General features: G+C 42.4%; 6 protein-coding genes, 2 long non-coding RNA genes, 1 other non-coding gene and 1 pseudogene across 16 annotated transcripts; 6 read left to right on the top strand and 4 right to left on the bottom strand.

Annotated features, from left to right (window-relative positions):
* Positions 1-12,815: 12,815 nt before the first annotated feature.
* ARRDC3 (arrestin domain containing 3) lies at positions 12,816-26,208 on the top strand. 3 transcript variants are annotated; one of them, XM_062212417.1, is made up of 8 exons: positions 12,816-13,340; positions 17,234-17,315; positions 19,154-19,301; positions 20,259-20,361; positions 20,668-20,924; positions 21,244-21,406; positions 21,680-21,834; positions 23,457-26,208. In XM_062212417.1, exons 1-8 carry the CDS (start codon positions 13,061-13,063, stop codon positions 23,511-23,513), a joined length of 1,245 nt encoding a protein of 414 aa, XP_062068401.1. In that variant the 5' UTR covers positions 12,816-13,060; the 3' UTR covers positions 23,514-26,208. The 3 variants fall into 3 exon arrangements, with proteins under 3 accessions (XP_062068401.1, XP_062068403.1, XP_062068402.1); XM_062212419.1 differs by lacking the exons at positions 12,816-13,340; positions 19,154-19,301 and having other exon boundaries at positions 17,232-17,315; XM_062212418.1 differs by lacking the exons at positions 12,816-13,340; positions 17,234-17,315; positions 19,154-19,301 and adding an exon at positions 19,465-19,605.
* A 65,611-nt stretch (positions 26,209-91,819) lies between these two features.
* On the top strand, positions 91,820-209,143 carry LOC133774590 (uncharacterized). Of its 4 annotated transcripts, none has more exons than XR_009868096.1 (5): positions 91,820-92,008; positions 92,990-93,106; positions 94,193-94,310; positions 107,744-107,812; positions 209,101-209,143. It is a non-coding gene; the product is annotated as an uncharacterized LOC133774590 (long non-coding RNA). The 4 variants fall into 4 exon arrangements; XR_009868097.1 differs by lacking the exon at positions 209,101-209,143 and adding an exon at positions 153,140-153,158; XR_009868095.1 differs by lacking the exon at positions 209,101-209,143 and adding an exon at positions 144,426-144,451.
* A 48,028-nt stretch (positions 209,144-257,171) lies between these two features.
* LOC133774331 (actin-related protein 6-like) lies at positions 257,172-257,842 on the bottom strand (annotated as a pseudogene).
* Positions 257,843-264,964: 7,122 nt separating this feature from the next.
* ADGRV1 (adhesion G protein-coupled receptor V1) lies at positions 264,965-833,862 on the bottom strand. Its single transcript, XM_062211963.1, has 90 exons — positions 833,856-833,862; positions 832,976-833,160; positions 830,726-830,875; positions 829,616-829,711; positions 828,082-828,186; positions 826,325-826,438; positions 818,656-819,218; positions 817,403-817,673; positions 816,751-817,080; positions 811,282-811,455; positions 808,429-808,652; positions 802,818-802,944; positions 802,532-802,717; positions 801,666-801,846; positions 800,215-800,378; positions 798,311-798,434; positions 796,487-796,753; positions 791,889-792,015; positions 790,530-790,747; positions 788,688-789,431; positions 786,499-786,872; positions 782,288-782,464; positions 770,676-770,856; positions 768,314-768,516; positions 765,783-765,912; positions 763,099-763,179; positions 761,739-761,878; positions 756,862-757,471; positions 755,559-755,774; positions 752,754-752,969; positions 751,948-752,192; positions 750,257-750,438; positions 748,744-749,555; positions 746,840-747,049; positions 741,252-741,382; positions 740,611-740,710; positions 739,593-739,772; positions 738,822-738,985; positions 735,487-735,580; positions 732,059-732,137; positions 731,816-731,954; positions 728,698-728,839; positions 722,646-722,908; positions 719,956-720,131; positions 718,019-718,143; positions 716,775-716,932; positions 716,541-716,687; positions 716,141-716,248; positions 713,601-713,865; positions 712,818-712,940; positions 684,138-684,360; positions 683,641-683,845; positions 673,928-674,074; positions 671,393-671,648; positions 669,288-669,490; positions 667,998-668,174; positions 667,338-667,520; positions 665,400-665,582; positions 661,347-661,511; positions 656,944-657,061; positions 652,512-652,635; positions 651,441-651,579; positions 651,092-651,277; positions 650,638-650,870; positions 647,394-647,542; positions 643,992-644,193; positions 643,298-643,517; positions 640,890-641,129; positions 639,104-639,253; positions 636,640-637,113; positions 631,749-631,892; positions 624,220-624,394; positions 621,441-621,576; positions 618,618-619,720; positions 614,142-614,259; positions 613,176-613,347; positions 597,768-598,010; positions 596,999-597,406; positions 595,151-595,335; positions 591,185-591,434; positions 590,532-590,671; positions 588,095-588,255; positions 576,926-577,026; positions 472,932-473,048; positions 462,042-462,220; positions 375,092-375,249; positions 338,192-338,313; positions 279,533-279,724; positions 276,415-276,592; positions 264,965-265,324 (listed from the first exon to the last, which is right to left on the bottom strand). Exons 1-90 carry the CDS (start codon positions 833,860-833,862, stop codon positions 265,206-265,208), a joined length of 18,906 nt encoding a protein of 6,301 aa, XP_062067947.1. The 3' UTR covers positions 264,965-265,205.
* On the top strand, positions 363,124-372,275 carry LOC133774591 (uncharacterized). The gene is made up of 3 exons (XR_009868099.1): positions 363,124-363,207; positions 363,774-363,894; positions 371,396-372,275. It is a non-coding gene; the product is annotated as an uncharacterized LOC133774591 (long non-coding RNA).
* A 73,855-nt stretch (positions 833,863-907,717) lies between the features above and the next one.
* TRNAK-CUU (transfer RNA lysine (anticodon CUU)) lies at positions 907,718-907,790 on the bottom strand. Its single transcript has one exon. It is a non-coding gene; the product is annotated as a tRNA-Lys (tRNA).
* Positions 907,791-917,161: 9,371 nt separating this feature from the next.
* On the top strand, positions 917,162-930,635 carry LYSMD3 (LysM domain containing 3). The gene is made up of 3 exons (XM_062212420.1): positions 917,162-917,283; positions 921,248-921,510; positions 926,710-930,635. Exons 2-3 carry the CDS (start codon positions 921,256-921,258, stop codon positions 927,373-927,375), a joined length of 921 nt encoding a protein of 306 aa, XP_062068404.1. The 5' UTR covers positions 917,162-917,283; positions 921,248-921,255; the 3' UTR covers positions 927,376-930,635.
* Positions 930,636-931,464: 829 nt separating this feature from the next.
* Positions 931,465-978,687, bottom strand: POLR3G (RNA polymerase III subunit G). 2 transcript variants are annotated; one of them, XM_062212423.1, is made up of 9 exons: positions 978,587-978,646; positions 976,712-976,808; positions 968,518-968,700; positions 963,340-963,469; positions 952,967-953,023; positions 951,232-951,282; positions 945,471-945,553; positions 940,946-941,092; positions 931,465-933,786 (listed from the first exon to the last, which is right to left on the bottom strand). In XM_062212423.1, the coding sequence occupies exons 3-9, from the start codon at positions 968,632-968,634 to the stop codon at positions 933,700-933,702; spliced, it is 672 nt and encodes a 223-aa protein (XP_062068407.1). In that variant the 5' UTR covers positions 968,635-968,700; positions 976,712-976,808; positions 978,587-978,646; the 3' UTR covers positions 931,465-933,699. The 2 variants fall into 2 exon arrangements, with proteins under 2 accessions (XP_062068407.1, XP_062068406.1); XM_062212422.1 differs by lacking the exon at positions 976,712-976,808 and having other exon boundaries at positions 978,587-978,687.
* Positions 978,688-979,158: 471 nt separating this feature from the next.
* On the top strand, positions 979,159-997,263 carry MBLAC2 (metallo-beta-lactamase domain containing 2). Of its 2 annotated transcripts, XM_062212425.1 has the most exons (3): positions 979,159-979,651; positions 994,001-994,180; positions 995,755-997,263. In XM_062212425.1, the coding sequence occupies exons 1-3, from the start codon at positions 979,189-979,191 to the stop codon at positions 995,847-995,849; spliced, it is 738 nt and encodes a 245-aa protein (XP_062068409.1). In that variant the 5' UTR covers positions 979,159-979,188; the 3' UTR covers positions 995,850-997,263. The 2 variants fall into 2 exon arrangements, with proteins under 2 accessions (XP_062068409.1, XP_062068408.1); XM_062212424.1 differs by lacking the exon at positions 995,755-997,263 and having other exon boundaries at positions 994,001-994,546.
* A 38,786-nt stretch (positions 997,264-1,036,049) lies between these two features.
* Positions 1,036,050-1,058,998, top strand: CETN3 (centrin 3). Its single transcript, XM_062211904.1, has 5 exons — positions 1,036,050-1,036,188; positions 1,038,686-1,038,821; positions 1,042,332-1,042,446; positions 1,048,912-1,049,103; positions 1,058,636-1,058,998. The coding sequence occupies exons 1-5, from the start codon at positions 1,036,172-1,036,174 to the stop codon at positions 1,058,677-1,058,679; spliced, it is 504 nt and encodes a 167-aa protein (XP_062067888.1). The 5' UTR covers positions 1,036,050-1,036,171; the 3' UTR covers positions 1,058,680-1,058,998.
* Positions 1,058,999-1,153,433: the final 94,435 nt, after the last annotated feature.

Below are 1,153,433 nucleotides of genomic sequence, written 5' to 3' on the forward strand. Positions count from 1 at the left end.
CACAGTGTGCATGACAGAAGCAGGACCACAGAAAACGTTCAATTATTTTCAAATCAATCTGTTACCTTCTACCTGCTTCTCCCCTTTGCTGTCATATACAGCAACATTTTGGTCATTATTTCATATCCATTGGCAATTTGGAAGAATGGGGGTAGTTTCAGCCATCTTTAAGAAAGGTTTATTTATTTATTTGAAAGGCGGGGCGGGGGGGGAGTATTGCGTCTGCTGGTTCACTCCCTCAGTGGCAACAACAGCCAGAGAGGAGCCAGACTGAAGCCAGGTGCCAGGAACTACATCCAGGTTTCCCACATGTGTGGCAGGGGCCCACACACTCAGAGCATCATCTGCTGCTTTCCCAGGGAAAGCATTAGCAGGGAGCTGGATAAGAAGTGGAGCAGCCAGAACTCAAACTGGCACTCATATGGGATGCCAGTGTGGCTGGTGGATGCTGAACCAGCTGTGCCACAACACCAACTCCAGTTTTAGCTGTACATGTGTTATTTTGTGCAATTAAGAAAAATTTAAGTAAAAGGATTAGCATTTTATTCACTATCATCCTGTGCATAGCAAATCATGTTTTAATCTGTATAAATCCAATACTCACACATAAAATCTGCCAATGATGAACTTCCGCTGGCTTTGCCAGCCTGGCTTCCATTTTCCTTCCACAAACAGCACCTTGCTTTTGCCTTAAGGAACTCCCCAAAACTCCACACAGTTTTGGTAGAACCATCAATCTCCCAACAAGACCCAGATTAAAGCCATTCATCTCAGAATACGAATCACGTGTTGTAACAAAACAATGACAGTGCTGATTTTTCCCAAGAGTGAGCATCTGAAGACGTTTTCCATTGTTTCCTAACACCTTGGATGTTGTTGCCAAACAACACCCCAAAGTAGTTGAGGGTATGGCTATAGAACTCCCCAACCTGGGTCTGCTCACCAATCACGCAGAAAGCCAATCGCTGACATCGGGTAGTGAAAGAAAGCAGGTATTTATCGAGAAGGGCAGAGCAAGGAGCCAGGCAACTATTGCTTAATTCCTGGCTCCCCAAGGAATTCAGGGTGAGTTTCTTACAGATTGAAATTGACTGAGAGGTGCATGATCAGCTCGTGTCTAAGTTCCTGGTTGGTCAGTGGAGCTCATGACCTTCCTTTGATGGGTCAGTGATGCCATGCTTCCTAGGGGATTTCTGATAGCCAGGTGGGCTCCAGTTGGTCCGGGGGTGCAGGGTGGGGGTGAGGGGAGGTTGAGGTTGAGTGGGAGTCTGCTCCAGATCTGGAATTCCCCTGCCTGGACCTGGAATTCCCCTAAACAAATCCCTCTGGACAATACTGGCCAACAATTCTATCTACTGGAGAAGCAAATGACTTTGATTAAAATCTTGTAGGGCCAGTTATGCAACTCACAATTCAGTGAACTCCTTTTGATAAAAGACAGACAAGGACACCTTGTGCTAAGGGAGACAGACGAGATGCTGGGTCCTGCCTTTACAATATAGAAGTTCAGTCTCAACACCAAAGCTGCAATGGTCCCTGTATTTCTGAGACAGGATTGTTCAGGCTGATGTTTAAATCTCTGAAGTTCAATACACTTAAAATAGATACATTCCCTTCACCTTTAAGTTAGAGTTTGATTCTGATTTTTTGGGACCAAACCACACATGGACCTTGGAATGGTCCCTGAACAATCATCTACTGTTCTTCCTGATCCCTCTTTGCTCCCTTTGCTTTCCTAATAATTTAAGGAACTATTTCAACCTTTCAACATTCATTTTCTTCATTTCCACCTGTCTGTAGACAAGAACCACAACTCTCTTATCCCAGGCTTCAATTGTTATTCTGATGAAATCTGTCTTCTCCAGCCCCAGCCTTGGGGGGCTCCTAGAAAGAATTCTGTGTTGTCTACATACATTTTCAGTTTCTATTTCCACATTACTTATAAATCTTTTGGTCCTTTGCTCATTTCACTTTCTTATTCTCCAAGTGATTTCAGAACTGTCTTAGATTTTCCTCAAATCTCCAACCAGGGGGCTGACACTGTGACATACTAGGCTAGGCCTCTCTTTGTAGCGCCTACATCCCATATGGGCGCCAGTTCCTGTCTTGGCTGCTCCTCTTCCAATCCAGCTCTCTGCTTATGGCCTGGGAAAGCAGTGGAAGATGGCCCAAGTGCTTGGGCCCCTGCACCCACGTGGGAGACCCAGAAAAATTTCCTAGCTTCAGATCAGCCCAGCTCTGAACGTTGTGGCGTACCTCTCGAATAAATAAATAAATAAATAAATAAATAAATAAATCTTAAAAATAAATAAATAAGGGGCCAGCGCCATGGCTCACTTGGTTAATCCTCCACCTGTGGCGCCGGCATCCCATGTGGGCGTTGGGTTCTAGTCCCGGTTGCTCCTCTTCCAGTCCAGCTCTCTTCTGTGGCCCGGGAGGGCAGTGGAGAATGGCCCAAGTGCTTGGGCCCTGCACCTGCATGGGAGACCAGGAGGAAGCACCTGGCTCCTGGCTTTGGATTGGCGTAGCTCCGGCCGTGGGGGCTATTTGGGGAGTGAACCAACAGAAGGAAGACCTTTCTCTCTGTCTCTCTCTCTCACTGTCTAACTCTGCCTGTCAAATAAAATAAAATAATAAAATAAAATAAAATAAAATAAAGGAAGGGAGGAAGGAAGGAAGGAAGAAAAGAAAAATCTCCTACCAGATTCTGCCCCAGCAATGTCCACACAGAGAAATACTAGTTAAAAGATGAAAATTCACTCCTCTTCCTGCTGGGAAAAACTCAGAGCAAGTTAACTTTTTTTTTTTTTTTTTTTTTTGGACAGGCAGAGTGGACAGTAGAGGGAGACAGAGAGAAAGGTCTTCCTTTTTGCCGTTGGTTCACCCTCCAATGGCCACCACGGTAGGCGCGCTGCAGCCGGCACACCGCACTGTTCCGATGGCAGGAGCCAGGTGCTTCTCCTGGTCTCCCATGGGGTGCAGGGCCCAAGCACTTGGGCCATCCTCCACTGCACTCCCTGGCCACAGCAGAGAGCTGGCCTGGAAGAGGGGCAACCGGGACAGGATCGGTGCCCCGACCAGGGCTAGAACCCGATGTGCTGGCGCCGCAAGGCGGAGGATTAGCCTGTTAAGCCACGGCGCCGGCCAGAGCAAGTTAACTTTAGCTCATTCTTCCCTCTATTAAATAAAACTTAGAGGAGGCAGGGCAGGTGCTCCTAGTGAAGACATCACCTGGGACACCCGCATCCCATACCAGAGAGCCTGGGTTTGAATCCCAGCTTCCACCCGAGATCCTAGCAATCTGGGAGGCAGGAGGTGGAGGTGATTCCTGCCACCCATGTAGAAAGCCTGGCCTAGCCCTGGCTGTTGTGGGCATTTGGGGAATGAACCCACAGATTGAAGATCTCTGTCTCTCAAATAAAATGAAAATAAGTATCTGTATTTATTTACAAGAGGCACTTTTTGGAACTAGACTGAACATGTCAGGCTAAAAATCAAAATGGAGTCACTCATGCTAAAGTTGCACATCACCAAGCTGAAACCAAGACATTTATGTGGTATTCTGAGAAGTCAGGATTAGAGAGATAACAACTGAATTTCTCAGACAGGCCAGTTTCAGTTTGCATGATAATGAAGGTCACTTGGCTTTAATTCTTACCCAAAGGATGCAACCTGAAATAATCAGATTAACTAATCAGTATTTTCATATGGTTTTGCCTCCCCATACCCCACCCACCTCACAAGAAAAGTAAATTGTCAGTCTGCTTTCCTCAAGCACTTTTCAACCTATGAAGCCAGGCTTTTCTGCTCAGCCCATCAAAATACTTATTCTATTTTACGAAATGGAGTGTTGCCTGACTCTAACCTTGAAAATAAAGCCAATTAAGTTCATTAAAGGTAATTGTTGTAATTTTGTCCTTCTATACCTCCCACTGTGAGTAAGTGGGAACCCACTTTTTCCCTCTGTATTTATGAGTAATCCTTGAGATACCTCTCTACCTGCTGAGAGGTGTGGCTGCAGCCACTCCTGTCTCTTCTTTATCTTTAACCCCACCTTCCAGACTGGCTGCAAGGTCATTATAGGTAAACATGCCGAAGGCTATCCTTCATCAAAAAGAGTTCTCTCCTGACTGAGCCTCCTTTTTAGCTACTGCCTGATGCTTCTCTTCTCATAGGTTATTTAATTCTCACAGGTTCTTTAATTGAAACAGTTGTGCAATTTTTCTTTTCTTCTTTTTTTTATTTAGCTTATCAAGGATGGGATTTGGAGAGTGAGGCAGGAAGAGCCTCCAGCTCAAACACACCTGTTGGAGGGCATCACAGCACAGTGGAGGGAGCCACGCTTCAGCAGCAGGAGGCTACCTCTGTGTAGTGACAGAGCCTTCCGCTAGGAGTGGAGAAGATGGACGAGAGGTTGAATACCTGGCGTGGAATTCATCAAACCTGTGAATCCAACAAAGCCAACTGGAGGGAGGCTTCTCAGGGTCAGTGAAGGGAACAATGAATTTTCCAGACCTTTGACCAAGCAAATGAGGGAACACCAAAAAACTTTTTTTGGTAATTTTAATTTCTAAGACATTACCAAAATTATGAGACTTGAAAAAGTTGTGGAAAATGCAATTAGAGGATAAGGTTATTTTGTTGCAAAAAATTTTGAAATCCATGTTCATGAGGGCTTTTCAAAAAGTTTATGGAAAATGTGAATTATGAAAAAATATGCATGAATTGGACATTTTTTGTACCAAAATAAAGTCCTAATTTCATTTTCCATGAAATTTTTGACAGTCTCATATGTAATCTTAATATTATATAGCAAATAAAATATTATATGTTTAAGACCTTTAAAGTAAACATTTTTATTATTGTCGGTTCAGAATATTTGAAATGCCATCTATGTACTATGGTGCTTAGCCTAGCACTTTAAACATTCACAGCTCACATCAGAGTGTCTGGGTTCCATACCCAGCCCTGGCTCCTGACTCATTTCCTGCTAATGCAGACCTTGAAGGCAGCAGAGATGGCTCAAGTAATTGGGTTCCGATCACCCACATGATAGACCTGGATTGATCCTGGCTTCTAGCTTTGGCCTGGTCCAACTCTAGCTATTATGGCCATTCACAAAGTGAACCAGTGGATAGAGGCCCCTTTTTTTCTCCTCTCTCACACAAATAAATACATTTTAAAAAGCAAAACAAATAAAAATACAGATAAACAATATTCCAAGATTCATTTAGCTTCCCCTCAGGTATTTTGATCTCTGCCAGAACAAACAGTTGTGTGCTTTTCCTAAGGTCCAATTAAAAGCAGGCTGGGTGTTAGTAAAAGGGTGCAGTCTCATCTATGGCTAGATCTGGACACCTTCCTAGGATCTAGCACTGGCCGTCATTGCTGAAAGCCAGGTGACCACATGGCCCAACCACCGATGTCAGCTCCACCTCCATCCTAATGGGATTCACTGCTCCTATTTCCCTGCCCCTGCCTTGGGCAGTTTTAAGAGGACCGGTTCCTGAATATGTGGCTGTCTCTTGATCTCTCTTACACTCTCCTTCTCTCTCCTTTCCTTCTCCGTCCCTTCCCTCCGGTCTGTTGGGGTTCCCCCAATAAACCCCTTCCCTTACTCTGGTGTTTGGTGTGTTTTGTGGCAGCCTTACACTAGGGACTGGCATTGTGGTGTAGCAGATAAAGTCACCACCTGTGACTGGCATCTCATATGGGCAGCAGTTCGTGTGTCCTGGCTGCTTCACTTCTGATCTAGCTTCCTACTAATGGCCTGAGAAAAGCACCAGAAGATGGCCCAAGTACTTGGGCCCCACCTATGCGGGAGATCCTGATGAAGCGCCTGGTTCCTGGCTTCAGCCTGGCCCAGCCCTGGTCATTGTGCCATCTGGGAGGTGAACCAGCGGATGTATGATCTCTGTCTCTCACACTCTCTCTCTGCAATTCTTTCAAATAAATAAATACATTCTTTTTTTTTTTTAAAGCAGGTTGAAGTATCAAGTATGAATAAGCAGAAAAATGCTAAAAGAAAATATGTATGTTTAAAACTATTGGTTTTAACTCCCAAAAAAATTTATAGTAAAGGCCAGTAACTCTTACTTACTTTAAGAATTGGATACTACCTCATGCTAGTGATCAAGTGATGGCTGAAAATTATTAAATTCACCAGTTTCATGTGGTTATCTGGGAAAATGTCCCATAATACAATGGAAAATCGCTTAATAACATTCCATTATCAGTCTATCACATATCAATAAACATTTATTGAGTGTGTATTACTTGCCAGGTACTATGCTAAGGGCTGCAGATATAAAAGTGATTAACGCTTGAGTACTCAAGATAAGACCTGGAAAGTGCCCTGGAAATGGCTTGGAGTATTATTGGAGAGATAATAAATGTGCAAACTACATACAAAACTGGTAGGAATAGGATTTTAAAAGGGGCTGTGAACACAGGAGAGAAACACACAATCCAGACCAAGTGAGGGGTGGGTGCTTGCAGAAGCCTTCTTGCTGGTGGCGCATCTTACTGGTGGAAAAACAGCCCTCCCGTTTTTGCTTTCAGGTTAGCCTAGTGCTGTGGGACACAGGCTCAAATCCTAGTGCCACCATTTACCAGCTGTTTGAATGTGATCAACTTCCTTAATGTCTCTAAGCCTGTTTCCTTGCCTACAAAATGCATAGAACAGTATTTACCCCCACCGAATCATTAAAAAGACCAAATAAGATAATGTGATAATGTGATAAAAGCATAGTACCTGCCATAAAATATGCTTTTATTCCAGGCATTGCAACAATGATTCCCTGCCCCCTCCACCCCCAGCCCAACCCACACAATTAAGTGTACAATCTCATGGTTTTTTTTTTTTTTTTTTGACTTGTTGGACAATGTACCACATTCTACATAGCTACAAAGGAAAAACATGGCTTCATCCCACCACCCACACCAATCACCACACCCACCACCTCCTCAACTTCCATCTTCTGCTATCAACCAAGCTTCCCAACCCCGCCTGAACAATCTTCTTGACCTCCTGTCATTGCAAGACATACTGGCTGTATGTGATATCTCTGCTTATGCTCCATTGTCCTGACATCCACAAGGCACAGTTATCTTGTGTCTCACTCCACACATCACTTCCCAGAGAGGTCTTCCTCACTGATGTTTTGGTGATTTTTATTCCATTCACTTAACCAACTTAAAAAATTATTTGTTTATTTGAAAGGCAGAATGAGAGAAGAGAGGGAGAGAAAGAGAGAGAGAGTCGTTTATCTGCTGGTTCAATCCCCAAATAGCAACAACAGACTGGGCTAAGCCAGACTGAAGCCAGGGCTTCCATGTGGATGGTGGGGCCTAAGTACTTGGGCCATCTTCTGCTGCCTTCCCAGGCACATTAGTAAGGAACAAGATCAGAAGCAGAGTAGCTGGAACTTGAACAGGCACTCTTGAAATGGTATGGCAGCATTGCAGGTGGCAGCTTAACCCACTGTACCACCATGCTGCCTCCCACTTAACCAGTGGCTAAGATTTCATTTTGAGTGAACAACAGCCAACTTTTAGTGACTTTAATTATGTGAAGATAAGATACAAAGAAAAATATTTATAAAGAATCACTACAGGCCGGCGCCGTGGCTTAACAGGCTAATCCTCCACCTTGCAGCACCGGCACACTGGATTCTGTCCCGGTTGCCCCTCTTCCAGGCCAGCTCTCTGCTATGGCCTGGGAGTGCAGTGGAGGATGGCCCAAGTCCTTGGGCCCTGCACCCGCATGCAAGACCAGGAGAAGCACCGGATCAGCGAGATGTGCCCGCCGCAGCGGCCATTGGAGGATGAACCAACGGCAAAAGGAAGACCTTTCTCTCTGTGTCTCTCTCTCTCTCACTATCCACTCTGCCTGTCAAAGCAATGTGATTAAACCCCAAATCACTGAGGTTTGTAGAGATGAGAAAAGCTAGTACTAGAAACAAAACAGCCCTATCACCTCTTTCTCATAATTATCCTTCTAGCCCCTCTTCTGTGGCTGTAACAACATACCTGAGACTGGCTAATTTATGAAGAAAAGAGGTTCATTTTTCTCATAGCTCTGATCTTGGCTGGGAAGGTGGTCACATGTGATGAGGGGCTAGTGATGCTTGAACTTGTGGCAGAAATTAGGAACACAAGGAAGCACATTCAAAAGAGGTGGCATACAAGGCACTGCCTCACTTTAGCAATCTGCTCCAATGGAAACCCAGGCACATGAGAGCCAGAATCCATGGGAGAAAGCCACTAATCCATTCATGAGGGCTTCAACCTCACATCCCATACACCTCCCACTAGGCCACATATCCAAAAGCTGCTGAACTCAGGAATTAAAGCTCTTTTCTCAGGCCGGCGCCATGGCTTAACAGGCTAATCCTCCGCCTTGCGGCACCGGCACACCGGGTTCTAGTCCCGGTTGGGGCGCCGGATTCTATCCCGGTTGCCCCTCTTCCAGGCCAGCTCTCTGCTATGGTCCGGGAAGGCAGTGGAGGATGGCCCAAGTCCTTGGGCCCTGCACCCGCATGGGAGACCAGGAGAAGCACCTGGCTCCTGGCTTCGGATCAGCGAGATGTGCCGGCCACAGCGGCCATTGGAGGGTGAACCAACGGCAAAAGGAAGACCTTCCTCTCTGTCTCTCTCTCTATCCACTCTGCCTGTCAAAAAAAAAAAAAAAAAAAAAAAAAAAAAAAAAGCTCTTTACTCAAGATTTATTTATGGGGCCTGGCATTGTGGCATAATGGGCTAACCTACCACCTGAGATATCAGCACCCTATATGGTCACCAACTCAAGTCCTAGCTCCTCCACTTCCAATCTAGCTCTCTGCTAACACGCTTGGAAAAGCAGCAGCAGATGTCCCAAGTCCTTAGGCCCCTCCCCCAATGTGGGACCTTGCAACAATCTCTCATTGCTACCTGTGTATGAAAAAACTCTTCCAAGTTTTCCTCTCCTTCTGGATTTGCAGAAGGACCCATGGGGAAGCGGTGGGGTCTGGCTTTTTATTTATTTGTTTGCTTTTTGGTTATACATCTAGACAGAAACATGTAAAAATATTAACAATGATAACTCTGGGTAGATATTCTTTTAATCAAGTTATAAAAAAACAACAGGTTAAATTATACCCATACAACACAAATTATACTATTTCTTAAAGGAGAACAGAAAATAAATTTGTTTCTGAACTTACCACAAAACCTGTAACTTACTTTATATGTCCATTAAGAATGAAGAATGAAACAAAATAATATGTAATTCACTTTCAAATATATTTTTAAAATATTACTCATTTTGCTAATAATATATCAAATCTTTACTCCAGTCTCCATACCAAAGTCAAACCTGTTGCATTTTGACAATGTTAAAGGGTTGAGTCAGAGTTACAAAACCTTGAAATAGAGGATTAAGACTTACAAAAAATAAAATAAAACCTTAGTTACACAGCACTCAAACCTGTCAGGTGCTAATTAAGATAAAGATTAAGCATGAATTTCATATTTTTGGTTCATCAACTAGTTCACTCCCCAAATACTATCAATAAACATGGATGGGCCAGGCCAAAGACAGGAGCCCAGAACTCTATCTAGGTGTCCCACATTGAGCCATTAAAATGGTTTGCTTTTGTATATATAGTTGATATGTGAAAAACTACATACTTGGTAGTCAGTTTGAGATATCTCAATATTACATACCATGATAATAATTACCATTTATCAGTTTTTTGGACAGAGTTCAAACTTTTTTCAAAAAGATTCATTTACTTGAAGGGCAAGGTGACAGAGATCTTTCATCTACTCCCCAAATGGCTGAAACACCAGGGCTAGGACAACTACTTGAGCCAGCATCCACTGCAAACTTCTGCACATCAAAGTACAACAGCCATTTGATTCAAAATTCAAGAAGTATATACACCATAAAAAGAGATGGCCTACCTTAGAAGCCATGAAAGAGGGGCTAGTTACTCTATCTACTCAGTTGTGCCAAGCGAGTCTCTGGAGGGGTGAGATGGGAAAGGAAAATAAGACAGCAGTGGGAAGCTGTTCTGGGCACAGGAACCAGTGCGTAACTGCACATTGGCAACAGTGAGATGAGCTAACAAAGGGGACAGAAGATGCAGTTGACAGGAGCATAGAGAGTTAGCAGATGAGTAGGAGGAGATAGCAGATGAGACGTAGGCCGGGGTGGTAGGAAAGAGCCTTGGTGGTAAAGATGAATAGCTAAAATTTGGTGCAAAGCACGGTCGGAGCCCGGTGAAGCAAGCCGAACAGCCAGAGACAAGGGCCACCGGACAGCATTCCCAGGGTGACTAATGTACAGACAATTAGCCAGGGAGTCTGGCAAAGGCGAGGCTATGAAAGCCACGAGAGGAAACAATCAAAATGTGGTCTAAGGGCTTTTTCATTTTCTTTGAGAAATGAAAAAGTTAAAGATTTAGGGGTCTCTGTCTCTGGGATTTTCATTGTTAGAGAAAACAGGAGGAGGAAAACAAAATGAAGCCAATAATTAAAAACACCCGAGGAACAGTCATGAAGCCGTCTACAGAGAAGAAAGATGATACAAAGGGCAAACGAGTGGGCTCCTTAGCAAAAATGGTGGCAGATAAGAATTTCCCAGCAGTCTGTCAGTTACTATTTAGGAAGACACTGCAAGGAATAAAGAAAAACAGTAAAATAGATAATAATGGCAATGATTCAAAAGACCCTAAAAACTTTAAACACAAGGCATATAGTGAATCAATCACTTAATGTATTAAAACAACTTTCCAAAATGTGGATAAATATCCTAGGGCTTCTTTTTATATGCAATTCTAGTCTATTTACACAGCTAATTCTTATTTTTTAAAGAATTCTTATTTCTTAAGAAACAATTAAATTTTAAGAATTCTTATTTCTTAAGAAACAATTAAATTTTAATTAATCTTACTAAAATTCTAAAATACTCATTCTTGACTAGCCTCCAGTAACTATACATTTAGTGGTGAATTTATGTACTCATTCCGTGTTGCACATTTAAATCTCTCTTGCTCAATGTCATTGTAATGCCTAATAAATACCATTAACCCTATGGTGAGGAAAAGCTGACATTCCAGCAAATTCGCCATTTCTACCGCTAGGGGGCGGAAAAACATAAGTAGTATCTGTAATCTAAGCTAGTACAAGGACCCAGGTACTTTACCTAGATTTTCCACCAGGTGTCAACCAAGGGGGGAGGAAGGGGAGAATTTTCCAATACGGAAATACACAAATTCTTATTTTTAAACCTTAAAACTCATATAAACGGCATTATTCACCGTCCAAATCGTTTTCAGATTTACCCTTTCCAGATTATTGCTCCGGAGTCCTTAGACATTGCTTTGTTAACTAAAACCCAACCAAGTAAAATTTCACTTCCTCCAAAACAGCAAGGCCGAGTATCATTTATTGTGACTCCCGGGCTCAATCTACCCAAACATACAACGCAAAAGAATCTAAAACGAATGGACACAGCCATAGCCAAAAACCTTCCCAAGAATTTCTGGTTATGTATATATGGCTTCAGATTCCCATCTTTTTCTTTCTATAGCTCTCCTGTAAGCAGCTATGCGGAGGCCAGTAATCTACACGAGTTTGTGCTGTTACACTCTGAATCCCAGTGGGGCGTGACGCAGGCTCTGCTATTTTTTACCGAAACACTCACAATAAAAAAGACAATTGTACGTATCTTTAAGATGCATGAGAATGACTAGGCTAAACAGTCCAGCGGACAACCGAGGCTCTGCAGAATCCATATCCTCACTGATACTAAGAATTATGCTTTCTACACGCTACATCTCGCTCCTTCAAACCATCGCTCGCGCTCCAGCAACTCTTCACCAGGGATGTGAACCGAGCCGCCGTGCCACCTGCCTTCTGCAAGGTGGCACTGCTGACGCGAGGGCTGCAGCCACGGGTGGTGTCCCTAACAAGGACCTTGGCTTCCTCGGGGGAAGCGGGCTGCCGGCCCTCAACGTCGCCAGCGACTCGCTCGGGGGCAGCCGGAGCCGGCACAGCCTCCCCGAGGGGACGGGACCTGCGCCTCTCCCTCGCTCCCTCAGGGTGTCCGCTGCGCACGTCCCCTTTTGGCCTCCAGAGAGCTCATTTCCACCCCGTCTACAGAAGCTACAGACACATATAAAGTCCACGCCGAGACTGCTCTTGTCTGTGAACACGATTCCTGGCCCAGTTTTCAGGACTTTTTTTTTTTTTCCTCTCGAAAGTCGTTAGCCCAGGCTCAGCCACCCAGCCGCTGGCCCAACCGGTTTCTCCCCCTTCTTCTCCCTCCTCCCAGGCAGGCGGCGGGCGAATCCCCGCAGCGCCGCTAACGCGCGCGCCGGCCCGGCCGCTGCTCCACGCGGCCCGCGTCCCCTCAGCGCCCCGGCGGCTCCCGGCCGGCCGCCCGCCCGGCCCGCGTCCCCTCAGCGCCCCGGCGGCTCCCGGCTGCCCGCGTCCCCTCAGCGCCCCGGCGGCTCACGCGGCCGCCGGCGGTCTGTCTGTCAGAGGCCGCTCGGCCAGCGGCTCCGGGGAGCACGCCGGGGCTTTACGGCAGCCCGCCCGCCAATGGGAGCCCACAATGCAGCGAAGTCAGGCCGGGCCTCCCGGCAGCGCCCGTGCCGGCTTCCCCGGCTCCACGCCTACTGTACCCGCGCGCGTGCCCGGCGGGGGCGCGCGCGCGGCGCGGCGCGGGCGCGCGCCCGGGGGGCCGGCGGCCGCGGCGGCGTGCGCGTGCGCACTGGGGTTGTTTTTCACAAAGCTGCTCTTAAAGTGAGCTGGCAGGCTCCGGCCGCCCGTCTTTGTAAGGAGACCACTGAGACGGGCGGGCGCGCGGAGCCGCCGCAGCCTCTCTGCTGCCCTGACTTTTTAAGAGCTCTCAATGAACTATCTGTAAGGAGCCACTGATCCTGCCTGCAAGGCTTTTCATTTTTGCACGGCAGAGACATAGATCAGTGTTGAGTGAAGATCCCATTTTATATGCGATCTTGACTTTTTTGGGGCTCTTACATTCTATTTTTTATAGATTTTTGTTATCAACATGGTGCTGGGGAAGGTGAAGAATTTGACAATAAGCTTTGACTGTCTGAATGACAGCAATGTCCCCGTGTATTCCAGCGGGGATACTGTCTCAGGAAGGGTGAATTTAGAAGTTACTGGGGAAATCAGAGTAAAATCGCTTAAAATTCATGCAAGAGGACATGCGAAAGTACGCTGGACGGAGTCTAGAAACGCCGGCTCCAATACCGCCTACACGCAGAATTACACCGAAGAAGTAGAATATTTCAACCATAAAGACATCTTAATCGGGCACGAAAGAGGTAAGTTTTCCTACCACTCGGAAGTCTGCAGGCTGGTTTTCTCGGGTGGACGTGGTTCTCGCAGCGTAGCTCGGCCGTTTGCTAGAGGTTAGCAAAGTTGCGAGGTTTGGGTTCTCCTTGACGTGAGGCTGTAATGCATGCCGGCATCTGCAAAGCGACTGCAAACTGCACCTCGTCTCCACCACCTCTGGACCCGGCTCGGGCTGTGCCAGACGCACTTGCGGTCCATTTGCACCTCACTCGGAAATTCTGCTTGTCCGCGAGTCCATGATGTTACTGCTACGTTTTCAAATGAATTGTTGAAAGCTGCGGTCCGGCATCAGATTTTAAATTTTTTTTTCCTTTTCCTTTGCAACCTTAGCTCAAAACCTGAGCTTGAATGAAGGAATGAAATAACATTTTAGGAGGGTTAGTAGATGTATTTCCTTTGAATATTAACGTGCAAAGGACTTTATAAGGAATTGATCATTGTTCTTTGAGAGAGGGTTTCCCTGGCTTATTTTGACATATGGTATTACCAACACCCCACGTGTTTTTTTTTTTTTTTTTTAACCTCTTCTTTCCAATGCTTTGGGAATTTTGCACCAAGCATTCCTTATTTCAAAAGACAGTATCTATCACTGTGGCCGGTGTTCAGTCAGGTTCAGAAGCCATTCAGGACCAGCAGTTTCTTCTCCAAGCATCATGTCTAACTTTGGAACGTGCATTCAATGAAACCCCTGCCAGTCCAATGGAATTGAAAAGTAGACCGCACACTGGACTTGATTTTTGGTTAGAAGGGGGAGATGGAGGGTTGTCCAAGGGAGAGGGGGTCCTGAGATTTCCCACCTATTGTTTAAATGGCTACATTGTGGAAATATAGGAGACTCTAAGCTTGTTTTTCTAAGTTTCCACCCTTTGTTAGAAGCGGTTCAATCCTGTTTCGGACCAGTTCTGGGGGGTGGTGAGGAGGGGCGCTTGTGCAGCTCTCAGCAGATTGGTTACACGCGTCAGGTGGTGGCGATGACTTAATTCCTAGCCCAAGAAGAATATAATGTTAAAACTGGTTATGTAATTTTGTGCTTCTCCTTTTTAATGCAGTATTTAGTGCAAATGCTGACTTTTTCAGAAAGAGGCTCGTTTTTATCTGCGTTTTTATATTCAAGATATACATCCCAGGGAAATGCTAATTGAATTAAGGGAAGGGAGAAATAAGGGAAGCTTTGAGTTACAGCATTATTGCATTTTTTTTTTAAATGCTCAGGTGAAATCAGTTCTTCGGCAGGGTTTCCACAGTTCACCTAGGTGGCTTTGCATCTTGAAGTAATTTCCAGCTCATCTTCCCAAGCTTTAACTCTGATAGGAAATGCAAAGCGCCTAATGACAGTTCTGCTGTATGTTGCAAAGCGGACACGCGAGTTTGATTTCGAGCCTTTTATAAAATGAGAAGAAACAAAAGGTTTTTCTCTAAAGAGTTGAGCCTTGCCGGGAAGGGAAAGTAGAACAATGCGTTGGGGCGGAAAGCAAGGTCGTTAGCTGCACCTCGACTTCGTGGTGAGGAAAACTAAGCGCCCCGCACCCAGCCGGACGCCCCCCGAAGCCGGCCACGCGTGGACGAGCTTCTGCCTGGAGTAGTTTCAATGACTTTAGCTGAGAGCTCTCACACTAGCCTGGCAGCGGAGGCCCCGCCCCGGGCGGCCGGCGATAGGCGGAGCCAGGTTTGTTAGCCTGTTGCTAAGGCGATGCCGGGCGCTGATTGGATTGGGCCGGCGCCGGTGGGGAGAGTGGGCTCCGGCCGGCTGGGGCGCGGCTTGGAACCGGCGTGCGCCGGTAAAGGTCCCTCCCGGGCGGCCGCCCCCGCCCGCGCTCGCTCGGGTGCGTTCCCGGGCTTCCGTGGGCGCCCGGGGCCCGTGTCGCGGCTTGCCCTGCTGTCCGTCTCTTCGGCCTGCTTGGGGCCACGAGGGGGACGCCTTACAGGGCACGAGCCTCTGCCGGCTCTCACAGGTGCAGAGTCGCCCTGGGCGCAACTTTCGGCCAGAGACCCTCCTGGGGGGGGGGGGGGGCTGGCGTGAGGAGAGCGCGCGGGCCCCCGTTGTCGCGGGCGAGGTGTCAGAGTGGCTCCCTTCTCTCTCGGCCGCCACAGAGCTCATCGGCCGACCTGTCCAGTCAGCAGTCGGCTCCCTCGATGTGACCTGAGGGGAAGTCTGGCACTGGCTGGCCAGGGCGAAGAAAAGTGGTTTCAGAGACGGAAATCTGGGCGGGAGGGGGGGGTCTCGGCGAGCGTCCCAGGTCCCTTCCCCATTGTTTCCCGGAGCCTCAGGCCCCCCGCTTCCCCGGCCCAGTCTCCCTTCGCAACTGTAAAGGTGTCAGGGTGGCCCGAGCCAGATCGAACCGGTCGCCGGCTGGGGCGTGTACAGCGGAAGCGCGGCGGCGCCCTCGCCCCGCCCCCGGTCCAGCAGGCTAGGCTGCGCGGGCGCGAGCGCGAGCGCCGCGCGACGTATGCCGTATGTATAGCGGAGCGCGCGGCCGGCGGCGGCGGCGGCGCGCGGGCGGGCTGGCTGGCTGACTGGCTGGCTGGGATCTGCTCGCGCCGGTTTAGGCCGGTCCTCTCCTGCTCCGGTCTAGTTCTTGATTGACAGCCAGGCACTTGTTTACCACGGCGCGGCCGCCGCCGCCGCCGCCGCTCGCCTCCATGAGACTGCTGAGCTGGCACAAAAAGGCAGCGAGAAGGGAAGAAAGGCCGAGGAGGGCAAAGTTTGGGGCGCCTTGGAGGGGGGCGCGTTTAAAGCCCCCAACCCTCCGGCTGGTGTTCTGGGCTGAGAGCCGCCCAGGGGAGTTGCCCGAGGGATGAGGGAGATTAGCGTGGAGACGGGAGCCGGTCGCCAGGCTGTTGAGGCTGAGAGTGTGCGCGTGTAGGCGCCTTGACCCTTCTCCCCGGCGGCCCTCAGGAAGGCGCCTGGTTCCGGGGCCGACGCCGGGGTTGGCTGAGGGAAAAGTTCCCAGGTGGGACCGGTTTCGGGCCCTCCGAGGGGTGACGGTGCGGGGCGCTCGCTGAGGAGACGCGGGGTGTGGTGATTCTGGTCACGACCCGCGAGACCCGCGCTCGGCCTCCACAGCCCGGCCGCGCTGTCGGCGTCTCGGTGGTTTGCCAGTCACCTGCCGCGCGTGGAGCCGGCAGGATTGGCGTGTCCGATGCCAGCTCAGCTCCTTTATCTGGCCAGCGACTGAAAGGACCTGATGAGACTTCATTTTTCAAGGAAGTGGGACAGTTAGTGTTTCCTGGTACGCCCTGGGCACCCTTCAGATCTCGTCCTTTAGGATAAGCTCAGGCAGATCATAGAGATGCACACTGGGGCTGTTCCATGATGAACTCGGAATTCTGACCGTTTTAGGACCCTAAGTAATTATTTTTAGCTATGAAACTGATACGAAAATCACGGTTCCTATTTTTGTTTTAATGTCTATTCGGGCAGGAAATTTTACAGTGGTTTTGGGATTGTAACATCTTCGCTATTGTATTACTCCTTCTCCCTCCCCACCGATGGGACGTAATTTGAAGAAGTTTACATGAACAGTTTTTGTATAGTCTCAATATGACCAGTTGAACACAAAGGTCGCATTTTCTTAGTGTGGTTTCACACCTGAAGCTTTTGCTGAGTAGGGCGCTTTATAGGTTTGGTTCTTTTCCACTTAGGGAAAACAAGAGGCGGGGACTGTGGGTACAATTTCTCCTTATCCCCATTCTACAGAGGAGGCAGTGGAAGACTGGCTTTTTATTTATCCACAGGAAGTGATGAGGATGGCGCTGGAACTCAAGTCTAAAGCTTTTGTCTCGATTTATAATGTGAACAGGTTTTAGATTCGGCCACCTGGAGGAGTGTAAAGGTTTAATGAGTTTATTGTTTTTGTTTTAGATGATGATAATTCGGAAGAAGGCTTCAACACTATTCATTCAGGAAGGCATGAGTATGCATTCAGCTTCGAGCTTCCACAGACGTAAGTGTTACAGGTGTTCAGCAGTTATAGGCACACATGGTCAACAGCAGTCTCTTAAAATTAAATATTCAAAATTAAAATATTTTCAGTTAAAAAAAAACCCTTTTCCTTACTTAAATTTGCTAGAGGAAAACAATATGTTAAACATAAGAAGCAACTTTTTAATCTGTGGCAAAATTATAGAAAAGGAACCTCAACTCTAGTATTCAGTCCCAAAGTTAATGAGGTTTTTAAAATATGAAATGTTTGGTTTAACATCAGTGAATTGGAGGTTGCTAGTCAAATAACAAGCACTTAGTTTATTACCAAGTTGCAGTAGTCTTGGTTTATAAAATCCAGTTTTCTGCATTTTCTGTAAAGGCTAACCAATAGCTGCAAGTTATGAAAGTAAAAATAATTAGGAATATTGTGAACTTTAGGAGTGATGTTCTTCTGATATGAATTCAATAGCTTGTGTGCAAAGAGCTACTGAGAAGGTGGCACAAGTGGTAGACCTGGGCTTGAGGGGAGCATCCTTTCTTACCTGGTATGAAAGGAGGAAGGAATGTGCAATTTCCTTAATGTAATAACAGGTTGTTGAGAGAGATACAAACTTTTTCCTTAATGATGCCTTGTAAGACATTAAAACCTGTAAACTGGCACTTAACACTGATTGTTCTGGAGGATAAACTTGGCTGCAACTGCCAAATGTACATAATTCTATATTGTTAATTCTAGTCTTTGGGTTGATACATGTCCATAGAATTCATAAAAGATATTTTTTAGAATAGTTTCTGTACCATAATTATCAGCTTCATATTTGAATACAGAACTTTAATGTTTCTGAGAAAAATACTAGTCTGTGAATACAATAAGGCAGATACTGGACCTGAATATATTCAGAAGTCATTTAATTTTTAAGTCTAAACCACAGTCATAAACTCTAGAAGACTAGCATGAAATTTAAAATTTAGAAGTACTGAATTTTATTTTTCTGTGCTCTATAAGTTAGTATGGCAGTGAAAAATGCAAAAACAAAAAAAGAAAAGGTGAAAACATCAGTGCTGCTTATGAGTATAAACTAGCACTCTAGTTTATAAATAATTCAAACATATTGGATATTTTTCTAATGAAATTATGAAAAAGAGAGTAAATTTATGGAGATAAAACTTTCCAGAAGTAGTAAAAATGACAGAGTTCCAAAACAGTTCTGATTCTTTCGCTACAGTTCAGTAGGTATGTTTTTATTTTTTAAGCCTATAGAGGTAGGGAACATAGCCAAGAAAGAATGAGAACATGAGTAAACTGGGAAATGTAAAAACCGGTTTTCAGAATTTCAGTGGATTTTATGAAATGTGAAATTTTTAAAACTATAATGACTATTCTAGGCTTTTTGTAGACCTTAATTAGTTGCTATATAAAGAAGTAATAATTCCCAGCTAATGAGAAGTGGAGCACTGTAGGCAGTTTAGTCTGAATGTTTAAACAGTGTCTAGAATTTCTGAATAGAAAGTTAAAACCATTCTTTATTTTTAAGTTAAATTCTTGACCATTTCAGGCACTGCTCATTAAACTTTTATTATTTTGCCACCAGCATTAAGAGTAGCCTCTTCTCACTTTAAAGGAATTGTATTCTTCTGGCTTTTTAGAGTAAAATTTGTATGATATTTATTAACTATTGCTATGTGAAAGTAAAATGTTTTTCCCCGATGACATATCCCTTTGGAAATTTTAAGATTTATCTATTTGATGCTCACTGGTACATAAACAGTACAATACATTAACACTTTTTCTGACCTACTGTGTAATTCTTAGAAAGAGGTATAAGATTAATATATTGACCTTTATATTCTGCACAGACCACTTGCTACCTCATTCGAAGGCCGACATGGCAGTGTGCGCTATTGGGTGAAAGCCGAGTTGCACAGGCCTTGGCTTCTACCAGTAAAGTTAAAGAAGGAATTTACAGTCTTTGAGCATATAGATATCAACACTCCTTCATTACTGGTAAGAGTGGATTAGATTTTTCATTCTTTTTTTTTTTGCATTTAAATACTAAACTATGGAATCCTCATAAATTTTAAATAGTAGTCTTATTTTAAAATTCCATAAATGTATATTTTTAAATATGACATACAAATTGATGAAGAATATGCTGCTATTTTTGATATTATAGTAACTTTAAGTAAATGAAGACCAGTATATATGGTATGAAGTATCTCTTACCAAGAATATGACAGCAATATCGAAAAAAGAGATTTATCTTCTGGATGATTTTAGAAAACCAACAGCAGCAGTAATGTCATTTATTGTAAGAAAATATCACTTTCTTGAAAATACTGTCATCTAAAATTCATACTGTATTGCATTATTCCAATATAGGGATAGTTGTCAAATAATGGGGAATCATCACTTTCATGAAAAAACTTAATTCCATTTTAAAAGGAATTATTTTTATGAAATCTAAATTTGACTTAAAAAACTTTATTTAGTTTAAACAAATGATAACATCTTCAGAACAAAAGAATTAACCTTCAAAATAGACAGTTTTCCTTTTTTTATATACTGATTTTTACATTCTCAAAGATGTTAACATTTGGGATTATAACCATTGCCTTTTCTTAAGGCACTTAAGGAAAGCGGAAAGGGTTTTTTTTGTTTGTTTGGATGGTTGGTTCATCTTTAATTACTGTATATGTAAATAGGTAGGTTTTAAAATCATGTTTATTTGATGGGGTGTTAAGCCCTCTACCCTTTTTTCTTTCATTGAATAGAAATTTTTGTGAAGACAGAAATAATAGTTTCATTAAGAAGCCATTGGTAGTTTTTAAAATAAAATATATAAGGGTACGGGGGGGGAAAAAAGCAATACTTTAATTTTACCTTCTCCATGAATTTAGGATTATTTTTTAAAATATTCTGATACTGTGCCAATTCATACATTGGTCTTTTTATTTCTTACAGTCACCCCAAGCTGGCACAAAAGAAAAGACTCTCTGTTGCTGGTTCTGTACCTCAGGCCCAATATCCTTAAGTGCCAAAATTGAAAGGAAGGGCTATACCCCAGGTATGTATGTTATCCTTCTTCATTTAACTTCAGTATGTAAACTTAGAATATTGCTACTAAAGATACATATAGTGCAGTATTATTTGGTTTAGTATCACAAATTGTACATAACCAGTTTCATTTTACAAATTGTAATATGGTCTTTGTAGCTCATATAACTAAGAAGCTCATTTTTGACTCTGTACTTGGTTAGTCCTAGGACACTTTCTTATCCATGAACTTTCTAACTTAATTACTTTAAGAATTCATATTGCTTTGTGTGTTTTTTTTTAAACAGTAGATACATGTATTTTTTGCCCTCTCTAGGTGAATCAATTCAGATATTTGCTGAGATTGAGAACTGCTCTTCCCGAATGGTGGTGCCAAAGGCAGCCATTTACCAAACACAGGCCTTCTATGCCAAAGGGAAAATGAAGGAAGTAAAACAGCTTGTTGCCAACTTGCGTGGGGAATCCTTATCATCTGGAAAGACAGAGACATGGAATGGCAAATTGCTGAAAATTCCACCAGTTTCTCCCTCTATCCTAGATTGTAGTATAATTCGTGTGGAATATTCTCTAATGGTATGTATAGATTTAAAAGTTTTGTTTGCTGCTGCTGTTTTTCTTAAGTTCTTTTTAAATCTTAAAGTTATGAAGATATTTTGTTTTACATCCAGGATTTGACTTTTATATTCTACATATATATACATATATGCAGATATTTATATAATTTGAAGTAATTACTAACTTTACCTTAAATGTAGATGTAAAGAGGAACTTCATGTGTATAAGTAAAAAATGAAGTAAATGGGAGCCTCAGCTAACATTAAAATTAGGTTATTCACTTTTAAGACATAAATTTTACTAGGCATTCTAAACCTAATGTCTCTTTTACTGTTAGGTATATGTGGATATTCCTGGAGCTATGGATTTATTTCTTAATCTGCCACTTGTCATCGGTACTATTCCTCTACATCCATTTGGTAGCAGAACCTCAAGTGTAAGCAGTCAGTGTAGCATGAATATGAACTGGCTCGGTTTATCCCTTCCTGAAAGACCTGAAGGTAATTACATATCTAAGCTTAATCTCTTATTATTATTAAGAACGTTATTTTGCTTCTGATATTTCATGACCCTAGATAAACTTAATTGTCCCTAAAGAGAGTAGACATGTCCTTAATGTTAAATTTTAATTTGCATATTGTATGTCTCTCTAGTTTTAATCACCAAATAAATTACTGTTTTATCTTGACATTCCATTTTAATATCTACTATTCTGTGTATCTTGACATGCATAAGAACGTGCTGTTCGAATTGCGTGTATCTTTTTCCTTCAGCACCACCCAGCTATGCAGAAGTGGTGACAGAGGAACAAAGGCGAAACAATCTTGCACCAGTGAATGCTTGTGATGACTTTGAGAGAGCACTTCAAGGACCACTGTTTGCATATATACAGGAATTTCGGTTCTTGCCTCCACCTCTTTATTCAGAGGTAAGCACTCCTTAAGTGTGAAATGGGTAGGTTCTCTTGAAAAAGAACATTGTAGATGTTTTTACAAATACAGTTAGGTCTTGACTATCCTAAAAACAGTAGAACAAATAATTAAGAGCAATAGATTAAAAGCTAGGATTAGGATTGTAAGCATTCATTAAATTTGACACACACTGTTCAGTATTTTTGGGGAAACAGATAAAGATCTAGTCCCATTCATTTTAATTTTTGAGGGAGTATTTTCATGTTTTTTGAACAGCAACAGAACAGGTATTTTGCAAGCATTGATTAAGTAGCTAGAATTTAAGTTATTCATGGTCTTTGTCCAATTTAATTCTTGCACATTTTAACACTCAGGGGAAAATAGCCTGTTTGCAGTAACATCCCCCACAGCATTCCCACTGTTAGAGACGATTTTCATTCTTATCATATTGATATGAATACAATACAGCATGCTCCTTACTTGGGAGAAGTGCACAGGTAGTGAGAAAAACAAACTTAAAAGCAAAATCCTACTTTAAAATATGACAGGAATGTATAGCTCATTTGAGGCAGAGCTTTTTGGGCCCTGGGTATCAGGCAGGGCTTCTGTGAGAGGGTGTCCACTCAAAAATAAATAGACCCCAAAAGGAGGACCTATTATAATCTATTCTTGCAAATTCTTAAGTAGACATAATTCTTCCTATCCTATTAATTCCAAATCATAAAATTTCTCTTATTTGATGCCAAAATTTTCTGTTACTCATTAAAGGTTTTGCTACTACATTTTTATTCTGACATTTCTGTCTCATGAAGTTAGTCATTTCTATCTTGACTTAAGGTTTAGTGGCTGTCCAAAGGGAAATTTTAAAATAATAGCAATATAAATATTAATTCACTTTGAAGAAATTCTGCCTCATTTTAAAATGAACTAAAGATAATTTAGATAATTTAGCTTAGCTTAGATAAAATAGGTTCAGGATATATTTAATTAAAAATGTTTTGGCTTTTTCCCTTCAAAAAGTTGGAATATTTTGGGTTGCTCAACATTTAAATGTAAGTAGGTAGGACAAGTCTTGTTCAAAAGATATTTCTATAAAAATATATTTATAAATTGATTTGCCTTTCTATGGCCATAGTTTTTGTACCTGTGAAGCAACTGAAATGAGTTTGCTTTCATAAAGTTTACCTATATGTGAAAATCACTCCAGAGATAGAATAGTCAGGACACCTCTCGGGTGTGGGATTCAGCGATGCTGTTTCCTGGTCCTCACTATATTTTAGGCATTCTGTAGGATTTCACGTCCATGAGTTAATTACTCACAAAAGCACCAAGAGCACTGTGTACAGTTTCTTTCTTCCCAAAGCCTGGGAAGGGAGGAGTTGCCCTTTTTTTGTGGGGAATAAAAAGGGTCTTTAACAAAGGTCCATCTTTGATTAACAGTAAGATAATGTCAGCATCATTTCCTTCCCATACAGCAAGCATTTCAGATGTGAAAAGGAAATAATGGGTTATAATTTGCTAATAAGCTGTATATTTTCTTTCTGATTACATTTCTCATTAGTGCTCAAAAATCAGTCATTTGCTGCTTTCTTTGTAGACCTCATCAAATTGCTAAAATTCTTTTCTCATTTCTTTCTAGATTGATCCAAATCCTGATCAGTCAGCAGACGATAGGCCATCCTGCCCCTCTCGTTGAAGGAACACTTGGCTGAATCAAGTTGATGTGGGTTCCGAACTCTATGTCTCTTCCGGCTGAGGACAGAGAAGTATCTTGGGAGACACGTTTTCAGTGGAAGTGGAATTGCTTTTGCCCAGAAAATGGCGAATACATGAAATAAGCAGTGATGATGCTTTAGAAGCCTACACAGCAACATTCTGGGACTGCTCCAACATGCTTGAAGATCTAAGCTTTTCTCCTTTAAAACTGGCACATACTAAGAGCAGTCTTCTTAGCCTATGGTCATACGTGTCAAGACACCACGTTGTAAAGAGGGATCATTCCTTCTTTTGATTTGAAAATTTGCACATGCTCAATGCTTACATTGTGCGGTTCGATGTCACTACAGCTTTTTTTTTTTTTTTCCATTTCTGCCAGACTCTTGATACTCTTAAAACTTGTTTGTGATCAGCACAACAAGGAACAAAAGAAAGCTTTGAAAAAACTTTAACATGAGAAAAACGCACTGACCTTTTTTTATTTAATATAGCCTGGACTTGACCTGCGTATGCACATGCTCAGAATCGTCCTCCTAGGCTGACCATGTATCACCTCCTCAGCTTGGATCCTGTTGTGGATTTATTTACAAACATCAAATGCCTTCAAGCCAATCCTTTTTGCTGTATGTTTTGCAGCCTACTGTAGTAGATACGCAACAGATACGTGGGGGTAAAAGATAAGAGGAGGAAGCTAATAAGACTGTCAAGATTGTATACCTTCTTGGTTTCTTTTAAGAATTTGTTGCCTTTCTACTATTACAGCAAAGCAGCATTTTGTTACTGACTGCCTAAAATCACTTAATCTCAGGTGAACGCATCACTTGCCAAACTGTTGGAATGCTATTTGTGTTTTGTTGCACTGTTGAGTTTTTTTGTTTGTTTGTTTGTTTGTTTATTTGGTTGGCTCTTTGGAGAGGGAAATTTGGAAATGGGACATACACAAAAGTGATAACCCACCCACATCCCCTTTTTATCATTACATAAAAGAAGAAACTAGCAGAGCTAAGAATAGAGTACAGAAAGGCAGTATGGCAAGCACCAGCAAAGAGTTAAGGGCTGTTGCTCTTGAAAATTATTTTTTTTATTATTATTTTAAAGTATGGAAATTTACCAGTCACTGGGGAAAGGAGGGGAAAGTGCATTTATTTTTCTATAGAGTTACTTAATTACCTCCAAAACACATATGTTGGAAATCATTTTTGCTGAGGCAAGCATTTTAATGAGCAGGAATATATATATATGTTGAGGTTACATTAGAGAGCTCAAGTTACACATTTGCAATCCTGCTCTATCTTGGTGGAGTGTGAAAACCCAAGTTTATTCCAGAAGTGTGTAATTTCATAATTACAAAAACTAGGATGCTTGTTGGGATAACAGTTGAATTTTTATGTATGTGTCTTTGTGTGTGTGTGTGTGTGTGTGTGGTTTTTTAAATTTAAATGCTTTTTTTCCATTACCTACAGAACAGTTTGTTAAACATGAGAAATCACTCACTTTGAGTTACATGGAGAAGATAGGAAAAGTAATCATTTAAAGATAATTTACAGTTGGCTCATAATAAATATACCAGCATTCATAACAACATTTAAAACTACGTGTTCCAAGATACCAAGTGTACTGATTTTTTTTTTTTAAGAAAGAACTGTTTCTAATAAAAGTCAGCATCTCTGATGTTGCAACATATGTGTGAAATGGGTAGTACATCTATCCTACCATTTAACCCCACAGTTAATAAAGTGGCTGAAAATAATAGTAACTCTGGTTTGGTGCTTGACCTGGTTAAATACTGTCTTAAAGCTTCATACAAAACAAATAGGCTTTTCCATAAGTGGCCTTTAAGAAAACATGGAAGACAATTCATGTTTGAAAAATGCTGACAGGGTGAAGAAAGCCCAGTGTAAAATGAATCGCGTTTTAAGTGATTCGGTTAAAGGGTTTGGGCTCCCGTAGCAAACTAATACTAGATAATAAGGAAATGGGGGTGAAATATTTTTTTATTGTTGTTAAATCATTTTGTGAATGTCCCCCTCAAAAGAAGCTAATGGAATATTTGGCATTAAGGGCATTTGGTGGTTTTATTTTTGTTTGGGGGGATTGTCAGAAAATCCCTTTTCTTTTTTTCTTATGTCTAACAGACTAGGGAACAATTGTTGATATGCATAGCATTGGAATACTGATCATCATATACTCTAAAGTAACACATGAAGCAAGAATGACCAATATTCTGATCATTGGCACTGGATCACAAAATGTGATAACATTTTAAATTTATAAAACTTTATTAAATAAAGTTTTATTTTCTCCACTAAAGTATTTCCTTACTCTTATTTAGAGGCATTACTTTCTCCTAAATATTGGTCAATTCCTGACATATGATGTGAGGTTCACAGTTGTATTCCAGTATTCATGATAGATTCCTGATTTTTCAATTAGGAAAAGTAAAATCCAAAATGTTAGCAAAACAAAGTGCAATATTAAATGTTTGCTTTATAGATTATATTCTATGGCTGTTTGTAATTTTTCTCTATTTTTTTCTTTTTTTATTTGGTGCTGAATATGTCCTTGTAGGCTCTGTTTTAAGAAAACAATATGTGGGAAATGATTTCATTTTTCCTATTGCTCTTCCTTGTGGAAAATAAAGTGTTTTGTTTGTTTTGTTTTTCTTTTTTGTATAATTGTTTGGAAATTTCTTTGAGTCTTGATCACATCAATAATTCACCATACATGCAAACACTATTAATACTATAACTAAACTGTTAATTTGGGATAAGAATAGTTGCTAAATAAGGTACTGAAAACACTACGCTTAAAGGAATTTTAATACTATTAATCATTTTATTTGATTGGCAGAGTTATGGGTCCTCTCATAAGTCATAAATTAGTTAAAAGTTCAGTCTTTAATTGGAATTAATCATAGCCAAGTAAAGTAATTTCATTTCTCAGTACCTGTTCCCTCTCACTATGAATATCTAGGTTTCCAGTATTTCAGAATACAACTTAAGAAGTTACATCCCAGTGAAAAACTCAGTTTTCCTAAATTTTAAGTTGGGAAATACATGTGCAAATATATTTGGAATCATGTTTTCGTCTGATATTTATAAATTTATGCAAGAATTATCAAGTTGTATATGTGCTTTACTATTGGATTCCCCCAGTATCTCTTCCCAAAGTTATATATTCACATACAAAGCATGTTGCAAAGAGACATTTAGATAATTTTTTTGTATATGTAACCACTGGATTTCACAGAGGTACCATTTTTTTCATTCACTCAAGCCACCAGCACACAGTATTTTAATAAGAAAAATGAAAGTGTGGAAAAAGGAATTATAGGATAAGAAGGGGAGACGCTGGTTCTGGGTTCTGTAATTTTAGATGTGGCATTTCCATACCTATGAAGTGGAAGGTCCTTTCCATTGTGGAAGGTGCTATTTGTACTGAGTAAACAATGCTCCATACAACATTGGAAAGTCACTGTTTGCATTGGAATACATTTAGGAGCAACCGTTGTGGCACAGTGGGATAAGACACAGCTTGGAATGCCTGTATCCCAAATCAGTGCCTGGTTTGTGTCCTGGCTATTCTGCTTCTTGCATTCTTCTGATGTGCATCTGCCAGCCACGTGGGAGACCTGGTTTTATTCTGAATTCCTGGCTTCAGCCTGACCCAGCCCAGGCTGTTGCAGGCATTTGGAAATGAACCAGTGGATGGAAGATTGAGTCTCTGATTCTTTTGCTCTCCCTTTTTCAAAGAAAGAAAATATTTTAAAATATACTTTTGGACCTTTAGTAAATTTGTTTTAGGTTACATTAAGGTGTGAATTATCTGGCTCTGCATTTGAATGAACTATACTTAACCAAGCTACCCTTGTTACTAATTTAAGTTTGTGAATGTCTGAGCCTGGTATATTTTTGATAGGAGAGAGGAAGTCAGATTAGCTTAAGTGAAAAAGCAAATGTACTAACTAGTAATCCTTGGGATGATGTATATTAAACATATCTGGATCAAGAATCCAGATTATGCCTGGGGACACAATCCTTGACTTTCATCTCCTTTCTCCTTTTCATGTTGTCCCTGTTCTTTAATATTTGCTTTATTTTTTCAATGTCAGATGGGCCAGAAAAGATGACCCCAGCTTTTACAGCTCACAAATGAACACCATCTAGAGTTCCCAGGTCACGTGTTGGGGAAGATCCTGATTGGACAATACCTGGGTGTGTGTCATAGCACAGAATAGGCTTCTCAATAATAATAATAAAAAATAGAGTTCTCTTTCCAGGAAGGAAAAGGAAGTGACCATATTCTTGCTATTTCAAAACAGCCACAGTGGCATCTCCTGGAAGCTCATTAGAAAAGCAATATCCATCTTCCTCGGAGCAAACCTACATGATTCCCAGGTGATTTTGATATAAAACTTTGTGACCACTAAAGGAGTGGACAGCCGGTGTGCCGGTGCCACTGGCAGAGGATTATTAGCCTATTGAGCCACGGCGCTGGCCATCTTCGGAATTCTTATGTCAGCCATCGGCCTTTCTCAAAACCTTCATGATTGAATGATTAACTATATTGCCTTTTTGTTTCCTGATCTCATAATCTATAACAGGGGGAGAAAAATGATTCTATCATGAGAAAAATTGTATTGATGTGAGAAAATTTATTTTGACTTCTAAAGAATGTGATCAGCGATTTTAAACAATGTTTATTTATTTACTTGAAAGAGTTACAGAGAGAGAGAAAGATTTTCTATCCACTGGTTCACTCCCCAAACGGCCACAAGCCAGGAGCCAAGAGCTTCCTCCAGGTCTCATATATGGGTGCAGGAGCCCAAGCACTTGGACCATCTGCTGCTGCTTTCCCGGGTGCATTGGCAGGGAGTCTGATGGAAAGTGGAGCAGTTGGAACTCGAACTGGCACCCATATGGGATGCTACACTGCAGGTGATGGCTTAACCTGCTGCACCACAGCACTGGCCTCTGATCTGCAGTCTTTTTAAACAATTATTTCTAGGAAAATAACAAGGAGACATAGTAAATGAGTGACTATGGAAGGATCACTTCTAATGCAATAAAACTAGTGTTTCAAAATCAAAAGTCATGCCTAATTGGGAGTAGAAGCAGTACCACTGTCTTTGACCGCTAGATAAGCCAAATTAAAAATATAAGGAATTGTTTTTTCAAAGCAGCCTCATAGATGTTACCTTGGCCAAATGATGTCAAGATAGTTCAGAGCAAAAATAAAGTTGCTTTGAACTAGTTTCTAGCATTTCTAAGTTAAAAGTATGTAGCCTAAAGTGATTCAAGAAAACAAATGTTTATGTTAAGGACTTTTGATACAACATAGCCAATTCAAACTAGAAATGGATTTTTATTACTTCTAAGACTTATATAAGTTCTAAGACTTACATAAGTTCTCACATCAATTTCCTGTCCAAATAGAACGAGTAACACTTCTGGTGCTTGTAGTCTCCAGGTACATTAACAAAGTTAAAATAGTGAATTAGAACATCACTTTTTATCATGTAAAGGTCTGTTTAGTAGTTATGCAACACAATCTTACCAGTAAACAGAAGGATGTTCAAATATAGTCTTAATTTTTGGGCCGGCGCCACGGCTCACTAGGCTAATCCTCCGCCTTGCGGCGCCGGCACACCGGGTTCTAGTCCCGGTTGGGGCACCGATCCTGTCCTGGTTGCCCCTCTTCCAGGCCAGCTCTCTGCTGTGGCCAGGGAGTGCAGTGGAGGATGGCCCAAGTGCTTGGGCCCTGCACCCCATGGGAGACCAGGAGAAGCACCTGGCTCCTGCCATCGGATCAGCGCGGTGCGCCGGTTGCAGCACGCCTACCGCTGCGGCCATTGGAGGGTGAACCAACAGCAAAAGGAAGACCTTTCTCTCTGTCTCTCTCTCACTGTCCACTCTGCCTGTCAAAAATTACAAAAAAAAAATTTTTTTTTTGAGATAGCTTGACAGATCTGAATACCAAAAAGTTGTTTTCAAAGATACGTAGAATAACAGGAAAATAACAGAAAACTAAGACACAGCACACACATCATACAAGCTAACATTATGCTGGTGCCTATAAGAGGAAATGCAGCTATGAAGTAGCAGGTAAAAGCACTGCCTGCAGTGCCAGCATCCCTTATGGGCTCCAGTTCGAGTCCCGGCTGCTCCACTTCTGATCCAGCTCTCTGCTATGGCCTGGGAAAACAGTAGAAGATGTGGGAGACCTGGAGGAAGCTCCTGGCTCCTGGCTTCAGATTGGCGCAGCTCCAGCCATGGTGGCGGCCAACTGGGGTGTGAACCAGTAAATAAAAGATCTCTCTCTCTTTGCCTCTGCATCTCTGTAACTCTGCCTTTCAAATAAATAAATAAATCTTAAAAAAAAAGCAAATGCAGCACTGAAAGCAATCCAGTCATGCATTTTCCTTTGCCTGTTTGTTAATTCCAAGATTATGAGAGCAGAAGAGCCAATGGCCCCTCTCTTTCTCATCTTCCTCCCATTTTGAGGGCCAGTGCTAGGAGCCCTTCATGAACATGTACCACAGGGGTACGTGCTTCAGGCACATGCAGTCCACTGGAGAGCTTCTCTATCTTGAGCATACTGATCAGAAATATTTTTGCAATAACAAAGAACCATACACCCGGTGGCTTCAAACTACATTATTTTTCCCCAAGTTCTGGAGAACAGAGGTGCAAAATCAGAGTGTGGGCGGGGCCAGAAGCCACATGTAGCCTGTAGGGGAAAATCTTCCTTTGCCTCTCCTGGTTTCTGATGGTGGCCAACTACCCTTCACTTGGAGATTTATCACTCTCCTCTTTGCCTCTGTGGTCTCATGGCCATCTTCCCCCGGGCATCTGTCCCCTCACATTGCATCCTGTTCTCTGTGTTGCTTGTTTTTATAAGGACAGCAGCCATGTTGGATTTTTTTTTTTAAGATTTATTTATTTATTTAAAAGAGTTACACAGAGGAGAGGCAGAGAGAGAGAGAGAAAGGGACAGAGAGAGAGAGAGGTCTTCCATCCGATGATTCACTCCCCAGATGGCTGCAATGGCTGGAGCTGTGTCGATCCGAAGCCAGGAGCCAGGAGCTTCTTCCCGGTCTCCCATGTGGGTGTAGGGGCCCAAGGATTTGGGCCATCTTCTACTGCTTTCCCGGGCCATAACAGAGAGCTGGACAGGAAATGGAGCAGCCGGGTCTCGAACCGGCGCCCATATGGGATGGCGGCACTTCAGGCCAGGGCTTTAACCCACTGCACCACAGCGCCGACCCCAGCCATATTGGATTAATACCCTGCTTCAATATGACCTCACATTAACTGACTCTACATGCTATGACCCCCTTTACAAAGAAGGTCACATTCTGAGATGGTAGGACTGGTGCTTCAACACACCTTTTGGGGACATAGCACAATCCCTAACAACTGCCTTCCCTCCAGAAAAGAAAGCATGGGGACAGTGTAGTGCCCACAGGGAAAAGCTACCTATGTAGAGTGAACACCGTTAGCTTGTCCTCACTTTATGGCATAATTCAGTCCTGAACTATAAAATCAGAATAAAAAAAAGAAAACTCTTTCCCTCTTCCTTGACCTGATGCAGGTACTGCAGTGGGTGAGCAGTCAGGATAGAAGGTAAGAAACCTGAGTTCTGGCACACTTCCTCGCAGTGGCTCAGTGAACTTGAACAAGTCATTTAAGTCCTCTGGTCCCCATTTCCTGTTCCCTCATCTATAAAACAAGTCTTTGGGGGGCCCTTCCAGCAATATCTTTATTCCTAGAGTGCTTGATAAAATTGGGTTAAAACGCCACGGCCTTGCAGCATAGCAGGTAAAGCCGCCACCCACAGTTCCAGCATCCCTTATGGGTGCCGATTCGAGTCCCAGCTGTTCCACTTCTGATCCAGCTCTCCGCTATGGGCCTGGGAAAGCAGTAGAAGACGGCCCAAGTCTTTGGGCCCCTGCACCTGTGTGGGAGACTTGGAGGAAGCTCCTGGCTCCTAGCCTCGGATCAGCTCAGTTCTGGCTGTTGCAGCCATTTGGAGAGTGAATTAGCTGATGGAAGACTCTCTCTCTCTCTCTCTCTCTCTCTCTCTCTCTCCCTCTCTCCCTCTCTCCCTCTCTCCCTCTCTCCCTCTCTCCCTCTCTCTCCCTCTGTCTCTCTGCAACTCTGCCTTTCAAATAAAAAAAGTAATCTTAAAAACAAAACAAAACAAAACAAAAAAAAACTAAAACGCCACAGCCTTGTGTATAGGCTCTGGTCTTTAAGAGTTCATATTATTGGAAAATTTATTATTTCCTTATGTTTTACCCAATATAGTAGCTGAACATTTTTATAATTGAATTTCATTCCAGAAAATATTCTGTACTATTGCATTGGCCACTACCTTATTTCACAATAGTAGATAGTCACCATGTTCTTTCTTTTTCTTTTTCTATTTTTTATTTGAAAGGCAGGTTTACATAAAGAGAGCAAGAGGGAGAGAGAGAGAGACAGAGGTCTCCTATCAGCTGGTTAACTCCCCAAATGGCCACAAAGGCTGGGGCTAGGCCAGTCCAAACCAGAAGCCAGGAACTCCACCCAAGTCTCCCACATGGGTGCAAGGGCCCAAGTACTTGAGCCATCCTCCACTGCTTTCCCAGGTACAATAGTAGGGAGCTAGATAGGAAGTAGTACATCCAGGACTCGAACCAGTGGCCGTATGGGATGCCTGCATTGTAGGCAGTGGCCTTTCCCACTATGCCACAACCACACCAGGACTTCTGAAATTTCTTCTAGCCAAATATCCTGTCCCTTTTGAATGCAGCTGAAGCTTGAGAGTTCCTTCTTCTAGAATGCCACAGTTAGGTACTTTGGGGTTAGTTTGGTTATCCAGGCAAAAGTCCCTTACTTGAAGTAACTAGAATCTTGCCATTTCTAGCATAAACATATGTAGTTTGGAGCCAAATGGCACAGTAGGTTAAGCCACCACTTAAGACCCTGGCATCCCATATGAGTGCTGTTCAAGTCCTGACTGCTCACTTTTGACCCAACTTCCTGCTAATGCACCTGGGAAAAGCAACAAAAGATGGCCCAAGGACCTGGAAACCCAGATGGAGTTCCAGGTTCCTGGTTTCAGCCTGGCCCATCCCCAGCTTTTGTGGATATTTTGGGGAGTGAACCAGCAGATGAAAGATTTCGTTTTCTCTTCCTCTCTTTGTATGTCGCTCTGCCTTTCAAATCAGTCAATCTTTAATTTTTTAAAAAAATATACAGTTTAACCCAATACTGACCAATTTTTAATATGTACCCTTAAAGTCAAGATACACATTTTTAAAAATTCCCAGTAACTTCTAATATCCTATTACACAATGAGATGACTATGGTTGACAACAATTTGGTATATATTTTATATACATAATATATCAAAAAAGAGAGGAGAGAGTATTTTGAATGTTCCCAACACAAGGAAACAATAAATGTCTAAGGTGGTGGATATAGTTCCCTTATTACACATCCTATGCATGTATTGAAATAGTACACTGTACCTCATACATATGTACAGTCATTACATGTCCATGTAAAAGACTTAAAGAATTCCAGGACATGACCAGTCAGTAAGAAATTTGTTTGGTTTTATAAAACCTAAGACTGGAAACGCTAATGGGTAGCAAGGGCATTTGCGCCAGAGGGTGTAAGAGCAGGAGAGTAAAAGTTGGGGTGCAGCTGGGAAGTCAGCAGCCCGCCAACGTGTGGTAAAACTCCTGGCTTCTCCAAGGGGAGGGAGACGGTCAGGGACTTGAAATGTTCCTTCCGAGGGAGGCTGGGCATTTCTCTTCCACCTGAATGTCACTTACCTCTCTGATAACTTCTAGCTTAGTGTTGGCATTTGGGTTTTGTGTGTCAGTGTGTCTGTGCATATGTTTCAGGCGGAAATATGGATATTGGGATGTTTCCATGTGAGACAAAATAGACAGCCTGGAGGGGAAGTGCATAAAGTCTGCTTCCAATCCCGCCTTGTTACGCCGTGAGCTTGCCCCCATACACCCTGGGCTCCGAGCTAATGGAATACAACATAATGGAGTTTTGTTTCCTCGGGGTACCGTCTCCACCATTCTGTGCTTTTTGACAGTTAGCTTTCTGGATTCAATAAAGGAGAAGAAAATTGCTCCAATTTAGGGAAAATCTATTAACTTGTTTAGTTCTCTGGAGTACTGTTCTTTGGCACACTGAAGCACTGGCTTACAAAATAAAATCCCAGAAATCAAGAAGCTCTGGCCAGGTAGTGCCTGTAGTTCATATTGCTGAATTAGGGAAATGAGTGTATACATGTCTCTCTGGTTAACCTTTCTTCTGTGATCATATGGAGTGGTGTTGGACATGAAGAGATACTGCATGTGTATTTTTCCTTGGCCTGACTTACAAATATCACTCATCCAAGTTAGCAAAATATGGCAGGTGCCATGCAGGTTCTCTGTATGCACATTATCTTATTAATTCTTAGAATTTTTGAACCCCAGTTTGATTTATTTTTTAGTTGAAGAAACTGTGTTCAAGAAAGGTTGAGCGGCTGTCTCACCTTACACATTTGTCAAACTAAAAGCCATTCACACACATGACTGTCTGAACGGGTAGCCCTTAATTTGTACTACAATGTTACAGGCACTATTAGTGAAACCTTTAGTGTGCCATGGTTTTTTATTGAGAAGCCCCACCTTTTAACAGGCAATTCAGGCACCCACACAACAGGCTCACCGTAACAAGTGGACACCACAGTGGTAAACTGCCAGTCACAGGCGGGAAGAGGCTCAGAAGGGCGCAGATGGGAGGCTCAGCTGTGGCAAGTTCTGAGCTCCTAAGGGAGACCCAGTGGGAGGAGGAGGTGTGAAGGTAGACACATTGTCCTCCCAGACTTAGCTGAAGCTGGACTGTCAGCAGCAGCTGCTGGTACGGAGAGAAAGGTCAGGGAGAGCCGACTGCCAAGGGGCGGGAGAGGGCGAGGCAGACTCAAGGGGAGAGGACCCCATTCCAGCGAGAAAACTAGGTCACCGGGCAGTGTCTGCAGGCAACTTGCCCACTGGGAACGCCTCCCTGAATGTACCTGGACGGAGTGACAGTCAGATGACACCTCAGGAAACTGAACTAAGCAACCCTCTTCGTGCAACGGGAGAGCCACCACAGCTCCCCATTCCTCCAGTGCATGAGTAAGGAATAATGCTCAAAATGCTGGATTAACTGGAAGCAGGAAAGCTGAGTTAACTTCAAAACACCACGGATGCACACGAGGCACTCTGGACTTGAAACTCCTAGCACTGTTTTGGCAATAATCAAGCCAACTAACAGTCATTTAACATAGCTGTAAATGCTGTGTGTGCCCCGAGACTGTCAGCCGAATCCATCACATTGTCAATAAACAGTCTTACATTCTTGTGCTGTTCACTGCTGCTAGATCCTTCCAGATGGTGCTGATGGCTACCGAACTCTTTTGTTTTCTTCTTCTTTTAATGTTACTTATCTATTTTTATTTGAAAGGCCAAGTGACAGAGAGAGAGACAGCCAGTGAATTCTTCCACCTGCTGATTCACACTCCCTAAATGTGTGCAACAGATAGGGCTGGGCCAGCCTAAAGCCAAGAGCCCTGCACTCCTGGGTCTCCTAAGTGGGTGGTAGGGTCACAAATACTTGAACCATCACCTGTTGCCTCTCAGAGCACACATTAGCAGGAAACTAGATCATTAAGGAAGTGGGGACTTGAACCTAGGCACCCTAATATGGATGCATGGGTCCCAAACAGTGTCTTTTTTTTTTTTTTTTTTTTTTTTACAGGCAGAGTGGATAGTGAGAGAGAGTGACAGAGAGAAAGGTCTTCCCTTGCCGTTGGTTCACCCTCCAATGGCTGCTGCGGCCGGCTCATTGCACTGATCCGAAGCCAGGAGCCAGGTGCTTCTCCTGGTCTCCCATGCGGGTGCAGGGCCCAACGACTTGGGCCATCCTCCACTGCTTTTCCGGGCCATAGCAGAGAGCTGGCCTGGAAGAGGGGCAACCGGGATAGAATCCGGCGCCCCGACCGGGACTAGAACCCAGTGTGCCGGCACCGCAAGGCGGAGGATTAGCTTGTTAAGCCATGGCGCCGGCCATCCAAACAGTGTCTTAACCACCCTCCACTGAGCTCTTTCCTTCTATGTGTCTCCCTTTGTGTTTCCTCAGGGAGATCATTCCTTCCCCAGCTTCAGTTATCAACCCTATGATGATTTAAATCTCCATTATCTGCATCCCCACTTTTCCTCATATCCTTGCTTTCATTCTCAGTGATATTACAAATACTTTACTTGATTAATTTGCTGCTGTCCCCAAACAAGTATCAACCTCCGCCTCCTTCCCCATGTACCCAATGGCACATGCACCTTGTCTGTCTGGATCTCTGATCGCTGGTAAGGGAACCACCCGCCCCACCCACTTCCTCTCCTGCCCCCTCATGAAGTCCTCAGGTTCTTCTGTGTGAGACCACACTGCTACCTGACCTCTCCCTCCATTCCCATTGCTGCCACACACTTCTTTTTTTTTTTTTAATTTTTGACAGAGTGGACAGTGAGAGAGAGAGACAGAGAGAAAGGTCTTCCTTTTGCCGTTGATTCACCCTCCAATGGCCGCTGCGGCCAGCGCACCGCGCTGATCCCAAGGTAGGAGCCAGGTGCTTCTCCTGGTCTCCCATGGGGTGCAGGGCCCAAGGACTTGGGCCATCCTCCACTGCACTCCCGGGCCATAGCAGAGAGCTGGCCTGGAAGAGGGGCAACCGGGACAGAATCCGATGCCCCGACCGGGACTAGAACCCGGTGTGCCGGCGCCGCAAGGCGGAGGATTAGCCTGTGGAGCCACGGCGCCGGCCGCCACACACTTCTTATCCCCTTTCACCCATTCTAAAATCCCAGCATTGGTGTCCACTACACCACAGAGTAGCTTGGGCCATTCCACTCTGGAGTCCCTCAGCCCTTGTTCTACCTGGTGGCATTTGTTCGAGTTTATGACCTATTGGTCTTGCTTCCCTAGTGAGGCATAAGTCCCTTAAGGCAGAAGCTAAATCTGTTACTTGTTTTGCATTTCATCCTACCCCACCCAAACCCTCATTCTATACCATGAGGCCCAAGCTGAGTGGAGGACAGATGTTCAAAAACATACTTGGGCAATATTTACCATTTGGGTACTTCTACGGACTTAGTCGCCTCCTCCCCCCATTCCTAAGTTGGCCCTAACCCCTAGTATGACGTATCTGGATACAGGGTCTTTAAGAGATAATCACAGTTAAATGGGGTTAGCAGGGTGAGGCCCTAGTCCAACAGGACTACGGCCTTGTAAGAACAGGTGGTGAGAGGTGTCTCGCCCTCCCTCCCTCTGCCATGTGAGAACACAGGGAGAAGTTGACTGTCTGCAAGCTGGGGAGAGGCCCCAAACCAGGGAACAGCATCAGTTTGCACTTTGGTCTAAAACTTCCCAGCCTCCAGAAGGGTCAGAAAATACACGTCTGTCGCTTGAGCCGCCTAATCTACAGCATCTTACTATGGCAGCCCTTGCGATCAAGACTGGCACTGAGGGATGTTGCTGTAAGTAGGGCTCTTGTTAGCCTTTCGCTCTTAAGGTTCCATCCTTGTGAAAAAACAAAGGACTACCATGCGTAGTATCTTTCTTTATTTGTGGAATAGTGGCACAGAAGGTTATCCTGAAAGTTCTTCCTGGCTGTTTCAGTTCTAAAGTTATAGAAGTATATAGCCCAGGAGCCGGCATCATGGCTCACTTGGTTAATTCTCTGCCTATGGCGCTGGCATTCCATATGGGTGCCAAGTTCTAGTCCCAGTTGCTCCTCTTCCAGTCCAGCTCTCTGCTGTGGCCCGGGAAGGCAGTAGAGGATGGCCCAAGTGCTTGGGCCCTGCACCCGCATGGGAGACCAGGAGGGAGCACCTGGCTCCTGACTTTGGATCTGCATAGCTCCGGCCATAGCAGCCATTTTGGGGGGGTGAACCAATGGAAGGAAGACCTTTCTCTTTGTCTCTCTCTCTCTCACTGTCTAATTCTATCTGTCAAATAAATAAAAGAAAAAAAAAAAGAAGTATATAGCCCAGTGCTGTAACCTCCTTCACATGCTCCACAAATTTAGCCAAGCAGTTTGTTGGAGCTAACAGAGTGAAGGTTAGGGTTAAGGTGAGGGTTAGGGTTTGGAGTTAGGGTTAGCTTGATTTAGTTCCCTTGACCACTGTGCATCACTCATGGATGGGCAAATGACCCTGACGGTGGCTACTGGACATAAGATGAATCTTGTGAGGATTTCTAGCGACCCCTCTGCTTTTTCCAGAGCTGTCAGGAGAAACATTCTCTCTTCTGTGGGCTCATTGCATATGGAACGATTTCAGCTGATACTGGCTATGAAGGAAGCCAGGCTGAAAACGAGGTAGACACAGACAGAAGCAGAGCAGAGAGACTCAAAAGAGGAGGAGAGCCGCGGCCTTGATCTGATTATACCTGAAGTCTGGGCTCACCCTGCAGTTTTCCACGCTGTGTGCCAGCCAGGTTCCTTCTCGTGCAGGCAGAATCATCTTGCAAATAGACAGAAGGCCAAGCCCCTCACAATGAGGAAATTATTATTCACGGAAGAAAACTCACACCTCACTCTGTGTCTCCACCTGACTCGATTGCTACCCCCCATATCCTCATGAGGACATGGCCTCCAGTCCCTGTCTCTACTAAGTGCTGGTCCACTCCACAGCCCGAGGCACTTTATGCTGGGAGACTACATTCATTTGTCCTCTCAGATCAACAAACTAAAATCTCTGATGGAGTAAATGGAATAACAGAATGACCATTGAAGAGAAACTGCCAGGAGTATACTTAGGAGGATCAAAAAATAACAGTAAGATCACTGAAAGAGGCTTTAGAAGCAGACCTGGCACTAGCAGTGTAAAAGCCGTGGAAGCCAATTACAAGCAGCAGGAGGCCCAGCGCGAGATATTTTTGTTATAGCTGGAATAACACACTTTAGCTAACCTCTTGCTGATTCAGGAGCCAGAAGCTTAATTTTTTAAAGCTTGGGGGCAGGTGTGTGGTGCAGCTGTTAAAATACATACCACTTGGGACGCCTGCATCTGGACCCAAGTGCCTGGGTTTGAATCCTGGCTTTGCTTCTGAGTTCAGCTTCCTGCTAATGCACACCCTGGTAGGCAGTAGGTGATGGTTCAAGTAGTTGGGTCCCTGTCACTCAGGTGGGGGACCCAGATTGAGTTCCTGGCTCCCAGTTTCAGCTTGGGACAGCCCCGCCCAGCAGATGGAAGAGCCCCGTCTGTCTCTCTCTGTCTCTGCCTTTCATACAAATAAAAGTAAACAATAACTTTTTAAATGTTAAAAATTTTTAAATTTTTAAGTTGAAAATTTTTTTTTTGAGTGGGGAAAGCCCAAAGAGGATCTAATGAGTGCAGATTAAGATCTACAGAGAAAAGTGTAAAACCAGGGTGATGTAGCCCAGAGGTCACAAATTCGAATGCTTTCAGTGGCCAGACAGGTTCTGTCTCCAAGTGAGCTGTGTGCAGCGGGGGTGGAGAGGACAGAGGATTTGTGCACTGTCCAAAGTGCCCAGGGACTGTGCACCTGCAGCTGATCAGGGCCCTCTGCCAACATCAGCCTTGTGTTGCCCGATTTTCTGATATTTTTCAAGATAAGTTGAAAATGTGCTTGTGATTGTGGACATATGTATGAGCAAGAAGGAAACCAACTATTCAGAAAAAAAAATCATTGTTCATAACCAAAAAAATGGAAGAAGAACAAAGCGAAAAGGAAGCCAGCAAGCCACGTTCTCTGAATTTGGGTTTAGAGAAGTGTCTTAGAGAAGCCCGGGGACCCCTCAATGCACCTGAGCATCATCTTCCCACAGTCCTTCTTTCCACTCCTTGGTAATACTCCACACACAACCATGGGACTCAGAGGCAGTGAACAGTGCTAAGTGGGTCTTTTCCATGGTCCTTGTTTAAAAGAGTATCCGCCAAGGGCCTTGCTGAACTGTGGATCCTGACTGGGGCTGGTGCAAGGCAGAGATCTGCATTTATGATGAGCCCCCAGGTGTGCTGCTGCTGGATACTGCTTTGAGCAACAGATTTTAGAGCAGGTTTTCCAACTTTTTTGGCCACAATTTGACAACTGAGAACATACATACAAATGTACGTGTCTAACTGAAACAGAAATTTCACAAGGCCAGCTAATTTTATTAAACAGAACGTCTCGTGATTTTTAAAACTCTATTCTGCTGCTTTATCTTATCCTATTGTGTTATATTTTATTTATACATATTTATACACATACATTGGATTTGGGGTTGTTATTATTATTGGAGAGCTAGATAAACAGACAAAGAGAGCTCTTATCTGCTGGTTCATTCTCCAAATGTCTACAGTGGGCACGACTGGGTTGGGCTGCAGCCGGGAACCAAGAATTCCATCTGGATGTCCCAGGTGGGTGGTACTACTTGAGCGATCATCTGCTGCCTCCAGGAGTCTGCATTTGCAGGAAGCTGGAGTTGGGGATCGAACCAGCCACTCTGCTGTGGGACACGGACGTCCTAACCACCATCTTAACTGCTAGGTCAAAAGTCCACTCTTCGGGGCCAGCGCTGTGGTGCAATAGGTTAATCCTCTGCCTGCGGCACCAGCATCCTATTGGGTACAGGTTCTAGTCCTGGCTGCTCCACTTCCAACCCAGCTCTCTGCTATGGCCAGGGAAAGCAGTAGAAGGTGACCCAAATGCTTGGGCCCCTGTACCCACATGGGAGACCAGGAAGAAGCACCTGGCTCCTGGCTTCAGATCGGCATAGCTCTAGCCACTGCGGCCATCTGGGGAGTGAACCAGCAGATGGAAGACCTCTCTTTCTGTCTCTCCCTCTCACTGTCTGTAACTCTACCTCTCAAACAAATAAATCTTAAAAAATAAAAAAAGTTCACTTTTCCACTAAAATTTAAAGTAGTTTTTTTTTTTTTAATTTTTCATTGTATTTGAAAGGCAGGGAGACAAGGAAAGTAAGAAAGAGAATGAGAGAAAGAGAGATGGAGCAGCAGAGAGAGAATCTGCCATCTGCTGCTTCATTCCCCAAATGCCCATGATAACAGAGCTGGGCCAGGCTAAAGCCAGAAGCTTGGAACTCAGTGTGAGTTCACCTTAGTGACAGGGACCCAAGCCAAGCCATCACCTCTGCCTCCCAGAGTATGCATTAACAGCAAGCTAGGTGGGAAGTGGAGCCAGGGCTCAAACCCAGGTACTGCAATATGGGATGTGGGCATCCTCACTGTTGCACCAAACACCTGTCCCTTTTTAAAAATGTGAATGTCTTGCTGTCCCTCCAGAGGAAGAACCAGAAGCAAGGGTGTGCAAACGTCACTCGGTGAAGGTCGGCCAGCAGGGACGACAGTAACTAACGGCTTGGGTGCTTACTATTTTGCTGAGTGTTTTTGTTCATTGGTGCTGCCTCGACAGATAAGAGATTTATTTCCGCACAGTTCTGGAGGCTGGGACGACCAGGCTAAAGGTGCTGGCAGGCTGCTTTGAGCTGCAGCCTGCAGAGCGAAGGAAGGCTGTCCTCACATTGTGGAAGGCACAAGGGCAAGAGAGCCAAATGCTGTCCAAGCCTCCTTTTTTTTTTTTTTTTTTTTTTTTTTTTTTTTTTTTTTTTTAAGATTTACAGAGTTACACAGAGAGAGGAGAGAGAGAGAGAGAGAGAGAGAGAGAGAGAAAGAATGTCTTCCATCCATTGGTTCACTCCACCTGCAGGAGTGGAGTGGTTAAGCAGGAGCTCAACAGGAAGCCAGGAACCAGGAGCTTCTTCTGGGTCTCCCATGCGGGTGCAGGGGCCCAAGCACTTGGGCCATCTTCTACTGCTTTCCCAGGCCATAGCAGAGAGCTGGATTGGAAGTGGAGCAGCCGGGACTCGAACCGGCACCCATATGGGATGCTGGCACTGCAGGTTGTGGCTTTACCCGCTGTGCCACAGCACTGGCACCCAGAGTCTCCTTTATCAGGAGGCTCTCAGGGCCTCAGTACCTCTTACAGGCCTCACCTCTTAATACTATCAGATTGTCATTAAGTCTCAACACCTGAGGTTTTGTTTTGGGCTTTTTTTTTTTTGAAACTGAAGGAGAGAAATTGAGATAAGAGATTTGTATCTGCTGGCTCATGCCTCAAATGTCTGCAACAGTTTGGGTTGGGCAAAGCTGAAGCCAGGATCTTGGATTTCTCTCTCTCTCTCTCTTTTTTTTAAGATTTATTTGATTTATTTGAAAGACAGAGTTAGAGAGGTAGAGACAGAGAGAGGGGTCTTCCATCTGCTGGTTCAAGTCCCAGATAGCCGCAACGGCTGGAGCTGTGCCAATCCGAAGCCAGGAGCCAGGAGCTTCTTCCTGGTCTCCCACGTGGGTGCAAGGGCCCAAGGACTTGGGCCAACTTCTACTGCTTTCCCTGGCCATAGCAGAGAGCTGGATCGGAAATGGAGCAGCTGGGTCTCAAACCGGCACCCATGTGGGCTGGGCCACAGCGCCGGCCCCAGGATCCTGGATTTCAATCCAGGTCTCCCACGTGGGTTGCAGGGACTCAAGTACTTGAACCATCACTTGCTGCTTCCCAGGGTGCTCATCGCAGGAACCTGGAATCCAGAGGGAAAGTGGAACTCAAACCAAGGCACTGTGATATGGGATGTGGGCATCTGACGCAGCCTCTGGACTATTGCACCAAAACCCCTTCTCCAAAACCTGTATTTTTCTCAAAGATTTATTTATTTATTTGAGAAGCACAGTGAGAAGGATATGGAGAGAGAGAGGGAGAGAGAGAGAGAGAGAGAGAGATCATCGATCTTTCGTACATTGCTTCACTTCCCAAATGCATGTAACAGTTAGGGCTGGACAAGGCCGAAGCCAGGAATCTGGGACTATTTGGGTCTCACTTGGTCCATCTTCGGCTACTTTCCCAGGTGCATGAGCAAGGGACTGTATTGAAAGCAGAGCAGGTGGGACTCAAACCACAGTCAGATATGGGATGCTAGGGTCGCAAGTGGCAGCTTAACCCACTGAGCCACACACTCACCCATAGCTTTCCAGTAGTGCCACAAAATAGTATCACACAATCATTGGATGCTTCTTTGCTGGCAAAAAATCTTATTTTACTTGAGGCAATCACCCCTCACAAGTGACTCCAGGGTGAATCCTGGCTCATAATGGGATCACAGCAAATCCTCTCTCCTTGCTAGCGACTGCTTAAAGAAGGACCCACAAATTGCTTTTGGCCGATGAACCATGGGCATCTGGGAAATGTGTCCTCTGCCTTGTGTGAAAGAAGGGGAAGCAGCAGCCTGACTCCTTGTGCTGTGTACTGCTCTGTCTCCATGTGACATGGGAACTGCAGCCTGCATTTGGCTCAAGGGAGATGGGTGGAGAAGGAATCCCCAGGCTTGCTCACAGACACAGCCTGTGTGTGTATCATCCCTACTGCAGACGGGTAGGTGAGGCCTACTGGGTATGGGAAACTTCCCGATGTCATACTTAGGGAGTTGCCTATTGTTTATCCTGTTTTTAATGGACATATTTCATTTCTCCTTTTTTTAGTAAAAGATTTGCTTTTATTTGAATGGCAGAGTTACATAAAAATGTTTACAATGGTAGGGCTGGGCCAGGCCAAGCCCAGGATACTGGAACTCCATCTGGTTGTCCCAAAAAGATGGCAGAGGCCTAAGCATTTAGACCATATTCTGCTGCTTTCCCAGGAACATTAGCAGGGTGTTGGACCAGAAGTGGAGCAGCCGGGACTCACACTGGCACCTATATAGATGCCAATGTTGTAGGCGGTGGACCACAATGCCAGCCTCATGATCATTTATTCCTTCCTTCCTTCCTTCCATCCTTCCTTCCTTTCTTTCTTCTTCTTCTTCTTTTTTTTTTTTTACTTTATTTATTTGAAAGACAGAGTTACAGAAAGAGGTAGAGACAGAGAGGGAGAGGTCTTTCATCTGCTGGTTCACTCTTCAGATGGCCACAACAGCCAGAGCTGCGCCAATCTGAAGCCAGGAGCCAGGAGCTTCTTCCAGGTCTCCCATGTGGGCGCAGAGGCCCAAGGAGTTGGGCCATCCTCTACTGCTTTTCCAGGCCACAGCAGAGAGAGCTGGATCAGAAGAGGAGCAGCCAGCTCTAGAACCAATGCCCATATGGGATGCCAGCACCTCAGGCCAGAGCTTTAACCCACTGCGCCACAGCGCCGGCCCCTATGATCATTTCTTAAAATGTCCTCAAAACATGAAAACATTCCAGAAGCATTTGTCTGTCTAAAGAATTTTAGGGTGAATTAAGAGGGTGATTTACTGGGTGGATAGGCTATGGTCCTCTTAGTATGTACAATATTTACATAGCCATGCTCTGCAATATGTTGATGCTGGTCCCAGAAGATAACGATGGAGTTGAAAATTTCTGTGGCCCACTGATGTAGTAGTACAATGCATTACTTGTGTGTCTGTAGACAGACAAGTGTGCATAGACACACCTATTATACTGCAGCCATGTACAGCACAGTACACACAGTTAAGTACAGCACATAACACTAATAAAAATAAATGACTGTTGTTGGTTTATGCATTTACTATACCCTACGTTGCATTATTATAGAGCATCCACCTCCTATTATTTGAAAGTCTATTGTGAAACGGTATGCTATGTTCTGCCAGCAGCAGCTTCATGTATCTGGGGCTTACTGCGTGCCTTGATTGCATCATTTTCTCTTGTGCTTGATATAATCTTGTGTTGTTTTGTTTATCATGGCCCCAGGAGTAGCAGGATTTTCCACATATACAAATACCATATAGCCTAGATGTGTACTAGCCTATACCATCTAAGTAAATACACTCTGTGATGTTTGCACAAGAATGAAATCACCTAATGACGCATTTCTCAGAACATATCCCCTATATTAAGGGAACATATGACTTTAATTTGTTCCATATTCTGCACTTATACCTCTTATCATTGTAATTATTTTGTTCTTATTTTTGTGTATGAATTAGTTTATCTCTATCAGGCTGTGAATTCTTTAATTATTATGATAAACATCTTTAACCAATGGTGTTATTGACTAGTCAAGATTAGAACATTACTGTCAGACTGATTTTTAGTTCTGTTTATACCTGAGAGAGAGAGAGAGAGAGAGAGAGAGAGAGAGAGAGAGAGAGAGAACACTTCTATCCTTTGGTTTACTTCCCAAATGCTTGCAACTACCATGGCTTAGTCAAGGCTGAAGCTGGAATCCGGGAATGCAGCAGGAGTGGCAAGAACCCCATTGCTTGACCCCATCAGTGCCGCCTTCCAGGTGACTTTAGCAGGAAACCAGAGTCCAGAACCAGACCCGGAAATCAAACTCTGGCACTCCAATATGGGACACGAGCATTGTAAGCACTGGGCCGACCACCTGCTCTGATCTGTTTTCAACATACATCTTGCCTAAAAGACTCTAAATACTATGGAATTCATGGGCCCTTCCAGGAATATAAGAGATATTTAGGGGCAAGGTGGCCACTTTTGACACCCCTAAAAATAACACACCTCTTCAGGAGCTGTCTCTGACTCTGGGCTGACACCCTTCTTCTCTAGCACAGTAGGCATAATCTTCTCCATGGCAACCCCTCTTATTATTCCAGTGCACACAGGAATACCTAGATTAAAAGTAGTGCACAGCCATGATATTTAAAATTAACCAAGTTATTTTAAAAGCTAACAACACCACCACTTGGTTTTTTAAATCAATATTTTGATTCTAAGAGACACATGCTTATTCCACTTGTTTGCATGTTTGAAATTAGGTAGCAGCTTGCCATCATGCAGTTACCACTGACTGCACATACACAAAGTTCTAGTTGTTTCTGGCGGCAAGTCGTTTTAGGGCCCTCTGCATTGTGCTTGTTGTCTGAAAGCCTTTCTTGACACATCCTGATGAACTGAAGACAGTCATAGCATCCACATTTGTGAGTGGGTGTCAGAAGCCGGGGGGAAATGCCACCGCCACAGCAAAGCCGTCTTCTGAAGATGCTGCAACAGCATCCAGAGGCATCGATAAATCTGACTCAGAAAGCAAAACGGAAAACTCGGGCTCCCAGAATCTTTAGGAATACTGCAACACAGTGTTTAGGAACACTGAAGGGACGGAGGGGCTGTCCAGACGTTAGGCAGTGGTGCAGGCACACATTGTCCGTGCGAGAGGGGCAGCTACGCTGAGCACACCTGTGCCCCGTGTCAGGACAAGTGTGCTTCACCAGCACCGGGCCGTCCCTGAGAGGAGGCCACCAGGTTTGCTAGGCGGACATACAAAGCATGCGGTGCACAATGTTCCCATCTCTAGATTACGAGAGCATAAAGAAGCGATGAAAATCGCCCATGTTTTTGAGATCTGCGAGTGCCTGAAGGGAATGCTAATGCTACAGCGCCACATTTTCCTGCTTCACCGCATGTAAACATTTCTTTATAAAATAACAATGTGTCCTGAAACATCAGGGGTCTTGGACTGCGATAGTGCTGAAACGCTTAGGGCTTAGGAGAGGCAGCTGTCAAGGGCTGGACTTTGGAGTCTACACTCTGAACGTGCTCTTTTACATGAAAAACAACAGATCGTTTTACCTTCCGTTACCTGGCAATAAACATTTGGAACTGGATCACAGATCATTCAGATGAGCAGGTCCGTGAAGGAAAAGGACAAAACACAGCACTGCTTGCCCTGAGAGTCATGGGTGTCCTGGCTGGGGGCAGGACCACGACACAGCTTAGGTGCTCTGAAAACACTATCAGATCCTCTTTCAGCCAGACCCAAGAATGGTAAAATGTTTAAGCCGATTTAATTTTGCCTTCTTAAAAAAACAAAGAGCCAGATTTTTTTTCCCCAATGTTATCTCAAGGTGGTCAGATTATTAGATAATAATTTATCCATTTATTTTAGATAGTGATTTTCCTGCCAGGCTCACATAATAGTGTCAAGAGAAGTCTTTAATAGCCTTAACTCTGCATTTTTTTGGGGGTGTGTGAACCTAAAATATCCAGGCCTCACACTCAAGAAGAGGGAGAAACAATCAGCAAAATTCTTCCCGGTTACTCTGTCTGCTTTGCAATGTGCTTGCTTCTTCCAAGGGAAATGTTATGTAAATAACCTGGAGCACATCGAAGCCATTCTGGAGATTGTGCTGGAGCTACAAGAAAACCTTGAAAAACAGCTTCTTATAAACGTTTAGGCTAAAAACGAGTGCATGTGTATTTTTTCTTTTTGTAAAATATTGCTGTTAGAAAACCTAGTTTGAAATAGTTAAGCATAAAGTTTGACTAATGAACAAAATTCCCTTTACAACTACTTTTCTTTTGATCCTTATTTCCTATACAAATTAAAATGTTTATAGAATGTTTCCCAAAACATTCCTTTATTTATTGAAAAGTTGGGTGCGGGTTGGGGGAGGGGAAGAGAGCACACTTTTATCTATTAATTCACTCCCCAAATGCTGGTAACAGCCAGGGCTGGGCCAGGCCAAAGCCATGAACCTGCAACTTCATCCAGGTAGGGATCAAATTATCTGAGCTATCACCCGCTGCCTCCCACGGCGCGGTGTGTGTGTGTGTGGTGTGTGCATTAGCAGGAAGCTGGATAGGAAGCAGAGCAGGGTCTTGAACCCAGGGATTCTGCAATGAGTTGTGGTCATTAACTGCTAGGCCAAACATCCACCCCAAAGCATCCCTTTTAGTTTTAATTTTCTAAGAAGTCAGCATGGAACTTTTTAACATTTCTCTGATAATCTCAAGAATTGTCGGTATAGACCAACTATTCTCGAGAGAGGTGATTTTTGCTCTCCCCTGCACCTCCAGGCTGTTTGTCTGGCTACACATTAGGTTGCCATATTGCAGGATGGTGCGGGGCGGGAGTGGGGAGGAGGCTACTGGCAGCTCATGGTTAAGAGAGATCAGGAAAGTAGCTAAAGATCTTATAGCGTGCAACACAGTCCCCACAACAAAGAATCACCCTGTCCAAGATGTCAATAGTGCTGAGATTGAGAAATCTTGATACAGAAGTATCTTTGTTTTTCTTCCCTTGAAACATGCAGTGTGCCACAAGACCCTTGGGACATCATGTAGCACACAGGGAGAGAAAACAAGCTGACACAAGCGCTTGTGTCACAGGACCCTGCACTGGGCCTCCATAGATTCTTGCCTGGACTCATCCAGGAACTGCTTCATAGGTCACTCTGTTTCTTTTCTTTTTTTCTTTAAGATTTACTTTATTTATTTGAAAAAGTTACAGAGAGAGAGACACACAAAAGAGATCTTTCATCTGTTGGTTCACTCCCCAAATGACTGCAGTGGTCAAGGTTACGCTGGGACAAAGCCAGAAGCTGGGAACTCCATCAAGGTCTCCCAAATGGGTGCAGAGGTCCAAGCACTTGGGCTATCTTCCACTGCTTTCCCAGGCGCTTTAGCAGAGGGCTGGATCGGAAGGGGAGAGGCTGGGGCTTGAATAGGTGCCTACATGGGACGTCAGGGTTGCAGAAGGTGGCTTAACCCGCTGTGCCACAGTGCTAGCCCCTAGGCACCCTACTTCTACTCCTGCCCCTCACCTTTATTCTTCCTGAGGCAGCCAGAGTTGAGAGTTTTCCCATTGCTTTAGACCATCCGAAGGTCACTGTTTTCGTCTGTTTACCGTTGCTGTAACAATATACTTGAGGTTGGCAATTTATAAAGAATAGTTCTGTAGAAGTCCAAGAGCATGGCACCTGCCTCTGCTCAGCACCTGCTGAGGGCCTTCTTGCTGCATCGGCACATGATGGAGACCATCACATGACCAGACAGCAGGTGTGGAAGCTCTGTTCTCTCTTCTTCCTAGAAATCCTATTCTGCCACCACGGGGGCCTCCCTGATGATCTCATCTAATCCTAATCACCTTCTAAAGGCCACACCTCCAAAGACTGCTGACCTATGACTTGGAGGATTAAATTTCCAACACTTGAGCTTTGGGGGACTCAGTGCAACCACAGCAGTTCCTATCTCATGATACCTCCAGGACTCACCTCCTGTCTCCCTCTGCAGCCTCATACCAAACTCCTTTGCTCTCTGCCCTCAAGTCACTTTTCTTTCTTTCTTCCTTTTTTTCTTTCTTTCTTTCTTTCTTTCTTTTTTTTACAGGCAGAGTTAGACAGTGAGAGAGAGAGAGAGAGAGAGAGAAAGGTCTTCCTTTTTCCATTGGTTTACCCTGCAAATGGCCGCTACGGCCGGTATGCTGCGCTGATCCGAAGCCAGGAGCCAGGTGTATCCTCCTGGTCTCCCATGTGGGTGCAGGGCCCAAGGACCTGGGCCGTTCTCCACTGCACTCCCGGGCAACAGCAGAGAGCTGGACTGGAAGAGGAGCAACCAGGACAGAATCCGGTGCCCCGACTGGGACTAGAACCCGGGGTGCCGGCGCCGCAGGCAGAGGATTAGCCTATTGAGCTGTGGCGCCGGCTCAAGTCACTTTTCTTAAAAAATATGTATTTGTTGGTTGATTTATTTGAAAGGTAGAGTGGCAGAAAAAGAGAGGGTGAGGGAGAGATCATCCATCCATTGGTTCACCCTCCAATGCCAACATCAGCCAAGGCTGGGCCAGGCGGAGATCAGGAGCCAGGAACTCCACCCATGTCTCCCACATGGGTTGCAGGGATCCACGTGCTAGAGTCATCGTCTGCTGCATTGTGAGGTGCATTGGCAGGAAGGCGGACTGGAAGCAGGGTAGCCAGGACTCATATGGGATGCAGGTGTCCCAAATGGGGGCTTAACTCACTGTACCATGATACCTGCCCCAAGTCACTTTTAGTTACTCTGTGGCCCCAATTTCTTCTACCTCAGGGCTTCCAGCTTGGCCATACCCCTTTTCATCTCTTATCTTTCCCATCTAAATGTTTGATTTATAACTTATCTCAGCTCCAGGAAGCCTTCCTTAACACATCTTCATTAGATGAGATCAACCTGCTTTAAACTCTCACAGTCCCTGGATTTTTCCCTAAATATGCTTTGCAGTTTGTATTATACACTTGAATGAGTTTTAAATAACATCTCTCTTCCAGTTCACTGTAACTTTTGCAAGGGCAGGGTCACTCCCTAATCTGTTGTACCTTCAAGACCCTGTATGGCACCTGGTGTGAAAGGATCCATATTCTATCTTCTAGGATGTCTAACACATGGACAGGATGACAATGCACAAATACAAATGTATTTGACATTTATCAATACACCTCAATACATTTACATGTTATGGAAAGGGAAACAGTGAACACACAGTTCAGATGCAAAGAGTGTGAATTATTAAACCACTTTACTTAATAAAATAAGCTTGGGAATGAAGGGCAAGAGATGTGGGACCACAAAAGTGTAATCAGAAGTGACATGCTAAGGAGACACAGAAATTCTCTATGGCAGGGACCAATCATTAGGTTCTAGGAGAGACACAGTAACAATTTTGAAGTTGTTTCCATATCATGCGGCTTTGTAATCCACTTTTTAAAAATTATTTGAAATACAGAGCAGGAGAGAGAGAGAGACTACCCAAATGTCCACACCAGCCAGGTCTCCCACATGAGCAGCAGGTGTCCAGTACTGGGTCATCATCTGCTGTCCTCTCAGGAGCTTAACAGGAAGCTGGCTCAGAAGTGGTGCAGCTGAGACTAGAACCGGCGCTCCAAAATGGGATGCTGGCACTGGTAGAGATGGCTTTACCTACTGAACCACAGCATCAGCCCTGTACCCTTATTGTTAGCATAAGCTCTGGCCAAACTTTTGCACACTTGACTTGGTACTTTGTGAGGTGGGAGTAATCCATCTGTGCCCAATGCTGGGATCAGGATGGAAATAAACATGTCAGGGAGGGGGCAGAGCCTGAGATCTGAAGAGGAAGCAGGTGTAGCAGGCGTAGCAGGACAAGCAGTAAGTGGAAGCCCTTGTGTAGGATCGCAGGGACAGAGCCTGAGCTTTCACTGCATTTATAGAAAGGACTTGAGTCAATCTTCTGTAAATGTTGGAGGTCCAGCTGCTCCCGAGCCAGTGACAGGCGCAGATTACACCACACTGTGAAATGAATCCAGGGAGAGTTCAGCTAGTTGTTATCTAAGGTTGCTTTCCAAAATTCCCCCTCTTTCTTCAACCTTATGTAATTAAAGGCTAAAGCATGAATCTGGGAGTTGTTATTTTTAAGTTTTTAATATTTGAATATGTATACATTTCCTCTGGTTTGTCCAGGTCTTTTTTCTCTTTTGTTTCTTTAGCGGTTTTCTAACAAATTGACAAAAGGAAATCTTTCTTACCCTTTATTCTGAAGTTCCCAGAAAGGTCTACAATATCCCAACTAAAAGTCACCAAGTGACTCATTACAAGAAAAAAAAAAAAAGGGGGAAAACTCAACTCTAACTGGGTATGGGAAAAAGAGTTACAAATCTTCACACCTACTCTTTAATCCGTGCCCTTAGCTGGTGGATGTATGCCACGTCGTGTTTTTAAGTGCGTTCATTCATTGGTTCCCTAAATTGTACAAACTGGATGAGCTGGAGACTATCATTATCCCTGTTTTGCAGAAAAGGAATTTGAAACAGAGAGAGGTTAAGCAACTTGCTCAATTCAAGGTCACAGAGTAATACGTAGAGAGTCAGGATTAGAACTCAGGCAATTTCCTGCAGGCTACACACTTAACCAATGCATGCATGTCTCAGTTTGATATGGAGCAGTGCTGGATGCAATACTAGATAACATCTTAAGAAATGCCACCTCTGTACGGCACTTGCTCAATCCAGAGAAACATCTCCAAATTCTTTGTCTTCCATCCTGCACCCAACTTGTCAAGAAACTTCCATCATTCTGTTCTGTGTTTCAGAACCCACTCAGACTCCACCATTCGTCAGCATCCTCACCCCCTCATCCCTGCCCAAGTCACTGCACTGGCCCCTGGGTTGTTGCACTGACTTCCCAGCACTGTCTCTGCTTCCACCCTTGTTCCCTTACCGATCTCAGCTCGTATGAGCACCGGTTTGAGACCTGGTTGTCCCACATCTGAGCCAGCTCCCTGCAGAAGATGGCCCAAGTACTTGGAACCCTGCCACCCACATGGGAGACTCAGATGGAATTACAGGCTCCTAGCTTCTGCCTGGCACAGCCCCTGTTGCTACAGCCATTTGGGGAGTGAATCAGTAGATGAAAGATCTCTCTCTCTCTCTGTCTCTCCCTGTCTCTCTGTCAATCTGCCTTTCAAATACAATAAACAAATCTTTTTAAAAATTGCAGTGAAATATATCATTACTGGATGCATCCAGTTTTGTCATGAGACAGAAGTGTTTGGAATTTTGAGGATTTCACTTTTCTTCCCCATCAGTCTCCAACTTTAAAATATAAACTTAGAAGCCACAAGAATTATCACTTTAACTGCAGAATGTTCCACGCCAGCACCATAGCCACAGCTCTCTTTCCATTTGCCTTGTAAGCCCAAGAAGGAGAAGGAACAGTTGTGGGAAAAATTAGACATGGAAAGGTATGGTTTACAGGAGCCCTCAGCCTTCCCGCCTGCTCAGCACCTCCTGGTAAGAGCCTCCTCCCGGAGAGTCACTCCATCTATTCCATCTCCCCTGGGAACGATGCACAGCGGGTGACAGGGGGAGTGGGGAGGAAGGACTCCATCAACAGGTGTTCAGCACATCCCTGAATGCATGGCCTGGGACCATCTGTGCCACGGATACTGAGGCATGTGTGAAAATGCAGATACCTGGACTTCATCTATTGCTGCGGGGAGAGGATCTGGAGGTGGGGCGGGGGAATCTGCATGCCAGCTGATTTTACGATTGTGAAGACCTACTGGTGTTCAGAGCCACTGTTCTCGTTTAGAATCCCCCCTGACGATATACCCAGATCCAAATTCACCCAATTCTCACATCTTTGTACCCAGTGCTCTGCCGAGCTGATCTTCTGAGAAAGGTGCAAGCAACAGTTTTGGATAATGTCTTCATGTGCTTCGTCTCAACATTCAATCCCTTCCCACAAACTTGCAGCCAGTGCTGGGCACTGTCCCTCTTCTCTCAGGCTCCTGGGCAGGGGATTAGCGACAAACTGTCTCCCTTTATCATCCAGGCCTGGGTGTGAGTTTGGGGGGGCAAGGATGCCTCTCTTTTTAATGATTAACAATTCTTTCTTTCCAAAATATCTTCTCTTCGAAGTCATATATTTGGAAATCAAAACTGTGTCTGTGTACACCATGTCCTTGTTTTATTTCAACCACTCCCAGGCCGCCTCTGCCTCTTCCCTGCTCACAGACGCGCCCCTTCTCCCCGCAGCAGTTTCCCTTTTTGCTTTGTGTTGCGACACAGCCCCAGGACCACGCCAGAATGCTGACACCATGCTGTTTGCACCTCCAGCCACTGGAATCAAGAGCCAAAGAAACCTGCTTTGTGTATAAAGTCCACAGTTGCAGGTATTTTACTGGGGCAACACAATACAGACAAAGGAATTTCTCACTGTGATATGAGTGCCTCCAGGGCTGGGTTCCTAACTTACCTATGGATGTTCGGGACAAGTGATGTTAATTTTTGAATGAATAGGTGGCTGGCTGGCTGGGTAGACTAATGAGTGACTGAAGAGACTTGCCCATTATGCTCATATTTGAAGGCTTCAGGAGTAAGGGTGGGTTATGTATTTTTGTTTTGCTTTTTAGAGGTTTATTTATTTATTTGAAAGGCAGAGTTACAGAGAGGGAGAGGAATAGGGAGAGAGAGAGAGGTCTTCCATTCAATGGTTCACTCCCCAGTTGGCTGCAGTGGCCAGAGCTATGCCAATCCAAAGCCAGGAGCCAGGAGCTTCTTCCAGGTCTCCCACGTAGGTGCAGGGGCCCAAAGACTTGGGCCATCTTCTACTGCTTTCCCAGGCCATAGCAGAGAGCTGGATCAGAAGTGGAGCAGCTGGGACTTGAACCTGTGCCCATACTGGATGCCGGTACTGCAGGAGGCGGCTTTACCATGTGTGTTTAATTTCCGTTTTGTCCATGCATTTAGCCCAGATTTCTACACTAACCTTAAAGTTAAAGCATAGCAAAAGATTTTAAAAAGTTATTGTGCTATGAAACTTAGTATTTTTAATGGAGGAGAGGACCATATGTAAATGGCCCACACACATAAATGATTTCAAAAAGTAAAAAGTGGGATAAAGGGGGGAAACTCAGGATCATGTGGGCAGAGTGGGTTATAGATAAGGGGCTTCCCCGAATGAGTGTCATCTGAAGCAACTGACAATGAGAAACAAGATCCACATGGCCAGGACTCGGCCCAGAAGTGAAACATCTGACCTATGCTTACACTTCATTGGCTGGCACTGGTCACATGGCCTTGACTAACTACAAGTGGGCCAGGAAATAGAGTCTCCTCTATGCCCAAGCCAGTGGAGAAGACAGATCATGATGAAACAGCATTTCACTCAATGAATAAGGAAGAAAGGAAGTGACAGGGGCCGACACTGTGGTGTAGTAGGTAAAGCCACTGTCTGTGACACCAGCATCCCATATGGGGGTCAGTTCGAGTCCTGTTTGTTCCACTTTCAATCCAGGTCCCTGCTAATGGCTTGGGAAAAGCAGCAGAAGATGGCCCAAATGCTTTGGGCCCCTGCTACCCACATGGGAGACCCAGAAGAAGCTCCTGGCTCCTGGCTCCTGGCTCCTGACTTCATCCTGGCCCAATCCCAGTGGATACAGCCAACTGGGGAGTGTGGGAAGTGGACCAGAAGATAGAAGACCTCCCTCTCTCTAGCTCTCCTTGTCTCTCTGTAACTCTGCCTTTCAAATAAGTAAATAAAAAAAAAAGAAGAGGAAAAGAAAAGGAAGTGGCAAAAACAGTAAATTTGCTGTTTGAAAATACTATTTTTGAATATTAATAAATTTAGTGTGCAGCAAAAGTAAAAATCAAAGGGAAATTGCACCAGTCAGAGGGGGTGGCAAGTGTTTGGCAAAGCAAAGAAATAGGAAAATGACCAACGGGTGACTGGGATACAGTGAAAGAAAACCACTATGGTGGGACACAGAATGCTAGAGAGAACAGCGTGGTGTGGGCCATGCCATGGGCCATGGATTCCATGCTCAGTGCAATGGACTGCCTATACCACTGTGTCTAGTGTCACATTCCACCTCTGCTTCTGACCCTGCTCACTGACTCTCCTCACATCCTGGGAGGAGCAAATGATGGCCAGGTACTTGGATCTCTGTCACCCACATGGGGGCCCTGGATGGAGTTCCAGGCTTCTGGTTCCTGGTTGGTCCAGCCCTGGCTGTTATGGGCATTTGGGGGCGTGAACCAATAGATGGAAGATCTACCTCTCTTTCTCCTACCACTCTCCCCCGACCCCTTGCCTTTCAAGTAAATACAAATAGATAAATAAACTTTAAAAAGGAAAGGAAATCAGAGGGAAGCATTTGGAGCAGCAGTTAGGACTCTGCTTGGGATGCCCTCATCCAATATTGGAGTGCCCAGGTTCAAGTCTTGGCTCAATTCCCGATTCCAGCTTCCTGCTAACGCACACCTTGGGAGGCAACAAGCGATGTCTTGAGTGCTTGGTCCCCTACCACCATGTGGGAGACTTTAACTGAGTTCCTGGCTCCTGTTTTCATCTTGGCCCAGCCCTGGTTGTTATGGGCATTTGGGGTATAAACCAATGGATAAATGGATGAGTTCTCTCTCTCTCTCTCTGTCTCTCTCTCTGTCTCTCCTTGCCTTTCAAGTAAATAAAATCAACACATTTTGAAAATGAGTTATAAAATGGGACAAGAGATGAGTCATGTCTTGTGTAAGACTGGGCACCCCGTAAGAGTCAGCTGTGTCTCGTGTGCATGCTTTTGATATTTTATCTATTGATTCGATTTTCAGTAGGAAACCCCCAGCTCCAGCTCTGTCTACACATTTTTCTGAAGCACATTAGACACAGCTTTCTTATCAGTCCTGGAAACCAGATAGACAGAGCAGGGCCTGGACTGATCCAGGATCTGATAACCTGTCTCTCACTGCTGCTTGTGAGAGCCTGGCTGCTTCTCAGCACGGGCATGGATCACTGCTACTGGGACAGATTATTACCCTGGCTGCCCGGCTGCCACGGGCAAGACCAGACTGGTCTCGAGAGCACAGCCTAAGGGAGAAACTGCTGTCTGTGTGTGTGTGCGCTTAAATCTAAGAGGAGTGTTTTTCTCTCTCTCTCTCTCTTTTTTTTTTTTTTTTTTTGACAGGCAGAGTTAGACAGTGAGAGAGAGAGACAGAGAGAAAGGTCTTCCTTTTCCTTTGGTTCACCCCCAAAATGGCTGCTACGGCCGGCGCACTGCGCTGATCCGAAGCCAGGAGCCAGGTGCATCCTCTTGGTCTCCCATGTGGGTGCAGGGCCCAAGGACCTGGGCCATCCTCCACTGCACTCCCGGGCCACAGCAGAGAGCTGGACTGGAAGAGGAGCAACCAGGACAAAACCGGTGCCCCAACTGGGACTAGAACCCGGGGTGCCGGCGCCGCAGGCAGAGGATTAGCCTAGTGAGCTGCAGCGCCAGCCTATCTAAAAGGATTTATCAAGATGAAAGACAGTGGAGAGGCATGGAGCACCAATGTGGAAAAGGAAAGGAAAGCTAGGAAAAGGGGCCATCCCAATTTAGGGATTTTTTTGTTTTTCGAGAAGTGATTTTGTAACTTTGGGGGTCACAATATTAAATCTTCCTCTTTTTTAGATGTGGAATGTGTCTTTCCATGAGGAAGAAGCAGTTACTGTCAATGCTTAAGTCTATTTCTCCTTTTCTGTGCTGAGCAAATTGACGCTAAACATGCTGCCACCGCTCTCTGATTTTGCACCAAGTGAATGTTTAAAGATTTAAAATAAACATGGTTCAGCTGACTGCTGGATGAGATTCATTAGGCCAGGAGGAACTCAGTGGGACTGTTCAGGGCGATCTGGTTAATATCCCCAAGATTTATGCTTGCGCTATTTACACAAAGGGTGTGGTTTGGGAGCAATGGCGAAGCCCCACTGAAGTGAGAATTTGCACAGTCAACGCCACTAATGAAAATAGCCACAGTTCAGCACTCTTTCCAGAAGTGTCAGTAGGCCCTTTTACATGACACGTTATTTTCACATTTATACTCTTAGGCTGCCATCCCATGCCTGCATTGAGACTATTACTCTGCAAGATAATTAAACAGGATAATACCAGCCTCCTGGATAACTTTGGGCTTTTCTTTTCCTAAAGTTATTTATTTAGTTGACAGGCAGAGAGAGAGAGAGAGAGAGAGAGAGAAGCTCCTATCAGCTGATTTCACTCGCAATGCTGGCAAAGGTCAGGACCGGGTTGGGGCAGAGCTGGGAGTCAGGAAACACAGCAGGATAACTCCTAAATGGTTACGTTAGCTTTTCTTTTACAGCTTTACCAGTAAAAAGAAAAAAAAAATCAATCAATAAAATTTAAAATTTAAAAATTCATGATTTTCCTGATGGTTAGTTTCTTTGTAGCTTTTTAAGAAAGATTTATTTTATTAATTTGAAAGAGAGAGAGAGAGGCAGAGACAAAGAAAGGCCTTCCATTCTCTAATTCACGGCCCAAATGACTGCAACAAGCAGGGTTAGGCGAGTCCAAAACTCCATCCAGATCTCCCACGTGACTGGCAGGGGCTCATGCACTTGGGCCATCTTCCCTGCTTTCCCAAGCACATTAGTAGGGTGCAGGATCGGAAGTGGAGCACCCGGAACTCGAACTGGTGCTCATATGCAATGCTGGGCTTACTGGTGGCAGCTGAACCCATTGCACCACAACGCTGGCCCCTGATGGTCACATTTTTAAAAAATAATGATCCATGAGTTATCTTTTAGCATCTGAGTAACAGTGTGGAATTGTACTTCTTGGCACTGCCAACAGTTGAATAAGTTCCTCTTGGTTGAACAGCAGCTTGGGACCAAGCATCATCCAGCAAGCACTGTCCTGCTGATGTCCTCATACATTTCCTCACTGGAGTGATGAGGCAGCCACCGGAAGATCTCTGACACCAAGTGCTTACTGTTTGTTTTTCTTTAACTTCTGCTTTCCTAGTTCAGTGCTTCTCCAACTTGTTCCAAAGCAGAACATTCTAGAATTAGTGATGCCTGTGCCACACCATAAATATGCATCAGTTTTAATCCAAAAGAGTCTGATTTAGTGCAAAAAGACCTCTCTGTATCTACATCTAGATGCAAATATCTAGCTAGGTGTACAAATATTTGTGTCTTTATTTTATTTGTTTTTCAAGGATATTGAGTGTTGATGTTGTAAATCACAAACCCTTGACCTTATATTTATAAACAAAGCATGGCTGGCTGCTAATTTCTTATCAGGCCTGCTGCCATTATTCCCTATTGGCATTTGCTCCTTGTTCACTCACTTTTGTACTCAGAAAATAAGATGCACTCACTGATGTTTCAAGAAAAACTCATGGGCAAAATCCCTACAATTTAAAAAATTCAATTTTTTAGATTTGTTTTTTTGAGTGGGGAAAAATTCTATGATTTGATTTTTAGCACTGATGACATTACTTCCGCTCCAGCATTAGATGATTTCGTAGATTTGGGCACGGATTCTTCTCATTTCCAGCCGAGAATTCCCAATGTTGAATTGCTGGCTGGAAGATAAAGTAAGAGGAGATTGATACAGCCCAAGGTTAACTGGAGGGCAGCTGTGGGCAGGTTCTTGCTCCTGTTTTAACCTTTGTTGAGCTCTGCCTGTGTGCAGACATTGACTTAAGCCCAACAAGTCTGAGAAGCAGATAATATTCTTTCATTTATTAAATCTATTTATACTGGGTGCCAGACAATAATCTGCTTCCTGAGGGTAGAACGTGAACAAAACAGAACCCGTGCTCTGGCAGTTTCTAGTTCTGATCAGGGTTAGGGTTCTGTCTCTGTGTCTTGGTCTCTGCCCCAGCCCCGACTGGTTCTGTGACCTTGGGCAGGTTACAGAACGTCCCTTGCTTCAGAGTCTTTATCTGTAAATTATGGGTCCCTATCTCTGAAGGTTTATATGAAGTGATAGGCCGTGACCACAGTGAGTTCCTTGTTGTAAAACTTAGAACAGTGCCCGCAGACGGCAAGCATGACACAAGGGTATGCAAGGGAACACGGATGTTGACAGCAAAGCAAGCGTGCAGCGTGCCTTCCCTGTGTTAGGTGTGGAAAAACACAAGGCACATAGAGCAAGTGGTGGTGCCGGGGGATCTGAAGAAAAACAAAGAGACTGGTGCTACGGTGTGGCAGGTAAAGATGCCAGCATCCCCTGTGGGCGCCGGTTTGAATCCAGGCTGCTCCACTTCCAATCCAGCTTTCTGCTAATGGCCTGGGAAAGGCAGTGGAGGACGGTTCAAGTGCCACCCACGTGGGTGACCTGGATGAAGCTCCTGGCTCCTGACTTCCGCCTGGTCCAGCCCTGGCTGTTTTGGCCATCTGGGGAGTGAACCAGAGGATAGAAGATCTATCTCTGCATCTCTCTGTAACTCTTTCAAATAAATAAATAAATCTATTTTTTTAAAAAAGAAAGTAAAACTGGGCAAGGGAACGTCAGAAAGTCCAGAGATGAGCTTGGGGGATTCCCTTTACTCGTGTGGGTGGGAAAAGCCCCACTGTGAACGTGATGCCTGAACCGAAATCTGCCAGAAGCAAGGCACCCGCTCATGGTGCTGGGCAGAGGATGAGCCATCCAGGCACAGGGAAAAGCAGAAGCAACGATATGGGCAAAGCACACAGGAGGCAGTAAGCCTGGCATGTTCCAAGAACAGCCAGGAAGCTCACGTGACAGAGAAAGGGGGAGTGGTTGGAGTTGAGGACAGAGGGGCCGGGATCATATCGGGAGAGCCTCAGGGGCTAGAACTTTCTATGTTAATCAGAATATGACTCTGCATCAAGTTGATGGCCTCAGTAGAGAACCCCTATTAAACTGGGCCCCTCTTCCTCACCTAGGTTTTCAATGTTTGGTGAAATAAAGCAAGGGATTTGCATCTGTTTTCTTCTTTTCCACCCTCTGTGATATGCCCTGGCAGCAGAATAGCACCTGACACGCAGTAGGCTTTCAAAATGTAGTTGAGGAGGGAGTGAAAGGTGTTCTGTCCTAAGGTAAAGGTTTGTTTCTGGTACTGGGGTCCCGCTGCCAGAGGCTGTTGTGGGTTCAGGAGCCAAGTGGACAGGCTGGTACTGAACCCTCAGCATCAACAGAAAGTGCCACTGCTGAGTGGGTCACTGGCAGCCCGAGGAAGCTGAGGTGCTGGCCGAGCGGAGGAAGGCAGCTGCTGGCTGGGGCTGGCTGCCTCCCAACAGGGTGGGAAGCCATGCTGGGTTTTCCACCCACCGTGATCCAGCAGATGCCAGTCCATCTTCGCAGGAGCAAAGAGTGTCCGGAGACAGATTAGTGCTTAGGGAATACTCACTCCCTAGGAAAACCTCAAGAAAGGAAAACCTCTATCCTGCCAACAACCAACTATGAAGGAAAAAGAATTCTCCAGTTCCCTGCTGATGCTGCTGGGATGGCAGCCGACGATGGCCCAAGTACTTGGACCCCTGCCACCCAAGTAGGAGACCAGGATGGAGTGCTTGGCTTTGGCCTGGCCCAGCCTGTGCTGTTGCAGCCACTTGGGGAGTGAGTGTACCAGCAGACAGAAGATTCTCTCGCTCTCAAATACATACATATATACATAATCTTTTTGTAAGAATTCTCTGGTTGACAGTCGAAAAGGGTTTCTTGTATTATTCTCCCCAGACCTGCCACACACTCCCTGATACACACCTGTAGTTGCTCCTGGTGTTTTGGTGAAGAAAGATGTGGCTAGAGATAGGGCTGCTGGAGGAGCAGGCAATGATAAAAGCCAGCCAGTGAGAGCCTGTTGGAATCATCCTGGTGAAAAACGATGGTGTCATGCCCCTGGGTGGTAGCCACACAGGCGGGGAAAGACGCTCGGAGTCGGGCTTTAATTTGAAGGCGCAGCCAACAGGAGTTGCTGATGCACTGGAGCTGGGGGTTAAAAGACGCCTCGTTTTGTGCTGGGAAACACAAAGGTGCTATTTGGAGGTCTGACAGAGACAGGATTGAATGTGGGTTTTCTTTCCCCAGAGGTATCAGGAGATTCTCCAGGAATCTGCAAGATTGTTTTTTTCCTGACTGGCAGTGTGCGTCTCGGCACTGTAATTCCAAGCGCCTGCCCTGTGGTCTTCGGTGGTTTCTCCAATGATCTCTTGAGTTTTGCAAGTCTTTCCACCCAAGCGAACGAAGCTTAACCAACTTCAATTAAAAAAAAAAAAAAAAAAAAGCAAAGCTGTAGATATGCTACACAGCCTTTTTAGGAGAGAAAGGGAACATTTTAAACCCAATTATGGAAGGACGGTGCAGTGGCCAAGCTTTGGGTAACCAGTAGCCCACAGAATAAACCCCCAACCGTCTGAGCACGAAGCTGCTCCCTGGATCCACTGGCCTCACAAACCACCGCCTCCTGACTGCACAGAAAATCCAGCGTGTTTGTGCTCAGTGCGCTCTGATAAGACGCAGCGTGAAGTAAAACCTGAATAGAGCAAAAGATAATGGGCAAAGGAAACCAGATTGCTAGGATTATGAGCAACTTTCACTTCTCTTTATACCCGTAAAGGTTTTCTGAGCTAAATAAACAGCGATTGGTTTTAGAAACAGTTTCCATTCTGAGAGTGCCTCTTCATGCAGGGCTTACCTGATCATTCACAGAAAAGACTGATGTCCCCCCAGCCACCGCCACCAGCACCCCCACGAGCACACAAGTGCACAACACACACACACACTGCTTTGTTCTTCTTCACGGCATGTGCTGCAGCCTGAAATTAGACAGTTTATTTCTCAATCCCATCAGCAAGACTCAAGACCTCTGAGGCAGTGTCCTGGCCTACTCTTCCTCTCTGCCAGTGCCTGGAACAGCACCAGGGATTTAAGAGGTGCTCAATAAATGAGCATAAATGAAATAGTTGATGTTTGCTAATGGAGTTAATGTACACACAGAACGGCGCCTGGCACGTAGGAAGTGATCAATAAACAATTCAGCGCCGCTCTCCCATATGGGAGGCAGGACTCATGCACTTGAGGACTCAAACCCAGGTGCTCCGAGAGGGGATGTGGGCATCACAAGTGTTGTCTTAACATCTGGGCCAAATTCTCACTGCAAACTGATGAAAATTTTCTAAGGAAAAACTTTACCATATACTAAAAGCAATCATTTTACCGTGTAATAAAAGCATAAGAAAATCTTCAAAAGACTCATGGCCTTGGAATCAGAAAGTCAACTTATAAGGGCTGAACAAGAGATTCTTACAAATATTTATTAACAAAGGTGTTTTTGTAGCATTAACAGTGAAAAATTCAGTTTGATTAAATATGTTATGAGGACACCATAAAGCAATAAATCCTATAGCAATTAAATTGCTGTAGAAGGAGGTATGTCAAGTATTATGAAATTTAAACATAGTTAACAGAGTGGTATGTTCAGTCTAATTCCTTAAATGAGAGAAAGCTCTGGACAGTGTGTCCTACAAAATATTAACCAAAGTTATTTCTGGGCTGTGAGACTAGATGTTTCAGAGTTTCTTCTATGTGCTTATCTACATGTTTTTAAATGTTTACAGTAAACTAAGGAAACGAGGTGTTGTTTTGTTTCATTTAAAAATAAAAATGTGAGGGACTTTTGTGCAGCCAGCAAGACTCCACTTAGGACTCACACATCCTCTGTTGAAGTGCCTGGTTCAACTCCTAGCTGTTCTGCTTCCAACCCAACTGCCTGCTAACGTTCACTCTGCGAGGCAGTACCCTGCCTTTGGCCCGGCCAGGTCCTGAGGTTAAGGCCATCTGGGAACTGAACCAGCAGATGGAAGATCTTTGTCTTGTTCTGAGTCTCTCTCCCTTTCAGATAAAAATGAAAATAAGATTTTAAAATGTTTTTTAAAATAATGTTAGAAATTGCAATAAATAATCCAAAGCAGACTTCCTAAAGGACTCAAAACTACTGTTTGTCCTGGTTCCTGGCTTCGGATCAGCGCAGCGCTGGCCATAGCAGCCACTTGGGGAGTGAACCAATGGAAGGAAGACCTTTCTCTCTGTATCTCTCTCTCACTGTCTATAACTCTATCTGTCAAATAAATTTAAAAAAATACTGCTTGTCTCATGGCAAAAAAAAGAGTAAAATTTGCAATTGCATTAAAATCACAAAAAAGGTCTGAATCTTTCCTTTTTTCTGTTGCTCAAACATTTAACCCCAGTGGAATTAACATTCTCTCTGGTGTCCAGAGAGATTTCTAGAATTTCCATGGTCTGCCAAAAAAATTAATATTACAAATAATAATTAGGTTACAATGAAAACCCCACAAGGGGCAGGGGTTAAGTAAAAAAGCCACAATTCACCGTCAGCCTTGAGTGAATCCGCAGACTGGAAGTAAAGCAGCGAGCTTCCCTTTCAGATGGGTGTGTGCTAAGCACCACTGTGTGCACAGCACTCACTGAACTGCAGGCAGAGTGTATGACCCAGGGTGGTTGCTGTCCAGGGACTACTCTGGTGTAGATGAGGAAAACCAGGGTCAGTAGCAAGGCTGGTTACCAGCTGCGAGGACTGGGGTGGGGGTGGGGGGTGTGGACCAACAGCAAGGGGCAGTTCCTTCATCTGAGCCTCGGGTTGTATGCAAATTGTCTGAAAGTCTATCAGCTCCACAGTTGTGTTACAGCTCTTATAGCGTTGGAAAGAATGAAGCCTTTTGCAGCCCTGAGCGGTAGTCTGGTTGGCAAGTTTAAGTCCTCTGCTCCTGCACGGATGGCCTTTGACCCTTGGGCCTAAGCTATCCTTGGATCCCTACTTGACAGTCACCAACATTTGTCCAACAGAAAATCTGATGGCCAATATGAAAGTGTTGCGTTGCGATGTTTTAATGGTGGTAACTTCTGCAATTGTCAGGAAATAGCTACCAGAGACGGTTTCCTTCCAGGCTTCTTTGTTTAAAGACTGATCTTGCTACGGTTTATCTGCCAGGGACAAAGAAGCCGTAGTGAGTCAGAATTAAGGGCCACAAAAAGAACCAAAGCAAGTTTCAGTCTCTTACGCCGGCAGTGTAGGCACGTGTCTGTCCTTGGTGGCCGGGATGTCCAGTCTCACTTAATCCTGAAGATAATCAGGAGTGCTTGACAGGGAGATAGACTAGAAATTTAAAATCGGCCTCCCAGTTTCGGAAACCGGCCTCACTGATAAGAGCTCATTCTGAAGATGGATCTCCACCTGGGGTATGAGGTCATGCCTGCCAAGCAATTCCTGTCCATCTCAGACACGCTGCTGGGCTGGCACCGAAAGGAGCCTGTGTCACATCAGGGACCAGCGCAGGCACCCGGGGCGACGTGATTTGTCACTTACAGAGGGAGGAGAGAGATTGCTGAGTCACCCTCTCTGGGAGCTATTTAAACAGAGGCTTCCAGGAGACACACCATCAACACCACCCTGCTCAGACAGTGCCCAGACCTCTAGCAATCACATGTCTAGCGTGGATGGTCCAGGACACCTGCAATTTTAAACCATCACCAGCCACTGCCGTGGCTTCTGATTTCTGGCTCCCTTCCTTCCCAGACTGTACGTCTATGGGTCCACAAAGGCAGAGCCACCAATACCTCTTTTATGTTTTCTTGTGGCAATGATGGTCTTTTTTCTTTTATTTTCTTTTATTTTCTTTCTTTTTTTTCTTTCTTTTATTTTCTTTTATTTTCTTTTATTTTCTTTTTTTTTTGTTTGTTTAAGATTTATTTATTTATTTTGAAAGTCCAAAATTAGAGAGAGGGCGAGGTAGAGAGAGAGCTTCCATCTGCAGGTTTACTCTGCAGATGGTCACTACGGCCAGTGCTGGGCCAGGCCAGAGCCAAGAGCTGGGAGCTACACTCAGTGTCCCACGTGGGTGGCAGTGGCCCAAACACTTGGGCCATCTTCTGCTTCCACTGCTTTTCCCAGGCCGTTAGCAAGGAGCTGGATCAGAAGTGGAGCAGACAGGGCACAAACTGGCACCCTGGTGGGAAGCTAGCATTGCAGGAGGTGGCTTCACCCGCTGCACCGCGACGCCGACTGTAATGACGGTCTTTCTTTTTTTTTTTTTTTACAGGCAGAGTGGACAGTGAGAGAGAGAGAGACAGAGAGAAAGGTCTTCCTTTTTTTTTTGCCGTTGGTTCACCCTCCAATGGCCGCCGTGGCCAGCGCACCACGCTGATCCGATGGCAGGAGCCAGGTGCTTCTCCTGGTCTCCCATGGGGTGCAGGGCCCAAGCACTTGGGCCATCCTCCACTGCACTCCCTGGCCATAGCAAAGAGCTGGCAGTCTTTCTTACTTGACTTTCTTGCATTTCTTTCTCATCAGAAAGCATTGGTTGCACAACTCCCATGGGCTATGCATTGAGCTAAGGTTAAGTGTTGGTTAGGGATGAGTAAGGTGAACTCCTTGTCTATAGGAGCTCACAATCTAGTGGAAGAGGTGCCAGGTATTGGGACAAACAATGGGAGAAGCTATGGCTCTCAGACAGGTAAGGATCAGACAATGCTCTGAGCCCTCACTGGGGTGGGGGTGGGGGATACCAGGCCCATTGTGTGGAAACCAAAACTCTCTGTGTCTGCCATCTGGGAGAAACTGGAGCAGAGTGGGAGACATTCGAGGGATGGGGAGGTTGCATGTTTGAGAAGGGCTTTTCACGCTAGGGGTTTATTCGCGTGCCTGCCTGTCTGCCAACCCTTACCCTGTTTGACTTGGGCTTGTTCTGCTGCCCTGTCAGCTGTGAGCGCTGGCCATGGCTGTCTTCCTGCCCATCCTCTAGGGGCACCGTGTGATGTGTCAGATGAGGACTCCCTGCACATGTGGCTGCCATCCCTCAGCCACAACCGTCCTGCTCAGAAGAGCTGTCCTTGGCTGGAAAGCCTGCTTCCTGGCCGGCCTTCTCCACCACTGTGTTAAGGAACCCGACTTGCCGTTTGGGGTCACATGCACGGCAGGTGCTGTTGACGAAACTGCTAGAGGAGCTGAATGCGACTGACGTCTTTGGGAGGGATGAGACTTGGCGAGCCCATGCTGTTGTGTCCAAATGCAGTTCCTATCTCCGGACGGAAAGTTATTGCAGATAACGAGAGAGGACAGCAACTTGTTTCAAATACCAGACACAGCTGAGAGCTGTCCGAGACACCGTGCAAAAGCTTTTAGTTCTCACAGTAATATCATCCCTATATCAGAAATCCACTTATACAATGGGTTTATAAAACCACATTTATAAAAGCCCACCCTAGAAAGGAGAATATTATAACCCAGAGAAGTTAAGAGACTTATCCAAGGCCGCACAGCTCGACAACCTTTAGCTTGGACCTGAACACAGGTCTGTGCGACTTGGAATCTTGCGTTCTTAAAACCTTGGGGATATTTCGCAGAAGGGGCCATGGAGTATTAAGCACGGCAGTCAGAATTCTCGGTCAAGTCTGATTATAGTTCACCCCAGGAGTGATATAAATACAGGAGGTGCAGCCTGCCCGTCTGAAGCTTCGTTCTCAAGTATGCTACTGCACAAACTGGCATGGGGGGAAGCAGCAAGCGTGCACTAAAATCTAGTTCACTCAGGGGAAACCGGGTTCAGTACCTGCACATCCCCAGCTCTCTTAACAGTGAAGGAGAACACATTGGGAAGAGGATGCCCGTTTTTATGACTTGTTGATATCTGCAGGCTTTTTCCTTAAGTGTCAAAACAATTTACAGCATTGCCAGCAGCATTCAGTACATTCAGAACAGGATCATTTCGCCCGCAGCTGGACCAGGGCCGTGCCTGGGACAGCACCGAGCACGGCCTTCCAGCAGACGGGCAGGGAGTGAGCCAAGTTCAGTGCGTGAAGAGCTGGGCAGAGCCATTTAAAGCAGCATGGTTTATGTAAGTGTGACCTCACTGCTCCCACTGGAAATGGGTCAGAACGCAGCCGGGACATCCAGGGGCCTTAGTGACTCCAGTGAAATCAGACGGTGGCTTTTCCTCCAAGCTCCTCTGTGCACAGGAACCCGTGACACTGTTGTGCTGTCGGGATGCGTTTCAGCCGGAGTGGTCCCACCCTCTTCTTGCTTCCTTGTAGTTAACCGCTATTACATAGATACTTACATATGCATTTGTTTCTTTTTGGCGAAACACGCAAAACTAAACAGGAGACATCACACAACAGACTGTGATAGAATTTCCTATTGGGAATGGGGGAAAAAAGTTTGGGATCAAGAAATAGTTTTTTCTTTTTTTTTTTTTGCCTCTCCCAGCTGTGATTCAGTTCTGACTCAAAAGGAAGTGTGCCACCTACTGAGTCACCGGAGCCACTTCCTGTGGCAGTTTGGTTTATTCTGAGGGGCATCAGGCCAAGCACTGCCCTGCCCTGACCCTGACTGGCTCAGCAAGAGCCAAGGCGCTCACAGCTTGAGGTGGTTTGGCCTGGGACTCTTGAGAACATCACCTATTAAGTTACAAGGGCTCCGTTTCCTAGCAGGGAGTCTGTAGCAACTCAAAAAACGAACATGGTTTATTTACAAACTGAGTACATCGTGACTCAACCTGAAAATCCTTGCTTTTTCAGAGGGACTGTATTCCACATGGCCACTTGCAGGCTCTGAAGTTCCACCGGCTCTGTTTTTCCCAAGGGCAGTGTGGGCAAGCCCGGAGGGTGGCACTAACCAGAGGAGGCTTAAGGGGACCCTTTAATCAGGGAAGAAATGCTAGCCTGCTATTTGTCCATTTTGCATCCTTGTGAGTGTGTGCTTGCTGCAGTGTGCACGGGGTCAGGCAGGGGTGGGAGAGATGGTGGCAAAGCAAGTGTGCAGCTCCTAACCTTATGGCATTTGTGCCTCCCACCCCAGATGGGAAAAATGTACTTCCCACAAAGCAGGTGCCCCTGCCTGGCAAGCCCCAGCATGTAGCCCCAGCCATGCACCTAGGAGCTCTGAGATACTTGTTTGTCGAAAAGCCACATGAGAGAAAAAAGCAAGAAGAAGGAAGGAGGGGAGGGAAGCAGGAAAGGAAAGAGCTGAGAGGAGTGCAAGAAGTTGCCTTGGGGCCGGCTCTGTGGTATAGTAGGTTAAGAATCCACCTGCGGCGCCAGTATCCCATATAGCTGCTGGTTTGAGTCAAAGCTACTCCACTTCTGATCCAGCTCCCTGCTGATGGCCTTGGAAAGCAATAGAAGATAGCTCAAGTGCTTGGGCCCCTGTACCCACATGGGAGACCCAGAAGAAGCTCCTGGCTCCTGACCCAGCTCTGGCCATTGAGGCCAGAGTGAAGCAGTGGATGGAAGACCTCTCTTTCTGTCTCTCCCTCTCTGTCTGTAACTCTGCCTCTTAAGTAAATAAATAAATCTTAAAAAAAAATTACCTCAACACCATTTTTTTGTTCTACTTTTACTTGTAAATGAACATGAAAGCATCAAGGTATTTGTTTTCTTTTGTAAGATTTCCAAAAGGACTAAAGGCTTTGGCTCTTGGGTGGACTTGAAGAGTCAGCAGTGGTACAGCAGCAGGCGAGCTCATCCTGACACTAGGTCAACACTAGAAGTCCTGAGAATCACTTCTGAGGGTAAGCGGAACCATGTTCTCTGATTCCTCCGGTTGGCCATGCCCAACAGGTGCTTCAAAGAACGGCTGCAAATCTGTGTGACCTTGAACTGTAGACGAGTTGGAAGGATTCGCTGAATGGTGCCTGGCACACAGTAGGCATCTCGTAGCTAGAAGCCATCACCACCACTGCTTCTTTTATTATCATTACCATTACTGCTTCTACTGCCATAGTTTAGGTCACACCTAAGGCCAGCAGCTGATGCAAAGTGTGACCCTTGGCCTCTGTTGAATGATGGAATACTGTAATTCAGGACGTCTCAGCCTTTCTAAACATGTGCTCGTCTTCTGATAAACATACGAGTCTTAAGGTGATCTCCAGCTGAAATCTCTGTAAAGGGATATTATATAGGTAACAGGCCACGTGTTTACAAAGTGCTTAACATGTGTAATTTGTGGAAGCGATATTTTTCCAAACATAAAACTCAGTAACACTGGAAGTTTTAAAAGATTAGGCGTAACCCAAACATGGCAAGGATGTCCTGACCTGCCCCATTCTGTACGCCTGTGACTGAAGGAGGAAAAGAAAGAGGAGGAGGAGGAACAAATGGAGGGGAAAGAGGAAGAAAAAAAAATCCACATCAAAATTACTACACTTTATTGGGGATTTAATTGAAATTTTTTAAAGTACTAGTTAGATATTTATTCTGCATCTCACTCCACAAAGACAGCTACAGAGCTGGTTCAAACCTTGATCACTTTCCTGCAGATTGTCAGCACTCTTAGAAATTCCAGTACCTCCCTTCTTCCTCTGTTGAATGACACTTTTCTTTCCCTGTGCCCTCCAGGTTGTCCCACAGTCAGCGTCTGTTCTCACGACAGTCAACTTGAGCTTCCCTAAGCCTCGGTTCTCCTCACCTGTCACATCATTTGGCTCCACAAAGGACTGGAACCTGGATCCACACTGGTGTTTTCAAAATCAAAGCGTGAAAACAGCTGTTTAGCCCAGAAGGGTGATAGCAATAACAGCAAGAAAAATTGATTCACAAAAGAGTCACAGAAACCCAACAGAACTTCAAGTCCTCACCCACAAGCACAGTTTTGTTACTGTTTTTGTTTTGTTCGTTGGTGTAGCCAAAGCTTCTAAGCCTAGCATATGGAAGTTGCTTATGTACATTAAGATGCTTGATATATATATTGAATGACTAGGTGAATGAGTCTGTGAGTCAACATTCCAAGTAAAACAAAACACCATTGGATTTCTTTTTCTGCTTTTTTCTTTTAAATAAGCTGTGTGAGACCAACAGTCATATATATGTCTGCAGAAGAGCAGGGCACTTTTCTGTCAGTAATTCTTTATTATGTTACTTTAGGTCAAATGTCACAGAAAATTATGTTGAACTCTTGACCAATCTATCTATTTTTTCCATTGGAATATTGGCGCAAATAAGAAACAACATCAAGGAAAAATTATTTTTTGGCAGGAACAATATCCTCTCTAAATTCTTGTGTGTTTTGTTTTGATTTTTCCTTAGTGACTGGAGGCCAGTTTCTATCCTCTGAAGCATGGATTCCAAATTTCCAATCTGGTTTTCTTGAGGACTGACTGGGCGCCAAGAATTAGGCAATGACACAATATCACCACCGACACACACACACACACACACGTGTACAGGCAGGTCTACACATACATGGACACATATACACACATGCAAACACACACACACACACCCCCAAGAGTTCAGGCCATAGTCCAGTGACTTGCAAGCTCCTCACTCAAATTATTTGTTTTTTCAAAATGATTTTTTCTTTTTAATTTCAAGTGGATCTCTTTCCTATATCCTTAGCCAATTCTCATGAAATTTTTGTCTAAAACACTGCTCAGTATACTCTGGATCCTGAACGATGTTGTAATGGAAATAATGGAACTACCTGTCCCCTGAGGATGATCAGTGTCTTCCACTTCTTTCTTTCTTCTGTTTAAAACTTTCATCTTGGCATACTTGGGAGTGAAGCAATGACCATAAATGTAATTGCTGTTAAAACAATAATTCTGGTAGCCTAATAACAAAGCTAGGAACTCAATAATCTTTGGCAGCCCCCAGGAAATCAAGGGTGGGCAATGTCAAGGGTGCCTGAAGGTGTGAAAGAACAGGTGTCCACCGTGGGAACCACGAGCAATAGGCCTGGACCAGGTCCTGCTCTGTTGGGAGACTTGGAACAGCTCGCTTCACCTGGGCCTTTGTTTCTTCAGCTGTGGCCTAACAATGTCCACAAGAGCTACTTATTCTGTGAACCTCCTTTCTACACTTCACCTGTTACATGAATCCATAAACACCGGCATAACCTTTTCCTGTTCCTGTCAAGTTCTCCATCACAGACACAAATGTTCATTCGCCTGGTAGCTTTGGCATCTTAGATCTTGATGGTGAGAATATCTCCAAGGGGATTTTCCATCAGGAGCTGGCAACGGCGTATAAGGTCATTTGCTTTCTTGGCAGAGATAGGAGAATGGACTGAGAGGAAACCAGGGTGTAGCCACCAAGAGCATATATTTTAGTTGGGCCTAATAACTTCCCAGATAGCAATTTTAGTTCATATTTGGTAAGTCTGTATTACATGCCACAGCCTTTTAATGAATTACCTCATTTAATTCTTACACCTGTCCTTCATGATAAAGTATCAGGGTGTCTTACTAGAAGGTACTGTAAAAACTCCAAAGGACTAGAAACAATAGAAGCATTTTTCCGCTGGAGTCACTGAGGTTGGTCCAGCAATGCCGTCTCCACATTGTCGGGGGAGCCCCAGGCTCTGTCCCGGTCCTGCCAGCCAGTGCTGGATTTCTGCTTTGTAGCATGGTCGGCAGCAGGAACTCTGCTTCCCTTCCCATAGTTAGCCAGGGGGAGAGAGCAACATCACAAATAAGGAAAAAACTGAAAAGCTTCCTTCTTCCCTGTGTAACTGCAGTCAGTGCTTATCTCAGAAGCAGTAGCTACAGGCAACGGGGAGGAATGCTACCATGTAATTAACCAAGGTTCCACTTCCTGGATTCAAAGGGTTAGTCTTATTCTAGGTGACTTGGATGAATTAGAATTTGCCCCTAGAACTGGAGCATTCCCTGAGTCATATTGCTGGCTATGCCATGAGAGAAAGGGATTGAACTTCAGGGAGTCAACTACAGTGTGGATTATAGAAAAATATGCAAAAAGTTCATGAGAAAATAGAATTAAAAGATCCGTTTTGGGCCGGCGCTTTGGTGCAATGGGTTAAGCTGCACCAGCATCCCATGAGGGAGATGGGTTGTGTCCTGGCTGCTCTACTTCTGATCCAACTCCCTACTATTGTGCCTGGGAAGGCAGTGGAAGATGGTCCAAGTGTTTGGGCCCCTGTACCCACATGGGAGACCTGGAAGAAGCTCCTGTCTCCTGGCTCCAGCCTAACACAGCTCTGGCTATTGCAGCCATTTGGGGAGTGAACTAGCAGTTGGAAAACCTCTCTCTCTCTCTCACTCTCTGTAACTCTTTCAGTAAATGAATAAATCTTTTTAAAAATATCAATGTTAGTGCAAAAACATTTTGAAATCTATGCATAGTCTTTTCATAATTTGCATTTTCCATACATTCTTTGAAGCCCCCTTCTATAGATTTCAATGTTTCTTTACACCAAAATAAATGGTCTTTTAATTTCATTTTTCAGAAACTTATATGACATGCCTGTCAATTTCTGCTTTACATATGAGAAAAAAGTGAGGTAAGGGCTGGTTTGATGAAGAAGTTAAATAATTTGTCAAGATCTCAACTAAACCTAGGCCCAGCTGTGTACTTCTAGAAGCTCTCCAGGTGATTCTAATGCTGGCTGCATCATGAGAAACAATGGTCTAAGACCATTGATCCGGTACCTGGTATATGTACTTTTATTTCTTTATATTGTTCCAAAGGCAATGAGCTTGTTGACTTCTGTCTCCAGGAGTTCACATTTGGGAGAATTAGAGAAAGGAGGATGAAACGTCTGTAACCCAGGACCATACTGATTGATAAATGCCCTAATACAAGTTGCATGTGCTTTTAAAACTGATGGAGGATTCAATTTATTCCAAGGCTTTTTAAATTAGATAATAAAGAGAAAGGGAGAAATATTTAGAAATTATTGAATAGTACAAAGAAAATTCTAGTGGTTACTTCAATTTCTATATATAGAAAAAATTAAATATAAATTTCTATATATAGAAATTTATCTTAAAATGCATCAGTATAAGCTAATAGAGGCTAATATCATGCAGGAACAAAAATCTATCAATAGATGTCAGAACACAGGATTTGAGTCCTGATGCTACATCCTCAAAGTCCTATTTTACATACAAAGAAAGATATTGGTCACCTTTCTTGGTTCTTAAGCAGAGAAAAATAATGTGAGCCTGGGCATGTGTATGTTTAAAGATTCCACAGGGGAGTATGGGCACACACAGCTTAAGTTACACTGGACCAGGGCAGGCATTGTGGCTTAGTGGGTTAAGCCACCACCTGTGATGCCGGCATCCCATATTAGCACTAACTGGAGTCCAGGGTACCCCACTTCTGATCCAGCTCCCTGCTAATGTGCCTGGAGAGAATGGCCCAAGTGTCTGGGGTCCTGCACCATGTGGGAGACCTGGATGGAGTTCCTAGCTCTTGGCTTCCCTTCTGCTGGTTCAGCTCTAGCTGTTGCTGCTATCTGGGAAGTGACCAGCAGATGGAAGATTCTCTGTCTCTCTGTCTCTCTCATCTCTCCCTCTCTCTCTCTCTCTCTCTCTGTAACACTGCCTTTCAAATAAATAAAATAAATCTTAAAAAAAAAAAAGAAAGAAACACTGGACCAAATGGTCTCTAATCCTTGACTGTAGATTAGAAAATAACCATATGTAAGCTTTACACATCAGGGCACACATCACTATTGTTAAAATCTAGGAGCCTATCTCTGGGATCTTTTTGTTGTTGTTGTGTTTTTGCTTTTGCTCAACATCTGTGAAAATACACCAGTATCTGAACATTTAACTCATCAAGGGGAAACATCTGCATAATGTGACAAAGTCCTTGGCAGTCTCTACCACACCAGGCTCCTGAGAATTGTCACCCTCCTTTTCCAGACGGATAAACAGAGACAACCCAGGATAAAGGCCTTCCTTGGCGCCATAGATTTGAGTCACTAAATGAGAACTAATGAAGCCAATCTTCTCACCAGTTCAAGAACAGAGTGTTCAAGCTCTTGCGATCAACAAGGACTTGGGGAAGATGACACTTGCTGAAAAGGTACACAAGTGACTCCTATAGTGGGTTCTGTGTCTGTGGGTTCAACATGCTCAGACATTTTTTTCTTATCATTTGTCTGAAACAATAACGTATAATAATGACTGATATAACTTTTACTCTGCTTTAGGAATTGTAAGTCATCCAGAGATAATTTAAAGTATAAGGGAGAATGTGCTATGTAGATTACATGCAAATACTACACCACTTTATTTCTTTATTTTAAGGATTTATTTATTTATTTATTTCAAAGGCAGAGTGACAGAGAGATGGAGAGAGAGAGAGAGAGAGAGAGATCTTCTATTGGTTGCTTCCCTCTCCAAATGGCTGCAATGTCTGGGGCTTTCCAAGAGAAGCCAGGAGCCCGGAACTTGATCCTGGTCTCCCACATGGGTGGTAGAGAGCCAAGTACTCAGGCATTTTCTGTTGCTTTCCCAGGCACATTAGCAAGGAGCTGGATCAGAGGCACAGCAGCCAGGGCTCTGACTGGGTCGCTGATATGGGAGGCCAGTTTTGCAAGCAGGGGCTTAACTTGCTATGTTACAACGCTGGCCCTATTATACCATTTTGTATAACAGACTAAAACACTTGTGGATTTTGGTATTTATGGGGAGGTGGAGATTCTAGACCCAACCCTCCTGTATACTAGGCACCACTGCATATGTAGGTGATGTGTACAGGCAGAGGAAAATCAACCCCTCTAACTATAAGCAGTAGAGGCAGAAGGAAAATAAAGTTCTAGCCAACAAGCGTCTGGGGAAAAGTATAGCTGTTTATCAAGTGCTGTTTTCACACAGTAAAATAAAGGCAAAATTACTCTTCTTTCAGCAGTAATCTTATCTCTTGAGTGATTGATTGACTCATCCATTCATTCAATAGACATTATTGATAATCTTTGATGTGTTGAACATTCAGCTCTGTACTGGAAATACTATAATGACCAAAGCTCAAAGAAGTAATAATAGCAACAAAAGCGAATTAGCAGGTACTGATATTTTGAGTAAAATATCAAAACTCCACATGAACTGGCATCTCTTTGGGCTTCATCCATTGAACACAACACAGCTGATCTAGCCTGAAACTCCCAGCTGTGGGACTGTCCACCAGAAGCTGTTGTTGAGCCTGCCTGTGGCTGGTGACGCACACTCTAGAGAGTATAGATTTGTAATTATTGTCCTAGTGAGGGCCACGGGAATGACAGCATCCTTTTTATGGTGGTAATTTTCAGTTGCTAAAGCCAACTCTTCTAGCTCTGCTTCCTTGTTTACCACTTACCTCAATCCTGGGAGCAATATGTCAAGTAAAAGCAATGCCATCTGCATGTTGTTTTAGTGACCCAGCAGGGCTCCTTTTCATCATGCTTGCGGTAGAAGAAGACACAAACACGTCTGAGATCAACTCCCTTTGCTAAATTCATTCCAAATTTTATTTCTAAGAGTGTACGTTTAAGTGTTTTTAAAGAATATTTCCCAGGTGGACATTTGGTATTTCGGCTAAGATTCCACTAGAGACTCATGTATTGCATATCAAAGTGCTGGAGTTTGAGTCTGAGGAGGGACTGGGAGGCTGTAGGTGACTGCTCAGGTAGGTGGGTCTTTTCTACCCACATGGGAGATTTTAACTGTGTTCCCAGTTTTGGTGTTAGCCTGGCCTAGCCTCAGCTGTTGTAAGTCTTTGGGAGTAAACTGCAGAAGGGAAGTCTGTCCGTCTCTCTGCCTTTCAAATAAATAAAATAAGTAGATTAAAAATTTTTAAAAATAAAAATTTTTTAAACTCAATTTTTAAAGTGTCAATTTATTCTGATGATGTAGTCTGATATTAGGAAACTTTTTGAGACAGAAAGTGGGAGGTGGGTAGAGGCAGAGAGTGAGTGGAGTGATGCAATGTTCCATAGTGTTGTGAGATTTCGCAATTTGTTTTTCAAGCTGTTTTGACTTCCAAAGAGGAAGACTATCCTATGTCAACATGCACATGAACTGAAGGTTAGACTCAGGACTATAGGGTTTCAAGTACATCACATGTATTTGAGAAATACATGACAAAAGCAAATTCCCTGCCAACAGATGTACTTGCTTGCTTGCTTCATCTGAACACATGAGCAGGAACAATGCCTAACAAGAAAGCACTCTGTCTTCTCCCAAGTCAGCGTTAGTACAAGTGAAGAGAAACTCTCAATTTTCCTTACTCAACAGCAGTTACCATTCTTGCAGTGGATGTGCTTATGAAATGCAAACCTCTTAGAGTTAGTACAAAGGTGCAGCAAATTTCCAGAAGCAAAAAATAAATGATTAATTTGGAAGGATGTAAAATAATGATGATTAACTTTGTATAGTCCTAGATATAAAGTTTATACTCTAGGAGCTCATGTTGTGAAATATCAATATAATTATGCATATAAAAACAGACTATTTAAAAAAATTTACCTATTCTTATTTTATTTGAGAGAGAGGAGAGACAGAGAGAGAGAGAGGAGAAACAGAGAGAGAGAGAGAGAGAGGAGAGGCAGAGAGAGAGAGAGGAGAAACAGAGAGAGAGGAGAGACAGAGAGAGAGAGTGAGAGAGTGAAATCTTCCTTGTACTGACTCACTTCATAGCAAAAGAACACCACCACATTAGAATTGTGACGATGGGATGATGAATTGCATGTCAGCAGCAATTTATTATATGAAGTTTTCCACGTGTGAGAGTGGATTTGGTACTAACATTGAAATCCCAGCCCCTTTAAAGCTCTTCTCTTCCCTAAGTCCCCCATTTTTAAATCAATCCTGCATCCCTTTCTTCTGTACCTTGTTAGTCTAAAACTATTATTACACTTTGCAAAGTATGCAACTCATTACTAGGTAGTAACTCAAGCAAAGAAGAAATCTGGCTACATTATTGGCTTGTCAGCAGGGTCTGAATCACAGGAGTTTGGTCTCTGGTGTCTCCTCCCCGTCTAGCGTAGGAAATGGTGGTCCCGTGAGCCAGGAATCACCTGGCAGCGTTGACATCTGGCTGTGGCTCAGGATAGGTTGAATTTTTTGGCTTTTGCTCTTGAACCAAAAGTTCAAGTGTGAACAGCAGGACGGAGGCCTCTCCTCTGCTGGAGCCAGGACACCCCCAGTTCAGCCAGGAGTGAGTTTGAGGGTGGAGTGGCCCAGCATTCCAGGAGTGGCACATGTCACCAGGAGGTATGCCAGGGCTGTGTCCCAGCTGCAGACCTGGGCTTGCCACACACCCTTCACTTCATGAATATGCTGGATTTCTGGGCCACTGGGCAGGAACACTGTGGAGACAGAATCAAGAGGTGACTTACTGAGTCTATTTGCTTAGTTCTAGGAGGCACGGATTGGCTCAGAGTCAACCTGAGGCCTGTAGATGTTTTAAAAATATATTTATTTTACTTATTTGAAAGGCAGAGTGACAGAGAGAGGGGGAGAGACAGACTGAGAGAGATCTTCCATCTACTGGTTCATTCCTCAAATGGCCACAATAGTTGGGACTGAACCAGGCCAACACCAGGAGTCATGAACTCCATCCAGGTTTCCCATGCCGGCATCAGGGGCCCAAGTACTTAGGCTATCTTCCACTGCCTTCCTAGATGCATTAACAGGGAGTTGCATTGGAAGCAGAGAAGCTGGGACTAGGACTGGCATTCAGGTATGGGGTGCCAGCCTTGTACACAGTGGCTTAACCTGCTGCACCATAATGCCAGCCACAGGCCTGTGGATTTCAGACATCCTGCTCTATGGTGTATCTAAAAGTATCTCCTGTATCCTTTCCCCCCTCCCTTTCCTGGACCCCCTCCCCTTTCCTGCCTCCCTTCCCTTCCCTCTCCTTCCCTTCCCTTCCCTTCCCTTCCCTTCCCTTCCCTTCCCTTCCTTTCTCTCTCTCTCTCTCTCTCTCTCTCTCAATATTACAGAGGTTATCATTCCCCTTTGCTTCTTTTACCCTAGCAGAGGCTTCTGCAGGAATGGTTCCCACATCTGACTATACCAGGACACAGGCACCCCTGGACCTATCCTTCCGACATAGTCATTGCCTTATAATGCCAATAAATATACAGTATAAAAAATAGATAATAAAACAATGATGGAGCAACAGCTGTTTCGTTTAGGGGTTGCATGCTATGCTGATGTACCTGGGCTCAAGTCCCACTTCTGGCTCCTGACTCGAGCTTCCTGCTGATGTAGACCCTGGGAGGCAGTAGGTAATGACTCAAGATTGACTTCCTGCCAGCCACATGGGAAACCTGGATTGAGTTTCCAGCTCTGGAGTTCCGGCTCCAGCTCCAGCCCAGCCCCAGGCTTTGTGGGCATTTGAAAAGTGAACAATCAGATGGGAGCTTTTTCTCCATCTTTCTCTTTGTTTACTGCCTATCAAAAAAAAAAAAAAAAAAAAAAAAAAAAAAAAAAAGGAAAACCAAACAAAGGGGAAAAAACCCCTACAATGGTGGATATAAAAGGAAAAAAGTAAAAGAAGCTATATTTTCTCTGTGCTTTCACATTCAACACAGATGTTTCTGACCAGATGTTTGGGGCTTTCCCCACAGAGTATACAGTTCATCTCACACCCACTGACCATCATGTAACTCCATCCCATTCTTACACTATCTGCCTGGAAATAGTATCAGACCTTATGGATTGAGGCTCGGCCTCACCAGACTGCTCCTACTTCAGACACCAATCACAAGTCCGTGTTGCAGCTTGTGTTTCTAAGCCGCTGGGTATAAATCAGGGTTTCCACTGTCAGCCTAAAATAAGAACAGCTCTCCAAGTCAAACCTTCCATTTGGGAATGATAGGGGCTTGCTACTTGGCGCTCCATTGGCCTGCCTAGGGAGGCAAAGGAAAACAAGATTTTTTTAAAAAAAAGATTTACTTATTTGAAAGGCCGAGTTAGAGAGAGAGAGAGAGAGAGAGAAGAGACAGATACTCTAATTGCTGGTTCACTCCCCAAATGGCTACAAGGCCAGGGCTGGCCACACTAAAGCCAGGAGCCAGGAGCTTCATCTGGGTCTCCCACATTGGTGGCAGGGGCCCAAGCACTTGGGCCATCTTCTGCAGCTTTCCCAGGTGCATTAGGAGGGAGTTGGATTAGAAGTGGAGAGGCCAGGACTTGACCTGGCATCCATATGGGATGCTGGCACTACAGGAGGCAGCTTAATCTGCTGTGCCACAACACAGGCCCCAGTGCAAGATTTTTAAATATATACATTTATATATTTATTTATTTGAAAGGCAGAGAGTGACAGGGTACCAGAAGGGGGCTGGTTTACTCCTCAAATGCCCATAATCACTGGAGCTGGGTTAGGCCAAGTCCAGGAGCCAGGAGCCCCATATGGGTTTCCCATATGGATAACAGGGACCTAATTAATTGGGCCATTATCCGCTGCAGTTCCTGGCACATTAACAGGAAGCTGAATTGGAAGGAATCAGGACTTGAACCTGCACTCTAACATGGGATGCTAGCATCCCAAGTGGCAGTTTATCCCACTGTGCCACACATCTACCCCAAGAAGACGAGATTTTTAAAAGTAAAATGAAGAAGGGCTGGCACTGTGGAGTAGTAAGCTAAGCTTCTGCCTTCATTGCCAGCATCCCATATGGGCATCGGTTTGAATCCTGGCTACTCGTCTTCTGATCTGGGTCTCTGCTATGGCCTGGAAAAGCAGTGGAAGATGGTCCAAGTCCTTGGGCCCCTGCACCCATGTGGGAGACCTGGAAGAAGCTCCTGGCTCTTGCCTTCAGATCGGCGCAGCTCTGGCTGTTGAGGCCTTTGGGGAGTGAACTAATGGATGGAAGACCTCTTTCTGTCTCTCCCTCTCTCTGCCTGTAACTCTACCTTTCAAATCAATAAATAAAATCTTAAAGAAAAAAGCAAGATGAGGAAAGTTACTTAAGTTGTTTTGACTTGATTATCCTTGGCCATAAGAACTAATAACAAGTGTGACATCAGTCCAGGATTGAACATGAAGGGTAGCGTCCTTTTAGGATCATTTTATGTGTAAGATTACGGGTTTGACAGGATCTATTGGGACAGTCCCTGTTGTCAGACAAATCTGCAGAAGAAACCTGCCGTCATGTCTCCCAACTCCATTTTATTAGGACTCCATTCTGATTCTGACAACTTTTATATCATAGCTGCACTCTTGGGAGTCAATCATTTGCTAGGACAGCTCACGGAATGCAGGGGAACATTTCTGTGCACTCACAAGCTTGTTATAAAGTCTGATGGAGGATGTGAGAGAATAGACAGATGTTGACATGGATACGGGTAGGACATACGGGTAGGACAAGACCTGCGGGGTGTGGAGCTTCCATGCACCGCCCACACAGGACTTTCACCAGCTCAGCAACCTAGAAAGTCACCAAATCTTGTTGCTCAAGAGATTCTTAGCTTTTTTGAGAGGCAGAGTGCTATAGAGGGATAGACAGAGAGAGATCTCCCACCTGCTGGTGCATTCACTAAATGCCCACAGCAGCCAGGACTGGGCCAGGCTGAAGCCAAGAATTAGAAGAAACTCAGGCCACCCCAGTGTGGGGCAGGGACCCAGCTACTTGAGCTATCACTGTTGTTTCCCAAGGTGTTCATTGGCAGGAAGCTGGAATCTGGAATGAAACTGGACCTTGAACCCAGGCACTCCACTAGGGGACGTAGGCATCACAAGAGACATCTTAAGCACTGAGCCAAAAGCCCCATCCCAACAACATTTACAAAGCCTTTCTTCTGGTCTGTCTCCCCAGTTCCTGGAGTTTGGTAGGTTGGACTAAAGTTCCAAACTTCCAGTGCCCAGTCACCTGGTCTTTCTGGTGACTAGCCTCAGCCAGAGGCCCTGCCCCAACTCACCTCAGTAGCATAAAGTCAGGTGTTTTCAGAGGGGCTCGTTTTGAATAACAAAAGACACTCCTAACACTCAAGAAATTCCAGGCATATTAGGAGTTCTGACATAGGAACTGTGACCAAAGACCAAATATATTTCATAGTATGCCACAGTGGGCTATGCCTATGAGGAAAAACATCAGAACAGCCCCACGCTATACAAATGGAAAGCAAAGTCTGCCTCACCAGCTGCCTCCAGTCTTGGTCTCTGGGGGTGACTATTGGGAACATTTTGATGAGTATTTTTCTTAATTTTTTCTAAACACGTGCAAAAAGTATGAATGTAGGTTTGTCTTCTATGAGTTTGGTGTTAAATTCTATATGTATAAGAATGATATCTCCATGCTGTCTTTATCTGTCAAAATGTGTGTGTAGACAGCAGATGGAGGAGGTACCAGATGTTGCTTTCCTCTGTGGCTGGTCCCACACTCTGGCACTAGGTGATCTCCTGCACTACCTAAGCTTCCTGGTGAGGCCTGCAGCACCCAGGACATACAGCAGGGGTTTGGCCACAGAGGCAGAGAATGTCTGGTTTGCAGATACAAGGCCAGCAGCCAAGAGACAAGTACTTGTGCTTCAGGGCCTAGCATTGAGTCCAGTAGCCTACGAATTTGATGCGACTAGAGGAGAACTTGACAATGAATTTATGTTACATGATTCAGCTGAAGATTTCACAGCAATGAAATTGGAATGAGACTTCCCAGTGACTAGAAACTTAAGGTTCACATTTGCACTGCTATTAGCACAAGAGGCAATTAGGATGGGTGGGAAAAAAAGGTAGTCTGATGACTTGCTACCATACACAGAGTGCTTTTCACACATCTTAATTGCTCTCCTGCTAAACAATGTGTAACTGCAAAGCTTACAAGTGTGGCATCCTCCTCCATGCCAATTCCATTGCACTAGCAGACAATGTCTCCTGCATGTTGGTGGAAGATGACTAAAAGGCTCATATTTATGGGGGAAACTTGAAGCTAAGATACTGCTCTCACAGAAGACAATTATAAACATTCACAGTCACACTCATGAATACACGTATACAGAAATTCTATGAACTATTGTTTTGAGATAAAGTCTGAAGTTTTTCTCATCTACATTTCTCTTTGTTTACCCACATCAAACAAAAGTTCAGTGAAAAATATTGCCTCAGAAACCAGGAAGAAACAGCCTAAAGAAGGAAATTAAGGCCTCACTAGGCTTTCTGAAGGTTCAGGTACACAGGATTGTCTTGCAAACTGATGCTGACAGGCAAAGAAGGGGTTTTGTGCTGATTATTTTTAAAGTTTACCTGAGAGGTGGTGAGGGTGGGGTGGATGATTCACAGACACATGGATCTCTGCCATCCACTGGTTCACTTCCTGAACACCTGCAAAAGCCCGGCCTGGGCCAGGCTGAGATCTAGGAATTCTATCTGGGTCTTCCATGTGGGTGGCAGGAGCCCAACCACTTGAGCCATCACCTGCTGCCTCCCGGGGCATGCATTAGCAGGACTGCTGGAGTCAGGGTCCCGAATCGCCTATCAAACCCAAGCCCTCAGATGGTTCACACTAGGCCAAAGGCCACTCCAAGAGAGGGTTTTTCAGGGCCGAGGACCAACAGGATGAAGAACTTAGGGCACTGAGTTTCTATCATCTGCAAGAGAGTGACTAAGATGACTTGGTCTTCCCACTGCCACGAAAGGAGTTGGGTTTGTCCAGTGTCAGGGAGGGAGAGCCTCCAGGGAGCAGTGTTGAGAGCCTCATACTACCTGGGTCCCTAAGAGGGCTGCATTCGGAACCTCAGCCTGCTGTAAGAGACTAGAGATGGAGAATGGAGGGAGTTTTGCTTCTCTTCTTGGAGTACAGTTAGGGGGGCTCTAAGTCTTTCAGAGAATTGCCTTGTCCCATGAGGCCTTGGAGCACAGCGGCTGAATGAGGGTCTGAGTGGGGAAAGCTGGGGGAGCATCACCCACACACAGGGCAGGTGGGTACCCCTCAGGTCCCCCAGTTCTCAGGAGTGGGGGAGGCTGAGAGCGGCTGAGGCAGGAGGAGGAAGATGCAGGGTGGCTGTACCTGACACTTGTGTCTGCACCGATGCACGGATGTTGTAGATGTTCATGCTACAATGCGTGTACACATGGCTACACACACAACTGATCCAGTGCTGTGCTCATGTCTTTTTTCACAAAATCACGGGGCCTGGAGGCAAACAACCCTGAGCTGGAATCTTGGCTCATCTGCTTAACAGATGGATGCTCAAAAGCTGGATGACTTTGGGCAATGTCTTGATCTAAGAGTCTGCTTTTGCAAACTGAGGGCAACAGTGCCTTGTAAGATTGTTGTAAGTACTAGAGGAGATACAGAGCTTACCCTGAGACTTGGCACATGATAAACCCTTAATAAATGTTATTAACATGAAGACAATCATCTTTATTATTATATAAACCATCTTTATTATTTTTATGCAATAATAATAAATCATAACTCTTACTAATAGTGTCACTGTGTGTTTGCTCATTCTGAGAGTCTGAACTTGTGATTGACAGGGTATAATTGCCTGTAATGCACACAGCAGGTCACATCCAGGCACCAATACTGTAAATGCTTAGAGACTAAGGAACATTTTTGAGTAGAATTTTAAGGGTACTATTTAAAGTTTCGTATTTTTATTTATGTGTTTATTTTTGAAAGCTTGCTCTCAGGGAGGGATATATGTCTCTAGATTCGGTGTAATTTAACACAGGACAGAAATATAAATAATCACTGAGGCAGATCTGACCCCCAGTCCCATCCCTCACTTAGGTGGACGTATGGTGGGTGGTCCTCAAGTCCCTCGAGTTTTCTTTTTCTGTCAAATTCTTGGGAGGCGCAGTGTACCCAAGCCTTGGCCGAGCACTTGCTGAAGAGCACTGTTTCACGCATGGCGGTGCTGATCATGAGGTGGGTTTATTCATGCCACAGTCCTGGAATTTATTCTTCAGCATTTCTGATGTGGTAGCAACATAGACAGTGCAGTCCCTGGGGCTGCCTTGTGATCTGAGAGTTCCCTAGACAAAGCTCCCAAGGTGCTTCTGCACTGAGCATCCCATACCTCTTATCCAGGGGCTGCTGGGCAATGCCGTGCAACCCCTCTCCTATCAACTTGTAAAGGATTTCTTGCTCCCAAATGATAAAACTCAGTCAGAGGCTGGGTCTGCCATAAGAGGCAGAAGGGCCCTGACTCAATCTCTGATGGTCTCAAAGAACGCACCTAACCTTGACTCTTACTTTATCTCTAGACATGGGATAACGATATGATACCACGTTGCATTAATGGAGTGCAGTGTAAAGATCAGAGCTGCATTGAAGGGCAGAGCCAATACAATGCTGTGCCTGTCATTCACCAGCACTGCTTTTATTCATATAATGGATCCACTTATTGTAAAACTACAGCCATTTCCTCCATATTAATGCAAAGTGTGGATAACAGCACTTCAACAGCAGACTTCTAGATTTTATTCATAGGTCTAATTTATTTGGGTCTCTCAGTCTTTCGTTCCTAGATCCTGAAAAAAAGACCTTCCATTCTCATTAGAAAGGAAGTTCTTTCCTACAAAGTATGCAGTTTTAAGTAAGGCACAGGCTTAGGCCAGAGAAAAAAGGACAGATATCAGCTGAACTAGGACCTGCTCTAATTTATATAGATATGCTACCTGATCAAATTTTATTAATTTTGAAAATTAGAATTATGGAGAGAAGGGGGAGAGAGAGAGAAAGAGAGAGAGAGAGAGAATCTTCTGTCTACTAGTTTACTCCCCAGACCTCTACAATGTCAGCGCTGAGCCCAGCTGAAGCCTGGAGCCAGGAGCTTCTTGCAGGTCTCCCACATGGGTGGCAGAGGCCCACCCAAGCATTGTGGCCATTTTCTGCTGCTTTTCCCAGGTGCATTAGCAAAGAGCTGGCTGGAAAGTGGAGTAGCGGGCATGTGAACCGGAGCCTATATTGGATACCAGCACTGCATTATCCACCGTGCCACAATGCCAGCCCCCATCAGCTTATCTTATCGAAAAGCAAAGTTGTGTGTGGATCAACATTTGTCAAGAGTTTGGTTTCTAACTTAAGGAACACAGTCAAAGAAACTCTATGGTTGAGGGGCAAGCTCTGTCTTTATTTATTTATTTATTTATTTTTTGACAGGCAGAGTGGACACTGAGAAAGAGAGAGAGAGAAAGGTCTTCCTTTTTGCCGTTGGTTCACCCTCCAATGGCCGCTGCGGCCAGTGCATCTCGCTGATCCGAAGCCAGGAGCCAGGTGCTTCTCCTGGTCTCCCATGCGGGTGCAGGGCCCAAGGACTTGGGCCATCCTCCACTGCCTTCCTGGGCCATAGCAGAGAGCTGGCCTGGAAGAGGGGCAACCGGGACAGAATCCTGCGCCCCGACCGGGACTAGAACCCGCTGCGCCGCAGATGGAGGATTAGCCTGTTGAGCCACGGCGCCGGCCAAGCTCTGTCTTTGAAGAAATGACTTTGCTGGGTGCCTGGTGGCGCAAGGCAGGTGATGGTCTACTAAAGTGAGGACAGCCTCCCAGAGAGCCTTCTGTGGGCAGGGACCAGTATCAAAGAGGGAATCTCCACTGTAAGGATGATGCAGACAATGATGTCATCACTGTCCTCAACCAAGACATTCCTAGATGTACTCTCAGACTTCTTGCAGCCGGACAAAACTATCAGCAGAGTTGTGCTTTCTTACAATTTTTAATAACAATAAAAGCTTCTTGGCACATTCATATGGTATTAGACTCTCCAAAATTTCCTGTCTTCTTCAAAACTCATTGAGAAACGCCAGTGACCCATTCTCCAGTCACATCTACAGAAGCATACGTGGAAGAAACCCAAATGAGGATGTAAACAACCGCTTTTAACTTGAAAGGTAACTCAGTGACGTTGAGGCCACGGGAAAGAGCCTGGTTTTTGCTGTTACCCTTAATTTCTTTGGGGCCTGGCATTGGAGAAGAGACTTAGAACAAGCCCTCATCCATTGGGCTGGATGCCAGCTTATACTTTGGTCTGGTGGTAGAAAGTCCCAGGGTAGATCCGGGAATGTTTTGGTTGGTGATGAGTGGTGATGTCATCCTGCTGGGGACATCCCTCCCTTTGATATTGTTTCTTTCCCTTTGGGGATCCTGCGGGGGGGGGCATCATTACCTGAACAGGGCACAGCCTGCGTGGCTTCACAAGGCGCCCCTTAAGGATACTTCCTGGGGCTTACTCAAGAACAGAGCTTAGTCAAACAGTGTCCCACTGGGCCCTAGAATTTCTCTCTCGACTTTGTTCCTCGGACTAGAAAACAAACTCTTGCAGGCAGGAGTCCGTGGCCGTTCCTTCCTGCAGTTCAAGAGCTGGGCTTTCAGAGGTTCTTTCTCCTAAGGACAAGTACACTCGGAGATGACCCAAACCAAAATTCGAACTCAGGGCATGAAACTGTATTTATTCCTGCACAGAAACACCGATGATGCAAAACCTGTCATTACTCCTTTCTGAGCTGATTAAGAGGGGATATATTTTATATATTTCTACCTTCCTCAATAAACCACCTACATAGGCTGGTTCATATAGTATAGCAGTTGTTTCTGATCCCATCCTGTTATGTTCCCGTGTTTATGTTACTGGAATCCTCAGGAATTCTCTTTTCGATTGATTTCTGCTTAGAATTGGTTAAGTGTAAAGGCTCTTGAGAAAAATTTGTCTAAACTGCAAAATAAACTTGCCTATTCCACAAACACAGCTGATTATATTCATTATTAATTATATTCCATATCAATAAGCTCATCAAAATAGGCTAAGTCAACTAACTCCATTCTAAATTTTCATCAATAACATATTTGCCTAAAGCTTATTGAGAGTTACTCGTGGAATCAATCATACCTCTGGCGATTCCTAGGTGTGAAAGCTTAGATGAAATAGTTAACTTCTCTCAGTCACAGGACACGCATAGAGACGAGGAGTGCAGAGGGGAGGCAGAAGGGCACTGTGATCACGATCTCGGGCTCTGTGGTTGGACAGATCTGGATTCCAATCCAACTCGATTCCACTGCTTATGAGTGGAGTACCCTTGGGCAACTGACTTCAACTTCCTATTTGTTTCCTTATCAGTGGAAATAAGAATTACACCACCTCACATCACAAAGATGTTTTTACAAAGATTACATCAAAGAACGTCTATAAAGTGTTTATTTAGTTCAGTGTCTGGCTCATAATAATGTAACAATGTTCTGTAAACTATGGTTTAAAAAAAAAAAAACAAAAGAAATCCTGAAAGAACTTTTGGGATCACAAAGTATAAATCCTTTCATTTTTCAAATGGAACATAGAGGCCCACACATCAGATGTCTCAGATGTTTATTCTAAAGTTTTATGAGTTCTATGATCTGGGAAGAGTATGATCTCTTTGTGACCTAATTTCTTTTTTTTTTTTTAATCAAATATTTGGAGTATTAAGCTAGTGACAAGATTGCTCTTTACTGAGGGCTTTCTCTGTTCACAATGTGTGTTGCTGCATATCATGGGTGCTAGAAGGCGCATGAGACTCTCTGGTCTTCTTTTTTTTTTGACAGGCAGAGTTAGACAGTGAGAGAGAGAGAGAGAGAGAAAGGTCTTCCTTCTGTTGGTTCACCCTCCAAATGGCCGCTTCGGCTGGTGCGCAGCGCAGATCCGAAACCAGGAGCCAGGTGCTTCCTCCTGCTCTCCCATGTGGGTGCAGGGCCCAAGGACTTGGGCCATCCTCCACTGCTTTCCCAGGCCACAGCAGAGAGCTGGACTAGAAGAGGAGCAACCGGTACTGGAACCTGGGGTGCTGGTGTCGCAGGCGGAGGATTAGCCTAGTGAGCTGCGGCGCCAAGAAAAAAAAGTTTCTGGAAAGATGAATTGAAAGATAAAAATAAAATATACGAACTTTATTTCTCAACATAAGTTCTATCAAGTTCAAGAAACGTTTGTGGGGCTGGTGCTGTGGCATAGCTTGTAAAGCCACTGCCTTCAGTGTTGGCATCCCATATGGGTGCTGGTTCGAGTCTCAGCTGTTCCACTTCCGATCCAGCTCTCTGCTGGATGGCCTGAGAAAACAGTGGAAGATGGCCCCAGTCCTTGGACCCCTGCACCCATGTGGGAGACCAGAAGGAGGCTCCTGACTCCTGGCTTCGGATTGGCAAAGCTCCAGCTGGTGCGGCTGATTGGGGAGTGAACCAGCGGATGGAAGACCTCTCTCTCTCTGCCTCCCCTTCTCTCTGTGTAACTCTGACTTGCAAATAAATAAATAAATCTTTTAAAAAAAGAGACACATTCATAAGCAATGATACGAACCATAAGCCCATCCTAAAGAATTGAGGTCTGGGAATGTATTTTTGTCAATGCAGGCTTTCTGCATTTTCTGAAGAAAAATGAGTGCCTTTTAGGAGATTTTTTTTAAGAGTAGGGAGTTGAAAGAAGTTGGAGGAGCCAAATCTATATCTCTCCTTGTCTCTCTTTGTAACTCTCCCTTTCAAATAAGTAAATAAATAATTAATTAAATCTTAAAAAAAAAGAGAATTGTTTTGTTACAGATCACATTTACCTCCTAAATCTGTAAATACAAGATGATAATCATTCACAAAGCAGTTACCTTCTTTTGAGGTGATTTTTTTTTGGACAGGCAGAGTTAGACAATGAGAGAGAGAGAGAGAGAGAGAGAGAGAGAGAGAGAAAGCTTTTCCTTCCATTGGTTCATCCCCCCAAATGGCCGCTACGGCTGGAGCTATGCTGATCCGAAGCCAGGAGCCAAGTGCCCCCTCCTGGTCTCCCATGCAGGTGCAGGGCCCAAGGACTTGGGCCATCCTCCACTGCTTTCCCAGGCCACAGCAGAGAGCTGGACTGGAAGAGGAGCAACTAGGACTGGAACCCTGGGTGCCAGTGCCGTAGGCGGAGGATTAGCCAAGTGAGCCAGGGCGCCGACCTTGCGGTGATTTTGAAAGAAACCTCTATGGCCTGAATCAGCATCCCTTGTTAAATAAAATGTATAGGAAGCTATTGCTTGGGTCTGAGCTCCCATATTAAGCTCCAACAGACCACATCAAAATGGAGTCACTCATGCTAAATGCTACATAATCAAACTGAAAATTTAAGGAAACAGTTAAGTTCCCAAATAGATAAATTTTTCCTGAAACTAGGAGATTCCCAGTCACTATTTGGAAAAGGCACAGCCAACCTGAGTCATTGTAATAAGGCAGTCCTCACTGCTTAAACCATTACCACACACACACACACACACACAGTAACCTGGAGTAACCTGGTGTTAACAAGTTCGCTTCTTTCTATTATTCTGTTTTCTTGTGCTCCTCGCCCTGCTATGTGCAGTGAAGTCCTCCCTGTGTCTTACAGAATGAAACATCGCCTGACTCTAGAATCCCACATAAAAGCCGATTTTGATCCTTAGCTAAATCGGTCACACTTTTGTCTTCTAGCAAATTAACGGGTTGAAGTCGTAAACCTCACCCTTACTCCTCCTTCCTCTCTGCCCTGCACACACACAAAGAAGAGTCACCGGCACACACGGCCAAGGACAGAGACCACTGAAGGAAGTCTCCTTGCCAGCACCTTGAACTCTGACTTCCCGGTTTCCCCAGCTGCAAAAAATAAAGTTCTGTTTTTCAAACCAACCAGTTGACTATGCTACAGCACCTGAGCTGACTAAGACAAACACTTACGTTATTATTTCAAGAGAATGTGTACTACTTACACGCTGCTTGGAGAAGATGTTGTGAGATAGGTCACCTACCTCCATCAATAGCAATGCTTATCAGACTTCCAAGCAGGAAAGAACCAAATGTCTGTGTCAGGACAATCCTGAGTCACTTTATGTCAAAGGAGTTGATCTATACCTTAAAGGGCAAGGTTATGTCTTCTGCCCCTTGGCAGGAACTTTCTCTGTGGTCAGGGGAAAAGGCTCTTACTTGGTGGTTTTGCCTCATCACATTAATAAATATATGTGTTTATTTTATTTGAAAGGCAGAGTTACAGAAAGAGTGGTAAAGAAAGATAGCAATCTTTTATTTACTGGTTAACCCCCAAAGGCCAAAACAGCTGGGATTGGGCCAGATGGAAGCCAAGAGCCTGGAATACCATCTCCGTTTCCCACCTGAGTAGCAGGGACCCAAGTACTTGGGCCATCCTCTGATGCTTTCTCAGGTGCATTAGCAAGGAGCTGGATCAGAAGTGGAGTAGCAGGGACTGCAACTGGAATTGATTTGGGATGCCGGTATCACAGGTGGCGGCTTAACTCACAACATTGGCCCCTGCTTATCACTTTTTTTGTCAACTGATGATTGTAGGCATTCTTTTGATTTAGGTTTCCTTGTGTCTTTCAGCAGTCTTCACATGTTCAAGAAACATTAAATAATACTCCAGGTGCTTTAGGATCTAGCAGAATCCTAGAATCTACGATCTGACCCCAAATCAATGAAATCACTGAACCATGTTATAACTAAAACATTTTAGTTATAAGTAGCACTTCTTTGGGACATGATCAACAGTTCAGTCAAATTCAATAATAATGACAATATGAAACACGTTTTTTGTTTTGTTTTTTAAGGATTTATTTTATTGTTTTGAAAGTCAGAGTTGCAGAGAGAAAGGAAGAGAGAGAAAGAGATATTCCATCCACTGGAGCACTCCCCAGACGGCCACAACAGCCAGCCCTGGGCCAGGCCAAAGCCAGGAGCCTGAAACTCCATCCAGGTCTCCCATATGGTGGAAAGAGAAAAAGAGAAAAAGAGCTAGAGCTAGTGATAGGGATAGACAGAAATAGAAATCGAGATCAGATGGAAATTGAGATCAAGTTAGAGGGATCTCCCATCTGCTGATTCACTCCCCAAATGGGTACAACAGTCAGGGCTGGGCCAGGCCAAAGCCAGAAGTGGGTCACTCCATCTGGGTGGCAGGAACTCAAGGACTTGGACCATCCTCTGTGGCTTCCCAGGTGCATATTAGGGAGCTGGATTAGGAGTAGAGTAGCTGGGACTCAAACCAGTGCTCAGAAATGGGATGTGGCTTAGCCTTCTGCGCCAAAGCATCCAGCCTGGGCTTCACTTTTTATAAGTCACCGTGTCATGTAATACTGCCTTTACCAACTGGTGAATGGTAATTATGATTCTCTTTTTACAGAGGAGATGACAGGCTTAGAGAAGCTAAGAAACTAGCCCAAGTTCACACTGCTATGGAGAATGCGGGTTTCAGACTGAAGACAGCCACTCCATGTGCCAAGGTAGCGTCAGCGAGGATGAGCTAAAGATAATGAATCAGAATCAGGTGCAGTTTTTTAAACCTCAAATGATGTGTATGTTTAAATCTGCAGTTACCTTACACAAGAATAAACTGATTTTTAAAAAAGGCTAGCCATCTAGTGGATCTCCTGTTCGAATGGCTCATGTGTATCAGAGTCCACTTCTGGTTCCCACAATTCAATTTGCTCTTGGGGCTTTTACTATGCATCTCGTGCTTTCCCTTATTTTAGTTCAGCTTTGTGGCTTTTTTCCTTCTTTCAAAGCTTGGGAAGTCAGGCCTTTGTGCAACCTTGGTGAGTCAGTTCAACCTCTAATTATTTCAGTCTCCTTCCCTGTAAGAGGAGCAGTCAAAATACAAGCAGACACTGGTGTTTTGCATCAACTCACACGCACTTGGTGGGGGTAAGGGGGAATCCAAGCTGGCCCAGGAAGCAGAACAATTGGCCGCAGCTGGGACACAACAAAGGCCAAAGACTCAGGCTGGCTCTGTCTTGGACGCCACCCCCCAAACTGACCCTACATCAGAGCGACCCCACCAGGAGGACCAGGGCTGTCCCACGGAGGGGCTAAGGTCAGGGCCCAGCACCTGCTGCTGACCGGGAGCCGTATTCTAAGACCAACAAGGCGACCTCCGTCAATCAGGGCAAGAGGAGGTTAGCTAAGGCCCCGCACACCTCGGATCCTTATCCAACATGTCTCCAGCCCTTGGCAAACGGCAAAGCGGCCCATCGGAGTGGCATTCGCGAGCCCCTCCACCCACCCGCTTCCCTGACCATCGACCAGGCCGCCCGCACCCGAGGCCCCCAAGCAGCGGGACGGTCGCAGGCCTGATTTTCAACACATGTTTTTATTAATTCCTTCTTCCCGGGCCTCGTTAGGAAACTATAAAAAGAGCTGCGTGTCCCTCCCCTGCCAGGAAAACACTGGGACGTGTGTGTGTGTGTGGAGCAGAGCGCAAACCCGAGCGCCGGGAATGTCAGCTCTGAGGAAGCACCCGCGATGAGAGCCTCCGCCCCGGCTCTGTCAACATCTGTCACTTCACTCTCCCCGGGGCGGGGAAGCCCGGACGTCAGCAGGCCGCAGGAGAGGCAGTGCGTGCCGGCCAGCGTGGGACTGCGAGGCCCGGGCCGGCGGCGCGCGGGGGAGGGCCTTCCCGGAAGCCGCGGGCCTGGCCGCCTCAGCGGGGCGGCGCGCTCGGGCCGCACGTAGCGCCGGGCGTGACTCAGCGCTGACTCACGCCCTCGCGGCCCCGCGGAGTTGCCTGCCGTCAGCTGCGTGCGCAGCGCCCGTGGCCGGGGCGCTCGCGAGGCCTGGCGTCCGCGGCGGCCGCTTTTCCACAGAGCAGCGTGCTGCGGCGCGGAGTCCCGACCCAGAGCCGTGAGCGGCCTGCATCTCGTTTACCCATCTCTTTCTTCTGTCCGAAGCCTGTCGCAACAGCAGCCCTGACGTCGCCGTGGCGCGGTGGTCAGCGATGACCTCCGGGGTGGGGGTGGGGGGGCAGTGCCGCTGTGGAGCCGAGCTCATCGCGTCCCGCGTTTTGGCTGACGTTATCAGTGCACCGGGCCCCGCAATGGTGGTGACGCAGGTCACGTTGGCACTTGACGTCCCGGGTGTGCGGGCTTCGAGTGACTTTTTGCGAAAGCCAGGGCGGTGGCCGAGACGTGCTCATTCGCACCTCAGCTGCTGGGGAGAGGCGGCTGTTGGTTTCTGCCCTGGGACGGGGGTGGCAACACTGCTAAAGCAGAGTTGAACGGGGAGAGTGGCAGGCAGGGCCTCAGCTGCAGCCTCAGACTCTCGGGCCGGCATGGCTGGCAGAGGGCGAAGCCCTGGCCTGTGCCGCCGGCATCCCAAGAGGATGCCCTTCAGAGCCCCGGCTGCTCCGCTTCCCATAAAGCTCCCAGCGAATGAGCCGGGGAAAGGTGGCCCAAGTGCTTGGGCCCCTGCACCCACATAGGAGACCCGGGAAGAAGCTCCTGGCGTTGGCCAGGGCTGTTGGAGGCCATTTAGGGAGTGAACCAGCAGATGGAAGAGCTCTCTTTAACCCTTTCGAATTTTTTTTTAATAGTTTCTCAGACCTGGGTCCATACTGCAGACTCAGACTGGCCTAGGCTGAGAGCCTAGAATTTATTGACCAGCCTATCAGTGTTGCTTATGCACACCTGGGATTTGAATCCACTATTGATGGAGCCCCTGAGGGTGTGGACCTTCTACTGTTGTAGCCTGGGAAGAATCCCTACCATCGCCAACACTCGCCTCCAAAATTGATTTTGAAGTGCTGACGACAGGCAGTGATCATGTTTCTAAATTTGCCCTTATGTATGATATTATGTTTGCTTTAACTGTGTATGAGTATAAACAAATTTCTTTTTAATATAAAATTGAGTACCTATAAATTCTGTTTTTTTCAAAAATGATTTATTTATTCTTTGTTTATTTGCAAGGCAGAGTGAGAGAGCAAGAGAGAATGAATCTTCCATCTACTCCTGAATGTCTACAACAACCAGAGTTGGGCCAGGCCAAACCCACAAGCTGGGAACTCCATCCCGGTCTTTCACGAAGCTGGTAGGAACCCAAGTATTTGTGTCATTATCTGCTACTTCCCAGGTGTATCAGCAGGAAACTGGATTGAAAGTGTGGAGTAGCCAGAACTTAAACCAGGCACTCCAATGGGGGATGCATCCCACTCAACACCTTAACCTTGCACCACAAGGCCCAACCTGGAGCAAATTTTCTTTATTTTGGTGTAGTATTTCCCAAGTCTGAATCTGTATCAGAATTACCACCAGTGCGTTATGAAAACACTAATTCCTAGGCCAGGCCCTAGGCCTAAAGAAATACTACCTCTGAAGGTAAAGCCCCAGAGTAGGTATTTTGCAGTGCTTTTCATAATTGAGCGATGAACTTTGCAAAATTCCACTGTTCCCAGTAAAAAGCACAGTAGAAAACTCCCTAACCCGGGGTTGGTTGGCCTACATTGCTCCATATGGAGTTTGCTCATCTCTGTCTGCAGTGTTTCCATTGTAGTCATTGGTAATTGCTGTTTTAAAAAAGTGTGTGTTCACATAAAATATCAACTCACCATTGTATTGAGAAATTCACTTCTTAAAATTTTATTTTATTTGAAAGAGAGGGAGAGACAGATCTCCCATTTGCTGCTTGACTCCCAGAGATGGCTGCAATGACCAGAGCAGGGCCAGGCTGGAGCCGGGAGCTTCTTCCAGGTCTCCCACAGGGATGGCAGGGGCTCAAGTACTTGAGCCATCTTCCACTGCTTTTCCCAGGCCATTAATAGGGAGCTGGATTGGAAGTGGAGCAGCCAGGACACAAACCAGAGCCTATATGGGATGCTGATATTGCAGGGGGCAGTTTTATCCATAATGCTGGCTCTAAGAAATTCACTTCTTTAGAAATCAAGTGTGAAATCTTTGTATTCTAAATTTTTTTAGAGGGTGATAGTGACTGGTGGATAATCTGGCAGCCTATTTCGAAATTTTTCTAATATTTTATATTTTGGATATTTTACTTGTTTCCTCATTTCATTTTCATCTTTCTCCATAAGTTTTTCTGTATCATCTTTGTTAGCATAGTGGCAAAAAACCTAGATATGACATGTGTCTGACAAAGATATCCTCTCTGACTCTCTCGTAGCCTAGCTTCTCCTAGACTGGTCCTTGGTCCAGCAGCCTGGGCAGCACCAGTATGACCTGCATTCCAAGACCCATCCATAACTGTTGAATCTGAATTTTCACCTTTGCAAAGTCCACAGGTAAGATGCGTGTATAATAAAACTTGGGAAGCATCATAGTAATGGAGAGTTACAAGCTGGGGCTGGTGGAGGGGAGAAACAAACAGGATGTCATGTGGGAGGGAGCATGCATTAGTGTCCTAGGGTGCTGTCATAAAATATTGTGACCTGGGTGACTTGAAAATAGAAATCCATTCTGTTAGAGTTCTGGAGGCCAGAAGTCTGCAGTCAAGCTGTCAGCAGGGCCATGCTCCCTCTGAGATGCTGGGTAGAATATTTGCTGGCCTCTTGCTGGGTTCCAGTGGAGGTCCTGGATCTTTGGAGGGTCTTGGCTTCTAACTGTTACTCCAGTCATTGCGGCTGGGGTTGCATAGCAGGCTGCCTCTGTCTTTGTCTTCATATCATCTTCTTATAAGAACATAGTTATGGGGCCGGCGCCCTGGCTAACTATGCTAATCCTCCGCCTGCGGCGCTGGTACTCTGGGTTCTAGTCCTGGTTGGGACGCCGGATTCTGTCCGGTTGCCCCTCTTCCAGGCCAGCTCTCTGCTGTGGCTCTGGAAGGCAGTGGAGGATGGCCCAGGTCCTTGGGCCCTGCACCCGCATGGGAGACCAGGAGGAAGCACCTGGCTCCTGGCTTTGGATTGGCGCAGCATGCCGGCCGTAGCAGCCATTTGGGGGGTGAACCAACGGAAGGAAGACCTTTCTCTCTGTCTCTCTCTCTCACTGTCTAACTCTGCCTGTAAAATAAATAAAAGAACATAGTTATATAATGAAATCTGCAAAGACCCTATTTCTAGATCAGATCACATCCATAGTTAAGGGGGGTTAGGACTTCAATAAAGCTCTTTGGGGGAACACAATTCAATCCACATATAACAGGGAGATCTGAAAATTTGAGTTTCAATAAATGGAAATGCCTTATGTAAAAGATGATATTAAAATAAGCATCATTTAACAATAACTTGGAGGACTGACATTGTGTTGGAGAGGATTAAGCTGCGACATGTGACATCAGCATTCCATATGGGCACTGGTTTGAGTCCCAGCTGCTCCATTTCTGATCCAGCTCCCTGCTAATGCGCCTGGGAGGGCAGCAGAAGGTGGCCCAAGTATGTGAGCCCCTGCCACCTATGTGGGGAACCGAGTGAAGCTCCTGGCTCATGGATTTGGCCTGGCCCAGCCTCAGCTGTTTGAAGCCATTTGGGGAGTGAACCAGTGGATGGAAGATTCTATCTTTCTGGCTCTTGCTCTCTCCCACCCCCCACCCCCCTCCATCTGGGCTTCTGGCTTTGGCCTTACCCAACCTGGAGCATTTGGAAAGTGAAGAGCAGATGGGAGTTATCTGTCGACTCTGTATGGTTGAGACTGAGTCATTTGAATGACTCATCATCTGAATCAAAAGATACCAGCCAAGCATGTGCCTGTTTGGTGGTTGTTTTGTTTTACCACCGGGAATAACAGAGCAGCCCCAGTTGCAGTCCTCTCCTAACTCAATTGTTTAACTCTTCTTTTGTTCTAAAACCTATTCACTGTCTTTCCATTTTTTTCTAGTTATTGTTGATGGGGCCAAGCACTAGCTTCCATTGGTTTCTATTGCTTACAATAAAAGAAGGTCAATTGCAACAAAAAATATTAATACAGCAAACACACATTGCTTGTAGCCATCCTACTAAGACAGCCTAAAATAGTAGTCTGCATTCATATTGAATAAAATATGTGCTCTTGAAGGGGCAGGCATTTGGTACTGCAGTTAAGATGCTGCAAGTGATGTCTACTTCCCACGTCAGCATGCCTGAGCTTGAGTCCTCCATCCACTTCTGATTCTGGCTTCCTGTTAATGCACGTCCTGGGAGGCAGCAGGTGATGGTTCAAGTACCTGGGTCCCTGCCACCCACGTGGGAGGCTGAGTTCCTCTCTGGCTTCACTCTGGCCCAGCTCTGGCTGTTGTGGGCATTTGAGGAGTGAAGTAGCAGATGGAAGATCTCTCTCTCTCCACCTTTCAAATAAGTAAATATAAAAGAAATTTTAAAATTGTTTTGTAAATGTACTCTTGAAACATATCAATTATCATTTTGTTTCAACTGGTTTGACCAGGTGTCATTATTGCTCTATATTTCAAACTGAGCCAGTCAAACCACCAAACCATGCAAATTACCAGGAGTTATGAAGAAAGGAATCTCTCTTATGTGCCTTGTAGACACCCACGATCTTTTTTTATGTTATCTCCAGCTCCTCACTGTGGTTTTCGTGATATTTGCAATATTAAAGAGATTAAAGAAAAGTATTGCAAAGTTTCTTGTTAGAGCTGTTTTACCAAGGGGCTATTGGCATAATAGAAACACAGGCCCTGTAACTCAAGGGTCATAGGATCTTCCCTCTGCAAGCAAAGAAATATCACCCACAGCTTTCATATTGCCAACACTACATGTGTGTCTTGAGTTCTCATAAAATTTCATATGACCAAGGTTTATCAACTTCTCAAAAGTCTTAGTCCTTCCTCTCAAAAGTCTCCTTCCTTTTACAGGCATGTGCTGTTATGGTTTGAACAGCATTTGGCTCCCCAAACTTGGGAAGATATTTTAGCCCCAAAGTGTCATGTTAATGGTTGCTGGATTAAGAGTGGAGACTTGATCTAATTATGGCGGGTAGGAGGTGGGCCCAATGAGGTCTTTATGTTGTGTGACATGCCCTCAGAAGGAAGTTCTTGTAAGAGGGTCATTTTGTAAGCTGAGTTTGGCCTAGCTCCTATCTCTGCTTTCTGGTTCACGGTGTGGTCATTCCTCTGCATATGCACACCAGGGCCAGCCCCTCACCCAGCTAGAAGCCACACTAACAGGGCCAACTGAACCTGAAATGTTAGCCTCCCACCTGTAAGTCAAAGTAGACATTTTCCTTCCCAAGAAGCTCTTCTCAGGTATTTTAGCTGTAGCAATAGAAAGCTGAGGAGTGAGCATGCCGGTGGCTACATGTGCTTGTAGTTTCATGTGGCTGGAATGCAGGGGGCACATAAGAAAACCAAATCCAAAAATTGTAACTTTTTAGAAATTCTAGTGAATTATGAATATCATGGTGAGGCCTTGGTGTACTTAGACATAATTCTTCAATGGATTTTGATCAAGGTAAAGGAAATGACTTAATGGAGTGCACACAAGTGTTAGATGCTTGGAGCTACAATGTCCATTGATTTCCTGTTCATGATAAGTGAGGATTTCTCTTTCTTATACCACTTAGGACTTTCAGTAAAATATTTAAACTTCAATAGATATTTTAAATCACTGATAGACAATATAAATACATATTTTGTTAAAAGTACATATGCCTCATCTTTATCTTCAGCTTTCTTTTCTCTTTGTGCTTGTCGGATTCTGTCATCTGTATGTCATTTTAGCTTTATTAACATTTACATAATTAACTGTTCTGGAGTTTGTCTATTAGATTAACCCTGAAAGTCAGAAAATCTTTTTTTTTATCTTTTATTTAATGAATATAAATTTCCAAAGTACAGCTTATGGATTACAATGGCTCCCTGCCCCCATAACTTCCCTCCCACCTGCAACCCTCCCCTTTCCCGCTTGCTCTCCCCTTCCATTCACATCAAGATTCATTTTCAATTCTCTATATACAGAAAATCAGTTTAGTATATGTAAAGATTTCAACAGTTTGCCCTCACATAGCAACACAAAGTGAAAAATACTGTTGGAGTACTAGTTATAGCATTAAATAACAGTGTACAGCACATTAATGACAGAGATCCTACATGATATTTTTTAAAAAAATTGATTAGTTTTCTATGTAATTTCCAATTTAACCCCAAGTTTTTTTTTCATTTTCAATTACCTTTATATACAGAAGATCGCTTCAGTATATACTAAGTAAAGATTTCATCAGTTTGCACCCACACAGAAACACAAAGTGTAAAAATACTGTTTCAGTACTAGCTATATCATTACTTCACATTGGACAACCCATTAAGGACAGATCCCACATGGGACGGAAGTACACAGTGACTCTTGATGTTGATTTAACAATTTAACACTCTTGTTTATGGCGTCAGCAATCTCCCTAGGCTCTAGCCATGAGTTGCTGAGGCTATGGAAGCCTTTAGGGTTCACCGGAAAGTCAGAAAATCTTAAAAAATATTTGTATTATTGAGACTGTATGAATATTCTTTAAATTTTATTTATTTGTTTGAAAGGCAGAGGGAGAGAGAAAGAGAGATCTCCCACCCACTGTTCACTCCTTAAATGCTCACAATAGCCAGTTTGTGTCAGGCCAAAGCCAGGAACTCAGAGTCTTCCGTACCGGTGGCAAGGACCCAACTATTTGAACCTGCTGCCTCCCAGAGTCTGCATTAGCAGGAAGCTGAAATTGGGAGCAGAGGTGGGACTTGAACCCAGGAATTCAATATGGGTTATGGCACCCTCAACCAGCATCTTAAGCACTAGGCCAAACACCTGTGCCAGTATTCTTCAGAGCAGAGAAAATGGTGTAGTATAATTAGATGTCCTTTTCTGTAGTCTGTTGTTTTTCTTAGAGTTTATTTACAAAACTTTTTGTCTTTGCATTATCTGCCATAATTCTTCCAAAATTTTCCAATATACTCTGTGGTGATAGGAGACCTCTAGTGTCTGGTTTTCCTTGAGCCTCTTTGGACTGATTGCGTGCCAGGCCTGTTGCACAGCTGTAGGAATGAGGCATTACAATACAAGGAGCCACTGTTTTCTAGATCCTTTACATTTTCTTCTTGACTTACTCCCTCTACTCTCAGGTACCTTTAAAGAGGTGATGCCTGGGAGATCAATTTACTCTTTTTTTGCATATGTCAAATCTAAGCTGTATAAAATTCCAGGTTGAAAATCATTTTCCTTCAGAAACTTTGATAGTGTTTTTTTTTTTGTTTGTTTGTTTTTTGTTTTTTGTTTTTTTACCAGCATTGCAGATGAGAAATCAAATGAAATTACAGCTCTAATCAGGAGCAGAGAAAGACTGGGGTCCACAGTCGCTATGAAGGCATACCCTCAATGGCCTGGGGACATCCTACCAGGTCCCGCCTCCCAGTGGTTTCATAGCACTTCCCAGTACTGCTGCCCTGGGACCAAAACGCCCTTTACAGCACAGTCTTGTGTTACACTCAGCCTACACCCAAACCATGCAGAGTCCTAAAACAAAGGAGATTAGGTTACAGAAGAATGATGAATAAACAGATATGTAACTGCACTCTCAGTCTTGAAAACAGAGTTAGTCACAAACTGAATAACCACTTCTAGCCATTTATGAAGATAAAGACATGCATAGAGTATTCTAAAACCAAATGTAGCAATCAACAAACAATTTCTGGTTTTCTTTCAATCAACTATCCTAGTTTTCTAAAGGGAAAAGAGCAAAATTTCCAAAGCACAGTGCCTCTCATCCTCTCCCACTACTCTGAACACAGATGCAGAGACAGACAATGGCACCAACAACCCTTCTTAAGGCTTATGTCCTTACTAAAATACTGTGGTTCACAGAGTTCACTTTCTATTCTTAGAACAGTCTGATGACTCATTTTATACACTTAGAATCTAGGGAGGATTTTCAGATCTCTGATACCTGGCTTGACCATTGATGTGTTTTCCACATTAAAACACATGTTTTGGTGGAGAGCTGTGAGAATGCTTATCTTTTAAAATTAAATATAATTTATGTACAGTAGATTTTTATCCTTGGCAGTGCATAGCTCTATGAGTTTTAGCAGGTGTGTGTAGCCATGTAACCACCACCACAGTCAAAACACAGAACAGTCCTTTCAATGCTTAAAGTCTGCCTCCAGAGCACCATCCCCACACAGTACCCTTTTAAGGTCAAATCCTTCTCTTACCCCCTGGTCCCTGAAAATCACTTATCTGTGTTCTCTCTGTGGTTTCCCCTTTCAGAAGCTATGCAAGAGTTATCAGGCTTTGGTGTAGTCATTTGAATTTGGCTTCCCTCCTGTATCACAGTGCATTTGAGATCCATCCATTTTCCTGCATGCACTGGTAATTTCTTCTCTTTGCTGATAATATTCCACTGTATGATTATGTCACAGTTTATCCAATGTTGGCATTTAACCATTTACCATTGACTTTATTTTGTCAAGGTTAGTTTTATGTCTGTGGAATTACACATCTACTGAGAAGGGAAAAATAAATACCCCTTATTTATTTGGAATTCTTCAGTTACTTTAGATTTACTTTACAACATATTATAACTATTAAAAATAATTTTAAAATGTAATTTAGAAAGCAGCGTTTGTTCACCATTCTAATTGTGAGTGTACATTGAAATGAATGTTGTGCTTTAAAAGGCCTTCCCTACCTCAGAGGGTAGTATAACATGTGAGATTGTTGTTGTTGACAACACCCCATCATGTTGTGCTTAAACTTGTGAAGGTAAATGCCCCAGAAGACCCCAATGGAGCCAAACCTTTGACATGGCTCATTTCCCATTTAAACCCCATTAATCTGTCACCCCATGGAGGCAACAGGTGCTTTAGAAAATAGCCAATAGAAAGATAATTCTTGCCCTTCAGGATCAGTGCCAATGGAAAAAAGTGACCTGAAATACAGATCTCAGGCCTGACATGATGAAAATCGAATGCCACAGCTGTTGTCTCTCGGAGCTGTCACTCAGCATGTTTTAATTTCACAGTTTTGATTTAATCTTTTCTAAATACAGCACCAGACAAATGCAGAACAAGATAACGAGAGTTCCAGGCAAAGGAGCCAGGTTGGTATTAGCACCACCACCTCTCCCGTCCTCCCCAGCCCTTTGGGGCAGGTTTTCCGGGCTGACTGTATCTCCAGGATGCCATTTTTTATGTGCCCTGGGGCCAGGGCTGCTTTACTGGCTCATGAGCCCAACAAGAGTCTCTGAGTGACTTATTTACCTTTCTCCCCGTGCCAGCTGGGATGCTTCTACCACCCATTTTAACTTGGAATAAACAGTGGAGTTGGATTGGAAAACAAAAATTAAAATTTTCAGTGATGAGTGCACTCAAATTCTTTTTTCTCAGGTCTAGAATTAAAAATAGTATTTTCAGCCATGTGTTATGTTCTTTTTCTTAAGTCATTTTTAAGTATGTATTTTTTAAATTTTTGATTATTTGAAAGGCAAGACACATGCATACACGTGTGCACACACACACACAAATACACTGTAGAGATAGCTTTCATCAGTAGTTTAAATCCCAATTGCTAGGCTAAAGCTAGGAGCCAGGAACTCAGTCAGGTCTCTCATGTGGATGATGGGAATTCAATTACTTGAGCCATCACTGCTGCCTTGAAGGTTCTGCCTTAGCAGCAAGTTGGATCAGGGACTGGAGCTGGAAATAAAACCCAGAGACTATGACATGAGATGGGGGTATTTTAATAGTTAAGTCATTATACCTGCCCTCTAAAAAATCTGTGACGTTGTAACTTCTATACAATGATATGTACCTGTTTGACATGCACCACCATTTTGAAAAATGTGTATCATTGAGAAAACCACCACTTTAGGATATGGAACATCAATCCCTGGCCCCCGTAAGCCTCCCTACATCTGTTTTTGGTCAATCTTGCATTCACCCTTCACCATAGGAAACTGTATTGCCTTTAATAAGGTTAGTTTTGCCTTTTTCAGAATTTCCTGTAAAATATGTACTCTTTTGAGGCTGGCTTTTGAGATTCATCAACATTATTGCATGTGCAAGGGCACTTCAAAAAGTTTGTAGAAAACTGAGATTAAAAGAAGTTCATTTTGATGCAACATGTTTTTTGAAACACATGCAGTTTTTTTTTTTTTTTTTTTTTTTTTTTAATAATACACATTTTCTGGGGCCAGCGCTGTGGCGCAGCAGGTTAACACCCTGGCCTGAAGCGCTGGCATCCCATATGGGTGCCTGTTTGAGACCCGGCTGTTCCACTTCCAATCCAGCTCTCTGCTATGGCCTGGGAAAGCAGTAGAAGATGGCCCAAGTCCTTGGGCCCCTGCACCCATGTGGGAGACCTGGAAGAAGCTCCTGGTACTGGCTTCGGATCAGCACAGCTCTGGCCATTGCGGCCAATTGGGGAGTGAACCATTGGATGGAAGACCTCTCTGCCTCTCTGCCTCTCTTCTCTCTGTGTAACTCTGACTTTCAAATAAATACAATAAATCTTAAAAAATACACATTTTCTGTGAGCTTTTTGAAGTACCCTTGTGTCTGTAAGTCATTTTTCCTTAGTTTTCTCCATTTTTTATTCCATTTTTCCCCCCAGAAATCTTTAATTGAAAGAATAAAAATTTTATGTATTTCATAAGTACAACTTCAGGAACATAGTGATTCTTCCCTCTCTACCAGCCCTCCCACCCATACTCCTATCCCCCTTCCTCCTCCCTCTCCTATTTCCATTCTTTCTTTTTACCAAGTTTATTTTCAATTAACTTTAAGTTGTATTCGTTTTATGGATATATAGTCATATGTTGCATAATGATATTTTGGTCAGTGACAGATGACATATAACAGTGGTTCCATAAAATTATATCACCTAGTGACCTTGTAGTCATCTGTGTTATTCAGCTGTTCACCACTATGATGAAATACCTATGGCAACTAACTGAAAAGAGAAAAAGGTTATTTAGCTCATAGGTTTAGAGGTTTGAGTACAAGATCAGGTGGTTTGGTGCCCAGCAGATGGAAATTGTGGTGTGGGTAGAGAGAGACAAATCAGGAAGCAGAGAGAGCATCTGGGCCCAACTCAGGCTCTTGGAACCAAACCTCTTGCAAGCACTACCTTCTGATGGCATGGACCCAGTGACCTACAGACCTACCAGGAAGCCTACCTCTCAAACACTGTCACTGGGTTAAGTTTCCACCCTCTTGGTGCCTTTACCTTAAGACTTTGGGGTTGAAATAACTACATGGGTTTAGGGACAGAATCATACTCAAACCATAGCACCTGATGTTTACACAGTGACAAAATTACCTAACATCTCTCACAATGTAGATACACTGTAGTTAGGCAATGCATGACTATACCGTACTCTGTTTATCCACTTACCTGTTGACAGACATTTGGACTGAGTCCACATTAAGGCCATTCTAAGTAAAGCTGATATGGATATTTGCATGTAAGTCGTTAGGTAGTAGCCATTTCTCATGAGAAGAGGAAATGGCTGAGTTGTATGATTACATGTATATTTAGCCTTTTAAGAAATTGCCAGGGTATTTTCCAGAGTATTTGTTATTTTAAATGACTACCAGTAATATATGAGCATTTAAGTATTTCCATGTCTTCAACAACATTTATATTTGTCAGGTTATAAGAATAATTTTTGCTATTCTAATGGGTTTATAGAGGTATATCATTGTGGTTTTAATCTGCAGCCTTCTAAAGACTAAGATAATTGAATGTTTTCTTATTGGCTATTTGGATAGCCTTTTATGGTAGAATTTCTATTTGATGCTTTTGTCAATATGGTTTTTGATTATTACCTTAATATTACTGAGTTGTAAAAGTTTTTAAAAAGTATGTATGTATTTGGAATACCAGCCCTTTATCAGATAAATGTGTTACAAATATTTTCTCCCACCTTGTGGTTTTGATTTTGCTTTCTTAATTATATCTTTCTTCTTGTTAAGGATTTATTTATTTATTTGCATGGCAGAGTTAGAGAGGAGAGAGAGATCGATCCCCCATCAGCTGATTCATTTCCCAAATGGCTGCAACAGCCGCAGCTGTTCCAGCAGAAGCCGGAAGCCTGGAACTCCATCCAAGTCTTTCATGCTGGTGGCAGGGACCTCAGTACTAGAACCATCTTCTGCTTCTTTCCGAAGAGCATTAGCAGAGAGCTGGATTGGAAGTGGAGCAGCCAGTACTTGAACCTGTGCTCATATGGGATGTCAGCGCCACAAGTTGCAGGTTAACCTGCTGTACCACAATGCTGGCCACAGTGATGTCTTTCAAAGAGCAAAAGTTTTTAATTTTTCAGAAAGTCTAATTTGTGAGTTTCTGTCTTTTATACTATTTGCATTTTGTGCTTTAAGAAATCATTGCTATCTAAAATGCTTCAGACTTTTCCAAATTGACATGCACACCAGTTGTGTTTGAGATTTTCGGGTGTTTGACATACTTAGTGACATTTGGAACCAACAGTCTTTTCAGTTGTAGCTCTGCTGGCAGGTGTGCAATGGTATTGCCCTGTGGTTCAATTTGCTTTCTAATAAAATATCTGAGGGAATTGAAAAAAAAAAAAAAAAAGAAATCATTGCTATCTCAAAGTTGCAATGATTTTCTTTTTTGTTTTCTTTTAGAAGTTTCATGGCTTTAGCTTTTGGAGATTCAGGTCTGCTATCAATATCCAGTTACCTGGGGCAGGCATTTGCCCTAACAATTAAGACATCCACATTCCATGTCAGTCCTGGGGTTCCATCCCCAGCTTTGGCTTCTGGTTACAGCTTCCTGCTGATGGGAGGCAGCAGTGATGGCCCAGCTGATTGGGTTCCTGCCACCTGTATGGGACGAGATTGAGTTCCTGGCTCCCAGCTTCTATCTCAGCTCAGCCTTTGCTGTTGCAGACATTTGGGAAGTGAACCAGCATATGGGAGCTGTCTGTCTCTCTCTGTGTCTCAAATAAATATTTTTAATCTAGTTATATTTGTATATAGTACAGAATATGCATTGAAGTCCATTTTTTTCCATTGTAATATCCATTTGTTCCAGCAGCATTTGGTTAAGTGACAAACATTTTTGGAAATAAATTAAAGGCATACATTTGGACTTATTTATTTATTTATTTTTGACAGGCAGAGTGGACAGTGAGAGAGAGAGACAGAGAGAAAGGTCTTCCTTTTGCCGTTGGTTCACCCTCCAATGGCCGCCAAGGCCGGTGCGCTGCGGCCTGCGCACTGCGCCTATCCCAAGGCAGGAGCCAGATGCTTATCCTGGTCTCCCATGGGGTGCAGGGCCCAAGCACTTGGGCCATCCTTCACTGCACTCCCTGGCCGCAGCAGAGAGCTGGCCTGGAAGAGGGGCAACGGGACAGAATCCGGCCCCCGACCGGGACTAGAACCCAGTGTGCCGGCGCCTCAAGGCAGAGGATTAACCTATTGAGCTGCGGCGCTGGCCTGGACTTATTTTTAAAAATGTTTTATTGATCCGCATGTATACATTCATGTCAATAACAGACTATCTGAATCATGTTGGCCTTATAATATACTTTAAATCAGTCAATAGAAAGCTTCCAAATTTGTTTCTTTTACAAAAGTGTTTTCTAGCTCATTTGCAATGTCATATAATTACAATTGACTTTAAGTTTCTACAAAAAGTCTGCTAAGTTATTGATAAAAATTACATTAAATCAAGGTGGAGAGAATTTCCATCTTAATATTTAGACTGCCAATCTGTGCAGCTGGTGTATCTCTCCATTTATTTCAGCTTTTTGTCATTAGCATTTTGAAATTTTTAGTATACAGACATTCTATATATTTTTATGAAATTTATCCCTAAGTATTTCATGTTTTTGATGTTGTCATGTATATAATTGTTTAATTTTATTTCTAGTGGATCATGGTTAGTTTACGGAAATAAAATTGATTTTTAAATATTTGCCTAGTATTCTATAGTTTGCTAAATTCACTTATTTTGTGGTTTATTGTGGATTCATAGTATTTTCTGAATGCACATTTGTGCTGTTAATACATTTTTTTCTTATTTCTTTCCAGTCTTGCTTTTTATTTCTTTTTCTTGCCTTATTGCAATGTCCAGGGCTTCCAGTACAATGCTGAATAGATATGAAAAAAGCAAGCCTATCCTGGCCTCAAAATTTCGATGTCAGTGTTGATGTTGCAGCTTTTCTTTCAGATTCCATTTTTCAGTTTTAGGATTCTCCTTTCTATACTGTTTGCTGAGAGTTTTTTCATAAATAGATGTTGAGTTTTACCAAAAACCTTTTCTGTATCTATTGAGATGACCACATGGTTATTCTCATTTATTCTTATAATAAAGTGAATCATACATTGAATTTGAATTCTAAATCAACTTTGAAGTTTTGGGATTAGCGATACATGACCATAGTTATGGTCATGACATACTGTATATGTGTTGCAGAATTGATTTAAGCTCTCCTCAACCTTTTGTCTATATTTAGGAGAGATTAAGCTACACTTTTGTTTCTCAATGCCTTTTTTCTTTTTAAGACTTTATTTATTTGAAAGGTAGAGTTATAGACACAGGGAGAGACGGAGAAAAAGACCTTCTATCCGCTGATTCACTCCCCAAATGGCCACAAGAGCCTGAGTTGGGTCAGATGAGAGCCAGGAGACTCTTCTGGGTCTCCAGTGTGGGTGCAGGGGCCCAAGCACTTGGGCCATTCTCAGTTGCTGACCCAGGCCATAGCAGAGACCTGGATGGAAATAGGAGCAGCTGGGACTCGAACCAGCATCTATATGGGATGCCAGCGCCACAGGTGGATGCTGGCCCCTCTTGATGTCTTTATCCAGCTTGATGTCTTTATCCACTGATGTATACTGATCTTATAAAATTAGTTAAAAATTGTATAGAACTAATACTATTTGTTGAACATTTTTTTAGATCGTATTTATTTGAGAGGTAGAGTTACAGAGAGAGGGTGAGACAGAGAGAAAGGTCTTGCATCCGCTGGCTCATTCCCCAGTTGGCTGCATGGCTGGAGCTGTGCCGATCTGAAGCCAGGAGCCAGGAGCTTCTTCTGGGTCTCCCATGTGGCTGCAGGGGCCCAAGGACTTGTGCCACCTTCTACTGCTTTCCTAGGCCATAGCAGAGAGCCAGATCAGAGGAGGAGCAGCCAGGACATGAATGAGTACATGTATGGGATTCCAGCATCGCAGGTGGAGGCTTAGCCCACTAAGCCACAGTGTCAGCCCACGTTTATTAAACGTTTAACCAATTCATTGGTAGAGCCATTTGGGCCTGGATTCATATGTGTGTGTTAAACATTTTAATTATTGTTTTAATTTATCCTATACATACTTGACTATTTAGATTTTAAATTTTCTCCTATCAGAATAAATAATTAGTATCTTTCAAGGAATTTGCTTATTTCATCAAATTATTCAATTTATTGGCATAAAGATATGTAAATGTACATTTATTATTTTAATGTTTGTAGTATCTATATTGCTACTGTTTCTTCCTCATATTGGTAACCAAAGTGTTGATACTTGCTTTAAAGAATTATGTATCTTTTAAATAAACTAAGTGAAGAAATGAATGTATGTATAACATCTAGTTACCATGTCCAGCATTTTTCCTTCCTTACCGTACATTCCAGTTATGGTCTGTTTAGTTTCATAGTTAGGCAAGGGTATGGGCCTTACACTCTCTATAATTCCACTGATTTCAGATTTATCCCCTCTCAGCCCTCCCCAAATTGCCAAATATTCCTGGCAAGTCGTGTCAGTGAACTTTCAGCTGTCTGCCTCTTGCCTTGCATTCAGGTTGGGAAGGCCCTCAGTCCAGGAGCAGCCCGTCACACATCTTGCCTGAAGTTATTCTGCCTGTGAAAGGTGAGTTTTTCCCTTTTCTGCTCACATTTTTTTGTCTTCACTCGGTCTTTCTGGCTTACTATGGTTTTGCAGACAAGAAAGGATTTGGGTGGAGTTTATAGTCAGAAGTTGGACGCTACTCTTTTATAGTTCTCTTGTTTCCAAGATTTTCTCCTGAAATTCCAGCTACTCTGATAGCTTTGTACTCTGCCTTCTGTCACCAGCAAGACTGCAGTTTTCTGTCCCTGGAGTTTTGGGCATCACAAACTCCTTGGGCAGAAAAGTCACGAATTGAATTTTTTTCCTGCTGTTGTTGCAATCTTTCAAGAGTAAACTGTGTGTGGTTTGTGGTCTCTTTCCAGAGTCTTTACCCATTGGTGTTTTATTTTGTGCAGTTTTTATCATTATCATTTATACAATAGTTCACCTGAACAGTTCATAATACCATAAAACCTGGCCCTTGGCCTTTCACCATTGGCTTTACAGTCACGTAATGAAATTGTATCTCATCTGTGTTTTCCACAGATAGGCCATTTTCTGTATTTTTTTCTTTGCAAGTGCCTCAAATGCTTTATTTCATTCCATATGCATTTATTGAGTATTTCTTTGATTTGAATACAAACATGGCCTTTAGGACTTGTCTGTAAGGAAAAATGATAAATAATGGAGCAAGAATAATAGATTATTAGTAGTTTTATAAGGAGTCACAGTCCACTGTGGACCACAGTGGATGCAGGGTAGAAATTCTCAGGGGGGTCAAAGTCCTCACAAGAATCTCTCAGATTGAACTAAGTTTTGGGAAATGATTAAATGTTGCTCCACCTTTATGAAGTTTTGGATAAATCCCTTTTACTGTCAAATATCTTTCCACAAATACAGTCTCTGAGTTTTATGACCATTTTCAGAGTTATTGTCTTGCGGAATAAATCCTGGTGATTTCAGAGGAAATACTTTTTTTTTTTATTGAAAAGTATAACATGCCAGGTATTGTGCTATTTAGTTCTTTCTGTAACTCTGAGTTATTTGCTATTAGCCCCAGTGTAGAGGTAAAACTAATCTGGTTAGTGTCAAACAGTAAGTAAGTTTTCTTTACCAGATATATTCTGGCACTTACTATGCACCAGGCAGGCATTGTTTTAGGTGCTGGGTGTACAAAGGAAAAAAGAAGTCTTTGTTCATGGGGGCTTGCATTCTAATGGGAAAAAACATGTAATAAGCCAACAAAGAAATGCTTCATATATTCATAGTGAACAAGAAATACAGATAATAATGAAAAAGACAGAGAGCTAACATGTTCCTGTTTTTTGGGGACAATCAGAAAAGGAGAGACTTGAATGAGGATCTGGAGGAAGCGCAGGAGAGTGCCATGGGAATATCTGGGTCACAGCATTCACAAGGCAGAGAACAGCACTTGCAGGTGTGTTGTGTTGGTGCACTTGAGGATTATCAAAGAGGCCGGTGGGACTGCAATGGAGTTGGAGGTGGAGAATGGCCAGAAAGGTAGGGGAGGTCCCGCTCATGGGGGCTTTGTAGGCTGACAGACATTGGAATGGATGAAATTAATGGAGGATTTTGAACATTAGACATCCTAGGTCTTACAGGGCTCTCTGGTATGGGAAATAGACTATTGAGAACAAGGTGGAAGCAGGTCAGCCCGAGGAGCTTATTTCTAGAGCTCGGGGGAGTTGGACCAGTGTGGTGGCAGGGAAGCTGGAGAGGGGTTGGGATTCAGGACATGTTCTGATGGCAGAGCTGAAACCACTCCCCGTGGATTGGAAGTGTCCTGGGAAAGAGGGGGTCAAACCCAGGTCAGTCTAATTCCAGACCCACACTTCCTTAAGGACAAAGGAAAGATCTATTTAAAGAAGAGAAGCGGAGGAAGAATGCACAGTTTGTGTGATTAAACTCTTAAGAAACTAAGTTGAAACATGGGTACTGATAAATCCAAACATTCAAATCATCCAAAATGTCTTCAAGCTGCATAGCTCACGGTCTTTGCATGAAGTAAGGGCAGTGTGAAGAAAACAAGCAATAAAAGGATTTTAGGCCAATTTGTGAAATCCAGAATTCTGAAAGTATAAAAATATTTCTAAGTCTGGAAAATTGCTAATAATAAAGTAAAATGAGAATCATAGCTATCTTTTGAAATGAGATGAACAACTGTCAGTCCCAGTATTACATAGGTTATTAATTTAAAGTCCAGATAAATACATGGCCCCTTTGATCAAATCCAGTGAATAAGGATTAGGGTCTACTGGTTTCAGTTCTATCTATTGGATACATTCTTTCATCAATTGATGACTTGTTCAAGGTTGCCACTTTTTTGGCCTATTTTGTTTTTAAAACATTTATTATTTATTAGAGAGATATATTGATTGATTGATTTTCTATCTACTGGTCCACATCCCAAAAGCCTGTAATAGACAGGGCTGGATCAGGCAGAAGCCAGGAGCCCAGGACCTGACATTATAGTGAACAGCTGAAACAGGAAGTGGGAGTTGGGTCTTCTTCTTCTTTTTTTTTTTTTAAAGATATATTTATGTATGTATCCATTCACTTGAAAGGCAAATGGAGGGAGGGAGCAATGGGAGGGAAGAGAGAGAATGCTTCCATCCACTAGGCAACTCCCCAAATGCCTGTAATATCCAGGGCTGGGCCAGACCAAAACCAGGGGCCCAGGACTTCATTCGAGTCTCACGCCTGGGTGACAGAGACCCAAGTACTTGGGCCATCATCCACTGCCTTTACAGGCTCATTAACAGGAAGGTGGATTAGAAGTGGAGCAACTGGGATTTGAACCAGCATTTTATGTTATGGGGTCATGTTGCAAGTGGCAGTTACTGGCCTCTAAAACCAAGTCTTGAACCCAGGCACTATGATACAAGATGTAGGCATCCCAGGGCCGGCGCTGTGGTGTAGTAGGTAAAGACGCCGCCTGCAGTGCCAGCATCCCACATGGGTACCAGTTCAAGTCCCAGCTACTCCACTTCTAATCCAGCACTCTCCTATGGTCTGGGAAAGCAGTAGAAGATGGCTCAAGTCCTTGGGCCCCTGCACCCACATGGGAGACCCAGAAGAAGCTCCTGTCTCCTGGCTTCAGATCAGTATAGCTCCAGCCATTGTGGCCATCTGGAGAGTGAACCAGCAGATGGATGTCCCCCCCCCCCCCCAGCTTTGCCTCTGCCTCTCTGTAACTGCCTTTCAAATAAATAAATAAATCTTTTTTAAAAAAATGATGTAGACATCCCAATGGAACCATAACTGCCAATGCCCGTCCCTGACCTATTTTAAATAAAGTGATCAAGTAGTGATCCTTTAATACCCATGAGAAACATCCTGAAATAAATACCAACAGGTGACTTTAAGAAGGTCCTACATAATGTTAGCAGATTTAGTAATGTCCCTGGAAGTTCAATGAAATGCTAAGAAATTGGAAGAACCAGTTTCTAAGAAGTCTTTATGATCTGTATCAGTTACCCTGTGTTTTGAAATTTCCTTCACACTTATTTTGCAATGGCAAAAATTGTGTGTGTGTGTGTGTGTGTGTTGTAGGAAGTTGGGGTAGTGGTTTAAAAAATCAGACAAAGAACATTTGCAGATACGTTTAAACAAAACTGATTTGGGAACTGTAATTATTCTTTCTGTGATGCTGAGCGTAGTACATGACAACTACATTTCCCCTGACCCAAAAAAGTACCATAAAATAGCAGGGGTTGGAGTAGCTATAGAATTTATCTGTACCAAAGCAATTGGGTTGTGTGGATTCTTTCATTTTATTGTAAATATTTTGCATATATCTAGAGTAAGCATCAGTGATTAGGCTGTAATGGTAACTTGTCACTCTTGAACACAACAGCTGTGTGTATTTGGAAAGATTAATAACTAGATTGTTCAGTAATTGTGGGAGTATTTACTCATTTGACTAGCAAGACTCTTACTGCTTATTTTGCATGATTTAAATATATTGTTTCATAAATATTTAGGACTACATAGCTTAAAATCTTGTATGGAATGCATTTTTCCACCAATTATTAAGGAGAATTAAAGGAGAATTATTTCTTTGCAAAACTGATTTTACCTTTGAGAGTGCCTACAATTTGATGCTTGATAATTATTTTGTACTCAGTCATGCCTGTATATATCTATACACACGTGTAGTTTAGTACTAATATCTATTTTATTTATTGTTTTTTTTGAAGCTATTGAGAAGGTAGTAAGCAATTATGCTTCAGTTTTACAGACAACGGTGTAAATCCATTTATGTCGTGCATCAAGATATATCCTGGAAGAAGGAGAACCAGAACAATACTCATTAGTTTTGTATCCTGAGATCAATGAGCCCCGAAACTTCTCTGTTTCTGGATTGCTCTTTTGACAGGATGGATTAAGCTACATCTGGATTTGCTGTAGAGGAGTCCAAAAGTACATTTTATACTAGTAAAAGTTGAGAGTGGAATAAAATGTTGGTGGAGAAGGCTACCTTTTTTTTTTTTATTTGACAGGTATAATTATAGACAGTGAGAGAGAGAGAGAAAGGTCTTCCTTCCATTGGTTCACTCCCCAAATGGCTGCTACAGCCAGCACTGTGTTGATCCGAAGCCAGGAGCCAGGTGCAGGGCCCAAGCACTTGGGCCATCCTCCACTGTCCTCCCGGACCACAGCAGAGAGTTGGACTGGAAGAGGAGCAACCGGGACTAGAACCCGGTACCCATATGGGATGCCAGTGCCACAGGCGGAGGATTAACCAAGTGAGCCATGGAGCCAGCCCCAAAGGCTACCTTTTCTAATTAAAATCTAGGCTTTCAAAAGCAAGCATAGTCTGGATTCATATAATTCTGGAACAGCAGACTAAATGGAATAAATAAAACAATAAATGATGAGCAAAACTAGATTTCTTAATGATTTTGCTCAATATTTTTGTGACAGTTTGCATATCATATTCATCCTGGTAAACTCTGGAAAGCATACTATCATAAATGAGAATTATTACTCAAGGCAGTAAATAAGTTGACATATTACCTAGGCAGCAAATTAAAATCTACTTAAAATTGGAGAAGATAATTTCATTTGGAAACTCTTGTCAATTTTTCAACCAGCCGGTACATTGAGCATCTGTTTTTTTTTTTTTTTCAAAAGGCTTGTTTATTGATTTTTTTATTGAAAGGCAGAGTGACAGAGACAGAGGAGACAGACAGAAAGAGGAATGTTCCATCGATTGGTTCACTCTCCAAATTCCTGCAACAGTTGGGCCTGGGTCAGGCTAAAACCAGGAGCCATGAACTCCATGTTGGTCTTCCACATGGATAGATAGCAAGGGCCCAAGTACTTGGGCCATCTTCTGCTGCCTTCCCAGGTAGATTAGCAGTGAGCTGGATTGGAAGTAGAGCAGTTACTTGAGCCAGTGCTCAGATATGGGATACTGGTGTTGCAGGCAGTGGCTTAACTCACTGAGCTGCAACACCATCCTTGCAACGAGTGTCTTGGCTCTTCTTGCTCTTGATTGGTTTGGAGCTGGGTGGACGGAGCAGCTTGTGATCAGAGATGGATTCATGGTTGGGTAAGGAAGGGCTTGATTCCATGAGTTCTGTGTCTATCCTGTCTTGTTAGCAGTTTAGAATCCTCTTTTTGAACAGTTCCAGGAAAGTGCCCCTCTCTTATCCAGCAGCCCTTGCTACTTGTTCTCCTGAGTTGCCAATTTATCAGGGTGGGGTCAGTTTTATCTTAGCCTCTGTGCTCAAGAGAAAGGGAAGGAGTATGGGGGAAGAAAAAAGTCTTAGAAAAAGTTTTAACACATTTTACATTTGAATCTGTAACTGTAGGATAGCTCAGATTCAAACATGTCCTAGAATTGTGCAGGCTAGAAAGGACAAGAGTTCATGTATTTCATTTCTCTGATTTAATCATAGCCATAAACCAAATATTCCAGATTTAAGATCCAAAATTCCCTGAGGTTGAGAACTACAAATGACTCCTTTGGGTTGAAGAAACACTATATTATTCAAGTTTTTAAGTTTAAAATGGTCCAGGGGATGACAGCATGAGCTGATTCAAGAATTTTGTGTTAAAGTTCAAAAGGCAGAAATTTTTATATGCATCAAAATTGAAAGAATATGAATTTTTGAAATATTTAATATTACAAATATGTTTTTTGCAGTTCATTCCATCTTGTAAATGTTAGGTTTAATGTTATTTTTGTTGAATTCTGTGACCTATGAAATCTGTTAAATGAGGCAACCATTGACTTGATGAAATTTAGTATTTAATATTCTCTATTGTGAGTCTTCTCTGTGAGGTTTTAGCCAAAAAATTTCTGTTTGGTAGAAATAACTATAATTTTGGTTTCCAAGGAGGTGAGGCCATCAGCATATTTTCCTCTTTTTGGTAATGGATCTTTTTTAGCAAACTAAAAGTCCTTCTCCGTATTCCTTCAAGTGCCTTCTTGCACTTCCACTAAGAACTAATTCAGTTCTTCCATGTGATTGAATAAAAACTTCCTAACAAAATTTCAAAAAAACCATGCACAGACTCATAGTTCAGAGACCCTCAAGATTTATTTATTTACTTGAAAGGCAAAATTAGAGATAGAGAGACAGATCTTCCCTCTGCTGGTTCACTCTGCAGTGACCTCAATGGCTGGAGCTGGGCTGATCCGAAGCCAGGAGCCAGGAGCTTCTTTGGGTCTCCCATGTGGGTGCAGGGGCCCAAGCACTTGGGCCATCTTCCTCTCTTTTCCCAGGTGCATTAACAGGGAGCTGGATGAGAAGTGGAGCAGCCAGTCTCAAACTAGAACTCTTATGGGATGTCAGTGCCACAGGTGACAGCTTTACCTGCTACGCCACAGTGTCGGCCCCTCAGAGGTTCTTGTCACTGCCGTGTACCAGTTCTTAGTGTTATTGTGTTTGTATTTGGGGATTCTTTTATTTCTCTTCAGCGTGGCTGTGTGTCTATCTAACCTTACAAGTAAAACTGCTCATCTTGCATTTATTTACTAGTGTTCTAGGACTGTGATGACCACTTTTTGTTTATAACAGTACATAACCTGTTATGACAGTACAAAAACCCTGCTATTTGTAAATAATGATAGTAAAAAAATTTCATTCATCCTCAAAAAAAAAAAAAAAACCTGTAAGTTTGGCACTGTAGTTATTTCCAGTAATTGGTGAGAAAACTTAAGAAGGACCTTGTAATTTGCCCAAGGCAATACTAAATGCTTACAGCCTAGCTAGTGGGAACCAAAAGTCTACTCGAGGTGACAAACTGGAAGCACTTAGTGACAACATTGGGCGCATGACAACTTGCCTCTTCGTTGTGTAGAAGACCTGAAGAAGAAAACAACATATAATTTGACTGACATGTATAGCTAGACAATAGGTCTAATTTGTCAGAAATCTCTTGCCTGGCTTTAAGGGGGGGTGGATCATTCACTGAGTCCAGCCACTCATGTAGGCTTACAAAAACAAGAGAAAAGTTGGTCAGGTAAGAGCCTACTCTGAACAGTCTTCTTACAATTTTTTTAAAAGATTTATTTATTTATTTGCAAGTCAGAATTAAACAGAGAGAGGGAGAGAGAGAGAGAGGTCTTCCATCTGCTGGTTCACTCCCCAAATGACCTCAACGGCCAGAGCTGTGCTGATCCGAAGTCAGGAGCCAGGAGCTTCTTCCAGGTCTCCCACGTGGGTGCAGGGGCCCAACAACTTGGGCCATCTTCTACTGCTTTCCCAGGCCATGGTAGAGAGCTGGATTGGAAATGGAGCAGCCGGGACTAGAACTGGTGCCCATATGGGATGCCAGCTATTCAGGCAAGGTTGTTAACCTGCTGTGCCATAGCACCAGCCCCATAATTTTGGAAACAGAGGATGTTCTTTTAATGAGTTGTCACTCTGACCTAACCTTCATTGTTTAAAAAAATTTTTTTTGGAAATTATTATTATGACATGTGTTAAGTGTACAAAATAGATAACATAGCAAACGTATACTCATTGTACAGTTGCATCGAGTTCTAACCTTTTGCCATATTTGCTAATTTATTTGATCTTTAATTGTTCTTTTAAATGATATGCTAGATTAGAAGCTTAAATAGTGTACAGAACACATAAATGACTTAAGGAAGAAGAAGAAGAAAGCTCATGTACTCTCCAGAAAACTCAAATCAGCCAACATTAACAATAGAACATTGCTCCTTTCTTAGGACTGGGGCCCCTGTGTTTCCCTGTCTGGTTGCTGGTATTGGATTTAGTATAGAATTCAAAGTAACAACAACTTTGCCTCATAATTTTGAAGACATTGCTCCAGTGTCTCTGGATTCCTGTTTTTCTATTTAGAAACCTGATGCCATTGTGATTCTTTATTCTTTTATATCACTTGCTTCTCTCTACAGTAGAATTTCTCTGTCCCTAGTATTCACAATACTGTATTTGGCCTGGGTTTGTGTTTTCCCATTGACCAAACACTCCATGAGCCCTTTCAATCTGAAAATTCATGAAATGTTTTTAGATTGCTTTATTTTTATTGCAGTCTACTCCTCTAATGAAGCACCGTCTTTTATAACTACATTATCTTATTTCCTGAATATACGAGTAACTTTATTTTCTAAAATATATTTTTATTTATCTATTTGAGAGGCAGGAAGACAGAAAAGGAGATATTGACAGACAAGGAGAGTTCTCATTCACTGGCTCCTTCCCTAAATGCCTACCCTCCCACCCACACTCCAACCCTTCTTCCTTGCTTTCCTATTCCCATTTTTTTTTTTTACGAAGATCTATTTCCTTTTTTCTTTTTAAAGATTTTTATTTTTATTTGAGAGGTAGAGTTACAGACAGTGAGAGGGAGAGACAGAGAGAAAGGTCCTCCCTCCATTGGTTACTCCCCAGTTGGTTGCAACGGCCGGAGCTGCGCCAATCCGAAGCTGGGAGCAAGGTGCTTCTTCCTGGTCTCCCATGTGGGTGCAGGGGCCCAAGCACTTGGGCCATCCTCCACTGCCTTCCCAGGCCACAGCAGAGAGCTGGATTGGAAGAGGAGCAGCCGGGACTAGAACTGGTGCCCATGTAGGATACTGGCGCTGCAGGCGGAGGATTAACCTACTGCACCACGACGCCAGTCCAAGATCTATTTTCAGTTAATGTTATCATAAGATTAACCATACTAAGTAAATGGTTCAACAAATAGTATGAAGATAAAAAAGAATTACAGTTTAGTCAAGGACTGTTCAAAATCATCACATCTCAAAGTGTGAATTTCACCTCTATAGATAACCTCTTAGGCACTCTATTAGTTACTACAGATCGGGGAGAAATATGGTATTTGTCTTTTGGGGATTGGCTTATTTCACTAAGTATAATGGCTGACTTCCAGTTGCATCCATTTTGTTGCAAACACCAGGATTTCATTTCTTTTTTACTGTTGTATAGTATTCCATAGTGTTTGTATACCCTAATTTCTTTATCCAGTCATTAGTTGATGGACATCTGGGTTGGTGCTGTATCATAGGTATTATGAATTGAGATGCAATAAAAATGGTATACAAATCACTCTATCTTATGCTGGTTTCTTTGGGTAAATTCTCAAGAGTGGGATGGTTGGGTTATTAGGTAGGTCTACATTTGAGGTTCCTGAGGTATACTGTCTTCCACTGTGGAAGTATCCTGAGGTATCTCCATACTCTCTTCCACTGGATTAAGGGACTCTTTACCCACATCCTTGCCAACATTTGTTGTTTGTTGATTTTTGTATGCAAGTCATTCTGATTGGGGTGAGGTGAAACCTCATTGTGGTTTTGATTTGCATTTCCCTGATGGCTAGTGATTCTGAGAATTTTTTTCATGTGTTTGTTGGCCATTTGATTTCCTCTTTTGAAAAATGCCTGTTTAAGTCCTTTTCTCATTTCTTAACTGGATTGTTTTGTTGTTGTTGAGTTTCTTGAGCTCTTTATAGATTATGTATATTAATCCTTTATTGTTTGCATAGTTTGCAGATATTTTCTCCCATTCTATCGGTTGCCTCTTCACTTTGTTGAGTGTTTCTTTTGCAGCACAGAAGCTTCTCAGTGTGAGGTAATCTTATTTGTCAATTTTGGCTTTGATTGCGTGTGCTTCTGGGGTCTTTTCCAAGAAGTCTTTGCCTATGCCACAGTCTTGCAGGGTTTCCCCAATGTTCTCTGGTAGATGGTATCAGGTTGTGGATTTAGGTCCTTAATCCAATTTGAGTGGTTTTTTGTGTAAGGTGTAAGATGAGGGTCTTGTTTTATACCTTTCCACATAGAGATCCAGTTTTCACAGGACTATTTGTTGAAGAGACTGTCCTTTCTCCAGAGTTTGATTATAGATCCTTTGTTGAAGATAAGTTGGTTATAGATGTGTGGATTGATTTCTGGAGTTTCTATTCTGTTCCATTAGTGTACACATCTGTTATTTTGGCAATACTAGACTGTTTTGGTTATAACTGCCCTGTAGAATGTCTTCAGATCTGGTGTTATGATGCTTCCAGCTTTGTATTTGTTGATTAAGATCATTTTAGTTATTTGGAGTCTCTTGCGTTTCCATATGAATTTTGCATCTTTTTTTCTAGATCTGATAAGAATGTTGATATTTTGATTGGTATTATATTGAATCTGTAAATTGCTTTTGGTAGTATGGAAATTTTGATGATATTGATTATTCCAATCCATAAACATGGATGATTTTTTCATTTTTTGTGTCTTCTATTTCTTTCTTACTTTCTTTTTTGTAAATTTCACCATAAAGATCTTTGGCATCCTCGATTACATTTATTCTAAGGTAGTTAATGTTTTTGTAGCTGTTGTGAATAGGATTGATCTTAGAAGTCCTTTCTCAGCTATGTAATTGTATGTGTATACAAAGGTTTTTTTGTGTGTGTGTTAATTTTATATCCTGCCATTTTACCAAACTCTTTTATGATTTCCAATAGTCTCTTAGTGGAGTCTTTTGGATCCCCTATATATATAATCATGTCATTGGTCATATGGTTTTCTTTTTCTTCAGTTAATGTTATGTACCACATTTATTGATTTGTGAATGTTGAGCCATTCCTGCATACCAGGATAAATCTCACTTGGTTCCAGTGATTGATCATTCTGATGTGTTGTTGGATTTGATTAGATAGTGTTTTTTTGAATATTTTTGCAGCTATGTTCATCAGGGATATTGGTCTGTAGGTCTCTCTCTCTGCTGTATCTTTTTCTGATTTTAAGTGATACTTTCTTCTTAGAAGGAGTTTGGGAGGATTCCTTCCCTTTCATTTGTTTTGAATAGCTTGAGAAGAATTGGAATTATTTCTTTTTTTAGTGTCTGGTAGAATTCATCAGTGAAGCCATTTGGTGCTGGGCTTTTCTTTGTTGAGAGGGCCTTTATTACTGATTCAATCTTTGTCATGGTTTTTTTATTTTATTTTATTATTATTATTATTATTATTTTGACAGGCAGAGTGGACAGTGAGAGAGAGAGACACACACAGAGAGAGAAAGGTCTTCCTTCATTGGTTCACCCCCCAAATGGCTACTGCGGCTGGTGCGCTGCGGCTGGTGCACTGCGCTGATCTGAAGGTGGGAGCCAAGTGATTCTCCTGGTCTCCCATGGGGTGCAGGGCCGAAGCACTTGGGCCATCCTCCACTGCACTCCTGGGCCACAGCAGAGAGCTGGCCCAGAAGAGGGGCAACCGGGACAGAATCCAGCACCTGACCGGGACTAGAACCCGTTGTGCTGGTGCCGCAGGTGGAGGATTAGCCTATTGAGCCGTGGCGCTGGCCTGTCATGGTTTTTGGTCTGTTTAGGAGCTCTATGTCTTCATGACTCGATGTTGGTAGATTGTATGTGTCCAGAAATCTATCCATTTCTTCTAGATTCTGATTTGTTGGCATATGGCTCTTCAAAGTTATTCCTGATGATTCTTTTTATTTCTATGGTATCTGTTGTTACTTTTCATTTTTCATCTTTGATTTTATTGATTTGGGTCTTCTCCCTCTTTATTTTGGTTAGTTGGGCCAATGGTGTGTCAATTTTGTGTATTTTTTCAAATAACCATCTTTTCTTTTGTTAAAAAATTTATTTAGTAAATATAAATTTCCAAAGTACAGTTTATGGATTACAATGCCTCCCCCCCATAATTTCCAAACCACTCGCACCCCTCCCATCTCCCGCTCCCTCTCCCATTCCATTCACATCAAGATTAATTTTCAATTATCTTTATATACAGAAGATTGATTTAGTATATATTAAGTAAAGATTTCATCAGTTTGTACCCACACAGAAACACAAAGTGTGAAAATACTGTTTCAGTACTAGTTATAGCATTACTTCACATTGGACAACACAGTAAGGACAGATCCCACATGAGAAATACACAGTGATTCCTGTTGTTGACTTAACAATTTGACACTCTAATTTTTAGGCGTCAGTAATCTCCCTAGGCTCTAGTCATGAGTTGCCAAGGCTATGGAAGACTTTAGGGTTTGCCAACTTCGATCTTATTCCGACAGGGTCATAGTCAAAGTGGAAGTTCTCTCCTCCCTTCAGAGAAATGTACCTCCTTCATTGATGGCCCTGTTCTTTCCACTGGGATCTCACTTGCAGAGATCTTTCATTTAGGTCTTCTTCTTCTTCTTCTTCTTCTTCTTTTTTTTTTTTTTTTTGCCAGAGTGTCCTGGCTTTCCATGCTTAAAATACTCTCATGGGCTCTTCAGTCATATCCGAATGCCTTAAGGGCTGATTCTGAGGCCAGAGTGCTATTTAGGACATCTGCCATTCTATGAGTCTGCTGTGTATCCTGTTTCCCATGTTGGATTGTTCTCTCCCTTTTTGATTCTATCAGTTAGTATTAGCAGACACTAGTCTTGTTTGTGTGATCCCTTTGACTCTTATACCTATCAGTGTGATCAATTGTGAACTGAAGATGATCACTTGGACTAGTGAGATGGCATTGGTACATGCCACCTTGATGGGATTGTATTGGAATCCCCTGGCATGTTTCTAACTCTACCATTTGGGGCAAGTCTGATTGAGCATGTCCCAAATTGTACATATCCTCCCTCTCTTTTTCCCACTGTTATATTTAACAGGGGTCACTTTTCAGTTAAAATTTAAACACCTAAGAATAATTGTGTGTTAATTACAGAGTTCAACCACCAGTACTAGAACAAAAAAATACTAAAATGGGTAAAGTATTACATTGTACATCAACAGTCAGGACAAGAGCTGATCAAGTCACTGTTTCTCATAGTGTCCATTTCACTTCAACAGGTTTCCTTTTTGGTGCTTAGTTAGTTGTTGCCAATCAGGGAGTACATATGATATTTGTCCCTTTGGAACTGGCTTATTTCACTCAGCATGATGTTTTTAGATTCCTCCATTTTGTTGCAAATGACCGGATTTCATTGTTTTTGACTGCTGTGTAGTATTCCTTAGAGTACATGTCCCATAATTTCTTTATCCAGTCTGCTGTTGATGGGCATTTGGGTTGGTTCCAGGTCTTAGCTATTGTGAATTGAGCTGCAATAAACATTAATGTGCAGACAGCTTTTTTGTTTGCCAATTTAATTTCCTTTGGGTAAATTCCAAGAAGTGGAAGGTTTTGTAATTTTCAAGGTAGAGATCTTTAACGTCCTTGGTTAAGTTTATTCCAAGGTGTTTGATTGTTTTTGTAGCTATTGTGAATGGGATTGATCTTAGAAGTTCTTCCTCAGCCGTGGCATTGCCTGTGTATACAAAGGCTGTTGATTTTTGTGCATTAATTTTATATCCTGCTACTTTGCCAAACTCTTCTATGAGTTCCAATAGTCTCTTAGTAGAGTTCTTTGGATCCCCCAAATAAAGAATCCTATCATCTGCAAAGAGGGATAGTTTGACTTCTTCCTACCCAATTTGTATCCCTTTAATTTTTTTTCCTTGCCTAATAGCTCTGGCTAACACTTCCAGAACTGTATTGAATAGCAGTGGTGAGAGTGGGCATCCCTGTCTGGTATCAGATCTCAGTGGAAATGCTTCCAACTTTTCCCCATTCAATAGGATGTTGGCCGTGGGTTTTTCATATATTGCTTTGATTGTCTTGAGGAATGTTCCTTCCATACCCAGTTTGCTTAGAGTTTTCATCATGAAAGGGTGTTGTATTTTATCAGATGCTTTCTCTGCATCTATTGAAATAATCATATATTTTTTCTTCTGCAATCTGTTAATGTGGTGTATCACGTTGATTGTTTTGTGAACGTTGAACCATCCCTGCATACCTGGGATAAATCCCACTTGGTCTGGGTGGATGATCTTTCTGATGTGTTGTTGCATTCTATTGGCCAGAATTTTATTGAGGATTTTTGCATCTATGTTCATCAGGGATATTGGTCTGTAATTTTCTTTCAATGCTGCAACTTTTTCAGGCTTAGGGATTAAGGTGATGCTGGCTTCATAGAACGAATTTGGGAGGATCCCCTCTTTTTCGATTGTTCTGAATAGTTTGAGAAGAATTGGAGTTAGTTCTTCTTTAAATGTCTGGTAGAATTTAGCAGTGAATCCATCTGGTCCTGGGCTTTTCTTTGTTGGGAGGGCCTTTATTACTGTTTCAATTTCTGTCTCAGTTATGGGTCTGTTTAGGTTTTCTATGTCTTCCTGGTTCAGTTTAGGTAGGTTGCATGTGTCCAGGAATCTATCCATTTCTGATAGATTTCCCTGTTTGCTGGCATACAAGTCCTTGTAGTAATTTCTGATGATTCTTTTTATTTCTGTGGTGTCTGTTGTTACGTTTCCTTTTTTTATCTCTGATTTTATTGATTTGAGTATTTTCTTTTCTTTTTTTAATTAGTTGGGCCAATGGGGTGTCAATTTTGTTTATTTTTTCAAAAAACCAGCTCCTGGTTTGGCTGATTTTTTGTAATTTTTTTTTGTTTCAATCCTATTGATTTCTTCTCTGATTTTAATTATTTCTCTTCTCCTACTAGATTTGGGTCTGGTTTGCTACAGATTTTCTAGATCCTTGAGATGACTTGAAAGCTCATCTATTTGGTGCCTTTCCAATTTCTTGATGTAGGCACCTATTGCTATAAACTTTCCTCTTAACACTGCTTTTGCTGTATCCCATAAGTTTTGGTATGTTGTGCTGTTATCCTCATTTACTTCCAGAAAATTTTTGATTTCTCTTTTAATTTCCTCTATGACCCATTGTTCATTCAGGAGCATGTTGTTCAATCTCCATGTGTTTGCATATGCTCTAGGGATTCCTGAGTTGCTAATTTCCAACTTCATTCCTTTATGGTCTGAGAAGCTGCAACGTATGATTCTAATTCTTTTGAATTTGCTGAGACTTGCTTTATGGCCTGGTATGTGGTCAATCCTAGAGAAGGTTCCATGTACTGCTGAGAAGAATGTAAATGCTTTTTGTGTAGGATGAAAAGTTCTGTAGGTATCTGTTAGATCCATTTGGCCTAGTGTCGTTTAAATCCACTGTCTCCTTGTTGATCTTCTGTCCTGTTGATCTGTCTATTTCTGAGAGTGGAGTATTGAAGTCCCCCAGTACTATTGTATTGGAGTCTTAGTCTCCCTTTAAGTCCTTTAACAAATCTTTTAAATAAACCGGTGCAATTCAATGCAATACCAATCAAAATACCAAAGACATTCTTCTCAGATCTGAAAAAAATGATGCTGAAATTCATATGGAGACACATGAGACCTCGAATAGCTAAAGCAATATTGGGAACAAAAAACAAAGCCGGAGGCATCACAATAACAGATTTCAGGACATCCTACAGGGCAGTTGTAATCAAAACAGCATGGCACTGGTACAGAAACAGATGGATAGACCAATAGAACAGAATAGAAACACCAGAAATCAATCCAAACATCTACAGTCTTCCTTTAGATCTGTTAACATTTCTTTTAAATATCAATGCCCTGTAATTGGTTGTGTATAAATTTATTATAGTCACCTCTTCCTGTTGAATTGATCCCTTACTCATTATATAGTGCCCTTCTCTGTCTCTTTAACAGGTTTTTTTTGTTGTTGTTGTTAAAGTCTATTTTCTCTGATTAGGATGGCTACATCAGCTCTTTTTTACTTTCTGTTAAATATATTATTCCATCCTTTTACTTTCAATTTTTGTGTATCTTTGTTGAAGTGTGTTTCTTATAGACAGTAATAGACAGGTATTATTTTTTTAATCCATTCTGCCAGTTTGTATCTTTTTTTTTTTTTTAATTTTTGACAGGCAGAGTGGACAGTGAGAGAGAGAGACAGAGAGAAAGGTCTTCCTTTTGCCGTTGGTTCACCCTCCAATGGCCGCCGCGGTAGGCGTGCTGCAACCGGCACACCGCGCTGATCCGATGGCAGGAGCCAGGTGCTTCTCCTGGTCTCCAATGGGGTGCAGGGCCCAAGCACTTGGGCCATCCTCCACTGCACTCCCTGGCCACAGCAGAGAGCTAGCCTGGAAGAGGGGCAACCAGGACAGAATCGGTGCCCCGACCGGGACTAGAACCCGGTGTGCCGGCGCCGCAAGGCGGAGGATTAGCCTACTGAGCCGCGGCGCTGGCCCAGTTTGTATCTTTAACTGGAGAGTTTAGGCCATTTACATTCAATGTTACTATTTCTAAATAATGACTTGGGCCTGATTTTTTCCATAAATATTCCTATTGTTTATTTTGGATTTCCTTTGTACTTTTACTGGGAGATTATCTGCCTTCAATTTCTTTCATAGTGGTGACAGTCTACCTTGTTTTTGTGTGTAGCACAACTTTAAGCATCTTTTGTAAAGCTGGATGAGTGTTGACAAATTCTTTCAGTTTGTTTGTTACGGAAGTTCTTTATTTCATCTTCATTCATAAATAAGAGCTTTACAGGGTACAGTATTCTGGGCTGACAGTTTTTTTCTTTTAAGGCTTGGACTTTTTCTCTCCATTCTCTCCTAGCCTATAGAATTTCTGATAAGAAGTCTATTGGAGATCCTTTGAAAATAATTTGACGTTTCTCTCATGCACATTTTAGAATCTTTTCTTTATGTTTTATGTTGAAAGTTTGACTACAATGTGTTGTGGTGAAGATGTTTTCTGGTCATGTCTATTAGGAATTCTTTGTGCTTTCTGTACTTTGATTCTCCTTTCTTTGTCCAGATTGGGGAAGTTTTCTGTAGTTATTTCACTGGATAAGCCTTCTAATCCATTCTCTCTTTCCACACCTTCAGAACTCCTAAGACCCATATGTTTTGGTCATTGATATTATCCCTTAAATCTCCAACAGTGTTTTTTTTACCTTTTTTTTTTCTTTTTTTTTTGGTCTTGCTGAAAAATTTCCAAAAATTTGTGTTCTAGCTCGGATATTCTTTCTTCTGCCTTACTAAATATGTTGTTAAGGCTTTCCATCACATTTTTTATTCGATCTATTTTTATTTCTATTATTTCATTTTGATTTCTTTTTGTTTTTAAAAGGATTTATTTACTTATTTGAAAGACAAAGTTACACACAGAGGGAAGGAGAGGCAGAGAGAGAGAGAGACAGACAGACAGAGAGGTCTTCCTTCCACTGGTTTACTCCCCAGATGGCTGTAATGGCCAGAGCTGTGCCAATCCAAAGCAAGGAGCCAGGAGTTCCTTCTGGGTCTCCCACACGGGTGCAGGGGCCCAAGGATTTGGTCCATCTTCTACTGCCTTTCTAGGCTGTAGCAGAAAGTTGTATTGGAAGTGGAGCAGCTGGGACTCGAACTGGCGCCCATATGGGATGCAGGCACTGCAGGCGGCAGCCCCACCCACTATGCCACAGCGCTGGCCCCTTGATTCCTCTTGAAAATCTAATTTCATGGGAAAAATTTTCATTCTTGTAATGTATGGCTTTTCTTTCATTTGTAGATTTGCTTCTCTTGTTTCTGAGTAGTCCTATGATTAATCTTTTGAATTTTTTTCAGGCATTTTATCAATCTCTTCATCTTTACATTCTAATATTGAAGTGTTTTGTTCCTTTGTGGGTGGGGTCATGTTGTCTTCCTTAATGTTGTTTCTTGAGTTTCTGTGTTTTTTTTTTAGGAATTTGTGGAGATACTTGTTGGATTTTTTCCTCTGATGGCTTTTATCTTTGAACTATTTCTCTGTGGCTTATTGTTGTGTCTGCTGTTTCAGGAATACCCAGAGGTGTGTGCCTACTGTGGCCAAGGAGCTCTGGTCAGTGCTCCAGGGTGGGGCGAGTATCTATAGAAGGTACCACCCAAGTTGGGTGTGATCAGCTTCTTCTTAATGAAGTGGGGTATAGTCACCTCTGTTGACATAATCAACCCTCACCTCCTCTCTTCCAAGCTGATTAATGACTGGATGTTAGCCCTCAGTGGGAATAATATTAATCCATGCCTCCACATGGACTGGACAAAGGATCTGTTGTCCTCAGTGTGATTCCTGATCCTGCTGCATTGACCCACCCCAGGTAATCAGTGAGCTCTGAGCATGTGGAGCCACTGACAGTCATTGACCAGATTCCCAGCCACACCCTGCCCTGTCTAATGCACTCAGTTTTATCACAGTCTCAGTACTCAGGGCTCCCATAGGCATGGGGTGCAAAGGATCCATTCTGCCCCCCTTGCCTGTCCCATCCACAGAGAGGCTGAGGGGTTCCTGGAGTCCACTGCCTTAGGTGTTCCACCTAGGCAACTGAGCCCTGGAGCCCCAGTGCCTATGATTTGTTGAGACTTTAGGGTACCTCACAGTCATGTGGGTGTCCAGCCCCATATCAATCTCCTAGCCAGACTCAAAGTCAATGGTGAACCTGGATTTTCTTTCTGGTAACATCCCTGGATCACACCTGTTCACAGTACCCACTGGCTGCGGCCCTACCCATTTCACAATCGTGCTGGGAGCGTACAAGAGTCTCTGCAGGTGGTACTAGTGCTGGAATGGTTTCTTCTCCCTGCAGTTGGCTCTGCTGACAAAATGCAGACTGTCCCCACCAGTTGCTGGGTGTGCATACAAGTCCTGCAGTAGCCGCTAACTACCTAGGTCCAAAATGGCACCCACCCTCTCATAGCAATTTGCTGGGCACTGTTGTGGTGGGGAATGGGGGAGAGAGAGACATGCCCCTTTTCTTTTTCTCTGTGTGAGCAGGTACCCTGTTCCTCTTGGGGCTCTATGTGGGACTTAAAGACAGTGTAGTCAGCTAGGCTCTTCCTCCAGCTTTACCAGCAGTGCCACAGGAGGCTGCAGTCTGATCTCACCTTGCTTTTCAAAGCTGGTGCTTTCTCTGGCTCAGGGCTGCTGGGATCTTTGTTGTGTCCAGTCTTGTTGCTACACATCAGCATCTTCCACGCAGATCCATGGTGTCTCTCTCTTGATTCTGCAGAATCTCCACTGCAGTTTCCCTGCAATTTTCCCCTGATAATGCACTTTTCCACTTTTTTTTTTTTTTAACCTAGCCTAGAGCAGACTGCCCTGTGGCTGTTCCGCTATATTGGAGTATGACCTGAGGTTTTTTTTTTTTTAAGAGGAATTTCTCTAAATCATTGCATTGAGGAACTCCTGACATCTGTGTCTATAGCGAATCATAGGAGTGCTGGAAGATTTCACAGAAGAGACTCTTTCGTTTTCTGGCCCAGCAGATGCTGGCTGTGAAGGTTTCAGAGGATGGCAGAAGAATGATGGTATCTGAATACTGAGTGTTTTGACATTTCCTCGAATCCTTTCATTTGAGGTATGATAGCCTCGCTGACAGCTGTGCCCTGAGCCCTGTAGTTGAGAAATGCTCTGTTCTGCCATCTTAGGGGATGACCCTTAGTGTTCTGCTCGGGTTGGAACATATTGCTTGCTACGTGGCACTGCAGGGCTCTGAGAATCTGACTCTTAAACATTAGCTCACTTCTTTTATGTAGAACCAACTTACTCCCAATTCTAAATTTATATGATGCTACCACAACCAAGCTGTTCATGGGTAAATCCTGAGCTTTTTTTTTTTTTTTTTTTTTCTTAAACTGTCCCTATGTCCTTACAGAGTGGAAAGTAGAAAGCTGCCTGAATCTGCCAATTGCATTTGATTTTTAGACTCCTATTCATATTTCCCATTATTTTGTCCTTATGGTCAAAATTTTTTTCTTTTTTTATCTTGTTATGCAGTTTAAATGTGAGTTTAAGTATGAATTTCACTACTTTCCTTGGGGTTTTCTATGTTACTGAATATGAAAATTTGTATTTTGATCAGTTCCAAAATATTCTCATCCACATTTTCATTTTTAAAGATTTGTTTATTTGAAATGCAGAATGACACAGAGGGAGAGTCAAAGAGCAAAAGGTCGGCCGGCGCCGCGGCTCAGTAGGCTAATCCTCCGCCTTGCGGCGCCGGCACACCGGGTTCTAGTCCCGGTCGGGGCACCGGATTCTGTCCCGGTTGCCCCTCTTCCAGGCCAGCTCTCTGCTGTGGCCAGGGAGTGCAGTGGAGGATGACCCAAGTGCTTGGGCCCTGCACCCCATGGGAGACCAGGAGAAGCACCTGGCTCCTGCCATCGGATCAGCGCGGTGCGCCGGCTGCAGCGCGCCAACCGCGGCGGCCATTGGAGGGTGAACCAACGGCAAAAGGAAGACCTTTCTCTCTGTCTCTCTCTCACTGTCCACTCTGCCTGTCAAAAATTAAAAAAAAAAAAAAAAAAAAAGAAAAAAAAAAAGAGCAAAAGGTCTTCAATATCTTTGGTTCACTCCCCAAAAGGCTGCAATAGCCATGTCAAAACCGGGAGCCAGGAACTCCATGCAGGTCTCCCAGGTGGTTGGTAGACTCAGGTGCTTGAGCCATGATCTGCTACCTTCCCAGGTGCATTAGTGGGAAGCTAGATCAGAAGCAGAGCAGCTAGAACTTGACGTGGCACTCTGAAATGTAATGCCAAGAAATCTGAAGGATACCCTGAGTATGGCTCGAATCTTATATTGCAATAATCAGAAACATAATTTAACTGAGTGGTAAATGTAAACTTTTTAACAGAGCAAATAAAATTGATCATAAGCTACTTATTAAATCTCTACAATACAAATCAAACTGAGTAGGACACAGATGTTGCTTTGCCTTCAAAAAAATAAAAACACAGACTACAGGCAGAGAAAGAATACATAGATAATAAATGAGGCCGGCACCGTGGCTCAATAGGCTAATCCTCCGCCTTGCGGTGCCGGCATACCGGGTTCTAGACCTGGTTGGGGCACTGGATTCTGTCCCAGTTGCCCCTCTTCCAGGCCAGCTCTCTGCTGTGGCCAGGGAGTGCAGTGGAGGATGGCCCAAGTGCTTGGGCCCTGCACCCCATGGGAGACCAGGAAAAGCACCTGGCTCCTGCCATCGGATCAGCGTGGCTTAACAGGCTAATCCAAATATCAGGGAAAACATATGGTATCTTTCTAGGATAAGCTTATTTTACTAAATTTAATTGTTCCCAGCTGCATCCACTTTGTTACAAATGACAGCATTTCAATTTTTTGTTACTGCTGAATAGTATTCCATAGTATATATACACCATAATTTTATTATCCAGGCATCAGTTGATGGACACTTGGTTGATTCCTTATCTTAGCTATTGTGAACTGAGCTGAAGTAATCATGGGGGTACAGATCACCCTTTCATATGCTGATTTCATTTTGTTTGGGTAAATTCCCAGGAGTGGGATTGGTGGGTCATATGGTAGATCTGTTTTCAGATTTCTGAGGTATCCCCTTACTGTCTTCTACAGTGTCAGCATTAGTTTTCATTCCCTCCAACAGTGGGTTAGGATACCATTTTCCCCACATCCTTGCCAGCATGTATTGTTTGTTGATTTCTGTAAGAGAGCCATTCTAAATAGGACGAGGTGAAACCTCATTGTGATTTTGATTTGCGTTTCCCTGATGTCTAGTGATCTGGAGCATTTTTTCATGTGTCTGTTGGCCATTTGGATTTCCTCTTCGGAAAAATGCCTGTTTAAGTCCTTTGCTCATTTCTTGACTGTTTTTTTTTTTTTTGTGGTTGTTGAGTTTCTTGAACTCTTTATAGATTCTGGATATTAATCCTTTATCAGTCACATAGTTTGCAAGTATTTTCTCCCATTCTGTCAGCTGTCTCTTCACTTTGCTGAGTATTTTATTTGCAGTGCAGAAATTTTGCAATTTAATGTAATCTCATTTGGCTTTGATTACCTATGCTTGTAGGGTCTTTTCCAAGAAATCTTCGCTTATGCCACTGTCTTGCAAGGTTTCCCCTATGTTCTCTAGTAATTTGATGGTATAGATCTAGATTTAGGTCCTTGATCCATTTTTGAATGGAGTTTTGTGTAAGGTGTAAGATGGGGGTCTTCAATCAGGGAAAACAAATGATATTTGTCTCTTTGGGACTGGCTTAATTCACTCAGCATGATGTTTTCCAGATTCCTCTATCTTGTTGCAAATGACCAGATATCATTGTTTTTGACTGCTGTATAGTGTTCTATAGAGTACATGTCCCATAATTCCTTTATCCAGTCTACTGTTGATGGGCATTTGGGTTGGTTCCAGGTCTTAGCTATTGTGAATTGAGCTGCAATAAATATTACTGTGCAGACAGCTTTTTTGTTTGCCAATTTAATTTCCTTTGGGTAAATTCCAAGGAGTGGGATGGCTGGGTTGTATGGTAGGGTTATATTCAGGTTTCTGAGGAATCTCCAAACTGAGTTCCATAGTGGCTTAACCAGTTTGCATTCCCACCAACAGTGGGTTAGTGTCCCTTTTCTCCCCACATCCTCGCCAGCATCTGTTGTTGGTAGATTTCTGAATGTGAGCCATTCTCACCAGGGTGAGGTGAAACCTCATTGTGGTTTTGATTTGCATTTCCCTGATTGCTAGTGTTCCTGAACATTTTTTCATGTGTCTGGCCATTTGGATTTCAAGATCTAAATCGGTGAACTCAAAAGGCTTCCATAGCCTTGGCAATTATTTGTTGAAGAGACTGTCCTTTCTCCAGGGATTAATTATTTGTCAAAGGTAAGTCAGGTTATAGATACGCGGATTGATTTTTGGAGTTTCTATTCTGTTCCATTGGTCTACAATTCTGTTTTTATGCCAGTACTAGGGTGTTTTGATTAAAACTGTCCTGTATTATATCTTGAAATCTGGTATTGTGATGCCTATGGCTCTGTTTTTGTTGTATAAAATTTCTTTTCTATTGGGGATCACCTGTGTTTCCATATAAATGTTAGCATTGTTTTTTCTAGATCTGCGAACAATGTCATTGGTATTTTGATTGGGATTGCATTGAAAGTGTAAATTGCTTTCAGTAATATGCACATTTTGATTATATTAATTATTCTAATCCATGAACCAGAAGATTTTTTTTCCTCTTTTTTTTCTCTTCTTTTGTTTCTTTCTTTAATGTTTTGTTATTTTCATCCTAGAGATCTTTGACATCCTTGGCTAAATTTATACCAAGGTATTTACATTTTTTGTAGCTATTATGAATAGTGTTGATCTTAGAAGTTCTTTCTCAGTCATGTCATTGTCTGAGGATATAAAAGCTATTCATTTTTGTGTGTTAATTTTATATCATGGGGCAGCGGGTTAACGCCCTTCCCTGAAGCGCCAGCATCCCATATGGGCGCCAGTTCTAGTGCTGGCTGCTCCTCTCCCAATCCAGCTCTCTGCTATGGCCTGGGAAAGCAGTAAAAGATGGCCCAAGTTGTTGGGCCCCTGCACCCATGTGGGAGACCCGGAAGAACATCCTGGCTCCTGGCTTCCGATTGATCGGCGCAGCTCCGGCCATCGCAGCCAGTAGGGGAATGAACCTTTGGATGGAAGACCTCTCTCTGTCTCTCTACCTCTCCTCTCTGTATAACTCTGAATTTTAAATAAATAAATAAATCTTAAAAAATTTATATCACACAATTTTACTAAATTCTTTTACGAGTTCCAGTGGTCAGTCTCTCTCTCTCTCTCTCTCTTTTTTTTTTTGGACAGGTAGAATTATAGACAGAGAGAGACAGAGAGACAGGTCTTCCCTCCATTGGTTTACTCCCCAAATGGCTGCCAGGGCTGGAGCTGTGCCGATCCGAAGCCAGGAGCCAGGTGCCCCTTCCTGGTCTCCCATGCAGGTGCAGGGGCCCAAGCACTTGGGCCATCCTCCACTGCCTTCCCAGGCCACAGCAGAGAGCTGGACTGGAAGAGGAGCAACCGGGACTAGAACCCAGTGCCCACATGGGATGCTGGCGCCGCAGGTGGAGGATTAACCAAGTGAGCCATGGCACTGTCCCTCCAGTGGTCTCTTAAGTGGAGTCTTTTGGTTCCCCTGTATATAGAATCATGTCCTTTGCAAATAAGTATAGTTTGACTTCCTCCTTCTCAATTTGCATCCTTTTGAAATCTTTTTCTTGCTCAATGGCTCTGGCTAAAATTTCTAGGACTATATTGAATAGCAGTGGTGAGAGGGGCATCCTTGTCTGGTTCTGGATCTTGGTGGGAATGCCTCCAACTTTTTCCCATTCAATAGGATGCTGGCTGTGGGTTTGTCATAAATTGCCTTGATTATGTTGAGCAATGAGCTTCCTATATTCAATTTGCTTAAGGTTTTCATTATGAAATGACAATGTGTTTTATCAAATGTTCTCTCTGCATCTATTGAAATAATAATAATAATGTGGTTTTTGTTCTTCAGTTTGTTAATGTGATGAATCACATTTATGGATTTGGAAATGTTGGACCATCTCTACACACCAGGGAAATATCTCACTTATTCCAATTGAATGATCTTTCTGATGTGTTGTTGGATTTGACTAGCTAGTATTTTGCGTAGGAGTTTCAAATCTGTGTTCATCAGTGATATTGGTCTCTCTCTGTTGCTTCTTTTTTTGGTTTAGGAATTAAGGTGATGCTGGCTTCATAGAAGAAGTGTGGGAGGATTGCCTCCTTTTCAGTTGTTTTAAATGGCTTGAGGAGAATTGGAATTATTTTCTCTTTTAATGTCTGGTAGAATTCAGCAGTAAAGCCATCTGGTCCTGGGCTTTTATTTGTTGGGAGGGCCTTTATTGCTGATTAAATCTCCATGTTGGTTATTGGTCTGTTTAGATTTTCTGTGTCTTCATGTCTTCTATTTGGTAGGTTGTGTATGTCTAGGAATCTCTTTCTTTTAATTTTCCCTATTTGTTGGTATACAGCTCTTTGTAGTAATTCTTGATGATTCTTTTTATTTCTATGATATCTGTTGTTATATTTCCTTCTTCATGACTGATTTTATTGATTTGGATCTTCTCTACCACCTCCCCCTTTTTTTGGTTGGTTGGGCTAATAGTGTATCAGTTTTTTTTTTTTTAAATTTTTTCTAAAATGCAGCTCTTCATTTCACTGATCTTTCATATTGTTTGTTTCAATTTTGTTTTTTTTTCTTCTCTAGTTTTAATTACTTCTTTCCTCCTAGTAATTTTGGGTTTGGTTTTTTTTTCTGGGTCCTGAGATGCACTGATAGCTCAAATTTTTGGTGACTTTCTAATTTTTTGATGTAAGCACCAATTGCTATAAACTTCCCTCTTAACACTGTTTTCTCTATCCCATTAGTTTTGATACGTTGTATTGTCATCTTCATTCATTTTCAGAATTTTTATTTCTGCTATGACACGCTGTATATTCAGGAGCATGTTGTTCAGTTTCTCTGTGTTTGCCTATGATCTTCAAATTCTTGAGTTGTTAATTTCCAGCTTCATTCCATGGTTTTTGAGAAGATGCATGGTATGATTTCAAATGTTTTTTTAATTTGCTGAGACTTGCTTTATGGCTTATATGGTCTGTCCTAGAGAAAGTTCCATGCACTGATGAGAATATGTATTCTGCAACTGTGGGATGAAAGGTTCTGTAGGTATCAGTGAGGTCCATTTGGTCCACAGAATAGATTAGCTCTGTTGTTTCTTATTTTATGTTTAGTTGATCTGTCTGTCCGTTGATGTCAGTGGGATGTTGAAGTCCTCCATTACTATTATATTGGAATCTGTGTCTCCCTTTAGATCAATTAACATTTCTTTAAAATAGCCAGGCACTTTGGTTTTGGGTGCATATGCATTTGTTATAGTCACATCTTCTTGTTGAATTGATTCCTTAATTATTATGTGGTGCCCATCTTTGTTTCTTTTAACAGTTTTTATGTTAAAATTTATTTTGATGATATTAGGATGGAAAACCTGTTGGCTTTTGCTTTCTGTTAGCATGGAATATCTTTTTCTACCCTTTTACTTTCACTTTGTGTGTATCTTTGTTGGTGAGGTGTGCTTTTTATAGGCTGTAAATTGATGGGTCTTGTTTTTTAATCCATTCAGCCAGTCTGTATCTTTTAACTGGAGAGGCCATTTACATTCAAATTTACTATTGATAAGTAATGACTTAGCCCTGCCATTTTTCTGTAAACATTCCTATTGTTTGCTTTGGATTTCCTTTGTATTTTTACTGGAGATTTTCTGCCTTCACATTCTTTCATAGTGATGACTGTCTTTCTGTGTTTTTGTGTGTAGCACATCCTTAAGCATCTTTTGTAAGGCTGGATGAGTGGTGACATTCTTTCAATTTCTGTTTGTTATGGAAGGTATTTATTTCACCTTCATTCATAAATGAGAGCTTTGCAGGTTAACAGTTTTTTTCTCTTAAGACTTGGAATATAGCTCACCATTCTCTCCTAGCCTGTAAGGTTTCTGATGAGAAGTCAGCTGTGAGTCTAATAGGAGATCCTCTGAAAGTAATGTGGCATTTCTGTTGTGCATTTTTTAGAATTTTTCTTTATGCTTTTGTTGAAAGTTTGACTACAATGTGTTGTGGTGAAGATCTCTCATGGTCATGTCAATAATGAGTTTTATGTGTCTTGTGTACTTGGATGTTCCTTTCTCCAAATTAAGGATTTTTTTCTAATTACTTAAATGAATAGATCTTCTAATCCATTCTGTCTTCCCACACCTTCAGGAACTCCTGAGACCCTTGTGTTGGATGTTTGATAGTAGCCCATAAATCTCTAATAATGTTTTAAAATTTTCTAATTTCTTCTTCTTTTTTGGTTCGTCTGGCTGAAAAATTTCCAAAGATTTGTCTTCTAGCTTGGATGTTCTTTCTTCTGCCTCACAAAGTCTGTTGTTAAGACTTTCCACTGTACTTTTTATTTGATCTATTGATTTCCCATTTGAAATGCTTTATTTGGATTTTTCTTCAGAATCTCAATTTAATGGGAAATTTTTTCATTCATGTCATTTATCAGTTTCTTTAATTCATTGATTTTCTTCTGAATAATCCTATGGTTAATCTTTTGAATTCTGTTTCCAGCATTTCATCCATCATTTCATCTTCACATTGTAATATTGAAGTGTTGTTATGTTCCTTTTTGGGGGTCATTTTGTCTTCCTTATTTTTTCTTAGATTACTGTGTTTATTTTTAGGCATTTGTGGAGATACTAGTTGGATTTTTTTCCTCTGATGGCTCTCATCTTTGAACTATGTCTCTGTGGCTTAGTGGGGTGTCTGTTCTTTTAGCAAGTATCCAGAGGTGTGTGCCTATTGTGACCAGGGAACTCTGGTCAGTGCTTCGGGGTTGGGTGAGTATAAAAGATGACACCCAAATTGGTCATAGTACCTCTCCTTATTTTAGCAGAAAGGAGAGTATGATCACCTCTGTTGGTGTGTTCACACCTTCATCTCCTCTCTTCCAAGGTGAACAATGATCAGGCAATAGCACCCAGCACTGCTGTATGAACCACACAAAGGATCTGTGCAGTCTTCATTGTGAGCATGGTTCCCATTTCAGTGACCTACCCTAGGCAGTCAGGGGCTCTGAGTGTGTGGAGCCCAGAGATTTACTGACCAGAGACCCAGCTGCATTCTGTGCCCTCCTGTGCAGTCGTAATTCCCAAAGGATTAGCACACAAGGATCCCACAGTCATGGGGTGCAGAGGATCCACTCTTCCCCACTTGCCTATCCTCTTCATAGAGGTGTTCTCAGAGCCAGCTTCCTGTGGGTGCACCTCCTAGGCAGTTTGAGCCGTGGAGCCTGTGATACGTTGAGAAGCTGGGGGCACCTCACAGTCCTACGTGGGTTCCCAGCCCCCTGTCATTCCTCTAAGCCAGACTCAAAGTCAATGGGGAATATGGATTTTTCCCTTTGCTAGAATCTCTGGATCACAGGTGTGCACAAGAACCACCAGCTGAACGTTGCCTTCTCCCCACTTGTTGCTGGGTGCACCTGACCTGCCACTGTGGGTGTTGGCAATAAGATGGTGTTTTGTCCCAGCCAGTTGCTAGGTGTGTGCACTAGAGCTCCCACAGCTGCTGCTTATGCACTATGGCCACAATGGCGCCTGCCCTTCCTCATCCAGTTGCTGGGTGTTTTCTGTGGGGAGGGGGTCTGGTGAAAGAGAAATGTGCCCCTGTTTTTTCATTGTGTCAGTGGCTACCCTGTCCCCCTTAGGGCTTTAGGCTAGACTGATGCCAAGCTCTCCCTTTGCCTTGATCACCAGTGCCATGGGCTGCTGCAGTCTGATCTCACTGCATTCCCCAAAGCTTGTGCCTTCTCTGACTCTTGGCTTCTTGGTCCTGTGTTGTGTCTGTGTTCTTGGTGCGTATCCACACCTTCCACACCAATCCACGGTGTTCCTCTTTATTCTGTGGAATTTCCACTACATTTTTCTAACTCTCCTCTGAGAATGTACTTCGTGGCCCCCCCCCCCTTTTTTTTTCACTATTTACCCCTAGCCTGGAGCAGTATGCCCTTCCCTGTCCTGCCATCTTGGAATGTTGCCATGCATTTTTTTATAAGACATTCAATGTGATTCAATGCACTTAAAGCAAAAATAGACAAACAGAATTCTAGAAATTGAAGAGTTTCTGAACAGCAAATGAAATAGTCAGTAGAATGAAACAACCTCCAGAATGTGGGAAAATAATTGCAAACTATTCAACTGACAAGAATTAATATCCAGAATATATAACAAACCAAATTCAACAATAAAAATCCTACTTAAAAATGAGCAAATGCTATGAATATACCTTTCCCAAAAGAAGATATACAAGTAGCCAACAAACATATGAAAAACTCCCAAACGTCATTCATTTTTTTTTAAATTCAAGTGGTTACTTTTTTTTTTTTTGAAATTTATTTATTTGTTTGAAAGAGTTACACAGAGAGAGGAGAGGCAGAGAGAGAGAGAATTCTTCCATCTGATGGCTCACTCCCCAATTGGCTGCATCGGCCGACGCTGCACCGATCCAAAGCCAGGAGCCAGGAGCTTCTTCCAGGTCTCCCATACCAGTGCAGGGGCCCTAGGACTTGGGACATCTTTTACTGCTTTCCCAGGCCATAGCAGAGAGCTGGATCAGAAGTGGAGCAGCCGGGTCTCAAACAGGTGCCCATATGGGATGCCGGCGCATATGGGGGCCGGCACCATGGCTCGGTAGGTTAATCCTCCGCCTGCAGTGCCAACATCCCATATGGCCGTTGGTTCTAGTCCTGGGTGCTCTTCTTCCAATCCAGCTCTGTGCTGTGGCCTAGGAAAGCAGCAGAAGATGGCACAAGTCCTTGGGCCCCTGCACCAGCATGGGAGACCTGGAAGAAGCTCCTGGCTTCAGATCCGCGTAGCTCCAGCCGTTGCGGCCATTTGGGGAGTGAACCAGTGGATGGGAGACCTCTCTCTCTGTTGCTCCCTTTCACTGTCTGTAACTCTACCTTTCAAATAAATAAATAAAATCTTAAAAAAAACCAAAAACTAACATGCTGGCAAGGATTTGGAGAAAGGGGAAGAACTTTATGCACTCTTCATGGGAATGCAAATGAGAACAGCCACTTTGGAAGACCGAATGGAGGTTCCTCAAACAACTAAAATTGAACTACCATATGATCTAGCAATCAGTCTACTAGGTATATATCTAGAGGAGAGGAAATCTGTAGGTTGAACAAATGTCTGCAGTAGTATATTTGTTGCATTTCTGTTCTCCATGGACAATATAAAGTATACACCTGTGTGTCCATCGGCAGATGAATTTATCAGGAAAATATGGTGTTTATGCAATGTTTGGCCATAAAAAATGAAATTCTGTCATTTGCAGCAACATGGATGAGACTGGAGGACATTATGTTAAGTTAAATAAGCCAGGCACAGAAAAATAAATACCGCGTGTTCTCACTCATATGTAAAGCTAAAAAAAGTTGATCTCATAGTAGTCAAGAATAGGATAATGGTTACCAGAGGCTAGGAAGGGTAACAGCGAAGAATGGATAAGGAGAGGTTGGTTAATAGGTAGAAAATTATAGCAAGGAGGAGCAAATTCTAGTGCAGTATGATGGTAGTAGTTAGCAATCATTTACCATGTATTTCAAAATTAACCAGAAGAGAGGATTTTTGAACATTGTTTACATGAAGAAATGATAAATATTTGAGGTGATAGAAATGTTATGTGTTTGATTTTTCATTGCAGTCTGTATGCATATATTGAAATATTGTGCTATACCCCATAAATATGAAAAGTTATTGTATCAATTTAAAAATCTGAGCAAAGAAGGTTGATGCCTAGATCTTTGAATATCCCTGCCCTGAGGCTGTGTCACGCAGAAGACATTCTGTGAGTTACTTTGGAATCAGTATGGTGATACTTAGGAAATTATAAATAAGAAGTAAAATGAATTTTCTGGATTTATGTACTGGGAGATGTCACCAGATTTGGTTTAAGCATTAAAATTGTGACCTCTACTATTTCTCCTACACTTTCTCATGGAGCCTGTTATTAGCATAACATCTGAACATCTGGTGTTTTCTCTCCCACATTTTAATCTGTACATTTCTTATTTTTCATCCTTACACTTCCTTATTACAATTTGCCCTCCTGATAAGCATATAATCACCAAAAGTTCAAATGTTATCTATGCTCATCCTGGAGTTCTCTAAAGAACTGATTATGTTTTCTCTGTAATTTCAAACATCTTTGCTCATGTTTCTTATTTATGTGATTGTGTTCCTTATCATATTCCTTTAGTCCATAAAACACACTCTACACACAGTTTAAAAATAAGTTATAAGTAAATTTAAACATATGATCATGAAGCAAAAGGCAGGTAAAGATGAAGCTGATTGCAGAAAAGGAAACCAACAACATGAGCTAAATGTACACAGGCAACTGTGGGAGTGTCTCCAGCCTGACTGTCCTCATTCACCCTTCATCTGCATGCTGACCAAATATGCACTCCTTCTGTTTGGCAGCTAGAACATTTTTAGCAGCCTCCAGGTCAAGATGTACACACATTTAGTTTCTCTATGCTGCCAGTCATTGACGATCCCCAAAATGGAAATCTTTGGAAATTTGGTCATGTATGAATTTAAGATCTCATCAGAAAGAATTAAAAAGCCAAATTCATTGGTTCTTTTCCAGTCAATGTTTTCAACTACAGTGCTCTATCATGCAGCCTTGAAATTACATTGTGCTAAGCATGGATTTTTCCACTGAAGGAGGAAATCCTAACTCTAAGTTAGTCTCTTTTTCAATGACCTCAAGCGACAGGGAATAGCATCATCATTTTTGGAGACATTCCAATGCTGTCAGTCTTAATCAACTCTCCTATTGCCATTCTCTGGACCCTATCTCTGAATGCTTTGACTAAAATCCTAGAGTGATCACGCCAGTTGTTAGCATAGTGGTTGTGGTAGTGGTATGGCATGTGCCGTGTGGCCTGGGTGAGGAGGCAAGTAATGTTATGTGCACAGGTTGTCTCCACTCAGTGTTCCTCAGTTATGACTAAACACCCGAACTTTGTATCTGGAGATAAAAGCAACAACAGTAAAGCTTTTACATTGGAATTCCTTTTCCACAGTGTCAAACTAGTAATTGAGGCCAGACTTCCTACTGAATTTAAATAGAAAAACTGGAGGATGGGAGTGGAAATCTACTCAAAGGTATTGTGACACTAAAGAAGTAGGGGAGAATTTCTCCTAGACTTTGGAGACAATGGAAGTTCGGAGACTTGTACCCTATGCTTGGAACTTCTTTTCTCCTAGAGGCATTAAAATTACAGAAAAGGTAGCTAGAAAACTAAAAACATGTTCTGCATTCCTGATGTGTATTGAAGACAATGATATAATAGTTAAGTTCTTCTCAAGTGGGGCTTTAGTAAACTCTTTGCACAAAAAGTTGGAACTCCAAAGAATTATGACCAGGAATAAGGTGAAAAAGAAGCCAGTTGGCTCTCTCAAGGACTGTAACCTAGTTCCAAATTACTTTTATCTTTGAATTTGTATTAAACATTTCCAGATTGCTAGAGATCCCAAATTCCCTCAAATGCAAACTTTTTCTGGGGAAAGTTAACACTGTCCAAGCTTCAGATTATATCAACAGTTTTAAAAACATGGGGGCTGATGCACAATAGAAAATAATTGGGACTCTGAGAAGATAAAACTTCATGAACAATCAGTTAAAATAGTTAAAACAGTTTCATAAGGGTACAAGAAACTGGGATCACCAAACACTGATTTTAAAATTCATGCTTGCTCCTTTCAAAAAGAAAAAAGAGAAGATTTAACATCATAGCTGGGGGCTAAAAACTGTTAAATGAAGTATTTTATATTGAAAAATGATCAAATAGAAAAGCTAGAACTAGAAAATACAGTAATTGCATTTACAAACTTAATAGATTTTACACTCGACTAAGCACAATTCAAGACAATTTGTGATCTGCATGGTAGGACAGAAATTATGCAGAGCAAATAATGGATCATAATAAGTACAATGAAAAGGAAGATGAGAAATGAAGAGAATGCATTGAGAAAGTATAATAGACATGGGGTATCCAAGAAGCAAAGGATTATGAATCAGGCAGAGACAATATTTGAAGAAACAGTGGCTGGGAGTTTTCCAAAATTGACAAAGAACTATAAGCCTGGGTTTAATAATCCCTAAAGATACCAAACAAAAAGAAATTCATGCTAAGGCTCATCTTATTCCAATAGAACTGATGGTGGTGGTGGTGGTAGTGGTGGTGATGATGATGTAAATATTAAAATCAGAGGACAAAAGGCAGATTACTTTCAGGGACAACAATTATATTGATTTATTACTTTTTTCCACCAGAAATATTATTTTTTAATACACAGAATGTAAGATAGGTTTTATCAAATAAAAATACGAAAATGCAAGTGAGCTCCTAAGCCAGGAAAAGCCACCAGGAGTTCCAGCCTCAGAAGGGCCAGAGCAGAGGCCTGATTGGATTTATTACTTTTCAAAAGAAATTATGAAATGCATTAAACACACACACATACACACTATATATATATTTCCCCCCACTATATATATATATATACACACACACACACATTCTCTCTCTCTCTATATATATATATATATATACACACACACACACACACACCTATAGAGAGAGAACCTGCTGGTTCATTTCCCAAATGCCCAAAACATCCAGGGCTGTGGCAGACCAAAGCCAGAAGCACAGAAGTTCACCTAGGTCTCTCATGTGAGTCTCACATGAGCCATTATCTGTGGCATCCCAGGATGCATTAGCAGGGAGCTAGATCAGAAGCAGAACAGCTGGAATTTGAACTTGAACCAGAACTCTAATGTGGGATGTAGGTACCACAAGCTGTGGCTTAACATAAAATACCATAATGCCCACCCCAGATAATTTACATCCAGTGAAAATTAGCCAGAGTAAAGAGGAAACAATGACATTTGGTTTTCAATCATAGACTGATAGAATTGATCTTCAACAGATCTACAATAAATAGACCCCTTAGGTAGAAAAATAAAATAATTTTGTTTGGGTAGTCAAATATCAAGGACAATGAGAAAGGCAAATATATTGGTATAGCTAAATAAATGTTGCCTAAATAAAATCATTTTGATCACATGTTGTGGATTTTTAAATTGTTGAGAGATGATTTTTCATGGGCTTAATAATTTTGCACATTTTGTCAGCAGAAGCACAGTTTTGTTTTAGAATATTTTTAATGCATATTTGTATAGTGAGGAGGCCCGGAGATGGAGATAGTTTACCTCTAAAGAAGAGACAGATGTTTTATTATCAAGTAAAATAAAGGTAATGATTCCCTCTAGGACAAAGTCCAGGAACATTTGTGTGTTCAGGGTTTCTCAGTTCTGAGGTTAACCCATTTTGTGATCTGTGTCTACCTGGGCTACTCCCTGTCACTTTAGGGTATAAGAGGAATTGATGTGAACATAAAGTTTATGCTTCTTTCTGTACTGTGAGAATAATGTCTCTGTTTCAGGAATGTTGCATTTCTGCTTACATCCCTGAAACTATGGCACTAACTTGTTAGTTTGCAAGTAGAGAAAATCTCAGATCTTTCATATGTTTTTTAAAAAATTTATTAATTTGAGAGGGAGAGTTACAGACAGGGAGATACAGAGAGAAAGGTCTTCTATCGACTGGTTCACTCCCCAAATGGCTGCAATGGCTGGTGTTGAGCCAATCCAAAGCCAGGAGCTAGGAACTTCATCCAGATTTCCCATGTGGGTTCAAGGGCCCAAGCACTTGGGCTGTCTTCTACTGCCTGCCTTGGCCAGAAGCAAAGAAATTGGATTGGAACAGGAATAGCTGGGACATGAACAGGCACCCATATGGGATGCTGGCACCATAGAGGCTTAGCCTTCTAAGCCACAGTGCCAGCCCCATACTTCTTAACAAATATATATGTAGCAATAGTATGTAAGCATGTATATTAAATTCAAGTAAAGTTTAGTAAAGAAATGAAAGTTGGCTTAACTTTTGAAAATCAACCAATGTAATTCATCACATTTGCTGAAGAAGGGAAAAATTATATAGCCAACTCAAAAGATGTAGAAATATCGTTTAGTAATTTCAACATCCATCCATATTTTAAATGCAACTTTTAGCAAATTAGAAATAGATAGGACCTTATCTATTTGAAAAAGATAAACACCCAATAAAACACTAGTTGTATTTATATGTCAGCAATAATTAGTTTTCAAATACACAGTTTATGATGATATAATAAGATGGTGCAGTAGTTAAGATATTGTTTGGGACATCTGCATCCTCTATCAGGTGTTCCAGATCTGCTTCTGATTCCAGCTTCCTGCTAATGCACATACTTGGAGGCAAATGGTGATGGCTCCAGTAGTTGGGGTCCCTTTCACCCTTGTGGGATACTTGAATTGAGTTCCTGGCCCCCAGGTTCAGCCTTATGCATGCCTGGCTGTTGCAAATATTTGGAGAATAAAACCAGATATGGAGGATATTTGTCTCTGTCTCTCTGCCTGTCAAATAAAATAAAAAGAAATAATGTTTAAAAATAACATGCCCAGAAATAAGTAAGATGTGGATTACCCTATAAGGAGAGATGTTTTTATAGATAGAAGTTAATAGATATACCATGTTCATGAAGTGGGAGTCTTGATAATATAAAAATGTCATTTCCAACAAAATGACCTATAGATTTCATGAAATCCTAGACAAATTCTCAAAACAGCTTGTGTGTGTATTCATATGTATGTGTGTAGTTTATCAAATTATGTGTAGTCAAAGGCCACTATCAATTCTCTATCCCAGGCCTGTACAAGGACTGCAATAAAAACTCATGAACAGCATATTTGTTCAATGGCAAAAATTGTTTCTTTGTGTGATTTCATGTGTGATTTATAAGGATGAGATGGAATTTAATATATTGAATAATTAAGAGATTTAAAACATTGCTATTTCTAAACTTAGTTTGCCAGAAGTATGGAAACAACTTTTGGACATTTAGTGTAAAATTTCAAAATATTTCATTTTCATTTCTTCAAGAAAACACAATTTTCTTCTAAATAATAAAAATAGTTCAGAGTACAATAGTTAAATACTGCTATGTTTATAATACATTTATATTAATCATATGGTATCCAGCTGGTCACAAACTGGCTGGTAGTTCGCCCTAGGAATGTTAAAAATAACATTTCAGAAGAGGGTGTTTGGCACTGTGGTTAAGAGTTCACTTGAGATGCCTTCATAGCATATCAGAGTATCTGAATTCCAGTCCCAGCTCCATTTCCAACTCCAGCTTCCTGCTAAAGACCTGGAGACAACTGGTGATGGTCCAAGTACTTGGTTCCTTGCCACCCAAATAGGAGACTTGTATTAGAGGTACAGGTTTCAGGCTTTGGCATGCTCCAGCCCTGGCTGTTGGGGACATTTGGAGAATGACCCAGTAGCTGGAAGATGTTTTTTGTTTGTCTCTGTCTCTGTTTGTCTGACTTTCCAATAAATAAATATGTTTAAAAAAATAAAATTTCATAAGACCTTTACTTCTCAACTTCTCAATGAAAAGAATAATTTATTTTCAAATTAGAGTACCCTTTGGGAGATTTACTTATTAGACATTTGTAATTAAAATAAGTATTTAGTTTTTTTCTTTGATATATAAAATTATCACTGATAATTATTATTAACACTAAAGAAGACAGTACCTTAGCATCTGTCTTGTTTATAAACTAGATTTATATCTGAACACCTAATGTCCAATTTTGTCAGTTGTACCCCAACAAGCTGCCTTAAATAGTCAAACAAAAGTTTTTCACAGGTCCAATTTTGTGTGCCTTACTGTGGTTTTTAAAGTGTACTGTATTGGGGCTGGCGCCGTGGCTCAGTAGGTTAATCCTCCGCCTGCAGCGCCGGCATCCCATATGGGTGCCAGTTCTAATCCCAGCTGCTCCATTTCCAATCCAGCTCTTTGCTATGGCCTGGGAAAGCAGTAGAAGTTGGCCCAAGTCCTTGGGCCCCTTGGACCCATTGGGAGACCGGGAAGAAGCACCTGGCTCCTGTCTTCGGATTGGCACAGCTCCAGCCGTTGTGGCTGTCTGGGGAGTGAACCAACGGAGGGAAGACCTTTCTGTCTTTCCCTCTCATTGTCTGTAACTCTACTTCTCAAATAAATAAATGAAATCTTTAAAAAAATAAAGTGTACTGTATCAATGATATGTGAGAACTGGTGTGAACTAACTCATGGAGCATGATTTTCCACTTCCAAATTCAGTGATGTCATCTTGATAGTATGAAATCAGCCATTGCAGGAATAGTTACACCTCAGAAAAGCACCACAAATCGGATCTTGGGCATTGAAGAGCCTTGCTAGCACAAGTGTGGAAAAGTGAAAGGAAACTTGGATGTGATTTGAGTTATAGGAAGGCTATGGGATTTGAAAATGGAGTTTGATGTGACTTGTTTGATCTAGAATTGGAAAATATTATTCAAAATTTAATATATTTGAAAAATATTTTACTTTTTTTTTTTTGTAAAATCAACTAGCATTGGAGAGTTTGAGAACATCCTACTAAGAATTTTAAGCTATAGAAAGTGCTGAGGAATCCAGCGTGTTTTTCAAAGGGATAGGCAATATGATGAAAGGAGTATCTAACTTAAGTATCCAAGTATTTTGTTGTAGTCTCGTCCAGGTTATCCTATTATGAAAAAAGGACACCCTTCTTTAGAGCTTCCGTGAAACTTGGGATCAAGAACCAAAAGATCTTCAAATTTGGGTACAGGCAGTATACTCTGGGAGGATAATGCACACACATAGGCAGAGATCAGCTTATTATAATTTCTACTTTATAGAACCAACAAAGGCCAGTTTTTACTTTACATCAAAGCAATAGACAAGCTCCCAAGATACAGTTTCACCTCAGTTGAGTTCTACAATGGAATTTTACAAAGAAAAACTCATTATAGCTTGTCTTCAATATGTAATTTGAACATAGTATTACCCTATTATAAATATTTGTAAGAAATAAACACGATGTATATTTAGATATGTAAGATCCCCATGGGATTTAGGTGAGAAGTGGGTCTGTTCTTGTAGTTACTATTTTTTTTATTAGTCGATACTCCACACCCACATCCATGCTATTTTTCTTGCAGGCACTTGTCACCATATGTCACACTATATATGTTTTCTGACTGTTCTTGTAGCATCTCTTTCCATCCACTGGAATGTGCACATCTCTGTCCTTGGGCCTTTTTTCTGTTTAATCACTCATTTATCCCCACTGCTGTGTCCTTTCCACCCACTGGAACGTAATAGACAAATGAATATTTGCTGAATGAGTGAATATGAGCACTGATGGAGAAATTCCAGGGCTCTACTTTGAGCTTTCACAGCAACCATTCAAAATCAGAAACAAGGAAGATGCACAGATATAGCAAAAAAGGTCCAATTCACTAGTACCTAGTTTACTGAGAACTGTAGTTAGTTAATGTATTGAAAATGTGATTCAGATATCATGCCTCAGCTTTGTATGAATAATTAAGAAAGTATCTTGTTAGCATTTGAGCTAATAAAAAATGGTAACTTTCCACCCAGTTGGGGAAGCTGCCGTTAACCTGACTTCCAAGAGCCAATTCAGTCTTCCCTAAAAGTCCCTCACAGAGGACACTTTTCAAATGAAATAGTTTTCTTTGCCTTTTTTGGAGAGTCATGTTCTTACCGAGTTTCTTTATAAATATTTAAAGAAATTCTTGAGAAATATACATTCTGATGTAGATATGCTTTTATTTTGAAAGATTTTCCACATGTACTTCTTACAGTTCTTATTTCAAAATGAACTCCCCCTACCTCAAATCATTTCAGCTCTACAATAAAAAAGGGTTAAGGGAAAATTTATAATTAATTTGCATGTATGAGTTGGATAGAAAGAACGTAACCAAACCAGATAAGCTCATATTGTTTAGTTTTCTTATATATGATACTGAAATCCTTTTGAAAAGTTTTAAATTGGGCCTTTATTGTATGGAACTGGTAGTAAACAAAGCTTCTATGATATAATATTTTAAAAATTATGTGCTATAGGATTTAAATCATTGAGTTATTAACAAAACAGCTCCATCTGATAGACTGAGAATAAGTTCCTTGGAGAGTAATGACTTTGTCATTCATGACATCTAACATGGGACTAAACCATAATGAATTCTTAATAAATTATTATGTAATGAACATTGAATATCTGATTTTAAGACTAAGTATCCTTGCAAAAAGCTTTGAATTGAGAGCTAAACTGGTTAGTTTGGTCCTTAATACCTATTGTTTTGTTTTGTTTTTCTATTGGCTTATTTGACACATAATTAAAACATTACTAAAGAGTAGCTATATATTTTCTCATATTTTATAACATCTCACAAAAGCTACAATTCAGAAAAATTACTTGATCCAAATAATTGGACTGGTCTATCCATACCTGATTATCCTATTCCAACCCTCCTGGGTTTTCTTCCTTTTGCTGTATCTTTCTGTGGGCAAGAACATCAACATTGAAGTCAGAAAGTGAACAACTGAATCACTTAATAAGCAGTTCAGTTTCAAAAGAAACAAGTCAAATGTGCTCAGTAGTCATTTGGTGGGCCTAAATTTCTCAACTTCAATTCCAGATTCCTTTTTCTGTTTTGCTGTAGACCTGGAGGCAATGTGGGTAACTCCTGGATGTTTATTTCTGATATTCCTGTTACTATGTTGATAGGCATTTTGATTTCATGGACATTTCCTGTATGTGAGGCTTATTTGCTAGCTGTTATGTTTGGTGTATGGACACTATCTCCCTCCCAGGATCTTTAGTCATTTTTATTTTTTCATAGATGGAATCCTTTCCAGAAATTTATTTATAGTAATTTCTCCATTTCTCTTCTTCATTGATCTTGTTACTCTTTGTATGCTCTATGAACCAACAAAGGAAATAGAAATGTACAAATAGTATTTACAATACAGGAGTCCATGTGACCTTTAAGAAAAGTCCAAGCTTAATTAGCTGAAAGGTTTTCTGTGGGCAAATAATTTTTCTGAGGTCAGGATAGTTCAAAGAACACAGCAAACTTTGTGGAGCATGCCAGTGCATTTTGTAAAAGTTGTTTGTGTGTGTGCATAAAGACACAGAGCTTGGCTGGTCATTCTGGTCTCCAGATGGTCACAGGATACAGCCAGTAATGACCATGGAACATTCTGAAATAGATTATTAGTGTAATCAACCAACATAGTTCACTTGTTTGCTTCTAACAGAGAATTCATCCAAAATTTTCACTTTGTTCTCTATCACCCGTACTACCAGCCCAGGATAAGTGACTCAGTTATTTTAACGACTTCCTAACTAGTTGCCTGTTTAACAATTTTGCTTCCTCAAAGTCTGTTCACACTGAAGCTGAAAAGGTCCTTCTAAACCTTTCTAAAGTGGATTTTGTCACCCCTTGTCCTTAAAATTCTCCAAGCTTCCCTTTGCAGTTAGAATAGAACACAAATATCTTTACCACTGCCTACAATGATGTGCTTGATTGGGCCCCCACATAGTCTTCCCCAGGTGCTTCTTATTCTCTTTGACCCAGTGCCCACCACCCTGAGCTTCTTGTGCTCCCTGGAGAGCCCCCTGACTCCTTCAGAGGATTTTCCACATACTTAGCCCTCTCCCTGGAACACAGTCCTCGTCCTCCATGGTTTAGTGCTACACATACTGTCCTAGATATCTCTCTAGGGGACTAGCAGGTAGCCAGCAGTGGTGGCTTTTACCTGGCCAGGCTGGAAACAATTCATGAAAGGGGTGATCTATCATGCAGATGAGTTAAACATCCATAAGCAAATAAGATTATACAGCAGTATAATCTCAACAAAAGGGACAGAATTGATGAAAATACGGATGGCAAGAACCATTTGGTAAAAAGCAGTGTTGACAGTAGTGAAAGATAATGTGAATATACTGAGCAGGAAGTTCTGAGAGAGAGCTGATCTGAGGACCAGTTGAGACTGACTTGTCTGGGACTGCACCTGGATACATGGGGAAAGATGCAGGCTGGTTTTATGAACAGTGGGGAAGGGTGCATAGATCTAGGCACTCTCCTCACACTTTCCTAGGAAAACTTCGTTAAGGAACCAAATAGCGGCACCAGCATTTTCAGTGGCATCAGTACAGAAGGCAAAAGGGTGGCCAGAGAAACCAGGTCTTGGGAAATAAGAAGGGCGAGACTTTCCAGACGGAAGTGCTCCGCAGTGGGAATGCAATTGATAACTTAGTGGAAAATGAAAAGGACCTTACAGGATTCGGCAGTTGGAAAGTCTTGGATAAGTTTTGCCGGGGGAGTGTGAGAAACAGATAAAAGGGATGTAGCTGGAGATTGAGGAGAAAGTGGGATATAAGGAGAGACAGCTGGAGGACAAAGACCATTTTTCTTGTGGAGCTGCAAAAAGAGAGGAGGGGACAGAGGAATGGGGTGGTCAGCAAAGAAGTGAGTGCAAGGTTGAGGAAGAGGAGAATGTAGCTTTTTCATCTCAGTTTCTGTTATTTTTCCTTTTTTTTTTTTTCCCTAACATTTTGTCTTTGCCTGTGTTATCCTGCTGAGCTGGTTTTCTGGGCACAAAGACAGCACTGGATAAATACCTGCTGACTGAGTGACCCAAATCCCCAAACTGGATGCTCGAGCCACAGGGTCAAATCAGGAAAATGATCTTGCCAGTTCCATCCTGTCTTCAGGGTTCCTTCAAAAACTGCCCCTGCCCCCCCACCCCCCCAACCCCTTTCTTGGCTGAACAGTGCACCTGGGCAACTGCCTTGCAGTAGTGCTCATGGTGGCCCAGCTATTGCAGTTTGGAGTGTGGGAGGGAGAATTTGCTGAAGTATAGAATGCTCCAGCTTACACTTACTTTTTCTCCAGCTGCTGATCTCAGACTGTCAACCTAAAAGATCACAGGAACTTGCAATATATTTTAATTATAGCTTCATCATCTGTAACAAAAATTCTTGGGACAGGGCCAGTAGATTAAAGCTTTACCATAAGAAGGGAAATTGTTCAAGGTAACTATGTTTGAACATCTATTTTTTTATAGCCCATTAAAAATAATTGTGTGGGTGTTTCTATTAGACGTATTAAGCTGAGGTCTTTCTCTTACTATACATTTCTGGCAAAACCTTGCTCCCCTTGACTCTGCAGTATTGTATTTTTAGCACATTGTTTGACTTACAATGTTATTGATTTCTCCTAGAAAGTTTTTATTCTGTTTAACATGCACTTTTAAAACCTTTACCTGCTATTTCATGTCCAGAGATTTTCTGGAACACATGTGCTCTTTTAAAACAATGTCTGAAAGACCCAAATTTTCCAGAGGAGTGAGTTTACAAGATAACGTCACATATGAGATGAGACCCTTGTCCTCATGAGGTTTATCTTCCAGTGAGTGAAAATAATAAAAATAACTAAAATTATAATTAGGTAATACAATTTTCAGTTTGAGAATAAGCATTGTGAAGAAGAAACTGAATAAAAGGCCAGAGTGATGGGGCAAAGGTATGGGATAGGAGTTACTCTTTATTTATATTTTATTTTTTTAAATATGTATTTATTTATTTGAAAGTTGGTGTTACACAGAGAGAGAAGGAGAGGCGGGGTGGGAGGGTCTTCTATCCACTGGTTCACTTCCCAATTGGTTACAATGGCCAGAGCTGCGTCGATCCGAAGCCAGGATCCTCTTCTGGGTCTCCCACACTGGTGCACAGGCCCAAGGACTTGGGCCATCTTCTACTGCTTTCCCACACCATAGTAGAGAGCTGGATCGGAAGTGGAGCAGCCGGGAGTTGAACTGGCGCCCATATGGGATGCTGGCACTGCAGGTGGCTGCTTTACCCTCTACGCCACAGCACTGGCCCCCAGAGTTACTCTTTTAGACAACAACATTAAAACTGATGTTTTAGAAAAGGATTTTATGCAGAGATCAGAATGAAGTGAAGGACTGAGACATGAGAGGGCCTGGGGAAGTAGATCCAAAAGAGAGGAAAGCAAGGGCACCATCTTTGAGATAGGAATGAGTAGAGTATAATGTGTTGAAGGAAATCAAGAGGGCAGTGTGCCTGGTGCCAAGTGAGTGAGAGAAGTGATGTTCATGGGCAAGTTAGGATCATGTTGGGTCCTTTAGGCAGTAGTGAGAATTCTATACTTCATTGTAAGTGTGAAAATGGAACATTATATTAATTATCAAAGGCTGCTGTCACAAAATATCACAGACTGAGTGGGCTAAAAAAACCAGAAATCCATTTTTTCACAGTTCTGGGTACTGGAGGTTCAAGTTTAGGATGGCAATATGGTTGGTTTCTGGTGAGAACTCTTCCTGTCTTGCAGACAGCCACATTCTCGTGATGTTTGAAAATGGCCTTTTCTCAGTGCACATGCAATGAAAGAGAGCAACTCTTTGGACTGACAGTGCCTTCTTACAGGGATGCCAGTCCTATAGGATTAACACTCCCCTCATTTTATAACCTCATTTAGCCTTACTCATTTCCTTGGATGCCCAGTCTTTAGATATATCCACACTTAGGTTAGAGCTGCTGCAAATGAATTTTGGGAGACACAAATATTAGTCCCTAACATTTGTGATATGACCTGACATATATTTTTAAGATTATTTTGGTTACTGTGTGCTGAAGAGACCACATGGGACAAAGATTGAAGCAAAGACAACTCATGATGAATTTAAGGTAATAACCCAGGTGAGAGATGACAAAGGCTCTGAATAAGGTAACAGTGGTGAAAATAGAGATGATATGTGCATCTGGGTCAAATTTTGAAAGCAAGGCTACAAGGATTTGCTAAATGTGGTTGGAGTTGAGTCTGAGCAACAGAATGCATGGTGGTGTCATAAACTAAGAGGGAGGACTGGGAAGGAGTGAGGTCTGGTGGAAACATCAAGAGTTGCATATTGGAAACCGGCATTGTGTCACTGGGGATAAAGCCACTGCTTGCAATATCAGCGTCCTATATGGGCACTGGTTCATGTCCTAGCGGCTCCTCTTCCAATCCAACTCCCTGGCGATGAGCCTGGGAAAAATAGCAGAAGATGGTCCAAGTGTTTGTGCCCCTGCCATCCATGTGGGAGACCCAGATTAAGCCCATGGTTCCTGGATTCAGCCCCTCCCAGCCCTGGCTGTTCTCAATCATTTGGGGATTGAACCAGCAGATGGAAGATCTCTGTGTCTCTCCCTCTTTCTCTGTAACTCTGACTTTCAAAGAAATAAGTGAATCTTTTTTTTAAAAGAGTTGTAATGGAGATGTTAAGATTGATATGCCTACTAGATTGTCATGTGATCAATTGGAATAAGTGGTTGGGGGAATATTCAGTTTGTGGAAGGTTGATTCACAAAAACTTTCATAAAAGCATGTATTTCAGAAATGATGTACTTTAGGAAGGTTACTTATTCCTTAGCTAGAGGTACCTGGAATTAACTCTAGTTGAATTAGGCAGTTCAGTAGCACATTGAGTTGCCCACAGAATCATTGCGAGAGCTGAAGAACCAGAATTTGGTCTAAGTAATCAAGGAAATTTTACCCAGAACATCCCAAACCAGAATTGAGTCTGACAATAAAATTGCTAAGTGCATTTTGGGGATGATATTGTCCCCAGCATCACTTCAACTATAAGCATTTCAGCTTCCATTTTGTCTGGAATGGAGCCAGCCTTCTGGTAACCTGTTAATTATATTGAATTCTTTCCTTAATGGACAGTGCAATTATTTGAGAATAGATGATTGTTTTAGTTCTGGTTCTCTAGGTAGAACAAATAGGAGAGAGAGAGAAAAAAGGATGGATGGATGGATGGATAGATGGATATAATGGATTTGTTAGAATCTCTTGAGTATGAATGCTGAGACATCCCATAATAAGCCTTCTGCAAGCTGGAAAATGGGGGGACACTGGCAGCATGGCTCATTCTAAGTCCAAAGGCTTGCGACCATGGATACTGATGGTGTGGCACTTCATCCAAGGCTGAAGGCCTGAGAACTAGGGGGCTATGAGTGCAAATCCCAGAGCTCAAAAGATGAACAGCCTTCAGTTCTGACGTCCAAGGACAGGAGGAGGGTGACAGAGCTCCAGAGGAGAGCCTTGTTCCCATTTCCTCCACCATTCTGTTTCTGTTACCCTAGTCAGATCCCCCAGGAACTTGGAAGGATCTTCCCCACTCACCACCAGTTCAAATACCAATTTTCTCTTTAAGCACCCTCACAGATACATATGGGGAAGCTCAGTTGTTCTAATCAAATGCCAAGCCACCTGGGTTTCTGTTTCAATAAAAGGGATAAATTTAGTATCTACTGAAGTATTGAGAATAATCAGCGCTTTACCGGCTATCTGGGCATCCATTAAGATAGTCAGGTTGTTGCCCAAAATCATTCATCACAGTGATTAGATGATTCTGTATTTGGTTTTGCATTTTCTGCTTGTCATATTTTCTTCAGCATCACCAATCACAGAGATGCCAAATATATTCTCCATCATGAAGTACTACATTATGGAGAAAGCTTACTTTATAGTGATAGAAGTAAGAAAATGGACTAATGTTCCTGGAATTTAACCATGTATCCAGTTGCAGACTGTCTGATGGAGTTTTAAAAATGGTACACCAAATATTTTGTTATGATGTCTTCCAGGGAACAATACTTGGTGAAGCTGCGTCTATAAGATGCTGTGGTCTGAATCGGTGACAAGTTTGTGGAACTGATGCTTCTTTCATCCAATTACATTTATCTGGTAGCACTGGAGTGACACCTCTTTTGAGTTTATGAGATGGCTCACTCACAAAAACTTTGCATCATACTTTGGTCCCTTTGATCTCTGCTGATTAAGGGATCTTAGTAGCCAAAGGAAGGCTGCTTCCACAAGTCAAAATTGCGTTCATTGAATTGGAAGCTGATATTGCCACTCCTCCATTTCCTGTTCTGAAACTCAGGGATGAATAGTCAAAAGGAGGATTGTGCAGTAACAGGAATGTTTGATCCTGCTACAGTGAGAAAGCAGAACTGCACACAAAGGAGTCAAGAAGGATGATCTTCTATGGAGCCTCTTAATACTGCATTCCAGCATCGGGAGTTAAAGGAAATTCACAGCAATCCAATACAGGAAGGATGGTCAAAGAGGCAGTTTTCTCAGGATGAAAGTCTGGGTACATCCTTGGCTGAGGACAAAGCAAACTTGAGGTTGATAGCAGAAGTGGAAAGTCATTGATCCAAATACAGCACCAAGGGGAATTGTAGAAATGACTGTAGCATCTACCCACATTTTCTTTAATGCCTATATTTATATATTTTAACGGGTTTTCCTAAATTTTCTCTCCATGTCTCCTGTTATTCAGACAGTGTACTTGAGTAGCAGATAACTTTACATATTACTCTATAGAATATTGAAGCAAGACCATGGCACAATTCCAGGAGAATTGGACATCTTCCAGGAAGCCTGAATCTCAATTTGTATAAAGCTTGAGCTTGTTCCCTTTATATGGGGAAGAAGAGTTACTTTAGGCTAAGCAGGAAACATTTTATTTCTGGAACTTTAAGTATGGGGAAAAGTTTTGTAAATTGATACTCGGCTGCTGAAGGTTTGGCTTATTGTGGACACTGGTGATTCATTTTGACTACACTGCAACCAAGCCCCTTTCTATATTTGGGAAATTCTCCACTTAGGAGTCTTGGTGTGGGGTAAAGAGAGTTTAATACTGTAGAGGCTGAGGATGTTAGACATTTAGCAGGTTCCCTTGAAGATATAACATTCTCCTGAGACAGGTTCAGAGCTGGACCAAAGAGTGATGTAATGAAACCATGTACAGCAGTCGTTTTCCTTGTGGCAATGAAAGCAGTTATTCCGTTAGGAAAAATATGGCCAGGACTTAATTTGAACTTTTTCTTTGGATTTTTAATCCTGAAATTGGGCTGTGTAGCCCTCCCATTGAATCCATAAACTGTTCAATATCCTTTTTAATAAAGTCCATTTCTGCTTAACTGTGGCTAGAGTTGCTGGAAACTGTGAATTCCAACTAATATGGCATTTATTGAGGTAGTTGCCAGTATTTTATAAGGTCCTTTAAAATTTGGTTGTAAAAGTCAAACAGAGAATTTCAGACATGTTTATATTTTAAAATATTTTCAGCATTTTTTTCTGAATAGTTCTAAATTTACAAAACAAAAATTGTCAAGTAGTAGTAGAGTTCCCATATCCTTGTCACTCCAGTTCCCCAATTAACATTAGATATTAGTATCTTTGTCATTAATGGTCCATTCACAGTTTCCTCTATTTTTTTTTTTTTTAATTTATTTGACAGGTAGAGTTACAGACAGTGAGAGAGACAGAGAAAGGTCTTCCTTCCGTTGGTTCACTCCCCAAATGGCTGCCACGGCCAGAGCTACGCCGATCTGAAGCCAGGAGCCAGGTGCTTCCTCCTGGTCTCCCATGCGGGTGCAGAGGCCCAAGCACTTGGGCCATCCTCCACTGCCTTCCCAGGCCACAGCAGAGAGCTGGACTGGAAGAGGAGCAACTGGGACTAGAACCCGGCATCCATATGGGATGCCAGCACCTCAGGCGGAGGATTAACCTAGTGCGCCACGGTGCTGGCCCTGTGTTTCCTCTATTTTTCATATGATTTTATTTGTTTATTTGAGAGGTAGAGTTACAGAGAGAGAGAGAGAGAGAGACAGACAGATAGACAGACAGAGTGAAAGGTCTTCCATCTGCTGGTTCACTCCCCAAATGGCTACAGTGTCCAGAGCTGGGCTGATCTTAAGACAGGATTTCTTCCAGGTCTCCCATGCCAGTACAGGGGCACAAGCACTTAGGCCATATTCCACTGCTTTTCCAGGCCATAAGGAAAGAGCTGGAGTGGAAGAAAAGCAGCTGAGACGCGAACCAGTGCCGATATGGAATGCCAGCACCACAGGTGGAGGCTTAGCTCCTTATGCCACAGTGCCAGCCCCTTCTGTGTTTTTTTTTAATGCAAATCCCTTTTATCCAACCCCCCCCCCAGATTCTCAGCTTCAATTAATGAACATTCTGTGTTGAAATTGAGGTTTTTTTTTTTTTTTTAAATTTTAGCTCCTGCATATAAGCGACATGTGGTATTTGTCTTTCTGTGGCTGGCTTGCTTGCTTGCTTTAAGATAGATAGATAGATTTATTTATTTATTTATTTATTTATTTATTTATTTGAAAGTCAGAGTTACACAGAGAGAGAAAGAGGCAGAGAAGGGGTGGGGGAGAGATCTTTCATCCATCTGCTGGTTCACTCCCCTATTTGGCTGCAACAGCCAGAGCTGCGCCAGTCCAAAGTCAGGAACTTCTTCTGGGTCTCCCATGAGGCTGCAGGGGCCCAAGCACATGGGCCATCTTCTACTGCTTTCCTAGGCCATAGTAGAGAGCTGGATAGGAAGAAGAGCAGCGAAAACTCAAAACTGGCACCTATATGGGATACCGGCACTGCAGGTGGCAGCTTTACCCGCTAAGCCACAGCATCAGCCCCTGGCTTATTTCACTCAACATCATGTCCCATTCAATTTTTGCAAATGACAGAATTTCATTCTTTTTTAAATGGCTGGATAATATTCCATTTGTGTGTGTGTGTGTGCATGCATATACATATCACAATTTCTTCATCTGATGATGGACACAAGGTTAATTCCATATTTTGGTGATTATGAACAGTGTTTCGTAAACCTAGTGGAGCAGGTATCTGATTCAAGGAGTGCATATATTTTGGGTATATACCTAGTAGGGTTGTTGGATTATATGGCAATTCCATTTCCAGTTAAAAAAAAATCTCCACAATATTAAGCAAAGTACATTCATTAACATGACTACTTCTAGGAGTTGCAGGTTAAGGATCATCAGGATGATATAAAGAAAATAGACTATGCATGAACACTTCATTAATTCAAATGAAATGAGAGAAAAATTTTTCCATATCACCATAAAAATGCCAATTTTAAAAGCAGTGGAATTTTGTTACTTGACAGAGAGCAAGTACTGCATCTAAATACCATCAGAGCGTTTCTAGAAATGATGGGAAATGCTGTCAGAAATTAGTAGAAGACTGCTAACCTAGACCATATTGTTGCTATTGTTGTTGGAAGGGACCTGTATTATTTAGTGTTCTTTCTGTTTCAAGCAACAAAAACTCAGGTCAGATTGGTTTAAATGTAATATGGGAATGTGTTGATAAACTGAGTTCATCTGGCTTCAGCCACTACAGGCCAACCTCAGTCTACCTCTCTGTTGCTTAGGTCAGGCTTTCTGCCATTGGTTCCATTCATGGTAAAGCCCTCCCTTACTATTGGAAAGCTGACTGCCAGAGTTCTGGACTGACGTCATATCCTCTCATCAATATTTTTTATTTATTTTTATTTTTATTTTTTTGACAGGCAGAGTGGACAGTGAGAGAGAGAGAGACAGAGAGAAAGGTCTTCCTTTTGCCGTTGGTTCACCCTCCAATGGCCGCCGCGGTTGGCGCGCTGCGGCCGGCGCACCGCGCTGATCTGATGGCAGGAGCCAGGGGCTTCTCCTGGTCTCCCATGGGGTGCAGTGCCCAAGGACTTGGGCCATCCTCCACTGCACTCCCTGGCCACAGCAGAGAGCTGGCCTGGAAGAGGGGCAACCGGGACAGAATCCGGTGCCCCGACTGGGACTAGAACCCGGTGTGCCGGCGCCGCAAGGCGGAGGATTAGCCTAGTGAGCCGCGGCGCCGGCTACTCTCATCAATATTACAAAGAAAATAATTTCTTTTTCCCAACAGTTTCTTTAAAAAGTATTAGGTCTGATTCAGATTTTTGCAGCATGGACCATGTACTGATTTTCTTAGCCACTGAATTCCTGTACCAGGGTCACATGCCCATGGCTGCACTCTGGATGATTTCAGCTCTGCCAAACTTCATAGAAGTGGGGTGAGGTGGATCATCAAAGAACAGTGGCAAGTTATTAAAAGAAGAAGGATGCATGGGTTGCTGGTATGTGGGAAATAACAGCTATTTCACTAAAAGACCTTAATTTCCCAGCATTCCCTTGTGCATCAAAATCCTCTATGACAGTACTTACTGATGGCTTCTGAGCTTCTCTTACTAGGTAGCCTGTTCTGTTGTTGATGTGTGTTCAAGTTCGTTCTTATGTTGAATTAAAATTTACCTCCTTGCATTTTAGAAACATACCCAGCTGTGTGCTCTGTTTGGAGTTGGCTTTCTGTCCCCACTTAGAATTGATGCTTCTTCAAGTATTTCGGGTCAGATACCATGCAAATCATGTTTTCCACCTAGTATTTGTGTTTTTCCAGTCATTTCTCAAATGAAATATTTTCCAGAACCACCTTTTTTCAAGGCATTTTCTTGTCTATTTGCTTTTACTAGAGAACCATAAAATGTATTTGTATAAAAGAACATCATTGAAAAATAAATAGAACCACAAAGCAGCAAGATAATACCATGGGATATACACAGTCTTTTTTTGTTAACTGTGATTCGTCTTCCTACAAACAGTTCAGTTTGTTTCTAATACCAAACTTTGGCTTTGGAGGTAAAAAAGATGCAATAGCTGCTTTATATTTTCTCATAAATAAGTGATCATAGAATGATTTTCCTAGGCCGAGTCAAATTATGCCTCTTGGGCTACTGAAATTATTAATGCTGCCTCCTTACATTTTAAAAACCTTACTTTGCTCATGCTAGAATTGAACTACTATCCACGTGAATGTGTTCATGGCTTGAAATAAATTAACACAAGTCTTGGATTTGTGTATATCACATACAGCAAAGCCTATAATCTGTTTGGTTTTTGGATGTCACTCAGGTGAATTGTGTTGACTGAGCTGGGGAGTTTCCATGTTGGACAAGTATGTATTTTTGGCTGGTTGATGCTATGTAATAATATTTCAGACCCTTATCTATATATTCTATTTATTCTGAGTACAGAATGATATTTGTGACATTACCAAATGGGATAAGTTCCAGGGGAAGGAAGATTATAAAGACGTGATAAATACACACAAACATCTTGTGCCGGAAGGGATTGTTTTATTACCACATTGTTACTCTATTGATCATATCATTGCTTTTGGTTCATTTGCATTTTGCATAGTTACTGAGATTTTGGTTTATGTCTGCTAGTTTACTATTTGCTTTCTATCTATGCTTTTCTGTGTTTATCTTTCCTTTCTGTTTTCTTTTAGATTGACGTTCTGTGGTTTTCAATCTTCTAGTAGCTGTGATCTACATTCTTTTACTACTCTTTTGGTAGAGTCATTAAAATTGCAACATATGCATCCTTGGCTTTAACATCAATGAGCACTGCTGTCACTTCCTGGATGATACAAAGAACTTAAGACTGCATTTAATGCTTTCTAATTTATAGTTTGTTATGTAATAATTATTACATAAACTCACTATTGAATATGGTCAAGCCATTGCAGTGATCAATTTAGATTTGACCTAATATTATTTATCATCTCTGATATTCTGCATTTCTTTCTGCATCTTTTAAGCTCCACCTGGCAACATTTTCCTTGAAGGGTTGGTTTGAATTAGCTGGTCCATCATTTCTGGGAGCAGAAGTCTCTGCACAATGGCTTAACTTCATAAATCCCTTTGCTTATTTGGACTCATGGTTCTGCCCTCCTGTAGTTCTGACATACACGCATACAGAGAAATGTAGAAAGGCCAAAATATTTAAATGGAACTTTTGTCACTTTCTGAAGATGATAATTAGTCTAAGTGAAATGAAATGTGTAGTATAAAGTACAGATAATGTTTCCTAGATGCCCAAATGTTTCCTAAGCACACTGATGAGTGACTCAACTTTTACATTGAAATCTTAGGGTAGAATCTAGAACTGAGCACAGTACTTCTTCCTACAATTAAGTGAGACATCTGGGTTCTTAGTCTCATTTCTGAACATGTCTTTATTTAGCATTCCAAAATATTATTTTACCTTTTCATTTAATATATTCATGTTTGACTGCTGTCAACGTGACAGCTAACTAAATTCCTCAGGTGTTTTTCACAAATCTGACATTTGATGTATCCCACAGGTATACAGGGGGCACTGGGTTATGACTATTTGAGAGAGTACATTGTGATTAACTTTGTATTCCTAGAGGTTTTAGCAGTTCAAGGTACACAATAGACATTTAATACATGTTTATTGATTAAGAGGGAAAGTACATTCAATTATTTTGCTTTAAGGTTAAACACAATTTGTTCTCTAAGAGTATTAGTATAATTGGTAGATTCATGCTTATTCATGATATGTTTCAGTGCTTTCCAGCAGTTCTTTAAATATTTTCAAAAATAGCCCTAATATTTTGTGGACAATATAATTGATAGTAGAAAATGGCTAATTAAGTGAAATTTAACTGCAAAAAGTCACAAAACAGAACATCCACATGTCCAGAAAAAAGTAGTATAGATATTATTTTTAAAAATTGGAAGAATCATATCTTCAAAAATAAGACCTACATATACAGATGATTTTGACAAAGTAGATAATGAATAGCATGAATTCAACCAATTTGGCCTTAGATATCTCTGGATGCCTTTTAATGAATATTGTGCCTAAGTGTAAAATAAGCAAAACATTTTGTAACTATGTAAAATACTTAGAGAAAGTAGCAATCTAGACCCACAGAATTTTAGCTCAAAAAGATGAGCGAGACAACTTAGTTCAAACCATTCCTTTGACATAGGAGAAAAGTTGGACCAGAAAGGATAAAGTTCTTGCCAAGGTCACATAGTTGTTAGCAGACACAGATAATGAACGCAGGTTTTAGTTAGGAAGTACAGGGTTTCTTACTTTTGGTTAATGAGTTATTGTTTTTGTTAATCTTGATAGAGCTCATCAGAAAACTTTTTAAAATATTTTTTATTTTGCTTTTAAAGAAGAAATCTTTATCAATTCATTTCCAATAATCTTATTTTCTTGGTTAGCTACAGGGGTTTTCTAAACATAAAGGGGCCATAGTCCAAGCAAGGTATTTCCTTACACTAGTTGTAGAAGAAAGGCTGATTGCGTGAGCTCTACATAGGGTTGCCAGATAATTTAACATCCAAACTGAAATATTTTTGAGAGTGAGAGGGTGCTATCAATAATTATGCTGGCGGGACAGATGTAAACCAGGACTGCTCCAGGAAAACACGGATGTATAGTCACCCTAGACAAATGTATCCTTGTTTTGTAGTTGTTTTCTGTTAGGGAGCTGGGGGCAAGAATCCTGACAGTGCAAGTTGGGGGAGGGGAACTTGTTTTTGCTGTATGAAGTATGCACCTTAAATAATAAACAAGTTTCATGATTTGGATTTAGCCCAAGCAAGTTAAGCATCTAGAAATTACACATTCAGAAATTATACGTCTACTGTATCATTTGGGGGCATCAAGAGTAGTGACTATAACATGAATCAGATCTCAAATGGCTTGGAGAAAGTACAAGTTGTTTTGGACACCTCAACCTCTCTCTAGTCCCATTACTAATCGTGAAAGCAATGCAAATGTTTTTGTTTTCTTTTTGACTTGAGTCACATTCCTTTGTGGGGTGATGCAAGGGTTTTACCCAAGCATGGAATAGTAATGAGCAATTTGAAAGATTCAGTTCTAAAACTTTGCCTTTGGTCACACACAGCCAGAACTTAGGACCTGAGAACACTGGACCATTTTATGTGTGGGGTTTAATTGTACACCTGTTTACTTTTGGCATATTTTCTGAGAGGTTAAACTGGAATAACAAAGAATAGGCTATGGTCCACTTGTCCAAGAAAAAAGTTAAGGCACATAAAACCTGTAGTATTTTTCCTGTCACACTGGGAGCTATGTGCTTGGGCATCAGAGCTCTACTAACAGCTGAGGCCTCTTGACTTCTGCTTGGAGGCAGTCGTCCCCATCTTGGATGCATGTTAGAATCGTCTGGGAGGACTTTTAGAAATCCTGATGCTCAGGCCAAGCCTCGGATCAATTAAACTATCATCTCTGGAGAGGGAGGGTTTGGGGAAGAAATCCAGACTCTGGTGTTTCAAAATACTGTAGATAATTCTAACAAACAGGCATGTCTGAGATCTATTATTGTAGGGTCAACTTCATCCTCATCTATGGAATCATTTAAGGGTTGATTTGAGGAGTTCTAGTCTAGTATTCAGGATGTCTGAAATAGTCAAAATACAATTACAAAGCTAGTAACTGAGTTTAAGAGTTGCAGGCTAACATAAGAAAAAGAGGGATAATTAGATTTAGATTTAGGTAGGCTTTTTAAACCAGGATCAAGAATTTAAATTTTTTTAACTTTTATTTAATAAGTATAAATTTCCAAAGTACAGCTTTTGGCTTACAGTGGCTTTTTCCCCCCTATAACTTCCCTCCCACCCGCAACCCTCCCATCTCTGCTCCCTCTCCCATCCCAAAGAATTTAAATTAACGGTATTGTCTTAGACAAGCTACATATATGCCCAGAGCTTCAGCTTCCTGATCTGTTAAATGGACCAGCAGTCCTTGTTGCTGGACTGTACTGTTGCTTGCCTTGTAAATGAAACTAAATGCCCTTTCTCATTTTACCTGGTTTTGGAATGTTCTACTTCTAGAAGTATTGGAATCCCTATCCTGATGATTTTATATTCTAGGACTTGGCCTTTGTCTCATTCTTGTGAATCTTTCTCCATGACTATAATCTCCCTTGACACCTGTCCCATGGTTGAGATCCTGCTGCCTGATGACAAATTTCCCTTGTTTTATCTTTCCATGAACATGTGCATTTTGTTGCTATCCCTTCTGTATTCTTTGTTGCTGGACTCCTGCACATGGCTTCTGGTGTGCTCCATAATGCTTTTCTGGGTATCACTGACACTGTTTCCTTAAGCATGAATATTGTTCACCAAGTTCGATTAGCCTAACTGGAGTTTTCCCTCTGTTATCTCTAGTTGTTCTAACACCCAAATTTTATGTCAACCCCAGGGAAAGTATTCAGTTTATCCATTCAACCAGAGATCATTGAGTATTTACCAAACTCGAGCCCATTGGCTCTGCATACAGAAAATTCACAGTAGAGGAAAATGGAAAACAATGTAGGTGATAAGCACAGTTGACAGAGACTTTTCCAGTCCTTGACCATCTCTGTACCTCCTTTTCTTGTCAAAGTTTATACTTCTGTATTTATTTATGTTATAACATGGGATCCTTGTTAAAGAAAAATAATTTCAATGTTAGATACTTGTATTTTGCTCATTGGTAATTAATTTTGTTTTGATAATTTCTCAAAGTTCATTTCCTGTTCCTTAGCATACAGCAAGCATACTCTGAAGTCTATTTTGGGATCATTTGTTGTCTACAAAGTGAATTCTCTGCTTTTCCTCAGGAATGATTTGTGGTATCCTCTGGCTCTCTGCAGGTGAATCGATGTAGCTCCATCTGTCAATTCCTGTAAAATTGCAGAGGTGTGTGGGCCAACCTGTCTCAGGGGAAGAGAGTTTGGTGGCCATCCCAGCTCTCTACATCAAGGAGCACTCAGCGAGAATATTATCCCCATAGCCTTCTTCCTGCCCCAGAGACTGTGCTTATCATTCTTTGGCTCCCCTTACTACCTTTCTAATGATCTTTCCCTGTTTTCTGTGACTGCAGCTCCTTTTTATTACCTACCAAAGGGAGGGACTAGGCTCCCACAGGCAATTGAGAAGTTGTATATGGCCCTGGGGGTGGTGGCGATGATGATGATGATGATGATGGTGACGGTGATGAATATAATGGTGGCTTTAGTACTTTACACAATTCAGAAGTAATTTGCTGACTCCTGGACACTCTACTTCTAGCCAATTAAAGTTGTCTGATTTGCTTTGTGGTGGTCAGGGCTGGTTTAAGAAAAATTACAAAGAAGGAAAAGGCATGATTTAGTTGATCTCTCTTTAGAGTCATGCATCTGGGCTCCCTGTATTGGTTTCCTAGGGTGCCCTCTGCTGGGCCCCAACCAGGTCATCTGATTCTTGGTAATAGCCCATGATGTTTCAACTCTTGTAATGAAAACTTACCATTTTTGACCATACCATCAAAAGCCTAGTATTTGCTTTCTAGTCTGAAACTATTCCATGTCAATGTGGTTTTGCACAAATGGAAAAACCCAACACCTCTCCCTCCAAGTCATCTAAGTGTACATTTCCACAGTAACTTTTTGGGGATAGTACTTCTACTTAATGTTTAACTCATAGGTGACTGATGGTGGGAATAGAGGCCAGGAGTACAGAGAAGGCTATTCTGAGAAATCAAAGGGGAAAATATTTTCCACAAGGCCTGCAGGACCTATGGCTCCCTGCAAATTACAATGTGTGGGCAGCTGTCTGCTCTAGCTATCTGTCTATATGGCCAACCCCATGGAGGTAATTTTCACCCTGCCAGCCAGAAAAGAATGAACATCATTGTTTACTTTTAAGTTTTAATGAAGAATGCCTTGAGCTCTTTGGATGGTATGACTATTATCTAAATTCTAATAACAAGCAACTATGTGCCATTGTTTTATAGATTAGTTTATCCATAAAGATGTGGATGGGATGTACAATCATTGGCATGACTTCCACTGCCCTATGTACTTTCTTGTCTACCAGAATCAGTTGGGCAATCCCTGTCTGTGAGCACATTTCCCAAGAACTGGCTAGAGCCAGTCTTCTTAAGAGGAACCTATTATGAAACCAGCTCCAGAGGATATTTACTTTGTTGAAGATCTACTGAAAGATATACCTACTTGAAAATGAGATTGCTTTCTGTGGGATCCCACCTGGCCCCTTGAAAATCAGAGACTGTTGAGGCTCAATTAGAATTAGAAGGGGTTGGCCTGCTGGGTCTGACCTGCATTTTTCTGCAATCTTTTCTCATTGTTAAATCTGGTATCTGCATAGCTGTTGAAAGTGTGTTTTTCAAGATTAGCTGAACTGATAGCCCATTATCAAGTTAACAGTGTGCCCACCATTGGGCACTTGAAAGACATAGCTCAAGTTTTTTGAAAGTTTCCTTTCTTTCTTACAATTGATTATGAATTTTGTATTCTTCGTATTCATGTTTGAGTAAAGATAAAAATAAGTATTTAAGTTGCTTTCCAGTTATTACATCTCTCCTATCCAAATCTTCAGTTAAATAAATGCTCGGTTGACAAACATAATCTTTATCTTACAGTTCTTGTGCATGCACAGGGATATGTGCTTCCAAACTGGAGAGGCACAAGCTTTGAGGAATAGTGAGGCAAGAGATTCAGTCAGAGAAGCGTCTGCCTTAATGATCCATCCATAGGTAAGGAGATCTTGAGTGAACTTTGTTGTAGATGACTTTCACAGGAGAGCAGTGGCATTTGATGAGATCTACTGTGCAGTTGTAATGAGATAGTGATGCTAGGATTATCTAGATAGAGCTAGAAACAAAGAAAAAATAAGATCAAAACATGGAGTACTCAAAATAGATGAGGAAGAGGAAGAAATGTGGATGGAGATAATGCAGATTTATTGATTTTCTATATATAAACCTATAGTGATTACGAATACAAAAAGTAAATGGTTAGCATACAAAGAAAGAAACTCTGTATATGAATTTTCATGCCATGTCATCTTTTTGTTCCTTTCCGGAATTTAAAGTGAATATCCTTTGATCTTGAAAATATTAATTACTTTTTAATCACAGGTGTTTTATATTATTATATAGAATATATTTATTTCAGAAATTATTTAAAAGATCATTTGAAACTTAGTAAGTTTTCCAATAGAAAGTCTTAGCCCGGCGCCGCGGCTCACTAGGCTAATCCTCTGCCTGCGGCGCCGGCAACCCAGGTTCTAGTCCTGGTTAAGGCGCCAAATTCTGTCCAGCTCCCTGCTGTGGCCTGAGAAGGCAGTGAAGGATGGCCCAGGTTCTTGGGCCCTGCACCCGCATGGGAGACCAGGAGGAAGTACCTGGCTCCTGGCTTCGGATCGGCACAGCACGCCGGCCGTAGCGGCCATTTTGGGGGTGAACCAAGGGAAGGAAGACCTTTAAGAAAAAAAAAAAAGAACACAAAAAAAAAATAATAAAAGGAAAGAAAGTCTTCTTAACACTGAGTTTGAAAACTATTCAGAAAGTCTAATTAACATATAAGGTATCTCCTGAGCCGGATACACAGCAGACTCGTAGAATGGCAGATGCCCTAAAAAGCACTCGGGCCTCAGAACCAGCCTTTAAGGCATTCGGATCTGGCTAAAAAGCCCATGAGAGTTTCTTAGACATGGAAAGACTGTGGCAAGGAAACACTGTGGCAAAAAAAAAAAAAAAAAAAAAACCTAAATGAAATATCTCTGTGAGTGAGATGCCGGTGGAAAGAACGGGCCATCAAAGAAGGAAGTACCTTTCTCTGAAGGGAGGAAAGAACTTCCACTTTGATTATGGCCTTGTTTAAATAAGATCGGAGTTTGTGAACTCAATAGGCTTCTATAGCCTTGGCAGCTTATGACAAGAGCCTCGGGTGCTTACTAACATCATAAATAAGAGTGTCGTTAAATCAACAACAGGAGTCACTGTGCACCTACTCCCCATGTAGGATCTCTGTCATTAATGTGTTGTACTATGCGAATTAACGGTAAAACTAGTACTCAAACAGTACTTTATACTTTATGTGTATGTGTGGGTGCAAACTGTTGAAATCTTTACTTGGTATTACCAAGTAGATCTGCTGTATATAAAGATAATTGAAAATGAATCTAGATGAAGAATGGGATGGGAGAGGGAGTGGGAGATGAGATGATTGTGGGTGGGAGGCAGGTTATGGGGGAAAAGCTGCTATAATCCAAAAGTTGTAGTTTCAAAATTTATATTTATTAAATAAAAGTGTTTTTTTTTTTTTTTAAAAAGGTATCTCCTGGAAGTGTTCTGGGTTAAGAGCCTAGGTGTCTGTGTTTTTTCATAAAACATACTTGGATGCAAGTGATCTGAACAACCATGAACAATACTACATATTTTAAGAAGTTTAAGACTCTTATAATAAGGGCTAGAGACCGAGGGCACTGCTAAGAGGTTAGGACTGGTTTTCCAAGGGATGTAGAAATACGTTAAGTTGCTTTTCTTAGCTCATAGTTCCCCTGTCTGCTGCGTGGTGTCTCTCCCCAATAAGAGTAGCTACCTTGGCAAAGAGATAAAACTCACCAGAATCAGTGGAGCTGTAGGTGGACTGCTGACCTAAACTAGGTTAAGCAAATATTTTCACTTGACAGTTTGCAACTGGGGATAGGTACACCAGTTAACCACTGCTCATTGTTTTAAACAAAGAACTTCCCCGTAGCTACAGGAAGCCAGGCCTGTTGGGTGAGTGGACAAGCAGAGGGCAGGATGCACAGAAAAAGAGTGAACAGCACACAGAGAGAAGAAATGAGGAATCCTGGGTTTTGGGTAGTAAGGGAGAAATGGAGAAAGACAATGAGAAAAGCAGAGAGAGAGAATTTCCCTGGAGCTGTGAATCTGCTGCTGCAGAGGTCAGCCCCTCCTGTGGTCTGCATGTGCTTTCTGTGAGCTATTTTTACAGCCATCCAATAAATTCTTCTTTCTCACTCAAGCTACTTGGAATGGTGTTCCTGGGTGAGCGAACTTCCAAGAGTTTAGGAAAAGCAAAGACATAATGGATGCATCCTAATGTGTCTGCTGTCTCTGCCCTCCAGTCTTTCTGCTTTCCCCTTTCTCGTTCCTCCCACTTGAGCTACCCCAACCCATCATTGGTGGGGAAATGAGAATGAGGTTTTATTTCTCTTCAACTACCTGATTGTCCTCCTTTTCCATTTTCAACTCCTTCCTCACTGCCATCCAGAGAGGAAGAGAATGCTTTCCTTTCTCATCCCGGCTGTCCTGGCCAGGACCATCTCTGCCCAAACAAAGGGGAGTGGCCAAGACCCAGAGGAGAGGAGGGAAGGACAGCCCCAGGGCCCCATGGGCACAAAGAAGAAAGTGAGCGCTTACCTTGCAATTTCACATGGGGAATAAAATAACCCACTTGTGAGTACACTGAATGTTGAAAAGCAGCTCAGGTTGGCTTGACAGCATTTATTTGTAACAAAAAGGGTTATTATTCCCTTTGATATTTCACTGTAATGTTTCACTTGTGAAGTCTTCTCTGGTTCAATCAGCTTCAGTTGTGCTAACTGGACCTGTAAAAATGAGATGCTTGGGTGAGTGGTGTGTGACTCAGCAGGTTAAGCCCCTGCTTAGGCAGCCCACATCTTCTGAGTCTTGGATCAAGTCCTGCCTCTGCCTCTGCTTTGAATCCAGCTTCCTGCTAACAAGCTCAGGAAGCAGTGGATGACTGCTCACGTTCTTAAGTATCATTCATGTGAGAGACTCAGATGGAGTTCTTGGCTCTTGGCTTCAGTCTTTCCCAGCCCTGGCTCTTGAGGGCATTTTGAGAGGGAACCAGCAATGGGAGATCGGTCTTTCTCCCTTTCATAAATTTTTAAAAAGATGAATAAATATTTTAAAAATGAAATACTTAGGGTAGGTGGTTAGCTCAGAAGTTAAGACTCTGTTTAGGATACCGGCATCCCACATCAGATTACATGGGTTTGATACATTGCTCTAGCTCCTGACTCCAGCTTGATGTTAACTCACAACCTGGGAGGCAGCAGTGATGGTGCAAGTGCTTGGGTTCCAGTCACCCACGTTGAGAGCCTGCATTGTGTTGGGAGAGTGGGTTGAGTTTTCTGTCTCTATGTATCAAATAAATTAATCAATAAGGTGCTTTTCATTGAATTGAAAGAATTTCTGGTGTGGAATAAAGGGCTAGATTAGTTGTTAAGTTTTACGATAGTAGGCCAACCATCAGAGTCACATTTTTATATCATTATATCATGGAAATCTCTGCCATGTCAAGTGGGGTGAGCTAAAAATGCTCTAACTGAGATTTGTGTTATTTTTTTACAAACATGTAGGCTGAGCCATGCTAAATGTACCTGATCAAGGCCAGGCTGACACTGCATTTGCCTTCAAGGATCTTTGGTGGGTTTCCCTTCTTGTGTTTGTGCAAAGATGGGAGAGATGTGACTGAAGATGAATTAGCAGAAGAAAACTTCTCCCAGTCCTGCTGCTCACTTGATTAGTAAGAAGGGTTTTAGTAACTCCAATTTCTCTTTTCTATAGGATATAAAATCTTTCCTTTTTATTTATTTGAAAGGCAGAGCGACAGAGATTGAGGGAGACAGAGAACATCCATTTACTAGTTTATCTCCTGTAGACCCCCAACTGTTGAGGCTGTATCAGGCTGAAGACAGGAGCCCAGAACTCAATCTGAGTCTATTTTCTGGGTGGCAGGGACCCAAGTTCTTGAGCCATCATCTGCTGCCTTGCAAGGTGTGTATTAGCAGGAAGCTCCTGACTCCAGCCTTCTAGTAGAGACCTTTGGTGGTAGTGTTGACGGCTCAAGTAATTGGGTTCCTGCCACCCACGGGGGAGACGGATTGAGTTCCCAGCCAGGAGCCTAGTCCCATCTATTACAGATCTTTCGGGAATAAACTATTAGATAGGAGTTCTCTTTGTTTATCTTTCTCTGCCTCTCAAATTAATTTTTTTTTTTAACCGGTGGGGAGGAGCTGTTTTATTATTTTTTTTCTTCAGATTTTTTTTTGAAACTTTTATTTAATGAATATAAATTTCCAAAGTACAGCTTATGCATTACAATGGCTCCCCCCCCATAACTTCCCTCCCACCCGCAACCCTCCCCTTTCCCGCTCCCTCTCCCCTTCCATTCACATCAAGATTCATTTTCAATTCTCTTTATATACAGAAGATCAGTTTAGTATATATTAAGTAAAGATTTCAACAGTTTGCACCCACATAGCAACACAAAGTGAAAAATACTGTTGGAGTACTAGTTATAGCATTAAATCAAAATGTACAGCACATTAAGGACAGAGATCCTACATGATATTTTTAAAAAATTGATTAATTTTCTATGCAATGTCCAATTTAAAACCAAGTTTTTTTTTTCATTTTCAATTATCTTTATATACAGAAGAACGATTCAGTATATACTAAGTAAAGATTTCATCAGTTTGCACCCACACAGAAACACAAAGTGTAAAAATACTGTTTCAGTACTAGTTATAGCATTATTTCACATTGGATAACACATTAAGGACAGATCCCACATGAGACGAAAGTACACAGTGACTCCTGTTGTTGATTTAACAATTTGACACTCTTGTTTATGGCGTCAGTAATCTCCCTAGGCTCTAGTCATGAGTTGCTAAGGCTATGGAAGCCTTTAGGGTTCGCCGACTTCGATCTTATTCCGACAGGGTCATAGTCAAAGTGGAAGTTCTCTCCTCCCTTCAGAGAAAGGTGCCTCCTTCTTTGATTCTTTGATGGCCCCGTTCTTTCCACTGGGATCTCACTCACAGAGATCTTTCATTTAGTTCTTCTTCTTCTTTTTTTTTTTTTGGCAAGAGTGTCTTGGCTTTCCATGCCTAAAATACTCTCATGGGTTCTTCAGTCAGATCCTAATGCCTTAAGGACTGATTCTGAGGCCAGAGTGTTGTTTAGGACATCTGCTATTCTATGAGTCTGCTGTGTCTCCCACTTCCCATGTTGGATTGTTCTCTCCCTTTTTTATTCAATCAGTTAGTCTTAGCAGACACTAGTCTTGTTTGTGTGATCCCTTTGACTCTTATACCTATCAGTGTGATCAGTTGTGAACTGAAGATGATCACTTGGACTAGTGATATGGCATTGGTACATGCCACCTTGATGGGATTTTATTGGATTCCCTGGCACATTTCTAACTCCACCATTTGGGGCAAGTCCAATTGAGCATGTCCCAAATTGTACATCTCCTCCCTCTCTCATTCCCACTGTTATATTTAACAGGGATCAGTTTTCAGTTAAACTTAAACACCTAATAATAATTGTGTGTTAATTACAGAGTTCAACCAATAGTATTAAGTAGAACAAAAAAAAATACTAAAAGGGATAAAGTATTAAATTGTACATCAAGACAGGACAAGGGCTGATCAAGTCACTGTTTCTCATAGTGTCCCTTTCACTTCAACAGGTTTCCTTTTTTGTGGTTGGTTAGTTGTCACCGATCAGGGAGAATATATAATATTTGTCCCTTTGGGACTGACTTATTTCACTCAGCATGATGTTTTTACATTCCTCCATTTTGTTGCAAATGACTGGATTTCATTGTTCTTGACTGCTGTATAGTGTTCTATAGAGTACATGTCCCATATTTTCTTTATCCAGTCTATTGTTCATGGGCATTTGGGTTGGTTCCAGGTCTTAGCTATTGTGAATTGAGCTGCAATAAACATTGAGGTGCAGACAGCTTTTTTATTTGCCAATTTAATTTCCTTTAGGTACATTCCAAGGAGTGGGATGGCTGGGTTGTATGGTAGGGTTATATTCAGGTTTCTGAGGAATCTCCAAACTGACTACCATAGTGGCTTTCCCAGTTTGCATTCCCACCAACAGTGGGTTAGTGTCCCTTTTTCCCCACATCCTCGCCCACATCTGTTGTTGGTAGATTTCTTTTTTTTTATATTTTGCTTTTTTTTATACTTTTATTTAATGAATAAAAAATTCCAAAGTACAGTTTATGCATTACAATGGCTTCCCCCTCCCATAACTTCCCTCCCACCTGCAACCATCCCCTCTTCCGCTCCCTCTCCCCTTCCGTTCACATCAAGATTCATTTTCAATTCTCTTTATATACAGAAGATCAATTTAGTATATATTAAGTAAAGATTTCAACAGTTTGCACCCACATAAAAACACAAAGTGAAACATACTGTTTGAGTACTGGTTATAGCATTGAATCACAATGCACAGCACATTAAGGACAGAGATCCCATATGAGGAGCAAGTGCACAGTGACTCCTGTTGTTGACCCAACAAATTGACACTCTAGTTTATGGCGCCAGTAACCACCCTAGGCTCTCGTCATGAGTTGCCAAGGCTATGGAAGCTGAAAAGCCCTTCACTCAGCCCAACTTCCAAAGTGACCACTGCAGCTGAGGGGACGGCCAAGTAGGGTCAGCAACATTGCAGGCAGAACTGTAAATTTCTTGTTAGAGATGCCACCTGCCTTTACCTGGCTAGCTCTCCTCCTAGGCCAGCTAAGTAATGAAAGTCAACAGGGTGCCTTCCCCCAGGAGGTTCACACCTCCCTTAGGATGTACCCCATGTGAAGAGATAGATAGGTCTGGGCTTCTTAACTTACCAGGCCTAAAGCCCAACAGATTATTATCAAGCCCCTTCTGTCAGGTTCTATTTGCCTCTCAATCAGAAAAATTACTTGTAGCTTAGACAGCACCTTTCGTAGCTCCTCTAATAATGACTCTGTCCTTTGTTCTAGGCCCTGTCTAGTGCACTTGGGCCTCATTCCTTTGTAATCATAACCTCTACTCTACCTCCAATGGCTCTACTCCCAACCTGTGTGTACTGATGGTCCTCTTCCCCACTTAATGCTGTATAATTGTTCAGACCTGGTTAATTCCACTCTTAGGATCATTGGTTACTATCCTCACTCTGTCTTTTATGACCTTGTCTAAATATGATCAGAGTTGTTGGTAGATTTCTGAATGTAAGCCATTCTCACCGGATTGAGGTGAAACCTCGTTATGGTTTTGATTTGCATTTCCCTGATGGCTAATGATCCTGAACATTTTTTCATGTGCCTGTTGGCCATTTGGATTTCCTCTTTTGAAAAATGTCTGTTGAGGTCTTTGGCCCATCTCTTAAGTGGGTTGTTTGTTACGTTGTTGTGGAGCTTCTTGATCTCTTTGTAGATTCTGGTTATTAATCCTTTATCTGTTGCATAGTTTGCAAATTTTTTTTCCCATTCTTTTGGTTGCCTCTTCACTTTCCTGACTGTTTCTTTTGCAGTACAGAAACTTCTCAATTTGATGCAATCCCAATTGTTAATTTTGACTCTGACTGCCTGTGCTTCCGGGGTCTTTTCCAGGAAGTCTTTGCCGGTGCCAATATCTTGCAGGGTTTCTCCAATGCTCTCTAATAATTTGATGGTGTCAGGTCATAGATTTAACTCTTTAGTCCATGTTGAGGGGATTTTTGTGTAAGGTGAAAGGTAGGGGTCTTGCTTCATGCTTCTGCACGTGGAAATTCAATTTTTCCAGCACCATTTATTGAATAGACTGTCCATACTCCAGGAATTGGTTTTGGATCCTTGATCAAATATAAGTGGCTGTAGATGTTTGGATTGATTTCTGGTGTTTCTATTCTGTTCCATTGGTCTATCCATCTGTTTCTGTACCAGTACCATGCTGTTTTGATTACAACTGCCCTGTGGTATGTCCTGAAATCTGGTTTTGTGATGCCTCCGGCTTTGTTTTTGTTGTACAAGATTGCTTTGGCTATCCTGTGTCTCCATATGAATTTCAGCATCATTTTTTCTAGATCTGAGAAGAATGTCTTTGGTATTTTGATTGGTATCACATTGAATCTATAAATTGCTTTTGGGAGAATGGGTATTTTGATGATGTTGATTCTTCCAATCCATGAGCATGGAAGATTTCTCCATTTTTTGGTATCCTCTTCTATTTCTTTCTTTAGGATTTTGTAATTTTCAAGGTACAGATCTTCAACGGCCTTGGTTAAGTTTATTCCAAGGTATTTGATTGTTTTTGTAGCTATTGTGAATGGGATTGATCTTAGAAGTTCTTCCTCAGCCGTGGCATTGCCTGTGTATACAAAGGCTGTTGATTTTTGTGCATTGATTTTATATCCTACTGCTTTGCCAAACTCTTCTATGAGTTCCAATAGTCTCTTAGTAGAGTTCTTTGGATCCCCTAAATAAAGAATCCTATCATCTGAAAAGAATGATAGTTTGACTTCTTCCTTCCCGATTTGTATCCCTTTAATTTCTTTTTCTTGCCTAATACCTCTGGCCAAAACTTCCAAAAGTATATTGAATTGTAATGGTGAGAGTGTGCATCCCTGTCTGGTACCAGATCTCAGTGGAAATGCTTCCAACTTTTCCCCATTCAATAGGATGCTGGTTGTGGGTTTTTCATAAATTGCTTTTTTGTCTTGAGGAATGTTCCTTCCATACCCAGTTTTCATAATGAAAGAGTTTTGTATTTTATCAGATGCTTTCTCTATGTCTATTGAAATAATCATATGGTTTTTCTTCTGCAGTCTGTTAATGTGGTGTATCACGTTGATTGTTTTGCGAACATTAAACCATCCCTGCATACCTGGATAAATCCCACGTGGTCTGGGTGGATGATCTTTCTGATGTGTTGTTGCATTCTATTGGCCAGAATTTTATTGAGGATTATTGCATCTATGTTCATCAGGGATATTGGTCTGTAATTTTCTTTCAATGCTGCAACTTTTTCAGGCTTAGGGATTAAGGTGATGGTGGCTTCATAGAAAGAATTTGGGAGGATTCCCTCTTTTTGATTGTTCTGAATAGTTGGTGAATTGGAGTTAGTTCTTCTTTAAATGCCTGGTAGAATTCAGCAGTGAATCCATCTGGTCTTGGGCTTTTCTTTGTTGGGAGGGCCTTTATTACTGTTTCAATTTCTGTGTCAGTTATGGGTCTGTTTAGGTTTTCTATGTCTTCCTGGTTCAATTAAGGTAGGTTGTATGTGTCCAGGAATCTATCCATTTCTAATAGATTTCCCTGTTTGCTGGCATACAAGTCCTTATAGTAATTTCTGATGATTCTTTTTATTTCTGTGGTGTCTGTTGTTACGTTTCCTTTTTCATCTCTGATTTTATTGATTTGAGTATTTTCTCTTCTTTTTTTAATTAGTTGGGCCAATGGTGTGCCAATTTTGTTTATTTTTTTCAGAAAACCAACTCCTTGTTTGGCTGATTTTTTGTAATTTTTTTTATTTAATCCTATTGATTTCTTCTCTGATTTTAATTATTTCTCTTCTCCAATTAGATTTGGGTCTGGTTTGCTGCAGTTTTTCTAGATCCTTGAGATGAATTGAGAGCTCATCTATTTGGTGCCTTTCCAATTTCTTGATGTAGGCATCTATTGCTATAAACTTTCCTCTTAACACTGCTTTTGCTGTATCCCATATGTTTTAGTATGTTGTGTTTTTATCCTCATTTACTTCCAGAAAGTTTTTGCTTTCTCTTTTTGATTTCTTCTATGACCCATTGTTCATTCAGGAGCATGTTGTTCAATCTCCATGTGTTTGCATATGCTCTAGGGATTCCTGAGTTGCTAATTTTGAACTCCATTCCCCTATGATCTGAGAAACTGCATCGTATGATTCTAATTCTTTTGAATTTGCTGAGACTTGCTTTATGGCCTAGTATGTGGTCAATGCTAGAGAAGGTTCCATGTACTGCTGAGAAGAATGTAAGTGCTTTATGTGTAGGATGAAAAGTTCTGTAGATGTCTGTTAAATCCATTTGGGCTATAGTGTCATTTAAATCTACTGTCTCCTTGTTGATCTTCTGTCCGGTTGATCTGTTTGTGAGTTGGTGTATTGAAGTCCCCCAATACTATTGTATTGGAGTCTAAGTCTCCCTTTAAGTCCCTTAATAAGTCTTTTAAATAAACTGGTGCCCTGTAACTAGGTGCATATACATTGATAATCATTATATCTTCCTGTTGAATTGATCCTTTAATCATTATATAGTGCCCCTCTTTTTCTCTCTTAACAGTTTTTGTGTTAAAGTTTATGTTGTCTGATATTAAGATGGCTACGCCCGCTCTTTTTTCATTTCTGTTGGCATGGTATATCTTTTTCCAGCCTTTCACTTTCAGCCTGTATGCATCTTTGTTGGAAAGATGTGTTTCTTGTAAGCAGCAAAGAGATGGGTTTTGTTCCTTAACGCAATCAGCCAGTCTGTGTCTTTTTACTGGAGAGTTGAGGCCATTAACGTTCACTGTGACTATTGATAAGTAGTAACTTTGCCCTGCCATTTTCCCAAAGATATTTTCTAATATATGCTTTGAACTTTCTGTGATCTTTTCCTGTGAGGTTTCCTTCCTTTACCTTCTTTCATATTGATGACCGTGTTTCTGTGTGTAACACATCTTTAAGCATTTTTTGCAGGGCTGGACGAGTGGCGACAAATTCTTTCAATTTTTGTTTGCTATGAAAGGTCTTTATTTCACCTTCATTCACAAATGAGAGCTTTGCAGGATATAGTATTCTGGGCTGGCAGTTTTTCTCTCTTAGTACCTGGGCTATGTCTCGCCATTCCCTTCTAGCCTTTAGGGTTTCTGATGAGAAGTCAGCTGTGAATCTAATTGGAGATCCTCTGAGAGTAATCTGACACTTCTCTCTTGCACATTTTAGAATATTTTCTTTATGTTTCACTGTGGTGAGTTTGATTATAACGTGTCGTGGTGAGGATCTCTTTTGGTCATGTTTACTAAGGGTTCTATGAGCTTCCTTTACTAGGATGTCTCTGTCCTTCTCCTGACCCGGGAAGTTCTCTGCAAGTATCTCACTAAAAAGGCCTTCTAATCCTTTCTCCCTCTCCATGCCTTTAGGAACTCCTAGAACCCGAATGTTGGGTTTTTTAACAGTATCCTGTAGATTCCCAACAATATTTTTTTAGATTTCTAATTTCCTCTTCTTTTCTTTGGTTTGACTGTATACTTTCCTGTGCTCTGTCTTCTAAGTCTGATATTCCCTCTTCTGCTTCACTGACTCTGTTTTTAAGGCTCTCTAATGTGTTTGTCATAGGATCTATTGAGTTCTTCATTTCATTTTGATTTCACTATCACACTTTCCTGTTCTACTAGTTTCTGCATTTCATTTTGATTCCTCCTTAAGATTTCATTTTCTCGAAGGAGATTTTCTATGCTGTCCAATAAGGATTTCTGTAGCACAAACATTTGTTTTTGAGACCTTCTAAATATTCTTATAAAATTTTTGAAATCCGTATGTTGCATTTCTTCCATCTCATCTTCATAATCTTGGCTTGGGGTGTCTTGTTCATTTGGGGGTGTCATAATGTCTTCCTTGTTCTTGTTTCCTCGGTTTCTGTGTGTGTTGCTTAGCATTGTGGAGATATTCTTTGGATTCTTCTTCCCTCACTGTGGTGTTTTTTTCTTGTTATACTATGACTGTATAAAGTGGACTGTCTGCTTTTGATGGAGCCTTAGAGGCTTGAGATGGTTATGGCCTGAAATCTCTGTTTGGTTCCTCAAGGTTAAGGGTGTGCCAAAGGTGACACTCCCAGGTTAGGCATGGTAAATCTCTCTCCTTCTTCTTCTTCTTCTTCTTCTTCGTCGTCGTCGTCGTCGTCGACTTCTTCTTCTTCTTCTTCTTCTTCTTCTTCTTCTTCTTCTTCGTCTTCGTCTTCTTCGTCTTCTTCGTCTTCGTCTTCTTCGTCTTCTTCTTCATCGTCGTCGTCGTCTTCTTCGTCTTCTTCGTCTTCTTCGTCGTCGTCTTCGTCGTCGTCGTCTTCTTCTTCGTCTTCGTCTTCTTCGTCTTCGTCGTCGTCTTCGTCGTCTTCGTCGTCGTCTTCGTCGTCGTCTTCTTCGTCTTCTTCGTCTTCTTCGTCGTCGTCGTCTTCTTCTTCTTCTTCTTCTTCTTCTTCTTCTTCTTCTTCTTCTTCTTCTTCTTCTTCTCCTTCGTCGTCTTCTTCGTCGTCTTCTTCTTCGTCTTCTTCTTCATCTTCTTCTTCGTCTTCTTCTTCTTCTTCTTCTTCGTCGTCGTCTTCGTCTTCTTCGTCTTCGTCGTCTTCTTCTTCGTCTTCGTCGTCTTCGTCTTCGTCTTCTTCTTCTTCTTCTTCGTCTTCTTCTTCTTAATTCCGCACAGCTGAGCAGAATTGACGGTAGTCGGCTTCCGATCTCTGGCTCCCGTGGGTATAACATTTGCCTGCTCTTTCCCAAGGACCACACAGGGAATCTGTGCTGCCCTCAGTGTGGGCTCAAATTCTCCTGCAGTCTCCCACTGGGTTGCCAAGGCTACCGAATTGTAGCGTCTCTGGAGAGTATTCATGTGAACTCTGTGAGTTCTCCTCCCCACCATCTCTTTTTTTACAGTCTTAGTTCATTAGCTCCACACACATTCCCTAGGTCCTAATCTCCTATTATTTCTCCCTCCCCTGCCCCCAGTCAGGTTTTTCTGTTTGGCTGAGGGCGGGTGTCCAAAATGGCGTCTGCCCTTTCTCTTGTTCTCCTTTGAGAGGTGAGCAGAGAGAGATAAACTCCTGTCCGTACTGTTCCCTTTTTTTTTCTCTCTCTCCTCTAGTTAGCCTGGTGAACTTTCCCCACGGGGCTTCAAGCCTCTTTCTCTTTGGCTCTTCTTTTCGTTTTCCCGCCAGTTGTCTCCAGCTATTGAGGTTCGTTCAGCACACCTCATATTCCATTGCTGGTGCGTAGATTCTGCCGCTGGTGTCCCGAGCCATGGGCTCCCACACCTTCCACACAGGTCCACCGTGAATCACTAGTTCTGGAAGAGTTTCCTCTGCTGTTTCTTCCCCAACTCTTCCTTGAACCTGCAGTATCTCCACTTTCATTAAACTGTCTCTTCCTGGGCTATCAGTGTGCTCCCTTCCCATTCTGCCATCTTGCCTGGTCTCAATTTAGTTTATTTTTCCAAAACAACAGCTCTTCATTGTTTTTCATTTATTCTCTTATTTTAATTATACCTTTCCTCTTAGTAATTTTGGGTTTGGTTTGTTGTTTTCCTAGGTCCTTGACGTGCATTATTTGCTCATTTATTTGGTGCCTCTCCAATTTCTTGATGTAGGCATCGCTTATTACAAACTTTTCTCTTTTTTAAATCTTATTTAAGATATACAAGTTTCGTGTATTTCATATATACAGATTTTAGGAACATAGTGATTCTTCCTCTTCCTCTTCCTCTCACATGTAAACTTCCCTCTTAACACTTCTTTTGCTGTATCCCGTAAGTTTTGTTACGTTGTATTGTTATCTTCATTTGTTTTCAGAAATATTTTGATTTCTATTTTCATTTCTCTATGATCCACCATTCATTCAGGAACATGTTGTTCATTCTCCATGTGTTTGGATGTGTTTTTGAGATTTTTTTTTTGGTCAGGCAGAGTGGACAGTGAGAGAGAGAGAGACAGAGAGAAAGGTCTTCCTTTGCTATTGGTTCACCCTCCAATGGCTGCCGTGGCTGGCGTGCTGCGACCGGTGCACTGCGCCAATCCAAAGGCAGGAGCCAGGTGTTTATCCTGGTCTCCCATGCAGGTGCAGGGCCCAAGCACTTGGGCCATCCTCCACTGCACTCCCGGGCCACAGCAGAGAGCTTGCCTGGAAGAGGGGCAACCGGGACAGAATCTGGTGCCCCGACTGGGACTAGAACCTGGTGTGCCGGCACCGCAAGGCAGAGGATTAGTCTGTTGAGCCACGGCGCTGGCCCGAGATTCTTGTTATTAATTTCCAATTTCATTCCATTGTGGTCAGAAAAGAAGCATAAGATTTTGATTTTTTAATTTGGTGAGGCTTATTTGTGGCCTAGCACATTGTCTGTTCTAGAGAAAGTTCCATGCACTTTTGAAAAGAATGTGTATTCTGCAACAGTGGGAGGAGAGGTTCTGTAGCTATCAGTTAGGTCCATTTGGTCCACAGTGTCGATTAGCCTGTTTCCTTGTTGATATTCTGTCTGGTTGATATGTCCATTGATGTCAGGGGGGTATTAAAATCTCCCATTACTATTGTATTGGAGTCTGTGTCTCCCTGTAGATGTTTTAAATATCCAGGCACCCTGACATTAGGTACATATAAAATTATTATGGTCACATCTTCCTGTTGAATTGATCCTTTACTCATTATAGTGTCCTTCTTTGTCTCTTTTAATAGTCTTTTTTGTTAAAGTCTATTTTTTCTGTTATTAGGATGGCTACATTTGCTAATTTCTGCTTTCTGTTAGCATGGAATATCTTTTTCCATACTTTCAATCTGTGTGTATCTTTGTTGGTGTGGTGTGTTTCTTGTCAGCAGCAAATAGATGGGTCTTATTTTTAAATTTGTTCAGCCTGCCTGTGTCTCTTTTAGTATATGTGCTGCCAAATGAGTTTCCACCTGTATCTTTTAATTGGAGAGTTTAAGCCACTTACATTCAAGGTCACTATTGATAAGGAACGACTTGGCCATGCTATTTTTCCAAAAATATTTCTATTACTTAATTTGGGTTTCTTTTGTACTTTCACTGGGAGTTTTTTTTGCCTTCACATTCTTTGATAATGATGATTATCTCTTTTTCTGTGTGTAGCTCATCCTTAAGCATCTTTTGTAAGCCTGGACAGGTGTTAACAAATTCTTTTAATTTTTCTTTGTTATGTAAGATCTTTGTTTCATCTTCATTCATAACTAAGAACTTTGCTTGGTACAGTTTTCTGGGTTGACAGTTGTTTTCTCTTAAGACTTGAACTATGTCTCTCTACTCTCTACTAGCCTATAGGGTTTCTTATGAGAAGTCTATTGTTAAGTCTAACTGGAGGTCTTCTGAATGTAATGTGGTGCTTCTTGCATGCACATTTTAGAATCTTTTCTTTTGCTTTACTATTGAAAGTTTGACTACAATGTGAAGATCTCATGTGGTCATGTCTATAAGTAATTCTATGTGCTTTGTGTGTTGGGCATCTCTTTTTTGAAATTAGGAAATTTTTCTGTAATTATTTAACTGAATAGGCCTTCTAATCCTCTCTCTCTCTCTCTCCCTCCCCCCTCCCTCCCTCTCTCTCTCTCTCTCTCTCTTTAAAACTGGGAATTTAATAGAAAACTTTTATTTAATAAATATAAATTTCATAAGTGCAAATTTTGGATTATAGCAGTTCTTCCCCCCATACCCACCCTCCCACCCTCAAACCATCCCACGTCCTACTCTACTCCCTCCCTCATCCTGTTCTTCTTTAAGATTTATTTTCAATTATCTTTATATACAGAAGATCAACTAAGTAAAAATTTTAATAGTTTTCACCCATACAGACACACAAAGTATAAAGTACTGTTTGAAGACTAGTTTTATTGTTAATTCTCATAATACAACACATTAAGGACAAAGATCCTACATGGGGAGCAAGTGCACAGTGACTCCTGTTGTTGCTGAACTGTTCTTTCTTTACACACCTTCAGGAACTCCTAAGACCCATATGCTGGGTCATTTGATAGTATCCCATAAATCTGCCACATGGTTTTTAATTTTTCTCATTGCTTCTTCTTTTTTTTCTGACCAAAATATTTCCAAGATTTGTCTTTTAGCTCAATATTCTTTCTTTTGCCTCACCGAGTCTGTTGTTAAGGCTTTCCACTGTATTTTTTATTTGACATATTGAATTCTTCATGTCTAATATTTCATTTTGATTTCTCTTCAAAATCTCAATTTCTTAGGAGGATTTTTCTTTCTTGTCATGTATGCTCGTCATTACTTCTGAGTAATCATGAGATTAATCTCTTGAGTTCTGTTTCAGGCATTTCATCAATCTCCTCATCTTCACATTCTAATACAAAGTGTTGTATTCCTTTGGGCATGGGTCATGTTGTCTTTCTTATTGTTTATTGAATTTCTGCATTTATTTCTAGGCATTTTTGGAGATACTTGTTGGTATTTTCCTCTGATGGCTTTTATCTTTGAATTATACCTCTGTGGCTTAGTAGGTTGTCTGCTGTAACAGTGAATACCCAGAGGTGTGTTGTTTGAGGCCAGGGAACTCTGGTAAGTGCTCTAGGGTGGGGCAAGTATCCAGGGTGACACTTGAGTTGGGTATATTAGCTCTTCTCTTTAGCAAAAAGGACAGTATGATCACCTCTGTTGGTGTAATCACATCCTCACCTCTTTTCTTCCAAGTTGAGCAATACCCAGTTGTTAGCACAAAGCAGGTGCAATACTCATCCCCACTGCCATATGATCCACACAGAGGATCTGTGCAGTCTTCAGTGTGAGCACAGATCCTATTGGCAGTGACCCACTCCAGGCAATCAGAGATCTCTGAACATGTAGAGTCACTCACATAGATTGCCCAGAGACCCAGCTACACCCTGCACCCTCTTGTACACTCAGAGATTCCCACAATCTCAGAGCAGAAGGCTCCCACCATCATGGGGTACATGTGATCTCCTCTGCCCCACCTTCCTGTCCCAAGCACAGAGTGGCAGAGATGTTCCCAGAGCCAGCTTGCTGTGGGCACTCCACCTAGGCGGTTTGAGCTTAGGTGATATGTTGAGAGGCTGGCAGTACCTCACAGTCCTACATGGGTGCCTGCCCCATGTCATTCCTCTCAGTCAGCATCAGTCAGTGGGGAATGTGGATTTTTCCCTCTGCTAGAATCTCTGGGTCTCACATGCATGCACAAGAGCATGTGTTCCCCTAGAATTTACTGCATTTGGTGATGTCACAAATATCATACTGTACTCAGAATGACTGGAATATGTAGATAAGAGTTTGAAGTATTATTGCATAGCTTTGGTTGAACGAAATTACGTCCTTGTCCAACATGGAAACTCCCCGCCTTTACTGCTGACAAGATGGCGTCTTGTCCCAGCCAGTTGCTGGATACGTGCACAGGAGGTTCTGCAGCTGCTGCTCTTATCTTAAATGGCACTGCCCTTTCTCAGCTGGTTGCCAGGCACCACTGTGGGTGGGGGAGAGAAGAGCACCCTTTTCTTTTTTTTCTACTGGGTTAGAAAACCCTCAGGGCTGTAGGCTGGACTCATGCCATGCTCTCCCTCCAGCTGTATCACCAGTGGCACAGGCTGCTGCAATCTGATCTCACCTCATTCTACAAAGCTTGCATTTTCTCCTGCTGTCTCAGCTGCTGGGGTTGTGTGTTGTGTCTGTGTTTGTGCTGCACATCTGCACCTTCCACACCAATCCATGGCATTCCTCTTCCTTCCATAGAATTTCTGTTGTGGTTTTCTCTCCAACTCTCCCCTGAGAATATACATTGTACAATTTTTTTTCACTATTTACCCCTAGTCTAGACCAGTATGCTCTTCCCTATTCCACCATCTTAGAATCTCAGCACTTTCATCAATCAAAGTACCTAACCTCTGAAAATACTTTAACTTCACCTCAGTCTCCAAATGGCTACAACAAATGGGGCTGGACCAGGCTGAAGCCAGGATATCAGAACTCTATCCATGTTTCTCACATGGGTGCAGGGTTCCAAACACTTGGTCCATCTTCTGCTGCTTTCTCAGAGACATTAGCAGAAAGTTGGTGGAGAAGTGGAACAGCTAGGGATTGAACCAGTGGTCATTTGGAATGCTGGCATCATTGGTGGTGGCTTAACAGGCTGTGCCACAATGCCAGCCACTCATTTTACTCTTAAACCGATCTTTTCAGTAGTGGGTCAGTACACATGAAATCATTTTATTGTACCTTCATTATCTTCCTTTCATGGATATCAGAATGATGAAGCAACTTCCCCAGTGTCACACATTTATGATGTTAGGATCAATAAGGAAACTTAAGTTTGATTCTGAAGCACCATATTAAAAATTTTATTTATTTATTTATTTGAAAGGGAAAGCAACAGTGAAGGGAGGGAGAGAGAGGGAGAGAGAGAGAAGAATGGGAAGAAGAATGAGGATGAGAGAGAATGAATATTAATGTTCCATCTGCTGGTTCACTCCCCAGATAGCTCCAGTAGTCTATTTTGGGTCAAGCCAAAGTCGAGGCTGGAACTCTATCTGGGTCTCCCACATGGCTGGCAAGGGTCCAAGCACTTTGGCCATCTTCTACCTTTCCAGGTGAATTAGCAGGAAGCTGGATCAGAACCAGAGCAACCGAGACTCAAACTGGGGATCATAGGGGATACGAGCATCTCAAGTGCCTTAACCCACTGAGCCACAATGCTGGCTCCCAAAAGCACCATTTTTAACCATGATGTTGTAATGCTAATATATATTACTGTTTGCCCTGTTATGCAGGATCTATAGCCATATATAATATTATATATAATATATATTATAAATATTATATAATTTTATATATATTTAATCTTTAATAACCAATAGGCAAAGTTGGGTGGTGGTATAATATCTTAAGTACTTTCATTAAACTGGCAAATTTATAGTGTATAATTTTTTTCTCATGTATTTTGTTCCGTGAAGAACAATCTAAACTCCTAGCCATTCCTTAGAGAACTAATTTCCAATTTGTTAGGAATCCCTTCTGGGTCTCCTCTGAGTCTTTCCAGGTTCTCCATGGACTTCTGCTTTGTGGGTGACTATACAGTCTCTGCAGTGCTAGGAGTTACAGGAGCTGTTACTTCTCATTCACACATTTATTCAACGGTTATGGGTCAGGCCCATGGTTTAATACAGAGATTGAAAAGCAGAGCCCCGCTCTAGCAGAGACCACGTGGCTGTCCACAAAAACATTTGTCCTTCTACCTCACTGTACCACTGGACTACTTTTATCTGTCCCTGTTGAAACAGGTGGTGGCCAGTGGCTTGTGGGTAGAGGCCATGGGTGGCACCCTCAGACATGGCCCATCAAATTTCCTTCCCTTTTTTCCGGATGGACATGCACTGAACTAGCTGAGCCACAGATGGAATTTGAGACCCTGACTCATGCTTGGAGTAGAGCCACTTGATAATTAGGAACATCTGTTTTGAACTGCTTATGGGAAAGAAATAGGAGGGGATTTCAAAAAGCTTGTGGAAAACAATTTAGAGGCAAGTTTATTTTGGTGCAAAACTTTTTTTTTGAAATTCATAGATCTTTTTATGAACTTTTTGTAGACCTCCTGCAAGTCTGTGTTGTAGGAAGTTATCCTTACGTGGAAGTTTTTCTCCTACAGCACATATTATTGGTGAAATTATTACACTGTACTCAAAACTAAATAGGAAAATGGATTTTAAAAACCACTGTGTAGGACTAACAATGTAGCCCAGGGGTTAAGCCACTGCTTGCAATGCCAGCATCCCATATTGGAGTGCTACTTCAAGTCCTGGATGCTTGGGTTCTGATACAGTTCCTTGCTAATGCACCTGGAGAAGCAACAGAAAATGACTTAAGTACTTGGGCCCCTGCTACCCACATTGGACATCTGTATGAAGTTCCTGGTTCCTAAGTTCAGCCTGGCCCAAACCTCACTCTTGTAACTATTTGGGGAGTGAACCAGCAGACAGAAGATCTCCCTCTCTCAGTCTCTCTCTCTCTGACACTTTGCCTTTTAAATAAATAAGTAAATAAAATCTTAAAAAAAAAAAAAAAACAGGGGAGACCTGGCTGCTCCACTTCCGACCCAGCTCCCTGCTGTGTCCTGGGAAAGTAGTAAAAGATGGCCAAGTCCTTGGGCCCCTGCACCCGCATGGGAAGACCCCAAGGAAGCTCTTGGCTCCTGGCTTCAGAACTGCGCTGCCTGGCCATTGCAGCCAACTGGGGAGTGAACCAATGGATGGAAGACCTCTCTCTATCTGCCTCTCCTTCTCGCTCTGTGTAACTCTGACTTTCAAATAAATAAATAAATCTTAAAAAAAAAAAAAAGAGAGATGGCATTCAATTGTGAGTAAAATGTCCCCCAGGAAGAAAGAGCTAACTTAAAACCTCTGAAGACATCTTTATAAGACAGGAACTAGGAGTATTTTTACTTCTTTGTTTTGTGAATTAGTAGTGAAGAAAATTAGCCAATCACATAGGAAACAGTTCTTTGTAGACTATCTTTGGATGCATGTTGCTTCTTTCCCATTACTGAACTGGTTCACTGACAAGTTTTTGCTTTTAAAATTAAAAATTTAAAGAAAATGAAATATCTGGTGCTATAGAATGTGCTTCCCTGAAGTTTATGTGTTGGAAATGTCACTCTCAAATCCATAGGTGAAGGGAACTTGGAGGGGAGCCATTGCGAGACGATTAGGGTTAGATGAGGTCGTGAGGATGGGGCTCCCATGGCGGCGTTTGTGACTTCATAAGTAGAGAAAGGGAGACTGGGGCTAGCATGGCTGCTCTCTGTCGACAGGCAGTATCCTCAGCCACATGATGATAGCGTGAGGCCCCCACTGGTGGCTGAGCAGATGCCAGCATTGTGCTGTTGGGTTTGCAGGTTCTAGAACCATGAGCCAGATAAATGTCTATTCTTTCCAGACAAGTCAGTCTCAGATATTTTGTTAGAGCAACAGCAAATGGATTAAGACACTTGCCTTTCACCACCACTTATTTTCTGTTATTTTAGTCATCCATAAAACTATTTTTTTCTATTTTGTCTCTACCACTGTGTGTTTAAACTAGATTGGGGTGGGTGTTACGGTGCAGCAGGTTAAGCCACAACTTGAGACACCTGAATCCCATATCAGCATCCCAGGGAACTGAGTACCACCTTTGCTTCCTACTAATGAGCTTCCTGGAAGACAGCAGTTAGAAGCTCTTTTTAAGTCTTTGCTAGAGTCATTTTAAAGTGGACCCATTGATCAAGTGAAACTAAGTACCTTTTTGGATTGGCTTTTAAAATTTTTAGATGAATGTTTTTACATAAATGATCATTTGAGTCTGCTTTCTAAGCTTACTTATTATTTATCTTTCATTTATTTGAAATAAAAATAAAATAAATAGTGAAATAAAAAAGAGAAACAGAATGAGAGTTTCCATCCACTGGTTTACTCCAAAATGCCTGTAACAGCTGTGTCTGGCAGGAACCAAGAACACCCTCTGGGTCTCCATGCAGGTAGGCAGGACCCGAGTACTTGTGCCATACAGGGTGTACATTAGCAGAAAGCTGGAGTTGGGAGCAGAGCCAGGATTTGGACTCAGGCATTCATGGGATGTGGGTGTCCCATGCATGTCTTAGCTGCTGTGCTAAACACTTGCCCTGTTTTTATTCCTGATGCTGCTTTTATTCCTTATTTTATCTGCATATGAATCTAACAACAGCTGCCCTAGAATTCACTTGGACTTAAATGTTTAACCAGTGTATATGTTTAATCTCACCTATTTATTTCCCATTTATTTATTTATTTTTACAGGCAGAGTTAGAGACAGAGAGAAAGGTCTTCCTTTTCCGTTGTTTCACCCCCAAAATGGCTGCTGTGGCCGGTGCCCTGCGCTGATACAAAGCCAGGAGCCAGGTGCTTCCTCCTGGTCTCCCATGCAGGTGCAGGGCCCAAGGACCTGGGCCATCCTCCACTGCGCTCCCGGGCCATAGCAGAGAGCTGGACTGGAAGAGGAGCAACTGGGACAGAATCCGGTGCCCTGACCGGGACTAGAACCCAGTGTGCCGGTGCTGCAGGCAGAGGATCAGCCAAGTGAGCCGCGGCGCCGGCCTACTTCCCATTTATTATCTTTTTATTTTTATTTATTTATTTATTTTTATTTATTTATTTATTTTATTTTTGACAGGCAGAGTGGACAGTGAGAGAAGACAGAGAGAAAGGTCTTCCTTTGCCATTGGTTTAATAAATAGCTTATGATCAATTTTATTTGCTTTGTTAAAAAGTTTACATTTACCACTCAGTTAAATTATGTTTCTGATTATTGCAATATAAGATTCGAGCCATACTCAGGGTATCCTTCAGATTTCTATGTTTAAACGATAGAAAGATTTCCTATTGCTGTTAAATTTTGCAAAAACTAGCTACCTATTCCAAAGCTTATGTTTTCCAGGAATATATTGGATTTTTATTGGAGCAACAATTAGTGCACTTCACATTTTCCAACTCGGGCAGTAATTTTTTCCTTCAGTATCTAGGTTTATTTTCCCTCCTTTCCTGGAGTATTTTATGATAGATATATCATAAATCTCACTGTTTCAGCCTCTGCAACTTTGCAGGTCTGTGGTGTTCAGTTCCATTCACCTTCTGTGCAGCCATCACCACCCTTCCTCTCCAGAACCTTTTCATCTTTCCCAGCTGAAATTCCGTGTCCGTTCGTCACTAGCTCCCCATTAATTCCTCCCTACTCTCCCTGACAACCAGTGTTATTCTTTCCTACTCTGAATTTAACTACTCTAGCCTCCTCATCTAAGTGGAATTATGGAGTATTTGTCCTTTTGTGAGCTACTTATTTCCCTTAGTACATCTTCAAGCTTGATCCATATTGTTGCACATGTCAGATTTTTCCTCTTTTTTAAAGGCAGAATACTGGCCGGTGCCGTGGCTTAACAGGCTAATCCTCCGCCTTGCGGCGCCGGCACACCGGGTTCTAGTCCCGTTTGGGGTGCCGGATTCTGTCCTGGTTGCCCCTCTTCCAGGCCAGCTCTCTGCTATGGCCCGGGAAGGCAGTGGAGGATGGCCCAAGTGCTTGGGCCCTGCACCCGCATGGGAGACCAGGAGAAGCACCTGGCTCCTGGCTTCGGATCAGCGAGATGCACTGGCCGCAGCGGCCATTGGAGGGTGAACCAATGGCAAAAAGGAAGACCTTTCTTTCTGTCTCTCTCTCTCTCACTATCCACTCTGCCTGTCAAAAAGAAAAAAATAAAAAAAATTTAAAAATTAAAAAAAAAATAAAGGCAGAATACTGTTCCATTGTATGTGCACACAACATTCTGTTTATCCACTCATCTGCATGTGGGTACTTGGGTTTCTTCAACCTTTTGATGATTATGGATTTTCCTTTCCTTTTCAAGATACATCTTTCCCCTATGACATAGATTTAAAAATGAACATTTATTTTGCATTGTAATGTCTCCAAAAATCAGGATCTTTCAGACGATTAGAGAGGTAGAGAGACACAGAGAATGCTTCTTTATTTTCCCCCAGAAACCTTTTATTTAAGGTAAACAAAATTCATGAATTTTGTAACTACAACTTTGGGAACATAGTGACAGTGATTCTTCTCGCTGTACCCCCACTCCCAACATTGTTCCTCTTCCCTCTCCTGTTCCCATTCTTATTGTTTAACCAAGATCTATTTTCAATTGAGTTTATACATAGAAGATTAACTCTATGCTAAGTAAAGAGTTCAATAATTAGTGTAAAAAAGTGCTCCTTAACAGTTTTTTTTAATTTTTCTTTTGATTTCTTCTATGACCCACTGTACATTCAGGAGCGTGTTGTTCAGTCTCCATGTGTTTGCATATGTTTTAGAGATTCCTGAGTGTTGATTTCCAGAGTCATTCCATTGTGGTCAGAGATGATACATGGTATGATTTTGATTCTTTTGAATTTGCTGAAACTTGCTTTATGGCCTGGCCTGTGGTCTATCCTAGCAAAAGTTCCATGCACGGGTGAGAAGAATGTATATTCTGCAACCTTAGGATAGGAACTTCTGTACATATTCATTAGGTCCATTTGGTCTATAATATCAATTAACTATTGTTTCCTTGCTGATTTTCTGTCTGGTTGATCTGTCCATTGCTGAAAGTGGGGTATTGAAGTCCCCCATTACTATTGTATGGAAGTCTATGCTGCCCTTCAGATCCCTTAACATTTCTTTTAAATATCCAGGTGACCTGCAATTAGGTGCATATACATTTATTATAATCACATCTTCATGTTGAATTGATCTCTTAATCATTACATAATGCCCTTCTTTATCTCTTTTAACAGTTTTTTTTTGTTGTTGTTGTTAAAGTCTATTTTGTCTGATATTAAGATGGATACACCAGCACCTTTTTGGTTTCTGTTAGCATGGAATATCTTTTTCCATCCTTTCACTTTCAGTCTGCATGTAACTTTGTTGGTGAGATGTGGTTCTTGCAGGCAGCAAACAGATGGGTCTTTTTTATAGAAAGCTTTTATTTAATAAATATGTTTCACAAGTACAACTTTTGAATTATAGTGGTTCTTCCCCCCATACCCACCTTGCTGCCCCCAAACCATCCCACCTCCTGTTCCCTCTCCCATCCCATTCTTCATTAAGATTAATTTTCAATTATCTTTATATACAGAAGATCAACTCTAAGTAAAGATTGCAACAGATTGCACCCACACAGACACACAAAGTATAAAGTACTGTTTGAAAACTAGTTTTACTGTTAATTCTCATAGTACAACACATTAAGGAAAGAGGTCCTACATGGGGAGCAAGTGCACAGTGACTCCTGTTGTTGATTTAACAATTGACACTCATATGATGTCAGTGATTACCCAAGGCTCTTGTCATGAGCTGCCAAGGCTATGGAAGCCTTTTGAGTCCACAAACTCATACATTATTTAGACAGGGCCATAATCAAAGTGGAGGTTCTCTACTCCCTAAGAGAAAGGTACCTGCTTCTTTGGCCCCTTCTTTCCACTGGGATTTCACTCACAGAGATCTTTGATTTAGGTTATTTTTTTGCCACAGTGTCTTGGCTTTCCATGCCTGTGAAACTCTCAGGGGCTTTTTAGCTAGATCTGAATGCCTGAAGAGCTTATTCTGAGGCCAGAGTGTTGTTTAGGGCATTTGTCATTCTATGAGTCTGCTGTATGGCCTGATTTCCATGTTAGATTGTTCTCTCCTTTTTAATTCTATCAGTTATTATTAGCAGACACTAGTCTTATTTATGTGATCCCTTTGACAATTATATCTTTATGATCAGTTATGAACTTAAACTGATCACTTTAACTAGTAATATGGCATTGGTACCTGCCAACTAAATGGGATTTGGAGTCCCATGGCAAGTTTTAGCTCTACCCTTAGTGGTAAGTCTGAGGGAACATGACCAAACTGTATATCTCCTCCCTCTTTTATGCCCACTATTTTTTTTTTTTGACAGGCAGAGTGGACAGTGAGAGAGACAGAGAGAAAGGTCTTCCTTTGCCATTGGTTCACTCTCCAATGGCTGCTGCGGCTGGCGCACTGTGGCCGGCACACCTCGCTGATCCAAAGTCAGGAGCCAGGTGCTTCTCCTGGTCTCCCATGCGGGTGCAGGGCCCAAGGACCTGGGGCCATCCTCCACTGCACTCCCGGGCCACCTCAGAGAGCTGGACTGGAAGAGGAGCAACCGGGACAGAATCCAGCGCCCCAACCGGGACTAGAACCCGGTGTGCCAGCGCCACAGGTGGAGGATTAGCCTATTGAGCTGTGGCGCCAGCCCCCACTCTTATTTTTAACAGGGATCAATTTTCAATTGGATTTAAACACCTAAGAATAATTCTCTGTTAAGTAAAGTGTTCAACAAATTGTATTAAGTAGAAAAAGAAAATACTAAAAAGAATAAAGTAGTAAACTGTTCCTCTACAGGACAAGGGATGGTCAAGTCATTGCTTCTCATAGTGTCAGTTTCACTTCTAAAGGTTTCCTTTTAGGTGCTCAGATCTGGGGAACATATGATATTTGTCCCTTTGCAACTGGCTTATTTCATTCAGTATGATGTTTTCCAGATTCCTCCATTTTGTTGCAAATGACCAGGTTTCATTTTTTTTACTGCTGTCTAGTATTCCATAGAGCACATATCCCATAATTTCTTTATCCAGTCTTCCGTTGACAGGCATTTAGGTAGATTCCATGTCTTAGCTATTGTGAATTGAGCTGCAATAAACATTGAGGTGCAGATGGCTTTTTTATTTACCAATTAAATTTCCCTTGGGTAAATTCCAAGGAGAGGGATGGCTGGGTTGAATGGTAGGGTTATATTCAGATTTCTGAGGTATCTCCAAACTGTCTTCCATAGTGGCTTTCCCAGTTTACATTCCCACCAACAGTGGGTTAGTGTCCCTTTTTCCCCACATCCTCGCCAGCATCTGTTGTTGGTTGATTTCTGAATGTAAGCCATTCTAACCAGGGTGAGGTGAAACCTCATTGTGGTATTGATTTGCATTTCCCTGATGGCTAGTGATTCTGAACATTTTTTCATGTGCCTGTTGGCCATTTGGATTTCCTCTTTGGAAAAATGTCTATTGAGGTCTTTGGCCCATCTCTTAAGTGGGTTGTTTGTTATGTTGTTGTGGAGCTTCTTGATCTCTTTGTAGATTCTGGTTATTAATCCTTTATCAGTTGCATAGTTTGCAAATATTTTTTCCCATTCTGTCGGTTGCCTCTTTACTTTCCTGACTGTTTCTTTTGCAGTACAGAAACTTCTCAATTTGATGTAATCCCAAATGTTAATTTTGGCTTTGACTGCCTGCGCCTCTGGCGTCTTTTCCAAGAAGTTTTTGCCTGTGCCTCTATCTTGTAGGGTTTCTCTGATGTTCTTTAATAATTTGATGGTGTCGGGTCGTAGATTTAGGTCTTGAGTTCATGTCAAGTAGATTTTTGTGTAAGGTGTAAGGTAGGGGTCTTGCTTCATGCTTCTGCACGTGGAAATCCAGTTTTCCCAGCACCATTTACTGAATAGACTGTCCTTGCTCCAGGAATTGGTTTTAGCTCCTTGATCAAATATAAGTTGGCTGTAGATGTTTGGGTTGATTTCTGGTGTTTCTATTCTGTTCCATTTGTCTATCCATCTGTTTTTGTACCAGTACCATGCTGTTTTGATTATAATTGCCCTGTGGTATGTCTTGAAATTTGGTATTGTGAAACCTCCAACTCTGTTTTTGTTTCTAATATTGCTTTAGCTATTCGAGGTCTCCTGTGTCTCCATATGAATTTCAGCATCATTTTTTTTCAGATCTGAGAAGATGTCTTCTGTATTTTGATTGTTATTATATTGAATCTGTAAATTACTTTTGGAAGAATTGACATTTTGATGATATTGATTCTTCCAATCCTTGAACATGGAAGATTTTTCCACTTTTTTGTATCTTCTTCTATTTATTTCTTTAAAGTTTTGTAATTCTTATCATAGAGACCTTTGACATCCTTGGTTAAGTTTATTCCAAGGTATTTGATTGTTGTTGTAGCTATTGTGAATGGGATTGATCTTAGAAGTTCTTTCTCAGCCATGGCATTGTCTGTGTATAAAAAGACTGTTGATTTTTGTGCATTGATTTTATATCCTTCTACTTTACCAAACTCTTCTATGAGTTCCACTAGTCTCTGAGTGGAGTTCTTTGGATTCCCTAGATAAAGATTCATGTTGTCTGCAAATAGAGATAGTTTGACTTCTTTGTTCCCAATTTGTATCCCTTTGGTTTCTTTTTCTTGCCTAATAGCTCTGGCTAAAACTTCCAGTACTATGTTGAATAGCAATGACTAGAGTGGGCATCCCTGTCTGGTATCAGATCTCAGTGGGAATGCTTCCAACTTTTCCCCATTAAATAGATTGCTAGCCTTGTGTTTTTCATAAATTGCCTTGATTGTGTTGAGGAATGTTCCTTCTATACCCAATTTGCTTAGAGTTTTCATCATGAAAAGTTGTTGTATTTTATCAGATGCTTTCTCTGCATCTATTGAGAGAATCATATGGTTTTTTTTTTCTTCCGCAGTTTGTTGATGTGGTGTTTCACATTGATTCATTGATGAATGTTGAACCATCGCTGAATACCAAGGATAATTTCCACTTGGTCTTGAGGGATTATCTTTCTGATGTGTTGTGGGATTCTATTGCCTAGAATTTTGTTGAGGACTTTTTTGTCTATGTTCATCAGAGAAATTGGTGTGTAATTCTCTTTCTCTGCTGCATCTTTTTCAGGTTTAGGAATTAAGGTGATGCTGACTTTGTAGAAAGAATTTAGGAATATCCCTTCTCTTTCAGTTGTTTTGCATAGTTTGAGAAGAATTGGAGTTCTTCTTTAAATGTCTGGTAGAATTCAACAGTGAATCCATCTGGTCCTGGGCTTTTCTTTGTTGGGAGGGCCTTTATTACTGATTCAATTTCTGTCTTTGTTATAGGTCTGTTTATGTTTTCTGTGTATTCATGGCTCAATTTATGTAGGTTGTATGAGTCCAGTAATCTATCCATTTCTGCTAGATTTCCCAGTTTGTTGGCATACAACTCTTTGTACTAATTTCTGATGATTCTTTTTATTTTGTGGTGTCTGTTGTTACATTTCCTTTTTCATCTCTAATTTTATTGATTTTGGTGTTGTCTATCTTTTCTTTGGTTAGTTGGGCTAATGGTGTGTCAATTTTGTTTATTTTTTTCAAAAAACTAGCTCTTCGTTTTGCTTTTTGTTATTATTTTTGGACTCAATTTTGTTGATTTATTATCTAATTTTAATTATTTCCTTTCTCCTAGTTTTGGGTTTGGTTTATTGTTGTTTTTCTAGATCCTTGATATGCATTGATAGCTCATTTATTTGGTGCCTTTCCAATTTCATGATGTAGGTACCTATTGCTGTAAACTTTTCTCTTTACACTGCTTTTTCTGTATCCCATAAGTTTTGATATGTTGTTTTATTATCTTCATTTGTTTCCAGAAAGTTTTTGATTTCTCTTTTGATTTTTTTCCATAACCCACTTTTCATTCAGTAACTTGTTGTTCAGTCTCCATGTGTTTGCATATGCTCTAAAGATTCCTGAGTTGCTGATTTCCAGCTTCACTCCACTATGGTTCAAGAAGATGCATGGTATGATTTTCATTTTTTTAAATTTGTTGATCCTTGCTCTATGGCCTAGTATGTGGTCAATCCTAGAGAAGGTTCCTTGCACTGCTGAGAAGAATGTGTGTTCTTCAAGTGTATGATGAAAACTTCTGTAGATACCAGATCCATTTGGTCTATTGTGTCGATTAAATCTGCTATTTCCTTGATTTTCTGTGGTTATTCTGTCCATTGCTGAAAGTGGAATATTGAAGTCCCCAAATACTATTGAATCATAGTCTAAGTCTCCCTTTAAATCCCTTTATATTTGTTTTAAATAGCCAGGTGCCCTGTAGTTATTTGCATATACGTTTATAATTGTTACATCTTCCTGTTAAATTGATCTGTTAATCATTATATAGTGCCCTTCTTTGTCTCTTTTAACAGTTTTTGCGTTAAAGTCTATTTTGTCTGATATTAAGATGGATACTCCAGCTCCTTTTTGTTTTTTTGTTGGCATGGAATATCTTTTTTCAACCTTTCACTTTCAGTCTGTGGGCATCTTTGTTGGTAAGATGTGTTTCTTGAAGGCAGCAAATAGATGGGTTTTGTTTTTTAATCCGTTTAGCCAGTCTATGTCTTTTAACTGGGGATTTGAGGCTATTTGCATTCAATGTGACTATTGATAAGTGATGACTTTGCCCTGCCATTTTTCCAAAAATATTCCCAATTTATACTTTGAACTTCCTTTGATCTTTTACTGAGAGATTTTCTTCCTTTACCTTCTTTTGTATTGATGACTATGTTTCTGTGTATAACACAGCCTTAAGCATCTTTTGCAGGGCTGGACGAGTGGTGACAAATTCTTTCAATTTCTGTTTGTTATGAAAATTCTTTATTTCATCTTAATTCAGAAATGAGAGCTTTTTAGAGTATAATATTCTGAGATGACAGTTTTTTTCTCTTAGGACTTGGTCTTTATCTCACCATTCTCTCCTAGCCTGCGGGGTTTCTTATGAGAAGTCTGCTGTGAGTCTATTTGGAGATCAACTGAAAGTAATCTGACGTTTCTCTCTTACACGTTTTAGAATCTTTTCTTTATGTTTCACTGTGGTGAGTTTGATTACAGTGCGTCGTGGTGAGGATCTTTTCTGGTCATGTCTATTGGGAGTTCTGTGTGTTTCCTGTACTTGGATGTCCCTTTCTTTCTCCAAACCCAGGAAGTTTTCTGCTAGTTTTCACCTAAAGGCCTTCTAAACCTTTCTCTCTCTCCATGCCTTCAAGAACTCCTAGAACCCATATGTTGGTTTCATTTTTTTAATAGTATCCTGTACATTCCGAACAGATTTTTTTAGATTTCTAATTTCCTCTTCTTTTCTTTGGTTTGACTGTATACTTTCCTGTGCTCCGTCTTCTAAGTCTGATATTCTCTCTTCTGCCTCACTTATTCTGTTTTTAAGGCTTTCCACTGCATTTTTTATTTGTTCTATTGCATTCTTAATTTCATTTTTATTTTCTTTAAGATCTCTATTTCATGTTGTATTGAATTCTTCATTTCTTTTTGATTCCTCATTAGGATCCTAATTTCATGGGAGAAGTTTTCTTTCATGTCCTGCATGGATTTCAGTAGTTCATGCATTGGCTTTTGTTTACTTCTATGTTATCTTATCAATTTTTTGAGTCCCATTTCTTGCATTTCTTCTATCTCATTGTCTTCATAATCTAGTATTGAAGTGTTGTGTTCTTTTGGGAGCATGTTGTTGTCTTCCTTATTCTTGTACCTTGGATTGTTGTATTTGTTGTTCACGTTTGTGGAGATACCGGTTGGTTTCTTCTTTTTCTTTTTTTCCCACTATCGTGGCTTTTATAGTTGTACTATGACTCTGTAGATAAGTGGATTGTCTGCTTTCATAATCTCTAGAGGATTTTAGTGAGTGTTGCCAGAGAGCTTTGTTCAGTTCTTCAGGGTTAAAGGTGTGCCTAAGGTGACATACCCAGATTTGGTGTGGTAAATCTCATCTTTTTTTTTTTTTTTTTTTTTTAACCAGAATGGAAGTATATTGTGCTCAGCTGAACTCTTGTCCTCAGTGGAGACCAGTGCCTGAGCACTAGCCCCTGTGGGTATAATCATCTGCTCTGTTCCAAGGACCACACAAAGGATCTGTGCAGTTCTCAGTGTAAGCTCAGATTCCCCAATAATGTCCCTCACCAGGTAACCAGGAATCTCTGAGCTTGTGGAGTCTCCTACTGTGACTGCCGTAAGTCCCAGCCACTCCATGAGTTCTCACACACCCTCAGTTTTTTTTTCTTTTCACAGTCCCAGTTCAGAAGCTTCACACAGTCACAATAGTCTCCTGTTATTTCTCCCCACCAGAGTCAGGAGTCTCTGCTCGGCTGATTGCTGGGCGCAGACACAAGCTTTTGCAGCTGTTATGTATGTCCAAAATGGCACCCACTTTTCGGCTTGTCAGACAGAGTACACCTTTGTTAAGTGACTGGGGATAGAGAAACATGTGTCCTGTTTTTGTTTTTTTTTTTCTCCTCTAGTTTGCTGATGTACTTTCCAGCACAGGGCTTTAAGCCTCATTCCCTCTAGGCTCTTCCTGACACTTTTTTGCCAGTGGTTTGGGCTACTGTGATCTGATCTCACCTCACTTTCTTTTTTTTTTTTTTTTTTTTGACAGGCAGAGTGGACAGTGAGAGAGAGAGAGACAGAGAGAAAGGTCTTCCTTTTGCCGTTGGTTCCCCCTCCAATGGCCGCCACGGTTGGTGCGCTGCGGCTGGCGCACCGCACTGATCCGATGGCAGGAGCCAGGTGCTTATCCTGGTCTCCCATAGGGTGCAGGACCCAAGTACTTGGGCCATCCTCCACTGCACTCCCTGGCCACAGCAGAGAGCTGGCCTGGAAGAGGGGCAACCGGGACAGGATCGGTGCCCCGACCGGGACTAGAACCCCGTATGCTGGCACCGCAAGGCAGAGGATTAACCTAGTGAGCCGCAGCGCCGGCTGATCTCACCTCACTTTCCAGCACTGGTGGGTTGGCTCTCGGCTGTTGGAGTCCCGAGCCATGGGCGTCCACACCCTCCATGTAGGTCCACCATGTCCCTCTAATTTCAGTAAAGTTTCCTCTGCCATTTTTCCCTAACTCTTCCTCAAGACCACGTTATCTCCACTTTTTAAAAAGTATCCTCTACTGGGCTAGAGCAGTAAGCTCCCTCTCTATTCCACCATCTTCTGAATACCAGGTCTTATTTTTAATCCATTCAGCCAGCCTGTACCTTTTAACTGTAGAGCTGAGGCCATTTACATTCAAGGTGTCTACTGATAAGTGACAACTTGGCCCTGCCATTTTTCCATAAATATTCCTATTGTTTACTTTGATTTCCTTTGTACTTTTACTGGGAGATTTTCTGCTTTTACTTTCTTTCATAGTGATGACCATGTTTCTGTGTGTAGCACATCCTTAAGTATCTTTTGTAAGGCTGGACGAGGATTGACAAATTCTTTCAATTTCTGTTTGTTATGGAAGGCCTTTATTTCACCTTCATTCATAAATGAAAGCTTTCCAGGGTATAGTATCCTGGATTGACAGTTTTTTTTTCCTCTTAAGATTTGGACTATATCTTGCCATTCTCTCCTAGCCTGTAGGGTTTCTGATGAGGAAAAGTCAGCTGTGAGTCTAATTGGAGATCATCTGAAAGTAAGCTGGCATTTTTCTCATGCACATTTTAGCATCTTTTCTTTATGTTTTACTGTGGAGAGTTTGACTACAATGTATGTTGGTGAAGATCTTTTCTGGTCATGTCTATTGGGAGTTCTGTGTGCTTCCTGTACTTGGATGTCCCTATCTCTCCAATTTAGGGAAGTTTTCTGCTAGTGTTTCACCAAAAAGGCCTTCTAATCCCTTCTGTCTTTCTACACCTTCTGGAACTCCTAAGATATGTATGTTTGGTCTGACTATAAAATTTCTAGGGATTTGTTTTCTAACGCCTGTGTTCTTTCTGCTGCCTTACCAAGTCTGTTATTAAGGCTTTCCATTGCATTTTTATTTGATCTATTGAGTTCTTAATTTCCAATATTTTGTTTTGATTTCTCTTTAAAATCTCAATTTCATGAGAAAAAATTTCTTTCATGTCATGTATGGATTTCTTTAGTTCATGGATTTGCTTCTGATTATTTCTAAATAACCCTACAATCAATTTTTAAATTCTGTTTCTGGCATTTCTCATCTTCATATTCTAGTATTGAAGTGTTGTGTTCCTTTGGGTGCATCATGTTGTCTTCCTTATTGTTTCTTGAATTGCTGTGTATATTTCTAGGCATTTATGGAGATTCTTGTTGGTTTATTTTTTTTCCCCTGTGATGGCTTCTATCTTTGGACTACTTCTCTGTGGATTAGTGGAGTGTCTGTTCTTTCAGTGAATACCCAGAGGCATGTGCTTGGTATGGCCAGGGAGCTCTGTTCAGTGCTCCAGGGTGAGGGAGTGTCTAAGGTGACTCCCAATTTGGCCATGGTAAATATCCTTTTATTTTTTATTTAGTTATTTTTAATCAGAGGGGAGGTTTGTTCAGCTGTTTTGGTATAGTCTTACACTTCCCTCCTTCCCTCCAAGGAGACCAGTGACTGGGTGCTAGCCCTGGTGGGTACAGTATTCATCTGCACTGCCACAAGAACCACACAAAGGATCCCTGCAGTCCTCAGTGTGAGCACAGATCCCACAGCAATGGCCCTTTCCAGGGAATCAGAGATCCCTGAGCATGTGGAGCCACCCACAGTGACTGCCCAAAGACCCAGCCACACCTGCACCCTCACACACAGCCACAGTGTTTTCACAGTCCCAGCACACAAGGCTCCCACACTCATGAGCATGCAGCCCCGTGTCAGTTCTGCCAGCTGGACTCAGATGTCCCCTTCAGCTTGTTGCTGGACACACAGACATGAGCTGGTGCAGCTGTTACATACGTGCAAAATGGCACCCGCCCACTCTTGCTAGTTAAAGGACACCGGTGCCAGGTGCTCAGGGAGAGAGAATTGTGCTCCCTTTTTTCTCCCTCTAGGTTAGCAGATATACTGCCCCCTACAGGGCCCCAAGCCAGACTCAAACCAGGCTCTTCCTGCAGCTGTATTGCCAGTGGCTTTGCCTGCAGTCTGACCTCACTTCACTCTCCATAGCTGGTACTGAAGCTCTTGACTGCTGGGGTCCGCAGTTATGCATGTCCACACCCTCCACATAGGTCCACAGTGTTCCTCTAATTCGCGTGGAGTTTCCTCTGCCGTTTTCTTCCTAACTCTTCCCTAACATTGCACTCTCTCCACATGTTTTTGACTATCTTCCTCTAGACTAGAGCAGTAAGCTACCTCCCTATTCTGCCATCTTTGATAGTGTTTCTACCACCAGTTCACTCATCAAATGTCTGGTTGAAGCTGAAGTCTCCATTATGGGTGGCAGGGACCCAAATACTTGAACCATTACATGGCCTCCCTGAGTCTGCATTAACAAGAAACTGGAATTGGGAGCAGAGCTGGGATGCTAACCCAGATACTCTAAAATTGGACTTGGGCATCCTGTGCCAAATACCCTTCCTAAAATACTACGCTATTTTCAATTGAGGCATAATTTACATACATAGTGGGTTGTAGACGTTCTGTAGAATTCTGGATACAAATCCTGTGTTGTTGTGTAACAGATATTTTCTCCAAATCTGTAACTTTTTTTAATACAATACTTCTGAATGAGCAAGGATATTTAACTTTGACTCCTAGAATCTCATTGATATAATAAAATAAGGGATATATTTCCCCCTCAAATTCTGGTCTGATGCAGATCTGATGGCCTCTACTATTGTGGAGTGACACAATTGTTCTAGTTATCCAAGTGGAAAGACAGAGGAAGAACTGATGGAGGGAGTCTTAAGGGGCCACACCTGGAAGTGACAATGTAGCTCTTCCTATTGGCAGAATTAGTCACATGACCCAGATCCAACCATAAGGGAGCAAGGCTGGGGGATGTGGAGAGCACGTGGATATATGTTAAGCAACTGGAGTCTGTCCTCTAATCCAAACTCATCTGTCTAAACAAATAGTTGGAAAAACCTTAGCAACTCTCTCACTGTAGCTCCTTTAGGAGTGAGCAGTGTTAGGAAAGGCCACACTCCATCTGCTTGAGTACCCTCAGTGAAAGGCACAGGAGAGGGCAGCAATAGCCTGGCCTAGGGTACAGTCAGGGGCTCAGCCCTGTATGGGTCCCACCTGGAGTTTCATTGCATAATTCTCAGGTTTTGTAGAGAGTGTGCTGGGACTACAAAGGCAAGGGTAGAATGCTAGATTTGGGGGTTTCTTTTTTGTTTCTCAGCTATTCCAAAGTTGGGGTCAGTTGGCCAGTGGGTCTGAGCTGCAGGTTTGGCAGCCTCCCCCTTTTGAGGTCGAAGGGGACACTTGGATTCAGCCCTGGGAATGTTATTAGAAATTAGGGTCATTCACTTACTCTGGCTGCGGACACACATTTTCTTCACTGATCTGGATTGAGAAATAAGATTGGACAGATACGGGCATGCAGACAAAAATGAGATTTTTTTCCAGACTTTTTTACTGTGCAGAAGGAGAAATAGAGACTGAAAGTTCTGCTGTCAAACAGATCCCAGGAATAGTCTAGAATAGTAAGATATCCATGCTTCAGGGCTGGTGTTGTGATGCAGTAGGTTAAGCTGCTGCCTGTTATGCATATGGATGCCAGTTTGAGTCCTGGCTGCTCCACTTATGATCCAGCTCCCTGCTAATGCATGAGGGGAAGCAGCAGAAGATGGCTCAATATATGGGCTCCCAATACCCATGTGGATTTCCATACAGCTGTCTCATGTCAAGGCAGTCACTGTCTGAGCAATGATATTCATCATAGTATTACCTCCCACTTACAGCAGGTGTCTCTGGGGAGCTCAAGCCAGGACATTCTGCTTGGCCAGTGGGACACAGCCAGTTCAGGCACCTGGTGCACTGGGGAACAACAGAAACACAACCGTGGTGAGGGGTGACCACTTCATGACATGGCTGTTGCATTATCTGTGTTGCTGTATGGGCTACCATGGGCTACCCCTTATCAGTGGGATTTTAGAGCTCACAGTGATCGAATAAATAGCAGCAGATAGAGTTTGTGTCCTAGGAGAACTGGCCAACCCTCCAACTTGTGGGTCAGTTCTCCCCACACTTTTGCCATGGCTATCTCCAGAAGCAGTGACTGCATGTGATAAGGAATCTGACAGAAGGAAAGCAAGCTGCCAGAGGGTAGAAGCTGCTGTTTTTGTCTGTACTGTTCAGGAGCTGAATTGTATTCGAAACTGTAGTCATGGGGCCGGCACCGTGGCTCACTTGGTTAATCCTCCGCCTATGGCGCCGGCATCCCATATGGGCACTGGTTTCTAGTCCCGGTTGCTCCTCTTCCAGTCCAGCTCTCTGCTGTGGCCCAGGAGGGTAGTGGAGGATGGCCCAAGTGCTTGGGAGACCAGGAGGAAGCACCTGGCTCCTGGCTTCAGATCGGCGCAGCGGCCGTTTGGGGTGTGAACCAACGGAAGGACGACCTTTCTCTCTGTCCCTCTCTCTCACTGTCTATAACTCTACCTGTCAAAAAAAAAAAAAAAAAACTGTAGTCATTTCTTTCCCATTCCAAGCAAACTCACTGTTTTTGTGCACATGGGTGATTAGAACCCTGCACAGCACTCAGACCAGATTTTATAACAAGGGGGTGTTTCTGGTCATTCCCAGGTCTCATAGATATTTTTTCTTTCTAATTGTATTAGTCTGTTTAGGCTGCCATAACAAAATCACAAGGGCTGAGTGGCTTAAACAGAAGGAATTTATTGTCTTGTTTTGGAGGTGTGAAGGTTGGAAATCCAAGATCAGGGTACCAGCATGGCAAAGCTCTGATGAAGACTTTCTTTCTGGTTTGTAGGAAGCTGCCCCCCGAGTGTGTCCTCCCAAGAGAAGGAGAACAGGAGAAGGGGAAAGAGGGAGGAGGGAAGGTGGGGGGAGAGGGAGAAAGTTCTCTGATGTCTCTTCTAAGGGAATGAATCCCATCATGAGGCCCCATCCTCAATATTTCCATCGAAATCTAGTTACCTCCTAAAGGTCCCCTCTGCAAGTAACATTAGATGGGGAGGGTGAGGGTTAGGGCTTTGAGAGAGAGAGAGAGAGAGAAAGAAAGAGGTCTTCCATACACTGGTTCACTCCCCAGCTGGCTACAATGGCCAGAGCTGTGCTGATCCAAAGCCACGGGCCTTGAGCTTCTTCTAGCAAGTACAGGGGTCCAAGGACTTGGGCCATCTTCTGCTTTCCCAGGCCATAGCAGAGAGCTAGATCAGAAGTGGAACAGGAAGGATTCGAACTGGCACCCATATGGGAATGCCAGTACTGCAGGTGGTGGCTTTAGCCTCTTTGCCACAGCGCTGACCCCTGCATAATTATTTTAATAGCTATAGTGAAGATTATTGAGGTCTACCATGGGCCAGTCGCATTCTGTTGTCATTTGAAGTGAACAAGTCAACTCTGAGCTTGAATCCACTTGAATATTAAAATTACAGATCTGTTCAGGTAACTATCCTATATAAAATCCTCAAAAGTAAAGTCCGACCTTCTTTACCTGGCTGCCTGACCACCAGTCCTTGGAGGTGTGACCATGCCCGCTTCTCTAGTCTCAGCTTGTGTTGCTTTCTGCTGGTCTTTCTTGGCTGCAATGGCCTTACAGCCCTTTACAGCTTCCCTGTCTGGAAGGGATTTAATCCATGCTGATCCTGAGGAATCTCTGCTTGACATGATGCCTCAGAGATGCTGCTGGTAAAACCTCTAGCTGTGCTCACAGTACTGGGCTTTGTCAGTTTCCAATCGTGTAGGCCCTGTAAGTTCATAAGTGATAGCTTGGGGTTTAAACTGCCATGTCTTCAAAGGCTGAGCCAAGGACAGGCACACGGTATATTGAACAAATATTTATTATTGTAGCTAAAATAAGGGGAACAGTATGCCCCACCCCCACAAATTACCCAGCAGTCTTTTAACTCTGTCTCTTTGAACAGCTCAAAATCCTCCAATAGATTGATTTGCCAACTAACAGAAAAGACAGATGTTTTAACCAGAGCTTTCATTGAAATAATTAGTTTCCTATTCAAGAATAAAAATGTCTGTAAGAGTAAGAAACAATCAGGTTGGCTTGTAAGGAACTTACTTTCGTTGATAATCATGTTGTCAATTGTTTGTTTGCAAGGCACACCTTATCCTTAACGATAAATTGCCAATTTCTTGGTGAGAGTGCCAGGATTTCATTATCAAAGCAAAATGCAAGGTGGTGTGAAGACTCACGTGTCCTGTGCAGTGAGTCGAGCTGTTCCTCAACAAGAGCACTTTGCCGTATTTAACTCAGGACTTGACAGAGACTTTTAAGCTCAGAACGCTATTTTTATTTTAACAACAACTGTTATTACTAACAACCACAAAAGACCTGGTCTCTAAATCCAGGTGTTTTTAATCAAAATACAAAGCAGACTATTTTGAGACCAAGCCTGAAGCAGTTGGTTATTACTTATCAAATCAGGGTGAGGATCAAAACAATGATGAAATCTCAGCCCAGGTCAGGGTCAACAATGTCTACAGGATCCACAATCAGACTGCTGTTTTGTTAAGAGTACATGAAATAAGAGTGGTTTTTTTTTGTTTGTTTGTTTATTTGAGAGGCAGAGAGACAGATGTATGCGTACACACACATACACACACACACGTTGGTGGGGGTGGTGGAGAGAGAGAGAGAGCAAGAGCAAGCTCCCATCTGCTGGTTCACTCTCCAAATGCTTGAATAGACAGAGCCAGGCCTGATCGAAGCAAAGAACTCGGTCCAGGCCTCCCATAAGGGTGGCAGGGACCCAACTATTTGGGTCATCACTGCTGTCACCCAGGGTTTGCATTAGCAGGAAGCTGGAGTTGAGAATGGGACTGGGTCTTGAATACAGCAACTCCAACATGGGGTGCTGGCAGCTTATCAAGCTTCTTAACTGCTAAGCCAAACACCTGCCCCCCTGGTTTTACATTTTAAATGGTTGAAAGGCAATCATTTTGTGATGTGTAAAAATCATATAACATAAAAAGTGCATACCACCATACTCATTCATTTACATATTGTCTGCATTTACTTTTGCACTTTTAAGTCATTGCAAAAGACTTGCAGAGTTGTTTGCCTGTAGTCCCCAGTAATATTTTCTACATTTAGGGTTTTATACCCATCCAGATACATAGCTGAAAAGTTTCATAGAACAGTACTAACACAATCATGATGTGCTTTGCTGTGTTCTGCTCTATTTCATTTAAATATTTTCAGTGTTATTTATGATTCTGTCCCACTAATGACTGCAGTTCACAGTTTGAAAACATTCAGTTGGACTGTTTCTCAGTCCTAGTTGCATGATGAATCTTCTAGAAAACTTTTAATACTAGACTCCCTTCCAGAACACTGAAATCAAAATCTGTGAACTCCTGGGTGTCAATCTATAAAAAACAATAAAAAAAAACAAAGAAAACGGTCTCCAGAGCAATCTTATTGAGCAACCAAAGTTGAAAATGAATCCTTTGCTCCTCAAAGCCTGGTCCACAGAGCAGCATCAGCATCTCTTGGGAGGTGTTAGTGGTGCAGAATCTCAGGCCACAGTGCAAACTGACAGTGGGATCTGCTTGTGAGAAAGACCCCTGATCATTTCTGTGTACTGCCCTGAAAGGGGAAGAAGTGTTGCTTAAACCAAGGCCAAGTTTGATAGGCACTGAGGCCATAGGCACTCTTCTTTGTGGAGGGGATGGGGAAGACGAGATTCATATCTTTGCCTCTGGTTTTTATTAGATTTGGCAAGGGATAAAACACACCCAGAGCTAAGAGCCATGTCTTTTAGGGGACAGAGGCTGTCCAACTCTAAAACAGGAGGTCTGACTTGGGTTCCAGGAACAAACAGGGACTTGGAAGTGCCTGGCTTACCTGACATTTGAGCTGGGTCTGGGGGCATCTGTCTGTCTCTCTCCCTTTCTCTCTCTCAGTCTCTCCAGCTTCTCCCAGGGGACCTATCCTCACATTCCATAACTTCACCCTTTCTACCTGGGTCAGAACCAGACTGACTTCTAGGAATGGGAGGACAGGCCCTACTACTGCTGCTTGATCAGAAACTTCCTGGTTTTACAAACTGACGCCCTCTGAGGCATTGCAGCCCAGTAGATCAAAGGCAGTTCCCGGGTTTTCTCTGGTTGCTGAGTCCACGACTTCCCAGGGACACAGTGAGTCACAGTGGAGCCACAGAGGGGTGAGGTCCCCAGCAACCTACACAAACTCCCTGGCAACTGGAGCCTCGGGTGGAAAGTTTTCCCTCTGTAATTTCCTCAGGCCTCTTGCCCGGTTTAAACTGTTTGCGTTCTCACAGCATTCCCAAATGCTGGCTTCACCTTCCCCTGACCGGAGCAATCCTATATGGTGCTGTTGTCCACTGTTCCAAGGCTGCTAAGAGACCACAACGTTCCCATTAGGCTTCTGTTTTTGCTTTGCCTTGTTTTTATTATTGGTAGAGGGAAAAGATGTGCGCGTAGAGTTAGTGGTGTTAGAAGCAGGCATTGACAGACTCTTAACCTGATAACACTAGATCTAGACAAGAGTATTGGAAGACATTTCTTTCTTTCTTTCTTTTTTTTCTTGCATATCTCCTTTTCAAACAAATAAATAAACAGTAAGAAAATGAAGATACAGCAAACTTCAGGTCTAATTTTAAATGACTATCTCTTGACCTGTCTAGAAGTTTCCACAGCTTCCCTGGGATATTATATTCTCAGTCCCACTGGTGAGAGAATGTCCAACCCCTTGAGTGGTGATTCCCAAAGGGCTGTACCTGGACCTGGAAACTTGTTAGGAATGCAGATGCTGGGGTAGGTGTTGTGGCACAGTGGGTTAAGTTGCCATTTGGGGTGCCTGCATCCCATAATAGAGATCCTGGTTTGAGTTCCAGCTCCTTAGCTTCCAATCCAGCTTCCTGCTAATGTACTTTAGTCCCTCCTACCCAGAGGGAGTTCCTGGATCCTGGATTTGGCCTGGCCCAGGTCCAGCTGTTATGGTCACCTGGGGAGTATACCAGTGAATGGAAGACATCTTTTTATCTCTCTCTCTCAAAAAAAAAAAAAAAAATCTTAAAAAATGCATGTTCTCAGGCACCATTCCAGACTTACTGAATCCGAAGCTCTGAGCAAGGGGTCTAGCTCTCCAGGTGATTCTGAGTTGTGCTGAAATTTGAGGGCCTCTGTTCTAGTCATACCAGGTGTCATCTAATCTCAAAGATGGGCTATCCTGCTTAGGAAAACATCTAGTTACTACCCCACAGTATCTTTGAAAAAAGAGTTGGGTCTTTGAAAGCAGGTTCTTGGCCTGAGCATAGATAGAGACCAACATTTTATGGTCACCTCAGCACTTTTCCAATCAGAGCTTTCAATGTTGCTTTAACATGACCAAGTCTCATTAATCCTTGTAATTACCTAATGGGTTGGTCCCCTCTTGTTGGAGATTATGTAATCCAATGAACATGAATCTGTCAGAAGGAAAAGAACATGGTGCTCTCATTTGCAGTTCAGTAAACTAGATAAATTAATGTCTATCTGGAGAGAATTGAAGTGTGTCCAAACAAGGTGAAGCCCGCCTGTCCAGATTTGATCAGCTGTTCCCACAATTAATGCTTAAAAATCTATGGGGCAAGTCACAATACAAAGACATACAAAGGAACATTTGCCTATTGAACCATAAAATATAGCCTAGCAGGGATTTCTGACTAAAGCGAGGACTGAAAATTGCTGCCCAATTTGATGGAACAGCTCCAATTCTTGAGAGTCTGAGTCCAACACCAATGTAGGCATTTAGTAGAAATATCTTGAGATTGCATTAATATCTGTAAAAAGCAAAAAAGAAACCTACATGGTTTAATGGAAACACAGGAAAAGTAAATTCAAGGTAGCGAGAATTCATTGTTAACATTCCTGTCATTCATTCATTTGTTCTGTCACTTGTTCAATTATTGTCTCTACCTCTTCATACTTTGAGCTCTCTTTGCCTAAGTGATAGAAAATCATCATTAATGGTGAGTATTCTGATATATAATTATTAATCATCAAAAAAATCACCAAAGGAGCTGGCATTGTGGCATAGTGGGTTAAACTGCTGCCTGCAGTGCCAGCATCCCATATGGACGTTGGTTCAAGTCCCTGCTGCTCTGCTCTGATCCAGCTCCATGCTAATGTGCCTGAGAAAGCAGTGGAAGATGGCCCAAGTTCTTGGGACCTTGCACCCAGGTGGGAGAACTGGATGAAGCTCCTGACTCGTGGCTTTAACCTGGCCCAGCCCCGGCTGTTGAGGCTATTTGGGGAGTGAACCCACCTCTCTCTCTCTCTCTCTGCCTTCCAAATAAATAAATTAAAAAAAAATACCAAAGGTTTGGCTGTTAAGCTGTGTGATCTTGAACAACTTATGTAAGTTCTCTAGGTATCTTTATTTTTATTTCTACAACAAAATAATACTTTTTTTCATTGTTCTTGGTAGTAGCCATCCTATATTTCCACCAATATAATTTCTTCTCAGTGAAGTAGAACAGAACAAGGAAAACTCGGTGAAGATTTATTTTATTTTTTTAAAAAAATATTTATTTATTTGAAAAGCAGAGTTACAGAGAGGGAGAGGCAGAGAAGGAGACAGAGAGAGAGAGAGAAGTCTTAAATCCACTGTTTCACTTCCCAGATGGCCACAACAGCAGAGCTGGGCCAGACCAAAGCCTGGAGCTTGGAACTTCATCTGGGTCTTCCAAGCTCTTGGGTCATCCTCTGGTGCTTTCCTAGGTACATTAGCAGAGAGCTGGATCAGAAGTGGAGCACCCAGGACTCGAATGGGTATAAATATGGGATGCTGGTGTTATAGACTGCAAAGATTTATGTTAGTGGTATCTATATACCAAATTTCTTTATTTTTGTTATCCTTTAAATTCAAAAATGTCAAGAAAAAAAAGTTGTTCTCCTACCTAACGGTCTCTCTTTTTATCAGTGTTGACCAGTCACATTTATGCTACTAATCAAGCTGACAAATACAAAGAATGTCACAATCCAACTAGTTCTTCGTTTAATATCTCACCCTTAGCTTCTTTCTCCTCTTGCCTTATCCTCGTGTCTGGACAGTTGCAACTACCCCTTACAGTTCTCTTGCTTTCTATGTATCCTTCCTGTCAATCTAGTCTTGATGGGGTGGTGGATCGTTAGACAAACTTTAGAACAATATTGCATTGGTTTGACTCTTTAGCTCCACCTTTATGGTTACATGAACTTTGACAAGTTATTTCAATGCAAATGTGAGTATCCATAGATTTCTAAGTTTTTGTACAAAAATACACTTAGCTTTTTATTCTCTTTTTCATGAACCTTTTGATGTTCCCTGGAGGCTCCTCCCCTGCCTTTATTTTCCTGTGTAATACTTTTTCCAATGCCAAGATCCACAGGCAGAGAGTGACATATCTGGGTTTTATGAATGGTGTGGGGGAAAATTCTGTTTCTATGATCTGCTTGTGGGAGAAGTGGGGAAAAGAGAAAGCAGGATGGTAGAAGATCAGAGAAAACGTCTTGGCTCTGAGACCCTTCCGATCTCCTTCAGTTTGAGGTACCCAGCGTGCCAAAGTGCCTGATTTGGAGTATGCAGTTCTGAGCCTCAAAACTGCATCTTTCTCTCTATTTCCACATCTCCATCTGCATATAACTTAGGCCACTGACTCATGAGGTGGGGGCTAGAGAACAAGGGAACTTATGACATCTGATAATGAACAGTAAATTGTTGATATATTTGGATACTGTGAGTTCTTCTGAAAAGTGATTCCTTTGTTCTAAAATTGGGAGCACTTGGGAGAAAAACTGACACTCCTAAAATAAACTCTAGAGTTGTTCAAAATAAAACCAAATATCTTTGATTAAATGTTGAAATAGTGGGAAGGACTGTAGACACTTTAAAATCATCTGGAGGATTCACAGAAATTTACATATGTGGAAAACATACATCTTAGCTTCATAGACATAATATACATGATATTTAAAACAGATTAGCTGAGTCCCAGAATATGGGGCTATGTTTTAAGAAAGTGAAACAAATATATTTCTCTATGAAAAAGTCAACAATATCCTTATTACATTGATATAATACAATAAGTTATGAGAAATAGAAAAAATTGCTTCAAATATTCACATGGTTGGGTTGGCCACATGTCCTGTATCACCCTCAGCAACCCGTGTTTCTGCATTTTATCCTGGTGTGAGTGTTTATAGCAACCCCTATTGCTCTTAAAATTGCTTTGGCTTGTACCTGATAAACAAATTCACCATGTCATAAGTCACTTGAGAAATCATTTAAGAAACTAAGGTTGTTTCTCCTAAAATAGGAAAGAATCTAACTCTGCCTTAAATTATGGACCAGGAACTGAAACCATCAACAGGTAATTATTGAGTGATTGTATATAAAGAGGACTGTCACCTGGAAGAGGTATGACTTTGTCCCTTGAGGTCCCCAGAGATCTGATAGAATATTAGAGAACAAAAGGATTCCTTGTGTTGACCTGAAATCTCAGCAAGATTAACTATACTCTTCCACAAAGCCGACAAAGTCCACACCCTTGGAGAAGTATCTGGAATATCTGACCTATTGAATTTAATTCCATATGTGTTTGCCGTGTTACCATTGTGAGTAAGAATTTGTCTATTTAGTATTCAAAAATCTGCGAGGCTGCTATGGTAAGCCATTGTTCCAGATGTGGAAATAAAATGATAAGCAAGATGGAATAAGAAGTAGAAAATAATAGGGGAAGGAGACATAGGGAGATGTTGGCCATAGGGTACAAAATTTCACTTCTGCAAGATGAACAAGTTCTAGAGATCCCATGTGCAGTAATATGAATATAATCAACAATATTGTACTGTGTACTTGGGGATTACCTAAGAAGGCAGATCTTGTTTTTTCACCAAAGGGGGAAAAGGAAAGAAAATGATAGCTATGTGAGGTGGTGGAAATGTTAATTACCTTGATTGTGACTATTTCACAATGTAATACAACAAATCATCCAGTTGTATATGTTAAATATAAAAAATATATTGGTGGCTTAGAAGAATGATCATATATGAGGTTGCTTCAAAATTTCATGGAAAGATAAAATTAAAAGATCAATTTGGATCAGGCATTTTTTTCCCAAAGAAATATTTTATTTAATGAGTACAAATTTCATAAATACAACATTAGGAATATAGTGATTCTTCTCACCATACCCACCCACCCCCACCCCAATCCCACCCCACCTTCTCCTCCCTCTCCCATTCCCAGTCCCATTGTCCACTAAGAAAAAAATAATCTCTTCTGTGACAATCAAGACAAGGGCTGTTCAACTCATTGCTTCTCAAAGTGTCAATTTCATTTCTACAGATTTCCTTTTAGGTGCTCTATTAGTTATCACAGATCAAGGAGAACATATGGTATTTGTCCTTTTGGGACTGGCTTATTTCACTAAGTATGATGTTTTCCAGATTCATCCATTTTGTTACAAATGACCGGACTTCATTTATTTTTAAGGATTTGTTTATTTGAAAGTCAGAGTTACACAGAAAGAGGAGAGATAGAGGTAGAGGCAGATGTAGAGAGAGAGAGAGAGGTCTTCCATCTGATGGTTCACTCTCCAGTTTGTTGCAACAGCCGGAGCTGGGCTAATCCAAAGCCAGGAGCCAGGAACTTCTTCTGGGTCTCCCACGTGGGTGCAGGGGCCCAAAGACTTGGGCCAACTTCTACTGCTTTCCCAGGCCATAGCAGATAGCTGGATCAGAAGTGGAGCAGCCATGTCTCAAACCAGTGCCCATATGAGATGCCAGTGCTTCAGGCCAGGGCATTAACCCGCTGAGCCACAATGCCAGCCCCAGGGCTTCATTTTGTTTTAACACTGTATAGTATTTTTTTCTTTCTTTCTTTTTCACAGGCAGAGTTAGAGAGAAAGAGAGAGAAAGGTCTTCCTTCTGTTGGTTCACATCCCAAATGGCCGCTACGGCTGGTGCGCTGTGGCCAGAGTGCTGCACCAATCCGAAGCCAGGAGCCAGGTGCTTCCTCCTGGTCTCTCATGTGGGTGCAGAGCCCAAGAACTTGGGCCATCCTCCACTGCCTTCCCGGGCCACAGCAGAGAGCTGGACTGGAAGAGGAACAACCGGGACAGAATCTGGCGCCCCAACCAGTACTAGAACCCGGGGTGCTGGTGCTGCAGGCAGAGGATTAGCCAAATGAGCCGTGGCACCAGCCAACACTGTATAGTATTCCATAGAGAACATATCCCATAATTTTTTTATTTGGTCTTCGGTTGATAGGCATTTAGGCTGATTAGATGTCTTAGCTATTATGGATTGATCTGCAATAAACATGGGGGTGCAGATAACTCTTTTATTTGCTGATTTCATTTCCCTTGGGAAAATTCCTAGGAGTGGAATGGCTGGGTCATATGGTAGGTCTATTTTCAGACCTCTGAGGAATCTTCAAACTGACTTCCATAGTGGTTTTGACAGTTCACACCCACCATCAGTGGATTAGTGCACCTTTCCCCCTACATCCTTGCCAACATTTGTTGTTTGTTTATTTCTGTATGAATTCCATTCTAACTGGGATGAGATAGAACCTTATTGTAGTTTTGATATGCATTTCCCTTACAGCTAGTGATCCTGATCATTTCTGTGTGTGTCTGTTGGCCATTTGGATTTCCTCTTTTGAAAAATGTCTAAATCCTTGGTCCATTTCTTCACTGGATTGTTTTGTTGTTGTGAAGTTTCTTGATCTCTTTATATATCCTGATTATTAATCTTTTATCAGTTGCATTGTTTGCAAATAATTTCTCCCATTCTGTTGATTGCCTCTTGACTTTGCTGAGTGTTTCTTTTGCAATACAGATGCTTCTCAATTTGATGTAATCCCATTTGTTAACTTTGGCTTTGATGAGCCTGTGCCTCTGGGGTCTTTCCAAGAAGTCTTTGCCTATGCCAATTTCTTGCAGGGTTTCCCCAATTTTCTCTAATCATTTGATGGTATTAGGTCAATAACCAATTTGTTTAGAGTTTTCATCTTTAAAGGGTGTTGTATTTTATCAAATGCATTCTCTGCATCTATTGAGCTAATCACATGGTTTTTGTTCTTCAGTTTGTTAATATGATGTATCACATTGATTGATTTGTGAATATTGAACCATCATTTCATACTAGGGATAAATCCCACTTGGTCCAGGTGAATGATCTTTCTGATATGTTGTTGGATTCGATTGGCTAGAATTTTTTGAGGATTTTTGCGTCTGTGTTCATCAAGGAAAGTGGTCTGTAGTTCTCTTTTTATGTTGCATTTTCTCCAAGCTTAGGAATTCAGGTGATGTTGGCTTCATAGATAGAATTTGGGAGGATTCCCTCCCTTTCAATTGTTTTGAATAACTTGAGAAGAAGTGGAGTTAGTTCTTTAAATGTCTGGTAGAATTCAACATTAAGCCATCCAGTCCTGGGCTTTTCTTTGTTGGAAGAGTCTTTATTACTGATTCAATTTCCATCTTGGTTATGGGCCTGTTTAGGTTTTCTATGTCTTCATGGCTCAGTTTAGGTAGATTGGCTGTGTTCAGGAACCTATCCATTTGTTCTAAATTTCCCAGTTTGTTGGAACACAGCTCTTTGTAGTAATTTCTGATGATTCTTTTTATTTCTGTGGTGTCTGGTGTCTGTTGTTACATTTCCTTTTTCATCTCTAATTTTATTGATTTGGGTCTTCTCCTTTTTTTAGTTAGTTGGGCCAGTGGTGTGTCAATTTTATTTATTCCCTCAAAAAAACCACCTCTTCATTTTACTCATATTTTGTATTGGTCTTTTGGTTACAATTTTTAAAATTTCTTCTGTAATTTTAATTATTTCTTTTTCTCCTACTAGATTTCTAGATTTGGGTTCAGTTCCTTGAGATGCATTGAAAGCTCATTTATTTTGTGCCTTTCCAATTTCTTGATGTAGGCACCTATTGCTATAAACTTTCCTCTTACTGCTCTTGCTGTATCCCATAAGTTTTAATATGTTGAATTGTCTTAATTTCTTTCCAGATTTTTTTTATTTCTCTTTTGATTTCTCTTATGACCCACTGTTCATTCAGGAGCATGTTGTTCAGTCTCCATGTGTTTGTATATGTTTTAGAGATTCCTGAGTTGCTGATTTCCAGGTTCATTGCATTGTGGTCTGAGAAGATACTTGGTATGATTTTGATTTTTTTGAATTTGCTGAGTCATGCTTTATGGCCTAGCATGTGGTCTATGCTAGAGAAAGTTCCATGCACTGATGAAAAGAATGTGCATTCTGCAACAGTGGGATGAAAAGTTCTGTAGATATCTTTTAGGTCCGTTTGGTCTAAAGTGTCGATTAACTCTGCTTTTTCCTTGCTAATTTTCTGTCTGGTTGATCTGTCCATTGCTGAAAGTGGGGTATTGAAGTCCTCCATTACTATTGTATTTGAGTTTTGTCTCCCTTTAGATCCTTTAACATTTCTTTTAAAAAGCCCGGTGCCCTGTAATTAGGTCCATATATGTTTATAATAGTTATATCTTCCTGTTGTATTGATCCCTTAATCATTACATAGTGTTATTCTTTGTCTCTTTTAACAATTTTGTGTTAAAGTCTATTTTTTTCCTGATATTAAAATGGCTCCACCAGCTCTTTTTCAGTTTCTGTTAGCAAGGGATATCTTTTTTCATCCTTTTACCTTTGGTGTGCATGCATTTTAGTTAGTGAGATGTGTTTCTTGTTGGCAGCAAATAGATGGGTTTTATTTTTTAGTCCATTCAGCCAGTCTAACTGGAGAGTTAAGGCCATATATAGTCAAGATGAGTATTGATAAGTAACGACTTTGCCCTGCCGTTTTTCCATAAATATGCCTATTTTTTACTTTGGATTTCTTTTGTACTTTTACTGGGAGATTTCCTTCCTTTACCTTCTTCCATAGTGATGATCATATTTCTGTGTTTCTGCATGCAGCACATTCTTAAGCATCTTTTGCAGGGCGGAACGGGTGGTGACAAATTCTTTCAGTTTCTGTTTGTTATGGAAGATCTTTATTTCACCTTCATTCATAAATGATAGCTTTGCAGGTATAGTGTTCTGGTTTGAAAGTTTTTTTTCTCTTGACTTGGACTATATCTCCCCATTCTCTCCTAGTCTGTAAGGTTTCTGATGAGAAGTTCGCTATGAGTCTCATTGGAGATCCTCTGTGAGTAATCTGGTGTTTCTCTCATGCACATTTTAGAATCTTTTCTTTATGTTTTACTGTGGAAAGTTTGATTTACAATGTGTTGTGGTGAAGATCTTTTCTGATCGTGTCTATTGGGAGTTCTATGTGCTTCCAGTACTTGGATGTCCCTTTCTTTCTCCAAATTGGAGAAATTTTCTGTTTTTATTTCACTCAAAAAGTCTTCTAATCTGTCCGGTCGTTGCGTGCCTTCAGGAACTCCTGGACCCATATTTTGAGTCATTTGATAGTACTCTGTAGATTCCCAACAGTTTTTTCTAATTTCTTCTCATGTTTGGTCTAACTGTATATTTTCCTGTGCTTTGTCTTCTAAGTCATATGTTCTTTCTTCCTGCTTTGCCAATTCTGTTGTTAAGGCTTTCCACTGTATTTTTATTTGTTCTATTGAATCCTTCATTTCAAGATTTCATTTTGATTTCTCCATAAGATCTTAATTTCGTGGGAGATACATGTATGGATTTCCATAGGTCATGCATTTGCTTCTGCTTACTTCTAAGTAATTCTATAATCAGTGCCTTGAATTCCATTTCTGGCATTTATTCAGTCTCATCATCTTCACAATCTAGTACTGAAGAGTTGTGTTCTTTTGCGGGTGTCATGTTGTCTTCCTTATTCTTGTTTCTTGAATTGGTGCTTTTGTTATTTGGCATTTGTGGAACTATTCATTGGTTTCTTCTTTGTTGTTTTGTTTTGTTTTGCTTTGTTTTTGTTTTTGCTGTGGCTGCTTTTGTCTTTGGACAATAACTGAGTGGATTAGTGGAGTGTCTGCTTTCAGAGAATTACTAGAAGTGTGTGGTGGGTGTGGCCAGGAAGCTCTGTTCAATGTTCTGGAGTGGAGGGTATGTCTGAGGTGACACACCCAGGTTTGTCATGGTAAATCTCCTTTTTTTTTTTTTTTTAATCAGAGGGGTCTTCTTGTCTGTTGTGTAGACTCAGCTGAGCTCCTCTCCTCAAAGGAGACCAGTGCCTGGGTGCTAGCTCCAGTGAATATATTATTCGTCTGCTCTGCCACAATACTAAACAAAGGTCCTGTGCAGTCCTCAGTGTAAGCTCAGATTCCCTAGCAATGTCCTTCACCAGGTAACCAGGAAGCCCTGATCGTGTGGAGCCTCCCACAGTGACTGCCCAAAGTCCCAGCCACACCCCAAGTCCTCCCACGCAGCCTCAGTGTTTTCACAGTCCTTACACATGAGCTTCCCACAGTCCTGAGCACCCAGCTCCTTGTCTGTTCTCCCCACCAGATTCAGGAGTCTGTTTAGTTCATTGCTGAGTCAAGCTGAAATTTCACAGCTGTTATGTATGTCCAAAATGGCGCCTGCTCTATGTCAGCTTGTTACTGGATGCCTTTGCAAGATGACTGGGGAGAGAGAAAACATGCCCCCTTCTTTGTTTTTTCTCATCTAGTTTGGTGGGTGCACTATCCCCCATGGGGCTCCAAGCCCGATTCCCTCTAGGCTCTTTCTGCAGCTTTTTTGCCACTGGCTTGGGCTGTTGCAGTCTGGTCTCATGTCACTTTCCAGTGCTGGTGGGGAGGCTTTTGGCTGCTGGGGTCCTAAGTCGTGCACGTCCTCGCCCTCCACGTAGGTCAACTGTGTTCCTCCAATTTGTGTAGAGTTTCCTCTGTTCCTCTGTTTTCTCCCTAACTCTTCCCTAAAACTGCACTCTTTCCACTTTTTAAAAATTATTTTCTCCTAGTCTTGAGCAGCAAACTCCCTCCCTACTCTTCCATCTTAATTCAATCTTCCCTCCCAGGCATTTTGCTAAGTGGTTAGGACAATGGAATGGCCTTGTGCCATATTGGAGTTACTACGTTCAAGTCCTGGCTCCTCTCCTGATTCTAGCTTCCCATCAAAGCACATCCCTGGGAGGCAGCAGTGATGGCTCAAATGACTGAATGCCTGCCGTCTACTTGGGAGTCCTGAATAGTTCCTGACTCCCTTCTTCAGCCTGGTCCAGCTCCAGATGCTAGAGGTATTTGAGGAGAAAACCAGAGGATGGGGATATTCCCCCTCCCCCATCTTTCTCTTATTCACAGACACACAAAAATACACAAATCAAATAATAAATGTTTATTACATTATAAAACATTTTGAAATTGATGCATAGTTTTTCATAATACACATTTTTCCATGAACTGTTTGAAGACCTGTTGCACAAGTTCATGATTCTGTAACTTGACAATTTATGTTGGGCTCAGATGAAATTTACTCAATGTGGTATTGGCTAGGGTCATTTATGTATTCATAATCACTATGGAGGTTACCTGTTGGCTGACTGGTCCTGAGTAGCCTGAGTAGCCTGACTCACATGTCTGTTGGCTGGTGTTTCCTCCATGTGGCCTCTTATCCTCTGATGAGCTAGACCATACTTCCTATACACAGTGGCAAAAGTACTCAAAGAGGGCAAAGGTGGAGGCTGTGAATTCTCTGAAGGCCTCTCCTCAGTAACGGTAGTGTTCCTTTTTCTGCATTCTACTGACCAAAGAAAGTCACAGGCAAGCCTAGATTCAAGGAAAGGATAGGCACCCAGTCATTAGAGGAGGCATGGTGCAGGAACACTAAATTGGTGGACATGGGAGAGGCATGATTCCTGGGGCAAGGGGTGTCAGCTTCCTTAACGTAACAACCTACTGCAGTCATTTGTCTCTGCTATTTGTCCGGTGCCCCACAAGATTCTGTCGTGGCTGGAGAGTTGGTCTTCAGGGTTGCAATATTGCAAAGTACTGTGGAGCTCTTAAGTGATGGGGCCTGGTAGTAAGGCCTTGAGTCAATAAGAGCATTTCTCAGAAGGGACTGTGGGACCCTGTCACTCTCTCTACTCCTGGTTCGAGATGTAATCACTTGCTCTGGTGTATACTGCTGTCATTCTTTCCATGCCATGAATTAACACAACCAAAAAGCAGCCCTCGTCTACTTTAGGCCCTGTGGACTTCAGACCTGCAGACCAATGAATTAAATAAAATTCTTCTGCATAGCTTAAAAAAAGTCTTAGTTCACTCAACTCACCTTACATGTGTAAAATCAGATGAACGGCGTTTTATGTGTTGACTGATTAAAACTGCCTGCTTTGCAGAAGCAGAGTTCCAACTGAAACAAACGATTTATCTTAACAAATAAATGCTGCTTCTTGGAGTTGTGGGGGCTTTCCAACATTGTTTTAATGTAATGGCAAAAATCCTGCCTGGATTTGGAAATTCCAGTGTTTGATAGGAATTACCATTTCGTTATTTTCTTTTGATAAGTGACCTCCGCATGACCTCTAGGAAGGCCTAGAACTGCTGGGAACAATATAGGATGGCTGAGAATATGCGGTTAAAACTCCACTGTGGGGCTGGTGCTGTGGCATAGAAGATAAAGCCACCGCCTGCAGTGCCGGCATCCCATATGAGCACTGGTTCAAGTCCCAGATGCTCTACTTCCAATCCAGCTTTCTGCTATGGCCTGGGAAAGCAGTGGAAGATGGCCCAAGTCCTTATGGCCTGGGAAAGCAGTGGAAGATGGCCCAAGTCCTTGGGCCCCTGCATGGGCCTAGGAGACCTGGAAGAAGCTCCTGGCTTTGGATCGGCAGAGCTTGCGGCGCTGGCACCCTGGGTTCTAGTCCCAGTTGGGGCGCCGGATTCTGTTTTGGTTGCTCCTCTTCCAGTCCAGTTCTCTGTTGTGGCCCGGAAAGGCAGTGGAGGATGGCCCAGGTGCTTGGGCCCTGCACCCGCTTGGGAGACCAGGAGGAAGCACCTGGCTCCTGGCTCAGATCGGCTGTAGCAGCCATTTGGGGGGTGAACCAACCGAAAAAGGAAGATCTTTCTCTCTGTCTCCTTGGAGTTGCTTGGCCCTAGGAGAATACAATGTTGACAGCTGAGTTTCCACTAGAGCATCTGACATCTGAGAGGCGAAGTTTACCCACCTTCGCTACAGTAAGTGGGGGGAAGGAGAGGCTGGTGTTGTCACAAGGCTGATGCACAGCACTTAAGATGCCACCGAGACACCTGCCTCCTGTATCAGAGCCGCTGTGTTTGAGTCCTGGCTCCACTCCTGATTACAGCTTCTTGCTAATGTGCACCAGGATTGAGTTCTCAGCATTTAGCTTTAGCTGGACCCAGTCCTGGTTGTTGAGGGCATTGGAGGTGGTAGACCAATGAATGGAAGATCTTTCTCTTTTTCTCTCTTTTCCTGTCTCTCTGCCTTTCAAATAAAAAAGAGTGAAAATTAAATGTTTAAAAACCTGATGTATTCCTTCCTTCCTCCTTCTCAGACGTTTCTAGCAGTCAGTTGAGTCAGCCAACTTCTTCTGAGGAGTGTAAGGATGCCTGAGAGGTGGGTCAGGAGTAAATCCCTGTTCTGGCTGCTCCTCCATCTCTTTGAAAAGCAATTTCAAGTTGACTTAGGTTGAACTTGTCTTAAGTACATTTATTCTTCCAAGACTAAAATTCTTGTTCCTGAAGCTCAAAGATACAAATAAAAGGGAAAGAAAAATTGAGAAAAACAAATAGAGAAAAAAAGCTTGAAAAGCAGCAAGAACAGGGAAAGCCTGAAGTGGAAATTACTGTTGGGCAAAGATCTTATGGTGGGGGATGTCAGTTTCCTGTTTTGTAACACAGGGATAATGACAGTAGATTTTAGGAAAGTGGGATTCTTTTTTTTTTTTGATATTTACTTATTTATTTGAAAGGCAGAGTTACAGAGAGGCAGAGGTGGAGAGAGGACCTTCCATTCACTGGTTCACTCCCCAAATAGCTGCAATGATCAGAGCTGGGCTGATCCAAAGCCAGGAGCCGGGAGCTTCCTCCAAGTCTTCCACACAGGTGCAGGAGCCCAAAGACTTGGGCCAACTTCTACTGCTTTCCCAGGCCATAGCAGAGAGCTGGTCAGAAGTGGAGCAGCTGGGATTCAAACTGGTGCCCATGTGGGATTCCAGCACTGCAGGTAGTGGCTTTACTCTCTATGCCACAGTGTCAGCCCCAAGTTAATGGGATTCTATAAAATATATATAGGACCTGAAACTGTTGATTGAGAGTTATGCTTTGTTATTTTTCTTATACTACATTATAATAAGAGACCCAAGAGGGCAATAGGATCATAGGAATGATTTTATAAAGCCAAATTTGCATCATTCTACCTTTGGCCAAAGATAGCTCAAATTTGTAGATATTTTAATGAGAAACAAATGCTCCTCCTGCCCTTGTACAAACCTATGCTTGAGGCGATCTGGTCCTTGCCTCTGCTCACCATCCTTGGTGTCTGTGGCTCAGGTGTACAGTGACAATGTCAGACTTGCTTCCTCTAGACCCCATCTGTAACTCCTGTATGTGGGGCATAGATCTGTTCTTACCCTTGGCTTTACTTCTCAGTAAAATCTACATGATTTATGGAACAGCTCAGGCCCTGTTGCAGTGGAAGTAACTAGAAGGTGGCCAGTGACGCCTCATGGGTTATGACTGATCTCAGCACAGAGTCACACCCGTGTTAAAGCTCCACAAGTGGAAAGAGAGAAACACAGGCACCCTAGCTTATGGCCCTGTCTTTACTGTGAGGCACATGTGGAGCCAGCAACCATCTGGCTGTGAGAAGCTTGTCCCTCAGGCATTCAGATCCCCTCTTTTGCTGAATCTTCTAGGGTATCCTCTCTGATCTCTTAAATTCTTGTTCCTGCCCCAGCTGTGAGAAATTCTGTGCCCCGTTTATTTACAGTCTGAGCTCAACCTAGCAACAGAAGCCGTTGCAAGTGGCATCCAGAGCACTCTGTCAGTCATCGAAAAGAGCTAGCAATTGGGAATGTACGTTTTGTATACTCAAATATCTAAAGACACAGCAGGTGTCAGGGAGTGGATAAATGTGTTGTTTTCCTGGACTTTGTTCTGGACCCCTTTGGGTACAAAATATATCACTCTTTCTATAGGCCTTACATAGAAAGGCTGCTATAATGTCAGAAGACCGTTATGGAAGAGGAACACTTCATGGAAAAGACATCCAAAGTTATCTAGCTCAGTGGCTCTTGTCCTTTATTGCATTTTAGAATATGAGGAATTATACAAAATGATAATAACAAGCTTTCTCTCCTAGAGAGTGTAATTTAATTGTACTTAGTTGGGGTTGGGCAAAATTATTTATTTTTTAATTTAATCTTTGATCCCAATATAGTAAGGGCAGAGACTATAACAATTTATTTGTATCTATACAATTTGATAGTGTCTACACACATAAAAGGTCAATAATATTTTTAAAGGAAAGGATAAGTAAATTGGTTGATTAGCATGTAAATTAAACTGTTTTCTAGCATACTGGAAATGCAAACAAATGTTTTGAGGTATGAGTGTGATTTGCTTCCATATGTATACATCACATTGCTGAATTTTTCTGAGTATTGTATAATAAAAAATAAAAACATTAAAATTCAGTGGTATAATGACTCTAAGGTAGACTTTGAAAATTTCATTGAAAAGGTATTGTAATGGTTTTAAAAACAAAGCCTTAAATCCTCTGATATTCCTACCTTTGAGAAATGGAGTCTAATTTCCTTTTTTTTGAAAGTAGGTTTTATTTAGTGACTTGCTTTTTTAAAATTTTAATTGTTTAACTTATGGCAAACAATTTTGTATAATTCATATATTCCTCCTCCTCCCTTTCTTATTTCCTCTGTAATTTTTACCATGATCTATATTCAGTTTACTTTATACTCATAATATTAACTATACACTAAGTCATTAGTTAAGGAAATAGTAAGAAGAAGAAAAAAACACTGTTCTGCAACAATCAAGATGAGCTATAAGCAACCATCAAATCACAAAATGTCAATTTTACTCCTACACATTACATTTTTGGTACTCTATTAACACAGATGAGGGAAAACATATGGTCTTTGTCTTTTTGGAACTTGCATATTTCAGTAAATATAATGGTCTCCAATTGCATCCAAAAGACAGGATTTTATTATTTTTTTATGGCTATGTAGAATTCCACACTATATATAGATATCACAGTGTCCTTATCTGTTCATCAGTTGATGGACATCTGGGTTGATTACATATCTTAGCTATTGTAAATTGAGCTGCAGTAAACATGATGTACAGATCACACTTTCATATGCTGATTTCATTTCCTTCAGGTATACTTCAAGTAGTAGGATTGCTGCCATTAGATGGTATATCTATTTTCAGCTTTCTGAGGTACCTCCATACTTTCTTCCAAAATGGCTGTGCTAGTTTACATTCCCACCAACAGTGGATTAGGGTACCTTTTCCCCACATTCTCACTAGCATTTATTGTTTGTTGATGTCTGTATCAGAGCCATTCTAACTGGGGTGAAGTGAAATCTCATTGTGGTTTTGATTTGCATTTCCCTGAAGACTAGTGATCCTGAGCATTTTTTCACGTGCCTGTTGGCCATTTGAATTTCCTCTTTTGAAAAATGCCTGTTCAGATCCTTTGCCCATTTGTTAACTGGATTGTTTGTTTTGTAGTTGAGTTTCTTGAGCTCTGTACAGATTCTGAATATTAGTACCTTATCAGTTTCATAGTTCACAAATATTTTCTCCCATTCTATTGGTTGCTTCTTCACTTTGCTGAGTATTTCCTTTGCAGTGCGGAAGCTTTTCAGCTTGATGCAATCCCATTTGTCAATTTTGGCTTTGATGGCCTATGCTTCTGGGATCTTTTTCAAGAAGTCATTGCCTATGCCAATATCTTGCAGAGCTTCCCCAGTGTTCTACTCTAGTAGTAATTTGATGGTAACATGTCATGTATTTAGATCCTTGATCCATTTTGAGTTGATTTTTGTATAAGGTGTAAGGCAGCGGTCTCGTTTCATACCTCTGCATGCGGAGATCCAGTTTTCCCAGCACCATTTGTTGAAGAGACTGTGCTTTCTCCAAGGATTGATTTTAGTTCATTTGTCAAACATTAGTAGTTGTAGATGCATGGATTGATTTCTGGCATTTCTATTCTGTTCCATTGGTCTACCCATCTGTTTTTGTACCAGTACCAGGCTGTTTTGATTATAACTGCCTTGTAGTATGTCTTGAAATCTGGTATTGTGATGCCTCTGGCTTTGTATTTGTTGTATAAGATTGCTTTAGCTATTCAGAGTCTGTTGTGTTTCCAAATGAATTTTAGCACCATTTTTTCCAGATCTGAAAAGAATGTCCTTAGTATTTTGATTGGGATTGCATTGAATCTGTGAATTGCTTTCAATAGTATGGAAATTTTGAAGATACTCTTCCAATCCATGAACAAGGAAGATATCTCCATTTTTTATGTCTTCTTCTATTTCTTTCTGTAATGTTTTGTGATTTTCATTGTAGAGATCTTTGACTTGCTTTGTAAAGTTTATTCCAAGATATTTAATTCTTTTGTCTATTGTGAATAGGATTAATCTTAGAAGTTCATTCTCAGGCATGACATTGTGTATACAAAGGCTATGGATTTTTACGTGTTAATTTTATATCCTGCCACTTTATCAAAGGCTTTTATGAGTTCCAGTAGTCTCTGAGTGGAGTCTTCTGGTTCCCCAATATATAGAATCATATCATCTATAAATAGGGATAGTTTGACTTCCACCTTTCCAATTTGTATCCCTTTGATTTCTTTTTATTGCCTAATGGCTCTGACTAAAAGTTGCAGGACTACATTGCATGGCAGTTGTGAAAGTGGGTATCCTTGTTGGGTCCAGATCTTAGTGGAAATGCTTCAAGTTTTCCTTATGCAATAGGATATTGGCCGTCGGTTTGTCATAAATTGCCTTGAGTGTGTTGAGAAATGTCCCTTCTATACCCAATTTGCTAAAGGTGTTCACCATGAAAGGATGTATTTTATAATGCTTTCTTTGTATCTACTGAAATAATATGATTTTTATTTTTCAGTTTGTTAATGTGACATGTCACATTTATTAATTTGTGAATGTTGAATCATCCCTGCATACCAAGGATAAATCCCACTTGGTCCAGGTGAATAATCTTTTTGATGTGTCGTTGGATTCAATTAACTAGCATTTTTTGAGGATTCCTGCATCTGTGTTCATCAGGGATATTGGTCTATAGTTCTCATTCATTGTTGTATCTTTTTCTCTTTTCAAATGAAGGTGATACTGGTCTCACAGAAGGAATTTGGGAGGATTCCCTCCCTTTGAATTGTTTTGAATAGCTTGGGAAGGATTGGAATTATCTTTATTTAAAATTTAAGCAGTGAAGCCATCCAGTTCTGGGATTTTCTTTGTTGGGAGGGCCTTTACTACTGATTCAGTCTCCATCTTGGTTATTTGTTTAGGTGTTCTATGTCTTCATGACTCAGGTAGATTTTATGTTTCTGGGAATCTAACCATTTCTTATAGATTTCCCAATTTGTTAGCATACTGCTCTTTATAGTAATTCCTCATGATTCTTTTTATTTCTGTAGTATCTGTTCTTAGATTCTCTTTTTCAACTCTTATTCTATTGATTAGGATCTTCTCCCACTTTTTTTCTTTTGGTTATTTAGAGCTTTTGTTTATTTATTTTTTTCAAAAAGCCAGCTCTTTCCTTTCACTGATCTTTGGCTTTTTTTTGTTTCAATTTTTCTTTATTTCTTCTCTAATTTTAATTATTTTCTCCTAATTTGGGGATTGGTTTGTTGTTATTTTCTCAGTCCTTGAGATGCATTAATAGCTCATTTATTTGATGCCTTTTCAATTTCTTGATGTGGGCTCCAATTGCTGTAAACTTTTGTCTCAACACTTCTTTCGCTGTGAGTTTTGAAATGTTATACTGTCATCTTCATTTTTTTCCAAAATTTTTTGATATCTGCTATGACCCACTGTACATTCAGAGGCATATTTTTCAGTCTCTGTGTGTTTGCATATATTTTCAAAATTTAATTTCCAGATTCATTCTGTTGTGGTCAGAAAACATGTACAGACTTTGATTTTTTTGAATTTGGCAAGACTTGCTTTATGGCCTAGCATATGATCTATCCTAGAGAAAGTTCCATACACTGATGAGAAGAAAGTGTATTCTGAAACTGTGGGATGAAAGGGTCTGTAGATATCATTGAGGTCCATATGTTCCATATGTTCAGTTCATCTGTCCATTGACCAAAATGGGTGTTGAAGTCCCCCTTTACAACTGTTATCATAGTCTATGTTTCCCTTTAGAACTATTAGCATTTGTTTTAAATAGCCAGATGCCCTGTCATTTCGAGCATATACACTTATTATAGTCACATATTCTGATTTCATTGATCATAATCATTGCATAGTGCCCTTCTTTGTCTCTTTTAACAGTTTATGAGTTAAAACAGGTGATGAGTCTTTTTTTCCCAAAGAACCCTTTATTTAAGGAATACAAACTTCATACATTTCATAAGTACAACTATAAGAATATAGTGATTCTTCCCATCATAGCCACCCTCCCACACCTTCCTCCCTCTCCCATTCCCAGTCCCATTCTCCAGTAAGATCCATTTTCAATTAACTTTATACACAGAAGACCAGCTCAATACTAAGTAGAGCTCAAAAATTTGCAGACACACACACACACACACGCACACAAAACTGTTCCTTAATAGTAAGACAAGGGCTATTCAAAGTCATTGCATCTTGAAGTTAATTTCACTTCTTTTTTTTTTGAAACTTAAATAACTTTATTTTAGTTTTTTTTTAAACTTATATTTAATAAATATAAATTTCCAAAGTACAGCTTTTGGATTACAGTGGCTCCCCCCCCCCCCCATAACTTCCCTCCCACCAACAACCCTCCCATCTCCTGCTCCCTCCTCCCATTCCATTCACATCAAGATTCATTTTCCATTATCTTTATATACAGAAGATCAATTTACTATATACTAAGTAAAGATTTCAACAGTAGCACCCACACAGAAACACAAAGGGTAAAGTACTGTTTGAGTACTAGTTATAGCATTAATTCACATTGTACAACACATTAAGGACAGAGATCTTACATGGGCAGTAAGTGCACAATGACCCATGTTGTTGACTTAATTATTCACACTCTTGTTTATTGTGTAAATAATCACCCTAGGCTCTTGTCATGAGTTGCCAAGGCTATGGAAGCATTTTGAGTTCACTGACTTTGATCTTATTTAGACAAGGTCATAGTCAAAGTAGAAATTCTCTCCTCCCTTCAGAGAAAGGTACCTCCTTCTTTGATGGCCCATTCTTTCCACTGGGATCTCACTCACAGAGATCTTTCATTTAGGTCCTCCTATTTTTTTTTTTTTTTTTTTGCCAGAGTGTCTTGGCTTTCCATGCCTAAAATACTCTCATGAGATCTTCAGCCAGATCCGAGTGCCTTAAGGGCTGATTCTGAGGCCAATGCTGTTTAGGGCATCTGCCATTCTATGAGTCTGCTGTGTATCCCGCTTCCCATGTTGGAACATTCTATCCTTAATTCTATCAGTCAGTATTTCGCAGACACTAATCTTGTTTATGTGATCCCTTTGACTCTTAATCCTATCAGTATGATCCATTGTGAAATGAAACTGATCACTTTGACTAGTGGGATGGCAGTGGTACATGCCACCTTGATGGGACTGAATTGGAATCCCCTGGCATGTTTCTAACTCCACCATTTGGGGCAAGTCCAATGGAGCATGTCCCAAACTGTACATCTCCTCCCTCTGTTATTCCCACTCTTATATTTAACAGAGATCAGTTTTCAGTTAAACTTAAACACCTAAGAATAATTGGGTGTTAATTACAGAGTTCAACCAATAGTATTAACTAGAAAAAAAAAACTAAAAGGATTAAAGTATTAAGTTTTTCCTTGACAGTCAAACAAGGGCTGATCAAGTCACTGTTTCTCATAGTGCCCATTTCACTTCAACAGGTATCCTTTTTGGTGCTCGGTTAGTTGTCACCAATCAGGGAGAACATATGGTATTTGTCCCTTTGGTACTGGCTTATTTCATTCAGCATGATGTTTTCAGATTCCTCCATTTTGTTGCAAATGACCGGATTTCATTGTTTTTGACTGCTGTATAGTATTCTAAAGAGTACATATCCCATAATTTCTTTATCCAGACTTCTGTTGACAGGCCTTTAGGTAGATTCCAGGTCTTAGCTATTGTGAATTGAGCTGCATTAAATATTAAGGTGCAGACAGCTTTTTTGTTTGCCAATTTAATTTCCTTTGGGTCAAGGAGTGGGATGGCTGGGTCCTATGGTAGGGTTATATTCAGGTTTCTGAGGAATACACAGACTGACTTCCACAGTGGTTTTACCAGTTTGCATTCCCACCAACAATGGGTTAGTGTCCCCTTTTCCCCAAATCCTGCCAGCATCAGTTGTTGGTAGATTTCTGAATGTGAGCCATTGTAACCAGGGTGAGGTGAAACCTCATTGTGGTTTTGATTTGCATTTCCCTGATGGCTAATGATCCTGAACATTTTTTCATGTGCCTGTTGGCCATTTGGATTTCCTCTTTTGAAAAATGTCTATTGAGGTCCTTGGCCCATCTCTTAAGTAGGTTGTTTGTTACTTTGTTGTGGAGTTTCTTGATCTCTTTGTAGATTCTGGTAATTAATCCTTTATCTGTTGCATACTTTGCGAATTTTTTTTCCCATTCTGTCAGTTGCCTCTTCACTTTCCTGACTGTTTCTTTTGCAGTACAGAAACTTCTCAATTTGATGCAATCCCAATAGTTAATTTTGAGTTTGACTGCCTGTGCCTCTGGCATCTTTTCCAATAAGTCTTTGCTGGTGCCAATATCTTGCAGGGTTTCTCCAATGCTCTCTAATCATTTGATGGTGTTGGCTCATAGATTAAGATTTTTAATCCATGCTGAGTGGATTTTTGTGTAAGGTAAAAGGTAGGGGTCTTGCTTCATGCTTCTGCATGTGGAAATCCAGTTTTCCCAGCACCATTTATTGAATAGACTGTCCTTACTCCAGGAATTGGTTTTGGATCCTTGATCAAACATAAGTTGGCTGTAGATGTTTGGATTGATTTCTGGTGTTTCTATTCTGTTCTATTGGTCTATCCATCTGTTTCTGTACCAGTACCATGCTGTTTTGATTACAACTGCCTTGTAGTATGCCCTGAAATCTGGTATTGTGATGCCTCCGGCTTTATTTTTGTTGTACAAGATTGCTTTAGCTATTCAAGGTCTCCTGTGTCTCCATATGAATTTCAGCATCATTTTTTCTAGATCTGAGAAGAATGTCTTTGGTATTTTGATTGGTATCACATTGAATCTATAAATTGCTTTTGGGAGAATGAGTATTTTGATGATATTAATTCTTTCCATTTGATGATTTACTTACATTTTGATGATATTGATTCTCTATCCTCTTCTATTTCTTTCTTTAAGACTTTGTAATTCTCATCATAAAGATCTTTAACATCCTTGGTTAAATTTATTCCAAGATAATTGATGTTTTTGTAGCTATTGTGAATGGGATTGATCTGAGCAGTTCTTTCTCAGCCGTGGCATTGTCTATGTATACAAAGGCTGTTGATTTTTGTGCATTGATTTTATATCCTGCTACTTTGCCAAACTCTTCTTTGAGTTCCAATAGTCTCTTAGTGGAGTTCTTTGGATCTGCTAAATAAAGAATCCTATCATCTGCAAAGAGGGATAGTTTGATTTCTTCCTTCCTAATTTGTATCCCTTTAATTTCTTTTTCTTGCCTAATGGCTCTGGCTAAAACTTCCAGAACTATATTGAATAGCAGTGGTAAGAGTGGGTATCCCTGTCTGGTACCAGATCTCAGTGGAAATGCTTCCAACTTTTCCCCATTCAATAGGATGCTGGCCGTGGGTTTTTCATAAATTGCTTTTTTGTCTTGAGGAATGTTCCTTCTATACCCAATGTGCTTAGAGTTTTCATCATGAAAGAGTTTTGTATTTTATCAGATGCTTTCTCTGCATCTATTGACATGGTTTTTCCTCTGCAGTCTGTTAATGTGGTGTATCACGTTGATTGTTTTGTGAACGTTGAACCATCCCTGCATACCTGGATAAATCCCACGTGGTCTGGGTGGATGATCTTTCTGATGTGTTGTTGCATTCTGTTGGCCAGAATTTTATTGAGGATTATTGCATCTATATTCATCAGGGATATTGGTCTGTAATTTTCTTTAAATGCTGCAACTTTTTCAGGTTCTGGGATTAATAGAAAGAATTTAGGGAGATTCCATCTCTTTTGATTGTTCTGAATAGTTTGAGAAGAATTGGAGTTAGTTCTTCTTTAAATGTCTGGTAGAATTCAGCAATGAATCATTCTGGACCTGTGCTCTTCTTTGTTGGGAGGACCTTTATTACTGTTTCAATATCTTTCTCAGTTATGGATCTGTTTAGGTTTTCTTTGTCTTCCTGGTTCAGTTTAGGTAGATTGCATGTGTCCAGGAATCTATCCATTTCTGACAGATTTCCCTGTTTGCTGGCGTACAGCTCTTTGTAGTAATTTCTGATGATTCTTTTTATTTCTGTGGTGTCTGTTGTTACATTTACTTTTTCATCTCTGACTTTATTGATTTGGGTCTTTTCTTTTTTTAGTTAGTTGGGCCAATGGTTTGTCCATTTTGTTTATATTAAAAAAAAAAACACAGCTCTTTGGCTGATTTTTTGTAATTTTTTTTTATTCAATTCTGTTGATTTCTTCTCTGATTTTAATTATTTCTTTTTTTTTAAACTTTTATTTAATGAATATAAATTTCCAGTGTACAGCTTATGGATTACAGTAGCTTTCCCCTCCCATAACTTCCCTCCCACCCGCAACCCTCCCCTCTCCCGCTCCCTCTCCCCTTCCATTTGCATCAAGATTCATTTTCAATTCTCTTTATATACAGAAGATCAATTTAGTATAAAGGTTTCAACAGTTTGCACCCACATAGACACACAAAGTGAAACATACTGTTTGAGTACTAGTTATAGCATCAAATCAAAATGTACAGCACATTAAGGACAGAGATCCCACATGAGGAGCAAGTGCACAGTGGCTCCTGTTGTTGACCCAACAAATTGACACTCTAGTTTATGGCACCAGTAACCACCCTAGGCTGTCGTCATGAGTTGCCAAGGCTATGGAAGCCTTCCAAGTTTGCCGACTCTGATCATATTTAGACAAGGTCATAAAAGACAGGGTGAGAATAGTAACCAATGATCCTAAGAGTGGCATTAACCAGGTTTGAACAATTATACAGCATTAAGTGGGGAAGAGGACCATCAGTACACACAGGTTGGGAGTAGAGCCATTGGAGGTAGAGTAGAGGTTATGATTACAAAGGAATGAGGCCCAAGTACGCTAGACAGGGTCTAGAACAAAGGACAGAGTCTTTATTAGAGGAGCTAAGAAAGGTGCTGTCTAAGCTACAAGTAATTTTTCTGATTGAGAGGCAAATAGAATCTGATAGAAGGGGCTTGATAATAATCTGTTGGGCTTTAGGCCTTGTAAATTCAGAGGCCCAGACCTATCTATCTCTTCACATGGGGTATATCCTAAGGGAGGTGTGAACCTCCTAGGGGAAGGCACTCTGTTGACTTTCATTACTTGGCTGGCCTGGGAGGAGAGCTGGCCAGGTAAAGGCAGGTGGCAACTCTAACAAGAAATTTACAGTTCTGCCTTTAATGTTGCTGACCCTACTTGACCATCCCCTCAGCTGCAGTGGTCACTTTGGAAGTTGGGCTGAGTGAAGGGCTTTTCAGCTTAGAGCCAATAAGATCTGTGGCTCTGACCTGGGCATCCTTCGACTCCAGGGCAGGTCCTTTTCCAGTGATCCAACTCTTGGCAGAGCTGCCAGGGCTCTTCACAAGCTGACTTCTGCTGAAGCCCAGGCTTACCACATTGAAAGCCACTGCAGTGGACTGGCCTGTTGGGTCTCCTTGAGGGCAGATCACTGTATAGATCAGCCATTAATAGGCCTGCCACCCATTGCTTCTGATGCCGAGCTTTCTTTTCCTCCTGGTTTGTGTTAAAGCAGACCAGAGGATGCAAGTCAAGGGAGTGCCCGTGTCCCATCTCTAATCTTCGGTGGCCTGAACTACAAGTCTATAGTCACAGGCATGTTCTGTAGTAGTTTTTCTAAGGTAGACAATGCCCATGAGGAAAATTATATTCTCACTTTAAAACTTTCTTTCCCTTTGGTCTGAAAGGGAGGTTTTTTCTACTTACTGTTTACTTTGCTGATGGCGAAGTGAATCTAGCTATGAGATTATTATTTAAGTTCTTATTTTGGCTATGCTATTTCAGAAAAATGTTAGCCATCTCTTTTATAAGGTCTAAAGATTAAATTGTGCGTCCTACAGATTCCTTCATAATAGATTTAGTTTCCTATCTTGAAGAGAATAGAGAAATGAAAGAACAAGTTGGGCTTAGAATAGAGAAATGAGGGAGCAAGTCCTAGATCGCTTGCTGACAATAGCAATATCACATGAATACTTAGCAAACAGTTTCAACCATTAGATAACAACTTAAGAAAACATTTACCAGAAGGTCCAATGCCTTCTATAAATTTTAAGAATCATGTATTTGAAAACACCTCTTAAATATCTAACATGGTGTAGTTTGTTTAACCAGCAAACTTAAGCACAACCATATAAAATGTTTTTAGTTTCTTTCTACCTACAAGTTTAAAACATATGATACATAGATTCAGGTCACTCAAATTAAAATGTATCTTTGATTGATTTTAGCAGCTTAAATTTATGGACAATCTTATCTATAAGCCATTTAAAATAAGACTCTTAATAAAATTTCCCCATGTGGACATACAATATGTACACACATTTAACATAGCATAATAGACCAATATAGCGTTTTTAATAATAGCTTTTAAAATCTTTAACTCTTTTTGTAGATTGCCAATTGATTTGAATTGCTTTTTTAGTAACCTCAGTTAACCATACTTTCTCTCAGTTGGTACTGTTAATACATTATTGGCTTCATCTGTTTACAGAGCCATCCCAAAGTACTGAATACAATGGAAGTGGCTGGAAAAAGTCCATAGGAACCCATAGGAGGACAGCTACACACAGAACCAACAACGCTTTAGTTTTATGAGCAGCAAATCATATATAACTGTGGATGACAAAAGACTTTAAGTCGCCATGTTTAAAATTATAAACTCAGACCAAATTTGATCTTGTTACAAGGTGATTATTCAAATCTTTGAAAATAAGCACATATTTACATAACCCATAGATCTTAATAAAAATTCAGCTGTTTTTGAACAATTAGAATTTAACAGACATCAAGAGAACACAATAGATTACTTTAACACATTGCTTTAACAGAGCATCAGAGTTTAATTCTATGTCAAAGAGAAATTGAGCTTCCTGTGATCTTTTGCTGTGAGGTTTCCTTCCTTTACCTTCTTTCATATTGGTGACCATGTTTCTGTGTTTCTGTGTGTAACACATCTTTAAGCATCTTTTGCAGGGCAGGATGAGTGGCAACAAATTCTTTCAGTTTCTGTTTGCTATGAAAAGTCTTAATTTCACCTTCATTCACAAATGAGAGCTTTGCAGGATATAGTATTCTGGGCTGGCAGTTGTTCTCTCTTAGTACCTGGGCTATGTCTCGCCATTCCCTTCTAGCTTGTAGGGTTTCTGATGAGAAGTCTGCTGTGAGTCTAATTGGAGATCCTCTAAGAGTAATCTGACGTTTCTCTCTTGCATCTTTTAGGATCTTTTCTTTGTGTTTCACTGTGGTGAGTTTGATTACAACATGTCGTGGTGAGGATCTCTTTTGGTCATGTTTATTAGGGGTTCTATAAGCTTCCTGTACTAAGATGCCTCTGTCCTTCTCCAAACCTGGGAAATTTTCTGCTAGTATCTCACTGAAAATGCCTTCTAATCCTTTCTCCCTCTCCATGCCTTCAGGAACTCCTAGAACTCGAATGTTGGGTTTTTTAATAGTATCCTGTAGATTCCCGACAATATTTTTTAGATTTCTGATTTCTTCTTCTTTTCTTTGGTTTGCCTGTTTCCTTTCCTGTTCTCTGTCTTCTAAGTCCGATATTCTCTCTTCTGCTTCGCCCATTCTGTTTTTAAGGCTCTCTAATGTGTTTGTCATTTGATCTATTGAATTCTTCATTTCATTATGATTTCTCATCACTATCAGAGTTTCTTGTTCCACTAGTTGTTTCATTTCATTTTGATTCCTCCTTAATATTTCATTTTCACGAGAGAGATTTTCTATCTTGTCCATGAAGGATTTCTGTAGTTCAAGAATTTGTTTTTGAGAACTTCTTAATGTTCTTATCAATTTTTTGAGATCCTCTTCTTGCATTTCTTCGATCTCATCATCTTCATAATCTTGAATTGGGGTGTCTTTTTCATTTCGGGGCGTCATAGTGTCTTCCTTGTTCTTGTTAGCTTGGTTTTTGCGTTTGTTGTTTGGCATGTTGGAGATATTTGGTTTCTTCACTGTGGTGTTTTTTCTTGTTACACTATGGCTCTATATTAAGTGGACTGTCTGCTTTCAGTGGAGCCTTAGAGGCTTGAGATGAGTGTGGACTGAGAGCTGTGTTTGGTTCCTCAGGGCTGAGGGTGTGTCAAAGATGACACTCCCAGGTTAGGCGTGGTAAATCTCTCTTTCTTTTTTTGATTCAAAAGGGAAGTAATTCCGCACAGCTGAACGTAATTGGAGGTAGTAATTAGCAGGCAAATGATATACCCACAGGAGCCAGAGATCGGAAGCTCTTTCCCAAGGACCACACAGGGAATCTCTGCTGCCCTCAGTGTGGGCTCCAATTCTCCTGCAGTCTCCCACTGGGTTGCCAAGTTAGATGCTAATCTCCAGTTATTTCACCCCTCCCCCCAGAGTCAAGTTTTTCTGCTAGGCTCAGGGCCGGTGCAGACCTGAGGTCGCCCTGCTTATGACGTATGTCCAAAATGGCGCCTGCTCTTTGTCTTGCTCGCCTTTGAGAGGTGAGCAGAGAGAGAGAGAGACTCGTGTCCGTATCGGTCACTTTTTTTTTTCCTCTCTCTCTTCTAGTTAGCCTGGTGAACTTTTCCCCACGGAGTTTCAAGCCTCGTTCCCTCTAGCCTCCTCTTTCCGCTTGCCCGCTGGTGTCTCGGGCTATGGAGGTTTGGCTCACCTCGCGTTCCAGCGCTGGTGCGTTGAGTCTGCCGCTGCTGTCCCGAACTTGGGCTCCCACGCTCTCCACGCAGGTCCATTGTGAATCACTAGTTCCGGAAGAGTTTCCTCTGCTGTTTCTTCCCCTACTCTTCCTTGACCCTGCAGTATCTCCACTTATATTAACGTGTGTCTTGACGAACTATCAATGTGCTTCCTTCCTATTCCGCCATCTTGCCGCTCTCTCCCCTGATTTTAATTATTTCTCTTGTCCTACTAGTTTTGGGTCTGTTTTGCTGCAGAATTTCTAGAGCCTTGAGATGAATTGAGAGCTCATTTATCTGGTGCTTTCTAATTTCTTGATGTAGGCACCTATTGCTATAAACTTTCCTCTTAACACTGTTTTTGCTATATCCCTTCAGTTTTGATATGTTGTGTCGTTATCCTCATTTACTTCCAGAAAGTTTTTTATTTCTCTTTTGATTTCCTCTATGACCCATTGTTCATTCAGGAGCATGTTGTTCAGTCTCCATGTGTTTGCATATGCTCTAGGCATTCCTGAGTTGCTAATTTCCAGCTTCATTCCACTGTGGTCTGTGAAGCTGAATGGTATGATTCTATTCTTTTGAATTTGATGACACTTGCTTTATGGCCTAATATGTGGTTAATCCTAGAGTAGGTTCCATGTACTGCTGAGAAGAATGTAAATTTGTTAAGTGTAGGATTAAAAGTTCTGTAGATATCTGTTAGATACATTTGGGCTATAGTGTCAATTAAATATGCTGTTTCCTTGTTGATCTTCTGTTATGTTGATCTGTATATTTCTGAAAGTGGAGTATTGAAGACCCCCAGTAATATTGTATTGGAGTCTAAGTCTCCCTTTAAGTCCCTTAACAAATCTTTTTTTGGTTTGTTTGTTTTTGACAGAGTGGACAGTGAGAGAGAGATACAGAAAGAAAGGTCTTCCTTTGCCGTTGGTTCACCTTCCAGTGGCCGCCACAGCTGGCGCACTGTGGCCAGCACACTACGCTGATCTGAAGGCAGGAGCCAGGTGCTTCTCCTGGTCTCCCATGGGGTGAGGGCCCAAGTATTTGGGCCATCCTCCCCTGCACTCCCTGACCATAGCAGAGAGCTGGCCTTGAAGAGGGGCAACTGGGACATAATCTGGCTCCCCAACTGGGACTAGAACCTGGTGTGATGGTGCCACTAGGCGGAGGATTATCCTGTTGAGCCACGGCGGCGGCCTTTTTTATTTTGTTATTTTTTTTTCCCTTAACAAATCTTTTAAATAAACCAGTGCCCTGTAATTAGGTGCATATACATTTATAATAGTTATATCTTCTTGTTGAATTGGTCCCTTAATCATTTTATAGTGCCCCTCTTTGTCTCTCCTAACAGTTTTTGTGGTAAAGTTTATGTTGTCCGATATTAAGATGGCTATGCCTGCTCTTTTTTCATTTCTGTTGGCATGGTATATCTTTCCAGCCTTTCACTTTCAGTCTGTATGCATCTTTGTTGGAAAGATGTCTTTCTTGTAAGCAGCAAAGAGATGGGTTTTGTTCCTTAACGCAATCAGCCAGTCTGTGTCTTTTAACTGGAAAATTGAGGCCATTAACATTCAATGTGACTATTGATAAGTAGTAATTTTGCCCTGCCATTTTCCCAAAGATATTTCTAACATATGCTTTGAACTTCCTGTGATCGTTTACTGGGAGGTTTTCTTCCTTTACCTTCTTTCATATTGATGACCGTGTTTCTGTGTTTCTGTGTGTAACACATCTTTAATCATTTTTTGCAGGGCTGGACGAGTGGCGACAAATTCTTTCAATTTTTGTTTGCTATGACAGGTCTTTATTCCACCTTCATTCACAAATGAGAGCTTTGCAGGTTATAATATTCTGGGCTGGCAGTTTTTCTCTTTTAGTACCTGGGCTATGTCTCGCCATTCCCTTCTAGCCTGTAGGGTTTCTGATGAGAAGTCTGCTGTGAGTCTAATTGGAGATCCTCTGAGAGTAATCTGATATTTCTCTCTTGCACATTTTAGAATCTTTTCTTTATGTTTCACTGTGGTGAGTTTGATTACAACATGTCGTGGTGAGGATCTCTTTTGGTCATGTTTATTAGGGGTTCTGTGAGCTTCCTGTACTAGGATGTCTCTGTCCTTCTCCAAACCTGGGAAGTTTCCTGCTTCTAATCCTTTCTCTCTCTCCATGCCTTCAGGAACTCCTCGAACCCGAATGTTGGGTTTTTTATTAGTATCCTGTAGATTCCCAATAATATTTTTTAGATTTATAATTTCCTCTTCTTTTCTTTGGTTTGACTGTATACTTTCCTGTGCTCTGTCTTCTAAGTCTGATATTCTCTCCTCTACTTCACTGATTCTGTTTTTAAGGCTCTCAAATGCATTTGTCATTTTATCTATTGTATTCTTCATTTCATTTTGATTTCACTATCACAGTTTCATGTTCTACTAGATTCTTCATTTCATTTTGATTCTTCCTTAAGATTTCATTTTGTCGAAGATTTTCTATCCTGTCTTGTAAGGATTTCTGTAGTTCAAGAATTTGTATTTGAGAACTTCTAAAAGTTCTTATCATAAATTTTTTGAAATCCATATCTTGCATTTCTTCTATCTTATCATCTTCATAATCTTGAATTGGAGTGTCATGTTCATTTGGGGGTGTCATAATGTCTTCCTTGTTCTTGTTTCCTCAGTTTCTGCATTTGTTGCTTGGCATTGTGGAGATATTCTTTGATTTCTTCTTTTTTTTTTCCTCACCGTGGTGGCTTTTCTTGTTATACTATGACTCTAGATTAAGTGGACCATCTGCTTTTGGTGGTTTGTGATGGGTGTGGCCAGAGAGCTCTGTTCAGTTCTTCAGGTTTAAGGGTGTGCCAAAGGTGACACACCCAGGTTTGGCATCATAAATCAGTCTCTCTCTCTCTCTCTCTCTCTCTCTCTCTTAATCAGAAGGGAAGTAACTCCACACAGCTGAGCTAGTCTCCTTGAAGGCAATCAGTGAGTACTAGCCCCTGTGGGTATAATATTCATCTGCTCTGTCTCAAGGACCACACAAAGTATCTGTGCAGTCCTCAGTGTAAGTTAAGATTCCCCTGCAATCTCCCACCGGGTTACCAAGGTTACCGAGTTTGTGGCATCTCCCACCGAGTACTCACATCTCAGGCACTTAGGCACTTTGTGAGTTCTTTCACCCTCAGTTTTTTTTTTTTTACAGTCTTAGTTCATAAACTCCACACATTCACTTGCTCTTAACCTTCTGTTATTTCTCCCCACCAGAGTCAGGTTTTTCTGCTTGGTTGAGGGCAGGCGCAGCCCTGAGGTGGCACAGCTTTTATGTATATACAAAATGGTGGCTGATCTTTGTTTTGCTCGCCTTTGTAAGGTGAGTGGAGAGGGAGAATCGTGTCTGTACCAGTTCCTTTTATTTTATTATTTTTTTTTCTCTCCTCTAGTTAGCCTGGTGAACTTTCCCCCACAGGGCTTCAAGCCTCATTCCCTCCAGGCTCTTCCTGCCACTTTCTTGCCAGTGTCTCAGGCTACTGAGGTTTTGCCTCACCTCCCTTTCCAGCACTGGTGTGTAGATTTGACAGCTGGGGTCCCGAGCCATGGGCACCCATGCCCTCCACATAGGTCCGTGTCCCACTAGTTCTTGAAGAGTTTCCTCTGCAGTTTTTTCCCCAACTCATCCCTAAAACTACAGTATCTCCACTTTTATTAAACTATCTTTTCCCAGACTATCAGTGTGCTCCCTCCCTATTCCACCATCTTAGAGGACTAGGTGATGAATTTTTGAGATAAACAGGTGGATGGCTACACCTGCTCTTTTCTGCTTTCTGTTAGCATGGACTATCTTTTTCTGTCATTTCATGTTCAGTCTGTGTGTATCTTTTGGTGAGTTGTGCTTATTGTAGACAGCACATAAATGGCACTTGTTTTTTAATCCATTCATCTGGCCTGTATCTTTTAATTGGAGAATTTAGGCCATTTACATTCAAGGTTATTATGGATAAGTAACAACTTGGCCCTGCAATGGTTCCATAAACATTCCTATTGTGTGCGTTAGATTTCCTTTTTCCTTTTACTGAGAGATTTTTCTGCCTTCACATTCTTTTATAATGATTATCTATTTTTCTGTGTTGAGCACATCCTTAAGCATATTTTGTAAGCCTTGAAGAGTGATGACAAATTCGTTCAATTTCTGTTTGTTATGGAAGATCTTTATTTTACCTTCATTCATAAGTGAGAGCTTTGCATGGTATAATTTTCTAGGTTGATAGTTTTTTTCTCTTAAGACTTGACCCATGTCTCTCCATTCTCTCCTAGCCTGTAGGGTTTCTGATGAGAAGTCAGCTATGAGTCTAATCCTCTGAAAATAATCAAGCATTTCTCTGGTGCACTTATTATTATCTTTTCCTTATGTTTTACTGTAGAAAGTTTGACTACAATGTGTCATAGTGTAAATCTTTTCTGGTCATGCCTGTTAGGGGTTTAATGTGCTTCCTCTACGTGGATGTCCCTTTCTTTCTCCAAATTAGGGAAGTTTTCTGTAATTATTTCACTGAATAGGCCTTCTAATCCATTTTCTCTTTCCATACCTTCAGGAACTCCTAAGACCTGTATGTTGGGTTGTTTGATAGTATTCCCTAAATCTCTAACAAGGTGTTTAATTTTTCTGATTTCTTCTTCTCTCTCTAACTCCTCCCTCATTCTTTCTCTTCTCTCCTCCCCTGCCTTCCTCCTCCTCCTCCTCATTCAACTGAGGTATTTCCAAGATTTGTCTTTTAGCTCAGATATTCTTTCTTCTGCCTCACCAAGTCTATTGTTATGGCTTTCCACTATATTTTTTTATTTGACACATTGAATTATTCATTTCTAATATTGCATTTTGATTTCTCTTCAAAATCTCAATTTCATGTGAAAATTTTTCCTCTATGTCATGTATGGATTTCTTTACCTCATGAATTCCCTCTCATTGCTTCTGAGTAATCCTTCTATTAATCTTTTGAATTCCTTTTGAAGCATTCCATCAATCCCTTCATCTTCACATTCTAATACTGAAGTTCTAATGTGTTCCTTTGGGGGAATCATGTTGTTTTCTTTATAGTTGTTTCTTGAATTTCTGCATTCATTTTTAGGCATTTATTGAAATATTTCTATTTATTTCTATCATTATTTACATGTCTATATATACCCCCCACAAATAGCACTGTATACTTTATGAATAATAATTTAAAGAAAGGAATTCAAGTTTTTAGAGCTTGAAGAACTAATAGGATAGGCAGGTAGAAACAGTGAGAAGACAATACATGTCACAAAGTATGTCCATGGGGAATTTTCTAATGGTTATATGATGTCTAGGAAACTAATCATAACAGTAGTATGTTAACCTGCTTTGCGTCTATACTAGCAGTGGGTCTTTGAGCACTATTTGTATGAGATGATCCTGTGCTCTTGAAGTTGATTGAAGTAGAGGTTAAAAATCTGATTCACACTGCAACTACCTGAGGTCATTTGTAGGAATTTAAGTGGAAGATATGTTGGTAAATGTTGTCAATCAATTGGGAAGCACAGAGATTTAACAGAGACAAAGAGACAAAGGAGAGAAAATTCCACAGCTTCCATGAAATACCTTGAAATTTTAGGATCAATTTTCAATTTTCCCTTATCACTGAAGCTGCTTGCAAGTGGACCCACCACCCTTTTTAAAAAATTTTTGAGAGAATTACAGAGGGAGGGAGGGAGAAAAAGAGAAAGAGAGGTCTTCCATCTGCTGGTTCACTCCCCAGATGGCCACAGTGGCTACAGCTGGGCTGATCAGAAGCCAGGAGCCAAGAGCTTTCTCTGGGTCTACCATTTGGATGCAGGGTCCCAAGCACTTGGGCCATCTCCCACTACTTTCCTGGGCCATAAGCAGAGAGCTTGATCAGAAGAGGAGCAACTAAGACCCAAATTGCTGCCCATATGGGTTGCCAGTGCTCACGTGGAGGCTTAGCCTACTCTGCCACAGGGCTAGCTCACAAGTGGATCAGTTTTACAAAAAGACTCCAACTATGTCACCATTCATGATTTTATCAGTATTAAAAATGATTTGAACTTGGTCTACTGCATATTATAAGGCCCCAGTGGCAAAGCATCTATTCTTTTGCACTTTAAATGCTTTTGTTTTCCCTAAATTGAATAATTTTCCCAAGAAATGCACAAGTAAAAGAATTTATAAACAACATCTGTCTAGCTAATGTTATTGGTTATTTGTGTGAAAATTTGTCTTATTACTCACACAGAATTTTTCTTACCCTTTGGAAAAGAATATGATTTCCTGTAAGTAAAAACTCCAGGGGAAATTTTTTATTCTGATCTAAGTTCTTCATTTTCAATTATGACACGTACTATTTCCCATCCAGACAGAAAGCTCTGACCTGCTGTAAAATTTTAGAATAATTTTGATTTAAAGAAGTTTCTTTAGGAACAATATGGTAATTTAAAGCAGAGGACTATCCATATGAATTTTGGGATTGTTTTTTTCTATGTTTTAAAGATTTATTTTATTTATATGAAAGGCAGGGTGACACAGAGAAGGAGAGCGAGAGCGAGAGCGAGAGCGAGAGCGAGAGAGAGAGAGAGAGAGAGAAGTCTTCCATCTATTGGTTCACTGGCCACAACAGTCAAGTCCAGGCCAGGCTGAAGCCAAGAACCCAGTATTCCATCCAGATCTGCCATGTGGGTGGCAGGGGCCCAAGTCCTTGGGCACATTTGAAGGGACCTAAGGGATCAGAAGTAGAATAGCCAGGACTCAAACCAGTGCTCTGATACGGGATGTCAGCATCTCAAGCAGTGGCTACAGTGCCAGCTCCTGCTTCATCTAATTCTGTGAAGAATGTTATTGATATTTTGATAGGGAGTGTATTGGCATTGTATTGGTATTTTGGTAGGACTGTGATAGTCCCACAAGAGAGATGGATAATATATATTAATATGTAATATATATTAAAATATATATCTTAATATATATTAGCTAATTAGACAAATCTAAAAATATTTGAAAAGCAGTAACATGCTCTATAAACATAATTTACTGTTTTTAATACATTATAGTTAAGTCACACAGGGATATTTTACTTAGTGTATATGATTAGTTGGATGGATACACGCCAAGATTATGAAACCCAGCAATACCTCACCCAATTACATACATCCTGCCCCCACCCCAGCAATGATTTGGTTAATTCTGGATTCCAGAAGAAGCAGTGAAGTGTTTCCAGGGTGACTTTTTTCTTTTTCTTCCAAGGGAAGTAAATAGCTGGCTTGGTGATGTCTAGTGTAAGAGATTTGTTTATCAGAATATTTTCCCTCATCTGTTGGGCCACTGACCTCAGGTCTGAAAACTGCAAGATGTTTCCTCATGCAGCTGGTCCTTCCGAGCCCTTCTCTCCCATCTCTCTGGGTCTTGCCCTGGGCTGCCTGTCCTAGCACAGGGGATTGATCACTTCTTCCCCTCAGGGAATTTAAAGGATTTTAAACACGTGTCGGTGTAGCAATAATTATTGCATTGATCCTTTTTTTGAAAATATGTAAGTTCTCATAACTGCTTTGAGCTCTTCTATAATTTGTCGCAGACATTCATATTGTGTGCTCAGTGTGAGGAGCAGCTGGTGAGGATTCCATCAGCTTGTCTCCCCCTCCTTTTTTATTTCTCAGAATGATGGAAGGAATTAAAACAGCCAGGGGCAAGGATATTAGCTTTGAGAGCATTTGGTTCCTACCTGCTCTTGAGGTAGTGTTGAGCATTAGCAGGAGGTATTCTACCAAGGTGTGTTGGAGTGGTGCTGGGCCAGGGATAAAATGGTAATGATGGAGAAGGCAGGCAGAGTGGCAGGGTAACCAGGACAGGAAGAGGAGGTATTCATGAAGCACATACTGCAAGTGAGTTGTTCATCTGAGATGGGGTGACTCCCTGTTGATGTTCACCCACAGGAGCACCTGCTCCTTCCTGACACAGAGCTCAGTACATTTCTGAGCCCTCTAGGATCAAGTGACTGAGCGCTGGCCAGTGGATTTCTAGTGCTGATCACAGGCATCCCATAAAAGCTTCCACTCTCTCTCTCTCCCAGTCCACCTGCTAAAAATGAACTCTGAAGACCTAAAGGATTGTGCCATTACAATATGGATGGGGCTAGGATTCTTGGGTCATCGCCAGGAGAAGCAGGATGTCGGACTTTGCGCAAGCAAGGAACAACCTGATTCTAGGTTAAGCTGCCAAAAGTTGGGCTTTGTTTATTACAATAGATAGTACTAATTATCCTGATTATTAGGGTAATCACTTGGACTCTCCTGTTATCTATAAGAGAATAAAGGGAGTAAAGAAGCAGGAAAATATTACCAGGGAGAAGATACTGGTGGGGGCAAGGGAAGGAAAAAGCAGATAACATTAGGCATAAAAGGCCTCGTGAGAGAGCAAACATTTTGTGGATGTACTGATCTAATTTTAGAACTTGAGCAGGATGCTTCTACATGTGCCCTGAATTATGTAAAAGTAGATTGACCTATTTTGACAACCATAATTAAATGATATGCCAGGGGCAGATGTTTGGTGCTATGGTTAGGATGCCACTTGGGATGCCTACCATTTGGGAGTACCTGTGTTCAAGTCCTGGCTCTGCTTCCAATTCTAGATTACTCCTAATGCACTCCCTGGCAGGCCTCAGGTGATGGTTTAAATAGTGGGGTGCTTGCCACACACATGGCAGACCTGGATTGAATTCTTGGCTCTGTCACCAGAGAGTGGTCTTGGGGTTCCTGTCTTCATGCAAGAAAGAATTCAGGCGTGATTCAGAGAGCAAAGTAACAAGGCTTTCTTGGGGATAGGACATAGCACGGAAGGGACAGAGTGTGCCCAGTCACTCGGGGGAAAGCAGGGTTACATGGTTGAATGGAGACAGTACGCCTGGCCGGCGGGCGGGCGGCCCAGCAGAGAGTGGAGCATGCAGTCTGTTTAGACTGGAGCTTTTAAAGGAAAAGGCGTCCAGGTTTTTTCTTCCCCTCCTCCTCCTCCTCTAGGACAATGAGTGTAAATTAGGAAATTCCTCCCCAGGTTTGTTATCAGACAGGGGTAGTGTTGCCGGGCTGCTGGGCTCAGGGGCTTCTCTAGGGTGCCTAGGTTTTATTGCTCAGTGTTTGCTTCCAGTGGGGGAAGGGCAGGGACCACCTGGCAGGTTATCAGGGTCTGGGCAGGACTTTGAAGTGTAAAATACTGGGCTTCTGCAGGGGTGCTGGTTCCTTTAGGCCCTTCTCACACACACAGGCTAATTTCTAACTTCCTACCTAACAGCTCCCTTCTAGCCCAACCCCAACAGGAAAGGCCATTTGGGGAGTGAACCAGTGGATGGGAGATCTCTCTGCCTTTCAAAAAAACTTTAAAAACATGTCTTCACAAGCTAGAAAAAAGGATATATGGGCATCTGTTTCATGCAAGTATAAATGAAGTACAAAAACCAAGTTTACTGGGGAATTTAGAAGAATAAGATAGCAAATATCCAGTTCTTAAATCTAGGCCTGAGACCCTGAGCTTGCTGAGGGGAGGAGCTCTGTGAGAATGGGCACTGCGTATGGAGACCTTTGGATTGTGTGCAATTAGACATGGGCATACTGGGCCTGGGAGCCCACAGAAAGTGGCAGGGTGCCTTTCCCTTTTAATACTTAAATAGTAACTTCCAGGTCAGCCTCTGTTCAACCAAAGGAACATTTAGCTGTTAATTTTGGAATAGTTGTTGGGAATTACAGAACATTTCAAGAGTAAAAAAAAAAAATTTTTTTTTACTGCAAAATGGAGTAAATCACAGCCAGAAATAATATCCTAAGCACTTTTCCATGAATGATTCCTTTGTGATCATCAAATATATGTCGCTGTCTAACATTGTGGCACGTGATGATTAATATCAACACAGTCCTTTGTCCCTTCCGCAGACCTAGAGTGACAGACATTATCTTTGACTTAGGAACTCCCTTGTATTTGCCCTCTTCTTACGCTCAGATTAGAGATTTTTCCCAGACTGAAAAGTAGGTGTGAGACCGGATAGGTGTCCTCTCTTTATGAATGGAGGTTCTGTAGGCCCTACGGCCACAGAGGTCCTGAAGCTTAGGGTGTACTAATTGTTGAGGTCACCTAATATCTTCTGTTGTGAAGCAGATGACACAAATGTGTCATTTATACAAGAAACATATTGGAATATTTCATCAGCTCAGATTGTCTCACTAGAGTTTGAGCAAGAAGAATGTAGCTTGTAACCCCACATGTGCTAACCCCACAGCTCAAATAATTTTCAACAAAGTATATGTCTTTATTCTGATTTCAGAGGTAGCATATACTCTTTATAGAAAACCTAAGAAACACAGAAAAAGCAAAGGAGAAATTGAAAATTTCTGTAATTATACTATTAAGAACTCCTTATATGAATGCATGTATAGGTGCATTTGTGAAAATATACAATTATGTAGTAAATGTATGTCTAAGTATATTTTATAAATGGATATGTACACATGCCTACATTTAGTTTTACTATATATATTTTTATTAGCTATCAACTTTGTTATTTCATAAAAATGATCTCACTTCAATTGTTAATGTTTTTAAAAGCCTCTAAAATATTTTCAAGTGATTTAATTTACCTTGATTCATTTCATGTTTATTTCATTCACCTTTATTCTCCAAAAAATTTGTATCACAAGAGGCATTTCCACAGAATAATCATATCATAGTACTGCTAGGTTTTTCTTTAAAACTCCTGTTTCTCACTTTTTTGAAATGATGTGTCAGTTGTTGGAGAGAACTGTGAGCCACAGTGCATCAACACCCTCAGAACAGGCTTCAGAGCTCTTTTATTGTGTGTACAGCTATGCATACTGGTACATATGTCTGCCACTGGTGGTAACTGTAGAAGGTGTATTTTTAAATGTCTACCGGATTTAGTGAGAAATTGAATAGACCATTGTGTATGATTCTTATACAGTCCTCAAGGGTTAATTATTGCCTGAAGTAAGTTAGGTACCTGTCCCATGATGAAAATGATAAATAATGAACCATTTCGATAGTTTCCTGTTTAATTGGAAACTTGGCCACTCTCAAACTCTGTGTATAAGAAAGGTTCCCATAAGCCACATGCGAGCATGTGATGACAGGCTGAGCTTTGTTTCTGTTGCGCCTTCAAGTAGGCAGGGTACAGACACTTCCTCCCTCTGCTTCATGTTCTATACTTTGGACTTCAACCAGAAAGCGTCTATTATTTATTCTAAAGCTGTTCCAAGAGGCACTGGGTTCTTCATGTTTTACCATGACACCCGGAACCAAGTGGTGAAAGGCCTGAAATGTGTTATATTTCCAGTTGGCATCTGTCCACTCTGAAGGTCTAATACTCAGTAGTCATGCTTTGGAGGAGGTATGGATGTCAAGAGAAATACAAACCGCTGAGGTTTAAAGGCTTGTCATCATCAGAGTTTCTAAATGGTTGTCACAGTTTTATTTATTATGATCTAAATCCTGTGAAGAATGATTATTTTTCAAGGAGAAGAAAATTGGTCAAATAACTTAAATGCTGCAAAATGAAGGGAATTATAATCCCAAATGGACAACAGTATATTCTAGACGTAGTATCGGAGTAAAATATAAAATCCACTGAACTTTGCCTACCAACTTCTATAGGCTGGGTGAGATAGGAGCATATAATCATAGGTATAGTACCCAGAACCCAAAACATAGCAGTATGTGTTCTGTGGATAGGAAGTAGGAGGCATTTTCTTTGTAACAGGAAGCAGTGTCTGAGTTTGCTTTCAAGGATCATGGCATGTGAGATAATGTCATTTTTTAAAAAATGGTGGGTGCCTGCAGAGGAAAGTTTCCATAATAATCATTGAGTAGTTCTCTCTCTCGATAGTTACCTTTCTGTAAACCAGGCCATGCGTTAATGTAGAATTGTACTACAATTTTCAAATCCCTTGGTAACATTTTATAAAAAAGCATATAACACTTTCTCTCTGTCTCTTTCTCTCTCACTATCCACTCTGCCTGTCAAAAAAAAAAAAAAAAAAAGCATATAACAGAAAGAGAGCTTTCATCTGCTGGTTCACTCCCTGAATGCCTGCAAGAGGCGGGACTGGGCCATGCCAAACCCAGGAGCCAGGGACTTACTCCAGGTCTTACACGTGGGTGGCAGGGGCCCAACTACTTGAGCCGTCATCACTATCTCCCCAGGTGTGCATTAGAGGGAAATCAGAGTTAGCAGTTGAGAGGGGACTTGAACCCTCTTAAATACCCACCCTCCTGGGTGACTGTTTTGTGTTCCAAATCTAACAAGTATTTTATAACCACTGTGTTTTTGACTCCTTGATTTAAGTATCTGCATTGCTTAAGATGTACAATTTATACTCTATTCATAAGGCTTAATTACTACTTTCTAATAACTTCATGGACCTGTAGCACTTCAAAAAAGTAATTTCTCAATCTGAATACTGTTCTTTTCTTAGTTACTCTTAATATTGGACACATTCTGAAAATCCATGTGTTCCTTACACTTTTTATGAGTTGTAGAGTCCAGAATTGTTCATATTTATTTGTATAAGTTCTACTGTTTCATATCCAGGGAAGTAATTTCCTTTACAGGATTCCCTAGCTGTCAGCAGGCATGGTGTACTAGTCTGAATTTCAAAGGACACTGATTGCCACCTAATTAGAATTATTATTGCCCTCTAAAGATAATTGTTTGGACTTGTTAACCCCTAAAAACTACTTCAGGTTCCTGGTAGTTTCTGAGACACACATACACACACACTCACTTACATGATTCTCCTGATGGAAAAGCACAAAGGTGCATCCTCTTTCTGCCAGTGCCTGTCTTATATAAAAATAATTCACTTATGTAGGGAAAAAACTGACTTTACCACAAATTTGTATTGAGAATACTTAGCATTTGAGTATCTTTCTACATCATCTATGCTGAAAATATGTTTGTGAAAATCATCAAAGTCAGAAAATACCAGATGCAGGAACATAACTAGTATTTACTAAACTTTTTCTAAAATTCCAGAGTTGGGTAAATAATCCACATTTCAACACCCAGTAGGTAGGGTTTAGGGGAGAACTGTGTGTGATACAATAATCAGGTCTTTGCAACTCAAAAGTGGAAGAGATATGTGCAATTAGCATCTCTGGGAGGTGAGAATAATCCGTCAAGAGCTTTGGTTCCTTACTGATGTTCCCACTAGGATCAGCACTCAGCAGTGGGACTTCCTGCTCCTGTCTTCAAGCTCAGGGTGCACAGATGCAGAGGCTTGCATGGGGGCAGGGCTGGAGCAGGAAAGAGACAGCTTCTCCTATATAGCACCATGGATCTGTAAACTCAAGTCCTCTGGGGACAGAGAACCGTGCCTCCCTTGCATACCTCAGTGGCTGGTTCTATCTCAGTGTCAACCTCTCTAGGTTAAAGAATAACTAGAACATTTTAGAACTGCTATCAGTCTTAAGCAAACCATGGCAATCAGGTAAAAACAGAAGGAGAAACAATTTTTTCCATCACTCTGCTTCCCCTCCTGCCTCCACTAATCCAGGCCTGGGCACTTGCCTTTACATATTACTTCCAGCAGCTGAACCATGACTTAGGCCTCGAGGAGAACTGGCTAAGTGAACACCACCCATCTTAATTTTTAGTCTATTTTTTCCCTCTAATGAGCAGACAGGCACACTTCATTTTTTTTTTTTTTTTTTTTGGTAAACATCACATCTCAAAAGGAAATGCTATCATTTTACCACTTAGAGACTGTGTCTTTTTTTTTTTATTTGACAGATAGACAGTGTGAGAGAAAGACAGAAAGGTCTTCCTTCCGTTGGTTCACCCCCCAAATGGCCACTACAGCTGGTGCTGCACCTATCCGAAGCCAGGAACCAGGCACTTCTTCCTGGTCTCCCATGCAGGTACAGGGGCCCAAGCACCTGGGCCATCTTCCACTGCCCTCCCGGGACACAGCAGAGAGCTGGCCTGGAAGAGGAGCAACTGGGACTAGAACCTGGTGTCTATATGGGATGCCGGTGCTGCAGGCGGAGGACTAACCAAGTGAGCCACAGTGCCGGCCCCCAACACTTTATGTTAATACAAGGGTCCTCCAAAACATTCATTAAAATTGGAATTAAGATATTTTGGTGCAAAAATTTTGAAATTGCAAATACTCATAAATTAACCTTTTGTTAGGATCTTCCTGATTTGATCCTGGCCTAGTCCCAGCTATTGGGTACATTTGGAGAGTAAACCAGTAGATGGACATCCTTTCTTTCTCACTCTCACTCTGTTTCTTTCAAATATAAATAAATATTTAAAAACTACTTTTTTTAAACATTTTTGTCCTTTGCCAGAGAGAAGTTCTGCTTTCCACATTTCAACCTTCATCTTGGGGACTGGCAAGAAGCAATGCCTTCTGATGTGTAATCCTTTGGGTTGCCTTGAGAAGTGACAGTGTGGCTGGATATGGGGAGGTTTTGGCTCTTGTCACCAGGTAGCTCCTAACTGCATGTAGAAGAGGCACTGTCAGGAAGATGGGAGTGTGCTCCTCTGAACCATGGGCACTAACGATCTGCTGAGCCTCACTTTGTTACCTTGAGGGTACAATTAATCTTGCAACCTAGACCCACTTGTTCTGTGATTAGAAATTACATGCTATCCAGGGCTGTGTGTTTCAGGGCAGGTTATTGGCACAGGAATTATGGATCAACTGTGACATGACAAACAGCATTTGATTGTCAGAGATGATAGGAAACAGGGTTAGTCTCCATGTACTTTCTCCTCTGAAACCATGAAATTTGCTTTAGTAAAAGACATTAATCATGTCAGTGACACTAAAGATTAGTAACTGCAAAGGTTTTTAAAAATCTTTGCTAAACCTTCTTAGGTCTAATGTAGTAAGATCCTAATCAAAGTAGTTGTCTAACATAGCAAGGTGATTTGAATAGTTACATAGCTCAATGAAAACAATTTTTCCTTTGGAATATTTTGCATATATTCACTGTATGTGCTGACTAGTATGTGATATAGTTTACTAAACTATCTGGAGTTTTCTAAATGCTTGTACAGGTGAGTTTGTGTTTATATTACTGAAATTATGGAATAAAAGTTTGGGTAGATGAGAAGTACTGAATAATAAGAAAATCAATGGGCAATGACATTTCATGAATAAGGATACCGCTCATCTTTTCACTGGAAAGCCAAAAAGACTAGAAGTCGTCCAAGACTGTGAAAGAATTCTGTAGCTCTGTTAGTTTGATGTTTAAAAGGTACTCACAGACAATGTGGTCCTTTGACTTCCATTCTACTAGAGAAATGCTGCGAGACTGGGTCCAGTCATTAACAATAAGAAAAGCTCATTAGGAACATAGCAATGTCCTTCCCACTTTCCTTGCTCCCACCAGGCTGCCTAAGGGAGACCCAATCTGTATCTACCCTGAGAAGCTCAAAACCACTTTCTTACCTGATTGAGACCTACCCTCAAACAGATGGACCCAGAGTTCCTGACACAAAACTCAAGGAGAATCTCAAGTCCTGCTACACACAGGTGAAGTTGTTTAGGACCTACATTCCTGAATGGTATTTCCTTTTTCCAATCACTGCCTGATTACATTTTTACACCTCTCTGATCTGATTTGGGAGTCAGGGAAAATATTAACCTTAAAACACCTTAGGGGGAGGCCAGTGTTGTGGCATAACAAATTAATCCCACTTCTGATCCAGTTCCCTTCTAATGCACCTGGGAGGGCAGTGGAGAATGGCTGCAGTGCTTGGGCCCTTCCCACCCACAGAGCAGACCCAGTTGGCCTAGCCCAGCCCATTTGTGGGGCCATTTGAAGAATGAACCTATGGATGGAAGATCTCCCTCTTCTTTTTGCCTCTTCCTCTCTCTCTCTCTATCTCTGCCTTTTAAAAAAATAAATGAATTTTTTTTTAAAAAAAGGCCTTAGGAGTTTGAAAACCCACTGAAAGCAAAATTTTTTGTTGTTTAATAATTCAATTATTTAATAAGTAGCAGTAGCAGGCACCATGCAGATAGTGCTATTAGCTTAGTCCAAAGAGATGCTATAAATAAAAGTGATAAGCAAAGGCAATAACATTAAAATTTTGTTTGGTACACAGATCAGGGACAATATATATTATTTAGAGTGCATTAAAAGTACAGATTTCCTAATAAACTTTCTTGTTAAAAGCCTGTATTCATCTTATAGTTAGTACTCTTTGCATGTTTTCTTATTTAAAGAAGTACTTAGCAATTATTATTGGTTTGTGTGCTATAGGTAAATATAGAATGAAACATTAGCTTTATTTTTTATTACACTATTTTTATTTAGTTTATGTAATTTACAAAGCCATGGCATTCATTAGTTTCAAATAACTTGAAAAACGTCTTTATTTATATTAATTCAACTATAATTCTATGAAAATAAAAATATAAAGCATATAGCATTTTCTATTTGCATTTCAAGTTGTGCTAATTGAAAACACAGTAAAGTACTGCTTATAAATGAGGCAACAGTTTTAATCTAGTGCAGAATTTAAAGTAAAATTAATATGATTAAAGTTTTAAAAGAGAAAACAAGGTACTGCAAAACTACTTAAAAGTTTCAAATAATAAATTACCTTAGAACTCCAGGACTATTACCAGAGTCAAATTTCTTATGACATGAACTTTGGTGCTTCAGAATTGTAAAAACAGATTTGAATATACCAAACTTTGACTTTTTTCAAAGCCTTGTAGGAGCAAAACAGAGGCACTTTGTACCTCATGTGTATTCTTAAGGTTTTATGTATTTTCCTCTGCAGCCATTGATGATAGTTTTCACAATCCAAGTCAGTATCCCATCTCAAGAACATTATTTCTCTTTTCTTTTTTTAAACTCTTTAAAGTATACAAATATCATGTATTTCTTACATACATATTCAGGAACACAGTGATACTTTCTGCCCTAAGTTCCTGCCCACCCATGCTCTAACCCTTCTTATTCCTTCTCCTATTCCCACTCTTGCTTTTTACAAAGATCTATTTTCAGTTTACTTTATACTCATGAGATTAACACTACTCTAAGTAGAGAGTTCAACAAATAGTATGATAAAAGACTGTTCCTCAACAGTTGAGGCAAAGACTGTAAACAGTCATAGAATCTCAAAATGTCGATTTCATGCCTATAGATTACCTTTTGGTACTCTATTAGTTACTACAGGTCAGGGAAAACATGGTCTTTGTCTTTTTGGAGCTGGCTTATTATTTTTTTTTTAATTTTTTTTTTTGACAGGCAGAGTTAGTGAGAGAGAGAGAGAGAGGGAAAGGTCTTCCTTCCGTTGGTTCACCCCCAAAATGGCTGCTACAGCTGGCTCACTGCGCTGATCCAAAGCCAGGAGCCAGGTGCTTCCTCCTGGTCTCCCATGCGGGTGCAGGGCCCAAGCACTTGGGCCATCCTCCACTGCACTCTTAGGCCACAGCAGAGAGCTGGACTGGAAGAGGAGCAACTGGGACTAGAACCTGGGATACCAGCACCACAGGCAGAGGATTAGCCTAGTGAGCCATGGTGCCAGCCAGAACTGGCTTATTTCACTAAGTATAATGTTGTCCAGGTGTATCCATTTTGTTGAATTTCTTTTTTTACTGCTGTGTAGTATTCCATAGTGTATATATACCATAATTTCTTTATCCAGTCATCAGTTAGACATCTGGGTTGATTCCATATCTTAGCTGTTGTAAACTGAGCTTTAATAAACATGGGGCTATATATCACTTTTTTTTTAAAAAAAGATTATATTTATTTGAAAGAGCTAAAGAGAGAAGTAGATATTAATCCTTTATCAGTTTCATAGCTTGCATATATTTTCTCCCATTATGTCGGTTGCCTCTTAACACTGCTGAGTGTTTCCTTTGCAGTACAAAAGCTTTGCAGCTTGATGTAATCCCATGTATCAATTTTAGCTTTGATTGCCAGTGCTTCTGGGGTCTTTTCAAAGAAGGTTTTGCCTGTGCCAATGTCGTGCAGAGTTTCCTCAATGTTCTTGAGTAATTTGATGGTATCAGGTTGTAGACTTAAGTCCCCTTGTTCCATTTTGAGTTGATTTTTGTGTAAGGTATAAGGTAGGAATCTTGTTTCATACTTCCTGTGTGGAGATCCAGTTTTCCCAGCAAAATTTGTTGATGAGACTGCTTGTTTCAGGGATTGACTTTAGCTCATTTGTCAAAGATTAGTTTGTTGTAGATGCATGGATTGATTTCTGAAGTTTTGATTCTGTTCCATTAGTCTATATGTCAATAGTATGTCTTGAAATTGGGCTTTGTGATTCCTCTGGCTTTATCTTCGTTGTATAGGATTGCTTCAGCTATTCAGGGTCCCTTGTGTTTCCAAATGAATTTTAGCATCATTTTGTCAAGATCTATGAAGAATGTCAATGGTATTTTGATAATAATCCTTCCAACTGACGAACAATGAAAAGTTTTCCATTTTTTGTGTCATATCCTTTCTTTAATGTTTTGTCATTTTCCTTGTAGAGATTTTTGAATTCCTTTGTTAAATTTATTCCAAGGTAGTTAATTTTTTGTAACTATTATAAAAGGAATTGATCTTAGAAGTTCTTTCTCAGCCATGGCATTGTCTGTGTAGACAAAGGCTACTGATTTTTTGTGTGTTCAATTTTATATCCTGCCACTTTACCAAACACTTTTATAGATTCCAATAGTCTCTTAGTGGAGTCTTTTGGTTCCCCTATATATAGAATTAAGTCACCTGCAAATAGGGATAGCTTGACTTCCTCCTTTCCAATTTGTATCCCTTAGATTTCTTTTTCATGCCTACTGGCCTTTGTTAAGTCTTCCCAGATTATATTGAGAGTGGGCATTCTCGTCTGGTTCTGGATCTTAGTGAGAACAGCTCTAATTTTTCCAGTTTCAAGATGCTGGCTGTAGGGTGACATAGATTGCCTTTATTATGTTGAGGAATGTTCCTTCTATACCAAGTTTGCTTAAGGTTTTTCATCAGGAAAGGATATTGTATTTTATCAAATGCTTTCTCTGCATCTGTTGAGGTAATCATATAGTTTTTGTTCATTTTGTTAATGTGATGTATCACATTTATTGATTTGCAAATGTTGAACCAACCCTGAACACATGGGATAAATCTCATTGGTTCTGGTGAATGAACTTTCTGATGTGTTTGATTATATTAGTATTTTGTCGAGGATTTTCACATCTATGTTCATCAGGGATATTGTGCTATTCTCTGTTATTTTTTTCTGGTTTAGGAATTAGGGTGATGTTGGCTTCATAAAAGAAGTTTCAGAGGATCACCTCTCTTTCAGTTGTTTGGAAAACCTGAGAAGAACTGAAATTAGTTCTTCTTTAAATGTCTGGCAGAATTTAGCAATGAAGCCATCTTTTCTTTGTTGGGAAGGTCTTTATTGCTGATTCAGTCTCTATCTTGGTTATCGTTCTGTTGAGGTTTTCTGTGTCTTCATGACTCAACTTTGGCAGACGATATGTATCCAGGAATCCATCCATTTCTTCCAAATGTTCTGAGTTGTTGGGATACAGCTCTTTGTAGTAATTCCTGATGATTCATTTTATTTCTGTAGTATACATTGCTACATTTCCCTTTTCATCTCTGATTTTATTGACTTAGGTTTTCTTTTTTTAGGTTAGGTGGGCCAATGGTGTATCAGTTTTGTTTTTCAAAAAAAGCTGTTTATTTACTAATCTTTTTTTTCAATTTGTTTTATTCTCAAATTTTCAATATTTGTTTCCTCTTAGTACTTTTAGGTTTGGTTTGTTATTTTTCTTGTTCCTTGAAATGTACTGATAGATCATTTATTTGGCTTTTTGCAGTATCTTCAGGTAGGCACCAATTGCTATAAACTTCCCTCTCAACACTGCTTTTGCTGCATCCCATAAGTTTTGATATATTGTGCTATCATCTACATTTGTTTCCAGAATTTTTTTTCTCTTTTGATTTCTTCTAGGACCTACTGTTCATTCAGGAGCATGCTGTTCAGTTTCCAATTGTTTGCATATGTTCTCAAGAATCTTGAGTTATTGATTTCCAGTTTCTTTCCATTGTGGTCAGAGAAGATGCATGGCATGGTTTTGATTTTTTTAAATTTGCTGAGACTTGCTTTATGGGTTAGCATATGGCCTATCCTAAGGAAAGTTCCATGCACTGTTGAGTAGGATGTGTATTCTGCAACCGTGGGGTGAAATGTTCTATAGATAACAGTTAGGTTCATTTGATCCATAGTACCGATTAGTTCCATTGGTTCTTTCTATCCAGTTACTCTGCCCACTGATTAAAAGGGGGTGAAGTCCCTGTTATTATTATATTGGAGTCAATATCTCCCCTTTAGATCTATTAACAGTTCTTTCAAATAGCCAGGCACCCTGTCATTGGATGCATATACATTTATTACAGTCACATCTTGCTGTTGAATTGATCCCTTTATCATTACATAGGGCCATTCTTTATCTTTTGTAACAGTTTTTGTGTTAACATATATTTTTGTCTGATATTAGGATGGCTACACCTGTCCTTTTTGCTTTCCATTAGCATGGACTTTTTCCATACTTTCACTTTCAGTTTGTGTGTATCTTTGTTGGAGGCATGTGCTTCTTTTAGGCATTAAATAGATGGGTCTTGTTTTATAATGCATTCAGCCTGAATTTTTTATTGGAGAATTTAGGCCATTAGATTCAAGGTTACTATTGATAAGTAATGAGTTGGCCTTGCTGTTTTTCCATAAATATTTCTAATGTTTGCTTTGGATATCCTTTGTACTTTTTCTGAACAGATTTTCTGCCTTCACATTCATTAATATTGATGACTGTGTCTGTATTGGCTTGTGTAGCACAAATTTAAACATCATTTGTAAGGGTAGATGAGAACAAATTATTACAATTTATGTTATGGAAGTCTTTCGTTTATGAATGAAAGTGAAATAAAGCTTTGAGGGGTATGGTATTCTGGGTTGACTTTTTTTTTTTAAACTTGGGGTATGTCCCTCCATTTTCTCCTAACCTGTGTGAGAAGTCAGCTATGAATCTAATTGCAGATCCTCTGAAAGTAATCTGGCATTTCTCTTGTGCATATTTTAGAATCTTCTCTTTATGTTTACTGTGGAGAGTTTGATTACGGTGTGTTGTGTTGAAAACCTTTTCTGGTCATGTCTATAAGAAGTTCTGTGTGCCTTGTGTATGTAGATGTCCCTTTTTTCTCTTTATTATGATAGTTTTCTGTAATTATTTTCACTTAATAGGCCTTCTATTCCATTCTCTTTCACCCCTTCAGGAACTCCTAATATCCATATGTTGGGCCATTTGATAGTAACCCATACATTTCCAACTGTATTTTTCATTTTTCTAATTTCTTCTGCTTATTTTTTTGGTCTGACTGAATAATTTCCAAAGATTTGTCTTCTGCCTCACTAAATCTATTGTTAACACTTTCCACTGTATTTTTATTCAACTTACAGAATTCTTAATTTCTAATTTCATTTTGATTCTCTTCAAACTGTTTCATGGGAAAATTTTTCATTCATTCAATTATTGATTTCTTTGACTCTTGAATTTGCTTCTCATTGCTTCTGAGTAATCCTATCAGGAACCTTTTGGATTCTGTTTCAGGCATTTTGTCAGTCTCTTCAGCTTCACATCCTAATATTGAAGTGCTGCTGGGGAAGAGTCATGTTGTCTTCCTTATTCTTGTTCCTTGAATTTCTGTGTTTTTGCCTAGGCATTTGTGGAGATAGTTGTTGGTGTTTTTCCTCGGTAGCTTAGTGGAGTGTCTGCTCTTTGAGTGAATACACTGAGGTGAATGTTGCATGTGGGCTGGTGGCTCTGGCCAGTGCTCCAAAGTGGAGTGAGTATCCAGGGCGACAATCAAGGTGGATGTGGTAGATCTTTTCTTGTTAACAGAAGGGAGAGCATGATCACCTCTGTTGGTGCAATGATACCTTCACTTCCTCTCTCCATGGTGATCAATGCAGAGTGTTAGCCCACAGTGCAATACCCATCCACACTGCTGCATATACCACAGGAGGACCTGTGCAATCCTCAGTGTCAGCCCAAATCTCACTGCAGTGACCCACCCCAGGCAATTAGGGAGGTCTGAGCTTCTGGAGCTGCACACATAGATTCTCCAGAGACCCAACTACACCCTGCACCATCTTTTGTAATCACAGGGTTCCCACAGTCTCAGCTATGAAGCTCTCACAGATATGGGGTGCTGAGGATCCATTCTGCCCTGCTAGCCTCTCCCATCTACCATGGCTGATAACTTCCCAGAGCCAGCTGCCTTGGATGCCCCACTTTGGTAGTTTGATCCCAGCAGCCTGGGATATTTTGAGAGGCTGGGAGCACCTCAGAGTCCTAAGCAGGTTCTCTGTCCCAGTCAATCCTCCTGTCATGACTGTGGGAGCCTTGTGTGCTGGGAGAGACTGAAAACACCATGGCTGCATGAGAGGGCACAGGGTATGGCATGGTCTCTGAGCAGTCACTGGGGGAGTTCCATGCTCAGGGCTCCCTGATTGCCTGGTGAGAGTCATGGCTATGGGATCTGCATTCACAGTGAGGACTGCATGGACCCTTTTTGTGGTTCTTATATAGGTGTGGAGGAATATTGCACATACTTGGGCCAGCACCCAGGCATTGGTCTCCTTGGAGGAGAGGAGGTGAGCGTGAAACTATACCAACAGATCAGATCAAACCTCCCATCTGATTAAAAAAAAAAAAAAAAAAGGAGATTTAACACACCCAACTTGGGTGCCACCTTGGACACACCCCTCACATGTGTCAGAGTATTCACTGAAAGAGCAGACACTCCACTAAGCACATAGTCCAAACATAAAAGCTATCACAGGGGAAAAAATAAGACCAAAAAGATCCTCCACAAATGCCTAAAAATAAATGCAGGAATTCAAGAAACAATAAGGAATACAACATGATGCACCCAAAGGAACACACAATACTTTAATACTAAAGTGTGAAGAAAGACTGAAGAAATGCCAGAGAAAGATTTCAAAAAATTGATTGTAGGAATACTTTAGAAGTAATCAGAAGCAAATCCATGAATTAAAGAAATCCATACATGACATGAATGAAAATATTCCCATTATTTGAGATTTTAAAGAGAAATCAAAGTGAAATATTGAACATGAAGAATTCAATAGATCAAATAAAATATGCAGTGGAAAGCCTTAACAACAAACTCAGTGAGGCAGCCAGAAGAACAGATATCTGGAAATTTTACAGTCAGACCAAACATACGCAACTTATGAGTTCCTGAAGGTGTAAAGAGAAGGGATTAGAAGACATTTTTTAGTGAAATACTTACAGAAAACTTCCCTAATTTGGAGAAAGAAGGACAGGTATGTCCAAGTGCAGGAAGCACATAAAACTCTTAGTTGACATGACCAGAAAAGATCTTCACCACAACACATTGTAGTCAAACTCTCTACAATAAAACATAAAGAAAAGATTGTAAAATGTAAACAAGAGAAATGCTAGATTACTTCTAGAGAATCTGCAATTATACTCACAGTTGACTTCTCAACAGAAACCCTACAGGCCCGGAGAGAATGGCAAGATATAGTCTAAATCTTAAGAGGAAAAAAAAAAATGTCAACGCAGTATACTGTACCCTGCAAAGCTTTCATTTATGAATGAAGGTGAAATAAAGACCTTCCATAACACACAGAAAATGAAAGAATTTTCACCACACATCCAGCCCTGCAAAAGATGCTTAAGGATGTGTTACACATGGAAACATAGAAACATGGTCATGGCTACAAAAGACAAACTACAAAGGAAATCCAAAGTAAACAATAGGAATATTTATAGGAAAATGGCAAGGCCAATTCATTACTTATTAATAGACACCTTGAATGTAAATGGCCTCAACTCTCCAGTTAAAAGATAAAGACTGCCTGAATGGATTGAAAAACAAGACACATTTTTTTGCTTCCTATAAAAAACACACCTCCCCAACAAAGACACACACAGAGTGAAAGTGAAAAGATGGAAAAAGATATCCCATGTGAACAGAAATCAAAAGCAATCAGGTTTTCCATCCTAATATCATCAAAGTAGTTTTTTTTTTTTTTTTAGTTAAGACTTTATATTAGGGTGAAAGATAACACAGGTCCTTAACCAACTCTAAAGGAAAATTGACAGTAAACCTTTCAGTAACAACTAGTCACGATTTTCATTCAGAAATGTTTGTTATATATCAAATTTCTCTTCACAGATACTATGTCCATTTCTTCATAGTCTTCTCTTGTTACCACCATCGTTCTCTGATATCAATTTTCTACCTTTCCAGGCATAAGTAATAGGATTTTCAGGTATCACAACAGAAACATCATAATCAGTTGGAGTGAGACATCGAACTTCTGAGTAAACCCGATCCCTAAATCCAGGGAGAAGGGAATTTCCTCCTGTCAAAACAATGTTCTTTAAAAAATGCGGCTGCATTTCTTCAGGTAAGTTCTGAATTGAATAGACAATAGCTTCTGGAATTCCCATTTCTTGAATGCGTATATCGGAAGGATTAAAAGTATTTCTGGAACAGCAAATCTCTTATTGGCCAAATGAAGAATTTGTTCTCCAGATTTATATTTTCCATTCAATACCATCTCCACCCTTGGCTTACAAAAGCCCTTTTTAATTGTACTGAAGTCAGGCAAAACATAATCGATCATTAAATGTATTTTCTTCTCCTTTCAATTTTGCAATGTCCATGTCTTTGTAAAAATCCTGAGAGACATAGAGTAGGTACATAACAGAAAGTAAGTTTTAAAACAAAAATTGTTAAAAGAAACAAAGATGGGCATTACATAATAATTAAAGAATCAATTCATCAGGAAGATGTGACTATAATAAATGTATATGCATCCAAAGCCAGGGCACCTGACTATTCAAAAGAAATGTTAATGGATCTAAAGGGAGACCTAGACTCAAATACAATAGTAATGGGGGACTTCAATACCCCACTTTCATCAATGGAAACAACAGAGTTAAATGACCCTTTGACCAAGTAGACCTAACTGATATCCACAGAACTTTCAATCCTACAGTTGCAGAATACACATCCTACTCAACAGTGCATGGACCTAGAACAACAATAGCAAACTAGACCCAAAGTTAGTAAGAAAAAAATAAATAATCAAAATTAGAGAAGAAATAAAATTGTAACCCCAAAAATAATACAAAATAGCAGCAAAATGAAGAGCTTTTTTTTTTTTTTGAAAAAAAAATAAACAAAATTGACACACCATTGCCCCAACTAACCAAAAAAAGAGGATGGAAACCCAAATCAATAAAATTAGAAAAGAAAAAGCAAATAACTGATACTGCAAAAATAAAAATAATCACCAGAAATTACTACAAAGAGCTGTTTGCCAACAAATCAGGAAACCTAGAAGAAATGGATAGACTCCTAGACACATGCAACCCACTTAAATTGGGCCATGCAGACATAGAAAACCTAAACAGACCAATAACCAAGACAGAATTTGAATCAATAATAAAAACCCTTCCAACAAAGAAAAGCCCAGGACCAGATGGCTTCACCGCTTAATTTTACCTGACACTTAACAAAGAACTCCAATTCTTCTCAAGCTATTCAAAAAAACTGAAAGTAAGAGAATCCTCCCAAACTCCTATGAAGCCAGAATCACCCTAATTCCTAAATCTAAAAAAGATGCAACAGAGAAAGTGAACTACAGACCAAATTCCCTGATGAACATAGATATAAAAATTCTCAAGAAAATACTAGCTAATCGAGTCTAACAAAACATCACAAGGATCATTCACCAGGAGGAAGTGGGATTTATCCCTGGTATGCAGGGATGTTTCAAAATTTGCAAATCAATTTGAAATATCACAGTAATAATCTGAAGAACAAAAATCATGTGATTATCTCAGTAGATGCAGAAAAATCAGTTGATAAAATCCAATACCCTTTCATGATGAAAACTTTAAGCAAACGGGGTAAAGAAGGAACATTTCTCAACACAATCAAGACAATTTATGACAAACCCACAGCCAGTATGCTATTGAATGGGAAAAGTTGGAAACATTCCACTAAGATCTGGAACCAGAGAAGGATACCCACTCTCACCACTCATACTAAATGTAGTCCTGGAAGTTTTAGCCAGAGCTATTAGGCAAGAAAAAGAAATGAAAGGATATAAATTAGATAGGAGGAAGTCAAGCTATCTCTGCTTGAAGATGATATGTTTATACACACACACACACACACATACACACATTCATATGGGATCGAAATGATTCCACCCACCAAGAGGCTGTTGGAACTCATAAACGAGTTTGGTAAAATGGCAGTATATAAAATCAACACAGAAAAATCAATAGCCTTTGTATACACAAACAATGCCATGACTGAATGGAATTGATCTTAGAAGTTCTTTCTCAAATAGCTGCAAAAAAATTAAATACCTTGGAATAAACTTAACCACAACATCTAAGATCTCTACAATAAGAATTATAAAACATTAAAGAAATAGAATTATATACAAAAAATGGAAAAACCTTCCATGTTTGTGGATTAGAAGAATCAAAATAATCAAAATGTCCATACTACCAAAAGCAATTTATAGATTCAATGCAATACCAATCAAAATACCAAGGACATTTTTAGATATAGAAAAAATGATGCTGAAATTCATATGGAAACACAAGAGACCCTGAATAGTTAAAGCAACCTTAATATACAAATACAAAGCCTGAGACATCACAGTAGCAGATTTCAAGATATACTACAAAGCAATTATAATCAAAACAGCCTGGTACTGGCACAAAAACAGATGGATACACCAATGGAACAGAATAGAAACACCAGAAATAAACCCATGCATCTACAAGAAAAATCTTTGACAAAGAAGCTAAAATCAAACCCTGTAACAAAGACAGTCTCTTCAAAAATGGTGCTGGGAAAACTGCATCTGCACATGCAGAAGTATGAAGCAAGACCCCTATCATACACCTTACAAAAAATCCACCCAAAATCATCAGAGACCTAAATCTATGACACAATACCATAAAACTATTAGAAAACATCAGGAAAACCCTACAAGATATTGGCATAAGCAAGGACTTCTTGGAAAAGACCCCAGAAGCACAAGGAATCAAAGACAAAATTGACAAATGGGATTACATGAAATTGAGAAGTTTCTGCACTTGCAAAAGAAACCTCAGCAAAGAGGCAACCAACAGAATGGGAGGAATTAAGTGCAAACTATGCAACTAATAAAGGATTAATATCCAGAATATATTAGGAGCTCAAGAAACCCAACAACAGAACAAACAACCCAGTTAAGAAATGGGCAAAGGACTCAAGCAGGCATTTTTCAAAGAGGAAATCCAGATGGCTAACGGACACGTGAAAAAATGCTCAGGATCACTAGCTATCAGGGAAATGCAAATCAAAACCACAATGAGGTTTCACCTTACCCCTGGTAGAATGGCTTTCATACAGAAATCAAACAACAAGGGGCTGGTACAATGGCTCACTTGGTTAATCCTCCACCTGCAGCTCCAGCATCCCGTATGGGCACCAGGTTCTAGTCCCAGTTGCTCCTCTTCCAGTCCAGCTCTCTGCTGTGGCCCGGGAGGGCAGTGGAGGATGGCCCAAGTGCTTGGACACCTGCACCTGCATGGGAGACCAGGAGGACGCACCTGGCTCCCGGCTTCAGATAGGCACAGTGCTGGCCATAGCAGCCGTTTGGGGAGTGAACCACTGTCTATAACTCTACCTGTCAAATAAAAAAAAAAAAATGCTAGCAAGGATTTGAGTAGAAAGGTACCTTAATCCACTGTTGGTAGGAATGTAAACTGGTGCAGCCACTGTGGAATACATTACGGAGACACCTCAGAAATCTGAATATAGACCTACCATATGATCCAGCCATACCACTCCTGGGAATTTACCCAAGGGAAATGAAATAAACATATGAAAGTGTTATCTGTTTCCACATGTTCATTGCAGCTCAATTCACAATGGGTAAGATATGGAATAAACCCCAATGTCCATCAACTGATGCCTGAATAAAGAATTATGGGATATGTACAACATGGGCTACATAGTGGTAAGAAAAAAATGAAATCATGTCATTTGTAACAAAATGTATGCAACTGGAAACCATTATACTTAGTGAAATCATCAGTCACAAAAGAACAAATACCATATGTTCTCACTGATATGTGGTAATTTATAGACTACCAAAAATGTACTCAATAGAAGTGAAATTGACACTTTGAGTTTTGGTAACTTTGAACAGCCCTTGTCTCGACTGTGGAGGAAAAGTTTTTTTTCCCCCATACCATGTGTTGAACTCTTTACTTAATATAGAGTTACTCTTATGTGTATAAAGTTAATGGAAATAGATCTTAGTAAAAAAAAAAATAAGAATGAGAATAGGAGAGGGAGGAGGAAGAAGGGTAGGAGGGTAGGTAGGGTAGGAAGAATCCTTGTGTTCCTAAAGTTGTATTTATTAAATGCATGAAATTGGATCCCTTAAATAAAAGGTTTCTAGGGAAAAAGAATCTTCCCAGCCAGATCAAAGTCAGTGGGGAACATGATCTTTCCCTCTGGCAAATCCCTGGATTACATGCCTGAACGAGAGCTGCTGGCCCCAGCCCCCACTGGTTTCACAGCAATGCCTTTTCCCCACAGGCTGCAGGATACGCACAAGAGCCTCTGCAGACGTTACTGATGTCAGAGTGGCTCCTCCTCCCTCTCCACTGCCCAGGGCACACATCCGAGCTGCTGTCAAGGTGGCATTCTGTCCTGCAGGTTGCTGGCTGCACACACAAGAACCACAGCTGCTGCTTATGTCCTAGATGGCACCTGCACTCTCAATCAGTTGGAATGCCCTACTGTGGGGGAGATGAGGAGAGAGAAACATGCCCCCCCCCCTTTTGCCTGGTTAGCAGGCATTCTGTCCTCAGGACTCCAGGCTCCCCTCTGGCTAGGTCACCAGAGCCACGGGCTGCTGCAGTCTGATCTCACCTTGCCCTTGAAAGCCGGCACTCTCTCCAGCTCTCAGCTGCTGGGTTCCAGCTCGTGTCCATGCTCCTTGCTGTGCGCCTCCCTCCACACAGATCCACGGTGTCCCTCTTCCTTCGTAGACTCTCCACCAGTTTTCTCTCCAACTCTCCTCCAGTTATGCACTTCCTCCGCTTTTCTTTTTCACTATTTTCTCCTACCCCAGAGCAGCATGCCCCCTCCCTATTCCGCCATCTTTACTCCAATCTTATTTCCAAAGCAGAACTTCTAAAACATAATGCTCTTGTTGCTTTTCTTCCAAAGACTGTCCTTTGTCTCTTACCTCCTGAGTGGTCAGTAGGAATTCCACTGGTTCCATAATTGTCACATGCTCTAATTTGCATAGATCTCTGCATTTGCATCCAAACTAGGAAAACTCTTTAAAATTTTTTGACATTTTAAAGTATAAATTAAAAACAAACATTAAAAGACAGCCAAATACAAAAAAGGGAACATAAAAATACAGAAGGGGCTGACATTGTGGCACAGTGTGTTAAGCTGCTACCTGTGACAGTAGCATCCCATATGGGCATTGGTTAGAGTCCCAGTTACTCCACTTCTGATCCAGCTCCCTGCTAATGTGCCTGGGAAAGCAGTGGAACATGGCCCAAGTTCTTGGGCCCCTGCCACCCATGAGGGAGACCCAGATAAAGCACCAGGTTCCTGGCTTCCGCCTAGCCCAGACATGACAATTGTAGCCACTTGGGGGAGTGAACCAGTAGATGCAAGATCTCTCTTTAAGTATGCCTTTCAATACAGAAACAGGAACATTGTCAAGAAAATATAAGATATATCTTGACAGGGGAAAGAAAATGTGATAGAGATGGAAACTACATAATATGAGGAGAAAGTTTTGGAAATAAGTGGAAGTGATGGATGCACACACAAGGGACATTGTAAATGTAATCAGTGCCACAGAATTACATGTTTTATGTTATATAGATATTTTACAACAATTTTAAATATGCCAGTAATATCATATGCCAAATATCACTGCATTGTACATTTAACCTGGATTTGTTTTATGGAATGTGCATTCCATCCCAATAAAACTGTCAGAGAAATGTCATGGAGAAAAACAGGGTCAGCTTGTTGAAAGAGAAAGCCCACAGGCACTGTGCTAGAGCCCCACAGCCTTCCAGTTTCCAGAGAGCTGGATTTGATTTACTGCTTTCTTCAGTGCTGTACTTCCCTGGCAGGTGACTCATTTTCATCTACACTGGGAGGAAACAGTGCAGCAAACTGTTGCTGCTGTTGGCATAGGAAGCTCATTTTTCTTAGAGCTGTGGCTTATGCAAACCATGGTTTTGCCTTCCAACATCTAAAAACTGGCAGGCAGTCCTTTTGATTTCTGATCAAGGTGGCAATTTGGACAGCAATAGAAATCCAGTAACTTGAAGTCAAGAAAGGTGCCCCCAGATGTTCATGCTTTTTTGCCAGATTTTCTCAAATTCTGACAACACGCATAAGTGAAAATCGCCAACTAACTGTGCGAGGAAGGAGGGACAGGAATCACAGGGAGAGAAGAGGGGAGTTGTTTGATAATTTATCTGAGAGACAGAGAGACAGACAGCACTCCCATTCACTGATTCACTCTCCAGATTCCTACAGTGGCCAGGACTGGGCTGGACTGAAGCCAGGAACTGGGAACTCAACCCAGGTCACCCACGAGGGTGGAAGGAGCTCAACTACTTGAGCCATCACTGTTGCCTCCTGTGTGCTGCACAAGCAGGAAGATGGATTCAGGAGCCAGAGGCAGGCATTAAGCCCAGACTCTGACACTGGATGCAGGAGTCTTCACTGGAGTCCTAGCTGTCAGGCCAAATGCTTCCCTTCAACTCAGGTTTTCTAAAAAATAAAGCCACAGTTCATCATCATGATAGAGTATGTGGGTGTCTTAATAAATTTCCCTTGGAGTCACAATTAACAGAAGAGAATTCCCTTAGAAATTTCTTTAGACTTTTCTTGAGATAATACTGATTTTCACAACAATACTTAAGAATTCCAAAATAAAAGGTCAGAAAGCCTTCCCCAGGACAGGCTTGTCCTGTTCCTAATGATTCTGCTGCAATCAGAGTCAGTGAAATCATCAGGAACACAACCATGTTTGTTCTGGGAGAGACTTCGTGGTTTCTCATTCCAAGACAAAGACTGAAAACTGCAAACCAAGAAAATTTTCTCCAAAACATTCTTTGCCCTTTTTGAATGATCCTCCTCTTAGCTGTGCAAAATCGCTTGTTGGAACTATTTTTAGCTGGGGACAGAACATTCATTCTGGAAAAAAATGTTCAGATTCCTGATTTTATAATGAACAGAAACACATAGTGTTGATGAAAGACTGCCAGTGGCAGAGCAATGGCATGAGCACTTAGGTGCAGAGTCACCTACAGATAATAAACCCTATGGTTTTCAGGAATTAAAGTCTTCTCGATAAAGTGAGATTGTGAATGAGGAAACCTCTCAGGGAAGGGAAACAGCTGGCCTGTGGCCGTATGAGGCCTGCAAAATCATCTGGTTTGGCCCTCCCAAGGCAACCACAGGCAAGACTCAAAATTCAATATATCTATAGCAGGCTGATTTTGAAGTTGACAGTTTTATATGGCCTGCGAATGATGCTATCAATATCCAAATGGCCCTTCGTAGAAGAAAGGTTCCCCTCCCCTGAGTCCTGTATGAAAGCTGGACAGTACAGAGTGCTTGATATCATCTAGATACAGGGTTCATGTTTTTGGCCCATGCATATTTCTTCAGCAATAACAAGCCTGGATGACACCAAGTGGATTCTACTGCTTTTATTATGACTTTCGTTAAACAGTATTAGTTATGTAGGATGATTAAAAAAAAAAAACTAACACTCTTGCAATATGTACATCCTATTAACTGCCATAAATGGACCCAGTCTTTCACCATAGTAATAAATTTTCTGGTTGCACAAAGTAAGATACAACAGTACTTCTATGTTAACCACCAGCAGAGTTCATAGGTTCCTAGCTCATGGCTGTGTGTAACTGAGAGGGTTTTAGCACAGAAGGCAATAGCATTACCAAACTCTTCTTTCTGGAGGTCACCGAGGAGTCAGAGGTGGGTGTCGGCAATGGGGATCCTTCTGAGCTCCACGATCTGGGAGTCAGTCAAGGTGCCTCCCTCTTGGCTGCCTTGGCCAGATTCATTATCACTGACACTGAGGCCAGCACCTGCAACAGAAAAAGAAGAAACAAAAATCCCAAACGGTTTATGCAGTAAAGTCTTAAGGATGAAGTTAGAGTAAGTCAAAAATATTTACTTACATTGGTAAAAAAATGAACTGTATATTTAGAATAGGTATTATTAATGCCCAACAATTTTAAAACTGCATTTTAAATCTCCTTTGGTAGTTTTTAAAAGCAGAAATTAATTTCTAAAAACACAAATTCAGGCTCTTACTCTTTTCTGTTTTCACGTGGTAGACAAATGTCATCTAGAAAACCAGGCAGTTCATCTGTGGTTTTCAGAGAAGGGCAGGATTTCTTGTTAGAACACAGGCAGCCTCCCACACACGGAATCCTGTACGTCCATCCATTGAGACTGAACACTTGGAGTCTTATCAGTGCCCTGGAGATGCTGGCTCTGGACGGTCAGATGTGCTCAGTGCCCAGAGTCACACAGGATCCCAAGAAGCTCACTGCTATTCACTAGAGGCAGTGCCTAGAATCTCTGTTTGAAGGAAGCTCCACTATTCACTTTTCTTTCACAACTCAGAATAATTCAGAATACTTAAAACTATGTTAGCACAACATAAAAAAGTTTGTCTTTTTATTTTTTCCTGTAATGCAGAGAGGAACGTACCAACTCAGTGTGTGTGAGATAGAGGCAGAAGTGCACATGGGGATGTGGTTAGAGGGTGTGCTGCTGTGAATCCCAGAGGTTACAGCACCCGCCCCTCCCTCAACTCTGCTGGGCACCAAATTCTGCAAACAAGAACGAGAGTGAAGCCAATTAGTGGCCTGGGCAGCTGAGACTTCCTTTTCTGTCGGAGGCAGAGGGAAGGCAGTTCTGCAGACCTGACCACTATGGGAAGATGGTGTGTTAGCTTCCTGTTCAGATGTGGAGACAGGAGCTGGGCCCCTGCCAGTGACATGCATGTAGTCCCACCCTCCCCTCTCTGGGTCCCTGTCTGCTAGAGACTGCTGTTGTAACTCACTTCCTTCCTTCTCTCGGGTGACACAGAACTTGCCTGTGTCATCCTTGCCTGCTGACTCCTTCCAGGCCATTCTCTTTCTTGCATGTCCGTCTGCTGTCTCAGCACTGGAGGCCTCAGCCTTGTTAAAGGGCCTCGGGGCTCTGTCTGACTCTTGCCTGCCCTCTAGCCTCAGGTCTCCCAGTATTTCTGGGCTCCAGACACACAGTGGCTGGCCTCTCCCTTTGCACAGCATGTCCCTGCGGGCTTCCTCTGCCTGGCCTGCCCTTGCCATTCCCACCAGACATCTGGCTGCCTTCAGTCATCCTGCACATGCTGATTCGGTGTCCTCTCTGCTACCTGTGGAAATGTGAAGATTCCTTTTTAAAATTTCTGCTTCCTGCACTGGAGGATTATGGACTTTGTCTTTCCAGCTCCTTTTTCCCAGGGCAGTGCCCAGTGCACTACAGATACTCAATAAGTATTTGTAGCACTCGTTGGTAAACTATTGCCTGTCCTGTTCCTCTGGGCCACCCTGCATTCTGTTGACCTCTCCTTAATAAAAACAAGTATCGGCCCCTATCCTAGTTTGGTCAATCCTGGGACCCTCTGGCTTTCAGGAAACTCTGCAGTCTGGTTCTGCCTGATCAAATGGAGGCATCCCAACCTTTCCCCACCAGGGAGCTGTCTCAGAAAGTGACCACTCTCCTGCCAGGTCCCGAATGCCCCTGGTGACTTCCAGCCTGGAGGGTTCTTGCCGATCCATCAAGGCTATCTCCATAGCCTCTTACAAAGAATGATTGTATTGCTCCTTCAAGACAGGGAGCTGGAGGAGGTAATATTTGAAAAGCCCTTCTACCTGACAAAATGATTTCATCCCCTTACTCTCCTGAATCACTTTTGTTTGGATGGTAGACTTTATGGTACCCCTATCTGAAATGTATATGTTAAGTCACATAAAACATTTAACAAACACTCATAGACTGTTTCCTCGAGTTCAGAACCACAATATCACCCATGACAATGTATTTATTAAAGAATTAAAATAAGTCACTAAAATTTAAAAATACTGTTAACATTTAAGTCAAGTTTCCTTGGGGTGGGTGTTTGGCACAGCAGTTAAAGATGCTGCTTGGGAGGCCTGCATCAAACGGGAAGGCCTGGGTTCAACTCCTAGCTTTGCTTCTGCTTTCAGCTTCCTGTACACCCTGCAAGGCAGCACGTGATGGATTAAGTACCTGGGATCCTGCTACCCACGTGGGAGACCTCGATGGAGTTCCTGGCTTCTGGTTGCACCCTAGCCCAGCCCCAGATGTCACAGGCATTTGAGGAGTGAATTAGTAGATAGAAGATCTCTCTTGTCTCTCTCTCCTCTCAAATAAATAAAAATCTTAAAAGTACAATTAATTAGATTTCTGATTTCTCTTAAAAAAAAAAAAAAGGCCACGCTGGACCTGCATTTCTGCAAAAAAGAAAAGAAAACACATGGACTGGGCCAGGTGACCCTGCTGCAGTTCACCACTGATTTCACCAAGACCTCTTGAATCTTGCAGGGTCTTTACTGGGCCTCACAGGTACCTCCAGGCATGAAAAGGACAAAGGACCCCTGCTTCTCAGTCAGGGGACCTTCCCTCCCCCCCCCCCCCCCCCGTAAGGACCCCAGGGAACTCATGACAGCTCATGATAGCGGCCACTCTACAAGCAGAGGGGTCTGAGGCCCTGAGATTTGCAGCAGCTTGATGCTTGGCTAGGGGAGGGCAGGACTAAGCAACAGAGTTGCCCACAGAGGGATCCACTGGGAGCAACAGAGAGGACCCCACAATTAGCGTCAAGGGAGAGGGGAAGTGCATGATGTAATTCATGCCAATTCCCAATGATTCTAGTGATGGCCCCGCTCTAACTCCAGCACTGCCATGAGAAGGCCTCTGCCGACCCCCAGGACAAAGCCCATGGGGAGGTGCTGAGAGAAAGCGAGCCGACCTTGGTGAGCTCCCAGGGCCCTGGGAGCAGCACAGTCTAGACCCAGCCTCACCTGGAGTCACCACATTTGCCTGCTCTACTTGTCTTCCTGCCCAGTTTCTTTCTGGTTTTGATATAAACACTCAACACCCAAGCACTAGTCCCTCAGTGAGGCTCAAGAAGGACCCACATTACACACAGAAAGACGTGGTAGAATTGGAGCACAAATCCGGTCTTGCAGCTCTTTGCCATGCATTAAGAGATCAGAGAGGGTTCTTTGTACTAAGATTCTTCATTTTCTAAAATGCATTTTTCTGCTTATAATTGAAGCCTAAAATTCAATGAATAAAATAGTGATAATGTTGGAAGACAGAACAAGCTATCTCTAAGGAACTAAGTAGTGGTTCCTATTTCTTTAGTCTCCCCTTTTCCCAACATTTTCACATGCTTTGCATGGGAAAAGTGTGGTTACCAGTCTGGTTTACAGACACGGGGACTCAGCGAGGATCAGAGGTGTTCACGGAGTTGCCCACATGGCACAGCACAAAAGTCACAGAATGAAGATGTGGACCCTCTGACCCTGGATGTGGGGCATTTTCCTCTATGTTACCCTGCCTCTCACGCGGACTGTGCTAATTGTGCTACTTCCTTGTCCTCTGAATAAATTTCAAACTCCTTGTCCCATGTCCAAGCCTTCTCTCCCCATCCTACACTCTTAATATTCATAGTGCAGTGAACACCCAGGTGTGACAAAATATAGGAAGAACATTTAAAATGGTTTTCAAGCATAACCATAAATGGAACCCAAAAGATAATCCATACCATGGACTGAATTTATACTCTGCCAGACACTGTGATAGATGTTTTACATAGACAAACTCCAAGGCCCATAAAAACTTACAAGCTCATCATAACAATCCTTCGCTATGGTGTAAATAAGATTTGGCTCCTGAACTCACACAGACTTTTAATTCCTAAAGTCAAAAGTTAATGGTACTAAGAGGGTGGAGACTTAATCTAATTGTGGTGTCTAAGAGGTGGGTCTAATGGGAGGTCCTCAGGTCACCAAAGGTGTTACCAAGGGTGTCCTCAGGTTACCAAGGGTGTAGTTCTCTTGAGAGAGTTAGGTGTAAAGGCTCAGTCAGGGCCAAATTCTCTTTGTTCTTGCCTGTTCCTCCACACACACTTTGCCATTGCTACCCTTCAGCCCCTCCAGATAGCAGAACCAACAGTGCTTGCCTGATCTTGGACTGTGAACCTCCAAAATCATGAGCCAAAATAAATCTCCCTTCTTTAAAAGTAGCTTGTTTTAGGTATTTGGTTGTAGTAACCAAAAGTTAGTTAACTGAAGAAAGCCAGAGGCTATATCCTCTGAAGACAAACAGCTAGTAGACTGCAGGACTTGGATGATTCCAGTGATGGGCTCTCTGACCTTGTAGCCTGTTCTTTATCTATATGGGATTTCACATTGGGATAATGATATGAAGAATATAAATCTTTTACTGTGGAAAAAAATCTTTTAAAATTCTTTTTTCCACTTTGAATTTCATCTAAGTTCAGCAGTTGTTGAAGTTTATTAAGTTACTGTGGTTTGATGTAATATTTCTGAAAGACAAATCAATGAGTTCTTTGAGGAGTATCTGGAATCTTGATTTTGCTTCTTTTCATTTGTGCTTAAGGACTTGTCATTTCTTTTCTTCTAATTGAAAAAGAAATCATTTTTATATTTCCAGTAGGGAAATGTTTACCATATTACCTTGGCTTTGGGTGAAACCAGGAAGCTAAGGGACTGAGATGGTAGACAGTTACAGTCACTTACTCAGGGAGAAATCCCGTGTGGAGAAAGACTGTGACTATGCAAAAAATGCCCCATGCATGACATTTACAGGAGCTTGCCAGCTTTGGAAAGCCATAAACATGCCGGTCCTCAATACACCTCTTATTAGGTTTGTACATCAGGGATCTTTCCTTCTATCCTACCTTCACCTCTGCTCTGGGCTGAGTCTCTGTTCCACCAAGCTCTGTACCTTCCTCTCCTCTGAAGTGGAAGCTGTCCCAGGGTGACTGTTCCTACTCTTCTAAAATCCTGGTTGGGGACACTGATGATACATTACAGTTCAAAAAAAAAAAAAAAACTAATAATAACAGGGACATCGCTGGCCTAGAACTGAGTGCTTTCCTTGCCTGTGGAAAGGCGGATGCATTCCAAGAACAACTGAAGGATGTGATGTCCTCCTTAAGAGAATAAAATGTGGCCAGCGCCACAGCTCAATAGGCTAATCCTCCACCTGCGGCGCCAGCACACAGGGTTCTAGTCCCAGTCGGGGCACCAGATTCTGTCCTGGTTGCCCCTCTTCCTGTCCAGCTCTCTGCTATGGCCCGGGAGTGCAGTGGAAGATGGCCCAAGTCCTTGGGCCCTGCACCCGCATGGGAGACCAGGAGAAGGACCTGGCTCCCGGCTTCGGATCAGCGAGATGCACCGGCCGCAGCGGCCATTGGAGGGTGAACCAACGGCAAAGGAAGACCTTCCTCTCTCTCTCACTGTCCACTCTGCCTGTCAAAAAAAAAAAAAAAAAGATATCTAGAAGTCCCCTGTGGTGCCATCTGAGTTTGATGGTTTTGATTGTGTGTGTGTATATGTATGTGTATATTTAATTTGTGATTAAACTCTTTTAAAAAAAAAAGTAAAATGTGATTTCTCCTAGAAAAACAAACACCTTATCAAACATAATTATAAGTGTCAAAAGAATTTTCTTTTATGTTAAAAACATTTAATAAGGGGAGGGGCCTGGTGCTGTGGCACAGTGGGTTAATGCCCTAGCCTGAAGCGCCAGCATCCCATATGGGCACCGGTTCGAGACCCAGCTGCTCCACTTCTAATCCAGCTCTCTGCTATGGCCTGGGAAAGCAGTAGAAGATGGCCCAAGTCCTTGGGCCCCTGCACCTGCATTGGAGACCTGGAAGAAGCTCCTGGCTCCTGGCTTCAGATTGGTGCAGCTCCAGCCATTGGAGAGTGAACCATTGGATGGAAGATCTCTATTTCTCTGCCTCTCCTCTCTCTAACTCTGACTTTAAAATAAATAAATAAATCTTTAAAAAAATTTAATATGGTAAAAAAAATCTGATGGAAAAAGTAGTACATGACTAGCTTTGGAACCAGGACTTCTTTTTTAAATCAAACTATTTTAATATACTTGCCTTTATTATTATTTTAAAATATGCAAAAAAGTGCACTAACACACTGGCCTCAAAAACAACGTCTTGCTCATTTCACAACTGAAGACGACTGATACGTGTGTAAAAGCTTGGAAAGAGGCCGGCGCCGCGGTTCAATAGTCTAATCCTCCGCCTTGCGGCGCCGGCACACCGGGTTCTAGTCTCGGGGCACTGGATTCTGTTCTGGTTGCCCCTTTTCCAGGCCAGCTCTCTGCTATGGCCCGGGATTGCAGTGGAGGATGGCCCAAGTGCTTGGGCCCTACACCCCATGGGAGACCAGGATAAGCACCTGGCTCCTGCCATCAGATCAGCGCGGTGCGCCAGCCACAGCACACCAGCTGCAGCGGCCATTGGAGGGTGAACCAACAGCAAAGGAAGACCTTTCTCTCTGTCTACTCTGCCTGTCAAAAAAAAAAAAGTTTGGAAAGAAGTGATGGTGTTTTCCAACTTGAACACTGGTCCCTGCGCTATCCCTCTTAGAGGTATAGTTTTTCTCACAGTCAGTGCAATTAGAAAGAAAACATCTTAGTCAAAAACAGCATCAGGTCTCCTGCTTGCCCTTTAGGGCAATGACATTTTGACATTAAATTCTCTCTATTATGCCCAATAAAGGCATTCTATCTACTGAGTGAATCTAGATATTTTAGTATGTGCTTGAGTGGTTTAAAATTATTCTTGATCAAAAAATGATGAGTTCTGAGGAGATTAAAAAGTAACGGAAAATGTTTATCAATGACTATGGAAGGCTTATTAGGTCAGTTTCCCTTCTTTAAACCTACTGTCCATCCTCAATGGGACATCACCTGAGACATGCAAGTCTAGAGCCACTAAGATGAACCTCAGTCTTGCAGATCATAAATTCCAGCCAGGGCTAGTCCTCATTCCTATTTCAGCTTGATAATCTGGCCACCCTTCCTGTTCCTAGGTAGAATTTGTTCTGGGATGGCTCATGCGTCCTCTCTCACAGCCTAGCTAATTACTGGTGACTTACTCACCTCTGTCTTGCTGAGTATGTACACTGTGACACATCTTAGTGTAGGGATTAGGGGAGGTGAAGAACATCGGATAAACCTGATGAACAGATGGTACAATTGGAGGTACAAACACATCTCTTCCCACATGGTCCTACCTAGAGGATGTATTTTTTTTCACCTAGAAAACTCTTAAGGATCAAAATCTTCTATCAAAATATAAAAACCAAAGAAAAATATTTATATCTTCCACCTGTGTTTACAGAATACTTTGTTATGAATAGTCCTAAAGCTAAGAAAGAAGAGTTACAAATAATGGGTGGTGAATGCCAGGGCTTATTTTTGTCTTAAATTTCCAGTGTACTCTAAGGTCAGTTGAAAATGGAAGGGATGACAGGAGGCCTGCCAGGAAGCCTGGGATACAGGGAGAAATTGGTGATTATTACATACAATTCCATATGGAAAGTTCTCACATACACTGAACAAAGTGCTGCTGAGGATAAGAAAATCTTTACAGTATAGGATTTTTATTTTTTTAGGTAGAGGGGAAAATAGGAGTTGGCTAGCTCAGTTATTATGGATGGGAAGATGTGGCTTAGTGCTTTGGCTAGTAGTAAGTATAGGAGCTGGCTGCCCCACCTCCTCACTAACTCATACATGCTCCGGTGGGTGCCTCAACTGCTCAGAGACTTCCACTTGGGATCCCTTTTCAATGTGGAACATGAGGTTTTTCTCAGGTTGGGTGGTGTGGATATGTGGATATTTCAAAAGGTTCAGAGAATAATGGTAATCTTATTGTGAAGCAAAAAAAAATTGAAATCCATGCAGTTTCTCACCATATATGTTTTTCATGGACCTTTTGAAGAGCCCTCATATGCATGAATTTCAAATTTTTTTTGTACTTTCCCAGATCTTTAACTTCCATATACATTCTTCTGATAAGGGCTTTTTTTTTTTTTTTGTCTCGATAGTCATTTAACAAAACACAATGTTTTGTTATTTATGCTGATTTATTGAGCAGTAGACTAATAATAACTCTAATGATAACTCAGTATATAAGGAACTTTGGATGCTTCAAAGTTCAATGACCACACACACACAAAATTTATGTACTTGTTTTGTTGAGAAGTATGTGTGTGTGTGAAGATTAAACAAATTTCAAGCATGACATATATTACAGTAGGGTGTAGTTCCATGGAGGAAATGAAATGGAAACACAAATTCAGAACAGATACAAGGGAATGATGCAAAATTTCCAACTGTCAAAGGAAAAGCCTGTTTATAGATTTTTAAAACGAATAGCAGTGATATCAAATTGCTGTGTTACTGAAGATGCCTTTGGAGTAGTCTACAAGAATAATGTGAAGTTTTTTTACAATATCAAAATCTGTACTAAAGTGGGAATGACATTGTTTTACATTATGTATAATTATGATGAAAAACTAGAATGCTTATTGGAAGAGCCACAATTTTCAATCCTTGCTTTGGAGGGGCCCATAGTCAAGATGGCCCTGAGACAGACCATGGTGTGAAGACTCAAATGTCACACACAGAGGCCAGGGAGACCAGCAACAGCCACTGACAGGAGTCTCACAAGCGCTGGATGAACAGAAGAGCTCACATCCAAAGGGGCAGTCATTATGCAGCTCCACTCAAGCAGTGCTATCTAGAATTCAAGTAACTCTCTTGCTAGATTTTTCTAGAAATTCTGGGGTTTCATGGGATAGTTCTAAATTTTTAATCTTAGCTCAATAAGGTTCAAACTTTATTTGAGTCAGACAAAAGAGACTGTTGGGATGAGTGAGGCCGATGTGTCAACTGTGTTCTGCATGGGTGGAATGGCATGTGGGCTGTCCTTTACTTGACCGTATCCTATCATGGAACCTGTCCAAGGGTGGTGCTTGGTTATTTTAGGGCCTTTTCAAAAAATACAGGGAACCTATGTTGGGGATTGTTATTTTGGTCTTTTAAAGTCTTCATTTCCTAATGAGTTTAGGGAACTCTAAGGAATGCTAAGCTAAATCTGTAAGCAAGTGATTCCATACATTCCTGAACCAAATGCATGTAATGCTTGTTACATATATAGCACTCAGTTCTAATTTAATTATGCTCCAAAAATTCATTTCATGTTTCCAATGTTAGAACCTCAACAACTGACAACACTGGAGGACCAAGATACAGTCTGCGCCAAGGGTTATCTGGAACGTGGGAGCTCCTTCCCGGTCTCATTGCTAATTAACACTAATGCAGCTGATCAGTCTCTCCTTTCTCAAGCTCTGCTCTGCTCTTGCCATGGTTTCTCTGTGTATCCATTTTAAACATAGGGATTCCCGGGAGGACCTCCCTCCCTTCTTCTCCATTTCCCACCCCCTGCTTTGCCTCTTCCTTTCTCTTCCTTTCCTCTCCCTTCCTCATCTCTTTCCCCTTCTTCTCTCTCTCAGACCAAACCTGTTCACTTCCATAACTTAAAATATAATCTCTGCACTGATGTATTTCAGATCCTTGCCTGTCCCGCTGGGTCCCCTGCCCAAGATCCACACCTGAATATTTAGGAAACCCCAGGCCTAACGTAAGCCTGAGTTCATTCATTTCCCCCTTGCAAACAAACAAAAAAAATCCAAATGCTCTGTGGATCATGCTTCAGCCATCCAGGTGAGAAGAGCAAGTCGTGAAACATAAAATGTGAACATATGTTGTTATTTTTACAAAATCTGGAGCAGTCTTTAAGATATAACATAGAATTTTTACATCCTAATGATACAGAAAAATGTCTTAGCAAAGGTGATGTACTTTATGGCAGACAACCAAGCTATACTTTAGTATTTCAGCACATTCATCTGCACATGTGTGGATATCTGGAAACTGAAAGTCTATTGGAGGGGCCAGCATTGTGGTGCAGCGGGTTAATCTGTTGCTTTCTATGCTAGCATTCCCATACCACAGTAGTCAAGTCCCAGCTACTCTGCTTCTGATCCAGCTCTCTGCTAATGTGCTTGGGATAGTGGACAATGGCCCAAGTGCCTGGGCTCCTGCCACACATGTGGGGGACCTGCCTGGCTCCTGGTTTCAGCTTGGCCCAGCCTGATCGTTGGAGCCATGGGGAGCAAACTAGCAGATGGGAGATTTCTCTCTCTCTCTCTCTCACTCACTCACACACACACACATCCCTCTCTGTCTCTACCTCTTTCTCTACCACTCTGCCCTTGAAATAAATAAATATATCTTTAAAAAGTTTCACTGGAATTTTTATAATGGATAATTCAATGTTTTATGAGCAAAAAAATTTAAGTCTGCATATTAGATTTGAAAACAGTGAAAATTACCTTAAGGTTATTTTTAATGTTCAAAATAGCATTTCTGACATACGAGCTGTCACTATATCTATAATTTCAATGTAAAAATCAGAGAGAGCAGAAGGAATGCTATCCAGGGACGACTTCACCGGAAGCACCGTTACCTTCACCCAGGTGGTGGTGGAGTTTTTACCTGCTTTAGTGCATCCCCAGCATCACACGCTGCTGACCTGAGACCGTTAGTGCTGTATTCCCCCTCCCCTGTGAGAACTATCCGCCAGGGTCACAGTTCGAGTGGGACTGAACGTACAGCAAGGGCCAATAAAGCACTGTTGGTGTGGCACTCTGAACACACATCACGTTGTCTTTGAAAGTTTCTGTCTCAAAGAGTCTCCTCAGGGAGACTACTACTGTTGTGTCTACTGAGCTTGGGTCAGTAGTGGACTGGCATTCTAGCAAGATACCAGGAAAGAGACAACTACACTTAAAGAGTGCCTTTTTCTTAAAAGCAAATGAAAAATTACTTTGTAATTGTGTTATATTCGGTGCCAAGAACAGAAGATGCGAGAGTTAGGCTGGGACTAGGAATGCGGCATGAGCATGAGATGGGGGTACTTTGGCAGCCTCACAGGGAAAAGCTGTAAACTGTACCCAAACAGAGTGCCTACTTCCCGTGGGTTTGTACGTACCAGTTTTTAACGCAAATATCAAATCATCAAACTCCTGAGACTCCTCGTCGGCCATCAGAGATCCCTGGCCATAGCCTCCAGAGGACGGAAACGTGGCGCCATTTTGTGGACTTTGCTTTAACTCAGGGCTGGCCTGACTGGCTTGTTGGAAGGATGCTCTCTCCCAGTCAGGTGGTACCTTTTTGGGTTGGAATAGGGGGAGAAAGGAAACTATAATATAAATGCACACCCATTCACTTTAAAACCCACAGTTCATCACCCCTCTCACTTCAAAGGCCTTGTCAAAGAGTAACTGAATTGTTTTTAAATTAAGACCTTCAATTTCATCTTTGCTCCTTTGAAAACTGTCTCCCTCTGAGCCCAATATTTCTATCCAATACTCCTTGGTATCACTATGCTCTACTGTGTGGGGAATGAAAAATATTCTTTTAAACCAAATAAACACTTTTTTTGGTAAGATTGTGCAAAAAAATTAATCTCTAAAATATAAGAACTAGTGAAGAACCTTCCTAATCCTTCACTTAAAGTACTACCTAGGATTTTAAATGAAATATGTCCTGGGGTACTTCAAAAAGTTCCCAGAAAAACATGAAAAGTAAGCTTATTCTGGTGCACAGTATTATGAAATTCATGCCCTTTTATTTTCATAATGCACATTATCATGACTTGTTGAGTTTCCACATATCTATAAGAACATACTGAATTGAAAAAGAAAGCTCCTTCACATTCTTCTAGCTTTTGATGTAAAAAATAGCTGTGTCCTGGAATGATTGAGTGGGTTCACTTCCCCTAGGTGATTGGTAAACAGCCCTGTAATCCTTCCCTTCCTATGTTTCTGCTGCTTCTTGGCATGGTGTTTTCACATGTCTTTGACAATGCCTCGTTGACAGCTGGGTCAAGGCCAATTTTAAGCTTCTGGGGAATGCAGAGCGCACTCTAAACTATGCTGTTGTGCAACATCCCAGATGTATGCTCCAGTGGTGGCTCAGGCCCAGGAATTGGACGGTTGCATCTGTTGCCTACCAATACAAGGTTTTGTGAGCGACTGCCAGGACACTTCATACTGAGCAAAGTGACCTGAGGGTTTTAGAATTAAGCAAGAGGAGAAAATGAAACGTTAAGAAACCTCACTAAGAAGCTAACCACCTACCCAGCACTGAATAATAATAGAGCCTTCTATGTTGACACATTTTTTACAAGGGTGCTTGAAAAAGTTCAAGCAAAAATGGAAATGCAATTAAAAGATGCTTGTTTTGGCACACCATTTAAAAGGTGGTAAAAATATGTATTGTGAAAGAGCTCTTCAAGAATTTCAATTTTAATTTCATGTTCCATGAACGTTTTGAGTACTGCTATATCTGTGTCCTTCAATTCAGTAGTTACTGGACACACCACAGTGAATGATAAACTGGAGCTTTAAAGTATTTCACTTTAGTTAGTTTAAATTTAAGTAGCCACAACCAGCTAATGGCTGCTATATCTATCAGCTCAAATCTAGACAAGTGCTAAATTGGGTAACCACTCAAAAATAATAAAATATTTTAAGAATCATTTCTGAATTGTTAATCCTAAAAATATTCCTGTTTCTATTTGTAACGCTTGTGATAAAATTATTCAATTTCAAGAACTTTTAGGATAGAAAAATGATACTAGATTTCCAAACATTCAAAGGTAATAAAGGCATATCTCAATTTTTAAGTATTGTATTTAAACTCACTCATTTTGCAATTCAAATTGTGTACCCCTTGGGCCGGCGCTGTGGCACAGTGGATTAAGGCCCTGGCATGAAGTGCCGGCATCCCATATGGGCACCAGTTTTAATCCTGGCTGCTCCTCTTCCCATCCAGCTCTCTGCTATAGCCTAGGAAAGCAGTAGAAGATGGCCCAAGTCCTTGGGCCCCTGCACCCACGTGGGTGGAAGGAAGCTCCTGGCTCCTGGCTTTGGATCAGCTCAGCTCCAGCCATTGCAGCCATCTGGGGAGTGAACCAGCAGATGGAAGACCTCTCTGTGTCTCTACCTCTCTCTGTAACTCTTTCAAATAAATAAAATAATTATTAAAAAAAACTGTGTACCCCTTGACTCAAATCCCCTCATTTCTCTCACGCCAGCCTCTGGCAATCACCTTTCTACTTTTTCTCTGTTACTAGTTCATAGTAAATTTTCTATTCAAACCAAAAAAATAGAATACTTGATTTGTAATGAGTTACCTTAATTTTAACCTAAGATGAATAAAATTGATTTCTGCATTGCCACAGAGGACAAAAGAAAATCTCTGGGGAGACAGATTATCTATCTACTTATCAAGAAAATTTCATTTTCAGGGAGATTTACCTTGATTTCTTACCAGTTTTTTTGAGATGCAAACGCATCCTCCCTGGCTCTTACAGCAGAGACAGCAGTTAAAGAATAGGAGCCATGCTCATCTCAGGCCCTGAAGAAATGCTCTGGGACCCAGGTTACCATCTCTTCCTGGCAGAGCGTCTTCAGGTGTGTTTTAAAACCTGAGCAGTGGCCCCCAGCTCTGGGCAGCGTTCCTGCGGGGTTGGTGGCAGTGTGATTTCAGACACAGGAAATGGAAACGCTGTAGAGCGCGTGCAGAGAGCAGCGGGCGGCGGATTTCATAGAGGAGAGCCTGGCTAGTTTTCCAGCGGTGCTGCAGAAGCACTTCTGAGCCTCTGATCTAAGAACCCCAGGTAGCGCTATGGAAACTCTGGCACGTCTCCTTTCGGTGGAGTGTTTGTTGGGACCGAAGCAGCGAGTTTGGATGGGCAAAGGAGCAGCGCTGTGAAAGTACTTTTAGGAGGAAGAGAATTTCAAAGACCATTTCTTAGGCAGACCGAGTCTCTGCTGAGTCAAATTGGGAGGATTTCTAAGAAAAGGAAGTCAAGGTATGTTGTGATGTCCCGTTAGAACAGCTCACAGGGCAGGGGAGAAGCGAGTTAGATAACAACAGTGAAGAAATCGAGTACCACAGGCCAGAGGGTTCAGGAGATACAAGATTAAAAGTCACCTCTCATCATTCATTTTGTACTCTGTATGAGATGGGGTGGGGGGTGTCTGTGAATAAGAGTGAGAGCAAGAGAGCGAGACAGAGAGGGCAAGGAAGCAGGCAGGCACCTCCTCCAGGGCACTGATGAGGTTCTGGGTGGACTTGTTGATCTCCCCTCCAGCGGGAGGCATTCCACTCCCCGGCGTGAAGAAGGCTGTGCTGGGTCCTGGATGCCCATTCATCTCCACTGTGTAGCTGGCCTTCATAGGACAACACATTTGGTTGTGCAAAATGAAATAAACCACAAACACGTAGAGTCCCTGCAAGAGAAAGCACACCAGCACATCAAAGGACGTTCTGATAACACGGCTGCATAAGGATCACAGGTGTAAGAGGAGTGGACTTTCTACTAGGATTCCCCAGATTCTGCCCAAACCTGGGAGTTACAGGATGTGTCAGGAGTCTAGCACGAGGCCCCATAACAGTCGAAAGCCATAAAAAAAAGTCAGTGTCATTTAGGAAATCTGACCTCTTACCAACAAATCATGTTTTGTTTTTTTTTTTCTTTTGTGGTTAAAACGTGCTACTGTGATACTTAACCTTTCAAATATATGCAAGCAGAGTTACAGAGGTATATCTGATTAGTTGTAGATGTTTTGTTTTAGAAGACAAACCTCTTGTCTCCCAAAAAGTCACCATCCTTTCCCATCTACCTCTGTCTCTCTTTTTTTCTCAGCAGAATGGCTGAAGTGCACCACTGATGCTTTGTTCACATTGCAGATTCTGGGAGGGCAGCACTGACTGCACCTCCTGATTTCATTTGGAAACCGAATCACCAGGTCAGGGCTCAGAGGAATTCCATGGATTATTTAGTATCCAGCACGCTTTGCTGCTCAGTACACGTTACATAACAAGAAAGTGATCTTGTGCATGCCTCAAGAGCTGCTGGCCCTTTAAATTCTTTTGCAACCCGGTCAAACTCTTGATAATTACTCTGCTTCCGTCACAGAGAGCCGCTCGCGTTTTGTGCTTGTGTTCCGGACATTGCCTACCCTGGCTGTCCTTCATCATCTCTACAAGGGATCTACTGTGTATTTCTAATGGTGCTTCTATAACGCTTGGTAATTTTGACCTTTATGCGTAGCCAACAAGATATGTTAAATGGTGCCTTTTGTATCTGCTCCTCCTGGTGTTTTAAGTTTTGGACTCAAACAAGAATGTTTGTAGTTACTAAAATTTTTAATCAACAAAAATAAAAGTAATTCAGTTTATTAGGGAAGAAAAGGAGATAACATGAAGGGTTCTCAGAAAATAAGAATAAGTCTCCTCATTTTGTGACTGCACTCTCCCAGGTCCCTAACGTTCCCAGGAGTGTAGAAGCATTAATGTACTTGTAGGCCTGAAACGTGCATCTGCTGGTATAATCAATAGAGTCAATGAAAAACCACCCAGTGCCCGAGACTTAGGAACAACTTTTATATAAAATAGAATTAGAGGACAGTCCTCAAGGTATGCCAGCATTTGATCTTTGCTGCCATTTCTGGAACAATATTTTTGACAGGCAGAGTGGACAGTGAGAGAAAGACAGAGAGAGGTCTTCCTTTGCTGTTGGTTCACCCCCAAATGGCCGCTATGGCTGGCACACTGTGGCTGGCGCACCGCGCTGATCTGAAGCCAGAAGCCAGGTGCTTCTCCTGGTCTCCCATGCAGGTGCAGGGCCCAAGGACTTGGGCCATCCTCCACTGCCTTCCCGGGCCACAGCAGAGGGCTGGACTGGAAGAGGAGCAACAGGGACAGAATCCTTCGCCCCGACTGGGACTAGAACCCGGTGTGCCAGCGCCGCAGGTGGAGGATTAGCCTAGTGAGCCGCAGCACTGGCCATCAAACAATATTATAAGCCTTTCTCCCTCCTTCACAGGTTGGAAGCTACTCTATATAATTAAAAAATATGTTTTAGAATTAGTGGTTTATCTGCTAAGAGTATTTTTAAATGGAATTGCTCTAAGTATGGTATAAAATTAAACAGAAATGGTTTATTACCCTTTGAACTAGGGTTGTTGGGTTTTTGGGAAACAACGTTAATATTGTAAATTATGTAGGGTAAGTGAGTTAGTTTCATGTGACAGTGATACTGCAAACTTTAGCAAAAAGAAATCTTCCTGAAAACACTCATGCACATCCAAAATTTTTCTTGTACAAATAACTTTTCACATGGTTATGACCTAATTACATTGGCCACAGAGATAGACAAAACAGGAAAAAAATTAAACTGTCAGCCCTAAAAATGGAGCAAATGTTACTGATTTATTTCAGGATTGTCTAAATGTTGTGAAGTGATAGGGTAAAGCTGGATCAGGAAACAAAACCCATGCTTTAAAATTCATCTCTAAGGACCCATTTGTTAAAACAGCACATTCTCTCTCTTGTTTGTTTTTATTTCTAGTCTTCTGTGCTTCAGGAAAGGAATTGCCTAATGAAAATAACTTGCATGTGAAAATCACACTTTTTTTCTTCAAAGTACAGAAATACACAGTGACTATTTTGCATCCTTTAGAAGTGTCCCAGGAAACACAAACATGATCGAAATGGAAAGGAAAGAATGCTTAAGTGCAGATTGTGTGGCATTTGTCTGTGTCCTGCCCAGGCTGGGCAAATATAGAAATGGGGCCTTGATTATCCAAAGTACTCAGCTGTGGAGCTTTCTGACCTCAGAGTAAAAACAAGTTCCTAATTCCAGACACTGCTTCTGAAGTCTCAGGCCCTCTTCCGTATGTTGACCTGCAAAACAACTTTAAGAGAGAATCTAGAATCTCAGCTATTCAATCCAGTATTTGCTGATTGCCCACTCGGTGCAGTGCTGGGTACTGAGTTGCAAGCATACACATTTCGCTCCTAATCTCAAGGTGCTTGTGGGGAAAGTGATTGCCACAATGATTCAGATGCTGCTCGGGACGCTCACATCCCATATCAGTGTACCTGGCTCAAGTCCTATCCCAGCTTTCTACTCACATGCACCCTGGGAAGCAAGTGATGGCTTAAGTACTTGGGTCTCTGCCACCCACATGTGAGACCTGGATTGAGATCCAGCTCCTGCCTTTGACTTAACCCCACCATGCTGTTACAGACAGCTGGAGACTGAACCAGCAGATGGAAGATCTCTATCTCTACATTGCCATCTCTTTACATTTCAAATATTCTTTTTATTTAAAAAATACAATAGTCTACAAAATATCAGGTTCTTCAGAAACAGAACATGTGAAGAGTTCCTCAAACAGATCATGGAAGTAAAAAATGTGTTGCATGAAAAAACTACGCATGGATTTTAAAGTGTTTTTGCACCAAAATGAACTCAATTTCATTTTGCCATGAACTCTTTGAAGGATCCACCTGTGTTTCTCGGTCTTTACCACGTGAAGGCGTACAAGGGAAGGGGATTCTTTCAGTTATTTGCTGGATCTCCTACTACAATCACGAAAAATGCTTCGCAAAGTTTTCAGTTGGAGCCTATCTAGATTGGCCATACCCACAACCACTGATTCTTTATTTTTTTTGGTTTGGAAACACAAACAGTCACCAACATTCTGTGAGATGCAAATGTAATCTCAGTGGTCTAGAGGAGCTAAGAAATGCTCTTAGCGTTGTCAAGGAGTAAAATCAGTACAGAGATTTGAGTTGCAATCTCAATCACTTCTATCAGTTCCATACAAGAAGACGTAATATCATTTCACAAATTAGACTAAGATATAGTGGTAGGGAGAAGTGGTTAAAACAGGAAGCTGAGTAAGCTAGGCTTCACACTCTCCCGAAACCTTCTTCTTTTTTTTTTTTTAAAGATTTATTTATTATTTATTTGAAAGTCAGAGTTACACAGAGAGAGGAGAGGCAGAGAGAAGGAGAAAGGTCTTCCATCCGTTGGTTCACTCCCCAGTTGGCCGCAACGGACAGAGCTGCAATGATCAGGAGCCAGGAGTCAGGAGCCAGGAACTCCTTCCAGGTCTCCCTTACAGGTGCAGGGGCCCAAGGACTTGGGCCATCCTCCACTGTTTCCCAGGGCATAGCAGAGAGCCGGATTGGAAGTGGAGCAGCCAGGTCTTGAACCAGCGCCCATATGGGATGTCGACGCTTCAGGCCAGGGCATTAACCCACCGCGCCACAACGAGACCTTCTTTTAAGTTCCCTAAGGCTTAAGCTCCTCCCTACCCCTCTCCCCCAGTTGCCATTACTGCCTTAGTTTCATTGAGTTCTTAAGAGATAGGAGAAGGGAATGCAAACTTCATTAGAATGAAGTTTTCTTCCACTCAAAAAATACAAATGCAAGATTAAGAGAGGAGAGAAAAATTTCTATTAAGTTGCAACCTCCAAGAAAATAGAGAGACCATGCTGTATTTTTTTCATTTACAGTATGGTCTCTGGTGTGCATGGGGAACTTAAGAAATAATCTCTGTTAAAGAGGGGACCATGGGTTTTCAGGTTCAGCAGTGGGAGAGAATAGGAAGGGGTGAGGGCAGGCTGGGGTCTGAGGAATGTGGATGTTTTAGACCTTGAAGTCTCACATGGCTGGCCCTGATCATTCAGCAGATGGTCAGTACACCTTTTGCTTCAGCTAAATCCTTCTGTCTCAAGTGGTACAGGTGCCAAGATTCTGCATGGGAGGAAGACGCATCCACTCCAGGCTGGGTCTCTCCTCTGCTGTGTTGGATTTTCCGCTGACGGCTTTGTGCTGAGCCTCCCGTGACTTTCCTGTGTCTCTGGCTTTTCTCACTGCAGCTGTCCCTGATGGCAGCTACTTCTTTTTTAAAGGCTTGCTGGTTTTGCTCTCCCCTTGGCAGACACACTCCTGGGAAGTCTCCTGGGTCTCTTGTCTCTATCTGCTCTTGGGCAGCTGACCCACTGCTGTTTTGCTTCACTGGTGTCTCAGAAACAGAGACAATGGCTTTACCACCAGTGACAGAACCAATGCGTTGTTTCTGCATTGGTGCTCCCCACCCCCGGCTGTGAGAAAGGTAACAGTTTTATCTGTAAGACTTTAATTTTTAATTGTTATTTTCTACACCTAAAGTTTCTCCTGTTAATCATTTCATTTATAAGACTCCACAATCTAGCTTGTGCATTCAATACAAAGAGAAAGCGAACCCTGAACTCACCTTGACAGTAAAGGAGAAGTCTGCACAACAGGAATAGTCAGAAATCTGTGGGAGCAATTATTACTGCAACGCTTCATAAAATATTTGGATGGGATGGGTAACTCCCACGTATTCACTATGGTGTATGTCCTGTTCTTCCACAATTCTTGGGATAGTATCGATTCAAACTAGTTGTCAGTGAAAGAAGCTACTGGCTTCGCACGTGTCCATGCCTAAGTTTGCGGGTAGGGAGCCTTTATTTTTCAAGTCTAGATAGATGTCTCTTCTTCATTTTGTAATTCCTAGGTTTTATCATAAACACCCAGTGTACAGACATGATACTCTTCATTCTATAAACCCAGGCTTCTATCGGCAATGTAAGAACATATATCTCTCTCTCATGGACTTGAGAAATATTTGGTCAGAGTTCTCTTTGTGATAAATACTCATGAGTCAAAGATAATTATTAGGTCACACCATCATAATATCATCTCCAGATGACATTTACAAGCCCTGTTCTTTAGCTTTTCCTTTGGAGACAATTTTACAGTGCTTCATCTAGGACCCTTAATGCTCTTCAAGTTCCTGTGAAACGTCAAAGCAGGGAGCACTCATCAGTCATGAGACCACTTATCAGGAGCCAGACTACTTCTGACAAGATAGTGGCAACAGCAAATCACGTTTCTTAAAGTTACAGGACTACAGATCCCTGATCCCATTAACCCCCTTGCTTTGAGAGTTCCTAGACTAGAACATTTTCTGAAGTACCAATCAACTTGGGTGGTAGGACTGAGTAGAGAAGACTGGAGGTGGCCAAAAAGTACAGTATAGCAGAGGTTTGGAACCTGTGAATTTTTTAAAGACTTTAATTAAACATGGAGGAAAGCATTGAGCTGGAGTGAACTTTGAATGATTTTTTTTATTTCAAATATCACATTGTATACTTAAATATTGCTATATGTAGTTTTTGTTTTAGATTTTGTTTCTTTGAAAGGCAGAGAGAGAGAGAGAGACAGATCTTCCATTGCTGCTTCACTTCCTCAAATGACCAATAATGTTCACTTCTGGAATAAGCCAGGAATTCCATCCTGATCTCACACGGGTGGCAGACGCCTAAGCACATGGGTCATCTTCCACTGCCTTCCCAGCACTAGGAAGTTGAATGGGAAGTAGAATAGCCAGGACTCAAACCAGCACTTGCTTATGGGAGTCAGGTATCACAAACTGAGGTTAAACCTGGTGCACCACAATGCTGACTCCTACAAGTAGTTTTAAAGATAATTTCCATCAGCAGCCTTTAAATTGCCTTTTTGAAAATGAGGCCTTAAAAATTTAGTGTCTAGACATCCTTCCCAATCATCCTATGAATTAAGCTTAATTTTTCAGACAGTAATCAGTGACCAAAGAATAGTGTTGATCATGGTGATGTGATGATAACAGAAAATGGGATGACCCACTGCCAAAAAAACTGAGAGAAGAAGGAATCACTTAGTTGTGGAAGCTAAATTAAATTTCATACATGTTTGAGACAAAAATATGTAAGATATTTTAAGACCATATTTAAGATGAGGAGAGAAGGCAAGATTAGACAGAAGTGTGGTGAATAGTAATGTGGAAAGCTCAGACCATGTGGGTATGTGATTTTTTTTTTTTTAAAGGAAGACATTGTACACAGCAAAAAGCAGAGTGCCCAGGATTGCACACAGCTCAAGGCCACTAAGAGGAAAGGGGAGGACCAGTGAAGTAAACAAGAAACAACTGGCCAGCCACACCCGATAAAAAGGGCAGTGACAGCCATATCAGGGAAGCCAAGAGAAGATCCTGTCCTAGAAAAATATGGTGGGGTCTACGTTATCAAAATCAGACATCAGGAAGAAAGAGAACAAGAGTTTTGTTCACTTCAGGTGTAACTGGTGTCTTTGGGAAAGACAAAACCACAATAGAGAGATGGTGAGAGTAGATGAAATACCTCCTCCACAGCCGTGTGAAGAAATACGTGCTCTACAGTGGTGTCAAGAAGAGGGCCTCTTCAGAGCAGATGGCTAACCTAACCCAATATATTAGATCAGCCAGTTCGACAACGTGATGGGAGTGATTTACTCCTTCTACACCACTCACCGCCATCATTATTTTTCCTATTCAGAGCAAAAGACTGAATAGCACAGATAATCCTTTTTAAATCGCACCCTGAATCAGGTGTTCCATCTGAAGAGAGATGCTGAAGGCACAATGCACATTTCTTATTCTCTGTGATGCAGGACTAATGTGGGTGTGCTTTCCTGTCTCTGACTTCACAACCCCTTCTGGAGATGCCTAATTTGAATTCCTGACTTATTCCTGCCCCACAAGTTGTGCAAGGCAGTCAGTCAGCCACAGACACTGTGTACACACACACACACACAGATATACATATATACATTTATATAGCTTCTAGATTCTTTTATACTGCTTTTAAGTGGAAAAAATTAGTCAACTTTGAAGAGTTTACTGATTTCATAATAATGTGGTTAATTAAATATCAAAGATGATCTAACCAGCCTTATTTTAGAAATATTCTCATATGAATTGATTCCAGAACAATGACATGATCCTTACTGAATTCTGAAGAAATGTGGAACTCCACATACTATGCTTCACTGTACTGAGACACAGCTATAAATTATGTCCTGATGAAAAGAGATATTTATTGATACAATTGGCAAAATGAGTAGATTCCTTGAAGTCTCACCAACAGATAAATACTCCTTCAGTTATCATGCTTCTGGGAATTTTTTTCATTTATAGATTTGAGATAATATTAAGAACCAGAATATATATATATGAAATAAAAAAATATTTGTTATTTTCAACTCTTCCTTTCTGATGATACACAGTTGTTGAACAGGGTCAAGTTATTTAGTATCTTTTTGTTGTATTTTTAAGATTTTATTTATTTGAAAGGCAGAATGACAGAGACAGAGAGACAGAGTGGGGGGTGGAGAGGGAGGGGAAGAGAGAAGGAGGAGAGAGAGAGAGAATGAATGAATGAATGAATCTTTCATTCCCTGGTTCACTTCTCAAATACCTGCACAGCTGGGGTTGGGTCAGATTGAAGCCAGGAGCCTAGAACTCCTTCTGGGTCTCCCATATGGGTGCCAGGGACTCAAGCATTTAAGCTATTGTCTGCTCCTTCCCAAGGAGTATATCAGGGGGAAGCTGGATTGGAAGCAGCAGTGGGACTTGATTCCAAGGACTCCTGCATGAATGTGGGTGCCCCAAGAAGCGGCATAGCCTACTATGTCACAACACTTGCCTCCTGCAATTTTCTTATCACTGAAACAAGGACAGAAGGATTACTCCAGTGATTTCTGTAGAATAACTGATTTTTCAGCAAAACTAAAAGTCTATGTATACTTTAATTTTCAAAACAAAAATTTAAAAGCAAATTAAATTCATATAGAAATGAGGGAAAAAGAAAATATAAGTCATCAACAAAATTTTTATAGCAAATCTTAAAACTCAGAAATAACCAACCTCGGACATAGACTTTCTGAAAGCTACATTTCTAGAGGTTTTTTCCCTAACCATTAATTATGTAAGGACATGTTTTCAAATGTAAGCACTTTTTTGGAATAAGAGCTGGAAGTTGGATCTATAGTTGGGCAATCACTGGGGTAACCTCAGATTCTAGTTTGCCTGTGACAGTCTATGTTTGCTTGGGATTCTTGGTTTAGCCTGTTGACTCAGCATTTTTATTAACATCACACTCTTTCACTCAACTGGCCATGACAGTGAATTACACAGCAAACTAGCACTTGCTCACCAAGGGCCCAGCACTGTGGAGGCTATACTCTTTGATACACTAGAGTTATCAACATTATAAAAATCCCAGTCTCAGCCGGCCTTCTTGACTAAGGATGATCTGCAATTAAAACTCTCTGAACCATCTTTGACCCATGCACTGAGTTAACACATAATAGCTGAGTGTCCACCTGGTCGTGCACTGCAGGTTCAGTCCTGCCCCCCAAGGATCTCATGCTCACGCACGAGGTCTGACACTCCCAGGTGTAACAGGAGATCCTCTGCTGTCTGACCCTCAGACCACAGCTTGATGGGGAAATCAGTCAAGAAGGTGGGTCCAGTGAAGGCCTTACCTAAACTGAGAAATGCCATTCCCAGTATTTCTTCTTTTTTCAAGACAAAATGTTTTTTTAAATAACAAATAATAAATAATCTTTTTAAAAGTGTTTCATTTACTTAGAGAGAGAGAAACACAGGAGAGCAAGCGAGCACACTAGCTAGCTGTAAGTTCCCTCTCCAGATGTTTGCAGCTGCCAGTGAGGATGGAAGCTGGGAGCCGGGAACTCCACCAGGTCTTCCGTGTAGTTGCGTGGACCTAACTATCTGTTCCATCATTGCTCCTTCCCAGCATTTAGCATTAGCAGGAAGCTGGAATCAGGAGCAGAGCTGGGATTTGAAGCCAGGTATTCTAGTAAGATACATGGGCAGCCTAACCTGTGTCTTAACCACTAGGCAAACACCTGCCTCTTGCATACTATTCGTCAAAGATTTTTGCATGTCCACTGTATGGGAAATTCTGTGATTGATAAAGTGCTGTAAAGACTTGCTACCTGCTTCAGAGAATACCCTAGAGCTAAAAAGATAGGGCAAGTGTACACAGTCAAGGCAGGTGGCCTAGACTGTTTGCTGCTACGTGTGGGTCCACATCTTGGATTTCTTCCTCAACAGAAAAGTACAGTTTTATCAAGGGTGCGTCCATTTCACATGTCACCTGCTTGGGATGAAAGTCAAAGGGAAATCAAGATTTAACTTCATATATCTAGAGATATCTCTATATCTATCGACCAATCAATCGCTCTATCTAGATATTCATATATCTACTCCATAGCTTCTCAGAACTTAATTTCTCTATAAGTACACAGGTAGCAAATGATAAAATTTCTAGTAGTGCCTCTTAACGACTAGGATCTCAAGTTCATCAACTGTTTTCCTTTTGTAAAGAAACTATAATTTATATAAAAGTTTCTCTTGCCAAAACAGACATAAGAATTCAAAAAATAGGTATCATACTGTTTGATATTTGGAGTCCAAGGATATTTTTCATTATCTTCTACTCTTTAAGGAAATGGAGTGATTAATTTTTGTAATATAATTTAACAAAAAAAAGTTTAAATAAGGATTTTAGTCTATTTTCTTCATTAAAATAGCCAGTCCCTTGTGAAGAATGAGATTTAGTGTCAGATGTCTTGGGAATGAATCTAAGCTCTACTGCTTGCTAAATATCTTTTAAAAAAATTTTATTTATTTAAGAGGTAGAGTTAGAGAGAGAGAGGGAGAGGTAGAGAGAAAGATCTTCCATCTGCTGGTTCACTCCTCAAATGGCTGAAATGGAGGAACTGGGCCAATCTGAAGCCAGCAGCTTCTTCCAGGTCTCCCATATGGGCACAAGGGCCCAGACACTTGGGCTGGTTTCCACTGTTTCCCCATGCCATAAGCAGAGAGCCGGATTAGAAGGGAAGCAGCTGGGGCATGAACTGGTGACCATATAGGACGCTGGCACTGCAGGTGGAGGTTTAGCTACAGCGCTGGTCCCACTAAATATTATACTAATGAGCTATGCCTTTCATGAATCTGGATTTTTTTTTTTACCTGTAAAATGGGAATATCAGGGCTGGATCTGTGGCACAGTAGGTTAATCCTCTGCCGACAGTGCAGGCATCCCCTATGAGTGCTGGTTCTAGTCCTAGCTGCTCCACTTCCCATCCAGCTCTCTGCTATTGCCTGGGAAAGCAATGGAAGATGGCCCAAGTCCTTGGGTCCCCCCACACATGTGGGAGACCCAGAAGAATCTCCTGGCTCCTGGTTTTGGATCATCCCAGCTCAGTTGTTGCAGCTAGTTGAGGAGTGAACCAGCAGATGGAAGATTGATTGATTGATCAATCTCTGTAACTCTGCTTCTCAAATATTTTTTTTTTTTAAAAAATTGCAGTATCTAGTCATGAGTTGCCAAGGCTATGGAAGCCTTTAGAGTTCGCTGACTTTGATCTTATTCTGATAGGGTCATAGTCAAAGTGAAAGTTCTCTCCTCCCTTCAGAGAAAGGTACCTCCTTCTTTGATGGCCCTGTTCTTTCCACTGGGATCTCACTCCCAGAGATCTTTCATTTAGGTCTTCTTCTTTTTTTCTTTTCCATGGTTTCTTGGCTTTCCATGCCTACAATACTCTCATGGGCTCTTCCGCCAGATCCGAATGCCTTGAGGGCTGATTCTGAGGCCAGAGTGTTGTTTAGGACGTCTGCCATTCTATGAGTCTGCTGTGTATCCCACTTCCCATGTTGGATCTTTCTCTCCCTTTTTGATTCTATCAGTTAGTATTAGCATGACTAGAGCCTAGGGAGATTACTGATGCCATGAACAGGAGTGTCAAATTGTTAAGTCAGCAACAGGAGTCACTGTGTACTTACATCCCATGTGGGATCTGTCCCTAATGTGTTGTCTAATGTGCAGTGATGCTATAATTAGTACTGAAACAGTATTTTTACACTTTGTGTTTCTGTGTGGGTACAAACTGATGAGATCTTTACTACTTATATACTGAATCGATCTTCTGTATATAAAGATAATTGGAAATGAAAAAAGGAAAAACCTGGTGTTAAATTGGAAATGGCATAGAAAATTAATTTTTTTTAAAAAAATATATTATGTAAGATCTCTGTCTTTAATGTACTGTACACTCTTATTTAATGCTATAACTAGTACTCCAACAGTATTTTTTTTCACTTTGTGTTACTATATGGGGGCAAACTGTTGAAATTGTTACCTAATATATACTAAAATGATCTTCTGTATATAAAGAGAATTGAAAATGAATCATGATGTGATTGGAAGGGGAGAGGGAGCGGGAAAGGGGAGGGTTGTGGGTGGGAGGGAAATTTTGGGAGGGGGAACCCATTGTAACCCATAAGCTGTACTTTGGAAATTTATGTTCATTAAATAAAAGCTTAATTTAAAAAAAAATTGCAGTATCAGAATCAGCCCTTAAGGCATTAGGATCTGGCTGAAGAGCCCATGAGAGTATTTTAGGCATGGAAAGCCAAGACACTCTGGCAAAAAAAAAAAAAAACAACAACAACAAAAAAAAAAAACAAAAAAAAAACAAAACCAAACCAAACCTAAATGAAAGATCTCTGCGAGTGAGATCTCAGTAGAAAGAAAGGTCATCAAAGGAGGAGGTACCTTTCTCTGAAGGGAGGAGAGAACTTCCACTTTGACTATGACCTTGTCTAAATAAGATTGAAGTCAGCGAACTCAAGAGGCTTCCATAGCCTTGGCAACTCATGACTAGAGCCTAGGGAGATTACTGATGCCATAAACAAGAGTGTCAAATTGTTAAGTCAACAACAGGAGTCACTGTGTACTTACTCCTCATGTGGGATTTCTGTCCTTAATGTGTTGTCCAATGTGAATTAATGCTATAACTAGTACTGAAACAGTATTTTACATTTTATGTTCTGTGTGGTGCAAGCTGATGAAATCTTTACTTAATATATACTAAATTGGTCTTTATATAAAGATAATTGAAAATGAATCTTGATGTGAATGGAATGGGAGAGGGAGTGGGAGATGGGAGCGGTGCGGGTGGGAAGGAAGTTATGGGGGGGAAAGCCATTGTAATCCATAAACTGTACTTTGGAAAATTATATTTACTAAATAAGTGCTTATAATAATAAATTGCAATATTGATATCGATTGCCTCAATGAATATTAATGAGGCTCCAATAAAATGAAGGTAAGATTCATATTTGTAAGCTGTAGATATTTTCTAAAGAGGAGGTGATACTGTTTTTACTGCTAAAAGAATTTGTACAATGTTAACCTCATCCTTAACCTGGTTGATCTGCTTCTTTGTTCAGCACATTCCTACACATTGAGGTGGTCTCTCACAAGGTTGTCTTCTGAGAAATAACTTGGCATTGTAAGGCTCTGTAGGATCTTTGTGGCTGAACGCTTCGCATGGTCCCAGCCCCGTCTTTCCAGGAACTAGCTGAGAATGCACACCAAGGTGTCTGTCTTCTGTGAGGGACTGGTCGCTATGTGTTTCACCAGAGGACTTGCTCTTTATTGAGTCATTTCACAAGAAGGCAGGGAGTGGGAGGGAGGCGGGAAACCTTGAAGGGTTCCCCAGAGCCTTCACCTTCACAGTAGAGGATACAATGCAGTCTTGTAATCTGGCTAATAAGCTCTTCAGTGGCTTGGTCCTCATCTCTCACCACTGCCTGCGTCACGATCCACACTCCAGGCATCCCGAACCATCCGGGACTTTCAGTTCCTCAAAACGTGCTGTGTTCTTTTTCAAGCTTATCCTGTGGTCTTGCTATGCCCTCTGCCGCTCTCCTCCCCTAATCCAGCGAGCCCTGCTTGTTCCCTGGCAGATTCCTCCAGGATGTGGGATGTGTTGGCTGCCCCCTTCCCATATGGGACAAGGTAACCCAAAGTGCTGTCCCAAACCCAGCACGTTCCTCAGGCATACTTGCTGGATGAGTGAATATATGAAGTCAAAAACAGCCTATAATTCCAGGGGCCTAGGACAATGAGGGCAAAGCAGACCAACTGCCCCACATGAAGAGCTTCTGTGCCTACGGGCTCACTCAAGGAAGAAATGGGTCTGGTCGTATCGTCAGTGCTACTTCCTCAATACATCTCCCCAGACGTTTTGGAAGCCTTAAACTTTGACGGCTGCTACTATACCCATGACTCAGCCCCCATGGCAATATGAGTTTGAAGATGTGTAATCAGAAATTTTTATAGACTTGGAACAAAGGCCAGCTATAGTTGTAGGGGATGTGAAAAGCAATAAAGCTAAATCGTGTGTGTGTGTGTGTGTGCGCGCCCGCACATACATTTAAAACTCCTGAGAGTAGATAAAAATGTTTCCACATTTTGCTACTTCATTGGCTTAAAAATAATTTTAGATCTATCAGGCATCAGCTATGTCTAAAGAGAATTTTTTTTTCTAAAATTAAGGAACTAAACCCCAAACCCTGTATTTTTTGTTTCCTTTATGTAGTTTTGTAACTCTTTCATGCAGGGAGTGGTTTATAAGTTGAATTTAAATGTCACCACTTTAATAGGGAATGAAATGATTCTAACACAGGTTGTAATTTTAGAATGAATAAAAATGTGGGATTGATAAAACACAGAAAATATCCCTACAATTCTCTGAAAGAACAACCTTAAAATATAAGCAAATATTCTAGGTTTGTATGAAGAAATGTTTGTACAGTTAATAAAGGTAATATATTCGCTTTCATTTACATATCCTCAGTGAAAAAAATGGCAAATCTATGTTTTCTACCCCATAGCAAAAGGATGATTGTGATCTTTTATATGAAGTGTCAGTAACAGCAAAGTCTGCATATAAGGAAACAGCAAGTCACTCCTGTAAGATATGTGACCTGGGACAAAACAGATTTCTCTGTGCTTACCTACTTGTATTTTCTCTTTAGTTTACATACTGCAGCCTGTTTCCTACAGATTTTACACATGTGTGAAATGACTAGGCTTCAGATGTAAGTAAGTTGGTCTCTTCATTTTCCTTTAATTATGAAGCTAAGTCAGTGGCATAGGGAATATCTAATTTTGAAAAAAACTTTACTGAGAGGCAGAGACAGACAACAGTCCCATCCACTGGTTCACTCCCTAAGCACCTGCAGTGATTGGGACTGGGACTGAAAGAGGGAGCCAGAAGCCAGGAACGCAACCCAGGTCTCCCACATGGGTGTCAGGAACCCCATTACATGAGCCATAACATCTGCCTCTCAGGGTCTGCATTAGGAGAAAGCTCAGATCAGGAGCCAGAGCTGGGAACTGAACCCAGGACTCCAGATGGGATACAGGCATCTTAACTGCTAGCAAACTGCCTGATTCCTTTTTTTTTTTTTTTTTTTTTTAAGGGCAGTTACACTTTAGGAAAGGGAGAACTTTTTAGCACCACTGGCAGAATTATTGCCTAATTGACAATAGGTGCATAGCTTTAATCTGCTGTGTGATTGTGAGACCTCTGTACAAACACCTACCAAATTAGTGGTGAATTAAAAACATACTTATTTTGCCGACTCTGATCATATTTAGACAAGGTCATAAAAGACAGAGTGAGGATAGTAACCAAGTATCCTAAGAGTGGCATTAACCAGGTCTGAACAATTATACAGCATTAAGTGGGGAAGAGGACCATCAGTACACACAGGTTGGGAGTAGAGCCATTGGTGGTAGAGTAGAGGTTATGATTACAAAGGAATGAGGCCCAAGTGCGCTAGACAGGGTCTAGAACAAAGGACAGAGTCATTATTAGAGGAGCTAAGAAAGGTGTTGTCTAAGCTACAATTAAGTTTTCTGATTGAGAGGCAAATAGAACCTGATAGAAGGGGCTTGATAATAATCTGGTGGGCTTTAGGCCTTGTAAATTCAGAGGCCCAGACCTATCTATCTCTTCACATGGGGTATATCCTAAGGGAGGTGTGAACCTCCTAGGGGAAGGCACCCTGTTGACTTTCATTACTTGGCTGTCCTGGGAGGAGAGCTGGCCAGGTAAAGGCAGGGGGCATCTCTAGCAAGAAATTTACAGTTCTGCCTGCAATGTTGCTGACCCTACTTGGCTGTCCCCTCAGCTGCATTGGTCACTTTGGAAGTTGGGCTGAGTGAAGGGCTTTTCAGCTTAGAGCCAATAAGATCTGTGGCTCTGACCTGGGCATCCTTCGACTCCAGGGCTTCCATAGCCTTGGCAACTCATGACGACAGCCTAGGGTGGTTACTGGCACCATAAACTAGAGTGTCAATTTGTTGGGTCAACAACAGGAGCCACTGTGCACTTGCTCCTCATGTGGGATCTCTGTCCTTAATGTGCTGTACATTGTGATTTAATGCTATAACTAATAAACAGTATGTTTTACTTTGTGTTTCTATGTGAGTGCAAACTGTTGAAATCTTTATACTAAACTGATGTTCTGTATAGAAAGAGAATTGAAAATGAATCTTGATGTGAATGGAAGGGGAGAGGGTGCGGGAGAGGGGAGGGTTGTGGGTGGGAGGGAAGTTATGGGAGGGGGAAGCCATTGTAATCCATAAGCTGTACACTGGAAATTTATATTCATTAAATAAAAGTTAAAAAAAACATACTTATTATAGTAGCAAATCAAAGTCAGAGAATCCTAGAAGTGTAAGATACAATAAGCAACATGCACAAGTAGTAGTCATTTCTATACCACTGAAATTCTATGAGCCTCACACTGTATTGGGAACTTTGCCAACATTGCCATTCAAGTATTCCAACAATTCTACAAAGCAGGTGCTACAAGCCTTCATCCTGTGGACCTCTGGGAGCTTCAGTAACTTCCTCAAGCATATGGAGGCTTGGAAATCTGGTGTGAAGTGACTGCAAGCACAGAGGTTTGTGCTTCCTTCAGGTTTGAGAAGTGAAGTAATTCAGGACAATGGCAAATCCAGGTAGTACTAGGAGTTTGCAGTGGAGGTGGCATTCACATAGGTTGGGGCATCTACAAGTGTGGAAGCCACCAGATGGCCAGGACACATGGCGTGACCCCTGCTCCCTCCTTACTCAGTCCCAAACCTATTCCCCATTAAGTCCATTACACCTCCAAAATATCTCTTGCAGCAGGTTATGGCTCAAGTAGTTGGGTTCCTGCCACCCACTTATGAGACTTGGGTTAACTTCCGTTTTTAGCATTGGCCCTGGCCAGACACTGTGGGCATTTGAGGACTGAAGTAGTGGACATTCATTCATATTCATTCTCTCTCTCTCTCTGCCTCCCTCTGAAAAATAATAAAATCCTGACAAATTAAAAACCTTTATCAGTTCACCCCCTAATCACCCCACCAAGCCTCTGTGGTAGTTTTCTATAAGAGAAGATGACACTTCACTTACTTGCAACCTTTTTATGATTATCACTCACTTTCAGATAAAGGCCTACAAATGAACATGTCTTGGCATCATCTGGATTCTATCCCCTGTTCCGTGGTCATCACAGTCACCCCTCTTCGTCCACGTCCAGTTGCACATGTCTAACGCCAAGCCTGCCACCTCAAGGCCTTTGCATGTTCAGTGTCTCTTACAGGGATCGGATGGCCAACACAATCCCAGGGGCTGGCATACCCTCCAGGAATGGGTAACCTTCTTGGGCCAGGTACTCCTTATTCACCCTTGTAATCTGTCTTCCTCAGGGGTTCTCCAAGTTAGATACCTTTCTTCTGTTTATGCTTCCAACATGCCCTTCCCTGTTCTCTCACAGAACACATCACAGTTTCTGGCAGTATTTGTGTAATTATTTTATCAGAATCTGCCTCCCACAACATACAGCCTCTGTGACCTCACGCATTTGATGTGGGGCCATTCCTGTGTGGTTCTCCAGTGCACGCTCAGAACCTAACACAGTCACCTCCTTAATGAACACCTTTGAGTAGAGGAGGAGAGAAGCTCCCTGTTGAAGTCTTTTCAGAAATAACCTAAAACGTGATCTGGAAATGTATTCATGATGAAGTAACAACAAAACAACTTTATTAGAAACTCCGAAGGGTCTTCTAATTAAAGACACATTGATTTCAATGTAAATGGTTAAAATAAGTCCAACCATTGGTTCTCTGAAGAAAAAAAAAACACTCGGGTGACCAGTGATGACTGAAGCAGCCAGGGAGCGTCAACAATCTGCCAGGAATTCTTCTTCACTACCAGTGACCCAGATTTACTTCTTGAGGGTCTATTCTGTTTGTTTTCTTAAACTCAGAAATATAACTTTCTTTCCCCAAAGCAGAGAGAAAGGAACTATCAAATGAGTTCAATTCAGTTCCTTTCAGCGTTTTTTCCTTGTTTAATTTTATAGTTGCTAGAGAATTTGGACCTTCTCTGGCTCTAATTTGTGACCACCAATCCCACTCCAAAATCAGGAGGCCACAGGGATTGTGAAGAGCTCAGTGCCTATCTAGGGCCTGTGCGTTCCAGTCTTGGTCCTGCTGCTCAAAACTCAGTCCACAAAATCAAGGTGGGCTGTGCCCCGAGTCTTTCTAGAATTAACTTGTAATATTTGAAGAGGATAGCATAGTTGTAGAATTTGTATTTTGCCTCTTCTTGGAGTTTATCACAAAGCAGGTTAAATCTGCAAATTAATTTTTTGTAGACAACTGGTCCATGTCTTGCCCAAATCCCATGGTAAATTATTTCTTCATAATACTTGAATAGTGAATCAGCTTTCTGGAACCTTGTCAAAATAGAGTTGTTTTTGAGCCTGCAAAGCTAAGGATCAACTTTAGATCTGTGATGTCCCCAAAGATAAAGAATATATATATATATACTTGAGAGAATATAAATATAAATATACTTGAGAGAAAACAAACAACACTGTCACATCCTACCCCCCATTAGGGTAGGGGTGAAGAAAATAATGTCATTATAGAACTCCTAGGCAGAGAAGAACTCTACCATCTTTCCAAAGTGCTGTCTCCTTTTGTTTTTCTTGCTGTATCTCTCAAAATCATATGTGGTAGAGAAGAAAGAGCACTTCTATTAAGTGCCAACCATATAGAGCAATGAAATGAATTTCAGATAGTTATAACCAATAAGTATAGCAGCAAAACCTTTCCATTTGATAAAGCACCCAGAACAATACACAACGATTTCCTAATCCAAAGATGATCAACGATATTCATGTGCTGCACAACAGTGACACAGACCCCACATACGATGGTGGTCCCCTAAGATACATGAGCTGATGACCCTGTAGCCATCTTCACTCTGTGATGCCTGTACAGTGAGACAGTCGCCTAACGACGCAGTTCTCAGAACACATCCTGTTGTTAAGAAAAACATGACTGTATTTAAGGCCAGGCCTTTCCTATTTTAAGCTGATGATTGTTTTCCTTCATCTATACTATGGGGCTTATGGTTTTAATTACAGATATCTTATTTTGTTTTTCCAACACTAAAGAATCCTCGCTTCACTGTTTTTATAATAATTCATCAGGAACTTATAGGGAATATTTATGAGTATTTCCTAATGAATTATGACCTTTCCAATTTGTTTAAGACTGAATAATGCTGATAATTCCAGTGCTAAGAATTGGAAATCCAGGATAGACCATTGTAGAATTAGTGTGACTATTATCAGCTTGCTTCAAGAAGAACAGATGAGCTTCATCTTTTCATTAAATTTTCGTGTGTGTGTGTGTGTTTGAGGGGGAGGGTTGATAAGGATGGTGATGGTAGAGAAGCAGCATCTGAATTCAGGATATGCCAACATAAGTCAACAAGTTGGAAAGGTACAACAAGCCTTCCATTATTCTTAGCATTCATTCAACTATTTATTCAGTCATTCAACATTACTGAGAACAGCCATTGTTTGGGTTTGGAACCCAGAGGTAAAACACATAGCACCTGTCTTCCAACAGCTGGCAGATCAGTCAAAGACAAAAATCGTTACATAAATATTATTTCTATAACTGCCTTAATAAGAACCATAAAGTATAAAGCAGGAACTGAGAAAATGCACTTAGGGTGGTTGGGATCCAATGAGAAGACCTCTGTGAAAAGAAGTGACCTCTAAGCTGTCAGGGGACAAGTAGACAGCCAAGCAAGGAGGAGGAGGAAAGGGCAGACAAGTCCAAAGGCTTGTTTTCTTTTGCTTTGTTTTTGAGGACAAAGGAAGTGGTTCAGTATGGCTGGAACTGGGGTGTAGCCAGGGGCCAGCCAGGGAACACAGGGGAATGCAGGGTGAGTTCAAGTGACGTAGGAGTGAGGCCGAGTAGGGGGAGGTTCCAGTCACTCTAAGGACAGGGAGCCTGCAGGGTTAGTGACCACGTGGTGTGGGCAGGAGGACAGAAGGCGTTCAGGAAGAACTCAGGTTTTCTCCTTTTCTGAGAAGGTTCTTGGAGACATGTACTGAGATCCAGGGCTCAGAGGCCAAGAGGCAGAGAAGATTTAAAGGACACAGAACAGCTCTATTCTGTGATTAAGGAATGTAAGCTCGTTGTAGTATAAATATAAAAGTATTTGGCCCTAAGGATTTGGGGCTCTAGAGAAAAATGTGGACTGGAGATTCCGATTTCAGGAATCATGAACTTGTCTGTGGTGGTCTGATTTATGACTCAGACAAAATATTGTAAGGAGATAAAGTCACTAAACCTAAAACCATTAAAAATTAGTATCCATCAAATCCTGATAGAGAAATGATGTAAAGATCTTAGAAAGGGCTCAGAGAAGAGCCAAAAACGTTGTAAGATGCAAAGCAATATAATTTCTAATTGAATAAACTATAATTATACTACAAAGAGAAGAGATAAGAGATGGTTTGACCATGATTTTAGAATCATCTTCAAATGCACTCGGAAATAACATAGAAGAATTTGTGGTTCCCCTTCTAAGATGACTTTGCCTAAAAGAACGAATCAAAATACAATTAAGGCTTTTGATCTCACTTGCAAATCAAAGGTTTATATTTATTTAATTATATTCTGAGTATTCGATATCTTTATGTTTTAGATTGATAACATTTCTTACTGTACACAACATGCTTATATATAAATTTGTGTATTATACACACACACACACACACCTGCCATATTGTGTGGAACTGTTAAATCTAGCCTGTTAACAAATGGATTCAGATATCACATAACAGTCTCTCTCCTTATATTTTTTAGAAATATATCATCACCGGCCGGCGCCGTGGCTTAATAGGCTAATCCTCCACCTTGCAGTGCCGGCACACCGGGTTCTAGTCCCGGTTGGGGCGCCGGATTCTATCCCGGTTGCCCCTCTTCCAGGCCAGCTCTCTGCTATGGCCCGGGAAGGCAGTGGAGGATGGCCCAAGTCCTTGGGCCCTGCACCTGCATGGGAGACCAGGAGAAGCACCTGGCTCCTGGCTTTGGATCAGTGAGATGCGCCGGCCACAGCGGCCATCGGAGGGTGAACCAACAGCAAAAAGGAAGACCTTTCTCTCTGTCTCTCTCTCACTATCCACTCTGCCTGTCAAAAAAAAAAAAAAATATTATCACCAACTCTAGTCACCATGCTGTACTGGAGATTGCTTGAAATCTACTTCTCGAGAGAGGAGAATCCAAGATGGCGGAATAGGAAGGGAGCACATTGATATTCTTCAGCAAGACACAGGTTAATAAAAGTGGAGATACTGCAGGGTCAAGGAAGAGTAGGGGAAGAAACAACAGAGGAAACTCTACCGGAACTAGTGATTCACAGCGGACCTGCGTGGAGAGCGTGGGAGCCCAAGTTCGGGACACCAGCAGCAGACTCAACGCACCAGCGCTGGAACGCGAGGTGAGCCGAACCTCCATAGCCCGAGACACCAGTGGGCAAGCGGAAAGAGGAGGCTAGAGGGAACGAGGCTTGAAACTCCGTGGGGAAAAGTTCACCAGGCTAACTAGAAGAGAGAGAGGGGAAAAAAAAAAAAAAGTGACCGAAACGGACACGAGTTTCTCTCTCTCCGCTCACCCCTCAAGGGCGAGCAAGACAAAGAGCAGGCGCCATTTTGGACATACGTCATAAGCAGGGCGACCTCAGGTCTGCACCGGCCCTGAGCCTAGCAGAAAAACCTGACTCTGGGGGGAGGGGTGAAATAACTGGAGATTAGCATCTAACTTGGCAACCCAGTGGGAGACTGCAGGAGAATTGGAGCCCACACCGAGGGCAGCAGAGATTCCCTGTGTGTTCCTTGGGAAAGAGCTTCCAATCTCTGGCTCCTGTGGGTATATCATTTGCCTGCTAACTACCTCCAATTAAATTCAGCTGTGTGGAATTACTTCCCTTTTGAATCAACAAAAGAAAGAGACATTTACCACACCTAACCTGGGAGTGTCATCTTGACACACCCTCAACCCTGAGGAACCAAACACAGCTCTCAGTCCACACCCATCTCAAGCCTCTAAGGCTCCACTAAAAGCAGACAGTCCACTTAATCTAGAGTCATAGTATAACAAGAAAAAAAAAAAACACCACAGTGAAGAAACCAAATATCTCCAACATGCCATACAACAAATGCAAAAACCGAGGTAACAAGAACAAGGAAGACACTATGACGCCCCCAAATGAAAAAGACACCCCAACTCAAGATTATGAAGATGAGGTGATCGAAGAAATGGAAGAAGCGGATCTCAAAATATTGATAAGAACATTAAGAAGTTCTCAAAAACAAATTCTTGAACTACAGAAATCCTTAAAGGACAAGATAGAAAATCTCTCTCGTGAAAGTGAAATATTAAGGAGGAATCAAAATGAAATGAAACAACTAGTGGAACAAGAAACGGTGATTGTGACGAGAAATCATAATGAAATGAAGAATTCAATAGATCAAATGACAAACACATTAGAGAGCCTTAAAAACAGAATGGGCGAAGCAGAAGAGAGAATATCAGACTTAGAAGACAGAGAACAGGAAAGGAAACAGGCAAACCAAAGAAAAGAAGAAGAAATTAGAAATCTAAAAAATATTGTCGGGAATCTACAGGATACTATTAAAAAATCTAACATTCGGGTTCTAGGAGTTCCTGAAGGCATGGAGAGGGAGAAAGGATTAGAAGGCATTTTCAGTGAGATACTAGCAGAAAATTTCCCAGGTTTGGAGAAGGACAGAGGCATCTTAGTACAGGAAGCTTATAGAACCCCTAATAAACATGACCAAAAGAGATCCTCACCACGACACGTCATAATCAAACTCACCACAGTGAAACATAAAGAAAAGATTCTAAAAGGTGCAAGAGAGAAACGCCAGATTACTCTCAGAGGATCTCCAATTAGACTCACAGCAGACTTCTCATCAGAAACCCTACAAGCTAGAAGGGAATGGCGAGACATAGCCCAGGTACTAAGAGAGAAAAACTGCCAGCCCAGAATATTATATCCTGCAAAGCTCTCATTTGTGAATGAAGGTGAAATTAAGACTTTTCATAGCAAACAGAAACTGAAAGAATATGTTGCCACTCATCCTGCCCTGCAAAAGATGCTTAAAGATGTGTTACACACAGAAACACAGACACATGGTCACCAATATGAAAGAAGGTAAAGGAAGGAAACCTCACAGCAAAAGATCACAGGAAGCTCAATTTCTCTTTGACATAGAATTAAACTCTGATGCACTGTTAGAGCAATGTGTTAAAGTAATCTATTATGTTCTCTTGATGTCTGTTAAATTCTAATTGTTCAAAAACAGCTGAATTTTTATTAAGAGCTAAGGGTTATTTAAATATGTGCTTATTTTCAAAGACTTGAATAATCACCTTGTAACAATGATCAAATTTGGACTATGTTATGTCATGATTTTAAGGAATCTTAGTTCAACCAGATATTTTGGATTTTGATATTGGTCTATTATGCTATGTTATATGTGCGTACATATTGTATGTCCACATGGGGAAATTTTATTAAGAGTTTTATTTTAAATGGCTTTTAGATAAGATTGTCCATAAATTTAAGCTGCTAAAATCAATCAAAGATACATTTTAATTTGTGGGACCTGAATCTGTGTATCATGTTTTAAACTTGTTGGTAGAAAGAAACTAAAAACATTTTAATGGTTGTGCTTAAATTTACTGGTTAAACAAACTACACCATCTTAGATATTTAAGAGGTGTTTTCAAATACATGATTCTTAAAATTTATAGAAGGCATTGGACCTTCTGGTAAATGTTTTATTAAGTGCTTATCTAAGGGTTGAAACGGTTTGCTAAGTATTCATGTAATATTGCTATTTTCAGCAAGTGATCTAGGACTTGCTCCCTCATTTCTCTATTCTAAGCCCAACTTGTTCTTTCATTTCTCTATTCTCTTCAAGGTAGGGAATTAATTCTATTATGAAGGAATCTGTAGGACGCACAATTTAATCTTTAGACCTTATAAGAGATGGCTAACATTTTTCTGTAATAGCATAGCCAAAATAAGAGCTTAAATAATAATCTCATAGCTAGATTCACATCGCCATCAGCGAAGTATACAGTAAGTAGAAAAAAAAAAAAACCTCCCTTTCAGACCAAAGGGAAAGAAAGTTTTAAAGTGAGAATATAATTTTCCTCATGGGCATTGTCTACCTTAGAAAAACTACTACAGAACATGCCTGTGACTATAGACTTGTAGTTCAGGCCACCGAAGATTAGAGATGGGACATGGGCACTCCCTTGACTTGCATCCTCTGGTCTGCTTTAACACAAACCAGGAGGAAAAGAAAGCTCGGCATCAGAAGCAATGGGTGGCAGGCCTATTAATGGCTGATCTGTACGGTGATCTGCCCTCAAGGAGACCCAACAGGCCAGTCCACTGCAGTGGCTTTCAATGTGGTAAGCCTGGGCTTCAGCAGAAGTCAGCTTGTGAAGAGCCCTGGCAGCTCTGCCAAGAGTTGGGTCACTGGAAATGGACCTGCCCTGGAATCGAAGGATGCCCAGGTCAGAGCCACAGATCTTATTGGCTCCAAGCTGAAAAGCCGTTCACTCAGCCCAACTTCCAAAGTGACCACTGCAGCTGAGGGGATGGTCAAGTAGGGTCAGCAACATTGCAGGCAGAACTGTAAATTTCTTGTTAGAGATGCCCCCTGCCTTTACCTGGCCAGCTCTCCTCCCAGGCCAGCCAAGTAATGAAAGTCAACAGAGTGCCTTCCCCTAGGAGGTTCACACCTCCCTTAGGATATACGCCATGTGAAGAGATAGATAGGTCTGGGCCTCTTAACTTACAAGGCCTAAAGCCCACCAGATTATTATCAAGCCCCTTCTATCAGGTTCTATTTGCCTCTCAATCAGAAAACTTAATTGTAGCTTAGACAACACCTTTCTTAGCTCCTCTAATAATGACTCTGTCCTTTGTTCTAGACCCTGTCTAGTACACTTGGGCCTCATTCCTTTGTAATCATAACCTCTACTCTACCACCAATGGCTCTACTCCCAACCTATGTGTACTGATGGTCCTCTTCCCCACTTAATGCTGTATAATTGTTCAGACCTGGTAAATGCCACTCTTAGGATCATTGGTTACTATCCTCACCCTGTCTTTTATGACCTTGTCTAAATATGATCAGAGTCGGGGAACTTGGAAGGCTTCCATAGCCTTGGCAACTCAATACGACAGCCTAGGGTGGTTACTGGTGCCATAAACTAGAGTGTCAATTTGTTGGGTCAACAACAGGAGCCACTGTGCGCTTGCTCCTGATGTGGGATCTCTGTCCTTAATGTACTGTACATTTTGATTTAATGCTATAACTAGTACTCAAACAGTATGTTTCACTTTGTGTTTCTATGTGGGTGCAAACTGTTGAAATCTTTACTTAATATATACTAAATTGATCTTCTTTATATAAAGAGAATTGAAAATTAATTTTAATGTGAATGGAAGGGGAGAGGGAGCGGGAGAGGGGAGGGTTGCGGGTGGGAGGGAAATTATGGGAAGGGGAAGCCATTGTAATCCATAAGCTGTATACTGGAAATTTATATTCATTAAATAAAAGTTTTTAAAAATAAAAAAAAAAAAAGAAATCTACTTCTCTTATATGATTGTAATCATGTTTACCCTGACCAATATCTCCTTACCTTTCTTACCACTACAGCCACCTTAGTCCCTGGTAACCACCATTCTACTCTCTACTTCCATGAGCTCAACTCTCTGAGATTCTACATGAGTGAGACTGTGTGTTATTTGTCTTTCTGTGCCTGACTTCTTTCACTTATCACAATGCACTCCAAGTTCATCCATGTTGTTGCAAATGCAGGATTTCATCCTTTTATGGCTGAACAGTATTCCAATGTGTGTATACAGCACCTTCTGTGTACCCACTCACTCATCATTGCATACCTACATTGGTTCTGTACATCAGCTATTGTGAATAGTATTGTGATAAATGCAGGAGTGCAGATACTTCCTCTCCTTTGGATACATTCCCAGAAGTGGGATTGCTGAATCATATGGCACTTCCATTTTTAATTCTTTGAGCTACTTCTATACTCTTTACATGTCCACCAAGAATGTAAAAGGGTCCCCTTTCTCTGCACCCTCACCAACATGTCATCTTTTGCTTTTCTGATGATGGCCATTCTATCAAGGGTAAGGTGGTAGCTCATTTTGGTTGACTGGCATTTCCCTGATAATTAGTAATGGTGAGCGCTTTTTCATGTATATATTGGTCATTCACAGGTCTTTTGAGAACTGTCCATATGTTTTATCCATTTTTTAAAGATTTATTTATTTGAAAGGCAGAGTCAAAAAAAGAGATCTTCTGCTGGCGCTGTGGCACAGTGGGTTAAAGCCCCAGCCTGCAGTGCTGGCTATTCCACCCCTGATACAGCTCCCTGCTATGGCTTGGGAAAGCAGTAGGAGATGGCCTAAGTCTTTGGGCCTCTGCACCTGCATGGGAAACCAGAAGCTCCTGGTTCCTGGCTTTGTATCAGCTCAGCTCTGGCCATTATGGTAATTTGAGAGTGAACCAGCAGAATGGAAGACTTCTCTGTCTCTCTGGCTCTACCTCCCTATAACTGTTTTTCAAATAAATAATATAATTCTTAAAAAAAAGAAAAGAGATCTTTCATCTTTTGGGTTCACTCCCCAAATGGCCACAATGGCCAGAGCTGGGCAAGGCCAATGCTGAGAGCCAGGAGCTTTTTCCAGGCCTCCCATGTGGGTGGCAGGGGCTCAAGCAGTTGGGGCATCCTCTGCTGCTTTCCTAGTCACATTAGCAGGGAGTTAAATCAGAAATGGAATAGTCAGCCTATGGACTGGCACCCATTTAGAATTCCAGCATGCAGGTAGCAGCTTAACAGACTGTGCCACAACACCAATCCCGTCTTTTGCCCATTTTAAAATCTAGCTATCTTTTTTGCTATTGAGTTGCCTGAAATTCCTTATATGTTTTGGCTCTTGACACCTTGTCAGATATATGGTGTCCCCTTCTGTAAGTCTTCTCATTCTGTTGACTGCTGCCTTTGCTATGCAGTAGCTTTTTATAGAAAATTATTTAGGACTTGATGTGCAGTACTTCTAGCATTCTTGGATGAGGAAAGGCTGTATGCCCCTAATTTCATCACGGCTTTCTGAATGTTGAAATGTTTCTGTTGAACTTTTTATGAGGAAACTACAAAGACTTTTACAAACAGTCACACTGTAGAATTCTAGACATCTGAAAAATATTGTGGAGAAGATTCACTGTGGTATTTCTACATGTTAGCTTCTCACTTAATATCTTGATGACTACAATATTCATATATTTGCCAGTGCTACTATTTCCTTTTTTAAAGGTTTTTTTTTTTTTCATTATATTTGAAAGGTGGGGTTACAGAGAAAGGAAGAGATAGAGATAGAAATTGGTTGATTCCATCTGCTGGTTTACTCCACACAGGGCTGCAATGGTTGGGGCTGGGCCACACTAAAGCCAGGAGCCTATAACTCCATGCAGGTTTCCCACATGGGTACAGGAGCCCCAAAGACTTGGACCATCCTCCACCATTTTTCCAGGCACATTAGCAGGGAGCTGGATTGGAAATAGAGCAGCCAGGACACAAACTGGTGCCTACTGCAGGTGTCAGCTTAACCCCCATGCCACAGTGCTGACCTCTGCACAATTATTTGCATAACAGTTTTTCAAATCTTTCCCATTTTTCAGTATTTTAAAAAGAAATGATATACTTGTACCAATACCATAAATGTGAACGTAGCATCACTTACAATTCTCTATCACCATTGTTCTACACTCCTACCAGTTTTGGGTACCAGGTAAATAATCTGCATTAAAGAAACAGTTTTTTCATACTTAACAACAGTTCTGAAAATCGGGTGTTATTATTATAGCCATTTCACAGGTGAGGTATTATTATTATGGGTATTATTATATTATAGCCATTTCACAGCTGAGGCTCAAAGTAGTCTACCAACTTCCGAAGTCCACAGAGCCAAGCTTAGCATCCAAGACAGGATGATTCAAGAGCCCGTGCTCTGTTTACTCACATCCTAGGAAAAGGCCACTGCGGACCACTGAGATATGCTCGTATCTCAATGTATTAATAGCAGATTTACCAAAAACTACCAACACAAGGAACTCTTTTCTCATATCCCCCCCAGAAAAAACACCCCCAAAATTATGACCAACTTCAAGGCCTTGAGTGGCCCATTTTTTTTTTTAAATTTACTACAAAATTTCCCAACCCCAGAAGTAGCTGAGAGTGAACATACAAGGAGCAGGGGCTTGAGGTTCCTCCAGAATCCGCTAAAGTGGCCAGTGGAAAGCACCAGGAAGTGTCTGATCCACACTGACTCTTCACATAGCCCTGCGTTTCTGGGTACAACCAACGGGGACCACAGATGCTATTTAAACAGGCCACACGCTCCCCAGTGAATGTACTATACACCTCAAATGATGTCTGCCGAGTATTCAGAATTACAGCACTAAACAACATGATTAGATTTTAAATATTGTTGTCCCAGGAAGCCAGCCCCCTGGAGATTTCAGTACTAGTCTACTTCCAGCAAGTTTAAGCATTGGAGTTAGTTTACTCCACAAAGGGTTAACAAGGATGTTGAGGTTGTGAATCAGCAGCGCCATGGCCTGTTGATTTTGAAAGCAGCCAAAATTGTATTATGAAAACAGCAAAGAATTGAAACGGGGCAGGGCGAGTCCTGGTGTGGCCTGTGAAGTCAGTCTCCTACTTTCTTACCCCGGATTCAGGCTGTCAATAAGATCTTGCTTTTGCTTTGTCTACCATGGAACTATCTGGACTGTTTATCCAGCTAAGGAGAGATTTTTCTAATGCATAAACTATTTAACGGGTCCCTTGGTAGTAACTCAGATCCCTAATAAGATTACTGTATTTGATCAAATACGAAGTTTCCACTGCTTCACGGGATGCCTGCAGAGTAAATTCAAGGCATCATAACTACCAGCCCCCACCGGGACGGGCCTCTCCTCTGTGACTTGCGGGAGTCAGCAAAGGTGCTGCTGGCCCAGCTTGGCACAAAGTGCAGTCAGGTGACCCTGCGTATGATCTGGTTACTGTCATTCTGGAAACAGGCAGCCCTAATCTACAGAGCAGACCCCCAGCTGTCCAGCCAAGCTGAATGCCTGCATTTGGAGTCAGAACATCAAAGCTGTTCACCTATGGGTGTGCAGCTTACTGCCCCCGAGACAGGCACATGCAGGCGAACACCAGGCACCTCTTCTGTGGCTTCCATCCTTTCTACACCTCCCCACAGAAGCAGTCCAGAAACGACAGAGCCAAGACACAGAACAAATCCTGTTTCTAGTTCAATTCTGCAAACATTGATTAAGTCATATCTTGGAATGCTTCCACCGAGAAAACTTACAAGAGGCAAAGCAACTTTTCAAAGCATAGCAAAATAAACATTTGCTCCATGACTTACTGACTTTGGCACATCTAAAATATGCACTTCCAGTAAACTTGGTGAGTTAAGGGAGGCACCGACTTCACCTTCCTGGTTGCTCAAGGCCACCAGACTGCTGGGGGAGGGGGCTGGACTCATTTCCACTCTCACCCTACCGCCATGGCTATTATTTGAGGCAAGGCATGTAACCTTTAGCTATTTTCGCTCCTCTAAGTGAGACAATACTGCTGGCTATCATCACAGTTCTTGGGGAAAATGCTGGACAACTGAATCTGTTCTTTTAATATAAACACTGTTTTGGTAGTACACACTGGAAAATTCACGTAGCATGTAAACAATTTGAAAATGTCAGTCTGGGATGAGGTGCTAAAACCTGTTAGTCATTTCAAGAGATTTCCTTAATTCAAGGGGATTCGTGAGAGGGGAATGGAGGCATTGGAAATTTCACATCAGAGACTTAATTCAACAGGAATTTACGGAGGACCTCGAGCCAGCCCTGCAATTAAGCTTTACGGGCAGCACAAAAGGAAGTGGGAGAGCAGGTCTTCAGGGAACTGGTTCGGGAACAGCCGCAGGGAACCACAAGGTGCCAACACAGTGGATGCACAGAGCCCAGGGATGTACGGACTGCCTGGGAAGAGATTACTATAAGCTAACGAGGACACCGAGGGCACATGGAAAGCAGGAGTCTAAAGAAAGGTAGGGTTTGGGAACACTTTTAGAAGGGGAGCAGAAACTTCAGACAGTGGTGGAAAGGAAAAGGAGATGAAAGCCAAGCCTCTGTGCCACCAGTGTGCAGAGCCATCCACCTGCTGGTCCCAGACCTTGATGGTTTGGTCACTACACAAACTCCAGGGCAAAAGGCATTGCTTTGGAGAATTACTTAAGACCATGCAACTGTTCTCTGCCTTTTCCCTTAAAAAATACTTAAACCAAAGCTATCCTTTTTGAGTGTTCACTGTGCTCCCAACTGCTATTTTGTTTCCTAGGACTTTAGGATAGTGCTGCATTTGGAATTTAAACTTGGGTCTGTTTCTGAATCCGTAAATCTATGCTCTAATATACTAAGACCAGTGCAACCTGGATTCTCTCTGGACATTGTGGTTTGCAGTACACTCTCATGGATCAGGTAATCTGTTCTAACAGAACTCTAGGATACGATGCTCCATTTGCAGTTTACACTGTGCCTTCTTTTTATTAATGGTTGAAAAAAGATTTCTGTATTTATTTGAAAGGCAGAGATACAGAGAGGAAGAGAGAGAGAGAGAAAGGAGAGGGAGGGAGGAGTGGGAGGGGAAGAGGGGAGACAGAGAGAAAGAGATAAAGGAGAGGGAGACAGACAGAGAGATCTTCCATCCACTGGTTCACTCCCAAAATGGCCTCAACAACCTGAGCTGGCCATGCCAAAGCCAGAAACTTCTTCTAGGTTTCTCATATGGGTGCAGGGGTCCAAGCACTTGGGCCACCTCCCGTTCCTTTCTCAGGCACACTAGCAGAGAGCTGGTTTAGAAGTGGAGCAGCCAAGACTTGAACCAGGGCCTATATGGGGTGCCAGCATTGCAGGCAGAGGCTTAACCTACTCTACAATGCCAGCCACATGCCTTCTTTTAAAAAAATTATTTAATTTTGAAAAGCAGAGAGACAGGCAGATAACCAGACAGGACAGAGCTTCCACCTGCTGGCTTACTCCCTAAATGCCTGAAACAGCTAGAGCTGGGCTTGGCTGAGGCCAAGAACCAGGAACTCAATCCAGTTCCCCATGTGGGTGGCAGGAACCCAAAGTACCTGAGCTGCCATCACCTGCTGCTGTCCAAGGTGTGCATTAGCAGGTAGCTGGAACTGGAAGCAGAGCCGAGACTCAAACTGAGTATTCAGAATTACACGGGCACTTCAAGGAAGGGTATGAATGGCTCACTAGGGGCCATGGTATCACAATGTGTCATTCACCCAAAGTGATTGGCTGTTGGTATTAAAGCCCTGTGTTGGCATGCCCTGTCAACCGCCCATTGTTTAGAAGACACAAGTTTCCAGGGAACATCAAGGGCTGTGTGTCTCTGTCACACTGACTGTGGGGAGGGGAGTCCAGGTGTTAAGAATGCTTGCACCAAAGGTAGAAAGAAAGCAGTATGATGCCCCCTCTGGCCATGCTGGGCTCTGCTCTGGATGGGCTGGCAGAGTCTGGCCTGCACCTGCGCCTGCACTCAGTGGTGCAGCCCTAGTCTCTATGTGGCCATCTCTGGCTCCCCCTTCTCCCTTGTCCTCTCTCACTGATACGGATGGGGGAGCTCCAGGGATTTTCAACCTCACTGTGGAAAGGTCAGTCCATCCTACTATTGGATAGACTTAGCGAATAAGGAGGTGGTGGTCCATGATGGCCCAGGCTGACCGCTGTGGTCACAGACGCTCCAGTGCCCCAGTGACATCTTGGTTTTGTAAGAGCCCTCTGCCCACACGATGGGGAATTTGCCTGAGGACGTTTTCCTCAGGATGGGTCTGCTGCCAAGTGCTGTGTGACAGCAGAAAAACTCCACAAACTCAAAAAAACAAGAGCACACCACGGAAAATTCTGCAGTCACATATTTTCACGTAATTTCTCAGACCTAAGTGAATCAATCTAAATGTTTCCTTCCTGACTCCGTAATGGAAGTGCCTAAGTTGATGAACAGAGTTTTTGAGGAAAATGTTTACATTTTTGCTCTTCTCCCATCTGTCTCTTTGTTCCGTGAACCCCAGGGGTCTTTGCAGGAGGTTAAAAGGTGTTTTGCTGGGCTGCCACTGTGGCACAGCAGGTGAAACCACCACATGTGGTGATGCCGGCATCCCATAGGGTGCTATTTTGAGTCCAGGCCGCTCCTCTTCTGATTCAGCTCTCTGCTATAGCCAGGGAAAGCAGTGGAAGGTGGCCCAAGAGCTTGGGTCCCTGCCCCCACATGGGATACCTGGATGAAGTTCCTGGTTCCTAGCTTCAGCCTGGCCCAGTCCTAGCCATTGAGGTCATTTGGGGAGTGAACCCGCAGATGGAAGATCTCTGTCTCTCCCTCTAACTGTATCTTTCAAATAAATAAATCTTAAAAAACATTTAATTAAAAAAAGGCTTTCTGCATGGCTATGTGGAGTCACCACTGGGATCCCTCAGTTCTCAGGTTAGGTATTTTTTATCCTGTGTTTGCTCACCAAACACCTACTTTGGTCCATGATATTGAGCAAAGACATTTTACCTTCACTTTGATCCTGCAACTTTACACTGGCCCAAAGTTAAAATGAAACTTTACATACTCTAATAGTAACTCCACTTAACTATGAGAGGAAAACAAGAACATTCTTAAAGAGTAATTTAATGGTGCTTTTGGCAAAATAAACTCAAAATATCCTGAGGGGTAAATGCAACAAAAAAATGCGAGGATAAAAGCCAAAATTACACAACAAGATTAAGTTTAAAAGGCATCACTTTGTGTACCAGGAGTATAACAGAACTCCACTAATAGACACAAAATATTCAGTTCAGAAAGCAAATTTAACAAGAACCATGGAAATCAAGCAATGAAATCAAAGCAACGGGAGATGGGTGCTGAACCTCTTGCTTCCTTCCAGATGGGAGCCCTGGTTGCCTTCTCCATGAACTGGGAAACCCAACCTGCCTACCTGCCCTGGAGTTTGTCACTCCTGCCAGAAACATAGGCTACTTAGGTTTATTTCTAGGCTCTATTCCCTCCAACACCCCCTTTCTTTGCCCCCCTACCAGAACACAAGCTTCTTCAGGGCAGGCATTTTTATCTGTTTTGAGACCAGACAGATCTTCTGTCCACTTAGTGACATACCCAAAGCCCATAAAAACATTTCCCAGAATGAAGTAGATAAATAAATAAAAATTAAGTGTCTTCTGGCTTGAATGATAGTGAAGAGTGTAGCTTAGGGAATGGAGGAGTGGTTGCCAGCCACTTCAGAGGCTGAGACTTGTAAAACATGGATGGTGCTGTGCGGAAGTGCTATGTTCTGAATGCTTGCTCACCTCCCAAACTCATGGTGAAATCCTCTCCCCACTGGGCTGTATTTAGAGGTTGGGGCATCTAGGAAGTGAAGACACAGGGGACCCACCCTCAGGAGGGGGACAGTGCCTTCCACAAGAGCTCAGGGGGAGCCCATTAACCCCTTTGTCTCCTGCCAGCTGAGCACAGGAGGCACCACCTGTGGCCTGCAGGCCCTCAACAGACACCAAACCTGCTAGTGCTGGGATCTTGGACTTCCTGGACTCCAAAACTGTGAGCAATAGTTTTCTGCAGTTTATAAACAACCCAAAGGTGTTCTTATTGAAGCAGCAGAAATAGACCAAGGCAGGAATAACAGCAGCCATGTAATAATAATGAACATCCGTTGAGTGCTCACTACGTGTGGCCATGTTTTCAGCTCACAACCTGCGAGACAGGTACGGGTACCTTTTTCACTCTATATGGCAGAGCTGGGATTTGAGCCCCGAATGGAGGTAGAGAGCACCAGCTTGCTTGTTGCACAGCCAGGAAGGAGGACGATGAAGGAATATGGGTTCTGCCATGTTCCCCTTCTCACCAGGAGGTCCAGGAGTCCCTCTTTCAGAGGTCAACATCTGGCCAAAGGCATAGTGGCAATGAACACTGAAACCTTCAGTGGGGATTAACTGACAATGAGCCACACTCAGCCAAAGAACACAACTCAGGGCGTAGTGGGGAGGGAGCAGGAAAAGGAAAGAGACGTGGGTACCTGGAGAAGTACCAAAGATAAACTTTTCCAGATTCTGTTCTGAAAATGTTACCAGTATGTGTTCCACCAGTGACAATAGCCATTTCCTGGCTCATCTATTCTTGATCTTTGCAACAGGAGGATTAGAAGATGCAATCCAATAGAACTTTATGGATCCACACTGTTACATAATGCTATTTTATTATTTTCACTTTTCCTCTCGAAAACATGAGGTAGTAATGAATTACAACTAAAGCAAGTGATATTAAAAATGGCCATTAGACAGGCTATTTGAATTATATTACAAGTACTGTCAAGATGTGACGTGGTACTAAATTTTAAGTTTCTATAATGGAAAATGCTATTAATACAAATGTTTGAGAATTAAAAAGTCTAATGATCTTGTGTTACTAGACATGATAGTTATCTTAATGAGAAAGCCCCAGAGGCCTAAAGGGTTAAATACTTGTAAAATCCTACAGGTGCTTTCAAAAATACTGTGAAGTAAGCAAGTGCCTCTTGTTGGTTGATGAGTTTATAATTTTAAACATGGCGACTAAAAGTCTTTTGTCATCCACAGTTATATATGATGTGCTGCTCATAAAACTAAAGTGTTGTTGGTTCTGTGTTTAGCTGTCCTCGTATAGGTTCCTATGGACTTTTTCCAGCCACTTCTATTGTATTCAGTACTTTGGGATGGCTCTGTAAACAGATGAAGCCAATAATGTATTAACAGTACCAACTGAGAGAAAGTATGGTTAACTGAGGTTACTAAAACCAAAAAGCAATTCAAATCAATTGGCAATCTACAAAAAGAATTAAAGATTTTAAAAGCTATTATTGAAATTGCTATATTGGTCTATTATGTTATGTTATATGTGTGTACATATTGTATGTCCACATGGGAAAATTTTATTAAGAATTTTATTTTAATTGGTTTATAGATAAGATTGTCCATAAATTTAAGCTGCTAAAAGCAATCAAAGATACATTTGAATTTGTGTGACCTGAATCTCTGCATCATATGTTTTAAACTTGTTGGTAGAAAGAAACTAAAAACATTTTATATGGTTGTGCTTAAGTTTACTGGTTAAACAAACTACACCATGTTGGATGTTTAAGAGGTGTTTTCAAATACATGATTCTTAAAATTTATAGAAGGCATTGGACCTTCTGGTAAATGTTTTCTTAAGTTGTTATCTAATGGTTGAAACGGTTTGCTAAGTATTCATGTGATATTGCTATTGTCAGTAAGCGATCTAGGATTTGCTCCCTCATTTCTCCATTCTAAGCCCAACTTGTTCTTTCATTTCTCTATTCTCTTCAAGGTAGGAAACTAATTCTATTATGAAGGAATCTGTAGGATGCACAATTTAATCTTTAGACCTTATAAAAGAGATGGCTAACATTTTCTATAATAGCATAGCCAAAATAAGAGCTTAAATTATAATCTCATAGCTAGATTCACTTCGCCATCAGCAAAGTAAAAAGTAGAAAAAACCTCACTTTCAGACCAAAGGGAAAGAAAGTTTTAAAGAGAGAATATAATTTTCCTCATGGGCATTGTCTACCTTAGAAAAACTACTACAGAACATGCCTGTGACTATAGACTTGTAGTTCAGGCCACCGAAGATTAGAGATGGGACACAGGCACTCCCTTGACTTGCATCCTCTGGTCTGCTTGAACACAAACCAGGAGGAAAAGAAAGCTCGGCATCAGAAGCAATGGGTGGCAGGCCTATTAATGGCTGATCTGTACAGTGATCTGCCCTCAAGGAGACCCAACAGGCCAGTCCACTGCAGTGGCTTTCAATGTGGTAAGCCTGGGCTTCAGCAGAAGTCAGCTTGTGAAGAGCCCTGGCAGCTCTGCCAAGAGTTGGATCACTGGAAATGGACCTGCCCTGGAGTCGAAGGATGCCCAGGTCAGAGCCACAGATCTTATTGGCTCTAAGCTGAAAAGCCCTTCACTCAGCCCAACTTCCAAAGTGACCACTGCAGCTGAGGGGATGGTCAAGTAGGGTCAGCAACATTGCAGGCAGAACTGTAAATTTCTTGCTAGAGATGCCACCTGCCTTTACCTGGCCAGCTCTCCTCCCAGGCCAGCCAAGTAATGAAAGTCAACAGAGTGCCTTCCCCTAGGAGGTTCACACGTCCCTTAGGATGTACTCCATGTGAAGAGATAGATAGGTCTGGGCTTCTTAACTTACAAGGCCTAAAGCCCAACAGATTATTATCAAGCCCCTTCTATCAGGTTCTATTTGCCTCTCAATCAGAAAACTTAATTGTAGCTTAGACAGCACCTTTCTTAGCTCCTCTAATAATGACTCTGTCCTTTGTTCTAGACCCTGTCTAGCACACTTGGCCCCATTCCTTCATAATCATAACCTCTACTCTACCTCCAATGGCTCTACTCCCAACCTGTGTGTACTGATGGTCCTCTTCCCCACTTAATGCTGTATAATTGTTCAGACCTGTTAAATGCCACTCTTAGGATCATTGGTTACTATCCTCACCCTGTCTTTTATGACCTTGTCTAAATATGATCAGAGTTGGCGAACTTGGAAGGCTTCCATAGCCTTGGCAACTCATGACGACAGCCTAGGGTGGTTACTGGTGCCATAAACTAGAGTGTCAATTTGTTGGGTCAACAACAGAAGTCACTGTGCACTTGCTCCTCATGTGGGATCTCTGTCCTAAATGTGCTGTACATTTTATTTAATGCTATAACTAGTACTCAAACAGTATGTTTCACTTTGTGTTGCTATGTGGGTGCAAACTGTTGAAATCTTTACTTAATATATACTAAATTGATCTTCTGTATATAAAGAGAATTGAAAATAAATCTTGATGTGAATGGAAGGGGAGAGGGTGTGGGAGAGGGGAGGGTTGCGGGTGGGAGGGAAGTTATGGGAGGGGGAAGCCATTGTAATCCATAAGCTGTACACTGGAAATTTATATTCATTAAATAAAAGTTAAAAAAAAAAGTGGCCATTAGAAAATAAGCTCCAGTAAATATTTACAGCATGTGAATGTGTATGTATGTGTGCACCTGCTGCACGTTCATTGTCAGCTGTAAAAAAGAGGAGCAGGTCCCTGTTGTCATTTGCTAAATGCCATCATGAAATGTATCCATTAAAACAATATTTCCAGGACAGTGCTGTGGCGCAGTGGGGTAAGCCACTGTTTGAGATGCCAGCATCCCACATCCGAGCCCTGGTTTGAGTTCCAGCTACTCCATGTGCACTTCCTATCCAAATTCCTGCTGATGTGCCTGCAAAGTAGTACATGAAGTGCTTGGGTTCCTGCCACCCATGCCAGAGACCTGGATGGAAGTTCCTGGCTTTGGAATGGCCCAGCCCAGTCTCTTGTCTTTGGTGAGTGAACCAGCTGATGGAAGATCTCTTTGTGTGTATGTCCCTCACCCTCTGTCACTCTGCCTTTCAAATAAATAAGTAAAGACTAAAAAATTGTATTTCCATAGCTATATTCTGTTGCAGAACATCCAAGGGCAGGAAAGTACAAGGGAAAAATTATGACACCTCCCCAGTCCAATGTGCTGGTTTATAATCTACATATATGGAAGGATACAGAATAACAATACAGAATAACAATCAATGACTTCTGCTAACAAACTGCTAGTGTTCTCTCTGCTTGTTTTTCACCAAAAGGCCCAGAAAAAGGAGGAAAGACACAAAAGTCACTAACTGTATCTACTTTTTCTTGTTTCAGAGCCACCAAAACATTTTTTAGATTAATTTTATTGGTAAATAAAACACTTCTGAAGTTCAATAACAAGTTAATGGTCCAAGTTTGGGCAATTTTTCCCTCCTTTTAAACCATACTGACCTTTCTAGAAGCAAAAGAACAACATCTGACATTTCGCAGAAAATAAAGAAACACAATTTAGCAATTTCTATCCCATTGCCTCACACTGCAGTGTTAAGAGTTGCTCAACTCTTTCCAGACACAAATGCCTCCCAAGCAAGTTTCATATTCTTTTTAAAATCACGAGTAAATAAACGGAAATTTTAATTAGATGATCTTGCATCTCATACTTGGCTAATGTCATCTTCTCTTCCCTGGGAAAACAAAAAAAAATCATGCAGAGAAAGAAACCCAAGACACACAGCACAGTGGACAATGCAGGACTTCTGTCCCAACGCTGTGCATGCTTCTGAACTGCAGCTCGAAGCCCGGCCCGCAGGCCCCGACTTGGTCGTTTGGACTTCCTGCCCGACTTTCACACCATAAGAGAAGCATCTGTGAGTGCGGGGTGCTGATGGTTCTTTGGATTTGCCCCGTGGTTTTATGTGTACCCTTGGCCTCTTCTTCCACTTGGAACAGAAATAGTCTGTTGGGTCCATCCCAACCCCTGGACCACTGGCACTGCTTCTAATGTGGGTGGAGACGGCCAACAGCCTGGTAGGAAGGAGCACTCGAGCATGTCGTCTCATCTGATAACTCAGCTCCTCTAATTTTCACTTCCACGGCCTTTTCCTACTCACAGCGTCCCCTCTGTCTCCCAGGCAGCTCACTCCTTACTGCACAGTCTTTCTACTCCTTGTCAAGCACAGCTGAGGTGGCCCCGGGCCCGACACGGCCGATGCAGTTCCTTCCCCCATCTAGCAGGGGTAACTGGATTGGTGTCTGCTCTGGGGCTGTGGTTCTGAGTGAGGTGGGGCCCAGCGTTTTGTACTAGCCCAGAACAGGCCCAGGACGTCTGGCCTCTCCTGCCTCCCCTCTGGGATCAGCTATGGACTTGAGGTCACTTGAGGGGACAGATCATCCGCAGGCCACCATGGGAGCTGGGGTTTGTTCCAGGCTCTGTTCAGACAAGGGGTCCAAGAGCATTAAAAACAACTGATTTTTTTTTAATGTTCAGCGTAGAAAATATGTCACAGGCAGGCAAAGCCGGAAAGTGCCTTTTCCCTGATCCACACGGACTATGAAGGAGTTGCCTCCCAGGGAAGCCAGAGGTCACGCCCGGCAGTGCGCAGACTGCCTGCCAACAGGTTTAGATTGGCTCACGCAGCGTTTAAAGGTTGTCTTTAAATACGTGCCAACATTAACAAATTAAGAGCTTTCACATAAAAATCTGGTTACTGGCTTCTCTAGAAAAATCAGAAGATCTGGCTTAACGCTGGATCTGCTTCCTGTCTAGCAAATACATCACGGGAGCCAAAGAGCGGCTGTCTCCGTTAGACACGGCACCCTTGCCCTTCATTGCAGGCCTGAGACCAGCCTGCTTCCAGCCCCTGGAGACACTTTGCTTGCAACCTGTGGCGTAAGCACTCAAGAACCAAGTGAGGGCCTGGTGTAAGCGATGTGACCTTGTCCACGCCTGTTTGGCAGGGTTTGGCTCCTACTCTTCTCTGTTTCTGCCATTCTTCTCCTGGCCTCTGAACTCCCCTGTGGCTGTAGAGCCACGTAGTACTAAGAACCACTTTCCTTTGCCAAAAGGGTCAGAGAAGCCAGGCCCAGCCAGAGTGCCAACACCCTCTGCTGTCAGTGTGCCCGTGAGTCCGATTGCTGTGATAGCCGCAGCAGACTTATTAGTGAGGAGGAATCGTAACTCGGATAATTCAGCCCAGAGTTTGCCAGTGCAAAGACAAAACGTCATGCCCGTGCGGAGTTCTGAGGACTAAAGGAGAAGTGGCCGTGGAGGCTTTTGTTTTGAATGCTGGCCTAAAGCTAGGCTGCAAAGCTGATACACACGAAGCACGGTGCCCAAAGTCACATAAACAAGGACTCTGCAATGTCTCCTTTGCTCTCACCTGAAACTCTGGTGATCGCATTTAGACTTCATCTCGGGGACAGCTGCCAGGTCTCTCCTTACGGAGGAGCAGGAGCTAGCTTTGGGTGATACTCAGCACCATAGCTAGGTGATAAGTTGATAGCAGGGAGGCCAAAGACAATGGGGGAGGGGCAACTTTCCAAGTGCTCCCAGGCCTGCAGCTGTGGGCCTGCTGCTTGGTGCACAGCAGTGGTGTGCCTACATGTCTTGTCCTCACACAGCTCTGAAAACTTAAGCGATCACTCTTGGCTGGCTTCAGGATTCCCCTCTGCTATCTAGGACCCCACACAGCACCTGCCACTATGAACTACTACTAGGAAAAGGCACTGACATTATGAAACAGCACATATCTGGATATGTTATTATTTCTTTTCACCTTGAATTGGAAACTACACCAAGCCTTTAAAAAAAAAAAATCGCATTGAACACTATTAGGTGGAATTTTTGGTTTTGCTTGATTTTACTGCAGACTTGAGTCCTTGTGTGCTGAAGGCTGGCTCCCTTTGAGGACAAGTCCTTCATAGTTATCACTAGGATTAGTAACAGAGCTGCAAATGTGAGAGGGTGATCAAAATAGATAAAAATGAGAACAGGGTGAAATAGAAAACAGATGTTGAGAAGGAGGAAAAGAGAAATTCCAGCTGATGAAACGTAGATGAAAATAGGAAAAGAAAGAGAACTGTATAAGTATTTATTTTAAAGGCAGAGTGAGAAAGAGGGAAAGGTGGAGGAGGGGGATGGGGGGAGAAGGGGGGAGGGGGGGGAGAGAGGGAGAGAGGGGGAGAGAGGGGGAGAGAGGGGGGGAGAGGGGGGGAGAGGGGGGGAGAGGGAAGAGAGAAAATCTTCCATCCACTGGTTCACACCCTAAATGGCCATGCAACAGCCATGTCTGAGCCAGGCTGAAGTCAACAGCCAGGAACTCCATCTTGGTCTCTCACATGGGTGGCCAAGGGCCCAAGCAGTAGGGCCACCTTCTGCTGCCTTCCCAGGTGCATTAGCAGGGAGTTGGATTGGAAGCTGAGCAGCAGAGACTGCAACACACACTCCATTGGATACTGGCTTCACAAGCAGCAGCTTAACGCTCTGTGCTACAATGCCGGCCCCTTTATTTGACTTCAGATAGACACAAACAGCATAAATTCAGAGGGAGCCTCACTGACACCATTCTCTGTGTTTGAAGGCTGGCACAGGGTCTTTCACTTCCACTGGCCCACAATGCATGTGATTCAGCGGGTTCTCAGCACTGTATGCAATGAGTAGGGAGTGCATGGAAGATTCCTAACCCCACTGCTGATCACAATTGTTTCTTATGCATTAAAGTGAATCCCATCTGCTGCTCTGAACTAACTCCTTCAGAGTCAGTAGTGTGGGAGGAGCAAGAGCATCCAAGACCATACTCTGTGGACACTCTTGGTGGTTGTCTTTGAATTTGCCCTTACAGACTGAACGCAAGTGGATAGAACTCAGTATTTGCAGTGGTTAAGGTAGTTACAAAAGAATGCTATTTTAAGAGATTTATTTTTAAAGTTCCTTGATTTCTTTTAGTAGGTCCCGTGATGATGTGGCACAAAGCTTTGTTCATGTCACCACTCTCTACCCCAGGACCCTGTCAATGCTATTTCCTCTCACTCTCCTATGTAAACTTCACTGCAGCCACACAGAAGTAACTGTGCTCTCCTTTCTTCTACCTGGAGCACCCATATTCTGTACCCTTTGCAGTCCAGAGCCACAGCTTTCCTTGAACTTGGACAGATATTCTTGTGAACTCCTTCAACTATTGTTACTAAGCATAATGACAAACAACACCAGATGGCAACCACCAACCTCACAACAAGCAGAGCTAATATTTTCTGAGTGCCGTTCCAGCTTCACACACTTGGCCATGTTTCCCAAGCACAAATGGGCTCTGACTTTATGACGATGTGAAAGCAGTTCCCATTTAGTGGAAACTGCACTTTGAATTTCAACCCTTTTTCTGGGCTATAGATATGTAGTATAGTCCTCTCTCCCTTTTCTAAAATTTTTGTTCGCTTATTTTTTCTGCCTCAAAGGCAGAGAACCAGACAAACCAAAGGTTATCACGCATCTGTTGGTTCACTCCCCAAATGCTACAATGGCCAGGACTGGGTCGGGCTGAAGCCAGGAGCCAGGAATTCCATCCAAGTCTCCCACGTGGGTGGCAGGAACCCAGTTACTTGAGTCATCATCACTGCCTCCCAGGGCGTGTATTAGCCAGAAGCTGGAAACATGAGCCAGACTTGGAGATGAACCGAGGCATTGCTATATGGGATGCAGGAGTCTTGACCGGTGTCTTAACTGCTAAATGCTTGCCCTGACATATTTTCAATGTAGCATGTGGGTAAGCTGTTACATTACAAAGAAAATTGAGATGCTGGTGTTGTGGCATAGTGGGTTATTTGCAAAGCTGGCATCCATGCCAGAATGCTGGTTCAAATCCCAGCTGTTTCAATTCCAATCCAGCTCCCTGCTAATAGTAACAGAGGAAGTAGCAGAAGATGGTGCAAGTGCTTGGGCCCCAGTCCATCCAAGTGAGATACGTGGACAGAATTCCTGTCTCTTGGCTTTGTCCTGGTTGAGCCCTGGCTATTGTAGTCATTTGGAGAGCTAACCAGTAGATGGAAGAGTTTGTTCTCTCTTTCTCTGCCTCTCCCTTTGTCACTCTGCATTTCAAAAAAAACCTAATACATATTGTAAATAAAAAACAAAAAGCAAAGTTGAGGTTCGAAACCCAAAGGCACTCTCCTGTCTATCCCATGTCTGATGTGCTGGTGTTCAGGGAGACACACGTGAGGCATCTGGCATCAAGCCAGCTGCTTACAGAGCAGCTATGGAAGGAGAAAGGAGTGGCACCTCCCAGTGGCTCCTTGCTCGGGTCCAGGGTTCACTCTCACACACAGCCCCCTTCATGGCCTGCTGTTCTGGATGTTTCTTTCACTCTCCAAGGCCCACTATTCCAATTTGAAAGACAACTGTAGCAGAGAACATATGCACTTAACAAAGTCTACAAGACGAATGGATGACAAAAGTAATGTTTTGATTTTGTTTCCTCACACAGAGCACTGTTTGTTTTTGGAAAGTTTTGGCATAGAATCATCAAGTCCCAGCGCTGAGTTGGAGACTGTCTGTGTTCATTTTATAGCTGGAGAAAATGTAGTCTCCCAACAGGGTCAAAGTCACACCATCACAAGCAGGGAGCGACAGATCCATGCTTCCTGATTCTCGGGTCAAAACTTTGCTCAGGGGTCATCATGACCCTGAAGTACAATCCATTCCTCACAAGAGATTCCATACACATCTGTTTATATTTGGGCAATATGTAATATAATTTTTTCCATTTTTTATGAGGTTCATAAAAGACTATTTTGGCTTCAAATGAAAAGAAATGGGAGAAGTACAGATTTTAAAAATAAAAGTGAGTCGGTGACCTGGCAAGTCAATCTCTCCAGCCTTGGTTCATCTGCCTGTACAATGAGGTCACTGATCCAAGATCACTAAGCCAGAGAGAATCCAGAAGAATGATAGAAAGGGGCTCTGGTGCTTTCATCTGAATCAAGAGTGGTCCGAGCTGTTTGTAGGGAAAGGAGCAAAAAGGCCATAAATGTGATGGGAGATAAAGTTGAACAGGAGCAGAAAACAAACCAGGTTAGGCAAGAACTGGAGGCTGCCATGTGTGAAGGAAGGAACACGAGAAGTGCAGGTACCGGGAGGGAAATCTCGGGCTCCTTTGGAATTCAGGTGATCAAGAGAAAGGAGGGGCATTTGGAAGAGAGAGAAGGTCTACGGGAAAGAGCAGGACCGCAATGAGATCTGCAGCCACCAGGGGCAGTGGCGGCAGCCCGAGAGGATCGCTGGGAACCTCCTTGGCAGACAGAGGGGCAGAACCAGCCTCTTCCCCTCCAGACCAGGAGGGGAGGTAAGAGGCAGCAGCGGCTGGCGCTAGGGAGCTTCAAGCTCAGGAAGGCACGTGATTTCACCAGTCCACACGGATTCCCACACTGTTAGATCTCAGTCCAAAGTTGTACGCAATTCCTATTAACAGTGTGCGTTCCGTGCCTGAGAGAGAAGAGCACATGACGAAATCAAGCACCAAGCACTAGCGCAATGTGGTTTTGTTTTGGTAGAGATGGCCTTTCTGTTTTTCTGACTTTACTTTTCCTAATAACAATGTTTAATTTATATGTTTTTGAGACATTAAAAAAACAAACACTGTGGGCTCTGTCCAAAGAATAAAGTGAGAAATTACAGCACACTGAGAAAAGCCTACTGGTTGCAAAACACTGTGGCTTTTATCATTTGTACATGAATAACATACTGCAGTATGCAAAAAGGAGATGGAATGAGGGTTTCCTAAGCACATTTTGGTAAAGCTAGCAGGACTTGGGTGATAAAGCCTGCAAGCCCCGAAAACTTCCAGCTGTGATTCAGAGATACATGTTCTTAAACATCGCAGCTCTTGCACTTGAAGATCAAGTTTGTGTGACATGCTCATCTAGCACTTCTCTGATAATCTTGAAGTGACGCTCAACTATAAGGACCAGGACTGAGAAGGGGTTCAAGTTCTAATGCCACCAGGAAGCTGTCAATCCTCACTGTGAAGGTCATCCTGGTAATGTTGAAAGATATCCAAACATGTTTTCTCAGGCCAGGATACATTTGGAAATATTATTTTCTTGGCTATTTCCTCAAAATATTTAAGTAGGCTTGGAAGTAAACAAATGTAAAAATAGAAAAAAATCCTCATAAACATGAAAAGCTTTTTGCAGATTTTTTTTCTTGCAATTGCTACTTCTTAGGCTTCTTACGAAGAAGACAGCAAACCTTTAACTGTGATGAATGAGAGTCTCTAAATGCAAGAGCAGCAAAAGGCTATTACAGAAAGTTAAGTTTCTCTAAAGTATCTCATAGGAATAAACACGACATTGAAAAGCCTCCACAGGATGGCTTCCTTCCTTACATTTGTTTCAAGCATGGACATTTCTAAGAGACTCTAAGAAATGTAAATGCATTATGAATAATATAAATGTTCTGTTGAATAAACATTACTGACACAAGTACAGACAGTCCTCAACTTAACCATTACTCAGCCTGGAGTTTTTCAACTTTATGATGGCACTGATCTTCACTTTCAGTACATACAGTATCCAATAAATTACAGGAGATACCCAGTACTTTATTAAAAGTAGACTTTGTGGGGTTGGGCGCTCTTGGTGCTGCAGGTCAAGTCACTGCCTGCAATGCTGGCAACCCATTTCAGAGTGGCTGGTTTAGGTCCCAGCTCCCTGCTAATGGACCTGGGAAAGCAGTGGAAGATGGCCCAACTGCTTAGCTGTGCCAACACATGGGAGAGCTGAATAGAGTTATAGGCTCCTGGTTTCAGCCTGGCCCAGCCCTGGAGGATGTGGGCATTTGGGAGTGAAGCAGGAGATGAAGATCTCTCTGTTTCTGTTTCTTTTTCTTCCTCTATCTGTGACTCTGCCTTTCAAATAAAATGAACCTTATAAAAAATAACATGAACTTTGGGTTAGATGGTTCTCCACAACTGTAGGTTAATGTAAGTGCTGTGAAAACAGTTAAGTTCAGTTAGGCTAAGCTATATTTGGTAGGTTAGGTACATTAAATGCAGTTTGGCCCTGATATTTTCTGCTTTCCATGGGTTTACTGGAGATGTAACCTCTTCATAAGTGGGGGAGCACCTGCATTACTATAATAAAATAACAAGGAAGCAGACTCCCTGCAGAATCAGAAACAAACTGGCCAAATTTTCCAACTGGACTGAGGAATGCAAAGAGCAACAGCCCTGTACAATTTCCCCTCTTTCTTCTTTTTGTAGCAATTCTGCACGAAACAAGGACAACCTTAAAACATATCATCTTTTAGTAGATAATCCTATAATTTACAACCACTGTAAAATTCAGTTAGTAAGTCTCGCCCCTCCCCCAGTTCCCTGCAGTGCCTAAGGTTACCCTGCAGACTCTCATCCTGGTAGGTTTTAAAGGGAGCAAGTATTTGAGGGTTTCTTTTTAATGAATAAATCATGCCTGAACATTTTAAATTTGTTTATCAATCTTCATTGAACATTGCCATGTTGAGAAAAAATCCTTTTAAAAATTTCCTCTAGCAGACAATCGGGTCACTGAACCAGTTCTAAAAATCAGTACATTTCTATTTCTGCACCATTCCACCTGAGATTCCCCAACTCTTGCTCACGCTGGGGATGGAGGTGGGGACTCAGGATAAAATAACAGTAAAAGATAAATCTTCAGTACAGAATTCTGCAATCACATCAAGCAACAAGTGGCTGCAAAAACACACAAACAGGAGAGAAGCGAGAGAAGCATAAAGAATTGAAAAGAAAGACTTCCCAAGTACCAGTCTCCTCAATGAATTTTAGGGCACCCAGGCATGCTTGGGACAACCACTCCCTGGATTGAACATGGTCAGTGAATCCAGTTTCCATTCTCTTTCTGTAATTCCAACATTTCAGATGGCCTGTCTGGCCCCAGCTGGTGCAACCACACCAAGTCTTTATCTTCTTACTGGAATGAACCATTAACTGGAGAATAAAGCCAGAGACTTCTGGTGCTTTCTGAGCAATAGCAACAGCACAGTGCAGCCGCTGCTATGTCACTCTCCACTGACACTCGCTGAAAAGCAATCTGTCCTCAGGGGGTCATGGGTGAGAATGTTCCAGAGGTTTGGAGCTCCCTTGGCCTGGTCTGTTGAACTCAATTCAACTATTTATTTATGCTTAATTTGAGAGGCAGAGATACAGAGAGGGAGGGAGACACAGAGACAGAGATCCTGCATCCACTGGTTCACTCCTCAAGCTCCTTCAGTGGCTGGGGTTGGGCCAGGCTAAAGCCAGGGGCCTGGAATTCAATCTGGTCTCCGAGAGGGGATAAAGGGCCCCAACTATGTAAGCCACGGAACATATTCACTGTGGATTCACCAACTAATCTGGGACCTACAGGGTATCACTGCTCCTTACCAGCTCCTCCAATCAGGAGCTTCAATTTAGCCAAACTGAGAGTGTAATTTTGGGGGAGATCTGATTTTTAAAAGTTAGCAATGTTAACATAAATGGGTGTTTGCTGAAAGGTACTAAGTTTTACGAATGAAAGATAAATGAGCGGTGATCAATATGCTAATTGTGCTTATTCATGCATTTTAATTAATTTTCCTTTTTGACACATTTTAATTTGGCAAACTTTAAAAAAATTTATTTGAAAGAGTTACAAAGACAAGGAAAGACAGAGAAAGATCTTCCAGGACTCCCACGTAAGTGCAGGGGTCCAAACACTTGGGCCATCTTCCACTACTTTCCCAGGTGCATTAGCAGGGAGCTGGTTGGAAGTGAAGCAGCCAGGACTTGAACTGGCACTCAATCATACAGGATGCAGGCATCACAGGCAGTGGCTTAACCTGCCACTCCACAACACTGGCCTCTCGGCAAACATTTTTAATCAACAAGGATATACTAAATAGCTCCTATAATCACCATCTCTGCCAAGGCACTGTGGTAGACGTAAATAATAAGGCTCCAGCATTTCAGCCTTTCATAGCCTAATAGAGGAGGCAATCATAATTTACAGAATCCTCGGCTCCTGTGTCACTGCGTATGTGACCTTGCCTAAGTCACTTCTCTAAGATCACTTCTCCATATGTATGATGGCAAGAACAAGTCCCTATCTTGCAAGTTTCTGCAGGATGAAGTAAGTACAATTCCACATAATGACCAGTGAAATGTTAGTGATATTGTTGTGATTTTTATTACAATATATATTGATGTATATATTGATGCATGGTCTAACATATATGTACACAAACACATTCTGCATGAATTATGTTCTGGAATGATTCAATCAATGCATGTAAGACTTATGTTGTTATAATATTAGCTCAAATAATAAAGTAAGCTATGTATAATCTATTTAGTGTTTTTTTGATATTGTAAATTCTCAAGATGAAAATTTTATTAAAGTTTTTTTTTTTTTTTTGACAGGCAGAGTTAGAGAGAGAGACAGAGAGAAAGGTCTTCCTCTCCATTGGCTCACCCCCCAAATGGCCACTATGGCCAGCACGCTGCGGCTGGTGCGCTGCGCTGATCCGAAGCCAGGTGCCAGGTGCTTCCTCCCGGTCTCCCATGCGAGTGCAAGGCCCATGCACTTGGGCCATCCTCCACTGCCCTCCCAGGCCACAGCAGAGAGCTGGACTGGAGGAGGAGCAACCGGGACAGAACTGGTGCCCCAACCGGGACTAGAACCCTGGGGTGCCGGTGCTGCAGGCAGAGCATTAACCTAGTGAGCCACAGCGCCGGCCAACAATCAGTTTTTACAATGAATACGCTGGTGAACTCAAATTCTTTTCTTCCTTAATGTCTGAATATGAGATTTTCTTGTAAATCTTTTCAAATGACTACCTTCCTATTCTGTACCCTTTATGCCAGTTAATTTTTTAGAATTTTGAAGGTTGATTTGCTTCCCAGGACAAATGCCACCATGCAGAGTTCTCTTCTCCCCCTCTCAGTGAATGTCCTATCCTACCAACCAACATGGAAACACAAGTCTCTTGAAAAAAATCTTCAAGAAGGAAATTAACGGATGGCGATTTCATTAATTTTCTTCCTAACTATCACATGCTGATTCAGATACTATCTACATAGGGCAGTGACCCCATTTCTGCAATGCTTTCTACATTGCCAGTTCATAGAATTTCCAAGACTGACACTCTGGTGTTGCCCCGAAATGTTCCACAACATTTTATATGGGATAAACAACAAAAGGTAACCAACAGACTTTATGTCTACATCATACTTACATAGGATCAACACACAGAGGATAAGGTCAGTAGCTCAATGAATGTGACCTGTGACATCATCAGGTTTCCAAACAGACTGAATAATTAGCAGAGAAGCACTGCTGACTGATTTCAGCGACATGCTAGGGAGATCTGAATTTCACATTATTTGTGCGAAATAACCTTTAACGCACAGTTATGATATCATACTAGGGACAGGAAAAAGAGCATTAATGTCACTAAATATTGAGTGCAGGAAACGTTAATACATTTTTTATGGTTGATCTGCACATACATCTTTAAAAGTAAGCCATACCCAGGCCAGCGTTGTGGCGTGGTGGGTTAAGCTGCCACTTGTGGCACTGGCAGCCCATATCTAAGTGTTTGTTTGAGTCCTGGCTGCTCTGCTTCTGATCTAGCTTCCTGCTGATGCACCTGCGAAGGCAGTGGATGATGACCCATGTACTCGGGCACCTGTCACCCATGTGAGGGACCAGGATGAAGTGAGAGACCTGGAAGAAAAGAAGATCCTGTCTTCAGCCTGGCACAGCCGTCACTTGGGGAGTGAACCCAGCAGATGGAAGATCTGTCTCTCTCTCTCTCTAGCTCTGCCTTTCAAATAATAAACCTTCAGAAACCCTAAGTTTAAAGTCTCATCTATTTGGATTCTTATTTTTCTTTCTATAGACCCTGAGGCAATCATTTCTTTTTGTTCATTTCTTCCTTTGTAATATTTTACAGTGGTAAATCATCATGTACTCTAATTATGTTCATAAGCATGTATTTCTACAAGATCCTTGGAACAAAACATAGGGCCAGAATCAGCACCTCTGTTTGAAAAATAAATATCTAAGTCTCCCAGATGTAAGGCACATGGTAGAACAGAGGGTTCCTGACATTTTTAAAAAAAAATTTATTTGACAGAGTTAGACAGTGAGAGAGACAAAGAGAAAAGTCTTCCTTCTGTTGGTTTACCCCCTAAATGGCCGCCACGGCCGGAGCTGTGCTGATCCGAAGCCAGGAGCCAGGTGCCTGTTCCTGGTCTGCCATGCAGGTGCAGGGGCCCAAGCACTTGGGCCATTCTCCACTGCTTTCTCGGGCCACAGAAGAGAGCTGGACTGGAAGAGGAGCAACTGGGACTAGAACCCAGTACCTTTATGGGATGCCGGTGCCGCAGGCAGAGGATTAACTAAGTGAGCCACAGCGCTGGACCCTGGGTTCCTGACATCTAAATTCATGCTCATTTTACTGAATCTGACAGAAGAGAATTAAATAATGTTACTAGTAAAATATGCATAGAAAAGTCCTTATAGAAATGTGCTCTCTCCAGCCCAATATTTCAGGAATACAACAGATAACAGCAAAATTTTAGATCTTAAAAAACCATAGGCTGGTGCCATGGCTCACTAGGCTAATCCTCCGCCTGCGGTGCTGGCACCCGGGGTTCTAGTCCCGTTTAGGGCACCGGATTCTGTCCCAGTTGCCCCTCTTCCAGACCAGCTCTCTGCTGTGGCCCGGGAAGGCAGTGGAGGATGGCCCAAGTGCTTGGGCCCTGCACCTGCATGGGAGACCGGGAGGAAGCACCTGGCTCCTGGCTTTGGATCGGCGTAGCTCCGGCTGTAGCAGCCATTTGGGGGGTGAACCAACGGAAAAGGAAGATCTTTCTCTCTGTCTCTAACCAACTCTGTCAATATAAATAAATAAATAAATAGTAAGGCAAAGAATCTAAATGACCAGGTAAAAACCAGTCCCAAACATTACTGTTTATTCTCTCAAAATTGTTTTAAACAGTGGGTATGCACCATACTTACTCTAAATCTTGTAGGCTTGTTATTTGAAATATCAGAATTCGCTAATCTTTTCACAGGTAGAGTAGAGGTGCATGGAACCCAGGAAAGCATGTTATATGGTTAAATCAACAAATATGATCAAAGAAGGTCCAAAAAAGACATATGAAATAGAAAAAGCGTGGAGATAGAAACTGAAAGGTGGGATGGATGAAGGCAGAAGAAACAGAGGCACTTGTTTTGCAAGAATGGAGCCAGGTTTCAATAAGTACGTTTGGTTGTGTCCAGCACTGTGGCAGAGTGGCTCCAGGCATCCCAGATTGGAGAGCCACTTCGAGTCCTGGCTACTCTGCTTCCCGTTCAGTTCTCTGCTAACACATCTGGGAAAGCAGTGGAAAATAACCCAGGTGCCTGGGCCCCTGCCACTCATGTGGGAGACCTGGATGAAGCTCCTGGCTTTCATCTGGCCCAGCCCTAGCCATTGCAATCATCTGGGGAGTGAACCAGTGAATGGATGGATGGATGGATGGATGGAAGATCTCTCTCTCTCTCTCTCTCTCTCTCTCTCTGCCTTTAATAAATCTTTTTTTAAAAAGTCAGTTCAAGTCCCTCATTACTCAAACTGAATTTGTGGAAAATGTTCAGATCAGATCCTGATACTTTTCAAGTAACAGTAAAAACACTGCAATCTGAACAATTCTGCCTGGCCAACAAATGCCCAGGCTAATGAGGAAGCCAAATAAACCTCTTCATCCTCTGTCAAAGGAAGCAAGTTAGCTGCAAACAAACATGCTTCCCCACCACCTGTGCTACTGAACACCAGACACGGTGGCACAGCCTGATCGGGGGGATTTAGATGCACCTCCCCACGCCAGCTGCTGTGATGTGTTATTTGTGAAGTTATAGAAATGTCCAGGGATATTCTGAAGAGTATACAAGGCATTCATTATTCTCTCTGGATCTTGTTCTACAAAGCAAACATAGTGATTTTCTTGGCTTCACCGATCTGGACATGGCTCTGGGACAAATCAGTGATAGAGTCCCAACCTTCCCTGGCTCCTACATGTTTATTCCAGGGTTTCTGGGAAGAGCCTTTTCCAACTTTGGTGAATGCTTAATGTGTTGATTTCCAATGGAAACAAAGTGACACTTTCCCATTCCTGTTGGCCTTTGGGAAGGAATTGCACAGGCAGTGTCTTGAAACAATTAGTCCTCTGCAACTGATTATTTAACAATGTGTATTTCCCAAGAGCTGTTTGCCTTCCCAAGGAAGCAGCCAGGACTAAGTTATGTTCCGTATCTAAGCAGCCACCTGCACTGGAGCCCACTGGATGCTAACTGGGAATTCTCACAGAATAAAATTAAAGGAGGACTACTAATTTCCCTCTATCATCCCTTTGGGATGGCATCTGTACTTTTTCATGAGCAAAACAATACACTCTATGTCTCATGATACCTCAAGGATTGTTTTTGGTGAATAACCTCACAAAAGATGGCTTTAGTTTTAAAACTGAAATTCAACATTTATCAGCAAGAAATGCTTGTAAGGTAAGGCAAGAAGGAAGAGAAAGTGAGCTAAGAAAATGAACATTATTTTTCTGTGTAAGAAAAACATTATGTGTGTTCAAGGCACCCTAGTGGTCACCAACTAATAATAATAATAATAATAATAATAATAATAATAATAAAAACACTTGATCTTAGCCAACAGGCTGAGAATAACAATAGTAAGAATAAAAAGTAGAAGCAGCTGTTCACAACTTTGAGTCGCATGTTTCCCAGCCATTTAGTGGTTTCCTACGCAGGAGCTTGGAATGAAAATGGTTTCAACCAACTGGTCCTTAAATCTGAATAATGACCTATATTTTTAGCTTCACATTCTATGTTATAACTCCCTCCTCTGACACAGGGAGTGGTTCAAAAACTTCCAGGCAACATCTCGAGACCAGATGCTTCTAGAAACCAACATAGACAAATCAGTGTGGTAGCGCGCATGTGTGAGGCCTCTGGAGACCAGAGAGGTGTACCTGCCCTGCCCACAGGTGTCCGATCCCATCTACGCTCTTTTGTCTGCTTATGCATCCCAGGAAGAAAGCCTTGCAGCCTGTTCTCTGGAGCTGAACCCTTCCAAAGAGCAAGTTTCTAATATCTCCAGGAAGCTCATGCCTGTTACTGCTGGCTGCTCTCCTGAACTTCCATGGGATTTCCTACATTTCAGAAAACTGTATGTCAGTGAAATCTTGACATAGTAAATACAAGAGACTCCTAGGAGAAAACCTGAAATAAATGCTGAACCAGCTGAATGTCAGAAATAGAAAATACCTTTGAGCATAATTACAGCTAGGAATGATACGTGAAATATTTAATAATGAGTGGGCCAGAGGCATTGTAAGCCTAGTGCCTGAGCAGCATCCTGGGTGCTCTCGGTCTGACCAAGCATTAGCTTTTTACTTTTAAAAACATTTTTATGGGGCCGGCACCATGGTGCAGTAGCTTAATCCTCTGCCTGTGGCACCAGCATCCCATATAGGTGCCAGTTCTAGTCCCGGCAGCTCCTCTTCCAATCCAGCTCTCTGCTATGACCTGGGAAGGCAGTGGAGGATGGCCCAAGTCCTTGGGCCCCTGCACCCACATGGGAGACCAGGAAGAAGCACCTGGCTCCTGGCTTTGGATCGGCACAGCTCCGGCTGTTGCGGCCACCTAGGGAGTGAACTAACGGACAGAAGACCTTTCTCTGTCTCTCCCTCTCACTGTCTGTAACTCTCTCAATAAATAAAAATCTTAAAAAAAATTATTCATCTATTTTCATTTTATTTGAAAGGCAGAGAGAAAGAGACAGAGGTACAGAGATTTTTCCATCTGCTGATTTACTCTACAAATGCCTGCAACAACAAGGGCTGGGCCAGGCTGAAGGCAGGAGCCTGGAACTCCAACCAGGTCTCCCACTTGGGTGGCAAGGACCCAACCACTTGAGCCTTCACCTGCTGCCTCCCAGGGTCTGCTTTAGCAGGAAGCTGGAGTTGGGAGTGGAGTTGGAACTCAGCCCTCTAATATGGCATGCAGGCACCCCATGTGGCCACTAATCATTGTGCCAAACGCCCAACCCCAAGAGTTAGCCTCTTAACTGCTGCAAGACTGGGGAATGCTTCCAGCTTGAATGGCTGGCGCCTGGAACACATGGAGGCAGTCTGGACAGCATAAAATATTTTAACAACTCACAGGGTCTTACCAGTGTCTGGGTATCAGCCTATGGATTACTCCATGCGGATTTGAAAATACCATGTGCAAACTCAATTCTTTTTTTTTTTAAAATAGAGGTAACTGGATTAATGGAACAGGAAAGTTTTAAAAAAAACTTAAACACAGTAATTTATTAACTTCTTGTGGTCAACGTGGAGACATTTGGTTATATGATAGATCGCAAGTATAAACCTAATAAACTGATGTCACCCTGATTAAATTTCCTGGTAGTTTCATGATAGCTCTCCTTGGGTTTGTGCAAACTTGTGTCAGTGAAGAAGACTTAGAATGCACATGGACATCTGTGCCTTTGGCCTGCCTGCCCTGTGCCCACTCCTGTTGTTAAGAGAATCCTTTCTTTTGGTGAGGGTTCTATTCCAGGTGAGCGAGTGCTAGGAGATCCACTTGATTCTTCCATCATCGGAGTCTGAATCTGACCCAGGCCTGGGCTTGTCTGTCACCATAGAGTTGGTTCTTGGGTGGAAGGTAGCGAAAATGTGACAATTCAACCCCTGCTTAGGGACTTTCTTAATGAGGAATAAGCTCTTTGTCTGCTGGGGCTGCTAAGCTGGGAGGAGATGATTCTTGCGCTGGTATAGCCTCCATGCTTGGGAGACTCTACTCGCTCAGCAGCTAGAGCCCTGTGGTACCTGGAATTTGGGATTACTAGCCAACTAAGGATGCAACTGCTCTTTTGCTTTTTCACATTCCATTCCATCTCTCTTGATATGGAGCATAGCACAATAAAGATGGGATGTGTTCACCTCACGTCAAGTGCAACATGGGGAAGTTGCAAAAGAACAGTTGTCAGGAGCGTGCTGACATACTCTCTAGGAGCTCTGAAATTAGGAAAAATTTCCCAAGGAATCAACTCAAAGTCATTTTCTACCTTTCTGCTCCCTCCTGCTACATAATAGTTTAATTATTTTTAAACAATTGTTAAGATAAATAGAAAGGACAGACCAATAAGAAATCAAGTAGAAGTTCAATTCTTGGGGAAAGAACATCTTAAGAGTTCAAGGAGCTCTTTTTAAATTCACTTTTGCACCTGTGTCCATCATGTTTTATAAAATATTTCACATACATTTTCTTAAATGTTCCAATATATTATAAATTTGGTAGTTCAACCTTTATCTTTCACAAAGTGCTTAGTAAGTTACTGATAATACTTCAACTGAGATTTCTTTTTGTAAAATGCATCAAGTACTATGAACTTTTTTTTTTTTGACAGGCATAGTTAGACAGTGAGAGAGACAGAGACAGAGAGAAAGGACTTCTTTCCGTTGGTTCACCCCTCAAATGGCTCTACGGCCTGCATGCTGCGCAGATCCAAAGCCAGGAGCTAAGTGCTTCCTCCTGGTCTCCCATGCGGGTGCAGGGCCCAAGCACTTGGGCCATCCTCCACGCATCAAGTACTAAATATCCCAAAAGTAGAAATATTATCCATGTCAGGGAACCTGTGACATCATGATAGTCTTAATAAAAAATAAGGGAGTAATTGCTTCTTAGCAAAATAAAAGAGGCAAGCATTAAATACATAATACACTTTTTTTGCTTACAGAAGTTGGGAAAAGCCAATAAAGAAATACAAAGACCATTTAAAAACTCAAAAACAAAAAACATTAAGTCTTCATAGAACATACCTGGAAGATCTAACTACTATATAGCCATATTCCAAAAAATGCCTAACTTGAAGACAGGGACAGTCTGTAAACTAAATGAACAACCCCAATAAACCATGAAGAAATGATATTTTCCACATGTTTCTTAATAAGCATGATTTTTAGGACTGATTCACTGAACACGTGGTATGAGGAATGTGCAAGTGTGCCAGGTACCACACATTGTGATATAAATCGCTACTGCTTCAGTAATGTGCCATCGACCACAGTAAGCTCATTAAACATGAGCCTGAAATATTTTTCACTTATGCTTGGCTTCTAAGTTCCTCTAAGAAAGAGTCCATAATTTCTTGTACGTCTCCCAGCTAAGTATCCTATAATGCTCAACAGTCCTCATTTATTTACAAACTTCCATGAGAGCTCAATGAACATCTCCTGTGTGTGTGGTTTCATAGGTTACAGCAACTCCCATTATAAGCTCAAGGTTTACATTTATTTAATTACTGCTGACTGACTCAATTACAGATTCGAGCTGTCCAGCTTCCAGTGGATCTCACTGTTTTCTCTTTCAGTAATCCATTTCTTGATCATCTTCCAACCTAGTGTTACGTTACTCACTTTCTTCCCTCAAACTGCCGCATATCTTTTACTACTTCACCTCAAGCTGTCATCCCATTCTCCAAAAGAAATGGCCCGGCTTCCTGCAGCGCGAGGACATCAGATCCACATGTCAACTTTCCACACTCTCGGCTCTAGAGCCGTTTTCACATTCACCAACCAGCGGCCTTTTGCTGGCCTCAGAGCAGAACATATGTCTCCTCCAGCCTCACATAGGCCCCGAGTCTCTCTCCCCTTCCCTATCTTTCCCACTACCTTGCCACTACACTGCCTCTCTCCTCCACTTGTCAGCTTCTCCTTTGTAAGTAAGGAAAACAAACAACAAAAAACTTCCTTTGAATCAACCAAGTTCCCTTCCTAAACAGCTGAGTCAGCATCACCAGGAGACTTGGTAGAAATGCAAATGATCAGTTCCTACCTAGACCAACTGTATCTGACAGTGTGGCTATGACCCTTCCCCCACAGAATTCTGATGCACAGTACAGGCTGGGGTCCAGTGCATGGACCACCCTGCTCCTTTGTCCTTATTCTAGCTGACATCCCTGCTACACGCGACAGGGCCAGGTCTTTCTAAAGAGTAGGCAATGACATTTTATTTCCATTCAAAATAAAAATAATTGACAGAATTAAAAAAATCAGATCAGTGGGCAGGCACCTAGCCTAGCACTTAAGATGCCTAAGACACCTTTGTACCATAATGGAGTGCCTGGATTCAATACCCAGCTCTTGCCACTGATTCCAGCTTCCTGCAAATACACCCTACGAGGCAGCAGCGATGGCTCAGTTCCTTGAGCCCCTGCTACTTATGGGCAAGACCTGGTTAAACTCCTGGCTCCTAGTTTGGACTAAGGCTGGACATTATAGGCATTTGGGGGAGTGAATCAGCAGATGGGAGCTCCCTTTCTCGATCTATGTCTGTCTGTCTGTTTCTCTGCCTGACAAACTACCCAAATCAGAACAAAGCAAGCACAACTATGATGGTGTCCCATTGCTTAAAGATAGAAGTTGAATCTCCTGTGCAAGGTGAACTGGCATTTGAGATGACCTGACCCTGTTTCCTTTCCCATTGCTGCTCTTCTAGCCAAACCTTTCTTCTTCTCTCAAACCTTTGCTTACTCTAGACAAGGTTAATCACTTTATCTTTTTGCAGCTTTGGCTGACATTGTATGCTCTGCCGGCAAAGCCCATCTCCAACCATACGCTCCTCATTTATTGAATGAACACTTTAGGTGTCACATACTCAAGGGCAGGTAAGATGAACCAACTCAGTAGCTCAGGAGCCGCTCCAAGTCCCACATCTCGAGAGGGAGCAGCATCCGTGCGAGACCTGAAATTTGCTGCCAGCCAGGTATTGCCTTGAAAGAAAAGCTAGGCATTCAGGTTTCTGATGTGGCATTGCTCCATTTTCAAAGCTTGAAGCAAATATTGTAAAATCTAAACACCTTTCTGTGCAGAATTATGTGCCTGCTAATACACTCCATCTGCAGGCTGTGGTGTGGACCTTAATGGTAGTCAGTCCCACTAGGCTCCAGAGATGCAAGGGTGACCAGGACTGGACCTCTAACCTGATGGCTCACGTTTGGGTTCAGCTCACTGCTCAGCTCTCACAACTCTGCTCACGTGACACCTGCCACCGCATATTCTAATGGTTGTCTATGCCCTTGAATCATCAGACCCTAGAAAGACAGGGTTGACTTCTAAATCCTGGTATTGGCAGCCCTTGCACATTGTCTGTTGGATACCAACTGCTCAGTTCTAACTACAGATGTACAGAGATGTCTGCATATTAACTTGATTCCAAACCATTAAGTTCTTTTGGATTTTTTCCTTTCTCAGTTGACATTAATCTTTGATCAGGCATCATTATGTGCTCTGGCTAAAGAACTGCTCTGAAGAGCAAGCCTGAAAATGCTCTGTGTCGTATTTCTGTTGTGTGTTACAATCCCCAGTATAGCTGTGGATGTCCACACTGATGCTCTTTGCAAGGTGGTGACCGAAAGATAGACGATATAAAGATGCTCTTGGTAAACTTGAGAAATTCCTTTAGCCCAGGATACACTGTTGGCACTTTGGAAAATAAAGAAAATCTGTTCATCTGTTGCATTTGTTAATTGCAGGGATTGACTTTTTTTTCCACCTAACAAAAGCACCAAAAAGTCCAGCTTTAATTTTTGCTACCATTACACAATATCTGGTTATGCTATTGAAGCATGCTTACAAAACTAATTAAGCTGGGCATTGCTGGGCTTGGGGAATGTGAGTTCATATCTCAGTGAACCAAAATACCCAATTTTACCTAAGCGTCAGACTTAAAGGGGTTGCTGAACATCACTATCTAGTTCTCTCCTCAGTGGATCTGATTTTCAAACACTGCCAGCTTCCAAACATTTGCACAAGTCGTACACAGCTGCCCTTTGAGAGCTCCTGCTGAAAAAGTTATTTAGATGTTGCCAAGAATGGAGAGAAAATATTTCAGGTCTTCCCTATGCAGATGGTGAGCAAGTTAGAATTCCAGCCATATTTCATCTGTGAAAGATTTAGCCCCCATCATTCTGTTCTACAACTCTGCGTGATGTTCCTGTGTGCGTGGATTCACCTAAGTGTGGACACTTAACTATTTCACACTGACGCTCCATGCCTCATGTTCATTTTGGGTAATTGTGTGTCATCAGCAACCAGACTGTAAGGCTTACCTGTAGACTGTTGAAAATTACAAAGAGAACCAACATCCAGAAATGGCGGTAGGCCATGTGCAATCCTCCCCAAAGCCACGTCATAGCAATCAGGGCAAATAGGTATAAAATCAGTGGGATTTCTAGAAATCATAAAAAGAAAAGAAAAAAGAATCAGTGAGCTTTGGAAGACCATGTAGTCACACAGACACCCAACATTATCTGTGGCTCCTTTCTTGTAATACTTTCTGTGCCTTGATACCCATTTTTGAGAAACAACCTTGGGAACCCCATTCTTAGGCCACTCTATAGAGTCCACATTCTTTTTGTTTTGCAAATGAGTAGGCCTGGGGATGAGGAAGGGTGAGAACTGTTCCTCTCCTAGACTGCCACCTGCTGGGCTGTTCAGGAAGTACCAGGAACCACAGCTCTGTAAATCTATAAAGGGTGTACCATCAGAAAATGGGAGGCAGCAGTGTGCTCTGGAAATTAGCATTCCAAACAGGCATTTAAAAATAGAAAGGCTATACAAATTTTGCACATGTGCTGGAAAAACAGGAATTCATTTTTCTGACTAATGACACCAAAATCTATTGCTAAGTTTAGAGCAAAGATAAAATGATCCATCTACTACCATGAACACTGAGCTTACTCTGTCCATTGTGTTCTTCACATACTTTTCAGCTCAGACTTCTCAAGGGCCCAGGAGTTCATTGCCCATTTCACTTGTCTATTTTGATTTTTCTTTGATATTTTGATTTCAGAAACAATCTTATAGAGAAGCTTATAATTGGAAATGGACAAGTTACATAAGATGAAGGAAGTAAATCAGTTGTCATCTGTCACAGATAAGCACGGTTTCAAGCTGCTGAAAGACAAACTGAGGATACCACAGGACTGGACCTCTGACCTGATGGCTCGCAACAGAGCCTGGAGTCCTGATTTACCCAACAGCAAGACCCTTACGATCATGGACAGGAACAGTTCAATACAAGGGTAGAACAATTTTAAATTGTATTTTATTTTGAAATGTCTTCAAATGTATAGAAGAGTTGCAAACACAGTACAAAGGTTTTTTATTAAAGCATTTGAAGGTTGTTGGCCCAATCACCCACCACCCTCTGTATACTTCAACACAGATGTTCTGTAAAGATATTTTTCTGGTTTTTTTTTTTTTTTTTCGGGGGGGGGGGTGCGGGGCAGGGGTGGGAAGGAAATCAGTAAGAGGAAGAAATGAGCTCCCTTTGGCTAGTTCACTCCCTAAACACTGTTGATGGCTTCACTAGACTTGGCTGATGCTGGGAGATAGGAATCAATCTAGGCATTTCAATGTGGGCTGAAGGCATTTTAATAACTAGATCAAATGTCTGTCTCTGTAAAGACATTTTCCTACATAAACACAACAAGAAATTAATGCTGTTATATTACTACTACCCTTGGATCCCATGCAATGATTCTAATAATTTCATCTGTAGAAAATCCAGATTTGCACAGCTCATATCTCTGTAGTCTCCTTAATCCCAGATGGTTTCTTTGTGTCCTTCATGATTCTGACACTTTTTTATAAATGTATTTACTTTTATTTATTTGAAAGGTAGAGTAACAAAGACATAGAGATCTTTCATCCTCTATTTCACTCCCCAAATGCTGGAACAGCCAGGACAGGAGTATAGAACTCATCTTCGGTCTCCAACAGAGATGGCAGGAAACCAAGTACTTGAGCATCACCTGATACCTCCCGGTGTGTAACACCAGGAAGCTGGAATCAGGAACTCAGCTGGGAGTCCAAGCCATGTACTCTGATAAGGGACGCAGACATCTCACACAGCACCATAGCCACTGTGCCAAAAGCCTGCTTCTCATCCTGACCCTTGTCATGATTACTAGCCAGGTTCTCTGTAGCAAGTACTTAAATTTGAATCTCTTATGATGCTGTCTCATGCTAAGATTTAGATTACAAACTTTGGCAGAAATCACACTAGTAGTTGTGGGTTCTTCTTGTAAATTCTCTTGAGTGGCATAAGAGAACACCCCCTTGACCAAAGGGAGTCATTTCAGTCACTGGATTAAGGCAGTGGCTGCAGATTCCACACTGTACAGTTGGCCTTTGCAAAAAGGAGAACCTTGGTCATTGCTAAGGATCTTGCATGGCATGGCTTTGAACCTGCAGGTACCTTTTTTCCTTGTCAAATGTTTGATGTATCCCTTTACTTATTTCTATAACAGGAACTCATGGGTTCCTACTTTACTTAGAGGACTATTCTCCATTACTATCATTACTTCTTTTGATAGCAAACTGCCCTTAATCTGTGCCCCTTCAAAGTGCCCTCTATGCCTTTTCTTATGTCTGTACCCCTGCAGCTAGCACTTGCTTGCTTAGTGGTCCAAGATGTTTCAAACTTACCCTGGGCTATCCTGCTTTCCGGGGAGCGGTATTTATTTATCTATTAATTATTTGAGAGACAGCTCCATACACTGGTTCTATTTGCTTGCTTGCTTATTATTTGAGAGAGAACTCCTATCCACTGATTCATTCCCCCAATCCCCACAACATCTGGGACTGGGCTGCGCTAAAAGTAGGAGCTGGGAATTCAATTCATCTCTCCCACGTAATGTGGGAGGGAACAGATTACTTGAGGCTTCACCTGAGCAGGGTGATGCATCAGAAAGAAGCTGGGATCAGGAGCCAGAGCTGGGACATGAGGCCAGGTTCCCTGATGGGAGATGTGGGCATCCTAACCATTAGGCGAAACGCCTTGAGGACAGTATTTATAAAGCAGGGTCTGGGGCTCACTATGATCATCGCTGTTGCTGCCCTAAGCTCTCTCAGTAGCCAGAGCTACAGAATGTACACGTGTATTCTCATTCCCCAGCCCTTCTCTCTCTGGATCTAAGACCCCAGTGGATGCTGGAAACCACAGATAGTGCTGAACCTTACGCATGCCATGTTTTACCCATTCGTACACACTACACACCTATGATAAAGTCAGTAACTTGTACTTCTCACTAAAAATCACTTTGGAACATCTGAATTGCTGATGTACTACCCTGTGCTTTAAGCCTATTATTAAGTAAAATAAGGGTAACTTGAACACAAGCCCTCCAGTTCCACAGCAGTTGATTTGATGACCCAAGTGACTATTTAAGTGACTGTAATAGGTAGGTAGCATAGACAGTGTGGATGTGCTGGACAAAGGGATGATTCACATCCTGGGAATGGGCAGAGCCCGATGGCACAAGATGTCATCACCCCACTCAGAACGGTGTGCAATTTAACACTTACGAACTGTTTGTTTCAGACCAAGGTTGTCCACAGATTATGGAAACCACAGGAAGTGACACTGGGGTGAGTGGATCTCCATATAGTTTTGTGTTAATCTCTACACATCGTGAAAATCATTAGATCACATCAATACTTCCAATTCTGACCCAGTTGCTAATCCTAGTCCCTCCCATCATCGATCCTTTCTACATTTGTAACTACTTCTCTACTGGTAAGAAATCTATTTCTTATGATTCTCAATATATTTGTGTTTATCTATTTGGTGGAGTCCTGTGTGTGTGGCCCATCTCCCAGTGCCGCCATCCCTCCCCTTGTACAGTGGCTCCATTCTCACCTAGGTCTGATGCTCCATGCTGGTTGTACCCATCCCCACACAGGGAAGCCCTCACACCTGGGTTCTGGTACTCACACTGTGATGCCTTCCTGTGCATGTATACATCGGAATTGTTTGACAGAGGAAAAGAAAGAATAAGAAAGGAAAGAATGAGAAAGGGGAAAGAGGAAAAGAAAGAAGGTATTTGAGCATTTTTTCAAGAAAGGAATTTCCAAAGGAGATTATCCTTATCTTGCTTAGATGTATCTTTCATTGAAGCACAATTTTATCCAAGTTACTACAACTGCATGGAGAGAAAATAATAAGGAAAAGTTGATATTGATGAACAATTATTTAATCATTAATGCCTTTCAGAAGAGGAGGGCATATATTAAGATGTAATTTTTATAAAAATTCATTTTTGTTGAATGAAATCATATAATCGGAAAGGCCAGAAGGCTCATTTTTACCTCTGACAAGAATAGGGAACTGCCTAAGCTGTGCTCACAAAATTTTTCAAAGATTAGGTATCAAGTCTGGCAATTGCATTCTTTGCTTCCACTGTGTAAGCACAAAATTCTATTTATGGCTCAGTGCAAAGTACAAAAGGACATGCACATTTTGCATGAACTGGGCACCAAATTTTCAAAATTTGGCCTGCACACTCCCCTAAGTGCCTAGAGCAAAGCCAGCACTGTGTACTGACAGAGCTCAGTGCAGAAGCCAACAAAGCATACCAGGGTTGGCTAGAAACACCCATGGCCCATGTTTTTCTGGATCTCTGCAGAAAAGTGTGGTAGCTTGGCACCCCAGACCAGAAACTCGGCAAGGAAGAAAGCCAGTCGTAAATAACTCATTGCGCTTAACAGTAGACTCCAGGCTGGCTTTCCAGCCGTGTGACAATGACTAAGACATGATTTCAGATGGGAGAAACGTGTTCAGAGACAATTCTGGATTTTGTGGGCCTGAAGCTTATAAAACTTGGTGGGAGGGAGGCACTTCTTTAAAAACAAAAAAATCACAAAATTGTAATTAGGGACAGGATCCCAGAAGGGGCCCATGCAAGGCATGTTGAAACTTCCACAGTACTAGCACTCTGGCTGATCTGTCTCTGAGGAGGCACCATTCACCTCCCTTGGGGCCCCAGCAAAAGGAGCAGTGGTGTTGGGAGGGAGAGAGGGTGATGAAAGTTGGGTGGGGGGCATGTTGTTGCTAAAGAGCTACCATGAATTGCATTTGATAGATGGAAAATTACTGCTTCATTTAATGAAAATTATTTTAGTTTCACAATTTCTAAGCTGTCATTTTACATTTGGTGAGCTGCTCATAACTTCTCTGTTGTCTCTAAATGTTTACCCGAGAAGGCATTTAGCACACTGGGAACAATTTATAATAGGGATTAATTAGCTAACATAAAGCAGAATTATTTCAGTGTTCTTAATAAAAAGGAGGCTTCTAAAACGCCTTATTTGATACAAGGAATAAGGGTATCTCTATGAAAACCATGTTATCCAGAACATATAAAGAACTCCTACAGCTCAACAACATCAATAAACCTAAATAACCCAACTCAAAAACGGGCAATGAGGAACAGATGTTTAGCCCAGCAGTTAAGACACCAGTTGTGCACCCACATCCCTTATCAGAGTCCCTGGATTCCATACCAGCCCTGGCTCCCAGCTCCAGCTTCCTGTCAATGCAGACTCCGAGAGCCAGTGGTCAGGCTCAAGTGGTGGGTTCCTGCCACCCATGGGGGAGACCTGGACTGAGTTACTGGCTCCCAGTTTTGGCCCATACTGGTCCTTGCCATTGTAGACATTTGGGGGATACTTGGGTACATGTGCATGCTCAGTGTCTCTCTCTCTCTCCAAAATTCAAACTAAAAATAATGGGCAAAAGACTTAATTAGACATTTCTCTAAAGAAGATATGCAAATGGGCAAGAGGCACATAAAAAGATGTTCGCCATCACTAGCTGCCAGGGATACAAAAATCAAAACCACAATGAGATAACCACTTCATAACTATTAAGATGGCTATTATTTAAAAAATAAAATAAAAAAATCCACAGAAGATTGTGAGCATTGGTGAGCATGTGGAAAAATTAGCACCTTTGCACATTACTGATGAGGATGCAAAATGGAGTAGTCACTGTGGTGTACAAACTAGTGGCACCTTGAATAGTTGAACCCAGAATTACCATTTGAGCCAATAATTCTTCCAGGTATACACCCAGAAAACTGAAAGCATGGGCCCAAACAGATATCTGTAACACTAATGTTCATAACAGCATCATTCTCATTGGCCAAAAGATGGAGACAACTGGTATGTCTACCAACAGACGAATGGATGAGTAAAATATGGCATTCACATACAATGGAATATTACCTAGTGCCACAGTCAGAAAGTGTCTCCCCCAACTTCATATGGTGAGACCTGATCACCAGTGACGCAGTTAGAGAGTCAGGCATTGGGATGTGGTTAGATCACGGAGGTAGAATCCTTGGGAATGGGATTGGTGTCGTCATATAAGAGGCCCCCAAAAGCTGCCTTGCTCCTCCTGCCATGTGAGGATACAACAGGAACTGGGGCCTTCACCACACACTGAACCTCTGGCACTGTGACACTGGCCTCTGCAGCTACCAGAACTGTGGGAAATTGGTTCCTCTTGTTTGTAAGCCATCCAGCCTATGGCATTGTTATAGCAGCCAAAGCAGGGTAACAGACTCCAGCTTGAGAAAGGAGGGGCAGGCATTGTGGTGTAGCAGGCAAAGCTGCCGCCTACAGTGCCAGCATCCCACGTGGGTGCCAGTTTGACTTGTGGTTGCTCCACTTCCAATCTAGCTCTCTCCTAATGAGCCTGGGAAAGCAACAGAGCATAGCCCAGGGGCTTAGGCCCTTACACCCACGTGGGAGTCCTGGAGAAAGCTCCTGGCTTCAGTCTGGCCCAGGCCTGGCCATTGCAGCCATTTGGAGAGTGAACCAGGAATGGAAGATTTTTCTGTCTCTCCCTCTTTGTAACTCTGCCTTTCAAATAAATCAAGTAAATCTTTTTTAAAAAGAATGGAATTCTGAAATATATTACAACACAGGTTATGCTAAATGAAATAAGTCAGACACAAAAGGACAAATACATAATTCCACTTAGATGAGTTATGTAGAGCAGGCAAATTTATAGAGTTAGGACTTATTTTTTAATTCCATCTGTCCACAAACTTTTTGAAGTACCCTTGTATATGTGTGTACATAAATGCACAAATACATTTACATGTGTGTGTTTATATGTGGTCATACCATGTAAAAGCTAAAAGGAAAATATTGAATTACTATTTAATAGACATAGAGATTCTGTTTGAGATATGAAAAAGTTCTGGAAACAACAGTGGTGAGGGTTGCACAGCACGGTTAGTGTACTTACTGATACTGAGCTGAACACTTAAAATGTAAAATTTTATGTTACATGTATGTTGCTATTTTACATAGATTTATGTCCTGTATATTAAAGGAAAGAGAAAGAAGCGTATGCTACATCAGATTTGTGTCAAGATGAAGTTAAACCACAGGGAGAGAAAAAGAATCAAAGTGGGAGGTATTTAACTTAAATAGTTAAATTAACACGGACTCATTCGTGTAGAAAACAACGTGGTTTGAAATGGTTTTAGTTATTTCAGAAATTACTTGTTCAAAGAAAAAAAGTAACAGATAGATGTATCAGTATTAAGGAAATCTACTCTTGGAGTTAGCAGATCCTATCCACAATATCTCACACCTCTTTATTTTTAAATGGAAAACATCATTTCAGTGAAGTTAATTGCCATTTTGTTAAAGACAGTGTAGAGCTGCATTATCTGTTTTCTTCGTAATTGCAGCCTTCAAGCTATGCACCGGTGACAACAATAAAGGCTTATGGTGGAAATCACCCGCCCCTTACATGAGGCTGAAATTTACTCTGTGTTTACAATCTTCTTAAGTACTGGCTTTAATTTTGCCTCAGTGACCTTCTGAGTCTAACAATGTGGGATGTGCTACCTAAAACAAGCTCTCATCAACCAAAACAAGGCACACAACTGTGAAATAACGTGGAGCTAAGATATTTATGGCTCTGTTTCCAATAATACAAATGCATTATTTTTAAGTTAGCAAACAAAAAGAGATCAGAGGCCTTATTTCTAAAGTCCAAGCCTTCACTCTGAAATTAACATATTAAAGCAAAGACGTTTCAGAATTCTGATCCACTTCTTGGTGAGAAAATACTGTGTATCTGAGCTTTTGTAGCAAGCGTTAATACAGACTTAGCCACAAGTGTCCTCAGCATATAACTTTATAGTCAACAGGAAGACAAAAAGACACCATATTTCATACAGTTGCCAGTCAGCACTAGGGAACTGTGGTTGGAACAGGTAGCAAGAGAGCTATGGACTGAGTTTACAAATTATCTGAAGCAGCACCTTATACCTCATTTGGTACTGTGCATTCTAACCTTTGTTCATGCGTACTATCCATGGTTCCAATCTTATTTCCTTTTTGCTTCAGTATCCCTCCCACAAACTCCCCAAAGAGCTCTCGAAACCCCATTTGGATAACTGGGAACTCACTCTAAGTCTAGTGGCTCCTGTCTCTAGACAGAGCTGCAAATCTTCATTGCAATAGGTTAGACTTGTGTATCCCAACATTTGCCTATGTGCCAGGGTCTTCATTGTTTTATACAGTCTTCCTAAACTTGTAATCTCTAGCCTCACCCTCTTTCCAACACTTCTGAGCCAACAATTTCCAAACTTGTATCTCCATGACTCTTGAGCTCCTGGCTTGCAGATACTCAGAGAATCTCAACTGCAGTTCTTCCACAGCTGAGTTGAGCAGCCTTCCTCCCAAACTTTCACCACCACCAGCACCATCCACACGGATATCCTGAGGCTCACCTGCCGCACCAAACGTGCCAGTAAGTCCTGTTTATTGCACCCTCTCAAATTTGACTTCTACAATGCTTTCCAAAATGTTGCCTTGGTTGAGGAGCCTGCTTGGAAGGATTCCTGAACAGAACTCTCTGCTCCAATTCATCCTGCACAGAAGCCAGCAACATCCTTGCAAAAATCTAAAAGGACTACAAAAAGTTCATGGAAATAAAAGATAAATTTATTCTGTATTAAAGTGGGAAATACATACCTATGAGAGCTATTCAAAAAGCTCATGGAGAGGCCAGCATTGTAGTATAGCTGCTTAAGCTGCTGCCTGTGACACTGGCAGCCCATATGAGCACTGGTTCAAGTCCTGGCTGCCCCACTTCCAATCCAGCTCCTTGCTAATGCCCCTGGGAAACTAGCAGAAGATGGCCCAAGTGCTTGGGGCCCAGCACACATGTGGGAGACCCAAATGAAGATCCTGGCTCCTGATTGGCCCAGCTCTGGCTATTGCAGCCATTTGGGGAGTGAGCCAACAGATGGAAGTGCTCTCTCACTCTCTCTCACTCTCTTCCCCTCCCCTCTGTTTCTTTGTAACTCTGCCTTTCAAATAAATAAATCTATTTTTTAAAAAAGTTTGTAGGAAAGTGCCTTTCACAAGCTGCCACTTGTGGCACTGGCATCCCATATGGGTGCTAGTTTGTATCCTGGCTACTCCACTTTCAATCTGGCTCCTTGCTAGTGTGCCTAGGAAAGGAGCAGAAAATGGCCCAAATGCTGGGGTCTTGGTACCAATATGGGAGACCCAGATGGAGTTCCAGGCTCCTGGTTTTAGCCTGGCCAGTCATAGCTGCTGCAGCCATCTGGGGAGTGAACCAGTAGATACAAGATATCTATCTCACTCTTCTCTTCTCTCCCTCCTCCTCTCTTTCTCTCAATAACTCTTTCATATAAATAAATCAATATTTGGAAAAAAATAAGGTTGAAAATCCTTCAACTGGCTTCGGTATCATCACAGGCAAACCTCACCACCTGCCCTCTGCCTACGTCTCCACTAATGCTCATTATTCTTTCCAGGCATCCTGAGCACACTGGGCCCCTCCCTTGGCCTTTTTTTCCTGCAGTCCTTGTTACATGTTTGTCTCCTTCAGTAGAGCCTATTAAGTGCACTGGCTTTATCTTATTTATATCTCCATCCTAGCCCATGCTCTGGCATAGGAAAGGCACCTAATTAATGTTTGTTCAATAGAAGAGTTGTTGATGGGACTTGTAACCCTCCGCTTCTACTGCTGCTTTTTTGTCTGAAGACAGACTTCTCTTTAACGGAGCCCTGGAAATTGCGGTCCAAAGATGAGGAGAAGGCGTCTCAGGGGAGAGATTACTCTGCAGCACTAAATCCCAGGAAGACTGGTCCTTTACGATGGTCCCTAAGGACTGCCATCTTCCTAATAAGGCAGGGCTTCAGAGTTAAAGGGATCTGCACCCACTTTCCAGAGCCTTGTGTGTGACCTCAGCCAAACTCCTTACCATTTCTGTGCCACAACTCTGATAAATACAATGTATAACTGGGAAAATGTAGAAAGATAATTCATGCATCAGTTTAACAAGTGTTGGGTGATGTTGATGGGATGAATGTGAGGTTCCCACTCAACTGTGTTGAGAGCTGGAAGCAAAGAGGGGTCAAAGCAGAGGCAGCCTCTGCCCGTGTCAATCTGCACTCCAGCGAGAGGAGCCACACACACAGGGCTCTTAGCACTGAGTCTGGCACTAGCTCAGCAAGCATTTCCACCCTGAGTCTCAGTCCTATTGTGGGAAGGGCACACGGCTCTCCACAGCCCGCTTGCGTATTTGAAGTCTTGCGAAACTGCACAGTAAGGCAAGGGTGGGGAACGGGTAAGAGCCACAAAGTCATTTGGTCTGGCTCTGCCAAGTGAACTGCAGGCAGGACTTGAAATTCAACACATCAATAGCAGGCTCATTTTTAAGTTGATAATTTTGTATGGCCCACAAGTAATGTTATAAATATCCAAATGGCCCTTGGCAGAAAAAAAGATTCCCCACGCCTGCCAGGAAGGGAACTTGTTTAAGGTTTGTTTTACAGCTGCCATCTCCCTAACTTACGTGGCTGTAGAACTCATCCATTTACTGCGACATAATCTGAAGATCACACTTTGGGGAGGACGACTTTCAGCATCAGACTCAAGGCCCCAGCCCATTAAACTGTCATGGAAAACGTCCCAGCCAACCTCGTGCAAACGGACACTGTCCCCTACGCTCCCATCTCTCCCTGACTCATTGCATTCCCAGCCTCATGAATATCTCACTTACTATTCCTGTGCTGGTTAACCCTGGACATTGGCTAAGAGGTGTCCAGGTATCTGATTAACCATGGCTGCTGGGGCCAGCGCTGTGGTGCACTGGGTTAAGCTACCACCTGTGATGTGGCATCCCATACAGGTGCCGGTTCCAGTCCTGGCTGTTCCAGTTCTGGTCCAGCTCCCTACTAATGTACCTGGGAAAGCAGCAGAAGGTAGCCCAAAGGACTGGACCTCTGTATCCATACTGGAGATCTGGGTGGAGACCTAGGCCCCTGGGTTTGGCCTGGTCCAGTCCTGGCCATTGTGGATATTGTGGAATGAACCAGTGGATGGAGCATCTTTCTCTGTCTCTCCCTAACTACGCCTTTCAAAAAATAAATAAACCAATCATTGCGGGGGGGGGGGGGGGGTACCATGGCTGCCGGGTGTGTCTGTGAGGGTATTCCCGGAGGAGAGCAGCACTTGAACTTGTGACCTGAGCAGAGGGCCCACCCTGCTGTGGGTTGGCAGCACAGGTCAACTGAAGGCTCAAAGAACATAAAAGGTGGAAGAAGGCTGGCTCCCGCTTGCCCCTGCCTGCCTGAGCTGGGACTCTGCTATCTGCCCTCTGTGCTCTTGGTGCTCAGCCTATAGATTGACTGCCATCAGTGCCACTCACTCCCAGCCCTCAGGCCCTTGACCTCCACCACCTGCCTTCCTGGGCCTCCAGTCTGTAGTGGCAGCCCATGGGCCTGCTCAGTCCTCATAACCACATGGGCCATTCCCTTCAGTAAATTCGTAATTTGAGGGTGTTTCAAAAAGTGCATGGGAGATACACATTCTATTTTAATTGCGCTTTCCCATGAGCCTTTTAAGACCCTCTTCACTGCATGTGGGTGTGTCTGCATACACACATCCTATTGGTTCGGTTTCCCTGGAGAACTGTAGTCTGATGGACACTTATTTTTTTTTTTTATTTTTATTTTTTGGACAGGCAGAGTTAGAGACAGTGACAGAGAGAGACAGAGAGAAAGGTCTTCCTTCCACTGGTTCACCCCCCAAATGGCCGCTACAGCCAGTGTGCTGCACCAATCCGAAGCCAGGAGCCAGGTGATTCCTCCTGGTCTCCCATGCAGGTGCAGGGGCCCAAGCACTTGGGCCATCCTCCACTGCTCTCCTGGGCCACAGCAGAGAGCTGGACTGGAAGAGGAGCAACTGGGACTAGAACCCAGCACCAATATGGGATGCTGGAGCCTCAGGTGGAGGACTAACCAAGTGAGCTACAGTGCCGGCCCCATGATGGACACATTTGTCTCCTGCTCCATCCTGTATTAAAGTGTAAGTCCACAAAACCACACTGTGCTCATCGTTGTAGGGCCTTGATAAGTCAGCAGAGGGGTTGATGCTTGGTTAACATCTCTCTTCCAATGCCTACATCCCATCTAAGAGTGCCTGGGTTTGAGTCCTGACTCCACTCCTGAACCAGCTTCCTGCTAATGTGCATTCTAGGAAGATGGCAGATGATGGCTCAAGCGCTTGGCTCTGCTACTCAAGTTGGAGACCTGGATGGAGTTTTGGTTCCTGGCTTTGGCCTGGCCCAGCCATGGATGTTGTGGGAATTTGGGAAGTGAAGCAGCAGATTTCTCTACCTTTGAAATAAAATGAAAATACCTTAAAAAAAAAAAAAAAGATGTTGCTTCAGACACCTGTATCCCATATTGGAGTGTCTGGGTGTGAGCCCTTGTTCTGCTCCTGAGCCCAGCTTTTTGCTAATGTGTACCCTTGCAAGGCAGCAGATAATGTCAAGAACTTGAGAGACCTGGGTTTGGTTCTGGGCTCCTGGCTTCAGCCTGGCCCAGCACTGGCAATTGCAGACATTTGGGGATGGGAGTTCTGTCTCCGTTCATTCTCCCTCACTCCCTCTCTCCCCCTCCCCCTCTCCTCTTCTCCCCTTCAAATAAAATGAAAATAAAAATAAATTAGTTGAATGAATAACTAAACCTCCCACCCTCCTCTTCTCCCCTTCAAATAAAATGAAAATAAAAATAAATAAATTAGTTGAATAAATAAATAAACCTAAATTTTGGTTCAAGTCCTCTTGGACTGGCTGAGAATAAGCTTTAGTTAAAGCCAGGCTCACAGCCGAACTGCATCCCCTGTAACTCCTTCCATCTCTATTTAAAGAGGAGGGCAGGTGGAAGGAGCTCTGTGGACCTCCCAGCAGGCAGAGAGCAGCTGCTGGGCTGCAGAGGCTCGATAAAAAATTTAGGTCTGCAGGTTGTAGGCAAAGTTGTCTGTAAGTAGCATTCCCACAATGAGACTTCCCTGGGATTGTTTTCTAACGGGAAGGAAAAGAAAGCAAGGAAGAAAAAGTGAGGGGGAAGCACTTACCCTTCCCAGAATCGACCCTGTTTATCTAAGACTCCATTGATCTCTGTCAATCCCAGGGCCGCTGGGGAGGGAAAGCAGCTCTCAACTACTGACTTTCAAACTCTCTGACCATGAACCGCAGTAAGAAATGCATTCAATGGTATGGACTACACAATCATAAAGGCAACTTTGAGAAAACCTGAGTTAATGTGTGACACACTTTGATCTACCCTAGTTTCATATTCTATCCCACTCCATGCCATCCCTCCCCATCCCACTTAATATATGTTGGCAATGGAACTCATTCATTGCTGGTGGCTCAGGTCAACCTCTGCTGTAGAAAAGAATTTTGTGTAGATGGGCAGATATTTCACATGTAAAGGTAGGCACAGAAGCCTTGGGACAATGGAGGCCTCTTCCTAGCACCATGGACACGGACCTACCCTGACCCTTGCTGACACAAGTGCAGGTGAGATACTGGCTCTGCAGGTAGGGAAGGAGTCAATGCCAGCCTATGGTGTATTTCATAAGGATAAAGAGGAAGGATGTGGTCTGCCCAGGACCTGGCTGACTTAGGGCTTTCCTGGATGCTAACAGGCAGTCCGGTGTCAGGTCTACTTGGAGTGATTTATTAGGGTTCCACAAAAAGGGTGAAAACCTAGAATTATGGTCTCACCCTGCAAAAGCTATGTATAATTTTCAATTTTCAGGCTATAATTTTGAATCTAAGGAGAATAATCGAGTTAGATGAGACATACCCACATGGGCCTCACAAGAACTGTTATTAGGGTAATTCTATTTGAACCACATACTTCGAAGTTGCTAGATAATATTCTACAGGGCAGGGGTGGGCAAGGATCAGCTACATCTGTGATTCTTAAGGAAAAGGTTAAATGGTCTGTTGTCTTCTGGTGAGGAGAAAATGTCTATGGGAAGGCAAATTATCATTTAGCTTCACAGCCAACACGGTGATTTTCTACACACTGCACAAATGCTTCATAGCGAACGTTTTTAAAAGATCATAGTTCTCAAACAAACATGAAGTCAGCCATCTAACAACAGACGACTGGCTTAACCTAGTTTTGGAACTACGTTACCAGTTACTCAGCCTTGGAAGAGCTCAGGACACTCATCTGCAAACATGCCCAGGCACCTAACAGCAGTTCCCAACACACTTAGCTTTTGTAATACAATGAAAGTATACAATGCATCATTAAACCTGCCTACATCTATATTTTGAAACTTGCTAGATGGCCTCATAATTTTTGGAAACTGGGTTACTTTGTATTTGGCCATGAATAGCTAGTTATATTTTATAGATAGTTTGATAGGACATCACAGAACACTCATTAAGATTTAATAGGCTCAAGTTCAACACTGAAGTCTTGAGTCAAATCTGACACAATGTCTCAGAAAAAGTAACACTACAGATAACTCTTTGTGTGCAGGAAGATATTTTTATGGGGTAGCAAATATGTCAGTTCCCACAGCTGTTTTCTGGTAGATCCTCAACCTGAATGAATGCCAGCTTACTGTGAAGCTTACGTCTATTCTTTAATATGGTTTTCTAACCATGACAATACAAATGTGTAACACAAATTTAAAATATTGATTCTTTTCACTTCTTTTGGCATGTCACTATTCTGAAAGTCTACACAAGTTTAATCCTTTGGTTCTCTGTCAATATAATTAATTGCACCTTTTCTCTTGACAGCAATCAGATTATCAGGGCATTGTCTGGTCTTAAAAATGATGTATTTCCCCAAAGCTTTGGGTAGATGACTTACTCTCTGTTGTTAAATAACTATATTTGTGAGTTGAGAAAAGAACGTGAAACCCATGCACAGAGCTGTGTGCAGGAATTAACAGCAGTAACTGACCACAAATCAACCTAAGATCTGTGTTATATAAAGGTGTGTCATCATCCATTAAACAATGGCTTGGTAGCCACAGGTGCGGCAGGGATTTTTATGCATATGGGAGTGAACTAATATCTTAGAGCTCATTCTTACTAACAACCTTAGACCAAGCCCTTACAAAGAAAGAAAGGGAAACAATTGTGTTAGGAAAGAAAGGAAACTCCCAATTGAATACCATGCATATGACTCAAGGAGACGGACTCTGTCTACAACAAATAAGATCTATTTCATCAAATTTTTATACCACTGATCAAAACAATTTGATCAAAATGATATGTATCCAATGACAGACCATTACATTTTTTTCCTATTTTTATCAATGTTCTATGCAGACCTTAATTTTTGTGAGATTTTACTTACAACTTTTTTACTCCTTTATAGAATTCAAATCATTAATAGTTACACTGATATTTGATATTATTTGCAAATGAAACATAGAAAGTTCATTTTTGCCCTATGCACAAAACGATATGTTCCCAATTTTTACAGAAAGAGGGAGAGACAGTGACACAGATCTTCTATCTGCTGGTTCATTTCCCAGATGGTTGCAATGACTGGGGTTTGGGCAGGCTAAAGCCAGGAGCCAGGAATTCCATTTGAGTCTCCAACGTGGGTGGCCGGGACTGAAGCTTGGGCCATCTCCCACTGTTCTCCCAGGCTAGCAGGGAGCTGGATTGGAACCAGAGTAGCTGGGACTTGAACTGATATGGGTTGCTGGTGTTGCAGGTAGTGGTTTAACTTGCTGCACCACATTGTCATCCCTGTTTCCTCTTTTCAATTATTTGAAGAATGAGAACAGTGTACTTTCATTTAACCCTAGGTGCCATAAGTTTGACATTAATAGCTAAGAGCAGTCATATAGTTTTTTTTCGATCACTGCTTTTCAATTCCCCTAAAAGGAAATACTTTGCTATTTAATTCCATCTTAAATAAGTGAGACAGATGTGCTGTATTCATTTGTTTCTGTCCTGTCATTGTTTTCTTTAAACCTGGTGGAGTTTAATCCAGTTACAAAGTTTGTGAAACACACTGTGAAAAACAAGTTTTTTCTCATGGTGGCAAAGCAGCTTTAATATATCAAATAACCACAGATTAAGTATTTATTTGCAAACATTCTGGCATTAAGGGGAGAAAGATGGGAACAGGGAAAACACTATGCTCCTTGGTGACTAATACAATACTAATTTAAGGGGTGGGCCTTTGGCCTACCTGTTGAGATGCTACTATAATGCTTGTCTCCCATATCCTAGTGCCCTAGGTTTGATGCCTGGCTCTGGCTCCTGAGTCTAGGTTCCTGCTAATGCAGACTTTTGGAGGGAGCAGGTGATGGCCCAGGCATATGGCTTTATACCACGCACGTGGAAGAACTGGGTTGAGTTCCCAGCTGCTGGCTTCAACCTCCCAGACATGATGGGCATTTGGAGGGTGAGCCAATGGATGGGAATGCTCGCTCTCTTACTTGCTCACTCTCTCTCCCCCTCCCTACATAGCAAATGAATAAATACTCACTTAGGGATCAAATACTGTTCATTTTAATTACTTATTAACTTACAACCACAATGATTTATAATCTTTACAAAATTGTAGAACAGTTTTAAATAACTCAGCAACACCTTAAATCTTTGCTATGAACCAGTTTCTACTTTTTTCTTGAAATTGACACATTCTGATAATAAATCATGATTTCTTTCTTATGTTTTGTTAAACTAAAATAAAAGAAAAAGGTAATTTTTGAATATTAGCTGTCAGCCAGGCAAATAAAAAATGCATTAAAGTTGAAACAAATAGGATTGGATGGGATTTATTCATTAAAAAGACAGAACAGTAGAATGGTTACAAGCACAGGATCTAGAGCTAGGCTGAGGGACATTTACTACCTGTGTGGACTCAGGTAAATGACTTATTTGCTCTGAGCCTCAAGCTCTCGATTTGCAGACTGAATATAATAGTAGCACCTCCCAAAGAGGTCCTGTTGATTCAGTGAGGACTTAATGGTTGAAATACAGAACAGTTTCATACAAACCTTAGCTACAGTTTGTTAGTTAAGAAGTGTATTTCTGGGGTGGGCGTCTGATCTAGTAGTGAGATTACAAGACGGCAGAATAGGGATGGAGCGTACTGCTCCAGTCTAGGGGAAGATAGTTTAAAAAGAAAAAAGTGGAAAGAGCGTAATCTTGGGGTAGAGTTAGGGAGAAAGCTGAATAGAAAACTCTATGCAAATTAGAGGAACATGGTGGATCTATGAGGAGGGTGTGGACATGCACAGCTCAGGACCCCAGCAGCCGAGTCTCTCAAAATCAGCTTTGGAGAGTGAGGTGAGACCGGACTGCAGCAGCCCAAGCCACTGGCAATAAAGCTGCTGAAGAGCCTGGCACATTTCTCTCTCCCCAACCACCTGGCACTGGTGTCCCGTAACTAGCTGAAAGAAGGCAGGTGCAATTTTGGACATACCAAACAGCTGTGCCAGTTTGTATCTGCATGCCCAGTAACCAGCTGAGAGGAGATGCCTAAGTCTGGCTGGGAGACAGGGGACAGGGTGCTCATGACTGTGGGAGTCTTGTGTGTGGGACTGTGAAGACACTGTGGCTATGTGGGAGGGCTCAGGTTGTGTTTGGGTCTCTAGACAGTCTCTGTAGGTGCTCCACATGCTTGGGGATCCATAACTGACTGGTGAGAGTCATCGCTACAGGATGCTCACATTGAGGACTGCAGGGATCCTATGTGTGGGTCTTATGGCAGTGCGGATGAATACTGCATCCACTGGGGCTAACACCTGGGCATTGGTCTCCTTGGACAGAAGGAGGTGAGTGTGAGACTAGGCTAACAGAGCTGATCAAACCCTCACCTCTGATAAAAACAAAAGAGGAGGAGACTAACCATGCCCAACTTGGGTGTCACCTTGGACACTCTTCTGACCCCCTCACTCTAGAGCACTGAACAGAGCTCCCTGGCCATACCCAGCACATGCCTCTGGGTATTCACTGAAAGAGCAGACACTCCACTAATCCACAGAGGCATAGTCCAAAGATAAAAGCCATCACAGGGTGGGGGGAACCCAAAAAGTATCTCTACAAATGCCTAAAAATAAATGCAGCATTCAAGAAACAAGAATAAGGAAGACAACATAACACCCCCAAAGGAACACAACAACACTTCAATACTAGAATGTGAAGATGAAGAGACTGAAGAAATGCTGGAAACGGAATTCAAAAAATTCATCATAGGATTACTTAGAAGTAATCAGAAGCAAATCCAAGAGTTAAAGAAATCTATACATGACATGAATGAAAATTTGTCCCATGAAATTGAGATTTTCTTTTTTTTTTTTTTTGAAAGGCAGAGTTAGATAGTGAGAGAGAGGGAGGCAGAGAGAAAGGTCGTCCTTTTTTTCCATTGGTTCACCCCCCCAAGTGGCTGCTACAGCCGGTGCCTTGTGGCCGGTGCGCTGCGCCAATCCAAAGCCAGGAGCCAGGTGTTTCCTCCTGGTCTCCCATGCGGGTACAGGGCCCAGGGAACTGGGCCATCCTCCACTGCACTCACGGGCCACAGCAGAGAGCTGGACTGGAAGAGGAGCAACCGGACAGAATCTGGTGCCCAAACTGGGACTAGAACCCGGAGTGCCAGCGCCACAGGTGGAGGATTAGCCTAGTGAGCCATGGCGCTGGCCGAAATTGAGATTTTTAAAGAGAATTCAAAAAGAAATATTAGAAATGAAGAATTCAATAGGACAAAAAATGCAGTAGAAAGCCTTAAGAACAGACTTGGTGAGGCAGAAAAGATATCCTAATTAGAAGACAAATGTCTAGAAATTTTATAGTTAGGCCAAAAAAAAAAAAAAAAAAAGAGAGAGAGAGAGAGAGAGAGAAGAAATTAGAAAACTAAAAAACGGTGTTGTAGACTTATAGGATACTATCAAAAGACTTAACATACATTCTTAGGAGTGCCTTGGAAAGAGAGAATGGATTAGAAGAACTTTTTAGTGAAATAAATACAGAAAAGTTCCCCAATTTGGAGAAACAAAGAACTCCTAATACACACGACCAGAAAAGATCTTCACCACGACATATTGTAGTCAAAATATCCACAGTAAAACATAAAGAAAAGATTCTAAAATGTGCAAGAGCAAAACGCCAGATTTCTTTCAGAGGATCTCCAATTAGACTCACAGCTGACTTCTCATCAGAAACTTTACAGGCTAAGAGAGAATGGTGAGATGTATTTCAAGTCTTAAGAGGAAAAAAACTGTCAACCCAGAATACTGTACCCTGCAAGGCTTTCATTTAGGAATGAAGGTGAAATAAAGATCTTTCATAACAAACAGAAATTGGAAGAATTTGTTGCCACTCATCTAGCCATACAAAAGATGCTTGAGGATGTGCTACACACAGAAACATGGTCATCAGGGAGTAACAGTGATCAGGGAGTTCAATACCCCACTTTCAGCAAGGGACAGATCAGCCAGACAGAAAATCAGCAAGGAAACAAGTTAATCGATAGACCAAACGGACCTAAAGGATATCTACAGAACTTCTCATCCTACATTTGCAGAATACACATTCTTCTCATGAGTGCAGGGAACTTTCTCTAGGATGATCTAGTAGTTAAGATACCACCTGGGTCACTAGCATGCCACACTGGAGTGCCTGGGTTCAAGTCCTGGCTCTGCTCCCAATTGCAGTGTCCTGCTCTTGTGAACTTTGGGAGGCAGCAGGTGATGGCTCAAGTGCTTGAGACCCTGCCACTCAAGTAGGAGACCTGGCTTGATCCCTTGGCTCCCAGCTCTGGCCTAGTCAAGGCTTGGCTGTTATAGACATTTGGGGAAGCAAACCAGTAGATGAGAATTTTCATTTATCCCTCATTTTGGCTTTCTATCTTGCAAACAAATAATAAAAGAAACATGTTTTTTTAACCCTAAGGATATATTATATAAAATGTGATAAAGGATGAATTACATATGGGTCTTTTCAAAGAGAGAAGAGAGTAAAAGATAGCAAGAGTGCTACCATGTATTGGTTCACTTCCCAAATATCAAGTGGTCAGGGCTGGACCAGGGCCAGAACCAGGAACTTAATCCAGGTTTCCCATGTGGGTAGCAGGAATCCAATTTCTTGAGCCATCATCATTGCCTCCCAGGGTCTGCATTGGTAGGAAGCAGGAGTCAGGAGCTACAGCTGGGAACTGAACCCAGGTACTTCAGTATGGGACATGAGCATCTTAGCCACTAGGCTAAATGCCCACTCCAGATTATATGCATTGATATATGCTTTTTTATATGCACACGCACACACACACACACAAGATACGAAAAGGAAGGAGATAACTACTATAAAAGACAAACTAGGTTACAAAGAAGTTCAGGGACAGGAGTTCCTACCTGTGTGTATTACCAGGGAAGTCTTTGTAAAGAAGGTATTTAGTGGGCCTTAAATAGAAGCCATCTTTGAACATGCAAATACTGAGGTTAAGGTACTGGGAATAGCAAAGACAGAAGCCAAAAGGAAAATGCACAAATTAGTGTTAATCATTGGTTTTGGCTCAAGTTAGAGATCCTGAATAGGTCATAGAGTCTTGAGGGCCAGGTTAAGCAACACAGAATTTTCTTACAGGAAGTGGAGAGCCACTGGAAAATGCTAAGAGGCGTGCCACGACCCATGCAGAGCCTCATCTCATAGAAACGTGAAGAAGCCAGATGACAGCGTGCAGGGGGAAGCCTCATGAAGGAACTCCTGCAGGAGCCCAGGTGTGATATCTCAGGCTTGGAGCAACAGAGAGTACACAATGGCTTCTGTAATGTCAAGAGGAGATAGACACAGAAACTAGGTAAAGACAGATCTACACTCACAGCCCAGTCAGAAACCATGGGAAACTGTGCTAGAGATCCTACTTCAGTACATCTGTAGTGAGCCTCATCTCGCAGTTTTAAAAGGCACGAGTAATTTTGATGACTGGTCAGATTTGACAACCAGCAATCTGAAAGTGTATATTGGTTACATGAAAGAAATTTCACTGGTATCTAGGTTAGGAGAATAAGAAAAGATTAGAATGACAAACCAAAGGAGGGAAAAGAACTACAATGAGATCAGCCCAAGTGGGACAAAGCAGAGGCGTGAAGCCAATGGAAAATTTGTATTTCTTGAGGGCAACATGTCAGGGAGAAACCCATGCGGATATGTCCCAGAACATTTGAAAAAGTGAGCATATGAGGGGATAAAGAAGTTGGGCTTAAGTTGATAGATTTGAAAATTTTCTACCATGACATGGAAAAAGCCAGAGAAACCTCTAGAGCACAATAGAGCACAAAAATAGAGCATCCATGGAGTCTGTGTACACGGATTCAACACATCTCAGATACAAAACACTTGAAAAATAAAACCTGCATCTGTGCTGAACACACAGAGACATTTTTATCATTATTCCCTGAACAACATGGTACAACAAATTTTACATAGCATTTACATTATATTACATTATATTCAGTATTATAAGTAACCTAGGGATGATTTAATGTGTATTAGTTATATGCAAATCCTATGCCATTTTACCTAGGGGACTCCAGCATGCTTGGATTTTGGTATCCAATGGGGTTCTTGAAACCAATTCCCCTCAGCTACTGAGGGGTGACTATATTTCAGGGTTATGTTGTAAGAAAAAAATTACTGAACTGGGAGTTAGCAGAAGATAAGAACAGAGTATCATGAAAACCAAGAGAGATGGACTTTTCCATGCTGTCCTTTGCGGAAGAGTGAAAAGGTAAGTACATGGGAGAACAACCTGTGCATGTGGCTCCCAAAGTTACAGGTACCACAGGAAAGAGACTAAGCAAGGCACTCTCGAGGTTGGCAGGAAGCAGAAGGAGATGAGAAAAGGAAGTCTTATTAACTGCTCTTCAAGAAGTCTGTTGACGCAAAGGAGAGGGGTGGTTAGTAACTCATATAGCTTCAGGATGCTGAGCAAGCTCTTTTAGGCAGCATAAAGTGATACGTGTTTTTAGATGGACAGGAAAGACCCAGAGGAGAGGCAGACATTGAAGATGTCAGGCCATTGGAAAACTCAAAGGAACAAGATCCAAGACAAGGAAAAACAGGAAAGGCTCACATGGGAGGACTGGCTTTCCTGAAAATGAACTGTTGACTTCCTTGTCCATGATGGGAGGAAAAGTAGCAAACAATGGGAAGAATAAAGAGAAACGATGAGATGAAAATCAGACAAAGCAAGTGAGATAGCATCATGTTGTTCTTACCTCTTGTAGGGAGAGGGAGGCTGGGAGGCATTAAATACAGGACTTAAGGGCAGTGGGATCTGTTTCAAAGATTACTGAAGAATTGATTAAAGATAATCCAAGGGTTTCTGAGAAGCAATGATGACTCAGCTGAAGTTGCTCAGAATAATTTAGCATCCAGTACAGGGCATTACTAATTGGTTGATGAAAGAAAAGAACCATATGGCACAGACTGGACCTGTGGTTGGCACAGCTGCTTGAGGAGGAAGCCAACTTGGTGAGATCAAGGGTGCCTGTGAGAGCATCTTAGAAATCTCCAGGCATGGATTCTGGTGTGGATTCTACAAGGACAGTGACGGGTGGAGGGAAGGGAGGTCACAAGGAGGATGAACAAGTGGGAGTTGAGAGAGGAGAGAAGGTTGTGTTCAAGGAAGACAGTGACCCAGGAGAGCAGGACTCTATATCTTTAAAGAACTTTATAGACACATAAATCAGAAGTAACTTCAGATAATGGGAATAGCAATAAATAATAATGGGAAAAAGGCACAAACCAAGAATGTAATTCACACCTAACAACGTGGAATGGACCAATAAAGAGTCATGGTATATGAGGTGACTTCAGAAAGTTTGTTGGGGTGGAGGCAATGTTGTGGCATAGTGGGTCAAGCTGCTGCCTATGATACCAGCATCCCATTTGGGTGTTGGTTCGAGTCCTGGCTGCTCCACTTCTGATCTAGCTCCTTACTAATGTGCCTGGGAAAGCAGCAGAAGATGGCACAAGCCCTTGGGCTCCTGTACCCATGTGGGAGACCCAGAATAAGCTCCTGGCTCCTGGCTCCTGGCTCAGGATTGGCCCAGCTTTTGCTGTTGCTGCCATTTGGGGAGTGAAGCAGATGATGGAAGACTTCTCTCTCTCTGTCTCTCCGTCTCTTTCTCTGTAAACTCTGCCTTTCAAATAAATAAATCTTTTACAAAATAGTTTGTGGTAAAATGAAATCACATGATAAATTCATTTTGGTGTAAAAAGTTTTTTGAAATCATATGCAGGGTTTTCACAAAAGCTCATGAAAAATGTGCATTGTAGAAAAAAGGTATACACAGATTACAAAAATTTTTGTGTCTACAGAGTTTTAATTCCATTTTCCACAAGCTTTTTGAAGTTCTCTCATATTACAGAACTGCTACATTGGTGCCAGTTAAGGTGGTAAACCAGACCAGGTTAAGGGGAAAGTAGAGTATGTTCAATTCCATAAATATTTCAAGATAAAACAGTCTTAAAATGACTTTTCTATTCTCTAGTCAAGTTTTACATACATTCCTTGGCAATGGTCTAAACATAAATTCTAGAAAGACACTTGAAAAGCAATCAGAAATTACTTTTCATTACCCAAGAGTTGAATAAAAGACTTCAGTCATTCATTTTAAAAGTGCTCTTAAATCAAATATACATAATTATTTTATGTAGTGTTCAGAGAAGTAGAAAGTAATGACTCATTGGTAATCTTTTCAGGATATATAAAGAAGGATTTGAAGAGGAATAAGTACTTTCAAAAAAATGTATGCCAGGAAAATTAAAAATCAACTTGAGCAAATACACGGAAAACCCACCTACCCCAGCAATTCAGAATAACTCATTGATTCTCTGGATTAAACATGGCATTCCCTCTCTTCTTCTCCTGCCCCCCATGATGGACTGAGCAAGTGAGAGTGCACTCAGTTGTGTCGAGTACCCCATGTGGGCTGGAGGAGCCCGAGCACTTCAGCCATCAACTGCTACCTCCCAGGATGCATTAGCAGGACACTCAATCAGGAGTAGCCAGGACTTGAACATGGGGTGCGGGTGTCCCCAGTGGCAGTTAAATCCACTGTGCCATAATGCCTGCCCCTACTACTGTAATTGATGCAAGTTTTGACAATGAGGTGATACGAGTGAGGTACTATGCCTGCATCTGTGACACCTTTTGAGATGTTGTAAGTCATCTGTGATTGTAATCGTGACTCCACCATTTAACAGCTCTGCAGACATGGACTCCATTCTACACCTGATTTCCCTGATTTTCTTGTCTGACTACAGGACTAAGAATACTTGTTTTATATTAAAAGGTAATACTTGAATATACAAATTTCTCAGTACAGTGTATGTCATAGGGTGAATCTTAGATGGGTGGTGATGAAGATGGTGATAATAACGATGACAATGACCATGATGTGGGCTGGAAACTTGCACCAGCCACTCATACAGTTCTATTCTTTAGTCTATCAACCCTCCCATACCTGTGTCCTGTCATAACCTAGGGAACTAATGTAAATTAAACTTAACAGTTTGGTATTAAAGTAACCGCTGTAGGGATCTAGATTAGCCTTCTGTATTAAGCTGAGACTGGGTAAAAAGCAGCTCACTGAGGTAAAGGGATTCAGGAAACAACAGGTCTAGATAGATCTGAGTTTGCTACAAATTATCATTACTTCTTGTTTAGCTCCATGTGTAAATCCAGGGTTTCCACAGAAATTTAAGCTTTCTCCGAACTCTATGATTTTGTTTTTTACTTTTCATGTAGATGTGCAAAGCATTAGGGAACTCCTTATTTTATTGTTCTAGGAGTTTTCATGAACAATATCCAATCCCAAATGTTTTTAAAAATAAATTGAAGACGACAAACACCGAATGACTACATGTTGTCTTTCAGGCTCAAGGGTTTCTGATTGTAATCACTGATGACTGAGGCCACTGACATAAAGGTAAGCAGAGAACTGGCATCCACACTGTTCCCTAACTATGTGGGAGCTGGGAGCACCCACCCCAACCACCACTCCTGGTACAATGTATGAAAACTGAGCTTTGCTCATAAAGATGTCAAGTGACAGAGGCTGCTCACTGTATACCCGAGGGCTCTGGGGTTCTCCTTACTTCCCCAGGAGTTCGGTCTTTATTTTCCTTTTAGCAATGGAACTGGGAGCAGACTGCAGACAAGCAACTCCCTGCCAAGAACATGTGAAACCTGTTTTGTCTGTCATTATGGATCCTATTCAAGCACAAACTTACTAGGAAGATCACTTACACGTCACTGTAGCAGAAGCCCCAATTTCACTTCAAGAAGAAAAATCTCAGTTTCCCATTTTTATTTATAAATCACGAATGTTTCTGTAAGTAGTAGCACTTACGAGACAAGGACACATTTCTAATTTTGATACATGGGACTAACGAGCATTTTAGAATCTGGGGTGTTTTAGCTATTCATTGTACATAATAAACAAGCATAAAACTTGTGGCTGATAGTAATTTAGTATTTTTCACAATCCTGCAGCGTGGCCTCAGGACGGTGCTCCTCTGTGTGGTGTTATTCAGGGCATTTGCACTCCCACGTCTGGCATCAGAGCTGGGATGCCTGAAATGGCTGGAGGCAGACTGAGCGTGGCTCCCAACAGGTATGCCCCCACTTGACCAGCGTGAGGTTTCTACCACCATGGTGTCCTCAGGGTAACTGGACACACAGCGTGGCTACTGGCTTCCCAGAGATAGGAAGCTGACACTGCAAGGCCTTTAAAGGACTTTTATGGGACTTCTATTACTTTATATTGGGCTAAGCCAGCTCACAGCTCACTCAGATTTTAAAGAAGGGGACATGAGAACAGCACTCAGCTAACAGAAGGGACATGAGTGATGGCAGCCGCCTTTGGAGAAGACAACACACACGCATTTCATCCTCAGGAAATGCTCCCAGGTGAGAACATGGCCCTTCCAAACACCTCAGATTCCCAGTTACCTGGATCGAGTCACCTTCCCATTTTTACTCATTTTGGAGCTTAGGTATGCGATTTTTATAACAAAGGGATTTGTAATCACTTACTTCCTCTTTTTATTCAAATTAATTTTCTTCTGCTCCATGAATCATTCCTCACATTAAACTGGCTGATGAATCAGAAAGGAGTCAGTGCATTCTAACGAGTCTAAAAGAAGAGCTGAGCTTATCATTGCCAGAGATCAAAACCAAACTCGAAAATTACAGGCTTTGTTTAAAACTCTGGCTGAGACACTGAAATCTTGTTCAGGGAGCAGAACCTCACCATGACTCATTCTCACTCCGCATCTACCCACCAAAGAAGGGGAGGCAGCTGGTCAAGGTCATTGGGAGTCACTGACCTTAAGAATTTGGTTCATGGCAATCAGACAGCCAAAGGGCTGCTGGTGTCTCAAAGGTACTAGTGTCTCAGACCACCCTCAGGTGGGAACGGGGTGATGGTAGCCATCTATAGCACAGGGCATATTTGATTTCCTTACCCTTTTCTTCGTTAATGGAAGGCAGAGAGACAGACAGTCATTCATTCATTCATTTTTCATCCATTGCTTCATGGTTCACTACCCAAATGCTTTCCAACAGTTAGGGCCAGGCCACATCAAAGCCAGGAGCCAGAAGCTCCAACTATGTCTCCCACAAGGGTGCAGGAATGTGAGCTAGCATCCACTATTTCCCAGGTGCAGTAACAGGAAGCTGGATCAGAAGCAGAGCAGCTGGGACTCCAGAAGCACTTGGATATGAAATATGGGTACCCCAAGTGGTGACTTAATGTGCCGTCCCTAGAACTCTCTTTTTGCTCTTCCTTTTTCTTTGGATTCCACTGAGTTCATTTGAGCTCTGAAATTAAGGATGTCAGAAGCAAAAAGCCAAGGGATTGACTGATTGTTACCTAGATTATGACCAACAAATGTCGTTGTAAAATTGCTCTTTTTTTTTTTAAGATTTATTTATTTGAAAGAGTTAACAGAGGGAGGGAGAGACAGAGACACAGAGAGATCTTCCATCTGTTGGTTCATTCCCCAGATGGCTGCAATGGCGAGGCATGGGCCAGATCAAAGCTAGGCGGCGGGAGCTTTATCCAGGTCTCCCACATGGGTGGCAGGGGCCCAACCACTTGGGCCACCCTCAACTACTTTTCCTAGGCCAGTAGCAGGGAGCTGGATCAGAAATGGAGCAGCCAGGACATGAACCAGCACTCATAGGGGATGATGGTGTTGCACATGCTGGCTTTACCCACTACACCACAATGGTGACCCTGTCAGGTGTATTTAATCTGCAAAGGGAGTGATTGGTTTGGAGAACAGTTCTATAGAACTTATAGAAGATTCTAGGCTAATAAAATGATTGATGTGAGCCTGTCCATCACCCAAGTATGTCTGAAGCATGTGATAACTAATTGCATCTGTTCATCAAGCCTAATACTCCAAGGCAAATAGATAATCATTCTGATTATTTTTTTAAAACTGGCATGGCTATAAAGAGACTATAAATTGAACTTTCTTAAGTATCATATTCATTGCTAAAAATGTATCAAACAAAAACCATTGACAATGTTTGACTAAAATTTGTCATAATGTATAACTAGAGATTTGAATTTTTATAAGAAAAAGGGATTTATTTTATAATCGATTTGATTTGTTACTTGGGAACATATTTCTCACAATACTACTTAATACTACCTATTCTAAAAAATGTTTATCCAGTTAACAGGTGCAGGAAAAATATAATTAAAGTGAAAACCATCAAATTTCCCTTTGGAGAAAAAGCTGCTTTTGCAAGCATGGAAGAATGGAGAATAAAGCCCAGTAAGCTTCAGACGGATGGGAACTACACTCCTCCTCCTGTGCTCAGTGTACGTGGAGTGGGGTGGGAAGGACGGGTGTCTCAGGAACGGGAAGCGGCTGGGCGCCCATCTGCATATTGCCTTTCAAGGCTGGGTTTCAGAGAACTTAGGTGCATCTGTTTGCACCGTGGATCTGTGTGGGGCTTCTGCCTCTTGTAGTAAAGACATGGAATACTGGAAGCGAAGAGAGGCGGGGGACTGGCTAGCAGTTGATTTACCTGTGCCCCATATTGTCCTGTGTCCCACACTGGAGTGTCTGGCTCTGGCTCCTGATCCGTTTCCTGATAATGCTGAGTTGCTGGTAAAGGCTCAAGTGGTTGGGTTCCTGCCACCCACGTAGGAGACCTGGATTGAATTCCTGGCCTGTGAGGGCTATTGTGGGTATTTGGGGAGTTCTATTTCTGTTGTCTGTCTCAAACAAATAAATGTAAAAAAAGCAGCAAAGAAAAGTAACTATTAAGTTTCTAAAAAAAATACAGATATGGGAACTTTCAAAATGTATTTAATATTTTGCTGATATACTAGACTTTTCAGCAAACCTCTGTTTTTAAAAGTGTAAATATCTATTTCATGTGTAGCTGCATTAATATTTTTGTAATTCTGGGAAGTTCTCAACTATTTCCTCTTTAAAAAAAATGCCTTTACTCGATTCTCTTTTCTGGCAATCAATCTATTTCTGTACCTTGTAGGGTTGTTTTCATGTTTCCTCTTTTTTATTTTTTTAAAGACTTATTTATTTATTTAAAAGGCAGAATTACAGAGAGATGGAGGGAGTGAGAAAGAGATATTCCATCTGCTGGTTCACTCCCCAAATGGCCATAACAGCTGGGGCTGGCCAGGTCAAAGCCGGAAATCCGGAACTCCATCTGGCTCTCCCACAGGGGCGGCAGGGGTCCAGATACTTGGGCCATCTTTCACTGCCTTCCCAGGTGCATTAGCAGGGAGCTGGATTGGAAGCAGAGGAGCTGGGACTTAAACAGGTGCTCATACAGAATGCCAGTGTTAGATCCTTCCTCCACTTTGTACACTTCCTTTGTGAATTTCTGATTCTACCTTCAGAGTCTAGTTCCTTCATCTCTATCTCACCCAGAGTTTATCTCAGACATTAAAATATTTTGAAAAATCAATAAGTATCTTTTCTGAAATTATTTCACATTCATATTGATGAGTCTGTATTTTGTTTTTGCTTTTTATGTTTAAGTGTTTCCCATGGATACATCATCTTTCACATCAGGGGTCAGTTGTCAAAGTTTTTCTGTAGAGCTCCTAAAAGCTGGAAATCTTGGGCTTTGCAGGCTACACAGTATCAGAACCACAGGTACTCAACTCTGTTGTGAAAGCAGCCACAGATAACACATTATCAAATAAGTGTGGCTGGTTCTTAAAAAGTCCAAGAAATTGTAGCAACTTTGGAAAACACTTTGGCAGTTCCTCAAAAGTCTAAGCATAGCATCGCCACACAGCCCTGCAATTCCACTCCCAGGTATACAACCAACAGGAAGGAAAACCTGTGTCATTACCAAACCTTGTACGTGAATGCCTCTGGCAGCATCATGCATTACAGCCCAAATTTGAAAACAGCCTAAATTTCCATCCAGCGATCAATGGATGGATGAAGCATAGTGCATCCACACAGGGGACTATTACTTGGCAGGAAAAATGAACTTGATCATCATGCATGTTATGACATGGATGAACTGTGATTATGTGCGCACAGTGAAAGAAGCCAGTCACTGCAGACCAGAAGTTTATGATCCTATTATATGAAATGTGCAGAAGGGAACAATCTATAGATACGGAGAGTTGATTCGTGGTTGCCTAGGGCTCTGAGGAGTGGAGAAGGGGGAATGACTGCCACTGGGTATGAGGTTACTTTGGGGATCATTATGGGGATAGTTACACAACTATATGAACGTACTAAAATCCATTGAATTGTACAGTTTAAACAGACAGACTTTATGGTATATAAGTTACATCTGGGGGTTGGCGCTGTGGCATAGCGAGTAAAGCTGCCACCTGCAGTGCTGGCATCCCATATGGGCACTGGTTCGAGTCCCGGCTGCTCCTCTTCCGATCCAGCTGTCTGCTATGGCCTGGGAAAACAGTAGAAGATGGCCCAAGTGCTTGGGCCCCTGCACCCACATGGGAGACCTTGAAAAGGCTCCTGGCTTCTATCAGCTCAGTTCTGGCTGTCACGGTCATTTGGGGAGTGAACCAGCAGAATGGAAGACCTCTCTGTCTCTGGCTCTACCTCTCTCTGTAACTGTCTTTCAAATAAATAAAAATAAATCTTTAAAAAATAAACTACACCTGCATGAAGCTGTTAAAGGAGATGAAATGGGAAAACAGACAGGAGAGTGTCCTGTAAGGCAGCCATTCCTGATCCCAACACACTCCGTCTAAGTCATTTACGGGTCATTCTATGTTCTGGCTTAAATTCCTGTCTCTGATTGCTGGCTTTCATGTCTGTCTGTGCTGGTTTTCTGTCTGGCTTAGATCTTTTAATACTGCAATTGATTTGGAGTATAAAGCATCTGTGTGTCTGCATTTTCTCCTACCCCCTTCTCTTTCTCTAGCTACCTTTTGCTTCGAAACGCTTTTATCATTGCTGCACTCGGGTACCCTGTGCTGTTGCTCTCAGTCCGAAAGAGAATGACTTTGATGCTGAGGGCCTTCTGTCTGCATGGTGATGTGGGGATGTGCTAGACACAGTCTGTGAACCCTAAAGAGCTTGGTCCAGGTACTGACTGAGATGCGCTCTCTGCCTTCTCTGTGGGCTCCCAGATAATCCTTTAAGCCAAAGCCTTCTGGCAGCTCTTTCCTGGGATGCCCGCGTGCACAATCTATTGCTCTACTTTACTTGCTTTGGGTTGGGTCCTTTTGGTCCCCAATTTCCTACCACGGAAGCTGAGATCCAGCCACATCCATTTGCTTTAGGGTTCAGGAAACACTGGGGCCAAGCTTTTGGCTTAGCTCACCATTTTATGTTTCTGCTCTATTTCTGAGCCTTTTTAACATCTTTCATTATCTTCCACGGCTATATATATGGAGTGGGGCAGAGGGGAAAACCTGAATTTATAGTGCCCACATAGCTGGATATTTTACAAATCAGTGCAATAGTATTTTAGCAGAAAGATTCAAAGTGTGTCAGATGCTCCTGCTTGGTAGTGTAGACAGACTTTTTTTAACTAGAAATTTTGAATTTGATTAAATGGAGCATAATCCAATGGAAGTAAGTTATAGTAAGTTACAAATAAAATATAAGTGAATAGGTCAAGGTTAAATCTGAGCATATAGTTTTATAAATCATGGAAGTCAAAGAAAAAGAGAACAAAATAGTCCTAATAATATCACCTTTCAAAGGAATATCTACAGACCAGATAAATCTAACTTCCACTTTGGATGATATAATAGTTACTCCTCTGTTGAATAGTGTATTTAGCAAGGCTATCCATTCCTATGATTATAGGATATTATGAGGTATTGATGGTCGTTACTTTTATTCATTGATTAATAATTATGCTCCTGTTCTCTACTGAGCACTTTTCAAGCCACTAAGAATACAGAGATGAACACAAAGTGGTCCTTTCTCTGGAGGAACCAATACTGTATTAAGGAAATCAACCACCACACCAAAAAAAGTCACCACCCCATTCTCAGACAAGTATTATAACGACCGGAGGAAAAGTGCTTTACAGGCAGGGGTTAGGGGATAAGTAATGCTTACTCAGTGTGGTTCTGTAAAGAGGTGATTCCCAAGGCTTCACACAAGAAATAGGGCAGTTCTGGAACTTCTGAAGAAGAGTGAAAGGGAAACCCGAGGAGTTAACTTATGTCTGTCGAATATGATATTTTAGCTTAGATTTTGGGTTATGTTGGCCAGCTGATGAGTCCCTTCTACTTCCTCACTCATCTACACATTCCCACTGACTGAACATATGGATTGTATCAGCCAAGGAGGAGGAGCTGAAGTAGAGGTTTCTCTATGTGAATGAAGATCAGGCAATTTTACAAAAAGTAATTAGAATCACACAGTAAGAATGCAAGATAAATAATAACATGAAAATGAAAAGACAGCCAGGGCTCGGCTGTGGGGACTCTGGAAGTCCAAAGAGACTGGACTTTTCTTTTGGGCAATGTGAGAGACCTTGAATGGTATAAATGTTAAAGACTGAAGAATCCACTAATGCAATGGAGAAGAAAAAGACTAGAACCACAGAGACCAAGGAAGAAGATGCTGCAAGAGTCTGTATGGAATAATGACTATTACCTGAGTTGTCGTGGGAATAAGAAATATAAATATTCTTTATTTGAAAAGCTACACAACAGTCAGGCTTCTACTAATATCTCACTGCAATAGAGGGTTCCCGAGCTGAGGCACAACCATGCTGGAACTTTTAGCACCCTGGCCAGTGCTTGAGGGCCATGTTTTCCAGATTACTGTGGTACTGTTTTATCAACTTGATCAATGACAGATCACATTCAAGGCATAAGGGGCCATTTAGGCCTTCAAAGGATTAACCTACTATGTTGGGTACTTATGTTATCACCACTGAAAATAGTAAAACATTGGTTTCTTCTGTTTTATACATAAACCTAAACAAATCTTTTTATTTAGAGAAAGAAACCTTTCTCTACAAAGCAGAATATGCATTTTAACAAAATGAGTCCCAAGTTTAATAAAAGCATAATTTCTGTATACATTCTATGTTCCATGAAAAAGGAGGATTTCTATATTATGTAAGCATTAAATAATCTAAAATTAATCATAACCTAGAGTAGTATTCTCCCTACACAGAGATGGCACAGTAATGAGAGAGAATTGAAAAGAGCTAGCTAGGTACTTCTATCCTACAAACTGTCCCACAAATCAATACAAAAAAGAGTATCTTCTCTTCATATTATAATGGAATTCTTCCCTGCCTCAGTTATGTTAGAGTGATATCCTATAAATGGAAATGCATATTAAGTCCCTAGTCATACATTAGAGACTCTGATAGGGACTTTATATATGTGGAGTCTTCAGAAAGATCAGGGAAATGCATGCTACAAAAAAATATGGCTGGCTTTGAAAAATTTTGCACCAAAATGAACTTGCACTAATCTGTTGAGACATATACGAACAGGATCTAGTTTGAGGCATGAAGAAGGATAAGACGTGAGCTTGAAAATGGACTTAAAAAGAACATGAGTTCTGTTAAAATTGAAATAACAATAAACACTGAATTTATAGTAAATCTCAGGTAGAAACAGGGTGAAATCACTGATGCTTTACAAAAACCCACAGGGGCAGCGCTCCAAAGAAATCAGCAGCTTGCAAGCAGATAATTCATTTTAAGGAAGGGTGAGATGAGACTGAAAAGGAAGTCCACCATGGCAGACCATCTACGTCAGTTTGCAAGGAAAAAAATCAAATTTTGCTCATGCCCTAACTTAAGAAAGCCAATGGTTAACAGCAAAACAATAGCCACTTCATAGACATCTCAACTGGTTCAGCTAACACAAGCCTGACTGGAAAATTAAAGTGGAGCAAACTGTCTGCTCGATGGAGGCCAAGACAATTACACTCAGGTCAGCTGCAGACAAAAGCAGAGCTTTCAATGTACACTTGAAACAAGTGGGATCAAGACCTGAAGCATTTCCCTGAAGAATTGTAGTGAAAGACGAAACACGGTTTTCCGAGTTAGAACTTGAAGACAAAGCACAATCAACACAGCGGCTACCAATAGGAGGAAGTGGCGCAGTCACAGCAAGAGCAGATTGGTCCACAGGAAAGGTTGAGTTTTAGGATGCCCAAAGCATTCTGCTTGTTGACCATTTGGAGAACCAAAGATGATAAAATCTGCTCTTTGGCAGTGTTTTAAGAATGCTACAGATAAAGGATTAATAACCAGAATCTACAATGAAATCAACAAAACAAACAACCCACTTGAGAGATGGGCCAAGGACCTCAGTGGACATTTTTCAAAAGAGGAAATCCAAATGGCCAACAGGCACATGAAAAAATGTTCAGGATCACTAGCAATCAGAGAAATGCAATTAAAACCACAATGAGGTTTCACCTCACCCCGGTGAGAATGGCTCACATCCAGAAATCTACCAACAACAGATGCTGGCGAGGATGTGGGGAAAAAGGGACACTAACCCACTGTTGGTGGGAATGCAAACTGGTCAAACCACTGTGGAAGTCAGTCTGGAGAGTCCTCAGAAACCTGAATATAACCCTACCATACAACCCAGCCATCCCACTCCTTGGAATTTACCCAAAGGAAATTAATTTGGCAAACAAAAAAGTGGTCTGCACCTCAATGTTTATTGCAGCTCAATTCACAATAGCTAAGACCTGGAATCAACCCACATGCCCATCAACAATAGACTGGATAAAGAAATTATGGGACATGTGCTCTATAGAATACTATACAGCAGTCAAAAACAATGAAATCTGGTCATTGGCAACAAAATGGAGGAATCTGGAAAACATCATGCTGAGTGAATTAAGCCAGTCCCAAAGGGACAAATGTCATATGGTCTCCCTGATTGGTGACAACTAACCAACCACAAAAAAGGAAACCTGTTGAAGTGAAAGGGACACTATGAGAAACAGTGACTTGATTAGCCCTTGTCCTGTCTTGATGTACAATTTAATACTTTATCCCTTTTAGTATTTTTTTGTTCTACTTAATACTATTGGTTGAACTCTTTAATTAACACACAATTATTCTTAGGTGTTGAAATTTAACTGAAAAATGATCCCTGTTAAATATAAGAGTGGGAAAAAGAGAGGGAGAAGATGTACAATTTGGGACATGCTCAATCGGACTTGCTCCAAATGGTGGAGTTAGAAATGTGCCAGGGGATTCCAATACAATCCCATCAAGATTGCATGTATCATGCCATCTCACAAGTCCAAGTGATCAATTTCAGTTCACAATTGATCACACTGATAGGTCTAAGAGTCAAAGGGATCACACAAACAAGACTAGTGTCAGCTAATACTAACTGATAGAATCAAAAAGGGAGAGAACGATCCAACATGGGAAGCGGGCTACACAGCAGACTCATAGAATGACAGATGTCCTAAACAGAACTCTGGCCTCAGAATCAGCCCTTAAGGCATTCGGATCTGGCTGAAGAGCCCATGAGAGTATTGTAGGCATGGAAAGCCAAGACACTCTGGCAAAAATAAAAAATAAAAAAAGAGGACCTAAATGCAAGATCTCTGCGAGTGAGATCCCAGTGGAAAGAACGGGACCATCAAAGAAGGAGGTACCTTTCTCTGAAGGGAGGAGAGAACTTCCACTTTGTCTATGACCTTGTCTAAAAATGATCAGAGTCAGCGAAGTCAAAAGCCTTCCATAGCCTTGGCAACTCAAGACTAGAACCTAGGGGGATTACTGATGCCATAAACAAAAGTGTCAAATTGTTAAGTCAACAACAAGAGTCACTGTGTACTTACTCCTCATGTGCGATCTCTGTCCTTAATGTGTTGTCCAATGTGAATTAATGCTATAACTAGTACTAAAACAGTATTTTACACTTTATGTTCTCTGTGGGTGCAAACTGATGAAATCTTTACTTAATACATACTAAATCGATCTTCTTTATATAAAGATAATTGAAAATGAATCTTGATGTGAATGGAATGGGAGAGGGAGTGGGAGATGGGAGAGGTGCGGGTGGGAGGGAAGTTATGGGGGGGGGAGCCATTGTAATCCATAAACTGTACTTTGGAAAATTATATTTACTAAATGAAAGTTTTTTTTAAAAAAGAAAGTTGACAAAAGTTTTAGCAGAAAAGCACCCAAGAAAGTTTCATAGAGGGTCCCTTTCCACTACAGCAATGCTCCTGCTCATTCCTCAGGGAAGGGCAATGCTGCGAGAGCTTTGGTGGGAAATCCTTAGGCATCCCCCAACAGTCCTGACGTAGCTCCTTCTGACTTAACACTTTGTCTCATAATCTCAAAACTTCTCTAAAGCGTACCCACGCTTCTTCACTTAAAAAGAAAATTGTACTGACATGGTTAAATGCCTAGGAGCCTCACGTCTTTCGGAATAGAGTAAATGGCTGGTACCATGCTTATAAAAGTGTATTAAGTGTGTTGAACTCAATAGAGCTTATGTTGAGAAACTCCGTTTGTATTTTAAATCATTATCTTTCAATTCCATTTTTGCCTCCTATAGTTTCCTGCTTGACTTCTAAGAAACAGTTAAAATGTGCAGAGTTTGTCTAAGACTGCCATTCACTTGGCTTTGGATTTAGAAAAGCTCAGAAAATAGAAACCTTCTCTCTAGTGGTTCACGAGAGATCTGCTTACATGTAACTGCTAAGATTCCCTCTAACCAACCAGTCACAGCACTTTAGAGTTTTCTGTAGGGAGGTGTGTAGTTGCTGCTCCTAGCTAAAAAATTCTCAAGAGACTCTAATTGAACAACAACCAAAAAAGAATCAGCTCATAAAAACCTGTGCTAAGTATGATTCAAAGGGAAAAAATGAGCTGTGGTGGAAGCCAATTTGAGCTGGAAAGACTTATGATCTTCAACAACCAGACATATGCAGCCACTTCTGAGGCTGCCCGATTACAGATGTTTTTAGACATCTGTCAGCACGGTCAGAGAGCCTCATGCAACATATAGTACTCACGAGTGTGGCAAGGATTTGTTCGACTGTGAAGCAGAGAGACAAATCGATTTCACAGGTCGAATGCAGGTTGTTACTGCTTGAGTTGAAGAAAGCTTGGGAAGCAGCTCCCCAAGGTTGTGACTCATTTACTTGGAAATTAGTATAGTAAGGAAAAAACTGGAGCCAGCAATAGAACCTCCAGAGCCCTGAAGAAAGGTGTCAGGAAGTCCCAAGAAGTAGGAGAAGCTGGAGAGCAATAGTTTGATTTTGGGCTTCAGAGCAGAGAGCTGAACTTAAGTTCTTTTTTTTTTAAAAAAAACATTTTCTCATCATTAACAAGTCCCCAATGTCCCAAGTGCAAACCTGCAGCGTTTGTTCTTCCTCTGAAGACATCGTCGTATGCCTTCCACTGGGGCGTCACCTGGTAGGCATGGATGAAAACCACAAAAACCACCACAAGGCACATCAACGGAACAAGAGCTGCGGTGAACAGAGCTGCGTAGATGTTGGGGATGAAACATCTGAAACGAGAGGAGAGAGCTAAATCAGACGACTTCAGTACAGACACGTCAGAATTCAGTCTACCACAGCACCACTGTAGAGTAGCTCTTTGTGTCTGTATATAAGCAAAAGCCAATTTTTGGTTTGCCCAATTGAAGCTGCGTTTGATTGGAGGCTATGTGATTAAATACAGCCCCATGCTTCACAATGTGGGTTCCTTAGAACATTCATTTTTGGGGAAGCTCAGAAAAATTCAAAATAGGTTCAAGTACAAATAAATGTGAGAAATGCATACCATGGCCATCTATAGGAGATTCAGTGTACATATATATCATTTTAAAAGGCTAAAGAAAGTCATGGGGTCAATATATCAGGACTCTAGACTCAAAATGGCATTGAATCCCAGGATGACATGTTACAGTATGACTTACATTGCTTAACTTCTTCATAATTTCTAATAGTATCCTTTGCAAAAGTTAGTTAAGATCAATTGCAATTTTTCACATAAAGCACTTAGTAACTTCTGTTTAACTCACCATTTCTAGTGTTAATGATAATTGGACCCCTTTCCTTTTTCAGACACATGTGGGGTACTGTGGTACTTTTTCATACATACATGTGGGAACACATGTATGTACACACACACACGGTCATGCTATACAACTTACATTCCATGGAATACACTTTGGGAATCATTGATCTAATCATGTTCAGTTTGTGCTGCAAATTCCTTGTTGCACTGCAAGGTTGGGGGTCTCCAAGACTCCTTTCTGTCCTCCCTAAACTCAGAAGAAGCAGCTGCCAACAGGGTGAGGGCAGGGCATGCATCTTGTCAAAGGCTGGGCAGGTCTGCGTGGACCTCTGTTGGCCTCTGATGCTGCTCCTACACGTTCAAGGTAGATGACACAGAGGTGGGGAGAGACAGAGCTCTTCCATCCGTGATCCTCCCCCCCAGATGGCTGCAACAGCTGGGGTTGGGCCAGGCCAAAGCAGGAGCTGGATTGGAAACCAGAGCTCTTATGTGGGATGTAGGCACCCCCACGCAGCAGCTTAATCAGCTGTGTCCCCATGAAAACCAGGATTCTGAGGGAATCTATCCATACAAAGCCCATACGACCTGAAAGTTTTAAGACCAGTATGAGGGACCTTCAAAAAGTTCATGGAAAATTAAGATGTTTATTTTCATGCAAAAACGTTAAAATGCATGCATACAAAGATTCTTCAAAAAGTTCATGAACATTCATATTATGAAAAGAGTTGATTTCCAATTTTTGTGCCAAAATATATTTATCTTTTTATTCCATTTTCCATAACTTTTTGAAGAGTTGTCATATATTACAAGAAATCCTCATAGTAAGGATTGTTTCTTTTCAAATATTTCCCCCAATGTCTCCATTTAATAAATATAATGTCCATAAACCTATACTATAGCCATAAATACTGGACTTTGCATAAAATTGAAGATAAGCAATCACATAGCCTGTTTGAAAGGAAACTTCAAAATCCAAAATGTAGGTAAACAGGGGAAACATTCACCCTTTCAGTTCAGGACCACAGTATCTCCATTTTACATTTGTCATTTAAGTCCTCACCCTGATACCATTTCTAATTAACACAGCCTGCTAATGTATTCCTCCTGTAAACAAGACACATTTCAAGAGCCATTTCAAAGTACATTCTCCATCTGCAAAGGGGTGTCAGAATGATGAATTTCCTGGCTTTCTGAATTTAATTTGGATGGCACAGAGCCTGGGTCTTTCCCTGTCCAGTCATTTGTAAGCAGTCACACCTGCTACTTGCAGGATTAACTAAGACAGGCAAACATTCACGGACGAGGTAGTCCATATACCCCTGCACCAAAACAGTGTCATGGTGGGGACTCAGTCTTAGACCACCGGCTTCAAATGATCATTCATGGTGGTCATCTGCATTATGGATCCTCTGACACAGAGCAGCCTAAGGGGGTTGAGAGACAAGTAATCAGGAAAGAACACACATTCGGTGTAACGGCTTTATCTTCACCCTGAAAATCACTATCACAACCCAAATAGGGGATGTAAATTAGGGACGATGACTGGACCTCCTGTGAGTGGTTCTGGGAGTAGCAAGCCTTGGCAGAGCGCCCTGGGGTGGGGGTGACCCTCTGGCATCACATCGTCCTGTGGCACCCAATAGAGAGAATGTACCTCTGCACAGAACTTTGCTGAAAAGTTCTTCCACCTCAGAGAACAAGCTCTGACAGCTGGCCCCCAGATCAAGGCGCCCCTCTTGGCTAACGAAGGACACAGGCAAAGCGGCTCTCTGGGAGGTTAGACACCACCAGGCAAGTCCTCGGGGGGTAACAGGGAGAGAAGGGAATTCCCAGAGGTGCGGCTGCTTGCTCTCTGTACATCTCCCTGGCCATTCTCCTTCGGCCTTGATGACTTGGCCACGTTGACTCCCCCTTTCAGACAAAGGGCAGGGAAATGATCCGATCCTGAAGCAGTCCTTTTTACTCCTGTCTGCAGAGCTCAGCAAGTCACGGCACCTCCCAGGTACCGGGCCTTTGGGAGGCCTGTGCGTGGCCAACATGGGGTCAGATCACTGAGGACAGGGTTTGGTCTGCAGGAAGCCCGATCCCCTTGGCTGCCTCTCTTGCTGTCCTCTGCACCCAGGGCTCGGCGGGACTTACTGAGGGTCCCTCTTCCTTGCCCACTGCTGCGACTCCATCCCAATCTCTCCTTCCAACATAAACGACCCACCTTGTGTACTGCCGGTGAGGGACAGGGACTGTGACCACACCTGTGAAACACCAACCTTGGCAAAGGCCACAGGGCTCTAAGGGGGACCCAGCAGAGCAGGAACCAGACAGCGCCTCCTGCTCACGACATGTGATTCAGACCACAAAGGTGGGTGGAATAGGACCTGTCACTCCACATCCCAGGTTATACCCCAGATGCTTAACTCTTTGTTTTAAATTCGAGCTCTAAGAGCTGGTGTTTAGCCTAGCATTTAAGGAACCTGCATCTCACAGCAGAGTGCCTGGGTTTGACTTCTGCCTCTGGCTCCCAACTCCTGCCAATGCACACCTTGGGAGCAGTGATAATGCCTGAAGTACCTGGGTTCCTGCCACTTATGTGCTAGACTTGGACTGAATTTCTGGCTTCTGGCTTTGGTCCCAGCCCAGTCCCACCTGTTGTAGCCATTTGGGGAATAAACCAGTGAGTGGAATTCTCTCTCAAATACATAACATTTTTTAAAAAATTCTCCTTTAGCTTTTCCTTTATAACAGTAGGTATTATTCTAATTTTCTGGGTGATATTATCTAAATGGGATGTCTGCTGGTGTATCATAAAACTTCTCATAGATATTTAAAAACACTTCAGATAAATGAACTATAGCCTACCTTTGAACGAAATAAAAAAAAGCCTCATTAATTATAATTTCCCACCAAATAAGAGCTACATTCAGGTAGTTTGAAGACCAGATCCCACAAACCTCATGTGGAGCATCTGGAAACTGTATCATTTTATAATAGTTTCTGAAGTAAGACTGGGAACAAATCCTTGGAAAAACTGAATGTAAGAAATGAGCAGACCGAATGCTATGCACACAGCAGGGCTGAGGAGCAGTTGATGAACCTGCTGGCAGATGTCAGAAAAAGGAGATAAAGGCCATGTGGGCTTGATTTTTTTCTTTTTCTTTTCTTTTTACAGGCAGAGTTAGAGATAGACAGACAGAAAGGTCTTCCTTTCCATTGGTTCACCCCCGAAATGGCTGCTGTGGCCGGCATACTGCGCCGACCTGAAGCCAGGAGCCAGGTGCTTCCTCCTGGTCTCCCATGCGGGTGCAGAGCCCAGGCACTTGGGCCATCCTCCACTGCCTTCCCAGGCCACAGCAGAGAGCTGGACTGGAAGAGGAGCAACTGGGACAGAGTCCAGCACCCCAACCGGGACTAGAACCCGAGGTGCCGGCACCACAGACGGAGGATTAGCCTAGTGAGCCACAGCACTGGCCTTGATTTCTTGAAAAAGGAAATCATGTTCTTTATAATTACCAGCTCACCAAGCATCAACATACTCTGGTTATCCTTCTCTCAATAGGTGTTGAATACCCTTTTGGGTTCTTGCAATCAAGTGACTAACTTCTGCTGTTCCATGTTTAACATTCACAGGTGAATTTTCCTACTTACTGTAACACACAGACAATACTAATTTGTTTCAAAATCTTGAGAGGGCTCTGTATTTGTCTCTATTTTTGTAGCCCACGTGAAACAAGCAGATGCTGGCTCACCACCGTTAGTTTTTCCTCTTCCACGTCTACCCGTGGACTGTGCCTTCCGTCACGTTCTGACTTTGAAAGACTATTACCTCCCAGTGACAGCAGCACTGTATACTGAAATGTTTTCACTCACACTAACTTGATTTAAAAAATATTTATGTGGGTGGCATGGGGTATTTCAGTTTCTTGAATCCTGTATGGAATCAGCTCCAAAAGGAGCCAAGCAACAGGCATCTAGCCAACACTTGAACTCCAGTTCCAGCCACAGGAGGTACTGGGGTGAATGATGGGAACTCCTTGTACGCGACATTGTGATTAGAGTCCACTTAAATTATATTTTAAGGAACAAGTTGATCCTGACAACCTGGAAGACTTGAAGAAATCCAGGCAGCTGACATGTGGATTACATCTGGGCTGCATAGGTAATGAAAGAGGACGTAGGGAATGAAAGAGGAATAAATGTTTGTTTCCAAGGCCACCCTTGTAAGTTCTTCTCAGTGAGACAACCATGATAGAACTATGTGCCAACATCTACCAGGGAGGTCTTCCTACATTTTTGGGGGGCTTATTGATTATTTATTTGAAAGGCAGAGGTAGAGAGAGAGAGAGAGATACAGACAGACAGAGGAAGAGAATCTTCCATCCACTGGTTCACTCCCAAAATGGTCACAATGGCCAGCCAGAGGCTTCCTCTGGGTACCCCCACATGGTTGGCAGGGGTCCAAGCACTTGGGCCATCCTCTGCTGCTTTCCCAGGAGCATGAGCAGGGAGCTGGATTGGAAGTGGAGCAGCCGAGATTCCAACTGGCACCCATATGGGATGCCAGCATTGGAAGTGACAGCCTGACCCTCTGTGCCACAGGGCTGGCCTCCCAGTGTGTCTAAAGCTACATTTCTTGCTTCAGCGAACTCTTCCTTCTCCACATAGAAACTCAGTGATGTCCTACTTTATCCAAATTATGTCAGTTTTATTACATAAATTTATGTAATGCATGATCTATCCAGAACCATTCATTACTGGGGCTGCTATTATGGCTCCGTAGGTTAAGCTGCCACCCAGGACACCCACATCCCATATCAGAGTGCCAGTTTGAGTCCCACATCCTGCTAATGGGTGTTGGGAGGCAGTGGATGATGGCTCAAGTACTGTGGTCCCAGGCTGCTGGCTTCAGCCTGGGCCAACCCTAGCTGTTGTGGGCACTTGGGAACTGAAGCAGCAAATGGAAGATTTCTTTCTCTCTCTCTCTCACTCTGCCTAAATCTTACAAATTGAAACAAAATGGTAATCACTTATTGCCACTGGTTTCCACTACATGTAGGACACAAAGTATATGTTTACTGGCTTTGAGTTGAAGAACTCAGATGCTGGGGCCGGCGCTGTGGCTTAACAGGCTAATCCTCTGCCTTGCGGCGCCGGCACACCGGGTTCTAGTCCTGGTTGGGGAGCCGGATTCTATCCCAGTTGCCCCTCTTCCAGGCCAGCTCTCTGCTATGGCCTGGGAAGGCAGTGGAGGATGGCCCAAGTCCTTGGGCCCTGCAGCCGCATGGGAGACCAGGAGAAGCACCTGGCTCCTGGCTTCGGATCAGCAAGATGCGCCGGCCGCAGCGGCCATTGGAGGGTGAACCAACGGCAAAAAGGAAGACCTTTCTCTCTGTCTCTTTCTCTCTCTCACTATCCACTCTGCCTGTCAAAACAAACAAACAAACAAACAAAAAACTCAGATGCTATTTACTGTGTAGATACTCAGCCTATACAAATGTCATCAAAGCCAATATTTATGATTTCCGTCTTCCTTTTCTAAGTGATCCAATTCACATTCTTTCCAAAGTCGATAATCTTATTCAATACATTTTATTTACTTGTGAATCTAAGTATGTATGCATACACAGCATGTATGAGGACACTTCCAAAGCTCTGTGGAAAAATGGCATCAAAAGCTAAGTTTATTTTGGTACAAAAAATTTTGAAACCCATGCATTGTTTTTTCATAATATATACTTTCCACTAACTTTTTGAAATATCTTCTTTTTTTGCTTGCCTATCCAAACAGCTGGACAGGTTCAGAGAAAAACTTTTAGTATGCTACTTTTTTTTTAAAGGAATAAATTTACAAAGATTGCAGAACATGGGGAAATAAGAGTTTGTGTTTAATCAACTTCAAGACAGGATAATCTACTCCTGTTTCTATCTTTTTGTTGTAAAACACACAGCAGTTTTTTGACCATGGCAACCAACTAATTTCTAAAATATTCTCCTTTAAACAAGAGTAATATTAGAATTAAATGGTAGGTAAGCCCTAATTATGAAATGGGAAATTAAAAAAATATGTAATTAGTCTAAGAAAAGAGGAAGAAACAAAGTATTTTCCTAAACTGAATTAGCTGGATAATTAAGACTACTGTTATTGTATAAGCAATCACTTACTGTGCGTAGGGCATGAAAATTGATCCTTAAATGCATCGTCACACAGGAACCTAACAGTGATCCATTAGCTTTAATGCAAATATTAGGAACATTACACTTAAATTAGAAAAGGTCAAATTGTTATGAACATAAACATGCTCATTTGCTTCCTCTGCAAACTCTGTAATTCTGCAATTATTTCCACAATTTCAGGACGAGGTACTGGGAAGGATGCCTGTGTTCTCCTTGTGGGCAGGAACTGGAACATTTTCTTTGTATTTCTCCTACAGTTTTACACAATCAGACCTTTAAGAAATCTTTACTGATTTAACAATTTTTTTTTTGCAAACCGCTTTGCAAACCACTTGCTTAAAAACAAAATAGACACACATTTTCAGATTTGGAAAAAATGACCCTAAAATTCATATGGAATCACAAGAGACCGTGAATAGCTAAAGCAATCCTAAACAATAGAAATAAAGCTGGAAGCATCATAATACTTGATTTCAAGACACAATCAGGGCAGTTATAGTGAAAATTGCTTGGTACTGTAGTAAGAATAGATATGTTGACCAATGAAACAGACTAGAGGCCCCAGAAATTAATCCCCACATCTACAACCAACTAATCTGACAAACTAGCTAAAATCAGTCCCTTGAGAAAGGAGTCTTTTCAACAAATGATATTAGGAAAATTGGATCTCTGCATGCACAAGTTTGAAACAAAACCTCTACTTTACACCCTACACAAATATCAAGTCACAATGCATCAGGGATCTAAATCTAAGACCTGTAACCAGCAAACTAATAGAGGAAAACACAGGGAAACACTTCAAGACATTAGCACAGGCAAAGACTTCTTGGATAAGACTCCAGCAGCACAGGCAGTAAAGGCAAAAATAGACGAGTGAGAATACAACAAGCTAAGAAGCTTCTGTACAGCAAAGGAAGCACTCAACAAAGTAGACAACTGGTAGAATGAGATAATATATTTGCAAACTATATATACAGTTGATAAAGGATTAAGATCCAGAATATACAAGGAGCTCAAGAAACTCAACAAAAAACAAGTAATGCAGGTAAGAAATGGGCTAATGATACGAACAGGTAGTATTCAAAGGATGCAATATAAATGGCCAACAGACACATGAAAAGATGCTCAGGAGCATTAACCATCAGGGAAATGCAAATCAAAACCACAATGAGATTTCACCTCACCACAGTTACAATGACTATCATCCAAAAAAAATAACAAATGCTGATGAGGATGTGGGAGTAAGGTACCCTAAAACACTATTGGTGAATGTAAATTAGTACAACCATTAGGAAGACAGTATGGAGATTCCTGAGATATGAAAATAGATCTACCATATGACTGAGCCATTCTACTTCTGGGAATTTACCCAAAGGAAATGAAATCAGCATATGAAAGAGTTATCCATACTTTTATGTTTATAACAACTTAACTCACAATAGCTGATATGGAATCAACCCAGATGTCCATCAACCAATGAGACCGGATAAAGAAGTTGTGGTATATATACACAAGGGACTACTACTCAGTCATAAAAAAAGAATGAAATCCTGTCTTTTGCAACAGAATGGATACAACTGGAGACCATTATGCTTAGTAAAATTAGCCAGTTCCCAAAAGACAAATATGTTTTCATGTTTTCCATGAGTTGTGAAAACTAATATACAGAGTAAAAAAAGGTAATATATATGAGCAAAATTGACATTTTGAGATTTAATTATTGTATATAGCCCTTGTCTATACCCCTGAGCAACAGTGGTTTTTCTTCTTACTACTTGTTGAATTCTTTATTTAGTGGAGGGTTATGCTTGTGATTACAAACAAAATTAAAAGCATGTCATGGTGAAAAATAAGGAGGGGGGAATGTAGGGTGGGGATTATTATTATGTTTTTAAAACTGTATATATGAAATACATGAAATTTCTCTTTTATAAATAAAAAGTTTTAAAGGCATAGAAACTTTTGTATTTCATGTGTACCGAGTTCAGTCAAAATCCACTGCACATTTGACTATCAGTCACATCTTGGGTATGGTGCAGGATGTTAAGGGCATAGGAAGATGCCTAACATGTACTCCCTTCTACTCCCAACGAGCAGTTTGTATCTGCAACAAATGTACAACGCTGCCTGATCCATGCTTCTACCCATGCTGTTCTTCCATGCATCATCAGGACCACCTGGGAGCTCCTTAAAACCTCAGGCACTCCCTCCCCACCACACAGCTCCTGAAGTTGCCTTCTACCAAGACTCCTATGTGATTCAAATGCACATTAAAATTTAGGATGCACTTTGCCAGCACTCCTCTGGGACTACAGTAGCTTCATGTAATTAACAAGTCATTACTCCTTACATTCCTTTGACAGTGAAGCCAAGGGACTATGTAACCCCACAGAGAATCACCCAGAGATTTCACAGCTTCCTGAAGAACCAGTGAGAGACACAAACTGCAGGAAGCAAACGGGCTAGACAGGTCATGAGCAGAGCTGTTTAGAAGCCTGGAGTCTGCTCTCTGAACATTCCGCTGCGGAAAGAAGAGTGGTAGCAATGAAGTGGGAGAGGGCACCATAGCTAAATACCCTGATCACTGGTAGAACAAGTTGGGGAGCACTGGGGTGTGTGGGTATAGACAGGAGGGAAACAACTCTAGAAGGAATTTCTGGGAGTGTGGGTGCAACAGATGTAACACTACACTTACCCGCCTGGCCTAAGGTGTCTGGGAAGGGTGATCCCGTGCCACATACCTCTGTCCCCACGCTCCCCAGCCATGGATGATGTGCTCAAGAGCTGTACTTGATACAATCAAGACAAACCTTTCTTCTGGCTTGCCTCCGAATGCAACCTGGGGGCCTTGCTCTAGAACTGGAGCTAAGCCAATCTGCTTTTTGCTCTTGAGACTATGATATGGATATTTCTGGTGAGTTGTGGGTTAAAGCTGAGGTTAGGTCAAAGGGCCCTACTCAGGTAGACACACAATGAATGGACAAGAGAGACAGACAGAAACGAGAGGGTGGTTCAGATGCTCACAGCAACTGGGAGGTGAGAGTCTCTGGTCCCAGAGAGATGGAGTGTTGGCTGTGGTTTACCACAAGGTAAGTCCGGGACCTCAGCGATCCCTCTGTATCCATTTCCTGCTTTTGCATCCATGGGAATGCCTGAAGCATTATTCTAAAACCTGCACCCCTTGACTTGAAGAAACTTTAGGACTTTTACACTCAAGCGTCAAGGTCATGGTTGAGCCAGAGGGTGAGAATGAAGGCGTGACACAGTGATGGTCTTAAGACAACACAGCAGGACATCAAGAGCTTGTTCTACACTGTGGTAAGTGCTAACTCCGTGCCTGAGAAAGAAGCCAACATGAGATGGAACAGGCAAGGACTTGGGTAAGGAATAACATAGTTGGAGGATTTCCTGCAGTTTCTGTCTCTATCCCTGTACCCTAACTCCACTCCCTTGTTTGGTAATCCAACACACCCACTTTCCCATGATGCACCTGAGTCTCTTCCAGCCAGACGATGACGCCATGACAAGTGCTGAGCCAGGAAAGCCTGGAGACACCAGGAAAACCTTCCCAGGGACTTTGTGGAACAGAATCCCACCCAAACTGCATCAAAACTGTATGTTCAGTTAGGCCAACACGGCCAACCCAATACAGGGGTCCACTAAACTGCAGGGTTCTCTCTCTCCTCACAGAGGCAGATTCTGCCCATGGCTAGCATCTCACTTCGTGGGGCTGCCTGTATCCACATCTGAATATGTACTCTTTCTAAATAAACCCTGCTCCCATTCTCACTCTTTACTTATGTCCTGCTTTGAATGCTTATCTCACCCAGGGGCAAGAACCTGGCAGAGAGCCAGTAAACATATTCCTACAGCATGAAGACAGAAGATAAGAATCAGGGCATTTTAAAATACTTCATGTCTACTTACATGCTTATATTATTTGGAAAGATCAAGGAAAGAAAACATGGCCATATCAGAGTAATATTGTTTCACCTAATTGAAAAAGAGGCAGACAGGCAGACACAGAGCTCCCACCTGCTGGTTCATTCCCCAGACATCTGTAACAGCTCACACTGGGTTGAGCCGGAGACAGGAGTTGGGAACTCAACCCAGGTCTTCCGCCGGGTTGGCTGGAACTCAATTACTTGAGCCACTGCCATTGCTTCCCAGAGCCTGCGTTAGCAGGAAGCTAGAGTTGGGAGACGTAGCCAGGAACTAAACCCAGGTACTCCAATATGGGCCTCTTCAGTAACGTCATAACTGTTAGGTCAAATGCCTGTCCCAGGGGATCTTTTAATATATTGAGTATTAAGCGGTCTAAAATTTTTAGAAAGTCAAATATATATTATATACTATACACATTAAAATACTACCTTACCTTGTTTAAAATTAGCTCTTGGTGAATAAGGAGTAGTTGACCACAACTCCATCTCATTTAAAAGGTAAAATATGTTCACAGACAATTCCAAAGATGTATAACAGAGTTGAAGTATTACAGGTTAGAGAGAGTTGATGAAAAACAACCTGAAAACCGTGATACCTCAAATGGCTTTCTTTTCTCATTTTCAAAGAAATCCAAGTCTGAGCAGTCTGCTGTCTGAACGTGACGCTGTGAAGTTAGGCTGCTGGACAAGGTTTGCTCTCTCTGTTCTGGGTAGTTTCCTGTGAATCAAGCCCCTTAAGAATTTCATCAGCGTAAGGTCAGGCTGCCTTGTGACTTTCCTTTGCCTGTTATTATGCTCTCTGTTCATAAAATTCTCAGTACTAGAAAATATCCTTGTCTGGGAACCTTTTTTTTTTTTTTTTGAAAGGCAGAGTGGATAGTGAGAGAGGGAGACAGAGAGCAAGGTCTTCCTTTTGCCATTGGTTCACCCTCCAGTGGCCGCTGTGGCCGGGGCATCTCTCTGATCCGAAGCCAGGAGCCAGGTGCTTCTCCTGGTCTCCCATGCGGGTGCAGGGTCCAAGCACTTGGGCCATCCTCCACTGCCTTCCCGGGCCATAGCAGAGAGCTGGCCTGGAAGAGGGGCAACCGGGATAGAATCCGGCGCCCCAACCGGGACTAGAACCCGGTCTGCTGGTGCCGCAAGGCAGAGGATTAGCCTGTTAAGCCACGGCGCTGGCCCTGGAACCTTCTAAGTGACCTGCCATCACATTCGCCTTTCCTCTCCAAGTCTCTAATGGATGGTCATAGAATTTCTTCTGGCTAATTGGGGTAGTAAGTAATGTATGTGAGGGTAGTGCATTATATATCTTTACAGCATCTAGCAGGAAAGACGTACAGAGGTAACCGAGAGAGAACAAGATGAATGTTCAAAAACATACTATGTCCAATGAATACTCTTATCTTTCTGCAATCACCCCTCCACTCATCTGACTTCATCGGCTACAGCCACAGACAGTGCACCTGCACAGCTGACCATACAGGCAGGGACAGCTTCAAATGAGGCTAAGGCCTCCTCGCACAGCCAAGTCCCAATTTCAAGTTAACGTGAGAGACACAAGTTGTCTTCTTTATGCTTTGCATCTGGGATTTCAAGAAAATAAAATCATTTAGTAATCGCTTAGAGGAAATTGGGGACCACCCAGCAAGTTAGTATAAACGTCATTTCCTTCTCCTAATGAAAGTGTGTAGGCTTGGAAGGATTCCTTTTGAAATACCCTTACAACATCCTTGCATATGCTTCATTTCCAGACCATGAGAAATAACAGAAAGGATGAGGTCTGTGTATAAGCGGTGTCACTGTGGATCGCTCTACTACTGATGTGGATGTTTGAGTGGGAAAAAAATCCTCCTTGTAATAGTGGTGATTTCTTAAAAGGGCAAAAAGCCATTTCATAGAAGGAAAATCCAGCTTTTAATTATCAATCACACTTTCTAGAACAGGGTCCATAATACATTGCCTCGAAAATTAGGTCCTCGGATTCCCCTAACTTGATGTGGAAGTTGCAGATGCTCCAAGAAAAGTCTTCTAGGGCATCCTCTGCAGGGTGAACACTGAGTGCCTCCATGTGTTGTGCCTCCTACAGTCATATAAAAATCTATAGCACATTGCAATAACTCCTGTTCCTAGACGATGACGTAAAACCATGAAGAAATTGTTCACTGAAGTTAGTCACACTGTTTAAAATACACTACATGCTTCCTTGCAGCATTAGTAACATTTTAATTATAAAATTCTGGAAATAGCAGGGTAACTGAACTATTGAGAAACCACACAGTGTCAATCATCTGAAGGTCATTATCTTAAATGCTCCATAATATGGTTGTGTCTCAGCTGCAGTTCTCAGCTCTTTGGTGGAGCTCTTTTTGTAGGGCCCATTTCAATCCTCATATCCTGAATTATCCTTTAAACAAATATTTAAGGATGTTGGCCTTTGCTGAATAATCGGTTAGCATATCAAAAACATGTTCTTGCTCTGAGATCCCCAAAACACTTTTAATATGCTTCCACTCCCATTAGGTGGTTGGTCTGTGAAGTTCCAGTTAATTTGAATTTATTTATCATTTTTACGAACCTGCAATGCTGCAATTAGCTGAAAACTTAAGTGTAAAGGCACAACTCCTTCCCTGAAGGATCTCAGATCAGGAACACCACCACATACTAGTAAGCAGGCATTATATAATTTATATTTGTTATGTAATTCACAATTACATATGCACTGCCCACATGGGAGGAATCTATGCACAAGATCACCTGGGGGAAACCCGAGACAGATGTGATGGATTAATTTCAGAAAGGGAAAGTAAAACTGGAGGATAGGAGAGATGAGCCAAAATTCAATCCCTTTCTGGGGAATTCCCCACACCGAAGGGGACAGGGACACCTTTCTTTGTCCTTGAAGCTTTGAAATCTCGAGGTTTGGATCACACAGAGAAGCAACATCTTCAAAGTCCAAAGTTGGACAGTCCTTAAGTACACATCACATAGACAGGGATAGATACCCAGTGATTTCCTTTATGATATAAAGTGTCTCAAACCAAATGATCTTGGTGTTGAGAGAATAATGTGGGGGGAAGGATAGGGTGTGAAGAAAGTAGACTTTGACAGATAGATCAGGATAACAGTTTTACACACACACACACACACACACGACCCTGTTAAGCATGAAGGCTCAGGGGCCAGACTATGTGAACCAATCCCGGGTACATCTCATTGACTTTGGTACTTAGTCTAGTGTCTAGCTTCTCTGTTATGTCCATTTTTCAAAAGGTAACACAAGGATCACACAGCATCTACCTCATAGTGCAGTGAGGACCACAGGAATCAGCACAGGTCAGGTCTTGGATGAGAGCCCACCATAAAGCAGGTACTCAAAAAAGGCAGGGACTGGCAATTATGACTGCTTTTGCCATGGACTGCTAACTAGGCCCGATTCCTCTTACATATGTGCCGGACTCAACCCACATTCAAAGCAAAGGAGGAAATCAAATAGGGAAGTGGGAACACCTACTGCCTTCTTTATGTGTCAGAGAAAGGTGCTGAGAAGCACAAATTCAACGTGAGAAAATATCTTGTAACCGGGCTGGTGAGGGAGGACTTCACGGAGGAGGTGTGTCGACCCAGCTCTTCCACTCCTGAAAGCCTTCCTAGTGAGTAGTCTGGCAGAGAGGACTGTCTGCCCGTGCCCCCATCACCTCTGCAGGAAGGGAGCAGGGACAACTTTCCCCAGGACTCATGTGTGTTTCTGCAATACCAGTGCAGGAACCCGGTTGCGATGTAAAAAGTCAAGGTGATTCTGGGTCACTCAAAAAGAGGCAGGTGTCCCAGAGGTCACAATCCCAGCACCGTGGGCCCAGCCCAGAAGTGCCAGCGGCAGCAGACTCCGCTATGACTCCCGAGTTTCTCTAGGACTTGAGGCTCGTGGTCCTCACCTCCCAAACTCTGTCCCCTTTGGCTCTGCTGCCTTCTCCCAGGCCTCCAAAGACAGGACAGAAGGTGGCGGGGGAAGGAGCCAATTACCTGAAGATTTTCTAGGAGAGGGAGTGTTTCTAGCTGCTCAGAACCTGCATTCTGCATGGAGCACCTGCAGGAGGAACCCCCATGCCAACGGTTAGAAAGCAAGATGCCCGGCACGTCCCGACCCCATGAGCTGCCCACTAGCAGGACGAGAGCATGCCCCCACTTTCAAGGAACCAGATAAAAAGTTCTTCCTGAAATCTTAGAAGGAGAAGGGATAGTCGAGGTCATCTCATTGACCCTCTAGCTTGATGGGTAAAGAACCAAAGACTCAGGGATGCATGAGTCTTGCACCAGCCCCTAGCTTCCAAGATAAGTCAGACACAACAGAAAAGCAACCAAACACGTCTCCGGGGACCCTGTTCTGCTGATCAGCTAAAATCCCTTCTTCAGGAAGTGTCTCAAGTGTTTTATTTTACTTAGCATATGCATTCCTGGGGACTACTGGACTCTAGAAGAAATCACAGAATAAAACACCAAGCATGTGCATTTCTAAGTACAGCATTCACTAGTCATGTCTTGGGCAGCTCAGATCATACTTATTTCTCCTATGAAACAGTTGTAAAGATTTTAGTTATGTGAAAGGCAGAATGACGGAGAGAACATGAGAGAACATGAGAGAGGGAGAGGGAGAGGGAGAGGGAGAGGGAGAGGGAGAGGGAGAGAGAGAGAGAGAGAGAGAGAGAGAGAGAGAGAGAGAGAATCTGCTGGTTCACTCCCCAAATGGCTGCAATGTATGGATCTAGCCCAGGCTGAAGCCAGAAGCTTCTTCCAGATCTCCCATGTGGGTACAGAGGCCCTAGCACTTGGGCCATCTTCTGCCTGACTTCTCAGGTCATTTAGCAGGGAGCTGGATCAGAAGTGGAACAGCCAGGACTCAAACTGGCACCCATATTGGTTGGAGGGGCAACAGGCAGCAGCTTACCTCACCACACCACAGCAGTGGCCCCATGAAGCAGTTTTCAATCATGCCATATACTAAAAACATTTGTAAGACATGAACATTCCTGCAAAGGAATAACTTTCCTCCAGTGAGCGATATGGCAAAGGTCCGAGGAAAGCGCGCTACATGGAAGCTGAAGTTCGATCCATCACAAGCCTTGTTCCCAACGATGCCCTTTCCCCTCCAAAAAATCTTGGCTTCGGTTAGACAGTATTTTATCATAAGGAATTTATTTTTGTCAGCCGGATGTTCCTGTTATTTTCAAGTCCTGTAGTTTCAACAACAGGATTTCAGGGCCATGAAATGAAATGGGAACAGCAGTCATGTTAATTTCTGGGCATACTCCTGAGCGCATGAGAAAAAGCCCAACAGTCCAGAAGTTCACTTTACAACACATCGAAGGCTGCCTCCGTCTGAACCCTCTGAATCTTTTCTAATCAAAACACAAAGTCAAGATCTGATCCCTGGAAATATTTTTGGCTGAGTTCTTCTCAGTTGTCCAACTTGTCCTCTGCAGGGCTGGGCCAGCTCACGTCTTCCAAAACTTCCCTGTATGATAGGATGTCAGTATGTTCTTTTCTTCCTTTCTTGAAAGTTTCATGCGTTACAAAAGTTAAACTATTTTTACAGCATGCTGACAATTCCAGAGTGTGATGTCGGGCCCTTGTTGTGGTACAGTGAGCTAAGCTGCCACCTGCAACACCAGTGTCCCGTATAATGGAACATGGGTTCAAGACTCAGCTGCCCGGCTTCCTGATCCAGCTCTACGATAACACATTCGGGGAGGCTGCAGGGCGTGGCCTAAGTGCTTAGGCCCCTATCACCTAAGTGGGAGACCCAGATGGAGTTCCTGGCTACTGGGTTTGGATTGGTACGGCCCTGGCTGTTGTGGCCATTTTGGGAATGAACGAGTGGATGGAAGATTTCTACCTCCCTTTCAGATAAATAAATAAATCTTTAAAAGAGAGAGAGCATGATTTCGTGCCATGCTGGAGGACTTCAGCACTTTTAAATTATAAAATCTCTCCCAGCCTTGGAGCTGTTTATTGTGACTCATGGGTGGAGAGGAGTCAGGAGTTATCAACTTCTCCAAATGAAGCCCTTGCTTGAAGATTCCACTGCCTGCTCTCATCAAGAACAGAGACTACTCTAATAGGGTTTGGTTTGGGTGGAAAAATACCAAAATCCACTATATCCAGGGAAGGACATTCTGAAGTGAGGACAGGAAGAGCACGATGATTTCACAAACAGCAGAGCGCGTGAGTTGCCTACAGATGTGGACTGGGAAGTGCACCAGCCTGGTCTGGATCCCGGACCGCCACTGGGTAGTGGTGTGGCCGTGGGGAGCAGAGCCGGCTCTCTCAGCCACAGCAGCCTTCCCTGCAAAATGTGAACTCTCTTTTCCTCAAATGTTTTGGGGAGAAGTAAATGAGCTAAAGCGCTTAGCACTCTGCCTGGCTTGTGATGGAGACTCTGAACAAAGGACAGTTACTATGCTAACCTTTAGCAGGTGGACTGGCCTCATTACTTTGCTGAAGCACTGTGCAGGCTACCTGTGAGCAGAAATCATACAGACACTTAACTGTATTCCTATTCTGTGTCCCTGGATACCCAAGGATTTGATTATCATTGTTTTGGCAGCAGCAAGCTTACCAGAGGTCTTAATCCACAGTCAGCATGAGCTCTAACCTGGTGTGTGTGTTGTGCCATTTGTCAGGAGAGCAAGCATTCCCTTCTGAGCACCCACAGCAATGACTTCAATGGGAATGCTCTGGTTTAGTCATTTGAATACATGAAAGACATACGGTCTTTTTGAAATATACGTTTAGCGGTGGGCATTCGGCTCAGCAGTTAAGTCACGGCTTGGGACGCTCACATCCATACCAGAGTGCTGGGGTTGAGTCCCGGCTCCTCCAGTTCTGATCCAGCTTCCTGCTGATATGCACCCTGGGAGGCAGCAGTTGATGGCTCATGTGCTTGTGTTACTGCCTCTCACATGGGAGACTGGGATGGAGTTCTGGGCACCTGACTTCAGCCTAGCCCAGCTCTGACTACTGCAGGAGTTTTGGGAGGGAACCAGGGGATGGAAGATCTCTCCTCTGCCTCTCTGGTTTTCTGTTTTTCAAATAAAATTTTAAAATTAAAATCTCTATTTGGTTCTGCCAGGGTAATCCAAAATCATGTATAGTAAATTCTAAACTTAGGATCACAGAAAGGTGAGGTGGGGAATTAGCAGCTGCTGTTCTGTAGGGCAATGGGGCACCTGCAAGCTCATGGTCTCCTCTCCTATGATGAAGCTGTTATTTTCACGGTGATGTCACCGCACTTGGAATTCCCAAGACTTTTTTTTTTTTTTAACAGGTAGAGTTAGAGACAGTGAGAGAGAGAGAGACAGAGAGAAAGGTCTTCCTTCCTCTGGTTCACTCCCCAAATGGCCGCCACTGCCGGCATTGCGCTGATCCGAAGTCAGGAGCCAGGTGCCTCCTCCTGGTTTCCCATGTGGGTGCAGGGCCCAAGTACTTGGGCCATCCTCCACTGCACTCCCAGGCCACAGCAGAGAGCTGGACTGGAAGAGGAGCAACCGGGACTAGAACCTGGCGCCCATATTGGATGCCAGAGCCGCAGGCGGAAAATTAACCAAGCGAGCCACGGTGCCTTTTTTTTTTTTTAAATCAAGCAGCTGTGTTAAAGGTTTTGCCATGACCTGAGTGTTTCTATTTTCCCCAACAAACTCCTCCAAGGTGCTGGTATTAGGAGGTGGGCCTTGGAGGGGGAATTAGATCAAGGAGGTAGAGTCCCTAGGAGTGGAATTAGTGCCCTTATAAAGGAGCCCCCAGAGAGACCCTCATTCCTACCAGCTGAGGTTAGAATGGCATGATGCTGTGTACTAACACAGAAGGGGACCTCACTAGACACTTAACTTCCAGTGACTTGATTTGAAATTTCTGGGCCTCCAGACTGTGACATGTGTTTCCATGATATTTTGCAACAGCAGCCAGGACTGACTAAGGCAGGCTCCCACATCATCACTTCAGCATCCGGGCAGCGATCCGGAGCCTCCTGCTGAGTTCTTGCCTCCTTCCTCTTCTTCAACAGAGAAGTACCAAGTCCTTCTGATGCTTATTCCTGTAAAATGCCCATATAACTGATGTTCCTACACAATGGTTGTAAGCAGCATATGAAGTCATATACTAGTTTGAGTGTGGGTTAAATGTGTCCCAGAGGGATTGGCGGCTGGGTTCCCAGGGTAACAGCAATGGATTTTTACCAGGTAGAACCAGCAGGAGGTCATGAGGTCACTGGGGGTACTGTACTCAGCAGGGATTAGGGGAATTCTTGGGGAGCCCTGAGCAGTTCTGAGTTGTGAAGCAGCCACGACAGGGCCCCTCCCTACAATCTCGCCTCTGGTCTTATCACTTGATGTCTCCCACTCTTGTCTTGACACAACTACCACGGGACACAGGGCCCCAAGCCCTCACCACCACCATGCAGGTGGTTGTACCATGCCCTGGAACCGTGAGTGAAGCAAACCTTATGCAGTACTCAGCCTCCGGGATTTTGTTATGGCAACAGAAAATGGACCAATGCATATACTCAACATAAAAATGAATTAAAAACGAGAGAACATCAAGAAAATCTAAGATTGGATAAGGAGCAGTGGAGTAAAAATTACTGTTTGATAAACATTGGGACATATAGTCATCCTGGTCTCTTTTAAAGCTGTTTTGAGAGTCCTGTCTCTGTCTCTCACATGGAGTAGTTCAAGAGAGGCATGGTTTTTTCCAGTATGAGGGTGGTGTGGTTACCATATCATACAATTGACAATGCTCTTGATCTTACATTAACAGAAAACTCAGTTCTGACTTCCACATGACTGCTACTCATTCATTTAGCATGCATTTATTAACCAACAGCCATGTGCATGCTTTTTGCTATGCTCTGGACATAAGGTTGGGAATAAAACACCCCTCCCGACCAGAACATAAGTGTCTTAGTGCAGCCTGCTAAGTGTGACAGCAAAACCACCTGGAGCATGGTGGGTGCGCAAAGGAAGGAGCGAGTGGCTGTGTGCAGAGAACTTAGCTGGCGAAATCACAGTTGCCAAGAACTCAGTGAGATCAGAATCGAGAATGGAAATTTGTTACCGTAAGGACCTGACATGGAAATGAATTGGACAGCCTTGGGAAAACCGTGGTCCCTTTCCTGGACAATGGCAAAGAAAGGGCAATGCTAACACATTTCTCAACTTCGTTTCCTGTTGGTTCAGGAATCATCTGTGCTCTTGAGAAGGGAAGTAGGCCTGAGATTTTCAGGAAGATAACCTAATTATGATTAATCCTTGTTCCTCTGGGACTATAAGACTTTCAAGGCCAAGCATCTGTGTGTGTTCGCCCTGATCGGGGGAAGCAGAGTCCAGAATTAGTAAATGCACAGAATGCAAATGCAGGTTCAACTGGTCCAAAGATACAAGGGCTGTGTGTTTTACTAATTTTAGAAAAAAGGTCCTACATAAGAAAAAAGACACATTGTAACCTCTCCAATACAGTATGTGTGAAGGATAATTCTGGATGAAAGCCCAAGAGAGTGATCACATAGGAAATTTCAAAGGAACCCCAGACAACGTAGGCATCACAGCTCTATGAGGAAGGAAGCAGTTGATAGAGCCAACGTCCCTCCCCTTAGGACCCTTCAACTCGATGAAAATGACAAGACGAGGGCCCAGAGATCAAAGCTGAGTAGAGGGGCCTTGGGAAGGGGTTAGCAGAGGTGAAATCATTTGCTGCCACCTAAGAAAACAGCCCTGCCTTCCTTTGTTGAATCAAAACTCAACAGCCGAAGAACCCACTTGTACTGGGTAGGAGTAGCAAACTGAAGAAGCGATATTCCTGGGGCCTCTGATGCTGTTTCCCGTGTATCTTTTCAATTTGAATTTGTACTTTATTGATAAACAAAAAAAATTTCTTCTAATCTGTAAGTGGAGTCTGACATGGATGTCTTTAACCAGACACAAGACTTATAATGCTGTCTAAAACCTAGACTCTCTCAATAGACCTGTGGTCACATGGCCATCAACAATTGATAACCTGTAAAGAAATAGGGCTAAGTTTATTTTCAATGCTATCAACAAAACAGCACAAAACACTACAATAAACTCAATAAGTGCAACTACAATGCAATTTTATAAGGTTAGATCCTAAAATGCATCTTATCAAGAAAATACAGATGTTATCAGGCTATATCACACAAGCCAAAATTAGACCTATTATTCTTTGTAACTCCCTTTCTGTGATCCTTACAAAAATCACTTCAGAGCCGCTGGTATTCATGTTTGCATTTGCTTAGATTTCCAAGTGGAATGCTGCTTCTGGCTAGCCCTGAGATTAATTTTAAGAAAGAAAAAAAAAAAAAAGAAAACTTGAGTACATTCTGTGGATTAGGTATAATTGTTACATAAACAGTGCCGAGATACTGGGCAAGTAGGAGTTAGTCTTTTAATTGTCCTCAACTTATGGTTTCAGGAACATGTTCAGAATATTTTTCCACTTCTTATGTGAAAAAAGTTTTTAAGAATCAAATACAAGGCCAACTGCTAATGGAATCATAATGAAGTTTTCAATATTATAAAAAAGCCACTTATAAAAACAAGAAAGCTGAAAATAATTTTTAGAACTCTAATATTTTTAAAACATTGATATAATCAATTTCTCCTAGTTAAAGGCTTAAGTTCAGATATTTAAAAGCCAAATTTGGCATCTCTGGGTACCACACGGGGCCTCTCAGGGTTTGTGGTCTATTTCATGCTAGGTGTTGTATGAAGTACTTTGTATGCAATCTTTAAATTCTCATGACAAACCATAAGACAAGCAGTATTATCTCCATTCATTCATTTAATGAATGTTCACTGAGCAACTATGACAGGCAAGAGACTGTTCAAGGCTCCATGGTTACAGCAGGGAGCAGCCACAGCAATAAGGAGTCTCGCCAGGTCCAGTGCTTGGCCTAGTGGTTTCGATGTCTGCATCCCATACTGGAGTGCTTGGGTTTGACACCCACCTCTGGTTCCAGATTTCAGCTTTCTGGTAACACAAATCCTGGAGTCAGCAGGGATGGATCAAGTAATTGGAATTCTGCCACACTACTTGGGGGACCTGGATTGCTTTCCTGGCTCCTGGCTTCTGCCTAGCCTTGCTTTAGCCATTTTGGTTGTTTGGAGAGTGAACCAGCAGTTGGAACTCTGTCTGTTCATCTATCAGTCTCAGTCTCAGTCTGTGTGTGTGTGTGTGTGTGTCCCTCTGCCTCTCAAGAGGAGGAGGATGAGCAGCAGCAGCAGTAGGAGTCCTTGCCCTCTTAGAGCTCACATTTTAGCGAATATTACTTTTTCTTAATTCTTTTAATCTAACCTGCCTTCAGCTAAGTTATTAGAAATATTTTAAAAACAAAAATATTCTTCTTAGATCCCAGCTGGAATCCAGCAGACACACCTGAGAGGCAGGAAATATAAGGAAGCATAAAAATCAATAAATACACACTACACCTGAGAGTGACGATGCCATGACAGAAATGAAAATAGGATAAGGCCATGATGGAGTGCTGCGAATCGCTAACTTTATCTGAGGGGTCACAGATGTGTGGAGTCCCCCAAACTGAGATCTGAAATTTTCTATGCCCAAACAAAATGTCTCTTTCAGAAAAACAGAAAAAGATACACCAAATTAACATTCTAGTGTTCTCACCGACATGCTGTTGGCCCAAACAAATTACCGCTACTGTTGATAAGGCAGGATGTCACCCAAGAAATACCTCACCCAATGCTATCTATTTCTAAGACACAAAGACTCTCGTTTTCACCATATGGGTCCTAAGTGGCACGGCTAATTGTTTTTCTCATTATTTATCAGTCGGATCTGGAGGATGTCTGGAATTCTCCTTGGCAGGCCAGCACATGACTCACGGCAAAGCAGTTGTGTTGGGTAACTGATGACTGTGGATTTTTACGAGGTGCTTCTGAACCTCACGCACTGTATTGTTATTCTCACTTTCCCCTAAAGCACACTCCCTTCAAAATAATCAAGAGACATCGGGAATTCAAACTTTTCCATGAAGTTGCTATTTTATTTCCATTAGAATCCACTTCATTGGATTACAGTCACCATTAAATCCCAGTGTTTGACAAATCATAAGTTACCCAGAAATTGCACTGAAGAGTACTTGTTGTAATTATGAATACAAAGGGTGACAAGTGTCCATATATGGCCATTTAGTGTGATATGCTTAAAGTATTACTTTAACATTTAACTTTAGAAATATTTATTTGGAAGGCAGAGTGATAGAAATGAGAGAGGGAGAGGAAGGAGGGAGAAAGTGAGTGAGTGAGTGAGTGAGTGAGAGAGTGAAAGTGAGAGAGAGAGAGAGAGAGAGAGAGAGGAGGGAAAGACAGAGAGAGAGAGGAGGATAGATATTGTGTTCTATGGTTCACTCTCCCAATAGCCACACAACCAGAGCTGGGTCACTCCAAAGCCAAGAGCTCCAACCGGGTGCCCCACGTGGGTGGTAGGAACCCAAGTACCAGGGCCACTATCCACTGTGTCCCAGGAGCATTAGCAGGAAGCTGGATGGGAAGTATGGAGTAGCCAGAACTCAAACCCAGGTGCCCTGATACAGAGTACGATACTAAAGCAGCAGTACCACAAAGCCCACTCCTGGATATTTAATTAATTTATCCCAACTGAGTACCTATTCCAGTGGGCCACCATATAGAAAGTTTAAAAATAAGAAGTTTAAAAAATGATGAAATAACTTGCTGTTATCCTAAGTGTGAGCAGCTCATTCATTCCAAACTTCATAATGTCTTCAAAAAAATGAAGAAACATCCTGGGTCATCAGACAAGGCATTGAAATAGGGAGTTGGCCTGACAAATCCATAAACAAACACATGAGTTTTGAGCCACACTCAGGAAATGCTGAACATGTGGAACTACGTGAGTTGGAAGGAAATTGAGAGTCCTAAGTACTCCTCTTCCTAGAAAAGATCCAACTTCCATCTCCACTGCCATTATAAGCAAAGTGTCATTGCCATTTCCAAAAGTCATCCAGGGAGAAATAACACACACTGATCATACATTACTCATTATTACTAATTTTGAATGCCAAAGAAATAATAAATGTTTCCCTTATTTAGTATGCAACCTCAATTATTTTATAAACATTAAAAAAAAACTTAGATGGGCTTTTAAAGATCAGTTTATGGTTTCCTCCAACCCATCTGCCTCCTCCATTCTCCAGTGCTTCATGAGCAATCACTAATCATTTGGTAAACAGAATTGCAGTATTACCTTGTGTTTTCAAGTGTTTACTACTAAGGTTTAGGGGGTAACCCTGTGTTGTGCCAATGTCAACAATAAAAGGGGCAGAGGTTTAATATTTTATCTAGAAATTCTTAAATCTGGAAATCCTAATATTCTTTAAACTGTACTTTGCCAACAAAGATAATTATCAATTGAGTCAGTTCAGTCGTCTTCACCTAGTACTATTTTTTAAATAGAAAATTAGAATAGACTATAATGGGAAACCTATGCCAATAAGTCTAGATTTTTGCGTAACTGGGTTCTAATCCACTTAATATCACCCATCCACAGATGGTTTAATGGAACCATAGGCAGTGTAACTAAAGGATGAAACTAAAACCTTCATGTGTCAAGAGTATTAATGGGAAAAAAATGAAGTTTAGAAAGGGGAAGGTTTTGCTTCATTTATGCAAATTTGTGGGTGCAAATGAAAGAGAGAGAATGAGAACACAAGAGAAAGTCACAACAGCGTCATGTAGAGCTAAATATGTGCCCCTGGTGTTGAAGGGAAGGGATGAGGATTCTGGTGCTGACTCCCCCTAGAAAATCTAAAAAGAGAGAGGCTGTCTTGCTAGGCCAGAGGAGGAGGGGTGGGGTGGGGGGGTAAACCTGCACATCAAAAGCCTACTGGGTCAAAGCATACAGACACTTCTAGAGCACAGTGCAATAGAGATGATTCTACTCCTCGTCCAGCAGAACCTCCTAGAAGGCAAGCAGGCCTCTGCAGAGAGAGGCTGAAGCTAATACGGAGCTCCTGGAGACTGCATAAATAATAAGGAGCTCTCCAGGGTCAGCAGCTAACTTCAGATAGCACCAATCGAAGTAAATGACCAGTATTTTCCTACCTCCTTCCAGGCTCTCTCTGCTCCAGCGGTAAGGACGAGCTGATGAAGGGGAAGGGGGCAGGGAAGAGAAGTGGACCACAGCTCCTTCCCTGTCTGCAAGCCTGAGCCTTTGTTAAGCCCTTGCTGTTGGAAAGATGGTAGTTCTGAATAAAATTAGCAACTCGGACAATCCCGCAGGACTGGATGTTTAAATAATTGAACCAAAACTGTCTTTGTGATTTATAGTAACCTCAGGGCTTTCTATTTTCTAAGAGTCAGTAGACATTTCAAGAGGTTTGCCAAAATTTTATCCAGGGTTGGAAGACTTCTTCTATTGAACAAACTATAAAGAGAGAGAGGGGTGAAAAGTACTGCCTTATGATTAGATTTCAAGAATTGGAACACATTACATGCAAGAGCAAAATGGATCTCTTTGTTTCTTGGTTTTCTGTTTCCTAACTTGTTCAGGTCATAAGGAGAGTGAGGAAAAAACGATCTTGATTGTGGTGGTCAAAATAAATTGTCTTCTTTCTCAGATCACTGTACTTCAGAAAGACTATCATTTGGTTTCATGCAAGGTTCTTAAGAAAAGACTAAATGTTTTAAGTGGTTTTATTTAGTTTTTTAAAAGCAATCCTACTCTTTTAAAAAAAATTATTTATTTGAAAGATGAGTTACACAGAGAGAGAGAAAGACAAATACAGGGATCTTCCGTCTGCTGGTTCATTCCCCAGATGACTGTAAAGGGAGACAGGAGCTTCATCTGGGTTTCCAATGTGGGTGCAGGGGCCCAAATACTTGGGCCATCTTCTGCTTTCCAAGGCCATACATGAGAGCAGGATCAGAAGTAGAGCAGCCAGGACACAACCCAGTGCCCATATGGGATGCTGGCGTCACAGGCAGTAGCTTAAAGTGCTATGGCACAATGACTGCCCTTAGGTGATTTTATCTTAAAACCAAATTTCTGCAGAGTGTCTTATGGTCTACAAAACACTTCCTTGCCTTTGATCTATCTTTAAGACAGTCAGGGCAGATGTTGTTATTCCTTCTATAATGACCAGGGAACTGTCTGGTGAAGCTACATGCTCACAGTTACAGATATGCTACGTGTCCACAGTGATCAGATATGGAAACCAGAGCTTAAATCCAGATCTTTGAACTCCCAGATCTGTACAATTTTACCCTATCAAGGTCGCAAATTTTGACTAATTAGGTTAACGATTAGCCTTTCTGAAACAGAACTTTTCCACAGACTCCATGTGCATTGCTTCTTTACCTCTGCTTTCCATGCATCTTTGTGGGATCCTTACAGGAGTGCTTGCTTTAAAAATTTAGCTTGGGAGGACGTCTTCGATTTCTGACCAAAAGACTTCTAACTAAATATGAGTAGGAATATATAGCATTCAAAAATTTAAATATTTGCCAATTTTCCAAAATGCAGGCCTGGTGTTCATTGGCAAACTTGGGTTGAGCAGTGCTGGCATCCAGTCAGACTAGTGATATTCATGTAAGGTATCCAGGGCCATGATGTGGTATGGTGGGTTAACTGACACCTGCAATATCGCCATCCCAAATCCCAGCACAGGTTCAAGTCCCGGCTGCTCTACTTCTTGTCCACACCCCCTCTCTCCTTTGGGAAAGCAACAGCAAATGTCCCAAGTACTTGGGTACTTGCCACCCATGTGGGAGACCTAGATTCCAGGTTCCCCATGTGTTCCTAGAGAAGTCGCAGCTGTTGTAGCCATCTGAGGAGTGAACCAGTGAATGGAAACAGGCTCGGGCTCCCTGTCTCTCCCACTCTTTCTCTGTCACTCTGCTTTTCCAATAAATAAAACAATTTGTAAGGTATCCATAAACTGGCAACATATGCTCTGGGCCCTGACTTAAGCTGCCTGCTCCGGCCTTTGGGTCCTGCTAATTTGCCCATTTTACCTCTGCTCAGCCACACTTCCTGAGTGGAAGTTCTCTCCTCCTCCATAATGAATGTTTTTCACTGTTTAGTGCGCGGCCAAGGTATCACTCACTCCTCAGGTCTTCCTTGGATCCAGGCCTCCCACAATGACCTTTCCCTTGTCTGAGTTTTTGTATAAATTGATCATTTACTGATAGCTTATGGCTTTGGTATCTTATTGCTTCAAACACACTACAAACTTTTCTAAAACAGACTTCCAATGCTAAACATATTGGTATACATGATAAAGGCTCAAGAAATAAGTGGGATTTGTTCTTTTATCTTCAAGACACTGCCAATCTGAATTTAAATGAAATTTCAATGGGAAAAGTCAATTTATTTTTACTTGAAAAATGCCAAAAGAGCGACATCAAAGCAAGTGTAATTTTGGTGCGGGTCTGGAGCTTCTCCATTGCTCTGATCTTTTCATTTTTACTTCACGTGCTTACAGGGCCTTTGGCTATTTAACCCCATGCTAGATTCCGAAGCAAGCAACAGCTCGAACAATTCACTGTTGAATGCTTCAAAATGAAAACCGAGAAAACACTTTTAATAGTGATACTGGCTGGCGCCGTGGCTCACTTGGTTGATCCTCCGCCTGTGGTGCCGGCACCCCAGGTTCTAGTCCCAGTTGGGGTGCCGGGTACTAGTCCCGGTTGCTCCTCTTCCAGTCTCTGCTGTGGCCCGGGAGTGCAGTGGAGGATGGCCCAGGTCCATGGGCCCTACACCTGCATGGGAGACCGGGAGGAAGTACCCAGCTTCTGGCTTCGGATCGGCACAGTGCCAGCCATAGTGGCCATTAGGGGAGAGAACCAACGGAAGGAAGACCTTTCTCTCTGTCTCTCTCTCACTGTCTATAACACTCTGTCGCTCTCTCACTGTCTAACTCTGCCTGGCAAAAAATTTAAAAAAAAAAATAGTGATACTAGCAAAAGATGAGAAAGCATTTTTAACAGTATTATTAACGATTCATTGTTGAGTACTTCAAAACTGAAAACCAGAAAGCATTTTTAATAGCAGTACTAACAGAAAATGCATTCTTGTTGCTACTGAACTGCCCCCTTCTTTACCAGTGGTAGAAAGTTATTACCATAGGCCGGCGCCGCGGCTCACTGGGCTAATCCTCCGCCTTGTGGCGCCGGCACACCGGGTTCTAGTCCTGGTCGGGGCACCGGATTCTGTCCCGGTTGCCCCTTTTCCAGGCCAGCTCTCTGCTGTGGCCAGGGAGTGCAGTGGAGGATGGCCCAAGTGCTTGGGCTCTGCACCCCATGGGAGACCAGGAGAAGCACCTGGCTCCTGCCATCGGATCAGCACGGTGCGCCAGCTGCAGCACGCTGGCCGCGGCGGCCATTAGAGGGTGAACCAACGGCAAAGGAAGACCTTTCTCTCTGTCTCTCTCTCTCACTGTCCACTCTGCCTGTCAAAAAAAAAAAAAAAAAAAAAAGGAAAGAAAGAAAAAGAAAGTCATTACCATGTCTGAGGAGTCATCTTAGATCTACAACCAGGACACAATTCACTGTGGAGCAGTCATGATTACTTTGCGCTTCAGTGAGCTCTGACACAGAAATGTGTGCACCATAGAAATACATTCTAATGAAAAACGTTTCGAAATAATTTCTTCATTCACTCACCAAATATTTGCTACACATCTACTATGTAGACATTATACCCTGGTAGACTCTGGGGACCTGGTCCTATCCACACAAAAGACCTCCCTGAGGTGCAGTGGGTTAAAGCCCTGGCCTGCAGCACCACTTCTGATCCTGCTCCTTGCTAATGTACCTGGGAAAGCAGAGGAAGATGGCCCAAGTCTTTGGGCCCCTGCACCTGTGTAGGAGACCCAGAAGGAGCTCCTGGCTTTGGATTTAGTCAGCTCTGGCTGTTTCATTTGGGGAGTGAATCAGTGGATGGAAGACCTCTGTCACTCTTTCAAATATCTCACTGAAATTACATTCTTTTTGAAGAAACAGAGTTAAAAATATAAAATAATGTAAAAATCATATTGGATGGTGCCCAAGACTATAAAAATAAATAGCAAATACAGATAGAGACTGATAAAGATGTCAGGAAAGGTCTGTGTGAGGTGGATAGAAAGCGTGCATGCACCATGGGAATGTCTGAAAGAACATTCCAGATACAAGGGACAGCAAGTGCAAAAGCTTTGAGTCAGGATCACCTTCAAAAACCTGCAGGTATTTCCTATGGGGTGGCTAAGTGCTCCTCTGAGTAGTCACTTAGAATCACTCCAATAATCTCCACAACAGTCCTGAGAAGTAATTACTACTAGCACGCATTATCACCCACATTTTACAAATGAAAGGTCCATGACACAGAGAACTTAATGACTCATTCAATCCTTGGAGGAGGCAGGACCATAGCTTGAACCACAACAGTTGGTCTGTCTCAAGGAGGGCCTGAGTTCCTTCTCTAACCACTAAGCGACACTGTCTCTCCAAACAAGAGCCCCTGGCTGCAAGGGCTGGGCTCTGAGCAATGTCTCTTTACAGAAGTCATAGCAAGACCTCCTAGGAATCAAACAGTATTGCCAACAAGACATAAAGACATTGGCTTTCAAAAAACATTAATCAGCTTGACTTAATGTAATACTTAATAGTACTACCTGGAATAGAGATTTTTCTAGAAGAAAATGAAGACGGACGGATTGGTGTTCAGACCATGGACGACTCTACTGTGTTGCAGCCAAGAGCACACCACAGACTTACTTCTCTGACTGCATCTGAAAAGGACAAGTAGAGATAGGACTTGGCTGCCTCTTCTCGTAAGAGTTACATCTGGATTTCCCAGATGGCAAACAGGAAATTGCAGATACACAGTGAACTGTGGACAAAGCCACCATACAAGCTTAGACTGTTGCTGCGCAAACATTAATAAAAATGCCTGGGGTTACTATTGCCTCAAACTATAGTTTATTTGTTCTCTTGGGAAGGAAAAAAATCCAGAAATTAAGTTTGAAGGATCTCCATAAAGAGTTGGAGCCACACAGTGAACCCTTTCAGCACTGTGACTCACATGGAAAGCTGTCATGTGGGGTGCTTTCTAGGGAGTCTCCCATTTATGGGTCTACAAGCACAAGACTGTGAGAGCCTTGACATACATAATTTTACAACTGCACAAAGAAAACAGGACAGAGATTGTTTCCTAATGTGTGGGGTATTATGTTTTAGAGATGGCTGTATATTTGAATGCTGAAATTTTCTCAGATTAAATTATCCAGATTTAATGTTTAAAGATTGCTCTCTGCAAAGTGATTGGCTAAAATCCAGAAAATCTCTTGCTTAGGTCCAAATGGATAGCCCAGGCCAGCTGTGAATGATATAAAACAGTCTGCTTTGTAGCTATTAAGAAATGTTATTTTTTAAAAAATATATCAACTGTGCTGTGATACTTAATGTAATTCATTCTGATTTATGTTAACTCCCAACTGCAGGTCTTCCAGATTTTTTAAAAATTCAAAATAAGATTTTCTGTAGCAAAACCAAAGCTTTCCTAATGTGCAGCTTTGCTCAGCTGATTCCAAGGAAGTTCAGCCAAGGCTTGGGCAGACAGCTGACCTGAATGAGCAGCTGCATGGATTCGAGTAATTAGGTCACAGGTCAATCAGTAAAACTGACTAAAAGCATCACTCTTAAAACACTGTGGGAAACAAAACATCTGTGAAGTGGTTAAATAGCTTCCAATTTCCTCATCCTTAAGATGATTTCCTAAGAGAAAGCTAATTTTAGCCACATCACCTGAATCTCCTTCAAATAAAATATGTCCTTTATATGTAACGAGAAAGGAAAACAAACACGCCTAGCATGTGTCCCATGTCATGTGTCATATGTTTTCTCAGCATCATGGAAAAGAAAAAGGCTGATCAACTAAGCCTCACGGCGGCAGGACGTACAAACTGGCCAATAACTATCAGCAGTCACGTACATCAAGATGTCACCTCTGGGAGCCTGCACTGCAGCGTGTGTAGTAGGCTAAGCCTCCACCTGCCGTGCCAGCATCCCATGTGGAAGCCAGTTGAGTCCCGGCTGCTCCTCTTCCGACCCAGCTCTCTGCTATGGCCTGGGAAAGCAGTGGAAGATGGCCCAAGTGCTTGAGCCCCTGCACCTGCATGGGAGACCCAGAAGCAGCTCCTGGGTCCTGGCTCCAGATTGGCCCAGCTCTGGTCATTGTGGCCTTTTCACGAGTGAATCAGCAGATGGAAAACCTCCGTGCATCTCCTTCTCTTTGTAACTTTACCTCTCAGAAGAATAAAATCTTAAAAAAATACCTCTCAAAAAATAAAGTCTTAAAAAAAAAAGTCGCCTCTGAAAACTTCTCCTGGCTTCAAGAAACTTTTCTCTTTCAAGTACATTCCTGTCCGGTTTCTTCTAGACAGAGAGTATTTTACACTGGGGCAAGCCACTGATCATAGCTGGGCCTCAATCTTCATTATCAGTTAAATAAGGAGCTGATTAGCAAAGAAGGGAAGGCTGGGTAGAGAGTGGTCCTCGAGTTTCTCTGCTGAACCCAAATTCCATCAGTCAACTCTATTTTAGCCCACATTCAATACGGAGTCTCGGACTGGCATTGTGGCATACCAGGTTTTAAGCCACTGCCCGCAAAGTTGGCATCCCCAGTCAGTGCAACAATCTGAATCCTGGCTACTCTGCATCTGATTTGGCTCTCTGTTAATGCACCTGGGAAAGCAACAGAAGATGGCCCAAGTACCTGGGTCTCTGCCATGCGTGTGGCAGACCTGGCTGGAGTTCCTGACTCCTGGCTTTGACCTGGCCCAGCTCTGAGTATTGTGGCTATTTAGGAAGTGAACCAGCAGATAGAAGATTTCTTTCTTTCTCCCCCCAACTCTTTCAAATAAATAATAAAGTCTTTAAAGAACATATTGAGTCCACTCATAAAGGTGCTGCGTTCACATGCTTTTCACTTAATATAATGCATGTTAACAAGCTCCATCTTTCTAGTTATTACTAAAAATGAATACTTAGTGGATGATAATAATAGGTGGAAATGATGGGCCTTGTGACCAAAGTTTCAGAGATATAAATTATATTACTATCACATTGTCATTATCTTTTCTTTGTATTAATAGCACATTAACTTCTATTCACTGAAAACATAACAGCTGGAAAGTTGGCAGTCTGCAGTCAGCTATGTATGAATTATCATAGATAGAAAAGCATGTGTCGGCCGGCGCCCTGGCTCACTTGCTTAATCCTCCGCCTGCGGCGCCGGCACCCTGGGTTCTAGTCCCAGTTGGGGCACCGGGTACTAGTCCCCTTTGCTCCTCTTCCAGTCCAGCTCTCTGCTGTGGCCCGGGAGTGCAGTGGAAGATGGTCCAGGTCCTTGGGCCCTGCACCCGCATGGGAGACCAGGAGGAAATACCCAGCTTCTGGCTTCGGATCGGCGCAGCGCTGGCTGTAGCAGCCATTAAGGGAGTGAACCAATGGAAGGAAGACCTTTCTCTCTGTCTCTCTCTCTCTCACTAACTCTGCCTGCCAAAAAAAAAAAAAATTTTAAAAGTATGTCAAAAATTTCATGGGAAAATGCAATCAAATTGGTTGGCATTGTGGAGCAGAGGGTTCAGCTGCCACCTGTAATGCCAGCATCCTGTAAGAGCACCAGTTCAAGTCCCAGCTGCTCCATTTCTTTTTCTTATTTTTATCTATTTATATTTTTGACAGGCAGAGTTAGACAGTGAGAGAGAGAGAGACAGAAAGGTCTTCCTTTTTCCATTGGTTCACCCCCCAAGTGGCCGCTGCGGCCGGCACGCTGCGCCGATCCGAAGCCAGGAGCCAGGTGCTTCCTCCTGGTTTCCCATGCGGGTGCAGGGCCCAAGCACTTGGGCCATCCTCCACTGCCTTCCCGGGCCACAGCAGAGAGCTGGCCTGGAAGAGGAGCAACTGGGACAGAATCTGGCGCCCCAACTGGGACTAGAACCCGGGGTGCCGGCGCCGCAGGCAGAAGATTAGCCTATGAGCTGTGGTGCTGGCTGTCCATTTCTTATTTATTTTAAATATTTATTTATTTATTTATTTGAAAGACAGTTACAGAGAGGCAGAGGTGGAGGCAGAGGCAGAGAGGGAGAGACAGAGATCTTCCCTCTGCTGGTTTACTCCCCAAATGGCTACAACAGCCAGAGCTGGACTGATCCAAAGCCAGGAGCCTGGAGCTTCTTCTGGGACTCCCACGTGGGTGCAGGGGCCCAAGCACTTGGATCATCTTCTACTGCTTTCCCAGGCCATAGCCGAGAGCTGGGTCAGAAGTGAAGCAGCCGGGTCTTGCACTAGCACACATATGGTATGCCAGCACTGTGGGCGGCAGCTTTACCCACTATTGCACAGCGCCAGCACCTGTTCCATTTCTGATCTAGCTTTCTTCTAATGGCCTGGAAAAGCATCAGAAGGTAGCCCAAGTGCTTAGGTCCCTCCATCCCATGTGGTAGATCTGGTTGGAATTTCAGACTCCTGGCTTTGGCCAAGTTGCAGCCATCTGGGGAATGAACCAACAGATGGCAGCTCTCTTTGTCTCTCTCTCGTGTGACTCTGCCTTTCAAATAAATAAATCTTAGAAAAAAGAAAATGGAACTAAAAGATAAGTTTATTTTTGTACATTTTTAAAATCCATGCATAGTTTTTCATAATGTGCATTTTATAAACTCCTGAAGGCTCTTTATATAATATTTGGTTTGGTAGACCCACTCAACAGAGCACATATGCTGATAATTAACAACTAGGTGTATATACAAATTAAGAGAAACACACATCTACTAGGCAAGTATTTAAGAGTCTTTTTTGGTCAAGCCCTGAAGAAGCAAATTTGAATGCCCCTGATTCCTACCCTAATCAAGCCTACACATCCAACTTGATGCTCGACCTTTGAGCAACACGGTGCTCCACCAGCCACACACATGAGAAGGGATTTTACTTTACAAGATCCCGGAGAAGGCTCAGAACTCATTCCAATGCTAGGTAACTCCCAGTGTGGGAAAAAAAAATTCTCAACACAAATATTTCATGTATCTGCTTGAAATGCTTTTTATCCCCTCTGGAGTACAGAAAGAATAACAGCTACTTTGTGGAATTCATACAATTTTGAAAAAAGTATTACACTTCTCTTTTACTATTGCAATAACTTATCTTTTACCCCCTCCAAAAGCTTTATTTTGCATAAACAAAGTACTACACATGTATTTATTGATTTTTTTATTTTCTGCCCATGACTTAATTTCATACAACTCTTCTGAATCTTTTCCCGTTGTTCTCAGTATCTTTCTCTAGTTGAGAACTCCTAGCTCAGATAGCAGGATCTAATTTAGGGTCAGTAAAATAGTAAAATGAGATCATTTTCTGCACACAGTTTTTATTCATTCTTCAATTCTGTTTTTAAAACTTTGGTACATACTGATTCCATCTTCTTAAAAGGAAAAGATTTGAAAGGCAGAGCAATAGAGAGAAAGGGAGAAAGAGAAAAAGAGAAAGAGAGGGAGATCATCCATTCAGTGGTTCACTCTCCAAAGCCCCCCCCCCCCCCCAGCCAAATCTGGGCCAGGCTCAAGACAGGAGCCAGGAACTCCAGCTGGGTCTTCCATATGGGTAGCAGGGGCCCAAACACTTGGGGCATCCTCTGCTGCCTTTTCAGGCAGATTAGCGGGAAGCTGGATAAGAAGCAGAGCAGGCAGGAGTGGAACGGGCATTCCTGTTTTGGAATGCAGGCCTCCCAAGCAGCGGTTCAGCCTGCTATGTCACAACATCAGCCCAATTACTGCACATTTTCTTTTTTAAAAATATTGTACTTATCTTTAAGGCAGAGTTACGGGGGGGGGGGAGAGGGAGAGGGAGAGAGAGAGAGGGGTAGAGAGAGAGAGAGAGAGAGAGAGATCTTCTATCTGCTGATTCATTTTCCAAATGGTTGCAGCAGCCAGGCCAAAGCCAGGAGCTTCACCCTGGTCTCCACACAGGTGTAGGAGCCCAAGGATTTGGGCCATCTTCTGCTGCTTTCCCAAGCACATTACAGGGAGCTGTATCAGAAGTGGAGAGGCCAAGACCCAAATCAGCACCCATACGGGATGACAGCATTGCAGATGGCAGCTTAACTCACTAAGCCACGATGCTGACCCCACAATTACCTTGTGTTTATCTTACATCTATATACCTCGTCTCAGTCTCCCAGGTCTGAAATTCTACAGTAGCCCTTACTGAACGCATTTCATGATGTACAGCATTTTCCAAATTACTTACCCAACACAGACCCCGATGGTTAGTTTGCCTGCCTTCCCTTCCTAGTGTCCTGGATCATAACTTTCTTTCCTTGTGCAGAACACATTAGAACCATGATCCAAGGGAGATGGCCAAGGCAAACCCCCAAGGTGAGACAATCAGAACTTCAACCTGACCTCTGGCCACAGTGGTAGTTTCAGAGGTGAGAGAAGCAGTCTTCCCCTTCTGATTTTAGACTGAGAAATCAGATGGACCACATGGCCTAGAGCTGCCAGTGGCTTCCTTTCCTGGTTCATCAGCAAGCCTACCCAATGATGAAAGGAACAAGGACTCCCGAGGAGAATCTTGGAGATAGAACCCTGATGACATCTTTTATATCCAGAGCTGCCTGGATTCTATCCTGCTCTGAAGGTTTTTACTTATATGAATCACACGTTTTCTTATGCTAGTTTGAGTTGATTTTTTATCAACTGCATTATAGATACCCCAAGAATATGCTTCTAAGAGTTTCTTAAAGATTTATATACATGTTGGACACATCAAGCTCAATAAATATTTGATATAACTGAACATCAGTTATATGAAGGAGTTTGAAAAAGTTCATGAGTGCAGATGTTAGTACAGCAGGTTACAACTGCATCCATATTGGAGTGCTAGTTCAACTCCTAGTTCTTCTACCTGTTCATGCATCCTGGGAAGCAGCACATCATGGACCAATAACTAAATTCCTACCACCCACATTGGAGACTTGGATGGAGTTCTGGAACTCTGGCTTTAGACTGGCCCACACCTGGCTGTTGAGGACATCTGGAGAGTAAACCAGAGTGAACTAGTAGATAGATGGAAGATACATACATAGATGGATACCTCCCTCCCTCCCTCTCTCTCTCTCTCACACACACACACACGCACACGCACACACACACAAATTCTGCCTTATTTTCATCAAGTAGATGAAAATAAACAAACATATTTTAAAAGTTCATGGAAAATATGTATTTTGAAAACATCATGCATGGGGGCTGGAGCTGTGGCGTAGTGGGTAAAGCTGCCCTTGCAGTATCAGCATCCCATACGGGTGCCGGTTCAAGTCTTGGCTCCTCCACTTCTGATCCAGCTCTTTGCCATGGGCTGGGAAAGCAGTAGAAGATGGCCCAAGTCCTTGGACCCCTGCACCCATGTGGGAGACCTGGAAGAAGCTCCTGGCTCCTGGCTTTGGATTGGCCCAGCCTCAGCCACTGGGGCCATTTGGGGAGTGAACCAGTAGATGGAAGACCTCTCTTCCTCTCTGTCTCTGCCTCTGTAACTCTGCTTTTCAAATAAATAGATAAATCTTTTAAAAAATGCATGGATTTTAAAATCTTTTAGTTCCTTTTTACACTACATTTTTAAGTACCCTGGTATATTCAGAAAATCAGCAGGAAAAAGCATAACATAAGAAAAGGACGTAAGCCTCATTAGAATTGACACTGGAGACGTTGATGATGCACTGAACCCTAATTTAAGTTACACAGCTTGAACGGAATCATACTGTAAGGACAATCCAAGTTTCAGCTGACAGCACAATGATATTCCTTTTCTGTGAATTCAAACACAAAGAGCTGTATATTGAGGTTAGAAGTTACATTTGACATCTCAATTCCCTGCAGCTCATCTTTCATCTGCTCCAAAGCTGGTTCTTAGCGCTCTGGAGAGAATAGGGTTCCCTATGTGTACATATCTAAAACGCTGGCTGTCACTGAAATAGAAGTGAATTTATGAAATAAATCCCGAGAGGCTAGTTAATTCTTTCTAGGCACTTTGCCTCTGCAGTTGCTCATGCCAGAAATCTGAGCGTCATCCATGACTTTCTTTTACTCTGAATCAAATCAATCACCACAACCCGACAACCACGCTTTATAAATGCTTGCTAAAACCATTCATTTCTCTTCATCTTCATTACCACTGTCTACAGCCAGATCACTATCACTTCTCGCCTGGCTTGGAGTAAGAAGCTCCTAACTTCATGTCTGCATTCACCCACTCCTTTGCAATCTGTTCCCTATACAACAACGCATGGGGATTTAAATTGTGTACATAGGGGTGAGCGAGCGAGCCAGGCGTTAAGACACCCGTTAGGACATCTGTGGCCACATCCTCATCCCACAGCTGAGGGTCTGGGTTTGCTTCCCAGCTTTGGCTACTGATTCCAGCTTCTATTAATATGCACCATAGGCGACAGCAGGATGTGCTCTATTGGTTGGGTTGCTGCCACCTACATGGAAGATCTGGATTGAGTTCCCAGCTCCTGACTTCAACTCAAACCCCACCATTGTGGGGATGGGAGCTCCCTGCGTCACTTGACCTCTCAAATTAAAAAAAAAAAAAAAAAAAAAAAGCAAAAATAATAAGATCACTCTCTTTCTTACCCTTTAGTGCCTTTGCATTGGCTGATCTTGTCCCACTGACCTTAGTCTGCCCCAGGAATCCTGCTCCTCCAGTTCATCTAATATACAAGGCTGCTTCTTTTCCACAGGGTCTTTCATGTATAACATTAGGTATGAGAGGTAGGATTCACTATTGTTACTACTAGTGTTAGAAGATTCAGAAGAGGAAACTGAAGATAACTTATCCAGAGTTCCACAGCGAGTGAGTGACAGAGGAAGACCTGAAACTAGGCCAGACAGAAATATGAGCTAATCTGTGAAACTGATGTCAGCTTACATGGGCTTCTCAATCTGATTAAAAATCCAAGATATTTCTAGGCATTGTCTTTGTGCTGTTACATGTCAACCTGGGTGTGTTACTTGATGTGCTGTAAGTAAATTGGGCTAGTAAAAACACGAATATAAACAACAAGAGCTTACCAAGAATTACCATCATTACAAAATTTATTATTTAATAAAACCAAAATCAGTAAAATCAAAACATTTCAGAAAATCAGGGTTATGTAAAAAGGTGTAAAAGTCTTTTAAAATATATTTTGGGAAGAAAAAAACAGATATTTTAAAATCTCCTAGACAGAAGTCTCAGGGACATAATTTGTTTAGCAAAACTCCTTAATAGGCCACTGGGAAATAAATGCATGGGTCTCAAAAGAAGAAAAGGAGGAGAAAAGGAAAATAGCTTTGCTCTTTAACCGAAAATGAGAAACATTTGATTGCTTTCCAGGGGAAGCAAAGAGGTAGAGGTGCGAGCCGAGGACATCAAAGGCAGAGTTCACATATGTTCTGTGACAGGCTGGGTGGAGGAAGAAGGCCCCATGCTGCAAGTGACAGGGGAGCTTCCGAAGTTCCGAAGTCAACACCCACCACCCTGTTCTGTGTGCTCCTCAGCCTACCTTGTGTTTGCAGAATACAGCAGGACATGGAAAAGCCAAAGGAGTCTGTGTGCCACTACTGTGTGAATAAGAGATGGAGAGAAAACTCCTGAAGGAACAAGATGCTGTATAGAGCCGAACCTCGTGTGGACACCGGGAATTCAGAGCACGTTTGTCCACGGACATCGCAGTGAGGAATCTCCCAGGATCTTTCCCCCGCCTCTCCTGTGATGGAATCAGGCCAAACTCTCAAAACCTATTCATGGAAGGGTAACCTTCGGAGGACTGGGCACTCAGTAGAAGTCCTAAAAAGCATTCTTTTCCAAAACACAACAGGCTAATGATGTCAACTATCTATCATGACCCGTCACCCTTCTTGAATCTCTCTTTAAATGGCCCCAGTACCTGGTCTGTCACCTACCAAGGCAGATTCTTCCATGAATTCTGTGTTGTGCAGACTTTAACTTGCTTAAAAGTTCTGAAACTAGTCTTGTTGGACTGAAATATAAGTGTTTGTACATAGGCTGACCTTGACTGGTTTTCACAAGCCTCGGCAGATCTTGGTAAACTCCCGGCCCACCCTAGACTTGGCCTTTCAGCTACATTTTGGAAGATTTAGAGGATAGAAAGCAATCAACGTTCCCATGCTGTTAGAAGTAATCCCTAAATATTGAATACAAACTTTAAAAATTTGCAATCTAAATTCAAGTTATCAAAAATCTAACAGTTGATTAGGAATTTCTACATACTAAACTTTATTCCTCTTATATGAAGGAATTGAAATATTTGTGAGTCAAAATAAGAGAAAAAAATTTAAAAGAATAAAATTTTCAAATAAGCCAGTAATACAATCTCACAGGTATTTGAAGTATTAAAGTAAAATTATGCACGAAATTAAGTCAAAATATGCAATAGTCCTCTGCTCCAAGCAAATAAACAAAAAGTGCAGGATAACAAGAAATGTAAACCTATAGGTTAACCCAAAATTTGGAACTATAAATCTTCATGTTCCAAAAATAAAGCCCCAGGAAAAGGTCAGACTGGCCAGCAGGGGCTGAGGTCCTAAGGCTCTCTGAGCAGTCAGCAGCAGGGAGGGCGGGAGTTGAGACTGCTTCGAGGTGGCAGGGCCCTGCGAGCCAGCTGCCAGGACCGAGTTACAGGCAGCAATCTAGGATTCATGAATGGCTGCCAAGACCATGAAAGAGGACCCAGAAAAGCTGTGCTCTGCGCCCTGGGGAAGCGGTAAGATGTTACCAGTGAGAAATCTGAACTGCAGACCTCGTCTCGTGGAGATGTGGCACCCAAGGTGACACTATTCACACAGATCAGGAACATCAAGCCGAGCCAGCAAGATGAAACTGGTCTGCAAATCACGTAGAAGCCCATCAGAGCTTACAATGACGTGGTACAGAGATAAAGGTCCTCTCACCACTCAACAGGAGGTTAGCGGTATTACCTTTAACAATTCTAAGTAGATATATTTTTAAAGCCATAGCACGTAGTAAACAGAAAAGTGCAGTGCACGCTGACAGAAGGGAAGAAAATGGAAGCTAAAAAACTGTGTGATTCATAGAAAATACAAAGTGAGGTTTGTCAGCAAGCATGACAAATGAAGCCGCTTCAAAACGTTCATGGAAGAGCAGGCGCCATTCTCCTACACTGTACCATGTGGAAACTTGCATGTCTGGAAGGAGTGACTTCTGTGCCCTGTCAGTCTGGGGTGGGTACAAGTCATGGTCACAGCCCCATCTCTGTCTTCAGAATGCTTTCTTCCACATGTGTTTATCCAGTTTGTCTAGAAAATGACTAGAAAATGACAACCCTTGGTGACGTGGTTTGTCCAGAGGCACTTGCTCCAGTGTTGCTTCAGCCATGCCCTTGGCACTTGGCTCTCTAGGCTAATGCTGCTGCCACCCTACACCCCATGTAGCAGGCCAGCCCGGTCAAATGCAGATCAGAGCTCAACCTGAAGTCACAAGGCAGTGGTTTCTCGAAGAGAGGCGCTTCTCTACTCCGACTGTAATGCGACATAAGAACCACGGTGAGGCAAAGGCTGGAGCAGGCTAACTTTCTCTTGGGTGTCTGTCGTAGCTAAACAGAAGTGGGGAAGCTGTCCGACTAAGCGAGCTTCAACCAGGCACATGTTCAGCTCCAACAAGACTCAAGCTGGGGCCACTCAGCCCCTTACCTGCAGCTGGCCATGACCATAAGGCTTCCACCCAAACACAAGATTGCTCCTCTAACAGGGTGATACTCCGCAGCTCCTCTGAGCTTATCAGGGGGCTTAGCTGTGGCCTGGTTTCCAGGCCCACAGTAAGTGTTCTTGCAATTCCAGCCTCTTACATTTTCCTTTTTAATCCAAAGAATAACATCTGTTTCCCCTAATCCCCTCTCTCCCCGTTCTTGAATGACATTTTACCCTTTGGAGAGAACAAGGTTGAGATGTTACAGACTGTTGCCTGCGCCCTGTCTGTTCTTGTCGCAGATGTATTTGGGGATATTGGATATACGCATTTTCTCTAATACTGTTTTCCAATCAAAGCTGCCCTCCTCCCAGGAATGTTCATGCAAAATGCACTTGATTTTTTATTTCCATTTGTCTCACGTTTTTGGAAACCCCTTTGTTTTAAACCCACTAGTTAGTCAGGTCCCCGATGTGATTAAAATAAATTGAGGTCGGTGCGCTGCAGCTCAATAGGCTAATCCTCCACCTGCAGTGCCGGCACCTGGGGTTCTAGTCCCGGTTGGGGCGCCGGTTCTGTCCCTGTTGCTCCTCTTCCAGTCCAGCTCTGTGCTGTGCCCCGGGAGTGCAGTGGAGGATGGCCCAAGTCCTTGGGCCCTGCACCCCATGGGAGACCAGGATAAGCACCTGGCTCCTGGCTTTGGATCAGCACTGTGTGCCGGCTGCAGCAGCCAATGGGGAGTGAACCAACGGAAAAGGAAGACCTTTCTGTCTCTCTCTCTCATTGTCTACTCTGCCTGTCAAAAAAACCAAAAAAACAAAAAAACACACCGAGGCTTATGCTACATGAAATCTGCCTAAAAATAATGACCATAGCATTTAGGTTAAAGAGTCAGGAAAGAGGACAGCAGACAAGAAAGCTGGGAAGTAACACTGATATCAAACAAAATGGAAGGGAAGGCTTTTAAGCATTCATGGAGACAAAAAAAAAGGGGGGGGGGTCCAGAGCCAATCCCCATAGAAGACAGAACAATGTGGGACCTTTACACACCTAAGCAGACAGCCTCAAAATACAGAATGCAAACCCTGATATGAGGCAACATTCACAAATCCACAGACATAACGGGAGATTTCGCCTTGCAGACCAAGTGACAAAAATGCAAACTTAGTAAGGCCATGAAGGAGACTTATTCAAATACTCTTAGTTATACTTAAAGCAAGAAAAAAAAAGAAGGAAATGTGGGGAAGCATTCAACTAAAGAAAGCAGAAAGAAAATAATAAATATCTTTGGTGGAATACAAAAGAATAAAAGAGAAAAAAACAGCAGAGACCGGTGGCTCCAAGTTGATCTCTGTACCCCCACTGCTTCCACCTGGGTCCCAGCGACTACCATCTCCTGCGCTGTTACTGCAGGAGCCGCCCAACTCCCCTTCCTTTACACTGAAGCCATCAGTCAGATCATTTGCCCCTCCCCATGTAAACTTAGTCATTACAGTTCCCCCCTCTCTGTCTTCTCCCTGCTTTCTCTCACTCACTCTACATGGGCGCACGGCCTCTCTGTGTCCCCAGGTGAGTCTTGCACGTCCCTGCTTTAGGACCTTGCACTGCTGTTCCCTTTGCCAGGAATAGCCCACCCTGGATACTCCTGTGGCTGACTTCCCTAAACCCTTGAAGTCTTGGCTCTAATCTCCCTTCTCAATTATACCTCTCCTGTGTACCTCCTTTCAAATTACAACCCCCACATGCCCTTCTCGCTTCAGCACTTTGTCAGCCAGTTTTCCATAGCATTTATTATCTTATTAACATCCAAATTGGGCCAGCACCACAGCTCACTAGGCAAATCCTCTGCCTACAGTGCCAGCACAACAGGTTCTAATCCCGGTTGGGGTGCTGCATTCTGTCCCGGTTGCCCCTCTTCCAGGCCAGCTCTCTGCTGTGGCCCGGGAGGGCAGTGGAGGATGGCCCAAGTGCCTGGGCCCTGCACCCGCATGGGAGACCAGAAGGAAGCACCTGGTTCCTGGCTTCGGATTGGCACAATGCGCCGGCTACAGCACACCAGCTGTGGCGGTCGTTTGGGGGGTGAACCAACCGAAAAGGAAGACCTTTTTCTCTGTCTAACTCTGCCTGTCCAAAAAACAAACAAACAAACAAACAACACCCAGATTGTATTCATTAAATAAATTACAGAAGGATAGGTAGATCTGCAAAAATTAGTACAGTATGTAGGTCATGAAGAGCATAAAAAGGATATATATGGATCTTCATGATATGAAGGAATGAATGAGGAGCTGGACTGTATCTGTGATGTATTTCTTTAGGATAACAGAGGAAAAATGTCTAACGTTTTCACTCTTGGCCTTTGGCTCAGTCTCATTGGTGACACAGTTGGCCTGGAACAGGTTGTGTTTCACACTGCTGGTCCTTGATGGTGGAGGTGTCTTAAACCAGAGGATAATGACCAGGTGATCCGGCTGGATCCAGTGTGTTAGGTAAGTCTGATCAAGTGCAAATGCAAGTCAACACTGGGAGAATGAGCTTAGGGGCAGGGTGTGGACTGGGTCAACAGACATAGGGCAGAAGGACAGGATATCAAATTAGACTTTACAGACATCAAAGCTAGCTTAAAGTCTTTTGGAAGTAGAGCCACAAGTAAATAAGCCATCAATCAAGAAGGAACCATGAAGCAGATTTTGGTAAATATAATTTTCTTGTACAAACCAGAAGTATGATCCAGGCCAGTCTTGTTTCTATGGGGTCAGACACTCTACCAAGGTTTATAGGGATAGCTAGGCAAGAGGGAGAGAAGGATACGATGGAATTGGTTCTTACTTTCAAGGATTTGGTAGGGGAGGGGATTCTTCTCTAAACCATAACCCAGATGGCCTCAAAGGAGCTTCAGAAACAAATTTCTAAGACTATTTTTTATAAGATTTATTTTTATTTTAAAAGCAGAGTTAGAGAGACAGACAGACACGCTGAATTCAGGACTTTTATCAGGGTCTCCCACATGGGTGCAGGAGCCCAAGGACTTGGACCACCTTCCACTGCTTTTCCCAGGCCATTAGCAGTGAGCTGAATTGGAAGCGGAACAGCCAGGACACAAACCAGTGCCCATGAGGGATGCCGGTGCTACAGCCATTGGCTTAACCCATTGCGCCACAGTGCTGCCACATGACTATTCTTCACCCATAAATCTACCATTTCTACTTCTCTTACACGACACACGAGTAAAGTTGAAATTGGGCATTCACTGGTTTCATGAATCAGAGCAAAACAAAACTGTGGACCAGAGCAGTAAGTGGCTCACTTGTGTCTTCCTGTATACAAATCCTGCTATTTAAGAAATCCTGATTTAGAAAACAAATTCCACCAGCTACAAAGAAAGTCTGCTGACTTGGTAAAAGTTTAGAACTCACCAGGTCCTTTCAAAGTTCATCGTAAGTTTCAGTATTTACACCAACAGTACTGTCAATAAATTACACACACTATTGTACGGGACAGGAAAAAGCAATGTTCCTTGTTTATCTTTGGCGCTGTTTACTTCTAGCTCTGCTGTGGGAAAGAGAACTGAAACAATGCTAAGCTTTTCCTTAATGAGATTCTGATCAGGCTGGCTGGACCAGTGCATAAGGCATGGCAACTAAAGCAGAGGAGCAAAATTAAGCTTCCCATCGCTTGCTCACCCTGCAAAGGTGGGAAGCTGTTCACAGCTTCCAGCGTGGCCTCAGCATGGAGCAGAGCCATCTCGTCACTAATCTCCTGTCCCCACATATTTCTGTTCTGGGCTGGCCTTGCCATGCTCAAAAGATATATATCCACCAATCTCAACTTCTCAGCATTACAAGTTCACCAAACCAGCTAAGGTGGCATTGCAAAAAAAAAAAAAAAAAAGGTGATGGGGGGATTTAAACAACAGGATTTTAATCTCAGTTTTAGGAATCCAGTAACTTCGATCAATTTATGCCTGCATATTTCTCAAAATAGAGAGTTGGGGGGGGGGGAGTGGATAATTTTGGCACAGCAGGTTAAGTTACCACTTGGGATGCCAGTATCAGAGTGCCTGGGTTGGAGGCCTGATTCCACTCCTACAAATCCATGTGCAACCTGGAGTCAGCTTGTGACAGCTCAAGTTCTTGGGTCCCTGCTACCCACGTGGGAAACCTGGATTGAGTTCTAGGCTCCTGTCTTCAGCCTGGACCAGTGATGACTTTTGTAGGCATTTGGGGAATGTATCAGCAGACATAGATCCTTCCTACCCCACCCCTCTCTTTCTGTAACTCTGCTTTCAAATAAATAAATCATTTTTAAGAAGAAAGAGTTCTGAACTTTTATTAGAATACAAGAAGGTTAGCAATCACTATTAGTTAACACAAGGTAATATGTACTTGTCTCCCTCTGTTCCTCAGTATCAAAAAGGTTAATCTTGGAATTCCCCCCCCCCCCCCAGCACCTGTATTGGAATGAGGAAAGGAAATTGTGCTAAGAAAGAAAGAGAGCTATTCTTTCCTAATGAAATGGCATAATTTTAAGATAGTGTAATAAAGTCAAATGATCTTTGCTTTATTTATAAAATGGTATTTTTTTAATGTTCTGCTCAAGTGAAACATCTCATATTCCACTGGCCAGCATCACACTATTTTGCCTTTAAACTATTTGCAAATGTTTAATCTTGTTTGTAGGGTGCAGAAGTTATACAAAGGTTAACATACCACAAAATATTGACCTTAGAGCACACTGAAATCCCATCGAAAACACTTGCTGGCTGTGTGACTTTGCACAAGGTTTAGGTGATGACTCCTCCTCACTTCTCTCATTTCTAAAAAGGGGATGGTGATAATAAAAGTATCTACTTCACAGTTGTACTGAGCAGTAAACATGTAAGTGTTGTTATTGGAAAGCATTTTCTGGATAATTATCTCATTAATAGTATGCTTAACTCTTCGGATCTGTCACTTCTGCCTTGTTGACAATGGCGGTGGCACATGTGTTGATGCCCGTCAGCCAGGCTTTTGTATGTACAATGCTTAATTCTTAATAGTAAATCCTCATTTTCTGTACCAATCACAGAGTAATAATCAGCTCTGTTTCAACTCCCCATTTATCAGCCGAGGCAATGAGAATAAATGCAACAGAAATGAAAATGTATGGGTGCTACAGTCACTATTCAATGTTTTTGATTGTTAATAACCCTGGTTCCCAGGCTGTCATTGCAAATGGAAAGCAGAGGACGCAGGATAAAATACACCGGGGGCTTTGTCTATTGCCCATGGCCATCTCTGGAGAGATCAGTGAAAACAAACCTTCTTATCTGATAACTCACTCTTCCTCAATATCTCTTGCAACAGAAAGAAGATCCTCCATGTTCAAAAGTAATTATGTACGTTGCTTCAATTCTATGTCCTCAAAGGTTGATGATTTTTACACTAAACTCCACTTAACTTCTGGATATTTATGCACGCTTTTTGGAGAATTTGCATTAAAGGGCTTAAGTATCTGGCTTAGGTAAAACATGACCTCAAAACTTTCCTTCCACCCATAGGCAACAGTATTGCTTCTATAATACTCCAGCTCCTGCTTTTGTGTGATATTGTGTGTAAGTTATTTTCTGCATGGGAGAGGAGGTGGGGAATGGGAGAAGACATAAATGGAAAAACAGAAGAATAGCAAGGGACCATTAAAGAGAGGGAGAACAGCGTAGAAAGGGAGTTACCCTGTAATTAATGTGTAGTAGATCTTCTGTTTTGATGCATCAAGCATGGTCACAAGGTTGCCAGCACTGGATGTCTTGCTACAGGCCATCAACTATCCTTGTCTAAGGAGAGCTTAAAAAATCTGCCATTTCTAACCAAGAAGCAGCAATGGAAATGCTGACACCTTTTATCTTGGCACAATTCCCAGGGAAGTCAATGGGGAGACCCACTGGCAATGAACACCATTCTGTGCAGTTTGATGCTTTTCATTTGGTAGAATTTTGTTGCCAAGGCTATTGCATCAAGTTACTGAAATCTTAGTGGATGTAAATTGTCTCAACTGCCACTTAGCCTGGCAAGAAATTTAAAGGGCATGCCTTCTACTGAAAGGAAAGATTTAGCCTCTTGAGCCCATTATGCAATAAGCAGCATTCGAAACCCTATAGCAAATGCTCATTCTCTAGCTTACAGCTAGGAGAGCAAACTCATTTTAGCAAAAAAGGAAGTCCCCCTTATTATGAAATATGCACACATTCAGAGGAATTTTCTAGAGATTAGGAATTTTACTTAGTGTATTTTAATAATTTTGTCTAGTTCATTTTTTTGAAAAACATGTGTGCAACTGAGCACTGCTTTTAGCTAAATCCCAAGAGGGAAACAAATCAATGCTGATTTATAGAGGATGTAAACAAGGGTTTAATGTTTCCAAATCCTAAATGCTGGCAGAGTAAGGAGAGTAGTTAACAGAGAACTACCATAGGATTTTTAATCTACTAAAATAATTCAGTAATATAAAGGTTACTCAAGGTTGCTCCCCTTTCCAAAAGCAGGTAAGTTATTAATGTGTACTTCCTTCCTTTCTTTTTTTAAAGATATATTTTATTTATTTGGAAAACAGAGTTACAGAGAGGGAGGGAGGGAGGGAGGCAGAGAGAGAGAGAGAGAGAGAGAGAGAGAGAGGGAGGCAGAGAGAGAGAGATGGAAATCTGCTGGTTCACTCCCCAGATGGCTGCAACAGCTTGAGTGGTGCCGATCCGAAGCCAGGAGTTTCTTCCTGGTCTCCAACGTGGGTGTAGGGGCCCAAGGACTTGGGCCATCTTCTACTGCTTTCCCAGGCCATAGCAGAGAGCTAGATCAAAAGAGGAGCAGCCGGGACTAGAACCAGCACCCTAATGGGATACCGGCGCTTCAGGCCAGGGCTTTAACCCGCTGTGCCACAGCACCGGCCCCAATGTGTACTTCCTTTCTTCATTTAGGATAGGAGTGCTCAAACCTTCAATTTCATTGCTATTCTTCTTTGTCTCAAAATCATCAAACACTGGACAAGGCTGGCAATACGACGGACCCAGTAGTACGAGAGAATCCATCAGCTGAGACAAGGAGATGCTACCAGCCTGACTATCCACAGAAGAGCAAGGGAACCTTATCAAGGGCACATGTTACAGTATTCTCAACCACAGCAGGATTTTTACTATTTCAACTCTGTCTTTATTACCTGTAAAACTTCAGCGCACAAGTCTGTTGATAAAGGGAAGTTTCTCTTCAAGCATCAACTCTCCTTTACAGTCATCCTAAGATTTTCAGGAGGGCAAAATCATTCATTCCTATTTAAATTCTGAGACAAGTGGGGGCTCAAAAATTACAGAAATAGCCATAGGGCTCAAAAATTAGAGAAATAGCCATAGGATTTCAAATTTCCCTTTCCTAAGTCCCTGACTTCTCACTGAAATTTAGTTCTTGTTAGCTCTTTTGTCTCTTTTAAATGTGACATTTGAAAAACAGCAACACAAAAAGCTGCAGGCTAAAACTATAACTAGTAAACCTGTTGGAACAAATTCCCCCCTCACATTAAGGAAAACGAAATGACTGTATTCATCTCCCCAAAATTGCTTGCCCACAAGTAATCAGGCTTATCTGTGACCCAGTTTTAGTTGCTCATAAGTGGGGGTGGGGTTCCACAAACCCACATAGTGGAAACACTTGAAGGATTTATGAGCCGGTAAATGGGTGTTAGCTGTTTCAAGTACATACAGGCCAAGCCAAACCCAGAGCTGTCTGTATTTAGCTATGATTACAGGGGTTACACAAATAAGAACACAAGTGTACCCAGGACTTAGAAAATTGTTCAGGAGATTTTCGTTCCATAAATCTTAAGGCACAGAGGGTACCCTAGACTGAGCCTCTCAATGAAATCTTTTAGGCAACTGTATTTTCCTGGCAGCAAAAAACATGTTTTTCAGGAGCTATAGACAATTGCTGTAGCTCAACTGTTCAACTCTCCCTGATAGTAAATTTAGTGGCTCTTCCCATCTGAGTCCCCCAGCCCCTGGCAGATTTTTTTTTCATAATATTCACTTTCTGTGCACATTCTGAAGACCCCTGATATGCATGGATTTTAAAAAACTTGGGACCCAAATAAACTTAATTCCACTTTTCCAAAAACTTTTCAAAGACCCTTGTATGTACCTAAGACTAGATCCAGTCTAGGACAGATAATACATATTTTGATTATAAACTCTACTTAAACAGTGCTTTTTTCTCCTTATTGCCTGTTGCATTCTTTACTCAGTGGAGGGTTAAGCTTATAATTACAAAATACACTGAAAGTATGTCATTGTAAAACTTGAAAGAATAAGGGGAGGGGAGGGTGGAAAGTATCACTATGCTCCTAAATCTGTATATGTGAAATGCATGAAATTTGTTCACCTTATATAAATAAAAAATTGGAAAAAAAAGATGCACCTGGACTGCATCAATTCATACAGTGAATAGTACCTGCTACAACTGAACCAGCCCAATGGGCTAGGAGAAGGCCAATGATTATGCAGATCAAAATGGGATTGTCTTAAGGACTGTGACTAGCAAATCTCCCACTGGTCTCTCAATTGCAAAGTTTCTCACTGTGAATTGTCTCAGTTGAATGCATCATTGTAGAATCCCTGTCACTATATTCATATCCTTAATTCCCATCTTTGTTGACTGAAGAGCACAATAATGAGGAAGTTAAGCCATTTTCACAGGTAGGCATACTTTTTCAAAACAAAATTATTTTGTTTGAAAGGCAGAGGGATAGAGAGAAACAGTGATATACACATACATAGAGACAGAGACAGATCTCCCATCTGCTAGTTAATTCCTCAAATGTCTGCCATAGCCAGTGCAGGACCAAGCTGAAGCCAGGAACTTCATCAGGAAGCCAAATACTTGAACCATCACCTGCTGTCTCCCAGAGTGGGCGTTAGCAGGAAGCTGGAATTCAGAGTGGAGCTGGGATTTGAACTCAGGTACTCTGATTTGGAATGTAGGTGTCCCAGGCAGTGTCTTAACTGCTATGCTAAACACCTGCCACCAGGCAACCATTTTAAGAAATTGACTTGCACTCTCTCCTACCTGGACACATGATACCTTTTCTCACTCACATGAAGCAGCTAAGATCTGAACACCAAATATCTTAGATGTTCCAAATGCATATACTAATACACTTTCTACATACACGCTACTGTTCTTTTAAAACAAAATTAGGGGGCTGGTGCTGTGGCATAGTGGGTAAAGCCACCACCTGCAATGCTGGCATCCCATATGGGTGCCAGTTCAAGTCCCAGCTGCTCCACTTCAGATCCAGCTCTCTGCTATGGCCTGGGAAAGCAGTAGAAGATGGCCCAAGTGCTTGGGCCCCTACACCCACGTGGGAGACCCAGAAGAAGCTCCCAACTCCCGGCTTTGGATGGGTGCAGCTCTGGCCATTATGGCCATCTGGGGAGTGAACTAGTGGATGGAAGACTGACTGACTTCTCTCTTTCTCTCTCCCTCCCTGTAACTCTTCCAAATAAATAATTAAAAAAAAAATTCGGTATTTTCTGACAAGCCAGAAAAAAGATGACCTGTGTCTGTGCCACATCGCATGCAATGATTTGGATGTGGGGCACCACATTACAGGAGGATCTACCGGCTGCCATTCTTTCAAGAGAGCCAATGCAATTTACCTCTACTGTGAATTTCCTTGGTACAGATTCACATGAATGTGCATGAAATGGGACAGAGCCATTTATACAAGAAAGATGGAAGATAAGCCGTCTCTAACCTGCTGCTGTGTGGGCTTAATTAGGTCTTTCATGCTTTTTACGGGCAGAGAAAATTATTAGTCTCAGCTTTGATTTCCCCATCTAATATAAATAGAGCTGAGTTCATTAAATCATTTGATCTGATTCCAGCCACTCAAATTGGATTTTCTGTACTTACAACATCACAAAGAAATTGAGAAAAATAATGCCACCAAGGGAAGATGGTGGATCTCAGAATTCAAGTCGTATCTTACTTGCTGAGAAGTGAAATCACCAGTTTTATGCCATTTTACATTATATCCCTCCAAAAATCAGTGGTGACAGCTGTTGATATTCTTGAAAAGAGACCAAAATGAAATTAGATAAAATATTTTCCTTTTGCAATTCAAAGTCTTAACACTACATTAACAGAGTTAGAATAATTACTTTTAGGGGTCGAAACTACTGATTTACATCTGTTTCTGATATGGAAATGTTAGCTTTAAATTTACCTTTAAATTTGAAAGAATATATAAAAATAGATTTTTAAAAAGGTAGATTTTCATTTCCATAGTAAACTGGGAATAGTAAAGCTTGAAACTATGCAGAGTTAAACATATTTCAAATTAGGTTATACTCAATGAAAATTTTTTTAAGATTTATTTATTTGAAAGTCAGAGTTAGGACAGGAAGAGGCAGAAAGAGATACAGAGATCTTCCATCTGCTGTTTCACTCCTCAAATGGCTGCAACAGCCAGGGCTGGGTCAGGCCAAAGCTAGGAGCTTCATCTAGGTCCTCCCACATGGTACAGTGGCCCAAGAACTTGAGCCATCCTCCACTGCTTTCCTAGGTATATAAGCAGGGAGCTGGATCGGAAGTGGAGCAGCCAGGACTTGAAACTGCACCCACATGGGATGCCGGCACTGCAGGCAAAGGCTTTACCTGCTATGCCACAGCACCAGCCTGGAAAATATTTCTTTTATTCAAATTCAGAAACAAGCTGCAAAAGAACTAACTTGTTCTATGTCAATACCTCTTAGACAGCATCTCAGAGATTTAGATGTCAAGGCAGTGGTATTCACTGGGTGCAAAAGCCTCTATGATGTCTCCTACTGGTTAATTCAGTGTCTTCCCAGTGTGACGGTTTCTGTCAAGCTCCTCTGCCTTCCAGCTGAGATGCCTGCACATTCCTTGGCCTCATAGCCTTACCGATGGACATGCACAATGGCAATGGGTCTTTCACACATGCTCAGCTCTGTCTCACAGTCTGCAAATGCCTGGGTGGATTCCAGGAAATGGCGTGATGGAAAGAACACAGATTCAGTCCAGAGTCAAAAACCTGACTCTGTCATTTCTTAGTTATATAACCTGGCGCAAGTTACTGACAGTCCCTAATCTCTACTCTTTACCTGCAAATGTAGGATAATAAGACCTCATCTACTTGAGAATCAAGTGGAATAATAGAAATGAAAGTACCTTCTGAAATGGAAAGTCGCATACAAAGGGAAGCTGTCTGGCTAGTTCTTTCTTCATGATCTGCTGATTAAATAATGCAAACCAGAGGATATGCCAGTACTCAGAAAGCCGCCTGGTATAGAGGGCTGAGAAAGGGAATTGGCCCCATGTTGGATTCCTAGTCCCACTCCTTAGGATCGAGGCCAGCTTACAAACGCATTTGCCAGTAGCAGCCTGCCAAGAATGATGACTGGGACTTGCCCAGAATAATGTAAGCCAGATAACTTCACACCGATAGTAGCATCATTCGCAATCTACGGGGAAGACACCACAGTCATCCTGCGAGGACTGAAAGCCACGAAAAGCTATAGATAGAAACGTTATCATATTTCCACTAAAGCTTTCTTAAACATGAGATACTTTGATCACCAACGCCTAGACAGGCCCAATTATCTGGTGAGAATTTGAAGGTCTCAGTTACTCTGATGAGAGCAACACACAGGGAAAGCATGAGCTATCCGAGGGTGGGAGAGGGACAGAATGTAGGAAATAAATGAGGAAATGCTCTGAGAAGCATCAGATTTATCTCTCTATAAATTTAAATAGCTATAGCGTGACTCTGAAGAATAAGGTGAAGAAAAAAATTATTTTTTAAGAGGATGTGCTTGGATGACAGTACTCATATTTTCACCAGCCACCAAACTGACTGACATCTATCACTAGGAATTTTATAATTAAAAACAAGGAAGCCATTTCATAATCATCAGACTCCAGTAAAAAAGGGAGGCACTAAATGGCATCCTATCCAATTTTCCCTCCCAGAAGAGAAACAACCTAGGCAAATTAATGGCATGGCAATGCTCAAGCTATGACATCTATTACTGCGAGCCACGGGCAAAGAAGAGCTGTCTCAATGCTGGTCTCATTTTAATCCAGAGTTTAACTTAAGCAGTTTAAAGCAAGAAGCGATGGTTGAAAGCATTCTAGCTAGCAATGGTCATGCACACAAGATCAAAGTAGACACTAATCAGTGGTGTGATTGCCAGACGCTCTCCACTACTTTCCTCACTATTGTTACAGTCTATCTGTGTACACAGTAGATGCTAGCTTCCTGCCCAGCATTGACTCCCTCCCCTTTTGTAATTATACTTCAGAATTTCCTTTGAGAGTCATTTGACCACACAAGAATATTCCCGAAAGTTCATGGACAATGGAATTAAAAGATAAGTTTATCTCAATGCAATTTTTTTTAATCCAACACCATTTTGTCATAGTCCACATTTTCCATGAGCTTTCTGAAGACCGCTCACTGTTGACCCCGCTGTTCCTTGCTCTTGCCATAGGGACAGGCACTTGACCTGGACAGCCAATGCCATCTGCTTTCATTATAAAAGATATGCATGCCAGGAAGTCAGAGAGACTCCTCCTACTCAGGACTTTTGTTGGAATTCAGGAATAGAAAAACCTCTTCCATCTGAGCTGGTCCAGGAGAGGATGAGAACCTGAAGCTGCCCCCCATCATGGCACTCCCCTGAGGACAGCACCTTGCTGTGATGAAATGCCAGCTCAGCACCTACATGGTGAGAGTCAGAATGCTGTGACTTCATGAACCTCTGAACTCAACACTGATGGAAGCCAGCCATTCAGAGCCAATTAACTTACGTAAGCTTTAAGGGTTAAGCCAATGCCAGTTTGCACTGTGTTTCTGTCACTTGCATAAGCATGAATTCTGAATAATAATTTTGATTCACAAAATGTGAAGATACTTATTGACTATGCATAAATGTGCTCTGGGTGACTGTCTTTTAAGGGAATCTCAATGTGACTATTTAAAAAATGAGCTAAAATTAACTTCTTAATTCATGTGTATGAGTGTACAATTACATTTCCCCTCTTGCTAACTTAGAGCAAACGCAACATGCAAGACTCCTGAGTTTCTTCTTTTTACAAGGGCAAAAGTTGCCTTTCACACCTAAGAATCCAAAGCAAACACTATTCAAGGTTAAGACAATGAGTAACATAAATCTTAGCTCTTCTATCAACACCTCTCTGGAAGAGGCTCCACCAAAACCTCCATTACACAGCTATGTAAATCTCCCCTATCCAGTTCACGGACAGCATCTCCCTCAGGCTTAAAAGCCAGGTCTGGGACAGGACAGTTCTCTGTTCCAGAAACTCAGCTGGCTACCAGAACTTTCTGGGGCCTCTATTAACCCCAAATATTGAAGGGCAGGGAGAACTGCACTCCCGGAAGCCCACCTGGCACCTCCTGCTGGGCAGAAGAAACCTGGGTCCAGTGGGGGAAGAAGATGCTCAGAGGCGTGCACCAAAGGTTTTCCTCTCGCTTGTAAGAGCAGGTGCTGGCCGGCGCTGTGGCTCACTAGGCTAATCCTCTGCCTTGCGGCGCCGGCACACCGGGTTCTAGTCCCGGTCGGGGCACCGATCCTGTCCCAGTTGCCCCTCTTCCAGGCCAGCTCTCTGCTGTGGCCAGGGAGTGCAGTGGAGGATGGCCCAAGTGCTTGGGCCCTGCACCCCATGGGAGACCAGGAGAAGCACCTGGCTCCTGCCATCGGATCAGCGCAGTGGCCATTGGAGGGTAAACCAACGGCAAAAGGAAGACCTTTCTCTCTGTCTCTCTCTCTCTCACTATCCACTCTGTCAAAAAAAAAAAAAAGAGCAGGTGCTCTATTGGGTTTCTGCCTATCATTCTCAGAGGATGCAGCATGTCCATAAAAACCTGTCAGGGTGGATTACGAAGACTCTGAATGCAGTCCCTTCATTTTTACATAGCCTTTCAGTACAGCAGACATATTCTGTTATTTTGAACAAGTAATAACTGCAGTTGTATGACTAGCATCAATTTAATTACATTGACGGATTGTGTTCCTTCTAGATCCATAGCCTTCAAACTTCAATTTCATTGGAATCCTCTAAGGACTTGTTCAAAGTGCAGACACCCAGAGGCTACCTCAGATCCCAAGTGTCAGAACCTCTTGAGGAGGGGCCTGGAAATCAGAATTCTCTGGCAGTATAAGTCACCAGAAAGGTACATTCTGAGAAACATGCTGGAGATAAATTCACATCTAAGGGCGTACATGCATTTACACTCTGTAAATCTGATTACCAATCCACATTACAAGGGCCACCTCTATGTCTCCATGTGCTTTCCATAAAATCCTACTTATCAGGAGCCACAGTTAAAATTAATGTGTAATAATTGCTCTGACTGGTTGTTGTGTCTGCCATCACCCCTGTATTTATACTACAGGAGGGTAATGTGTTCATGACTCACTGTTGCATGGCAACACAGTATAAACAAACAGCTTCAGTTCTCCTTCAGATAGCAAAGCAAAGCAAGAGATGCTGCATGTGGACGCCCATGGATCCACTGAAGCATTTTAATTTGGAAACTTAACCATGGTTTTTTTTTTTTTTTTTTTTTGGGGGGGGGGATTCTCAGTTTTTACTCTAATTGTTAAAACTAGAACACGTTTTGCTAATTATGGTCTACCGCAGTCCACATGGTTTGGTTCCTAGTCCATCAGCACTGCAAGAGACAAAAACACCTCCTAATGAAAAACAAAATCGTGACAAAATTGAAAGTTTGGCAACTTCAGACAGAACAAGGGAGACACATCTGTCCATTCTGGAAGCCATGCCTGCAAGAAGTCATCTTTGAAACGTGCATTGATCCTTGCAGAAGCCTAGCGACTACTAAGTGCAATGCAACAATAGTTTCATAAATGGACCTGTCCCACAGGAACATCTCAACGTATATCCTAAATTTCCCCATGATTTAGAATCATACGAGTGTTGGTTAACCCTGGAGTCTTCTCTGCGCCTCTGTCCTTTCACCGGTTTCCCTGTTTCATCTGTGTACTTTTTCTTTTTAGTAGCACCAGGACTATTAACGTCAGGGGCTACTTTTATCTCCAATGTGCTGTGTTACCCTCACACTAGGACATGTTCTAGATGCAGCTCACATGGTTGGCTTCCTAAGTCATCAGTACTCCAAGAGACAGAAATGCACTTTTATGAAAAACACGTCTACAAGACCGCTTGGCACATCAGAAGGTACTTCAAAGAGCTTGTGAAAAATTGATCATTTAAAAGATAGTTTTATTTTGGTACAAAAATGTTTGCAAGGCATGCCTTTGAAGGGTCTTCAAAAAGTTTGTGGAAATGCATATTATGAAAAACTATGCTTGGATGTCAAATCTTTTTCCATCCAAATAATCATTCAATTTCATTTTTGATCTTTGAAAATTATTTAATAAATACTGAGTAAATGAACAAACAAATTAATAAAAGAACTAAACAGCTTTCTTTTCTTTGGTCACATTATCTTTTATTCTACCTTAGCTTAGTTTATCTACTCAAGCTGGGAAGGGGAGACTGACAGTCATCTCTCATTTTCACTATTTGTCACAGGATACCTAAAATTCATTGGCCTGGCTCGTGCCAGGTTTATAGGGTTGCAATATCTGCTTCTCCTAATGGTCTATAGGGTAGAGAACGGTTTTATGGAATACTGGCCACATTTCCCTGCCTCCGGGGTCCAGATGTTTTGTTTTCTTTAATCAGTGATCGTTTGAAGGAAATTCAGACAGAACAAGAAGTTAAGAGGAGGACTTGGGCCACCGGTCTAGGAATCCGTCTCTGCACTTCTACTTCGTGACCTGTGTGTGCAGCTTCCAGAGGGTAGGGGGTGGGATAAGATATGGAATTTGGAAGAGGAAGAGCGCTCCAGGCTGTGAAGAATGACACACACAGGCATTTAAAACTTCCATGAATATACAAGCACTTTACCATGGACCCTGTCTCAGGCTGAAGCCAGCTGCTTCTGGCTTTCCATTAGCACCTCGTTGTCAAGCACACTACTTCACACACACAACGTGATCAATACAGTAAGGAGAGAAAAGCTACATGAAAGATAGGGCCGTTGTGGCGCAGTGGGTTACGCTGCCTCCTGCCACAGGTTTGAGCCCCAGATGCTCTGCTTTTGATCCAACTCCCTGATAACATCTTGGGAAAACAGTGGAATTTGGTCCCAGTGTTTGGGTCCCTGTCATTTTTTTTTTTTTTTTTTGACAGGCAGGGTTAGACAGTGAGAGACAGACAGAGAGAAAGGTCTTCCTTCCGTTGGTTCACCCCCAAAATGGCCACTGCGGCCGGCATGCTGCGCCGATCCAAAGCCAGGAGCCAGGAGCTTCTCCTGGTCTCCCATGCGGGTGCAGGGCCCAAGCACTTGGCCCATCCTCCAGTGCCCTCCCAGGCCACAGCAGAGAGCTGGCCTGGGAGAGGGGCAACTGGGACACAACCTGGCACCCCAACCGGGACTAGAACCCGGTGTGCCGGCGCCACAGGCAGAGGATTAGCTTAGTGAGCCGCGGTGCCGGCCCCTGTCACTCTTGTGGGCAACCCTGACTGAGTTCCAGGCTCCTGGTTTCGGCCTGGCCCAGACCTGGCTATTGGGGCCATTTTGGGAGTGATCCAGTAGAAGGAAAATCTTTTTTCTCTGTGACTCTGTTTTTTAAATCAAGCAATCAATCTTAAAAAGAAAACGTGTGGTAAGTGCCATGACACTGTTAAATAAATGGAAAACCATTGACAAGGGAGATTCTACCCGTAATGAAAATGAAGCAAAGTTTCCAGAAGCATATGAGATTTTTCTGTGGGGGATTTATTAAACACCAATGCCATAAGCAAATGTAGAGCAAAGAAAATTAAATTGTTCAAACGGGGAATCATAGCACGTATTTCAACTAGACTGGAACAAATGGAATGTCTAATAGTCATACAACAAGTTGAAAAGGTCTCTGGGGACCTTGAAAGTTAGTCTAAGGAAAATCAAATTTTATTTAGGGATAAGTAGGAAACCCGTTACCAGGTAACTGGCAACAGATGACGGTAAACCAACCTAGGCCCTGTGTGAAGGAAAAAACGAAGGGGGAAGGTATTGAAGTACTGTGTGTTTCAATACTACAGGCAACTGATTGAGTAGCAGCAGTGGGCATGGGAAGAAAAGGCCGGATGTGAGATGCGCTATGAGAGGAGAACCAAAAGAAAAGGGGGATTTGTAGATGTGACTAGGAGGGCAGGGAACAGAGGAAAGAAGTTCAGACACCTGGAGCGTTCTCAGTACTGAGGGAGAGCGCGGCTCATTTCCCAGGGGACAAAGTGTTTTCGCGTAAATGGATAAATCAGCTAATTGCTACTACTCTCAATGGAATGCAATTCCAAACTAATAAAGTGGCTTTATTAAGTGTGAAACCATTTCTGTTAGCACTGCTTTTTTCCCCCCCTTGCAAAATCTAAACAGGAAAAGCCTTAGTGAATTGAAATCATAAACATGTATTCATGTGCAGATAAACTGAAATGACTGGGTTGGTGGGAGAGAAAATTAAAATTCACCATTGTCCAGTTTTATAGACGGGGGATGTTGGCTATGCAAATCCTACAAAGGGTCTACAAAGGTATTATGAACACTGTACTGTTGTAAATGGATGGATAAAATACAGAGTGAAATGGCAGTAGCTTTATAACCACCTAAGGTGATGACAACTAAATGAGGAAATCAATAGCTAGCAGGAAAGTAGACAAGAGTTGAGTCAAGGATATTAGAAAAGAACTAGAAAAGACACGTTCTCAGTTCTAAAAATGTTCCAATCTTCTCTCTCCTTTGAAAAAACAAAAAGACAATCCAGTGAAGATTTCATGATAAACATAACAAAAACTTCAATGTTTGCCAGGTATCCCATTGACAAAAGGTGCCATGTTTTTTGGCCTTGACCTTTGGTTAGGAGAGCAATTAAGTTTGTGATGAACACAACCATAACCTAGAGCAAAAAATAAAAGTGCTCCATCTGTCTTCCCCACCTCAATCCCTAGAGAAAAATATTGCCAGCAGTTTGCTGTATACGGTTCCATATTTCTCTATGCTTATTAACATTCATAATATAAATTGGATTCAATAAAACAATCTGCCATCTCTGAGAAATCATTCATTCAACAGATAGTGCATAAATATGTACTGTGTTGAAATCCAAAGCCAAGGGGCTGCTGCTGTGGCCTAGCAGGTAAAGCCACTGCTTGCAGTACGGACATCCCATATGGGCACGGGTTCGGGTCCTGGCTGCTCCACTACCAATCGAGTTCCCTGCTATTGTACCTGGGAAAGCAGCAGAGGATGGCCCAAGTGCTTGAGCCCCTGCCACCCCTGTGAGGAACCAGGAGGAAGCTCCAGGCTTCTGCTTTGTATTGGCCCAACTCCAGCCTTTGTGGCCATCCGGGGAGTGAACCTGCAGATGGAGGATTTCTGTCTCTCTAATTCTTTCAAATAAATAAATCTTTATAATGTCTGGATCTTATTTTCAGAGAAATAATCAGGAGAGAGAAGTATATCAATTATTATAAGAGAGCTCATAGCACTGTGAGATTATTTTTCTAATGACTATTAATTTCAAAAGTTTTAGAACGTTTTCACAAATTCAATGAATACAGTCTAATAGAATGAATAGTGGGCCCTAGGATGCAAATTTTGGTTGACTTATAAGACTAACAGAAAGTTTCCAATGCACATAGAAGTCAGAAGTTTGTGTTGTGTGGTGACCACCATTGAAATATTATTTCAGGGCTGCTGTTGGGGTACAGAGTGTTAAACCCTCACCTGTGACGCTGGCATCCCATATCAGAATGCCAGTTCAGACCTGGCTGCTCCAGCCACGGCTATCTGGGGAGTGAACTTATGAATGGATTATCTTGGTCTCTCCCTCTGTCACTCTGCCTTTCAAATAAATATTTTCCATTTTATTTAAAAAAAATATTCATTTCCTAGTGGTTTTAATATCTAGATATGTTTTTGGCTTAAAATCCTTCATTTTTGGCCTGACAAAGTTCCAACTGAGCAAGTACCAAACTGATTTCCCTATTTCCAAATAGTTGTGGACTCAGAAAACAAGTCTCCTTAAGGCTTCATACAAATATATGCACAGGCAAAGGAGCGTGAATAAGTATCTCCAGAATCAGATCTTCGCGGTCAAGGCTGCTGTTGTGACACAGGCTGTGTGTCCATTCAAGAATTCCCCCTTTCTGTAGAAGTTACAGACATGTGCTAATATTTAGGTGGTTCTTTTGATCCACCCTAAAAACTATGTTTGAAATCAAGGTTTCTCAGAAACGGTGAATGAGATTATTCATTGCCCAGGAAGCCTGTGTGTCATGTTGCATTTAGTTTTTATGCATCCCAATTAGTTTTGTTCTTCTACTAACATTGGCTTCTTAACTGAATTTTTTTAGTAACTCACATTTAGACACTATTTTTGTTTGTGACCTATCACCAGCTCATTTTGAATTGATGAATGAGATGTTCAAATGACGACAGTATTGAAAGGAAAACACTGATCTAGTCGATACTTTTCTTTCTATAACGACTTACGAGGACTCAGAAACTAAAGCAACTGTGGTGTTTTAAAAACATAAGAAATATGTACTTATAATTCATATAACTACCTTAACTTAATGAAACTTATATAAAACATTTGCTCTCTGGGCCGGTGCCATGGCTCACTAGGCTAATCCTCTGCCTGCGGAGCCGGCACCCCAGGTTCTAGTCCCGGTCGGGGTGCCGGATTATGTACCTGTTGCTCCTCTTCCAGTCCAGTTCTCTGCTGTGGCCCAGGAAGGCAGTGGAGGATGGCCCAAGTGCTTGGGCCCTGCACCCACATGGGAGACCAGGAGGAAGCACCTGGCTCCTGGCTTTGGATTGACGCAGCACTCTGGCTGTAGCAGCCATTTGGGGGTGAACCAATGGAAGGAAGACCTTTCTCTGTCTCTGTCTCTGTCTCTCTAACTCTGCCTGTCAAAAAAAATATTTGCCCCTAATTTTTTTAATGTTTTTATTCTTTCTTCTTCATTTCAAATACCTGAAAGGCTGTGATAGAGGGTTTTGAAGCTCAAACAATTTAGGGCAGTAGTCACTGCAGAATTTTACAAATATATCACATAATTTTAGTTTAATTGAGTGATAAACCTCTTATCTGCCACTGAAAAATGAAAAACTCACTTAAATGGAGTCTTTTAATTAAAATAATACTCAAAAGTTATAGCTTTAACAAAAGAAAATTCTCAATTATTTTTCATTATTTGGTTCTAATTATGTGTCACAGACTGATATTTATTATATGACAGGGCAAACGTTAGAGGTGTGGACATTTACAACAGGGGTGGGGAACACTTAGCTCATGGGCCATATAAGGCCTGCAAAATCATTTGGTCTGGCATTGCTAAGGCAATCACAGGTCAGACTCAAAATGCAATAAATGGTGGCAGACTAATTTTTAAACAAAATTTTTTTTAAAGCAGGTTGATTTTTAAGTTGATAATTTTGTATGGCCCTCAAAAGATGTTTTAAATAACCAAATCACCCTTGGCAGAAAACATTTTCCCCTCTTCTGATTTAGAAGAATAAAATTCATTCCGAAATCTCCCAGGAATATATCTTCTTTCATGTCACGGGCAGGTGTGCAGTGGGGCACACCTTCATGGGGCAAGCCAGAACTGTAAGACTGGCCTGGTCTTGTTGCATTTCTAACAGGACCAGGAAGCACAGAGAACTTTTGGCTGCATTGCCCTGCTGGGCTAGTGAAAAGCCTTCTCAGAGGAAATTCTGACAGCGGTGGATATCACATCTTTCGCCTTCCTCATGTTCTTGATGGAGGATAATTCTTCAGAAATTGAGAGAGGACAATCAGCGTTGCTGCCTTTCACCTCGTATTTGTACAAGGGAAAAAGTCACACCTGGAGGGAGCCTTCATGATGCTCTGTTCAGTTTTCTCCATGGAATGACCACACATTGAGGATCTTTATGAATTGAAGACATACAAGTTAGACACAGATGCAGCAGGTCATCTAATGATAAAATATGCATCAATGTGAAGGTTAGTATGAGTGTCCTTACCTCACTACAAATACTTTTCTCCCCTAGAATCCTATGAACATGATTTGTGATTTGTGAACCCTCACAAAGCTGTGCATACGTGTGTATAAGCACACAAAAACTCAGGGCTAACTTTTCAACAATTTGGTGAACTAGCTGTTAAGCACAGCCATTATTAAAACTGAGATTACAGATATAATTATATTAAAAGCAGAGGTAACAAATACGCAAAAGCTACCACTTCCTAATTATTTTGCTACCTTTTATTACTATTCACACATCTACTGCGTCTGTCGGGCAAGAATGCTCTGGAATGAAATGATATTGCGCATCTCTTGCACTAAGTGGATTGCCTACTGCAGATAAAAATTTGGATTTTCTTTTCCTGAAATTCTTAAATCCCTGAAGAGTTTTCAAGCAGGTTTATATTTTAGAATGAACTTTAGTGAGGATACAGGGAAAGAATTAAAATAGGGGGTAAACGATAGGATAGCTAATTTGGAGGCTATTGCAATAGAATTGGTTTAAGACCAGGAAAACTTTAACTCATCCTATGAAGTAGGAATGGGTAGGACAGAACAGATTTTACACGTTATCAGCAGGATCAGTGGCCCTGGGACTAACAGGATGTAGAAATCAGGAGAGAGCGAGTTGCCAAGGATGACTTCAACTGACCTACTTCAGCGCCCAGGGGGTAAGACTGCTGGTAGTTATGGTAGAGGGTGCAGCTAAGCACATCTCACACAACACCAGTAGGGACAGCAAACACAGTGGAATTGTGGCCTTAAAAAAGGTTTTCAGGCTGGCGCCACGGCTCACTAGGCTAATCCTCTGCCTTGCGGCGCAGGCACACCGGGTTCTAGTCCCGGTCGGGGCACCGATCCTGTCCCGGTTGCCCCTCTTCCAGGCCAGCTCTCTGCTGTGGCCAGGGAGTGCAGTGGAGGATGGCCCAAGTGCTTGGGCCCTGCACCCCATGGGAGACCAGGAGAAGCACCTGGCTCCTGCCATCGGATCAGCGTGGTGCGCCGGCCGCAGCGGCCATTGGAGGGTGAACCAACGGCAAAAGGAAGACCTTTCTCTCTGTCTCTCTCTCACTGTCCACTCTGCCTGTCAAAAATAAAAAAAATAAAAAATAAAAAAAAGGTTTTCATACAATTTAAAAATACATAGTCAAATTTCTGTTAAATTTCTTCTTATGCTATTATTTTGGGTTGTCTTTTTCTGTTAGAAAGCGACAATTTTGGATTCTCAGTCCCTTAGGTGACTTCAGCAATTGGAAAAGCAAACTGGTCAACCCAATAGTTTGAGCACTTAGTCTAAAAGCAGCATAGAAAAACTGTGAAGTTTCAATTGAATTCTGAGGGGCCAGTGCTGTGGCTAAGTGGGTTAAAGCCTCAGCCTGCAGCACTGGCATCCCTCACAGGAGCCCCGGTGCTCCACTTTCGATCCAGCTCCCTGATAATGCACCTGGAAAAACAGTGGAAGATGGCCGAAGTGTTTGGGCCCCTGCACCCACGTAGGCAACCTGCAAGAAGCTCCTTGCTCCTGGTTTCGGCCAGCTCAGTCCTAGCTGTAGCAGCTATTTGGGGAGTGAACCAGCAGATGGAAGCATTCTCTCTCTCTCTCTCTCTGTAACTCTGCCTTTTAAATAGGTAAATCTTTAAAAAAATTAAAACAAATTCTGAGCAAAAGTACAAAACAGTCATGATTAGTTAGGATTGAATGTAGTATGTTTAAGAGTAATTTTAAAAATATGCATCAGCATTTCAGGCTTATTAAAGTGATAAAGGATGGAGAGATCGCCCTCAGAACTTCCACTCAACGTTCATTCAACTCTCCCAGGCCTCCCCTTTTGTTCCCTGGGTTCTCCATGTGCAGCAGCCCTGGTGTTGCCCCTAGGACTTCTCTGTTACAGAAGTGTCACCTGTCGCTTCTATCCATGACTTCCTATGTGATTTCCTGTGGAATTATTATTCCTTTTGGAGACTTTGTTCATGAAATACTATCCTATTTTTGTACCAGCATTTCAAAAATCTCCCTCCATTGTAGTGTACCACCTAAGGAATTCCCCTCCCTGTTAATCAGGGGCTCCGTAAAGGAAGTGCAGTTTCTTCCTAGGACCTCATCATTTCTGTTTCTAGAACTGAACATAATTATGTCAAACCTTACTGTTTACTCTACCTTCTGAGAAACTGTCAAATATTCAAATACAAAACCATCAGATTCTCCAATTTAAGCAGAATAGAATTTCCAAGGTGTGTCTGAAAGCCACTTTGGATTTTTGGGTAAGCCAGACGCACTGGGGTTAATTCCAGTTGTGCTATCTGTAATTATTCAGATACTGGGCTTCTTTACTCCTTAATTTTCATGAATAAATGAGTTACTGACGATTACATGGCATTCATTCTATTAAACGGGCCAGGATCTCTAGCAAATAGAAAGCTGCACAGCTCCCAAGATTTCTTTGGAACACAGCCAGAGATCTTTTCCTTCTGCCAGCAGTTCATCCCTTCACTCAATACTAATTACACTTATACCTTGTTTTTAAGGTTGCACTCACCAAATCTACAGGAGTGGCAGGTGTAAAGGAGACTATATTAGGATACCATCTTATGGGAGCTACATTTCCAGGAAAAATATATCACACAGGCACAGAGATAGGCAATACCCTGTATGGTGTCCTTTGGGGGCTGACATTTTTTCATGTATTCCATTGTTTAGAGTGTGGAACAACTGAGCTATGCAGGTAATGGTAGGTAAATGCCACTTGCATCTTACAGACCTAAAGTAGATTAGTATTTACTAATTCCTGTTAATTAGGCTATTATGATGAACATATACCTAAAATCAAACTTTCTGTTTGCAAAAGGAGATTCTAACTAAAAATAGGGAGCAGAGCTCAAACTCATACATTCTTGTGTTGTATAACATGAGCTCCATGAAGACATCATTCTAGAAGAGGAAAAAATGTAATAACCAACCAAGATGGGCACCTGAGAAGAAAAACTGAAAATCTTTAAACCCAGAAAAAAATAAAATGATTCTAAACATTTATTACTGAGGCCAGAAAACAATTCACACAATGGCTTAGAGATCTTATAGGATATAAGAAGACAAGGCCTGTGAAACGAAACAAAATATCTAGAGAAAAACTGATCCTATTAAATGAGGAAAAGCTGGAAGCATTCCCCCTAAGATCCAGAACCAAACAAGGATGCTCACTCTCACCACTGCTATTCAAAAAAACTGGGAAGTTTTAGCCAAGGCCATTAGGCATGGAAAAGAAATCGAAGGGATACAAATTAGAAAGGAGGAAATCAAGGTATCCCTATTTGGAGATGACATGATTCTATATATAAGGGATCCTAAAGACTCCACGAATAGACTATTGGAACTCATAAAAGAGTTCGGTAAAGTGGCAGGATATACAATCAATACACAAAAATCAACATTTTTTGTATATACAATGTCATAGCTGAGGAAGAACTTTTAAGAACAGTCCCATTCACAGTAGCTCCAAGAAGAATTAAATACCTGGGAATAAATTTAACCAAGGACATCAAAGTTCTCTACAATGAAAATTACAAAACACTAGAGAAAGAAAAAGACAACAAAAAATGGGAAAACTTCCATGTTCATGGATTGGAAGAATCAAAATCATCAAAATGTTCATACTAACAGAAGCAATTTACAGATTCAGTGTGATTCCAATCAAAATACCAATGGCATTCTTCACAGATCTAGAAAAAATGTTGCTAAAATTCACGTGGAAACACAAGAGACCCTGAATAGCCAAAGCAATCTTATACAACAAAAACAAAGCTGGAGGCATCATAATATGTGATTTAAAGACACACTACAGGGGCAGTTATAATCAAAGCAACCTGGTAGTGGTACAAAAATAGACTTGAAGACTAATGGAACAGAACAGAAACTCCTGTAATCAATCTACACCAACTCATCTTTACAAAGGAGCAAAAATCGGCCCCTAGAGGAAGGACAGTCTCTTTAACAATGGTGCTGGGGAAACTGGATCTCCATGTGCACAAATATGAAACTAGACCCCTCCTTACACCTTACACAAAAATCCACTCAAAAGGATCAAAGACCTAAATCTATGACCCGATACCATCAAATTACTAGAGAACATTGGGGAAATTATGCAATGCATCAGCATAGGCAAAGACTTATTGGAAAAGACCCCAGAAGCACAAGCAATCAAAGTCAAAAATGACAAATGGGATCACATCAAACTGAGAAGCTTCTGTACTGCAAAAACACTCAGCAAAGTGAAGAGGCAATCAACAAAATGGGAGAAAACAATTGCAAACCATGCAACTGACAAAGGGTTACCATCCAGAATCTATAAAGAGCTCAAGAAATTCAAAACAAAATAAACAATCCAGTTAAGAAATGGGCAAAGGACTTGAACAGGTATTTTTCAAGAAAGGAAATTCAAATGGCCCACAGACACTTGTAAAAATACTCAGGATCACTAGCCATCAGGAAATGCAAATCAAAACCACAATGAGGTTTCATCTCACCCCAGTTAGAATGGCTCTCATACAGATATCAACAAACGACAAATGCTGGTGAGGGTGTGGAGGAAAAGGTCCCCTGGTATGCTGCTGGTGGGAATATAAACTGGTGTAGCCACTGTGGGAAGACAGTATGGAGATACCTCATAAATCTGACTATGGACCTACCATATGATCCATGCATCCCACTCCTGGGAATTTACTCAAAGCAAAAGAAATCAGCCCACCAAAGAGTCATCTGTACCTCCATGTTCACTGCAGCACAATTCACAAAAATAGCTAAGATATGGAATCAACCCAGATGTCTATCAACTGTTGACTGGATAAAGAAAATATGGTATATATATACTATGGAGTATTACGCAACTATAATAAAAAAATAAATATCCCGTCTTTTGCAACAAGATGGATGCAACTGGAATCCATTATACTTAGTGAAATAAGCCAATGCCCAAAACACAGATACCATATGTTTTCCCTGATCTAAGGTAACTGATAGAGTATCTGAAATGTAATGTATTGGAGTGAAAGACATTTTAAGATTGGATGATTATTTATGGTCCTTGTCTCCTCCATTGAGGAACACTGTTTTTGTTTTTGTTTTTTTTTCTCTTCATACTATTTATTGAACTCCTTTACTTAGAGTAGGGTTAACTATATGATCATTAAGTATACTGAAAATTGATCTTTGTAAAAATTAAGAATGAGAATGCGAGTGGGGGGAGGGTTCGTGCATGGATGGGAGGGAGGGTAGGAGGGGAATTGTTACCATGTTCCTAAATCTGTATAAATGAAATGTGTTAAACTTGTATGACTTAAATACACTGACTGAGGGATCTATCAGAGCAACAAAAGCAAGGGGGAAATGCACTGGTAACAGATTCTGCCGAGGAGGAGTAAGCAGAGTGCAGGGCAGAGCCCAAGTGACTGACATGGCTCATGACCCAGAGATGCTTGACAGGAGGCATGGGGAAGATCATTAAGGAAAAAAATCTATTGTTAACTGGAAGGCAAAGTATGGCACTACTAGAACACTTTGATATCTCTGACCCCAGAAGATGTCCTCAAGCAAGAAGGAATTCTTCCTGCCTGATGCTCTTTGAAGATTTATTTATTTATTTGAAAGGCAAAGTGGAAGAGTAGGAGAGGGGAGGGAGAGGGAGGGAGAGGGAGGGAGGACGCGAGAGCACGATCTATCCACTGACTCATTCCCTGAACAGATGCAACACCTGGGGTTGGTGGGCTTGGTCAAAGGTGGAAAACAAAAGCCCTATCTGGATCTCCTAGGTGGGTGGCAGAGGCCCAAGCACTTGAACTGTAAGCTGCTGCCTTACTGGGTACGTTAGCAGGAAGCTGAATCAGAAGCAGAGTGCAGGACTCAAACTGGCACTCTGATATGGGACGCAGGTGTCCCAGGCTGGGGCTTAACCGTCTGCACCACAATGCCTTGCCTGCCCAAAGCTCTCTGAACCGAGACATTATTTTTTCCTGCCTTTGGACTCAACTGAAACATAGGGTCTCCACAACTGTATGAACCAATCCCTTATAAGAAATCGCTACACAGAAACACACACACACACGCACACACACTCTTCTCACTACATTTACATAACACCAATAAAACTCGCAATCAAGACTGGGTCTGCTGCTGGGAGTCAGGTACTTTTAAGAAATACTGCTGAGATTAATTTTTCAAATTTGGGGGGGATGATTTGGCAATTTCAATATCGCTTGAAACATCATATTTTTAACCCAATCATTTCATTTCAAGGATTCTGTGGTATGGGAATACAATATAGCACATTGGTCTTTTTAAATATTAGAAATGGAGATGGGAAGAATAAAAATGTCTACTGCTGGGGAAAGGTAGACAGGTTTGAGAAATTCTATCATGAGATAGATACTGTGCACCCATTAAAAATGTGGAGGCTACTCAAAGGCATGTGAAACTCTACATAACATCAAGTGAAATAAGCAGGAGACAACTTTAGCATCAATTTTGCATTACAAAACAAAAATACATAAATCTAGACACAAACACAGCAAGGACTAGAAGTGTTTGATAAAGATGTGTCTTTTTTTTTTTTTTGACAGGCAGAGTGGACAGTGAGAGAGAGAGAGAGACAGAGAGAAAGGTCTTCCTTTGCCATTGGTTCACCCCCCCAATGGCCGCCACGGCTGGTGCACTGTGGCCGGTGCACTGCACCAATCCGAAGCCAGGAGCCAGGTGCTTCTCCTGGTCTCCCATGGGGTGCAGGGCCCAAGCACTTGGGCCATCCTCCACTGCCTTCCCGGGCCACAGCAGAGAGCTGGCCTGGAAGAGGGGCAACCGGGACAGGATGGGCACCCCGACCGGGACTAGAACCCGGTGTGCTGGTGCTGCAGGCGGAGGATTATCCTATTGAGCCACGGCACCAGCCCTCATTTATTTTTAAAATTCTCTTTTCGCCGGTGCTGCGGCTCAATAGGCTAATCCTCCGCCTTGCGGTGCCGGCACACCGGGTTCTAGTCCCGGTCGGGGCACCAATCCTGTCCCGGTTGCCCCTCTTCCAGGCCAGCTCTCTGCTATGGCCCGGGATTGCAGTGGAGGATGGCCCAAGTCCTTGGGCCCTGCACCCGCATGGGAGACCAGGAGAAGCTCCTGGTTCCTGGCTTTGGATCAACGCGGTGTGCCGGCTGCAGGGGCCATTGGAGGGTGAACCAACGGCAAAAGGAAGACCTTTCTCTCTGTCTCTCTCTCTCACTGTCCACTCTGCCTGTCAAAAAAAAAAAAATTCTCTTTTCTACACTTTTCAGAATCTCTAAAAACAAATACTGATTAATTTTCAAAGGAAGAAAAAATATTATTGTAAGAAAAAGGAATAGCTGGCAAGTCATTGCTCTGGAAAAGCTACCAGGAAGACAGTCCAACCTCAAGTCCCTCCGAGCCAGGCATGGTTTTCTTAAGTGGTACCAGGTGTCCTGTCTGACCAGCTGTTCATGTTGTGGACAGTTCCTTGTTCACCGCACATGTCTACTGCACAACTTCCTAACTGACATGTTTTCCGAATAATGCACCCGTTTACTTAAGAGCTTTTCCCATTTTTCAGATGAAATTCTTTGAGGGACACAGCGAGAAGGATGAGAGGTAACGTTTTTCATTTTATCTCTCACAATTTTTAAGAAGAAAGATGAAACCCAACATCATAAACACCCCTTTCAGTACAACTCCACCTTCTGCAGTTTTTTTAGTGATATATTTCCTAATGCATTATTCTGCTTGATATTTTAAATGCCAAAGTTTTTAATGCATTGGCATTAAAAAGTGCTCATTAGTCTTCCTGAGTCTGTCTCTGGTTAATAAATTAGGAGGGAGACAGAATGAGGTTCTTGGGGCGATGCATGTTTTCACCACTTTGACCCCGAGTAAATCATTCTAAATGTGCTCAACATGTTCATGGTGCCATTACTGCAGTTGGAAGATTTAACTGGCACACAAAACATTTAAAATCACGCTCACACACAAGCTCATTCATACATTACAATGTAAATTTCCTTGAAAAATGGACAGGAGAAAGATGAGTTAATAGACAAATAAAAATTCAAGAGAAACAAAGCTAATAGCCTTAATTTATCTCATCTTACTTCCAAAAGAGGACAAAAATAACAAGAAAAATGTAACAAATTACTGAAAAAAATAAGCAAATAAGCAGAAAAATTAATGCAGGGAGATGAACAAGCAATTCCAAAAAGAAATCAGGAAACTAAATAAATCTATGCAAAAATATTCAAACTTATGGAGTTGTATAAAAATAAATTTGAGTACACATTTATTATAATGTCTGTCACACAACAAATGAAACTATGAAAGCACAGGTAATATCCAAATAAATGCAAATTTAAATAAGTGTATGTACCTCACATTGGCAAACATTAAAAAAATATTTTGAAGTCCACAGTTGGCAAGGATGTGAAGAAACAGTCTGACATTTTTTGTGTTTCAGTGTAATAGGTAAATTTTTGTAGGAAAATGCTTTGACAGTATCTTTTAGGGTAATAGTAGGTACTAAATAAAATATATATTTCTACAGTTGTATATTTGAGCCATTCCAGTGCCCAAAACTTATCCTTTGGAATATATTAGAACAAGTGTACAGAAATAGCCATATAAGAATATTCTTTACAATAGTGGTATAAAGAAAATTATAAGTAATGCAAAAGTCTACCAACAGAGAGTTGGTTACCTTAACACAACGGATTATTACAAATAAAATGGGATGGATAGCCACAGTGTCCAATAAATAAAAAGCAATTTGCAAAATAATACATACAGCATCACACTTCTATTGTGTGTGTATAAAACAACACATATGTGTTTTATCCATCCAATGTACAGTATCATGTTACAGCAGCAGCAACTGACTGAGATAAGACCATGGAAGACTGCAAGCAGAGGCAACTCTTTTTGTCAAATTTATGACAAAACAGAACAATTTCCTAACCTGATAAACTTCTGGTTTCAAAAATATCCCATTATATGGTTTATAATCCTACTGTGAAAGATGAGTGTAAACAAACGATAGGAATAATTTAAATAACAATTTCCGAATGACTGGAGTTACTAACATGGCCACCAACTTTAAAAAAAAAAAAATTGGGTAAGCAACTGTTTAGGAATTTTTATGATAAACAGTGTTAAACTGAGTCTGTCTGAAAGGCTGCATGAAATTGCTCTTGCAAATGAGACACACATTCACAGGGCTCTCACTGTCCCATTCTCTTAGCCAGGCACAGCTCATTCACGTCCTCTCCATGCAGCATCTCCCTTAATCCACACTACAGGCCTATGGCAACAGGTTCTATTACGTCTGGTTCACAGGTGGGCAACCCCAGTGTCTCAGAGGGTAAGTACACTGCTCAGCTAGACGAAGGCAGAGGCAACAATGATTGGTCTTTTTGCTGCACTCTTGGGGAAAATTTTACAGCTACATCTCAAGGTGTATTTGGTATAATGAGTTTACCAAAGGACACTTCTAGGTATCTACATTTCGATACCTGGGTGTTGTAGATATTGTTGGACGTTTTGTGCAGGAGAAATCAGAGTTTCAGCCTTCTGTCTTGCCATTGTGCCAATTTACTGATGTCAACTGGCAAGAGGCAGTGCATAAATATTCTTTTTATTATATGATGCCATCTCCTTTATGTGGAAAGATCTTCGAGGTGGAGTTTGAATGAGTGTTGAAATAAAACATAATTGTCACCCAAATACAGGACACCAATTTATCTGATATTCCACACATAAACAGTGTTCAATGAACGCCTTATGTAGTGAACAAATGAGGAAGGAAATATATGTATGAATTTCTCTGGCAATTATGACAGGTAAAATGATCCCAAATGGTCTTAACCCAGGATGGTAAATGGGCAACAGGAGATTCTCATCTTGGTCTTCAATTGCAACTCTTCCTAACTTGAAAGTTTAAAGTCTTCTACTTCAGGAGACAAAGCTATGAATACAAAGAATTCTGAAGACATTATGGGTCTTCCCTTCATTTCACAGAGCTCCAAGTAGGTACCAAGAAACTTTGTTGTGCTGTTCTGACATTTGTCAAACCAGGTAATACTGGGAAGAGCACTTGTGAGGAACAGAATTTCATGTCCACATCATGTTGTAAGGAAATGATGAAGATTTTTATTCCCCTGCGATGATGAATGTGAAACCTATATGATAGGTAGATTCCTAGATAAATACAGGTTAACAAAATTGTTCCCATTTGATTTAGAAAGCCACAACAGATCAATTCTCATGGAATAACTAGAAAGAGTTCACGCTACAAAAAAGGCCGCAGGCCCAAATGCTTTCACAGGGAAAATTCCATCAAACCTTCAAAGACCCCAGCCTAAGATCTAGCAAAGGTAGTAAAAATGTCCTAAGTTCTTTATCAAAGTAAAATATTGCTATTTAAACTAAATAGGTAGGAAAACAAAAAATACAGATCACTATCCATCGTAAATAATGATTCAGTGATTACAAACGAGGAGTAGGAATTTGGCTTCACAGTTAAGATGTTGGTTAAGAAATCTGTTCCACATCAGAACCCCTAAGTTTGGTACGTGGCTCTAGCTATGGACCCTGGTTTGCTACCAATACTGATAATCTTGAGAGGCAGCAGTGATGGCTCAAGTGTTTAATAAAAATATTCATATTGATATCACTAATAAAGCATTATGCCTCTAACTACTCTTAAATAACTGAGGGACAGGGATAACAGTTGGAAGTAGCAGAAGGCCTGTAAAAACTCTCTGTCCCACATCCGTGCAACGAGAAGACTGGCAAAACTGTTCAGACTCAACTTTTTTGGAACTCGGTTTGCAGCATCCTGAAACATGCATTAATTTTTTAAAGGAAGGAAAAAGGAAAGGAAAGCTAAATCTTCATAAGAATGACAAAGTTTGACCTGCACAGCAGGGTGGGGGGGGGGGGAGGGAGTTGGGTAAAGGAGGGGCCAGCCCCTTTGAGCTCCAGCAACACAAGATGGTAGCCACCACAGGCTCAGGAGTAAAAGTTCTTAGCAATTGCTGACAGTTGGAAGAGTTTGAAGAAGGCTGGAAAGGAGTAGGAAATGGAAGAGTTAGCTGGGGTCTAGACGATGATGAAGACATGACACTTACAAGATGGCAGGGCCTCCAGGAACAATTTACAAAAACCAAATACTCAGCCTTAAAATAGAATGTGGACCTAATACCCAGAAACACCCCCTCTGTATGCTTTGTAACAAAAGTATGAACAGGGTTAATGGTCTGACAGAGCAGTGGACCCAAGAGCCATACCAGTGCTAGCAAAATGGCCGAAGTCATACAGCATCAGAGTCGTGCTGCGAGAGCTGTGTGTGCAGCCTGATGTCTACAGAGAACAAGAAGCCCCCTTGGCCGCCCAAAGGACAGTGCTACAGCAACCAGGCAGAGAGGATGGCCACAGGCCCCGACTGCCACCTTGCCACGCGATGTACACAGTCTTCCTTTCCCACAGTAGTAACCATCCTAGACTCATCTTGTAGGCCTCAGAGTACTGGAAAGGAAGCTCCCATTCAAAGGCAATTTACCTAATAAGACTGTAAATGATAGTATTCTGTCCATTTGAAATACATAAGTTGTTCTAAAACAAACAAAACAAGAGCAAGGTTTGTGGAGGTAAACTTGCCCTAGTCTCATAACCTGCTCTCCAGATTCATACAGCTTGGACAAACCACAGCCCCTTGTCCTGGTCTACTCTGGCCCCACTGGGAAAGGGACTTTGAGGGCAGCAAAGTGGAGAACGCTTTCAAAACTTTATACCAAGGAAAGCACCAGCTCACAAGGCTCTCTTCATCTGATGAGCCTCAGAGCTCAGCCAGGGCGAAAGTCTATTCTTTGCGTAGTGGGTAAGGAGAGAGGGACTGGAATTCTGAGAGAGAGAGAGAGAGAGAGAGAGGCCATCCGAAAAGCTGAGGTAACTGCTCAGCACGATAAAGCAGGGGTTCCGGGCCAGGGAACAAGTTGAGTATTAGCAGAATGCGTTGCATAACAAGCAGTCATAAAAATTCAAGTGAGTGAGTGTGTTAGAACAAGAAGTCCAAGACGCGAACGAATCTTTGAACAGGGATTTGAAACTCGATATGATTTGGAGAATATGCCTGGAACTGTTAGGACAACCTAGACCTTTTCCAATCCTTAGATCCTATGAGTTTAAGATCTTCTGGGGAGAGTGTGCATTTGGCCTAGTGTTTAAGATGTCCACACCTCACACCGGTGTGCCTGAGTTCACTTCCTGGCTGGGGCTCCAGCTTCCTCCTAACGTTGATCCTGGGCGGCAGCAGTGATGACTCCAGTAACTGAGTTCTTGCCACCCAGATGGGGGACCTGCATTGAGTTCTTGGCTCCTGGCTTCAGCTCTGGCCCAGACATGGCCACTCTGAGTATCCGGGGAGTGAACGAGAGGATGGGAGCCATGTGTACTCAAATTAAAAAAAAATTTAAAAAATTATTTAATAATTTTATTTAATAATTATTATATAATAATTTTAAAATTATTGTGAGGACACATACTTTCAAGATATTTTCATTTTAAGGTATAAGTAAATGAAAAATGCCACTCTAAAATTTGATTTCAGGTGTACACGTATGTGTGTGTACATATACTCGTAGGCAATAATATATCCTCTACTGAACAAATCCATGAAGAGATCCTGATGACACTACTCCTCCATGTATATGAGGCGACTTTCTTTAATCTTGGGGTAACAAATAAGATCCCTACATTTAAAAGCATTTTTTCTTGACCTCTGTCAATGAAAGTAAAGTTCTAATGTGGTCTTAGACTTCAGATACAGAACAGTTCCTTCCATTGAGCCCCAATTTAGAATACAGATGCTTGTCCTCTACATTAATGACATTTGTTCTAATACAGCCAGCAAAATTAGATTGTTTTCAAAGGATTGGGCAATTCATAAAATGGGTAATTCAGTTTAGATGCAGGATACTCAGAACAGGTTATAATTAAGATTTGTTAAAATAAAACATGATGCTGAAGTGCTAAGAGACTTACAAAAACTAATTTTAAAACTAAAGTATGAACATATACTTTTTTAATTATAATCAAACAAATTCTAAAGTTTTCATAGAGGAGAATTCACTTAGATCCCTGCATATAATCATTATTCAGTAAGTATTTGTTGATTTTTCTGAAATTTGAATTAGTATGAATTAGCAAGCAAGAAAAGCATTTTGGAAGTACAAAGTAACTCACAGTCATTCTTAAGTCCATTTTCTTGATATTGACACCTATCAGTGTGCTGGGCTCTTGTTTCTCAGAGGTAGACATATTGAGACTGACATGAGCAATGTCGTCACTGTGTGGCATGACTGACTCACGCTCAACCATTCCATCTTCCGACGTTCATGACACTTAGGGTCTAGATTAACAGCAGGCATCCACGTAAGGAAAATCCTCAGCCCATATTCCCTTTGCTTCCAGCTTGGCTCTTGACTCCCACGCCCCTTTTCCTCTGTGCTTTGCATGCTGTGCTCTCTTTCGGTTTACTTTCTCTACCACGAGAGCCAAGAAAGCCAACCAGGAAAAACGCTCAACTCCTTCCAAAGACACTCAGAATAAACTCCTCAGTGGAGCCTGCCTCCAGGTGCTTGCAACAGAGTTCCTTCTGCACCCAAGGAAAGAATTCATTTACTTTGCCTTTATGTTAGGTAAGCACTGTTCAACCCTAAGAGGTAGGAGCATGATTTTCGTGATTGTGAGTAGGGTATGATTCCTTAGGGATCCATAGGGCCATTCAGCTCAGAGACAAAGAAGTGAGGATAAATCTATACTAGGTTTTCTACTGTACAGAAAAAAAAAAAAATCTACATTTTATACTTAGGGCTTTTCTCCAAGTCAGGTTGTGTGGTTAAGTCTAGATTCAAAAATCTATTAATCTTCCTAAAGTAGAAGTTAGTAACGGAATACTATTCAGCCATAAAAATAATGGAACCGTGTGATTTGTGGCAAAACAGAACTGGAGGACACCAAGTCAAGTGAATTAAGCCAGACCCAGACAAATACTGCATGTTTTCCCTCATACGTGGCAGCTAAAAATAAAAATGTGAACACAGAAAGTTGACTGTTGATTCCTAGAGGCTGGGAGGCATGGCACGGACAGAGGGAGCTTGGATTAAAACATAGGGGAAGCTGGGTGTGGTTCATTAACCAGAACAACTATTTCATAATAAAAGATGCTTTTAGAGGAAGCTGGATGTGGCATATGTGAGAACTCTACTATGTACAATTTTTGTTCTGTAAATTAATATTCTGCAAAAAAGAAGTCAAACAATTAGATGGTGGTGTGAGAGGACACAAGATGAAAATGAGTTAATGGAAAAGAAAAAGTGGAAGAGTTTGTTTTGTGACAAGGGATTCAGTGGAAGAGGCTAGAGACACATCTCAACACGAAGAATGTTTCCTGAATGGCCTTAGAGTTTTAGTGAGAGGAAAGGGGCCACTTCTCTTCTAAGGGGACAGCCAGGGCTGTGACTGCACAAGAGTGGAAACAATCAAGAGGAGCCATCCTCCTCGAGTGGGCCACAGAAGTCCCCAAGGCCAACCCATGGGTCACGAAAGGCTTCCTGCATTAGAAGCAGAGTAGCCAGGACTCAAACCAGCACTCAGGGAAGGAGTCAACAGATACTCCAGCTCCACCCTCAGAAACTCCCAGGGCAGGCCCAGGATGGAACTAGCTTCCCAGGGGATCACCGAAATGCAAACAGAGGAATTCCGCCTAGCATTAATGGCATTAGGAGGCTGAAATGTCAGTGTTTATAATGGGCCATATCTAGTAAGCTTTGTTATTTTCACCAACAATGGTGGGGAGGGGAGAAAAGCAGAACAGTGCGAACTAAACCTCACAGTAACTGGGACTTACAGTGGCACTGAATTACTGTCCAAATCTCACCTTCTGGGTCCATGGTAAAATACACAAAACATAAAATTTCATTTCACATTCTTTTTTAATTCTGTCTTTTTAATCAAAAGTAGCTCCTTTCATTGATTAAAATCATGTCTTCCGTTTACATGAGCATTTATGTCCCAGGTCAATCCTGAGTTTGAATAAAAGGAAAACATGTAAAAAAGAAAAAGAGAACTTCTTTCTTATAAGATTTAACAGGTTTCATGTAGCACATTAAGATGTTGAGACAGTGTTATTTGGTGAGCTCCAGGTACATTAGATACTTTTTATTATTCATGCTACTGTGTGTGTGATCATACTTTGGGAGTATGTGTGTGTGTGATCATACAGAGAAAGCATATAAGTTTCTTTAAACTCTCATTTGTGTAAATTTATCTCAGGTTCTTAAGACCCTCCTGTTTTCTAGCTCTGACATTTCCATGGAGGAATAAATGAAGCCCCACATCCTTCAGAAACTTATTTAACTCTCACTATACACCCTGTAACTAATCATAAATCTTCAGGCTGAATTTCAAGTTACACGGCCGACATTCGCATTTTCAATATAATGTACTTAGCACAATCGTGGGATTTGTGGAAGGTTCTGAGTCTAACTAGGCGATATATAACAGGCAGTGTTTTTGTCTGAAAATAGATCCTTTAAAAGTTGATATTTAAGTTAATGTTTAGGGAAAAATAGGAAAAAAGAAAATCACCCGAAATATAAAGGATACCAGGTATAGGGATAAGAGATCCAGCAATTCAGTTACAAAGGCTAGGGTGGGTGGAAGAACAGATAAGGAGCTGGTTCAGCAGGTTAGTGTCAAAACACAGATTGAGGTCATCAGCCATGACCTTGAAGGTAATGAAAATCAACTGTTGGGCTTTAATTATCAGAGTGATATGATCATGTCTATGCCTCAGAATCCAATGACAGATTATAAAGAAGTTAGAGATGGGGCCCAAGTCAGGAGGCAAACTAGCTGAACAGAGGGGAGAAAGGTTCAGCGGAAGAGATGGTAATGAAACAAGACATGAATATTAAAATGAGAAAGGAGTTTAGGAGTTAAAGTAGAAAATAATTTGTGATTACTGGATGTGGAATGTAATGGAAAATTAGTAGAAAATAACAACCTCAAAACAACCCGAAGGTATTGGTGGACTTTTTTTAAATAAAGAATATGGGCAAAAGCATTTTAGATCAATTCTGTACATGCTCAGTTTGAGATGGCTATGTGTTACTCTGGTAAGGGTGTTTATTAGATATCTGAATATAAAATATAAGTTTGGAGTTTGGAAAAGGATTTTAGCTTACAGACAAAAAATTTAGAAAGTTGTCACATCAAAAGCAACAGTAAGCCAAGTTAAGAATTTAAAGAGAAGTAGAGCATGGCTTGAATCTAGACAACATCAATATCTAAACTGTTTTCATTGCTACTCACATTATTGTCCATAAAGATTTAATCCTAGGTTACTAATATTATTTAGTAAAATATTTTGCTTATATTTGATCAGTAGATGTATGCAATATATTACTAAACTTTTTAGAAAAGATTTATTTATTTATTTGTTAGAGAGAGATTGATTGATTCTCCATCTGCTGGTTTACTCCCTGAATGGCCACCAACAAAGCTTGGGCTGGGCCAGTCTGAAGCCAGGAGCTGGGAACTCCACCCAGATCTCCCATGTAGGTGGAAGGGACCCAAGCACTTGGGCCATCATGCACTGCCTTCTGAGTGGGTTAACAGGAAGTAGAGTAGCTTCCCGCATTAGAAGCAGAATAGTCAGGACTCAAACCAGCACTCAAGTACGGCATGCAAGCGTCCCAAGTGGTGGCTTAACCTGCTGCACCACGATGCCTGCCCTCAACATGTGTCTTAAAATACTGAACTGTTCTAATAAATAATGTGTGATGGATTTACGTTCCTATTTAGAGTAACTAGAAAAGAAAAAAAAAAAAAAACCAAATAAATGAAACCACTGTTTGAAGGGCCTGGGAAGCTGTTGAGGGAGCCAGGACTTGAGATGCGAGATCTTTATAAAGAAGAGAAGCTCACTGAAATGAGGTCTACATCCTGGCTACCACTATTCCCTCAAGGGCATTTGACAATTCTTGGGTAAGGAGAGACTGGGATTCTAGAAGAAGGACGTATGCCAAGAGTAAGCCAGCAGAGCACAGTGGCAATCTCAAAGGGCCAAGGACACAAAACTCAGGCTCCAGGGCTGACAGAGAAGATTACACAACCCTAGATAAAGGTGGGTGCTCAGAAGTAAGATAATTAGAGATTTTCCCCTTGAGGCATTTTCTGATTCTTAGCTTCATAGGAGAAGAGCCTAAGAAGACACGCAAAACAAATCTAGAAAGAAGTATCGTTCCAGGATCCAAACAGGATAGGTCTTACTAAACAAACTGCTTCTCATTTTGGGTCCAAAGTGAGCTAAATCTTGCTAATCATGGTGACAAAGAAATAGACAAAATTGTACTTGACACAATCCAGCCATATCAAGGAAGTTTATTGATTCTCTCTGCTAGGGGGAAATTTTCTAGATTTTAAACATATAATGCCTAAATTTACAATCTCAATACATAGATTTAATAGGACATATGACAAAGCTGAAGAAGAGATTTGTATATTGGAAACATGTCAGTAGAAAAAGACTTAGGTTTTAGAATGGAGATGACAATATGTGGGAGAGTACTGAAAAAATGAGATGTGTGAGTATAAAATTGTGACATGATCAATTACTTAATTAGGATTAAAAAAGAAAGAATTTAGAAGTAATATTCATATATAATCACCAAGAATTTTCTAAAAGTAATGAATGACATTAAGCCACAAATTCATGAGGTACTACAAATCTTTGGCATGACAAACAAGCAAGAACTCACATCATATGGACTGAAGGAAATAAAGAAAGTAACTTGAAGACAGCCAGAGGGAAAAACATACATTATTTTCAAAGCAATAACAAGAATGACTGTCAGCATCTTTCCATTAGCTGAAAAAGTCTTTATGTGCGGTTTTATTTCTTACTTGGTTTTTTTGAAGATCACATTCATGAACCCAGGTGTGGTTAAGGTTATCCTTTTCAGGGAGGCTTTTAATTAAAGACTCTATTTCTTTAATAGTGGAAGGCATTTGGCCCAGCACTTAAATGACTGCTTCAAACACCCACATCCCATATTGGAGTGCCTGGTTTGAGTGCCAGTTCCTTCCCTTCCAATTCAGCTTCCTGCTGATAATGTGCACCCTAACAGCAGATGACGGCTCAAGTACTTGTGTTCCTGAACACCCACTTGAGTTCCAGGCTCCCAACTTAGGTCAGGCCCAGGCATTTGTGGAGTGAACAGGTGAATGGGATATCTCTGTCTCTCTGCCATTCAAATGTAATGAAAATAACTGAAAGAAATTCCCAAAAAATGAACAATGGAGGTCAACACTGTAGTGCAGTAGGTTAAGATGTTGCTTGCAAGCCAAGCATCCCATTTCAGAATGCTAGTTCAAGTTTGAGTTGCTCTGCTTCCAATTCAGCTCCCTGCTACTGCACCTGGGAAAGCAACAAAAGATGGGCCAGGTACTTGGGGTTCTGCCACCCACGTGGGAGACTCCTAATGGAATTCCTAACTCCTGGCTTCAGCCTGACCTGGTCTAAGCTGTGGCAGATCTGGGGAGTGAACCAACAGGTAGAAGATAGCTCTCTTTCTCTCTCTCCCTGCCACTCTTTCAAAAAAATAATTTAAAAAAAATATTTATTCATTTGTTTGAAAGTCAAAATAGAGAGAGTAAGAAACAAAGATCTTCCAAATGCTGGTGCACAAATCCCAGTGACTGCAATGGCTGGAGCTGAGCTGATCTGAAGTCAGGAGATATTCCTGGGTCTCTCATAAGGGTGCAGGGGCCCAAGCATTTGGGCCATCTTCCACTGCTTTCATAGGCACATCAGCAAGGAGCTGGATTGAAAGTGGGGCAGCAAGGACCGGAACCAGCACCCATATGGGATGCTGGCACTGAAGGGAGCAGCTTTACCTGCTATACCACAGCACTGGCCCCCAAGAAATCTTTTTCAAAAGAACAATCGAAGCCAGAAGAAAAGAAAGTTTTCTTGAAATAGAAATACACTGCCAAACAGAATTCTATACCCAGCAATAATATCCTTTAAAAGTGAAAACAAAATAAAGACATTTCCTGATGAACAAAATTGAAAGAATCTCACAAGAAAGTTTCCATTAAAAGGGAATATTGGAGAAAGGAAACATATTGTCTCACCTGAAAACAGGAACATGCTGAATGAAATAAATATTAAAATTAAAATGAATATTTATGGTACAAAAATAATAGAAATGTTTTGTGGTATTTAAAATACATATAGAACAAATGAGTGACAATTAATAAAAGGAGAAAAGATAAAGCACTTTAATTTCCTAGTATTGTTCGGAAGGTAAAAAAAAGTACTAACAGGCAAGTTATAAATATAGTGAAATGAAGGAATAAAGGAAATATAAACTCAAATATGTTAGTGATGTAGCAATTTCAATACTCCAATTAAAGCTAGGATTATCAGACTAGAATACAAAAACCCATACAGTGGTCAACATACCCATATCCTATTCTGGAGTGTCTGGGTTTGATTCCCAGCCATGGCTTCTGACTCTGGCTTTCTGCTAATATGGACCTTTGGAGACAGCAATGAAGGCTCAGTATTTGAGTTCCCATCACCCATGCTGGAGACCTGGAATGAGTTGCTGGTTCCTCACTTCTGCCTTGACCTATCCCTAGCTATTGCAAGCATTTGGGGAGTGAATCTGTGGATGGAAGATCTCTGTTGGCCTCTCAAATAAATAAATATTTAAAAAGCTACAATTATAGGCTGTTTACATGAATCTCCAACTTAAATGTATAGACAGTTTGGAAACTCAGGGATGACAAGCACAAGGCTACTTCAAGCTGTGGAAAAATGAAAATACAAGATAATGTGCATTTTCCATGAAGTACTTTTGTATACCACACACAAATTAGCCAGAGGAAAGTTGGAGTAGCTATCTTAATAACAGACAAAATAAACTTCAAGGCAAGAAGAATTATGAGAAATTACATTTGATTTTAGCTAAAACGTCAATAAGTGACAGAATTATGATTTAAAAAAACCTTTCATAAGCCAATCCATAAGGAAAATATGCCATTCTAAATTTATACATCTTAAATAAGACAGCTTCAAAATACAAGTATAAAATGCAAAATGAAGTCAAAGATAAATTCACAAGCAAAGTAACAAACCTTCCTCAGTGGCCGACGGAACAAGTATATATAAATCAGGGAAAAACAAAAGCTCAGAACACCAGTCAATAAAACTGACCAGTCAACATGTACAGACAACCGAACTTGACAAGCACAGATGTTTTCTAATGAATACGGAACATTCACCAAATTAACCATATGCTGGACCAAAGCTGGAGTCAATAACTTTAACAAATTGAAATCATACAGAATATGTGCTCTGACCAAAGCACATTAAGCAAAATTAATTACAAAAGTTAAATTAAAAAGGCAAAAATGTTTGGAAATTAAACAATGCACTTCTAAATAACCAGTAAGCCAAAGAAATCACAATGAAACTTAGAAGATACTTTTGGCTGAATAATCATGAAATACTGTGTTCTGAAACCTGCAAGATTTAGCAAAAGCAACGAATTCAGTCTGCTGCATTTTAGAAAAGAATGAAAAGCAATTATTTAAGTAACTAGTTCAAAAAATTTAAAAAACCAAAATTGGGCCAGCACTGCAGCGTAGTAGGTAGAACTGTCGCCTGCAGTGCCCACATCCCATATGGGCGCAGGTTTGAGTCCCGGCTGCTCCACTTCCTATCCAGCTCTCTGCTATGGCCTGGGAAAGCAGAAGATGGCCAAATCCTTGGGGCCCTGCACCCATGTGGAAGACCTGGAAGAAGCTCTTGGCTTCAGATTAGCACAGCTCTGGCCATTGTGGCCATTTTTTGGAGAATGAACCAACGGATTGAAGATCTCTCTCTCTCTGCCTCTCCTCCTCTCTTTGTGAAACTCTTTCAAATAAATAATCGTCTTTTTATTTTTTATTTATTTGATAGGTAGAGATATAGATAGTGAGAGAGAGAGAGAGAGAGAGAGAGAGACAAAGAGAAAGGTCTTCCTTCCATTGGTTCACCCCCCAAATGGCCGCTACGGCCAGTGCTACGCTGATCCGAAGCCAGGAGCCAGGAGATTCTTCCTGGTCTCCCACGCAGGTCCAAGGGCCCAAGCACTTGGGCCATCCTCCACTGCCCTTCCGGGCCACAGCAGAGAGCTGGAGTGAAAGAGGAGCAACCGGAACTAGAACCTGGCACCCATATGAGATGCCAGCACTACAAGTGGAGGATTAACCAAGTGAGCCATGGTACCAGCCAATAAATAAATCTTAAAAAAAACAAACAAAAAACAAAAAAAAAACTAGGATGGTAAAATAATAGTCTTAAAAAGATAAGTTGAGAAACTGATGAAAATGCAAAGAAATGCACAAAAGAATATCAAGAAGAAAGAATAATAATACTGATGAACCCTCAGACTGATCAAAACAAATATTAAAAAACCAAATAGAGCCGGCGCCGTGGCTCAGTAGGCTAATCCTCTGCCTGCGGCACCGGCACTCTGGGTTCCAGTCCCGGTTGGGGCACTGGTTCTGTCCCGGTTGCTCCTCTTCCAGTCCAGCTCTCTGCTAGGGCCCGGGAAGGCAGTGGAGGATGGCCCAAGTGCCTGGGCCCTGCACCCGCATGGGAGACCAGGAGAAGCACCTGGCTCCTGGCTTCAGATCAGCGCTGTGCGCAGGCCACAGCGCGCCGGCTGTAGCAGCCATTGGAGGGTGAACCAACAGTAAAAGGAAGACCTTTCTCTCTCTCTCTCACTGTCCACTCTGTCAAAAAAAAAAAAAAAAAAAAAAAAAAAAAACAGAAAAGAAAAAGAAAAACCAAATAGGCAGGTGAAATGGAAGAAATTTCTAGAAAAAGGTAACTTGCAAAATTAACAGAGAAAGAGCAGAAAATGTGAATACCTTTATTTGAGCATATTTTAATAAAAGATCTTCTGAAATTTTTTTTTTCATTTTATTTGAAAGACAGAATGAGAAAGACACACTTATCCCACATGCTAGTTCACTCCCCAAGTGCATCGAACAGCAGAGTCTGGGCCCCGCGGAAGGTGGGAGCTGGGAACCTGAAACTCAATCCAGGTTTCCTTTGTGGGTGGCAGAGCGCCAATTACTAGTTCTATCACCTGCTGCCTCCCAGGGTGTGCATAGGCAGGAAGCTGGAACTCGAAGGCAGTGCTCGGACATGGTACGCAGGTAGGCTGAGCAGCATCTTACCTGCTACATCAAGAAAATGAAACTTTACATCAAAGCCTCCCTGCAAAGAAAATCTTAGGCCTACCTTGTTTTTGAAATACACGGGGAGAAAAAAAGCCACACAAGAAACTTTTTCAGCTAATAGGAAGAGGAGTATCACTTCTGTTTCTTTTTACAAAATCAGAATACTGCTAATAACATCTAACCAAAATAAAAAAAAAAAAACAATTTCTTGCACTAATGCATGAGAGAGAAAAGTCTTCATGGAAAGAAAGCCTGATTTTAAACACGAAGCAAATACTGCATAAACAATGAGGTATTACTTCCCATAGCCATAAACCCCGGCTGGACCTCTAGGGAAATGGTAGGTTTCAAAATGACGATATAGCTACATAATATTTTAATAAACACAATTTGCCCATTCATTGCCTTATACAGAGATTAATATGATAGTGAAAAATGTAGAATTTTTAAAAAACTGGAGTAAATTTGCATGGGGATGATTTAGGAATATTCTATGTGAATTAAGGATAAAAGTAATGTATAGTGCTTGGAAAGATTAGTCACTTTTGGTCTAATACTTTTATAATATTAAAATCAGGTAGAGTGAATATATTTTATATTTCACTTTTTATAATTTAACTGGTCAGAGAATAATTTGAAAGAGCTTAAGAAGGCAAATATTTTGAGAGTGAGTTCATTTGGATAGTCTCACATACTTGTGCACTTTTTCCTTTAAAACTCCTTTTAGAAGCATCGAGAAAGTCTCTCCTCATTAACATCATTTTCATCAGGGCCTACCTATCAAGGTTCCAATGTTCAGTGGGTACACAGGAATGCGAACACGGCCCCAGGGAAGTCCTGTCCTGCCAGGGAACTCAGGAAACAAAGGATCAGAGGCTCCATCAGGGCTTGCCTCCTGGTTCCTTTCTACTTAACCAAGAATGACGCAAAAATGTCTCAAATTAATCCTGCAAGCCCAAGGTTGAAATTCAAGCCAGGGGTAGTAAGAGCTACAAAGCAGGAACATCAGTCCTTTGGAGAAGATTGCAGACTTTTATAATTTAATATGGATAAAGTAAGTGCCTTATCACTCCACAGTCTTTAGTATAAAGGAACCTTCTTGAACGTTAATAAAGAGAAGACACACTACATACCGTGTGTGTGTGTGTGTGTGTGTGTGGTGCAGCCTTCGGCCCACTGTGGTATGGAGTGTGTGTGTGTGTGTGTATGGTGCAGTCTTCGGCCCACTGTGGTATGGAGTGTGTGTCTGCATTTGCTCGTGTGTGAAACACAATTTCATGTGCACATGAGATTTTATTAAGTATATAACTGATCAGAAGCTCTAAAGTGACTGACAGCAAAGGAGGCCGGGAGGTAGCTAATGAGCAGGGGCTGAGGTTGCCTGCTCCTCCCTGCAGCTCCATCTGCACTGACACAGTCACTGGCCACCCTCTATGAAGCCAACAAAACAAAACAAAACAACTGCCTCTATTTCCTCACCTTTAACTGCCATGGGCAAAAAATAACCAACATGACACACCCAAGATTTCCAGAAGAGAGCAAGGAAATGAGAAGCACTCAGGTCCTGCCCCAAACTCTGCCCCTTGGAATATTCAAGTAAGCCCTACCCCAGACACCATGCCCTGTGCTTCCAGATCCTAGCAGGAGTGGGCAACGTCTGCCCACGAGCCTTGTAAGGTGTCTGAAATCATTTGGTCTGGCACTACAAAGTCAATGGCAGGCAGGACTCAAAATCGAATGAGTCTACAGCAAGCCAATCTTTAAGCGGATCATTTTTTATGACCTGCGAATGCTGTTGTAACTATCCAAATAGCCCATGGCAGAAAAAGCTCCCCATACCTGCAAGCGACAGACGCAAACCTTGTTGATTGCAACTCTTCTTGAGTGTGCCTGCACTGCCTTCCTAAGTGTGCATTTTCGATTTGCATAAAAGTAAATCTTGCTTCTCCGTTGCCCTTTACCGGTATTTTTTCCTTTAATTTTTTCTCCTGTAGGAGACAAGAGCCTGGACCCAGCCCATCTCACCAAAGGACATCTGCTTCTATAGTACTTGAACTTCAAAGATGTTTCACATTTATTTACTAATTTTTATCTTCACAATGACCTGTGTGTTAATTTCATACTGCTGTCTTCAAAAGATGGTAAGCAGGTCTTATTATTAGAATTTTATTTCGTGGCCTATTTTCATTATACCATGGAGCAAGTTTTATTATTATTTATTAATTAGTGTGTTTTCTCACGTAGAGTCCATAAAAGTAGTTGAGCAGTCCTCAAAGTTATGAGACACTAGATTCTGTTTTGTGTGTGTGTGTGTGTGTGTCTGTCTATGGATAAAAGGGCTAGTTTTCAAGATTACTAGAGTACTTTAGCAAGAATGTCTAAGAACAGAGTGGACCTTGTCTGGTTCCCGTATACATTTATAGACACAAGGTTCACCCTGGTACATTCTCCTGGTACTAAGGATGGTATGAGCGTTGATGTCTGCCATTCCCACCTCTTCTCCCTCCACTCCACACATATCCCTTAGATAAGAAATTCATCAAAACTCTTTCACTAATTCTTTATCAGAATTGTTATGGTGGCCCAATTTTACTAGATATTATTGCTTGCCAAATCTAGTAAATTAAATTATGCTAAGGTACAAATTACCATGCACTGTTTGATGCACCAGCTCACCTGAGAAGGCTGCTTCTATCAAAGGAACTCGAGACGCAATAGCTTCTTATTAAGAGGAATAATTAGAGCAAACAGAGCTTCAGAGAGCTTGGCAGGAGAGCAAAGTCTTCCTGGCACTCCTTCCAGCCCACCTCTTAGGCAACAGCTTCCACTGACTACTAACAAAGCAGTGCAAGCCCAAGAAAGCCAAGAAGGCAGCGCGCTGCCCTGACGGTACTCACAGGTCTGCATGAACGAGCCCGTAGATTTGTGTCATGTTCTGATGGTAGATGCCTCTCAAAACCACTATGAGGAGGATCACCACGAAGCCCGGCAGTCCCCAGCCCAGAAGGAAAAACAGCAGATGGCGTCTCTCCGTGTGCTCGTCGTTCATCACCAGCACGTACCAGAAATTCACCGACTGAGGAAGGCAACCACAGAGAGAACGGACATTGGGTTAATGGCGCAGGACACAAGCTCACCTGCTGTGGGCGGCGAGAGTGAGGCATGCCCATAAAGGGTCACCACTTCCTTCTAATCACAGTTTTGATTGCATTCTGTTAGTCCATTTGTACATTCACTCCTTCACACACTTAAGGTCAGGATACTTCAAATTTCTGGAAACACAGGAAAAAGCGTATTGATTGTATTTTGTTCTGATTTGATCATGGACATAAGCTTGGGTGAGTACTCTATAAATGGGACTTTAAAGAAATGTATCAGAGCACAGCAATTTTAATGGATGATTTTTTGGTTTTGAAATTTTTAATCTCAAATCCCAAGTTACCCAACAAAATGTTTTAATATCCTAGTGATTAGAATTTTCTTGCTTAAAAGTTTAATTTCTAGTTCTATTCCATTTGACAAGGCAATGTGGCCTATGTAACTTCTATGTTTTTAAAGCTTTATTTATTTTAAAGGCAGAAGGACTGTGAAAGTGAGAGAGAAAGAGACAGACATCCATCTATCTCCTGGTTTACTCCCCAGGTTGTGGCACTGGCTGATCTGGGCCAAGCCAAAGCCACTCCACTGTGGTCTCCCACATGCACATGGGTGGCAGGAACCCATAGACTTGGGCCGTCTTCCAGATTGCTTTCTCCAGGCACATTAGCAAGAAGCTGGTTGGGAAATGGGACTCGAACCAGTGCTCCAATATGTGATGACAGTATCCCAGGTGGTGGGTGGTGGCTTAACCTGGTGTGTCACAAATGCTGGCTGCCTTTTTTTTTTTTTTTAAGCTATAACAACGGTTTCTTTCATGGCCTAAAAGTATGATAGATTTTTGTAAAATTTCCAAACACATGGAAAAAGGATGCATATTTTCTATAGAATAAAAATTAGTAGTTGTTGACCTTATTCATTATATCTTGAACCTTGATTATTTGCTTCTTGTCCTTATAGACTGAGAACTTGAGATTAAAAAAAAAAGTATGCTGATATCAAACCTACACTTGAATGTGAACAAGTGCCAGGTGACAGGGAAACACATTTTCATACTTCGACAATTTTTGTTTATTGAGTGCTCATCCTAAGGCATGAGCAGACACTATTCCAGTGAGCATGAGGACAGCTCCAGGCTCCATGGGGTGACAATGGCTGCATGGAGTTTTAGAAAAGTACAACCAGGGCCTAGGGCGGGGCTGTTTTCCTTTCCTGGGTTATATTTCTCTCTTGATTTATCCTCTGGACAAGTATCTACTGAGCGCTCACTATGCATGGGGGATATCAGTGAGAGAGACAGGTAGGTATTTACGCTCTCGAAGTTCAGTTTCCAAGAAAGTGGGAGGTAAACAAGAAAGGGCAATGTTTTATCACACTTATGCCATCTACCTGGTATTCCTTAGCAAAAAAAAAAAATTGAAGGGAAAAGTCGACGGGGTGGGGCAGGGTGGGGCGGGGGATGAGGGGATCAGGAATGAAGCCTGTAACTGTCAATTATTGTCCTCCAATCCCAACTCTAGTTTGTGTCGAAGCCAAATCTAGAGCTCTCATGTTTTGTCTAGCATTCTGTTTCCTGTGTCCATGAGCAATGCCAATACTGCGATTCAGTACAGTAACCACTAGACATCACATCTACAAATTTCACACAGCGATTGCTATACCCTGGACTAATCTTCCTCAACTTCCTATGTTGGAAAGAGTGTAAGTACAGGTGAATTATACATATATTGATAAAACATATGTACGTATCTATACATACATATTTATACACATATATTACACCCTAGGGGGTAATCCTGCATAAGTAGCAACAGTCTCTGAGCCTCCACATCCTGGGTACCAAGGCTTATTATAAAGATTAAAAAGGATCTTAAATGTGGAGTGCTAGGCGCCGCGGCTCACTAGGCTAATCCTCCACCTGTGGCACCAGCACTCTGGGTTCTAGTCCTGGTTGGGGCACTGGTTCTGTCCCGGTTGCCCCTCTTCCAGGCCAGCTCTCTGCTGTGGCCCGGGAGTGCAGTGGAGGATGGCCCAAGTGCTTGGGCCCTGCACCCGCATGGAAGACCAGGAGGAAGCACCTGGCTCCTGGCTTCGGATGGGTGCAGCACACTGGCCGCAATACGCCGGCCGTAGCAGCCATTTGGGGGGTGAATCAACAGAAGGAAGCCTTTTCTGTCTCTAACTCTGCCTTTAAAAAAAAAAATGTGGAGTGCTGAACACATGGGCAGTCACCCCCTGGAAAAGAACCCCCTTCTTCAAATCTCCTGTTAGGATGTGAGACAATGTCAAAGACAAAAGACAAAGTGCTGGAGACCACAAGTCAGCAGTGACACAGTGGAAAGCCCTTCCATGTGAACAAACAGGCCCGGCTCGTGGGAAGTCTTTCACACGCTGTTTACCGAGGCTTCCCAACCACCAGATCAGCCTGGAGGGATTAGTGGGAGGCTGAACCAGGGAAGGATAAAAGTGTTTGGTTCCTTGGAGATTTTTGTCTCTGAATTTTATTTCCTGCCAGCACTCCCTATCTTTATGTACATCTGTTTAAATCTGTAATTATGAAGCATGTTTTGAGTTGTTGCTTATGTAAATTTGTTCTAACTCCTTTGGAAAAATTATTGGGTCCAAGAGTTTCCCCTCCCTCCCCCCCACCTTCGATAATTAGGATTGGAGACATGGACTCCAATAGACTTAAATGGAGTTATGTCAAGTACCCGATGCCGAGGTAATCAATACTGCCTATGGAAGAATCAAAACAAGTCTCACAGTACAAGCACTAACTGACAGTAGGCAGATGCTGGTGCACACCCCCGATGCAGGGTAGCTCAGTGGTGCTGTAAGGAAGGGACAAGTGGCTCAGTGACTTCTACAGTGACTCCCCAAGAGCAAGGTGCGACGATCTGGAGCGTCTGCTTCTACGTAGACACGAGTTCTGTCAGTGAGACTCCCTGGGCCTCCTAGCAGCCGTCTGACCTTCACCACAGCCCAGAGGGAGTCCAAGACAAGCGTCATCGTTTGAGAGGTTTTTACGTCCAACGCTTCTGCTCCAAAGAGCTCAAGGCACAGTGTGGCTGCACTCTTGAAGACTTGGTTAAGCAAAACAAGCTCCAAATGTCATGAGCTTTAGTCAATTTGGAAAAAAAAAAAAAAAAAGGATTAAATTCCTTCTTAAAAGAATCCAGTTGCCGGAGACAGTACCTCCCATTGTACATCCTTGTTATAAAAAGCTGTGGAATGGGAGTAGTGTGCAATGAGACATTTAATTATTCTAGAAACACCATCTGGCCCCACATAAGATTGTTACACTTGACTTATTTCAAGTTCTGAGTTTTATTGTAACATAGCATGGTAGGCACATTGTGAGATCTGCATCTGGCTCAGGAGCGCCACCCCATAAGCCCTCCCACCCCCAGCACACAGGGAGCAGCAGGGCCCTAGGCTCCTCTGGCTACCACTGACCTGCTCTCAGGAGAAGCCCGCCCAAGGCTGGGCCAAGCATCTCCACGGCTTCCATGACAGCCTGAGCCAGTCCAGTGACTCCAGAGAAGACATGGACTGCAATGGGTGGTGTGGCAAACAGCACACTGTAGAAGAGTGATTTCTGAGATTGGGTGGACCTGCCGTCTGTTCTAGCTCATGGCCTTGGTGAGGTTAGAGAGCACACACAGTTCATGGGTTCTAGTCATTGTCCTACATGCATATTATTCCTTTCGTGATTTCGAAGTTTGTTTAAAGGAACATAACCATGTTTCTCTTTCTCCTTCCATGAAAACTTGACTGAGGTTGACTACCCTGAAGCAGTGGAGTGAAAACCTGCAGGCGCTCCCATGGTTTAAACAAAATGACAGAGCATTGACTGTATTCCTTTTCACAAAATCACAGATCCTCCTTTGTAACCTAGTTTATGAGTATGAGGGCACTTCAACAGGTTTCAAGAAATCCTGAATTAAAACATGTTTTGTTTCAAGAAAATTTTGAAGTCCGTGCATATTGTTTTCATAATATATATTTTCCATGAACTTTTTGAAGCCCCTTCAGATTATGGGACTATAGTCTGCACACTAATTGTATGTTGAAAAATACATAGCATAGGCAATTTGTGAGCCGTAGTGTCTTGCTGCAGAGAGAATATAAAGACTGGATAGGTTTAATTTATTTCATTAAACTCCTAATGAAAATGGACAAGAGTTAACTGGTAGAAACTTAAAAATGCTAAATTCAATAGCTTAACAGAGGAAGAAACCAATATCTATTAATTGGATAATACATGAATACCTCATGTTAAGCTGTATTACTTAGCAAAGAAAGCTCTCTCTCCTGGGTTTAATGATGCTTTTTACACAGGACGAAACAGAGGGAGAAGTACGCTACCATGAACAGTAAGGGAAGCTGCTAGAATCTAAATGGATTCCATTTCAAATGCAAACCATCAACTACAACACCCAGATGGGGCAGGCGGTATGTGCAGCAAATTGAGCGTCTGCTTGTGACACTCATGTCCCATATCAGAATGTCCGCTGAAGTCCTGGCTACTCCACGCTTCCGATCAAGCTTCCTGCTCCTGGACACTCGAGAAGCAGCAGATGACGGCTCAAGTGCTTGGGTCCCTGCCACACATATGAGAGTCTTGAACTGAATTCTTGGCTCCTGGCTTTGGCCTGGCTCAGCCCTGGCTGTTGCAGACATTTAGAGAATGAACCAGTGGTGGAAGATCAGATCCCATCCCTCCCCTCCCTGTCTCTTCATCTCTCCTGTTGTTTTCTCTCCATTACTCTGCTTTTCAAAGAAATAGACCTTTAAAAATAAAATATCCAATTAATTTAGCTCAAATACAAAAGAATAAACATACAATAACAAACAAATATACAATAAAAATACAAAGAATAAACTCAAAGATTTAAGTCTGTAAATACATTCACTTGTATTACTGCATAGACATCTATTTTCATAGTAACATTTTCAGTGCCTATCACTTTTCACGAGTTTACACACATAAGTCAAAGACATACCTTGTACATGGTTTTATTATCCTAGGTCTTTATTTATCCTAGGTTTTTATTATCTTATTCCTATGTTCCAGAAACACAAATTCATTACCCACATTTTCATATAATGTGCATCAGTCTATTAATAATATGTAAAGGAGAAATGCATTTAAGTTAAAAATAGACTGTTTGAAGTCTGTAAATTTTTGTGGTGAGTGGGATTAAGATTGGTATCCAGGCTGTTGTTTAATATTTGGTTCCTAATTACTTCACCAGAATCCTTGCACTGATTTATAGCATCCAGAGCAATGAGAGATCATGGGTGCTATTAATTCCACCCATTACCATATGTTCTTAATCATTCATTTCAGATGAGACTCTCTGAAATGTTACCACATGTCCTTGCCCCAGTTCTCCTCCCTCTTTCTTAACATTAAATTGCAAGGCTTTTTGAGGACTGGAGAATTCAGTATTTCCTGGCATGTCATTTTTATCTTGATAATTGCCATTTTGTTGTCCTTAGGACTTTTGATGTCCCCCCAAATTAAATCAATGACAAAGGAAAAACAGGGCTAATTTTAGCCTCTCCCTTCCTGCTGCTGTGCTCTGGCACTAAATTGCTTTTCTATCAAGGAGTAAATAACCTATGCATTTGGTGCTTTAATAAACCTGGCTATATGGAGAAATTAAGGCACAAGAGTAAACGTTCATATCCAACTATGAAATGAATTCTAAACTTTTGCTACTATATTAAAAATATGTTCAAGGAAATTTCCACTTGAAATAAAACATTATATTTTGGATTAAGCTATCTCTAGGTACAAGATGAGCAGACTGCAAAGACAAAACAAGGTTTGGATATTTTTCATAATTAAAGCAGATCTTATGCAACGATTAAACTTGGTGACAGGAAGAAATCATAAAATTGACCAAATAAATATGTAAGCCAAATTATGTTTCTATTTACCTATTACTATAAGCTAGTATCACAAATAATCTATTTAGGACTTATTTTCCTTGCTGGAATAACTCTTGATCTGGCAATCCAACTGGGAGCATGTTTCACGTAAGCACTAAAAGTCATCATTTCTAAGAATTTATCCTATGGCTCCTCCCTTAGTAAATAAATACCCACAGTTCAAGAATGTTCAAGGAAACATTGTTTACAACAGCAAAAGATAACTGGCAAGAACAAACATTTCATGAATCAGAGGCAAGAAAATAAATTACAGAATAACCATATTTAGTGTAGAAAACTGATTATAACTATGTATTATGAATTTCGAGATAGCCAAACACTTATACATGCCCACACATATATACAAAAAAATTCACTATATATAAATATATTCACTATGCTTCTATATACACGCAAAGACACTCATGTGTTTGTTCATATACTTATAAATATTTGTCTATTCACAGAATATTCTGGAGGGCCACACAGGAAACTATTAGCAATGTTTACTTTTTGGACTGGCACTGAAGACAGAACAGAAAATGAAGCATGTGGGGAATAGATGCATTGTTTAGTTCATACATTTCTGTAGTGTTTGATTTTGTTTTATACCATTAACATACACTAGCTCTACAATGAAAACAAATCAAAACAGAAAAAGGAAATCAAAGTAGAATTTCTAGCTACATAAAGATGTTACAAGATTCTATGTTCTCATTGTCACTCATTCTTGGAGCAGACATGAGCCACAGTCTTAAAGAACTGACTCCACTGAACAGTACTAGCACGGAGAGCAATCAGAAGGGTAACTCAATATCCACGGCCAAAAAGGAAATCCATGCATTGTTTTAACCCTTAAATAAAATAAGCAAGACAGTGTGTGACTATTTTCCCACCACACATTGGGTGACTTATTTGTCAACAGAAGGGAAACCCAAAGGACTAGGCTCCCTCAGGCTTGGAGTTGCCGTAAGCCATGCACACACTTTGAACATAAGATCACTGGTTATCCTGCTTGCTAAGGCTATGTAGGTCATCAGGGCCTGCCCCACTCAAAGTCAGCCTTCTCTTGCCACCATCTCCAGCTGATTCTCTTCCCTAATAAAAATGTCAATTCTATTATGAAAGTTGAATACCTATACAGTCTTAGCCACTCTCCTTAAGTCAACCAAGAAAGTGGGTAGATATGAGTGAAGTCTGCCATCTCTGCCAGGCACCAGTATGAGTTGCTTTCATGTATTAATTCATTTTATCTTTTCTCAGTCTTCAAGAAAAGATACAGTTATTTGATTTTTCAGATAAGGAAATCTAGGCTCAAGAAGTTATATAACTTGATTACCAATAAAATTTTTCTGTAGCTATTCTACAGTATAATTTATTATTAGGATTAAATTGTATGATATAACAGCAAAATAACATTTCATCTTAGTCATTTAAATGTATTCTAAGATTGAAGATATGATGCAGTTCAAAATAAATAATTCTGACATAGATCAATGATTAGAAGTTGTTATTTTATACTTTAAAATTTATATGAGTGAAATTGAACATTTCATTTTGTTATTGTTTATAACCCTCATCTTTTTCCTGGACTATGGCCTTTTATTTTTATTTGTTGAACTCTATTTAGTAGAGCCATTAAGCCTTTGACTATAATGTAAATTAAAAATGCTACCTGAAAAATAAAATGGTAAGTTGAAAAAGTTAATATTTAACTTTATTGTTGTTATAAACTATATATACATACTTAGTATCCTCTTATACTGCTAAGAAATATGAAGTAGAATCATTAAAGGTTTATATTTTTCCAACTCTGTTTAACAGTATTGGCTAACAGTAGTCTAATCATCTACGTAAAATTTTAAAAATGGATTCTAGTGGAAAAAAAAGAAAAAAAGGATTTTAGCAGTCAGTATTTTATAAATAGTAAAATGTACTTGGGTGAAGTGACAACCTCTGACCACAAAGTAACATATTAGAAGTAACCTACCTAGGACTCAGAAGTTATTGAATCTTTCCCCTGTGGTCACACCACAAACCATGGAAAATGTGTGGTGTACCATCTGAAATACATTAAAACTTCACTGGCACTTTAAATAGTTTCCTAAACCATCAGCCATACACAAACATAATTAGTTTACTAAGTGTGCATCAGCCAAACTTGCGTTAAGGCCATAAGATGTAAAATATACCACCACACTAAATTGGGCAAAATCTCATATCCATCCTGTGCGTGCCTCCCACCGCCACCCCAAAAGCAAGAAGTTCATCTAAAAGTGTTTGAAAGTCGGTGATTTCTCTTCCTTTGAATATTTTCCAGTGATTGGATTCACTCTACTTTCTGAAGCAGTCTCTTAAACTTTCACAGTTTCATTGGCTATAAAAGTTCTTACACTGAACCAAAATCTGCTTCCTTAAATTTTGGTTCTGCCAAATGCAGCGACATAGTCCACCCTTCCCTGTAGCAGCCCTTCCGGTGTTTGTAGACAGCCTCTCATCTCCCTAGATTCTTTCCAGGTGAATTATCTCCAGCTGCCTCAGCATTTTATCTGCGGCTGCTTTCCCACTCTCCATCGGTGGGGACCGTTCCTGCTGGTCCCTGCTCTGTGACAGTGACAGTCGTTATACTGCCCCGAGGTAGCGTGACCACTGCAGGTCACAGCTGCCCCTGTACCGCCATCAACACAACCTGGCTCTGTGATATTTTGCGCTTACAGTAGATGCCATTTTTAAGCATTCTGGTCACGCATTTGATTGCTACTGAGTTGATGTTAAACTAGAATTTCAATCCTCCACATTAACTCCCATCAGCTTATGTCTCTTTCACTCCAGTTTTCAATCTGTCACAGTACACTTTCTCCCTGTTGGTTCTGCCTGTGGCTTAACTCCTTGTCCTTGTAGATCTCCTTTCAGCTCAGTGTCATCTGCATATCTGATAAGCTGTTTCCTGTGCTTCCATCCCAGTCATTAATCAAAAAGTCAGAATAGGTCAGGGACATGGACAAAGACCTTCCTCACACCACTGGGGCCGTAATGCAGGCAGAGAAGTAACATACAGAGCACACATATTAAAAGGTTCCGTTTAGATCAACCCCTAAAGAATTTTGCAGCCAGAAAAATCTCAAGAATAGATTTAATTTCAGCAAACATGTAAGCTTTATGGTTTAGATTTACTTTTTTCTTAATTGTTCTTTGTGTATATGCATTGGGTGGGGTGGGGGAGTGATTGGACACCACCACACACACCCAAGATTAAAGCTGCTCAAGGAGACATCAATTAATGGTTCTATGAGCTAGGAGTTACTGTTTCCATTTGCAGATCTGAAATCTTAAAGAGAGTTAAGGATTTGATTAAGCTTACAGACAGTGGCAAAGCTAGAGTTTAGACCCAGGGCTCCCGTTTGTTCCTACTGGTTCTATTAATAAAACAGGTCAGTTCTTTTTTCCTCCAGGCCCCACAATCCCCATTTCACACCTGAGAAAATATGCCTTCCTTTGAGCGTGTGTGGTATTCTCTAAGAACACTGCTCTTGCTTTCTTTGTGCTTTCTCATTAGCTCAACATTACTACACAGTCCAGTCTTACATCCCCCACGAGGAGAGAATAGCCAAGTGTCCGAATGCACCTAGTGCATAAAACAGTCCACACAGGTACCGACAAACACAAGCTTATCTCTATCCCATGAAAGAGCTGGCAACACCAATATGTAGAGAACATTACCAAAGTTTGCTTTTAGGGGAATCATCTGATCAATACTGTGGACCACGCAAACTGTCACACTAGCCATTTTGTCAGGCAAATCTACACAGCGCACTAGACAGACTCTTGGATGTCAGTCCAGAAAGGAGAGTTCAGTGCTTCAAGTCCCTTAGGAGAGGATGCTGAGACTCTCCTGGTCTCCCTCTAGCCTCCATCTCCAGTGATCTCCCCAAAGCAATGGCTCCATTTTCCAACTCTGAGTAATTTCCTGGTGCACTTCTATACCGTGGGTCAGCTTTCTGAGTTTCAATGCTGTGCATTCCACCTGCCCCAAACCTCCCACTGGAGGTCTCTCTCACAAGCACTTCACAATCAACATGTCCCAAAATAAGCTCTCAATCTTTGCTCCATTTTCCTGGGATTATAGGTTCAGTCCCCAGCACCACAGTTCACCAAGTACTTATGCCAGAAACCAGGGAAACACCCAGGGATCCATTTTCTGCATTTTTTCACAACCCTTCTACCTCCTGTAGTTCTATACTAACAGAAATAATTGCGAAAGCTGTCTCCTCCCTTTGCTTCTGCTGCTGCCTCCCTAGACCACACTACACGTTTTTGTTCCCCTGGATACAACCAGAGGTACTTCACTGGCTTCCCGATCCACTATTGCCTATCTCCAATGCACTACAGAGAGACCCTCTAACATCCACATCTCATCATGTCCCTCTCTTGCTTAAGATCATTCTAGTTCTATCCCTAGAAAAATTTCCTACTTCTTACCGTGCCTTATAGGGTTCATCCTGCAAGCTTCATCTCCTGCCACTCCCTTGTTTCCAACCTGCTAGCTTCCTCTCATTTCTTAAAACTTATCATCCTCTCTAATGTTGTACAGATCACTGGGTTTTCCTTTCACTTATATCCTGGAAATGCAGGGACAGCTATATGGAATCCCTTCCATTTCAGTATAAAGCGTATCAGATACTAAGAAAACTCCACCCTGACTCATTGGAAGGATGCAGGGAGCAGGGGAGGGGCCAGAACAAGGTACCAACCTGAATGAGCATCCAGCTAAACTGGCAAAGGTACAGGTAATGAGTGACAGCAGCCAGGGCCGAACAGCTCTCCTCAGCCAGCTGGGGACTTGCATATGCAGACGCCAGAAACACAATCTGCAAGAAACAGACAGCTTCTATTTTTAAATCATGCTAAAACTGATGAAGAGTATTAAGAAAACAAACTGCTTTCTTATCTGGATCATTCAATGATTCAACAGGAAAAATAAGTTTATTTATTATCCAAACTGATGGACTAAGAATGGCCGATACGTGAATTTTTAAATTTCTAAGAAACAATGAATGATAGGAAACTATGTAACATGTTGCTCTAGGCTCTCAAGAGGAAATTCTCAAAGTTATCCTTGTTTCTATTACTGATATTGAAAACTCCCAGGAAAAAATTTGTTTCAACACTTAGACAACAATACTGATCACCTTCACCATGCTCTGAAACATGCTCATTTACTGCGTTTTTCATTTGGCTGTTATACTCATTGATGTATCCCAGGCACCTGGCTCAGTTCGGGCATATGCTAGGTGCTTAAGTAAATACTGCTTGAAGGGGCTGGTGCTGTGGCACAGTAGGCTAAGGCTCTGACTGCAGTGCTGGCATCCCACAGGGGTGCCAGCTCATGTCCCTGCTGCTTCTCTTCTGATCCAGCTCTCCGCATGTGGCCTGGGAAAGCAGTGAAAGATGGCCCAAGTGCTTGGACTCCCGCACCGACATGAAACCTGGAAGAAGCTCCTGGCTTCAGATCATCTCAGCTCCAGCCATCCTACCCATTTGGGGAGTGAAACAGAGGATCGAGGACCTCTCTGTCTCTTCCCCTCTGTAACTTCCTGTCAAGTAAATAAATAAATCTAAAAAAAAAATACTGGTTTAATAAACAAAAAAATGAAATCAAATGCTCTTTGTGACTTCTGTTTTGTATTTTCTCCAATTACCATGTCAAGTGCTCTAATGAAGGGTATAGATAGCAAGGGAAATTTTAGAGCATTAATATTGCACTGTAACATCTCAAGAAATAAACTGCGCCCCCACCCTTAAAGGCAGGGCTCAACTTCTTGATCTTTTGGATTTTCAGAGGCTACTACTATGACTGCACTGCAGAGGTGATAATAAATATTAAAGAATGATGGATTCTAAAAAGATAGAGGCAGTGTTGCAAGGAGAAAACTAGCTGCCTTATGCTTCAAAGTCCCTCAAAGTTTTCATAGTAAACACAAATGCTTTTACTGCTGCCTCTGTGCCCTTTAAAAATGACTAGCATGCTAAAATAAAGTTAGACCAATGTGACAAAATGCTTTTTTTTTTTTTTTTTTGGACAGGCAGAGTGGACAGTGAGAGAGAAAGACAGACAAAAAGGTCTTCCTTTGCCGTTGGTTCACCCTCCAATGGCCGCTGCGGCCGGCGCATTGCGCTTATCTGCAGCCAGGAGCCAGGTGCTTCTCCTGGTCTCCCATGTGGGTGCAGGGCCCAACCACTTGGGCCATCCTCCACCGCACTCCTAGGCCACAGCAGAGAGCTGACCTGGAAGAGGAGCAACCGGGACAGAATCCAGCGCCCCGACCGGGACTAGAACCCGGTGTGCCGGCACCACAGGAGGAGGATTAGGCTATTGAGCTGCTGTGCCAGCCAAAATGCTGTTTTAATTCTTTGTTTGATTTATATATTTGAAAGGCAGAGTTACAGAGAGGGAGAGGGAAATAGAGTGATCTTTCGTCTGCTCATTCACTCCCCAAATGGTTGCAATGGCCATAGATGAGCTGATAGGGAGTCAGAAGCTTCTTTCAGGTCTCCCACATGCATGCAGGGGCCCAAGGTTTGGAAAATCTGCTGCTGCTTTCCCAGGCACATTAGCAGGAAGCTGAATTGGAAGTGGAACAGCTGGGACTTGAATATGTGCTGATATGGGATACCGGTACTGCAGGTGGCAGCTTAACTTGCTACACCACAGCGCTGGCCCCACTGTTTTAACTGTCAAATGAAATATGCCACTCCCAATCCTCTTCTCTCAAGAGGTATAAATTGGTTACCCTTGAAAATTTCTGCCCAAGGGAGTTGCCAGGGTAGTGCAGCCATGGTCCTCTGAAATCTCTATTTCACCTGACTTCCTTAGTCAACTGTGTAAGACACAACATGCTAAATGGGTAATGACTTATTGACTAATTAATAACTATTAATTGTTTTAGTGAATTTACATGACTGTCTCACACCTTGCTGAAATGACTCTTCCCTCTTGGGAATTACTTATTTTAGTACCTCCTATCTGAATCAAATATCAACAAAAATCTTTAATTAAAGCCATGGACACTGAACAAGGCACTTTCCCATTCTGGGCCTAACTCTCCCATCAATAACCACAGGAAGTTGGAAAAATATGAACTTTAGAGTTCCTTTCTGCTCCATGATTCCAGGATTATTTTTAAAATGAGAAGCATTCTCGATTCAACCATTGATCTAGCCCTAGATTTGTAATATACACCATTAATAAAAGATGAGTACCAGCATTTATAGCAGAAACTAGAAATTTGTGTTACATTATTTCCTAAAAAGTGGGTACAAACTTGGGTTCCAGAGAGAAATAAAGTCAACAAATTCACCTTTCTGGAACATATCACAAAATAACTTGCATTATTAGAACATATTTTAAAAACATGGTTTGATTTTAACTACTGTTCAACTTGTGAACTGAAACGTGTTATAGATTTATAGATCAAAAATACCACAAATATTCATTGAACACCTTCTGTGTATTAAGCACCCAAACTATGCCTTAAAGATCTTAAAAGCAATACTTCTATATCTTATGTTCTACATCAAGTAGCTTTTATGAATATTTCCATAAGTCTTTATAAATGAACCTACCATAAATTCCAGCTTCTCTCAGATTATGACATGTGTTGTGTTGAAGTTGGTAGTTTTGTTCTAACCAACCTGAACAATTTGCTATGTAAAATAAGAATGTAATCCAAATTTTAATTGAAGGTTTTAAAGCATTCCATGAAAGTATAAATGATATGCTAATTTAAATAGCTTCCAATATCTTTGACACTAGTAAATCAGTATGGGTTACTGTCTAAAACTATGTTTACTTTCAGAATAGTTTTAACACTCAAAATTCCATTGTTAAGGGATAACTTCATTATTTTATCACATCCTAATCTTTTCCAAATTATAAGACTCATTACAAATGTAAACCATAAACACTGTCCAACATTGTGCTCTGAATTGTGAAGATTACTTCTGTGTTGAAGACGAGTAAGCAAGAGAAGCGGAGCAGTCAGTGTACCTGGCTATAGCACAGGTGAGCCAAGAATATCTGCAGAACTAGGTGTTGTGTGGACCCGGACTGCCCAAAGCCAAATTAATTTAAATCAAAATCATAAAATGAAATAAAGTAAAATAAAATCCCCTAGCATGCTCAGTCCACACATCTTTAGGGCTCTATAACTAGGAATAGGTGGAGTTTCACCATTGTTCTTTTACTGAAAGGCATTGAAATCACCAGGAAAAATGTTATTTTCATAGTGAGTTCTCTAAGAATGGCAAGGTGAACACTGTAGCAGAAAAAAAAAAAAAGCAATCTCCGAGGTTCTCATTCATTCACTGATTAATTATGTTTGAGTATTCATTATCTTTACAGGATCGTGCCAGGCAAGAGGAAAAACAGGGAACTACAGCGTCTCAGCACCAGGCTATGTGCCTTCTCACGTGTGCACCTGTGTAATTCACATACTGATGGTGTGAAGTCATTATTCTTATTATTTCAGCCTAGTAAATGTGAACGAAATTCTGATATGGAAATCAGCACGCTTAAAGGTCACAAGTTTTAAAGTTAAGTTTGGACTCAATTTCTGGCGTTCTGATTTGCAAGACCAGAGTTCCTTCTAGAGTATCATTCGTTGTTTACAAAACTAGATGAAGCATGTGTCCCATTCTGAAGTGCAGAAATGCTAGTTCACTCTTCCTGAAACAAGCTACTAAACGGCAATACAGGACAATATCGGGAGAACACACATTATTCTTATTTCCACATCGATACAACATAATACATCTTGATTGGAGAGAAAAGAAAAATAAACATTTTATGAAAAAGTACATGACATATTCTATGGTTTTAATAACTTATAAAATTCTCTACTTCCTCTGCTTCATTAGAGCTCCATAGTGTCAGCCAAGGGAGAAATGTAAATACTTTGCGTCCCTACTTAAATATACAGTATGTATCTACTGCTAAATAATATCTAATAACAAATACTGGTTTTCTTCTAAACCTAAATTCTTGGTCCTCAATATATACTGCCTCTTCTGTTACTGTGAACACTTTCACTTTTCTGGCTATGAACTTTTTTTTTTAAGATTTATTTATTTGAAAGATTTACACAGAGAGAGGAGAGGCAGAGAGAGAGAAAGGTCTTCCATCGGATGGTTCACTCCCCAATTGGCCGCAACGGCCAGAACTGCACAGATCTGAAGCCAGGAGCTTCTTCAGGGTCTCCCACGCGGGTGCAGGGGCCCAAGGACTTGGGCCATCTTCCACTGCTTTCCCAGGCCATAGCAGAGAGCTGGATCAAAAGTGGAGCAGCTGAGTCTCAAACCAGCACCCATATGGTTTTAACCCACTGTGCCACAGCGCTTGCCCTGAACTTATTCTTGAAAGGAACTTTCCTCTACTCCCCATCTCATCAAAAACCTGCTCAAGTTTTACAGGCTCAAACTCCTCCTGCCTGCTCTGATCATAGTAGATTCCTAGAGTTTTCTGTTTTGTAAGTGGGACATCACTTGTTATTGAGCATTTCTCATGACCAAATGGTGTCCTACTTATAGGAGGGTGCTTAAGGGTGGACCTAGAAATATATATGATGCAACAAAGTGTGGCAAGTGTTATAACAGAGTACAGAATAAAATATCATGGGAAGGCAGAGTTCATTGATTGGATTTACTTAGAGCGTTCAGAGAAGAAACGCAAGTTTGTTTTCTGTTTTTTAAAGATTTATTTTGAGAGTTTCAGTTACAGAGGTAGAGGAAGAGAGAGGATTGTTCATCTGCTGCTTCACTCCCCAGAAGGCCACAACAGCCAGCCCTAGACCAGGCCAGAGTCAGGGGCTAGAAGCTTCATCTGGGTCTCCCAACTTGGGCCATCTTCAACTGCTTTTCTCAGGCGCATTAACAGGGAGCTACAGCAGAAGTGGAGAAGCTGGGACACAAACCAGTGCCCATATGGGATGCTGGCATTGCAGGTGGCAGCTTTACCTGCTGTGCCACAACGTTGGCCCCAAAGTGCAAGTTCTACCTACTCCACCTCCTTTCTACACAGTTCTACCTTAAGACCCTTCCTAAGCAAACATCCTACTGCAACTACAGTTATTTCTATTTCCTAAACACGTTTAATCATCTCTCCTTTCTTGACTCTGTTCTTTTTTTTATGCAGTTTGTCTTCATCTTCCTAGGCTGAAAACATGCCCATCTTTCAAGACACAGGTGGAATGTCAACTCTGTGATGGATACAGGGCTACGTCCTTGAATCATACACATTTTTTCCTCTTCTGAATTTTTAAAATAGGAGTTGACTAAGATAAGGATGCATTTTCCCATAAACCTCAAGTCTTTCAATTTTTTTTTTTTTGACAGAGATAGAGAGAGAGAGACAGAGAGAAAGGTCTTCTTTCCATTGGTTCACTCCCCAAATGGCCGCTATGGCCGGTGCTGCGCCCATCCAAAGCCAGGAGCCAGGTGCTTCCTCCCGGTCTCCCTTGTGGGTACAGGGGTCCTAGCACCTGAGCCATCCTTTACTGCCTTCCCAGGCAACAGCAGAGAGCTGGACTGGAAGAGGAGGAATCCAGGATTAGAACCCAGCGCTCATATGGGATGCCAGCACCACAGGCAGAGGATTAACCAACTGAGCCACAGCGCCGGCCAAGTCTTTCAATTTTTAAACAGAGTTTAAGAATTTTTTAAAATGTATTTGCAAGGTAGAGACAGAGAGAGAGAGAGAGAGAGCGCGAGCGAGCGAGCGTGCACACACACACACAGAGAGAGAGAGAGAGAGATCGATCTTCCATCAACAGGTTCACTCCTCAAATGGCCAAGGCTGTACCAGGCTAAGGTAAGGAACCTGGAACTCCATCTGGGTCTCCCATATGGGTGGCAGGGGTCCAAGCACTTGAGCCATCTTCTTCTGCCTTCTCAGGTACATTATCTAGGAACTGGATCAGAAGTAGAGCAGCTGGAACTCGAACCAGCAGTCACATGGGATGCCAGTGTGGCAGGCTGCAGCTTAACCCTCTGTGTCACAACACCAGCCCCAGATAAACACAATTTTAGTGTCTTAGAAAACTGTCCTTTTAGGAGGAGGACATTTTGGGCAAATACATGCACAAAGGAAAGACTGCAGAAACAAAGAGAGCTGGTGGCCATCCAATGATCAGAGAGAAGCCGTGAGTGAGTTCAGCCCTGTGGACACCCTGGATCCAGATGCTAGCCTCCAGACCGTGATGCAATCAACTGCTGTTATGGACACCATCTAGTTTGATATTTTCTTACGGCAGCCCTAGCAAACACACACAAGTATGACGTTAACCATAGTTGTACAGCTTTTGTAGATGCCCTGTACCAGGTTGAAAAAATTCTCACACCTGTACCCTACTTTGGAGTGCCTGGGTTCATACATGGGCTGTGGTTCCTGCCTACAATTTCCAGTTAACATATACCTTGGGAAGCATCAGTAATTACATGAGTAATTGGCTTCCCGCCACCCATGTGGAAGACCTGGGTTGAGTTCCTAGATCTCAACTCAGGTCAGCTCTAGCCATCGTGAGCATTTAGGGAGAAAACCAGAAATGACAACTCTGGCTGTGTCTTTCTCTTTCACCTTCTTAAATTTAGGTAAGCAAAAAAATTATATTTATCCACTAATCTATCTTTCCTGGTACTCTTTGTTCTGTGTAAATTTGTATGCCCATCTAGCATCATTTTCTCTGTCTCAAACATTTAATATTTCTCACGGTGCAGGTCTGCTAGTAGTAACTCCTTTCAGCTCTTGTATATTGAAAATATCTTAACCTTTATTTTGAAAGATATTTTGGTTGACAAGTTTTTTCCTCTTTCAGAACTTAAACATGTTGCTACACTGGCTCCTCATTTGCATTGTTTCTGACAGGAAATCTTAAGATAATTCTTATCTTCTTCCCCTATTATGAAATATTTTTTGCCTTTAAGATTCTCTCTCATTTGTTTTGAGCAATTTGATCATGAAGTGTCTTGGTTTCTTCTCGCTGCTTGTGCTTGTGGTCGCTAGGGGCTCATCAAGCTACTTGGACCAGCAGGTGCAAGTTTATAGTTGTAAGAAATAGTTGTAAGAAATCTGGACATTTTTATTTTATTTGAAATGGTGGTGGTTGTATTTGTGGGGAAGGGAAGACTATCTTCCATTGAGTGGTTCACTATCCAAATGCCCCAGAACAGTCAGGGCTGGACCAGAAGCTGGGATCTCCATCCAGGCCTCCCACATTGACGGCAGGGACTCAACTACTTGAGATATCACCTGCTGCTTCCCAGGTGCACATTAGCAGAAAGCTGGAACTGAAGGCAGACCCAGGTCTGAACCTGGCACTCCAACATGCAATGTGGGCATCCCAAGCAGTGTCTTAACCACTGTGCAACACTTCTACCCTTGGAAATTGTTAAAAAAAAATTTGTTTTTCAAACACTTTTATTTCATCCCTACTTTCTTCTACCTGTCTTTCTGGGACCTCAATTACACATATGTTAAACATTCAAATTTTCTCCCACAGTTCACTGGTGATCTGTTGATTTTGATTTATATTCTTTTTGATTTTCATTATAGTTTAAATTGTTTTTAAGTTCATTAACCTGTACATATTCAAGTTCACTTATAGTTTCTTCTATTCTAATTTTACAAATGTATTCATGTGAGAGGGAGAGATGGAGGGAGAAAAGAGGGGAAGAGACCCAGAGACAGTTCTCATGCGCTGGACCATCTCCCAGATGCCTGCAGTGACGTGGTGGGCTGGGCTGGGCTGGGCTAAGGCCAGGAGCTGGGAATTCAACCCTGGTCTTCTACATGGGTGGCAGAGACCGGGTCACCGCTGTCTCCCAGGGTCCACACCACAGGAATCTGGGGTCAGACTAAACATCTGCTCCTCCCGCTATTTCCAACCTGCTGCTGCTGTCAATTTCATTCCGTATAGTTCCCATCTCACACACTGTAGTTTTCCTTTATTAAAGTATGATTATGTTCATTTTTAATATCTTCATATCTCTAACTTTTCAATACATGGGATTCAGCAGCAGTTAACTGTTTTAATTCTTCCTTGTCTGTCCACTGGGTGGGTACTCAGCAGCAGCTGCCGACCTGTCTCCTACACGTGGATTCCCCTTTGCTGCCATTTCTCAGATTCTCTGGCTGAGTGTCAGTGTAGTGTAAGATTGTCAGGCAGGACCATATTGCTCCATCGAAGGTAATGCTCCTCATGACATTTTTGCACACTCCACCCACCTGCTTGTGAATCTCCAGGACTTTCAGCTCAACAGGTGTGAATTGGCACCACTCCTGGCCCTACGTAAGCACCGAGTGTCTTTGTCCAACCTGGGTTGTTTCCACAAACATGGCTGATGTGCACTCGGCTGGAGTAAGCGCACCTCTCAGATGACCTCCAGAGTTCTCTGGGAAGCTCTTCCCTTCCCGAACGCCAGCCACTGCAGCTTCCTCACACTCTCACCTTTTTCCCTCAATTTTGTGAGTTTTCCAGAACTCACCTGGTTTTTTCTTCCTACACCATGGCCCAGAAAATCTCATAAGCCTGTGTATCAGGGAAATCTTTAAGCTCACCTTGTTAATTTCCCAAAGCTGAGGTGTAACTAGCTTCCAGTGCTTGATGTCCAGTATCACATTTTCCTACTTTTTGTTTCAAGTTAGAAGGTAAGGTGCCAGGTCTTTTGTATTCCATTTGGTCTTGAAGTAAGAATCTACTAGGGATTTAACATGCTTCAGTCCCATTATCAATCCGATTTTCTTTAATTAAAATACCACTGCCATCTCTTCTATTTTGAGCAAAAAAACACTCAAATCTAAATTATCTACATTCTTATTATTGTGTGAATTTTTGTAGCTTACATTTCCTAAACCGCTTCACTTTTTTTGACTGCAAAATCTTTCCAAGTTAGCTGATGAGAATAGTATGGTATGTATCCGTTTCAATAACAAAGGCAGGACAGTGTAAGTGAACAAAAATCACAAAATGCAGACCTCCAAATTGTCTTTGGTACTTGTAAATCCTTTCGCTTTGCATTCTCCCTTGCAGTAGCAAAATGTGCTCAACTGTATTCTGATGCTAAAAACAAAGAGCCCTTTGCTCGCTGAGGATTCACAGGCCAACACCACATTACCACTGGCCATGGTATTCACAAGTGCAATGACATTTCCGTGACACTAATACATTCTGTGCTGACAGATTCCCTTTTGTTTAACTTTTTCTCAGCATTTTATCTGTGCATCTTTTAGAACTATTCGAAGAAGCATCCAACACTATCTGAAGACCTTTACAAAAAATTAAACATAAAAAAATCAATGAATTTAGTGCTAATCTTTAATTCCCTATGCAACATGGAATGAAATGTCACTCTAAGGGAATGGAAAAGTAACTCTAAGTAAAAGCTACCAATTTTTCTTTTTTGCTTAACTCTGTATGCAATGGAAGGTGGAAATTGCCTATAGCATGTTTTGCTTGTAAACAATGCACTTGGAATAATGCCATGCTTTTTTTCTTGTATCTTTACTTCATTACTGTTTACTGTGTGTGTGCGCGCGTGTGTGCGCACGTGCGCGGTACCTTTCTCATCCCTTTATCTAAGAGAATGTTCAAGTTTAAGGTATATTCTATCAAATACTAAATATTAACTTTCATTATTATTAACATCTTACTTTTCATTATAGTTATTTCCACTGCTTTCACACAGCCATTTATTTTTTTCCCCATACGGCTAGAAAACTTTAAATATTCTTGGCTAGCCCTCCTATGGTCTTCATGTCAGAGAAAGTAAAAATCTATTGAGCTTACTTTCATGGCTCAGTGTCTGTCTTTCCCAGACAAATCCCAATTTCCTGTATTTTATACTTGGGCTGTTATATAAATGTATGTCTGGAATCAAGGGGAAAGACCCTTGGATGCTAAAGATACCTTTGAACATCTTAGGTGTGCCAGGAAAGTATTTTATGCAATGCAGTTTTTGGCAGCTACTAAACAGCAGAAACCTGTCTGAGCAGGTTTTTATAATTTTTTATAGTTGTCATGGTGAAAATATGGTATGAAAGCCAGTCAACATATTTATGGTTTTCAAATGCCACCTTCTGTACATGTCCTGTCCTCATGTAGCTTTGTCCCAGCTGCTGTCATTAAGCAAGGTATTTTTTCCTCAACACATCAACAACTAAAATGTACAAACACACCCCATCAGGTAAGTCTATAGCTACAAATCAGAGATACAGACAGTGGGATTGGGGGCATTCCATGGCAGAATGGTCAGATTAAGGTATGTGTATGGCTTAGCATAAGTCAGTCTATTGAATGCTGTCATTTATCATTAAAAACAACACTTACAGTTTGTCTATATACATGTCGATTTTCTTCATAGCTCATTTGTGGTAGGCTGAGATACCTGCTACCCAAAGATAATTTAAAAGCCATTTTGTAAAAGTCAACAGCTGAATTTACTAAAAATAAACCAAGAAACTTCTCTCCTCCTGCTTTAGAACTTTCATGTAAATATTTTATCATGAATTTATTTTTTTTTACAGCTTCATTTTCTCTGAGTAACCAAGACCATTCTTATTTATCTAGTACCTAGTCAAGAAATACTAAGTTTTATCAGCAATGATGATACTAATCACCATCTGATGAATGGTCTTGATGTGCCAGCTGTAGTGCAAAGTGCCCCGTGGACATTGCTTTGACTGACCATAACCTATGCAGACAGAGATCACTGACCACATTTACAGGAGCAAACGGAGGCTTCATGAAAGGGAAGATATTTACCAAAGTCACAGACCTAAGACACCCCAGACCCAGGACTTGAGCTAAATCCGCAGACTCCAAAGACTGTGCTCCTAACCACTTAGAATACTTGGACATAAGCACCTCAGATGAGGCTAGCAGATAACCTAAACATCACCAAGGCCACCACTTCCAAGTGCATTCAATCCTTTCATTGCAGGAAGAACAAGTATGAAGGTCGGCTGAAATATCAAGATTATTTGACTATTACAAAGCCTGAGATAAATGTTGACACGTAGTCTTAGATTCTCAATGTCACTTTTATGAGTTCTTTGATGATGAAGTTTAAGAATTATGTGGAAACAATAAAAAATCCTGCATCTCTATCATGGATATAATTAAATCCTTCACACAGAGTACACTAAGGTTTGTATTCCAACACAAAGTCACACCTAGGTCATTACTCAGAAAACTCAGATTATAGATGATTTCATTGTTGTTGAATGATCGACTTGGAAGATGATTTCCACTTCATTTTGGTAGTAGATATCTGACCAGATTCTGGTGTATCAACAAGACAACCCAGGCTGCCAAATCATTCCAAAACTGTGTGACATTTATTTGAAATATATAGTGAGAAATTTCTGTTTGGTCTTCATAAGTTATTGATTGAAAATACTTTGATTTGGGGCTGGCACCGTGGCTCACTTGGCTAATCCTCCACCTGCGGCACCGGCGTCCCATATGGGCACCGGATTCTAGTCCCGGCTGCTCCTCTTCCAGTCCAGCTCTCTGCTGAGGCCCAGGAAGGCAGTGGAGGGTTGCCCAGGTGATTGGGCGTCTGCGCTTGCATGGGAGACCAGGAGGAAGCACCTGGCTCCTGGCTTCGGATCTGCACAGCGCCAGCCGTAGTGGCCATTTAGGGGTTGAACCAATGGAAGGAAGACCTTTCTCTCTGTCTCTCTCTCACTATCTACCTCTACCTGTCAAATGAAAAACAAAAAATACTTTGATTCAACTTCTCATGGAATTCATTGGATTTAAAACAATCATGAAAACAAATGGAAAGGAAATCTTCAGGCAGAACTTAAGAGAAACTGGGCAATTTTAATAAAGTTGTACATAAATCTAACTATAGTGTTCATTAACTTGAAGGCCATAAACAACTTCCTGTGCAAACTCCAAAGTTTATACTTTCTCCTCCTAAAAATATAAAAGAAATCACCATATTCTCACTGAGGGGAAGGAGATTGGGGGGGGGGGGAGAAGAGCGAGCGAGCCAGCGAGAGCGAGAACACTTCCATCTCCTTGTTCAATCCCCAAATGGCCAAATGCCTGGGGGTGGGCCAGGACTGAGCCAGGAGCCAGGAATTCCACTGGGCTCTCCCACATGGTGGCAGGGGCTCAAGTACTTGGGTTGTAATCTGTTGTCTTCACAGGCATATTAGTAGGGAGCTACATTGGAAATGGAACAGCCAGGACTTGAACTAGTGCACATATGGGCTGACAGCGCACCACAACGCAGGAGGGGGGTCATTTTATCTGTTTCTTATAAATAATAATAATTTGAAAAATCTTTACATTTCCTGTAGAAAATATGATCTGAGATGTTTCATTTCCTTTTGACATATGCCCCTTATTCTTAATTACAGGACCAAATTCACAACTATTGTATCCAATGTAACATCGACAAGAGAAGGTAACATGAAAACTTGGGGTGGGTACTGTGGTGTAGTGGGCTAAGCCTCTGCTCGGGACACTCATACCCCATATCAGAGTGCCTGGGATGGAGTCTCATCTCTGCCTCTGATCCAGTTTCCCAGTAACACTCCCAGGAGGCAGCAGACCACGATGCAAGTACTGAATTCCTCACACCCACACGGGAGACCCAGCTCAAGTTCCTGGCTCCTAGCTTTAGCCTGGCTCAGCTGCAGCAGCTACAGGCATTTGGGGGAGTGACCCAGTGGATGGAAGATAGCTCCCTTTCTCTTTCTCTGCCTTTCAAATAAATGAATTAAAAGTCTTTTTTACAAACTAATCCGTCATGAAATTTGTTAGAATGCTTTGACAAGCATAAAAGTATTGCAGTAGTCTATGAAAAATATAAGAGTAGTTGAATGTAAGAGTAGTTGAGTGTAATGTTGTCTCAGAATCACCTTCTCAGTCCTTCATTTACACATTCATTATTCAGTCAACAAATATTTTGTATTTACCACATGCCTGATTTCAAAATGTTTATGCTACCTTAAGACACATTCTGGTTCAGAGATATTTTGAGAAGGCCTACAAGTATGAACAAACAATGTGAGACAGAACAAGTACATGTCTCTCAGCTTTGGGGTAGCAGGCAAGATGTTCAGACAATAAAACACGCAGGTCTTTGAAACCTCCAAAAGGAGTGACATTGTTTGCAAGGGAAAACAGCATTGTTCTGGTTTGCTTATTTGCTTTTGAGTTGGAGGAAACGTGTCTATGTCTGTCTGGGCTTCACTACCAAATACAACGAAACATTCACTCCTCAAGGTCTGGAGCCTGAGAAGTCCAAGATCAAAGTGCTGGCAGACCTGGCGTCTGGTGAGGGCCCACCTCCTGGTTTGCAGACAGCTCTCATGGTACCCTCACATGGGCAACAGCAGAGACAAAGGAGGCTCTCTGGGTCTTACCGCACAGGGGAACACAGCTCAGTCATGAGGGGTCGCCCTTCCTGATCTCATTACCTCCCCAAAACCCCACCCCTGAGTGCCATCGCACTGGGAATTATGTTCCAACACGCGAATTTTGAGGAACCCAAACACTCAGTTCATACCAAAAGGAAGGAACGCAGGCAGTGTGAAGCATCGGTTAACGCTATGCTACTTCCTGTGCCACAGAAGTCACGGCAGGAAATGTCACAGTAGGCAGAGGATGATTGTGTATCACACAAATCACTTGTTGACATGTCGCAAGATAATCTACGAAAATATAAAACACACTAAACTTGACACTTCGGGCTAAGCTGAAGTTTACTAAGCATTAAAGTGATCAATGAAAACAGAACATTTAAAGGTCTATAACTTAGACATTTAAATATGTTTACAGGATGTGCATATTTATGATTTCAGAAAGTATGAGAAATGGGGTAAAAATGTTGAAGAGCAGTTTAGTTCTCTCACACTGACTTCTTTTACATCAGTCTTTTAGATTCCGTTCACATGTGTGAACGTGTGATGCTCTGCTTGTGTTTTTCCTGTTTTGGTCTGGTAACAGCACACCTAGAAAGAAGCAACTGCTAACTCAGAATTCTGTCTTTTCTAAATCGTACTTACTTGAAAGGCTGACACACACATATGCACACACCAACAGAGGGAGAAAGAGTGATCACCCACCTACTGATTCACTCTCCAATACCCACACACCCAGGCCAAAGCCAGGAATCCAGCAACCCAGTCAGGGTCTCTCCCATGGGTGGCAGGGACATGATACCATGGGCCATCACCCACTTTCCAAGGGTGCTGATAAACAGAAAGCTAGATGGGAAGTGGAGCTAGGACACGAACGCACGGACTGCGAAATAACGTGTGGACACCCCAAGCAGTGACAACTTCTGTGCAAACATCCACCCCAGTTCTGTCATTTCCTGTCTTCCAGCTACTGAGAAACAAGGTGTTAGTCTCTGGCATTTATGCATCTATAACAGGAGTTAATTCCGATGCACACAGATCCGACATTAATTGAGCATATACATAACAAGTCAAGGGATTAGATAAGATGCTTTCGTAGACACTAGATTTTTATTCCCCCTTCCTTTACTCACAGGCTTTTTATCTTTACAAATGGGATGTTAAAAAAAAAAAAAGATGGGTGTGGTGGGGGACAACGCTGTGGCTTAGAAGGGAAAGGTGCTGCCTACAGTGCTGGCATTCCATGCAGGCGCCAGTTCAATACCCGGGTGCTTCACTTCCAATCCAGCTCCCTGCTATGGCCTGGTAAAGCAGAGCAGATGGCCCAAGTGCTTGGGCTTCTGCACCCACACGGGAGACTGAGAAGAAGCTCCTGGCTTTGGATCAGCCGAGTTCTGGCCTTTGCAGCCATTTGAGGAGTGAACCAGCAGATGGAAGACCTCTCTCGCTCGCTCGCTCTCTGCCTCTAACTCTTCCTTTCAAATAAATAAATAAATCTTTAAAGAAAAAAAAAAAGATAGGAAAAGAAGCCCTATGCTTTACATAATACCTGGATATCCAACACATTATTAAAAAGCAACTTTAAACAGTTACATTACTATTTGTTTAAATGTGAAGGAACTTCAAAAAGATTGTAGAAAAATGGAATTAAAAGATGCTTATTTGACCAGTGCTACGGCTCATTAGGCTAATCCTACACCTGCGGCGCTGGCACCCTGGATTCTAGTCCTGGTTGGGGTGCTGGTTCTGTCCCGGTTGCCCCTCTTCCAGTCCAGCTCTCTGCTGTGCCCTGGGAGGGCAGTGGAGGATGGCCCAAGTGCTTGGGTCCTAAACCCACATGAGATACCAGAAGGAAGCACCTGGCTCCTGGTTTCGGATCGGCGCAGCGCGCCGACCGTAGCAGCCATTTGGGGGGTGAACAAACAGAAAAGGAAGACCTTTCTATCTCACTGTCTAACTCTGCCTGTCAAAAAAAAAAAATGTTTACTTGCAATGCAAAAATTTTGAAATCTGTGCATAGCTTTTTTATAATCTGCATTTTCTATGAACTTTTGAAGACCCTTTATATACATGAATTGCAAAATTTTTTGTACCAATAAACATTTTAATTTTCCCTGAACTTCTGATACACGCATGTAGAAAATACCTTTTAATTACTGTTGGTGATTATTTTATCAAACCATCGGCATTGTTAAAACTAAATGAAAATAGCATAAATACGATTCACGATTATAAAAATGAAACACATGTCCTTAAGTCTTTGAACAAAGAAGCTGTGATGTCGATTTTAAGGAATAAAGAAGGAAATAAATGTCTCGCATTACCATGTTCTCTGCAATGCTAGTCTTTGTCCCATTTGCCCTTTAAGAAGCATGCAAGAAAATAATAATAAATTGAAAAGCAACTGAATACATTTAGTTTCATGGTCATTTTCAACTTTTTTTTTTTACTTCCAGTTAAATCAAACAGTACAAACTTTTATACAACTCTTTAAACTTTTCATTTGAACTAGTTTTCTCCAACAGCCAGGCAAGCTACACAGAGAAAATTTCCCAGAGATCATGAGGTTTATTGGTAGCAAAAGAGATGCATGTGCAGGTTGAGAGCAACAGAAGTATATCTGGAAAATGACATCACGTAGTCATTTCTGGTGACGGGGCTGTACTATTTAGAAAAGGCAATGAAAATAATATGCACTGCAAAGGAAACTCTCAGCAAAGTGAAGCAGCAACTGATTGAATCGAAGAAAATATTTGCAAACTATGAAACTGCTAAAGGATTAAGATCCAGAATCTATAAAGAGCTCAAGAAGCTCAACAATAAAACAAACCAGTTAAGAAATGGGTCAAGGACTTCAACAGGCATTTTTCAAGAGAGGAAATTCAACTGGCCAACAGACCTGTAAAAAAATGCTCAGGAGCACTAGAGAAATGCAAATAAAAACCACAATGAGGTTTCACCTCACCCCAGTTAGAGAGGATTCCATACTGAAATCAACACACAGCAAATGCTAGAGAGGATGTATGACAAAAAGCGACCGAGTACACTGTTGTGGGACTATTAACTGGTGCAGCCGCTGTGGAAGGCAGTATGGAGCTACCTCAGAAATCTGAATCTAGACCTACCATAGGACCCAGCCACCCCACCCCTGGGAATTTACCCAAACAAAAATCAGCAGATGAGTGATCTGTATTATTGCAGCTCAACTTACAATAGCTAAGATATGGAATCAATCTGAATGTCCACCAACTGATGACTGGATAAAGAAATTACAGTATGTATGTACTATGGAATACAAAGGAAAAGGGAAAAGGGAAAAGGAAAAGGAAGAAATCCTGTAGCTTACAACAAAATGGATGCAACTGGAAATCTTTATAATTAGCAAAATAAGCCAGTCCCAAAAAGACAAATATCATGTTTTCCTTGATCTGTGGTAACAGAGTATCTAAAAGGTAATCCATAGAAAAGAAATTGACATTTGAGATTCTCTGAACATTTACAGTCTTGTTTTTACTGTTGAGGAACAGTGTTTTTTTTTTTTCCCCCATACTATTTGTTGAACTCTTAGTGTAGGGTTAATCTTATGAGGATAAAGTAAACTGAAAATAAACCTTTGTAAAAATTAAGAAGGGGAATAGGAGAGGGAGGAGGAAGAAGGGTGGGAACATAGGCAGGAGGGAGTGTAGGGTAGGAAGTAACACTATGTTCCCGGATCTGTATATAAGAAATATATTAAATTTGTATACCTTAAATATTTTTTAAGATGTGTGAATGAAGTAGGTCATACAACATGGAAGCACCCAGCCGATGGCCATCTAGATGACCGTGGGCATGCACAATCCTGCACCAGGAGTATTTTCAGTGTTTATAACCTAATTAGCTGGCCCACAAGCACTAAAGAACCCAGTCACAAGTCCATCAGGAATTCGAACAGCTTAGTATTATATGAACAAACCTGAATGGTTTTTCAGATAGTGTAAGTCTTTGATGAAAGTAAAAACTAAGATCAGATATTTTATTTACATTAAAAGAGTAAGTGGATAGAACCAGATTTCCTTCCGCCACTTACGTGCTTTGGACACTTCAAAAGCAAAGCTCACTGTGTGATGGAGTGAAGGAAAGGGTCATAGATGTAGAATTTAGGCTGAGATATTTTATCATTTCTTGTTGATAAGATCCTTGGAAGACACTAAAGCCACAAGCGCAGGTTGCATCTCAGTGTTATCCAGAGACCTAGATCACGAAAAGCTGCTACAGACCTTTGTTATTGGAAATCAAAGAGCCGTAAGAATCTCTTAAATCCCAGTCATTTCATTCCAAAAAAAACCACCAATACAGTGATACAGTGATCACAATAATGGGCTCTGAAGTGAGAATGCTTCATTTTGACTCCATTACTTTTCAATCATATCAACTTCAGAAAATTGCTTACCATCCCTGTACCTGTTTTTCCTCACTTGTAAAACGGAGATGACGACGACAGTACCTATCTCATAGGGTTGGGGTGAACAATCAAAGTATTACTAAGAATAGATTTTTGGGCCACTGTCTGCCATAAGGAAGCAGGAGACATTTCTGTAAACCATACAGGACTCTGCCCAGGTGAGTTAGCAGCCAGCCGCTGAAGACTGCACTAATTTCCTACTTGGAGGTCAGTAAAATCTCATTTGATAGGATTAGAGGATTCCATGTTATCAATGAAGTAACACCTCCTTCTCTCAATTTCTGATCAGTGTTTTGTTTTTGTGTATCTGTCCTTGCAGAAGACACATCAGTATATATATGAATTACTGAGTTTTCACTATCTGAGTAAAGCAGTTAAAAAAAAGTTGTGCTAAAAACGAGGTCCTATAAGAAAACCCAGTGAATTATGGAAATGAGCATATGAATTCTAGAACTGTTAAACAATGGTGAATATTGTGGGCACACCGGGCAATGTTTTGGCTCAAAGAAATGGGAAAGTAGGTTTTAGCCATTATTGGAATCTTAGTATGTGGTAGTCATTCTGTGGTTTCTATAGATGTTAATTCTCATAATCCCACAAGATTATCCTCTCTCTGTCATTGCTAAGGAAACAAACTCAAAGGTCTCACAGCTAACCAATGACAATGCTTGGGCTGCACCTACCTCACCCCAACTTGATTCTCTTTTTGCTGTTCTCTGCTGCACTTCTTAATCCTGTCTCATTAAAACGGCTAAAGCTCAGGCAAGGGACGGCACCAGGTCTTGAATGCAGAGATGGAACTGATTTGCCACATGGCTTCTAAGGGTGTCTCTGTTATACAAGTGTTCTCACATACATGGTTACAGCTGACTAATGACCCCCCCCCCCAAGTGATTAAAACTGTGATCTATTTAAAAATAAATTGTATTAAACTGCTTTTCAATTTTATGTGAATACTAAAATATATATTTTTGAGCTTATAAAATAGGTGACACAATCCTAAACAGAAAATCAAGGGCTCTCTTTAAACAATTAATGAGGGGCCAACACTGTGGCTCACTCGGTTAATCTGCCTGCGGTGCCAGCATCCCATATGGGCACCGGGTTCTAGTCCCAGTTGCTCCTCTTCCAGTCCAGCTCTCTGTTGTGGCCAGGGAAGGCAGTGGAGGATGGCCCAAGTGCTTGGGCCCTGCACCCGCATGAGAGACCAGGAGGAAGTACCTGGCTCCTGGCTTTGGATCAGCGCAGCACTGGCCGTGGCGGCCACTTGGGGAGTGAACCAACGGAAGGAAGACCTTTCTCTCTCTCTCTCTCTCTCACTGTCTATAACTCTACCTGTCAAATAAAAAAAATTAATGAAAATTCATTCAGCATGTAAGAAATAAAGGAGGCTAGGAACAAGAAAACAAGCCATTTTTAGCATAAGCAAGTCAAGATACACATACCAGTTCACTCCTGAATCTAAATGGTAGACACCTGAGGAAAGACTGGGGCACTTTCCACTTGTTAGAGAGAATGCTCACTTGAGTTAAGGTCCCAAAGGAAAAATTCTGATTCTCTCAAGTCACAGAAACACTATTTGGAGCCAGACAAGGTCCTGTAGATGCTCAACTGCACTCAGATCATATTATGTACCTTGGATATTGAAGGCCAGTCTCCCAGCTCATCTTATTTATTGACATAACCCTAACACTAAGCACCTTGGCTAAGGTCTAGTGAGAATAAGCATTTGTTACATACTGGATACCAACTCATTTGGAAATGTTTACAGATCTATGATTTAGAGTTAAAGTCTAAATTGGAGAAATACCCATTTTGTTGCTAGCACCATTATAATTATTTGCTTTAAAATATGTTATTAACAATATTAACATGAATTAATGTTAACATCACCCATAGCTCTGGCTTCTAATAAAACAAAAATAGTGAAATGCTAATTTTTATGAGTCCATAGTGACAAGTAAAAACTCAATCCCTAGGCTCTATTTTAGATAAACAAGGATCATATGGTATGAAATTTAAAACTGAATACTCTAAAGAAATATTAAAATCATATCATCTATTTACAAGGATGCATAATTATGGAAACCTTATACTTTCGTCAGTAAAGCAACAGTCACAAGTGTCTTTGAAACTTTGTGTCACTTTGAAAATATGGAATTCTGACAAGTCCCCAGTTCAGTGCTGGAAAACTAGCATTCTCATTACCTGGACAGTCCAATTAAACTGTTTCTCACCCAGCAGTCTCAGGCCATCTCTGGCTGAGGAGTCATTATGGAATAGAAGGGATTTTCTTGCTTGGGAAGGGTACAGCATCTTGACACAAAGGTGAGCAGATGCCACGTGAAGACCTGGGTCACACATCCGCTCCCCTCTCACCTACTGTTCTTATGTTTTATCCATACACCTCACATGACAATGGTTAATTTATGTGTGATTACAAAGTGGGAATGAGGAGGTAAAGGAAGAGTGAGCTGTATCTGTTGATGTCAGTAAATAAGCATTAGTTGTTTTTCCAATTATCTATAGGAGGAAAAAAACTATGCAGGCAGCAAGAACATTATTTATAAACAGATTATTTATGATAATGTGAATTGATCACAGATACATACTGAAGTTTTCTCATTCCTTACAAGGCTTCAATCAAGATTTCTGCTCCTTTCCATCTAAAGCACTCGCTCTGTCCCAGGATTCTGTATACAGCTCAGTGTCTCAAGTTATTTAAGCCACTGAAGTCCATTTTCTACTTCCTCCTGTGCAATTATTTCTAATTTTAATCATTTTTAAAATATTTGCTTTGAAAGAGCTAGAAAAAGAGAGAAAGAGATCTTCCATGCACTGGTTCACTCCCCAGATAGCAATGACCAGTGCTGGGTCAGGCCAAAGGCAGGAGCTTCATTTGGGTCTTCCACAGGTGGCAGAAGCCAACCACTTGGGCCATCTTCCACTGCTTTTCCCAGGCCAATGGCAGGAAGCTGAATTGGAAGTGGAGCAGCCAGGACACGAACTGGTGCCCACATGGGATGTCGGCATCCAGGCAGCAGTTTGAGCCACTAAGTCGCAATGCCAGCCCCTCAACCAAAATTGTAAACTAACTCTTGACGTGTCTATTGCTCTCTCCTTTGCACCATTGCTCACCTGCATTACTTCCTTTCCACAGTAAACAGTCAGATAATTACCTTCCTATCACTTTATATGTACCCTGATATCTAAAAGCAGAACTGTTACGATGTTCATTTTGACCCAGGAGATGTACAGCTTACAGTGTGGCAAGAAACTTTTAAATCACTACTTTAACTTTTTAAAAGTAATTGAAAGGACTACTACACTTTGACAAACACATCACCAGTTCTTCTAATGTCTGATGTTTCTGACATTGGAAACATTCAATTGTTAAGATGCTGATATAGATCATAGACCGACCATTGTACAAAGTTCACGTTTAACAATGCATTATTCTGGAAATGATTAATGAAACTTCAGTGAAAGCATCCCTCCTTTGTCAAAGAAACTCCTCTGAGTGTACTGTACTGCATCACTTCCAAAGAGTCAATGGAACTTCAGTATCTATGTTTTAAAATCTAGCCGATTCTGGGGGCCAGCATTGTGGAGTAATGGATTAAGCCACTGCATACAATGCTGGCATCCCAGATGGGCACTGGTTGAAGTCCCACTGCTCCACTCCCAAGGCTTCTTCTCGGTAATGTGCCTGGGAAAGCAGCAAAAGATGGCTCAAGTCCTTGGGCACCTGCATCCATGTGGGGACCCAGATGAAGCTCCCAGCTTTGGCCTGACCCAGCCCCAGCTCTTTGCAGTCATTTGGGGAGTGAGCCAGCACATGGAATTGCACTCTCTCTCTCTCTCTTTAATCTGTAAATCTGCCTTACAAATAAATAAAAATTTTTAAAAATTCTAGTTGATTCTATCTGTCTTTCGGGATAGGTAAAGTAGTAGTCCTACTGCATTTAGCACATCTTTAACTTTTCTACTCAAGCTCTTCTAGAGCAAAGAATATCAGTGTCTGATTCCCTCCTGGGAAGTCTGGTGGTGTATCCTTGCCAAGGACTCTGTAGGAAAGGGTGCTGTGGTACAGCAGGCTACATTGCCACTTGGGATGCTTGCACCCCATTTCAGAGGGCCTGGGATTAAGTGCCAATCAGCTTCCAATCCAGCTTCCTGTTAAAGTGCCTGGAAGGCAACAGATGATAGTTTAAGGACTTGGGTTGCTGCCACACACATGGGAGAGCTGGATGGAGTTCCTGGCTCCCGGATTCCATCCTGCCCAGCCCTGGAGGTTGCAGACATTTGTGGAGTAAACCAACTGATGCAAGATTTCTGTCACCCTGATAAATAATTAAATCTTAAAAAAGAATTCTCTGTTATTAAATCATTAAAAATTTATGTGAATTTTACATGTTGCACAGTATATTTAAATTGAAGTACATATGAATTTTACTATGTTGTAAAATAACATCAGAGATTGATGACAGGGGAAGAAAGGACTTATGGGTTCTCATTCATCCTGGACTAAATCTACCTCTGATTAGAACATGAACTTGTAGGCTGAGAGCCTGTACACAATAGCTTCCTCACCCCAATTCTCTTCCTCCCACTTCTCTTTAATACTGGTGCCCTAGTCCTACTTCTATGTGTGTTTTATATGTCCGTTCATTCACCAACAGGGTGACATCTCCTAAATCTGTATCTTAGCTCCAACATCTCTTTTGAAGGTCATGTTGGCATTTTAAATAATCTACTCACTCAATAAGTATAACTTCACAGACACTTCCACATGATGTTGTCCAAAGCCCATTACGTTCCCCTCTACCTAAGCTCTACCTCGCCATCTCTGCTAATAAAGTGACTCTTAGAGCGTAATCCCAAATCCATACCATGATCTTCCAATGCCCTATCTGACATTTGCCATATGCACTCTAACCTCATGCTCCACACCACTCTGCCCATTACTCTCGACTGAAACACTTCAATTCCTTAAAGAAACCAAGCCCTTCTTTACTTTGGGTCCTTTGCAGATTATTCCTCTTTTCTAGAATATTCTCTCTCTAGCTGGCCCTTGTGTATCTTCTGTGTCTCAGTTCCAATGTTGTATCCGTAGAGAGATTATATCTCTGATCATACTGCTGGTGTTTCTCTTTATTGTACCAGTCTAATTTCCCTCTTGGTCTTTACCACAATCTAGAACTATCATTTTTGCTTACAGTAAACTCAGCACATCGTCTAGTGTCAGAATCAGAGAGGAGCTCGGTTACTATCTGTGTGTCGAAAAATGAAACGCCATTCATTGTCCCTTCCTCATGCAGCACCCTCCCTTGAGAGGGTTCAGATTTAATCTGTGGGTGAGCCATGGGCTTGCCAAGGCCATCCCATTGAAGATGCTTACTTTTGTGTCAGTATGTGCTAAGTCCCTGGGATCAATCATTTGCCTGCTAGCTTAAAGCCCTGGCTTGAACCACAACTCACTTGATTAGGATGACAGGAAGTAAGTGGGTATAGCTGCTTTCCAGTTCTAGACATGGCCTCTTCTAGCCACTGGGGCCACAAACATCCTCCCTCCCTCCTGGAGTTATCAGTTTAGAACACTAAAGAGGAAAAAGTGGGAAAATGTAAAATCTGCCCTTGGAATAGAAAGAAATCCAATTATTGGTGAGAAAGTAACTTGTACTGCTTTGCTTTTTACTTAAATAGTAACTGGATCTAACAATATGTGTTGAATTGAAGACATTTGATTTTTCATTAAACTATAGCTGTGACTGTGTTGATGATATTTGTAGAAGGTTAAAAAAAGGTTTATGAATAAGTGTCTATGCTTAACAGCAATAATCTTAAAAGCAGTAATATTGTCAGTTGTGACTATACCTATTTTTCCTTTTTCATTATAATGCCTAGGAGTTTGGGGATTTTTAATGAGAAAAACATTTTTTTTCAGGTTGATGCAAAAAATATGTTTTAATCAAAAGGATTGCCTATTTTCTCAGTAGAATTAAATGTTTCATTTTGTTTCTTCTTGGCAGCATAAAAGAGGATGCATCACAAACACTGGATTGTTACAAATGTTGAAATTGATGACAAATTGCTAACAGTTTGTCAGTTAAATAATTTGAGATGATAAATTAACTTCCATGAAAAGTAATTGTCCTACATTTTCTTCAATTACAGAGAAATGAGTTACATTATACATCCATGAAAAAATTTATTTGAAGCAGAAAGATCTTTCGGGGCATCAGTCATTCTGAACACAGAAGCTAAAACTGCTTGAAGTACACTCAGACTTGAGGTCCAGTTTTCCTAACACTGAGCGTATTTACTGTATACCCCAACGTGAGTGCTTGCTGCCCCTACAACCATCAGAATTGCTAAACTTGCGTATCTCTTTTATAATTTTTCTCTTCAACATCAGGCAAACTAAGTGCTATTTTAATGACATGACTATTTGTTTTATTTTTCTCCAACAAAACTGAAATGAAAGATATGGCATAATCATAATTTTAGAAAATACATCTTGCACATGCGAATGTCTGCTGCTCTGATTCACAGACCAACTTGGGGTCACTAGCATTTAGAGAAAGGATAAAAGTCACAGACTACCAGAAATGTAGGATACTTTAGTGGTCAGCAATTCCAACCCCAACATTCCACCGATGAAGAAAATTAGCCCAGAGGGGAGAAAGGATTATTTAATTCACCAAGTAAATACTTTTCAATTAGCTTCTATAAATCAAAAATTACTCTGGCAAAGGATATAGAAATGAATAAAACAGATGTGAAACATCCCCTCTTAGGATTTCTATGTTAAGAAGATAAACAATTTCATGCATAACTAAAATTACTGCAAATACAATGTAAGAGAATTAAATAGAAGGCTTGCACTAAGTTGCAGTTTCCCTTAAAACTTTGTATCACTTAGAGACTTAGCTAAGGACTTTACTTGGAAACAGCCTTTGCAGATATCAGTAGTTAATGTGTCATTCGGGATCAGGGCTCTAAATGGCTGATGTCCTTCTAGGAAGGCCATGTGAAGAGACACAAACTCACAGGGGGAAAGCCATGTGACAGCAGCACCAGAGACTGGAACTCTGCAGCTGCAAGCCAAAGAACCTACAGACTGCCTGCAACCAGCAGAGGCCAGGAAGGATGGCTCTGGGAACCCCTTGAACTTGGACATCTCACCACTGGGTTTGTGTTCATTTGTACAGCAACCCTGGGAAACTGGCCGAGGCTCCCCTGCAGAGGGGAAGGTGGAGCCTCTCTGAGGAAGGGACATTACGAATGAGAAAGTGAGGATCGCACTGTTCAGACTAGGGAACTCAGCTTGTGCCTCAGCCCGGGAAGGGGAGGGACTTGTCTGGTTCAAGAAGGTGTGGGATTTGTCCAAGGTCATAAATCAAGAAGTATCAGAACTGGGACTTGGTTCTGAGTCTCCTACCTTTCCCCACTGCATCCCAGCGCTAAGATCCTCAAGACCCAACCACCCTATACTCCAACCCCTTCCTGCTCAAATCTCTCAGTAACTGCAAGTGTTGTGGGAGCCCAGTGGCATGGACGCTGCTGACCAAGGACGCTTCGGTGACAGGAAAAGGCTAACAGCAAGAGCCACAGTCTTCCCCCCTAGCCAGCCACGCGCCCTCAGAACACAGGAGAGCCAGTTCCGCCAGTCATTGGGTCTCACTGCATACTCGTTAGAGTATCTCTTCAGCTCCTAATTGAACACGGGGCAGAGAAGGCTTCCGGGCTTCTTTCCTACTCCAAGTCACCTAGAGGCAACCTCCCCCAGCAGTCATCACATCTCCAAGTAAAAAGCTCCCAGGCTCCCTTCTCCTATACAGTGGTGGCTGCCGTGTCAGGGGATGGAATCTGCCTTCAGATGAGGTTTGTTTGATCTGCTTAGTGTCCTAAAATCCCAGGTACTTCACATAACAGCTCCTTTAAGTTCTCCTGAAAAACAAGAAGCTCTTGCCATAGGGAATGGTTCCCTGGAGCTGAAGAAGCTTCCTCTATCAAAGGTCACGTATCTGCCAGTCACCACCAGCCCTGCCAGTCCCTGGAACCTCACATCTAGATAGCTTGTTCAGCCTCTTCCAGGCTTTTGGGATTGTAAGAACCTAAAGTTAAGCTTCCTGGTTTTCCACCGAACAGCACTCTCACTGTTCACTTCACCTTCTCAGTAGTCTCAAACTCAGAACACACTGTTACTCCTGGGAAACTCCTAATCTTCCATAAATATTTCGTATTATTCCTTTCCACCTCTCCTTTTAGCCAGTCTTATCCCTTCCAAAGACCAACTCGTGTCTTAGCCCTTTACCCAAATATACCTTGCCCATGATTTTTTTTTCCAGAGGTAACTCCTCATTCTTTCTTCTTAGAGCTTCTTTAAGTGAATACTGTCAGACATTTTTAGTTGTCCAGCATGTACATTTAGCCAGAGATTTCAGGACAGGATAGCACTGAACTGCTAAGTGCTTAGAACCTACAATGCATGTGGTTCACTTTTTTTTTGGACAGGCAGAGTGGACAGTGAGAGAGACAGAGAGAAAGGTTCATCCCCCAATGGCCGCCATGGCCAGCACACCGCGCAGATCCGAAGCCAGGAGCTTCTCCTGGTTTCCCATGCCGGTGCAGGGCCCAAGCACTTGGGCCATCCTCCACTGCACTCCCGGGCTACAGCAGAGAGCTGGACAGGAAGAGGAGTGACCAGGACAGAATCCAACGCCCCAACTGGGACTAGAACCCAGTGTGCCGGCGCCGCAGGTGGAAGATTAGCCCATTGAGCCGCGGCACCAGCCAGTGGTTCACTTTCATAAAATATTTGGCCAATGAATGGTGTCGACTCATCTCCAAGGAAAAGCTGGCCAATAATTCTAATTAGTCACTTAGGAATTAGATTAGCTAGACTTGTTTCATCTTTTATCTGGACAATTTCTCACATGATGGGTATCTATCAAAGAATGGAGAACAAAGAAGTATATGGTTTTCTAATATTAGACTATGAACTCCTCTAATGTAATGCATTGTAAGAAGAAAGACTGACATAGTTATGGCTAAAATAAGATTATTGGGTTATCCAGGCTTTCAGTGATCACAATAACCATGGAAAACTTAAATCAATTGCATCATCGCATTTTGATTTCCAAGGTTATCACCACATTATTAGTTAATCCTGGATAGCTTCTACTAAATGAAATGTCAAGGGTCAGGACTAACTTGGCCATGGTTTTTATGACTACTCCTGTTCTGGCGAACAATCTTTCCAAAAATTGCTGAATCCTTAAATTCCTAAGGATGTCTGTACAGCTGAGTGTGGGTCAGAGGTTCTCCAAGTTGTTTTGTCTCTGACTCCTCTATCTTCAGCTGGGTACTGGGTTGGCAATGACTCCTCGAGGATAAACCATTAAGCAGGTTTAAATGGCTTTGGATTATTTCCTAGTAGCAAAACCCCAAATTAATGGCACAGAATTGAGTTGAGGATGGCGAGTCTGAAACACCAGTAACAAAAACCCTGTAATCCTCTGTTGTTGAATTTAATTCATTTCTGAAGGCTTTCTCATGTTTATTTTTTAATAATGATTTATTTGTTTGAAAGACAGTGTTACACAGAGAAATCAGAGAGAGAGGAGAGAAATGGAATCTATCTTCAAACTGCTGGTTCACTCCCAAAATGGCTGTAAGGGCCCTGGATAGGCCAAGTGGAATACAAAAGCCAGGAACTCCATCCAGGTCTCCCACATGGGTGAAAAAGACTCAAATGCTTGGGCCATTTTCTGCTGCTTTCCCAGGGTGCACTTGAGAGCTCGATCAGCAGTGGAGCAGCTGGGACTTGACCTTGCACTCTGATATGGAATGCTGGCATTACAAGCAACCATTAACCTGCTGTGCCATGATGCTAGACCTGCACCCCCCAATCGAGTCCCTTCTCATTTTTTAAATAGCTGTTTCTATTGTAAATTTTCAAACTGGCCACATGGCATCAACCAATTTCATTTCTTTTGCCCAAGAAAACCCTCTGTGACTCTATCCTCACAGAGGTTATAAGAGATGCCCTGTTTGAGAATTTACAGCAAATGCAGTCCCTTACACACACTGTACCATGCTGCATTTGCTTTTGAGGGTGCTATCTGCTCAGAATATTTTAAAGAAATATTTGTACTTGGCATGATCTTATAAGGAATTGTCTGGAAGCAGGTTTGGTTTTTATTTCTTTCATAGAACATTATCCCCAACTACCAATGCCAAAGCATCAGCATTCACATTCTGTTCCAAGGGGGAGAGAGAACAGGCAAATCCCAGGCAGAAAAAATGCAGGCAGCTCTGCGGAGGCACCGACAGCAACTTCTATGTCTCTCTTGTAGAATAGGAAGTTTGTGAGAACACGAAGCCATCACCAATGCATGCCAATGAGCACCCCTCAACAGCATTCCCCGGGAAGCCTGGCTAATCCCTTCCCAGCCGGAGAGCTCCTCCTTTCGGCTGGTCCCACCTCCTCTTTCCCTGTCATTACTAACCAGCGCCAGCTCAAACTGGCTGGCTCCAGTCCTTGCAGCATCCTTCCCCCCTCTCTCTCTCTCTGGTCTTTTGTCTGAATCAGAACAGAGCAAGGCTTTTTGCAGCTCATGCAATGAATCCACAAACTGAAAAGCACACATACATCACTCGGTAACCTGCAAATGACCTAGTTATCAGGAAATACAGTGCTCATCTAAAGCAAACCTAACAATGTTGATATTTATTGCCAAATATATTTGTATTCCATCTTCTCTCCTAGTTCTGCTAGTTCAATAGCCTTTATCCTTTGGCTAATTGTAAGTCATGCTATGTAACTGTTCTGTTTGCTGTTTATGAAGTCCTACAGAAAGATTTATGTGAAGAATTTGGAAACAATCCAGGAACAGTTCTTTCAAATGTCCTAACTTTGTTTCCCACTGGACAGACAGAAGGACTAACAGGACAGCCTCGAGGCACCCAACAAAGGGAAGACTAGAAAATGTCCCTGATACAGTGATATTCTTTTAAGCAGTATGCTGGCTTTAGGACTATTGTAAGCAGTCAGTATGTCCTCCTGTCATAGTACCTGTGGGAAGGAGACAATTCCCAGAGACACCATTTTCTTTTTGGAATAAGCAAGTGCTATTACCAAAATCAAAAGGGAATAAAAGCTATGTAGAACATACAACTATGTTATTCTGGCGAAGTAAAAATTAAGATGACTGAACCATACCTCAGAGCTGCCATCTCGTAGTAACTGCAGTCCTGTCTCCCATTGGGAGGAGTGAGATTTTGGCTTCTGGTTTCTGTATTTTTAGGCCTCAGAAATGAGTGTGTAAGAGGATGTGTGTCACTGTGTGGCTGTGTGAGAGTGAGAAGATGTGTCTGAGTGTGAGACTTCATGTGTATGTGAAATGTGTATGAGTGAGAGTGTGCCTGTGTGAGTGTATGTGTGTGGGAGATTGTGAGTGTGTGTATGTGTGTGCATCTGCAAGAAACCATGCGTCGGTGAGTAAGAACACATGTATGTGTGTGAGAATGCCTGTGTTTCTATGTGTGAGTTTGTAGGTCTGTGTGTGTAAGTGTGTGTAAGTGTGTGTGTGTGTGTGTGTGTTGGGGAGAGTATGGAAGACAGAAGAGGATCGGAGAAGACATGAAGGATATGATAGCATCCATGACTTTCTCAAATAAGGCTTTAGACCCCCCTATAGGAGGGTACATTAAAAGCTAGTGGGAACTGGAATTAAAAGATAAAAAACGATGCCAAAATAAACTTTTGTAATCCATATAAACAAGGGGTCATCAACAAGGTCATGAAAATGCGTAATATGAGAAAGACTTGCATGGATTTCAAAGTTATTTTTGGACCAAAATCACCTTATCTCTTCATTTCACTTACCACAAACTTTGTAAAGCACACTTTCGGGCTCACATATGCTTGACAGATCTAATGGGAGCTACCAAAGCCAGCCAGCTGAGACAACTGAACTTGGCTTAGCAGCAGGTGTCACACACTGCACAATGAACTTCTGCCTGCACATGTATTTTGTTTGGCTGTCACCGTGTGTCTATAATTATTTTTTTTATTTGAGAGACACACAGAGCAATAGGGTGAGACAGATAAACACACACACACAGGGAGAAAACAGAGAGCTCCCATCTATCATTCATTCCCCAAATGCCTGCAAAAACTGGGGCCAGCCTGGGCCAGGGCCAGGAACTCAATCTTAAGTCATTCCACAGGGGTGAAAGTACCCAGTTACCTGAGCCATCAAGACTGCCTTCCAGGCAGGAAGTTGGAATCAGGAGGTAGGGTTGGGCATTGAACCCAGGCACTCTGATGTACAATGTCAGCATCCTGGCCATTTAACCACAAGACCTTTCCAAAGTTGATTTTTTAAAATAATTTGACTAAATATCCCTCGTCAGGGCAGGTACTCTTTAGGTCCCCACCGTCCATTGCCTCGCTCCTGCCTTCCTTTGTGCCCTCACAGTTCATGGTGTGCTGACCCCTGAAAACCTTCTAGATCATCACTCTCACACCTGAGCCCAAGACCAGTCTTGTGACCTGACCCCTCTACTGGCTACACCCTGACGCCTGCTTCCACGCTCTGGACATCTTCCCCTTTCTGTTTTAGGGACTCTGTCTTCTGAGCCCATTCACTGTGGTCATGGCCACAGCAGCATGAACAAAACACCAGCCAATCCATATGCAGTCTGCATGTTTACAGTTAAACAGAGCTCAGCCTACTCACCTGTGTATTCTCCCTTTGCCAGTAACAGACAAGGGGATGGGAACTTGCTCTCTCAAATTAATAAGGACGTTTGAAAAGACAGTGCAGGTGGTAGAACGTAGCCTTTTTACCTTCTATTCCTGCAATAACAGCAGATGTTTGGCTATTCTGCTAGTCTGCAACCAATACTACCTACAGGAGCAGGTCTTTAGGAGCAAAGGGGTGACACTGGCATGTTGAATGCCTAAGGAATTAAGAACAGCAAAACATGTGTTCGGGAAGCATGTTCTTTCTGAACTGCATGAAGAGGTGAGGTGAGAATGTTGACATCTCTTGCTTCTATGGAGAATTCTAAAATAGCATTGACTTTGAAAGATAAGACAAATTTATGCACTCTTTCTTAAGCTCTCTGGGCAAAGACAATCATCTGCTTTTCATGAGGCCACACAGAAATGGAGTAAGTCAGGGGACTTTTATAAGGATCACATGAGATTAGAATGGGAACTTGTTGAAAAAACTGAATATCACTCTTCAAGTGTCAGGAGTTATTATTTTGAACTCAAGTGAACAGAAATACAATTCATCCACCTGTGGAGTACAGCATCTAAATTTCCACGGAAAAGTTGTTTGAATTCTAAATATTATTCCTAAGTGAGCAGATTTTTCTCTATATTATTATTTTTCATATTTATGTCCACAGTACTACATATCCTATTGTTTAGAACATTTCATTCACAATAGTTAAGCCACAGCCTCTCTACAAAGCAGGAAGAAATTCAAATGGCATGGAGAGGAAGCAGGGAGTCTAAATGAAATCCAGGTTTCCTGACCTTCAACTTCTTGCCCCATCTGTTAGGCCCTGGTGTTTGAGTAATGGACTCAAATTAACCTAATTGTCATTGCTCAAAAATTCATTAATCACTGCAGATCAAATAAAAATGAGTAAGTCCATGAAAATGAAGTCCCTAACACTGCTTCGAAGAGTCATCCTCACCCAGCTCACTGTGAGTAAGAGAAACTCAAATCCATGTCTTGCACCTGACTGAAAACGTGTCCCTTCTTTGACTAGGTTTTAAATGTAATTCTGTGAACTAAAGTGACACTGTGTCTTTCTTGCACTGCCTTGCTTTAACTTTGTTTTCTCAAGCTGGAAACCTTGGACAGATTTCAAAAACTAGTGCGAAGTAGATTGTCCACCTTTTTCTGGATATATTCTGGTATAAGTCCATATAGCATCAGACTGATGGTCTTCTGTAGTCTTTCTATAGATTTACCACAGAATATAAAGAGATGCGAACTCATACGCTTCATATTCTTGTTGCAGTTTTCCAGACGTGTGACAAAAAGAGAAGTCAATTCCTCTGCACAGAACATCTTTCCTGGATTGCAAGATAACAGACGTAGACCTTGGAGTCACCACTGTACTTCTGTTACAGATATGTGTGTGAGGAAAATTCCCAGAATTATAATTTGCTTTCATGTGCCAGTGATTAATACAAACCCCAATTAATCAAAGTTATTATTAATAATAAATGGAAATGCAGACCCCAAAAGGGTAGAGATTGTATACGATTTCTATGTTATCATCTCCTCGGCATACAGAACAGTGCCTGACATATAGTAACAGGGGAAGAGTAGCACATTTGTAAACTGAAAGAATGGGGAAGCAAGCAGGGGCTGTGGCTGAGGGAACAGAAGCACATCAGCTTAAACCACAGCAGGCTTTTGTAGAAGCATCCAGTGGGGAAACGTTGACTAGATCTGTCTTTTTAACAGAATTTATTTATCTATTCATACTTTTATCTGAAAGTCTGAGATAGAGAAATGAGAGAGAGCAAGAGCGAGCAGAGAGAGAGAGAGAACAGAGAGATATCTTCCATTTGCTAGTTTACTCCCTAAATGCTCAGAACAGCTAGGGATGGGCCAGGCTGAAGCCAGGGACTTAGAACTCAATCCAGGTCTCCCATGTGTGTGGCAGGGACAAAAATCCATTGTCCTCCTTGCATTAGCAGGAAGAGGGATCCAAAGCAGAGGAGCCGAATCTTGAACCAAGTGTTCCAATATAGGATGCAGGTCCTCTAAGCGGCGTCTTAACAAACGCTGCACTAAACGCCCGTGAGTAAACACCTTTTAACAATTAAACATTACCAGCCTCACTGTTATCCTTTCCTTCCAAAAAGTATACTTGTTAACATTAATGGCAGTGTATCGTATCAGGAAATAAATTGTAAGATCAAAGCCAGAGTTCCAAAATCAAGGCAATCTGAACAAGAATAGCTTCAAGTTAACCAAAGAGAATTTTTCAGAGCCATAATTACTGCAACTGGAATGAACTTAAGAAAAAATTATTTTGCTGTAGAAAGTATCAAATAATTCTTCTTTATTTCTTCCTTTTGCTCAACTGGGCTATATGGGACTTCTAGGTCAAAATGCACATGAATTCACACAAAAAGGTTCACTCTAAAATCTGATAAATTTAAAAAAATATATATGGTTGGAGAGGAAGATTAAAACCAAGATGAAATTAATTCAAATATTTTTGTGAACTATAAATGCAATAGAAATTAAAATCCTATACAGGAATAAGAGGTAATCAATAAAATCAATTATTTAAACATGTATGCATCCTTGGTGAAATTTACTTCATGTAAGATTCTGACAAAAAAAAATCTGCTAACACTGGCCAGAGAGTAATATAGACAAATTAGCAACGAAAAGAACAAGCGTCTGTAAAACACACACAGGCAGAAATGAAAATAGGAAAACATGAGATAACACAACTTTGCAACTTAAAAATATTATTACTGAAATTAAGATATAATAAAAAATAACCTAGGCCCGTGTTCAGAGTTAATTAATGAAAGGATTCAGATATTGAAGAACCCAGAATGCAGCACAGAAAGATAACAGTTATTTATCAATAACTATGATAGAATATGTATAATGTAAGATAGCACCTCCACAACAGATCCTACAAAAAGAAGAAATGGTAAAGTACAGGAAGAGTAATGGCTAAGAATTAAAGACAAGCATAAGTTATGAGATTGAAATCTACTCTCAAAGTACTAAGCAGAATGAATAACCATAGACTATATAAGGACAAATCTAGACTTAGCTACACAGAAGTGAAACTAGGAAGCCTTAAAATCCATCACAGGGAGGCAAAGTACAAATTATCTATGTTATAAAGACAGGATGACGACAAACTTCACTGGCTACAACAGACGGCCATGAAACAGTGTAGTGGTATATTGAAGGCACTGAAGGAAACACAACAATTAACTTAGAATTTTATACCCAAGCTATCCTACAAGATTGAGAGTGAACTAAAGATACTTTCAACACCCAAAAGCTAAAACAGGTGACACCAGCACACACACACCACAACGCTCATGAAGGTAGACTTTTCTGGGCAAGGAAAACTCAACAGGAAGTAATAATAATTAATAAGAAACAGCAACACCTAAGTATGTACATCAATACCTTCATCTATTTACTGGAAAAATGGCAATACATTTTGTTGAAAAAATTCATAAACAAAAATGATAAATAAGAACTGTAGACTTTTCAAAGAATTAACTATATATATGTTAAAATTTACAAGCCAATAATACAATCTATAATTTCCAAGTTAGCATAGAAAAGTAAGAGGTTAAAGAAAACAGTGAAAATTCAACAGAACACCAAATATTAAGTAGAAAAATGAAGAACAGTTAGAATAAAGGAAAATAGGAAATAACATAAAAGCCCATTCAAAAACATCAATTTTCAGGGCCGATGTTCTGGCACTGCAGGTGAAGCTACTGCTCCACTTCTGATCCAGTTCCCCGATAATGTGGCCTGGGAAAGCAGCCAGAGATGGTTCAAGTACTTGGGCCCCTGCCATCCATGTGGAAGACCCAGACAGAGTTCCAGGCTCCTGGCCCAGCCCTGGTCATGGTGGCCATCTGAGCGCTGAACCAGCAAGTGGAAGATCTCTGCCTCTCCCTCTCTCTGTGACTCTACCTTTCAAATAAATAAGAATTTATAAAAAGATGCATTTTCACAATAAATATCCAATTTCTGTACTTACTATATATCTCATAAAACGTTAAAAACAATGAACAATCATGCTAACAAAACACATGTCCTGTATTTTTTCACTGTACAAAAAAGCTGAAATACAAAACTGTGGATACATTAAATTAATAATTTTTAATGTGACAAGAATTAGGACTGAAAATCTAATCTGATTGGAGACCCGTGAAACTCTTGACCGGAATAGGAACACTTTCTCATCTATGCAGATGCACTTAATGTTTTCACTCACTCAGCAGGTATTGCTCTCCGATATAACTGGCACCACCATAGACCCTTACAGACGGCACAGATTAAATGTTAGTCTTCCTCCAAAATTCTTCTGTTGAAGTTCCAACTCCCAGTGTGTTGATGTTTGCAGATGGAGCCTTGTGAAGTAATTCCTCAAGAGAGGGTTAGTGTGCTTCTAAGAAAATGTACCAGAGAGCTCCCATTCTCTCTGTGCTTGGGCACAGAGAGGCCAAGAGAAGACGCCTCAAGACAAAACTTGCCCTGTTAGCACCCTCGTCTTTGAATTCCCAGTCTCCAGAACTGTTTAAACCCCTGACACCTGTATCTGTTAAGGTAGCCGAAGCAGACGATGACAAAACCACAACACAAAAATCCCCAAAGTAGTAGCGGTTCTTGTGATCTCACACAGCTGAACATCTGGAGAACAAGGCTTTCAGAAGTCAGCTGTTTGGGCTCAAGGTGATCAGATCTTGGGTGACAACAGAGGGAGCAGAGGATAAGTATGGGAGACCCAGCAGTGTTGCAGAGGACCACGTATTCTCTCTAGCAGGAGCCAGGTGCTGCAGGAAGATTGCTAACAGGGAGCTGTGGGATTTTATCAGAGACATATGCAGCATAATCATGCCCTGCAGTTACCCAGGTCTCTCTCCTCTGAATTTCCTTGTCATGTCTAAGCACCCCCACCCTCTCAAACAGCAAACGGAGCAGCTCTAGTCCGTGGAAGGAGGCAATCCATCGTAAGGCTGCCTGGTGCGGAAGACATCAGAACAAGGGCAGCTTCCCACTCTGCACTGGAACTGAGTAGACTGGGAAGAGGAGACACACACAGAGGAAGCAGAGACAGAGAGAATGCCCTGGAACTGACCTATAGATCTGTGGACTGGAATGAGGAGAGGCACACAGAGGAAGCAGGGATAGTCAGCAATCCTTGGGGAGAAAGATATTCAAACACCCCAAGGTAGATTTGGAGATCTGAGGTCACAGAGAACCTAGGGCTACTTTTCTGGGTCTGGTTCCTGGAGTAGAGAAGACTGCAACCTTTTCTAGACAAGCTCCTGGCCGCCCCCGCTCCTCCCATGACACATTTCCATCAGTGCCCAAGAACTTCAGCATGGCCACAGGAAGCGGAAGTGGCCCAGGATGAGCAGGTTGCTCCCCAGGAGAATGAGGCTTCCCAAGACCAGCTCAGGGTTCTGGTCTCACACATCAGGGTGTGTGTGGCCTGAGATCCACACCCTGCCCCAAGTAACAGCACAGTTTCTGCAGAAGGGACCTAAGCCAAGGGCAAGGCTAAGGGTAGCATGTTTCCAGGGAGTGGGACACGTGCAGGTTTCTGAAGGAAGGATTCAAAAGTTCTGACTTGAAGCCAAAGGTGCAAGGAACCATCACAGGTGTGCGCACGGGGCTGGAGGCACAGCAAGCAGGCTGACTCCCATGCCATCCAAAGCCATGAATTTGCCTGGGAGGAGCATATGTTTTACATACTTCTACCTAGATGTATCTGAAGATGATCTGAGTCAATCAGTGGCACAAAGCCTTGGCCAGATGGACCCAGCATGTTTTGTCATTTACTCCTCAAACATGTTGATACATAGGTCTTGGTAGGCCCACGGAAGATGAGGAAACAGCTTCGACAACGTGAAGATGCTTCAGGTTCATGCAGAACTGTCATCGCATGCAAGGCTGCTGGTTGCAAAACTACTTGAACTAGTCTTCCTGCTTTCATCCCCGCCCCACACATTCTAGATCCAACGCAGAAGGCGGAGGGGTTCCCCTGGAAGGTGAGGTCTCATCAGCCTGCACACAAAGCTGCCGGTGGTTTCCCAACTCCTTTAGGAAACACCCTACGAGGCCCTCTTACTGCCTTCTACCATTGCTCACCCTCCTAGTCCAACCTAGGCTCTCTGTTCCCAGGATACACCTCAGGGAGACCCTAGCTTTCCCCTTTATCTGGAATTTTCTCCCTCATTGCTTGCAGATCCCTGCTCTAATAACACTGCCTGCTTGGAGACACTTTTGGCAGCCTCCATACATAAGTTAGCTCTGAGTCTACCACTCTCAATCCTTTCTCATCATCACTCTTTTGCATGGCACTCAGTCCTCACCTGGTGTGGCACCCTTGCCCTGCCGCCACCATCACCAAATATCAATGCCATCCATAGATTCTGTCTGCGTGCTCATTGCTATCAACAAAATGCAGGATACAGCCCCACACGTAGTGGATACTCGATACGGGGCTGAATTGTTGGAACCAGTCTCAAACTCCAACACAGCAAATTGGAAAAGTTATGCTTTTTAAGCAAACGAACCAATTCCAACATTCAGTGCCTTTTAAATGTTCAGAGTGATGCTTTCTGGCACCACTAATGACTGTCGTCTCTTTTTGCAGGTCTAATTCCATCCACGGGGCCCACAGGTCAGAGTGCAAGAAGCAATGATGAAACTGACTTTTCTCAGGTGCTACTGAGACAACGTCCCCTTCGTAGCGTTGTGTCTGCCATTTCTGTGTGTGCTTGCTCATATGCATGTGCGTGTGCATTTACACACACACACACACACAGCAATCCTGCGGTCTCTGGTGTCTGTGTTTATCTGAAAGTCTTCCCTGACAGCAATCCCAGTTTGCTTTTTCAAATGCTGGGTTTTACTATGACTCAATAATCTCAAGTGTCTACCACTGAGATACACTTTTGGATCTCTATGTTGTAACACATGAGAAAAAATACTGTGGAGAGAACTACTATTTTAAATGCAATTAGTGAACTTTCGGCTCATATTGATAACGAATAGATTGTTTTTCTAACCAATTAAGCTCCTTGCTGCAAACAGGACTTAGAAAATAAGTACCAATTGAAATATTTAGAAGACATTTTTGCTTGTTTTCAATAAACAAAAAAGCCCCATTTCCACTAGCAAACAGAGGCTGGGTGCAAAACATCTTTAGCTTTGCGAGAAACCCAGAAAAGCTGAAGAAACAAACACGCAAGATTTGCAGGAGAAAGTCTGGTGGTGGCTCACGGAAGCGCTTGCGAAGAGCGACCCCTTGTGGGAAAATGTACTCAGAGCAGACGGGAAGAGATGGAAAAGTACCCTTGATATGAAAATGAAATGGGATATTTGGGAAATCATACTGCTAGCGAAAAACAATTCACAGCCTTGCAAACTCATTTCCTAGCAAGTCACCACTTCCTTGAATTCTCTCACCTGCTGAATTGATTACATACGGATATATCCACGAGGAAAATAAACTCTACGGTCCTGCAAAGTTTGAGAAATCCCTTCTAGCAAGTGGAAAATTTATACCAGTGGGTGCAGGGAAAGAAAATAAAGCTAAGTAATGTCACAACCTTCAGCTAGAGCCCTTCTTAGATCTCCAGTTTCAATTTGGTGCCTCCACGGGTAGAGACCATGCAGAGCACGTGTTAAGAAGTTCATGGGAGATGGAGGTTAAAAATTAAGTTTATTCTCATGCAAGAAATATTTGGTCTCTATGCATATTCTTTTCATAATACATACTCCCATGAACTTTTGGAAGACCACTGTTTAATTAGACTTTACAATTTCAGGTGCCCAGATTTGTAGAAGCAACAAATTGACATTCATTAATTTGCAACCAGATGTCTGTCAGGAGACTGATTTCATTTCTGTCCATCAGCTAGGAGACTTGCCTAATTATGCAATACCAGTGAAGCAGGGATGGACAGTGATTAAAATATTTCTCCTAAGATATTGTGCTGTCAATTTTAATTGCCTGTTTGTTGACTCAGGCTCTGCTTTCCACACTTCAATTTAATCATTTATATAGAGTTTGCCTCATTAGCACGAAGTTATTTTTCTTACAATTTGTGATTTTAAACGATTTACTGATTTCTAAGCAGAATTATTTTCCTTTGAGGAAAGCAAAGGTTTTACCTAATGAAATTTATCAGGTGAGGCATCAACAGGAGAACTGAGCTAAGAGAAATTGGATGTACAGAAATGGTTTGAAGGTACCCAGTTCCATCAAGGGAGCTAGATACAGCCTTGGGTAAGTGACTAACTCTGCGGGTAACTGGAGCTTCCATCTCACCCCTCTGGTCTAAGTCTTCACCTCCCCCCATCAGTGGAGGAGGTGCCACTGCTTTGATACCTGCCACTTGGTCACTTAGCCCTTGCTTCCCAGTCCAGCCCACACCCCTCCCAGCCATCTGTTTGAAACTTTTTCTCCATTCACATACGACAGTTCTATCGGAGCTGCCTGCTTTCTCTGGTGCTACCTGCTCTGTCTGGACACTCTTCCAGTAAGTACCCCCAGTCCCCATCCTCTCTCTCCACCTATTTAAATTTAAGGCATGTGTTTAGCCTAGTGGTTAAGACGCCGGTTATGACTGCTACATGAACCTGAGTTCATTACCTCGTTCTACCTCCTAATTCCAAATCCCTGCTAAGGCAGACCCAGGAAGACAGCAGTGATGGCTCAAGTAGTTGGGTCCTTGCCATCACATGGGAGATCTCGATCGAGTTCCCAGCTCCTGGCTTCATCCTGGCCCAGTCCTAACAAGTACAGGCATTTGAGGAGTGGCCCAGCCTGTTTCTCTGCCTGTCAAAGAAAAAAAAGTCTATGTGTCCCTCAGTCCCTAGCTCACATGTCATTTAGTCCAAGTCACCTTTGAAATGAACGTCTCCTATGGGATGAGTGAGGTGGCCCCTTCTCTGGGCTCTCATGGCACAAGTTCATGAGTTTTATCTTAGAACTGACTCCTGTGCTAGCACGTTCTGTTAATGACGCCCTGTCAAAATCAGGCAGTGCTCATCCCCGGCTCCCCACACGGTGTACAGCTCACGGGGGTCCTCTGCAAGTGTATGTGCTGTTGCATATTCCACACTACACAGGTTCTCACATTACGAGAGAGATTTCACTAAAGCCCAGGTAAGACTATGCTCACTGTGCTGGAAACCACAATTCTTCTTCATTGCCACTGAACAGTCAGTTACAGCAGTGCACAATCAAGTTGATGAGGACAATAAAAATTACTCTGGAATCACAAGATAATTATGGCTTCTACTCAGAAATTTAGACTCATGCAAATTTAAAAATAAATCTCTAATCTTGATAATATTAAAATTTTGGCTAACGCTAACATTTGTTCCTTTTTTATTTGATTAAAAAAAAACTTAAGCACCCACACAGAAAACAGACTATTTCACTGGCATGTATCCACACACAGAATAAGGAGTTAGGAAAATCCACATATAAAACCCCCAGGACAAGGAGATAGCATTACCATTGGGTCATTATGACTTTTAGAGGACAGGAGGAACGTCCCTGGGCCAATTAAGCCCATAATGAAAACATTGTTTTTAAATTGGCATCCTCCTCGCTCTATCTGTTTGTTTTTATTCAGAGTTTGCCAAAAGGACCCATCACATGCTTCTGGCAGCACGTCCCTGCTGTCAGACCAGCAGGCAAAGTCAACACAGGCCTGGGCACTGCTAGTGACAGAGCCGAACCACCTGACCCTAAAGCTCCGGAAGCTGCCCCAGCAAGACATCTCACCGGCACCTGCCCCCAGAGCCATACTGTTAAGAAATGGGTTTCTTCACCACAGATTCCCTAGACAAAGCCTATCCCGGAAAAAGGAAATGGACAACAAATTAGATCCTCACAGGTCAGGCCATTCAAACCGAAGCCAGCGCCTTTTGCAGAAGTTAATGTACACTTTAAACATAGATTGGTCTCTAAGTTTACCAATTAGACAGCAGTGTGAGAAGAAAGAAAGCGTGAACAGGAAAACAAACCTTCCTTAAAAATGATTTCTTACAGATTTTGTAGTTCACAGTTATCAATATACTTTCCTTATTACTATACAAAACATGCACACAGGCATACTTACGTATCAGTCAGAACTTAAATGTACTCAGTGCAGGAGAATCCATATTAGACCAAGTAATACTCAAAAGCTACTTAGAAAAGATTGGCTGCATTATAAATAGCTTTAAAAAAAAGAATGGTACTAATAATATCTTTTAACTTCCAAGATGTATATACTTGGGTACATATTTCAGATTTATATTCCCATATAAATTTAGATTTTATATATTTAAATCTTTATGTATTTTAAAAAAATCTCCAACTGATTTCATGGAAAATTCCTAATTAGTGATGATATTTTATGATATATGTTAAAATTTAGAAGCAGTTTCTATCATTTAAAAGATACATTATCCTTTATAACAGATCATGTTATATAATTTGTTTATGAAAATATCCTCTTAGCTAATGGCTCTTTTACAGGTATAGCAAAGAACTGTGATCATATTTTTTTAAATGCACTGAGTTCACAACAATTTATAGGACACATAGATGTGACACATGTTTAAAAGGACCTAGTCCTGGTGGGCACAAATGCTTCTATTTCTCATGCAGATAAATGGTTTGGTTGGTTTAGTCCTGAAAATACCCACATTCCAGGAGCAATTTCTTCTACAACTAAATCAGGCTATCAACATCAACTTACTGGGAGCCACCATGCAGCACCATGGGAGGTCTTGAGGACACCAGATTGTACAAGGTACAGTTCCTGCACGAAGGAGGTACAGCTCACGAGAGACAACACGTCAATAACTCCCGACTATCAACTTGAGAAATGCAAGCTCTGAAGCCCAAGCACCTGCAGAGTCTGACCACGTGGGGATTTGCTCCAAATGCATTCCAAGCCATTAGCAGAGAGCTGGATCAGAAGAGCAGCAGCCAGGACACGAACCAGCGCCCCCTCTTTCCATTTCTTTTTTTAAAACTTCCCCTAAATGTTTCGGTACTTACTGAAACTCCTCTTATAAACATCATTAATAAGCAGATGCCCACCATACCCAGTTGTCATTCATTTCTCATCTTTCCTATGTCGCTCCCCACATTCTGCTTTGTGCAACTCTCTTGCTACCATTTTATTTTAAAAATCATATCATGCTATCATGTAAATGATTTAATTCCTGTGCCTTCTCCCCCTTTAAAAACTCATCAGGGGGCTGGCTCTGAGGCTAAAGCTACCACCTACAGTGCTGGCATCCCATGTGGTTTGAGTCCTGGCTGCTCCTCTTCCAATCCAGCTCTCTGTTATGGCCTGGGAAATCAGTAGAGGATGGCCCAAATCCTTGGGCCCCTGCACCTGCATGGGAGACCTGGAAGAAGCTCCTGGCTGCAGATCAGCATGGTTGTGGCCACGTGGGGAGTGAACCAGCAGATGGAATTCTCTCTCTCTCTCTCTCTCTGCCTTTACCTCTATAACTCTCCCTTTCAAAAAAAAAAAAAAAAAACTCACTAGAGTTCAAGTTCTCAAGTGCCCTGTGTATTCCTCCATGACTGTGCACTGCTTCCTGCCTTGCTGGAGGTGCCACGTGTCCAGATGCAAACAGTGAGTCAGTGGCCAGGCCAGACCCAGGGTTCCGCATCTCTAACAAGCTTCCCAGGGATGCCCGTGCTGCTGGACTGCACACCACAGTCTGAGGAACAGAGGTGTATGCCCGGCCAACGGGGAAAGCAGCAATGAACTCTGCTTTGGTGCAAGGTAAGCCAGGAGAGCTGCTGATAGGAGGTGACACTTGGCTAGGAAAAAGGGAGTTAGAACTAGGATGACAACACTTCAGAAACACAGACATGCAGCTGTGGAAATGCACGACATGGTAAAGCAGCAAGGAGGCAGCAAATGCATTCATAGTGTAGAACGTGTGGGGCAAGAGACAGGAAAAAGGCCAGGGAAATAATCCAAGGTTGGATGACGACAGTTCTAGACACCTGTCACACGTGATGGAGTGGATCCCATCAGCATTTCAGGGACCCCAAGAGCTCCCACACTTTTCCATTTCCCTGAAAGGAAGCAACAGAGCGTTGATATTCAGAAAGGTAACTGTGGCACTAGACAGGGAATGGAAGATGTAAATGCAACCTGGCCAAAGCTTCCTTGAAATACTTTAAGTGAGATGTCCAAGGCTTGTACTGAAGCACTGCATTTGAAAGGGGCCAAAATGCAGCTCCCTGGGGCACAGCACAGGATCTGTGCTTTGGTGGTACAGAGTGATGGCTTGGGGGTGGCAACCACTTAGACCCCTTACAGCTGGCAGAATGTGAACAGAAGTGATCTAGTAACTTAGTCCTCAAGTAAGAACATGTTTTTGACCCTGGACTTGCAAGATGCTCCCTCCTCCTGACTGCAGGGCGACCCCAGACATGGAAGAGATGCTGTAGCGTGAGGCATGAACCTGCCACTCGGAGACCAGATGCGGCTTGACCTGAGGCTCTCACCCCAGACACGTGGAGGAGGGCAAACAAACAGGAGAGAGCTCACTGAGGACGCACGCGTGTTATTACACGCCTTGTTCCAGCAGCAGAGTCTTTGCTTTCAGCCTCTGGCCACAGAGTGATTTAAAGAGCTGTGAAAGGCAAAGGTGGCTAGGGAGTGCAGAAGGACGGAATTCAAGGACACAGACCACAGTCGACAGCCCATCATCACTGGAAGTTCATGAAAAGAAGTGATTGCGGGCCTGGGGAGAAGATAATAAACTCACATTTTGCAAGATGAAGTTTATGGAACTTACAGGATATCCTGTTGGAGTTGTTTAGTAGGTTTTTACATAAACAGCCTGGACTCATGAGAGCACGGAAGCTGTGTGGCAGCCACGGGAGGCTGGGAGCGCAGTCAGGTTGTGCAGTGAGAAGAGAAGGCTGTCAATCACGGGCCGCCAAGACACAAGCGACCAAAGCAAGCAGGAAGCTGCTCATTTGAGAAAGACAAAATAAGAGCTAAAGAACACACTTGCACTGAGATAGCACTTACATGAAGGTTCAAAACAAACAAAGGCACAGATGTGACCTAAAAGCACGCACACGGGTAAAGGATCTTCACAAAGTTCATGGAAGATGTGTACTATGAAAAACTAGACGTGGGTGTCAAAATATTTTTCCCCACCCAAATAACCTTTCTTAATTCTATTTTCCACAAACTTCTGGAAGTACCTCTGCATCATAAGAGCATCTTCAAAATGCATGTGAACAGTAAATACCTCATTTTAGGTCACAGTGACACCTCCAGCAGGGCAGGAAGGAGCCCACAGTCAGGCAGGAATACACAGGGCCCTTGAGAACTTGAACTCTGAGGGGCTCTTAAAGGGGGAGAAGGCACAGGAAGTCTCACCTCTAACTCATTTACATAATAGCATGATACAATCTTGAAAATAAAATGGTAACAGTTTCTTTTTTATATTTATTGTATTTACTTGAAAGAGTTACAGAGAGGTAGAGACAGAGAGAGTGGTCTTTCATGCGCTGGTTCACTCCCCAAATGGACACAAAGGCCGGAGCTGTACTGATCCAAAGCCAGGAGCCAGGAGCTTCTTCCAGGTCTCCCCCATGGGTGCAGGGGCCCAAGAACTTGAGCCATCCTCTACTGCTTTCCCAGGCCATAGCAGAGAGCTAGATTGGGAGAAGAGCAGCTGGGACTAGAACCAGCGCCCATATGGGATTCCGGCGCCCATACAGGATGCCAGCGCTTCAGGCCAGGGCTTTAATCTGCTGTACCACAGCGCCGGCCCCATGGTAACAGTTTGACAAAGCAGAATGTGGGAAGCAACATAGAAAAGATGAGAAATGAATGACAACTGGATGTGGTGGGCATCTGCTTATTACTGCCGTTTATAAGAGGAGTTTCAATAATTACAGAAACACTTACGGGAAATTTTAAAAAAATGGATAGAGGGGGCTGGTGCTGTGGCATAGTAGGCTAAGCCTCCACCTGCGTCCATATGGATGCTGGTTTTTGTCCCAGCTGCCCCTCTTCTGACCCAGCTCTCTGCTAATGGCCTAGGAAGGCAGAACAAGGCCCAAGTGCTTGGGCCCCTACACCCACGAGGGAGACCTGGAAGAAGCTCCTGGTTCCTGGCTTTGGACCGGCCCAGCTCCAGCTTTTGAGACCATTTGAGAATGAACTAGTGGGTGGAAGACCTTTCTTTCCGTCTTTCCAACTGTCTAATTCTACCTCTCAAATAATCTTTTTTTAAAAAATGGAAATAGCAAAACTCCACATCTACATTCTACACATTACACTATTTTTGTTGAGCTACTCACTTTCTAGGAAATTGTATAATTACTTTATAATGAGGGAAAATAAATTCTATATCCAGTGGTAATTACAGGAAAACATAGTCAATGAGCTTTTAACTGCCCTAATTTATCTAGTAAGATATATATGCCTTGATCAGCTTAATTTTCCAAAGGAATAAACTATAAAATGATGTTCATCACTAGCATGTTAAAAATAACCCTTTGGTGCCAGTGCTGTGGCACAGCAGGTTAAAGCCCAGGCCTGAAGTGCCAGCATCCCATATAGGTGCCGGTTCGAGTCCCGGTTGCTCCTCTTCCAATACAACTCTCTGCTATGGCCTGGGAAAGCAGTACAAGATGATCCAAGTCCTTGGGCCCCTGCACCTATGTGGGAGACCCAGAGGAGGCTCCTGGCTTTGGATCAGCTCAGCTCCAGCTGGTGCAGCCATCTGGGGAGTGAACCAGTGGATGGAAGACCTCTCTTTCTGCCTCTCTCTGTAACTCTGTCTTTCAAATAAATAAAATAATAAATCTTTTTAAAAAATAACCCTTAAACCTGATAAATCTATATAAATTCTAGAGGACATTTCTTTGTAAAATGAAAACACAGTGAAGGGAAAAGGTATGATTTTTACTTAAGTTAACAGGATATTTTTCTTCTTTTTAAGGATTTATTTGAAAAGCAGAGTTGCAGAAAGACAAGACACACAGAGATCTTTCATCTGCTGTTTTACTTCCCAAATGGCCTCAATGGCTAAAGCTGGGCTGGGCCAAAGGCAAGAGCCAGGAACTCCACCCAGGTCTCCCGTGTGGGTGGCGCTGGCCCAAGTACTTGAGCCACCCTCCGCCGACTTCAGTGCATTAGCAAGGAGCTAGACTGAAAGTGGAGCAGCTGAGACTCAAACCAGCACACACATGGTGGCAGCTTAACCCATTGTGCCACAGCACCAACCCCCACAAACCATTTTCAAAAGAGTATTTGCTGTGGTCTCAATGCTGTGTCCCCTGCAAAGTTACTATGTTGAAGCCCCATGCAAGGTAATGGTATTTTGGGGACAGAGCCACTGGGAAGTGATTTGGTAACAGGGTGCCTCCCTCATGAGTGGGGTTAGTGTCCTTATTCAGCCATGCAGGACTCAGGGCAAAGCTGTTTATAAACCAGGAAAGCAAGTCCTCACCAGACATCAAATCTGCTGACAATTTAACGGACTTCCCAGGCTTCAGAACTGGGAGACAGAAATGTTTTCTGTTTACAAGCTCCATAGTCTATGGTATCTCATTACAGCAGCCTGAACACTCGAAGATTTGCAAAGCATTCCTCCTCCAAAATGTGTTTCCTACTTATCCTAGCACTGAAAACCTTCCGTGAAATCTCGAGCTATTGTATTTCCATTAATGGATGTGAACTCAAAGCTTCAACTCAATCTCATCAGAATCAGATACAGTAAATAACTACAGTCCATCTTAGCACGAGATTATTTGAGGAAGAACTAATTTTTCAAATTCCAATTATTTTTCCTCTCATTATTATTATACAGGACTGAAGGATACATAAAGTGAACTAATTTGAAGAAATAGATTTTTATGTATATTAATTATATCTAACATTATCATCTCTATCAACTTCACTTTCAAATCTGCAATTTCATCTAAATACCATTGCTCTTGTCATCAGAATAAATCGCTGTTCTATCTGGGGAGGATGTTCTCTTTGACCTACTGTTTAAGAACACAGAGATGATAAGGATAAATAAGAACAAAGTGCAGACCTGGGCAAAAGGGAACGACACACCTCAATAGAGGCTACAGGAAAGATGCTAGAAGTAGCCGGAAAATCTTGATAAGGAGATTTGGAATTGATATGCGAGGCAGCAGGTAGTTTGCAATGCTTTATAAATAGCCAGAAAACCAGATGACGATTTTCAAAAATTTTCTAGTTGACATATATCACTTGTAGGTATTTGTGGAAGACAGTGTGACAGTTTGACATCTATGTGTGTGTTTATATATATATAATATATAATAAATCAGTATGACTAGCATTTCCATCTCCTCAGTTATCATTTCTACACATTTGTAGATTTCAAATTTTCTTCTTTTTTTTTTGAATAAATTTATTTTATATAATAAATTGTTGTAAACTAAAGTTACCACACGGGGTAGAAATTCAAAGGAAATAAAATCACATCAAAGAGATACCCATACTCCCAGTTTATTGCATTATTCACAACAGTGAAGTCATGAAGTCAACCCAGATGTCCATCGATGGATGAATGGATAAAGAAAAGGTGGGCTAGACACAGAATGGGTTATTCAGAAAAAAAGGCAGGCAATCCTGCACTTGCAGCAACATGAACGGAACTGGGAAACATGTTAAGTGAAATAAGCTGAACACAGAAAGCCAAATCCTGCATGTTTTCACTCATGTGCAAGGCAAAAGTCAATCTCTCAGAAGGAGAAAGCACAGTGGTCGCTGGAAGCTATGAAGGGGAGGGAACATGGCCATAGAGAGATTCAAATACTGGCACCAAAACAGTCACCCTGGAGGAACTGGCTCCAGCACTCTGTAGCACAGCAGGGGATAACTTTAAGTAGGCAAATTACAGTAACAGATCGTTTACAGAAACATATCCCAAAGGCTAGGTATGAGACACGAGCTTCAAGCTGGCGTCGAAGGCAAATATGAAATTGTGGGGCCCTGCAGGCTGCTTCTGCAGTCCTGCCCGGCAGTCAGGCCTCGTGGTTCAAGAGGGCAAGGCTGAGAGGAGACAGGATCAAAGTCTGTAAAACCACACGCGTGGCCAGGACAAGCAAACAGAGACCAAGGGCCGGAGGGCATCTGTGGAGCCTTAAGGATCCACTCCAAAATAAATATTTTTAAAAAATAAAAAAGGACAAGCTTTTGCAGAAGCTTAGGTTATAGCATAGGAAAGTGTTCATGGAACAAAAATAAGCTGGGTCTACAGAAATGGATGGGGTGCAGCAATGAGGAGCAGTAACCAAATGCCTGAATCTGTGTGTTTCTGACAGTAAAAAGGCTTAGTGAACTAATGGTTGTGCTGTGTTTAGACAGGATTCTGTCCCGGTTGCCCCTCTTCCAGGCCAGCTCTCTGCTATGGCCCAGGAATGCAGTGGAGGATGGCCCAAGTGCTTGGGCCCTGCACCCCATGGGAGACCAGAAGAAGGCTCCTGGCTTTGGATCAGCGCAGCGCGCCGGCCGCGGCGGCCATTGGAGGGTGAACCAACGGCAAAAGAAGACCTTTCTCTCTGTCTCTCTCTCTCACTGTCCACTCTACCTGTCAAAAAAATAAAAATAAAAATAAAAAAATAAGTCCCAATTCCAGGAAAGTAGTAGAGAAACAAATACTCGTTGCTGATGATTTTGATTGCCACATCCCCTGTGTGGCAACCTAGGATAGTAAGATTTGTTCATTCCTTTTGATTTTATCTGGAAATGACCCAACAAATCAAATTAGACTGCAACCACCCTTTCCCATGACTTGCAAGTGGAATATTCAACATTACATGGAGGATTTCATACATTATGATACACACATACACACATGTTCTAATGAAAAATCTGTAGATTATGTAGAAGCACTGAAAATATTTGCTATAAAATAAAGTAAAATTGGGGCAGGCATTTAACCCAGCAGTTAAGAAGCTACTTAAGATGCCCAAATCCCTCATTTGAATTCCCAATCTGATCCTGGATGCCAGTTTCTGATAACAGCCCCCTGCCAATGCAGACCCTGGGAGGCAGCACTGATGGCTCGGGCAGTTGGGTTCCTGCCACCCACGTAGGCCTGGTTTCAGCTCCCAGCTGCAGCCCAAATCCAGCCTTGTTTGTAGCAGACATTTGGGAAGTGAACCAGCCAATGGGAGGTTTCTGTCTCTCTGCCTCTCTATTTTTTTTTTTTAACAAAAGTGAGCAAAACAGAATATAAAATAACACACTGAGTACTTCAAAAGATTGTGGAAAAACAGAATTCCAAGATGTTGATTTTCATGCAAAATTTTTTGAAATCCAAGTAGTATTTTAAATAATAGACATTGTTAAGCATTTTTGAAGACCCTTCATATGCATGATGCCAAACATTTTTGGTCATTTAATTACAGTTTCCATGACCTTTTTGGATACTTTTCTGTGTACACTGTAGATGTAAAGCTTTGGTTTTGCACCCAGGGTGCAGAGCACATGAGATCACCAGAACTAACTCAAGAGCCAGATGTCCAGGCCTCACCACACGAAGGCCTTCATCAACCGACCTTGAACTGTCCCCCGGTGTGTACTGGTGGAGAGATCACTGGAAATCTTCATTTCCTTCAGACTTCACTTGGAGTGTAATGAGTCAGTTTCAAAACATCTTATTTAGTAAAGCAGTTACTAAAATGCCATTAGAAATAATTACGTTAAATTCACATTTGAAAAGAATGAGAATGCCTTATTAATTATAATGCTGGCATTCGACTAGCCTCACTGGAATGGGATTGCAGAAGGAATCCTATGAAAATACACTAGGAGGGATGTCAGCAGCACTAACTACTCAGGGAAGGCCAGTCCAGGTGCGTATCTGTGCATCCCCTCCATCTCTCTCCAAGTCTGCAAGGCCCAGCGCTGGGCCACACCCACAGAAACCTCCTCCTGGAAATAGAGCAGAGAGGCTGAGACTCCCTCTGGTCTCAACTCAGTCAGAAGGTGTCCCACCAAACCGAGGAGGATCAAAGACTCTCCAGGCATTGAAAGCAGGAGCAGCTGATTCTGACTGGCATGGCTGGAGGCCTTAGCTCTGAGTCTAGGTGCTTACACCTGTGCACCATACTGGATGAAAACCAACCACGCTGCTCGTGTGAAGTTATCAATCTCAGTGCTTAGTCTCAGGATGAAGCATGCCCACGTGGTATCCTGTACCAGGGCAAAGCCCGTTTACCAGACACGGGACTCCTCCTCCCCAGAGTGTCCCCATGGGGTTGGGGGAGGTCCTCCCCACACAGCCCGGCTCCCAACAGCCCCACTTGGCAGCACATTGTTCACACTGGCTAATTTTAGAACTTGATGTGTATTTTTTTTTTATTTAGTTCCCACACCCCCCTTTACCAGTCTCAAACTCAGTGTTAATTTTTGCACAATGCTTATGCTCTTCTAAAAAGGAGTTAGCCTTGAGACACAATGGAAAAATAAACAAGTTCAAGGACCTCACCATGCTTAGTTCATGTGGCTCTTCCCCATACCTCTGAGCAAAGGGCATGGAGATTAATAAGTAATACCAAATCAGGGAGATTAAACAGTCCCTGGGTTCTTAAGCCAAAATCTATGTTCTCTCCATGAAATAAATTTCAAAATTATTTTAATCTCAAGGTCTTCTAAAGTAGACTATTAATTATTTTTAATTTTTTTGCTTGCTGTCTTAAATCATAAGAGCCTACAATAAATGCTAATTGAAGAGTTACCCTAAATGACATATGCACATCACTTTCAGTCTTTCTTATTCTTTTTCCTTTTTTTTTTTTTTTTTTTTTGACAGGCAGAGTGGACAGTGAGAGAGAGAGAAACAGAGAGAAAGGTCTTCCTTTTTGCCGTTGGTTCACCCTCCAATGGCCGCTGCGGCCGGCACGCTGCGGCCGGCACGCTGTGGCCAGCGCACCGCGCTGATCGGATGGCAAGATCCAGGTGCTTCTCCTGGTCTCCCATGGGGTGCAGGGCCCAAGTACTTGGGCCATCCTCCACTGCACTCCCTGGCCACAGCAGAGAACTGGCCTGGAAGAGGGGCAACCGGGATAGAATCCGGCGCCCCGACCGGGACTAGAACCCGGTGTGCCAGCGCCGCAGGTGGAGGATTAGCCTATTGAGCCGCGGTGCCAGCAGTCTTCACTTTCTAAGTAATCATTCCCATAAATTAATAATCATGACTGTTCAAAAATTCAATGTCATCTGCAATGTTTTCTTAGCAAGACAATGGAAAGAATGTAACACTAATTTATTCTGGAAACCTTTGCTATATTCTTTGTAACTTTCTGTAACTGTTAATATCTAAGGTAGAAAAGGAAAAGGAGGAAAAGAAAAATTTGCCAACAGAACAACCCATTCAATTTTGAAGGGAGTACATAGACAAAGACCACAAAATAATTTTTGTTCATAAGTGTTCCATTATCTAGAGAATGTCTCTTAAAGAGATTTCAAAGGCAATTAAGACATATTCCACTGTGATCATATGACAACTATTAATTAGAAAAGGTTTTCTGAAAAACAAGTTGTTTTTGTTGTCGTTAATAAATAAACTTAGCTGATAGACTGAAAGGTCTGTCTAAAGATTATTAACCACTTGACCTATAAACTTAATGAAAAAGATCCAGCAGCTGCTGGCAAAGTGAAAATCAATGAGAAATGGGGGAATCTCTTTTGCTAAAGGTCAGTTATTAGAGAAAATAGCCATATTTATAAAATTTTGACTTCTACAACTTCTGGTGGTACAGTTACCGTGTAGTTAGATCACACTGAGTCTGACATTCAAACTCTTGGTATGGAGTTCAGACCCAAGCAGTTTATCTCCACTTCACAGCGGTATGATGTCAGAGAAGTTAAACACCCCATTTTTCTTAAATTCAATCCCATCACTCAAAATCAAAGACAGTGAGACTCCCTCATTCACACACTTGTGTGGTGGAAGTGACACGGTCTCCACGCAGGGCAAGCACAGCAGTGGGCACAGAACAGCCTCAGTTCAGGTTGGGGTCACTGCTGGGCTGAAGCTGGGCCCATTATGACACACCACATCAAACCAAGGATTCGATTTGTCATTTCCAAGTCACCATGTGAAGAAGGTCTTAGGAAATCTTTAAAATTCCCTGGTGACAAAGTGATAGCATGGTCTTTGCTTGCAAAAACCTATGATACCAAGGTAAGACATGGATCAATGAGCCACGAATTATAAATATTTTCAAATAAAAGGAACCCATGCAGCTTAAAAGCACCTTTTGGTTAGCTTGGTTTTGCCTGTGGACACGCACAGGGGTCTGACTCAGCATTAGATTTTTCTAGAAAAGAAGCTCATCCTCTGTGATTCTAACACATCGGGAAGGCAGACAAGAGAGGTGATAAGTGCGGCGCCTAACTCAGCACAAGGAGGCTTAAGTTTGCTCAACAAATGTAAATGCCCTGCAGCCCAGGAAAGACAGGAGCCCAAGAAGTTTCTTAAATTTTCAGTTTTTAATTTTCTTATAGTCTTGTTACAATTGCAAAGGCATTTTACATTTCCATGCTATCAATCATTCTGTCTACAACTATTTTTATGCTACTCTCTTTGAAAAGTGAAACTTCTACCAGAACTAGATAGAATTACTGGAACTAGAATGGGATAACCAGAGGCAGAAATATTCGGCTGACAATTAGGGTTAAGAGTCTAGACATTTAGGTTTACGCTTTGGACCAGAAGTGAGATTTAGTGCGGATTCCGACTGGTAGTAGAGCCACGACTTCTGTGGGGGACAGCACTTCCTTCCATACCTGGACTGGGCTACTTGCACAACACGGCTTCCACCCTGCCTCAGCAGTAACTGAGCCCTGAGAAGGCAATGCCATTCACTTCCAGTGTATAATGCACATCATTTGTCCAGGGCTCCAAGTCACCCCTGGGAAAACACAAACCCTGTCTAAACACGGCACAACCATTAGTTCACTAAGCCTTTTAACTGTCAGAAACACACAGATTCAGGCATTTGGTCTGGTGGTTAAGATACCCATGTCCAACGTCAGAGTAACTGGGTTCTATTCCTGCCTCCAGCTCCTGCTAAGGTACAGCCTGGGAAGGGTTCCTACACCATCCACACAGAAGACATAGATTAGGGCCTTGGCCCAGCCCAGGCCATTGCTGGTCATTGCTGGCATTTAATGAATAAGCCAGTGGATGGAAGCTCTCTGCATCTGTCTGACTCACATATATTTAAAGAAACATGCTCAGAATTGGTGCTGTGGCGTAGAAGGTTAAGCACCATATGGATGCTGGTTTGAGTCCTAACTGCTCCACTTCTGACCCAGCTCCCTGTAAATGCACCTGGGAAAGCAATGGAGGATGGCCCAAGATTTTGGGCCCCTGCACCCACACTGGAGACTCAGAAGAAGCTCCTGGCTCCAGGCTTCAGCCTGGCCTAGCCCTGGCTATTACAGCCATTAGGGAATGAATCAGCAGACGGAAGATCTCTCTCCTCTTTCCTTCTACCCCTGTATTTCTGCTTTTCAAATAATAAGTCATTTAAAAAAGAAAAATACTGATTTTATGAACACACAGGTTAGCATTAAGAGATAGTGGCCCAGGTGTGGTCAAGTCCCAAAGCAGAACTATCTGCTTAGCAGCTAGCTTATCAGACATTTGACTTCAATAAAGGTGAAATTCATACATTTCTAAAATCCCAATAGTGACTACCACTCATAGGATAGCTGTGAGGATTAAACATTTAATAAGTCAGTTACATAATACAGAAAACTTTGAATAGTGCCTAATATACCATTAATAGGCATGTCCAATAATATATGTGAATACCCCACTGCTCCTCAGCAAATGTGGGAATACCACCCGTCTAGACTTTAGGGTGTGCTTCTGAGCTTGCTTCTCATTTAATGTAGTCCAAACAAATAGTCTGTCACATCTACGGTGTTTATCTATTTTCACTTTCATGTGGTGTATCCTGGAAGAGAATGAAAAGATGTTCCAACCCCCAGATTCCCACAGCAGAGAAACCTGAGTGCATGTGGCCAACACAGGTTTGAGTGGCGGACTTCACTCCGAGCAAAAGGGGTCATGGGAAATGCCTGGCACTGTCACTGATGACATCTCGGGTCCCCCCATCCAGCTGCTGCTCCTCTGCCTGTCCCTTCCTGCTTCCTTCCTTATAAGGGGCTTGGTATCCACACTGCAATAGGATTTCTGCCTTCGCCACTGGCTTTCGAGAAGTCGCTCAGTTCCTTACACACCATCAGTAAGGAAGTTCTCTCTTCCACGTACTGTGGAACAGCTCCTGATTATGAAGTGCTAGCCATGTGCCAGGGATCTTCAGAAAACTCACAGAAAATGCATGTTATGAAAAAAGTAGGCATGGGTTTAAAAACATTTGGACCAAATAAACTTATATTTTAACTCACTTTTTCCATGAATTTTTTGAAGTGCCCTCATACTGGGCACACAACTAGGAAGCTTAGATGTTTTTTGCATTTTATGTTCGTAACAAGTCCATGACATCACATCAACGGCCCACAGCATACAGCATAGAATTGGCAGAACACAGTATTCAGGAAGAAATTGGACCAGGAAAGCTCCCATTTTAATCAACTTCCTGGGAGGACAAGGGAAAAATAACCTGTGACATTGTTTCTAATTCCAAAATTTCAGTCTTTTGGAGATGCAGGAAGACAGAAGAGGCCAAAATACTTCGGGCAGGGGAGAGAGGTATAAATTGAAAATAGAATTATAGTAAAATGTTAAAGTTTAAATATTTGTTAAAGATTTATTTACTTGAAAGGCAGAGTTGCAGAGGGATAAACAGAGGTAGAGAAAGATGTCTTCCATCTGCTGGTTCACTCCCCAAATAGGAATGGCCCAGGGTGGGCCAGGTGGAATTCAGAAACCAGGAATTCCATCTGGGTCTCCCATATGGGTGTCAGGGACCAACAAAGCAGGCGGGGCATCTTCCACTACCTTCCCAGGTGTATTAGCAAGGATCTGGATCAGAAATAGAGCAGCCAGGACTAGAACTGGCACCCATAGCATTGCAAACTGCTGAGTCATACATCAATCTCTAAAATATCTTATTTTAAATTAAAATGCAGTAGTATTAAAACCACTATTATAAATAAATAAAAACTGTCAAGGTCAGCTTTCATGTGACTCGTTTTGTGCTTTTACATTAACAAAAATTACTCTAAGCTAAAATAAACCTATTTTTCCTTCCAGGTAAACTAGTACATATAAAAGTATTAGCTTTTTTTTTTTTCTTAGTTTCCTTGGAAATATTAACAAATCCACCTGGCACCTTTTAATGAACTTGGAATAAGCAAAAGTCAGTGATCATGCAATGAGCCCATGAGGGCTGATGAGACAATGTTTGGAGCAAGAGACACACTGGTGCTTCCTGATATTTACAGACTGTGAAACAGTTCAAAAGCTAGCTGCCTGGTTGTCAGGACATGAAAGAACGGACCCACGCTAAAAATAGAGTCCTCGTTATGCTGCCTACCCTCTTCCTGCAGGACTCATTTGAAAATAGGACCTTACTGATTTTACAATTTCTTTGGGAAGCCCATCAAATGTATTAAAGATACTACAGCTCTTTGTTAACACTCCTTTATCGGGTTTATTTGTAGAATAGAGAGAAGACAAATAAATTGGAAGTCTATTTTTTAAATATTAAATAAGATAGAACCACTACTTAATAGTTCTTAATGTAAGAATCATCTCGGATTAAGGAAATGCTACCCTTTGTTCTTTATGACAAAAATCCAAACACACATGAGCAGCAGCTTCAATCTGGAAGCTCTCAGTAGGCACTTTTTCCAGGCATTTAACCATTTTGTGTTACTTTGGGAGCGGCTGGAAACATGATCCGCACATATAAACAGCAATACCTCAACTACGCCAACAGAATGACCAAGGTCCCACTGTCCCTCCAGAAACCTAACATCAGACTCAGTGTGTGACCAGCTGCCATACAATCTGAATCATAATGTAAATATTTGTATTTTAATTTTTTGTACTTAAAAAACAAATATAGGCTGGCGCCACAGCTCAATAAGCTAATCCTCCTTCTGCGGTGCCGGCACACCGGGTTCTAGTCCCGGTTGCTCCTCTTCCAGGCCAGCCCTGTGCTATGGCCCGGGAGTGCAGTGGAGGATGGCCCAAGTCCTTGGGCCCTGCACCCGCATGGGAGACCAGGAGAAGGCTCCTGGCTTCGGATCAGCGCGGTGCGCCGGCCGCAGCGTGCCGGCCTCGGCGGCCATTGGAGGGTGAACCAATGGCAAAAGGAAGACCTTTCTCTCTGTCTCTCTCACTGTCCACTCTGCCTGTCTATATATATATATATATATATATATATATATATATATATATATAAGAAATGAAAAACTTATTTCATTTATTTGAATGGCAGATATAGAGAAACACAGAAAATACAAAGAGAGCTCCCATTTACTGGTTCACTTCCACAATGCCCAGAACAGGTGTAGTGGGGCCTCGGCTGAAGCTAAGAGCCAGGTATTCAATCCAGGTCTCCCATGTCAGTGGCAGGAATCCAATCACTTGAGCCATCACCTGCTTCCTCCCAGGGTCCACTTAATCAGGAAGCTGAATTAGGCATTGGAGCCCAGAACAGAACCCGACACTCTGCTGTGAGATGCAGGGGTTCTACCTCTAGACTGAACATCTTCCCATCTATTTCTTCAACAAATCTTTTCAGACAGAAACACACTGAACCAGCCATTATGGTTTCTTTCCACACCCCTATGGATCACTGTTTTCAATGTGCAAATTCTCCTCTTTGAAGATGACTGGCCTAGAGAATAGAATGCAAAGCGCAATCTTTCTTGCAAATCCTTTCACAGCACAGCTTTGTCTCATTTTTTTTTTTCAGTAGGTCCACAAATATTTTGCAGGATTCCCACAAATGAATCCTTTATAGCAAGCCAGCCAGTTGTAAGATGCAGCAAGAAGCTAGGTAAGAGACAGAAACTACAACATGAGGAAACTTCCAAAAGCTTATGAAAAATGGAACTAAAAGATCAATTTATTTGGTGTCAAATTTCTTGAAATGTATGCTTATAAGTGGTCCTCCAAGAGTTCACGGAAAATTTAATTTTGATAAAAACCACGTGTGGATTAAAATTCCATTTTTGCACAAAATAAACACCGTCTATCCAGAGAATATGAGAGTGCTCATATGTGCAAGGCATATATACTGGAAAGGCATCTATACAGTAGATGAACAGTAGGCAGGTGGTCAGCCCAGCCACTCCCAGCCACGTGTGTAATGGACAACAGCAAGTCGGGAACCTCAGTGAGGCAGGAATTAGAACCTGCAGGTCATGGGAGCTCAGACACCAAAGGAGCAAAGCAAGCAGGCAGGCAGGCAGGCAGAGGAGAACCCCAAGGCATACTGGCAAGCCTTCGGGAATGGTCAGAAGGTCATGGAGCCAGGAATCAGGAGATCCACTTTAGCTAGCACAGGGGTTGCTGGAAGGACAAGGAAACAGATGTGAGGCCAGCAACAAAGCAATGTGACACGGCAGCGATTTTGTCATGGCCAGGAAGTTCCTGACATGTTTCCTACTGGATCCTTTCCCAGGACTTGGCTCCTGTGCCTTGTGCAGTAAGCAGGCAACTGGGAGTGTAGGGAGACAAGGTGGCATGCAGAGAAGGGACCAGGGAAACACTCTTTGCTCAGAAGAACAAGGCTCTCCTAGCCTGAACACCCCGTGATGCTCCCATGGCAAGGCAACGTCCTCCTGAGTCCATGATCCTTACACTCACACTCAACTGCCCCCTTCTCCCTAGTCCTTTTCTAACAACCTCAACTCCCCACCCCACCCGGCCTCCATAGCAACTATTTTATCCCCGAATCCTGAACACAACCCCACACAGCCTTGCACTTCACCTGGTATCCCGAGTTAACTACTCTAAAAACATTCCAAACACTGGAGAGTAATGAATTCATAATCCATGTCTCTGCGGCTCATGCCTCCACCAGTTCTGTCCTTTCTTATGTCAAAACAATGGAAAATCTTGAGAGCAGAGGAGTGAAGAAAAAAAAAAAAAACCCTCAACTGCTGTCTAAGGTGGGTTCTAATGCACTTACAAAGTATATCTGATAAATGACCCAAACGAAACATCAGTAATCCAAATACAATACTGAAAGCTACTCAAGTCAAAGAAAACACAGCTGCTTTTTATGCTTAAGAACAGTATGAAACTGTACCATTTTAAAGAAACATTGTTCAATTTTGAGAAAAAAAAACCTTTGGTATATATGATAAAACATAAGAAATTTATCTCCATCTGAAATCACGTATAATTTCATGAAGATATTTTAGAGTAATGACTTTCAAATGAATACAGAGAACGTTTTAGAAAAAACAAAGTTTAGGAAATCTACTGTAGCACATAGCCCTGCAGTGGGGACGGGAACAGTCTCTTCTGATCTACTAGGATTTTTCCATTCATAACTTGGTTAATCTTAGACACAGAGCAAATAAATCATTCTTGGCTTCTGAAAGTCCATGGTGATACTCAAAGGAAATTAATTCCCTTTGCTAAACATGGTTCGTAAAAACACATTCTTGACATCAACTCAATGAAATTTGTAGATTTATTAAATACAAAAAGATATCAATTTTTCTTAAGGGATTTTCTATCACTTTGGAAATATGGGGTGTTTGGGAGGATGGCAAAAGTATGACATTGGCATAAGGGGTAGTTTGGTAAAGAAGACAGCACAGGAAACCAGAAAACAGAGTGCTTCTGCCTGAACACCATGTGCTGAGATGACACCACATTGTCTGTCACTTTAAATGTGGGAGCCTAAAATCAGGAAGAGAGTCTGATTACTGGCAAAAATGTGATTAAAATTCAATTCTCATCAAATGCAGCTACTACATTGAAATCAAAATGTTATCATTTAAAAAATATTTATTTAGAACCTAATTACAGAAGTAATGCCGTAATTGCCCACTAGGTACTAAAACATCAAAGACAGGCACTTACATGGATGCACTTATTTCAAAACATGGAAATTAAAATTCATAGAATAAATCCAAGAATGGAAACAGAGGCATTAGTGTTGCTCCAATAAAAAGGAAGTGCACCGTAGCCAGGAAAGGAGGCAACGTGTGTAACAGGGCTGCAGACACAGTAACAGTGGAAACTCTTCTTTCCAACCAACTAAACTACGTGGAAACTGGTCTTTGGTCAACCAAGAGAGTTTGATGTAACAGCCAGGATTTCAAAACCTGTTAGAAAGTTCACAAAACAGGTATAATCTGTAAGCTCCCAAGGTGGGTGGTGACAGAGAAGAGAACAATGAGAAACAACCCTCCCTGAAGGTGCCCCGTCTCCTCTGATCTTGGAAGCTAACCAAGGTTGAGCCTGGTTAGTACTTGGATGGGAGAAGCAACCCAGTAATGGAGAATGGCTCAAAATTGGTTTCTTAAGGGCAGAAGTTACATTGATGTATAATGGGAACAGTAACAGTGACAACTGAATGACAAACCAGGGGTCTTCAAGGAATCCGCTTTCACTTACAACATCCAATCCAGCAGCAAATCTCATCAGCTTTATCTCCAAAATAAAGTGCAAACTTGAAACCTCTTATCCCTACTACCATCGTCTACCCAGTACTGCAAAGGCCTCTCCACTATTCTGCTTCCACCATCCCAGTGTCCAGGAGGCACTGCTGTCTGTCCTCCACCCAGCAGCCCATGATTTATAATGATTTATCACACTGAGCATACAAGACAAAATGAAATACAAGTCATTATCTGCTCCCCTGCTTTTCTACCTAAATTAATCTCCTTCCATTCTCTGTCCTGCTTTCTCCAGTTGTTTTACTGAGTTTCCTGTTGGTTCTCAAAACAAAAATCCAAGCTGTTATTTCATACAATACTAACACTTGATCATGTATAGACACTGTCTAATCATGCGTCTTCCCTGAGCTAGGAAAGTTTGCTATAAAATTGAGTTATAGAAATGTACATTTGGGTATAACAAAAGCAATGATTCACCTGATAACACAGAAACAGTAAAATTTAGGTATTTTTTACTTCATCTTTAAGAAAATATGCACTTGCCACTCTATGGATAGTTAGGCGGGGGGGTAGCTGACAGCTGCAAGTACTTTCCTTCTGAACAATGAGCTACCTCCCCCAGCACTGTGTGTAGAGGAAAAATGGGAGAGACATGGTAAGAAGAGAGAAACAGGGAGATAGTTGTGTTAGAAGGGCCAAAATGTGCTAAAGGTACCAAATCGGGTTGTGTGAGTAGATGGGAAAGCCAGAATCCAGAGGTATGAACAAAGATCCTTGAGTCAAATGGCATCCCACAAGCAGAAATGATTTACACATGCGCTCTCAGAACCATGCCCAAGAAATGTGGTCGAGCAACAAAGATCCAGACTCCCAGCACCTTTGCTTTTTTTTTTTTTACCAATACATATATCATAGAATGCACTTTCCAACAGAATCCTACTTAATCCACGGTATCACTGCATATTTGAAACAAGGCAGAAGATCACATCAATTGGACATCAACTACATTCCAAAGTGTTCAGGTATATGTTTATCTCACTGAAATTTATCTACACACCTACATGTGTGTTTACATGTCACAGCCATACGATGATTTAAATCCTCATTTGGGAGCAAAAGACTATAAATACTTTTATAAATTACTTGCCACCTACACAGCTGAGTATGGCTGAACTGATAAATGCACAATTACAAATCGAGGTTGATGATTATGTAAAGTGGTAGGAGCAAAAGTCAAATGGATTCACACTCATTTCTGAGGGGAGGGCTCTTAGGTGCAAAGGTCTGGAGGCAATGAAGGTGATGTGAGACTGGGAGGTTATGACACACAGGAAGGGCAGCTGAACGCCCCAGTTGTTGCCCAGGTGACTACTTGATTGCATTCACTTCTCACTTCCATTGCTTTGAAGTTGGCCTCAGATACCCCCTAACCAACTCAGTTTGGTTAGGGGGTGCCGTGAACCTTCCGTGTTTACAAATACTTATAAAGCAACCTGGTAAAGGTCTCAGAGCTGGGTCTTTATCCCGTGTAAACTACTAGAAGGTCATCTGATAAGCATGTTTTTGACAGGCCTAGAAGCCAGAGAGAAAACAACTAGGAACAATGAGTGTCTCTGATTTAGAGAGAGTCTAACTCCTCAGTCACTGAAAAACTAGACTTCACAAACCTGAGGACAAAAGTACTGAAATCAGTAAGATTGGGGAAGACTTGCAGAGGGAGATTCCAACCCCTGCCTAAAGGAATAAATCCTACAGGATTAAACAGTCTACAGGAGAAAGAAAACTCTGAAAACAAATATGTCAAAAATTTAACAGTGACTTATTCTGGGTGGTAGTCATATAGACAATGATGACTTCAATCCTTGTATATTTTGGCATGTTTTACTGTGCTTAAAAAGAAAATCGGCTGGTGGGTGGCAATCAACGCATTTACCTCTCTAGCCACAAGTATCATTCTCCTTTTAGGAGGAGAATCTCTAACTCAAAGACCTGCAAAGTCCAGGCAGTAATGTGAGTGCAGAATTTGTCAAGCCAGTGAGCACACTCTCCCCTCTTAAGAGGCACAAGAATGGAGCAACTCCAAAGAGATGTGGGTAGCAGTGTAGCCCAACACTGGAAACGTGAATTTTTGTTGAAATTTGATATGCAACAACATAATGCATAGTAATGTTATAGATCAAAGAAATGAAAAATAGTCTATAAGCACAAGTCTGTAATACAAACAATGCCTTTTAACATCTAAATGAAGGATGGTTAGAAAATTTTAAACACTTTCTTTGTTACAAAATTTATTTCACTCTTTTTAAAATATTTATCTTGTTTATTTGAAAGAGTTAGAGAGAGAGCCAGAGCCAGAGCGAGAGGTCTTCCATCCGCTGGTTCACTCCCCAAATGGCCGCAATGGTCAGAACTGAGCTGATCCAAAGCCAGGAGCTTCTTCCGGGTCTCCCACACAGATGCAGGGGCCCAAGGACTTGGGCCATCTTCCACTGCTTTCCCAGGCCATAGCAGAGAGCTAGATGGAAAGTAGAGCAGCCAGGACTAGAACCGGTGCCCATATGGGTTGCCAGCACTGCAGGCCAGGGCTTTAATTGGCTAGGCTACAGCGTTGGTCCCTCACTCTGCTTTATAAGTCTGTATTATATGTTAACCAAATCAACAATGGAGTACCAATTAAAACAGGATCTAAGTGGTATAACTTCACTAAAATAGAAAATCAACTAAGTATTTTTTTTTAAAGATTTATTTGAAAGGCAGAGTTAGAGAGAGGAGAGACAGAGAGATGTTCCATCCATGGGTTCATTCTCCAGTGGCTACAACTACCAGACTGGGCTAGGCTCAAATCAGGAACTTCTTCCCAGCCTCCCATGTGGGTGCAGGGGCCCAAAGTCTTGGGGCATCCTCTGCTGCTTTCCCAGGCACATTAGATCTGGCACACTGGATCTGAAGTGTAGCAGCCAGGACTCGAACTGGCACCAATACAGGATGCCAGAGCTGTAGGCCGTGGCTTTACCCCACCATGCCTCAGCACTGGTCCCTGTGTTTTTCTCTTACACCCACACATACGAACGATCTTCAGAACTTTCATGATGAATGAGTATTATGATAAAACTACGCATGGATTTCAAAATGTTTGCACCAAAGTAAACATCTGTTAATTTCCTTTCCAAGAACTTTTCAAAGTACCCTGGTATTGCGTATTCAACATGAAATTGATGGTGGGGAAAAAAAAAAAAAACATAAAGGCTGGATGGATCAGAGAAAGGAAAACTAAGGAATCAGAAATCCATAGTCAGCATTCTCTTTTCTTAAGAGCTGGGGGCAAGGGGCCTCATCTGGGTGGACAGGAGACCCAGTAGACGGGGGAGAAAGGACAGCTAGCTGCCAAACCCCATTAGGCGCAGATGGAAGAAGCTGCTCTTGTTATTGTGGGGTCAGCGGAGTTGGAACACACTGGGGTGGCAGGAGTGGGGAGCATGCAGAGGAATCGTCTGGAGGATGAAGACGAGGCAAGGGTGGTGTGAGGCAGAGGGGAGAAAGCCAAATCCATTTAGAAGACATTGCTAAGGTCAAGGCCAACAAAGAATGGTGGGCCTGAGTCAGAGCCTGGGCAGCAAGCTGGAACCCAAGTTCTAGTACAGGAAGAGACAGACTACCAACACGTTTCCAGATCCTGCCAAATTTGTCCGACTTCGTTGCTTTTGGCCAGGTAGGGGATGTTTACCCGTTAAGGGTCAGATATGGTCAAGAACATACCCCCACAGAAGGACACAGGGTGATCTGCTCCATATGCAAACTGGAGGCAAAAGAATACCATCCCAAAGGCCGCAGACCGATCTGGGGCCGAGCCACGTGTCTTCATGAACAGGTGTGCAAAGCCCCGATTCACCCACCAGGCCGTTTGCTATCTATTTCTGCTAAAACCACACATCTGGCAAGTGCAATTGATCCATTTACTTTGCAAACAAGGTATGATCATGAAACCATTTTGAAAAATAGTTTTAAAAACAAAGTTTTGCAGAAGTTCAGTGATTTTTCCTCTGTGGTGTGTGGCCCTTGGACTTTAGACTTGCATAAAAATCACAGGCAGCAGCAGAGTCCACTTTAATCTTTAACCATAACTGATTTCCAAGAATCGGTAATACCACCCTCAGGTCTTCTAACCTCCTTCTAACTGGTTTCTAGCATTTACACTCATTCAAGCAGCCCTGAAAATCAAACATGTTGAGAACACTAACCTGCATTAAGTTGTAAAACCTGTTATTCAGCAGGATATAACAAATCCCAATGAACACATTTGCTATGAAAGTGAGAAATGAGCCACGGCTAAAGATTGATGAAGACAATGGAGCCTTGAAACTTACCTGCTCATCAAGCTTGAAAAACTAACTTCTTTCACCAGCTTGGAACACAGGAGCTAAACTAACATATATTCGCTATTTATGGCAATGGTATGACCACTGAAGATGAAAAAGAAGTGATTTGATCACTGGGAGCTACTTCTTGGCCTAGCGTAGTTATCAGGGGCACTGGAGACCCCTGTTCTTTTGAGAGTCATCCACTGTTTTCTCCTCATGTGCAAAGATCTTTAGCACCACAGAGTCAAACACAACAGAAGGGGAAAGGAACTGAAATTCACATGTGCTTGATAGTGTTTTCAGGAATGAAGACAAGCTCACTGTCCCTGAGCAAAAAAAACTTTAAACAGACTCAGAAGTAATCTTATTCACACTTATACCAAAGAAGAGTAATTCTTAGGGACAGATCAAAGAATTCTGTTCACCAGAAAAATCTCTGTTTTAGGATCCTGCTGGGCTGACGAAAACAGGATCAAGGCAAAGGCACTCAAACCTGGGAAAGTTGGGTTAAGATGAGTAGGGTCTGGTTAGAGGGTAACACTTCTAACCTCTTCCATCTGCTACTATGGGGCCTGGTGAGTGAAGGGAGCCAGTGAATCTGCATGTCCCTTTCCCAAGGTGTCAGGCCACATAAGCATGTTCCCATCTACACATACTGTATGGTATGGCAAGAGCAAAACACTTCATTGTGATCCCTCTTTAAGCAGACAGAAGCCATAGAAAGCTTCATAGGCAGAACAATGGCCATCAAAAAAAGAAGACCTGGATGTACAGGTGTAAAAGTTTGTTTTCAAGTTGATTTAGTCTTGACATGAAAATAGAATGCAAAATGAACATAAGTGTTTGGAGCCAACATAAAAGACCCAATTATGAATATTAATGTTTATCAACTGCTAATATTTACTTGGCATTTTACTAAAATTTTAGTCTTTCATGGACTCTTCACATAATGAATTTAATTCTATTATATATATATATATGGATTACATACATGTACACAAAGACAAAGTTGATTTTGGTGCAAAAATTTTTGAAATGCATGTTTTTTCATAATGCATAGTTTTTTCATAATGTGCACTGTCCATGAATTTTCTCAATTACTGCTCTACCCACACCCACAGTCTAGTGGTTCAGATGCTCAACACTCTATTATTTCAATTTTACACCTGGCAAAAGCAGCACAAAATTAACAAGTGGAGAGCAAACTTATGAAATCTGTGACTCCTGAACTCCATTATTAGCCCTATCAATCATGTTTATATCCTGCCTTTTCTAGGGTTAATTTTTGTCTAATTTATAAAATTAAAATTTGTTCCTATTTGTGTTCAAATATATATGCAAGGTGTTAAACTTTGTGCAAACTCTGTGACATTCTGTTCTCAATTCTACTTCTCTAAGTAGAATTCTTCCTTTAATACATGTGCATAAACAACAAAGCAGTAAGGAGTCTTGATAAGAAGTAGCTATATCAGAAGCAGATACATATGAGTACTAGAGAAATTTTTAAAGATCTCAGATTTCAAAACCTGTCCTGTCCCCACCTCATTCACGAGGCTGCAGCTACACTGTCCATTCTGTTGCCCAAGCCTATCAAGCTTTTTCCAGCCACTGGACCTTTGCACTGGCTGTTTTCTCTACCCAGGTTGTTCTTACTCCACAGCTTTGCATTTCCTCTCCCTTGTCCCCTGTACCATGAGGTCTGCTCTGACAGCATCCCTCCAGTTACTCTCCAGTTGATTTTCATTATTACTTAATCCCATCTGCGGTATATTCACTCATCCCTTGATGTCTGTCTCACATGCTAAGGTGTTTACTCACTTCCATGTTTACCACTGTGAATGTGGTGGCCTGTTCAAATTAGAAAACCTAGTAAGTGATTAAAGCTGACCTAACATCTGGATGTAAGGACCAGAGTTAGAACAAGAGACATGGCTCCTTAATGTTGCCATTTCTCATTACCTTCTAGGTAAATCCAAGTTTACTTGGAAAAAGAGGCAGTTTCCACAATTATTCTTAGAAACAGTTCTCTAGTGCCCTGTGTTCTTCTGTTGTGCCCACAGTGGGATGAATCTGTACCAGTCAAGCGTGGGGAGTCTGCTGGAAGTGGTGGAGCCCCTGTGCTGCCTTAAAGAGTCAGTGCACTTAACAGGGTTATGAAATATCGGCTAAAGAGCGAGGTGGGAGCAGAAAAGCTTATTAATCCGTTTAGTATCGTCAGCCAACAAAGAAATACAACCCTTTGCTCCAACTCAACCACCCTCCACGAGTCACCTAGCAAAGATAAGCACTTCACCAATTCATTTTACATGCTGTTTTGGTTTGGATACACTTGACATTATGTCAAATTGCATAGATAGTCCCATTATTTCACAGTGATCAGTAATATCAGAAGATGAGCAAGTAGGATATGGGTGTAAAAATAATAGTGAAATTGAATTCTGGCCTGGGGGTTTGAAGGTGGTTTGAGAATGATGGGAAATTTTGTCAAATCTTAGACTTTAGAATTTGGGGCTCTACCTCAGGAACAGCATGTGCTATGGGGTGGGCACGATGATTTTACTGCCAGATTTTTTGATGCTGTGCTCAATTTAAGTTTTCATTGTTTTTATTTGGTGGCATATTTTGAGTCACATACCCTATTACTCTGTGTGAGAACATCTATTAATACTTCCAGTCTTTATTAGAGTTTAGCTCTACACTATAATTTAGCTTTGGATGATCTTTTAAAGCATGATCAATGTCAAAGTACAATTTATTTTTATACTAAATTCTTTATGTCTCCCAAGGTTGTTTTTAAGACAATATTAATTTTTAAGGAGTATTTACACCTAAAACATTGAAATATATCAAACAGTGTGAACCACGCAATAGCAATCTTCAAAATGAGCAACTTTTTTGACACTGCGGGGCTTGGGAAAAACACTGAACTAGCAAATCTTTCCTCATTTAGTGTATATCATTAATCCATGAGTAAATAATAGATTCAGATTCTTTTATAGCAAGATAAAGGCTTACCCCCTAAAGACGGTTCTGAAAATCTCCTAAGTACTTAAGAAAAAATAAAAGGCAGAGAAATGGCATCTGCCAGGTTTAACAAAGTGTTCTTGAAATAATGGAGTATATATCTAAGGGAAGTACAACGTTGTTATTTTCCACTGCTGGTAGACAAGTGCTAAACATGCATTTAACATTATTACTGAGAAGCTGGAATTCAGGCAGGTTAAGCCAGGGCTTGCAACACCTGCTTCCCGTACCAGAGCGCCGACTCAAGTCCCTGTTGCTGTCTCCTGTCCAGCTCCCTGCTTATGTGCCTGGGAAGGCAGCGAAGATGGTCCAAGTACTCGGGTTCCTGCACCCACCTGGGACACCAGAATGGAATGCTAGACTCCTGGTTTGGGCCTACCTAGGCCTGGCCTTTGCAGCCATTTGAGGAGAGAACCAGCAGAAGGAAGATCTGTATCCCTGTCACCCTGCCTTTAAACTAAATTTTAAAACTAAATCTTTTTAAAAATTACTGCTCCAATAATCTGTAATACTATATGTAATCAGCCCATAAATTACAGGCAAATGAGCACTACTAAAGCAGGTTGTATGTGCCGATTATAACAGAGTCAACCTTTGCTGAATAGTTTGACTACTGTGGCCAAACAAAGGGTGGTGGTTTTCACCGTAAGCCCAATGATCCCCATCCTCTGGTGCAGTTTTGTGCAGCTCCCTCCCACAACAGACCACGCTTGGTCTGTGTGACTGTAGATTATGGGAGAAGTCACAATCTGTGGCTTCCAAGACCAGGTTAGCAAAGAAAACAGGGCTTTCATTTTGGTCGCGCTGCTTCTGTCTCTTGTAGCATCCACTTTGGGGAACATCCGATACTAGGATGACCGGTCTTAGAGGACAGAGGGCAAAAACGTGAGGCTTCTGACAGTAGGGTCCGCAAAAAGCCAGGACGTGTGGCCAAGGATCACGTGAGTAGGCACGGCATAAACAGAATTTCAAGCCTCAGTCAAGCATTTGGGTCACTTCAGCCCTCACTGACACAGGAAGTGCAGTCTCCCAAGACAGTCAAGGTCCAAACCATTCAACTTGAGCCACCCCTAGATTCCTGACCCAAAGAAATGCTGTGAGATAATAAATGCTTGGTGGTTAAGCTGCCAGGTTTTGGTATAACCTGTTATGCCGTGCCTTACAACTAATGCGCACATCCGCTGGCACCCACCTGGCTCTTGTGACCCCATTTTGGCCAAAGCCAAAGTCAACTGGGCAAATTTTAACTGAAGATTATGGTTAGAAGTAAGCTACACTTTAGACGTTTCTCAAGGACATGAATGGGTACAAAAACAATCACTTAGAATTAATTTATCAGTGGCCGGTGCTGTGGTGCAGCGGGTTAAAGCCCTGGCTTGAAGCATCAACATCCCATATGGGCGCTGGTTCTAGTTCTGGCTGCTCTTCTTCCAATCCAGCTCTCTGCTATGGTCTGGGAAAGCAGTAGAAGATGGCCCAAATCCGTAGGCCCTGCACCCATGTGGGAGACCTGGAGGAGGCTCCTGGCTCCAGATCAGCGCAGCTCCGGCCGTTGTGGCCATCTGAGGAGTGAACCAGCGGGGGATGGAAGACCTCTCTGTCTCTACCTCTCTGTAACTCTTTCAAATAAAAAGAATTAAGATATCAGTGTTTTATATACTAGGTTGGAATTAGACGTTGAAGTATTAATGAATATAGTTAATAAGCAAAAGTATGTGCATAACATTCTAGAGTATGGGGGCCAGCACTGTTTTGTAGCAGGTAAAGCTGCTGCTTGCAATGCCAGTATCTCACACGGACACCAGTTTGGGTCCTGGATGCTCCACTTCCTATACAGCTCCCTACTAATAGCTTGGGAAAAGCAGAAGATGGTCCAAGTGCTTGGGCACCTGCCATCCACATGGGAGACCCAGAAGAAGCTCCTGGCTTTAGCCTGGTCTAGCCTCAGCTGTTGTGGCCATCTGGGGGAGTGAACCAGCAGGTAGAAGATCTCTCTCTCTGTCCTTCTCTGTATAACTCTTTCAAATAAATAAATATTTTTTTAAAATTCCAGAAAATGAGCCAGTGCCGTGGCTCAATAGACTAATCTTCCGCCTGCAGCGCCAGCACCCCAGGGTTCTAGTCCCATTCGGGGTGCCGGATTCTGTCCTGGTTGCTCCTCTTCCAGGCCAGTTCTCTGCTGTGGCCCGGGAAGGCAGTGGAGGATGGCCCAAGTGCTTGGGTCCTGCACCCCATGGGAGAACAGGAGAAGCACCTGGCTCCTGCCTTCGGATCGGTGCAGTGCACCATTGGCGGGTGAACCAACGGCAAAGGAAGACCATTCTCTCTGTCTCTCTCTCACACTGTCCACTCTGCCTGTCAAAAAAATAAAAATAAAAAATAATAAAAAAATAAAATTCCAGAAAATTCAAACTTTTTTGGTGACAGAAAGCAGATCATTGGTTGATACAGATAAGAGAATGAGGGTGAAGAATTATAAAACAAGATGATATTTGAAGGTGGTATGTTCTTTAGCTTGATGGTGACTGTTTCTCTAGGTTAATACCTATATCAAAACTTAAACTGTACACTCCAAACATGTATAGTTTGTGTTTTCCATTATACTTAAATAAGAGTGTTTTTAAAAATTTTTTTTTAAATTTTTTTTCTTTTTTTTTGACAGGCAGAGTGGACAATAGAGGGAGACAGAGAGAAAGGTCTTCCTTTTTGCCGTTGGTTCACCCTCCAATGGCCGCTGCGGTAGGCGCGCTGCGGCCAGCGCACCGCGCTGTTCCAATGGCAGGAGCCAGGTGCTTATCCTGGTCTCCCATGGGGTGCAGGGCCCAAGAACTTGGGCCATCCTCCACTGCACTCCCTGGCCACAGCAGAGAGCTGGCCTGGAAGAGGGGCAACCGGGACAGGATCGGTGCCCCGACCGGGACTAGAACCCGGTGTGCCGGCGCCGCAAGGCAGAGGATTAGCCTACTGAGTCGCGGCGCTGGCCGTGTTTTTAAAATTTGATTTGATTACTACATTCACAATTTACCACGTTGTCCAAATTGATATAGTTTTCATATTGTCAGATCTGAATGATATTAGTCTTTGTACTTTGGTATCTTGGAAATGAAAAGATCAATACTCCTATCATATGCTGTTTTATAACATTAAAAGTGTCTCATAAGCTAACATAACACTGTGTTGGTAAATTTGAATCAATGAGTACTAGAACAGTCAAACAAAGTCTTTTCAACACAATGAAAATTCATTATATGAATATCCTTTCCCCAACATACGGTATGATTACTTTGGTCAAATATAAATTGGCTGGACATGGATTAATTTCCGGGTTCTCTATTCTGTTCCACTGATCTAAGTGGTTTTTTAATGCCAGTATCATATTGTTTTAATTACTATAGCTATGTACTAGGCTTTGAAATCAGGTATTCGGATGCCTCCAGGTTGATTTCTTTCACAAGAACTGCTTTCTTTGGCCATTCTGGGTCTTTTGTAATTTCATATGAATTTTATTTTATTTTTATTTTTTGACAGGCAGAGTGGACAGTGAGAGAGAGACAGAGAGAAAGGTCTTCCTTTGCCATTGGTTCACCCTCCAATGGCCACCGTGGTCGGCGCGCTGCGGCCGGCGCATCGCGCTGATCCAAAGCCAGGAGCCAGGTGCTTCTCCTGGTCTCCTGTGCGGGTGCAGGGCCCGAGCACTTGGGCCATCCTCCACTGCACTCCCGGGCCATAGCAGAGGGCTGGCCTTGAAGAGGGGCAACCGGGACAGAATCCGGTGCCCTGACCGGGACTAGAACCCAGTGTGCCGGTGCTGCAAGGCGGAGGATTAGCCTAGTGAGCCGCGGCGCTGGCCTCATATGAATTTTAATAAATTTTGCTTTTCAGTTTAGATTGTTTTTTCAATTCAGATCCTTACCTCTCACCATAAACAAAAAATCAACTCAAGATGGATCAAAGATCTCAACTTAAGACCTTAGACTTGAAATTGCTTAAAGAAAACGTAGGGGAAACACTTCAACACATTGGCTTAGGTGATGACTTCTTGGGTAAGACTCCCAAAGCACAGGCAACAAAAGCAAAACTAGATAAATAGGATTATATCGACTCAGAAGCTTGGCACACCACAGGAATCAACAGAGTGAAGAAACAGCCCAAACAATGGGAAAAATATATTTGCAAGCTACTCATCTGACAAAAGATTAATAACCAGAATGTAATCAGCAACTCAAAAACAAAACAATCCAGTACAGAATTGAGCAAAGGACCTCAAAAGACAGTTTTCAAATATAAATACAAAATGGCCACCAAATCTATGAAAAAAATGCTCAACATCACTAGCCCTTGGGGAAATGCAAATCAAAACCACTCCTGTAAGAATGACTAAATTCCAAAAGACAGAGTAACAGACATTGGAGAGGATATGGAGAAAAGGTAACAGGAATATCAATTAGTGCAGCCACTGTGGAAAATAGTATGGAGATTTTTTTTTTAAAAAATAAGGCTTGCCATATGATCCAGCAATCCCACTACTGGGTATTTCCCCAAAAGACATGAACATGTTGTACCAAAGAGGTATTTGCACCACCAAGTTTATAGCAGTACTGTTTATGACAGCAAAAATAGAGAATCAACCAAGATGTCCATCATCAGATGAATGGATAAAGAAACTCTGAAATGTGTATACACATACACACAATGGAATATTATTCAGCTACTTAAAAAGAATGAAATTCTATCATTTAAATCAAAATGGTTGCAACTGGAAGACATTATGTTGAGTTAAAAAAGATACATAAAAATATCACATGTTCTCCCTTGTATGTGGGAGCAAAAATTTTAAAAAGGCAAAAAAAATTATGAAATACCTGTGCATATGAGTTTTGCTGCAAATATAGTTTCATCAAACTTTGTTTCATATCTTTTCCCAATTGTTAAGAATGATATACTACTATAGTTCTAATCATCTGTGGTTATTTTAAAATTTATTGTGTATGAGTGAAATTGATATCTCTTTGTTCGAGTATTGTTTATAGTCCTTGCCTATATTCCTGCAAACCTATGTTCTTTTTACTTGCTGAACTCTGTTTAGTGGAGCACTAGCACTTGACTAAAATGCAAATTAAAAATGTTACATTAAAATATGCAGAAAAGGTTATTTTACATTCACAGGGAATCTTGTTATAGTGAGAGAAGTGCATAGTTAAAACAAAAAAAGTGGGACAAATCTAATACTAATGAGTTCTAAAGTTCATGAAAGATCCTAGGACACACCTAAACACTAGAAAGTACAGTCAACCTTCTCAGAAAAATGCATCCATTAGCCTTTAAATGCTAATGAATAAATGTTAGCAGTAATTTCTACTCTAAATGTGTAACTTCAGTACAGACTGAAGAAAAATTACCTATATGCCTATGACATATAAAATTTGTCCATGCTAGGATCTAGGTTTCTATATTAATTACCACAAATATATTAGTGATTGCACAAATTAAACATTGCATAGTTAAGAAATGATAGCAGGTAAATTTATGATATTTGCTTCTCTACCTTGCCAATAAAGTTAATCTATTTTATTGGCATTATCTAAATTATCTAAATGTCAATTTAGAGGCAAAAATGAGAGGCAAAATACTTTCATACAATACCTAAGTAACATTTCATTGAGATACAGATGCTCAACTTATGCTGGGGTTACATTCCAATAAATCCATCATTAGTCAAAAATATCATAAATCAAAAATACATTCAATACACATAACTTGCCAAACAACATAGCACGCCTACCTTAAATAAGCTTAGAACACTTACATTAACCTACAGTTGGGCAAAATAATCTTACGCAAAGCCTATTTTATAAGGAAGTGAATATCTCCTGCGACTTACTGAATACCGTACATATAGAGTAGCAGTTGTTTACCTTGTGATCACACAGCTGACTGGCAGCTGTAGGGGTCACCGCTGCTGCCCAGCATCACAGAACACGAGGGTACTTCAAAAAGATGTAGAAAATGGAATTAAAGGGGCCAGCATTGGAGGGTAGCAGGTAAAGTTACCGACTGTGACACCAGCGTCCCATGTGAGTGCCGGTTCTTGCCCCAGCTGCTCCACTTCCAATCCAGCTCCCAGCTAATGGCATGGAAAAAATAGCAGAAGATGGCCCAAGTTCTTGAGCCCCTGCTACTCATGTGGGAGACCTGGAAGAAGCTCCTGGCTTCAGCCTGACCCAGCCCCAGTCATTGCTGCCATCTAGGGAGTGAAGCAGCAGATGGAAGATCTGTCTCTCCTTCTAACCCTAACTCTCAAATAAAGCTTAAAAAAAAAAAGGGGGGGGAATTAAAAGATTAGGTGCAAAACATTTTTTCATACTATGCATTACCATGAACCCTCATATGTATGGGTTTCAAAATTTTGTACCAGTTACATTATTTTTTCACTTTTCCATGAACTTTTTTTTTTTTTTTTTTTGACAGGAAGAGTGGACAGTGAGAGAGAGACAGAGAGAAAGGTCTTCCTTTTCCATTGGCTCACCCCCCAATGGCCACCGTGGCCGGCGTGCTGCAGCCCGCGCACTGCGCTGATCTGAAGCCAGGAGCTTCTCCTGGTCTCCCATGCGGGTACAGGACCCAAGGACCTGGGCCATCCTCCACTGCCTTCCTGGGCCACAGCAGAGAGCTGGCCTGGAAGAGGAGCAACCAGGACAGAATCCGGCGCCCCAACAGGGACTAGAACCCTGGGGTGCTGGCACTGCAGGCAGAGGATTAGCCTATTGAGCTGCAGCACTGGCCTCCATGAACATTTTGAAGTAATATCATACTTAACACATCACTAGCCCAGAAAAAAGATCAAATTTAAGGTATGGTTTCCACTAAATGGGTATGTCTTCTGCAGCCTAGTAAAATTAAAAAAAAAAAAAAAAGTAAGCCAAACAAACCACCATAAATCAGGTTTAAAACATTAAAGTTCAATATTCCACAGGATATTTTATTGTTTTATTATTACACCACAGCCATCCTTTATTTTTAGGAAACTCTAAATATGTTTTATTCATATAAATTAGATTTTAATCTTACTATTTATACTTTTATAATTAAAGTCTTATTATAACTGATTTGTTGCCTTATAGTAACGCATATACTGAATTTCTTAGTATTTCAAATACTGCTATCACTTGTCAGTTATCTACAGGATGATAATTTGATATAAAAGGCAATCTTGGGGCACAGTGGGTTAAAGCCTCGGCTTGCAGTGCTAGCATCCCATATGGGCCCTGGTTCGCAGCCTGCCTGCCACACTTCTGATCCAGCTCTCTGCTATGGCCTGGAAAAGCAGGGGAAGATAGCTCAAGTCTTTGGGCCCCTGTACCCACGTGGGAGACCCCGAAGAAACTCCTGTCTCCTGGCCCCAGATCAACTCAGCTCTGGCCGTTGCAGTCATTTAGGGGGTGAACCAGCAGATGGGAGACCTCTTTCTCTGTCTACCTCTCTCTACCTCTCTCTGAAACTCTGCCTTTCAAATAAATAAATTTTTAAAAAAAGGCTAACTTGGGATCTTATATTCACTTTGTGTTACATGACAGAATATGACTACCCCCATACATGTGCCTATTGCTAACTATTCTTGAGATGCTAAGAAGACTAATGCAAAAAAAATCTAGAACAAATAAAAATATGTCTAATCAAAATGAAATGTGAATTCTGGCTTGAAAACAAAACAAATTTCTTTAAAAAACTATGAAATAGTGAACATCCTATGAAAAAGAACATAACTTTATCCAATGAAAAATTCCCATATTTTCTTCAAGTTTTTGTGATCTAAAGCAATAAAGTCTTCCATATACAGCTAAGCCTACCTCTTCCTCCCAGAAATAAATGTTTACTCAAATCTTAATTACTTTTTGTTTTTTGCCTTTCAAATCTTAATTTCATATCTTTTCCCCAGCATTATGCATTCTGTTTTGAACAAAGTACATTAATTGGCAATTCTCAGAAAAGCCAGTTAAAAATATGCTTTGAGGCTGGCACTATGGTATAACGGATAGAACCACCGCCTGTGGTGCCAGCATCCCATATGGGCACTGGTTGGTGTCCCAACTATTCCTCTTCCAATCCAGCTCTCTGCTATGGCCTGGGCAAACAGTAGAAGATGGCCCACGTGCTTGGGTTCCTGCACTCAGGTGGGAGACCCAAAAGAAGCACCTGGCTTCAGATTGGCTCAGCTCCAGCCATCACAGACATTTAGGAGGTGAACCAGTGGATGGATGATCTTTCTCTTTCTATAACTGTAGCTCTCAAATCTAAAACAAGCAAATGATTTAATTTTCACTGTTTATCAGGGAATTGAAGTTAAAATAATGGAGATACTCTATTATCAAACAAATGAAAGGAAAAGTCTGATAACAGAAAGTATTGGTGAAAATGAGGAAAAACAAATTTATGTATTGCTAGTAGGAGAGTATAATATCTTTAAAGAACAATAATTTTTTAATAAAACTGGATATCTATGTCATATCCTACAATTATCCTTCTAGATATTTACCTATGAAAAAGCTGTCATGTTTATACGGGAGGAGGAATGTAAGAGGGCCATGCTACTGAACTGATTAACGCAAGTATAGTGCCTCTCATACAACACATACTGTCCTAAGACCTTCACAAGTTTTAGTCCTCCTCAGAACATGCCTACATCCTAAGAAACATCCCTCATTTTACAAGCGGCTAAATTGAGGCAGGGGGTTTAAGCTCTGCCAAAGCCACAGGTTTGGCAGGTGTGGATGCACAAACCCAAGCAATCCTGCTCTGGAGTCTGTGCTGTGAACCACCAGGCTGCACGGTTTCACCGTAGCACTGTGACCAAGAGCAAACTGGTCAAGGACATCCACGGGTCCACTAACAGAGAAAGGAAACAACGCACAGCACTCATTCATCCGGGGCAGAAGAGCAGTCTTGCAAATGCATAAAACAGACCTGCACACAACAGCTGATATACATTTCAGCATCATCACACAGAGGGAGAAGACCAGGTACAAAAACTTTTGTATTGCATGATACCTAAACTCAACTTTCTACACTGAAAAAAGCTAATGTGATCTTAGAGTACATGAATAAAAAATATAGAATTGGGGGCCGGCGCTGTGGTGCAGCAAGTTAATGCCCTGGCCTGAAGCGCCAGCATCCCATATGGGCGCTGGTTCCAGTCCTGGCTGCTCCACTTCTGATCCAGCTCTCTGCTATGGCCTGGGAAAGCATTAGAAGATGGCCCAAGTCCTTGGGCCCCTGCACTCACATGGGAGATCTGGATGAAGCTCCTGGCTCTGGATTGGCGCAGCTCTGGCCATTGTGGCCAATTGGGGAGTGAACCATAGGATGGAAGACCTCTCTCTCTCTAACTCTGACTTTCAAATAAATAACTCTTTAAAAAATATATAGAATTGTATTTTCCCCTGAAGGATCAATAGCACCTAAAAATAGCATGCCAACATTTGTAAACTTCAAGACTGATCAAGCACATTGTTCCTAGGACTGAGCAGCTGAATGGCGAAGGGTTTTGTACTTGTGTGAATATGTGTGCAAAAAAGGGAAAATGGTCTCCCCATCGTCACTTTCTCCATAGGCTCCACCAAATGTGTGGGCACACACAGTGGAGCTTACCTTTTTGACTTTTGACAATTTTTCTCAAATACAACATTAATAAGGAGTATTACAACTAACTCAGCTTTATATTCAGTACATACTTAAATGGTTTTCCCAAGTACGCAGAAGGGTATTCAAAATTCTGCACCAAAAATGTTCACAAAAAAATACCTTGGAAAGCTATTTTTTATCTCCAAAAAGTGAAAAAAAAATGGGGAAAAAAGCCTCAGTGAATAGTTTTTATGTCATATTGTCTTCGATGAGATGCCAAGAAATTTCCCTGCTACCGAAGTAGACCATCAACAAAAAAGTACTTTAAGGATATATATTGAATGGGGACACCTTAATTCCCCCAAACAGTGGTCTGTACAAAGCAATGGCACTGAGTGCCTCCTGACTCCCCAGATGAGCGTTCTCTGGGGAATGAATGAGGAGGCCTGTCCAGGACCATGGCGCTGACATCATTCATCTAAAATCAGCCACCAGAACAGGATTGCTCTACTGAAAAGTGGTTAACATTAAAGAGAGATTTCTGGGTCGGTGCCGCGGCTCACTAGGCTAATCCTCTGCCTGCAGTGCCGGCACTCCGGGTTCTAGTCCCAGTTGGGGCGCCGGATTCTGTCCTGGTTGCTCCTCTTCCAGTCCAGCTCTCTGCTGTGGCCTGGGAGTACAGTGGAGGATGGCCCAAGTGGTTGGGCCCTGCACCCACATGGGAGACCAGGAGGAAGCACCTGGCTTCTGGCTTCGGATCGGCGCAGCACACTAGCTGTAGCGGCCATTTGGGAGATGAACCAATGGAAGGAAGACCTTTCTCTCTAACTCTGCCTGGCAAAAATTTAAAAATTTTAAAAAATTAAAAGAGATTCAGGCTCCATTCACCTTAAAAAAAAATTTCTGGTAAGAAAAGCCAAGTCTAATAGAGACAGATCTTTGAAAGATCAAGAGGTTTATCTGAACATTGACAAACATGGCTAAAATGTTTTTATGGAAACTTAATGAATAAGTAGAGTATACTAAATGTTAATTACTCTTAATCTAAGCTGCTAAAAAAAATGCTTTAGGTTTGGGTTTGGCAAGGCCTCTGACTATCCTGTTGGCATTCCAGTGGAGACCTTGCTAGGATTTCTTTCCAACACCGGACACACCTTGTTCAAAGAGCAATGATTCAGAAAATGCCACAGCCCAATATGCAGTATCTCAGCTTTTAACTTGCTAATGGTATCACAGATGTGGCCACAGCTTCCACTATGAGAAAAACAGTAGACAGAGGATCAACCACCATGGCTTCTATATTTCACCAAAGTCAGTTTTATAAGAACAGTAAAATACAGTGAAAGGAATATCAGAAAAGGCAATGAGTAGAAAGGTCACGGTGGGTTGTGAACAAGGTGCCAACATCAATACATGTTGCTCAATATTTGTACCACTCAACTAAATTGAGCCAAGCGTAGAAGGTGAAAATGGCTAGATAAGAAAGGAGGAAACGAAGGCAACTAGTGTTCTGTCAAGCTGCAGAACAATGATAAAAACGCCAAGTGATACATGAGCGCCAACATCAAATACCTTTCTCATGTGCAATGAGCAAAGGCCAGTTAGAGTCAATTCTTTCTCCCAAGTCTATAAGCACATGAATATGTGGTTTAATGCATTGTCCTGACTTCTGCCAAGAAAAATAGTGTTTTTAAAACTCTTTTACCATCTGTAAGATTGCTATTTCATAGTATACTCATTTTTATTAAAATTTTAAGAATATCTGCTTTTCTGTCCTAACGATACAAGTGTTAAGAGGCAGCCATCTACACAAATACTTCTCTTGAACAATGGAATTGTGTTATCATAATTGTTTGGGGGTCAGTTTTCATTGGCAGTTCATTCTTCCTTCTGGGGTGGAAAATGAGTTAGTGCCATGTAGTCCCACTAGTCAACACAGTAGCTTGGCAAGGACCTCATGCACAGGAGAGTTTGACCACATAATGGCACCCTGATGCACAGATAACACAACCTCAGGAAGCAGTGAACTTGGGCACACACATCAAGGGTTAAAGAATACTTTTTGGTTTTATTTGTTTTTATAACCTCCCTCAAATAGGAATATGTAGGGAAATGCCTATTATATCTCCACATCTAAGACCAACTCTAACTTGCTCTGTTTCCACATTTAAAAAAAAAATTATCTAGTTACTATGTCTGGAATGCCGATTTTGCTTTTAATTTGTGGTACAAAATTCCTACTGTGAATTATATAACTAAATTATATAACTAAAGCATTGGCAAGCTAATATTAAAGATTTACATGTATTCTATGTAAAAAGGATGATTGAAGGATATTAAAATTTTAGAATTATAATTTCTATATCAAATTATTTTTTAAAATCTCATCCCAATTATATCCCTCATACAACAGTCCTTGACTCCTCTTTAAACACAGACAAGTAGGGGCCAGCACTGTAGCTAGGGGCAAAACTGCCACCTGCAGTGCCAGCATCCCTTACAGGCCCTGGCTTGAGTCCTCACTGCACCTCCTCTGATCCTGGTCCCTGTTAATGTGCCTGGGAGAGCAGTGGAACATGGCCCAAGTGCTGGGGCCCCTGAACCCACATGGGAGACCCAGAAGAAGCTCCTGGCTTCAGATCAGCTCAAACGTTGTGGCCAATTGGGGAGTGAACTAGTGGACAGAAGCTCGCTCTGCCTTTCAAATAAATAAATCTTTAAAAAGAGACAAAAAAGTGAAAGCTTAACCTCAATTCATTATTAGATCTGCATTCAGCGGTTATCAACAGTCAGGCACTGTGGCAGTAATGAGTGCACAGCCTTGGTTCCCGCCCTCATGGGCTACACAACTTCTCAAAGGGAATGGAAATGAATGAATGAGTAACACGCTGGGTCTATGGAGGACAGGGCTCAGGGACTACTGTATGCTGGAGAGGCAGGAGATGGAGTACTGAGGCAGGCCTCCCTGGATTGTCACATTTAACCTGGCTCTTGCAGCGAGACGAAGGAAGCTGTAACCTGAAAAGCCACTCATCAGGGCAAAGAGCAAGGCATGGAGAGGCCACAGTATCCACAAAGGTTCCCAGGCAGGAGACTTTTTGGGAACCAGGGAGAGGCCAGTGTGGCTGATCAATGGGGCAGAGTGGGTGAGAGTGGACATAGGTTGCAGACACCAAGTAGAGCTGGCACAATCTTAACGACCACAGTTGGATGGTGAACTGAAGAATTGTGGGAAGATATGAAAGGGCTCAACAGAGGATGTGCATGGCATTTTTAAAAGATGACAGTGGCTCCTAACCAGAGAACAAGTCAGTAGACAAGATGAGGAGGGCAGACCAATTAGAAGCCTAGCTCAGTAGTCACAAAAGACACGATGTATGTCAGACAAATGATAGGAAGTGGATTTGGAAAAATGGCAAGTGCAGTCACAACATAATTTAGAGGTATGAGAGGTCTCAGGAAGTTCATGGAAAGTGTATTATGAAAAAAAAAATCTATGCATGGGTTTCAATTTTTTTTTTTTTTGCATTAAAATATTTATCTGGGGCCAGCACCGTGGTGTAACAGGCTAAGCCTCCACCAACATCCCATATGGGTGCCTGTTTGTGTTCTGGCTGCTCCTCTTCTGATCCAGCTCTCTGCTTGTGGCCTAGGAAAGCAGTGGAGGATGGCCCAAGTGCTTGGTCCCCTGCACTCATGTGGGAAACTCGGAAGAAGCTCCTGGCTTCAGTCTGGCCCCAACCCTGGCAGTTGTGGCCATTCAGGGAGTGAACCAGCGGATGAAAGAGTGCTTTCTTCCTCTCTCTAACTCTGCTTTTCAACTAAATAAATCTTTTTAAAAAATGAGATTTAAGAATGAGCTCTCCAGAAACTGGGAACCATAAATTCATGCATTCAGTATCAAATATCTAAAAGATGCTATGACAGACATGGTAAGAACAGAATATAAAAACCTGTGACACTCTTAACTACTTCTAAGAATCTTACACATTAGAAGTGAGATATAATCTCTGTGGTTATATAAATGCTTTAATACTTTATGAAAACTACACTCCTAATTTTAAAAAGTTCAACTATTTAACCAATGTGCACTTCACGTAAGACCCCTTGATTTAGGCAATCTAGACTTAGGCATCAAGACCAAAAAAAAAAAAAAAAAGAATATAGTCCTAAAGAACAGAACTTGGAGGAGTGGTTAGGTCACCACATGGGACCCCTACATCCCCTCTCAGGGCACCTGGGTTTGGGTTCCCACTCATCTGCTTATGATTCAGCTTCCTGCTCATGTACTCCCTGCAAAGTGCCAGGTACTTGGGTACCGGCCCAGTACTTGGGTACTGGCCATTTGTGGGAGAGAATCAGATTATTTCCAGGTTCCTGGATTGGCCTGGCCAATCCCTAGCTACTGCAGGCATTTGGAGAATGAACCAATAGATGGAAGATCTCTACCTCTCTGCATTTCAAATAAAATGAAAAATAGGCAAAAAAAAATTTAATAACATAATGAGAGGCTGGTGCCGTGACATAGTACATTAAGCCAGCATCTCATATGGGTACCAGTTTGAGTCTCAGCTGCTCCACTTCCAATCCCATTCCCTGCTAATGGACTGGGAAAGCACTGTAAGATGGCCCAAGTGCCTGGGCCCCTGCACTCACGTGGGAAACCTGGAAAAAGCTCCTAGCTTCATCCTGTCCCAGCTTTGGCTACTGCAGCCATTTGGGGAGTGCACCAATGAATGGCAGGCTTCTGTCTCTCTGTAACTCTGCCTTTCAAATAAATAAAACCTTTTAAAAATGCACTTACATTTTAGTTGCATTTTTCCATGAGTGTTTAGAGCCAACAGAACTTACTAGTATATTAGATCAGGTTCTTCGTGGACTGGGTATACCCAGAGGAAGAAGCAAATAATACTTGAAGAACCCTGTGAATGATGACCCTCATTCTGGAAATACGGAAGACTGAAAATAGAATGGGCTTCCAGGAGATGTTAAATATTTCTGCTTGAAAAGGCTAAGTTTGAGATACTTGTGAGACCTCCAAGGACAAAGATCAAGCAGCCAGAAAACATATAAGACCAGAGCTTTAAACAGTGGTGTGCAGTCAATATATAAGTTTGGGACTCATGAAGCATACAAAAACAGTTAAAGCTCAATGCCATGGCTAATGAGGGTATCACTTAATGAGAGATTGAAGGCTCATGTTTCCACAGCATCAGGTTGCAGAAATATTTACTATGGAGGTTTTGCTTCAGTAAGCTTGGGGTGCAGACTTTGACTCCGCATTTCTATTAAACCCTCCAGGTAGGTCCCATCCCAGTACCACATCAGCAGAGATGGAAAATAAGTGACCCCATTAATGAGCTGAGAAATTTTAGAAGATAACTGGCCAGATTAAGAGAACTTTGGGAAATGGAAGCCAGAAACCAACCAGAAACGGGTAAGAATCTGGTCAGAGTTTTTTTGAGCAAGGTTCCATGTAACAGCATCATGAGGACGACTACAGAACGATAGATTAGTGCAAGTGGCCCATGCTTTTCAACAAACATGTGTGTTGAGACAACAAGCAAAATTATGGATAATATTTAAAAAGTTGAGTACACGTTGATCTAAAAATATGGATATCAGCAGTAGGATTATTACTGCCTTCTACAAACAACTACAATGTAACATGATTAGCTCTGGCTACATTGTAGAGTGATCTCGACCAACACATTTCAACATCAGTGAGGGTGGGAATGAGCATCACCATCACCTTTTCTCCCCGCCCCACCCTCTGCAGTTACAGTACACAGCTAGCCTCAGGATCTTAGTGTATAGAAACTCCTTAGAACAACAGGCTAGAAAATGAGATTATGGGGCAGAGGAGTTCTGTCTTTCTCCAAGCTTGTGCCCTGTTAGCTTCCCCAGCGTTCTCTAGCTCCACACTGTTATAAACTGTTTAGAACTGTCACTCTGCCGTCCTCACCTTGTGTTGGACAAATCAAGCTTCAGAACTCTCCTTGCCTCCTCTCAAACCTTGTCACAATGCACCTAGGCTTCTGTAACCCTCTGACCCATAAATATCACATGCTGAATGGTTTAGTATCTCTTACAGATTTGCATTTTAACGACAGCTTCTGTAGAGAGAAATTTTGGTGTGAAGAAGGTAAGCCAACTTGGAGCATCCCCATATCACCTTGGAGAAGACACAGTAAGCATGGACAAAGTAATTTTGATGATGTTTAAGATAATTTCCATACCCCACAGGTTGCTATCTTACGTGCACAGTCCGGGTGGACTATTTAAGAAGTCTTTCAGGTTAATCACCTGTGAGCAAGTCAGCCTTTAAAAAAAAGCCACGGGATAATAAGCTGCTTCACGGGCCTCATTTTGCATAATGTGATAGTTCAAAGAAATCCTGAACACTAAGGGCGTCTATGAATCTGCCTTGTAAAAAAATCTACATGGAACCTGAGATAATCCTTAGTGAGCAAAGCTGCAACCAGTTCTCAGATGAAGGGTTGCAAAGCAAAGACCATCAGGTCATTAACATAAATGTGAGAGAGAGCACACATAAAGAACACATAAGAGTACACCACAGGATTAGGAGGTCTTCAGCAAACATTCAAATTCAAATTTGGGGAAATTGTAGGAGACCATACAGACCACGACTGTGGGCCAAACTTTACCCACAGGATCTCTATGCCTTACAGTAAATTCCTTGAGACACTGTGGCAGGGAAATCAGAGCAGACCTGATTATCAAAGAAATAAAGGGGAACATTAATTAGGGTTTAAATAGTCCTAGATTGCCCAGCACTAAAGGAGAAAGTTTTACCTGGGATGTGGAACTTTCAGTGCTAAACTCAGGAGAGACATAAGTAAATGGGGACAACCTGTCACCTTCAATCAAGACAAGTCTTGCTCTGTGCTCTGGGCTGGGAAAACATAATGATAACGTTGGGTCCGGTGTTGACACAAAGTTGAACTTGGTCGTTTTGTTTAGAAGGAATGGCAAATGAGGAAGAGGGCAGAGCCATTAACTAAGACACTCTCCAAAGAGTAGCTAAAGCCACAGGCTATTTGTTATCATAGGCAGCTGGTATGTACTACAAAACCTATTTTTGATGTCTCACTCAAAAACTTGAAAAGATCATGATATGAAACAAGAGAAGTCAGAGGCAATTTGACAACCCGGTTATGTGGAAAATAACACCCTAAAATCAAGAGTCTCATAACTGGTTGTTAAAAGGATTTCTATTTTCATTGTATTTGAAAGGGAAGTGGGGGAAGAGAGAGGGAGAAGGAGAGGAGAGGAGACAAACACATGCAGAGATCTTCCACCCACTGGTTCACTTCCCCAATGCCTGCAACAGACAGGGTTATACCAAGCCAGATACAGAAGGCTAGAGCTTCATCTGGGTCTCCCAGGAACCCAACTTGCTAACTTCCACAGTGTGTATTAATAGGAAACTGGGTCAGAGGCAGAGGAGCACTCCAAGACATGAAGCTGCCACCACATGTGGCAACCAACAGCTGCACCAAAAGCCCACCCCCGTATTTTTTTAATTTCAAGGACACATTTCATTAAATGTTCAGAAAAAAAAATGATAAGAGCAGGCTAATCGCTCAGGGCACAGTTCTCAACTGGGAATGAGATTGCCCCAAAGGAGATATTTGGCAACGTCTGAAGACATTTTAAAGTTTTTCATTTCCGTTTTTTAAAAAGATTTATTTGAGATGCAGAGATACAAAGAGAGAAGGAGGTTGATCTTCCATCTGGTGGTTCACTCCACAAAAGCCAGAGCTGGGCCTGGCCAAAACCAGGAGCTTCTTCTGGGTCTCCCATATGGGTGCAGGGGCCCAAGGACTTGGGCCATCTTCTGCTGCTTTCCAGGCGCATTAGCAGAGAGCTGGATCAGAAGAGCAGCAGCCGGGACTTGAAGCAGTGCCCACATGGGATGCGAGCACTGCAGGAGGAGGCTTAACCTCCCACGCCACATAGCTGGCCCCAACATTTTTAGTTTTCACAACTAGGAGAACGTATGCAACCAGCATTTAAAGGGCAGAGGCACAGCATGCTGCTAACCACCCTTCAATGTACAGGACAGCTGTCCACAACAAATTATCTGGCCCAAAGTCCCCATTGCACTAGGACTAAGACTAGGTCTGTAAAACCTTTATAAAAAGTATTGGGCTAATGCCAGAGTTTAAGTATATGACAGCAATTTAGTTCCATGTTGACATGGAAAAAAAGGAAAAGAAGGGGAACAATTGGAACAGGGATGCTAAAGATGACCCACAAGGGCAATAGATAGTCCCCTTCTCTTCCCTACCACACTCTCAGCTCATTACAACCCATCCACTGCACCAACACCTGCACAAGCTGTGCCCGCTTCACTCTGGAAGGTGGGTTTCAGCTCCAGGGCTCACCTCCCCATGCCACAATGAGGGGAAGGAGCAAGCACAGCCAAACCTACAGACACCAAATGTGGGGTAAGGCCTTAGGTGGGGAGCTAGGAAATGGGGTGTGAGAAGGTGAAATGCTGAAGGAAGAGGGGAAAAAAAAAAAGCAGCAGGGGTGGGTGTTGTGGCACTGTGGGTTGGGCTGACACCTGGGACACCTGGATCCCATATCACAGTGCTGGTTCCAGTCCAGGCCACTCTGCTTTGGATCAAGCTTTCTGTCACTGCACCTAAGAGGCAGCCTCCAGTGGCCCACGCACCTGCCGCTCTTGGGGAGTCCAGGATGGAGTTTCTGGCTCCTGGCATCAGCCTGGACTGGAACCATATAGGGGTGTGAACCAGTCGCTGCCTCTCACATGCCCTTCTCCCTCTCCATCAACTCTGCCTTTTAATTAACATAAATCAATCTTTAGAAACACTAACTGGAGATAATTGTGGCTGATGGGTTTACAAATATACTCACTCAATTACATTCAAAACTTTCATTTTTAAGGTAGAGATTCAATTTTTTTCTTACTGCACTGTCATTTGAATGAAGTATTGCTACCAAAAAAAAAAAATCTTAAATTTTAAGATCTTTAGTGATTAACAGAATAGACAACATGGCCATGGACATTTTTATAAGGGGGGGGTTTCTGCCGGCGCCGTGCCTCAACAGGCTAATCCTCCACCTAGCGGCACCAGCACACCAGGTTCTAGTCCCGGTCGGGGCACCAGATTCTGTCCCGGTTGCCCCTCTTCCAGGCCAGCTCTCTGCTGTGGCCCGGGAGGGCAGTGGAGGATGGCCCAAGTCTTGGGCCCTGCACCCCATGGGAGACCAGGATAAGTACCTGGCTCCTGCCTTCGGATCAGCACGGTGCGCTGGCCACAGCGTGCCGGCCGCAGCGGCCATTGGAGGGTGAACCAACGGCAAAGGAAGACCTTTCTGTCTCTCTCTCTCTCACTGTCCACTCTGCCTGTCAAAAATAAAAAATAAATAAATAAATAAGGGAGGGTTTCTAATTCAGCATATTTTACAGACACTGACATAACTTTGGAAATTTTGAAATCACATGTATTCAAATCATTTATTAGTTATATAATATTTATTTTGGGGTGTTGTCTCTCATCTTTATGACCTTAATTCACATATTCCAGTCATTTTAGAAAAACTAAAGGCACTGACTTTCTAGATATGCAATGCAAACACAGTGGACGCATTACCATGTTTAAGCAGGTAAGTAGTGAGCACTCTCAAAGGCTTGTACTCACTCAAAGGGCACAGGTGCAATTTCCCCAACCAGAGCAGGAGCTTTCTCTGAGCATTTAAAAGTCAATAGTGAAAAAGCATGTAGATGCATATGTAACAGAAAAAACAGGCTTTGACCTGATCTGGGTCTAGGTTACATTTACAGCTCCACATCTGTACAGTGAAGACTCAAAAGATAAAATACGTGTACTCAGTAGACTACGCAATAGTTCCTTTCGTCCTCTCCAAAGTGAAGGAGAAAGAGACACAAAGTACTGAGAAGTTTTGTGAAACTAATTTCAGAAATCAGAAAACTTCTAAAGAATTATCAGTAAAAATCTACAAATAACTTCCCGCTTGAAGGTGAGGACATTAATGTAACGGTAATCTCTTTAGACCTGTGAGGAAATCTGCAATTTCCTATCAATTATGAAATGTAGAGGTTTTTCCACTGGCATAGTCCTTAGCATAAATGTTGGTTTATTTTAAAAAGCTAAAGACAACACCCCACCCCCCGTTATACTTGATCCTTCTTTCCAATTTCTAATCACTTTCCCGTATTTATTTTCCAAAATTTACATGACTACTGCAGGCTGTTGTAAACTCTGAATGTTCTCCGTACACAGCACCAATCTTCGTGCTTTTTTGGCCCAAATTCACCTCTCTTGGGGCTTTCCATAGAGTAGATTTTATGGAAAATTACAAGATTTCAAGAACCCAACAACAACTAGCTTTCCAGGACTTTTAATGAAGGTCTGCAATCAGACAAGCTTATTAAATGGTAGCACATTTAATGAGTACTTAAATGACATTAACAGCCCACTAATTAGACCCCTTTATCACACACAAAAAAATGTCATACTAACAGGGTCATAATTTCCGGCAACAGTGGACACAGGTGCTCTGCCGTTAGCTATTTTTCTTTCTTCCCCCTTAACTTGATTAAGCCAGAAATAATGAGCCAATGTGAACCCTTCCTGGAACGCATCAGTTAATTTCTTTTCAAAAATGGCACAGGTGCAATCCAGCAGGTTCTTGGCAATGTACTGGGGCAGGATCTAAGAAACACAAAATATTCCATCAATTATCAACTAAGGATGAGATGCACAATGAAGCTCTTCACTTCAGTGTTTACCCTCGTGCTCCAGTTTTGTTAAAAAGCAGCCCAGAGTGTTATCCAGTGAGGAAGAAAATGATGCATCAGTGAGCAGAAAGGAACTTTCCTAAAAGAGTGAAAGCTGAGGACATCACAATATGAATTAGACCTGCCAGAAAGAATATCGAGCCTGTAGGGCAGGCATTGATCACAGATGGACTGAACAGGAAAGGCCTTTGTTAAAATCTCCCAAGTTCAGAGACAGCTTACTTACAAGGACGAGGGACTGCCAAGAAATGAGAATTTTAAGATTACCAATGTGTCTAGACATACTAAAAACATTCTCCAGAAAACTGACATACTGGGATGATGTCTGCAGCTGTCATGAGCAGACAAACTCTCTGGGAAGTTAGGAATCCCATAATGCTCAGTGAGGCTGAGCCTGAGACGTGGTCCCAAGACGAACCCTTGTATGCTACTCTTCAGATAGAAACCTTGTAAATCTAGAAGTTAAAACCCCAGGTTCTACATTAAGCTCTCATGATCTCCTGTAACCTGATCAGAGTCTGTCTTCCCAATCTTCCCCCTGCAACATTCACATTCAAAAATGATGCACATCAAGATATAGTCCCCTACTCTGGGTATTTTGAGAGATGTCCTGTACTTTCCAACACTTAAGGCCTATCACTGGTGATGCTTCCTTTGCTCAGCATTGTTTCCGTGCCTGCGACAGCCTCCCCTCCACCTCTGACCACTGACATGCTATCTGACCATTGTCTTCAGTAGCTGCAGAAAAAACAGGCACTTCATATGACACACATCTATGTACACATGAGGCATATATGCATACATACCTCCATACACATGTATGATCATGGTTGAAAGAAATGGGGCCACACTCGGTTGCTGTGGCTTAAGCTACTCTCCACCAAGCCATAATCTCATACAACTGCTGGTTCAAGTCCTCGCTGCTCCACTTCCAATCCACCTTCCTGCTAATGCTCTTGAGAAAGCAGTACAAGATGGCTCAAGTACTTGAGCCCCTGACACCCAAGTGGGAAATCAGGATGAAATTCCTGGTCCTGGCTTTGGCCTGGCCCAGCCCTGGCCATTGCAGAGTCAGGGAGCCAGGAATCAGCAGATGGAAAATCTCACTTTCTCTATTTCTGCCTAACCCCGGCTTTCAAATAATTTTTAAAAAGGAAAGAAATCAGATCCACATGGGCTTACATCTTAGTCCTGCTTCAACAGTTAGAGGATCTTGGGCAGATTGAATGGAATTGTGCAAGACTCAGCTGAGTTATGTATAAGATGAAGAAGACAATGCACACAGCACTGTATCAAGAATAAAATGAGAGGCCGGCTCTGTGGCATAGGTTAAGCCTCCGCCTGCGGCACTGGCATCCCATATGGGCACTGGTTCCTCTTCCAATCCAGCTCTCTGCTAATGACCTGGGAAAGCGGCAAAAGATGGCCCAAGTGTTTGGGCCCCTGTACCCATGTAGGAGAACCAGAAGCAGCTCCTGGTTCCGGATCGGTCCAGCTGCTGCTGTTGCGGCCATTTGGGGAGTAAACTAGAGGATGGAAGACCTCTGCCTCTCAAAAAAATCAATCTTCAAAACAATAATAAAATGGAGGGCACTTAAAGTCTCTGGAATATAACAGGAGTAAAAAAGTATCAGCAATACCATTACCCATCTAGAATTATATAGATGAAATGAAAAAAACTTCCTAAAATATTTAATTCAATAAAAAATTTCAGTATATGCCATTTCACCATTTGAGAAAATCAAAGGATAAATTCAAAGAATTAAGAAGAAAATTGAAATTCTGGGAAACTCAGAAAGAAGTGAGAGAAAGTCATTCTTCCTTTGATGAAGACGACCAGTGCTTCCTGTAATCAAAGTGACTTTAAATCACACATTTCAAAAGAAAACAAGGGCAGCCATTTGGGACGGAAGTTAGAACCCTGCTTGGGATGCCTGCGTCCCAAATCACACAGTGGTTGGGTTACAGTCCTGCCTCTGGCTTCATATTCCAGTCTCCTGTTGATGGGTACCCTGGGAGGCAGGAGGTGATGCCCCAAGTACTCGGGGTCCTGCCACCGACCTGAGAGTACTAGGTTGAAGTCCTGCCTCCTGGCTTCAGTGTGGTCCAACTCCTACTGTTAGTTTTTTTGGAGAGTGACCTAGCAGAAGATCTGTTTCTGCCTTTCAAAAAAAAAAAAGCAAAAAGTTTTTAAAACCTAAACACAGTATCTGAACTGTTCTGTCCCATAACCTCATACCATCTCTGTTTTTGTGGATGAATATTGCTTGTCCTTTTCTTTCAAATCTCCTTTTAAGTTTTTGTCTTACCTTGTCTACCAATACACTTCTCTTGTTTTCAGAATGGGCACAGATTGCTTTTCAACTGTGCATCAGTGAGTATACTTGTGAGTATAAGACCCCTTCCCCTGTGCATCTAAAGACAGCTTTCGGGGCGATGGTGCTGTTGGGAGCCTTGGACTCTGTTCCTCCGTGGATAAGCATCGCAGTGCGGCTGAAGTCCTCACCCAGTTGTGCTAATGGATGCCCTCCTGCCTTCCCTCTGCATACGGACTGGAGACCTGAATCAAAGCCTTGTCTCAGGTGAGTCTGAGTCTGACGCCTTATTCCACAGCGCCTTCCAAAAAGCAACTTCCACTTAAAAGCTGCAGTGGGCAAAGCCTAGAGGAAGGATTACTCTCCTCGTTTTGTCTTTTCATGCAAGGGGGGGTTAACAAACAAATATGGTCAGAGTTCTTCCCACAGTAAGTTTTGATTTGCCAGCGGGAACAGGGTAAATGTAGGACAACAAAGAGTGTATGGCAACCACACAACACTGTGCAGGCCACGTTCACAAATCCCTCGCTTGCCCTAATTTCCTATCTGTACAAGAACACTTCAAAAAAGGTCATGGAAAATGGAATTAAAAGGAAGTTTTGGTACAATTTTAAGAAGTGCATATGAGGAGTCTTAAAAAGCTCATGAAAAAGGAGTTTTGAGGACAAACAAAACAAGACATGGATTTCAAATACTTTGGGCACCAGAACAAATTTATCTTTAATTCCATTTGCTAGGAACTTTGGCAGCTCTCCTTAGATGGCAGTCTTCTTGGAGATGCCGTGATGGGTACGTTGGGGTTTGCTAGTCATTTATTTATTTACTCTTACATGGAATCTATAAACACCTGTGAACGTAAGGGAGTTTTTGACCTTTTAAAACTGCCCCCACAGAAGCGCTAAGGCGGCAGCACTAGAACCAGATCCTAATCAACATATAGGACTAGAGGCTGGGTAATCTGCCGGGAATCATGAATTTAAAGACAGCATTCCGATGCTCTTCCAAACCACTTCTTTTGCCCTCTAACAGCACATTACACTGGGAGGTAAACAAGCTTTTCCGCCGCCCGCTTCCTCTCTCAGGGTCCCGTCTGACGCAGACGTCAGCTGGGAGGGAGGCCTGCGAAGGTTAGGCAGAGGGCCTTCCGCGTCACTTGGCAGCCACTTGTAAACTCCAAAGAGTAAATCCAGCTTCGGCGACCGACGTGAAGCCAAATTGTTTCCTCTTTTCCCAGTTTCTCACAAAACGGCTGGAACTGAGCCTCCCCTCACCCTCCCAGCAGCCAATTCTGACGGAAGTCTGTTCTCCCAGACTTGCTTCTATTTAAGTGCAATTGCTTATATTGTTTTCCTTGGGCCTATTAATAACTTAGAAAAGAGCAGCCCATGCCGAATTTAAAAAACAACAACGCAAGTATTTTCCTGTGGTATTCTCACTGTATTTTTCTATGGTCTTGTTCTGTCTTTAAGAATATGAATTCTATAGTAAATTCACTAAAGGGTAATAGCATGGAAAATATACACAGGATATATTTCCTACAGTTATACCGCTGGAATTTTCAATTTCATTGTATTTTTGGGGGGGTTTCCCCCTAAGGCGTATATAAAGGGCACATAAACAATTGTATGGAACTAATATTTTTATGCAAACGTAAACACATACTGCAACAGATAAACTGACTTATGGACTTAGGCCTTGTAAGGTCTTTGACATGACTACAGTGGACTGTTCTTGAGGCAACACTAAAACAATGCACTTTATACCCGATTTCTTCACTTGAACCAATGACAGGGCTCACTGGGGCTGTTGTGAGTGGTTTAGTCTTTAAGATATGAATAGCTTTTAACTTCAGTGTATAATAAATGGTTCAGTTGACAGCAGGCATTACTTTAGTGTCAACAGAAGATCAAGAATAAAATCCCCCCAAAATCCGAAACCCCACTGACTCCTTACAGAACAAGCAATAGTACAGAACTGATGCTTCAGCCTTCCCAGATCTGAGCAGTTACTGCATTTCCAAGAAAAACGCTTCAGACACACAGCACCTAACCTGTGGAGCCCTGATTTACATCTTGGGAAAGCCTCCAGGAAATTCTCATCTCCTGCTGCTTCTCCCCAGATCAGCTCTGCTCAGCTCTGGCACTCCAGGGTTGCTCCATCTCTTCCCGCTATGCACTGGAACCTGGGTCAGCCTCGTGGTCCACCCTTGGTAGCTGCACTGTCCGTGATGCTGTGCAAACCACAGAGAACACAATCCTTCCTGTACCACTAATCCCGCCAGACACAGCCCATTCCTCTGCCTTTACTAATGTCTGTATTTTAATTGGATGTAGATTTTTCCTGGTAAAGGCTTCTCATCTTTCAAGAGAGCTTAAGCATTCTCATCTTTTCAGAGGTTTTCCTGTTCTTATCCTTCATCCTGAATTAATACGTCTCTTTTTTGTTCCTGCTGCATGCTGTACAAATTGCTATTATATGCTTACATCACTGTTATATTAATCTATTTTGTTAATAGCTTCCCTTATATGTTATATCAATAATATATTATTATGTTATATTAATCTATTTTCTTGTTAATAGCTTGAGACCCTCGAGGGTCTCAAGCAATCTTAGGTCTTTGTTCCTATCATAGAGTCTGATATCTATGATTCTAAATAACTGGAGAATGAGAACAAGGAATGACTGCTAAATACTGAGACAAATTGTGTAACCACAAAAACATCAGAAAAGAGATTTTTTGCTTTTTTGTTTGTTTGTTTTTTAACCCACAGAATAAACAGTTTTCTGTCATGATTAAGAATCAGGAAGGAGACAGACTTCCTTGCCCTCATCTGACTTTGTTATATCCACACAAGAGTCCTTGATAATTAACCTTCACAAAGGCTGTCCAAAGAGCAACTCCTGATCCTTAGAGTGGAAGACTGCTCAAGTGTGGAGTGTTTGTATGACAGAGTTTTCAAATGAGGTCTCGTGAGTATCTAGTGAGTTAACAGGAATGAATGACCACAAGCAAAGCTAAAACTCTGGCTATCTAGTGATTCTACCTTAGACTCCACAGCCTTTGCACCCATATGGAGAGAAGAACCCATATTAGCAGTGCCTACACATCTATGTGTATGTACGTGCAAATGTTTGCATTGGCCTTCTAAAATAAATACTTATGGAGTACTTCTCTAGGCAGACTCAAAGCACCAGAAAGATTAAAAAAAAAAAAAAAAACCCACCATACTTTCACTTTTCATGTAAAGATTCTAACAGAGAACCTAAAAGGCAAGATACAGGAGTGAAATTGTGAAATTGACATTTTTGAGATTCAATGACTATTTAACAGCCCTTGTTCTTGACTCTTGAGAAACAGTGTTTTTTCCTTAATATATGTTGAACTCTTTACCTAGTGTAGGGTTAATCTTATGAATATAAACTAAAAGTAGATCATTGTAAAAATTGAGAGGGAAATTAGAGAGGAAGAAGGGGAAGGGTAGGAGCACGAGCAGCAGGGAGGGCAGGGTAAGAAGGAACACTATGCTTCTGAATCTGTATATTTGAAATATATATTTGTATACCTTAAATAAATTTTTCAAAAAGATTTTCAAGGTACAAAATCATGCTCACTAATTGCAAAGATTTTTAATTTAAACATATTTCTGGGAGGGTAATGGAGATTTGTGATTGTTAGATCTTATTAACCAACTTGTTTTCAAAACTCCAGGCACTGTAATGAGTGCTTTCAGCTACTCATAGACTTCTGGAGTCTGGTATCAGATGCAATCAACTCAGAAACCAAGAGTGGATTCATCACAAATACAAACAGGACCTAAACCTGACAAGATTGCTCATTATGTCTAGACATAGTGTAGCAGGTTGGGGTATTTCATCTCAGCCCCAACTCCAACATGCTGCCAACATGACAACCTTGCTTCTTGTAGTCTTATTGTAATGGCTCATATAAATTACACTGGAACAATAGACATTCATAGTTACTAGAATTAGGTATTACAGTTAGTTGTTATCTATTGTGATTATCTACACCCAACACAAAATTTCATTCCTACAGAATACAGGAAGGTCTTATACTTAAGGAAAACTTTCCCACATACTCACTCTCTGTTCTTTAATTTTGCTGCTGCTTTTCCTTTTATTTGAAAGCAGAGACAGACAGACAGACACTGAGACTAACTTCCCCACAGGTTCATTCCCCAGGACAGCCAGGACTGGGCCAGGCCAAAGGTGGTAGGCAAAACTCAATCCAGGTCTGCCATGAGGAAGACAGGGACCTAAGCACACGAGCCATCACCTGCTGCCACCCAGGATGTGCGTTAGCAAGAAGCTAAGGTCAGATATGGAACCAAGGGCTGTCAGAATGGTGCAGTGGGCTTACGCCTGTCCTTACAATACCGGCATCCGGTATAGGAATGCCAGTTGGAGTCCCAGCTGCTCTCCTTCTGATCTAGTTCTCTACTAATATGACTGGGAAGGCACAAGATGTCGACCTAAGCACTTGGGCACCTGACACCTACCTAGGAAACCCAGATAGAGTCTCTGGCTTCAGCCTGGTCCACACCAAGCAATTGCAGCCATTTGGATAATGAACTGAAGATCTCTAATAAACAAATCAATCTTTAAAAAAGCAAATATTTAACACAAGCCCAATCACTCTGATATAGAATTTAAGAAAGCCTGTTCCATTTTAATGACCAATGATATTTTAGTCTACCTTTGGGCATGGTATATGAAATAAAGAACAGTCGGGCCGGCGCCGCGGCTCACTAGGCTAATCCTCCGCCTTGCGGTGCCGGCACACCAGGTTCTAGTCCCGGTTGGGGCACCGATCCTGTCCCGGTTGCCCCTCTTCCAGGCCAGCTCTCTGCTGTGGCCCGGGAGTGCAGTGGAAGATGGCCCAAGTTCTTGGGCCCTGCACCCCATGGGAGACCAGGAGAAGCACCTGGCTCCTGCCATCGGATCAGCGCGGTGCGCCGGCAGCAGCGCGCCTACCGCGGCGGCCATTGGAGGGTGAACCAACGGCAAGGGAGGACCTTGCTCTCTCTCTCTCTCTCTCTCACTGTCCACTCTGCCTGTCAAAAAATTAAAAAAAAAAAAAAAGAAATAAATAAAGAACAGTCTCTTCCCTCGGGGACTAAAAGCTTAGCCAGGCTGATAAGCACTAAATATAAGACAATCTTGGTGGAGCCAGTAGCTCAAGCCCAGGGACAGAAGTTCCTGGGACTTTTATACTTAGAAATCTAAAAACCAATTTTGCAAGGGCTACCTATTGAAAAGCTTCACAAAATGACGCAAGATTTTATGAAGCAGACTTTCAGCCTAGCGGTTAACACACCGCGTCCCAGTTTAGAGTGCTTGGGTTCAATTTCCTTCCAGGGCTCCTGACTCCAGCATCCCACTCAAAGACCTTAGTGGGGATGATGGTGATGGTTCAGATGTCTGGGTACCTGCCATGCACATAGGAGAACTGGATTGAATTTCCAGCTCGCAGCTTCAGCCTGGCTCAACCTCAGCCATTGCAGACATCTGGGGAGTAAACTAGTGGATGGGAGTTCTGTCTTTGTCTTTCTGTGTGTCTAACTCTCAATAAAAAGAAATTTAAAAATAAAAGGAAGCAACATCTCAGAGAGTTGCAAATGAGACTGATGGAAGGTACCAGCATGATCAGGGGAGTAAATGTCAAATCTGTCTGCAAGGAGAACTGGCTGGCTGGACAGTCCCACGGGAGCAAAGGGGAAGCACTCTCGAGGGCTCTGGCATCTCCTTGAGGAGCAACCGTGGACATGGCCTTGGAGGGGACACACCCACTTGTCATGGGATGTGAGGCTCCAGCACCATTTATTTAGTGGCTGATGTTTCTCATGTGCAGTACACAGGCAATAATACCACCATCTACTACCTCACAGAGTGATGGAAACACTACGTGCAGCGATGCAAATCAAGTGCTCGTTGCTGAGACGTTAAAAGTCTCTATTTTTAAAATAAATGTGTATCTCACATGTCAAATAGCTAGATAGAATCCACACATGCGTGTATCTATCTATCAATCAATCAATCATGAAAGGCACAGGCAGAGGAGGAGAGATCGATCTTTCATCGACTGGTTCATTCCCTAAACAACTGCGACAGCCAGGACTGGGCCAGGCCAAAACCAGAAGCCCAGAACTCCATCTAGGTCTCCCACTTGGGAGGCAGAGGCCCAAGCACTTTGCCATCTTCCCCGAGCACATTAGCAAGGAAGCTGATAGGAAGTGGAGCAGGTGGGACACGAACTGCTACTCCTATGGGCATCACAAGAGGCAGCTTAACCCCATATGCCACAATGCTGCATGATGCATAGATTTTTAAAGAAGGTGTCTGTACCACCCACAATTCAACCCAAGCAATGAGGACACTTCAGTTCTCACAAAGGGAAACCTCGAAGCAGATGCCTGATCCTGTCTACTACAGCTTGTGGTGAACAGAGTGCCTCGGTGGGACAGCCCAGGGAGGGGCTTGATGGAGCTAAGCAAAGAGGATGGCCCTTAAAAGTCACCACACCCTTGAACTGGTTTAAGAAAACCTCAAGATCAGAAAAGCAGGCGTTGGTTTTCCAGAGGGCATCGAGAGGGTCCCACTCAGGGCTGGACCCAGTGGACAGCTGCAGTGGTCACGCCCTCCCCCCCCCCCCCCCCGCAGCCCCGAGCCCCCTTGCTGGGCCTTGTGGTCATGCTTTTAAACAAGATCTACTTTCTTGTCTTCACAACTCTGCAAGGCAGGCATTCTTTTATTTTTCCAACGCAGCTCAGAGATGTTACCCTATTTGTCCTTCTCATCCCAGCGCCAGGACACCCCCGCCCCTCCATGTTTGTTACTTAAAGTCCTTTAGAGCTATAATTAAATATTCATACAAACAATTCTCCTATGCTAATTTCTCCTAGTCACAGACATCAAAAGAAGTCTTTTAAAAGCCAAGGACAGTGTATGTTTCTGAGGCTGTAATAGAAGATTTCCAACTGGTATTTTCTGGTGAAATCTGGATTTGCCTCATAAATTTTCCTAGGCACAAAAGCCATGCTGCAAACATGGTAATGTCACAGTAGCCTCATCCAGAGGCTTACTCACTCTTTCTGTTGCTTTGCTATTTCAGCATTCGGGAAAGTTTGAATTTCCCAGTAATGTGACCATGATACTATTCTTGTACCTTCATTGTCCACCAACTTTCAGTTTGGTGAGAAGTTTATTTAAGCCGAATTTTCCAAGTTTGCTGAGAAAATCAGATGAATTTTATTAAAAGACTTTAAGAAAGACAAACTTGATATAGAAAGCAAAATCTATACTTAAGCAAAAGAAAGCAAAAACAAAACACTTTTTTTCCTGGAACTGGACACTGATCAATATTCAAATTGTGCTCCATTTTGAATATCAAAATCAGCTTAACTCTTCCAAAGCACATACTTGTGAATAGCACAATATTACTATTTTTGGTTGCAGAAGGGGTTATAAGTTATTTTGATAACCACAAGTTACTAATCTGTTTCATGATCCACAGCAAGTTCACATGAAGTTCAATAATGACAACAACAATGCAAGGCCATCATAGAAATTGGGATTCAAGAAATGGGAACAGGAGGGAACTTCAAACTCAAGCTTTAATTTCGCCTATGGAAAAAAATGATTCAGTTACACACACTAGCAGGCACCAAATCTTTAGATATATAAAATTTCAAAGCAATCAAGATGTGTAACTATAAACATGGAATAGAGAAAAATTTACCAATTCCTTTTACCTTTCCATGGGACTTCTATGGGAGGTTCTCAAGACAACACCAAAAAGGAAGCAGACCCTTCTGAGCCAGATTCTCTGATCGGAGCCACCAGATTTGTCCCTCTTCCTGGGCCCCCACTGCCTTTCACAGCTGGACCTGAGACCCTAGCTCTTGCTCCACTGGAGGATTCACCTTCGACTGATTCTCCTTCCACTCGAGATTGTTTTTCTTCCTTTGGCTTCAAAGAAAATTTTATGCTTTAATTTCTCTCCCAAAGATCCCTCTCATTCCACATATCTGTGTTTCACTACCTGGGCTTTGGAACCACAGACTTGGCTACGAATCATCCCTCCCTCCAGGCTGTATGCTGGAGAACCAAGGAAGGTACCTGAATCTCTCTCAGTATCATTTTCTCCATTTCTCAAAACAGTGATAACAGGACCCACCTTGTCTTCTTAAGAAATCAATAAGGCAAAGCCTATAAGCTACTTCATTCAATCCCTTAAAGACAAAGGTGCCCTTGACGACATTGGCCACGTGCATTCTGTATTCACAAGTTCTCCCCACGCCCTGTGTGGGAGAGCTGGTGTTAGAGCCAGGACTTCTGCACTTACGTAGAAAATGTGCCAGTCAGCAGCTTGGATGTGCCAAGGAAACTCTAAACCCTCCAATGCCCCATCTCTGTTCTGCTGTTAAGCTTTTCCTATTTAACTCAAATGGAACCACCAGTTTAAGTCACCTTAAAGGTCTTCACCTCCTTTGGCGACAGTTTAAACGTCATTAATTCCTCATTTGTGGGGCAGCACAGCTTGGCATTTAAGAAGAAGTCTACTGCTGTCTTCAAACACCAGCTGTGTCGCTCACCACCCCAGGACCCAGGGCAAGCAACTCCACCCCATCACACAATCTCCTCATGTGTAAAACAGGAGCAACATGAGCACCTGCCTCACAACCCCCACCTCCTATGACATCTTTAAAGTATTTTGTTAATATTTATTAAGTAAAACTTGCAATGTGTCCATTTTCTTAATTTAAAGAGAGGAACGTGGGGGTGTGGCATAGTGGGTAAAGCCTCCACTGGCAGCGCCAGCTGGCATCCTCTATGGGCAGTGGTTCAAGTCCCAGATGCTCCACTTCCAATCCAGCTCTCTGCTATGGCCTAGGAAAGCTGTGGAGGATGGCCCAAATCCTTGGGCTTCTGTACCCATGTGGAAGACCCAGAAGAAACTCCTGGCTTTGGATCGGTACAGCTCCTGCCATTGTGGCCATTTGGGGAGTGAACCAGCAGGTGGAAGACCTCTCTCTCTCTCTATTCCTTTGCCTTTCAAATAAAATACATGTTAAAAAAAAAAAAAAAGAGGAGCATGGAACTGAAAAACTCTTAACACAAAAACTGTCATTCCTTCCTTTGATTTTTCATTGCCATCACCTTTGTCCAAGCTCACATACATTTTAACCGGACAAGAACAGAAGCTGCCCACTCTACCTTTATAGATTCCCTCTATTTTTTTAAAAAAAGACTTGTTTATTTCAAAGTAAATAAGAGAAGGGTCTTCCATCCACTGGTTCACTCCCCAAATGGCTGCAATGACTGGGACTGGGCCAGGCTGAAGCCAGGAGCTTCCTCCAGGTCTTCCACATGGATGGCAGGAGCCCAAGCACCTGTGCCGTCTTCTGATGCTTTTTCCAGGGCATTAGCAGGATTCCCTCTACTTCTAGTCTCTCATCTACTCTAATCCAATCCTCACTTAACCCCTTATCATCAGGTTAATCCTTAAATCCTCCTTTCTCCTCCAGAGTTCCTACATTTGGTAAGTCGCAGGGTTCTCAGACAATATGGAGCCACCTCTCCTGCAGCCATCTGCAAGCCCCACCCAGGTGGGACTCCCCAGGTTCACTACAACCTCATGCCCTTATTCCTGTTCTTTTCTCTAGCCAGAATTTGCTACAATTTGTCTCCCATATATCCTTCAAGAACCAGGCCACTCTGCAGTCCCTCACAGGACCTTGTCAAGCAGACTCTGTCTTCAACCTCGGGATCTTCCTCTCTGGATGTACTTGGTTCTCAACACGCAGTTGCTGTTTTAGGTTGTTATTTACATGCCTTAACACGTGTGTGTCTCGCTTGGTATTTCCCACTATAAAATCTCAATACTGTCTATGGTGTAGATGAGATAGAAATGGCCCAGGTGAAGGAGGAATAACAATATTGTCGTGATATTGATCCAGGAGTTAGTGGGTTTTTTTTTTTTTTCAAATTTCATGACTGAATGACATTCACAATCATGAACCTGATATTTTGCCATACTGATGAGCATACCTAAATTGTTATGCACAAAAAATAAAAGGCTTACATATGTAATAGCATTAAAAATGAAGATGCTCACAAGCGTTCTAAGGGGAAGAAAGAATTTGGGGGGAGGTAGTGGTTATATCCTCTTTCTGGTGACTTATTTTACACCTGATTCAACACTGAGAAGTTCTGCAGAGTGTGAAATGGTATGGGAAATACCAAAGTAAGAGCCTCGACTGCACTCTGAACCATATACCAGCTTGCTTGCCTGGACCTTTTTCTCAAGCACCTCCCCTTAACACACAAAAAAATAGGAAAACCAGAAGAATTCAGAAGCATACGTCCCTCTTTAGAAAGGGAATGATAAATGGCCACAATTTTAAGGCAATAACATTTTAAATAAAAGTTTAAAAAAAGAAATAATTTCTAAAAAATATGTATAGTATGGGAGAGAGGTGGATAGTATGCGTTTATACTAAGAATGCAGCATCAAGAGTTATTCTTATGCCATACATAGCTAATCTAATCTTTCTCCAAGCAGGTGCAGATCACGCAATGACTTTCAGGAGGTGACAGTCTTGGGACAACAGTGTGAGGTGCTGGGAAGGGGACTGAGCCCTGTGCCGTCCGGGGGAGCTGGCACTTGGGAGGTCGCACATGGCTCCTGGTCTCTATCATGCTCAGAGATTTTCAAAGCTGCAAGATTCTCAAAGCTAGAAAGACATGAACTCCTAAAGCAGACTCCTTTTGCCGGACCTTTCCTGGGATGCCAGACGTCCCAAAATGAGATCCCAAAATGATGCAGAATGAGAAACTGGACAAAAAAAATACTGATCACCTGGCTTCCACCTACCTCCAGTCTTCTGAAATTTAAGGCAATTCCCTTCTGTCTTCTTAAGGAAAGTGTCTATGCAGCTAAAATGCAAGCACATCCACTGGCTACTAAAACTTAAATTCAGGTATTTCAGGTATTCCCAAACATTCACATGGTCACCAGAGCTGACAACGTATAGGATTTCTGGGATATGTAGTCATATTTAAAAAAAAAAAAATTATTTTGACAGAGTTACAAAGAGAGACAGACAGACAGAGAATCTTCCATCTCCGTCTGCTGGTGCATTCCCCAGATGGCCACAACAGCCAGGGCTGGGCCAAACCAAAGCCAGGAGCTTCATCTTGGTCTCCCACATGGGTAGCAGGGGCCTAAACACTTGGGCCTTCTTCTGCTTTTCCCAGGCCATCAGCAGGGGAGCTGATTCAGAAGTGGAGCAGCCAGGACACAAACTGGAGCATAGATGACGTGCCAGCATCAGAGGCTGCAGCTTTACCCACTATGCTACGATGCCGAAATGTAGTCATGCTTGTACATACTTTTTCCTGAACAAATTTGTTTTCCAGTTTTAGAAAATGTTTAATCCATACAAACAAAACACAGAGAAACAAATGTTTTCTCCTTGCTCAGCATTATTCAGAATAAACACTATTTTATCTTATCATTTTTCTATTAGGAAACCTCTGTTCTTTTTTTAGATTTGGAGAACTGCTTTTCCTGACAGAACCCCAAGAACTGAGAAACCCTGAACTGCAAACTTGGCCTTTGTCCTGGTTGTTTATAGATGTATCATGGCACACACGGTTGGCACAGTAATCCTAAGATTAAAGAAAAAAAAATCCCAAAGAGAGCATTAGATTTTTTTCCCCCACCAAGGTAATCCACCGCCATGAAAACTTGTTTACTGTTTTGCACACCATACTTGAAGTGAATGGTCCCATGTTTTCTTGCCATTTAATCTTCTTTTGTAGATAAGTGAGAAAAAAATACATTCTTTTTGATAAACTACTGAAAATACAAACCTTAAGACTTTAAACATGAAATTCTAGTGATCACATTTTTCAACATTAACAGTCACACTTCTGAAAGCTTATCAAAGCACAAATATGGGGGCAGAAAACTATCTTCATCAGTATATTTAAATATAAATGATAGAAAGATAGGTCATCCAAAGTGGGGGATGGACAAGCTTGCGTAGGGCACCTTAGTAACTAAGCATCCAGTTCAACTCTGATTAAAGAGGATAAAAGACAAAAGCAGGAATCCACAAATGTGTATTTGTTGCAAATACTTTTCTACTTTAGTCAAAGCAGCACAATGAAAACGTCATTTTTTTTTTTTTCAAACTAGGCTCCAAATTGCTAGAGACTAACAGTAAGACTTGAACAACAACAGCCAATCTTCTGCCGCCACCTGCTGGTGTTTTATAGTTACTGACTCTCAAAGGTGCCAGAACTGCCAACTAGATTGAAGCTGACTCATTTGACATTTAAAGCAAGAATAATCTTTAGATTCTCACATATCGTCGTCTTGTGCATATACACATTATATAATAAATCATGGATATAATATCCTACAACTTCTAGAAATAGAGTCAAATTTGAGCTCATTTTTCCAACTGCTTGATTCATGTATGTATTAATACCACATTGCTCCAAAAGGAAGTCAGAAATTATCACATTTACCTTGTCTCCTTCCCCAACAAAAGCAAATTTACTTACTCCTACATCATCAATAAAGACTGGAAAGGGAATGGTGTTGGAAGGCCTGTCTACAGTATTCACAACACCCAAGGGGAGGTCAATGCTTGAAGCTTTATTCTCTTAGGCAACAACCCACACGCCCAGCATGTATTTTTAAGGACTTCCTTGAAGTCAGTTAAAGTTCTAAACATGTCCACACACCATGGATGCAGGACTCTGAATGAAAGATCAGAGGCTGGGAACCTAACATCCCAGTTGGTAAGTCTCTAACTGGAGCTATAAACAGGACTTTAACATTTAGAAAATGGGGACCTTTAAAAAACAGTGTGTTATCTAAGATCAGACTGCTAAGACAGATTATCAAGGCAATGCAAGTGGTCTTGTCAAGTTCAGTGCAAGTCCCCTTTAGTAACAATAGTTACCTCCACCAATCATAGTGCTTTCAAAACACAACATGGGATACTTCTGAAATCCAGCACTCCATTATTCACTGAAACATGCAGGTATAAAATTTACAGGTCATTTTTACTCAAACAGGACACAAAAAGGCAAGAGAATTCAATGTTCCAGATATTTCTCCACCAACAGCATTTTTTAAAGTTCTGTTCAGAATTCAGTAAGATGCACTTTGGATTCCTAAAGCGCAGGGTGCAGGGTGAAAACACAGTGTCCAATGTATACAAAGTGAACTTACGCATAGACCAGCACCCAATCAGGAACCAGCACTGTCTGCCCTCCAGAAGAACGCCCTCTTCCAGAAAACACGGACGGCCTTACTTTACAGAATGATATTTAAACGTTTTCTATTATGTAGCACATTCCTACTGCCTGGATCTACAACATCAGCCTCCTGTAGAAGCGAGTATACTTTTCCCAACTTGCCTATATCAATGTCTATGCCATGTCTTCCTTTCAACAACAAACTGTGTGAACTTTTGCTCACTTGAGTCCCAGCTCAAAGAACATTTCTTCAATGAAGACTTCCTTGAAACGAGACAGAAAACTAAGGTCCCCATGCACATTCGCAGAGCAGTCTGTCAGAAGTCTATGTTGACACATCACACTCAATTGCTGTGTTTAAATGTGTTCTAGGAATCTTTGACAAGTTCAAGGAAAATAAAAAGTTCTCCTGCACCAAAATAAACTTCCCTCTGATTTGCATTTTGCTATGAACTTTCCAAAGTGGCCTAAGTGCATCTACTTTCAGAGACTCAGTAACTGATGGACAGAAATCACATTTAATTTTATATTTTATTTACTTTCCTTCTGAGTCTTGAACTGCATTAAGTTCTGTTTTAAATTGCATGTTAATGAGTAATTGTCTCCCACGTTATTTGTTCTATCATAGACAGTTTTTCCATAGACCAATAGTCTATTCTATTAAATAAACCAATATATATTATCTTTAATTTTTACAGTATATATGCCCTTAATGCCCTCCATATAAAAGAGTCTGCAACACAGCCTGCTTTGTTTGAATGTATTATGTTAATGTATATATAAGTCAGCAATATATTAGTCATGTATTAGTTTACAGTTGGAGGCTGATTATTTGTCTCTAAGTGCTATTAAGGTGCTTCTCTGTAAACAGAAGCTCACAAAACACACATTTTAAACCCAGTTCAGATGTTCCCTTGCACCCCTTTCCTTTCCCATCCACAGCAAAACCAAAACAAGCTCATTTCAACTAAGTTTAAGATTAGACATCACTTGTGCGTTCACAGAAGACAGAACACGAACATCTTACAATCAAGCAGAAATACCACTCCTACCTGTGTTCCCAAGCTGGCCGCCATCATGTGAGTCAGAAGTTTAGCTGCAAACATGGAGTACCTGGCACAGAAGATGTGAGAAAGGACAGCCAAGCAAAGACCTGCAGAAACAACAAGTCCATGTATGCTTTTAGAATCCCTAAATAGACAAACAATGTCACAGCCAAATTCTCCAGGTCAGTTAAGCCCAAACGTAAGGCCTGTCACCTGCCTATTCTACCTGCTCAGTTTAATCTACTCTTTTTGACATGACACGTAGAATCTCCACACTTTTGAATGAGGCTCACAGGGTAACTTCAGCTTCCAAATACCTACAGGTTCACTTCCTCGGTACAAAGAAAACACAAATCAAGTAGGTTAACAATTTTATTAAATATTTGGTTTTCCACGTTTATGATAGTCAACTTTTCCTATTTAAGGAAAAAAATTCTCATTTTCTAAGAACAAGCAGCTTGACTAAACAGATATTTACCGAGGTAAAAAGGATTTCTCAGGCATAAAATTATGAATGGCACTACCAAAACCCCAGTTCGGTAATTACCCCTTTTTATTTTCTATGAATAGTTACGTAATTATAACAGAGGCATTTATGAATTTTACAGGGAACTACTGTAAAACATCACTGGTGCCAAAACCAGGAACCCAACATGTTCTTCCCACCAAAATGACTTTGAACCTAAGCATCTAAATTGCTAAGTGGTGTGAAGAAAATGTTATTTATTTTAAAGGCAGAGAGGAAGAGACAAAGAGACACAGAGATCTTCCATCCCCTGGTTCAATCGCCAAATGGCTGCAATAGGCAGGTGTGGGTCAGGATGAATCCAGGAGCCTGGAACTCCATCCAGGCCTCCCACTAGGGTAGCAGTGGTGCAATGACTTGTGCCACCTTCTGCTACCTTCCCAGATACATCAGCAGGAAGCAGAGAAACCAAGACCGGAACTGGCACTCAACCCACTGCACCACAACACGGATTCCCTGTTATTACCTTTACGCCTACTTGAATTCACATATTTATCAGGTTTCTGGGGATGGTTAGAACCTCAGCACTAACTCACAGATGTTTTATCTTGCAGCACATATAAATTCCTTGTAATGCCGTATTTTAAAAGCAAAGTATACATATATTTGAAATATATTTCCTGGCTTTTAAAATGTACTTGTGTTGCAAATGGTAGCCCACTTGCTTTTTCACCGAAGTTTCACCCTCAGTGGCACTATTTTGTTTAAGGACTACTGAAACAGCGCAACAACTGGCTTGTAATATTCTGCCTGGCCATGTACTTGGCATGCATAACCTCATTTCAGTACATCAATGCCTCCTTGACAAACAGGACACACTGCACCCCTGTGACACTTGGTTTTCTTCCATTAGCTTCTCTGAAGCAATGGACAGACTTGTATGGTTTACCACACGTTGGCATGAATGCACTGGGCCTGGGCAAAATAGCCACACAGGGTTTTCTGACTCATTTTCTGCTAAGAAATGCCTCTCAGTACTCCTTTCGGGAAAAGATTTCAATTGTCTTTTCACATTTTATTAAGGTAGACTAAGCTCTCTACCAGAGAGAAGCCTTTGAATGACTCTAGGCTTTGGGCTTAGAAATCTGGTCGAGAAGTATGAGCAATCCTTTTTTAGGAAGGCTCCCATGAGACCGTGGGACTGCTGTGCAGGGCCTGGAGCTGCCTGCAAAATCCATCCCTTGAGCTGCAGTTTCATCCGAACCTGCAGTCATACCTGGTGTTGACCTTCACGTTGGGAGACTATGTACTACTGGAGCTGATGCTCAGACTTGCTAAAATACACTGAGTTCCCTGGAAGGATTAGACCCAGCTTAAATTCAGGGTTTCAGTTGTGTGTGTGTGTGTGTGTATAATATACTGACATAAGTGCAGGGCCTGGCAGTTTTCTTCATTGTAAGCCACATGATCAGAAATGTGCACTTTACTGTAAATTTACTGAGTAAGATAACAATGTGAAACAAAGGGATTAGGGTTGGGCAAGAGAAAAACAGGAGCCAACTCCTTTTCTTAGTTCATGAGAACTTAAAGTCCTTTTCCCTCTCTTGCTAATCCTCCAGTATACTCCTGTTTCATGACATGAATTTAGTGCAGTTAAAGCAACCCGACTCAGAAATTCCGAGTGAAGCATATTAAGCTCCAGTTAACACGCTGGCATGCCACCTGGTGGCAATCCGAGGTTCAGAGCCAGTGGCAGGGAAATGGGCCAGATTCTATTGGCATATAATGGGTCATGGCTATCAAGGCTCATTTTTTATTTAGGGAGTAGAATGTTGCTAACTCCCTCACGTGGGCTGTGTCCTGGCCTAGGAACTCCTCTGGCTTAGGGCAGTTATGGAATATCTTAAAGAAATAAATGCTTCTGGGGCCAGGTTTTTAAAATATTATATATTAAGTTTCTAAAATGCTATATGCGAGTGTAGGAAAATAGCAGGCATATTTTCTGATTACCTGTATTTAGCATATATACTTCAGAATTACAATTTTCAAAAACAAGTATTTGTTTAAATTACTTAACATAAATATGCACATCACAAAGCATCAAGTGTTGTAACTATAAACAGAACAGCCTTTCCTCTACTATTCTTTCTAGCACTACACAGGTTATAGGTTCAGTTGGAAAAGGATATTTAATTCATTCACTAACACAAATGACTTTTTTACATAATTCAAAAGAAGCATAAATTACCCAATAAAAATAACACTGATATTATTACATTCAAGTAGGAAAATTCTAAAAGCTGTCTAGATTCTTTGGCTATGACCACACTTACTAAAGATCTTATTCTGGACAGTATTTGCATGTTTGCATGCATATAAACATGCTTGTGTATAAACACATACATCCAGCAAATTCCTCTGTTGTTTGCATAGTTTGAGAATGGGGCACATTTTTCCAAACAACTAGGGTCTCACAAGACAAATCTTAGTACAGTTTCCCATGAAATTTTCTTTAAAAATTTCTAAGTTGCATATCTATCATCCATCCATCTCTCTATATCTGCCTCTTCCATTGACAAGTCCAAATAAAAATCAAATTTCCATTACTTCATCGCTAAATCAGCTATTAGCTTTTCGCTTGGTTTCTTGTGTTTTCCCACTCAGTGCTCACTGGGCACGGCTACATTTTCCACTTGGTGCTGCTCATCCGTACTGATCTCCACATTCCTGAAAGTCTCTCAGCACAATGTCTTTTGGCTTCCGCCACTTGTAAGCTAAGGGCAGGAAAAGAAAATATCTAAGCCTGGAAATATTTCTACTGAAGAAAAAAAAGTATGAAGCATCTGGGAGCACACAGTCTCTGTGTATTTTGGGAAAAGATTGGTTCCAAAGGAGCAAGGTTGCCAGGAGACTGGACTCCAGATCAGCAGGTGGTGAAACCTTTGCTACTCCACACAATTTTCCCCAGTCACCAGTCTCATTGATCAAAACGGGACCAAAGTAAAAATTCAGTTTCTTGGTTCCACCAGTCACATTCCCAAAGTCGAGGACTACCTGTGCCAAACGTTTCTATCATCAAAAAGACTCGTACTGCACAGTACTATGTTAAAAGTACCCTGAAGAAAAATGTCAAGAAAAAGTCATATTCCGAAGAATTTTTATCAGAAATGGTTAAAATATAGGGTTTGGCACATACAAGTATGAATGAGACACAGAGCCAAAACTGCCTCATTATCAGAGGACGTCAGAGCAACACTGCTCATACATTGACTTATTCTTTTAACCAATCACTATTTGAACTACTTCATACCAGGGACAGCATTGGACAACGCTCAAAAAGATAGACCCTCTGGCCTCTTGGTGCTTTTCTGTCTCTCTGTATCTTCTCCCAGTCGAGACTGGTTTGTGCAAAGTCACAGAACCCATTCTGGTCAAAGAGATGAGGGGGGAGGTACTTTGGGTGGTTTTCAGGAAGGTTCTTCATTGATTTTACAGGACGCAAACATGCGCTTCTCTCTGGGCAAGCCTGGACATCATTAGTATGATGCCTACGGCTGCTGCAGCCAGCTCAGAGCAGGTAGGGATGCAGCCAGGAGTGACGTGAGGGGAATCTGACAGCAGAAAGTTGGGAGGCGGCCAGGGTCCTGAAGACAACACTAAAGTGCTGAGTCAATCCAGAAACGACATCCATTTACGATGTCTCTTAATAGTCACATGTTACTTATAGTCAAACTCATCCTAAACAGCAACACATCCTACATATGTACATATTCAGCAGAATCCAACATTTTTGGATTGCTGATTGGGATGCTTACATCCTATATCTGGTCCAAGTGCAAGTTCCACTCTCAGTGGAGCTTCCTGTTAATGTACCACTTGGAGGCAGCAGGTGATGGCCCAGGTAGTTAGGTCCTTGCCACCAATGTGAGAGACCTGGATTGAGTTCTGGACTCCTGGCTTCAGTTCAGCCCAGTTCCAGTTTTTGAGTGAATCAGGAAAAGGAAGATCTTTTTTTCCCCCCACATAATTTTTTAATAAGATTTATTTATCTGAAAGGCAGAGTTGCTGGTTCACTCCTCAAACAGCCGCAATGGCTTGAGCAAGGCCAATCCAAAGCTCGGTACCAGAGCTTTTCCCGAGTCTCCCATGTGAGTGTAGGCGCCCAAGCGCTTAGGCCTTCTGCTGCTTTTCCAGGCACACGAGCAAGGAGCAGGATCAGAAGTGGAGCAGCTGGGGTTCAAACCATGCCGGCACTGCAGATGCCAGCTGGTTTAACCTGCTATGCTGCCACACAGGCCCTCACAAATATTTTTTAAAAGAATTAAAGCTAACTGATTTATCTATCAACTGCAGTTATCCCTTTAAACTGCTCTATTTTAAGTTCTAAGCATTTTGTTTTCTGTTCTTGGGAATATCTCCCTGTTTGATAGTTAGAATGAAGCTGTTTTGATGTACTCTCTCCCTTAAGTCATGATGGCTATTTTAGGCAATGATTACAGCAAATGTGAATTTTGTGTTTTGGGAAGAATTTGACACAAAATTGTCAAAAATATCTCTAATTAGAAAAAAAAATGGAAAATGTGTAGCATCTGGCAATATTTTTTCTGGAAAAGCTATCAAAATTTCATATTATAAGATACAAAAAGCACAACTTAAATATTCTTATAGGTTAGTACACAGAAGGCATAATCATGTTCAAAGTACTTTGGATCCTGTTAATAAAACTGTAAGCTGTATTGGTCAGCAATTTATAAATAATTATTCACTGCATAATTGACATTGTATTGACATTAATCATTTAGTAATCTGTAAAATGTCAATAAAAAGACCAACCCTTTAAAGGTGAGAGCTTTACTTTGACTAATATAAGGATTTCTCTGCTAAAAGAGAACAAAAATAATGACACTGGAGCATGTGTTTTGCCCCTAGTAGTTAAGGTGCCAGTTGTGTTGGCCATGTCCCATAGTGAAGGCCCTGGGCTCAAGACGCAGCCTTGCTCCCCACTCAGGCTCCTGCTAATGCGCTCAGTGAGAGTCAGAAGGTGATGCTCAAGTGCTGGGTCCCTGAAACACACATGGAAGGCCAGGATGAGATCCCAGCTCCTGGCTTCCCAGTTGTGGGCTCTAGAGAGTCAACCAGTGGCTGGGAGCTCTCTCTCTCTCTCTGTCCCTCAGAGAAGTAAATATGTAACTAAGCATTTTTAAGCCAATGTAAGGTCCCTGGCCCAGCACTAACCCCAGCTCAAGAATACTCCAGAGGCCAATGTTGTGGCACAGAGGGTTAAGCTGTGGCCTGGGATGCCAACATCCCATACGGGAGCTCTGGTTCAAGTCCCAGCTGCTCGGCTTCTGATCTAGCTCTCTGCCAATGCACTTGAGAAAGCAGTGGAAGACAGCCTAAGCGCTGGGTTCTTGCCACCCACATGACAGACCCAGATGTTATGCCTGGCTCCTGGCTTCAGCCTCTCCCAGCCTTGGCTGTTAAAGCCATCTGGGGAATGAACCAGCAGATGGAAGGTCACTGTGTCTTTCAAATAAATAAAATAAAAATATAAAAAAAGACAAGCCCAAACATAAGAGACTCACCTACAAGTACACCAAACATGACCTAGTTCATTCATTGATGCAAAAGCTAAAATGGAATATGGTAGGTTATAGAGTATCTCATCAAGATTACAAGAATGTAGATAGGACTTCTATTCAGATTCAAAAATCAGGGTAATCCAATTCAATACTCTGTATCTGATAATAACATATCAAAAGAATTATGGGACAGCAGAGTAGACTTCAACATTAGATTGCAAAGGGTAATGTATACTTCAAACCAAGCTGAATTTCCTTAATAACTGTACTACAAAACTGGCATTTTCACCTAAAACTATTTTAAGTTCTATTTCTCCCAAGTCATCTTTGTTATGAGTTCCATAACACTACAAGCCAACACAGCAAATATTTTACTTTTCTTTATGGTAAAGAATGACTTTAGTTTCATTTTCTGGCATTTGATAAACTGATTTACAATTTAACATCACAGGAACTTATCTTATTTTTTTTAAAACTGAGGATCACCAAATGTTTTGACCACTCTTCCATTCTAGTATAGTAATTCCAACTGCAAACCAGAGTTGCTACACACAGTGATCTCCTCTGATTAGAAGAAGCAAAACATTAAATTTCTATCAAATTGTACATTACTATATTTCATGAAAAGAACCAGTAAATTGTCATTAAACTCAAAGGCACATTCAGTGTGGCCTGACCTAAATTATAGAATATGCATAGTAAGATACATAAGATCTCTTTTCTGGGGGCAGGTATTGGGTCTATCAGTTAAGAAGCTGTTTAGGATGCCCACATCCCACATCAAAGTGCCTGGGTTTGATTCCCAGCTATGGTTCCGACTCTACCTTCCTACTAATGTAGACCTAGAGAGGCAGCAGTACCAGCTCAAGTAATTGGGATCCTGCCACCCTCATGGGAGACCCGGGTTGTATTGTTGGCTCCTAACTTTAATCTGGCATTAGTCATTGTAGGCATTTTGAGAATGAACCAGCAAATTTGCCTCTCAGATACATTTTCTTGTTTTTAAATTCTCCTTTTGGTGCAGCGGTTTACATTCCACAGGGGACACCCACATCCCATACCAAAGTCTTGGCTCCACTTCCATACCCAGCTTCCTGCTAGTGTGTACCCTGAGACACCACAGAATTCTTGGGCTCCCACCACCCATGTGAAAGACCCAAGGCCAGTCCCAGCTGCTGTGGGCATTCGGGAAGTGAACCAGTGAAGGGAAACTATATCTATTTGAAAGGCAAATACAGAAACAGATTAAGTTTATGTGTGCAACAATCTCTTTTCTCTCATCTCCAGGCTGATGACATTCATATTTTCCTGAAGCTGAAACTGGACCCAAAGACAGGGCTTTACAACTCTTCCTGGACACAATATGTAATTACACTACAGTGCTATCGACACAGCAGTTACTGAAAGTGACCCCCAGTCAAAGGCAATGAAAGCAGATATCGACATTTAGGGACTGATACACTAACAAATCCAAGAGGCTTTTCCAGAACAAGTTGCAGAAAAGATAAACTTACTAATGATTCCCTAGGAAACATGAAATAGCCCCGCTTGTTTTTGTATAAACTGAAAATAACATTCTCACTTTAGCTTTTAAGACCATTTTGATGATCAGGATTTGCAACAAGCCAGGGATTTCTGTGGGTCACAGCAGCTCTGTGAGTTAAGTATCTACGAAAACAGGTAAAATGACATCTGGCTCTGATTTCAGTGTTGTACTTTTTATACCTTTTCATTTCATAATTCTATGAAAATCCTTTGCTCTCTGCATTATATATGATATAAAATATATAATGTTATAGTATTTACATTAAACTAAAATCAGATGTCCCCATCTGCATTGAGGACTATATCTATTTACAAGACTATGAAGTAAAAAAAAATGTCATCCTTTATGAAAGATACTATTAAGAATAAGGTGCTGAGGTATCTCATTTCAGTCTTTTTTCTCCCCCCCCACAGGCAGAGCAGACAGTGAGAGAGAAACAGAGAGAAAGGTCTTCCTTTTCTGTTGGTTCACCCCCTCCAATGGCTGCTGTGGCCAGCATGTTGTGGCTTGTGCACCGCACTGATCCGAAGCCAGGAGCCAGGTGCTTCTCCTGGTCTCCCATGGGGTGCAGGGCCCAAGCACTTGGGCCATCCTCCACTGCACTCCCGGGCCATAGCAGAGAGCTGGAATGGAAGAAGAGCAACCGGGACAGAATCGGGCTCCCCAACCGGGACTAGAACCCGGGGTGCCAGTGCCGCAGGTGGAGGATTAGCCTATTGAGCCACGGCGCTGGCCGAGACATCTGATTTCAAGAGCCTCGGTGATCGCTGATGTTATTAGAGTGTTAATTGTTAACAACAAGAGTCACTGTGCATTAACTCCCCATGTAGAACCTCTGTACTCAATGAATTGTATTGAAAGTTAGCTGTAAAACCAGTTCTCAGTTTTGTGTGTGTGCACAAATTGTTGAAATCTTTACTTGTATAGAGCTAGTCTTCTGTGTACAAAACTGAAAATGAATCTTAATGGAGAATGGGACTGGGAAGGGGAGAAAGAGGAGGAGAAGGGGTAGGAGGGCTGATATGATGGGGAAAATATATTCCTAAAGTTGTACTTATGACATTTGTATTCCTTAAAAAAATAAATTAAAAAAAAAAGAAAAAAGAAAATGCAAAAGTATCTACTATTAAAAAAAAAAAGGAGAAGAAGGGGCTAGCACTGTTGTGCAGTGGGTTAAGGCCCCAGCCTGCACTGCCAGCATCCCATGTGGGTGCTGGTTCAAGTTCTAGCTGCTCCACTTCTGATGTAGCTCCCTGCTGGTGTGCCTGGGAAAGCGGTAGAAGATGGCGCAAGTTGTCGGGCCCCGGCACCCAGATGGGAGCCCCAGAGGAAACTCCTGGCTTCTGGTTTCAGATCAGCTCAGCTCCTGCCATTTGGCCATTTGGAGAGTGAACCTAGTGGATGGAAGACCTCTCTCCATGTCTCCACCTCTAATTCTTTCAAATAAATAAAATGTTTTTTAAAAAATCAGTAACTTTTGCTGTTGAATCTAACAGAATCAGAATTAAGACAGAATAAATAAAATGTATTAACTATATAAAATGCAATTATGTTGGAAATATTTTAGCAACCAAAAGAACAATCATTAGTTACTTGATTCTGTCTCTAGAAAAGCTTAACAGATAAAGACTAAACATCAAATAAAACACATACACTCAATGATTATCACACTTACAACATGTCAACAGAATATTAGAGTGTCCAAGTTAGTGTAGCTACCACCCTTTAACATAGATCAATTTACAGCCACATATTACAAGTAGAGAAATTGAAATTTGGAAAAACTAATTTATTAAAGTATTAATTCATTCAAAACAGTTAGACAGGTAGAGACAGAGATCTCTCCATATGCTGGTTCACTCTCCCGATGACTGCAATGGCCAGCACTGAGCCAGGCTGAAGCCAGGAGTTTCATGCAGGTCTCCTACACAGGTGGCAGGGGCCCAGACAATTTGGTCATCTGCTGCTGCTTTTCCCAGGCCATTAACAGGGAACTGGATGGGAAATTACAGCAGCTGAGACAGGAACTGGCACCCATATGCAATGCCGGTGCCACAGGTGCTGTAAACCCACTGTGCCACAACACTGGTCCCAAGAAACTAAAGAATTTGATCCAGGTCCTACACCCAGCTAATACCAGAACCAGTGTCTGAACCCAGGCAGTCTGGTTTAATGGTTTGTGTTTTCAGTCATTACCATCAACTCAGTTCTTTGTATAGTGCATTCGTCACAGAAATCATTATGGGATATAGAAAGTATATCAGAGTGTGGAACAGGTAGAGGTGGAGGATAGAAATACAAGTACAGTTTAAGAAATTCTCAGACTCTCAACCATAACATTAATACAGCAAAAGAGAATAATTATATAGTTGAGTGGTAGGTAAATAGTTTGACAAATATTAATGTAATTCAAGTGACCATGACTGCAGAAATGGGGCATTGATTTGGAATGTGAAAGATGATTTATTTGTTTGAAAAACAGTCTAACATAGGGGAATATCAATAGAGGGAATGATAGACAGAGATCTTCCAACTGCTGGGTCACCCCCGACATGGTCTCAAAAGCCAGGGCTGAACCAGGCCAAAGCCTGGAGTCAGGAATTCTACATGGGTGGCAGGGGCCCAAGCATTTGGGACATCATTCACTGCTTTCCCCAGGCGCATTGTCAAGGAGCTGAACGGGAAGCCGAACAGCCGGGACTCCAATTGGTGCTCCAATATGGGTTGCCAGGGTAGCAAGCAGAGGTTTAATCTGATGCACCATAACGTTGGCTACGGATTTATGTATTTATTATTTATTCTAATCACAGTAGTAAGCCTGTTAGAGCTTCTAAGTTGTAGAGTGTAAATCAGCCCAAGAGGCAGGTGCTTTGATCTGAATGAAAACACAAAATTCTTGGTGTCTATATATTTTTTTTTTTTTAATTATTTTTGACAGGCAGAGTGGACAGTGAGAGAGAGAGAGACAGAGAGAAAGGTCTTCCTTTTACCGTTGGTTCACCCTCCAATGGCCACCGCATTGCGCTGATCTGAAGCCAGGAGCCAGGTGCCTCTCCTGGTCTCCCATGCAGGGCCCAAGCACTTGGGCCATCTTCCACTGCACTCCCGGGCCACAGCAGAGAGCTGGCCTGGAAGAGGGGCAACTGGGACAGAATCCGGCGCCCTGACCGGGACTAGAACCCGGTGTGCCGGCGCCGCAAGGCGGAGGATTAGCCTATTAAGCTGCGGCGCCGGCCCAGTGTGTGTATGTATTTCATACCACATGGACACTCTCCGGGCCAAGGGAGCCCTCACAGGCAGGACACCATAAGCCTCAGCCTTTCCTACCCTGTTATGTGCCTCCCATCCATGCTGTGACACACTCCTGATGAGCTGTTTACTGTGTCCCTGGTACAGATGGGTGTTCCATAAATACCCACTGCATGAATTAATCAATAAGACAGGGAGGAAGTTTTTTTTCTCCTCATGCTTAGGAATTAGAGTTTTTGAACCTTGCATATACAAAAGGATTCTGGGAAAACAGGTTTTTATTCTCACAAATCCTTACAATTATTGACTCAAAAAAAAAAACTGTCACTGACCTGAGATACATATAAATCCAGAAGAGAAAAAGGCCTCATTGTATGAAGACAGGTAGTCGGTCTGGGCGTAGACGGCGTACACAGACATGTGTGAGCAGGCACATTCCACGTAGTCGGCAGTGTCCTCCACCACTCTGCAGAACTGACTGTCAGACAACCAGCTAGGGCAGAAACACAGCAGTCACTGTTCCTCTCTCATCAATACTTAAGGTGTTGAGATGACTCTTGCAGAAAAAATAACCAGCTGAACTTAAGTGTTCTTTCCTTAGGACTTAAGCAGACCACATTTTCAAAAGAAACACTGGAGAGAACATCTGATCCGGGACATGACACGACAGGCTCCCCAGGACACCTTAAGAAGCAGTCTACATACCAAGCAAGCCTGCCCCAGCATTCCCAGGACCAAAGCAGCAGGCCTTCCCAACAGAGTGGCACAGTTCCACCCTCAGAGCTAACCCATGCTCTATTCCCTGTCATTCACGGGCATAAAATCTTCCTATTTTGAGTACCATAAATCACTTGCATGCTATTTTAGGAGCCCTTCCTCTTCTTTTTCAGTTTTTGGAGCCACTTGTATTACACATATGTTTTCCAAGATTCTTTCAAGGGGTTTCGTCTATAAAGTCTGGCTAATTTAGAACAAGAACTTGGACATGATTGTAGGACAAGTGCATCATTGCCAAGCCCTCTGAGCTTTCCAGTGACTAGTGGTTGAGTCTCTTTCTTTTTAGGGCCTCTGGATTTCTTCTCTAAGGGCATCAAACTTCCCAAACCGAAGTGAAGATTTAAGGTCAAAACCTCCACTACTAATCTTAAACTGAGGACCACACAGAGTATCTCTGCACACGTATGGTAGGGTTACATTCCAGTAAAGGCACATCAAGTTCACAATCCACTGAACCCACCAGCCATTATCATGGCTGGCCAGCAGAGTACATTGTAGATGCTACAGACCATGGGCTGACTGGGAGCCATGCCCAAGGCTGCTGTCCAGCAAGGACAGAGAGGGTCACATCACACTTCACAATAACCCAGGAGAAGATCCAAATCCAGTATGTGAAGTATGGTTTTCTACTGGACGTTTGCTACCTTCACACCAGCATGAAGTTCAAACATCCAAGTTCAACCACTGTAAGTCAGGGGCCATATGTATGAGGTTTAAGATCTATCTTCAGACACTAGGAATTTCAGTTGAATATGTTAATGGAAAGATTCATCAGAGGTTTGGTGTTTGGAGGACAGCTGTTGACCCACCTGAGCTATTAGGCCTGTCCAGAATTACAGCGTGCATGGCTGAAATTCAGTAACAGAATCCGTGACTGCCACGGACCCTAGGTCCCCCACCAGCACCGTCTGACCTGGCAGTCACAGTAACTGCTCAGAGACCTCACACCTTCAGCCACAGGGATTCAGAGAGAAATCACTCTCTTCTTCCCTTTCCTGTGCATGGCTTTAATCTCCAAAATACTGTGTGCCATGTGTGGACAAGAACTGCAAATCCCTGCTGATCCCCCAAACACAGAGCCTCAGCTCCTGCGCCACAGGCCCACATGGAGCAGGCAGAGGAGGAATTTCCTTTCCCACCTGACAAATTAACCAATAACTCCAGGAAGGTTATCTGAACCGATTGGAAGTCAGGTCACATCCTGAGGATAAGGTAGTGATAAAAGAAAATAACGTGCCACACACATCCTCAAACTGCCGAGCTGTATTCCCCATCTCAGCAGTGCTGTAATACTTCCTCAGTGGCAACCTTAGAGCATGATCAGAGTATCAGAAGGTGATTAGAGTATTAGAACAGAGTATTAGTGTTCTAACGCTTCATCATTTCCTACCACAGCATGAGTATATGGTCACAGTATTAGATCCTGATCAGAGCATAGTGTAGTATATCATCATCAGAATGATAGACCACACCATATCATACAACAATCAGAGTACGGAACACAGAGTACTAGATCACAGAGTATGAGACTATGACTAGAGTATTAGAACATGAAGAACATTAGAACAATCAGAGCATTAGACCATGCCCAGAGTTATGACCAGAGTATTAGAATGTGAAGAAAATGAGCAGACCATTAGAATGCGATCAAACTATTAGAACATTGAAGAATATGACCAGAGTATTAGACCATGATTAGAGTATTAGACCATGACTAGAGTATTAGACCATGATCAGAGTACTGCACAGAGTACTACACTGTATTAGAACACCATCAGAGTATTAGACTGTGATCAGAAGATAAGATAGAGTCCTAGACTGAGTATTAGTACTAGGACGTGCTCAGAGCATTAGGATATCTTCCTGCAGAGATTCTTCTCCAGTCTGACACCCACCTGGGGCCACCGTCTATGCTCAGTACATAACTCAGGCTCAGCGGCACTGGTACAGGGAAGGACCAAACTCCGCTCCTATAAAATGGTTAATAAGTACCTGGCAGCAGCCTGATTCCAGAGAAGACAGAGAGACGTCTGTGGAACAATCCTGGGCTCCGCAGCATAGATCCTGTAGAGAACCTCGTTGCTGTTAGTCAGGAGTTGTGAACGCTGACCTTTCACACTCAACGATAATACCTATAAATGGCAAGAGGGGCAGGGTTGCAGGGTGTTTTCAACTTAGTATTGTGACTGAGGCTCTGCCTCTGGATCTGATTCCCTTTCCCTGGGCACTGTAGTCACTTGCTTTCTCCCACTGTGGGAACTTAGGAATGCAGGAACCAGACTGGTCTTCCACTACCCACTTCCTGCCCCCACCTCAGCAGCTCCCCCGACTTGGGCTGACCACACACCCCGACTCACTGCAGTTGCCTTCCACCAACAGCGTGGTATATAATAGGACATTACGTTAGCGAACTCTGTACTGTTTTTTCACTTTCTATCTATTATACACATAAAAACATGAAGGGACTATTCCAACTAGATTTGAAACAAAACATTCTACAAAAGGCCCATGAAGACAGAACTAGTTTCATTCGGATTCCCCATGTGTGGCTCTTAACAAAACATCTGATCAAGCTAATGTGTTTCTATTGTCTACTAAGGAAATATCAGTGCCCAACCACATAATTCTTTCAAATGATAAATTACCTTATTTTTCAGAGCGGGAAGGCTGTTTTCAGTTACAAACCACTGCTGGCTGCTATACTCTGTGAATTGGACTAATTTACATGTATTTTGTCCAGCCATTATTTCTGTATCCGGGATGTCCAATAACCTCTCTGGAATCCGAATATAATCACCTTCCTTTCCTTCAAACTTGTGCCCATTGATTTGCTGTGGATACCAGTGAAGAGCCAGTATTGAGAAATATGGGCAACTGTCAAGGATGGTTTTGCTTCTGCAACAGAAAAATGGAGAGTCTGCTGAACCGGCAGCTGCTGGCAAATGTACGTCCTCTTACATTTGCTAAAAACCATCACCAGGGACTCTGTTCTCCCTGCACAGTGTGGGCACTCCCGACGCAGGAACCGCAGATGGGACCTGTTCTCAGCTGTTTTCTGGTCCACTTCCAGGACTTTCGACTCAAAACTTTCTGCATCTTCTTGTTTGATCCTACTTATAACCTACATCACTGTATTTCTGAAGGCTGTTCTATGGTTATGGTGACACAGTCTACAACTATAAAATGTACACTTCTGAGCTGCCATTCGTGGAGCGGGTTGAGGAGAGGGTGTTTCCACTAAATGGTTTTACTGAAGAACACCGTACCTTCAGAACTGTGTGGTCACATTTCATCAAGAGTCTCCCTCACTCTCTCAAACCCATGGGAAAACTGCTAATCTAACCATTCAACTTGTAAGAAAAAAAAGCACTGAATTGTGGCTTTTCCTTAAATTTTATTTATTTATTTAAGAGGCATAGAGACAGAACACAGACAGAGAAATAGAGCACTTCAGTCCCCTAGTTTAACCTCCCAATGCCTGTAAAAGCCAGGGCTGGACCACAGCTGAATTCAAGAACTGGAAACTCAATCCAGGTCACCCACATTGGTAGCAGGAATTCAATTAATCAAGCCATTGCAACTGCCTCCCAGGGTCCATGTCAGTAGGAAGCTGGAGGTGAAAGCTGGAGTCATATGTTTAATCTACGTATTCGATAGCAGAGGTGTCTTGACCAGTATCTTAACCACTAGGCCAACTGTCCACCCTTGAAATTCTGAAGATCTCCTAGGTATAACCAAATTCTGTGCCTGATGAAATTGTTTGTCTTAAAGTACAGATTTCTAGATTATATTCCAGGATTTAGGAAACTAGAATCCTTTTTGTAACTTGTCCCTCAAGAGGATCTCATGCAATCAGGCCTGAACCCATCACGTTTGCAAACACTGAGGGGATATGAAGATAAGTGATGTCTGAAACCTTCCAGGAAAAGCTTAGAGAATCTTAGGATAAATTTTATGCATTGACTGATTAAAGTTGCACGGGCCACAACAGACGTAGAGTATGTACTATTAGATCTTGGATCTAAATTGTGCCCAGTTAAGATATCTCTAACCTAGGAAGTGAGGTAAAAAATTTTAAATGGGAGATCTGAGAAAGGAGAGGAAGAAGTGAGAGCTAACCTTTTCCTCTCCCTTTACACCCTCTCAAACTCTCCTGCATTATTTCAACTACCACATTCAAATCATTGCCTTCTCATATCTACCTTCATCCACCCACTCACCCATGGCTCCAGGTGCCTGTTTCTAGGAATCCTGTTAAAACACTACATTTGGGGGTAGGCGTTTGGTGCAGTGGTTAAGACACACTTGGGATACTGTATCCCAGACCAGAGTGCCTGGGTTGAGTGTTGATTCCAGCTTGTTTGCTGATATGCACCCTAGGAGGCAACATGTGATCATTCAAGTAGCTGGGCTCCTGCTCACCATGTGGGAGACCTGCATTGCATTCTGGCTCCCAGCTTGAGCCTGGCCCAGCCCTGTCATCTTCAAAACATCTCTGAATTTAAATGTAACCAACACTGATGACAGCTTTTATTGAAAGAAAACATATCAAGGTTTACACAAACCTCTTCAGCAGACATATCCCATTAAATAGCCAGTTTTTAAAATAACATCCTATATTTTAAATTAGAAATAAAACATTTTGAGGCCTTAATACTGCATCGATCCAATTTACCTTATGAATATGACTTATCGCACCATGGCATCTGAAGAATAATGGTAGAAAATGGTAAACTTAATTATGTAGTCAATGGTGAACATGAGCCATGGTTCACATTTTCATTTCTTCTCACTGGATTCTGCCATGAAACTAACCAGGAAATAACCAACCTGGAGTTCAGTAACTTTCTGAGAAGTACATTCTTTTTTTTTTTTTTTTTTTTGACAGGCAGAGTGGACAGTGAGAAAGGTCTTCCTTTGCCGTTGGTTCACCCTCCAATGGCCGCCGCGGCCGGCACAGTGCGGCCGGTGCACCGCGTTGATCCAATGGCAGGAGCCAGGTGCTTCTCCTGGTCTCCCATGGGGTGCAGGGCCCAAGGACTTGGGCCATCCTCCACTGCCCTCCTGGGCCATAGCAGAGAGCTGGCCTGGAAGACGGGCAACCGGGACAGAATCCGGCACCCCGACCGGGACTAGAACCCGGTGTGCCGGTGCCGCAAGGCGGAAGATTAGCCTGTTGAGCCACGGCGCCGGCCAAACTGAGACGTCCATTCTTATGGGCACAGCAACCCTAACTCTAGGGAAGCATGAGCAACAGCACCTCCAACACTCAGAGGTTGGCAGTACCTGCCTTTGACTGTATCCAGGGTGCATCTTCTACTCTTCAAATACAAGTGAGAAGAATTTTTCTTACTGTAAAAAAAATTCTTCAAAATAGTGTCCAGCATTGTGATGCCACAGGTGAAGCTGCCAGGATCCCACATCACAGTGCAGGTTCAAGTCCTGGAAACTCCACCTTGGATCCAGGTCCCTGCTAATGCACAGAAGACATAGGGACCTTTGGTCTAGCAGTTAAGACACCCACATCACACTTGAGTGCCCGGGTTCAAGATCCCTTCTGGCTTCAGATTCCAGCTTCTGTTCTGTGCGGACTCTAAGACAGTGGTGATGGCTCAAGTGCTTGGGGCCCTGCTACCTTGTAGAAGACTCAGACTGAGTTTCCAGCTCTTACTCTAGACCAAGCCCAGTCCCTGCTGTTTGCAGACATTTGGGGATTAAACCAGCAGGTGGGAGGGCTCTGTTTTTGTGTCTCTACCTCTTAACTTAGAAAAAAAAAAAAAAGGAGGGGAGGTTAAATAGAAGGAATATATTGCTGACAATATAATTTTTTGATGTAGGATTTTCTTCAAATAATTAATTTGCTCAATAGAGGAACACATTGAAGAACCGGCATTTCAGTACAGTGAGTTAAACCATTGCCTACAACGCCAGCATCTCATATGGGTACCTGTCTAGTCTCTACTGCTCCACTTCTGATTCAGCTTCCTGATAATATGTCTGGGGAAGCAGCAGTGGAAGATGGTCTGAGTGCTTGGGCCCCTGCACCCATATAGGAGACCTGGATGGACCCAGGCTCCTGGCTTGGCTTGGCCCAACTCTGGCCATTCTGGCCATTTGGGGAATGAACCAGTAGATGGAAAATCTGTCTCTCCCTATCTTTCAAATAAATAGTTTTTAAAAAAACCAATGCATTGATAATATAAGTCTTAGTTACATCAAGTAAATGTCCATTTATGTCACCTATTTCTTACTAAACATTGAAGAAATACAAGTGAGGAAGGTAATGTATTAAAAGATACTTTATTATTATTATTAATTTCAAAGGAAGAGATATATAAAGAGAAGGAGAGACAGATCTTCCATCTGCTGGTTCACCCCACGGACGGGCACAATGGCCAAGGGGGCTGGGCCAGGCACCTCCTCCAGGTCTCTCACATGGGTATAGGGGCCCAAGTACTTGGGACATCTGCTGTTGCTTTCCTGGGCACACTAACAGAGAGCTGGATCAGAGTGAAGCATCCGGGACTCGAACCGGTACCCATATGGGATGCCAGCACTGTAAGTGGAGGCTTAGCCTTCTACACCACAGCACCAGCCCCAAAGATACATACTTTTCACCAGGAGAACCACAGGTGACATCAGTCAGCAAAGAAAAGGCAAAATTCTCAGTCACTTCGGCAAAATGGACGAATCCCCTGGTATCCTTGCGCTTCGGGTTAATGAGAGAACAGAGAATCTCATACAGAAGAGCTCGGCTTTCAACGCTGAAAGCTTGAGTTCTCGCTTCAACAGTTATCTGGAAAAAATCCAAAGTAAACCGAAGTTATCTGCTGGTATATATATTATGTTCTTTAACAGTGAGGAATGCTAAAAAATAAGGACAAATCTATGAAGAACTTATGTGAAATGATATCAAAGTTATATTTCAAATGCATCCATTTGTACTTTAAGAGATGTAAATAATATTTATAAGGAAAAGTCGTAGTCACTATTGTTTTCTATTTAATCATTACATAAAACCAAAAATGGCTGCATGGGTCACTTAATTTTAACCACAATAAGTGGTACCATGAGTTAACATTGATCGCACTTCTAGATATACCCTAAGGATTCTCTTGACCAACAGATAAGGAAATAAATGCATCAGGACTATCTGTTTAGGACAGCAGTGAGGTTATTTCTAATTCTCTATTCTTCAGTGGACAGAAGCCACCACCTCTCAGTCTCTATAGCACCACATCAGAAAATCCTTTCTGACCAAGAGAATCAGAGCTCCTGGCACTCTTGACCTCCTGCTTTAAGATGCAGTTATTATTATGAGGGACAAAGAGAAGGAGAGACTGCCTTTGTGATTCTCCTTTGCCAGAATGTTGGGACGCATAACTCTGTTGTCTGAGCACGGGTGTGAAGTCACTGACCTAATGTTCTATCTCCTCCTTTTATACCTGGCAAGTCCTTCAGACTCCCAAAGTCACCACTGCCCCACCCACTGACACACATTACTGTCTTGATACTATGACCGTAACCTTTATGAAGGAACCCAGGGCAACCTTGAAATGATTAGTCTGTTTCGCCCACTGGATGAGCTCACTGAGGAAGCAGCTCATGTTCTCTCCATTTTTTTCAGTAACTTTATAAGCCAGTATCATTCCAAGTTTTTAGTAGAACTCAACATCTGAATTCATAAGAGTAGCCACCCCAATGCTGTTAATAATGGAAAGTAATCCACAGGGGAAAATGACAAAAGGAATAGAGTAAAACTTTGAGAATGTAAAATCCACAAATACAGAGACCAGTTCATAGATCCTAATAAACTACATCTTTCCCCCCCTCCTTCCTCCCCTCCCCCCGTTGCTTTTTGAATATAAATGAAAATGAATAGGGGCTGGCACTGTGGCACAGCAGGTTAAGCTTCTGCCTGTGATGCTAGAATCCCACATGGACACCAATTTGAGTCCCAGCTGCTCCGCTTCTGATGAAGTTCCCTACTAATGCACCTGGGAAAGCAGGGGAAGATGACCCAGGTACTTGGACCTCCAGCATGCACATGAAAGACCCAAATGGAGTTGGTGGCTCCTGGCTTCAGCATGGTCCAGTCCCAGTCATTGGGGTCACTTAGGAAGTAAAGCAGTAGATGGAAAATAATCTTTTCCCTATCTTTGTCCCTCCCTAACTCGTTCAAATAAATAAAACAAATCTCAGGGGAAAAAAAGTAAACTACTGAGTAGATGATTCCTCCTTCTCCAAGGTTAAGGTGGACAGTTCTGAACAGGCATCAGTCACAGCCTTGAACAAGTTCAGTGTCACAGAGGATGAACTGTATGTTAGGTGCAGGAATTTTACTGTACCATAATTTCACAATAACTGACATTTCACCTGAATGTGATTTTTTTATTTGCAAATTTACAAACCAAACCAAAGAGTCTAAACCTAGCACTTGGCTTACAAGCTTTTCTCACCTGTCCTAGTAAATGCATCACAGCACCGAGTTGTTCATCCGTGTTCTCCGTGGCCACTCTCAGGTTGAGGGTGTGGAGCACTCTGCTGAGGATGTCGGCATCCAGGGGCTGGTGCAGCTGCTCTGCAAGCCCCCACACAGCCTGTGAGTCGGCATCAGAGACGAGAGTGACATTGGCAACCCCGTACACCTCATCAATTCTGGCACCACCTTGTGGGTCGAAAAGCGCAACCTGGAATCGCTTAGGGAATGGATTTAAAGATCCCGTCTCTGGCGTCAGGATGACATCCAATACAGTGTTTCTCTGGCCAGGCTCAAAGACCAACGTGCCTTCGGTTCTCACGAAGTCCTTCCCAGACAGCGCGGGAGACAGGACCGTGCGCCCGATGGTTTCTGCACTCCTCAGCTCCTGGAGTGAAACGACTCCATATCAGTGACACTGGTGCACCTCGGATCTCCCGATATCCCCATCCCCATCCCCATCAAAAGCTTACTTCTCACACAAATGCCATTTCCCTTAGCCAGATGGGAAACAACAATACACGAATTGATACGTCAGAGAGATGAACACATGTCCCACAAGGGTGGGCTTAGGAAAGATGTATCCCTAAGAGTGGTGAGAATAAAACAGAGCTGCTTCAAGGATGAAGTTCAACATGACAAGCACAGTGTGAATTCTGGCGGCATCCTCAGAGAACAGCCAGCCAATTCTGCTTGCTACAGTTCTAGGAGAAAATCTTAATGTGTATGTATAGATAGCCCATGCTTACCTGGGTGCTGAAACTGACGGACATTCTGAGTCCTGTCCCAGAGTCTCTGGCCACCTGCAGGCTGATCAAGGTGGCCTTCCTGGGAGCCACTGCCAGCCGAGAGCCCACGGAGAAGCACACGAGGCTCTGTGGCTCAGCTCTCGGAGAGACTTTAATTTGTGCAAATCTGGCACTGCTGTTTATTTGTGCCCCGGCACTTACTTCATACAGTTCCACAAAAAAGTGCATTTCAACCTGAGGTACCTGACAATGACAAAAAGAAAAGGACTATTGCCGATATATTTCTAGTTCTGGACAGTTCCAATATTAAGAAATAGATAATTCATATGTATCATTACTGAAATAAACACATGGAGAGATATCTTTGATAACACAATATGAAACTCATGCTAGATTACCATAGGATCCATTTTGTTTCCTTCTTTCTTAAATATACATTTATTTTCTATGGATGAGCTTCTTACTGGAAAATCCATGTCAAGAAACAACTTCAACATGTAAAATAAAATGCATTGATCCAATGAAATACCATAGAGAAGCAAAAATCAACTTGTACAAGATTTTTCAACAGAGAAGGGCTCTGATACAAGTTACACAATGAAATGTATTACGTTCTACATAAAGTGTAAAATCACACAAAGCTTACCACATGTTCTTGATGCTTAGGTAAAAATTTAAAAGCACCACTACTGCCATGCTATGATAACAGTCACTTCCATAGGGTGTAGGGTAGAGAACAGGGCAGAGGGTACAGTAGGAAAATAACATTGAAGATAGGGAAGAAAATGTTTTCATTTTCTAAGTTATTATTCTAATATCTTTTATTTTTAAAGGGTTTTAAATAAATGACCAAATGTTGATAATAGTCAATTTTCTAAATTCACGAATTTTTTTCAAAATTCAGCTTAACTTTAGCCTACCAGTTATAGTGCACTCCTTTTCCACCTCAGTTCTTTCTCAACAATCTCAAACAATTTATTTTCTAAAGCCTGAATTCCGTTTTACAGCATATTGTCAATCATTTATTTCAACTAGCAATTCACTCCTACACAATAGTCTAGAAATCTTGGTGGTATTGTTTGCTTCCTGAAATATCCCAAAGAAGCTAAGCTGGTGCATTTTTCAACTGTATGTGCCTAATTGGATATGATACATCATTTTTTATCTATCATCCATGGCCTTATTCATCACTTGTTTTGTGATCATGTTAATGATGATCATTATGTCATGAAACAATACAATAAACCTCTCAGTGTTTCCAAGAATAAGTTATATATCTTAGTCACACAATAATCTAACTTGATCTTTTGTTGTCTAAAGAAATGTGTTCAGCTTCACTATGGCAACACATCATTCTTCACTTTTGATGATCAACTGTCAGAAAACACTGAAAGACAGAAATAACTGTACTCTTCTCACTTTCAAGAAACTCAATTTGGCAAATACAATGAACTCAAGCACTAGGAAAATGTGGGTAACTATATTCAAGAGCCATTATTTCCTAATGGCCAAGTGAGATTGAGTTCACAATAGCTTCTCTTCAGTAAGTATTTAAGCATATTACATTCCAAGAGACTCTTGTCTTTATTTTCCAGTAAAATATTCCTTTTCATTCTGATGATCACAACATTACTTATGACCACTTGCAGTAAAATGAATATGTTATAACCTAAGAGAAGAATCATCTAAAATTGAGCAACACAGATAGGAAGATAGTCCAAAGACCAAAGGAATTTTCCAGTCTTATAAAAAAATGTTCTATCCAAAGAATTTTCCTGAAGTCCATTGGGAAATGAAGGCTCTCAGATCATATCTGACCCTCTCTGGACTCCGAAACATGTCTGGAGATCACGTAGCCACCCATTCCATGTGTAAATACCAGCAGATTCTTTCCTAATTAGGTTAGAAGCACTTTAGGAAGCTCTTTTGCCCCAACTGATATAAAATGACTTTTCCTGTGTGCAGAAGCAGGTTTCAGAAGCAGGAAAACAAAGGATAGTCGTAGCGGAACAATATCTTCCTTTAATACTTCAATATATGCAGGACCAGCACTGTGGCGTAGTTGATAAAACCACGACCTGCAATGCTGGCATCCCAAAGGGGACCAAGTTCATATTCTGGCTGCTCCACTTCTGATCCAGCTCTCCGCCAATGGTCTGCAAAAAGCAGAAGATGGCTCAAGTGCTTGGGCACCTGCCACTCATGTGGGAGACTTGGAAGAAGCTAGTGTTTTTGGTCTGGCGCAGCCCTGGCTATTGTCTGTCTGTCCGTCTCTAACTATCAAATAAATAAATGAAAGGAAAAAAAGAAGGAAACAGGGGCAGCAGGGAGGAGGGGAAAAGTCGGCAGATTAAGGACAGGCATGTTTTGCAGGGCTAGGGATAAACAGTGAGAAGAGTGGTGGAAGTGCACTCTCTGCAGAGAATTGGAAAGAAAACAGCCCAGGAAGCCCCACACCAGGAGGCAAAATGAAGTGAACCTGAGTGGAGAGTGCAGACCCGCAGTACAAGTTCAGCTGCAGCTGCGGAGAGTGGGAGTCAATAGCAGTTTAGAGACGGAGGCGAGAACAGACTCCAGCAACCTGTGATGGTAGAGCTGGAGAGAGAATGTGGCTGGTGTCTGGATTAGAGACCTGGGGCTTGGCAGTAGCTGATGGTTGCCCATGGACCCAGTGTAAGAGAAGGAGGACGTTTGATTCCCCTCTAAAATCTCCAAAACAGAGCACACTGTCCAGCTGGGAGAGGGCAGGTGCCATTTTAGAATTGGGCCGCAGCGAAGGAACCCTGGGGTGTACACCTAACAACTGAGGAAGGACACCTCACCAGCAGGGCCAGCAGCAGTGGTGGGCAGGCATTTGGCCAATGGCTCTGGTGTATGCTCATGAGCCAAAGATTTGAGCAGAGAGAACAGTCTGTAGTCCCCACTGATTTTAAGCCCGGCTGGGAGGAGGCTGGGCAGCTACATGGGACAGAGGGGTGCCCACCTCCATGGCCTCCCAGAGTCAAAATGCCTAGGCAGAGCAGTCTGGGGAACATCCACCTCTCTGTTGAAGGACAGACTGGCACGGCAGAAAGAAACCTCTGAACCTGGCGACTGAACCTTACATGCTGAGACCATGGGGACTCCATGGTTACATGAGAAGTTGCAAGGTGTAGCTGGGTATTGAGTTCTACCAAGCCCAATTTGGGTGTTACCCTGGAAATTCACCCCACCCTACAATATCTACTAGGCCTCCCAGGTCACACCCAACACACATCTTGGTACTCTCAGAAAGTGCAGACATTCCATTAAGCCACAGAAGCATAGGCAAAAGATAAAAGCCATCAGAAGAAAAAAATAAAAATCAATTCTACAAATGCCTCAAAGTGCAGAAATTCAAGCAGCAAGACACCATACTCCCCTCAAAAGAAAACAACAATATTTCAATATTAGAATGCGAAGATGAACACATTAAGGAAATGCCAGAAATGGAATCCAAAAAATTAATCATAGAATTATTCAAAAGTGATCAGAAGCAAATCCACAAACTAAAGAAAACCATATATGAATGAAAATTTTTCCCATGAAATTGAGATTTTAAAGAGAAATCAGAATGAAATATTAGAAATGAAGAATTCAGTAGATCAAATTAAAAAATGTAATGGAAAGCCTCAACAGCAGACTTGGTGAGGCAGAAGAATATCCAAACTAGAAGAAAAATCTTTGAAAATTTTACAGTCAAAAGGAAAAAAAAAAAAAACAAGAAGATAATAGAAAACTTAAAAACAGTGTTGAAATCTATGGAATACTATCAAATGACCCAACATCAGTCTTAGGAGTTTCTAAAGGAGTAGAAAGAGAATGGTCTAGAAAACCTACTTGTGAAATAATTACAGAAAATTTCCCCAATTTCCAGAGACATCCAAATAGCAGAAGCACATAGAATACCTAATAGATATGACCAGAAAATACCTTCACCATGACACATTGTAGTCAAGCTTTTCACAGTAAAACATGAAGATACTAACTAAAATGTGCATGAGAAATGTGATGTTACTTACAGAGGATCTCCAATTAGACTCATAGATGCCTTCTTATCAGAAACCCTACAGACCAGAAGGGAATGGTGAAACATAGTCCAAGTCTTAGAAAAAAACTGTCAATTCAGAATACTGTACCCTGCAAGCTAGCATTTATGAATGAAGGTGAAATAAAGACCTTCCATAACAGAAATTGAAAGAATTTGTCAACACTTGTCAAGCCTGACAAGAGATGCTTACAAATGTGCTACACACAGAAACACAGAAAGATAGTCAGCATTATTAAAGAAGGTAGAAAACTCCCCAGTGAAAGTACAAAAGAAACCCAAAGTAAATAATACAAATGTTTATGGGAAAATGGCAGGGCCAAGTCATTACTTACCAATAGTCACCTTGAATGTAAATGGCCTCAATTCTCCGGTTAAAGTAAACAGACTGGCTGAATGGATTAAAAAAACAAGAGCCATCTATTTGCTGTTTACAAGAAACACATCTCACCAACAAAGATACAGACTGCAAGTGAAAGGATGGGAAAAGACATTCCATGCTAACAAACCAAAAAAGAGCTGGAGCTGCCATCCTAATATCAGACAAAATAGACATTAACATAAAAACTGTTAAAAGAGACAAAGAAGGACACTATGTAATGATTGAGGAACAAACAACAGGAAGATGTGACTATAAATATATACACCCAGTTACAGGGTGCTTGGCTATGTAAAAGACATGTTAATGGACATAGAGGGAGACATGGACTCCAATACAACAGTAATGGGGGGACTTCAATACCCCACTCTCAGCAATGGACAGATCAACCAGACAGAAAATCAGCAAGGAAACAGTTTATCAACACCATACACAAGATGGACCTAACTGCTATCTGCAGAACCTTACACCCCACAGTGGCAGAATACACATTCCTCTCACCAGTGCATGGAATATTCTCTAGGGTAGACCATATACTAGGCCAGAAAGCAAGTCTCAGCAATTTGAAAAAAAATCTAAATCATTCCATGCATCTTCTCTGACCACAATGGAATGAAACTGGAAATCAACAACTCTAGATCATAAGCAAACACATGGTCCTGAATGAACAGTGAGTGACAGAAGAAATCAAAGGGGAAATCAAAAGTTTCTGGAAACAAATGAAGACAACAATGCATCATATTAAACTTATGGGACACAGCAAAAGCAGTGTTAGGAAGGAAGTTTATAGCAGTTGGTGCTTACGTGAAGAAACCAGAAAGGTACCAAATAAATGTGCTATCAGTGCATCTCAAGGACCTAGAAAATCAATGATAAACCCAACACAAGAGGAAAGAAATAATTAAAATTAGGAAAGAAATAAACAAAATCGAAACAAAAAGACAAAATTTGTGAAGTGAAGAGCTAGTTTTCTGAAAAAAACAAAATTGATACACCATTGGTGCAACTAAGCAAAAGGAAAAGATGCAAATCAATAAAATCAGTTAAAAGGAAATGTAACAACAGACTACACAGAAATTAAAAGAATCATCAGAAATTGTTACAAAGAGCTGTATACCAACAAATCAGGAAACCTAGAAGAATTGGATTCCTAGAAATATACAAACTACCAAAACTGAGTCATGAAGATATAGAAAACCTAAACTGAACAATAACCAAGACAGAAATTGAATCAGTAGTAAAGATCCTTCCACCAAAGAAAAGTCCAAGACCAGATGGTTTCACTGCTAAATTCTACCAGATATTTTAAGATCTAATTAAGATTCTTCTCAAGCTATTCAAAAGACTTGAAAAGCAGAGAATCCTCCCAAATTCCTTCTATGAAGCCTGCATCACCTTAATACCTAAACCTGGAAAAGGTGCAGAGAAACACAGCTACAGACCAATTTCCCTGATGAACATAGATAGAAAAATCCTCAACAAAATTCTAGCTAATCAAATACAACAACATATCAGATTTTTCACCGAGAAAAAGTGGGATTTACCCCCAGTATGCAGTGATGGTTCAACATTTGCAAATCACTTAATGTGATATATCACATTAACAAACTGAAGAACAAAAATCATATGATTATCTCAACAGATGCAGGGAAAGTGTTTGATAAAATACAACATCCTTTCATGATGAAAACCTTAAGCAAATTGGATACAGGAGGAACATTCCTCAACATAATCAAGGAAATATATGATAAACCTACAGCCAGCATCCTGTTGAATGAGGGAAAGCTGGAAGCTTCCTCCCACCACCCAGAACCAGACAAGGATGCCCATTCTCACTACTGCTATTTACATAGTCCTGGAAGTTTCAGCCAGAGCCATTAGGCAAGAAAAAGAAATCAAAGGGATACAAATTGGAGAGGAGGAAATCAAACTATCCCTATTTGCAGATGACATGATTCTATATTTAGAGGATCCAAAAGACTCCACTGACAGACTACTGGAACTCATAAAAGTGCTTGCTAAAGTGGCAGGATATAATATCAAAACACAGAAATCAATAGCCCTTGTATACATAATGTCATGGCTGAGAAAGAACTAAGATCAATTCCATCATCATGGAGGAGCATCAAACATGGCAGATGCTCCACTTCCCACCACAAAGGTGGGCAACAGACTCTGCCCCAAGATAGGGCTCCCATGGCCTGCCACTGCCCAATAACTTTTTATGATTTTTTTAAATTATAGGCTGTTTTGGCTTCCTGATGGTTTTTGTTTTGTTTTGGCTTCTATGTTGGTCCTTTTTGTTTTGGCTTCAGGCTGGTCTTTATTTTAATTATTTGTTTTGCTTTACTAAGCAGCATTAAAAAAGCAATAAGAAGAAAATTTTTAAAACCCCCTCATTGGGCTTGGTAGAATAATGGACCCCATTTGGTACACAAATAGAGACTCTTAAGGTGTCAGAATTGTAACAAATCAATACATCCAAGTAATATGCTTAAGGAATTATAGCTAATGCAATGTATCCATGTCAAATGCTTAATGAAAATTAAACTCATGAAGAGCTGTGTCTGTTTTTATCTTCTCAGGTCCTACAAAGGAACTGTAAAGCTGTATAGTCCTTCATGAATCCCTATGGACTTACACCTAAGGGTATAGTTTTTGCCATGGGATCCTAAATCCCTTTGGGCTGGATGGTGAAAGTAACATCTTAAGTTTTTAAGTGATCATATATAGATAGGATTAAGTTTTAAAGTGATCATATAGGTGATATTAGTAGGACTGTTTACTGATAATAACAGAATTATAGAGTAGTAAATGCTCCAATGTGGGAAGCAGTCCATACAGCAGACTCCTAGAATGGGAATTGCTCCAAGTAGCAGTCAGTGACCTCAGAGTCAGCCCTAAAGGCATTCTGGTCTGGCTAAACAGCTCATGAGAGCATTTCAGGAGTGGAAAGCCAGGACACTCCTGCAAAAAGCATCCCTACATGGAGGACCTCTCTGGGTGAGACCCCAGTGGAAAGAAGGGGCCATCAAAGAAGGATGTACTTTTCTCCAAAGGGAGGAGAGAACTTCCACTTTGCTTATGGCCTTGTCCAAATACTGACGGAGTTTGTGGACTCAGAAGGCTTCCGTAGCCTAGGCAGCTCATGTCAAGAGCCTCAGGTGATCACTGAGGTCATGCCTTAGAGTGTTAATTGTTAAATTAACAACAGGAGTCACTGTGAACTTACTCCCCATGTGGGACCTCTGTCCTCAAAGAGCTACAGTATTAGCATTAGTGGTAAAACTTGTTCCCAAAGATTCACCTTGTCCTAGCATGTTGTATTCTTATGTGTCGTAAGTTCTAGTTATGCCTAAATGTCAAACTCCACTGCCTGTAGTCTTAGGCGTTTCCTTAAAGTTTATTAAATATCAAAAAACGTGAATGGATCCATGTCTCTCTATGATACTCCTATCTCGTATGTTTTAATATAAGGTCAGGTACAGATGGTTAAAGGCCTCAGGTCTGCTAATGGGGCAGTTGCTTCAATGCATCTTACTGTGTTTTAAACCTTTGCCTAAGGGATAATTTCTTCTGCATCTCAGTAAAGCCGGAATCGAGGATAGTGAGAACAAAGAACTGCCCAAATACAGCTCAGGTTTCTAAACTAGAGGTAGATTACCTGGGATAAGTTCTAACTCCAGAAAAGTGTGTTCTTTCAGTCAAAAGGTGGAAAGCTTTTTGATATTTAAAAGGCAACTAATGATATTTCTGGGAATGGTGAGGTTCTGTGCAATTTGGATTCCAAGCTTTCCTATATGCTTTAAAAAGGCCCCGATGCAGACACTGCTGGACAGGGCAGCAACAAGAGTTGCTCCGGGGACAGCACTGTGGTACAGTGGGTTAAAGCCTTGGCCTGAAGCACCGGCATCCCATATGGGCACCAGTTCTAGTCCCAGCTAGTCCACTTCTGATCCAGCTCTCTGCTATGGCCTGGGAAAGCAGTAGAAGATGGCCCAAGTCCTTGGGCCCCTGCACCCATGTGGGAGACCTGGAAAAAGCTTCTGGCTCCTGGCTTTGGATCGGCATAGCTCCAGCCGTTGTGGCCAATTGGGGAGTGAACCAGTAGATAGAAGACCACTCTGTCTCTACCTCTCTTTGTAACTCTGTCTTGAAAATAAATAAAAATAAATCTTAAAAAAAAAAAGAGTTGCTCCAGGGGCTGGCGCTGTAGCATTGTACAAAGCTGCTGCCTGCAGTGCTGGCAACCCATATGGGCACCAGTTCAAGTCCTGGCTGCTCCACTTCCAGTCCAGCTTTCTGCTATGGCCTGGGAAAGCAGTAGAAGATGGCCCAACTCCTTGGGCCCCTGCACCCACGTGGGAGACCTGGAAGAAGCTTCTGGCTCCTGGCTTCAGATTGGCGCAGCTCTGGACATTGCGGCCAACTGGGGAGTGAACCAACGGATGGAAGACCTCTCTCTGTCTCTCTCTGCACCTCTCCTAACTCCAACTTTCAAGTAAATAATTTTTTTTGACAGGCAGAGTGGACAGTGAGAGAGAGAGAGACAGAGAGAAAGGTCTTCCTTTGCCGTTGGTTCACCCTCCAATGGCTGCCGCGCTGCTGCCAGCGCACCACGCTGATCCGAAGGCAGGAGCCAGGTGCTTATCCTGGTCTCCCATGGGTGCAGGGCCCAAGCACTTGGGCCATCCTCTACTGCACTCCTGGGCCACAGCAGAGAGCTGGCCTGGAAGAGGGGCAACCGGGACAGAATCCGGCACCCCGACCGGGACTAGAACCCGGTGTGCCAGTGCCGCTAGGCAGAGGATTAGCCTGTTGAGCCACGGCGCCAGCCATAAATAAATAATTAAAAAAATTGCTCCAAAGAGTTAAGGAGCTTCTAATAGAAGCCGTAACACTGGGAATTGCTGATATCAGGATTCTATGGAATATGGATTCCAGGATCTGGATTCTAAGCCTTTGTATTTGGTTTAAAAAGCCCCTCACGCGCACACACACACACACACACACTGTGCTGGACAGGGAAGCTACAGAAGGTGTTCCAATGAACTCAGCAGATTTTGACAAAAACTCCAACATTAGGAATTCCTGAGCAAGCCATTCACGCAAAGATCTTCAGATCAGTTGCAGCTTAAAAGGAAGGGACCTTACCAGATGCTACTGAGCATGACTACCTCAGTGAAATTAGGATTAAACTTCTATCTCTTAAGTCTTCACAAGTGAACTAGAAGACATGTCTGATTCTTCCTGTAAGCCAATCAGAGACCTTAAGTACTCTTCAAAGCAAAAAGGATAAGTAAAGCCTTTGCCTTCCTCACATCAAGACTGCTATACCTTCAGGCAGACATGATGTACCTGCCTCTTGATTCTCTATGGGAACTGTTATTGACAATAAAACTCATAATGGATTTTTCTATTGTAATTCTCTATGCTCAAGCTAAATGGATTTTATAATCGACATAAGGGTAGCCAATCACCACCCATTATCTGGGAGCCTGTAAAATATATTCTTTCCAACATAAGGGGCACTCCACTTGCAACTGGTCTTGTTCCAGTTTTCGCTTATGCTAATTAAGACTTACATGTTTCAGATCGACTTCTGGCAATAACTGACCATGCAGGAGACATAGACATTGGCAGTGACTGAGACTGCTCCAGCTCACAAAGCAGATTTGTTAGGTGAGATAGGCAGAGACTTCCAGACCCAGGACAGGCAGGGCCTGTATTATGCTCCTCATAAGCAGCAAGCAGCTATAGAAGATGTCATGATTCTACACCCTTCAAGATCCCTTAGGATTAAGGGAATGGAGTCTCTGAGTGGGAAATGTTGTAGGCAGGCATATAGGATAAAATTGATCAGGTTTATATGCTGGAAGACCACGCCTTCATCACATCCCCTGTATGACCTCATGCCCCTACCTGACCACACACACCTGTGTGCACACCTGCCAATCAGGCTAATTAACCACTCCCCCTTGGAAGTGGATTAAAGGCCTGGGACATGGTGGGTCCAGCCCTTTTTCCCTGGACCTACTTGCTGCCCCTGCACCTTTGGGCACTTGGCCTTCAGGTCACCCATCCTATGCTTCCTGGCTGGCAGGCTCACCCACAGGCTGCCTTCCAGTGCTTGGTAAGAATCCAGACTTCTTAGATAGTGAGAGAAATGAATAGGAGAGTGAGGGCCCTAAATAAAAAGCTTAAAAAGTTAAAAAAAAAATCAGTCACATTCACAATAGCTTAAAAAAGGAACAAATATTTTGAGATAAATTTAACCAAGGATGTCAGGATCTCTATGATGAGAATTACAAAACATTTAAGAAGGAAACAGAAGATATTTTAAAAATGGAAAAATCTTCCATGTTCATGGATTGGAAGAATCAGCATCATCAAAATTTCCATACTACCAAAAGAAATTTACAGATTCAATGTGATCCTAATAAAAATAACGACACTCTTCACAGATTTAGAAAAAACTATGCTGAAACGCACATGGAGACACAATAGACTGAATACCTAAAGCAATCTTCTATGACAAAAACGAAGTTGGAGGCATCACAATACCTTCTTTCAAGATATATTACAGGGTAGTTGGTCAGTGCCACAGCTCACTAGGCTAATCCTCTGCCTGCGGCATCGGCACCCTGGGTTCTAGTCCCAGTTGGGGCGCCAGATTCTGTCCCGGTTGCTCCTCTTCCAGTCCAGCTCTCTGCTGGGGCCCGGGAAGGCAGTGGAGGATGGGCCAAGTGCTTGGGCCCTGCACCCGCATGGGAGACCAGGAGGAAGCACCTGGTTCCTGGCTTTGGATCGGCACAGCGCGCCAGCCGGGGTGACCATTCGGGAGGTGAACCAACAGAAAAGGAAGCCCTTTCTCTCTGTCTCTCTCTCACTGTCTAACTTTGCCTGTCCAAAAAAAAAAAAAAAGATATTACAGGGTAGTTATAATCAAAACAGCCTGATGCTGCCACAAAAACAGACTTGCATACCAATGGAACAGAATAGAAATTCCAGAAATCAAACCATGCATCTATAGCCAACTTATCTTTGATAAAAGAGCTAAAATCAATCCATAGAGCAAGGACAGTCTCTTAACAAATGGTGCTGGGGAAACTGGATCTCCACTTGCAGAAGTATGAAACTGAACCTCTACCTCACACACAAAAACCTACTCAAAATGGATCAAAGACCTAAATCTAGAACCCAATACCATCAAATCATTAGAGAACATGGAGGAACCTCTACAAGACACTGGTATAGGCAAGGACTTCCTGGAAAAAAACCCAGAAGCACAAGCAATCAAAGCCAAAATTGACAAAATGGGATTATTTCAAGCTGAGGAACTTCCGCACTACAATACAAATACTCAGCAAAGTGAAGAGGCAATGGACAGAATGGGAGAAAATATTTGCAAACTACACAAGTGAAAAAGCATTAATATCCATAATCTACATAAAGCTCAAGAAACTCAACAAAATCAACAATCTAATTAAAAAAATGAGCAGAGGACTTAAACAGGCATTTTTCAAGAGAAGAAATTCAAATGGCCAGCAGACACTTGTGAAAATTCTCAGGATCACTAGCCATCAGGGAAATGCAAATCAAAACCACAAGGTTTCACCTCACTGCAGTTAGAGTAGCTTGCATACAGAAATTAACAAACAATAAATGTTGGCTAGGATGTGAGGAAAAAGGTACCCTGATCCACTGCTGGTGGGAACATGAACTGGTGCAATCACTGTAGAAGACAGCAGAGAGCTCTCTCAGAAATCTGAATATAGACCTACCGTAGAATCCAGCCATCCCACTCCTGGGAATTTACTGAAACCAAAAGAAGCCAGTATATGAAAGAATTATCTATACTCCCATGTCCATAGCAGCACAATTTACAATAGCTAAGATATGAAATCAACCCAGATGTCCACCAACTGTTGACTGGATTAAGAAACTATTGTATATATACATCATGGAGTACTACTCAGCTGTTAAAAAAAGAAAGAAAGAAAGAAAGAAAGAAAGAAAGAAAGAAAGAAAGAAAGAAAGAAAGAAAGAAAGAAAGAAAGAAAGAAAGAAAGAAGAGAGAGAGAGAGAGAGAGAGAGAGAGAGAGAGAGAGAAAGAAAGAAAGAAAGAAAGAAAGAAAGAAAGAAAGAAAGAAAGAAATCCTCTCTTTTGCAACAAGATCGTTGCAACTAGAAACCATAATACTTAGTGAAATAACCCAGTACCAGAAGTCAGATGATAATGTTTTCCCTAATCCAATGTAACTCATAGAATACCTGAAATGTAATGAATTGGGGTGAAATAGACATTTTGAGAATTAAAAAAAATAGGAGCTGGTGCTGTGGTGCAGCAGGTTAAAGCCCCAGCCTGCAGCACCGGCATCACATATGGGTGCCAGTTTGAGTCCCAGTTGCTCCTCTTCCGATCCAGCTCTCTGCTATGGCCTGGGAAAGCAGTAGAAGATGGCCCAAGTACTTGGGTCCCTGCACCAGCGTAGGAGCCCTGGAAGAAGCTCCTGGCTTCGGATCAGCTCAACTCTGGCCATTGGGGTCATTTGGGGAGTAAACCAGCGGAATGGAAGACCTCTCTCTCTGCCTCTCCTTCTCTCTGTAACTCTGACTTTCAAATAAATAAAATAATTCCTCAAAAAAAATAATAAATAAAAAAACAGGGTGCTGGTGCTGTGGTGTAGTAGGCTAAGCCTCCGCCTGCCACATTGGCATCCTGTGTGGGCACCATTTTGTGTCCCAGCTGCTCCTCTTCTGATCCAGCTCTCTGCTTGTGGTCTGAGAAAGCAGTGGAATATGGCCCAAATGCTTGAGCCCCTGCACCCGTGTGGGAGACCCAGAAGAAACTCCTGGCTCCTGGCTTTGGATGGGCTCAGCTACGGCCATTGCAGGGAGTCAACCAGTGATGGAAGGCCTTTCTCTGTGATTCTACCTCTCAAATAAGTGGGTAAGTCTTTAAGAAATAAAAGCAATAAATGTGCTTATACACTACTTAAGCAGATTTTCTGAGTGGAAAGCCTGATTCCTAAGTTGATTGTCACTTTAAATTTTTTACTAATAGAGAACCATAAGTTATCAGGGAAAGAAGAAATGGACTAAAACTCAACAGATGGGTTCTATTTGTGGCTCAGTCATTGTCTGGGTCTATTAAATTCTTCATACTTTTGAAAACTGAAGTAATGAATAAATGCGTAATGATTACATATAAGATTAAAAAACTGTTGAGGATTAAGAGACCAGATCAAGGTGAGGAGATACCACTATCAATTAGGGGTATAATTATTTTCATGTATTTGTTGTGTTACACCATCTGTAAGCCCCCTACAACTAGCACTGGTCTAGCTATAACTCAAATCACTGAATTTCCGCGGGCTCCATTCCACATAATAGCAATGCCAGGTTCTCTCATGAAGGCCACTTCCTCCCACGAACTGTGCTAGGAACCTCTCAAACATCAACTCATTTAATTGGCCCAGTGGTCCTGCTACCACCCTTATAAGCCTGGGAGGCTCAAGAACACCAAGCAACTTGTCCATCATCACCTAGCTAATGAGTAGAAGACCTAATAGGATTTGAACCACAGTCTTCTATGATCAGAGCCCAAACTCCTAACCACTACAATGCCTTCCTAAGTACATTCAGTATAGCCGAGTTCCTCTTTTAACAAAATATAAAGATGGTCGTTCTTAGGACAAAAGTCTAGGGATAACTGTGCTGCTTTGCAGTACTTCCACATAATTTCTCAAAGTCCATGACAGAACATGGTTGCAGAACTGGGTTCATTTATACCACTAGGTGTCAGTTTATCAGAATTTCAAGATGATGTATAATAGATCTGTTTCCAGTCTTCTCGGAATGCAGAAAACTCAGCTCTATGACTTGAACATTACAATGAGAAATAAGAAGTGAGACTAAATGGACTAAATATAAGATGTTAAAACATACATCAAAACATTAAAGTATAACTATAGATGTATTTCATTTTTATTAAGAATATGTCTTAGGACCACCACTGTGGTGTAGTGGGTAAAGCTGCCACCTGCAGTGCCAGCATCCCATATGGGTGCTGGTTCAAGTCCTGACTGCTCTTCTTCCAATCCAGCTCTCTGCTATGGCCTGGGAAAGCACTGGAAGATGGCCCAACTCCTTGGACCATTACACCCATGTGGTTGACAAAGAAGAAGCTTCTGACTCCTGGCTTCATATAGGGCCAGCTCCAGCCATTGTGGTCATTTGGGGAATGAACCAGCTGATGAAAGATTCTCTCTCTGCCTCTGCTTCTCTAACTCAGCCTTTCAAATAAATATTTTTTTTAAAAAATGTTTTATTGAGGGATGTTTCTCATGATGAACAGTTTGCCAGGAATAAGCTTGGGAAGGGAAAGAAACAAAAATGAAGGAAATAGGGGCCAGTGCCATAGAAGGTTCAGCCTCCATCTGCAATGATGGCATCCCATATGGGCCCCAGCTCATGTCCTGGCTGCTCCACTTCCAATCCAGCTCCCTGCTAATGCACTGAGAAAGCAGTTGAAGATGGCCCAAGTGCTTGGACCCTGAACCCACGTGGGAGACCCAGAAAAAGCTCCTGGTTTCTTTGGATGGGCCCAACTCCAGCTGTTGCAGCCATTTAGGGAGTGAACCAACAGATAGAAGTGCTCTTGCACACACACTTTCTTTCTCTTTTCTTTCCTTCTCTCTCTCTCGCCCCCCCCCCCATAATAAATATTTAAAAAATAAAAAAGGAGGAAACTGACCAGCTTATTTGTAAAGCTTCATAATGTAGCCAATTCTTAGTCTAAAGTCTATTGTCCAGCAAAGACGTTTAGACCCCGTGGCCAGGCAGACACAGAGAAGTCCCACAGAAACAACACGTAAGTTTCAACAATTTTGCTTTAAAAAGATTGATTCTAAAGAAATACAATTAGACACCATCACTATTGTACCTCATGGCTGCTTACCTTTTCTGGTTTGTGTTCAATGGTGATAGAACATTGTGTTTGGCCCATTGTACAGGTCGTGGTCCCGGAAACAGATACGAGTTCATCCGTCAGGTTTACCCCATCTTTCTGGAGCACCACAGCTGTTCTGTTCAGCGAGACTCGCCAGGAGACCCTGACATCTTCAAAGGCCCTGTGAACAAAGCCAACCGTGCAGGTGCACTCACGCAGTGTCATCTGTTCAACAGCGCGCTCACTGTGCCTCACTGTACCTTGTCATCCAAGGTCCAGCACTGGGCACTGACTACCACAGATCATGCTCAGAGGGACAATTGTCCTCACTGCAGATAGGAAAAGTAGGGCTCAGGTTTTCCCATGGTCTTCTCTATGTTCAATAAAAGTTATTTCTTGAACTACTCTATCAGAAATGTGAAAATAGAGTCCCTGCATTCAAGTAAATGCTCATTACACTTTAAATGAGTTTTTCTAAAAGAGAAATGTTACTGCTCAAAATAGCTGTTATTATGAAGGGTGAACAGTGACTTTAATTTTCCAAGAATATTTGGACTCAAAATGGGAAATTAAAATATATGCAGGTACATGTGTGCAGTGAGTAAATGTATGTGATCAGCATTCAGAACATGTTAACATCCAATTTTGAGTTGCAGCATGTTAGTATTCCACATGTTCCCTATAACACAGTGGCTGTGTACAGGGCATGGTCAGAGAGTAGTAAATATGATGAACCAATGGCCTACAATGCAGGACGTCTGTGTCATATTTTATATTATATAATAGCATTCATGATAACCCTAAGTGATGATCATAAACCACTTGTATTAAATTGCAAATATGACAGATTAACAAGGAAAACATCTGAAAAGGACACATTAAATTTCTTGCCTATACTCCACCTTGTATGAATTACTAGACGCCATACAGACACACAGGATGTTGCACCTTACACACACACACACACACACGTACCTGTCTGGCTGCCTGGAGACAGTGAGATGCAATCTTTTCCCATCAGCTCCTTCCCCCAGTTTTAGTCCACTCTGAGAGTCCTCACTAAATCCTATGATGCCATTGTGAAGATCACTCCCTGAAGAGAGAAACGGAGGGTTCCAGTATACTTAACAACAGAAAAGAATCTCCAACACTCTGTGAATCTTGCCAGTAAGAAAGTGAGAAATGCATGATTGGGAGGAGCAACATTTTTGAAAGATCTTCACTAAATATAGACGAAAAATGATAGCATTAAGATGGCTCATATTTTGAGAACAGAAGGCCAGGAGAAACATCAGCTCCTACGCCTCGCCCAGCACACCCCTCTGTTACAGTCAACTGCACCAGACACATCCTGCCTGTTTATCTATTCAAAGTCTGCAGTGTACCACAGAACACACACTGTGTCAGACAGCAACTGTTCTATTTACTGCTATGTCCTTGCATCAAGAACAGTGCCCAGCAAATGGCAAGGGTTTCCAAATTATCTGTTGAAATGAACTCCATTCTACAGATTGACCTTCCTATAAGTCAATCTACATAAAAACCATTTATGATACAGATACAGCGATTGGCACAAAAACAAAATAGTACCAGGAAGAAACTCCTAAACTTCTGTGATGATCAGATCTACTTGAGGTGGGTGCTAAAATCCAATGCACAACTGATAACACAAAGTTGTGTAAATGGGCACTGACTTGGGGCCCTGAGGAGTTGCTTCAAAGCCTGGCCAGCACACAAGTTAGCTTCTCAGCCTAAAGAAATACCAGTTCTTGCTGCTTTCTGCTTCTCAGTGGCCCCTGTTGGCAAAGTGATCCTAGGGGCCAGCACTGTGACACAGTGGGTTAAAGCCTTGGCCTGCAGGGCCAGCATCCCATATGGGTGCCAGTTCGAGTCCCAGCTGCTCCACTTCTGATTCAACTCTCTTCTAACGCATCTAGGAAAGCAGTTGAGGAGGGTCCATATAGTTGGTCCCTTGCATCTACATGGGAGACCCAAAAGAAACTCCTGGCTTTGGATTGGCTCAGCTCCAGCCATTACAGCCATTTGGGGAGTAGATCAGCGGATAGAAGACCTTCTCCTTCTACCTCTCTAACTCTTTCAAATAAATAAAATATTTTAAAGTTATCCTAGAAGCAATGTCATTAAAGCAATCAGCCCCCAAACCCATGTGTGTTGATCACCCTGAACCGTGATTCCTAAAGTTTCAAGGAGAGAGAACTTCAGATGTTAGAGACTAGCTCAGGTTCAGGAACCAGAAAAACCACCTCACTGCTCTGATGGTGGAGAGCTAGCAGTGACCAGCCCCTGGTCTATTTTCCAGATGTGAAGTGTAAGTGAATGTCAAGCTCCTTTATTAGGGTCACGTGTGTGATGGACAACAGTTGTCCCAGAGTCTCCTAGGTGTTTTGTCTCCGCCAGCCCTCCAATCCTCATCCTCACTGCTTACCCACTGCTGTCACTTCTCGATCTGGATCAGAACCTGATATACAATTTCTCTCATTGGCAGAGCTTGCTTTCTTGTCACACTGGGTGGAGATTCAGTCTCTCCAAGAAGCTTACAAGCTTCTCATAAACAGAACATTTGTTTTCTTTTCCAAGGCAATAGCAGCTATTACAGTTCTAATCAAAACACTTGCTTTGCCATATCTATCCAACTTCTACCAGACCATTCCAGACATCTAGTGAACCAATGATCAAAAACAAAACTAAGTAAGTTACCTCTTCTGATTTACTTTGCAAGTTTGTCCTGCAATGTAAATGTGAAAGAAGTTGTGAAAATTAAAGACAAAAAGAAATCAACAAAACTAATGATCAAGTTAGAACAAAATACCTTTTGAAAAGCCAGATTGAGTAAAAGCAAGAGAAGCATTTGCAGGTAGATTCATGCAACCTAGAGAGTTATAATCATGTGGATGGGCCTGGTAGTACTGTCAGGTAAAGTATGTCACGTGATGCTAACAGGTAAGTATGGTGAGGAGCCAACCATGTGACACATGTCTGTAATAAGTGCACCTTAAAGAGCTTCCAGAAGTCATTGTGATTGGTCTGCACTGGGTCAAAAGAAATGTTAAATATTTTCAACTGTCTTCATCCTTTCTAATTCTTTTTGCTTTATTTTTGTCTGGGTTACTTCAGAATGAGAAACTATCCTCCAGATTAGAAATTATTTCTTGCACTTTGTCTATTTTGTTCTTGAAGTTCTCTATTTTTTTTTATTTCATTGCTTAAAGTTTTTACCTCCAAAATTTTTTTTATTTATTTTACAGAAAGAATTAGACAGTGAGACAGAGAGAAAGGTCTTCCTTCCGTTGGTTCACTCCCCGAATGGCCACTATGGCTGGCGTGCTACACCGATCCAAAGCCAGGAGCTTTCTCCTGGTCTCCCATGCAGGTGCAGGGGCCCAAGCACCTGGGCCATCCTCCACTGCCCTCCCGGGCCACAGCAGAGAGCTGGAAGAGGAGCAACTGGGACTAGAACCCGGCGCCCATATGGGATGCCAGCACCGCAGGCAGAGGATTAACCAAGTGAGCCACGGCACCGGCCCCGAAATTTGTTTTCTAATGATTTCTATCTCCTTAGTGAATTTCTCATTCTTGTTATCTACTATTTTCCTCGTTTCTTTCAACTATCTGTATTCTCTTGTTGCACACATAATTTCCTTAGGATTATTCTGAATTCCATTTCAGGCATTTCCTCTATGTCATTCAGATCAGAATTTGTTTCTGGAGAACTATTATGTTCTTCTGGACTGACATGCTTCCTTGCTTCTTCATTGCTGAACTCTTCATTTAGTAGAGCCATCACAAATTTGACTATAATTAAAAATATGTTATCTCAAAAAAGCGTAAGAATGTAGATTTGACCTGAAGTCCTGGTCACTCTGAAATAACTAACTAAATATCTATGTTAGAGTTGGGAGGAGGATGCCGACTACTCAACCAACTTTAATGGAAATATGTAGATGGAATGAAGCCAATACAAATGAAATTCAGTAAACAACTTATAGAATACAATTAGAATTTATAACAAACTGTAAGTGCTATTAAATTTAACTGGTACAAATCTGTAGGGTAACAAATGAGATGATGCTGGATATGAAAGGAATTGCAAATTTATGACTGGGTTATAATCAAATGGCTAAAATAAAAACTGTTAGAAGCATCAAATCCTAAAAGTATGTAAGAATCATGAAATGGCCTTCTCATTACCCTTATTAAACTTTGACAAGCTGGTCTATTCTACTTAAAACATATAGCATGGGGCAGGCATTGTAGTGCAGCAGGTTAAGCCACTGCTTAACTTGTTCATGTCCCAGCTACTTCACTTCTGCTCCAGTTTCCTGCTATCATGTCTGTGAGGCAGCAGATGATGGACCAAGAACTTGGGTTCCTGACACATATGGGGGAGCCCTGGCAGGATTTCCTGAATCCTAGCTTTGTCCTGGCCCAGTCATGCCTGCTGCAGACATCCGGGGAGTGAACCAGTAGACAGAAGATGTCTCTTCCTCAGTCTGCCCTCTCAGCCTGTCACTCTGCCTTTCAAATAAGTCTTAAAAGTACACGGAATATGAATTCTGAGTTAGTCTGCAAACAACCCAAAAATTAGATGAAAATAAAAAGTGAAAAAGGGAATTTCAAGCTATTGTAATATATATGCTCAATAATACAATCATTATATCAACTGCATTGAGTCAAAGCAGAACAAAGGAAATTTTAATCTCTTTCACAAAAATATAAAGTATTTCTGGACAACGGAATCCTTGACTTTAGAATGGATTATTCAAAGGGATTGGTTAAATTTAGAATGAGGTTTCAAAACAGGTTAAGTAATAAGGTATTTGGATGATTAAATACTTTCTGGAGGGAGAATGTGGACTTGAATATTTTCCTTAAATTTTTAAAATAGAGATATGATGACTATAACTTGTTCTAAGTGACCGCTGCTGTCCATTAAACTGTATCATGGCCCCTTAGACCACCACCATGAATTCATGTCTCTAGGAACACAACGTTTAGTCAGTTACTGTGAGTCACTTGGGTAATTCACTCCCAAGTTCAAGATAGGGTAATCTTATTACAAATTCTTCACCTCAAAAGTACTTTGTTGACCCAGCATCGTGGGATAGCAGGTTAAGTCACTGCCTGTGATGCCAGCATCCCATATGGGAGCTGGTTTGAGTCCTAGCTACACCACTCCTGACCTAGCTCCCTGCTAACCAGTCTGGGAAAAGCACTGGAAGATGGTCCAAGTACTTGGGCCCCTGCCATTCCTGTGGGAGATCTGGGTGGAGTTACAGGCTCCTGGCTTTGACCTGGCCCAGCCCTGGCCTTCGTGGTCATTTGGGGAAAGAACTAGTGGACAGATCTTTCTCTCTGGCTCTCCATCTCTCACAGTGCCTTTCAAATAGAAAACAAAAGTGCTTTGTCACCTCTATTACTCCAAATACATACCTGTGATAATGACCATGGCAACTGCTGCAAATCCAGACTCATCTTCTCCCTTCACAATCTGCGCTCCCCCTTGAGGGTCCGTGAGAAACACAAAGAAGAACTCCTGCCCCTCTGGCTCATCGTCATCCACAATTTGAACTGATACCTTATGTTCTTGTTCTCCTTCTAGAAATACAAGGACAAGAGTTTGTTCCGCAAAGTCTTGTTCTTCCACTGCCCAAGTCAGGTTGGAAATTGTGTGGATATGAGAGGGCAATGCATGTGGTTCCTCCTGGGCACATCTTCCACCATAGGTTCTAACAGTCACGCTGACATTACCAGAAAACCCACCAGCCCTGCGGGTCACAATTTCTACGGTGTTCAACGTGCCATTTTTCATCTCCTCTTCAACATAAACAATGGGTGGTCCAAGACTAAACGTTCCCTGCATGGAAACATCAGCAGTTATGGTGGCCACTTCAGGCCTCTCGGACACGGCAGGTGTACCGTGAAGGGTGACAAGCTTCTCTGGAATGGCAGGTACACCTGTTGCCCCAGTAACGGTGGTGAACGTTTCAGTTGTCTGTGGAACGGTAGTCATCTCGCTTGTGTAAGGATGTGTAGTGGAAGCCATTTCCACAGGCATGAGAGCTGTGTCGATTGCCATGGCCACAGTTGTCATGGAGACAGAAAGACCCATTCCTGTCAGGTCGTCATCATCCATGATTGTGATCACTGCCACACTGAAATCTCGATTCAGGCGTGGTCTCCAATGAGCATCAAACTTTTGCAATCCCCTAATTTCTACTGAAGTAAGATTAACGTAAAAACTTTCTTCTACCTCAAGAAGCTGGTCATTAACAATAGTTACTTCAAAATCCACCTCAGTTTGGAATTGATGAAAAAGCAGTTCCCCATTCTGAATAGGCTCAAAGTCTTCCAGCGGCTCGGCACTTCCTGCAGTAGTCTGATAGGAAACTTGAATGAGGTCGCTATGGAACCCAAACAGTCTTTGTACACGTAATCTGATGGTTTGCGCATCCTCTGACACCACGATATTTCTGGAGCTATAAGAAAACTGGAAGACTCCCATTGGTTCAACTTCTGCCATGGTGAAACTTGATCTGGAAAGAAAAACACGAGAATTGATGGAGAAATAAGAACACCACCATCGAGAGTCTTCATGTGTTTAAGATGCTGCTCTTGAGGGCACCATCTGAAATATGCCATGTTCTTTCAATTTCCTTCAAACTTTACCTATTTGTGGGTAAGTAAGAGCACAGGAAATCGAAGAACAGCAGCAGCCACTGCAAAGACAGGGCCCAGAGCCGAATGAAGAGCCCAGGGGTCTCTGACCTGTTTCTGCATCATCACAGAGCAGCACCCGAGAGAGTTGAAAGAAACATTACATGAGTTGAAGGAAACATCCATGACCAAACAATTTATTCTTGGCTCTTTTCCGAAGGATTCTGGTAGTAAAGTAGTAACCATATACAAAGTGACAATCAGTGGCCTAATTTTGGCCACAGACACATTTTCTTTGACTAGCACATTATTTTTTTACATGCATTTGAATGCCTTTAGAAAGGACACTCCAGTTCCTATTATACTCTACTGTCAAGCATCTATCACTAAACACCAAAATAGCTGAGAGCTCACACAGTAGCCAGGCAGGCAGTCTGGCTTCAAATCATGGCCCTACTCATTATTAATTGAGATACTGGGTTTATTATATAATCTATGACTTGCTCTGTTCATATATAAAATGCAACAAAATCTTAGTATCTAACCTACTAGGTTAGATAGGCTAGAATATGTGTATATAGGGGTGTGTGTATGTGTATATATGTGTGTGTGTGTGTGTATACCAGGGGACTTCAAAATGTTTTGGACACAATGGAATTACAGACAACTTTCTTTTGGTATAGAACATTTGAAACCCATGCATATTTACATACTATGCATCTCCATGAATTTTTTTAGGGTCTCTCCTCTACAGGTTATTTTGAAACAGTTCTTGTCCCAGAGTGAGCACCATGGAACTTTGAGCTATTGCTCTTCTTGCCAAAGGCATTTGCATTTGAGATCCAGATGTATGTTCTCTGGACAAGTGTTTTTAAATGGCTTCTGTAACCTACAGCCACATTTCACCAATGGATGCTTCCCTATATGCACACACACACACCCATATACACACCATGTACAAGGAAACAAGCTAGTTTTGTACATACTTTGTCCTCATTTGACAAGGCAGCAAACTGAAGAACAGAAAGAACTCTGCCAAAGCCACACAGCCAAGAAGTGGCAGAGCTGGGACCAAATCCCTAAGTCTGGCTCGGAGATCTGCCCTCTGCTGCTTTGGTCAAGGTATGAGCAAAATTAGTGCTTTTTGCCTGTAAATATTTATCTGCAAATATTCTGGTTTCCGCATAAAGAGTCATTACAGATAAATGGCAAAATTCAATAAAGTTGAATGAAATTCAATGAGCCCCTGGTTTCAACATTACCATACTGTGACATGTTTTACTCCTATCACTTGGGGAAATCAACCATCAGAGACAGAAGACAGCTCGTTTACAAAGAGGGGCCTTTGCCAGGGTTCTAGCTGAAGCTGCGGCACCGTTACAGCTCCCCATGAGCTCTCTTCCAGGCAACAGTGAGTGGTGACTCCACTGAACACCAGCCTCCTGGTGGTATCAGGGGGACATAGGCCCCTCTGTCACCCTATGCTACAGTGGTTTTGGCGTCTGATTCAAGAATTTTGATTCTTATGGTTTTTTCTGTTTCGACTGAAAATTCCAGATTCTTCCTCAAAGACTTGTGTGGGTGAGCATCTGGTCTTACCGAAGTTGGGCTCCACCAGGAGCGCTGCTCCGCACTCCCGACAGGTGAACCACGAAGGCCTCTGGCCGACCCGGGCTGGGAAAGGTCCTCAGAGAGACCCCTTTCCTCTGCTCACCGTGGGCAAAAGACACACTGCCTGCAAGGACACAGGACAAGGACGGCAGGGACGGTTACTCAGTTCTGAAACAGGAATTCAACTCTTCCAAAGTTCAACCACAGCTCACAAAAGAGAGACAACAGTAAAAGGAAAAAGAGGAGAGGAGAAATAAACTTACAGGAAGCTCCCAAGACCACACAAACCTTGTTGGTTGGAGGTGCAGACACACAGAGAGAGCTTCCACCTGCTGGTTCATTCTCACAATGGCCACGGCAGGACTGGGCCGAAGCCGGGAGCCAGAACTCAATTTGGGTCTCCCACATGAGTGGCAAGGACCCAACTACTCAGCTCATCACTACTGCCTCTGAGAGAGTGCATTTAGCAGGAAGCTGGAGTCAGGAGCTGGAGATGGGAATTGAACTCAGGCCCTGCGTTGTGGGATGAGCAGTTCAACTATAAATCCAAATGCCCATCCACACACCCTGCTTTTGAACCCTATCAGCCCTACTCACTTATGTCTGTTCCTTCACTGGCTGAATTACGAAATCCAGTAGTGGAAACAGAATGGGGTTAGGCAAGTTTTAATGTGGATTTATTACCAGGCTTTTGTTTGAATTCTACCTCTAGCATATTTTTAAAGGTACATACTGAAGTCATTTGGGGTGAAATATTATATGTATGTATTTTACTTTCAGTTACTTCAACATTAAATGTTGTAAATGTGAACTGGAACAATCATTGAATACAGTCAGTGATCTCCTGGATGTTTTTTGTGTTTTACTTTTCATTATTTTGAAAATTTCCGATAGGAACTCAAAATTAATCAAACCTGTTTGAAGATATAGATCAATTTTGGAGAGTACTCTGGTTATTTTAATCAAGTTATTACAAAATAACTAAAATTTTTAAAGATTAATTCTGCATAGAAACAGAAATCATGGACATCCACATAAAGAACAGTATTTTTACACATAACTCTTTTCATACCAAGTTAAGTAGTTACTAACACAAAAGAAAAAAACTATATGGAATGGTACATATCACTCAAAGTGACACAAGGGGCAGGGAGTAAAAGATAAGTTTTATGCAGAAAAATAGGCTAGAAAATAGACAAGAGGGCGGGTGCTGTGTACGGTAGGTTAAGTTCCTGCTGTGCCTGGGAATGAGTCCTGCCTGTGTCTGATGCAGCTCCCTGTTAGTGTGCCTGGGAGGCAATACTGATGGCCCAAGTATTTGGGGCCCTGCTACCCATGTGTGAAACCCAGATGGAGTCCCCAGTTCCTGGCTTTTGCCTGGCACAGCCCCAGCTAATGTGGCCATTTGGACACGAACCAGCAGGTGGAAGAGTTATCTCTACCCACTGACTCCCACTCAACCCAGTCATTCTGCATTTCAAATAAATCAACTTTACAACACAAAAAAAATGTAATTATCTTTAGTTTAGAGAACTGGCAAAAAGAAAACAAAGAGGAGTCACTGTTTGGACCATTAGATCAGGGAAGCTACCCAGGGCTAAAACCTCGAGTACCCAAGGCAGCCATGGTGCTGCGGTCTCTCAGTCCAGCACCTGAATTCACATTGGGACGGAAGCTGCAAGAATGCCAGGGAGATTTCCTGTCCTAGCTCTCAGCCCCGCCTTCCAAAGGACTTCAGTTCCCAGGCCTTCTTAACTCTGATGCCAAGATAATGACAAAACAAAATCCCTCCCACGCTTATTACGAGATTGAGGGTCCAGTCCATGTGCAGGACTCGCTGCGCTGACCCGCTGAGGGGAAGTGGCACTTGCTGGGTGACCAGGAGGACGCTGAGAAGGAGGAAAGGCGACTGCAGGGCCGGGAGCCCGCTCTCAAGGGTCACCACGTGAATGTGCCAAGGCCGTGCTGTAACACAGAGCTCACACCATCTGACAGTCACATCTCCCTGATCTCCAAGAGCTAACAGGAAGATCTGACACGTACTGTGGTGATCACTGCCCTGCTCTGAGCAACGTTTAGGCAGACACCTGAGCTGACACAAAGTCTGTCTTTTTATTGTTGTACAGACCCAGTCAGGTTTTTAGCAGTATGGTTAACAGACTCCCAATGCACACACCTGGTGCTCTGCTTCCTGAACCCCTGCTCTGAGGGAAGGCACGAAGCTGTGGATTAGGGAAGTTCTGCTCCTTTTCATCCAAGCAGCCCGCATAGCATAATCACGTCAGCACGGGAGTGACTGCACGAAGGGTCAGGCATTGTGTGAAAATACTCTCGTGGGCCCGGCACTGTGCTCCACTTCTGATCCAGCTCCCTGCTGACAGCCTGGGAAGGCAGTGGAAGAAGGTCCAAGTGACTGGGCCCGTGCACCCAAGTGGCAGACTAGGATCAAACTCCTGGCTGTGGCCTGGCCCAGCCCCAGCCATTGAAGCTATTTGGAGAATGAGCCCGCAGATGGAAATTCTAACTCCGCCTTTCAAATACATACATATCTCAAAAAATAAGAAAAAAGAAAAAGTTCTACAGAGATTTCACAATTGTTTGCACCAAAATAAATTTCTTTGAATTCCACTTTTTTAACAACCTTTTTGAATTCCCTCATATTAAACTAACATTTTAGTGCCCAGAGAAAGGATGACACTGGCAAATTAGTGACCAGTTACCTATTTCTGCATTCTGTGAGGCCAATTTTAGAAAAACAACAACTCACCCAGTGTTGGGGTCATGTTGCCGACGGCAATGAATTCGGGGATCGCGACCCCAGCGGCATATCCCACGGTCCAGACGACTGAGAGGGAGCCGTAAGTGCCTCTTCTTGAGACTACAACTCGGCAGGTGCCTGTTGCAATGTCTGTGAGTCGAAAAGCCGTGGATTCAAATCCAACCTGTGGAAGATAAGCATGGAGAATCTCTTTCCTTTCCAAAGGTTCCTGTTTTCTGCAGAACAAGCGAAATGTGAGCATTCCCTTTGTTTATCCAGTGTGTTTCCTTCGCCGACAACAAATTCAGTTAAAGAGAAATGCTTAAGAAATGCTATATGAGATTTGAAAGTGTCTAAGTTTTCAAAACTTATTTTAAAATTCTACTTTATAATTCATAATTTCTCAAGGAAAATGTAATTCTTTGAATGAAAAAATATCAAAGAAGATAAATGGAATTATGGTTAAATGAAAGTAAAAGACTTAGCGTGGCATTTTAAACATCACTTTTTGATGGGTCTTTCAGAACCTAAAATTGAAAATTGACTTCTAACATACAATGTACTTCTTCATTTATAAAAACAAGCACCATGAATCAGATCTTCTATTAAAGTCATTAACACTTTTTTGATTCACGTTGTTTTTCTAAAGGATCAGAAAGTTCCAAGGTTTTTTTTTAAATTAACTTTTTTTTTTTAAACAGGTATTGAGTTAGCTCTTGTTTTAAAGGCAGCCTCCTGAGGTGCTGAGATGGCAGAATAGGGAGGGAGCTTACTGCTCTAGTCTAAGAGAAGATAGTTGAAAAAAAAAAAAATGGAGAGTGCAATCTTGGGGAAGAGTTAGGAAGAAAACTGAAGTGGAAACTCCACACAAGTTAGAGGAGAGCTGTGCATCTACATGGAGAGTTTGGACATGCCGCATGAACAGGGACACAACCCAGGACCCCAGCAGCCTAGAATGAGAGAATGGACTGCATGGCTTTTTTAGTGAAATAATGAGAAAAAATTTCCAATTTGGAGAAAGAAGGGGACGTCCAAGTACAGGAAACACATAGCACTCCTTAGACATGACCAGGAAAGATTTTTACCACTACACGTTGTAGTCAAACTCTCCACAGTAAAACAAAGAAAAGATGCTTTTTTAAAAAAATTTATGGGCCAGTGCTGTGGCTCACTTAGTTAATCCTCCACCTGCAGCATCAGCATCCCATATGGGCACCGGGTTCTAGTCCCGGTTGCTTCTCTTCCAGTCCAGCTCTCTGCTATGGCCTGGGAAGGCAGTGGAGGATGGCCCAGGTGCTTGGGCCCCTGCAGCCGCATGGGAGACCAGGAGGAAGCACCTGGCTCCTGGCTTCAGATCAGCTCCGGCCGATCCGAAGCCATTTTGGGGGTGAACCAATGGATAGGAAGAACTTTCTCTCTGTCTCTCTCACTAACTCTGTCAAATAAAAAATAAAAATTAAAAATTAAAAAAAGATTTATTTATTTGAAAGTCAGAGTTACACACAGAGAGGAGAGACAGAGAGAGAGGTCTTCTACCAGCTGGTTCATTCCCCAACTGGCCACAACAGCTGGAGCTGTGCCGATCCAAAACCAGGAGCCAGGAGTTTCCTCCTGGTCTCTCACATGGGTGCAGTGGCCCAAGGACTTGGGTCATCTCCTACTACTTTTCCAGGCCATAGCAGAGAGCTGGATTGGCAGTTGAGCAGCCGGGACTTGAACCAGCACCCATAGAAGATGCCGGCACGCAGGTGGCTTTACCGACTACGCCACAGTTCCAGCCCCAAAAAAAGATTCTAAAATGTGCATGAGAGAAATGTCGGATTACTTTCAGAGGATCTCCAATTAGACTCACAGATGAGGTCTCATCAGAAACCCTAGAACCTAGAAAAGAATGGTGAGATATAGTCCAAGTCTTAAGAGAAATAAACTGTCAGCTCAGAATACTGTATCCTATAAAGCTGGCATTTATGAATGAAGGTGAAATAAAGACCTTCCATAACACACAGAAATTGAAAGAATTTGTCACCACTCGTCCAACCTTAGAAAAGATGCTTAAGGATGTGCTACACTCAAACATGGCATCACTATGAAAGAAGGTAAAGGCAGAAAATTTCCCCATAAAAGTACAAAGAAAATCCAATATTTATGGAAAAATAGTAAGGCCAAGTCATTATTATCGATAGAAATATTGAATGTAAAAGGCCTCAAATCTCCAATTAAAAGATATAGACAGGCTGAATGTATTAAAAATAAGACCCATCTATCTGCTGCCAGAAGAAACAAATCTCACCAACAAAGATATACACAGACTGCAAGTGAAAGGATAGAAAAAGATATTCCAAGCTCAGAGATCAAAAGAGAGCTGGTGTAGCCATCTTAATGTCAGACAAAATACACTTTAACACAAAAACTGTTAAGAGAGACGAAGAAGGGCACTGTGTGATGATTAACGGATCAACTCAACAAGAAGTTCTGACTATAATAGATGTATATGCACCTAATTACAGGGCACATGGCTATTGAAAATAAATATTAATGGATCTAAAGGAAGATGTAGACTTCAATACAATGGTATTTCAGCAATGGACAGACCAGCCAATCAGCAAGGAGAGAGTTAATTTACACTATAGATCAAATGGACCTGATACCTACAGAACCTTTCATCACACAGTGGCAGAATACACATTATTCTCATCAGTGCATGAAACTTTCTCTAGGATTGACCACATGGTTAGGTCATAAAGCAAGTTTCAGCAAATTCAAAAAAATAGAAATCATACCATGCATCTTCTCTGACTACAATGGAATGAAGCTGGAAATCAACAACTCAAGAATCTCTAGAACATATGCAAACACATGAAGACTGAAAACAAGCTCCTGAATGAACAGTGGTTCATTGAAGAAATTGAAAGAGAAACAAATTTCTGGAAATGAATAAAGATGACAGTACAACATATCCAAACATGGGATACAGTAAAAGCCATGTTAAGAAGTTAATAGCAATTGGCGCCTACATCAAGAAATCGGAAAGGTGCCAATTAAATGAGTTATCACGCATCTCAAAGACCTAGAAAGACAGCAAACCAAACCCAAAACTATGAGAAAACAGTTAAAATTAGAGAATAAAATTGAAACAAACAAACAAAAAAACAGTATAAAATATCAAAATGAAGAACTGGTTTTTTGAAAAAATAAAATTGATACACCATTGGCCCAACTAACAAAAAAAGACCCAAATCAATAAACTTAGAGATGAAAAAGGAAATAAAACAATGGATACCACAGAAATAAAAGGAATCATCAGGAATTACTACAAAACCTGTATGCCAATAAATTAGGAAACCTAGAAGAAATGGATTCCAGGACACATACAACCTACCAAAATTGAGCCATGAAGACACAGAAAACCTAAACAGACTGACAACCAATAAGGAAACTGAATAAGTATAAAGATCCTCCCAACAAAGAAAAGCCCAGGACCAGACAGCTTCACTGGTGAATTCTATCTGACATTTAAAGAACCAATTCCAATTTTCTCAAGCTATTCAAAACAACTGAAAGGGAATGAATTCTTCCCAAACTCCTTTTATGAAGCCAGCATCATCTTAATCCCTTGAGAAAGATACAACAGAGAAACAGAAATACAAATTTTCCTGATGAACATAGACACAAAAATTCTCAGCAAAATGCTAGCCAGTCGAATCCAACAACATATCAGAAAGATCATTCACCTGGACCAAGAAGGATTTATCCTTGGTATGCAGGGATGGTTCAACATTTGCAAATCAATGTGATACATCACATTAACAAACTGAAGACAAAAATCATGATTATCTCAATATATGCCAAGAAAACAATTGATAAAATACAGCATCCTTTCATAATGAAAACCTTAAGCAAGTTGAGTATAAAAGGAATATTCCTCAATACAATTAAGGCAATTTATGGCAAACCCATGGCCAACATCTTATTGAATGGGGAAAAGCTGGAAGCATTCCCAATAATATCCAGAACCAGACAAAAGAGCCCACTCTCACTATTGCCATTTAATATAGTCCTAGAAATTTTAGCCAAACCCATTAGGCAAGAAAAAGAAATCAAAGGGATACAATTTGGGAAGGAGGAAGTCAAACTATCCCTATTTGCAGGTGGCATGATGCTATATATAGGAGATCCAAAAGACTCCACTAAGAAACTATTGAAACTTATGGAAGGGGAGAGGGAGCGGGAGAGGGGAGGGTTGCGGGTGGGAGGGAAGTTATGGGAGGGGAAAGCCACTGTAATCCATAAGCTGTACATAAAGGAGTTTGGTAAAATGGCAGGATATAAAATCAACACAGAAAAATCAATAGCCTTTATATATATAGACAATGCCACAGCTGAAAAAGAGCTTCCAAGAGCAATCCAATTCACAATAACTCAAAAAAAAATTTTAAATATTGTGGAATAGATTTAACCAGGGACAAAGATATCTATGATGAAAATCGCAAAACATTAAGGAAAGAAATAGAAGACACCAGAAAATGGAAAAATCTTCCATGCTCATGGATTGGAAGAACCAATATTATCAAAATATCCATACTACCAAAAGCAATTTACAGATTCAATGCGATACCAATCAAAATAGAAAAAGACATTCTTCTCATAGGGAAAAAATGATGCTGAAATTCATATGGAAACAGAGAAGACCCTGAATAGCTAAAGCAATCTTATACAACAAAAACAAAGCCAGAGGCATCACAATACGAGATTTCAAGACATACTACAGGGCAGTTATAATCAAAACAGCCTATTACTCGCACAGAAACAGATGGATAGGCCAATGGAACAGAATAGAAACTGCAGAAATAAATCCCCACATCAACAACCAACTTATCTTTGACAAAGGAGCTAAAATCAATCCTGGAGCAAGGACAGTCTCTTCATCAAATGCTGTTGGGAAAACTGGATCTCCACATGCAGAAACAAGGCCCCTACCTCATACCTTACACAAAAAAAATGTACTCAAAATGGATCAAAGACCTAAATCTATGATCCAGTACCATCAAATTATTAGAGAACATTGGGGAAACTCCACAAGACACTGGCATAGTCAAGGACTTCTTGGAAAAGACCTCAGAAGCACAGGAAATCAAAGCCAAAACAGACAAAGGGGACTACATCAAATTGAGATGCTTCTACAACACAAAAGAAAGACTCAGTAAACTGAATAGACAGTTGATAGAATGGGACAAATTATTTGCAAACTATGCAACTGATAAAGAATTAACATCGAGAATCTATAAGGAGCTCAGTAAACTAAACAACAACAAAACAATCCAGTTAAAAAATGGGCCAAGGACTTGAACAGGCATTATTCAAAAAAGGAAATTCAAATTGTCACTAGACATACAAAAAGATGCACAGGATCAGTACCCATCAAGGAAATGCAAATCAAAGCCACAATTAGGTTTCACCTCACCCCCATTAGAATGGTTTTCATACACAAAACCACCAACAGAATATGCTGGTGAGACTATGGGGAAAAAGGTACCCTAATCCACCACTGGTGGGAATGTAAACTGGTCCAGCCACTGCGGAAGACAGTATGGAGATAATCTCAGAACTCTGAATATAGACCTACCATATGATCCAGCCATCCCACTGCTGAGAATTTATCCAGAGGAAATGATATCAGCATATTAAAGAATTAGCTGTACTCCCGTGTGTATTGCAGCTCAATTCACAGTAGCTAAGATATGGAATCAATCCACAAGCCTGTCAACTAAAGACTGGATAAAGAAATTATAAAAAATATACACCAGGGAATACTACGTAATGGTAAAAAAAATTAAATCCTGTCATTTGTAACAAAATGGATGCAACTGGAAAATATTATATTTAGTGAAATAAGCCAGTCCCAAAAAGATTAATGGTATATATTCTCCCTGAACTGATAGAGTACCTAAGAGGTAATTTATTGCAGTGAAATTGACACTTTGAAATGCAATGACTTTGAATAGCCCTTGTTGAGTGTTGAACAGTTTTAATTTTTTTCATACTATTTGTTGAACTCTGTACTACGTGTGGGGTTATTCTTACGTGTATAAAGTTAATTGAGAACAGATTTTAGTAGAAAATAAGAATGGGAATAGGAGATGGAAGAGGAAGAAGGGTGGGAGTGTGGGTAGGGTGGGAAGAATCACTATTTTCCTAAATTTGCATTTATGAAGTGCATGATGTCTATATGCCTTAAATAAAAGGTTTCTTTGAAAAAAAATCCTTATTAGATTTCTTATAAAAATACATTAAAAAAAAATCCTCCTAAGGGTATGTGAAAACTCTGGTCAATTAGCAAGAAAGCCAGATTCACCTTGTAATTTGGACCACCGAGTTTATCTTTTTAGGTCTCAGTACACATTTGGGATAACATTTGATCAATAGTGATCTATAAAGACCCATTTTCCCTTGTTTAAATCACAGTGGAGAACAGCAGATGTGACCTGATGTCGTAAGATGATTCTCCAGCCATAGAGGAGGCAGCAACCTGAACTTGACACTAGCACGGACTCTGACAGTGGGGCGTCTGCTTATCAACTGCCACTCTGCATGGGATCATCCTTGTTCCATGGCTGGACGCCTGCCAGAACCTGTCCTCCCCACAAACATGTGCACATACATCATGCAACTCATGGAAAAACAGAGGACACGCCCACGACACAAATGCCCTTGACCTTGACCTGTGGGGTGATGCCATGGAGTGAGGAAATACATGGAGTAGGAGCAGGAAACCCTTGACTGCTCCAAGTAAATGGCTTGCATTGGAAGAAACCTGTTATAGCAATGACTGAGCAAAGAGAAGATGGCAAATCTTCAAAGCATTGATAATGTCTAGACCTTCATTTCTTCCTGGGCAAGAGGCAGTAAAGAGAAAACCATTCCCGTTGGTTATCTTTAGCACTGGTAGACTCCTCTTTGAGGAACAAAGTGATTTCATTCCCCATGGAGATGACAGTCAGGGCTAGGTGAAGGGCATCCCTAAAGGCCAGAGATGGCAAAAGCTCGGGTTCCTGCCCCCTCATAAGACCCACTTGAGGGTCTGTATCTGGGGCCAGGCTGCCTTCCTCACTTGAATTAAGGAGTGGGACAGAACTTATTTCTCAACATGGGCTTCAAACACACACGTTGCCATTGCCACAGAACATAGCCCTTCTGATGATACTGACAGCCCTCAAATTGGATAAAGGTGCAACTGCATCACAGGATTGGATCACCAGCATTTACACCCGCACAGAGCAGCCACAGGAAACCACAGCCTGATTTCTATAAACACTCTCAATGCTAATAAATAAGTCTGAAATATTAACCAGTTGTTCACCATTTTAATTATTTAGCAGTAAATACATTACTATTAAATATTCAACATCAAGAAAAGACCTGGAAAATTTGACTTTAGGTGATGGTTATTTTAAAAATTCTATCTTACATCCAAATTCTACAAGTTTTCTTTAAGCTGCCCTCTAGTGGCTGGTTGAGAGAACACACCCAGAGCCAACTACCTGAGAATTGGCAGCCTTCTCAGGGACAGCAAGGATGGCAGATTTGGCTTCCGGAAGAATTGTGGGCATCCCATAGAAACGGCCACCAACAAGCATCACAGTCACCAGCTGCAGAGTGAAATTAGAGCCCAGCGGCAGGAAGACCTGCAAGCAAACAGCACCAGTGAGAAATAACTTCCCAAGGAAAACACTGACATTTGCCCTGAGCCATTCATTAGCACCTGGCCTTAGGTTGTTCAGTAGCGTTTTCACCAACATGTGCATTTTCCTCCTTGTCATAAACCAAACCATCTTATTCAGAGTGTGAATTCAGAGGGTGAGGAATGGTGACATAGGGTATAAAAATGCAAACGTTCCAGTTTTCCCTATGTGCCCAAAGGGCCTCAAGGGGGACAGGAATCCCAGGATAGCACTGGGGATGGCACCGTGGCCCAGCAGAATGGGAGCAGCCCCCTTGCAGACGGCGCCAGCCCCCAAAACCCAGCAGAGTTCGCTTTCCCCTCCTTTACTAATACCTATTAAGTCTAATATTTGCTCAAAATGGATTTTGATTTCAGTGTCCTGGTTATTTAAATATTTTAGGTGAGTAAAAATTACTAACAATATATTAGATGATCGACTTTCAAAAAAAATTTTTAAAGATTTGAAAGTCAGTTACAGAGGGAGAGCAGAGAGAAAGAGATCTTCCACCTGCTGGTTCACCCCAGGCTGAAGCCAGGAGCTTCATTGGAGTCTTACAGGGCAGCAGGGGCCCAAGCTCCTGAATCATCCCTCTACTGCTTTTCTCAGGCCATTAGCAAGGAACTGGATTGGAAGTGGGGCAGCCAGGGCAGGAACTAGTGCCCATATGGGAATGCTGGCATCACAGGTGGAGGCTTAATCTACAACACCACAGTGCTGGCCCCTGTCTTCAAAACTTTACAATCCAACGAGATGGGGAAAATCCTAAATTTACAAATCAGTGTTACACAAGAGGTTATTTTTGAAGCCCATGACACATTCCCACTGAAAAGGTTTTATTTGTTAATTGTAGCTTACAAGTTATTCCATAAACCTAGAATACTCCTAAGGATGTAGAGTTCTTACTGAATACAAAAGCATCCATTTCTATGGGTCCACTCAATCTTTTAAATGCAACAAATGGAAACACTGTCCCACGCCAGACCCTCACATGTCTAAAACATGTATCACAGCAGAAGGAAATGTCAGTGTGAGGGTTAACAGTGTTTCATTCTTTCAAAATGATGCTCACTGAACTGAGTCACAGGTCAAATGCTAAGGAAACAAATGAATCATAGTATCCTGACTTCAAGCCTAGTTCACCTCTCCCGTTACAGTGTGCCTCTCCCTTGTGTAGGTCACTGGCTGGGCAGCTAACGTCTCTCTGTTCCTATTTGCTAAAGAAAGCAGGTGTCATGGCAGCACTCTGGCATAGCAGGTAAAGCCGCCGCCTGCAGTGCCAGCATCGCATGTGGGCACGGCTGCTCCACTTCCGATCCAGCTCTCTGGTATGGCCTAGGAAACTGGTAGAAGACAACCAAGTCCTTGGACCCCTGAACCCATGTGGGAGACCCAGAAGAAGCTGCCGGCTTTGGATAAGCCAAGCTCTGGCCTTTGTGGCCATTTGAGAATGAACCAGTGGATGGAAAATCTCTGCCTCTCTGTAACTCTGCTTTTTAAATAAATGAGGAAATATTTTTTAAAAACGCAGGTGTCAGCTTGAAGCACTCATTCCTCTGCTTCAGTGCCTACCCAGCTCACATGCCTGGGTGACAGGACAGGTCCCCAGGGATGCAAAAAAAGTGAATATTAACACTGGACCTGAGTACTTGTGGTTATGAGGAAATGCTGGTTGTCTACAGAAGGTGTTAGATTAACTTGAGAGTTTTGAAGTTTTTCAGCTACGCTTCCACTTCCCTCTTCCAGGGTTGCCTCACCAATGCTAGCTTACATATTTTACATCATTCCTGACAGTATTGGGCCATGAACAGAATCTGTAGTCTCATAACATTCGTGGACATCTCCAACTCTTTCCACGTGCTTTGACAACTGGCTGTCAAAGTTCCTTCTCCACTAGACAGGCGGCAACAAGATAAGGAAAATTTAGTCTCAGTCAGCTCCACATTGGCCAAGCCTCTCACCAAGACCAGCATCTAAGAAGTGTTCAATACCTGCCCCAACCACACAGGTGAAAATCCTCTCACATCCTGACTTGGGGCCCTCTTCCTGTGCTGTGCCAATGATGACTGCTGTCAGGGTGTGCGTCATTAAAGAACCCAACTGATAGCCAGGCATGGTGATGGTTTATACTCCATGCCAATGTCCTGATGTTAAACCTGCTAAGAGTCTTAGCTTTCTCAGCCTAACCTTGCTCAAAGACATGCTTGAAGCTGGTTACACACATCATGGCCTTGGTGTTCTCTGTGGCACACCTGTCTGAAGTCCTGACTTCTACACAGGAGAACTGAGCTGGGAGAACTATATGTAATCTCTTGCAACTAATACTCCAACTTCAAAGAGCGATGTGATATAGCCACAGCACGAGGAAAGAGAACACTGAAAAACTCCCTTTGGTTTGTGTGCCTGTCATGCCTGAAGACCTTGCCCAACCAGTTACCTTGGAAGATCAACTAATGATCTGTGTGTAGTCACACACCCCACAGCCTACATTAAGAGTGAAGGAAGCCATGTAATTTGAGGTAGGTTAATAAAAAGCAGCACGGTAAGCAAAACAGAGGAATATATATGAATAAGACAGTAAACTTCTGTTACTCATTATAGAAAACAGAAACCAGAAAAGTCACTAAAATAGTCTCAAAGAAGATAGTAATTAATAGATGATAATTCAAATATGGTATTAGGAAAGCAAAGTTTCTTTATAAACTACCACTAAGCTTTCCAAGTCATATGAAATAAGGACTATTATCCTTTATATGTTTCAGGTACCATGGGGAACAATTTGAGAGCTAAGCAGACCAAGAGTCTTGGTCCGTGTATTAAGTATCACACATTTTGGCTTTCCTCTATATAGTCTGAGAGCAATTTTGTACTATATACACTGCTCAGTAACTGATGGAATAATCTTACCCTCTCTGTGGCAATTACTAGGGCCAAGTGAAACCATAGTATAAAATAATACAAATCTATTTGTGGAAAAGTTAGAGGGATGCTCCCTAGATTACATTAGCAACTCACAACACAAATATATTCGGAATGGGATGTAGGACTATATGGGAAAAAGTTTCAAGTTACATAATTTAAGTGCATTGTATTTTTAAAAATTGTATCTGCTCTATAACTGAGACTTAATATGATGACATTCTGGTTCATTGAATCCACCTCTCATGTCTTCTGGTTTGCACTCTTTACTTCAGTCTTGAGAAGTTTTGAAGACAGAAAAGGGAGTTGAGAAAATGATCAAGCAGAGTTATGAACTTCTGTCAGTTTCCCAGAGACACAGGAATGCAGGAATAACTCAAATACAGGTTCTGTTAAGAGGCCTCCATTTTTCTCCATTTTTAAGCAACAGAAATAAATGGGTGCACAAAAGCTAAAAGGCTGCATAGCATCTATGAATTAACGTAGCAGGTTTGTTGCTTAATCGTGGTGACAGGCCATTTTTCTATCGATCAAAAGTGTATATGAAACTTACTGGAAACTCCTCCACTTGTCTCCTGTTAAAGTTTTGTGGGATTTCTTACCACTCCCCACCAACAATACTGTGGGTAGATCTGGAAGCTTCCTATCACTTTCAGGCATGTAAGAGATCAGGCTTCTGAAAATTCAAACTTCATTTTCACATTCAGTGAAATTTTCCCTGCTTATCCCCAAGATCCACAGTGGGAGAGGGGCCATGCGCTTAAATGCCACCTTGGACCCTTCCCCACCATTCTCCGGGCAGCACTACATTTGCAGGGTGGACAGGCTGTTTTGCAAGAGAAGGACAAAGCCCTAGCCCCCTGCATTGGTCCTTCCCTGGCTCTCACTGACAACCACCATGTTTCTGTGAATACAGCACCCAGGCCCTGCTTTCTGGATCAATCCCAGCATCCGTGACACCTGGGGGACTTCACGCTTTGCCTTGCCATGACAGGTGACACACTCTCCTGATGACCTTTCCAATTCACAACGCACCCTGCACAGTTGTCAGATTTTTCCCCTATCTGGCTATTTTCTTTCATAATCCCCAATGCCATAATGCACTCAGCATATGAACTAAATGCATTGTTGTCCCACCACAGAAAATGATAACATATGTGCCAATTCTTGGCAGCACTGAGAAACAGCCACTCGCATCGCTTTCTGTGGTTCTGTCTGGGAAAGACCCTGAGGTGTCTACTTGCCACTCAGGGACTCCCATGCCTGCAGATCACTCTCATCACAAATGTCAGGAGAGGGGTGAGCTACCCTTCTCCTCAGTGAAATTCAATTTCCATGCTCCAAATCTCCAAGGTGAGAGACAGGCACAAGTCTGTGTATTCACATGGCCCCTCCAGACCCCAAGAGCACACAGCAGGCACTTTCCTGCCACAAGCTTTTGGATGGAGCACAGGAAGCCTACAAAGATCTCCCTTTCACCCAGTATCTAAGTGTAGGGATGCGGGGTGTGGGGGCTGTATGTGGCACCTTAAATAGTTCCTAGAACCTTGTAAGGACTAAATCATCATCCACCACTTTCTCTACAAAAATACATTATCTCCAAATAGGAATATGCTGATTCATTTATAACCTGCAAGCACAGTATCCAACAATGGCCATGCATTTCCTATGGCACTTTGTGTGATTGCATTCACAGACCTGAGTAAGACTTGACACTGACCCCAAGGGAAGCAAGGGCTCTCTGCAAGGAGCTCTGTTGGAATGAGGAAGAAATGGAAGAAAAACCACAAACCTGATTCCTTATAGGCACGGTGTCCACTTTGTACCTGGCACCATCTTTGACCACCAGCTGCCTCTCTCTGCCATCAGCGGCAATGGGGTGTTCTTCACGATCCGACAATATTCGAAACCCCACAGCCACATCTCCAAATGTCCCGGCAAGCCGCGTTATGTTAACTTGGATGGCTCTGGCGAGGCTCTGCCCAACAAGCAGTGACTGGCGTTCTGCATACAGGGTGAACACGCCGTGTGGGTCATCATTGGCAGAAACCGAGAACCAGGCCGTGCGTTTCTCCAGGTCCAGCTCTGCGCCGCCTTCCACAGAAGTGAGCTGGACCACACAGTCTTCCTGGATCTCCGGGATGTCATCTGGCAGCAGATGAACATCAAAGCTTGCTTCACCCTCTCCGTCGGCCATGGTGAAATACCCGCTTGTAGGAATGAAGTCTCCGGTCACATCAAACTCACTCTGTAGCTCCCAGTAAACCTAAAATGAAAGGAAAGTCATCCAACAAAGAAACAACTCAGTGCATTAACCCAAATCCTTTAAATTATGCTTTCTTCTGCTATACACAGGGAAATACTCTAGTTGGGCATCATTAAGTTCAAAGCCAACTTCCCCAAGCATATGTCTGTTTGCAAAGTATATTAACTCGTCCAGATCACTTATGTATGCAAACCACCAGGTAATACTGTAAAATCTCATTATAACAGCACAATCAGAAGAGATAGAGAAGGTAACCTTACAACCCAAGTTCCACAAATACATTAGTGAATTCTACACAACATCTGAAGGCTAAAAGTCAATAATTTCAGGACTCGTATCAGAATTTGTGCTTTAAATAAAAAAAAGGAGTACCTCTAGGTTATCAAGAGTTAGTCATTATCTTCCAAGAATTGTTGGCCTCCAAACCATGAATTTACAATGGAAGAGGTGTTAATTAATCTTTAGTACAGGGAAAGAGGTAAGTGTATAGAGAAATTTCACAAAATATCATTTCCTAGCAAATTACTTGATCTGTTAGCTATATACCCTCAAAACTTACAAGGACATCCCTAAACTTCCTATCAATGCACACATAAATGCAATCTCCTTAAAAACAGTTGCTAAGTGGAAAAAATCTACTGAGAAATAAAGCCCAGTGGAACATATTAAGCAATTTACAAAAACCACTGAGAAACTTAAGTAGGAAAGGTTTCCCATCAGAGCAAACACCACCACGCAGGACAGTGGAGTCCTTCATGGTTCAGCGAGAGGAACATCTCTGACCAGGGAACACATTCAACTGACACACACAGGAAGAGGCGGGGGAGCTGGCCACACAGCCCAGACGTGCCGCCACGAAGCCTCTCTGCTTCTGACTGAAAACTCAAACTCCAGTTTGTCAAAAATTCTAGTTAGGGGACCAGCATTGTGGTATAGCAGGTCAAGCCACTGCTTATGACACCAGCATCCCAGACTGGAGGGCCAGTTCAAATCCCAGTTTGTCCCAGCTGATCCATTTCCAATCCAGCTCCCCGCAAAAACACCTGGGAAAGCAGCAGAGTACGGCCCAAGTACTTGAGCCCCTGCCCTCCATGTGGGAGACCTGGATGGAGTTCTTGGCTCCTGGCTTCAGCCTGGCCCAGCTCTGGCCATTACAGCCATTTTGGAAGCAGCAGTAGGAAGATCTCTCTCCCCCACTGCCCTTAAAATAGATAAATCATTAAAAACAACACAAACAACAAAAACCCTCTAATTAGCCACAACACGTGGACTCTCTGAACTTCTCAACCAGATTTGAAAGCTAATTGGCACTCTCCTTATAAAATCAAGTTGGGGGGCAGGGCCAGCACTGTGGCATAGTGGGCTAAGCCTCCACCTGCAGCACGCCATTCCATATGGGCACTGGTTTGAGTCCCGGCTGCTCCACTTCCTATCCAGCTCTCTGCTATGGCTTGGGAAAGCAGTGGAGGAAGGTCCAAGTGCTTGGGCCCCTGCACCTATGTGAGAGACAAGGAAGAAGCTCCCGGCTCTGAGTCAGCTCAGCTTCAGCCATTGCAGCCATTTGGGGAGTGAACCAGTGGATGGAAGACTTCTCTCTCTGCCTCTGCATCTCTGTAACTCTGCCTTTCAAATAAGTAAATGAATAAATCTTTTTAAAAAATCAAGCTGGGGGACCAGCATTGTGATGTGGCAGGTAAAGCTGCTACTGAGATGCAGGCATCCCATTCGGGCCCTACGTCAAGTCCTGGCAGCTCCACTTCCCAGCTACTCCCTGCTTAATAGCCTGGGAAAGAAGCAGAGGATGGGCCCAAGGACTTGGGCCCCTGCCATCCCCTTGAGAGACCAGGATGAAGCTCCTGGCTCCACCCTAGCCATTGCAGCCATCTAGGGAGTGAACCAGTGTATGGAAGATCTCTCTGTATGTTCTTCTCTCTGTGTAACTCTTTCAAAATAATAAATCTTTTTTTAGAAGTCCAGAGGGAAATCATACCGTAATATTTCCAAAGGTGCCCCTAACTCTTTCAACAAAGAAAGTAATGATAAGGGGTCCCTCCAAAGCAGGTGGCTCCTCGTAGGTGTTCCTAGATAAGGATGTAGGGGCAAACTGAACAACTCCATTCGGATCGCCAAACTTCTGTATCTAAAAAACAGAAAAAGCAGAGTACATCACACACAGGATGACTACAGATGCAATTATAGTACCTAACAGGTCAGCACACAGACAAGCTGAGGAAAAAAAAGAAAAACACCTGAATATAATCTACCGCCCAAGTTTTCAAAACCACCTTCACAAAACTGACTCTTATTGAAAAGTCAAGTTTTTAAATTATTTCTCAAAGGTAGTAGGAATAAGTGTGCAGAAAATTGCAATTTGTGGAATCCAAAAATAGTACTTTGGTACCTGAAATTATTTTTCCATCTCATATTTGCTACATTTAACCAGGTAACCTTACCTAACTTCCTCCTATCAGCTATAATAGAACATGGAGAGGCCGAAGATGCCACGATGGTTCACTTTCTGAGTCAGGTTGGCCAGGCCCAGCTGTTGGTCAACACTAGTCTACATGTTGCCTTTAGGAATCCTGTAGAGTGACTGATGTCTCAATCAGTGACTGTGTAAACAGCAATCACCCTCATCAGTGCGTGCAGGCCTTATTCCACCTGCAGAAGGCCTACAAAGCAAAAACCGAGGTTTCCTGAAAAAAGCGTTCAGCCCCAGGACTGTAACTTGGGAATCCTTTGTGAGCTTCCGGCCTGGGGCCTGCCTGCCCTACACCATTCAAACCCAAGACAGCTCACTCTCTCCTGAGGGTCTTGTCTGCCAGCAGCCTGCTCCATAGATTCTGAGAGTGCCCATATTCACAGTCTGTCCCTTAAAATCACTTTCTTGTTCTCTCTGCCTGTGCACATACCCTACTGGTTTTGTTTCTCTGGATAACTGACACAGACCCCAAACAAGAGTGTTTTCCAAACTTCAAAAGAAAACATGGGACAGGCATTTGGCATAGCCATTAGGAAGCCCACATTCTGCATGGGCATGACTGGGCCCAAGTCTCAACTCTGCTACAACTCCAGCTTCCTGCACACGGGAACCCTGGGAGACAGCAGCTGTTGGCTCCAGTACTGGAGACCCTATCACTCATGGAAGTGAGCCAGATGGAATTCCAGGATCCTGGCTTTGGCCTGGCCAACCCTGGCTGTTGCAAGCATTTGGAAAGTGAACCAGCAATGAAATATCTTGTCTCTCTCTCTCCCTTTCAAATAAAATGAAAATAAAATCATGATCCTGTACATTCTTCTCAGTAGCCCTGGTTCCCTGCACTTTCTGTCCCAGAAGGACTGACAAGGTGGTTAGGGTCTGATCCAACACTACATCATAGCACTCATGGAACCAACACCATTCTCCCCTCAAGTAATCTGACTCACAGCTGGTTAATCATGTTCATATATTCCAATGACAAAGATACCCGATGTTTAGGATCATAGAACAAATACTTCCCATAAGTGCCATCGATCAAATAACAAAATTTCCTGAAGGGCTATAACATAAGCATGCATCACCATATTAAAACATTTTAAAATTTACTTATTATAAGGCTACGTAATGAACTAACATAAAACCCAGGAAGTTTGACCGATCTGAATTACAGTGACTTCACTTGGCTTTGTGATTCAAGTACTCATAACAAACATACAGGTGGTTTCAACAAACACAAATGATTTTCTGATAAATCCATTAAATCCAAAATTCTGTTGGAAGATCAAGTCAGACTTACTGTTAATGTGACTTCCTTAGCCCTGGAGTCTAGTTGTGCGTCTCCTTTCACAAGTTTAAGTTTAACGACGAAAGTCTTTTCAACTTCAGTTTCTTCGTGAGGATAGATGGTCAGGGCAATGGCTCTCAATCCGCCTTCCCCTTCTCCAAAAGAGAAGACGCCGCTCACCGGGCCCGCCATGTCTCTGTTCTGTGCTGCTAGGGCTTCCTCGGAGTTGGGTCCCACCACCTCCCAGCTCACCTGAAAGACATTGTTGTTTGTGGTTTTATGATCAGTTTGAAACAAAGATTTATTGCTGGCTGCCCAGCATTAGAGAACGAGGCAGATGTATGTAAACTATCCTAGGATATTTGCATTTATGACTAAGCTTTGCAAACAATATTTGAAAATATAAGCTACATACCTATAGAATATCAGTTTTCATGGATAAAACTGCCTAGAAAAAATATTTATACCTAGCCATTTGTCATCACTTCAGGATATCAAAATTTATAATCAGAAAACCAAAGGTACTTCAAAAAACCTGGGAAAAACGGGATGAGAAGACAGGTTTGTGTTGGTGTAGAAGATTTCAAAAATTACAAATACAAGGAGTCTTCAAAAATTTCATGGAAATGGAACATTATGAAAAAACTATGCATGGATTTCAATTTTTATTTTATACAAACATACGCTTAAGTTTTTCCATAAATGTTGTGAAGTTCCCCTTTACATACATCTGAAAAATATAAGGTATAGAAATACATACATTGTCCAGCTGTGGGCACAGCTCTGCCAATCAAAACCTATCTGATTAAGACAACAAAGGCATGTGAAAACCTGCTGGGTGTGCACTCTTCCAGACATGCTTAAATTCCTCATAAAATTAGCAGTAATCTTCATAAGCTGCTATGGAAGCAAGTTTTATGCTACAGCAAATACATTTTTAAGTTTCTATAATTTAAAGCTGTAAACTTTTCAAGCCATCTTTGAAGAAAGAAAACTACTTAATCTTTCTGCAGTACTGGGCAGATCTGATCCCTTCCTTCTTCTATGAACACTAAGATCTCTCTTGTCTTACATGACACAAGCACAAAACTCGTATGACACATACATGATATGACACACATGTGATGCACTGCACAAACAGGGCACTTTTGTGGAACCTGCATGATGCTCCTAAGGTACCTACCTTCCTAGTTTCTTCCTCCTTTGCTTTTCTACCTTTCCTGCTGGGCCTCCCTGAACTGATCCCTACATGCTGGGAGCCCCGGGAACAGATCTGAATCCTTCTCATCTACCTACACTCCTCAGTCCACGTGGCTTCAGGCACCTCCCTACACGTCAGCACCTCCCAGATCTGTGTCTGCATACCTGGGTCCCCCATGACACTCACTGGAATGCTCCTCCATCAGGCTGACTCCCTGGGAGGTCTCATGGGATCCCCTATCAGCACAGAATGAGCAGGGCTCCACAAGAACCTTGGATTGCCCCCACGCTCCTGCATCATGGGGGCAGCACGGACAAGGCTCTAACTGCTCAAACTAGAAGTCGAGGTGTTCTCCTGGATTCCTCTTTCCCTCAGACTCCACTTCCAGCCCAGGGAATTCTGCCTCCAAAACATACTATCCACTTGTCCTCCTCCTCATCTCCACCACTCTTATCTGAGCCACCAGCCTCCACCGGGACACCAGTGGCACTATGGGCACCCTAGTGGCACTTAGAACACAGTCATTCACTGGGCTGAGAAGTTTCTAGGTGATCCAACACACACAGAGCCCTTGGAGCCATCACCCTGCCTGCAGGGACCTCTGCGAACCTCGAACCACAGCTCCTACAGAGCTATGATTGCCTCTGCCCGAATGCTCACCCCTCTAACAATTCCGTGTCCCTCTCATTCTCCACCAAAGAACTTCCAGCTTAAATGTCAGTCTCTCTTCACCCCATCAAAACTAACCAGCAAGTCACCTGCAATCATGTCTCCCGATTGTACAGGCAGGCACAGTGGTATCAGACCATGTTTTCACTCATTTAATTGCTTATTGCTTCACTCTGCCAGCTGAAATGAAAACCACGTAAGAACAGAGACGAAGCCTATGCAGTTCACCAGTATGTTCTCAGTCCCTAGGACAGGGTCCAGCACTGAGAAAGCGCTCAACACATACTTGCTGAATTGATGGATTGTACCAGAATCATTCACTCAATTTCTATCATGTTCTCAGGAGTTCCTTGGGGATAGACGTATACCTCATTCTCTTTGATGTTCTTCATCAGACTCGAGAACTACTTACACTTTCAAGGTAGTTAATAAACACATTGATTGTAATTAGCTAAACACATCTGGGCAATAAGAAAATTCAACACCATATTCAGGCTACTGAAATTTATTTTTAAAACCATTTAAAAAAAAAAACAAAACACAACTCTACCTGAATCTCTCCCAAGAGTCCTCCAGTTCGCTCCAGCACCAAGGACAGAACCATGGTGGAATTGGGGTTAGGAATAGAAATGTTGCTTTCATTGAGAAATCTTACAACACCAAAAGGAGAATCACTCTTGGCAATGGTGATTCTGCTCACTAGGTGGCGCCCAAGGACTGCTCCGCCAGTAGCGCCAGTGAGCAGAATTTCAATGGACTCCTCAAATTCACTGCAAGAAGAAGCAATTCTGTGAGTCCAAACATACTGAAATGCTTGGACAACCCAAATAACTAGTCAGTTTCCAAACTGGTCATACATATTGAAGGCACAGTAGTCACATGCCAAGTGGTAGGAGGAAGGGGCTCACAAATACATGGTTGACCAACGTCAATATTACAAAACCCAGGACAGTGTATTACTTAATGCACTGAGGAAGTAGACGGATTAGTTCAGATTCTCATTAGATCTTCTAAGACTACAGGAACAGAAGTCATCATTCCGTCTACTGGAAGTGAAGTGACATATGCAGTCACTAATGTCACCAGGCCTCCAGTACTCCACCCCCAACACCCCCAGATGTCTGCCAATGGGCACACAAATGATCTCAAATTCCATTATCAGTGGAAACCCTTTTAAGGATCAGAACACAATATCCATGCTCTATTCCTAGGTCGGCCCACAGTATCTCCGTGTCACCACCAACCTTTCATTGTCATCAGTGATGGAGACGTTGATGAAACTTAAGTTCTGCCCGTGCTGAAAGGTGACAGAACTGCCATGCAGCAGGTAATCGACCCCTCCAGGGATGGCAGAGGAGCTCCGAGAGACGAAGTCGGCTGTCACGTGGCCGAATGTGCCACGCAGCCTCACCACCGGGATCGTGACCATCCCAACTTCCTCTTCCACTGTAATGGAAATTCAGAGCTCACCAGCGCACCAAAAACTCATCTTCGTAATATTTGGTCAAATTAAACTTGGCCATGAGGCACTTAGTTTTTGTATAGTCCATGATAATTTTTAGTGAGAATTTCACTTTTTTTTTTTTTTTTTTGAGGGATATAGTTTATCAGATGCAGGAAAGTTAACAGCAGTAACTTGAAGTTAAGCGCAATAAAGGTTAGAACTTAAATAATCTGTTTACTCATTAGCATAAGCATTCTTCCTCCCTGTGTAACAATGAATGACACTGTCTTTAAATATATATTTATTTGAAAGTCAGAGCTGCAGAGAGACGGGCAGAGACAGAGATCTCCCTTCTGCTGCTTCAGTCCCCAGATGGCCACAACAGTTAGGGCTGGGCCGGGTTGCAGCCTGAACTTCATCTGGGTCTCCCATGTGGGTGGCAAGGGCCCAAACACTTAGACCATCTGCAGCTGCTTTTCTCAGGCCATTAGCAGCAAGTTGAATTGGAAGTCAAGCAGCTACTACTCAAACCAGTGCCCAGATGGGATGCCAGTGTCAGAGGCAGTGGCTTTACCCACTATACCCCAACGCCAGCTACAACCCCTGCTTTAATTTTTATTTATTTGCATGCAATTCATAAATACTTTAGGAACATAATAATTCTCCCCACCATACCCACCCTCCTACCTACACTGCTACCTCTCCTTCCTCTTCCATCTCCTGTTCCAAGTCTTTTTTTTTTATTACTAAGATCTATTTTCATCTAACTTTATAAACAGAAGATTAACTCTATGCTAAGTAAAGAGTTCAGCACTTTGTATGAGGGGGCAAAAAACAGAAAAGAAAAATACAACCAAAGCAAATAAAAAAAAAAAAACTAAAAACAGAAAACTAACCACCACCACCACCAACAAAGAACAAAAGCTATTCCTCAACAGTCCAGACAAGGGCCGTTCAAAGTCATTGCATCTATTCAGTGTTTCAGGTTTTTTGTTTTTTTTTTTTTTTTTTTGGAACTTAATTATCTTTAAAGAAGAACCCAAGAATGATACATCTTTGGTGAGCACTTAGCTTTAATTTGTGTGACATAAGAATATCCTCCACCAAATACACTAAAATGAAGTAAATGTTTGAGAACAAGTTTTACTATTAACTCTCAGAACACAACTCTTGGAGGACAGAGGTCCCGCATGGGAAGTTAGCACACACTGACTCCTGTTAATTTAACAATTAACATTCTTAGGTATGATGTCAGTGATCACCCAAGGCTCTTGACATGAACTTCCCAGGCTATGGAATCCTTTTGTGACCACAAACTCTGTCAGTATTTAGACAAGGCCATAAGCAAAGTGGAAGTTCTCTCCTCCCTTCAGAGAAAAATACATCCTTCTTTGATGGCCCCTTCTTTCCACTGGGGTCTCATTCAGAGGTCTTTCATGTAGAACATTTTTGTCACAATGTCTTGGCTTTCCATGCCCGAAATGCTCTCATGGGCTTTTTAGCCAAACCAGAATGTCTTAATGCCGATTCTGAGGTCAGAATGCTACTTAAGGTGAATGTCATTCTATGCATCTGCTGTATGGATGTATGGACTGCTTCCCATGTTGGAGCATTCATTCCTTTTTAATTCTATTGTTGTTACCAAATATTAGTCCTATATATGTTAGTCCTATATATATGATCACTTTAACACTTGATCCTATCCATATGATCTCTATTAACACTTACAATGCTATTTTTAACCACCCAGCTTAAGGCCGACCCCTGCTTTCTAAGACAAGGCTAGATGGCATGAAAACCACTGAAAATACATGAACTGACAGGAAACCATTTTGTTTGAAACATAAATAATATAGATAGATGAGGCTTCTGTAAATATATCAATGTTTAAAAGTACAGCTGTAAGTACAATTCTATTACATTTTCAGTTCCTATGAAATCTTTTCATGAACCTGAAAATGCAGCCTCCATGTTTGATTTTAACTTAAAAATTCTTCCCATAATATATTTCTTAGGCTCTGCTAACCTCTTATGCTTTATTAAAACTTCACTTACTGGAGTTCATATTAGCTATGCCTTATCAATACTGAACATGCAGGGCTGGTGCTGTGACATCATCGGTTAATGCTGACATCCTATATGGATGCTGGTTCGAGTCCCAGCTGCTACACTTCCAATTCAGCTCCCTACTAATGCACCCGAGAAAGGAGTGGAAAACAGTCCAAGTGCTTAGGCCCTTGTCCCCACGTGGCAGACCTGGAAGGAGCTCTGGGCTCCTGGCTTCAGCCTAGCCCAGCCACAGGTGTAGCAACCATTTAGGGAGTAAACCAATGGATGAAAGATCAGTCTCTCCCTTCTCTTTCAAATAAACAAACCTTTCAAAAATTACTGAACCTACATTTTAACTATAAATGTTCATTGTTCAAAATTCCCCAAAGATAGTAACTCAAGTAGAAATCAAGGAATAAAAATAAATCCAAAGTCTAATTACTTGATGCATAACTGTGGCACCACTTAAACCACACATGGACTGAAGTTCACAAAACACAATTTGACTTACCCATAAGGCAGTATAAGCCAGCTCTTAAAGCAATTTTTAATAAACTTTACAAGTAGCTAGGCTGTCAAAGAATTCTGATGGACCCAAAAAATTAATTGCAGCAACAGGATGCCATATTTGAAAAGTTACATTTGTATTCGGCCTTTGAATAAAATCATGTCCTAGAAGGGCAGCCACATGTAGTCTATATTTTGCTTGGTAACAGGAATACTGGGAAAATTCTAATAGTAACTGTTCAGAAAAAGCAATATCAAAGATCCTTACACAGCCTATACCTGCAGTCCAGCAAAGTATGAATTTCAAAAGTGATTATTCACAAGAAGGAAAATACTCACTGATTTCTAATCATATAGGAAACTGTTCATATAAATTAGAAAAATTCTCAGAAAATATTTGAAACATTTTAATAACCCTAAAAGCAATTTCTTCTAGATTATCTCATTCCTGGCCATTTATCTTGGTCATACACAGAAAGGTTCAAGACTACCCAAAGGAACTGAAAATATATTTTCAAAGTAACACATGAATAAAGGGGATATATGTGTGTACACACCCTCAATAATGAAAATTTACATATGGGAATTCAAACTACATGTTGTGCTCAGATATTTTTGTAACTCACGAGTAAGTGAATGAACCTACCTTCCAAAGCAGTATACTTTGGGTCAAATTCAATGATGCCTTCTGCATGATCATTTTTCATAATTGTGACTCGAACACTGGAGACGTTTCCTATTTCTGGAGGTTGATCTATCTGCAGTCCATTATCTCGAATAGTGAAATCATGCCCACTTGCAAAATCAGAAGAAATACAATGTAATCATAAATTCACAATTGTTTAGCGTGAATTGAGTCTTGGCACTTATAACATAGTGAAGTACTGTAACATTGTTGTAGAGTCCATTATAGGCTAGCTCTTCTGAAATTTCTGTACTACCCTTAATTGTTGGTACCTGCATGGGATCCAGGGTAAAGGAAAAATCCTAAAGTTGGGCAACGTAAAGATCATACAACTGTCAAAAGATTGGGAAGGGGCTCTGGTAAAATGCACCTGTGGGCCACCAGGGAACATTGCTGCAGTACTGGGCACAGTGCCATCATAGACAGGGATCAGCTGAGCCTCAGGGTACAGCACCGGGCTAAGAGGAGGACCATAAACCGTAGCTAGTGTCACATCATTTATCAAATTTCAAGCTAAGCCAGCAAGATTCAAGACAACATTTTTAAGTGGCTGACATTGTGCCATAGAGAGTTAAGCAGCCGCCTACAATGTCAGCATCCTGTATTAGTGCTAGTGTGAGTACCAGCTGCTCCACTTCTGATCCAGCTCCCTACTAATGCGCCTGGGAAAGCAGCAGAGAACAGTACAAATACTTGGGCCCCAGCCACCCATGTGGGAGACCAGTTATGAAGCTCCTAGATTTGGTCTGGCCCAGCCCCAATCATTGTGGCCTTTTGGGGAGTAAACCAATGGATGCAAGATATCTATTTAAAAATAAATAAATCTATAATAAAAAGATGGAAAATTCCTAGATCATTTAACGTGAAAGAAAACATTTTAAGTTCTGTAGAAGCCGATTATAATCAATACCTCTGTTCTTTAATATGAACATTAGCTCACTTGTATAATGACATTTATGTAAAAGACTTGGTTTAGTGTGCTGTTATTCCCACTAAATTAAGTGTTGAGAGAGATGGGGAGAGGGGGAGAGGGAGAGGGGGAGAGTTCAGGGGGAACAGGGGAAGGGAGAGGTCTTCCATCTTATGGTTTACTCTCCAGATGGTTGTAACAGTGGGAGCTGGGCTGATCTGAAGCCAGGAGCTTCTTCCAGGTCTCCCAAAAGGGTGCAGGGGCCCAAGGACTTGGGTTATCTTCCACTGCTTTCCCAGGCCATAGCAGAGAGCGGGATCAGAAGAGTAGCAGCCGGAACAAGAACCAGCGCCCATATAGGATGCTGGCACTGAAGGCGGCAGCTTTACCCACCACGCCATAGTGCCAGGCCCATTTGTAGGAATTTTAGCATTTGAAGAATATGTGAGACTTTAATATGCTTTTCTCAGATGGGATGATACAGCATCTTCCCTAGTGACTGAGTGAAATGTTATAGTTTTTAAAAGTTTTTTTTTTTTTTGACAGGCAGAGTGGATAGTGAGAGAGAAACAGAGAGGAAGGTCTTCCTTTTTGCCGTTGGTTCACCGTCCAATGGCCGCTGTGGCCGGCGCATCGCGCTGATCCGAAGCCAGGAGCCAGGTGCTTCTCCTGGTCTCCCATGCAGGTGCAGGGCCCAAGCACTTGGGCCATCCTCCACTGCCTTCCCGGGCCATAGCAGAGAGCTGGCCTGGAAGAGGGGCAACCGGGATAGAATCCAGCGCCCCAACCAGGACTAGAACCCAGTGTGCCGGTGCCGCAAGGCGGAGGATTAGCCTGTTAAGCCACGGCGCCGGCCTTAAAGTTTTAAAAGTATTACTTATGCCAGCACCGTGGCCCAATAGGCTAATCCTCCGCCTGTGGTGCTGGCACCCCGGGTTCTAGTCCCGGTCAGGGCACCGTATTCTATCCCGGTTGCCCCTCTTCCAGGCCAGCTCTCTGCTATGGCCCGGGAGTGCAGTGGAGGATGGCCCAAGTGCTTGGGCCCTGCACCCGCATGGGAGACCAGGAGAAGCACCTGGCTCCTGGCTTCAGATCAGCGCAGTGTGCCGGCTACAGTGCGCTGGCCGCAGCAGCCATTGTGGGGTGAACCAACGGTAAAGGAAGACCTTTTTCTCTCTCTCACTGTCCACTCTGCCTGTCAAAAAAAAAAAAAAAAGTATTATTTATATAATGCATGCAACAGTATTTCCCTGCACCAGAAAAAATGTCTTTCACCCTGAGGCTGTTCAACCTTAGGGTTCAAGAAGCATGCAAAGGTGTTCCCCACTCTTGTCAATCAAGTGTACCCTAACAAATCAGGGGAAGAAAGGTACTCATGAAGCATAATTTGTGATCTGCCCAGAAAACATGGTGCACTTGCATGGCCACCTATATGACACGAATTTTTCCCACTTTTAAAAAAAATTAAAGATTAACCTGAAAGGCAGAATTGAGAGAGAGAGAAAGAAAGAGAGAAAGAGAGAAAGCGAGGAAGAGAGAAAGAGAAAGAGAAAGAGAAAAAGAAGAGAGAGAAAGAGAAAGAAAGAAAGAAAACAAAGAAAAACAAAGAAAGAAGAAACATAGATCTTTTCCATTAACTGATTTATTCCCTAGATGGCCAAAGCCAAGAGCCTAAACTCTGAGTCTCCCAATTTGAGTGGCAGGGGCCCAATCACTAGGGACATCTTCCACTCCTCCCTGCAAAAGCAGGGAGCTGGATCAGAGCCGCTGGGACTCAAACAGGCACTCATATGGGAGGCCAACATCGCAGGGAGTGGCTTAATTCACTGTGTTACAATGCCGGCCCTCTTTCCAACTGCTACTGGGCAAGCATTTACTTCATTAACCCAGAGACAAGACATCAGCTCTCAGGGGTACCAGAGGAAGAAGCCCCTAACTCCAGCCACCTCACAGGGAGAGAAACTGGGACTAGCCCCTCCTCCCACACGTGCTCAGCACCAGGCTGGGTAACACGCGACTCCTTCCTCAGCCAATTTCCGGGCACCCACACACCATGCTTAGCCTGTCTGGAGTGAATTCACAACACTGCCACCTACTGCCACCTTTTAAGGAAAGACATTATATTGAAGAAAACTGGAAGAAGGAATTTCCCTTCTATGTCCTGCTCTAATGTCACCCAGATGTGAGAAAGAGCAGGGACAGAACTGTTTACAGCTCAGTGTTTGTCTCTGCACAATGTGGCTCTCCCTCCCCCTCTCTCCCCTCTCTTCTTCCAACATTCTTTTTCTCCTGTACCTTCCTTGGAGCTCCACCTTCGTAATTGCCAAAGAAAATTCTTCAGGGCCCTCTGGTCGGTCATCGTCGAGGATTTCAACCTGCAGACTCCGCACCACTTCCCTGGCCTCAAACAGGAGCTCTCCTGCCGCAGGAATGAAGTCCGAGCCTGCTTCTGCCGTCCCGCTCCTGGTCTCATACCACAGTCTCACCAGCCCAAAAGAGCCACCTGATCGGATGATGGTGGCATTTACCTAGGTGAAAAGCACCGTCTTATTCTGCAGGCTTAATCTACCAGACCATGTTGTTTCCAATTGAAGGGTATCTTTGCTAGCATCATGTTAAAATTATATATAAGTTTATAAGGTATCTAACTTATACATTAAAATAATGTTCTTCATTTGTGAAAAACACAATTTCAAGATCGCTCATATTCAAAAAGATGACAGAAAGCGCTGGGCCTTTCACACTATACCCTCAGGGTCTCCTCGGTCACTCGCAGCTGCTCTTGTGCAAAGGCAAAGCGGCCATAGGGGGCGTCACTGGCAACCATGGTGATGTTGGCTGTGCTGCTGGAGTCGCTCAGAACCCCTCCCTCACTGACATCCGTGAGCTGAAACTCGTAGAAGCACTTTTCCTCGGGAATGTCATCATCTAAAGCCTAGCCAAGGACAAAGCAGGTCGTTAGAGTCTAAAATGTAGAGAAAAATATCTAGTCATGCCAACAACAAACTCTGTATGTTACCTCCCCGTCCCAGCCACGCACATACATGCCCGTGCACACACCCAGAGCAAGCGTGCATAAGAAAGAAGCAATCCGCTACCTGTATCAGTATGACAGCTGCGGACTGTCCATCCCGCATGGTCAGCTTTCCTGATGTTTCTGAAAATTCCCCCGAGGAAGGCGGGAATATCCTCCAAAACACTGTGACCTCCCCCCAGATCCCTGGGCCACGAACAAGGCTACGACAATAACACAGACGTAGGTTCAGTTCATTCTTACTGAAGGCTCTTTTCTCTCACATTTGCTACATCACTCAACAGTAACCAACTTTAATTTCAAGGATTTGTATTTTTAAGTAAAGTCATGTATCAACTATAAAGCAAAAGAAAGTCAGATCATTCCAAGGTGTTAACACCTTGAAGTGCCGAGTTAGTGCAAGTCTACCTTGACAAGAATACTGCCAAAAATTAAACACTAATATGGGAAACGTAAAGGGATCCAAAACAGTCCTTATAGACTTCTCATTGGAGACTCAAGGTACAAAGCAGGAAAGGCCTAACAAAGTTACTGAAAAGGACAGTAAACACTTCCTACCTGGCATGCAAATGGAAGTGGAGAAAGTATCACCTTTGGATAACCACCCAGAAGAACGATATTAAGTCAGATCTAGATGCTTCACTGATAGTCCCTGCTCCATTCCTCTTGAGAAAATGTGGGAAAAACAAACCTGCCTGGGCTCCTACTCACTTAACCATATGCTCAGCCCTGATTCAGAACACTTAGAATCCAAATGTCTGACCCTGACAGATTTCAAAGCAATGGCTCTGTAGCTTACAACATCACAGAAGTGCTCTTACCTCACGTGCAGTGACAAGATGGGGCTGGACTTAAGGACCGTCTGATCTCACTCCCTGGGCTTCGTCCATGGCCCACACTGCAGACCACCACCTGAGTCAGGCACCTCACGATCTGACCCTCAACACAGCTTAGGATGCACTCTTATTTTCAATTTGTGCCCAAAGACTGCTCTACTCTCCCCAGGATGTCAGCAACACAAAAAATGATAGTCTGAGAACTACATATGTACTTGAGAATGCAATGTCTCAATCTGATTGTTCAAATAAAGCTCCCTACCTCCCACATATGCAAGGAAAAATCAAGCAGCGCTTACCTGATGATGGCAGTACCATTGTATCTCGCAGAGGGTTCCCCGATGAGCACGTGCCTCGATGATGCAGCTATCCCCACTTCTCCAAGTGCTCCCTTATCTCCACGGATGATTATTGAGGCACTCCCTAAGTCACAGATTACATACAGGGCTTTGTAGCAAGCACACCTATGCAATTCCTATATAGTTGGCCACAGTCGAACAGTTTCACATTTACCAACCAAGTTAATCCTCATGACCATCATAAATCAGGTGCTGTCCTCCTCACTTTAACTATGAGAACACTTAAGTAACTTCAAGTGTTGAAGACACTGAGGCAAATAACTTGCGCAAGAGCACACTGTCATGAAAAGGGGCAGGAGAAAGTGGGCAATGATGCCACCATCACTCCCATAAAAGCAAGTGCTTCTCTACTGTTAGCATTACTTCCCTTCTACAGTTAGCATTGCAGTTCACTAAAACTGGCTATGTGGACATGTCAAACAACTATTTGGCAAAAACAGGAATCCTCTGAACTCCACCACTTATAAAAGCTATGCCAAATATTTCTACTGACATGATCCTACATACAGGGAAATGAAAGACTCCACTAAGAGACAATTAGAACTCATGAGAGAGTTTGATGAAGTTTCAAGATATAAAATCAACACATGAAAATCAATAGCCTTTCTATACATAGACAGTGCTATGGCTGAGAAAGATCTTCTAAATCAGTACCATTCACAATAGCTACAAAAAATTTCACAAATTTTAAATACCTTGGAATCAATTTAACTAAGGATATGAAAGATCTCTGCAGTGAAGATTACAAAAACATCAAGGAAATACAAGACAACACAAAACAATGGAAAAATCTTCCATGTCAATGGCTTAGAAGAATTAATGTCATCAAAACTTCCATACTATCCAAAGCAATTTACAGATTCAATGAGATCTCAATCAAATTACCACCAAAATTCTCAGATCTAGAAAAAACAATGCTAAATATGAAACACAAGAGATTCTGAATAGCTAAAGCAATCTTACACAACAAAAACAAAGCCAGAGGCATCATTATACAAGGTTTTAAGACATACTACAGGGCAGTTATAATCAAAACAGTCTGGTAACAACACAAAGACAGACATGTAGACCAATGGAACAAAATAGAAACCTCAGAAATTAATTCACTTATGCACAATCAACTAATCTTTGGCAAACAAACTAAAATCAATCCCTGGAGAGAGGACAGTCTCAAACAGTTCTGGGAAAATTGGATCTACACATACAGAACTATGAAACAAGATCCTTACCTTTCACCTTATACAAAAATCACATCACAATGAATTAAGGATCTAAATCTATGACCTGATACCATCAAATTACTAGAGGAAAACATTGATGAAACCCTGGACTACATGAACTTAGGCAAAAAATTCTTGGAAAAGACCCCAGAAGTACAGGCTATCAAAGCCAAAATAGACAAATGGGATAACAGTAGGCTAAGAAGTTACTGCACTGCAAATGAAACACTCAACACAGTGAAGAGGCAACCAACAGAATGGGAGAAAATATCTGCGAACCATGCAACTGATAAAGGATTAAAATACAGAATCTATGAAGAACTAACAAACTCAACATCAACAAAGCAATAGTAAAGAAATGGGCAAAGGACACAAATAGGCATTTTTCAAAGGATGAAATTCAAATGGCAAACAGACACATAAAAAAACCTTCAGGATCACTAGCCATCAGGGAAATGCAAACGAAAACCACAATGAGGTTTTATCTCACTCCAGTTAGAAAGGCTATCATCCAAAAATCAAAATAAATAAATAAATAAATAAATGCTGGCACGGATGTGGAAGAAAAAGGTGCCCTGATATGTTGTTGGTAGGAATGTAAACTAACACAATCATTATGGAAACCATATGGAAATTCCTCAGAAATCTGGAAACAGACCTACAATATGAGCTAGCCATTCCACTACTGGGAATTTACCCAAATGAAATGAAATCAGCATATTAGAGAGTTATCCATTACCTCCTGTATATTGCAGCTAAGTTCACAATAATCGAGATATTGAGTCAACCCAAATGCCCGTAGGATGATTACTGGATAAAGAAATTGTGGCACACACACACTATAAAATACTACTCAGCCATAAAAAATAATGAAATCCTATCTTTGCAACAAAATGGATGCAACTGGAAACCATCATACTTAGTGAAATAAGCCATTCCCCAAAAGACAAATATCATAAGTTTTCCCTAATCTGTGGTAACTAATATATAGAGAAAAAATGTAATGTACATGAGTAAAATTGACATTTTGAGGTGGATTATTGTTTATAGCCCTTGTCTATACCTAATATTTGTTGAATCCTTTATTTAATGGAAGATTAAGCTTGTAATTATAAAATAAATTGAAAGTATGCCATTTAATACTTTCCATTTTAATTGTTTCAAAAATTAAAAAAAATAAGGAAGGAAGAGTGAAGGCGTGCATGGATGGGAGGGAGGTTAGAATGTGAAGTATTATCCTCTTAAATCAGTATATATGAAATACACGAAATTAGTTCACCTTCTTACATAAATTTTAAAAATTCTACTCAAGTGGAAATAAAAATATCAAACAGATCAAGTATTCATAGTATAATTTAGCAGTATCTTGAAGAAAATTGTTTCCAGAAGCACATTTTAAGGTTTTATGAAACCGTGCACTGGATTACTGTATGTGCACAATGGAGTAGATTGATGAAATCAAGTGGTTTGTCATTTGCAAGAATCTCACAGTTAGAAACACAGTAAGAGTATTTTTATATTGGTAAAAAATTTATCTTAATCACCAATATGCTCTTCTTCATGTGTCCAGTTAGCCTACATGCTATCAACGCTGTTATTTTAACAAGATGTAGATGACTGAGCTAACTCAAGAACTAAGGAAAACTATGGTTCAATGAGATGATTCTCTGGCAGGTTTGTTGGAAAGGATTATAGGTAAAACTGCAGAAAGAACAACTCTTTCAAGTATGTACAATGATACTCTCTACAAATTGACAATCTTCTTGGTCATGAAACCCACTTTCAACTACAAACCCTTGCAGAACATCAAGTTCTTGATGGGGAAAAAAAAAGATACACAAGAGTAACTCAGCTTTCAAGTAAGTTTCTGGGAAAGCCATTTTAGAACCATTACTCTTTCCTTTAAAGACCCAAGAAATAAATCATCTAGACCGTAAGCAAATGAGAACTATGATGCCTGTTTCAGAAATATCAAAATATCTAAGGAATACGCTCACATGAAAATAGAGCAGACTCTAATACCATAAGATGCTTACAAAGAAGTATGTAAATATTGTGAAAATGTTTCAAAAATAAAATACTATTACTGGGGCTGGTGTTGTGGTGTAGTGAGTGAGACCACCGCCTGCAGTGCCGGCATCTCATATGGGTGCTGGTTAGAGTCCTGGCTGCTCCACTTCTGATCCATCTCTCTGCTATGGCCTGGAAAAGCAGTAGGGGGTGGCCTGAATATTTGGGCCCCTGTGGCCACGCAGAGAGACATGGAGGAAGCTCCTGGACCCTGGCTTTGGATCAGCACAGCTGAGGCCATTGCGGTCATCTGGAGAGTGAACCAGCAGATGGGAGACCTCTGCCTCAGCCTCTGTAATTCTGCCTTTCAAATAAATAAATCTATAAGAAAAAAATACTATTCCTATTTCAAGTAAACAATTTCAAACTCAAAAAATACTCAGGACAAAAAAGTGAGATTACATTGAACATATTGCTGTGAAGCCTGTTTAAACAACATGAAAGTTATCCATGTAGCTATGTGCTATTTTTTTTTTTTAAGTAATCCAAGGTTTTGTTTCCATATCATTTTAAATGGTTTACATTTAACCAGTTTTCTACTGCCGGACCATTAAGAAAGCTTTCACATTTTAAACACTGCTACAATGGAATTGGAGAGGCGGAGAGAGATGGAAAGAGAGAACAAGAGGGCAGCCTCCTACCTACTGATTCATTCCCTGCAATGACCATGGCAACTGGGGCTGAGGCTGAAGCCAGAAACTGGCCATCAGTCCAGTTCTCCCATGAAGGAGACAGGGAGCCAAGTACTTGAGCCACCACTACTGCCTCCCAGGGTCTCCATTAGCAGGAAACTGGAGTCAGGAGCCAGGGCTGGGAATTGAAGCCCGGTGCTCCACCGTGGAACACAGACATCTCAAAAAATAGGTTAAACGTTCACCTTAACGTGTTTATTTTTAAAAAATTACATGAAATCTTTGACCTATAACCTCACTAACATGGGATATAATTTTAGTTTAAAATTTCTTAGCAGATGGAAAATAGTGTGCTTTAGCAAACATTTTAGAAATTATAAGAAAAGCTACCACTGCCTATGTTTGCTGAGAATCTCCTTTCTAATTTCCAAAAATGTGCATGTCTCTTACCTTTCACTGGAGATATTTCTACCTCATCGACTGCCGTCAGCTGAATGGTGAAACGTCTGTGCTCCTCTAGTGCAGTGTCTTGAAGAGCACGCAGGAGGATGGTCTTCTGGGACTCGGTCTGCACAAAATGAGAGGACAATGTGCTTCCCACGTGGGCCAAAGTCAAACTCTGGGTGTTCCTAGTAGCAGCATTATATTACATTTTTAAGTGTGTTCTTCCTGTCACTTAGAATTATGAGTTGTATCCAGGAGAAATAATCTAAGCCTTAGCTCTGATTGTAGGTCTCATTTAGGTTTTCAATAACAAAAATCTTTAAATTTTAACACAGCCTTTTAACTTAGCTGGAAATGTTCAGCATTTTGTTCAGTCTTTTAAAGGGAGTCAAATGGTCACCCCACGATGCACAGAGGGTCTTAAAGTTAATGCTTATAAAAGACAGTGAGCTCACTCAGAGAAGGAAAGGATGGAGGAGATTGCAGGCGTAGATGCAGTCAACAGTCCTGGAGGCCTGCGTTAACATCTCTGGACATCCAAGCCAAGAATCCTTCCCTTGTGAACTTAGCAACGGCACCTTCCTACTTAACCAAAGTATCCGAAGGCAGCAATAAAGGATCCCAAGTCATAGAAAAGTCAGCTTTTGCATCCAGGAACCCGGTATTTTATATGGACATTTTGGATTTCTTTTACCTTCACACTTAAGATTCTGCTTTTCTTGTTTTTATACAGGTAACACTTGTTTCTTCCTAACTATGTGCCCTAGTTATTTTATATTTTTTTTCCTGCATTGTACATTGTTTCTCATTGCTGCTACACTGTAAGAAGAATGCTGATTTAATTGTAATTTTTCCCCTTGGATCACAGGTCCATTGTTGGAAGTGATCCTACTCCTATCTGTAGTGCTGTCTTTCACTGGACAGACAATAGATGGCCTTTACATTGGTTCACTCTGTCTCCTCTTCCAGCCCATTTCAAGTCATTTTGTCAAAGTTCTTTCCATCCACTGCACACTCCTTAAAAGTGCTTATTTATTTGAAAGATAAAGACACACACGGGGGCAGGGGGAGAGAAAGAGAGAACTCCCATCTGCTGATTCAGTCCTCAAATACCAACAATGGCCAGAGCTGAGCCAGGCCATAAACATGAGCCAGGCACTCAGTCGAGGTCTCCTTTATGAGTTACAGGGAGTATGGCAGAGGTGATGTCACCCATGTTGCGTGACAAAGTCACAGCTGGAGGAGGGGGAACTCTGCAAAGCAGGAAGCCCCTGTCTGACTGAAGCCATCTTCTCTGGTTTTATTAGGCTTACTAGTGATAGAGTCATTGGGTTTGGGTGTGGGAATCACAGATATCAATGTAAGCAAAATTGTTGTTTCTTATAAAAAAAATTCAGTTACAGGAGGTGACTGGAGAAATAAGAGGGGAATCTCCTAAAATTTGTCTTGAGCAAAATATTAGGAACGTTGAAGTAGGCAGGCATACAGGTTAAAATCGACTAGGTTTGTGAGCTGGAAGACCACGCCCCTGTGTGACCTCATCCCCTTCCTGGACATACCGGGGTGCCCACCAGCCAATCAGGTTAATTAACCACTCCCCTTTGGAAGTGGGTTAAAAGCCTGCGACAAGGTGTGTCCTGCCCTTCTATTCTTCCCTGGCCCCTTGCCAGGAGGGGGCTTGCTGTAGCCCTATGCCTCCAGGGCGAGTGGCCTTCGGGCCACCTGCCCTAGGCTTTCTGGCCTAGATGCTCCTCCACGTGGCTGGTTCCTGGTGCTCAGTATGAACCCAGATTTCTCTCTCTCAAATAAAGCTCTCACTTTCCTATGCGCCTTTCGCACTAAATAAAAGCCTAAAATGTACCATGCTGCCTTGTTTATCTGTGCCGGTATTTAGAATTCTTCTCTAAACATTAGGCAAGAACCCTCTCATGCTTATTAATACTGAAGATTTATTAATAAGCATATAGTGAAATAGTATGGCACCCCCAATTCCGGTAGCTTATGTGGCACCCCAAAAGGCGCTTCTGGGGAACTTTAAAGGGCCACATTTTCATATAGATTTTAGGAGGTCACCCCCGATATCAACATGAGTAATTAGGAGTTGTATGAGAAAATAGAACAGAAAGAGCATTCAGGTGCTTGTTCCCACAGATCCCCCCCACTTTGTCTCACACAGGAGTGTATGGTAAGACTGGTAGGTACGTAGTTAATATTATGGCAAGTGGATTGATGAACAAGTTCTACCATTCTTACAAAGGTTAGGACACTATACCCCTGCTTGGAAATGTAGAACCAAGGAACTCTTACATTAGGCAATGGAATAGGTTTCATAAAAAACACAGTTGTTAGGGGTGTGATTTACCTTTAGAAAAATAGGATATAATCATTAGAACTTTCTCTATACCGTTTTAACCTTTTTTTTTTTATAGTTTTAACCTTTTAAAATAAATCGATTAATCTATAAAATCTTGGAATTTCTGTCTAGCACCTTTAGATAAGTTAAGCAAGTTTCATATAGCTGACATAGCTCCACTATGAGTAGAAAAAAGATTCGTGGGAAGATTACAATGAAGCCATGAAAGGAAAATCAAACAAAACAAGATTAATAGAGAAAAGTTATGCATAGATGATCACTTGTGATATGTTATTTCCAGAAATAATAGAGGCTTAGAAGAAGGAAGGCTTAATAAAAAGTATGTGTAGGGGCCAGTGCTGTGGTGCAGTGGGTTAAAGCCCTGGCCTGAAGTGCCGGCATCCCATATGGGCACCGGTTCTAGTCCCAGCTGCTCCACTTCTGATCCAGCTCTCTGCTATAGCCTGGGATAGCAGTAGAAGATGGCCCAAGTCCTTGGGACCCTATACCCATGTGGGAGACCCGGAGGAAGCTCCTGGCTCCTGGTCTCAGATCGGCATAGCTCAGGCTATTGTGGTCATCTGGGGAGTGAACCAGCAGTCGGAAGACCCCTCTCTGTCTCTACCTTCTCTACCTCTCTAACTCGTTCAAATAAATAAAAAAATTTTTAAAAAAGTATGTGTAAAAAAATACAAAATAAATCTATGAGAAGGATTGGCAAAATGATGCCTTCCGCTACTACCTAAAGCCCATCTCCTCATCTCCTTTCTTAGCTGATGCCTCCCCTCCTTTGGGACCCCTTGGACCTGCCGAGGCTGGACAGTGGCAGGACTGAACTACTTGAACCATTACCTGTTGCATTCCAGGGTGTGCTTTCACAGGAAGCTGCAACTGGGAGCAGAGCCAGGATTTGAACCAAGGCACTCTGATACAGGATGCAAGCATCCCAAGTGGTGCATTAATCACTATGCCAAAAACTGTTCCCTACTGCTATTAAGTGCAATGCATCTGCATCTTAGTTTTTCTTTTAATACACACTGCTGAGGTTATCCATGTTTCCCTGGGTAGATTTGTTCTTTTCAGTGCTGCGTGGATTCCACTGTTCACATTTATACTACCTGCAATATTTGCCTAACTATGGTTATCCACTAGCACAAATGATATTGCCAAGAACACTCACTCTTATACATAAGCCTTTAAATGTACAATAATTTCTCTAAAGTGCTCTTGATGTTATGTATCGTTGATTCTCGTTATTTCCAGAATTTTTGTTTACACATTCGTCAGCTTGCTGAATTCATTTGAAACCTTACAATCAATATCTGGGCACTTGATGTCTTATTTTCTATGGGTATTTTGTTTTAATTATTCATTAGTTATATTATTTGCTTTTTTTCAAACAGATTATCTTCTGCTTTCATCTTTATTAGTTTGAGAAAAATGTTTAAAACCAAGCATGATTCTAACTGAAAAAAACAAGGAGGACAGCTGGCACCGTGGCTTAACAGGCTAATCCTCCGCCTTGCAGCGCCGGCACACTGGGTTCTAGTCCTGGTTGGGGCGCCGGATTCTATCCCGGGTGCCTCCTCTTCCAGGCCAGCTCTCTGCTGTGGCCAGGGAGTGCAGTGGAGGATGGCCCAAGTCCTTGGGCCTGCACCCCATGGGAGACCAGGAGAAGCACCTGGCTCCTGGCTTCAGATCAGGGAGATGTGCCGGCCGCAGCGGCCATTGGAGGGTGAACCAACGGCAAAAAGGAAGACCTTTCTCTCTGTCTCTCTCTCACTAACCACTCTGCCTGTCAAAAAAAAAGAAAAGGAGGACAATAAATTTAGACTCTGCAGTTCCTTCTCCATCCATTTTTCCCTCTGACAGCCAACACTGCTCTGTCTTGCACACATCAGCTGCGTATCGCCTGACCTCCAGTTAAGTAAGGTGCCTTTCCATGTTCTTTGGAACTTGTGGCTACCCTTGACCTTTTGCCTTAGAATCAGCTCATCAATTCTCTTCCACCTCCTCATCCCATCTTCCAGAAAAGAGCTTGAGAGTATGACTATACCTCATTAAAATGCAGGGTTCCAGTCAAAGGGCTAAGATCTCCTTTAGCCTTCTCTTCTACAGTCCACTGAAGTCGGACAGCTCCTTTTCCTCCTGGAGACCGGACAACTGTCAGCGTCACATATGAGTCGGGGTCATCAGACAAAAAAGATTCATCAACCATCACCTGAAGCAAAGAAAATCCAGTAAAAAATAAATAAATAAAAAGACAAAGAGGAAGAGGACAAACAGTATCTTTCTTTGTTTACAGTGACTGCAGTTTTTCAATGAAGAACTCTGTGCACTGCAGGTTACAGTCATGGGGCAAAAAAACCAATGTTCCAACAAAACCCATTTCTCTCTTTCCTAGACACCCTAATTACCTGTCACTCTCCAGCAATTAGGTAGAACATGTGACTGAATTCTGACCAATGGAGTAGAAGCAGTAGTGCCACTGCACCACACGTATCCACACAGAACTCCCCATCCTCTCTTCTACTGTTAATCCATTGAAGGGAGGATGCCAGGATGTATGGGAGGTCAGTACCTCCTGAGAGGGGCTGTCTGGTGCCTGGGATGCTGGTTGGAAAAGAGGCTTACAGAAGATTCAGCTGACTAGGAACCCCGGCATGCAACTCTTGTACAAAGATGAAATAAACACTTATTATATGAAGGAATTGTGTTCAAGGAAGGGGTTCTTGGTCATAGCAATCAGGCTCTACCACAATATAAACCTGAACTGTGCCCAGGATTATCTGCAGTCTAACAACTTTAGTGTCTTCTAGGTTCAAAGAGATTTTGTAGACTGATATAAACAGAGTGAGATTCAATATGCTAGTTTACCAGTCCTTATTAAAAGACCTGGTCCATGTGAATTAAATATGCCGACTCTGTAAAGCAAAGTCCAAATTGAACCTAAAGAATCTCCCAGTTAAGGAAGTACAAATTATAGCACAAGGCTTTCCAAAGCTTTTGTTTTCTCATGGGATTTTGCACTGGGAGCAACAGGATGTATTTGAAGTCAATCATTGTGTATTCAGCTAGTACGTCAGTTCTTATACCTACTTTACCTTATTTAAGCCTCACAGGAAGTCTTAGAAATCTGAGAAATCTTCAAAAGTTTACAGAAAATGTATGCTATGAAAAAATCTTGCATATATTTCAAAATGTTTAGTACAAAAATAAACTTATCCTTACTCCACAAACTTTTTGAACTTTATATAGATGCACACATTTTCCCCACCCAAAACAGGCATACATATTTAGAGACAAGGAACCTAGAACCCAACTCAGAGCCCAGTGCTCCTTCTACTACTCCAGAGACCAAACATATTTCACAATAAGAAATTCATTATAAATAAACCACATGTGTTAAATCTATGGAATCAGAAAAGACTTAACATTTTGTTTCTCAATTAGATTTCCATGAATTACTGCTGTTCTCAAATGTTCAGTTGTTGCACTTGATCGGCTTACGAACAGGTTTATATTAATGACCTTTTCTCAGTGTTCCTCAGTTTTGAATCTAATCTCAATGCTAAGAGAACATCCACTGTGTGCACCGCATTGTACATCTTAGATACCTGAAGTGCTAAAGGTAACCTCATGTTGTCAAGAAACTTGTGGTCAGAAAGACAGGACATAAGAAAATCAGGGGGCCGGCGCTATGGAGTAGCAGGTAAAGCCGCCTGCAGTGCTGGCATCCCATAAGGATGCCAGTTTGAATCCCAGCTGCTCCACTTCCAATCCAGCTCTCCGCTGTGGCCTGGGAAAGCGGTGGAAGATGACCCAAGTCCCTGGGCCCCTATACCCACATGGGAGGCCCCGGGGAGGCTTCTGGCTCCCAGTTTCAAATTGGCACAGCTCCAGCCATTGTGGCCAATTAGGGAGTGAACCAGCGGATGGAGGACCTCTTTCTCTGTGTAACTCACTCTTTCAAAAAAAAAAAAAATATATATATATATATATTTTTTTTTTTTTGACAGAAAGAGTGGATAGTGAGAGAGAGACAGAAAGAAAGGTCATCCTTTTTGCCATTGGTTCACCCTCCAATGGCCGCTGCAGCCGGTGCATCTCGCTGATCCGAAGCCAGGAGCCAGGTGCTTCTCCTGGTCTCCCATGCAGATGCAGGGCCCAAGGACTTGGGCCATCCTCCACTGCCTTCCCGGGCCATAGCAGAGAGCTGGCCTGGAAGAGGGGCAACCGGGATAGAATCCGGCGCCCCAACCAGGACTAGAACCCGGTGTGCCGGCGCTGCAAGGCGGAGGATTAGCCTGTTAAGTCACGGCACCGGCCTAAAATAAATAAATAAATAATTCTTTAAAAAAAAAAAAAAAAAAAAACAGGCACGGGAGGCTGGGCAAAACGCTACTGCTAATGCCACTGGTTAGTCCAGAACAGTTGACATGTAGGTAGTGTGCAGCCTGGATGACTTTTCAACACATTAACTCATCTGTTTCTCATGATGATAACGAGTTGTAAAAATTTATACCGCAGGGCTCTGTTAGACTCCAAGACACACCAGAAATTTCAGTCTATTACAAAAAGATTTTGTATCTTAGACCAAGAGTTCATAAACTAGATTTAGAGCCCTAACATTTATGGAGGCAGCTAGAGAAAGTGAATACTATTTATTTTCCCTAACAGTAAGATAAGCTTGAAAAGACATTTTTCACTGCTCAAGTCAAAAAGTGCGATGAAGTTAAAAGCAAAGCCATTATTGTAAGGTTTCAGCAATTCAAGATATGAACACTAAAGCCTGAGTATCTTCTCTAAACTCAGAAGCTTAACTCATTTTCACAACAATTAAGTTGCACATTCACATGTACTAAAATATTTGCATTTATGTAAAGAAAGGAAGCCTGGTTGGATGTAGAACAAAATATGAGATGCTCAACATCTCCGGATTATAAATACTTACTCTCCTTTTCATATTTCCCAGACATTTTATGCTGCTTGGGAGATATTCACTCTGTCAATCTACCACTCCTAACACTTATGTCTCTTTCCCAAAGAACAAATGAGATTTGCTGGGAGACAACAACAGTCTGCTCTGTCCCTCTTACTATTCCCATTTTATATGAATGTCATTTCAATGAAATATTGTCATTGAATATGTCATTTCAATAGCTCAATGAAATATTGTGCCCTTCCTGGGTTCTGTTTTTAAGTTGTGGAGTATCTGGGAAGCCCCACTCTGATGCAGGTCTAGTCTTGTAGACACAGAATGGTAAAGACAACGGGCATGAGAGCACTGGTTTATTATAAAATAGGATGGGTGCTGAACTGTTACCTATAACTGATTAAACAAATACAACAGTGGCATGGGAGTTAGAAAAGTTGCTGACTATGGAGGAATTATCTAAATATGTTTATGATAATTTACCTTGGAATTTCTTTTAAAGGTAAAACCATACAAATCCTGATAAAATCATAATAAATATTATAAGAGTTCACAATGCTTTATATTTAAGGTATAATTTATTACTAGCTACCAAAACCAGCTGCACAAACATTAATTCTCCTGACTGATCAAGCTGTTTTATTAGTGCCTTGGTGGTTGACGCAATAATAATTGGGCTTAGAAGTAAACAACCAATGAAAACTAAAGAGGAGGAAACACATGAGGGCTGACCATGGTGTTTTGTTCAATGTCAGCCCCGCCAGAGTAAAGAACAGTGGGGGAGGTACACCTGCAACAGCTAACCCATGCTGGGGTGCAACACCCAGACCCTCTGCAGCAAACTGCCCTGGGGCCAGGGTAGTGGTCTGACAGGAGGGCAGGTGGAGGAGCTGTGGACACAGGATCCTTCTTACTCTACCTCACCCAGTAAGTGTGAATCTCTTCCCTTTTGTAACCACCTGGCATTAAGAGCTGTCATCACACTCTCATGTGGGCACAGGTGGGAAGACTTGCCTCGTCATCAACAGCCAACCTTGAAGTTCACCCTCAGAAGAGCCTCTTAAGAGAAGGGGATGAAGAATGGCAAAACGAAAAATCAAAGACATTTTTTCACTAAAAATTACATGGAAAATTAGTTGGTGGCCAGGCACTCCCCTGATATCTTTGACTTACTGTTTTTTCTTCAAATCCAAATATTCCAAACGGAGAGTCATTTTGCGGAATAACAACAGTTAACATAACGTCATCATCGCCAAGCCTGCCACCTCCAGTCACCTTGACTAAGGAAATATTGAAGGTCTCTGTGAGCTCAAACTCGTCATCATCTATGATGGTGAGTTCCATCATTGCAGTCACCTACGCAGGAAGAAAGGGAGGGAAGGAGAGTTGAGGACAGAGGGCACAGGGGGAGGAGACAATGACATCACAAGTTTGACTCTCATAATTTCCTAGTTGAGATTGAGAAATGATCCACAAGAAAAAAAAAAAAAGCCCTTTTTTGGCTATTATACTCATAAAACTTTAAAAGTCATGTGTGTTTATATTTTAAAATTAGAAAATTATAAGCCTATTTTTGAAATAAAAAAATTACATATGTAATGAGATGCAGTATCATTTAAAGGTACAAAGAGAATGGATTCTTATTCTTGGAGGAAAAAAATTTTGAATGCCATGCAGGTTCCAACATCCATTGCACAAATATAAAATGCAGTATACTTGCATTATTATTAGAAGATATGAAATGGAATCATAAAACTGATCACTGCTTTCTTCAATTAAAATAAATTTCAGTGGTTTCAAATACTCTTCTTGTAATGTAGCGAGTAAAAGTCAGAAACAAAAATCCAAATTTGCTGTTCTTGATATCTATGTTGAGGGCTGGCGCCGCGGCTCACTAGGCTAATCCTCCGCCTGTGGTGCCAGCACACCAGGTTCTAGTCCCGGTTGGGGCACTGGTTCTGTCCTGGTTGCTCCTCTTCCTGTCCAGCTCTCTGCTGGGGCCCGGGAGTGCAGTGGAGGATGGCCCAAGTGCTTGGGCCCTGCACCTGCATGGGAGACCAGGAGGAGGCACCTGGCTCCTGGCTTCGGATTGGTGCAGTGCACCGGCCATAGCGGCCATTTGGGGGATGAACCAACAGAAGGAAGAACTTTCTCTGTCTCTAACTCTGCCTGTCAAAAAAAAAAAAAAAAAAAAAGTGTTGATAAACTTGTAAATAAACCTGAGTGCAGCTTCTGATTTTACTACTGGACATAGAAATATCCAAGCTGCGTGGCTGTAATTAAAATATTTTTCTGTATCCCAGCTGGAAATCCTGGGGCTCTGACATTTTCCAGAAACTGAAGGTTTTCTACCTAAACCTATCTACACCTTAAATTTAACAATAGAGACCAGTGAAAAAACTAAAGTTCACCCACATTATACAAATTGGCCTAAGCAAAATCAGACTCCCCATAGATAGATACCATGACTTGAAGATACTTGCATTTTCATGGCTGTTCACTTGCTTTTTCTCACTTACTGGGATTAAAAATTTTATAAAAATCTAATTTTTAAAAATAGCTAGTTTATGTAACTTATAACACTTAGATAATATTCTATAATTTTTAGGAAGGTTGGCCTAAATCTAGAATATCGGTTTTATTATTTTCCCCAAGTTTTAAGTAGTGTATACCTTTTCTGTCATTTTGGTCTTTTTTTAACTGCAAAAGAAGCTTTAAATATTAATCTTTCAGTGAAAATTCTAAATGTATACCTCTGTTTATGACTACCGAGAAACACATAGAATGAAAGAAATGTAATGTTCACAGAAACAGCCTAGTTCACCGGCAGTTTCTTCTACATCATTAGGTTCCTCGAAATCAAAATTGTCTTTAGAACTTATGTCAAATAGAATCGGGTAAGAAAGCTCAGAAGAGGGTGAGATTCTCACCTTTTAAGCTCTCTTCCCAGGCCAACTTACAAATTATACATGAACTAGTATTTCTCCTTGACCTAACACAGAAACACCTAGAATATACTACATATGTTACTAATGCACATTAATTTGGGAAATGCCTGTAAAACATCTGAAGCACAACCTGAAAATGCTAACATGTTCATGACTATCGTACCTGTCCATCTGCAAATTCAAGAATCCCATGAGGTGGCTTAAAGTCTTCCAGGCCAGCACTATCTGGTGTTGCTGTCCAGTGAACGCCGACTGCCCCAAAGCTTCCCGCCACCCGTACTACAGGAACGTGAAGAACGCTCAAGGGTGGTGGCACCTCGTAGGCAGTAATAACGCCCCCAGCATCCTTTAATAAAGAGTGTAAGTTGAAAGGCAAGGCACAGGGACAACTCTTCTAAGTCAACAACGTCTATTGTTTCTACTTACTTTGCTTTAGTGATTTGGACTTCAAAAAGTTCATGGAAAATGCAATTAGAAAATACACTCACTTAGGTGCAAAAAACTTTGAAATCCATTCATTTTTTCATGGCATGCATTTTCTGTGAACTTTTTGAAGACCTTCTCATAGCCTTCAAAGTTGGAATTAATACCTGGATGGTATGCATGACAGGTCTTCAGAACTCTTACATTTAAGTTTAATGATAATAAATTTGCTTAATCTTTTGGTCTAGCTCAAAGAGAACTAAACATTAGTGTTTAAGACAAATTTGGTTATTTATCCTATTATAAATATTACACAAGCAGAGCCTCATATTTTGTAAAATAGCAAAATCAGCAAAGACAAGCTTCCTTATTGCTCTAAGTGTATGGAAGTTCATCTCACTCTGGCCACAGGAAACTTAAAAATTCCCCTGGGGTCATCATTTTCCTCGATCACTATCTCAGCTGCTTCCAGCCCTGGCCTCTGCATTTTGGGGTGTCCAGCAGAGAAGTCAGAGTGCACCAGGGTCACCTCGGTGATTGTGACAATGAACCTCTCTTCCAACTCGGGAATATCGTCCTGGGGAGACAGGGAAAGAGCATGTTTTATGTTAGGAAGACGCTTAACTTGCATTGGAAACTTGTTATTTTCAGAAAAGAACAACTCACTTTATCTATAGGAATGAGCAGCTATCACACATGAAGAAGACCCCTTGTCATACCTGAATGTGTTCCCACTGATCACTTTAGGGTCTATGGGTTATTCAAGGTTAATGGTGATGCTTAAATGGAATGCTCAAGCTCATCAGCCAATAAGATCATTTTTAAAAAATCTATCCCAAAATTTTAATGATATTCTATTGCGTATGTGTTACATATATAATCTACTAATTCCCCAAAGTTTATGGGAAATTGGCCAATGCTATACTATATTTTAAAGCTGAAGCTTCTAGAGTTGTACATTTAAATGCAACCCTATATCATACTTATTTTAAATATTTTACATTACTTTTTAATAGATAATAAAAAATTCAAAAGATGAAAAGGATATGCATTAAAAAGCAGAGGAAATCTTCCATTCCTTATTTCTTTTCCGGACTGTCCTTCCCAGAAGACATCATGATCTAGCACCTGATACCATTACTAATTAAAGTTACAATAGAATATCATGCTTATTTAGTAATGTCTATGTTATATGATACATAAATATATTAGCATGTATTATTGGTAATACTAATCCCATATAACTGTCAGTTTCTTCTGCATCAGTATAGATATATCCACATATTCTCTCCCTTTCTCTATATACATGCACATTGGTTACACACTGATAGTCACAGATACAAATGAAAGCAAATCTAAGCCATCTGAAGACAAATCTTGATCCAGGTAATTGCATAATGAGATGAAAGTATGATCCTTTCAAACCAAGAATAACTGGAGTGATCTGGGTTATTCATTTACCCAGTCATCCATCCAAAACAACCAACATGTTAGTAGATCTAATGAGACACGTAATTCAAATTCAATGCTTCAAAGTTCAAACAATATCCCAGCTTAGAAGTAAAGACAAATCATTAATACACTTAAAAGAATACGCAGCACCCTTTCAAAGAGTTTTACATGTAAGAGCAACAGCATTTTACCATGAAGAGCATTTCCCTATATATCACATTCAACAAGCTACACTCACCGGCAAAATAGCTACTTTGACTAGAGTTTCTTCCTCGTTTTCTCTGATTATCACCATGGTATCTTGCAGCACATAATCTTCACGCTCCATAGCTTGATTATTGACATGCAGTAAGGAGTTGGGTTTAGCCAACAAGTGAATGGCAATGTCCCCAAACAGTCCTTGGTCTCGAACAACTCGTAACTGAAGAAGGCTGTTGTTCTCTGCGACATAAACATGCCTCAAGTAAGTAAGCTTTCCTCTTGGTTGTAAGGTAGAATCTGTGCATGTTCCCTTTTAGAAAGTTAGGGAAAGAGGCTAAACAAAGACAATGCACACTCCCAAGAAGACTTCTGTCCTCAGGAGCTGTGCTAAAATATATATATATATATATATATATATATATATATATATATATATATATATATATATATATCAGCATCCCCTCCGGGCTTCTATCCCACTGCTAACCTGATTCTCCAAGGCCACCTCCTAGACTGCACATCATATTCTTCTGCTCTGAATTTCATATATGCAGGTTGAGCACTAGTAATAATTACAAATTCTCAGAAGATGGCTCAAAAATGAAAAATTGGGGCCATGATGGGGGTATAGTGGGTTAAGCCACCGCCTGCAGTGCCAGCATCAAGTCCCAGCTTCTCCACTTCAAATCCATCTCCCTGCTAATGTGCCTAGGAAAGCAACAGCAATGACTCAAGTACTTGAGCCCCTGTACCCACGTGGGGGACCTGGAAGAAGTTACTGGTTCCTATTATCAGCCTGGCACAGCCCTGGCTGTTGCAGCCATTTGGGGGAGTGAATCAGATGATGGAAGACCCCTCTCTCTCTGCCCCTCCCTCTCCCTAACTCTGCCTTTCAAATAAAAATCTTCTAAAAAAATAGAAAGTCATCATTTAATGACTAATTATTAGAGAACTGTTCTTAGATTAAGACCTTAATTATTAGAAGATATGTTCTTAGAGGTGCCTATACAGGGCTCAAGGTATTTCAGTGTATTTGCAGCTTATCATATACATTTATCATAATACTATTGCTAACACTAAACATTACCACTTTCAGTTTCTTGTGTATCATTACAGATACACTCATTTTCCCCTTTCTATATACATAGGTATACATATGGTTTTATATATATGTGTATATAATCATAGCCATCTGAAGATGAATGCACTTCATTTCTTAGACTTTTTATTTTCCACATAGAATAGAAAATAAACAATGGCTGTCGATCTTCCCCTCTGGTCTGGTGAGTTTTGTTGTCCCAATATGTCTAACACATACAGCACCACTCCTGGCATTCACTAGCTTCTTCAAAAATGTTCAATGAAAAAAATGAACAGATAATGTTAGTGTTATGCTTCTGTTCTCACACATATGGATTTATAAAGGCCCCAGAGAATATCCATACATCATTTTTTGCCATCAACTACTTAAATGAAACATAACTTGAAAGCTGGATGCCCAGTTATTATCTGAAACATTTAGAACCTCCATATAGTACACTATAAATACACACACATATTAAATATAACTTTGCACTGACATAAGTCAAAAGATCATTACCCACAAGAATCTATTTATCCAACAGTTCATATGAATACTATGTAGACTGCATCCCTCAAAGCAGACAGGAACTGATCTGATCTTAGTACTTCACAGGCTAAGATGATTCTAATATGTGTGGGGCTGAGCACTTGCTACATTTTTGAGCCATCTCCTGAGAATTTGTAATTATTACTTCTGCTCAACCTGCACATGCATCTGGGTTGCCCACTGCTCCCTGTAACTATATGAAAGTCTGTAAACAGGCAATCTGAGTGAGCAAAGAGAACAAAGAAAGGATGGAAAGGAAAGCAAAAATTAAAACTGTCACCTCTACTACATTGACCATATTGACATGCTAATGTTAATGTTATGGCAGTTATGTCTTTAAGGAGTGTTTCTATTGGTATTATTTTTAATCGATTATATAATTTAATCAAAACAGAAAAGATCTTTTGAACTAAAAAAGCACATGAAAATAAAAATTTACATTTGCTGTAAGTATTAGGATTTAATTACCCAGTGAAACTTCTAATACCTGAGAAACAGGTAAGAGGACTTACCTTTAGGCTCTGCCACCCTCACGAAGAGCGACTCGGGATGCCAGCCCACCAGGCCATGGGGCGAGTCGCTGGGCAGAATGGTTATCACACACTTGTTTCTTTTCTGATCCATGGTGGCGAATCCTGATGGGTCCTCCACTCCTTCTGTGGTAACGCGGGTGAGTGTTACACTCACAACCTCCGACAGCTCTGGGATGTCATCAGCAAGAATGGTCATGGTGATCGTACACAGTGCCTGTCCTTCAGCAAATGAAATCTACAATTTTAAACAAAGATGATTTCATCTATTTTGGTAGAAACACCAAAAGGCTTGATTTTCTTTTAATATGACCACCCCTGAAATAACAAGAGATGCTAGACAAGCGTAACAGGATTCTACAAGTAAATCAACCATGTTTCATATTTAAAGTTCAAGCTTGTTAGGGAAAAAAAAAGTAAATTATATAATCAAACCGTCACAACCTACTTGTTATTACAATACAGAGTGCATAGTCTCTCTGGGACTGTAAGTGCTAGATTCCATATATAAAGATCTATATATAAAAAAATAACAGAAGGTGGCATACTGAACATTTTTCCCAGGAAGACTTTTGTCAGGATTACTATTTCCTCTGGCTAAACTCTGAATAGATGTATCACCTAACAGCGAATCAACCAAACTGGAGGTAGAGAGAAAAAGGGGAGATGCAACCATACCATCTCTCCCTTCCTTTCCTGCCTCCTTTGTCTAAAAAGGCCAATCCAAGTTTGCCCAAAGGCACCCGAGGGCCTTGATGATGGAGCTTCTGTTTGCTCCATGAATGTCATTTCCCATCATGCACCAGCTCACGGTCTACGTTTTGCCAGCTATTTACAGTTATTTGGGCCAGCACAGCAGGTCGGTGCCTCTACCTTTGCTGTCACTCATCTGTTCCCCAGAGAAGGCCCTGTAGAACAGAAACTCAAGAGCTTTATTAGCAAAATCAGGGGTCAGGACACTGAGGCCTGTTGTCCAAATCGTTTTTCCTAACAAGTTTTACAGGAACAGAGTAAGCACACTGCCTCTCAGAGCCGCTCACACTCTGCTTACATTTCAGAGACCACTTACATTTCAGAGCCACAGAAACAAAGGACTTGTCAAAGAGACAAGGTTCACAAAGCATAAGACATTTACCACCTAGCCCTATACAGAAAACAAGTATTCACCCCTGAGTCAAGTCATTACTTCAAAATACAGCCTGTTCTTAATGTACTATTAGGCATTAAAGTTAGAAGTTATTTCAACCATGTGTATGTAAGTCTTGATTGGGGAAATATAAAATAGAACATACGGAACCTGATAAATAGAACCCATGGCTTTAGAAGCTGGCGTACAGTAACTATTAAACGCAATAAAGGGGCTGGCGCTGTGGCGTAGTAGGCTAAGCCACAGCCTGCAGCACTGGCCTCCCATATAGGTGCAAATTCATGTCCCAGCTGCTTCCCTTCTGATCCAGCTCTCTTCTGTGGCCTGGGAAAGCAGTGGAAGATGGCCTACGTGCTTGAGCCTCTGCACCTACATGGGAGACCAGGAAGAAGCCCCTGACTTCAGATGGGCCCAGTTCCAGCCATTTCATCCATTTGGAGAGTAAACCAGAGGATGGAAGACACCTCTCTCTCTAAAATAAATTTTAAAAATCTTTTAAAAAATAAATGCAATAGAATTTGCCCTAAGATTCTCAACACATGGAAGGTCCACTCACCTCGCAAATGAGTCAGCTTTGACTGATGGGCCATGAAATACACCTGGTCTTTCCTGAGACAATCCCAGGAGAGTTCCTCTAAAATGAACTCATTGTTAACTATGAAGACTGAGGCAAGCCAAGGGGACAATCTATCCATCCATCTTCCAGTGGGAACAGAGAGTTCTCAGAGCCTTCTTTGAGACTCAACCGTCACTTTGGCCCATTCTGATTCTGTTCTTAGGCCTAAGCTCCAATTCTCTCCTCCAGATCTCTGTCCGGATTCCTTCTTGCTGCTAGGAACAACTTCTGAATCTCCCACTGGGAATCAGTCTCAGCTGCCGCAGTAGTCTCTCTCCTGCTCATGCCCCACCCAGCAGGTGGCTTGAGCAAGAACTGCTAAGATCAAGACAGCAGTGGCTCAGCCCTAAACCGGGAGCAAGTCCACAGCACCAGCTCAGTTGCAACTGTCCACGCACCAACTTCCACCTCTGCACATTCTCGCCCTGCTCACTCCCTTACAGAGCCGTCTCCCTTGTAAACCTCTGTCCACAGCTCTCCACCATGTTGCCATGCCCAGTTTGATTAGCTTTATCTTCCTGACAAGGTCAAGGTACTTTTATGACATTTTGAACATCAAAAGGGATGACTTTACAGATAAACTTGTTTTACAGAGAGAACAAACTGTGATAATAAAACCAACCTGAAATTGTATCTCTATGGCATGGTATTGGCATGGTTAGACTCAAAACACTTCAGCCTAAACAAAGTTTGATTACATAGTAACCGTAACTGAAAAGTTTTCTATAATTCTATAATTTTATAGTCTACATACCACTCCTGAGGTAGGAAATATGTCACTCGTACTTCCATCCGCCTCCCATGCCACAGTTACACGACCATATGTTCCTTTTAAGCGCTCAACATTCAAGGTCACCAGGCTATCCTGTTCCAGTTCTTCCACTTGTTTGTATAATGAATTCTAAAATATAGAAAGGTACCTTGAAATTACCAAAACACTCTTCTTTGTGTTAGTATACATTTGCAAGCTTCATAGTACTAAGCAACATGATACAGTAAATGAAAAATAGTAGTTAAGAAAAAACCATGTAATGTTTTCATTTTAAAACACACATGCCTAAATAAGAAAAATATCAAGTTAAAAGGAAATGTTTTTATAGGATTTTGTCTCCCAGTTTTTACATTTTTCACATTTTGCTCAATGAGCATAAACTTACATCATTCTTTTTCATTTTTTTCTAACTAAAGATTATTTTTAACTTGTCTGACAGAGTGACAAGAAGAGAGGGAGAGAGTGGAGATCAAGATCTTCCAATCACTGGTTCATTCCTCAAATGGCCTCAATGGTCAGAAGTGGCCCAGGCTGAAGCCAGCAGGCAAGAACTCCACCCAGGTCTCCCATGTGGGTAGCAGGGCCAAGCACTTGGACCATCTTCTGCTGCCTTTCCAGGAGCATTGGCAAGGAGCTGGATCAGAAGCAGAGCAATGGGACTTAAAGCTGTGCTGGTATGAGAAGCCAGTATTCCAAGCAGTAGCTTAATCCACTGTACCACGACACTGGCTCCTTACATCACCCCTACACTCAGAAGGCAAATACCATTTCAATAGTAGTATTCATAGCATGTAACAAGTCTGTAGGGGCAGAAGGAATGGGTGAGTGTGGACATCTCTCCCCCCAGGTCTTTGTGTAGTGACATCAGAACAACGAAGCTGCTCTGTGCACTTGTAAATGTCTCTCCTTAAATCCAAGTCCTCTGAAATGCCCCTGCTTCCACTGGTGTCGCTTCATTCCCACCTCCAGGTGCTTACAACTTTTTCCTTCCAGATACATCCCTGTTACTTACATAAGAATTCCTTGCTTTCTTCTCGTCACCAATGCTTCCAGGCTCTCTCCTTCACTGCAAACTATTTCTACCATTGTGTGACTACAGCATTCTTCAGGCACATTCAACAGCTGTTGCCAGCTATTTCATGAATTTTCCTCCAAATGAATACTTCAAAGACCCCCTGTTATAATACTCTTGGCTTCACCAAAGACAATAAGGAGCAGGAATATCGAGTTTTTTTTATCTTTCCAGTCTTCCTCTTCCTTTTACTATGATAATCTACAAAGAGACTATTAATTTCTTAAAGCATAGGATAGCTTCTATTTAGAATGCTAATTTGGGTACAGATGCTATCAGTTATATTTTATATAGCATTTTAATACATTGTTACAGATGCTATAATGTAATAAAATCTCACTCAAGGCAATCATTCTTGGAAAAATATGCCTTAACTTCAAACTACGCATGTAATTTATTCACAAAAGACAATGCCTTTTTCAAAAACTTCTCTTCAGCTTCATGAGGGCTTAATGCAGTCAGAAAGTATTCCAGCAATGCTATTACCTCTAACCCTCATCTTGGAATGAGGCTGTCCAGAAACAAGGGATTGGATAGAGGAAGTCTTCTGAATGGACTGAAGGACTCGGGATACTACCTACTGGCAAGGATCAAACCGTAGTTACGGCATGTCTTGAGGAATTTTGGGACACACTTCAGGAAGAGATCGGCCACACTCAAAATAGCTGAGGAATCAAATGCCTGCTCTACCTGCAGCATGGAGTCAAGGTTGGCAGGTGGAAAGGGGTTGGGGGACAGAGTACAATGGTCTCAGCCTCAGACCCCAGCTGTCCGCATACTTTATGAGGTCCTGAGCAGGCTACCTGGGTGGTCTTTCCTCCTCTGCAAAGGGCAGGTTCAAGCTAAACACTCAGTGTGTCAGGCTCTTTTCTAGCACAGAGATGAAGCTCAGAGCAAGGCTTTTGTTCCCCTAACCAAAGGCTCCCCATTTCCCTAAAGGCCAAATTCATTGAGGAGCAAAGGAGCAGGTGCAGGAAAGTGTTTCCAAAGTGGGCCCGCCTGCTACCCCCACTAAGGCCTGTGCCCAAGCTTGGCCCCCAGCTGTTGTTGGGGAAGGTGAATTTCAGATGGGTTCCCACTACTCTCAGAACTGAGAAGCGTCTCCCTGTGCCTAAATCATCTGTCCAGTGCGATTTATGTCGAACATCTGTTTTCCTTCTGGGACTCCACTGTTTGGGTGTGTGCCAGGCAGGGGTGCCCATGTAACCAGCCTTCCATTAAAACCCTTGGCACAGAGCCTGAACACAGATCCCTCGGCTGGTAACACACACTTCCCCCATATTGTGACAGCTTGCTGCTCGGGGGATTGTGTCCCTTGTCATCACTCTGGGAGAGGTCTCTTGGGGGCTTCTCTTTGGTACCCTCTGGACTTCATGAGCTCTGCCCTCATGATGATGATCTGTCCTGGGTCATCGGCTATAATAAACGGCTACCTTGGGCATGACTAAAATGCTCTCAGTCCTGTTAGTCTTCCACTCAATCTTTAAAACTTTAGGTGATCATGGGGGCTTCCTCAACACAGGTCCCCGGCCTTCGACCACTTGGACTTCTGCCCCCCGGCCCCATCCACCACCACCTCCAATACTGACCTAAAGTCCAGTGGGCTCTTTGTTGCTCCAGACTGGCCTCTGTCCTCCTGATGGGTCCCCCTCTGCTTTGAGGGCTCCTACCCCACACGGACACATCACTCATGCCCTCAGCCCCCACAAGCCTAGCCCTCCATCCTTACTGTGTATAGCCCTCTCTGATCACCCTGATGAATGAATGAGGGAGACTGTTATCCAGGTCGGGTCATTAGGCATCAGGAGCTTTTGGGAGGCACTCAGGACATTTCTTCCTCCCTCTGATCATATAAAGCCTCAGTCTCTAACTGGACAAGAATAAGGAAGATGCAGCCCTAACTCTAACATCAGCTTCCCAAAAACCAAGAGAAGGATCAGCTTTGTGCTGGCAAAATATGAAGATGCAGAGAGGCGGCAAGATGGCGGAATAGGCAGGGAGCACACTTAGTCCGGGGGAAGAGAAAGTTTAATATAAGTGGAGATACTGCAGGGTCAAGGAAGAGTAGGGTATGAAACAGCAGAGGAAACTCTTCCGGAACTAGTGATTCACAGTGGACCTGCGTGGAGAGCGTGGGAGCCCAAGTTCGGGACACCAGCGGCAGACTCAACGCACCAGCGCTGGAACGCGAGGTGAGCCGAACCTCCATAGCCCGAGATACCAGCAGGCAAGCGGAAAGAGGAGGCTAGAGGGAACGAGGCTTGAAACTCCGTGGGGAAAAGTTCACCAGGCTAACTAGAAGAGAGAGCAAAAAAATAAAAAAAGTGACTGATACGGACACAAGTTTCTCTCTCTCCGCTCACCTCTCAAAGGCGAGCAAGACAGAGCAGGCGCCATTTTGGACATACGTCATAAGCAGGGCGACCTCAGGTCTGCACCAGCCCTGAGCCTAGCAGAAAAACCTGACTCTGGGGGGAGGGGTGAAATAACAGGAGATTAGCATCTAACTTGGCAACCCAGTGGGAGACTGCAGGAGAATTGGAGCCCACACTAAGGGCAGCAGAGATTCCCTGTGTGGTCCTTGGGAAAGAGCTTCCGATCTCTGGCTCCTGTGGGTATATCATTTGCCTGCTAACTACCTCCAATTACGTTCAGCTGTGCGGAATTACTTCCCTTTTAAATCAAAAAAAGAAAGAGAGATTTACCACACCTAACCCGGGAGTGTCATCCTTGACACACCCTCAACCCTGAGGAACCAAACACAGCTCTCAGTCCACACTCATCTCAAGCCTCTAAGGCTCCACTGAAAGCAGACAGTCCACTTAATATAGAGCCATAGTGTAACAAGAAAAAACACCACAGTGAAGAAACCAGATATCTCCAACATGCCAAACAACAAACGCAAAAACCAAGCTAACAAGAACAAGGAAGAAACTATGACGCCCCCAAATGAAAAAGACACCCCAATCCAAGATTATGAAGATGATGAGATCGAAGCAATGCAAGAAGCGGATCTCAAAAAATTGATAAGAACATTAAGAAGTTCTCAAAAACAAATTCTTGAACTACAGAAATCCTTCATGGACAAGATAGAAAATCTCTCTCGTGAAAGTGAAATATTAAGGAGGAATCAAAATGAAATGAAACAACTAGTGGAACAAGAAACTCTGATAGTGACTAGAAATCATAATGAAATGAAGAGTTCAATAGATCAAATGACAAACACATTAGAGAGCCTTAAAAACAGAATGGGCGAAGCAGAAGAGAGAATATCAGACTTAGAAGACAGAGAACAGGAAAGGAAACAGGCAAACCAAAGAAAAGAAGAAGAAATTAGAAATCTAAAAAATATTGTCGGGAATCTACAGGATACTATTAAAAAACCCAACATTCGGGTTCTAGGAGTTCCTGAAGGCATGGAGAGGGAGAAAGGATTAGAAGGCATTTTCAGTGAGATACTAGCAGAAAATTTCCCAGGTTTGGAGAAGGACAGAGGCATCTTAGTACAGGAAGCTTATAGAACCCCTAATAAACATGACCAAAAGAGATCCTCACCACGACATGTTGTAATCAAACTCACCACAGTGAAACATAAAGAAAAGATCCTAAAAGGTGCAAGAGAGAAACGTCAGATCACTCTTAGAGGATCTCCAATTAGACTCACAGCAGACTTCTCATCAGAAACCCTACAAGCTAGAAGGGAATGGCGAGACATAGCCCAGGTACTAAGAGAGAAAAACTGCCAGCCCAGAATACTATATCCTGCAAAGCTCTCATTTGTGAATGAAGGTGAAATTAAGACTTTTCATAGCAAACAGAAACTGAAAGAATTTGTTGCCACTCATCCTGCCCTGCAAAAGATGCTTAAAGATGTCTTACACACAGAAACACAGAAACATGGTCACCAATATGAAAGAAGGTAAAGGAAGGAAACCTCACAGCAAAAGATCACAGGAAGCTCAATTTCTCTTTGACATAGAATTAAACTCTGATGCTCTGTTAAAGCAATGTGTTAAAGTAATCTATTATGTTCTCTTGATCTCTGTTAAATTCTAATTGTTCAAAAACAGCTGAATTTTTATTAAGAGCTATGGGTTATTTAAATATGTGCTTTTTTCAAAAATTTGAATAATCACCTTGTAACAATGATCAAATTTGGTCTATGTTATGTCATGATTTTAAGAAATCTTATTTCAGCCAGATATTTTGGATTTTGAGCCTTCTTGGCATTCTTGACAGGCATTCAAAAAATCAAAGTTTCAAATAATCTGGTCTCTAAAATTTCCAGTAAATCCTGGACTTTGGTTTTTCCAGTTTGGGCCCAACTGAAAAAATCGAAGGACCTATGTCTCTCATCTTATAGAGACACCAACTAATCAGTCTATTTGGAGTATATTAGAAGTACTGTCAAGATGTGATGTGGTACCAGACTTTAAGTTTCTATAATGGAAAATGCTATTAATACAAATGTTTGAGAATTAAAAAGTCTAATGATCTTGTGTTACTAGACATGATAGTTATCTTAATGAGAAAGCCCCAGAGGCTTAAAGGGTTAAATACTTGTAAAATCCTACAGGTGCTTTCAAAAATACTGTGAAGTAAGCAAGTGCCTCTTGTTGGTTGATGAGTTTATAATTTTAAACATGGCGACTTAAAGTCTTTTGTCATCCACAGTTATATATGATCTGCTGCTCATAAAACTAAAGCGTTGTTGGTTCTGTGTTTAGCTGTCCTCCTATAGGTTCCTATGGACTTTTTCCAGCCACTTTTATTGTATTCAGTACTTTGGGATGGCTCTGTAAACAGATGAAGCCAATAATGTATTAACAGTACCAACTGAGAGAAAGTATGGTTAACTGAGGTTACTAAAAACAAAAAGCAATTCAAATCAATTGGCAATCTACAAAAAGAGTTAAAGATTTTAAAAGCTATTATTAAAATTGCTATATTGGTCTATTATGCTATATTATATGTGTGTACATATTGTATGTCCACATGGGGAAGTTTTATTAAGAGCTTTATTTTAAATGGCTTATAGATAAGATTGTCCATAAATTTAAGCTGCTAAAATCAATCAAAGATACATTTTAATTTGTGGGACCTGAATCTGTGTATCATATGTTTTAGACTTGTTGGTAGAAAGAAACTAAAAACATTTTAGATGGTTGTGCTTAAGTTTACTGGTTAAACAAACTACACCATGTTAGATATTTAAGAGGTGTTTTCAAATACATGATTCTTAAAATTTATAGAAGGCATTGGACCTTCTGGTAAATGTTTTCTTAAGTTGTTATCTAATGGTTGAAACGGTTTGCTAAGTATTCATGTGATATTGCTATTGTCAGCAAGCGATCTAGGACTTGCTCCCTCATTTCTCTATTCTAAGCCCAACTTGTTCTTTCATTTCTCTATTCTCTTCAAGGTAGGAAACTAATTCTATTATGAAGGAATCTGTAGGATGCACAATTTAATCTTTAGACCTTATAAAAGAGATGGCTAACATTTTTCTGCAATAGCATAGCCAAAATAAGAACTCAAATTATAATCTCATAGCTAGACTCACTTCGCCATCAGCGAAGTATACAGTAAGTAGAAAAAACCTCCCTTTCAGACCAAAGGGAAAGAAAGTTTTAAAGTGAGAATATAATTTTCCTCATGGGCATTGTCTACCTTAGAAAAACTACTACAGAACATGCCTGTGACTATAGACTTGTGGTTCAGGCCACCGAAGATTAGAGATGGGACTTGGGCACTCCCTTGACTTGCATCCTCTGGTCTGCTTTAACACAAACCAGGAGGAAAAGAAAGCTCGGCATCAGAAGCAATGGGTGGCAGGCCTATTAATGGCTGATCTGTACAGTGATCTGCCCTCAAGGAGACCCAACAGGCCAGTCCACTGCAGTGGCTTTCAATGTGGTAAGCCTGGGCTTCAGCAGAAGTCAGCTTGTGAAGAGCCCTGGCAGCTCTGCCAAGAGTTGGATCACTGGAAATGGACCTGCCCTGGAGTCGAAGGATGCCCAGGTCAGAGCCACAGATCTTATTGGCTCTAAGCTGAAAAGCCCTTCACTCAGCCCAACTTCCAAAGTGACCACTGCAGCTGAGGGGACAGCCAAGTAGGGTCAGCAACATTGCAGGCAGAACTGTACATTTCTTGTTAGAGATGCCACCTGCCTTTACCTGGCCAGCTCTCCTCCCAGGCCAGCCAAGTCATGAAAGTCAACAGAGTGCCTTCCCCTAGGAGGTTCACACCTCCCTTAGGATATACCCCATGTGAAGAGATAGATAGGTCTGGGCCTCTGAATTTACAAGGCCTAAAGCCCACCAGATTATTATCAAGCCCCTTCTAGCAGGTTCTATTTGCCTCTCAATCAGAAAACTTAATTGTAGCTTAGACAGCACCTTTCTTAGCTCCTCTAATAATGACTCTGTCCTTTGTTCTAGGCCCTGTCTAGTGCACTTGGGCCTCATTCCTTTGTAATCATAACCTCTACTCTACCACCAATGGCTCTACTCCCAACATGTGTGTACTGATGTTCCTCTTCCCCACTTAATGCTGTATAATTGTTCAAACCTGGTAAATGCCACTCTTAGGATCATTGGTTACTATCCTCACTCTGTCTTTTATGACCTTGTCTAAATATGATCAGAGTCGGTAAACTTGGAAGGCTTCCATAGCCTTGGCAACTCATGACGACAGCCTAGGATGGTTACTGGCGCCATAAACTAGAGTGTCAATTTGTTGGGTCAACAACAGGAGCCACTGTGCACTTGCTCCTCATGTGGGATCTCTGTCCTTAATGTGCTGTACATTGTGATTTAATGCTATAACTAGTACTCCAACAGTATGTTTCACTTTGTGTTTCTATGTGGGTGCAAACTGTTGAAATCTTTATACTAAATTGATCTTCTGTATATAAAGAGAATTGAAAATGAATCTTGATGCAAATGGAAGGGGAGAGGGAGCGGGAGAGGGGAGGGTTGCGGGTGGGAGGGAAGTTATGGGGGGGGGGAAGCCATTGTAATCCATAAGCTGTACACTGGAAATTTATATTCATTAAATAAAAGTTAAAAAAAAATATGAAGATGCAAAGAACCTGAGCCCTGGTGACCCAGGAGAGCCTCAACCAGCCCCCTTGTCTGTGGACGTGCATCTAGTGTTGATGCTAGCGTGAGCTAGGTTTCCCTAATATGTAGAATGTTTTGGAGACAGATAACAGTTATAAATCTGATTAAGAAGCCGGCGCCGCGGCTCACTAGGCTAATCCTCTGCCTTGCGGCGCCGGCACACCGGGTTCTAGTCCCGGTTGGGGCACCGATCCTGTCCCGGTTGCCCCTCTTCCAGGCTAGCTCTCTGCTGTGGCCAGGGAGTGCAGTGGAGGATGGCCCAAGTGCTTGGGTCCTGCACCCCATGGGAGACCAGGAGAAGCACCTGGCTCCTGCCATCGGATCAGCGCGGTGCGCCGGCCGCAGCGCGCCTACCGCGGCGGCCATTGGAGGGTGAACCAACGGCAAAAGGAAGACCTTTCTCTCTGTCTCTCTCTCACTGTCCACTCTGCCTGTCAAAAGTAAAAAAAAAAATTAAAAAAAAAAATCTGATTAAGAAGGCTGAATGCCCTTTGCAAAGAGGACCAAACAGTGCAATGCGAGCAGGTATGCTTTGAAGTCTGAAGGGGGATGGCCTGGGAAGATCAACATGGGTCTCTACTCAGGGAAAAGGTGCCTGTAAAGCTCAGGTGGTTAGAAACCCCCCCTCCACACAGAAACAAAGGTATAATCGGACAGTACTGTATCTGTGTGTGACGCATGCAATACAACAGTGTGTGAGGGATGCTCAACAGGTTCACAGAAAAGGCCTATTATTTAAAAAAAAAGTTTCAAAGCGTTTGATTGCAAAATAAACTCATCTTTTAATTTCATTTTCCATTAGCTTTTGGAAGGGCCTTTGTATGAGGTTTAGAATCTATTCTAGCATCGCCCTCTGTGACAAGGCCAACAATACCAACTCCTAGATCATGACTAAGTTAGTAGGGGTGGGCATCACGGTACAGCACATGCTAAGCCACCACCTGCAACATCGGCATCCCAGCCCACAGTCCCAGGTTGTGTCCTGGTTCTCTACTTCCAATCCAGCTTCTGCTAACACTTTCTGAGAAAGTAGTGGATGGCAGTGCAAGTACTTCAGTCCCTGCTACCCAAGTTGGAGATCTGGATGGAGTTCTGGGCTCCTGGGTTTCTCCCGGCCCAGTCCAAGTCATTGTAGCCATTTGGGGAATGAACCAGCAGATGGAAGATCTGTCTCTCCCCCTTCTCTCAGTCGCTCTGCCTTTCAAATAAATCTTTAAGTTAGTAAAATTTAAAATTCAACCCTGTGAAATGAATATGTACAAAATAATTGATGTTAGGACTATTAGGTCAAGTTGACCAAAAGAGTCCAGCATATCAAATTGTAAATTCCAAGGTGTCGGTAGAATTCACATTAAAAATGAGAGTAGCAAAGAAAGCAGGGGAAAGTATTGTTTCCAACTGACAATACTCAATGTACGACTCAGCGCATGCTGATGGCAGCTAACATATAAATCAAATACGTTATTTTGACTTGTGAGTTCCCCGAGCGTGTGGGTACCTGAGCGAATGCAACAACTCCATAGGCATCATCATTAGACAGAATAGTTATTTTCACGTAACTATTGACACCAATCTCAGCTCCTCCCCTGGGATTTTTAAGTTGAACTCTGAAGGATTCTTTTTCCTCTGGAACCGCATCATCCAGGATATTTACTGCTATCGTAGCTTCTCTGTCACCAGGCTCAAATTTAAGTTCACCTGAACTAGCGTAAGAAACATTATACAGTGAGTCAAGGAAAACAAACTAAGAAATACACATAAATTACTATAAAATCCCGATAATTATTAAAGGTTTGGAAGGATCACAACATTTTATAAATAGCATTTTAATATAAAGTATCATACTAACTTGGTAGCATAAACAACAGCCAAGCTTCTGGGTTATAAATACCTCTTACATTTAGTCAATTTTTCATTCTCTAAATAAAGACTTAGAAATTAGCTGCTAAACAAAATTAGTGAACATAGACACACAGCACAAACTGTTGAGCCTACCTAGGAATAAAGTCAGACTGGCCGGAGACGTAGGCCAGCTCACACAGGTGTGCATGTGCAGTGCCCACAACAGCAATTAAATTCTTGCTCAAATTAAGGGACTTTACTGTGACAGAAGCTGCGTCATGGGCCGAAGGCGCCTCCAGAGCGAAAGAGAACCGATTCAGCTCCGAATTCCAGCCATAAAGAGCAGACACCTCTTGGCCAAGGAGAAGAATGTGGACTGCAGGAAAGAGAGAATGCATCCGGAATGAGAAGGAAAGTCAGCTCACCCAGTTCCTGGACAGTGCCGAAGCCAAACATTTCCAACAATCAAAGTTCCATGTGGATTTCTGAGGTAACAACATATGATTTAATTTTGGAAATAATGTAAATAATAAATGATCAAATCAGCTTGGCAGTGTACTCAAATCCATTTAACAGAAGAAATCACTGATGGGTAAAAACCCAAATAGACCCTAGAATTTCTTTGGACTATCTTGGTATTTATTTATTGTATTAATCTCAATATCTATTTATATTTATGTTCTGACACTGGAAGTTTTATTTTTGTATTTTGCTTTTTAATGTCTATATGAATTAACAGTTGACATAGCTATATATAGTATAAATAAAATTTCTTCCTAACAATCTTATGCTATGAGATACATGATTTTATACTTCATATGTTGCTATATAGTTCAAGTTTATAATTTTAGTGCATACATAATAAAACATAGAACTGAACTTCAATATGTTTCATCATCTCCCTACACTGGGTACTATTAAATTTTAATTAAGCAGAGACAGAATTCTTTATATTAATTATGTTCACTTGATAAATTATTCAAGGTATTTAGTTAGGCCAAAGGATATGAACAAATTTATGGTGACTGGAGTTTATTTTACCAATACTTTTGCTATAAGGGACTCATGCTTTAAAAAGTTCAAAGCAATACAACAGATTTCTATCTACAGAAGTTGTGAAGCAAAGGGGACTATGTGATATACAATACTAAACTATATTTAGGACAGGGGATAAAAGAAACCATAGAAAACCATTCACAAATGCCAGCACTTAGAGGAACACATTGCAACATAAAGATTAGGTATTAAAATGGCACATGGATCCATGTAATAACACGGGTCTCTTCCAAAATTCTAGTCTACATGTTATAATGGGAAACCACATACCCTTACTATTTTTTTAAAAAATGTGATTTTTATTTAGCTAAACAGATTTCAAATATTTCATACATACTATTTTAAGCTCATAATGATACTTCATACCATCCTTCTCTCCCTCCTTTTAATTTGTGCCATAATATACTTTCAATTTATACCCACATGCTTATTCCTCCACTAAATAAAGAAATCAACAAGTAGTTAGTATAAAGACCACTGTTCCATAAGTCCCTCGTGCTTATATAAAAAACTAGTGACCGTGTTTATTTATAGTAATCAGTTGAAGTACTGTACCATTTAATAAAGGCTGCCTAAAAGATCAAGAAAATTATAAACACACTTCCATTTTTAAGTGGTCATGTCTTATAAAGTTTTGCAAAAGCAAAAACTTTCAAAAGGAAGAACAAACTTGGAAGGCAACATTCAAGCTTAGCTGATCTGATACCTCAGTGAGGATCATCCAGGGTTCTGAACACCTCTGATTAAGTGGCTTAGCCTTCAGAGCACACCCCTGTATATGTCTTCTCAATCTGATTTGTAGGAGTAGAAACCAAAAGATAATTGACAGTCACAGCAGGCAACACAAGAGTTTCAAATCTTCACACAGATGTTTCCTGACTTACAATGGGGTGACATCCCAGTAAAGACAGTCAATGTTGAAAATATATGAAGTCAGTCTTAAAAATCCTTCAGGGATTGGAATTTTTTTTTTTTTTTTTTGACAGGCAGAGTGGACAGTGAGAGAGAGAGAGACAGAGAGAAAGGTCTTCCTTTTGCCATTGGTTCACCCTCCAATGGCCGCCGCGGTAGCGCGCTGCGGCCGGCGCACCGCGCTGTTCCGATGGCAGGAGCCAGGTGCTTCTCCTGGTCTCCCATGGGGTGCAGGGCCCAAAGCACTTGGGCCATCCTCCACTGCACTCCCTGGCCACAGCAGAGAGCTGGCCTGGAAGAGGGGCAACCGGGACAGGATCGGTGCCCCGACCGGGACTAGAACCCGGTGTGCCGGCGCCGCAAGGCGGAGGATTAGCCTAGTGAGCCGCGGCGCCGGCCTAGGGATTGGAAATTTATATTCATTAAATAAAAGTTTAATAAATGAAAAAAAAAATCCTTCAGGGAGCTCCAAGATGGCAGAGTAGGGAGGAAGCTTACCGCTCTAGTCCAGAAGAGTTTAAATTAAGAGGAGAGAGTGCAGTCTCAGGGAAGAGTTAGGGAGAAAATGGCAGAGGAAATGCTATGCAAATTAGAGGGACACAATGGACCTACATGGAAGGCGTGGATGCCCACAACTCAGGACTCCAGCAGCCAAGGGTTTACGCACCAGCATTGGAAAGTGAGTTGAGACCAGACCACAACAGTCCAAGCAACTGGAGCTAAAGCTGCAGCAAGAGCCTAGAGGCAACCCAGCTTGGAGCCCTATGGGGGATAGTGTACCTGCCAAACTAGAGAGAAAAAGACAGAGAAACATACACAGAGAGAGAGACAGAAAGACAAAGAAAAAGAGGGATACATTTCTCTCTCCCTGATCACTTTACAACAGCATCCTGTAACAAGCTGATAGATTAGGTGCCGTTTTGGACATACGTAACCGCTGTGCCAGCTTTTGTCTGCACCCAGCGACCAGCCAAGCAGAGACTCCCGATTCTGCTGGGGAGAACTAACACGGGGGTAGGAGCTCATGTCTGTGGGAGGTTTCTGGGCCGAAACTGTAGGAAAAAACTGAGGCTGTGTGGCAGGGCTCATGGTGTGGCTGGGACTTTAGGCAGTCCCAGTGGGAGACTCCACACGCTCAGGGCTTCTTGGTTACCTGGAGAGAGACATTGCTGGGAAACTGAACTTACACTGAGGACTACACAGATCCTCTGTGTGGTCCTTGGGGCAGAGCGGATGAATATTTTACCCACTGGGGCTAGCACTCAGGCATTGGTCTCCTTTGAGGAGAGGAACTCAGCTGAGCAGAATAAACTTACCTTCTGACCTAAAAAAAAAAATTACCACCTCAAACGTGGGTGTGTCACCTTAGACATGCCCTTCACTCTGGAGAACTGAACAGAGCTCCCTGGCCACACCGACTACAAGCCTCTAGATATTTACTTAAAGCATATACTCCACTGACCTACAGAGTCATAGTACAAAGATAAAAGCTGATACAGGGAGAAAAAAAAAAAAAAACAATGAGTATCTCCACAAATACTAAACAAATGCACCAACTCAACAAACAAGAATAAGGAAGACAACATGATGCCCCCAAAAGGACACAACACTTCAATACTAGATTGTGAAGATGATGAGATGGAAGAAACTCAAGAAGTGGGTTTCAAAAAATTGACGTTAAGATTACAGAGAAGTAATCAGAAGAAAATGCACAAATTACTGAAATCTGTACAGGAAATGAAAGAAAATTTCTCCCATTAAACAGATCTTAAAGAGAACTCAAAAGGAAATGAAGATATGATAGAAAAAAATGCAGTGGAAAGCCTTAACAACAGAAGGCAAAGGAAGAAAATCTCAGTAAAAGTTCAAAGGAAACTCAAAGTAAAAAATAGGAATATTTTTGGAAAAATGGCAGGGCAAAGTCATTACTTATCAATAGTCACCTTGAATGTAAATGGTCTCAACTCTGCAGTTAAAAGAAACATACTGGCTGAATGGATTAAAAAAACAAAACCCAGGGCCAGCGCTGTGGCGTAGCAGGTAAAACTGCCGCCTGCAGTGCTGGCATCCCATATGGGCACCAGTTTGAGTCCCAGCTGCTCCAGTCCCAGCTGTGGCCAGGGAAAGCAGTAGAGAATGGCCCAAGTCTTTAGGCCCCTGCACCCATGTGGGAGACCCAGAAGAAACTCCTGGCTCCCGGCTCCAGATCAGCTCCAGCCATTACAGCTATCTGGGGAGTAAACCAGCAGATGGAAGACTTCTCATTCTACCTCCCCCTCTCCATAACTCTGTCTTTCAAATAAAGTAACAAATCCTAAAAAAAATCTATTTAATGCCTACAAGAAACACATCTAAACAACAAAGATTCATGCATACTGAAAGGATGGAAAAAGACCCCATGCCAACAGAAACCAAAAAGAGTTGTGTAGCAATCCCAAAATCAGACAAAATAGACTAACACAAAAACTGTTAACAGAGGCCGGCGCCGCGGCTCAATAGGCTAATCCTCCGCCTTGCGGCGCCGGCACACCGGGTTCTAGTCCCGGTCGGGGCACCGATCCTGTCCCGGTTGCCCCTCTTCCAGGCCAGCTCTCTGCTGTGGCCAGGGAGTGCAGTGGAGGATGGCCCAAGTCCTTGGGCCCTGCACCCCATGGGAGACCAGGAGAAGCACCTGGCTCCTGCCATCGGATCAGCGCGGTGCGCTGGCCGCAGCGCGCCTACCGCGGCGGCCATTGGAGGGTGAACCAACGGCAAAAGGAAGACCTTTCTCTCTCTCTCTCTCTCTCACTGTCCACTCTGCCTGTCAAAAAAAAAAAAAACTGTTAACAGAGACAAAGAAGAGCACTAACTAATGATTAAGGGATCAATTCAATGGGATAATATCTCAATAGATGCAGACAAAGTGTTTGATAAAATACAATGCATTTCATGATGAAAACTTAAGCAAATTGGGTATAGAAGAAACATTCCTCACCACAATCAAGTCAATTTAAGACAAATCCACGGCCAGCATCCTATTGAATGGGGAAAAGTTGGAAGCATTTCCACTGAGATCCGATACCAGACAGGGATGCCCACTCTTACCACTGCTATTCAATACAGTCCTGGAAGTTTCAGCCAGAGTTATTAGCCAAGAAAAAGAAGATACAAATTCAGAAGGAGGAAGTCAAACTATCCCTATTTGCAGATGACATGATTCTATATACAGGGATTCTAAAACATTCAACTAAGAGACTATTCCAACTCATAGAAGAGTTTGGTAAAGTAGCAGGATGCAAAGTCAACACACAGAAATCAACAGCCTTTGTATACACAGACAATGCCAAGGCTGAGACTGAGCTTCTTAGATCAATCCCATTCACAATATCTACAAAAAATCAAATCAAATATCTTGGAATAAATTTAACCATGGAAGTCAAAGATCTCTGATGAGAATTACAAAACATTAAAGAAATAGAAAATAAAAAATTGAAAAGCCTTCCATGTTCATGCATTGGAAGAATCAATATAAAAATGTCCATTCTTCCAATAGAAATGTACAGATTCAATGTGATACCAATCAAAATACCAAAGACATTCTTCTCAGATCTAGAAAAAATGATGCCGAAATTCATATGGAGGCACAGGAGACCTCAAATAGCTAAAGCAATCTTACACAACAAAAACAAAGCTGGAGACATTACAATACCAGATTTCAAGACATACTACAAGGCAGTTATAATCAAAACAGCCTGATACTGGTACAAAAAACAGATGGACAGACCAATCTAAATGTCTACAACCAACTTATATTTGACCGAGGAGCTAAAACTACTCCTTGGAGAAAGGACAGTCTCTTCAACAAATGGTGCTAGAAAAACTGGATTTCTACATGTGGAAGCATAAAGCAAGATCCCTACCTTACATCTTACACAAAAATCCACTACAAATGGATTAAAGATCAAAATCTATGACCTGACGCATCAAATTATCAGAGAACATTGGGGAAACCCTGAAAAACATTGGCAAAGGCAAAGAGTTCTTGGAAAAGACTCCAGAGGCAAAGATAATCAAAGCCAAAATTAACAAATGGGATTACATCAAATTGAGAATCTTCTGTGCTGCAAAAGAAACACTCAGGAAAGTGAAGAGGCAACTGACAGAATATGAGAATTTGCAAACTATACAACTGATAAAGGATTTATAGCCAGAATATACAAAGATCAAGAAATTCCACAACAAAACAACTCAGTGAACAAATAGGCAAAGGATTTAAATGTTTTTTAGAACAGGAAATCCAGATAGCCAACAGACACATGAAAAAATGTTCAGGATCACTAGCTGCCAGGGAAATGAAAATCAAAACCACAATGAGGTTTCATCTCACCCCATTTAGAATGGCTTTCATACAGAAATCAACAAACAACAAATGCTGGTGAGGATCTTGGGGAAAAGGTACCCTAATCCACTATTAGTGGAAATGTAAACTGGTAAAACCACTATGAAAGTCAGTTTGGAGATAATTCAGAAATCTGAATATAGCTCTACCATATGACCCAGCCATCCCACTCCAGGGAATTTACCCAAGGGAAATGAAATCAGCAAATAAAAGAGTTATCTGCACCCACATTTTATTGCAGCTCAATTCACAATAGGTAAGACATGAAATCAACCTAAATGCCCATCAACTGAAGAATGAACAAAGAAATTATGGGATATGTACTCTATGGAATACTACACAGCAGCAAAAAATGCAATCTGGTCATTTGTTAAAAAAAAAAAAAAAGAAAAATGGATGAATCTGGAAAACATCATACTTGGTGAAATAAGCCAGTCCCAAAAGGACAAATACCATATGTTCTCCCTGATCTGTGATAATAGAGCACCTAAAAGGAAATTTGTAAAGTGAAATTGACACTTTGAGGAGCAATAACTTCAACAGCCCTAGTCTTGGCTGGTGAACAGTTTTTTTTTTTTTTCATCATACTATTTGTTGAACTCTTAACCTAGTTAATCATGTATATAAAGTCATTCAAAATAGATCAATAAAAAATAAGAGTGGGAATAAGAGAGGGAGGAGAAAGTAACTGTAAAGCTGTATACTTCTGCATACATTCCTATGGGCTTGTTTCTAAGTGTACAGTTTAAAAACTTGCCAGAGGACCTCAAATCCCATTAAACTGGGTGGTAAAAATGCAAAGAAAAAGGTGATGAGAGGCCGGCGCCGTGGCTCACTAGGCTAATCCTCCGCCTTGCGGCGCCGGCACACTGGGTTCTAGTCCTGGTCGGGGCGCCGGATTCTGTCCCGGTTGCCCCTCTTCCAGGCCAGGTCTCTGCTGTGGCCAGGGAGTGCAGTGGAGGATGGCCCAAGTGCCTGGGCCCTGCACCCCATGGGAGACCAGGAGAAGCACCTGGCTCCTGCCATCGGATCTGCACGGTGCGCTGGCCGCAGCGCACCAACCGCGGCAGCCATTGGAGGATGAACCAACGGCAAAAGGAAGACCTTTCTCTCTCTCTCTCTCACTGTCCACTCTGTCAAAAAAAAATAAAAATTAAAAAAAAAGAAAAGAAAAAGGTGATGAGATGGGGACAGGGTGAGATTGTGTGTGTGTGCACGCATGTGTGCACGCATGCATCTTTGATTTAAAAAGTGAGCTCTTGCTCTCATGGTCAAAAATACCTAAAGAAGATGTCTGAAAACAAGCTAGTCATACTTGAGACTAGAGCCATTGGATGGTAGCAAGCCTGAGAAATCATCAGTAGATTCAGAAGACAGCTAACAAGTAAAATCCATACGAGTTGGTGGTAGATGAGATGTGGGGGGGTAAGAGGATGTCAAGAGTGAATCTTAATTTCTGCAGTTAGAGGATGAGTGGTGGTCCTGGAACTCTTGTGGTGATCACCTGGGAGCAGACCTAGTTTGTGAGGACAGATAATGAGTTTGATTGGGTAAGTCAGATTTGAGTCTTTGGGTAAGTTTACTGGTTGTTACTCAGTAATTGATGGCAAATACACATGGGAAGTCCCTTGGTGCCGAGAGCCGTTTTTACTACAGACAGAACTCAATGGTCTAGCAAGAGGTGAAGCAGTGTGTAGAAGGTGGCCTCCAACCAACCCTGGCTAAACTCTACTCTTGGAAGGGCATGTGAAGTAATATGTATGGACAAGAGGGTCAGAAAATAGAGCTAACACTTGCTAAGTGATGACTGTGTACTAGATTCTATAATGTAACTTCTTATCTCATTTAAACCTCAAAGCTACTAGAAGGACAGTTATCCCTCCCTCCATATTCTGCCAAACTCCTTCCATATTCTCTCAAACTTCACGAAAGTGATTAGACCTGGGCATCATCATTTTTGGAAATCATCTGGATCACACCATCACTCTGTCCATCCCTGTTCAATCACCTAAAAAAGAAATCCAAGACAGGTTCATCCCATCTGCTCTGTTCTCCTCTGCACCATATGGGGTCCAGATCAGTTACTCAGCTCGAACTTCTTCCAACTCCCGAAACCCCTCCACAAAGCCCTATTGAACAGACATATATATATATATATCCATATATATATACACACATATATATGTATATATATATATATATATATATATACATATATATATATCCTGATCTTTTTCTTGAACCTTCCCTTCATTTCTTTGCCCTGGAACTCAGTTCTTTCCTGAGGACACTGCTTGTTGTGCAGTGCTGCGTGCCCACTTTAGCTCTTGCCAGTTAATTCTTATATTTCCAGATCTGTAAGTGGCCCAGGGGCTCTATCACTTCATCATGGGACTTCAATATGTACACCCGCTCCCTAAGTATTTCCAAGGAAGGCAACTTATTTGAGTTTTCATAGTTTTGCTAGCAAAAAGAAAATTATATAGCCAGTGCTACTTAAAATTCTGTACTTTGGAGCAGAGAATTTTTTCTTTATAAACTGTTTGGTCCAGCAGTAAAAATGTCTATTTGGTTTTGAGCAGTAAAAATGTATTTTCAGAGAAAACACTTTCTGCACACACATGCGGATGGTTCCCGACTTTCATTGGTTTTAATTAGAATTTTTGCACATTGCATTGGTGTTAATTTGGATCTTGAATTTGGATCTTTTCCTGTGTTAACAGTTTGTGGTATGGTGTTCTTATGATGCTGGTCACTGACAGTGAACCACTTGGTCACAAGAATAAATGATATGTACAGTGTATTGCAATTAATAAATTACAGGAGGTATTCAACATAAGTTTAAAATAAGCTGTGTGTGAGATGATTTTACCCAGCTGTAGGCTAATGTAAGTGTCCTGAGGTAGGCTAAGCTACGATGTTCAGTAAGTTCCATATTTTAAATGTATTTTTGAATTTAGGTATTTTTCTCTTTAGAAATTTTTATTCCTTAACAAAAACTTAAACATTGTAGCTTAGCCTAGCTCAAAAGTACAACTTTAGGGCCGGCACTGCAGCTCACTAGGCTAATCCTCTGCCTGCAGCACTGGCATTCTGGGTTCTACTCCTGGTTGGGGCGCCGGTTCTGTCCTGGTCGCTCCTCTTACAGGCCAGCTCTCTGCTGGGGCCTGGGAAGGCAGTGGAGGATGGCCCAAGTGCTTGGGCCCTGTACCCGCATGGGAGACCAAGAAGAAGCACCTGGCTTCTGGCTTTGGATTGGCACAGCGTGCTGGCCTTAGCGGCTATTTGAGGGGTGAACCAATGGAAGGAAGACCTTTCACTCTGTCTAACTCTGCCTGTCAAAAAAAAAAAAGTACAACTTTAGGATTATATTTTCTTCCCACTAGACCCACACTCCCACCCCTTCTCCTCCTCCCTCTCCCCTTGCCATTCTCATTCTCCATTAAGATTTTCAATTGACTTTGTACACAGAAGACCGAGTCTATACTAAGATTTCAACAATTTGTGTGTGCGCACGCACACACAAACTAGTTTTACAGTTAACATATAATACAACTCATTGAGGACAGAGGTCCTGCATGGGGAGTTAGTGCACAGTGACTCCTGTTGTTAATTTAACAATTAACACTCTTACGTATGATGTCAGTGACTACCTGAGGCTCTTGACATTAGCTGCCTAGGCTATGCAATCCTTTTGAGTCCACAAACTCTTTCAGTATTTGGACAAGGCCATAAGCAAAGTAGAAGTTCTCTCCTCCCTTTAGAGAATAGTACATCCTTCTTTGGCCACTTCTTTCTGCTGGGGTCTCACTCACACGGATCCTTCATGTAGAATATGTTTTGCCACAGTGTCTTGGTTTTCCATGCCTTAAATGCTCACATGGGCTTTTCAACCAGACCAGAAAGCCTTAACGGCCAATTCGGAGGTTAGAGTGTTACTTAAGCGATTGTTATTCTAGGAGTCTGCTGTGTGGACTGCTTCCCATGTTGGAACATTCTCTTTTTATTTCTATTATCAGGCACTTGATCCTATATTTATGATAATTTCAACAATTTACATTAAGTGTTAAATTGAACATAGATTATCAGTTAACAAATAAGACTGCATTTTTACCACACAGATTAATGGGATTTTGAGTCCCATGGCAAGTTTTTAAACTGTACCCTTAGAAATAAGTCCTTAGGAATGTATGTGGAACTATGCAGCTTTACAAACTTCCTCCTCCTTCTTATTCCCACTCATTGTTTACAGATATCTGTTTTCAACTGACTTTACACACATAGGATTAACTCTGCTAAATAGAGTTCAACAAATAGTATGAAAAAAAACGAAAACAAAAAAAATCAAACTGACCCTCAATAGTCAAGGGCAGCTCAAGTCATCCCTTCTCGAAGTGTCAATTTCACTTCTATAGATCACCTCTTAGGTGCTCTATTAGTCCTCACAGACCAGGGAGAACATTTGTCATTTGGCCCTTTGGGACTAGCTCATTTCACTAAGTATGATGCTCTGGCTTTGGTTATTTGTGCCTCTGGGGTCTTTTCCAAGAACTCTTTGCCTGTCCCACTGTCTTGGAGGACTTGATGGTATCAGGTCATAGATTTAGGTCTTTGATCCATTTTGAATGGATTTTTGTGTAAGGTGTAAGGTAGGGGTCCTGCTTCATACTTCTGCATGTGGAAATCCAGTTTTCTCAGCACCATTTGTTTTCTCAGGACCATTTGTCCTTGCTTCAGAGCTCATCACCTTCTAATAAAGGGATCTCCAATATATTTAAGATAAAAACAATAGTCCATTAAGTGTGTATCCGATTTATCTGATTGCATTTTTGGTTATACTCCGTATTCTCACTGCCTGTGGTTGACCACACTTGCCCTTTCTTGACCCTTACCCTAAAAGCTCCTGCTCCTGGTCACAACCTGACTTCTTTGCACATACTGTTCTACTTACCTAGAACCTGCCTGTGCTCAGCTCCTTGCTCATTAACTCCTACTTACAGTATGGTTCTCAACTAAATGATTCTTAAGGGAGTTTAGATCATGTCAAGTCCTCTCCATATTGTGTTTCTTTCATAGAAATTATTTCCATTGATTATTATATATAGATAAAATTATTTATATGATAATGTATAAACCCACTGCATGTTAAAATTCCCTACTGCATGTTAAAATTCTGCAGGGGGACTGGCATTGTGGTGTGGCTGGTGAGGCTACCACCCGTAATGCTGGCATCCTATATAGGTGCCAGTTCATATCCCAGCTGCTCCACTTCTGATCCAGCTCCTTGCTTATGGCCTGGGAAACACAATGGAAGATGGCTCAGGTGCTTGAGCTCCTGCCACCCACATGGGAGATCTGGATGAAACTCCTGGCTTCAGGTTGGCCCAGCTCAAGCCATTGGAGCCATGTGGGGACAAAGTCAGGGAGTGGAAGATCTCTGTCTCTTCCTTTCTGTAACTTTACAAAAAAATTAAAAAAAAAACTTCTCTAGGGAAAAGATGTCTTAATTTTCAATTACCCTTGTTTTCCCTAGGGATGACTACTATGCTTTACATTCGAAAAAATAAAATCTAGTAAGTAAAAGGGAGAGAAGGGAGATGGGAAGATAAATCTGTCCTTGCACTCACTGTCACATCCATTTGTCCTCTTTTATTTATTCAGTCACCACCCAATAATCTGTCAAGTCATTAATGAGAATAAGTGAGCTTAACAGTCATGGCTTCAATATAATACTTTTAATAAAACATTTGATACATAAGAAAGTCCTTGACAATTGCTTAATGCATAATATGAGCTTTCACGAGATCTACAATAAGCCATTCTAAATAATTAGCTACAATCTTTTCATCTTTCTGCAATTCCAAGTCACAGAAAGAAAAGAAATAAAGATATCTCATAATGAGTCCCATAACAAGCCTCTGGCAGAAATTCTCACAATTTCTTCTGGAAAAGATTCCCATTATATACTTTTTAATACTTTAAAGGGTCTTCTATAATGTTAATTAATGACCCACTCAAACATCATTAATGAAACTATTTTGAATAAATGACTTCAATAGAGCCAGTCTACTTGAAAACCTAAGGTATACAAGAAGTACTCAAAACAAATACATGATAAAAGACAATTTATTCAATCAATTGGTGAGTGAATAAGAAAGCAACTCAAGCTGTATGTCATAAGGTAACACCACACTTTTATGATCCACCACAATGTTTACCGTAGGTTTTTTAGTAAGAAGTTGAGCACAATGAGAATACAAGTGCACAAAGCGGAGCTAGTGTGGAGGCCAGGAGGCAATGTACTAGCCCAGAAGGGAAGTGCCAGTGGCTGCAGGAATGTGGTATGGACACAGAGCTCAGAGGAGGAGTAGAAAACGTGGAAACCAAGACAAGGAGATAAATGGTCTGTGATTAATGTGAGGCTAATAGTCTCCAATTCCTGGTCTGTGGCTGTGGTGGTTTAGGATGATGTTGCCTAAAGGTTACAGTGGCTGATAGAGAAAGCAGCAGTCAGGCACCTGCGAGGAAAATTCCAGACACACTCCTCTGCTTATGCCAAGTTCTCATCTGTGAGCTTTATCTACTTTGTACATCTCAGCCCTCATGAGTTCAACCTTCTAGACATCCAAGTGTCTGAAATCTAAACTTGTAACTCTGATTTCCTCCTGACTTCAGTCCCACATCTTAATTCCCCATAGATGCCCCTGCACCATCAAGACATCTGGAAACAAGATCCGTCCAGTTCCCACCAGAGGTGTTGCTTCCATATCTTTTCCTAAATTCTATGCTGATCCCCTCCCACCTGCCAAGATGTGACAACTTGGCTCCCACAGTTGACAGCGACTCCTATTCAATATGCATTTCTAATCTCTCACTCCAGCTCAGAGCTTTCTTCGACTCTTGCCTGGGTAGTTGCAAGGTATTTCTTCCAGAATATTTAATACACTAAAGATGAGTGGGGTTGAAAAGCTGGGTTTTCATCATCACTTACCTTTGAAATGCCTTCAAGGATTTCTCTGCCTTAATAGTGCTCAGAGTGTGATCCACAGATCTGTAAGAGTCCTTGACGCTCCATTTGAGGATGTGTGAGGTCAAAACTGTTTTATAATACTAAGTTGCTACAGTCTACTTCTCTCTCATTCTCCCATGAATGGACAATAGGATTTTCCGTGACTGATAATACAGCAGATTGAACTCAGACACCAACACAAGATTCTACACACAGAAAGACAAATACTGCACAAGCTCACTTACATAGATTAATTATCCTTATCCAAGATGCTTGGGCACAGAGTAGTTTAGGGTTTTAAATTTTTCAGATTTTGTGAATTTTTCCATATATGTACATACACACACACACAAGAGACAGAGAGACAAAGAGACAGACATCTTGTGGCTGAGACCCAAGAGTAAACAAAAATCATTCTCATTTCACATATGCCTCACAAACACAGCCTGAAGCAACTTCATACAATGTTTGCATTATTCTGTTTATAAAAGTCACGGTGCACTTGGCTAATCCTCCGCCTGCGGTGCCAGCACCCCGGGTTCTAGTCCCGGTTGGGGTGCCAGATTTTATCCCCGTTGCTCCTCTTCTGTTTCAGCTCTCTGCTGTGGCCCGAGAAGGCAGTGGAGGATGGCCCAAGTGCTTGAGCCCTACACCTGCATGGGAGATCAAGAGGAAGCACTTGGCTCCTGGCTTGGGATCAGCTCAGCACGGTGGCTGTAGCGGCCATGTGGGGGGTGAACAAACAGAAAAGGAAGACCTTTCTCTCTCTAACTCTGCCTGTCAAAGAAAAAAAAAAGTTCCACAGTATAGAATGTCCTACTTGTAACACAATGTCAGTACACAAAAAGTTTTGGATTTGGGAGCATTTTGGAATTCAAATTTCGCCAGCGCCACGCGCACTTGGCTAATCCTCCACCTTGCGGCGCTGGCACCCCGGGTTCTAGTCCCGGTCGGGGCACCAGATTCTGTCCAGGTTGCCCCTCTTCCAGGCCAGCTCTCTGCTGTGGCCCGGGAGTGCAGTGGAGGATGGCCCAAGTGCTTGGGTCCTGCACCCCATGGGAGACCAGGAGAAGCACCTGGCTCCTGGCTTCGGATCAGCACGGTGTGCCAGCCGCAGTGGCCATTGGAGGGTGAACCAACGGCAAAGGAAGACCTTTCTCTCTCTCTCTCTCTCTCTCTCTCTCTCTCTCTCTCTCTCTCTCTCTCTCTCTCCACTCTGCCTGTCAAAAAAAAAAATGTGGAATTCAAATTTCATATTTTTATATTAGGGATGCTCAACCTCTAACCGGAACAGAAAAAAAGCTGAACTCATAGAAACAAAGTAGAATGGAGAATGGTGGGGCCCTCTGAGCTCTCAGCTCCTCCACCAGCCCCACATGCACGCATCTCAGCTTGAACGCTGCTGGCATCTCACATACAACCTGTGCACGCTATGCGGCTGCTGATTGTGCCACCTGGTGACCCACTGACAACAGCCAGTAAGTGACAACACCAAACACCCAGAATCCGGGGGCTCATCCTGGCCCACTACCCTCTGTTTTACCTTCCTGTGGCCTCACATTTGACAGCCGAGAACAAGAGAACTGCCTACAGTGCAGCCGGGTGACTACAATAACTTGTGACCCAACCTATGAACCAATAGAAGACAGGAGCTCAGAGGCTCCAAAGAGAAAGAATAACAAGGAAAGGGAACCCCAAATTACCCTGGTTTGATCAGAGCAGACTGAACTGTGTGTGTGCTGAAACATGGCACAGCATCCCCTACATATGTACCATGACTGTTAATCACAAAAATGTTAATACTTAAGGAAATGGAAATGCTAACTGGGGAGCTTACTGGTCTCGTCTAGGGGAAGATAGTTTAAAAAAAAAAAAAAAAAACACATGGAGAGTCTCCAGTCTCAGGAAAGTTAAGTAGAAAACAGCAGAGGAAACCCCAAGCAAATTACAGGGACATTGTGGATCCACGTGGAAGGTGTGGACGTGCACAACTCAGGACCCCAACAGCCAAGAGCCTCAGCACCAGCTTTGGAGAGTGAGGCGAGACCAGACTGCAGCAGTCCAAGCCACTGGTGATAAAGCTGAGAGAAGAGCTTGGCCTGAATATGGCTTGGAGCCCTGTGGGGCACAGAGTAACTGCCAACCTGAATGGAAAAAAAGGGAGCACGTTTCTCCCCTCCCAGTCACTAAGCACCAGCGTCCTGTAACTAGCCAAGAGAGGGCAGGCACAGTTTTGGATATATGTAACAGTTGCTCCAGCTCATGTCCACGCACGAAGCAACCAGCCAATCAGAGATGCCCAAGTCTGGCTGGGATAACTGACAGGTGGCTGGGAACTCGGGACTGTGCTAGGACTATGAAAACATGTGGCTGCACGTGAGGGTGCAGGGTGTGGCTGAGTCTTTGGGCAGTCACCGTGGGCAACTCTGCACACTTGGGCTCCATGATTCTAAGAGGGTGAAAAGTTCCTAGGACCACAGTGTGTGACAAATGCTGGGTTCCCTGAAGCACAGGCCAGCCAGCATGGTGGCTTTTTTGCCTTCTATCCCCATACTCCAGTATGGGGCTCTAGCCTTAGCACCAGCACAACTCATCAAATCCTCTGTCCCCAGCATTCCCATACAGTAATGGTGCTCTCAATGCCATAAACACATCTGCCTTTCTCCTTTCCTCATACCTTCCTCCTATCCAGAGTATTTCCTACCCATCGGTCCAGACATGGCTCAAGCTCCCTCTTAGACTTAACCACCCATTCCACCCCTCCCAGAGTAAATAACACTGATTCCCTTACTCTGATTGCCATCTCAGGATTTTTTTCTTGATTCTCCAATAAGACATTAAGCCTTTGAGGGTACAAAATTCTTCATAACTTTGTTACAATGACCTTCATATAATATCAATAACTGTGTTCTAGTTAATTCTTAGAGATTGGTGTATCTTTTTTTTTTTTTTTTTTTTTTGACAGGCAGAGTTAGACAGTGAAAGACAGAGAGAAAGGCCTTCCTTCCATTGGTTCACCCCCTCAAATGGCCACTACGGCTGGCACACTGCTCCAATCTGAAGCCAGGAGCCAAGTGCTTCCTCTTGGTCTTCCATGCAGGTGTAGGGCTCAAGCACTTGGGCCATCCTCCACTGCCCTCTCGGGCCACAGCAGTGAGCTGGACAGGAAAAGGAGCAGCCGGGACAGAATCCGTTGGCCCAACCGAGACTAGAACCTGGGGTGCTGGCACCGCAGGCGCAGGCGGAGGATTAGCCTCGTGAGCCATGGTGCTGGCCATGGTATATCTCATCTTGAAAGTGAGATTCTGAGTCATTCAATCGTGCCTGTGGAGCCACTCAGAGCTGTCTTCCAAGCTCCTCCGAGGCCCTCAAGAGGACACACGATGACCCCCGTGTCCCCTCTCCCTACAAGGTTGACACTTGCCCTGGGAAGCAGCCAGACAGCTCACAAGGACAATTGGCCTCAGGTGCTTCCCCATGTTGCCATGGCCCATCTAAGTGAATCGTGATCAACCCTGGAATAATCCTCTAGCCTCCAGACAGCATTCAGCCCTGGGTTCTCTCTAATTTTGTTTCTGAAGCCAAAGAGATTACAAAGCTTGCTTATGTTTCTGATGTGTGGATGAAAGTACAGAGAATCAACATGGGACAGTAAGTGAGGATGGCAAATTCTCAGTTATTTTCTGACACTTATAAAAAAAAAATTCTTAAACACAAATAAGATCCCTTATATGTACTTAAATATTTTTTTGACAGGCAGAGTTAGACAGTGAGACAGAAAGAAACGTCTTCCTTTTTCCATTGGTTCACCTCCCAAGTGGCTGCTACGGCCAGTGCATTGCACCGATCTGAAACCAGGAGCCAGGTGCTTCCTCCTGGTCTCCCATGCGGGTGCAGGGCCCAAGCACTTGGGCCATCCTCCACTGCCTTCCCGGGCCATAGCAGAGAGCTGGCCTGGAAGAGGAGCAACCAGGACAGAATCCGGTGCCCCAACCAGGACTAGAACCCGGGGTGTTGGCGCCGCAGGTGGAGGATTAGCCTAGTGAGGCACGGTGCTGGCCCACTTAAATATTATTTTAAAAATACCTATTTGGAGCTTCAAAGATGATCACATGAGTAGCCCAGAAATCACCCTCTTCTTCCATGGAAAAGAGCCAAAATACAAAATAAATAGCTGCACATCGAAGCAAGTATCCAAGGAGGAATATGGAAGCTCAGGAGAGGAACACAGCCAGCCAGCAACTGAGGATCTGACCTGACAACCCTAGGGGACTCCACTGCAGGGGTAAATGGGAGAGCCTCATCAGAACCCATATGCACAAACACCTCAGTAGGCGACCCTCTCTACACAAAGAATCCACAGGCAACACAGACTGGGAGCCCCGTCAAGAGAGTTGTCCAGAAATGTCAGTCTCTGATTCAGAGAAAGAAATCTCACTATTTCCCCATAACTCCCAGAGTACCGGCTGTGGCAATACGATGACATCATGAGAAAGCCTTACTGTCAACATCCATATTGTACTAGAGGACAGAGTTTCCCGCAGAACCTGATGCCTGGGGCCCCACAGACATTCCTCTACTCTAGCAGTAACAGCTGAAGCCTCAAGAACTCAACAAGACCTTGCAGAGCAATGGTGAGCCTAGCACCCTAGCCCCCATGACACTCTGCACTACAAGGGGGAAGGGATGCACCCTCCACCCACCACCTTGTGCATCACTCACTGCTGCTGCTAGGACACACACACACACACTGCGACTCCCCAGTCACCGTTCCTCTGGCCCCCGTCTGGCCTGCCCATCACTGCTGGGAACTGTGCCCACTCTTGGGACAGTGGTCACAACTATGCATAATGTGGTCAGCTCACAGCACCAGTGCTATTTTTGTGATTTCATGCCTGTTCCAGGAATCTGAGAAATCCCACTGGACCCCAGAAGTGCCCTAGACCCCAGCTGCTGCCACCATCCACTATAGCAATCGAAAGTGCAGGGAGACTACACTGCATCATTTAACCAGAAATAAAGCCAGAGTAGCCTACCAAAGGAACACCAAATACACATTTTCAGAAAAAGGCCTTTTATCCATGCAGTCAAGCACTGGATACCACAGAAACACCACATCTGGAAGATCCACAAAAATCTACATAGGGACTCAAGAAGTATGAAAAACAGTACAACATAATAACCTTTTGGTAGTGGACTTCAAAGAAAGGGAGATTGAGAAAATGCCTGATAAAGACTACAAAAGAAAAATTATAAGGATATCCAGAAGATACAATAGAGTACATACATTTAAAATTAAAGCATCAGAGTAGAAACAACCTGGACCTGTACAGAAAATGCAGACATGCAGCAAGGTATGGCAAGACAACAAAAGACCCAGAAGTTTGGATCTGGGGAAGGCGGCACCCGCCCTGGCAAATCAGGTGAGATTGGACTGCAGGGACCCACGCCGCCGTCTATGCAGCAGGAGGGAGAGCTTAGTGAACTGCACCTTTTTGAGTCTGGCCAGGATCCCTCAGGACAGTGGGTTGACTACTGCTCACCCAGAGGGGAGCAAGAAAAAAAATAAAAAGGCAGCAGTAGCTCTCTCTCTACCCCATCCTCCCTCATATAACAGCAACCTGCAGCCAGCGGTGGGAGAACTGGTTCCATTTTTGGACAGAGGCAACTAGTGGCCTACTTTTGTGCATCTACCCAGCAATTATCGGGGTCTCCCTCCACTCATTAGGTGGGTGCAACCACAGCCATTCAAGAGCAACTGACAGAGATGGTCTCCACAGTGCCAGCTGCAGCTGCCCAGCAAGGGGAGAGGGGAGCCATCCCTATGGAAGGGAAATGCCACTTGCGGGACGCTATGAGCCCAGCACAATTATGAAGTGAGCAGGGCTGCATCTGCCAAGTATCATGTGCACCTGTGATCCAGAGACCTTACCAGAGAAAAACCTGTGTACCTCACTGGCATGCAATCTGGTTGGGAGGACTGGACTTGATCCAGTAGGCTGGAACACACACAGACAGCAGCCCTGAGAACAGCTCAGTCCCCCTGCAGTTAGAACAGGCTTCTGGAACACAGTGGGTCCACTGGTACTCCTTGACCCTGAGATCCCTGGAGGCAGAGACTGAGAAAACACTATGACTCATGAGAGGAGGCAGGGTGTAGCTGGGTCCTGAGCAATCACAGAGTGCTGTGGCACACTCTCAGAGATCCTTGGTTGCCTAGAGCAGCTCATAGCAGAGGGAACGGTGCTCACAGGAGGGACTACGCAGGTCAAATGTGCAGTTTATACAGTGGTGTGGGTAAGTGCTGAATACACTGGGGGCTCACACCTGGGCCCTTCCTCAGCTTGGAGGAGAGAGAATGGTTGCACCAGAGATGACCACTCCTCCCCATACAGTAAACCGGAGGAGAGCTACCACATCCAACTTGGGTGTTATCCTGGATACTCACCCCATCCTAGGCACTGACCAGAATTCCCTGGCCATACCCACCACAAACCTCTTGGTATTCACTAAAGTATAGATATTCCACTAAGCCACAGAGGTATAGCTCAGAGATAAAAAGTCATCAGAGGAAAAAATATTTACAAACGCCTAAAAATAAATGCAGAAATTCAAGAAATAAGAATAGGAAGACACTTTGACCTACCCCAAAGGAATACAACTTTTCAATACTAGAATGTGAAGATGAACAGATTGAGGAAATGCCAGAAATGGAATATAAAAAATCATAGGATTACTCAAAAGTAATGAGAGGCAAAAACATGAGCTAAAGAAATCCATATCATATGAAAAATTTTTCCATGAAGTTGAGATTTTAAAGAGAAATCAAAATGAAATACTAGAAATGAAGAACTCAAAAGAACAAATAAAAAATGCAGTGGAAAGCCTTAATAACAGAGTTGGAGAAGCAGAATAAAGAATATCCGATCCCTGTTAAATTTAAGAGTGGAAAGAGAAAGGGAGAAGATATACAATTTGGGACATGCACAATCAGACTTGCCCCAAATGATGGAGTTAGAAAGGTGCCAGGGGATTCCAATACAATCCCATCAAGGTGGCACGTACCAATGCCATCTCACTAGTCCAAGTGATCAGATTCAGTTCACATTCGATGGCTTGGATAGGTCTAAGAATCAAAGGGACCAAACAAACAAGACAAGTGTCTGCTAATACTAACTGATAGAATCAAAAAGGGAGAGAAAGATCCAACATGGGAAGTGGGATACACAGCAGACTCATAGAATGGCAGACGTCCTAAACAACACTCTGGCCTCAGAATCAGCCCTTAAGGCATTCGGATCTGGCTGAAGAGCCCATGAGAGTATTGTAGGCATGGAAAGCCAAGATACCATGGAAAAGAAAAAAAAAAAAAAAGAAGAAGACCTAAATGAAAGATCTCTGCGAGTGAGATCCCAGTGGAAAGAACGGGGCCATCAAAGAAGGAGGTACCTTTCTCTGAAGGGAGGAGAGAACTTCCACTGTGACTATGACCCTATGGGAATAAGATCAAAGTCAGCGACCTCTAAAGGCTTCCATAGCCCTGGCAACTCATGACTAGAGCCTAGGGAGATTACTGACGCCATGAACAGGAGTGTCAAGTTGTTAAGTCAGCAACAGAAGTCACTGTGTACTTACATCCCATGTGGGATCTGTCCTTAACATGTTGTCTAATGTGCAGTGATGCTATAACTACTACTGAAACAGTATTTTTACACTTTGTGTTTCTGCGTGGGTACAAACTGATGAGATTTTTTTTTTTTTTTTTTTTTTTTTTACTTTTTGACAGGCAGAGTGGACAGTGAGAGAGAGAGACAGAGAGAAAGGTCTTCCTTTGCCATTGGTTCACCCTCCAATGGCCGCCGCGGTAGGCGTGCTGCGGCTGGCGCACCGCGCTGATCTGATGGCAGGAGCCAGGTGCTTCTCCTGGTCTCCCATGGGGTGCAGGGCCCAAGCACTTGGGCCATCCTCCACTGCACTCCCGGGCCACAGCAGAGAGCTGGCCTGGAAGAGGGGCAACCGGGACAGGATCTGTGCCCCGACCGGGACTAGAACCCGGTGTGCCGGCGCCGCAAGGCGGAGGATTAGCCTAGTGAGCCGCAGCGCCGGCCCAAACTGATGAGATCTTTACTACTTATTTACTGAATTGATCTTCTGTATATAAAGATAATTGGAAATGAAAAAAAAAAACACCTGGGTTAAATTGGAAATGGCATAAAAAATTAATTAATTTAAAAAAATATTTTGTAGGATCTCTGTCTTTAATGTGCTGTACACTCTTATTTAATGCTATAACTAGTACTCCAACAGTATTTTTTTTTCACTTTGTGTTGCTATATGGGGGCAAACTGTTGAAATCGTTACCTAATATATAGTAAACTGATTTTCTGTATATAAAGAGAATTGAAAATGAATCATGATGTGATTGGAAGGGGAGAGGGAGCGGGAAAGGGGAGGGTTGTGGGTGGGAGGGAAGTTTTGGGAGGGGGAAGCCATTGTAACCCATAAGCTGTACTTTGGAAATTTATATTCATTAAATAAAATGAATAAAATAAAATTAAATAAATTAAAATTAAAATAAAATAAAATAAAATGAATAAAATAAAATTAAAAAAAAAAAGAATATCCGAGCTAGAAGACAAATCTTTGGAAATTTTACAGTCAATTTAATTTAAGTTAGAAAACTTAAAATCAGTGTTGGAGATACAGAGGATACTATTAAGCAACCCAATCTATGGGTCTTGGGAGCACTTGAAGGAGTAGAAATATGGAATGGAATAGAAGACCTACTCAGTAAAATAATTAAAGCTTTCCTAACTTGGAGAAAGGAAGGTCCAAGTACAGGAAAGACTTAGAACGTCTAACAGATATGACCAGAAAAGATCTTCACGATGACACATTACAAACATTCCACATAAAAGCATAAATATTCTAAAATATGTTCAAGAGAAATGCCAGATAACCTTCAGAGAATCACCAATTATACTCACAAATCACTTCCCATCAGAACCCATATACTAGACAACAATGGTAAGTTATAGTCCAAATCACAAGAGGGAAAAAAAATTATCAACCCAGAATATTGTATACTCTGCAAAGCTCTCATTTATGAATGAAGGTGAAATAAAGACCTTCCATAACAAATAGAAATTGAAAAAAATGTGTTACCATTCATCCAGCCATTCAAAAGATGCTAACGGATGTGCTACACACAGAAACAAAGCCATCATCATGATAGAATGCAATGACAGAAAATCCCACAGTAAAAGTACAAAAGAAATCCAAAGTAAACAATGGGAATATTCACAGAAAAATGGCAGGGCCAAGTCATTACTTATCAGTATTCACCTTAAATGTAAATGGCTTCAACTGTTCAGTTAAAAGACACAGACTGACCTAATGGATTAAAAAACAAGACCCATTTATTTGCTGCCTTATAAAACACACCTCACCAAAGATACACATAGACAAAGTGAAAGTATGTAAACAGATTTCATGCTAACAGAAAAGGGCAGGTGTAGCCATCATAATATCAGACAAAACAGATTAACAAAAAACTGTTAAAAGAGACAAAGAAGAAGGACACTATGTAATGATTAAAGAATTAACACAACAGGAAGATGTGACTACAATAAATGTGTATGCACCCAATTACAGGGCACCTAGCTATTTAAAAAAAACTGTTAGCAGATCTAGAGGGAGACTTAGACTCTAGTACAATAGTAACAGGGGACTTCAACATCCCACTTTCATCAATGGACAGATCAACCAGACAGAAAATCAATCAACAGCAGAGATAATCAACACCAGGACCAAATGGAATTGATATCTATAGAACGTTTTACCCCACAGTTGCAGAATACACATTCTTCTCAGCAGGGCATGGAATCTTCTCTAGAATAGACCATGTATTAGGCCATGAAGCAAGTCTCAAGCAAATTCAAAACAATCAAAACCATACCATGTACCTTCTCTGATCACAATGGATAGAAGCTCAAAACCAACAACTCAAGAATCTCAAGAACATATTGGAAACACGTGGAGACTGAACAACATGCTCCTAAATGAACAGTGGTTCAAAGAAATCAAAACAGGAAATTAAAGAATTTCTGGAAACAAAGGAAGATGACATACCTCTTAGCAAAATTTATAGGATACCGTAAAAGCAGTGTTAAGAGAGAGGTTTATATCAATTAGTGCCTACATCAATAAGTTAGAAAATCACCAAATAAATGGCCTATAAATACATCTCAAGGACTTAGAAACAAAAACCCCAAATTAAAAGAATGAATAAAATTAAGTTAGAAATAAACAAAATTGAGGCCGGCGCCGCAGCTCACTAGGCTAATCCTCCGCCTTGCGGCGCCAGCACACCGGGTTCTAGTCCCGGTCGGGGCACAGATCCTGTCCCGGTTGCCCCTCTTCCAGGCCAGCTCTCTGTTGTGGCCAGGGAGTGCAGTGGAGGATGGCCCAAGTCCTTGGGCCCTGCACCCCATGGGAGACCAGGATAAGCACCTGGCTCCTGCCATCGGATCAGCGCGGTGCGCCGGCCGCAGCGCGCCTACCACGGCGGCCATTGGAGGGTGAACCAACGGCAAAAGGAAGACCCTTCTCTCTGTCTCTCTCTCACTGTTCACTCTGCCTGTCAAAAATTTAAAAAAAAAAAAAAGAAATAAAATTGAAACCAAAAACACAAAAGATCAAGGTAATGAAGAGCTGGTTTTTTTGAAAAAATAAAAGTGACAAAACATTGGCCCAACTAACCAAAAAAAAGTGGGAGTAAACCCAAATCAACAAAATCAGAGATGAAAAAGGAAATGTAACAACAGATACCACAAAAATAAAAATAATCATCAGGAATTACTACAAAGAGCTTGTGTGCCAACAAACCAGGAAACTAGAAGAAATGGATAAATTCCTAGACACATACAACCTACCTAACTTGAGACATGAAGACACAGAACAGACCAATAACCAAGACAGAGACTGAATCAGTAATAAAGACCCTTCCAACAAGCAAAGTCCAGGTCCTGATGATTTCACTGTTGAATTCTACCAGACATTTAAAGAACTAAGTCTAATTCTTCTCAAGCTATTCCAGACAACTGAAAGGGGAGGAATCCTCCCAAACCCCTTCTATGAAGCATGCATCACATCAATCCCTAAGCCTGAAAAAGATACAGCAGAGAAAGTGAACTACAGACCAATATCCCTGCTGAACATAGATGCAAAAATCTTCAATAAAATACTAGCCAATCGAACCCAACAACACAGAAGAAATATCATCTGCCTGGACAAAGTGAGATTTATTCCTGGTATGCAGGGATGGTTCAACATCTAAAAATCAATAAATGTGATAAACCACATTAAGCTGAATACCAAAAACCATATGATTATCTCAATAAATGCAGAGAAATCATTTGACAAAATGCTTTACCATTTTATGATGAAAACCTTAAGCAAACACAAGGAATATTCCTAAACCTACAGCAATTTATAACAAATGCACAGCCATCATCCTACTGAATGAGGAAAAATTGCAGGCATTCCCATTAAGATCTGGAACCAGATAAGGATGCCCACTCCCACCATTACTATTTAATATAGTCCTGGAAGATTTAGCCAGAGCCTCCGGGCAAGAAAAAGAAATCAAAGAAATACAAATAAGGAAAGAAAAGGTCAAACTACCCCTATTTGCTGACAACATGATTCTAAATATAGGGAATCCAAAAGACTCCATCAAGAGACTACTGGAACTCATAAAAGAGTTTGGTAAAGTAACAGGATATAAAATTAACACACAAAAATCAATAGCCTTTGTATACACAGACAATGCCATAGCTAAGAATTAACTTATAAGATCAATTTCATTCACAATAGCTACAAGAAAATTTAGATACCTTGGAATAAATTTAACCAAGGACAAAGATCTCTATGATGAAAATTATAAAATATTAAAGAAATAGAACATAAAATGTGGAAAAATCTTCCATGTACATGGATTGTTAGAATCACTATCATTAAAATGTCCATACTACCAAAAGCAATTTACAGATTCAATGTGATACCAATCAAAATATCAACATTCTTCTGAGATCTAGAAAAACTAATGCTAAAATTCATATGGAAACACAAGAGACCCCAAATAGCTAAAGCAATCTTAAACAATAAAAACAAAGCTGGAGATATCACAATACCAGACCTCAAGACATACCTCAGGGGAGTTGTAGACAAAACAGCCTGGGACTCCTGGCTTCAGATTTGCCTAGCTCCAGCTGTTGTGGCCATTTGGGGAGTGAACCAGTGGATGGAACACCTCTTTCCCTCTCTGCCTCTGCCTCTCTGTAACTCTGCCTTTCAAATAAATAAATATATTTTTTAAAAAAAAACAGCCTGGTACTGGCCATAAAAACAGATGTGTAGACCAATGGAGCAGAATAGGACTCCAGAAATTAATCCATGCATCTACAACCAACTTATCTTTGACAAAGGAGCAAAAATCAATACCTGGAGCCAAAATAGTCTCTTCAATAAACTGTGTTGGGAAAACTGGATCTCCACATGAAGAATGAAACAAGACCCCTTCCTTATACTTTACACAAAAAATCCACTCAAAAAATCTGACATGATACTATCAAATTACTAAAGAACATTGGGAAAACCCCATAAGACCCTGTCATAGGGAAAGACTTCTTGGAAAGGACCCCAGAGACACAGGCAATCAAAACCAAAATTAATAAGTGGGATACATCAAGCTGAGAAGCTTCTGCACTGCAAAACAAACACTCAGCAAAGTTAAGAGGCACCTGGCAGAATGGGAGAAATTATTTGCAAACTATGCAACAAAGGATTAACTTCCAGAATCTATAAAGAGTTCAAGAAACTCAACAAAACAAACAACCTAGTCAGCAAATGGGCAAAGGACCTGAACCATTTTTCAAGAGAGAAAATTCAAATGGTCAATAGACACATGAAAAAATGCTCAGGATCACTAGCCATCAGGGAAATGCAAATCAAAACAATGAGGTTTCACCTCACCCTTGTTTGAATAGCCCTCCTACAGAAATAAACAATAAACAAATGCTCAAAGATGTGAGCATTAATCAATGTTGGTGGGAATGTAAGCTGGTATAGCCACTGTGGAAGACAGCATGGAGACATCTCAGAAAGGTTAATATAGCCCTACCATATGACCCAGCCATCCCCTCCCTGGGAATTTATTCAAAGGAAAAAAGGCAAGATTTATCTGTACCCCCCATGTTCATTTCAGCTCAATTTACAATAGCTAAGATATAGAATCAACACATATGTCCATCAACTAATGACTGGATAAAGAAATTATGGTAAACATACACTATGGAATACTATACAGCAGAAAAAGAAATCTTGTCATTTGCAACAAAATGGATGCAACTCAAACAATTATACTTACTGAAATAAGCCAGTCCCAAAAAGACAGATATCATGTGGTCTCTCTCATCTGTGGTAATTAGTAGAGTACTTAAAATGTAATCTACAGGAGCAAAACTAACACTTTGAGATATGATGATTTTGAATAGTCCTTGCCTTGACCGTCGGGGAACAATGTTTTTGTTCTTTTTTCTTTTTTTTCTTCATATTAATCAGTGAACTCTCTACTTAGTGCAGGATTAATCTTATGAGCATAAAAATTAACTGAAAATTAATCTCTGTAAAAAATAAAGTGGGAGGATGAAGAAAGGCAGGAGTATGGTTGGGAGCAATTATATGTTTCCAAATCTGTATATATGAAATGCATGAAATTCAAGTCCTTAAAATTTAAATGTAAAAAATCAAATCAAATCAAAACAAGCTATCAATGAGAAATTCATCAAAGAGATATATCCTGAAAAAGAACCTAAGAGAATCTCAGAGATAAAGAACGCATTGAGTTTAGGCTGGTGTTGTAGCATAGCAAGTAAATCTGCCACCTGCAGTGCCAGCATTCCATATGGGCACTGGTTCCTATCACAGCCACTCCACTTCTCAATACAGCTCCTTGCTAACAGCCTGGGAAAGGCAGCAGAGGACGACCTACATGTTTAGGGCCCCATCACCAATATGGGAGACCTGGAGGAAGCTCCTGGCTTCGGCCTGGCCCAATCCTGGCCATTGTGTCCATCTGGGGAATGAAGCAGTGAGTGGATGATCTCTTTCTCCCAAAGTGTGACTTTCAAATAAATAAATATTTTTAAAAACCTCATTGAGTCAAAGAAAAAAAAAGTTGAAAGCTGGAACAATAAATCAGAGCAGGCGGAAGACTAAACTTAAAGTCTCAAAATACTGCAGCCAGACAGAAAGAGCAAAGCAAAAGCTAAAGAATGAAGACAACCTCCAAGGTTGTTGGGACACAAATCCACAAGCTAATAATCACAAACTTGAATTCCTGATGGACACCAAAAGCACAGAAAATGTATAAAATGACATAACAGCTGAAAACTTTCCTATCTGGACAAAGATACGGGCACCCAAGTTTAGACAGTCCATAGAACCCCACCTCACCACAACATAGTAAAGATTCTCATGACACAGTATAGTAAAATTCTCAAAAAACACAACACCATGAGAAAATTCTAGAACTTACGTGAGAAAAGTGCCAGGTTATTTTAAAGGAACTCCCATTAGATCAACAGCACATTTTTCATCAGAAACTATACAGGCCAAGAGGTGATGGAATGATACCAGTCTAAGTTCTAAAAGCAAGTATCTACCAACCAAGACTCTTGCACCCAGTGAAGCCATGATTCATAAATGAAAGAGAAATACGGACTTTCCAGAGCAAGCAAAAGCTGATGTGCTTCATCATCACCACAGCAGCCTTACAAAGACATCCCACAGGCAGAATTTAAAATAGTGATTACCAGAGGTTAAGCAAAATGGAGGAGGGGAGTTGAACAACAGTTTCCAAAACACAGGAGGGTGAGAACAACAGGTTCTGTTGTTGGCAGCGCAGTCAGGGTGACTACGGCTCACAATGAAGCATAATGTTCTATGGGAGGAACTATAGCAAGGGAACTGGAGGACTCCATACAAAGACAAGATGAGGACATGGAGCTTGGCTGCCTGGTACAGTCAGTCTTTGCCATGCTTCTATATTAAAATATGGCACTGAACCCATTGAAGATGTGCAAATATGTTAAAATTTAAAATTTTTTAAAAATAAAATGAATTATAGGAAAGCATTTTTGAAATATGTATCTTTTCTTCATTTTTCTAGAGAAAAGAAATATTATCTTTAGTTTCTAAGAATATGTTCACCCTATTCGGTTATTTAGGTTATTTTCAAGCACAATGCCCACTTAAAAAGTATTAATCTTCTTGAAATTCTAAGAAACTGGAAAGGGTTTAATATCTCGATTTTACATCCTTGGTGTCTGGCATCATGGCAGTAGCTCTCAATCAGTGAGACTGAAATCAATGTGGTTTCCTTATTCACGTAAGGACTGATTAGAAAAGTCCTTACCTATTCCTGAAGCTGGGGTGAAGGAATGGATCCCATTAACAATACCGAAGTCCAGGGCCTGAAAATACCTGAAAGCAGATTGTCCTGTCTCCCAGATGAAAACATCAACTGAGTTCTGATCTCCTATAATTATGGAATAAAGCAGAATAAAAGAAGGCAAAGGTTTAAAAACAGAAGACCAAATGACACGTAAAACTATAATAAGAATATTAGATCTGAAGAACAAATTTCATCAGACATCACTCCTAACAAAACACAACTAAGCAGGAAGCACTTCCGCATTCCTTTTGCATTCCACATGAAATGAATACAGTTAGCCACTCATGATCAGATGGGCAGGAAAAGATACCAACAGAAGATTCATCTTTCAGGAACACTGGAAGTTTATCTGAAAGTCCCACCATGCAGAAGAAAGCAAACTCACACATGAAGCAGTTTCATCAGAAGTTGCTAATTATTATTAATACTGTAAATTACTCATAATACCTCAAGTATCTCCATATTTTAGTTATAAAATCTTCACAGAGCTTTCTACTTTATCTACCCTCCTCCAATCTTCTCTTAATTCAAAACTAATGGTTCATCCCATAACAAAATCATGGTCATAAGCCTTAATTTTTTTTTTCCCTCAAAATCCCATACTTAACATACATCCTCAAAAACATTATATCGACCAGGTAAAAACTTACTGCAGGAACATTTTTGTAAAGAACATACAATATAAATGTTAGCTGTTTTTGATAAAAAACCACACATGTATCACGCACACTATTATCTTCTTACCTAGAAAGGTATTTTTGGCAAAAATGAGGTAAATATCATCTCCCAAGGACAAAGCCTCCATTTTTGTTGCCCCAAGGACTGGCACCTCTTGAAAGCTAAGAAAGCCACTCCCAGACCATCTGAGTAAAAGGGCAGGAAGCCTGGAGTCAGCCTGCGAGACAGCCAGGAACACAGAACCTCCCCTGTGGAACAAGGCCATGGCCAGCACACCTCGGACAGGCAGCTGCTGATGTAGCACAAAGCTTCCTCCATCCCACCTGAAGACCTGCGGGGAATATTCAAATAAAGAATCTGTGATCAGAAACTTCGCACCCATGAGAATTTCGCCAAAAAATCTGTTTGCCCTCCTAGATTGTTTTATTTCCTTAGGGGGATACTTTCCTAAGTGAGAAGGTACCCCGACGGGTGCAGGCCTGCAGGCCTTTTTCTTTGCTCTGTGTGCATTTGCACATGTGTGTGTATGTGCACTCACGTGCAAAGACCTCAGTCCCAAATACACACCTCGATGGGGTGAGTGACAGCAGGGGAAGGAGAATGCCTAGAACAGCAGAGAATCACACTGAAGGTAGAAAATTCAGAAACTTCCTGATGCTGCAATAACAGCAGCAGCAGTGTACAAAAACAGCCAAACCATCTTCATCCCCAAAGTGGCAATAGAGTCAAGGTTCAGGATGAGGGTCCTTAATCTACCAAGTAAAAAATTCCAAGTCCACCCGATTTCTTACATAGTTCGGTCAATTTCTCAAATAATTTCTGTATTCAGGCAAAAATTAGGAACTTGAGATGGGCCTTAGGCTGGGAGGCCTGGAAACAGTGCTTTCTCCCTTCATGGATCTTACTAACTCTTAGGGAAAGGCAAAAAGTAAATTCTCAGTAATTGAATAAACGATGACTATAAATTGAGACAAGTGCTAAAGATGACAATTAGGAAGGTGTTAGAGAATGGATATATTCACGTCAACTCAGATCTTCACGACAAAGTTGCTAAAAAGAAAAAAATAAATTGCCATGCTGTGAACTGGAAGGAAGCTAGAAGTCCTGGGGATTGAAAAAATTTAAGATTAGGAGGTACTTTCACTAGCATGGGCAAGTAATCATCTAAACAGGATCCATTGGAGAGAAAAAAAAAAAATAAGGCAATGTTAATCACCACCCAGGACTGCAGGCAGAGTCCAGTACTATCTTATGCCAATCATAAGCATAAGATGCCACTTGGGATGCTGCATGCCATATCAGAGTGCATGGGTGCAAGGCCCAGTTCCACTCCCAATTCCAGTTTCCTGCTAATGAGTGCCCTGGGAAGCAACAGATGATGTCTCATATAGTTGGGTCCCTGCCACTCTCATGGGAAAGCTAAGTTCTGACTCCTGCTGTTAGCCTGGCCCAAAGCAGCTATCATAGGTTTTTGGAGAATGGACATGTCTCTGTGTGTCTAGCTTCCAAATGACAATTTAAAAAATTAAAAACTATATGAATTCTTTCAAGATAGCTTGCTGCTGAGTGGAGAAAAGAAATCAAACACAGAAGGGAGGAGAAGAGGCAATCATGGGAGGTTTCTGTCTAAACTGAGCAATCCAAGAACATTTATGCTGATTACAATAATGTGATAAATGCCAGAGAACTAAAATCACTTAAGATTACGAAGGCAAGAGGCGCATCTATGTGAAAGACCTGGTTTTTGAACAAAAGACACTTTACCCGTCATTAACAGGTAGGAAGAGTAAGAATGAGGTACAAGCCAGTTCTGAAATTTGGTGCAGGGAAGATAAGGAATTCCCTCCTGGCAGTCCGTCTCAACAAAGTCATTAGCTAAAAATGAGATGAAAAGCATTCACAGAAGCCCACAGAGTGACAAAAATTATCAAGTAAACATTGCCAGGATTACAAAATCCGGTTTACTAGAGATACATGGAATTTCTGGGTTAATGATGAGTGCTCACTTTGCATTAATAATGAAATCTTAGTGATACCGTCTAATTGTGCAATTTCTCTCCATAGCATTTTCCAGTTCAATTAAATGTTCAAGTTGATCATTACATTAAAGGGCCCCAGCCCTTTAAGACAACATAATATTTGTAACTGTTGTTTAGAAATTAACTGGGCGCCAGGGTTGTGGCACGGTGGGTAAAGCCACCGCCTACAATGCTAGCATCCCATGTGGGCACCAGTTCATATCCCAGCTGCCCCGCTTTCAATCCAGCTCCCTGATAATACAGCTGGGAAAGCGGCAGAAAGAGGACAGAGTGCTTGGTCCCTGCCACCCATGTGAGGGACCCAGATAAAGCTCCTGGTCCTCTCTTTAGCCCGGCCCAGCCATTGTGGCCATGTCAGGGAATGAACCAGCAGATTAAAGATCTCTCTCCTCTGTAACTCTCTCAAATAAGTCAATCTTTAAAATCAATTGACTCATCACGATTTCCACTCTCTTTTTTGACTTTACCAGAAGTAAATTGTAACTTTTATACAAACCCCACCAACCCATATCTAGTGACTTTTAATTATAGTATTAAAAGAGGAAAAAACTTTTAAAAGAACCAAACCTGAGTTGATTCAGAATCATCTCTCTGACTTGCAACAATTAAATAATCTTGATTCTGCGAAGTAAAATATCTTACTTGAGAACTTTCTGCAATACTGATTGTTTGTACCTACAAAGGACACAGAAGAACAGGAATAAAAATTTTAAAGGACTTTAGGGACAACACTGAACAGTCTTTGAAGTTCAAGACTGTAAAAATCTCTCATCCCATGTGTGTCATTTCAAGAAAGACAATATCCCTGATGAGATACCATGCTCAAATGTGCATGACCTCTGAACTTGCAAAAAGTCCTTTTTCACATCAACACAGAACATGCATTATTGTCCATTTGGTTCAGCCTTAGAAATTTTAATTTCTTTTAAATAAAAATTGTAAGCTATGAAAAATTGAATATTTTTACCAGCAATAATTTGAATCCTGATGTGAATGTGTATACATTGTTAATCGAAGACTTGTCTTCATTGCTTTCTTCCTGAGTAAGGACAACGTATGTGGAAGCACCAATATTGAAGGCCTCGCACGTTTTAAGGTTTTCTATGTTTAAATCCTAGGACGTGAGGAATAACCATAACTCACAAGGCATCCAAAATTTACCTGCACATTTTATGTGAACTGTAAAACAAGGGACATTTACCTCAACTGGTGTAAAAACCCCTTGCCACCGGTAAACAGTGACAGACGAGCTTCTTAACATTATACCATATACTGACTCTTCCAAATTCAAAAAACACCAGCCAGACATCGACTCTTCCAGAAAACTTTGAAATATGGAAAGCACAGCATTCGTTCCCCCTGAGAAAAACAAATCACGATTTACTACTGTATACTCTGCTCCAAGCCTTATCTGCGCTACTTTATGGTTACTAGAATGGGTTGGTTACTAGAAATCAAGTTCTGTCCACAGGGTGTGTGTGTGTGTGCATATGTGTGCAAACACATGCATAAGAGACAAGGTAGAAAACTTAACTGAAAATAATTTTAATAAACAAGTTGATAATATGCTAAAAAAGTCTAATACAGAACTTTTCCAATGTATATATTGACAAATACTAACTGTGCATTTCAAAGAGGAATATGCCGGATCAGTGCTATGGTGCGATGGGTTAAGCCACCACTTGAGATGCCAGCATTTGAGCCCTGATTGGTCCACTTTTAATCCAGCACCCCACTAATGCACCTGGGAGGGCAGCAGAAGATGGTGCAAGTGCTTGAGCCCCTGCCGCCCATGTGGGAGACCTGGATGGAGCTCTTGCAACCATTTGGGGAGTGAACCAGTGCACAAAGGAAATCTGCATGTCTGTCACTGTCACTCTGCCTTTCAAATAAGACAAATATTAAAGGGGAAGGTACTAAATGTTATCAACTTTCAAGATGATGAAAATATGTGTACAAGAAATAGATATTCTTTAAAGAAATATGATGAATGTTAGGTTTTTTAAATTTACACCAGTAACTTGAAAATGTTTTTTGCCTCAAAAGCTTCCCATACTCATCCTCTTCCCACTCAATTTTACTGTAATTAATCCCCACTCATCGTTTGATGTTAGTTCAAACATAAATACTCCTTGGAAGAACTCCCTCATGTTCTGTCAGTATCTCCCCTTTAAAATGTTTATTACAGTGTTTGAAGTACATATTTATTTTTACTTATTTGGTTCATTTCCGTCACCCCTAAAGCGTAATCTCCACAAGCTCAGTACCATGGAGGCTCATGACAAAGACTCAATACTTATCTGAGGATGCAAAAATAATTCAATTTCTGCTCTCCATTTGCAATAGAGCTGTAAGATATGATTCACAGCAAAAAAAAAAATCTTCTAAGTCTTATATATGCAATATTTGGTTATAGAACTTTCTTCTCAAAATATCAGAACATACTCATTCCAAAGGCTGTCTCAGAGACCGTCTCCCATTCCACACTCACGGCCAAATCAATGCCATTGGTACGTGACACATTCAGATACACCGTCCTGTTGGCTTCTTCGATGTCTATAGAGGTGGCTCTAAAAGAAAAAAATAGGATTGTGGAAAGCAGAGGAAGAATGTAATGTAATTTCTATGTGTTTAAAATACAGAACACATTGCTAGGATCTACTTAATACACTTTTAAATTCTACAACATCCAGGGTGAGATTCAGTAATGTAATAGCCAGAGGATTAGACTCCCAAGTGACAAAATATTCATTGATGAAGATTTTTGAAAAACACAGATCAAACACTGATACTAAGATCCTAAGAAAACACTGAGAGTCTGTAACCCCCCCCCCAAAAAAAAAAAGTCATTTCTAAGTTTCATCACACAGAAGTCAAAAATATTTTACAGAGAAAAAGTGATTCTGGAAATTCTTAGTATATTAAGAAAGTATACCTATTAACATATTTTAAGATATAGAAAATACATTTGTCAGCTTCTAAGGGAAATCTTTTTAAAACGATATGCTAACATGTGTTTAAACAGTCAACTAGAACAGTTAATTAGTTTATATCATTTATTTATTTGAGAGAAATAGAGAAAAGGAGAGAAAGATGGAGAGATCTTTCATCTGCTGGTTCACTGCCCTAAATGGCTGCAATGCACAGGGCTGGGTCAGGCTTAAGCCAGGAGCCTCTTCTGGGTCTCCCACATGGGTAAAGGGGCACAAGGACGTGGGCCATCTTCTACTAATTCCCAGACCATAGCAGAGAGCTGGATCTGAAGTAGAAAAGCCAGGACTCGACCAACACCTGTGAGATGCTGGCGCTGCAGATGGAGGTTTAACCTACGCCACAGCACTGGCCTTGCTTTTTGACAGTGTGACCTTAATATAAAGTCTAATAACATCACACACAATATGTCTGGGATTTGGATACTTGCTGTTACGAGAGGTCACATGGTCTCTCATGGTCTACCTTACTGAGTCCTCTTTAAAAGTCTCTTGTGGGGCCAGCAATGTTGTGTAAAAGGTTAAGCCTCGGCCTGCAATGTATGCATCCCATATGGGCGCTGGTTCAAGTCTTGGCTACTCCAGCTCTCTGCTGATGCACCTGGGAAAGCAGCAGAAGATGGCCCAAGTGTTTGGACCCCGGCATACGTGTGGGAGACCCGGAAGAAACTCCTGGCTTTGGCCTGGCCCAGACCCAGCCATTGAGACCATTTGTGGAATGAACCCACAAACTGAAAATCTCTATCTCCTTCTCTACATGTCTGCTTTTCAAATAAATTAGTAAGTCTTTAAAATAAAGCCTCTTATAATCAGAAATCCAGAAAAAAGAATTGTCTCTCTCTGTTGCTGCAAATATAGTTTTGTAAAACTTTGTTTTATAACCTTGTTAAACCAATGGTTAAGAATGTTATACTAATATAGTTTTATTTATCTGGTTACTTTGAAATTTGCTGTATATGGATGAAATGGTTGTTTCTCCATTCAATTACTCATCATAGCACTGTCTTTATTCCCACTAACCTAGGGTCTTTTTGCTTTTTACTAAACTTCTTATTCATGGAAGTATTAAGCCTTTTTACTCTAATGTAATTTTAAAATATATTATCTCAAAAACAAACAAAAGAACAGGAGAGGGAGGAGGGTGTGAAGGAGACAAGAAGAAAGTATCATTATGTTTTTAGAATTGCATCTACAACTCACATTGAATCTATTCAGAAATAACTAAATTAGACTTTTAAAAGTTTGAAGAGGAAATTTATGAGCATCCTGTGTACATTTTTAAAGATCTTTGCTGCAAGAAAAATTAGAAATCCATACCCTTCTGCATTTTCATATGTTAATAACTATTCCCTGAGCTTCTGAAGTGATAATTTCCTTATACATAAACTATACCTATTTTCAACTGCAGAGATACTGAATAGCCCCAAAGGAGCCTGGTTTTGCAAAACTGTTATCAGGGTTTGAACACGCTCCCCTAGTCTAGCACCTCCGGTTGGATTAAACAAGGTACAAACAAAATGCTCATCCATTTCTGGTTCCGTGTCTAATATGGCAGATATGTGTAGAACCTGAAAACAAAATCAAAAGTTACTGGAATCAGTATTTTTGCAATACATACGTAGAAAAATTTATTAAACATTTTAAACAAAATAATATGTTTTGAGAAATATCACCTACTTTTATTTAATACAGATCTCCAAAGTGTGATGGTTTCAAGTTGCTACTTTTGGGATATTTAACATTGTCATAGTGTCTAAAAAATAAATATTTATGGTACTGAAAACAGCACCAGTTTAAAAAATTCAACCTCTCTTCATCTTTGCCAACTTTTTATCCTGCCCTGGACATACACCTTTACTTTTCTCACTCTAGTGTGTTAAGTAGTAGTCATCGTCAGAGCAGGCACAAGCTGGGAACAGCCCCAATGTGCACCTACAGAACGGAAGGACAAGCCGAGGGTGCTCAGTGCAGGGCGCCTCGGCTGTGAAACAGAACCAACCACTGAGGCTTGCAGCCACAGAGATCCCAGGAATTACGACGAGAGACAGAAGCCAAGTGTCACTGACTACACAGAGCATGATTCTCTTTGAACAAAGCCCATGCACCAGCATGAGGGGTCTTCAGTGACAGAAATCGGCCAAGAGCTTCCTCAAGAAAGGGCAAGCCCAAGGTGGAACAGGGACAGGTCTGGGGAATGGCGATGTGAAATCTGAATGCAGGTGTATAGCGGCTTCCCCCCAACCCATAACCTCTCTCCCACCCGCAACCATCCCATCTCCCACTCCCTCTCCCATCCCATTCTTCACCAAGATTCATTTTCAATTATCTTTATATGATGCTATATACTTTAAAGCCTGTGTATGAGGGCTGGCGCTGTGGCATAGTTGGCTAAGCCTTCTTCTGCAGCAACCACATCCCATATGGGCACTAGTTCCTGTCCTGGCTGCTCCTCTTCCTATGCAGCTCTCTGCTATGGCCTGGGAAAGCAATGGAAGATGACCCAAGTGCTTGGGCCCCTGCACCCATGTGGGAAACCAAGAAGTCCCTAGCTTTGGACCGGCCCAGCCCCGGCCATTTGGGGAGCAAACCAGTGGATGGAGTACCTTTCGCTCTGCCTCTGCCTAACTCTACCTCTCAAATCAATAAATAAAATATTTAAAGTCTCCGTATGGTTTATACTTCAACATTTAAGTACGTGCAACAAAAGCTGTTCTGTAGGTTTAAAAATTTTATTTGCTCTAATGTTTAAGTTGTCAAAATAAATTATTTAATCACTCAGTGATTAAATTCTTTTAAGTTAGAGTAATTTAGAATGTACAAGACCAGCATAGCAGGTTAAAGCTAAGCTGCGGCTGGCAATGCTGGAATTTCCCATCAGATCTCTGGTTGGAGTCCTGCTTGCTCCGCTTCCAATGCAGCCCCCTGCCAATGTGTCTGGGAAAGCAGCAGCAGGTGGTCCAAGCGCTCGAGCCCCTGCCACCCATGTGAGAGACATGAATGGAGCTCCAGGTTCCTGGATTCGGCCTTGAACTGTTGTGGCCATTGTGGCCATTTGAGAGATGAACCAGCAAATGGGAAGATGTTTCTTTTGTGCTCTCTCTCCCCATCCCTCCCTCCACTTTTTCTGTCACTCTCCCCTTCAAATAAGTCCATCTTTTGTAAAAAGAAATTTAAGAGCAATGTCTGTGTCAGTATTTGCATATGGCTCTACTCTACGGCCGGCTTCTGCCCTTGCACCCTTTATACACTGCAAACTGCCTTAGAACAGCTACATGGTTCATCTAATGTCTTCACCTCCCACCTAAGCTGGCAGGTTTGTTTTTGTTTTGTTTTGTTTTTTGACAGGCAGAGTTAGACAGTGAGAGAGAGAGAGAGACAGGGAGAGTTATAGACACAGAGATAGACAGAGAGAAAGGTCTTCCTTTTTCCATTGGTTCTCTCCCCAAATGGCTGCTACAGCTGGAGCACTGCGCCAATCCAAAGACAGGAGCCAGATGCTTCCTCCTGGTCTCCCATGCGGGTGCAGGGGCCTAAGCACTTGGGCCATCCTCCACTGCCCTCCCGGGCCACAGCAGAGAGCTGGACTGGAAGAGAAGCAACCAGGACTAGTACCCGGGGTGCCGGCGCCACAGACAGAGGATTAGCCTAGTGAGCCACAGCGCCAGCCTGTTTTGTTTTTTTCCTTTGGAAGTCCTAGGGTACTCCCCTGAGAGATAATTATTTTGTAAATACTAAGAATGGGGGCCAGCATTGTGGCACAGTAGCTTAAGGCACCTATGATACCATCACCCCATATGAACGCCAGTTCAACTCCCAGCTGCTCCATTTTCAATCTAGCTCTCTGCTCATATGCCTGGGAAAGCAGCAGATAGCCCAGGTGTTTGGGCTACTGCCACCCACATTAGAGACATGGAAGAATCTCCTGGCTCCTAGCTTTGGACAGGCCCAGCCTCGACCTTTGCAGTCATTTGGGGTGTGAACCAGCAGGTGGACGATGTCTCTCTTTAATTCTGCCTTTCAAATATTTAAAATCTTAAATACCAAAAATAACCTCCCACTCTCACTGAAGGTTCATGCCATACCTTGACTCGAACACCCTCTTCTAAAACAACGTAGCCCCTGGAAGGAGTCAGATCAGTCGACTCCGCTGAGGAGTTCACTTCTGTCACAAGGAACTGAACTGTCACCGTTCCAAACAGTCCTTGTGCAGGCTCCCGCACCACGTACAGCACGGCCACACTCTCCTGTACGTAGAGCGCCGTCGGTTCTCTCAGAAAGAAGTGCTCAGTGTTGTTGAATGACAGAACTCCAGGGCCATCGTCATTAGCGAGGACAGTAACTAAGGCTGTCAAAATAAAAACATTGGAGCAATCAATGAAAACAGGACAGGTTTCACTGGATATTCAGCTAACTCTCTACCCAACGTGAGCATTTCAAGACCACCTGAAAAAGGAGGGAAGTTTTCAAAACCATTTGGTAAAATTCCACGTTCTCTCTTTACATAAAAACACCCAGTCATCTTGGAATAAAAAGTGGCTTCCTCAATCGCATGAAGTGATACTGCTCAGAAGATAGCAGCAAATATCAAACTTAATATTTAAACAATAGACACAACCCCACTAAAAACAGAAGCGAGACAAGATGCCTGTTGTCATGGCTACCGTTCAACAGTCCTGGGGCCATCAGCCAGGGAACACACGTCAAAGGAACAAAAAGCTACAGAACTATAGCTATTTCCCAGACAACGTGATTATCTCCTAAGAAAATGCAAGAGAAAATGACTAGAATTATTGTAATCATTCAAAATATAACCTAAGCTACCATCATAAATGCAGAGTTTGCCATTTTTACTACCTCTAATAATATTACTAACTGAAACAACTAATCCTATGAAAGACCTAGTCATTGCCTAATCTATGTTAACTCATTTAATTATAATAACATGGACTGAGGCACAGACAGGTTATTCGAAAAACTTCACAAGCTAGGAAGTGACAGAATCGGTGTACAAAGCCAGGAAGTCCGCTTCAGAGCGTATTTATTTATTTATTTATTTATTTTGTTAGTTTTTTTTTCTTTTCTTTTTTTTGTTTTTTTTTCTTTTTTTTGTTTTCTAGAGAGCATATTTTAAAAAAAATTTACTTGAGAATTACAGAGAAAAAGGACTTCCTTCCACTGTTTACTCCCCAAATGGCCACAACAGCGGAGCTGGGCGGATCCAAAGCCAGGAACTTCTTCTGGGTCTCCCACGTGGGTGCAGCAGCCCAAGCACTTGGGCCATCTTCTACTGCTTTCCCAGGACATAGCAGAGAGCTGGATTGGAAGAGGAGCAGCTGGGACATGAATCAGCACCGATAAGAAATGCCGGCACCGCAGGCAGAGGCTTGGCCCACTATGCCATAGCATTGGCCCCAGAGCTGCATTCTTAAACTGTTCTAATTTGTCTAGATATCAGCTATCATTGCTTAAAAATTTAACAGAAAGTGAACTCATTCACAATAGCAATGATACTCAGGAATTAACCTAACATAAAAACTATAAGACCTGTTTAAACGCAGGCAATCACAAAACGTTAACATGTGGCTGCCAGGTGCCACCCGTGCCTCGCTGACACTCTCAGGCAATCTGTGAGAGTTCCTGCTTGCCCAGTCATCTCTCGCTAACTGAGAGCAGCATCTTCCCATGCTCGAGCCTGGCCAGCTTGCTGGTCCTTTACAGCCTGGAGTGACCCTCAAACACAGAGACAGGAAGTAACTTCCCAGCATCTTTCCTTCTCAGGGAACAACTCTAGCATCATTCAACTCAATCCAGCAGCGCTGAGTCTTGGTTGCCCCCAGCAACAACACTCATCAACACTTATGTCAGCTCTCCTCTCCATCTCATCTCTCCAAGTCCTACCATGCTTCAAAATTCCAATTCCACCCCACGCAAGGATTTTTTATGAAACTCAATTTGTGCATTCTGGACAATATAGCAGAGGCCATTCACCAGAGAATTGGTGAAATGGATTTTTTAAAAATTTGACGTAAAAAAAAATATACTTTAAAGCCAAGACAAACAGAACAGTACTACTGGAAACATAACTAGGCAAATACAACGGAATGCAATCTAGGAGAGGGGGAGACAGAGTGATGGATGGATGAGAGGGCGAGAGGAAGCTGAGGAGAAAATATACACAGGTGGAGACGGATAAATTTCCACACTGAACCCTAGCCGATAGATGCCCTGTTCTATACATATTAGGGTAGTGATTTATACCTTGTTTGAGAAAAATAGAGTTCTACCCTTGCCTCACACACTATCAGTGAATAAATTCATGGTATGTTAATTACATGTAAATCAAAACTGAAGATAGAAAAATATAGTAAAATATTTTCATTTGAAACAACCTAAATAAAATTTAATATTTGATGAACTTAATTTTTACACAATAAACAAATGACAAGTAGACTAGAAAATATTTCTGCAATCTATTCCTATTTAAGAGGCAAAGGATTAAATTCAGAATTTACGCGTATTCTACGATGGACATTGCAGCACAGAAGATTAAAGTCACCTCTTGGGATGCTCGCATTCCACATTAGAGGGCTGAGTTTGGGTCCTGGCTACTGTGTTTCCAATGAAGCTTCCTGCTAATGCACAACAAGGCATGTAGCAAGTCATAGTTCAAGTAATTTGGTTCCAATCACCCACGTGAGACACCTGGATGGTGTCCCAGGCCTCTGGCTCCAGGCTAGCCCAATCCAGGCTGGTATGGGCATTTGGGGAGTGAACCAGCAGATACCAGATAACCTAGAGCTGTCTCTCTCTCTGGCTTTCAAACAAATATTTTTTACTGGAGTCACTGTGCACTAACTTCCCATGTAGGATCTCTGTCCTTAATGTGTTGTACAATGTGAATTAATGCTATAACTAGCACTCAAACAGTACTTTACTTTTTGTGTGGGGGGGGATGCAAACTGTTGAGATCTTTACTTAATACATACTAAATTGATCTTCTGTATATAAAGATAATTGAAAATGAATCTTGATGTGAATGGAATGAGAGAGAGAGCGGGAGATGGGAGGGTTGCAGGTGGGAGGGAAGTTACGGGGGGGGAAGCCACTGTAATCCAAAAGCTGTACTTTGGAAATTTATATTCATTAAATAAAAGTTTAAAAAAAAGAAAATGCAAAAAAATTTTTTACAATATGATTATTTTTACAAGTCAATAAAAGCACAAACCACTGGAAAGTGAACAAGGCATATAAAAAACAAAAAACTTGAATCAAGTTCACTAAGAGAAATTAAGAAAAATGCAAAATACAGCTACATATTTTTCATTTATTAGAATATAAAAATTTAGAGAGTAGGTGACCAGTGTCATGACATAGTGCATTAAGCCACCACCTGCGACAGTTCAAGTCCCACCAGCTCCACTTGCCCACCAGCTGCCTGCTAACACACCTGGGAAAGTAGCAGAAGATGGCCCAAGTGCTTGGGCCCCTGCACCCATGTGGGAGACCCAGATGGAGTTCCAGGCTCCTGGCTTTGGTCTGCCCCAGCCCCAGCCATTGCCAACATTTGAGGAGAGAACCAGGAGATGGAAGACATCTCTCACTCCGCCCTTCAAATAAATAAATCTTAAAAAAATGTTTTAGATAATATGGATATTGCTGCTTAGGATGTAGAGAAACTGTTGTAAGCACACATTGCAGTGCAGGTAAAAATGGAAGGCGGCTGAGGCTATTCCTTCCCATTCAACATTCTTCTGCTCTGTGGACTATCTTAATTGCCCTCAAATACTAAGATTTAGATACAAGATGTTTTGTTTAAACTGCATTAAAGTTTGGTAATAGTATAACAGCCAATTAATGAAACACTATGAGATTACACACTGGGGACAGCATTGTGGCCCAGAAGGTTAAGCCACTGCCTGTGACACTGACATCTGATATAAGCACTGGTTTGAACACTTGCTACCTCACTTCTAAACCAGCTCCCTGCTAATATGCCTGGGAAATCAGTCGAAGATGGCCTGAGTGCTTGGCTCCTTGCTTTGGCCTGGTTTGGCTTAGCCATTGTATCCGTTTGGGGAGTGAACCAGCAAATCAAAGATCCTTGTCTTTCAATTAAGTAAATCATAAAAACACAAAGATGAAGAACAAGAAGAAATAGTTACTCTCCAAGTATTATTCTGAGAAAGAAATTTCTATTTAATTTGATAATTACAAGGTAACTTTGACAAAGCCCAATAATACATTCCTGCTTCCTGCTCATGGAGGCGGCCGGTGACCTTCGTACTTCCAATTAGGGTTGTAGAGGACTTTGGGGAATGCTGCACTGTTTTCCCTGTCAGCTGGATGCAGAATGGTGGTGACCTCCGCTATGGATGTTCCGTAACATGAGCCTTGGGAGGCAGCCAACATTCCCTGTAGCAAGAGACAGGGTCTCGCCGGCGCCGCGGCTCACTAGGCTAATCCTCCGCCTTGCGGCGCCGGCACACCGGGTTCTAGTCCCGGTCGGGGCACCGATCCTGTCCCGGTTGTCCCTCTTCCAGGCCAGCTCTCTGCTGTGGCCAGGGAGTGCAGTGGAAGATGGCCCAAGTGCTTGGGCCCTGCACCCCATGGGAGACCAGGAGAAGCACCTGGCTCCTGCCTTCAGATCAGCGCAGTGCGCCGGCCACAGCGCGCCAACCGCGGCGGCCATTGGAGGGTGAACCAACGGCAAAAAGGAAGACCTTTCTCTCTGTCTCCCTCTACTGTCCACTCTGCCTGTCAAAAAAAAAAATTTTTAAAAAAGAGACAGGGTCTCAGTGACACTGAGTCCTGGTGTCTAAGGGCAGTTGCCTCTACACCATTGAACTCAATGAACACGGGGCTGATGGTGTGGCATAGTGGGTGAAGCTGCCGCCTGCAGCGCCTGCATCCCCTATGGGTGCCCGTTCTAGTCCTGGCTGCTCCTCTTCCGATCCAGCTCTGCTATAGCCTGGGAAAGCAGTGGAAGATGGCCCAAGTGCTTGGGCTCTAGCACTCGCATGGGAGACCCAGAAGAAGCTCCTGGCTTTGGATAGGCCCAGCTCCAGCTGTTGTGGCCATTTGGGGAGTGAACAGCGGATGGAAGACCTTTCTACCTCTCCCTCTCACTGTAACTCTACCTCTCAAAATTCTTTGAAAAAAAAAAAAAAAAAACCTCAATGAATCAGTAAATTACCTCATTTAAGTCTATGTGATTTGGGCTTTCTCTTTCAAGCCAGACAATTCTTAAGGGACAGTATTCATTGTACAGCTCTGCTCTACAACAATACGATTTTACCTCAAACAAGCTTTTTGAATTTGAATTCGCACAGCCTCAAAAATAGATTCCTAGAGACTTAAAAATACCAGTTTATTTCATCAATGTAGCAATAAAAGTAAAAACCAGTCCTTGGGTTTCTCAAGATTCCTTTATGGTTTTCACTACAAACCAAGGCTTTTCACATAAAGGCCAATAACTTAGGAATACAAAGGTTAAGTTCCTTAAAAATCCCAGTACCCAATCAGTGTTTAAAACAGGTGGCTGAAGAACCAGTCAGCATTTAGTCCTCCAAATGCACTTGGGCTTCCCTATCACTTAAAGGAGTTCTAGTGAGATAAAGAACTCTTCCAACTCTTGAGTTCTCCTTTGTCTCTTTTTTCACTTGTCTAGGTAGCCAGCACTACACCTAACTGGATGATTTTCAGTAATAATGCCAAATGGTTCCAAGCCAAGCATCTGTCTGAGCCATCAATGCACCCTGAATCTCTGTGGAACCAGCACAACTCTTAGATGACACTGAAGCAGCTGCCTTCATCGCTTCTACTGTCACACAGGGAACTGAAGAACTCAAATCCCAAAGGACAGCTGTGGACATTTACAAATTAAATACCATCTGTAACTGGGGAAAACGACTGTCACCTTCAGTGCTAGTCTTTTTAATTTTTTACATATGTACACACACACACACACACACAGGCCAGAAGCACTGTTCCACTGACAGAATTCTGAAATGCTTAACCTTAATATTTTACTCTAAACATATGAAACCATCAAGAGTTCTAACTCCTTTAAAACGGACCCCATATTGGGAAATCAGCCTGAGAGACAGGGGCAGTGTATAAGAAGTTATCAGTTACCTATTGTATTCTCCCCCAGCTCCAGTCCAGGAGAAGGATTAGTTAAAATCAGCTGGAATTTTTCGTCTCCTTCTGGAATGTCATCATTAAGAATCATGATGTCAATATGTTTATACCTTTCTCCATCAGCAAAATGAAGAATCTGCTCAAAAAGGCAAAAGTAGACACCATTATATTTAAATCCACCCAGCTTTTATATAATGTTTGGAAAGAAATGCAATAGCGTTGTGAATGTAAAGTTTAAGCTATGTACAGGGATTTTTCTTTATATTCTGCATGCTCCATTTTTATTTAAATTGATAAAAGTATGCTTAGAAAATTAAAGTGATGAAGAAAGAGAAGGAAGTTAACATTTGGTTCAGGAATAAATGGCATGAAGAAATGAAATAAAAATTTTACAACACCAAAGGTGCTGCAGTAAAGCCAAAACAAGGAAATGAAGGAATTAAAGTTTTCAGGAATCATAAGAAACACTTTAGGAGGGTTATCTGATGACAAATCATTTAACAAAATAGCTTCTGTTGTCCAGTATCCAATATTGCACTAAAATAGTAAATACAGAACAACTTTAAAAACAGTATTGACAGTCAAATTTATTTTACCAAAACAATGATGGGAACTATCCTACCACAAGAATAATCTGCCCGGGGCCAGCGCTGTGGTGTAGTGGGTAAAGCCGCCACCTGCAACGCCGGCATCCCATATGGACCCTGGTTCAAGTCCCTGCTGATTCACTTCTGATCCAGCTCTCTGCTGTGGCCTGGGAAAGCAGTGGAAGATGGCCCAAGCCCTTGGGCCCCTGCTCCCACATGGGAGACCCAGAAGCAGCTCCTGGCTTCAGATCGGCACAGCTCTGGCCATTGCAGCCAACTGGGGATTGAACTAGCAGATGGAAGACCTCTCTCTCTCTCTCTGCTTCTGCCTCTCCTCTCCCTGTGTAGCTCCAACTTTCAAATCAACCTATCTTTAAAAAAAAAATCTGCACAAATGTGCTGAAGGATATATAATGTTATAGAATAATGTGTTTTACAGGACTTAAATCATTGTGATTCTGAAGAAATAAGGGACATAAAATAATTCACATATTTCCATAACCAACTAATCTTTGACAAAGGAGCTAAAATCAACACCTGAAGAAAGAACAGTATCTTCAAATGGTACTAGGAAAATTGGATCTCTATATGAGGTATGAAGACCCCTACCTTACACCTGATAGAGATCAACCCGCAATGGATATAGAGGATCTAAACCTACAACCTGATAACATCAAGTTACTAGAGGCGAACACTGAGGAAACTCTTCAAGACACTGACATAAGCGAAGACTTCTTGGAAAAGAACTCAGAAGCACAGGCAATAAGCCAAAATTGACAAATGGGATTACACCAAAATGAGAAGCTTCTGCACTACAAAACCACTCAGCAAAGTGAAGAGGCAACCAACAGAATGGGAGAAGTTATGTGCAAACTATGCAACTGATAAAGGGTTAATAACCAGAATTTATAAAGAGCTCAAGAAATTCAACAACAACACAACCCCAGTAAGAAATGGGCAGAAGACATGGACATTTTTCAAAGGATGAAATTCAAATGGTCAACAGACACATGAAAAAATGCTAAAGATCATCAGCCATCAGGGAAATGAAAATCAAAACCACAATGAGGTTTCACCTCAGCTCAGTTGGAATGGCTCTCATACAGAAATCAACAAACAAATGCTGGTGAAAATGTAAGGGAAAAGGTAACCTAACCCACTGTTGGTGAGGATGCAAACCAGTATAGTCGTTGTGGGAGACAGTATGGAGATTACTCAGAAATCTGAACACAGACTTATCGTACAACCCAGCCATCCTATTCATGGCAATTTACCCAAAGGAAATGAAATCAGCATATGAAAGAGCCATCTGTACCCTCGTGTTTATCGCAGCTCAGTTCACAATAGCTAAGACATGGAATCAACCCAGATGCCCACCAACCAATAACTGAATAAAGAAAATGTGGTATATACACACTATGGAATGCTACTCAGCCATAAAAAATGAAATCCTGTCTTTCACAACAAAATGGATGCAACTAGAAACCACTATACTTAGTAAAATAAGCTAGTCCCAAAAAGACAAATATGTTTTCCCTGATCTGTGGTAACTAATAGAGTACGAACTAATGTAATATATATGAGCAAAATTGACATTTTGAGAATTGATTGTTGTTCAGTCTTTATCTCTACTGTTGAAGAACAGGGGGTTTTTTTGTTAAGGTTTTATTTATTTAAGAGGCAGAGGTACAGACAATAAAGCAAAGACAGAGAGAAAAGTCTTCCATCTGCTGGTTCACTCCCTAAATACCTGCAATGTTCAGAGCTGAACCTATGCAAAGCCAGAAGCTTCTTCCATGTCCCCCTTATGGGTTAGGGGGCCCAATCACCCGGGCCATCTTTTACTGCTTTCCCAGGCCATAGCAGAGAGCTGGATAGAACGAGGAGCAGCCAGGACTAGAACTAGTGCCCATAAGAGATGCCGGCATCACAGGTGGAGAATTAACCTACTGAAGCCACAGCACCAGTCCCATAGGAAGTTTTTTTCCTTCTAGCTATTTGTTGAATTCCTTACTTAGGAGAAGGCTAATCTTATGATTATAAAATAAACTGGGCAGACACTGTGGCGTAGCGGGTAAAGCTACTGCTTGCCTTGCCAGCATCCCATATGGGTGCCCGTTCAAGTCCCAGTGGCTTCATTTCTAATTTAGATCTCTGCTGTAGCCTGGGAAAGCAGAAGATGGCCCAAGTTCTTGAGCCCCTGGCTTGAGAAACCCAAAAGAAGCTCCTGGCTTCAGATCAGACCAGCAATGGCTGTTGTGGCCATCTGGGCAATGAAACCATGGATGGAAGACTTCTCTCTTCCTCTGCCTCTCTGTAACTCTCTGCCTTTCAAATAAAACTACCTTTAAAAAATAAAAGTATGTCATTGTAAAAATTCAAAGAATAACAAAGGGAATAGACAGGAAATACCCCTACGCTCCTAAATCTGTAGTTATGAAATACATGAAATTTGTTCACCTTAGGTAGATTTTTTTTAAAATAATAATTTGCAAAAGTCACCTGCAAAAAATTTTGAGACCCACCATTGGGGTGAAGATGTAATCCAGCCCCAGCTGTGCTTCCAAATTCTGGGCATAGGCGAACAAGGCCACACGGCCCAGGGCCGCTCTGCTCCTCTGGGCTACCAAGGTGAGACTTCCGTGGGTTTCATTTACTTCAAACCTACAACAAAGTACAGGGAACATTCCTTTTTCTCCCTTAAAAGCTTCTATTAGCAGATAAAGAATCAAACTCCGAAGAGGATACCCACACAGCCACAGGCTCACCTGTTCTGTTGCCACTCGATAATACCACGGACACCGTCATTGGCATCAATAGTAATTTGTGCAGTCAAGCCTTCTGAATCTACAAAGTCACAAAGCCCTCTTGTAAAATAAGCATAACTGATTAAAAATAACTGTGTGACATATAATGGAAAGACAGTTTGAGATTATATCATTCCTCTTTCATAGGTATTATCAACATCACCTAAAAGATTTTTAAGCCAATAGAGACATTTGATTATAATATTTGGTAAGAACATGTTTTGCTATTAAGAGCCTCTGATTTGTAGAAATTTTATCAGCTTAGCCTGAAATCAAGCAACTGAGATTATGGGTTTTTTCTACTATTTTTATCAATTAAAAACACTTGGCATCTCTATTATGCAATATTAGCCTTTCAGGAAGAAAATGGGAACTCCTAGAAGTAGAAAGAGCAAGAAAAGAGGAAAACTAAATCGACTGAGAAAGGAGAGAGGGAGAGGACTGAAAAATACAGGTGTGAAAATGAAGCAGAGAGCAAGCGCAAGCGCACATGTGTGTGTGTGTGTGTGTGTAAGGGGGAGGGGGGCAGAGAAATGCCACAATGACAGTTGAGAAAGATAGGGAAAGTTTGATGAAAGAGATTAATTTTGAAGTAAACTTCCCTTATCCTTTTTCATTTCGTATTCTCTCCATCTAGTTCACTACGTTACCAGTCCCTCCTAGTCAGTCTGGAAATATTAACTAACTCTGTTACTGCTGGGCCTTTTTCTATAATACTTTACCTGTTGAATTTCAGAGGTGCTACTTTAGCCCAGGACACTTGACAGCCGCCGGGGTGGGGCAGTGTGTTGTTCTCCAGGGTAAGGAGCACACCGCTGTGCAGCAGCCAATAGAAAATCGGGATCTTTCCAGTGGAAAGAACGGGGCCATCAAAGAAGGAGATACCCTTCTCCGAAGGGAGGAGAGAACTTCCACTTTGACTATGACCCTATCGGAATAAGATCGAAGTCAGCGAACTCTAAAGGCTTCCATAGCCCTGGCAACTCATGACTAGAGCCTAGGGAGATTACTGACGCCATGAACAGGAGTGTCAAATTGTTAAATCAGCAACAGGAGTCACTGTGTACTTACACCCCATGTGGGATCTGTCCCTAATGTGTCGTCTAAAGCGAAGTGATGCTATAACTAGTACTGAAACAGTATTTTTATACTTTGCGTTTCTGTGTGGGCACAAACTGATGAGGTCTTTACTAATTATATACTGAAGTGATCTTCTGTATATAAAGGGAATTGGAAATGAAAAAAAAAAACAACCTGGTGTTAAAATGGAAATGGCATAGAAAATTAATTAATTTGAAAAAAAAATTATGTAGGATCTCTGTCTTTAATGTGCTGTACATTGCTATTTAATGCTATAATTAGTAATCCAATGGTAGTTTTTTCACTTTGTGTTGCTATATGGGCAAAATGTTGAAATCTTTACCTAATATATACTAAACTGATCTTCTGTATACAAAGAGAATTGAAAATGAATCTTTACATGAATGGAAGGGGAAAGGGAGTGGGAAGGGGGAGGATTGCGGGCGGGAGGGAAGTTATGGGAGGGGGGAAGCCATTGTAACCCATGGGCTATACTTTGGAAATTTCTATTCATTAAATAAAAGTTAAAAAAAAAAAAAAAAAGAAAATCGGGATCTTTGCCCATCAGACCAGATGCTGAACAGCAGCGATTTCAAAACCAGAGCACAGCACTGTAGTCCAGCTCCACCTACCCCTTCCTAGCAATGCCACGGGGGACGTGTTACTTAGCTTCTCTCAATGATACATTTTCAAATAGTAGTATAATAAAAATTGACTATTTCTTTCCTTTCAATTTTTTTTTTAAAATCTTATAATATTTGTGAGGCAGAAATAGGAGAGAAAGAAAAAGATCCCATCCACTGGTTTATTCCTCCACTGCCCACAAAGGTCAAGGCTGGGCTGGAGTCCAAGCCAGGAACTCTAACCAGGTCTCCCCTGTGGCTGGCAGGAACCCAACTACTTGAGCCATCACTGCTGCCTCCCAGGGTCTGCACTAGCAGGAGGCCGAGTGAGGAGCCGAAGCCAGGAACCAAACCCAGGTACTCCGACATGGGCCATGGGCGTTTTGCTCTGTGTCTTAACCACAAGGCTAAATGCCTACCCTGTAATATTTTTGAAGCTGTCACAGAGCCTGAGAAGTACAGGAGCGGGGTCCATTCTTCAAAGCCTGTCACAGAGACTGGTTTCTTTTTGCCCACATCTTGTAACCAAGAGACAAGGGCAAGTGCAAAGAACGGGCCATCAAAGAAGGAGGTACCTTTCTCTGAAGGGAGGAGAGAACTTCCACTTTGATTATGGCCTTGTCTAAATAAGGTCAGAGTTCGTGAATATAAGAGGCTTCCATAGCCTTGGCAGCTCATGACAAGAGCCTCGGGTGATTACTGATATCATAGAGTGTCAACTGTTAAATCAACAACGGGAGTCACTGTGCACCTACTCCCCATGTAGGATCTCTGCCCTTAATGTGCTGTACTATGTGAATTAACAGTATAACTAGTATTCAAATAGTTCTTTGTAATTTGTGTGTCCGTGTGGGCACAAACTGTTGAAATCTTTAGTTAGTATACAGTAAGTTAATCTTCTGTATATAAAGCTAATTAAAAATGACTCTTAATGAAGAATGGGATGGGAGACGGAGTAGGAGATGGGATGGTCTGTGGGTGGGAGGGTGGTTACGGGGGTAAAAACCGCTATCCAAAAGCTGTACTTTTGAAATTTATATTTATTAAGTTTTTTTTTTTTTTTAAAGAGACAAGGGCAGCTCACCTTCCTGTTTCTCACCTCCATCCCACACTGCATTGCCCTTGCCAAAGCTTCAGACAAAACTTCCCAATAGTCAATGTCCAAACCACAACCGGGAATTTGTGTTTAAACATAAGAAAGCATATTTTTAAAGGAATCTACAAAAATCAGTATGAAAGTTCAAGTTTTACCTTTCAGTCTGTAATGAATTAACTGAGCCTTTTCTAAAAGCATGGAAAGAAAAAGATCAAAGGTCAAAACAGCAGAGAACACAGCAGACAGACAAAAGCTGTATACCCTAGTAGAGGCAACACTTTGATAGTTCAGAGATCCAATGAAAATGGCTAATCAAATTCTAAAGGAAAATACCTTCCAAAGGACTTAATTTGAGGATTACAAATTGGTTATAAACCAGTTGTAGATTTTAAAGAGCATCACACTGTAATTCTTAATGTCTTTATCCCATCCACTGTACAAGACCGCAATGAATGATAGTCACTAAACTAAAACAAGTCTAAAAGCCCGTTTTATTTACACATGTTACAGATTAACAAGCATCACAATGTTCACTTCTGATTAAAGTTCTTTATTTGAAATGAATAAAAAGCAAACAAAATCCCACATACCTAGTCTGGGAGGAAATGAAGTTAATGGGGCCATGATAAGTTCAACAGAAGTTAAATTCACCAGGAAATATTCTTCTAGCTCCGGTGTATCATCCTGCAAACATTATACTCTTTAATTCCTTTCATTATGCTGACAAAGGAATTACCCTTCATAAGTGCTTTTAGAATTATCTCAAATATATACAACATACAGAAAATAAAAATCCACATAAAGATACTTAAAATAGAAAAAATAATCATGAAAGGATTAAACTATGCCTGCTTGTGTAGGAAGTTATTGAATCACATGAAACCATTGAAGCATTGTGACATTTTTAAGTTATATAAACCAACTACAAACCTATCTTAAACATAAACAAAAAAATTTAAATTACCTTAATATCCAACAATTAGACTGAGGAACTGAAAGATACCATCAAAAAAATATAGGCTTCACAGTTATGGAGACCTAATATCAAATTCTATTTTACAAGTATTACTTAAATTCTAGGGCCTCATTTCTACATTCTTTCTAATAGTAATTATTTTGGGGCCGGCGCCGCGGCTCACTAGGCTAATCCTCCGCCTTGTGGCGCCGGCACACCGGGTTCTAGTCCCAGTCGGGGCATCGATCCTGTCCTGGTTGCCCCTCTTCTAGGCCAGTTCTCTGCTGTGGCCAGGGAGTGCAGTGGAGGATGGCCCAAGTCCTTGGGCCCTGCACCCCATGGGAGACCAGGAGAAACACCCGGCTTCTGCCATCGGATCAGCGCGGTTTGCTAGCCGCGGCGGCCATTGGAGGGTGAACCAACGGCAAAGGAAGACCTTTCTCTCTGTCTCTCTCACTGTCCACTCTGCCTGTCAAAAAAAAAAAAAAATTATTTTGGGATGCAGTTGTAATATTGTTTGAAAATAATGTGATTGTGGCCTACACAGAATGCTTTATAAAGTATATTTATTACTAATCACTAGTCTATACAATAGCCATAAAAACCAAACGGATGCCCAACACAAAAGGATTAGCAAAACCCACATCCAGGCACACACCCACATACATACACACAGGTGGGTGCTTCAAAAAGCTCATAGAAAACAAAACTTAAAAAGTAAGTTTACTTTAGTGCAAAACATTTTGAAATCCATGTATACGAGGTCTTTGAACGTTCATGGAAATGCATTGATTTCCAAATCGTTCCACATCAAGAGAGACATCTTTTTACTTCAAGTTTCCACAAGTTCTCTGAAGATCCCTCATACGTGTCTACACACACATGGAGTATCAGTACATATGCACCAACCTACACTTTTGTCTTCACTGTATTTAATGGAGATAGGTTTCCACGTGAAAACACTCAGTGAAGATCATAGTCTCCAGATGATACTGTGTAGTACAGGGACCAACTTGAGCTACAGATGTGTGATAAGAAAGAACTGTGTTCCTGCTGTGCCAACTGCCCCAAATCCCATGCCCCTGCCCCCAGGGCAGCTGACCTCTGAGTGAACAGACCCTAATACTCTAAACCTATTGCTACTCAGGCAGAAGAAATGGTTGCAGAGACAAAGAAAAGTGGAACTAAAAGCCCATGTTCTAAAACTAGACCCAGGAATGGATTTGTTTATCAGTTAAGACACATCCCACAGGTGAGTGCCTGGTTTGATTCCTGGCTTCTGACTCCAGCTTCCTGCTATTGCAAACCCTGGGAGGCAGTGGTAATGGCTCAAATGAATGGGTTCCAGTCACCTATGTGGGAGACCTTGGTGGAGTCCCTGGCTCTCAGCTCTGCGCGCAGGTTGAGCTATTGCAGGCATTTAAGGAAGAAACCAGTGGGTAGGAGCCCTTTGTCATACTCTTTCCTCCCTCGATCTCTCACAAATAAATATTTTCAAAAAATGTTTTAGCCAGAGCTGTGGCATAGAGGGTAAAGCTACCACTTATCACATCGGCATCCCACAGAGGCATCAGTTTGAGTCCTGGCTGCTCCAATTCTGATGCAGCTCTCTGCTAATGCACCTGGGAAAGCTGCAGAAGATGGCCCTTGCACCCAAGTAGGAGAGCAGATGAAGCTCCTGGCCTTGGATAGGCCCAGCTCTGGCCGCTGCAACCATTTGGGGAGTGGACAAGGACACGGAAGACTGCCTGTCTCTGCCTCTCCTGTATCTCTGCCTTTCAGATAAATAAATCTTTAGAAACATTTTTCTAAACTAGACCTGTGCAGACAAGAATGGGGACTATAAGCTTTCTACTCTAAAATTAACAGAACTAGGAAACATAACTAGTCTTTATTACATTTGGTTTATAGATTACACATTTGAACGATGACCTACCTGCACTAACGTTCACATCTGTGTTACATGTCCCATCCTGACATAATACTCCCTTTCATTTTATAGCTTAACAGTTCTCACAATATTACACCAGGTCAGAGTGCCACAGAAATCAGCAAATTAAGAGTTACCAACTTTAGAAGGTTTATGCTATAGTTTTGTAAAAGTAAAAAGCCTCCGAGAGGATAAAAACTTTTAAAATGCTATCTCCAAAACACATAGTAATTCCAGTTTTTTTTCCAAATGCATTATTATTTTCTCTTCTCCCCAACCTCTACTTCAACACTATGTCCTACCCCCTGCCCTATGTGCTATGTTTATAAACCTCTTCGTAGCTGAAACATTAAATCCCAAGACAGCCCAAGATCTTACAATATGAAAGATCATGTAAGAAAGCAATTTCAGTCACCAGTGATTACTTTAAGCTTTGGCTGTAATCACATTTTATGCCATCAGCCTCTAGTGAGTTCCCCCACTATCTCTAATTTAATCAATCCCACCAGAAAAAGATTCTAGCCTACATGGATTTGCTGGTCCAGTGAATCATTCGGAAGCATCAAAAAGCTGCTTTGAAATCTCTTAGGCCAATGCCATCCCAAAGGGAATTGCCTTAACAAAATTCTCTTTATCACAAGGTGTTTTTATAAAAAATATAATGAACAGTAGGGCTGCCTATCTCAACAACAAGGGAAGCCCCAAGGTGGTTTAAGAAAGAAAAATCATCAGCAGCAATAAGTTGATAAGCAATAAGCAATAAGGCACCAGCAGGGAGATCAGAATGATCAGAAATAAATTCACCAAGTTTCTAGAGATTATAGTTGTAGAGTAGACAAACCTTATATTAAATTTTTAAATAGAGAACTAGAATTATCAGATAATCCTAGTCTTCATAAAATCTTACGTCCTAAAACGCAAAGCTTTTAAAAGTCACTAAGTGTTACTACGTCTGTTACGGATAGAATATTCCACCAAGTTCTACTTCCGTGCAGGCACTTCAGGTTTAGTAACAATAGCAGGACAATTACGAGTTTTACCTCAAGGACAGTAATGTTGATGGCGGCTGCTGTTTCCCCTTCTTCTAAAATCAGAAAGGCAGTTACAGGGACGAAGTCAACTTCTGGCTCTGCTAGGTTTCCTTCTGTTTGGTTCTTCAGACTTAACATTCCTGGAACCGTGGCATAGGTGACATTGACAGAACCTAAACGAATCCGTTACGAAAAGGCCTTATGATTAAACTGGTTAAATGTCTCAGTGTGAACATTTTGTCTTTCACAGAATCGCTTGGTTGACCCATTTCCCCACTGCTTCCTACATTCATCCAAGATCTTTACATGCGGTGGCTCAGTGACATCCTGGTCTGAGCGAGGCCCATTTCACTTCCTCTAGACTGAGTTTGGCGATGTGATTTCCTTTGGCCAATGGTACGAGGGGAAAAGTGGTGATGTGCTAGTTCTCAGCCTAGTCCTCCAGGGCCTTTGTGTGTTCTCCATTGCTGTCTTGCACCTCTACTGGTCACAGGAGAAGAACGAGACCCAAACGGAGCAATGCGAGCCCTGGCCATGCCCAGCTTTGATCAGTGGGCCCACAGCCAGGCTATGCTGCTGAGATTTCATGGTTGGTTGCTACACAGCATTTCTGAACGTGGGTCATTCATGTCATCTTTTCAAAAACAAGCTGTGAAGTTCTCTCCTGAATTAACAAAGAATATGCTTTTCCTGGCCCCAATTTACTTTGGCAATGTCTCTCATTCGCAATATTAAAAAGCACTTGTCTGGAAACCCTGTTCATTCTAGAGTGATACAAACCTAGAGATCCGAATTCTCTGTTGATGAAAAGTTGAATTGTTATGTTAGCCTCTTGTACTAAAAGGAATCGTGATGAAAGAGCAAAATTTACAACTCCATGTGGCTCATCACTGGCCTCCACTGTCAGGGCAGCCACGTATCCTTGAGCATCAAGCAGAGCCGTTCCTGCTGCTGGTACTCCTGAAAGCAACAGGGAATGCATCAAGAGATCTAACAGTAATGTTGGCATTGGTTTCCAAATACTGACAACCTAACCCCACACTTGAGTCAGGTAACCAGAGAGGGTCATCCTCTCAAAGAAACCAGGTCAAGGCAAGCACTGTGGAGTAGTAGGCTAAGCCTCCACCTGCAGCACCGGCATCCCATGTGGGCACCAGTTCGTGTCCTGGCTGCTCCTCTTCTGATCCAGCTCTCTGCTATGGCCTGGGAAAGCAATGGGAGATGGCCCAAGTTCTTGGGCCCCTGCACCGCATGGGAGACCTGGAAGCAGCTCTTGCATTCAGATCCACTTAGCTCCAGCCATTGGGGCATTTAGGGAGTGACCCAGTGATGGAAGACCTTTCTCTCTGCCTCTCAAGTAAATAAATCTTTTTTTTTAAAAAAATGGAAATGCATCTGAGGTTGGTATTGTGGTACAGAGGACTAAGCCACCACACAGGATGCCAGCATTCAACACGGGTCCCAGTTCAAGTCCTGGCTGCCCTACTTCCATCTCCCTGCTAACGCAGCTGGGAAAGCAGTCTAAGTTGTCCCAAGTATTTGGTGCCCTGCTACCTATATGAGACCCTCAGATGAAGTTCCAGGCTCCTGACTTTGGCCCGGCCCAGTCCCGGTCATTGTGGCCATTTGAGGAATGAACTCAATCGAAGATCTCTCTCTGTAACTCTGCCTTTTCAAATAAAGCTTTAAAAGATAAAGTTGACATGCATCTAATTGTTAAACACAGAGATGGCAACTACTATTTCTTTCCTTCTGAAAAGAGACATCAGGAAAAATTCAAAATTGAATTCTGAATTACCTTGTGTCTTGACATCATACAGAATGACTTGGTATACTTCTTTCTCTTCAGGTATCTTGTCATCCAACAAATGCACAAATATGGTTTTATTCAATGACCCCTATGTCAAACAGAAAGAAACCCAGCCCTCTATTGTTATTGATCATCAACAACCTCCTACATTTATTGGCCTTATAAATTTTTCATCCAAATATATTTCTATTTAAACAATTCAGTGGCTTAAAAAAACAAACTGCTGATTCATGGGAAAACAGGCTTAAAGTAGACAGGGTCTAACTGTGGGAGATCTGGAATGTTCAGCTCATCAATAGAAATCTCATCCAATGAACAATTTAGTATTGAGAATTTCAGACAAAGCAGCAAGTTGGGGAGATGAATACACAACATGAAGCAGGGAAAGGAAGACTCGTCACAGGGATCCCAGCTCTGAGACCACTGTAGTCCTCAAGCCATAAAGTAGGAAAGCCTTGTCTTAATATTGAGGCAAAAGAAATGGAGGGAGAAAACACATCAAAGAATGCGTAACCAGTGGTGTGGACAAGAGAAAAAGATAACGATGACAATACAGAGCTGCTGGTTTTCTATCCCATGGTCTTCAGAATGTGCTGTTTTCTCTCTAAAGTTGTTCCTTGTGGTATTACCTCAGGAAAGAAGAGTTCTCCAGTCAAGTTGGCAAAAGTGAACTCCAGATTTTGTCCAATAATTCTCCAGTTAACAGAAACATTTCCCCGGCCAGGGGGTGTTCTTATCACATGGAATTGCAAAATCTCTCCTGCAAGTACAATGTACAGATTGAATGCTGAATGAAAAGTGAATTTAACATTTGAACTCAACAAACCCAAGCATGCACCTAGAACAGCACCTTTTCTAAGAACATGACAAACGGGCTGTATTGAATTTTCTGGAAGCTTTATACATGCTTATTGTTTATTAACACAGGAATCTCACTTCAAATAATATTTCCATTTAATGAAACTTCTGGTAGTCTAACACGTAAAAGTTACAAAAGCACACGCTTAAATGGAAACTCAAACTTGAATACACTCCAAAACATGCACCAGAACATCAGTGTTCTGTGAATTCAAGAAAATAAAGTCTTCATGGTCAAAACTTGTGGGAACACAAGGAAGTTCTTCCTTCACTTCAAGAGGACACAAATTCCTTACACTGATATGCAATGTGATTTTACACAATGCATGCATTAAAATGCTTGCAAATACCTGAAAATCACATTTCTTTAGATTGTCACTTACATACACCATCAATGATTTTGTTTTATAAAAAGAAATACAAAGGAAAGGTGTCAAGCCTGTACATCAAGTCTGTAACTCCAAAGTTACAGCTTATTCTTTCTGGAAAACTGAGGTCTGTTCGATATTTTCTAGTCCCGACTTTTATCCCCATAGACTACTTCATAAAATAGAAATCATGATAGCCATTTCTTTAGCATTGCTAATAGTGGAAAGTAAGTTGCCACAGCGCTTTCTCATGGCCACCTGGTAGGCTGAAAATATGCTCAGAGCACGCATTTTGTAATGATGAGCAGCTCAAGTCAAAGTATGTTAACAAACTACGTCACTAAAAATCATCATGAAAATCGGATTTGAAAGGCTATAAAAGATGATGTTGTGTTGACACATCATGGAAATTCATCAGTATTAGAAATATCATTTTACTTAGTTACACAAGTGACTTCTGAGTATAATAAAATCTTACAACATTCTTTAAGCCAGCAAAATAAACATTTTTCAAATGTTTGTTAAATGATTTTTAATTACTTCTAAAGATAAACACAAGCAAATATTTCCAGTAGAAGTTTCTTAACTGTCATGAATTTAGAGACTATTAATTTTAATTACTAACAAATCGAATTTCTATTAAATTCAAACACACAAAACTTCAGTATACTAAATTGTTCTGAGTGTATAGAATATAAGAAGGCAAAAGCATCAGACTCTTAAAATACATGTTTAAGCACTTCAATACAAAAAAAAGTAGTCAGACTATGTGTTGGATTTTTTAATCATTTTTTTTATTTTAAATCTAGGGAAAGACAGACCAACAGATAGAGCTCCCGTTCACTGATTCATTTCCTAAATGTCTACAATGACCAGGGGTGGGCAGATGCCAAAGCAGGAAGCAAAAAAATGCAATGTAGGGGTCCACTTACTTGAGCAGACACTGCTGCTCTGGGGGAGGTGGGGGGCAGGAGCTGGAGTCAGAAACCAGAGCCAGGAATCGAACCCAAGCACTCTCAAGTGGCTTAATCACTAGGCTCACCCTGCTCCCTGGATACTTATCACTTCATAAGCATATAGGTACTTTTAGATTGGAATCTGATTCTCCCAAGACTGGGTTTAACTAAAAGACTATATAATCAGCCATAATTGACAGTGTATCATTGAGTTTTAATGCTTATATAATTCATATGAACTATAAACATTGCTGTAAAAATCTATATTCTTCCTATTGTGCACACAGAATTTTTTACAGGTCAAGTATGTATTGAGAAATAAAGTTTATTATTGAAAAGCACAGAGACATCTTGGGGTGATAAAGCTATTTCAGCTACTCTGTCTAGTGACAAAGATGTTCAGAGAATCCCAGTTCTCAACTTTTTGAAATCACAAAATCTGTCAGCTCAAAAAACATTGTGAGTTTGATCAAGTGTTAAAAATGCAAAGAATACTAAAATGGCAAGAAGAGAAAATGTAGGTAGATTCCTATTGAAGGAGATCCTATAAACATACATATGGTTGCAAGCTTGTACATAAAGACTTAGAAATACACCACTTTAAGGTGAAAATAATAAAAACCCTAGTCAAGAATAAAGCAAAATCTTCCTTCAGACTTACTATGTGGAAAAAATACTTGAAGTCTAATACTACTTAATAAGCTCACCTCTGAAAATTTAACAAGTTACCTTGGAAGTAACTTGCAAGGAATTATTCCAAGAAACACAATTTGAAGCATGACAGACACACACATAAATATGGGTCAAAGTATTTCTTGAACACATCATCTTGGTGAGATAATCGCATATGTATCCAATCAGCCAACAAGAAGAGCAAGAGAATTCTCTAATCAATTTTCCAAATGGAAGTATTGAACCTACTGCTTTAAAACAGACTCCAGGAAGCAGGTCTACTTAGATGCCTCCTGGGCAAAAACAAGTGGGTAGAGCAGGCTATTGTCTGTGTGAAGAGCCAAAGAACCACACAAGAAAAACTCAGAAAGGACTGCTTAGTCTCCTGTATTTAAGGGCAAGCAGAGGTGGAGACTCCTAGCCAGGGTTTGCTCTAGCTACCAGCTAGCAAACATTTACTAGGTGCTAAGCTCTCCTCCAGTTTCTGCCGAGAACAGACTGCAGAGGGCCTGTACCTAACAAAGAGTCTGATTAAATTACTGGAAAAATTATCTTGATAGAAAATCCAGAGTCCATCAAAAGCAGGGGACATTTTTTAATCCTCAAGCAGAAGGACTTATCAAGTTGTGTCTAGGCTTGCCTAGCACAGAGAAAGAATACAACTGAAAAAAATGTATTTAAATAACCCGAAGTGTTTTACCCACTTATTCCTCAAACTGATTCTTTTTACAAAGACAAAAACCAAGAAAGTGGATAAACATAATGGAAAAGATAAAAACCAAATTTTAATACACATGTTCACATCGCATAATATACCACCAAAATTGACCACATCCTATGATTGAAGGAAAATGGTTTAAAAATGTATAGGAACATGAAAAATGTGAAGCACATACTGTGAGTATGAGTAGTTAAAAATAAAGTGTTTCTAATATGGATATCCTATATATAGTTTTGAAAAGAATCACATTTCTCTTTCAAATCTTTGCAAAGAAAAAGTATTCATGCTATCTCCAGGAAAAGGAAAAAGAACATAATTCCAATGAACATAATTGTGATGCAGGTGAGGGTGTGTAAAACCCCTAACACAGACCTACGGAGAGCACATCCATCATTCTCGATTTCTAAATTTGTCCATTACATTTGAAATAAGTATTTACCACTCTCCAATTGTTTTAGAATCAAAACACAGGAGTAAGATTCCATAGAACTCCAGACGTTGTTAAACACTAAGGCAATTCTTCCCCATAAATCAAAAAGATATTCTTGAGCCAGAAGTACAGCATGGTCCACACTTTAATCACATAAATGAACACTCCAAACACTAGGCCAAAAGCAGTGTGAACACTGCTAAAAGCTCACCCAACAAGATTTTCTTCCCTTATTAATTTAGTAATTATCTCTGAATCACCATGAAGTTTTCATTCACTTTTGGAAACTCATCTGGAGACATATTTTCTATGCAGTTTTCATGGTAATATAAAGACAACATACACAAAATACTGAATTCCTGAGGCCCAATATGTATTTGAAAAAAGGAAAATAACTTTATACTCAAGAAAAGGCTTAGGGAAAAGAAAGTAAGCGGGGGGGGGGGGCGCTTTTTTCCACCCCAGCTCCCTTTTTATAATCTCCTTGGTCTCTTCCCAGCTGGCTCGCCTCGCCCTGCCCTACAGAGCTTCATGCTGCACCCATAATTATGGCATTTCTTCTTCAGTCCACAAAGACTACGTTCACTAAGCTGACTGCAACTGGCACCATTGAAAATCCTGATTTCATCTCTAATCAAAGTTTGGTTCCCTCGTACGAGACCTGGCTATACCAATTGTTATTGTAACTCAAGTTACTTGAACTGTTCACCCAAAGTTCCTGTGCTGTCAAGTTCTACAGCAGATAAAGTTCAAGCATGGCAAAGTCTCTGCACAGAGGTGCCCTCCCTGTGTCCTGGGCCGTGGATGCCACACAACTGGGTTTAACCTCCACCACTCTGAGACCACGTATATATAGTCTCTCTCAAAGTTCATGTTCCTGTGTCAAAACCCACTGTGCTGTTACTTCCACTTCATAGGAACGCCACTAAAGTTAAGTGAAACAATGGATGAGGCGTGGCAGGCACACAGGAACACTCCACAAATGCTGCTGCTGCTGCTGCTGCTGCTGCAGTTAGTATTAATTTCTCCAGCAGGCCCTTTTACTTGTATGATTATAAACAACCTTTTGATAGCTGGTGATCAGCCTTTGGACTGGAGGAATGGCAACTGAGTAGTCACTGTTGCTCATTATTGCTATGACAGCATGCAGTATTCAACTACTAAGAAAAGCGAAGAGTGTTGGAACATGGCTCCAACGCTTGTGTAGGTAAGGTCAGTACAGCTGCAAGGTGGGCGTGCAGCGAGGGAAAGGTAATGCACACTTTGACGTGTTTTGTTTCCAGCACGCCACTGACTGACTGATCCTGTCACGTCATCCTCCTCCCTGGGTCTCAGCTCTAGTTTCTCATCTGTAAAACGGAGGTCCATGGGCTCCTGCACCTGCATGGGAGACCAGGAAAAAGCACCTGGCTCCTGATCGGTGCAGCTCTGGCCATAGCGGCCATTTGGGGAGTAAACCAACAGAAGGAAGACCTTTCGAGGTCCAGACTCACAATGCTACATGTTCTTCATTTCTCGTCCTTTCATGCAATCTTTTAAATTCTAGACACAAACTAGGTAGTAAAACACAGGTTATAAAAAAAACCTTTTACCTCACATCCAGATTATTCAGAAACAAAAAATATTGGTATAATACTGTAAACAAATTGAACTTACACTAAATACACAAAACTCTACCTAGAACATTAAACATTAGGTTCAAGAAAATTATTTTTAATGCACATTTTTAAGATTTTCTAGTTTGGCACTTTGGCTCTGAAACAAAAACATGATATAAAATCTAGACTAAAACAGTCACTGACTAGACTATTTAATAGTAACAGCTACCACTGAGCACACACTACGCTTGCCAGGAACTATGCTAAGCACTTGACATTTACCTCTTACCTACCCCTCACAAAGAAACCTAGGAGGTCAATCTACTTCCTGTCATCAAGCAGAGGAGAATGCTGGGAATGCCAGCTTTGACCAACTTCCTTGCAATAACTCCAGTACAGAGCAGCAAGACAGAGTGTAGTATGAGTTGGCAAACTCCTAGATCTAGTTAAACAGTTTACTGCATAGACTTCTCCCAAAGAAACTCTGAAAAGATTAACACATAGAGGTCAACCAAATTGGTGGGGGTGAGGAGAACAGAATCTTTAAGTGGCTAAACAAAAAATGACATCCATGGAAAATAGAATGAATATGCTCAAGAGAACAGCAAACCCACCTTCGTGACCTATGACAGATCTGGAAGCTGTCTGAAAGCTAACAATTCCTGCCACATTGTCATTGGCCAGAATGTGCACTGTAACAGTGTCGGAGCTGGGCAAAATTCTACTGCCGCCTTCGGTGTACACCAAACTAACCACGATGCTTTCATCATCCTCCGGCTCGGAATCATCCAGAATGGTCACAGTGACCGTCTTCTTGGTTTCACCTAAAGAAATTAAAGGAGTAAGAAGTAGAGTCACAAAGTTACCCATGTAGGCAATTCCGAAAGGTCCAAAATTACTTCTAATTTAAAAAAAAAAAAAAACCACTGCTCAGAATGGGAATAGGAGATGGAGGAGAAAGAAGGGTAGGAGTACTGGCAGGTGGGAGGGTACAGTTGGGAAGTATCACTATATTCCTGAATCAATATTTAGGAAATACATTAAATTTGTATATCTTAAGTAAAATTAAAAAAAAACAATTTAAGTATTTAGTGAAAATACAAAAAAAAAATCTGAGTGAATTATAATAGTTCAGCACCAAGAACAATAGTAGCTCCATGATAAATTTTGTACAGTAATCTATATACTCTTTCACATATAAAACACTGTAAAAGTTCATTAATGTGGACATATTACAGAAAAGCACATCTGAAGGTCCGAAATGGTAAAGGGTAGAAGGATTTCAAAGAACCATGGCTTCACTTCCTGGTCCTCAAGCCAAAATGACCAGGAAAGAGCTGTGAAGTATCTTCTGTTTAGTAATAGCTCTTCAGTAGAGTGGACTCTCATCAGCATTCTGGAATTACTGTGAATAACTTTAAACAAGTATCCAACTCATTATCTTTAAAGACCAGGGACACTTAGGAAATGGTGGAGCAGAAAAGGGGTGGCAAGTTCTGAGGGAAAGAACCAGTTTCAAATGAGATGCGTCTTTGGGTAACTACACAGGATAGAGCACAGTGAAGGAAGGGAGTTGAAAATTCCAAGGGGTGAGTTACAGAACCAAGGGCCAAGCAATCTACTATGTAATTTGGTGTAGAACCCCACAGGGTACCTCTGAATGTCCCTAATCCCTACACAGCTTCTGCTATTCAGCATAGGATGCACCTTATTTAATTCCTCCTCACTTTCTGCAAAGAGTGATGGGATGAGAAATTAAAAAGCAGGAAGGAGAAACAAGGGTAAATGCATGTTCTTGCTCCTGATGCTGTGCATTTTTGTCAGCACAGCAGTGTCAAGGTCACCTCATTATCAAGGAATCTAGAATGACAGCAAGTATATAGCTCATTGTGTGATAACATCACAATTCAAGAATCACTTGTATAATGCTATTCCTTAATAACATTCTTTGCACTTATCAAGACCACTGGAAAATCGATTTTCATCTTGACTCCCACCTCCTTATATTTTCATAATGGTCTTTGAAATAGGAAGAAGTATTACCAATTACCACCCTGTGCCCTTTCCATTAGGGATATCAGATTCCACAATTTCCCAAATCATTTTCTAGGAAAAAAAAAAAACATAGAAATGCTTCCTACTATGTTAAAAATTTAGTCTAAAAATCATTTTTATTAAAAGTTTGTTAAAATATCATATATGTATCATAACTAGTTTGCCCACAAAAGTATATGCATTAAGAAGTTAAGCAGCTACAATTAAGAAGATAAATATCATCTATTAAGTCCATTTCTTAACATATTAACATATTACCTGAAAATATCTTGGTAACACCCTACTTACCCTACTTACGAATGGTCAATCATTAACAAGTTAGTTCACCTGTATTTTCCAGAACCATACATTTTCATAGTAAGAATGTAGACATGAAAAATTATTTGAAATATGATCCACAATCATAAAAGCACCATGAACCTTTACCTGCGAGAACCAAAATCCAATTAGAACCACTGCTCACCTTCTGCAAAAGTCAGAATATCTCCAGCTCCTACAAAGTCTACACCTTCAGTAGCCGTCCCGCCTACAACACGCCACTCAACGGTCACCTGACCCAAGCTGCCTCCTGTCCTGTGTATCACCAGCTCCACTGGGAGTTGGGGCTGCTCCTGGACTTCCACAAATAAGCCATCTTCTGAAGCATTGGGACTAATGCTGTAGATGACAAACACCCCAAATGCATCACCATTTAGTGCTATGACCACTGTGGATGTATTCAGCCATCCAACAGTTGGCTGATTTTGCAAACTGGCTGTGAGGTTCATGAGGTGAACTTCCAGGAGAGAAATCAGAAAGCTCTCATCCATCTCTGGAGAATCATCGGGAAGGATGCAAACGGTGAGATTTGCAAACTCGTCACCTTCCAGCATGATGGCCCATTGCCTCATCACAGGCTCATAATCGCCTCCAGCCATGGCCTGGCCACTAAAGAGAGATGCTACCCGGGTCATGTTTTTCCTGTAGGTCCAGAAGTCTGAGCTGTTGACAACAGAGCTAACCCATGATGTCATCCAGAAGCACTGGGGACCCTCAGCAGCACTGGAGAAGGAAAACGCTGAGCAAGCTTGCTCCTTGAGGCACAGGGTGGCGCAGGTGTCCCGGGGTTCCCGCACCGCAGACACATTCACCCAAGTTCTCCCAGGCAGATCAGGCACCCCTTGAACTGGCGGTTCGTAGTAGGAGAGTAAGTCGTGACCTCCTTCGACTGCAAGAGCCACTACATCAATGTCAGAAGTACTGTAGAACAACAGCAGCCGGCCAAAGCGCCCTCCGCTAAAATGTGGAGTGACAATCAGAAGACAGGTTAAGCACCCAGAGCAATGTGTGGATTTCATTTAGAGCAGAAAAATGCCTATTGAGGTTTACACTTCTAAAAAATGACTCGAGTACTAGTTCAAATGTACCCATGTTTTTAGATTATTTCTCTTTCAACATTTTGTTTCCCCCTGTGAAGGGAAGCCTTGCTTGTTTTTCATCAAGGCTTCTTTCTGATCAGGCTAGGATAATATCTTGCAAGATATGCAGATGGTACGCGTTTCAGAACTGCCAGTTAATTTTCATTACTAGATGTTACTGCAAAAGTGATAATGCTACCAGCACGAGTCCGTTTAGGAAATGTGGCCGCTTATCACAAAGACCTGCAACCTCATACTCTCGCGTTCTGAAGCTCAGTGGACAACCAACAGCAGGAGAAACGGAACCTGACAACCAACTCCTTCAGACAGCACCCGACTGTTCTTTAACCTAGAGATAGGTTTTATTTAAATTTAATAACAAATTAAATCACTGCATGTCTGGGGTGAGAAAGTCCAGTGACATAGATACAATAAAGATTAATAGGCACACTGCCATTAACACATGATAGTAACCTATCAAGTAAGTTATACTGGACCTAAATTATTTAACTGTGTCAGGGGCCCTTCCCTACCACCCACAATTCCCACTGCTCCCCAGACGCAAGCCATGTCATGTACCTTCTCCTGACAGTTATGTTAGCACAGGAACTTCTTTCCAGAGGCTCTTGAACACGATAAATGGACTGAACAAAGGCTACTGTACCATAAGGCTGATCATTGGCGGGAATAATAATATTTGCCACTCGATCTAACCCAACAGAACCTCCACCAGAGGCATCAGTTAGTTGTACTTGGATAACCTAAAAATACAGTGAAAACTTCCTTAACAGCATCCCAGTTCTGAAATTAAAATAAGAATGATGCAGGGAAAACAAATCAAACACATCCATACAAGTTCAAGAACAAAACAAAATCAAATATAAATGGCCCCAAAGAAAGTGGCCCAATTACATGTGCAGACCCAGCAGGTAACAGAATAATCAACAACTTTCAATGCGAGAACATGATTATAAATAAGAAATATAGACCACTTAAAGTCCTTAATATTTATATAATCATGTGAATCAATTTTAATATCCATATTTAGATTTTGATTTCAACAATGATTTTTATATCTTAAACCTGTTATTTAAGGAAAACAGTTTACATACATTTTAATAGATAATGTAAGAAATAAAGCATAAGAGATTATCTAAAATGGAAATTCTATGACAAAATTTAAAACCAAAATCATATTGTAATACCAGCTAAATTTAGAGAAGGAAAAAAACTACAACTACATGTATTAATGAGTATCTAATACTTTGGAAGTGAGACAATTAGTATGTAAAAAAACTTTTTTGTGGACGTCTATAAAAATGTGATATGACTGGGGGCTGGTGCTGTGGCACAGGGGGTTAAAGCCCTGGCCTGAGGCTCCGGCATCCCATGTGGGCACCGGTTCTAGTCCTGGCTGCTACTCTTCTGATCCAGCGCTCTGCTATGGCCTGGGAAAGCAGTAGAGGATGGTCTAAGTTGTTGGGCCCCTGCACCTGCATGGGAGACCCAGAAGAAGCTCCTGGCTCCTGGGTTCATATCAGCATAGCTCAGGGCCATTGTGGCCATCTGGGGAGTGAACCAGTCTTTACCTCTCTCTGTAATTCTGTCTTTCAAATAAAATAAAATAAATCTTTAAAAAAAATGGGATATGATTGAAGAATAAATGCTTATAAAAATTTTATGGAATCTGGGCTTTAATACTTGAATTTCATAATATAAAATTATCGTCAGCCAATATATGTTAGCAATGAATTAGCTTTCCTACTAAGACTGTATTTCTAATTGCCACCATTTTTTCCCCACTATGAAAAATCAATGCTAGGAAGATTTACCTAACCTCGGCATTTCCTATGTGTTAAGTTCTCAATCACGATTGAAGAACAATGAATGAATGAATGGAAAATCAAAATCTGAAGTTTCAATGATGCATACTTAAGCCAAAAGGGAATTTGAGTGCAAAATAAGAGTTTGTAAGGAACAAAAATAGTAAAAATTAGGATATATATATATATATTAACCATTTAACTAAAATATCAAAAGTTACAATGTAATTGTACAAAATAGAACATTATACTAACTAGCATGTGTACATGATCTAGACTATTCCTGCTTCTTGTCATAAGGATCACTTTCAAAATACCATACATGGCACATTCTGGCAGAAAATATTATTTGACATTCTAAGTGACACAGCAACAGCCATGTGTTCTAGTCACTATTAAGACAAGGCATGATCTACAGTGTCATTCTAAACTAGCCATTCCTCTCACCTCTTCGATCTCCGGAACGTCGTCAGCCAGGACCTCTAACAACAAGGTTTGAATGGTTTCCCCAGGGGCAAAGGTCACATTACCTGAGACAACTCGCAGGTCGCCAGTAGCAAGCTGTCCATTAATGGTGGCAACCCACTGGACAGTAACATTGCCGAGTGTCCCAGAATTTCGAATTATCGGCAGGTTTACCTTCACTGAGTTAAACTCAGGTTCCTCTACAATAAGTTTAGTAATCTGAAAACCTGGAGAAAAGACAGAGCTGAGTGGATTTCAAATACAAGCTGAAACTAAGTCAAGACAGAGCTACCTGGCCACCACCCTATAGAGGATTTTCCTTCCCCCTAAACAGTCTCAGAAGCTGAACCCCACCCCCCCACAAGTCAGAGTAACACACTGTGATGCCAACTGGACAGCCCTGTCAAATTTACATGTTATTTTCCCCTGTGATAGAAGAAAAAGAACCATAGACTCAGAAGCTCAAAGGGGTCAGGTATGTATCAGATGTGAGTGGAGGAGATGCAGGGACCCCTGTGGCCAACAGCACAAGCCACGCCTGGTATGAGGGGCAGTTGCGATTTTGTACCGTAACTGATGTTATATAGGAAAAAGGACTCCACATTACCCAATTCTATGTATAAAGGAAGCAAAGATTTTTGTGTAAATTGATTTTTGAACAGTTATCTAAGACTTCCCAAGAAGAAACCCCCATCTAGAAGCTAAACCCAACTGGAAATTCAATAGTCCATGACTTCCATAGCATCTACTCTTGAAGGTAAAAGAGAGACACAAACTAGTCTGATTACCAAATAACCCGTAGGGGTCATCAGAGGCCTCAATAATAATGACTGCCTCTGTTGAAGCCCCTAATTTGGCTCCTCCTGTGGTTTGATTCAGCAGTTGCACGAGAAAAGATTCTTCCAGCTCAGGGTAGATGTCATTAATGATATACACTGGCACGGCTTTACTGGTTTCCCCTTCCAGCAACACCACATCTGATGAAGCTATACTATAATCTTCTCCTACAAAGACAAAAAGAAATGCCAAGAATTATTTCAAAATATGATAATAAACACCCTGTATCCTAGGGAAGTAACTATTAGTTATCAAACTTTATGAATATATTTGGAAAAACTTTGAGGATAGTGACTTACTCAAAATGGGAGATTTTTTATGAACAAGTGATCAAGTTCATCCCTTCACTTTCAAAAAGATGTCTACATAATTTGGTTATCATTATGGTTTGGATAATAGTTCAGATGTCCACCAAGGCCCAGGTTATAGAGGTCTTGGTCCGTAACGTCTTAGAATGGTTAATAATGGACTAATATTAATGGTTAACGCTTTAAGAGGCAGCCGGCATTGTAGCCCAGCAGTTGAACTGCTGCTTCCAATGCTGGAAACCCATATGGAAGTGCTTTTTTAAAGGTTTACTTGAGAGGCAGAGTTACAGAAAGTGAGAGGGAGACACAGAGAAAGGTCTTCCTTCCACTGGTTCTCTCCCCAAAAGGCCGCAACCACCAGAGCTGAACCTATCTCAAGCCAGGAGCTCCTTCCAGACCTCCCGGGCAGCTGCAGGGGTCCAAGCGATTGGTCCATCCTCCACTGCTTTCTCAAGGCCACAAGCAGAGAGCTGAATCAGAAGAGGAGCAGCTGGGACATGAACCGATACCCATATGGGATGACTGAGCCACAGAAGGAACTCTGCCTTCCAAATCAATCAATCTTTTGTGAGACAAATTAAGGGTAGAGACTGGTTCTAATTATGACTTCTAGGAGATGGGTCCAGGGACATCTTGAGGTCACTGAAGGAAAGTATTTCAGTTAAGGGTTGGTTATAAAGGTCGAGTTGGGCCTGTGTGCACGCTCTGCTTCCTGGTTCACCATGTGACCCTCCCTCGACATCCTACCACCCATCAGCTTCAAACAGACCAAAGCCATTGTCCAATCTTGAACTGTGCATCTCCACAAGTGTGAGCCAGTTTCTATTTCCCTAAGTAGCTTCTCTCAGGTATTTGAAAGAAAAAAACTGACATATACATAAAAATATCAATGTACAGAAAATGGAATCCTCAAAACATTCAAGGAAAACATTATGAAATAAACTAGGTTTGGATTTCAATTTTTTTTACCACTCTAAACTTGTCTTTTAATTACATTTTTCTATAATCTTTATGAAATATTTTCAGAAATATATCGAGGCAGAAATCCATTGCCCACAAAACAGCCTTATGCCCACCAAAAATGTGTACATAAAGAACTAATTCTAACATCATTGGTAAGATAAATGACACTGCTGCCTAGATGTCACTTGATGCACAATAGCAGTCACCAGTGATACACTAGAAATGAAGAGCTCCCCTACACAGTTGGATCTCAAGCTGCTACTAGGTTGTTCTCAGATTGGCAGCAACTCTGTTTCTGGTCAAACAATGGGTTGGGATAGCAGCGAGCCGATAGCTAACTTCTTAGGATACTGACTAATCCCCACCACCTGTCCATGTTGAGGTACCCTCTGTACAAACACACACACATCATCTGGGTACTAGCTGAGTCTTGTTTATTATCTTGTGGAGAAAAAAAAAAATCACATCAAGACGATTCACCTTTAGAAGTCAGGCCTGACATCCAATTCATTCAGTCTTGTGTCCACTGAATATACCGCAGAAAGATCCTAACTGAACTGCTCTTAGACCAACTCCTCTCCAACTGCTAGAAATCCGCTACCAAAAGATGCCGGCCACCTCATATTGCTCTTGGCAATGAAATCATCTTGCATATACATAAAATAGTTCATGCTGACCACTGCCTCTTCCTTATTCTTCATACATAAGATAAAGGTGTCCAGAGACAAGACGGTGGCCCAGCCCTGAAATCAGATGGCTCTCATTTGCTCCTGCATCCTGCAGAAAACATTTACACAGGAATCCCTTCAAGACATGAAATGGTGTGCAGAGAAAGTCCTGTAGTCCTATGTTTACTTTTCATCAGTTTGTGCCCATTTTGGTTATCATAGCTTTTTAATTCCTATTTGATTTTGCAAATCATTTTCACAAGTTTCATAAATTTACTATCATAGGCCGGCGCCGTGGCTTAACAGGCTAATCCTCTGCCTTGCAGTGCGGGCACACCGGGTTCTAGTCCCGGTTGGGGTGCCAGACTCTATCCCTGTTGCTCCTCTTCCAGTCCAGCTCTCTGCTATGGCCCGGGAAGGCAGTGGAGGATGGCCCAAGTGCTTGGGCCCTGCACCCGCATGGGAGACCAGGAGAGGCACCTGGCTCCTGGCTTCAGATCAGCGAGATGTGCCGGCCGCAGCAGCCACTGGAGGGTGAACCAACGGCAAAAAGGAAGACCTTTCTCTCTGTCTCTCTCTCTCTCACTATCCACTCTGCCTGTCAAAAAAAAAAAAAAATTTCCCTAAAAAAAAAATAAATAAATAAATATACTATCATAAATCTATCAAAGCCTTTGATGTATGTCTTTAAAAAGATGCAAGGTGTTGTTACATTTAATTGACCTTTCTACTTATCTCTTTGGGTGGCTTTGTTAATCAAGGGTACACGTCCCTGTCCCACTCAGACCTGTCACCACTGCTTGGATTGCTTTCTCACCAGCCATGGCAGTGAGTGGCACGGCCTTAAACTTCACAGACACATCTGCAAATGCTCCTCCTGCCCTAGTCACATTGATAATGGGTCCCACATGGTTTTCTGCCACGCGAACAACTGGTGCTGAGAGTTGAAGGGTTCCAAACGCATCATCATTGGCAATGATCATTACGTGGGCAAGAGCTTCCACCTTAGACCCAAGGCGTGGAGAATTTGCAACTGAAAGAAAAGATACATCAGATTCAAAGACCCGGCCAGAAGACATCAATAAGTCTCAGCAAGAAGCCAGCCAAATGTGGTCCTCCTTTCAAGTTTTTTTCCCTTACCATTTAAATCTTGAAAATGTCTAGCATTCATCTAGACCTTGGGGATACAAGAATCGAATGGAAGCCTCCCCTTAAAAAAAAAGTCCTGGAATGTGAACATTATCTTAGAATCCCTAGCAAAAGAACCATTACCTTAGAGGAATACTTTATAAATATTGGAAATTTATCAAAAGGGAAAATATTTGAATTAGTCAATTTGCATAATAGATAATGATGAAATTGACAGAATTATGGTCTTCTAGTTAGTTCACCACCATTCCATTAAAAAATGCTTCAGTTACACAGTTAGCATACTACAAGTCATTATACTCCAATCGTAACAAAACTGGCCCCCACCCCACCCCACCCCTGGCCTGACAAATTTGTTCTTTCCCCATCCGATCTTAGTGCAAAAAGTCACTGAGCCACCTGACTGGTGTGATCTCAATATCTGTGTTCTCATCAAGTGCAAATATTGAAATCCTAACTCTCAAGGTAATGGTGTTAGCAGGTGGGGCCTTGGGAGGTGCTGAGGTTATGGGGTGGCACTCGTAAATGAGATTTGTGTGCCAATGAAAACCGCCCAAGGGAGCTGGCAGGTGTTGTGGCTTAGTGGGTTAAGCTGCCACTTGCATCCCACATGGGCAGCTGTTTGAGTCCCAGATGCTCCAATGCCAATCCAATTCCCTACAAATTCAGCTGGGAAGGCAGCAGAAATTGGCCCATGGACTCAGACCCCTGCACCCATAGGGGAGACCCAGATGAAGCTCCTGGCTTCGACCTGGCCCTGCCCTGGTCATTGCAGCCATTAGGGGAGTGAACAAGCAGATGGAAGACTTTGTCTCTTTCGCTCTCTGACTCTGCTTCCAATTGCCTTTATAAACTCTTAAAAGATGCTTTCAAACTTAATGCTTACTATTCTTACAGTATCTTCTATTATACCTTAATTCTAAGGTATATTAATATTCTTTTCTCTAATATTAACAAAAACAAATACTTACTTGGACGAGCCTGTTCTTTCTCTATTAAAGTAGTATTGATTAGTTTGATAAACATAGACTCCGATCTTTCTGGTTCATCATCATCCAAAATTGAGATACTTATTGTTGCCTCACTCTGATTGGTCCCAAAAAGAGCAAATCCAGAAGCCGACAGGTAGTCTCTTCCTTGAGTTGCTCTGGCTAAATTAGGTGGGAGATAAGGTGGTTTTTCCATATCATCCAGTGTTACATAGTAGACAATGACTTTACCCGTGAGCCCTTTCAACCGTATTATAGACAAGGTGATGTTCCAGGTTGCTTCCTCAACTCTCATAGGTCTATCTGCCTCGGAAAATATAAATACCCCATAAGGATCATCGTTAGCCCACACTGTTAGTGTGGCATTCGTGTGGGCTCCCAAAGCACCGCTGGAGACGCCAAGGATAGACACAGAGAATGTCTTGTCCAGTTCCGGCTCTTCATCTGGCAACACTTCCACTGTGATGTTCGCACTTGTCTGCCCAACATCAAATGTGACATTGCCAGAGGTGAAAGCCAGATCACCGTCAGGGTCAGAACCTATGTTCCAAAGCAGAGTCACTTGAGACAGAGCTCCGTGGGTTCTCACAACCTGTAAAATATTTCATAAGAAAATATGTCAGCAAAGATTAAACCATTGACTTAGAAGGTTTCGACTATACAATAATAGCAACACAATAAATTTAAATTTTTTTTTCAACAAGAAGCAGGGACCAATACAGTAGCCTCCTTGGAAGACCCTTAGAAAATGTTAGAAATAGAGAATATTTAAAAAGTGATTATTGCATGAAACTGCAAACTGATGGAAAAGTTTTTAGCTTCTAACTAAATTCTTGTTGTAGCTTTTGTGAAGCTATAATACATATCAGTAGTGAATAAATCAGTAGTGATCAATAACTTATTATTTTTAACCATACTCATGAAAATTTTACATTCACTGCAAAAATGGTATATATTCCATTGTAAGGAATAGATGAGTGACATGTTCCTGAAAAGTTAGCTGTTAAACTCATTTTTAAAGCAAATTATATTTCATTTTCAATATAATACAAAAGAATCCCCTTTGGTACAGCCATTGTGGAAGACAGTATGGAGATACCTCAGAAATCTCAGTACAGACCTATCATATGACCCAGCCATCCTACTCCTGGGAAATTGCCCAAAGGAGATGAAATCAGCATTCTGTACCCCATTTTTATCTGTACCCCCATTTTTATTGCAGCTCAATTCACAGTAGCCAAGATATGGAATCAACCCAGATGTCTGTCAACATTATAAAAAATTTATGGTATATGTACACCGTGGGATACTACATAGTGACAAAAAAATGAAATCCTTTCATTTTCAACAAAATGAATACAACTGGAAAACTTTATGCTTAGTGAAATAAGTCCCAAAAAGACAAACACCATATGTTTCTCCATGATCTGTGCCAACAAATAGAGTACCTAAAAGATAATCTCTATAGGTGAGATTGACACTTTGAGATGGGATGACTTTCAACATCCATGTCTCAACTGTTGAGGAACAGTTTTATTCTTTTCCATACTATTTGTTGAACTCTGTACTTAGTATAAAGTACTTAGTATGAAGTGTATAAACTTAACTGAAAATAGATCTTAGTATAAAATAAGAATGGGAAGAGAGGAAGGAGGAGGAAGGGTAGAAGTGCAGGTGTGTGGGAGGGTAGGGTGAGAAGAATCACTGTGTTCCTAACTTTGTATATATGAAATGCATGAAGTTCGTATACCTTAAATAAGAGGTTTCAGGTTAAAAAAAAGTCCCCCCAAAAATGTTTGACCCAAGCCATAAAATACATTCAAAATAATAATAATAATAATAAAGCTTTTAGCAATAATATAGTGAAAAGAATGAAAAGCTTAAAAATAAGAGGCAGGCATGGAGTGTAGTGGTTAAGTCAGCACTTGTAATAACTGCTTCTCATATAGGAGTGCCTGATTCACATCCTGGCTTAGCATCCAGCGTCCTGCTAGTTTATACCCTAGAAAGCAACAGCTCCTGGCTTTGGCATTGCCCATTTCTAGCTGTTGCAGGCATTTGTGGGTGGTGAATCAGAGGATGAACCATCTGTCAGTCTCCTGGTCTCTCTCCCTCTCTTCAAGTAAGCTAAAAATAAAATTAAAAATTTTAAGCTTGGCCGGCGCGGTGGCTCAACAGGCTAATCTTCCGCCTTGTGGCGCTGGCACACCAGGTTCTAGTCCCGGTTGGGGCGCCAGATTCTATCCCGGTTGCCCCTCTTCCAGGCCAGCTCTCTGCTATGGCCCGGGAAGGCAGTGGAGGATGGCCCAAGGCCTTGGGCCCTGCACCCACATGGGAGACCAGGAGAAGCACCTGGCTCCTGGCTTCGGATCAGCGAGATGCGCCGGCCTCAGCGGCCATTGGAGGGTAAACCAACGGCAAAAAGGAAGACCTTTCTCTCTGTCTCTCTCTCTCACTATCCACTCTGCCTGTCAAAAAAAAAAAAAAAAAGAAGAAGAAGAAAAAAAAAATTTTAAGCTCTATTATAGCAAGTCCCAACCAAGAAAACCCTGTGTGTGAAATATTTATGTACCTCAAAGTAAAGTTAGGCATAGTAACTGTGTAAAACTTAATCCTCCCTCTTAAATTTTTCTTTCTTGAATAATGAGCTATTCTGTCTACAGTTGCTCAATTTCTTCCACAACGGATTCCTGATGAGCTGTCATAACAGGACAGAAGGCTCCATTTGAGATATTTCTTCATTATTTGTATAAAATATGAGAAGCCTGCTTCTGCCCCCTACCCTGAGTCACTACTGAACTTTTCTTGATTTCTACTAGAACAAAGTAGAACACACACATACGCACTTACTCCATATAGAATTGTTACTGCTGTTCACCAGTGTTTTAGATTTTCTGAGACACACAGGATTGGACTGCACTTGGCACACTGACATCAGACCTGCCCTGAGAGCTTGCCTTGAACATGGAAGTATGCGTGGAAACGATGGAAATCACTGCCAAAAAGAAGCTAAAGAAAGAACTGCTAACCTGCAGTTCTCCAAATCTACAATCCTCCCTCCTTTCAGGAAGACAAAAGCGTTGTTGAGATGGAGCTCCAAGAATCCTTAGTCCCCAAAGTGAGTGGAGACTAGAGATTGTTAAGATCCCTTTAATGGGCCAGCACCCCGGCTCACTAGGCTAATCTTCCGCCTGCAGTGCAGGCACCCCAGGTTCTAGTCCCAGTCAGGGCGCCAGATTCTGTTCCAGTTGCTCCTCTTCCAGTCCAGCTCTCTGCTGTGACCCAGGAAGGCAGTGGAGGATGGCCCAAGTCCTTGCGCCCTGCACCCGCACAGGAGGCCAGGAGGAAGCACCAGGCTCCTGGCTTTGGATCAGCGCAGCGCACCGGCCGTGGCAGCCATTTGGGGGGTGAACCAATGGAAGGAAGACCTTTCTCGCTGTCTCTATCTCACTGTCTAACTTTGCCTGTCAAAAAAAAATCCCTTTAACAGCTTACATGGGACACATACTATCAGTGAAAAATAAACCTTTGTTGTATTAAACCATTGAGATTTCAGAGATGTTTGTTACCACAATCTAATGAATGAATAGGAAAAAAAAAAATTCTTATAAGGGTACTGGTGCTATGGTGCAGCTGCTTAAAGCCCTGGCCTGCAGCACTGGCATCCCATATTGCCACCAGTTCGAGTCCAGGCTGCTCCACTTCTGATTCAGCTCCCTGCTAATGCCCCTAGAAAAGCAGCTAGCTGAGGATAGCCCATGTGCTTGCGCCCCTGCACCCATATGGTAGACCCTGGCTTCAAACAGGCTCAGCTCCAGCCATTGAAGCCATCTGGGGTGAACCAGCAGATGAATGGAAGGCCTGTTTCTACCTCTCTAACTCTTTCAAAAAAAAAAAAAAAAAAAAAAAACTATGTAAGATAAACACTTGTAATTACAGTTCATTAAATTTTTTTAAAGATTTATTTTTTTAATTTAAAGTCAGAGTTACACAGAGAGAGGGAGAGGCAGACAGAGAGAAAGATAGATCTTCCATCTGTTGGTTCACTCCCTAAATGGATGCAATAGCCAGAGCAGCACTGATCCGAAGCCAGGAGATTTCTGAGGTCTTCCACTTGGGTGCAGGGACACAAGGCCTTGAGCCATCCTCTACTGCTTTCCCAGGCCATAGTAAAGAGCTGGATCAGGGCCAGCGCCGTGGCTTAACAGGCTAATCCTCCGCCTTGCGGCACCGGCACACCCGGGTTCTAGTCCCGGTTGGGGCGCCGGATTCTATCCCAGTTGCCCCTCTTCCAGGCCAGCTCTCTGCTATAGCCTGGGAAGGCAGTGGAGGATGGCCCAAGGCCTTGGGCCCTGCACCCGCATGGGAGACCAGGAGAAGCACCTGGCTTCGGATCAGCGAGATGCGCCGGCCTCAGCGGCCATTGGACGGTGAACCAACGGCAAAAAGGAAGACCTTTCTCTCTGTCTCTCTCACTATCCACTCTGCCTGTCAAAAAAAAAAAAAAAAAAAAAAGAGCTGGATCAGAAGTGGAGCAGCCAGGTCTTGAACTAGAGCCATATGGGATGCTGGTACTGCAGGTGGCAGCTTAACCCACCATGCTACAGCACTGTCCCCAGTTCATTATATTCTTTAAAGGATCAGATGTCCTCTAATAAAATGAATCCATACACAAAACTAAAATACAAATGCCAAATCACCATTTACTTATCAATTTGTTTTGTCTTTGCCAATAGAATCATTCCTTTCCACCTACACAGGAAAAAAGCAACGCAAAATACTCATACACATTCATAAGATAATAAACAGCTTTTAACAGGACAGAAGGTGTCTAGGAATGAAGGGACTAATGTACTCACATTGAATGTAACAGTGCTATGTCCATCTTCCAGTTCAGTTCCACTAACAAAGAGAGACTCAGGGCTAAATTCAAACACTCCGTGAGCATGGTCAGAGGCCGCAATTGTCACTAGAATTTGGGAAGCCACTCCTAGACTGGCTGCTTGAGCAAGTTCCAATAAATGGCAAAAAAAAAAAAAAAATGTTAATCAGTAATTTACAAACCAAAGGAAAAGCCAAGGAACACATTTTGAAAAGAGTCCTTCCATTCACTGAGAACATTCTAATTTGTTTTAGAAAGAAAGGCAGACACAAATGGTTGCCACCCATATTCATGCTTTTTATGACCTTCCTCTGCGTTGGCACCAATGTGATACACAAGTGGTGCACAAGTACTTGGAGATGAAGAAGGAAAACTCGTTTCTCCTTTGCTTCTCCATGAAAGAGAACATTCTTCCACAGAGTGTATGAGGAAGGTCTCCCACGACCTCTGCCGACCTCAACCTTTATGAACAGCGGCTTCCCTACGATTTCAGTCAACGTGATGAAAAACATCTTTGGTTCTCAATGTACATTAATCCTAGGCCTATTTTTCATCATTATGTTATCCTAGATGTACTTTTCCTGAATCAAAAACAGTCCGAGCCTATAAGTAAAGACTCTAAGATCTAAGAAGCACATTCAATTTTTATGTCACACTAATGTCTACAGATAAAGTGAACAATTCTAAGTAACAGAGTAATTAAATATGGAGATTACATGAGGCAAAGATCAAAGAATGAGATAGGTGAGAACATGAGTTCTAACACTAAAATATGAAACCTGACATGGTGAACAAGTACAACAGCACTCTCCTTCAAGATGGAAATATCCTAAGTATTCTCTTCACACATTTAAAAAAAAAAAAAAAAAGTGGGTTAAACGCCAAGTCATGGCTGCATACGACTCATTTTTCAAGGTTTCTCCCATTAACTGACCACCTTCTCGCCTGTCTTCCTCATGTCATTCTCCCATTTATTTTGATTAAATGCTACATATAAGCCTCGTGAATTTTTTTGGTATGAAAGGTATCATGTATTTAACATGAACATACCAATGTCCCATTTCTCTTTTTAGGTAGTGGACACTATGCAAAATATCTAACTACGGTAGGGTCCTACAGGAAGGAATGTGACTGTGATTTATCACTTGCTAGCTTGGGAACTAAAGCATGGTGAAAATAAGATGTCATTTAGCTTCTTAGATAATTAAAAAGGCCAATGAAAAAATACGTTAGGGACCTACTCATATTAAGTGTCAGTAAGGGATTGGTATTATTATCTACAAAAAGAGAAGTTAGAACTAAAACATATCACAAAGAACCTTGAAACAGCTGCTTACCACGTTTGCGAATAGTTGGAAGAAAGAATTCCACATCCCCATCACCACTACCACTGCCATCAACCCTAAAGGGTTCGGCTACTTGATAAGGAGACACACAGAGACACAACCCACACAACACACATTGACACAATAAGAAAGTTGAGAGTTCTTAAACAAGCCAAGAGGAAAATGAAGTAATCTTCACACAATGACATACATTCTTCCCTAGAAAATGTAAATGATAAATTCATAATATCAATCAGGTTACAAATTACCAAAATCTCAGGGAACACTTTCGGGAAACTTCTCATGTATACCAATTTAACTGATTTTATTGTTAAATTTTCATTTATTTACAGTGTAAATTGTCTCCTAGCATTTTAAACATTAGCATATACTTATGTCTACACACCTGTGAAAGTCACCTTACGCTCACAGCCACCAATACAAAATTAGAGAAATTCATCAACACCTCTCTCCTTCCACATATTCAACCCCCATCATATTTAATCCTCTCAAAGTTGATCACTGACGTGGTGGAAAGGGTCCTAGACAAACAGTAAAAATTCTGCATGGGCGCTGGCAGTGAGAGATGCCAACAGCTAAACCTTAGGGAGTCACTGAACCTGCTGGTTTCTCAGCTTTCTCAACTATGAAAAGTGGGGCCTTTTACATAATGGCGTGAAAAATCAAATAAAATGCTGGAAAATGTTAGAGCAGAAACATAATCAGTCTTGGCAATCTGTAACTACTATAATAAATAGGAAGTGGTTATACCCTCAGTTCCAACTCCTCTTACACCCTAAGCACTGGCTTGCCAAATGTTTATAAAGACAGGAAAGCAGCAGTGGCAGCAATGGCAAAGAGGGAGACTAAGGAAAGCAAAGCCACATTCACACATGGGGGCTTCTGCCAACCTCCTTGAATGTCAAGTTAAAGATCTGCCCTGTTCCTGTTTTACTCATCAAGAACAGGAATTTAGAGCTCCTAGAACCTGAAATCTTAGACTTAAGAGGCAAAATGATTTCCAATGACTACCTAGCACATGGCTTTGCTTCTTATTCAGAAGTCATAATATAGAGGTGTGGATTTCAGCAACATATGCAAGCGTATTTCGGGCAGCATGAAACATTTAGGCTATGGCTACCACAACCAAACAAAATAGTATGGATTGAGTTGAGCCACAGAATGATCTACCTCCACCCACTGTTTCGAACACCAGCTCAGAAGTGTAGGCAGTGTCTGGATTCCTTCTCCTCTAATCATAGCCCTCTGGCAGGTGGAAATCAGGTTCTGACACTAGTGCTTACTAAGAAACTGTAGTATTGGTCTTCATATGAATACTCATGCCAGTTAACATACAACAGTGCATATGAGATATGGGCAAAAGTTTCCACAAAAAATCATAAGCACTCCTATGCTCACGAACATCTGATGTCTCTTGATGAATCAGTATGAGGCAATGGTTACTAACATTTCCTTTTTCTTTTATCTATGTATTTTTTAGCCATTGGTGATGCAAAGGGCAACTTTTCAAATATTATTTCATAATCAATAAAAGTCCTGCCATGAAAATAGTGCTTTGGAGATACAATGACTTGTGTGGAGGACACAGCTGGAGGACAAGCTGGTTAACTGCATATGCGCACCTGCCAGGCAGAGCACGCAATACATGGACTGCTGTCTGCATTCACCAGCCTGTGGCTCGGCTTACTCATTTTCCTGTTCCCAACCACTGGTTTTGTCTCCTTTGCTTTTACCTGGACTTTGCATCCTCACCTGAAAATCCTATGTTATACTGACAATTTTGATATATCCATCTTATCCAATCTTTCCTCTTGGAGGACTAATATCGTGGAAAGACTGTCCCGATGAATTCCATATCAACTCTTAATTTCTTACACTTGTAAAGCTAATACAGTGTATATCACATATATTCTCTGTGTGTGTCCAAAGAGGCCACATGTATTCTATAACACCTCCATAAGCATCTGATTATCAAATACCTTAATAAGTCTGCAAAGAAACAAATTATCCCTCTACATGGGATAGCGATTATAGTCTCACTTCAATGCAAATGATTTTTCCCATTAAATGAGTTTTTACTTCAAACACACTCGGTATTCAGAACTTTCTAAACATCAGAACTGAGGGAATGGTTGACCTGCTTTATTGATCATTGTCTCAATTATCTAGAAGGACTAGTTACCTGTCATATATGGATTTGGCTCTACAGAGGTACTGTGAAAATTAGAAGAGTAGGAGAAGAGAGGCGATTTTAAAGGCTCCCACTTTGAATGACATCTACAATGTGGTACAACTGACCTGTTTCATTTGAAAAACACATCTACTTTAGGAAAAGACCACTGAATAACAAAATGGGGAAAATAAAGAGCTCAGTAGGTGGTATCCATATTACTCAGAATTAACTAATCCTCACAGCACAAGCATGTTAAGAGAAATTATCAGTTGAATATTAATTTATAGACTTAAAATTATGGGAATTTTTTTTTGAAGAAAGAGACTGTCAGAAATTTTCTACCATAAACATTAAGCAATTATTAACATCCAGACTATTTTCTCCAAGATCCACTAACTCATTCTTTTAAAGAAAAAAAGATTAATTAGCAGGAATGTGAATTCATAGGAATGTGAATGCTTCTTTAACAGCATACATCATGGTGGGTAGATTCTAGTCTTACCTCCTCCCTCCAAGTTAAACAACTCAACTTTAAAAGATTTTTCCAATTCAGGGATAGAATTATCAGTGATGTTGACAGAAATGTATTTGTATCTCTCTCCTGGTTGAAATTCTAGCGTACCAGCAACACTCTGAAATACAAATAAAAGATCTGTCCATTAGATAATTATTCTGTTTATAAATTTGCAAAATGGAAATGTTTGCTTAGTCTCAAACTGTTAAATACTGTAACAAAAGAACATAAGAAAACACAATTGAGAAGACTTCAGTTAATCAAAATAGTGGAAAATTCACAGTATAACTTCTACATAAATATTTTTGAACTAAATAGATAGGTTTTTATATTTCTTCTATGCTTATTCATCAAAAAAGTAATCAAGGCAAATAAAATTATCTTCATGTTGGACTCCACAAATTCCTAATTAATTCAATGACCACAGGAACTCTGACCAACTATATTTAAAACTTTTGAAATTATATCATGGGGAAGCTTACATATGCAACGCATAGTAACAGCATTTTCATTCCCAGAATCTCTGCAAGCAATTATACCTATTAGTCCATTAGGCATTAGTCCTTCTTTTATTAAACTTGCAGTTGCCAATCTTAACATAGTCTCCCTTCAGAAAAGTTCCTATACTCAAAGAACAGCAGTTATCCAAAAAAAGTCAAAGTTCTTTCTCTCCCATAATTTTATAGAGGCACTTCCCCCCCCCCCAAGTCCTTTTTTATAGTTATTTAAAATTTTTCTAGATGTTAGCTTGTGAGATCAACATTTCATCTTATGGAATTATGAAATGATATTAAAGCTAAGGAAACCATGAGGGATTCACTTGATCAGTATTTATCAAATCCCTGGCATATGACAGTACCACTTAAGTTGTATGAATTTTAAAACAAAATAAAGCTTTGCCTTCAGGGAGAACATTCTAGGTGGAATGTTAGGCATATAATAAAAATAATTCCACTAGATTAACTGCTATACAGGCATACACAGAGTGCTCCAAGAGGAAGTAATTATCTTTGCCTAGAGGTTGGTAGTCAGTAGAATAATTTCACAATGGAATTGACGTTCAGCTCTTTTAGGAAACCACTTTGCTTGACGTCAGCAGCATCTAACTGGCCTCTCTGGCTCCAGAACCATGTTCTTGTCCAGTGTTCCTGGTTTTCTTGCTGTCTTTCCAGCTCTCCCTCTTTAGTACCAACTGCTGACTTTGACATTGTCCTTAGGATCTTTAAAAATCGCTCGTCAGGCTCTTTCTAGACCTTCTGTCTAGACAAGGCTAAGACATCCTCGGATTTTAACACCATATATGTGCTCCTAACCTCCAAAATTGTATCTCCTACTTCTGGTATCCAGATTTACACCTTAGTACACTTTGAAATTTTTCTTAAGATTGTTGGCAGAATCTTAAATTCATGATCTTCCTTTAAAACTGTGTCTTATCCGATCATCTTCATAGCTCTCAACTGTAGAGCAAGTTGCCTACATCAGAAATTAGGTAGTCATTCTTAACACCATTTTCTACTTTATCATTCTCCCTAAACAATCCTCAAGGCTAGCTCTTTTGACTTCTAAATACTTTTGAGCTCACCTACTAATTGTCATCTACATTGTCTCAAGTCCTGGCCCAAGACACTGTCACCTCTTACATTGCTCTACACAACACTCCTTATTCAAAAGTCTGTGCCCTCTTACCCATCCTCCACAGTTCAGCCTAGTGATCTTCCAGAAACACATTAATATCTTCCAATTATTTCTCCTTTAAAATAAACAACCAAAAATGCAGCACGATTCCCAAGGCATTGAATGACCCAGTCCCTGTCTTATTTTTTGACAACACACCTAGTTCTCCACATTCCAGAAACACACCTTCCTCTAGTACCTCTGATAACCTGTGCTTTCCCTAGTAATGGCCTCTACTCATGCCATGTTACCTAGCTCAAGCAGTTCTTCATTCACTTTTGTCCTTAAACTTCAGAGTGCAGCATAAAGCCAATAAAGCCACCCTCCATAACCCCAGAGGCAGCTCTCCCAACTCCCCGCCCTTAATGCTTCCCACTGCTGTAACTCTGTGTTATCTGTGCTTTGCTATCACTCCACACAGCTGGGAAGGAGGCACCTGCATGGCAAGGATCACCTGAAACCTGGTTCAATTCAGTGACACCTGAAACCCAGTCGTCTCCTCTTCAATAAAGGCAGTTATCAGATCCAAGCAAATGCAATTTTTCCAGGTGGTGACCATGATAACCAGGACTTCTGGGCAGCTCTGAAAATCCTCAGCAGCCTGCAGGGTATAGTTTCTGGAGACTGGAGATACCCAGACTGGAAACTGAAGACCATCGGTAGGAAGATTTAAATATTTCTTCAAGAGACTACAGAGCATCAGGTTTCAATGAACCAACGCACCTTAACTGTGTAAATTTCAAGGACTAGAAAGGCATCATTGCTACTGTATATTCAAGTCCCTTTCCATCCTCCAGGGGAAGGACTACGCCTGTTTTTTCACCAGGGCGGTGCACGCAGCTCACCTGGTAGTCCCCAGGACTGGACGCCGTGACAGACACCGTTCTGAATCCTACAGACACCCTTCCCAGCAGTCCTTGTGCACGGACGACCAGCAGCCTGGCCTGTCCATCCTCTTCTTGCACGGTGACATGCGGCATGCTGGTGGCGGGCAGGCTCCGGGCATCCTCGGGCTGAGGCGGCAGCCCTGTGGAGAACTGTAGCAGGCCTGCAGGGACACAACAGACCACGCACTTTTTCCCTGCCTGTCGATGAACTTCATAGGCAACTGAAGCAATCTTGCACAATCATTTTTGTCACTCGCCAAAATTATCTTTTAAACATTTCACTGACTTGAAAGATAGAGAAAGAGAAGCATCTCACACCTCCTGGTTCCTTCCCCCAATGTCTGCAACAGGCAAGCTGGAGCAGGCCAAAGCAGGGAACCTGTAACTTACTGCAAATCTTCCACCTGGGAGGTGGGACCCAACCACCTGAACCATCACCACTGCCTGGAATTAGCACCAGAGTCTGGATTTGAACCCAGGCACTCCAAAATAGGATGCCAGTGTCCAGAGAGCCATCTTTCCTTAAAATGCTTACTTTTTCCATCTATTTCAGGAGGGGGGGGGAGAGAGAAAGATCTTCCATCTGATTGTTCATTCCCAAGATGTCCACAACAGCCAAAGCTTGCCAGATTGAAGCCAAGACCCCAGAACTCCATTTGGTCTCAAGTGGGTAGCAGGGGCCCAAGCGCTTGAGCTATCATCTATGGACTCCCAGGATGCATTAGCAGGGAGCTAGATCAGAAGTGGAGCAGTCAGGACTTGAACCAGAACTTGGAAATGGGACGTAGGTGTCCCAAGTGGTAGCTTAACCCACTGAGCCACAACACACACTCAAGACTGTTTTCACTGCTGTGCTCCACCCTACTGGGACAAAATTCCAAGAACTTTATATAGAAAATATTTTAGTAAAGATTTGGTTAACATGCTTTTGACATGAAACATGTTTATACACTTTACAAAGGTTAAAATTTAAAATAGTTGTCTCTACTCCAAGAAAACTTTTTGCTACAAAAGCATCAGTAAGGGGCCAGTGCTGTGGGTTTACGCCCTGGCCTGAAGTGCTAACATCCCATATGAACGCCGGTTCAAGACCCGGCTGCTCCACTTCCGATCCAGCTCTCTGCTATGGCCTGGGAAAGCAGTAGAAGGTGGCCCAAGTCCTTGGGCCCCTGCACGCATGTGGGAGACCCAGAAGAAGCTCCTGGCTCCTGGCTTCTGAGCGGCCCAGCTCCAGCCACTGCAGCCAACTGGGGAGTGAACCATTGAATGGAAGACCTCTCTCTCTCTGCCTCTCCTGTAACTCTCACTTTCAAACAAATAAATAAAAATCTTTAAAAAAAAGCATCCGTAAAAGATTATAGTTTTAAAATGTATATTCTCAAATATTTACTCATGTGACCAGAATCTACAACTCATTCTCTAACTTATAGTGGAACAGGATCTGCGGCACTCTAAAGATTTCTAACAGTTCTTTTAGAAGAAATTTAACTTTGAAACCCAGAATTGAACAACCTCTCAGTTTTCCTGAATAGATCTTTTTATAGATTTACGTGCTTTATTCTCACATGAGAAATACCACTTTTCAGGGCCAGCATTGTGGTATAGTGGGAGAGCCGCCACCTTTCATGCGGCATTCCTTATGGGCACCTGGCTGCTCCACTTCTGATCTAGGTCCCTGCTAATGTGCCTGGGCAAGCAGTGGAGGATGTCCAAGTGCTTGGGCCCCAGCACCCACGTGGGAGAACCAGATGAAGCTTTTGCCTTCGGTCTGGGTCTGGCCCAGTCTTGGCCATTGCAGCCATTTGAGGAGTAAACCAGCAGACAGATGATCTTCTACCTTTCATTTTCTCATACTGTCTTTCAAATCAGTAAAATAAATACATAAAAAATCAGTTTCCAATACAGGAGATACAGGTGAACTATAACAGTTCCCCAATTAAGAAAATTATAATTTTTCACTATAAGAGAAAAATATATTAATATAAGTACAGTGATAGCTTCACTTCTTGAGCCCTAATAAAATATGAATCAACTTCTTCAAATACTTAGGTGTGAATATTATCACCACAGGGTAATTTTTAAATAAATCTTAAAGCCATAAATAGTCCTGCAAAAGCTTTCCAACAGGGATTACTAAATTTCATAAATTGATCATTTCCTGTCTTGCACAACATCTCTCAAAATGGCAGCATAGAAGTTAAAGAGCTCACAAGCTCAGGGGTCAAGTTTTACTTCCATCATTCATAAACATTCCCTTAGAAAGTCCTTAACACCAAGCACCCACAGGAGTGAGTACTGTTCTCGCAGAGGGCGTGGTTACCGTATGGCTGGTCACTGGCTTTCACGGTGATGTCGGTGGTTTCCTTCTCAGGATCGACACTTGCACCGCTGGTGGGAGTAGAACCAACTTTCCCATCGCCAGGAATTGCGGAAACCAGCGTCACACGAAAATACTCATTCAGCTCAGGAACATCGTCATCAAGAACGTGTACATTCAGGACCTGGAAACGGTGACATCCAGAGGCATTAAGCAGTGACACCTCCAGAAACTGCCTCCAGAGGAAAACAAAACAGCCAACTCAGTTACATTCAGTCACACTGAATGACTTCCATTTGATCACCACACATCACATCCTGTATCAAGAACTGTAGAGAGCAGCTGGTAGGTGCCAAACATCAAGACACATCAGGAAATGGAAAAGCTAGCTGTCCACTTTGATCAGTGTGCACTGCACGCATGTGCTGATACTGCACTGTACTCCATAAACATGCACAAGCATTAAGTGTTCAAAATACTAAGAAAAGTTTTTAAATTACATTTAAGGGAAGTTACTATTTCACATGATCATTTGAATATAAATTTAAACATTATACATGCACAAATAAAAATGAAGTAGATCTGAGATTAATTCCCTAAACATTATATAATGGATGCTGCTGTGGTCTAAATCTGTGTCCTCCCCAAATCCCTATGTTGAAATCCAATCCCCAAGATGAACGCATTAAGAGGCAGGGCCTTTGGGAGACTATTAGATCTTCAAAGCAGAGGCCTCACGAATGCAATTAGTGCACTTACAACAGAGGCCTGAGGGGAGCAGGTATGCGGCCTGGTGGTTAAGCCACCTCTTGGAAAGTCGGAATCCCAGATCAGAGTGTCCAGCTCTGCTTCCAATTCCAGCTTCCCGCCAATGTGCATCCTGGGAGTGGCTTAAGTAGTTGGCTCCTTGCCACCATATGGGAGACCTGTATTAAGTTCCTGGCTCCCAGCTGCAGCGTGGTCTAGCCAGAGTTGTGGGGATTTGGGCAGTGAACCAGTGAACGGGATCGGGGGTGGGTGTGTGTGTGTGTCTGTGTGTGTGTGTATTTCAAATACAATGAAAATAAATGAATAAAAGGGTTTTTTTTTTTGGCTTGGGGGCATGGAGAGTGCTTTGTTGCTCCTTCAAAACATGTGAGGACATAGTGAAAAGACATCATGTCTATAAAACAGGGAAGCACTGGATGTACAAACACAGAATCCATGGAACCTAGATGTTGGACTTTCCACTCTGCAGAAATGTGAGCAAATATGTCTATCATTTACAAACTATCCAGTCTAAGGTGTGCTGCTTTGGCAGTTTTAAGAACAAAGGCAGGGCCAGCGCCATGGCGCACTAGGTTAATCCTCCACCAGTGGCGCCAGCATCTTATATGGGTGCTGGGTTCTAGTCCCAGTTACTCCTCTTCCAGTCCAGCTCTCTGCTGTGGCCTGGGAGTGCAGTGGAGGATGGCCCAAGTGCTTGGGCCCCTGCACCTGCATTGGAGACCAGGAAGAAGCACCTGGCTCCTGGCTTCGGATAGGCAAAGCTCCAGCCGTCACAGCCACTTGGGGAGTGAACCAATGGAAGGAAGACCTTTCTCTGTCTCTCTGTCTGTAACTCTGGCTGTCAAATAAATAAAAATCTTTTAAAAAAAAGTTATTAAAAAAAAAAACGCAAGTGCCAAGGAGTCCCATCTTCTGTTGAAAATTATCCTAGTCACACATTACCATCATACTGGGACAATTTATCAACATGCATTCTTATACCAAAGATAGTGGTATTAACAGCCTCAGAGCAAAGCTCCCTCACATAATGTGATGTGGTAGAGAAGTAAGAAAGGGCAGCATAGACATGTCCAGAGCCTGACCAAGGCAGACCTAACATGCCCAGGACAAGGAGTTTAGAAAGACAGTTCACACAACGGACCTTGACACTCTGGCATTAGCTATCAACTCAAAATGTTATGAAAGGCCCATTTCACCGCTTCTCATGCCTGCTCTCCTGCACCACCAGCTGCTCCCCTGCCTGTGTGCCCCCTCTTGCTTGCCGTCTCTGGGCTGCTTTCTTGATCTTTCTGACCTACTTTCCCTTAATAAAATCCTCACATTCCTATGTATTTCTCTCACTTTCCAAACAAATCCTGAATTTTACCATGTTGTGTCTCATATGGGCCAACACTTAGAATTCTTATCTAAATAAATGACAAGAACCCCAAATACTAAATTTTGGTTTATATTCTCCTAGAACATAGTGGCGACCACAAAGGGGCTTGATTAATTGGTTTAAAAACCAGCAACATGCTAACAGTTTCACAGGCTTTTAAGCCCTGAAAATCTTTGTCTCTCAGCCTCTCTTCTCTCAGATTTCTCAGTTTAACAAACGTAGCCAACACACAGTTTCGTCTCCCAGGAAACGTGCCAGAGGAGGTTTTGGTTTTATGAGAGGCAGAGTTCAGGTGGTTTCTGGTTTTCTCCTAGTGTTCCCAGTTTGTAAAGATGCACATTTTATGTTTTTTGCATTCCTAGTTTTGGTAGCTTCAGGCAAGCAAAAGCCAATAAAAACATTAGCAATCACTTTTTAGAAACTTCATTAAAGAAGCATCCAGGAATAGATTTTTTTTTAACTTTTATTTAATGAATATAAATTTCCAGGGTACAGCTTATGGATTACAATGGCTTCCCCCTCCCATAACTTCCCTCCCACCCACAACCCTCACCTCTCCCGCTCCCTCTCCCCTTCCTTTCACATCAAGATTCATTTTCAATTCTCTTTATATACAGAAGATCAATTTAGTATAAAGATTGCAACAGTTTGCACCCACATAGAAACACAAAGTGAAACATACTGTTTGAGTACTAGTTATAGCATTAAATCAAAATGTACAACACATTAAGGACAGAGATCCCACATGAGGAGCAAGTGCACAGTGGCTCTTGTTGTTGACCCAACAAATTGACACTCTAGTTTATGGCGCCAGTAACCACCCTAGGCTGTCGTCATGAGTTGCCAAGGCTATGGAAGCCTTCCAAGTTTGCCAACTCTGATCATATTTAGGCAAGGTCATAAAAGACAGAGTGAGGATAGTAACCAATGATCCTAAGAGTGCCATTTACCAGGTTTGAACAATTATACAGCATTAAGTGGGGAAGAGGACCATCAGTACACACAGGTTGGGAGTAGAGCCATTGGTGGTAGAGTAGAGGTTATGATTACAAAGGAATGAGGCCCAAGTGTGCTAGACAGGGTCTAGAACAAAGGACAGAGTCATTATTAGATGTGCTAAGAAAGGTGCTGTCTAAGCTACAATTAAGTTTTCTGATTGAGAGGCAAATAGAACCTGCTAGAAGGGGCTTGATAATAATCTGGTGGGCTTTAGGCCTTGTAAATTCAGAGGCCCAGACCTATCTATCTCTTCACATGGGGTATATCCTAAGGGAGGTGTGAACCTCCTAGGGGAAGGCACTCTGTTGACTTTCATTACTTGGCTGGCCTGGGAGGAGAGCTGGCCAGGTAAAGGCAGGTGGCATCTCTAACAAGAAATGTACAGTTCTGCCTGCAATGTTACTGACCCTACTTGACCATACCCTCAGCTGCAGTGGTCACTTTGGAAGTTGGGCTGAGTGAAGGGCTTTTCAGCATAGAGCCAATAAGATCTGTGGCTCTGACCTGGGCATCCTTCGACTCCAGGGCAGGTCCATTTCCAGTGATCCAACTCTTGGCAGAGCTGCCAGGGCTCTTCACAAGCTGACTTCTGCTGAAGCCCAGGCTTACCACTTTGAAAGCCACTGCAGTGGACTGGCCTGTTGGGTCTCCTTGAGGGCAGATCACTGTACAGATCAGCCATTAATAGGCCTGCCACCCATTGCTTCTGATGCCTAGCTTTCTTTTCCTCCTGGTTTGTGTTGAAGCAGACCAGAGGATGCAAGTCAAGGGAGTGCCCGTGTCCCATCTCTAATCTTCGGTGGCCTGAACTACAAGTCTATAGTCACAGGCATGTTCTGTAGTAGTTTTTCTAAGGTAGACAATGCCCATGAGGAAAATTATATTCTCACTTTAAAACTTTCTTTCCCTTTGGTCTGAAAGGGAGGTTTTTTCTACTTACTGTATACTTCACTGATGGCGAAGTGAATCTAGCTATGAGATTATTATTTAAGTTCTTATTTTGGCTATGCTATTACAGAAAAATGTTAGCCATCTCTTTTATAAGGTCTAAAGATTAAATTGTGCGTCCTACAGATTCCTTCATAATAGAATTAGTTTCCTACCTTGAAGAGAATAGAGAAATGAAAGAACAAGTTGGGCTTAGAAAAATGAGGGAGCAAGTCCTAGATCGCTTGCTGACATTAGCAATATTACATGAATACTTAGCAAACAGTTTCAACCATTAGATAACAACTTAAGAAAACATTTACCAGAAGGTCCAATGCCTTCTATAAATTTTAAGAATCATGTGTTTGGAAACACCTCTTCAATATCTAACATGGTGTAGTTTGTTTAACCAGTAAACTTAAGCACAACCATATAAAATGTTTTCAGTTTCTTTCTACCAACAAGTTTAAAACATATTCACAGATTCAGGTCACACAAATTAAAATGTATCTTTGATTGATTTTAGCAGCTTAAATTTATGGACAATCTTATCTATAAGCCATTTAAAGTAAAACTCTTAATAAAATTTCCCCATGTGGACATACAATATGTACACACATATAACATAGCATAATAGACCAATATAGCAATTTTAATAATAGCTTTTAAAATCTTTAACTCTTTTTGTAGATTGCCAATTGATTTGAATTGCTTTTTGTTTTTAGATTACTTTAACACATTGCTTTAACAGAGCATCAGAGTTTAATTCAATGTCAAAGAGAGATTGAGCTTCCTGTGAACTTTTGCTGTGATGTTTCCTTCCTTTGCCTTCTTTTCTATTGATGACCATGTTTCTGTGTTTCTGTGTGTAACACATCTTTAAGCATCTTTTGCAGGGCAGGATGAGTGGCAACAAATTCTTTCAGTTTCTGTTTGCTATGAAAAGTCTTAATTTCACCTTCATTCACAAATGAGAGCTTTGCAGGATATAGTATTCTGGGCTGGCAGTTTTTCTTAGTACCTGGGCTATGTCTCGCCATTCCCTTCTAGCTTGTAGGGTTTCTAATGAGAAGTCTGCTGTGAGTCTAATTGGAGATCCTCTGAGAGTAATCTGATGTTTCTCTCTTGCACCTTTTAGAATCTTTTCTTTATGTTTCACTGTGGTGAGTTTGATTACAATGTGTCGTGGTGAGGATCTCTTTTGGTCATGTTTATTAGGGGTTCTATAAGCTTCCTGTACTAAGATGCCTCTGTCCTTCTCCAAACCTGGGAAATTTTCTGCTAGTATCTCACTGAAAATGCCTTCTAATCCTTTTTTCCTCTCCATGCCTTCAGGAACTCCTAGAACCCGAATATTAGGTTTTTTAATAGTATCCTGTAGATTCCCGACAATATTTTTTAGATTTCTAATTTCTTCTTCTTTTCTTTGGTTTGCCTGTTTCCTTTCCTGTTCTCTGTCTTCTAAGTCTGATATCCTCTCTTCTGCTTCACCCATTCTGTTTTTAAGGCTCTCTAATGTGTTAGTCATTTGATCTATTGAGTTCTTCATTTCATTGTGGTTTTTTGTCACTATCACAGTTTCATGTTCTACTAGTTGTTTCATTTCATTTTGATTCCTCCTTAATATTTCATTTTCACGAGAGAGATTTTCTATCTTGTCCATTAAGGATTTCTGTAGTTCAAGAATTTTATTTTGAGAACTTCTTAATGTTCTTATCAATTTTTTGAGATCCGCTTCTTGCATTTCTTCAATCTCATCATCTTCATAATCTTGAATTGGGGTGTCTTTTTCATTTGGGGGCGTCATAGTGTCTTTCTTGTTGTTACCTCGGTTTTTGCGTTTGTTGTTTGGCATGTTGGAGATATTTGGTTTCTTCACTGTGGTGTTTTTTCTTGTTACACTATGGCTCTATATTAAGTGGACTGTCTGCTTTTGGTGGAGCCTTAGAGGCTTGAGATGAGTGTGGACTGAGAGCTGTGTTTGGTTCCTCAGGGTTGAGGGTGTGTCAAGATGACACTCCCAGGTTAGGCATGGTAAATCTCTTTTTTTTTTTTTTTTATTCAAAAGGGAAGTAATTCCGCACAGCTGAACGTAATTGGAGGTATTTTTGCAAGCACTTCAACATAATTATAATACAACTCTTTGAGGACAGAGGTCCTGCATGGGAAATAAGTATACAGTGACTCCTGTTAATTTAACAATGAACACTCTTATGTATGACATCAGTGATCACCTAAGGTTCTTGGGAAAAATTGAAATTAACTTCAAGATGCAATGACTTTGAACAGCCCTAGTCTTGACTTTTGAGGAGAGTTTCTTTTTTTTTGTTTGTTTGTTTTTGTTTTTTTCCGTGCAAATTGTTGAACTCCTTACTTAGTATAGAGTTGGTCTTCGGTATACAAAGTTAATCAAAAATTGATCTTAGTGGAGAATGGGACAGGGAATGGGAGAGAGAGGAAGAGGAAGGGTGGGAGTATGGGTGGGCTGGCAGGCATGGTGGAAACAATGATTATATCCCTAAAGTTGAACTTATGAAATGCATGAAGTCCATATTCCTTAAATAAAAGGTTGTTTTCAGAGGAAAAATAAATTTAAAATGTTAGTGGTAATGGAATTGGGAAGAAAAGGTGGGACAAAGAGGCCAGTCTGTGTTTGTCAATATTCACAAGTATCCACATTGTTTGTGATGTGTTTTTAAGAACAATTTACAAATTTTGTAAGGTTAGAAACTTAAGTTCCATGGATGGACTTAAAGTTACTGAACTTGGTCTGTCACAAGTTCATTGATTTTCCAATCAGGCATGCTTTTATTTCTAGTAGGAGAACAACTGATAGCACCAAGATGGCAGCCTCCATCAGAAACATGTGGTTGCCAAGATGGCGGCCCCCATGGCAACTTCACTATTATCAGAAGATGGGCAACAGACTCCATCCCCAAGAAGGCAGCCCCCATGGCAACTTCAGTATCATCAGAAGATGGGCAACAGACTCTACCCTAGATGGCAACCCCCATGGGGACGTCACTATTATCAGAATATGGGCAACAGACTCCATCTCCAAGATGGCAGTCCCCATGCTACATGCCTGATCAGCAGAGTGACTTTTATTATGGCTTTTTATTACTCTAGATTTTTATTTGGGCTTTGCATTGGTTTATTATTTTAGCTATACTCTGGTTTACCCTTTTGGCTTTGCACAGGCTCCCTTATCCTTTTGGCTATGTGCCAGTCCCTTTTTGGATTCCTGTTTGTTATTTTAGCACTTGGTTTTACACTAGTTCTCTTTAGCTTCTTGGGGTTTGGTATCCCACGTGTGGTGAGCCTCCCAAGATTTCATCTCAGACCAGGTGGTTTTGTCTTTGGCCTTCCAGAATGGTGTTTTCCAGAACAGGCTGAGTCTTATTTCAGTATGGTGTCTTAGCTTTACACTGGGTTTAAAAAAAAAAAAAAAAAAAAAAAAGAGGAATAATTGGAAGCCCCCTCAGTGGGCTGGGTAAAACAATGGACACCATTTTGTGTACCAGTAGAGACTTTAAGGTGTCAATGGATCCAAGTCACATCCTTAAGGATAATTAAGACTCGTGGAGAGCTGTATCTGTTTTTATCTTCTCTGGTCCTACAAAGTGACTATTCAGCTGTATAGTTCCACATACATTCCTATGGACTCACTTCTAAGGGTACAGTTTGATAATTTGCCATAGGATCTCAAATCCCATCTTGACCAAGATGGCAAAAGGAGGATTTTAAGTGTTTATTGACAATATAGACAGGATAAAGTATTTAGTGATCATACACATAGGAATAAGTGTTTAGTAATAATATAGAGCGGTCTCTCCCTTTAATCCTAACATGGGAAGCAGTACATACAGCAGACTCATAGAAAGGCAATTACTGTAAAGAACCCTCAGTGGCCTCAGAATCAGCCCATAAGGCATCTTGGTCTGGCTAAAAATCCCGTGAGAGAATTTCAGGCTTGGAAAGCCAGGACAATGCTGCAGAAAGTTTCCCTACATGAAAGACCTCTGAGGGTGAGACCCCAGTGGAGACAAGTGGTCAAAGATGGATGTCCTCTTCCCTGAAGGGAAGAAAGAACTTCCTCTTTGCTCATGGCATTGTCTGAAAACTGATGTGGTTTGTGGATTGAAAAGGCTTCCACAGCCTAGACATCTCATCTCAAGAGCCCCAGGTGGTCACTCACATCATACGTAAGACTGGTAATTGTTCAATTAACAGGAGTCACTGTGTACTAAAGTCCCATGCAGAACCTCTGTTCTCAAAGAGTTGTATTATTTCAGTTAATGGTAAAACTTACTCTCAAAGATTTACTTTGTTTTCATGTATTAAGTAGAGGATATTCTTATGTCTTTAAGTTTTAGTTATGTCTAAGTGTCCAACTCCATTGCTTGCAAGGGATGTTATTCTTACATGCTTCCTTAAGGTTTATTAAGTTTTTCAAACATGGTCTCTTGGATCCATGGCTCCCTGCACTGCCTGCAATGGCACCACTAGGCTAGATAGCACTCAGGAGTCAGATCACAGAGACCTTTTCAGTCCCCAAAAGCAACTTAGACCTCATTCCACAAAGATTGCAGATAAACTGAAATATCGAAGTAAGGGATTGACAAAAAGCACCTTCTGCTGTACAGAACGAACCATGGCAAAATGTAAACACAGCAGAGTGAGGAAGGAGGCAAGAAGGTGAGCGAAAGGATTTACGGAATTTTGAACCAGTCTGGGGGAAAAAGAAGGAAAAACAGATGGATCTGAGATTTCTCTGAAGACAGCAAATGCAGGCTTGATGGTGTCCACAGCCTGCAGTGAGGGACAGAGATGAGCATGTATCCCGATTTCTCCCAGACAGAAGAGTGACAGCCACCTGCAAACCAACTCTAAACCCAAATGCAGTCTCCAAACACTGGCTTTGGGTGTAAAAGCACCTGGAGAGCTTATTTGTTAATTTAGCTTTTCTACAGACTTTTGTTCCATAGGTCTCAGAATTCGAATTTGGCTTTCAATGTTTAATTATTTTTCATTAAAGACTAATTTAGAGCATTGACTCATGTGCAAAGGAGATATGCAGAAATGACATCTACCATTCACAGGTCACCTCTAAAGGAAAAAAGTACACAGTTACAGAAGAGAATATCGTAAAGAATTCTCCATCTGAACACTTGCAACCATTTCAGTTTGCAAGTTTGATTAAATATGTGTTGCAAAATGTATAGGAATCTGGCTTAACAGGCTAATCCTCCACCTTGCGGCACCGGCACACCAGGTTCTAGTCCCAGTCGGGGCACCGGATTCTGTCCCGGTTGCCCCTCTTCCAGGCCAGCTCTCTGCTGTGGCCCGGGAAGGCAGTGGAGGATGGCCCAAGTGCTTGGGCCCTGCACCCGCATGGGAGACCAGGAGAAGCACCTGGCTCCTGGCTTCAGGTCAGCGCGATGCGCCGGCCACAGCGGCCATTAGAGGGTGAACCAACGGCAAAAAGGAAGACCTTTCTCTCTGTCTCTCTCACTACCCATTCTGCCTGTCAAAAAAAAAAAAAAAAAAAACTCTGCTTTCAAATAAATAAATAATCTTATAAAAAATGTATAGGAATCTAATTTCTAAAGCAACAGTTACCAGATATTTCTTATTTCATAGTTAGTGTATTTTCCATGAGGAATTGCGGGTTATCAAACCAAGTTTGCCTTGTTTTAACATTAAAGAATTACCACATACCATCAGTTCTTTCATAAAACACACTTTAAATCCAAGAACAAAATGGAAAAAGGCAAAGCATCAAAATAGAATACAGTACTATAAGTTGATCATTTTGGCTTTATGCAAACTTCCTTGTTGTCTCAATCTTCCTCATCGCACCACAGATTTTTTATTTTTTAATTTTTTTTGACAGGCAGAGTCAGACAGTGAGAGAGAAAGGTCTTCCTTTTCTGTTGGTTCACCCTTCAAGTGGCCGTGACGGCCGGCGCACTGAGCCGATCCAAAGCCAGGAGCCAGGTGCCAGGCGCCCCGACCAGGACTAGAACCCGGGGTGCCAGCGCCACAGGCGGAGGATTAGCCTAGTGAGCCACAGCGCCAGCCCCGCACCAGAGGTTATTAAAATGTTTACCATGGCCCTGTCTCTAGGTCACTGCTATAGCAATTCTGTTATAAACTATCTGTATGCTTCTTCCTCCAAGTTATAAAACTTATTACTCTTCCTTAGTTTAATTCTTTAAATCTGAATATTGTAAGCTGCCAAAGTTTATCATTTTTATCCAATTAACACTCAAAAATTTCCTCAGAGATCGCTATTAGCAAACTTTAATTCTCTATGTTTCTGATTATCTGTAAGCTACTCACATTTCTGAAGATAATCTTCTTAAATATTTTTGCAAGGCAGAGAGAAAATTTCCATTTATAGAAGTGTTATGTGCTTATGAAACAAACACCTGTTCAGAAATGCAATTACTTCAAAGTTTTTTCTTGTGAAATTAGAGGTCAGTTTTACTTCTGAAGAACAGGAAAACTTCCTGACTTCTCTAAATTCAATCCAAATAAAATGAGGTTATAGTTATAAGAATTTCTCAGGGGCCGGCGCTATGGCGTATCAGGTAAAAGCTGCTGCCTGAAGTGCCAGTATCCCATATGGGCACTGATTCGAGATTCAGCTGCTCCACTTCCGACCCAGCCCTCTGCTATAGCCTGGGAAAGTAGTGGAGGATGGCCTAAGTGCTTGAGCCCCTGCAACCACGTGGGAGATAAGAAGCTCCAACCTCCTGGCTTTGGATCGGCTCAGCTCAAGCTGTGTAACCATTTAGGGAGTGAGCCAGTGAATGGAAGACCTCTCTCTCTGCCTTTCAAATACATAAATCTTAAAAAAAAAAAAAAAAAAAAAAAAAAAAGAGGGGCCAGCGCTGTGGCACAGAGGGTTAATGCCCTGGTCTGAAGCACCAGCATCCCCTATGGGCACCAGTCCAAGACCTGGCTGCTCTGCTTCCGATCTGGCTCTCTGCCATGGCCTGGGAAAGCAGTGGGAGATGGCCCAAGTCGTTGGGCCCCTGCACCCACATGGGAGACCTGGAAGAAGCTCCTGGCTCCTGGCTTCAGATCAGTGCAGCTCTGGCTGTTGCGGACAATTGGGAAGTGAACCATTGGATGGAGGATCTCTCTGTCTCTCTGCCACTCTGACTTCAAATAAATAAATATATATTAAAAAAAAAAAAGACAGAATCTCATCAACTATAAGAATACTATCAAGATTCTGTGGTTTCCCTTTGTCTCAGTAATAACAAAAAAGCTCACAATGATATACCTTCAAGCTATACCACTGCTTATTATATCATGATTAAAGACTGGGTAAAACTGTAACAAGCATCCCTCAAAATCCTTTATTCTTTTTTGCATAAATGAGTTTTTAAAAGCATTACACCGTACTATAGATCTTAACTCCTGAATATGTTAAATTGCTGAAATAGCAAGAAGCTACACAGTAATCCCAAAACAAACCTTTCAGCAACAGCTTTCCAGGAGGCTTTCAAACAAAGACAGCAGGGTTTACCTCTGATCTCTGCCCAGGAGGGAACGTGATAGTTCCGCTGGCATTGGCAAAGTCATCCACCAGGTAATCCACACTGTCAGCTTCGACCTGTGAGATGGTGTAAGACACGTGCACGTAGTCCAGCGCTCCCCGCGTTCTCTCGACCACACAGGAGACGGTGGACCCCTCCTCTGCCACCTGAAGTTGAATGTAAATCACAGAAGTGAATGCCTATCGAAATCAGAGACAAACAGCAATGCACTCATGAAACGCTTCTACCTGAATTCTATGAATTTGTGCTTCTCGCAACGGGACGAAGGATTTGTCTACATTTGCTCAGATATATTTGACTGCTAAGGCATATTTAAATCATTTTCTCCCATTCCCATTGCAGAGACATAAAGCAAAAAGAATTATCTCCTATATATAGGCAATACATTCATCAATACCTGCTTTGTGTGAGCCTCTTAGAACTTTTTTTTTTTTTTTTACAAATGCATTCAAACTCCTTTCTCTGCATTAATCTAACAAGGAAGACAAACTTGGAATTTTATAATGGTTTCAACACAAAGAGCCCAAATGGAGACAGGGAAAAGTGGTAGGGAGTGGAACAAGTGGAACACAGGAAGCCCTTTCTAGGCACAGACATCAGATATACAGTGTCTGACTGTGGGAGTGATAAAGGACACAATGGTCAGAGCTAAGCAGATACCTATGCACGCTCAGTATCCAAACACGCTATTGGTGATGACGACAGCAAAACTAAGTGAAGATGCCTGTCTTCACATCACAGCATGATCGAAGCTGGAGACCCATGCTTCTATTCCTAACACTTTCAGGGATGTCAGTTCTATAATTCTCCTGGCAAGCTTCAATGCTTAGTGTTTTAGACTCAACAATTTTCCTCTATCTAAATGTTTTCTTTCTAAAATTGATACATTTCCCTCCTATATAGGCTTAGACAATAATGATTTGGGGGTTTTCCTTTTCTGATTTCAGGAGTTTTACCAGATTAGGTACTGTGGCTTGTGTAGGGAAGTTCTCCCTTTTTCAAAGGCCCAATTCTGCTTAAGTTCAGAGATTTCCAAGGAGAGGCACAGTTTCCCGACCAGCCAGAGCTAACCCAACACCACCACAGTAGCCAGCATTGAAGACAACTACATTGGCCCAGAAAGCCAGAGAAACACACAACAACTATTTCTCATTCTACACAGATTTTCAGATCTTATTTTGTTTCATTGTTTATGTAGCTTAAGAGAATCTAAACATGTTGAATATGTGAACTGATATATTCCCTTTCTTTTAAAAATTCTTTATGATTTTTAAATGTTGTCATTTTAAAGGGGCCAGAGGGGATATCTTCAATCTGCTGATTGACCATTCAAATGCCTGCAACAGGTGGAAGCCAGGAGCAAGAAAATTAATCCAGGGACCCCACCAAGTATTTGAGTCATCATCCGTTGCCTCCCAGAGGAGTACTTAGCAGGGAGCTGGGTCAAAAAGAAAGGTGGCACTCAAGCTAGGCATCCCAATTGGCATCTTAACTGCCTCACCAAGTGCCAACCCTCATGTCTTGATATTAAAACATGGTTAGTTAAGTTCCAGCAAAGGCTTAGTGATACCTACTATGTTCCATTCTCGGTGCTACAGGTACAATGAAAAACAAGAGTCTGACACTCAGAGTGCCTTCACTTCACTCGTGGAGAGAGAAAGTAGATAAACAGACTTATAAATAATGAAGGAAATTAAGAACAGGTCAATACTACAAAAAATCTTGGGTGAATGGCAGACAATGGCGAGTTGGGAGAAGCAATCACGCACTTTGAGTACAGAAGTCTTCCCTGAAGAGGAGTCTTTGTAGCTGAGATTTGGAGGGCTCATTAGGAAGTTTGGGATCACAATGCTCCAGACAGGTGAGCGAGCACTGACGCCAAGAGCAGAACTAAGGCGAGTAAGACTGAAGCACACTGAGCGATGGGGAAAAAGACGGAAAGCGAGGGTCGAGTCACAGCCAGAGTTGCGCCCTGAAGGGAGTCACAGGGAACCTAAGGTCACAAGGCACCACAATGGTGTCTCAAAACCTGACGGAAGCCAGCTGATGGGGGCCGGTGCTGTGGTGTAACGTGCAAAGCCACTGCCCACAGTGTCGGCATCCCACATGGGCACCTGTTTGAGTCCCAGTTGCTCTACTTCTGATCCAGCTCTCTCTGGCTTGGGAAAGCAGTAGAAGATGGCCCAAGTGCTTGGGCCCCTGCACCCACGTGGGAGATCCAAAAGAAGCTCTCGACTTCAGATCGGCCCAGCTCAGGCCATTGCAGCCATTTGGGGAATGACCCAGCATATGGGAAGACCTCTCTAACCCTCTCTGTAACTCCGCCTTTCAAATAAATATTTTAAAAAAGAAAACTCTAATCATTAAGCAGTAATAACTGCCAAGCTATTAACCAGGCATTTGATGAGATTCTGTCTAATTTAAGTTTAGTTATTTTGTCAGGCCTCTTCTAAATCTGTTTCTAGCCCTATAAAATGAAGACAGTAGTGTACAGATTGAGTACTCCTTATCCAAAATGCTAGGGACTGAAAGTGCTTCAAACTTGGGAATATTTGTACAAACCAATCATCTTGGGAATGGGATCCGAGTTTAAATATAAATTCACTTGTTTCAAACATACTTATACACATGGTTTGGAGGTAATTTTATATGATATTTATAGAACAGTTTTGTTAGTTTCATTCAGAGTGTGGTCATGTACACTTATATTAGGTCAATATTCAAACAAGTTAAGATTTTGGGGAAAAGTATTTGGTACAGTGGCTTGGGAAGCTCACAATCATATCTGACTGCATATCTCGAGTCCTAGTTACTGTTTTGATCCAGCTTCCTATTAATGCACACCCTGGAAGGTAGCAGGCAATAGGCTGGGGTGCTTGGATGTCTGCCACCCATATTGGAGACCCAGATGGAGTTCCAGGCTTCTGGCCCCACCCTGACTACAGTGAATCGAAGGTCACTCTTTCAAAGAAAATGAAAAAAAATATTTTTAAAAATTTCACACTTTGAGCATTGAGGATTTTGTATTTTCCACCTAGAAGTGATGACTGTTGTACGTATAATACAGGTTTATCAGAAAGTTGCTTAAAATTTAATGTGAAAGTTCTTCAATGGCTAAACAACTCTGTAAAAGTATTCTCATCATAGGTGAACACATTTAAGTTGTAGATTTGTAGGAAGTTCGTCCTCCCTAGTCTATGATACTTCAGTTCTTGCATTACAAAAAAAATAAAAATCATAAACCACCATTTGAAGATTTCTTACGGTGGTCAGCAAACCAGAGAGCTAATGGAGAAGTGCAGCACTAGACAGGCACCCCGGTATAAGCCCCAGTGAGCCCTATGGCCTGGGTTCTTCTTTCAAGGGCTCCCCATCTAAGTTTTTCTTCATTTCAATTTACATGAACGTCCTCCTCAACCTGTTAGAAGCACCCCACAGAGAGGGGCTCTCCTGTTCCTTAGCATCGTGTCACAGACACCAAGCTGTCACACACAACACCTGGGAAGTAGGTACACAAGATCACCTTACCGAATAGGAAACCAAGATGATTACGAGTCTTCGAGGTGTCAGGAAGAATTGATAAGGACAAAGAGTCTAATAAATTAAGCGGGCCAACATGGCTGATAAGAAAGGCATTTACACCCAGGGGAACAGTGTGATAACTTATGTACGCTTCACATGTAAAAGAAAAACTCTAATACTTTTATAAAACTTCCATCACAATTATTATAAAAGCTTTGTATACATCAAGGGACTTCAAGTTCATAGAAACAGAATTAAAAGGAGTTCAATTCAATGGAACAAATTTGAAATCCACGCATAGTCTTTTCATAATATTTTCTGTGAGCTTTTCATAGACCCTCTATATCTTATTTCAGTCACTTACAGCAGGCAAGAATAAATTACTTTTGAATTACACATTCTTTGTCATGTATTAACTTTAAAGCAAAATGGTATAGATTCAGTTGTTAACTTATCACTTCCAAATCACATCCATCAGCTCCTAAAGCTGATTCAAACAGTAAACTCCCAAGAGTCGAGACACTGCTATTCCTATTTGCAACCGCTGATTCTAACATATTTCTAGAGGAGTCTTACCAGCTGAAAGAAAGCCCAGTCCCAAACAAACCCACCAACAATGAAGTGTTAAGCTCCAAAATTCTCCAAGCTCTCTACTCACCTCTGGTATACAAGCTCCAGTGAAACCAAACAGGCCATTGGCATTGTCACTTTTTTGTATTATTAATCGTGCTGTACTATTTTCTTCAGAAACGCGAGCTCCTCCATATACAGAGACCAACTTGAGAATAAATGATTCCTCTCCTTCCTCGTCATTGTCATCTCTTGCAGAAACGATGAAGGATTTGTTGGCTTCTCCCTGTCTGAACTCCAGATACCCAGAAATGGGGTGCAAATCGCTCTTTGCGGGCATGGCATGAAGCTCATAAATCTCCTTCCGAGTCAGTTTCCGCTCGTAGGCCCTCACATCCTGCATCAGACCCATGAATCTGTCACTGCCATTCACCCCCGCCCCGACTCTCAGTACTCCAGGACCTGAAATGAAAGGTGGGTTGAGAGACTGCACTGCTCGCAAGCATTCCGTCCCGAATCACAAATCTGATTCAGAAGGCGAGACGATTTTATTGAAAGACATTTAAAAAAAAAACTGTGACATAATCAGTACGTAGGCAAGTAAAGGTCATCTTCAATCACTAGTTTAGAAAAATGAATCCAGATAATCCACTAAGCACTGGGACTAATGATGTCTTATACAGAGGAAACTGGTTACTATAGTCAAACTCTATGATAAAAGTAGCTCCCATCAGTCGGTCAGATACCAGTCTGGACAGAAAAACATTATAGTGTATCAATATATAATACCTATACATATACACACATGTATACATAGGGATGTGTCTACAAGAGGTCTTCAAAAGGCTTTTTGGAAAAATTGAATTCAAAAATAGTATGCATTTGCCATGACCTTTTTGAAGCTCCCTCATACAGAGAGTGACATTTTAAAAAGTTCTTGAAAATCCATATTATAAAAAAAAAAAATCACACTTGGATTTCAAATATCTTTCTGCAACAAAATAAATGTTGTAATTCTATTTTTTCTATGAACTTTGTGAAATACCCTTGTATGCATATGTGCATATATGGATAGACATCTCATCTGACATTTTTAATTTACTCCCACATCTAAAAGTGGAATGATTCAATTCGGCCACAATTTTAAGACTTCTGTGAGAATGTCAAGGCTTGATGTATGAGAAACTCATCTTGACTAAACAAAGTTGTGAAAACTCAGAAAAATGTTTCTGTGGGGCAAACACATCTATTTCTGTATCATTCCATTTGTTGGTTGGATGAAGAGAAGTATTCTCCCTGGAACCAACATTAAACAAGTCTTAGGGACTTTTTCATAAAAACATACAACCCAACTATGTTACCATATCTCAACAACCGCCCTTTTCAGAATTCCATCTGCTCTTACTTCATTGCACGTTCCTTCTCTAATAACAACTAATATGTTTATGCAAGATGAGAGATTGGCCAAAAATCTTGGAAAAGGCACAAGAAATATGTCTCATCAGTAGCTTCAGAGAAAGCAGTTGCCCAGGTCTGGACACAGGTGGCTCCCAGGTTCGTCACAGGTAGTCTGCACGTCGTCATCATGATCACTCCCACGCCTATGAGAGGCCACCTTCTCCCCCAGCGACAGACCCCCCCCTTTCACCAGAGTTCCACATTGTGCAGGCAAACCTATGGTAATGTCCCTTTCAGTGAATTTTCTGTCACTTGTCATGATCTTATAAAACCACGTCATGGGTGTTCCCATCTAGAAGACTAGTGCAGGATACATAAGTGATTTTACCTCCTTTTGCTCTTTTTTAATGATCTACTAAAAGGAATGCCAACCTAAGAGTTAAAGGCTCACATTCAGGTCTCAGCTCCCCCATGACTTGCCCATGTAATGCTGGTTGAGTTATTAACTGACACTGAACTGTCCCCTTATCTATAGGATATTGAACACCTTGCTTTACTGCTCCTTTCTCTACCTGAAATATCATTTCCCAACCCTGCTTCACCCCCAAGAGGGATCGATGTTTCCCCTTCAGAGTACTGCAGAGATCTCTGGGCACATCTTTCTCCTGGGACCAACTCCAGATGTCCTCAAGGCTAGAATTCTCACCTCTGTCATTTCTGAAACACTCAGCAGAGAACTTACCATGGCCTCAGACACCAAGTTTTGTTTGAGGAAATTAAACAGATACAAAAACAGTTAAGATACCGGTTAGCTTTTTCAAAAATTCAAAAGTTTAGAAACTTCAAGTTCAACGTCCTGGTCATGAAGATGACACTCACCATCACTGATGGCTTCTCCCTTCAGACTCCTGATTCCTCTGGGCATTGCATTTCCATCCAGGTAGAATTCAATGATCCCATCATCCAGGATAATTAGAAGATGCAGCCAAACACTTTCTTCTAAGTATTTCATGACTGTTGTCTTTGCAACGTATGTGGCATTCGAACCCAGAGTTTTGTAATGAAGGCAAAGCGTCACATGGGACTCATTGGTTTGAATTTTTACACCATAGTAGAGGCTTCCATTACCATCATCCTTGGCTATAACAAAACCATTTGTGTTAGCATTAGGCATCACCCAAGCTGAAAATGTAAAGCTGGTGATTGTGTTATTCCTAGAGGGATGGTATTTTGGATTGACAGTCCCATATGCACCTGCTAGTCCACTGAAGTACAGTGCATCTGTTCCGCTATGGTGACGCCGCAGGTGTGGTTGCAAAGGTACAGTACTGGGGAAAATCCCCGCTAGCAAAAAATCTATCATTGGTGGCAAACCAGCTGGGAACTCACTGGACAGGATTTCCCAGCCTACTCGTACATCCTCAAAGATACCCTGTTGCCTCAAAATGGTGAAGCTGGCCACATAAGACATGTCATCTTCCGAGAGAACATCTTCTGCCACCTCTCGCACTAAGCACGCTAGATCCAAGATGAAAACGCCAAAGGGATCATCATTGAATGGAATCGCCACTGTCACTTGAAGGTTGCTTCCTGCTATTTGGCCCCCAGGACCTGGAGACCCACCTATAAGAAGAAAATTCACAACTAGTGAGAAACCAGAAATTGAAGTACTTTCTCATACAAAGTACAAAACACCTGATTAAATAAGTTACTATCAATGAATAATAGTGTCAGGTTACAGCTGTCATACTTCTCAGGGCATGATGTCACATAATAATTCAGTGTAATTTTATTACTGCTAAGTCAAGTGTAAAAAGAGGATATGAATCAGAGAAGTTTAATTTCTGCACTTAAAATCTACAGCAGGAGCCAGTAATGTGGCATAGCAGATAAAACCACTGCCTGCAACACTGGCATCCCGTATGGGCATCAGTTGGTGTCCTGGTTGTTCCACTTCCAAAAGCAGCCCAAGACAGCCAAGTTCTTGGGCTCCTGCACCCACTTCGGTGACCTGGACAAAGCTCCTAGCTCCTGGCTTCCTACGGGCCCAGCCCTGGCCATCGCAGCCATCCAAGGAGTCAAACCAGAGGATGAAAGATTGTTTCTACCTCTCTGTGGCCCTTACTTATAAATATTTTCCTAACCCTAACCCTAATCCTAACCCTAAATAACCCTATGTAAAAATTAAAGTCAACAGTAATTGGAACCTTGATTGTTGAAACTGCAGCACCAAGACCAAGCTTTCTTTCTTCAAGATAACATTTTTAATTTTCATTACAGTCAAAAATGATGTAATGGCTGTACTCAAGAGTTCAACAGATAAGAAGTAAGAAGACCATAGTCCAGGAGGAAAATAGGCAAGGGCTATAAATAGAAAGACATTCAACTTCCCTCACACAGTAACTTTTAAAATACGAAGACCAAGCTTCAAACTATGACTCTGTACTTCCTAATTTCCACCACTGTTTTGTTGGAGAGGTTACATTTCCTGTGGGAAAAGTCTAGTTACCATTTTGTAGATGTGAGCTTCCACCCATAGAACTGATCCATGCTAAGGCCACAAAAATGCTGAAAGTAATAATTCCATCAAAGGTATTTTTATGCTTAAGAAATAAATCAAGATACACTCACTTCTTCATCAATTGCCTTTCCCAGAGCTCTAAGTGTAGGATGAAATAAAAGAATATTGGTGATAAAGTAAGATTTGGAAAAACACAGCACCTGAAATGTTCACAAGTCTGAGAATATAAAACTCATTGAACTCGGGAATTTGATCTGAAACAGCATGGAGAACTACAGGCTTTGCTTCCTCTCCATCAATGAAGTTAACTGTCCCTGAAGTTTCACAGAACTCTTGTCCAGGGTGCAGAGCAGAGCCATTGTGAAACAGCTGCCAAGACACAGAAACATTGCCAAAGCGTCCTCGGTTCCTCAAAATCCTGCAGCAAAGAAAGCATAGAAATTTACTGAAAACTCATAAGTGGTGATCTGAACACTTGTTATCGAAGAGATACACTTTTTTCTATTTATCATCTTTTAAGTCAACCAGTCCCACTAAGCAACCATGAAGAATCTCATGGGAAGAGGAGAGTGAGTTAGGACTTCAGATAATAAAGAAAAGCAGTCTTAAAAGCCTTTGTCTTCAAAGCCCAAACTGGAAAATCATCTCTAAAACCCAACCCAGAAGTATGCCAATGATAACTGGCCAAGGTTTTACAAAAGCGAAGTACAGGAGAGAGTAGTTACATGTGACCCGAGAGAATAGCTCCCACAAGCTTACAGTAATTCCAGTTTGCCATCCATTCATATAAACAGTTTTGAAAATTTTCTCCAGCAATTTAAATTTTTGATAGATAAATATTTCAAGGGACAACATTGTGGTGTGATAAAACCACATGGCTCAGAGCCAGTGCTGTGACACAGTGGGTTAACGCCCTGGCCTGAAGCACCAGCATCCCATATGGGTGCTGGTTCTAGTCCCAGCTGCTCCTCTTCCGATCCAGCTCTCTGCTATGGCCTGGGAAAGCAGAAAATGGCCCAAATCCTTGGGCCCCTGCACCCACATGGGAGACCCAGAAGAAGCTCCTGGCTCCTGGCTTTGGATTGGCGCAGCTCCAGCCATTGTGGCCGTCTGAGGAGTGAACCAGTGGATGGAAGACCTTTCTGTCTCTACCTCTCCATAGCTCCTTCAAATAAATAAATAAATCTTAAAAAAAAAAAAAAAAAAAAAAAAAACACACATGGGTGTCAATTTGAATCGTGGCTGCTCTACTTCCCATCCAGCTCCCTGCTAAAGCAACTGGCAAAGCAGCAGGCGATGACCCAAGTGCTCAGGCCACTGCACTCCTGTGGGAGATGTAGGGAGCTCTGGGCTTCTGCCATCAGCCTGGCTCAGCCCTAGTCACTGTGGGCTTTTGGAGAGTGAACTAGTGGATGGAAGCTCACTCGCTCTCTCCACCATGCTGCCATAACTCTGCAGTTCAAATAAATTATCTTTTTCAAAAATGCTATTTCAAATGTTTACATGTTTAACAGTTTTATTTTGTCCAGTTTTGAAATGCCTTATCCAGGTATGCTTACCAAAATGTGTTCATCTTCCCTTCTTCTACTGCTTTGTCTATGGGCTCCAGAGAAAAAATACCATTTGGGTCATCATTAGCTTCAATTATCACTGTAGCAACTCCATGCTGATACACGACTGTATCGCCTAAATATAAAATGGAAAAGTCAACACAACAATGAGTACCTAACATCAAATTTATACTTTTAAGAATCAGTTTAATGAAGTTAAAATTTTCAATAACTATTTCTTCAATAAAGGTCATACAACTGCAAACTATTGTCCTATTTCCTAAAAATTTAAATGTATATATAACAGATAATACTAATATATGTGTATATATACACACATACACATAGAGAAAGATGAGAAATACCTAAATATGTTTAATGTGAAACAACTCCTATTTTGTCTTTTGGGAAAATGTTTATTGTTGCAGGAACTACTTTATTAGGAAGTACACAATGCAGATACTTTTCATCATAAGAAGTGGTTCAATACCATAATTAGACAGTAATTCTCTAACTTCAAATTTCTGAAGGTTTTATTTCATAAAAAATCGAGTGTTACTCCACGTAAAAGTACTGCTGCCCATGTTCACTGCGATCACTGGCTCAGGCATTTTCCCTTAGCCTTCTGTCTTCAGGCAATAGGGGCTGATATGACGTGAGTGCTCTTTGTACTGCCCTGTTTCCATAGCATGTTGGCACTGTCACTGCATGTACAGAAGGTCTCCCGAGTTCCCCATCCTTTTGTTCTCACCCCAGCTGCTCTCTACGTGAGCAAAATCCTCCCCTGAACACCTCCCATCACTCTCCAGGGTCCCGTCCCAGCAACAATGACAGTGCCAGGAACTTTCCTGGAATTCCCAGGTTAGCCAAGTGCTTCTCCACTATATTCTCCCAGCACTGTTCACTCGGTCAATCTTTCATAGCAATCAGCACATTCTAGAAGCACAGGCATGAGTGATTTCACTGTGAACTCCTTGGGCAAATGACTGTTACTCAATTCCATGCCTAAAAATAGGTGCTTAGTGGTTGGTGCCTGGAAGTTACTTATAGCTGAACTGCTACAAAGATGAGAATACCACCAATTGTTAACATTATAGAAACACATATGCACCACACCAGCACATCAAAACATAATTACCCAAATATAAACTGAACTCAACCTCACTTGTTAAGCCAATAGACGGCAGAAAAAAATACATTGAAAATAGACCACACATCATTGTATGGAAAATGCTCGAAAAGAAGAAAATAAAGATCATAAAATCTAACCAAAGTAATTAAGAATAAAACCTAATTTTTGCAAAGCTCTATCATTTGCATTGGAACTTCATTGTGTTTCTCTGTAAAATGAGCCACCCCTCGTTAACAAGCACTGTGAGGATGGCCATATCCTTGGATATAGCAGCAGGGCCCCCGTGAGCACCCTGCAGAGTTAACCCTCAGGTGCCAACACCACTGCCAGCCCCAGGTCATGTCAGAGAGGCTGCCCTGCCAGCATTCCTGTCCTTCATATGTTGACAACAAGAGGTAGAGATTTCTGTCATCCGAACTTTCATAGTCAAAGTACATTTTCAGTTGCCACCATTTTTAGACAAACCTTAACAACAAACGCAGTGGCCACATGACGTACCACACAGAACTCAGGCCAATAACACACCTGTGTCCCTTTCCTCTCAGATCTCACTGTCTGGCTGTCCCTCTGCCTCACCCTCAAAATCTAGTTTCCCCACTGCCACATTTTACCAATATACTAACAAAGTCTCTCTGAAGAGTCCCTTCCCTATCTTCCTTGTAGGAGATTTGGGAGGTGCAGGTCCACTATTAACCCCAGTGACATTTCTTTCTCAAAGCTGTCTGAAACAAAAATTTTCATCTCAATTGCACCAAGTCAGTCATCAAAACTTTTTTTTTTTTTTTTTTTTTTTTGACAGGCAGAATGGACAGTGAGAGAGAGAGACAGAGAGAAAGGTCTTCCTTTGCTTTTGGTTCACCCTCCAATGGCCACCGCAGCTGGTGCGCTGCGGCCAGCACACCGCGCTGATCCAATGGCAGGAGCCAGGTGCTTCACCTGGTCTCCCATGGGGTGCAGGGCCCAAGCACTTGGGCCATCCTCCACTGCACTCCCTGGCCACAGCAGAGAGCTGGACTGGAAGAGGGGCAACCGGGACAGAATCTGGCACCCCAACCAGGACTAGAATCTGGTGTGCCGGCGCCGCAGGCGGAGGAGTAGCCTATTGAGCCACAGCGCCGACCAAAACCTTATTTCTAGAGTAAATTCTACTAAGACAAACTCAGTCTTTCAACACCTTTGTATACTTCACACTAAAGCTTTCTGTCTTCCACTTTTCTATCACCAAAGGCACTTTGATCTGTAGCAATTCTTTTCATTTTAAATTTCACGACAACGAATGGATTCAACAAACTCTGGTCTACATAAGGCCTAATTATGTTTTTGCAATTGTGGAATTTCTTTGGTAGCTGTTATTCTGCAAGGTTAAATTTTCCATGACAAGATGAGAGTTTTTAAGTTGTACTTTTTGGGTTTTCTGAGTTCGGCTTCATGAAAAAATTAGCAAAGTAAAAGGAGAAAGGAAAGAAGACAGCAGAAACAAAAACTAAGACTTTAACTTCTCTTTCTCTTCCTGTTCCTAGATGTCTCAGTGCCCAACACACTAGAGTGAGCAGGAGGCACTCACATCAGGGTGGTGAGTGGTACAACACAGAGGCCCAGGGCAAGGGGTTAGAGCTCAAGGCAAGTAAGGTGGGCACCTCCCTGGGAGAGAAGCTTGGGGTTGGGTGCAGGAGCCCGAGTGGGGTGAGAGCGCCTCCCATGGCCTGGTTGGGGGGTTGCCCAGAGCAGGGAAGCCACAGCCCAGGGGAGGAAACCCTGGGCAGCCTGTGTGAGGAGGGTAACAGGAGTAATAGAAGAGCATCAAACACATAAGAACCTCAAGGATGAAGGGGGCTGGATTTCCCTCAGAGGAGGGAATGGCAGAGATGTGCAAAGGCAGGGAACAGCAATGCAGTCTGACACAGAACAGGAATGGAGGCTCTGGAATAAAATAGTGAGCTTCAACACACGCAGATATGGAACTACAAACGAGCATGCTGACATGCCCCAGCTCTGCACGCTGAGAAGGTCTGCGAGGAGCAAATCTTCACTAACAGTAGGCACAGCCAGCGCTCGAACCCTGGCTGCTGCATTGCATCCTTCAGTGAAGGGAAGCCGGGCTTCTCGGAGAAATGGCCGACTTCGGGTCGTGGCGGGAACAGCAGAAAACGAGCTTGGACAGCTTGCTGTGCTTGCGAGCAGAAAATGCTCGAAGGATAATAGAGAGGAGTCCCAAGGACAAAGACATCACCTCCAGCAGGTTACCCCTGGTCAAGTCCAGGACGATTTGACCAGTAAATATCAGTAGTGGTAAAATAAGCCCACTATAGAAATTCCCAAGTCCATACTCACAAGCGTATTGAGGACGAAACAATTTTATGAGTAACAGGATATACCTGCCTACAGAATGTTTATTAATTAGAATAGGAAAAAAGCTCAGTAGAAAAGCTTCAGTGAGCACCTTAATCACAGTGAAACTGAAGATCACAGTGAGAATGACCCAAGGACAGAAGCTATGGGCTAAGAACCAAGGGTCACTACTGTGAAATTCCTACCAGGGATGAAACCCGAATCCATAAATGAAGGAACAAACCCACAGTGAGGGACAGGTCAGCTTGCCATACCTCTATCGCCCACGTCACGCAAGCCAAGGTTACAACGGAGGGTTACTGCAGTGATCCCGAAAGGGGTCGATCTGCATGGAGGGGCATTATTGGATCAACTGGAGAAACATGAGTGTGAGGGTCCGAGGCCAGATGTGATAGTCATCACTTCCTGATTGCAACTGCTGAAGCAGAAGGTCCTAGTTTGTAGGAAAAGCTCATGTACTCAAGGATGATGGAGCCTGATGTCTTTAACTTACTCTCAAAATGTTCAGGGTGGGGAAAGCTCTGTGTAGTCGTGAAAGAACAAATTCAAGAGATGCGGTCATCGTCCTTGCAATTCATACATTCTCAGGGTCCAGACATGCGCTGCATTTACAACATGGAGAAGATGCAAGCGCACCTCGTTCTCCCTTTAATTCTCCTTTATTTTGGGAACAGCTCCCAAGAATTATCCAACAGCCAGCTGGGCTCAGTCACCTACACAATTAAACTTCCCAACCAAATGTGCAAGCACCATGCTTCCCAGGAGCCAATGTCAGAGGAGACCTGCTCTGTAAGTCACTGGTGACTGGGCAAGCCCAGGGCAGCCATGTTCCATTACCCGCTGATGTTAGCCATACAATTTGTATCCTTTATATGGGAGTTCTTAGTGCTTCTGTGAGAAAAATAAAGGTTAAAAATAATGCCTGGGAGCCACCAGGTCCACACAAGTGTCACACTTACATTCTTTACCCCCTTCCTCAAGAAAGCAACGGAACAAGCCCTTTGGTTATGAATAAGCACTGAGAAAGTGAAGCGCTCTCCGGTGTCACTACTGGAAGGCAGAACCTCATCTCATCTCAGAGCACCAACAGAAACCCAGACCTGCCGGGGAAATGCAACCCAGTCACCTGTCGAGTTGAAGAGGACGACGTAGAAGGACTCCTCGGTCTCGGGGACCCCGTCTTCATGAACAAATACAGACAAGCTCTGCTCTCTGCTTCCAGCTTCAAAAACAAGGGCTTCCCCTTTTTCCACAGGAACAAAGTCGCCCTCTCTTGCCGTAGCCTTCCCATCCATGGTGGCGTACTGGACGGTGCAGGTAGCGTCAAGGGACCCATTTCTGACGACGGTGAAGTTGGCACTCTCGCCTTCCTGGACCCTCACCACACGAGGTTCTGGAATGTCCACAAAGAAGGAGGTGAGTCTCTGAGCCCATGCTCAGATTTCCAGAGCATTCTATAGTTTCTCCCTGCCTGCCGCAGGAACCCCATCTGCAATGTCTGCAAGAATCAGTTACATTCCCAGCTCCCATGCGAGACCCCTCTGGCCACTTTGTCAGTTAACAGCCTTGCTCTTAACTCCAACGGAATCCATTGTCTTTGCTCTCCAATTCGTCAGTCGGAAACACACTATTTGAAGTCCTCTGCCTAACTGTTGCATATACCTCACCTTGACAATTGGCCAAGATAGGTCTTATTTTTGCCACAGGAGTTAGCAGAAGGCTTAGCATCAGACTAACTCATTAAGTCCATACTGACTTAAGGCTAAGGACATTATCAATAAAATCTAAGAGGCTTAAGGATTCCTCCAACAATAAACTGACCTACAAAGAGTTGACCAAAAAGGTTTAGGAATTAACCATCAATTAAGTTTCATCAATAAAATTAAGAGTTAGGTGGCCAAAGACAGTTCTAAACAATTGATTAAAGTGGCCAAAACAGAGAAATCTTAATTATAATGTCTATTTTTTTTTTTTTTTTGACAGAGTAGACAGAGACAGAGAGAAAGGTCTTCCTTTTTGCTGTTGGTTCACCCTCCAATGGCCGCTGTGCTGCAGCCGGCGCACCGCGCTGATCTGAAGCCAGGAGCCAGGTGCTTCCTCCTGGTCTCCCATGCGGGTGCAGGGCCCAAGATCTTGGGCCATCCTCCACTGCCCTCCCGGGCCACAGCAGAGAGCTGGCCTGGGAGAGGGGCAACTGGGACAGAATCCAGCCCCCAACTGGGACTAGAACCCGGTGTGCTGGCACCGCAGGCGGAGGATTAGCCTATTGAGCCATGGCACTGGCCTATTATAATGTCTATTAAATATTAGTTACTATAGTAAGGGGTTATCAACTGGGTAGTAACCCAGACTTGAGCTAGCCTGAGTGTGCCTGGAAGAGAATACATAGAACTGTTTTTTCCACACAAAGAAAATACCTCAGAATTGGGAAAAGGGCAAGTAAAGCACATAATGGTATTTATTTTTGCTTTAGAAAATCTTTAGAAGCATTTTCCTAAAATTTCAGACTAATATCAGATGAATCATGAAATTCCATTTAAACGACCATCAACTATACTTTATTTAAAATGTTCAGTTAGAAATTATTTACAGGAGCCAGCGCTGTAGCACAACAGGTTAAAGCCCCAGCATCCCATTTGGGCACTGGTTCGAGTCTTGTCTGCCCCATTTCTGATCCAGCTCTCTGCTATGCCCTGGGAAAGCAGAAGACAGTCCAAGTGCTCGGGCCCCTGCACCCATGTGGGAGACCCAGAAGCAGCTCCTGGCTTCAGATTGGCCCTGCTCTGACTGTTGTGATCATTTGCGGAGTGAACCAGTGGATTGAAGACTTCTGTCTCTCCCTCTTCTCTGTAACTGTCCTTCAAGTAAATAAATTTTTAAAAAATTATTTACAAGCATGTATACCTTTTGTGAAAGATCTAAACTCATGCAAATAAGATAGCAACCCCACCTGCAAAATAAATGGGGTCGTCATTTCTTCTAATCCTCAGAAGGGCAACTGTTTTATTGCCCACCTTTGCTCCTCCAGTGGCATTGACTAAGATGATGGTGAACTCCTCCATTTCCTCTGGAACCTTTCGGAAAATGTGACACATTTTTAAGTTGGGTAATTCATGCATTTAATTACAGTGCAATTTCCTAAATTTTTTTTTTTTTCAAAAAAATGACCCATGAGCAGTACTGTTCACTTCCACTTCTGAGATAGACCTTCCCTAACGTGTTCAAGGAAGCTTCCCATCTCCCATCCCCTCAAGGGCATTTGAATGTACATGCATCCAAATAGCTTTCACCTAATAATAAAATGTAATGGAAATACAATCTGCCTTAAACAGCCCAGAAACAGCAAAATCACAGAGCTCATATCATTTCTATGAGAAAATAGCAAACGTGTTTGTTGGAAGACTAGAACAGGAAAGTAGCGGAGTTTATCACGGTCCCTAACTCTCAAAAGCTTCCTACACCCTCCACTGAACTTCTAGCCCAGTGAGTCATAAAGACCTCACTCGTGTCCTGTCAGAGGAGAGCCCAAATAAATCCCCACGTAAGCCGGTCCTCTCCTCACCCTGAATCAGGGAAGCACTGAGATTTTGCCTCAAGGGGTTGAGGACAGGCTCTGCAGCTCCCCCTCAGTCGTCACTCCCTTTCTCCTTTTACCATCACTAAGAAAACCCTCCAGTGGGAGCCTGGATCTCGTGGTCCCATGGACATACCCATGTCCACAGAGGTCACACTGCAAGCCAAGGGCTTCACTCCCGAACACTCTGGACTCTGGGCAGGACCATGTCACTGACCACACCGAGTCCTGAGAGTTAACCACGCCTGTGTGGGAACCCCAGCAAATAGCGCCTTCTTGGCTTTTACTCAGGCATCGCTCTGCCGAGTTCTTTATGACGCTTGCATCGAAGAGGTGGGGTCTTCAAAAGTTCATGGACAATGTGTATTCTCAAAAAGTTACATGATTTCAAAATCTTTCATCCAAATAAACTTACTTTTAATGCATTTCTCTACAAACTTTTTAAAGTTCCTCTGTATATTTTTAATACGTATTTCATAAATACAACTTTAGGATCATAGAAATTCTTCCCACTGTACCTGCCCTCCCACCTACATTCCCACCCCTCTTTGTCCTCCCTTTCCTATTCCTTTTTTTTTTTTTTTTTTTTTTTTTTTTGACAGAGTGGATAGTGAGAGAGAGAGAGAAAGGTCTTCCTTTTTGCCATTGGTTCACCCTCCAATGGCCGCCGCGGCTGGCACATCTCGCTGATCCGAAGCCAGGAGCCAGGCGCTTCTCCTGGTCTCCCATGCAGGTGCAGGGCCCAAGGACTTGGGCCATCTTCCACTGCCTTCCCGGACCATAGCAGAGAGCTGGCCTGGAAGAGGGGCAACCGGGATAGAATCCGGCGCCCCAACCGGGACTCGAACCCAGTGTGCCGGTGCCGCAAGGCGGAGGATTAGCCTGTTAAGCCATGGCGCCGGCCCCTGTCTTATTTTTTTTTAACTAAGATCTATTTTAAATCAACTTTATAGACAGGAGATTTACTATTCTAGGTAACGAGTTGAACACTTTAAGTAAAAAAACTGTTCCTCTACAGTCCAGACAAGGGCTGCTCAAAGTCATTGCATCTCAAAGTTAATTTCATTTTTTCAGCATTCATTTTTTCTGAGAAACTTAATTATCTTTGAAGAAAAACCCAAGATTGATACATCTTTTGAGAGCACTTAAACATAACTATAACTTATGAGACATAAGAATATCCTCCACTTAATACACTGAAACGAAATGTTTCCTTTTGTTTAATAGAAAATTACTGAGTAGCTACAAGCAATACAGAAGGTCATATATGCCCCTCATACCTCATCTGGAAGAGAGTAAACACTGATGTTTTTTGAGAATTCCTGATCTCCAAAGAAAACGGTCCCTTGCAGTGGAGAGACATCTTGTGTGAAGTCTGGACTAACAGCCCACAGCACGCTAACATTCCCAAAGTTGCCTCCATTTCTCATTATGCCATAAACAGCTACAAAATACAAACATGTACAATACATATGAATAAAGACTAAACAGCCTTCAAGCAGTTAAAGAAATTGCTCAAACAAGTAAAAATAACCTCTTTTTTAATAAAGCTAACTGCTTAGCACAGCCTCCGAAGTAGACACAAATATAAATTAACCCATTTCTCCTTCCATAGGTATTTTATTTATGTTCAGTTTATTTGAAAGGCAGAGAGGCAGAGATCTTTCACCTGTAGATTCACTCTCCCAAGTTACCACAACAGACAAGTGCTGGGCCAAGCCAAAGCTATGAGCCAGGAGCACAATCTGGGTCCCCCATATGGGAGGATAGGAACCAAAGTACGTAAGCCATTGCTTGCTGCCTCCCAGAGTGTACACATTAGCAGGAGGCTGGAATTGGAACAGCATCAGGACTCAAACCCTGGCACTCATATATAGGACGTGAGAGTCCCAAGCTGTGTCGTAAGCACTGTGCCCAATGCCCACCCCATAGTCTGAGATTTTACAAGTCACAGAGGATAGGAAACAGGATGGTGATTCGCTAGGTACAACATCATTGCAGGCATCTCCTAAAGGCACCTGGGAGAAGCTTGACTTGCACACACAAGAGGGACTTCTACCCATTGGATGCTGCTCCAAATACACAATAGTTCTCATTTCCTGCTAGTGTAACAGGTCCCTACCAATAAGTCTCAGTTTAAGTTCTTGCTATTTGACTTGACCCATCCCCAAGTGTTGGAATTGCACTGCATCCGATTAGTGGAAATCAAAAGGTAAGTGAAGCCATCAGCATCATCACAATACTGCCCAAGAAATAAAAATGGCAACCCTATGCATGATTTTTAAAAAGACCCATCTCTTTGGGGCCAGTGCTGTGGCACAGCAGGTAAACCAGCATCCTATATAGGCACCAGCATCCTATATAGGCACCAGTCATATCCCAGTTGCTCCACTTCTAATCCAGCTCCCTGTCATGGCCTGGGGAAAAAAACAGTGGATGGCCCAAGTACATGGGCCCCTGCCCCACGTGGAAGACCAGGATGAAGCTCCTCACTTTACACCAGCCCAGCCTTGGCCATTGCAGCCATTTGGGGAGTGGACTAGCAGATGGAAGATCTGTCTCTCTTAACTCTGCCTATCAAATAAATAAATCTTTAAATAAGACGCACCCCTGCACTACATATAATTTCTAATGCAGAACAGAAAACGGAAAATAGTTACTAGAGAAATAGACTAGAAAAATAATTACACAACTTTTAAGGAAATAGAATATAAAAAAGCAAGCACATTACCACTATAGACACTGTCTTCTTTGCTCTCACTTATTGTGACAATTGGACCATCAGAAACAAACTCTATAATCCCATGAGGGTCATCATTTTCCAGAATCGTAATGTTGACAACAGTAGCACTTCCCAGCTTGCTCTCCCGATCACCGTGACTGCTGAGGACCACCCAATAGTGTTCATCCAACTGCAATGAACATGAGTAATAAGCAAAAGACAAAGTGCACATTTTCACAGCAAACACAAATGCTATGGACACAAGCATGTTAATACACATAACCAATTCTTCAGAAACAGATTACCCAGAGAAAAGCAACTTTTAACATTCTCTCAATTAAGAGAGATACTGGATATAAATACACATGTCCAAAAATATAAGGGTTAAAAACAATGATACTATTCTGCAATAGTAAACAGATTGGACCTCATCACTGATGATAGTCATTTAAGCTAACAGACAGGAATAAAATAAGATCAACTTACAAGCTACATATGCATTAGTGGATGAACGCTGTCAAACTCTCTGGGTCTACAATATGAAACTTCTATTTCCTTGTAAACTGCAATTTTACAGCAAACCTTGATTTCAAAACTATATTACTGAATATTCAGCCAATGTAGATCACATAAAATAAGGCTTAACTCAACGTTAAAAGCAGCTGAACACTGGCCAGAAACAGAATGACTGTTTGGGATCCTTTGTGTAGCACAAAAATCACAGCATCGTCATTAGTGTTTTTCTCTTTCCTCTCAAAGATAAGTGCTTCTCACCCTTTCTTCACTCCCTTCTCTATGTCCAATTCCTGATGTTCAAAGTCTATCCATCCTATACCAACCTTCCGCGAAGCACAGGTTAAAATGAAACCGCATACCTCTGGCATCCCATCCAGTCTCGTCAGCAAGGTGATGACCACCTCCCGCTCCCCAGGTTCAAACTCCAGAACTCCTGTGTTCCCGTAGAACTCGCTGCTGTCTCTCGGCTCCACGTGGTAGCGCAGGAACTGCTTCACCAGGGCGCCCCTGGACCGCACGATGCGGAGCTCCACAGAGTCCCCTTCCTTAAAAAACAAAACACCCACCCCCAGAGGTTCAGATCCTTCCAGCTCCAGCTTCTGAAGCTGTGAGTACACGCTGCACAGAGGATTCTTTCTTACTCACTTTAACAACGTAGGGTCCTCGGGAAGCAGGAGAGAACTCGAACACTCCCCCGGGATCATCATTTTCCAAAACGATTAGGTCACGGCTCGTATATCCTGATTTCAGCACTTGACTCTCCACGTTAATCCTAGAGAAAGAGGGAAAACAGGCACTATTTTCCCCCGAGTCTTATTCTGAATTTTTCAAGATTCTAAGGCTCACTCCAGATAATGAGAAAGGCGGCAATCAGCTAGAGCCTTGAGTGAATGTAGGGTATTAAAAAGTTTTACTTACAACAGTTATGGAGGAACTTACATAATGAATTCATTTTTTTTGTTTGTTTGAGCAAAGCCAAACACTGCATATGTTCCCTAAGAACTCAACCACCTGAGTTGTCAGGGTTTATAGAAACTATCAAAATGGACAGATTTCACTCCAGCTGTAGAAACATGAGACATGTAGTGGAAAACAAACAAAATGATCCATAATGAAGAAGGAGATGGGAGAGGGAGTGAGAGTAGGATGGGAGTGGGATGCGGGTCATGGGGGAAAGAACCACTGTATTCCTAAAGTTGTATCTATGTAAAAATGCAAAAATTAAATTAAAAAGTTACCTGTATCCCTTTATTAAAGCAGTATGTAAATAAGAATTTGAAAAATAATAATTTAATTTATGCTTATATTAGCATTAAGTTGATGGTGAGTAATGAGATGATGTTTCAAATTCTGACTGCATAAGAAAATTGTGTAGAAATATAAAAATTATCTACTAAAACAATGTGGAATATTTTTGCATATCTGTTGTTAATTATTAATTTGAACTATATGGAATTATATTTACAAGCCACCTTCAATGATTGAATATTAAATTATGTCTTTCCTAGCAAAAAAAAAAAAAGAAAATAAACACGATTGTTTTAGCTTCACATAACTGAAATTCTTTAAAAATTTCATTAGATAGGCTTATACTAACTGAACAAGGATACACAAATGTGGGATAACTATGTGGAAAAGGCACTTTTTTTCTAAATAAACAATTATTCAGTTTCAGGAACACTTTATGGCTTTCAAATTCTCTCTATTAAACTCAATTTTAACCAAGTGTATTTTCTCATTTTGTGTGGAATAAAATGAAGGACACATGAGGGAAAAAAGGGGGGGCAGGGAATAGAAGGGATTTGAGATGCAGGACATGTTATAATAATTCCTATATACATCTCAAAAGAACGTTCAATTTTTTTATTCTGGTTTTATGCTCAGCATGTAATTAGAATGATCAAAGGAGCTGCGTGGCTCAGGGCATTTAAGAGCCAGAAGGCTCCTAGGAATTCTCACTCCCTCACAAAGCTCTGAGCCCTTCCAAATGTCACTCCCTTTCGAACTAGCAAAGCAGTCTACATAAAACCTCAAAACCACAAGGAAGCCACAATTAGTGTGCAGAAGTACAATGGAGGGGCAGCTCTCCTCCTGTGTAACAGAATCTGTGTAACAGACCAAGGACCTAGCCTGTTGATGCCACAGAACAGGCAGTCCCAACAACAGCACAGCTCTTTATTACACTGTTAAAGCAGTCTCATGATTTTGACAGAAATTTTGCCCATATTTCATTTACATCAATGTCTTTATTAACTAAAATATCCCATGTGCACATAAGTTGACAAGAAAACTAGATGAGAATGCAATATAAAAGTCCATCCTGAGCTTTGAAAAAATTTCTTGTACTTTCTTAGAATCTGTTATCCTTATGTAAAATAGTTTCTGAAAAGTTCTGTGTACAACACTGAGATGTAACCAACAAACTGCTTAAATGCACTCAAAACCAATGGAAGAATTAAAATAATTGACAGCTAAGAGGCTTAATAAAAATGTTGGAGGCTGGCACTCTGGCACAGCAGGTCAAGCCACTACGTGCAGTGCCAGCATCCATGTCAGAGCACCAGCTTGAGTCCCAGCTGTTTTACTTCTGATCCAGCTCCCTGCTGATGCACCTGGGAAAGCAGAAGTTGGCCAAGTCCTTGGGCCTCAGCTACCTACAAGGGAGATCCAGTTAGAGTTCCCGGCATCTGGCTTCAGCCTGGCTTAGCCCTGGCTGTTGTGGCCACTTAGAGGGCAAACCAGCACATGCAAGATTTTCTCTCTGCCTTTCAAACGAATAAATCTTTCAAAAAACTAAAACAAATGAAAGATGTTGAGTAAGAATTCCACAATACTTGTTTTCGAGGTCATGTTAAATTATTAAAAAAAAATTTCAGATCTTTAAAACATATTATGCTAACTCTTTAACTTTCAAAAAAATTTTTATATATTTAAAAGGCTAAGAGAGAAAGATTTTCAATCTCATGGTTAACTCTCTAACTGCCTACAACATCAAGGACAAGCAAGAAGCTGGAAACTCAAGTCTCCCATATAGGTAGCAAGGACCCAAGCATTTGAGCCATCACCTGCTGCCTCTAGGATGATTAGAGGAAATGTGATCAGAAGTGGAGCAGGTAGGTTTCTAAACAGCGCTGATAGGACATATGGGATGCAATTATCCCACAAGTTGGCTTAAACACCCGTCCTTCATTGTCTAATTTTTTATCAAACATTTTACATGCATTCATAATTTAAAACTCTTAGGCTCAAAAATAACTATCAGCACTCCCCCCATAAGAAAGTGAACCTTCACACCAAACATGCACAGGCAGGTGGAAAAGCACAATCTCTCCAGATCCAAGATCATGCACAATGGCAGCCTAGTCCCAAACCAGCCACTTGCAAAGCAAAATGCCCCATCACCAAAAATCAAGATCTCGTTTTGTACACTTACCCAAAGTACACGACAAACCTTTCAGTTTCTACCCTGTCAATACAGAAAGAATTGTGGGGTGGGGGAAAGGCTATGGGGGCAGCACCTGCCAACATCTCGTGTTAACAGGGCTGGAAATCGAGACTGGCAGGGAGAAAACAAAGCTCACAAAAGTATTGGGGTTTTTTGTTTTGTTTTTGTTTTTTTGTGCCAAGAGTAGGAACAAACACTTTATGGGAACTCTGAACACTGCATCCTTTGCTACAAAGGCTACCAAGGCCCCCACTTCTGCATGATGATCCTGTGGCCAGCTTCGTTCGAGCCAGGCTTTTCCCCGCCTCCTCCAAGGCATCGTGCCTGCCAAGCACCACACACTCCCCAACCACAGCAGCTGAGCAAATTCCATTCAGCCCTGCTTATAATCACTTGGTGGTTTTAATTAGGTTTTAAAAAAGTGAAAACCTCTACTCTCAGATCTCAAGCCAGTTGCTCTTTTAAGTCAGGAAAAATCATAACTCTGCAGAGAAATCTTATCATTCATGGTCTGCATAGAAATATACTTAAGAAACCATAAGGCATCATTATATCTTTTCGCTAAGACAAATGTCACTTACATCCAAACACTTCTCAAATCCACAGTTTTCATCTTCAAATAGCCTTGAAAGCACATGTCAAGTTGTACAGTCCCTAAGCTTCACTTTTAATGTCAAATACACCACTTATAAACATGGGGTTGTATATATAAAACTTTTCTGAAATAAACTGGCATACTGAAAGTGTTTGATTTTGGGAAAACGCAGTAATAGAATATTTTAACTAGTATAGGATTGAAAGAACCAAAACTGGGCATCAGGACAACTTTTTTTTGAAATGCAGAGAATTTGAATTTGACATTAAGTGAAAACTACATAGCATCACAGTAAGCGCTTATTACTTTTTGTGCAATATTGCTTTGTGACACATAACCATACTTATTAGCGTTCATTCTTTCACTTAAATTTGTTTGGCATTTGAGGACAATTTTGGTATGCAATCTCAAGTCAGAAAAACTATTCTCACATTTACTTAACAAAACCAGTCTTGGAATCTTCAGATGTGATGTCCTCACATTCTTGTTCATGCAAGAAAGATATTTTATAAAAGTTTTTATTACTTCAGTCCTGAAAACCATAGCATGAACTGTCCTGAATACATCTGAATTTCAGTATTTCTAAACATGAATTGTGCAACATCAGATGTGATGTCCTCACATTCTTGTTCATGTAGTTGAGCAGATAAGCATATACACTAGTTGCTAATTGAATTAAAACATTTCAATGCATATTTGAACTAACTTGCTCTATGGGAAAAGAACCAACAATCCCTGAAATTTTGTACGTGATAATATGTTCTTTGTTGTGCAATATTTTTACCAATAGGAGAGATGGAGGGGGGGGACAAGATTTTAGAATTATATTTCATGTCAAATGTTTACATAATATTTTCCAATCACTATCTTTAAAGCCCAAAGTCAACATGAATTTGCAGAGTTTAAATCACTCATGAAATATTCAGCTCAAGCAAAAAGTATACAACAAAGTGTCTGTGGATTGCTACAGCTTTGGCTTAGTATCATTGCTAGTTTTGTTCTCTAAAACTATCCATGGATTCAATAGATACTCAAACCTAAAGAACCAAAAGGCATATGTGAAAAAGTATTTTTTCCAGTTTACATGTAACTTGGATTTTTTTTTCAGATGAAACACCTTTCCTTAAGACTCAACCTAAGAGTAAATCGATAAATAATTCAGATCGTGTGTGTGTGTGTATGTATGTGTTTTATACTTACTGTTTGCCTTTTGCATTTTGTGTTGTTATTGGCTTTGTTTGCTGCTGTTTTACTTTTTACATATGAAAGGAAATGAACATATGGTGATTCAGAAAGCAAACAAAATGAACAATGGAAAATCTGTTCTCTATATTCTATTTTTTCTCATAAAAATAAAAAACTGTGCATTAGACTTTTAGTATTCTTAGACAAAATATTTACAAAGTAAAACCTATAAGGGCCAATAGTAAAATAGAGAGAAAGATTTTATATAAAAGTTTTTATTACTTCAGTCCTGAAAATCATAGTATGAACTGTCCTGAGTACTCTGAATTTTAGTATTTCTAAACATGAATTGTGCAAAGATTTCAAACCACAGTAATTTCTCTAATCTATGTCTACTTTAATATAAAGAAACCCATAGACATTAAGCTTGGTCTTGATCTTTAAAAACTGTTAATATCAATTAAACACAATAGTTATTCATTTTTAGAAAAAGATTCTGATTTAAAAAAAACTTTATACTATGAAATTATCAGTCTCCTAAAGTACCAACTGAGAAATGTCAAGTTTTACTGCTAAAGTGCCCCTTAAATCTGTAATTTTTGATTTTCTGGAAAATTATTTATATAATGTTTGAATTCGAAGCTATAAAGGGAATTTCATTATACAAAAGTTAATGCTTTGTTTGCTCCCTCCAAAAAGCTCTTATCTGTTCCCTGTTGAGAAGAAAGCCAGCAGAACTCCTTCCTTCCTTAACCTCTCAGACTTGCGGTTGTCTAATTTTTTAATATAGCAACACACTGGCTGTGCTTCAGGTTTATCCGACATATAGTGCTTCTTCCTTCCCAGGGAATCACAGGGTCCAAGTTCACTGAAAAACAACATTCCCGGTCTAACCAGAGCCACTAACACCTAAGAGTTTGCAGGCCATCCTAACACTCATTTTTTTAAACCTTGTAAAAGCAACCATCAGGATTGTTTAGGAGAACTGAAACATGGAAATGTTACTAAACATAAATTAAATGCGTCATTACCTGTCAAGTGAAAGTGCTACAGTTTCATTCATTTCTGGTATGTCATCACCTTTGACAGTAATGTTGATTGTTGTGTCACTTTGGCCAGATAAAAACAAAACAGAGCCACTAAGGGGACCTATATCATCTTCAGTCACCGCTTTTGAATTAAAGCCGGAAGGCTTCAAACTCCAGTACACAGTAGCCTGGCCATCCGTTCCATCCCGATGTAAGGGAATGCACACCTTATGAAAGGAAACAGAACAATTTCTGCTAACTCATGTGTACACAGGTTCTACAAACTTGGCAGCTAATGCATGTACGGATGAGTACTACTTGATGAATGTTTTCTACCGAGGGAAGTCAATTACTAAATGACATAAAATACAATTGAGCAAGCCTCTTTAAACATGACAATGTTAAAACGACTTTTTTCCGTTTCCTAATCAAATTTTTCCACAAAATTACTCCCACTCAAAACTGTTTAACTTGATATTTGTCGTAACATTTTAAAAGCCAACAAATCATAAAAACATAGAACAATCTTTCTGATAAATACATTGCCACCAGAAGTTTCTGATTTTATATCACACTGTAAGCTAAAGTTAGCTTCTGTGATTAAAACTAGATGTGATACTGCTTCTTGGCCTTTTGGCTAAGATCAACTATAGTAAAATTAGATGTTATATAAAATACATTCTATAGTCAGAGGTGGCAAAGATGATATTTTCCCCCAAAATAATCCAGTACAATCAATACTCCTGTCACAAATCTGCATTACACTGTGCAAGTTACTGAGCCTCTCCAATCGGTTTCCTCATCTGAAATAAAGTGAGTGATCCCCCTATTTTCCAAGTTTGTGGTGAGCATAGCAGAGGACTTAAACAAAGCACCTGGCAGAGTGCCCATCCCTCATAACAGCTAAGTAAGAAAACTGAAGAATTCTGAGAATTCTATTCAGTAGTTTTGCTCAATTGCTAAACCCTCGGTATGTAACAAAACAATCACCATAGATCACGAAGTTGTTTCCAAGTGCTGGGGCTGATGTCATGGCAAAGCAGGTTAAGCTACCACCTGCAACACCAGCATCCCATATGGGTGCAGGTTCATGTCTGGCTGCTGCATTTCAGATCCAGTTTACTGGTAATGGCATGGGAAAAGCAGCAGATGATGGCCCAAGTATGTGGGCGACCCAGATGAAGCTCCTGGGTTTGGTCTGGCCCAGCAGCGGCCATTGCAGCCATCTGGGGAGTGAACCAGCAGATGGCAGATCACTCTTATCCCTCCTCCTCTGTAACTCTTTCAAGGTAAGTAAATCTTTTTTTTTTTTAAAGATAGCTATGCTATTCTTTCTTAAAAGAGATATCTTTTTTAGCCCTTTAGCAAATTTGGAAAAAATAATTTTTTCTAGTTAAAGATATTTGGGGCCGGCGCCGCGGCTCACTAGGCTAATCCTCCGCCTTGCGGCACCGGCACACCGGGTTCTAGTCCCGGTTGGGGCACCAGATCCTGTCCCGGTTGCCCCTCTTCCAGGCCAGCTCTCTGCTGTGGCCAGGGAGTGCAGTGGAGGATGGCCCAAGTCCTTGGGCCCTGCACCCCATGGGAGACCAGGAGAAGCACCTGGCTCCTGCCATCGGATCGGCGCGGTGCACCGGCCGCAGCGCGCCTACCGCGGCGGCCATTGGAGGGTGAACCAACGGCAAAGGAAGACCTTTCTCTCTGTCTCTCTCACTGTCCACATTGCCTGTGGGGAAAAAAAAAAAGATATTTGGACCACTCATCATTCTCTACTTTGGTTAGCAATGGTCCAGAATCCAAGACAATTGAGAAAACAGATTCTGAGTAGAGTCGAAAATATAAAGGAGCCCTGGTCCCTAAATCATCAGAGGTTGTGTGTATTCCTCCAGCTGCTATGGGCCTAAGAGAATGAAGAGCAACTCCTACCCTGACTGCTGGTTCCCAAGGGATGAAGAACATAGGTTGGAGGACCCCAAACTTCCCCTACAAGCTTACTTCCATTATGGAAAAAACATGAGATGGTCAATGTGTAACTTTCTAAGATAATCAATAAAGGTGGTCCACTCTTAAACTGATTTTCAGTTTTTAGGAGGAAACAGAACATTTAAGGAATCTGAAAAAATCAAAACCATCATGAGAAACAAAGCTTCACATATGGAACCTGATATGCAAACAAAGGAAGCTCTTGTCACCACACTCTGCCCTGAGGCTTTGAAAAAAATTGCCATCATGCCTGGTCTAAAAGCCAACCGCACTTAAATCCAAGTTTGAGGGACTGGGAGAGGCGCTTGGAGATAGACTATGGCTGGAAGGAATGGTGAATCTAAGGCCAGAGCTATGGTGAGATAGATAGGAGATGGGGAAAAATTCAGCCAGCGTGAGAAGGGGGCGATAACCACACCTGTGAATGCCTCACACCCCCCTGTGAAGGCAAAGATCACGTACATACATTCCTAAGATTCAGTGTGATGCAGCATTCTACAACTTTACCCCCATCATCATGTCCAGCATCAAGCACAGGACCCCAGGGAGCCACCTCAGTCCCAACCCAGGGCAAGAACACTGATCAGACAGCCCGTGTGATACCTCTTGGACATTGACAAGGTTATGTTCATCTATTACTGGGTGAAATGTCATAGCACTATAAATAGTCACATCAAAACACACCGTTGAAAATCAATGCTAATCTTATTCTATCAAATATGGCAATAAAAATGGGTGAAAAAATCACACACTCATCAATGGTGAATATTTCATGATCTGTTGGCTCTATATGTGAAGCCTATAAAAAGAATACGGTCTTTGAAGTTCACCCCAGATTCATTAGGCACCATCAGTCAGAAAGAGCCCACTTACCACTTCAGCAGAATCTTCTGGTTCATGCAGAATGATTGGAAGATTGCTCATAAAGCCTATTTCTCCATTTGCAATGGCCGGAGTGACCAGTAGAGAAATGTTTCGGATTTCCCCAAATCTAGGACTTACGGGTGGAATTGGGGGAATGACATTCACCAACCCCAGGGTTTCCAACTGCAACAAATAAACAACAGGAATTGATAGAATGGAAAAATATAAACACACACACACACACACACACACCACTAACTTTGTTAAGCCTTATCAGGATGGGTTAACAAAGAGAAGTCATCAATAACTAAGAAATTTCTTCATTCCCAGGCCATTTCAGTCTCCCACAGTGGCTCCTCAAACTCCTACTCCTCACTCATTATCTCCCGAAGGTCTTCCTAACTGTCGTAGAATTCCATGCTGTGTTCCACACACCCTCACCACTGCCTCTGCCATCTGACACTCCTCCCAGTTCATATCCAGTCCCTTTGATGTTAAAGCCAAACACAAGCATCAGAGATGTCCATATCTTTTTGCTCTCTTCGCTGACCACACATCAACCACTCCCCTCCCTTCTCTGTCAAACAAAACTTCAGAAGACCATTTAGCATCCCATGATAACCAAGTCTTCATTTTTAAAGAAATCCAATCTATGTGTAGCAAGTAATAATCCTGTAATTAAAACAACTACTAGGGTAACTTCTCTTTCAGCTACAGGAGAGAATGTCCTCTCTCCATCTCACAACTCCAAAATGTAGCCACTGTTAATAATCAGCTAAATTTCCTACCTCTTCCATCAAGTTCTCATGATTCTAAGTCTTTCTGAACTCTTACTGCTACCTTCATTAAATTAGAGCTTAATTAGAAATTTCACATTCATCATTTTGTGTATCCCAGATCCTGCTTCTCAATGGGCCTGTAGAATTGTTGTGGGTATGTTGCTCCTCCTCAGCATTTTCCCAGTATGACACAGAGCCTAAGTGTAGTCACTGTGTGCTTTTTTTTAATCCATCCTTCCAACACGAGCTGAGCTCATAGGAGACTCGATATATCATGAACTTCAATGTTAAATATCCTAACTGTTCAAAATTCAACTTCTCAATGCACATGGTGTTCACTCGAGGAATGTGTGAATAGATAATTGTTACAGGACTGCAAAATCACAGGGATTTTAAGTTAAAATGCACGCTTCTATTATATATGTAAAGGCTTGGTCATGTTGAAATCATCCCACCAAGTAACCAGCATGGAGACTGACTTGCGATTTGATTTTCCACAAGTACAGAGGATTGGGATTGATCTCCTGTATTCTTCCATTGTTGAGATAAACAATGTCCCTTTCTAAGGGAAAAGGTAAAAGCCTTTATAAAATGTCATATTCTGCTTTGAAGATCATATACAAGATGTGAAAATTCCATACTTGGTAGAAGAAAAATGAAATTATACTGATTCATTTTAGCAAGGATGGGTATAGACTAAACCAAGAATGCAAAACATGTGATTACGTCTACTATTTTTGGAAAGTAAATATATGAAAAAAATACATAGTGAAAGCCACATAACTGCTGTTCTTGTACTGCAAAGAACTACTTATATATGTGTATACGTAGACGTGTTATCTTACAAAATGGCACAAATAAACATACAGTAAAACCTAACTATTGCAGTCATAGATACAGCTAAAACTCCTATAAGATAATGGTCCCACAAGAACATTGTGCCAAATGACACAGCAGCCATCTCAGTGTGTATAGGCACACTCCATAGTGCTCATACAATGATCAAGTCTCCTACTAACACATCTCTTAGAATGCATCTCCATCACTAGGAACCCATGACTGCACCTGCCTAGTATGTAAGGGAAGACATTGTTTGCAGGCAAAAATGTTTCTAAAATACATTGGTCATGAATGCACAGTCTTACTCCCATTTTCAAAGAGCCAAACCGATAACACTGCCTAAAACAAAGGAAAAAAGTATTTTTAAAGCTTTCTGAAAAGAAATGAAGCAAATCACATTTTACTTTTATCAAAAAAGCTAAAGAATTAAGTCTAAATGCGGCAATTCTGAGAAATATAAAGATACAGAGGTTATGAAATGAAGTGATCACAAAAGAAATGCTAATTTTACATTAGCGTGGCTTCTGTCCTCCTCTGTAAGCCATTTTGGTCTGGGTTTCTGAAGCATCTGCTCAATCAAACCGTTCCATTCATTCACAAAGAACTGCTCTGTGCTTTCAGATAGTTCACAACCGGGACAGCACATTAGTAACCCTCGGCTCCCGACGGCCACATCTCAGACTAAGGCATCTAGCCGAGCGGGCTACTACAGAAGGAGGAGTTCAAGTCTCACAGCCTTCTTTCTTCAGTTGCATTCAACTTTCCATGCAGACTCGGATGCCTGCTATTCTTTGGCTGCTCATCCATTATGTACCAAACTTCACAGCCTTCTGACTGCTATCAGCCCTCCAGAGCCTACAGCTGTTGTGAAACTCACAGAATTGTCAGTGACTAATAATGCCCTTTATTCCCCCAAACAAGCGTTAGATGAACTGTCTACACTGTGCAGCCTTTGCTTTTCAACTGAACTCAGTTTGGAATTCATGCTGCAAATTCTAACGCAGGATCAGCAAAACTCGCATCACATCCTTCAAGCTTTTTCTCATTTTTCAGGTGTCATCAAAAATAAATTGCCGTGTTCACATAGGATGAGGAAGTAAACGTAGCCAGGGTATTCTCTGACCTGCAAGGTCTTAGTAAGAATTTGCTTCAATATGAAGTCCCCATAACGACTTTGATCAAAGTATAGGATGTTTTCAAGAGATGGAAGTTCGATATAGGGACAAGCATTTGATATGGCAGTCAACACACCACTTGGGACACTTGCGTCCCTACTGGAGTGGCCAGGTTTGAATCTCAGCTCTGCTTCTCATTCAGCATCCTGTTACTGTGCACCCTTGGGAATCAGCGAGTGATAACTCAAATACTCCAGTCCCTACCACTCATGGGGGAGGCTTGTATGGAGTTCCCAGCTCTCGGCTTCAGTCTAGACCAACCACGGCTGTGTGGGCAATTGGACAATGAACCAGCAATAGGACATCTCTGGCTGGCTTTCTGTTTCTCTCATTCTGCCTTTCAAATAAATAAATTTAAATAAAATATAGAGTTTGCTGATATTAGCACAAATAAGGAGGTCCCTATCCAGTCAGAATTGGTTTTGAGGTGTCATAAGAACTGGAAAGTGAGGATGGAAACAGAAAAGTTGTCTCCAACTCCAGAACACGTCAGCATCATCAGCTCACAAACCCTTGTCACATCCCTGCAACTAGTCCAGGGTGCCAGGATGCCCAGGCCCATGAAACAAGCAAGTGCCAAGTCTTTGCTGCCTCGCACTTGTTTTAATAATTTGTTCTCATGAGTTGTAGCCTATGCAAGACTGTAAAGACAGAAGGAGCAACCGGATATGGAGATACTAGGAACAAAAAACTCTGGATTTTTTTTTTTTTTCCCGAAACAAGAATGTTCTGAATCTAGAGGACACTGACCATGTAGAAAGCAAATGAACGCAATGACACCGAAAACAAGACATCTCATTACGTTCTGGAACTCAACAAATTGTATCTCAACAGGCCCCTGAAAACTTGTGTTTGGGAAATGCTACACTCAGTACAAACTGGCAATAGCAGTATGCAATTCTCTATTAATGCAGTCACTTGTAAGCAGCAAACAAGCTATGACTTTTTTCTTAAGGAAGCCAGAGGGTTTACTTTTAAGATTGCTGAACACATCTCTAAGCGTATTCAGGTGGCAGCATTCTAGTTGGTTTCACTTCCTATACACTGGGGCCTAGAGCTGTGGGATTAGTCACTTGCACTGCTCCACTTCAGCAGCCATTGGCTGGACAGCCCACAAGCACTTTCTACAAGCCAAAACGACAAGAAATGGCCACGAAAACGAGTCATGCTCTGGACGCTCCAGCATACAGAATCAGAGAAATTCAAGGGACCCCCAGAAAACGGGTTATCCTCAGATGGATGCATCCTACTGAAATATCCCCACCAACAAAACAGAACAACCAGGGCAGGCCTATTACAAAGAGCTGTCCCCTACATACTAGTAAGTCACACACCCCACACGGGCTATTCACCAGGCCCGTTGGCCAAGAGTCCTCACGAGATGCATCAACAGCACAAGCATGAGCAGGGACTCGGCTGAAACAAAAGTTTCAGGTCAGAGTCCACCCAGCAAGTGCAGGGCAAGGCACGACAAATGCTGCCAGACTCAGAGCACCAAGAAGTTCCCAGAGCAGCACAGTTTCTCAGAGATAAAGTCACACCACACGAAAGGATTCCTTTCTCATTTCTGATCAGTAACTCGAAGCAGAAACAGCATACCTCCCAAGTTCTGAACAAACTGCTGTAACCTAGAAATTCCTACCAAACTATGAATGTGACTATGGAATTTCACATTTTCAGCTGCCGAAAGATTCAAAAAGCTTACCTTGTAAATATCCTTTGACCACATATATGGGGGAGATTTACTACAGTAAGACATAATTCAAGAAGGGTAAAACCAGGGATAGAGAAAACTCAAGAATCCTAGTTAAAGATCATCAATCACAGAATGAAATCCAAACATGAAAAACAAACTTCAATGTAGCAGGACTTAATGAACTTAATGGAATATTATATTTGGCATATTCTTCCGTGAATAAATGTATTGAGATACAGATTTTAACTGTCAGTCCACTAATATTACCTGGTTATATATTATATTTGTTTATATCACCAAAATTTGATCAGCACACTTAACTGTTTTCTAATTTTCAGAATAAACCAATATCAAATACAAGGAAACATAATCACAGCACCATAAGTAACAGTAGATATTTTAAATTCGGACATTAAAATAGTTTTTTCTTAGCGGAAGTGAAGACAAAGTTTAATGGTATGATATGAAGCCTTATTTCCTCTTAATTCAAAGTCCAGAGATTGTCTACAGTTAGTAAATATATTTGAGTATGTTATGTAGAAGTTATATACTTTTTTCACATCGCTTTTCTTACTTTTGAAATACTTCCCCTGCAATACCCATTGTGAAAAACATCTACTCTACAAATCCCATTCCTATGTCACATTTTCCCTAATCGATTCAAGAGGAAAGTTTATCTCTCTCCCCCACCTTTCCCTCAAGTTTGTAAAGGACTCATTACAACATGCATTCCAGTCTGACTTGCATGTCATGTCTAGTGGTCTAACATCACTTGGTTAAAAGAATTAACTTTAGTAGAACCCCTTGTCTTATTCATCATTATATACCTTCAGACCAGAGATAGTCTCTTTGGACTCCTTAAAAAGCTTTTAATAAATGATAAAATCCAAAATGTAAATGACAGCAAAATAACAATGCCAAAATAACTGTTAGTTCGCCATTTCGTGCAGCTTCACCACAACTGAGAATATTTTAACCATTCCAGTACCTGGACAAGGAAATGGGCCCCATTTTGAAGGAACGCATCATTTCTTATTGGTAATTTGGTAGCGATTTGGGTTTTTTGTTCTGGGAACAGGAGGCTGCTTCTCCTGGAGATATTTAAGATTCCTTCTTTTGCGCGAGAGGGGTCCAAGGCTCCAGCGGGGATGTAAAGAGCAGAATAAAGCATGCTCACATCTCCTGTCGTCCCTCCCAGTCTTGCAAAACTCAAGGATAAATGTCGTTCACCTGGGCTGCTTTCAATCTTCTGGTTCTCCATAGGAAAGAACGTTATGAGGCCATAGACATCATCGCTATCCTGAATGTAGAACAAAAGCTGCAGATACAGGAATAAAATATTAAAGCGCAGAACACTCACACTGAAGATGAACCACTATTTCCTGGGGTATTCCGATTTTATTCTTTATATATGTCTAAAAGTTATCGCTTTAAGATAAAAATGAATTAAACTGATATAAAAACACTTAATACATCATGGTTTGGCTTTTTTATGAGTAAAACTTATCTGCAGAAAAAACAGAAGCAACCATTACCATCCACATCAGTGTTCATCCTGTCATAACAGACTCCATTGGAATGACCCAGTTCTTTCTTTAATGGTACATAAATATTCACAAGGGCAAAGCAACAAGATCTACCTCAGCCGGTTCGCTCACTTCCGCGCCTCCTTGTATTGTATGAGGCAGGATTTGAAGCAGGTAAGCTTCTGCCTCTTCTGGAAGATCATCGTTGACGACTGTAAGAGGAACGGACGCCAACATCTGCCCTTGTACAAAATGGAGAACTCCAGAACTGGGGGTGATGTCGGCCGTCACCGGTGAGGGGTCACTGCTATTCCGTGTCAATGCCCACTTCACAGACACGTCGCCGTGGGTGCCACCGTTTCTAACCACTGTAATCTCTTCAAACCTAGAATTTATAGGAGAAATATGTATTGTCATAGAATTCACTATTTCCGGCCGGCGCCGTGGCTCAACAGGCTAATCCTCCGCCTTGCGGCACCGGCACACCAGGTTCTAGTCCCGGTCGGGGCACCGATCCTGTCCCGGTTGCCCCTCTTCCAGGCCAGCTCTCTGCTGTGGCCAGGGAGTGCAGTGGAGGATGGCCCAAGTGTTTGGGCTCTGCACCCCATGGGAGACCAGGATAAGCACCTGGCTCCTGCCATCGGAACAGCGCGGTGCGCCGGCTGCAGCGCGCTACCGCGGCGGCCATTGGAGGGTGAACCAACGGCAAAAGGAAGACCTTTCTCTCTGTCTCTCTCTCACTGTCCACTCTGCCTGTCAAAAAAAAAAAAAAAAGAATTCACTATTTCCCTTTGACAGCCTTCCTGAATGCTCACGACACCCCAGCAAAAGTAACATCTCACAAAGAACACGAAGTAGACATGTGCATGTGCCCCAGGAAATTCCTATACTATGAATCCATTTACTCCATCCAATCACACTTGATATAAGAAAACGGTGAATCATGGTAAGAAAATGACATTTCTTAGTCCATCATGCTCAACGCTGTCAAAATTGAATCATGAAAAAATCATTGAAACAATTGTTGTGGGGCAGGGGCACAGTGGCTTCATCTGCCAGCTATGATGCTGGCATTCAATAGGTACCCATTTGAGTCATGGTTGCTCCAGTTCTGTTCCAGCTCCCTGCTAATGTCCTGGACAAAGCAGTGAAAGATTGCCCAAGTGCTTGAGCCCTTGCTACTCATGTGGGGGACCTGGAAGAAGCTCCTCCCTTTGGTTTGGTCTGGCCCAGCCCTGGCCACTGGGACCATCTGGGGAGTGAACAAGTGGATGGAAGCTCTGTGTGTTTCCCCTCTCTCTGTAACTGATTTTCAGATAAGTCTTCTTTAAAAATAATTTTAGCAACAGGTTTAAAACGATTCATACCTTGGTGTATCTTCGTCAATAATGACAGGCCTTTCATACAAGTTACTGTTGAATGAGAGAACACCGTAGGGTTTGTCATTTGCCTTGATGGTGACTTGCACAACAGAAGGTCCTAACAGCACTGCATCTCCCTGTAAGGTATCCTTCAGTAACATAACGTGAAATGATTCTGCAATCTCCGGTATGGTGTCATCGACTATTTGGAATTTCAGGTGCGATTCATGAATAAAAGATGGGAAAACAACGGTTGTGTCTGGCTGCAGATCAATGAAGTCTAAATGCTGCTGGGCATGAGCTGTTGAATTCCCAGTTACGATCGTGTAACGGATGGAAACTTCATTGTCATCAGAGCCAATCAGGTTTCCACTGTTGTCCTTTCCACGAGCCACTGGGATGAGGAGAACCTGGTCTTCCTCAGGTACCAAATAAATGCTCTGAAGGAACCTCACAGGGCTATCATTTTTCTGAATGACGATCTCAACTGAATTCCTAGAGGTGTTGGTCTCAGCTCCTCCTTCCACACTCTTCAGTTGAATCAGAAACACTTCATCATTTTCTGGTACCTGTCAAAATAACACAAGCAGTGGCAAAACACCTGCGAAGAACCCAAAGTGTAAGAAACTAGTGTTTCTACACGATTCCATAGAAATAATATGGCAGGGACCAACAGGCATGCTAGAGTTCCATTTACTAAATTTTCCAGATTTGGGGGCTGGCACTGTGGCGTAGTAGGTTGATCCTCTACCCACTATTCCATATGGGCACTGGTTCATGTCCTGGCTGCTTCTCTTCCAATCCAGCTCTCTAAAGGCCTGGGAAAGCTGTAGAATTCCAGGCATTCCATATAGGCACCGGTTCATGTCCTGTCTTTCTCTTCCAATTCAGCTCTCTAAAGGCCTGGGAAAGCAGTATAATTGGCCCAAGTCCTAGAGCCCCTGCACCCATGTGGGAGATCCAGAAGAAACCCCCGGCTTCAGATCAGCCCAGCTCCAGCCACTGAGGCCATTTGAGGAGAGAACCAACAGATAGAAGACCTTTCTGTCTCTCCTTCTGTGACTCTCTCAAATTTAAAAATGTATTTCCAGACATAATAGCGTGTTGTAGAAAGAGGAAAAAAATATTAACAAAGAAAATGTATGGGCAGGTAATAAGGTATGAGGTCTTTCAACTTTGATCCATGTTTAGATAACTATAAAGATTACATAGTAAGATGGAAATAAATTTATTAGTTTTATCACTTAGGTCACAAGCATCAGTCACAGTGTAATAATATCTAAGAATCTGGCAAAGTATAATACACATCATGAAAACTGCTTACTTTCAAGCATGCGACTCACCCTTTTCCATAAATAGTCTCTAAGGAGTTAAACACATAAGTTACTTCATTTCCTGCAATATACATCCACCTCTTTGGAGAATGAGCTGTGGGAGTCACTGCTAGACAAAATTGTGACACTGATGAATAAAACTTTTGGTAACTACACAGAAATCCTTGGGTTAATCTCCATTTTGAGAGCCAGCATTGTGGCAGAGTGAGTTAAGCCACTTCTGATCCAGCTCCCTGCTAATGCGCCTGGGAAAACAGTGGAAGATGGCCCAAGTCCTATTCAAGTGGGAGACCTGGAAGAAGCGAAGCTTGTGGCTCCTGGTTTCAAACCGGCCTAGCTCCAGCTGTTGTGGCCATTTGGAGAGTGATCCAGCAAATCAAAGATCTGTCTCTCCATCTCTGTATCCCTGTAAAGTCTGCCTTTCAAATAAACCAATGTTTTTGAAAAAAAATCTTTATTTCAGCTTTTCATTTAATACAAATTGTTTTGTGAATGAAAAACACTTTTATTTCATCAGTAGTAATATAAATGGCAAAGCTACTTATTTCAAAAAAATGTTATGATTTGAGGTTTTCTATATTTGAGTGTATAATTAGTCATGTCCCCAAAACATAATTTTATAGTCTTCCTGGATCTCAAAGTAAAATGTTACGATTTGAGGTTTCTATATTTATGAGTGTATGATTAGTCATCTCCCCAAAACATAACTTTACAGTCTCCCTGGATCTCAAAGTTTTGTTGGCTTGCAGAGCCAGATGAACTGAGCAGACTTCTCAATGTTACCAAATGTTTCCATTTTTACCCCCAGAAGAGTATTTTTAAAAGTATATTTTAAACTGATACTTAAAGTCTATATACATTTATTGACTACCATTGATGTTTTGATGTATCCACATGCTATATAATGTTCAAATCCAGGAAACCTGATCATCGCCTCAAATCCATGTTATTTCCTGATGGTGAAAAATGCTCAAGATCCTCCCTTCTAGCCCCTTATTTTTAAAAACAGAATACAGTATCTGTCGTCTCCCTCCTGTGCACTGGAACACCAGGACTCCCTCACCCATCTTGCTGTAACACAGTATCTGCTCTTTTGCCGCCCTTTCCCCACCCCAGTCTCCCCAGCCCCTGGTAAACAGTATTCCACTTTCAACTTTTATTTATTTACTTATTTGACAGGCAGAGTGGACAGAGAGAGAGGGAGACAGAAAGAAAGGTCTTCCTTTGCCGTTGGTTCACCCTCCAATGGCTGCTGCGGGTGGTACGCTGCAGCCAGCACACCGCGGTGATCCGAAGCCAGGAACCAGGTGCTTCCTCCTGATCTCCCATGCTGGTGCAGGGTCCAAGCACTTGGGCCATCCTCCACTGCACTCCTGGGGCACAGCAGAGAGCTGGACTGGAAGAGGAGCAACCAGGACAGAATCCAGGGCCCCGACCGGGACTAGAACCCGGTGTGCCGGCGCCACAGGCAGAGAATTAGCCTATTGAGCTGTGGCACCGGCCACTCTATTTTCAACTTCTACACCGTCAACTCGTGAATAAGATAGTGTGATCATGAGGCCCTTTTTCTTTTCCTGATCCTTTGTTTTTTTATTTCTTCATTTTTAAAGCTTTTAGCATTAAATACTTGCACATTTTTATGGGGCATAGTATAATATTTCAACACATACATACAACATAAACCAAACCAGGCTATTAGACTTCCCATTTCTTTCCCTTTGTGTTTGAAGCCTGTCAGCTTTTCTAGAAAGGAAGAGTGACAGAGAAAGGAGAACAGAGAACACACTTTCACTCCCTGGGTCACTCGCTCAAGTGCCCCCTACAGCCAGGGACGGGCCAAGCCAATGCCAGGAGTCTGGAACTCCAAGGCTGCCAGGTGAGCAGCAGTAACCCAAGTACTTGGTCATTACCTACTGCCTTCCAGGGCACAAGTTAGCACAAAGCTGGCTCAGACAGGAGGCAGAACTTTCAGGCACCCCAATATGGAACCCAGACATCCTAAGCAGTACCTTAACCTGCTACACCACACCTGCCCCTTTCTTCCAGTTCTTTATGTGGTACCTCAAACATAACTGTGCACCAATCACTTCCCTGTGAACTGTGGAACACCAGAGTTTGTTGCTTCTATTGGACTACTTGGCTTGATACCTGTTCTCTAACCTCCCTCTATTCCTCCCACACACCCACCCTTGCCAAATTCTATTAACTACTATTCTCAACTGAGATTAATTTTTTATTTCAACATGTAAGAGACAACATAAGGCATGCTCACTTTGATTTTCTCATTTGCATGGAGTATCTTTATTCTGGCCTTTCAACTTTCAGTGTGTTTGTGTATCTTCATTGGTGAAGTCAGTTTCCTGCAGGCAGTGTTTTGTTGGGTCTTATTTAATCCAGTCAGTCTATCTTTTAATTGGGGAATTCAATATATTTACATTCAACGTCATATTGATAAGTAATGACTTATTCCTGCCATTTTAACCATTTCTTCTATTTATCTTAAATATTCTTTGTTCTACTAGGTTTCATACTTTCACAAGTTTTTGTGATGGTTGCTGGCTTTCTTTTGCATCTATATGCAAAATTCTCTTAGCATGTTTTGGAAGGCTGGTGTGGTGGTGATGAATCCCCTCAGCCTTTGCTTGCCTTGGGAAGTCTTTCTCCTTCATTTATGGAAGGTAACTTCTCTGGGAAAAGCACCCTCAGTTAGCAGGTAGTTTCTTTCAGAAGTAGGACCACATTCCATTCCCTCCTGGCCTGTAAGCCTTCTGTTGAAAACCTTGCTGTTGATCCGAGTTCCCTTAAAATTGACCAAGTATGTCTCTTGCAAATTTTAACATTCTTTTTTTTGACAGGCAGAGTTAGAGAGAGACAGAGAAATGTCTTCCTTCCGTTAGTTCATCCACCAAATGGCTGCTATGGCCGGCGTGCTGCGCCGATCTGAAGCCAGGAGCCAGATGCTTCCTTCTGGTCTCCCACGTGGGCGCAGGGCCCAAGGACCTGGGCCACAGCAGAGAGCTGGACTGGAAGAGGAGCAACCAGGACTAGAACCCAGGGTGCCAGCACCGCAGGTGGAGGATTAGCCGAGTGAGCCACTGCACCGGCCAAAATTCTCTCCTTACATTGCACTTTTTAAACCGTCTATAATGTGTTGTGGTATAGAACTTGTTCAGTTTATTCAGGGTCCGATGGGCTTCCTGTACTTAAATATCCATCTCTTTCCTCAGATTGGTAACGTTTTCAGCTATTATGTCATTGAGTAGATTCTCTAAACCTCCAATCCCCTTTGCCTTCAGAAGTCCTGACAATTAAACACCTGTGCTTTTGAAGGTGTTCCAAGTCACCTTTCATCTCTTTGCTTTTTCTGTGATATTTTAAATGTTGGGGGCCAGTGCTGTGGTACGGCGGCTTATGCCATGGCCTGCACCACCAGCATCCCATACGGGCACCATTTCAAGTCCAGCTGCTCTGCTTCCTGGCCACCTCCTTGCTAATGCACCTGGGTTGGGGAATGCAGGCAGCGGAGAATGGCCCAAGTCCTGGGCCCCTGCACCCACGTGGGAGACCCAGAAGAAACCGACTCCAGCCTGACCCAGACTAGCCATATGGCAAGTTGGGGAGTGCACCAGTGGATAGAAGACCTCTATCCACCTCTCTGTAACTTTCAAGTGAATAAATCTAAAAACACAAGACGACAACACCTTCCAAAACAAGATGTCTTCAAGTTCATATATTCTTTCTTCTGCTCAATCTAGTACGTTGGGGCATTAAACTTGGACTATCCACTTCTTCATTTCCAAGATTTCTATTTGATTCTCTCAAGATTTCTACACCTTTGCTGATTTTTCATATCGTGCGTATCTTCCTGATTCCATTCAACTGTCCATATTCATTTTTTGAGCATCCTTCTAATCATTCTTTTGAATTCTTTGTCAAACACTTCATCAATCTCTTTTTTGGGGTTCTGTTCCTAAAGCATTATTGTGTTCCTTTGGGGTATCATACGGCCTTGCTTTTTTCTACTTCCTGTGTTCCTAACACTGTTATTTGTGCAACTGGCAGATTAGCTGTTTTTTTATATTTAAGGTACACAAACCACACTTTTCATATACAGAGATTCAGAAACAGTGATACTGCTCACCCTATCTTTTCCCACCCACATTCCAACTCTTCTTCCTCCTCTCCTATTCCCACTCAATTTGTACAAAGATTTTCAGTTTACTTTATAGTCATAAGATTGTAGCTCTCATAGGATAAGGTTTTCTCCTAAAAATGTCTTCAGGTGTCAGTTGGGTAAGTTATTTTAGCTCTACCTCAACTTGGATGCTGTAGTAGAGTCTCCCTGTATCTCCTTCCATGGAAATTGATAGCAGCAACAGCTGGAGCATGGTGTGCTCCTCTCATACACAGCAGGAGTGCATGGGACTTGATAGCAATTCACAGGGCAGGGTCCAGAACTGTGTAAGTGTCAGCCCTCAGTCCATCGTGGTCAGGGAACTTGTATGAGAGCCAGCATGGAGTCTGGCAAGGGTCTCTCAGGTACCAGTATTGGCAGGGGCTTCGTCAGGGTCGTAGTAGCACTGGCCTGATGTCCAGCAGAGGAACACAAACCCTCTCAGTGCAGCCCTAGCTTTCTATACAGGGTCTTGGCATCCACCTGTCTTCCTTACCCCTAAGATACTCTTTCCATTTTATGCTGCTGAGTGTCTGGAAGGAGTGGAGTGAGTAGATAGCTAGGTCACCCCACAAGTCCATTGCCAGTACAGCATCAGATAAGTCCAAGGACCACTTTGCCATCTGCTGTCTGCTTCTGAGGTGGACTTTCAGCCTGAGGCCACTGCATCCAGCTGCCAGGGATGCTGGTGAACTCGTCCATCCAACAGACTGGGGCCATGAGTCTCCACGTGGAGGAAGGGCAGGTCCAGTGATTCTGTCCACAGGCACTGACCTGGGATAGCAACTGTCATCATCTTCCCAGTGAGTGTATCAGATCCAACACAGCCTGTGCTTGCTCTGGTGCCCTAGACCTCAGTGACTAGAGTCTTGCTCCTTGCTGTCTATCCACGGCTGGGGAAAAAGTGCTGAAGGCAGTCTCTTGGCTGCCCAGTCCGATACAGCTGGGTTACACCCGAGTCATGCAGGTACATTGACCTGTAGTATCTTGCAGATGCACAGCACACCTGCAGGAGACTAGAGGTGAAACAGGCTGAAACAGCTGACCCATCAAGGAAGCTCTGGGGCAGACCCAGAGGCTCCATCTGTGAGGGTTACCCCAGAGAAAGGCCTTTGGCCTTGATCGTGTGCTAGGTCTCGCTGCAGCAGGCCCAGCTGAGCTTCACGGCAAAGCTCTAGATTCACTTCCCCCAAGACTCCCCCAGAAGCTGGAGTCTTGTTTCACTGCCTGACAGAGGCGACAATAGTGAAGGAGATCTTTGGCTGAGATTCAGTCTGGAGCGACTGACCTGGGAGTGGAGGCTGCTGGGCCCTGTGTGTCTCTATCACCACAGCCAGCCTGAAACTGGGGTCACAGCCTACTGTATGTACCTTCTCCCCTCTCCCTACTCAAAGAGGGAGGCATCCATCTATATACTGCACTACTTGGAGCTCAAGGAGAAAGAACACAGTGACTCTTTTCTTTCTGCCATGTTCAATGCATCTTTTACTAATAGACTAAACCAGGCACTTGCTTCCTTGGCTCTTGTGATGGGACTTGATGCTTGAATGGCTGTTCAAATTGCTGTTTTGTGAGATCCCCAGAGCACCTTATTCAGCCACCATTTTGCTCAGCTTCTCTCATCTGGTCGTCCATGAAGTTCGTGTCCTTCTGTGCCTGGCTTATTTCAACAAATATACCGACCTCCAGTTCCATCCATGTTGCTGCAAACAACAGATTTTCATCCTCTTTAGAGCTAAATCTTATTTTTTATTCATCAGGTTCCCAACACTTAGGTTCTTTCTATTTCTTGGCTGAACAATGCTGCAATTAACATGGCAGTACTTGGGGCCAGCACCGTAGTGCAGCAGGTTAACACCCTGGCCTGAAGCGCCGGCATCCCATATGGGCACAGGTTCAAGACCCGGCTGCTCCTCTTCCGATCCAGCTCTCTGCCATGGCCTGGGAAAGCAACAGAAGATGGTCCAAGTGCTTGGGCCCTCACCCACATGAGAGTCTCAGAAGAAGCTCCAGGCTGTTTATACCTTAAATATGAGAGGCAACAATACACTAACTCAACAAAGGACTGTGTTCTTGAGTAACTGCAAGAACCAAACACAATGTAATACTTGACATAACATAGCATGTGAGAGTCCTTGTCTCATTCAAGTATTTAACTTTATCCCACCTCATCATCAAGTACTGTGAGGGTAAGAAGTACAGTGGCTTCCCCAGGGGGAAAGGTGATGTTTCCTTTAACTGGACTCAAGTCTTCTTCAGGGGCATTTGGGCCACCTTCCACCTGTAAAGAAGCACACAAGATCCATAACAAAAACTACGTATCTCCATTGAGAAAGCATTGTCCTCATGTCAGCTGTCAATCAGAACCTTAAACGTATATTCCAAGAATTATATCCAACTTGTTTGGAAGACCATTCCTCTAATTGTCAAGACATAATATTTATGGAGTTTGACCACAATTACATTATACTGCATGGTTTCTAGGATATCTTTTTTTAACTCCTAACCATTATATTAGTCTGGGAAGAGTTAGGGAAAAAATGGCAGAGGAAACTCCACATAAATTAGAGACAGTGTAGACCCACATGGAGGGTGTAGACACACACAACTCAGGACCCCAGCAGTCAAGAGCCTCAGAACCAGCTTTGGAGAGATGAAACCAGGCTGTAACAACCCATGCCACTGGTAATAAAGCAATGGGAAGAGTCTGGCATGGGTCCAGCCTAGAGCCCTGTAGAGGACAGTATACCTGCCAACTGAAAGGAAAAAATTAGGGACACGTTTTTCTCCCCCTAACCAGCTGGCGCTGGCATCCTGTAACTAGCCAGTAGAGAACTGGAGCTGTTGTAGATATACACAACAGCATGTTCGCACACGCAGCAACCAGCTGAGAGCAGACACCCACTTCCAGTCCAGCTTCCAGCTAACGCACCTAGGAAGGCAGTGAAGGGTGGTCCAAGTACTTAGGTCCCTGCCACCCATGTAGGAGACCCAGATGATGCTCCTTACTTCTAGTTCTGGCCTGGCCTAGCTCCCAGCCCCTGTAGTCATTTAAGAAATGAACCAGTAGATGGACGATCTCTGTCACTCTTTCAAATAAGTGAAGGTTAATAACAAGAGAAAATGACATAACGGTAGGCAATGCAGGGCCACTGAGCCCCCCACCTACAGCCTATGCATTCACAATTCATCCTGTGATGGCTCACAATCCCCAACAGATGGCAACTGCTTCAGCACCCAGTGACAGTACTGAAGCTGGAAGTACAAATGGAGAAGACTGCATATTAAGTAATCTTACAGAAGCGTCAATAATCCATGGATATTCTTTCATGTCTATCCTTAAAAATGGGTATCATGAAGGTTTCATGAATTTTATAAAGTTAACATTAACATTCTATTTTGTGAGTTATCTTATATCTAGATAAAATGATATATTGAATTTTATGTAAGCACAATATATATATAGGCAGCAAGAAAATATTTTTTGTTAACCATGACATTTAATGGTTAATAAAAATAGTATTTTGAGGGGCTGGCACTGTGATATGGCAGGTGAGGCCACCACCTGTGACACTGGCATCTCATATAGGCCCCAGTTTGAGTTCCGGCTGCTCCCCTTCTGGTCCAGCTCCCTGCTGGTCTGGGGAAGCAGTGGAAGATGGCCCAAGACCCTGGGCCCCTGCACCCACATGGGAGACCCAGAAGAGGCTCCTGGCTCTAGACTGGTCCAGCTCTAGCCATTTTGGCCATATGAAGACTGAACCAGTGGATGGAAGATCTCCAATGCTTTCAAATAAATTTTTTTAAAAAAATATTTTTTAAGTCTCATGTTTATTATACCAAGGTTATTGACGTTTAAAACACTAGCCATCTGGTAGGGACTCTGAAGCACTACAATGGAAAACAATTTCAAAGTCAACTCACCTGGAAAGTCACAGTGACCATTCCATAGGTTCCCTTTTCCCTGATGAGAGTAAGGGATACGGACTCCTCTCTGCCTCTGGGTTCACGCACTGTGATGGAAGAAGGCTATGGAGGAAGAGAAAGCACAGGCAATGAGGGGGTAGGAGGTGGTAAATCCGTGACCTTAGAACTGCTAAATATGGAGTGAGCACTGGGCTGGTGCTCACGATAAGATGCATCACGATAAGATGCTCTCTGGGATGCCTGCATCCCATACTGGAGTGCTTGGGGGTTTGAGTCCTGGCTCCACTCCCAATTTCAGCCTTCTATGCACGTGTGCTCTCCAAGACAGCAGGTGATGCCTCAAGTAGATGAGTTCCTGCCACCTTCATGGGAGACCTGGATTGAGCCCCTAGTTCTCAAATTTGGACTTGGAGCAACCCCAGTCATTGCAGGCATTTAGGAAGTGAGCCAGTGGATGAGGGTGCACACACACACTCACTAGTTCCCCTACTCTCCTCCCTCTATCATTCAAACAGACATGACTAACTTCATTCATGTTTGTAAATGACAATATAATGGAAGTTGCCAAATATGTACTGAAATGAGGTTAGGCAAATATCCCTTTTAATATAGACACTGCATCTATAAAGATCACATTTACAGCATAGCTTGTTTCAAAGATAATTTAAGGTATTAAGAACATGGCATACAATACATCCAAATGTAACAGTGATCTGGATGGGAAGATAATAAAAAGCTGGAAAATATTGTATTATATCTTATAATTCATAACATGTTTTATAAAGACTATTTCAGGACCATTATTACAGCCTAAATCTTATTAACCATATCCAATTGTATTGTATTTTATTTTAAGAGCTGGAAACACTTTCAAGGAGAGATCTTATCATGTGAGTTTTTCTAAAGGTAAAAATCGTCTGAACATAGGACTGCCAGAGATGCAGGAATTTGTTGCTAAGGGACAGAAAATAAACTGCTGAGCAAAGCTGAGGTGGAAGAGAAGCACTGTAACCCTCGGGAAGTATTAATGAATGGGAAAACCTCTGGGGGCAGTGACTGACTACAGGATTCTGAAGCACTGTAATGTCTGCTACTCAACTTTAAGTTAGTTGTAGGTTTTCTTGGTACTCTTTCAATGTGCTTTCTCGTCTCCCAGTCACTCAAATTTTCAGGACAGTCTGACAGACAGTGCTTTCGGTTTTCAGTGACATTTGGGGAAATCAAGCAAAAGGCCCTTTGTTAGAGATCCGAGTTAGAGATCTGAACAAGGGATGTAATACGTCAGGTGACGTGATCATCAGCAGGAGGGCAGAACAAGAGATGACCATGAGATCATACAAGACCCCTCAAATCAGAGCAATCTCAGGGAGAACCAATGGATCTACAGAATTTGGGATATAAACAAGGCTAAATCAAGTTTTATTTACACATCAAAATGATGTTAGCACCTAACATCACTAAACTGTCATAATCGGAACAATTAACAAACTGATATTTAACAGTCACTAGAGCCATCATATTGTAGTCATACCATATTAAATGAAATAATCCCAAAGGCATTGTCATTTGATAGTATAGTCACAGTAACAGTCCTTGGCCATCCAAGTTTCACATTTGATGGAGGTTTCTGGAAAGAAAAAAAAGCCCAAAAATAAAAAGTTAAAAATTTGAGGAAACAAAGTCATCATTTTAATGGAATTTGTCCTCAAGTATTCAGAATATGAATAAAAGCAGTCATTTAATGAACAGATTGAGAGAATATGTTCAAAGCTGAGATACAGCAAAGAAGTTTCAAATCAAAATGTTCATGATTTCAAAGCACTAATCATGAAGATTCTTAATATAGGTTTGAGTAATTCTAAGTAGTCCTTGGCTGTTATAAATTATATTACTGTAACAATACTATTACAGAAAAATAGGCATTATGAAATTTTGTTCAAATGTTGAGTTTTTCTTATACTCTAGGAAGTGCTAAAACTTATTTTATAAATGATAGAATCAAAGAAAATATTAAGGCAATTTTTCTTACAAAAATGGATAGTTTTCAGCAATACTTCTTTTGGTATCAGCAGCAGCATAGAAGAACGATTTTATAAACACAAAATATAACCGTTTCAAGATCATCTTCCTGAAAATTTTAGTCCTACTGAAGCTCTTTTTCTAAAAAGAATTCTCAACGCCCTCCAGAAAAAATAACTACAATGGTGTTATCCCTAATGGCCTGAACAGAACAGATCAAGCCATACAGTTTAATTGCATCTCAGGCTATTCAAGTTCTCTTTCCCAAGTGAACTCTGAATGTACTCTAGACACAGGCACCTCTCACTTCCATGCCTGCTCTTTAGTATCCTGCACCTTTGAACTCAGAAGTCAGAGTCCTCCTTTGTGCAGAGAGCAGGGAAGGTAAAGGGGAGACAGTTTTCTAGAGCATCTGTCATGGCAAACCTTAAAGTAGCTGAATGATTCCAGAAACCAGCTCTAGAATGCTCCCAACTAGAGACAACTGATGAGACCGCCAAAATGATCATGAGATGATCAGTTCTGGCCTCTGAAAAAGATCGCCAGTTACCTGGTTTATCTCTAGACGCACAGATTTTTATAGAGCTTTAAGATTTGTGCAAGTTGAGGGAGAAGGGCTCACCTGCAACGTTAGATGAAAAATAAAGATCTCGTCAGGCTCTGGTAAGTCATCATCACAGACTGCTATGTACACTGTCCTGTTTGTCTCTCCAGCAGGTATGAAAGCCGCAGCGACTGTGTCAACGAAGTCACCGGTGTCTTCTCCATAGAGCTATTAAAGGCAAAATACATCCTTCTTACTTAACATAAATGGATGTTAACTGGAGCAGTCAAGAGAAAACACAAGAATCAAGTGGACAGGATGTACAGAGACATAAACCACAAATATCTGATCAAAACCAACATCAGAGAAAAATTCTATCCTAAAGCATCTCTTTATGCTGTGAAAAGAGAGTCATTACATAGAAATATAACAACTACATAGGAAAATAATGCTGTGGGGTCTTTTATAATTGAGCTGGAGCAGGTGACCGCAAGGCTAACAAGTAGAATACTTGCAGCTAAAACTCTCATGAAGAGCCAGAAGGAGTCTACAAAAACAACAACAAAAAAATCACACTTCTTCCCTATCAGTTTTATAGAAATTGCTCTCTAGAACTCAACCTGAGGTCATGTTTATACTCATGCTCAACTCCAGTAAAGACCCAACTCCTTTAGCATTCTAAACCTCTGTCATTAGAATGCACTCCTTCACTTTTTATCTTATTCTGTAAATTCAGCATTGCTAAGAAGATCCCATAGGAGTAATAATTATGAAATTATAAAGGAACCATTTCTTGTGCAAATCAAAATGAGATTCCACTCAAAGAGCTCAAAATGAATAATCTACCAACTAGAAAACCCCTTATGTGGTACAAAAAATGACCTGTACATGTAAATTTTGGTCAACTCCAAGTTCTTATTTATCAAAATAAATCAAGGGGACAGGTGTTGTGTTGTAGTAGGTAAAGCCACAGTCTGCAATGCTGGAATCCTAGATGGGTACCAGTTTGTGTCCCAGCTACTCCACTTCTGATCCAGCTCCCTACTAATGGCCTGGGGAAGGCAGAAGCTGACCCCAGTTCTTGGGTGCCCACCATCCACATGCAAGACCTGGCCCACTCTCAGCAATTGCAGACATCTAGGGAGTGAACCAGGATATGGAAAATCTTTATCTCTGACTTTCAAATAGATAAAAACCATTTTAAAAAACATGCATTTGAGAAATTAAAGAACTCAAGGATATTTGAATGTTGTACTCATTCTTACTGTAGAAAACGGCAGTTTTTCTCAAAAGCCACCGAGACAAATAGAAAAGTGCAACAAGCCAACCTGCGAAGATCATTTCAACCAAAAACTGAATATTCATAACAAAATTTGGAAGCAATATCAATGAGAAGTAATTGAAAAAGTGATATGACACTATCAAAAAGTTCAGAAAACTGCCGGCACCGTGGCTCAACAGGCTAATCCTCCGCCTTGTGGCACCGGCACACCAGGTTCTAGTCCCGGTTGGGGCACCAGATCCTGTCCCAGTTGCCCCTCTTCCAGGCCAGCTCTCTGCTATGGCCCGGGAGTGCAGTGGAGGATGGCCCAAGTCCTTGGGCCCTGCACCCCATGGGAGACCAGGATAAGCACCTGGCTCCTGGCTTCGGATCAGCGTGGTGCACCAGCCGCAGCACGCCTACCACGGTGGCCATTGGAGGGTGAACCAACGGCAATAAGGAAGACCTTTCTCTGTCTCTCTCTCTCTCACTGTCCACTCTGTCAAAAAATAAATAAATAAAATAAATTAAATTTTAAAAAGTTCAGAAGACAAAATTATATCAAAATTGTAAGAAAATCAAATATTTGAACTGAAATTCAATATATACATGTCAATTATCAACCTACAAAATTATAATTTATTTGTTTCATAGTTTTTCTGTTTTTGCAGTCTTTCATGATGTGATAATTTAATCTAATAGTTTAAAAACCTGGAACTAGAGAAAGACCTGAACTTGGATAAAGCTCCTGGCTTTATCCTTTATCCTCCTGGCCCACACCTGGCCATTGCAGCCACCTGGGCAGTAAACCAGCAGATGGAAGACCTCTGTTCAACTCTGACTTCCAAATAAATCACTCAAAGTAAATAAAGTATTGTCATCAAATGTACATGGATAGGTCAGAGCACTAAATATACCAGATAGGAACAACAGTATTTTCTACAAGTCATTTATTACAATGAAAGTTGTAATCAACATTTTGAACTGTAAAAAAAAAAATCATTGCCACTGAAATTAAGAAATTTTATGTGTATTTCAGTACGAACAGAACTACAATCGTTTCTTACCGATACAATCGCAGTAACATTTGCTGGCTCTCCTACCCTTTCAATGACTAGACGAATAACAGTTGTACTTGTTTCATTAACAGCAAATTCTGTTGGTCCAGCAAATCTTATTTCTGTTCCTCCAGCAACAAAGGGAATGAGCAAAGCTGAAAGAAGATTCACTAACAAAGATGCAGAGGGCATCCCTACAGGAAAAAAAAAAGAAAATTATTCAAACATCTCATATTTCCATTAGTTTGGTTAGTAAACAAGTAAGATATAACTGTCAAATAAAAGCCATTAACTCAAATGTGACAATGGGAGTTAAAAATCATTATCTTACGGTTGTTTTACTATTTATACCTTTTTTTCTTTAGTTCCTATACCAATAAATTAGTTTATTAGTAGTGTATTTACAACCATATTTTTTCTAAGAAAAATTTAAGCAGCAACATGGAAAGTTAGTCAATCTTTCCCCCACATGAAACTGCAAAACACCAGACCCAAAAAAAAAATCAAACAGTTGAAGATAAAGCTTCAATAAATGGGTTTCTTAATCAGAACCTACATTTTTCCTTAAATTTATTATATTTGAGAATCTCCAGTGTTTCGTTATTGCAAGTAACTGATAAATCTTTCAAAGAGGTCTATTTCTAAGACAAATTTCTTCCAATAGCTAAAATAGAAGAACCACTTCCTACAACACATCCATGTTGCTGTAAAATAAGCAGTTCAGCAAAGTGTGATTTCCTTCTTGCCCAAAACTTTGATTACTGTCTTCTGACTACAGTCTGTGTGTATGTGAGTCAGTGCTTGCACAAGCACTACAGTGCAGGGGCCTCTTGAAAGTACTGCTTTGTAATGTAGATAGACCACCAAAAATGCACACAATGCAGCTCACGGATCATTAGGGTTCCAATGGATCTGTGGGATCAGTCACACGAACATAACAAGTTCATGCATTTTAAAGGAGAGTTGCATTGCAACCTAGCCCATGAGCGGAATGTTTCCTCTTCATTGTTACATTAGACAAGTAAAAAATTCATGTACATGGAATTTCTACTTGGCAACACATACTTTTGGGGACCAACCAATACTTGTGTTCTTGATATATTTTAAGATTTAGAAACAATGTTCAATTATATTTAAACAAGGTACTTTGAGATTGCTCATGAGGTTACACGTGCTTTTGACTGCAAAATCCAGACAGGGCTGCAGAGTTCAGATGGAGTTCAAGAGAGGACGTGGGTCAAAAGGAACAGAGATTCTGGAAGACTGTCCCTTTTAAGCAACCTGCCATGAGGCTTAGGGACTTGGGAGAAGAAATAAGACAGTTCTCCTTCCCTGGCTACAAAACTCCTTCCGGACTTCCACTCCAGCAACATTCGTGGAAGGAAAGAGAGAGAAGACAGCAAAAAGAGAAGGAAAAAGGGCAAAGCATGGGTGAGATGTTTCCCCATGCTTCCTTGGGTAGCAGCTGCTGATCCACAGCAGGGTCAACTCGAGAACATCTTTCCTGTGATTCTAAAGCCACAATGATTTCGTGCCACAGTCATGGCAACCAGGGGGAAGGAAATGGGCTGGAGATGGTGAAGCAGGCACACAATTCAGGGGGGCAAGAAAGTAGCCAACAAGGCCTTGCAAAGAAAAGGATCAATTCTGGTCTGTGGTCTTGCAAGAAATCTTCAAAATCCCTGCACAGGAGATACGCAAGCACCTCGAGCTGAGAAAAAAGACGACACCTGAAGTTCAAAATCAATGAGAAGGGGATTACAGCACAAGGAAGGGTTCCTGAGCAACTGACAATAGTTCTCAAAGCACGTCCCGCAGAAGCAACTCAGACACCTGCTGAGGCGCTAGTCGCCACTCAAATTCTGACCTGGCTGGGCTAGGCTGGGGCTTAGAACTCTGCATTTAACAAGCAGCCCTGCTGATCCGGATTAACTGGTCCTTAGGTTGTGCTCTGAAAAGCACCATCCTGGAATGTGGAAACAAAGTGAAGGCACACAACTGGCAGCTGCAACTACTCAACTTTCCAGTACCATCCTCCGGCTGCACACCCACTGCAGGCTTCCCCAGGTGTCTGCACATTCTGACACTGCATTTTATGGTTCCATGCATGCCACACACACACACACACACACACAAAGGTACTTTATAACTTTTCTTTAGGGTGTGTCAAGACACACACAAGGAAGTCTATAGTGGATATTTAGCCCCCACATCTCTGCAAGTAAGACAGAGATGCAAGTATCACTAGCCCCATTTGAGAGCTAGGGGAACTAAGGCACCGACAGGTTAGGCAGCAGATGTAGTCAGCTAAGCAGCTATGTTAGACATAAAAATCATGTATGAACATGGGGAGGGATCCTGAAACCCTCCTCCAGGGGTGAAACCAAGGACTCTGGTCTCTGCAAGGACCCACTCAAGACCAACCACTTCTCAGTTTAACTTGTCAAGTATTCTGATAACATGGGAGCTCAGTGAAACTTTAGAAAAGTTGGGTCGCCAGCGCTGTGGCTTAACAGGCTAATCCTCCACCTTGCAGCGCCGGCACACCGGGTTCTAGTCCCGGTCGGGGCGCCGGAGTCTATCCCGGTTGCCCCTCTTCCAGGCCAGCTCTCTGCTATGGCCCAGGAAGGCAGTGGAGGATGGCCCAAGTGCTTGTGCCCTGCACCCGCATGGGAGACCAGGAGAAGCACCTGGCTCCTGGCTTCAAATCAGCACGATGAGCCAGCCGCAGCGGCCATTGGAGGGTGAACCAATGGCAAAGGAAGACCTTTCTCTCTGTCTCTCTCACTATCCACTCTGCCTGTCAATAAAAAAAAAGTTGGGTCTACAGTATCTGTGCAGAGAGCCCAAAGGTATGCAAATCCCAGATATCAATCACAAACACCAATCGTGAGTAACAAGGCCACATCACCAGTGTCCCTCATGACTTAGGGATAAAAGCCTAAACCAGGAAGAAAGGGTACCAACATGTTTCCTTGGCCTGTTCCTCGCTTGGAACACATTTCAATACCTCTTGCTTTACCATCCCTACTTTTGTCTCTCTGAACTGTAATTCACTCCTCTGTTGGCAAAAAAAAAAAAAAAAAAAAAAACTAAAGCAAGCCAGTAGCCACCAATGACTTACAGCAGGATTTGAATCCATGAGTTCACCTGCAAATTCTCTACCAAATCACAACACTGCCTACAAAATACACATCTCCATCGATAGATCATTTGTTTTCAAGCACTCAAGTATTTTAAACACATGTGTAATAACCAAAACATTCATAAAACTGCTTCATTATGAACCTCCTCAAAGCATGTGTCTGATTCATTCAGGTTAACATTTTATTTACTTAAATGACACTACAGTTCTCCTGAATACTTTAAATATTTAGCAGCATGTTTGAATGTCAGGACTAATTTTGAGCTCAATTGATGCATTCTTACAGTTTCCCAGGCAATTGGAGCACCAAGACCTGATGTTTAAGTCATTATTTTCATTTTAAATTGGCTTACATCACTGAGTTTTGAGATTATGCAAACTGAACAAACAAGCATGATTGGAAATGCCTCCAACTTTGTGACATCATCGATAATTGCATCTCCGGTTCTTTCATCTTTTCATGCTGCAGGAAAAGTTGAAGTTGGCATTCAATGGAAATCACAAGATGATCTTCCACCTTGCGGCGCCGGCATACCGGGTTCTAGTCCCGGTCGGGGCGCCGGATTCTGTCCTGGTTGCCCCTCTTCCAGGCCAGCTCTCTGCTATGGCCCCGGAAGGCAGTGAAGGATGGCCCAAGTGCTTGGGCCCTGCACCCGCATAGGAGACCAGGAAAAGCACCTGGCTCCTGGCTTCGGATCAGCGCGATGCGCCGGCCGCAGCGGCCATTAGAGGGTGAACCAACGGCAAAAAGGAAGACCTTTCTCTCTCTCTCTCTCACTATCCACTCTGCCTGTCAAAAAAAAAAAAAAAAAGAAAGAAAGAAAAAAGAAATCACAAGATGAAGAAAAGCTTTGAAAATGAAGTTCCCATTAAGAGAAAGGCATAATTACAGAAATGCTGATAATTTTTCGAGTGACTAGGTACAATGTCCTCTAGCATACTAATAATCCAAACTTTGAAATTCTTTTCTATTAAACTCAGAAGATCAGGCATTAATAAGATTACTGATACTAATATTTCAAGCCACTCTGATTAATTTAATAGAAACTTCACATGCCCCATCAGAAAATTTATGCTAAATTTCCTTATAAGATGAATTCTAACACATATCTAAAAATCATAATGTGCATGGTTCATACTCTGTCAGAACTGTGAAAGAACAATTCAGCATGCTAACAGCCTGCTTCCTCCCCATCACAGCAAGATACTCCAATAGGGGCTGGCACCCTGGCATACTAGGAAAAGCTGCCGCCTGGGGTGCTGGCATCCCATATGGGCACTAGTTCGATCCTGGTCTGCTCCACTTCTAATCCAGCTCTCTGCTAAGGTGCTTGGGAAAGCAGCCAAGAATGGCTCAAGTGCTTGAGCCCCTGCACCCACATGGGAAACCCAGAAGAGTCTTCTGGCTCCCATCTGGCCCAGAGCCTGTAGTTGCAGCCATTTAGGGAGTGAACCAGCAGATGGAAGGTTTCTCTGCCTCTCCCTCTGTAACTCTAACTTTCAGATAAAGTGAACCTTTAAAAGTAGACAAATTCAGATTCTTCAGATACTCTGAGTATTCAATTCTTCCCATTTTCAACTATCATCTGGGTTCTCCTCCCACTTCTGCTCATCAACATAACTCAAAGGAAATGAAAACTGTTCTCGCCAATAGGTCTCTTATCTCTTGGTAGATCTCATCATCTTGAGATAGCATGAGATTTAGGTTGCTTTCCTGCTTCTTATGAACTGAATGATGGTATTAAGTTTTGAGAGTTCTGATAGCACTCAGGCGTACTTGCATTCTAGCATTCATTTTTAGTCGAACATGTCATCTAATCCTGCCAAAAAATACTTGAATAAAATCTAGGCTATAGTACAGCAGCTCTCATAGTACAGGAACAAACAGTGCTCTCAGAAGAACAGTTTATAGTTTAACATAACATTTGAATATCGAGTGTCTGCTATGCATTGTATAACACCTGTGTCAATCACTGAGCACATAGACACAGATGAGATATGGTTGGGGTTGGAGCCAGAGCTGTGGCACAGTAGGGGAAGCCTCCACCTGTGGTGCCAGCATCCCACATGGGTGCTTTTTTCTGGCCCAGCTGCTGCTCTTCTGAACCAGCTCTATGCTTGTGGCCCGGGAAAGCAGTGGAAAGATGGCCCAAATGCTTGGGGCCCTGTACCTATGTGGGACACACAAAACTCCTGGCTTCAGATCAGCTCAGCTCCAGTTATTGCGGCCATTTGGGGAGTGAACCAGCAGATGGAAGACTTTTCTCTCCCCATAACTCAACCTCTCAAATCTTTAAAATGTGTGTGGTCCTTGTCTCCAACACTCACAGGGATGGACATACAAATTAGACCAAAGCTCACAGGGATGGACATACAAATTAGACCAGAGTCATCAAATCCAAGATGCAATGCTATTCTGAGATGTTTGCTTTATGTACAGTGATGAAGAGTCCCTCTACTGCTGGATTTGGGATTGTGACAAGTAGGGCTGGGATTTCACATGATTTGGAAATGAAGCCAACACAGTGGAGGACAGAGCCAAGAGGCCAAAAGGAGCCATATCTTGATAATGCATCTTAAGTTTCTAAGTCCAGCTTTATCCTAGATTTTTTTGTTAATGAGGCAAAAAGTTGCTTTTCTCACTGCTTGATTTGGTTTGGGTTAAATTTTTCACTTAATTTTTATTTAAAGATTTGTGAGGCAGAGCCACCAAGGGAGAGACAAAGGTCACCCATCTGCTGGTTCATTCCCCAAATGGCCTCAGTGGCTGGAGCTGGGCTGATCCAAGCCAGGAGCTTCTTCCAGGTCTCTCATATGGGTGCAGGGGCCCAAGCACTTAGGCCATCTTCCATTGCTTTCCCATGCCATTAGTAGAGAGCTGGATCAGAAGAGGAGCAGTCAGGGCACCAACCAGATCCCATTTGGGGTGCCAGCACCACAGGCAGAGGCTTAACCTACTATGCCCACAGCGCCAGCTCCTCCTTCACTTTCACCATCAATATTTATCCTTCAATCTCCACCCTGAGTCACTGAGAACTTATCTTAGTATAGACACCAAGTGGAAGGTCACCCTCTCCCTAGCATTTAACAGGAGGAGTTTCCTCTAAGCATTTGTGAAAGGACACATTAGCTATCTCTCCTATTCTCACACAATCATTACCACTGTTTTGCCCCTCCACCTGAATAGTAGCCACGATTTTATTTAGGACACAGATAAACCAAGAATGTCTTCAAAATGAAACACAGCAAGACAGCGGGGAACCTCAGCGACCAAGTCCTGAAAAGGTGCCCTTCCAATTGCCACCAAGGAACCCAAATATGTGCTTCTTTAAAATAGTTTGCCCTTATTCCTTTCTATTGTTTTCCAGGATGCCCCTTCTTTTCCTCTTAAAAAGAGTGAGTGTTTACTTGTTCAACTTCGTTCCTCATTTATACTACTTGGAATATAAACACTAAATGTCACACAGTTATGAATTGTCATACTGAATCCTGGTTACCTAGGATAATACCTTCCATCTTGCCTCATAAATGAGTGCCACAGGAAATGCGATTAATATGGGATAATATAAAATGAATGCAAGCACTATTTTAGGCCTCAATAACTCTGTAGAAGCTGAATAGAAAAGGATTGGAGGAAAAGACATGAGAATCAGGACTCAATGGATAAAAATGTCAAGGAAACCATAAGAGGGGTTGATGTTGTGGCACAGCAGGTTCATCCACCACCTCCAGCACCAGCACCCCTGGTGAGCACTGGTTCAAGTCTCGGCTGCTCCACTTCTGAATTAGCTCACTGCAAATGTGCCCGGAAAAGCAGGAGACCGCCCAAGTGTTCAGGCCCCTGCTGTCAATGTGAGAGACTCCAACTGAGCTCCAAGCTCTTGACTACAGCCTGGCCCAACTCCAGCTGTTGTGGCCATTTGGGGAGTGAACCAAGCAGATGATAAGTATCTCTAATACCTAACTCTGCCTTTCAGATAAATGTATCTTGAAAAAGAAGAAAAACATAAGACTTCAATTGATTTTGCAGTAACCAAACTTCTCAATTTGAAAGTTGGGGGCCAGCACTAGGTAAAGCTATTGCCTGCAGCACTGGAACCCCCTATGGGCATCTCCCATTGGAAGATGAACCTACCAGTTCAAGTCCCAGCTGCTCCACTTCCAATCCAGCTCTCCACTGTGGGCTGGGAAAGAAGATGGCTGCATCCGCATGGGAGACCCCAAGGAAGCTCCCAGCTTTGGACTGGCTCAGCTCTAGTCATTGTGGCCATTTGGGCAGTGAGCCAGCATATTGAAGACCTGTCTCTCCTTCTCTCTATATGTAACTCTACCTCTCCTATAACGGTTTGAAAGAAAAAAAAAAAAAAAGCAAACTCTGGCTTAAGTTTAGAAATAAACAACTGTGTACTATGAGGACCCGGACAAGACCAACATCTTGAATACAGAAGTGAAGGGACCCAGTGACCTTTCAGCATCAACTTTTGCCTTGTCAATGCTGTAACAAGCATCTTCCCACGGTGTGGCCACCAGGTAATTAATACTGAAAATATGATCCTAATGGAGCAAGGTTTTCAAGTTTAGAGTTACTTGAATTCTATTCCCTTCGCTAAAGGGCACCTTCAACTATAGAGTTACTCCTGTGGAACCAGAGAAGTTTCATCATTCATATCATCAATTATTTAGCCTCTAAGAATTCTTAATCTGTTATTCGTATTTGGCAAGTGCTTTCTTCCATATCAAAACAGAATGTAAATATTTGTAACGTCAAAAAAAAAACCCTCATGTTACAAGTAGAGACGATTTTTTAAATGGAAAAGGGAAGAGTCTCTTATGTATATTATGGTAATATTTTTACTCATTTTTTATTTTCCATTTAAGATTTTATTCACCTTTAAATAACATGTATGCAGCCAACATAATATTAAGGAGTGAAATATGAGCCTCCTCCTCAGCACCTTCCCCACCTGCCATATGCTTCCCTTATCCACAGTTTATCACCATTGTCAACTTCATGTGTATTTCTCAAGAGTCAGTCAACGCATATACAAACACGAACACATATGAATGCCTGCGATAGGTTTTGTTTTCTTCTGCAGACAGACTATAAGGATCCACACATCTTTCCAAGATGTTAACAGATTCCAGGCATCTACGCAGACAATTCTGTTGGGAATACATTTATTGTCTCAACTACACACCATCAACACTGTGTACTTCATCTATAAAATCATGTCTCCACTGAATTTCACTATACTATCAGTTCACTTTCCAAAGAAGCATAGACACAACTATGGTAATTCTCTTTCCTAAACCACACACTCAAACCTACATCAATCAGAGGTGCTTGTCCCCTACGCCTTGGACCACAGTCATTCTGGGATTTCCTGATTCTCTCGTGTTCAACCTCTGTTTCCTGATGTTTTCTTCTTCCTTGATTTACTCATCTGATCTAGAGAACATCCTCCAGTCACATTGTAACAACGGATGCATAGAGTTCAATGTTTTAGGTCTTCTATGTTAGGATTATGTAATCCTTCCACTTCACTGGGTCTAGAGTTGTAGGTAAAAATTATTTTGGAATTTTGGAAACCTTGCTCCACTTTTTAAGCTTCCAGTGTTGCTGTTAAGAAAGTCAATCATTTTGCCTCAAGTGTTGTATATGACCCATTTTGTCTGCTTGTTTGTATTGTTCTTTTTGGAAGTTCAAGTAAAATTTCATTTCTTGTAATTAATCTATTTTCATCCATTTGGCTGAATACTCAGTCCCCTTCAACCTGATACCTCCTTCAGACACGAAGTTTTCTTCAGTTATTTCACCCTACTATTTTGTTTTCCCACCTAAAAATCCTATAATTCTGATACTGATACTCTGAGACTGGTTCTCACTTTCTTATTTTTTTTCCTAATTTCCAATTCTTTGCTTTTGATTTTATGAGAATTCAATTCATTATTAAAATTTTTAAGGATATATTTGTTTACCTGACAGGCAATTAGAGAGCTAGGGAGAGCACGTGTGCTTCCATTGATTGGTTCACTCCCCAAATGGTCACAGCATCCAAGACTGAGCCAAACTGAAGCCAGGAACTCCATCAGTGTCTCCCACGTGAGCGCAGAGGCCCAAACTTGGGCTATTTTCTGCTGCTTTCCCAGGCACGTTAGCAAAGAGGTGGCTCAGAAATGGAGCAGCTGGACTGGAACCAAGGCCCACAAGGGATGCCATCATTGCAGTTGGCAGCTTCAGCTGCCACACCACAACACTGGCCATCAGCCCCATAAACACTGTGTCTTCTATTGAAGAATACTATATTTTTAAAGTGAAGTTCATGTCTAAGAATGCCGATTTCTCTTCCTGTTCTCTTCATAGCCTCTGTCACCTCTGAGGAGTTTGTCCTGGAGTCTATCTTCTGGACTAGATCTCTTCAGGTACCCGGTAATACTTTGGTCATCTGTGTACGCTTAAAGACAACCAAAATGGTGACTGACAAACTTGTTTTAAATTTTGTCGAACAAATCGATACAAATTACAGTGTTCAAGATTTTGTGACCACTTAAAATATGCATGAGTGAAGTTGAACATTTTTTCATGTGATCACTGTCTATAGAAAAGGAAGGAAGAAGGTAACCCATCTTCTTACAGTAGTGGGGAGGTAGGAGAAGGCATAGGGAATGAGAGCAAGAGACTTTTCACCCTGCCTTGCCTTGCCAAGGTCAGAGTCATCTTCCTCTTTGATTCCAATAGCACAGCCACAGACAGGAGGCTTACAAATATGAAGTATCCAGGAAGGCATATTTTGCCTGGTAGTTAAGACACCTGCATCCTGCACTGAAGTTCCCGGGTTCAACTCCCAGGATTCTAGCTTCTTACTACAATACATCAGGGAAGGCCGCAAGTGATGGCTGCTAACTGGGCCCCTGCCACCCACGTGGGAGATCTGGGTCAAGTTCCCAGCTCTGGACTTTGGCTTAGCTGGGTTATAGCCATTACAGGCATTTGGAGAACAAACCAGCAGGTGGGAGAGCTAATGATTTTTTTTAAGAATTATTTATATGAAACAGTTACAGAAAAAGTAGAGCCAGAGACAGAGAGGTCTTCCATTCCACTGGTTCACTCCCCCAATGACGGCAATGGCCAGAGCCGAGCTGATCCAAAGCCAGGAGCTTCTCCCGGATCTCCCACTCAAGTGCAGGGGCCCAAGGACTTGGGCCATCTTCTACTGCTTTCACAGGCCATAGCAGAGAGCTGGATTGGAAGAGGAGCAGACAGGACTCAAAACAGCACCCGTATGGGATGCCATTGCTGCAGACTGGGGCTTTAACCAGCTGCACCACAGTGCTTGCCCCATAGCTAATAAATTTTTAGAATTAAAAAGCATCTAAAATTTTGATTTAAAGCAAAAAAAAAATGACAGACTTTGAATTTCATATATGCACAGAACACAAACCCACTAAACATTTGAAGAAATGGACTTTGGGGCCAGTGCTGTGGCTCAGTGGGTTAAAGCCCCGTTCTGCAGTGCCAGCATGCTATATGGGTGCCAGTTTGTGTCCTGGCTGCTCCTGATCTAGCTCTCTGTATGACCTGGGAAAGCAGAAGATGGCCCAAGTATTTGGGCTCCCATATGGCAGACCAGAAGAAGCTCCAACCTCCTGGCTTTGGATCAGCACAGCTCTGGCCATTGTGGCCATTTGGAGAGTGAACCAACAGATGGAAGACCTGTCTATCTCTTTCAAAAAATAAGTCTTTAAAGAAATGGACCTTTGTTCAATCAACAAGAGCTTGCTGTACTGAACAATTTGTTGACTTGAAAGGCACAGTTACAGAGAAAAGGGGTGGGGAGGAGAGAGATCTTCCATTCACTGGTTTAACTCCCCAAATAGTCACAATGGCTGAGGCTAGGGCCAGAAGCTTCTTCTGGGTCTCCCATGTGAGTGTCAAGGGCCCAAGCACCGAGGCCATCTTCCATTGCTTTGCAGTACATTAGCAGGGAGCTGGATCAGAAGCAGAGCAGCTGGGGCATGAACAAGGGCCCATATGGTGTGCCTGCAATGCAGGCAGAGGCTTGATCTACTATGTCACAGCACCAGTCCCTTCTTCACTTTCAGCATCAATATTTATCCATCAATCCCCACCTGAGTCACTGAGAACACTGGGATGCCAGTGTAGCAAGTGGTAGCTTAACCCACTGTGCCACAGCGCCAGCCTCAGTGATAGTTTACTATTGATTAGTAATCCTGGACTTAGTGAAGTTACCTGTGAAGTTTTATCTTATGAAAGGTACAAGTTTCTGTTCAATGAAACAGATAATCCAGAGGTTACAAGCTTATTGTATGCATTAGCCAATTTTATACTTAAAAAAATGTTACCAAATTTTCTTATGAATCCTTGGCTCCTCAAATGCTCTCTAAACTAGGATTAACACCCTCTTAATTTCACTATTAAGTTATAGGTTCAAAACAGTCTTTGACATGTTCATTTATAGTTGTATGAGAATCACACTTGTAAACTTTTACGAAGTCTACTTTAATATAACAGTCTGTTTTTCAAGGTACAACACCTTGGTAGATCTATAATAGTTTGAGTATGCAAAAACTTTTTCAGAGAACATGCAGTTTGGACTAAAGCAACATTCATTAACTACAGAGTGGGTAAATACTTGATCCAAAACACAGTCTCAACTTCCCATTTCTGTCTTCTCCCCAAGTTTAAAGCTTGGCACTTTCCATGCCCGTATGCGTAAGTCACCAAGACAGACCACAGAAGGCATTCAAGCTGCTCACATCTGGATTGCACACCCCCACCTCCCCGACAGGAAGAGCATTCAACAGAAGCCTCACTTCTAGATGAGGGGAGCCTGCCTATGATCGCAGACTTCCATTGTGCTTCCTCTGGGGTCTTAACTACTCCAAATCATGTTAGGCACTGCAGAAACACAAGTCAAGATTTGTCCACAAGCCAACAAGCTTGTGTTTGACAGGGTCTCCATCCAAGAGCAGATGCTTGCCCCTTCACAACATAAGGGCCTTGTGCTCACTGCATTAAGACTTTGCCAGGCCAGTGGCCGTTAGATGGCACCCCTCCATCTACACAAATAGTCAGCAAATTATTTCCTGCATCATAAAGAGGCTTCAGGGTTTAAAAACAGAGGGTTGCCAGGGCCAGCACCATGGTACAGTGGGTTAATCCTCTGCCTGCAATGCTGGCATCCCATATGGGCGCTGGTTCTAGTCCCAGCTGCTCCTCTTCCAATCCAGCTCTCTGCTATGGTCTGTGAAAGCAGTAGAAGATGGTCCAAATCCGTAGGCTTGGTCCCTTGCACCAGCATGGGAGACTGGGAGAAATCTCCTGGCTTCGGACCAGCACAGCTCCGGCTGTTGCGGCCATCTGGGGAATAAACCAATGGAGGGAAGACCTTTCTCTTTGTCTCTCCCACTGTCTGTAACTCTACCTCTCAAATAAAATCTTAAAAAAAAAAAAAAAAAAAAAAAAAAAAAAAAAGATGGTTTCCACCTATCAATCTTCTCACACAGAGATGATTTGGTAAGTTTGCATAGATCTTAATGGCAAGTCAGAGAAATGTTCTTGGAATTAAGACCTCACTAAAAGCAGTTCTAGCTTGTTCTGGATAAACAAAATTTCCTGTCTTGCCCCTGAATGTCACTATTACCTAAAAAAAGAAAAAAAGAAAAGAAAAACCTTGTGTCTTCACTTTCTCTGATGCTCTGCTTTGCACCTGCATACTGGAAACTGTCCGTTTTCACTGAAGAACCAGAGATCCACCTCTTATCCCCGAATCCTTTGCCCTCACGGCAGGAAATTAAGACAGTAATGGCAGGAGCCCCTCATCATAAACAGAGCTGTCAACTCAGAATCCTGGACACTTAGGGTCTCTAGTCCAAACAGTGTTTACAAAATAAAGATCATTTTCATGATGTGAAACTGCAAAGTTTTCTGGATTACTTTCAAAAAAAAAAAAAAAAGAAAGAAAGAAAGAAAAAGAAACACACCAGAACTGGCAAATCCAAGTCCACAATTCTTCCTGGCATCAACCAGCTAAAGCCCAGCAGCACTCAGGGAGACAGAATGAGTTCTCCCACACCCTCTCGTGGTCTCCTCAGCAAAGGTCAAAGAATAAAATATTCTTTATAATAGAGTTACTCAAAGGTGGAAAAGCATAGTGTCACTCAAAGGTGGAAAAGCAGGCACTAATGTGTACAAGTGCACACACTTCACCCTGTAGGCTGCCTCCCTGCAGGAAGAATGTTATTTTATAGGACAATGGGAAGCATTCCTAGCAGTGCCTATGTGGGGACCCTACCACAGATCAAAGGAAGCCACCAGTTGGTCCCCACAAGTGCCCCCTGGTCTGTTCAGATTCCACAGCTCCAAAGCAGGAGACAACTGTCGTCTGCCCAGGGCTCTAGTCCCTGCCACCTTCTCAGCTGTTTGAGTCTGGAGTTATTTCTTTGGGTCTCTGGTTCCTTCAACCGGCAGCCAAAGAGCAGCTCCGGTGCAGGGGCAGTGGTGACCCCAGTAAGAGGGATCCACCCCTGTGCCCTATGCACTGCTGGGTTCCAGGCCCTAGACTTCCCATCTGCACATGATCACAGGGATCCAGGGAAACCATGTTGGGCATTCTGGCCGTCCCGTGGAAGGCCCACCTGTTCCACCCACCTGCCTTCCCACCACCATCAACAGCAGCACGATTAGAGAGAACTGAAACACTAAGAACCTAGGAAAGTCTGAGAAGAATGAAAAACCCAACCACAGACTTCAAGTCTGAAGAGGAATGCATTGCAACATTGTTGTTGAAAGGATAAGGTGGCAGAGCCTCTGATGGTCCTGGATGAACCCCAAGACCTCAACCAGAGCTGCAGCCACCTGTGCACTGTAACCAGTGTGGGAAGCTTGGGTCAAGGGAAAATCTGAGAAAGTCGATAGTGGCAGCACTTTCACCTGCTTGGGTCACCCCAGACAGGGAATAGAGTACTTTCCAGACTGGGGAAAAAAAGTCTGAGCTCCATTTACAACAAGGTAAGGCTTCCTCCAGGTTAAAAAGGAGAAGATGCAAAGGGCAGAAAACCAAAACGCAAATCACAAGGCCCTGGGAAACAAGGCCACAGCCACACCCAAGCCCAGAACCATCCTTGGCTTAAACACCACAAATCTTTCCTTTTTAAAAGAAAAAAGAATTTGAAAGTCAATTAAAAACAGGAAGGAGATGGATCTTTTTATCTGCTGGTTCAGTACCCAAATAGCTGCAAGGGCAGGGGCTGGGTCACGGTAAAGCCAAGAGCCTAGAACTCTGGGTGTCCCCATTAGGTTTCAAGAGCCCAGGCACTTGAACCTTCTTCCACTGCTTTTCTAGGTGCATTAGCAAGGAGCCAGACTGAAGTGCAATGGCTGGGACTCCAACCGGTGCTTATATGGGATGCCAGCATCACAGGCAGGGGCTTAACCTACTGTTCCACATCACCAGTCCCCACACAAGTCTTTCAGCCACCTAACTGTTGAGGCCACCATGACTATGTCTTGGTTTGTGCAGTATGTATTAATCATTTTCATAGCAACATGGAAAAACACCTAACAGTTTGACTAAAGTCAACATTTCATACAAGTCTTTGCTTTTGCCTCATGTCCCTTTTCTGCTTCAGAATCTCTTCTAAGATGCCACATTATATCTAATCATCATATCTCCTTAGGCTCCTCTTAGCTGTGCCATTTCTTAGACTTATCTCTGATGACCTTGGAATTTTTGAAGAATACTACTCAGGTTATTTTGTAGAATGTCCTTTAGTTGGGATCTATCTGATACACTCTCATATAGTTAGACCTGGGTGCCTATTTGAGGGATGACAAAAGAGGCTAAGTGACATCCTGTCACATCAAACAAAGGAACTCACTATTAGCATGACTGACAGTGAGCTAGTAAGCTTAATTGCCTGGTTGAAGTTGTATCTGCCAGAGTCCTCCATCACAAAGATACTCTCCCCACCTCCCTTTTCCATTCCATGTTCTTTGCAAGGAAGTCACTACAAGCAGTAGCCTTCTCTCCCTACTTTTAAAGATTCTATTGTGTTTTTTTAAAGGATCAACTGCACAGCCCTTGTTCCCCATACCCATTCATCCATTATTAAAAACTGTGCCAGGTACTGAAACATACTCTAGAAGTTTTATTATAAATTTCTGCATTGGAATCTAATCCAAAGACACAATCTAATCCAAAGACACAAGGGGAGTCTAATGTAATTAATAAGACATAGGGTCATTGTAGTATACATTTATGAATATGTTCACAAATATATTAGTTGGCAATTTGTCAGAAGCATGTCTAAAGTTCTTAGTTTCTTCTGCTGATAAAATTATTGATCCTAGTATTGTGGTTGTAGCAAGGCTGGTACCTGAATCTTGTCCAAGCATCCAGCAATCTCCCTGACTGCTGATTCTTACTACATTTCCTAAACCAGTCTAGTATAATTCTAAGACTTCTAAGTACTATCACTTAGAAGTCATTTTCTAGCAATTAATGTTGAAACTGTTTGCCGGAAGTCTGAGTAACGGACCAGTTGTTTTGTGGTAATCCAGATGCTGCAGAAAAATCATCTGAGCCCTTAGAATGCCCTGGCACCTACCAGCTGGGTGACCTTGGGCAGTCAGAGCCTCACAAGTCTACTTGCTCATCCGTAAAATGAAGTCATGAGACTACGGACTTCGTATAAATAAGTTCAAGAACAAAATAGCCACAGTCCATAGCTTTATTTTGTCAGTCATTGATATCTTCAACCTTTATCAATTCTCCCTCCAAATAGGTTAATTGAATTTGAATATTCACAAATTTAAGAGTCTTTAATATTTCTTAGCTCCCAAAACCATGGTTTTGCTCCAAATATTGTAACAGCAGCACCTCCAATTTTGATGAGCTCAGCTCCTGATAGTACGATATTCATGTAAGGATGATTTACAAAAGATGAGCTTTCTCGATTCCAAATGGGTATGTAGTATTGTTGCTGTCATCTAATTTTGTTTCAGTTAGAAGTAGCCTTTTAATTTTTTATATAAGCTTTACAGTCATTTTTATTAACTTTGACATCAACTCAAACTGTGTAAGCTTAACAGTGACATTAAGTAGTAAATAAATCCTTTGCTCTTTGGTATTGCCTACATCTGCTAGGATTAGGTAGCTTCTTAAAGGGCCACAATGGGGGGTTAAATATGTGATGTCCAAACAAACTAGGTAAAGCTCTAAAGCATCACTTATAGCCCAGCCTAAGTGTTGTCTTTGTCCCATTTGTGTTTACCATGGTTTGTATTGTCATTGCTGGGAGCTATCTTCCTAACTTAGAGTACTTTTTAGATACATGATGCCTTCAATCAGTTTCAAATTTTCCACAAGGAATGTAGGAAAATCTGCTAAAATAAGAGCCTCCAAGTAAAACCAAGTATCTGAACATGTTCTGTTCTTCTCCCAACTTCTACAATCCTCTACCACTTCAGACTTGGACTCAGAAATAGTAAGCCTGTGTCACAGATAGTCCCATCCCAAGACCTGTGCAGCCAATGATCCTGTGGTATGAATTTGTTTCTCCATGTCTCACATTTCATGTCATCTCAGTAACGCACAAGGTTTGTTGACACACTAAGGAAAACTCTTGAGATGGGGCTTCTTTGGCTTCCCAATTAGACTGGTTTATAAATAAGAATGAGTAGTCTAAAATCCAGAGTTGATGACTTTTTATAATGAATGTTAAGATTATAAAGTCAGGTGAAAGCCTTCAAAAAGCTAAAATACCTTTCCCTGAATGAAAGAGTATTTACTATCTGCCAGATATTTTTTAAAAAACTTTATGTCTTCAAGGATGAAAATTTTCCAGTTTGGAAACTATCTTAAGCGTTTACAAGGGGACCACATTGTGGCACAGTAGGCTAAGCCACCTGTGGCACTGGTTTGTGTTCCAGCTGCCTCTCTTCTGATCCAACTCATGCTTGTGGACTGGGAAAGCAGTGGAAGATGGCGCAAGTGTTGGGGCCTTGCCCCTATGTGGGAGAATCGGAAGAAGCTCTTGGCTTTGGATTGGCTCGGCTCCGGCTATTGAGGCAATTTGGGGAGTGACACAGCATATGGAAGACCTTTCTCCGTCTCTCCCTCAATACCTCTAAGTAAGTAAATTTTTGAAAAAGAGTAGGGGCTGGCACTGTGGTAAAGCAAGTTAATGCCCTGGCCTTAAGCGCCAGTATCCCTTATAGGCACTGGTTCTAGTCCCAGCTGCTCTGTTTCCGATCCAGCTGTCTGCTATGGCCTGGGAAGGCAGTAGAGGATGGCCCAAGTCCTTGGGCCCCTGCACCCGTGTGGGAGACCCAGAGGAGGCTTCTGGCTCCAGACCAGCACAGCTCCAGCCATTGCAGCCAACTGGGGAGTGAACCAGATGGAAGACCTCACTCTCTCTGCCTCTCCTCTCTGTGTAAGCTGACTTTCAAATAAATAAATAAATCTTTAAAAAAAAAAAAAAAGTTTATAAGTAGGGGCCAGTGCTATGGATGGGATAATCTTCCACCTGTGGGGCCAGCATCCCACATAGGTGCCAGTTTGAATCCCAGCTGCTCTACTTCCATTCCAGCTCCTTGCTAACGTCCCTGGGAAAGCAGTGAAAGATGGCCCAGGTGTTGGGCCCTGCACATGCGTGGGAGACCCGGAAGAAGCTCCAGGCTCCAGATCCGCTCATCTCCAGCTGTTGCGGCCATTAGAATACACCAGCAGATGGAAAGATGTCTCTTCCTCTATCTCTGCCTCTCAAAATAAATCTTTAACAAGAAGTTTGAGTGACAGGTCAATGAAATGGATATAAGCCATAGAAACATCGGGGCCGGCGCTGTTAATCCTCCGCCTGCAGCGCCAGAATCCCACATGGGCACCGGTTCGAGTCCCGACTGCTCCACTTCTGATCCAGCTCTCTGCTGTGGCCTGGGAAAGCAGAAGATGGCCCAAGTCCTTGAGACCCTGGCACCTTCTTGGGAGACCCAGAAAAAGCTCCTGGCTCCTGGCTTCAGATCGGCTCAGCTCCAACCACTACAGCCAATTGGAGAGTGAACCAGCAGACGGAAGACCAATCTCTCTGCCTCTCCTCCTCTCTGTGTAACTCTTTCAAATAAAATAAATCTTTATAAAAATAAGCCATAGAAACATTGTGTAAGATCCCCCAATTTTTAGCTTTTACTCATGTATTTATCAGGTTTAACTTAAATTCATCCTTACAGAGAAGCCAATGCTTAACGACACACTGACTTTACCTTCCTTGTTTTCATGAACATACTTGGTAGTTGTACCCTGGCTTTTCTCAAAGCAGTCACTCTAGTTTTTTCTTACCTTAAACTTGTTCTTTTTGACTTACTGCCTACACATATTGCGTCATTAAAACTTTTTTTTGCTCTTAAAGGATACGGTGTTTGTTTTCTATCATATGCTGTTCTAAATGCAGCCCAAACTACTGTGGTGCTATGCTGAGTGCTGGGGAGATGATGCAGTTAGATGTAAAAGTTTCTTATGGCTGTGATGTAATAAGAACTTAATTTCTTGGAACTGTTAGCATGTAACAGGGATGAACCAGTCCAACACCTATGGTGCAAATGTGTCACCACCGCATTGTTTCTCCTAATTAAATCAAATCATATGCAACACATCTTGCACCACGCAGACAGCCAATTTCGCTTCCTGGAGCTCCCCTAACTTGCATGCTCCAGAATTCCAATGGTTTGTGCATTCCTGAAAGAGGTTGGGTATCTCCCAGACAACATCATCCACTGCCACTGAGCTTGGCCCCGTCTAAGGCAGTCATCCTCCCCTTGCCCAGGCCTGCAGCTTCTGGGACAGGTGTCAATACAACCCTTCAGAGCAAGGTCATTGCACTGCCTACCCCACTTTGTTGGCACCACCATCAGGCCACGGGTCCCCAAGCACCCTACTTCAAGCTGCCAATCGTAGGCTTTACCTTCCTGCACACATGTCTGAAAGAGCATCGGGACAACCAGTAACACAGTGGGGCTTGGCCATTCATCATCCCTCAAGATCCAGAACAAACCTACTGAGCCTGTATTCTCTGCAAGGCATTGGCCAAGGCCTTAGTCTGCAACAGTAAGCAGGATTACAGTCAAGGCATTTAAGTAGAGTTTCACCTTGAGCAAGTATTTCCCAAGAAAAGGCAAATCCTCTTTATGTTTTTACTTCCCAACTATGGTCCGGCTGCCACACATTTGTGGGACTGGTTACTGCAAAGTGAATTGGGCATCTTACTACACTAGAAATAAGCATGTTTATCCTTTGTTTCCATTACTGCATCCGAATCCCCATCAACATTAACTCCCTACCCTTCAACTTTTACAAGGGACACTTAAGGGATTCAGTTTCCCTTCCCTCAAAATTCTCTCCCTCCATCTCCACAACAGACACCCATACTCCTCTAGGAATAATACACCACCTGCACATGTGACCCCATTCTTTAAGACATGACTCCACTGGCCTCTCCTCCTCCCTTGTTTCTTGCCTACAAGTAACTCCCCATCCTCAACCCTTCTTGCACTGACCTCCAAACTCACAGTCAGCTCTATCCCTTCGGTATCATAAACCTTTCCATATAGCAATCTCAGCTTGTCCTAGTCCCTGGAAAGAACTCCCAATCCCAGATCAACCTTTCACAAAATTCCAACCAATATTCCCAAGGTACATATATGTTCTGTGTAACATTAATTCCCATTTTGATCAGACTACAGAATTCTGTTGTAAAATGCCTAGGAAATATGCATACAGTAACACCCTCTATAATATTCAGAATACATAGAGCATATAAACACCTCTAAGGAGGCAAAATAAAACTTATTCATCATCTCCAAAATGTATGATGGCCACAGAACAGCATTCCCTGTTGAAACTTATTTACATACCACAGAACTAGGTTCCTATTATAGCTACCAGGACACTTCCATCTAGCTACCCTACTGTTTTTTGCAAACTATTTTGATTATCATAGGCAATAACTCTTGTAAAATAGAGAAAACCCCAATCCAACTCATTAATGTTAAAACTCACTTTCAAATGACTGCTTTAAGTCTAACACAGAAATGCAACCAGTCCTCCAAATCGGTCTCAAACTAGCACTGTGATAGCTCCCAACCCACTCTGTCTGTGCCCCTACCTCTTCACCCATAGTGAAGATGAGCAACTCTTTTTTCTTTTTTTTAACTTTTATTTAATGAATATAAATTTCCAAAGTACAGCTTATGGATTACAATGGCTTCCCCCCCATAACTTCCCTCCCACCTGCAACCCTCCCCTTTCCCGCTCCCTCTCCCCTTCCATTCACATCGATTCATTTTCAATTCTCTTTATATACAGAAGATCAGTTTAGTATATATTAAGTAAAGATTTCAACAGTTTGCCCTCACATAGCAACACCAAGTGAAAAATACTATTGGAGTACTAGTTATAGCATTAAATCACAATATACAGCACATTAAGGACAGAGATCTTATAAACTACCGATTTTATTCCTCTACTTGGAAACCTACGGATCACCCACCACACACTGGTCTTCTTAGGGAGGCTTTGTTGCACTTGTCTTCACATCCACCTCCATTCGGACTCTTATTCCAAATCAACTTCTAAATCAAAATTTTTAATTGGAAGGTATATTACACAGACTTACCAACACTTGTTTTGCATTCACATTGGTGAAATCCAAGTTCAGTCCTTACTGTGTCAGGTTGGAAAGTGGCTTAGCATCTCAGTTAAAAAATAGATTCATTTGAAAGGCAGAATTAGACGGATGGAGCAACATCTCCCATCCACTAGTTCACTCCCCAAATTAGTGCTACTGCCCGGGCTGGACCTGTCTAAAGGTAGGAGCCTGGAGCTTCATCCAGGTATTCCCACATGGGAACAGGGGCCCCAATACTTGGACTTTCCTCCACCATTTTCCCAAGCACATTAGCAGAGAGCTGGATAGAAAGTGGAGCAGCAGAGACTTGAACCAGGGTTGCCAGTGTTGCAGGCAGCCTTACCCACTCTGTCACAACGCAGCACTGTATTTGTGTTTCTAAAACTCTTATCCAAGAACATGGAGTTCAACCATGCAGATCAGAGAGTTGTCTTGAGCATTAAATGAAATAATGGATGTAATACTCTGAGCACAATACCTAGCTTATAATAACTTCTCAATTAAGTGAGGTTTTCCTTTCATTTTTATTTGTTTGAAAGGTAGAGGGAAAGCAACAAAGATCTTCCATCTCCTGGGTTCATTCTCAAAATTACAACCAGGACAGGATCAGGCCAAAATCAGGAGCCCAGAGCGCTCAAGTCCTGGCTCTGCTGCATACTCCAGCTTCCTGCTGATGCACACCCTGGGAATCATCTGGTGGTGGCTCAAGTAGTTGGATCACAGCTACCCACCTGGGAGACTCAGACTGAATTCCAGGCTCTTGGCTTTGGTTTGGCCCCATCCTGGCTATTCTGGGAGTTTTGGGGGGTGAACCAGCAAATGGGTGATGTCTCAGTATCTCTCTTTTAAATAAGAGAGAGATAGAAAGACAGAAAGGTCATTCACTGGTTCATGCCCCAAATGGATGCAATCGCCAGAGTTGGGCTGATTATAAGCCAGGAACTTCTTCCAGGCTTCCCACAAGGGTGCAGGGGCCAAGCACATGGACCATCTTCCTTTGTATTCCCAGGCCATAAGCAAAGAGCTAGATCAGAAAAGGAGCAGCTGGAACCTGAACCAGTGCCCATATGGAATACCAGCACCATAGGCGGATGCTTAGCCCACTACACCACAGTGCCAGCCCCAAACAAAATTTAAGCATATTTATAGACATGGGAAAGCGTTCAACAAGGAGCATATGTATAATTTTATACTAGGATAGCACCTTTATTTTTAAAACACACAAAGGCCAGTTTTTCAGTGATAATATAGAAGTGAAAACATAACTGGAATGATTTATTTTAGAAGACTCTACTTCTGATTCTGTTTTAAAAATATACATTAATTCCCCAACAGAAATAGTATGTCCTTTTAATTCTTACTACTCAATTATTTAAGAAAACAAGGGAAGTCACAGTATGAAGAATCAGCAAATATTTAAGTCTATGGGTCACTAATCTAGAAATATTTTACATTAAACTAATCCATACACATTTAGGTATACATAAATACACACGTAGAAATTAAGAGAACAGCTGTCAATCTCTGTTGGAGCAGTTTTGAGTGATTTTGAAAAAAATCAAAATAACCAGGAATTAGAACTCTGAACCTTCAAACCGACTTCACTGGAATGAGTATTCTGGTGCAACACGTTAGGTTTCCACTTGAGACACCCACATCTCGTACCACAGTGCCAAGTTCAAGTCTTGGCTACTCCACTTCCAATTCAGCTTCCTACCAACATGCCTGGGAGGCAATAGATGAAGGATCAAATTAAATACTCAGGTTCCTGCCACCTTCATGGAAGACCTGTATGGAATCCACAGCCCAGCCATGGCTACTGCAGGTATCTGGGGAGTAAACCAGCAGATGGAAGACATCTCCCACCCGTTTCAAATAAATCTTAAAAAATAAAGTCATTAAACACCCCTAACTCTAACACCTAAACTGAGGGTATAAACCCCCAGGGCTTAATTACCAACTAAGAATTCCATCCTTAGAATTAAATCAGTGCATTCCACCCATGAACAAAACAGAACTTCATGATATACTCTGTAGTCTGCAGTTTCAAAAATTTAAGAATTTAAGAATCGAAACTTATCATCTCAGACCATCTGCTGTACTTCTCCCAAGCTATTGTTGCTTCCTTAATCTCTCCCATTTTCTTTCTCAGCTGCCATCCACTCCTTGAAGAGAAACCAGTCACCACGCCAAGCACACGTGTATTTCACACCCTTCTGTGAAACCCTTTGTACCTAAAACTTACCTTTGAAGAAAACTCACAAGTGAAAAGGAAGCCTTTATAGAATTTATTGTGTGCATCAACTATGGTATCTTTCATCTCCCGACTTTGCCTTAGGAGTTCCAGTCTCATAAATTTAAAGATGAGGAGTCTTTTTCTAAAAATGTAGTGCCTCTCCTGGACTCGCTGCTTTTATTATTTTGCCTTTGATCAATAAATGTCCAGGGTACACAACACTTTGAAGTTTATCCCACCCACTCTGCCCTCACTTTCTATCATAACTGTCATTTCCTTCCAACCTAATAGCTAGGCTAAACAATGGGCTTTAAAAAAAGGTAGCTTCATTTTTTTTTTCTTTCAATTCATGCAAGACAGCACTTTTGTTTCTTCTTCTTTAAAGTTTAATTTGATCCTCGTTTAAACCCAAAGTCTCGTTTAAATTTAGCACAACCAGCCGAGAGTGTTGAGGTGTGAAGAAGGTAGGCTAGAGGAAGTTTTACATGAACTAACTTACTTGACATTCTCCAACTCGGACTCAGTTTCCCGGTTATCAGAGTCACCGCCTAACTTGAAACCTCTCCCCCTTGCCTAACTTCAGCTACCTCCTGTAACTCTTGAAACGCTCACAGTTTAGGATCTATGGGAGGACAGCAACAGAAGTGCGTGAGAACAGGCGGTCACTTCCTCCTCCTGGAGTCCCTTTGTCACCTGACTTTGCAGGATCCCTGCCTTCTGACCTATAGGAGGTAGAATACTCTGGCTCCCAGGCTTGGATCTCCATGTACATTCATTCTCACTGGGGTTTCATTTACTCCTGATTTCAACACTGGCACCAAACTTTCCTAGACTCAGACTTCCCAAGAATTATTTGTATCCCCAATTAGAAATTTTGTTTTAAATCTCTAAGTACGTAATATTTATATGAATCCAAGGTTAAACCTATGTAAAAAGTCAAAATTCACCTCCATTCCTCTATTCCTTCCCTCCCCCAAAAAGGACTACCATTTTATGACACTTTATGTCAACAATGTTTCTTTTACAAAATAAGTACATTGGCAAAAGAAAAACTGAATCAACTGTCCAAATGGTGATGCAATCATACAGAAAAAAGAACAGTTCTCAGGGCTTTGGAATATAGCATTTGATTGTCCTTTTGGAATCAACTCTAAGGATAAATACAGCTGCCAAGCAAGCTTTCACATCATTCACTACTTACTTCAGCATAATCAAACTGATCCTACAACTAAGGTTTTACATCATAGGGCCCAGCATCATGGCATAACAAGTTAAGCCACCACCTGCAACACCAGCATCCCACATAAAAGCCAGTTTGAGTCCTGGCTACTCCACTTCCAATCTCACTCCTTGATAATGCACCTGAGAAAGTAGTGTGAGATAGTTCAAGTGCTTGTGTCCCTACCATCTACTAGAGAGACTTGGATGGAATTCCAGGCTCAAGACTTCAGCCTCGCCCAGTTCAAGCAGTTTTGGGCCATTTGGAGAGGAAGCCAGCAGATAGAAGCGTGCTCTCTCTCCCATCCCTCTCTTTCTCTTTCTGTAACTGCCTTTCAAATGTTTTTGAAAAATATTTCATGTTGTAGAATGAACATTTTAGAACTATTTTGTGAGAAATACTAAAATAATTGTGTGAAGCCCTTCAAAATATCAATATTATGTCTCAAGACTTTTGATTAAAGTACTTATTTCCTGGGGCCAGCGCTGTGGTACAACAGGTTAAAGCCCTGGCCTGAATCGCTGGCATCCCATGTTGGCACCAGTTCAAGTCCTGTCTGCTCCACTCTGATCTAGCTCTCTGCTATGGCCTGGGAAAGTAGTGGAAGATGGCCCAAGTCCTTGGACCCTTGTACCCATGTGGGAGAACTGGAAGAAGCTCCTGGCTTGGGATCTGCACAGCTCCAGCTGTTGCCGCCAACTGGGGAGTGAACCATCAGATGGAAGATCTCTCTCCCTCCCCTCCCCTCCTCCCTCTGCCTCTCCTCTATTTCAAATAAATAAATAAATCTTAAAAAAAGAAAGTACTTATTTCCTGGATTTGCCCATTAAAGGCTTAAAAGTAATAAGTTAATAAGAAAAAAAACAAGCATCACTTGTACCCAGGTTTTCATCTCTTAACATCATTCCCCACCACAATTAACCAGGCTCTTCAGACTCATGTTTAGCAAGGGAAATATGCAAAATGACCTGAACATCTTATACTCAAGAAGATACTGAAGAGAAATAGGATCATGTAAAAAAGACACAGGAAGAACCCCAAAGGGTTATCATACATCAAAAAGTAGACCTTCTGAGCATCTGGGGTGGGTGCTTGATCTAGCAGTTAAGACAGCATCCTACATCAGACTGCCTGGGTTTCATTTCCGGCTCAGGGTTCTGACTCAGCTTCTTGCTAGTGCAGACACCAAGAGGCAGGTTCCTGTCACCCACATGGAAGACCAGGATTTCATTTTTAGTGTCTCAATTTGGTCCTAATCCAGTCCTCCTTCCCTCCCATTCTGTTCATCTCATATAAATACATTTTGAGCACCTATAAGAAAAGTCACCGCAGTTCTTTGAATATGTATGTCTCTATGTTCATGAGAGAAAAAATGTTAGTTCAATGGCCACCACTCAAAGTAACATCAACTCCCTACTCTGAAATTAACTCTTAGAAGAATTAAACTTCTATTCTGCCCATGCTTGGTAAATCCTTCTCAATGTAACCAAATCTGCTTAGTTGTCAAGGAATAAAGTTCTTTCATAAAATTCCAGGCTAAATATCAAAAAGAATTCACAAAATACTTCTTTATAACCCCTAGTAAGATGATTAACCAGGCCGGCGCCTTGGCTTAACAGGCTAATCCTCCGCCTTGTGGCGCCGGCACACCGGGTTCTAGTCCCAGTCAGGGCGCCAGATTCTATCCTGGTTGCTCCTCTTCCAGGCCAGCTCTCTGCTATGGCCCGGGAAGGCAGTGGAGGATGACCCAAGTCCTTGGGCCCTGCACCCGCATGGGAGACCAGTAGCAGCACCTGGCTCCTGGCTTTGGATCAGCGAGATGCACCGGCTGCAGCGGCCATTGGAGGGTGAACCAATGGCAAAAAGGAAGACCTTTCTCTCTGTCTCGCTCTCACTATCCACTCTGCCTGTCAAAAAAAAAAAAAGATGATTAACCAGGGAAGGAAGCATTAATGGATGAGACAGTTACACAAAAAGTTTGTCAGAAACTGAACAAAGACTGGGCTGGCTGCAAGCAGAACCCACTGCCGAGTCCCCCGACATGACCCAATGTGAAGTTCGTCACACCATCCCTGTAGCATTCTCCCCCCAAAAGTAGAACCTTAATCTAACTGAGACTTGACAGCTTACCTCCAGTTTGGAAGAAAATTGAATAAAGACATGTTAGATAACACAGAATTCAGATCATGAACATTCTATGGGACCGTCAAGTTTCCTCAACAGAATGCTGGCATAGAGCGAGATTCGAGGAGAGCATGAGAGACCGAGATGGAATACACTCAACTTCTTCATATCCCAATTAGAAGAAGCCAACTACCAAGAGACACTCTCCAGACAAGGAAATCTGAGTATCAACTTATTATCGAATGATGCCAGGGAATTTGTTATATGATAGCACTGTAGTAATGTAAGAAAATACGCATCCATTTTATAGCCAACTCTGTATGGCAAAACCTCAATGCCAATTCTGCATCATAGGTATAAAAGGGCTTGTCTTATTATTCCATCTCATTTCTGCATATTCAAATACTTTCATAGTATTTAATGGCAAGATCAAAGTCCCAACCTGAACTTAGCTTTAACTCCTCTTTGCTTCAAGTAGGAGCTGCTGTAGAATGGTAGCTTAGAGTAGGAGAATGGTAAATAGGACAAGAATGGCAACGAGCCTATCCACACAGACACACCTTGTTACTGCAGGATGTCCCGTCCTACCTCACTAAGGCATCGCAGTGAGGAAAGTCACAAATTTTTGGTTGCCCAGTACATCTAACAGTTGTATCTACTCTAAACTGTAGCCTAAGTGTGCAAAAGTATTATGTCTCTTAAAAAAATTTAAAAAGCAACATAGATACCTTAATTAGAAATTACTTTATTTCTTTAAAAAGGCCGATAATCATTTGAGCATTCAGATGTAGTTTTTTTTACCCCCATGGTAGGGGGTTTTGCCTTGATGCTCATGGCTGATCAGGGTGTGTTGACTGAAGTTGAAGGAGGCTGTGGCAATTCATAAGAACAATGAATTTGGGTGAACCAGTTCAATCTTCCTTCCATAAAGGATTTTTCTTTTGCATGTGATGGGGTTCATAGCATTTTTTACAATTTTGACAGTTTCAGACAGAGGGAGAAACAGGTCTTCCATGGTTCACTCCCTGGACAGATACAACTGCCAGAGCTGAGCCAATCTGAAACTAGAAGCTTCTTTGGGGTCTCCCACATGGGTGTGGGGGCCCAAGCACATAGGCCATCTTCTACTACTTTCCCAGGCCACAGAGAGCTGGATCGGAATAAGAGCAGCCTGGACATGAATCAGCGCCCATATGGGATGCTGCTGCCACAACCGGAGACTTAGCCCACTATACCACAGTGCTGGCCCCCGTTTACAGCATTTTACTCTAAGGTTTTTTTAAAAAAAAAAAAATTTACTTCAAAGAGTTACAGAGAGAGGTAAAAAGAGAGGTCTTCCACCCACTGGTTCACTCCCCAGATGGCCACAACAGTTGGAGCTATGCTGATCCAAAGCCTGGAGCCAGAAGCTTCTTCCAGGTCTCCCACACGGGTACAAAGACCCAAGGACTTGGGCATCTTCTACTGCTTTCCCAGGCCATAGCACAGAGCTGGATCAGAAGAGGAACAGCTGGGACTAGAACTGGTGCCAGTATGGGATGCTGGCACTTCAGGTCAGGGCTTTAACACACAGCACTGGCCCCAAGAGTTTCTTTCAATATTGCATTCAATATTCTCTAACTCTGCTATTGCTTTGTCAACTAAGTTTATGTATTATTCTTTCAGTGTCATTTCAATAACATTCATCGCATCTTCATCAGGAATAGATTCCATCTCAAGAAACCACTTTTGGGGGCTGGCATTGTGGTATAGCAAATGAAACCACCACCTGCAATGCCAGCATCCCATATGGGTGCCGGCTCATGTCATGGCTGCCCCACTTCCAATCTATTAACACCCTGATAATGGCCTGGAAAAAGCAGCAAAAGATGGTCTAAGTGCATAGTCCCTGGCTACCCACATGGGATAAAGCTCCGGATTTCAGACTTGCCCATCTGTGACCATTGCAGCCATCTGGGGAGTGAGCCAGCAGGTGGAAAATCTATCTTTCTTTGACTTAAAAAATAAAGAAAATTTTTAAAAAAACTACTTTCTTTACTCAACCATAAAACACATGAAGACTCATTGAAGTTCAATCGTGAGATTGTAGCTGCAAGGTGTCCGGCACTTAACAAATCTTCCCAGGCAGACGAGTCAATTAATTCACAGGCTTTTATTGGGATTCCACTCCCGGGCAAGGTTCCCCGGTCCCAACAGTGGGTGCTGGGGAAGTCGCAGGTCAGAGATTGGGAGGGCTCCTTTTATAGATACAGGGCATGGAGGTTAAAGGTTGAGGCGGGTCTGATCCTCACTGGTTGACCTTAAGGCACCCACAGGGACCTTGACAAGGACTTTTCTTCCCCAGAAGTACAGGTAGGGACTCTCCATTCCCGGAAGTATAGGCCTTCCCTCCTTGCGGATCCCAAAGCTACCATCCCGACCTTTTGATGATAGGAAAGGGGGCGACGATGGGTCTCTCCGGCTACTTCCTGCTGACTGGAGACATCGTCTACAGGGGCCCACGGAGGGTATCTTGGGGCTCCACAAGGACAGGCATGTATGGATGGAGAAGCATCTGGTTGACCGCCTGATTGCTGAAGGCCTTGGTTTATTCCATTATCACCTGCTGTAAACACTTAAACAGACACTGCAGTATACAAGTCAGGGTGAGAATAGCAACCAATGATCCTAAGAGTGGCACTAACCAGGTAATGAAAGGATTTCATAAAGGAGAGGAAATGAGGGGGGTCTCTGGACCCTTGTGAGGATTGTTTAATGGACGTGGTTTGAATCTGATCCCAGCCAAGACTGGGAGAAAGGCCACTCAACTTTTGCAGGTAGAGGGGTTTGTCTGTAGAGAGATTCTGAATAATCATACAACATTAAGTGGAGGAGAGGACCATCAGTACACACAGGTTGGGAGCAGAGCCACTGATGTTAGAGCTTATTATTACAAACGAATGAGACCCAAGTGGACTAGACAGGGTCTAGAACAAAAGAGTCATTATTAGAGGACCCAAAAAAGGTGTTAAGCCACGAATAAGTTATCTGATTTAGAAACAAATAGAACCTGACAGAAGGGGCTTGATAATAATCTGGTGGGCATTAGGCCTTGTAAGTTAAGAGGCCCAGACCTATCTATCTTTTCATAGGGTACATCCTAAGGAAGGTGTGAATCTCCTTGAGAAAGGTACCCTGTTGACTTCCATTACCTACCTGGCCTGGGAGGAGAGCTGGCCAGGTAAAGGCCGGTGGCATTTCTAACAGGAAATTTACAGGTTTGCCTGCAATGTTGCTGACCCTACTTGGCCGTCCCCTCAGCTGCAGTGGTCACTTTGGAAGCTGGGCTGAGTGAGGGGCTTTTCAGCTTGGAGCCACCAAGATCTGCACTCTGACCTGAAGTCCTTCGACTCCAGGGCAGGTCCATTCCCAGTGATCCAACTCTTGGCTGGCAGAGCTGCCAGGGCTCTTCACAAGCTGACTTCTGAAGCCCAGGCTTACCACATTGCAAGCCACCACAGTGGACTGGCTTGTTGAGTCTCCTTGATGGCAGATCACTGTACAGAACAGCCATTAATAGGCCTGTCACTTATCTTTACATAGCTTCCGATGCCTAGCTTTCTTTTCCTGCTTGTTTTTGTTAAAGCAGACCAGAGGATGCAAGTCAAGGGGGTGCTCGAGTCCCATCTCTAATCTTGGTGGCCTAAACTAGAAGTCTGTAGTCACAGGCATATTCCGAAAGTGGTTTTTCTGAGGTAGATAACGCCCATGAGGAAAGCTGTGTCCTCGCTTTAAAACTTTATTTCCCTTTGTTTGGTCTGAAAGGGAGGTCTTGCCTGTTGACTGTGCCCACGGTGAAGTAAATCTAGCTGTGAAATTATAATTTAAGCTCTTATTTTGGCTATGCTATTACAGGAAATGTTAGCCATCCCTTTTATAAGATCTAAAAATCAAATTGTGCATCTTGGAGAGTCCTTCAGAATGGGATTAGTTTCCCATTGCTGTTTCATTGAGTACTGATTGCCCAGAAACAGTTGGTCGAGTGTGGTCTGTAGTCAGCCTGGAGCACCAGACAGGTTCAAGGAGAGAGGGGGCCTCGAACCCAGAAAGGGGAGGTGCGAACCCCGGTCCAAACAGAGCGGGGGCTGGGGAAGTCACAGGTCAGAGGTTGGGAGGGCTCCTTTTATAGATACAGGGCATGGGGGTTAAAGGTCGAGGCAAGTCTGATTCTCATTGGTTGACCTTTAGGCACCTGCAGCGACAAGGACTTTTCTTCCCTGGAAGTACAGGTAGGGACTCGCCATTCCCGGAAGTATAAGCTTTGAGATCCGCAAGGAGGGAAGGCCACCAGTAGCAATTCAGTCACATCTTCAGGCACCACTCCTAATTCCAGTTCTCTTGCTGCTTCTACCACATCTACAGTTACATCCTTCACTGAGGTCTTAAGCCCCTCAAAGCCTTTCATGAGTGTTGGAATCAACAACTTTCAAAGTCCCACTGATGGTGAAGCTTGGACATCTTTTATGAATCACAAGTGTTCTTAATGCCATCTAGTATGGCTAATCCTTCCCTGAAGGCTTTGTTTTTTAAACATTTGGAAATCAGAATTGCATGGTACAGGGGTGGGGGGAGTCCTTCTATCCACTGGCTTGTTCCACAAATGGCCACAACAGGCTGGCCAAAGCTAGGAGCTTCACTGAGGTCTCCCAAGTGTGTGGCAGGGGCCCAGGCACTTGGGCCATCTTCTGGTGCTTTTCTCAGGCCAGTCCAGACACAAACAGGTGCTCCTATGGGATGCCAGTATTGCAGGCAGTAGCTTTACCTGCTGCACCACAACGCCAGCCCCTCCAGAAGGTTCTCGATTCTTGGTCTAGATCCATTGGAGGAATAATGTATTTCATAAACAGGAATACTTGGAAGCCACAATTACTCCTTGATCCAAGGGCTACAGAATGGATAGTGTGTCTCAGGCATGAAGACATTAATCTTATTGCACATCTACATCAAATCTCTTCGGTGACAAATGTACATCATCAGGGAGCAGTGATATCCTGAAAGGAATTTTTCTTAGCTGTAGTTCTCAGCAGAAGGCTTAAATTGGTCAGTAAACCATGCTGTAAGCAGAACAAGTAGAGTATATGTACTACAACCCAGGGGACCCTAGGATTTTCAGAATGGTAAATGCACATTGGCTTCAACCCAGCCACCAGCTGCATCAGCTCCTAAAGAGTCAACTGTTCTTCAAAGCTTTGAGCAAGGCATTGGCTTCTCTGCTCTAGCTAAGAAAGATTCTGACATATTCTTCCATTAAAAGGCTGTTCACCCGACAGTGATAAATTTGTCGTTTCATGTAACCACCCACATCTATTATCTACCTAGGTCTTCTAGATAAATTGCAGGAGTTTCTGTACTTGCAGTTTATAGAAAATAAATATATGTGATGATATTAGCTAATAGCAGTTTACTTGGCTGGGTGTCACATGCTGTATCTATCATTTTATATGCATTAACTCATTTAATCTTCATAGCAACATCTGAAGTGTAAGGGAGACATAATGCTTATATTCAGTTTCAGATGAGGAACTTTAAATACATGCAGGTTTCATATTTTTATTTTTCAACTTATTTAATATAGATTTCATAAGTACAACTTTTGGATTATAGCGGCTTTTCTCCCCATAACCTCCCTCCCACCTGCAACCATCCCATCTCCCACTTCTCCCTCTCCCATCCCATTCTTCATCAAGATTCATTTTCAATTATCTTTATATACAGAAGATCAACTTGGTATATACTAAGATTTCAACAGTTTGCACACAAAGTATAAAGCACTGTTTGAGTACTAGTTTTACCATTAATTCACATAGTACAACACATTAAGGACAGAGATCCTACATGGGGAGTAAGTGCACAGTGACTCCCGTTGTTGGTTTAACGATTGACACTCTTATTTATGACGTCAGTAATCACCCGAGGCTCTTGTCACGGGCTGCCAAGGCTATGGAAGCCTCTTGAGTTCACCAACTCTGATCTTAATTAGACAAGGCCATAACCAAAGTAGAAGTTCTCTCCTCCCTTCAGAGAAAGGTACCTCCTTCTCTGATGGCCCGTTCTATCCACTGGGACCTCACTCATAGATCTTTCATTTAGGTCTTTTTGCCATGGTGTCTTCGCTTTCCATCAGGCAGATTACATATAACTTGACAAGATTATACCTGGTGAGAGGAGTCCCAAGATGGTGGAGTAGGAGGGAGCTTATTGCTGTAGTCCAGAAGACAGTTTTTAAAAAAGTGGAGAGTGTGCAGCCTCAGGGAAGAACTAGGGAGAAAACAGGAGAGGAAACACTACACAAATTAGAGGGACATGGTGGACCTTCATGGAGGGCATGGACACCACACAACTCAGGACTCCAGCAGCCAAGAGCCTACATACACAATCAGCGTTGGAAAGTGAGTCAAGACCACACTGTAGCAACCCAAGCCACTTGTGCTAAAGCTGAATGAAGAGCCTAGAGGGAACCTGGCTTGGAGCCCCATGGGAGATAGTGTACCTGCCGAACTAGAAAAAAGAGGGACATTTCTCTCTCCACAATCACTTTACAACAGCATCCTGTAATAAGCCAATAGAGCAGGCACCATTTTGGACATACGTAACAGATGTGCCAATTAGTATCTGTGCCCAGGAACCAGCTGAGTGGAGACTCCCCACTGTGATGGGGAGAACTAACAAGGGGCTGGGATCTCATGCCTTAGGGCTGTGGGGGGAAAAAACAGAAACTGAGGCTGTATGAGAGTACTCATGGTGTGGCTGGGACTTTGGACAGTCACTATGGAAGACTCCACACATTCAGGGCTTCCTGGTTACCTGGTAAGGGACATTGCTGAGGAATTTGAGTTTACACTGAGGACTGCACAGATCCTTTGTGTGGTCCTTGGGGAAGAGCAGATGAATATTATACCTACTGGGGCTAAAACCCAGGCACTAGTCTTCTTTGAGGAAAGGAGTTCATCTGAGAATAAACTTCCCTTCTGAGAAAAAAAAATTAACCATGCCAAACCTGGGTGTGTCACCTCAGACAAGCCCTTCACTTTGGAGAACTGAACAGAGCTCCCCAGCCACACCTACTACAAGCCTCTAGATACTTACTGAAAGCAGACACTCCATTTATCTAGAGTCATAGTACAAAGATAAAAGCCACCACAGAACAAAAAAAAACACCAACTATGTCCACAAATGCCAAATTCACCAATTCAAGAAACAATGAGGAAGACAACATGGCGCCCCCAAAAGAATATAACACTTTAGTACTAGATTGTGAAGATAGAAGAAATTCAAGAAATTGAATTCAAAAAATTGTTAAGATTACATAGAAATAATCAGAAGCAAATGCACAGACAACAAATCCCTAAGAAAATTTCTCCCAAGAAATTGAAATTTTAGTGAAATCAAAATGAATAGAATAAAAATTCAGTGGAAACCCTTAACAGAATTTGTGAAGCAGAACAAAGAATATCCGACTTAGAAGACAAAGCATAGGAAATTATACAAACCAAAAACAAGAGGAGGAAATTAGAAAACTAAAAAACACTGTTGGGAATCTACAAGATACTATCAAATGATCCAACATATGGGTTCTAGGAGTTCCTAAAGGCATGGAAAGAGAAAGGATTAGAAGGCCTTTTTAGTGAAATAACAGAAAACTTCCCTGATTTGGAGAAAGGGACATCCAAGTACAGGAAGCACATACAACTACTAATAAACATGCCCAGAAAAGAAGTTAACCATGACACATTGAAATCAAACTCATCAAGTAACAAAAAAAAAAAAAAAAGATTCTAAGATGTACACAAGAGAAATGCCACATTATATTCAAAGGATCTCCAGTACGACTCACTATAGACTTCTCATCAGAAACCCTACAGGCTAAGAGAGAAATAGCGAGATATAGTCCAAGTCTTAAGAGAAAAAAAACTGTCACACCAGATTATACCCTGCAAAGCTCCCATTTAGGAATGAAGGTGAAATAAATACCTTCCATAACAAATTGAAAGAATTTGTCACCACTCTGTCTAGCCTTACAAAAGATGGTAAGGATATGCTACACATAGAAACACAGAAGCATGGTCATCATTATGAAAGAATGTAAAAGAAGAAAACCTCTCAGTGAAAGTTCAAAGGAAATTTGAAGTAAAAAAAATAGGAATATTTTTGGAAAAAGGGCAGGGCACAGTCATTTCTTATAAATAGTCACCTTGAATGTAAATGGCCTCAACTCTCCAGTTAAAAGACACAGACTAGCTGAATGGATAAAAAAAGACCAATCTATCTTCTGCCTATAAGAAACACAACTCTGGCCAGTGCCGTGGCTTAACAGGATAATCCTCCTCCTTGCAGCACCGGCACACTGGGTTCTAGTCCCTTTTGGGGCACCGGATTCCATCCCGGTAGCCCCTCTTCCAGGCCAGCTCTCTGCTATGGTCCGGGAAGGCAGTGGAGGATGGCCCAAGTCCTTGGGCCCTGCACCCACATGGGAGACCAGGAGAAGCACCTGGCTCCTGGCTTCGGATCAGCGATATGCGCCGGCCGCAGCGGCCATTGGAGGGTGAACCAACGGCAAAAAGGAAGACCTTTCTCTCTGTCTCTCTCTCCCTCTATCCACTCTGTAGAAAGAAAGAAAGAGAGAGAGAGAAAGAAAGAAAGGAGAGAAAGAAAGAGAAAGAGAGAGAGAGAAAGAAAGAGAGAAAGAGAGAGAGAGAGAGAAAGAGAGAAAGAGAGAGAGAAAGAGAGAGAGAGAAAGATAGAGAGAAAGAGAGAGAGAGAAAGAGAGAAAGAGAGAGAGAAAGAGAGATAGAGAAAGAGAGAGAGAGAAAGAGAAAGAGAGAGAAAGAGAGAGAGAGAGAAAGAGAAAGAAAGACAACTCACCAACAAAGATGCATGCAGACTGAAAGTAAAAGGATGGAGAAAGATATTAAATGCCAATAGACACCAAAGAAGAGCTGGTGTAGTCATCCTAATATCAGACAAAGTAGACTAACAAAAAATTTTGAGACAAAGAAGGGACTCTAATGATTCAGGATCAATTCAATAGGAAGATGTGACTATTATAAACGTTTATGCACCTAATTACAGGGCACCTGGCTATTTAAAAGAAATGTTAAGGGATGTAAAGGGAGACAGACTCAAAGGCAATAGAAATGGGGTACTTCAATACCTCACTTTCAGCAATGAACAGATAAACCAGACAGAAAATTAGCAAGGAAACAGTAGAGTTAATCGATACTATAGATCAAATGGACCTAACATATCTACAGACCTTTTCATCCTGCAGTTGCAGAATACACATTTTTCTCACCAGTGCATGGAACTTTATATAGGATTGACAACATACTAGGCCATAAATCAAGTCTCAGCAAATCAAATATAACAAAAATCATACCATGCATCTTCTTGGACCACAATGGAATGAAGCTGGAAATCAGCAACTCAAGAATCCCTAGAAAATATGCAAACACCTGGAGACCAAACAACATGCTCCTGAATGAACAGTGGGTCATAGAAGAAATCAAAAGACAAATCAAAAACTTTCTGGAAGCAAATGAGGATAACGACACAACATATCAAAACTGATGGGATAGCAAAAACAGTGTTAAGAGTAAAGTTTAGGTCGGCGCTGTGGCTTAACAGGCTAATCCTCCACCTTGCAACACCAGCACACCAGGTTCTAGTCCCAGTTGGGGTGCCGGATTCTATCCCGGTAGCCCCTCATCCAGGCCAGCTCTCTGCTATGGCCCGGGAAGGCAGTGGAGGATGGTCCAAGTCCTTGGGCCCTGCACCCACATGGGAGACCAGGAGAAGCACCTGGCTCCTGGCTTCGGATCAGCAAGATGCGTCGGCCGCAGCGGCCATGGGAGGGTGAACCAACGGCAAAAAAAGGAAGACCCTTCCCTCTGTCTCTCTCTCACTATCCACTCTGCCTATCAAAAAAAAAAAAAAAAAAGAGTAAAGTTTATAGCAATAGTTGTAAATATCAAGAAGTTGGTAAAGCACCAAATAAATGAGCCATCAATGCATCTCAAGGATCTAGAAAAACAGCAAACCAAACCCGAAACTAGTAGGAGTAAAGAATTAAAATTACAAACAAAATTTAATCCAAAAAATACATAAGACCAGTGAAACAAAGACTTGGTTTTTTGAAAAAATAGGAATTGACACACTATCAGCCCAACTAACCAAAAAAAGGAGAGAGAAGACCCAAATCAATAAAATTAGAGATGAAAAAGGAAACGTAACAACAGACACCAAGAAATAAAAAGAATCATCAGAAATTACTACCAGGTGCTGTATGCCAAACTGGTAAACCTAGAAGAAATCAATACCTAGCCACACACAACTTACCTAAATTGAGCCATGAAGACATAGAAAACTTCAACAGACCCATAACCAAGATGCAAATTCTATCAATAATAAAGACCCTCCCAACAAAGAAAAGCCCAGGACCAGATGGCTTCACTGCTAAACTCTACCAGACATTTAAAGAACTAACCCAAATTCAAGTTATTCAAAACAATTGAAAGGGAGGGAATCCTCCTAAACTTTCTATGAAGCCAGCCTCACCTTAATTCCTAAACCTGAAAAAGATGCAGCATTGAAAGAAAATTACAGACCATTTTCCCTAATGAACCTAGACAAAAACCTCAAAATTCTAGCCAACCGAATCTAACACATCAGAAAGATCATCCACCCAGACCAAGTAGGATTTATCCCTGGTATGCAGGGTTGGTTCAACATTAGCAAATCAATATGATACACCACATTAACCAACTGCAGAAGAAAAGCCATATGATTATCTCAATAGATGCAGAGAAAGCATTTGATAAAATACAACACCCTTTCATGATGAAAACCCTAAGAAAATTGGGTACAGAAGGAATATTCCTCAACACAATCAAGGCAATTTATGAAAAACCCACAGACAGCATCCTATTGAATGGGGGAAAAGTTGGAAGCATTTCCACTGAGATCTGGTACCAGACAGGGATGCCCACTCTCACCATTGCTATTCAACATAGTACTAGAAGTTTTAGCCAGAGCCATTAGGCAAGAAAAAGAAATTAAAGGGATACAAATTGAGAAGGAAGAACTCACACTATCCCTCTTTGCAGATGATATGATTATTTAGGGGATCCAAAGAACCCTACTAAGAGACTATTGGAACTCATAGAAGAGTTTGGCAAAGTAACAGGATATAAAAATCAATGCACAAAAATCAACCACCTTTGTATACACAGACAATGCCACAATCAAGAAAGAACTTCTAAGATCAATCCCATTCACAGTAACTACCAAAAAAAATTATCTTGGAATAAATTTAACCAAGGATGTCTAAGATCTCTATGATGAGAATTACAAAATATTAAAGAAATATAAGATACAAAAACATGGATAATATCTTCCATGTTCATGGATTGGAAGAATCAATATCATCAAAATGTCCATTCTTACAAAAGCAATTTACAGATTCAATGCAATGCCAATCAAAATACCAAAGACATTCTTCTTAAATCTGGGAAAAATGTTGAATTTCATTGGAGACACAAGAGACCTGAAATAGCTAATGCAATCTTATACAACAAAAACAAAGCCAGAGGCATCATACCACCAGATTTCAAGACATACTACAAGGCAGTTATAAAGAAAACAGCCTAATACTGGAACAAACTGGGAAGACCACTATGGAAGATAGTATGGAGATACCTCAGAAATCTGAGTAGACTTACCATATGACCCAGCCATCCCACTCCTGGGAAATTACCCAAGGGAAATGAAATCAGCAAATAAGAGTTATCTGCACTTCCATATTTATTGAAGCTCAATTCACAATAGCTAAGAAATGGAATCAACCTAAATGCCATCAACTAAAGACTGGATAAATAAATTACAGGATATGTACACTATGGAATACTATACAGCAGCAAAAATGAAATCTGGTCAATTGCAACAAAATGGATGAATTTGGAAATCATACTTAGTCAAATAAGCCAATCCAAAAGGGACAAATACCATGTTATCCCTGATCTGTGAGAATACAATGAAATCTGTAGAAGTGAAATTGAAACTTTGAGAAGGGGCAACGGGCTGCCCTTGAATTGACTATCCAACAGTTTTTCCTTTTTTCTTTATACTATTTGTTGAACTTTTTATTTTTATTTTTATTTATTTTTTTTTTAATTTTTTGACAGGCAGAGTGGACAGTGAGAGAGAGAGAGAGACAGAGAGAAAGGTCTTCCTTTTGCCGTTGGTTCACCCTCCAATGGCCGCCGCGGTAGCGCGATGCGGCCGGCGCGCTGCGCTGTTCCGATGGCAGGAGCCAGGTGCTTCTCCTGGTCTCCCATGGGGTGCAGGGCCCAAGCACTTGGGCCATCCTCCACTGCACTCCCTGGCCACAGCAGAGAGCTGGCCTGGAAGAGGGGCAACCGGGACAGGATCGGTGCCCCGACCGGGACTAGAACCCGGTGTGCCGGCGCCGCAAGGCGGAGGATTAGCCTAGTGAGCCGCGGTGCCAGCCTATTTGTTGAACTCTTAACAGTTAATCATGTGTATAAAGTCAATTGAAAATAGATCTCAGTAAAAAAATAAGAGGGAGGAGGAAGCTTGTAACTATAAAGCTGTATAGTCCTGCATACATTCCTAAGGACTTACTTCTAAGGGTACAGTTTACAAACTTGTCATGGTACTGCAAATCCCATTAAGCTGGGTGGTAAAAATGCCATCTTATTTGTTAAAGTGATCATATTAAGTGTTGAAATGAATATATAGGATTAAGTATTAAAGTGATCATATAAATAGGATCAAGTGCCTGGTAACAATAGACGGAATTAAAAGGAGTGAATATTCCTTTTCAGTTAAAATTTAAACACCTAAGAATAATTGTGTGTTAATTACTGAGTTCAACCAATAGTACTAGAACAACAACATCAACAAATACTAAAAAGGATAAAGTATTACATTGTACATCTAAAGTCAGGACAAGAGCTGATCAGTTCATTGTTTCTTATAGTGTCCATTTCACTTAACAGGTTTCCCCTTTGGTGCTCAGTTGTCACCGATCAGGGAAAACAAATGATATTTGTCTCTTTGGGACTGGCTTAATTCACTCAGCATGATGTTTTCCAGATTGCTCCATCTTGTTGCAAATGACCGGGTTTCATTGTTTCTTACTGCTGTATAGTATTCTATGGAGTACATGTCCCATAATTTCTTTATCCAGTCTACTGTTGATGGGCATTTGGGTTGGTTCCAGGTCTTAGCTATTGTGAATTGAGCTGCAATAAACATTAATGTGCAGATGGCTTTTTTATTTGCCAAATTAATTTCCTTTGGGTAAATTCCAAGGAGTGGGATGGCTGGGTTGTATGGTAGGGTTATGTTCAGGTTTCTGAGGAATCTCCAGACAGACTTCCATAGTGGCTTAACCAGTTTGCATTCCCACCAACAGTGGGTTAGTGTCCCTTTTTCCCCACATCCTCTCCAGCATCTGTTGTTGGTAGATTTCTGAATGTGAGCCATTCTCACCGGGGTGAGATGGAACCTCATTGTGGTTTTGATTTGCATTTCTCTGATTGCTAGTGATCTTGAACATTTTTTCATGTGTCTGTTGGCCATTTGGATTTCCTCTTTCGAAAAATGTCTATTGAGGTCCTTGGCCCATCTCTTAAGTGGGTTGTTTGCTTTGTTGTTGTGGAGTTTCTTGATTTCTTTGTAGATTCTGGTTATCAATCCTTTATCTGTAGTATAGTTTGCAAATATTTTTTCCCATTCTGTTGGTTGCCTCTTCACTTTCCTGACTGTTTCTTCTGAAGTACAGAAACTTCTCAATTTGATGCAATCCCAAATGTTAATTTTGGTTTTGACTGCCTGTGCTGCTGGAGTATTTTCCAAGAAGTCTTTGCCTGTGCCTATATCTTGCAGGGTTTCTCCAATGCTCTCTAATAATTTGATGGTTTCGGGTCGTAGATTTAAGTTTAATCCATGTTGAGTGAATTTTTGTGTAAGGTGATAGGTATGGGTCTTGCTTCAAGCTTCTGCACGTGGAAATCCAATTTTCCCAGCACCATTTATTGAACAGACTGTCCTTATTCCAGGGATTAGATTTGGATCTTTGGTCAAATATAAGTTGGCTGTAGATGTTTGGATTGATTTCTGGTGTTTCTATTCTGTTCCATTGGTCTATCCATCTGTTTCTGTACCAGTACCATGCTGTTTTGATAACAACTGCCCTGTAGTATGTCCTGAAATCAGGTATTGTGATGCCTCCGGCTTTGTTTTTGTTGTACAGGATTGCTTTGGCTATTCGAGGTCTTCTGTGTCTCCATATGAATTTCAGCATCATTTTTTCCAGATCTGAGAAGAATGTCTTTGGTATCTTGATTGGTATTGCATTGAATGTATAAATTGCTTTTGGGAGAATAGACATTCTTAGGTGTTTAAATTTTAACTGAAAAGTGATCCCTGTTAAATATAAGAGTGGAAAAAGAGAGGGAGGAGATGTACAATTTGCTCAACCGGACTTGCCGCAAATGGTGGAGTTAGAAATGTGCCAGGGGATTCCAACACAATCCCATCAAGGTGGCATGTACCAATGCCATCTCACTAGTCCAAGTGATCAATTTCAGTTCACAATTGATGGCTCTGATAGGTCTAAGAGTCAAAGGGATCACACAAACAAGACAAGTGTCTGCTAATACTAACTGATAGAATCAAAAAGGGAGAGAAGGATCCAACATGGGAAGCGGGATACACAGCAGACTCATAGAATGGCAGATGTCCTAAACAACACTCTGGCCTCAGAATCAGCCCTCAAGGCATTCAGATCTGGCGGAAGAGCCCATGAGAGTATTGTAGGCATGGAAAGCCAAGATACCATGAAAAAAAAAAAAAAAGACCTAAATGAAAGATCTCTGCAAGTGAGATCCCAGTGGAAAGAACGGGGCCATCAAAGAAGGAGGTACCTTTCTCTGAAGGGAGGAGAGAACTTCCACTTTGACTATGACCCTATCGGAATAAGATCAAAGTCAGCGAACTCTAAAGGCTTCCATACCCCTGGCAACTCATGACTAGAGCCTAGGGAGATTACTGACGCCATGAACAGGAGTGTCAAATTGTTAAGTCAGCAACAGGAGTCACTGTGTACTTACACCCCATGTGGGATCTGTCCTTAATGTGTTGTCTAATGTGAAGTGATGCTATAACTAGTACTGAAACAGTATTTTTATTCTTTGTGTTTCTGTGTGGGTACAAACTGATGAGGTCTTTACTAATTATATACTGAATTGATCTTCTGTATATAAAGAGAATTGGAAATGAAAAAAAAACAACCTGGTGTTAAATTGGAAATGGCATAGAAAATTAATTTTAAAAAAATATTATGTAGGATCTCTGTCTTTAATGTGCTGTACATTGTTATTTAATGCTATAATTAGTACTCCAATGGTAGTTTTTTCACTTTATGTTGCTATATGGGGCAAACTGTTGAAATCTTTACCTAATATATACTAAACTGATCTTCTGTATATAAATAGAATTTAAAATGAATCTTTATGTGAATGGAAGGGGAGAGGGAGCGGGAAAGGGGAGGGTTGCGGGCAGGAGGGAAGTTATGGGAGGGGGGAAGCCATTGTAACCCATAAGCTGTACTTTGGAAATTTATATTCATTAAATAAAAGTTTAATAAATGAAAAAAAAAAGGAATGAATATTCCAACATGGGAAGCAGTGCACACAGCTAACTCATAGAATGACAACTGCTTTAAGTAAACTCTGACCTCATAATCAGTCCTTAAAGCTTCCTGGTCTGGCCATAAAGCCCATGAACATTTCAGGCATAGAAAGCCAAGACACTGTGGCAAAAAGTGTTCTACATGAAGGATCTCTGTGAGAGAGACCCCAGCATAAAGAAGGAGCCATCAGCAAAGGATGTTCTTTTTTCTAAAGGCAGGAGAACATGTCTACTTTGCTTATGGTGTTGTCCAAGTACTGAAGTCTGGACTCAAAAAGCCCCCATAGCCTAGGCACAAGAGCCTTGAGAGGTCATACGTTAGAGTGTTGTTAAATTAACAGGAGTCACTGTATACTAACTCCCCATGCAGGACCTCAATGAGTTGTATTATCAGAGTTAACTGTAAAAGCAGTTCTCAGGGTATGCGGGTATGCGTGTATGCACATGCAAATTGTTGAAATCTTTCCTTAGTGCAGAGTTGGTCTTCTGTACACAAAGTTAATTGAAAATGAATCTTAATGGAGAATGGGACTGACAAGGAGGGGTTGGGGAGGGTAGGAGGACAGCTGCATTCCTGAAGTTGTACTTAGGAATCTGTATTCCTTAAAATGAATTTAACAAAATAAACTTAGAAGATTATACCTGTGAACTACAGTCCCAAGATACAAAGCCACACTGCACAGGTCCAGATCCCAGTTCCTAAGCAAAATTCAAATTAACAAAGGCTTCTCAGTAAGTGTGTCACAGTGAAGGTTGCTGTGAAAGTCCCTATGAATCTTGTTAAAGCTATCAAATGAGAAGTGTGTATTTTAGTCTCCTCTGCAATCCAACTCAGTCTTACTGGCAGCATAGTCTGTTATTACCAACATTAGTGAATAAAGGAGTCCCCATACCTAATGATAATGATGTTATAAGAATGATTACATTATTATACAATTTCAAACCCAGCAACTTGCCATTTGCAAGGTAATTAGCTGCAGGCACAGATGTTTTGTGTGGCTGTTAAGATACTTTAATAGAGCATAACCAATGAGAAAGTCCAAGTCTGGGGGCTCTAATGCTACCTGCAGTCCCATCCATCTCTCATGCTGAAAGATGTGTGCCTGGGGAGTATGGGCAGATGTGCACAGCGGCCAGAGGAGTAGAAGGGGATTTCTAAATGCATAGTGCCATGTACTCCACACAAGGATTTTAAAATAGCACTTAAAGTCATTACAAAAATCTCAAGTTTTGGGGCTGGCACTGTGGTGTAGATTAATCATCTGCCTGCAGTGCTTCCATCCCATATGGGCGCCAGTTTGTGTCCTGGCTGCTCCACTTCTGATCCAGCTCTCCGCTTACAGCCTGGGTAACCAGTGGAAGATGGCCCAAGCAATGGGGCCCCTGTACCCATGAGGGATCAGCAGGAAGCTCCTGGCTTTGGATCAGCTCAGCTCCGGCTGTTGCAGCAATTTGGGGAGTGAATCAGCAGATGGAAGACCTGTCTCTCCCCTCTAACTCTGCCTCTCAATCTTTATTAAAAAAAAAAAAAAAAAAGTTTTGAGATCAGTAGCTGTAATAAAAGTAGAAGTAAAAAGCTTGATTTGTTTTCCAAGTCCATGTCAAAGTGCCTCAGTAAGTGAATGACCAACCCTCTATACAGTATCACTCATGAAGATGGGCAAGATATCACTCATGAAGTAAAATCCTGGCAGGTTAAAATAACTTCAGGGAAGTCCAGTAGTCTACTACAAGGTCTCAGATAACAGCTGTCCCACCACAAAACACGTGGCTGTAGTCACTAAAGGCAGGAGCAATTTCGAAGGTCCCCTGATGTTCTCTAAGGTACTTAAAAGTTACGCAAACCTGCCATATAAGTACTAAACTGCCCTACAATGATGGTCAAAGATTATTTCCAATTTACAATTTTGGTAGTAAGTATTCCCAAGTAGATTTGACTGAGGCTTGAAAATATTAACATTGATATTTTCAATGTTTAATACTAAGGTCTAATAGTTTTTTTTTTTATATTTACACATTAATACTAGGGGATTTGAGAAAAGAACATCTTAATGGAAATATTTTAGTGAAATATTATGATCATTGTGATTATTACTCAGACAACTTTTTGACACTGACTTCACCCACTTTTGTTACTAATTTTTATGACTTATCTATAAAGTAAAAATAGTTAACCTGCAATTGTGTGGTTAATATTACATGAATTTATATGAACATACATTGGAAAATCATAAGGCACTAACCAAATATGTTAACTTGTTTAAAGTATTTTGCCTCCACCAAAATAAGGTAGATCAGTATAATGATCTTTTTTTTATAAAGTACATGTGACCCATTTAGGAAATTAAAAAAAGACAAGTACATGCATTTAACATCTGACAAATTCTGCATGTGAGTAAAGTAGACTTAATTTTCAGTTAAGGCTCAGTTCTTTATCTAGGTAATCTACTGAATTGCCATCATTAAAAAATAGACAACTTAATAACATTTTACAATGCTAAGAAAAAAAAAAAAAAAAAAACACTACTCCTCACACCCTGGCACCAATTTCATCTAGATGAGTTCTTGCTTACAAGAGGGAACTGGATTCAGCGGGAATACAACACGCAGGCCCATTTCTGACTTCAGCGTATCCTGGACGCGTCGATCATTGCTGCAGCCACTACCAGACATCCCTTCTTAGGAAGACCTATATCCTAGAGGAAGGAGCTCAGGGCTGCAAAGGGTGATTTTATTTTCTGTTTGGTGACCTTGAGTTTCATAGTTACTTAGCAGAGGCTATGCCAGGTATGTTTTCAAGGGAAATCTTCAAGCCATATATGATCCATTTGCCCTATAAGCTGACACCGAGTTTAACAGGCACAAAGAGAAAAAGGAATGAACACACTACGTGCTTGTTTTATCATCTTCCCTGTTGAGTGGGGAGGGGATAAGACAGACTCTGATACGCTATGTCTCCAATCTGCTCCCCCAGCCTTCCAGGTTCTCTCAATTACTTCCTTTTCCAAGGCTAATCCCAAGACACACCCCATGTTTGTTACTCTGAAAACTCCTCCCCCTATTCCCAACATCCAGCCCAGCTGTTGGATGAATGAGTAGACGGGTGACACACACCCTGCAGAAAATCTCAGCTTCGTTTTGTTTCACAGACATCAAGCCTGCTTCCACACAGCAGTCATGCCAAACATCAAGTTCTGCTGAACCCTTTTTTAAACACCTCCCTATCCCCTCACTTCACATCGCCTCTGCCCAGAGCAATCCTCATTACACATGGATTATTACCGTCTTCACAAATCTCTATTCTGCCCATCCCAATCAACTGTCCACATACTGCCAAGACAACCTTCAAAGACTATTTTTATATCTATTGTTCAAAATTGACAGTATTTCCTTAACACTTAAAAAAGGTTAAAAAAAAAAAATTCTTGCTCTGACAATTCAAACCAGAAGACATCTGTAAAAACATCAAGACAAGGGCTTCCTAAAATCCTCACCTCCATACAAAGAGAATACTGGCAAAAAGATGGTCAGAATCCACTTGTGCAGACTTTTGAAATTAACAAGCATTTGTAGTGTTCCAGGAAGCATTTACTGAAGAAAAACACCTGGAGCTCGCATCACGGCATAGGTTAAGCTGCCACTTGGGACCCCAAAATCTCCACCCCACCTCCAACCCTGCTTCCTGCTAATGCATACCCCAAGAGTCAGTAGATGATGGTTCAAGTACTTGGGCCTCTGCTACCCATGTGGGAGCCCCAGAGTTCCTGGCTCCTACCTTCGGCCTGGTCCAGCCCCAGCTTTGTGGCCATTAGCAGAGTGTGAACCAGCAGATGGAAGATTGCTCACTCTCATACACACATCCCACCTAAGCTTCCATGGTTGCATTAAAAACCTGCAGCCTACACCACATGAAAACCACAGCCTGGCAGTCACTAAGAAAAAGAGGAGCTGGAAATCGGAAGGCCCAAAGAGAATTCGTTTTTGTCTGCTAGTTCCTTGGAGGACCCCTCTCACAGGGGTACTCCTACTTGACCTGGCACAAAGTTCACCCGTCATAGAAAGCTTTTTCCCCTAGAGGTGCTTGTCAAAGACACTTGAGGAAATTATCTACCATAGCAGCTGCCAGAGGTGGTGGGTTACCGCTGGGGAGCTAAGCTAACCAGAAGCCTAAAAGCCAAGACTGAGCAATGCAAGTCCATACAAGCTTTCTGGAGTTCCAATGCAATCCTGGATTCCAGAAGATGAAACACAGGATAGAGCCAGGCACCTGCTCACGAAAGACCTGAGGAGGTCCCAATTCCTCACCTCTGCCTGACTCTGGGGCGGTTTTCAGAGAGGAAGTGAGGGCTACAGCACAGTGGTAAAACTCATGGCTGAGTGATGAAAGCAGGTTCCAACACAACAGAACACAGAGCTCCTCGGCAGAAACTGGGAGAATCACTTTTAAGAAAATCTGTCCAATCAGGGCTAATCACTAAGCTCACCAGGTGGTCTTTTTAAGAATTCTTTCAAAAGAATACCAACTTTTAAGAATTCTTCCAAAAGTCACTAAACAAATGAAAAAACAAAAAGCAGTAAGCAGTCACAAGAACTGTGGGAAAGGTAGGAATCTGATTTCCAAAGCATCTTTTTTTAGATGACCAGTTTTCTACCTTTTTTTATTTATTTGAGAGGTAGAGTTACAGACAGTGAGAGGGACAGAGAGAAAGGTCTTCCTTCCATTGGTTCACTCCCCAGATGGCCGCAATGGCTGGAGTTAAGCTGATCTGAAGCCAGGAGCTTCCTCCCAGTCTCCCACATGGGTACAGGGGCGTAAGGACTTGGGCCATCCTCCACTGCTTTCCCAGGCCATAGCAGAGAGCTGGATGGGAAGAGGAGCAGCCCGAACTAGAACCGGCACCTATATGGGATGCCAGCACCACAGGCAGAGGATTAACTTACTGTGCCACGGCACCGGTCCCCAGGTTTCTACTTTTCAACACAAATACCACACATGTAAAGGAACAAGAAAATAAAGGCAATGCGCATGTAAAAGTAATATGAACTATCCCTGGAGGAACATTCTAGATGTTGGACTTAGATACTTCATATCACTTAAACTATTTTTAAAGATTAAGGGAAATCATGCCCAAGTAGCACATACACACTTGTGTACAGATACATGTACACACATATATATACACATAAATGCATATATTAAAAGGATTTTCCATTAACTTCAGAATATCAAACATTTTTAGAAGTTCTAAAGTTTAGAAGCAAAATAACCATATTGAAAATTAGAGGAACTCAATGGTTGACTTGGGCAGGTGAAATAATGAGTAAGTCAACTTTAGGAAAACTCAAGTGACCAAGACTGAACAAAAAGACAAAAGAATGAGGGCCTGGCACTGTGGCTCAGCAGGTTAAAGCCCTGGCCTACAGCTCTGGCATCCTATGTGGGCATCGGTTCAAGTCCTGACTGCACTTCTGATCCAGATCCCTGCTAATGCACTTGGGAAAGCAGCAGAGAATGGCCCAAGTCCTTGGGCCCCTGCACCCACATGAGAGGCCTAGACGTGGCTCTTGGCTCTAGACTAGATCAGCTCTGGCCATTGTTGCCATTGGGGAGTAAACCAGCAGATGGAAGACTTCTTGCTGTAACTGCCTTTCAAATAAGATAGATCTTAAAAAAAAAAAAAAAAAAAAAGAGTAAAAGAAAAAGACCTTCACAGTCCTGCAGGACACCATCAAATATACAAGTGCAGAAGAAGCCCCAAAAAAGAGAAAAGATTGAATATTTGAAATCACTCAAGGCTTCCTAAATTTGATGGACAACATTAATCTTGAAGAGCTTATATTTCAAGATTTAAAAAAAAAACCAGAGACACATAATCAAATTGTCAAAAGCAAAAGAGAACCTTGAAAGCATCAAGGGAGAAGCATGTCTCACATCAAAACATGGATTAACATCGGACTTTCTCATGAGAAACCAAGTTGGCTGCAACACAGCAGAATGGCGTATTCAAAATGCAGAAAGAAAGACTGTCAGCTAAGAGCGGTATACCCAGCAAAGCAATCATTCATAAGTGGAGGGGACGGCATTGTGGTGCAACGAGTTAAGCCACTGTCTGCAAAGCCAGCATCCAATTCCAGGCCCAGTCTCTTCCCTCTTCTGATCCAGCTCCCCACAACGTGCTTGGGAAGGAAGCAGGAAATGGCCCAAGCACTTGGGCCCCTGCACCCACCAGGGAAACCCAGATGGAATTCCTGGCTCAGGTTTGGTCCAGTTCAGCTTTTGCAGCCATTCAGGGAATGGAATGAACCAGCAGATGATCTCTAGGTCTCTCTTCTGTCTATGCCTTTCAAAAAAGTAACTTTTTAAATGAAAAAGAAATTAGGACATTCCCAAATAAACAAAACCTGAGGGAACCTGTAACCAGCAACCTTCCAAGAAATACTAAAGGAGGAGCCCACTTTGTGACTTGGCAAGCGAAGCCAACACCTGTGACAGTGGCGTCCCATACAGGAGCTGGCTCATGTCCCCACAGCTCTACTTCCAATCCAGCTCTCTGCTAACGTACCTGGGATTTGATGGCTCAAATCCTCGCGCCCAGGGACCCATGTAGGAGACCCAGAAGAAGCTCCTGGCATCAGCATGGCTTAGCCCTTCAGCAAGTCAAACAGCAGACTGAAGATCTCCGTCTCTTCTTATCTCTTATTTGAAAGGCAGAGCTACAATCTATTTAGAAGATACTAGAAGAGACCCTCAGAGAAATGAAAGGGCACGACAAAGTTACTTGCACCCACTATGCCACAGCGCCAGCCCTTTAAGAAAATCTCTAGAAACAAAAAATTCGATGGGCCAAGAACTTGAGTAGATATTTTCCAAATATAGACAAATGGAGAAAAAGTAATGTGAACAGATGCTCAGCATCACTATTTTTTAAGGGTAATGCCAATCAAAAGTACAGTGAGATACCTATTCACCCTTATCAGGATGGCTTGACTCAAAATGATAGAAAACAAACATTGACCAAAACTAGAATACTCAGGCATGGCAGGTAGGAGCATAAAATGGTACACACACCTCCAAACCTAAACACACTCAGTAGTCTCACACTAGTCAAAAAAAAAAAGGAATCCAAATATCAGTTGGTAAACATACAGTCCTACAACAGAGTATTTGGCTATTTAAAAAAGGAATGAAGTTCCAACACACAGTATAACATGGATCAGTCTTACAACATCAGGCTAAGTAAAAGAAATCAGGGGGATAAAATAAATTATGTGATGACATTTATATGAAGTGTCCAGAACTGGTTCATCTAGAGACAGAAAATAGATCAGTGGCTGCCAGTGACTGGGAGGTCCAAGAGGAGAGTGGAGTGGGCAAGAAAATCAATAGGGACAGAGTTTCTTTGTGAGGTGTGAGCATGCTCTGGAATCGACAGTGGTTATGGTTTCACAACTTCGTAAATATAATAACTGAATTGAGGATCTGTTGATACTCGAGTTTTATCTCAAAAGTAAGTCCAACCCATTCTGCATTCCCAGCCATCGCTGTTTCTCCAGACTTACCAGCTGCAGGCCAGTTAACCCAATGCGTGTCTGGGACAAGAAAGCTGGGGATTCTTCATCTACACCTTTGACATAAGCTACTTCCAAGCTCTTCTCATTCCTTCTCTCCACTCCCTCTCCTCCATTCTTTCAAGTTCAGGCCAAGTCTCACCTTAGAGCAGTTTCCAACCTTTGCAGTCCAAAGTGCAAGAGGACCTAGGAGCTGTCTTCATTTCATTCCTATTTATCAGCACTGCTTAACTGAGTTGAATACACTAGTAACTAATCACAGCCACAGATATTTTCTCTTTATAATCACACACCAAAAATGCAAACAAGGCAGCGCTTTCATATGTTCTCAAAAACTAGAGTTTTTGCTCTAGTTTTGCAAGGCTTATGTATAAGTCACATCTATTATGCCTATTTCTAATTAAACTTCATTTGAAGAATGAGAACTGTTACACAAATGCAACTATGTAATAACAGTGTTGCATTGACATGCTCAATTGAATTACATGGATTAAAGGATATCATTCCAATTATCCTAATAAAAGGATTATCATAATATGTAGTATTTCCTTCAGAAGAGAATATGAATACATGCAGTACATTAACATTACCCAACTAACAAAATCCATGACTAAGGAAGCTACTTTTAATAAGCTAACAGATACAAATCCTTCAGATTTCCACAACATGGCTCAGAGTACTTGTTCAATTGTGGTAACACTCAAGAATCTTTTCTTACACATATCCCCCACAGAATTCTTCCCTGCATAAAGATGGAAAAGTCAATCTAAGTAATTAGGAATGGCTGCCGCTTTGTTCATTTTGAGTCATCTTAACTCAAAGAATGCCAGTATACACACCCTGTTTTTATGGCACATACTACACATAGAAATAAACCAACAGAGCCACAAAGTGCCTTTTTGGACTTGCATTTCATTTGAAGCTATTCTTTCAACCTGGGCCACATTTCAGTGAGTGGTATTTATAATTACAATCATCCCCTTATTAGCTTGGTATTTCTTTGTCCTGGCCCTATGGCACCCTACAGTTGAAGGCAAGGAAAACTCTGTTGATTAGTTCCTTAAGATCAGCAACAATAACAATGCTGGAAAGAAAGCTACTTGGAGACGATGGCATAAGAGCCAGCACTCAACAGTTTCAGACAGAGAACAGCAAATTATAAGCGCAAGTACTTCGTTGCATGTAACCAAATTGGCTAGTTGAAATGCTAATTGCTTTTCAGCAAAACTAAAGGCAGACAGGGGACCTTGGACTTCAGAGAATAAAATGCATTACTACTGCAATTCTGCACCATTGTCTTGCTGAGAATCATTCGAAATCTATTCATAAAGGTAGCTCTTTCCCTAACCTTTAAGATGTGGGAAATTTATTTAGCCCCTACCAGCCCCTCCATCGGGCGGCTGTGCCAAGATGTGAACAGATGGTTGGATTAAAGCCGGGTTAAGCTCCTAATAAAGCAAAGCATGAAAGAGTTCTATGCTCAAATGTATGAGAAAACACGCCTAGGGAAAAGGAGCTTGGAGTAACAGATAAACTCATAAAATTACAATGATCATAATCTTTAAAGCCTAACTATTTTGAAGGCGACTACGATCAAATGCATATGGCAAGAACTACCATTTATCACAGTTTCCCGGTCTCCCTCTGTACCCAGTAACTGAATATTACTTCCAAACTCATGTACGGACAGTTATTCTAACCACCATGGTTCCCACCTTCTATCAAAGAGGGCCCATTTTAGGTTTCCGAAGTCCTGAGTGAATGAGAGGTGTCCCTATCAGCATCGAGCCCTCGTTTGGAGGGACAGCTAGACTCACGCCTGACTGCATCAGAAAAGGGGCCCATGACCACCTGCCCAGCAGCTGGGGAGGGACTTGGGCTGGCACATCTTAAAGTGTATAGTGTCACAGTGGAATCAGAAAATACAGCCTCTATGGGACTACAGCCTTTCATAACCCAGCTCCCCGCTTCGCCCCCTCCGGCCACACCTCTATCAGAGCAACAGAAGTGGGGTGCTGTGGCTTCCTGTGTGGTCTGACATCCATCCACCCTGCCATACTGGGGAACCCTCCGTACAAGCATAGATACCAGCTGTACCCCCAACCCAACCTGTGAAGGGAGATGAAGCAGGCAAGTGGGGAAAACAATTTCATCCCACTTCATCTGGCACAGAAGAGGACTCTGACTTATCAGTAAGTTTTATTTCTCAACAAATGTCTACAGACTTTGCCAGAATGTGACACAGTACTGGCACGAAACATACCTTTGTCAGTGGCGTCAAATAATTCAGCTCTCAGGCCGATTCTATGAGAATTAAGGCAGACACCTCCATGGCTGCCCACACACCAAAACATTTGGACATGCTTGCCTTATTTCTGCATTCTCACTTCCTATGTGACTTTATCACTGTTACAGTCAGAGGGGAGATAAGTTGTTTCCAAGTCAGAGGAGGAGAAACAAAGAGGGAATGCCGAATTATGCGATAGCTTTGAGGGTTTTCTCTAATAAGTCAGGAAAACACCCAGGCAAATTTCCCACAGAAATACACCCTGCTTTATTAGCAACTCCAACAGTCATCCAAGGAGTGCCACATCCTTTACGACATCTGAGTCGTCCAGTGATGGCACAGGCCTTTCCACACGCAGACTTCAGATCAGCGGCATGGCATGATCTGTCACAGCCCAATAAGGATCAAAGTCACTTATTTCATAAAGTGACCACTTTGTAAAACCTTATGTACTAGAGCCACATATGCTCCAGTCACTGTTCAAGGATTTTGCATCCTAACTGGGGTAACCTTGAGATTTTCAGTAAGAGGTGGCATGTGGCTAGGCAGCAGTGAATCCAACAGTGACCAAGTTAATGAAGTAAGCTACTTCACAATAGACTCCAAGAAGCCTCAGGTGATTAAATCCTAGCTCGAGAGAACAAGTGATCTTAAGTGCTCATAACTTTCCTAGATTGTTTTATATTTGATGAAACAAAAGAAGTCTAAGTTCCAAGTCTCCTACTAGTGCCTAAGGACTTCACTTGTGTTTACGGACTACATTTCTGAACAAATAGTCACATGCCTAATTAAAGGCAAAAACGTTGTTTCGTGTCCTTCCAGGGCATCAATCTTCCTATTGTACCTTATTCCTCCGTACATTTCTAGTAGCTATTTTTATAAGCATTTGTGCTCCAAGTAATTCACATGAGTGCTTTGTGACAATGAACACAATGGGTTTTCAACTTCATCAAGACATACAAAATAAGGCTACAGTTACCAAAGTATAATGCAGACATACATGACTTCTACACCTGAAGAACTCAAGACTCAGCATTAATGTAACTTACCTGTGCCCCATTATGGGCTCACATTCCAAAGATTACTGCCTGAAATCTTAAAATGGTATTTCAGTTTACAAAGACAGATCTTCCATCTGTTGGTTCATTCTCCAAATACCTACAGCAGCCAGGGCTGGACCAGGGCACAGTCAGGAATCTGGAACTATATCTGAGTCTGTCCTGGCAAAGGGCCCAAGGACTCCAGCCTTCATCTGCTGCCTCCAGAGTGCACAGCGGAGGGAAGCTGGATTGCTAACAGTGGCAGGACAGGTTTCCAGGCACTCGGATAAGGGATATGGGCATCCCGACACACAATGCACACCTGCTTATCTTTTCATCACCACCTTCAGTACAGGGCAGGTGCTAAGAGCACTTCAGAAAACCGCATCGGCTCTCACTCAGAAACCATGGCCAAGCAGCTCGAGCCACCCATGCATAAGTGTCATTATGTGTGAATTCAATTTACGACCTCGATACAGTCAGTTATACACAGGGCTTCTCAAAATTCCAGATACAGCAGGCTTTCAATAAGAGTGCTTGATTTTTCATCACCGAGATCCAGTCATACCTTTGAGTACTCTGATCACTTTGAAAAGTTCGTCTTATTTTTTATTTCTCTTAAAAGTAAGCTAAAGCCAAAAGAATGGACAGATATCCAAGGTCACCGTGTTACCGGCAGAGTCAAGAGAGTGGACCGAGACACACCGATGTAACGCATTTTATAACTCAAGTCAGAGTAAACTGGGTAACTGTCCTCACTCCCGCCTTCCCAGCTTACACCTTTCTCAAGTGATATAGGCTTAACAGCAATTTCCTAAATTAATCCTCCTCATTTATATCATGCCTAGATCATTTTTCCAGTTTTTATTCGAACTAGATCTTTTGATATGACAGTAGAAAACAGCAACTTAATCCTTTAAGATCAATGTATCTGAGCAAGAATTCAACAATGCTTTATTGTTTACGGTGTATCTTTGATCTTTCACTCAGTAATTACGCATCCTTAAAATTTTATTATCAGTATCTCCAAGAGGGTGCAACTGACACGTTAGGGAATTTTAAAGACTGTAGATTTTGCAGTGCTTAGAACACTTAGCTTAGAACAAAAGTTACCGAAGATAAGCTGCTATAGTTCTTCCACTAATGAACACTGCCGCGGTTAATCTTAATTGGGGGGGGGGGGGGAGTCAATTTTAAGGCAATTTAAAATATAAGAAGTACTTAAGCTGTTTAAAAATACGTAGTTATTCTATAGAACTCCAGGCTAATTCCAAGCTCCGAGATATGCTTTACCGAAATTCTTACGCGGTGGTAATTCTGAGTATAAGCAAGGCCCTTACTTCTCTCTCAACCTTCGCCTTATCACCCGTTACGCATGGCGCGCCATTCTGGACCACTTCAATCCCAGCCAGGGCTTTGACAATTGAAGCCTCGATCGCCGCTTCCAACAGGCACAAGCAGGAGAAAGAGAACTTTTTCACTCCGCTCGCTCACTTTTCACCTTCTCGGAGGTCAGGCAGCTTGGAGCGGGCAGCGGGCGGCGCTCACCGCCGAACCCCGCATCCCCGGGCATCGCGGCCGCCGCCCGCCGCCCCGGTGCGCGCCCGGCCTCCCCGCGCTGCCCTCACCCCCGCCCAGAGCAACAGGTGCCGCAGTAGCCGGCCCACGCCGCCCTGGCGCTCCTGGCCTACCTGGCCCCGGGGCCCGCGACATCCGCGCGCGCCCTGCGGTCCCCGCCAATCCGCGCCCTCGCACCCCGCGCTCGGCCTCTGGCTCCGGTGCCCACGCCGCGCCCGCGCTGCTGGTCCTTTCTCCCGCTGCCCCGTCGGGCGGAGGCTCCATCCTCCTCACCCTCCCCCTGCAGCCTCCGTCTGCTCCAATAGGACCCGCGGCTCCCGGGGCTGCGCTCACCTGACCAGCCGAGCGGGGGTGGCCGCCCACGGCAGCGCGTCCCGCTCTGCGCAGCGGGCAGCCAGGTCCCCGCTCCGGCGCCGGGAACACCCTGCCTGGGGCATCCCAAATGGACTCTTCCGGGAGCCGGGCGCCTAAGCCGACCTGCCCTGGCGCAGGAGCGCGCGAGTCCAGCCTGGGCGGACGCATCCCGGCCCCTGCGTGCCGGCCCCCTTTGGCTAAACTTTCCAGTTTCTCGCTTGGGCACAGGGTAAACCCCCGGCTGGTCAGCGGGGCACTCCTCCTTGGTTACTCACTGTTAGCTAGTCCGAGTTTTCTCTCCGGAGAGGGTAACCATGTTATTTCTCCTAACGCTAACGCCAGGAAAATTTGAGCGTCGAGAATTGATGAAATGTTTGAAGCGAGGAATCCACCCTCACGTAATCAAGCCAGCAACTGGGCTGAAGCGTCTTCGTATTTATACCGCAGGATGATTGCTGCCTACCCTAGACAGCTGTTGCAAGGACCGGGTGGATTTGATCAAGTGTGAAGCGCCAACACCTTACAGTACGCGGTACACCTGGCACGGGGCAAACCCTCTACTAACGTTACTGTTCTCGCAGCTTCAAAGTAAAGGAGCCCGTGGCCGACCATACATCAGCAGTGTGCCTATCCCTATCCGCACCAGAGATTGTTAAAGCAAGTTCACAGATCGGCAAACACCGCCTTACCACGTTTCATAGACAAAACAAAACAAAACAAAAAAAAAAAAAAAAAAAAAACAGACACAAACAGAAAACAAACCAAGAGCTGACTGAGTGGCTTAGAAGCAGACAGGGCTAGGTCCTAGCCTCCTCAGGCTAAGGGTAGCGCACAGGTGTCCTTGCTAATTAGTCCATATAGAAGTATCTAGATAGTGACGCCCACTTACAAACTGCCAACCAGGAGTAGCTAATTAGCATTATCTCAGGCTGTTACTTGATTGCCTCTTCTCAAAGCTGCAACACTCAACAACAGCAAAGGTTATTTGGACAAATGCTGCACGTGAGGGCCCTACCAAAGACAGTGAGAAATCAGCCCAGGGGATCAGGAGAGAACAACTTTCAGCTCAGCCAGGAAGGCTGGGCAGGGTCTTGGCGCTGTAACTCCATGTTGCATATTAGCACAGCAGACAGACGGGCTGCTCACTAAACCCTGCAGGACAGGAGCTGAAAAAAAATTTTTTTTTTGACAGGCAGAGTGGATAGTGAGAGAGAGACAGAGAGAAAGGTCTTCCTTTTTGCCCTTGGTTCACCCTCCAATGGCCGCTGCAGCTGGCGCAACACGCTGATCCGAAGCCAGGAGCCAGGTGCTTCTCCTGGTCTCTTATGCGGGTGCAGGGCCCAATGACTTGGGCCGTCCTCCACTGCCTTCCCGGGCCATAGCAGAGAGCTGGCCTGGAAGAGGGGCAACCGGGATAGAATCCGGCGCCCCGACTGGGACTAGAACCCTGTGTGCCGGCGCTGCAAGGCGGAGGATTAGCCTGTTAAGCCACGGCGCCAGCCAGGAGCTGAAATTTCAAGAGAACCTAAAGTCAAGCAGAGAAGCAATAATCCATGAAGCCTTAATGTCAAGCAAAACAATAACATTCGAAAATGTGTTCTTTACTGGTTATTCAAAATGTCTCAGTAAAGCATACACCAATCCACTTTTTTGGTTTTATTAGCATGAGTAAAGTCTTTATTTGTGACTCGATATTACTTTGTTTGACACCCTGACAAAGTCCGATGTGTCAATCAAATACTCCATCTTACTCCTTGTCACCCCAGCCTTGTGATTAAACACATTCCCAACTAGACCCACTCAGCGTGGGGATTCACTCTGTGTGTGCCCTCATCATCAGCACTGGGGTAAGAGGAAATGGAAATCTCCACGGGGAATCTAAGCAACTGCTTCACAATCACTGAGTGTTTAGGACGCTGAAAACCCTGGAAGTCGTGGGAAACAGTGATGTCTCTGAATGACCCTGAACTCATTGACTGTGTCCTCCTTCTGGAGAGAAGAGGCGATTAAACAAAAAGAAGAAAATGCCGAAGGGGGGCAAAAATGAGCATCCCGAGGAGGGCTGGAGTGGGCGTGTGGGTTGATGAAGGCTTCTCCGAACAGCTGTGCACTCCCTAAACAAAGCTGCAGGACACAGCTGGTATTCTTAGCCCACGTATTTGACAGAATAGTGTGGGTGCTATCAAATACTGAAATTACTCAACAAATACCTGTTGCACTCAAATCCAGATTTGCTTACGTGAACCCAAAGAGCCCCCTTGACTCCATCCCTCCTCCCCAGCCTCACTCTACCCTGCTCATCCCCCGGTTTTCACATATTCCCTTTACACTAATCTTCCTTGGACTCTACTACAGAGGATCCAGAGGATCGTTCCCGCCTCAACCTTTGTATAAGTGTCACCCATGTTGTTCCTGGAGCTCTTCCTGGCATGGCTCCTTCTATTACATCCCTCACTTCACAGGGTAGCTCAGCCATGTCTTTCTGGAAGATACCTGCCCTGATAACTTCCACAGCGATGCTCATCCATTGCCCTGTTCTGTTTTCTTCCTATCATTTATCCCTAGTAAATATCTTCTTTGCTGAGTTGCTTCCGTCTGTCCATAATATCAACTTAATACATAAGAAAAAAAAAAGTAGGAAGGGAAGGAGAAAGGGGGCAGGGAGAAAGGAAAGAAAGGTGTGGGTACCTCCTATAGAAGACGGTTCTGTGAGAAACGTGGTAGGCTGCTTTATCGAATTTTCCCAGAGCTCATTTCTCCACAGTTCACAGTCCAATTTTAGAAAATGTAAACCTTGATCCCATGTAAAAACAAATGTATGAGTCAGAGATATTGTAAACCTCACTCAGCATTTATAGCTTATAAAGTATTTATTCTTCAAGTCATGCTTTGCTACGGGAACCAGTAAGAAAGAAAAAGGATTTCTGGGCACCAGGAGATGGGAGGTGGCAGGTGCCCCTGAGAGAGAATGGTGTTGATAGGAAAGTTGAAGGTTTTGAAGACCAACCCAGGCTACTTCCCAACTCTGCCCAAATGCAGCATCGATGGAGCACAAGGCTTGTCCTCTACAGTAATCTTCATCAAGTCAACTCAAAACCAAGAGGGATTTGCTTTCTGAAACCCAATAAGAAAATGTCATAAATTTTCTTCCTACTCCAGTGTAGTTGGTCTTGCATACAACATACAGCTGAAAAATCTTCTCTAAAGATTTTTCTCGTCTGCTGACAAAGGTATTTCTGATATGCAAGGTTTCACATATCTGAGTTTAGGTATGCATAAAGGAATATGTTTAAAGAAGCAAAACCAAGCTTAAGCCACATCTTCTTCCTCTTATCCCCCAAATACAGGTATGATATTTCTTCAAGAGGGCCCAAATATGTCTTCCAAAGGCTTCTTCTGTTTAGGCTCTGGATCCCAAACAGGAAAATAAGTAGGGATTGTCAGGAGCTTGCTAAAGATCCCTACTTCTCTCTCTCTCTCTCTCTCTCTCTCGCTACTCCCAGGTTCAAACCCATCTGGAATCTAACAATAAGGCAAGCAGTCACCTACCCCCAACCACTTGCACAGCAAACTGTAGTCAAGTTCTCAGCACAGTGTAGCGTTCATCATGCTTCAACCCATAATAGAAAAGCACAGAGCTTCGATCCAAGTTCTCAAAGACCCAGGCACAGAGACAGTTCATTAGACAGCTATGGAAACAGAGATGTGATTGGGCAAATAAGCAGGAAGAGAGCCCCTCTGTCCAACCATGAGTCAGAATTGATGAGCCCAAGAAAGGAATGTCCTGTCCTAATGGGGTTACAGAGTCTATTTAGCAACTGAGAATACTTTAAGGTTGAGAATCTGCTCCCGCATCAGGAAAAAGACAAATATACTTGGGACTTTCAGAGAATCTAGGCAAGTTCCTGGACACCGAGCTCTCCTGGCATCACCTCTTGCTTGAACACTCTACTCTGCACTTTCATTTAACTGATCTCTCCCTAAATAATTTTGAAATTACTTAATTGCCTCTGAGCTGCCCAACATTGCTTTTCTTCTCCCTCTGATAGTGCCATAATCCGGTCAGCTATAGTGCATATTTTAAATGAGTACCTATTTATTTTGAGGCATCATTAGACACTTGCAATATGAACTTGAGCAAATTATGGCCTCCACCCTCATCCAGTCCACAACAAGGAGGAGAAAGAAGAGCGGAAATGTTAAGTACAACGTGGCCGGTGCCAACCGAGAGAGGTGAGTGTGTGGCATGGCAGTTAAGATATCGCTTGGGTTGCCCCCATCCCATGCCAGACTGCCTGGTTCAGGTCCTGGCTCCATTTCTGATTCAGTTTCCTGCTCATGCACATGCTGGGAAGCAGCAGGTGATAACTTGGGGACTTGGGTCCCGGCCACCCTCATGGGAGCCCAGATTGAGTTCAGGGCTCATGGCTTCAGCCTGGTGTGGACCTGACTGTTTTGGGCATTTGAGGCATGGACCAGTGGATGGAAGATCTCCCTTTGTCTCTTTGTCTCTCTGTCTTTGCCTTCCAAGGAAAGTGAAAATAAATATTTTAGAAATTTTAAAACACTTGCCTCAAAGTATTCAGAGTCTAGATGGTTTAGGGAAAGGAGGGACAGCTTACTTGGTTGAATCAAGATGACTTCCCCCCAGTTCAGACAGAACTCCTATAAGCCTCCCAGCCTGTGCTCCCAGGACCTGCCTGTTACCCTTTCCCCCAGAGCAGTCAGGAGCCCCTGAACCTCCACCTGGCTTGGCTGGGCTGTGACTAAGTCACCGGGAAATATACAGAGTAACTGTCTTAAATCTCCCTGCCAGGGATCAGAACACTTTTCCTACAAAGGACCAGACAGTATTTCAGACTGTAGTCTCTGTCACAGCTCTTCAACTCTGAGTACACACAGACAGTGTGTAAACAGAGGAGCATGACTGTGAGCGAAGAATTAGGAGAGAGAGTAGAGGCCCCATTAGGAAGAGAGCACTGACAGTTGGATGTCTGCTCGGGCCAGTAATCCGTTGATCCGTCCTGAGCTGACCACTAAGATGAAAGACAGCTGGGGAAGATGGCGAGTTAGATAAAGGGAGTGCAAGAGAACAGCTCACTCTCACCTTTGTACAAGGCTGTGAAGATCTCCTGTGGCTGGGATACCACAGAAGCTACCCATAGGTAAATATTGCCAATTCCTGGCCCAAAAAGCCTATGCAGTGGGCAAACCTCAGGAACAAGGGGCTGCGTACTTCCTGCAGGAGGTGGTTAAGGAAGAATCTACTTCCAGCAACTGTGCTGAGGGTAGGCTCACAGAACGCACCAGAAATTACCCATGAGCCTTTGAGAGAGTCAGCCTGTCTGGTCACACTGAGGATGGTTGGTCTGCATTACCCATAGCAGCAACCACCACCCTAGAGGGCCATTATACCGACAAGTAATTCAGCCACGGAAGGTTTGTCTATTTGTTTTCCCTCCCAGCTCTCAGTATCCAGAAAAGGCTTTGAAAGGAAGAGAAAAAAGAGAAGTATCCTGAAAACAGAAAATTGGAATCATTCTCTCCCCATCCTTTATTTCTTCTCTCTCTCTCTCTCTCTCTCTCTCTCTCTCTCTTATGTCTACCCCACTTCAAATTTGTCTATCAGTCGTAAGGAACTTTGACTTACATATGGTTTGAGGTTGGCATTTAAACTATATTGAAGTCATAGAGGCTGTCCCAGAGATCTACTACTCAGGGAGAAAGAACAACTTGACATAGGACACATAGGAAAGAGATTGGAAACTAGAATACTCGCAGGGCCAGCGCTGTGGCACAGTGGGTTAAAGCCCTCGCCTGAAGTGCCGGCATCCCATATGGGCACCAGTTCTAGTCCCAGCTGCTCCTCTTCCGATCTAGCTCTCTGCTATAGCCTGGGATAGCAGTGGAAGATGGCCCAAGTCCTTGGGCCCCTGCACCCATGTGGAAGAACTAGAAGAAGCTCCTGGCTTCGGATCGGCACAGCTCCAGCCGTTGCGGCCATCTGGGGAGTGAACCAGCAGATGGAGGACCTCTCTCTCTGTCTCTACCTCTCTCTGTAACTCTGTCTTTCAAATAAATAAATCTTTCAAAAAAAAAAACTAGAATACTTGCTTATGTTTGAGCCCTACTAAACTAACATCCCTCAGTAAACCAGTTATCACAGCATTTCTAAAAATACTTCCATAGATTTCATTTCCCCAAGTTTGGAATAGGAAAAAACCTTCATAACCAAACCACAAACATGATAGGCAGCCTTAGAAAATCACGAAGCACAATAGATTTTAAAATCTGAATACTGTAGTAAATAAACTATAGTATATTGGTTTAACTCACTATTCTATAAATTGATTTTATACAACTTCTATTTTGTCTTACTCCTTTTATTGTTCAAAATGCACTTTGAGAATGCCCTTTTATGTTTAATTTTTATTTATTTGTTTAAATTTTATTTGAAAGGAAGCTACACAGCAAGAAAGAGAGGTAGATAAAGAGAAATATTCTATCCACTGATTCACTTCCCAAATGCCAGCATCCCACATGGGCACTGGTTTGTGTCCTGCCTGCTCTACTTCCAATCCAACTACCTGCTAATGGCCTGGAAAAAGCAGCACATGACCCTAGTCCTTGGGCCCCTGCCACCCATGTGGGAGACTCAGATAAAGCTCCTGCCTGGTGGCTTCAACTTGCCTCAGCCCGGGTGGTTGTCACTACTTGGGGAATGAACCAGCGGATGAATGATTTCTCTACCCCTCCCAACCCCATTCTTTCTCTCTGTCACTCTGCCTTTCAAATAAATACATCTTTTGATAAAAAAGAATTAAAGTCTGTGAGTCTACAGTCAAAGCCACATGAATTCCAATTTGCCAGTTAACAGAGAGGTGTGCTTTCCTTGGGTTGGCATCCTTAGGGCTCGCAGCCATGCCTGGCTAAGCCACTTCCTTCAGGGCTGCAGGAGTTGTATAAATGCATGTGAGTGATGCCCCTGGGAATCATCCCACCAATGAGAACTACACACAAAAACATCTACTTTATGAGGGGCTTGAGATTTCGGAAAATAAAGTCAGTCGCCTGGAAGGACTGGCGGTTTATCCAGAAGGCTCCTGAGATGCGTTTCTCACATCTTTCCTACCCTACACCCAGACTTGGACCATCACACTTCTGCAGGTGGGAAGCAAACAAAAGTTAGGTCCAGAGCAGCAGACAAGTGTACACTTCTGTGAGGAAAAGAGTGGCAAATGGGTTCAGACACAGCTCCTGCTGGAGAGCCCTGAGGAGCACATCAATCCCTGGTTACTCTGGTTGGGTGAGTTAGGGCTGCTGAATGCATCTTCTCAAAAAACCATGTCAGAGCGGGGAGGCAGAAGCCCTCCTGTCCTGCCAAATTGTGCCTGGGACAGCAGCAGAAGATGGCCCAAACATTGGGCCCCTGCACCAATGAGGGAAATTCACATGAAGCTCCTGGCTCTTGGCTTTGGCCTCGACCAGCCCTAACCGTTGCAGCCATTTGGGGAGTGGATCAGCAGATGAAAGATCTCTCTTTCTCTCTGAAACGCTGCCTTTCAAATAAATAAATATTTAAAATAACTTATTTTCATTGTTATATGAATTGTATCATGTCCTATTGCCATATATCTAGATATATCTTATACTAATAAAGAAAAAATACTTAATTGCTACATAGCTCCATCAAGTGAATATTAAGATCAAGTAACAGGCCAGTGCCGTGGCTTAACAGGCTAATCCTCCGCCTTGCGGCGCCAGCACACCAGGTTCTAGTCCCGGTTGGGGCACCGGATTCTATCCCGGTTGCCCCTCTTCCAGGCCAGCTCTCTGCTATGGTCCGGGAAGGCAGTGGAGGATGGCCCAAGTCCTTGGGCCCTGCACCCGCATAAGAGACCAGGAGAAGCACCTGGCTCCTGGCTTCGGATCAGCACAATGCGCCGGCCGCAGAGGCCATTGGAGGGTGAACCAACGGCAAAAAGGAAGACCTTTCTCTCTGTCTCTCTCTCTCACTATCCACTCTGCCTATTAAAAAAAAAAAAAAAATCAAGTAACAGACAAGTGTGCATAATGCTTTCTATTCAAAACAAGGAGTTTTCACAAAAAGTTAATGGAAAATGGCTGTTATGAAAAACCTATTCATGTATATCAAACTATTTTGCCCCCAAATAAGCTTATCTTTATTCCACTTTTTCATTAGTTCTTAGAAGTGCTCTCAGGGTCTCACCTCCTTATAGATATTAACATATATATTTGCATATATTGTTTTCTTTTTATTACTGGCCATATGTAGTATTTTATTACATCATGTAGCAAAGGGTGAACTGAATAAAGTATGATGTTCTATAGAAATGTTTTAAATTTTTATCTTCCTGAGCTAAAAAGATTTTGTCCTCAAGAAGTCTGCTCCCTGAAATATATGAAATTTGCTCACCTTACAGAAATAAAAATTTTCTTAAAAAGTCAGCTCACAAATGTTTACATGGAATGCTGAGACTTTGTTTTTAAGCAAGAAACATGGCTCAGAATAGTTTTTCTCATATCTTAAAAGGAATTTCCCCATAAATCAGATACAAATGTCCGTGGAATTTTTAATCCTTTAAGAACAGCTAATTAAATCTTTTCCCCCCTCTAGCTGCCTCTGGTCTGGGCACGCTGTGTGTGGCACTCCCCATGGTTTGTCATTCTGCTTTAGCGGTTGGTGGGGGTGGGGGGAGGAGGACCAGCACGGTTCAGTAAGCATACTGCATATCAAAATGTCACCATGGTAGCATTTGTCCACTTGTCAGAGTGCTTCTGAAATGACTCAGCCATTCATTTTGTTGAATCAATATTGAAGCTTTTGAGGTTTTTTACATGAGGTTTGGGAGGAGCCGGGGCGAACATCAAGTTCTAGTTGGGCCAAGATTATTTCTGTTTACACTTTAAGGACAGACTATAAGATCTCCAGTCTTCACATAATTGTCTCGTAAGCCAGCATTGACATCCTGATGGAATAGTGATAAAGAATTCCAAGTGTCAAAAACTTTCTATGGGCTGTGGCAAACTTCTCAAAGGCTGGATTAAAAGTGTTAATTTCTTGCAAAGTGTGGAGATGAAGGGACAAGGGTGGGAGAGGACAATATAAATACTTTGATATCAAATCATTGAATTTTGATAAAAAGTTGTTCAAGGTCCATTATTAAATATCCTATCTTAAAGCATAATTAAAGAGTATAATAAGCATGGGATCTGCAGATATTTGTTTAATCTCTTCCACTTCCTCATTCAACACATACACAATTATAACATTATTTTTAGAAGTTAAGTTTTCAAAGATTTTTAGCAGATCAGGTCACAGAATGAGTCTGATTTCTCAACCCATGCACTTGCCACAAACATTTTCCACGATCCCTGGGCTAAGTTCGGTCCAGAGCTCATCGATACTGTCCAAAGATGAAATTCTGAGACATTTCCATGACCTCTAAGGTCCCTGATGTGCTTTTGACACCAGCTGACAAGTAGGGACAGGACTAGGTCAAAGAGGCAAGTTTCTCTTCTACATGATTCTTCTGCCGATGTCAGGCCAGGGGTGAAGTCTCCTACTTAGCTTCCTGTGACTTGGGCCGGCCCTGCATGGATCTGCAAAGGATGCTGCCTTCCGAAGACGCTAACCAGGTAACCTGATGAAGCCATCTGGGCTGGGCTATGGGAAAAGCTCTCCCAGGACCCCCAGGCTCTACCAAGGACTTTTCCCATCCAAGGTCATGTTTATTTTACCAGAGGCTACAGACAGACAAAACCCCTGCAAACAAAGCCCCCACTGTCCACTCCCACATGGATGGGAAAAGCAAGCCCATGGGAAGCGAGGGTTAACTGCTGGTTTGTTTAGCGATGAGGCAGGGCCTTGCAAACGTTATAACCCTTGTGTGGGTGCCTGATCCACATAACACACACATCTCAGCCACCTCCAACGTGTGGAGTGCTCTGCTTTTCAAATCATAGCAAAGTACACGTAAGAGCCTTGATGCTTGGTCTGTAGCTTATGCAAGAGGAGTTTAGAACATGCGTGGAAAACTTGACTAAAAGATTATTTTGGTGCAAAAAAATTTGGAATGCGTGCATACCAGGGGTCTTCCAAAAGTTCGCAAGAAATGCCTATTATGAAAACAACCGTGTATGGATTTCAAAAATTTTGGGGACTGAAGTAAATTTACCTCTTTATTTCACTTTCTACAAACTTTCTGAAGGACCCTCGCATATAATTCAAGTCATTCCAGAGCACTTCTGTTGGAATTGCCTCACTTTTCAGAAGACAAAAATTTCTTTTGAGTTTTTGTCTCTGTAGGCTTCTGGGAAAGTAAAAAGGTAGTTGAGATTGTACTTGACAGAGTGCCATGCCGACAAATATAGTGTTAGCATTGGTTAGCGTAATCCCACATGGAACACTCCCAAGAAAGTGGGGTTCTCTAATACTCTTTAGTTCTTTTCTTCTTTTTTCTCCTTTTCTTTCCTGTCAAAAGCAAGAAGTGAATTGTGTATATTTCCTCCGAGAAATGCTGAGCTAGTTAATGTCTGATAATTATAAAATCGCGGGTGGCCACTGGTTCAAAGAAAATCTTTCCCAAATAAAACCAATTATGAGCAGAGACTTTAACTGTGTCCCTTTATCCACTGCCAAAATGCAGTATCAATAGAACAGAATGTGAAAGCTGCAGCTTGGATATGAAAGGTACTGAAAGTATTCATCGTTTGGTGGAGGTTCTGCACCATGTGGAAGGGAATAAAGGAGAAGGAATTGTGCAACATCAAACTGAGTTATGCAACTGCAGAGCAGGAGAGGCAAATCATAACCAGACGTGGATACACCTACATTTTATTTTTAAAACTTTTCATTGGTATCGCCAGGCAGCCAACGCTCTCTACTGGCAGTGTGAAGTAACTGAAAATGAGGTAAAAGAAAAATTCAGACTAATCTGTATTATCATTAAAACAGAAAAGCATTTACATCAAAGAAATGGCATCACAAAAGGAGAAATGAGTTAAAAGCTTTAATTTTAGACTAAACCACATGAAACTGGTATTTGCTTATGTTTAAATGGTCAAATATTGGCAAAATGATTGAATAACACAATTTCATATGGATCAAATTAATTGATAATTTTTTTCCTAATTTACCATGCAGATTGTTACATTCTTTGTCCTCAACACTCAATAGATTAAAAGACATTAATTTATTTTACTTAGTTTTATTTATTTAGTTCTAAGTGATATAACCTTTTTAGTCATCTCATAGGGAATGAGTCCACAAACATGAATCAATTAATGTTCTACCCCTACTCTCCCCCATTAAGAAAGATTGTTAAAGTTGCATTTACCAAAGTGTCCTCCTGCTCCATCTTTTGGGGCCCTCCTTGGCCTTCACCAGGGAAGCCTTTCTCTATTTGAGGTGATGAAAGGAGGAGGGGCCCCTTCCCCATTGGCGGAAGCAGATCAGCTCTTGCCTTTTAGTCTACAAAATGATAATGCAAACACAGTGCCAGGCTTCTGGGAGCCAGAGGCAGGTACTGTGGGCATCTTGAGGACCTGGAGACTCTGATAGCTTTATTTTAAGGAAACCGGAAGGCAGGGACAAATCCTCCCTGTGGGTAGTCATCCCAGCTCCAGCGAGAAACCCTGCCTCTCCAGGGTAAGCACAGAAAGTCCAGTGCTGGAAACATAAGATAAATCAAAAGATTAGAAGCTAATTTATCTCAGGAACAGTGGTGAAAGGAGAGGAGCAGACAGCTGAGGAGGGAAAGGGGGTTCAATGGGACTAAGTTGAAGGAGAAACAGGAATTCGCAATAGAGTGCTACCTGAACCACCGCTAAGATATCCACCGAGTGGTAGATGCAGCACTGAGTGGTGACACGCGCAGCGACTTTCCAGGGTGAAGAGGGGACAGTGCATGATGAAAAAGAGATACAGAAGGGATTATAGAGAAGGGTAGGGGGGCAGAGTTAGGAGGAAGAACACCTCCCTGATTTGCCTTGCAGTGTTCTCCACATGCAGTTCTAAACCAGACAGTCACATGATAACCGCCAGACCCAATAAGGGGAACGGAGTAGAATGTCTGAGCTAACAAGCTCTTTGAACTTGTTATCTTGAGAACAACATCCTTGGAGGTGAAAGGACTTTGTCCCACTGCAGGTTTTCCAAGCCGCAAGGCCTCCGGTCAGACTGTTCCCAGATTTCCCAGCTCTGTTTCACTGCATTTCTCACCCGGCTGCAGTGACCTTCTGCACCTGGTCTAAGGCAGTGGCGGTGGGTGGGCAGACAGGATTATCCACATCCTAGCGCTCAGCAACCAGAGCAGACTCAATAGCCAAACATGTTCGGCCCAAGTCAGAAAACTGACTTAGCTCCATGGTAGAGGCATCATTTGGGTGGCACTAAAAAAATTCCTTGTTGTCAGTGATAATCGACTCCACCCAATAACAGCAGGAGTTTAATTTGCACTCCACACAAAAGCAACACGGCACACCATCCTGGGCAGTTTCCCAGAGGAAGAATAATCCTGAATCAGCTGCTTCTGAACTAGGGTCAAAGATCAGGGACAGTCTGGCAGTTACTGGAAAAAAAAAAAATCATTCTTGCCCAGAGTTCAAGACAAGACTAACTTGCGAGGGATATGCTAGAAAGGGGTTCAAGGCCTAAGTAGTCAATTTATTGCATTAACACAAGTCAGGTCTGTCTCCCCATTGACTCACTCAACATGCATTGCTAACCATTTTTTTCTGCCCCAGCATGCAATCTTGGGCAGCAGACCCTATGTTGCACGTACATTTTCAATTATTAGCAAATGGCCTCATTTCTCACGTAGTACAAAGCAAAGTGCAATTTCTTTTTTTTTTTTTTCTTTTCACTTTTTTTAATTTGAAAGGCAAAGGTAGAAAAAGTCAGAGAGATCTCTGGCTCACTCCTCAAAGGCCCACAGCATCCAGGGCTGGGCCAGGTCAAGGCCAGGAATCCCAAATTGAATCTGGGTCTCCAGCATGGTTGACACACACACAAGTACTTCCTCTGGGTCTCCCACGTGGGTAGCAGGGGCCCGAGCACTTGGACCATCTTCTGCTGCTTTTCCCAGGCCATTAGCCTCGAGCTGCATCAGAAGCAGGGCACCTGAGACAGAAATTAGCACTCACATAGGATGCCGGCGCCTCAGGTGGCAAATGGCAGCTTCACCAGGTACACCACAATGCTGGTCCCAACCATGAATCATTTTTTAAAAGATTTATTTATTTATTTGAAAGGCAGTAATACAGAGAGGCAGAGGCAGAGAGCAAGAGAGATCTTCCACCTGCTGGTTCACTCCCCAGATGGCCTCAACGGCCAGAGCTGTGCTTATCCGAAGCCAGGAGCCAGGAGCTTCTTCTGGGTCTCCCACACGGGTGCAGGGGCCCAAGGAGTTGGGCCATCTTCCACAGCTTTCACAGGCCATAGCAGAGAGATGGATCGGAAGTGGAGCAGCCAGGAATCGAACCTGCGGCCATATGGGATACCGGCACTGCAGGCCTGCAGTTTGTGCCGTCCCCTTATCCACTTTTTGAAGGATTTTTCAAACTGTTTTTCCACAGCAGCAGTGCGGTTTTTTTAAAAATCCCGCCAGCAAATCTACGAGGGTTCCATTTTCTTTACATCCTTGCCAACACTGATTTCCATTTTGAAAATTACAGCCAGCTCAGTGGTATGAAGTGACATCTCGTGGTTTCGATTTATCTTTCTCTAGGGACTGATGATGCCCAGTATCTTTTTCCTATATTTGTCGTTTGTGTACCTTCTTTGGGAATGGGAAAATTTGCATTCAAACCCTTGGACCATTTTTTTGACTAGTTTGTGTTTTTATTGCTATGTTGAAGAGTTCTTTATGTTTCTGGATACTAGTCCAGATATACAATTAAAAAATATTTTCCCAGGCCGGCACCGTGGCTCAATAGGCTAATCCTCCACCTTGCGGCGCCGGCACACCGGGTTCTGGTCCCGGTCGGGGCACCGATCCTGTCCCGGTTGCCCCTCTTCCAGGCCAGCTCTCTGCTATGGCCCAGGAAGGCAGTGGAGGATGGCCCAAGTGCTTGGGCCCTGCACCCCATGGGAGACCAGGAGGAGCACCTGGCTCCTGCCATTGGATCAGTGCGGTGCGCCGGCCACAGCGCGCCTACTGCGGCGGCCATTGAAGGGTGAACAAACAGCAAAAAGGAAGACCTTTCTCTCTGTCTCTCTCTCTCACTATCCACTCTGCCTGTCAAAATAAAAAATAAAAATAAATAAAAATTAAAATTAAAAACAAAATGTCCCTCATGTCTTTTCACTTTTTTGAGTGTCCTTCATGCTCAGAATTTATTTTTCGTTTGCTGTTTGTGCTTTTGTGTCACATATAAAAACGTCATTGTCAAATCCAAAATCATGAAGATTTATGCCTATCTCTTCTTCTAAGAATTTTATAGTTTCTGCTCTTATATTTCGGTCTTTGATACAAGTTGAATTAATATTCATATATGCTGTGAGGCAGGCACACAACTTCATTCTTAAGTTGGTGCCTATCTAGTTGTTACACTGCCTTTTGTGGAAAGGATTGCTTTTTTCCGTAGAATGGCTTTGGTAACTTTGTGAAAAGCCAGTTGGCCATAAATGTATGGATGTATTCCTGAGCTCTCACTTCTGTAGGATTGATCTATATATCTGTCCTCATGCTATCACCACACTGTTTTGTTTATTGCAGCTTTGTGGTTAAGTTTTGAAATTGGAAAGCATGAGTCTTCCAATTTTGCCCTTCTTTTTCAAGATTTTTGGATGTGAGGGCAACCTGGCTGCGATATCTGTCACTTGATCTCCAGGACTGATTCACTGAGCTGGCTGGTTAAGTGGGTGTCCCCCTCTCCCCTCACAGCTCCACACGCGTCCCTCCTGAACTTGCACACTGGGTCAAAGAGGCCCTTCTCCACTAGAGGAGGCTGGTCTTTGCACACCCCTGCTAGAACCTCCAAACAAGCTCTCTAGATTTATTTATTTATTTTACTATTCAGGATTCTTTGCCACTTGATATGAATTTTAGGATTTTTTTTTTCAATTCTCAAAAATACTGTTGGGATTTTGATAGGGACAACGTTGAATCTGTAGACATTAAGTCTTCTAATGCATCAGTACATGGTGTCTTTCCATTTAATTACACACTTAATTTTCTTCAGCATTGTTTCGTAGTTTTCAGTGTACAAGTCTTACACCTCCTTGGGTGAATATAGTCTAAGTATGTTATTCTTTTGAGCTATTGAAAATGAAATGGTTTTCTTAATTTTCTTCTCATATTTTTCATTGTTAGTTCATAGATAGATATATCAGTGACTGTTTTGGTTGATCTTATATCCTGCAAATTTGCTTCTTAACTCTAATGACAGGTAGATTCTTAAATTTATCCTGTATCCATCTGTTCCTATGTGATGTTGTAGTCAAAGTATATGAAAAAAAGTTGACCTCACATGGATATGTAGTTGGAATCAGAAAAAATAACTTACTAGCTTTTTATCAGACAATGTGGATACTCTTCATTGAAACTATATTAAGACTCACAAAGTACTAGTTTATTAAAATTTAGTTGTGGGGCCAGCGCTGTAACACAGCAGGTTAAAGCCCCCACCTGCAGTGCTGGTATCCCATATGGGTGCCAGTTGGAGTCCTGGCTGCTCCACTTATGATCCAGCTCCCTGCTAATGTACCTGTGAAAGCAGAGGAAGATGACCCAAGTGCTTGGGCCCTGCACCCATGTGGGAGACCTGGAAGATGCTCCTGGCTCCTGGCTTCAGATCAGCTCAGCTCCGGCCATTGCAGCCATTTGGAGAGTGAACCAGCAGATGGAAGACCTCTGACTCTACCTCTTTTTCTGTAACTCTGTCTTTCAAATAAATAAAATAATCTTTAAAAAAAAAAAAGCCATGTTTAAAAAAATTTAGTTGTAATGTAGCATCTAAAATCCTATCAGTAAATATTTTTTTACTCAGTCACATTAAAATCTCTTGGCCTTACATTTTCAATAGGTTTTTCATCTGTGTATCATTTTATGGAATTATACATTAAATATTTGGAGAATATTAGTTCATTGAGTTATGCAGATTTTTCTAAGTATTAACAAATTTCATTAATGAATATTTTTAAAATCACATTGTTAATACCACCACCAATCTCATCACAGAATTCTTTTAGTTGTAGGAAGCTGCAGCCTCTCAGTGGAAATTAAAGTTTTCCCAAACCCAATTTTTGCTTAAGAATTTTGTTTTTATCAGTGGTGGCAAGTACTGTCTTGGTTTCCTTGAAGTAGTAAGTTACTTTGTTTACGTTCAAGAAAATGCCCACCAAATGTTCAGGTTGGATTGACCATAGTTTTTGTTGCTTCCCAGAGCCTGCACTGGCAGGAAGTAGAAGTTAGAAGCAGAGTCTGACCTGATGTGTGCGATGGAAGCATCTCAGTCAATAGATTTAATACCTGCTTCTCAACAGTAGAGATTAAATATAACAGATACAGATAATTTTTACTGATTATTCAAGGAATTTTTCTTTTTTAAATCTATTTTTATTTGAGATGAAATTTATTTATTTGAGATGCAGAGAGACAAAGAGAGAGAGAAAGCGCCCAGTCTCTGGTTCACTCCCCAAATGCTAACGGCTAAGACTGGGCTGGACTGAAGCCAGGAGTCAAGAATCTCACATGGCCATCCTACATGGGTGGCAAGGACCCAGCCACTTGAGTCATCACCACTGTCTGCAAGGATCTGCATGAGCAGGAATCTGGTGTAAGGAGTTAGGTATCTAACCCAGGTACCCTGAGATGGGATACAGATGTCTTCACTAACGTCTTAACCACTTAGCTAAATGCCTGCCCCAAGGAACAATTTAAAGTGAATACTATTTTTATTTTTCATTCGTTTATTTTTTAATGAGTATACAGCAGTGGTGGTTACAATGACCACTAATCCAGACTAACTGATTCATGCTAAGGATTTACTATGAGTGCAGGTGACAACACAGTAAACAAGATCAGTAACGTCTCAGTAGTGTTGTCAAATCTTGAGAGCACTATAAAGAAGTCTTAGAATCAACCTGGATATGCAGGTTTGTTCCAGATTTACAGGCAATGGCCGGAATTGTAATACTGTAGTTCCAAACCATCTGGCACAGCTACTAAAAGTCCGTTTTGGGGTGCTGTGGCATGGCAGGTAAAGCAGCTGCCTGCAGTGCCAGCATCCCATATGGGCACCGGTTCAAGTCCTGGCAGCACCGCTTCTGATCCAGCTCTCTGCTATGGCCTGGGAAAGCAGTAGAAGATGGCCCAAATCCTTGGGCCCCTGCATCCATGTGGGAGATCTGAAAGAAGCTCCTGGCTCCTGACTTTGGATCAGCACAGCTCTGTCCATCGCAGCCATTTGAAGAGTGAACCAGCGGATGAAAGGCTCTCTCTCTCTCTCTCTCTCTCTCTCTCTCTCTCTCTCTCTGCCTCTCTGTAACTCTGCATTTCAAATAAATAAGTAAATAAATATTTTATAAAAAGTTTTTCACAGATGGCCTCAATTTTATAAATATTTGAAGACAGAGATGTAACAGACTCATCATAATCTCCTGTTGAAATTTCTCCATCCCTTAGCGATGCGTTTGGGTGGTGTCGTTACACAAATACAACCAACAACAGCAGTCTCTACTTCTAGTTCTTATGAAGTCAAAATGTAAAGAGTAAAGGGCAGATACTGAGGGAAAAAGGTGAACTTAGCCCATGGAAGGATGCAGGGGAAGGAGGAGAAAAGGATTTACTCTAAATCGAATTCCTTTTCAAAGTCTATCATATACATTGGGTAAAGTGAAAGGGCTGCCATATGTATTTTACTAGAACAGATTATGAACTGGTTTGATTATGGCTTTGCCTTACAAGCATTCTTTTTCGAAGGAATGCCTCTAAATTATCTTTCACAAATCAAGAAAAACAAACAGAAATCCTTTTATTTAAAGGATTGTCGCAATAAGCTATTTTTCTTTCAATGAAATGATTGAAACAACAGGATTTAGAAATCTCTTTAAACCAAGTATTCATTACATTATATCATGCTATAGATAACCAAATCTGTAGTATGATCTTAAGAACAGGGTAATAAAAGTAAAGTTAATCAAGTTTCAATTAATACAAATTGCTTCTCCTACAAAGTAACAGATTACATTTAGAATTGAAAAATATTACAAAGGAAAATTAATGCTTTTCAAAGCAACAAAGAAATGAGTCTCTGAGACTGCTCCTTAATCAGTATGTGTGATTGCCAAACACATTATTCTGCATGGAGAGAAAGGAGAGTTCCACTACTTTTGCCATATCCCCCATTGAGAAAATCCAAGTGTGAAACATTCTTTGAAGTCAGCAGGAATTCTTTGCTTCACAAAATTCTGAAGGGATTTAAAAGCCAGAGAGGATTAAAACTTGGGAAGGAGAGGGGGGGAAATTCAGCTCAACCTGGACTGTCAATAAAACACAGGCAGAAGGAAGAAGGGAAACTATGCAGTGTAAATCTGTCTTCCTTAGCATGAATGTACCCCAAGTGCAGAGTAGTTCATCAAAGTAAGCGAGAACTGGGGGCAATAGATTTAAAATCAAAACTGATCATTGATCATTCTCATGGACTTGGAGGCTTTGGAAAAATAGTTTTAAGTCAAGTGTTTGAAATACAAATTCATGTGATACTTGTTTTTTTCTCTCTGATTCAAGCCAACCTCCCTGTTGCCTGTGTTATTCAACAGGCTCCTCTGATCTCCCCTAGCCTCCTAAGGGTCATTTTCAAAGGTGGATGATGCTGCCTCTGCTCAAAACCCTCCAGTAGTTCCCCTGCTTGCTCAGAGTGAAAGCCCAAGTCCTGCCCGGCTCTGGCTCCCTCTGATCCCCTCTCTTCTCCCTCTTGTACAATCCACTCCAGCCATGGTGGTGTCCTTGCTGTTCCTCCCACACAGTGGGCTCAGGTGCTCCCTTAGGGGCCCAGCACTTGTGCTTGGTAAGTTCTCCTTCCATGGACCACAGGCTCATGCACTTCCTCTCTTCAAGCTGTGTGTGTCTAGCACTTTCAATAAGGCCTCCCTTCACTCACAAAATGGGTCATGGTCACTCCGTCTTCCTTCCTGAATTTTCCCATTTCCTTATTAACATCTTACACAGTGATAATTTCATTTATTCATTTTCCTTTTATCTATCTTCACCATAAGAATATATACTCCATGAGTGCAAGGATTTGGACCTTTTTGTGCTTTGCGTATTCCCAATGTTTAAAGCAAAGCCTGAAACACAGTAACTGGTTTAATTAATGTGGGGAAATTAGGCACAGGGGGCAATTCAAAGATGGCACCCGAAGGAAGTAAGGTGGGCGGTATCCAAAGTTGTCTACCACCAAAGCTGATTGCCTGCACAGCATCAGGGGAGGTGACGACAACTGATGATGAGTGTACAGACATGTGGCTGGTCCTGTAGAAAGTCGCCCCATAAAATGACCTTTTAAGTAACTGGTTGGTCCTTATGCCCTGCCCCAGTAATCCTGTGGTCTTGTGCTTTAAAAGGCTTTGCTATGCACACAATAAACTGAGTTCTTGCTTGCTTGACTTGTCTCCAGAATCGGGAGGCTGGAGGCTGGGGAACGGGCGAGTGGCGCACTTACTTTTCTTCGGACCCAGTCCATCCTCGTTCGGGTGGACTAAGACCCTGCACCTGGCGCCCAACGTGGGGCTCGAACCCATGACCCTGGGATTAAGAGTCCCATGCTCTACCGACTGAGCTAGCTGGGCAGCCCAGCCAGCTATTCCTATTACATACACTATGCAGGCTGGGATGGGGGAGGGATTCTATACCGGGATCCAGCAAACTGCGCTACCCGCTCTGTACCATGAACAAGTGAGGCAGGCAGGACTTAATGCTTGGTACAAGCTGGATGAGGGGCCCACTGAATCTCCCATAGCAGGAGTGCGACAAAAACTGGGAGAGTCATTGCCAGATTTTATAGCCAGGGTCCAACACAGTCTCCATTATAAGTTGCCAGCTGGGGACCTTTGGGATCAGTTTGTTTCATTTTGTAGACAGCGTGCCTACCCAACCCCATGGCCAGTCCTGCTAGGCCCTGGCGTGTGCAGTCTTCCCTGTGAGTGGGGGACCACAGCCTTTCTCTGCACTCTCTTCCAGTCAAGAGATACCTCTCCTCACTGGGAGGGGTGGAAGGGAAAGTACCTCTGGCTACTACTGGCCTTATCTAAACCTCTGCCTGCCACTTGTGCCGCCCCAACTTCACTATCTCAGCTCACTATACATCCCCCTCCCACCCAGGAATTTGTACTTTATCTTAGAACCAGGCCTGGTCCAAAGTCTACTCTCCTTGTCTTAATGGCTGTCTCCATGATTTCCAGTTGGTCTTCTGTTCCTCTCTTGTTTCAGTTTTACCATAAGAATAGCAAGGGAGTGGTAATCCCATCCTTTTTGGGTTCCCTGCTTATTGAGAAATAATTAGGTATCCCACCCTTCTGATGGCTCTTTTTTATCTTGAGCAAGGTGGACAGGAAAATCAGGATTGGGAACTGTGACAGCTGCCTAAACCTGTTTCAAAAGCAGCCCCACGTGGCTGATAGACTATGATGTCATGGGGCCTGAGATATTAGAAAAAAAAAAAAAAGGAGGAGGGGCAACTGTAACTAATTTTTCTTTGAATCTAGGAAGTTCACTACCCTTAAAAATATTGCTTTGTAACTTGCTGAACTTATTTTGCAATTTATTTTAACAGGTTTCCGGTAATCAGTACTCAATAACACAGCAATGGGTAGTTAGTACTTGTTTTAGAAAAATGCAATTTTAATTTTAATCGAATTCAGATAGATATAATATCAGCACCCTAAGTCATTTAGGTGTAACTGCTAATTTAAATTGGGTAAAGGCAGATGACATAAATGCATCCAAATGTAAACTTTCATATACTCAGCATGTCATGAAAATAGTTCAACACTGTTTACAATAACTCAGGCTAAAAATTGTGTTACCTTATTTAAAAATGTTATCTTAATTTGGAGATTCTTAACAGGTTATTTTAAAATGTAAATCAAGGACACTGGCAGATGAAAAAATCACAAGTATGCTAATCTATTTCTCTTTGACATAAAATTGAAATATGATCCTTTGTTAAGGTAATGGGTTAAAATAATCTATTATGTTCTCTCTATTCCTCTTTGACATAAAATTAAAATCTGATTCTCTGTTAAAGCAATGAGTTAAAGTAATATATTATGTTCTCTTAATGTCTGTTAAATTCTAATTGTTTTTAAAAAGCTGAGTTTTTATTAAGAGCTATGGGTTATTTAAATATGTGCTTATTTTCAAACATTTAAATAATCACCTTGTAACAATGATCAAGCTTGGTCTATATTATGTCTATTTGCCTGTTTTTAACATTTAAGTGATTACCTTAAATCTAATCAGATCTAGCCCACAGCCTTGGCTAAATTTTTGGCTAAGCAGTTTGACTCTAACAGTTTTAAATTCTAAAATGAGTCTTCCAACTTTGGGGCTTCCAGTAGGATCCCTGGCACTCTCAAAGGATGAGACTCTAAATTTGTTAAAGTGCAACTGTTTGAGTCAATTCAGATTATGCAAAGTGTAATAAAATGTTGTAAATGATGTCAGACCTATGCTGTATTCATATTTTTGCTTTCCAGCTAAAGTAGTCTTATGTAAATGAGAGTAAATTCTGTGTATACAAGCCTTTACATGTCTTTGATATGCTTTAAACTTGTTTCTTTTATAGATCTGTTTTTGCAAAAACTGGAACGTCTCCTTTTAAAAGTGTCTGCTTAATTGGTTACTCTGCCATTTCTAGAGGTAGGTCCTGTAAGCTCTTTTTGACTCTGTTAAATAGTTCTGAGTTATGTGATGATTTCGTGTGCTAACTCTTATGTTCAAGATTTATAATTAAATCTGGTCTAAAAGTTTTAAAATTGCCCTAATTAAATAAATAGCTGTCATTTCAGGATGTTAAAAAAATTCTATTTTAACCAGATACTCTAAGTTCTCTTGGCATCTTTAACAAACTTTGTAAAAATCAAAGTTGTAAATTCTCTAAACTTTTGGTATTTCCAGAAGGGCCCCTGGAGATGTCAAAAGATATATCTCTCATCTTGCAGAGATAATAACCAATCAGAATGTTTAAATTAAAAGTGCTGCCAAGGCTGGAGCCGTGGCTTAACAGGCTAATCCTCTGCCTTGCGGCGCCGGCACACCGGGTTCTAGTCCCGGTTGGGGCACCGGATTCTATTCCAGTTGCCCCTCTTCCAGGCCAGCTCTCTGCTATGGCCCGGCAAGGCAGTGGAGGATGGCCCAAGTCCTTGGGCCCTGCACCCACATGGGAGACCAGGAGAAGCACCTGGCTCCTGGCTTCGGATCACGAGATGCACCGGCCACAGCGGCCATTGGAGGGTGAACCAACGGCAAAAGGAAGACCTTTCTCTCTGTCTCTCTCTCTCTCTCTCACTATCCACTCTACCTGTCAAAAAAAAAAAAAAAAAGTGCTGCCAAGATGTAAAATAATTCAACACTCTACTGAAATTCCTCACAACCCATAAGGTTGTGAGGAATCATAAAAAAAAAAAAAACAAAATACCAACTTATAAAACAAAAAGGGGGAATCATACCCCCACGAGACCAGCCATGCTCACCATAAATATTTTAAATTTTCCAAAACATCAGTCCTTGTCAGCCTTTTACAAACATTGGTCCCTCCAACTACCCTACCTTTCGGTTAGGGTAAAATGGAAAAACCCACTAACGGGATGCTGGCAAGGACCAGACCCACTGATAGGTGCTGGTAGAGAATTTGGATGTGTCTTCCCTCAGGGGAATTCCAATCCCATATGGGTACCTGTGAGAAACCTTAAATATCTCCCCTTTTGCCAAAGAATGTCACCCAGGAGGACTCCCTCCTGAGGAGTGATTTTTCTTTTCTCTTACAGGGATAAAAAGACGATATTGAACTTTCTGCCTCACTGTGACTGGATCATCATGGTACATCAGGAGTGCTGCTTTTATGCTAATTGCTCCAGCATCATCAAGGACAAGATCAAGCCCCTCCAAGAAGACCTTGAAGCTCTAGTTACCTGTAGTCTGGCCTTGGGGGATGGCTTCCTTATCTCCTCCCCCTTGTGGACCCTTGGTCTCCATTGTCCTTGTAAATTTGTCTAAGATTGCATTGCTGCGGTCCAGTTAATGGTGGTCCAACAACAATATGCCATTCTTTAAGCACCAGATTGGGAACTCTATACATCTGCCCACGGCCACTGCCAATATGTAGAGATATAATACATCATACACTGAGTTGCTGAGGTGGTAGCCAATGACGGGTAAGATCCCCGGGACAGCCCTTAACAGCTGGAGTAGTAGTCAAAGACAAGTAAGATCCCCAGAGGGGGACAACCTAAGACAGACATGCTCCCTAAAGGGCTGATCCCAGTCAGAGGGGACAACTTAAGACAGGCACACTCTCCGCTCAGTTCCTCTTTTTCTCTCTTTAATATAAAACAAAAAAGGGGGAATCTGTGGGGGAAATTAGGCGCATGTGGCAGTTCAAAGATGGCACCCAAAGGAAGTAAGGTGGGCAGTATCCAAAGTTGTCTACCACCAAAGGTGATTGCCTGCACAGCATCAGGGGAGGTGACAACTGATGATGAGTGTACAGACATATGTCTGGTCCTGTAGAAAGTCGCCCCATAAAATGACCTTTTAAGTAACTGGTTGGTCCTTATGCCCTGCCCCAGTAATCCTGCGGTCTTGTGCTTTAAAAGGCTTTGCTATGCACGCAATAAACTGAGTTCTTGCTTGCTTGCTTGGCTCCCCACTGTGTCTGACTGTCTCCGGGATCAGGAGCGCACTTATCTTTCTTCGGACCCAGTCCATCCTCATTCGGGTGGACTAAGACCCTGCAAATTAATATTTGCCAAAAAAATCCCAGATGTCATTTCCATCCATATTTTCTCAGATAAGCTTTAAGTACGGATACCTCCCTTTGCTATGATTCTTTATGTTAGCATGGAAGCTTTGCTTTTGAAAAAATTTTTTAAAGCTTTATTTGTGTATTTGAAAGAGTTACAGAGAAGGACACACACACCACACACACACAGAGAGAGAGAGAGAGAGAGAGAGAGAGATGGGGAGAGAATCATCCATCTGCTGGTTCACTATTCAGATGTTCACAACAGCCAGGGCTGGGCCAGGCCACAGCCAGGAGCCAGGAACCTCATCTGGAACCAGCATCCATATGGGACGCCAGCGTCACAAGTGGTGGTTTAACCTATCACGCCACAATATCAGACCACGCTTTAACTTCCTGCTTGGTTTTTCAGATACTATTGATGCAGCTGAGAATTGGCACAGAAGTGGCCTCTAACTAGCTGGAAAAACTTGGACTGGAATGAGAAAGTGCTGTTGCCTCTTCCATTCTCCTTTTAGGCTTTCCCAGCCCTGAATTTTCCAGACTCTGTGAGTATCCTGCTGAGACCTGAGAAGCTAAGGGGATGTCCTGTCTCTGGATTTCTGTGGTGTTCACCTTCTGCCCTCACCCAATTCTACGGACTAGGCCAGGCCTCATGTTTTCTCTTGGTGTAGTGGGCTTCATTGAATTCTGACCATTGTAGGGCTTCAAAGGGAGGCACAAATAAGAGCCGGTGCCTGTTCTGAGATACTCACCTGCACAGATTTGCCTGTGTACACACGTGAGTGTAAAGATCACAGGAAACAGGCCGGCGCCGTGGCTCAACAGGCTAATCCTCCACCTTGCGGCGCCGGCACACCGGGTTCTAGTCCCGGTTGGGGCGCGAGATTCTATCCTGGTTGCCCCTCTTCCAGGCCAGCTCTCTGCTATGGCCCGGCAAGGCAGTGGAGGATGGCCCAAGTCCTTGGGCCCTGCACCCCATGGGAGACCAGGAGAAGCACCTGGCTCCTGGCTTTGGATCAGCGAGGTGCGCCGGCTGCAGCGGCCATTGGAGGGTGAACCAACGGCAAAAAGGAAGACCTTTCTCTCTGTCTCTCTCTCTCACTATCCACTCTGCCTGTCAAAAAAAAAAAAATATATCAAATAAATACATAAAAAATTAAAAAAAAATCACAGGAAACAAAGAATTTCAAGTTATGGTCTTTGTAATTATAAGTCTTTGACTACTCCTTTCCACATGTACCAATTCTTTAGCTAAAGGATTAAGAAGAGTGTTTATGAGGATAGTTTTTACCTAATAAAGTGTGAATAGACAGAGGACATTGGACATGGTCATTTTCAAGTCACATTTAATACCCCTAAATTACTAGCATTTATAAGCAACTCTGGATTCCTGAAGTTTATTTGGTTCTCCTTTTATCCACATTCTGGCAAATCTATGATGATAGTAACGACTATGCTAAACAAAATGAAAAAACCATTGGGGAGGTCCTCGGATACACCTGTTAATAGATCACATCTAAATCATGCAAACTGAGGGCCAGCATTGTGCCACAGCAGGTTAAGATGTTTCCATGTGGCCAGCACGGCGGCTCAATAGGCTAATCCTCCGCCTTGCGGCACAGGCATATTGGGTTCTAGTCCCGGTCAGGGCGCCGGATTCTGTCCCGGTTGCCCCTCTTCCAGGCCAGCTCTCTGCTGTGGCCCGAGAGTGCAGTGGAGGATGGCCCAAGTGCTTGGGCCCTGCACCCCATAGGAGACCATGATAAGCACCTGTCTCCTGGTTTCGGATCAGCGCGGTGCGCCAGCTGCAGCGCGCCGGCCATTGGAGAGTGAACCAACAGCAAAACGAAGACCTCTCTCTCTCTCTTATTCTCTCTTCACTCTGCCTGTCAAAAATAATAATAATAAAAAGAATGTTACAAAAAAAAAAAAAAAAAAGATGTTTCCATGTGAGCACCGGCACGAGTACTGGTTGCTCCACTTCCAATCCAGCTTCCTGCTAATGTCCTGGGAAAGCAGCAGAAGATGGCTGAGTACTTAGGCCCCTGCACCCACATGGGAGACTCAAATGGAGTTCCAAGCTCCGGCTTTGGCCTGGCCCTAGCCTTGTTCATTTCAGCCATCTGGGGAGTGAACCCACAGATGGAAGTTCTGTCTGTCTGTCTCTCCCTCTGTAACTCTGAATAAAAATGCAGTCTGAGTTTTGCTCCCCATCCCAAGGCTCCTAGAGAAGAGACACAATATTTTGCCCCATACACATTGTTTGAAGATGGGAGGTTGAGGGAAGTTTTTGAAAGTCTCACCCCCATAATCCAATTTTAAATTCACCCTCCCCATACAACACTCTTTGCAGTTCTGCTTCTGAAAAGTAGAATTAGAAAGAAAAGACAATACAGGAAGGAGCAGGGAATGAAAAGCAGGACCAAGAGACACCAGACAGTGGGAAATCAAGAAGACATGGAAGAAGAATTCACTGTTTTATTATCCTTTGGCTTCTTTATGTCTAAGGGAACTGATCTAATTCTGGCATTCATCATCACTTGAATACAAAGAACAACAGATTCAGAACAATTAAGACACAGGTGGTGAGCTGCAAGGCAACTCTGGAAGAAACAGTTACTCAAAATGAAAATGTGTTCAGTTCTACTAGTTTTAAGAACACAAGGGGCTGGGGCTGTGGCTCAGGGGTTTAAAGCCATGGCCTAGCCTGCAGCACCAGTGTCCCCTATGGGTGCCAATTCATGTTCCGGCTGCTCCACTTCTAGTCCAGCTCCCTGCTGGTGTGCCTGGGAAGCAGTGGAAGATGGTATAAGTGCTTGGGCCCCTGCACCCATGTGAGAGACCCATAGGAAGCTCCTGGCTTTGGCCTGGGCCAGTCCTGGATGTTGTAGCCACCTGGATGGAAGATCTCTGACTCTCCTCTCTCTTTAACCCTGCCTTTCAAATAAACAAACAAATAAATCCTAAACACACACACACACACACACACATTGGCCGGCGCTGCAGCTCACTAGGCTAATCCTCCGCCTATGATGCTGGCACACCAGGTTCTAGTCCCGGTCGGGGCACCGGATTCTGTCCCGGTTGCTCCTCTTCTAGTGCAGCTCTCTGCTGTGGAGGATGGCCCAAGTGCTTGGGCCCTGCACCTGCATGGGAGACCAGGAGAGGCACCTGGCTCCTGGCTTCAGATCAGCGCGGTGCACCGGCGCAAGCCGCAGTGGCCATTGTGGGGTGAACCAACGGAAAAGGAAGACCTTTCTCTCTGTCTCTCTCTCACCGTCCACTCTGCCTGTCAAAACACACACACACACAGACACAAGCATTTAAATAATAAAAAAATTCATTCTGTACTAAGGAGATGACGAAGGAAAGGCAAAGATGCTGCCCAACTCCCTCCACCCCCATACACCCAGTCCTTTTCCACCACTGTTAACATTTCCTTGAGGGGCTCTGCCCCTCTCTGCATAGATAATTGAGTACAGGGGTGGGGTAGGAGAGTACATGGGAATCTGCCCTTTTCCCTCTAAACTTCCTTATGGAGATCTTTCCATCTGCTTAGTGATGCAAGCTTAATGAGCGAGCGGACTAATACTTACATAACTGCATTTCTGATTTTGATGGACGCTGTCAAGAGACTGACAGGTTGAATCAATGTCCACTCATACAACCACAGACTCTAAATGCTAGTGACAAAACCACCTATTTCTAGAAACTACATAATCTTTCTTCTATAGCCTTTTAAGAGAAACCATGTCCACTGAGGCCTCAAATTAATAATAATAATAATAATAATAAAAACCTGATGTCGCTGAGCAGTGGAGGACATCTTCCTCCAAGACAAACTACGGCTGTTTGGAACTCTGCCAGAATTCATGGCTGGCCGCTTCCTTTGTGCTAATAATAAAATATAACTCAATTATTGCCTTCTGTCAGAAGTTGAACTACTGGGTATCTTTGGTAAATAGAAACCATGACTCAAGGGTATGCAGATAGCTGCTGAGAGTATAACAACCCCCCCCCCCCCAGGTCACGGTCACTCAGACGTTCTGGAAATTCTATGAGCCCAGCTGTCACTGGAGCTCCGAGGCCTACTAACATTAACATGCGAAAAGGCACCTGTGTGCAGACAGGTCGTCACCCGCATTAACATTCATGAGGGCCGCCCAGCTGAAGCCGGGGCGTGCAGGAGGGAGCCCGGCCTTTGTCTCCCGATGGGAACTCGGCCAGGGACCCAGGGCGGCAGACGGGGGAGCCCCGCAGGGCGCCGCCACACCGCCTTTCTCCTCCCCCAGCCGTCCAACGCAGCTCTGTGTCGCAAGGAGATGGCGAGGTCGGACTTTCCGCCCTTCGGCTGCAGCGCGAGCCACACACATGCCACACCGCATACAGAGCGTGGAAGGCCCCGGGAGACACAGCCGTGCAGACGCCGGGGGAAGCCGCGCTCAGCGCCCCACGCGACGGCTCCCGGGGCCCGCACGGGGCTCGGCCCCACCGCGACGCCGACGCCCGCGAGTCCCGACGCGGGAACAACTCCGAGGTACGAAGCCCCGGGCCCGGCATCTCGGCCACGCAAGTCTCCCGGAGCCCCGCCGCGACCCCCGGCGACTTTCCAGTTAGGGGTGACCCCCGGTGGACAGCTCCTGTCCGGCGGAGTCCAAGCACGGGGCTGCCGGGGCCCAACCCCAGGGGGCTCGCTCCTCTCGCCCGCACACCCAGAAGCTGCACGCCGCCCTCCCCCACGGTTCGGACACGGAATGCTGCTTCCGCGGCTGCAGCCGGCAAGCCCGAGCGTGAACGCGGGTGTAAGCGCAGCGGCTATCAGCACACCCCAAAGACGACAGGAAGGCACAGCAGCGCCTCCTCCTCGCAGCCCAGTGCGCAGCGTGTCCGGCACGGGCCTTAGCCAGAGCGGCGCGTACGCCGGACAAAGGGGCAGCCCCCAGGCCGCCCGGGTCCCGCGGACTTCGCCGCCGCGGGCGTGGCTGGACCCGGGAGGGGAGGAGTCAGAGGTGGGGCTGAGCCGAGCCCCGCCCCTCCGGGCGCCTGCGGCGTCTCTGCGCATGCGTGCGGGTCCTGGGCTCGCCCTCGCGCCTCCGCCCGCGCCTCGGCCCACCTCCGCCCACTGGACGCGATGACGCAGCGCAGGTTTGCGGACGTGGCGGCGGCGCACGGCCGGGCGGGCGGAGACGTTGGCGGCGGCGGCGGCGGGGTCGGGCCTGGGCCGCCCAGCCCCGAGGCTCGGACATGAGCGTTCCCGGGACTGCAGCGGCGGCGCTGGCGGCTGTCTCCTCGCTGCGTGGCCCCCGCTAACGGGACAGGTAAAGATGGCGGCAGGTGGCGAGGGCGCCCACGTCCGGGCGGGCGGGCTGGGGCCCGGGCCTCGCGTCCGCGGACCACCCGGTCTGCCCAGCCCCGGGACAGCGCACGCTGTCGGGGAAACTGAGGCCGGGGGGCAGGCCGCCTCTGGGGCCCACAGGCCTCCCGCGCGGAGTCGAGGTGGGGTCCGCGAGGCGACGCTGTGACCGGAGAGCCCGAGTGCCGGAGCCCCCGCTGGGGATCGGGAACTCAAGAGCCGGCCGCGGGCAGGGGGAGACGGTTGGGCCCGGTGGACGGAGGCTGGGACTCGGCGTCCACGGGGCCCGGCGGCAGCGCGCGCTCCGCCTGTCCGCGCACGGCCTGTGCCCTCGGTGCGTGCCGGGTGGGCGCTGAGGCCTTAGCCCGGGTCCCGGCCTGCCTGGCTCGCTCGCCAGCCCGCAGTGAGACCCAGCACCGCGCAGTCCCGGCTGTGAGACTGGGTGTCTGTGTTACTCTGCTGCCCGCACCTCATTGCAGAAAGGTAGCGGAAGCAGGCGAAGGTCCAGGCCTTACGTACCACTCGACACTGTATCACGGAGAGGGTCTGGTACAGGTGTCTGAGACGGCTCTAAGGCCATCGCCCGGTGGATTCCAGGTCGCCGCAGTAAGCCACTAGTAGGCCTCAAGAACACGCTAGCAGAGAGAAACCCAGAGAGCAGCATCGTGGACACCTTTTGAGCACATGAAACAATAAAATATCTGTACTTACCAAGTTACTCCCGGACACACAGGGTTAGCAGACATCCCCTATATTGAGGACCCAGGGGGATGGAAAAGACTTGGTTACATAAGTGGATGTAAACCTGTTGCCCTTGGGCATAGCTGTTAGCATGGGGTCAAAGCTGCTCTACACCTAAAATGTGAGCCACTTTGATGGCCTTCAAGTTAGGAACCCTAGCTCTTGGTAAGAAATGATGAAGTGCTTTGGGGAACAGTTGAAACAGTTCACTTAGCTTGTAACTGTTTCTTAACTATGTTAACAGAATAGAAAATCTTGAAACAGTTTCAAAACATTTAATTAAGGTCACTGTTTTAGAAATTAAGATGTTGGAGTTGGTCTTTTCTGACCCCACCTCCCCCACACTTGCTCCTCTTCCATAGCATGGAAAACATGGTTTCCTCCTCTGTACATTCCTTCTCCATTTTTCTTTCTTTCTTTCTTTCTCTTTCTTTCTTTCTTTCTTTCTTTCTTTCTTTCTTTCTTTCTTTCTTTTTTTAAGTTTTATTTATTTGAAAGGCTTATAGAGGGGAAAGAGGGAGAAGGAAAGGGGAAGAGACAGAGAGATCCTCATCTACTGGGTCACTCTCCAAATGGCCGAAACAGCCAGGGCTGGGCCGTGCTGGAGCCTGGAGCCACATCCAGGTGTCCCTCTGGGCTATCAGGGGCCCAAGGACTTGGGCTGCTGCTTTCCCAGGCACATTGTCAGGGAACTGTATCAGAAGTAGAGCGGCTGGGTCTTTAACTGGAGCTCCTAAGGGATGCTGGCGTCACAGGCTGTGCCACGGTGCCAGCCCCTCTTCATAAGCTGACCTTTCTGTGGTTATTAAGATAATAAATGTTGGAAATCTTCAGACCTCAATCTTGGGCCTTTATTTCTTACATACTCTCAAATCCCTCCATATACAGAGCTTCAGTTTCACCCCTGTCCAGATTAGTCATGTAGTTGTATTTCTCACCCACACCTTTCCTTTGTATAGCCTGCCGTCTGTATTCATTCTTTACTGTCTTAGGAGAATACGTAATCATAGTCATGCTCCCTTGCCCCACTCTTCTGAATCCCAAAAGAGAATGGCGCCACGCTTTATTCAGTACAGATGAGAAACCATGGCATGGTCTGTAACTTCTTCCCTTCTTCGTGTCTGAGCCACTTTAAGCCCAAAGTACTTTATTTCCAGAATGCCCCTTTCGTACCTTTATTCATCTTTCATGACAAGAACTGAAAGGAGTCATGTGAATGTTTAATGTGAAACAAAAACAATGCATGTGGGCTTTTAAGTTTTTTTTTTTTTTTAAAGAACAGGTGGCCTTTTTTTTTTTATTTTTTATTTTTAACTGGCAGAGTGGACAGTGAGAGAGAGAGACAGAGAGAAAGGTCTTCCTTTGCTGTTGGTTCACCCTCCAATGGCCGCTGCGGCCGGCGCACCACGCTGATCAAAGGCAGGAGCCAGGTGCTTCTCCTGGTCTCCCATGGGGTGCAGGGCCCAAGCACTTGGGCCATCCTCCACTGCACTCCCGGGCCACAGCAGAGAGCTGGACTAGAAGAGGATCTACCAGGACAGAATCCGGCGCCCCAACTGGGACAAGAACCCCGGGGTGCGGACGCCACAGGCGGAGCATTAGCCTAGTGAGCCGCGGAGCTGGCCCAGGTGGCCTTTTTAAAAGACTTACTTTTTATATAATTGAAAGGCAGAATTATAGAGAGGAAGGAGAGAGAGCGAGAGAGCTTGCTTCCCTTGGCTGGTTCACTCCCCAAATGGCTGCAACGGCCAGGGCTGCGCCAAGCCAAAGCCAGGAACCCAGAGCCTCTTCTGGGTCTCACATGTGGATACATGCACTTGGGCCACCTTCCGCTATTTTCCCAGGTGCATTAGCAGGAAGCTGGATCAGAAGTAGAGCAGTCGGGACTCCAGCTGGCACTCAAATGGGATGCTGGTGCCGCAGGTGGAGCCTTAACCTACTACGCCACAACACTGGCCCCCTTGTTTGTTTTTAATCAGAATACTGATATATCAACTTGAGGAGGGTCCAGGTAGGAATACAAGTAAGTGGAAAGCTCTCATTGATGAATCTTTTTAAGTTGGTTTTACAGGTTTTTTTTTCTGAAGTACAAATGAACAAAATGACCTTAAAGTTATTTGTTCAGTATTTATAGACCACAGATGGAATCTGATAAGTACTGTAACATAAGTTGTGTGAAAAGTCACTAAGGAAAACCCCTAGTCAAGAGCAAAATCATGACCCATCTAGAAGGCACTTCCTGTACAAAATAAAAACACTGAAGTCAGCATGATCAAGTAGGCAGTGCAAAAGATAGTTCAGTTCCGCAGGCACATAAAATATAGAAGTTAGAAAGTCTGAATTCATAAAAATATTGTTTGTTTACATGTAAAACATATGTGTGGTGCAGTAGGTTAGGCTGTGGCTTGGGACTCCAGCTTTCTAGATTGGAGTGCCTGGTTTGAGCTTTGCCTATTCTACACTTCCAAATCCAGCTTCCTGCTCAGGTGTTGGGAGGCAGCAGATGATGGCCAAGGTATTTGGGTTCCTGCCATACATTTGAGAGACCCAGATGGAGTGCCTGGCTTCTGGCTTCAGCCCATCCCAAGCCCCCCAGAATGTGGGGAGTGAACTAGGGGATGGACGATCTCTCTGTCTCTCTGTCACTCTTTCAAATACATAAATAAATCTTTTTTTTTTTTTTTAAAGAAACCACACTTAAGACAAAATGTTACATCTGTACTGAACATGGGTTTTTTTTTCCTCATTTTTATTCTGAACAGTACAATAACTATTTACACATGATTCACTTTGTGTTATGTATTATAAGCAATCTAGAGATGAATGTATGTGGATCAATATGTAGCAGTGAATGGATGTGTGTAGTTCATAAACAAACACTATGCCCTTTTATTTAAGGGACTTGGCCATGTGTGGATTTTGGTGTGGAGGTGTCCTGATACTCATCTCTTATACAAAGGGATTCCTGTCCTGTTTATGGTGATACATGTCCTGTTAGCCTGCGTTGTCTATTCTTCCCGTGCCATTGTCTTTATTCCCAACAAATATGTTGTACTTCAACAGTTAGAAAACTCAGACTTAAATTTTTAAATAACAAAAAACACTCTTTAGAAAAAAAAGTGTTAAGATGTATGTAAATCATCAGTGGATCCAGCTACATTCCAAATTGTCTGCCTTTTTTCTTCCAGGTTTTAACATGGCAGGGAGGCATCAGAGTCGTGGTTTCCCTATTCCAGGAGTTCAGTCAAGTGGTCAAGTGCACGCGTTTGGAAACTGCACAGACAGCGACATGTTGGAGGAAGATGCTGAAGCGTATGAGCTTCGATCCAGAGGAAAAGAGAAAGTACGAAGAAGTACATCGAGAGATAGACTTGATGACATTATAGTGTTAACAAAAGATATCCAAGAAGGGGATACTTTAAATGCAATAGCCCTTCAGTACTGCTGCACGGTAAGTTTGGGTCTTACATTATGGAGTCCACCATAAATTATCTGTTCTTCAGCCCAGCCCAAATTGAAATAAATTCCATGTCCTTTTATCTTGTTCCTTTCATTTGTCCCTTTTTTGGTCATGTCAGTAGATGTTAACTTTTTAAATTTTAAATGCATATGGTAATTTATTTTCAAATCCATGATTGTCTTCACAATTGGAAAACAGCCAAATAGGTTTTCTTCTTAATCAGGTAGTAAGAGAATATGTAAGGATTTTCTGAAATAACAAGTGTCAGCACAGTAATGGTTTTCTCTAATCATGTGTGTGTGTGTACCCACACATACATTTGGAGGCGGTAATTTTTTTGTGTTTTAAAAATTGGTTTATGCTATAGTGATTACTCTGGACCTTGCAGTTTTCATTTTTTAGTAAATCATAGGCATCCCTATGATTTCACAGCCTTACAGGTCATTAGTTTAAGCTGCTGCATGCCATGCATAGTATTGTTAGCTGTTCCTCTTTTTGTGGGTAGTCAGTTGTACACTACAGTGTGAATATCATCACAGCTGTATCTTTAAATTTCACAGATACCAATCTGTTGGAACTCATTTTTTTTTTTTTAAGATTTATTTTATTTATTTGAAAGAGTTACAGAGAGAGGTAGAGACAGAGGGAGAGATCTTCTATCCGCTGGATCACTCACCAGATGGCCACAGTGACCAGAGTTGCACCGATCAGGAGCCAGGAGCTTCTTCCAGGTCTCCCATGGAGGTGCAGGAGCCCAAGGACTTGGGCCATCTTCTGCTGCTTTCCTAGGCCATAGCAGAGAGCTGGATTGGAAGTGGAGCAGCCAGGACTAGAGCCGGCACCCATATGGGGTGCCAGTGCTTCAGGCCAGGGCTTAACCTGCTGTGCCACAGTGCCGGGCCCTGGAACTCATATCTGTAGCATAATGTGTATATTGGGGTCTTGGCAGAATATGTTTTCATGAAAGCAGTTAGAAGGTTGGTTTTTAGACTTTTTATTTTCATACTCCTAATAGAATTTTGAAATGTATCTGTACGTTTTTAAGGGCACTTCTTGTATGACTTAAAGTAATTATAAAGGATGTAATTTGCAGAGTGTTGTCAATATTGACACAGATAAGATTGTTTGAATACTCTTTACATGTATCCATGGAATTCTAAATGTCAGGATTTTCTACCTGAAATTACTAAATTTTTCCATAATGTATTTTTATACTTGAAAAAATTATATTGATTACCTGTCCTATTTCTCTGCAGTGGAATACAATAATAAATTTATATAAACTACATATATATATAAATATAAATTGAAGTTTTAAAGTTCTGTGGCTATGAAGTTCTATATATTTTCTTCTAGATAAAATTAGTATTGCAATTACAATTCTTATAAACAAATATATTGTAAGTTTTAATTTAAAAACTCAATAAAATGTCATACATGAAATTGATGTTTTGATGAGGTAAGAAGGGCTAGGTAGCCTGTCCCCCCACTGCAGTTTGCTCATGTATGCCAACACCATTGCTGTCATTATTTTTTTTTTTTAAGATTTATTTTATTTTATTTGAAAGACAGAGTTAGAGAGGTAGCGTCAGAAAGAGAAGAGGTCTTCTATCCACTGGTTCACTCACCAAATGGCTACAATGGCCAGAGCTGAGCTGATGCTAAGCCAGGAACTTCCTCTGGGTCTTCCCACACGGATGCAGGGGCCCAGCCACTTGGGCCATCTTCTACTGCTTTCCCAGGTCAGAGAGCTAGATTGGAAGTGGAGCAGCTGGAACTCAAACCAGTGCTCATATGGGATGCCGGTGCTGCAGGCTGGGGCTTTAACCTGCTGCACCACAGCACCGGTCCCCTCTGTCATTATTAAATCATAAAATATCAAATTTCATTTTTGATGTAAATACGCATGTGAATTTATATTTTATAATAAAATAATATCATTGAAAAATAATTTGAAAAATGTGTCTTTGAAGCTTGATGATGTAATTGAGGCTTTGAAATGAGAGGTAAGGCTAAAAACATCAAAGTAGAGATCCAAGAGAAGAGTGTTGTCCAGCACCTTTATTAGGGTAAGACATTAGCTTTTCATGAACTGGATACTTCTCTTACAAGGGACATTTGAAATACATTTGAGCAGTTGACATAGGTGATACTTCCAATGAGGTGCAAAGGAGGAAGTGTTTCAAACACTGGACAGTGGTGTCAAGATTTTAAGGAAGAAGTAAGGTGGACAAAAAGGGGCTTCATTTTTATTTATTTTTGTATATTTGAGAGGCAGAGAAGGGGAAGCAGAGTGCTCCCATCTACTGGTTCACTCCCTAAATGCCTGCATTGGCAGGGGCTGAGCCAGGCTAAAGCCAGGAACTCAGTGCAGGTCTCTCACAAGGGTAGCTATAGTCCAGCTACTTGAACTTTCACTTGCTTCCCAGGGTCTGCGTTGACAGGAAGGTGGAATCAGGAGCTAGAATAGGGACTCAGACTCTGGCACTCTGACATGGGACATGGGCATCCTAACTGGCATGTTAACCACTTGACCAAATGCCTGCCCCCTCAGCAGGGTTTAGAAGGTATTTCTGAAATGAGTTGCACAGCCTGAGATGAAGAACTGTGAGACAACGGAGGAAAAGTTTGATCCACAGAATAAGAGAGCACTGTTCTTAATAGGAGAGATGCAAAATGTTGGTAGACCCTGCCAGTGAACTGGAGGGGATACAATAAAGAACTTATTAGTGTAATGCAATGAAGATGGTCAGGGTTTAGATTAAAAGATTTGTGGGGCTGGCACCGTGGCATAGATGTTTAAACCTCTGCCTGTCATGCCGGCATTCCCCCATAGGCACCTGTTTGAGTCCTGGCTGCTCCACTTCTGATCCAGCTCCCTGCTAATCCACCTGGGCCCCTGTTACCCATATGGGAGAAATGGAAAAAGTTCCTGGCTCCTGGCTTCAAATCGGCCCAGCTCCGGCCATTGCAGCCTTTTGGGGAGTGAACCAGTGGATGGAAGATAATCTATCTCTCCTTCTCTCTAAATCTCTACTTTTCAAATAAATAAGTTAATGTTTAATAAAATATTTGTGGTAAGGATAGAGAAAAGCTGATAGAAAATGTGTCTGGAGGAAATCTTGGGCTATGTGAAATGGAGAACAATGAGAACTGATTAGCTTAACATCTGAGGAGAAGGAGCACTGGCCACAGTTTTGGGAAAGTTTTAACAGAATTGAGAAGTTAAGGTGAGCAGTGCTTCCTTTTGATGGGAACTTAACTGGCAAAGATTAATTTCACATGTGTCATCATTTTAAAAATACATTAAGGAGCCTTAAGAGTTATTTTACTATATTCTTGTTATAATGATGAGGAATAAAAAGTCCAAGGTTGAAACCCTAACAACTTGGCTCAGATCGTACAGTTAGTGACATCGCCAGGCTTTAAACAAAGAAATCCAGGCTTTTAAACCTTCCTGGCCACTGCTTAATCTCCTTTGTGGATTTCTGTACTCAGCTGTACTCAGTAAGAGTTTGTTTCCCTTTACCTTTTTCTCCCAGTCTTTTTCTGGTGAATCTGTCTACTCTGTGCTTCCAGTTCCCACTCTTGCTGATAATCTTCAAACCTGTATCTAGCTGAGATCCGTTTCCTGAGTTTCAGACATAATATGAGGGGTCTTCAGCAAGCTCATGAAATGCACCAAATCGGGCATGATGAAAATGTGTATTATGAAACTATACATGGGTTTCAGAATTTTTGTACCAAAATAAACTTACCTATCAATTACATTTTCCCGTGATCCTTTTGAAACACCGTCACTTGTGTATTTGAGGCGTCCCAAAGCTAACGTGTCTGAAACCTGTGTCCGTGCTCCTCTCACCCTTCAAGGTCCTGCGTGTGTCAGTGAACGTCACTGTCATTCATTATGATGACTGAACCAGAAATACAAGTTTCATTTCAGACTTGCTTTACCTCCATCACCAATCAGGTGATACATGATTAGGGCTTAGCTTAAAGCACTGATGAAAATGATGAACGAGGGGTGGCGTTTGGCACAGCAGTTACATCATCCATGGTCTGTATTGCAGTACCGGGCTCTAGCTGCATACACTGCTTCCAGTCCAGCTTCCTGCGAATGCACGCCCTGGAGGCAGCAAGTGGTGATTTCAATGCCTGGGTCCCTGCCACCCATGTGCAAACTCAGAGTGGTTTCTTAGCCCTTGGCTTTGTCACTGCCCATCCCTGGCTGTTGCAGGTATTTCAGGAGTGAACCACCAGATAGATCATTTCTCTTGGTGTGTGTATCTCTCTGCCTTTCAAAAATAAATGAATGAATTAGAAGTTGATAAATATGACTAATGACTTCAAAGTGGTAGGAGAGCCTGGCATAGTAGTTGTTGATAATCTGAAAAATATTCTCTTCTCCTCATCACAAATAGCAAGGATATACACATAGTGGATAGGATAAACATACAGGTTGAGAACTATGTAATTTGTATTTCCATATGTATATATATATGGAAAGCTTACATAAATGACTGAGAGGTTTGGGGGGAAATGGCTTTAGAAGAATACCTATTTTGTGAATACTAAGGTGTGTATTTTCACCCATTTTACCATCTTTATAATGGGATGGTGGCATCTTACATATATTTTGTGTAGTTTTTTTCTTCATTGGAGATATGAAAACAATGGTGTAACTTAGAATTGATGGCATCTTAGAGTTCATAAAATGTTATTTTGGTTGGGGGAGCTAACACTGCAGTTGCCAAACTGAATAAAGAGCATAAGGACCTGTAATCCTTCCTTAACAGAGGGCTTACAGGCAGTAGAACTGTGGTGTTTGTACGTGATGCACACAGGCAAGCAGCAAAGGCTCCTAGACACCACTTGGATAGCCAGCACTGATGGGTGACATACAGGATGATGAACACGTACATACTGATGAGTGACATACAGGAGTGACAGTGAAGTGCATTTGGCCCTGTCCTGAGACTGGTAGATCAGAAGTGGTGTAGAATTCTTATCTACAAGCAAAAGTAAAATCCCTGTGAGTGTGGTAATTTAACATGAATAATTAAGCTCAACTCTTTTTCCTGTCAAAAAAGTAACTGGGATGAATGAGTATTGCTACCACTAGTTTGAGTTGTAAATCAGTTGACTGTTGGATTTGTTTTTTGTTTTCTTTTTTTTTTCTTTTTTTAACAGGTAGCAGATATCAAGAGGGTTAACAATCTCATCAGTGATCAAGACTTTTTTGCCCTTAGGTCCATCAAAATTCCAGTAAAAAAGTTCAGTTTGTTGACTGAAACCCTTTACCCTGCAAAAGGCAAGCAGGTGTCACGCCCCTCGCCTGTGCACTGTGCGCCAGAGCAGCAGGACATCGTGCCAGCCAGCGACTCCCTGTCTTCCACCGAGTCAGCTGGCAGCTTTTTAAAAGAAGTGGACAGAGACATTGAACAAATTGTCAAGTGTACAGACACCAAGAGAGAGAACCTCAATGAGGTGGTGTCTGCCTTGACGGCCCAACAGATACGTTTTGAACCTGACACTAAGAGCTCTCAGCGCAAGGATCCTTACTATGGAGCAGACTGGGGAATAGGGTGGTGGACAGCTGTCGTGATCATGTTGATAGTAGGTATAATAACACCAGTCTTTTATTTGCTCTATTACGAAATTTTAGCTAAGGTGGATGTTAGTCACCATTCAACAGTGGACTCTTCACATTTGGACTCAGGAATCACACCCCCATCACAGCAGAGAGAAATGCAAAATAGACTGGCTCCAACTAAGGGACTACGCTTGGGCCAACAAGATGATCATAAACTGTACAGTCAGGATTCTCAGCCACCTGCTGTTGAGCACAAAACCTAGCATTAGCTCCTGATAACGGTGTAAGTGCTCACGTGCATCTGGAGTGTGGTGAGTCCATTCTACTCAAAGACCACTTCAAAACCAGAATTTACGGAGGCTGAAGATGCTTTGTGTTCACCTTTCTGAAAAAATGTGAGCCATGGGTGGATCATGTGTAAAGGTTCCATAGTAGCTGCAGTTGATGCTGAAAGCATGAGTTCCTCAATCTGTTCTATCATTGCTTAAAGCAGAAATGAATTTGTGTGAGGAGTCCTTAACCTGGAAGATGTTATCATTTTTCTTACTCAAGACTAGTTATGCTTAAATTTTATTTTTTTAAGTAATTATTTTTGGTTTCAGGTTATAAATTTATGAAGCAGAATGATAGCTTCATAGTCTACAACTAAAGAATTTACTACTGTGAGCCATCAAAACACCTAGTTGCAAAAAAAGTGTGGTTATGAGAGCACAGGTAACTCAGTTTTGAAACATCTTACAGCTATGTCCAGCAGCTGTGCCATGATGGCAAAATAGAAACAGGACGGGGAACCTAATGTGTGAATTCTGTAACAGAGGTGAAGAGCTGCAGTAAACACTGTTAAGCCCCCAAATGTGTCACAGTCGGGAAATTGCCATTTAGTCCCTAGAACACTGGACTAGGTCAAGACCAGAGAGTAATTTTTGTCTCCTACAGAATGCTTGCTTTCAGACACATGCTTTAACCTCTCCCCTGCTGTTCTGAAAATCATTCTCTTTGCCTTTGATATTTGATAGCACTTTGTAGTTCTTTGATGAAAAGTTACACAAGTACAGGCTAACATCATTTAGGAAATAATTCTTACATACTGATAAATTGTTGCTGTGTTACATGTGGTAACATGCCTTACGTACATCCCATGCCTTATATTCTGTAAGTTTTAGACTGAAGCATTATCTTAGATGATGCAGTCAGATTCATGACATAGGCTGTACTCATGGGTTGTCATCTTCAGCATCAAGCACAAGTTAATAGGGTCAGACATATCATTGTCTGCCTGAGTCACTCACCAGAAACATGAAAGAGGCTTTTTGCTTTAGTAATGCCTCCAAACTCTTGTACTGATCCTGTACCTGTTTTTTAAAAAGAAAATGTTCAACTTTGACTTTTCATGAACTGCAGCATCGGGAGAACAGAGGCCACCAGTGTGTGGGTTGGTTGCAAGGGCTTGACAGTGCCGTTTTCCAAAGGTCTGCTGTGGATCAGTCACAGCCTGGCTGAACTAGAAGTATTTGCATAACTGATCCCATCCTTTAATTCTTAAAGGTGTTTTTAAAATGTAACCAAAATGATTCAGTAGAAATGGAATTTGGTGGAATCTGTGTTTCCTATTTTGTGTTTAATAAAGTATATACCTTAAGAGAGAGAATACCACTTCATTTTCTGGGCATTATTGTAATTTTAAATGTTTTCATTTTCTGATCAGTCATTTTAAATTTCAAGACTAATGTTGATAAAATGGCATGAATTTTTTAACATGTTAAATGGAGTTTTACATACTTCGTCAAGAAAAGGATCTTTAAGAGGACAGGGAAGTCAGAAGCTTTAAAGCCCTGGTATACTTGGAAGCCTTCAAACAGTTAATGGAAATTATGAAAAAACTATGCATGAATTTGTTTTCCACCAAAAATTAACTCTTAATTCCATTTTCCCATGAACTTTTTGAAGTACCTTTGTATTAAAGTATCTTAGGAAAATTATCAAAAGAAGTTCAATATGGAAATTACAGCAAAGTGATTTATGTAGTAATCAACCTTTTTAGTTAAAAATTGTTTAATTAATGTGCCTTGGGCATCTTGGAAAAGAGAAGTGTGAACTTCCTAACTTATGCTCAACGGCAGCTTGGTCCCGTTTACATTACATTTATTGAGCCTGCTGGAAAATCAAGTTTCAGGGAAGCAAATGCAGATTATTAGGGTAGTACAGGCTAAATGGCCTTTGAAGAACATTGTTTACATCAAATTGAAAAATTGGAAATTCAGTGTTCCTTTTTGCTAGCTAGACTTTGAAATTGTGATGGGGTGGTCTGATTTCTAAAATAAGTTATTTTAAAATTAATATACTGTGTACTTCTTGATTAAAAATTTCTGTCTTGCAGGGTATCCTTTTTGAAGGAAATATATATCCTTAGGACACAATCAAGCAGTTTGTTTCTTCTGTATGTTTGAGTTATATATTTTTAAATTAACTGACTATAATTTGAATTTATATGTTTCTATATATAGGTTATCTTTGTAGTTTTCCCTAAGCATTTAGTAGGTTGAGAAATAACTTCTAAAAAGTATTAGTAATACATTAAATTTGTAGCTAATGCAAACCACTTTGTATAACTACGTAAACACAGTTACTGTTAGATATTGTGATTTTTCATTGTGTGGAAACCCTCATTTGAATGACTTTGAGGCCTTATGTATGTGTGTGTGCAGATGTTAACAACAGTCATTGTGCGTTACTGCATTTGGTTCCTTTAAAAAGCTGAGAGGCAAGTGCAGGAAAAAAATTTGGTATTTTTAGCAGAAATTCTTAATATCTTTTTTAAAGTCTGAGTAGACATGGTTAAGTGTGTTTTAAACAGTGGGTGCCATTTAAATTCAATATTTTTTGCCATCCACCCCTAGAAAATTACAGGACTCGCAACTTGAAAAAATATAGATAGGTTACAGAATCTGCTGGCCACGTTAAAAATTAGAAGACTGTCATGTCTTCTCTGGAGGATGCTTTGACTGTTGAAGTTTTCTTTTTGTGGATTCTATCTGCTTACTCCAGGACGAAAAGTTCTTTCAATGAGGCAGTACTAAATAGTTCTTTTTAAAGGTATCTACTTCTAAAATTACCTAGTTGGAAATATGAAGGAATACAGAGTTTTAGAAATATCCAGCAAGGATCCAGTCTAAGTATTACAGGGCAAAGGTCAAAACGTTTTTCAAAGTCCATTTGAATGGTGCGTTATTGGGATGAGAATCATTCATACTTTGAATTAAAATGATGTTGCTCAGGAAATCAGTATTTTTCTTCCAAGTATGTGCATATTGCACTGTTAGACCATAGTAATATCTGAATGCTTTATTTAATTTTATGTATGCAAGAATATAAATCTTTTGTATAATGTATTTTATACAAATGCAAAATATAACATTGTTAGCATGTACATCTGTAAAACTGGTTTTTAAAACTTTTTGCCTCATATTTTTCATATTTTAAAAAAATCTACACAATGTAATAAAGTTTCTATTTTATTATCCAATCTAAAATGGAAGCTGGTGAATTTAATTGAATAAAGAAAACATCATCTCGACTTTTAAACTATTTGATAGAGAGATACTGTGTAAGAAAGCAAAGGTCTGCCAGTTCAGACTTGCCACCCGTGACACAGAAACAAAAGCCACTAGACAATCTGCAGCATGTAACTGAGATGGGATAAAACATCTCGGATGCAGATTCTTTGGGCGGTTTTCCTCAGGGAAGAACTGGTGTGAGGCAGGATCTACAACTTGCTGTGAGGCTGTGGATCAGTTCCATAAAGTGCTTAGTAAATAAATTCTTATAACAAAAACGCTTCTACTTCAAGAATATTAATTTCACATAGAGGAATTGAGAACGTCTTTAGAATATTTACTTATTTAATGGAAGGATTTGTGGTGTGATCCGTTTTCCTCCCATTTTAAAAAATATCTTTTAAAATTTCTTCTTACAAAAACAGAAATTGTTATCAGTGCAATCTAGATTTTAACCATTATTAGAGCTACTGGGACTGTACATTTGAAGGTGGAGAGGGAAGAGAGGGTGAGACATTGCATCCGCCTTTAGTGTTCTTTGTATCCATATCAGTATGTTGGCCCCGGACACGAGTGATGACGTGAGTACTGCACTGCCTGCCAAGTCTCTCAGTACGCTAGCACACCTAGTCCCCTAGCTACAGGGTTTTCTTGTTTGTGGTGGTGGGTGGTTCAAGAACACCTGACTCAGGCATCTCTGCTCAAATACATACATACAGTTACTGGGTAAAATCCATATTAAATTAGTTTTCCCTACCAAAAAATACATTTAAGTGAGTTCAAAACAAAACATCTTGATGTAAAACAAGAGGCCACAACTTTGTTTTGTAAGAATTTAATGTGTAAACAAATACAGAAAAATAAGCATCATGGCAACCGAACACTTCCGCTTGTAACAGTTTTAAAGACACTACACCAACAATACGTTTTTACACGGAAGAGGTTGTCTCTGCCTTCCTGTGGAATCACTTCACAGTCTTACTGTAAGCCAGAAAAACAAGATTCGTGTTGGTAAAGCAGCCTGCAAATCATGTCCGTTCTCACCTTTCATATGCTGTAAAACTAAAAAGAGCTTCCAGAGGGGGAGTGGATGGCCCTGGCTGCCCTACTGTACACAGGACGAAAATGGTGGCAAACTGAAAGCTAGGAAAAGAAACACCTTCACCTTCATTGCATTTGCCTGGTGGAAGCCGTTACCTGCAGATGGTTAATAAAGCATTTAACCAGAACTGGTACTTGACTCTGGTATAAGGTGACAGGACAAAACACCTGTGTTAATGAATGATCCCATATGACAACACCATCTCATTACTACTGAAAACCTCATGTGGGGTTTTCATTATGTACACTAAGTAGATTGCTGCTTTAAAAATAGCCTGTTTTAAACATTTTTGACAATTCTGCTTACACAAGAAGGAGTTCACATAGGATCAACACAGCACTAACCTGATAAGACATAAGATGGGGGGGCCTCACACACCCATCTGAATCATTGAAGGAAGCATTGCCATTGGAAGTGGTCTTTGTCCTGAGAAAGTCGTGTTGCAAAATGGCACAAGGTGATACAAATTCGCTCCAGTTTTCCCCACAAATGCAAGATGGGAAAATCAGATTATCATACATCTTTGTAAAGAAAACATGCTTTTGGTTACTTCCCAAACTCCAATTGTCTCAGAGGGTGACAACCAAACTTACAGAGCAATCATTTCTGCATTTGGTAAACCTTGGTTCATGGGTATGTGATTTTTTTACATGACATCATTTACAAGAGAAACTAAGGCACAGAACTTGGCCAAACTCAGTTCTGAGGCTGAGTTTCATAGCACAGGTGGCTCTGCCTCTTGGGTTAGAGGGTAATAGGTGATAGCTCCCCAAAGGAGGAAAAAGAGTTTGATTGCATTTGGTGAGTAATATAAATCGTCTTTGAAATATGAGCTCCCGTGAAAATCTTTGGCATCTGTGAGTCTTTGGAGGCTGCAGTTTGGGGGTGTGTTCCCTCAAAATAGATAAAGGCTGGGGTGGGGGCTAGCTCTGAAGTCACACAAACAAGTTCATTTGAAAATGACCTGAGTTCATTCTGTGTGGTGATGGGACCCGAGAGGCCCGGGCGCGTCAGGGTTCATACGCATGCATTCTGCAGCGAGACCGGAACTTACTCCATACTTAGGTAAAGTACAAAACTAAGATGTCTCGCTTTTGTGCTCCATGAGCCCAACTATTCTAAGATGTTAAACTTACTACAGTGGGGTGGTTAATTTCATGTATGTACAACTTCAAAAATATTTTCCACCAAAATAAACTTTTAATTCTCTCTCCCATAAACTTTTTTAAGTCCCCTTGCATGGTATTAAGTTAGCCTTAAATTCAAATATTAAATTCATCCACATAAAAGTCTTTTCTGAGATGTGAGCTGTGAAATTCACACTCAGAAATATACAGCTCAGAGTGGCCTGTCTTCCCATGGGGATGTTTTCAATCACAAAACTTCTAACCTCTTTGAAGTTCATACATGTTTACAGCTTAGGTGGGTTAATGTTGTCATTAATGTAGTGGTACGGAACATACCATGTACAAGTAGAAAATAAAATTATTTTCAAGTTTCTGTTGTTTTTTTTAAAGTGCTCTATGTGCTGTATTAAATCAATTTGCAGATTATAGAAATCCATTATGACAAATCATATTTGTACAAAAGATCAGCAGTTAAACAAGAACGGTTTGTTCAAGTATGGATGCATCGATTAAGAGATGCAAAAACTCATTAGGCATTAACAAAAGTCTATCCACGAGAAAACCTATGAGGAATGGCAGAGGTATCTAGAAGGAATGTTGGCGTGTCAGACTCATTTGTACACGGTAACTACTGCTACAGTAAAGTGGTTCTGAATGTTTTAGTAACGAGTATCAGTAACTGTCCAACCAAAAGGTAACAAAAGTAAAACAGGCTTTCACTCCTTATCAGGAAAAAAAAAAAAAAAAACAAGTCTGAATGCTCAGAAGCTGCATCCTAAGAACATTTTCTGACGAACTTCACGGCTAGTAGGTTGCTTCATCCATGTTGTCGTCGCTGTCTACGCCAAAATCGTCTCCGTTGTCGAAGTATGAGTTAATGTAGTCATTTTCCTAGGGAGAGAACACAGGAGCAGTCCTCAGTGGGCAGTAGAAGGAACAGGCAGTAACGCTCCACTTAAAGAATACAACGCAGACTGTCCCTTAATGCTACATTTAGGTCCCACAGCAGGTTTAAACCAAGCCTGCTTAGAACACACTTCAGTTCTAGGCTGGCACTGTGGCTCACTAGGCTAATCCTCTGCCTGTGGCACCGGCACCCCAGGTTCTAGACCTGGTTGCTCCTTTTCTAGTCCAGCTCTCTGCTGTGGCCCGGGAGTGCAGTGGAGGATGGCCCAGGTCCCTGGGCCCTGCACCTGCATGGGAGACCAGGAGAAGCACCTGGCTCCTGGCTTTGGATCAGCGCGCTGTACCGCCAGCCGTAGCGGCCACTTGAGGGGGGTGAACCAATGGAAAAAGGAAGACCTTTCTCTCTGTCTCTATCTCTCACTAACTCTGTGCCTGGCCAAAAAACAAAAACAAAAACAACAAAAACAACAACAACAAAAAAAAACCACACACACACTCACCTGCACTGCTCAAGCCTGCTCCTTCTCTTCTAAGACCCCCACCAGCCAGGAGGACGAGAAGAGCTGCCCGTTCCCGCTCTGAGGAAGGGCCCACCCCATCAGACACTCCGCTGTGGGGGTCATGTTCTCAGACACTCCTCTCCATGGGGTGGCACGTTCCATAAGTTACACCCCTCTGTCCATCTAGTACCACCACCCCTCCGTGGGCTAAGATGGTGCCCCTCCACGGGGTGGCCCTCCTAACACACTACCTGTGGTTCCAGATGGCTCAAACCCCTCCACACAACAGTGCATCCAACACACTACCCCTCCATGGGATGGCTCATCTCCTAAGATGCTATCCACGGAATATCCACGGACCATAGGATGACGTGTGGTTTAGTCTGTGAAACCAGTAAACACTTTACACGCCGAATGCACAGACTCTCAAGAAACAAACTAATGGGCCGACACTGTGGTACAGCGGGTTAAGCCACTGCCTGCGAAGACAGCTTCCCGTAGGAGTGCCTGTTCGAGTCTCGACAGCTCCACTTCCTATCTGGCTTCCTGCTAAAGTGCCTGGGAAAGCAGCACAAGGTGGCTCAAGTGCTTGGGCCCCTGCCACCCATGTGGGAGACCTGGATGCAGTTCCAGGCTCCTGGCTTCAGCCAGGCCCAGTCCCAGCCATTGCAGCCATCTGGGAGTGAGCCTGCGGATGGAAGATCTTTTTCTCCCTCTCTGTCTCTGTTTCTCTGCCTTTCAAATAAATAAATCTTAAATAAAAAATACCCAGTGTACATTAACACTCACTGGCTTACACCAGAACTGAAGATTCTGTCCACCAAGCACAAGTAAGCAGAAGCACAGGGAATTCTGCTATCCCCCAATAAAAAGGCCTGTGACACAAAACCAGACCTGGAGGAAGCCACGCCGCATTCCCTCCACAGCCTCTCGGGTTCCTGGATTAGCAGCCCTGCAGCCCCAGGGACGTTCCCACTCATGGCTGAGAAAGGGCTCATCCTCATACTAGTCAATGACTCAGCGACACCAGAGCCATCAAAGAGCCAGGAGTCCACTGGGTGTTGAAGAACAGGGATTCACCAGCTGTGGTGCACTGAATGGTGTGCATTTTGCTTGGAACAAACGAGAAACATTTTTGTGACAATCAAAATTTAACACTGGCGTGGTATTTCTCAGTATCAGGAACTTATATGTCATTGTATGAAGTTTAGTGACAACACTGTGATGCTATCAAAGGGCCCTGATTTTTCTGAGTCCGTACTGAAATATTTATGGATGAAATGATATGTGCTTAGGATGTGTTTTTACAATAATCCACATAGGGAGGCTGGGGGTGGAGGGATAGGCAGTGTTTAGTAGATGAATGAGTGGGAGAAGGACTGGCTGTGGAGATGGGTGTTCAGCACAGTGGATAAGACCCATGCATCCCATACAGGACTGCCTCTGCCTCCATATGGGATGCTGGCATTGCAGGTGGTGGCTCACCCACTATGCCACAGCCCCAGCCCCAAGGGCACCAGTTTGAGACCCAGCTGCTCTACTTCTGATCCAGCTCCCTGCTAATATGCCTTGAAAAGCAGCGGAAGATGGCCCAAGTCCTTGGGACCCTTCACTCATATGGGAGACCCCGAAGAAACTGCTGGCTCCTGTTTTCAGCTAGGCCTAGCCCTGGCTGTTGTGGCCATTTGGGGGGGTGAACCAGCGGATGGAAGACCTCTCTTGCTCTATCTCTTCCTCTCTGTCTCTGTAACTTGGCCTTTCAAATAAATAAAATAAATCTCTTAAAAAAAAAAAAAAAAGTGGAGCTGGGTCTCAAACCCAGGGACGCGAATCTGGGATGTAGGCATCCCATGCTGCATCTTAACCACTGTGCCAAACGCCTGCCCCACCACGTGCTTTAGACACAAATGTCCCCTCCTGGTGGTTAACTGATGCTAGTAACTTCCACACAACACAATTAGCAGAACTCTTGAAACTGATGGCTGTATACATGGTTTTTGGCTTTCCTTTGAGCCCTTATTTATTTATTTTTTTTTGCCATTGCAATATTCACAAGAGTGAAGAAGGAAAAAATCTCTTTGTTTTCTGGATTTCACACACAGGCGTTACACAGATACTTCAGTACACGGGTCAATTCATCACGAACCATTTTAAGCGCAGAAACTGAGGGCTGACCAGAGCAGAGGATGAGGCTGTATCCAGGAAGGTCCTGATGGAGCTCCTCTCCCACCCCTCCCTGGCATTCCAGAGCGTGCTTAGATTCTCTACTCAAGCGGAGAGTTCTTTTCTGTTTTGTTGTAAATGAAATGTATTTGTTTGTAAACTCTACTTTGCTAATGCCCAACACAGAATTGTAAAGCTACTGTTGTACCTGTTGTCTTTGTTCGGGGCTATCTGAATCTCAACACAGACCTGGCCTTTGTCAAGGTCCAGTGACTTGTTGAGAGAATTCCGGCCACTACCCACCCAGGGCACCCTCCCTATGCTAGCTGTGACAACCAAAACTGCCCCAGGGGGACCCAAGGTCCCTTGCAGGGCAGAACCGCCCTGCCTGAGATCCTCTGGATTGGCTCCTTCCAATGCAAGCACAATGCTAACACACACGTGATGGTACTCCTCCAGGGCTCAAAACCCTCCAAGGGCTCCCCAGTGCACTCAGGACAAAGCCAAATTCCACAGCCCAGAGTTCCAGGCCCTTAGTGGTGCACGCCCTGCTCATCACCCCACCCACAGCCTCTGGTCCAGCCAGACCAGTTGTCTTGGCCCATGACACAAAGATGCCGCAAGGCTTTCTCCTCTACCCGCAGGTCCCCTCTACTCCATTTTCTCATCTTCATCTGACCTGATTCACTCTGTACATCTCAGATACTATCTTCTTTGACCTTCTTTGCTAACCCTACAACAGAATTTAATGCACTATAACAACCTGGATTATCACATCACAAGGTTATGAACTGTATTACACTATCTCCTTTTCTTGTTCCTTTTATAAAAGATTTATTTATTATTTGACAACCAGTGAAGGACAGAGAGAGCAAGAGGAAGGGGCAGAGAGGGCAAGAGGAAGGGAATTCTTCCATCTACTGTTTCACTCTCCATATGGCTTGCAATGGCCAGGCTTGTCCAGACCAAAGGCAGGAGCCTGGAACTCTGTCCAGGTCTCTCTCCCATGTGGCTGGCAGAGGCCCCAATACTTGGGCCATCTGCTACTGCTTCCCCAGACACATAAGCAGGGAGCTGGATCACAAGCCGAGCTTTGGGTCCGGAACCATCAGGCTGATATGGGAAGCTGATGTCACAAGCAGGGGCTCAGCCCACCATGCCACAACACCAGCCCCTATACCATCTCCTTCCTCATTTATTTCCTCAGTGGGCAAATGAAGAAAAGACGGTGCCTTACCTTCAGTCCTGCCAGCCAGCCCAGCCGCAACCATAAACTGCGTGCACAATTACTTAGGTGGAGTGAGAACTGAGTCCTAGATCTAAGTCCACAGAGGGCAACCAACAGGATCTCAGAAAGCAACACAAGCCCCAGGGTAGAACTCTGGGACCAGAAAGAAAGAGAAGAGACCACAGCAAGGTATTGGAAATAGGGGTTAAATGAGAAACATCCCAGCACAAAAACGAAGTGCAGCACGCAGGCTGCTCTGTGCCTTGGGACCCAGCACAGGAGACGACTGTGCTGGCTTGCAGGTGGCATTTTCCCCAAGGGTTCACATGCTGGCGGCTCAGTCCTCGGCCTGGTGGTGCTGAGGTCTGGCACACTTGAGGGGTGGAGCTCAGCTGGAGGTCGGTGGGGGTGCTATGGTTTGGCCCTAAACTCATGCAGGAATTCAATCCACAAAGTCTTTTGTTAATGGCACTAACAGGGCAAAAACGTAATCCAATCATGGCATTCACAGGGTGGGGCCTTTAGGAAGCGATTAGATTGCCTTAGGTTGTTAGGGTGGAGCCCCCAGGACTGAATCTTGGTGGCTTTAGAGAGAGAGAGATATAGAAGACACATGCACGGGGTGGGCACAATGGCCGGCAGCAGGTTAAACTGGAAGATGACCCGTGCCCTTGAGTCCCGGCCACCCACATGGGAGACCCAGAGAGAGTTCCTGACTCTTGGCTTCACTCTGGCCCCGCTCCAGCTATTACAGGCACTGGGAGAATAAACTGGCAGATATAAGATCTCTCCTCTCCCTCTGTCTCTCTCTCTCTCTCTCATGTAAATTGACCTGCCAGAACCAGAAGCCGAAATCAATCTCTTTTCTTCATAAGGCAGCCTGCCTTGGGTAGTTTGTTATAGTAAGGACAGGCTGAGCGATGTAGAGGCACTGCCTTTGTAAGGGATTACAGCATTCCTCTGGGGACCCTGAGTTGGTTCTCGTGAAAATAAGGTGCTACAAGAACCCCACCCCCCACCGGCTTCCTGTCTCCCTGGGGGCCCCTTGCTTCTGCACTCCCTCCCTCCCAGCATGGTGCCATCTGCCAGGGGCAGGGTGGGAGTGCTAGGCTCTCTGAACTGTGAGCTAAATAAACAAACCCCTTTTCTTTACAAATCAGCCAGCCTCAGGTATTTCATTACATCAACCGAACTCTGACTGATGCAGTGCCTGGAGCTACTTAAGTGGCTTAGTTTAAATAAGGAAGTACTACTTTTAATAGTGTTGCCAGAAGTGTTAAGGGCTTTACAAAGGCCAAGTAAACAAAATCAGGGCCAAAATTGGCCAGTAGCGATCATCTGAATAGCAAGGAGGTGGCAATCAATTTGAAAAGGGTGAAATACTGGCAGGGGCTGGGGGAAGCAGGCAGGTATTAATCATGAAGGGACTTTCCAAGAGACAGAAGAAGAGTGAGACACGTGTTTTACAATGGGAGACAAACATTGAGGACAGTCCTGCTTGCAATGGAAGAAAATATCACAATGGGAGACACACATGTCTTCATTCGTGAATGGAGATGAGTAGAGACAGAGGTGAAGATATGGAAAGGGAAATGATCTGGGGGTTAAGGGTTAAGGTTGCACAAAGGTGCAAGGCAAGTAGCCGGAGAGGTGAGCCAAGAGGGGTGGGGGAGATGCTGGGAGGGGTGGGGAGGCGCCAAGAGGGGTGGGGGAGCCAAGAGGGGTGGGGGAGATGCTGGGAGGGGCAGTCATGGAGGCAGAGGATGCCAGGTGAGGGGAGTTCGCGATGGCTATGAGTTCTGATGGGGGTGCTGGCACCTGCCAAAAGTGACAATGAAGGGAGTGAAGAGGGGAGTGAGACGAGAGAAGATGCCCTAAAGTAACTGCTGGAGAGCGTGGGCTCAACATGAGAAAGGGACGAGGGGCTGGCTGGTGTTTTATCTGCCGGCACCAACTTCTGTGATTGCCCAGAGACGCTCATGAGGGAAGAAGGGGCAGAGAGGGAAACCGAGGCAGGTTTGTGTTGGTCCGCAGTGTGTGCTGGGAGGACAGGAGACGGGGCAGTGCCAAGACAGAGGTTCTGCAGGGCGGGCCAGGGTGCATCCTCCCTGCAGAAGGACTCCAATCAAGGAGCCAGCTAAGGCGAAAGGGGATGGAAAGACAATCGCTATCCGGTCGGGGCAGTGGGAATCAGAAAGCAAGCAACCTGCCAAGGAAGCTGCAGGCAAAGGTGGCCCATCTCATTTTAAAACATTGGAGGGAAAAGGCTGAAGAGGAAGGGCGCCAGGGAAGACACGCCCTCCACGTATGCAATCAGACACCTCCGTCCATTGAACGGCTCAAAGATGGTTCAGAAAGACCAGGATGAAAGAAGGGTCCGGAAAGGCATCTAACAGACATGGGCAGAGGAGGGCCTTCAAGTCTAGGAGGAAAGCAAACTGCTGAACAAAGGAGGTTAGCTATTTGCAAACAGATAAGATGGTAACACGCCTCTACATTTATATCACTCTAACTCTGGAAAGAATACAAAATGTAATACAAAGTAGCTAGGAAGGACTCCGCGGGTGGGCGGAGCAGCTTCAGATGAGGAAGAGGGGAGCGGCTCAAACGGAGGGGATACACGGGTGACCGGAACAGCCAAGAGGCCATCAGCCTGGAAGGACCATGTGAGCCCTCCACAAAGACCCCACAGGCTGGGGCCAACTCAGTTCCCTCCTCAAAAATGCCTGTTATCTTGGTCACACTCTTGCTTATTTTGAGACACACCACATTTGCAAAAGAAGGGCATCCCAAACACACTGCACCCCATCCTGGCGCAGCCAGACGCCGGAGGAGGGGCCATCCTTGACCTCTGACAGGTGCACCTGCACTCTGGCATGTGAGCCAGGAGGCCCTGCATGGCCAAGCCTCCGGCACCTCGACGGCTAACTTGGAATTTCACCCTGACAAATCCGAATTGCACTCATTGGGGTCAGCTTCCTTGACATGCGGACTTCTACTGCCACGCTCCTGTTCCATCCTGCGTTCACCCTGGCGTCGTCACGGTTTCAATGCATCATCGTCCCCTTGCCACCAGGGCATGAACACCAATGACCGGGCCACCCGCTGCCGGCTCTAATGACACACCGTATGTCCGAGTCCCGACCATCAGCTGCACTCCTGCTGCCAGCTCTAACGACACACCGTGAGTCCGAGTCCTGACGGGACAGCATTGGAGCCTGGCAGCCCCATCCCCGTCCCAAACAGCCCTCACCTCCTCCTGCTCTTCTTCGTCGTACTCCTCCTGCTCTGCAGCTTCTTCATCATCCTCATCGTCGCCCTCTTTACTCTTCTCTTTGCTGCCTTCTCTCTCTTCGTTTTCCTCATCTGATTTCTCACCGTCGCCTCTCTTCTCCAGTTCCTGTGCAGGTGAGTTGCATTAAGTGAGTTGCATTAATTTCTGTGCAAACCACTGGCCTCTGACCTCCCTGCCCAGCCCACAGAGGACAGCCACCGATCACCTGGGTCTAGCCCCACCCGACCACCACAGGAGCCACGGGTGTATCTTTGACTCTGTTCCCTCACTGGGTCTCAGGTGATGCTGGGATTATCAGCTCTAACACACAATGCTCATTTCTATCATTTCTATCCCACTTCCTCAACTTAGAAGAAGAAAGGCATTCAGAATGTTCTTTTGCTTTCCGTCTAACATATAAGGGGCTTATTTTGGTTCAAAATCCAAACATTTTTTCATAATACACATTTTCCATGATACCTTTAAGGACCCCCTATAAAAGGAGAAAGAAATGCCTATGATTTGGCTTATAAATGAAGTCATTTAAAACTAGTGTTGTCTGGCTGTCCTGGGATAAATTATCCCTGTTGCACACTGCCCATAACTTTCTCCTTTTTCTCATTATGTACGTCCCATTCTCAGGAATTTCTGCTTCTGAGTCTATCTGGCAGGTGGGGAAGAGAGATCAGAACTTGCCATGTGGTCAACAGTGGTGACTATTCCATATGGGCACTGGTTCGAGACCCAGCTGCTCCACTTCTGATCCAGCTCTCTGCTGTGGCCCCTGTGCCAGGGTAGGAGACCTGGAGGAAGCTCCTGGCTCCAGATCGGCACAACTCCAGCCATTGTGGCCAATTGGGGAGTGAACCAGCAGATGGAGGACCTCTTTTTCTCGCTCTCTCTCTGCCTCTCCTTCTCTCTCTGTGTAACTCTGCCTTTCAAATAAATAAATAAATAAATCTTCAAAAAAACAAACTAAAAAAACTATATTCAAATCTGAACTTGAAGAAATCAAAGGAAATAGAAAGATTGTGTCAGATGGCTCAACTGCTAATCAAAATGCAAATTCTACTTTCCCATCTGCTCACCTACTCATAGAGCAAATAAGACCAAGGTAATTGACTTAAGCTAATTTATCTTGATATTGACCCTTATATTGCCCTATATGAGTTATTAGTACAACATAATGTGTATAGTTTTTCCAATGGTAATCCCTTTGGAAAAACTGCAAGAAACACAATAATTTTGGTAGATCTTCTGAAGCATCTATCAAAAGATATCCACAGACACACACATGGCTATGTTAGTATCAATTAATACAGTATGTGGTAATTTTTTTCTCTTAATTAGATCATACTAAATTGGACAACACCCGTATATGTGTTTAAAACAGAATTATAGTGCTATATTCATTTAACTTATTCAAGACACACACTACAGCTAAAAACTCATACAATAAATTATTATTTTCTATTTAAAATCAAGATTATTCAAGCCAGTTATGCAAAAATATTTCCAAATACAGAATTCATTCAGTGCTACATGTGGCCCAAACATACACATTTTTATAACTGCCATTGCAAACATCTTCAAATAATGGCATCATTATTTCTACCACATATGTATAGAGATACAGCAAACTCATAAGAAACTTAAATAGGGGAACAAATCTATTTATGCAATTTTCTTTCAGGAACGGATCTCAAAGCTGCACTCATTGTCTCATCCGTTCATTCCTTTTGTAGTAAGCTACAAGTTTCGGCTCCTTTACTTCCTAGCTTCCATTTTCTCTGGTGGGAGAAGAGAACCTTGGGGCTGGCAACGTGGTGCAGCAGGTTAAGCCACTGCCTGAGACACTGGCATCCCATGTGAGCACCGGTTCAAGTCCTGGCTGCTCCATTTACACTCCAACTCCCTACTAAAGCAGCGGAAGATGGCCCAAGTACTTGAGCCTCTGCCTCCCATTTACGAGACCGATGGAGTTTTAGGCTTTTGGTTTTGGCCTGGTCCAGCCCTAGCCATTGGGTCATTTGGGGGGTGAACGAGTAGATGGAAGACTTCTTTCTCTCTGTCACCCTGCCTTTCAAATAGTACATAAATCTTAAAAAAAAAAAAAAAAAAGGCTGGCGCCGTGGCTTAACAGGCTAATCCTCCGCCTTGCGGCGCCGGCACAACAGGTTCTAGTCCTGGTTGGGGCGCCGGATTCTATCCCGGTTGCCCCTCTTCCAGGCCAGCTCTCTGCTGTGGCCCGGGAAGGCAGTGGAGGATGGCCCGAGTGCTTGGGCCCTGCACCTGCATGGGAGACCAGAAGCACCTGGCTCCTGGCTTCAGATCAGCGCGATGAGCCGGCCACAGCGGCCATTGGAGGGTGAACCAACGGCAAAAGGAAGACCTTTCTCTCTGTCTCTCTCTCTCTATCACTGTCCACTCTGCCTGTCAAAAAAAAAAAAAAAAAAAAACCCACAAAACAACAACAACAAAAACCCACAAAATTCTAACCTTACTACCTTATAAATTCATTTTAAAGATAAAGAATAGGGGCTGGCACAGTGGTGTAGTAGGTTAACAATCAGCCCGAGACAACAGCATGCCATATGGGTACTGGTTCAAGTCCCAGCTGCTCCACTTCTGATTGAGCTCGCTGCTATGGCGTACAAAAGCAGTGGAAGATGGCCCAAGTGCTTGGGCCACTGCATCCACATGGGAGACCCAGAAGAAGCTGCTGGCTCCTGGCTTCAGATTAGCCCAGCTCCGGTCATTGTGGCCATCTGGGGAGTGAACCAGCAGATGGAAGACCTCACCATCTGTCTCTCCTTCTCTCTGTCTGTAACTCTGCCTCTCAAATAAATAATCTTCAAGAAAAAATAAACAATGAGTAATAGTGTAAAAACACTCTAAAAACAGGTTAATTCTGGCCAGGGAACTGTTTAAATACTGAAGAGCCGCCATACGGAGCCTCCTGTATCTCGGGCAGCCATGAGAAGCACAGGTATTATGTATCACGCCTGTTCATTCACCCTTCATCATGACAGCCGACTGCGTGCTGCTCTCTCTCCACCCATCGGTGCTCCACTGTCATACAACCTGCAACCACTTTTGCCGAAGAGAAGAGCCAGAGCAAAATCATCTGGAAACCATTCTGCTCTATTAAAAAGGCAAACTCATGGGGACTTCAGGATCTAAAATTTCAGGTTCAGGGGCCAGTGTTGTGGTATGGCAGGAAAGCCACTGCCTGCAGAGTCAGCATCCCGGATGAGTGCTCCATGCTAAAGGCCTGGGAAAAGCAGCTGAAAACGGCCCCGGGTGTTTGGGCTCCTGCACCCAGGAGAGAGACCTGGACAAAGCTCCTGGTTTTAGTCTGGCCCAGTGCTGGCTGTTGTAACTATCTGGGGAGTGAACCAGTGGATGGAAGATCTCCCTCTCTCTCTCTCTCTAACTCTTTCACATAAGTAAATAAATCTTAAAAAAAAGAAGAGTTTCTGACACCAAGCAGCTAAGTCACGTTGGCCCAGCAAGCTAACGTCTCGAAGCCTTGACTTCCTCATCTGTAAGAAATAACGGCACTCGGGCCCGTACCGTCATTACCAACTCTTAAGGACATAATGTAGGTCAAGAGCGTGGCCTACGTTATGAGAAGTTCTTGGCAGGTGCCAGCTGCAATCACTATCACCACCACCATGGTCCTCAATGGTAGGTGACACAGGCATTGACAGTGGGCGTAAGCTGGCAGACTCTCCATGGACAGCAATGCAGCAGCTATAAGGGATCACTTTCATTTATTTATTTTTTGTTTCTTTTTTAAGACTGAGTTTATTTGAAAGGCAAAGTTTAAATCTTTCTGGTAACTGACATGTTTGGCTCACATCTGACAAATCCATGGTATTAAAAAGGAAGAGGGGGCCGGCGCCGCGGCTCACTAGGCTAATCCTCCGCCTGCAGAGCTGATACCCCGGGTTCTAGTCCCGGTTGGGGCGCCAGATTCTGTCCCAGTTGCTCCTCTTCCAGTCCAGCTCTCTGCTGTGGCCTGGGAGTGCAGTGGAGGATGGCCCAAATGCTTGGGCCCTACACCCGCATGGGAGACCAGGAGCACCTGGCTCCTGACTTTGGATCAGCGCGGTGCACTAGCCGCAGCGCACCGGCCGTAGCGGCCATTGGGGGGTGAACCAACGGCAAAAAGGAAGACCTTTCTGTCTCTCTCTCTCACTGTCCACTCTGCCTGTCTAAAAAAAAAAAAAAAAAAAAAGGAAGAGGGGCCAGGAAGAAGCTCCTGACTTCTGACTTCAAATCAGAAAACGCTTTGGCTATTGCGGTCATTTGGGGAGCGAACCAGTGGATGGTGCACCCTTTTTCTCTGTCTCTGCCTCTTTGTAACTCTGCCTTTCAAATAAATAAATCTTAAAAAAATTTTAAAAAGGGGGAGGTATGAAGGAAAAGTAATATGGCAAAAGCAGGTCCAACATTTTATGTTTTCCAGTTCACTCTCAAGGGAAGACACAAACCTCACCTCGATTTTTTTCAAGACGTCTGCAGTACTAGTGAGGGCAGTGCCTTGGCCAGTAGCCTTCTCCTTTTTGGATTTTGGGCTCGCTGAAAGTAAAATGACTGGTTAACATACATTTTGTCGTTTCCAGGAACTGTGTATTATATTTCTTAGCTTTCTCATATGCTACCTAGCATAGTGATACGTCACATCAGGCAGTTACATAATTTTCAGAGTACTTTAATTTTTCCAAAAATGAAATAATCGCACCTAATCAACTCTTCAATGAACAAATGATAACCACTGAACAGCACAGTCTTTAAAGCTACAGCGAAGCCTATGTTTACCAGCACTAAAGTGACAATTAAAACAGCTATGGCCAAAATAGCAAAAATGTTATTTCAGAAGCACAAGAGCATCAACCTCCCACAAATCTGGTTTTCTGCCTTTTAACTAAAGCAATCTTAACAGATTTGGAAGGCAAAAAAAAAAAAAAAAAAAAAAAAGTACAAAATAGATTACATTTTTCAACAATGAAAGAGATGAGAAAGAGGTTATATTCAATGAAACTACCAACCAAATGAAGATTAAAATACATAAACAGAGCAGCCGCATCGCATTAATCTGGAAGGTCATAGCTCATAAATGAAGTAAAATGTTTTAATGGTTTTGACACATGCATACTGTTTTTTATTCTTATCAAAAATGCTGCATTTTGAGTCCATTCTGAAATGGCAGGGAACAGAGAATTATTTCACATAGGGATTCTGCCAGCTAGTTATGAAAGCATTATGATATGCTAGGAAATTGTCCCACTGTGATCAGAAGTATTATAGTTCTTATCCAAAATCAAACTAAATACCTAGAAATTACGTGGTAACAAAGGAAATTATGGCTCAGAAAGATGTAATTTTGTTGAAGATTAACATTTAACCCATGGAAGAGGAAATCTTTGGATTGCGGTGGATGACCCCAAACAGATGGAATTACAATTTACTGTGCTGTACCAAATCGCCCTGGGGAGGCACTGAGCTCAGAGCTCCTAAGCACATGTATTACTGAGGTTTACTCAAACAGTAGTAACAGTTTGACTTATTTTTTTTAAATGTATATTTATTTATTTGAAACGCAGAGTTACAGAAAAGCAGAGGCAGAAGCAGAGAGAGAGAGAGAGAGAGAGAGAGAGAGAGAGAGAGGAGAGAGGAGAGAGATTGAGATCTTCTATCTGCTGGTTCATTCCCCAAATGGCTGCAATGGCCAGAGCTAGGCTGATCCAAAGCCAAGAGCCAGGAGATTCTTCCAGGTCTCCCATGCAGGTGCAGGGGCCCAAGGACCTGGGACATCTTCTTCTACTGCTTTCCCAGGCAATAGCAGAGAGCTGGATCAGAAGTGGAACAGCCAAGACTTGAACTGGTGCCAGATAGGATGCTGGCAATACATGTGGCGGCTTTACCAACTATGGCACAGTAGATTTATTTATTTATTTTTTGACAGGCAGAGTGGATAGTGAGAGAGAGAGACAGAGAGAAAGGTCTTCCTTTTTCTGTTGGTTCACCCTCCATGGCCGCTGCGGCCAGCGCATCTCACTGATCCAAAGCCAGGAGCCAGGTGCTTCTCCTGGTCTCCCATGCGGGTGCAGGGCCCAAGCACTTGGGCCATCCTCCACTGCCTTCCCGGGCCATAGCAGAGAGCTGGCCTGGAAGAGGGGCAACCGGGATAGAATCTGGTGCCCCAACCGGGACTAGAACCCGGTGTGCCGGCGCCGCAAGGCAGAGGATTAGCCTGTTAAGCCAAGGTGCTGGCAGGCACAGTAGATTTAATGATGGGTAACATTCCCTACCTGTGGTGGAATGAGAAGGCCATTCCAAGATGGCCACTGGCAACAGAAACTACCTGGCAACAGGCTGTGATTGGATGGTTTTGGAAACCACATGACAACGGAGCCTGCCTGGCAACAGGCTGTGATTGGATGGCTTCAGAAACTGCCTGGCAACAGGGTGTCATTGGTTAGGGCATAAACTACCCCTAGACCGGATTGGCTGCCTTGGCTATATAAGCTGCTATAGCAACTGAAATAAACGAGTCTGCAGGCTGCTTGCCTCAGACCTGCTTTCTCCTGACTCCCGGGGTCTGTGTGGTGACTCCGTGCCTCCTGCCCCCACCACGCTCTTCCTCTCAGAAATGAATCCACAGCAACACCTACCCTCTTTGAGAGCCAAGACTTGATCAGGAACTATAGCACATAATACGTGGCACTGCAATCCAGGAGTCTGGGTAGCCATAAAGACACTGGAGACATCCACATCCCTTATCAGAATGCCTGGGCTCATTGTGCCCTGCACTCCTGATTCCAGCTTCCTGCTGATGTGCACCCTGGGAGGCAGCAGGTGCGGGGTGGCCCAAGTGGCTGAGTTCCTGCCAACTGGATGGGAAACCCAGACTGAGCTCCTGGCCCTGAGTTTCAGCCCGGCCCAGCCCTCACTGTTGCAGGCAGAGAGCAAACCAGCAGTTGAGAGACACCTATCTTTCTCTCAAAAAAATTTTAAAAAATATGTAACCTCATATATAATAAGAGCTCAACAAATATCATTATACTGATGCCAAAAAAAAGCTGAGTATTATTTAATCAAATCACAAAATCTTTTTAATCGAAGCATTTAATGTCCCTATAAGTCTATTAAATGAATATTACAGCATATGATGAAATAAATAAACTTATTAGAGATTACTACTTTCTTAGCCAAATGGTCAACTGGGCTAGCATTGTAGCACCATCTGTGACACCTGCACCCCATATGAGTGCCAGTTCAAGTCCCAGCTGCTCCACTTCTGATCCAGCTCCTTGCTAATGTGCAGGGGAAAGCAGCAGAAGATGACCTAAGTGCTTGGGCACCTGCACCCATGTAGGAGACGCAGATGGAGTTCCAGGCTCCTGGCTTCAGCTGGCCTAGCCCTGGCCATTTTGGCCATTAGGCGAGTGAACCAGCAGGTATATCTCTTTCTCTCACTGTCTCTGTCTCTCTAACTCTGCCTTTCAAATAATCTTTTTTTTAAACAAAAAAAAAAAAACCAAAAAGGTTAGTTGCAGTTGCAGACTCAAGTTCACTGCTCACTCTGTGCAAACTGTCACTTTGATTTTACCTATTACCTCATCTTTGTATGTATCAAAATTACTTAAAGGGGGCTGGCGCTGTGGGGCAGCAGGTTGACACCTGGCCTGAGGCGCCGGCAGCATCCCATATGGGCAACGGTTCTGGTTCCAGCTGCTCCGCTTCCGATCCAGCTTTCTGCTATGGCCTGGGAAAGCAGTGGAAGAGGGCCTGGGTCCTTGGGCCCCTGCACCCACGTGGGAGATCCAGAGGAAGCTCCTGGCTCCTGGTTTCAGATTGGCGCAGCTCCAGCTGTTGTGGCCAATTGGAGAGTGAACCATTGGATGGAAGACTTTTCTCTCTGTCTCTCCTCTCTCTGTGTAACTCTGACTTTCAAATGAATAAATAAATCTCTAAAAAAATTACTTAAAGATTTTTTTTTAGAGATTTATTTATTTATTTGAGACACAGAGTTAGAGAGAGAGAAAGAGCGAGAGACAGAAAGAGAGATTTTCCATCTGTTGATCCCCTCCCCAAATGACCACAATGGCCAAGACTGGGCCAGGCTGAAGCCAGGAGCTTCTTCAGGTCTCCCATGTGGACACAGGGGCAAAAGCACTAGGGCCATCTTCCACTGCCCTCCCAGGAGCACCAGCAGGCCACTTGATCCGAAGTGGAGCAGCCAGGACTCGAACCAGCACCCACATGGGATTCTGGCATCACAAGCCACGGCTTTACCTGCTAGGCCACAGCACCGGCCCCACTTAAAGACTTCAAACATCAAAACATTAATATGGGCTTTCTTCTATCCTTAGTGAAATACATGCATACATTTGAATTTTTGGGTCTTTTTTTCCCCACATCAGCCAGGAGCTGGTTCTTTAAGAACAAACTTGGACTCCTGTTGCTGAGTTTAATGTAAATCACTGAAGGCCTTCTTACAAAAGGGACAGTGCAAGCCTCTCAGGAACAAACAAAAAATGGGAAACAAAAAACATTAGAGAAGAATGGAAAAGCAAAGTGTCACTGCTGCTTGTTTTTAACAAAGAGCAACCCGGACATACTGGAAGCTTCTACTGATGATTAATGTTTGTACGGCACTCCAGGGATGAGCAGTCTGTGGGACATATTTGAAAACATTAATTCTTCCAGAATGGACACCTTCTTTTCAGCTCTTTAAAATCTGCCAAAGACTTGTGAGATGCTGGACATGACCAGTGTGGTTCACGCATATGTACTTTGTTATGGAAACAATGTCTTTGCCCAATAAAAACCAAGGGAATAAAGAACAAACTGCAGATCTCAAAGTATGATATTCTGTAGTCAAACTAAATATGTATACTACATGTCTGAAAAACAAAAACGTTTCCACCTTAAACTTAACATATGTAAAAACTTAACTGAACATTTCAAACGTGTGCATCTTATTGCGCGTCAATTATACCTCAATAAAGGCATTAAAAGTGAGAGTGGGAGTTTCTTAGCAGCCAAGCCCACTGGCCTGCACCTCTCTGGCTACTTCCCTCTGCATCTTTCTTCATTGCAGAAGTCATAAAGACTCAAGCGCACCACCCACGTGCGTGTCCCAAGCTCCCCGATTCACCCGCACCTGGCTTCTGCTTCTACAAGCCTTTTGAAAAGCTCTCTGTGAGGTCACCCGTGACCAACACGGCAAAGCCTTGAGAACATCTTCCGTCCTCACCCTGCCGGCTCCCTCAGCTGTGCTGGTCACCACCTCCCCTCCTATCTGCCCCGGCTTCCAGAGCTCCCTGCCCCCGGCTCGCCTCCACCTGCTTTCCACTCTCCGTGCTGCCTCGGCCCGCTGAGCCGCCCACTAACTTCTGGCATTCCTCCAACTCAGGTGCTTTCTTCTGATTACCTAACTCCTCCCCGAACACGGGTTAGGGATCACGATTTCACGATCACTTCTTTCTTGATAATGACCATCTCCAATTTGAGGCCAATTCGCCTGTATCCAAGGACACATTCAGCCTTGTCCGTCTCCACTGGACTTGTAATCTTTCCTCAAACCTTGCTTTCCCCAGCGCCCTTCCTAATACCTGTCTTAGGAAACTCCTCCCAGCCCTACAGTCTCAACTCCAACTCCACTCCCTCAAAAACTCTTCGCAGACCTCCCAGCGAGGACGGCCTTCTACCCCACATGGCTTTTGTCCAAGTTCCATGTGGACAAGGATAACCCCACACTGCTCACTGCTACACTCCCCTCTGTACAGCGTCTGGCGACAGCAGATACTCAGCTATTTCCTGAAGGGAATTACTAAGCAGAAACAAAATATAACAGCCGTGTTGGCATTTTTATTTAGAACATACAGTTCTATTTAACAGTTCCCCTGCTTTGGTTAGAAACTGAGACTATAGACAGTAAAATCATTATAATCTCCAACATGCCAACAATGTTTACTTGTGGGGAAGCAGAAGGGTTGGAAGAATGAGGTCTGGTTATTGGAAATCTTTCCCAGCGCTTTCGCATTCCACAATTCTGGAAAGGTCAACAACTGAACACAGCAATCAGTAACAGCAAGACCAAGCTTCAGTGAAGCCACCACAATGCAGAAGACGCTGTGTAAAAGGATGCAGCACACTGAGCGTTAACTTCAGGCCGACAATTTCTAGGAACAGAACGCAAAAGCAATCATCTTTTCCTACCTGAATTACTATTATATTTGTCAATGTACCTTTTTTGCATTTTTTCCTTGGCATCATCTCTCTTGGAAATCTTCTCCAATCTGTGTGTACAAAAGGAAAAAATATAAAAAAATGAATTTCCTCTAGGAATCAGTAACCTTGGGCAAAACTATTTAAAGAACACAATGACAACTGCCCATAAAACGACAATATGTGAATATTTGATTGTACAAATTTAGCCTGAAATATAACAAAGCAAAAAAAAAAAACCACTTTGCAGTAAATCTTTTAAAGTGTTAGAATTATAACTGTTTTTCTTAAGTATTATTTACTTATTATTTGTATGTTTAAAGTTTTCTGTAATTGGTATGTATTTATTAAGTAATAAACAATGCTTTACAAAGAACATATGTGACCATAACCTTAACACATGAAAAATGAAATAATTCAAATTATCTGACAACCTTAAAACATATAAATACCTGTAAAAAATAATTTCTTTCCAATAAATGATTTTACCTGTATTAGCTAAACAATTCCTCTTAGTTTTTTTACTTCTCTTTAACATTTAAGCATGAAGTCAAACAAAACGGAAGCAAACAATGGATTAAAAAAATGGATTAGTAAAAAAATCTCAGTGTCATTATACAAAATATTTAAACCACAAGTCATTTTACCTGAATATATTTTAATTCCTATACACTCAGAAAAAAATCATGACAAAGTAGGCAGAGAATAATTTGGGGGATGATTATTAGTGAAATGGAAGAAATGACAGACCTAAAAGAGTGTTTCCAGGGACCCCAACCTTAAGATAGAGCCCTAGAGCCTGTGAGAGCAGCCGTGCTGGCAATACCAGTTACACGTTTCTCTAAGGGCAGGTGAGAGACCGGAAAGGAAAAGGAATTAAAATGAAGAGCCCTGGGTTGCAATAGCTTTCTATGGCAACTTTATTTGCAAATGAGTGAGCTGGATGAACTCTCTGCTGCAACCCCTTCCACCTGGTCTATATCTAAGGTAAAACTTGTTTCTTAATTTTTTTCTTTTTTTGATTTGAGAAGCTGAGAGTAAAAGATTGAGATCTCCCAGATGGTTCACCCCCTAGATGCCTCTAACAGCTCAAGCCAGGAGCCGGGAAGGTAATCCAGGCCTCCCACATGGGTGGCAGGCACCCAATCACTGGAGCCCTCACTCCTGCCTCCGTAAATCTGCATTAGGAAGCTGGAGGCCGGAGGCGGAGCCGAGAACTGAACCCAGGCACTCTGACACAGGATGTGAGTGGCCCGCACAGTGGCTTAAATGCCACACCGGAAGCTGACTTCTCCAGGTAAAACCTGAATGTTGGAAACAGAGAACTTTCTAGGCACCTTAACAACTAAAGACAGTCCGTGGCAGCTTAAAAGGAAGGAAGATCCGTGACCTTCGCTTCAAAGTTGTGTTTTCTCTGGACAAGCCCTGAGGTCACGGAGGCGCACAGACGCGGGGCCCTGTAGCACCCTTACATTCAGCTGCGATTGGGGCTAACAGAGCTGGAAAACCCAAATGGGTGTGGTAAGTCGGATTTTTATTAAAAACGTATTTTGAGTGCTTCTCCAAATATGCTTCAACTCTGCCTCCTTACAGCTTAAAAATCTTTTCATCTGGTTTCCAAAAGACTTACATTAGTAATTAACTACAGGAAAAGCACTCAGTTTGGCTATGATGATGACAGAAAATATCTTTTATAAACATGGAGTAGGAAGACAGCCTTTGAAGTTCTTTTAACATGATCTGTTTTATAATTACCTGGTATCCACTCTTCTTTGTATACCTTCATACATCTTTTACTGTACCTTTCAATGTCTAGGAAAAAAGAATAAGGAATTCATTAGAAAAACCAATATGCCTGAACTGAGCCATTCCTTCAAAAGAACATCATTAATTTCAGACGAGGAGTTCCCAACGTTTGTTCTTGGAACACTCAGCCAGGTGGCAGGAAGCACTGGGACCGACAGGCTCAGGGAGGCCACAGACGTTCCTGGAATCAGACACCTGACTCAGGAATCAAACAATTCATTATTATGAAAAAAAAAAAATGCAAGAATTAAAAAAAAAGGCACCAAAATACACATCTTTCAGTTCTATTTCTTCATGAACACTCTGAAGTCCACTTGTCTGCACCAAAGCCCACAGTAAGGTCACAAGGCTACACAGGGGTGTGTACGTGTGTGTTTACTTTAAAAGACCTATTTATCTATTTCAAAGGCAGAGAGAGTGCACTTCCAGCTGCTGGTTCACTCCTCAAATGGCCGCAATAGCCAGGGCTGGCCCAGGTTGGAATCAGGAGTCAGGAGCTTGTTCCGGGTCTCCCATGTGGTTGGCAGGGGCCCAAGCACTTGGGCTGTCTCCCTCTGCCTCCCAGGCACATCAGCAGGGAGCTGGATCAGAAGCGGAACAGACAGGACACAAACTGGCAAGGAGGCCACTCATACAGAAGGCCAGCAAGGCCTACTCAGCATCCCCCGCTGGACTCCTGTGACACCTGCAGCTGCCCATCTTTAAACCTGGTGTTCCTGGGATGTTTGTGCACCTGCGGCACTGCACACACACACACACCATCATTCCATGAGGCTCCTCACTGTGCTACTTCTCACAGCCACACACACACATACACACACCATCATTCCATGGGGCTCCTCACTGTGCTACTTCTCACAGCCCACTGGAGAGGAGGCCTGGGTAGAAGGCAGGAGCAGGCCAGGCTGGAATCGCTGAGGGCTCGTCTGTCCCAGGCATAACCAGGTCAACTGCTAGGCCTCCCCACCTACAAGTGAAAGCTCTGCAGGGACCAGAGTCACAGAAATCGTCACGGCCCTTGCTTCCGATCGCTCCAGCTTGCCACGAGGAACTCCTGATAGGGGCCCAGGCCCTGTCCCGGCAGCAGAGACCTGCAGGCAGCACTGCCTCATGGGAGTCTGAACCCACCGCTCACCATCGCAGGTGGCCTCCAAGTTAAGCTACGGAAAGGGAAGGTAATGCAAAGACAAACACGTAGAAACCATGCACCAAATGGTTCTGGTTTTTCCTTCGTGCCAAGAAAATGCTTTCAAATAGCGCCAAGACCAAGGTCTCGGAGAAAGAGAACTAGAACTGACAGCGAGTCAGACACCAGGAACGATGCTTTTCTAGTAGTCAATGGTTTTGCTGCAGGGCAATATTGATGTATTCTTGCCCTCACCTTTCCCAGCTGTAAAATGAGGTCAGCACAAATGAGATTCCCAGTGACTGCATTACAATGACTTTTTAAGAATTCTCTCCAGGGCCAGCGCCTTGGCTCACTTGGTTAATCCTCAGCCTACAGCACCGGCATCCCTTATGGGCACCGGGTTCTAGTCTCAGTTGCTCCTCTTCCAGTCCAACTCTCTGCTGTGGTCCTGGAAGGCAGTGGAGGATGGCCCAGGTGCTTGGGCCCCTGCACCCGCATGGGAGATCAGGAGGAAACACCTGGCTCCTGGCTTCGGATCGGTGTAGCTCAGGCCGTAGCGGCCACTTGGGGGGTGAACCAACAGAAGGAAGACCTTTCTCTCTCTTTCACTGTCTAACTCTATCTGTCAAAAAAAAAAAATTCTCTCCAAAACAGATTCCATAATTTGAAAAAAAAAATTATCCTTCAGAATACCCAGGAAACAGTTTTTCTCATTAATCATCTAGGTCTAATGCATGATCTTTCCATATTTCTAAATATATATATATTAAAGATTTATTTATTTATTTGAATGGTAGAGTTATAGACAGAGAGAAGGAGAGACAAGAGAGGGAGGTCCTCCATCCATTGGTTCACTCCCCAAATGGCCACAATAGCTGGAGCTGGGCAGATCTGAAGCCAGGAGCCAGGAGCTTCTTCCAGGTCTCCCACATGGATGCAGGGGCCCAAGGATTTGGGCCATCTTCCACTGCTTTCCCAGGCCATCAGAGAGCTGGATCAAAAGTGGAACAGCCAGGACTCAATCTAGCACCTATGGAATGCTGGCACTGCAGGTGGTGGCTTTACCTGCTACACCACAGCGTCGGCTCCTAAATATATTTTTTAAAGTTTTTTGTTTTGTTTTTTTTTTATTTGAAAGAGTTGACAGGATAGCGGCCATTTGGGGGGTGAACCAACGGAAGGAAGACCTTTCTCTCTGTCTTTCTCTCTCACTGTCTAACTCTGCCAGTCAAAAAAAAAAAAAAGACATCCTCATTTAGAAATATCAGTTTCATCTTAAGATATTATTGAGGGGAGCGGCAAGATGGCGGAATAGGAAGGGAGCACACTGATAGTCCGGGAAGATACAGTTTAATAAAAGTAGAGATACTGCAGGTTCAAGGAAGAGTAGGGGAAGAAACAGCAGAGTAAACTCTTCTGGAACTAGTGATTCACAGTGGACCTGCGTGGAGAGCGTGGGAGCCCAAGTTTGGGACACTAGCAGCAGAATCAACACACCAGCGCTGGAACATGAGGTGAGCCGAACCTCAATAGCCCGAGACACCAGCGGGAAAGCGGAAAGAGGAGACTAGAGGGAATGAGGCTTGAAACTCCGTGGGGAAAAGTTCACTAGGCTAACTAGGAGAGAGAGAGAGAGAAAAAAAAAAGTGACCAATACGAACACGAGTTTCTCTCTCTCTGCTCACCTCTCAAAGGCGAGCAAGACAAAGAGCAGGTGCCATTTTGGACATATGTCATAAGCAGGGCGACCTCAGGTCTGCACCGGCCCTGAGCCTAGCAGAAAAACCTGACTCTGGGGGCATGAAATAACAGGAGATTAGGATCTAACTTGGCAACCCAGTGGGAGACTGCAGAATTGGAGCCCACGCTGAGGGCAGCACAGATTCCCTGTGTGGTCCTTGGGAAAGAGCTTCCGATCTCTGGCTCCTCTGGGTATTATCATTCGCCTGCTAATTCCGTTAGCTGTGCAGAATTATGTCCCTTGTGAATCAAAAAAAAAAAAAAAAAAGAAAAAGAGATTTACCACGCCTAAACTGGGAGTGTCACCTTTGGCACACCCTCAACCCTGAGGAACCAAACAGAGCTCTCAGGCCACACCCATCTCAAGCCTCTAAGGCTCCACCGAAAGCAGACAGTCCACTTAATCTAGATTCATAGTATAACAAGAAAAAACACCACACTGAAGAAACCAAGTATCTCCAATATGCCAAACAATAAACGCAAAAACCGAGGTAACAAGAACAAGGAAGACACTATGACACCCCCAAATGAAAAAGACACCCCAATTCAAGATTATGAAGATGGTGAGATAGAAGAAATGCAAGAAGTGGATCTCAAAAAAATTGATAAGAACATTAAGAAGTTCTCAAAAACAAATTCTTGAACTACAGAAATCCTTCATGGACAAGATAGAAAATCTCTCTCGTGAAAATGAAGTATTAAGGAGGAATCAAAATGAAATGAAACAACTAGTAGAACATGAAACTGTGATAGTGACGAGAAATCATAATGAAATGAAGAATTCAATAGATCAAGTGACAAACACATTAGAGAGCCTTAAAAACAGAATGGGTGAAGCAAAAGAGAGAATATCGGACTTAGAAGACAGAGAACAGGAAAGGAAACAGGCAAACCAAAGAAAAGAAGAGGAAATCAGAAATCTAAAAAATATTGTTGGGAATCTACAGGATACTATTAAAAAACCCAACATTCGGGTTCTAGGAGTTCTTGAAGGCTTGGAGAGAGAGAAAGGATTAGAAGGCCTTTTTAGTGAGATACTTGCAGAGAAGGACAGAGACATCCTAGTACAGGAAGCTCATAGAACCCCTAGTAAACATGACCAAAAGAGATTCTCACCACGACATGTTGTAATCAAACTCACCACAGTGAAACATAAAGAAAAGATTCTAAAAGGTGCAAGAGAGAAACGTCAGATTACTCTCAGAGGATCTCCAATTAGACTCACAGCAGACTTCTCAGCAGAAACCCTACAAGCTAGAAGGGAATGGCGAGACATAGCCCAGGTACTAAGAGAGAAAAACTGCCAGCCCAGAATATTATATCCTGCAAAGCTCTCATTTGTGAATGAAGGTGAAATTAAGACGTTTCATAGCAAACAGAAACTGAAAGAATTTGTTGCCACTCATCTTGCCCTGCAAAAGATGCTTAAAGATGTGTTACACACAGAAACACAGAAACATGGTCATCAATATGAAAGAAGGTAAAGGAAGGAAACCTCACAGCAAAAGATCACAGGAAGCTCAATTTCTCTTTGACATAGAATTGAAATCTGATTCTCTGTTAAAGCAATGTGTTAAAGTAATCTATTATGTTCTCTTGATGTCTGTTAAATTCTAATTGTTCAAAAACAGCTGAATTTTTGTTAAGAGCTATGGGTTATTTAAATATGTGCTTATTTTCAAAGATTTGAATAATCACCTTGTAACAATGATCAAATTTGGTCTATGTTATGTCATGATTTTAAGGAATCTTATTTCAACCAGATTATTTTGGATTTTGAGCCTTCTTGGCATTCTTGACAGGCATTCAAAAAATCAAAGTTTCAAACAATCTGCACTCTAAAATTTCCAGTAAACCTTGGACTTTGGTTTTTCCAGTTTGGGCCTAGCTGAAAAAATTGAAGGACCTATGTCTCTCATCTTACAGAGACACCAGCTAATCAGGCTATTTGGATTATATTAGAAGGACTGTCAAGATGTGACATGGTACTAAATTTTAAGTTGCTATAATAGAAAATGCTATTAATACAAATGTTTGAGAATTAAAAAGTCTAATGATCTTGTGTTACTAGACATAATAGTTATCTTAATGAGAAAGCCCCAGAGGCCTAAAGGGCTAAATACTTGTAAAATCCTACACGTGCTTTCAAAAATACTGTGAAGTAAGCAAGTGCCTCTTGTTGGCTGATGAGTTTATAATTTTAAACATGGCAACTTAAAGTCTTTTGTCATCCACAGTTATATATGATGTGCTGCTCATAAAACTAAAGCGTTGTTGGTTCTGTGTTTAGCTGTCCTCCTATAGGTTCCTATGGACTTTTTCCAGCCACTTCTATTGTTTTCAGTACTTTGGGATGGCTCTGTAAACAGATGAAGCCAATAATGTATTAACAGTACCAACTGAGAGAAAGTATGGTTAACTGAGTTTACTAAAAACAAAAAGCCATTCAAATCGATTGGCAATCTACAAAAAGAGTTAAAGATTTTAAAAGCTATTATTAAAAGTGCTATATTGGTCTATTATGTTATGTTATATGTGTGTACATATTGTATGTCCACATGGGAAAATTTTATTAAGAATTTTATTTTAATTGGCTTATAGATAAGATTGTCCATAAATTTAAGCTGCTAAAATTAATCAAAGATACATTTTAATTCGTGTGATCTGAATCTCTGTATCATATGTTTTATACTTGTTGGTAGAAAGAAACTAAAAACATTAAAAAAAAAAAGAAAGAGTTGACAGAGGGAGAGGCAGAGGGTGGAGGAGGGGGATATATATATATATATATATAGAGAGAGAGAGAGAGAGAGAGAATCTTCCATCCACCGTTTCACTCCTCAAAAGAAGTGTGAATTATCAGTCTTCCAAGTGCTGCATTTTGCTTACACAAGTACAAGAAGTACTCGGAGCTAGCATAAGTTGGATTCAATTAGAAATACATTTGTAATTGGAATGAAGCAGTTGACACAAGTGGGAGAAAAAAGACCAGAAGTAATAAGTTAGAATCAATTAAACATTATTTGAAATCTGGAGCCAAGATATACTAAATACATGTATTTTAGATTTTTGTATGACAACTGATGCACAGTTAGCTGCATTCAAAAGCCATGCCCATTTTGGGTAAGGTCACCTTCAAAATCAGTCCAAAATAAACAATAAATTAGGACTTGTGAAACCAAATTTCTTAGTAAAATTTGCAAGTTTTTCTTCCTTTTTTAGAGAACAGCTTTATTGAGTTGTAATCCAAGTATACAGAATTCACTTATTAAAATGTACAATTCAGTACTTTATGGAGCTGTGCAGCCAACACCACTGTATACTTTTTACAACCTGTTCCCTATCCTGGAAGGAAACCCCCCACCCTTTAGATGTCCCCCTCCCCCAGGCCCTGGCAACCACTAACCTGCTTTCTCTGTCTCTAGGGATTAACCTGCTCTGGATGTTTCTTATAAATGGAATCACAGAATATGTGTCCTTCCGATTGGCTTCTTTCACTCAGCATAATGTCTTCAAGGTTAAGCCGTGGCACGGTCAATGCCAGTGCGCCACTCCTTTTTATGGCTGAGTAGTACTCCATTGTATGGACACAGCACCCCTCTACCCATTCCCCAGCTGATGGGCTCTGGGGCCAGCTCCCTTTTGAGGATCAGAGCAGCTCTGAGTGTCCCTGCACGTGCTCTGTGGGCGTCTGTTTCCTTTTTCTATTGGATATACGCCTCGGATCATAGGGTGACCCTGCATTTATGTTCTAGTACTGCCAGACTGCCCTCCAAAGTGGCTGTACCATGTTACATTCCCATCAGCAATGTATGGGGCTCCAGTGTCTCCACATCCCTGCCAATACTGGTTACTGTCTCCTGGTTCTGGCTATGCTAGTACAGTGAAGTGATGTCTTATTGCATCTTTCTCTTTTTCTTAAAAAAAAAAAAAAAGTATTTTATTTGTTTGAGAAAGCATGAGAACTCCCAACCACTGGCTCATTCCTCAAATGCCCACAACAGCCAGGCTGGGTATGTCCAAAGCCAGGAACCAAGAACTCCATCTGGGTCTTCCACACGGGAAGCAAGGACCCAACCCCCTGCGCTATCACCTGCTGCCTCCCTGGGTGCATTTAGCAGAAAGCTGGAGTCAGGAGTGGACTTGGGACTGGAACCCACGCCATCCAATGTGGGATGCAAGTGCCCCAGGCAGTGTTCTACCCACCAGGCCAGACACCTGTTCTCAGTGTGGCTCTGATTCCAGTTTCCCTGATATCTACTGGTGATACTGAGCATCTGACCATGGGCTTTCAACTGGTGTGTCATCTTTGGAGAAATCCTTTGCTGCCCACTCTCCACTTTTTTTGCTCTTTTAAAATTGGATTCCTATAGTAAGCTTTTTAGTATCTTGTTATTCTTCTGCAAATGCCCTAAAAGTAACTTTAAAAACATAAAAAAAACATTAACAAATTGGATCCACATGATATATGAAGAAAATTGTTTCTTGGTGTTCCGAAGCATGCTCCCAGTGTCCCTAACAGATTCACACAAACGCTTGGAGGATTCGACATACTTTTACATTAAACGTGCACTTTAAAAACCACCACATTCAGTTATGCAAATCTATCCCTGATCTAGAGAAAAGACTACTTTTAAAAGGACTGACGTGTTGCTGCCTTCAGTGCTCACATCCCATATGGGTGCCAGTTCAAGTCCCAGGTGCTCCACTTCTGATCCAGCTTCTTGCTAAGGCTCCTGGGAAAGCAGTGGAAGATGGCCCAAGTCCTTAGGCCCCTGCACCCACATGGGAGACCCAGAAGAAGATCCTGGCTCCTGGTTTCTGATCTGCCCAGCTCTAGCCATTGTGGCCAATTGGGGAGTCAACCAGCAGATGGAAGACCTCTTTCTGACTCTCTATCTCTCTCTAACTCTGCTTTTCAAATCAATCAATCAATCTTTAAAAAAAAAAAAAAAAAGGACTGAAGTGTATTTTGTACTAATACTGAGTATTTTAAACAGAACAAGCATTTATTTGGACATACTGTGAGGGGTCAGACAGGTTAACAAGTAGTCAGGGTGGTCCCGATAGAAATTCAGGGTGCAGAATGCTTGCCCCCAAAGTTACTTTTAGCAAGATTAGAAGAGCCTGCCTGATACTCCTTAGCAATTTCCAGTCTTACCATGAGAACAGCTAGGGAGTGGTGATTCCATTCTTCTGAGCTCTCGATTTACTATAAAGTAAATTAGGTATCCTACTCTTGGGATAGCTCTTTTGTTTTATCATGAGCAATTGAGACAGGGTAAAAAGATTACAGATCAGGTCTTTTGATGGGTTTTGTCCTCCAAAACTTCTCCAAAACTGCGCTTAAAAACCCCAGTAGCACCAGCCCCGTAGGGTTCTGCCCCTCATGGAGCCCTTGCAGGCCACTCTGGCTGGAGGTCTCTGACTCTAATAAATCTTGCTTTTAACTCCTTGTAAATGCTTTCTCTCTGCCTGGTCCGCTTGGAAATTCTTCTTCCATGTGAGACAAAGAACCGAAGTAATATTTTCTCCACTGCCATTTCACCCGTAACAATACTTCTTTCAGTTTATGAAATGAAAGCTTTTGTTACAAAGATTTTTTTTTATTGACTTGAAAGGCAGAGTTAGAGAAAAAAATGAAAGTTTTAATTTCAATTTTTCAACTCAAAGAGGTGAAACAGACAATAATCATGAAAGTAAACACACAGAACTTTGAAGCAAACTCTCTCGCATCAAACCATTATATAACTTCAAGCACATATGTCTTGAAAATTCAATGAGCTTGTCGAAAATGCTTTTTACAATCCCAAGTACATGACTTCCTGCTTGGCGGTGAGCCACTTTTAAGTCTTTTAGAGAGAGGGAAAATGGAATGCATTTTTCATACTAATGCAATGAGATGATCCTTGATGAATTTCTCATGCTGTCATGATGTTGTTTTGAGCAGCCTAAGATGATATTGATCTCTAATTTCAATCACGGCAGACGCTGAAGATCAATGCAACTGCTCAGAAGGGGCTTCCCTGCTTCTCAAACCGCTTCCCACTCCCCGCTGGAGGTGCTGTGCCTTCTCCAGCCCAGAGGCCTCCTCTCTGCTCTTAGCTTCACCAGTGAGTACATTATCTTATATTGTCCATCACAGCAGATATACCCATGACAAAACAAGCATAAGGATTTTTAAAGTTTGTAACTTAAATATTAAGTAATGGGAGACATGTAGGCATTTACAATAATGACAGCAATCACAGCATTATATATATAAACAAAGAAAAACCTAAATCTAATAACAGGGAATCAGTTGATTAATAATGTCATATAGCCTGACAACAGCTAATACACAATCATTAAACTCAATTTTTCAAAAATAATAAGGATATGTGAAAATACTAATAATGTGCTACTGAATACAAAAATTAAGATATGAAGTCATATGAATCCAATTCATTAAATATATACAGAAAAAAGTACACACACAATTTACTAAAAGCTTAATAGTAGTTCTCTAGACACAGCCATGGGTAATTTTTACACATGGAAATTGGAAATTTTTTGTTTTTCATAATTTTTTTTTTGACAGGCAGAGTGGACAGTGAGAGAGAGAGAGAGAAAGGTCTTCCTTTGCCGTTGGTTCACCCCACAGTGGCCACTGCGGCCAGCGCACCGTGATGATCTGAAGCCAGGAGCCAGGTGTTTCTCCTGGTCTCCCATGCGGGTGCAGGGCCCATCCTCCACTGCACTCCTGGGCCACAGCAGAGAGCTGGACAGGAAGAGGAGCAACCGGGACAGAATCCGGTGCCCTGACCGGGACTAGAACCTGGTGTGCCGGTGCCACAGGCGGAGGATTAGCCTATTGAGCTGCAGCGCCGGCCATCTGTTTTTCATAATTTTCACTAAACATGTATCACTTCTACTGTGAAAGATATTTTTAAAAATATCAAAATACCTGGGACCAGCGCTGTGGCATAGCAGATAAAGCTACCTCCTGCAATGTAGGCTTCCCATACAAGAACCAGTTTGAGTCCTGGCTGCTTCACTTCCAATCCAGCTCTCTGCTATGGCCTGGGAAAGCAGTAGAAAATGGCTCAAGGCCTTGGGCCCCTGCACTCATATGGGAGACCTGGAAGAAACTCCTGGCTCCAGATTGGTGTAGCTCTGGCCATTGTGGCTGGTTGGGGAGTGAACCAGCGGATAGAAAACCTCTCTCTCCCTCCCTCCCTCCCTCCCTCCCTCTCTCTCTCTCTAACTTTGCCTTTCAGATAAAATAAATAAATATTAAAAAAATAAATAAATAACCTTATTTTTCTTCTGTTAAGTCCCATAAACACAGTTTTTTCAGGGTAGTTGGTAAATTCTGAATAAGCTGAGTGAGCATGAAATGAGAACACATTCTGTACTTAACCACTGTTCCATCTATTTGTATTAAACCACATGATCAGAGTCCAGTACACACCTTGCTTCTCTTCGGGCGGCTCAATGAAATAAGGCATCCTTTTCATTGTTTCTCTCAGCTCCTGTTTCAAGGCCAGCATGTAATCTTCACCTTCCCCTGTTTTCAGTGGCACTGGCTTATAATCGGTATCCTATTAAGAGACAAAGAATGTTTTAATGCCCTATGTTGTTTTTTTCTAGAAAATACCAGTTTTACTGAAAAACCATGTTTTACTGGGCACTAAGTTTTACGATCAATTCACAAGGTGCTGACCCGCTCTGATCTACCTTAACCTTTTAGCCCATTTCCCATCTTGCCCTTACTTTAGAGGTGGGAAAGAGACCAACACTGGTTTCGCTGTATAGTCTGCTGACGAATGTGACCTCACGTTGCAAAAAACAAGGCACCTGGGGCCGGCACAGGATACAGCAAGTTAAGCCCCCCTTTGGGCCCTCTCATGCTAGGTCGGAGTGCGTGGATACACTCCCACCTCCACTCCCAGTTCACTTCCTGCTAATGAACCTGGGAGGCAGCAGATGATATCCCAAATTCCTGGATTCCTGCACCCATGAAGACCCTGACAGAGTCCCTGGCTCTTGGCTTTGACCTAGCCCAGCTATGGCTGTTGCAGGCATTGGGAGTGTGAACCAACAGATGGAATCTCGCTCTCTCTCGCGCGCGTGCGCTCTCTCTTTCTCTCTATCGCTGTTTCGCCTTCTCTCTGCTACTCTGCCTTTCAAATAAAATTTTAAAAATTAATTAATTAAAAAATAAGAATCCAGGCACCCAAAGGAGAGCAACTGCTTTAGTTACTATCAACCTCAGCTAGCAGTGGTGATTGGCAGGAGCAATAGCACAAAAATATAATGACAACAGCAGCTATCATTTAGGAAGAGATTCCTCAGACCAGGAAGAACTAAATAGTCAACATCCATTATCAACACTATCACCAATATTTTATCTTTTATGGTAAAGACATTGAGAGGAGAAGGAGCAGTAAGCCCATATAAAGAGTAGCTACCAGAGCAGAAGTTGGAAGCTACACTTTAGTGTTTTCAAATTATATGCACATATGCACGTGTATGTATTTATATATTCAATAAAAAAGCGGGTATACACTTTTTTATGAGGATACAGGGTACAGACATTCCTGGTTTCAGAGGACAAGGATGGGGCACATTTAAACCCACAAAGTAGTCACTGACTGGATGGCTAACTACTGAGCGTCTCCGGTAAGCCAAACATGATCTACACAGAGGAGGTCCCACGGCGAACTCATCCACGTCCCTGTCCCCATGAAACTCAGTTTCTACTGAAGAAACACACAGCAAAAAGGTAGCCAGTGAGGTGACACAAAATTTCCGGTAGCAACAAGTAAACAGCTTTATTTCTATCAATCTGAAAAACTGACTGGAAAATTGCATGTAAGCATTCTCTCCTGAAAGAAACAGAGGCAAATGATCGCTCCTATTTTTGAGTATGTCATGGCATCGTTACTCAAAGAGCTTCCTTGATCCAGGTACAAGTGCACCACTCCCAAGGCCAACAAAATACGTTCTTAAAGTCCCTAAAGGATCACACAAAGGCTTTAATGATGTGAATTTCTTTTTTAGATTGGGTATGTGTTTTAATAACAGCCATGTACAATTAAGTAACTCAGCCCCATAATCTAGAGAAAAAATTAATTTTAAAAGGACTGAAATGGGCCTGGCATTGTGGCACAGCATATAAACTGCCCCTTAGGACACTGGAGCACAAGTCCCAGTTGCTCCACTTCTGATCCAGCTGCTGCTAATGGACCTTGGAAAGCAGTGGATGATGGCTCAGGTGCTTGGACCCTGCCACCCAGGTAGGAGGCCTGGATGGAGTTCCTGGTGGCTGGCTTTGGCCTGGCTCAGCTATGAGCATTGCAGCCACTTGGGGAGTAAGCCAGCAGGTGAAAGATCTCTCTCTCTGTTTCTCCCTCTCTCTCTGCCACTATGCCTTTGAAATAAACAAACAAAAAAATCCTTAAAAACAAAAAATGCTGAAGTACACTCTGCAGTCTGATTCTTTCCTAACGAGTATTCACATAACAGAATGATTATTTAGTAGTCAATGTGGCTTTGCATTTTTAAGGATCAGCGAAATGAAGTCGGCTATAATAGCAACTGACAGAGTCACAGTCAGAGCTGGCCCGTCTCTGCAGAGTAAGCATGCAAGGCCAAGTCACACTGAAGCAGAGGCCTAGATAAGATCAGGAAGCCATCCATGCACAGACTGGAGAACAGACGGTCCCAAGCTGGGCGGCAACAGGGGCAAAGGCCTGAGAGAACCAGGAGGCCAGTACAGCTGGGAACAGAGAGGGGCAGCGGGAGCAAAACTTACGGAGATGTTGGAAAGGCCAGGTCGTGCACGGCCTCTAAGCCAGGTATAAGAAATTTTAATTTTTAAAATAATCTTTGTTTTATTTTAATTTGAGAACTAGACAGGCAGAAAGAGAGAGCACACTGCCCTCTACTGGCCCACACCTGTATGTCAGTAACAGCCTCAGATGGATCGAAGCCTGGAGCCAGGAACTCAATCCTGGTCTCTCACATGGGTGACAGGGACCCAATTACCTGACCCATCACTGCTGCCTGCCAAGGTCTGTACTAGCAGGAAGCTGGAATAAGGGGTGGACGCGGGTACTGAACTCAGGCACTGGACAAGGGACCTGGGCATGTGAGCCAGCATCTTAACCACTAGGCCAAATGCCTGGAACCTGAAACTTTTTTTTTTTTTTAATTTATTAGACAGGTAGAGTTACAGACAGTGAGAGAGAGAGACAGAAAGAAAGGTCTTCCTTCCGTTGGTTCACCCCCAAATGGCCACTACAGCTGGCGCACTGTACCGATCTGAAGCCAGGAGCCAGGTGCTTCTCCTGGTCTCTCATGCAGATGCAGGGCCCAAGCACTTGGGCCATCCTCCACTACCTTTCCGGGCCACAGCAGAGAGCTGGACTGGAAGAGGAGCAGCTGGGACTAGAACCCGGCACCCATATGGGATGCCGGCGCCTCAGGTGGAGGATTAACCAAGTGAGCCACGGTGCCAGCCCCAAGAAATTTTAACTTTTATTCCAAATATAAACCAACACTTTATACCATCATTTCCAGTGTTTATAAGTACCTCCTCAAACGTGGACAAGAGCTGAATTTGTTTAAAAAAAAAAAAAAAAAACACTGTAAAATATTAGCATATTTCACTGCTCAGATCTGAGATATCTGCCTTTGCTTTTAGGCTGCACAAAATAACAAAAAGGCAAAAAATCAGGAGCAAACGGCAGAGACTCCCTTTGCAACACACAGAGAACCCCAGACACATTTGTCCAGGGCCCTCTATGTCCATGAATCCTTCCACAAAGGATTTTTCCTTTTGAAATAGGGATTTGTATTCCTGAAGGCAAAGATAGCTGGATATTTACCATTTTTTCTGTTTTTCATACTGCTGCGCATGCACATCTGGAAATATGCACTTACATCTAAACTAAATATAGGCCAGCACCGCGGCTCAATAGGCTAATCCTCCGCCTTGCGGCGCCGGCACACCGGGTTCTAGTCCCAGTTGGGGCACCGGATTCTATCCCGGTTGCTCCTCATCCAGGCCAGCTCTCTGCTATGGCCCAGGAAGGCAGTGGAGGATGGCCCAAGTGCTTGGGCCCTGCACCCATGTACATGGGAGACCAGGAGAAGCACCTGGCTCCTGGCTTCGGATCAGCGCGATGAGACGGCCACAGCAGCCATTGGAGGGTGAACCAACGGCAAAAGGAAGACCTTTCTCTCTGTCTCTCTCTCTCTCACTATCCACTCTGCCTATCAAAAAAAAAAAAAAAAAAAAAAACCTAAATATAATGCACATTTAGTGTTATGGAGCTTGCAGCACACTCACTGAACATACAAGCAATACCAAATGTAGTAGAAATAACTGTTTCTTGGGAAACAGGATCAAAACTCAAAATCACTTTGAAATAAGGGAAAAAAAATAAAAGGCTCAATGGGGAAAATGCCCAGAGGTATACTGAGCAAAATTAAACTCAGTAAATAAAAGATGTGAAGAAAATCCTTAAGTAAAAGCATGGTAGAGTGGAAACTTAAAACCACCGTAACTTGACTTCTAAAATATTATTTTGGTGGCCATTGTTGTGGCACAGGGGATTAAACCTGCCTCCTGCAATGCAGGTATCTCAAAGTAAAGCTCAGGTTCAAGTCATGGCTGCTTCACTTCTGACCCAGCTCCTTACTAATGCAACTGGGAAAGCAGCAAAAGATGGCCCAAGTGCTTGAGCTCCTGTGCGAGCCAACTAGGTGATCCAGATGGAGTTCTAGCCTCCTGGCTTTAGCCTGGCCCAGCCCCAGCTGATGCGGCCAGTTGAGGAGTAAACCAGTCTGTCTCCTTCTCTATCACTCTTCCTTTAAAAAAAAAAAAAAAAAACTTTTAAAATTAAAAAAAAAGTAATCTTCACATTGGAATACATCAATCACAGCAATGGGAGATGTTAAGAATTAAAAACAATTTATTTGGGGCTTGCACTGTGGCATAGAAAGTTGAGCCTCTGCCTGCAATGAAAGCAACCCATGTGGGCACTGGTATCCCATATGGGTGCTGGTTTGAGTCCCGGCTGCTCCCCTTCTGATTCAATTCCCTGCTAATGCAACTGAGAAAGCAGTGGAGAATGGCCCATGTGCTTGGATCCATGTGCGAGATCTGGAAGAAGCTCCCGCTCCTGGCTTTGGGCTGGCCCAACGCAGGCCATTGCGGCCATATGGGGAGTGAACTAGTGTATGGAAGAGAGCTCTCCCTCCCTCCCTCCCTCCCTCTCTCCCTTTCAAATTAAAAACAAAAATTCATTCTTGGTTGATATATTCTGTGTGTTTTCAAGGAAAGGTGTCTGCAGTTTTTGCTTTCTGTTTTAAGTAGCCTGAACATCAGAAAATGTCCAGGGAAGAATGGTGGAAATATTTAAATTAAAGGTAAGTGAAATTTGGGGAATGAACCAGTGGATGCAAGACCTCTCCTCTAACTGCATATGCAACAAAATCAATCTAAAAAAAACACTGTCTTTTACTTTCTTATGCTTTAAGACATCACCATGATACCACATATTCAAGTCCTATCTAGAATTCCAATTTTCTTAGCAACAGGATAAAGCAACACATAGGACTCAGCTGTCAGCGTACTTACGGGAAACACGGGGGGTGGCTTCAGCACCACGTCAGGCAGCTTTTCACCTCTGCTGAAGCCCACGGCCTCGATGTTAAAGGTGTAGGCAGCCCGCCCTCTTCCTTTGTTCCCCGCCATCAGGATGGGCTATGCCAGGAGACTGAATTCTGAAAGACACCACCAGGGGTGCAGGCGGGCTGGGTCCTACGAGAAAGAAGCCATCACTTTAAATCAAAACATGAAACTCCGCCGCAACAGAGCACAGCTGAGAGAAAATACTGTTGGAAAACTAAAACCTGGAAAGGAGTAAATGTATGACGACGGTGTTAAGGTTTGGCAAGGAACAGCTGCAAGTGCTTAAATGAGGGGGAAGACGACCTCATCCGCCTTCAACTCAGGTCTTCTGCTGACCTCCCGAATCCTCCAAATCAAGATTATACTAGGATACGAAGGTACGTTGAAAATCCACTGAAAAGGTCCTTAAAACAGGTCTTTACTCTGGTGTAGCAAAATGTAGAAATCCACGCATACTTTTTTTCAAAATATACATTTCTCATCAACTTTTTTGCAGGACCCCCCCCCCCCCCCACAATGTGCACAGCTTTCAAACACTTCTGGTACCGAAATAAGCTGCTCTTTTCATTCTGTTTTCCATGACTTTTCCCAAGCTCCAGGTAGAAGTGAACCTGCAGTGCAGTAACAGGAACCTCCAGGCTGGGGCTCTCAGAAGAGAACACTGACTCAATCGTGGTGGTGGTGAGTAGCGTGCACGGTCTTCACATCTCTTCCCACTGACGACAGGGTATCCCTGAACCCAGGAACCCAGGGCAATGAGCTTCTGCACCTGCGCGCTGTGCAGGAAGACAGACGAGCGGCTCCGGCCGCAGCCGCCCAGCTCAGGCACTTGCACAACACCTCACACAGCTGCTGCACAGGGTTACCAAGGCACAAAGGTCCTGAACACGTTTCCACTTGAGTCTGCCACCTTCAGGGTGAAGCACCACCTGCTAAGACCACCAAGGGGCTACTTCTGCACATCTTTTTGACTATCTACAATTTGAATACAGTTTGGTCCAAAGGCCTGGGAAACCCCAGCTTCCCTCTCCGCAGGGCTGACTGTTCTCATCGTCTGCTGCCATGAGAATCTTTAAAGAATCAAGCCCCAGTGTGGGACGCCTGCACCCCACAGCAGAGCGCCTGGCTGCTCTGCTTCCTGCTGAGGCACAGCCTGGGAGGCAGCAGGTGACGGCTCAAGTACTCGGGTCCCTGCCACTCATGTGGGAGACATGAAAGAAGTTCCTGGCTCTGGGCTTCAGCTTGGCCCAGCCTTGGCTCTTGTAGCCATTTGAATGGTGAACCAGCATATGGAAGAACCACCTCCGACCCCCACCCCCAGTCTCTCTGCTTTTCAGATAAAATGAAAAAACAAAAAACCCCCCAAAAAACTGACAAAACCCTAAAGCAGTGGTTTTCAAAAAGCACTGTCTGTAGCAGCCTCACCTGGAATCTTTTTATAAATGCAAGGAAAAGCAACCTCTGGGCATGTAACCAGCAACCTGTGTTTTCAGGAACCTTCCAGTAATTCTAACATGCGTTGAAGTCTAAATCACAGAACCAAACCAATCTAGATCTCTTGGGGTGAGACATGAGCAAGAGTAGACTGGAACGCTTCCAGGTGACGGCAATACAGAGCGAGTGTCGAGAGCATCAGGGGAACCGCTCCAGCGGAAGTCTGTGCTTCTCAGTAGTAGCTGGGTGAAAATACACCTGCGGAAGCACAGCTCTCATCCTGGAAGTCTGAAATTATACCAGGTACCCTCGATGTTTAATGAAATTCCTCTTAAAGGGGAAATGACTGTGACAGCTGTAAATCCAGGAAGCACTTGGGATATGACAGTCCCAGCTTTCCATTCCTCTACACGTGTGGTCCCACAGCATCCCACAATGAAAGGTCCGACGGGGTGATTTTAATGCCCTCAGACACTCAGGGCTCCAGCTCCAGACCCAGAATCCAACCAGAGAATCCAGATCTTCCAGGGATGAAATACTGCTTCCCAGGAGGATGGCGCTGGACTTGGTTAGATGGCTATGATCCTGAACACATTTTCAGATACCATTTTACACGGCCCATTCTGTAAAGTCATCTTTACATGCCTCCAGATTTGAAGGCTTCCTGATAGAACTTTAAAAGTTGGTTTTACTTATTATCTATTTTTAAAAATACTTATTTTATTTGAAAGGAAGAGATACAGAGAAAGAGAAAGAGAACTTTCTATACTTTGGTTCACTCCCCAAATGGCTGCAATGGCCGGAGCTGGGCCGATCCGAAGCCAGGAGGCAGGAGCTTCCTCTGGGTCTTCCACATGGGTGCAGGGCCCAAGCACTTGGGCCATCTTCTACTGCTTTCCCAGGCCATCAGCAGCTGGGACTCAGACTAGCACCCCTATGCGATGCCGGTGCTACAGGCAGAGGCTTAACCTACACCACAGCACCGGTCCCTACTGCTACCTTTAGTGTGGTCAGTTTAGAGGACAACTAGCTGCCTTCCGTCCCTTGTACTTACTTTCGCTATACTACTTACACATACTGCAGTATGAAAGAACAGCAAGACCACCCCAGGTGCCCCACATTCAGCTTGTCAACCATCAACAGATGACGCGTCTTTCTCTGTATTCCACACCCAGGACTCAGGTTATTGTAACTGTGCAGTAGGTATCTTCTCTGAAAAAGGCTTTAAAATAAACCACAGTGATAATGTCTCTAAAATGCTAATCACGAGGGCTGGTGTTGTGGGGCAGTGGGTTAAGCTATCACCTGCAACACCTGCATCCCAGTGAGTGTTGGTTCGAGTCCCGGCTGCTCCACTTCCAATCCAGCTCTTTGCTAATGTGCCTGGGAAGGCAATAGAAGATGACCCAAATACATGGGGGCCCTGCTACCCATGGATGAAACTCCTGGCTCCCTGCTTCAGCCTGGACAAGCCCCAACCGTTGAAGCCATCTGGGGAGTAAATCAGCAGATGGAAAGTATCTCTGCCTTTCAATAAATCTTAAAAAAAAAAAAAGTCATAATTCACTAATTCACTAATAATTCACTATCATATACAACCAGTACTTAAATTTCTTTAGTTAGCAAGTAAATGTCTTTACAGTTAGTTTTTTTCAAGTCAAGATACCAAAAACTCACACATGGCATTTGACTGACATGTCTTTTAAACCTCCTTTAATTCTGAGACTTCCTCTTCTTTTTTTTTTTGGTTGTTGTTACTATTTATCACAGAAACTAGATCATGGTCGTGTACCCTGCTTCTTAAACTTTTTAAGGCACAAACAGGTTACCTAGGAATCTTGTTAAAATGCAGATTCTGGGGCCGGCACTGTGGCACAGCAGGTTAAGCCGTGGTCCACAGAGCCGGCATCCCACATGGGTACTGGTTCGAGTCCTGGCTACTCCACTTCCCATCCAGCTCTCTGCTAATGTACCTGGGAAAGTGGCAAAAGATGGCTCAAGTCCCTGGGCCCCTGAACTCACATGGGAGACCCAGAAGAAACTCTTGGCTCCTGGCTTCAGGCCTGGCATAGCCCTGGCCATTTGAGCCATTTGGGGAGTGAACTAGTGTATGGAAGATCTCTCTCCTACTCACTCTGTCTCGCCTCTCTGTCTCTGTAGCTCTACCTTTGAAATGAATAAACAATTTTTTTTTTTTTAAATGCAGCTTCTCAATCAGCTGGCCTTGGGGCCTTCCCCTCAAGCTCTCAGCTTTCAGAGTAGCAGGGCTGTACAATTTCCCACATTGTGCCTCTGAGTGCATCCCTAATGAGACAATGGCTTAATATATTCCTCTGTTCTCTCTATTTCCAATCACGGGGGGACTACAGGCTTCCCCAGAACAGGGCTTGCTTTCCTGGAAAGAACACTGAAAAGAGACGCTATGCTCTTCCCCACCGCACCACTGCAAGACGCACACAGGTCTCTTGCTGGGATCAGGCGGCCCGTGGGTTCCAGTGTGTCTGCTTCAGCCTAAGGTGCCTGTGAGTTTTCCCTGAGGACTTCAGCAGCCACAGAGCACTGCTGCCTAGACTCATTAGTCCATCACAGACTACACAAGAGCCACACACAAACCTGGTCATTCTGTTTTATCAACTGGAATTCGCCCAGGGCTCAATTTCCCTCGCCCACCTTAAACCAATGCTTGCACGGGAAAGGTATTTATTAAAATAATCAAGCTCCTGCCATCTGCGCACACCAAAGGAGAGGGAAACCATCCAAAGGGCTTTGTTGCAACTGCTGAGTCACTGAGGCATCTGCTGAGCCTGCACAGAGAGGGCTCCCCCGGAAGCCAACAGGGCAGAGGGCTCACACCTTCCCTCAGGAGCCCAGCGACACAGCCAGGGCCCCTGGGATTTGCCAACCCGGACTAAGAACAGCTCCAGGTGAAGTGCACCAACACTGCCTGCCCACGAGGACTGCTGGAGGACTGGCCCTGAAGCCTACAGCACCAGCCTCCGGAGGGTAGGCACAGAATCCTGGGAGACCTTTTGCAAAAACTCCCCGTGACCAAGAGAGAATCTATCAGCTGGCATTGCTGGGAGGGCTGCCCGGAGAGAAGTGAAGTTCACATTCATCAAGCAATCTCTCGGTGCAAACTGCTCTGATTCACAAAGGCTCTGCCCTTGGCAGAAAACCCAGCCCTTGCTCTTGAAACACCCTTAAGAATTACGTGGCATCCTGGTCCACAACCGCCTCTCTTCTAAGTCGGGTCACCCTGAGGCAGTTCCCTGTGCCTGGAGCAGCTGGCATGTTCGTCTTCTGCGGAGCTCAGAGGTGATCCTCGGACTCTGGCCACAGCCTCACAGAAGGGCTCCAGGTGAGGCCAGAGCTTCATGCTAAAGTCCTCTCAATGGATTCGACCACGACCTAAACCCTTTCTCACCCCGCCAGCCTTCTGGAACAGAAGGTTTTTACCAGCTGGCTCTAGCTCCTCTTTATCCAAATCTTTCTCTACTTCCTACGGCCCAATTCCAGGGAGGTATCAAGCATTCCTGGCCCAGGGTCAGGAGCCAGAGTCCCCGGAGCAAATCAGCCATCTAATGTTTCCTTCAAAACACGCCTTCCTTTCCAACTTCTCTACCACAGCCCAGCTTAGCCCTTTCCCATCTCACTTCTGATTAGCGGCAAACCTCGTGGCCTCCCAGCCCTTTCCTGACTAATCCGTTCTTCCCAATTATTAATCCCAAAACATGGGGCCAGCACTGTGGCATAGCGGGTAAAGCCGCTGCCTGCAGCGCCGACATCCCATATAGGCGCCGATTCAAGTCCCGGCTGCTCCACTTCCGATCCAGCTCTCTTCTATGGCCTGGGAAAGCAGCAGAAGATGGCCCAAGCGCTTGGGACCCTGCACATATGTGGGAGACCTGGAAGAAGCTCCTGGCTCCAGACTGGTGCAGCTCTGGCCATTGCAGCCAACTGGGGAGTGAACCATCAGATGGAAGACCTCTCTCTTTGCTTCTGCCTCTCCTTTCTCTGTGTAACTCTGACTTTCAAATAAATAAATAAATCTTTAAAAAAATCCCAAAACATACCTTTGATGGTGGAGCTCTCTCACCTTCCTTTCTGCCTGCCAATTAGGTCCAAACTTCCTGTGTAAGCGGGCCAAGCCCTTTAATGGTTGCAATCTGTAACCACTTCTGGGTGGCCAGTCTCTCCACCGTGACCAACTCCCTCCTGGCCCCTGCCTGGCCACACCCGTTTCACCTTAACCACCAGTTTAAACCCCTCCATCTCCAGTCACTTCAACCCATCTTGTTCTTAGAAAGAGCCTAAAATTAAAATGGATTTTTTTTTGTTTGTTTAAATGAGAGAAACAATGCAGCAATCTTAAGAAACACAGACCATGCCCCTTTGGGAACTGGGAACTGGACTCCTATTGCCTGGTTTCTTCAAGTAGTAACAGCAGAGACTTTATATCCCTACAGCAACTGCTCCACGATGAATGTGAAGCTTTCCTCGTCCCATGCACAGTGACCTGGCAAGCAAATCTACCTACAGAAGTACACCCCAGTAAGCCTGTTATTAGAGTTGTTTTGTTGGTCCTTTGTTTCCCTTCCTGAGATAAAGTTGAGGATCTAGCTTTACCCTGGAATTCTCAAGAGGGCTTTTACAAAAAACTCAGGGGCAGGTGTTGGTGCAACAGATCACTGCATGGGAAGCCTGCATCCCACATTAGAGTGTCTGCTTCAAGTCCCTACCCCACTTGCAATCCAGCTTCCCGCTAATGCGCACCCTGGGAGGCAGCAAGTGGCGGCTTCAGTACTTGGTCCCTGCCAGCAAATGGGAGACTCAGATGGAGTTCCAGGCTCCTGACTTCAGCCTGGCCCAGTCCTAGTGGTTGCAGGCAGCTGGAAAATGAAACAGTGGATAGAAGGTATCTCTCCATCTCTCTCTCTCTCTTTCTCCCTCTCTGCCTTTCAAATAAAGTAAAAATTAATCCATATTTTAAAAATAAAAGAATCACAGCTTTCACCCCCAGAGCAATAACACCAGAGTATCTGGAAGTAGCAGCTAGGCATCAGGACTTTTCAAAGCATCCCAGAAGATTACAATGTGTAACCTAAACTAAGAACCACTGCAAAGGGGCCGGTGCTATGGTGTAGTAGGCTACGCCTCTGCCTGCGGCACTAGCAACCCATAGGGATGCCTCTGGTTCATGTCCCAGCTGCTCCTCTTCCAATCCAGCTCTCTGCTTATGGCCTAGAAAAGCAGTGGAAGATGGCCTAAGTGTGTGGGCCCCTGTATCTGTGTGGGAGACCCAGAAGAAGCTCCTGACTCCTGGCTTCAGCTCAGCTCTGGCGGTTGCGGCCACATGGGAAGTGAACCAGCAGATGGAAGACAACTTTCTCTCTGCCTCTCCCTTTCTTTCTAACTCTACTTCTCAAATAAATAAATAAATAAAATCTTAAACAAAAAAAGAAAAAAAAACTGCAGAGTAAAACTCCCATTTCAAAGAAGAGAAAAGTGAAGTCTTAAGAGGTTAGCTGACTATCAAAAAACACAAAGTTAGTTCCAAACAAAGGCAGGACTGGGGGCCTGTGCTGTGGCACAGCGGGTTAAGCTGTCGCCTGCAATACCACTGGCATCCCATATCAGCAGTCAAGTCCACCTGCTCCACTCTGGATCCAGCTCCCTGCTAATGTGCCTGGAAAGAGGAGAAAGATGACCCAAGTACTTCAACACCTGCCACCCAAGTAGGAGACCCAGATGAAGTTCCAGGCTCCTGGCTTCAGCCCAGCCCAGCCCTGGCTATTACAGCCACTTGGGGAGTGAACCAGCAGTCTCTCCCCCTCTTTCTGTAACTCTGCCTTTCAAATAAATGCATAGATGTTAAAAAATAAAAAAAAAAAAGCAAGACTGGGTTAAGGCCTCAAGAAACCTCTTCATTGTTCTTCCTTCTACATTAAACTCTTGGAAGCGCACATCCAGGCTAGGTGAAGAAGACCTTTTTAGGGGCTGGCACTGTGGTTTAGCGGGTAAAGCTGCCGCCTGCAGTGCCGGCATCCCATTTGGGCACCGGTTCAAATCCTGGCTGCTCCTCTTCCAATCCAGCTCTCTGCCATGACCTGGGGAAGCAGTAGAAGATGGCCCAAGTCTTTGGCCAAATGGGGAGTGAACCAGCAGATGAAAGATCTCTCTCTCTGCTTCTCCTTCTCTGTATAACTCTGATTTTCAAATAAATAAATAAATCTTCAAAAAAAATACCTTTTTAGTCCCTGGGACGTCTTATCAACAGCGTGAATTTCTAAGTGCCGAACAGGCTGAATTTAAAAGTGTAAAACTGGCGGCACTGCCCTGTCATTGCCCTTGCCCCCTGACAAAGGCCACTAGGCCACTACCCCCAGGAGGGCTGCAGACGGGTGGAGCTGAAGCATCCAAGAGCTGCAATGCAAAAGTCCACTCTCACCAGGTGCAAGGCGACCTCTGGCAGAGCTGAGCTCATCTCCGAAATCCCTCCTAGGCCCATCATCCCGCCAGAATGACTTGGGTCCCTGCTCAAACTAACTAGATAAATAAACATAGACATAGGGACGGAAGCAGACACTGACGCAGGGGGAGGCAGTGAGAGCCAGGTCACAGCTCTCTCCTGATGAAGGGCCCGGAATGTGCCCCCGTAGGAGCCTGATCGTCACCCCAACCTGGAGGTCATCTTCGGTCCCCTCACCTGACAGCAGAAGCCCACCAGCTCCGTGTTCTCTCGCCCCTACTCCCCGGCCTCCGACTCTGCTTTCACTCAGACCCTCGGCACCTCCCATGTGGACCTCCAAAGCAGAACAAATGAGATGACAAGAAATAAAATGGCACAAATACACCTCTACGGTCCGCTGCCCCTTGTAGATCCTCTGCAGCCACCCGTCACTCTCCTCAGCCAGTGGCGCTTCCGAGGCCGGCTCTGCCCCTCAGCAAACCATCCTCACTCTTGCATGCGGGGTTGCTCCGGCCTGCAGGGTCCCTCCTGCCACATCGCCCTGAGCACACCCTAGCATCTTCTGAGCCATACACATGATGCTTCTCTGGGACCATTTCCACCACCCTACTGGGTGGCAGGCCACTCCCTTCTTCCTCCTTCCCAAGTACAACCTGGCTCCTGTGGTCCTTTTAATCATCATGGTGTAACTGTCAGGGCTTGTTGGTCTCCCAGGGGGCGCCCCAGTGAGCCACCCATCAGGTATTTATTAAAAAGCACCCTCTGTACCTGGCCTTCATTTATGGAGTGGGAATCCACCTGTGAACAATGCAAGATCCCTGTTCTCATGGAGTGCACAGTCTAAGATGGGATATGGACAAAATATGATTTTATAAGAAATGTCAGGGAGTGACAGGTGATATGAAAAAATAATAAAACAGAAAACATGGGTGCTACTGCACAACGGGTAGCTGCAAAAGTCTTCTCTTATTCAGAAATATCGGAGCACACATCAGACACAAGGGAGGGGAAAGGCTGCCCGGAGGAGGAAAGGCCATCAGGGAGGGCCAGCTGGGGATCCAGGCACAGAGACCAGCCAGCTGAAGCTCCCTTGGGAACTCAAATCCCATCCCTAACCAAGTCCCGTGGTTCCGGGGTGAATTGCTGCTGAGCTCCTACCTAAGGGTGCTGCTGCATTTCACCCCTACAGCTTCGCCCCTGCATGGAGGAAAAACCCCAGAGGGCACAGAGCAGGGCCGCTAAGTTCCTACCAGCACCTTCCTAGGCCGGTTCCATTCCCAACAGCCCCTTCCAACTGCACAGCACTTCTCCCCTCCTGGGGTCCACAGGCCATGCTTTCCATCACCAGCATCTGGGTCCAGACACTCCCAACTTTCCTTCTCACACAGCTCAAGGACTTGGGTGTAAGGCCAGCACCCAACTGAGTAACGGGGGGAGGGGCGCGGGCCCACCTGCACCTCCAGGAGGGCTTCGGAGCACTTGCCACCGAAAGGACCCTCGTGGGCTTTCATCCTGCTGTCTCTGGGTCTCTACAATCTGTCCTGGCTAGGCAGGAGATGCTCTCTCGGTGGCCAGGTGTGGAGTGGGGCCAGGGACCACCCCCAGGGCTGGCGGGGCCACACCCAGTCATTATCCAAGGTGCCCCGCCTTTTCCTCGGTTGAGCCTTTCTACAAACTTTCTTTGCTCTCACCCAAGAGCAGGATAACAAAAACCGGCGGGGGGTGGGGGGAGAACACAGAATTTTTAAAGAGGCGGCTAGAAGCGGCGCGGTGCCAGCAGCGCCGCCCCACCTGCGGGGTCCGAGGCACGGAACCTGGGGAGCCTGCGGCAAAGCCCAGCGCCCGAGTCCGTCCCGGAGCCACCAGCTCCGGCCAACCCACCATCATTAAGTGCACACATCCCCCCCTTCAAACTCCCAGCGGCCAGGAAGTGCAGGCTGGGCAGGAGCTGCAAGCGAGGATTTTTAAAACATTCCACGGGAGCGGCGGAGGCAAGGCCCCCTCCCCCGCCCCTCCCTCCGGAGGCAAGGTGCCGGGTCTCCCCGACTTGTCCACGCACCCCTCCACCTCCCCTGTGCGCCCTCCCAAGCCCTCCACTGCCTCCTCGGGTACCTGCTCGCTCCAGGCTCCGGGCTTGGGCAAAAACTGCAGTCGGAGTACCGGCCGGCCGGCCAGGCAGGGGCTGCGGGCGCCGGACGCCAGCGCTCGGCGGCCGCCGGTTCCACCAGCGCGCACCGCTCTCCACGCGGCCGCGGCGCCGCGCTCCCAGCGCCCCGAGCCGGGCCCGCCCCCTCGCCCCGGCTAAGCCCCACCCCCGGGGCCTGCAGCTTTTTAGCCCTTGGCAGGCGCCGTAGCCGCCGTCCAACCGGCTCGGCCCGACTCGCTCCCCGCCGGCCGGGAGCGCGCATCGCGGAGGGCCCCGTGGCTGGGTGGGCCTGGCGCTCCCCTAGCCGCGCCCCAGCCGGCCTCCGCAGTCAGCCCCGCACCCTCCCCGGGGTGGGGACGGTGTCGCCGCCGGGTCTCCGGCGTGCCGCAGTGGCCCCCGCCCGGAGGCGCCGCGGTGCCAAGCGGCTCCCGCGCTCTGCGGCGGGCAGCGCGGTCCAGCGGCGTCCGGCCGCGCCTCCCGCCCCCGGCGCTGCGCCGCCCCCGTCTCCGCCCCGCGTCGCCCCCGCTCCCAGCCTGCGGAGGCCCGCGCGCCCACACGCCCGCCCAGCATGTCCGCGCTCGAGTGGTTCGCGCACAAGTCTCTGGGCGATGGCGTCTTCTGGATCCAAGAGCGCTTCTATGAGTCGGGCAACCGCGCCAACATCTGGCTGGTGCGCGGCTCCGAGCAGGACGTGGTGATCGACACGGGCCTGGGGCTGCGCAGCCTGCCCGAGTACCTGTACTCCTCCGGCCTCCTGCAGGACCGCCGCGCCCGGGAGGAGGAGGCGGCGGCGGCCGGCCGGCCCCTGCTGGCCGTGGCCACCCACGTGCACTTCGACCACTCGGGCGGCCTCTACCAGTTCGACCGGGTGGCGGTGCACCACGCCGAGGCCGAGGCGCTGGCCCGCGGGGACAACTTTGAGACGGTGACCTGGCTCTCCGACAGCGAGGTGGTGCGGGCGCCCAGCCCCGGCTGGCGGGCCAGGCAGTTCCGCGTGCAGGCAGTGCAGCCCACGCTCATCCTGCAAGATGGTAATGAGCCCCCGCGGGCGGAGGGAGGGCATGGGGGTCGCAGACCCGCGCGGCCGCGGCGGGAGCGTTGCGGTGTAGGAGCCGGGCCCACTGCCGCCGCCGCCGCTGCCCCTGCCCAGCCCGGCTCCGAGCACCGCGGTGGAGCCGGCCCCACCTCCCCGGGCAGTTGCCTGCGCGTGCTGCAGGGGTGCCCCCCCCACCCCCGACCCGGGGTTCCTCGCCAGGCGCTCGGGTTCCCAGGCTCTTGGTGGTGTAGACGCGTCCCGGGCAGTGCGCGCCGTGCCCGGGCGCTACCGCGGGGCTGGAAGCTGTTTCCACCTGTAGGCGCAGCGGTCAGAGCTGGGAGTCCGGCCGCAGCCATAGGGGCCGCGCGCGTTGCTGTTCCTGATGGTGCCGCAGGAGAGAGCGAGCGAGCCCATAGCGAATGCACAAGTGCAGAATGATGGAGGCGTAGATGGGGACCGATAGCTGGTCTGGTTGACGGACAGGGAGGCGACTTCCAGAGCCGGTGAGCTGTGGGGCGGATGCGCAGGCCTCCTCGGCCCACGCTGGTCCCGAGAGACAAGACGGAATACCAGAAGAACACTGTAGGGCCCAGCCCTCCGCTCCCCATGCTGGCCCGTAAATGATTGAGCTGATTAAGCTTCGCAGAAGTATTGGATGTATTCATGTCTGATTTCACTTTGTCCTCTGCACGTTTGCGGTGAGGTCAGCGACCTCCCAGGAAACGATTTGCCCGGAGCAAGGTTGTGATCAGAAAACGGGGTTTGGAGCAAGACCCAATAAATCAAAGCTCGCAGAACGCACGGCGGTCACTCAGAGTGGACTGCCACGAGTTCTTTCCCTGTCTTGAAAGCTTGTAAAATGAAAGGTCCCCCTACTAGGTGGAAAGATGCTGCAGTACGGTGCCCAAACAAAATGGCAAATAGTAAAAGGCTCTACGGGAAGAAATTGTCTTGCAGAGAAGGTCTTGATCATTTAGGACCTTAAAAATGCTGCAAGATTCTATACTTCACCACACAGGCCTCCATATCAAAGTTTTAAATCTAAAGGTTTTTTTTTTTTTAAGATTTTATTTATTTATTTGAGAGTCAGAGTTACACAGAGAGAGAGGTCCTCCATCCATTGGTTCACTCCCCAGTTGGCTGCAATGGCGGGAGCTGTGCCAATCCGAAGCCAGGAGGAGCCAGGAGCTTTTTCCGGGTCTCCCACGTGGGTGCAGGGGCCCAAGGACTTGGGCCATCTTCCACTGCTCTTCCATGCCATAGCAGAGAGCTGGTCAGAAGAGAGCAGCCGGGACTAGAACCAGCGCCCATAAGGGATGCTGGCACTGCAGGCGGCGGCTTTACCTGCTACACCACAGCACCAGCCCCCAAATCTAAAGGTTTTTAAGGACTGCTGTAGGTGGGACTCATGTAGTGCCTGACAATTTGAGATGAAAGAAAAGCACCTTTATGTTGAGGATACTTTCAGTTACTGTGTTTCTGGATAAAATTGACACGTTCAGATTTTCATACAGTTCACGAGAATTTAGATCAAATTCTAGTACATAGACCAAAATATTCTTGGTATTAGTATTCAGATATATTTAAATGGGCCTAAAGAACAATTGCTGTTGATTCTTTGTGAGCAGTGGGAAGGGTAAAGAATGGTGAGGATTATTGTTTTGTAGGTGGGGAATCCAGGTGGGACTGAGTAGAGTGCCGGAGGTCACACAGCCCACCCTGGGGGAAAAGCTGCGGCCAGAACCCAGGTTCCCTGAATCCCAGTCAGTCGATGACAGAAACCTAGCAAGCTACCTGTGTGGTGTTTTGAACCTTGGAAGGTGTGAAAAGAAAGCTGAATGTTTACCAAGCACTTCGAAGGTGATAGCACTGTGTCATCCAAATTGGTTTTCCATTAGGAGTGAGAGGCCTCACCCTCTCCGGGGCTAAGTTCCCTCACTTCTCGGGAATGTTCATTTCCTGTCTCCTCTCAATGATGCAGCCTGCTCGCTTGTTATGAACACAATCCAGATGCCTAGAAGGAGATATAAAATATTTATATTAAAAATCCATATACAATTATATATATCAGCAGCACATATCAAACAGCGTGGTCTTCATTGCTTTGGTTACAACACAAGGAGGCTGAAATCCCTACGTTTCATTTAGTGGATCGATGATCCCCTTTGTCACACACGAGCAAAAATCTGTGCACCTGACTGCATCTCTAACCCAAAAGCTGAGTAGTAAACGAGGGACAAGGAGAGGAGAGCCGCGTCATCATTTTCAGTGGAAAAACAAATAATATCGTCCTACGAGAAGACAGCAATAGACCAGAGTTGATAGTGTGCAGACTTCTTGAATGGGCACACGCCGTTACCACTATTCTTCATAATGTTCACGTGACTCAAGTTCTGGCCTTTTTGTCCATATTACACATGTTTTGTCCAGGGCCAACAGCGTACCTTCTCCGACAAGCGGTTTCAACTGGACCTTTGCCATGTAGGAAGGTTAAAAATGACAAGTCCAGATTCCAGAATGGCTGCTGATTGAACAGATGCCCCCAGGGTGGCTCCCCACAGCGCCCCACGTCTGCTCCCTAAGGAGCTGGGCTCTGTTTGCTTTAAGTGGAAATCCAATGGCTGGAGAACTCACGTGGGATGCTTTTGGATGCTAGGAACAGATGGGGTGACGGAGTGAGCAGCTTTATACTATGCCAGTGGTGGGAAATCTGGAGCTAGTTGACACAGAGGACGTAAAAGGCTCAGAAATGACCAACAGCTGCTGGGAGAAAGGGGTGCACAAAGGGAAAATACTGCCGTAAATAGAATTGGTTGGTAGCCGTGTGAGAAGCTTTTAAAATGGATGAGGAAAGGGTCGGCGCCGTGGCTTAACAGGCTAATCTTCTGCCTCGTGGCACCGGCACACCGGGTTCTAGTCCCGGTTGGGGCACCGGATTCTATCCCGGTTGCCCCTCTTCCAGGCCAGCTCTCTGCTATGGCCCGGGAAGGCAGTGGAGGATGGCCCAAGTCCTTGGGCCCTGTACCCGCATGGGAGACCAGGAGAAGCACCTGGCTCCTGGCTTCGGATCAGCACGATGCGCAGGCCACAGCGGCCATTGGAGGGTGAACCAACAGCAAAAAGGAAGACCTTTCTCTCTGTCGCTCTCTCTCTCACTATCCACTCTGCCTGTCAAAAAAAAAAAAAAAAAAAAAGATGAGGAACGTCCAGCCCGTGGGCCGTACAAGACCCACAAAATCGGTTGATCTGCCCCTGCCAAGGCAGCTGCAGGTGGGACTGGAAGTTCAATAAATCTACAGCAGGCTAATTTTGAAGTTGGTAATTTTGTATGGGCCGTGGGTTATAAATATCCACATGGCCCTTGTCCACATCCCTGCTCTAGAACCCTGTTCCCTAAGTGAATACCCCTTTCCTCGTCCAGTTTATTCTCTGGGCAAAGTGAAACAGAGGGGTTTCTTTATTTTTTTTTTTTAAGATTTAATTATTTGAAGAGCAGAATAATAAAGGAAGAGAGATATTTTCCATTTGCTGGTTCATTCCCCAAATGCCTGCAAAAGCTGAGACTTGACCAGGCTGAAGTCAGGAGCCAGGAACTCCATTCAGGTCTCCCACATGGATATCAGGAACCCAGATACTTGGGCCATCAGCTACTGGCTCCCAAGTGCATTAGCAGGGAGCAGGATCACAAGCACTGAGCAGCTAAAACGTGAACCATCTGCATCTACTATGTGATGCAGGTGTCCCAAGCAGGTGCTCACCCTCTGTGCCCCAGTGCCTGCCCCAATGAGGGGGTTTCATGTTTGCAGAATGTCAAGCGCTGATGGGCCCAGAGGTTCACTGTGGAAAACAATACTGTGTGTACGTACATGAGGGTACTTCAAAAAGTCCATGGGAAATGGATTTAACAGTTCACATTTTTCCACAAACTCTTTGAAATGCCTCATAACTTCTTACTGGCTGCGAAGAGGGATGAGAGCCAGGTCTTTACCCCTCCACGTAGGAAACCAGAACATTCTTACCTGGGGAATACATACTCTAGAAAACTTATGGTGCCCATGGAGGAATCCCTTAGGAATTCCTGGCATGATCAGGTTGAGATCCCTAAGTCCCCCCTGTGTGCAGCAAATAGCCTTTTTCTCTCTGTCTCTTAAACAGGGATTCAAGCATAATGGGGAAATTCTCTAATACGAGATCAAATGTTAAATGGTGTAAAACCACCTGGGAGAGGGGTACCTTTGGGGGCATGAAATAAGCGATTGCATTCAATGTGTAGGAGGAGGTGCTTTAGAAATAAATGACAAGAATGCACTCACAAACTTAGAATTTTGAATATGAGAAATTCGTAGAAGATCTAGAATATAGAGTTGAAAAACTTAAAAGAACGGATAAGCGAATGGAAACTAGGAGAAAAGAAATCAGTTTGGAAAAATCCAACCTTGGCATCGTAGCAGTCAGAGAACAGAGGAAGTGAAATAGTGAAGGTAATCCAGGAATAAACAATCAAAGGATGAAATTGACAAATTTAAAGGGCCCACAGAGTTCCCAGCACAATGGATATTCAAACCAAAGCCCTGTGCTGTAAAAGTTCAGAGCTTTGACATCAAGGGGGATTCTGCCGTTTTCCAGAAGTTTAAACATAGGGCCATGTGTTCAGATAAGAAAAGAAGAAGTCTGCCTTCAAATATGAGTGAAAATTATTTCCAATCCAGAGCTGCACATTCATCTCACCATCAAGAGCCCACAAAAGAAGTGATTTCCCACATAACATCACTTAGGAAGCTACTGGGACATGCCCTTCAAAATAAGGGCGTATAACCAGCACCGCGGCTCACTTGGCTAATCCTCTGTCTGTGGTGCCAGCACCCCAGGTTCTAGTCCCGGATGGGGCGCCGGATTCTGTCCCAGTTGCTCCTCTTCCATTCCAGCTCTCTGCTGTGGCCTGGGAAGGCAGTGGAGGATGGCCCAAGTGCTTGAGCCCTGTACCCGCATGGGAGACCAGGAGGAAGCACCTGGCTCCTGGCTTCGGATCGGCACAGTGCGCTGGCTGTAGCGGCCATTTGCGGGGGGGGGGGGGGGGGGTGTGACCCAACGGAAGGAAGACCTTTCTGTCTGTCTCTCTCACTGTCTAACTCTGCCTGTCAAAAAAAATAAATAAATAAATAAAATAAAGGAGTAAACCAGGAAAGAGAAAGATAGTGAATGGAATAAAAAGGAAGCCCAATGCACAGGAAGTCAGAAGAATTTCTCTGGATGCTGCGGTGGAAGACACAACCACACAGCCGCAGGCATGGCAGCTTCAGACTGGAGCAGGCGAAAGAAGGCGGGAAACAAACGTACACAGGCATAGTGATGGGAGATGGGGAGTCGAAGTAAAGAGCTGAACATCTTCCATTTTACTGTGGCTGTCAGTGGGCTACATAAAATTATAAAAGCAAGCAGCAGCCTCTGCTGAAGTCCGTAGGGTATATCTGATTGGTAAGTCAAGGTCCAGAGTTATGATCAGTTTTCGGAGAGAAGTGTATTTGGTGGAGGTAATGACCAGAAGTAACTCGTTACAAGTGACTGACTCTTGGGAGCAGATAGAGTATGAGTGAGCCAAATAAGTTTTTCTGAGATCTAAAGCCCTCCCAAAGTATTTTATGTGAAATATGTACAAATATTTGAATACAAACTAAAGTTAAAACAAAAGATGGATGATACCAAGATGGGAAAAGGGCATTTGTGAAGCCAGGAGAGGGTTTGTATGTCTGGAATCCAGGTGAGGCTTAGGAGATTCTGTGTCACCTGTGCACACACACATAAGAGGCACTTAATCAACACCTCTGGTTCTCATAAGAGAGGTCTCCATGACAAGCTGTGTTTGAGCCAGGTCAATTCAGGGGAAGCATAAGAGAGTGGGAGAGCTAGTGATACTCAGCCGCTGTGGCTCCCTCAGTTACTTACAGTTGGAATCCGCCCCCTTTTGTTTCTGGCTAGAGTGTAAATCTGATTTTTTTTTCATATTTTTGTTTATTCATCTGAAAGGTAGACAGATATCTCATCGGCTGCTTCACTTCCCAAATGCTGCAATGACCAGAGCTAGGCTAGGCCAAGATGGAGCCTGGAACTCAACCTGGGTCTCCTAAGCAGGTGACAGGGACCCAACAACTTGAGCCATCACTGTTGCCTCCTCCTAGGGTACACATCAGTAGGAAGCTGTAATCAGGAGCAGAGCTGGGATTTGAAATCAGGCACTGGAACGTGAGATGTTATGCCAAACGCCCACCCCGCTCTCCATGTTGATGGGTGGGTAAGATGCTCAATGTTTTGCATAGATATATGCAAAGTATATAATATATATATAATTAATACATATGTTAATACTATATAGTGTATAGATATACTATATGTTATTTATATATTAATATTAATATATAATTAGATGTAACCACAGATCAGTAATATCACCCTGCTCTCATAATTTTCTCTAGCTTCTTTTCAGGCCCTTTCTGCACACTGGTTAAACAGCTGGGCTCCAACAGCACTATTCAACTACCATAGCCATAATTTCTGTGCCCTACCAACCAATCACGTACAGCAAAGGGACAGTGGTTTGGGAATCCCCAGAGGCACTTTTAATCTGGACTGGTTATCTTGTACAGGAATTCCAGCCCCATTATGCCTGGAATGTGGACAGATGTGTATCTGATGCCGTCTTGATGTCAGTGCTAGGATCTAAGACCAGGTGGGAAGAGGAAGCAGCAAGTGAGGCTCTTGTCTGCCCTGAAGCAAATTTCAGCCACCCGGGACGGCTGCTAGGGCCCTGAATTATTGCTCTCATGTTCTAGGAGCACCACAGGGACCAGAGTTCTTTCAGAGCCGTAAGCTAGACAACATCTGTTAGAAAGTCATTGACCATCACAACGCTTGCTCTGATCCTCAGTGTAGAAAAGAACCATTTGGGGAGCTTTGTTAAAGTAGCATTTTTTTAAAATATGTATTTATTTCAAAGACAGTTACAGAGAGAGAGGGAGAGACAGAAAGGGATCTTCCAACTGCTGAGTCTTTCATCAAATGCCATGCAACAGCTGGGACAGGGCCGGGCCAAAGCCAGGAGCCTGGAACTCCATCTGGGTCTGCCACGTGGGTGGCAGGGGCCAAGCTCTTGGGCTGTCTTCCTCTGCTCTCCCAAGCTCGTTAGCAGGGAGCTAGATCAGAAGTGAAGCAGCTGGACCCACATGGGGGACCGGGAAGAAGCTCCTGGTTGCTGGCTTCAGCCCAGCCCAGCACCAGCTGTTAAACCATTTGGGGGAGTGAACCAGTAGATGAAAGATTCTCTCCTTCTCTCTGACTTTCAAATAAATAAATCTTTTTCTTTTAAGTGGAACAGCTAGAACTTGAACCAGTGCTCATAGAACATGCAGGCATCAGCTTAACCTGCTGTGCCATAATGCTGGTCCCTAAAAGTAGCAACTTCTCTTTTTTAAAATTAATTAATTAATTTGTAAGTCAGAGTTTCACAGAGAGAGAAAGAGAGGCATAGAGAGAGAGCGAGGTCTTCCACCCCCCTAGTTCACTCCCCAACTGGCTGCAACAGCCGGAGTTGTGCCGATCAGGAGCCAGGAGCTTCTTCTGGGACTCCCATACAGGTGCAGGGGCCCAAGGACTTGGGCCATATTTCATTGCTGTCCCAGGCCATAGCAGAGAACTGGATCAGAAGTGGAGCAGCCGGGTCTCGAACTGGCGCTCATTTGGGATGCTGGCACTGCAGGTGGTGGCCTAACCCGCTATGCTACAGCACCGACCCCAGCAATTTCTAACTATTAAGAACACATTTCCTCGGGAAAACTGGTGAAACCCTTGAATGTTTTGCCCAAAGGATTCTCTGAGGGAAGAAAATATCCTATTACAGAGAGGGCATGATATTAAATTGATTTGGAACTGTGGCTGAGGTTAATTATTAAAATATCAAAGAGGATTTTTACTGCTAAGATTACATTTAGTGAGTCTTTAAAATCAAATTTCAACCTACTTTCCATTATTAAAGTTTTAGTTCCTGTTTTAGATCTTTTTTTTTTTTTTTTTTCCATTTTTGGCACTAATCATGCTCAAATAACAGGATTCCTGTGCTACTCAACTTGGATAGAATGTGAATCCCCGGTGTTGTAGATCAGAACTGTGCTGTGTTAGTGGACACCAGGGGTCCGTCCCCTTGGGTGTCACCAGGTCATCACCCCAAGCAGGAGTTGCCCAGAAGAGAGCTTCATGTGCTTGTAATGAATGAGACAGTGTGCAGGTGTAGTTCCCTTAAAAACTGGCCTCTCCAAGAACTTGGCCAGGGCTTTTATAGCAAAGGGTAGGGGAGTGTCCCACATGCAGAAGAAGTGGTGTGGGAGGTCCCTCAAGCCACTGGCATCGCCACACACCTAATGCCCCAAACCCTGACTTCCACAGCTTTCCGGCCTGGTGGTCTGGCCCTCTCTGAGTTCAGTGCTGCAAGACCAGCCCTCCTGGAACATCCTCTGAGAAACCCAATCAAGGGGGTAGGCTGTTTGGATTCTCTCGCATTCCCACGTCCTCTCTTACCTGAATCCTACATCCTCCTGGTAACCAAATCCTCCCTGCGGAGTAAAAGTGGAAGATCATTCTTTTGGAATGACTTCCTACTCAATGGGGCGGGTGCTGGTGTCTCCCAGGGCACAGGAGCGAAACTTCCAGCTGCAGAAACCCAGCCTTCTCCCCTTGTATTCCTAGAGTAACCTGGTTCTGCTCAGGGAAGATCTGGATTCCTTCTGTGAAGGATGCTGAGACGGGTGGGGTTTGCCCTGAGCCCTCCCTCTCTGGGCACAGCTCGCCCACCCTCATTATCCATGTCCCTCCTGCTTGTAGTGCACACACTGGGTAGGTCCTCACTTAGCTGGTGGCCATGTTGGAGGCTGGGTTACTCACCCATGGTGGCCTCTCTCATCTTCCTGGGTCATCTTCCTGGAGCAGAATGGAGAGCAGCAGCCAATAGATCTGCCTCCCTTCACATCTTTTTGTCACCGTTCTGCCACGTCTCCACTGTTGGAGACCTCTTAAGACAATCTCTAAGCACTCAGGGGGATTGGTCTTAGGACCGACACTCTGAGATGTGAAGGGTGTGTGGGTGGTTAGAAGAACCTGACTTCCCAGGCTTCGGCCCCCCAAGAAGTCCACTGTCTGAGACACTCTCTTAGCCATTCTGGGAAGGCAGAGGGATTTTCTTCTGGTTCCTTCTGTGTCTCTCTCAGCTTATCACAATTTCAGGAGCGGAGAAGGGGGTCTGCCTACTCCTTGCACGTCTCGCAGCCACAGATTCCTATAATGGCCTAACCTCTTTAGGTCCTTTGGTATATTAAGGTCCCACACTGGTACTGATCCCTACCCAGGCCTGCACTCCAGTTACCAAGTTGATTGGCAGCTGCTTGTTAGCTTCTTCCCTGGCCTTGACTCATTGGCTAACTCAGCTGACTTTTCCTCCTCTATCATGGGAGGACAGTTAATTAAGGTTTAAACATCTGCCTAGGTAGGGCTTGTGAGTTGTAAAACTGCCCCTAATCAGCGGCAGGAATGCCCCGTGGTTGCCTTGAGGCCTTCCATTTAGGTCAGAGGTGGTGAATGGCACCTGCACATTTATCAGCCTCCTTCCCTGGCTTACATAGTCCTAGGCCGGTAATGCCTGTCTTTTCCATCAGAAAAGTGTTGGCTAAGCTGACCCCGTGGATCAGAGGTGGAAAACATCAGGCCCACAGGCCACAGATGGTCTGCCCTGCCAAGGCAACTCAGTGCATCTGTGGCAGGCTGATTTGTAAGTTCATGGTTTGGCAAAGCCCACAAACAATATAAATATCCCAATGGCCCTTGGCAGGAAAAGGGCTCCACCCCTGCCAGGGGTAGCCATAAAGTCAAGGAAAGAGACCGTGGTGCTGTGTAGATTCTTAGTGTTAGGAGGTGAGGATTAAGGTTCAGGAACTCTCCCCACTTCCTCCCTTACCCTCACAGTCTTAGCAGACCCTCTTCCTCAGGGGGACTCCCTAGCATGGGACAAACCTTCCCTTTGGGTTTAGGAGGGGAAACATCAGGTTGAGTATTGCCCACTTCCAAAGCCATAGGGGGTCTGGGCGTCTGTTGTGAATACGTTCCCTGGTCCACTGAGAGAATTGTTCTTTTCCAGTATTTCTTTACCCCAATTAGTCTTGTGGCCGCAGAGAGAAACACAGGGTCCTGTACCCCAGACTAACAGATACACCCAGCTCAGAGATGTCTCTGGTCACCCCGTTATGCTCAGTCTTGCAGAGCAAAACGTGGCGCTTTGATTCCTGCACCCCAGAAAAGGCTACCCGGCTCCAGCCCCTGAGAGCATACCTTCCTGTCCTGGCTTTGGCTTTGAGCAACTCCTTGACACTTAACCAGAGCAGCTATCCTGGGCAGAATGGGTCCAGGTCGCTGCTTCACCTCTCCTAGCTCTGAGTCAGCCAAGTGCCAAACAAAACTGCCCGCGACCATGGACGGAGCAGGTGTTCCGCAAGAGCAGGTATGCCCTGCGGGGATTGCCTGGGTGGCGGCCTCACTCCTGGTGCCCAGTTGCCGCGATACCCACCTGGCTTCATTAATTTTGTTATGGACACAAGGAGTCCGTTCACTTTTGGTGTCACCGAGCAACCAGCCTCGAGCAGGAAATGCTGGAAGGAAGCCTTCATTTGCTTGTGTCAAGTAGAGGAGACGGTGGAAGGGAGCCAACGGGTAGGGGCATGTCCAGGATGTAGAAAAGGTGGAGTGGGAGGGCCCTTCCTACTCATACGCTGGGTGTTCAGATCTCTGACGCACACCCATCTCTCCTAGCCTTCCTCTTCTGTGTGCAACGTAAGATCAGACTTCCTGGAGCATCTTCTGCAGACTTCCTGTGCTCCCCTCTTGCCAAACCCTACACCCTTGGTTACCATAGTACCCTGCAACTGGAGAAAGTGTGTCTAAAGTATTGAGTTGACCTTTAAAATTACTGCAAAACTTCACTTCCAATTATATACCTTTGTTAGTAACTTTATTGAGATAAGATTTTTATGCCACATAATCCGCCTATTTCACATGTACAGTTCGGTGACTTTTAATACATCTGAATTTCACACCTGTCACCACAACCAATTATAGACCAATTTTATTAATCCTGAAGGGAACCCCACACCCCAGACTCTCCAGTCCTCCGCCTCCCAGCCCAGATTTGTCATATAAATGGAACCATATAATGTATACACCTTTGTGAATGGCTTCCTTCGGGTAGCATGATTTCCAGGTTTACTGTTCATTTCTATTGCCAAATAATATTCCACTTGACAAATATGTACCCCATTTTATTTACCAGTTCATCAGTTGATGTACATTTGAACTGCTTCCATTTGCTCCATCCTTTTTAAAGCTTTATTACGGTCTGTTTTGCATCCCGTGACATGTACCCCCTTGAGTATATATATAGTTTAATGAGTTTTAAGAAATTTATTTATTCATGCAGTCATAACCACAGCCCAGTTTGAAAACTCTTCCAGACCCCCCCAAAAAAAAAATTCCCTCCTGCTCCCTTCCCACTCCCACCCCTCACCCCTCTGCTATGTTTTGTGTCTCTGTCGTTTTTATTTTCTGAAAACGTCTCTTGAGTACAATCATACAACACGCAAAGCCTGTTGTATCTGTCTTCTTCTATTTGGCTTGTTGCCTTGGAGATTCGTCCATGTTTTCGCCCCTGTTAATAATTCATGCATTTCTACTGCGGAGAACTGTTTCACTCTATGGACAAAACATCGTGCTAGTCTGTTCAGCTCTTGAAAGGAATTTGAACCTTTCCAGCTTGGAATTGCTGTGAGTAATACTGCTGAGAGACACGCACTTTCATTTCTCTTGGTAGATACCTAGGGTAGAATTCCTCCTGGGTGCTATGGTAAATGTACGTTCGTTTTTTAAGGAAACATGAAAGTTTTTCCAAAGTACTGATACCATTTTACATTCCAAATTGCTATGTATAAGTGTCACAAAGTCTGTACATCATTGTCAACGCTTTATTCTGTTTGATTTTAGCCATTCTAGTACGCTCATAACGGTATTTCACTATGATTTAATCTGCATCTTCCTAAGGACTAATAATGTTGAGCATCTTCTCAGTCCTTACTTGCTAATATCTTCTTTGTTAACGGGTGCATTAAAATCTTTTCTCCATGGCCGGCGCCGTGGCTTAACAGGCTAATCCTCTGCCTTGCGGCGCCGGCACACCGGGTTCTAGTCCCGGTTGGGGTGCTGGATTCTATCCCGGTTGCCCCTCTTCCAGGCCAGCTCTCTGCTATGGCCCGGGAAGGCAGTGGAGGATGGCCCAAGTGCTTGGGCCCTGCACCCGCATGGGAGACCAGGAGAAGCACCTGGCTCCTGGCTTCAGATCAGCGCGATGCGCCGGCCGCAGCGGCCATTGGAGGGTGAACCAATGGCAAAAAAGGAAGACCTTTCTCTCTGTCTCTCTCTCTCCCTATCCACTCTGCCTGTTAAAAAAAAAAAAAAATCTTTTCTCCTTTTAAAATTCTGAGTTTCTGGTTTTCATCTCATTGAGTTGAGAAGAGTTCTTTATTCTGGATACAAGACAGGTATACTCATAAACTCTGTAAATGTTTTCTCCCAATGTGTGGCTTGCCTTTTCATTTTCTTAATGGTGTGTCTTTAAGCCACAAGTATATAATTTGAACGAAGCCCGTTGAGTCTTTTCTCAATGCTTTGTTTGTTGTCAAATCTAAAGGCTCTGTGTGTAGCCCAAGATCACAATTTTTTTCCCCACTGTCTACTAGAAACTGTCACATTTAGGTGCAGGACCTGTTTTATGTTAAGTTTGGAGAATATTGTGAGATAAGGGCTGAGCGGTTCTATTTTGTGTTTTGTGGGTTTTTATTGTTGTTGGTGCTGCTTCTGTGGGGATATCCCCAGTCCAGTTTGTTGAAAAGACTTCCCATTTACCCATTGGATTACTCACTTGGCCTTCCTTTTTCAGACATCCATTGGCCGTGTTGTATGTGTCTGCTTCTGCACTCTGGTCTCTTCACTGATCGGGCCTATTTAGCCAGAAATGCAATGTCTTGATTACCAAAGACACTTGAAGACTGTGTACTCAGGAATTTTGGAGCGAGGTGTTTTATACATGTCAGGTTAGTTAAGTTGGCTGATAGGGTTGTTCAGATTTTCTTTCTTTCTTTCTTTTTTTTTTTTTTTTTGAGTTTTTTTCTTTTTTTATATATTTGTTTATTTATTTTTTCCCCAAAGAGATCATTTAGTTAAGGAATACAAACTTCATACATTTCCTAAGTACAACTTTAGGAATATAGTGAGTCTTCCCACCATAGCTACCCAAGTTTTCTTTCTGTATTCTTCCTGATTTTCTAAGTTCTTGTTTTGTGAATTACTCGGAGAAGAATATGGAATTCTTCAGGTGTATCTGTTAGATTGCTTATTTTATTTCTGCCCATTTTTGTCTCATGTTATTTTTGGTCTTTATTTTAAGAGGCATATGGGTTTATAACTTATTTTTTAGTGGCTTGACCTTATATCTAGTCTCATAAAATGTACTTATTTTCTCTGATAATATTCCTTATATAGAAATCTGTTTTATGTTATTATGTTAATACAACCACTATAGTTCCCTTGGTTAATATTTATATAGTATAAACTTTTCAAACTTTTTATCTTTGAACTTATAGTTTCTCTCTTGTAGATTTTTAGCTTGATATTTAATCCAGTCTGACAATCTCTGCCATTAGAGTGTTTAATCCATTCATATTTAATGTAATTGTTGATATAGTTGGATTTAGGTCTAAAATTTTGTCATCTTATTTTAAAATCCCTCTGTTATTCCTTTATTGATTTCTCCTTTTTTTTTTTTTAGCAATTCCTAATTATTATAGTGTTTCATTTCCTCTATGAACTTTTTAGCTACATTTCTTTTATGTTTTTTTATGTATGTGTTTGCTCAGGCAAATTCAATATGAATCTTTTAATTTATCATCATTTACTTCAATTGTTACTGCTTTAATTCCAGTGAGGCATAACAAGTTTACCCCATTTCCTTCCTTACCATCTCCCACGTCAGGTGGCAGGGGTACAAGCCTGTGGGCCATCTTCTGCTGCGTTCTCAGACACATTATTAGCAGGCAGCCGGATCAGAAGTGGAGCAACCAGGCCTCCTATGGGAACCAGCGCCCATGTGGGATGCCGGCAGTGACATAGGCCACTACACCCACAGCACCAGCCCCTGCTCTGCTCTCTAGGTGGCTGGAGTCAAGCGTTCAGCATGTTTACCTGTAAACTCTGTTTGCATCCGTAGGAGATGTGATCGACCTCGGCGACAGACAGCTCACGGTCATGCACATGCCAGGCCACTCCAGGGGCAGCATCTGCCTACATGACAGAGACCGGAAAATCCTCTTCAGCGGAGACGTGGTGTACGATGGGTCGCTGATTGACTGGCTCCCCTACAGCAGGATAAGCGACTACGTAGGCACCTGTGAGCGCCTGATAGAGTTAGTGGACAGAGGTCTGGTGGAGAAGGTGCTCCCTGGGCACTTCAATACCTTCGGTGCCGAGAGGCTTTTCCGATTGGCTTCCAACTACATCTCGAAAGCTGGGATCTGTCACAAAGTCTCTACTTTTGCTATGCGGTCTCTTGCTAGTTTAGCCCTCCGTGTAACTAATTCCAGGACCTCACCCTAGTATCCGTAGCAACCTGCTTTGATTAACTACATCAATGAATGCAACTCATTTTGTGCTGTTTAGAATGAGCATTTCAACAAGTGCTTTTACACCATTATTGTATGTTAGAGGGGTGAAAAAAAAAAAAAGGATTGAGAATGAATAAGCCAAAAATGGAAATTTAATTTTTTTTTTCTTTCTTTAAGGGCAGAAACCACTTACATAAACTTTATAATTTGCCAAGGCCATCACTTTGTGATATTTACTTTAGAAACGACATAAAATTCATGGGGGAAGCCAGGAGGCAGTTTGCAGCAAGGAAAGAACTGCTCTCTTCTGTTTGTCTTATTCTACTTCCTAGATGGCCTAGGAAGAAAGGCGTATGGAGCTTTATCTTCACACCCCAAACTCGGTACAGTCAGTATTTCATTCAGAGATAAAGGTTCTTGGGTTCAAAATGTATTAGAACTCAGTACAACAGATGAACTCCCATTTAGAATGAGAGCTAACAAGTTGCAGTGTTATGGTCCTGAATTTTTTATGCTACCTTTTATTTATTTATTCTTTATGTAATTATAGCATTCATTATATGGCGTGTAATTTAACTTTTGAGAAGTGCAATGATTCTTGTTTTATCACAAAGCTTTAAATATAAATTATAGAATGCTTCAGTCAAAAGCTAATATATATTGTTTGTTATTATGTAAGTAATATTTTCAATCATAAAAGTGAGATTTAAATGTCTGTAATATAACTGAAAATTGTCAGATTTCTCAAAAGGACACTGTCAGGCAAATTGGAAAATATACACATTAAAATAATTTTTATTATATCCTATTTTAATATTAACAGCTATTATAAACAAAATTTTTCTTGTTATATAGCAACCTCAGTATTGTGTCACGTTTTACAGTATAACAGCTTGGAGATCTACACCATCTTAATATGAACCATGCTTGTACTTAGTATAACATGGATAAGTACCACAGAAGGGTTTTCAAATTAACTGCAAAGTATGCATTAGACATTGGCTCCGTGAATTGCCTTTTCTATCCTGATTCACAACACCTATTCCCGTTCAGTATTCTTTGTCTTGAATGAAGCGAAATCTGCATTCATGAAGTCATAGGAAAGATTTGGTGCTCTCAATAATATTTTATTAAAAAGCCTTTTTGGAATATTTCATGAAGGTTTTTTAAACAGTTTTTTCCACTGGTTTTTTTTTTTTTAATTATTATTGTTGACATGTCTAAAACCCAACAGAATTTTACAAATCCGATTTTTGTTTATATTAGGAAGGTTCAGCAATTTTGAGTTCTGAAGAGTTATGAAACCTTTATTCTAAAGGGTTCCCTGCAGATACTGAAGTTCCTTATTTCTTTTATTCAGTCAACAACCTCCACTGCCACCACCACATGCATACACGTGGTCCTGCACGTCCATGCACAACACTGTGGAAGCTCAAAAAGTCAGAGACAACGTGACCACCGGATAATATCTCAGGCCGAAGTAAGCGCAACTTTCTCCTGAGTGTAGGGGACATGAACAGAGGGGTGCGGAGTCTGGTTAGGGGACGTGTCCCGGAGGAGGGGCTTTTCCGTCAGTTTGTTAGGTTGTCAGGGTAGGAAACGAAAAGATCCCAGAATAAACATACAGGCTGCTGTCTAAAGTAGCCTGCTCCTGCGGGCAGTGTAAATTCAGCTTTCAGGAACCCCCTATCTCCCTGGCACCACGTATTTAGCATGAGCAAGAAGGGTCTGTGACTGTGAGTCATCCCTCCTCACAGGTGAGCTGAACTGCCACGTGCCACCAAGTGAACCCTGACCTTGACAGGAGGCCGTGATTGGTTCAGGCATAGAGCATCATGGGAGCTGCGGTCATTCAAGGCAGTAGGTCTGTTTCAACTGACAGCGCATCGAGAATATAGATTTGGTTCAGGGCACCTACAATCACGTATTGAGCCTTAAATATAGCCATTATTTTTATATCAGTAGCACAAAAGAAAACCAAAAGTCCTTAACCATTTACCATTTTATCATATTTTTGGACTGTTTTTTAAATCAGGGTAGGGTAGGCATTAAGTTTTATTAACAAATATTTAATCCTGCTAAGGAGTTTTCTTATGTATTGAAAGTGCAATTTTTCATAACATTGATTTTTTTTTTAATTTCCCAATTTTATTTCAATTTTTCAAATTGTAATACAACATAAGACTATGATATTTTGCTATTGTTTTAATATGCATGCATTGGGGAAAAGATGTCATTCATTGAGTGTCCATACTGTGCATTTTAAATATGCATTATTAATTTAATCCTGGTCCCAGCACCAAGAGGTAATTGACCAGCCTCATCTATCACAGTTTTGGACCTGGGTGGTAATTGAACACAAGTCTGTCAGTCCCCAAACTGTGCCGTCTCCCTTATACCTGCACAATAACATAGAATTGGCAAAGCTTCTCTTTACTTTCAAAGATGCCGCATGTGCCAAGAAGAAATCAAATGATGTTAAAGCATAATAAGAACATATTTTTCAAAAACTTTTGAAATATATATTTTCACCCTGACAGTGACCCTTGTAATTTATGATTTTTGGAACTGCTAGTGTGTAAGTATATTTCAATGTTGTCAACATGTAAGACGTTTAGAAATAAGTTTTTATTTATATCATTAATAAGCAGTCTTTAGAAATGTATTTTCCTTATGTGATGTCTCCTTCTAACTGAGAAACTAACACAAAAGCCTTGTGTGTTATCCTGATGTAGTCGGATAAATGATTCTGTGTATTCGTTCTTACGTGGATAGTAATGTGAATGTGAAATGCACAAGTTGTCCTTGTATAATTTTCAGGTAAGTGTAAACAGACATTTGTGTAATAAATATTAAAGTGAACATTTTATTTCAATCTATAATTGGTATTTTTTATAGCATTACAAATTTCTGTTTAATTTCTTTCAAGGACATTTCCTGTATAAATTACCATTTTGAAAATCTAATGATGAATATAATGTCAAATCTGTTCCAAAGAATAGAGAACCCAGAAATAGAAAAATAACTCATATAAGTTTTTAGTGCATGATAAATATCACATTTCAAATCAATCTTGAAATAGAAAAATAACTCATATAAGTCTTTAGGACATGACAAATATGGCATTTCAAGTCAATGGATAGAAGCTGGACTGGTCAATAAATATTAGAATTGTTGATGTTAGGGGACAAAGGCCCCAGCCATAATAAACATAAATTGCAAATGGAAATGTGACAATCAGAACTAAATGTGTGGTGAAAGGAAATTTAAATCATTTGTTGCCTAGGATAGGAATAATATGACAAAAATTTAAACATCTTTCAAATTTGGATACCATGAAAAAAGTTACAGATAAAGATTAGAAGATAGTCATAACTTGTGTAACAGGCAAAATTAGCAAATACAGAGAATGCCTACAGATCAGTAAGATTTCTCAGGTTCTGTGGCTGGGCTTGCGAATTAAACTGAAAAGACAGATTCACACAAAACCTATAAATTGTGTTTGATGTTAATATTTTCACATGTACACCCAGGCTTTCCTCTATAAGAAGTGAACAGCCATACCAACAGGCCCAAGAGCTTATATACCATTTTAACAAAGACAAAGGACAAAGTCTGTAACTCTGCCTTTCAAATAAATAAATCTTTAAATCAGAAAATAAAATAAAAGCCCCTATTTCCAAGTAAAGTCAAATTCACAGATACCAGGATTAAGACTTCAACCTTCTTTAAAAAGAAAAAAGGGATAGGTTTGTTTTTTCTCAGTTGCCTTCAGCTGGAAACAATCAATATGCCAACGTGGTATATTGGGGATGGCATGTTCTGATCTCCTTCACCACTTCCTATAAAAATGCAGATTTATGAAGAGGTTAGTCATACCAGAGGAAACACAAGGGGCCAATAAGCTTCTAAAGTAATGCTGACCAGCACCCCCAGTGGGTTCAGATCATTTCATCAAAGGGAACTGTGGAGAATACAGGGTGCTGGTAAGGGTTGGCGGATATTTCACATGGCCTCAAGCAGTGGGAACTGCTTCAGCCATCTAGCGGCCAGTTTGGAGTCTGACTGGGCGTGGTCAGACTGCAGGCTAAGAATGGCCGGTTGGGCAGTAGTGTCGCCTGTGTCACCAGCATCCCCTATTGGAGTCCCAGCTACTCTGCTTCTGATCCAGTTCTCTAGAGAAGCAGCAGGTGATGGCCCAGGTACTTGGGTCTCTAATATCCATGTGGAACGCCTGGGTGGAGTTCCAGGCTCCTGCCTTCAGCCTGGCCCTGCCCTGACATTTGTGGCCATTTGAGGAGTGAAGTAGCAGGTAGAAAAATAACTCTCTCCCCATGTCCGTTCTGCCACTCTCGAATAAATCAATCTTTAAAAAACAATTGGCTAGTTGAACATAAGCTTTATCATCTGCTCCATTCTGAATCTCTTAACTAAAAGACAGAAAAGCCATTTTTTTGTAAATGGCGTAAGTTCACAGGACAGTGCTAACAACAGCCAGTGTCTGGTGCAGTGGGTTAAGCTGATGCCTGCCAAGCTGGCGTCCCACGTGAGCACCAGGGCCCGAGGTATATATACAAATGGTTGTGTGTGTGTGTGTGTTTTCAAAGTAAGTCATTTTTGTATTCTTTCTCCCAAAGCCCTGAAGTTGGATCCTCATCAGGCCCCACAGAACGGGATCTGCTCCTAAGAAGAGGGTTATCACGTGAGCACGGTCTCCCTCCTGAGTGCACCAGACTTAGTCAGGCTGGAGTCCCATACTGAGAACAGACTGAGCAGCCTCCCATGCAGTGTAAGTTTCGGTGCTGAAAGTTAGGCCCTGCTCTGCCCCAGACCGCTCTGACCTACCCCAAGAATACTGTCGGCTAGGATGGTACCCTCTCATCAGGGAGCTGAACAGAAAGTTGTTCCTCAGAAGTTTGGCTCCCACGAGAAAAGACCTGATGATATTGAACCCGGGGTCCCACGGAAAAGGCCCAGTGAGGTGACCCACAAGGTAGCCCACAACTGCCACCTGCCCCTCTCCCCAAAGAACTCGCAGGTCTACTGCTAAGTTTAAATGCATGTACACAAAAGCCAGCATCCGATGGAAAACCCACTTAAAACACTCTGAAAAGTAAAGTAACAGGATATCATCAACATAAAAAAATAGAAAGGCTTCTGGGTAGGCGTTGTGGAGCAGAGTGTGAAGCTGCCTCCCCGGGACACTGGCCTCCCACATCAGAGGACTGGGTTGGGTCGCAGCTGCTGCAGCTTCCTTGCTAATGCCCCTGGGAAGGCAGTGGAAGATGGTCCAGGTGCGTGGACCTCTGCCACCCACATGGGAGACCAGGAGGGGGTTCCTTCCTGGATTCTGGCATTGGCCTGGCACAGCCCTGGTTGTTGTGCCCATTTGGTGAGTGAACCAGCTGATGGAAGAGTCTCTCCCCACCCCTCTCCCCCTGTCTTTCTCTGTATATAAATAAGTATCTTCCAAGAATTAAAAAATTCTTCAACATGCACTTCTTTCAGTATTTATCACACACCCAACACTGCTTTGTTTTACTCACGGTATTGGTTCCTCACAACAAAGTAATGTAAAACAGGTATGGCTAATGTCGTGCCTCCTCCCACCATTTTACTTGACAGATAAGGGAATCAGGATTAAAATCCAGGCAGTTTGGATCTTAGGATAACATGCAAGTGTACAACCCTCTGTCCTCTTAGGATCTTAGGAGTTGAGTCTTTTTTTTTTTTTTTTTTTTTTTTTTTTTTTACAGGCAGAGTGGACAGTGAGAGAGAGAGAGAGACAGAGAGAAAAAGGTCTTCCTTTTCTGTTGGTTCACCCTCCAATGGCCGCCGTGGCCGGCGCGCTGCGGCCAGCACACTGCACTGATCCGAAGGCAGGAGCCAGGTGCTTCTTCCTGGTCTCCCATGTGGGTGCAGGGCCCAAGCACTTGGGCCATCCTCCACTGCCTTCCTGGGCCATAGCAGAGAGCTGGCCTGGAAGAGGGGCAACCGGGACAGGATCCGGTGCCCGGACCGGGACTAGAACCCTGTGTGCCGGCGCCGCAAGGCGGAGGATTAGCCTGTTGAGCCACGGCGCCGGCAGGAGTTGAGTCTTGTGTGGGCTTGGCTGGAGGACACGGTAGAGGTGAGTATCCTGGCCGTAGAGTAAGGAAGTGAGCACCTGCTGACCTGCAGTCTTTGCTGGCCCCGTCTCTCCTCACCACATCCAGCTTCTCAGTTTACTGTCTGATTTTCATGTTTGTCACAAAGAAGAGTGAGCGTTATCAAGAAAAGACGAAGCTACGTTTAGTGAACTGCATGGGGAAGCGAGAAGTCTGTAAAGCAACTCAGGCTGCCTTGCACCCCAAGTGGTTAAAGCAGGTTTGAAGATGAAAGGAAGGCTCAGGAAGTTCCCCAGGGAACTACTACCGAATGCTTTATTTCCCCAGGTGTCCGTGTAGCCCAAGTCTTACTGCATCAGTTAGTAGCCTTGGCCAGGACTGCGTGGAAGTCCATTCGCTATTATTAGATAAAACCTTGCTGCTCTTCCCACCGGAGTGTGCTGTTCCGCTCGGGGCGTGGGAAGCAGCTCATCACAGTGGCTCCAGCAGCTCTGCTAATGACTTCTGATCTCTCAGAATATCCAGGCTCCCTGAAAGTGAATTACATGTACGCCCTCAACGCGAACGTTTGTGTCACACTTCCCAGACTGCCCTGCACCTTTAAAAAAGAATAATCCAGAAGTATTTGAGTGATAGAATAAACACTAACTTTTTATGTAGAAAGGAGAGACATAGTTCTCTGCCTTGACTCTACATTTTTTTTTTTTTTATTTGACAGGCAGAGTTAGACAGTGAGAGAGAGAGACAGAGAGAAAGGTCTCCCTTTTTGCCGTTGGTTCACCCTCCAATGGCCGCTGAGGCCGGCGCATCTCGCTGATCCAAAGCCAGGAGCCAGGTGCTTCTCCTGGTCTCCCATGCGGGTGCAGGGCCCAAGCACTTGGGCCATCCTCCACTGCACTCCTGGGCCACAGCAGAGAGCTGGACTGGAAGAGGAGCAACCGGGACTAGAACCCTGCACCCATATGGGATGCAGGCGCCGCAGGTGGAGGATTAACCAAGTGAGCCACGGTACTGGCCCCCTTGACTCTACATTTTAAGTCAAGCAGAAGGTTTTTGTTTGTTTGTTTGTTTGTTTGTTTAAGAGTGAATGCCTTAGGGGTGGGGGAAGATCAGCGCTGTGGCATATCAGGTAAAGCCGCTGCATCCATTTGGGAGACCTGGATGAAGCTCCTGGCTTCCCTCTTCTTCTCCCCTCTCCCTCCTCTCCTCATCCCAGTCCACTCCCCCCTCTCCCTCTCCTTCTCTGTAACTCTGCCTTTCATACAAATAAATAGATCTTTAAAAAGAAAAAAACAATGAATGCCTGGGTTGGATGCAAACCAATCAAACAGCATCTATGGGGGGTCCTCAATATTAAAATTCAGGCTATCTGGGGCCAGCAGTCTGGCGCAGCTGGTTAAGCCGCCACCTGCAATGCCAGATTCCTGTATCAGAGCACAGGTTTGAGTCCTGGATGCTCTGTTTCCAATCCAGTTCCCTGCCAATGCACCTGAGAAGGCAGCAGGTGATGGCTTAAGTACTTGGATCCCTGCCACCCACATGGGAGTCTTGAGTGAAGGCTTTGGCTCTTGCATTTGAGAAGTTAACCGGTGGCTGGAAGAACTCCCTCTGTGTGTCCTTCTCTCTCCATCACTCTACCTTTCAAATAAAATAAACACCATTTCAAGTACTTGGGTCCCTGCCACCTATGTGGGAGACTCAGAATGCATTCCAGGCTCTTGGTCTCAACCTTTGCTGCTCCAAGCATTCTAACAGATGGAAATGGAAGATTTCTCTCTCTCTCTCTCTCTCTCTCTCTCTCTCTTTCTCTCTCTCTCTCCCTTTTTGCCTTTCAAATAAAAGTCCATCACCTCTTGTAGTTACCATGTGTGTGTATGTGTGTCTGTGTGTGTGTACATGTGAGAGGTATTTAAGACCTACCCTCCTTACAGTACTTTAACTATTGTCACTAGGCTATATATGAGATCTCTGAAGCTTATTTGTCTTATAGCTGCTAGTTTGTGACCAGCTTCGCACTATATCCCCCATGCCTCAACCTGGTAACCACCTTTTTACTTTGTTTCTACAAAGTTGACTTTTATTTATTTGTTTATTTGAGAGGTAGGGAGAGGGAGAGAAATAAAAACAGACAGAATTTCCATCCATTGGTCCACTAGGCGCTGAGGGTACAGGAACCCATTTACTTGGAGCCCTCTCTGCCTCCTAGGGTTTGCAATGGCAAAAAGCCGACATCAGGAACCTGAGCCAGATATTGAGCCCAGGTACTACAATGTGGGAAATCAGTGTCCTAATTGGTGCACCCTAACCTCTAAGCCAAACACCTTCCATGGGTTTTAAATTCTATGTAAGATAGACCCTGCAGTATGTTTGTTACAGCGTCTGATTTATTTGACTGAGCACGATGTCCTCTAGGTTTATCCGTGGTGTTGTAAATGGTACGATTTCCCGCTTTGTTAGTGCTGAATAATATTCCACTGTATATGCGCACAGCTCTCTTTATCCATTCATCTGTTGACAGACACTGCTGTGGTACGAAAGGCTCTTATGCTAGAAGCTTGGTCCCCAGTGTACTGAAAGGTAGAAGCACCTTAAACAGAGGGAGGTGATTAGAAGAGGAGACTCTCCTGAGGGATTAATGCTGGTATTACAGATTGGGTTAGTCCCAGTGAGAGAAGCAAGCTTGAGCGCTCCTGCTCTCTTGCTCCTGCTCTCTGGAACACAAGCTCCTACTGCACCTGTCCACTTACCCCACCTGTGTGCTGTGTTGTGATGCAGCCAGGGGTGTCCTCCCCAAATGCCAGTGCAATGCTGTCTGAACTTTCCAGCCAGCAGAATCATGAGACAAATAAACCTCTTTATTTTTTTAAATAGATTTCTTACTTTATTTCAAAAGCAGAGTTAAGAGTCAGAGTGAGAGACAGACAGTGAAAATGGTCTTCAGGGCTGGTGCTGTGGCATAGTGGGTAAAGCTGCTGTCTGTGACACAAGCATCCCATATGGGTGTTGGCTTGTGTCCTGGTTGCTCCACTTTTGATCCAGCTTCCTGCTGGTGACCTGGGAAAAGCAGCAGAAGATGGCCCATGTATTTGGGTCTCTGTCACCCATGTAGAAGACCCAGATAAAGCTCCTGGTTTGGGCCTGGCTCATCCTTGGCCGTTGTGGCCATCTGGGACATGAACCAGCTGATGGAAGATCTCTCTCTCCTTCTCTCTCTGTAACTTAGACTTTTGAATAAATAAATGAGAGAGAGAGAGAGAGAGAGAGAGAGAGAGAGAGAGACCCTTCTTCCACTGGTTCTTGCCCCAAATGGCTGCAACAGCTGGGGTTGGGCCAAGGAGAATCCAGCAGCCCAGAATTCCATCTGGGTCACCCATGTGGGTGCAGGGGCCCAAATACTTGAGCCATCTTCCATGCTTTCCCAGACACATTAGCAGGAAGCTGAATCAGAAGTGGAACAGCTGGGACTTGAACTGGTGCTCATATGGGATGCCAGACCCTCTGTACCACAATGCTGGCCCCAAATAAACCTCTTTTTAAATATATTACCCAGTATTCTGTGATAGCAACACAAAAAAGAGTATGATAGACACTTAGCTTATTTATTTATCTCAACTATTGTACACAATGCTGCAATGGACATGTGAGTGCAGATATCTCTTCTATGTACTGCTCTCAATTTCTTTGTATATATACCCAGAAGTGGGATTGCTGAATCGTAAGATAGGTCTATTTTTATTTTTTTTGAGGAACTCCGTGCTGTTTTCCATAATGGTTGCTTGAATTTGCATTCTCACCAACATTGTATTAAGGTTCTCTTTTCTCCTATCTTTGACAAAACTTGTGATCCTTTCATTTTTGATAATACCCATTCTACCAGGCATGATTGTGATATCAGTGTGATTTTTATTTGCATTTTCCCGATGATTAGTGATGTGAGAACTGTTCCATCCAGCTATTGGCCATTTATATGTATCCTTTGAAAAAAATTGTGTATTCAGGTCCTTTGCTCATTTTTTGATCAGATTATTATTTGTTGCCATTGAGTTTTATGAGCTCCTTCTGTATTTTAAATATTAACCCCTTTTAATTTATAGGGGTTGCAGATATTTTCTCCTATTCTCTGGGATGCATTTATTTATTTATTTTTGGGGTAAAATGCTTTATTGCTATACCTTGTGGAACACTTGACTGCTTGTCTTCTGTGATGTTAGGGGAATTTGTGCTGTGACTTCTTTCCAGAAAAATCTTTGTTTCCCCCAGGAATCTTTTATTTAAGGTATAAAAACTCCATAAATTTCAAAAGTACAAATTTAGAGATATAGTGATTCTTCCATCCCCACCTCCCTTGCACTTGCACTGCCACCCCTCTTCCTCCTCCCTCTCCTATTTCCATTCTTATTTTTTACTAAGATCCATTTTTAATTATCTTTATATACATGTGATTAACCCTACACTAAGCACAGAGTCCAACAAATAGTATGAAAAAAAACTGTTCGTCACAGTCAAGACAAGGGCTATTCAAAGTCATCTCAGTGTCAATTTCACTTCTATAGGTTACCCTTTAGGTACTCTATTTGTTACCACAGAGCAGGGAGAACATATAGTATTTGTCTTTTGGGGACTAGCTTATTTCACTAAGTATACTGTTTTCCACCTGTGTCCACTTTGTTACAGATGACAGGATTTTGGGCTGGTGCTGTGGCGGGGTGGTTTACAGCCCTGGCCTGATGCGCAGACATCTCATGTGGGCACCAGTTCTAATCCTGGCTGCTCCTCTTCTGATCCAGCTCTCTGCTATGGCCTGGGATAGCAGTAGAAGATGGCTCAAGTCCTTGGGCCCCTGCATCCATGTGGGAGACCCAGAAGAAGCTCCTGGCTTCTGGTTTCAGATCAGCACAGTTCCGACTGTTGTGGCCATCTGGGGAGTCAACCAGCAGACAGAAGACTTCTCTCTTTGTCTCTACCTCTCTTTGTAACCCTGTCTTTCAAATAAATAAAATAAATCTTTAAAAAAAACACCCAAATGACAGGATTTCATTTTCTTTTTACCACTGTGTAGTATTCCATGGTGTATATATCCCATAATTTCTTTATCCAGTTTTCAGTTGACATGCATTTGGGTTGATTCTATATCTTAGTTATTGTGAATTGAGCTGCAATAAATACGGGGTACAGATAACTCTTTCATATACTGATTTCATTTCTGTTGTATAAATTCCTAGGGGTGGGATGGCTGGGTCACAGGGTAGGTCTATATTCAGATTTCTGAGGTATCTCTGTACTGTCTTCCACAATGGCTGTGCCAGTTTGCATTCCCACCAACAGTGGATTAGGGTACCTTTCCTCCCACATCCTTGCCAGCATTTGTTGTCCATTGATTTCTGTGTGAAAGCCATTCTAGCTGGGGTGAGGTGAAACCTCATTGTAGCTTTGATTTGCATTTCCCTGATGGCTAGTGATGGAGAGCATTTTTTCATGTGTCTGTTGGCCATTTAAAATTTCCTCTCTTGAAAAATGCCTGTTTAAGTCCTTTGCCAGTTTCATCAGGGGTTGTTTGCTTTGTTGTTGAATTTCTTGAGCTCTTTATAGATCCTGGATATTAGCACTTTATCAGTTGTGTAGTTTGCAAATATTTTCTCCCATTCTGTAGACTGTCTCTCCGCTTTGCTGAGTGTTCCTTTGCAGTGCAGAAGGTTCTCAGCTTGAAGTAATCCCATTTGTCGATTTGGGTTTTGATTACCTGTGCTTTGGGGTCTTTTCACTTTGTTGATTGTTTCCTTTGCTCTGCAGAAACCTTTTAGTTTGATGTAATCTCACTTGTGTATTTTTGCTTTTGTTGCCTGTACTTTTGTGTCATATCCAAAAAGCCATTGTCTATGCCAAGGTCATGGAGCTTCTCCCTTGGGTTTTCCTCCGGGAACGTTGTGGTTCCAGTCTCTACATTATGCCTTTATCCATCCTGACTAGAGGTTTGTGTGTGGTATAAGATGAGAACTGATTTCATTTTCTTTAAAGAGAGAGGGTCTCCACCTGCTGGTTTACTCCCTGATGCCTGCAATGGTGAGGGAAGAGTTGGAAGCCAGGAGCTGGTAACTCAACCCAGGTCTCCCACGTGTGTGGTAGGAACTCAATTACTTCTGCCATCACCATTGCCTTCTGAGGTTCACATTTGCAAAGAGTGGGAATTGAGAGATGGATCTGGGAATTGAATCCAGGTACCCCAATGTGGGATGTGGGGTCCCAACTTCTGTCTTAACTGTTAGGCAAAATGCTTTTCCTTCTCCATTTAATTTTTTCTTGGCATGTTGATATCCCGTTTTTCTAGTACTGTTTATTCAAGAGTGTATCTTTCCCCGGTGTGTATTCACAGTGCCTTTATCAAAGATTAGGCAACCTTATGTGTGTGGTTTGTTTCCGTTCTGTTCTATTGGTCTGTGCATCTGTTTTTAATGGCATAAAAACTTTTTTGCTTACTTAGATTTGAAATATAATTTTACATCAGAAAGCCTCATTTTTCTTTCCCAAACTTGCTCTAGCCATTCAGAGTCTATTGTGGCTCCTTATTTAGCTTATTTCAACCTTTAAAAGATACCTGATTATTAAATAGACAATAAAATGGAATAATCTTAAAATAATAATGATATTGTTTCTTACGGCTAAAACTGCAGATATTACAATCTTTACATGTAGGTTTAGGAGCCACCAAGAGTTTGATATTTTTACTAGAAATACGACATGGAGAGAATTATATAGGAGATGGCAAGGAAGACTCAACTTGACCCTAGGGGTTCTATTTTTTTTAAAGCACCATTTTCATTTAATTCAGAGTCCTAGTGATAAAAAAAATCACTTGTGACTTAGCTTTAAGAGTCACCATGGAGACCACAGCATGTTCTCAAGTCACACCAATGAGCACCCTCTGTTGTGCCATGGAAGCTCTTGCTCCAGCTATAAACAGAGGTTATTGATTGTGTGGCTACAAAACACACACACACACACACACACAGAGAGAGAGAGAGAGAGAGAGAGAGAGAGATCAGCATCAGTAGCAAGAAGTTTATCAAAAGGACAAAACTGGCCACTTCCAGAACATTTGAAGAAAGAACATATGATTGGGCTACCTGGAAAATGAGGAAAGAATGTTAAACACCCCGCACTTTGTTTCATCTCCCTGAGGCCATGACTGCTGCCTCTCTGTGTGTTTCTAGGCTTGCTTGTGGCATCTCTATAACCCCATAGATTATCTTGTGTTTGGCTTGGACTTGCTGTCCCTTGTCAGGCTTTGTCCTGACCTTTCAGTCCAAGGACTTAGCACTGCATGACCCATTGGCTCAATATTCATATTCAGAAGTCCCAAGGAAAAGAATCTGATTGGTTAAGCTTTGGTCAAATGCCTGCAAGAAGACCAAAAGGCAATGATAGTGGTGGAAGCTTTGAATAGGCCTTTATAGGGGTGTGGCCAGTTAAAATATCTTTTCTATTATTCATTTTTATTTCCTGAAATCATTGGGGAGTAAAGGAGTAAGATTGGTTGTGATGATAATATATTCCCAGTTGTATTCTGGAATTTTAATGTCAATAATTTAATCACACTGTCCTCACTGATTTTTTTTAAAAAATTATTTATTCAAAAGGCAGAGTGACAGAGAGTAAGAAGGATACACACACACACACACACAACACAAAGAAAGAAATAGAGAGGGAAAGAGAAAGTATGTTCCATCTACTAGTTCACTCCCCAAATGCCTGCAGTGGCTGGGGTTGGGCCAAGCCAAAGCCAGGAGCCTAGAATTTCATTTGGGTCCTCTATGTGGGTGGCAGGAACCAAAGTTCTTGGGTCATCATCTGTTGCCTTCCCTGGCACATTAGTGGGAAGCCGGATGGGAAGCAGTCAGGACTAGATCCCAGACACTCCAGTATGGTATGTGAGTGTTCCAAGTGGTGACTTAACTCACTGTGCCACAATGCTGGCCCCTCTTTCTCCCACTGAATTTAAAAAATTAAAAAGTACATGCACATACACACACATATGTCTACACAGTGTAAGTTATGGAACAGTTGTTGACAGAAAGTTGATGGTGTTCAATTGATCTTTTCAGCTGACTTGTTAGTTGAATGACAATTCAATCAGCAGATATTTATTGATTTCCTTTAGTGAGCTCAGTACTGGACAACATGAGGTGAGGGTGAGGCAGACTGTAAGTGACAAAATTTGTGTTTGATATTTAAGTTTAAAGTTTTTCCTAAATTATGAAAACTCCAAATTCCCAAAGGACACTCCATCTCTGGTGGTTCCCAGTTGTCTCATTGATGTACTCATAAAGGCTACACATTCCTACTGTTTGTCTCCTAGTCACTTTTAAACAATTCTTTAAAAATTTTTTTTGAGAAGGAGAGAGAGAAAGAGAGAGTAAGCAAGCTCCTACCTGCTGGTTTATTCCCCAAATATCTGCAACAACTAGGGCTGAACCAGGGCCAAAGCCAGGAGCTGGGAGCTCAATCCAGATTTCCCCTGTGGTTGGTAGGAACCCAGTTACTTGAGCTATCACCTGTTACTTCCAAGAATATTCATTGACAGGGAGCTGGGGTCAAGAGTTAGAGCCAGGAATCAAATCCAGGCACTCTAAAGTAGGAGGTGGGCACCTCAACTGCTAGATTAAACACCTGCTCCTTGCTGCTCAATTCTTGCCACAACATTTTCAGTCATACTCTTCCTTCTCAGATCTTGACCCTTCTGTAGATTTCAAATGCAAGATGACTTCCAGAAAATTCTCTTAGGCATTTTTTTTTTTTTTTTTTTTTGAGGGGAAAGAGAAGCCGTGTTGCTTTTTTGGTTGGTTGAATTTATTTTTGTTAAAATGGCCAGTATCTAAAAATATCAGGAGAATACATGTAATTTTTTTTCTTGTTTCTTTTGAAAAATCAGGGAATCTGGCAGTTTTGAGTTTGTATTTTCACATGTTGTCAGTTGTCTGAACCTAAAGAGCTGTCTCTCTCTTTCTGGAGGAGTATGAGTACCCCAAGTTATCTGGTCCCCATACTGTGTGATAAGTTATATCCAGCCTGCTGGACTCATTTCACTTATCAGCCTGGTGGACACTGCATTTGCAAACCTTTATCTATTATTGTTGATGAGATGTATTGTGCTCTATATTTTTCCAAACCAGATCTCTGGACTAATTGGGACACACCTCCTGGTTTGACAATATCAAACAACTCATTTCTAGTCTCTTAATCATGGGCTAGTTCTTTGTTCACCTTCTGGGACTTCTCCAGATCTGATAAAACCTATTGTCTGCTTAATTTGTCCTGAAATTTAATGACAATGTTCTTGATTAAAATATTGGTTCTCTTTATCGTTTGTGTGGAAATCTAGTGCAAAACATGCCGCCTTGTGGTTTTCCATAACATTGCAGCACATAGAATAAGGCTCACTCTCCCTCTCTCTCTCTCTCTCTCTCTTTTTTTTTTTTTTTTTTTTTGCACTTATGGTGCTCATTCTACCAACAAGATTATTGGTTTTTAAATGGTAATGTTAGGAAAAATTGTCCACCACTTGGAAGTAGGCAAAAGAGAGGATTGAGGTTAGCAGAGCTTCTAGAAATCTTCTGATTATATACGGTGTCCCCTTTGACTACTGATTTGCCATAGAGGAGGCTATTTTACATCTGAATATGGATAGCAATCAACTTCCACCCACCTAATAGTAATGCCAGTGGCTGGCGTTGTGGCACAGCAGGTTACGCTGTTGGCTGCAGTGCCAGCATCTCATGAATGCCCTTTCCATTCCTTTCTGCCACACGCGGATCCAGCTCCCTGCTTAATGCACCTGGGAAAGCAGTGCTTGGGCTGCGGCCACCCACATGGTCACCTGGATGGCGCTCTAGGCTCCTGGTTTCAGCCTGGCTCATGCCTGGCCATTGTGGCCACTGGGGTGTGAACCAATGGATGGAAAAATCTCCCTTTCTCCCTGTAACTCTCTGCCTTTCTTGTCTTAAAAATACAGTTGATTTCTGTCTTGTAGAAAAGATTATCATACGTTATTGCCTTGTAGGTTATTTAACCGGTTTTGCATTTATTAGCAAATTCTTCACATTGCTGATCATGTATATGTGTTTTTGAAATTTTCCTTTATATGAACTCTCTTATTAATTAATGAGCTGAATAAAATCTTTCACTGTATTTATTTCATATTTGCATGAGGGATACTTTTTTTTTTTTTTTTTTGCCTTTTCAACATTTTAATTTAGCAGTCAAATGCCTGATGTTTTCATGATCATACTTCAATAGGTTTAATTAGAAAGGAAACTCAGGGCCGGCGCCGTGGCTCAACAGGCTAATCCTCCGCCTAGTCCCGGTTGGGGTGCCGGATTCTATCCCGGTTGCCCCTCTTTCAGGCCAGCTCTCTGCTATGGCCCGGGAAGGCAGTGGAGGATGGCCCAAGTGCTTGGGCCCTGCACCTGCATGGGAGACCAGGAGAAGCACCTGGCTCCTGGCTTTGGATCAGCGCGATGTGCCGGCCGCTGCGGCCATTGGAAGGTGAACCAATGGCAAAAAGGGAGACCTTTCCCTCTGTCTCTCTCTCTCTCACTATCCACTCTGCCTGTCAAAAAAAAAAAAAAAAAAAAAAAGGAAACTCAGACATATTACTAAGTGTGTAAAACTGAATGACACTAGGGGTGGTAGTGAGCTGAGATGGAGACTGCATTTTGGGTAGAGTTACTGTAGCTTTTCCACAGTGTGTACAGTGTCCTGTGGTAGTGTTAGGTAGGAAGTTAGATATGAGCTTATGTGTGTGTAACAGGCCTAAAGAGAAGACATATGTCCAGCATACGCATCTGCATCTCAAAGTCATCCCGATAATGTTTCAGGGGCAGCCCAGGATTCACATCTGCCAGGTGGGGGTCCCTGCCGCTTCTGCCTGACAAATCTTCCACAATCTCCCAGATGCAGCCCAGTATCTGTATTTCAAATGCCCTGCTCCGGATCCCCATTCTCCAGGGGGTCTTGCTCACCTTTCCTCTAAACTCAGGATGGTGCCAGCCAGCTAGCCTTCCTCCAGTCTGATACCTTCAGGGGAAGTTTTTCTATTTACATCCAAAAAGCCCTTTGTTCCAAGAGGAGCAGAGGTGGGGAAGCAAGACCCTTCTCCTTAAAAACCCCCGGGGCCTCAACCGGACTGCGTGTTCAGCCCGCTGCCTCTCTGCTGAGCCGCCTGCCTGGCCTGGTCAGGTGTACTCTCTCCACTCAACCATGTCAACTTGCTCCTTCCCACCCATCTGAGCAACTGGGCACTCTCTCAGGCTCTGTCTGGAGAGGTGCCCATCCATCCTTACGGATGTCCCTTCCCTAATAAACCTTGCTATTTTACCTCCCACTACTCTCTCATGCCTGAATTCTTTCTTGCACGAAGACAAGAACCCTGCCATTTCTCCAGTAACAGTAGCATCCCCATCACAAGGGTCATCTGCTCTCAAAATCTTCCTTCCACTGCTGGCTTGTTTGTTTGTTTGTTTAAGATTTTATTTATTTATTTGAGAGAGAGAGTTATAGTGAGAGGGAGAGACAGAAAGAAAGGTCTTCCTTCCGTTGGTTCACTCCCCAGATGGTCATAATGGTCGGAGCTACGTCGATCTGAAGCCAGGAAGCAGGTGTCTCCTCCTGGTCTCCCTCGTGGGTGCAGGGGCCCAAGGACTCGGGCCATCTTCTACTGCTATCCCAGGCCATAGCAGGGAGCTGGATCAGAAGAGGAGCCACCGGAACTAGAACCCAGCGCCCATATGGGATGCCGGCACCACAGGCAGAGGATTAACCTACTGCACCATGGCTCCGGCCCTGGCTTGGTTTTTAATCCGCCAAGAGCAAAACGTCATTTTAGAGATGGGGAAATTGGGTAAGAAAGGGAAACACAAGTGGTGGAAATAAATGCAGACATATTCAAGCGCACTGGTTCGGGTGTGTCTCTATGAAGTCTCCCGAAAGGTCTGGAATCTCAGAAGCCTGTGTGCTCCAAGGCAAAGTCATCCCTTTCCTCCTTGGGAACCCGAGGACTACTCTGATTACCTTGGAAGAACATTAATTCCTATACCCCACGCACAATGAAATAAATGGTCTTTCATTGGACTAGAATTTTCTCTGCTATAGTTTTCTTTTCCTATAATTGGAGAATAGATATTCGTCAGCTTAGGGGAAAGCTGTTAAAAATACAATTGCTTCAAGAGGCCTTTACTGGTTGATTCACAAAGAAACTAAAACATTGCCACCTAGTGGTTTAATTGAAGAAATTCAGTAAAATGATTTTTCTCATGAGGTTTCACAGTAATATTTTCATGTGGCCCTGAATATAAAAACATTTGTTTTAAGGAAACAATTATTAATACAGTTTTTCAAATTAACATTTCAGATTTGGTCACTCATCTTTTCCTTTCCAGGTTAAAAATTTCTATTTATTAAACTCAGTTGGATATGAATTAGAACACACGAAAACCTTTTCATAATTGAAGAAAATATTAATAAAAGATGATGTTTCACTGAAGAAATTTTAGATATAAAACATCCTAAACCAAATAATAAAATTAAATTAATGATCAAATTAATAGTTTATAACAAATTGTAAAAAGGAAGTATGTAAAATAAATAGTTGTACATTATGTACAGTTATAAAGCCAGGTTTTCTGAAGTAAAGTCTAAAGCTAGTGTTCTTTGTTTTTATTAAATAGCTCCATCACAGCAAAACTGACTGCAAAATAATATTCCATTAAACACAATATTATTATTTCATTGACTTTTAATCTAAAATGAGAAAGGTAGTTCTATAGAACTCCCTAATTCAAGAAACTTTGACCTCTACTATTTTTAAAAAGATGTACTTATTTATTTGAAAGGGAAAGTTACAGAGAGAGAAGAAAAGAATAGATATCTTGCATCTATTGGTTCACTCTCCAAGTAGCCATGGCTGCCAGGCCACAGCCAAGAACCTGGAACTCCATCCATGTCTCCTACATAGATACAGGGGCCCAAGCACTTGGTCCATCTTCCTTTGCTTTTCCAGGTATATTATTAAGGAACTGGACCAGAAGTGGAGCAACTGGGATTTAAACCAATGCTCCCACATGGAATCCCAGCATCACAGGGTTAGCTTAACCCACTGGTCCACTTTGCCAGCCACGGATATCCAATCTTTAAAGAATATATCCATAAATCCAGAAAAAATTTTTTCTAAACCCAGAAAATTCAGATATTATCATATACATTCTGCATTTGTCTAACTTTTTTTTGGTCCCATGTGACACAGAATCACTTTAGTCTACTACAGAACGATAGTATTTCTAGCAACAGTACAAGAGACAACAGCGCCTGTAGATGTTCTGACTCCATCAGGCAGGGAAGGGGATTTTCCCAGGTTCCCTTTGGATGTTTCAGATTGGACAAACAACGTGCCACGTTGACATGACATCTTCCAGGGCTGAGAGAAAAGCCTCAGGGGCAGGCAAAGAACTAGACATGGACAGCCAGGCTCTGAAAACAGCTTAAGGGTACAGACTGGGTGGTCTGGGAGAGGGAGGAGGGAGAAGGTGTAACTTGCCCCCATCCTGCAGCCCCTTGACTGTTGTCAGAGTTCAGGTGATGACACAGATCCTCCTGTGGGAAAGAACAAGCTCAATATTTGGAGTAAAGTTTGGTGTATCATCTCCTGAGAAGGAATTCTGGTGTGCAGGAAGAAAATACCACACTCCCAATTCTTTGGCAGACATTGGCAAACATGCACTGTACCTTCAATATCTTCTAAGAAGAAAAGAAAAAGATAGACAATGACTTTTGTTAGGGTCCATTAGGTCACCAACCCTGCCATTCAAGGCAAAATACAAGGGGTCTTCAAAAAGTCCATGGAAAATGCATATTCTGAAAAATATGTACGTGGATTTTAAAATTCTTTGCACCAAAATAAACATTTCCTTTAATTCCATCTTTCTTTGCACATTTTGATGTACACTTGCATGATTGCACTGTTAACCTTCAATATCTATTTGTACAGAAATTGATAACCTCCTTTGAAATAGGTCACAATACAATTCTTTATGTAGAGGACAAGACACCTGACTGTGTATCTATTTGTAGAAATGTCACATTTTTCTTGAACCATCGATAAGACATGACTTCAATGTGGATTAAAAATCATCCATTTATTATAGAGGCTAATTTCTCCTTCAAGATCTTGTTCAGAGCCTTGCCCCTCCATCCCTTCTCAAATAGTAAGCTAGTAGCTTTGGGACTGGGGTTCAGATATCATGATTTTAAAAAGTATATTCCACATTTAGAGACAGAAAGAGAAAGAGAAAGAGATCTTCCATCTGCTATTTCATTCTCCAAAATGGCTGCAATGGCCAGTGCTGGGCCAGGCTGAAGCCAGGAACTTGGAACGCCATTCAAACTCTCAGAAGGGTGCCAAGGGGTCCAAGTGCTTGGCAGGAGACTGATCAGAAGCTGAGCAGGGACCGATGGTTTGGCCTAGAGGGTAAAGTCTCTGCCTGCAGTGCCGGCATCCCATATGGGTGCCTGTTTGAGTCCCGGCTGTTTCACTTCTGATCCAGCTCTCTGCTCTGGCCTGGGAAAGCAGTGGAAGATGGCCCAAGTCCTTGGACCCCTGTGCCCATGTGGAAAACATGGAAGAAGCTCCTGGCTCCTGGATTTGGATCAGCCCAGTTCCGGCCACTGTGGCCATTTGGAGAGTGAACTAGTGAACAGAAGACTTCTCTCTCTCTGCTTCTGCCTTTCTGTAACTCTGCCTTTTGAATAAATAAATAAACCCTTTTTTTTTTTTTTTTTAAAGAAGAAGCTAAGCAGTGGTGACTTGACCTGACACTCCAATATGGGATGCCAGTGTCCCAGGAGGTGCCTAAACCCAGTGTGCCGCAATGCTGGGCACTGTTGTTAGCAAGCTGTCTGGTCATTCAGCTGTATCTGACTTTGAGAGCCGGTCTTCTAGATTTCATTAACAAAACCTGTAAGACTAAGTACTTTTCATGGAAAAGATTTTAAGGCAATCAAGGGTGAAAAAGTGGAACAGTGGGTCAGACTTAATAGCCATTTAGCTAGAGGACTGGCAGATCACCAATAAGATTCCCAATTTATAATGCCATCAGTACAGAGAATAATTTTTCTTTAATGAGTCTGATTACCACAAGTGACAACCTGATAAAATCTCTGTGAAAGAGTGGCAATTTTCAAAATATAAACACTTTTAGCTATTAATTCAAATGCTACTTAATAAGTATTAGGAGCTATGCTAGGTACTAGAATTGGAACAAAGTTCTTCCCTGTATGAAGCTCTTAGCATAATAAAATGATTCTGAGACTTCAATGTGGATAAAAATCACCTTGGGTACTCATTAAGAATGTAAATACTCAGGATTTGATTATGAAAAATAATAGTCTAATTAGTAAGACAGAAAGTAAACAGACATTTATAATGCAAATAAGATGTTTTAAAGAGATATACAGACATCTTTCACTGTTACAGACCAAGAAGAAAGAGGAGATATCAGAAATAGTTTTTCATAGAATATGATAACAACTTGAATTTGGGAACAAAAATTAAGATGAAGAAAGTGGTGGTATGCATTTGGTCCAGTAGTTAAGAGAGTGCTTGGACACCTGCATCCCATTTTAAAGTCCTGGGTTAGTCCCGGCTCTGCTTCTGACTCCAGCTTCTTTTTTCTTTTTGACAGGCAGAGTTAGACAGTGAGAGAGAGAGACAGAGAGAAAGGTCTTCATTCCGTTGGTTCACCCCCCAAATGGCTGCAACTGCTGGAGCTATGCTGATCCGAAGCCAGAAGCCAGGTGCTTCCTCCTGGCCTCCCATGCAGGTGCAGGGCCCAAGCACTTGGGCCATCCTCCACTGCCTTCCCGGGCCACAGCAAAGAGCTGGACTGGAAGAGGAGTAACTGGTACAGAATCCAATGCCCCAACCTGGACTAGAACCTGGGGTGCCAGTGCCGCAGGTGGAGGATTAGCCTAGTGCCACGGCGCCGGTGAATGACTCCAGCTTCTTGCTAATGCCCACTCTGGGAGGCAGCAATGGATTGAGTTCCCAGCTGCCAGTTTCAGCCTGGCCCAGCCATAGCCATTGTGGGCATTTGGGCAGTGAACCAACCAGTAGATGGGAGCTCTTTCTATCTCCCTGCTTTTCAAATAAAGAGAGATGCAAATCTTAAAAAAGAAATAGGGGAAAGAGTTGAACAGTGGCACTGAACGATGGGAAAGCGTGGACTGTGTTAGGCAATAAATCTTATGTGTAGGGTTTAGAAGTTGAGGGTCAGGTGTGGGGGAGATGGGACTAGGTCAATAAGGAAGAGCTAGGTCATAGCAAGACTCAGAGGCCTGAGCTGAGGCCTGAGCTGAGGTTTTAATTTCAATCAGAAAGAAGAGGAAATCACGGGGGATTTGAAGTAGTGGGTGACCTCACCAGATCTGGGTTTTAGAAAATGCATCCTGAGAAACGAGTGGGTTGGATGGAGTTGGGGTCGGGCAGGAAGGGGAGAATGGTGGGAAGGCCAGTGAGAAGGCTGCTCTGATAGTTAAAGCAACACACATGAAATGCTTGTTGTATGGTGATGTTGCTGGAGTGAAGAGGCAGGGAGAGATGCCAAGTGAATGAATTCATGCGACCTGGAGAAAAAGCTGGGGTGGGGAATGAGGGGCAGTAGGTAGAGGGAAAGAGGGCTTGAAGCTTCTACTTTGATCCCTTTCATCTCATCTCCTTAGCAACAAGTCTTTCCTCCTTTTAGTTGGGAAGAATTTCCGTCTGCCGTCGTAGTGCTTGCTCAGTTGTGTTTTTCGTAATTATTTCATGGTCAAGTGCATTCCGTGATGCATTATTTTGCCATAGAAGATACCATCTGTGCCTGCCCATATCTCCCCAGCGCCCTCCAGAGGTCACCTGCGGCCTTGAGGGACAGTTCCTGTAAAAACCCAAAGCTCTGCATCTGAAACCCTGGGTGCTTCAGCTGAGGGCCTTCTCTGCACTGGAGTGTGCCTGACATGTGCTCAGGGCAGGCCCGAGTGCCTGGGAGACCTTGGTCTCAAGAGCACGCCTCCACCACAAAGACCCAGGAGGTTGGCAATAAGTCTCCTTCCCAGTTCCCCAGCTGACCACAGCAAGAGTGGACTTCACACAGCCACTCCTGGCTCTCCTCCTCTCTCTTCCCAATTTATCAGTCCCTTACCTTGTTTCTGAGGTCACCTTGCAAATAAACTACTCACACTCAAAACCATGTCCCAGTACCTCCTTTGGGGAAAATGTAAATCTAGGTACTCGCTCCTCAAAATTACCCAGGGAGCATAGTGGGAATTGTCCCTGTCTCCCTCTTGTATGTGTTCAAGCAGGTGTGTAGAGGTTGGACTGATCGTCCACATCACTTGGCTGGTGAGTGCTAAAACCTAGGTTCAGATCCGAAGCCTGTGGTCTTAGCACTAGGCTGCACCACCAGCTCTTAAGTCCAAGGTGCAAGCTAAGCACCACCAACCACGGAGTGAAAGTTGGACGCTGTCTGCTGGTACCTCTTAGGTGACCCTGAAATTGACTACCATCTTCTCCCTATGACCATCACCAACGCTAGGTCTGAGACTTGCCTGCCAGCACATCTTCCTTTTCCTCACACCTGTGTCACAGGATTGAAAACTCACTGTGTAGATTTTTTACGCTTAACTAGAGTCGATCGTAGCAGAATTCAGCAGATCGCGTTTGAAGGTCAACTGTCAGCACCTGGTTGCAGAAAGTGGTCTGATGCATCAGCTATTCTCAGTCCTTTGCTCTGCTTGTCAGAATCTCCCCCTGCAGCGCCTTGGTTTGGCTCTTGGCTAAGAATTTAAGTGAAGGGCTAGCGTTGTGGTGCAATGCTTTAAGCAGCTGCCTGAGACCATGCCGATATTCCATAGGAGTGCTGGTTTGTTTCCTGGCTGCTCCACTTCTCAACCAGCTCCATGCTAATACGCCTGGGAAAGAAGCAGATGATGGCCCAAGTCCCTGGGCCCCTGCCACCCACGTGGGAGACCAGAGACCAGGATGGAGTTCCAGGCTCTTGACTTTGGCCTGGCCCAGACTCAGCTGTTGCGGCCATTTGGGGAGCAAAGCAGCAGATGGAAGATTTCTCTCTCTTTGTGTAACCATGCCTTTAAGCAGATAAATAAGTCAAAAAATAAATAAGAAAAAACATAAATAAAAAAATAAATAAGAAAAAAATAACTTGAAGAGAAAATGAGCAATGAAAGGAGAATGGCAACTGCTATTTGAGGTCAAGGAAACAGTGATGTCAAGAACTCAGAAGCATCTCAGAATGTTCTCTCCTTGCTTGTCCTAAAAGTGACCCATGTCCAGGGAAGTATGAAGGGGAACACTAGAAAGCACCTGATTTAACCTCCATGCCTCACCAACCAGCTGTGTGGCATTAAAACCCATTATGTTTCAACATCCTATACAAAAACTGAAATTGAGCAATAAATATACCTCTTAAGGTAACCTTGAAATAAATACTGTGTCTTTGAAATATTTGCAGCATTGAGAACTTGGGACTGAATGGGTTGAATCAAATCACCTAACTTTGGGGCTGGAGCTGTGGTGTAGAGGGTAAAGCTGCCACCTGTGGTGCCGGCATCCCATGTGGACGCTGGTTCAAGTCCAGGCTGCTCTTCTGATCCAGCTCTCTGCTATAGCCTGGGAAAGCTGTAGAAGATGGCCCAAGTGCTTGGGCCCCTGCATTCATGTGGGAGACCTGGAAGAATCTCCACACTCCTGGTTTCAGACTGACGCAGGTTGGGCCGTGTGGCCATATGGAGAGTGAACCAGCGGATGGAATGTTTCTCTCTGTCTCTCCCTCTCTCTGTAACTCTGCCTCTCAAATAAAGAGATAAATAAATCTTGTTTTAAGAATCAAGATCTAGGCCGGCGCCGTGGCTCAACAGGCTAATCCTCCGCCTAGCGGCGCCGGCACACCAGGTTCTAGTCCCAGTTAGAGCACCGGATTCTGTCCCGGTTGCCCCTCTTCCAGGCCAGCTCTCTGCTGTGGCCAGGGAGTGCAGTGGAGGATGGCCCAAGTGCTTGGGCCCTGCACCCCATGGGAGACCAGGAGAAGCACCTGGCTCCTGGCTTTGGATCAGCGTGGTGCACCGGCTGCAGCGCGCCGGCCACGGCGGCCATTGGAGGGTGAACCAACGGCAAAAAAAGGAAGACCTTTCTCTCTCTCTCTCACTGTCCACTCTGCCTGTCAAAAAAATAAATAAAAAAAGATAAAGATCTAAGGTTGTCAGCTATAACAAGAAAAATATCTAAAGCAGGTGATCTGTAAGTTCCTGTCTGGTTTTCACATTTCTGTGGTCCTATCAAGTGCTGAGATTTAGTTACCTGAATGAAGGAAACTTGGTTTCAAATATACCATCCCACTTTCTAGTCCCTGCAACCTATTTTGCTCTTGCTAAATTCATGTTTTTTTTTCCTTTGATTTCCTTTCTACCTGAAATGCTTTGTCTTCTTTTATAAAATTTCCATCCAACTTTGAAAATCCCTTGTCTTAATGATTGCAGAAATAATAGTGCCCTCCTCTGAATCTCTAAGCATTTATTATCACACCACTCATTCATGCGGCACTTAGCATTTATAGCAGAAGAAAACTCTGCAAGAGACATTTCAGCAGGCGTAGAATATGGGTTTAATTGCTGGAGAAGTGGTTGGGAGCATAGTTCTCAACGTGTGGTGGACGAATCACATCGAGTTCCGGGGACTCGACTCCTTTCTCTCTCACTGATCAGCCCTGTGCCAGCATGTCATAGCACTCCAGGCTGAACATAATTAGTATATAAATGAGTTCAAATGCCTGTGTAGGACATAATGCACAAAATGAAGCAGTGCATTTGCAATAAAATTATGAGTAGAGACCCCCACAAGAAGGAGAGTGGAAGTCCCACCTGGAGGGGGCAGTGGAGCCCTGGCTGGGGTGGGAGTGGGGGAGAGATGGGGGACAACACCAGTGTTGCCAGGTCTTCCATTTTTTGAGAAAACTGGGAAGCAGAAAGGCTTCCTTATTTATCCCTGGTTGCTAAATGTTAGCAGCAGAACCCAACATTTTAAATGTATTTTCTGTGAGTTTTTGTAGCAGGGGGGTGATCGTTAGGCTGTGGTCATCTCTTCTTCAGCCTGATGCAATCCAACTTGTCCCGGTGATCACTCCTCCTAAAAGGGGCCTGCCCCAGCTCTGTGACCTGAGCCAGCTGCATTTGTCTGAGGGTGAAGCATGTACCAAATGGCCAGAGTGTTTTATACCTGTGATATCAGGTATGCAAGCTGTGCATGAGAAAACTCCCAGAAAAATCCAACCCACGAGAACAACACAAAGTGATCCATGAATATTTTTGAAAATGTTTTATTTAATTTTTTTCTTTTGAGAGCAGAGAGACAGACAGACCTATAGCCACACTGGCTGTAAACAACAGGTGCAAAGGGGAAGCAGGCAAGGAGACGCTCATCGCAGAGTGAGGTTCAGGAAGAAATATGGCCTCAGCTTTCCAGGCAAGTCTGCACATCTAAGATGGTTCTCACCCAACAGTTCTCCTCATTAGAATAAAATGTCGAAATACATTTTGTATAAATAGAAACATCATGACTATTTTGGCTGATGGTGTGGTGTAGTGGGGAAAGCTGCTGCCTATGACGCTGGCATCCCATAGGGGCTCCGGTTCGAGTTCTGGCTGCTCCACTTCTGATCCAGATCCTTGCCTCTCTGGGAAAGTAGTGCAAGATGATCCAAGTGCCTGGGACCCTGCACCCATGTGGGAGCCCAGGAAGAAGCTCTGGCTTCAGCCTGGCCCAGCCCCAGCTGTTGCGGCCATTCAGGGAGTGAACTATTGGATGGAAGATCTTGCTGTCTCTCAGCATCTCCCCCTACCCCCTCTATCGCTCGGTAACTCTGCCCTTCAAATAAATAAATAAATAAATCTTTTTTAAAAATGGAAGTAATTTTTAATTCTTCTTTTCCCAGCCTCACCTACTTCTGTTTGTTTTATTCTACTTTATGTTATTTTTATTAAGTGTCCTTTCTTGCTTCCCTGTTCCTTCTTCCTCTGTCAGATGAAAGGAAACGGTGCAGGCATGTGTTGGAACTTGATGCCTCCTTCTCAGGGATGTCAATGACTTCCTTGCTGAATCAAATGAGAGTTTTTGAGACTATTTTCTCTTTTTTTTTTTTTTTGGTGTGATGCCCAATGTAATGGTTACTACGATATTTTCAAGCTTAATCTGAATTATTAACATCTCCATCACTGCTTTCTTAAATATAGACAATTGACATAACAACAAATTAAGCCCCAATTTGTATCATGGGCCAAACCTGTGATGTAAACACCCAGTATTGATCCATCCATGCAAGATCATTGAGGGGCCAGTGTTGTGGTGTAGTGGGCTAAGCCTCTACCTGTGATACCAGCATCCCAGGTGGTCACTGGTTTGTGTCCCTGCTGTTCCTCTTCTGATCCAGCTCTCTGCTTATGGCCTGAAAAAGCAGTGGAAGATGGCCCAAGTGCTTGGGCCCCTGCACTCACATGGGAGACCTGGAAGAAGCTCCTGGCTCCTGGCTTTGGATCAACTTAGATCAGGCCCTTGCAGCCATCTGGGGAGTAAACCAGTGGGTAGAAGACCTTTCTCTCTGTCTCTCCCTCTCTCTGTCTGTAATTCTACCTCTCAAATAATCATTGAAGATGCCAGTCAAAAGGTACTATATGATATTTCCACTATATATATAAATGTGTATTTATGTATATGTAAAATGATGCTATTTCAAAAAGCTTGTGGAAAAATAAAATTGACAGGTAAGTTTAGGAGTGGGTATCAGGGGGTGGGTCAAGCTGCCACTTGCGATGGTGGCATCCCATATTGGAGTGGTTGGGCAATTGTTGGAGTCCTGGCTGCTCTGGTTCCAACCCAGCTCCCTGCTAATGTGCCTGGGAAAGCAGAAGATGGCCTAAGTCCTTGTGCCTCTACCACCCATGTGGGAGACCAGGATGAAACTCCTGGGTTCTGGCTCCCACATGGTCCTGTCCTGGTTGTTGGGCCATTTGGGGAGTGAACCCATGGATAGAAGACCACTTTCTCTGTCTCTCCTTCTCTGTCTCTGTCACTCTACCTTTCAAATAAATAAATTAAATGTGTATTTTTAAAAAGATGTTGATTTTACTGAGTTCAACCAATAGTACTAGAACCACAACAACAGCAACAAATACTAAAAAGGATAAAGTATTACATTGTACATCTAAAGTCAGGACAGGAGCTGATCAGTTCATTGTTGCTTATAGTGTCCATTTCACTTAACAGGTTTCCCCTTTGGCGCTCAGTTGTCACCGATCAGGGAAAACAAATGATATTTTTCTCTTTGGGACTGGCTTAATTCACTCAGCATGATGTAATTAACACACAATTATTCTTAGGTGTTTAAATTTTAACTGAAAAGTGATCCCTGTTAAATCTAAGAGTGGAAAAAGAGAGGGAGGAGATGAAGAGCTATGGGTTATTTAACTATGTGCTTATTTTCAAAGACTTGAATAATCACCTTGTAACAATGATCAGATTTGGTCTATGTTATGTCATGATTTTAAGGAATCTTATTTCAACCAGATATTTTGGATTTTGATATTGGTCTATTATGCTATGTTATATGTGCGTACATATTGTATGTCCACATGGGGAAATTTTATTAAGAGTTTTATTTTAAATGGCTTTTAGATAAGATTGTCCATAAATTTAAGCTGCTAAAATCAATCAAAGATACATTTTAATTTGTATGACCTGAATCTGTGTATCATATGTTTTAAACTTGTTGGTAGAAAGAAACTAAAAACATTTTATATGGTTGTGCTTAAGTTTACTGGCTAAACAAACTACACCATGTTAGATATTTAAGACGTGTTTTCAAATACATGATTCTTAAAATTTATAGAAGGCATTGGACCTTCCGGTAAATGTTTTATTAAGTTCTTATCTAAGGGTTGAAACGGTTTGCTAAGTATTCATGTAATATTGCTATTGTCAGCAAGTGATCTAGGACTTGCTCCCTCATTTCTCTATTCTAAGCCCAACTTGTTCTTTCACTTCTCTATTCTCTTCAAGGTAGGGAACTAATTCTATTATGAAGGAATCTGTAGGATGCACAATTTAATCTTTAGACCTTATAAGAGATGGCTAACATTTTTCTGTAATAGCATAGCCAAAATAAGAACTTAACTAATAATCTCATAGCTAGATTCACATCGCCATCAGCGAAGTATACAGTAAGTAAAAAAAAAACCTCCCTTTCAGACCAAAGGGAAAGAAAGTTTTAAAGTGAGAATATAATTTTCCTCATGGGCATTGTCTACCTTAGAAAAACTACTACAGAACATGCCTGTGACTATAGACTTGTAGTTCAGGCCACCAAAGATTAGAGATGGGACACGGGCACTCCCTTGACTTGCATCCTCTGGTCTGCTTTAACACAAACCAGGAGGAAAAGAAAGCTCGGCATCAGAAGCAATGGGTGGCAGGCCTATTAATGGCTGATCTGTACAGTGATCTGCCCTCAAGGAGACCCAACAGGCCAGTCCACTGCAGTGGCTTTCAATGTGGTAAGCCTGGGCTTCAGCAGAAGTCAGCTTGTGAAGAGCCCTGGCAGCTCTGCCAAGAGTTGGATCACTGGAAATGGACCTGCCCTGGAATCGAAGGATGCCCAGGTCAGAGCCACAGATCTTATTGGCTCCAAGCTGAAAAGCCCTTCACTCAGCCCAACTTCCAAAGTGACCACTGCAGTTGAGGGGACAGCCAAGTAGGGTCAGCAACATTGCAGGCAGAACTGTAAATTTCTTGTTAGAGATGCCCCCTGCCTTTACCTGGCCAGCTCTCCTCCCAGGCCAGCCAAGTCATGAAAGTCAACAGAGTGACTTCCCCTAGGAGGTTCACACCTCCCTTAGGATATACCCCATGTGAAGAGATAGATAGGTCTGGGCCTCTTAACTTACAAGGCCTCAAGCCCAACAGATTATTATCAAGCCCCTTCTATCAGGTTCTATTTGCCTCTCAATCAGAAAAATTACTTGTAGCTTAGACAGCACCTTTCTTAGCTCCTCTAATAATGACTCTGTCCTTTGTTCTAGACCCTGTCTAGTCCACTTGGGCCTCATTCCTTTGTAATCATAACCTCTACTCTACCACCAATGGCTCTACTCCCAACCTGTGTGTACTGATGGTCCTCTTCCCCACTTAATGCTGTATAATTGTTCAGACCTGGTTAAGGCCACTCTTAGGATCATTGGTTACTATCCTCAACCTGTCTTTTATGACCTTGTCTAAATATGATCAGAGTCGGGGAACTTGGAAGGCTTCCATAGCCTTGGCAACTCATGACGACAGCCTAGGGTGGTTACTGGCGCCATAAACTAGAGTGTCAATTTGTTGGGTCAACAACAGGAGCCACTGTGCGCTTGCTCCTGATGTCTGATCTCTGTCCTTAATGTACTGTACATTTTGATTTAATGCTATAACTAGTACTCAAACAGTATGTTTCACTTTGTGTTTCTATGTGGGTGCAAACTGTTGAAGTATTTATACTAAATTGATCTTCTGTATATAAATAGAATTGAAAATGAATCTTGATGTGAATGGAAAGGGAGAGGGAGCGGGAGAGGGGAGGGTTGCGGGTGGGAGGGAAATTATGGGAAGCGGAAGCCATTGTAATCCATAAGCTGTATACTGGACATTTATATTCATTAAATAAAAGTTAAAAAAAAAAAAAGGAAAGGGTAACAAAAAAAAAAAGATGTTGATTTTAGCGCAAAATAGGAAATTCATACATAGCTTTTTCACAATGTGCAGGTTTCTGTAAGCTTTTTGGAGACTGCTTGTGTGTCTGTGAAAATATCCATGTTAAATATAAACAACTGTGGCCAGCCGCTGTGGTGCAGTACATTCAGCCGCTGTCTGCGGTGCTGGCATCCCACGTGGTCGGTTCCAGTCCTAGCTGCTCCCTTTCAGATTCAGCTCCCTGCTAATACTCTAGGGAAAGCAGTGGAGGATGTCCAAGTGCTTGAGCCCCTACGCCAACGTGGAAAACCTAGAAGAAACTCCTGGCTCTTAGCTTCAGACCAGCCAAGCTCCGGCTGTTGAGGTCATCTGGGGAGAGACCCAGGCGATGGAAAACCTCTCTCTCTGTCTCTCCCTCTCTCTTGAGAACTCTGCCTTTCAAATAAATAGAATAAATCTTTTTTTTTTTTTTGACAGGCAGAGTGGACAGTGAGAGAGAGAGACAAAGAGAAAGGTCTTCCTTTTTGCCGTTGATTCACCCTCCAATGTCCGCTGCGGCCGGCGCATCATGCTGATCCGAAGCCAGGAGCCAGGTGCTTCTCCTGGTCTCCCATGCGGGTGCAGGGCCCAAGCACTTGGGCCATCCTCCACTGCCTTCCCGGGCCATAGCAGAGAGCTGGCCTGGAAGAGGGGCAACCGGGATAGCATCCGGCGCCCTAACCGGGACTAGAACCCAGTGTGCCGGCGCCGCAAGGTGGAGTATTAGCCTGTTAAGCCACGGCGCCGGCCAAATAATTGGAATAAATCTTAAAATATATGTAAGTTGCTGCAACAGCATGGATCATATTAAAACAATTAGAAAATACTGAGTTTTATTTTTTGCTTTTGTGCTTCATTTGTGTCCTTATTTTATATTAATTTTTAATAATGTTTATGTTCAGCATCCAGCTCACAGAGGCCCTGAATATGTCACAGCAGGTTCCAGTGCGCTAACACAAGTTAATGCACTAACACAAGGTGGCTCCAGCATTCCACTGACACCGGCATTCTCTCGGTTCCTGGATTACTCCACAGTCTTTCCTACCTCAGGACATTTGCGTCTACTCTTCTCTGCTCTTTGGTTCCTCACAAGACTGGATTCTGGCATCATGGACCTGATCACCTTATTCTCTTCACAGAAACTCAGCAGTAACCAGTCCTGAAAACCATGTATGCATTTATGATATTTGCTTATTTAAATGGATGATTCATGCTACAGCAAAACAAGAATTCCAACAATGCAAAAATGTATCCCGGGGTGGGGGGGCACTTCCACTTCAAGGAAAATGGAAGAGATGGACTTTTCCAATTACAACGGAAAACATGGGTGTCATGTATGAAACATGGATGAAGATTCTGACAGGTCAGGGAAGGCGGAACTGCCACGGATCTCAGGACCCGAGGAGGGATGTGTGGTAGCTCCATGGGTGTTTCTGGTTGCTTCCCATGTCCCAGATTGGGTGCTGTGGAAGCTGACAACCTGGAAATGCCAGTGGGCACAGGCAGGTCTCAGAAACACAGCACTCCCATGAGCCAGAGGAGCAGAGGAAGGGCAGGCCACCAGGAGAGGAAACAGAAAATAACCAAGTCGGGGCTGGCACTGTGGCGCAGAGGGTTAATCCTCTGCCTGCAGTGCCGGCATCCCATGTGGGCACTGGTTCGGGTCCTGGAAGCTCCTCTTCCAATCCAGCTCTCTGCTTTGGCCTGGGAAGGCAGTAGAGGATGGCCCAAGTGTTTGGGCCCCTGCACCCACATGGGAGACCCGGAAGAAGTGCTTGGCTCCTGGCTCTGTCTCTCATTGTCTATAACTCTACCTCTCAAATAAATTAATTTAAAAAAAAGAAAAGAAAATAACCAAGGCACTGCTGTAAGCACTACAGGAACGACTGAGGCCCCATCCCCACCCCTCACCCCCCCAGTAGAGCCAAAAGGGGAGATTTGAACTTGACCTAATTATGGCCTTATTTTCCTGTAGTGCGCCTTCCTTGGAGACAGTTGTTGAGATAATCATATCGTTCCCCAGCTTCATTTTTTTTTTTTAAATTTTATTTTGAAAGGGAGAGTTGCAGAGAGAGAGAGAGAGAGAGAGAGAGAGAGAGAAAGAGAGAGAGAGACACACACACACACAGAAAGAGAGGTCTTCCATGCTTCAGCTCGTTCCTCAAATGGCTGCCATGACCAGAGCTGCGCCAGGCTGAAGCCAGGAGCCGTGAGCCAGGAGCTTCTTCCCGGTCTCCCACGTGGGCACAGGGGCCCAAGCACTTGGGCCATCTTCTGCTGCTTTCCCAGGCCCATTAGCAGGGAGCTGGATTGGAACTGGTCTGCACCTCCTTTTGTTTCACTTGGTAAAACGTTTCAAGTGAGTACACACTCATCTGTCTTATTGTTTTTAACAGGTGCATAATAATTTCAAGGTGTGAATGTAAAGAATATATTCAAAGTGCTTTCTGTTCATAGGCATTTAGTGTTTTTTCAATCCTTTTCTCTTATAAGCTGCATAAATAGGTTTATAAGTACTTTATGCACAAGTGCAAGTATATCTAGAGTACAATTTTTGAGAATAAATGTTCCAAAGGGTGTATATGTTTTAGGTTTCAATATATACTATATCCAAGATTCTCCAAAAAACTTGTCCCAAATTGCTTAACCTCCACCAATGTTTAAGGAAACCCTGTCCTGCTACACTTTCCAGAGTGAATTTGTGTTACCAAGCTTAGATCTTTGCAAATCCAGTGGATGAAAATACGTATCTTATTATACTTGGAGCATTTACCTTATTTATAGAAAAGCTGAACAAGTCGTGTGTGAGAAAGCTGTTTGTGTACCTTTCTGTGTGAGCTGTCTTCTCAAATAGTTATACTAGAGAAACATATGCTATATACAACAGAATGTAATACATCACAGGTGAAATAATATGTCACCATTGTGTCTTCTTATGTTACACAGCATCTTGTATCCTATTGAATTTTACTTGTAGAGTTTCTTACATAGTTTGGAAACATACATGTGTATTTTCTTGCCCTATCTTATGCAAGCTACTAGGGTGATTCGTGACTCTTTATCTACGTTCACAAAGCTTATCTTTAATGTTCAGATATTGACTGGTTTAGGTCTTCAATATATATTTTTCATTCCTTTCTCTTCTGGCTACCAGTTCACAGGTTCTACCATAAATATACCTTTTTCTTCTTCAAATTACTACCTTTTATTTGTTTAATGCCTAATTCTGCCTACAGCTTTCTCCCTCCCCACTCTTCTCTCCTCCCCCCTTTCTTCCCCTGCATCTCTCTTTCTCTTCATATTTAAGCTGCTGCTACAGTAATCATTTTATATAATTAGATGTCCCAATTTGGGGAGGAAAGAAAAGAATTTTTCAGGAACATTATGGTTTATTAAACTAAAAGAACCATCATTTTCCTTCTGCTCTTGATGTTGCCTTGATATAGTATGTAGGTGGCAGCTAAAAATAATCCTATTAATATTCCCTTCTATATTGTATTCACTAGCATGTTTAGTGCCTCATTACTAATGAGAATTCATCAAAAAATAATGCAAAATTCTTTGCTTCTGATTGTTGTAATAAGCACACCATTTGAGTTCACAGACAACCTGTGAATCTACAAATAAGAAAATCTAAATAAAACTTACTTGAAACCCAGGAAATATAAAATCAGACAGAGAAGAGAGGTTACATTTCTTTTTCCTTAGACAAGACTCACAAAAGTGGACTCCAGACCACTGCTAGCTGCTACATTTTTAAAATGATTTATTTATTTGAAAGGCAGAGTTACAGAGAGGCAGAGGCAAAGAGAGAGGTCTTCCATCTGCTGGTTCATTTCGCAATGGCCACAACGGCTGGAGGTGGGCCAATCCGAAGCCAGGAGCCTGGAGCTTCTTCCAGGTGCAGGGGCCCAAGAATTTGGGCCATCTTAGACTGCTTTCCCAGGCCATAGCGGAGAGCTGGATCGGAAATAGAGCAGCCGGGTCTGGAACTGAATGTTTTGGTTTGAAGAACATATCTAAGGACTGGCACTGTGGCATGGCAGGTAAAGCCGCTGCCTGTAGTGCCATCATCCCATATGGGCTCTGGTTCAGAAGCTGGCTTTTTTCACATACAGGTCTACGATGCATCTGAAATTAATTTTTGTGTATGGTGAGAGGTAGGAATCAAGGTGTGTATGTGTGTGTGTGTGAGAGAGAGAGACGCTGCAACATCATTGTTGCAAAGGTCTTCTTTTTCCCACTGAATTCTGTTAGTGTTTTTGTAGGGAATCCATTGTCAGTTTGAGTAGGTTTACCCTATGGATACATGTTTCTGCCCTTTCTCTAATAGTCTCTTCATTGTTATGCCTCATTAATTTTTTTTAATTAAACTTTTATTTAATGAATATAAATTTCCAAAGTACAGCTTATGGGTTACAATGGCTTCCCCCTTCCAAAATTTCCCTCCCACCCGCAACCCTCCCCTTTCCCGCTCCCTCTCCCCTTCCAATCACATCATGATTCATTTTCAATTCTCTTTATATACAGAAGATCAGTTTAGTATATATTAGGTAACGATTTCAACAGTTTGCCCCCATATAGTAACACAAAGTGAAAAAAAATACTGTTGGAGTACTAGTTATAGCATTAAATAAGAGTGTACAGTACATTAAAGACAGAGATCTTACATAATATATATTTTTTAAAAAATTAATTAATTTTCTATGCCATTTCCAATTTAACACCAGGTTTTTCCTTTTTTCATTTCCAATTATCTTTATATACAGAAGATCGATTCAGTATATAATTAGTAAAGATCTCATCAGTTTGTACCCACGCAGAAACACAAAGTGTAAAAATACTGTTTCAGTACTAGTTATAGCATCACTGCACATTAGACAACACATTAGGGACAGATCCCACATGGGATGTAAGTACACAGTGACTTCTGTTGCTGATTTAACAATTTGACACTCCTGTTCATGGCGTCAGTAATCTCCCTAGGCTCTAGTCATGAGTTGCCAGGGCTATGGAAACCTTTAGAGTTCGCTGACTTTGATCTTATTCCGATAGGGTCAAAGTGGAAGTTCTCTCCTCCCTTCAGAGAAAGGTGCCTCCTTCTTTGATGGCCCCGTTCTTTCCACTGGGATCTCACTCACAGAGATCTTTCATTTAGGTCTTCTTCTTTTTTTCTTTTCCATGGTTTCTTGGCTTTCCATGCCTACAATACTCTCATGGGCTCTTCAGCCAGATCTGAATGCCTTAAGGGCTGATTCTGTTGCCTCATTAATTTTGAAAAGCAGAGGCCTTTTCTCAATTCTGCTGCTTATCTTCTGTTCATTACTTAAATTTGTCAACTATTCACATTCTTTGTGGGGAACAACAAAGGCATTGACATCAGGGAGACTTATGAGAGAGACAGAGAAAGAAACAGAGAGGGAGAAGGGTAAACAGAGCTCCCATGTCCCAGTGTACTCCCCATCCAGCTCTGTTTATGCTGGCAGGCAGTAGATGCTGGCTCAAGTAGTTGGGTCCTTGCTATCCACATGGGAGAACCACGTGGAGTTCCTGGCTCTTGGCTTCAGTTTGGCCCAGCCCTGGCTGTTGGAGCCATTTGGGGGAGTGGACCAGCCTGGCAAAGATCTCTCTCTCTCTCTCTCTGCCTTTAAAAAGGATGAAAATAAGCAAACATTTAACACATCTGATGCATCTTGCTTGGTCTCTGTGCTTCCTCCTAGGCAGAAGATCCAGGAGAGGGCTGCCTCAATAAGCTGACCAACTGCAAGGTGCCGAACACTCAGCGCGCTGTCACTGGATATAACACACGAGAGAGTTTCTGGGCTAAGTGACTAAGACTGCGTGCATGGTTGTTAGAGCAGTTGGCCTGCCCTACCTTGTGCATATGCTCAAGTCTCACATCTTCAGGGGCCAGTGCTGTGGCACAGTGGGTAAAGCCGGTGCCTGTAGTGCCGGCATCCCATATGGGTGCCAATTTGAGACCCGGCTGCTCCACTTATGATCCAGCTCTCTGCTATGGCCTGGGAAAGCAGTGGAAGATGGCCCAAGCCTTTGGGGCCCTGCACCCGCGTGGGAGACCCAGAAGAAGTTCCTGGCTTCTGGCTTCGGATCTGTGCAACTCCGTTGCGGCCATCTAGGGAGTGAACCAGCAGATAGAAGACCTCTCTCTCTCTCTCTCTCTCTGCCTCTCCTCTCTTTGTGTAACTCTGACTTTCCCTAAAGGGAAAGAGAAAGTGAACTTGCTTGGGAGCAGCTGAGGTAGCGCCCTCGGAGGCCAAGCCTGCCCATCCACCTCTGAATGCACCTTAAGCAGCAGGAAGCTTGGCCCGCCCAACCAACCGCTGGGGACACCAGAGCTCGGCCATTCCTGCCCAACGCAGAACCCTTGTTAGGGGAGCTTTTAAAAGCTGAGGATTTCTGTCTGCATTAAGGCTTTGTCACCACCACTCTGCGCTCTGAGGTCTTCAGGTCCAATCCGCCTTCCTTCTGCTTGGTACTGAAGCCGGAAGACCCCCGCTCCCTCCTGCTGGCCACACCTCTCTCCCTCACAGGCACTTCCTGGCCTGTCCCACGACGATAATCCTGTTATCCAGACCTCGGAGGACGGAAGGGACACAGCTGGCGGTCCTGTAATACCAGCTCAAAAGTCACTTTCTCAGAGACCTTCTCAAACCTCCACTATTTAAGCTCTGGTCACCTCTGTTTCACGCACCTGCCTCATTATCTTTGTAGAATTTGACATTGTACCCTTTACATTTTTAACTTTTTTTTTTATACCCCCAGTAGACTTTTAAAAAGTATCTTACAGGTATCTTTTTTTTTTTTTTTTGATAGGCAGAGTTAGACAGTGAGAGAGAGACAGAGAGAAAGGTCTTCCTTTCCGTTGGTTCACCCCCCAAAATGGCCACAACGGCCAGCGTACTGCGCTGATCTGAAGCCAGGAGCCAGGTGCTTCCTCCTGGTCTCCCATGCGGGTGCAGGGCCCAAGCACTTGGGCCATCCTCCACTGCCTTCCCGGGCCACAGCAGAGAGCTAGACTGGAAGAGGAGCAACCAGGACAGAATTCGGTGCCCCAACTGGGACTAGAACCTGGGGTACCGGTGCTGCAGGTGGAAGATTAGCCTGTTGAGCCACGGTGCCGGCCATATATTAAATATATTTTGATTCAAAATATGAAAGTGTCACTTTAATTTCCAAGTGGACTGAGTGTTGTCCAATAGAATTTCTTTAATTTTGCATTTTTATTAGCAGAATTCATGAACGTGGTATACTAAATTTAGTACAGAAGGACAGTAGCCACCTTCTCCTCTTTTCATTTTTCATTTCAACTGTGAAGTCAGTTCACCTTTCCTATACCATTTCTGAATTTGCTAAAGATATACTATAGCAAAGGAAGAGTGCTGAAAGATAGGCAGTATGAGAAATGATGGTGGTTGGGGTCAGTGCCGGTTCTAGTCCCAGCTGCTCCTCTTCCTTTACCCGCTATGCCACAGCACCTGCCCCCACTCATGTTCTTTAAAAATAAATTTTCTATTTTACTTTTAAAAACGTTGGGCTGTATAACTGTGCTGAGACAATACATTTGTCTTGCCTTTTTTTTTGTTTCCTGTTTTTAAAAAATATATTGTATTAACTATGTCTTAGGTTGAGTTCTTTAAGGAAGTGACTGTGAGATCTGCATAACTGGGTTTACTGGGGCAGCGTCTTAGAAACAAGACCCATGGGGACTGACAGAGGCAGAACTGGGCAGAGGGAACAGGGGCGCTGTGATGCAGTCAAAGCAGAGGCCTCAGCCAGCTCTACAGGGAGCCGTGATGTTGGAGAGGCCCTTCCCCTCGGAGTTCACCTGGATTGAGGCCAGGGACCCAGGCTTTTCCCTTTCATATTGGCCTGTCTTTGGATAAATTTTGCCTCCAGGAAGAATTTGTAATCTGACTGAAGGCACCTACTTTTGGGGAAGGGCAGTTTACCAGGAGGAACTGAGCTGTGTGTTTTCAGCTGCCCACATTTCTGGAAGCTGGGGGAATAGGTTCCTTGGTTCTGAAGACAGGAAGGCAGGTGGGCTATAGCACTGACTACAGCCTGGTAATGCATTATTTTAGTTTATGTCATTTTTAAGCCATGGTATTCTTATTAAACTTTATTTTTAAAAAGAATTTCTAGTTACATTAGTTTTTCTTTTACAGTGAAGAAATACATCTTTATCAACTCATTGAACATATTTAAGTTCTCTTTATCCATTTCTGTCTATTGGTTGGAATCCATTCAGCTTTTCTTTCCTCTAGGCCTACTCCATCAATTTATTTTAAATCTCTCATTTTTCTTTTTTTCATTGATTTAGGAGGTGTATTAATTTTCTATCATTGCCAGCCGGCGCCGCAGCTCACTAGGCTAATCCTCTGCCTAGCGGTGCTGGCACACCGGGTTCTAGTCCCGGTCGGGGCACTGGATTCTGTCCCGGTTGTCCCTCTTCCAGGCTAGCTCTCTGCTGTGGCCCAGGAGTGCAGTGGAGGATGGCCCAAGTGCTTGGGCCCTGCACCTGCATGGGAGACCAGGATAAGCATCTGGCTCCTACCTTCGGATCAGTGCAGTGCGCTGGCCGCAGCGCGCCAGCCGCAGAGGCCATTGGAGGGTGAACCAACAGCAAAAGGAAGACCTTTCTCTCTGTCTCTCTCACTGTCCACTCTGCCTGTCAAAAAAAATTTTTTTTCTATCATTGCTATAACTAATTACTATAATTTTAGTCCCTTAAAGCAACACTTGCATACTATGTTTTTTTTAAAAAGATTTATTTTATTTATTTGAAGACAGAGCTACAGAGAGAGATAGAGACAGAAAGAGAGGTCTTCCATTCGATGGTTCATTCCCCAGATGGCCCCAACAGCCAGAGCTGTGCTGATCTGAAGCCAGGAGCCAGGATCTTCCTCCTGGTCTCCCATGTGGGTGCAGGGGCCCAAGGATTTGGGCCATCTTCTACTGCTTTCCCAGGCCATAGCAGAGAGCTGGATTGGAAGAGGAGCAGCCGGGACTTGAACCGTCGCCCATATGGGATGTCGGCGCTTCAGGCCAATGCTTTAACCCACTGCACCACAGTGCTGCCCCCACCCCCATTTCCTTTCTAGCTGTTGGCCAGAGGTCATTCAACTTTTAGAAGCAGTTCATATCTGATTCTACAGATTTCCTGTGCAAATTATTTCTGTGAAATTCATTTTGCTATTATTATATCTTATAATCATCTTATAATGATGATCAGCTACTTACTGAATTCTTTTTATCAATTCCAATAGCTTCTTTGGGATTCTTAGATTTTCCAGGTATTATATAATTCATACACAATGTTAATTTCATGTGGCACTTCTCCCCCCCCCCCCCTTTTTTTTTTTGACAGGCAGAGTGGACAGTGAGAGAGACAGAGAGAAAGGTCTTCCTTTGCCGTTGGTTCACCCCCCAAGTGGCCGGTGTGGCTGAGCCAATCCGAAGGCAGGAACCAGGTGCTTCTCCTGGTCTCCCATGCGGGTGCAGGGCCCAAGGACTTGGGCCATCCTCCACTGCCTTCCCGGGCCACAGCAGAGAGCTGGCCTGGAAGAGGAGCAACCGGGACAGAATCCAGCGCCCCGACCGGGACTAGAACCCTGTGTGCCGGCACCGCAGGCAGAGGATTAGCCTGTTGAGCCACGGCGCCGGCTTCCCCTTGTTTTATTGCATCATTCATGAGAATTTCAAGGATAATATTGATAACCATTTTAATGGTTTCTGTGGCAGAATTGCTAATCCCATTTTATGTTTAGTAACAGATGGCATGACCTCATGTTTTATCAGGGCACATGGCATCCAAACTAGAGATCTCTTCTCAGCCTCCCTTACAGCAAGCAAGTAGTGGCCATGTCACTAGTTTCCACGGCTTAAATGTGAAGAGAAGTGACGCGTGTAACTGCCCTATCATTCCCTTAACAGGGTACGGCATTGACGACATTTGACCTTAACAAGTAAAAACACATTTTCCCAAATTACTTGTCCACAGTGTCATTCTCCATGAAAAGACCATAAGCATCTCACAAAATTCTAGTGTTCTGGCGATCAAGGTTGAGAAACCCTAGTGTTTCATTGTAAGTGTGTTGTTCAGCATGGCAAAAATAGCACTTTCCACACCTGCTTTATTAACATGTATCTTAGAATGAGTAAGAAATATTTTGTCCTTGAGATCATCTCGGCAATCTCGCATGACGACTATGTAATAGATTTATATGTTGAATTCTTCATAAACACACTCTGATAACGAACCGTGTCGTTAGGACGACACCAAACGTTTTGTAACATCTAGGACGTTTGCACGTACAAACCCAAAGGAACATCAACTGCAGCCAGCCACTGGGGAGACAATGAACGACGTGCACAAACTCGGTCGCAAGTGAGCCTGCATAGGGTGCTGAGGGTTGGGTTGGCCGCAAAAATTAAGCTCACGTCTCTGAGTGCACCTGCACGGGCCTCCTACCTGGGAGCTGTCCACACGCCGGCCCGCAAAGGATTCCGGGAAAAAGCAGCGGGCCAATCTGAGGGGCCGGAGGGGCAGCGGGAGAGGCGGGCACAAACGCTGCTTTGACTGACGCTAAAGCCATCCAATGAAAATAGGGCGTAGTGACGCGCGGGGCACAACTTCAGCGGGTTTCGACCAATCCCGCTCAGAAGTGTCTATCTTCTGGGCGGGGCTTGTGGTGGCTGCGGCCGTTCGCGTCTGGTGAACGGCTTGTGGGAGTCCTGCCGCTTCGGGCCGGGGGGTAAAGTCTCTGAGAGGAACGTGTGTCTGTCCGGGGAGGAAAATGAGTTTAGCTCTGAGGTCGGTAGTCCTGAGGCGGCCGTGCTCCCCACGCCCCGGAGCGGGCCCCGGGCGTGCACGCGTGGGTGTGGGAGGGAGGCCGTTGGGACCGAGGTGAGGAGGGGGCTCGCCGACTGCCAGACCCCAGCCGCGGGAGTCCCCGAGCCCCGCAGGTGACGAGCCCGGTCGCCAGTGGCCGCGCTCGGGGCGTTCGGCCTAGGCGGGTGGGCCGCGGGCGTGCGGGCCTGCGACCCCGCCCACCGGGTCCCCGCACCGCCGCCGGCGGAGTCGCCCGCCCGGGTCTGGGTCTTCTGTCCGACCCTCGCCCTGGGTCTGTGGCCCCTCTGTGTCAGATGCCCTCGAAGGCCGGAGGCTCAGAGGCTGTGTTCCGCCACGGGTGGCCCCGGCTGCGGCCAGGCGTGGGCGGGGTCCGGACCTCCCCGCGGGCCGTCCGGGCAGGGCAGTGGCTGAGCCCGGCTGTGCCCAGGTGTGTGTCCACTCGGGTCTCTTGTGGAAGGTCTTCCTCAGCTCTGCCGTGCTGCACCTGCTGTCATGTGGTAGCCATCCCTGTTGCCTTTTTCCCCCCCTTCAGATTTCAGAAACCAAAATGAGGTTTTTTTTTTTTTTTTTTTTTTTTAAGATTTGTTTATTTGAAAGGCAGAGCGAGTGACAGAAAGAGACAGGGAAAGAGATCTTGGATCCGCTGGTTCAGTCCTCAAAGGGCATCAATGGTTGGGGTTGGCACAGGGGGGAGCCAGGAGCCCTGAACTGCATCTGGGGCTCCCTCGTGGGTGGCTGGGGCTCAAGCTTTGTGGCCATCTTCCCCTGCCTTCCCAGGGAGCAGCTGGGACTCAGGGTTTGTTTTCTTGGACCTGAGAGGCAGCCCTACCTGCTGGACCACAATGCTGCCCCCCTCCCCCATGGCTTTCACATGCAAATAAGATGACCTGTTCGGAGACAATCAATTGGTTTTACATTTAAAAATTTTAAAACTTGTTCTTACAGAATTTGTGTTCTCATTTGGAACTCTGAAGCATTTCTACATCTGTCTTGGATGAAAGACATTTCTAACTTCCAAATAATTTTGCTTTTCATTTTCTTTACTCTTTTCCAGAGTTTGTTATGAGAAGTTTGACCTATAGTTTGTAAGTTAAATGAGACAAGAATTTTCACATTATTATTTGGAAGTAAGCACAAATGCTACATACCACTTTTTGATCTTTTAACATTCATGATAAATTTAGACTCACTACTTTGTTGGCTGACATGTTAGTATTGATAGAAGAAACTACAAATAAAATGCCCAGATGTGATCCAAAATAGTTTTGAACTTACAATGCCAAATTACAGGTTAATTGATAAAATATTTGGCACTTTTTTGTAGTAATCTTGAAAACTTAATTACAAGAAATATACTGAAGTATAATAAATATTTATGTTGATTGTCAGTTATGAATTCTACTTTGATTTGGATTTTTTTTCCCACTTTTGCAGAATGATGTAATAAGTATTGATTTGGTTTTGGTTGAGGTTTTTGGTCTGAAAGTAATATTTCTGACCATTCTTTTTTTTTTAAGATTTTTTATTTATTTATTTGAGAGGTAGAGTTATAGACAGTGAGAAGGAGAGACAGAGAGAAAGATCTTCTGTCTGTTGATTCATTCCCCAGTGGCCGCAACGGCTGGAGCTGCGCTGATCCAAAGCCAGGAGTCTGGTGCTTCTTCCTGGTCTCCCATGTGGGTACAGGGGCCCAAGGGCCCAAGGACTTAGGCCATCTTTTACTGCTTTCCCAGGCCACAGCAGAGAGCTGGATTGGAAGAGGAGCAGCCGGGACTAGAACCGGTGCCCATAAGGGATGCTGGCACTGCAGGTGGAGGATTAACCTACTGCACCATAGCGCCAGCCCCCTCTGACCATTCTTGTTTCTTCCAAGTAATAGTAGTGGGAAAAAATACCGAGTTGGGAGGAGGGACGGTTTGGTCCCATTTTTTTTTTTTTTTTTTTAAATACGTATGTGAAAGACAGAGTGACAGAAACAAAGTCAGAGAAATCTTCCGTCCCTGAATGGCTGCTATGGCTGAGGCTGGGCCAGGCTGAAGCTAGTAGCCAAGAACTCCATTCAGGTCTCCCATTTGGGTGATTGAGGCCCAACCACTTGAGCCATACTTGACTGCCTTCCCAGGTGCATTAGCAGAGAGCTGATTGGAAGTGAAGCAGCTGGGACCTGAACTGGTGCTCGTGTGCGATGCCAGTGTGGCAGGTGGTGGCTTAATCCATTGCATTGTGACAGTGGCCCTTGTTCCCCATTTCTGTCATAGCTTCGGCTTCATACTGGGAAGTGTGCATTCAAAGCACTGTGTATTGTGGAACAAGCAGGATGTCAACTCATACAGAAAAAATACTTTATCTTTCTTGAACATATTTCCTTTTTGGAAATTTAGAAAGTTGTTGATTATTTAGTTTGCATAAGAGAATACGATTAGAGTGGACTAATGACTTTTTTGTTTCCATTTTATAGAAGTGAGCTTGTAGTAGACAAAACAAAGAGAAAAAAAAGAAGAGAGCTCTCTGAGGAACAGAAACAAGAAATTAAAGATGCCTTTGAACTTTTTGATACAGACAAAGATGATGCAATAGATTATCATGAACTAAAGGTAAAGTATAAAGTATATATCTGTTAAAGTGATTTGCATTTTTGACAGCTTTAAAATACATTTCTAAATAATTATTGTAACTAAACTGGTTTTGGAACTATGAAGTCTTTTTAAGCATTCGTAGTTAGGTGCTATAATAAAACAACCCCTAATGCAGTTGTATGAAAACGTTTTTGCATGGTAAAGTGAATGGTATTTTAAATGTAAAAATACATTCCTATGAAAGAGGTTATTTTTCATTCACAAAAGTAAGGGATTGGAAACTATAGAATTTAAGCAGCTCATTACCATTCTTCGTGTTGGTTTTGTTTAGATTTTGGCAACTCATGCTTTTTTTTTCATACTGGGAGAGTGGGTTTTTAAGCTTTTAATTTAAACATGTTAGTAACACAATCTCAACCTACTTTCTCTAGTGCAAGCATAATAAGTTGTCTGATGTTGAACACGTGCTAATGGAGAAAGATGTCAAATTCAAGGCTTAGAATTAGTTGTGGTGAGACACCAGCATCCTACATGTGTGCCAGTTGGAGTCCCAGCTAGCTGCTCTACTTCTGATTTAGCTCCTTGCTAAGACACTTGGGAAAACAGTGGAGGGTGGTCCGAGTACTTGGGACCTTGCACCCATATGGGAGACATAGATGGAATTCCAGACTCCTGTCCTAGCCCAGCCCTGGTCACTGTGATCATCTGGGGAATGAACCCAGGATGAAAGATCTGCCTGTCCCTCTCTCTGTAACTCTGCCTTTCAAATATAAATTTTTTTTTTGAAAAAAGTATTATTTGTTAAAGAGCTAAGGGGAAATTAGTATTTAAGGTTGTGTGGTTTTTACATTCAGCACAATTTGAAAAACAGCAGTTTTGAGATTTTTAGTAGCCTTAGTGGGTAGGTGAATAACTATCAATGTTTGTTTTGCAGCTTTATTTCTGGTAACTTTGTAAGGGATTTTAAAGGATTTCAGGTGGGGTAAGACATATGTAATGACAGGTTGGGATGTATGTATGAAAGCAATACTAGGTGTGTTAAGTGTAACTTCCTTAGTCTTGCAGTCCTCTCTTTTCTCACATTTTAAAGAAATTACTCATTTGAGCAATTCTTCCATTATAGTGTCTCTGCCATTTGTTGCCATTGGTGTCTTGATTTGTGTGGGGTTATATTCGTTCCTGGAGCCTCCTGAGTGGTTCCTTCACTTCTAGTTCACAATGTACCCTATCCTTAGATTTAGATCATTCTCAAACTCAACATATTGTTCAGTGCTCATAAAACTTTACTGATTCCTCATTGTACATTACATAAAGTTCAGATTTACTTGCTTTCTGTTGAATGCCTTCTGTATCATCTACTTTTCTCATTTGCTAACTGCTTCACTCCATCTGAACTCTTCCTATTCAGGTGAGACTGCTCTGTTCACTGTTCCTCAACCCTATTCTTTGTTTCAGTGTCTTTTAATACCAGCCATGCTTTTTTTTTTAAAGATTGATTTATTTATTTGCAAGGCAGAGTTACATAGGAGGGGTGGGGAAGAGAGAGATTGAGATTGAGATCTTCCATCCACTGTTCACGCCCCAGATAACTGCAACAGTCAGGATGGCCCAAGCCAAAGACAAGAGCCTGGAGCTTCCCACATGTGCAGGGGCCCAAACACTTGCACCATCTTATGCTGCTTTCCTAGAAGCATTATCAGGGAGTTAGATGGGAAGTGGAGCAGCAGGGACTCAATCTGGTGCCTATGTGGGATGCCAGCATTGCAGGCGATAGATTAACTCATTATACCACAATGTGGGACCCCTCCTCGCCTCCCCTTCCCCTGCAACCATCCTTTCTACACACCTACTACTACTCCTTGTCTGTCCACCAAGAAAAAACTTGAATGCCTCCATATAAGACTAATTAGTAAAATGTCTTTCTTGTTAGTAGTGACAAAATCTCTTCTCTGGCTTCAGGGTCCTGGACTGTTTATTTGTTAACTGATCATGTAGGATCTGATGGTAATATTTCTTCTGTTGTGTAGCCCTATAATATTTATGCCACATCTTTTTCCCATTTTGGTTGTCAATCCCTTGAGAACAAATAAGTTGCTATGGCTTTTGCCGGGTGCCTATGCTGATGAACATACCCAGTGGCGGTGAAGACACCTTTCCCTACTATGACTCAGTACTCAAAAAATGACCCTCTGCTAATCCTCCTTCCTTCCCCTCTTCTTTGAGCCCCAGGGATTGGTGAAACGTCAGGGGCTTCTGTTTGGGGCTTCCTCAGGAGTGAGAAGACCCCCGGGTCGCTGTATGTGACTCACTTTCTGGTGCTGTCCCATGGGAAAAGTGTGACATGAGAGGGACAGCGTCTGCTTTCCAGCTGCCTGCTGGTGCTGTTGTAGTAACTGAATTAAGACTGGATTGTTAAAAAACAAACAAAACAGATATGCAATATTTGAGTGAGCACTTAACATCTGCAAAGAAGGGAAATCAGAAAATCCAAGAATTGAAAAAACCCTAGAAGACCACTGGCACACAACAATATTTCCTGATTGTGAACTATCTAATTTAGTGTTTAGAAAATGCAGCCCTAGATTTTACAAGGTATTTATAAATATTCTGGGTCAAGGGAATACGTACCATTGTTTAAAATAAAAATAAGGTATATTTAACTGTTTCTTAATTTCTTCTGATTATAATGATTTTCTTTTTTTTAAAGATTTTATTTATTTGAGAGAGAGACAGGGGAAGAGATGGAGAGAGAGAGAGATCCTCCATCTGCTGGTTCACTCCCCAAATGGCTAGAATGCCAGGGCTGGGCCAGACCGAAGGCGGGAGCTTCATCTAAGTCTCCATGTGGTGCAGGGCCATCTTCTGTTGCTTTCTCAGGCAGGTGCATTCGCAGGGAGCTGAATCAGAAGTGGAGCAGGACTGAGATGGCATGCCAGCATTGCTGGTGGCAGCTTAACTTATGCCACAATGCTCTTCCCCTGATGTTTTTCTTAAAGAGGGAAAGGCACTCTGTTTTCTTAAGACTTCTAATATTTCTCAGGTGTGTATAGAAGGAGGTAAATAACACAGAAACCAATCATGAAAGGGCTCTGAGAAGACTGGATTTGTCATTTCCAAGGAAGATGGCAGAAGTTGGGTATTCCTGAAGTGTGATTATTAGTGTGGGGGGGAGGATCTTCAGCACATCATGAAAAAATATACATGAATTTCAAAATTGTTTTATCCCCCAAATATGCTTCTTTTAATTAAAAATAGTTTGCTAAAATTATATGTGCATTGTCAGTTTATTGTATAGTATATTCTGTAAACACTTGATTAGTCTGTCATATAAAAAACAACCTATACCTTGAAAAATTTCCTGTTTGATTTCAGCAGTGAAGAACTACACTATCACTTTGTTATTTTAGAAACATTCAGAAGAATTATATTTTATTAATGGGTTGCCATCTCTTTAAGATTTAAAAACTTCCTTAACAATTGGAAATCACTTAGTACTTTATAATTTGTTTTTCCTTTTTAATCCAAAAGGTGGCAATGAGAGCCTTGGGGTTTGATGTAAAAAAAGCTGATGTACTGAAGATTCTTAAAGATTACGACAGAGAAGCCACTGGGAAAATCACCTTTGAAGATTTTAATGAAGTTGGTATGTATTTTAATAAATAGTCTGTAGCCAGTAGTTAGGAAGGTATCTGATTAATACAAATTTTGTTTGCTTAATTTTCTGGATTATGGGATTCTTTTATTGAACATTGGTGTGTAATGTGGCTCTTTTGTCAGGTTTTTTTCTTTTTTAACTTTTTCTCTAATTTTCAAAGAAAAATTATTGGCAGCTTTGCTGTGAAAGTTATAGTTTTTTCTTCTGTTTTATTCTGAATATTCTACCCAAGGAACTATTGGGTAGCTTTTATTGAAAGCTTTTCCAAGTAATATGATTTATAATATGTGATAAAACTAAAAAGATGGTCAAAAATTGGTTTTCTCTCAATAAAACAGAAAATTTGTATCCTGCTGTTTGGAAAACAATTCCCAGCTCCTATCTGGTATGTGATTTTTGTTGGCCAAGAGGAAGAGAAGGAAACTGGCAGCAGTTGATGTCCTTGGCTGTTGAAGTGCATGCCTTCAGGCTGACAGTTTATAAGGGGCTGTGACTCTGGGTGACCTTGATCTCAGTAAATTAAGTCACCTGTTCAGTTGAGGGTGGAGTGGGGGAAGTAAGGGAGGCAGTTTGCCAACTGGAATCAGAAGAAAATGCTTTGAAGTCATCAGTGTATCGTAGTTTATAATGGTTTAATATGGTTAAATTATTGTACAGTTGATTTTAGTGAAGTGTTTATAGCATATGTAGATTGTAGTTTTTCAGATAGAAGATTTTGGAAAGACAGTTAATGTAACAATGTATTGTCTATGACATACATAGAATGTGTAAATATTCAAGTTTATTTTCAGTGTTATTTTTCTAAACCAATGATACCACTTTTGGTGGATCATAATATAGGCATAGCTAGATATTTTCAGATTATCTCAAAAATTTAGCAACAAATTAAATTATATGCACATACGTACCATTACTTTAAATATTCAGCAAGAAGCAATATGAGAAGGAAAAAAAAAAATGGCAGTGAGCAGACCCCAGACCCAGAGAAACAAGATTCATATCATTAAGTTTTTGTATTTGTTGTGTTTTTGTTTGTTTGCTTGTTTTGGTCTGAAAGCTCAAACCAAAAGCAGTTAAGCTGCGAGGTAGACCTAAGAGAAAGAAACCGTAGCACAGAGGATCCCCAGCTCAGGAACTGATAAATGACTGTTTGGAGAGGCATCTTTGGCTTTTTGGGGAATATATTCTTTTTTTTCCCTCTAAGCTGTAGAACTGGGGGGAGGAGGAGAGTCACCTTTATTCTCTCAGTTTGGCTGTTCTTCTGGAGTTTATGATCGTAGTATTCCAACTTTGAACTTAATTTTTGTGTAGAACAGGGTTAGGATATATGGAAGTAATGCAGGTATATTACCATTCCCCTTGTTCCTGCTATTGGGAAAGACCTATAATTTAGGTACATTAGACCCAGTAATAGTGGGTTGGCATGCACCACCTGGGAACCAGATCCCCAAGGTTCAGATCTTGGTTTTGCCACTTCCAGTTGTGTATCTTGATTATTGTACTGCCTAATTTTTAACTATAAAATGGGGATATTTGCACTCTCCAAAGTGTTCTTGTGAGGATTAGTAAGTTAATTGTATGTAAGCATTTAGAAATTGGCATAGTGTATAGTTAAGTGCTACGAAGTATGAATTTCATTGGCTGGAAATATTCATATATGCATCACTGAGAAATAAATATTGTTTTCTGCATATTTTTATGGTCTTTTTGTTTTAGTTGCCAGATGTTTTAAGTACTATATCATTATCATCAATAATTTTATAAAACATTTCATCTTGGGCAATTATAATTTTTTTAGGATTTATTTATTTATTTGAAATGGAGAGCGAGTGAGACAGAAAGGTTTTTTCCATCAGTTGGTTCATTCCCTCAACAGCTGAAATAGCCAGGTGTGGATCAGGCTGACACCAGGAGCCAGGCCCTCCATCCAGATCTCCCACATGAATGACAGGAGCCCAGGTACGTGGGCCATCATCCACTGTCCTCCCAGGTGCATTAGCAGGGAGTTGGATGGGAAGCAGAGCATCTGGGACCTGAGCTGGCACTCTGCTATGGTGCCAATGTTGCAAGCTACGTCTTAACCTGCTGCCACAATGTAGGCCCTGAGGGAGCGTAATTTTTTTTTAAAGATATATTTATTTGAAAGTCAGAGATACACAGAGAAAAGGAGAGGCAGAGAGAGAGGTCTTTCATCTGCTGATTCACTCCCCAGTTGGCCACAACGGCTGGAGCTGTGCCAGTTGGAACCCAGGAGCCAGGAGCTTCTTCCAGGTCTCCCATGCAAGTGTAGGGGCCCAAGCACTTGGGCCATCTAATACTGTTTTCCCAGGCCTTAGCAGAGAGCTGGATCAGAAGTGGAGCAGCCAGGACTCCAACTGATGACCATATGGAATGCTGGCACTGTAGGTGGCAGCTTTACCTGCTTTGCCACAGCGCCGGCCCCTGAATATAATTTGAAAAGTATGATTTTTATTCGTTGAGACCTGAGTCCCATGCCACCTCTGTTTTCTTGACATCTCGTTTTTTCTATCTTATTAGTGGAACAGAATAAACAGAAATAAATCTTTTCTGTCTTATTAATGAAACAGAATAAATAGCTTTGTCTTGACTTTCAAAGGCCATCTGTTAGTAGTAAAAATTTACTGTTGGGGAATCAAGCAATGAAGAACTGTGTATTCTCCTTATTTGTTGATTGTTCTTAATTAATAACTGACCACTTGGCCGGCGCCGCGGCTCACTAGGCTAATCCTCCGCCTTGCGGCGCCGGCACACCGGGTTCTAGTCCCGGTCGGGGCATCGGATTCTGTCCCGGTTGCCCCTCTTCCAGGCCAGCTCTCTGCTGTGGCCAGGGAGTGCAGTGGAGGATGGCCCAAGTGCTTGGGCCCTGCACCCCATGGGAGACCAGGAGAAGCACCTGGCTCCTGCTATCAGATCAGCGTGGTGCGCCGGCCGCAGTGCGCTGGCCGCGGCGGCCATTGGAGGGTGAACCAACGGCAAAAAAGGAAGACCTTTCTCTCTGTCTGTCTCTCTCACTGTCTAAATCTGCCTGTCAAAAAAAGAAAAAAAGAAAAAAAAATAACTGGCCACATATTAATATCTGTTTTATACTTTGGGGCAAATGATTCCAAATCAAAATGTTTGAGCTTTAGTTTTATGTACCATCCATTACTGTCTCATGGATGTTCCTGGGTGAAGTCTGGCACTTTACTGGATTCTTCCCAGTAATAGAAAAAAACTGTAAAGTATATTTAATGTCAGTTTAGAGTCAAGTCAGCCTGAGGCCAATGAGTAACATAGGTGTTTTAGGAATCGCTAAGACCAAGATAAGTCATGTTTGTACTCTATCTATTTTTAGCCATGTACTACTTATTATTTAATTGCCTGGTTAGAGTAGACCATTGTATCATTGTTCATTTTACTTATTTAACAAACACTGAGTTTCTTGGCATTAGGAACTGCACTGGTATGAGAAAGGGGAATTAAAAGTTACTAAGAGGTTCTTTTTAAGGAGCTTACTATTTAAATACAGGTGACTACAAGCTATTGTACTATGTGGTAAATTATCATTTTGTCCAGGGCAGGAATTGAGATACTAACCCTTGGCATAGATTTGGTTGTTGCCAGGACACTCACTCTGTTTTGCTGCTTTTGTGCTACCTTGGCAGAGTGAGTAGATTAGACAAAGAGTTTATGACCCCTGGAAAGTCTAAAATATTTACCATCTTGCCTTTTATGGGAAAGATTTCTCCATGCTGATAGGGACTGAAGAAGACTTTGCAGAAGGGATCTTAATCTAGGCCTTTGGGATGTGAATAAGATTTCATTCCAAGGAGAAGATTTCAGGAGGATTAGAGAAAAGGCAGTCCAAGAATAGAAGTCAGCGACAACGGAGTGGTACTAGAAGTGTACCACATTCTTGGGAAAATTCAGGTAGCCCCTGGAACTGGAGGATAGGGAAATGATTGGAGAGGCAGGATTGGGCCGGCTTGGGAACATTTTGTGTAACATAAAGAGTTTGCACTTTAGTTAGCAAATGAATCATTGACAGTTATGAAGGGAATGGATTATGATATTTTTTAGAAAGCGGATGAGAATATTGAAAGATGGATCAGAGGGAAAAGAGACTACAGACACAAAATACTAGACTTTTCATACTGAGGACGAAAAGAAAAATATTAAATTTAAGAGTAAAAACACCAGTATCCTCAATATTAAAGGATCTTATCACTGAGTAAGTTTATGGAATTCAAAATGATTCAGACTTCAAATATAGGAAACTAACAGTTAACAATACTGTTATCCTTTGGGGGTGGGTGTATCTTTTGGGGGTAGATGTGGAAATGAGGGGAAGAGCAACAGCTACCACAATCATGGTGGGAGGACATAGAAATCCAGTATGCTGAGTGTAAGTTAATTGTGTTATGTTTGGATAGGAACTTCTAAAAGCTGCTGAGAAATAAAGCTGAAGTCATTTCTGGCATCACTTTCAGTTATTTTTTAATTGACTTTTAATGTGATGTTTTTGAGTTTGCTGCATTCTAAAGTGGTTTTTATGTTTGTAAAGTCTAATTATTTTGATGAAGTATATTCCTGATCATATATTTAAATTATTTGAAGATGGAGTTACATGAGCAAAAATTTGGAGTTTAACAGATGATACCCACCTTGATTGCCAGTGTGTCGATTGCCTTATTACTTTGATTGAAAAAAAAATTTTTTTGCCCTTACATTCTACTTTGTAGGCCAGAAATAGAATGTGAAGGTGGGTAAGAGAGTCACCATAAAGTTATTTACTGAATAATGCATTAGCTGTCCACAGTGAAGGCATTTGCAAGTCCTAAGAAAAACTGCATTATAAAGGAGAGTATTGATCAGTGATTGCGTAGAGCATGAGTCTGAAGTAACTATCACAATTCAAGCAGTAGTGGGATAAGAATTTTTACATTTTGGAGCCCCATCTGTTCCCCAGATTGCCCTGTTGCTTCTGTAAGTGCATTAATACTTTCAGCAAGCTGCTTTTTCGGTTCACCTGTCATGTAAATTATTCAGTTGGTAACGAAAATTTCTTAATGCTTTTTTTTCCTTGTCCTTTGTTTTTGTTGGGATTAAATTCAAAATAAGTTGAGTATGAGCCATAGAGAAGGGTGGTATTTTATTTTGGTGTTATGGCTTTATATATGCTAACTACTTTTTGACTGAATATTTATGAGCTTTGATAATTTGCATACTTGTAGTAATATACTTCAGTTAGTTACTTGGAAACCTTTTTGTATAAAATTAATGGCTAAAAAAAATTATGGAATACGTGTATAGATGATATTACTTGAATAGGAAGGTGCTTATTGAACCAAATACAGATGAAACAACAGTAAAACAGCAATTTGCTGGGGACTTGGGTTGCCTTTATTTACCCACTACGCCACAGCATCAGCCACAGATTCAGTCTTTGTAACTACTTTTCACGTTTTGGAAAATCAAGATGCTCTTCTAGCAGAAGGTGTTGCTACCGCTTGGAACACCCATGTCCCATATTTGAGTAGGGTTTGAGTCCCAGCTCCTTGCTCCTGATTCAGCTTCCTGCTAATGCTCCTGGGAGGCAGCAGATGATGGCCTGAGTACTCAGGCCCCTGCCACCCATGGGGGAAACCCCGATGGAGTTCCAGGCTCCTGGGTTCCACCTGGTTTAGCTCAGGCTGCTGCAGGCATTTGGAGAGTAAACTAGCTGGTGGAAGATCCATCTCTCTTTGACTCTCCCTCTCTGTTTCTCTGCCTTCCATATAAATAAATAAATCTTAAAAAAAAAAAAAAAAAGAGTTCTTGAGGCCGGCGCCATGGCTTAACAGGCTAATCCTCTGCCTAGAGGCGCAGCACACCGGGTTCTAGTCCTGGTTGGGGCGCTGGATTCTATCCTGGTTGCCCCTCTTCCAGGCCAGCTCTCTGCTGTGGCCAGGGAGTGCAGTGGAGGATGGCCCAAGTCCTTGGGCCCTGCACCCCATGGGAGACCAGAATAAGCACCTGGCTTAGTTTAGCAATAAGTTTAGTCAGCAAACAGCTTTTATTTAGTTACTTCTAATTGTGTTGATATGTCTCTGTAACTAGGTTACAGATGTGTCGACTTGTGTGCTTAATGTCAGTGGAGCTTAGTACAACTTTTGATAATAGTAGACCGTAAGTAAGTAAGGTATGAATAAAATCCTGTTTATTTTGCCTTCACGTGATACAGTTTTGCTTGCTCTTATAAGACAAATTGTTGATAATAAAAAGGTTTATATAATATCAATTTGGTTTTTCTAATTTCACATTTATTTGTGTTTGAGGAAATAATATGACATTTTATTGTCAGAGTAAATGTTTGCATATTCATAGCTTTGATTGTCATCTAATGTTTAGCTGACCTTGCAGATGAAAGCCTTTGTGATAATGAAGGCTTACAAAGTTTCTTTTTAACTGCAGTGACAGACTGGATATTGGAAAGAGATCCACATGAAGAAATCCTGAAGGCATTTAAACTATTTGATGATGATGATTCAGGGAAAATCAGCTTGAGGAATTTGCGACGTGTTGCCAGAGAATTGGGTGAAAACATGAGTGATGAAGAGCTGCGAGCTATGATAGAGGAATTTGATAAGGATGGTGATGGAGAAAGTAAGTTTTGGGTAAAACATATGTTTGTAGTGTCATGATGCTGTGCATGTAATACATGTTTCTGAAACTTAAGGACCTTCAAGACCCCTTGCAAGCTATCACTTATTCAGTGTATTTGTTGTAACCTGTAATGAGCTGTTTGCAGAAATATTCCACATACTCAATTTAGAGTGAAGTGGATTGTTAAAACCAATGACATGAGAGTCCATACTTCAGGTAGGTACTTTACTATTCTCTGAAGATGAAACATCTCTGAAATTTCAGCTGCTCAGTAAAACTTTGATGCCTCTTTCCTTAACCTGTGTGCATGTCTAAGCTCTTAGGAAGTTGCCTTGATTTTACCCTTCAGATGTTGATAGTTTATTTTTTATTTTGTCCACTGCTGCTGTCCTAGCTCAGACCCTAATTTCTTTTCAAGAATATTATGTTAGCCTTTACTTTGGGTGCCGTGTCCTGTGTGCTGATTGCTACATAGTGACATAGACAAATATGGTTCCTGCCTTCCCTTTGCAGTCTCTTGTCTCCTCTCTTCCCGTACTCTAGGCCAATAAGCCTCTGCTTGCTACTTCTTCAATCTATTGATGGTATAGACATCAAATCAGATTTGATGATGCCATTCCTGTGTGCTAACACAGAATGATTCCTCACTGCCTCCAGCCTGAAGTTCAGAACCTTTCGTCATCTGTTCCACATTAAGTAACTAGTTTTATTTCCCACTGTATTCTGCTTTAACCCTCCCTTTCCATATGTACATACTTTGACAATACTCTTGAGTATTTAGAAAAGATGCTTTGAAGCTGTGCCTTTTGTCAGGGCTTTCCTTGATCTCACAATGCACTAATTGCTGTCGTGTGTCTGCTAAAATGTTACTCTTTGTCCCAGGTACATTTTAAATGCCATATTTTTTCTCAAAATCCACCCCTAATGCCTCTGACTATATGAATTATGAGACTTCCATTGAAGGCCCATAGTGTATAGAGGAGCAAACTGGGAACTTTAACTTACTGTGGATTCTTTTGGTTGCAAACCACATTTTGTTTAGAGATACAAACTGTTTTTTTACTTTCCTACTTCTGTGGATTTTAGTAATTCTATGTTTGTGAATTTTTCACTCGGCAGTTTCTAACAGCAGTGAACATATTTGTTATATTTATTGAATAATAAACATGACAAGTGTGGAATTAAAGGCAAACCAGTACTATACGGGAAAGCTGTGGTAATGATATAGAAAGGATTGTGTCCCCATCATCACAATACAGCTTTTTGGAAAAATATAAGAAACATTTAAAAAAGACCAACTGGATCATTTTAAAAATAATTTTAAAATTTAAATAAGTGATTTAGCAGTAACTATTTCTTAGATCTATGCGTAGCAGAAGCGTGCATTATGTTACTTTTCATGATAACTTTTGTAGATGCAGTATTATACCTTTACATGCATATTATAGATTGGTGAATAGTACATGAGGAAACAAAAGCTTTGAGCAATTGATAATCTGCTGAGGTTATTACAGAGTAATGCATGGCAGAGCCATAATTCAAACTCAGATCTCCATCATGACAACCAAGGTTTTTTTTTCTTTAAAAATTTGTTTTCATTCTTATTTTACTTGAACGACAGACACAGATCTATCTGCTGGTTCACTCCCCAGATATCTGCATTAGCCAGGGCTGGACCAGGCCAAAGTCAGGAGCTGGGATCTCAGTCTCTCACACTGAGTTGTAGGGTCCTAAATACTGGAGCCCTGCAGACTGTGCATTAGCCAGAAACTGGAGTGGGAGTGGAGGAGCCAAACCAAGCACTCTGATCCTGGACATGGGCATCCTAAATGGCATCAGAACTACTGAGCCAAACACCTGCCCCAAAGAACATGCTTTTAAATATTAAGAGTAGTGTATTTGGCTATCATGTAAAATATTAACTAGGCATCCATGTTTAGGGAGTTTTAAAATTGTGTACTATTGAAGTGGTACAGTAACAACACATTCAGCTGGCACTTGAGTGCTAAACTTTGTTTTTTCCCCTTCAAAATCAGATGATCTCCGACGTACTTAATTTTTTTAAAAGAATTATTTTTAAATTATTTTGAAAGAGAGAGGCAGAGATAGAGATAGAGAGAGAGAGAGAGAGCGAGAGAGAGGGGTCTTCCATCTGCTGGTTCACTCCCCAAGTGGCCGTTAATGGCTGGAGCTGAGCCTATCTGAAGCCAGGAGCCAGGATCTTACTCCAGGTCTCCCACATGGGTACAGGGGCCCAAGCCCCTAGACCATTGTCCACTGCTTTCCCCGGCCATAGCAGAGAGCTGGATCTGAAGTGGAGCAGGGGGGACTTGAACTGATACCAGTATGGGATGTCGGCACTGCAGGCTGGGCCCTTAACCCACTGTGCCACAGTGCTGGCCCCCGAGGCACTTAGTTGACTTAATTCTCTCAAATCTTGCCAGCTTCCTGTAATAAGATCTGTTCTGTGAAATGATGGATTAACAAGAAAACAAATGTCATATTTGCTTGAGTCAATAATTGTCTTATCAAATCCTTATTTTAACTGGGCATCATGCTAGAGTTAGTAAGCTTTTAAATACATAAAACCATATGTTCAGAGGTATCACATATTCTCTTTTAATTACCTGAAAGGCTCCCTGGTAGCAGTTATGTAGCTAGTTTAATTTCCTTAATCCCTACTTTTTTGAACTTAAGTGTTAGGTTTTTAGATATGAAACCATACATAGCTTCAAATACTTTTGAAATGCTATTATCCTTTAAATTTTTATGTAAAACATAAAGATTACATGTTTTTTGGTCTTAGAACTTCTATATGAAGCTTAATTTGAAATTCAAGTAATTAAATTTTATAGATTAAGGAAAATTTGTAAGTCTTTATGTAACAAAACAGTACTTTTCATATTTTGCATATTTTAATTATGCCTCATACTATTAAAATGACATTGTTAAATCATTGTAAGGCTGTTTTCATTATTTTTTTTTTTAAGATTTATTTATTTGAGAAGCAGAGTTACAGAAGGCAAGAGGGAGAGACAGAGAGAGAGAGAAGTCTTCATCCGCTGGTTCACTCCCCAGATGGCCACAATGGCTGGAGCTGAACTGAACTCATCCGAAGCCAGGAGCCAAGAGCTTCTTTCTGGTCTCCTACATGGGTACAGGGGCCCAGGCACTTGGGGCATCTTCCACCATTTTCCCAGTCTATTAGCAGGGAGCTGGATTGGAAATGGAGCAACTGGGACTCGAGCTGGTGCCCATATGGATGCTGGCTTAATATTCTGTGCCACAGCACCAGTCTCTCATGTTATTAAATTTTTTTTTAACCTATTTATTTTACATTTTATTTGAAAGACAGGAGAGAGAGAGATCTTCCATCTACTGGCTCATTCTCCAAATGCCTGCAGTAGCTACGGCTTGGCCAGGCCAATCCAGGAACCTGGAAATAATCTGATTCTTTTCCACAAATGGCCAGTACCCAAGTACTGGGCCGGTACCCAAGTACCTGGCACTTTGCAGGGAGTGCATGAGCAGGAAGCTGAATCATAACCAGATGAGTGGGAACCCAAACCCAGGTGCCCTGAGAGGGGGTCCAGGAGTCCCATGTGGTGATCCAAGTTCTTTTCTTTAGGAATATATTCTTGTTTTTGTTTTGATGCCTCAGTCTAGATTGCTTAAATCAAGGGGTCTTTTTTTTTTTTTTTAAGATTTATTTATTTATTTGAAAGGCTGAGTTACACAGAGAGAGAAGAGGAGAGGCAGATAGAGAGAGATCTTCCATCTGCTGGTGCACTCCCCAATTGTCCACAACAGCCAGAGCTGCGCTGATCCGAAGCCAGGAGCCAGGAGCTTCTTCTGGGTCTCCCATGTGGGTATAGGGACTCAATGATTTGGGCCATATTCCACTGCTTTCCTAGGCCATAGCAGAGAGCTGGATCAGAAGAGGAGCAGCTGGGACTTGAACCAGTGCCCTTTTGGGATGCTGGGACAACAGGTGGCGGCTTTACCCCTATGCCACAGCACCGGCCCTAGTCAAGGGGTCTTAAGTGAGGTATGCACTGGTTAAATAGTTGAACTTTTAAAAATTAGGGATATTGAGGCCAGTGCTGTGGAGCAGTAGGTTAATCCTTTGCCTGTGGCACTGGCATCCCATATATGTGCCAGTTCTAGTCCAGGCTGCTCCTTTTCCAATCTAACTCTCTGCTGTGGCCTGGGAAGGTGGTAGAAGATGGCCCAGATGCCTGTACCCCTGTACCTGCGTGGGAAACCCAGAAGAAGCTCCTGGCTCTTGGCTTCAGATTGGCTCAGTGCTGGCTGTTGCGGCCATTTGGGGAGCGAACCAGCGGATGGAAGACCTTTCTCTCTGTCTCGCTCTCTCTCACTGTCTGTAACTCTACCTCTCAAAGAAGCAAATAAAATATTAAAAAAAAAAAAGTAGAGGTATATTATTCAAAAGCATTTATTTAACTGCAGAGATTACAGCTGATTTCTCCCAGTGTGTAAGATCTTTAGAAGTTGTTACAAGTGTTATAAGTTTTTATATTCTGTTCTTACCACGTCTGTTACCACATATCTTGTAGATATGTGATACTGAATACATGGATTTATGGTTCTCTCTCAGCTTCTGGACAGCTCATTCTTCTTTTTAAACTTTATTTCTTTTTTATTTATTTATTTATTTTTTATTTTTTTTTGACAGGCAGAGTGGACAGTGAGAGAGAGACAGAGAGAAAGGTCTTCCTTTTGCCGTTGGTTCACCCTCCAATGGCCGCCGCGGTAGGCGCGCTGCGGCCGGCGCACCGCGCCAATCCGATGGCAGGAGCCAGGTGCTTCTCCTGGTCTCCCATGGGGTGCAGGGCCCAAGTACTTGGGCCATCCTCCACTGCACTCCCTGGCCACAGCAGAGAGCTGGCCTGGAAGAGGGGTAACCGGGACAGGATCGGTGCCCCGACCGGGACTAGAACCTGGGGTGCCGGTACCGCTAGGCGGAGGATTAGCCTAGTGAGCCGCGGCGCCGGCCTCTTTTTTATTTTTTAAGATTTATTGTATTTATTTGTAAGGCAGAGTTATGGTTGGGGGAAAAGAGAGAGATCTTCCACCTATTGGTTCAATCCTCTAATGGCCACAACTTCCAGGGCTGGCCCAGGAGCTTCTCCTGGGTCTCCCATGAGGGTGTAGGGGCTCAAGGACTTGGGCCATCCTCCACTGCTTTCCCAGGCACATTAGCAAGGAGCTGTGTGGGAAGTGGAGCAGGCAGACTTGAACCTGTAAGCATATGGGATGCTCCCGTGGCAGGCAGTGGTTTTACCTGCTGTGCCACAATGCTGGCCCCAGCTCATTCTTAACTCATAGCTTATTTTTGTTAGGCACCACTGTTTTCTTTCTCCAACTATGTTTCTGAGGTTGTTCACCCACCTCAGCTCTCTTTCCGTCATCTTTCCAAATTCTGTATTTTTATTTAGAGCCCAAATCATGATTACTTTTTAACCTGAATTTTTCTGTCAGTAGTGAGTTTTCACATTATGATGGATTTTGTTTTTCCAATTGATACTGGTTTGTATTTTAGTAATAGATCACATTTTGTGTTATATAGTGTTTCTTCTTGTTATAAAATCTGACTAACAAAATTACTGAAACTGGTTTTCTATGTAGTTTCTGGGACCAGAATATTCTTTCATTCCTTATGAACACATTTTATCTCCTCAACATTTTAAAATTAATTTTAAAATCTTCATTTTGAATATCTTCAAATATAGAGAAAAGTTGTTTGATTAGTATAGTAAGCACTGATGTACCTTCTGCCCAGCTTCAGTGAATTTATTACTGTATTTGCTGCATCTTTTTCTTTCTGAACGATTTGGAAAGGAGTTCCTTATATCAAGAACTTGACCCCCTAATGTTTTAGCATGTGTTTACTAAGAACATTGTCTTTCATAGCTATCAGACTGTTATACCTAATAAAATCAGAAATAATTTTATGATGTTGTCTAGTATCTTCCTCACGTCAATTTAATTTGACATATAAATAAGTCCTGAATAGGAACTCTGGTGTGTGTTTTTGCATATTCCACTCACTAAGCATGTAAAGATGTTTGTGTCAATGGAATGTTTTCATATATCACCATCTAGGGTATTAAAGAGTAAGAAATAACCCAAAGCACTCTCTCATAGTTGGCGTTCTCAGATGAAGAACATGAGATGTAGAATTGTTCTGGGCAGTGCTATGCCTGGAAGCTAACTCTCTTATTTTTCACTAGTATTTTTTTTTAATGATTCTCAAAATTTTCTTTCAGAACTTGTGCTTTGTTAAGGTGTATTAATTCTTGGGGCCCATGAACTCAGCTGTTTCACTAAGTGGAAGCATTCTTTCCTGTCGGTTTCTATGAATTGTTGTGTGTACATTGGTTTTTAAAAATTGTACTTAGTAAGATTATTCAATTTTCTGTTTATTTTTAAGTTGCTGACTTAAACGTTGTGCTTTATAAATTAGAGATTCTTAATGAATTTTATTGATGATTTTGCTAAACTAACAAATGGTCTTTACCAGTGATTATTTCCTGTATTTCCATCTATATTTTATAGTTGTTACTTGATCATTAAGATCAAATCTTTTTAAAAAAATTTTATTTGTTACACAAGTTTTGTGTATTTTATATATACAGATTTAGGAACATGGTGATACTTCCCATCTTACACTCCCTCCCACCCATGCTCCAACCCTTCCTCCTCCTCCCTTTCCCATTTCCACTCCTAATGTTTGCAAAACTCTACACTAAGTAAAAGAGTTCAACAAATGGTGTGAAAAAAAAAAATTCCTCAGCAGAGGAGACAAGGGCTGTAAACAATCATTGAATCTCAGAATGTCCATTTCTCTCTAATACATACATTTTAGGTACTCTGTTAGTTACCTTGGATCAGGGAAAGCATATGGTATCTGTCTTTTTGGGACTGACTTATTTCACTAAGTATAATGGTTTCCAGTTGTGTCCATTTTTTTTTTTTTACAGTTAAATAGTACTCCATAGTGTATACCATAATTTGTTTATCTAGTCAGCATTTGATGGACATCTGGATTGATTCCATATCTTAGTTATTGTGAATTATGCTGCAATGAACATGGGGGTATAGATAACTAAATATGTCTTCTAGTCCATTCTCTCTTTCCAGTCCTTTGGGAACTTCTAAGACTCATATGTTGGGTCATTAAATAGTATCCCATAAATCTCCAACACTGTTTTGAAGTTTTCTAATTTCTTGTTGTTTTTGGTCTGACTGAAAAATTTCCAAAGATTTGTCTTTTAGCTCAGATATTCATCTGTCTCACCAAGTCTGTTATTGAGGCTTTCCATTGCCTTTTTTGTTTAATCTATTGAATTCTTCATTTCTGATATTTTGTTTTGATTTCTCTTTAAAATCTTAATTTCATGGGAAAAATTTTCATTCATGTCATATATGGTTTTCTTTAGTTCGTGGATTTGCTTCTGATTGCTTTTGAGTAATCCTATGATTGATTTTTTGAACTCTGTTTCTGGCATTTCATCAGTGTCTTTGTCTTCACATTCTAATATTGAAATGTTTTGTTCCCTTGGGGGGGGTCATGGTGTCTTTCTTTTTATTTCTTGAATTTATTTATGAATTTTTAGGTATTTGTGGAGTTACTTGTTGGTTTTTTCCTCTGAATGATCTCTCAAATGTTCCTCTGTGGCTTAGAGGAATGTCTGCACTTTCAGTGAATACCAAGAAGTGTGTGGTGGGTGTGGCCAGGGAGCTCTGATCAGTGCTCCAGGGTGGGTGTGGTACATCTCTTGTTAACAGAAGGGGGAGAATGGTCACTTCTTTTGGTGTGATCACTCTTTGACCTCCTCTCCTCCAAGCTGCATAATGCCCAGGTGTTAGCCCGCAGTGGTTTCTACACTCATCTGTGCTGCCTATAAACCACACAAATGATCTGATCTGTGCAGTCCTCACTCTGAGCATGGGTCCTGTTGCAGTGATCTGCCCCATGCAACCAAGGTGCTCCGAGCATGTTGAGCTGCACCCAGTGATTGCCCAGAGACCCAGTTACACACTGTACCCTCTCTGGTAGCCACCAAGTCCCCACAGTCTCAGCATACAAGGCTCCCCCACTCACTGGGTGCAGAGGATCCAGTCATCAGAGTGGTAAATCTTCTCTGAGCCAGCTCTGCCTAGGCGGCTTGAGACCCAGAGCCTGTAATATGTTGGGAGGCTGGGCATGCCTCACAGTCTTAAGTGGGTGCCCAGCTAGCTACCTGTCAATCCGCCCAGCCAGGCTCAAAGTCAGTGGGGACTGCAGATTTTCCCCTCCTCTAGAATCTCCAGATCACCTGCATATGCAAGAACCACTGGCCGAATGTTGCCCTCTCCCTGCCGAGAAGGTCATCGTTTTTCATCCAGTTGCTATGCGTGTGCACAAAGGATTCCGCAGCTTCCACCAAAGGCCAATATGGTGCCCACCCTTTCTCTGCCAGGCAGTGGGTGCCGTTGTGGGAGGATAGGGTGAGATAAATGTGCCCCTTTTACTTCCCTTCATCTAGCCCCTAGGACTCCAGTCCGGACTCATGCCACGCTCTTCCTCTGCTATATCACCATATGTTGCTGCAGTCTGGTCTCACCTCTGTCTCCAGGCTGCCCTCCGCTCTGGCTCTGGGCTGCTGCAGTCATAGTTGTTTCTGTGTGTATTCTGCAGTTCACACCCTCCACACAGATCCATGGCATTCCTCTTCCTCATGTAGGATTTCTCTTTAAAGTAGGCTTTTAAAGATATAAAAGTTAAATGGTGCTGACATTGTAGCATACTGGGTTAAGCTGTTGGCATCTGATATGGGCGCTTATTTGAGTCCTGGCTTCTCCAGTTCTGATACAGCTCCCTTAGGCCCTTGCACCCACGTGGGAGACAAGGAAGAAGCTCCTGGATCCTGGCTTCCGACCAGCCTAGCCCCATCTGTTGCAGCCATTTGGGTAATGCACCAATGGATGGAAGATCTCTCTTTGTCTCTCACTCTTTCTCTCTGTAACTCTGCCTTTCAAATAAATAAAATAAATTTTTAAAAATAAATAACTAAATGGATGTATAAAAGTTCAAAAAAGCAACAATATGACTTTTTTTTTCTACTTTTGTTTCTTAGAATTCTAATTTATATCCATGACATGTTCAAGCTTGTTTATGAAGGGAGAGTTTGCTAAATAGTAAAATAAAGATTATAAAGATGGTTGTTTAGCCACTGTGTACAAATATTATAGTGATGATTGACTTTTTTGATAACAGAATGTTCTGTATTTTTTCCAGTTACTATTATAGAATATTAATTTATAATGTTTCTCACACTTTTTGGCTTTTGTATTCAAGGAGTTCTATTTAATAAACATTTAATTTCCTAAAGTAAAAGTAGCCATATCTTGAATTAAGAATTTTGTATAATACAAAAATTTTTGAGTAGTGTACAATGGTTATTGTAGTCTCTGAAAAAATAAAATTTCTATATTTTTGACTGATGTATTTTCTTTCTTACCACAGTAAATCAAGAGGAGTTCATTGCTATTATGACTGGTGACATTTAAAGAATTACAAGGATAAACACATGAGAATGTTGCAGTTACCATCTTGTATTCTATTTCTGTGCCTGGAGCCACGTTCAAAAAATCTGTTTTTCTTTTTCTTTTTTGCAGAAGGACCAAAAAATAAGAAATGTTATGTATTTCTGTTTTATTACTGTTAAGTTTCTTTATAGGAACAACATTGTTAATATGCAGTAATTTAGCTTTGTATTTATAATATAGCTTTTATATAAAGTTTTAAAGGATCAAATCATGTGGTACACATTCTTTGAAATTTTTTTATTTCATATTAGTAGTGACTTTATTTTGGTGCACACAGTTTTCAGACTTCTATTAATAAAATGTTTATTTTATTAGTATTTTAAAAGTTTGGTAAATTTCCTGTCTTATTTTGATTTCTAAGTTCTATTAACTCTCATATCTATTTTTAAGTCTTTTCTCTTTACATTTTTACTAGTTTACAAAACAAAAGTTGAAATACAACTATCAATAAGATTTCATGAGGTTTAATAATTTATGTTTTAGTACAAGATGACTGAACATAGGCCTAATTACATTTTTAAAAAAGCTTTTATTTAAGTTATACAAGTTTCATGTATTTCATGTATACAGATTTAGGAACATATTGATACTTCCTACCCTGCACTCCCTCCTGCCCACGCTCCAACCCTTCTCCCTTCTCCCTCTCCCATTCCCACTCTTACTTTTTACAAAGATCTACTTTTAAGTTTACTTAATGATTGTAGAGCTACCCCTACATTAAATAAGAGTTCAACAAATAGTATTAAGGAAAAAAAACCACTCTAAACAATCATTAAATCTCAAAATGTTCATTTCTTTCTAATACATTACATTTTAACTACTCTATTAGTTACCTCAGATCAGGGAAAACATATAGTATCTGTCTTTTTGGGACTGGCTTATTTCACTAAGTATAATGGTTTCCAGTTGCGTCAATTTTATTGCAAATGATAGGGTTTCTTTCTTCCTTTTTTTTTTTACAGCTTAGTAGTCCATGGTGAATATATACCCTGATTTCTTTATTATATCTTAGCTATTATAAATTGTGCTGCAATGAACATTAGGGTACAGATAACTCTTTAATATCCTGATTTCTTTTGGTTTGCATAAATTCCCAGGAGTAGGATGGCAGGGTCATATGGTAGGTCTATATTCAGATTTTTGAGGTATCTTCATAACAGTGGCTGCACCAGTTTATATTCCCACCAACAGTGGATTAGGGTACCTTTTCCCCAACATCCTTGCCAGCATTTGTTATTTGTTGATTTCTGTATGAGAGTCATTCTAACTGGGGTGAGGTGAAACCTCACTGTGGTTTTGATTTGCATTTCCCTGATGGCTAGAGATCCAGAGCATTTTTTAAATGCTGTGGGCCATTTGAATTTCCTCTCTTGAAAAATGCCTGTTCAAGTCTTTTGCCCATTTCTTAACTGGGTTGTTTGTTTTGTTGTTATTGAATTTCTTGAGCTCTTTATAGATTCTGGATGTTAACCCTTTATCAGTTGCTAGTTTGCAAATATTTTCTCCCATTCTTTCGGTTGCCTCTTCACTTTGCTGAGTGTTTCTTTTGCAGTGCAGAAGTTTCTCTGCTTGATGTAATCTGATTTATCAGTTTTGGTTTTTGATTACCTGTGCTTCTGGGGATTTTTCCAAGAAGTCTTGCCTGTGCCAGTGTCTTGCAGAGTTTCCCCAATGTTTTGTAGTGATTTGATGGTATCAGGTCATAGATTTAGGTCTTTGATCCATTTTGAGTGGACTTTTGTGTAAGGTAAAAATAGGGGTCTAATTTCATCATTCTGCATGTGCAGATCCAGTTTCTCTATCACCATTTGTTGAAGAGACTGTGCTCTAAAGATTGATTTTAGCTCTTTTTCAAAAATAAATTGATGGTAGATATGTGGATTGATTTCTGGATTTTTTGTTCTGTTCCTTTGGTCTAGATGTCTGTTTTTGTGCCAGTACCAGGATGTTTTGATTATAAGTGCTCAGTAGTTTGCTTGAAATCTGGTATTTTGATGTCTCCAGCTTTGTTTTTACTGTATAAGGTTGCTTTGGCTATTCAAAGTCCTCATGTCTTTCCATATGAATTTTAACATTTTTTTCTCGAGTTGAGAATGATGTCATTGGTATTTTGATTAAGATTGCATTGAATCTGTAAATTGCTTTTGGTAGTATGGACATTTTGGTGATATTGATTCTTCCAATCCATGAACATAGAGGATTTTTCCATTTTTATATGTCTTCTTGAGAAGTTATTTCTTCCTTTAGTGCTTCGTAACTTTCATTGTAGAAATCTATGATATCCTTGGTTAAATTTATTCCAAGGTATTGAATTTTTTTCTAGTTATTGTGAATGGAATTGACCTTAAAAGTTCTTTCTCAGCCATGGCGTTATCTGTGTATACAAAGGCTATTTTTTTGTGTGTGTGTTGATTTTATATCCTGCTACTTTACAAAACTCTTCTATGAGTTCCAGTAGTCTCTTGGTAGAGTCTTTTGGATCCCCTATATATAGAATCAAATAGGGATACTTTAACTTCTTTCTTTCTAATTTATATCCCTTTGATTTCTTTTTTTTTTTTCCACCTAATGGTTCAGGCTAAAACTTCTAGGACTGTATTAAATAACGATGGTAAGAGTGGTGGGCATCCTTGTCTGGTTCTGGATCTTAGGGGGAATGCTTCCAGCTTTTCCCCATTCAGTAGGAAAGCTGGCTATGGGCTTGTCATAAGTAGCTTTGATTGTGTTGAAGGATGTGCCTTCTCTACACAGTCCCTGCAGTCTTAGCACACAGTCACTGGGTGCAGTTTCCCCTCTGCCCTGACAGCCTGTCCAGTCATCAGGGAGGTAAATGTTCCCTGAGACCCAGAGCCCGTGCTATGTTGGGAGACTGGGAAGCCTCAGTCCTAAATGGGTGCCCAGACATCTGTTAGTCCTTCCAGCCTGGCTGTAAGTCAGTGGGGATTGTAGATTTTCCCTCCTCTAGAATCTGCATCACCCACATATACAGGAGCTACTGGCCAAATGTTGCCCTCTCCCCGCCACAGTCGCAGTACTGCTGAGAAGATGGTGACCTATGTTAGCCAGTTGCTGTGTGGGCACACAAAGGCTTCTGAAGCTTCCACCAAAGCCCAAAATGACACTTGGTTTTTCGGTACCAGGCAGTGGGCGACGTTGTGGGGAGGATGGGGTGAGATAAATATGCCCCTTTTACTTCTGCTGGGTCTGTGGGTAATTGGTAGCCCTTAGGCCTCCAGACTGGACTCATGCCATGCCCCTTCTGTGGCTGTTCCACCGTGGGTTGCTGCAGTTTGGTCTCACCTCCCCCTCCAATCAGCTGCCCGCTCCGGCTCTCGGCTGCTGCAAACATGTCTGTGTTCATGCTGTGTGTCCACACTTTCCACACAAGTGCACGGCATTCTTCTTCTTTGTGTGGTTTCCAATGTGGTTTTCTCTCTAATTCTCCCCTGAGAGTGCACTTCCTACACCTTTTTTTCTTTATCAGCCTAGCACAGTATGTTGTTCCCTAACCCACCATCTTGGAGTCTCTCTAATTCCTTTTTGAAGAGTCATATCTTACAGTTTGGAGGCAATAGGGTACATGTAGACCTATGTATCCTGTGTCCCTTAACTCTTCTGGTGTCTTCATGTAGTATGACAGTTAAATCTGAATAGTTCCCCTGTAAGGTATTTGAATGGATACAGTTTGGATCATTTAACTTCTTGATAAAATGAAAGCCTTAAATTTTGGAACTTTGATCTATGAAGATAATTGTCACTCAATTAAACGTCACAATGATGAAAATAGAAAATCGTATGTCACAGAAATAATTTAAGGCTGCATTTTTCCCTTATGAAGGAATATTCTGTGATCCACAGGAAACAGTCAAGACAGATTTCCTAGGTATTGGTAGGCTCTTCTGACTTACAGAAATGTAAATTGGGGTTGGGGGTAACAAGCAGTTTTGGGAAATAGGTCTTAGAACAATAGAAGTTATACCAATCCTTCAGTAGTAACCAATTCCATTGGTATGGGCTCTGTTAGGAAGAGAATTGAGCTGACCAAGTGCTCTTTTCTTTATACTTGTTTTAAATTCAATAAAATTAGAAGCAATTTAAATGTTGTAAGACTCGTAGAATACTACATTAAGAGTTGTCCACTAGAGATTTGAAAAAAAAAAAAATAGTAAGGAATAATATAACAGCAGGGACATTTCAAAGTTATCTAGAAAGCAAATTAATTGTCCATCTAGAGTAAAATTTAATTTTGAATATGAAATCAGTGTTCATGGTAATAACAGCAGTTAAGGCAACGAATATACTTTGAAATTCAAAAATTTTTATGACCCTTCCTGGTGAATTACCTTCTGTTTCTCGATCATGAAATATATCGATCTTCAGGAAAGTGAAGAATAAAACATAAAAAAACAAATTGAAACTTGCTAGTTGTCTACTTTATTGGAGCAATAACTCAAGCTACTTTTTGCCATCTATAAAGTTGTCTTTGTTCTTAATTTAAATAGTTTCCTTGGGATACCAATAATTTGTTTACTTTGAGTTAGCAAAGAGTGCTCACCTTTGTGGAAGCTTTGTCTTAGAGTAGGATATGAGTTATTCTCAACTTTCTATCAGTGTTAATAATTATCACATTGAAAGGCTGATAAACTGGCTAGGAGGTGGCATTCTGAAGGAGTGAATTTTCTGTCAAAAGGAGATGGGTGTTAGTCATATTTATCATAATCATATTTATTATGATTGTACCTAGTGTATCGCAGTGTGGTGTCATGGTGAGCTTTGATAACTTGAAATTTGTTGACTAAGATCTTTTCCTTCACCTTTGTTATAAATCAATAGATCTTGCTTTTTAAAAAAAAAAATTTATTTGAGAGGCAGAGAGGTCGAGTTCCCATCTGCTTGGTTCACTCCTCAAATGACCACAGTGGCCAAAGCTGGGCCAATGCCAAAGCCGGGAGCTGGGAATTCAATCCTGATCTTGCACGTGGATGTCAGGGACCCAATTTTTGAACCAGTACTGTTGCTTCCTGGGGTTAGGAGCTGGAGCCAGGTACTGAACGCAGGTTTTCTGTTGTGAGGTACAGGCATCTTAACTGGTGTTGGAGCTGCCAGTCTAATGGTTACCCCAACGTGCTTTCTAAAGAAGCTGTGAGCCTATTAGCATCTCCTAGATTAGTCTGCTGGCTTGGTAGTTGGGATAAGGAGGAAATTGAAAATATTTTTTTAACCATTTCATGTGTGATAATGTAAGTAAAAGCACTTTATTTTTCCTGTTTCCTTACATACTCACTCAACACAACACTCTGACACCAGATTCTCCAGTGGACACCAGCTTGTTCTGTAATTCAGTTCAATTCTGTCAGACTCCACAGGTTAAAGGTTCCTCACACAAAACTTCCTCCAACCCCTACCTCAGGTGTAAATCATAAGCCTCAGGTTGTAACCTGTTCTCACCTATGACTATAAATAACACATTCCCAATACTCCACTTATTTTTAAAATTTGCTTCCTGGCTGGAAGATCTCAGGGAAACACATTTGCTGGTTTATCATAAAGGTTATTACAAAGGGTGCAGATGAAGAGATACACAGGGCAAAGAATGGGGAAAGAGTGTGAAGCTTCCGGAACCTGTTCAGGCAAAGTACCCTCCAGGCACCTCCATGTGTTCAGAAGCTCTCTGGACACAGTCCTTTTGGGTTTTTATGAAGGTTTCACTGAATAAGCTTGATTGATTGTATCATTGGCCGTTGGTGATGGACCTAACGTTGAGCCCCTCACTCCTTTGGAACAAAATTTCAAGTTCTCTAATCACATGATTTTTCCCAAGGCAGCCGCTCCCCATCTGTGGCTATTGAGGAGCACCCCAACCTCCAACTGGTCATCTTACTGACATACAAAAATATACCACTTTGGAGACTCCAGAGGTTTTAGGAGCTGTGTGCCATGAATCCAGGCAGAGACCAAATGCATATTAATATCACAGGCTGAAATTGTACTAAGCTTGTTTGATGTGAAAAGGAGAAATTTTTAATATCTCAATAAGTTAATTTTGAATTATATAAGTGATGCATAAAGACATTCTAAAAGGTAAAAGCAAAGCTCCATCTCTCCAACCCATTCCTTTCTGAATAACACTGGTATCAGTCAGGATCTAGACAAGAGAGGGTGCAACACAGTAGTTTACAGAGTATAAAGAAAAGGAATAGGATGAGTTAGTACTAAAGAACCAAAGATGCAGAAAGAGGGTACTAAGAGTCTTAACTGCAGTAAGCTGGAGCTTAGAAATAGCTCAATAGCCAGCAAAGCTCACTGTGGATTTTGTTATCTGAACCAGGTTACTTTGGAGAGTGAGGGGTTGTGGTGGAGGAAGGGAGCTGCTATTTATTTATACTGGGGTAACAGGTGCAAACCATACCTGTCCTCGGCAAGCCAAGTCACATGGTCACCTGATCTCTATGAATAGTAACCACTGTTATCCTAGAGAAGTTAATGTATTTTAATCTTAAAAAGCAAACAAAAAATCTTCTGGTGATGATACTGTTGAATTGCACACCAGACAACTGATGTTTGGAGGGCTCAAGTCATGTGTTCAAAGTAGTAGACAGACACTGAGTTTGATGCCAAGCTTTTTTTTTTTTTTTTTGCCAGGCAGAGTTAGACAGTGAGAGAGAGAGACAGAGAGACAGAGAAAGGTCTTCCTTCCATTCATTCACTCCCCTAATGGCCGCTATGGCCGGCACTATGCCAATCCGAAACAGGAGCTGGGTACTTCCTCCTGGTCTCCCATGCGGGTGCAGGGTCCAAGCACTTGGGCCATCCTCCGCAGCCCTCCCAGGCCACAGCAGAGAGCTGGACTGGAAGAGGAGCAACCGGGGCTAGTACCCTGCACCCCAACCGGGACTAGAACCTGGGGTGCCGGCGCCACAGGTGGAGGATTAGCCAAGTGAGCCACGGCGCTGGCCAGATGCTGAGCTTTCTTACTGTAGAGCCTACTCATAATTCCTAGGTGACTCTGTCTCCTCACAATGTATTTTATATATTTTTCTCAGAGTATAATGGGCCGAATCTTTAAACACATGAAATAAATGGTTTTTAAAACTTACTGATTTGAATGAATTGCATCCACTTGTTTATTCCCTAAATGCCCACAGCAGTCAGGATTGAGCTAGCCCAAAGCTAGGAGCCAGAAAGTCAATCCAGGACTCCCATGTGGGTGGCAGGTACCCAAGTACTTGCTGCCTCCCAAGGTACATATCAGGAGGAAGCTGGAATTGGCATCAGAGCCAGTAACATTACCAGGAACTCTGATACGGGATGTGGGCATCCCAAATGACATCTTAACTGGTATGCCAAATGTCCACCTCAAAGGAAAGGTTTTAATAAGAAATCTGGAATTCAGAAGCTTAGCAGAAAAAGCATTGATTAAACATTTATGCCTAATCTGGCATGGCATTGTATTTGCCATTCTATGTGGGTTAATGTTTGGTGTCAAGTCTCTTACAGCTTGTTATCTTAAACTATATTTTTACAGCCCTGGAAGGAACATATTGAAAAAGTAGATGAGTTTAGAAAATAAATGCATTGTTTAAAAATCAACGTTAAGTAAATGTTGAGAAAGTGAGTATTATTGAGTGGTGAAGACTCAAAAGATTTTAAAGATGAAATTTAGGGAAAAATTTCTCCAGGTCATTTTTGTAGAGAAGATTTAATTTTAGGTATTGTTCTAAATGGAAGGAAACTTGAGTTTTGGACTATGGTTGGTAAAAGGTGTGAGAGGGTTTTCAAGGCATTAAGCTGGAGAGAGAAAAAGTTTATGGACTTGATCTTGACAGTGTGATAGAACAAAGTTCTTGAAGGTCTCAGGAGAAGAACATTGTTCAGTGAGGAGATCGCATAAGGTCATTTGAATAGTAAAAGTTTGAATTGTTCATATTTTGAGTGGTAAGCAGGAAATCTCATGAAATATGGCATGGAAGCTTTGTTGAATCTTAGAAATCTTGATTAAACAGCTGAAGGTTTTGAGTTCACGTGGAATAGGTTTTCAATTGAAAATGCATAATTTCTTTACATTTTCTCATTCTGAATTTAATGTATCCTTTACTTAAAACATTCATTGGAAAAAAAATAAAAAAAAAATTCATTGGAAAGTTTATCCTAAACGTTACAAGAAATTGCCAAATCTGATACTAGTAAAATGAAATCTCTTATTTGCTTGAGATACTTGTATGTTAAAGTTAGCTCTGTGTGGTGTACTTGAAATATTAGGTGTAATGATTAATAATAGTATCTAGTCATCTACCAAAATCCAAATTTTATTTTTTAATATAACTTCAGAAATCTGCATGTCTTGTGCTATTCTGAGAATATGTAAACTTTTTAAAAATATCTGATGATTTTTAGGAAGATTACTGACATTTTATAGAATCAAAGATCAGCAGGGTTACCTTCAATTTATACTTAATTAAAAATATTTTAAAATAGGTTTTCTTTTCTCTGTAATAAAAGAAATCGGGGATACTTAATAGAATCCCTGGAGTCCGACATTTCTGATTTTAATATGCTTGTAACATTTGTCCAACACACCACTGTGCTCTCTGAAAAGAGCGATCATTTTCCCTGTGTGGCATTACCACAGACTGCCTGTCCCCAGGGTCTTCCTAAAGGTCCGTGTAAGCCTGACAGCAAGGAAACACGTACCATCGTAGAACATAAATTTTACTGACTTATTGATGAAAGCCTGCTTCTGATGGATGGCTCTTTAGTGTAAGAATTATTCCATATGCATCAACTAAATGCTAAACGATGAAAATATTTCCAAATCATATTTCCTGCCATGGAGGACCTCTTTAAATTTAACAGCAGGTTAAAGGTTTGGGGTTCACCTACTGAGAAGTGATCTTTTATTAGAAAATATGTGTTTTGATTGTCTTGAAAGTTCATGCATTTGAAGTTCCTGCCAAACAGGAAGTAACCATACGTTAGCCAAGATCTACATTTTCCCTTTTTTCATTTTTTATTAAAATTAAAGGTGTTCAATTAAATCTGAATAGCTGGCCAAACCTCAAGTTTGCCAAGAGACTTTTTCAGCAACAGTCTTGCTGGGAAATAATTGTTACTAATCTAAATCTAAGAGACAGTGGTCCACTTTTCAACACTGGCAATAAGACCAAAGCAATTGCCTCAGAGAAGGGGAGGGGAACAAGCAACCCTAGGATCAAAAATTTCCTTTGTGAAAGTAAACTTTGTTCCAATCTGGTTGGTTTCACTACTGTACCAAAGATGAAAAGAAGAACAAAATGAGGGAAGATTTAAAAAAAAAAACCTAGAAAATTAAAAATATTTTCTAATCATCTAATTTGGTTTGGGGAGAATTGAGATTATATTTGTGAAAATGTTTTATAAATTCCAAAGTTATATTAAAATACTGTAGACAATTTTGAAATTCAGGCTGTTCTGTAGTTGGAACTATTGGCCTTTAGATCTGAGTATGTACAGTTCTACGATTTTGGATCCTGGGAGTTTGGAATTGTCAGGGCCCCTAGGGAATGTATGCATATACCTAAACCAGGTAACTAGGATATTGCTTGGGGGTAATTTCTAAATGCTGCTTCAGTTCCTTACCACATTCATAAATAGGAAAGTGAGACAAGAGTTTAGCCTTGTACCTTAGGGTGCCAGGGTAAATCATTCAATGTTAACAATTGGCCAAAACATGCTTAAAAATCATTATTTTTATTTCTACCTAAGTGACTAATGTGAAGAGGCTATTCAAAAGTTATATTCAAAAAACTAATCCCAATTCCTAGCAGCTATCAGAGTCTCCACTTCTAAAGGGTTAATTCATGTGTAAAATATGCAAATCTTTTAAACAGGATTTTTAGTTTCTATTTTATTTATAATCTATACATCATCTTTTACATTTTTTTTGCAATAAAAGGATTTGCAGCAAACTTCTCCAGCCCAAACACATGATTAAATCAGAAACAACAGTTTGCAAACAAGTCAGAAGAGTCAACAGAAGTAAAACAGACACTGTAAAAAGATTAATACAGGTTTTATATAGGGCAGAATATGGGTGACCTAGGCCCAGAAGACACAAGCCTAGTGACTTTTAATGAGACTTGGAAAGCGTTCTAAAGTAATCAAATTCTCGTCAGAATTTCTGTGTTCCATGACAGTAAATTTTCATTTATCATTACACAATGAGCTTACATTGGCTTGGCCCCAAAAGGGGGGCTTTAGTTAAGCAAGGATGAATTTGTCACCAGTTACAGATTACTCTCTTTAGATCCTGACAAGTTATAGGCACCTGTAGAGAACAGGGTATTATCTCTGAAAAGAAGCTACTCAAAAGAAGACTGCTGCTTGATTTGAGTAGGGACATTTCTGGGAATAGGTCAGGAATGTATAAAGAACAAAGGATTGCTCTGGGTTGCTCCAGATGGCTAGGATGAAGCAGACCCCGTGTGTACATCACCCAAGTCAAAGTGGACCTGGGGGAACAGATTAAAAAGTCTCCAGACACAGCACAGACAGGTCTCAGTAGGTATTTCTTTTGAATGTTTTGCAGACTTTTTTAGGAGCAGTTTGTTTTCAGAAGGAAGAAGAAAAAAATAGTCCAGTTATCTGGGATCAGATGTAAGAGTTTCCAGGTTAGCCACGATCAGACACAGCAGAGACCTGAGGCAAAGCTCAAATCCTAGAATAGTTGCTGCCGGTTACCAGTTTTGCTCTCCTGTTAGCCCCCTTCTTTCCTATGGGATTAGAGAATTGCCGAGTTCACTGACAAGAGTCTCCAGTTGAAGGGCAGGTGGGGACCTAAAGCAATCCTTCTCAGCACTACAAGGGAGGGAAGGTACTGGACCTCTGCCCAGCCTCAGTGTTATCAATCTACAGACCAGTCACTCTGCTTTTAGATGAGAGTGTTGTGGGGATGGCCCTGCGTGTGCATTGGTCCAGGTTCTTGTCTCCACGTAAGAAAGACTTCAAGGCAGAAGTGTAGGTAAAGCTAAGAGAAGCAAGGTTATTTACAGGCAAAGGGAAAGTACAAGCCAGGAGTGTGTGTAGGCAATCTCAAGTGTCTGCAGCCCTTCACAAGGTTTGAGCTGTTCTTTCACACCGGGAGTGGTGTCTGGGGCACAGCTTAATTGGGTATCCACAGCGGGAGAAGCTGGGGCAGGACTAGAGTACCACCCATCTTGATGTCCATTTGTTTTTTTTTTTTTTTTTTTTTTTGGAAGTGTCATGCTGTCAGGTGCATGACAGGAATGGTTGTGCTGACCATGGTAATTTTATTCTAATGACATTATAATGGCTTAAAGGTCCTCACAGGCACTCAGCCTTGAAGCCATATTGGATATTTCTAGTAGGCTGTGTTCTTAGGTGTTGAAACCCTGGCAGCTGCAGTCTGCAGGGAGGGGAGTGGGGTTTGGGTGGCGCACCTGAGGCTGCAGGGAAGGTGCTCGCCATCCTCAGCTCCTGCCTGCTCGCTACTTCCCTGCCCACATCAAGAGGACTTCAGAATGTCCACAGAGAAATGGAATTAAAAGATGAATTTATTTCAATTTTTTTTTGGAATTTCATGCTTAGCTTTTTCATAATGTACATTTTCCATGAAATTTTTGAAGACCTCTCTTATAATCAAGAAACTTGTTCCAGGAATCCAGGCTGAGGTACAAGATGAGGGAAATAAAAGCTTGACTTGGACTGTGGCTTACAGTATGGATTTAGAGATTTTCCAAAGTGCACATTAATTCATACTCCCTACTGGCTTGATGTCATAACCCATTGTAACAATTTCCAAGAAATATATACTTTTATATGTTTAGGGAAATCTTAAAGGAATTAAGATTGTTATAGCATTTGGCTTGGTATCATAAAACACCACTCAGATTTGATGAACTAGGTACTGAGGAATACACTAATTACAAGTATTGATCAATGCTCAGGGCTTCCTTAAACCTCAGGTTACCTAGAGTTTTTGGATGGATGGAGGGGAGACTTCCAGGAGCCACAAGGAAATGTTGAGCAGTGTTAGGGTACTGATGGCAAAGAAAAGATTGCCAAGAAGTTATTGGTCTGTGAGTCCAAGTGATTTACAAGTCTACAATCTCAGAATGTCTAGGACCTCTCTTGTGTGACAAACAGCTAAAAGAACAGTCATATACATTTTAGTTTTTGCTCAGGGATGACCCTGCTAGAATAATGGTTTTCAAGAGGACATTGAATGAATGAAATCTGAAATCTGAGGTCCGTGGAGTTGCCAGGTAAGTAAGTGGGCATCACCCACTGATGGGATTGAATGGGGGCATGTGGTTCTAGTTTGACTACAAGCATTTCTGTGTCATTCATGATAGAAGCTGGCACACACTTCCTGTATCACTTATTTAGGCATCATGTCATGTGACCAATTCAGCAATATCCTTGTGAATTTTCAACAAACAATGATTATTCTTTCTTGCTTAGGGATTCTGCCTCATATACTGGGTAATTAAAGACCAATAATAAGAATCATTGACTAAATTGCTGTTGCAGTCTATGAATCTGATTTTTAAAAGCTTTATTGTATTACATACTCAATTGCATTCATCTGTAACAACCAATATTTCTTGTTCTGGGGTGGTGATCGTTTGGGAGGAAGGATGTTGCTGCATGCAATTATGAATATCACTGAGCACAGATTCATGTGTGGAGGTGGTGGCAGTCAGTCCACAGCCTTCTCACCTCCTAATTGAAATCCAGTTTCTCTTTTAAACCTTTTCCTATGGATTTCTTCACGGCATGATGATACTTAAACCAACTGCTGAAAATAGTGATTTGGGAAGACAGAAAAATAGGACAAAGTATATTTTCAATCTCCACCAGGGGGACCTATTGCTGCAAGTAAAATACTGTCTCTGAGAAAGGGCAAGCATTTTACACAATTACAGGGCGCTACAGTTTCTATTTTTTAGAGTATACACACCTATTTGGAAATAAATGCTCTTATATTCCACATAATGGTATTTCTCATGTATAGTTTTATTTTTACAATACATCTAATCATTAAATAGGAAAATAGAAAAATAAAATATGAGGTTTTTCCTGATTTTCTAGCATTTACAAGTTTTTTTAGTAGAATGATTGATATGAAAACATAAATTCAGTCCTTGAGAATAATTTTTATTTATTATAGGATTGATTACCTACAGAAAGCAGGGAAGACAAATTTTCATAAAACTAATCCCAAATTTGCTTCTTACGTATATTTTATTACCTACTCCACTGACTTCTATCTGGGACTGAAAGGCTTACAGTTTTTGTAAAACATTTCCATACCATAAAGTAAGGATAGTTAAAAAATGTTCATGGAAAAATAGAATTACCAAATAAATTTATTTTTATACAATTTTATTTTGAAATCTATAGTTTTTTTTTTCCAAAATACACATTTTCCATGAACTTTTTGAGGACCCTGTGTATGTACAGCTTATGTTTTTTTTGCATCAGTATAAACTTAGTTTTTAATTCTATTTTCCATGAACTTTTGGAAGCGCACTTATATTTATAATCACAAAATGGGTAAATTCTGAAATACTGTCCTAGGTCTATCTGAATTTTTGCCTCACTTCTACTTGTGAGGATATTCTATTTTGTACTTTCAGGTTACAGTCTTTTTTTTTTTTTTTTTTTTTAGCATAAAACTATCCTATTTGTTTATATTCTTCTATCTCTTAATATTCCTTAATTATTTCAGTGGTTCAAACATTCTATTACAGAGAGCACTGTTAATTTTCTATAGTCTAGCTATATTTTTACTGACTCATATAACCACCTCCCTCCTGATTTTATTGATTAGAAGTAACTTGCACAATGGGTCTCAGTGGTGAATAGGGTTGGCAAACACTTTGGGGCACATACGACTACCTCTGGTTTTCAGATCAGAAACTGGAGGTGGATTACACGACTTGGCTAACATAATGTTCTTTGCCTTGTGATTCTAAGTACAACATTCCTTCCAAAATACACAGTTGGTTTTAACATATCCCAGATATGGAGTAACCATTGCCCCAAGCATATTTCGTCAACTTAGGCTAGACTGATGAACTTACAGTTGAGTGCTAGTGAGCCTTCTGTCCCAGACATGTGCTCTGTGTGAGAAATGCTTTGCTTTTGATAACCTTTTCAGGTAATTTCCATTGTCCTTAACAGATATCAATACGTGGTATATTAGACATATTTTATATGTTGTAATTATATATTTGCCTCAATAATGCAATGATGCCTCTGCATTTCCGCTTACACACACACGTCTCCCCCGCCCCACCCCAGGATACACAGACACGCGCACCTCACACTGACCTCACAGAAGTGGGCCAATTCTACATTATGAAGAATAGAATGCAGCTCGAGTATAGTGACATGAAAGTGTGTTTTAGACATGTGAAAAGTCTCACTCATATGAAGAGAAATACACACAGCACACAGAGATAGCACTTTCACACATTCTATTAGTTTTACGGTTCATTCTGTTAAATGCAAGGAGGTAGGGGGAAGAAACTCTTATCCACTGATGAGATTAAAAGTTAGTCCAACTCCTATGGAGGACAGTTGACTATTGCTATCATCATTAAGCATGTACCACTTGAATTAGTGTGGTGTTAGCAATTTAGACTATGGGTATCTGTGTTTGCATAAAGGTTATATATGTTTAACCATTCATTATAAGTTTTTCTTTTCTTAAAGATTTATTTATTTGAAAGGCAGAGAGAGAGAAGTGAGAGATCCATCTTCCGTCCTCTGGTTCACTCTACAAATGGCTGCAATGATTGGGGCTAGGCTAGAACGAAGACTTCATCTAGGTCTCTTGCATGGGTGGCAGGAGACAAGTACTTGGGCCATCTTATGTTGTTTTCTCAGCTGCATTAGCAGGGAGCTGGATCAGAAGCAGAGCAGCTGAGACTTGAACTGGCACTCTGATATAAGGTATGGGTAAAGCCAAATGGCAGCTTAACTTGCTGTACCACAATGCCAGCCCACTCATTATAGGTTTTTTTGTAATATCAGTTGGAAAAAAAAATCAAATGTCCCTCAGCAGGAAGCTGATTAAAGGGAACAGTATATGATTATTAAAATACTATATGAGTGTTGAAAAAAATTCAAGCAATATTAGATGAAAAGTACCAAGTGCAGAGCAGTCATAATAACCTATATTTTGTGTAAAAAGGGGGGTGGAATAAGAATACATATTCATATTTCCTTTTATTTACATGAAGGAACTCTTAAAAGGATATAAAAAAAATCTGATAAAAGTGATTACCTCCTTGTGATTGGAGGCAAAAGAGGCCACTGGGTAGTTAAGAGACAGGAGCAGGAGAGATATTTATTTTCTTTAGAGTGATGAGAATATCATACCTATTTAAAAAATGTGTATAGGGGAGACAGAAAAAGAGGAAGAGAGAGGGAGAGGAAGTCAAGAGTTTAATAGATGCATATACTTTTGCTCCCTAGAACGACAGCAAAGGGATATTTTTAAAAGGCATCCACCCACAAGGACAATAGGAATGGAAGAGGAAGAAATAGCAAATTTTGGGAGCCAGAAAGCAGATGAATGAATGGTGCTGATGCAGCAGACCTAGAAAGCCAAACTCTTTGCTGACCATGGGAAAAGCTGAGAGGCTTTCACACTGCAGGGTCTCCAGGAGGCTCAGGAACTGGCGTTTCCAGGTACCTCTGGACATGAGCTTGAAGGTGGGGCTAAAAATAGGAGGACTGGTTGAAAGACTCCTGCAGACACAGTTAGATAAATCCCCAGTGGCACAGCCCGGCAACTTCCTTTCCCCAACCTGACAGAATACTGAGAATCTAGTTTACTGAGTGGATTAAACAAAACCTCAGTGGATTAGGATGTAGCAAGGAAGGGGGTGATTGGGGGAAGGGAGGATGAAGGGTCATAGCTTGCTGAAAACAAAGTGACTGAGTGTTTGCATGCTGAATATCAGGACTTTGTCCCTCATCCCTCTTTCCCTATTTGGCTCTCAGAAAGTTGACAATCTGGTTTAGGCAGAAGATAGTTTTCTTATGAAATCTAGATACTCAGAAGAAAACAGAACTGGACAATTCAATGAAATAACCTCAGAACACCTTGAGGTACAGATCACAGTTGATCTCAGGTGGTCTGTATCTTTTTTTAAATTTTTATTTATTTATTTATTTTTGCAAAATGATAAGGCTTTATTGGGATAGGGCATCTGTCAGAATGGAAGGGACAGACGGATGTCCAGTCACTCGGATTGGGGGAGAGCGAGGTTACGTGGTTGGATGGAGAGAATACACCTGGGCAGGCCAGGTGGGCAGCTCAGCAGAGGCAGAGGACTGAGGGCACCATCTGTTTGGACACCCTAGGTTTTTAAGGGAGTCTGTTTACCCACCTCCCCCTCTCCTCCAGGACAAATGATGGGAGTCCTGGTGGAAGGGTTTCTTGGGTGAAAATTAGCAAATTCCTCCCCAGATTTGCTGGTGCTGGGGCAGAGAAGGTTTTATTGCCCCATGGTATCAGGTAACCCATTTGGTCCTGAGGAGAGGGTTCTCCTGGGAGCTTTCCTTGGGGGAAGGGCTGGGACCACCTGGGAGGTTATCAGGGTCTGAGCAAGACTTTGAAGTGCAAAATGCTGGGCTTCTGGAGTTTCTGCAGTGGGTGCTGGTCTTCAGGCCTGTCTCATACACACATAGGCTAAATTTCTGACTTCCTACCCCTCAAGAGAGAAGTATCCATAATCTTAAGGGGATAAATGGCCAGAGGTCTGTCCTCTGTAGCTACTTTGGATGCTGACAATGGACGTAGAGATGGATATGGGTATTTTTCTCTTGCTGTCTGTCCTATGGTGTTTGAGAGTGGCTTTGGGAAGCATTGTCCTGCTTGAGTACCCCGTTTCTAAATATGAAAAACCCAAGATCACACGGTAACTGAGGCAAGTGTTGACCGTGGGAGATGAAGCCTGCAGTGGATGCTGCACCGCGCGTCCGAGACTTGCCCTTGGAGGACTGAGGCCTCCTTTCCTCCAGCTGTGGCAGCAGTGCCTGCTCTGGGCTCACAGCTGTGACTATACGTGCTGACTTGCCTCAGGATGAAGGCCCTCGCCAGGAGCCGCCCATATTCAAAGCTTGCTTGAGATGGGGGTTAGCTGTGGGAGACACAAAGACACAAGACGCAAAGACATGGTACCCTTGTCTTAGTTGGGAGCAACTTGAAAAGCATGTCCCAGCTGCACAGCTCCCCTGGGACTGGTTGTTGCAAATCCATCCCAGCTCGACTTCCTGGTAGGCCCCATCCTGCTTCCCTCACCGCTGTTCAGTCACCTTTTGGGGAGAACATTATGGGGAAATTGAAAAGGAAAGGAGTGTGAAGACTGAGGTGCTGGGGTCCTCTTGCGAAATGGCTAATGCTAGATTTACTGTATTTTCAGGGAATATCAATTATGTAAAAATAATGTAAAATTATTAGGCTAACCACTGTTTCTCTAAAATTTAATATGATTAAGCAAATATTTTAGTATAAATAAACCAAGTATGATCTCATTTGAGTTTTTAACACATGCGTGCATTAAGCTATCTTTTTAATTACATAAAGGTGACCATAATTTAGTACCAAAACAAGCTACCAGGTTACCTATTTTTACTTTTTTGCATTATGTTTTCTCGATACTACATATGTTTAACCAGGTGGAAAACAACAGAAATTTCCCATTTTTAAAAACAAATATAACCTGGTCAAGAATCAAATTTATATTCTAATTGCAGTATAACAAATCAGGCATGTTTATGGTCACATCAGACTCTCAGTTAAAACTCAACACATGTACTACAATAATAAGAAAATTTGTTGGCCAAAATGTTGTAATAGCCGCTAAAAATGCATGAATACATTTTGATATCTAGACAGGAAACAGCCAACATACAGTGCATGTTGGAGGCACATGCATCATCTGAACAGGTGCCAGAGCCATGGAGCTCAAGACGAAAGTGTGATTTAGAGAATCCTCCTCTCAGCACGCAGGCGCGTCGCCTCCGTTAGCATCAATAGAATTTGCATGCACACACTTAGGGGAAAGAACTGAAATTTGTGGGAAGGCGAAGGAGAGATGATTTTTAACTGCCTATAATTCCAGGAGCGTGAGACTGGATTATTAAAAGCTCACTTAAAGGCTTTAATTTAAGAACTGAGAGATGGAAGCTCTACATCACACTACTACACATCTACTCATCTGAGTGTATGATTGGAAAAAGTGAGCCAACATAGCGCAAGGCTTCATCACAGAGTGTTCTAGGATTATTTTCTTCTTTATAGATATGAGGAATAAATTACATATTTTGGATGTGGATTAAGTTGAGGACTAGGAGCCACTTTAAAAAAAAAGACATTCGTTTATTTGAATGGCAGAGTGACAGAGAAAGATGGAGAGATAGAAACAGAGAGATCTCCCATCAACTGATCTACTCTCCACATGGCCACAGTGGCCTAGGCAGGGCAGGGCCAAAGCCAGGAGCCTGGAACTCCATCCAGGTCTTCCACATGGGTGGCAGGGGTCCAAGTACCTGGCTCATCTTTTGCTGTCTTCCCATGTACGTTAGGAGGGAGCTGAACAGGCAGGGCAGCTGGGATGTGAACTCATACTGATATGTGATGCCAGTGTCACAGGAGGTGGCTGAACCCTCTGTACCACAATGCTGGCCCCAGGAGCCATTTTTAATGTAGGACAAAATGTCATTGATGTTGTGACTTGCAGTGCACACCTTGTACAGAGTCACTTATATTACTCAGTCATCTGTGAGCATCCGGTTCCTAGCCAGGCTCTAGGAAAATACAAATGTCTTTAGTTTATTGAGTGTATTTCTTCTTGCTGCAAGATTATGAAATATATTGTTGGATCCTAAGCTTTTGAGGAGTTGGTGGGAAAAGCAAATTTGTGTCTTCTACTTCCTATTAAATATATCTATTCCTTTAGAGAGCTTCAGGAGGGATTAAAGCAGCTAAATAATGAAACTGACCAAGAAGCAACAAGTGATCGTCCTGCCTGTCTGTGGAATAATTGTATTTGAGAATGTTATTTATTTGGGAAGTCCTTGGGCAATGTATTCAACTGTCCATCCATCCATTCATTCAGCACATTCTTTGTACCTGCTCTGCACCAGTCCTGTTTCTTTATTGACCCAGAGGCAAAGAAGGTGATAGAGTTCCCTGCCTCATGGATTATACAAGTGAACAATATACATTAAGAACTTAAAAAAAGCACACTTTTAAAATGTAGTCACTCTGCATTTTATTAACTTGGTTAATAATTAGATTTATGTATGAATTCCCACCGCATCATTGTTGATAATGCTGAAAAACTCTGTAAATGTGCAATAATAGCTGAATGCTAAATATCAGATTCTTAGACATTTTTGCCTATATTAATTCTCACATAAGAGTAAATATTTATAGGTAGTGAAATTTGCAATACTTTTAATTGTCTTCATGCTTTTGTGCCCTTTGTGAAATTTCTGAGCACACATTGGTTCTTTAAATTAAAAGCCTTTTTAATGTTTTTTAGTCTAAAGATGTGAACTTGGCAAGAGTTTGGCAGTAGATATTTATGAAAAGCAAAGATTCACTATTTCCCTTACAAGACTGTCTTCCCTGGATTTCTGAAAGTGTTGCTATTTACTCTGAAAAATTCCTTACTCGATTCTTCAATATCAGAAACTAGCTCAGAAGTATCTCAGGGGGTAGATTTGTTGGGGCCAGACTTGAGCCTTAAGTGAGAAGGGACTATGGAAAGAGAGCAGGAGTGATTTCCTATTTCTTCCCAAGAAATATGATTTACCAGGTCTTCAAATGTGTTCTCAGATATTCTAGTCTACTTCCAGGCATGTGAAAGTCAGCTGATCTGTGTTACACATATTGGCAAATGAGCAGAAGTGGGACTGGGTGGGCAGCCTGTGTAGCATCTTCTTAGTCATCTTGCTGTGATGTGTTAACATGGAGTTTCCACCTGGAGATCTGGATTTCTTAATGATTTGGACTGAAATCTCCAGTGACCCAGCTTTAATATGAGGGAACTTCAAGAAGTTCATGGGAAAATGGAATTAGAACATAAGATTAGTGCAGTGGTTAACGTGCTGTGTAGGGTACCCACATCCCAAATTGGAGTGCTGGGATTCAAGTCCTGGTTCTACTTTTTTTTTTTTTTTAAAGATTCATTTATTTATTCGAAGGGTAGAATTGCAGACAGAGAAAGAGAGGAAGTGACAGACAGTGAACAAGTGAGCAAGAGAGTTATTTCCATCTGCTGGTTCACTCCCAAAATGACTGCAACAGTGGGGCCGGGCCAGGCTGAAGCTAGGAATCTGGAACTCTGTCTGGATCCCCCATGTGAGTGGCAGGGGCCAAAACACTTGGGCCATCCTCTACTGATTGCCCAGGTACATTAGCAGGGAAGTGGACCAGAAGTGGAGCAGCTGGAACTCAAAATGGCACTCATATGGGATGCCAGCGTTGCAGGCAGCAGTTTAACCCACTGCGCCACAATCTCAGCCTTCTGGTTCCCTTTCCAAATCCATTTTCCAGCTAATGCCCATGATGGGAGGCAACAGATAATGGCCAAGGTACTTAAATCCCTGCCACCTATGTGGGAGACTCAGATTGAGTTTCAGGCTCATGGATTTTGACCTGGCCAGCCCCAGCTGTAGTGGGCATTTGGGGAGTGAACCAGCAGATGGAAGATCTCTCTCTGGCTCTCTTGTTTTGTACCCTATTTGCCTTTCAATTAAAAATGAATATATAAAAATTAAAAAATTAGTTTATTTTAGAGTAATAAAATGAAATCTATACATAGTTCTTTTTTTTTCACAATATGTGTTTTTCATGAACATTTCGAAGACTCCCTCATATTTAACATGAAGAGAATTATTTTGGTTGGTTTAAGTTGTTACCTTTTAGAGGGTATTAACCCTTGTAGTCTAGTCTTGTTGGACCAATACAAAGACAGCTTCTGTGCAGCTGAATGTGGTTAGTGGAACACATCCCACCTTACTGATTGATTACTTAATAATCCATGACCACAACCTCAAGTAGGACCCTAAAGCTTTCAGGCACTCCTGCTGTACATCCAAGTCTAGGAGGTAGGGGAATGCATGGTGGGTTGCTTTATACTTTTTCCTCTCCTACCATACTTCCCATACTTTCTGTTCTTTTTCTCAGTCAATAACTTTTTTTTTTTTATTTGACAGGTAGAGTTATAGACAGTGAGAGAGAGACAGAGAGAAAGGTCTTCCTTCTGTTGGTTCACTCCCCTAATGGCCGCCACGGCCAGTGCTGTGCCAATCTGAAACCAGGAGCTGGGTGCTTCCTCCCAGTCTCTCATGCGGATGCAGGGCCCAAGCACTTGGGCCATCCTCCACTGCACTCTCAGGCCACAGCAGAGAGCTGGACTGGAAGAGGAGCAACTGGGACTAGTACCCAGTGCCCCAACTGGGACTAGAACCCAGGGTGCTGGCGCCGCAGGCGGAGGATTAGCCAAGTGAGTCACGGCGCCAGCCAGTCAATAACTTTCCCCACTCTAGATAACTGCCAGAGAATCCCTTAGTCACATTTGCTAGCACTTGCATCCATGGCCTTAATGTTTGCCACCATCAGAGTCAAACTGGAGTTGCTTAATCCTAACTAACTACAACTTCCTAAAGAGACTCAGATTGACTAAACTTTGATCTAAGTCACAACAGTTGGCACAATTAACTGTGTCCTGTGGCATCAAGTCGCTGGAGAAGACACAGTGCTGTTGTAGGGATGGGTCCTCTTCCTGGATTTATTCCAAGGTTCTTGTCTCTGCATAGGAGATGAATTCAGAGCCATAGATAAATTGCAAGAATGGGAGCAGGATTTAAAGAGATGAGGGAGACAGTATACATTCAGGAATGAATGTAGTCAGTCCCATGGGGAGAAGCTCAGGCTCCCCATTTCAGTCGCCCCCTTTATTGGGTAGGAGGCAGTGCCCTAATAGAATAGACAAATGGGGTGGGGTTTGGGGAGTTCAGTGTGCGTGATTTCTGGGAAGGTTTTCATAGCACACACATATTCATCATGACATCTCTTCATAGTGGAGGAGGCCCAGGTGCATCGTGGGAAAGTGGGTGTGCTGAATCAGCAGGGAAGGGGCTGGAGCTTCTTACTGGTGCAGGGGAAGCACAAACACTGCTGGAAACCTCTCAGCTCCTTTGTTCGCCAGTTCCCTGCCTAGCCTGGATCAGTGCTATTGCTGGAGGAAGAGGGGTCCAGATTCTTGTCGCTGATGCAGGAGAGAATTTAAGGATGGGGCATGGACAAAGTGAGTAAGGAGATAGGATTCACTGGAAAGCCAAAGTGTGTGTTTGCTGTGTGACTGCAGGTGCACACCCAGGGGATGATGTAGATTCTTATTTCAGGTTTTCCCAGCCCAGGGAAGCAACCTTTGCTGATGGGTGAGTCTTTTATCATGTTTGGGGTGGGTTTCTGCCCACATAATAGTAGCAGAGACACCAGCTCTACCACATGTTGTATGTTTCATTAGCATCTTAAACAATGAAGCCAAGGTTAGTCAGTGGTTTAAGATGGTGGCTTGATAGGTAAAAACCAGTTTTGGTTTGCTTGCCGAGTACAAGGAAGTTGTTGGGGTCTGACTGCTTGGTCATTGTTGGTTAGGGCCTATTTTCTTTATCAAGAGGTGGCTGTGACACCATTAGTGCTCACCACATGGTGGGTTGCCTGCCCTTGGCCAGTGCTATTCATCCTGCTTCATATGACCTATATCTGCATGGGGTATAATATTTGTCCTCAAAGAGGACTGCCACCTTTGGATGTATGGACTGCCGATAGCAGTTGGAGCCCAGTGCACTGAGTTCTCTACTGAAGCTTCTCCACATTTTATCTTGGGATCTCAGAATCATTGACTCAGAATCACCCCTGAGCCCTACCCCAGACATTCTCCCTGTAGACACAGAGCCCAAGAATCTGTGGTTAAGCAAGTTCTCCAAGGGATTCTTTCATCCAGTAAAGCTCCCTTAGCTCTGTAAAGCAGAGAGACCAGAGGCAACCTGGAATCTGCAAAATGATTTTCTCATTTGTGAGTTGTTAACCAAGGGATACAGTAAAAGGGGCACTTTCTTGGTTGTTCTGATGAACTGAACCTTTATGGCAATAGAATTTGTTGATTGATTAAGATTCCTTCCATTTGTGCTGTTTCATCGTGAATGAGGTTGACTAATGACTGTTTTTCTGAGTCAGGCCTTATGTCAGAAGGGGAGAAGTATGAGCTGAACAACATGATCTGGAACCCATGTTTCCTTACTATTAGCGCAATGCTGTTTGCACTGGTTTTGCCTTTCTAAGATTGTTGGTTGCCTTTCATGTTCTGTTTTTGGTTCTAATGTTATGAAAACTCCACCCAACATTTTTTATTTAATTATTTTTGGATTCCATGAGGAGGTGTTCCTTTTTGTGGTATAGGAGAAAGATCACTAGCTTTGATATTAAACTGAAAGTGAGTTCCACCTGTGCTGCTTACTCACTGACCAAGTGTCAAATTTAGTAGGTTTCTGAGGCTCAGCCTCATTTATTAAGTGGCAATAATAATGTCTACATCATAAGGCTATGGTAAAGATGAAACAATAGATGCTTATGTTCCTGTTTGCTTTACTTTTTCCTTATGGAAGCTTTCACTAATTCCTGTTTAATTCCACTTCACTAAAGGTATTTATCACTTTCAAATCCTCAGTTGTGTTTACATTTTTCTAACAGGCAGTTTGAAGATGACTAAAGGAGGTTTCTGATTAATTGGTTGTCCTTTCTATTCATAGACTGTACTACTGATCTATCATCTTTTGTAAGGAAAATATGCCTCAGAGTTGCCAAGTAGGCCAAACTCTGTTATTCAAACCACATCTCCTTGAAGCAGGTGCATATTTTGAGAGGTGAAAGAAGAGAATTCTAATGCAGGATCCTTGCCCTCAGGTGTCTTGGATTCATCAGTGGGGAGGATGTCACAAAAACAGGTTTGTGTGTGTGTGTGTTTGTGTGTGTGAAAGTTGTTGAAATCTTTACTTAGTATAGAGTTGGTCTTCTGTGTACAAAGTTAATTGCAAATTAATGGAGAATGGGATGGGGAAAGGGAGAGGGAGAAGAAAGAGGTGGGAGTGTGGGTGGGAGGGTGGGTGTGGTGAGAAGAATTAACTATATTCCTAAAGTTGTACATATGAAATTTGTATTCCTTAAATTGAAAAAATGGAAAGGCAAATACAAGCAGATTTATGAATCACATTCAAGGCAACTTTAGAAGTGCTGCCCCAGGTAGTATCAGACCACTGTTAGCAGGAATGTGTGCTAATTCAGCTCTCTGGAGAGTGGTCAACTTTTGCAGGGAATAAAGGCATCCATCTGACTGATACTGGCAATCAGAATTATAGTCCCCCCTTCCTGTCTCCAGGGCCACCCATCCTGGACAAAGGAGTGCTGTCCGTCGTTAGTTGCCAACCTCTATTGCAACAGAAACTTCCTTCTTAGTATTGGGAATTATTCCTGAGAACGGCATTGAAGAATGCAGTGTTAAATCTTTACCAGGCTATAATAGGCAAAGAGAAAAAGGATTAAAATGATGAAGCGGATGGAACATTTTCTCCTTTTCCCTGCTCACGGCATTAGAGCACACGCTGTTTAATAATGGCTTATTCTTTGGTTCTAAATCCCTATCAATAAAATGGTTGGGACAGCTGGATCTGTTTACCTGGGCAAAGTAAAATCAAGGGTCACACAAAAGTGCAAATCATTAATGTATTTTAGGTACCTAAGTTGAATACATCATATTTTTTTCTCCATGCTCTTTCTTGTAATTAGTGTTTTGTTCTTCACTTTACACATTGTTTACCTTATTTATCTCAATTGGGATTTGTGTGATTTGCATGTGTTCATGGGGGTGGTGTGTCAGCATTCATTATAGAAGATCAGAGAAATACCAGGAAGGGTTAAACTATTCTTCTTTATTACCATACAGGGATAGGTATTGGGGGAGGAAGTGAGGGAGGACTCCCTATTGTTTGACTTCTTAAAATAAATACAGATTTCAGGTAATTATTTTTAATTAAGTGAAAGAAAAAGGAACACAAAATAAGTGAAGAGATACAATAATGTCAAAAAATAAACAGGAGCTTTGTTCAGTGGATACATTGTTTCCAGGCTGAATACAACTCCATACAGGTTTTGGGAGTATGCATTTGACCCTGAAAATTCTACCCGAGAAATTCAGACTTATGTACCCCTGATGCACTTTGCCACCCCAGGACATAAGTTCTTACTTGGAGCTAAATACATCCTTGGTTTATTGATTAATATACCTGACTACTTTGTAACCCAGTAATAGTACTTTGTAGGTTAATGCTTTTCTCTGAAGTTAGTCTGATGCTGGTCATGTATGGATAGGATGTGTGTGACTGCTGATATCAGGTCATCTCTTCTCTATTCTTGGTGTCGTATTTTTCCCTTTCTAAAATATCTATCTATTTGTAGTTATATATCATCAAGAGTCAGTGTTGGGTAGTCTTTGCTATGTGCTGGACTCTGAGCAAGATTCATAGAAGAGGATAAGGCTTTGTCACTGCTCAGATGGGGAATGAGGAGGACACCAGTTCAAATCAGAAGATCTGGGTTTAAACGTGGACCCCCTATTAGTATCCATATGACTCTTTTTTCTAAGCTCTAAAATGAGTAAAATAACAGATGTATGACTTACTTTATGTGACGGTTGTTTAGAACAAAAGTTGAGAGGGTCATGTTAATGTAACAGCAGCTATTTGTTAAGCACCTGAAGTGCAGAAGGTGCTTTGTTGCCAGCACTGCGGAAATGTTTTAGGTAATCTAAACACTATCAGTTCTTGGCACGGATATTGTAGAAGTGATACCTTTTTCCAAACATTGTATCACGAAGTTTATGAGTGCATTTACTTTGATCACTTGGGTATGACAATGTCCAACAGATTTCTCTGTTGTAAAGTTGTTGCTATTTTTCCCTCTGCAGCTAGTAAGAGCCTTGGGGGAAGATGCTTCAAGACTCCACAAATATTTTGTTTGTTTCTTGCATACATCTTGCTCACCAATTTTAGCATCCATTGATTGATTCTTGCCTGCAACAATTATTACTGAGGTGATTGCTTAATGATATTTCTGTTTCCATCATTCCTCCCAGATTAATTAATTATTTATTATGACATATTCCTTCCATATTTATTCTTCATTCTTTGTATTTATTAGTCCTTTTATAAGGAAGAGCTATTTCATCTCTCATATTTATTTAATCAACTATGTAAGTATATCACAATAGAGTAATAGATACTTATTTTTCTTTGTAGATTATAATCTATTACCATCATCATTTTGATGCTTAGATTGTCCCAGATTTAGCTACTGGATGCTTTCTCAAGCTGGTTCCTTTGTTCTTTTGAACTTTTTTGCCCCAGTCCTGCAACCAGCTGTTTCTCTGTAGAGTCCTTGTTCTTTTATTGATACCTTTGGAAACCAAATCTAGGCAGAAGGTGAATTCATTGCTCTTGAGTTGTCATGGCTTCCAGGCATTTGTAGTGAACAGAGCAAGTTTATACAGAAATGCACACACGTGATCTCTCTTTCTCCTTGTATAATAAAAGCCCTGATTTTGTACTGATACTTTCAATTCCAATCCAACACAGTAGGATCCAGTTTAGCCATCTTCATTTTAGTATTTGTAAATCCTTTCTCCAATGATGAGATGGATACCTACATTTCACTATCCAGAACACATTTTTTATTACTGTAATATAATATTGTTGGAATAATTTACTAGTGTATTTTTTTGTCTTTAGACTTAAAATATAAATTAAAATGATTATTTTCCAAAGTAATTTACATTGGTCCTTTTCTTCTCTGTCCCTTTCAATAGGGTTATGTTATTCTTTTCTCATGCAGTGGGTTCTTCGCTGTTGTTTGTATTCCATTTTGGGCTTCCTCCAAGTCCTGGTTAATTTCAATCATTTAGTTATTTTTTGAGTTTCTGAACAATGTCATCATTCTGAGAATCAGAACCATACAAGAAGGAACACTTAGAGATGGCTAACCTTCCTCCCTACGACCCTGTTCCTATTTGAGTATTCTTTCCACTCTGCTTCCATACTTGCAGGTAGTGAATTTCATTAGTTCCTGGATAACGTTTGCTATACTTCTTTTTCTGTTAAAATAACAGATACATATGTATTCCCCCTTTTCTCCTACTTGAATGGCAGACTATCATAAATACTCTTTTTAAAATTTTGCTTTTTAGAATTTTGCATAAATACTCTTTTTTAAATTTCCCCAATTTTTCTTCTATAATATATCCTGGAAATTGTTCAGAATCAGTTCATAGAGATGTTCCATATTCCTTTTTTTCTTACATGTTATGACTTCTCTATTTCTGGAGATACCATGGCTTATTAATCCATTATTCTATGTATGGGCATTTATGTTGCTTCTAGTGTTTTGTAATTATAAACAGTTCTGTAATGAATAACCATGTGCATATCTTTTTTTTTCCATTGTAACTTTATATTCAGGGTAATTTTCTCGAAGTGGAATTGTTGGTCACAAGATAAACACAATGTGTGGCTTTGTTAAATATTGCCAAATTTTCCCAAAGGGGTTGTATTTATCATGTCTGAAAGTGCCTGCCTTCCCACATCCTTACCAACAAAATGCATTCTCATTCTTTTGAATTTGTATTAACCTGGTTTTTGCGAACTTTAATTCTCTTAAACTTTATTGAGTTAGAATGAATACTTTTGGGGCTGGTGCTGTGGCACAGCAGGTTAAAGCCCTGGCCTGCAGTGCCGGCATCCCTTATGAGCACCGGTTCGAGACCCGGCTGCTCCACTTCTAATCAAGCTCTCTGCTATGGCCTGGGAAAGCAGTGGAAGATGGCCCAAGTCCTTGGGCCCCTGCACCCGTGTGGGAGACCCAGAAAAAGCTCCTGGCTCCTGGCTTCGGATCGGCGCAGCTCTGGCCATTGTAGCCATTTGGGGAGTGAACCAGTGGTTGGAAGACCTCTCTTTCTCTGTATCTCCTTCTCTCTCTGTAACTCTGCCTTTCAAATAAATAAATCAATCTTTAAAAAAAAAAGAATGAATACTTTGAAATTTCTCCTTTATTATTTAGGATGCATCAGATGATATTTTTGAGATCTTCCCAAGTTGTATGATTTTTTTTTTATCATCTTAAGACTTTATTTATTTATTTACTACCTCTCCAAAAGATGCACTTGGGTGACCCCTGTGACCAGACAATGTGCTGAGACACACTTGGCCTCAAGGAGGTTCCTCTCAGGGGGTATGACTACGCAGTGAAAAGGGCAATTGCAATACAACGTCAAGAGGGCCTTATTATTGGGATTAGAAGAAAGCACAGTGTATTAAGGGGGCACAAATGGGAAACATTTCTCCCAGATTTTCAAGAGGTTTCCAGGAGGAAGTGACTTCCTTGCCACAAGAATCCTTAACAAGATTAGGCCCTAGGGAAGGAGCATTGGTGAGCTTTCCAGAGAGACTTGGCCCTGGATGGAGCCAAGTAAGTGAGGGGACAGAGAGCCAAGTAGATTCTGGGACTGCAAAGAGCTTAGTGTGACTGGTGTGTAGAGTTCCTGTGTGCACTCCCAGAGTCCGTGGTGAGAGAGAGGAGCAGGGAGAAACAGGGTTCAAGAGGCAGGTTGAAGGTGAGACTTCTTCCTGCGGGGACTTGCTAAGAAGAGTTGCGCAGAGCCCTGTTAGGATCAGGCTCGGAGCCCTGCTAGGATCAGGGTCGTTACCGAGGGAGTGACAGTGAGGTGTTTCTGAAGAACATGAGGCTCATCTCAGAGTGTTGAAGCATGCTGCACACACAGGCATATGCCCAGTCAAGCAAAGGAGAGGCTGAGAACTGACAGCGATCTGGAGGGAACCAGTCAGCTTGGTGGCGAGGCGAGGAGGCCGACATTAGAGGAAGCTTTTCTTGCTTTGTGGTTTAAAATGAATCCTTTTCTGAGGCCAGGCACTGCCCTTGGTGTGCTGGGCTTTTCAGACTGAATTTGAAGAACTCCAGAAGTGCATGTGTTGAGGTCCCAGCCAGGCTTATCCACTGAGCTCATATTTTACATCGACATGAGTTCACCACCAAGTCACTTCAACAACGTGACTTTATCAGTCCATTGTCTTCAACAATTGGATTTTTTTTTCCAGAAAATTCTTCCCCGGAAACTAGATTTGCTAATAGCCTTATTGTTCAATTCATAAAGTTCCTAAAAATTTACAATTCAACAAATTTAGACTATTCAACTTAAGGCAGCACCAAACAGCTGTTTAGTCGTTAAGAACTGCTTGGAAAATGCCTTTTTTGAAATCCTCCCTTTTCTATATCTACTGAAATTAAACTTGTACCTCACAGATCTGCATGGTCCTAAGAAAATCAACCTTTCCCACAGCAGATTTATGTCAAACCGGACCCCTAAAATCTCACAAATAGCCTACCTTCCTCCTCCTCCTTCTGAGATCCCACTAGGATTCCTGTCAAGGCAGTGGCCACTTTTATTGTGGCAAGCAGTAAACTCTGGTTTGCTTTACCACCAGGTTGTTTCAATGACGTTTTCAGGGACTGAAGCCCCTACAAGATTCCTTTCTTATTTCACCTTATTATGCATTTCTCATCCATGATGGGCCATTGTGTGACGCATAGGCCTGACTTAATAGTTCAAGGATCTCTCCCTTAACTTTCTAACCTATTTTCTTTCTTTCCATCTGACACGTGGCATTTCCAGCCCCGAGAGGCCTCAAGGAATGTCATTTGCGGCTCAGTCAAAATCATTGTTTCTCCAATTAGTGAGGCTGGAAGCGAATCATGGTCACAGGAGTGAGTGAGTGAACTCTGTATCCCAGCCAATCAGCCTCACATCAACCAAGAAAGGGTTTTGAAAAAAAGCTATATGGATTTTATGTAAATTTGGTATTTATGAGCCTCAAACTTTTAGCACTGACATCTGCCTGAGAAGGAACTTCATTTACAGCAGCGGCAGAGCTGAAGTTCACTCTGAACTGGTTTCGGATACCATATGCTTTCACAAGCTGAGGAGGAGGGGAGAGGCATTTGAGAAACAGGCTTTTCTTGCTCTCGCCGTGGATGATGATGCATGACAACACTGTGACATCACGCCGCACGCTCTTTTCCTTGCTGTCGCACCCACATCGCATCAAAGAGGGGCCCAGCACCTTGGGTGGGTGGAGTGTGTTCCTTCCGTGGGACTTTCCGGCACTTCGCAGGCGTTGTCTTTCTAAACTCACAACATCTCTCTAAGGTATTGCCAAACTGGAGGCAAATTTCACAGTTTAATCATGTGGAACACATTGGTAAATATAGATGTGCCTTTTCGAAAGTTGCTTCAGAGAGTGTTTTGCAGCTCCCGAGACGGTTCCCAGGGTGTCAAGCAGTGGTGTGATGCAAAGCTTTCGGCCCCCGCCACGGGCGTGCGTGGGGAGGACGGATGTGCGCCGCGGGAGGAAAGGCGGGCGCGGCCCACCAGGCAGGCTGGCTGTCTGCTCCTGGCTCTGAGCCGCGCAGGGGTGCCTCCTGGTCCTCACCGCAGACCTCCTGTTTTCAGAGTCAGCAGAGCAACCTGAGTTAGAAAATTCAACTTGCAGTTTAAGAGTTTGTGGGATTTTCAGAGCCCAATACAGAGGCCCAGTAAACTCACAAGGCCTGTTGGTTATAAGCCTGGCAAGCCCATCAGTGTTTACAATGTAGTTTTAATGGAAAACGAATTCTTCTAAAATGGGGGTCTGGCAACATGGCAGGCATGCCTGCTTCTTGCCCCAGTCTCTCCAAATCCACAGCAAAAGAGCACGGGCTTATTCTCAGAACACTCCTCTGTCCCCAAATTCCTGCCTTTCTCTTCTAAGACACCCACCTCTCCCAACTCCCGAGGAAAGGTCACCTGAAAAGAGGCAGACCCCAGAGCATGAGTCGTAACTCGTGTCCTGGGATCGCTGTGGGGATACTGAGTGGGTTGTTGAGCATCTCCAAGTCAGCGTTTCCCCGACTGTGGTCTACAGGTAGCACCTAACTGTTGAGAAGATTAAATAAGATAATGTGTATTGCAAGTTCTAATGTGCTATGTAGATGAAATGCGTGTTTTCTCTTTTGTAGAAGTCCTGGGGCGCTGTGCAGTAGACAATAGTAAGGCACATTAGAGACATTCTGTTTGCTTTTCTGGGAGTGACTTACTGTACTCTTCTGAGGATCACCCAAACCAGGGTACACTGGAGTGAGAGAAGGAGTGGCTAATCATTACTCCGGGACAGCAACAGGCATAAACTGGGGCTGTCTCAGAACAGCAGGCTATATGCTCGGCCTATACACAGGGATCTTGGATAGGAAGTGTCTGTGCCTGTATGTGGTATTGGGGACAGGGATGTTTGCATTTTGTGAATAAATGCTCGTACGTTATGAATATCATTTTATTTCCCACATACTGCTTGAACCTGTAGTTTATATCTTGGAATTTCATAACTTTTTTTGTATAGCTTGTATTCCCAAACTGTGGTCTGTGAACAATTGGTTGTAGTCTTATAGAAAGGAGACAGGAATGAGAGAAGGAGTGGAGGAAATGTGTCGCCATACTCTACCCCACTTGGATGGCCCCTGAAACACCCCCATAGCCAGCAACCATTCCTAGCTATTGTAGTAAAGCTGCCCCTAGAAGAAGTGCTGGCCCAAATCTCCAACATGGTTGCTGACTGGATCCCTGCAATGATCTACAGCCTATTTTAATATCATCACAATAAAATTACCAGGGCTGACCCTCTTATTCCCATCATGCACCTGACACCATGACACTTCAGAACTTTGTAACAAAGCCAGAAAATGAGCAGTCACTCAATTCGTGGAAATCTCTGCCCCTTTCTTGGAAAACTCCATCCAGATCACTACACCCTATGACTCCAGAGCACATGAACGAATGGCTGTGAACTGTGTGAGCTACAGCTCAATCTGGAATGTGCCCACACTCCCTCTTGAATAGGGTATTTTTGCTTTGCTAATAGATTTTATTCCTTTGCTAACTTTTACCTACATCTCATCCTTGAATTCTTTTGTGCATTGGAGAAAATAACCTGGGCCCCTCAGACACCCAATAGTATACAAGTCTATTTTAAGCAATATATGGAAAGTGTTGATTTAAATGGTTAATTTAAAAATGATCGAGTCAAATGTATAATTTTAGAAGGAGAAATTTTTGTCTCAAAATAAATTTGGGTAAAATTTTAAAACGATTTAAAGAACACACTTAAACCAATCATACCAATCATACTGCCATTGTGTTACAGATATGTGAAGGCTGATCTGGAACGACTTAGAGTGGAAACCTTGGGACCAGAGGGAAAGAGTAAGCTACTCTGTGTCTGAATACAGTCTTTGTGAGTAATAATTTGTCACCTTTCTTACAAGTAAGAGTGTTTTGCCAGGGTGCAAGGTGCATTAATTAAGGAATTGTGGCCCAAGTGAGAGCAGAAGAGATGGAGTGATTGCCACTGACAGTTAGCATTGGATGTATTTCCTGATAATCTCTGGACATCACCATATATTTTGTATGTTACTAATACAAACTCTGTGTAAAGAATTGGTGAAAATTAGCAAATTTCTGTACACACGTGGATCAATTCTTCATGAGGCTATTTAATGCATGGTGATTTTTTGACAGGCATGATTTAGAACAGAGTAAATTGGTCTGGTCTTGAGATTTTCATGAACAGTGTGGAGATACCTCAGAAAGCTGAAAATAGATCTACCAAATGACCCAGCCATCCCACTCTGGAGAATTTACCCAAGGGAAATGAAATCAGCATATGAAAGAGTGACCTGCAACCCCATGTTCATTGCAGCTCAAATCACAATAGCTAAGATATGGAATCAACCCAGATGTTCATCAACTGATGACTAGATAAATTATGGTGTATATTCACACTATGAAATACTACTTAGTCATAAAAAAGAGGGAAATCCTATCTTTTGTAACAAAATGGATGCAACTGGAAACCATTATACTTAGTGAAATAAGCCAGTCCCAAAAAGACAAATACCATATGTTCTCCCTGATCTGTGGTAACTAATGGAGTACCAAAAACGTAATGTTTAGGAGTGAAATGGACGTTTTGAGCTTTGATGATTGTTTATAGCCCTTGTCTATACTGTTGAAGAACAGTTTTTTTTTTTCATACTATTTGTTGGACTCTTAACTTACTGTAGGATTAATCTGATGAGTATAAAGTAAACTGAAAGTACATCATTGCAAAAATTGAGAGAAGGGATAGGAGAAGAAGGAGGAGAATGGGTGGGAGCATGGCTGAGAGGAGAGTAGGGTGGGAAGTATCACTGTTTTTCTAAATCTGTATACATGAAATATATGAGATTTGTATATTTTAAATAAAATTTAAAAAAGATCCTCACATTCTGGGAAGTTTATTTAATTCCCTGATAACCAAAAACTTCTTCCTGATGACCCACGTGTCTGGGCTCCTGTCACCCACATGGGAAATCTGGAAGAAGCTCTTGGCTTTGGCCTGGCCCAGGGCCAGCTATTGTGGCCATATGAGGAGTGAACCAGTGGATGAAGGATCTCTCTCTCTCTCGCTCTCAGTAACTCTGACTTTTAAAAAAAGAATAAAAGAAATTTGTTCCTGATATTTGGTCCCAGTGCCTGCTGCTTTGAGTGCAGTCCCCAGAGAAACAGATTATGAAGGGAGGTTTTGCTAGTCTACCATCCCATATCCGATTATAAAGACAGTGACAGCTGTGGATTTTTCTAGTTCTTGCCTTATTTTGTTTACACTCAATTTTCTTTTGATTAGTGATTATTATCAATGAAAAAACAAGCACTTCCTATTGCTTGTGCTTGTTTGCTGAAAACCAAGATAATGTAGATCATGCATGAAGATACTTGGTACAAGGAGCAGAGTAAGTCATTAGCAAATTGTACATCAACATATTTGAGAGGTGGTCACCTACAGATATCTGTGTGCACAGGGTTTGTAGAAGTTTACAAGTATTTATGTCTGATTTCATGTGTATTTTCAGAAATTTTTTTTTTCTTGTGGAACTTTGAAAAATGAAGAGAATTAAGTTGTTTCTAAAAAGCCAGAGCAGCCTGCCATCTCTTTTTCTTTTCTGGGCTACGGTCCAATTTGCACAGCAGTTGCGAAGAAAAAGCAAACGCATCACTAGATTCAGCGAGAAATATTGTAACAGTATGTAATCTCTGTCAAGATAAAATTGCTTTGTGATTTACATTACAATAAATCCTGACCTTTAAGTGTTGCAGACTAAGCTAATCTGTGAAGTACTTTATTCCAGCACTGAATCAGCGAGTGCAGCTCAACCAGAGTGACTGTGTTAGTCCCACCGTGCTGTGCTGTGGTTAAAGAGCCTATATATATCGCAGTAGATTACAGTGCATTGTTCTGTGGGTACTATAATAGGTAGAAAAATTGAAATATGCAGTCTGTTTCATCATGGAGCAATAATAGAATTATTTTAACCTCCCCTTTGTTTGCCTATTATGGGAATTACAAGTAGCTACATTTAAATATCATTAGGGCTTGATTTAGATTGATTAGAGCAAGGAAATTCAGAATTAAGGTTGAAATACCACATGGCATTTCAGCCTTAATTCACTCTGTAGGGCTGTTATTTCTCTTCTTCTCTCTCTCTCTCTTTTGGTAAAATGGTTGAGATGTCACATTGAATTTCCCAGCCTCAGCTTTGGTTTTTGGCTTTTTGTCTGCTCAAGATAAGGGTTAAACTCATCAATCACTCGGGAGTGGAATGTTTTCAGAAGTGTTATGCATCTGAAGAATAACTAGAGTTTATCCAATGTGAGGAATTTAAAGCATTATTTCTTCAAATAATTTTTGTTTTCCTATGAATTTCTATTACACAAATATTAGATAATTGACAGTGTCCCAGAGGTAAGTTTTTGCTCTTTCTCTCCTCTATGCTTCTTTTTGGATATTTTCTACTGCACATCTTCAAGCTCACTGATTTTGCTTTTCTGCACTGACAATCTGTTGTTAATCACATGGAGCATATTTTTTATTTTAGACATCAACTTTTTCATCCCAGGAAAGTTCTGCTCTAAAAACCATCTTCCATTTCTCTCTGCATCACATTTCTGTGTGCTAATTGCATCACCCTGGCCATGGATGCTTCTTTTTGTGCCTGGTGTTTATTGACTGGATACTGGATATTATGTTTTTCCTTGTAGGGATGGAGCTGGAATTTTTTGTGTGCTTCATTTTTTGTGTGATCTTGTCCCAGCTTGCACTTCACATCCTAGGCATCAGTCAGATTCTTCTGGGACTTGTTCTTCAGCTTCACTGGGCACATCCCGAGCAGCACTTGGTGTGCGGCTGATCCGGCCCCCTATGTGGGCAGTCCCCTTCTGAAGGTTCTCCCTAATGCTTCATGTATCAGGAGGTCTCTCCACGGTTCCCAGTAGACCTGGAGCTGTTGCCAGTCCTGTGGGAGCCACTTGAGTTGACTGGCCTACTGCTTTCTGATTTCCCTTTTTACCCACAGTGCTTTCTTCTTCTCCTTGTACCAATCACACTTGGCCAAACATGTGCAGGGAGCTCTCTGCAGACCTCTAGATTCTTCTGTGTAGCTCCCTGCTCTCTGTGCCTTTGCCCACCAGTGCAGGTCGTTTGGCCCCTCAGAATTCCAGCCTTCATCTCTTCTGCTCAGCAAGATCCCTGGGCTCAGTTTGGGTCCCCTTCGCCACTTTCAGGACTAAACCATCCCTAGGTAGTAAGCAGGGGCTATGGTAGGGCTCGTGTTGGTTGTTTCTCTATGCTTAGGGATCCTATTCCTGTGGAGCCTGTTGTCCAACATCTGAAAACAATGATTTCCAGCATTTTTTGGTCCAGTTTCCTCCACTGTTGAAGATGGAGGTCCCTCTGATATTCTGTCATGGCCAGAAGCAGGTGTCTCAACTGGAATTTGAAAGGTAGCTTACGGCTTTTTGTAGAACTGCTGTCTTGCTTTCCTTAATGATGAAGACGTTTCTGAGGAACGCATTCTTGGGTTACTCTGTCATTGTACGAACGTCATCGCTTGCACTCAGGCCACTTCAACGCCACCAGGCCATGCAGTATTATGGAACTGAAATTATATGTGGGGTCTGTTGTTGACCAAAGCATATCGTGTGGCGCATGACTGTATTTGCGTAGGTTTCCTGTTGTATATTCCTGGAGACAGTGAAGTAAGTGATAAGAAGAAGTTCATTAGAACAAATTGTGGACAGAGTGAGCCACCTGAACTGTTAATGCCGGTGGACCCATCACAAAGCAATGCAGCGACTGCAAAGCATGCAGGCACTGGAACCTCCTCAGCTCCTCAGAGTCAACTTTTTTAGTTTTTTACCTCTTTCAGAGTTAAATAAGAGAAAGTGTTTGCCAAGCCCTTGAGGCCTTGTCTGTTGTTTCTTAGAGCAATTGTTGCTCTGCTCTATTTTAAAGTTACATTGAGTGAGGCAACAGTTTTAATTTTTGTGAGGCCAACTTTTTTGTTATTTTTGTGATTTTTTATTTTAGATTTTTATAATAAATTCATAGGGTGCCTTGAGGGCAGCTGGATTTGCATCGTCGGGGGTCACCTGAGAAGCTCACCTGGGACAGACCACTCTGTTCTGCCTCGAAGCACTGTTGCCTGCAACCAGAATTCTCCCTTCTCCACAAGAGCCTTCACATTATAAATAGAGACGTCCTCGGGGCACTGTGTGAATGTCTCCTGCAGGGGCTTCTCCTGCATTTGGAGGGGAAATGGCAGTTTGATATCTGCGAGATGAGAGAAGTTGTTCCTGGTGGTGCACGATCCCTGAGTACCTCCCTGAAAATTTCAGGTGTTGGAAAGTCAATTTCATGCATCCACACAATTTTAACAAGCACGCGCCTCTTCTAGAATGACTTGTGTTAATGGCAAAAATGAGTACACAATTAATAGTTTGAAAGAAAGAGTCTCTAAACATTTGTTGTGTTGATAGAGACAAGCTTACATGTTACACACACATATCCATCTAGGCTGCCTTTTTTTTTTCAGTTTTCAGAGTATTAGCAATTAATTGTTACTATCTGATAAGCTAATGATATTGAAATTTTCTGTGACCTAATCTTCAGAAGAGGCAGAAGACTATCTCTAATATGTGCTGATACCAATTTGGATACGCCTGTCTCTAAAACAGTGATTTTCTTTGTCGTTGAAAAAGGCCTTGTTTTCATCTGAAAAGAGTTTCCATTGATTCGGGGTCTTTGATGGCCTAAGGTCTCCAGACAGCATCTTCCTCCTGACTCACTCATGTCCTCGGTGTGAACACACTCCCACCTCATGACACACATATGTCCTCAGTATGCACACATTTTCTCCTCCTGACTCACACATGTCCTCAGATGTGTACACAATTCCATCTCCTGACTCACACGTGTCCTCAGTGTGAACACACCCCCACCTCCTGACTCACACATATGTCCTCAGTGTGCACACACACCCACCTCCTGACACACACGTGTCCTCAGTGTGCACACACACCCACCTCCTCACACACATGTGTCCTCAGTATGAACACACCCCTACCTCCTGACTCACACATGTGTCCTCAATGTGAACACACCCCCACCTCCTGACTCACACATGTCCTCAGTATGAACACACCCCTACCTCCTGACTCACACATGTCCTCAGTATGAACACACCCCTACCTCCTGACTCACACATGTCCTCAGTATGAACACACCCCCACCTCCTGACTTACACATGTCCTCAGTATGAACACACCCCTACCTCCTGACTCACACATGTCCTCAGTGTGCACATACCCCCACCTCCTGACTTACACATGTGTCCTCAGTATGAACACACCCCTACCTCCTGACACACACATGTCCTCAGTATGAACACACCCCTACCTCCTGACTCACACATGTCCTCAGTGTGCACATACCCCCACCTCCTGACTTACACATGTGTCCTCAGTATGAACACACCCCTACCTCCTGACACACATATGTCCTCAGTATGAACACACCCCTACCTCCTGACTCACACATGTCCTCAATGTGCACATACCCCTACCTCCTGACTCACACATGTCCTCAGTGTGCACATACCCCCACCTCCTGACTTACACATGTGTCCTCAGTATGAACACACCCCTACCTCCTGACACACACATGTCCTCAGTATGAACACACCCCTACCTCCTGACTCACACATGTCCTCAGTGTGCACATACCCCCACCTCCTGACTCACACATGTCCTCAGTGTGCACACACCCCCACCTCCTGACTCACACATGTGTCCCCAGTGTGCACACACCTCCTCCTGACTCACATGTGTCCCCAGTGTGCACACACCCCCACCTCCTGACTCACACATGTCCTCAGTATGAACACACCCCCACCTCCTGACTCACACATGTCCTCAGTATGAACACACCCCTACCTCCTAACTCACACATGTCCTCAATGTGAACACACTCCCACCTCCTGGCTCACACATATGTCCTCAGTGTGCACACGCCTCCTACTACTGACACACACGTGTCCTCAGTGTGCACATATCCCCCCCTCCTGACTTGCACATGTCCTCAGATGTGCAGACACAGCCACCTCCTGACTATATAAGCCACTCAGGACATGTAGCTGTTGATGTTTGTCCCTGTCTGATTTAGGGTCAGGTAATACCTCCTTCAACTATGTTGTTGTAGACATTGATATGTTTATTTTGAGCTTCCCTGCCAAAGCTGTCTTGTGCTGATGTTTTGGAATTTGGGGAGCTTCAACCTAGCTGTCTGCCATCATTGTCTTCCCATGGTTTCCCCTGCCTTGACTTCTTAACACTTTTGTTTCCTCCTCTGTTGAACTAAACAGAATGGAGTGATCTCCTAATACACTTTCCTACTCTAAAAATCCACTGCTGTAAGGTACACTTCTGAGGACCTAACTGGACCCAAAATCATGCAGGAAAGAGGACATGAGAAATTGAGAAATTGCCTGTCACATTTTCAAACTTTGTCTCTGATTAAGTTGCTCTGCTCTGTGATTGTGTTTATCCCCTGCATCAATATTTCCTCTTATGTCCATATATCTTTCCACCTATTCTCATAAGAAACACTGAGATTCTACTGTGGACCAGTTTGTTTCTCAAATTACTCGGCACTTTGCTGCACTATTTGAAACTATAAATAGTCACACAGTAAATGTCATTCTCAAACATGTAGTTACCTGGGCAGACCTGATTATTGCCTGCAGGTGAAATGTGAGTGTTACTAATTTTTTGGCTACACCATGGTACCTTTCTCATACGATTTCTTCCCTGCCACCATAGTCCTGGGCCACCTAGCATTATGACTCTGGGGCTGGAGGTTTCTCTAGGATGTAATAATTAGCTAGAGGGAGATGCCTATTGGCAGATGCTGTTTTACAGTCACCAGACAGCTTCCCACTCTGCTCTGGCGGTGAGGGGGCTGTCCTACTGAGTAGTTGTAAGGAGATTCAGCAAGGAGGATGTACAAAAGGGGCACAACACTCACAGAGGGCTGGACAGTGGCACGATTTCAGGCAATGTTTCAACCCTCCAGGAAGGTCCTGGCCCAAAACAAATGTAGATGAGCTCCCTTCTACCACATTTCATGAAGTAGTAAAATTTATATAACACCTACTATGTGCCATCAAAGTCACTTTGTTAAGAGACTTTCTTTCCTTTTTTTTTTTTTTTAAGATTTATTTTTATTTATTTGAAAGACAGAGTTACAGAGAGAGAGGTAGAGACAGGGAGAGAGAGGTCTCCCATCTGCTGGTTCACTTCCCAAATGGTCGCAATAGCAGGACCTGAGTAGATCCAAAGCCAGGAGGCAGGAGCTTCTTCTGGGTCTCCCACACAGGTGCTGGAGCTCAAGGACTTGGGCCATCCTCTGCTGCTTTCCCAGGCACATTAACAGGGAGCTGGATTGGAAATGGAGCAGCTGGGACTCAAACTGGCACCCATATGGGATGTTGGTGCTGCAGACTAGGGCTTTAACCCACTGTGTCACAGAGCTGGCCCTTCCTTTTATTTTTTTTAGAAGCAAATTTTTTCATTTTAAAATTCAACTTTATCATTCATTTTTTTAAGCTTTATTTATACATTTTGAAAGTCAGAGTTACAGAGAGAGAGAGGGAGACACACACACACACACACAGAGCTTCCATCTACTCGCTCATTTCCCAGATGGCCCACTGGTCAGCACTGGGCCAAGCCAAAGACAGGATCCAGGAGCTCCATCTTGTTCTCTCACATGGGTATCAGGACCCAAACACTTGGGCCATCTTCTGCTGCTTTTCCCAGGCTCTTGGTAGGGTGTTTGATTGAAAGTGGAGCAGCCATGAACCCATATTGGAAGCTGGTTTTGTAGGCAACAACTTTACCCACTATACCACAATGCTAGACCCTTCTTTTACTTTTTTAAGGTAATTTTTCTTGTTTTAAAGTTCTACTTGCTCATTTTTTTTTTTTCAAAAAAAAAAAAAATCAGCAATTGTTTAAGACTCCTACAAAGAGCTGGCCCCTGTTTTATTTCTCTAATTCCTTCTCTACAGAGACCACAATACTAACTTACTTTTAGTTGTTTCTTCTATTTGCTCCTGTGTACTGAAATAACAGATTTTATTGCTGTTTGTTGATTTTCCAGTTTTATTGATTTATTTTAAACTAATTTGAGAAGAAGAGAGACACACAGAGAGAAACAAAGATAAAGAAACCTTCCATCTACTGATTTACTCCTTGGGAACCAATTCCTGGAGCATCACCTGCTGCCTCTCAGGATATGCATTGGGAAACCGGACTCAGGAGCTGCAGCTGGGCATTGAACCAGGCACTCTGATCGGGATACAGGTGTGGGTCAGGTCTTACCCACTAGACCAAATGCCCACCCCTTGCCAGTTTTCAATATTGTTTATTGTACTTCCTAGTAGAGAAGATTATGGTTTAGTGCTCTCATTTCTCCCCATCTCTTTTACACAAAAATATTTCTTCTTTCCTTTTCCTTCCAATAACATTATATAAGCATTTAAACTTAAATCAGTATTTGTTTATTTGTTATGACTTTATTATGCACAGATAATGAATCTTACATTATACCATGTTTGATTTGCTTTCCCATACATGTTTTCTCTGACATTAAAAATTCCTCTTGTTTCTTATTTTTCTACGTAACAGTGATCTAACAGTGATCTAACAGAACTAAAACTCTAGCTCTTTGGGTACCTGTGATAGATGAAGGTACTTCAGAAAGTTCATAGAAAAATAGAGTTAGGGGCCAGTGCTGTGGTGTAGTGGGCTAAGCCTCTGCCTGTGGCACAAGCATACCATATGGGTCTGATTCATGTCCCAGCTACTCCTCTTCCAATCCAGCTCTCTGCTATAGCCTGGGAAGGCACTAGAAGACGGCTGAAGTGCTTGGGCCCCTGCACCCATGTGGGAGACCCAGAAGCTCCTAGCTCCTGGCTTCAGATCAGCACAGCTGCTGCCACTGTGGCCATTCGGGGAGTGAACCAGTAGATGGAACACCCCTCTCTCTCTCTCTACCTCTCAAATAAACAAATAAAATCTTAAAGAAAATGAAGTTAAATTAAATTTTTGGGGCAAAAGTTTTGGAATCCATGCACAGCTTCTCCACAGCTTTCTGAAGACGCTGTGTGAACTGAGCTTCAGAGAAGCCCCTTGTAGAAGCCTGTGTCCTCTAGCTGCCACACTGCTGTTCTCAGACACTTCCACTTTTGCTATCTGCTGGACCTTTTTAACGCGCCCTGTTTGAGTCACATACTTTTTATGATTTCCTTCTTTGATTCTCCTTATGTTTCAGTTTTTTTTTTCCTAATGAGTTGTTCTCTATTTAATCAATCATTGTCTGTTGCCAGATCTATCTATTGATTTTTTTTAATCTGTGATTTTATTTTTCTGTTAAAGAATTTTCATCTGATGCTCTTTAATAGATGCTGGTTCTGATTAAATTCATCCTTATTATTTCCATTCTTGAGTATATTATTATAGCTATTTTAAAGTCTGTGTTAATGCTAATACCTTGACCACCTGTGGATATGTTCCTGTTTCCTATTTTCTTCTTTTTGTTTTTAGTTGTTTTTGTCTTCTTGGTGTGTTTGATGCTTTCTGGCTTAATGCTGGACAGCATAAATTAAACATTACAGAGGCAAGGCAGTTAAAACAGGGTTGCCTCATTCTGAGGATCCATTTGAGGATAGTATTTTTCCAGTCTCTTCATATTCCTAGGGAATTTCCTTCTGTGTATGTTGTCTGAAACTCTAGAGGTGTTTACCAGGACCTCTAATTTTGAACTTAAATTTTTATCTTCTTGATGTCATAGTGCATTGAAGACTGCTTCATTTGTAGCTTCTAGTTGCAAATTTATACTTGATTTCTTGGCGTAAAACTACACTGTTTAAAAATCTGCAAATGTTTTGAAGGGAAAAAAGTCTCAAGAGATGACAGGTTATATTAGAATTCTTCATAGAAATAAAAACAATAGGATGTAGATATGTGTGGAAGGGCCTTCAAAAAGGTCATGGAAAGTGTATATTATGAAAAAAACTATTTTAATATTTTTGCACTAAAATAAATTTATCTTTTATTTCTATTTTTCCATGAACTTTTTTTTTTGAAAAAGATTTATTTATTTATTTGAAAAGCAGAATTACAGAGATAAAGGGAGAGACACAGAAAGAGAGAGAGAGAGGTCTTCCATCCACTAGCTCACTCCTCAAATGGCTGCAATGGCTCCATAGACTTTTTGATGTATCCTCACATACATAAGAGAAAATTTTTACGGGAATTGGCATGTACTGATTTGGCTGTGAAGAAGTCACATGATCTACCATCCACAAGGTGCAGAACCAGGAGAGCCAGTGCTGTGATTTAGTCTGAATCAAGGCTTGTGAATCCAGGGGCTGATGGGGCAACTCAGGTTCTGAATGGGGAAGGAGAAGGAAGGCTACTTGCATAAGTCTTGGGGACCAGGAGCTTTGGTGTCCAAGGGCAGGAAATGAATAACTCAGTTCAGAAAGAAAAAGGAAAATGTCACTCTGCCTCTTTCCATTTATTAAAAATTATATTCTGCCCCTCAGGGATCTTTGTACTCAGGTTGCTGATTTAAATACTAATTTCTTGCAGGAACGCCTTCTTAGTCACACCTAGAAATGTTTTTTTTTCAGCCATCTTAACATCCCTCTACCAGTCAAGCTGATCCCTAAAACGAATCATCTCGTGTTTCTTTTTAGTCTTTTTTTTTTTTTTGACTACTAAAATTTTAGGACCTCTGAACTTAAATTTGGATCTCTCAAACCCCAAGACTGACACTAGCTCTCGGCTACAGTTTTTGTTCAGCTTTAATGGCCTACGATGAAAATTGACGGATGATCTAAGGGGAAAAAGCAGTGGGAAATGCAAGGCTTATGTCCATGCATTTTCCGTTTCTCTGTGATCCTGGCTCTGGTACTGCATGCCTTCGTCCTTGCCCACGCCTTACAACAGCTGTTTCTATTCGGCTGTTTTAGTTGTTTGTGGTGGCAGGCTCAGGTGGAAAGACACAGACATGACAGGGGGCTCGGATGACTACTTTTAGGTGCCATTTTTGATTTTCCTTTTTCTGGAAACTGCGTCTTCTCTTCTTTGTCGTCGGAGTACTAGAATTTCACAATGGTGCACCTTGGTGTAGATCCTTTTCATTATATAGGAAACTCAATTGGCATTTTCAGTTTGGAAACTTAGGACTTTCAGAAATTTGAAACCTTTTCTTATTTTAGTTCTTTAGTAATCTGTGTTGCTCCATTCCCCCCTCCCCTTATGCAAATCAATATTTCAGTATTGGTCCTCCTGGATGGATCCCTTAGTTATTAATATTTTCTGCTCTGACTTCCATCTCTATGTTGTCAGCTTGTTCAGAGAAGAACCTTCTAGTCTTGTGTCCTGGAGGCCTTAGTCTGACCGCTGGTCCTCTGAAAGCTAATTTGGGTTGGGGGTCAGGTGGGCTGCTCAGCGCTGCTGTTTCCAGGTTCTGTGCCCCAGCTCATGGCGCCCTGGGTTTTCACCTTTCTCTGACCTGTCAGGTCACCTTCATCCACGTGCTTGTTAAATTTCAAAATCTTCCCATCACCTCTTGTCTCCTACGTTCTTCTCTCTCAGTTTTGTTGTCCTGGTGAATTTATGCTTATTTTTCTTCTTCTTTTTAATGGAAGAATCATAGAACAGGTGTGCTGAATTCAGTACACTTGAAAGGAAGTTTTAGATGCTTTATAGATATTCCATTTCCACAGCAGGTATTAATTCAGGTAAAGAAAATGCTGAAGTGACACAGTAGATGACAGAGTTAGAATTAAAGCTTAATCTACCTGGCATCAAAGCCTTCATTTGGGAATGAATATTTTTTCCTTTCTAATTTTGAGATTTCCCAGTTATGGAGAGATCTGTTCTTTTCAAACCAAGTAATTCAGGAAAATAAGGATTTTACAACATACCTTCCAACTTCTCTATTTAGTAGTAGACTATTTCATGCTTATTGTCCTATAGTGAATTATAAATTTTCTTATTTTATAAGAATTAATATATGAATTATATATAAATATATAAAGAATAAATAAATTAATATAGAAATAATTTATAAGAATTATAGATATTCTTATTTTATAATACATTTTTCATTGCTGCTTTTTTCTCTTTTACTTGAAATTATTAAAACTAAACTCTAGAGAAATTATTCTCTATTTGAGAGCTTTTTCTAAATCAGGATTATATTGCCCAATAAACTGCATCCATTAAAAATAATTTTTACTTTTCTAAGTAGTCATCTCTGTCTCTCTTTCAAGAGTTATTTACTTGAAATGCACAGTGAGTGGGAGAGAGAGAGACTGAGAGGAATCTTCCATCTTCTGGTTCCTTCTTCAAATGATTTCAATGACCAGGACTGGGCCAAGCTGAAGCTGGGAGCCAGGAACTCCTTCGATGGCTCCTACATAAGTGACAGGGGCCCAAGCACTTGGGCCATTTCCTGCTGTTTTCCCAAGCACATTAGCTGGGAGCTGGATCAGAATCAGAGCACTGGCCGGCGCCGCGGCTCAATAGGCTAATCCTCCGCCTTGCGGTGCCAGCACACCGGGTTCTAGTCCCAGTTGGGGTACCGGATTCTGTCCCGGTTGCCCCTCTTCCAGGCCAGCTCTCTGCTGTGGCCAGGGAGTGCAGTGGAGGATGGCCCAAGTGCTTGGGCCCTGCACCCCATGGGAGACCAGGAGAAGCACCTGGCTCCTGCCTTGGGATCAGCGTGCTGCGCCAGCTGCAGCGGCCATTGGAGGGTGAACCAACGGCAAAGGAGGACCTTTCTCTCTGTCTCTCTCTCTCACTGTCCACTCTGCCTGTCAAAAAAAAAAAAAAAAAAAAAAAAAGAATCAGAGCACTGGGACTTGAACTGGCACTCTGATATGGGCTGCCCAAATTGCAGGTGGCAGTTTCTCTCACTGTGTCACTCACTGTCCCCAATTTCCTCCTCCCCCGCCACACTTTTAAAATGGAGAATAAAGTTCCGTGCTTTTCCCTTATGTTACTCTTTGGAACAGCTTAAAAAGTTACAGAGAGCTTCTTGTTCTGCTTTCTTTTGGGGTATTCCAGAATTCCTTTTTGCTTCTTCTCAGCATATCATTGGCTCTGTTTCTGGTAAAAATTTTCCCACATGCCCACCCAACACAAAATTAGTGATCTAATCTTTCTTATGGGAGACAAGAAAGATCTGTATGGAACAAGTAAGAGCATTTTCAAAAGACAATTTATGTATTTGGCAACAAACAAAACATAGAATGCGTGGAAAGTTTCTTTAAGAAATTTAAAAATTCTAGCAGCTTTCACTTTAATTTTTCTGCAAAGCAATGGAGAAGGCCCCTGCTTATGGAAATGGAAGTAGGAAGCGTTTCCATCACTTCTGAACATTTAAAGACGTTTTAAAGTCTTGGATTAACACGTAATATTTGGGCACTTTTAAGGAGTACCTTGCAGCATGGTTATACGATATAACAAGTCATATCAGGCAAACTTTCCATTTTATCATCTTTTTTTTTATATTTGGGGCTCCTCTCTTCCAGTTATTCAGACATAATATTATCCTTCATTATGAGCCATAGTTATCCAACTTTGCTGCAAAATCTCAGAATCTGTTATGTTCATCCCACAGTTTTTAGTATCATTGTCCAGTTTCCTCCATCCCCCTAGCCCACCCTTCCTATTATGTTAAATTTGAAATATATATATATGTACAAATTATATATACATAATTTTAAACTTCTATATATGAGAGATAACCTGTGGTATTTTTCTTTCTGGTACAATGATCTCTAGTTCCATCCTTTTGCTGCAAATGTTAGGATTTCATTTTTTTAATGGCTCAGTAATTTTCCGTTGTGTAAATATACCATAGCTTCTTTTTCCATTCATCTGTTGATGGATGCCCAGGTTGATGACATGTCTTGACTCTTGTGAATAGTGCTGCAATGCACGTGAGAATGCATTTGTCTCTTTCATATCACATGCTGATTTCATTTCCTACAGGTCTATATCCAGAAGTTGGGTAACTGTGTCATATGGTAGGTCTATTTTAGATTTTGAGACATTTCCATACTGTCTTCCTAGTAGCTGTACTAATTTGCACTGTCAGCAGTAGTGGATAAGGGTTCCCTTTTCTCTGCATCATCATCAGCATTTGTTATTTTTTTTGTCTTTTGTATAATAGTCATTCTGGCTGGAGTGAGGTGATATGTCATTGTGATTTTCGGTTTGTGTTTCTCTGATAGCTAGTGATATATAACGTAGCTTCATGCATTTTTGGGGGCCATTTGTATTTCTGTTTCTGAAAAGTATCTGTACAGACACTTTGCTTATTAGCCAGATTGATTATTTTATTGTTGGGTTTTTTGATCTCTTTATTCTGTATATTAATTTTTGTTCCATGAGACTTTTGAAGGAATATGTTTCCCATTTGAAGTAGTCCCTTACTTTTAGTCAGAACCTCCCTCTGCTTGCACTTCCTCTACTTTCAAGAGGTAGGGTACTTTATGTGTGCTGAACACTTACAGGAAAAATATCCGGATAATCAGAGAACTGAAGCCAATGTGGAGGCCTCTGATGCTGAATAATATTGAGTGGCCTCAGTCAGGTTATTTCATTGGTCTTTAAGTCTGTTGGCTCTGTGAACGCTCCCCTTGACTGCCTGCTGTGGAAGAATAATAGTGACTTTCTTTTGCTAAATGTCTGGTAGATATTTTCAAACTCCTGCTCCCTAGGAACTCTTACTCTAGCAGCTCAAAACCAGGTCCTTGCTCTGCATCCCTTCTGATTTGTGTATTCAGCTGACTGCATCTACTTTTCTTGTAAATTTGCATTTCACTTTTTGTGGTGATACCTGGCCCATTCCATCATGGTTGAAGGGCCACCACCAAACACACCAAACACCAGAAAAAGAAAGATTTATTGTCGATCTGCAAGGCTGCTTCTCCATGCACGAGAGAAAACAGCAGCCTGGACTAGGAGAATAGGTCTTATATAGCTTAGCAGAGATTAGGTCTTACATAGTTTAGCAGAGATTAGGTCTTATATAGCTTAGCAGAGATTAGGTCTTATATAGCTTAGCAGAGATAAGGAAGTAGTAACAGCGAAATTTATTGGGTGGGGTAAAGGCAATATGTATGGTTGGTTCGTTTGGTCACCTGATTTCTGATAAACCAGGCTGGACTTAGGAAACTGAAATTTATCTTGGAGAAATTGAAACTTTAGGGTACAAGATTGTGACTGGATCAGTGCCTAAGATGGCACCCAAGGCTTAAGATGGTGCCTCAGCTAAGACTAACGTTCCCTCCTTTTTTTTTTTTTTTTTTTTTTTTTTTTTTTTTTTTTTTTTCTATAAAGCAAGCATTGTATGGGATACATTGGCCCCAAAAGCCCAGGAGGGGTAGAGGTACAATGATCTATCTTCTGGAGCTACTTCCTGCTGGCATGGGGCGACATCTCAAGCCATGATCTCCTGGGTGGGGAGCTGAGTATATCCTTGTAGCAGCATTTGGTTGACAACCTGGTTGGTGAAGGCTTTGGTTTGTTCCATTATCACCTTCTGTAAGCACTTAAACAGACAGGGTAGTATAAAGGCCAGTGTGAGAGTAGTGGCCAATGGTCCTAGGAGTGGCATTAACCAAGAGAGGACTCTGCAGGGAGGGAGAGAGGAGAGGTTCTCTGGACCCTAGGGTAGAGTGTTCAGTAGTTGTAGCTATCTGTTGAAACGTTTTATCAATTTGTTCTACCTGGGCTGATTAATTAACATAATAGCAACATTGTTCTTCCAGGAAAACACAGGTTCCCCCTTTTTCAGCTGTTGTACTGTCCAGAGCTCGCTTTTTTTTTCTTTTTTTTTTTTGTAGTGCTACACCCACTAGTGAGGTGATCTGATTTTTTTTTTTTTTTTTTTTGACAGGCAGAGTGGATAGTGAGAGAGGGAGACAGAGAGAAAGGTCTTCCTTTTTGCCTTGGGTCACCCTCCAATGGCCGCTGCGGTTGGTGCATCGCGCTGATCCAAAGCCAGGAGCCAGGTGCTTCTCCTGGTCTCCCATGCGGGTGCAGGGCCCAAGGACTTGGGCCATCCTCCACTGCCTTCCCGGGCCATAGCCAGAGAGCTGGCCTGGAAGAGGGGCAACCGGGATAGAATCCAGCGCCCCAACCAGGACTAGAACCCGGTGTGCCGGCACCGCAAGGCGGAGGATTAGCCTGTTAAGCCACGGCGCCGGCCGTGATCTGATTTTGAAGATGCCTGAATAGCGTCTGCTGAAGTCTCACTGGACCTGGTGACCTCCTCTTGTAGTTGTTGGAGTTGTTTTTGGCGATAACACTGTGGCCTAGAGAATTTCCCAAGATCACAACCAAAGAGAGAGAAGTGGCAAAGCTGATTCTAACCAAGACTGGGAGAAAGACCGCTTGTCTCTTGCAGGTAGAGGGATTAGTCTGTAAAAGGAACTCTGAGTAGTCATATAATGTTAGGTGAGGGAAAAGGATCACCAGTACACATGGACCACGCATAGAACTGTTGATACATGTATATAAGGTATAATTACAAAGGACTGAGGCTCCTGGTGGGTTTGAGAAGGAAGTGGTGCAAGTCATGGTTATATTGATAACACAGGGAATGTTACGTGGCATAGACTCATTGTATTGTTCTGTTATGTTGATCTTGTCATCCAGGGTGTAGAGGAAGATGAAAGATGGTTTTTTGAGGATTGGTGGTACAGGAGTTTGTAGAAGCAAAAGCATTAGTGAGTAGAGTAGCTGCAATGGGAGGTTCCTGAGGAAGCACTTAGGAAGCTTTGTCGTTGGTGAAGGGCAGAGGGTAAGGTAGAATTGGGCAGCTGATAAAGTAGGGTGAGAGACAGATTGATGAGTTGTAGTCAAGTTGAAGGTGGTTTGACTGGGTTGATTAGTTGGGACAGGTGTTTGGAGGACTCCCTCACTATATCAGCCACTACATCCACAGGAGCTGTTGGGAGCTGCTTATAGGCCCTGGTAAGTTTTATGGTTCTGTGGGATCAGCCATATAGGATCCTGTATATAAAGTGATGGATCCCTTGACTCCATCTTGCCAGACCTGAAGGTAGGGGACCTTAGAGAGCTGTTTTCCTGGGAGGCGGTACCCATGGTCCTTATAGTAGTACGTACAGGACCATGATTAGCAGCTTTTCCAATAAGCATCTTTACATGGTCCTGTGTTATCCTTGGTTAAGCAGAGATAATATGGATGGTGTTCTTTTAATTGAGATAAAGTGTATTTAGTTCAGTCAAAACAATTATGTGAGCAGGCCTTAGTGAAATTGAAGAATAGAGTGAGAGGGCCTGTACAGCCCATTAAGGGGCAGAAGGTAGAATTAAGCAATCCTGTGGGAGTGGAAGTGATGTAAATCTGAAATTTCCACATGTGGGGCCAGTACAGATGCAGGGCAAACACAAAAGAGCAGAAGAGATGAGATTATTGGGAAATTTATCATGGGGTATGGAAGAGGGAGTTTCATCTCAGGGTGTGGAACAGGGAGTGAGATAGTAAGAGGAGGTAAGAGAAAGTGTAGGTCTCAAGGGGAGTGAGGTCTAAGAAGGTTCCCTGGAGATGCAAATCTTCAGTAACCGAAAGGAGCTGGGAGGGGTGGATGGCCAAGGAGTGTGTTTGATAGTCTTCGCACAGAAGTTGTAGGGAGAGTTGGTAGCGGTATAAGAGAGGATCAACACTTACCCAGTGCTGAAAGTGGTGGACAGCTGGTGGTCACTCTTTTCCAGAGGCAGGTTCATCAAGCATGGAAGGGTCTGAGTTTCTGGGCACTGTTGGTAGTGGTGCTTGAGTCCAGGTAAACTTGGCTGTGAGTGGTGCTGTGAGAGTGATTGTGTACTGAGGAGGAGAGGAGTGCTTAAGGTGGGTGAAGTGGACCCAGTGGGAGACTCCCTGTAACTGGGGCAGTAGGGGTAGTGAGAATAACCTGGTAAGGTCCAGTGCATTTAGCCTGTAGCTTGATGGGAGTAGGGGGCAAGAAGGGGTGTGAAGAGGAGGAAGACCTCATCTCCCAGTGTAATAGGAGGGCAGCTGTCTGAGGTGGTTGTACCTGGAGCTGGGCAGTAGGAGTCTGTATATTTCCATAACTCTGCTTGGAGATATCAGAGGAGAGACGAGAGTAGATGGGGTGGCAAGAGTAGAGATTGTAGGTGTATGGCTGGAGGAACCGGGGGGTGTCCATACATTAGTTCAAAAGGTGAAAGGTTGAGAGGCCTTTTTGGAAGGGCCCTCGAACAGAGCAGAGCTAGGGGCAGAAATTTAGTCCAGTCTAGGTGAAGCTCAGTGGAGAGTTTGGTTAGAATGTCTTTCAGTGTATGATTTGTCCTTTCCACCTTTCCTGAGGACTGGAAGTGCCAGGGGATGTTGGGTACCTTACTCAGTTGTTGAGTTACTTGTGATGTGAATTCAGCACCATTGTCTGATTGGAGGGAGGCTGGGACCCCAAACTGGGGAACAATCTCCTGAAGTAGGATGTTCGACACTGTTAGTGCCCGTTTGTTAGTAGTAGCAAAGGCCTTGAGCCACCCAGAGACAGTATCTACCAATACCAAGAGATATTGAAAGCGCCGTACTCTACGCATGTGGGTGAAGTTAATCTGCCAATCAGAGGCCAGATGTCCTCTGGCTTGGTCGGAGGGGAAGGATGGAGGATGCAGGTTAGAGTCAGGGTTTGTTCTTTGACAGATAACACAAGAAGAGGGGAGTTGTTGAAGTTATTTTGTATCTTCTGGTGAGAGAGGAAGCGATTGTTTGACAAATAATAATGAAGAAGACATGTTGGATTGAAACAAATGGTGGAGACAGAGTAAGATGGCCTGAGTGGAGGGCTGTTTGGATTGTTGATCTTGAGGGTGGTTTATCAGTATAGCAGGTAGAGTGGAGAATAAACTGGAGGAAAAGAAGAACAGTGCCACCTGACGGGCTACCCGATCTGCCCTGTTATTACTGGCCATGATGACAGTTATGAGTCTGGTGAGCCTTACAGTGGACAAGTCTAATTTGTGTTGGAGATGGGCTGCCTCTAAGAGAGGGGCTATGAAGGTAGTGTTGGAGATGGTTGTCTCTTTGGGTAGAAGGTCCCTTTGTTTCCAAATCGCTGAGTGGGACAGGAGGATATGAAAGGTGTATTTTGAGTCTGTATAGACAGTGTTGGTTAGAGTATAGATCTCAGACTGTTGATTAGTAGTATTGAAGGGGAGTGGTCCTGCCTCAACCACGTCAGTGGTCAGTACCACAGCATATCCTGCCCTTGTGAGCCAGACTGGAGTGGGGTTAATGAGGGGACCCTCCTGGATGTTTGAAGGAGGGGGTAGTAACTGTTTGATAGTCTCAATGCAGGGGTGAACAGGAGCCGTGCGATCTAGAGATGGAGGACGAGGGGGACGCAGAGTAGTTGGGTTAAAGGGAAGACAAGGTTTAAGAGTGGGGAGGGTAGGATCCTCAGGGGCACCTGAAGGGCCAGAATGCGAGATGTGGGAGAGCCTGGAGGCTCTTGTAGGTTAGGAGTTCTGATCGATGGTGTGAACAAAGAATGGGAAGTGGTGAACCGAAGGTGAATGTTTCTGGCTCTTGTATGAGAACTGCTGTTGAGGTTAGCACCCATAAACAGGGCAGCCAACCCTTGACTGTGGGATCTAATATTTTTGAGAGATAAGCTCCAGGAGCAAAAGAGGGACCAATCTGATGGCCAGGAACCCGCAAGGCTATTCCTTGGTTTTCAGTGACATAGATGAAGAAGGGCCATGTGAGATCTGGTAGGTGTAAGGCAGGGAACTGTAGAGTAGCCTGTTGTAGCTTACACTATTGGGAGGTAAATGGGGTTATGAGAGGCTCTTGGAGGGATCCCTTTGTGGCTACATAGAGTGGGTCGGGTTGGAAGGAAGAAGTTCGGAATCCATTTCTTCATGGGTGACTTTCTCATGTTCTTGAAGTTGGTCTTTCTGGGGACAAAGTGTGCCTGGCCTAGGCTAACTTGCACACAGGGACTTCGTGATATTTTAGCATGGATGGGTGGGACATGAAATACTATAGGGGACACAGGAAAGCTGAGGAACACAGCTCGTAGTTTGGATGATGCAAATATGACAAGGGCATGCATTTGGTTTCTAATACCACTCACCCAGGAGAGATCATAAATATTTGATGAATGGATGAAAAATACAATCATGAATGTTAGAAGAAGCCATCATAGAGTTCATGAGTACACTAAAACAGATAAGAAAAATAAGCATCGTTTATCAAGTCCTCATCACACACCAGGCATTTCTATGTTCTGGTCAATTTGTGAAACACATTTAGAAGCTAAATATTTTTCTCAGTGTACTGATTGGGACACCAAGGCTCAGTGACACCAAGCGCCTGTGTTGGTATCTCTTGGCTGGTGATCAGTGGACCAGGACAAGAACTGAGTTTAACTGTAGAGTATCTGCTGTCAGGTTGAATGCTGTCACATCTTCTGCCTGAAAAAAATGGGTAAGATCAAGACTTCCTTACAGGATGGACTGGGTTCTCACATGGCACAGAATGGACATCTTCATGTAGATGTTGCATAGGCCACACTCAGCCATCAAAGGTCCTAAACCCGAGCTCATTGTCTTCCCTGCAAATCTGTTGTTTCTGCTTCTCTGTTTTTCACCTCCACCACTGTTAACAGGCTGTGATCAATTCTGCTGTCACAGCCTCCACAGCCAATTTTGTCCCAAGTCCTGGGAGTTCACCTCTACAGCAGCCATCATGTCTGAATCCTCTTTCTATTCTTGCTGCTGCCTCTGCCAGGCCCTGCCTCTCCTCTCCCCTCCTACTTCAAGAAGCATTCGATGTGTCTCACAGGCTTCCTCGTCGCCATCCCAGCAATGCTCCGCAGGCACTGACCCCAGTTAAAAACTTCTGCTCTGGGTGTAAAGGAAGTTTCTTCTGCTCCCATGACCTCAGTCACCATCTCTATGATGATAAATCACAAATTTCTATCTTGAGCCAGATTTCTCTTCAGAGTACTTGCACCAGTGTTTCCAACTCAGTAAATCCCTCCATCCACCCAAGACTCTGACTTTCTCACTCAAATCCACACCAGTCACAAGTCCTGGAAGTTCTTCCTGAAGAGCTCTCCTTTTGGTCCTTGTTCTTCCGTTTTAACTTCCGTAATCTGGTCCTGTCTTCTGTTTCTGCAGCAGACGGAGCCACCCAGGCAGCCCTGACAGTGCCCTTCCAACAAGTCATTTGGTCCCCATGGCCTCCCTCTTAGCCGTCTCTTTCCACACCTAGGAGATTATATAAAAAATGCTTGTGGAAAATGAGATTGAAGCACGGGTTCATTTTGTTGCAACAAAATTTTGATATCTATGGATAGGTTTCTCATAATACTTCTTTTTTTATTAACATTTTGAAGACCCCTTGGATACATGGACCTCAAAATTTTGTTCCACAAAAAAATAGCTTGTATTTTAATTCCACTTTGCACAGCATTTGAAGTTTGATTTCATTATATTTTGTCAACTCTAATACACTTTTTTTTTGTCCTTTAAATACTCTGAACTCAGGATGTGTCTTTACAATCTGTTTTGTCTCATAACTTAATAGCATTTGTTTTTTATGAGTCCTATGTAAAATGCTGGTGCATTTTATACTCAGAGATATCTTAGATTTATTTAAGTGTGTCTGGAAGAAAAGTCATCCTTTTGGATGTGCATAGAAAATTCAATCATTTCCCATGGTCTGTAGAATGAAGTTCAGTATTCTTAATGTGTTCATGAGGCCTTCTGTGTTCTCTCCCTTGCTTACATCTGTAGAACAATTTTGTGCTACTCTTCTGGTCACCTATCCTTAATCCACATTCATCCAACAAAGATTTACTGAGTGACTCCTGTGTGCCAGGTACTCTGATGGCACGTCAAAGAAACAGGCATGACCACTGCCCTCATGGTGCTGACTGGGCAGTGAAAGCTCTCCTGGCCTACCATGAGTTTATCATGTTATTTCTTGTCTCAGGATCCTTAACTACACTGGTCACTTTCTCAGTTGGGCAGTCCTCTTTGCCTCCCTACCTTGTTGAATTCTCCCTCCTACCCATCCTTCAGAGTTTATGTTATACAGCACTTCCCTCCGGCCATCAGGTCAGGCACTCTCATGGGCCCAGCGTTTCTTTCAATGGTGCCCATAGCACTTGCTTTCTTGGGATTTGTCTTCATCTCTGCACTGTCATGTGCATGAAGGCTGGGCCTGCATCTGTTCAACTCACAGCTTTGCCTGGTCCACCCCCAGGGCCTCTCTAAATATTTATGGTGTCCATAAGTAATGGAATGGGAAACATGAATTCAAAACTGAGCCATCCTGCAGCACTCTGAATTTTCTAACATTTGAATGTATTATTAAAACCGAAGCAAACAACCACCCCGGGAGAACTCTCGACAAGCAAGGTTAAATGAGCAGCTTTGGGTAGATAAGTGAGAAGAGAATATGTTACTGAGTTTAAGCTGAGATGCACAGAAGTTGCTATTAAGTATCACAAATATTTCCTTCCTTCACAAGTGGTAAGATACTCTAGAATCAGAATTTTCATCCTTCCCGAGCTGGCTAAAAACCTGCCCTCTTATTGGTCTAGATTTGTTATTGACGAGGGGCTGCCTTTGTGCATCGTGAATTAGCTCTGTGGATTATGTTTGGGAACTGGTTGTGGAGTCAGTTCCAAGTGAAGAGTTAGCCCAGCTCTCAGATGCAGCCTGCTGTTTGCAAACACAAGTCCGCATATATTCCGAGAAGGCAATGCATAAAGAAGCTCTCTCATGTCATCTTTTAAATGTAATGTGATTTCATTAGAGTTCAAACACTCTAACTGCTATTTTTTTCCTTTGCTCAAGATATAATTTCTATTCAGTTATATGTGCTCTAGTTCATTACGCAATTGTATGCTGCATATAATTACTTCCACATTTATATTAGCATAATTGTCCTCTACATTACCAAAGAGAAATTTGAGAAATAGTAAAAAACAAAAACAAAAACAGACCCAAAACTTAACTTTAAAATATTCCACAATAAGTAGAGAACGAATAACAACCTTAGGTTTTCAAGTTATTGAATTTTAGCTTTCCTATTTTTAGTAACAGGTCCTCAAATCATTGGATGAAAGTGCTATAAAATCTGAAGTATTATTACCACAACCTATAGCAACAAACTATTTCAACAGAGGTATAATCATAAGGAAAATTCTTATAACCACATTCATATTCAAAGACCTTGTGATAGAAGCCAAGCCCTGTAGGGATATTATTTTCAAGCATAACAGGTTGACATTATATAATTACACACTGCTGGATATTGAAATATCAAAAAAAGAAAAAGTGCTTATGGTAGTATTCACAGAACACTATTATGAGTACTCACATTTATCCACACATCTTTAGAGAATTATTTCTAGTTATATATTACAGACTTTAGCAAAGATTTAGTGATTTATTTAATATCAATATTAGGTTTTGACATTAATGTCTTGGGAAATATAGGGAAGTGAGACCCTAAGACTCATTTCCACTCAGTACAGGGGCCCCAAGGGGAACCTCGTCTCCTTTGTTCTGTGTTCAGCTTGTTAAATACACATTTCCTATGTGGATGTGCTTATATGTGTTCAAAGTTCCATTCAGTTTTTCTTATAATTTGCACTTCCAGTTACTCAGTTTTCCTCCTATTGTGCTTTCCATGTTTAGTAATGACATTATTCTTCCCAAGATAAATTCTTCTGTTCGGTCCCACTCTACTATCTATTCCTACTTCACACATCTTCTATATTTGCCATGGGGAATTTGTCAGAATTTTTGATTTCTCAGGTTCCTTTTTCACTATTCTCACTGCTACATTCCTCCCATTTAATCTCTGATTTGCTACCAACTTTTAAAGGTTTGGTTTCTAATCTTTCCATTCCTGTCCCCTTACATGAGTGTTTTGGTCTATATGATTCTGCATGAGACAAAGTAGACATTTAGCCCCCAAATGCCCTCATTCTTGGGATCTTACTTAATCTCTTTCCCAAGTTTATCAGTTTGATAACTTTGAGTCTCCTTTTTCCTACTCTACTTTGTATGTACAATCTACTGATTGCTTTTGGATTTGTTTTTTGTTCATTCTTTTTTTTAAAAAATAGGTTGCATATATTTATAGGGCATATCATTTTATATTTATTATTCGTAGTAACTTTTCTTCTAAAGTGACATCTGTGGAGCAGAGAGGAGGGACAGGGCTTCAGCAAGAGAATGAGAGACAAATACAATTTATTTGGGGGGAGGCATTAAGAAAGAATACAAGAACACCTGCTGCTTAAGATTAAATACTACTAAAGCAGCAAACTGGCAGTACATGTAGTAGTAAGTAGAGTATAAGGGAACTACTTCTTCCCTTGTCAGTCAGTCAACCAACCAACCAACCAACCAACAATGCAATAACAGAATGGGCTCTCCCAATTACGGAAGTTGATTAAAGTTGGTATGTGCTCAACAAAGATGAACCAAACTCTTTCTGGAAGCTACCAGGGGATTAAAGAGGCCTAGGACTTCACTAACCTGGCCTCGATCTCCACTCTGAAATCTTTCCTTCTTACACCTCTCTCTCTCTCTCTTTTTTTTTTTTTAAAGATTTTTATTTATTTATTTGACAGGCAGTTACAGACCGAGAGAGGGACAGACTGAGAGAGAAAAGTATTTATCTGTTGGCTCACTCCCCAAATGACTGCAATGGCCATTTGCTGGGCCGATCTGAAGCCAGAGCCAAGAGCTTCCTCCAGGTCTCCCATGCAGGTGCGGGGGCCTGGGCACTTGGGCCATCTTCCACTGCTTTCCCAGGCCATTAGCAGAGAGCTAGATTGGAAGAGGAGCAGCCAGTGCTCGAACTGGCACCCATATGGGATGCCTGTGCCGTAGGCTGAAGCTTAGCCTACTATGCTACACCTCTTACTCACTATTTCTGTTGGCATAAAGTAAGCCATAGATGCTAGGATGCAAGATGAAAGTCTTTAACCACCACTTCCTCAATCCTCCACTCCTAACTTGTACAGGGGCAGGGTCATAGCCACAGTAGGTTTTCAATAAACTTTTATGAATTGGAACAGTAACTTTCAGACGGAATTCAGTGAACTTGAACTTGTTTGTTTGCTTGTTTTTAATAAATTATACCCAAAGAATCCTTGTTAGGAGCACTGTTGTTGGTCTCTGATAAAAACTTATTCAGGTGCTATCTCGAGGCATCAGCTGAAATCATTATCTTTCAACATAAATAAAATTGGAAGGTCTTGTTATCACTAGAAAACTCGGCATACGGAAAAATAGGCATCAAATAAATCCAAATGCAAATATTCTGGAGACAGAGCATGACAGTTCTGCCTTATCTCTCATAAAATCTGTTCCTGACACCCTTTTATGTTCTCTTTGGGGTGTTGGTGTTCATGAATAAAAATATTACTTTAAAAACAAAACAAAAATTTCTTTTCTCTAAGCAATGTGAGAGCCTTCTGTTACAATTTATACTATTAAAATTTTGACATTTTCTAATGGCATAGAAGAAGTTCTATTTTTAACTAAGTTCTATATTAGAAAAGTGCTTTGAGATTTCTAAGTTCCAACGGTGCTTGGATCTTTGTAATTATTATTTGGTACTGAAAATTATATATTACAATAACTTTGGTAGCCCTTGGTTCTATTTTAAATAATAATTGACTTTTTGAATGGTATACACCCAGAATAATGTGACTGGTGACTACAATTTAAAAGATAGTAATTATTAGGAGTTGCACACATTGTGAAAAATTGTCATTTTTAGGCAAGAGAATCTTGGATGAAAACTGTCAGGAAGGTTTTACCTGTATCACGAACACTCAAAAGAATTCTCAACAGAACAGTTGAGAATGACCAAACCATACTCAAGAACAAGCAACTGTGAAGGACATAGAATGAGTTGTACCTTCAGCATCCAGTTACTTCTCATGGAGGAATGGGTGATAACTCAGACAGTGCAGCAAAGGACCCTGTTTTTTCTTAAACTCAGTTTTTTTTTTTTCTATAGTGAATTGATTTTTAAAAAAGCAGCCCACAGCATCTTTCTTGGTATATGTTTTTTGCACCATCAACTTTATTAAAATTTTTGAAGTATGCAATTATAAATGTTCAAAGTTAACCTAAAATTCTTTTTTGGAAATTTATTTTTTTAAAAAATATTTCTTATTTAATTTTTTAAGTGGAACCTTTGTTGCAGCTCTGCCTCGTTCTATTCAAAGCATTTTGGGCCTGTGTTCCTTCTGCAGATACTTACTGAAAATTTAGAATGAGCAGGCATTGTGGTAGATACAAAGGTTATGACAGTGAATTTGACACCATCCCAGCCCCAGGGGAACCTACATGTGAGTGGGAAATAGAAACAAATAAAAATTAGCTTCCCTGTGGGGAGTAGTAAATCCACCTTGGGTACAATGAGGGACAAATCATTTGTGTACCACAGCATGCAAAGAAACCTACACATCAGGGCTTGTTTGCACCTACCTGACAGGTCTACTCATTTATAAGCTGCCCAAAATAAAAGAGAATTTGGGAGGAACATGGTTGTGAACAGTTAGGGTTTGGTGGCTGCAAGTAACAGCAACAACATCTAAATTGGTCGAACAGTTATGCAGTTTATTTCACATCACTGCCAGGAATGGGCTGGCTTCCCCCCACGCAGCTGCCATGAGGTGTTTAAGGGCCCAGCTCCTTCCTGCCTCCACTGTGCTCAGCATCACCTTCCTCCCGTGCTTCTTTCCCTTGGCCGTTACCACTGGGGCCATCAGGGCTCACCCACTACACTGTGGAATGGGTACATTAAGCAACATTTGAAATCTAATATTTAAGCAATTTTGGAGCCTACAATACACTATTATTAACTGTAATCTACATTCAGTGCAATAAGATCACAAAAACTTATTCTCTGTGTTTAGTTGAGACCGTCCCCTTGGAGCATCCTCTCCCCCTTCCCCACACACCTGCCTCCTGCAGCCTCTGGAATGCATCATTCTGCCCTCCACTTCTGTGAGTCCAGCTCTTTAAGATCCCACATATAGGTGAGATCATGTGGTTTTCCTACTCACGTCCAACAGGAGAGAGGGAGGTATGGACTCAAGATGTTGAAATTTGGCATGTGCCCTGTGTTGAACCCAAAGGCAGAGTTCCACCACATTCTGTTTGCTTAGTGGAAAGGCATGCTCAGGGAGGGGGCCGATCAGGATGTCCTCTGCTGAGTGCAGGGCAGGCAGCTCACATACCAGAGGAAAACACTGTTGTGTTGGGAAGGAGCGGGGGAATGTGGATGTGGGGTTGGCCAACAGCATTGCGTCCATTTCTTCATGTTTGTTTTATTCCCATGGACAGCCGTGTCTTCACCCAGCAACAAAATACTTCCATCTTGTTGGCGGACAAAGGTCACGATTCTAATGGATTCCAACTCTCTGACCTACGTGAGGACTGGTAATTAGAGAGATGATGTAAATTCTGAGTTGTGGAGATGGCTGTTCCGGCTTTCCTTTCCCTTGCTTCCTGAGTGGTACTTATGCATTTCTACAATTGGTTTCTGCGGTCCACGTTTACCATAGAGCAGAAAGAAATTGCAGGCATTTATTTTGCTGTAAAGTATTTTTAGATGCTTTGTGGGCTGTGTATCAATTACTATATAACATAGAATTAGGAAGGAATGTGCAAAAATATTTTTAGTAACCTTTGATAATATTTTCAGAGCATTTGATTGTGACACATGCTATATAATTTATAGAGATGCAGGTTACATCATACAAAGGTTACATGTTGGGAAAACTACAAAAAAAATCCTTAACAAAAATACCTTCTTGAAACACATACGGAGTAATTTTCCCTCTAAGGAAAAAATATGCAATGATTACTCAGGTTTTCTTTCTTTTCTCTCTCTCTCTCTCTCTCTCTTTTTTTTTTTTTTTTTTTTTTTGGTGCTTCCGAGGAGAGGATAGTTTTGTGGCTTCTCATCATGACAAAGAGATGCCTGAACCAGAGGAGTGAATGTGGATTGGGTGACTGATCCATATTTTTCACTTAGGACTATTCATTGCTTCTGGCCACACAGGGTGTGCACAAAGAGAAACACATCCCCTATGCAAGTGGCAGAGTGAAACTGTCAAGGCCAATGATTGAGGTCTCTTTTTGCAAGGCTGTTTAGGACAGCAGTTGATGGACAGAAGGGGCAATGAAATTAATGGTTTAGAAAATAAAAATTTCCACCTAATATTTCAACAGTGACTTTTTTTCTGGAGTGTTTGTGTGTAATTGTCTCATAGGATGGAGTAAGTCTGCAATGAGGGAGGACTGGTAATGTTATGACTATTTTACAGCATGGAAAACCAAGATACCTGGAGGTTAAATTCATCTCACCTAGAAAAGTCAGATGTAGGAACTGAAATTTTTTTTTCTGTGTATGAGCGTATGTCTAACTCCTTCCTGTTTTTTTTTTTTTCTAAGAAAGAAAACAACAAAATAAAAAGAAAACAAAAGTAGAGTTGAACAAGAGCAACAGCACTAGCCCTGCTATGTTAAGCACACAGAGTGATCAGTTTCCAAGGAGTGCGTGTTTACTAGTGTCTGAGCTCTTGCGAGGTTGTGTCTGGGGCCTAGTAGAAATGGAATGACTTAAAGTATTTTTAAAAAGAGCATTTAAAATACAGTATTTGCATTTTTTGCTCTTCTTTTTCCTATCAGGCAGGGAACTCCTGTGCTGGTCAGCTCAGTCTCAATCAAGTGCATTTCTTATGCTCATGTGGGGGTGTTTAGGCCTTGAGTGACTTGCAAAGGCTGTCTTCAAGGCTGGGTGCACCATCAGTGGGCCCTGTCACATTTTTTAGAGGGAATCTGTTTCAGAGAATACGTGAAGGGGACGACGTGTTGCTGGGAGACTTTGAAATCATAAATGTTGCATGGTGGTTACCCACTCCTGGAATGCCCCTAGATATAAACTTAAGAATTTGATGATTGACACACAGTCCGGAGTAAATAGCTGTAGATAGTCGTTGAGTTTGCTGCTGGAGTGACTGTGTTACCGATCTTCTGCTTTCTGCATACAAAATAGATCTCTGAGGAAAGTATACTTTTTGACAGCTGCTGATAACATCTGAGAGACAATTTAATTCGGCTGCAAGCAGAGCAGCATAAAATAAAAAAAAAAAAAGCAACTGGGCTCCATCACTACCCCTGCTTATTTGATGAATATCAATAAATATGGATGAAACACCTGAAGGAGCGCACGAATGCCTACTTAGCAAATTTGCCAAGTATGCAGACAATGGGTCTACCGCATGATTATGTTTGTTGCAAATAAAAAGGAAAGGCACATAAACAGGGCTCGCGAGGATGAAGATTCAGAGGCAGCGTCGCCTAATGCTCATAAAGCACCTTTCATCTTGGAGGCGGAAAGCGTTTTAAAAGTGTCCTCATTACACCCTGCTTACGCTCTCGTCGACGAGAAGGAACTATCAACTCCATTTAAATCAAAAAGGATGCCTAAACGGGAGTTGAGAAGTGAATTCCGCTGCTAGTTGCCGCGGACTCAAACACGGGGGCCGCGTCTGTCTGTGCAAGCGTGTTGTGTCACTTGCCCCCAAACCATCTTTTTTCAAGCTCCGTATAAATTATCTACCTGGCAAAAAGAAGACTGAAGCTGAGAGCAAAAATACACTTCTGTGGGTGTAATTGTACTCGTGGCCAAATAGAATTTGGCCTTCTTCCACGAGCAGGAATGCCTGGTGGTAGTACTAACTTTAAAACCCTGAATTGTCAACAAACAGAAGGAGCCGGGCTGAGCAGGATCGAGACGAGGGGAGAGACGGGAAAAGCACGCAGGCCCTTCTGAGGATTTCACCTCAGCCTCCCGGGGAATCAGGCCGTGGCAGACCTCGGGGCTGGAATCCCTTTTCCACCCTCTTCTTCAACTGCTGTTTGCATCCCCCTTTGGCTCCTTGGCTCCTTCCAGAATACTGGATGTCAGAGCTTAGGTGGTGGGGAGATTCCGGCCAGGGCTGGAATCCTTTAGAGAACAGTGGGCATTTCCCCAAAGCACCTTCCTAGTTCATACGTCTCACGTTATCCTTGACTCCTCTGGCCTCTTCTCACACCAGCTGCAGCCACCGAGGTCCCCCTCTTGCTCCGGGAAGCCCCCACGTCCGTGCCCCAGGGACCTTGCACTGGCTGTTTCCTCTGCTGTGAGTGTTCTGGACTCGAGCAGCATTGTCCTGGTGTGCCTTCTCCAGGTTCGCCATGGCCACGCATCTTCTCCAGGTTCCTCACGGCCACGCATCCCCTTTTGCCCTGGGTGGGGGCATGTGAGCACAGCCGACGTTCCTCCTGGTCAGACCAGGATGCCTTGAACACCCTCTCTAAACTGCACCTCCTTCCATCTGGCTTCCTCCTTTTACTTTTGCTCTTAGTCTGCATCACCATCTGATATGCTGTACGCTCCATGTACTAATTTTGTTTATTATTCATTCCTGTGCCTCCCCCTATCTCCATGAGGGTGAGAATTCAAATAATTTTTTCAAGGTTTTATTAAAATTATTTTTTTAAAGTTTTTACCTGAAGGAGAGAGAGGAGAGAAGGAGAGAGGGTGGAGGGGGGGGGGGGAGAGAGAGAGAATGAATCTTTCATTTGCTAATTCACTCCCTAAATGCCCACAAAATGCAAAGCTGTGTCAGGCTGAAGCCAGGAGCTTGAATCTCAACATGAGTCTCCCATGTGGCTGTCAGGGACCCAAAAACTTGAGTCAGCATCTACTGCCTCCCAGGGGGCACAGTAGCAGGAAGCTGGATCGGAAGGAAGCAGAAGAGTCAGGACCTGAATCCAGGACCCTCAAGGAGCATCTTGATTGCAGGACCAAACACCCACCCCATAACATTTTTAAAATTTGTTTTATCCACTCCTGTATCACCGGTGCCCAGTGTGACTCCAAGACAGCATTCAATAACTATTTTAATGAATAAGTAAGTGAATAACTGAGAACATTAGACAATGTTAATCACATATGAAGAAGCCATGTTGGGGCTCTTTTCTGAAGAGCACTATTGAACATAAATTTTGGATCGAATGTAATTTGACTCTCAGATATTCATTATTATTTACTTATTATTATTTTTTAAAGATTTATTTAGATGCCTGAAAGTTAGAGTTACAGAAAGAGGGAGAAAAGGTGGGGAGGGGGGAGATCTTCCACCCACTGTTTCACTCCTCACATGGCTGTAATGGTCAGGTCTGGGCTAGACCAAAGCCAGGAACCAGGAGCTTCTTCCAGGTCTCCCATGTGGATACGGGGGCCCAAGCACTTGGGCATCTTCTGTGCTTTTCCCCGGCCATTAGCAGGGAGCTGAATCAGAAGTGGAGCAGCCAGGACATGAACAGGTGCCTGTATGGGATGCCGGCACTGCAGACAGTGGCTTTACTCACTAAGCCACAATGCTGGGCTCCCACTGTTTATTTATTTAAATGCTTAAAAAACCCATCCTTCCTTATTTCCTAATGAGTGATGGATTTCTTGGAATATTTAAAGAATGTTTTTGTTCAAATTTTAAAATAAAAGGTATTTAATGAATTTTAAAAGTAAGTTTTTGTACAAATACACTACCAACAGAATATGGTGTTACATTTTAGATATCATATTGGTGGACCATTTGTGTGGGTCTAGGTCAACTGCTTTCCTCCTATGAAATATGTTTGTAACTGGAAATTCAGTTAGTTTTAATGCACATAAGTTTTGTATTTTCTCCCTCATGAAAACTTGGGCATATGTTTGATGAGCAAATAGATCACCTCTTCTCTTAATATTCAGTCATTACTGACAGGAGGAATAGAAGGGTGGCTTCAGATGTCAAATATTCTTTCTTTCTTTCTTCCTTCCTTCCTTCCTTCCTCCCTCCCTCCCTCCCTCCCTCCCTCCCTCCCTTCTATCTATCTATCTATCTATCTATCACCATGTGTGCCCATATCTAGGAGTGATCAGCTCCTGTTCTTAGGGATCTGAGAGTCCTGTGGTCTCACGATCTGCCTTGCATGCAGAAGCCCCGGGACACTGGAGGTGCAATTCAGCCCGCATTTGGAGGCGCAGGTGCCATGCTGCAAATCCCTGTCCATGGATGTGCATCCCAGTTTAACAGCGAGGCAGAGGAAGCTGGTAAATCCTCCCTCCTCAGGCCCTCAGCAGACTGTGTGCTGCCCACCCATGCTGGAGGGCGAGGGACCTCCTTGGGGGTAAAGTTTAAAGTCAGATAGGGACTGTGTGACATCAGTAAGGGGGGTAAGAGGAGAGGTGAGGCCTGACTTCTCCGGGGGGCCTGGGATGCAGTGGTTGGGCAGCTGGCTTCCACATGGTTCTGTGCTTGGGTCTTGATCCACACCTGTTCTCTGCCTCCCATCAGTGGTATTCGGAGAGTCACAGAGATGGAGGCTGCTTTTTCCCTTCCAATCTAGGCAGTCGCTTAGAAAACTGTTTCCCAAAGTGTTTTCTTAACCACTTGTGGTCTAGCCAACTTTCTAGAAACAGGTCACCCACAGGCATCATTTTTCAATCAGATTCCATCCTGACAAATCCATGAATAGCTACAAAGGGGCCAAATAATGCATGATTGAGCTGGGCTGTCTGGGATCAGCTCCCACCTCTGCTATTCACTAGATGTTTGGCATTGGACAAATGGCTGATTCCATAGATATTTCAGACTCCACTGCCTCCCAGTGTGTGTGGGGCTTAAAAGAGTTCATAACGTGAGCAACACAGGAGGTTAGGCTGCCACCTGCTGTGTCCTTTTCTACTGTGACAGTGTCAACTTATCTGGTCCTCAGGCCACAGCTGCTTGACTCAAGGCAGGACAATTGCTGCAACACAGCTATGCCCAAGGCTGTGAGGGGGTGGTCTAAGTGGTGATTTTGCATGGATGTTCTGTTGTTGGTTATTTAGGCCTACTCAGGTGTTCTGTCTAGGGACGGCTTCCTGAAGATACATAGAGGAAGCCAGAGTGGTTTTATTAGCAGTGGAAGGGCTGAGTGAGCTGAAGTATACAGAAGCTGTGAGCAAGCAGCAACCAGGCGGAAGCGGAACTGAGAGACACAGGGTGTGAGCTAGGGGGTGTGGGGGTGGCTGGAGAAGTGGAGGAGTTGGGGACGGAGGGAGAAGAGCATTGTCCTGTTGAGAGGGGTGTGGCTCACAGCTCCCACACCTGCCTTGAACCCTTCTACTGTTAAGCTGTTCCACATTCCCAAGGTATGGCCTGTGGGTTGTCAGAGCTGATGTTGCGTGGGGACGGTTTGAATCAGGCTCTGTTCCTCACCAACTCAAGAAGTTAAGGGTCCCTTCAGATGCTGTGGTCCTTCCTTTTGTTATAACAGGAAAAATAATGAACGTCAAGGTCTCCAATGGCAGGAAATAACACCACATTCATCATTACAAGTCCAACATTCTAAATGAAATATGTAATTATACTAACTTTATCCCAGAAATATTTTTACTAAATAAGTAGAAAATGATCACTGTTAATCTTTCCCTTTCTCTTCTGTGATAATGAAATGCACATATTTTAAGCGTTCAGTTAGATGAGTGCTGATAACTGTGTTCATGTGCATAAGTGCCATCACAGTCAAGATCTAAGACATTTCCACCACCCCCCAAGTCCCCTGCCTCCGTTTCTAGCCACTTCCTCCCAACCCTCAATTGTGGACGGCTTTCCAGTATCTGTCTGTACATATCACTTGTGCCTAACTTTTGCACTCCAGATGAAAGAATCATGCAAGAGGTATTCCTGTGTATCCTCTCATTTGCCCAACAGATGAGATCCATCCACAGCTTCAGGAAGGGGCCTTGTCACCAGAGAGACCATGGGTCCACCAGAGGGTTCGAGGGTTGAGGCTTTCGGCTTTGCCTCTAACCTCTGGGGAGGGGAGAGCTGAAGTCTGGCAATGATGTGGTCAATCATGGCTTCACAATGAAACCTTCGCAAAACCACTAAAGGACGGGGTAAATACAATGAAGTGCTGGGGTGGGGTGCTGCAAAGACAGGGCAGGGAAGTTCCACACAGGCCCACCCAGTGTACCGTGACCTAAGAATGCACTCCTTCCATTTGGCTGTTCCTCTGTCCCATCCTTTACAATAAATAGTAAATACAGATAGGGTGTTTTTCAATGAAAAACAGTAAATTATAGAATCTGAGGAAGGGGTCATGGGAACGCAGACTTTATGACTGACTGTCAGAAGGACAGGTGGCACGGTGAGACTCGTGACGAGCGTCTGAAGTGGGGACAGTCTTCTGGGACTGGGACCTTAACCTGTGGGGTCGGTGCTAACTCTGGGTAGTCAGCAGCAGAGACGAACTGTACAACAGCTGGTTGGTGTCCAGAGGACTGGAGAATTGGTCGGTGTGAGGCGAAGTCCCATGCATTTGGGGTCAGAAGTAACAAAGGAAGGCAGATTCCTTGTGTTAAGAAACGGAGAAAGCTGCTTGCTGCTTTTCGAATGTCTTTGCCCCCTCCAGAATTCTTGTTGACACGTGGGCCTCCATGCAGCCGTGTTGATGAAGCCGTGCGGGCTCTGCCTTCCCAGTGGACGAGTGCTGTCCTGAGCGGGCAGGCGCAGGAGTCCCCTACTTTCCACTCTGCCATGCGAGCACTCAGAAGCAGAGTGCGGCTCTCAGCAGACAACCAACCCTGCCAGGGCCTTGACCTTGAATGCCCCAGGCTCCGGAGCTGTGAGGAATGAGCTTCTGTTCTTTGAGAATTAGCCAATCTTAGGTATTCTGTTACAGGAGCACAAAGCAACTAAGACATGGCTCTTAGCTCTCATCTCCCATCCACCTGTTCCTCTTTTTTTTTTTTTTTTTTTTTGACAGGCAGAGTGGATAGTGAGAGAGACAGAGAGAAAGGTCTTCCTTTTGCCGTTGGTTCACCCTCCAATGGCCGCCGTGGCTGGCACGCTGCGGCCGGTGCACCGCGCTGATCCGATGGCAGGAGCCAGGTGCTTCTCCTGGTCTCCCATGGGGTGCAGGGCCCAAGCACTTGGGCCATCCTCCACTGCCTTCCCGGGCCATAGCAGAGAGCTGGCCTGGAAGAGGGGCAACCGGGACAGAATCCGGCACCCCGACCGGGACTAGAACCTGGTGTGCCGGCGCCGCAAGGCGGAGGATTAGCCTATTGAGCCTCGGCTCCGGCCCACCTGTTCCTCTTGATAAAAGGAGAGCCTCATGGGTAAAGGAAACTCATTCAGCCATGAACAAAAAGGAAAAAATGCTCTTTCCAAGTAAAGATGAGGCAAGAAAAGACAAAGTTATCAGCAATAGATGAAAATTCTCCAGAAAAATGCTACTACAGTCAGGAGAAAATTTCAAACATCAGCCTCGTATCAAACATATATATGTATATGTATATATGTGTATTTTTACATATATGTGTAATCACAGCTAAAAAAATAATAAAGTTAAGATAAAGGAACTCAGAGAAAAAATTGGCCAGATAATGGGAAGATGAAAATGGGAACTGACAGAATTTAGAAAAGAAATGACAGGAAAAGATAACATTAGTTTAGAAATTTATGAGACATTAAATACCACAAAAAATACAAAGATGTGGGGGAAAATGAGAAAAAGTAAATATTAAAATAAAAATAAAATGAAGACTAGAGAGAAAAATGGTGGGTGTAGAATACAAAGCAGATCCACAAAATAAAATTTAAGTTCTTGAGAAAGAAATAAAAAGTAAAATAACAAATACTCACAATTATATTTTAAGGGAACATCTTGGAAATTGCATATATATATATATAGAAGGGGCATATCATGTACCTGAGACAATTCAGAATCAAATTAAGACATAAAGGAATAAAGTAATACAATTTTGTTCTTTAATAAATAAAAGAGAATCCTCTGGGTAAGTTGGCAAAAAATCCAAATCCTTTATGACGAATAAAACTTGAAGTTGCCACATACTTGGCAATAGCCATTTCCAGTGCCTGCAGAACATTCCAGGACTCCGAACTCAGGAGAAAAGTTGTGAGCCAAGGGTTCTGTGTCCAGTCAACATCCCCTTCACGGGTGGAGATGCCAGATAAAACGTGTGGGTCATGTAAGAATTCGAGTGTGCTTTTCTTCCAACCAAAGATAATGAAGGAAGCAGGGGCAAAATAACCTATAATAAGCAATGCATTCAGTTATATATAGTACTGAGAATAACACAACAGGATAAAAGGATAAGAGTTATGTAATGGTGTGTGAGTGTTACATAAGTGAGTATGCCTTGGCAGCGTAAGACTTGGTGCACTTGAGAAAAAAGTGGGAGAAGGAAAGCTGGTGCAAAGTAGAAAAGCTGAAGAGTTGTTCCATGCATAATAGCTGGAAGTAGAATAATATTGTTTTATGGTGATAAATCATGTGTAGTCAGCCCTCTGTGTCCATGGGAGACTGATTTCTGGACCCCTCCTCAGATACCGGAATCTGCAGATGTTCAAGTCCTTCCTATAAAATGGTTTTGAATCTACATAGAACTTGTGCACACCCTCCTGTAGATGTTAGATCATCTCCAGGTTACCTACAAATACAACATAAGTGCTATATAAGTAATGATGATAATAATTTATTGTATTTTAAGGGAATGATGACAAGGAAAATGGTCTGTGTTCAATACAACATCAACTATTTTTCTTGGATATTTTCAACCTTTGATTTGTAGAATCTGTAGGTATGGATGGCAGACTATAGTAGAAGTGTAGGCATACATGAATTCCAAAATTAACCACTATCTATTAAAACTGGATGATGCAGGCATGGAGAAGAGGATAGATGAAATGGGAAAACTGGTCAGAATACCATCGTTTAAGATATCATCATGACCAGACTGTTTTTTAAGGAATCTTGCTATAAAATGAAAGACAGGTAATTCAGTGCTATTGAGCTATTCTAGTTAAAGAAAGACAGCACTGCACCAAAGCTATTAAAGATGTACAATAAAGAAAAAAACTGAAGATTAATCTCACTTCCAAATAGGAATGCAATTATATTAAATAAAATATAAGCAAACAATATTCAATCATACATTAACCAAGTGAGGTCTATCCCAGAAAAGTAAGGGTGACATGATATTAGTGTATTAACAAATTGAAGGAGGAAAATCATATGATAATATCCACAGATGCTGACATGGCATTTAAAAATTCAAGCCTCATTTATAATTCATTAAAAAGAAAAGTAAGTGGGAATTGTTGGATTAACTATATATGTGTATTAAACACATTTATGAATAGGTATGGATATTTACACATATGCATATCTACATTAGTGTCATTCTCAAAACAACTTCTTACAAAATAAGTAAGGACCAAAAGCATTCTGAGTTAAGTCAAGAATAAGACAATGACACTTGTTTTTAACACAGCTATTTGAAATAACACTGGTTGTTTTAGCACAAACAGGAAAAAGAAACAAGTAAAAATTATAAGAAAGCAAAAGGCACTTTATGAATAAATAACTGGAAAATTCCAGGAGAATTCATTTAAAAGCTGTTACAAAGTTCTGAAAAGTAGCAGGATATAACATTACCATATATAAACAAATGGCCCTAATAGACACAGAAATCAATTAGTAACAGGATGGTGGAAGACAAGATCTATTTACAATAGTAACAAAAAAGATAAAATATAGTACATGGGTAAAACTTAGAAATACACAAATCTTATACATTGTCAAATTTAAGACAAATCCAAATTATTTCTCATTTATGAGGAAAAAAATAAATGGAGTAAGTACAAAACCCAGTACTTTTTGTCCTGCTTCAGACAAAAACTAGAAAGATCTGTTGCTATTTTTATTCAGATTGCATGAAATTTATAAGGTAATCTAGGGAGAGTGTTGTTGTTTATTTTTTGTGTTAAGTAGATTGGGCTAAAAGATGTCTGGGTATCTGGTAAAACATTGTCCTTGTGTGTGCTCCTGATGGTTTCCAAAAGAATCAGCATTTGAATCCATAGCTTGAGTCATGACCTGCCTTCCCCTGAGTGGGCAGGCGTAATCCAACCCAGGAAGGGCCTGAATAGAACAAAGAGGCAGCAGAGGGTCCATTCTCTCTCTTCCTGAGCTGGGACATCCATCATCTGCACCCTGTGATGTCAGATCTCTTGACTTTCTGGCCTTCAGCTCCTAGGCCTTGATCTTCTGCCTGGGGCTGCCTTCGTCAGCTGCGCTATGCACTAGTTCTCCGGCCTTCAGGCTTGGACTAATCATGCCACTGTTTTCCTGGTCTTTCAGCTTGCAGACAGGAGATTATGGGACTTGTTGGCCTGCATAATCTCGTGAGCCAGTTCTCATAGTAAGTCTGAAGTGTCTCATCTACATATCTATCTATTTCTGTATCTAATCTGTCCTTCGTCCATCTCTAATTCTCATGTCTAGCTCCATGTCTTTCACCTACCTCCAATTCTCATAATAAATCTGAGTAGATGTCTATCACTTATCTAGGTATCCATCTATCGTACACATACATACATACATACATATAGAAAAATATATGTCTCCTGTTGGGTCTGTTTATATGGAAAATACTTATTAGAGAGTTTACAAATCTTAGAACTCAAGAAGAAAAAGACCACCAACCCAATAGAAAAATGAGCAAAGTGTATGAACAGACAGAATGTAGGAAAACAAACACATGTGGGTCTTAGATCAGTGGGAAGATACTCAGCCTCACTTGTAACAAGTGAAAGGTAGATTGAAATGGCATCAAGATACCATTCTTCATCTACCATATTTACAAAAACCCAGAAGTGTGGAATAAGGGTATATTAGTACATGGTGTTGGGGAGTCAGTGAGGAAGTTTCTTGCATTGCCTGGGGTAAAGGTAAATGGTACAACTTTCATGTAGGGAACTTGGTGTTATCTAACAAAGTCAGGAGATTTTTTTCATTCTCACTCAACAATAGACATCTCATGGATAAATATGTACAAAATGTTAGACTCTGTAGCTGTGAGAAGGTCCACTGTATTGGCACATTCTGACATATTTGTCATCCTATGGGACAGAAATTAAAATCTGTGATTCTTGTACCCGTTTCATAGTGTTGTGGAGTTTGCAGCACATATATGCAGATTGCATGGTGACATACTTTTCTACTGAAGAGAGAATGCCTTATCACTGTTGGCAAGGCAACCTGCAAAAGAGTCTGCGTTGTCCAGGTGGATCTGAAGATAGTAACTGCAATTGTGGTTTTAACACATTTGCTTCCATCCTGGAGCTCATGTGACTACTTAGGTTTCATCTAATGTAGAAGGTGTCAAATGCCAAGAGTAGATGCCAGATCACTTCTGGTCCATTTGTCTATGCCAGGGCAAATGAAGTTTTGATTGGGTAGAATTTTGTGGTATCTTGACTGGAATGACCTTTGCATTGCTAGTTCAGAGCCACACTTGGAAAACTCCAAGACACACAAAGATGGGAAGTGGAAGGGTAATTCTACCACTTGGCGCACACTCCATCCACATGGAGCCTGTGCGAGCATAGATGAGGCCATCAGTGCCCGTCCGTATTCCCTTTGCCCTCGCCATTCCCCGTGAGCACCAGTCAGGCTTCTGGTCTGCTTCTGCAACCGTAGTTTTGCTTATCCCATAGCCTGCAGTGCCTCCCAGTGTGTCCTGACGCTCCAAGGTCCGGTATGTTGAGCTATAAGGCCTGATGTGCAAGAGAGATGTTCACCAGCTCAGTCTCACGCACACTGAGGCAGACTCAGTTGGCTCCTCTCATCGCCACACCTTCCTATTTCTACTTCTTCCTAGGGAAACCCCAGTCTTGGATCATTCCTGGGGTGTCTTTGCTCCAGAAAATTACATCCAAACACAATAGCCCAACGTTAGATTATGTTCCATGTCTGGAGTGTTTAATCTTAAATTATACCATGAGGGGGTTTCCAACAATGCCTGGTAGCAAAAGGCTTTTTAAGTCTGGCTGTGCTTCAGAAACAAGCATGGGGCTTTCTAAAAATATAGAGAGGTTCCATCCCCAGAGATTCTGACTCCAGTTCCCTTTGATATCTTAAAACCAGCATAATATCAGCTACCTCTTTGGTAGTCCTAAGTCTTTGCTACGGTTAGTCCGTGAGCAATCATTAGACTTATCACACAGCCTCATCCACAAGGAAAGCAGCAGCCAGCAGCTTTGCTGCCATGAAGACGCACCGTTGAAAAGGGGGTTTTTCTTTAAAGGAGAGTCTCCAGAGGCCAGACTCAGAGGCATGCATGTTTTCAGCAAGGATTTCAGTTCTTTGGAGCCTAGCTTCTCAAATATCACTCCTTAATGTTTGTCATAACAAAGGGACTCAGTATTTTTCAAATGACAGAGGAAGATGCAGGGGATGATTTTCACATCTTGGGGAAGATAGAGTTGCTCCCAGTTTTGAAATGGCAATGTTTCCAGCTTCGAGGATACAAAGAGCTGACAGCCAGTAGGTCACGTATGCGTGTCTCCAGCTGCTACCCATCCCAGGACCCAGGAAATGCCACACTAGTTTAGTGGCCTTGGAGAGCTAAGCCAAGAACAAACACCATGCCCTGGCACACTTAACGTCTTGCCAGCTTTGCCAAAAGTGATTAAAAAAATGGAATTTTTTTTATAGATTTATTTTATTTATTTGACAGGCAGAGTTACAGAGAGAGGTAGAGATAGAGAGAGAGGTCTTCCATCTGATGGTTCACTTCCCAGATGGCTACAATGGCTGGAGCTGCACCGATCTGAAGCCAGGAGCCAGGAGCTTTTTCCGGGTCTCCCGCATGGGTGCAGGGGCCCAAGGGCTTGGGCCATCTTCTATTGCTTTCCCAGGCCATAGCAGAGAGCTAGATCTGAGGAGGAGCAGCCGGGACTAGAACCGGTGCCTATATGGGATGCCGACGCTTCAGGCCAGGGCATTAACCTGCTGAGCCACAGCACCGGCCCCCCAAAATGGAATCTTTTTAAAAATTCTCTTTATTAAGAGGGAGGAGGAACAAGTAATATTGTCACTCAGATTGTAGTTGGCAGAACTGCAAGAGTTATCAAAAAATAAAAGGATCTCAACATTAAGGGAAAAACCCAAGAAACAAATGTGTACTAATGAGAAATCTTGTAGAGTGAACTCAAAAACTGCTAATGTTCTGTAAAACTTTTAGATTACTCTATCTAGCCTGAAATAGTAGGGACTTTAATGATAAGCCAAGTTCATCTTCACCTACACAATGTCTTGCTAGGGATTTCAGTCTGGTTAATTTCTACATAGTCTACTTGTGCTAAAATTAATGACTTCTTATATGGGTGTACCAACTCAATTTGTTTTTAGAAGTCTATTCATCTCTAGTTTATTTTGGTCCCTTCGAAAAAAAAGTGTTTTCTGTTAGAACCATTTTTTAATTGTGACATTTAAAAAAATAACTGAAGAAATAATTTAGAAAATGGTTAATATTGATTCTTGGGCTTTACCACACCAGAAGCAAAACGTGTCCTTCTAAAGAGACATCTAGATTCCACTGCAACTGGGTGATCATCGTACTAGATTTCTATTCCTTCCTTTGACTACTGTTAGTAGTTTCATAATGCTTAAACTTAAAAAAAAAGTTTTTTTTTTTAAATCATATTTCGATTCCAAAGTCATGTGTAGAGAAGTGATTTCTTTCCTTTGATGAAGAAATAAATTGCTGGATGGTACAGAAATGTGGAATGTGATCTCTGGGTGGTACTAGGTATTCAGCTGCCAAAAGTCTTTCATCACTAATGCCATTTCCGTTTATTCATGTTCTGCTGTTTTGGTGGGTCAGCCTAATCCCACAGTGTGGGTGGCTCAACCAGTTAACAACTCTTCTTTTTAAATAGGTGATAAAATGTGGTACTGGTGATAACACAATGAGCTGGAATTGTATCTCATTCTGTAACTATGCAAAGGAAATTAACATACCTATGTCAATTTTTAAGACTTTTTAGTGAAGTTTCATAACACTCTAGTCACCCTATTAAACATTCTTTTTACTGTCTTGGAAACAGTGTTCCAGGTTATAAAAATTATAATTAAATATAACCTTTGAGGTATAGTAAGTGTGTTGGATAATAAGATTAATCCTCATTGGACAGATGGGCTAAATCAATCAGTTGAAATGTTCAGATATTAATGTAAAGTCCTATGATTATTAAAGTCTAAAATAAAATATGTAATATTGAAATTTGTTAGCTTCATGATTAACTCTAAACCCAACGTGAGATCAAAGAAACGTCATGTGACAGTTAGGGTGTGCAGTTTCAGGCCACATTGGTGGAAGCACGGTGTCACTCATGGCTAGCCCACACCTGCATTACACTCAGTACTGAGTGTCACCCTGAGAGGGACGTGGATGCATGAGGGCATCAAAGAGAAACCGTGAGTCTCGAAAGAATGTTGTAAGAAAACACTTGAAAGATGTGGGGATGTTTGGTTTGGAACCCGACAGTCCTGTGCACACTGCAGCAGTGTTTGGATAGTTGGGAGCCTGCCACATTCTGGAAGCTGGCTTTTCTTTTTTGGCTTCAGAATATGTGGTAGAAGGCACGAGGCTAATTGTTGGAACAAAGAAAAGCTTTCCAGTAATAACTAGAACTTTTAACAAGAAATTGTTACCAAGCTGAGGCTCTTTGGCTTGCAACAGAAATTGACAAGCGGCCAACGTGCAAACCAGACAAGGTTTACTGGGGACTTACGGCTGAGCACAGGGCAGACAGCATGGTGGGAAGAGTTTCCGCTGATTGGCTCCCCCAGGGAGTTGAGCAGGGGTTTCGATCAGTTGTGGAGGCGTGGCCTTGTCTTAGTCTCTGGCTGGTCCCCCTAGGCATACTGCTCTTTGGTGTTCTCCACAGGCATTGTGGCTCCCTTTGTACATAGCATGCTCAGAGTGGCAGTGTTACTCACTGCCACCTCCCCAGGACGACCATGTATCGGAAGTGTGGGGCTGTTCTGGGCATGCACGCAGGTTGGGGGTGTCCCTAACAGGACTGAAGGGAGTCTTTTGCAGTGAGGAGCTGGGTGGTCCTTGTTCCTGATTGATTTGGAGCTGGGTGGAGCATCCTGTGATTAGAGAGGAATATGTGGTGGTAGGGTTGGAAGAAGCTTGAGTTTGTGAGCCTTGTTCATGTCTTGTCTCAGAAGAGCTGTTCATTCTCTATCACCAAAGATTGCTCACCCAGACAGCCAGGGTAAAGGATCCTCAGTCAAGTGCGTGGTAGGAGAAATTCCTTCCATGACTGTGACTCCCAGATATCTGGTGACTTATAAGCAGAAGGAACGATTTCACTTTTACTTTTCATTTGGATTTTCTTCCCAGTCATCGCATGACACACCCAAATTGTTGCAAGAAGTCTTCTATAATTTTTAAAATTTGTCACTATTGATAACCACTTTGATATCAACCTTAATGGTGTTAGACAAATGACATAATGTCGCTGGTGATAATATTGTAGTCTGATCTTAGGAAACATCACTGATTTAAAACAAAACTAAAAATATTGTACAGAAATAAACACACAATACTCTATTGAGAAATGTTACCCTAGTTGTTTGTGCATTTGGTACCACACAAACACTGAGTTGAAACGACCCTTGGATTATTAATTCACGTTTATGCTTCTGTTACTTGGTGAGGATCCAGTATTTCCAAATGTATTTTCCCTGATTTTACAAAGTGACTTAATTTTCAAATGAAAGGCTTTTATGTGAATCACAATGTGGAATTATTTATTGCTATGAGGAAATTATTATGCCTATATTATATTGATTTACATTTATAATTAATATCTATAAATTAAATAGCAAATATAATAATGCTTGCTGGTTTATGGTTTATGTTCCCTGCATTTTTTAGAGTTAATATTGGCCTATTTCTCATCTGATCAACATTAAAAGGCAGTGACCATGTTCTTTAAAAAATTTTTCAATGAGAGTAAAAGGAAGGCAACAACAGTACTTGAAATTTTTGTTTCATTTTGTGTTATTATTGAGAAAGAATGATCTATACTGTCCTGATAGGGAACCTATTACACACAACTTTTATTTCCCCAACCACTGTGGGTATGTGTTTTTGAAATAGCTGAGGAATAACAGAAAATAAAGATAAAGCAAAAAGGTTTTAGGGATTAGGTTAAAGCTTAACAGAGACCTTTAGGCATCCAGTCTTTGACTGAACTGTATTCTCAACAATTTATTTTAACCAGGGGCAACGGGCAGACTTGCTGTTTATGGCACACTTTTATTTTCCATGGTAATAGGGCCTTGGGTGAGGCCATCTCTGTGCTCCATAAATATACCTGTTATTGACATAAATGGAGTGGAGCATATAAACCAGCATTCATTGCTGAAGATCTTATAGTGTGTGTCACTCACCTGGGCTCCTTGTTTACTGTCCCTGTGGACACAATTGGGGTTTGAGCATTAGTATGACTGTATGTATTTTTCTTTCTCTAAATTGTCGTCATTCCCTTGTGAATTCAGCTCTACCCCTGAGGTTACATCTTTCGTTTTACATTAGCAGCTCACCATTTCAAATATTTATGTATTCAGCTTATCGGCTGTCTGGGGAAAAGCAGTGTATTGTATACCTACCTCCTTTTTACCTGCTCTGCTATTTTTTTTTTTTTTTGAGACCATCAGCACAAACAGTACTGAGTTCCTTTACCAGACTTGTGAAATTTGCCCTGTTTAATGGATCCTAGGTAATAATGGCTTAAAAAGGACTTAAGTAAAAATATGTTTTTAGCAGTCACATGACTCAAAATGAGAGCTATGAAAATTACACCATGAAAATCAGACCTTCAGTTTTTATCTGGAGCATGGAGCTACCGTGAAGTGTTAAAATATACCCTTATAGACTCTCCTTATGTGTATACTTGGTGACACATATAGACATTTACCTTTTCTTTACTGGAAACTGTCATTATATTATGCACACTATTTTGTGCTTCTTACACATAGCAATAGACCACTCAGAGTTTTCTGTGCTTATCCAGGGATCGTTTCCATTCTTTTTTACAGCCTCATAATATTCCTCTGTATCATGCTTAAGACTAAACTGGTCTCCTACTGGTGGATATTTGTGTTGTTTCCAACCTTTCACTATCACAGCGCACCAGGACTCACTTTATTTTTTTTTTTATACCTGTTTCACACTTGAACAACAGTCACAGAACCAACTCTAATGACAACTTTAAAAAATTTGATTTTTCTTTTTAAGAAACAGGCCACTATTGCTATTATATTGACACCATCTCCTCCCATCCTTTCAGACTTAGGCAAGTGCAGTCAAAAAGGTTTCTAAATGCCTGGTCTCATCACACACACTTTCCTTCTGCATCTCAATTAGGCAGTCTGAACCTCCCAAAGCAGTGGGTCCCCTTGAGTTTCTTGTCCAGAGAAGCACTTTACAAACTGGCTCTCTGTGGCTGCATGTCGCCTTGAATTACCATTTTCATTGTTTAAGAACAGGTCTCTTCTAAGCTAGAGAGGCGGAGTTCTTTATTCTTTTGCTAAATTGGTCAGCCAAAGAACAGCTTTTGGTGAATAAAAGATATTCTCATTTTAGCAAATGAAGGGGAAGTTCTATTCCCTCCAGTCCAATGCAAAATGTTGTTATTCCTTAAAAATGTTCTAAGTGCTCAAAGTGCTGGAAACTGTTCAGAACATGCCCCAGAACCCAGTTCCTCCCTGCATTCAAAATGTTTACATTCTAAAAATGACAAGAGAGGGAAGGTTGGGAAGGTAGCTAGATCCGGAACAGATGGGCACATATGCCCTCTCTCCTTACCAAATGCAGTCCTATGGATGGCTCAACAGTTAATGTAGATTTCTCTTTACTACATTTTATAAGTAACTCTGCTGTGCACAGCCAAATGACTTGAAATGTGAAGATGTAATGCCTCTTTGCTGTGCCCTGCTGTTCACATGTTCTCAGCTTTGACAATTTATCTTGCTGGAAAATGTCTTCAGAATGTCAGTCACTTCAGCTTCCATGCTTGCCATTTGCATGTTGCACACCTGCTGGTATCCTTGGTCGTGCTCTATTGTTATTTTTCTGCTGGGGGGTGGGGGGGTGGGGAAAGTGCAGTACTGCATTTGCAGACCTGGTGATCCCTGTGTGTGTGTGTGTGCATGTGTGCAGTCTGGGAATGATTCTTGTGAGCATGGCTATTCTTATCAACATGAGTATCACCTGCAGACAAGTGTTTACTGAGTGCCTAGTGAAATTTCAGTGCTGAGTTAGTATGTGGGGGAGACAATGAGAGGGGTATGAAAATGCAGATCCTTACTTCCAAAGGATGAGGACCCACAGGAGGATATACACAAATAAATGGCACACAGACTCACAAAGTCGTCTTCATGGGCAATGTTACCTAGGCAAACATAGGTGCGGAGTGTCCAGTAACATTTAAATCAAAACACGTTAGCAGTGATGCCTGAGATGAGGAAAGAGACCAGGGGGCATGTAGAGAGATAATAATCGGTGCCCTATATTCTTCTCCACTGTTTCTTTTTAATGAGCGTGTAATTACTTGCTTAATTAAAAATGAATAATTTAAAAAAACAGCAATAAAAAATTTTATAGAACATTTTATCAGTTGGAATAATTGTGACTGCAAGTAACAGGAGACTCATCCTAAGTTTTAGCATTATTATTATTTTAAAATTTACTTCCATTCCATTTGAAAGATGGAAAGACAGAGATTTTTTAGAAAGAGAGACTTCTTCTGGTCTACTCCCAAATACCTGTAATGTCTGAGGCTGGGCCAGCCTACTGCAAACTGAAACTGGATTTCCCAAGTGGACGGCAGGGACCCAAGTACTTAGACATCATCTGCTGCCTCCCAGGGTGCACACTAGCAGGTAGTTGTATCCGAAGCAGAGAAGCTGGGACTCAGAGCAGGCGATCTGACAGGGGATGATGTGGGTGTTCCAAGTGGCAACATAATTGCTGTGCTGAAATTAGATGGAATAATAAAAATATTTGTTACTCCACACATCACTAAGTAACATGTTTTCAGGGCTGGTTCATCCACCAGCTTGAATGTCATCCAGAATCAAATTTCCTTCCTTTCTCAGCTCTGCCCTAAGAAGAGTTGTCGTCCCTGCCTGGTCACAGCAGTTTTCAGAAGTTGGAAATGGAAGAGGGCACATATTAAAATATTTTACCTCTGAGAAATTTCCAACATACACCCTTCAGCTACCCTCAACAAGTACTGATATTCTGTCAACATATTAGGTTTTTTCCTTTGTTACGCTTTTTTCTCCCTCCCTTCCTTCTTTTCTTCCTCCAATGAATATCTTAAAGGGTGCTCTTAGTAATAAAATGGCAGAGCAAGTGTTTGTGGACAGGCATCCAACACCCAAGGGAGAATTCTTCTATCTGCATGTAGTCATGGCTTCCTTGTATTTGATCATTAATGAGTTGTGGGAATTTATTAGAATAAAAGTCGCTGTTTACCTATACCCTGAGTCCTCCTCAGTTGCAGGAAATCTTTATTTTTACATCTTAGCCAAATCTGTTACAGCTCTTAAGGGGCATCCTCTTTTGCTTTCATGGCCTGCCACTGCTTTATCGCGTCAGGGACCGACATCTTCCCGGGGACTGGCCCAGAGTATGCCATTGATTTCTTATAACCCAAAATGCCTCGTTAGCATTTCAAGTTTCTTTGTGAGATTTAAATGTGGAAGACCATCAGAAAGATAATTTTTAGCATAGATGAGTCAAATTGCCAGAAGATAGGATTTTGTCATATTTTATCTGTATTCTAGCCTCAGAGGGATTGATGATTTCCCAATCAATGCTTTGTCCTCTTAATTGCTTTGATCTTCCCTCGTACCCCACCTAAGAGTTACATCTTGAATACACAGAGTCAGATTCTCTATTGGGTTTTAAGTCATTGGAGATTAGAATAAGAGACTGACTATGAGAGCAGTATATGGGCAGGAGGAAAACTTGGTCTATCAGAAAGGCATGTTCCATGTTGGTTTTCAGAGGTGAGGCAAAAAAATATGGTTTGATGGAAAGCCAGGATTCTAGTCCAGAGAAACTGACACATACTCACACAGAAACCAAAAGGGTGAGGGGGGACTGTACTCATAGAAGCAATAACCATTGCGTTCTGGGAGGATAATATGTAGTTCATTTTTACTGAATATTTATGATATCCCTAGCTGTATTCTAAGTGGTCTACGGGTATTCATCCATGTACTTAACACAACCCTGTGAGGCAGAAATATTATTCCCATTGCTTTTCCAGATAAGAAAACTGAGAAACATAAAGGATGAATTCCTTTCCCAGGGCCATTATGCCAGTAGGTAAATGGTGGAGCCAAGATTATAATCTAAACCATTGTGCTATTTTAGATGCACCCACAACATGTGGGTTGGGAACTGGCAAAGCAGGTAGGTCAGGAGAGCACCTAACAAGGTCAAGTTGTCAGATGAAACTTAAATGTGGACCCAGAGGCGTGGGGGCATAATAGACACTTCACCTGGCTGTACACCACCTGTGTAGAATGTGCATGTCTTGGTCTGGCATCAGGTCTGTGGTGAGAATTTTCTGCATAGCTGGATGAACACCCTCATCCTTCCTGGCTAGAGCTGTGGCTCATTCTGCTCCAAAGAGCAGCTGACTCATCTCTGGGCTGCAAAGAGCCTGCCCCCTCTTACACACAAACAATAATTAACCCAGGCTTTGCAGATTCTTATAATACTGTAGTGAAACGAAAATTCTAAGAGTCTCCTCACACACAGCCATGACAGTGTCCACAGGGTTCAGAAGCAGAAACAATTAATGTGTAAATGTCATAAAGCTACATTTCATTTGCCAGGTTATTCAACTCAGAGGAATATCTTTTACTGTCACCCCAACATTGACTGCAGACTTATGCTCTGTGGAGCCCACTTGTTTCTACTTCCAGCTTTGGAAAGTAAAATTTTGCTTTTGGGAGGAAGATGGAGGCTCCCATTTCCTCAGTTCCACTGGCTCTGTTGGAACAGCCAACCAATGCCAGAATCCATCCTGAACAACTCCAGGGAGCACTGTTCACATTGGTCCAGCCTTAGATCAAGCAGGCACTTGACCTCTGAAGCTGCCTAGCATGGAGACCCAATGTAGAGAGCTGACTTCAGCAAGGCCAGTCTGATGCCACCTGAACTGTGATTCTTGAAAGGAAAACACAGAAGTAAAAAATGGAGCTTTGTTGTTCCTTGGAATCTTCCAAAAGATTCTACACATTAATTCTTGCTTTTGATTTTTTATGGTTTTTCTACTTACATTTTTCCAAGACCTTATTGGGCAGATTTATTTTTTATTTTTTATTTTTATTTTTTTGTTTTGTTTTTGACAGGCAGAGTGGACAGTGAGAGAGAGAGACAGAGAGAAAGGTCCTCCTTTGCCGTTGGTTCACCTTCCAATGGCTGCCACGGCCAGCGCTCTGGCCGTTGCATTGAGCTGATCCGAAGGCAGGAGCCAGGTGCTTCTCCTGGTCTCCCATGGGGTGCAGGGCCCAAGCACTTGGGCCATCCTCCACTGTACTCCTGAGCCACAGCAGAGAGCTGGCCTGGAAGAGGGGCAACCGGGACAGAATCTGGCGCCCCGACCGGGACTAGAACCCGGTGTGCCGGCGCCGCTAGGTGGAGGATTAGCCTGTCGAGCCACGGCACCGGCCGTGGGCAGATTTTTTAAAAAAGTCTATGAAATATCCTATGTCTTTTAATAAAATTACCTTCTAGGCTTAAGTTAGAGTTGGCTTTTGTTCCTTTAACCAAAGAATGCTAGCTGCATTTCCACACACATCTGTTTATGTTGTATGGCTCACTTTTGAAATTTCCACACACTTCCTTGTTTGTGTTACCAAACTGAAGTTACCTTCACTTTTCATAAACTCAAAACAATAAAAATGTTGGAAAATATTTATATTTGTAGGTTGACATACTGCTAACAGCACACTGTATATCTTGTGTATACAAATTTTCCCTACAAAATGGTAATTTTGCTTTTATTTTTTAAGTAGGTCATTCATGCATTTGAAAGGTAGCGAGAAAGAGAGATTTTCCACCCACTAGCTTACTCCCTGCAAATGCTTGCAACAGCCAGGGCTGGGCCAGGCTGAAGCTGAGAGGCAGGAACTCAATCCAGGTTTCCCACGTGGGTTGTAGGGACCCAACTACTTGAGGCATCATTTGCTGCCTACCAGGGAGAGTTTTACTGGGAAGCTGAAATACGAAGTCAGGGCTCTGAAATGACAGGTGAGTGTCCGAAGCAGCATCTTTACCGCCAAGCTGGATGCTTGTCTGCCCCTTCCTCCAGCCCCCTCCCAACCATGGCACTTTGATGTGTTCCAACTTGTTACCCATAAAGAAGAGTCAACACTTTCTTCACGTTTGCATTTTATGCTTTCAGTGTTCTCGGAACATAATTTGTAGGCAATAGAGTAGATGAAAGGGAACGTTGGAAATGATATTCAGAGGAAAGTGTGAAGAGAGGAGTTGGGTAGGAAGACTCCGGAAATGCTTGAAGAAAAAGCTAAAAAAGGGAGGGGTGATTTGCTAGAGAGAGAGAGAGAGAGAGAGAAGCTATGCAAAGTTCCTGTCCACCAGGCTCACCTGGCTGCTGCCTGTGCTGCTATCATACTGGTTAGATCTGTGATGTAATTAACTCTCTGATAATGTCTAATTCTTAAAGCCTGTGTATGGATATACTAATTTCTAAGATAGGGAATTAAACATGCTTTTTCCTGTAAGACATTATCAGACACGCTCTCGAAGGCTGTTGTTGATAATAACAGCTACATTTATTCCCTTTACTGAGTGTCAAGCATGCAGCAAGAACTCAATCCTCCCAACCGTCCAGTGTGGTAGGTTTTATTGTTCTGATTTTACAGGTGTGGATTCTGTAAGTCAGAGTTCACAGTGGAGTGGAACTGGGTGCTAGGCCTTCTTTTTTACCCCTGCCTCTCTCAGCAACAGCTTTTCCAGTAGACCTTCCCCTCTGCCCAAGAATTCTCTCCCTGAATGTCTCTTCACGCCTCCCACGTACAGGTTCTTTGCTTCTTCCTCTTTTCAAGGGTAGGGGATGACAACGAAGCAATGCCACAATTTTTGGAGTAAGACGTAGAGGCTGTGAGTTAGCACATTCATTTTTGTTCCTGTTGTGTTTGTTTAGTGATCTTTTCATAATTCCAGTGCTGTTTTAAACTAACGAACTCCTTAAACATTTCTTACTTTATTATTTGTACTTCAATATCCATGTGTTCTATATAGTTTGATGATTGTGTTCCTTTTTTTACTCTGAAGTGGTGAATAAATATTTGCTTCCATTCTGTACTTGATAACTGTTTTATAATGTCTTGAAGCCTTCTGGTAACTGGCCATCCTAGAACAAACCAAACTGTCAACTATTTATTAAGTGCAAATAATAATGAGCTCACTCTTACAGTAAGAGTTGTGAGAAAGCAGCAGTCATACAAGGCTTGTGTCCTATTTTCACGAAGCTTGTAAATTAGCTGGGGTCATACAACTAATCAAGGGAAAACAGTTGCCAGCTGTGTGGGCCAATCTATGCTGAATGACGTCGCAGTGATTAGAGGTGGGAGACCGGTACATTTGAAGCTGCCATGGGCACGGGGATTTTAGTTGAGTCCATAAGGACAGAATCACTTGGAGGAGAGACAAAACGTTCCAGACAAGGGCAGTGTGAGTGAAGGCCACCAAGACGCAACATACCAGGGAATTAGACTGAAGCGACAGGAACTTTTCTGCTTCTATGCTGGTTAATTTGACATTTTATGTGCGCCAACAATTGTCTCTCTGTGCCACATACATTTTGGCATCCGTCCACCATAGTTCTGTTGCTTTGCATGTAATCTTTCCTATTTTAGCTGTTTTTCTGATGTGTGGGCTATATACTTTGAAATGTATTATTTTACTCCATAGTAATAAATAATAAATACTTTTTGGTTTTCTTTCATATGTCTATCCTGGTACTTAGCACAATACTGAGCATATAATTGGTAGTCAGTGCTGTTGGTTGGGTATAAGAGGCATTATCCCTTTTAAAATAAATTTTAAAATGTTATTTGTTTTATTTATTTGAAAGACACACACACACATGCACACACACACACACACAGAGAGAGAGAGAGAGAGAGAGAGGAAGAGAGAGAGAGAGAGAGAGAGAGAAAGAAATCTAGCCATTTGTTCATTCCCCAAAGGACTGCAATGGCCAGAACTAGACTGAGTGGAAAGCAGGGAGCCTAGGATTCAATCCAGGTCTCCCACATGGGTGTTAGGGACCCAAGTACTTTTATTTTGTTTTAAGATTTCTGTGTGTATGTATGTATGTATTTGAAAGGCAAAGTGACGGGGGAAGGGGAGAGTGATAGCAAGAGTGAGTGAGAGAGAAATCTTTCATTGCTAGTTTATTCTCCAAATGCCTGCAACAGCTGGAGCTGGGCAAAGTTGAAGACAGAAGCCTGGAACTCCAACCAGGTTTCCCATGCAGGTGGAAGGTACACACGCACTCGGGCCATCGTCTGCTGCCCTCCTAGGTGCATTAGCAGGAAGCTGGATTGGAAGCAGAGAAGCCTGGACTTGAATCGGGTACTTGGATATGTGCTGCAGTCATCCCAAGTAGAGACTGAAGTGCTGAGCCAAACGGCTTCCTAGACCCTTCTTTTTATGCCATCCTTACTAGCAGGGAGCTGGAACCAGGAGAGGTGCCAGGACTTTAACCAGACACCCTGACGCATGATGTGGGCATCCCAGAGGCATTTAACCACTGCACCAAATGCCTGCCTGGTAAGCTGTTTTTGAAAAATCACTCTCTGAAGTTCCTCCTTTTTTATTCTCAGAGAGAAGCGAGATGGGGCCAGCTCAGGCATATGTCCTGTGGCAGCAGTTGTGAGAGTGGGTTGAGATATTCTTCTCTTCTGGTTGCACAGAGAGAAGGCGAGGGCAAGCAGACATCCTGTCACTTGAGAGGATTCGACAGTGAGGACCAAGTGTGAGGTGGTTTCCCAGTGATAGAGGCAAGATCCTAGATACTGGGACAAATCTGTGGATGGCCCCATGGAGGAGTGTGGCAGAGCCCTTTGCTCCTGTGACTAGCCAGGAAATCAGTTTTGTTTGGAAACAGTCCTGCTTCTCTGTCCCTTTGAAAGTAAGCGGGCCACCGGTACCTATATCCAGCGTGACGCCATCATCGGCCACCACTAACAAATTCTTTACACTGAGACCAACTTTGCTAAGTACTGGCATGGGCAGGAAGTGTTCCTGGAGTGAAGACATTTCAAAGACATTTTAATACCGTGGCACCATGCAGAGGGCATTAATCTTTCTTGTGATTTCCTCTTATTGTAACAATGGAAAAGGCTTCTAATGTGCAAACCTCGTTCAATCAATCATCTTGAGAATTGAGATGCACAGTGTGATAAAAGCAACAACTCTCTCTACCTTTAGGCAATTTTCCATATGTTTTGGAAGTTGGGATTTGGGGGAAAATAAGCTCTTTGATGGATTTATGGTTCAGTTTCAGATGTAATATTTGAATTTCACTGTATTAAGAGAAATAGAAAACCTTGAAGGGTTAATAAAGTGTGTTTTATTTTTGGACATTTATTGATTACATGGCTACTTTGTACACATCCTTTCTGTCTTTAAACTGTAACTGTGCTGATAGAATGCAATGTGAAATTTATTAATTCGGAGTTAGGAACTGTTTTTATTGTTCTGTAGTTACACTCCTCTGCTATTTTTATTTACGAATCTGCTGTTACTTGATAAAGCAGTTTTCTGAAGGAGATTAAAAATGAGTGAAAAATGTTTAAGATAAAATGTCCTTAGAAGGACATATTTTGCCTTGATTTGTCTTCTTCCTGTTTGTGTACAAAAAGGGAAAGGAACACCAACTTCCAGAATATTTTAAATTTGGACCTAAACGCACATAGGTGATGCCTACACAACCATGGCATTTGTAGGAACAGGTGGGAGTGACGAAGCTGTAGGAGGCTCTGTTTTAATGCTACAACGAGTTTGGCCAAAGGAAATGAACAATTAAAACATTTGCTTTAAATCACTCTCTGCTGCTCTATTAGGGAGAGAAATGGATTCAAAACATTAACCTCGACTTGCTTTTATTCAATGTCACCCATGATTCACCTGGCTGCCGGAGCGTGCCTGAGCATCTCATGGCAAGATGGACCGGGAGAGGAGGTCTGAGGGTACCCAGGCACTCTGGTACTGTTCTTGGGGAACACAAACCATCATGGAGGTCGTTTTATCATAGGTTCAACTGAGAGAGCTCCAGTGAGCACTCTGTGAACTATGAATGTTGGCTCTAGGAACACGTAGATTGGATCTATAGACCAAGTGGGGAACTCTTGCTCTGACCTCAAGGAAGCCACAAATCAATAGCATATTGAACCAGTTTCTTCACTGCTTTCTCCTGGCCCCTGGCTTCGTATTTTCAGATGTTGTATTAACTCTTCCAGAGACACCAATGCTCTATCCATTTAAGACAAATATTTTTAACTGTATCATACTGCATGATCTAGTATTATTCCAGTTTGAGTTACAGTCATCTTTTGATAGCACATTGTTAAAAACAGAACAAAAGAGCTCACTGAGACAAAAGAACAGTATGATTAATGTAATCTATGCATAGAATCAGGAAACTTAAAATACAAAGCCATCATATTCCAAAAGATAGATCATACACATGTATACATGTGTGTGTATATGAACATATACACAGACTTGTTGGAACATTTTTACAAGTATTCTGTAGGCTCAGAAAGCGGAATGTAAAGTCATTTATAAAGTCATAGTCGTGCTGTTTCCCATCCTCAAGCATCTCTGATTCTGTAATCCTGGTCAAACACTGGTTTTCCTCACAAACGCAAGGTCTGACTAAGCACTATGTCCTCGAAGAGGAAGTAAAACTGGTGAGTCTTTCTGTGTGACAGGAAGCTGACATGACATCTGGGTAACTTACCTTATCTCTTCATGGACAGCGTGGTGGCCTCAGCTCAGGGGAGAGTGACAGCTGTGGGAGTGAGTTAGCCCGGAGATAAGTGGTTATCTGGGCTGTACCTCAAGACTGGTCATCTTACAAACATACTTGGTTAGTAAGGGTGGTTTACTGCAGAGGGTACTTCAACAAGTTGATGGAAAAGTGCCATGAAAAGCCACATTTACTTTGGCAACAAAACATCTGAAATCCATGCATATGAGGAGAATGGGTATCACAAGCAAACTTCCTACCTGGGAACTTCAGTTACTCATAACACAGCCTGGTTTTCTTTGTTGCCCCTCTCTGGGGGAGCTGAGCCACCGGGTTCTAGTCTCTGCTTACTTGGCCTGTATAATTTTTGAGATTTGAATGCATGAACTAATGGCTGTATTTAGGAAACTGTGCCAAGGCTTTAGGTTCCATTAAGAAAGCTTTGGGGAAAAAACAAAAACAAAAACAAAAATGAGGGGAATGTGCTCTGAGAATGATAGGGCCAAAAAAGCCAACAGCAACTGTCGCCTCAATGGTGACCAGGCTGCTTTCTTAGCGGTGCCAAGAGCAGCCCCAAAGCAAAACTTCCATTACCTGGGTGGAGGAAAGGACCCTTAAGTAATGTACTCTTTCTTTATCCACTTCAATCACAGACAAGGAGGAAGGTGAGCAACTTAGAACGGAGTCAGGAGTCCCGAGAAGGATGCAGGAGACTTTTTATAAATGGTGTTCATTGTTCTATTAAGTTCAACTATGTATTATATGGTCTACTTTACTATGCTATAGAAGAGTAATGATAAAATATTATATATTGCATTATATTCATTTTATATAGTTAAATATTTTGGCAAAACGTATTATAATAAAATATTATAGAAGTGTTACGGTGGTCTTATTATTGTATTATTACCCCTTCCTCCCGCTGCCGAGCGTGCCCAGGGTTCAGGGAAGCGTCATATGTAATAAATAACATACTTGCTGCATGCATGTAATTCTGATTTAAAATAGAACCAAAGCTAATTGTGAAGGAGTATGTCAGTCTGCAACAATGTAATTCTAGGTTTATTTTAAAAGATGTATTTAAAAATCTATTATTGCGATGGCCTTCTTTTCTTTCTTCCCCTCTGCTGTGAGCACAAAGGCCTGGCACTCTGTTCTCAGCCCAGTGAGTCCCATCCATTCTGCTCTTGTCATCACACCGTTGCTCTCCCCCGCATCCCAGCTCCCTATAAGGAGAGGAATGTCTTTACTCCCGCCCTCTCTGTTTGCTTTGTCAGCCTGGGGTATGTGCTCTGTTCACTGTAGCCTGTCTACTCTGATCTTTCCCTAGTGGGCTGAGGCTGGCTTTGACGCCACTGATCAGTATTTAAAATGTTTTCCAGGGCTGTCGTGAGCTCAGTTTCAGATCAGTAACCTTTTCTCCTCCTTTGTGCTTGTGATACCTCATCCCTTCTTTATTCAGCTTTTCTGCCTAGTTTTCAGTTAAAACTCATTTAAGCAGTGGGTCTGCAGATGGATGGCTTTGGTTTGGAGCCCACTTGTTTCTGCCACACTCACAAGGTCTTGCAGGTGGCCTCAAGGCTACCGGTGGGGTGTGGGGGGAGCCCACGCTTCTAGACTGAGCTCTTGAGCAAGTAGCACTTGCCCCTGAGCTGTACCGAAGTTAACAGCATTGATTATTGTTGACTGGCTTTGGACTGGTTGATAAGGTAGAATGTCCACTGCAGATGGACGGTGAGAGTGTTGGGCACTTTTCCAGGGAATGGTGGACATTGAGAAGAGCACAGAAAGAACCTTTATGCAAATCACCTGGCAGAGGTTTATCAAACAATGCGGAGGCCCGAATAAGATGTCATAAGGCAGAAAAGTGATCCCTACTGGGAAAAAGTCAAGGAATTAGGTAGGAATTCTTGGGTCGGTGAAGGGGGACAGATACTTGGTCAGAGATTGCTGCAGTATCTTTGAGAGTAGGGGTCAAAGGTGGCTATCCTGGAGGAGTAATTGGTGTGTTTCACTCCAAAGAACATCGTGACCGAAACAAAGCCAAGTGCAAAGAAGTACAGTTCGAAACACAGTTCAAGTCCAAGTGGCTGAGACTCTGCCTAGGGAGAGAAGGTGATTAACACACAGAAATCCTAAAGGAGGTTGCAGGGTGGGCAGGGAAGACTCCGGAGTGACAGGGGGACAGCTGTCGCTGTTTATTCATTGAGCGCAGTCTTGGAAGTTAAAAGCAACTGGGGAAAAGACACATGGTAGGAGTCTGTAAAAGCCAATCAGCATGGCTGCCGGACTTCTTTCAGAAATGTGTGACAGTCTCACAGCGGAATAAATGGGAGAACGGTGAGGAGTTTCCGGATCTGGGATTGGGCTGGCAGGTGATTGGAGGTGGGGGTTATTAAAGATAGTAGTGAGCTAGGAAGACCATGGTTAAAAAAAAACAAAAAAAACAAAAAAAACAGGTCTGATTTAGTAGGGAAGATTAATTTCCGGAAAGTAGCCATGTGGGTGGTGACTGATACAGGCTGTTGTACAAATTCTTCAATGAAGTTACTTGGAATAAGTCCCTCAAAAGTCACATCCAAAGCAATTTGACCCTTCCCTCTCTTCATATTTCAAAATTTCATTTCTTCCTTTAAAGTGTAAACAGAGTTTGCAGCATGAACTTTTCATTTACCTTTACAGCATAATATGGTTCTGTGAGCAGTCTGAAAATACGGTATGTGTGAGAAATGTAGCTTCTACATTATTCATGTGCTAGAATAAATCTTACATTATTGAGACAGAGAGGGCTGTATCACTGTATCAAAAATACTGGTCAGTCCAATCGGATGCTTGCTTGGCTGTGTCCCTGGAGAGTGTGTGAGTGAGAACCTGGAGACGTAAATTTATCACCATTGTGATATTAAGGTGAATCATAACAACTCATATTTTATGGTTTCATGTTCAATCCAACTACAGCATGTAGACATGGATTATCTCAAATATAAATAAGGAAAACGTGGGAAATTTCTACTCCGTTGTGAGTAGTCTATGTAATTCAGAAATAAAAATGTGATCTGTGTCAACTGAACAATTTCAGGATCTATTCTCTATTTGTTCTTCATAATTGAAATTCACCAGTGTACACAAGTTGCATAATTATATTTGGATCAGAAATCATGGCACTATTTTCCCCAATTTATCCATGTGAATTTTGGAGGTATGAAACTGTCTTGTTGTTCTCAAATTGATTGTTAGCCCTAGGAAAATGGGCAAACTGCATGTCTAAAATATTTTTAATAACTGTATTAGTTTATTTTGAAATTTGGGATGCTTTAAAAATTGCTTACTTATTTATTTTTATTCTTTTTCTCCCAGGATTTATTTTATTTATTTGAAAGGCAGAGTTACAGAGAGGGGAATAGATAGATCTTCCATCTGCTGGTTCACCTCCCAAATGGCTTCAATGGCTAGGACTGGGCCAGGCTGAAGCCAGGAGCCAGGTGCTTCTTCCTGGTCTCTCACGTGGGTGCAGGGGCCCAAGGACTTGGGCCATCCTCTACTGCTTTCCCAGGCCACAGCAGAGAACTGGATTGGAAGAGGAACAGCCGGGACTAGAACCAGTTCCCATATGGGACGCCAGTGCTGCAGGCAGAGGATTAACCTACTGCACCACTGCGCCAGCCACAGCCCCTATTTATTTTTATTCTAAAGGCACAGAGACAGAGTTAGGTAGAGGACACAATGTGTGTGTGTGTGTGTGAGAGAGAGAGAGAGAGAGAGACCGAGATAGAGAGAGAAACAGAGAGACAGAGAGACAAGGATCTTCTATACACTGGCTCACCTTCCAAATGCTTGTAACAGATGAGGTTGGGCCAGGCCAAAGCCAAGAGCCTGAAATTCAATTTGTGTATCCCACATGGGTGGCAGGGACCCACGCACTTGGGCCACGTCACCTGCTGTCTCACAGGGTGTGCATTAGCAGGAAGCTGGAACTGGGAGTGGAACCCAGGCACTTCGATAGAGAATGTAGGCATGCCAAGTGGTGTCTTAACTGGTACACCACATGCCTCCTCCCCCACCATAGTACGAATAATTTACTGTTTGCAGCCTTTATCTGAAGGACAATTATTGCTTATGAAAGTAATGATCTCTAAGAGTTCATTTTTGGCTTTCACACCTGGTAGCTGGAGTAAAAGCCCTGAGTTTTGAAGGTGGTAAAGCTGTCAGTTGAGTAATGTGGTCTTCAGTGGCAAGGGGCACATTTGGCCTAAGGTCTGTTTGTGACTATTAAGCAATCCTTGAGTGTTACCTGTCACACACAGCACACAGCGCTACCAGCTTGTGAGGAACCATTTAAATTCCTCCGGCTACCAGGTCTGTGTCTTCTGCTTGATGCAGGTAGCTGGTGATTCCTTCCCAGGTGCCTGCTCTTTGTGTTTTTACAGACTTTCCTCCTCAGTGGCCACCTGGCTTCTACTCCTTTTGTTTGAGTCTCGCTCCCATCTCCTTGGGTCTGAATAGTTTTGCAGCCATCAGCATATTCTATTTCTTGCTGAATGGCTCCCTTTCTTGGAGTTACATTTTGTTGGTTTTGTACTCCCGTTTAATCTTTTTCTTGCCTCTCTTCTAATTAACTCCATCGGTGCCTCCTTCATTATGCTCATAATGAGGTCACCGAGGTGTTCCGAAATCTCTGCTCTTCCCATCTGCTTCAGGGTTCCAATTAGTTTCTTTGGAAATCTGAAGTTTTTTGCTTAGTAGCAGCTTCCAGTATTGCTAAGTCTAGGATGGCCTCTTTTCTTTCATCGGTTCAAATGAAAACATTCACGATTACACCGGCTCTTGATGGTGTAAAAGGCATCATTTTCTCTAGCATAGAAATGGAGTCAGAGACAACAGTTGAGCTACACAGAAAATTTAAATATCTTTTGAAAGAGTGTGAAGTCTGTTCTTCCAGATTGCGAGTAGATGCAGGTGAGAAATTTCAGAAAGACACTTTTATCCACACTTGGACGTGAAGGGTATGTAGCTAACACAACAAAATGAATTTTAAAGGAAATTTGCAAATAATATATTTTAAGGAAAAAGTTTCTTAACTTTAACATCTTGCTCCTGGAGCCTGATTTTCATGTAGAATTTTGCAGTAGACTGTTGTTTAGCCATTGCTGTGGACTGGATCCTGTCTCTTCCCAAATTCTTAGATTGAAGACCTATTTCCCACTGTAACCATGTTTGGAGATAGATCCTGCAAAGAGATAATGAATGATGAATTAGGCCATGCAGGTGGGGCACTACCCCAAGAGGAAGAGGAAGAGGGACCAGGGCTCTTTCTTCTGTTGCCAGGAGATTAGCAGAAAGGCCATCTCAGGACAAAATGTCCTGCATGCCAGGAGGTGAGCCCTCACCAGAAACCAAACCCTGCTGGAAACTTTATCTTGTGCTTTCCAGCCTCCAGAGCTGTGAGAAAATGTGTTTCTCTTGTCTCAGCCACTAGCCTGTGGTGTCTTGATGCGGTATCCCTAGCAGAGTATTATAGTCAGTAAAAATGATTACGTAAAGACAGACGTCCTCACATGGTTTGTAAAGTCAGACATAAAGCATTCATGCTATGATCTTCACCTAAAAGATATAGAAGGAATTGGAACCCTCATGTTACAGTAGGACTATTAAATGGTATAGTCACTTTGAAAACAATTTTGTGTTTGCTCAAAAATATTAGAGTTACCATGTGACCCAGCAATTCTACTTCTTCCCCCCCCCCCTTGGATTTATTTATTTAATTGAAGGGCAGAGTTAGAGAGAGAGTGAGAGAGAGAGAGAGAGAGAGAAAGAGAGAGAGAGAGAGAGAGAGAGAGAGAGAGAGAGAGAGAATCTTTCATCTGCTGGTTCATTCCCTAGATAAGACTGGGGCTGGACCAGACTGAAGCCAGGAGTGAGGCACTTCATCTAGGTTTCCCATATGGGTAGCAGGGGCCCAAGTAGTATAGCTTTTCTCTGAAAATTTTCTCAACCTCTGCAGCTTTTCTCAACCCATTAACAGGGAGCTGGATGGGAAGTAGGGCAGCCAGGATACGAATGGGCACCCATGTGGCTTGATTCACTGTGCCACAACATCAGCCTTGCAACTCTAACTCTTCAAATAACAGCAAGAGAAATGAAGACATCCACCCATACAAAATCTTGTACACGAATGTTCATAGCAGCATTATTCCTCAGAGCCAAATAGTAGAAACAACTCAGATGTCTACCAACTGATGAATGGATAAGTGAAATATGAATTCGCATGCAAAAAAATATTTTGTGACTATTAAAAGGAAAGTTCTGACACATGCTACACCATGGATGATCTTGAAACACTTTATGCTAAGTAAACGAAAGTAAGTCTCAAAAACTATATGTTGCAGCCGGCGCCGTGGCTCAACAGGCTAATCCTCTGCCTTGTGGCGCCGGCACAGCGGGTTCTAGTCCCGGTCGGGGCACCGGATTCTATCCCGGTTGCCCCTCTTCCAGGCCAGCTCTCTGCTGTGGCCTGGGAGTGCAGTGGAGGATGGCCCAAGTGCTTGGGCCCTGCACCCCATTGGAGACCAGGAGAAGCACCTGGCTCCTGCCATCGGATCAGCGCAGCGCACCTACCGCGGCGGCCATTGGAGGGTGAACCAACGGCAAAAAGGAAGACCTTTCTCTCTGTCTCTCTCTCACTGTCCACTCTGCCTGTCAAAACAAAACAAAACAAAAAACTATATATTGCACAATTGCCTTTACAGGAAGTGCCCAGGAGTGGCAAATCCACAGAGGCAAAAAGTGGATTAGTAGTTGCCTGATGCTCGGGGCTGGGCCACTGGAGATAACAGGCAGTGAGTGCTAATTAAGTGGAGGTCCTTTCTGGGAGGGTTAAAATAGTCCAGGGGGATTGATGCACTGCCCTGTGAATTATATGCTCCAAATGGTTGCCTTCTATAATATAGAAACTATGCCTCAGTAG

This window comes from Lepus europaeus, chromosome 15, assembly GCF_033115175.1.
Source record: "Lepus europaeus isolate LE1 chromosome 15, mLepTim1.pri, whole genome shotgun sequence".
Lineage (NCBI taxonomy): Eukaryota > Metazoa > Chordata > Mammalia > Lagomorpha > Leporidae > Lepus > Lepus europaeus.

Coding starts and splice junctions, on each gene's coding strand:
- ARRDC3 (XM_062212417.1), top strand. CDS start 13,061: ATGGTGCTGGGGAAGGTGAAGAATTTGACAATAAGCTTTGACTGTCTG. Junction 20,925..21,243: donor GTGTGGAATATTCTCTAATG/GTATGTATAGAT, acceptor TTTTACTGTTAG/GTATATGTGGATATTCCTGG. Junction 21,835..23,456: donor CTCCACCTCTTTATTCAGAG/GTAAGCACTCCT, acceptor ATTTCTTTCTAG/ATTGATCCAAATCCTGATCA.
- ADGRV1 (XM_062211963.1), bottom strand. Junction 732,138..735,486: donor TTCATTTCCTCCCAGACTAG/GTATGTGGGATT, acceptor GTGACTTTGTAG/ATTCAGAAGGCTTGACTGCA. Junction 265,325..276,414: donor GATATTTGCGTTAAAAACTG/GTACGTACAAAC, acceptor TTTCTGTTGCAG/GTGCTGGCCTCAGTGTCAGT.
- LYSMD3 (XM_062212420.1), top strand. CDS start 921,256: ATGGCAGGGAGGCATCAGAGTCGTGGTTTCCCTATTCCAGGAGTTCAG. Junction 921,511..926,709: donor CCCTTCAGTACTGCTGCACG/GTAAGTTTGGGT, acceptor TTTTTTTAACAG/GTAGCAGATATCAAGAGGGT.
- POLR3G (XM_062212422.1), bottom strand. CDS start 968,634: ATGGCGGGGAACAAAGGAAGAGGGCGGGCTGCCTACACCTTTAACATC. Junction 963,470..968,517: donor AGCCACCCCCCGTGTTTCCC/GTAAGTACGCTG, acceptor GTCTCTTAATAG/GATACCGATTATAAGCCAGT. Junction 941,093..945,470: donor ACGTCTTGAAAAAAATCGAG/GTGAGGTTTGTG, acceptor TCACCTGCACAG/GAACTGGAGAAGAGAGGCGA.
- MBLAC2 (XM_062212424.1), top strand. CDS start 979,189: ATGTCCGCGCTCGAGTGGTTCGCGCACAAGTCTCTGGGCGATGGCGTC. Junction 979,652..994,000: donor CACGCTCATCCTGCAAGATG/GTAATGAGCCCC, acceptor TTGCATCCGTAG/GAGATGTGATCGACCTCGGC.
- CETN3 (XM_062211904.1), top strand. Junction 1,042,447..1,048,911: donor TGAAGATTTTAATGAAGTTG/GTATGTATTTTA, acceptor TTTTAACTGCAG/TGACAGACTGGATATTGGAA. Junction 1,049,104..1,058,635: donor TAAGGATGGTGATGGAGAAA/GTAAGTTTTGGG, acceptor TTCTTACCACAG/TAAATCAAGAGGAGTTCATT.